Source organism: Schistocerca americana, chromosome 5, assembly GCF_021461395.2.
Source record: "Schistocerca americana isolate TAMUIC-IGC-003095 chromosome 5, iqSchAmer2.1, whole genome shotgun sequence".
NCBI lineage: Eukaryota > Metazoa > Arthropoda > Insecta > Orthoptera > Acrididae > Schistocerca > Schistocerca americana.
Genome location: NC_060123.1, coordinates 235691441 through 236844873, shown reverse-complemented (window position 1 = coordinate 236844873; position 1153433 = coordinate 235691441). Strand labels below are relative to the sequence as shown.

General features: G+C 42.1%; 1 protein-coding gene, 2 non-coding genes and 1 pseudogene across 3 annotated transcripts; 2 read left to right on the top strand and 2 right to left on the bottom strand.

The window, feature by feature from the left end:
- Positions 1 to 102167: 102167 nt before the first annotated feature.
- On the top strand, positions 102168 to 102285 carry LOC124617447 (annotated as a pseudogene).
- Positions 102286 to 305444: 203159 nt separating this feature from the next.
- Positions 305445 to 305518, bottom strand: Trnat-ugu. Its single transcript has one exon. It is a non-coding gene; the product is annotated as a tRNA-Thr (tRNA).
- Positions 305519 to 392642: 87124 nt separating this feature from the next.
- On the bottom strand, positions 392643 to 392717 carry Trnas-uga. Its single transcript has one exon. It is a non-coding gene; the product is annotated as a tRNA-Ser (tRNA).
- A 138929-nt stretch (positions 392718 to 531646) lies between these two features.
- Positions 531647 to 1007854, top strand: LOC124616287 (neural-cadherin-like). The gene is made up of 29 exons (XM_047144590.1): positions 531647 to 531683; positions 531899 to 532042; positions 632327 to 632442; positions 726206 to 726370; positions 735392 to 735529; positions 749347 to 749533; positions 749614 to 749847; positions 755443 to 755615; positions 755712 to 755861; positions 757069 to 757374; positions 757976 to 758249; positions 775437 to 775645; positions 807273 to 807436; positions 807617 to 807785; positions 807870 to 808076; positions 808171 to 808442; positions 816206 to 816411; positions 816491 to 816633; positions 816820 to 817080; positions 818058 to 818408; positions 821916 to 822029; positions 836161 to 836347; positions 840895 to 841084; positions 919671 to 919912; positions 933649 to 933849; positions 956350 to 956508; positions 957676 to 957790; positions 978807 to 978954; positions 1001953 to 1007854. Exons 1-28 carry the CDS (start codon positions 531647 to 531649, stop codon positions 978862 to 978864), a joined length of 5172 nt encoding a protein of 1723 aa, XP_047000546.1. The 3' UTR covers positions 978865 to 978954; positions 1001953 to 1007854.
- Positions 1007855 to 1153433: the final 145579 nt, after the last annotated feature.

Sequence of the window (1153433 nt, the reverse complement as noted above, 5' to 3'; positions counted from 1 at the left end):
TCCCTTTTTACTGACTCGACAACTTCGTCAATTGGATTTCTCAGCTGTCGAAGAGTAGCTGCCATAAGTGATCCAAAGACTATGTTTTATGTAACACAGAAAAAAAAATCGCAAGGGCTGATACTGCTGACCTGGGGGACCAATAGCAATGATCAGTATCTTGTTGTCCACCTCTTGAAATCCAACGTTGCGGCGTGGCGGTTTTAAGATAACACCGTACCTCAAAGCGAAAGTGAAGCGGATCCGTCATGCATAAAAATTAAATAATTGGAATCTTCGTCTTTGATGTTGAGGAAACAACCACTTTTTAGCATGCCGAGGTATGACATTGCTATCACAGTTTCCTCTGCAAAATTGAAAGGTCCATAAACTTTGTGAACAGAAACGGCACAAAACACGTTCAGTTTCGGTAAGTCGATGACGCCAGGATTTTCAGAAACCCAAATTCTCACATACTGGTGGTTTACTTTACCTTATGGATGAAACGTCGATCGTCCGAAAAGATGAGTCGTTCGGAAAAAGCATCTGCTAACATATACTAGAAAATTGAAATGCAAAATTCGTACCTTTCATTATATTCACCAGGGTAGGCTTCATATGCAGGCATCGTATCAGAAAACGCCACACCGTTGTTTGAGAAAGGTGACGTTCGTGGTCTGCCTCTCTTGTGGACTTCAGAGCTTTCTGTATGAACGCATCTCGGACACGCTGGACATTTTCATTTCATCAGAGGTACGTAGCCTATCATTCTCTTCCCTTTGCATATGCAACCCATTTCAAATAACTTATTATGCCAGTCATAAATTTGCTTGTGCTGAGGCGGATTCTTGCTGAATCGACGGCGGAGTGCACGTTGCACGTCAACAGTGCACTGACTTCGCGCTAATTCCGACAAAATAGTTTTCCTTCTGGTGTAGTCACTATATTATTACAAACAAACAACAGTGCGGCTGTGTCAAAGCTTTGATCCCTGCTGCGTCCCGTGACACGAGCAGTGTTTTTCTATATTTTGTAGTTGGTGTGTAATCAACATCTGAAATCTCTTCCTTGCTTATGAACCACCAATAGTTACATATTTGTGTGCTATGAGGTAGAACAGAGGAAACGGACCAGTTTTCACGTAAAAGGGCGTGTGACACTGCTACAAAATCGCAACCATGCTAACCTGTTTACTGGACATTCGGTTGGTCATTTAACGTAACTCGAGTCCCTGTAACGCAGAGTAGCCCTCTCCGAATATCTAGTGGCGTTATGTACTCGCAATGACTTTATGACTGTTACGAATGTCTACGGTCGTATTTCATATCCTGCCACCTTCTTGAGTTCATTGTGTGGCTATATGTACAAACTACACATTTACCTTACAGGTTGAGATTTCAAAATTTGCTGAAAATCACCAAAAAAGTGTGAGCTACCATCGATACCAAATTTTTTTACCCATTTATCCGTCAGAACAAGAGGTACGACAAGGAAGAGGGACAATGTGGCCGGCCGCTGTGGCCGAGTGGTTCTAGGCGCTTCCGTCCCGAACCGCGCTACTGCTACGGTCGCAGGTTCGAATCCTGCCTCTGTCATGGATGTGTGTGATGTCCTTAGGTTAGTTAGGTTTAAGCAGTTTTAAGTCTAGGGGACTGATGACCTCAGATGTTAAGTCCCATAGTACTTACCGCCATTTTAACCATTTTACGGACAATATGATTCTTAAGCGTCTACCTTTCTGCTGTTCCGGCTGACTGTGCTGCTAGATATTTAGATATTGAGACTGGAAGTGGTGAGTTGATGGTAGTCAAGAATGCCTTTCAGGCAACAAGGACGCCATTATCAACACCTCACTGAGTTTGAACAAGGTAGTGTAACAGGGCTACGAGAAACTAGATGCTCCTTTTGCGATACTGCAGAATTACTTGACAGGAATGTAATCACTGTACATGACTGCTGTCAGCGATGGTGACGAGAATATACAGTCGCAAGACGACGGGACCCGAACGGCCACATGACAGTACCGAGAGGGAAGACAATCCTGTCTTCTCTGGCTCATCACACTGAACCTCCAGCAGCAATATGAGCAGCAGTTGCACCACAGCGGCACAAAAGACGGTTAGAAATCGGTTACTTCATAGACAGCCCCGAGCCAGGAGGCCTGTAGTGCGCATTCCACTGACTCCAAACCACTGCCATTTGTGACTTCAAGCGAGATCTCATTTCGGGGCAGGGTGAGCGTCTGTTGTTTTTTCTGGTGAAAGCTGATTCTGTCTCGGTATCAGGGATGGGCGTCTTTCTTACAAGAAAGACAGCGAGGGCCTGCAACTAACCTGTCTGCTTGCTAGACACACTAGACCTACACCTCAAGTTATTTCTCGCTTGCAATTTCATATGACAGCAGGAGCTCTCTCGTGGTTACCCTGCGTATCCTGACTGCAAATTTGTACCTAAATCTGGTGATTAGACTTGTTGTGATGTCATTCATGAACAGAATACCAGAGGCCATTTTCCAGCAAGATAACACTCACTGACATATCGCCGTTGTAACCAGACATGCTATACAGAGTGCCGGCATGTTGCCTTGGCCTGCTCCATCACCAGATCTGTCTCCAATCCAGCAAATATGGGACATCATTGGACGAAACTCCAGTGTCATCCACAAACAACATTAATCGTCCCTGTATTGACTGACCAAGTGCAGCAGTCACGGAAGTTCGTTTCAAAAACTGACATCCGTCACCTGTACAAATCAATGCATGCAGGTTTCCATGCTTACTTTGAACATACTAGCGGCTTCACTTGTTATTAATGTACCAGTACTTCACATTTGCAGTGAATAATCTCGCACTTCCACACATCAAAAAAAGTTTTGCATCAGTTCTGTTCCGAGAGTTCCGGAACCTATACATAAAATTGGAATAGAGTTCAACATAAACATCATTTCATCCCTTTTTATTGCTCGTGAAAACCACACATTGCATGTTGTACCACGATACAGCGAGACCTTCATAGGTGGTGGTCGAGATTGCTGTACACACTGGTACCTCTAATACCAAGTATCATGTCCTCTTGCGTTGATGCATGCCTGTATTGGTCGTAGCATACTATCCACAAGTTCATCTAGGCACTATTGGTCCAGTGTCCAGTGTCCCACTCCTCAACGGCGATGCGGCGTAGATCCCTCAGAGTGGTTGACAGGTCACGTCGTCCATAAACAGCCCTTTTCAATCTATCCCAGGCATGTTCCATAGGGTTCATGACTGGGGTACATGCTGGTCACTCTAGTCGAGCGATGTCGTTATCCTGATGGAATTCATTCACAAAATGTGCACGATGGGGGCGCGAATTGTCATCCATGAACATGAATGCCTCGTCATTATGCTGCCGATATGGTTGTACTATCGGTCAGAGGATGGCATTCACGTATCGTTCAGCCGTTACGGCGCCTTCCATTACCTCGAGCGGCGTACATCGGCCCCACATAATGCCAACCCAAAACAGCAGGGAGCCTCCACCTTACTGCACTCGCTGGACAGTGTGCCTAAGATGTTCAGCCTGACCGGGTTGCCTCCAAACACGCCTTCGACGATTGTCTGGTTGAAGGCATACGCGACACTGATCGGCGAAGAAAACGTGATGCCTATCCTGAGCGGTTTATTCGGCATGATGCTGGGCCCATCTGTCACGCGCTGCATGGTGTCGTGGTTGCAAAGATGGACCTAGCCATGTACGTCGGGAGTGAAGTTGCGCATTCCAGCCTATTGCGGACAGTTTGAGTCGTAACACGACGTCCTGTGGCTGCACGAAAAGCATTATTCATTATGGTGGCATTGGTGTCAGGGTTCCCCCCGAAACATAATCCGTAGGTAGCGGTCATCCATTGCAGTAGTAGCCCTTGGGCGGCCTGAGCGGGGCATACCATAGATAGTTTTTGTCTCTGTGTATCTCCTCCATGTCCAAACAACATCCCTTTGGTTCCCTCCGCGATGCCTGGACAATTCCAAATGGTTCAAATGGCTCTAAGCACTATGGGACTTAATTGAGGTCATCAGTCCCCTAGAACTACATAAACCTAACTAACCTAAGGACAGCACACACATCCATGCCCGAGGCAGGATTCGAACCTGCGACCGTAGCAGCCGCATGGTTCTGGACTGAAGCGCCTAGAAGCGCTCGGCCGCCGCTGCCGGCGCCTGGAAATTTCCTTCCTGTCACAAAGTAACAGTGCAGACGCAACAGCGGCATTGACCGTCTAGGCATGGTTGAACTACATTATCCTAGACACACCTTGAAAGTGAGAGAAATAACTGTACAGAGCTTACCCAAGTCTTCATATCACTGCGTGCACGATAGTGATGAAGTACACTGTGTTGTGATTTCTACCTACATTTTAAGATACTCTTACATGCTACATGTTTTACAAAGGCAAAATCTTTATGAACGATGTGTGAACATGACTGCTAAGGAGTATCGACAGGCATACATAGAATTATTAGCGGGTATGCTACTATGTAATAACATTCGACGACGTGTAAATCTTACTGGTGAAAACATATTTTAATGTCATTTTGCTATGAGTTATAGTAGAGGGCATAAACTGCAGAGAAAATCAGAGACTAGAATACATTAATACATCCATGTGATAATTGAGGATGTAGATTGCGAGTGCTAGTCTGAGATGAAGAGGTTGGCAAAGGAGAATAATTAGTGGTTCGCCGCATCAGACATGTCTGAAGATTGATAACTGAAAAAAAAAAGAACAAATTTTGAAATATTATGAGTTTCATGGAAACAGGAAATTTAGAAGAGAGACATCCGAAGAGAAATATGTCGCCTATTTATATTTGTGCTACGCTCATTGCGGTCCGAAGAAGTGACTACAGAAATTAGAGGAAATATAATTAGTAATAATATTCCAAGAAGGATGAGCGATGCTTAGCAACAAGGTATACATATTCAAATCCTCATAGGTTCTACCACAAGTTGATGACTCCTTGACCATTTTATAACTAACAAAAGAAAAAAGGTTATGCTCGAGACAGGATTCTAAAATCAGTTTCAGGGATCAAGCCTTCTGAAACTGACCTTCGGATCAAACAGTTAGCATGCACTTTCAGGAGCTGAACAGCGGGAAACACACAGGCAGCTGTTAATGCAAACAGTTCACGAACTGCACGGAATCTGGAGTTGGAATGCCGCCAGTTTGTACTCCGGCACGAATCGACTGTAAAATAGGCCAGAGCTTCTCGCGGCTACTGCACCAGTACTTTATTGAAATGCGTAAGGGGCGCCGGTTTATGCAATAGAACAAGGGCTCATTAGAATAATCAGGACACCAAATGGTAGTTCTCAGTAGTCGTGCCATGTGTTAAATAATGTATGTGAAACCCACTGGGGATAACTTACTTGCAAAATACAATTCATTCAAGACTCAGCGTAAATTACCATTTACTTGGGTAATTGGTGTGTGTGTGTGTGTGTGTGTGTGTGTGTGTGTGTGTGTGCGCGCGCGCGCTGAGTGGGGCTGGGGACCCTTTATCTGAGTTTTAACAGCAAAGCTTTCCGTGGTGCAAAATTCAGTTCCTCTTTTAACGACAAAAATATTTACGTATTGGCTGAACACATATTCGACGAAATCTTTCTCTTTGTTAATATATGAAATCATTTCGATGCAGGTTCACTAAATATCTGAATATGTTTGAATTAGGCGCGTCTTGCCAGCGTCCGCACTGTGTTACGATGTTAATGAGGAGACTGCTATAAAGAAACAGATGGGCCGCGATTTTTCTACTAGCTCTTCAACTATAGTTAATCGACATGTAGTACACAGGAGGAAAACAAAATTATGGATACACCCGAAACACAACCCGTGACCAAGCCTAATAAGGTGTAGCTGAGTGGTCAGCGCGACAGAATGTCAATTTTAAGGGCCCAGGTTCGATTCCTGGCTGAGTCAGAGACTTTCTCCGCTCAGGGACTGGGTGTTGTGTTGTCTTGATCATTATCATCTCATCACAGACGCTGTTTAGAAAGGATAGATTGCATGCAACCGGTGGTGGCGTGTTTGTCGCTGTTAGTAGTAGTTTATCCTGTAGTGAAGTAGAAGTGGATAGTTTCTGTGAATTATTATGGGTGGAGGTTACACTCTACAACCGAGCTAGGTTAACAATTGGCTCCTTTTACCGACCTCTCGACTCAGCAGCATTAGTGGCAGAACAACTGAGAGAAAATTTGGAATACATTTCACATAAATTTTCTCAGCATGTTATAGTTTTAGGTGGAGATTTCAATTTACCAGATATAGACTGGGACACTCAGATGTTTAGGACGGGTGGAAGGGACAGAGCATCGAGTGACATTATACTGAGTGCACTATCCGAAAAATTACCTCGAGCAATTAAACAGAGAACCGACTCGTGGAGGTAACATCTTGGACCTACCGATAACAAACAGACCCGAACTTTTCGACTCTGTAAGTGCAGAACAGGGAATCAGTGATCATAAGGCCGTTGCAGCATCCCTGAATATGGAAGTTAATAGGAACATAAAAAAGGGGAAGGAAGGTTTACCTGTTTCGCAAGAGTAATAGAAGGCAGATTACAGACTACCTAACAGATCAAAACGAAAATTTCTGTTCCGACACTGACAATCTTGAGTGTTTATGGAAAAAGTTCAAGGCAATCCTAAAATGCGTTTTAGACAGGTAAGTGCCGAGTAAAACTGTGAGGGACGGGAGAAACCCACCGTGGTTCAACAACAAAGTTAGGAAACTACTGCGAAAGCAAAGAGAGCTTCACTCTAAGTTTAAACGCAGCCAAAACCTCTCAGACAAACAGAAGCTAAGCGATGTCAAAGTTAGCGTAAGGAGGGCTATGCGTGAAGCGTTCAGTGAATTCGAAAGTAAAATTCTATGTACCGACTTGACAGAAAATCCTAGGAAGTTCTGGTCTTACGTTAAATCAGTAAGTGGCTCGAAACAGCATATCCAGACACTCCGGGATGATGATGGCATTGAAACAGAGGATGACACGCGTAAAGCTGAAATACTAAACACCTTTTTCCAAAGCTGTTTCACAGAGGAAGACCGCACTGCAGTTCCTTCTCTAAATCCTCGCACAAACGAAAAAATGGCTGACATCGAAATAAGTGTCCAAGGAATAGAAAAGCAACTGGAATCACTCAACAGAGGAAAGTCCACTGGACCTTACGGGATACCAATTCGACTCTACACAGAGTAAGCGAAAGAACTTGCCCCCCTTCTAACAGCCGTGTACCGCAAGTCTCTAGAGGAACGGAAGGTTCCAAATGATTGGAGAAGAGCACAGGTAGTCCCAGTCCTCAAGAAGGGTCGTCGAGCAGATGCGCAAAACTATAGACCTATATCTCTGACGTCGATCTGTTGTAGAATTTTAGAACATGTTTTGCGCTCGCGTATCATGTCGTTTCTGGAAACCCAGAATCTACTCTGTAGGAATCAACATGGATTCCGGAAACAGCGAACGTGTGAGACCCAACTCGCTTTATTTGTTCATGAAACCCAGAAAATATTAGATACAGGCTCCCAGGTAGATGCTATTTTCCTTGACTTCCGGAAGGCGTTCGATACAGTTCCGCACTGTCGCCTGATAAACAAAGTAAGAGCCTACGGAATATCAGACCAGCTGTGTGGCTGGATTGAAGAGTTTTTAGCAAACAGAACACAGCATGTTGTTATCAATGGAGAGACGTCTACAGACGTTAAAGTAACCTCTGGCGTGCCACAGGGGACTGTTATGGGACCATTGCTTTTCACAATATATATGAATGACCTACTAGATAGTGTCGGAAGTTCCATGCGGCTTTTCGCGGATGATGCTGTAGTATACAGAGAAGTTGCAGCTTTAGAAAATTGTGGCGAAATGCAGGAAGATCTGCAGCGGATAGGCTCTTGGTGCAGGGAGTGGCAACTGACCCTTAACATAGACAAATGTAATGTATTGCGAATACATAGAAAGAAGGATCCTTTATTGTATGATTATATGATAGCGGAACAAGCACTGGTAGCAGTTACTTCTGTAAAATATCTGGGAGTATGCGTGCGGAACGATTTGAAGTGGAATGATCATATAAAATTGTTGGTAAGGCGGGTACCAAGTTGAGATTCATTGGGAGAGTCCTTAGAAAATGTAGTCCATCAACAAAGGAGGTGGCTTACAAAACACTCGTTCGACCTATGCTTGAGTATTGCTCATCAGTGTGGGATCCGTACCAGATCGGGTTGACGGAGGAGATAGAGAAGATCCAAAGAAGAGCGGCGCGTTTCGTCACAGGGTTATTTGGTAACCGTGATAGCGTTACGGAGATGTTTAGCAAACTCAAGTGGCAGACTCTGCAAGAGAGGCGCTCTGCATCGCGGTGTAGCTTGCTGTCCAGGTTTCGAGAGGGTGCGTTTCTGGATGAGGTATCGAATATATTGCTTCCCCCTACTTATACCTCCCGAGGAGATCACGAATGTAAAATTAGAGAGATTCGAGCGCGCACGGAGGCTTTCAGACAGTCGTTCTTCCCGCGAACCATACGCGACTGGAACAGGAAAGGGAGCTAATGACAGTGGCACGTAAAGTGCCCTGCGCCACGCACCGTTGGGTGGCTTGCGGAGTGTAAATGTAGATGTAGATGTAGATCACAATCGACGCGCAAGTCGCCGAAGTGGCGTCAAATCGAAAGACTTGCACCCGGCGAACGGACTACCCGACGGGAGGCCCTAGTCACGCGACATCGGATCGGATACGGTGCAGGAAACCCGTTGACATTCTTACATCACAATTCCTGCAAGATAATGCCAATGTCAAATAATGGTGGCGGAGGTGGGTGGGGATCAAATGGCTCTGAGCACTATGGCACTTAACGTCTGAGGTCATCAGTCCCCTAGAACTTAGAACTAACCTAAGGACATCACACACATCCATGCCCGAGGCAGGATTCGAACCTGCGACCGTAGCGGTCGCGCGGTTCCAGACTGAAGCGCCTAGAACCGCTCGGCCACCCGGCCTTGGCAGTAATGCAGAGTAACTATGAGGCACGTGTAATATCACGACATGGCTGTCCAAATCGTCACCGAACCTCCACCAAGTTTTACTCATTGGACGTAATTCGACCAGAATTTGGAAACAGTGTGAAGGAATGACCAAATGGGTTTCTTGCATTGCTCCACAATCCAGCTTTTATGGCTTTGACGCTCCTTTCTTCTGTTAGGGGCACTTATATCTTTTCGTGTTGCTTTGGTGCTCACAGAGTTCACGAGTGCGACGTTTAGATCTGTGATAACATTTTCAGCTGCCGTTCTCTTATTCTTCGTCACAGTTCTCTTCAATGACCGTCTGTGAATGTCACTCACAACACACTTTCGTCCGCGTTGTGAACAAAGCGGATGGTGTTTTTCCGCTTGCCCTGTATGCGGTATAAATCTTTAACCGGCGCCTCAAGAAACACCAAGGACCTCTTATTACAAAAGCATTCATCGGATGAACACCAACAATTTTCCCACAGCCGAATTCCTTTAGCCCTGATATAATAAACACACAACTAATAGCGCAGCTTGCTGGCTTGACTGGCATTTCCGTTTAAGAACAAAGAAAGGCGCCGCACCCTCCATACTCACGCCCAACCATTGCACACTATTACGCAACCACCGGTAAAAATCAGCCCGATCACAAGTGGTAGCTGGTGTTGGACATTCTCTGCAAACTGGACGATTATCACAGAAATGTCCGCTTGTAGTATTCCTCAGCTCTGCTTCCTACTTAGTTATGTAAACAATTTACGAGTTATGGGGCGCGTGTGTTCCAAGATTTATTCTAATTTCTTAAGTAAAATTGTATCGTAAATAACATGAGCGGAGGCAATATTTGCAAAAAAGACTAAATCGGGCTGCGGCAAAGCTTTTCTCATAGTGTTACTTTCCGCAGCATTAACTGACAACATATAAACCTGACCATATCTTTCTTTTAGGCGAACTGCACAGCTAAAAAGAGGAACGATAAAGCTTTGTCACAAGCGTCGGTTTAGTCATCAATACCCTCCTAGTGATTTGTAACACATCGTACTCTCCAAGAGAACAATAGTCGTCTCCAAAAAAAAAAAAATTAAAAAACTGCTCGTTAAAGACTTAACAATACCTCAAAAAGAGGGGGTAAAACATAAAACGTTACTAGTAATGAATTTTTCAAGTTGAATTTGTACTCCTGAGAAGTAGGTTACTTTAAAGCATACCATCCACCGGAGTTACCAGCCGGAAATCCTGGTAAAAAACAGAGCCTGCGTTCAGAACTAGAATGAAAAATCTCTTCGGGACGTCGCATAACATTGCTCTTGCAACAGATTGGCTGCGACTTCACAGTCGTGTAGACGGAAAGTGTTGGAAAGTATAACTATTGTCAAAGCGCGATTTCACTTCCGCTGTCATATAAACAATAACATGATCATTTCTGCAATAAGCCGGCAGCAGTGGCCGAGCGGTTCTAGGCGCTTCAGTCTGGAACCGCGCAACCGCTACGGTCGCAGGTTCGAATCCTGCCTCGGGCATGGATGTGTGTGTCGTCCTTAGGTTACTTAGGTTTAAGTAGTTCTAAGTTCTAGGGGACAGATGACCTCAGATGTTAAGTCCCATAGTGCTCAGAGCCATTTGAACCATTTTTGATTTCTGCAATAACTTCATGTATAATTAATAACAAATGGTATGTTACTATTTCGCAAGAACCCGTAAATTCAGAAAAAAGGTGATTGCTTCAATATACAGTAGAAAGCAAAACTTAATATTTTATTCGTAGCTGTAATTTTCTCAGCAACTGAATTATGTATTTCAGAATAAAATTGAGTAGTCAGTCACACAGATGTTCTTATTTCGCTTTACCGATTTCAACAGACTACTCTATCGTCTTCGGAAGCCTACAAAATTAGGGATGTTGTAAATCATTAGACCTTGGCCAAACATTTATGGAACGTATAAGAAGTGTATTACAAAAACTTACTTAGTATTCGTTTAGCATTAGTTTCTTCACAGAAGCTTAATGCCATGACATGTCCAATAGTTTACATGCTGTATGTGACTATCGTAAATACAGACTGACATTGATGATATACGGTAAATGTATCACATTTATTTACATACTCTATTTGTTGTGCTGGCAGGAAGGAAGACATATAAACGCATATAAGAAGTATAACTGAGGTATATAAACAAGTTACATATAATACGGGTATATTTGAAAAGCAAGGCGCATAGTTCTAATATTTAAAAGGAACGGGTTAATTTTCTCAACTTAGAAGAGATACTATAAAATCAAAATAGTATCTATTTTTCAACTCAAGATGATCGTTCGAAAACTCTTTTGAATTTAGGTAGGAATTTTTACATGTTTCTAACTCTTCTAACAGGTTCGTTGTGTAGTCCCTGTGAACTATATGCAAAATTTCCATGTTAAGCAAGGAAAGAGGATGAAGAGTGTCTTTCTGCTAAACCAGTACTAAGCAAGTTTTGTAAAACACTTCCTATACTTTACACAAATACACTCCTGGAAATGGAAAAAAGAACACATTGACACCGGTGTGTCAGACCCACCATACTTGCTCCGGACACTGCGAGAGGGCTGAACAAGCAATGATCACACGCACGGCACAGCGGACACACCAGGAACCGCGGTGTTGGCCGTCGAATGGCGCTAGCTGCGCAGCATTTGTGCACCGCCGCCGTCAGTGTCAGCCAGTTTGCCGTGGCATACGGAGCTCCATCGCAGTCTTTAACACTGGTAGCATGCCGCGACAGCGTGGACGTGAACCGTATGTGCAGTTGACGGACTTTGAGCGAGGGCGTATAGTGGGCATGCGGGAGGCCGGGTGGACGTACCGCCGAATTGCTCAACACGTGGGGCGTGAGGTCTCCACAGTACATCGATGTTGTCGCCAGTGGTCGGCGGAAGGTGCACGTGCCCGTCGACCTGGGACCGGACCGCAGCGACGCACGGATGCACGCCAAGACCGTAGGATCCTACGCAGTGCCGTAGGGGACCGCACCGCCACTTCCCAGCAAATTAGGGACACTGTTGCTCCTGGGGTATCGGCGAGGACCATTCGCAACCGTCTCCATGAAGCTGGGCTACGGTCCCGCACACCGTTAGGCCGTCTTCCGCTCACGCCCCAACATCGTGCAGCCCGCCTCCAGTGGTGTCGCGACAGGCGTGAATGGAGGGACGAATGGAGACGTGTCGTCTTCAGCGATGAGAGTCGCTTCTGCCTTGGTGCCAATGATGGTCGTATGCGTGTTTGGCGCCGTGCAGGTGAGCGCCACAATCAGGACTCCATACGACCGAGGCACACAGGGCCAACACTCGGCATCATGGTGTGGGGAGCGATCTCCTACACTGGCCGTACACCACTAGTGATCGTCGAGGGGACACTGAATAGTGCACGGTACATCCAAACCGTCATCGAACCCATCGTTCTACCATTCCTAGACCGGCAAGGGAACTTGCTGTTCCAACAGGACAATGCACGTCCGCATGTATCCCGTGCCACCCAACGTGCTCTAGAAGGTGTAAGTCAACTACCCTGGCCAGCAAGATCTCCGGATCTGTCCCCCATTGAGCATGTTTGGGACTGGATGAAGCGTCGTCTCACGCGGTCTGCACGTCCAGCACGAACGCTGGTCCAACTGAGGCGCCAGGTGGAAATGGCATGGCAAGCCGTTCCACAGGACTACATCCAGCATCTCTACGATCGTCTCCATGGGAGAATAGCAGCCTGCATTGCTGCGAAAGGTGGATATACACTGTACTACTGCCGACATTGTGCACGCTCTGTTGCCTGTGTCTATGTGCCTGTGGTTCTGTCAGTGTGATCATGTGATGTATCTGACCCCAGGAATGTGTCAATAAAGTTTCCCCTTCCTGGGACAATGAATTCACGGTGTTCTTATTTCAATTTCCAGGAGTGTATATGGCCAAGGTTTAGTGATTTATAATATCCCTAATTTTATAGGCTTGTAAAGATGAAATAATCAGTTGAAACTGACAAAGCGAAATAAGAATATTTGTGCAATTGTCGACTGAATTTTTTTTTGAAAGGAAGAAAAATATCTCACACTAAATCTAAAGCAAGATATTCGCCACTAAGTGTACAGTAAATTGACAATGATCTTGTTTCGATATATAGCACCGACAGTAAAGGTTCACAAATGTCTCCTCTTCTTATTCACTCAAGCTGTACGCCTTGTGGTCCATTGGAGCTACTCGTCTGCATTAGCTGGAGGAACTTTGGCAACATTTTTCCTTCCGCTCGTCTGAAAAAGACATGTCCTTTTGTGTTATGTAAATTGAAGGTGCAGGTAGGGGGGGGGGGGGGGGGGAGAGAGAGAGAGAGAGAGAGAGAGAAAGGAAACGAAAGGAATTCATGGTGTCACCTGCATAGGAACTTGGGACTTTCCGCGGAATCAGTGGCGACGAGTGAAAATTTTTGTTGGACCAGGATTCGAACCTGTGATCTTCTGCTTACAGGCCAGTTGCTTTAACCACTGCACCACCAGAACACAGTGTTCATCCTAACTACGCGGACTACCTCGGTTTGCCTCTCGACCGACTCACATTCTCACCTAGTGCCACCTACCTACAGCCCCTGTCCACGTCCACCTTACTTCGAGATTCCCGCAGGAGGTCGGACGTGACTGTGCATTTACACATGTCCATATGCATGTCCGAAAGAACAGACACCATGCATTCATATAATCGTTTTGTATATTTTATATTTTACACTATGTGGTTCGACCAGTAGTATCTGTAACCTATAACCATATCTTCTAACCTTTAGACTTACAGCTGCTAGCTTACGTCTGCATTTCCAATTATATCCTTGTTATGCCGAAGCTGTGCTTTACAACGATGAACACTTCTCTTCTTGCCTTTAATACCAACTGACCACTATCGTATAGGCATATTGCTACAGCTACCGTTCTGTAGAGTTTCTTTGCGTTATGTTCCCTACTTCTTTTGCGAAATGTACTGATGTTGTGTTGCTCCACACTTTTTTTTAGGACCTGGACTGATGCGTCTGCGCGAACTGTACACGTGAAAGCGCTGTCGTCTGTAGGAGTCGTTATCAGATAAGAGACCAGGCTCGTAACGTCAGCTTTCGTACCGATGAACTGACACCTCATGTTCGCGTTTGTACTTCGCTTTACCGGTTTTAACAGATTATTCTGTCCTTTTCAGAAGCCTGCAAAATTAGGCATATTATAGGTTTCAAGATACTTTGTAATTTTTGGAAGCCAACAGACTAGGCGTAGTCCGCAGCTCGTGGTCGGGCGGTAGCGTTCTCGCTTCCCACGCCCGGGTTCCCGAGTTCGATTCCCGGCGGGGTCAGGGATTTTCTCTGCCTCGTGATGACTGGGTGTTGTGTGACGTCCTTAGGTTAGTTAGGTTTAAGTAGTTCTAAGTTCTAGGGGACTGATGACCGTAGATGTTAAGTCCCATAGTGCTCAGAGCCATTTGAACCATTTTTAGACTAGGCGTATTAGGAATCATTAGAGCTTGGTCACTCATTTATGTGAAGTATAAGAAGTGTTTTTCAAGACATTACTTACGAGGAGAACATGCAATTGGCATCATCTGATTTCCCAAGAACTTCGCTCCGTGGAAGGGGACTCAAAATAATCGAACCCATGTCTCGGCTTATTCGTTGATACTGGACCGTTTCTGAAAAAACGACGGTCAAAATTTTCGATGATTTTGGAGGTCTTTTATTTGCTCGTTACCGCACGATATCGCTAGACGGATTGGTGGCTTGGAGGTTATAGTCGCGCCTTCTTAATTTTGCGTATCGTGTTCTAAACTCAGTTATTCTCTTTGGCTCAAATGGCTCTGAGCACTATGGGACTCAACTGCTGTGGTCATCAGTCCCCTAGAACTTAGAACTAATTAAACCTAACTAACCTAAGGACATCACACACATCCATGCCCGAGGCAGGACTCGAACCTGCGACCGTAGCAGCAGCGCGGCTCCGGACTGGAGCGCCCAGAACCGCACGACCACCGCGGCCGGCACTTATTCTCTTCATCTATTTTTTTCCATGTTTTCATTTAACCATCCATGCCAGTAGAATGTTACTGCACGAACGCTACTTATCGAATTAGGAAATACAAGGGTATTATACTATGTTAATTGTAAAATTACAACTGGATTTCACAATAAGTGTCATACTCCTGTCATATGTATTTATTATATAATACATGTGTGTATGGTATGTTGAGGGGTTACAATCTTCAGTTCTCATATTCCGATATTTCATTCTTATATCACATGTTGTATTCATATGTTTGTCCTTTAGGAAGATTTGATGCATTCCCGTGAAACACTAGAAACACAGATATTTCAAACAACAGGAGCTCAGTGCAAAGGCAGGTTTGCCACAGTGACATTTCTTAGTATGAATCTCACTGGGGAAAGAAACGTCGTAAACATAGCTGAGAGCTACAGTCTGGAACCGCGCGACCGTTACGGTCCCAGGTTCGAATCCTGCCTCGGGCATGGATGTGTGTGTCCTTAGGTTAGTTAGGTTTAAGTACAGTAGAGCGTCGATTATACGAAGTAATTGGGGGACATGGGTGTTCGGAAAACTGGTTTGTTCGGGTAATCGAACTGTACATATTTATTTGCCAAAAAGAAGTACTGTACAGTAAATTTATTCATAAAAACAGGCATCTCTTTTAGTATTACAAAGTAATATACAAAGGCAACTGCAGTAGGAATATATAGTAATAATCTCGTACTTGTCCCTCATAGAAAGGACAACACGTTTACGTTTAAGCATTTTGTATCGTCAAGTTCACTTCTTCACGCAGCAGCACAGGAGTGGTCGCAACACAGAACAGAAGGTGACTGCACCGTGAGAAGCTCTTCTTGTGGGCGCGCAATCCTTCAAACTGCGTGGAGCGGCACGCCTCAACTCTAAGCTGGCGCAGCTGTTGCTGTGAACAGCTTTAATACTGCCGTTACTTCTACTGCCAGTGCCGAGCCGACAGAAGTGTGCTGATTATTGAAACACAGCGGCTGGCGGCTTGGCCGGTCAGCAGCGCCCTGTGAAGGCCCCATTAGAAGCAATATTCCGCCAGCGGTGGCCCAGTGCTGCGACTAGTGTGGGAAACTTGGTTTGGGAGTGAAGGGGTGGGAGAGTAACAGGTGCGAGCGAGTACACAGTTCGGTTAAGCGGTCGTTCGGTTGACCGACGTTCGGATAATCGACGCTCTACTGTAGTTCTAAGTTCTAGGGGACTGATGACCTTAGACGTTAAGTCCCATAGTGCTCAGAGCCATTTGAACATAGCTGAAGATTTCGCACATTGGCAATAATTTCGCGGCGATCCGTGCATAAGGGTTCACTTTTCGGCTAACTGACGCCTTGCAATTGATTATGCTTCAAAATACATTACAGGAATTCCAGCGAAAACAATTTAAAATAATTTTCTCATTCTTTCCTTTTTAAATTCATTCATCTGACGTACAATTAGTAAGTAAATAAGGAGAATGTTATATAAGTATTCGTATATAATCTTCTGCACGTATGGGTATACAGGATGTGTCAAAAAGGACTGTAAGTTATCTCAATAAATTTCTATATAACTCCAAAGTTGTGCAGTCAGTTTTAGCCCATCCTGTATAAATGAAAAAAATGAGACAAAAGTAATAATCGGGATCGAATATGAGCCGAAAAATTAAGAAGCCGTGACGCTAATCGCCGTGCCACCATTCCGTCTGAAGATTTGCTTTGTTAAAAAGCGCATAAAGAATCTTAAAAATGGTCGAGTATCTACAGATAAGCCGAGACAAGTGTTCGCTTTTTTTTTACCCGCTTTCCACAGAGGGAAGTTCCTGGCAACTCGGATTATGGCACTTGTTGTGTTCTTCTCGTTAGTACTGGCTTAGCAGAAACAAACTCTTCCTCCTCCTTCCTTGTTTAGCAAAGAACTTTTCTATATAGTTGTTTGTGGAGCCCTAGTGGTAAAGTATTAGACGTGCGAAAGTGCAACAGATCTTGATTTTTACTGCAGATAGGTCGAACAAGCAACTAGGCCCGCACGACGTGCCCGTCTGTAGTGTGCGAATCTCTCTCGGATGGTGCGGTGCCGCAGCGGAGGGTCCGCTTGCAGGCGGTCAGAGGGTAAGCCGGCCCTTGTCGGCGGGGCTTAGTGGCTAACTGCGCGCCCTCTGCGGGCCGGCAATTCAGTTAGCAGTGCTGGCTGGGGCGCCGCCCCTGGGCTCGCGGCATTACGGCAAAGCGCTGACGGCCGGGCACGCCAGCCACTCACCGGCGCATCTAGCTCCCTCCCTCCCTCCCTCCCACCCTCCTCCAACACCTGCCCGCAATTAACCACTCCCCGCTTATCTCACAACGCCCCAAAGAGCTGCCTGCGTTGTTAGGCACCGCTCGGCGTGGCTGTTGCATCGGAAGCCCAAGTCTCTCAGCTGTCGTCTTCTACCACAGCTGCAAAACTGTCTACCTTTGGTATCCATAAAGTTTTACTCATCACCTCGAAAACAATAAAGCTACGCAATTAATTTTTTGTTTGTTCGTAGGTGAATGTCATTAGTCCTCGAAAAGACTGAAATCCGCGCGAGACAGTACCGTAGCAGGGCGCTAGAGAAGCCAAAACAAAATGGCGGAGTCCACTCATGACGTGGAATATATACACCTGCATCTATGAGGAACGTTCAATAAGGAATGCAACACTTTTTTTTCGATCAATTTCGGTAGAGAAAACGCGGAATTTGTTGTGTGAGATCGTGGAATATTGAGCCCCTAAGGTTTCAAGAAGGTCCAGTAGATGGCGACACAGTCGTAGCCTTCAAAAAGGCTTCTGAAACGGTGCGTTCCAAGGAGAGAGCTCAGTCATCGAGTATCTCTTGGGGGAAAACCAGAGCACCATAGATATTAACAGTCGTTGGTAGAATGTCTGTGGAGACCTGGCAGTGAACAAAAGCACGGTGAGCCGTTCGGCGAGGCGTCTGTCATCATCGCAACAAGGTCGCGCAAACTTGTCTGTTCTCCCGCGTGCCGGCCGGCTAAAAATGGCTCTGAGCACTATGGGACTTTACTTCTGTGGTCATCAGTCCCCTAGAACTTAGAACTACTTAAACCTAACTAACCTAAGGACATCACACACATCCATGCCCGAGGCAGGATTCGAACCTGCGACCGTAGCGGTCTTGCGGTTCCAGACTGAAGCGCCTAGAATCGCTCGGTCACAACGGCTGGCGTGCCGGCCGGCCGCACACAGCTGTGAAGTTGAAGAAACGCCTTTAGCGTGTTGGTCGCCAAAAAAAATGCAAACTAGCTTCTACTACTTCATGATAGTACATGGTCTCATACAAGTCTAGGCAGCCGAGTAGAGCACACAAAACATCATCGAACTGTTCATCATCCACCTCACAACCCGGATGGCGCACCTTCCGATTTCCATCTGTTTGGCCCAAGGAAACATGCACCGCGCGGGAAGCAGTACGTGAATGACAACCAGGTGTTAATGCAGCAAGAAGTTGGCTCCAACATCGATCAGTAGAGTGGTACCATGCGGGCATACATATCTTCCTGAAAAGGTGGCGTAAGGCCGTCGCACTGAACTGAGATTATGTTGAAGAATTGGGGTTTCTAGCCGAAAGAGTTGCGAATTATACGGTGTATTGGAATCCTGAATAAAACCAACTTGCTTTCATAAAAAATGTGTTGCATTACTTACTTAACATCCCTCCCACATCTGTACCTTGCGAACCCATGTGAAGTGCATGGCAGAGGGTACGCCTTACTATGCCAGTTATTAGAGCTTTTTCCTGTTCAATTCACGTATGGAGCGTTGGGAAAATGATAGTTTAAATGTCTCTGTGCGTGCTGTAATTAATCCAATCTTATTCTCAGATCGCTGTGGAAGCGATATGTAGTGTGTTGTTGTATATTCTCAGAGGCATCGTTTAAAGCCGGTTCTTGAAACTTTGTCAGTAGACTTTTTCTGGGTAGTTTCCGTCTATCTTCAAGAGTCTGCCAGTTCACTTCTCAAAGTCTCAGTGAGGGGCTCCCGTGGGTCAAACAAACCTGTGACAATTTGTGCTACCCTTCTTTGTATTCTTTCAACATCAGCGGCTAGTCCTGTACGGCACGGGTTCTGCACACTTGAGCACTGTTCTAGGATGGGCCACACGAGTGATTTGTAACAATCTCATTTGTAGACTCATTGCATTTCCCTAGTATTCTGACAGAAAACAGAAATCGTCTACCTGCTCTGCCCACGACTGAGCCTATGTGATCATTCCACTTAATGGTCCTATTGAGTGTTACACCCAAGTATTTGTATGACTTTACAGATTTCATCTGCGACTCACTAATATTATATTCATAGCATACTAAAATTTTTTCATTTTGTGAAGCGCACAACTTTAACGCAAGCTGTCAATCATTACATCATTTTGAAATCTTATCAAGGTCTGACTGAATATTTACACAGCTTCGTTCAGACTGTACTTCATTGTAGATAAAGGCATCATTTGCGAAAAGCCTTAGGTTACTATTAATATTGTCCGCAAGATCGTTAATGTACAACATGAACAGCAAGAGTCCCAAAACACTTCCCTGGGGCACAACTGAAGTTACTTCTTCATTTGCCGATAACTCTCCTTCCACGATATCATGCTGCGTCGTCCTTTCCAAGAACTCCTCAATCCAGTCGCGTATTTCGTCTGATGCCATATATGATAGTACTTTTGATAATAAGCGCAGGCGTGGTAGTGAGTCAAATGATTTTCCGAAGACAAGAAATACGGCATGTAGCTGACTGTCTTCATACATAACTTTCAACATCTCATGTAAGAAAGTGCGAGTTGATTTTCACAAGATCTATGTTTCTGAAATCCATTCTGGTTGACGCGGAGGTGGTCTTCTGTTCGACATAACTCATTATCTTGAGCTCAGAATATCTTCTAAGATTCCACAACAAATCGATGACAAGGATATCGCACGGCAGTGTTGTGTATCACACCATTGTTGTAGACAGGTGTGATTTGTGCTTTTTTCCAACAACTGGACGCAGTTTTTTGTTCTAGCGATCTACGACAGATTGTTCCTGGCAGAACGGTTAATTCAGCCGCGAACTCGGTATAGAAACTTATAGGGATTTCATCTGACTCTGGGGCTTTGTTCAGGTTTAACAATTTCAGTTGTTTCTCAACGTCTCTGACGCTCGTATTTTCAGGGGTACGAGAATTGAGTTGGAGCAATACTCCTGGGTTTTCCTTTGCAAAGAAACATTTGAAGAGAGAATTAAACATTACTGCATTTGCTTTGCTACCTTCAATTTCGGTTCCATGAGAGACTGGACACTAAGTTAGGAGCCACTGCTAGCCTTCACATACGACCAGAATTTCTCTGCGTTTTGTGAAAGATCATTTGACATTGTTCTGCTACAGTAGTCATTGAAAGCATCGCGCATTGCTCTCCTGACTGTCAAACGCGCTTCGTTCAGCATATCTCCCTATCCTGAGTCCTCTGCTTTGTTCTACACCTATTGTGCAGTAGTCTCTGTTCCTTTATAATTTTCTTTACAGTGCCATGAAAAAAGTATTTCTCGGACTGCAGGTGTGCTCAGTTGTTGTCAAGTCTTCTAAGTAAATATTCCAGAAACGAATTCACGAAAGTCAGATATTGATGATAACTCCAGCTATACGGTATCGATACATATGATTGTCCATACGTGGAGTGCATAGGGGCTGACGATGGCATTAATGACATGCCGAAACTGGTCGTCTAAATAAAAGACCTTCTGAAAACATACAGCTTTTTGCCTATATTTCATTCGTAAATATTTGACCGGCAGCTGTCCCGTATCCACGATGGATCAGTAGAGACAGAAAATGAAGAAAGTCGTATTTTACGAAAACAGTTATATTCCTCTCCTGTAATTTCTTTCCGGAAAATCGGCTATTGTAGGGTATAACATAGCAGAGGCTGAAAATTAGTTTTTGTTATTCTGTTCCAGATTCAAAAAAACTTGTTTCACGTGTCTATTTTCACATTTTAAAAGGTTCAGTTATTTGATACCAGTTAATGGAGTAGGCCTACAAAGAATTTAACAGTCCGTTCGGGAGTGCCAAATATTGGATATATGTTTGCAAAAGATGGGGGATCAACTAAAACATTCAGTCAGAGGTAAAAAATAAATTATTTCATCCGCTTCAGGAGTAGCTTAAGTGGAAGCAGTACTTATTTCTATAGAGCTACATGAACCGAAGCCCCCAAGGACTGTCAGAGGTATACTTTGTGCGAAATATATTATTTATTCAATTTTTATTAACATTTTCTTTTATTTAAAATATGTGGCACAGAGGTGTAAAAAAGGAAAGAAGAACTTCAAATGGTTCTTCTGAACATTAACTATTCTTTCGGGATTCTATGCTTAAATCTTATTTGCTATCTTCGAAAAACATTACCACTACTTTCTACAAAAAGAAAGTCTCACATTCTCACACATACTAGAAAAGAATATAAATTCACTTTAGCTCAGGAAACAACGTCAGACATAATTCTCTTAATTCCGGGAACTCCATTTAGTGATCATCGCAGTCTAATGATCTTAGAAACATGCACACTTTCATTGACAAAGGTTCATCATCAATCATTCTAATATTTTTCTCTACAAGTTCATATTATCTTCTAACAACATGTAAGGGATCCACGATCCTTTACTCAGCATTGTCGATTGTGGTTTTGGTACGGGTCACGAATGCACATAAATATCAATTATCTAGATCGAAGCGCCGAGAGTGCCGTGTCAGTGAAGCCGTTTGTAGGAGTCGTGGAGTAAAAGTTAGTGGTTGCTGTCGAAGCAGCGTTTGGGCGTGTTGCCCTTGTCACAGGTAGACACTCAGAAAATACCCATTATTGCAACAATTGGTGTGAAATTGTATTTTATATTAAGAGTGAATATAAAAGAGAGCTCTGTAAAAACTATACCAGATGATTCAGCTACCCCTTCCCATGTGTTTTTTACAACCCGCAACGCTTTCAGAAACCACGCGCGAGATTTTCATATACCTTCTCTCGTTACACACGAGGCATTAGTCCTGCAGAAGAAAATGAGCAGGACTCTCGTGTAGAAAATTTAATGTAGTTAAATTTTGTACTGAGATACGTCTTTACTAGAGGTCGTAGTTTTGGAATAATTAAAAAAGGAAATAACGTACAAAAGTGACCGTCAACGCGTTTTTCTTTAATATCTCGAAACTGTAACCTCCAACGAAAACGTATCCCAACATATAATTTAACTACGTTGAATTTCCTATAAAAATTCCTGTTAATTTTTTCTGTGGGACTGAAAGTGTGCACTTAGTGGGCACTTTAGTGAGCATGAAAGTCTTGCACTTGGTATTTGAAGGCAGTGTGGGTCGCACAAAACCGATAGGTAGGCTTAGCTGAAAAATGCTGTATAAACGAAAATTTCGCCAGTGTTCTCGTCTACCATGCCGATCATTATTGGTTTACAGTATTGGCTAGATTGCAGTGTTGGATATGCACGCATCATCAGAATGGCAGGTGATGATTGATATTTAAATTTTTGCTTCCGTCGAGATTTACTGTTGTTACTGTGTAAGTCGAAAGGTTGATTGTTTCATGTTTTCTATTTAAAACGTATTCATTTGTCTGCAGTGTAAGTTCGACAATGATTTTAACCACAATAAAGCCTAAAATTTAATTCACTTCCAGTATGCAGATAAAATTTCGTTGTAAGATTTCCCTTTTCAAGTCGTGTCCTTAGGCATTATCCACGGTCACGAACTTGATAGCCCAACAATAGAAGTGAAGCACCCAGAAGTGGAGGAGGAAAGGGAATGAAACTTCACGGGTGCAGAAGGTATGTGATGTTACTGCAGTGATGGCAAAAACGAGTCAGATTAACAAGAATTTGACATTATAAGCTCACTTATCAGTACGATGTTGCACACCGTCTGGTCACGATGCATGCACTGATTCGGTGGGGAATGGTGTCATAAAGCCCTTGAATCCGCTCGTGAGGGGAGCTGGCCCACAACTGTTGTAACTGATCTTTGATGACCTGGACACAGACACTGGACAGAGTTGAGTTCGGAGCTTGGAGTTGACGTCCGAGGTGGTGCCACACATGTTTTGGCTGGACAGAAGTGAGGATCTTACTGGCAACGTAAGTACCTCAACATAAAGTACAGTTCGTAGAGGCACGTGCCTGCTGAGGACTGGCACCAAGATACTATCGCATGAGAGATAACACACGAGGAAGCAGGGTGCCCTTGACGTAGCGTTGTGCTGTCAGAATACTTTAATCGCTGCAAGCCATGACCTGACGTCATTTCCAGTGATACATAGTGAGAGGTCTGCAACTCCCAAGTACCACAAATGTGGCCTGTATAAAATTTATTGCAGTGTATTTCCGATTATTTATATTTGACTGACAGAGAGGACAGCCAACTCTCGGTTTCGTGAGCACTTTCTCAACAAAGACGGTGAAAATTCATATGTCAACTATCGCAGAGTATCTCAAAACTGAAAAATACACTCTTCTCACGTCGACTTTACTTAATATGCAAGTTCTGCATATAGTTTACAAGGACTTCTAAATCAGGCTTAATTCTAAGGACTTGCTGAAAGATCAACTCGTACTATAGCATAGACGGTTTTCTGATTGTGTAGAATCTATTTTAAATGATATCGAAATTATGTTGTCATAGCACTGGCACGTGCACTTATTTTAAATAACTCTTTTTGGTCATTTTCATTGCTGTAGTTCAATGTGTACTAGTGCCTTTTATTGTATCTTAGATGTGTCAGTTCATAGCCTCTTTTGCAACGTAGTGAAGTGTTTGTTACACGCTAACCTGCTAAAATACCTACATTAAATGGATGTGTGTGATGTCCTTAGGTTAGTCAGCTTTAAGTAGTTCTATGTTCTAGGGGACTGATGACCACAGATGTTAAGTCCCATAGTGCTCAGAGCCATTTGAACCCATTTGAACCTACATTAAACGAACCTTGCCACGCTTATTAGTTTTCAAGTGTTTGTATGCTAGAATTAAATCAGCCTTTTTTATGAGACACAAGCACGTGTTGTGCGTAAGATTCGAACTCGTAAACATGCAATGGGACACATCTCAAGCTTCTGGGTCAACGGTCTACACTCCCTGGTATCACAATCAGAGCGCAACCCACTTACCTTGCGTTTCAGCAAACTCTCGCCCTGCTGCGAACCTCGTCTCAGCATACTGAAAAGTTAAAGGATCTTCCTCTACTCTATCGGCCCATGGAGCCATCAGGAGCTTTTAACAAACAATAATTCTGTAGCTGCCATTTACTAGCCACTGCTCCACCTCCTGTACACGTAATTTTATTTCCATACTAGAATGGACGTTCAGGATCTGATCCAAAGTATAATTTTCTTTTTATATAATTAAGTTAATCACTTTGTATGGTTTTGTAAAGTTTTATGTATGCTAGCGTTCCTACTTTGTTCACTGTGTAGCCGTGATCAATTCACTTCAAATTATCAGTGTATTAGTTGCTGTGCGTCGCATATATTATGTACTTTTTGCGGTGTAACACTATTCAATCTTCCTTAACGATGGCATGTGGTTTCATTCGCTTTTAGCAAACCTTTTATACTTTTATGATGCTCAAGTACTGTACATTTACATCTAACAAACTTTTTATATTTTTTACTTATTTTTTGTAGGACGTCTTTATCGTCCGATCCGTATTTGACGTCGGCTTACGTGTTATTTAATCGCGTATAAACTTCTGAAGATGACAGATTAATCTGTAGAAACCGATAAAGTGATTTTTTTTTAGCTAACGACTGATTTTTGGTGAAAATGACCCACACTGCAGTTGCTATACTCAGCTGTGAACAAAATCAGCAGTCCTGCCTTGCTATATTTCTAATAGTACTTAGTTACTGACCAAAGATAAAACGAGGTCCGCATGGTTCCTCAGTGTTCAGTTGATTTATAACAAAATAAATCCTAGCCACATCTGGTATCACGCTCGGGATCCCTCAATAGCAGTCATGCGCTTCACGCTGTAGCTTTCCGTGTTCTCATCGTTGATTAATTTGCCATATGTATATATAATCTAATTGTATTCTGGCCAGCATCAGTAAAGAGAGTGCCTCTAATGCATGTGTTTCTTGCAGCTTTAGAATCTTCCTTCTCGTTCTACACACGTGACTACCAATTCGCCGAGAGTTATCGTGCTATAGCAGTAACTCACTTCTTGCTTTTGGCTGCACAGTACGATCAGAGGATAGAGCAGTTCTCCGAGATGTGATAAATCGTAGTAACAAGTCTTGGACGTTTCTACAAGGGAAAAAAGAGCAGTGTCTTTTGTACCGCAGCAGAACCCCCAACATCTATCATTTTCCATACCGCTGGGTGTATCGAATGTACATCATAAACTTGCCGATCCCTCAGGTCCCTGGGCTGTGTCCTTAGCAGTCGCGTCTAAAGTCGAAAAATCAGCATTTTAGACGATGGAGAATGCTGAGCACGACATCATTTTTAATCACAATGATGGAACAATTTGAAAAAAAAGGTAATTTCGGAAGGTCTATTCAGCCCAGCTTTTCCCATTCTTCGTGTATGAAAACGAAGACCACCCAATTTATGGAAAAATATTCGCACATCGTATTACCAATTAAAAATATATTTGAGTCAGTTAATTAGGCAGTAGGTGGATAGATACTTCAAATGTTTTGTGTTAACGTTAGAAATAGTGACCTCCATGATTATAAAGAAGACAGTGATAGGAATAACCTTTTTCATTCTTAAGTCTACAGCCACAATGAATTTTAAAGAAATAATTTTCCTTCCTAAAATTGATTTCTATTTAAAATAAAAACTTTACTTCATTTGCGTTAACTGATGTGGCCCCACAGCCTGTTGCGTTATCCAGTGACATGCACACAGGAGTGTGGATGACGACATGCTATAAGCTCAGTAATGCTTGTGTGACTTGGATTGATAATACCCAAGGGGGCGAAATTTGCTAGCCGCTACTGATACTACACAAAGTGTGTTCTCCAGAAACAAAACTGTTTCACTGGTACTATAAAAAAGAAGCTGACCTTAGCGCCTCGGAAAACCTGCTCGCGATAAGACATCGCAGCTTGCTAGTGCAAGGTGTACCAACGTCGGTTAACATTTCAAAACTCAACACTTCACGGAATAATGTAGGTAGATAGGTAAACAATTGACACAAGTGCTTGGAATGCCATTGGATTTTATTGAAGCAAGGAAGAGCACAAAATGGGCAACAGGTGATGCCTCATATGATAGAAAATCAATAATCAGCATAACAATTGATTTTTAGCAAAGACGATGTTCTTTATGACAAATGCTCTGTAGACCATCATTCATCAATAGGAACAATACCGTCAACAGCGCTTTAACTGTATTTCGCATTTTTTTGGTATTACCTGTAATAGTCATTTCGTACATAAAATAACATTCTTTATGGTGTAATTGATAATATTTTAGGTCTTTAACTTTATTTGAAAGTTGTTATAGTTTTTAAAACAAAAAACAAAATAATAAGTTATCCGAAGGTAAGATGCAACCTGGATTTCCTTGGTGGGAAGCGAGTCCGCTACAGGCGCAGCTGTTTCCCTGTGCTGCCGTAGTGTATAAATTGACCAGTATATGAGCCGCGTGTACATCTTCAGGGCCCATTTCCTCAGAATCTTCTGGCTAGTGCGCTTTACAACTTTTATTGGCGGACACCCTTGAGATATCCTACTAACCTGAGAGGTCTCATTCCGAACCGAATTTCCGAGACCGCAAGGTCCCCTTCTAAATATTCATGACATTCTTGTTGCCAATATGCTCTCACCCGTTCTTTGCTGTAACGTCCTCATCGGCTACTTCACCGCTGCTATAAATACACGACTGAAGACTCAGAAGTGGTACGTAATCACATATGTTACGGATGGCACAGCCTTCCGCCCATATTTTAGGTAACGATTTTCTGCTTCTGTTTCAATTCTGATGACAGGCAGAGAATTTTTGCTTTTCTTATGCCGTTACCAGGTGTGTGCGCTTCAAATGCCGTGACTCCGTAAGTCATTAGTACAGCTTACGAGTTAACGTGTAACGAGTAACGTGTTATCTGGTGACCCCAAAAAGGCTCGACGGCGTAGGTACAGTCGTGAGATGTATGAGGCTTTCGATGTTGGAAGAACAATGTGAGAATATTTTCATATTTAGTTCTGTTCAATGAATATGATGTCAATCTCCACTTTAGAAACAATATAATCAAGCTGCAGTCATTAGTACGTAATCAGTTCTCTTCGCCAAGGCTTACCAGTGTACTGAAATATGCCTGATATAAATCAGGATATTTAGGAGGACCACCCGCGACAATTTATATCTTACTGAATTTTGTTTTATATCATTTTCTTCATCGTGTATATTTATGTGAACAAATTTCGTTCATTTTATATGAGTAGTGTAAGAAAACGTTATTTTTTAAAGCGTTTACTTACAGATTATAATTATTGTAATGATTTTGTATCAGAATGATGACTTACTTAATGTTTTCAGTTAAACAAATACACATATGTGAAACGGCAAACTAATAAAACAAGACAAAAATAAAAGAAAATGAATCTAAAATAACAATTTAAAACATAAAACAAATATCAGTAAAATAAATAACTAGAAAAATGATCAATGTTTACATATTTTTAATTAGGTATTTTGAAAATATTCTAGCACCACATTGTGTACAACTTATTTTCCGAAAATAATATTTTAGAAGCCAACTTCATAATACGTGCATGTATGGAGTTTGTTGTAACAAAAGTTTTCATTTATTAAAATGAAGTAAGGGTGGTGGGGTATTTTGCAGAATTTCAGATTATTACAAAATTTGACTATATATAGTTTTCAAGGCCATTCATTACCTATCAACTTTCATACGAGAAACATTTTTTTTATACCTTCGTTTCAAAGATATCCTCTCCAAACCTAATACGCCAAATTATCTTTCGGTGTGTGTTTTACCCCTTAAAAGTGAAAAGGGACACAAAGAAAACAATATGTTTGGCACTATTTTTCTAATGTAAGTAGAGGATACATGAGACTCCAGACTTTCAGTGATCTGGATTAAAGCCTTCATGGCACAGATTCTTTCACTAAAATTTCACTGGAGCCACATTACATCATATGCATAAATATAAGTAATCCGTTACGTCAATATAAATTTAATATCTAATGCTTAATAGTGCAAAAACAGAAAAATTGATAAACATATTTCATTCCAATACAATGAAATGATTCTCGAAAGTGATCCTGTGTTTCCTTGCCATACAACGTCTACAGTTTCAGACTTTATTTTACTCCAAGATTCCCACCGACTGTCTCCAGATCGACCGCCGCCACATTATAGTGACCTATACTGTAGACATTAGTGACAGCTGGCACAGTCAGCATGCAACATGACCATGGTACTGTCTATATTGTCATGACACAATCATCATTTGTCATACGAGGAATTTAACTCACATCGCATCGAAGCCTTTCCAGACTTCTCTACGTACTGCAATTGTCAGTTCAAGACCGAACTGTCTGTTTCCTAATGTAAGCTCATCTTCTATTATGTAATGGTCTAGCTCGTCGCTAGATGAATCATCGTTCAGTTAATTGTCTTCCACCATCTTCTGTCGCTTAATGCACAAATAGTCGCTTTTCATTCAGATTTCAATTTCATTCACTGCGATATTTTCAGTTATTTTTACGCAGTTAACGGTGTTCCTAGCCCACGCTCCTTTTATTCACCCGTTGGATAATTCTCACTTTTTGGGTAGCTGACAGTCTCACGTACTAGAGGTCTTCATCTCATTGTCGGGGTTAGACTCCTGGTACACACTGTATACAGACTTGTCGATTAAGAAATATTAGAGATATAGTTCTGCGTTTGGAATTCCATTTCGGAAATGCTTTTCTATAACAACTCGAATTTATCAGATAGTTCAGTAACGTCATTGGTAATTTCCTTCGCCGGCCGGGGTGGCCGAGTGGTTCCAGGCGCTACAGTCTGGAACCGCGCGACCGCTACGGTCGGAGGTTCGAATCCTGCCTCGGGCATGGATGTGTGTGTTGTCCTTACGTTAGTTAGGTTTAAGTAGTTCTACGTTCTAGGGGACTGATGACCTCAGAAGGTTAGTCCCATAGTGCTCAGAGCCATTTGAACCATTTAATTTCCATCTTCTTTTAGACACATGGATTACACGTAATTTGTTTTTCTCAATGCTGTTCTGATACGGGATTTTGCCCTTTACATTTTCGTGTAAGTTCTTCTACAACTGAAGTGAGCAAAAGAACACGAGTTACAAGGCCATTATGATTCAGATGAGATATGTTGATCCATGTTGCCAATTTGGTAATATATATCACAAATTTATATCATTACAGGTATCGACGGAAAATACAAAATTGTAAACTTTGACAACCGATGGATGACTGTGTGACGTTGCAGCAGAGTTTCACCGTGCAAATGGTTCAAATGTCTCTAAGCACTATGGGACTTAACATCTGAGGTCATCAGTCCCCTTGAGCTACTTAAACCTAACTAACCTAAAGACAACACACACATTCATGCTCGAGGCAGGATTCAAACTTGTGACCGTAGCAGCAGCGCGGTTCCGGACTGAAGCACCTAGAACTGCTCGGCCACAGCGGCCGGCTTCACCGTGCAGCTGACAAGGATAGTAAATAGGAGACTTGTCGATACCAGGGCATAAAGTTTCTGCGAAATTCCATGTACTCACTTGGACAATAAATATGCCTCGCCGACAGGCGAATGAACAATACCCGCAGATGTCAGCATTTGGGAGAGGAGGCATCGTTAGGCTCAAAGAAGCCGTTTGGCGTAATCGGCGAATCGCTCGACATTTAAGTAAGAGTGATGCCACTGTTCGACGATGTTGGTAGGAATGAATGAACTATGACTGGACACAGCATCAGGAAGGAAGCGGTCGACCTAGAGACACGACATAACGAGAGGACCGAGCAATCGTCAGAGAGGCTCTCAGAGCCCCAGATTCATCATTTCATCAATCCGATGTGCAACTGGCTCTTCAGTGATCACCAAGACCATGAATAGACGGCTCACACAAAGGGAGGCAGAGCTCACGGCACCCTCTGCGCCGCCTACCATTTGGCCCCTGTACCAACAAGGTTGGTAGTGCAATAGGGCAAATTCGGCCTGGAATCTCATAGAACTGTCTTCAGTGATGAATTCCGTTTCGAACTGAGCCTCGATGACCAGCGAAGACGTGTCTGGAGACCACCTGGTTAGCGGTGGGGTACAAACCTGACTGTCACCCCCCCCCCCCCCCCCCCATACGGCCCGATAACCTGGAGTGATGTTGTGGGGTACCATTTCCTCTCATATCAGGACCCCTTCGGTTATCATTCCTTGGCACCCCTACAGCACAGCGGCTCGTCGACGTTACTGTACGCCACATTTTGTTGCCCTTCAAGGAAATCCATCCGCTGCGCGGAGTGGCCGCGCGGTTAGAGGCGCCATGTCCTGAATTGCGCAACCTCTCCTGCCGGAGGTTCGAGTCCTCCCTCGGGTATGGGTATGTGTGTTGTCCTTAGAGTAAGTTAGTTTAAGTAAGTTTAAGTCTAGTGGCCGATGACCTCAGCAGTTTGGTTCAAAAATGTTCAAACGTGTGTGAAATCTTATGGGAGTTAACTGCTAAGGTCGTCAGTCCCTAAGCTTACACACTACTACCTAAATTATTCTAAGGACAAACACACACAACCATGCCCGAGGGAGGATTCCAACCTCCGCCGGGGTCAGTCGCACAGTCCATGACTACAGCGCCTTAGACGGCTCGGCTAATCCCACGCGGCAGCAGTTTGGTCCCTTAGGAATTCACACACATTTGAACATTTTTTTGAAAGCCATCCTTGCTTACATTTCAGTAAGATAATGCCCACCAACACACATTGAGAGTTTTTTTGCTGCTTCTCTTCGTGCTTGCCAAAACGTACCTTGCCCAGCAAGGACTGCGGATCTCTCCCCAATTGAGAACATTTGGAGCATTATGGGCAGGGCTCTCCGACCATCTCGGGACTTTGACGATCTAACGCACCTATTGGACAGAACTGACATGAGATCCCTCAGGAAGACAGCCGACAACTTTGTCAGTCGTCGCCAAGCCGAATAACTGCTTGCGTAAGGGCTAGAGGTGGACCAACTCGTTATTGTCTTGCTCAATTTGTGAAGTTCTTTCTCTTCAATAAATCATGCGATTTTTCTGAAACTGTAATGATTGGTTTATCTGTATGTTACATCAAATATACAGATTTTCGTCCCACTCGGTTAATGTTGCATTTTGTTATTTTTTTCGTAGAGTGAAAATTTTGGAATGTTGCAGAAACTGTTCTGGGTGAAACAGAGTAATATGATGCGAAATTTAAATATTCCATGTTTGTTGTTGTTGTGGTGGTCTTCAGTCCTGAGACTGGTTTGATGCAGCTCTCCATGTTACTCTATCCTGTGCAAGTTACTTCATCTCCCAGTACTTACTGCAGTCTACATCCTTCTGAATCTGCTTAGTGTATTCATCTCTTGGTCTCCCTCTACGATTTTTACTCTCCACGCTGCCCTCCAATGCTAAATTTGTGATCCCTTGATGCCTCAGAACATGTCCTACCAACCGGTCCCTTCTTCTTGTCAAGTTGTGCCACAAACTCCTCCCCAATTCTATTCAATACCTCTTCATTAGTTATGTGATCTACCCATCTAATCTTCAGCATTCTTCTGTAGCACCACATTTCGAAAGCTTGTATTCTCTTCTTGTCCAAACTATTTATCGTCCATATTTCACTTCCATACATGGCTACACTCCATACAAATACTTTCAGAAACGACTTCCTGACATTTAAATCTATACTCGATGTTAACAAATTTCTCTTCTTGAGAAACGCTTTCCTTGCCACTGCCAGTCTACATTTTATATCCTCTCTACTTCGACCATCATCAGTTATTTTGCTCCCCAAGTAGCAAAAGTCCTTTACTACTTTAAGTGTCTCATTTCCTAATCTAATTCTCTCAGCATCACCCGACTTAATTCGACTAATTTCCGTTATCCTCGTTTTGCTTTTGTTGATGTTCATCTTATATCCTCCTATATGCTCCTTTCAAGACACAGGCGAATTAAATTTTGGAAGAGATTTCAGGATTGTAGCCGACGTGAGCCATCGACGTTCAAAATGGCTCTGAGCACTATGGGACTTAACATCTGAGGTCATCAGTCCTCTATACTTGAAGTACTTGAACCTAACTAACCTAAGGACATCACACACATTCATGCCCGCGGCAGTATTGGAACCTGCGACCGTAGCAGCAGCGCGGTTCCGCAAGGAAGCTCCTAGAACCGCTCGGCCACAGCGGCCGGCGCCAGAGAATTCTTCGATAGCTCACCTGAAGATGAATGGCAGGTTTCAAGTTGAAATATCGTGGAGTCAAGTTTACGATGACCGGGTGCAATCCCGAAATCTCTTCGAACAGAACAATTTGCATAAAAGTTTTGTTCAGTTTTGCAGTTTCACTCTCTTAATACAGTCTAAATTAAACAGTACTTCATTATAGATGTTATCTAACTGGTTAATATGATACATTACCTTGTAGGAAAGCTGTCAAAAGATTTTCTTTCGTAGATAGCTCTAGTTCTTGGTTCCTGGTACAGGCGGTACAGCTGCTTGTACATGTAAAATGCTGAGAGAAGAAGCGCAGCGGTAGCGTAAACGGACTATGACTTGCAAATTACTCTATCCCCGGGCCATTCTAGAATTTTGTAGGCTGTGCAGTAATTTCGCTGCAGTAGAGGAACGTTCACGGGCACCCTGCATTTTATGATCAGGGCCACCAGTGGAATTTCCGCAATGAAACGCGGGTGCATATCTTCACGGAGCGGCGAGGCAGTGGCGTCAGAAGGACGCATAACGCGCTCCTGGCGCGCCCTTAACGCATTTAATCAAGTTACTCGAGCCGTAAACAAAGCAGCCGAGATTCGTTGTCGCGCCGCGGGGAGCCACCCCGAGCGCCGAAGCAGCGCAGGGGCCGGCTCGGCGCCCTGCCACCTGCGTCTCCTCGCATCCGTGGCGGGCTCAGCTAGCGCCCGAGTCCTCACTCTGCTGTTCTCAGTTTCCACGCCATTACACTGATTGCTACCGCATCTCGGCCTCCTGCCCTTCTGCTCGGCTGCAGATATTTTTCTTTTCCTCGTTTCTGCACCCGCGGCAAGAATCGTTCGTCACCGGCCGTCTTCCATTGTTTCGCCTTTTCTTTCTTTGAGGCGCCACCGGAGCGATATCCAGGTTTCGAAGAGGGCTTAAACTTTACCCAGAAAGTTACTCCTGTAAATGTATCCCTTGCTTCACCGCTCCCTCGAATTAAAACACAACAACAACATCGTTGGCCTCGCTGCGTTTCCTCGATGGCCGGTACCAGAGAATAATCGCTTGTCCGTAGAGTCGATAATTTCTTGGGTACACTACTAACCGTAAATAGAAAAAAAACAGATTTTATCTTAAATTTTTCAGACAGAAATAAACGGTTGCACGATGGATGCATTAACACTGCGACAGAAGTGGAAGTATCGGACGCATCATGGCTGGAAATTCGGCTGTTGTATAAGTACTATTGCAGAAGTGGCGTCGTTTCTTAACGCAGCGCCAGTAGATCGAATTACAGTTAAAAACAAATATACAGGTTGAATATTTATTTGCCGGCCGGAGTGTCCGAGCGGTTCTAGGCGCTTCAGTCTGCAACCGGGCGACTGCTACGGTCGCAGGTTCGAATCCTGCCTCGGGAATGGATGTGTATGATGTCCTTAGGTTAGTTAGGTTTAGATAGTTCTAAGTTCTAGAGGACTGATGACCTCAGATGTTAAGTCCCATAGTGCTCAGAGCCATTTGAACCATTTTTGAATATTTGGTTCAAATGGCTCTGAGCACTATGGGACTCAACTGCTGTGGTCATAAGTCCCCTAGAACTTAGAACTACTTAAACCTAACTAACCTAAGGACAGCACACAACACCCAGCCATCACGAGGCAGAGAAAATCCCTGACCCCGCCGGGAATCGAACCCGGGAACCCGGGCGTGGGAAGCGAGAACGCTACCGCACGACCACGAGATGCGGGCTTTTGAATATTTATTTATTTATTTATTAACTCGTCAAGTTCCGTAGGACCAAATTGAGGAACAAATCTCCAAGGTCATGGAGCGTGTCAGTACATGAAATTACAACATAAACGTAATAATAGATAAAAATAAATGTTCAGAAACCTTAGAAAAGTCAGTCCATAAGTTTGAGTAAACGCTATCAGCAATACAATAAAAACCAGCTTAATTTTTCAAGGAACTCCTCGACAGAATAGGACTGACCCATGAGGAAGCTCTTCAGTTTCGATTCGAAAGCGCGTGGATTACTGTTAAGATTTTTTAATTTGAGTGGCAGTTTATTGAAAAGGGATGCAGCAGTGTACTGCACGCCTTTTTGTACAAGAGTTAAGATTCAAATGGCTCTGAGCTCTATGGCACTTAACTTCTAAGGTCTTCAGTCCCCTAGAACTTAGAACTACTTAAACCTAACTAACCTAAGGACATAACACACATCCACGCCCGAGGCAGGATTCGAACCTGCGACTGCAGCGGTCACGCGACTCCAGACTTTAGCGCCTAGAACCGCTCGGCCACCCCGGCCGGCTCAAGAGTTAAGAAAGTCCGATCCAAATCCAGGTTTGATTTCTGCCGATTATTAACCGAGTGAAAGCTGCTTATTCTTGGGAATAAACTAATATTGGTAACAAGAAACGACAGTAAGGAATATACGTATTGAGAGGCCATTGTCAAAATACCCAGGCTCGTGAACAGAGGTAGACAAAAGGTTCGTGAACACTCACACCTCTTATTACCCGAACCTCCCGTTTCTGAGCCAAAAATAAATAAAACCGACAAACTATAGTGATGGTTTCATGACTGGAAATGCAGAAAAAAATTTCCCATGAACGTGTGTCTGGAAATGCATCGTTGTCACATAGATGGCGATGACGAATGACAGTTCCTCTGACCACGTGTCGTGTGTTCCTTGCGTGTTTCCGGATGTCTGATAGACGCAGTGTAGTGTAAGCACCAGCATGGTCCAGTATTCATGTCGGGAAGAAGCCGAGATTGTGTTTCGGTACGGCCAAGCAGATGACAGGCGAGAGGCAGCACGACTATACCAAAACAAGTACACTCACAGACACCAACGGCATCACATAACATTTCAAATCATTTTTTGGGTGTTTGTGTTATCATGGGTCCTTTCAGACAGACGAACGTGCAGGGAGACGGCGGACTGTGCGTAAACTAGGTGTGGAGGACCGGGTTCTACAGGATATTGAGACAAAGCTTAGTACAAGCTCCAAGCAAGTGGCCCGCCAACATGGGATAAGCCAAAGTACGATTATGTGTATCATACATGACAACCGCTATTATCCCTATCACCTGCAACACATAGGGAACGCACGGCACATGGTCAGAGGAACTGTCATTCGTCATCGCCAACTACCATGGCAACGATGCACTTCCGGACACATGTTTTTCTTCCATTTCCCATCAGGAATCCGTCTCTGCAGTCTGTCGGTTTTATTAATGTTCACCCTGTGTTTGTCCTTTCGGACATTCCCGGGAAAGCAGACTTCTCCAATAATCACTTCTGTCCAGACGCATACATACGCTCGAACTTATACGGGAATTAGCGAATGTTGTGAGTATAGAAGCTTAATGGGCGGGTACACTACGCTAGCAGTGTCAAGAAAGGATGATAATTTTCATCGGCCTGAGACCTGGTCTAATGACCGAAGCGACTGTGGCAGCCGATCATGTGAAGAGTTAAATCAGGATTCGAGTCATAATCCGGCACAAATTTTCAACTTTCCCCACTGATTTTTTTCAGTGACCGCTAGCGGTTGCTGTTGATGTTTCCTTCCACAGATCTCTGTTTCTGAATATCGAAACAGCTGAGGGGTTGGGTTGGGTTGTTTGGAGGAAGAGACGAAACAGCGAGGTCTTCGGTCTCATCGGATTAGGGAAGGACGGGGAAGGAAGTCGGCCGTGCCCTTTCAAAGGAACGATCCCGGCATTTGCCTGGAGCGATTTAGGGAAATCACGGAAAACCTAAATCAGGATGGCCGGAGACGGGTTTGAACCGTTGTCCTCCCGAATGCGAGTCCAGTGTGCTAACCACTGCGCCACCTCGCTCGGTGAAACAGGTGAGGTTTCAGACGAGTATACATTTCTAAATTGTCAACTTTTAGCAAGTGGACGGTGGAATGTTTCAAACACTGCTTAGTAGACCTCAAAATAGACGCACGCAAACAAACACACACACACACACACACACACACACACACACACACACACACACACACACACACAAGAGACACAGAGAGAGAGATGGGGCTGGCATAAATCTCTACTGGGAATGGCACGCAGTAAACTTCCACTGATCCGTACCACGATTTGTGAGATGATGTATGCTATGCATGAAACCCTACTTAGAAGGAACAGGTCAGTACTGTGAGATCACAGTACAGAGCTAATTAATTATTAATTATTCGGTTAGAAACTGGCAGAGGCTAACTCTAACTGGAGTTGGCGACCAAGTGCGGGAAAGTGAGGTCGCTACAGACAAACCGAACAGCATAGCCTCGGCAGCTTCTTTTGAGGTGTTCTGGAAGATAGAAGGCATGGCGCTGAAATGAGGGATACGTTTATACTCGGATTCCTACTGGAACATGCGGTAAGCCAGTCACAAATACTCATGTTGTCAGTGCAAGATACAGTAAATGGAACAAATGTCTGAACAGGTAAAATTACAATATTTAAAGCTGGTTATTAATAATTTCGGATGAAGGAAAGATTAGTAAACAATTTGGAAGCAACGAAAGATGGAAGACTGATAAAATAAGTTGTGGCATTTAATGTTCGACTGTGACATAGTTTTATGTTTCTGAACATACGGGGGGAGGATCGCATGTGGTACCAGAGTAATTAACATATTAATTCTCAAAGAGAAGCAATTGTCATTCTGTATCACGCATTCACCTGAGCCGGCCGGTGTGGCCGTGCGGTTCTAGGCGCGACAGTCTGGAACCGCGTGACAGCTACGGTTGCAGGTTCGAATCCTGCCTCGGGCGTGGATGTGTGTGATGTCCTTAGGTTAGTTATGTTTAAGTAGTTCTCAGTTCTAGGGGATTGATGGCCACAGATGTTGAGTCCCATAGTGCTCAGAGCCATTTGAACCATTCACCTAATGCACAAATCATACAGTTAGTAATTCTGTGTCTTTATTTCATGTTTGCGTACTGACTGATGAAATGACCTCGTTCACTGTGATATTTATTCTGCTTCCCAGACGAAGTCCAATTAGGTAAATTCCTTCCATACCCATACTCGAGTACGTGAGTGAAAAGCTATGCAGATCGAAGTTACTTTGCATGCGAACTGTGCCGAAGGTAAAAAAACACGTTAGAGAAACAAATCTGTTTATTTTCGACGTATTCCATGGGGAGAGCAATGTTCGCACGATGGAAAATTACTAATATCCGTACGGACGGCTCCACTGGGACATGCACTTTCACTCGCAAAGGCGGAACTGCCCAGTGCCAATTGCAGATTCTCTTAGGTGAAGCAGAACATAGAAAAAAAAAAATCCCCTTCGAAGACTGCAATAGCTAACAGCGAGTGGATGTGGTGATATATCGAGCGACCGGATGGGCGATGACATCCAAATTCATAGATTCTGTGAAGTTTTTAATTCACCACGCGCCGCACTTTATTTCTATGCATACCTGGCAGTGTTTGGCATCGCGGCAGGCAGAAACTCGCGCAGAGCGATGAATAATGTAAAGCCGACGTTTCCTCGGGCGACCGCTTCTTTGTCGGCCGTCGTCGGCGCCGTATACTATTTGATAAGAAGCGCCTCGCGGGCTGTGACATTCACGTTAACATTCGCAAGCTCTGTCGCTTAATAGCCGGAATAAATCACGCGTTTTCAGCAGCAGTGTGTTTGTACGACGTAATCAATAATGCGTTTCCGATGAAGAAAAGATCGCTCTACACTTGGCGTACTGTATTGAGTGCTGGGTCATTGTAAGGTAATTGTGATGTGATTTTAACTGTCACCTTTCTTGAGCCCCACGTATGCAATATGGTGATAATTTCGTTAAGGAGATACTGTTTTCTTGTTAAAAGAAAAAAGAAACTATTGTTTCTCGGAAGCGGGGACAATTCATAAATGACAAAACGGCTAATGTTCCGAATGTAAAATGAGCAGCAAATAGCCCAGGAATTGTGATGATACAGATGTTATTGCGGAATCTAGGCGACACCATATGACGTAGCACTGAAAACAGATGACTAAATACTGTTCGCGAAAAACTTTTACATGGAAATCCAGCACTAATAAGCACCAAAAGCCCGCTAGGTACGTAATGTACAACAGTTTCACAACGGATTTCCTTGATAAAGGAAGAAAGCAATATTAGGGTTTAATTTCCCGTTGAGAGCGAGGGCATCAGGGACGAGATATCTTTGTACATTTATATCGGCTTCAAGAGTGACACTGGGGCCAGTATCTCAAAAAGCGTACATACCAGTGTGGAGTCACTATCAGAAAAGTAATGCCGCGGAAATTGTAATTTCGATATTATAATAAGTTGATTTTCCTGAAACGCCATAAGTCCTCAAAACTATATCCGTTGGACCTCACTAAAAGTCCATTCGAAACCATGAATATGATAATATAAAGCACTTTTTCTTGAACTAGAATATTTTATGACTGTCACTTCTCAGACTTACCTACGATTGACGTCGGATTACTAATATCAAGCATTATTCCATATTTATGATAACATTAATGATTTTTCCAAACGAATCTCGTCCATTAATAGCCCTGATATTTCCACTGTTTTCATCGGCGTTCTCACTGTAGAATCCACATCTGTTACTATACGCAATGCGCAATATATTTCTCTGATAACCTTCGTGGATAAACATCGAGTAAGTCTCTTGTTTAACACATGTAATGGTTGTTGTTGTCGTCGTCGTCGTCGTCAGTCCGAAGACTGGTTTGATGCAGTTCTCCGCACTAGTCTATCCTGTTTGAGGCTCTTATTCTCCGAGTAATTACTGCAACCCAAATCCGCCTGTACCTGCTTACTGTACTCTCGTCTTATCTTCCTCCACACTTTCCTCCGATAGTAAATTGACGAGTCCTTGATGTCTCAGAATGTGTCCTATCAACCGATCCCTCCCTTTAGTCAAGTTACTCCGCAGACTTATTTTCTACACAATTCTATTCACTGCCTCCTCATTAATCACGCGATCTACCTATCTAATCTTCAGCATTCTTCTGTGGCACCACATTTCGAAAGCTTCAATTCTCTTCTTGTCTGAAGTCTTTTCTTCCACGTTTCACCCTCCGTACCAGCCTACAATCCAGATAAATGCCTTCAGAAAACACTTCCTAACGCTTAAATTTATATTCGATTTTAACAAATTTCTCTTCTTCAGAAACACGCCTTGTCGTGGCCACTCTGCATTTTATATCTTCTCTACTTCGGTCATCGTAAGTTAAGTTTACTATCCAGATAGCAAAAGTCATCTATTAATTTAAGTACCTCATTTCCTACTCTAATTCCTTCGGGGTCGCCAGATTTATTTCGAGTACATTCCATTTCCCTTGTTTTGCTTTTGTTGACGTTCATCTTACATCTTCCTTTCAAGACACTGTCCATTCCATTCAGTTGCACACACAAGTACTTTGTTGTTTCTGGCAGAATTAGAACGCCATCGGTAAACCGCAAAGTTTTTATCTCCTCTTCCTGATCTTTAATTACCTATCCAGATTTCTTCTTGGTTTACTTTACTGCTTGCTCAGTGTACAGAATAAATGATATCGGGGATAGGCTACAACCCAGTCTCACTGCTTCCACAACCACTGTTTCCTTTTCAAGCCCCTCGACATTTATTGCTGCCGTTGGTTTACGTACCACTTTGTAAATAACCATCAGCTCCCTGTACTTCACCCTTGCTACATTCACAAATTTATAGTGTGTTCCAGTGAACCATTGTCAAAAGCTATCAACAAATTTACAAAATCTATAAAAGTAGGTTTTCCATTCCTTAACCTATCTACTAAACTAAGTCGTAGGGTCAGAATCGCCTCACGTGTTCCAGCATTTCTCCGGAACCCAAACTTCTCCTCCCGGAGCTCGGCTTCTATCAGTTTTTCCACTCTTCTGTAAATAGTCGCTGTTAGTGTTTTGCAACCATGATTTATTACACTGATAATTTGGCAATATCCATACCTATCATCACCATCTTTCTTTGGAACTGAAATTATTACATTCTTCTTGAAGTTTTTGGGTATTTCCCCTGACCCATAAACCTTGCACATCAGGTGGAATACTGTAGTTAAGGCTGGATCTCCCAAGGGTATAAGTTCTGAGAGAATGTCGTCTCCTCTCGGGGCTAGTTTTGGCTTAGGTAGGTCAGTGTCCTGCTAAATTAATCTCGCAGACTCATATCTCTCGTCTCCTCTTCATATACCTCAGCTTCCCTTTCTATAATCTTGCTTTCGAGTTCATTTCCCTTTTATAACCCTTGTACTGCTCAGCTTTCCATTATTTGCTTAGTACTGGCTTTCCATCTGAGCTCTTGATATTTACACAGCTTGCATCTCTTTCCTCCAAAGGCCTCTCGAATTTCCCCGTGGACGGTATCCATCTTTCCCCTCGTTATACATGCTTCTATGTATTTAGATTTTTCCTCCAGCCACTCCTGCTTATCCATTTTGCGCTCAGTATAGTTCTTTAGAATTTTATAGTCCCTTTCCCCCACTTCATTTGTTCCATTTTTATATTTTCTCCTTTTTATCAATCAAGTTCAATATATCCATGATATACAAGGCCTTGTCGTTTTACGTGTTTGGTCCGCCGTTCGTCTTCTACCGTATTTCTTTCCCCTGTTTCAGCCAGTCATTGCCTAATACTCCCTCTGAAACTCTCAACATCCTCTGGTTCTTTCAACTTGTCCAGGCACCATCTCCGTAATTTCCTATCTTTTTCCAAGTTCCTCAATGATATTCTGCAGTTCATAATCAATAGAGTACGACCGGAGTCCACATCAACCCCAGGGAATGCCTTACGCTTTAAAATTTGGTTCCGAAATTCAGCCTTACCGTTATGTAATCAGTCTGAAATCTTCCAGTGTGCCCAAGTCTCTTTCACATATACAGATGCAATTACAACTGTTAAAAGTACCTTGTCTGCTGAAATTATCTATTAGTCTTTTACCAGAAATCTACGTACTGTATTCAGTAGAAACGCAACTACCATTTCTACAGAGATAGCCAGTTGTCGTGTCATCTGTTGAGACAGGTTAGTTACAGTAAGATAGAGTGATGCAGATGAAGCATCATCTCTCTCTGTAGATATTTTTATTGCGTTTTATAATGAAGAACACAGAAGAGAATCGAAGCATTTGAGATGTGGTGCTACAGACGAATGTTGAAAATTAGGTGGACTGATAAGGTAAGGAATGAGGAGGGTCTACGCAGAATCGGAGGGGAAAGAAATATGTTGAAAACACTGGTAAGGAGAAGGGACAGGATGATAGGACATCTGCTAAGACACGAGGGAATGACTTCCATGGTACTAGAGGGAGCTGTAGAGGGCAAAAACTGTAGAGGAAGACAGAGATTGGAATCGTCAAGCAAATAATTGAGGACGTAGGTTGCAAGTGCTACTCTGAGATGAAGAGGTTAGCACAGGAAAGGAATTCATGGCGGGCCGCATCAAACCAGTCAGTAGACTGATGACAAAAAAAATGAAGAACAACAGAGTATATAGCGCACCTTGGGCAGCGATTGTATCCTTTACAAGTGTTCATGACCCGTCAGGAATGCGAACTGTACCGCCTAAATAATTGCCACCAGAATCTTGACACACAAAAATCATTTCTAGAATATTGTTACTGTGTTAGAATCTCTTATGGGCCAAAAGTCTCTTAATTTCTTCTTAGGCTATTTCTGTTTGTGTGACCATGTAGTATCTTTAAGGGGTAACGTACTTGCGCCGATTAATTGCAAAAATGCTGATATCTTATGGGACGAATGAACGACATTAATTGGATGAAAATTTCAAACAAAGAATAGTTCCAATTTTGTTACGACTTACACTATGTGATCAAAAGTATCCGGATGCTAGGCTGAAAATGACTTACAAGGTCATTGCGCCCTCCATCGGTAATGCTGGAATTCAGTATGGTGTTGGTCCACTCTTAGCCTTGCTGACAGCTTCCACTCTCGCAAGCATACGTTCAATCAGGTGCTGGAAGGTTTCTTGGGGAATGGCACCCCATTCTTCGCGGAGGGCTGCACTGAGGAGAGGTATCGATGTCGGCTGGTGAGGCCAGGCACGAAGTCGGCGATCCAAGACATCCCAAAAGTATTCTATAGGATTCAGGTCAGGTCTCTGTGCAGGTCAGTCCATTACAGGGATGTTCTTGTCGTGTAAGCACTCTGCCACAGGCCGTGCAATATGAACAGGTGCTCTATTGTGTTGAAAGATGCAATCGCCATCCCCGAATTGCTCTTCATTAGTGGGAAGCAAGAAGGTGCTTCAAACATCAATGTAGGCCTGTGCTGCTATAGTGCCACGCAAAACAACAGCGGGTGCAAGCTCCCTCCATGAAAAACATGACACCATAACACCACCGCCTCCGAATTTTTCTGTTGGCACTACACATTCTAGCATACCCACACCCTGCCATCGGATCTCCACATTGTGTACCGTGATTTGTCACTCCACACAACGTTTTTCCACTGTCCAATCGTCCAATGTTTACGCTCCTTACACCAAGCGAGGCGTCATTTGGCGTTTACCAGCGTGATGATTGGCTTATGAGCAGCCACTCGACAATGAAATCCAAGTTTTCTCACCTCCCGCCTTTATGTCATAGTACTTTCAGTGGATCCTGATGCAATTTGGAATTCCTGTGTGATGGTCTGGATATATGTCTGCCAATTACACATTACGACCCTCTCCAACTGTCGGCGGTGTCTGTCAGTCAACAGACGAGGTCGGCCTGTACACTTTTGTGCTGTACGTGTCCCTTCACGTTTCCACTTTACTATCACATCGGAAACAATTGAACTAGGGATGTCTAGAAGTGTCGAAATCGCGTGTACAGACGTATGACACAAGTGATACCCAATCACCTGAACACGTTCGAAAACCGTGAGTTCCGCGGAGCGCCCCTTTCTGCTCTCTCACGATGTCTATTGACTATTGAGGTCGCTAATATGGGGTACGTAGCAGTAGTTAGCAGCACAATGCACCTAATATGAAAAATGAATGTTTTTGGAGGTGCCCGGATACTTTTGATCACATACTGAGACAGATATTAAATTTAAATATTTGAATACAGCTAAAAGGACCTAAATTTTCCGTTATTCAGAATATCCGTATAAGAATATCCGTATAAGGGTTTCCATTGGTAATATATATACATGTATATTTTGATAGGGTAGTTAAGCGCTATACATATGTCCTTTAAGGTCTTTAATGTAGTTTGATCACAATTTAAAAAAAAATTTAAATCCTACTGCTGTGAGTTTGATGAAACAACATACTCCTGCCTTATTACAAAAGCACTATTTGTTTAGCGCATCACAGAACAAATGGTATCCCTACTTAACAAGAAATGTAGAGCTGATTAGAGGGTAGCGTATATATTCTGAATATTTATAACTTTTAGTCGATATTATGTATAACAGAATGTGTAAACTGCGGCAGCGTTTCCGCACTGCATACTGATATCGTCATGTTGGCACTGAATGAAATTACTCTGTACTGCTGCCTAATTAATTCGCGTTTTGAACAGTATTCGTTGCAACGTCGAAATTCAGTGCGTGAAAAACGCATAAGACTGGTCCAGTGATAAAGGCGCGCCATTTCAATAAAAAATACAATTACGCTGTACATGTTCCCCGGGAGAGCGATATGCGTCTGTTATTCGTGTAGACTTTTTATTTCTGTTTCTCCGCTACAGAGGACAGTAAAAACACACCGTATGTACCGTTCATTACTCTTTATTGGAACTGTGTGTGCTGTTTCATTAACTGACAAGGAGAAATAAAATAAGTGTATGATAATGATCGCCCACAATGTTTTACAGGAATACCTACGTTCAAATTAATTTTCAGTAAAGGACCGTGTCTCTTACAAAAGTGTGAAAATTAAGCAGTGAGTTCTACGAGTACTTCCAAAGAAAATGCTTTTCATCTGTTGTGACCATAAAACCGTGTTTAACATTTTGGGTCTCGAATTTTGTATCGAATTCTGTTTAAAAGACTTAAAATCTGTAGGAAGCAGGAAGGATTAGCATTTATCGTCGGGTAGACGACGAGGTAATTTGGGATGAAGTACAAGCCCCATTTATGGCAGGATGGGTACGGAAATCGGGTGAATCCTTTTCTCAAAGTAATCATCTCGGAATTTAGGAATACCACAGGTTTTGAACCACCGTCCTCCTGAATACGATTCCAGTATCTTACTAATCAGGTACCTCGCTGAGTTCTTAAAAATCTGGACCTAGCCCGCGCTGGGATATACAGTAATCAGAGGAGAAACGGGTTAGTTTTGCGATTCCTTCTATTATGCAAGAATACGTATAGTAAAAAAAAAGTGTGTTAAAGGAATACGATAAGCCTTTCGCACTGTATCAAGCAGCGAACTTGTTCTCATTATTCTTCAATAAGACAAATCGATTTTTGGGAAGCGTTCTGTACATTATTGTGTTGGCCATTAATGAATAAAATACGTGCGTCCAAAAGTGAACTGTGTTTTTGAGTTGAGATTATCTTAATCAGTTGAATTAAGTGTCACGTAGACGAGGAGAGGTGACAGGAAACCATATAACGCCGCAGCAGTAGTGTATTGAACTATCGAGGGATCGATGTTATCCATGTAAATGTAAATGTCGTATGACTAGGGCCTCCCGTCGGGTAGACTGTTCGCCGGGTGCAATTCTTTCGATTTGACGCCACTTCGGTGACTTGCGTGTCGATGGGGATGAAATGATGATGATTGGGACAACACAATACCCAGTCCCTGAGCGGAGAAAATCTCCGACCCAACCGGTAATCGAACCCGGCCGCTTAGGGTTGTGATTCTGTCGCGCTGACCACTCAGCTACAGGGGGCGGGCGATGTTATCCATACTTAATATAAATAACTTGTTAGTCGACAGCAGTAGCAATGTAATCTCCACTGCTGTCCACAGACCAGCGCCGATTCGACAACATTTTTCTGCTCAGACAACAAATCATTTTACGTCTCCTCTTCTTTTCCATTTTTACACCAAAGCACTGCAACGTTCGCTCCACTCTCCCCCTCCCTTTTCCCTCCCTCCCTCCCTCCCTACCTTATACATTAATTGGCGTTCCTTGACCTCTTGGTAAGACCTTTAAAAATCTAAATCTGGTGAAGGTGGAAATAGATTGCTTTCGCTACTGATTATGCTACACGTTGTGTATAATGTTTTGCCTCTCGGTTTGACGCCCCAAGCTGTATCGCTTGGGCCATGACCCGGCCCTGCTCTAGACGGTTCTGTTGATAATTGATGGGTACACACTGCAAAGACAAAGAACCAGCGGTAGTTCAGAACAGTAGGTAGGAATTGATGTTTGTTGTAGCTAAGTGTAAGTAACGTTTGAGATGATTTCTCGAGGAGAACAGCGCTCTGCCTTAAATACTTTAAAAATGGAGTAAAGACAGTGTTCACCGCAATAAAATATTTATATGTAATGGTTACCGGTTTCAGTCAGAATGTGAGCATCATCAGACCATTTATTCCATGATGGTAGGCGGTGGTGGTGAACGGAGCAGGTGCTGTTCTCCACGAACGTGAACTTTAACATTCAGTCGTATATGTCACTGCTGTTTGCAAAATCTGAGGTCATCAGTCCCCTAGAACTTAGAACTACTTAAACCTAACTAACCTAAGGACAGCACACACATCCACGCCGGAGGCAGGATTCGAACCTGCGACCGTAGCTGTCGCGCGGTTCCAGACTGAAGCACCTAGAACCGCACGGCCTCCATGGCCGGCTAAGTTATACGGGACTGATGACCTGAGATGTTAAGTCCCATAGTGCTCAGAGCCATTTGAACCATTTAAATCACAAGAATAACGATGATTGTTTATTTTAGCTATTTCAGTTGTAAATTCTGTCATATCTGCTGTTCTACCCATAGTCTTAATACTTTTATTTTACCTGAAGTATTATGCTGACGTATGCTGAAAACTGTTTGTGTGAACCCTTCAGCCCAAATCCAACTGTTCGTAATCCACACCCATTCGCATAAAACCGAGAGGGGTCGGCTAAGGCAGCGAATAAAATGTATGACTCGCGCTCGGGAGGAGTGGGGTTCTGATCCCCGTCCGGCCCGCGATAATTTGGTTTTCTGTGGTTTGTCGAAACCACTTACGGCGAAAGTTGGAATTTTACCTTTGAAAGGGTCCCTGTGTTTTTCCTGTTCCATTCTTGTGATTCGTCTAATTTCTTATTACAGTTACGACGGATTCAAAACATCCTCATCATCACCATCATCTTCAATTCTGAGTGTAGCCTTAATTCTTCTGTTCCGTTCGCAAACGTCTCTCCTGCCTATCAAACGTTTGAGGAAGCGCATGCCTGTTGCTTCTGTCCTATATATTGCACCTTTGCGAGTCTGCTCACAAACGACACCTTTGTACAGGAGGAGATCACATGATTACGAAATTATTGCGGAATCCAGCAAAACTTTAAAATCGTATCTTCTTAAAATCTAGATCCTCGGGTTCTAAGATATATCAAGGAACTTGTTACTTTGTTCTACATTAATCCTGCGTAATAACGATAATAGTAAAAATGAGAAAAAAGAGCCGGCCGCGGTGGTCTAGCTGTTCTAGGCGCTCAGTCCGGAACCGCGGGACTGCTACGGTCGCAGGTTCGAATCCTTCCTCGGGCATGGATGTGTGTGATGTCCTTAGGTTCGTTAGGTTTAAGTAGTTCTAAGTTCTAGGGGACTGATGACCTCAGATGTTAAGTCCCATAGTGCTCAGAGCCATTTGAACCATTTTGAGAAAAAAGAAATCAGGCTTATATGTAAGCGCACTGACAGTGACTTACTTCGCACGCCATCTTTATTCCGTTATCTCTTTGCCTGTACGGCAACATCGATAGCTTTTCCAAGGAACGTTTCCTGTATTTGGTTCGCCTCTGAAAAGTCCAGTAGTTTTTGCAGTGTTCTGCGTCACTTTGTTTGCTTCCTCCGTTCAGCCATCGTCCACAGACACATTCACAGCGGCGGAGAACGCGGCAGGTTATAAATCGCACGCTTCTCGCGTGATGGCACAATAGTGAGGACTCGACCGCCCTTCTTTTGTTTCTGCGAGGAAATTTATTCGCAGGGATCGCAGCAGCGGTTGATTGCCCTGAGGCAGGGTGTTCTGTTCGCTTCCAAGATAGCACGCAACGCGAGACGACGGAGGAGAGCAGCTGCAGTCCAGGTCATCCGATGCCGGCGACCGCCTGATAAGGAGGCGTTACGTTTCAGCATGGCGGCGACTTAAGGGTGCAATTTTTAGAGCACTACAAAGTGAACAGGGGGATTGTTGGAGCAATTACTTTCCCACTATCGTTGGTGTATCCCGCAATTTTAACTTTGCTCATTGTATCCTTAATTTATTCTTTTCTACACTTGTTACGTCTGGTTGTTTTTTCGTTATTAAAGTGCTTATTACTCTCCTACTACCGTTCCCACATCTCGTATTTTTAACTTCGCTTATGATGTCCTTAATTTATTCTTTTCTACCGTTGTTATTTCAGATTGTTTCTTACGTTATTTATGTACTTATTGTCTCCACTTGGACAGTCGCTCATCATCTAGCCTAATTTCAGGATAGAGAGGTGGACTGGATCAGTGCACCATATGAACAACTGTTGGCCTGGTTCACAGGCTAGCCTGATTGTTGTTTTTAGGTCGTGTTGTCTAGACAACTGTCGTGTTGGCTGACCGTCGCTACTTCAGAAACACAACACACAAAAAGTTAAATTATTTAGTCACAAAATAACGTTTATATGTTCCATTAGCAAATAACAGGAAAGACATTGAATCAGCTGACAACCATGACAAAAAAAGGGTATCTGGCCATAGAATTAAAGAAAAAACCGCCAACTTATTGACACATAATTACTGTATCTTGCCACAGCCGGCACAAACTACCAAGCAAATGAGATAGTGATCGAATAACACTCTTGTCGCGCCGAGACACTTTAATGTTTATGTGATTGTGGGATGTCTGTTCACAAAGCTTATAAATTTGGTTCTGCACAGTTTTCGTAATACACTGGCTTTCTCTGCTAAGTTAAAAAAGTGGCTCTGAGCACTGTGGGACTTAACAGCGGAGGTCATCAGTCCCCTAGACTTTGAACTACTTAAACCTAACTAACCTAAGGACATCACACACATGCATGCCCGAGGTAGGATTCGAACCTGCAACCGTAGCAGTATCCCGGTTCTGGAGTGAAGCGCCTAGAACCGCTCGGCTACCACGGCCGGCTCTTTGCTAAGTCGTCAGGAGCATTTTCTCTGACGTTTCAGCGGATATTTCCAATTTCGATTTTGGATTACGCAGCTGGAGTCAGCACAAACCAACCCAGCTCATCACGTCTTTAATGCACGCCCAGTGCCGACGGAAGACGTCGGTTTTTTTCCAGTTACAAACAAAATGGTTTTTAAAGCGGAAATTTACGCGCCCATTCGATAGAGCGGTCCAAGATTGGTTTAGTGCGGTACTCGTTTTATCAATACGTATTAATAGGGACAGAAAAACTGAAAGCATAGCCAGTACATCCTACTCCAACAGCGACAGCGCTCCCCAGGGCCGTTTTGACTGCTGCCGCCAAGCATGCTTCGCTGCAATGTCGCTGCTGGGCTATTGTTTATTCTTCTATTTCACTGTCCTCGTTAATGCATCACGAAAAGAAAATCGTCCTACACTGATCAGCCAGAATATTATGACCACCTAACTTACTGCCGGTATGTCCACCTTTTGCACCGATTACAGCGGGGACGCGTCGCGTCATGGAAGCAGTGAGTCCTTGGTAGGTCGCTGGAGGGGGTTGACACCACATCTGCACACACAAGTCACGTAATTCCCGTAAATTCCAGGGAGGAGGGCGACGAGTTCTGACACCCGTTCAGTCACATCCCAGATGTCTTCGATCGGGTTGAGAACTGGCTAGTTGGGGGACGACCACGTCAATTGGAACTCGCCACACTCGATGCACTCCTTCACGCTTCTGAGCTTGTGACATGGCGCATTATCTTGCTGAAAAATGACACTGCCGTCGGGAAACATGATCGTCATGTAAGAGTGTACGTGATATGCAATGAGTGTAAGGTACTCCATGGCGTCACGGTGCCTTACAGGAGTTCCATTGGACCTACGGATGTCCACCTGAATGTTCTCCAGAGCGTAATGGAGCCGCCGCCAGCTTATCTCCGTCCCGCAGTACACGTGCCAAGAAGCTGTTCCCCTGGAAGACGACGGATTCGCTCCCTCTTATCGGCAGGGTGAAGAAGGAATAAGGATTCATCAGACCGTGAAACGCTCTACCACTGCACCGACGTCCAGTGCCCATGGACACGTGCCGATTTCAGTCGTAGTTGCTGATGTCATGGTGTTAGTATTGGTACATGCATGAGTCGTCGGCTGCGTAGGCCCATCGTTAGGAGTATTCGGTGCACTGTGTGTTCAGACACAATTGTACTCTGCCCAGCTTTTCCGCCACAGTTCGCCGCCTGTCCTGTTTTATCAGTCTGTCCAGCCTATGACGTCCGACATCTGTAATGAGGTGTGGCCGTCCAATCCTACGACATCTGGACGTGGTTTCACCTTGGTTTCGTCACGTGTTGAAGACGCGCGTTGAAGACGAACACCTGACAACTAGTGCAGTTTCCGAAATGTCCGTGCCGAGCCTCCGGGCCATCACAATCTGCCTCGGCCAAACTCAAATAGACTGCACGCCTTCCCCACTCTACATATGGACAGCGTGCTGACTGATACTACATGCACCTTGAGTCTGTCTGACTAGCAGTCACTCCTCGCCAGGTGCCTCGACGGGTTTATATCGACAGTAGGTCGGTGGTCATAACGTTCTGGCTGATCGGTGTACACTAATGTGGGGCCTCTTTGCCGAACGGGCACGTCAAATACCGATGTAAACTTAATTTGGTCTGTTATGGGAAACAGACCAACGCTTTCTGTTAATAGTGGGCGCCCCATGGAAGATTGACGAGCAGAAATTGTTTGGGCTGACTCTAGCCACACAATGCAAATACGAAATTGCAGATATCTGGGAAAACTCCAGATAAAATGCGCCTGACGATCTATAGTATAGAGTGAGGCATCTAAAACAGGCCACCACAAACATATATAAATGAACAAATATGCTGAGGCACAGTTTTCACCAAGTTATAGGGGACAATATGACGCCTTTCCTGACGATCATAAGTAGTTTTATCGCTAATAATCGCCTAATTAAGACGCCGACTTTGTTTTAGTTTATAGAACTATTTACTTTTTTCTGTGGCATTTAAAAGAAGCTGCTGGTAAAACTCTTCGTTTCTTGGAGCACGACCTCATATCCCGAAAGGTTTACCACCAGCTTTATCATCCGGTTGTGAAAGCCTTCATTCTATGATTTAAAAGAAGCTTCTAAAACAACTCAAGGACATAACACGTTTGGTACTTGAACAAATGGTATAAAGATAACCGCGCCGCAAGCCACTGTCTCGCCGTCAGGAGAAGAGGTTCCACAAAAGTCTGCCCTGTAATATCAAATGTAAGCAAGCACGTAACTCAAATACCGTTCGTGCGTTTATTATTACGGCTGTCATACCAAGTGTTCAAGTTGTTGACCTTGATCATTGCTACAAGCTTTAAAATGGTTCTGGAGAAACAATACTGCACGTTGAATTGCGTCTTGAGTTAATGGCAGCATAGGCCCGTGTTGTAAGGCATTTCATGCCTTCGGGAGTCGTCACTGTTTCCTAATAAATCTCTTGTTTTAATTTTCGCCACAGAGAAAACTATACAAGTGTTAAGTATGTTGAGTGTGGAGACCATTTTGCTTTTCCAGAATGACCGGTCCTAGAGTCTCCAAATGTTGTCTTAGGAGGATCTGTCATCACATGTGCGGAATGGAACGCCCGTCATGTCGGTACCGCAGTGATTGGCTTATGCCCAGTGAGACGTCCTGCAGTAACTGCGGCAGCGGCGGATCTTAAGAACTCGATATTCCTTACTGTATTTAGTTTCCCTTCAATAAACCAGGGACCAGTGATGCCATGAAATTGCAGATGCACCGAAATGTGAAGAGGATGAAATGCGATGGAATGTACTGTTCGCAAAACACTCCTTTGGGCGACACTTCTCGTACTTCCTAGGTGCCTCTTAGTGCCATTCGCGTTGTGTGTTACTGCTGCCAAAACTTTAGTTTCGTTTCTTTCATCAGGTGCTCTTCTTTTTCCTTGGCGTGTTTTATTCCACACACTTCCAGTTTCTAGAATTTGTTTATAATGTTTGCAAAAGCATATCGTGAATGCTTGCCACAGAAACATGTATATATTTCCATTAGGGAAGCAAACGGTGTCGTAATTCAGTGACTATAAATGATAGAAATTACTTGCGAAAGTCAGGAAATTACTTTGGTCCACTTTAACTTGATGAAAATCGTACCTCGATATATTTATTCATTATGAGTGGCCTGTCTTTATATATACAAGTCGGCTTGGCTTTATTTATCTGCGGGTGAACTAGGTCCTACGTATGAGTCTTCCAACATGGACTGTGATCGTTAAAGCAGATGAAAGTGTATCATTTAACATGAAGTAATTTCATGATGATTACTGTACACTGTGAAAAGGGAATCCACTTGAATCCACCAATACCGTTAGTGAAATTTCCTGGGCCGGCCAAAGTGGCCGTGCGGTTAAAGGCGCTGCAGTCTGGAACCGCAAGACCGCTACGGTCGCAGGTTCGAATCCTGCCTCGGGCATGGATGTTTGTGATGTCCTTAGGTTAGTTAGGTTTAACTAGTTCTAAGTTCTAGGGGACTAATGACCTCAGCAGTTGAGTCCCATAGTGCTCAGAGCCATTTGAACCACCATTTTTTTGAAATTTCCTGTAGAATTGAAAAACAAACTTAAACATGTTCTTTGATTACTTATCTTTATGGAACGTCTGCCCGCAAGATAGCATTCTCTTTAGCATTCTAAAATCCGTTGCGTACCTACCGCCTGGAAAACAGTGATTACTGACTGCTTAGAATACTTAAATAAAAAACATATAACTCTAACTAAATCTCGATGTAGTAGAAATAGCAAAAATCTATTTTCGCCGCTAAAGTTAGAGTTTAACTGTGTGCTGATGAAAATAACAAGTAGGTATATTAAAGTATAAAACTAATTAACTTTCTTTAGACGATAGAATATATCTCGTCATCATTGTACTCACTTTGTAGCACTGTGTTACTGGTTTATAAAGCACCAATTCGTGCACGTTTTCCAGAAAACCTCCGTAAAGCATGCAGAAACTTCTGTCCAAATGCAGTTTAATTATCTTCTCCCCTTCACGAAAAGTAATTATTCGTAGAAGGCGAAATCCTTAAGACACTATCTTCGTGGACTTAAACTGCAAATATAGCTTTTGTTATTAAAGCAGCAAAGACCGTCTTAATTCTAAGGAAAGACATTACCACCTTAAAGGGATCTTCAGCGTGGTAACAATAAACGTGAGAGGGAAATTTTATTTATCTCTTAATTTTAATGTCGGTCAAAAAGGACTCGAGCCACTCTCGCCACCGATATTTTGCCACAGAAATATAAAGCTTACTTCTCAGCAGTCTGGTGTATTTCAGGGAATTGTTGCCACGAGCATTGGAGTTTAGGGTACTCATTTCTGTTATATAAAGAGTAGCCACAAACAGTCTGGAAAGCTCGTAAGTGTGTTGCAGGGGAGGTTGCTCTGAGAAATAATTGTTAAGAAAAAATGCGATGGGTTGCGCTGTTTCAGAGTTATTTAGTACTGACGATAGCCAATCAGGTCGTCGCGAGCGCAAATTCAGGCAACCTGCCAGAGACGGTGTTCTTCGTTTTGTTTCCTCAAACCGAACAAACGCAGCTTTTGGTCATCTAGCTTAAATTTATCACTTCCGAAAAAAGCATTTGAACGAGTGGTAACTTTACGGATCCACAGATGCCTGTGTATTATAGCATTTAGCGCGTTCAGGTACTTGAACTTGCGCGTGCGACTCCCTGATTGGTCAACTTCAGTGCTAAATAACTCGGAAATGGCGCAGTTTACCGAATTTTTTTCTTAACAATTATTTTGCAGTACGGCGTCCCCTGCAACACCCTTACAAGCTTTCGTACTGTTTCTAACCATCTTGTGTGTATTACAGTGACTGTGCCAAAAAATGGAACCCATTGGTTTACTTTTGTCACAGACAGTAGAACCTACATTTCATACTCATCATGGGCAAATGGAAAGTCCTCGCGATTCTTAAATGCAGTCCGATCTCTTTGTGCAACCGCACATCGAACCTCTTCGTCTTGTTGTTGCTCTGCGTAACAGTTATTTGCCGTGACCTAAATTTATTCTGACTGACTCTCTGAGCAAAATAATCTTCATTTATACCTATTTATCATCTCAGTGGATATTTCGCAAATGCTGTCTCCATGTACAGAAAGGATCCAAAATGAGAGACGTGCAACCTAGCAGCAGCTCAGGTAACACGTTTATAAATTTAGATTTGTGTCTTTAGTGACCTCAGTTCTCAGATCTCTGTCGTTTGTTTGCCACGCCCGTTCATTTCTTCCTCATTCCTCTCGCTGTCTCTTCTTCTCGCTTCTCTTCGCCCTCTCGATTCATTGTTTGAATCTCTCTGCCCTCTAATCTACACCGCTGCACTTGACATTACACGACCAGTTGAACTTCATCTATGCACGAAAAATGCAAAAGGTACTCAGAAATGACTTTGATGAGCTTTTCGGTTTTGTGCATTCGCGAACATGTTTTTTGTCATTGCCAGAACAGTTTAGTCTTCCCGGGATTTGTGGATAATCCAGATTTCACGTCCTGGTGGTAATATTATTGGAATAAAAGCTGTTTTCGTTGAGTACACTTTGTTGGCGGCCCTTTTCATTTATTTTTCACGAGAGCGGCGTTTCTACCCCTGCTGGTAACTCTCACAAAGGTTTTAGAGAGTGTCAGAACATGTTCGAAATACATTTTTTTCCCATTAGGAATCAGTATATTTATTACTATTTAATTTATTCTGTCACTCCTGAAGTACACTGAAAACTGGGGCTGTGGATATGGCCTTTAATTTTCATTAAGTGAAAAACGTTAATGTCTGTATAAATGCATAGAAAACTCCTCACACAAGTTTCAACTCCGTAAAATAAAATCATGAAATAGTTTACAGTCCCAGGAGACTACCTGTGTTTACAAATCCTTTTTGTAGCACAGTGTTTCAACGTCTGAGCTATGAGTGAGTGGCTCAGGTTTCTTCGTTAAAACCGTAAGTTTCCGTTTCTGACAAAGGCCGTTAAATCAGTCTTTGAAATGTTCTACACAAACATGGACTCCACAAGCGGCTGAGCAGCGTAAAGTATAAGTTATCGATCCCAGCACGACGGTGCACGGTAGCAGTATGTTCCAAAAAGCCGCTCGTGAAAATGAGATTTTTCTGCATATCTATTGATCACAGAGATAAGGTGTCAAGTGTCTGGGGATTTTAACTGCTACATTTACCAGTCAGCTGTACACATCAAAAATAGCATTGGTAATTACTGCACAAAAAGCTCTGACCATGACCATGCAACAAGAGATAGACTCAACTTAAATTTACCAAGAAAAAATACACATAAAACTCAAAACAGCATTTTCTACCAAGGAATAAAACTGTACAATAAATTACCAAAAGAAATTAAAGAAACTGAAAACATACACTTCTTTAAAAAGGCAGCTAAAAAGCACCTGTTATGCAATAAATTTTATGCATTGAAGGATTACTTAGCTAAATCAGAGTGGGGGTTTGATAAAAAATGTTATACAAATAAATAATAATAGTAATAATAATGATTATAAAATATCCAACATTCCACATAACACCTTCTCTTTATGTTTTTTTCCTTCTTTTTTTCCTTTCTAGAAATACATAGCCCCAAGCTATGCATGGCACAATACTAACACCTCTTCCTCTTTCTGAGCTCAACATCTCACTCATTATGGAGGGATGCTGACTCAGTATTTCAGGATAGCAAATGGAAAGGTGCGGTACAGAAAATGGCCCAGAGATCACCAGTGTGTGTGTGTGTGTGTGTGTGTGTGTGTGTGTGTGTGTGTATAGTAAGTGAAGAGTAAGTGAAGTGTTATGAAACAATGTGTGTATAGTGTTTGCAGTGACTGATAGTGAGATATGACTGAACAATGTGGCATTACATTATGTAATAAGTTATTTGTAAAAAAATGTATTGTATACCAGGAGTAAATCTAATGATTGCCTCTAACTAGAAGTCTGTAAATATAAGTGTATACGAATTAACTTATTTTAAATTGACCTAAATTTGTAAATAGTTCGACATGTCCTATATCCATGTAAAAAGAGATCTAAGCATGAATAAAGCTACTACTACTACTACCGGTACACCCCTTGGCCTAGCGACCATTTTTGACCCTATCGGAAGAACGGGCATTTTGCAAGCTACCCTACACTGCAGGGTCAAAATTTAAACATTACGCACTTCCTCCATTCCAGGAAAATTGAGCAAATCGGTTGGTCCTTTAGCATTAGGTGTAGTCTAGGGTAGGCCTTAGACTGTTTATAAAAGCATCATTTGTTTATGGGCTGTAACTGAGAAAACCACGAAAAACCATGAGTTTTAGTACTAAGAGTACTAGTCGTGTTGATAAAGTTACTGTACTTATCCATATAAAATATGCACGTAATATCCGACCTGAGGAGTAAATGTAGTTCTAACTGGCGTGGTGAACACATGACAAGGGTTTTTAGATCACAGCAAGGGTTCTGAGATGATGAATTTGTCTTTTAGTTGCCATTTTTGACCAATAAAACATTATGACATACTGTCTATGCATAATGGGCACTTAACTCCTATGCAGGCCGTCTTGACCTGCAAATTATTTAACGGTGCGCATGACAAAAAATTATTGTGTCCCACGGAATTCTTTGTACTTGCAAATGAAACACCGCGTTGTTTGGCGTACTGTAGTTGCAGCCTAAATACGTTGTGTATTTTTATGTAAAATAGTGCAAACTGAACTTGCAGTGGATGGGAGACGACCTTTAGTTAACCTTATACATTACGCCTCCCTTTCTAGAAACAGCACAACTGTCTCCCATTGTGAGGAGTAAGATTCAAATTTGACTCAAAGATGCCAACAACCTTCCTCTGTGTTGGTGCAGTAGCATGGCGCTCTGCGACGTCGCCCTCGAGGTCGGCTGCGCTTCAAGCGGCGGGGTGTCGACACATGTGAAAAGAAGGGTACAGCTCAGAAGTTCAAGTGAGGTGTACTGTGGGTTAATGACGTTACATTGCACATAATTTTACCACAATTCCACCCAACGCCACTGTAGTCCTGTCACACGATGGGAAGCTCGCTGCGGCCTCCAGGACGCTTCAGCCCTTCCGCAAAAACATCGTGGGCCAGTAACGGCACTGAATCTGATCATACACCTTTCAAGCGCAGTGCGGCCGCAATTTTTTGCTGTGGTGTACAGGGTCGAACCGCTAGAGACCTTTCAAAACCATTCGACCAGATCTAAAAGTGAACGAAGCTGCAAATATTGCTTATGCTTTTCCTTTCTGTTCCGCGCCCTCCTGTGGCGCCCAACTTCGTTGAGTTTTACGTGTGCAGACAGAACCCCTAACGAGAGTCCTACGCAGGATACGCTACTGCCCTTGCTGCTAGCAGGCCCTCCAAAATCGGAGGTATGTCGAAGGGGTTTCCTATCTAAATGAGCCTAAGACTTCGTCACAGTTTTCCTGTGTTAGGTACATTTTTAATTTTCACAACAGAGGCCGGTGAGTGGCACCGGGGGCGTTGCCGTACTGGGGTTGGAGGGGTAGGTCTTAGAAGAACCCTTCGCCCCTTAACTTCCGTTTGTTTCACTGTCACACCCCTCTGTGGTCACGCCAAAGGAAGGCGTGAAACAGGAGGGCTGAAAAACCATAATCACTTTTTAATGCTTCGGATCGCGTTCAAATTATGTCGAATGGTTTTGAATGCTCCCTAGTGGTTTCTAAATGTATACCGGAGCAAATACTGCGGTCGCACTGCATTCCAGATAAATGTTATCATGTTCAATGGGGTTGCTGCCCCACAATGTCCTCAGAGAAGGTTGAAGCGTCCAGGAGATGTCAGCAGTATCAAGATCATTTTTCTGCTGTGCATCACACTGCGAACTGTTGTTTTCGACCGCGAAATGCGTGGTTATCAAGGTCCCATAAACGCACTTTAGGCTTGTCTGACATGTTTTCCTCCACCACCCATATTGTCAGCGTGATTTCAACGATAGGCATCGCGGTTCTGACCTGTATCGCAGAGGCGTCATAATAAGAGGTGAAACTTAGGTAAGAGAGGCCGTAAGTACCTTCCCATTGTCTGACACGTCCACGATGGCGTTGGACAGAATTATGGTAAAATTTGGTTCCAATGTGACAACACTAACCACCTTACACCTCACTGGAACTTCTGAGCTGTGGTCTTTATTTCGCATGTGACTACAACTTGCTGTTCGAAGCGTTGTCGAGCCCAAGTGTGAGGTCGTTTAGCATCGTTACAGAGGAATGTTGTAGGCATCTTTGAGGCAGACTCCAAACTTACGCATCACAATGAGAGACCATCATAGCGATTCCAAACAATTACGCAATGTAGTATCCATACTTAAAGTATGTAAATGTGTCGAAGTACACAAATAAACGCCCGCCCGGTTGGCCGTGCGGTCTGCCGCACGGCTTTCCGGGCGGGAAAGAGCGCCTGGTCCCCGGCACGAATCCGCCCGGCTGATTTGTGTCGAGGTCCGGTGAGCCGGTCAGCCTGTGGATGGTTTTTAGGCGGTTTTCCATCTGCCTCGGCAAATGCGGGCTGGTTCCCCTTATTCCGCCTCAGCTACACTATGTCGGCGATTGCTGCGCAAACAAGTTTTCCACGTACGAGTACACCACGATTGCTCTACCACGCAAACGTAGGGCTTACACTCGTCTAGTGTGAGAAGTTCCCTGGGGGGGGGGGGGGGGGTCCAGCGGGGGCCGAACCGCACAATAACCCCGGGTTTGGTGTGGGGCGGCGGAGGGGTGAAGTGGACTGCGGTAGTCGTCGTGGGGTTGCGGACCACTGCGGCTGCGGCGGGGGCGGAGCCTCTCCGTCGTTTCTAGGTCCCCGGTTATTATAACATAACATAACATATAAATAAACTGTCAAAGCTTTGCTGACCTACGGAATTCGTTTTATACAAGCAGCACGCGCTGCTTTAGCAGGGAAAAGAGGGAAACTGGCTGAAAAATGTTCCCGCCCGAGCTCGAAAAATGCGAATATATTGCTCTTTAAAATACTCTGACGTAGCCACTGTACATGATTGCTGACAGCGATGGTCATGGGAACGTACGGTCTCAAAGAAATCGGGCTCCGGACGGCTCTCTGGCGCTACCGACAGGGAAGGCCATCGTACTGCATATGTAGCAGCAATATGAGCAGCGGTTGGCACCTCAGTGATACAACGAACTATTACAGATCACCGAGCGAGGTGGCGCAGTGGTTAGCACACCATCCTGATTTAGGTTTTCCGTGATTTTCCTAAATCGATCCAAGCAAATGCTGGGATGGTACCTTTGAAAGGGCACGGCCGACTTCCTTCCCCATCCTTCCCTCATCCGATGAGACCGATGACCTCGCTGTTTGGTCTCTTCCCTCCAAACAAACAACAACAACATATTACAGGTCAGTTACTTCAAGAACAACTACGAGCCACACGCCCTGTAGCTTGCATTCCATTGACCCCAAACCACTGCCATTTGCGACTTCAGTTTTCCCAAGCGAGAGCTTATTGGTGGTCTGTTGTGTTCTGGTGAAAGCTGGTTCTGTCTCGTGCAAGTGATAGCCGTGTGTTAGGTAGGAGGAGGCCAGTTGAGGTCTGCAACCAACCAGTCTGCGTGCTGGACACGCTGGACCTACATCTGGAGCTACGGTCTGGAGTGCGATTTGATATGGATGTATGTGGATGTATGGAGAGGGTTGTACGGGCGCACGACGGCAAGGTCTTCAGCGCCCGCTCATTAACAAGTTGAGACGGGTGTCAAGAAAATACTCAGAACAGTAAGGTAAAACAGAACGTAAAACACGGGTAACAAGGTAGGAAAAATATGTGCCTACCCACACCGAAGCGTGAGACGAAGCATGCCGTCAGCAGTAAAACATGGACAACACGGGAAGAAAATGGTACAGGGAGCTAAAACAAGTGGCTGGCTGACCGCAAGGAAAAAAGGGAGGAGCCAGCCACTCTGCAATACACTAAAACCTCCAGCCTAAAAGTTTAGGCCACCAGTCCAGACACATCACAAAACTTTAAAACCCTAGACACACACGTCTCATCATTAGCTAAAACACAGGGCAGATCCCCATCAACTTGTGCTTCCGCCCTTGCATCACGGTATAAAATGCAGTCTGTTAAAATGTGGCGGACAGAGATGTGCACACCACAATCATCACAAAATGGGGGATCCTCTCGCCGTAATAGAAAGCTATGTGTGAGAGGACAGTGCCCAATCCGAAGACGCGTGAGGGTCACTTCTTCCCGCCTGAGCAACTGGCAGGAGGAACGACACGGCCGAGTTGTTGACTTCACCAACCGCAGTTTATTGGCCGTACCGCCAGCCATTCTTCCTCCCACAACTCCATGCACTTCTTGTGGAGTGCAGAAATGACAGACTGCAAGGGAATAGGACACTGGACTACATCCTGCTCTCTGCAGGCCTCCTTGGCAGCCCGATCGGACTGTTCATTGCCCCATATTCCTACATGACCAGGCACCCAGCAGAAGGACACCTCCTTACCCCGCCGTTGGAGCAGGTACAGTTGGTCATATATCAGCTGGACCCTCTCCTCAGTTGGGTACAGATTCTGAAATGACTGTAAGGCACTAAGAGAATCGGAGCAGAGGGGAAATCGATTGCCCCGAACACGATTCATCTGCTCCATTGCCTTCAGGGTCGCGTGGAGCTCCGCTGCGAAAACGGTATATTCATCAGGAATGGCGGCTGGAGCACTCTCGTAGCTATCCTACACACCCTGACAGCACATTTGGCCGTCAGTCAGGTGATTCGACCTGTTGTGCTCCCATTCATAAACAGTATTCCAGGGAGTGTTTTCCAACAAGTTTAACCCTAGCCCACACACCGCAGTTACAACCCAAAATGTTCTGCAGAGTGTCCGTATGTTGCCTTGGTTGCTCGATCACCAGATCTGTCACCAATCGAGCAGATACGAGACATCATCAGACACAACTCCAGATCATTCACAAACAGCATAAATTGTCAATGAATTGGCAGACCAATTGGTACAGACATGGAACTCCATCCCACAAACTGACAACTGGCACCTGTACAAAAAAATTCACACCGGTTGTTAATGTGCCAGAATTTCACATTTGCAATGGCTTGGTAGCGCTCACACTGACCTGTGATCTTGCAATGTTAATCAATTAAATATGTTACCTAGACAAATGTATTCCTGATATTTCGTTACTGTACATTAATAAGTTTTTGCTGTTACGATTTTTTCCACCTGTGTATATATGGACTGTTTACTGGTCTCGAAAGCTAGAACTGATCCTCCCTCCCAAATATAGAATTTGTTTGATGTACCATTACTTTGTTTGCATGTTGCTCGTAGGTTCATACCTATAACATTTTATCTCGCTTACACTAATAATTACTATAATCCAAGAATGGCGTAAGGAATTAAAACTGCAGTACATGTTTAAACCTTTAAGGATTAGGACTAAGAATAATGGTGTGGATATAGACCGTTTAGGCTCTGCAGTTGTTATAGCCACAGGAACAGAAGTTTTTAAAACAGCAGTAGAACAATTATTGGTCTAAAAGAAGTAGTAAAACACATAAGCTTACAAATATTTTTTAAGAAAACCTAAGGAATCTCATCTACCAAGGACAATACAACCTAGGCAAACACCAGATGCGTAACGATAAAACGCTTGTTTTACTTAAAATATTTGGGTGTGTAGATTACAGTCGACGGGATGGATAAAGAAGTCTTGAAAGCAAGAGCCAGAAAAAGTAAAATAGGTTTCCGAATCTCAAAAAAAATTTACAACAGAAAACATATATCCACAAATACCAACATCCATCATTACATCTCTGTCATAAAACCAGTATATCAATATGCATCCGAACTGTCTTAGCCTCTGTGAGAGATGTTTACTAGCGAAATTAGAAAGAAGAGAGAGAAATATTGCGCAGTGTGCTGGTTCCAATATATAAAGACCGTATCTAAACGAAAAGACCGAAACAGGAAATATATTCTAAAATAGAAAAGTTACGACACAAAGTGCAAATGGTGAGCTGGGTATTTACGGTCACGAAAGAAGTATGAGTCATCCATAATGGACTATACCAATCTTCAGTATCTGTGAATAAATATCGGACAAAATAGTGCAGTTGTACGTGAACGCCAAAAAAGTCTATAAAAACGGTGTATATAACAGGAAGAGAGACAAAACCGAGATATCATCAAAACAGCTGTAGTGACGTTTGAAACTTGCGAAGATAAGAAAAGAACAATTGATGCCAAATGGGCAGATGGATGCCTTTCTAGACACAATAAATTGAAGAACAACATCGAGCTTCAAGAAAAAAAAATGTTATAATGGCTGTAAGATTTTCATGGTTCCTATACGGTTGATTAACGATATAAATAAATAAATAATAATAATAGCAACAATATAGTTGTGGCGTAAACCTATTATACAGTCTCAAAGTACCCCCGCAGTTAGGGACGAAAGTTCCCCTGTGTAGGGGGAAAAAGGAAATAGAATTCTCATATAATGCAGTGGGTGACACACTACGTCTTATGAATGGATAGGGTTTCTACGCTTTTCCTAGATCATTTTAGGCAGTGCTTAGGTGGGTCAATGAACAATGCGACGCACAGTTTCGTTACTCTTGCCTATCTAATGTAAGCTAGTACTCTGTTTATAACGACCTAGGCGTCGACACCAGCTTTCCTTCCTTTTCTGTTTGTTAATACTTGCAAGTGATCGTCGGCTACCCGCTGAAAACTGAGTGTTGATTGCGCTGAATAGGAGAACACGGAAAGTGCCATAACACTATTTCTCAGAAACTTCGCTCACTGGCAGAGGAGCCAAAGTAAGAGAACAAGCATCTCGACGTATCGGTAGGTACTCGACCATTTCTGAGGAAACGATTGTTAAAATTTTGGACATAGTTTAAATGTCTTTTAGTGGGTGATTAGCTCAGCCTCATTGGTGGCGCAGTGGTGGCATCGCGACCTCTAACTTTGGTGTTTCATGTTCGAAACCCGATTATTGCTTTTATCTAGCCATGCCCGAAGCTTACTACACAAATGCTTCTTATGAAGTTAGGGGATACAAAGTACTATCACCATAAAATTACAGCTGGGTTTCACAATAAGTGTCATACATTTATTGCATAATATACGTGTGTATTGTATTATCAGGGGTTACACTCTTTTTAAATTCTCATATTCGTATATTTCATTCTTATATCAATTCCTAATCCTGGTAGTTTATTCTTTTGTTTGATCTTCTGAAAATTTGCGGCATTCTCTTGGATGATACCGATCGTAGAATCATTCTAAACATAGAAATTCCGAACACCATGAGCATCGCGTGAAGCCAGATTTGCCACAGCAACATTTCTTCGTATGAATCCCACTCGGGAAAGAAATATCGTTGACATTGATGAAGATTTAACGCTTTGGCAATAATTTCGCGGGAAACCACGCACAATGGATTAGTTTTCCGAAAACTGCCATTTACAGTTGATTATTAACCAAGGTACACTACACAAAATTCACCGAAAACAATTTCAAATAATTTTTACATTCATTTATTGTTCTTTATTTTTATTTTATTGAGTTTTTTAATTAGTTGACAAATAAGAACAACTATATTTCAATATGCATTAGAAAACATCCATCTATAGACATTGGCAGATAAATGAAAAACAACAAGAAAAATAATAATGCGGTTTCAACCACGAGACGCTAAAATGTGTTACCGTTACACTAGCCACTATGACCGTCGTTTTCTCAAAAAGGATGGAATATCTACATGTTCGCTTATTTTGACTGCTCTTCCACTGAGTGAAGGTTTTGGGAAATCGGGCTATGCACTTGCCGTCTTCTCCTCCCCGTGCTGTGCTGCCCTGGGCGGTGACACATTTTTCGCAGACGGACACAGGGGGAAACAAAATCCCCAAGCGGAAGGGAAACATCACGTATGGATACCGATAAATTGTTCTCTGCAACAAATGTAATCAGTTATTTGTCTCCGAGTATGAATTATTCTCTACTAATGAGTAGAATAAAGAAAGGGACCTAAGGAATGTTGTATGCTGAATTTTTTCCGGGGACCGTGTTCACAGAAACGTGGCTGTCATTGTAAAAACGATTGCTGGAGGTGACGAAGAGATATCGTGCCCGGCTGACTTGTCCCTAACCATTATTACCATCACAGAATTGCACGAGGTAAGTGCTTTGTTCCAGACGGCGGTTAACAGGGTCAGATAGCGGCGCGCGAATTTCGGCGCGCGATCGTTGATATTAAATATTCCGGCGCGGGCCTGTAAATTCATAAAATTCCAGTAGAGGGCATGGCGGGCGCGCCGCCCGCGGCGCCGATATTCGCCTTCTGAGCCCTTGCCGCCCTACTCTGCCCTACTCTTTCCAGTCGTGGCGCTCAGACCACGAAGCGCAGTGGACGAGGCAGCGGATGAGATCGAGCATACAACTGGCGGTCACGCGCTTTATGATAAAATTGACGATAGCCTAATCTGCAAGCAAGACACTAGTCCGAAAACAAAAGCTTTCCTCAAACACAAATGTGTAGAAAGTAACAACAAACTAAACCTACCCACACTTTTATTTCATTTAATTTCGTATCATGTTTGGAGACCGAATAACAGCCCTTTAGGAGCCAATATTTAATCCCAATCATCTATCGTGCAGCTTCCGTTATCTAGCAAGTGGACAGACCAAAGAGGTGGGAGTTCCAAGGAGCAGGGCAGAAGTCAATACACACGGTCCAATCGATGTCGTGACAGTGAATTGCACTCTTGTTTTACGTCTCACGGAAAGGTTTAAGCGTTGCTTGATGGTGGTTCGATGAACCCTCAGCCAGGCACTTAATTGTGAATTGCACAGCAAACATGTAGATGTAGATGGATCTAGGTTAGTACGCTCTGAAACTAATTGGTCACGGTTGTGGTTATAATTTTTGTAAATTCAGTGAGCTACTGTAACACCGTATGTTGTTAACCTAGAAGTCATAATCAACTTTAGAACGTAGACATTATACCAACACGAAAGAACTGAAGGTTAGTAAACCAATTGCATGCTTATTAGCGAGCAAAGTGTACGCCTGGACTTAAGACGTCGTGGTATTCACAACAAAGAAAACAGAAATAACGAATTATTGCTTATTGTACGTGTATAGTACATCTACTTTTACATCTACATTTATATTCCGCAAGCCATCCAACGGTGTGTGGCGGAGGGCACTTTACGTGCCACTATCATCACCTCCCTTTCCTGATCCAGTCGCTTATGGTTCGCGGGAAGAACGACTGCCGGAAAGCCTCCGTGCGCGCTCGAATCTCTCTAATTTTACATTCGTGATCTCCTCGGGAGGTATAAGTAGGGGGAAGCAATATATTCGATACCTCATCCAGAAACGCACCCTCTCGAAACCTGCACAGCAAGCTACACCGCGATGCAGAGCGCCTCTCTTGCGAAGTCTGCCACTCGAGTTTGCTAAACATCTCCGTAACGCTATCACGTTTACTAAATAACCCTGTGACGAAACGCGCCGCTCATCTTTGGATCTTCTCTATCTCCTCCGTCAACCCGACCTGGTACGGATCCCACACTGATGAGCAATACTCAAGCATAGGTCGAACGAGTATTTTGTAAGCCACCTCCTTTGTTGATGGACTATATTTTCTAAGGACTCTCCCAATGAATCTCAACCTGGCACCCGCCTTACCAACAATTAACTTTATATGACAATTCCACTTGAAATCGTTCCGTACGCATACTCCCAGATATTTTACAGAAGTAATTCCTACCAGTGTTTGTTCCGCTATGATGTAATCGTACAATAAAGAATCCATCTTTCTATGTATTCGCAGTATATTACATTTGTCTTTGTTAAGGGTCAGGTGCCACTCCCTGCATCAAGTGCCTATCCGCTGCAGATCTTCCTGCATTTCGCTGCAATTTTCTAATGCTGCAACTTCTCTGTATACTACAGCATCATCCGTGAAAAGCCGCATGGAACTTCCGACACTATCTAGTAGGTCATTTATATACATTGTGAAAAGCAATGGACCCATAACACATAGTCTAGTGGTAAGTATACAGCACTAAATTTGTAGGTGATCATGGGGTATACAAGTACGTTATAACTAACTAGTAATTCGATAATTGTGTACTGAGAGATGGGGGTTCAAGTACGAGGGGCGTTCAGTAAGTAATGCAAGAAATTTTCTTCCTCGGTCAGTTTCGGCTGAAAAAATGCGGAATTTTCTGTGGGACATTGTGTTATATTCCCACTTCAACTCCTTCAGTTTCATGAAGATCTGACTGTGACCGCGCTATACATAGCCTTCAAAATGGGGTCTGTAACGGAGACGCGTTTCCAAGCTGAGAGCTGTCACTGACTTTCTTTGGCAGAAAACCAGAGCATTACAGATATTCATAGGCGTTTGCACAATGTCTACGAAGACCTCACAGTACAAAAAGCATGGTAAGTCGTTGGGCGAGGCGTCTTCCATCATCACAATGAGGTCTCGCAAACCTGTCATGTTTCCCGCTTCCCTACCTGTCGCACACAGCTGTAACTCTTGCAATGTTGGAACGTGCGGACACTCTTATTCGAGGTGATCGGCGGATTACAAACAAACACCTAGCTGCGTAACTGGACCGTACTGTTGGTAGTGATGACACACTCATCCACCAATTGGGATAGTTCCTCGCCTTCAGATTTCCATTTGTTTGGCTCAATGAAGGATGCACTCCGCGGGAAGCAGTACGTGGATGCTGGGTAGGTTATTGGCGCAGCAAGACTTTCGCTCGGACGTAGACTAGGAGAGTGGTACCATGCGGGTATACAAGACCTCCCAGTCAGGTGGCGTAAGGCCGTCACATTGAACGGTTATTATGATGAAAAATATGGTTCTGTGGCCAGAAGAGAGGAAAATAATATGGTGAATTTGAATCTTGAATGAAACGAAACTGATTGCAGGAAAAAATGTGTTCCATTACTTATTGATCACCCTTCGTATAACGTACTCGTTGTTACTTAATGCGTTTTCTGTGACGAGTATAACAAGACCCGTCGTTATATAACTGTTGAATCTAGACTACCTAAGTACAATGCGCATATGGTTTTCTTTCTTACATTCTTTCACTTTAAACCAAATATACACGGTGAACATAAATAAAACCGATTAACTGTAGGAGCGGATCCCTGGCTGGAAATGGAGGAAAAAAGGTCCAAAAACTATGTATCTGAAAATGCATCGTTGCCACGGTAGATGGCGCTGACGAATGACATTTCATGACCACGTGCCGTGTGTTCCTTGTGTGGTACAGGCTGTGTGACTGACGCAGCGTACTGTAAGCAGCAGAATCGTCCAGTATTCATGTCGGGAACAAGCTGAGATGGTGTTTGTTTACGGCCAAGCAGATGGAAACGTCGAGAGGCAGCATGGATATACCAAACCAAGTACCCTCACAGACACTTAAAAGCATCACACGACATTTCAAGACCATTTTAGGCGTTTGTGTTACCATGGGTCCTTTCAGACAGACGAACGTGCAGGGAGGTGGCGGACTGTGCGCACGCAAGGCTAGGAGGACCGTCTTCTGCAGGATATTGAGAAGAAGCCTAGTACAAGCCCCAGACAAGCGGCCCGCCAACATAGCGCAAGCCGGCCGCTGTGGCCGAGTGGTTCTAGGCGCTTCAGTCCGGAACCGCGCTGCTGCTACGGTCGCAGGTTGCTGCCTCGGGCATGGATGTGTTTGATGTCGTTGGGTTTAAGTAGTTCTAAGTCTAGGGGACTGAGGACCTCAGGTGTTAAGTCTCATAGTGCTTAGAGCCATTTGAACCATTTTTTGAACATAGCGCAAGCCGAAGTACGATTATGCGTATCCTACATGTCAGCTGCTACTATTCCTATCACCTGTAATATCATGATCACCACTATGAACACCTGCTGTGACGTGGATGCGATGCATCTCTTTACTGTGTTCCGGGACGATTTGTTGTCTTTGAACGCACACCGTCCATTTACGGACACATGTTCATAGGACGTGTTTTCCTCCATGTTCAGCCAGGAATCCGTCCCTGCAGTTTCTCGGTTTTATTAATGTTCACTTTGTATAATACGCTTATGGTCCCTAAACAAAAGGTTCTCGGTTTATTTGGCGTGTCAAATTTGTATAAAATAGGAAGCTTTTGATGCTTGCCTTGATCATTGTCGGCAGGAGATAAGACCGACTGCTATGACCTGGTGAGACTCCCACCTTCATACCCACAGGACGGCATCAGACTGGTTCGACCACTTTGTGATGACCGCATGGAAGTGGCGCGCACTGAGGTCTGTTGATTTTATTTGTACTCTCTGTCCAGCTTTGCTTGCAGCGCCATTCCTCGTATCAGGTGGAAAGCTGCGAGAAGTCTTCCTCTGTGCCCTTTCCTTATCAAGTACACGCTTACATGCGTTGCTAGGTGCAAAGCCAGTTTCTCTGTTTATGTTGTTTTCACATAGTCTAATTGCAACTGCTTCCCTGGTCGCAGACGCCCACTGCATAGGTCGATTTATGAGCAACTATTCTCGTTTGTTCAAACAAAATCTTGTGCTTATACGGCAGAATGTGTCCTGCTCACTGATCCTGGTTCTCTGCCGCGTCTCTAGCACCACATTCCTTCAACGCTACACTTCCATACCCTCTGCTTCCTCTCCCAACGAAATTTTAATCGTCTTCCCATACACGATTATGAAATCCGCCTGATATACGTGTATATCCTTCCTACCAGATTTAGGAGATGCCTACTACCCACCCCTTGTCAGGGCTCCTCTCCCCTCCTGTCCTCTCCACCCACATCCTAAATCTTGATTCGGAACTGCATCCCTTTCCACTCTTTCCCCATCCCTCCTCGAAACATCCGCCCACAAAAAAACCCCTCCTGCGCACTACTTTTAAATGCTACGTTCTCGTGATATCCTCTTCCCTGGCAGTCTACATCCACTCGTCTTCAGTTACCTTTGTATCTCTTTTAATCAGTCTCACATCAGCATTTCCGTTTTATTCTATACAACTGTCTACAGCCGCGCGGGATTAGACGACCGGTCTATGACGCTGCAGTCATGAACTGTGCGGTTGATCCCGGCGGAGGTTCGAGTCCTCCCTCGGCCATGGGTGTGTGTGTTTGTCCTTACGATAATTTAGGTTAAATAGTGTGTAAGCGTAGGGACTGATGATCTTAGCAGTTAAGTCCCATAAGATTTCACATACATTTGAACGTTTTTGAACCGTATACATATTTTTATATCTTCGTGTGCGATAATTATTTTCCATTCATCTGTGTCTATATTTTAATTAATAACCCACTCAACCTTTCATATTTTAAATTATGCAACTGAAGATCTATCATTTTATAGTACAAAACGTCTCTTTTTGTCAACCGCCATTTCTAACATGTACATTTTTGTCCTCTCATGTGGCTGAAGAGCGGCAAACTGCATCCGCTGACAGCCCACCCTCTACGCACACGGACTGGAGGGAGGGGGGATGAAATAACAATAAACAAAAAAGAAGCCACCTCTGCTTTATCCAAATCCCTGTACAGTAGAACCCCTCTAATCTGTCACCTTTGGGACCGGGACCATGGTTGGAACTAAAAAAATGTCGGATTATCCGAAAAATCTAATATTTATTGCAAAAAATAGACATTTAGTAGAAAAAATTAAACGATTGAAGAAATAAAAGACGTCTACAGTAATATAAAAGTGTTAGACAATATATTAACTAAAAAACGTCTACACACACTATAATATGTATTGGTTTTAAAAGGAAAAACGACAAACAGATTACTGTACTGTATTTAATAACGTATGAACGACATATACTGTAAACTAAGAAATGTTTATAGCACTGTGTATAAAAAAGAAATTTTTCACAAAGAAATTAACTACTGTATATATAAACTAAGAAATGATTATACTGTATGCATTTTTTACAGTAAAAACGAAAACAAATTACTTGGGAAAAAAGTCAGTGATACATTTTTGTTTATCAGATGTTATTCTAGATTTAGCTGCAGTGTCCCTCCATTTTTTCATCCACAAAACGTCCATTGGAGTTGAAGTTGGATTCTGCTCGATGTACTAAAGGGCGATGTCAAAAGCGTTTTTTGCATCGTTGTGTGAAATCCGGGTGGGGGTTCGTCTACGCCGTTCGAGTCCTCCTTGACAGTTTCCTGGCTAACAGCGGCAACAGTCTGGTCGTCATTGAGCTCTTCAAAAGTGTCACATTCTTCGTCACATTCGTTGATCCATTCTTCAACTTCATTGGCAGGGACGTTCGGCCCCAGAGTTGGTAGATCCTTAACGATTTCCAGTGTGTCGTTGTTTTGCTCATCTTCGGTATGCTCATTTTGAGTCATAACTTGTGGCCAAGCTTACGCCACGATTTCCGCAGTGTGTCAGGTTTCAGTTCATCCCATGCTGCAGCGATTGTGTAGATAGCATCCTTGATGTTCACGGATTTCATTGCCTCAAATAAGTTGTGACCTTCACATTTTTCCAAGATTGAGCTGATATACTTTCTGCGATATCGCCTTTTTAACCATTCGATAACGCCCTGATCCATTGGTTGGATGAGTGAGATCACATTAGGGGACAGAAAGAGAGCTTTTATGTCCCCTTTCACCAAATCTTCCTCCGATGGATGTGATGATCCGTTATCGAACAGCAGTAGAGCACGAACAGGCAGATTTTTTTTTGCTGCAAGTCTTTTCCTACCGATGGCATAAACTCGTCGAAAAACCAGGATTTAAAAAGGTTGCAGTCTATCCAAGCAGATTTTTGATTGCGGTAATAAACCAGCAAGAAAGATAAGTTTATAGTTTTGAATGCCCTTGGCTTCTTGAATTTGCCAATGGCGAACAAGGGGAGCTTTTGGGTACCATTGCGTTGCTACAAGGAATGATTGATTCTATCTTATATAAGATTCGTTGCTACCACCGATTCATTTGAAGCTGTGAGCGTTTTTATTGGCAACATTTTAAAGTTCAGCCCTGTCTCGTCGATATTATACACTTGGCAGGGTAACAGTTCATTTTCTTCTACAGTTTCTTGAAACTTAACAGAAAACTCCTTAGCAGCTGCGGCATCGGCAGATAGTTTTTCATCGGAAATAGAAACAAATCGGAAACCATGACGAGTTTTCCAACGATCAATCCAGACTTCACTGGCAGCAAATTTACTTTCGGCTTCCAGTTTTTCTGCAAAACTATCGATTTTTCTTTATAATTGGCCCAGATATTGGAATTCCTTTCCTTCTTTCTTGACAAAACCACACCCACAATGCGTTATCAAGCAGTTCAAGTTTAGGCTTTTTTAATGTTTTGAGATTCTTCAGAGTGTTTTCACCATCAATCGTAACTGTATAGGATTCAATGTCTTTCCGATTCTTCCTCCAGTCCTTAATTGTCGTAACGCCTACATTCAGTTCCTTTGCAGTTTTTTTGGAGCGATTCCCCTTCGTCCAGTGTTTGTAGCACTGCTAATTTTTCATTTAGTGAAAGAGTTACGTGTTTACGTTTGAATCCAGACATGTTGAAAAACAGACAACTGTACACACAATGAATCTACAGTAATAAGTACTGTAGAGAACAAACAACGCCGTTTTTTTAATCGCAACAAAGGATAAAACTGCACAGTAACGTACAGTATAACAGTATACGCGGCGATACACACCGCAACAATGGCCCGACAGGCGTCCAGTCAGTGACAAGTCGGCACAAGTTCACTACCCTGAGCATGGTCGGACTAACCGGAGTGACGTACCATCCAGGGTCGGATTAGAGGGGTTCTGCTGTATTTAAGGTGACACTGATACTCAGTCCTTCATGGCAAGCCATCCTGGGCTTACGTTTTCACAAGGTAATACCCGCCCGCACACGGCGAGAATTTCTACCGCTGGTCTTCTCGCTTGCAAAACCCTCCTGGGCAGCCAAAATTGAAATCGTTTGGAGCATTATGGGCAGGGCCTTCAAACCAGGTCACAATTTCGACATCTAACGCACCAGTTGCACAGAATTTGGCATGATATCCCTCAGGGAAGACATCCAACGACTTTATCAAGCATTGGCAAGCTGGGTAACTGCTTACCTAAGAGCCAGATGTGGAACAACCCGTTATTGATTTGTTAGATTTATCTAGCTCCTCCTCTTGAAGAAATCATCCAGTTTTTCTGAACTCGTGAATCAGTCCGTCGGTTAGTGAAAAATGGATCAAAAGCCCTTCAGTAGTTGCTGGGATTATCCTTCACGTACAGACAGGAAAACGCAGCGGGGGAATAATAATGTGTATAGAGACGTGGTAGTTACCGTCGGTAAATTTGTAGGAATTTTCACGGACTGTGCGGTTGTATATGAACAATCCCATTATTAGGGAATTGTTGCCAACTGCAGAATCACCTGCAAAAAATAGGCTTGACGAGTAGGCTGATAGCTGATCTTCATCTTAAACCAATGTATGTAAATATCTAAAAAATATTCAAACTTCCTTGATATTGGGGTGGCCGAGAGGTTTTAGGCGCTTCAGTCTCGAACCGCGCGACCGCTACGGTCGCAGGTTCGAATCGTGCCTCGGGCATCGATGTGTGTGATGTCCTAAGGTTAGTTAGGTTTAAGTAGTTCTGAGTTGTAGGGGACTGATGACCTCAGATGCTAAGTCCCATAGTGCTCAGAGCCATTTGATCCATTTGAACCTTGATATAGTTCGATTAAATCATTTCCAATCAATCACTGGACTCTGCCAAAATCCTAAATTATTGTAGGGCAACGATTATAACCATAGGTATGGGAGTGAGCAGATGGTGTACTGAGATTCACTGAAAGAATGTCAACTTCGCCCATGAAGAAAATCAGTTACAAGTTTTTCGTTTCTTCTTCTCTGTATAGGACTCTTACCAAGTTGAATGAACAGGGGACAGAGAGAATATCCAAGGAAGAGTTATTCGACTCGTCATAAGTTTTTTTAATCACCGCAAAAGTTTCCAACGAACGAAATCAGAGAGAAAAATTAACACTAACTATGTTCCAGTCCATTTATAGACGGGTATTATAATACGTGGTGCTGATAATATGCCTTTAGCGTGCAATGCCTATTTGTTTATCATCAGTCCGTCGTCTACTCGGAAATTGGGGTAATTACACACTTTCTACATGCGGTTCGCGGCATTACTACAGAGAGATGTAATGGTTTGTGTGATTTATCACAACAGGATATTATTTGCTTAAATGAATGTAAATTACAGAAAAACCGTGAGTTCTCGCTTCTCGACAGTAACAGCACCACGGACCGGTCCAAGAAACAAACACGGCTAACACAACAATGGAACCTATTACGAGTAGATCAATCAGCGTTCCTGACAGCAAAACATACGAAAAAATATAGAATATCGAATAATCGGATTGTGTATGTAAGAATGCATACGACGAACTTTCCATGATTATTGCTACAATCTTCTGTTTATTTCGAATGCTACGGTGAGAAAATTTGATGAAGTATTGAATACGCAGAAAATTTTCTTGCACATCATGAGACATCGGAACGTAGCGTTGAGAGACTTCTCAAGTTATTTCGCATGGGCGGTATAACTTTTTTTTGCTTTTAACTCATCTGGGATCGTTGCGTTCAAACTTACGCCTCCCTTAAAAGCATTTTCTAATACCTGTTATAAGAGCTTTTCACTGTGTTACGTTGATTCCATCGCTCCACTGTCTTTGGTTCGTTTAGACGTCCTTGTGGTCTCTTCAGCTCACAAAAAGTTATCTCTTTTTTTTCTGTCAAATATCAAATATTCTCATGGGCGTGACTCCATCTGTGATTTTTGTTGCAACGTGACTATTGTTTCGAAGAGCAGGCAAAACACCAGCTTGGATACTAAACCGCTGTAGTAATCAGACATTCTGAAACATGTACTTACATAGCTAGGCTCATCAGCAAGCATTACAAAGCCATTTAATACGTTAAGGCTATTTAAGCTCTTTTCACCGCTGAAAACAGCGAGGACAAAAATAATGATACAGGGCATTTGTGCCTCGTAAGTCATGAAACGCCTAAGAACCGATCGTAGAAAAATGGGCACTGTTATTTGGTTAGAAGTCCAATTCCGTTACATACTTATTGAAGTATACATATTTTAAAGAAATATGCTGTTTAGTTTTATCGTAGAAGACTCGTAAATTCACTACCCTCCACAGCTGCATCGCGAAACATTCAGCTGACCTCGTAAAACTATCATGTGGATAAGAGAGGCGCTTCAGTCTTTCAAAAACAACCTAGTCACCAGTGCCATCGTGCTCTCGTGTTTCACAGATCGTGTAAAATTTCCATGGACACTGAACGCACGCTTTCAGACAAAATGAATGCCCCTCTACATTGGTTTTTTATGGACTGCACATTTCCGGGAGCTCTAACAGGGACAAATTATGTCTAATTTTCTGACAGTGCGTCTTCCCATTGACACTCAATGTTATTATACGTTTATACGCCCTGAATTTTGTAAATTTTTATTACGGGTTCCAGAACCTGTTTTGGTTTTACTGATTTTCAGTGTACTCTTCTTTACGTGCAATGTGTACCTGCACGCAAAGAAAGCAACGCTGATAAACGAAAGTAGCTCAATGTCAGGTGCACATAAATATAATTCTCTATCATTGTATATACTTTATTCTCTTATACCGGGACTTTATTGTAGATTCCTTCCCATGGTTCTTCACGAGTCTCGTTCATGATGAACGACTCGTTGTCTCATAACAACAGAATATTACAGGATTTTTCCATTATTTGCGTTTGCTTGATCTTGTTGCAGCTGAGAGGACAGGTCTGCTTTCCCCATAGTCGTGTTACTTTTATACATAACTTTTTCTGAGCGGTAATTAAGTTCTAGTGAAGTGAAACAGGAGAATCATCACTACCTTAACGAGGAACCAAATCCTCACATTTATCTTGTTATCGTTGACGTCGTATGTTAGTTGTTCTATCTGAGCAGGACTATAGATTTAACATTAATTATTGGTTTCACTGATATAAACTCTACGCATCTAAAAGACATGTAGTCAGACTTCTTCGTTCTTATTCTTGACTCTGCAAAGCAATGTAACAGTCGAATAAAGTATGAGAAGCGAGCATATCAAAGAGTCGATGATATGCCAGTGAGAAAGCGTCAATTTTTGAAGATGTCGAAATCGCAACGATTCGTTCTCCTAGAGTTCTACGTACGAGCCTTGCTAATGACGCCAGAAAGCGGGGAGTGATTTTGTCCCTCTGTGCAACAGCGGGAACGCTTTCAGCTGCGTCACAGGCTATCAATTACATCGTAATTGAACCCTCAGAGACTAAGCGAAAATGGGCAAGTCGCAGTACAGACGACTTTCGTTCGGGTGACAATCTTGCAACCGCTGTAAGTGTTTTCTGCTGGCAAAATGTGACCCGAGGGAGAGGGACTTTGACGAAGCCATCAGTAGATTTTGCGTTCGTACGCTGACGAGCGAAACTGTCGCACTATATGACTTTCGCTGAAGTGTTTTTCTAGCAAACGAAGAGGAAATAAATTGTAAATTTGTGGTAAAATCTTATGGGACCAAACTGATTAGGTCTTCGGTACCTAAGCGTACACACTACTTAATCTAATTTAAACTAACTCAAGCTGTAGACAACACACACACTCATGCTCGAAGGAAGACTCGAACCTCCGACAGGGGGAGCCGCGCGGACCGTGACAAGACGCCCAGACCGCGCGGCTACCTCCCGCGGCACGAATAGGACTTTTCCTCTCTTTGTTGTTACAAAATTTTCTACTCCTCATCTTCTTCTTCTTGGTCTTACCCTGTACCTTCACGGGGGTCAGCATGTTAATTAGTATTTGACCATGTTAGTGATACTGGGTGGTAAGATGCTCTTCTTGTAGTCACTCCTTTTCCCTCCGGGACGGAATTTGTGTAGCCCATCTGTCTGCGTCTAGTGGTATTCACATGAAAGTGTGATAACATTTTGGAAATATTTGAGAGTCGTGTAACAGAGACGAGACTGGGTTACCAAACCGGTATTCACCTACTCACATGTGGGAAACCGCCTAAAAACCCCATCCAGGCTGGTCGGGACAGCTCTCATCATTCATTCTGCAGTCGGATACGAAGCGGCATGCTAACGCGCACGGCTACCCGCGCAGGTTAAATGTTGTTACTCCTTGATGTATATACACTGGTGTCCGAAATTAAAGCGAAAAACCGAAATTGTGCATTTTTGCGACTATTTTGTCACAGAACAGTACAATCAGGTGATAGAAAGTAGAAACAATATAAAGAATACAAAAGATAAACAACTGCAACATCCAGAACGGTAGACAAAAATATTTTTCGTTTTTCCAACTTACCGGATTTACACACACATTCCGACAACTGGTTAATGCGCATAGTATGGGACGTGACCACCTCTGGCAGCAATACAGGCCTGAAAAACGAAGGTGCATGCTGTGAGTGAGGCCATCAATCTCAGCTTGAGGCAGTGACCCCCATTTCTCCTGCAGCGCCGCTCGCAAGTCCTTCAGAATGGTTGGTGGATGCTGACGTGAAACAACCCTTGTTCCTAGTGCATCCCAGGCGTGCTCTATGGGATTCAAATCGAGAGAGCGAGCAGGCCACGCCATGCGTGCAATATCTTCCTTTTCCAGGAAAACATCAACCACCCGTGCACTATGAAGTCGAGCCTCGCGGGATTAGCCGAGCGGTCAACGGCGCTGCAGTCATGGACTGTGGGGCTTATCCTGGCGGAGGTTCGAGTACTCCCTCGGGCATGGGTGTGTGTGTGTTTGTCCTTAGGATAATTTAGGTTAACTAGTATGTAAGCTTAGGGACTGATGACCTTAGCAGTTAAGTCTTGTAAGATTTCGCACACATTTGAACACTATGAAGTCAATCATTATCGTCCAACAATACGTCTGAGCCCACAGAACCTCGCAACAACCGCACACAAGGTCCAAAAATCTCGTCACCATACCTGACAGCAGTTAAACCTTGCCAATTTAACTGTACAGTATCATGAAGAGGTTTTCGAGTGGTCAACATAGTCCCTGCCCACACCATTAAGGATCATCCTCAATATCAGTCTCTTTCCACAATGGCTGGGTCCCGAAATCGAGTTCCATGTCTCTCCAGATGCGAATCCGTTGAGAATCACTATCCAGTCCAAAACGGGACTCACCTGTGAAAGAAAATTGGCCAACAGATCGACCGTCCAGGTGCCATGTTGACGGCTCCATTCTAGACGTTCTCATCTGTGAAGACACGTCAGAGGTATACATACAGCATGTCTCCGACAATAAAGGCCACTCTGTCGGAGCCTTCTGTCCACCGTTTGCCTCGATACCACACGACAGATGCCAGGTGCCGTGCAGTGCTAAGGCGGTACCGTCGTGCCCTTGCAGCCAAATAACGTTTCTCTGTTCCTGATGTTACACGTGGTCGGCTCCGACCTCGTCTTCGGGACAGTTTCGATCTCTATGAACTGTCGCCACATCCGAAAAAGAGCAGAACTACTCACATTAAGCCATCGGGCCATGTCAGTTTCGGCTGTCCTGCTTCCATTTCACCCATGACCCTCCACTGCAGAGAGGGCGTCTTCTCTGTGCCACACTGCATCGTCTGTGACTGTGTACACAGCGATTGCGGATGTGTGACTAACCAGCAAACACTATTCCGTCAGATAGCTGCCCCGAATCATTGTCGGCATGGTTGTCCGTTGACCACAATGCCATCTTCCATGCAGGAGAGGATCGTACGGGCATTTGTTGACAGTCTGTATGATATATCGTGAACTAGACACAGGACGGAGAAAAAGTGGTTTGTGGCTTTAATTTTGGACTCCTGTGTATTGGACCTCAAGTGTTGTGAACAAAATTAATAGTTCAGAAATGGTTAGGGACTGTTAAATCAGATTTCGACAGTAAACGACGGGAGTAATTTTATATACCGAAAATATTGGAAACTAAGATATTTACAAGGATATTGAAGCAGTTATGGTTTTAATCAAGTAAACGTCAATGTTTCAGCTACGTTCGACGGTTCTTGAAAAGTCGCGAGCAAAAATATTTCACTCCTTAGTTTTCGCAGTGAAACTGTTTCCAAACTCAAAAGTGATCATTTTCCACATTGTTGCTAAGGCATCATCGCGAGACATCGTTTTACATTATATCTCAGCGGCACCGATGAAAGCGCCTTCTGTCGCATTCCTCGATTGTTAAAGTCAATTCGTTTCTCAGCTGTTTCTGCGAAAAATTAACAAGTGTTGTATCATCGAAACTGTGTTTTCCATAGCTCACGAATACATTTAAAAGAATAATTAAAAAGAATTACAAAGTGACTTCATAGTCTTGGTACATAAAAGTTAGAAATATAAACCAAAATACTCTGAAAATTGGTGAATAATTAACAATTAATTGCCTGTGCATTTCGTGCGTTAGTGAAGTGTTGGTGGTACAATTTGTACAAAGCTCTGTCTGTCTGGTCTCAACATTATCCTTTACTGAATATGCTGAACTATTAAATCTAGACATACTATGTAGTAGTGTCGCGTGACACATATTAATCCGGATTTCAATCTGAGTATTTATATGAAGAAACTTTTCCTTCCTACACTGACATAAATGGCCTTTTATAGTTTTGATTTTTTTTGTTAGCAGTTCTTGGCAGTTGGCCTACGACTCTTTTTAACTGCTTAGGACTTGTGGAGGACCACCTTCACAAAATAACACAAATAGGACAGAGACAATTGTCACTTGCTGTTCCATCGAATACTAAGAACGCCTGCTGCCGATAGCTGAGAACAAAAGACAGACATCACGGCTCATCGAAGATCAGATCGATCCAACGAAGAATGAGCAATGAACTGTATCCATACGTCTCACTGCACATCAAACAGAACACATCGTCGGAAAACTGGCAGAACGAAAACGCTACGCATCATCACGTTACGCTGCTGCTAAGCCAATATTGTACATAACGTCATTGCTAAACCAGTTAATCTCAGTATAGAGTAGAATTACCAAAACAAATTGATATATGACTTTCAAGTTGTCGTGGGGGGATATTTTTTATATCGCTAGAATTTACTGGCTCGCTTTTCATCTAGTGTTTTAGTAAGTGACAGAATATACGACCTCAATGTTTGATGAATAAAATCTCGGATTATAACCAAATATTCCATTTTTTTAAATCAATACATTCTAAAAAATGGTTCAAGTGGCTCTGAGCACTATGGGACTCAACTGCTGTGGTCATAAGTCCCCTAGAACTTAGAACTACTTAAACCTAACTAACCTAAGGACATCACACACATCCATGACCGAGGCAGGATTCGAACCTGCGACCGTAGCGGTCGTGCGGTGCCAGACTGTAGCGCCTTTAACCGCTCGGCCACACCGGCCGGCTTACATTCTAAATACTACATGATTCCGCAAACAGAATTTTCGCGTCTTCTCTTGCGATCACATTGGTGGTGAGAACGTAACGTCATAATAAATGTTGCCCAACGGAAACTGATTTCTGATTCCGTGCATATTTTGCCACTAAACAGTAGTAAGAACATGCAGAAGCGTAAAATAAAATTTACTCGATTTCTGTAACATAAGATTAGTATAAGGAGATGGAATCATAACGAAGTTATGAGAACTTACAGTAGTCATGTATGAAATTGAGCTGAAAGATGACATCAGCAAAAGGTAGCAGCTAATAAATGGCCCCAGATGCTTCCGTAATTACAAACGGTCAGTAATGATAAAAGTGTTACTGTTAATCAGGCCATTAACTTTCGTCTCTTTATTCGCGTTATGACCTTAAAGTCTCTCAACGTAGCTCTATTAGTTGGAAAATGCACATTTCAGAGTTTGTTGTACCGCTTACGTCGCTCACTGTGACATATTTTCCTTTTGTATGAGTGTAAGACTGACACACCTCACTGTATTAACCTCCAATAAATTTCTCTCATCCAGCAAGGAACGTAGGCGTCATGGTGGATGATCATTCAACCTGAGCTAAACACACAGCTGCAGTTTTCCTGAAGGCTATACCTTATTTCAACGAAGTATACCAATATTTCTCGTAGAGTTCAAAAACAAACTCGTACATTCACTAGCTCTCCAGATTCACGCTTCCAGTGAGTCTATTCTAGTAGGACTACAGTAACAGAGCCCACTTCCTCAGAGCTGTAAGACTTTCAAATTGGACGTCTTTTCGATCATGTCTGACCTTTCTACGTACAATTTATGCTTCATGCGGAAAGAGTATGAACTACTGTTACGCTGGAGCCAAGATAGCCCCTGAGGGCCAGTAACCCGTATTACACCATAGTGGACGAGGTTGTCTATATCCAAGGCGTACTAAAAGCACCATTGTAAACACCGGCTATTTACATACGACATAATGGAAACAGACAGTCCAAACACTACTTCCTGCAGGGGGAGCTCGAGCCACGGCCTGCAGGAAGTCTCACTGCGCCAAAACTTGATTGGCTGGAGACAGCTTTTTTGGGGGCTAGAACCAGATAGTTCGTGGCCTGTTATATTTCAAGGCGCGACGTAATACTTGTAACTGACTACATTAACGTAGAAAAACTGTAACAGAAGTAATCTAGCTCATCAGCTTACCTACAGTATAAAAAGACTAACAAATATGGTTATCAGAGCAGTTATGCGAGTGATGTATCGACATGCGAGAAGTGAATTGTCTCGTGCAATAAATTGTCTACGGGACCCTCTGCCCACGGACGTTGGGTAAGAGGACACATTACGAGGACATCCATGAGAGGCGTCGTCGAGGGGTCAAGTACTTCCAACACCAGCCTTTCATATCTTCTTTTCTTTTCTCTTCTCTTCTTAAAAATTAATTTTATATAATGTTCCATTAGAATTTCAAGAAGTAATCACAGTGAGGACAAAAGATCTCTACACAACCCCAGCTCCACGTGGTGCTGCATGGGCAACGGTGCCCGCGGCCTCAGCTGCGTAATCAAATTTCCTTGCGTGGTGGGGCCGTGAGAACCGTCTAAGTGGACCGCGTGGAACATTAAGGCCAGCACAAAATTTATCAGATGGCGGGATCTAGTTGTCTAAATGCAGCTACAAAAAGAAATTGCAGCCTTGTTCATAATTAAATTTTCATTATAATCATTTTTTAAATTATTTTATCCATGATGGTTGGAGAACACAGATGCCATTTATGGAAATATCAATGAAGAAAAAAAAGCTATAACCGGGCACACTTTTTTAACGAATGATTTATTTCACCGTAACTGTTTTTCGGCCTAGACCCACCGTCATATTGCAACGAGAACTGCTTGGACAGATTTCGCATTTTTGTCCTATACTAAGACAGAATATGTTGTAAACCACAAAAACAACAATATTACTTTATACAGGGCGTACATAAAGTCCGGGAACACCTTCAAGTATTTATTGCACAAGAACCAAACATTGTACAGATATCATACATATGTCATTTTGAAGAGAAGCCCTGAAACTTTTTTTTTTTCATGTACACCGCCACAGTGTAGTTTGGTAATTTACCAATAGTGAGCACTAGTCGCAAACACGGCGAGTTCAGGTGTGGAGCAAAAAATGGTGCAAATGGCTCTAAGCTCTATGGGACTTAACATCTGAGGTCATCAGTCCCCTAGACTTAGAACTACGTAGACCCAACTAACCTAAGGATAGCACACACATCCATGCCCGAGGCAGGATTCGAACCTGCGACCGTAGCAGCCGCGCGGTTCCGGATTGAAGCGCCTAGAACCGCTCAGCCACAACGGCCGGCAGGTGCGAAGCGAGCTGTTTCATGAAATTGCCTCCCCAATCACCAGATCTTACTCCGTTTGACTTTTTTCTGTGGGGACGCTTTAAAGATCTGGCTGGTGTACGCACCGCCTCTATCACGTGATGTGGCAGAGCTCCGGGAGAGAATACGGGAAGCGACTGCCACGATGCCATGCTGGGACGGGTATGCCAAGAATTCGATTACCGTATTGACGTCTGCCGGGTCACTCATGGTTCGTATATCGAATGTTTGTAAAAGAAACCTTCACAGTTTCTCTTCAAAATGCAATACGTATGATATCTGTACAATGTTTAGTTCTTGTGTAATAAATAATTGAAAGTGTTCCCGGACTTATGTACACCCTGCAGTATAGGAGACAAAATGTGAAATTTGTAGGAAAAATCCTTGCTTTTTTCATTCAAAAAGTGTTGCTGTTTGCAATTTGTTCTTCAGTTTTTCTTTAATTTCTACAAATTAGATGAAGTCAAGAGGGTTAGTAGAAACTGAGATAGAAAAGATTACATGAAGATTCTAATCTGGACAGGATAAGTAAATTACTTAGTAAATAAAATTTTTGGTAGGACAATAGCTGCCACATTACTGAGAAGTTTAATTTCACTTGGAATATTACCTATCCTATAACACAAATATTTCGGTATTTTCTAGACTAAATGGATAGCAACAAATCCTTTAGATAATGGGAAAAGCAGACACAAGAGTCAAATTCATCGGAAGAATCTTAAGGAAGTGTAACTCATCCGCGAAAGATGAGGCTTATAAGGAGATTGCTCGTCCGATTCTTGGGTATTGTTCATCTACTTGGATGCCTATCAGGTAGGACTGATGGAGGAGATAGAGAAGACCCAACAAAGAGCGGCGCGTTTCGTCACACGATCGTTTAGCTGGCGAGAGAGCGCTGCGGAAATGTTAAATAAACTCCACTGGCAGACGTTACAAGAGAGGAGTTGTGCATCGCAGAGAGATTTATTATTAAAATTTCAGGACGGCTCATTTCAGGAGGAGTCGGAGTACATAATACCTCCCCCCCCTACCCCCTCCCCCTCCACATACATCGTCCGTATTGACCACGAGGAGAAAATTTGAGAAATTAGAACCAATACAGAGGCTAGCCGACAATCATTCTTCCCACGCACTATTCGCGAGTGGAACGGGGTTGAAGGGATCAGATAGCGGTACCGAAAGAACCCTCCGCAACACACCATTAGGTGGCTTGCAGAGTATGATGTAGATGTAGATGCTTTTCTCACTAAGAAATTTAGCAAATATCGAAGTTTGGACTAGTGATTAAAATGAACACTGTGGCTAGAAATAATAAAAGAATAGGAAGTCAGTCACAAGGAAATACACCGATAGTTTAAATCATGGTGTGCGTCAAAGGAATAGTGCAATAAAATCGTACGTAATTAAAGCTGACACATTTACAGTAAAATCTGAGACTTACTGGCAGAATATACTGTTCGCGGGAAACAAAGTTTGGCAGTGTCACAAAAGGTAGGAACTTGAAAATTGTGACATCAACTCCGGAGCAGCAGGGGAAGAGAGTTTTAATTCTCTTTCGCGAGACGCATTTTCACTCAGCCGCCATTAGAGTGGTCGTATTGGGAAAGTTACACGAGCTGCCGATATTTTGTGTCGTGACAAATGCGGCGGACAGACCACTCCATCCGCGAGCCTGCCACATATTGCCGGTCGCTATTAAAGCAGAAGCGAGTGCCCCATCCCCCGCCCTCCACCCCCGCGCTGTGAGGTGCTGGCGGTGGTTGCGGGAGCCGGCCACTGGCTCGCGAGGGTAATATTCGAGGCGACGCCGCTCCATTTGTCTTCCCTGAAGTACCAATTATATACACATCCCGCTGAAAGCGGTCGCCGCCACCACTTCCGCGCTGTCCTTTTCCGCATCGCAATATTCCGACGAATTTTAATAAGACTCCGCGCACTTTAAATTATCCTCGTGTATTAATTGCTTTTTCGTGTGCTTTATCATAGCACTTAACTTCACCCCTCGTTTCTATATTTTCGGCAACTATATTCTAAAATCACTGTGAAATATACGTAAGAGAACTGAAGACTGGAATTGTAAAACGCTCAAAATGCGAAAATCGTATGTCTTCGAACTTTTTTATTTATTTTTTTATTTTTTCCCCACCTGTAAACCTCAGAATATGTACGGCCAATAACTTGAGACAGGCTGAAAATACCAGAGATGGCTGCTTGTACTTCAAATACCTCCACTGGATTTAGCAATCTGTACGTCCCTTTGTTTGTGAAATGAGAAAGCTGAATTTGCCGAGCGTGTTTGACCGCGGTAGTAAACATCTTGTAACCTCAAGAACAAAGGAATTAAAGTTGTTAGCTGCCAGTGAGCATTGATTTATATCAATTGGGCAAGTTGAAAATCTGTGCCTGACCGGAATTTGAAGCCGGGTCTCGTGCCTACTAGGCAGGTGGTCTGACAACTGCACCGTGTGTTTAACGTCCCGTCCACAACGACGTCATTAGAGACGGAGCACTAGCTTGGATTTTGGAAGGATGGAGAACGAAAGTGGTCGTGCCTTTTCAAAGGAACCATTCTAGCATTTACCTGAAGCGATAAAGAGAAATGACAGAAAACCTAAATCAGGGTGGCAGGACGCGGGGGTTGAAACGTCGTCCTCCCGAGAGCGAGTCCAGTGTGCTAACCACTCACTACGCCATCCAGACACAGTACTCACCACAATCGCACGGACCACCCTAGCACTCCTTTCAGACTCAAATTCTCAATCTACATCACACGTCACTGATGTAGCATCCGTGCTCATCTGTCGATTCATAGTCACTGCAGGATCAGATTCTTATCTATTCTTTCAGACAGGTCCAAAAAACACACCACATGCACAGGGTGCATCAAAAAGAATCATCCAATATTTAAAAAATCATAACTATTACGTCATTTGAGATATGTGCGTGAACAACGTACTGTTGTAAAGAGCAAATTCTCGAGCCTTACATGGTTCCCACTAGGTTCTCCAAAATTTAATGTGCTTTGCGCAGTTTCACGGGGGAAGGTGATGGTCCATTTTTCTTTGCCGAGAACCCTGTTACAGGAAACGCGTATCCCGATATGCTTGAGAACTTACTTGTCCCACAGTTGGAGACTGATTCGAACGACTTCGTTTACCAAGAGGATGGGGCACCGCCACACTGGCATCTGGAAGTGCGGGAATCTTTAAAGCAAAGCATTACTGAGCGATGGATCGGTCGCACTGGACCAAATGATTCAATCTTACATTACAGACCTGACTATGTGATCATTTCTTGTGGGGGTTTATAAAACATACTGCTTATGTGCCTCCGTTACCAACAACAATGAATGAACTGAGACATCGCATAACAGCAGCTGTGGAAGCTGTAACTCAAGACATGCTCGCTGGAGTGTGGGAACAATACGAATACCGCATTGACCTAGGCCTTGCACCTCAAGGGGAGCATATCGAACACCTATTAAAAGGTATGCAAAAAAACTTTTTGAGTTTCCCGTTCATCGAAAAACAAAATTCATTGTATATGTTTATTAGTTTCAGCCAGTGACCCCCTCGGTGCAGTTGCACACCGATCTCGAACACTTGTGGGATGCCGCGATTAATGAGACTAACCAGCAGAGGCGCTACATCAGTAGCGTGTGGTGTGAGTTGACGGTTTGGGTCCGACAGAAGGCGCGTAGGGTAGTTCGTGCGGTTGTGGTGACCACTGTGTTCGGATGGCGTAGTGACCAGCGTACCTGCCTAGTAAGAACGAGACAAGAGTTCAAGTTTAAACTTGCCACGTTGATGTAAATCAATGCCTATTCCTTTGCGTCTTGATTCATAGCGACGGCAGGATCAAAATGGTGCCTATTGTAGCCTGTTTCTTGCTCACTATCCTTTAAGCAACAAGCAATGGTACATATTACTCCATTTAAGATATTTTTGACGTCAGTCATTCGTGTCAGGTGCTTTATGATGGGAAGGAAAGCCAAGATTAGAAATGTAAAGAAGAATACTGAGCTGAGAATTCAGGGGAAGCCGTATGTACAAAAAAAAAAAAAAAAAAAAAAAAAAAAAAAAAAAAAAAAAAACCACGGCTGTTTCCCAGAAAGATAGTTATATTTTATCCTTGATAAGGTTTATCTCTGTTATCACGTGTAATCCAGACCACGTCCACTTTCCACGATATTTAGGCCGTTCTTCGACGTCCGACTCGTCAGTCGCCAAGACTCAGCACAACCAGGGGCACCTCCGAAGACGTCCAACGTAGCTTTGGACGAAACGTCAGGGATAGAAGAATTCCATGGACCACGGCCATACAACCCGGAAGAATTCTCGGCAGCTGAAACATTCGGTCGTGAAAGCCTTCATTGTATGATCAGGAAGAACCACCACAACGTGATGTACACTGGTGCGCTAAATTTAAGGACGAAAGTAACTTTCGCAGCCACCAAAACGATCACGTTTGACAAAGCTGCAAGTACCCTCATATGGAGAGAAGTTATTATCGAACATGATTGTTTTGGTGCTCCATGCGTTACGATGTGGCAAGGCATTATGTCGCCTGGCCGTACTGACTTCCAAATTTTTGGACATTGTACACTCACCGGTCAACGCTATCGTGGCAGTGTACCCTTCCCCATGAGCATCTTCTCAAGGGTGCACTCGGCCTTGACTACGAACAGCACAGGTGGACGAGCTCTGGGAACGAGAGGCTATTCGACGAATGGACTGGCCAGTGCGAGCTAACATCCCAAAGGTGTTCGGGCTTACATGCGGTTCCTCTTCGTCGAAATGTTCAAAAAAATGGTTCAAATGGCTCTGAGCAGTATGGGACTTAACTGCTGTGGTCATCAGTCCCCTAGAACTCAGAGCTACGTAAACCTAACTAACCTAAGGACATCACACACATCCATGCCCGAGGCAGGATTCGAACCTGCGACCGCAGCGGTCGCGCGGTTCCAGACTGTAGCGCCTAGAACCGCTCGGCCACTCCGGCCGGCACGTCGAAATGTCTTGGCTCAAACTCGTCTAGCGGTCGAACCGCACGTGTCGCATTAAACGCCCTAAATTAGACACTTGTGACCCTTTGGTTAAATTGTCTGTTGACGGCAAGTTTGCCAGATTGTATGAACCATACAGTGTTAATATAACATATAAAACAGTAATAATAATATCGGGAGCTAAATCAACGACCCATAAATGATGTAGGCCACACAGTTGCGAATTGGTTACAATAATGTTTATTAAGAAAGCAAACTAATAGCGAAATTGGTCGTATTTAGAATTACCATTACACTCGAGCGCCTATCCATTTGACACAGTTCGATCATTTACAATCGCATCGCGAATTACAAGTTCGATATTCTACCTCTTTAACTACGCGAAAAGTGAAGAGTTCACACCAGGCGCGCGGTTGCTCACCGCTCAGAGGCTAAGTCCCGCGATACCACACAACGCGAAATTTTCTAAGTCGTTTCACTTCCTAGCTGCCTAAAGACCGACTGTCCGCTTTCGCGTCTCAATCCGAACTGTCCCTTTGGTGTCTCCAGCCGAACTTTACTCGTTGGTGTGTAGACCGGAACTGTCGTCTTCCACGTCTGCACTAGCACTGTCCTGCCCGTGACGGGCGCATTTCCCGCACGCCGGATATCCTTGCTCTACTGAAATGTTCAAATGTGTGTGAAATCTTGTGGGACCTAAGTGCTAAGGTTATCAGTCCCTAAGCTTACACACTACTTAACCTAAATTATCCTAAGGACAAACACACACACACACATGCCCGAGGGAGGATTCGAACCTCCGCCGGGATTAGCCGCACAGTGCTCAACTGGCTACAGCAGTTCCCTTTCCTGAAGTCGTCCATCTGATTGGCTACAGCGTATTGTACAATATTTTACTTTTTACATATATAAATACGGTAATCAAATCTTGACCAGTTTCACGTTCTGAATAAAGTAACAATAATATCCCTTGTTAAATTCTTCTGCATAAAACCAATACAATTTCCTTCTTAACTTTGAATGTCACGACCAGTAGCCTTGCACCAATGTCCTTTCTGATAAATAAATAAAGAACAAAAGTAGCTATTATGCACTAAACTTTATAACAAATATTCTATTACCTAATGATTCAATAAGGTGTCATGCTGTCATCGTTCAATGTGTTTTGTATAGAGGAAATTATGATCTGATGCATAACTGAAAATAATGATAATTTAAATTTACTGTATCTTTTAAACAAATGAAGTCACAGAGTTGATGTTTGCAACGTTTGTTATTTCAATTATGCTCTTGTATATGAAATATCGATCGTTAAGATCGACCAAAGCGTTCGGACTTTAGCACTCAGGTCTTTATTATAAAACTTGTTAATTTCACTTTAACAGTAAATCTTAAAGTATTATAGATATGATCAATATTCAAGTTTTATTGGGATCACCATGAAAATTTATGGAGGATTGCAGATTAAAATTACTGTGGCTTCATTACCTGCATTACTACGGAATTAAACAGTTTCCATAAATGTTTCACTTTATAGCCGATCTTAGGTCCGCCATATTTAACACTGCTACGTCTCCTCGGCCACAAAAACCTACTACTGCGTCTCCCTATGACGTAGGTTCTCGTCTGTCTCACTCGCACACTACAGCGCTAAGGCCTCAATAGGCAATAGACGTCTGTGAGTTTCCCCATCTCGTGGTGAATCTCCGCCCTTTGTGACATCCGCTCCTGGACGACGGGGTTTGTTTCACTATTCCTGAAGGCTGAATCTTTCGGCCACATACTTAAATGAGAGCGAAATGTTCGTTAACTCACTCCTGCCCGTTCTCCCGACCTAAATATCGAGCATGTGTGGGATTCATCGGGGAGAGCTATTAACAGCACTTTCATATGCACCAGAGACTATTCAGCAGTTGTCAGCCGCGCTGGTGGAGAAACGGAACGGCCTACCACAAAAAGCTCTTACCAGCCTTTCGGCCAGCATGGGAGCACGTTGTTGAGCATGCAGGGCCGTCCCTGGTGACCACACGCCTTGAGAACCACGACCCGCCTTTCGTTATGTCCAGGGAACATTCGTCAAACGCTGTGATTCAGTGTAATTATTTTCATTGAATAAAAGTGTCATTTCTGTTCGTCTTACTGTGTTTTCCATTCAATTATCTTCTGTACCACATTGTAGCAATTCATTCTATGTATGGTCCAAGTTTCATGGACCTACCTTACTTGGCAGTGACACATCATTCTGAAATTATACTTTCGTCCTCAAGTTTTGCACAGCAATGTACACTGAAATAATTATAATTCAATTGCGTGTTCTGTGGCATAATGAAATAAAACAAAATAGTTTGTAAATTTGGGGCGCAAACTGCATGTTCTTTCACTACTAGAAAATATTCCTTTCTTTCCATAGACAACAAATGTAAGTGCTGAAGAAAGAAGAAACTACTACCCATGGTCGACTATACTTTTTTGAAATTTCTCATAATGAGAGATAAGAAAGACTTATCCGTAATTCTTTGGAGAAAAATTAATAGCCAACATATTCCTGATTACCGATTTCAACACTTAAGACTGCCACCTTCTGATCTTTATAAAAATCTTGTTGATATACGTCCTGTTCCATCATGATTTCATCACAGGTACCATGATCACAGCCGCGGTGCATTAGCCGAGCGGTCTAAGGCACTGCAGTCATGGACTGTGCGGCTGGTCCCGGCGGAGGTTCGAGTACTCCCTCGGGCATGGGTGTGTGTGTTTGTCCTTAGGATAATTTAGGTTAAGTAGTGTGTAAGCTTAGGGACTGATGACCTTAGCAGTTACGTCCCATAAGATTTCACACACATTTGAACATTTTTTGAACCATGATCACATTCTATTGGATGTTATGTAGCACAAACCTGCGTGGAATGTGCTACATAATATCCACAAGAATGTCAATATGGTACGTGTGATACAATTGTAATGTAATGGGACGTATAACAACAGGCTTAACAGTTGAAACCGGTAATCAGGAATAAATAGTACTTAATGCAGTCTGGGCTATTAAATTTTCTCCAATGTCAGTACTATATTTTTTGTTACGCCTCAAAATAAATGAGGAGGTGATGCTGAGCACATTCAAGAATTCATCCACATCTGCATCTACATATATACTTCGCAAGGTACTATACGGTGCGTGGTGGAGGACACCCTGCACGACTACTGGTCGCTCCCTTTCCTGTTCCACTCGCAGCAGAAGTTAGTGTTATAACTGTCGTCTTTAAATCGTTGATAAAACTGCGCTCCCACTGACAACCTTTACTTCGGAATGAAGCTGAATGCAGAGCACTCGCATAAAATTCACCTGCATTCGCAGCATTGAAAAATGCGAAATTTACGTAAGGGGTTACAGTTTCTGTTGGTAAAATTGTAAAGCTACACATCATTAATGAGTTTATTGCTGGTTACTAAAGAAAATATCTTTAATGAACTTCACCTAAGATTATGATGCTCCTTCAGTTGGACTGTTATCTTTCAATCATACACACTTCATACCGATCAAGTATGCAGTCCGCAACAAATGTTCGTGAAATTGTGACTGCGAGAATGCCTCTAGATATGTAGCTTGTTTAGTCAGTTAAATGAAAGAAGGAAGTCTTTAAACCGCGTGTTAGTTCAGGTTCAAAATGCTAATGCTTGCTACGTTCTGAATGTGCAAGTGACTCAATTTATTTTTGTTCCCTTCTCCTGTCCGTTTTTTTCGGCAACAAGGAAACTGCGCATGCTTGATGTATGTAAATGTCGCGTGCTGCTGCCATCTCTAGTACTGCGATCTCTGTTGTTTCCAATATGACATCTCCTCACCAAAATAAATATTATTGATTCCTGACAAATGAGTAATTAATCGCTGTAATTAACCGCTTTATGAAAATCGCATATATGTAATGCAGTTAATGGCACGATGTTCAGTAGAGCTGGATATTAAATTCACAGACACCGGTTTCATTAGTACAGGGCGCACATTCAGTATTTATTGGAATAGAATAGCTGATCGTTTATCTTTTATTATGAATCACACTGAATGCAACATACTATTCCGTCTCAGTTTAATCCCTTGCACATGTTCTTCTTCCCACAACACTGTTTGTATAAATGACATTTCAAATAAAGTTATTTCTTTTTTAAGAGTAGCACAGCTGATGCTTTCCGTTAACTGTTCCTTCTAAACGGTACCCTTGCATCTCCCTCTGTTCACTTTCAACCAGCTTACGAACATACTATCAACTTTTTGTTATCTTTTGCAACTCACTACATTTCTTGCACAATAGTAACTAACCTGTCTCCGAAAATGCCATTAGTTTCTTTCGACTTCAGTCCACTACACCTGTCCTTCAACTGTCTACACTGATATTTCATCACATTCGACAGCGAGAATAAGTTATTCATGTCCTTTATTGTAACTCTTTATGCCTCTTACGCATCATGCCACCATCAACACAACAGACGCCATTATTCGTCCCTGCTCTTCATTGTCGTTCAACTGTTTCCATCTCTCTGTTCATCTTATTTTACGTTAATATTAATTTATCTGGGCATAGAACTGAAATTAGAAAACTTATATACATGTGCAACATTTTCATGCATATGTGAAGTGTACATATTTCAAATAATAAAAATAACATTAATTAAAATACATCAAAAATAAATACGCAAAGAAAAATATCATATCAGTGTGTGAATTAGTAAGAATATCCAAGACTGTATTCATAACTTCTAGACTGCGATGACGAAGTTCAAACACTTTGACTTGGGCAATATCTACGAAATGGAACTACAGTTCATGGACGCAGTTCTCAATCGATCAGTGATATGACATAGAGAACAGATGTTCGAAAAAAATATTGTATGTAGATTTAGAAATTTCATTTCGAATAGGTTTTCTATTAATAGAGAGCAATTAAATCGTCAAATTTACTAGAAAAACGATGGGATTCACGTGAAGGTGGAGCATGTGCAGAAATATGTCTCCTCGTTTCAGGAATGGACATGGAACTCTGAACCATGTGTGCGGTCGAGATCCCTTAACATGAAATTTTACGTGATTTCCTGAGAATCAATGGGTCTTGCAATCTGATTTTCGTGTGTACTGTCTAATGACATTCCGTAACTTCGAGACTAAGTGAAAACGCCCGCTTCAGATCTATAAATTACAGCAGAACATTTTCAGTGCCAGCCAAACTGCTTTCAGGATTTGCAAAGCGAGACCATTGCAGCCATGAGAAGCAGTGAGGCAATTCTGGTCGAGCGACAATAGTTGTATGCTTTTGTACATGACTATGCGCATTGTTGATTTGGTTGGGAAATTACCTGGAAAATTAGTCTTGTCTTGCGAGAAGATGACGGCTCTATACCATACAAATGTACTTCATGTAAGGAACAGTTCCGTAGCTGAATTACAAAGCTGTAGCATCTTGTGCTTACTCTGTTTCCGATTGCGAGAGCATACAACATGCGGTTCTTCTGACTTCTGGTATGCACTTACAAACCATTATTGCATTCGCTCACAGCACCCATCCTGTTAAATGCCTGACTCTTGAATTCACCCTTCCAGGTACAACTGACAACATCCAGCAACTTCCTTTTGTGACTATAATGCCTAACGTTTACGCCTACGTCAATACCCCGCAATCCACCTGACGGTGTGTGGCGGGGGAGGGGGGGGGGTGTACTTCTGGTAACACTAACTGATCCCGCCCTTCTCTTTTCCATTCCCGAATGGCACGTGGGAACAATGATTGTCGGTAAGCTTCTGTATTAGCTCTAATTTGTTGAATTTTCTCGTCATCGTGATATCGCAAGATGTGTATGGGAGAAAGTAATATGTTGTCTGACTCTTCCAGGAAAGTATTCCTCGAAATTTCAATAGTGAATATCTCCGTGATGCGCAATGCTTCTCTTGCAGCATCTGCCACTGGTTTACGTTGAACACATCTACAACTCTCTCGCGCTGGCGAAACGATCCGGTGACTTCTGCCAGTCCAACCCAGTAAGGGTCCCTTAAAGGAGAACCGTACTCAAGAATCAGTCGAACTTGCTCTCTCTGTCATGTCTTTCGTGGATGTGTTACATTTCCTTAAGATTCTCCCCACGACTCTCAGACTGGCCTCTGTTTATCCTACTATTTGTTTTATGTGGTCATTCCACTTAAGGACGCGCAACGCACCTTCTTTGCTTTTCTTGAATCGAAGGATTAGACACAACGATGGAGAATTTATAAGAGTACCTCTATCCTGTGACTAAGCCATTTTTTCCGTGAGATCTATCAGAAGGGCTGGTCAACCAGCGTATAAAGGGAAGGAAAGAAAATGATTCGGACCAGTTGTTAGTGGTTTCCCCGTCTCACGCAAGCAGAGATTTTAAAATTATTAGGGGTTTTAAGTCCTGACTACGAGGAGGTTGCTGGGGAGCAACGGATGGAGTCTGAAAAGAGCTGGGCAGAATTATTTGCCGATTATAGCTTGAATTCGCTGTGAGATATATTTGAACGGCTCTGTTGATATGGGCGTTGCCTGCACAGTTATAACCTCGGGTTTTTTGTACCACTTCGACACAAATTTAATTCGTCACCAAGTTTCAGTCAGATTATTTGTGAGAAATAATCAAATGGAAACAAGTCACTTTAAAGTACGAGGGCTATTCGGAAAGTAAGGAACGATCGGTCGGGAAATGCAAAATACAGTGAAAAATCAAAACTGTTTTATTTCCATCAGATAGCTACACCTACCAGCTACTTCTCTACAAAGGCGCCGCTCCGACTTGGACTTCTGTCGTAGCGTTGTACCAATTTCCCAATACCCTCGTCATTACGACAATTTTCTACGCTGGACTGCAGCTCCTTGTCCGTGCCAAAATGTTGTCTTCATAGCCAGCGGTTGATTCGAGCCGAGCTGGAAGTCAGAGGGAGCGAAGTCCGGGCTGTATGGTGGGTGATCAAACACTTCTCGCAGGAGCTTTCTCATTGCCCAAGCAGTGTGCGTCGGAGAACTGTCCTGTAGAATAAACTGCATAACAGTCACGTTACGCGAGATTGCATGAAATCAGGAGAGACCCCTCGGTCGGCACTCATACTTGGCGGGTGATACCACAGTTATAGACGTCTTTACGCTTTCTCTGTGCGCTCAGAACTGAGAAGAGGGACGTGACTGTATCTACGGGCATAGACACTGCCGAACGCATATGTTTAAAGCTGTATCGGACTTTCACTGTGATTTCCATTTAGCGACCGATCATTCCTTACTTTACGAATAGCCCTCTTCTATGTGGTAGCTAAGTTAAATCGTCAGCAGCGAAAGGTCAATTACTGAAAATTGTTTAAACGAAAGTAATCTCGAGTTATTCAGCCAGGAGCCAAAATCCTCCGTCCCAATCAAACAGATGCTTTTATGAAGTCAAACCCACTGTAATTTTCATTAACTTCTTTCAAATATCTTTTGAAACGTTTCCTAAAAGCTTTGTAAAGTGATCAAAAATATGTTTTGTGTATCCTGTTTTAACTCATTTCAGTATTCATTTTTACGGGTGTTCTGTGATTTCGTACCATAACGTTTAAATGCTCTGATTCCATGTAGCATTTGAGAGCTCTTCGTCGTACTTAATTCTCAAAAGTCAAAGATCATACACATGACCGTAAACCTAATATGTTTCAGTGCATAACCTGTAGTATCAATTTCTTTCAGTCACATTTGCTGTTTTTAGTGTTGCGGCCTTCCCAAACGCTATCGTAGTGTTTCAATGGAACAAATTGCTTAACGGTTACGGAGCTTAATTATGAGGTAATGAATTTTCTGTAACAATTTGCTTACCATGTGTGGTTTCGTTTCATTGCCCTTAATGAATTACTTAAACCTGATTGCTCATGTTTTCGACATACCTTGCGTTCCCAATTCTTATTTCACTTATTGGAAGTAAACCATATTTAGCAACTACTAACCACGATGTTTTGACGCAAAGAAAAAAGGTTACCTTTGACGCTGAGTTCCTTTCAGCTTTACTGTCTTCATTGTCTAAGTGTACTTAGCGTACGTCACGGTACACATCAAATACTAAAGGCATGCTTTTTATTTTACACATATTGTTATGGAAAGTTTGCCGAGTTGTTTTCATGATATCTTTAATCATGAATTTACTTTCAGCGTCCACCCTTTGACACTTAAGCCCAACAGAAACACAAAGAGGTTCGTATGGGTATCCTTTCTGCAGTGTAGAACTCGTAGAACGTTACAGAATAATTACCTGTTATCCGCTTACAATCTAAATTTTGCTTAGGCACGTATCGATGAAACGCAGTAGGTATCTACAAAATATTCCAATAAGTAAATACACCGCAGTGTAACAGAGCTGCAGTCCACACAGTACTATAGTATTTCACTCATATATATTTAGCCTGAATACCAGATAAATACAACTCGGTCCAAAAAGCTGAAATATGATAGGTCGGCAAAGCTTTTTAAGAGATGATATCCTATATTCTGAATGTATTTTAAAAAGATTCCAAACCACTGAACAACGCCATTCTAAAGTGTACTAAAAAGCCACAGAGATAGAAAGTGAAAACACGTATTGAAGTTTGAATGATGAAAAAACGCCAAAAAACACACTTGAATCTTGCTTTGGAAACACGATCCCCTTTGTAAGAGACACAAACAGTGTACGACGAGAGATTTAAAAGAGCGGACTGCGTTTGCTTTACATCTCTTCATGAGAACGTAACAGAACTGTACCGTCCCATTGATGCCAGATGTACTTTTATTTCCCCACTATTGCCGTCCGACACTACTGCACGATATAGGCGTACAGGTAAACAGTGCCCATGGGGAGACGGAAGTCTCAAAACACAGCAAAGGGAAATAGATTTGGATAACTATAGCCGAAAATTCCTTCGAATCGAGGTCTAAATCAGTTAAAGCGACTAAAAAAAATTATAACTGCCTTACCCCATATGGATTTCAACATACATAAATTGTCAGCCAGCTTCCGTGAACGTGTCGGAGTAAAATTAGCGATATAAATGTCATTTTCTTAGCATTCAAGTTATTTGCAAACCAAAACACGCGTTGAAACTTCCTGGCAGATTAAAACTGTGTGCCCGACCGAGACTCGAACTCGGGACCTTTGCCTTTCGCGAGCAAGTGCTCTACCATCTGAGGTACCGAAGCACGACTCACGCCCGGTACTCACAGCTTTACTTCTGCCAGTATCTCGTCTCCTACCTTCCAAACTTTACAGAAGCTCTCCTGCGAACCTTGCAGAACTAGCACTCCTGAATGAAAGGATATAGCGGAGACATGGCTTAGCCACAGCCTGGGGGATGTTTCCAGAATGAGATTTTCACTCTGCAGCGGAGTGTGCGCTGATATTAAACTTCTTGGCAGATTAAAACTGTGTGCCCGACCGAGACTCGAACTCGGGAGAGCTTCTGTAAAGTTTGGAATGTAGGAGACGAGATACTCGCAGAAGTAAAGCTGTGAGTACCGGGCGTGAGTCGTGCTTCGGTAGCTCAGATGTAGAGCACTTGCCCGCGAAAGGCAAAGGTCCCGAGTTCGAGTCTTGGTCGAGGACAGCTGCCAACATGAGTAACATAGAAGTAAATATCCTCGGAGTAGTGAAGCAGCTTAAATCACTCAATAAAAGCAAGTCTTCTGTTCCAGACTGTATACCAATTAGGTTTCTTTCGGAGTATGCTGATGCATTAGCTCCATACTTAACAATCATATACAACCGTTCGCTCGACGAAAGATCTGTACCCAAAGACTGAAAAGTTTCACAGGTCACACCAATATTCAAGAAAGGTAGTAGGAGTAATCCACTAAATTACAGGCCCACATCGTTAAAGTCGATATGCAGCAGGATTGTGGAATATATATCGTGTTCGAACATTATGAATTACCTCGAAGAAAACGGTCTATTCACACACAGTCAACATGGGTTTAAAAAACATCGTTCCTGTGAAACATTACTAGCTCTTTATTCACATGAAGTGTTGAGTGCTATTGACAATGAATTTCAGATCTATTCCATATTTCTGGATTTCCGGAAGTCTTTTCACACTGTACTGCACAAGCTGCTCGCAAAGAAATTGCGTGCTTATGAAATATCGTCTAAGTTATATGACTGGATTTGTAATTTCCTGTCAGAGAGGTCACAGTTCGTAGTAACTGACGGAAAGTCATCGAGAAAAACGGAAGCGATTTCTGGCGTTCCCCAAGGTAGTGTTATGGGCCCTTTGCTGTTCCTTATCTATATGAACGATTTGGGAGACAATCTGAGCAGCCATCGTCGGTTGTTTGCAGATGAATCTGTCGTTTATCTACTAATAAAGTCATCAGAAGCTCAAAACAAACTGCAAAACGATTTAGAAAAGATATCTGAATGGTCCGAAAAGTGGCAGTTGGCACTAAATAACGAAAAGTGTGAGGTCATCTACACGAGTGCTAAAATGAATTCGATAAATTTCGATCACACGATAAATCAGACTAATCTAAAGGCCGTAAATTCAACTAAATACCTAGGTATTACAATTAAGAAAAACTTAAATTGGAAGGAACACATAAAAATGTTGCGGGGAAGGCTAACCAAAGACTGCATTTTATTGGTAAGACGTTTAAGAATTGTAACAGACCTACTAAAGAGACTGCCTTCATTACGCTTGTCCGTCCTCTTTTAGAATACTGCTGCGCGGTGTGCGATCCTTACCAATAGGACTGACGGAGTACATCGAAAAAGTTCAAAGAAAGGCAGCATGTTTTGTATTATCGCGAAGTATGGGAGAGAGTGTCACAGAAATGATACAGGATTAGGGCTGGAAATCATTAAAAGGAAGGCGTTTTTCGTTGCGACGTAATCTTCTCACTAAATTCTAATGACCAACTTTCTCCTCCGAATGCGAATATAATATGTTGACACTGACCTACTTAGGTAGGAACGATCACCACGATAAAATAAGGAAAATCAGAGCTCGTACGGAAAGATATAGGTATGCATTCTTTCCTCGCGCTATACGACACTGGAATAATAGAGAATTGTGAAGGTGGTTCGATTAAACCTCTGTCAGGCACTTAAATGTGTTTTTCAGAGTATCCCTGTAGACGTAGATGTAGATGTAGATGAGGTTATCAACAATTTTCTATTTATTAATCAATTCTCCTTCATCAAAGTGGTTTATTAATTTTAGAAATAATAATGAATTTTTTGAATATGCAGTCTGTAAAATGCAATTTCTTAAATCACTGAGAGATGGCTGCATGTCGTGTAAGCCAAAATTCAATAAAATTAAATAAGAATAAGAGATAAATATCTGCGGAAATATCGAGCCCCGGCAAGAAAACACACACAAGAAAAAAAAAACGACAGTTTTTAGTTTTTGTCAATGAAAAACGCATGTGAAGTGCCCCAATGTGTATGAAAACGTCACATCTCTATCTAGCAATAGCTCCTTTTCAGAACAGTTATGTCAGTTTCATTGTACTCTACTTGCCCAGGTAAGAACACTTTCACTTCAACGTTGCCATTGGCAGGTGTGCACGGGTCATTCAAGAAGTGCGGCAAATTCTGAGTTGTGAAACTTTTCACGTATAAGGTAAAGTGAACGTAATTTATATTAACATTGATTATTACAATGTCTGTATTTCTACAGTATGTGTGTATTACGTTACAACGTCCTTCATACAGGCATGCATTTCTGACGCAACAAGAACTCTTTTGACGATTACAGCGGTTGTAAATATTAGGAAATTTCGTGCGTTGCAGTATACAACAAAAAAATCGAAATTTCTGCTGTAATGGAAGTTCAAATTGAATCCCTTTTCTCGGTAAAAAGTATTCCTACACTGTATAAGCCAATTTATGGTACAAATGGTTCAAATGGCTCTGAGCACTATGGGACTTAACTTCTGAGGTCATCAGTCCCCTAAAACTTGGAGCTACTTAAACCTAACTAACCTAAGCGGTCGCGAGGTTCCAGAGTGTAGCACCTAGAACCGCCCGGCCACGCCGGCCGGCGCCAATTTATGATTTTACGTTTTCGTAAATTGTGTTCCTTAAAGTGTACCTAATTGATGTTCCTTATTATACTGTAATAAACTTCATAAATTTCAATGTTGCAGTTTGTATTATTCTGATTCAACAATTTCAAGTTATTTTCCTTTTTTTTAAAATTTTAACTTAATTACCAGTTTTATCTGATGGGTCGAATATCGTATTAAATTACAGAAAGTAAGAAAGAAAATACACTGACGGAAAAAATCGTAACACCGAGAAGAAGTTGTACGACATAAACGTATTTCTACATCTGAGAGATGATGTCTGTTCAAATTTCGCGCAAATCACGTAACAATGGTGCTAGTGGTGCAGCTATGAGGATGCAAATCAGGTTTGCTTTAAATACACACTGTAGCAGACGTGAGAATTAATTGCCTATGAGACTGAACGTGGTAAATTATGTTGGTCAAGCATGCCTTTAAGACAACAAAGACGCCATTATCAACAACTCATTGAATTTGAACGAGGTCGTGTAACATGGATGTGAATTGCTGGATGTTCCTTCTACGATACTGGAGAAAAACTTGGGAAGAATGTAGCCATTGTACATGATTCCCTGCAACGGTGGGCACGAGAATGTACGTTAGCAAGAAGATCGGGCTCTGGACGGCCACGTGGCACAACCGAGAGGGAAGACCGTCGTGTTGGATTTATGGCTCTCGCACGTCGTACTGCATCTGCAGCAGCAATTTGATCAGCAGTTGGCACCACAATGACATAATGAACTGTTACAAATTGAATACTTCAAGGACAGCTCCCACCCTGACGACCTGTACTGTACGTTCTGTTGACCCTATTTCAGACTTCAGTGGTGTCAAGCGAGAACTCATCGGCGGGTTGGGTGGAAGTCTGTTGTGTTTTCTGATGAATGATGATTGTGACTCGGTTCCTGTGATGCCTGTGTGTTGGATAGAAAGGGACCAGTTGAAGGCCTGCAGACAACCTGTAAGGTGCTAGCCGCTCTGGACTTACACCTCGAGCTATGGCCTGGGGTGCGATTTCGTATGACAGCAAAAGCACCCCCTGATTATCCCACGCTACCTGACTGAAAATGTGTTCGTCAGTCTGCTGATTCGATCTGCTGAGACTTACATGTTCGCGACAGACCCTTCAGTTTACGCGAACTTGCTGACTATAGTTCTCATGCACTGTTTGAGAATGGTTGTTCAAACTTTCGCAAATAGTGTCTTGAATCATCTTTCCATCACCCAAGGCGAGGCCACGTTATGCATTTTGCGTGGATATTAAGTTGTTAATTATTATTCCGTGATCAAGGCGTCGCTACGTCGCGTATTCAGCTGCACGACGTAACTCCAGAGATAAAATACCCTTGACCAATGTTCAGAATGCGTCGTAATTTTGGTGTAAATTTATTGCTGTTCACATTTAAAATCACTAATTCACTTGCCACTTTTATGTTATCAGAATGATCAGTTAATTTTACGAAGACGCTTTAAATGTCTATGAAATGATGTAGGCTACACGGAGAATTAAAGCTGACTTAAAGTTTATTGTTCCTCGTGATTATTGTGTGTCCCTACGCTGAGCACACACACCGATATGTCATTTAGGGAATTATGTCCGTTAACACCAGTAATCCGGACTTTGACGATAACTTCTGATAATACGGCGGAATTGTAATCTCTTCGTGATTGCGTTCAGTTGTGGCCTACTCAAGTCCAATATTCGACATCTTCAACTTTTTTAGTCCTGTCTTCCTCAGTTGCGTGTAATATTACGGTATATTGATAATTTTTACTTATGGACCGTCTGACAGCAACTGAATAAAACACAATTTTAGTGCCATACGCGTTTCGCCTTTATTTTCGGCAAGGCATCATCAGTGGCCTGGAATATGTACATATGTTAGCTATTTAATTTACATTTTTGTCACTGTGTCTATAGGTTATAAACAGTTCTGGTGGTTGGTATTTCCTATTAAGTAGTAATGTTTCGAACTGTACTTACAGGTTGCGTGGACAATTTCTTACATGTTACGCTCCTGTTGCATTTTTGGTATTGTTCTTCTTCTTATGAATGCCAATTTGCGGTTTTTCCCCACATTCCACAGCACTGTGAACTGAACGCTTATTTCAATCCAATGTTTTGGTTTCTGTTGCCGACTGTCAGATGTTTTTGCCAAAGATCGAATGTTATTGCCAAATTTTCGAGTGTAATTATTGAAGTATCTGTGATCTGTTCGTGTGTACATTTGTGTGTGTGTGTGTGTGTGTGTGTGTGTGTGTGTGTGTGTGTGTGTATGTATGTGTGTGTGTGTGTGTGTGTGTGTGTGTGTGTGCGTCCAGACGGTGTGGGGAAGAGTTTTTTAGTTTTGTGTTATCATTTCCTTTATTACATGTAGTAGGGAGCCTGTGCTGATGTGTGTGTGTTCATTTATCACATGTTTGTTTTCTGCTATGGCTTTCTGGATGTGGAAGTTTTCTTGTGATTGTATAAGATGTTTGTCACGGTTGCTTATTTTCATTATTTTCATTTCTTGTTTCATGTTTGTAGGATGATGGGTATGGTGTTTTATATGCTCTGCAAATGTGGAATGGTTTGTTTCATACTTCTAACATCTGATATGTTCTTTGTATCTTGTTTCAAAATTCCTGCATGTCCTGCCTATGTATACTACAAATAAAGGCGAAACGCGTATAGCACTAAAATTGTGTTTTATTCAGTTGCTGTCAGACGGTCCATAAGTAAAAATTATCAATATACTCTAATACTCGAGTTTATGTCGGCGATCAGTCTCTTTCTGTGTCCTTTGATGTTCGTGACTATTAAGTATCACGAAGGCTAAGTCCCATCACAAATCAGTAATTACGCGATTTACTTTTCTGTCACATACATGATTCATGAACAGCATTCCAGGGTTTTTTTCCAACAGAATAACGCTCTCCCACATACCACTCTTGTAACCCAACATGCGGTACAGTGTGTCGACATGTTGCCTTGACCTGCTCGATCATCAGATCTGTGTCCAATGGAGAACATATGGGACAGCAGTGAACGATAATTACAGCGTCATAGACAAACAGCATTAACCGTTGCTGTATTGACCGCCCAAGTCCAGCAGGCATGGAACTCCATTCCAAAAACTGACACCCGGCACTGGTAAAACACAATGCATGCACGTTTGCATTTGCAATGGCTTAGCTCGCGCTTACATTAACCTATGATCTTGCAATGATAACAACGTAAACACGCTGCCTAGACAAATGTATTCCCGTAACTTCATTACTCTACATTAACTCGTTGATGCGATGTTTTTGCGTCAGTGTATTATATATGGTGTGAAATAATGACAAAAGAAAGCGATAAGAAAAAGAAATTTTTTTTAGAAAATCAAGAAAGGTTACAAAACTCAAACAAATAATTAATAATTACCTGATAATACCTCAGGCAACGGCCTTGCCCCAGTGGATACACCGGTTCCCGTGAGATGACCGAAGTTAAACGCTGTCGGGCGTGGTCGGCACTTGGATGGGTGACCATCCAGGCCACCATGCGCTGTTGCCATTTTTCGGGGTGCACTCAGCCTCGTGATGCCAATTGAGGAGCTACTCGACCGGATAGTAGCGGCTTCGGTCAAGAATACCATCATTACGACCGGGAGAGCGGTGTGCTGACCCCACGCCCCTCCTATCCTCATCCTCCTCTGAGGATGACCCGGCGGTCGGATGGTACCGGTAGGCCACTCGTGGTCTGCAGACGGAGTGCTAAGTAAATAAATAAATAAGTGATAATACCTCATGTTCGACGAGTGCAGATCTATATGTCCATATTGTTGTTGTATAGGCTGTAACTTCTGCTTAAATTACGTACTTTAAATTTAAAGGGTGTTTATACTATTTCAATACAAGTTTTATGTAATTCTTTAAGTTGATTTTTATCAAATACTGTATTTTTGAGAGGTGTCACTGTTCTTGCGGGGATACGATATGATGTTAACTGCGTAGTATATTACTGCGTGGTTCGGTCCTCTTTATTGTTCTAGCCGATGTACCTGCGTGCCCTGTTCGGCTAGTGCAGCCCAGGTCGTTTCTGAAACATGTGTCGATGTACGTGCAGATCGGCGGCAGGCGTGTTCGCGGCCGCCCCAGAAAGACTCCGGCGCGTAGCCGTAGCGCGCCGACACACGGTGCGACGGAACAGATGATGCACTGCGCTCGATATTGTCTTTGCCCTAGTTGAGCGGAAAATTTAAAGGGAGCGCCCATTAGCATAGAAACGACTCGATCGCGTGGCTTCCGTAATGCATCGTCAGTCTTGTTCTTACGCGCGAGTAGCGCCCCCTGCGTCGGAGTCTGATTTAAGCTGGCCACGCGGCCGGCGCAGCCTAACGGCCTCCCCGAAAGCTTTCCAGCTACCCGGGGGAGAACCCTCATCATTACGAGCTTTCTGTATTCATTAGCTCCCGTTCACGACCGTCACTGAAGTGAAATTTTGCGTTTCTCTGTGGCACGGTCTACAGACACTTCTTAAGTGAAGACTAGCCATTGACATATCGTTTGAACCACGCAGAGTCAATGATAAAACAAGAAGATGGCCCAACTAACTTGTTCAGATTTTTCAATATTTTCGCGAACCACTGCGTCAGTGTAAACCCTAGTGGGTTTAAGGGGGGTAGGACGTCAAACGGGCCGACTTGGAGCAGGAGAGACACCACAGGTCATTTTAATTTCCACTGTCTATACTTTTACAAATAAATTCATAAAACTTTGTCAGCATGAACAGGGAGGACTCAGAATTCACACTCATAGCAGTGGAAGTTCGAAAACATAAGGAAGTAATTTTTTTTACATGTGAAATTTTATCATTTTTTTCGCTTACTAATGGCAGCATTTGTTGCTATAGGTACACTTTTCTTCATACGTAAGAGAGATGGTTCGATGAATTTTGCACAGCATACAAACCACACTTAAAGGTGTATGACACTCTAGAATTTTCCATATCTGTTAAAAACTGTGGTAAAAATTGAGGTAATTAACTACAAACTTTGTGTTTTTTCTAAACATGATGTTTAAAATACAACACATCATTCGTTTTTCAGAAATTAAATAAATTCTAGAGTTTCATACACCTGTAAGTATGGTATGTATGCTATGCAAAATTCAACGAAGAATCTCTCTAACTTACGAAGAAAAGTGTACCTATAGCAACAAATGCAAAAAATGATGAAATTTCACACGTAAAAAAAATTATTTTGTCAGGTTTTCGAACTTCCACTGCAATGAGTGTGAATCCTGAATCCTTCCTGGTGATGCTGACAAAGTTTGATGAATTTATTTGTAAAAGTATAGACAGTGGAAATTAAAATGTCCTGTGGTGTCTCTCGTGCTCCAAGTCGGCCCGTTTGACGTCCTACCCCCCTTAAACTGCGTAGCCCGTGATCTTGTTTTGGACAAAGTTTCTGTCCTGATAACAAGAAAAGAAACTGAAAAAACTAACATCCTATGTGTCATACTGGTGAAGATGAAGGAGTAACCGATTTTCCATTCTTTTCACGGCAAATAGCTCTGTAACAAAGGAGTTGTACTTCCAACCGACCGTAGCGCCCAAAGCCGTCTATATCGCGTATTTAAGTTAACTGACTAGAATTATCCAGGTATTGACACGCTAACTAGTCTCAAGAAGTAATTTTTCATCGGTTTTACTCTTATAAAGTACGATAATTTTATTCACGAACCACGTCACTAATAACCAATTCATAAACGGACCTAAGAACTTACGTGTATGGTAAATAATGTTAAACTAAGTAAAGTTATGTGCAGTTTTCTCAGACTATCTTACACCTCTATGTGAATGTAGCTCTAGTGTTTTGATTTCATATTTCAGAATCAGTTACCGAAGTTCCCCATTTTTTTCCAATCCATATGACTATACTGTGTGAATATATATATATATATATATATATATATATATATATATATATATATATATATATATAATGTGTGTGTGTGTGTGTGTGTGTGTGTGTGTGTGTGTGTTGTTTGACGGAGAGGGGCAAGGTGGGGGGGGGTGGGGGAGAGGGGCAGGCAGAGAGCAAGAGAGTAGCGTATTTTGTCTGTCCAAGCTGTATGGTTACAGTCCTATATTACACTTCAATGGCTGCCACACGTCATGTGTTCACGCTAAAAGATGCACTATGTTGGGGTCCTGCTCCCATGATCATGGAAGTTACAGATCGCCTCACTGCCCAATCGGGTTCTTATCTCGTAGTTCTGGAGCATCCGACGAATGTTCTAGTCATCACTTGTCACTACCGTGGAGCAGCCAGTCATCGGGCAATTCCGGGGCTATTAAACATCGTTATGACTGCATTGCACGTCCGATTCGAGTACCTGTATGGTAGGTTTACAATCAGGTGTCAAAAAGTCATGGGATAGCGATATGAACATGCACAGATGGCGATAATATCGCGTACACAGGGAATAAAATGGCAGAGTATTGGCGGAGCTGTCCTTTGTTCGTAGCTGATTCGTGTGAAAAGGTTTCCGACGTGATTATGGCCGCACGACGGGAATTAATAGACTTTGAACGCGGGATCGTAGTTGGAGCTGGATGTATGGGACATTTTATTTCGGAAATCGTTAGGGAATTCAGTATTCCGAGATCCGCAGTGTTAAGAGTGTGCCCAAAATATCAAATTTCAGGCATCACCTCTCACTACGGACAACGCCATGGTCGACGACCTTAACTTAACGACCTAGAGCAGCGGCGTTTACGTAGAGTTGTCAATGATAACAGACAAGCAACACTCCATGAAAAAGCCGCAGAAATCAATGTGGGACATACCAGGAATGCATCTGTGAGGAGAGTGCGGCGATATTTAGCGTCAATGGCCTACGTCAGCAGACGATCGACGTGAGTGCATTTGCTAACAGCACGACATAGCCTGCAGCGTCTCTCCTGCGCTCGTGACAATATCGGTTGGACCACACACAATTGGGAAACCGTTGCCTGGTCGCATGTGTACCGATTTCAGTTGGTAAGAGCCGACAGCAGGATTCGAATGTGGCGCAGACCCCACGAAGCCGTGTACCCGAATTGTCAACAATGCACCGGGCGAGCGGGTGGTGGCTCCATCATGGTGTGGGCTGTGTTTACATGGAATGCACTGAGTCCTCTGGTCCAGCTGAACTTATCATTGACAGGAAATGGTAATGTTCGATTACTTGGAGACCATTTGCAGCCATTCATGGACTTCATGTTCCCCAACAACGATGGAATTTTTATGGATGACTATGAGCCATGTCACCGGGCCACAACTGTTCACGATTGGTTTAACGAATATTTTGGATAATTCGAGCGAATGATTTGACCACTAAGATCTGCCGACATGAATCCCGTGGAACTTTTATGGGGCGTAATCGAGAGGTCAATTTGTACACAAAATCCTACACCTTCAAAGCTTTCTCTACTATGGACGGCTATAGAGGCAGCATGGCCCAGTATTTCTGCAGCATCTTCCAGCGGCTTGCTGGGTCCATGCTGCGTCGAGTTGTTGCACCACACCAGGCCAGAGGATGGTTCAAATGGCTCTGAGTACTATGCGACATAACTTCTGAGGTCATCAGTCGCCTAGAACTTAGAACTAAGTAAACCTAACTAACCTAAGGACACCACACACATCCATGCCCGAGGCAGGATCCGAACCTGCGACCGTAGCGGTCGCTCGGTTCCAGACTGTAGCGCCCAGAACCGCACGGCCACTCCGGCCGGCAGGCCAGAGGAGGTCCAACATGATATTAGGAGATATCCCTTGACTTTTGTCACTCCAGTGTAATGCAGCAATATTAAATTATTGCGTAAATGAACAGACTAAGTGCTTAGTTCTTGTAATACTGTCTACCGTGTTCCTTTTAATATTAACTCTATTAGTACAACTACAACATAGTTTTTAGTGAATGATGGAAAAAGAACATAAGTGTGTCTCTACATTCCTTCGTTCATGACTGGATTAAAGAGTCAGTAGTGTCTCTCACTCCGCATGCCTATTCTGTTACTTTTATCGCATCCAGATGCCACGAGTACTGTGCCCGATAGAGGTGGAGTACCACTGTTCACGCATTTCTCCATGTACGAATCGCAGTGGCTATTCAGTACTTCGGCAGCAGAGACAGCTAGTGGCCCACAGCTCTCGATCACTGAAATCTACAATAACGTCGTGGGATAAATTACGACCATGTGTCCTAGAGAGAGTCAATTCCACCCTGTGGGCGGTTCGTCTGTCAGATAGGGACGTAGCCACGAACTGGCCTCGGTATTCTGCACAGTTATACGCAGTTAAGTAGTAACACGAACACTTCGCGGAGAAAGGATGTATTGCCCGTGTTTGAAGAAATTTTTTTGAGGGGTGGTTGAGCAGTCCCTCAGAGACTCCCATGCAGTACTACCAAACGTTTCTTGCCTTGAAAAGGACGAAATAACGAATTCCAATTTCAGTGCACCTTATCTTCGTGTGCGAAGTGACAACGCGTCAGGCAGTCAGTTAAAGAATGTGTTCCTTAACTCGAAGGTCAACTTGTTCCCTAACCTACTGCCTCCTTTTGGTCAATTCATTTTGTCCGGCTCTCTTTTCTGTGGGTAAGTTCTAGCCTCGAAGTTCGAGTATGGAAGCTGCACAAAATATCCATCTGAACCGATTTAATGTTCCTAGCAATCCTTCAGTTTTCTCGTGAACAAAACACATTTCTGGGTGGGTGCAGTATACAGCAAAAAGATTATTATATTTTTGCCATCCAGAGATTTCCTCAACCTATTTTTTTTATATTTTTGGTCCGATATACTTGTGTTCTAATAGATAATCAGTGATTTAACCTTTCTAACGTATCAGTAAGATTACTTCCTTTTTGGAGCAGAAAACACTGCTGGTGACCTTTACAGTACATGTAATCAACTTAGATTTTTGATGGAAGTTATCTGAGTTGTACACACTGTGTTGCCTGCTTTCGTTTATGATGTACAATGACTAACCGACGAGTCATTTACTGGGGACAACTGTTTCTATGGGACTCAACTGCTGAGGTCATTAGTCCCCTAGAACTTAGAAATAGTTAAACCAAACTAATCTAAGGACGTCACAAACATCCATGCCCGAGGCAGGATTCGAACCTGCGACCGTAGTGGTCTTGCGGTTCCAGACTGCAGCGCCTTTAACCGCACGGCCACTTCGGCCGGCGGTTCAAATGGCTCTGAGCACTATGGGACTTAACACCTGAGGTCATCAGTCCCCTAGAACTTAGAACTACTTAAACTTAACTAACCTAAGGACATCACACACATCCATGCCCGAGGCAGGATTCGAACCTGCGACCGTAGCGGTCGCGCGGTTCCAGACTGAAGCTCCTAGAACCGCTCGGCCACAAAACCCGAAACATATGTTCCATCGGTAATCTCCCAATATCACGTTGCACGTTTTCGACATTTTTATCAAATGGCTCTGAGCACTGTGGGAGGTCATCAGTCCCCTAGAACTTAGAACTACTTAAACCGAACTAACCTAAGGACATCACACACATCCATGCCCCAGGCAGGATTCGAACCTGCGACCGTAGCGGTCACGGGGTTCCAGACTGAAGCGCCTAGAACCGCACGGCCACACGGGCCGGCGATATTTTTATCAGTAGGCGCAGTTTTTTGAAATCCTTCATATAGAGCGGTTTGAAGAAAAATAATAGGTGATTAGGGCTGTTGATAAGGAAGAACAGTCTCTTGATGAACCATCGCTATCTTCAGATATATCTTTCGATATTATATAGGATACAGCTGGGCTATTCCACTGATTTCAACTATAAGCCCAACATAATATGTCGTGAAACCTTTTAAAAATCCTGTCAATGTGATACAATTATGGTATTTTCGTTGTGAATATATTCCAGCATATAAAAGGTCGACACTTCTTTACACGAACGAAGTGTTAAAGAAACATCTGAAGTAGGCAGAGATCACGTCATATAAAAATGGTGGGGCTCTTCCACCCAGTGAAGAGGCCGTTCAGCCGAGCGTATTCCAGTATCAAAATCTCAAGCGTTTGTCACAAGTAAACATTTTTCGTCCTGTTGCACCCACACAAACTTCGTGAAATAATGTAGCACTATCCAGTGGAGCTGCTTACAACACTTATTACTGCTTATTTGATATCTCCCTCGGACCGTGAAGTACTTGGCTTTCTCCCTTTGAACGTATGGGCCATCTGGAAGGAATCCAAGAAAACGTGTTCTCTGTAACTTTTGTAGTCCTGTCTTCCTCAGTTGCGTGTGATATTACGGTATATTGATAATTTTTGCTTTATGGACCGTCTGACAGCAAGACGCCTTGCCGAAAATAAAAGCGAAACGCGTATGGCACTAAAATTGTGTTTCATTCAGTTGGTGTCAGATGGTCCATAAAGTAAAAACTATCAATATACCGTAGTGTTCTCTATAATTTCACAGTAAAACATCAATCAAACTAGTAATCTGACTGGGTGGAAATAGTGCCACGTGTAAGAGCGAAATAGGCCCATGTGCAGACATTTACAAAGACGTGACAAATCAGACCTTTTAGGAAGAAGCCAGCAATATTTGCTGATACACACGCTACATAACCTGTGTTCTTATACAGGTAACAATAAAAGTTAAACAATTCACGTTATTGGGCATGGTACACATTGTTAGGTTGTGTATCTTATCTGTGACAATAATCAATCGGAATTCGTTTACCTCTAGAATTTGCGCTTCGTCCTGTCAGTAATGTAAGAGAAAACATCCCTACTACAACGACATGCAGTGACACAGAGATACTGGCACAAGCTTAAGACAAAACGACCTTGACTCTGTGAGGAACTAGCACACTATTGAAAAATTCTAATTTCAGGCGGGTTAACAGCTTGGGCGGAGCAGCCCCACTGTGCCTTACCGACCGAAACAATAAGTTCTGTGAGTGCAAACTACTTGAACGCCAACAGCTTTGCCGCAGTAGTAACACCGGTTCTCGTCAGATCACCGAAGTTAAGTGCTGTCGGGCTGGGTTAGCACTCGGATGGGTGACCATGCGGTCTGCCAAGGATTCACTCAGCCCTTGTGAGGCAAACTGAGGAGCTACTTGACTGAGAAGTAACGGCTACGGTCTCGTAAACTGACATACGGCCGCGAGAGAGGTGTGCTGACCACATGCCCCTCCATATCCGCATCCAGTGACGCCTGTGGGCTGTAGATTGCACGGCGACCGATCGGTACCGTTGTGTCTTCGTGGCCTGTACGGGCGGAGTTTAGTTTAATTTTAGACCACTTGAATGATAAGCGGACAACGCAACTATAAGGGACAGTCAAATGAAAATGAGACAGATGGGAAAAACGGTAAACTGTTTGTTATTCCAAATGTAATCGCCTTATCTGTTAATAAATTTATCCCACTGTGTCGCAAGATGGTCAGTGCCTTCATGGAAGAATGTTTGCGGCTGCCTATGCAACGATGGTTGTACGCAGGCGTCCACGTCTTAGTCCGAAGCAAATCGACGGACGCGGATGTCTTTCTTCAGGGCTTGTAAAACATGGCACTTGCAAGGTGCGAGACCGGAAGCGTACCGGAGGATGTGTAATGGCTTTCCAGCGAAACTTCTGCAGCATAGTCTAAATAACTTTGGCAACACGTGGTCGCGAATTTTGTTGGAAGATTGTTTCGATTACACTGCAGAGGCTTCGCTGGGAAACTTTTATACACCCTCCACGGAGTTCCGATCTCTCCCCATAAGACTTCCACATTTTTGGAGCCCTGAAGAGAGATATTCGCGGCTGTCAATTTGCTTGAGACGAAAAGGTAAGTAGGTGCACGCGTGCGTGCAATCATCGTTCCGTAGTCAGCCGCAAACATTTTTCCAAGGAGGCATTGATCGTCTTGTCTCACAGTGGGACGAATGTATTAGCAGTTATGGAGATTACTTTTGTAATGATGAAGAGTTTGCTTACTTTTTTCTATATGTCTAGTTTTCATTTGACTGCTCCTTATACACTATTGGCCATTAAAATTGCTACACAAAGAAGAAATGCAGATGATAAACGGGTATTCATTGGACAAATGTATTATACTAGAACTGACATCTGATAACAGTTTCATGCAATTTGGGCGCATAGATCCTGAGAAATCAGTACTCAACGACCTGGTACGCCTGGGCATTGAGTCAAACAGTGCTTGGATGGCGTGTACAGGTGCAGCTGCCCATGCAGCTTCAACACGATACCACAGTTCATCAAGAGTAGTGACTGGCGTATTGTGACGAGCCAGTTGCTCAGCCACCATTGACCAGACGTTTCTAATTGGTGAGAGATCTGGAGAATGTGCTGGCCAGGGCAGCAGTCGAACATTTTCTGTATCGAGAAAGGCTCGTAGAGGGCCTGCAACATATGGTCGTGCATTATTCTGCTGAAATGTAGGTTTTCGCAGGGATCGAATGAACGGTAGAGCCACGGGTCGTAACACATCTGAAATGTAACGTCCATTGTTCAAAATGGCGTCAATGCGAACAAGAGGTGACCGAGACGTGTAACCAATGGCACCCCATACCACACGCCAGGCGATACGCCAGTATGGCGCTGACGAATACACGCTTCCAACGTGCGGTCACCGCGATGTCGCCAAACACGGATGTGACCATCATGATGCTGTAAACAGGACCTGGATTCATCCGAAAAAATAACGTTTCGCCATTCGTGCACCCAGGTTCGTCGTTGAGTACACCATCGCAAGCGCTCCTGTCTGTGATGCAGCGTCAAGGATAACCGCAGCCATGGTCTCCGAGCTGATAGTCCATGCTGCTACAAACGTCGTCGAACTATTCGTGCAGATGGTTCTTGTCTTGCAAACGTCCCCATCTCACTCAGGGATCGAGACGTAGCTGCACGATCCGTTACAGCCATGCGGATAAGATGCCTGTCATCTCGACTGCTAATGATACGAGGCCGATGGGAACCAGCACAGAGTTCCGTATTACCCTCCTGAACCCACCGATTCTATATCCTGCTAACAGTCATTGGATCTCGACCAACGCGAGCAGCAATGTCGCGATACGATAAACCGCAATCGCGATAGGCTACAATCCGCCCTTTATCAAAGTCGGAAACGCGATGGTACGCATTTCTCCTCCTTACACGAGGCATCACGACAACGTTTCACCAGGCAACGCCGGTCAACTGCTGTTTGTGTATGAGAAATCGATTGGAAACTTTCCTCATGTTAGCACGTTGTAGGTCTCTCCACGGGCGCCAATCTTGTTTGAATGCTCTGAAAAGCTAATCATTTGCATATCACAGCATCTTCTGCCTGTCGGTTAAATTTCGCGTCTGTAGTCTGTAGCACGTCATCTTCGTGGTGTAGCAATTTTAATGGCCAGTAGTGTACTTTAAAGAGCCGTATAAGCACATTCGTTTCTAGTATGGAGAAGCTGTTTTTCATAGGTACACTATAACGCAAAATGTATCGGTATAATGAAGACCGTTAAGTCGGTAAATTGTTCTGTGTGCGGTGACTGGAGTGGTGGACGCAGGACAGCGGCTTGAGCGGGGCGATGGCAAGTAGCCAGGATGCAGCGGCTGTTGGGTGTCATCGACGTAACGGAGGGCCGTGTTCATTAGCAGCCGTGCACGCGCCATGTAGCCGGCGCCGCACTGTCTTTCGGTACACGGGCCAGAGTCGCCCTAGTTCCGTCGGAGCGGCCATCAAATCCGCCTGGCCGACCACGGCCCCGCGCCTGCGCACAGCAGCCTCCATCACGTCCATCTGCGCGTCCGTTCGTCATCGGCTGCAGCAGCGGTGGTGGTGGGGCTATTGAAACGGCCGCTCTGGGATGCCTGCCAAGCAGCCGGCTGGCTAGCTCCAGGAGTGACTGACAATTGCTTGCCCTCCCCGCCGCAGCCTGCGCTCCCCAAGACTCCCAAGTACAGCCGTCTCGGACCGCCGAACAGTCTGGATAAGTTTCCCTCCCCTCGGCAGACCACTGTTTGCTCTAGACATTAGCGCTGCAACCCCTGCCAACTCTCCCGACTCAGGCGGGAGACTCCCGATTTTCCACTTTTTCTCCCACCTCCTGATTATCCCATCATTTCTCCCGAATTTTAGCTAATTATCGGCAAACCTAGGATATTTGGTTTGAAAACATGCGATATCAGCTTTTTGGCCAATGGTAGGACGTTCTTCACTCATTAGTCGTTTCTTTTCGATATACGTATCGAAATTTATGAAACCTTCCACGTTAGCCGAGAGCGCTAATGCTCTGCTTCCTGGACTCGGGTAGGCGCGCCGGCCCCGTATAGAATCCGCCTGGCGGCTTAACGACGGAGGCCGGTGTGCCGGCCAGCCTGGATGTGGTTTTTATGCGGTTTTCCACATCCCACTAAGTGAATACCGGGTTGGTCCCCACGTCCCGCCTCAGTTACACGGCTCGCAGACATCTACACCGGTTGCAGGTTCGAATCTTGCCTCGAGCATTGATGTTTGTGATGTCCTTAGGTTAGTTAGGTTTAAGTAGTTCTAAGTTCTATAGGACTGATGACCTCAGAAGTTAAGTACCATAGTCCTCAGAGCCATTTGAACCATTTGAACATCTGCACACATTTGCACTATTCCATGGATTACACTAGACACAGACAGTTGGGGTACACTAATTCTGTCCCAGGGAGTATTGGGTGGCGGCAGGAAGGACATCCGGCTACCCCTTAAATTAGCCTTGCCAAATCCAATTAACCATGCCCACCCTGCGTCATTGCGGGAAAAAGGCACAAACAAAAGAAAGAAAGAACTCATCGAAATTTATAAAAATCAGGAAGTCGTGCGCGACCTCTATATTGACTGTTGTTTTTCCTCTTACAGGCGCATTTTGCAGAAGTATACTCGTATATCTCAGTGTTATGCTCTGTTTGGATCTGTGTTCGTGTGTTGTCATTGTGCTTAAGCTAAGTCGCTTATTGTTCATTGTTCTTATTATCGGTACAAATCTTTAAGAGTGGACGGTTATTAGTGTTATTTTGTTACTTGAATTCCTGAATGGCTTTATTTTTGTGTAAGAGTTTATTTCACTTGTATCTTATTTGTCTTATTCGTAATATTTCCATTCGGTGTCTTAGTTTTCGTTGTGGCAAAAAAATACGTGAAACTGTTTTCTTAAAGCAATACTGCGAACAGTTTCCGTGCGTTATGGAGTGTAGAAAATGTCTGTTTGTTTGCATATTGTACTCTTTGCCGTTGTGGCATTTGTATATAACGTGCTAGAAAAAGCGATGTCTAACAACACTTAGAAACGAAAACGCACTGAGAAGATGTTAAGAATGGCAATAAAAACCAAAAAACCGGAATTCGATGTTAAAAGTGAAAATCATGGGGTACTAAATGCTGTTTTACAACAATCATACTTTTTTACTTAAAATCAGAAATCATCTCAACCTAGTACCGATTACCTGGCCTACGTTGCAAGTAATAGGTATGGAACCAACGTTTTCGGTCATTCATTTATGTTTTTATGGTCATTATATAACTTTTGTGATGTCATAGTGAAAGATTCACATCAGTTGTCTCTGAATTATATTGAAAATAAGTCGTGGTATTTGGTCATTCGTTCCTCCAGATTTTGAAAATCGAATCTCCCGATATTTTGTTTTTCAAGGTTGCCACATATGACACTGTGACACAGACAAGTACGACAGAACGATTGAATCCTCAAAAACTTCTAAATGGGAAAAGTTTATCTCACAGAAATCTAACGTATTTTTCAATCAGTCCGTTTTAGGTCAGTGCCGATACCTATGTATTAACAGTTTAACGCTTATAAAAAAATTTACTACTTATTTCGGTGATTTTATTCAACATGAATTACCACCAAGGAACTACTGTCTGCGAAGCGGAAGTGATAAAAAAGACGCGAAATCTGAAGAATAATGTTTTAAGATATCTCTTCGTTGCAGTATTTGAAAATTTTGTCAACAGTAACTGCTGGAGCGGAACCGCTTGAAAAGCAATACGTTGTATATACTCTACAGTATTATTTATTTTGTTCAAAAATATTCAATTGTATGTGAATTCTTAGGGACCAAATTGCTGAGGTCATCAGTCCCTAGACTCACACACTACTTAAACTAATGTATGCTAAGAACGACATATAGACACACACCTATGCCCGAGGGGGGGGACTCGAACCTCCAGCGGGAGTGGCCGCGCAATCCGTGACATTGCGCCTCTAACCGCGCGGCCACTCCGCGCGGCTTTTGTTTTGTTAAGCCGTTTTCGGCTTATAAGGCCATCATCTGTTCTTTCATTTTTTATTAACTCTTTGTCAAATTCATCTAATAAAGGAGACTAATATGAACATGTGAATGATTTTCCGTTTATTGGTGGTTCATTAATACGCACCATAATTGTTACTTTACAAGTAAGTCAATGCTCCGCTTCCTTCTTCATCCTTGCCCATCTGAGCTAAGGCCCATCTGTACCGACCTTGATGTCGACGGGAAGTAAATCTTTAACTTTGCTTTCTTTTCTTGTAATTCTCTTATCAAGCGATGACTGAAAATGAAACCTCACACTACTGTTAAAATGTACATTACTACTTCAATAATAATAATAATAATAATAATAATAATAATAATACAGAATTGACAGCAAGAAACAAGACAAAAGCTATAAATACTTACGCTATACCAATATTGACCTACTCATTTGGAGTAGTGAAATGGAGTAACACAGACCTAGAAGCACTCAATACACTTACAGGATCACAATGCCACAAATATAGAATACATCACATACATTCAGCAACTGAAAGATTCACATTAAGCAGAAAGAAAGGAGGAAGGGGATTTATCGACATAAAAAACCTACATTCTGGACAGGTAGACAATTTAAGAAAATTCTTTATAGAACGAGCAGAAACTAGCAAAATACACAAAGCAATCACTCATATAAATACATCGGCTACACCACTGCAATTTCATAACCACTTCTACAACCCTTTAGATCACATAACATCAACAGATACGAAGAAAGTAAATTGGAACACTACATGGCAAGCACCAGTATCATCTAACACAGCCACACATCGATCAAGACGCATCCAACACATGGCTAAGAAAAGGCAATATATACAGTGAGACGGAAGGATTCATGATTGCAATACAGGATCAAACAATAAACACCAGATATTACAGCAAGCATATTATTAAAGATCCCAATACCACAACAGATAAATGCAGACTTTGCAAACAACAAATAGAAACAGTAGATCACATCACAAGCGGATGTACAATACTAGCAAATACAGAATACCCCAGAAGACATGACAATGTAGCAAAAATAATACATCAACAGCTTGCCTTACAACATAAACTTATAAAACAACATGTTCCCACATACAAGTATGCACCACAAAATGTACTGGAGAACGATGAATACAAATTATACTGTAACAGAACCATTATAACAGATAAAACAACACCACATAACAAACCTGACATCTTACTCACCAATAAAAAGAAGAAATTAACACAACTAATCGAAATATCCATACCCAATACGACAAATATACAAAAGAAAACAGGAGAAAAAATTGAAAAATACATCCAACTGGCTGAGGAAGTCAAGGACATGTGGCATCAGGATAAAGCTGACATCATACCAATTATACTATCAACTACAAGAGTCATACCACACGATATCCACCAGTACATCAATACAATACAGCTACATCCAAACTTATATATACAACTACAGAAATCTGTAATTATTGACACTTGTTCAATTACCCGAAAGTTCCTAAATGCAATGTAACATATACCGTACAGTTAAAAGGAAGTCACGCTTGATCAAGGTCCGCGTCACCTTCCATTTTTAACCAGACATAACGTCTGAGACAAGAAAGAAATAATAATAATAACAATAACACTGTGTTAGAGGATTATAAACCACCTTGAAGCAAACTATCTGCTGAGAATCAGTCAGCAGGCATTCAGAATATATCGTCCTTGTGCAACACGACTACCTCTTTATTCTCACGAAGTAATGAGTGCTATCAACAGGAGGCCACAAATTGATTCCATATTTCTAGATATCCAGAAGGCTTTCGATTTCGTTCCTCACAAGCAGCTTCTAAACAAATTGCGTACGTATGGAAGATTTCCTGTCAGAGGGGTGACGATTCGTAGTAACTGACGGAAAGTCATCACGTAAAGCGGAAGTCATATGTGCCATTACTCAAGGATGTGTTACAGACCCTTTGCTGTTTCTAATCGCCACAAACGATTTATGGGAGAATCTGAGCATCCATCTTAGAGCGTTTGTAGATAATGTAGTCATTTACTGTAGATTTATCAGAAGATCAAAACCAGCTGCAAAATTATTTGGAGAAAAAATAGGTATGGTGCGAAAAGTGGATATTGATCCAAAATAATGTAACTAGTGAGGCCATCCACGTAAATACTGAAAAGAATCCATTTAATTTCGATGAAACAATAAACCACGTTAATCTAAAGGCTGTCAATTCATCTAAATACCTAGGGATAAAAATTACGAATAACTTAAATTGGGAGGATCACATAGATGATCTTGTTTGGAAGGCGAACCGAAGACTGCGTCTTTTGGCAGAACACTGTGAAGGTGCAACAAATCCACTAAAGAGGCTGCTAGGGTATTGCTGTGTGGTATGGGATCCTTACCAGCTGAGATTGACGGAGGACATCAAAAAGGTCCAAAGAAAAGTTTGCTCGTTTTGAATTATCGCGAAATGGGAGAAGGAGTGTCAGGCATATGATAGGCGAGTTGCGATGACAGTAACTAAAATAAAGGTGTTTTTCGTTGCAGTGACAACTCTTCACGAAATTTCGATCACCAACACTCTCCTCATAATTGAAAATCCGTTTTGACGCCCACCACCATTGAAAGATATGATCATCGTAATAAAATACGAGAAGTCAGAGCTGGGACGGAAAGATTTGTGTGTTCATTTTTCCCGTGCGCTGTTGGAGAGTGGAACGGTAGAGAAATAATGTGAGAATTTTTTGACCAACCCTCTGTCAGGCGCTTAACTGAGAACTGCGTAGTAGTTACGTATATATAGATGTAGATAGTAATAATGTCAGTAGTATTCCCGGAAATTCGAACTGAAGACATGCCATGGTGGCAGCATCGTCTTGTTTACACACGATAAATAGGTAGGAGCGGCAGTGACAGACATAAAGTTACTGAAGGTAACTAGACCGCTCACGGGGCTATAGTTGCGTTCCCATCTTGAAGCCGCCATTTGCATCGCTTTGTTTGCAAGTCAATGACGTCAAATATCTTATAAACTTTGCATACACAGTGACTTAACATATGCAAATAAAGTTCAGTAAGGACTCTGTACCCCCGTCAGAAACAGGTGTGAAAATGAAATGGCTAGTTCAAGTTACATTGGAGATTACAGTTACTCAAGTATAAGCTAGTTTAAGGAAAAATACGGTGAAATTGTGGAGAGGAAGGTAGATAAAATTGTGCAAAACAAAAATAAATGAAAGAGAAATACGAGCCAAAGACAGACGCAGAGGATGGGGCAGGAAATATTAAACTAGAACCGAATGTGAAAAATGAAGTGAATGATAAAACAGTCTCATTATCTGCTACTTCTTAAGTTTCATGTAACTATCTTGATCGATAACGCGCCGCAGTTTCGCTCCTGCATGTAAGAAACGAACCGTAAAGTTCTTGAATAGGTATCTTTTGATATAGACCTAATACAGAAAACTACATTCATTTAAGACAGACTTGAGTACTGAGTGGAAATTGGGAAGTAAACATCCTTTTTATTGTTCATATGTTTCCTTTCCTTGTCCCTCACACCGTTCAAATCACTAGACAGGTATTAATATTCGTCCCTGTGAATGGTGGCTTCACTTCGGAAACATTTGCTTCACTTCCACGCTGGCAGAGTGTTAGTCACAGCATACACTCCAGAGTCGTTGTAAGTGGAACGGTGTTACTTGCTGATAACCCCCCCCCCCCCCCCCACGCACAAACACAGCACAACAATTATACATTGATCGATACTTTTAACAATACTCCTGACACAAAAAATTTTGGCAGACGACTGTCAACTTCATAGATATAGGCCTACTTGGAGAAATGCGTAATACACACTGGTGTGTCTTACAATATATTTATTCACAACCGGTTTCGATCATGGTCCATCTTCACAGCGATATCGCAAAAATGGAAACGAAGTGAAAACTGCGAATATCAAGGCAAATTATATATCCATGAGAATTATTAGTCGGAAAAATTAGGTGTACATGACTATTTATATTTCCTTTTGTGGTGATTTTCACCAAATGATTGGTTTGTTTTTATCGTGTGACACTGTGTTATGTAACATTATAAAAGTATAATGTGACTGTTCTATTACGTAATATTGTGTTAAAACAAAGTTAAAAAATGGGCAAAAATAAATATATAAAATTAAAAAGAAATAAAAATGAAAAAATGAGGAAGGAGAAAATCAAAAGAGTACTTAGAGGAATAATATTTTTATATATTTTATCTGCTTCTATTGTATTTCTTTTATTGTAATTTGAGTGAATGCGTATCCGTCTGTGACTGTACTTTAGTGTACACATATTTTGGAACTTGTTCTTTGACTGTGCCTTGTAGCTTCTTTGATCAACACTTGTGTGTTCGCTACGGTCGCAGGTTCGAATCCTGCATCGGGCATGGATGTGTGTGATGTCCTTAGGTTAGTTTGGTTTAAGTAGTTGTAAGTTCTAGGGAACTGATGACCTCAGATGCTAAGTCCCATAGTGATCAGAGCCATTTTTTTGAACTTGTGTGTTAAACTGCTGTGTGTTGTTGTGCCTGAGCACTGGTGTTGTGCACTTACTGCTGTTACATGTTTTCATGTTTTCAATGTTTTCTGCTTGCTTAAGCAGATATGGCGTTAAGCGTAATTTTATGACGTTTTCAACTCAGCAATGGCGTATACAAGTAGCATTTATGACGTGTTAAGTTGTCATAATACATATTTTTCGTAAGTACACTTATTTTTTCCGACTAATAACTGTTAAGAAAATGTAATTTGCTTCGATATTCACAGATTGTAATTTGCTTCGATATTCACAGATTTTTGTGCTGGCACTGTGAAAAAGCTCCATGATCGAAACCGATTGCGAATAAATATATTGTAAGACAGCATACTGTGTATCATGCATTTCTCCAAGTACTCCTAATATACTTTGAAAAAAATTTTCACATTGTGACGTGTATCAATCTGCGTTTTTTCTAAATAAATCACTGGTCGCTACAATTCAGGTGCTTTATGCTCTCCTACAAATTTAGTGTAGTGTGCTATTTTCTGAAATTACCTCGTTTCCTTCACACACATGACGACTCGTTTACTATGGCACCTTTGAAACAAAAATCCAGTAGACAAAACAATTTTCCTTGGCGTTTCCTTGCTAATCTGCCTCCAGTAGAATGACTGTTTGTGACATTATGTGAGTGAGGTTTTCGCAAAATTTTCTGGTATACCTCTTGCAGCCCTTTTCATCAATGCAGGAAATGACCAAGTTTTGTCATCTACGTTATATCACATTATGTATGTACATCACTTCCCACCTTATACGGTGAATCTGTATTACATTCCGGTATACGGCACAAAACTTAACTTGTCAGTCTAGAACGCATCACTATGCCACGAAGGGATGAACAACCCTGTTGGTACGTACTCTACTTCGCAGCGTTTCATGCATTATGCTGATAGATATGCGGGCAGGAAACATCTTGAGAGTGATATACACTACCCTTTTCATGCAACTTTATTAAAATCAGGAGTACATAAGGTTGCCAGCCTAACAACGCGTCATGTATCAAATTAATTACTGTTACATGCCAACGTGACATCAGAAGAGGTAAATGATGACCAGAAGAAAAGGTAGCGGCCAACATATGACAATGGATATACACACATGGAACAGAAGTAGAAGCCACAACTGTTGACCTTTTCCTGTCTCCCATGAAACGAAATGAAATTTACTTCTCTCTTATGTAACAGTATTATTTTATTAGGCTTTGCTTCTTCCCTCGAACAAAAAATCCTAGCCAACCTCCTTTTTTACTTCACAAAACAATTTAGCTACGAAAGTAGAAAAGGAAAATTAAGATTCTACAAACTATCTTAGGTATACCTCTGTCAGAATTGTTTTCGAGGTATTATTCTACAATGATTCTTGAGATTTTTGGGCGTTTGTAGGATAATTTTGCGTAAGCATCAGGGCTGTACAAGCAGCTGATGCTTGGTCAAATTTCGATTACGCGTGGTTGTGGAAGCGTTCAAGCATCTGTGTGCTTGAGCGTGTGTACGAAGTATAAGGAGGCTTGCTTTAGCATTTGTCAGTGATTTGATTTAATTTTTGTTTGATCCTGCTAAATTACTTTATGTGCAAAGGCTGTACTGTAATGTAGGGCAAGCCAAAGAGTACAGTATTATATGGAGAAAGATAGAAGAAAACTACAGTACTATGAGACAGTTTCCATACAGTGTCTACCGCGAATATTTACTATGGGAATAATATTTTCGTTTATTTAACCGCTATTTACTCCATACATCACGTTTTCTCTTTTGGTTTTTTCTTAACGCAAGCCAAAAGGTTGCCAAAGCCAGCGCATCATCGTCTGAGCTCGACATTTTCTGGTAAACAAACTGATGCTTGTGCAGGCGTACTTGAACCGTGTGGAGATGCGAGGATTTTGTGCACGCTTGCTCAGGCACGTTTGCGTAAGCGTGTTTATGAAGCACACAGTTACGTGTATGGTCGCCTTCAGCGAGCCTACATACAGAGAGAGACTGGGCAAACCTCGTTAGACCATAGATAATATCCACAGGCGGCTGCCATTTTCTTGCTAGAATTGCGCGGGAACTACTGTCGCCTACTGATTACCACAGTCAGATTGTAACAGAAAGACTAGCTTGGTATTCAGCATATGAGCAATATACATTTAATATGATGTAAACTAAATACTGTTGCATGTTAACATGCAACGTCAGTAATGAACAGGAGGAAAGGTAGCGGTCTACACATGACAACGGCTGTAAACACACGTAACAGAAGTATAAGCCACACCAGCAGGCCTTCTCCTGTCTTCCATGAAACGAAATGAAATTTGCTTCTCTCTTATGTAACTGCGTTATTTTATTGGGCTTTGCTTCTTACCTCGAACAAAACTACCCCGGCCAACCTCCATTTTTACTTCACAAAACAATTTAGCCACGTAAGTAGGTAAGGAAAATTAAGATACTACAAGCTCTCTTAGATATACTCAGTATAGGTATTTTTTCGAGAATGATTCTTGAAATTTTTGAACGTTTGTAGCATAATTTTGCGCAAGCATCAGTACTATACAAGCAGCTTGATGCTTGGTCGAATTTCGATTACGCATGGTTGTGCAAGCGTTCAAGCACATGTATGCTTGAGCGTGTGTACCAAGAACAGGGAGGCTTGTTTTATCGTTGTCACTGATTTGATTTAATTTTTATTTCATCCTACTAAAATACGTTATGTACAGTGCAGTGTATTAGCCATCACTTACAGCGTTCCAGAGAAATGGTAATTGACTAGGGAAAAATAATTCATTTGTATTATTTGAGACGCTGTCAACCGATTCCAGAGTTTCCTTCTTGGATATTCATTGTTGAAGTTAGTAGCCTCTGAGCTTTACATAGTTTTTGCCCTTGCCAGCAAATACATTTTAGATGAGATCATTGTGGCTCTAGAATGTATGTCTTATACCAGAGGAATCTAGAAGACATCTTGTGTTGTCATGTTTATAAACGCTAAAGCGTGAAAGCATGGTAAAACAATTTCATAGTAACTGTTTTACGAAAACGAAGTTGCTGTTGTTACGGATACTCCCATTTTCATTCGATTAGCAACTGAACATAAAAGGATTATGATCCAAGATTCCTTAATTGCCATTTAAAATCAGAAAATGTAATTAAAATAATGGTAAAAAAATAATTTGGTGACAGCGAACTGACAGCTGGAGGTTTATAATCTTCAGTGCTATTCATCTAGCGACACGCGACAACATGTCAGATACGTGAAATGTTTTGTAGACAATAGTACCCAGAAATTTTCGAAGTCGTATTATTTTCTTCCCAATATAAGAAATCTATAGACATGGTATGTTTTGCAAAAGTCTTCAAACAATAATCAAGCTCCAGAAAACACTGCGAACATACGAATCCAAAGAGATAAGTGATAGAAAAATAAAAAAAAAAAGAAAACAATTTAAAAAATTTCGTCGCAGCTGATCAGCCAATCACTTGCGATTTCACCACTGACTACTCTCTTTCCGCATAAAGGCTCTCTATTCTGTCTAAGATAAATGATGTATGCGACTACAGGCATCCGGCCGCAAAGTATAATAAAAATAAATTTACCGTAACATGAGTACAGCAGAGCCCGTACAAGACGGGGTGAACGCAAAGGAAAGGAATAATCAAATATTACGAGCAGCGTCGGGCGAATTATTGTTTTAGTGTATTAACATACAGCAACTCCATATTCAGGTCTCTACGTATATCACGACAAATGAGGTTTAACACTGCCATGACAAATGGTCCTCGTTGAATTGCAGTCTGGTTCATTTATAGGTCATTGACGGCTGTAATCCTCGAAACTGATGTAACTGCGAGTCTCTCTTGACTATACGGCCGACGAGACGGTAAAGCTTGAGTAATATTACTCAGAGACACTGATGTAGGAACCCGTTCAGAGAAAATGTGTCAATTTACATGATCAAAAGTTTCCTCTTTTGGGTAGTAGGACGCGAAAATTATTAAAGTTATCAACAGGTATCAGTTGAACTCCGTGCACAAATAGGTACTCATCTACAGCTGAACACAGGATTTTCATTGTTTTCTCGAACGTACGTACAACTAGTGGTATGAAGCGTACACCTTTCCTCGCCACTTCGCGGATCGTCTTAGGTATTCTGAGCGTAAATACGACGCCTATCTTCAGAGCTATCCCTTCTGTTTACACAAAAGTAGTCAGCAGAAAACTTTCCTAGTTAGAAGGCGGGCAAAGTTTTATTAGGCTCACCGAGTAGGAAGCAATTAGTCTTAAAGTTTAGCCCGGGAAATCTCCTCACCGTCAGGTCTGAAGTTGGAGAATTCTTGCTTGCTATCGCGTCTTGCGTGGCTGCCGATCCATTTCTGTTCCATATTGTATGAGGCTCCTTTGTTTTGCTTCACATTAAAGTGTATGGGGCAACTTGGGAAGACCGCGTTTACCCACAAGAAGTGATTCTGATACCGAATCCATATAGATGTCAGCACTGAGGTACAGATTTTTTCTGGACGTGAAAGGATGTTCTGCTTATTTCTGTTCTGTCATAAGCCTTCATCCATTTATTCTTATTTAGTTTTCATTCGAGCTATTTGTATCGCATTATGCTTGTAATTCAACTTTAATCTGAGATGACAGATGATGCCGACAGGTTCCTTCGATTAGGTTTAGCATTTCTAATGCTCCACTGTTGGACTGATAAACGGTTTTAATCAATAGCATCTATATTTCTTAGTTTTTCCCTTAATGCTATTGAAATAAATGAATATTCTCATCTTGACACGTGGGCCTTTTACTTATTTTAAATGAGTTGTAGTAACAAAAGTTTCGGAAATCGAACGTGTTACACCATTAGTAAAACTTAGACTGCTGCGTGGTGATGTGTTCAGTTCTTTTATCTTATATACATCTTTCCTGCAGTTTATATCCTTCTTCGTAATTAAAATACCGACATACGGTTAACTGATATTGCACTGCAAAAGATGATAGTGGCTCTGTTTTTTCGCTGCAGTATTGTTCACTAGTACGGCCGGGAGAGTGGTGTGCTGACCACATGCCCCTCCATATCCGCATCCAGTGACGTCTGTGGGCTGAGGATGACACGGCGGCCGGTCGGTACCGTTGGGACTTCCAACCCTGTTCGGACGGAGTTTAGTTTCGTTTAGTTATTCACTAGTGCTATATCCTCTTTGATTGCGATAGTAACTTGTAGCCTGACGGCCTTATTAGGCGAACACCAGTTAACTAAGTAAATTAATACTGCATAACAACAACAATTTTTTGCTCTTCGTTTGTAAATACATATCATATATCAAGGAAGAATTACTAGCGCTAAATAAAGTCGAGCAAAGTAATCGGCCATGAACGCTCTAAAGGAACAATACCAGCCTTTGCTTGAACCCATTCAAGGAACAACACTTTATATGTGGGCAACCACAGCTGTAAGACTGCAGGTTATCTTCCGCCAATCTTATTTTCAGTATGGATTCCTATTTCACTACAGTTTATACGATTGCAATCATTTTTATAGTATTGTCCATTTCATGGCCCTGCACTATAATTGCGGTAATTTTCCTCTGGGTGAGTATGTTATCTGCTCTTTAGTGGGGTTGATATAGTTTCATTGTATAATTCCCTGTTTTTTTATTTTTATTTTATAGAAATGAGCCGTTGGCCATGGTCATCTATTTCATTCCGCCACTTATTTTTACTACCGTTTCTCTTAAGGACATCTTAACAGAATTTGACAAATTGAAGGGGACGTCCGGTAGCTGCTACGTTTCGCTATAAATGATTTGAATATGAGTATTCTGTTCACTGAGTACCCGATCGCCTTAAGGTTTATTGTCTATTTCTTCTATTTAGCGTCAAAACATCATTCAGTTTACATACTGATTTTACTGGACTGCGTATCAAAAAGTTTTTAAATTTTAATCCAATTTCTCTCTGTTTTTTTTTTCATTTATTTGTTTTATTCACATGTACTTGATGATGCAAGTTTGGTTTCGAAACGGATTGTGCTAGTAAAAGTTATTCAACAGCTGCTGCGGTTTAGTTTAACGAGAATGATTAAGGGAAACTACATAAAAACTACACCTGGTTAGTAGAACAGTGATATCAATCCTGTCCTCCCAAAATATGACGTCGGTGTATTAACAACTGCGACGCTCCCCTCAGTTTGTTCCGCAGCGGTCTGAGATTGCGAGAACATTTCCAGTTATAGTAGTCGCTCTGCGCAGCACAATCTCGGTTTTATCTCTTTCTTTCTATCTCTAGAGAAATGTCGACAGTAAACGAGTCTCTTACTCTCTCGTGTGTTTTGAATTTTCAGTGTCTGGCCGCAGGAGGTCTGGGTTATAACGTTTCTTCGGGCCTCGCGTTTTCTCGCCGGTGAGAGTTTCTCATCTGGCATGTCGTGTTTTGTAGCTTCTACTTTACGAATTCCTCTGGTAGAACCGACAGAAATTTCCGTTAAGACAGTTACCTGGACTTCGCGAAGTTCAACAGACTGCCTTGCGTTTCGCACTTCATGCGGAAGCTTTTTGCTTGAAATGACGTCTAACGACGAACTTAGTTTTGATGTCAAGCTACTCGCCTGAAGATCGGAAAACACAGTAAGAAGCTTTTGCCAAGAGCGCTGTTCTAATTACCGTTATTCCATCGAAGGATAGGCATTTCGTGGTGTCCCTAGATTACGTAAGACCGGAATGGCTGCTTTCAGAAGAACACGTCTGATTTCGTTCCACACCCGAAATTGTGATCCGTCTCGAGGGACCACAAACACTTCTTTCTTCGCGCTTTCCTTAAAATACTGTACTATTTACTTTTCAGCCGTCTCCTTAGTTATGATGTCATAAGGTAATAAACAGATGACCACTGCTTCCATGATGCAAGTTTATACTTATTTCTTTGTTTCAAGAGACAAAGGAATTAACGACAACAACTGCCAGCGGGCATTGAGTTATATCAATGGAGCAAGTTGAAAATTTTTGGCATTCCAGGATTCGAACCCAGGTCTCGTGCTAGCTACGCAGACGCGCTGGCCATTACGCCATCCAGTCATACTGGTCACCACAACCGCATGGACTACCCTAGCACGTCTCCCATTAGACCCAAATTCTCAACTTATACCACACACTACTGATGTAAATCAATGCCCTCTGGCAGCTAATGTATTTTGTTCTCTTCTGTCTTGATTCATAGTGACTGCTGGATCAAAATGGTGTATGTTCTTTCGGAAAGAACAGACACAGCACATATAATTTATTTATTTATTTGGCTTCCGACATTTAGCTTCTTAGAAAGCACTTGCATTGGCATTATATCTTTTTATGAGGCACAGGAACTGACGAACATAATATGAAATTAGTAGCAGCAGTTTTTCGAAGGGCTTTTTGACCATTTAAAAGTACATGTGTTGATCGAAAAGACATGGAAACAGTAATTATATGATAAGTGCAGTATGGAAGTGCAGATTTATTGAAACAGTTATTTGACTTAATAATAAAAGAAAGCTGAAGAGCCAACTCTACATCATTAATAAGTAGTAATCATGGAATTGCTTCATACTATGATTAACAGAGTTTACAATAAGATTGGATGAAGTATTGCAATAACTTCTAATATAATTCTACATGTTACTACTACTCTATCTTGGAAGACCGTAAAAATTTAAGAAAAAGGTAGTTAATATCGAGGTTGCTAAAAGAGAGCAATTTCTACTTTCAGTCAGTACAACTGTTGCAGAAACGGTCGTCTATTTCTTCCTATTTCACGATGCAAGTTTCGCGTTGAGGAAAACACTAAAACTTCCTCAATGTGGTTATGATGTAGGCCTACTGGTCTTTCTGCTTTGGCCGTTTTACTATTTATTAAACTGTAGAATAACAGAGCTTCTATTTCAGAAGTGATTGGAAGTCACTACAGCGAGTGCACAGGAGATCCACAGAATAGGATTTCGAAGATAATCCTTATATTCTGACCACTTTTCCGTATTCTGCAGTGGCTGCTGTAGCGGCGCAAAGACATTTCATAGAACAGCTACATGTTTTACGTCATTCACACTTCCCAGTCATGGCAAAAAAGTCTCTCGATTTGTAGTGTTTGTAAATTAATTTATTACTTACTACCTGTTGTCGGCAGCTCGTGGTCTTGCGGTAGCGTTCTCGCTTCCTGCGCACTGGGTCCCGGGTTCGATTCCCAGCGGCGTCAGGGATTTTCCCTGCCTCGAGATGACTGGGTGTTGTTGTGTTGTCTTCACCATCATCATTCACCTCCATTATGGTCCGAGGAAGGCAATGGAAAACCACCTCCGCTACGACCTTGCCTAGTCAGAGCGGTGCGGGTCTCCCGCATCGTTCCCTACGCTCCTTGGAGTGTGGGACATCATCATCATCATCATCACTACCACCTTTTACCTGCAGTTACCCTTGCATATCAGTAGTTTTGCTATGATGAGTGATGTTGAGTAAGTAAGCTGCTGTGCGTGCAATAACATCAACTGCCCTCACATGTCTGCCTGTTTAGATTGCATAGGTGGTAATATGCGCCCCGCTGTCCCCATCCCAAGCTGCCCCAACGCAAGACGCGTCGGCACGCACAGCGTCACTGCCCAGTAGTGCGTGCAGAGGGTCATGGGCAGGAGCACGCGTCTACTCATCATGCTTTGGAAGTAGTCTTGCATTGTACAACATGTACATAGTACAACAAATAGTGCATAAATATGAATTAAACACACTGAAGAGTGTATATGCATTGTTTATTGTTTTCATTATTTCGAATTGTATCATATAGCACATATCAACCAAAAGAATCATTTTCAATAATATGATAAAAATCAAAAGTCAGAGAGTAAATAGCTTTTTCAAAGGGCAAATATTTTCCTATAAACCCCATAATATTCTTCAAATCAATAAATATCTTGTACTACACATTTTCGAAAGTATCCTATGTTCTTATGTTCTTCCTTAGGGTTCAAGCTATCTCCATACCAAATTTCGTCTAAATAGAGTCAGCAGTATGGTCGTGAAAACTTAACAGACAGAGTAACTTTCGCAGTCATAATATTAATATGGATAAAACTTTCAATTGCTATGTCTTTTCACCGTGATCTGATTTTGATGAACTAAATCCTGTACGGTGCCCAACGTTATGCTCAAGGTACCTACAAAAACACCGTTCATCTAGTAGTTTTGGAGAAGTATGTTCAGATAGGTACACATGACAGTTTGATAGTTTATTATTAGTCCAGACAAGAAGAAACTGAAAACTTCATAAGACTGTTTTACAAATGGTTCAAATGGCTCTGAGCACTATGGGACTTAACATCTTAGGTCATCAGTCCCCTAGAACTTAGAACTACTTAAACCTAACTAACCTAAGGACATCACACACATCCATGCCCGAGGCAGGATTCGAACCTGCGACCGCAGCAGTCCCGCGGTTCCGCACTGCAGCGCCTAGAACCGCAAGACCACCGCGGCCGGCGACTGTTTTACATTGTTTTTATTTACTATGTACATGCCGCTATGTCCTGCATTGCCGAAGGAAACGGATGAAGCTACTTTTGTGCTCAGTAGAAATAATAAAAATTGAATACTGAACATAAACGTCTACCGTTTATAATATTCTTATCAACAACGAAACAGCTATACCTGCATCAGAGAATACCGATAAACTATATGTAACATCCTATAAATTTCTACGAAATTTTGTATTTTTATTAAAATACTATTTGTGTTAGATTTTCAAGTGATCCTAGCAAGTCAACTTCCCATTCTAGTTGTTTTTCTTTTCCCCAGGAGTTGCTGCGACAAGCCGTAGACACGTCTCTCAGCGTCAATACTCCAAAGCCAAATAATTAATAATTTGCTTTTGACCTTATTTTATAACTCTGTTTCCTTCATTTTCTAGCCAGCGGGGGCGCGTAAAAGTAATCAAATAGAAGAATTTTTAACATCGTGCAACCCCGTCAGCAACTGATAATTAAACACATAACATAACGTTTCTGAAAGTATTTGTATGGATTTTAGCCATGTATGGAAGTGAAACATGGACGATAAATAGTTTGGACGGGAAGAGAATAGAAGCTTTCGAAATGTGGTGCTACAGAAGAATGCTGAAGATTAGATGGGTAGATTGAATAGAATTGGGGAGAAGAGGAGTTTGTGGCACAACTTGACGAGAAGAAGGGACCGCTTGGTAGGACATGTTCTGAGGCATCAAGGGATCACAAATTTAGCATTGGAGGGTAGCGTGGAGGGCAAAAGTTGTAGAGGGAGACCAAGAGATGAATACACTAAGCAGATTCAGAAGGATATAGGTTGCACTAGGTACTCGGAGATGAAGAAACTTGCACAGGATAGGGTAGCATGGAGAGCTGCATCAAACCAGTCTCAGGACTGAAGACCACAACAACAACAACAACAACAACAACACGTCAGCGTCAAAAATGGTTCAAATGGCTCTGAGCACTATGGGACTTAACATCTGAGGTCATTAGTCCCCTAGAACTTAGAACTACTTAAACCTAACTAACCTAAGGACATCACACACATCCATGCCCGAGGCAGGATTCGAACCTGCGACCGTAGCGGTCGCGCGGTTCCATACTGAAGTGCCTAGAACCGCTCGGCCACACTGGCCGGCGACGTCAGCGTCAGTTGCGAATAGAAACCAATCTTTACCTGGGTTTCAGCCAAAATAATTTGGCCTCCTTCAGAAGCTATTTACACTAAATTATTGCATGCCAAAGTTTGGCCATGTCAAGTATAAAACTATAGCACCGTAGTATCCTTCTGAAGAAGGCCAAATTATTTTGGCTGAAACCTAGGTAAAGATCGGTTTCTATTTGCAACTGAGGCTGACTATTTGTTTAATCCAATAAAACTTTTGTTTGATAATACAATTTCATCAAATATTCCAAACGGTAATATACTTAGAAGGTACCGAGTAAGTGAAAGCTCGGGAATTGTTTTTGTAACTTACATCATCATGTACGAGCGTCCGCATTGGTCTCTGTAATAAATCGCGATGTCACTTTCCGACAGATATTCCATCCGTCGGATTTGTTGTAAAACTCAAATAGGAATGTGCGACCGATGAAGGATTACAGAATGTCTCGGAACCCGAATTGGTCTCTTCCTTCAGTTGCTTAGTTGTTCCTTTAGCACTGAAGGCCCAACCGCCTGCAGGTGAGAGATTTCCTTTCCTTTGCGGCAGCCCCACAGAGAACGAACGGTACAACACGTTACCTTTGATGCCAGACGCCGGTTTTGGGACACAAAGAAACGACACGGCGTTATTCTACCTTCCGGCAGGCTCAAATCGTTTCTCGGACTCTTAACAGCAGCAATTACTCGCAACATTGCCTCTTATCCAACTTTTAATTTCATTTATCAAAACTGTTCAGAGCTTATTGCGGGCTAAATGAAGCTATTTTAGATTGCTGTTTGAGATAAATGGAAAAGTTAATCGTTTTCGAAAGTCCATTCCGAGAAATGCCTGTTAGTCCATGAGAACGAGTTGCGAAAGTCATTTTTAATATCAGCAATGATGTTACGAGAGAAATTAGTGAAGAGAGTGACATTTGTTATTGAAGAGGTTCGTACAGATAAAAAATAAACAATTAATAAGCTTTCATAATTCCTCGTTCAACTGGCAGCAGAAGATCACGAAGTTTGTACATATGGGATAACATCTGAGTGTCGAACAATCTGTGATAAGGTGTTCGCGCATCCAGAAACCCAGCCAAGCGTGAATATGCGCTTCGGTATCTACTGTTAGTATTTAAGGAAGAAATCTGTAATGAGTTTGTTAAAATGAACGGCGCAAAAGTGAATTTGGTTTACAACAATCGATGAGTACTTGAAAGATGTGAATGCTGAGTAAAATTGTAGCCAACAGAGTAAGTCACTTATTCTAAATATTTGAATGTCATGTACTTGCCGCGTCGAATCCTGTATCATCCCGTTAAGTTTCCCACCGTATTCACGCACACTGAAAACCTTCCTGCGTTCTACTCGTCTCTTCAACCTGCTACCACAAACCACTTCGTGTCTGTTATCTTCCATAACCCAGGTCTGGAGTAGTAGATACGTGAACTCCGCCCCTCTTTGCCCACCGCTACCTTAATCGTCACGCAACGCAAATATAACCTGTCCCTATTCCCAGACCACGATACCTGTTGTGACATCTATCCTTGTTCTAATCTAAGATACACTTATCTCCATCCTTCTCTTACTTTGATTTTCCTAGGCTGTTTCGAATCACTGTCCGGCCTTCGTCGAGTTTCACTTACTCTATTTCATTCTAATCAGCTACGTTTCAAGCTATCATGTCCCATCCTCCTCTCTCACCACCCCAGCTCTATCCTACGTGATCCACTCTGGAACACACGACAAGTTATCACATCTATTCCTGTTAACGTGATCAATAGTTACTACCTCACGTTGTTATTTATCCGGCTTCCCTAAATCGATAGGGAAAAATAGAGTTCGAATCTATCGGAGACACTTTGCAGTGTATTGCAGAAACCTTCCTCTCGTAGTTAAATGTAATTCCCAGTCACACTGCCCCTGAGTGCAACGGCGTTGTAAAAGAATTACAGCCACACTACTCCATGTATAAGGAAAACAGCTATGTACTATTTCAGTACAGAGTATGACCTGAGAAACTCTAGAGACTACCTTCAAACCTCACCAATTCATCCATCCGCAACAAGATCATTCTGCTCGTGACATGCTGGTTGTACCATCTTCACAGTTCCATGACAATTGAAAAAATGTAAACAGTAGCATCATACAGCTTTAATGCCGTCAATATTACTTTAATACTTTTAGTATTTTCTGATGTAAGTTCAATCTATTTCTGAAATATATCAGGCTGATAAGCGATTATTAATAGAACCGAGTAGCGATGGAATGAAGCAATAAAAAACGGTAAAAAGATTTCAGCGACTGACTATGGTAGTGGCATTTAATAAACGATATTGCTCATGAAATGGTCGTATCAATAGGTACGGTGCGCCAGTGGCAACAAGTGTAAGTGCTTTAACTCTTTCCACACTCCTCCCAAGTGTTTCAAGGAATGGCATACAACGAAAGTAGCGTAGCTACCATTTACCATCTATATGAATCCCACCGATCGAGGTTGTGCATGGGTAAATCAGTGGACTCTTGATGGGAGGATGAACATTCAAATCCCCGTCCACTCATCCAGATGTAGGTTTTCCTTGATTTTCCTGAGTCGCTTAAGTTAAATGCCGATATGGTTCCTCTGAATAAACACGCCCAGTTTTCCCCATCCTTCCCTATTCCTAGTTTGTGCACTGCCTCTAACGACTTCGTCGTCGACGCGACATCAAACTAATCTTCCAAATATGAATCCATCTTATCGAGGAATGAGGCCATTTTACTTAGCAAAGACGTCGACCGAGTATATTATGCATTTGCACTGTTTCGTCCATTCTGTGGTCCCTTATAATACTAGTACGTCTGGAAATGTCTGCAGTTTGTCTTATCCACATGGGGAAAAAACTACAACTCTTTAAAAGCTCATAGTTTGCAGAATATTAATTATATCTGATGGGTCGCACAAGCGAATCAACATAAGCCCGCACTCTAATTAATTAAATATTATCCTGCTACGTTTACGTCTCGCATCTCCGTAGCAGACAGATGAGATGAGAATTATGTAGCAGTCAGATGTGCAGCGAAGCGTTACGAACTGCAGGGGAGGTGGTGCGCCACCCTGGGCATCAGAGGGCGGAGGGAGGGCTTTCGGCCGCATTGTGTCAGCCAGGGTTTGTCCCGCCGTCCACACACAGGACTAACCGCAGCGTGAAAGCAAAGCTGCGCCCGCCTCCTGCGAGTTTGGCTGCCTGCGAATGTAGGCGTGGCCACGGCCAAAAACCGATGCATTATTCACTGATGGCTGCAGTAACTGTCGGTGATATCGTATCGACACGAAGCGGTTTCAGGCGAAATACATCGAGGTGACAAAAGTCATGGGGTACCTCCAAATATCATGTCGGACCTCCTTTTGCCCGGCTTAGTCAAGCAACTCGGCGTGGCATAGACTCAACAGATCGTTGGAAATCGTCTACAGAAATATTGAGCCATGCTGCCTTTATATCCGTCCATAATTACAAAAGTGTTCCCGGTGCAATATTTTGTGCACCAACTGACCTCTCCACTGCGTCCCATAAATTTTTGGTGGGAATGATGTTGGCCGATCTAGGCGGCCAAATCATTAGCTCAAATTGTCCAGAATGTTCTTCAAACTAGTCGTGAACAATTGTGGCCGGTGACATTGCGCATTGTTATCCATTAAAATTTAATCTTTGTTTGGGAACATGAAATCCTTGAATGACCGTAGACGGTCTGCAAGTAGGCGTAAATAACTATTTTCAGTCAATGACCGGTTCAGCTGGACCAGAGGGCCCAATCTATTCCATATAAACACAGCCTGCACCAGTATGGAGCCACCACCAGCTTGCACAGTGCCGTGTTGACAACTTGTATCCATGGCTTCGTGGGGTTTTCGCCACACTCGGACACTACCATCAGCTCTTACCAAATGAAATAGGGACTCATTTTACCATATTGCGGTTTTCCAGTAGTGTGGGGTGCTACCGTTATTGGCACGAGTTCAGGAGATGCGATGCAGGCTACGTCGTGCTGTTAAGACACTCGCGTCTGTCTTCTGTTTCCATAGCCCATTAATATTAAATTTCGCCACACCGTGCTAACGGATACGTTCGTCATACGTCCCACGTTGATTTCCACGGTTATGTCTCACAGTGTTGACTATCTGTTAGCATTGACAACTCTACGCAAACGCCACAGCTTTCGGTCCTTCAGTAAATGCCGCCGGCCACCACGTTGTCCGTGGTGAAAGGTAATGCCTGGTATTTGATATTTTCAGCATGTCCTTGACACTGCGGATCTCGACATATTGAATTCCCTAACGATTTCCGAAATGGAATGTCCCATGCTTCCATCCCCAACTAAAATTCCCTGTTCAAAGTCTGATGGTCCCTCTCATGCTGCCGTAATCACGTCAGAAACCGTTACATATACCCGAAAATCACCTGAGTACAAATGACGCCTCCGCCAATACTCCGCCCTTTTATAACTTGCATGTTCTGTCAACTCTGTGTACTCCGACATACATTCATATTCTCTTTAGATATCTGATACCTTCATAACAAATCGAATTTCCTCGAAAATGTGAAAATATTCGCCCTCTCATTGGTATCAGTCTCATCCCGCACGCTCGGGCACGATTGGCTGTACCAGAGGAGTGAAACGACAGTGGAGTTTCATATTTAAAACAGTATTTATGTAGTGCCATCAAGACAAAGCTAGCGGCCATCTTCAGGCTGTATGTGAAGTTCAGGCATACAAACCGGTCAATACTTTCGTTACGTATCAGATCCGAAGGCACCTCTGTGAAAGTTTATACTCATACGACGAACGTCGCGTTCACAAACATAAATTTTTCAATGTACGAGGCATGTTCAGAAACTATGTGCAGTGAGCCCATAACTAAACTGACGTCGTAGTGTCCTTTTACGTGAAAGATGTTGCTAAGAAATATCACTAGTGCGAGTCACGTGCTGTTATCCGCTTCCTAATAGCCTAACGAATAACATCTACTGAAATTTTTTCGCGAATCAAAACGGTTTACAGAGAAGGTTTTGTGAACAGAACGAATATGTTTAAGCGGTGCAGTGTGTTTAGTGGAAGCAGAACAAATGTTCATGACGAACAGAGGAGGGGAAGACCTTCCATTTTGACTGATGGGTTGGTGCAAAATAATCGAGAGTGACAGTAGATGAAATTTTTGTGAGTTTTCCACCACTCTCCAGGACTCTCCGAGACATTCATAGAAACGCTGGGACTCCAGAAATTGTTTGCAAGATGTGTCCCAAAACAGATGACAGAGAAGCACAAGAAAAATCGGGTCAGTAGCGCTCGCAAGTTACTTGAGTGACTTGAACTAGAAGGTAAGGATTTTCTGAGCACTATTGTGAGTGAGGATGAAGCGTTGGTGCCTCATTACATGCCCGAGACAAAAACACAGTGGTGTCACACCAACTCCCCATCTGCCAAGAATTTCAAAACCACAATTTCGGGCAAAAAAGTATTCCGCAACGAACATAGGAACCGCGTAGTTCAACCCTATAGTTTTTCAAGCGAACTAAGATGATTCAGAACAGATCATAAGCAATTGATGATTATCTGAACGTTATCCACATCACGATTCGACATCGCAGGATTCTACGAACTTCCTCCGTAAGTATAAATTATAAATCTAAGACTCATGCGAATGTGAAAAACCCACAACTGTTCCTAGTGTACACAATTGCCATAAACTGATAAGTCAAAGCATTTTGACCATTGCACATCGCTATTTTGGTTGCCGCCTGGTGCCGTTGCAGGCACGTGACGCAGTATCAGAAGTATGTAAGCGGAGCAGACATGGACAGGGGATCACCCTACTGAAGATATGGGCTGCTAATGGGGAAATCAATTGAGAGAAGTGACTTTGATAAAGGGCAAATTATTATTACGCAGAACCAATGAGCGAGTATCTCGAAAACGGTAAAGCTGGTGGAGTGTTCACGTGCTACTGTCATGAGCATCTACGGAATCTGGTAGGACAGTGAAACTACCACCAAAAGCTAAAGGTTAGACGTCCATGACTCTTCACAGAACATGGGGTTTGGAGGATTGTCTGCCCTGTAAAGTAGGGTAAATGGTGATCTGTGACACCTCTGCCGAAAGAGCACATTGCAGGTGCACGCACAAGTGCTTCGGGGCACATCGTTCATCGTACGTTTTTGAACATTGTTCTCTGCAGCAGACCTACCCACCTACTCACATGTTGACCCAACGATATCGTCAATTACGATTGCAGTGGGCACTGGACCATCGGTATTCGACCCTCGATCAACGGATACGTATCGGTTCTCAGGGCGAATCACATTTCTTTCTACATTAGGTCGATGCCGCACTGGTAACACCGGTTCCCGTCTGATCACCGAAGAGCTGTCGGGCTGAGCTATTACTTGGATGGGTAACCATCCGTTCTGCCAAGCGCTGCTGGCAAGCGGGGTGCACTCAGCCCTTGTAAAGCAAACTGAGGAGCTGCTTGATTGAGAAGTAGCGGCTCCGGTCTCGTAAACTGACACACGACTGGGAGAGCGGTGTGCTGACCACGTGCCCCTCCATATCCGCATCCAGTGACGCCTGTGGGCTAAGGATGACGCGGCGGCCGGTCGGTACCGTTGGGTCTTCCAAGGTCTGTTCGGACGGAGTTTGGTTTTTATGTCGATGGTCGTCACCACAGACTCCGTCATTGAGGTGAACGCCGGTTCGAAAAGTTCTGCGCACCACGGACGCAGGCTGGCTGGAGCAGTATTATGCTATGGGACACATTCTCCTGCGCTCGCACGGGACCTGTGGTTGTAACCTAAGACATGCCGGCAGCTGCAGTCCACCTGCATCGCTTAGTGCTTGATGTCTTCCTCGACGGCGATGTCATCTTTCAGCAGTATAATTGTCCATGTCTTGGAGATAGAACCGTGCTGCCGTGGCTCGAGGAGCATTATAGTGAACTCACCTTGATGTCTCTCCAACCATACACGCCTGATGTAAATCCTATGTATCCCATATGGGTCGCTATCGGGCGCCATCACCGCGTACGCAAATGAGCGGTCTGTTATAGACATCTAATGCCACATACCTGGACAAAGCTACCAACAAATTGTCGGATTCTTGATACATAGAATCGTTCCAAAGGCGGACAAACAAGCTATCAAGTAGATGGTCTTAATGTTTTGGCTGATGGGTGTATATTTGCAGTACACAATTTCTTCTGCTGTGTCAGCTTCAACAAATAATCTAATAACCTGTTTCCACGAAGTGAGTAGGAGGCATATGATACCCTGAACTTCGAAGAAGCAGTTATTAACTGGTGTAGTACAAGGAGCGTCTGAAAAATTCAGCCGGCCGAGCGGCTCTAGACGCTTCAGTCTGGAACCGCGCGACCGCTACGGTCGCAGGTCCGAATCCTGCCTCGGGCATGGATGTGCGTGATGTCCTTAGGTTAGTTAGGTTTATGTAGTTCTAAGTTCTAGGGCACTGATGACCTCAGATGTGCTCAGAGCCATTTGAACCATTTTTTTAAAAAATTCAGTGAGTGATCTCAGACAGTAAATGAAACACGAGTTACAAACAAAATACCTTTACTGGCCTTCATAGTGATTACCAATAGCTACAACATACTTCAATCATCAGCTGTAAGACTGTTGGAAACTGTTAGCAAAAGCTTCTTCTGCAAACTCTCGAAGCACCGTGGTCACGCGTTCTTGGATATCCCTAAGCTTACAGCACTTGACACCTGGTACTACCAGTACGATCCGAAGACCAAGCTACAGTCATAGGCATTGTTTTCATCATTTTCCCCACCTCCCTCTGGCACAAATTCATGATGGATCAAGTGCTTGATGTCGAAAAAGGCCATCGACATTGTCTTGACCTTGAATTTCCCCCGCCGACCACTAATACGATATTCCAACATTACAGGATTGTTTTTCGTGCTTATCTGCATTAATTCACATGTTTATACATTTAGAGCAAGCTGATATTCATCGTAACAGACAGAAATTCTGTCTCAGTCATCCTGTATCCTTCTACAGTCACTCAACAACAATTCCTTTCCGTAGTGGTTTCAGTCTGCAACGCACCGCTGCTCCCTGTGGGTCAATTTTGGACAAAGTCGAGGGATCCTTCGCGAAGCCCCACTGCGACTAGCGGTAGCACGGGAAGCAGAAGGATAGAGACGACAGGAGGCAACCAGTATACACCAGCGAAACGCGACCCACCCAGCAGCTGAAATAAGATTAGGGCGTGTGGGAACTGGAAGCGACAGGGCAGGCGGACTCGCGGATGGCTCTTGAGAAGCATCCGGAGCGTCGGTGGCCCACTGTAATGGAGCAATATCCGAGGACCACGCGCCGTAACGGCCCCTCGATGCGTTCGCATATGCAGCCCACGAAACGCGCGTCAATCGCCGGCTGCGCGCAGCTGCGATTCCTCGCGGCGCAATCGACTCTCACGATCGCCACAGTAGCGTACTTCCTTTGCCTGTACTCACTGCTCAGTGATGCACCCGAAATGGAGGGCGTAGCATCTCGGACAGGAACGTGCCTGACCCTCGCTGCCGCGCCAGTTACAACGTGACCTCATGTCCATTGAATGCCAGATCCTTCAAAATGACCGCTCATAACGATTATCACAGCAGCAACTGCGTCTGGAAAAGTCACAGATTACCAGCAATATAGTTTACATATACTTACAACAAGTAACATCCCAAAAGTGCAGCTATCGTCCGCATGTTCCAAAAGTTCGCTCATCAATTGTCATGACCTTGCGTTGTCTATGTAATTTCTGGAAACTTTAAATAGATTTCAGCAGTTACAGACAGAGTGGGCCAAAATACTCAAAGGAGTTATAACAGTGAATAATGTTTTTATTTATTCTTTTCTCCTTTCGTTTTGTTTCAGATTCTGACATAGGAAGGACGAGACTTGGTCTTTAAGTCTGTGAAATATCGATGGAAACTAAAGATAAATAAAAAATCTTTTCACGTTTATAATCACTTCGTGGCTTTTAGACCCCCCCCCCCCCCCCCGTGTAATACGGCTTTTGTTGTGCCTATGAACATATCTAAAATATAGCCTGCAACTATTGTGCTGTCAGCATATATGGCGTCCAAGCGAATGTCCGAGTGTTACTCTAACGTTGTTATTGTCTCGAACTCCTTGAGTGCTCATGCGTTTCTGTTTGATATTCATTTTGCAATGATGATTCTATTCAGTTTGTTTAACTTGCGTCCTAAATGATCGCATCCTTATCACTGGATTAGGACTTGTAGTTAAATGAATTTTATTAACACGTTACATCCGTGGACCATCATAAGAATATCAGAGACAAACTTGAAACAGGGTACCGTGTCAAGTGCTGTCTGTCGTAACATTCAGTCGAGCGTTAATGTTACGATACATACCACTTGAGACGGTGCTCTCATATTCTGATGATGCGCCAAGCCCGTAGTGCTTTAACAAAGAAGTTTTAACAAGTGTACTCTTCCTATTATCAGCCTAACTAGTGCATGCACTTGTGTTGTTCTTTAGTGTGTGCTACATCAGGTATTTTGCACGAGCCGGTGTGGAAACTCTTCAAAATACGATATCTCGTAAACGACTCGCACTAGAATCCCTACTTTACCCTACTTTTCAATTTGTTGATGTCAACAGGCATTGTTTCATTTATAAAAGTGTGTGTTTTCACATAAAAATATACTTCCTAAGTATTATTACAATCTGTTGATTGGCTAACAGTGAGAGCCCCTGAGTGACAATTCATTTTCTGGAAACCCCACATCAATAGCAATTCCCATTTCCGCAATATCTTCGGTGTAACCTTTAGATAATTCACCCTGCATATTGCTTCATCGTATGTCGCGAAAAGATCTTAAATATAAAATTCTGATTCGAACTCACACTGAGGCTTACAAGTGAAACGTGGGAAGTGACAGTTGTTAATCGGAGTACCCTCCGCCACACATCTTAAGGTGGCCGGTGGAGCTAGATTTGAATGTAAATAAATATACACTACTGGCCATTAAATTGCTACACCACGAAGATGACGTGCTAGAGACCCGGAACCGAGCGAGGTGGCGCAGTGGTTAGCACACTGGACTCGCATTCGGGAGGACGACGGTTCAATCCCGTCTCCGGCCATCCTGATTTAGGTTTTCCGTGATTTCCCTAAATCGTTTCAGGTGAATGCCGAAATGGTTCCTTTGAAAGGACACGGCCGATTTCCTTCCCAATCCTTCCCTAACCCGAGCTTCCGCTCCGTCTCTAATGACCTCGTTGTCGACGGGACGTTAAACTTTAACCACCACCACCACCAGACGCGAAATTTAGCCGACAGGAAGAAGATGCTGTGATATGCAAATGATTAGCTTTTCAGAGCATTCACACAAGGTTGGCGCCGGTGGCGACACCTACAACGTGCTGACATGAGGAAAGTTTCCAACCGATTTCTCATACACAAACAGCATTATACCGGCGTTGCCTGGTGAAACGTTGTTGTGATGCCTCGAGTAAGGAGGAGGAACGCGCACCATCACGTTTCCGACTTTGATAAAGGTCGGATTGTAGCCTATCGCGATTGTGGTTTATCGTATCGCGACATTGCTGCTCGCGTTGGTCGAGATTCAATGACTGTTAGCAGAATATGGAATCGGTGGGTTCAGGAGGGTAATACGGAACTCCGTGCTGGATGCCAACGGCCTTGTATCACTAGCAGTCGAGACAACAGGCATCTTATCCGCATGACTGTAACGGGATCGTGCAGCCACGTCTCGATCGCTGAGTCAACAAATGGGGACGTTTCCAAGACAACAACCTTCTGCACGAACAGTTCGACGACGTTTACAGCAGCATGGACTATCAGCTCGGAGACCGTGGCTGCGGTTACCCTTGACGCTGCATCACAGAAGCGCCTGCGATGATGTACTCAACGACGAACCTGGGTGCACAAATGGCAAAACATTATTTTTTCGTATGAATCCAGGTTCTGTTTACAGCATCATGATGGTCGCATCCGTGTTTGGTGACATCGAGGTGAACGCACATTGGAAGCGTGTATTCGTCATCGCCATACTGGCTTATCACCCGGCGTGATGGTATGGGGTGCCATTGGTTACACGTCTCGGTCACCTCTTGTTCGCATTGACGGCACTTTGAACAGTGGGCGTTACATTTCAGATGTGTTACGACCCGTGGCTCTACCCTTCATTCGATACCTGCGAAACCCTACATGTCAGCAGGATAATGCACGACCGCATGTTGCAGGTCCTGTAAGTGACTTTCTGGATACAGAAAATGTTCGACTGCTGCCCTGGCCATCACATTCTCCAGATCTCTCACCAATTGAAAACATCTGGTCAATGGTGGCTGAGCAACTGTCTCGTCACAATACGCCAGTCACTACTCTTGATGAACTGTGGTATCGCGGTGAAGCTGCATGGGCAGCTGTACCTGTACCCGCCATCGAAGCTCTGTTTGACTCAATGCCCAGGCGTATCAAGGCCGTTATTACGGCCAGAGGTGGTTGTTCTGGGTAGTGATTTCTATGCACCCAAATTGCGTGAAAATGTAATCACATGTCAGTTCTAGACCTGCACATTTTCTGTATCCAGAAAGTCCCTTACAGGACCTGCAACATGCGGTCGTGCATTATCCTGCTGACATGTAGGGTTTCGCAGGTATCGAATGAAGGATAGAGCCACGGGTCGTAACACATCTTAAATGTAACGTCCACTGTTCAAAGTGCCGTCAATGCGAACAAGAGGTGACCGAGACGTGTAACCAATGGCACCCCATACCATCACGCCGGGTAATAAGCCAGTATGGCGATGACGAATACACGCTTCCAATGTGCGTTCACCGCGATGTCACCAAACACGGATGCGACCATCATGATGCTGTAAACAGAACCTGGATTCATACGAAAAAATAATGTTTTGCCATTTGTGCACCCAGGTTCGTCGTTGAGTACATCATCGCAGGCGCTTCTGTCTGTGATGCAGCGTCAAGGGTAACCGCAGCCACGGTCTCCGAGCTGATAGTCCATGCTGCTGTAAACGTCGTCGAACTGTTCGTGCAGATGGTTGTTGTCTTGGAAACGTCCCCATTTGTTGACTCAGCGATCGTACATTTGTCCAATGAATACCAGTTTATCATCTGCATTTCTTCTTGGTGTAGCAATTTTAATGGCCAGTAGTGTAGAATATGTCTGTAACTGATTCACTGTTAGCAACTGAAGAAGTGAACTGGTTTTCTAAGGAACGGGATACCAGTTCTCGCCGAGCCGCCCAGATTTGACTCTTCCGTAATTTTCCTGAACTGCCTCGTGTGACTGACGGGACAGTTGTTTCGGAAAGCCTGACCCGTACTCGTCCAATCACAATTTGTGCTCCGACGCTAGTCATTTCGTCGTCGACAGGTCCTGCAGGTCTCCCACAGAGAACATCATTCACAGCAGCTCTCCCCTCTCCGTGTCCCCGTAAGTGGGCCGGTGTCGTCCATCTCCACGCGCTAATGGGAAGAGTTGCTGCTTTGCTGGAAACTGGTCAGCGCCGCATGAATTATGCAGCGGGCGGAATATTTCAGCCATTAAAACGGGACCCCGGCCGTGGCGGGAGTCTATCCTCGCGAGGGCCCAACTTGGGCCCGTGGCCGGGTGCCGGGAGCCGACAGCTCCTCGGGCCAGTAATTACTGATCTGTCGGCGAGGAGCGGCGCGCGACGAGGCCGGCTGGCTGGCTGAATATTCATGCGTGCCGCGGCCGGTGTCAGCGGAAAGAAAACCACGCCGTGCACGCAGCAGTCGCGTTGTTTGTAGGAAAACACGCACACTGTGACCATATCTTCACCGTAATGATCAATCGCCAAAAGAACAGGGAAAAAGACAGTTTTTACCCTACCACAGAAATATTTGTATTCGACTTGGTATCTAAAAGTTCCCGAATTTGAATTTTGTGTTAAAATAGTTAGGGTACTGAAGTACTGCTACGTTTCTCCATACACATCTCTCTTGAATCGTTGTGGCAAGTGGTTCGATTGACATGAGTGCTGCGGTTAATTGTCGGTCACAATTTCTCCATTTCTTGTTTCCATGAGTTTGAGATTTTGGACTGACTGCCATTAAACTACAGCGTGTCTGTATAAAGTTTTGTTTTAAGGGGGTAGGACGTCAAACGGGCCGTCTTGGAGCAGGAGAGACATCACAGGACATTTTAATTTCCACTGTCTATAGTTTTACGAATAAATTGATAAAACTTTGTAACCATGACCAGGAAGGATTCAGGATTCACAATCATAGCAGTGGAAGGTCAAAAAAATAACAAAATAATTTGTTATTTTTACATGTGAAAGGTCATCATTTTTTCACTTCTGTTGGGTGCGTTTGTTGCTATAGGTACACGTTTCTTCATAAATAAGAGAGATTCTTCGATGAATTTTGCACAGCATACAAACCATACTTACAGGTGTACGAAACTCTATAAATTATTTAATTTATGAAAAAATGAATTTGCTGTTACATTTTAAACTTCGTGTGTACAAAAAACTCAGATTTATAGTTCTCAATTTTTACCACAGTTTTTAATAGAGTTGGAAAATTCTAGACTTTCATACACCTGTAAGTATGGTTTGTATGCTGTGCAAAATTCATCGAAGAATCTCCCTTACTTACGAAGAAAAGTGTACCTATAGCAACAAATGCAGCCAATGGTAAGTGGAAAAAAAGGTGAAATACAAATGTAAAAAAATAATTTTCTTATATTTTTGAACTTCCACCACTATAAGTGTAAATCCTGAATCCCTTCTGGTCATTCTGACAAAGTTTTATAAATTTATTTTTAAATGTATAGACTGTGGAAATTAAAAATTCCTGTGGTGTCTCTCCTGCTCCAAGTCGTCCCGTTTGACGTCCTACCCCCCATAAACCTTAGAAAACCGCTGTAGGAACGAACGACATGTTGAAGCAGGCTCTTGGAAACAAACCTACGATGGTATAAGCGTGTTAAAAATGAACGAATATCGAGTGATGGTGACGGCCGTCTCGACCGCCGTCAACTTGAATCATAACAGAAAATATTCAGAAGCCTGGAGATTTGATTCTCAACACTGTAGATTGACGTTCATACACATCTGCAACTCTCAAAGAATAAGTTATGACATACACTGTGATGACAAATGTCATGAGATGCTTCCTAATATCTTGTCGGACCTCCTTTAGCCCGGCATAGCGCAGAAGCTAGACGTGGCATAGACTCAATAAGTCGTTGGAGGTCTCCTGCGGAAATATTGAGCCATGCTGCCTCCATGGCCGTCAATAATTGCGAAAATATTTCCGCTGCAGTATTTTGTGCACTAACTGATCTTTAGATTATATGACATAAATGTTCTACGTGATTCATGTTGGTCGAGTTGTCCAGAATGGTCTTCAAAACAATCACGAACAATTGTAACCCAGTGACATGGCGTATTGTTATCCATAAGAATTCCATCGTTGTTTGGGACTATGAAGACGATGAATGGCTGCAAATGGTCACCAAGTAGCAGAACATAACCATTTACAGTCAATGATCGGTTCATTTGGACCAGAAGACACAGACCATTACATGTAAACACAGCCACAGCATTATGGAGCCACCACCAGCTTCCTCAGTACGTTGTTCACAATTTGGGTCAATGGCGTTGTGGAGTCTGCGCCACACTCGAGCCCTAACATCAGCTGAAACTGGGACCTGTCTGACCGGGCCACATTTTCCAGTCATCTGGGGTCCAATCGAAATGGTCACCCTTGCAGGAGATTCAGGAGATGTCATGCTGTTAGCAAAGTCACTCGTGTCGGCCGTCTGCTACCATAGCCCGTTAACGCCAAATTGCGCCACTCTGTCCTAACAGATACGTTTCACGTACGGTTATTTCCGCAGGGTTGCTTGTCTGTAAGCACTAACAACTCTCTGCAAACGCCGTTGCTCTCGGTCCTTAAGTGAAGGCTGTTGACCACTGTGTTGTCCGTGGTGCGAGAAGATGCCTGAAATTTGGTATTCTCGCCACATTCTTGACAATGTTGATCTCGTAATACCGAATTCCCTAACGATTTCCGAGGTGCAATGTCCCTTGCGTCTCGCTCCAACTACCATTCCGCTTTCAAAGAGTATCATTTCCCTTCGTGCGGCCATAATCAACTCGGAAGACTTTTCACACGAGTCACCTGTGCGCGAATCACAGCTCCGACAATGCTCTACCCTTTTATACCTTGCGTAGGCAATGCTGTCTCCATCTGTATTGAAGCATATCGCTATCCCATGACTTCTGTCACCTCACTTTATATGAACGTATTTTGTAACGTGAATTGTGCCACGACTGCTTTAAGACGATGATAAGTAATACCGCATGCAAGTCTGCGGGGAACTTAAAGAAGTGCTTGAAGACGATGAGCCAAACTTCTTTTCGTAGGGTGTTACTGGTAACGAAATTTAGGCATATACAACCGTGAATCCAAGCAGCAATTCTCTCATTGGATAATTCCTTCTCCATCTAATTCCTTCTCCATCTTTATTTGCAAATAAAGAGATTATTGATATACGAGTATTAGTTGACGGTATTGTTCATAAAGAGTTCGTCTCCCCTGTTGTAATATTCCGAGAAATTTGAGGGATGACGTTACGAAAAAACGTCCAGAGTACCGTTCGAAAGACTGCGTACTCTGCCTTGACAAAGAATAACCACATGCGGCCTACATTATTAAGGAATTCTTAACTAAAAGCAAATTGACAATCGTTCCGCACCTGCGGTGTGACTTCTTCTTCCCCAAGATGACAATCAAGTTAAATGGGTGAAGGTTTCAAGCAGTGGAGAAATCAAACGGAATCACAAAGGGTTCGAAACACGTTAACGAAGAAAGATTTGTGGGATGCATTTCAAAAGTGACAGAAACGTTTGTATTAGTATCTTCGCTACCGAGGGGACCAATCTGAAGATGATGGCGGAGAATAACATCTAGGTAAGATGGAAAAATTCTCAATAATATGCTTCTGGAACTTGTTCAGGGTGAAAGTAAGTCCAGTTAAATGAAATGATCGTATGGCGTTGTTGCCCGGTATGTCCCAGTCGGGTTCGGCCGCTAAGTGCAAGTCTTATTTCAGCCGGCGCACCATTGGGCGACTTGCGGCCTGTGATGAGGATGAAACGATGGTGTGGAGAACACAATACCCATCTCCGAGCGAAGAAAATCTCCAACTCGGCAGGTAATCGAACCAGGGTGCAGAACATGGAAGGCAAGCACGTTACCGCCCGGCTAAGCAGGCGGACAGTATCTCCAGTTATGGTCTGCGATACATTCTGTTCGAAAATTTCCTTGACGAAGAACTTTACATATTTATTTCTGCCGTATGTATGACGGATCGAGGCTTTACGAAAGGTAAAACGTGGCTCTGAGCACGATGGGACTCAACTGCTGAGGTCATTAGTCTCCTAGAACTTAGAACTAGTTAAACCTAACCAACCTAAGGACATCACACACATCCATGGCCGAGGCAGGATTCGAACCTGCGACCGTAGCGGTCTCGCCGTTCCAGACTGCAGCGCCAGATCCGCGCGGCCACTTCGGCCGGCTTTACGAAAGGTAAAGGAAACTGAAAGGCAATTCTGGCTTTGCACTTGATATTGGAAGCAAGACTGAAGACAAATCAAGATATGCTCACAGTATTTTGCGATATAAATAGAGCTTTCCACAATGTGAAATGGTCCAAGATGTTCGAAATTCTGAGAAAAACACGTGTAAACTACACTGAAAGACGGGTGATATACAGTACGTGCAAGAACCAAAAGGAAACAATAGAAGTTCAGAAATAAAATGGTTCAAGAGTGGGTTTAAAATTCAGGGTGAAGGGACATCAATGATAACATTCGCTCATGACGTTGCTGACCTTAGTGAGGATGGAGAGTTACAGAATCTATTGAATGCAATGAACAGTCCAGATAGTACAGATTATGCATTGAGAGTAAGCTGGAAAAAGACAGAAGTAATGAGAAGTAGCTGAGATGAGAATAGAGAGAAACATCATAATTTGTGACGACGATGTAGACGAAGTTAAGGAATTCTGCTACTTCGAAAGCAAAGTAACCCACGACGGACGAAGCAAAGAGCACATAAAAAGCAGGTAACGCAGCAAAGTGGGCATTCGTGTGCCAAGAGAAGTCTACTGGTGTCAAACATAGGCCTGAATTAGAGGAGGAAATTTGTGAGAACGTGCATTTGGAGCAGAGCATTTTATGGTTGTGAAACATGGACGGTGGGAAAAGCAGGACGAAAGAGAGTGGAAGCGTTTAAGATGTGGTACTACGCAAGAATTTTGAAAGTCACGTCCACTGATAAGGTAAGTAATGAGTAGGCTCTCCACAGAATCGGGGAAGAAAGTATCATACGGAAAACACTGACAAGAAGAAGGGACTGGATGATACGTCTAAGTGTTAAGACATCAGAGATTAACCTCCATGTTAGAGGGAACTGTAGAGGCTAAAAACTATTGGGGAAGATAGAGACTGAAATACAGCCAACAAATAATTGAGGGCGTAAGGTGAAATGCTAGTGTTAAATGAAGAGGTTGGGACAAGAGAGGAATATGTGGCGGCCCGCATCAAATGAGTCAGAAGCATGATGACTCAAATACGACTGATTATAGCGTAGCAGGCAAGCTCTCCCGCAGCCGGTTCTTATGCTAATCTAAGCCCTGTCATTCGAGTTGGCAGATCGACTCGTGTTTCAACCATTAGGACCTGAAGGAATCGGGAGCAACAGCTGCAGTTGAACGTATAATATTGAGCGCAATCATTATGGATAAATGTTAAGGTTCTTCATTAAAAGCGTACGTTCCATTAACATATACAGTGTGTTTCAGGAGGAATAATAAACAATAAGGAGTTGGTACAGTAATTCGATTAAACATTCCGTACAACTTATGTCTAACTTTTATTGATCGCGGAGTTATAAATGTTAGAATGTAACCCAAACGTATACTCATAGGAGGTTTTAAGGCAGACATTATGTACACACTTGATGTTCATAAATTCCAGCTCAGACTTCAATAGACTTTCGAAGAACTGGAAGAACATAGCCCTTTTCCTAGTCAAATGAACCTCTTCCAACATTGTTGGAAGCTCGTTTTCAAGGAGCCTAGAAAACGGGGCACTAAGGCGATGTGGTAACTCAACAAGCCAAATCAATTGACTGCCTGTCATACCACACGACACATTTACTTGGAACTGTTCTCGAAAATGTGTCCCCAGAAAGTCATGTGGGTTTTCGTTGGACTACCGATACGAGTTACGGGTGTTACCGATGTTGCCAAGAGTTAAACTGACTTCATAAATAAATAGCATTAATGGGATTACAAGGCTATTTCAGTCGGCTTCTTCCATTTCCGTCTCGAAGGTGTTAAATCCGTAAGAATAGTGACCGTGCTTATCTAATGTCCAACCATATTCTTGTATATAGAATATCTTACATATAGAAATTATGCGTGTGCTGGTTGAAGGACCACGTTCTACCAGCTGAACAATGTCTTGTCCTTCACCTACACTCTGTTCATTTACCCGTTCAGACGAAATATGGCTGCTAATCACTGTACCGGTCTTAGCAGTTTAGTCTAAACACGACTAAATATTCTTGATTCAAGGAAAAGACGACGTACCGTTTTCGGACACGATGACTGACGTATTATAAGGTATTTCTTTTTATTTTTGACCCAGTCATTTTTTATAATACAGTCATAACCGGTTTCGGCCTCCAAACGCCATCTACAAATGCTTTGGCGGCCTTTGCTGAACAAGTGTTCACGCGTTGTCAGCTCTTCGGTCTTGTACTCCGCGGTTAGGAAATCGTCTACTGTGTTCAGTATAAGCACCAGCAGCGCTTCCATTACAAAATGCGTATAAAAATACCAAATTGCTATACTCAGTTTTTGTAAATACGTGCGGCACGCTTGAACGATGCAGCAGAACTGATCATAAATCACAACCACAATACAAAAATTTAAATTATGTAATCTCAAGCGCAGCTTAAAACATGAACTTTAAAACAAATGTGACTGTGGATAATCAGACTCATAACAACTGGGGTGTGAAATATTACTTTATGTTAAGGTCTTATTTTTCTTGTAATTTTCGGTAAGAAAATCTCACGCGTATGTGTGCTTCATTTTCTTTGAAGACGTAAAAGTTTTTCGTAAATCTCCGTAACTCAAGAATCGTGTAATGTAAAAGCAATCCCAAAGAAAATTAGCGATGTAAAATCTGCCTGTAGATGAAACAAGATATATTCAAAATTGTCTTTTGTTTGTCTCTTCGTATGAGCAGAGCTCTGCAGGTTCTTCTCATCTCTTTTCTCTCTCATCCTGACTTAGCGAGCAGACGCATATTGTAAGTCCATTCGATGTTTGGTGCTGTTATTCCAAGGATTAAATATGAATCAGATGTAAAATTCTTTTGTTATTATTATTATCATCATCATCGTCGTAAGTTGACCCAGTGTGGATATTTACGTGTTTTTGTAGAACTTAACCATGTTTCAGATCGTTTTTGGCTGAAATAGCGAAGTCGGCAGAGGACTGGAAGGGACGTAATAGCGGAACGTGCATTGCGTTCAGACATTAATTTGTACTGGTTTTAGGAAATCGCGGTCCGTACAAGAAATTATTGTGAATGCTTCGGTCATTCGTTTTTGATCAATGATTCTGGCGGTCTTCGATCCCGTCAGATATCGCCCCTTCTAAACAATGTTGATAGATGGTTTTTGACAGAAATTAGTTCACGTATTTGTTAGTACCGTATGTACAACCTTTACCGAACTCAATTCGAGGTCGTACCACGCGCAGTAGCGGTGCGTTAATAAGACCACACTCCCACCATCTAAATTATGTGTAGCTCTCCCTCCTTCTGGGAATAGATGCGTTATTGTTGAAAAATGTAATTTGTGTCCGTTACTATTCAGTCAAACTGATCGCCACACTTACGAACTTTATTTTCAATCTAAGGCAAAACTAATTACTGTTGAGAGAAACGCAATTCTAACACAAGAAACGAAAACTCATCTTTGAAACAGCTATTCTCTCTAACCAAAATTGTAGTAATTGGACGCATGTTATATGGAACGGTTTATGCCATTTAATCTACACTACCATCTCCTAAAATATTTTCTACTCCTCCTTAAACACCCTTTTTGCAGTAGAATTATAAAAAATAAGTGATTGTCGCCATAAAGAATTTTAATTTGTGCTTCCATGCTAGATGATATATCAGTTAGTAATAGCCGTTCGAATATTAGTTGTTTCGTGTATCTTTTCCACTCGGATATTGATTCATGGAAAAGAATGACTGTCTGTGTGCCTCTTTACGCTCCTTAATCTTCCGTATACTGTACTCATAATGACTGCGCGACCTGTACGATGATTGTCGAACTGTCGTCATCGAATGCCAGTTCTCTAAATTTATCCAACACGGGTCTGCGAGAACAACGACACCTTTCATCAAAAGATTCACATTTAGGTTCTCTGAGCATCTCCGTTACATTTTCGCATGTTTCCTTTGCGGATGTACTGTGCTTTCGCAGAAACCTCCCACTTAATTTACATCTTCCATCCGGCTTCCCTACTACTGAATTTCGTAGCGCTTCTTAATATTTCCAGTAAATACTTATGCACACTGATGCTCCCCGAAAGTCCATTTCTGAACTTTGAAAATTTAAAGCTGGATGTTCATAAAAAATTCTGAACAGGTCTTGCTCCGAAATGTACTCCAAAACTGTTCATCATGATCCCCTGGAAACTTAATTTGACTGAAATACTGATACTGAGGATGTAGTGATGATTCCGAATGATTTATGTTTGAACACAAGCTACAAACACTGCTTAACAAGCTGTCGTCGTGTATTAAGCTGCGACATACAGGTCTAATTTGAGCAGGGCAAAGGTGCTTGCCATTTGTAACATACAGTGCATGGACAATCAGATAATCTATGACCTGATGTGGTGGAGAGGCTGAATTCCAGTGACGCTGCTTCAGCAACGTAGATCACCTCGGAGAACGGCATCTCGTAGCCCTACCTGTAAGAATGACAGCAGCAAAAGTGCTGCGGAGCTAAGTACTGTTGCCTATGAAAGAAACACAGTGTAGGTAAATAAAGTCATTTCTATGAACTCTGATATATATATATATATGATCAGGTGAGGGACACGTGGTCGGAAGTCTAGTGAATGGGAAGTATGTAAAGTAACGAATTCTCCAACACCAAAAGCGCTGAATAAGCATTACAGTTATCCAAATGCAGAATGAGTCACTCCTACTGGGCAAATACAGGGTTATTACAAATGATTGAAGTGATTTCACAGCTCTACAATAACTTTATTATTTGAGATATTTTCACAATGCTTTCCACACACATACAAAAACTCAAAAAGTTTTTTAGGCATTCACAAATGTTCGATATGTGCCCCTTTAGTGATTCGGCAGACATCAAGCCGAAAATCGAGTTCCTCCCACGCTCGGCGCAGCATGTCCCCATCAATGAGTTCAAAAGCATCGTTGATGCGAGCTCGCAGTTCTGGCACGTTTCTTGGTAGAGGAGGTTTAAACACTGAATCTTTCACATAACCCCACAGAAAGAAATCGCATGGGGTTAAGTCGGGAGAGCGTGAAGGCCATGACATGAATTGCTGATCATGATCTTCACCACGACCGATCCATCGGTTTTCCAATCTCCTGTTTAAGAAATGCCGAACATCATGATGGTAGTGCGGTGGAGCACCATCCTGTTGAAAGATGAAGTCGGCGCTGTCGGTCTCCAGTTGTGGCATGAGCCAATTTTCCAGCATGTCCGGATACACGTGTCCTCTAACGTTTTTTTCGCAGAAGAAAAAGGGGCCGTAAACTTTAAACCGTGAGATTGCACAAAACACGTTAACTTTTGGTGAACTGCGAATTTGCTGCACAAATGCGTGAGGATTCTCTACCGCCCAGATTCGCACATTGTGTCTGTTCACTTCACCATTAAGAAAAAATGTTGCTTCATCACTGAAAACAAGTTTCGCACTGAACGCATCCTCTTCTATGAGCTGTTGCAACCGCGCCGAAAATTCAAACCGTTTGACTTTGTCATCGAGTGTCAGGGCTTGTAGCAATTGTAAACGGTAAGGCTTCTGCTTTAGCCTTTTCCGTAAGATTTTCCAAACCGTCGGCTGTGGTACGTTTAGCTCCCTGCTTGCTTTATTCGTCGACTTCCGCGGGCTACGCGTGAAACTTGCCCGCACGCGTTCAACCGTTTCTTCGCTCACTGAAGTCGACCCGTTGATTTCCCCTTACAGAGGCGTCCAGAAGCTTTAAACTGCGCATACCATCGCCGAATGGAGTTAACAGTTGGTGGATCTTTGTTGAACTTCGTCCTGAAGTGTCGTTGCACTGTTATGACTGACTGATGTGAGTGCATTTCAAGCACGACATACGCTTTCTCGGCTCCTGTCGCCATTTTGTCTCACTGCGCTCTCGAGCGCTCTGGCGCCAGAAACCTGAAGTGCGGCTTCAGCCGAACAAAACTTTATGAGTTTTTCTACGTATCTGTAGTGTGTCGTGACCATATGTCAATGAATGGAGCTACAGTGAATTTATGAAATCAGACTCACAATGTTCAATATCGCAAATTTATATCGTCACACAACAGATCTTCAGTATTACAGAGCTGTTTACCGTGATTTTACGAGAGAAAGAGATATAATAAGGCACTTGTATTCAAGGATGGATGAATAAAAACCGGATACTGGTTTCCACGTGCTGGGCTAAAACTGAGTAGAGCACAAAAAATACTAAGTTCCTATATCAAAGCGAATGAAAAACGCAGTGTGGGACATTAGCTCAGTTTAACATAGTCTGTACCATATGTAAAATTCTAGAGAGGTAATTAAACGTGAATGTAGGTATCAAGCTGCTATCTCACCAAATCCTTTGAAACAGTGTGCTGAATGCGCCCATCTCAGGAAACACAAGACAAGGGTTTACTTTAAACCTATTCGACAATGTACTAGCATCCAGCGTCCGGACAAGATGTTGAGGAAAGCAAGATATATATATATATATATAAGATCCTCAAGCGACGAAGAGTGCCGTGCTGTTACCTCGCTGACAGAGAATTCGCCAGCGACTTTGGTTCTCCGAGGAAACAAGTGAATCGCGTTTGACGCGCAGATGCGCGTAGTATGAAACAAGGCAGCGTAGAAGGCAGTTTCAACTTGTAACTGGATACTACCGGTGTCTTTTTCTTTGTTGTCGCCATTGTCTTGCATTTATCCACATCTATTACACGAAACGGAAATTGTGCTGATCATCAAACAGCTGTAATTTACTGCATTTAGAGAACACTGCCTGCGCTCTATCCATTCTCCATGCGTTGACGGATGTCGGGGATTGAAAATATGGTTAGGCATCCAAAGATAGCCACTTGGAATACCTCAACCACACAGAAATGATGGCCTCTCAGTCTCCATGGAAGTCTCACGGATCATACCCAAGTTCTCTGTGAAAGACTCAGTATGATTCGCCCGTCGTCTCTGCGAATGGAAAATCAAGGCTGTCATCTACTAGTAACAGAGACCACACTTTATTGCTTTCTCGCGCCCACGCAATTGCCTTTCACGCATTAGTTTTTGCCGAACATAAAAATTCCTTTGTGTCAGTCGACGAACTGAAAAGTGTACCAGGACTATTGCTTCGTGACCTAAATGCCAGGTAAAATATTTTATTATGTTAGTTACTGTAACGGCTACGTTCTGTCAAGTGCTACATTAAGTAATGAAACATTTTCATTGAACCATTTCCTTTTGTTCATTATGACAGCACCTAGCAGGGGTACTTAGCGTCATCCCACATGCATCAAGATCACGAGAACGGTCTGAAAGATTCAAGCATCAGGAGCATTATAATAGAGGTAAAATAAGTGTTCGAATTTTAGATAGCCATCCAAATCTAATGAACAATAGGACAAAGTATCAGTAAGCCGACGCATCAGCCTCTTTGTATGGCCTTTCATGATATACGCTTGTGGCTACCAGTGCCTGAGATTCTGTGTTCTCCTGACTGCAAAGCATTTTCCACAACAGTTAATCTGTCTATTTCTCCTCTTCTACAGTTTCGTTGTGTTCTTCTAGTCATTTTTCGAACGTTCCTTCTGTAGAACCAACAGATACGTCTCGTCAACTGCACGTAATCATATAAATTCCTGTTTTTCTTCTAGTGGTTTTCGAGCATCTTCGGTCGAGTTTAGGTGTTCCTGTATCTTCTGGTGGGTTTGTAGATTACAGTGATTTTCTGATTCGTCAAGACCTTTCCTATGTGATCTTTAATGAAAGGCAGGAAAACCTTGGGTTTCAATAAGAAATTTGTGCGGCCACGGCATAATCACCCGGAATATTTTAATAATAAGAGTCAAGATTGTGCTTCATATACCTCAGAGGAAAAAAATAGAATTATATCAGCAGTGTGTGGAGAACAAGTTGTCGGGTGGAAACGACCAACCAATACTCAAGAAACAAATGATAGGCACAGAAGCAGAGCACTGTCACTACGAAAAATAATATACTGATGACACTAAACAAACAGCAACACTTTGTTAATTATTTCATGTCTTCATTACATGATAAAAATTCGACCGCAAAATAGTAAAGAAGGAAGGAAAATTAGAGTTTAACGTCCTGTCGACATCAAGCTCAAGCTCGGATTAAGTAAAGATGGGGATAGTAATCGGCCTTCTTTTTTCAAAGGAACGATCCCAGCATTTGCCTTCAGCGATTTAGGGAAATCACAGAAAACGTAAATTTGGCTGGCCGGACGGGGATCTGAACCGTCGTCCTCCCGAATGCGAGTCCAGAGTGCTAACCACCACGCCAAAAATGAGAGCGATGTGTGTTTCATCATTTGGCAAAAATATTTCAACAAGTTTCATTCTGTATACGAAAAAAAATCAGTGACGTACACCATATTTTCGAATCTGTAATTCACGTGAGGCTCTGATTTCTATTTCACAGCTGCCAACATTTCAGCCGAAGTAAGAATATCATTGTTTGTAATACAGCAATAATTCATCATGTATTTTTAAACCTGTTGTACCATTCCTTGATGTTCTTGGTATTCAAATGTACTTTCTCCGTACGTTATTTGGAATTACTTTTGAAATATTCTGATGACAGAATATACAATAGTTCGTCTGTTTACTGGTTTATGGTACAACCGCTGTCGTGGAAAATGTAATAGGACAAAGAGCAAATGTGGTGTCAGTTCCACCTCTCTGTTCTAAGCTTTTGACATGCTCCATAACTGCGAAGTAAGAGGATTCTCTGCTTGCTACCTGGTGTTATCTACGATAAATATAACCCGTACTTGCAGGTGTCCTATTTAGCTGGTTGTACCATTGTTTAATTCTCCTCACGTCCGCATGCAAATCTCAGCACGATTCCTGAATTTCTCCCTCGCTGTTATTGGTAAGCAGGAGTTCTTATACCTAAGAAATCAATAAGCTTCTTTGTGTACTTCTGTGCATTAGAGTCACTATCAAAACCTGCAAAAATAAAAGATGTGAATTTCGTATCAGTCTCAAATCTCTGTTTTTAAATTTTGAACTCGCTGTATACTAACAAAAGGAACATCTGTGCTTGCTACATGTTAATATCTGCGCTACAAGAAGCCCGTCTTTTGTAGTTCTCTCCCTGGTCTACTCTTTAAAAGAGTTGTGTTCCAGAACGAGCTGATGTTTGACGGGGGGCAAAGAGTACTGTTGTACGCCTGGTAACTTTTATAACTTAATGTAATCACTGATGATATGCGAACTAGAACAAGTTTACTTTGAAAGCGAAATTTTTAGTTTAGTTCTGACCTTTAAATATACATACATCTGGAATGGCGCAGTATTTATATTGCTATGTACCAATATAATGCAAGAAGCCACTTAACTGTAAATTTTTGGTTACGCTCATTGAATAAATAAATTTCGTTTTCGAAATTTTCTCTCAGATACTGCCAAAAGTCACCCATAAAAATTGTACTACAAAAGAGAAACATGTATGTTATGTTAATTTTCAATGAAGCTACATGACGATATATCAGTAATTCTACCAATGCGGAACAGACGTTTTCCTTGTTATAGCGTGGTACTCTAGTACGCGTAGGTGACAAAAGTCATGGGATACCTTCTTATGTCGTGCCGGACCCCTTTTGCATGGCGTAGTGCAGCATCTGGACGTGACATGGACTGAACAAGTCATTGGAAGTCACCTACAAAAATACTGAGCAATGCTGCCTCCATAGCCGTCCACATTTGCGAAAGTGTTGCCGGTGCAGGATTTTTTGCACGAATTGAGCTCTTCATTATGCACAATAAATGTTCAATGAGATTCATGTAGGGTGCGAAACGTCCCCTTTGAACAATTACACGAGACTGTGCTTAAACTGACACACAATATTTTTAGCGCAACGCAATCTGACTTTCAAAAATCCCTACAAAAAAATGGCCCTTACTAACATTAACCTATACCTTTCACAAATCACTTACCTCACAAAAATCTTGGTTATTCGAACTACTGCAATACAGCGAGCGCCATTACTGCCAGCTAAATAAAAGATTCAAACTACGGAAAGCACTAACTACTGATAGGGATAGTTAGCAAATGAAAGATTTTAATAGAGAACAAACAATGTATTTACCTTAATATCATCAAAAGTCATAATATATATAGCAGTTCATGACATCCAGTCTTACAAATTTCAAAACTCCGCCATTTCTTTCCCCACATCCACCACTGCTGGCGGCTCACCTCCAACTGCCCAACGCTACGCGCTGTTCACATCCAGCTGCCCAACGCTACAATGGCGAGTATTACAACAATGCAAAGCAGCCACAGACTGCACACAGCACAGCCAGTGATTTTCATACAGAGCGCTACGTGGCGTTACCAATAAGAAAACCTAAACAGCCTACTTACATAGCCCCCATGCTCCCCACAAAAAAATTTACAAATTGTTTTGGGCAGTGGCCAATAATGATTTGAAAAAAATTTTTCATAATTACAATAACAAAGAAACCAAATGCACACACTTATTGATACTATGTTGGTCAAAGTCCATAAGGACAGTCCTGATCGTTCATCATAGTAAAATTGCAGTGTTTTTCTCAAAGTCTCAGCAGTAAAAGAAAATGCACATGGAAGTAGTGGATTTCCATGCAGTCTTGAAGAGGTAGTGGTGTCCTTCCAACGGAAAGATAGTGCTGACTCTCGACATGCAAACAGGTAATGGGCCACAACAGAGCAAACCCACAGCAGAGTCATTCGAAGTTTTGAATAATACTGGTAGGTAGGTCATCACATAGCAGACCCACTGTAGTCCAGGTAGAGATAATGGTATTGGTGGGCCATCAGAGGTGCAGTACTTGTAGAAATAATGGTGTTGGTAAGTCATCAAAGGTGTAGACCCACTGCAGTCCTTGTAGAAATAATGGTATTGGTGGCTCATCAAAGATGCAGACCCACTGTAGTCCTTGTAGAGATGGCCAGCAGCCATCTGCTGCGACTGTGCAGGTGTGCAATCACCATTGAAGAGTCTTGCGGACAATATAGCAAGTCCATAATAAACCACCACTTGTGCACTCACAAAGTTTTTGGAATTGTCCTTAGAACCAGCAATGCTGTTATCCAGTCCCTTGCTGAATTATTAACACACGTGCAAACACTAACAGTCCCTACTTCTCACATATTGTCCATATACTATGACCAACAGAAACGTGTGCAGTGAAATGGAACTTACAAGTTAATAATATGATGAACTGGTTTCAATTACAATTTTATTACATAAGAATACAATTACGAAGGTACAAAATACATCATTAAAGAACATAATAGTACAGATAACGTTTGTAGTAAAACAGGCTTTACAAAAGAATAGAAATAAACATATACATCAGTGTTACAGGAATTATGACATAAGTAAATACATAAAAGATCAGAATAATTATTGAAACATCAACTTCACACATGAGCATTAAAACAGAACAGAATTAATAATGTCTAACATCTTTACAAAGTAAATAACATATTATTAATGCAAATTATATTTGAGGATAACAGTATTCCTCATCATAGTTCATGTAGCTGAGTATTAGAAAAATTCTACAACATAAGTCTTATCAGATAAACATATAAAGACAGGAAGAACATAAATACACAAGGGTACACAAACACATAGCATAATAATACAAAAGGAAAGGACTGGATTTGTTTTACTGCAGTATTTTGTAAACAAAACTTTCTTTACTTCTTGGAGATCTCCCTTCATTCATCATTATTCCCAAAAAGTCCTATCTATACCTGCTTTCTGTATTCTATTCATATTTCTTTCAAAATAATTATTTCTCAGTGCACAATACTCATTTTTGCCAAATCTGTTTCATATAACTTCTCAATGCATTCTTTCCCTATTCTTCATAGTTAGTTTCTTATATAGTATCCCCCTCTTAAGCTAACTTAAATCTACTGAGCTCAGATGCTAAACTAAGGGATGAGGCAATGCAGCAGCATAAAACAATTAATACAAACAGCAATGAAAAAAATGGAAATTTTCAAAGCAAGCTACAGTAAATCTAAATTACCAAGCAATGCAACATTACAACCAATATGAGCCAATGTGCAGCAACAAGAAAAATAAATCAGTAGTAAAACTAGCTTAACAGAGTAATACAAAGTGAAATTTAGTACCACTATGCCTGGCAAACAGCAGCAAATGCAATAACTTATATCTAAACATGACATAGCTCAAGCAGAAAAAATATTACACTAAAGATAACAATGCAGATAAGGGAAATGTATAATCACATCTTAATGTCTATGTAATTAAAGTGGTGCACCACAACTATTTCTACAAAAGAAATTACCAAGTGCTTGAAAAGGAAATTATATATGCAGTTACTGTTACTAGTCCCTTCTTATTGTTCTTTCCATTCCAAGAGCTCCTTTTTCGAAGAATAGGGATCATAAAATAATTATTTAATAGATCTGTTGACAGAAAGTGTTCACATTAGCAAATGCATTTGATTTTATTTTATAAAACCAATGCTTCAACACAGCTGGAAACCAGATATCAAATGAAATAAGCAATTACGCAAACCAAAGCATAAAAATATCATTCAATAGTCATGTGACATTTCATAAGTTAGTAGAAATTCTCTCAACTCTCGTAGAAAGATGTTTGTCATAATCAGGTGTGCAGATGTAAGTATCTTTCCAAGTAATGAGCATGTCGTATTTGCGATGCTTTCTACAAAGGAATGTCAATAGTGAGGATAACGGCCTTTTCTTTCTCTCCACCTAATGGCTTTCTTTTGTCAGATGACTACCTCTCAGCTGGGCGCCCAAAACGCATTACATCAAGGTCACTTACCTTTCTTACTGAAATATTTACGACAGCAGTTTCCGCTACAGTGGCAGTCTCATATAAAAAATTTCACAGGTCAAGAATTTGCTTTACAAATCTGTAGAAACAAAATCCTATTGATATAACAGCGTCCAAAAAATTTTCATCGGCATTGTAATACATTCACGCATTGACATACATTTCATAACTCGTAAAGTACGATTCTTGGTTTCCAACAACCTTTTTCACAAACCAGAGTCCCTAACCACTACTCATTATTCCTTACCTTATTACACATATACATATTCGTCTACACTTCTTCAATATTTCATCATAACAAACACGTAGCATAATCAAATTCCTCATATAGCATCAGGTTATTGATCATAAACATACCGCAACAGCATAATACACATAGTCATCGTAATAATAACATCATAACACCTCAGTCAACTCTCAAAATCGCCGTAGCTTCCTCCAATAATTTCAAAACCTAAAAAAAATTCTCTGCTCATGTCAAAAGTGTCATCTGCCTCAAACGTACTTTCAAAATCTTGATCCCATACCAAATCTATCATTCAAAGCTCTCATAATATCACAATGGGTCCGAAAAAATATGAAGAGTTCACAAAGTACATACAAAATACAGTTTCATAAGTGTGAAGTTATCCAACTGCGTAATTGCGTAAACATCTGTCACTGACGTAGTAAAAAAAATTTTTGTTTCTCTGTTAAATAATCAGGTAGCTGTGTAATTCAGTGTTGGAGAAATATGGTACCGATGTGTAAAGTTATATAAGCAAATACCATATTAGCTAGGGCTCCTTGTGCTTGCCACACACATGGTACACAAAGTAAGCGTGTACCCCCCTGAGGATTAATGTAAGTATGCCCTCAGGTGTTACAGACTACAGCAATGGAATGAAATGTATCACGGAAAACCTTTGTATCATTGTACTTCAAATATCTTTAAAAATAAATGATTTAAGTGCAAAATTAATTACTCAAATACGTGTCCTGTAGCGCTAAATGTGCGTCTTGTTGTAAGATAATCTCTGTGGAAGTGTCGTAGTTATTGTCCTCCGAAAGCTAAGTTCTGCAGAAGCCAATGTACTTACCTCATGATAAACAAAAGTGAAATGCTTTGCGTATAGATATCTTAGTTATTACGCTTATTGCCGTGATGAAGAAACTACTGTGCTCTAACGTATTGTTGTGCTACAGAATAGGCAGTCTCACTGTAGCTATACCACAAAAGGTACTACTAAAACATGTTTTACTTTCCAGAAGAATTCAGAAAAACTGTGCAGATATAAAACAGATACAACGCAAAAGCAACATTGTAAATTGTCACTCATTAGTAGTGTCGTGATAAAATCGTGTAGCTGCCACATAAACTAACCACTGTGCCATCTGGTATCTCACAGAAAGTACTTTAAATCCCGAATGTATCTTCAAGTAAACCAAAATGTTGCATTAAAATCTCATTAGCAGTACCAGTATATGTCCTAAGTATGTAAGCCTGATAGTCGTTACGTAATCGTGCAACTAACAAGCAAGAATGTACAAATAACAACACTGTGTCGTCTGCTCAATATAACAATGCATATGTAATTTCTGTTTAAATAATTTCTCTTGGTTCTTGGCTGGATATTTAACCTCAAACATTGTTGCATGTTAACAGATTCTAAGTCGGACAAAGCATACTAGTAATGTAAAGTGAAACGTTTTATGGCAAAGACAAAGTTGAAAAGCAGATTATCTTTCAATAAACGGTTTTACATGTGAAATGTGGTGCAAGCCTTTACTCTTCCTACTATGCAAAGCTCGAGCTTCAACGGAATTATCATGTCGTATACGTCGGTAAAGAATACTGAAATTTTTCTCAAGGTTAGCGTCTATGTTATTTTTCCCTGAGCCAGCGGGCGCACGTGGCTGCCTGCGGTGGGAGTCATTGTCTGTTTCTTTGTTGGCGCGCGTCGTTATTGGAATTTGGAGACCTATCTTCAACAAATTCACCTTGTCGAGAGGGCCCTACTCTGTTTGAATCGCGCTAGTTCTGATGCAATTCAGGTCTGTCGTTATGATCATATCGACTGTCGTCATGTGGGTAGATTCCATAGTTTCTTTCTTGTCGGTCACGTGGTGGAGAATTTCTCCCTGACTCGTAACTGCGCACTGGACCGTTGCATCTAAAGTTATTCTGTCTCCCCTGATAATATTTATTCTGGTTCCCATATTGTCTGTTCCTCTGATTGTCTATGTGATAGTCATTACTGCGGAGAGGTGATCTTTCCCTGTAATTATTACTACTCTGCCAACTGTTGTCATACAGGTGGTGTCTGTTTTGGTCACGATTCGTGTTGTGAGAATAGCCTTGTCGTGTCTAGTTATTATTTCTTTCATCGCGGAATTGCGACGGATGTGACCTGTAATTGTTGTGTTCCTGTTTTCACGTTCTGCGATTCTCAGTGTCAATTTCTAATTCTTGTAAGAGTCCCTGAAAAGCTTCAATGTCGTCTTTGCAACGTCCTGCCAAAATAATATTTCTTAAATGTTCAGGCAATTTCATTAAGCAAATGCGGATGAGTTCTGAAGGGCTGTATGGGTTTGAAAGATATTGATTCTTATGCATCATGTCTTCAAAATATTTGACAAGACTGGAAAATTCAGATTGTTCAAAGTGTTTTATCATCATTATGATGCCATGTTTTACTCGGTCTTGTGTGGCTTGAGACCAATATGCTGAGAGGAAGGCATGGTGAAATTCTCCTTCACAGTGGCAATCATGAATGACCGATCGCATTCTTACAGCTGGTTCATTCTCTAAGTAGCCACACATAAATTCTAATCTGTGTTCTAATGACCAGTTGGGTGGAAAACAATGAGAGAATTGATGAAGCCACGCTTGTGGATGAATGTCGTTGCCAGAATTCTTAAATGTTTTAAATTTACGTGTAGTAATGAACAGCTTATAGTCAAAATCATGTCGGCGAGTCGCATGTCGGTCATTGTTACGTCGTTTCGGCGGTTCCATCTCAAAATTCGGTGTACCTTGCCAATTTCTTTCATAATTTCCGAAGTGCCCTGTGTTATTATTTTGTGGCTGTTCCATATTTCTATGTCCCTCTTCCCGTATTGGAGCGCGAGTGTCCTCTGAAATACGTAATTCTTGTATTACCTGTGTCAGCTGATCTTGTACTTCCCGGATTTCTCTTTGGTGTTGCGCATTAATTTGATTCAAATTTTATTTGAATTTCCTAATTTGTTCGCACTCTTCTGTGTCATTAAAGACTACCGGTTTTGTGTCATTCAGATTATCATCTACCTTTGTAGATAAATTATTTAGCTGATCCGAAAGTTCAACTACTTTATCTGATAATGAACTAATTTCCTCCCTGTGTCTTTCTACTGTGTCCTTTAAGTTTTCCTGAGTTTTTGCAAGTTGCATAACCGAATCGGTAGATGCAACTGAGTCAATTTTAGCTTGCAAGGTCTCATGATTTTGATGAACAATAGTTTGCAGTTCTTTTATGGCTGCTTCGTGATTCTGTAATGCATTTTCATGCCGCAAAAAAATAGGTTGAAAATGCTCATAAATCTGTGTTTTTACGTCATTACAGACTTTTTGACATTTCGATTCAATGTTATGTAACTCAGTAGTTAAATCTTCACGTGTTTGTTCAAGTGTGGTGTCTAACTTTTGAAGCTTTTGCTGTGTTTGTCTCTGATTTTGTTCCATTGTGTCTAACTTTTGGAGATTTTGTTCCATTGTGTCTAACTTTTGAAGCTTTTGCTGTGTTTGTCTCTGATTTTGTTCCATTGTGTCTAACTTTTGAAGATTTTTTTCCATTATGTCCAACTTTTGAAGCTTTTGTCCCATTTGTTGCATTAATTGTAATAACAATGCTCTGGTGTCTGAAACACGTTCCTCAGTGCTATTCGGCAATGCATTTGAACAGGCAATATTCGCAGTTAGAAAAGCAGAAAATGTGTCTTGACTTATTTGAGAAAACGGTGAGGATGCAAAACCTGAATCTACAGTATTTACAAGATTGTGTCTTGTCATTTCGGATTCCTGAGGCAAGCTGTTGCCGACCCATCGATCGATAATACTTCCCTGTTCACTAATTGTTTCACTGTCTACACCATTGTTTGCAGCCCGCTCCATTTCCCTATGTACAATTACCAAATTACTACTTTGAATATTAGTTAATTCAATACTCGGTGGCGCTAACACACTGCTTTCGTCTTCACTGTCATTTCTCAGTTTACTTTGAAGACTAGTATTACGTTTTTCACACGCAATTATTGTCACAATATTTCACACGACAACACAGAAAAGCACAATTTGAAGAGCAAAAATAAGAGAACACATTAACGTAGCACTGAAAATAATATCTCGTTAATTGCAAGCGCAGCTGCGAAATACTTGCTGCAAATCTACATGCATGCCACAACTGTTTTACTGTACAACAATGAAAAACTACAACTACAAAGCAAATTATCTCTATAATTACGCGCTAGCAATAAACAAAAGCTACACTAATTACACAAACTACAAGAAAAAAAAAATCAGATGATTCCAGTGAGGTATCCTCGGCTAAGGGTCGACATATGAAACGTCCCCTTAGAACAATTATACAAGACTGTGCTTAAACTGACACACAATATTTTTAGCGCAACGCAATCTGACTTTCAAAAATCCCTACAAAAAAATGGCCCTGACTAATATTAACCTATACCTTTCACAAATCACTTACCTCACAAAAATCTTGGTTACTCGAACTACTGCAATACAGCGAGCGCCATTACTGCCAGCTAAATAAAAGATTCAAACTACGGAAAGCACTAACTACTGATAGGGATAGTTAGCAAATGAAAGATTTTAATAGAGAACAAACAATGTATTTACCTTAATATCATCAAAAGTCATAATATATATAGCAGTTCATGACATCCAGTCTTACAAATTTCAAAACTCCGCCATTTCTTTCCCCACATCCACCACTGCTGGCGGCTCACCTCCAACTGCCCAACGCTATGCGCTGTTCACATCCAGCTGCCCAACGCTACAATGGCGAGTATTGCAACAATGCAAAGCAGCCACAGACTGCACACAGCACAGCCAGTGATTTTCATACAGAGCGCTACGTGGCGTTACCAATAAGAAAACCTAAACAGCCTACTTACAGGTGATCTGAGTGACCATATCATTTGCTCCAATTGTCCAGAACGTTCTTCAAACCAATCACGAACAACTGTGGTCCGGTGAGATGTTTGGGAACACGTAGTCCACGAATGGCTGCAAACAGAAACATAACCATTTCCAGTCAATGATCGGTTCAGTTGCCCCAGATGACCCAGCCCGTTCCATGTAAATGCAGCCCACACCATTATGAAGCCAACACCATCTCGCACAAAGCCTTGTTGCCATCTTGGGTCCATACCTTCGTGAGAGCTGCAGTCCTCTCGAATCCTATCATCAGCTCTTACCAACAGAAACTCGGACTCATCTGACCCGGTCACGGTTTTCCTGTCGTATATGGCCCAACCGATATGTTCACGAGCGCAGGAGAGGCGCCGCAGGTGATGTCGTGCTGTTAGCAAAGGCACTCGCGTCGGTCGTCTGCTGCCATAGTCCATTAACTCCAGATTTCGTCGCACGTCCCACATTGATTTCTGTGGTTATTTCACGCTGTGTTGCTTGTCTGTTAGCACTGATAACTATTCGCAGATGTCGCTGATCTCGGTCGTTGAATGACAGCTGTCGACCACTGAGTTGTCCGTGATGAGAGGTAGCGTCTAAAATCTGGTATTCTCAGGCGGCCGTAATTATGTTGAAAACTTCTGCACATGACTTATCTGAGTAGAAATGATAACTCCACCAATGCACTACCCTTTTATACCTTGTGTATGCGACAATACCGACATCTGTTCTTTCTTTCCTGTAGGCCTTAACCACGCAGGAACGCAGGGTCTGCTTTGTTATGACGGATTTGGCAGTGTTAGTGGCAGAGGGTGGCCGGATGCCCTTCCTGCCGCCATCCCGAACCCCCCAGGATGGAATAAGTGTACCCCAACTGTCTGTGTCTAGTGTAAGTCATGAAATAGTGCGAACGTTTTCAAATGTCTGTGAGTTGTGTAAATGAGGCGGAACGTGGGGGGACCAGCCCGGTATTCACCTAGCGGCATGTGGAAAACCGCCTAAAAATCACATCCAGGCTGGCCGGCATACCGGCCCTCGTCGTTAATCCGCCGGGGGGTTTCGATCCGGAGCCGGCGCTCCTACCCGAGTCTAGGAAGCAGCGCATTAGCGCTCTCGGCTACCCTGGCGGGTCAAAATACCGCCATCTGTATGTGTGCGTATTTCTATCCCATGACATGTCACCTCAGTGTGTGTTACTTTCACTGTAATTGAGTCATTAGTAACCAAGTTTTCGTCTTTAACATTGGGCTCTCTAACGAAGAAACTTCAATGCGTTTACACGAAACATTGAAATTTTCACGTTCGTTACTCTCTGACATCACCAACAGAAGTTGCGTATTGGTGAAGACAATGGGGCTGACTTGAGTTTCAAATGTCCATCCGTTCGTCCAGATGCAGAGTTTTCTTCGATTTCCTGAAGTTAACGCAGCTAATTTCGCGATGAACCGTTACAATAAGTTATGCCGCACTTTCTTTCCCGGTTCTTGATCCTCGTTATTAATTTCTACGACGTCGACTCAGCCTTAAATTCATGATTTTCTTTCATTGCCTGATACTGTCGATCTTGTCGGGAATTTAAACTCTCTCCTCTCACTGGCAGTAATGAGGGCATCGATTCGTTCGACATGCGAGGAAGAGCAGCGGGGCAGAAGATGAGCATCTGCCTCTTGCCTAAAACCGCAGAGCAACAGTTTGCACAGTTACATCAGATGCAATAAGCTCGCTTCGTGCTGCGGTAACGGAAACTATCTACGCTCTAATAACTAATTAATGCCATGTTCCTGAGCGACGCAACTCCCACGGCGCCCTTATTAACACTCGGAGCCGTTACGGAATTTCGTTTACATTAGCTTGTCGTAATGTATGACTGACTACTTCGTAAGTGTTGGCAAGATAAGAAAACACCAGTTAGAGACAGGTTATTTTCACTGTTTGTGGAATGCGCTAGCCCAAGAAAACTTACGGGGTATTTTGAAAATTTTGTCTGTACCATTTGTCACATATCGCTTAAATTATGGCAGGTTTACAGTTTCTGTTTTGTACTTAGTAGATGAAGCTGCTTTTCCGACGTAACTTGCTGAACAATCGAAAACCGACTACCGGTAAATGGAATAAGTTTTCTTTTGAAAGGTGAAGGAACAGGAGTTTCTTAATTCAGTACGGCAATAGACGACCTCAAAAAATATTGTCTCCCTTTTATTATGGAATCTTATTCGGGAGAGGCCTAAGTGGCTATTCACATTTTCTCCATTAAACACTTCGGGAAATCATAGGGTGCTTTTTAGTAATAAGACCACAGTCTTTTTCCTCTCTCCGCGTTTCTCTGTGTCATTCACGGCGTTGGGAAATTCACTAAATCTCTACATGACATTTAATTTGTCTTTATTGTTAATTGCTACAAAAACAGAAAATAACTAATTTGCAGCAGTGTTAGAACAAACACATTCATCGTCTTAATAAATCGAGGTGGTTTACTTAGAACTAGAGAACTGGAGACTTTACTGATGCTATGTTATCTGATGTAATATTTTGCATGGGGCTGCACTACATCATAAATCAAAATAGTTCAATTGTTGCAGACAATTATTCAGTATAATAAAGTCTGTTCTAGAGATTTGTCTATTAGCCTTGTACAGCTTCTTTCATTAAAGATTATTTGCTCATTAAATCAATTCGCATAACGTAAAGAGCCATCTTTCCATGTGCAAATGAGCTATAATTTGTGAATCAGGCACCCAGGAACACGATACTTGCGCTCTCATGCTAGGAAATCTGTACCAAGATTTCTCTACGTAACAGTAAAACGCAAAGACATTGTTTCTTGTTGGCTACGTGTCCTGGAAGGGCAGTTCCTGCCAGTTACATGTAAAAGTTTTCCTTGTGTCTAAGCACTGGATGAGTTTTCTTTATGAAATTTGGATGTTATCCTTCTGAAAGAGTACTGTTTAAAGTAAGAACTGGGATGAGTGCTTGTAGAGTTTTTGTTGTTAGTAACTATGAGAAAAAGAGAAAAGGTGCTAGCGGGTGCCGGCCCATAGCCTTCCCCTCTCAAATAACACCCTAGCGAACCGCCGCGCCTACCTTAATCCTCGCCATACCAAAATACTATAATCTAATCAGTTACTTTATTTTTCAATATTTTGAAAAAGTATTTATCGTTTTTAATGAATTCTTCCATCACATTCCACAAACGTTATATTTTTTTCAGTTAAACCTAAGCTAAAAATTTAAGCCTTAGTAATAGATGTTGCTTCTTCCCAGTGAACATCCTACTCAGCATTTTCGGTTTCGGGACCTTACACGTCAGTATACCCTTAAAAAGGATACCGTGAGTAAAAGTCAACAACAACTAACGAAATTTGCATTTTATAAATAATTTTTAGTGTGGGAATAAAGTAACCGCTCCACCATCCCCACCCCCCGTTTGTAGTACACCTTACTGGAAGCTTGTTTATATTGCTAAGTGAGTGATAAAAGATATTTTTTAGGTTCTAAACGCTACTTACACATCAGTTTCTCTTCAAAAAGCGTGTTGTTAATATAAGTCAACAAAAATTAACGAATTCTGTTTTTTTTTATTTTTTCAGGAGGGCATAAAATACACACCCTCCCCCCTTCGTAATGCGTGCCAAAGAAAATGTGTTTGTATTGCCAGCGTTAACGCTGACGCCCGTGGACTTAATCGACATTAATGGCGTCACAGGCACGATCCCCAGCCTAATACCGAAAAAATTTTCTTCTTACCAAGCTAGCTACCTCGATTCGCGTGGCAGAGAGTGCTTTAGCCACCTCTGCTACTGTGGCAGCAGTTAGTGTAGCAGAGAAACTATTTTCAGTTCTGTGCAGCCAATGCTTTAGGGTCAAAATTATGGCAGAGGATCCTAAGGTGAGAACTTTGAAATTTAGAAACTAAAAATTAGATACAAACATTTAGTGTTTCACTGAAACAAGCAACTTACATCATTATAACAACAACTCGAGCTCATGACAGTAATTCAGACTGACGACAGTGAGTCTCAGTGCTTAGAATGCAAGGACGGATAAAATTTTGCGATGTATGAAGTATCGCTGTTGTAAAATGAGATAAACATCGAGGACCCTGGCAGTGAGTCCCTCTTCAGTATCTGTCTGTGATTTGATACACCGACTACTTCGTGTGACCCATTAGAAAAAAATTCACCGTTGACATATCACAGACATTTCTGTAGTGTTCGTCACGGTAGTGTTGTAGGCAGTAGACCAAGGCTTACCTCACAGTTATTGCTTGTTCAGGACCTGGTACCGCTTGAAATATTCACTTCCAATCATTTTTTTCTTCCTCTACCTTACGATAATTTGTGTGTGATAGGTTTGCTACAGAGTAGTATACAAGGTTTGTTATACGGACAGCAAAACAACGGAGGCCAGAAGTGGACACAAAACGCAGACTGCGAACAAGAGGATCGTTTCTGGAAAAAAGATATATTTTAATATACGTTGTTCAGTCACAATAAGGTGACCATCTGTCTAAATAAGATAATTCACTCCGTTTCCATTGTACGGCAACGACTGCACTGTCCTCCCCGACCCCCGCCGCACTTTACATTTCCTCCACTGCTAGTGCTGCCACCTGCTGTTTGTGGTTATTGCGCGCTGACCCCGAACATTTATGTGAATAGACCGCACTGGGTGACTGACGAAGGAAGAAGAGGCTTCAGCTGTTCACTACGGACAAGCTATAAAAGCCTGAACAAGGACGTTTTGCCGCGCGCATCTGCTGGACGAGAGAGTCGGTGAAGTTGTTATAGATGGCGACAGGAGTGTGGGGCCATGCCTACTCCACTACCGTGGCCACCTATTCTAGGTTTCACGATTGAGGATCCATCGCGCCGACAGCCAGAACGAGACGGCCTCATAGATTCTGGACTGGGTTTTAAATCCGGGGGTTTGGTGCCCAAACTCATCGGGGTTTTCTTCGAACCACACACATAGACTGTGAGCTGCACCTGCATTGCCTTGCTGGCAGAGGCAGTAGTGCCTAGGAAAATCAAACTACAGGGAGGGGTGGACATGATCCGTAAGGAGAGATGCATACTTGTGTTGACCCAGTGTGCCTTCCAAAATGAGATCACCCAGGGAACGACACGAAAAGATTCCCCGTACCATAACGCTCCCTCCTCCGGCCTGGACATTTCAAGTCGTAAACGCCAACGGTCATCTGGCAGATGGAGCATAAAACGTGAGTCATCTGAAAAGGCCACCTGTAGCAACTCAGTGGACGTCCAGTTGCGGTACGGAGGTGCAAATTTCGTCCTTTGTCACTGACGAACAGCGCTCAGCATGGGTGTATGGACCAGGCGCCTGCTGGGGAGGCGCATACATAGCAACTTGCTATGAAGTGACGCAGAGGAGGCACCGTGTCTGTACCCTTGGTTCATCTGCACGACCAGTTGCTCAACAGTCTCTTCGCTCGTACACATCTGCACAGCCCTCGTTCACAATTGTCATCTATGGTTCGTGGTGCCAGCCGGAGTGGCCGTGCAGTTCTAGGCGCTACAGTCTGGAGCCGAGCAACCGCTCCGGTCGCAGGTTCGAATCCTGCCTCGGGCATGGATGCGTGTGATGTCCTTAGGTTAGTTAGGTTTAAGTAGTTCTAAGTTCTAGGCGACTGATGACCTCAGAAGTTAAGTCGCTTAGTGCTCAGAGCCATATGGTTCGTGGTGCACCATAGATGCCTCGGATCAGGTTTTCGGTAGCGCCATTTTGCCAAGTTTGGTATACTTTAACGACGGCGGCACTCGAACGGTTTTACAAATTTAGCTGTTTCGGAAATGCTTGCACCGTTGGCCCGACAGCCAATAATCATGCCCTCTTAGACGTCAGATAAATCGCTCCCTTTACACTATACGACAACGACTGCACTGTCTTCCACGACCCCCGGCGCACTTAACATACCCTCCACTGCTAGTGCTGCCACATGCTGTCTGTTAGTGGTTATTGCACGCTGATCTCGAGCATTAATGTGACTGGACCGCACCGGGTGACTGACGAATAAAAAACAGAGTCCAGTTGTTTACTAAGGCCGGCCGCTGTGGCCGAGCGGTTCTAGGCGCTTCAGTCCGGAACCGCGCTTCTGCTACGGTCGCAGGTTCGAATCCTGCCTTGAGCATGGTTGTGTGTGATGTCCTTAGGGTAGTTAGGTTTAAGTAGTTCTAGGTCTAGGGGACTGGTGACCTCAGATGTTAGCCGGCCGCGGTGGTCTTGCGGTTCTAGGCGCTGCAGTCCGGAACCGCGGGACTGCTACGGTCGCAGATTCGAATCCTGCCTCGGGCATGGATGTGTGTGATGTCCTTATGTTAGTTAGGTTTAATTAGTTCTAAGTTCTAGGCGAATGATGACCTCAGAAGTTAAGTCGCATAGTGCTCAGAGCCATTTGAACCATTTGAACCTCAGATGTTAAGTCCTATAGTGCTTAGAGGCATTTGAACCATTTTGTTTACGAAGGACAAGCTACAAAAGATACAAATATATTGCGTCAGTCGCTGGAATGATGAAAGTTCAAAGTTTTGACACAGTTGCGCCGTTATTTGTTTGTAACAACATGGTGACTAGATGACAAGATAAATCATTTTTTGCGTTGGAATTTGTGCGAAATCAATCCATTCTACAAGGTTAACTTCAACCGGAAGTCGCCAGTGCAGAAGGATACTGGCATACAAAATTCTTGGAAACTGGTTGCATATGGAAAGGAAAGACGCCCGATAAAAACTTAGAGCCTATCAGAGATGCGTTCACACGGAGGCGTCGAAGTCCTCAAGACGGGCAGGCCACAAAGTTAAACTTCCTCAAACAACGGTGTGGCGTATTCTGGAACGACGCCTACATATGAAGCCGTAAAAATTGCAGTTACTGCAACAGTTGCCTCCCGGCGGTCATAACTGAAGGTACAAATTTCGCATTTAAGTTCTCCAGGATATGGCAGAGCACACTTAATCCGAACGACTCCTCTTTTCGGACGAATCGACTTTTCATCTATAGGGTAAAGTAAACCGCCAGAATGTAATAATTTGGCGCTCAAAAATACTCGCGTCGTCGAACATGAAAGAGGCTCACTGAAAGTGAATGAGTTTTGTTCCGTATGCGTTTCAAAGTTGATGGGCCTTTCACCAAACTTCACAACTTGCTGTTTTCTTCTGTTGTGTACATAAAAGGCAGTTCAAAAATGGCTCTGAGCACTATGGGACTTAACTTCTGCGGTCACCTGTCCCAAAGAACTTAGAACTACTTAAACCTAACCAACCTAAGGACATCACACACATCCATACCCGAGGCAGGATTCGAACTTGCTACCGCAGCGGTCGCGCGGTTCCAGACTGTAGCGCCTAGAACCGCTCGGCCACTCCGGCCGGATAAAAGGCAGTCTTTGTCCCGCCTATGGCAGTTACTCTTCAAGAGTTGAGAAGTAGAATTGCTGAAGCTGTCGATTCAGTAAACAAGAAGCTGCTGATTCGGGTGTGGAATCATATGGACTACCGTTTAGATGGTTCAAATGGCTCTGAGCACCATGGGACTTAACTTCTGAGGTCATCAGTCCCCAAGAACTTAGAACTACTTAAACCTAACTAACCTAAGGACATCACACACATCCATACCCGAGGCAGGATTCGAACTTGCTACCGCAGCGGTCGCGCGGTTCCAGACTGAGGCGCCTAGAACCGCTCGGCCACTCCGGCCGGCTACCGTTTAGATATTTCTCGAACAACGCATGATGCTCACGGTAAATGTATGGTATAGTCTGTGCGAATATAAAACTTTGAAGCTTTCCCTATCCAGTGACGTGCGCCTTGTGTTTCTGTCTTTCGTAATTTGTAATAAACAACTGTTCCTTCTTTTTGAAATATGCGGCATATTATGTCACCCACTGCGTTATACTCTGGATCGTTGTAGCATCTCATAGATAACTATTATCAGACACTGAATTTATCTGTGATGACTTCATTTTAACATCAGTGTTACCTTCAAACCAGCGTGCATGTGTCGACAATGACGAACTTGTCTGCGTTCCCTCGTACGCAACCGCAAAAGTAACACATAGGCTACTCTGTCGCGGTAGTGAGTTTTCCTTTCGGGGAGTTGGCACGCTGGGATGCCGCTCCTGCCGCAGCTAGGACGGCAGCGCCTGGTAGCAACCTCACGGCAGGGCGCCGCGGTGTGACGCGGGTTGCCGCCGCAGCCTGCGAGCTGTTCGCAACTCGCCCAGAGCGCCGCGCTGCGCCGCCGAGTTGTGCCAACTTGCAGCTCCTAATTACGGACGTGTCGCCGGAACAAACCCTCTCCTCGCGCTCCTGCCCTGTCGGAGGACTTAATAAGCGCTTCTTACACGCCTCCAGGGCTGCGCGCCCCTAAGGGGCGCAACCGGTGGGTTCGAATAGGTTCCACCTGTACCATTCGTGTACCAGGGGTAGTCAGTGTATTAATTTTCACGTCGAAGAAAATCAAGCTGCGACCATTAAGTGTAGTGTCAGTCGTTCTCTACATACTCAGCCATCAATGAAAGACATTTTATACGATGATGGATGACTTGACGGAGACCTCAGTTGTAGAAGTTTGCGTTTTAGTTGTTCAGAAAACTAGCTTTCCACCTACATCTACATCTATAGTTATACTCCGCAAGTCACCCAGTGGTGTGTGACGAAGGGCGCTTTACGTGCCACTGTCATTACCTCCATTTCCTGTTCCAGTCGCGTATGGTTCGCGGGAAGAACGACTGTCTGAAAGCCTGCGTGCGCGATCGAATCTCTCTAATTTTACATTCGCGATCTCCTCGGGAGGTATAAGTAGGGGGAAGCAATATATTCGATACCTCAACCAAAAACGCGCCCTCTCGAAACCTGGACAGCAAGCTACACCGCGATGCAGAGCGCCTCTCTTGCAGAGTCTGCCACTTGAGTTTGCTAAACATCTCCGTAACGCTATCACGCCTGTCAAATAACCCTGTGACGAAACGCGCTGCTCTTCTTTGGATCTTCTCTATCACCTCCTGGTACGGATCCCACACTGATGATCAATACTTAAGTATAGGTCGAACGAGTGTTTTGTAAGCCACCTCCTTTGTTGATGGACTACATTTTCTAAGGACTCTCCCAATGAATCTCAACCTGGCACCCGCCTTACCAACAATTAAATTTAAATATGATCATTCCACTTCAAATTGTTCCGTACGCATACTCCCAGATATTTTACAGAAGTAACTGCTACCAGTGTAGATCATATCATCGTCATCCTAGAAAAGCATATCACGCAACGGTTAAACAAGTCATCTGATCTGAGTCTCTGTGTGCCTATATTTGTGCAAGATATCTGAGCGACACGAATTACTCAGCAGAAAATGTAGATTTAAAAACACCTTCAGCCGTCTATATCTTGAATGAAATTTATTTACGCTACCAGTTGCGGCGTTTCATTACTTCACCTTCAGGTCGCTGTGTAAAGACAACATCAATAATGACAGGGCGAACTACATTAACAAATGGGTGTTGTAAAATTCAAGAAATCAGTTATATACAGTGTTAATATAATGTAAACATTTAACAAAAACCAAACTCTACAAGGTGTGACATCACAGTCAATGATAACTAATAAATAAACAAGAGAACAATTGCACACTGTATGGATATAAACTCTGGAACAATATACAGGGTGGTCCATTGATCGTGACCCTGCCAAATATCTCACGAAATAAGCGTGAAACGAAAAAACTAAAAAGAACGAAACTTGTCTAGCTTGAAGGGGGAAACCAGATGGCGCTATCGTTGGCCCGCTAGATGGCGCTGCCATAGGTCAAACTCGTATCAACTGCGTTTTTTAAAAATATGAACCCCCATTTTTATTACATATTCATGTAGTAAGTAAATAAATATGAATATTTTAGTTGGAACACTTTTTTCGCTTTGTGCTAGATGGCGCTGTAATAGTCACAAACGTATGGCTCACAATTTTAGGCGAACAGTTGGTAACAGGTTAGTTTTTTAAATTAAAATATAGAACGTACGTACGTTTGAATCTTTTATTTCGGTTGTTCCAATGTGATACATGTACCTTTGTGAACTTATCGTTTCTGAGAACGCATGCTGTTACAGCGTGATTACTTGTAAATATCACATTAATGCAATAAATGATCAAAATGATGTCCGTCAACCTCAATGCATTTGGCAATTTGTGTAACGACATTCCTCTCAACAGCGAGTTGTTCGCCTTCCGTAATGTTCGCACATGCATTGACAATGCGCTGACGCACGTTGTCAGGCGTTGTCGGTGGATCACGATAGCAAATATCCATCAGCTTTCCCACAGAAAGAAATCCGGGGACGTCAAATCCGGTGAACGTGCGGACCATGGTATAGTGCTTCGACGACCAATCCACCTGCCATGAATTATGCTATTCAATACCGCTTCAATCGCACTCGAGCTATGTGCCGGACAAATGTTCAAATGTGTGTGAAAATCTTATGGGACTGAACTACTAAGGTCATCAGTCCCTAAGCTTACACACTACTTAACCTAAATTATCCTAAGGACACGCCGGCCGAAGTGGCCGTGCGGTTAAAGGCGCTGCAGCCTGGAACCGCAAGACCGCTACTGTCGCAGGTTCGAATCCTGCCTCGGGCAAGGATGTTTGTGATGTCCTTAGGTTAGTTAGGTTTAACTAGTTCTAAGTTCTAGGAGACTAATGACCTCAGCAGTTGAGTCCCATCGTGCTCAGAGCCATTTGAACCATTTATCCTAAGGACAAACACGCTCACCCATGCCCGAGGGCGGACTCAAACCTCCGCCGGGACCAGCCGCACAGTCCATGACTGCAACGCCTCAGACCGCTCGGCTGTGCCGGACATCCATCATGTTGGAAGTACATCGCCATTCTGTCATGCTGTGAAACATCTTGTAGTAACATCGGTAGAACATTACGTAGGAAATAAGCATACATTGCACCATTTAGATTGCCATCGATAAAATGGGGGCCAATTATCCTTCCTCCCATAATGCCGCACCATACATTTACCTGCCAAGGTTGCTGATGTTCAACTTGTCGCAGCCATCGTGAATTTTGCATTGCCCAATGTGCATATTATCCCGGTTTACGTTACCGCTGTTGGTGAATGACGCTTCGTCGCTAAATAGAACGCATGCAAAAAATCTGTCATCGTCCCGTAATTTCTCTTCTGCCCAGTGGCAGAACTGTACACGACGTTCAAAGTCGTCGCCATGTAATTCCTGGTGCATAGATATATGGTACGTGTCCAATCGATGTTGATGTAGCATTCTCAACACCGATGTTTTTGAGATTCCCGATTCTCGCGCAATTTGTCTGCTACTGATGTGCGGATTAGCCGCGTCAGCGCTAAATCACCTACATGGGGATCATCATTTGTTGCAGTTCGTGGTTGACGTTTCACATGTATCTGAACACTTCCTGTTTCCTTAAATAACGTAACTATCCGGCGAACGGTCCGGACACTTGGATGATGTCGTCCAGGATACCGAGCCGCATACACAGCACACGCCCATTGGGCATTTTGATCACAACATCCATACATCAACACGATATAGACCTTTGGTAAACGGTCCATTTTAACACGGGTAATGTATCACGAAGAAAATATCGTCCGCACTGGCGAAATTTTGCGTGACACCACGTACTTACACGTTTATGGCTATTACAGCGCCATCTATCACAAAGCGAAAAAAGAGGTCCCACTAAAAAATTCATTTTTCTCTACGTACTACACGAGTATGTAATAAAAAATGGGGGTTCCTATTTTAAAAAAAAAACGCAGTTGATATCTGTTTGAGCTACGGCAGCGCCATCTAGCCGGCCATCCATAGCGCCATCTGGTTTCCCCCTTCAAGCTAGACGAGTTTCGTTCTTAGTAGTTGTTTCGTTTGGTGTTTATTTCGTGAGATATTTGGCCCAGTCACTATCAATGGACCACCCTGTACACATATGTTGTATAACAGTAAAGTGCACCTACTAATCGGAGGTCAAAATTACATGTCATTCTTAGATATTCTTGTAGAGATAATTAACAGCCAGTCAGTTACAAAATGGAAGGTTTATTAAAATTTCTATACCAAGGTTTCAATATTTACGAAAACGCCGTTTTCAGAAGGAAATATTGAAAACGTAAACAACTTAACAGTGAAAACTTAGGTACAATCATATCTTGTTACTAATACAAAACTTACTCAGACTTACTGGATTGCATGTGGTGGCAGATGTATGTTAAAATATACCCAAAAGGCTTCAGTCAAATAAAATTTCATCTCGATTATGGATTAAAACACGTACAAACTGTTCATTGTCATTTGCTAATTCGTCACCAATGTACACTGTGCTAGCGTCACGTACGGAACGATTGGGCTAAGAAAAGAGCTTCAGGCAAGGGTGGGCGCTGGTAGTATGCGCATAAAGGGTGTCCAATAATGAATAAAATTTTTATGACGCTAAACTTGCTTAGTACGTTAAAGTTATTACAACAAAACCAGGTCATATTTAGCTGTATTCATACTTAAAATTAATAAAGTGGCAACGAATAATAAGTTACCATCTAAAAAATGTCATTTTGCAACGTATTGGCTATTTACTATTACTACAACAATATTTCATCCTACAGTTGCTGCTCTAACCATGTACAAAATTTTATCATTTTAAGATAACTACGGTGTCACATACGTTTGACGTACATACAAGGGTTGGAACTTTAATAGCGGCAACTATTTATTTACAGCTCGTGGGAAATAGATACTTGTTTCAAAGTTTTACTGACCTTGAAAGTAGTCACCAGCATTGTGTATAACCCGTTGTCAGCGATGTGGAAGTCGTGGGATACCCTTAGCGGTGCCAGTTGTGTTGGCAGTTCGAGCAGCGCGGTCTGTTGCCAGACGAATTTGTAGCAGTTCTGAAGCGAATGCCGTGAAGTGTTTGCTTCAGTTTAGAAATCGACATAAACTCACGAGGGCTTAAGTCAGGGGAGTGCAGTAGGTGGTATCGAACTTAGCAGCCCCATCAGTGAAACAAATCAGTAACAGCTTGCACTGAAAGTGCTTGAGCATTGTCCTGCAAAATGACGGTCAGGTCCTGCAGAAAGTGCCGTCACTTCTACCTCTCTGCCAAACTCACGAATCACACCCAACGGGAAACTACTATTACTACTGTTACTACACGTCCATAACAGGAATTATTCCAGTTGTATCATAATGGCCATAATGTGAGTCCTGCGAGGGTAGTAGTAATAGATTTTTCGTCTCGTCTTGGAATGCCCGCTCTTCGTTTTCTGTGGAGCTTCTTAGCTATTTTTGTCGCGGTCTTACGCTGTCTCAGGAAACTTGTTACGAACTGCGCAGTTCTTGTTCGAATATCGAATACTATCTGCGTGTTTGCTGAATTCAGCTTAGTGAAGTTCACAAAATGCTTCGGTAGAGTTCTCAGTATTTTTACAATGAATCTCTATCTGGGAACTGCCTTACTTGAAAATAGATTTATAAAGTCGTTCCACCTTAATAATGGCCTCACGTCTATTTGGAGATTATCATTGATAGGAGATGGTACAACAAAATAAAATCGCATCTTTTAGATTTTGTAGAAGATCAGCTGGCAGTCTTCCCAGCAGTCCGCACTATCTCCAGGTATTCTCGCTTTTCGCAACATTTTTCCACTAATATGACCTCCGTGCGTTTCGTATTATAAGCTCGAGGTTTATTACGTTCCTGGAGAACAAGCAACATCTCTCGGTGAACCAGCACAACTCTAGACAACGTCATTCACGGGACACATACACACAACTTTTTTCACATGCGTCTCACCAAAGTAGATGCATGTGCCTACTGCCAACGAAGGCCCGAGAGTAAGGAGTTTTTGCTCATATATGCAAATGATTCTTTTTTACCGACAGAACCAACTAATTTATTCTGAACCACAAATGTTCAACAAAACGAAAATAGTGACAGGTCTGCGCTAGTGAAGCATAATAGAACAGCTAATATACTCGGTGTTAATGATTAACCAACTGTGGCCAGCAGCTCAGGAAATTATCATCGCTGGATGACTGAAAGGAAAGGTAGAACGACTTAGAAAGTATTTCTGTTTGACAGGCTAAATGGCATGTCTCATTAATGTGAATAATGCAAGCTATTTCCGATAAGAAAGAGAGATAATTTAGTTGTATATGATTACAAAAGCAGTTTCAAGCTTCTGGACCCTATCATATCGTTTACATGTCTCCGTGTACAACTACGGGAAATATAAAATGAGACTAATACTTAATATTAGGAGTAAGGAACGAAGTCATGACATTTTTGGTGGCGTAGTGCACCTATTAAGGAAATAACGTACATGACGCAAATGCGACACATTCTAGAGTTCTGACTCAGCAATTGAAGTCTAAGAAACAGACCTGACAGAAGAAATCGAAAAATTCAGAGACGATTTAATGACATCGTACCAGGTCAGTATAATCCATACGATAGTATAATGATGATACAAAGGAAAGTTAAGCGGGCATTATTGGAAGAAAAGCTGCATTGTTCTTGAGGCCTACGTTGCATTTTCCGTAGGCACCAGAAAAACAAGACCAGAAATATTAAGGCACGTACGGAGCCGTGTAGACATTAACTTTCGCACCCCCTACACGAATGGAATTGAAAAGTGTTTAGCTAATAACTGTGCGAAGTAAACGCCGCGATGCAGTTAACAGTGCCTCGCAAAACTATACAATACTTAGATGTGGATCTATACATGTGCGTCCTTTGAGAAACGCCTAGATTACTTACCAGTTCATTGACATACATCTTGAATAGCACCGTTCATGTCAGACTTCTTTAAGATACACTTCACACTACTTTCTGCGAAAACAACCGCAATCGTAGAGACAATTGACATAAAATGAATGCCTGTACAATGGAGGCCATTTCCGATACTCGAGTGGACACTGTTGCAAGTAATAGCGGCAGTGGAAGTATCTGAAACGATAAAAGATGTACAAGTTGCGTAGCGCTCGGCGGGAAGGCAAAGAACTGCCGACATCTCGGCTGTGCGGATTCTTTTATAGGCCACAAGCAGTCTCCAGTTGCAGAGAGCTACTTGGTGCACGTCGAGCATAAAAGGCGGCCCGCAGCGGGTCCCTGGCGGCGCCGAGCTGCAGGCAGAAGCAGCCGCTGCCTAAATTGCAGGAGAGCCCTGCTGTGTGCCGGCTCCCGGCTCCTGGCCGTGCGCGATGCGCTCTGCCTCTGCCCTGTCTCTGCCTCGCTCGGCCTCCTCTGTCTTCTGCAAGATTACCCACAGGACGGGCCCCAAGTTGGCCGTCCCCGGGGCCGCGCAATTACTCCCGCTGAAATGATCGTAATGGCCGCGTTTTGTTCCCAGCCGCAACTAAATGCAACCAGCCTAGCCTGCGGTTCTCCCTGACGAGACACTACGCGGCTCTACAATTTGCCACCCGACTCCTTCGAGCCCCTCATTCCAAGGACGTAAGGGCGAGCGGAAAATTCCTTGGCCCGCTGCAGGTATGGCCGTCCATTTGGTATCAATGATATACTGTTCTTGCTGCGTTATCACGCCACACGTCCCAACATGAGTTATTCATGAACTTGATACTACAGAATAATTTTAATTTTATACACTACTGGCCATTAGAATCGCTACACCACTAAGATGACATGCTACAGATGCGAAATTTAACCGACAGGAAGAAGATGCTGTGATATGCAAATGATTAGATTTTCAGAGCATTCACACAAGGTTGGTGCCGGTGGCGACACCTACAAAGTGCTAATATGAGGAAAGTTTCCAACCGATTTCTCATGCACAAACAGCAGCTGACCGGCATTGCCTGGTGAAACGTTGTTGTGATGCCTCGTGTGAGGAGGAGAAATGCGTAACATCACGTTTCCGACCTTGATAAAGGTCGGATTGTAGCCTATCGCGACTGCGGTTTATCGTATCGCGACACTGCTGCTCGTATTGGTCGAGATCCAATGACTGTTAGCAGAATATGGAATCGGTGGGTTCAGGAAGGTAATACGGAATGCCGAGCTGGATCCCATCGGCCTCGTATCACTAGCAGTCGAGATGATAGGCATCTTATCCGCATGGCTGTAACGGATCGTGCAGCCACGGCTCGATCCCTGAGTCAAGAGTTGGGGACGTTTGAAAGACAACAACAATCTGCACGAATAATTCGATGACGTTTCCAGCAGCATGGACTATCATCTCGGAGACCGTGGCTGCGGTTACCCTTGACGCTGCATCACAGACAGGAACGCCTGCGATGGTGTACTCAACGACGAACCTGGGTACACGAATGGCAAAACGTAATTTTTTCGGATGAATCCAGCATCATGATGGTCGCATCCGTGTTTGGCGACATCGCGGCGAACGCACATTGGAAGCGTGAATTCGTCAGCGCCATACTGGCGTATCACCCGGCGTGATGGTATGGGGTGCCATTGGTTACACGTCTCTGTGCCCTCTTCGCATTGACGGCACTTTGAACAGTGGACGTTACTTTTCAGATGTGTTACGACCCCCCATGAACCATGGACCTTGCCGTTGGTGGGGAGGCTTGCGAGCCTCAGCGATACAGATAGCCGTACCGTAGGTGCAACCACAACGGAGGGGTATCTGTTGAGAGGCCAGACAAACGTGTGGTTCCTGAAGAGGGGCAGCAGCCTTTTCAGTAGTTGCAAGGGCAACAGTCTGGATGATTGACTGATCTGGCCTTGTAACAATAACCAAAACGGCATTGCCGTGCCGGTACTGCGAACGGCTGAAAGCAAGGGGAAACTACAGCCGTAATTTTTCCCGAGGGCATGCAGCTTTACTGTATGATTACATGATGATGGCGTCCTCTTGGGTAAAATATTCCGGAGGTAAAATAGTCCCCCATTCGGATCTCCGGGCGGGGACTACTCAAGAGGATGTCGTTATCAGGAGAAAGAAAACTGGCGTTCTACGGATCGGAGCGTGGAATGTCAGATCCCTTAATCGGGCAGGTAGGTTAGAAAATTTAAAAAGGGAAATGGATAGGTTGAAGTTAGATATTGTGGGAATTAGTGAAGTTCGGTGGCAGGAGGAACAAGACTTTTGGTCAGGTGACTACAGGGTTATAAACACAAAATCAAATAGGGGTAATGCAGGAGTAGGTTTAATAATGAATAGGAAAATAGGAATGCGGGTAAGCTACTACAAACAGCATAGTGAACGCATTATTGTGGCCAAGATAGATACGAAGCCCACACCTACTACAGTAGTACAAGTTTATATGCCAACTAGCTCTGCAGATGACGAAGAAATTGAAGAAATGTATGATGAAATAAAAGAAATTATTCAGATTGTGAAGGGAGACGAAAATTTAATAGTCTTGGGTGACTGGAATTCGAGTGTAGGAAAAGGGAGAGAAGGAAACATAGTAGGTGAATATGGATTGGGGGACAGAAATGAAAGAGGAAGCCGCCTGGTAGAATTTTGCACAGAGCACAACATAATCATAACTAACACTTGGTTTAAGAATCATGAAAGAAGGTTGTATACATGGAAGAACCCTGGAGATACTAAAAGGTATCAGATAGATTATATAATGGTAAGACAGAGATTTAGGAACCAGGTTTTAAATTGTAAGACATTTCCAGGGGCAGATGTGGACTCTGACCACAATCTATTGGTTATGACCTGTAGATTAAAACTGAAGAAACTGCAAAAAGGTGGGAATTTAAGGAGATGGGACCTGGATAAACTAAAAGAACCAGAGGTTGTACAGAGATTCAGGGAGAGCATAAGGGAGCATTTGACAGGAATGGGGGAAATAAATACAGTAGAAGAAGAATGGGTAGCTTTGAGGGATGAAGTAGTGAAGGCAGCAGAGGATCAAGTAGGTAAAAAGACGAGGGTAACAGAAGAAATATTGAATTTAATTGATGAAAGGAGAAAATATAAAAATGCAGTAAGTGAAACAGGCAAAAAGGAATACAAACGTCTCAAAAATGAGATTGACAGGAAGTGCAAAATGGCTAAGCAGGGATGGCTAGAGGACAAATGTAAGGATGTAGAGGCCTATCTCACTAAGGGTAAGATAGATACCACCTACAGGAAAATTAATGAGACCTTTGGAGATAAGAGAACGACTTGTATGAATATCAAGAGCTCAGATGGAAACCCAGTTCTAAGCAAAGAAGGGAAAGCAGAAAGGTGGAAGGAGTATATAGAGGGTCTATACAAGGGCGATGTACTTGAGGACAATATTATGGAAATGGAAGAGGATGTAGATGAAGATGAAATGGGAGATATGATACTGCGTGAAGAGTTTGACAGAGCACTGAAAGACCTGAGTCGAAACAAAGCCCCCGGAGTAGACAATATTCCATTGGAACTACTGACGGCCGTGGGAGAGCCAGTCCTGACAAAACTCTACCATCTGGTGAGGATGATGTATGAGACAGGCGAAATACCCTCAGACTTCAAGAAGAATATAATAATTCCAATCCCAAAGAAAACAGGTGTTGACAGATGTGAAAATTACCGAACTATCAGCTTAATAAGTCACAGCTGCAAAATACTAACACGAATTCTTTACAGACGAATGGAAAAACTAGTAGAAGCCAACCTCGGGGAAGATCAGTTTGGATTCCGTAGAAACACTGGAACACGTGAGGCAGTGCTGACCTTACGACTTATCTTAGAAGAAAGATTAAGGAAAGGCAAACCTACGTTTCTGGCATTTGTGGACTGGGAGAAGGCTTTTGACAATGTTGACTGGAATACTCTCTTTCAAATTCTAAAGGTGGCAGGGGTAAAATACAGGGAGCGAAAGGCTATTTAGAATTTGTACAGAAACCAGATGGCAGTTATAAGAGTTGAGGGACATGAAAGGGAAGCAGTGGTTGGGAAGGGAGTAAGACAGGGTTGTAGCCTCTCCCCGATGTTGTTCAATCTGTATATTGAGCAAGCAGTAAAGGAAACAAAAGAAAAATTCGGAGTAGGTATTAAAATCCAGGGAGAAGAAATAAAAAGTTTGAGGTTCGCCGATGACATTGTAATTCTGTCAGAGAGAGCAAAGGACTTGGAAGAGCAGTTGAATGGAATGGACAGTGTCTTGAAAGGAGGATATAAGATGAACATCAACAAAAGCAAAACAAGGATAATGGAATGTAGTCTAATTAAGTCGGGTGATGCTGAGGGAATTAGATTAGGAAATGAGGCACTTAAAGTGGTAAAGGAGTTTTGCTATTTGGGGAGCAAAATAACTGATGATGGTCGAAGTAGAGAGGATATAAAATGTAGGCTGGCAATGGCAAGGAAAGCGTTTCTGAAGAAGAGAAATTTGTTAACATCCAGTATTGATTTAAGTGTCAGGAAGTCATTTCTGAAAGTATTCGTATGGAGTGTAGCCATGTATGGAAGTGAAACATGGACGATAAATAGTTTGGACAAGAAGAGAATAGAAGCTTTCGAAATGTGGTGCTACAGAAGAATGCTGAAGATTAGATGGGTAGATCACATAACTAATGAGGAAGTATTGAATAGGATTGGGGAGAAGAGAAGTTTGTGGCACAACTTGACCAGAAGAAGGGATCGGTTGGTAAGACATGTTCTGAGACATCAAGGGATCACCAATTTAGTATTGGAGGGCAGCGTGGAGGGTAAAAATCGTAGAGGGAGACCAAGAGATGAATACACTAAGCAGATTCAGAAGGATGTAGGTTGCAGTAGGCACTGGTGCGGACGAAAAAATTCTGAATCTGACGAATATTTTCGTCCGTCACCCTGTCATTCATAAGTAACTAAAATCCGATGGCGTGTTATGTGAATCGTGATCGCGAACTGAACATTCGTAGTAGTCAGTTTGTGTAATATTTTAGTCAGCATACTGCCATAGATAATCCGCTTTATACTCTGCTTTGGTAACAGACTCCGTTAAATACGATAAGCTGGATATTACGAGTGACTGTGTGCGTGCGTGCGTGCGTGTGTGTGTGTGTGTGTGTGTGTGTGTGTATCGAAACTGTAACCTGAAATTAGCACGGTTTGGCGGCGTTTTATATTGATGTCTTCACTCACAAACTATCTATCATTTAAAAGCTCAGTTAATCTAACATGCAAAAACATATGATGGCATCTGTAGAGGCTTGTAATGCGGCTAGTTTCCGCTACAGCCTTCTATAGCCGAAGAACACTGCGCGTTTTCTAACAGGTCAGGCGTGTGGACCGGACTGCTGAAGAAGAAATCTAAGCAAGGTGAATGCACTGTTTTCTGTAGGATGAACATTTAAAACCGTGCTGTTGCAAGACGTGTGCCCTCATTCAAAGTCGGTCGTCAATTTCTTAACTGTTAAAAATAAGGAACCGACCTTCACAAAGCTTCAATAAAATTGGATGATGTATACAAGCAGACTGCAGTGGCGAATGCAAATCCGTACAAAGGTCGGGATACGAACCCAGGTCTCCTGCTCACTAGGCAGATGCGCTAATCAATACGCCACCCTGTCACAGTGACTTTGCAAAACTGTACAGACTATACTAACATACCTCCCTCCTCAATTCAAATTCCCATTGAGGCTTCAGCATACTTGCAATAGCACCTCATATCGAACGAAACATGGGTCCTGCCTTAAACCCAGACGTAAGTGCTTAAATCAAGTGAAACCACACTGAAGCGGCAAAGATCTGCTATAGGCATTCGTATTCAAATACGAATATCAAAATAACTCCTTCTTTAAATAACAGAATTGTCGTAAAATGGTTCTTGTTTCCCCAGTCCCATAAACTGGCTAGCTGCACTTTACAAATTTCACCTGATAGTATGATTCACTCTCCGTACTGACATAGTTTCCGCACTAACGTATACCCGGTTAATGCATGTAACGATATTCGTTTATTACATTACTTTCTATTCACATCACCATTCATATTAATAATTAAACTTATACAACAACAATAATTAATAAGAGACGTAACATTCAAGGAGGACACAGTTTTGTTTCCAAAATATACCGTCTGAACTACTTATTTAAGTCCGTAAGATGCTGAACCCTTTCGGGCACAGCTATAAAGACTTGCAGCTACTGCTGTATTTGACCGCACGTCTGTCATGCTACAACTGAGACTCAATGGCAGTATCTATACGCTCGCTACCGTCCGCCTTACATGGGCGCGGTACAAGTTGCAACACCTCCGTCTCTAATAGGTGAGCCTAATGAAGGACATACTCAAACTGCATCTACAGAACGCAAACTATGCATGAAAGGTATATGAAATAACTGCCGCGCTCACATCTTAGAAGAAAGTGTACGGTGAGATTTACATTCCTATCCACTACAATTTCAACATCAGAAGTTTTACTTATTGTGCTTATACAGCCTAGTAGGAAGAATACATCTCTGCCATCTCCAGCAAATGCAATGGCTGTAACCTGGATTAGTCCCTTACTTAACTGTGCTTCAATGCCAGGGAGTTCCGCCGGGTTTTCAGACTCAATGTGACTGTTCTAAATCACACTTCACAAACTGTTGAAAACTAACCCTCCGGAAATTCCAGTATCAGGTATTTTTGAATGAGCAGCACCTAATAAATTTAAACAAACTATTTTTTGTTAGGATCTTTTTTACTCTAATTAATTGATACAATATAAGCCACAGTCCTCAGTGTTTATTAATGTCTTCAAATCTTTGCGTAATCTCTAATTCTTACTCATTTCCACGAACCGTGCATCATTTGATGAAAATGTTCGTCTCAGAGTGAAGGTTCGGTTTTTTTTCGCTTTTTTTTATGGCCAAGCATAACAGCATTGTTTAATTTCTACTGCATCGTGGTGCTGCGCAGCTAAGTTTTTAATCTTCCAAGGGCGGAGAAAGACCGTTCTCCTGTACATGTAGAAACCGGAATAATTAAAGCGAGCTTTATCAATTTAATCACCTCTGGAATCAATACTCCGAGTGCATGTCTGAGAAAAAGAAGCGCAGTAAGTCTTCCGTGCTTCCAAAGAAATAATTTTTTTTACGTTTACATACATGCAACATCATATTTTTGGGCAGAGTTAATCTTTCTGCATCAAAGTTAGCCTCATTAAACTCTGTAACATAACTGCAATCTTTAGTTTTAGAAGGAAGAAATGTTTCTATTTCTTTGAAGTGAGTCGTAGCAGCTTTAGAAAATCGATCCTCGAAACACTGAACCACAGTATCAAACACCTCGAAATAAATTGTCCGGTAGTAACCAAAAATGGTTCAAATGGCTCTGAGCACTATGGGACTTACATCTACGTCTACATGATTACTCTGCAATTCACATTTAAGTGCTTCGCAGAGGGTTCATCGAACCACAATCATACGATCTCCCTACCATTCCACTCCCGAACAGCGCGCGGGAAAAACGAACACCTAAACCTTTCTGTTCGAGCTCTGATTTCTCTTATTTTATTTTGATGATCATTCCTACCTATGTAGGTTGGGCTCAACAAAATATTTTCGCATTCGGAAGAGAAAGTTAGTGACTGAAATTTGGTAAATAGATCTCGCCGCGACGAAAAACGTCTTTGCTTTAATGACTTCCATCCCAACTCTCGTATCATATCTGTCACACTCTCTCCCCTATAACGTGATAATACAAAACGAGCTGCCCTTTTTTGCACCCTTTCGATGTCCTCCGTCAATCCCACCTGGTAAGGATCCACACCATGCAGCAATATTCTAACACAGGACGAACGAGTGTAGTGTAAGCTGTCTCTTTAGTGGACTTGTTGCATCTTCTAAGTGTCCTGCCAATGAAACGCAACCTTTGGCTCGCATTCCCCACAATATTATCTATCTGGTCTTTCCAACTGCAGTTGTTCGTAATTTTTATACCCAGGTACTTAGTTGAATTGACAGCCTTGAGAATTGTACTATTTATCGAGTAATCGAATTCCAACGGATTTCTTTTGGAAATCATGTGGATCACCTCACACTTTTCGTTACTTAGCGTCAACTGCTACATGCCACACCATACAGCAATCTTTTCTAAATCGCTTTGCAACTGATACTGGTCTTCGGATGACCTTACTAGACGGTAAATTACAGCATCATCTGCGAACAACCTAAGAGAACTGCTCAGATTGTCACCCAGGTCATTTATATAGATCAGGAACAGTAGAGGTCCCAGGACGCTTTCCTGGGGAACACCTGATATCACTTCAGTTTTACACGATGATTTGCCGTCTATTACTACGAACTGCGACCTTCCTGACAGGAAATCACAAATCCAGTCGCACAACTGAGACGATACCCCATAGGCCCGCAGCTTGTTTAGAAGTCGCTTGTGAGGAACGGTGACAAAAGCTTTCCGGAAATCTAGAAATACGGAATCAACTTGAGATCCCCTCACTTAACATGTGAGGTCATCAGTCCCATAGAACTTAGAACTACTTAAACCCAACTAACCTAAAGACATCACACACATCCATGCCCGAGGCAGGATTCGAGCCTGCGACCGTAGCGGTCGCACGGTTTCAGACTGAAGCGTCTAGAACCGCTCGGCCACTCCGGCCGGCCCGGTGGTAATCACAGGGGCTGCCAAAAGCATAGGGTAGAGCACCAAGCTATCGAGAAATCTTTCGGCTTTTGGAATTTTCGTACCTTCACCGTAAAATTTTTTTGCTCATTTCCAAGCGAGAGCCCCATACTTCATCGAAACTTTCAATGGTTCAAAATAACATCATTACATCTCAGACACTAGTAATATTGTCAATGGCTTTTTGGAACTGTCGGGAGGAACTTTGCAGAAAAACATTCACAATTTCAACTGGCTCTAAGTTTTAATAATTAGTCTAGTGACAAAGTTAAATACAAAAGAACACAGAAAATTTAAGAATCTGTGAGCATTATCACCGGCTTCGGATTTTTCGAGCTTGAGTTCCTCGAAGAACAAAATTACCTCCTTGTAATTCTGAAAAATAGCTTTCTACGAATATATTCTACAATACCACTGAAAAGAGAAACAAGCCCGAAGATCAACAGGATGACTACAGCTTGCACCTTTGGCAGCTTGCAGAGGCTTAAATTTTGCTGGTCGCTAGGAAGACCCACATGCAAAATCAGTTGTTTCTTTACATTTGAAATATAGTCTCTCACTACGGTCTCATTTTGCATTACCTCTCCGATCAAAAGGTTCAAAAATGGGTCAAACAGTGAACATGCAGAACTCGCAGCTCAGTTACCAACACATTATTTTAGCCCTTTCAGATCCGCTAGCTAAGATTGTGTACATTAATTTTTAGAACGTATTAGCTGCAACAGAAGCATTTTTCGTCAATAGAAACACCATATACACATCTATGAATGGCCAATCTTTTCATCATGCACAACTCCCACCTGTACGTTATTACTGTTATTTGCGTGGTAATTATTGAATTACCAGTGTATTTAATACAAAAGTGGATATTTCGAAATTAATTATTAGTCCAAAAGAGAAGCAAAGTGTGAAAAGTATGTATCGAAGACGGGAACATATATTTGTATAAATCTTTCATCCGAAATCATTAAAAAGTTACCAAAGAGCATTAGAGCATAAAGAACAATTTTCCTTCTTCCAGAAAATATTCGGGTGTGAAAGGATTAATCTTCTAAGGCGTGGGGGGAGAGGGGGAGGAAGATTGTCTTGAGGTTTGTTCTAAATTTCCTCGGCATGGCAACCCTACAGTAGCTTTACATACGATGTGGGATTTCTCCTCACACAGGAACGACGCGCCCTCAGATTTGGCGCAGAACAGCCGCAAAAGGAAGACGAGACGTGAGGAAGCAGTGACATTATTTGCCTGCGTGGCGCAGTTTGCTCGCACGCGGCCGTTAATTATGAGCTAGAGGCCCCCGTGACGCGGCGAACTTTTCTGGCGGCGCGTGTGTCGTGTTGGCCGGGGTATTTGATTACGTGCTGCGTTCAGCCTGCCGGGCTCAGACAGGCTTAGACAGGCGCGGTTCGTCGACGTACCGCAGACGCTTTTCGCTACAGTGGCTGCACGATACAAAGGATCGTGCCTCCTACTCACAGAAATTACAGCTACCGGTCCAGCGTGAACTTCTGCCGACTGATATCTACAGGAAGCAAAATGAGCATGTACAAATATGAATTTAGTATTGTGTTGCGCAAACTCTGGTCGATGGTGGCGCTAAATACGCAAAAAGCATCATTCCATGAAACAAAACAAGAGGATCCATCCGTCCACTGAATTCAGTGAGAGCGAAACGTTAAGCCGTTCTCAAGCAGGACGTGAAAACGTACGTGGGCCTGAACTGGACGGGTTTTGTGATGTCACAACGTGGAATTTCACGTGAAGTGGAATTCCGAAGCACGAAAGGCAGAATAAGACGCGCCAGATTTTAATTCCGTGGAGAGCCATAGCTAGTCAGAGGCAGAATATTATGAGGCGGCATATTGGATAACGTCGTCTGTAGTTCCAGTTCGTATTTCGTGGTTTAGTATTATCAAAAAAATGGCTCTGAGCACTATGGGACTTAACATCTGTGGTCATCAGTCCCCTAGAACTTAGAACTACTTAAACCTAACTAACCAAGGACATCACACACATCCATGCCCGAGGCAGGATTCGAACCTGCGACCGTAGCGGTCACGCGGTTCCAGACTGGAGCGCCTAGAACCGCACGGCCACACCGGCCGGCTTAGTATTATCACTTACATTCAGTGAATAAATGGCTTTTTAAAGCAGTGACGGGTAACGATATCTTGAAAAAGCGTCGATTTTTGTACTGTTTGATATAATACAATATCAGGTAATGACAACATTGTAGTTAAACCCTTTAGAACCTACTGTTAATAACGTAAAAGACATAGCTTTCACTATCGTGTCAGTTGTGATGCTGTAGATAAAGACGCAGTCTCTGAACTTAAATATTTTTCATTCATCTTCGCTTTTTATTAAGGTTCTGGGGCTTTAGTTTAGCAGACCTATGTTCTGCAGTGTTCGATGTTACGTACGCACAAGGAGGTACTCCATTGAGGAGTGATTTGTTCGATTTGGTGGTGTAACGTTCTCTGGCAGCACGCATCCAAATTGGAAGTTAAAAGAACATTTCGATGTATAATGCTCACTGTAACAAATAATTTATATGTATTTCTGTTAATTGAATTTCAAACGACACTTAATTTTGTGAGGAAAAAGATAATTATGAATCTTGCTATTATAAATGATTATTCAAAGAGTGTGAAATACTATCTGTGGCGGAGGATGTGAAAACCGCCACAGAAGAAACGATATGTAATTAAAAATGACAAAGACTGTACAAGAATTAGTTAAGATATAAATAGGCAATATATTGCACTGACTGAATGGGAGAGGAACCCGTGACGTTGCATTAGGCTCTTAGGTAGTCTTCATTTGTCATAAGTCGATGATCGACACTATTTGTAGCTGGGATTGTAAAAGATGTGTAAAGATTTTAATTGTTTCTGTTAAAATATATTTATCTAGTAAAATCTGTTTATCACAATTACTGAAAAGTTCGCACCGGACATTACCCACTTTATTTAAGAAATTTGAGCATTTTATTGGATATCGCTGGCGGTGCGGAGCTGCGCCGCGAGCGAGCAGTATGCAGCAGCTGCAGATTTAAATACACGATCGCAATAACGACCACATCCTAAAAATGGTACAGGTAGAGGTGAAGGAAAATAATAAAGTGTTTCTTTTCACAGCATTCCAGACGCGGAATAAAAAGAGATAGTAGATTTTATCTTGTTCATTCACAGGTGGATACAAGCTGCAGCTTTTATAAATTTTCATTCAAAAAAATGATAAATTCTGAACATATCGTAAAGTGTATTTAAAAGTGGATAATTTTCAGGAGAGCTTAGCAATATTAAAAAAGAAAACATTTTCATATAGTAAATATAGTCTTATGCTTCAAAGCTAGTCGGGGTAAATCCAGTTAAACAAAAATCCACTGCAACGTGAAAATATTTACTAAGTTCGATGGACAATAATATTTTCATTCTTGCACAAACAGCTCTAGTACTTGAATAAAAGTTAAACTTGAATCATTATTCTGGAATATTCAAAGTAATTCATTTTTATTAATCTGCAACAGAATACTTCATACGTAAAGTAATAATCACAGATGAAAAATTTATTGCAACCTTTCATTTCTCATGTCCATCCATGTATATGTTAAGTCTCAACGGTTTCCCAATCAAATTAAACGCAAAAATCAAAAAAGTTTAAAACCAAACGGTAAACTCCCGAATAATTAAAACAGACAGAGTCGCATTTAAGTGGCCGCACCAGGAAGAACAGACCCTGGATTGTAACATTCCTGTCCACGACTCTGGGTGAGTCCCTCACAATTCAGTACAGTGTAGAGGGTAGGTCTGGGTAAAAGTACGTATGGGGCAGGAATACGCATCAAGCTTTCAGGTCCGCCAGACAGCACATACGTCATCTCCTCAGTTCTATTCTCGAACCTCATTGCAGTCGGACACTTAGGGCTGGAGAAATGTCATTAAGTCACTTTTCTACGTTTGTACCTAAAATTTGTCTATGTTTGACTGAGTGTTAGGTGACAATAATCTATTCAAATATTGGATAAACTTGGTAGCGGAACTGGCGGCTACAAGCTTCCAATATGCTCCTTGATCTCCATGACCTTAGTTCTGTGTGCTGCCTGTAGGTTGCCGAAATGTGGAAACATTACGCAGGTCAAATAGGGTAGAAGCTCGTAGTGGCTACCTTCATCATCTCATAATGTAGTCCGTGAAGTGGAATTCTCGGAAAAAAGACGTTAGGTGAGAAGAAAAAGAAATCATTTGCTAGGTGTAGTAAAAAGAAGTTGTAATTTTCTACTGTAAAAGAAGAAAAAAAATCTTCAAAGGAATCATCTCTTTCGTCGTCTTCTCGGAATCGCATACAAAGCTCTTTTGCATAACAGCAGCTCTGACCTGCAAACGAATTTCTCACAGAGGACGGAACTGAAACAGAATACAGTTCTGCTATAAGGACAGGAGAATTCGCAGTTGTAAAAGTCCACGGGAAAACCAAACCTTCGTTTCGCCTCTGCGTCTTCAAAGTGATTCATTTTTCAGTTACGGAGGAATTTTTTACAAGCATCTCCAGGTAACATCGAGATTTCAGGAGACAAACGAGGAATGTTACATCGAATAAAAGACATTCGTCAAAAAAATGGCTCTAAGCACTATGGGACTTAACATCTGAGGACATCAGTCCTCTAGACTTAGAACTACTTAAACCTAACTAACCTAAGACAATCACACACACCCATGCTCGAGGCAGGATTCGAACCTGCGACCGTAGCAGCAGCGCGGTTCCGAACTGAAGCGCCTAGACATTTGTCAAAAACTAACAAAACCAATTAATAATTGCTCTTTAAAATTTATCAGTAAAGTTTTCATAAAATCTCTGGCTTCCCATTCTACTAGAAGTATCCTTAAAATGTAAGTTTGGATATATTTAAATGTGTTAAAGTTCCTTAATTTCAAAATGGGTTTCACTGTCCGTAGTAGTTACATCAGTTTCCAAACTTAGAACCTGTAGCTCTTGCTAGTTATCTAATTTCAGTTTGTAAGACTGCGGTGCAAAAAACGCTGTTACTTATTATAATGTATTTATGTTCATGTGATGTTTTTAAAAATTATTTGCTGTTAATTCGTTTTTCCATGTATTTATTTGTAATCTTTTTTTTTTATTTTTTTCATTTTGGGTTAAAAGAAAATACTGCCTGCCTGCCTGCCTAATGTTACCCAACAGCATGGGATAAGATTATGCAAAATTATTTTTAGGAGATTTTTTTATTATCTCTCATTATTCCTTATTATGTGATCATTGGATGGCAATGAAACTTTTACACGTTTTTTCCAAAATGTCAAAATAGGTGTCGCATTTGTGATAGATAAAAATTTTTATGAAACAGTATGTACTGCAACAGTCACTTGTTTCTAATATACAGGGTGATTCAAAAAGAATATCACAACTTTAAAAATGTGTATTTAATGAAAGAAACATAATATAACCTTCTGTTATACATCATTACAAAGAGTATTTAAAAAGGTTTTTTTTCACTCAAAAACAAGTTCAGAGATGTTCAATATGGCCCCCTCCAGACACTCGAGCAATATCAACCCAATACTCCAACTCGTTCCACACTCTCTGTAGCATATCAGGCGTAACACTTTGGATAGCTGCTGTTATTTCTCGTTTCAAATCATCAATGGTGGCTGGGAGAGGTGGCCGAAACACCATATCCTTAACATACCCCCATAAGAAAAAATTGCAGGGGGTAAGATCAGGGCTTCTTGGAGGCCAGTGATGAAGTGCTCTGTCACGGGCTGCCTGGCGGCCGATCCATCGCCTCGGGATAAGGTTTCATAACTAACCTTTTTCGTAGGACTCTCCATACAGTTGATTGTGGAATTTGCAGCTCTCTGCTAGCTCTGCGAGTCGATTTTCCTGGGATGCGAACAAATGCTTGCTGGATGCGTGCTACATTTTCATCACTCGTTCTCGGCCGTCCAGAACTTTTCCCTTTGCACAAACACCCATTCTCTGTAAACTGTTTATACCAACGTTTAATACACCACCTATCAGGAGGTTTAACACCATACTTCGTTCGAAATGCACGCTGAACAACTGTCGTCAATTCACTTCTGCCGTACTCAATAACACAAAAAGCTTTCTGTTGAGCGGTCGCCATCTTAGCATCAACTGACGCTGACGCCTAGTCAACAGCGCCTCAAGCGAACAAATGTACAACTAAATGAAACTTTATAGCTCCCTTAATTCGCTGACAGATAGTGCTTAGCTCTGCCTTTTGTCGTTGCAGAGTTTTAAATTCCTAAAGTTGTGGTATTCTTTTTGAATCACCCTGTATTATTAAGACGACACATTTCGGCAGCATGGTGAATTTACAGTTACTTTGCTATTGTAATTAATACGTAAAAATGTAAAAGTAACTCTAAATGTACCCGATTACAGCAGCATGTTGCCGGATGGCGTGTTACCGAAAATATTAGTGACAAGCGACTGTTACAGTATATATATTTCTTAAACATCTTGCACTACAGTCGTAGCCTTCAAATAAGCCGGCCGCGGTGGTCTATCGGTTCTAGGCGCTCAGTCCGGAACCGCGCGACTGCTACGGTCGCAGGTTCGAATCCTGCCTCGGGCATGGATGTGTGTGATGTCCTTAGGTTAGTTAGGTTTAAGTAGTTCTAAGTTCTAGGGGACTGATGACCACAGATGTTAAGTCCCATAGTGCTCAGAGCCATTTGAACCATTTGAACCTTCAAATAACAACATAATAACATGGATAATTTTAAGTGATATAATATTGCTGCAAGTTTTTAGGAACTATTTAGTAGAACCAGAAACGCCTACATTAGCCCCATCTAACGTACTACAGACCGAAAAACCTGGCTAGCATATTGACAAGAAAGCAAACGTTCGTTTAAATATATACACATAAATGAAAGTTTTGCATCACCCCAGTTCCTAGAACTCCTGAAGATAGGCCGGCCGGGGTGGCCGATCGGTTCTCGGCGCAACAGTCTGGAACCGCGCTACCGCTACGGTCGCAGGTTCGAATCCTGCCTCGGGCATGGACGTGTGTGATATCCTTAGGTTAGTTAGGTTTAAGTAGTTCTAAGTCTAGTGGACTGATGACCTCGGAAGTTAAGTCCCATAGTGCTCAGAGCCATTTGAACCATCTGAACCTGAAGATAGACGTTGACTGTGGATATTGAATCGCAGACACAGTCCCTTTGACTGTTTAGGTGTCACTAAACTCGCCCAAAGATGTAAACAACCATGCATGAGCAGCGCCTATTAGACGGATGGGGTCCGACTGCCGATCAGTTCTAGTCATTCCACCGGGAAGGAGGTAAACGGCTCTTGTCTGTAGTTCAACGATGCCTTAGACGGTAAATACAGCGGTTCGATCACGTCCGCATTGTTACTTTGTGCCAGAGAGGGCTCTCAACAAGGGAAGTGTCCAAGCGTCTCGCAGTGAATCAAAGCGATGTTGTTCGGACATAGAGGAGATACAGAGATACAGGAACTGTCGATGACTTGCCTCGCTTAGGGCCCCAAAGGATACTACTGCAGTGGATAACCGCTACTACGGTTTATGGCTCTGAGGAACCCCGACAGCAACGCCACCATGTTGAATAATGCTTTTCGTGCAGTCACAGACGTCGTGTTACGACTCAAACTGTGCGCAGTAGGCTGCATGATGCGCAACTTCAACCCCGGCATCCATGGCGAGGTCTCTATTTGCAACCACGACACCATACAGCGCGTTACAGTTGGGCCCAACAACATGTCCAATGGACCGCTCAGGACTGTCATCACGTTCTCTTCACCAATGACTGTGACATAAGGAGCAACCAGGTCAGACTGAACGCCTTAGACACGCTGTCCAGCGAGTGCAGCAAGGTGGAGGTTCCCTGCTGTTTTGGGATGGCATTGTGTGCCGCCGATGTACGCTGCTGGTGGTCATGGAAGGCGCCGTAACGGCTGTACGATACGTGAATGCCATCTTCCGACCGATAGTGCAACCATAGCGGCGGCATACTGGCGACGCACTCGTCTTCATGGACGACAATTCGCGCCCCCATCTCGCAAATCTTTTAAATGACTTCCTTCAAGATAACGAGATCGCTCAGCTAGAGTGGCCAGCATGTTCTCCAGACATGAATCCTATCCAACATGCCTGGGATAGATTGAGTGCTATTTATAGACGACGTGTTCCAAAAACCACTCTGAGGGATCTACGCCGAATCGCCGTTGAGGAGTGGGACAACCTGGACCAACAGTGCCTTGATGAACTTGTGGATAGTCTGCCACGACGAATGCAAGAGGACGTGCTAGTGGGTAATTGAGGTACCGGTGTGTACAGCAATCTGGACCATCACCTCTGAAGGTCTCGCTGTGTGGTGGTACAACATGCAATGTGTGTTTTTCATTATCAATCAAAAGGGCGGAAATGATGTTTATGTTGATCTCTATTCCAATTTTCTCTACAGTTTCCAGAACTCTCGGAACCGAGGTGATGCAAAACTTTTTTTGATGTGTGTATTAATTGTAAGAGCTGCTGTGTTTGTAATATGTTACAAATAAAAGATGTATCGTCCCTCTACCAGCACTTGTCAAGTCCATCGACGTGTCCACAACCTTCCTTACCAATTCAGTGCTAACGTGGCTATAATTTGTATAGCAGGTATACAGTATACCAACAGCTGTTGCTGGACAGCGCTGCGATTGCTAATGAGTTAAGGAGGACCTTCTGTATGATGGACCAGCTCCTTACTCTGGCTATCGCCCTCTCTCTCTCTCTCTCTCTCTGTCATATATATATAAGACCAGCAGTTCATCAGCTATGTTCTGTGACTCACAGGGGGAAAATTTCAGACATGAGGTAACTTTTCAGCTCATGTTTGTCAGATCGCTTGTGTATAATCCGTTTTCGATAAAACTATCCCTAAAATTATGACTCTCAATCGTCTCAGAATCGACGGGATCGATATCTAATTGAAAGTAAACATTTTTCATCGTCATATATGGGGGAATACAGAAATACAAGTCGCTGGGGAATGAAATAAATAGGAAGTGCAGGGAAGCTAAGACGAAATGGTTGCATGAAAAATGTGAAGAATTGGAAAAAGAAATGATTGCTGGAAGGGCTGACTCAGCATATAGGAAAGTCAAAACATTAAAATACATTAAAAGCAAGGGTGGTAATATTAAGAGTGAAACGGGAATTCCACTGTTAAATGCAGGGGAGAAAGCGGAAAGGTGGGAAAAGTACATTGAAGGCCTCTATGAGGAGAAAGATATGTGTGATGTGATAGAAGAAGAAACGGAAGTCGATTTAGAAGAGAAGGGGAATCCAGTATTAGAATCAAAATTTAAAAGAGCTTTGGAGGACTTAAGATTAAATAAGGCAGAAGGGCTAGATAACATTCCATCATAATTTCTAAAATCATTGGGGAAAGTGGCAACAAAACCACTATTCATGTTCATGTGTAGAATGTATCAGTTTGGCGACATATCATCTGACTTTCGGAGTAATATAATCCACACATTTCTGAAGACGACGAAAATTGACAAGTGTAATAATTGTCGCACAGTCAGCTTAACAGCTCATGCATCCAAGTTGCTGACAGGAGCAATATACAGAAGAATGGAAAAGAAAATTTAGGATGTGTTAGAAGACTATCAGTTTGGCTTTAGGAAAGGTAAAGGCACCAGAGAGGCAATTCTGACGTTGCACTTGATAATGGAAGCAACACTAAAAAAAATCAAGACACGTTCATATGACATGTCGACCTGAAAAAGTAAAATGGTGCAAGATGTTCGAAAGTCTGAGAAAAATAGGGGTAAACTATAGGGAGAGACGGCTAATATATAATATTCGCTCTAGAACCGCGCGACCGCTACGGTCGCAGGTTCGAATCCTGCCTCGGGCATGGATGTGTGTGATATCCTTAGGTTAGTTATGTTTAAGTAGTTCTAAGTTCTAGGGGACTGATGAACACAGCAGTTAAGTCCCATAGTGCTCAGAGCCATTTGAACCATTTTTGAAGAGTGGACGCCAAGAACGAAGTGCTCGTATTAAAAAAGGTGTAAGGCAAGGCTGTAGCCTTTCGCCCCTACTGTTCAATCTGTGCATCTAGGAAGTAGTGATGGAAATAAAAGAAAATTTCAGGAGTTGAATTAAAATTCACGGTGAAAGGATATCAATGATACGATTCGTTGATGACATTGTTATCCTGAGTGAAAGTGAAGAAGAATTAAATGTTCTGCTGCATGGAATAACCAATCTAATGGGTATAGAATATGGACTGAGAATAAATCGAAGAAAAACGAAAGTAATGAGAAGCAGCAGAAATGAAAACAGCGAGATATTTGACATCAGGATTGATGGTCACGAAGTAGATGAAGTTAAGAAATTCTGCTACCTAGGCATCAAAATAACCAATGACGGACGGAGCAAGGAGGTTATCAAAAGCAGACTAGCAATGGCGAAAAGGGCATTCCTGGCCAAAAGGAGTCTACCTCAATTTGAGGAAGAAATTTCTGAGAATGTACGTTTGGAGCACAGCATTGTATGGTAGTGAAACATGGACTGTTAGAAAATCAGAACAGAAGACAATCGAAGCATTTGAGATGAGGGGCTAAAGACGAATGTTGAAAATTAGGTGGACTGGTAAGGTAAGGAATGAGGAGGTTCTACGCAGAATCGGACAGGAAAAGAATATGTGGTAAGCACTGACAAGGAGAAGGGACATAATGATGGGACATCTCTTAAGACATCAGGGAATGACTCCCATAGTACTAGTAGGACCTGTAGGGGCAAAAACTGCAGAGGAAGGCAGAAATTGGAATACATACAGCAAATAATTGAGAACGTAGGTGGAAAGTGCACTCTGGGTTGAAGAGGTTGGCACAGGAGAGGAATTCGTGGCGGGCCACATCAAACGAGTCAGAAGACTGATGACTCATAAAAATATGGGGCCGCAAAACGCTTAAAATCAGAGAATCGAGAGAAACGCTTTTACGACTGCCGCATTTGTATCCATAAAGTTAACGCCATGCGTCGAATGTGGCGCTGGCCAAGCGGCCAAGGGGCTAGGCTGCGAAGCCGAGCACCTGTGTTCGAATCCTAAGTGCGTTATTTAGAATTTTTTGCATGTGCTTTTTTCTCTGTATCGGAGATGGTGAGAAAGGGCGGTTTATAAGGTAAATTAATCAATAAATTCACGAAAAGGTAGGTAAATAAGCTTCTCAAACAACTTATTTCGTGAAGAACTAAAAGTTTAATCCTGGTTACTTACACTGTTACATATCATCACATTACTTCGAACAACTGGATGTGCCGTACTTATGGTGCAAACATTCAAAGGAAATAGATTCGCGGCACCAAGAACGTCTATTGAATGCACTCCTATTTATTTTTTGGAAATGAGCTCTGTTGCGTACCTCGCACACGATTACATTGCTTGGAAACTCGGAGATGAAAGTTAGTCATGAATATGGATCGTTATTGCGTCCGCGTGTTTGTGCAGTTTCCACTACCTTTCCAGAAGCCAATTTCAATTATTAAGCTTTTAAATAAAGTTTGGCGTTAAAAATAAATACCACACGGCTGCAGTTTTGCGTTGTTTACCGAGCAAGTCAGTTGATCCTCGTCGTCTGTAAAGATTTTATCATGACAGTGTTAGTTTGTGACCTCAGGAATCCAGTACGAGAGAAAACATGTTATCAGCAGTACACAGTTCTAAAATGTTCTCAAGAGGGTTTTTGTAAGTTTAATGTCAATTTCGCGGTTTTGGAGCATGTGAGGTAAGCGTATTTAACGAATCAGATAAACGACTGAGCTCTTACAAGAAAAAAACTGCAGAAAGACTGTAGGGATCGGACACAAGTCCTCCATTCCCTAACCAGGTGACTAGACAACTAGGACAGCGCCGCATTTGGTTAAACGTGCAGACTTTGATACCGTGTATTTATAGATTCCATACTTGATGATGAGAAGCGTTCAGTTCTTAATATTCTATCGACTATCTACCCCCGCGGCTTGACCTTAAATGGATTATTTTCTTAAAAATAGCGGGTGGAGGGGGGGGGGGGGGGAGATATTTTCAGTGGTCCACATGCGATCTGCCTAGCATGATAAGCCGAATCAGTTGGCTACATGTGAGGCCTTCTCCTCGACGGTAGTATAGTGTAAAGTTCTGGTGTTCGATCCCCAGTAAGTCCTAGGATTTATATCTGGCAGAGTTTAGTTCTATCTCCTCTGGAAAAGGAGAAAAATGTCGACTTGCGCCGTGGTTTGGAGAGCGCATAACGTTTAGATTTGCCCATAATTCGATGGAAAACCTCCCCTACGGCACACAAACGCCAAAAACATGTTCCCTCGCTCTCTACAACCAAACAATTACTCTTGTAGAAAAAAATGAACAGAGTCTTTCTGTAGCAAATTACTGTTATTTAATTTTGTAGCGGCATACGTTTACGTTGGAGGCCACGGGTTTGGAGTTATTCAAGAAAAACTCCTTTGAAGGTCATTTTTATACGTTTTTTTTAACAATTCGAAAACTACGGCCTCTAGGGAAAATGTTTCCCAGGTAAAAAATTTAACTACATTGAATTTCGTACGAAAAGATGCCCTTCATTTCTTCTGTAGGACTAATAATTGTGTGTAGCCAGCTAGAGAATATCAAAATATTGCATATGGTATTTGAAGGCGTTGCGGGTTGCATAAAACGCAGCGACAGCGTTCAGCTGAACTACCCTTTATAGTGCTTATATACAAAAAGTAAGGTTAACAGATTACTTGGTCTCGATATTTGAGTCTTTTACTTAGGTTACGTGACGGAACTTTAAAGGGAAACTTAGATAGTTTAGTTTGAGACCTTATTTTGCCTGCTGTCCTCTACAGGGTGTTACAAAAAGGTACGGCTAAACTTTCAGGAAACATTCCTCACACACAAATAAAGAAAAGATGTTATGTGGACATGTGGACATGTGTCCGGAAACGCTTAATTTCCATGTTATAAAAAATGGTTCAAATGGCTCTGAGCACTATGGGACTTAACTTCTGAGGTCATCAGTCCCCTAGAATTTAGAACTACTTAAACCTAACTAACCTAAGGACATTACACACATCCATGCCAGAGGCAGGATTCGAACCTGCGACCGTAGCGGTCGCGCGGTTCCGGACTGTAGCGCCTACAACCGCTCGGCCACTCCGGCCGGCCCATGTTAGAACTCATTTTAGTTTCGTCAGTATGTACTGTACTTCTTCGATTCACCGCCAGTCGGTCCAACTGAAGGAAAGTAATGTTGACTTCGGTGGTTGTGCTGACATGCGACTCATTGCTCTACAGTACTAGCATCAAGCACATCAGTACGTAGCATCAACAGGTTAGTGTTCATCACGAACGTGGTTTTGTAGTCAGTGCAATGTTTACAAATGCGGAGTTGGCAGATGCCCATTTGATGTATGGATTAGCACGGGGCAATAGCCGTGGCGCGGTACGTTTGTATCGAGACAGATTTCCAGAACGAAGGTGTCCCGACAGGAAGACGTTCGAAGCAATTGATCGGCGTCTTAGGGAGCACGGAACATTGCAGCCTATGACTCGCGACTGGGGAAGACCTAGAACGACGAGGACACCTGCAACGGACGAGGCAATTCTTCGTGCAGTTGACGATAACCCTAATGTCAGCGTCAGAGAAGTTGCTGCTGTACAAGCTAACGTTGACCACGTCACTGTATGGAGAGTGCTACGGGAGAACCAGTTGTTTCCGTACCATGTACAGCGTGTGCAGGCACTATCAGCAGCTGATTGGCCTCCACGGGTACACTTCTGCGAATGGTTCATCCAACAATGTGTCAATCCTCATTTCAGTGCAAAAGTTCTCTTTACGGAAGAGGCTTCATTCCAACGTGATCAAATTGTAAATTTTCACAATCAACATGTGTGGGCTGACGAGAATCCGCACGCAATTGTGCAATCACATCATCAACACAGATTTTCTGTGAACGTTTGGGCAGGCATTGTTGGTGATGTCTTGATTGGGCCCCATGTTCTTCCACCTACGCCCAATGGAGCACGTTGTCATGATTTCATACGGGATACTCTACCTGTGCTGCTAGAACATGTGTCTTTACAAGTACGACACAACATGTGGTTCATGAACGATGGAGCTCCTGCACAATTCAGTCGAAGTGTTCGTACGCTTCTCAACAACAGATTCGGTGACCGATGGATTGGTAGAGGCGGACCAATTCCATGGCCTCCACGCTCTCCTGATCTCAACCCTCTTGACTTTCATTTGTGGGGGCATTTGAAAGCTCTTGTCTACGCAACCCCAGTACCAAATGTAGAGACTCTTCGCGCTCGTATTGGGGACGGCTGTGATACAAGACGGCATTCTCCAGGGCTGCATCAGCGCATCAGGGATTCCATGCGACGGATGGTGGATGCATGTATCCTCGCTAGCGGAGGACATTTTGAACATTTCCTGTAACAAAGTGTTTGAAGTCACGCTGGTACGTTCTGTTGCTGTGTGTTTCCATTCCATGATTAATGTGATTTGAAGAGAAGTAATAAAATGAGCTCTAACATGGAAAGTAAGCGTTTCCGGACACATGTCCACATAACATATTTTCTTTCTATGTGTGTGAGGAATGTTTCCTGAAAGTTTGGCCGTATCTTCTTGTAACACCCTGTATATTCAGTGCACGTTGGTATTAATTTGGATTAACTTCTTCATTATAATTACTGCACACGAAATAATCCAAAAATGTAACTTCCTTGAAACTGATCGTTTAACATCCGTGTTATAACCCTGTTCAGATTATGGAACTCTCCTGTCATTTATTCATCTGGAGTTCGTGACACTACGCCGTCCTCGGCATGTTTGGGCTTTATGCAAGTGTAAAATCTTAATTTAATGTGCGAGATGTGGCTCATTGTCAGTTCTTGTAATCCTGTTGTTGTTTGCCCTCTTGTCGGATTCGTGTAGCCATATCAGAGTCTCATTCCATAGAATCTTATTTTATTATACATTCATTTTATCGTCTACACTTAACTAAAGCACCCGCATGTCCTTATAAATCAACGTGGTAAAAGTGATCACAAACATTAAGTTGCACAATATATATAGTTTCTGTAACATACATTGCGGATGAAACTTCACACAAGCTACCTTAAATTAAAATGATAGCCAAGTAATGTACTACCACTGTTCGGTAGCCAGTTTTTCTGACCGCGATGGGTAGCTCCAAAGTGTGCAAAGTTTATAAAAGGAAAGTAACGTTGGATATGTTTGCCTTTTTCTGGAGAGCAAAGCTGGTTTATTTAGGTTTTCTATCCCTAGGAAACTGGTTTATTTAGGTTTTCTAGAGACAGGAATCCATTTATTCCTGAATGTTTATTTAGGTTTCCGACACAGGAATTCCTTTATATCTGAATGTAGGTTATCACAAAACAGCCATTTATCGAGCATTAGTCTGCTTATGGTTTCCCAGGCGACGGAAACGGATGGAAGCCACTTATGTCAGCAATTACCCTTAGGGCTTACTAGCATTTGGTGATAGCAGAACTTGGGACGTGAACTGTCACTGCAGCACCCCGCTACGTGGTATACATGGTGACTGGAACCAGACACGACACTCCGCAATTACGGAGGAAAATACTGCTCCCCTCACTTGTTCAGTGCATCGCCATTTGTCTTCATTCAGACTGATTGTTGGTCTGTAACTGCTCGGCGCTGGCGAGGCCATGGCAGGGTGCTGCGCGCCGAGTTCCCGCGTTCTCCGTCGCGCCAGCGGGGCGCTGGTGTTCCCGCGGCCGACGAAGCGGCGCGGTGGTGGCGAGAGCGCGAACTGCTACCCGCTCCGATGAATTTTTAAGGAAATCGCGTTTTTATGATTATTTCACTTCGGACTGTTATCTGCGAGGCGCGACCCATTCGTTTCCATTAGCGATTCCTTTTGGAAGCATAATTCTATTTGCTTTCCTACTTCGCTTCATTAACTTGTGCTGGAAGTTCAGATTATTTCCTTTTTCAGTAATAATGAAGAATGCGGGCCGTAATGGAATGAAATTTCTTTTATTGGTGATGAGAATATTTCTAAAAAAAGTTATTTATATCTTGCCGCTGTATTAATGCCCAATTTTGGTAGGTATTCATTTTCCTGGCCCTGGTCCTTTCACTTCGTAATTATTCGAGGAAATTTGTGTTTTATCGTGTCATAGTAAAATGTAAACAGCATGTACTTAAATGGCTCAAATGGCTCTGAGCACTATGGAACATAACTGCTGTGGTCATCAGTCCCCTAGAACTTAGAACTACTGAAACCTAACTAACCTAAGGACATCACACACATCCATGCCCGAGGCAGGATTCGAACCTGCGACCGTTGCGGTCACGCGGCGCCTAGAACCGCACGGCCACTTCGGCCGGCCATGTACTTTAAGGTTAGCTACGTTTATAATTATCTTCTGTTACTTATAGGATATCTCTGTCAGTTGTGTCAAGTACAATATGCATTCTGTTATCATCGCGTCAATATCTCCAGCTCTCTTCGACATTACAGGTAAATCGTTCTAGGTGCACGTGCAGCAGCAATGCGTCGCTTGTGTTTCCACATGGCTTTAGTCAGTGTTATTTCTGCAATCTCACATTCCACTCAAAGATAGGGAAAAATTACACTTATCTGTTCTCGTTGGCACCTTCATGTCTGTTCTATACCATCTGAACTCGAAGACTGAATAAGAAAAAAGGACCTATTACAGGTGCATCCTGAGAACCAAATGACCGGATAAGATCACAAATAATAAAGCCTGTAAACGAAGGTGGTGACGAGAGAATTTCTGGAACTCTACTGTAGAAAGCAGAGTGTAAATTATTGGACGTGTATAAAGAAGAGTTCAACAATATAGGTGTGGCAATGAAATAAGAACTAGAGGAGGACCACTACAGATGTTATGAGTGCAGTTCATGAAGCAGTAGATAGAAAGACATGAGGAATAGAGATGTGCTGCTACTAAACTGCTGTCAAGCAATCTTTTGATTAGACACTACAGCATTCGTCTCTCAGATTGTGCTGAGTACCACAGTGGTCAGAATACTGTCAATACTGGACGTAATAAGAAAGGAAACTGGTTTTGTCGTGTCACGTGCAGTCATACGTAAACAAAAATAAAAAAGATAAACACATTTTCATTTGATAAACACAAACGGAAAAAATAAATAAAAAACCTTACAGAAGAGTCCCGTGAAAGCACTATAGTTTGTTTTCACTGTCATCTTACATAAGACATTGTTTGTGAACCAGTAGGCCCTCCTCGTAATTGGAAACACCCTTTGGAATTCGGGTTGCTATACTCTTTACCAAACTGTCCAAATAAACCTGTGGGATATTGTCCCACTCCTCCAGAGCGGCATCTGTTCCGCTGTCTAAGGTTTCTGATGGTACAGGACGATTGCAAACCGCTCGTTTTAGTGTGGGCCATGCTTACTCAATGCAACTGAGACCTGGAGGATATGGAGGCTATTCCATCCGACAGATTCTATGCTCCACTATGAAGATGTTCACAAAACTGTGACGATGGGAGCATGCACTGTCGTCCATTAGTGTGAACCCCGCTCTAATATGCTCACCAAATGGAGCCAAAATGCGTTCAAGAATGTCGTTCCGATACATCACACCAGCCATCCTCCCATGTACTGGTACAAGGGGTATCTTGCGGCCAAACGTGATTGTACACCAAAATGTGACAGAAGCATTTGTGATAAGGGCGGCGGTCTGTGGTATAGCTAGGGTGTAAACGTTCTCTTCGTTGCCTCTACACACAAATATCTGTACTGTCCGGCTGAAGACTGATATGAATTTCATCACCAAAGACCGTTGTATCCCACTGCTGCCTAGTCCACAATGAGTGGTTTCTTGCCCATGTGACACGACTCCCTCTCCTAAACCAGTTTAGAGCAGGAGCCTGGAGGCTGCGTATGACGCAGGAGCCTACTACGAATAGTTCGTGTTGACTCCTGTGTTCCTGTAGCTGTTTGTAACTGTCGCATAGACGTGTAGAATTGCATTCAGGGTTATATGCAGACATCAGTCCTGCACACCTGTTGTTTTTCTTCCGCGGCCACTTATGTGTCCGTAGTCAGCGGACACTGTCTCTAGGAACTTGTTCCAGATTCTAGGGAAATCACTTTCTCTCACAGCGACATTCGCTGCGACGTCCACCTGTCTCATTCTGTGCCCCATAGGAGTGACTATACGGACCCTCTGACCGTACGCTGTTGGTGTCTGGAACACTCTGAAGTAACACAGCTCTCGGAATGACACACGGCCCAACTGCTGCAATGTTTACAGGTGACACGGTAGCCACAGACGGCACACACTACCCCTCACGTTAGAAACATGAACAGTTTCCGCTGGAATTACATTATAAACAAACGAGTGTACTGATATGATAACGTATTTCTGGGTCACAATTTTAGGTATTAAAGCTTCGACAATACATAACATTTACTTCGACCTTTGTATTTAGCGAACAGCTTCAACTCTTGTATACAAGGTGGACCCAAACTCCACCCACGCAATTTCAGCGATTGTTCGAGGATAATTTGTGAGTATTTTGATGTAAGGTCGTGGTCTCCGGTGGCTCGTCACGTAGTAATTGCTCATCTTTCCCCTTCTCACCGCCATCTATCTTTCTATCTGCATTGCGCTGAAAGTACGTATCTACAACGCAGCGAAAATGTCGGCAGTGTGCGGTGTGTGTCTTATCTGAAAACCTATTTTTTTTTTCCTTTTCACCCCCAATCTTTTGTTCAGTATTGCACGGCTCTCTCTCGAGTTCGTGTTTCCGGCAGTGTTAACTGTACGTTGATAGAGATTCACTGCCGTGTTGGTGGGATTACTGCTGGAGAATTCTCCAAAATTCATCTCTTGTATGGTTTCAATCAATGCAAGGGAAGAGTGGTACAACGCCGCTACGCAGAAGTGTTCACGCAACGACGGCAACCAAATTACGGAACTTTTGCTTCTTTACGTAGGCGCCTACGAGAGATCGGATCATTTTGTGTTTTGTGCTGTACGCTTGGGTGTTTTGCATATTACGGGATTTATCACTTTTGCGAAGGTACACTCCTCGAAATTGAAATAAGAACACCGTGAATTCATTGTCCCAGGAAGGGGAAACTTTATTGACACATTCCTGGGGTCAGATACATCACATGATCACACTGACAGAACCACAGGCACATAGACACAGGCAACAGAGCATGCACAATGTCGGCACTAGTACAGTGTATATCCACCTTTCGCAGCAATGCAGGCTGCTATTCTCCCATGGAGACGATCGTAGAGATGCTGGATGTAGTCCTGTGGAACGGCTTGCCATGCCATTTCCACCTGGCGCCTCAGTTGGACCAGCGTTCGTGCTGGACGTGCAGACCGCGTGAGACGACGCTTCATCCAGTCCCAAACATGCTCAATGGGGGACAGATCCGGAGATCTTGCTGGCCAGGGTAGTTGACTTACACCTTCTAGAGCACGTTGGGTGGCGCGGGATACATGCGGACGTGCATTGTCCTGTTGGAACAGCAAGTTCCCTTGCCGGTCTAGGAATGGTAGAATGATGGGTTCGATGACGGTTTGGATGTACCGTGCACTATTCAGTGTCCCCTCGACGATCACCAGTGGTGTACAGCCAGTGTAGGAGATCGCTCCCCACACGATGATGCCAGGTGTTGGCCCTGTGTGCCTCGGTCGTATGCAGTCCTGATTGTGGCGCTCACCTGCACGGCGCCAAACACGCATACGACCATCATTGGCACCAAGGCAGAAGCGACTCTCATCGCTGAAGACGACACGTCTCCATTCGTCCCTCCATTCACGCCTGTCGCGACACCACTGGAGGCGGGCTGCACGATGTTGGGGCGTGAGCGGAAGACGGCCTAACGGTGTGCGGGACCGTAGCCCAGCTTCATGGAGACGGTTGCGAATGGTCCTCGCCGATACCCCAGGAGCAACAGTGTCCCTAATTTGCTGGGAAGTGGCGGTGCGGTCCCCTACGGCACTGCGTAGGATCCTACGGTCTTGGCGTGCATCCGTGCGTCGCTGCGGTCCGGTCCCAGGTCGACGGGCACGTGCACCTTCCGCCGACCACTGGCGACAACATCGATGTACTGTGGAGACCTCACGCCCCACGTGTTGAGCAATTCGGCGGTACGTCCACCCGGCCTCCCGCATGCCCACTATACGCCCTCGCTCAAAGTCCGTCAACTGCACATACGGTTCACGTCCACGCTGTCGCGGCATGCTACCAGTGTTAAAGACTGCGATGGAGCTCCGTATGCCACGGCAAACTGGCTGACACTGACGGCGGCGGTGCACAAATGCTGCGCAGCTAGCGCCATTCGACGGCCAACACCGCGGTTCCTGGTGTGTCCGCTGTGCCGTGCGTGTGATCATTGCTTGTACAGCCCTCTCGCAGTGTCCGGAGCAAGTATGGTGGGTCTGACACACCGGTGTCAATGTGTTCTTTTTTCCATTTCCAGGAGTGTAGTTTTTTACTCTAACGAGCCACGGGAGACCAGGGCCCCTCATCCCGATATGTTCAGTAAATATCGGTGAATAAGTTCCCAATTTTTGTCTCTGGAGTTCGGGTTCCTCCTGTATTTATTTACAACTAAATCTCTACGCTACGTCATTCCTCAGCAGCTAAAAACAATTCTCCACACACTAAAATATCTGTCAACTTAACGGGTGTCGGCAGAGTACAGGGTGTTTAGAAATTAGTTATACAAAAGTAACCTTTAATTCTGAAACATGATTGCGGGGAGGTGCAAACTTACTGATTTTAAGGATGCGGAATGGCGTTGTGAGATGTAATGGCAACGAATTTAGCAATAATTAACATTTATTTCCCCATTAAAAGTAACACACACACACACACACACACACACACACACACACACGCAGAAGTTCAGGTAAAACACTGTTATTTAGGATGCTGGCGCGTGAATCTCGACACCTGGTACGTTATACAACGCAACAACTGAACCGACACGTATGGGGGCAAGTCAGCTACATTACTGGTTACAATTTGTCAAGCTCACACAAGTCACGTTCAGACTGATCACTCACGCAACAAAAAAAATAGAATTTAGAAGTAAATTTCCCTGCTGCAGATGAAGCTCACTGGGTCAGAGCGCTACTGCCTTTAACGGTAAGTTTCAGATAACAAAGCCCACTTCCGAAATTCCGTACAACTCAGTAATTTTGTAAATAAATTTACCAAACGTGAGCACATCTAATCCGCGATGAAACTGAGATTTCAGTTCGACAACGAGAACTGTCTACGGTGAATTGTAGCCTCATGATTTGCAAAGAAACGCACGTAATGCAGCAGAGTACGGGCTACTAAATCCTTGGGAATTGAAAACAAACTGGACGGCAAATTAAATAAAATTTAGTACAAGCATTCTTCAAAGCACACGACACGTTCATATGTGATTCACTAAACTAACTAAAACTGTACACCCCTTGGCGGCAGCGCTCGTGCACGCCAAGTTGAAGTTGCACAAAAGATCTCATCGAATAAACTGAATACTAATTAAATTAACACCGTTCCCTGACTGAATTGGTTGGTACGGCGTGATTATCAATGCCACACACCAGACTCGCTACCGAAAACTCAAACAAAGCTACTTCTTACGCATTTCAACTTAGTAACTAGAGGAACTACTCAGAGCATCCTGTCACCGGCATCCTAGGGAAGAGTAAAACTAGGCTGCTCCGTCGCCGGGGTCTTCACAGCAACTCGGAAGGGCTCAAAGAGCGTAAGCGGTTTCTGCCTGTACCAGCCTCACATACGATGCTGACCAGTGGTCACTAACGCCTCTCTGACCCAACGTAGCCGTATTCAAAGCTGTACACAAAGTTTGGCTAAACTGCCCTTAACATTCAAGGAAACCTCCTGGCAATTAAGAAACCCCGAAGTGCCAGCAGCAGACAAACCACACATTCATACTAGCAGGCGACGGTGGGGACTGGAAAGATATGACAAGAATGCAAGATTATGGGTTACAAACATACATACAGAACATAATCATCTTGGGGTTGAAGCTCTTTTCTTCCGTGTTTGCTTTAACAATATGTATGTTTTTGGATAGGGTCCGCCTTTAGCAAAACACATTTTTTGTTTTCTAACCCAAACATGTTTCGCTGCAGTTGCAGTATCTTCAGTGGGCTTTCATTTTTCATGTGTTAAAGATAAAGAGTGTTTTTTGCTGTTTGTATGCATGTAGCTATTAGTTTTTAAATCGTAATTACAAATATTTGAAAAAACACATAAATTACGAAGTCATACCTCTTTACCACATGGTGTGATTTTTCTGAAGTGTTGTGTTTCTACAGTGACCGTTTTTTTGCGCAGTTTGTCATCTCCAACCACTTATACCTTAAAACAGACAAATTGTTTAGGCCAAACTTACGATTTGAAAACTTGTTATTTCTATGTCTGAAATTATTTAATACTAAATGTGTGTCTATTTACATAATGTTTCACTTACGTTTTTCTTTTAATCATCTTCATCACTGTCGAACACTACATATTGAGTTATCACTGTCACTGTAACTGTTTCACTGCTTTATCAGCTGTAAAAACAAACATGGCTGCAGTGGAACAGTTGAAGATGTAAAATCAAGATGGCTGACAGTGGAACAATTGAAGGTGTTCCTGGCGGTTGTTCTGAATCTTTCAGAGGTGTTAGTGGTTCTTTCTTCTTTGTGTGTGTGTGTGTGTGTGTGTGTGTGTGTGTGTGTGTGTGTGAAAAGGGAGAGGGGGAGGGAGAGAGAGAGAGAGAGATAGAGAGAGAGAGAGAGAGAGAGAGGGGGGGGGGCAGTGGCATTAGGTTTAGGGATTTGTTTTTGTGTGAGTGTGTGGGGGGGGGGGGTTGGGTGGGTGAGAGCTCTGTTGGTTGGTCTTGTCTAATAATTCCTTGAGGGCAGAGAACAGAGTGCCATTGCAGAGAACTGTGCATTCATTTATCGCTTGTTTGCTTTCTACTATGGCTTTTTGTATCTGATAATTTTCCTCAATTGTTAGTTTTCCTGGGGGGCTGTTGCTGCATTTGAGAATTTTCAAATCCGTACTGATGTTTGTTGGGTTATGTTTCATGTCCATGAGGTGTTCAGCAAATGTGGAATGACAGCTGTTAATTTTTAATGCTCTTTAACAGATGGAAAATAAGAGCCCACTGAAGATGCTGCAACTGCAATGAAACATGTGTGGGTTAAAAAACAAAAAATGTGTTTTGCTAAAGGTGGACCCTATCCAAAAACATACATGCAGAACATAGTTATGAATTTGAAATTTGAGAAAGACATTCTCTTTTGGCGTTAAAATGCCACTGAGAAATTCCGCTGTAATATCACGCTTTCGCTTGTCCACCTTTCTTGCCAAATATAGTCGTACCGAACATTTGCGTCGTTAAGAATTGTACCGAAACCGAGGGCTGCTTTCGAAGATCAATGGAATGGCTCACATGGAGATGTCTCAAGCGGACGCGTACCATTAGGTATCGCCAGATCCTGCGCGACCGCTGTCAGCGTCAGATGGAAACTTACCACTTCGTTACCAAACTTGTCATTCCGCAATCAAATATGATACGTCGTGGGGTGGTGTCGATGCGTAATACCACAATTTTCAACAAAACCCAGATCGTGTTTGCTTTGTCACTTTCTTCTAACGCTTGCAACAGTCGCAATTTCCAGGGATTGAACGATCGACGTTTCCATAATACCTTCCACACTGCAATATTGGAAGTACTCAATTCTAAGCTAGAATATCCCACTGATTTACTTGGTCTACGAATATGGTGAACGTGTTCAGCTGCCATGTCAGACAATGCTGGCCAACCCTGATCAGGCGTCCTATGATAAACTGCTAGTTTCGGGGAAACGATTGAACCAACTAATAACACAATGAGATTTTCACTCTGCAGCGGAGTGTGCGTTGATAAGTAACTTCCTGGAAGATTAAAACTGTGTGCCGGACCGAGACTCGGTTCAAATGGCTCTGAGCACTATGGGACTTAACATCTATGGTCATCAGTCCCCTAGAACTTAGAACTACTTAAACCTAACTAACCTAAGGACATCACACAACACCCAGCTATCACGAGGCAGAGAAAATCCCTGACCCCGCCGGGAATCGAACCCGGGAACCCAGGCGTGGGAAGCGAGAACGCTACCGCACGACCACGAGCTGCGGGCCCGAGACTCGGACTCGAGCACTTGCCCGCAAAAGGCAAAGGTCCCGAGCTCGAGTTTCGGTCGGGCACACAGTTTTAATCTGCCAGATTCAACTAATAACAGTTTGTCTTTGAGATGGTGGCTTGCGATATTTAGTTCTGTAGTAGCAGATTTGGATTCATGAAAACATAAACAATGCTGCACACGGTCTGCACCGTTATACACTGAGGTGCCAAAGCTGACGGGATTGCGATATGCACGTATACAGGTGACTATAGTATCACGTACACAACGTATAAAGGACAGTGCATTGGCGCAGCTGTCATTTCTACTTGAGTGATTCCTGTGGAAAGGTTTCCAACGTGATTATGGACGCACGACCGGAATTACCAGACTTTGAACGCAGGATGGTAGTTGGAGCTAGATGCATGCGACATTCCATTTCGTAAATCGTTAGAGAATTCAATATTCCTAGATCCATAGTGCCAAAAGTGCGCCATGAATACCAAATTTCACGTATTACCTCTCATCACAGACAACACAGTGGACGATGGCTTTCATTTAACGAGCGAGAGCAGCGGCGTTTGCGTAGAGTTTTCAGTGCCAAAAGACAGCCAACACTGCGAGAAATAACAGCAGAAATCAACGTGGGACGTACAACGAACATATCCTTTAGGACAGTGCTGCGAAATTTGGCGTTAATGGGCTATGGTAGCAGACGACCAACGCAAGTGCCTTTGCTAACAGCGCGACATCGATTGCAGCACCTCTCCTGGGCTTGTGACCACAGCGATTGGATCCTACTCACTGGCCTGATCAGATAAGTCCCGGTTTCAGTTGATACGAGCTGATGGTAGGGCCCGGCAGATCCCAAGAAGCCATGGATCCAAGTTGCCAATATGACACTGTGCAAGCTGGTGGTGGCTACATAATGATATGGGTCGTTTTTACATGCCATGGACGGGGGTCCTCTGGCCCCACTGAACCGATAATTGACTGGAAATGGTTATGTTCGGTTACCTGGAGACCATTTGCAGCCATTCACGGAATTCATGTTCCCAAACAATGCTCCCATTGCAATGCTCCATGGTACCGGGCCACAGTTATTCACGACTGGTTTGAAGCACATTCTGGACAGTTCGAGCGGATGATTTAGCGACTCAGATCGCCAGTCATGAACCCCATCGAAAATTTATGGGAAATAATCGAGAGGTCAGTTCGTGTACAAAATTCTGCACTGGCAAAATTTTTGCAGTTATGGACGGCTATAGAGGCAGCATGGCTCAATATTTTTTACAGGGGACTTCCAACGACTTGTTGAGTCCATTTCACATCAAACTGCTGCACTACATCGGGCAAAAGGAGGTCCGACACTATATTACAAAGTATGCAGTAACTTTTGTCATCTCAGTGTATGGCTGCTTGATAACCGTTGGAATTCACCCATGCCACCTAGTGGGAATGTCGGGAACTAACCGTATTCGGCGGGAACAAAACCTGAAAACGTACTGCGTTCAGTGCTGTATCAAACATTTCTGTAAGTTATTTACCCTTCTCACAATTAAAGGTAAGTATTGTTCACTAATTTATACCACCCTGTATCACGAACAGATTTATACGTCTGGCTGGTATTCCCTCACAGTACATCAACGCAGGAACAACGCCAAGCGCCGGCGATCTACGCACGTCATCGTCGGCAGATGTTGCGAGCGCGTAATCCGCGCGCCGCGCTTCCCGTTTGAAAGCTGACAGCGGTTCGTTTTACACTAATGAGTTGCAGCTCTATGCAAATAGCACGACTTTGCGAAACCACACCGCGCTGACATAGACCCATCGCATGTACGGACCATTGATTGTTATTGAACGGCGTGTCAAGCGCGAACGCGCGACTGTTTTTAGTTTGCCCACCAACTGGTCTGCAGCCGCCGAAAACGAGCCTGTTAAGTTAAATGGCCAATTCAGACAGGAAGGATCCGCTTGAAATTCCGTTCGGACGGTCGTGATTGTTGACACAATTCCCGAAATTGATAACTGCCTGCGTGCACCTCATGGTTACCACACGTGTATTGGACATTAGTCCGTTCGGATGTCCTTTTCTGTGCTCTTCTGCTGATGTAAATTCTGATTTTTGTTATTCACATTTTTTTATTGTGTAATTGTGAACTGCGCATGTAGTTAATGGAGATATGTTTCTTCAGTTATTGTGTGTCTGTTAACGGTATCCGATCCACATTGAGGACGAAAAATAAACACCAATACAATGGCCCATAAAAATAATTTCGGTTCGAATTTTTTTCCTCAATCAGAGTTCCTTGCGTGGCCGATCATCTATAAGACGTCTAACAGCAATGTTGTCTCATTACTTTACAAGTAATCTAAGGCTGGGTGTGTTGTACTGTTTTATTATTGGTTTTTTATGTTCTGAAGAATGCTTAAATTTTAGCAAGTTCTGATGTTCAGTCTGTTGCTTCGGAATATTTTAGTTTGGAATTAAAAATCATGTATCCATATGGTTACTATTGGTTGCGGAGTAACACATAGTCACACTGCGCCACTATTTCTTATGTATGCTAGATAATCTTTTCAATATGAACGATTCTGGTGGTATTCAGCAAATAATGCAATTGTTATGGACAATACGTATATCATTATAGTGTTTTGTAGTGCAACCATCCGTAAATAGTCGACGAAAACATAGCAATTTACATTTATTATAATGCCCTTCACGTTTTATTACAGGGGTATAGCAGATATCTGACTTCATCTTACAACAAGAACGTAACGAACTCTTTATCTTATTGTGTTGTACAGTAACTGAGAAAATGATTATCTGAGGTAAGTAGTATCTACGAATATAGCACTGAATTCTTTTTAATATGTAATTTGATTTAATTTCTTTTTTCTTAAATAGACTGATTTTATGCTCAAGCCGAAGTTACTGATTAGCTTCAGTTTGTGTGGTTGCGTTTGAAATAACCAAGTACTGAAAATTAGTCTAGACCACGTGACATAATAAAATCACCGAACTTCAAAGTAAGAAAATTATGTGCAAGTTCTGATAAATGGCAGTACAAGAAATTTCTAGTAAAAATTAAAATAAGTTAACTGCATTGCTCAAATACACGCTAGTTTCCACAACAACAGTCACAGTGGGCACATTTAAATTTAATTCTTAAATATAATAAAAAGGTGGAAAATTACGTAAAGAAAATTAAATAATTATTTTCAATTATTATTATTCCAATTACAAGAAGAAACTTACATTCACGTGTACCAAAGATGCAATCTCATTCATAGCAAAGACAATTACGAATGAATCATTGTAGTACATGGAAAGAACATGAAAACTAAAACAAACCAGGTGTGCTGCCTCCTTACTTTGTTGTTAGTCTTAGGCAAACATGTAACTGTTGTCAGACACATTTATTTTCATTATATACGCGTAAAATTACTTTAAAAAATGGAAACGCTTTCTTAAAATACTAAGTGGTTCATAACTGGAGGGGACTGTTTCGTTTATGACGTTTTATTATTTAATTTCTTGGAATCCAATTTTTATGCGATGTTTTGTTCCTTACATAGCGCCTCTTTAAGAAAACACTCTGTACATATGAAGTATTTTTGTCAATACAGATGAAGTTTACATCTATTCAGTGCATAGCACTGATCTTCATTTACTAGTATAATCACACACGTAATGTTTTAACGAGTTTGCCGACAGGGCGCAAGGGGTAAGGGGCTGCCTTTAGTTCAGAGCTGTGTTTTGCACCATACCTTAGCTACCAAACAGAAAAAGTCTTCATAAATGTTTTCTAACAGTATTTTAATTGTGTACTGTGACGTTCTTGATCGCCTATAACAGTACCTGTTAAAGAAACCGATAGCCATTTGACAAAATAACAGTGACTATAGTTTAAAGAACATTTTCTTTTCTTGGTCCTGTTCCAACCGATAAAGTGAGAAATATGTAACAGTTACTGTCTTTGAAAAGTCTCCTGTGCGTGATGATGAATTGTGACAGTCGAAACAGATGGCAACAGTAAAGCTTTTTTTCATAGTAGCTGGCAGTTGATAGCGGTACAATATGATCTTCTGTCTAGCTGTATGTGTATAAAGAAGATAGCCCGTATTTTTTGTTCGCTTACAATTCATACAGATGTACATTTTTATTCCAGTCTTGCCTTCAAGGCAAGAGGAAGATCACTGTCTACATAAGATTTCGTGATGTGACTTGAAACATACATTTATCTAATATACAAAGGGAAAAGGTTGTTATAAAAAAAACTGAACAAGTTCTCGACCGATTTTCTTCAGATTTCTACGCGATACCCTATCATTAAGATGGACTAAGGAGAAACGTTGTCACCAAATATCTGCAAAAGAAGTTGCCCGATTTACTTCAAAATTCTTGGCCGGCTTACTTCAAATTTCTACATTCAGGTGAAACAGTGGGGAGAATTAGAGAAAAGTCAAATGCCTGAGACACAAAATATGTTGTGATAAACTGACTGTAATTTTTTATCGCAAGAATAAATTAGAGCGGCAATACCCGTCTTGGAGATAGAGCTATACCACGTCACTTGACCGTGGGACGAGTGGAAGCTCGAGAATTTGACATGAACATGTCCGCAAACTCTTATTTATTGATTACTTGCCGCTGTTACGTATAACATATATCCTAGAAGATATTTTAGTGTGTTTTTCAAAGTTATTTTTATTGTTAAAATGCACAGTGTCATACAAGAGCTATGACAGGTCGTGAATATAGTACCGACAAAAGTCACGAGATCGCGGGACAATCAAAAGATTGTATACAACATGATACTTCTCGAACCGTGACGTAAAATATCCAATAGTTCGAGTCACGCTCTACTTGAAACAGTCAAAACTGAGCTAAAACAATAGAAGACGAGTTCTCCGAAAACATAATGAGCTACTTATCGCAAAGTGTAAAATGGATGTCACTACTTATCACCTTTTCATACAGAGAAAAAATGAAGTTTGCGAGAATATACTCGAAGAAATGAATTAAAAATGCTAATAGGCACAGGGCCATTTACTTTAGGTGACAGATATTAAATATCCCGGGAAATACCGGACACTGTAGCTACTTTACTATAAGTATCTACGAGCTGTATGGAGCTACCTACAGAAACTATTACATATATATGTTACGTCTGCTCTTTCAGACAAGTCTGAAACAACAAGCACCATTTTCATCTTGCAGCCACTATAAATCAAGATACAAAGAAATTAAAGACTTTAGCTGCCAGTGGGCATTGATTTATATCAAAGGGGCAACGTCGAAAATTTGTGTCAGACCGGGATTTGAACCTATGTCTCCTGCTTATCAGGCAGACGCGCAGGCCATTACGCCATCCGGACACAGTGGTCACCACAACCATATGGACTATCCTAGCACGACTCCTGCCAGACCCTAATTCTCAACTTATACCACACACTACTGATGTAGTGCCACTTCTCATTAGCATCATTACTCGCCCCGTCTTGCTGATTAACGTAAGAGTTTGAGTTTGGTGTGCATCAGCACTTAACGGATCACTGGCCGTCATCACCTGAATTACATACATGCAGTGTCTGTTATTTCAAACATGTTGTTGACTCATCATTCTGGACACATGTAACGTAGGGAAGCATGACCACAATTCATAATTGTCGAATAATTGCCTTACGTGATACACTGATTGTACAGTACTTCGGTAGGTGAAAATGTAAAGACTGCAGGCTAGAAATTTCACTGGAAATGGGAATCTCCTACAGGTACCTCAGAACTCGAAGCCTGCAGAAAAATCACGTGTAGAGGACTATGAAAGTAACGTGTCTGCAAAACTGTAGTTGTTTCCATCAGTATGTTTACAAAACGAGAGTAATTATTTAAATTTAAATATAATCTAGTGAAGTGCATTTTCATTTGCTTGTCGATCTCAACATAAGGAACAAGAGTTGCAATAACGTTTTAATCTAGGACCGATAGCTTATTTAATAATTACGTAATTTATTTCTCACTGCGGTATTTCACCGGCGTTAATACCGGGAAGCCAACGCAGTAGCTATACGGCGAAGTGGCAACAAAGGCGAAGTGGAAACAAAGGCTCGAGACTTTCACCACTTTTAAATTTAAACAATTAAATGTATTTTTTAAACAAACCGCTGCTGACAAATATCTAAAATTTTTCAGACACTCTCTGTTCACCTACTTTTCTTTTCCTCTGGGAAAGCAGATGTCCCAGTCGGAGATGAAAACTGGCAACGACCAACTGATAGACTGCGCTGAGGAAAGGAATGGCCGACAGTGGAAGTTGGTGTTATGATCAAAATTCGATGTTCTGAAAGACATGAAGGCATCATTATCATTACCATCGCCTATTTCGATCAAAGCAGTCTGTCCCTTCTTTCTCCCTCTGTTTCAGTGCCCATGTCTAGCTTAGATGCACAAAGTTCGTCAGTTGTATAATCTAAATAATGAAAACAGTATTCTTGGGCAAGGAAGACATCAAGAACCATTTCTGACCTCACTAAAAATTTCCCTTCACTCGCAATAAAGAGCCCAGTTGTATGTGGTGCATTCGATAAAGAACTAGACTATAAATTTGAGAGGAGCGATGCACAGTTCTCATCCCGAATGCAGATTTAGTTATTCCTTGGTTTACTTATACTGAACAACATCGAGGTGGCGCCGTCATAACCTAGGCCGAGTTCCTTCCCATCATTACCCGATAAGAGCTCATGATCCTTATCTAATGTTCTCGTTGTCAGTGCAACATTAAAACGTAATTTCACGTGTGACGTGGACCTAGGACAAAGCCAAAAGGTGGGAGGGGGTGGGGGGGGGGGGGGGGAGGAGGATATGGTGGATATCCCACCGCTTCTTCCTATCACGTAAATGAAATTACACACGACCTAGTCGTCGTGTGGTGAAATTGAAAGATACTTGGATTTTGTATCTTACGAAGAAAAGGGGATACGCACTATCGATAGTGAAAAAGGCCAACGACAGATTTAGACAGTGTATACCCACAGCACTATCGGCTATCGCCCCTCCATGTTTTAGCCAAGCCCAACTGCTGTATGCTGATTCGTCCGCTAGCGTTATGATAAATTAAAAACATGTGCACACCAGTATAATAACGCAATAACCTGTCTGTGGCAGTTTAACGTTAGGACTAGAGGTACCATTTAGAAACTGGTAGAACTTGGGAGTTGCAATATGTCAGTAGTTCACAAGGCAACGTAGCGGTAAATACGAGGGCAGTTCAATACGGCCAATTTTGGTTGAAAAAACCGGAAATTTCTTGTGGAATATTTTCAAACATTCCCGCTTCGTCTCGTATAGTTTCATTGACTTCCGGCAGGTGGCAGCGCTGTACGGAGCTATTAAAATGGCGTCTGTAACGGATGTGCGTTGCAAACAACGGGCAGTGATCGAGTTTCTTTTGGCGGAAAACAAGGGCATCTCAAATATTCATAGGCGCTTGCAGAATGTCTACGGTGATCTGGCAGTGGACAAAAGCACGGTGAGTCGTTGGGCAAAGCGTGTGTCATCATCGCCGCAAGGTCAAGCAAGACTGTCTGATCTCCCGCGTGCGGGCCGGCCGTGCACAGCTGTGACTCCTGCAATGGCGGAGCGTGCGAACACACTCGTTCGAGATGATCGACGGATCACCATCAAACAACTCAGTGCTCAACTTGACATCTCTGTTGGTAGTGCTGTCACAATTGTTCACCAGTTGGGATATTCAAAGGTTTGTTCCCGCTGGGTCCCTCGTTGTCTAACCGAACACCATAAAGAGCAAAGGAGAACCATCTGTGCGGAATTGCTTGCTCGTCATGTGGCTCAGGGTGACAATTTCTTGTCAAAGATTGTTACAGGCGATGAAACATGGGTTCATCACTTCGAACCTGAAACAAAACGGCAATCAATGGAGTGGCGCCACACCCACTCCCCTACCAAGAAAAAGTTTAAAGCCATACCCTCAACCGGTAAAGTCATGGTTACAGTCTTCTGGGACGCTGAAGGGGTTATTCTGTTCGATGTCCATCCCCATGGTCAAACGATCAACTCTGAAGTGTATTGTGCTACTCTTCAGAAATTGAAGAAACGACTTCAGCGTGTTCGTAGGCACAAAAATCTGAACGAACTTCTCCTTCTTCATGACAACGCAAGACCTCACACAAGTCTTCGCACCCGAGACTTCAGTGGACTGTTCTTCCTCATGCACCCTACAGCCCCGATCTCGCACCATCGGATTTCCATATGTTTGGCCCAATGAAGGACGCAATCCGTGGGAGGCACTACGCGGATGATAAAGAAGTTATTGATGCAGAACGACGTTGGCTTCGACATCGACCAGTGGAATGGTACCGTGCAGGCATACAGGCCCTCATTTCAAGGTGGCGTAAGGCCGTAGCATTGAATGGAGATTATGTTGAAAAATAGTGTTGTGTAGCTAAAAGATTGGGGAATAACCTGGTGTATTTCAATGATGAATAAAACAACCCCTGTTTCAGAAAAAAATGTGTTGCATTACTTATTGAACTGCCCTCGTACCATTACAAATAACGTTAAATTAAAATAAGTCCATAAAAATACACCTTGATTTGTCTGTGTCATCCTGAAATCGCGTTTATCAACAACACTATCGCTCAAACTCGAATGGTTGCATTTCTTTAAAAAATTTGCTCCATCTTCTATCATTAGCAGCCCACATGACAAAATATCACCAATATGGCCATCCAGACGGCATACGGTTAGTTCCGTCGGAAGGAATATTTGACGACAGAAGATCTTTTCAGCACACTGTATGAATTCATCCCAGCCGACTGTTCCCTGCTTCCCCAACTTCCCTTCCCCCCCCCCCCCCCCTCCCCCCCACTTTTCCGTCCAAAATCTATTTACGCTTTTGTCATACTATAACAACTAAAGCCAGCAATTCTATGCACAATTAATCTTAAAATATGCGTGCATTCATACACTATAAAATGGCCAAACATGCACAATTAGAGGAAAAAACATGCACTGTCATAATTTGGTCTTCTGTTTTGATGTATTTTGTTTTATTTTAAAACAATGTACAACAACCAATTCTTCCAGATTTTTACCGACAGGGGTAGCTTTGCACGTTGAGGCACAGAGGTAATAATGCTTGGGGTTGGGAGACGAAGTGGTTTGAATCCATTCGCCACCAACCTTGATGATGGGTTTCTTTGATTTCCCATTTTCAATTTAGACAAACGCCGGGTGTGATCCATTACTGTAGGCCACGGCCAGTACTTTCCGAATTCCTTTCTTTCCTGACTGATTCCAGTTCCCTTAAAGACGCAACCTCTCTGCTTAAATGAAAAGAACTACAGCGGAGGAAAGCCGAACATCTCTTTGGAGACTCCCGGCAGTAAAGCCCACAAGATAAATGAATTACAATCGAAGTTCTTCTCATTTAGGCTCATGTATTTGTCTGCCTGGACTTTATTTAATGCAGAAAATGATCATTCTACATTGCAAGAAGTGATAGAAGCATACTTAAATGAGAAAACTGGGGAAAGTGTGAGGTTGAATAATTCCAGATACTTTGCACTTTCTACACCAAAAACTGTTCTAGGTTCTCTATCGACCAGAGATCTCTTTGTTCCAAAAGCCCTGCAGGTAATAATCACGGTGTCCCGAAAAACTCGCACTCGTCCATTCCTAATCACTTCCGCAGCTCATACCCAGAGTGAAAGAAGAATAAAAGGATCTTGGAGGTTGGAGGGAGGTTGGAGCATGAGTACTTCATAGCGGTTTGCCAAACTACAGCACTCCAAAGTAACGGGTTTATATGTAGTGGTTCAAATGGCTTTGAGCACTATGCGACTTAACTTCTGAGGTCATCAGTCGCCTAGAACTTAGAACTACTTAAACCTAACTAACCTAAGGACATCACACACATCCATGCCCGAGGCAGGATTCGAACCTGCGACCGTAGCTGTCGCTCGGTTCCAGACTGTAGCGCCTAGAACCGCCCGGCCAACCCGGCCGGCACTGGCTTATAAAGACTCGCCCCAGGATATTTCTGAACTTCCTTAATTTCTAATAGTTTATAAATTCTATAGGTAAGAATGTTTGACATTCACTGGTTGACAAGATTATTTCTCATTAGCAGCATATAAAAACATACAGTACTAATTTATGCTTACGCAGTTGAGAATCCCGGGTATATGACCACAGTATCCATCTTATACGTTAAAATTTAGTTATTTAGAAGTAAGTAACTTCTAATTAGGGGTTCTTTCTCATCAACATGAGTGTCACTAGGTTCAGAAAATATCAGGCGATAGAAAGTCTATCAACAGATCTCGGAAATTTACAGTAGTTTAGCTGTAATTGGCTCTAAAGTTTGGACCAGGTGAAATCTTTAATTAACACCATCATTTAAACTAATTAAGTTTGGGTTATTGCAAATCCTTAACAAAAATAGGAAACACAGATCTTTAATTTGGAATTGATCTTTTCTTCCGAATTGACCTGATAGCTAGACATATAAAATTTTAAAACAGTAATAACTTTTGATTGCCATCATTTCTGACGAAACTAATTATCTCATTGCAACCAGTACAAGAAACTGAATGATCTGAATAATAAAATTTTGTAGGGGGAATTTGTTTCCACCATTTTGATAATACGCATACTATGTACTTAATATAGGAATTTAAACGTCGGAATTTTGAAAAGAAAGTTTGCGAAAGTTGTATAGACCATACATACGGAACAGCTTGGTGCTTTGTTACAACATCCGTATCTGGTGGTACTGATGTAGGTTTCTGCAGTCTCCCTAAATCACTTCAAGAGAATACTCGGACAATTCTCACAGTAGGCCACGGCGGATTCCCTTTCCTTTGTGAAACTGAACTGTAACGACCTCGATGTCGGCGAGACGTTGCACTGTTACCTTCCTATCTCCCTTACATCTTTGCTTCCTACGGATGGTTCCTTGCAGATAAGTCAAATAGATGTACAACTTGCACCGGAAGAACAGGTATATAGAAACAGTTAATACTGACGTGTGGACACAAAGACAGCTAAAATATGACGTAAAACAAATAGATCAAAACTTAAGCAGTGTCTGAGAAGAACAGAAATTTAATTTCCCTGCTTTGATAATACGAAACCATGTGAAAAACCCTCTTGCTTCACGCTCAGTGAGCTGCAAGATTCCGTCTGATAAGTACAATTCATGCTTTGATAAGCATTCGGTAAAAACTAAAAACATCCCATTTCTGAACGCACTTTCGCGCTGTGACAAGCGCCGTGTGAAACAGCTTTTGCGGGTACACGTCGGCGATTTTCAACATTCAGCTGCACATTAAAACCGCTAATGTGCTGGAAACCGAATTCCAATCGGATTTGTAGCTTTAATGAGAAGCGGTAAGCTATGAAAGCGTTGAATGGAATGACTGAATTCATTCCACATTCTCTTTATGTACATTTTGTATGTTTATTTTTTACAAATACAACATGTGTTGGTCATAGTGAACCAAAATATTGCCCCGAAGTGAGACTCCTCGCTGTGGACTATGTTTTTCGTATGGTCTTAGTAACTGCTCAACATAAATACGTAAATAAGTTTCTTATCTCGAGGTGTTAGATTGTGGTAACTTATTTTGATACGTCTTGCAAATCAGTTTACCCTACAGTATAAACATGAATAAACATACGGAAAATTTTATCTGCTTCCTTTTTCGTAACCCATATTAAATCTTATTTTAAGTTATTGTGCTTCCTCTTATTACAATAAAACACTGGTATTTCACAGCACTATGTACTATCGCCAGCTCCCGCAACGTATTATCCATTCTCTAACACTTTTCCTTTCATCAACTCTTGACACATGGTTCGGTAAAAGAGTTCGTAGATGCATTTTTTGTCTAATTAGATGTCGTTTAAAAGGTTTCGCTGCACATTTAAAGGAGCTGTCTCCAGAAAGTTGCAATTAACTGATTTGAAAAGTATGTTGTATACATGCGGATCCATTTTCATGTGGCAGGTTGGCTTTCATGAGAATAATATATTCGTGTAGGAACTGAGGCAGTTCATTGTAACTTAAAAATTTCATAGTTTGGATTGTGTTTCCGTTACGGAACTAAAATTTCAATTTGCTGCCAATGGTGCTGCCAGTACATCCGTGGATTATTTTTTCAAGAATATTGCCCTTTTCTTGGGGTCTAGCCTTTGGAAAAACATATCTGGACGAGAACTTCTTTTTCCAGTTTAATGATTTATCTACTTGTCTCTCTCTTATGCATGCCAGGAGTTTACCGATCACTTTCCACATTACTCTACATGCACGAAAATTACCACACAATACGTTAGATCATACTTTCACTACCAAAGTGTTGTATGTGCTTTTTCTGTTCTTTTCAGTCTTACATTAATTACTGTCTCTCACAAGCTATTCCGCCATTTGCTGTTTTACAACTTTGTAAGTGACAATAAATTATCATTTGACCGAGAATAACTTTTATTTATGAATATAATGTTAGCCTGAATGAAATGCTAAATCGTTTTAAAGCTATGCGTCATACCCAGAAACGAAGCTGTAACACTGCACCAGTAGACTGTCCAAGCATACCCGCTACAGAAATGCATCTTTTCGTTGTTCTCCTTTTCGTAGTCTATCGGAAGGTCCTTAGCTTTACGTTCTGAATTATATGAACTGCTCGACAAGGTGTCACGGCAATTATTCTTGAACACAAGGTTACTTTTATAGATAACTGATTTCCAACGTATACAGGGTGGTTCATTGATAGTGACCGGGCCAAATATCTCTGTAATAGTCACAAATTTATAAGTACGTGGTATCACGTAACATTCCTCCGGTGCGGACGGTATTTGCTTCGTGATACATTACCCGTTTTAAAATGGACCGTTTACCAATTCCGGAAAAGGTCGATATCGTGTTGATGTATGGCTATTGTGATTAATATGCCCAACGGGCGTGTGCTATGTATGCTGTTCGGTATCCTGGACGACATCATCCAAATGTCCGGACCGTTCGCCGGATAGTTACGTTATTTAATGAAACAGGAAGTGTTCAGCCACATGAGAAACGTCAACCACGATCTGCAACAAATGATGATGCCCAAGAGTGTGTTTTAGCTGCTGTCGCAGCTAATCCGCACTTCAGTAGCAGGCAAATTGAGCGAGAATCGGGAATCACAAAAACGTCGGTGTTGAGAATGGTGCATCAACATCGATTGCACCCGTACCATATTTCTGTGCACCAGGAATTGCATGGCGACGACTTTGAACGTCGTGTACAGTTCAGCCACTGGGCACAAGAGAATATCGTTACACGTATTGCCAAGTGCATTGAAGTTGACGGACATCATTTTGATCATTTATTGCATTAATGTGCTATTTACAGGTAATCACGCTGTAACAGCATACGTTATCAGAAATGATAAGTTCACAAAGGTACGTGTATCACATTGGAACAACCGAAATAAAATGTTCAAACGTACCTACGTTCTGTATTTTAATTTAAAAAACCTACCTGTTACCAACTGTTCGTCTAAAATTGTGAGCCATATGTTTGTGACTATTACAACGCCATCTATCACAAAGCGAAAAAAGTGGTCCAACAAAAACATTCATTTTTATTTACGTACTACACGAATATATAATAAAAAATGGGGGTTCCTATTTAAAAAAAAAAGGCTGTTGATATCAGTTTGACCTATGGCAGCGCCATCTAGCGGGCCAACCATAGCGCCATCTGGTTTCCCCCTTCAAGCCAGACAAGTTTCGTTCTTTGTAGTTTTTTGGTTTGACGCTTATTGCGTGAGATATTTGGCCCGGTCACGATCAATGGAGCACCCTGTATACATTGTTAATGTGCACCACAGACAGGTTACTGTTGTATATTATGCACTGCAGGGCAAAAAAACCCGCGTTTCTATAGCCGAGAGCGACAGCGACGCAGTGGTAAACAGCTCTAATCCTAGTCGAGAAAGCAGTTTTCATCTACAGCGTCTTCCCGGGTAGGGGAGCAACGGTAGTGGCGTAAAGTCGTTCATCACCAGATAACGCGCCAGAATTCTAGATAATAACATCGATCTCGTGCATTCTCTTGGACTGAGGTCATATGGTTCTCTTGGTAAACCGTTTCCAGGGGTCGGAAGGGAGGGGGACTGTAAAATAGGCTACTTGAAATTAGGAGACTATGTGTCGCCACTCATCACCATCATAAATAACATAAAACATATCATTATTTTCCATACAAACACTTCACAGCCATGTATGCGAAGAAAATAGACTTAAAACACTAGTAAACGCCGCTGAAATCACGTCAGCTAGTAAGACTTGTACCGGGTTGACACTCAAATGAGTAGTTGAATAGATACCTGCAACCAACCAGCCAGTCACATTTCAAACTGAATAAGAATGTAACTTTTAGTAAGTAAATATGAGGACGCTGCAGTTCCGACCGTGTCAAATTCAAGCGTCGTATCAGCTGTACTGGGGCTTTTCAACGTTTGAACAATGTTTTGACTCGACAGAACTGAGAAATGTTAGGGTGAGCTCCACTCACGATCTGAGTATCGTCTACCCCACGCAGCTGTGTGGGTGTCGGGAAAGATACCGTATATCGTCGTTAGTGCCAACAGGTATTGGAAGAGTAACAAAGTACAGAGCAGAAGATGGAAGTCAGAAATGTAGGATTTCCGACGAAATGCTTACGAGGAATGATGAGGAAGAACCTACCACCATATAACTGAAGCGGTTCTAGGCGCTTCAGACTGGAACCGCGCGACCCCTATGGTCGCAGGTTCGAATCATGCCTCGGGCATGGATGTGTGTGATCTCCTTAGGTTAGTTAGGTTTAAGTAGTTCTAAGTTCTAGGGGACTGATGACCTCAGAAGTTAAGTGCCATAGTGCTCAGAGCCATTTGAACCAATATAACTGAAAATTCATTCAAGGAGAACGTCGGCTTCCATACTCCTAATGCGAATGCGAAAGTGAAATTGATCTGTCGTTCTTAACCGACGCCTAGGTAGGAATCATTATGGGTGTGTCCACAGAAATGAAATTTTCCAACTCTCATCCACGTGCAGATTTCTCACAATTTCAATAAATCACTTGTTGTGAATGCAGTCGAAGATTCCTTCGAAAGGACAATAGAACCCGATCTTCTGCTTCGCCTTTGATGAAGTAGTCACCGTGGTACGTAAAAGTATTCACATTAAAAGCAGTATTCATCCAATTCAGACAAAAATAAAGGTCAGACAAAAATAAAGAAACCGCCAATGCAATTCTGTCGGTGTTTCCACACAGAACCTGTAACAACAACATTCACTAACAATACTAGCCTTTGCATCGAATGTTGGTTAGTTTTTAGGCAACTAATGAAGAAATAACATCAATTAGCAAATAAAGTTACGTATCATTAGATGAATTACAAACAAAGGGACACTATACACACACACGCATTTAAATGAGTGCGAAAGAGATCGTGAAACGTAGTTTATCCACGGTATTTCGATTCACAAGATGCTAATTACCAGGACAGACACTGATCGCTGGAAATAAATTAAAGTTCAAGCATGTCCCGGAAATTTATGCCTCAGATGAACGAGAAAGGTAAACAGTACAGCTCCTGGCTCGATTCTCCGCTGTGTGTCATTAGTACGGGTAAATCTCGTTATATGCGATAGTTACGTTCCGCGAAATCGTCGCGCATACCTGATTCGTGTAAATCGAGAGACATTTTGTATCTAAAAATATGGGATTAGGTTCTCATTTACTCACATAATTAGTTTAAAAGAGAGTTTCTTAGTATTTTTACCAGAAATAACTGTTACCACCTATATGAAACTCATTTTGTTGCAAAATTTACGCGCTTAAAAATGTAACACGGAAACACACGACAAAACGCTAAAACCAGTCTACAAGTATGCTTCTTTTTTCACAACCTTTTACTGCTGTAGGATTTTTTTTTTTTTTTTTTTTTTTTTTTTTAGAATGGCTCTGAGCACTATGGGACTTAACATCTGTGGTCATCAGTCCCATAGAAGTTAAAACTAGTTAAACCTAACTAACCTAAGGACATCACACACATCCATGCTCGAGGAAGGATTCGAACCTGCGACCGTAGCGGTCACGCGGTTCCAGACTGAAGCGCCTAGAATCGCACGGCCACACCGGCCGGCGCTGTAGGAGTTGGAGAGACTGGCAAGTCAGAAGGGATTTTAATTTGCAGTTCCCTGCAGCATTCCCACCGAAAGGAAAGGTGCATCAGGTCTTGGAAGCCTTAAATCCAGGTGCTACTAGACTTTCGTTTCCAAAATAAGCCCGTTTCACAGAGGTTGAAAACCTGCTCTGCAGTACAGCCTTTTTCTGTGACTATTCTTTAAAGTCTTTTTTAAATTGTCGCCTCCATCATCGTCTTCTGCAGCTACCTCTCCCGTCATTTTAATGTTATGAAAGCTAAAATGATGCTTGAAGCTTTCAAACCATCCTGAGGTGACCGATAAAGGTGTTGGATCGACATCTTCTCTCGATAAATTTGCATTAAGTTCATAACATTGTCTTGAATAGCAGCTCCAGGTAGAGGCATGTGCTGTTGGTGCGGTGCTCAATATCATACCTTAGCATTTTTCGCATTCTTTCCATCGCCTCCGAGCGAGATTTGCTCACTGTACTCATACTTAAGTTAGTTGAACAGTGAGCAGTTTTCGAATTGATTCCGCATTGTCACGAAGAGTTCTCACAGTGGATTTACCAGTCCCAAAGCACAGTAATGTCAACTATACGGTCTCATTTCCCTTGGCGATTCAAAACTTTCCTCTTTGTTTCTAATGTATATGACCTTCGTAGACAGGTCTTTCACTCGACAGACATGCTTTCTTTCCTTTTAACCGAAAGTTTAAATACAACACCTGTCAAACCCAACTTCACTGCTCTACTGACATGAACTCAAGATTCATGTCCCGACAAACATGGCAGAAGATGAGCATTGAGATACACTAACGCATTACTACTTCCGTGTACCGCTAACAGATGGCATCACTGGATTTACAACTAAAATCGAGTGCATGCGAAAACTCGGATAACAAATCCACGCATGCCTGTAACTGACCCAGAGGCAATTCACGATGACGATGCCGACTCCGTAGACCAGTAGCGTATGTCGCATCTGTCTTCCAGCATCGTGTCAGTTGTTCTGTTGATCACATAACTTAGTTCGATGAGTGGCAAAAAGCGTTATTAGACTCATCACCAGAGAAACAATATCTCTGTGAGTATGACATCGGCCGCACGGAGTGGCCGTACGGTTTGCGGCGCCATGTCACGGATTGCGCGTCGTGGTCTTACGATGATCAGCGGTTGGTCGAAACGGGTTATACGTATTGATTGCATTCTAAGGAAATAAAACCAGAATGAATCTTTCACGCTCCCAAGTTGTTTTGCAACTTCCTGGCAGATACAAACTCTATGCGGGACCGGAACTCGAATTCGGAACCTTGCCCTTCACGAGCAGTGCTCTTACCCTTTATACTACGATTCACGACCCGCCCTCAGCTTCACTTCTGCCAGTCTCTCTCTCTCACGTATTCCGTACTTCCCAAAACTCCTACAGTCCTTGTCGGACCAGCGCACCTGAATCAAGAGATACTGAGGAGATAATTTAACCACGGGACAGAGCCTATTTCCAAAATGAGTTATTCACTTTTGTCCCGGAGTATGCACTATTTTGAAACTTCCCAATAGGTTATCACTGTTCCCGGTACCGGAGATCGAAGCCGGAAGTTTGCCCAGGGCAGAGTAGCGGGACTTAACACGAACTTGCTTTGCTTGATTTTTCACTTTCATTATTTATAGCTATCGCTGCTCGCGGCCTCTTTATATTAATAACAGCATTTTTTGCTTGACGTCTTACTCTCTCAAATATCGACGTCGTACACACTTTGCAAAATCGAAAACGATAGTTTCGAAGTTTCCGATAGTAAGTCAAAAGTTACGAGAAGTCAGCTTTCTTCATCTGACGTCGATATCACTGTTAAATAGCTCCTGATGATATAACACTTGTACATGTAAATGTCTATACGGAGGGAGATAAAATTTGTCCCCATCTGTGCAGTGGACATTGTTGTGTACTAATTTTGGACGTCATATCTCATTAGTGTCTTCCACTTATTCGAACACCAGAGTAATTTCTGAAACAAGCCATGGCTGCTTCATTCAGCCATACATGGCTAACTGAAATAATCCCTCCTCTTCTAATGACAACGCCTTTCATCGTCTCTGTGCTTAAAATGGTCTAAAATGTAGTAAGCAGATTCAGATAGATGTAGACTGCAATAGCTATTCAGTGCTGAAGAGACCTGCACAGGATAGACTTGCGTAGAGAGATGCATCAAACCAGGCTTCAGACTCTATATAGGCTAGTAAAAGAGTAGTTCCTGGTGACCCAATGCTGAGAACATGCAACATCTTCTTGTATATTTTTAGTGTTTCTTTTGATCTAGCTAGATCTTTAAGGGGAGTTGGAACGCCCTAATTCGACAATGTTACAATGTTAAATTTAGTGACTTGGCTTCCCTGTATTTCAGGAACCACTTTAGCCATTGACGTGAGCGTTTACAGGATATTAAAGTTTATGTTCTGAGTCTATTGAACTACAATAATTGCATTTCAGCCACTGCTTTCGGAAATACAATTTTTTAATTACATGTTAAAATTTTGTGTACTTTTTTGTACGTTATCCTAAATAATTTTAATTATTCATGACGTCATGTTCTTCTTTTAGTTCAGCATACTCAGGATATGTATGTTATTACTACCTGAAAATTTGAATACTCTACACGAAGTGGTTTCTGAGAGATAGGGGAAAATGCAACAGGAAATGTAAATTTTCAGGAATGGCTTCTAAAGTTTCAAAAGACTGTAACTCAATATATGCTTCATTTTTTATTTTTGATCACTCGGAAGCACCCTGCACCATACTGTATATCATCCTCTTTATCTTTTTCCAAGTTCTTTTCTTCTTTTCTTATTTCTGGACTCCTTAGTGGCCAACTATGCTGCATAATCTGCTTCATCAATGCGAACCTTGTCCATCTGTTCAAGTTGTCTGATCTAGTTTGCCCCAGGATTAATTCCCATATGCTGCAGCATTTTCATCCTACCAATGTTGCCATCATTAAAAGCAATAACAGCATCAGTGACCCCCAACATTAAGTGTCTCCACTCCACCAAAAAGAGTTTTTTGTATGCGAGTCCATATAAGATTATTGAACGACTGACTCATTGGCATCTTGACTATGACCATGGAGACACTTCTTTAGTAATTCACGATTTTCCAGGTCTCTGTAAATAGGTTTTGTGATATCCATGACTGTTGCTGGGACGGAATGTTTATGGCTGTATCAACTGTTTGAGTACTGGGCATTGCGGTAATTGCACTATAAATCAGGTTCAGGAGGGCAAAGATGGTGTTCTGGTTTTTCATCAGTTGACAGTCTGTGAAAGAAGGTAGCCCATACTGCGTGCTTCATTGTCAACACGAATCCTCAGTGTTATTTCTAATGGCCATCCCATAATACCGCTGTAGTTCATCAGTCATTTTGTCTGTCAGCCTGCCTCTTATGGTTTTACCATCAGAAAGTTTCTTGTCTCTCAGACTTTCTTTCTACTATCTCAACCTGGTGCCCATCCTCTTCTGGACATGACAAACACATTCCAGTTTTGTGACAATCTTCTAACCATAAGGCTGAGCGGCTACTACTCTGTTATATGCTTTTGAGTCTCCATCACCTAAGAACTTAGCGTAACACAATCCCCTATCGTTCACAGATCGACTAAAAATTTCAATAGCTGCAGAGGCTTCCATACCGCCACTTGTTCCTTCATAATTTCTGTTACAGATACGCCCTTCTTCATTTCCTGATTTACACTTATTACAATGTTTGGTTAAAATCTGGAAATCTTTTACCTTTCCAGTATCTACACTGGTTATTGTAGCAACAAAATTCTTAGGACTGTAGTCGCATTCCTGCCAAGTGCCATCAAAAGCTACTGGTGTGCCAGACGTACCATTATTTATTTCAACAGGTTTGATTTGCAGCCCCCTTCATTGACTCACATGCAGGAGATTTCACAGCAGCCAATAGCTCTCAATCCATAAAACCATCTAACATTTACATCAATATAATTATCTTTACACTTATCAGAATTCCAAAATAAAGGAGTATATTTACAACTGGCACAATTAATGATAAGTTTCCTGGTTAGTCCATTTAATACTTCCCTGTCTTCATGTAAACTAACTGGCCCTCCACAGATTTTACAACACACACATTCACCTATCACCCATGTTTAATATGTGTAGATCTACCAGAATATAACTTAACCTACCATTTACAACACTTTCGTTTTGAAAAAACTGTGTATCACAACGTTGTATTTTAATCTTCGAAGCACTAATGGGTGTTTCTCTAGATACTGAGGAGTTTGCCTGCATGTCATTGTCTGAAACTTCACATGCCACATGTTGAACGCAATGTTTCCCTTTATTCGAAAATGTTTTACCACGAAACCTACGTTTCTTAAAAACACTTCGTTTTGGTGTCATACTTTACTTTTTGAGAGATTTACCAACCTATTTGTCACTTTTCCTCGGAAAAACGCCAGCACTGCGACATGCAACGCGTGTTTATACTACGAAACGATACGACACTGTTTTTGACAGTGCTACCAATACAAACACGTGATTTAACCTTTATATACACAGCAATCCACAGCCCTCTGTATAAAAAATTACCGATTTTATTAGATTTTGAAGTAATGCACATAAAAATTTTAATGTTTTCAACAGGTGTAGATTATATTTAAAAAAATAAAATACTTTCCACGTGAGTATATATATATATATATATATATATATATATAATCATTTCATTCGGAAAATTGCAGATTTTATAATGAGATAAAAATCCGAAAACGTGAAAAAAAATTTCTTTTCTAACTCCTCTTAAACACTTCTTCCTATCTACGAACAACAAAGTTACGAATGTAAATTTCATTCTCAGTAATGGTCGATTTTCGTGTTTTCAGAACTGTTAAACGACATAAAATGAATATTATTTGCTTAGCTTGCTGTTTCTTACATAGAAGGGATGCTATCGGTCGTGCACGACGGTAGCGAACCCCAGCGCCGCTCGACGGCACGTGAGCGCAGCCGGAACTGGCGAGTTCGGCCGTGCGCCGCTAGATGGTAGTCGCCGTCGCCGTGTTATGTATAATTACTCATTCGGTGTGCCATGCCGGCCTGGTATACATTGCATATCTCTTAGAAATTCTTTGGAACAACTAACCTACAGCTGCTGACAGTTTTCCAATATGTGAGAGTGCGCCAGATGAACTGAATATAAAGAACCCTTCGCTGCACGGTACGCTCTGTTGCCTTTGCACTCTTGTACGTACGGCCTTTATAAGAGCAACACCAAGTCGTAGAATTTTGGGAATGATGAAAGATACGAGTATTAGTTTGAAAAGGAAAAGGGTGGGCGTAGTAGCGTAACGTAAACAAAGAACATGCCTTCTATACAACTGCTGCATATGTAAATCGGTACCCAGTGCTGTAGCTTTCCAAGCTGAAGAACGTCACTCCGTATTAAGGGAATTCGGAGTAACAGTATAAAATGCTGCAGTTCATTACACCCTGTGGCTATAGATTCCTGTTGACTAGAAGCGTCAGTCAACGAGTAAGTCACAGAATCTTAGCTGAAGCAAGCACCAAAGACATGGGCGTACGTACCCCCCCCCCTCCCCCACCCCTAGAAGATATTCGCAGTTTTTCTCTAGTTTACTGTTTTATTTAATAAGAAATGCCGCATGTTTTCTCGAATTGTACAAGTGCATTCTTGTATTTAAAACGTTTATTAAAAGCAGTTTTTCACAGGTTTACTGTTTTATTTAATAAGAAGTGCTGTATGTTGTCTCGAGTCCTTGTTTTCTGAGACGTATGACCTGCCCCCCCCCCCCCCCCCCCCAGTTCAGATCCTGGGTACGCCCTTGACCAAAGAGATCATACGATTTTGAAGGAAATTTGACATCCTCTGATGCAAGAAATTTTACAAATGATGAAAACTATTTAGTGAATGCGAACATTTCATTAGTCTGACACTCATAAAATGTTTCTACTTTTAGTTAAGTCCTTATGTAAACTGTGCATTATGTATAATCTTTCGATATGCCTAAGACATCAGATATTTCAGACACCTTAAATCACCGATCATCCAATGTCATTTTGTGCACCATCGCGATATTTTCATCTGTGGTTGCATTTTCTGAACGTCGTTCAACTCAATAATCTTGACGAGATTCGGCTGCCTAATATTACAAGGGAAAAAATAAAATAACAGATTCTTTATAAACCCTTACCAGCATTAAAACGCCATCTCTTTGTCAGAACCATTAATTTTTTCACTGTGTTTATAAGTCTCTCTAATCGTTCCTCGCTTTAGCAGTTAATATGGCTGAGTTTAATAACATCAGTATCAGCAACATTTTTTAAGTTATCCCATTGGCGGTACAGCCAGCCTTAATGCTTTGTTTCGTAATGTGAAGCCGCTAGAGCTCTGAAAGTGCACATATGTTTCGTCGATACATGCAGCTAGAAACTCAGTCTCTAATCTTCTTCTTCTTTTGCTTTTATCAAGTAGCTACACGGGTCTGCATAGTTATCATGGAAGTTGTCATTATTAATGCTAGACGGCGGTCTGATGCCCCTCCTACCGCCACCCTTTAACACTCTCCCCCACCCCCGAGAGGAATTTGTGAATCGCAACTGTCTTTGCGTGTAGTATTGTCACCGTTACCAGGATTGTGAGTCGTTGCCAGGAAGAAAGAAAATAACATATTTAGCGAGATGCCAAATACATATTTCAAACTTACTCGGGCACGTCACTATTTCTTACGTAAACACGATTATGTTCCAGTCGTGTGCTGAGGTGTGGTGATAATCGCACATCACACGTAAATGCCGCCAGTTGCTTTTACCATTCCCGCGTAGCATCTTTCACCTCTATAAGAGTTGATAAATGTTCGCGCCTATGATTCCTCCGAAAAGAATGAGACCACTTGCTGGCTCTTTCACAGTGTGGTCAGAATACAGCAACGAAAACTAGTGTAGAAGCTCTCGACGGTTTTGCGAGCTGTGTCCGGCTGAGCACCCTCATTCGATTACTGCCTCCCGTTTTGTTTCGAACGGAACGTCGATGCCTCTTGAAAGGTCTCGTCGTATCCGCCAATATTTATGTTTCATCTGGAATCAAAAAGCCAATCTGCAGAATCTGTTGTTAATCCCAAAATAAGGTCGCCATGGTGATATATTTCACACACTGTTCCGTATTATGTGACCCATCTCCTCCTCCCGATGGAGCACAAGTGTGCCGTCACTGCATCGATTGTCACTGCGTTTCCGGTATGTAATGCGTCACGCACGTTTTACATCCCGTTTCAATAATGTGGAGTAATGCGAAACCTTACCACTTATAACGGAGGCAAAGTCCTGAACCCGCTGAACCCCTTTTGTGCTCTTTTCACAGGTGAAAATTTTTTCAAAAGGTCATCAAAATATGTAAAATAACTAGACTGACACATCTCTCCTTCAGGAAGACGGGATAGTTCACAGTTTTCAATTCGGAGATCCGTTTACGCAGTTAACGTCGGGCACTAAAGAGATGCAAAACTGATACCAAAGCACTGTATCAGACGACATTCTCTAACATTGATACATTGATCAAACATAATGAGGTATCTCGAAGAGAATTCCGAAAACATCCATGATGTGAAACCCAAGTCAGACTTACCTCGCATGACGTACTGATAGCTTCGGAACAAGGCAGTCTGGTAGGTGCAATATTTCTTGATTTCCGAAAAGTATCCGACGCTGTACCCCAACTACGCTTATTGTCAAAAGTACGACCATCTGGTGCATCAAGTGAAATTTGTGACTGCATTGAGGGCTTTTTGGGAGGGAGGATGCAGCATGTTACCTTGGATGGAGAGTCATCGTCATATGGAGAAGTAACGTCGAGTGTGTCCCAGGGCAGTGATTCGGGACCCTTGCTGTTAATGATGTGTATTAATCACCTTGCGGACAATATTAATTGTAACCTCAGACTTCTACATCTACATCTACATTGATACTCCGCAAGCCACCCAACGGTGTGTGGCGGAGGGCACTTTACGTGCCACTGTCATTACCTCCCTTTCCTGTTCCAGTCGCGTATGGTTCGCGGGAAGAACGACTGTCTGAAAGCCTCCGTGCGCGCTCTAATCTCTCTAATTTTACATTCGTGATCTCCTCGGGAGGTATAAGTAGGGGGAAGCAATATATGCGATACCTCATCCAGAAACGCACCCTCTCGAAACCTGGCGAGCAAGCTACACCGCGATGCAGAGCGCCTCTCTTGCAGAGTCTGCCACTTGAGTTTATTAAACATCTCCGTAACGCTATCACGGTTACCAAATAACCCTGTGACGAAACGCGCCGCTCTTCTTTGGATCTTCTCCATCTCCTCCGTCAGACCGATCTGGTACGGATCCCACACTGATGAGCAATACTCAAGTATAGGTCGAACGAGTGTTTTGTAAGCCACCTCCTTTGTTGATGGACTACATTTTCTAAGCACTCTCCCTATGAATCTCAACCTGGTACCCGCCTTACCAACAATTAATTTTATATGATCATTCCACTTCAAATCGTTCCGCACGCATACTCCCAGATATTTTACAGAAGTAACTGCTACCAGTGTTTGTTCCGCTATCATATAATCATACAATAAAGGATCCTTCTTTTTTATGTATTCGCAAGACATTACATTTGTCTATGTTAAGGGTCAGTTGCCACTCCCTGCACCAAGTGCCTATCCGCTGCAGATCTTCCTGCATTTCGCTACAATTTTCTAATGCTGCAACTTCTCTGTATACTACAGCATCATCCGCGAAAAGCCGCATGGAACTTCCGACACTATCTACTAAGTCATTTATATATATTGTGAAAAGCAATGGTCCCATAACACTCCCCTGTGGCACGCCAGAGGTTACTTTAACGTCTGTAGACGTCTCTCCATTGATGACAACATGCTGTGTTCTGTTTCCTAAAAACTCTTCAATCCAGCCACACAGCTGGTCTGATATTCCGTAGGCTCTTACTTTGTTTATCAGGCGACAGTGCGGAACTGTATCGAACGCCTTCCGGAAGTCAAGAAAAATAGCATCTACCTGGGAGCCTGTATCTAATATTTTCTGGGTCTCATGAACAAATAAAGCGAGTTGGGTCTCACACGATCGCTGTTTCCGGAATCCATGTTGATTCCTACATAGTAGATTCTGGGTTTCCAGAAATGACATGATACGCGAGCAAAAAACATGTTCTAAAATTCTACAAGAGATCGACGTAAGAGATATAGGTCTATAGTTTTGCGCATCTGCTCGACGACCCTTCTTGAAAACTGGGACTATCTGTGCTCTTTTCCAATCATTTGGAACCCTCCGTTCCTCTAGGGACTTGCGGTACACTTTTTGCAGATGACGCAATTATCTATAATGAAGTACCGTCTGACAGAAGCTGCGTAAATATTCAGCCATATCTTGATAAAATTTCATAGTGCTGCAGAGGCTGGAAAGATTGTTTGAATATTCAGAAATGTAAAACTGTGCACTTCACAAAACGAAAAAATGTAGTATACTGTGAAAGTGACATCAGTGAGTCACAGTTAGAATCGGCAAAGTGATACAAATACTTGAGTGTACACATCGTAGGGATACGAAGCGAAATGATGGTACACGGTCGGTCATGGTTGAAGCAGGTGGTAGACTTTGGTTTCCTGGTAGAAGTGCAATCAGTCTGCACAGGAGATTGCTTACAAATCACTCGTGAGACCCGTACGAGAATATTGCTCAAGTATATGGGTTCTTAAATAAGTAGGAGTAACAGGGGACATTGAACGTGTATGGAGTAGGGGAGCACGAATGTTAGAGGTTTATCTACGATAATGATGGAAGGTGAAGAAATGAATGAAAATTTGTGCCTCAGTTAGGGTTTCAGCCAGGTTCTCCTTGCTTAATACACAGGAATGCTAATCATTACACCACCACAGCACTACTGCTAACACTGCCGATGGACTATCGAAGTCCAGAGCCGGCCAGTGTGGCGGAGCGGTTCTACGTGCTGGAGTCTGGAACCGCGCTGCTGCTACGGTCGCAGGTTCGAATCCTGTCTCGGGCATGGATGTGTGTGATGTCCTTCGGTTAGTTAGGTTTGAGTAGTTCTAAGTTCTAGGGGACTGATGACCTCAGATGTAAAGTCCTATAGTGCTCAGAGCCATTTGAACCATTTTTTGAACCAAGTCCAGAGCCTTCACCAACACAAACTTTAATTCACGTCTTCTGCTATTTTCCCTTTCGTAGATCGTCTCTGTTGCTGTGTGAGGAGGGGATTGGGCTTGATTAGTCCGTGCCGCCATGGTACCCATAGTGATGTGGTGGTGTAATCATTAGCATTCCTGCCTAATAAGCATGCAGGCACGGTAGCTCAGCGTGTTCGGTTAGAGGGCTAGCTTCCCTCTGTAATAAAAAGAACTGAGTTAATGGATCAACAACGAACTGAAACGGGTGTCTTTCGACGTCCGCCCAGAGCAGATACAACGAACGAAAACGAACAAAATGAGATTTAAAAAAAATAATAATAATAACCAAGGAAACTCTGGTTAAAGCCCAGGCCATAGCGCAAATTTTAATTCATTTCTTCAACTTCCATTATTATCGTAGATAAAGACGAGACTCAAATGTCTCGAGCAAAAATTTAATTATGTCAGAGGTTTTTTTGATCCGTGGTAGAGTGTCAAAGAGATGTTGAAGACACCGATCTGGCCGCCTCTTGAAGGTAGATATAAACTACAAAAATGGTTCAAATGTCTCTGAGCACTATGGGACTGAACATCTTAGGTCATCAGTCGCCTAGAACTTAGAACTACTTAAACCTAACTAGCCTAAGGACATCACACACATCCATGTCCGAGGCAGGATTCGAACCTGCGACCGTAGCAGTCCCGCGGTTCCGGACTGTAGCGCCTAGAACCGCACGGCCACCGCGGCCGTCTATAAACTACACCGAGGAAGACTGATAACACAGTTCCAAGAACCATCTTTAAATGATTACTCTGGGAATATAGTACAGCTCCCTACGTATCACTCACATAAGGACAAGATGAGAATAATCACAGCACGCACAGAGGCATTCAGTCATTCTTCCCGCGCCCCATACGCGACTGGAGCGGGAAGAAAGCATAATAATCCTCTGCGATGCACTTCACTGTGTTTTGCAGAGTGTAGATGTAGATATAGATGATCTTACTGACAAAAGAAACCATGACAAGTTACGTTGGGGCTGGTGGGAATAGAGAAGTTCGTAATGGGGTCGGGGGAGAGAGAGAGAGAGAGAGAGAGAGAGAGAGAGAGAGAGAGAGAGAGAGAGACAGAGATGTAGAGAGAGAGGGAGGGAGAGAGCTTCCGCCACGAGAGCAGGCCGTCAGACTACCGGCCAGTGTAATTATTGATGAACATTAGCGAGATTGGCGTCCTCTCGCTGATGCGACGGCCGCTGCTGTCACGGCTGTCCTAACAGCCGATTACTCGGGCTGCCGTGTCGTCTGAGGTTCCGCGTGTCGGGAGGGGGCTTAGCGCTCTCGCACCTTTCATCTCGCGCTCTTTCACAGCTGCTGCGTCTGTCCCTGACGGGGCAATAACCACCGGCTCATTCTGTCGTTGCCTCATAAGCAAGCTTAGAAAGACGTTTTAACGCTGTTACCGCGCACGCACAGCACCAGCCGAGGCCGCTAACGCAGGATAATGATCTGCCACCCGGCCTGAGGGCAACCAGTTCGAATTACTCGTAAATTACGCTCTAGCAAAACCGTCAGACGCGTGTCGCTCGTGACACTAAATTCACTTTCATCGTGTACCACTCTACCTGCGCCATCCTCTTCCTGCATCTTTCACGAATGATCTGTGGGAGTATTTTTGGCTTCACCGTTATGGTCATTTCTTTAGATTTACCTGTTGTTTCGTTCAGATTGGAAAAGGAACTACAGAACTACAAATGAATTTAAAATGACGCCAGAATGAAATTTTCACTCTGCAGCGGAGAGTGCGCTGATATGAAACTTCCTGGCAGATTAAAGCGGTATGCCAGACCGAGACTCGAACTCGGGACCTTTGCCTTTCGCAGGCAAGTGCTTACCATCTTTTTTTCTTTATTAAACAATCATATAGGAACATAAGCCCAAAAACAAAATAATGAAGTACTGGAGCTGTTTCAACACGAATTGTATCTTACAATAGACCGAAGAACGCATGTCAATGTACTTAGTGCCATTTTTAAGCTTACAAAACACAGCAAAAATGTTAAACTGACAATAGCATCTTCAGTCCAGACAGAGACATAGAACCAAAAGCCGGCCGTGGTGGCCAAGCGGTTAAAGGCGCTACAGTCTGGAACCGCGCGACCGCTACGGTCGCAGGTTCGAATCCTGCCTCGGGCATGGATGTGTGTGATGTCCTTCGGTTAGTTAGGTTTAATTAGTTCTAAGTTCTAGGGGACTGATGACCTTAGCAGTTAAGTCCCATAGTGCTCAGAGCCATTTGAACCATAGAACCAAAACGCAAAAATATTAAAGAGAATTACAATAAATATATGACTGTCTTAACGAGTTGCAGTTCTGTCAATTGATTGACAACCGTCCAAACTCTTCACAGGAAGTCATTTGGAGCATACAAACGAATGACAAGATATACACAGGCAACATAAATTAAGGAAAACGTCAACTGAAGTTAATAACACCGTTGAGAAGTCGGGAGTAGTCCTGGGAACAGCAGTAACCCTTTATTCGTTGTGTATTTTGTCCGCTACATCGTCGTGCATGTGATTTGTGTCGTTACCGGCGTCGAGAATTACCCTACGCTTTGTTTATCAAAAATTATGTCTATTATGTTACCAAACATCCTGAAATTTGGGTAACGTTTCATCTTCCAACGTGGCACGTTCTCATATAAGCCTCGAAACTGATGAGATTATCTTCACTATTATGGATGATGGTATATGTCACGCACTGCCCCAGCAGTCACATCATGGTGTTGTTCTTGGTAGCGGGAAAATGTTTCGTGTCCGGTCAGAGCAGGATGTCGGTGCAGTACCATCTGAGCTACCCAAGCACGACTCACGACCCGTCCTCACAGCTTGGAAGGTAGGAGACGAGGTACTACTGGAATTAAAGCTGTGAGGGCGGGTCGTGAGTCGTGCTTGGGTAGATCAGATAGTAGAGCACTTGCCCGCGAAAGCCAAAGGTCCCGAGTTCGACTCCCGGTCCGGCACACCGTTTTAATCTACCAGGACGTTTCAATTTAAAATTGAGTCGCATTTAACAAAAATCGGAGCACTCTTGCCTCCGACCATTTCTTAAAGGTTTTGGATTTCTGTCTTGGAGAATAGTATTTTTCTAGTCTTTTAGTTTGGAGGCTTGAATGGTGACAATACACTCGTACGTGAAAATGAAATCGTGTTACTCTTGACGAAAAATACAGGGTATTTCAAAAATGACTTTACAACTTTGAAAATTCATGTAAATTAATTCATAGTACCTACAAAGGTGACTGTAGTGTCAATTTGTCTCGCATAGTTCGCTAGTGCCGAATCGGCCCGTAAGGAGCGCTAGCGGCAGTTGAGTTAAAGATGGCTGCCTTCACTGGACCTAAGTGTGCTTGCTGTGTTTTTTGTTTTGAACATCCGAAGTCGGCGATAACAGTTCAGCGTAATTTACGTACCAAGTACACTGAAGGTCCTCCTAGTAGGCCTACAATTTATGAGTGACGTAAATGTTTTGCAGAAACAGAGTGTTCGGTAAGACATGGGAAATCACCCGATAGTCCAAGCACATCTGACGACGTCGTTGAGCGAATTTCGTCAACAGCCCTACGAAATCGACCCGCTGTGCATCGCGCGAACTTCAAATCCAACATACGATTGTTTGGCATGTGTTAAGAAACCACTTGCCTTTGAAACCGTACAGATTGACTATCATATAAGCAATAAAAGACTCTGATGAAATCGCTCGCAAGAACTTCTGTGCGGGTATGTGAAATCGATTACATGAGGATGAACATTTCTTGGAGAAAATCATCTTTCCTGACGAGCCGACTTTTCACCAAAGTGACAAGATTAACACACATAACTGTAAGATTTGGGGCAGGGAAAGTCTACATAAAACATTGCAACACGTTCGTGATAGCCCTAAACTGAACGTTTTTTGTGCACTGAGCAAGAATAGAGTGTACGGTCCTTTTTTTCCATGAGAGAACCATCAGTGGGATAGTGTACCTGGATATGTTACAACAACTTTTGATACCACAGATCGATGAGGATGGTCAAGAACGACATGTGTACTTCATGCAAGATGGTGCACCACTCCACTGCTTGGCTGACGTCCTGGATTTTCTCAGTGACCACTTTCCAGGTCAATGGACTGGCCGAGATGCGCTTTCTGCAAGGCCCTCACGTTCCACAGACCTGTTACCACATTTTTTTTTACCGGCGTTCATCAAGGATATCGTGTTTGTACCTCCTGTGCCTGCTTCTCTACCTGAACTTTGAGCAATAATTTACGCCACCACTGAGCAAGTTACATTTGAAATGCTACAGCGAGTTTGGGAAGAAACTGACTTCCGACGCGATGCGTGCAGGTTAACCAACGGAAGCCACATACAACATCGTAAGTTCAAAAATGTGTGTGAATTCCTAAGGGACCAAACTGCTGCGGTCTTCGGTCCCTAGACTTACACACTACTTAAACTAACTTATGCTAAGAACAACACACACACCCATGCCCGAGGGAGGACTCGAACCTCTGGCGGGAGGGGTCGCGCAATCCATGACATGGTGCCTCCAACCGCGCGGCCACTCCGCGCGGCACATCTTTAGTTAAAGGTAAAAAAGTACTTGATGTGTTTCCCTACAAAATAACACTAAACCCAGCTCTATATCTTCTTTCAATAAATTTATATGAATTTTTGAAGTTGTCAAGTCCTTTTTGAAACACGCTGTCTTTAATAATTTCTAATAAGTTGGAAGTTTGTGCTGTAATTGGCGTCTTAAACGGGATGTCTTTTGGCGTCGGCTAATACTTTAAATAATGGTGAGTGAAATCATTAGATCTTACAGATAATTTTGAAACTATGGCAGCCCAAGCTAAAGCAATTATACGTAATTGATTAACCGATTCATAGAGTGCAATAGGTGTTAACATACAGCTGTTAAATTGTTAAAATATAAAACTGAATGAAAAGTCCCACAGTCCGCAGTAACTGTATTTATTTAAGTCGATTCGAGACTCACACAATCGGTTTCGCAAATTTTAAGTTGCATCTTATGGTGTATTTCTGTACAGAAAAGTTTTTAGCGGTAATACTTTGATAGTGGGGAAATGAAGCTATCTCATATATCTTAAAGAACTGTTAAAAAGGAAGAATATATATTCATCTAATTAGGAAACTAGGAGTGGATCATATACGCCCTACAAAGAACGGTCTCTATGTATGTATAAATAAGCTTTGTAATTTCATACCAAAAGGTGGTTACCTACAGTGCTTTCCTATATGGTAGTAAAGTAATACAGAATGCCACAGAGTAGCAGTTGGCGTGGCTAGGCAAAGTTCTCAGCATTTTTCAGTTGATAAAAACCATCATCAATGATGAAGGTCCAGTCTTTAAAAGTTAAGGAATGGAATTAGGAATCACAAACCGATCCTTGACTAAAAACAGTGAGCCAGTAACTAAAATGAAGAAGAGATGGGGACAGTGCCCATGTAAAGTGGAACAACTGCAAAAAACTTGACTGACCTTTGTTAAAATCACGAACTGTTACCACTTTACTAATTAAAAGCCGATACTACTACTAAATAAATACTAAATAAATGGGCCGATGTAAAGCTATGGAAGATGCCCCTCGTAAGTTTTACTAGGAAAATATTGGGTTCTCGAGTGATTGAAGAATAAAAATAAAGTTAGTAATGAAAACTAATAAAATTAATGTATTGAAATAGACTGAAAAATTATAAAACGTGTCTTAGGGGCCACAAATGATCGAAAGGAATAAGATTATACTGAAGTTTGAGAGGCTTCTTCCGTCGCTTGACATAGGCCCAAAGGAACATATTTTAATCGGTAAAGTGATGACAGTTCGTAATTTCAACATAGGACAGTCCCGTTTTGGCAGTTGTCCCACGTAACATGGGCACTGTTCCCATCTCTTTTTCATTTTAGTTACTGCCTCACTGTTTTTCAGCCAAGGATCAGTTTCAGGTTCCTTATTCCAATCCTTCGCTTTTATAGACTGGATATTCATCACTGATGACGATTTTAACCGATTGAAGCAGGCTGAGAACTTTGCCTAGCCACGCCAACTGTTCCTCTGTGGTATTATGTAATAGCTACCCATACCATACGGAACAGCACTGTAGGTAACTATCTTTTGGTATGGAATTACAAATTTAATTTATTAAATACATATTGGTTCGTTCTTTGTGGGGCGTAGGTGATCCGCATCTAGTCTGATAACTAGGTGAATATATTTTCTTCCTTGTTAACAATACTTTAAGATCTCTCATAACTTCTTTTCCATTTACCGAAATTTTAATTTATAAAAATTTTCTGTGCAGATATACACCACATGATGCAACGTAAAAACCTGGAAACCGATTATGTGAGTCTCTGATCGACTTAAATATACACAACAACGGCGGACTATTAGACCTTTCATTCAGTTTTACATTTTAATAATTTTAACACCTGTACGCCTGTTGTACTATATGACTTGGTCAATTACATATATTAGACCTTAATCCTATCGCGAACAGGTATTACTTTGGTAGAACCAACAATGACCGTAGCCACCTCATTTCACCTGTCTACAACTGTACGAGTCTTGGATGCATTATTTGGTCTCAAGTGATCGCCGTCCGAGGATATCTGAACTGTCCTCTTAACTTGCAATAACAAAACTAGTTGGTCTGGCAGGCTTACGTAGTGGCAGGCCTTTAAAGCTATTCACTCTGTGGTGAGCGACGAACTCAATTAGACATATCGAGAGAACGCCGTGGAATTGGTTTCCTCCTTTTCTTTCGCGCACCTTCTCCCACTTCCTCCCGCGGAGAACGTTAAAGGTTTTCTCTCGGAGAAACCTCCCGCTAAGATCCCACAAACGAGATTACCGGTAACGAAATTCGGCGGCCGAAGTTGTTGCCGGAGCGTCGGTAGACGGGCGTGACTCGAAGGCGCGATTGGTTTGCGCCCCTCGCCACACTAATTACCGACCGACTGATGTCCTCGCTCCTGCGTCGCCTCCTTGGCGATGGGCGAATCGCACCCGGTGGGCGGGGTAAAGGGTTGTGAATATACTTTGCGTAGCCGTCTCACATCTCTTACTTCTACAGGGTGTTTCAAAAATGACCGGTACATTTGAAACGGCAATAAAAACTAAACGAGCAGCGATAGAAATACACCGTTTGTTGCAATACGCTTGGGACAACAGTACATTTTCAGGCAGACAAACTTTCGAAATTACAGTAGTTACAATTTTCAACAACAGATGGCGCTGCGGTCTGGGAAACTCTATAGTACGATATTTTCCACATATCCACCATGCGTAGCAATAATATGGCGTAGTCTCTGAATGAAATTACCCGAAATCTTTGACAACGTGTCTGGCGGAATGGCTTCACATGCAGATGAGATGTACTGCCTCAGCTGTTCAATTGTTTCTGGATTCTGGCGGTACACCTGGTCTTTCAAGTGTCCCCACAGAAAGAAGTCACAGGGGTTCATGTCTGGCGAATAGGGAGGCCAATCCACGCCGCCTCCTGTATGTTTCGGATAGCCCAAAGCAATCACACGATCATCGAAATATTCATTCAGGAAATTAAAGACGTCGGCCGTGCGATGTGGCCGGGCACCATCTTGCATAAGCCACGAGGTGTTCGCAGTGTCGTCTAAGGCAGTTTGTACCGCCACAAATTCACGAAGAATGTCCAGATAGCGTGATGCAGTAATCGTTTCGGATCTGAAAAATGGGCCAATGATTCCTTTGGAAGAAATGGCGGGCCAGACCAGTACTTTTTGAGCATGCAGGGACGATGGGACTGCAACATGGGGCTTTTCGGTTCCCCATATGCGCCAGTTCTGTTTATTGACGAAGCCGTCCAGGTAAATATAAGCTTCGTCAGTAAACCAAATGCTGCCCACATGCATATCGCCGTCATCAATCCTGTGCACTATATCGTTAGCGAATGTCTCTCGTGCAGCAATGGTAGCGGCGCTGAGGGGTTGCCGCGTTTGAATTTTGTATGGATAGAGGTGTAAACTCTGGCGCATGAGACGATACGTGGACGTTGGCGTCATTTGGACCCCGGCTGCAACACGGCGAACGGAAACCCGAGGCCGCTGTTGGATCACCTGCTGCACTAGCTGCGCGTTGCCCTCTGTGGTTGCCGTACGCGGTCGCCCTACCTTTCCAGCACGTTCATCCGTCACGTTCCCAGTCCGTTGAAATTTTTCAAACAGATCCTTTATTGTATCGCTTCTCGGTCCTTTGGTTACATTAAACCTCTGTTGAAAACTTCGTCTTGTTGCAACAACACTGTGTTCTAGGCGGTGGAATTCCAACACCAGAAAAATCCTCTGTTCTAAGGAATAAACCATGTTGTCCACAGCACACTTGCACGTTGTGAACAGCATACGTTTACAGCAGAAAGACGACGTACAGAATGGCGCACCCACAGACTGCGTTGTCTTCTATATCTTTCACATCACTTGCAGCGCCATCTGTTGTTGAAAATTGTAACTACTGTAATTTCGAAAGTTTGTCTGCCTGAAAATGTACTGTTGTCCCAAGCATATTGCAACAAACGGTGTATTTCTATCGCTGCTCGTTTAGTTTTTATTGCCGTTTCAAATATACCGGTCATTTTTGAAACACCCTGTATGTTCCTCTAAAATTTTTAGCTACACTCGCGTCCAAACGGTTGATAAAGTTAAGTTCATTAGCTAGCTACTTACTTAGTTATTTAGCTAGTTAGTTACATGTTTCATGGATCAATATAGATCGTAATGATGTGAGAGAATCATTTTAGATTCACATTGCAAAATAATTTCTATATACGGTTACATTCTGAACATTTCCAAGTCCCCTTTTTAAAAAAGAAAAAACAACATATACAGATGTCAGTAATTCCTACCCACCACCTTTTACATACGAGGGTAATCTCAAAAGTAAGGTCTCCTATTTTTTGTAAGTACATAGACCTGTTTATTTCTACAGTGGTTTACATCAGTTTACAACTGCAACATTTAGCTATTTTTTGGCATAATCACCATTTCTGTCGATGCATTTTTCTAGACGCTGTGGCAGTTTTTGTATGCCCATGTCATACCAACTCGCCGCCTCGCTGTTCAGAAAGTTATGAACCTCTTCTTTCAGCTCGTCGTCGGAGCTGAATCGCTTTCCGGCCATACGTTCTTTTAACTTAAGGAACAGGTGATAGTCACTGGGCGCCAAGTCAGGACTATAGGGTGGGTAGGTGATTATGTTCCACTGAAACTGTTGCAGGAGAGCAACGGTTTGCCGAGCGATGTGTCGGCGAGCGTCGTCATGGAGAATGTGTACGCCCTTGCTCAACATTCCTCTTCTCCGGTTCTGAATTGCCCGTTTGAGTTGTTTCAGAATCTCACAGTACCTAGCAGCGTTAATTGTGGTCCCAATGGGCATAAAGTCGACCAACAATACCCCTTTCTCTTCCCAAAAAACGGTTGTCGTGACTTTACCGGCAGACTGTGTTTGAATTTCCGCAGCTTTGGCAAAGAAACAAGCCGCCACTGGCGTGATTGTTGCTTGGTCTCAGGTGTAAAGTGGTATGCCCAAGTTTCGTCACCCGTTACAGTCGAGTCCAGAACGTTGTCCTCTTCGGCTGCAAGGTGGCGAAGAAATGCGCGGGAAGCGTCAACTCGTTGCAGTATGTGGTCCGCAATCAGCATGCTTTGCTCAACCTTCAACACTGTCTCCTCAGAAATTTCCGGTCTCCCGCTCCTTTGTTCGTCGTGAATTTCGGTCTGACCAGGTGCAAACTATCTACACCACTTACGAACATTTTTGACATCCATGCACGACTCACCATACACTTCCGTCAGTTGGCGATGGATTTCAATCGGCGCAGTGCCCTTTGCGTTCAAAAACCGAATAACTGAGCGCAATTCGCACTTGGCAGTAACGTCCAACGGAAGCTCCAATCTCAACGGCTGCTAAGCTAAGACTGAGCGCCTCAGCGCGGCGTGCGGATGTTTACACACAGCGCGTGAAGCACTCTTCATAACAGTGTGACCAACTGGCACACAAACAAAGTTCTGTACTTATAAATAAACAGGAAACCTTACTTTTGCGATGGCCCTCCTATTATAGTAACAGAAATTCTTCTACGGAATAGAAGGAGGACGACAAGGAGAAACTTTCTCAGTTTGTTTTCAAATTTTGCTATGCTGTCTGTCAGACATTTCATATCACTGGGCAAGAGATTAAAACTTTTCGTTGCAGCGTTGTGCAACCCTTTTTGTGCTAAAGACAACATTAATGTATAGTACTTCATGTCAGTTTTCTTACTGCTTCTGTAATTATGTGCATCATTGCTCCTTTTGAACTGTAGTGCATTATATACAATAAAGTTCGTGAAGGAATAAATATGCTGTGTACCAGTAGTCGGAAAGCCCAACTCCTTAAACAGATGTCTACAAGATGATCGTGGCTGAGCCGGCCGGGGTGGCCGAGCGGTTCTAGCCGCTACAGTCTGGTACCGCGCTAGCGCTACGGTCGCAGGTTTGAATACTGCCTCGGGCATGGATGTGTGTGATGTCCTTAGGTTAGTTAGGTTTAAGTAGTTCTAAGTTCTAGGGGATTGATGGCCTTAGAAGTTAAGTCCCATAGTGCTCAGAGCCATTTGAACCATTTTGATCGTGGCTGAGCACCACAAATTACTCTTACAGCATGTTTTTGCGCAATGAAGACTTTCTTTCTTAAAGATGAGTTATACCAGAACATTGTTCCACGTGACAATCCTTGTGAATATATGTCAACTTACTGATTTTTCTCTCCCCAGGATTTGCTGTGCTTCTAAGCGCAAAAGTGCCGACCTAAGTTGTTTTAGGCGTTCCAAAATGTGTTTTTTCCAATTTCAATTCTCATCATCATGGACCTGTAAGAATTTTGAAGTTTCCACCCTATTTAGTATTTCTCGCCATGTTTTACACTTATTATTGGTGAAGTACTCCTGGATGTGCAGAACTGAATACGTTTTGTCTTTTTAAAACTGAGGATGAGACCATTCGTAGAAGAACAGTCAATGACACTTTTAAGAATATTGTTTACCATTTCTTCTGTTTCTCTACTTACGCTTGGATTTATTAGATTACGAATGTCATCTGCAAAAGAACAAATTCTACTTGATTGGATCTTGGGGAACTGCATACCTGATTTGTCCCCAGTTAGAATCATTTCTCTGGAATATATTACTAAGTACAACTTTCTGCATTCTTTTGTTTAGATATAACATTATCCATTGATTTTCTATACCATCAATCTTACAAAACGTCAATTTATGTAGGAGAACACTGTGAGTCACGCAGTCAGACGCCTTAGAGAGGGTTTAGTCCCTTTAAACAACAGACCAACCAACCTTAGAGAGGTCGCAGAAAATACCAGCGGGCATTATTTTATTGTTTAACGCTAGTAAAATCTGGAAGAGTGAACATATAAATGGCATTCGCAATAGGGCAACCGATCTGAAACCCAAACTGTGATTTACTAAGAATAATCTTGCTGATAAGGTGAGATGCTATTGTAGACTTCTTGAAAATTCTCAAAATGATGTCAGCAGGGAACCAGGTCGGTAGTTATTGATATCTCTCGTATCACCTTTCTTAAAGAGAGTTTTAATAACGGCATATTTCAGTCTCAGTGAAGAAATGCCTTTAGTTAGTGATGCATTACATATTTCTGATGAGACTAGGTTTATTACACGGGAGCAAATCTTTTAGTACTCCATTGGAAAACCAGATGAGATGAGTGTCTAATAATTGCGTCTCGACGCTGCCCAAAATACTTCCAGCCCTTATGGAGAGGTAAAACTCATGTATGTGGTACTCAGGAGTCACAAGCACGCATACGAAATAGAAAATTACGCTTGCTGTTAATTCGGGTAGGCACTTTCCACCCATGGATTTGTAAACAAATAAAGGGTGTTTCTAAAAATCAAGAGCTGATGTCACGTTATTACTGCAAAAAGCCTTACTTTGTAGAAACGCGCCGGATACGTCATTAAATTCCGGACATTTCAAAGATTTGTTGCACTTTTTTGGAGTTCAAAAACACTTCGCGATGTGGCACTGTTTTTGTTTAAATTAATTACGTTCTTACCTCTTGATAGTGACGCCAGAGGAGAAATTGTTTTTATGATAAAGTTCCCAGGAAATGACTACAGTGTTCAACTGGAACTTACAAACCCCGACTCATGTGAGAGAAAAAAATATTGTCAGTGGTAAAGTCACACAAATTTAGGCTGAAGGGGGTGTCATTTAAAAGGCCATGAGCGTTAACCGCTCGTCGATTTCAGGTGAAACGTGAAACGAACGCGAGAATCTATCCCTGGAATAAACTTGGGACTGTGGCGACGTGTTGCAAATGCGACATTTCTACAGCTATTTCTTCCGGAGATGATAAGAAACGGTGTAGTGTTTTATTACAATTCTGTCATATATGGAACATATGAGTTTCCATGTTCCATGGCAACTGAAAAAATATTAAGGAGTCTTTCATCTATAAAGAAGGCTTTTGGGAATTGTTTCTTATTGATATGCAATGCAAGAGCTTGACGAAACATTTTTTTTTCCTTAGGCGCTAGCAAAGTTCGTTGAACTTTCATTTTTGTGTGGCTATAACTGACATCTTTTATAATTCTGTGGTTCCAAGCTGGTTATTTCTTTAAATTCACCAAAGTCGAAACAATCTTATTATCACTCATGACGATTCTATCTCACATTTATATCCAGAAGCCCGTCCCTCTATTAATTCCTTGGCGTACTTTCGTGAATATAACTCATGATAACAATTTTGGACCAAACATGAATATCTCGAGTCAGGCGCGAGGAAACATATATGGGCCAAGTGAAAACATTATGAGTGACGCTCGTGGAAACGAATGGAGGGCCAAACCTAAACATCACCAGTCTAACCCTTCAAACAAACACTTGTCAGTTACAATCATGGTTTAGTTCTCAGTATTACGCCACGAGAAGTGGTCGCAGTTCGTAAAATCTACGTTACAGAGCAAAAGTGTTAGTAGTTTTGTACCTCCGTTTTTTAATAAAAATGAAACAGACCCTTATATCACGTCCCTCAGTTTGGTTCAAATGGTTCAAATGGCTCTGAGCACTATGGGACTTAACATCTGAGGTCATCAGTCCCCTAGAACTTAGAACTACTTAAACCTAACCAACCTAAGGACATCACACACATTCATGCCCGAGGCAGGATTCGAACCTGCGACCGTAACAGTCGCGCGGTTCCAGATTGTAGCGCCTAGAACCGCTCGGCCACACCGGCCGGCCTTGGTGTCATTAATATTTTTATATCGCAAAGCTCGTTCACATTTAATTTTAAAATCTGTTCTTATCTATGTGGGGCAGTATTGCTTTATACGAGTGTATAGATAAGTCAAAATATAATGACCATTGCCCTGCTGAGACGGAATGCCAGGTGGTGGGGTTACTGGCATTTGACGCGGTAAGGAAAGTGAATATATGGTGCAGAGAAGATGGGGAATCATTTTAGCGAAGATACGCGCCGCAGATGGAGAAATCCAGACATAGGCTACTTTTATAAAGGACAGATTGTTATGGCTCGGCACCCTGGAGCGAGCATCTCGGATAGGTGGTCGGCTGTTGGCGTGCTACTGTCGTGAGCATCTACGGGAAGTACTGAGGATGGTGAGACCACGAGTAGGCGACAGGGTGGTGTTCTGAAAGCTGCAGTCTGTGGCAGATCTGACGACAGAGTCCAGTGCTGGTGCAGGCAGCAGTGTTGCAGAAAACCCCATTCAGCGTATATTGTTGAACACACGACTCTGCAATAGACGAACTCCATCTTTCCACATGCTGAGCTAAGAAAGTCGTCAGTTGCAATTGCAGTGACCAAGGACCCTAGACTGATCAATGGAAACGTGTTGCCTAGTCGGTTGAATCACACTTCTTATTACACGAGTTCAGTGATCATTTGTAGATTCGCAGTCATTTGGGTGAATGGGTGCTCGTACTATGCACGGGGCTACAGATACAGGCCGACGTGTCCAGTTTTGTGCTATGGGGTCTTTCAACATGGCTTCCAAAGGACCTGAGGTAGTAATCGAAGGCATCCTGACAGCTGTGGACTGTATGCACATTGCTGCGATCCACCTGCATCCTTTCTTGCTTGATGTCTTCCCTGACATCGATGGCATATTCCAGCAGGATTACTGTCCATGTCACAAGGTCCGAATCGTTCTGCAGTATGCATCTTCAGGTTTTCATTCTGCAGTGTTTTGAGAAGTCACACTGATGCACTGGCCACCAAATTAGTCTAATTTTACCCGATGGAACACATGTGTGCCGACAAACCACTGGCCTGTAATTTATGGCAATTACGTGACCTCAGCGTAGACATCTGATGCCACATACGTCTGGCAACGTACCAAGGACTGTCGAATCCATGCCACGTAGAATAGTAGTTGTGCTGCGTTGTGGGGATGGACCACTGCGCTATTAAACAGGGGCCACAATGTTTTGGCTCATCAGCGTATATATATATATATATATATATATATATATATATATATATATATATATATATATATATATAATGCGTTTATGTAATGTAGTAGGAATGTTACCTCCGCCTCGCCTATAAGAGGAGAGTCAAGGCCCAACAATTTATATGAATAATACCTTCTTAGGTGACTAGCCATACAACCATCATCCAGAGCCTTTAGTTCTTGTGTTTTTACTGTTACATATCATTAACAAAAATAAGTACCTATAATTTTCTATAGCTTTTTCGATGCCTCCTCCTTTTAACAACAGGTAATATTGCAAATTGACTCATACAGACAAATATCGTGAACTACAAAAATTGTAGTTCACTGAAAAAATCACAGGCTTTATCGATCGTAATCAACATGATGCGTGTCCTCCCCTGGTAGCTGAATGAATGGTCAGCGTGACGGAATGTTATACCTCACGGCCCGGGTTCGATTCCCGGATGGTCGGAGATTTCCCCCTCTCAGGGACTGGGTGTTGTGTCGTCCTTATCATCATTATTTCATCCCCATCGACACGCAAGTCACCGAAGTGGCGTCAACTCAGAAGACTTGCACCAGGCGAACTGTCAACCCGACGGGACGCTCTAGCCTCACCGCACGGCAACATGATGCGTGGAAATTCCATGAAATATATACAAGAACAACTTCACAGCCATCACTTTGTTATAAATAATCTCGTGGTTGTATGATATTATGGAGTGAAAATAAATGGTTTCATGGTATTATTTCGTTGTAATTTTAATCATTCCATTTGACGACATTGATTTCAGTAACGCAATAATTCTTGTCACATCCTTTTTATAAAAAAAAAACCTCACTACATTTTCTAGCGTGCCTGTTATCCCATCTGATTGTAGTTGGACGTATTTTTTTTTATAATATACTGTAGCACACAACAGTTTTCTGCTTAATAATATCTTTCATTTCATTTTCTTGCAGGTAAGTCGACATACAGTGATTGACGCGTTCTCCATGCTGCTACGGGGTGACGAGTTTCATAGTAAGGTAAACATTCATTAAATTAAATTCAGTTTATTCCACTGAGCTTTTTAGCCCTGTAGTGACGTTTCTCCTGAAATTAGGAATAATCCCGTTGGCACTGATGTCCGCAGCTCGTGGTCTAGTGGCTAGCGTTGCTGCCTCTGGATCACGGGGTCCCGGGTTCGGTTCCCGGCCGGGTTGGGATTTTTCTCTGCCCGGGGACTGGGTGTTTGTGTTGTCCTCATCATTTCATCATCATCATAATCATCATTCTCGTAGTTGTGTGGTGACAAGAAGGGCACCCGGCCGCCCTTTAAATTAACCTTACCAAATCCGACCGTAACCACGCCGACCCTGTGATACTGTTGGACAAAGGCACGAGGAAAACAAAAAGGGAATCCCTTTAGCACTGAAAAGTAAACAACAAAATAAGATAGACAACTTTCACCTGATCGCCCGAAGACTGTTACGATAACATATTGCGGCTTTTTGTGATGGACTGTTAAAATAAGTTCTAAATGAATTTGCAAATCAGTATTTTAATGCAATGAACGACAGTTACCCGAAACTGTTCCTTATTTGTAATAAATATTGTGGCAAGACTTTTTCAATACTGAATTCAGAACTGTTCTAAATAACAAGCAAGCATTTGTATTTTCGAGAATAAAATTCAGTCGTCAGTGACACAGATATTTTTATTTCTCTTCACTGATTTCTGTGATAGTTTTATTTCGTTTTACCGGTTTGTATTTTTTTATTTTCTGATATTCAGTACTGCACAGGAATAACACATTACAGTTTCTTCTTCAGAAAACTAAAATAACTGACAGACACGAAACAGCTGTAGTTCAGGCACCACAAATACAGCTCGTCTGTCAAGTATTTACTGCTAAGCCGTGGGCACGCTAGTGTTTGTCGACACTGGAGGGATGCGAGCGTGGAGGAACTGCAAACTACAGCTGCAGCCCGTTTCAAAACATCGTAGATATCGTTTGCTTGTGAGTCTGTAACAGCAGTGTATTAGTTGCCTCTATGCTTTCCAACCGAACATTGTAAACATTGTGAATTTTGGCTTTGTGCAGGAACTCTGTAGCAAATATTAATCAATAAAAAAATGGTTCAAATGGCTCTGAGCACTATGGGACTTAACATCTGTGGTCATCAGTCCCCTAGAACTAAGAACTACTTAAACCTAACTAACTTAAGGACATCACACACATGCATGCCCGAGGCAGGATTCGAACCTGCGACCGTAGCGGTCACGCGGTTCCAGACTGAAGCGCCTAGAACCGCACGGCCACACCGGCCGGCTAGCAAATATTAATCGACGCGTGCAATACCGAATGCTACAGTACACGGGAACTTTACCTACAGCTCTCGGCACGTGACTGCTAACCTCTCTAGCCCCCAGAGCATATGTCGCTTCGCTACCATCGGCAAAGGTACATCAGATACATTAGCTAACTTTTGTAAATATTGACAGCACAGTCACAAGCTTCTCACAAGTTTCTGCAGAAATTTGCGAGGAATAATCTCTCTACACTTACCTTATTTGTAATACGAAAAACAAACAATGCGCTTCCAACTGTTTGTTTGCCCAGCAGTGTACTGACAGCGTCACGCAGTTATTCTGAAGGAATACAGACTTGAAAAGGAGTATGAATTATTGATTCTAAATACATATTTCAAGTGTGCAATCTACACTACAGAAGTTTGGTCTCGATTTCATTGCATCCGTACCCGTCTTATTAGAAATTTAATTGTTTTTGTTTTATTCTGGCCAGTTTTACACGGGTTTTCAGAAGCTGTGAATGGTACAGTTGAGAGGCAGTGTGATTTCTTTCTAGTTTTTTTTCCATATCGCTTGCAGCGAGCTCAGCGCTAGCGCTACACGCTGAAAAACTGTTTCCAGAACGTGTGTATCCTGATATATATAGCATATTCATCTGAATTGTGCGCCACTCAATAAACGTGAGTAAACATAGCTGTCGTAAAGAGTGTGGTAATTTTCAGACCAATATCTTATCAGAAACAAATTATATTTACGTATATTTTCATGTCTTTCATAATTGTAAACCAAAATACGTATAAAATATTCACAAGTTTACATTCTTTAACATAATTTCATTTTGGTTCTGCGGGATCAGCTTCAGCACTTAACCTTTTTCGATGTACTTTACTAACTTTCCTTCCATAATGTCTTACGGTATAATTTTTTGGATTAGCTCATCAGTTCAAGACCCCATTTTCAAACATTTTGTTATACAAATTATTTGTTGTTGAAATTGGAGAACGTCCTGTGGTAATCTGTACAAAAAAACCATGTGCACTTTGTATTGCTCCTCATTATATTTATTCTTTCAGGGAATGTGTTGTAAATGATATTTCCGTCTTCCAAATGAACATCGCAGTTCACGAAAAATAATGTACGTAAAGGATTATTACAATTTATTTTGATCCAGAAATGTGTCCATTCTTTAAAAACATATTCGATAACTTTCATCAACCGTCGGATGTTTATCTACTAATACATTACCAATTAAGATGAAGTTAAAGTATTTATCAGTAGCGATCTTTTTCTGCATGACTGACGAATATCTTAGCAGAACCACCTAATTTGTATATTGTTAACATTATCTCATAACGCAAGTTCTATGTATGTAATATCTAGCTCCCACTCTTCCTCGTCTAAGTAATGCGAGCTGAGTAAGCAACCATTCTAAATTGTCTTCTATTGCCGCTGCTAAGCCACAATAACTTATAGATTCTCGTATCCACTTTCACCTTAATACCCGTATGTTAACAAGTTTTCCATAAGTTGTGCGTTAATTTAAGCTAGGAATAAAACGTTATAAATTATATTGACTCGGAAAATATGTAATAGTTGAAAATAAAATATGTAATCAGATTAAATCGATATAATTGTTCAAATGACTCTATGCACTATGGGACTTAACATCTGAGGTCATCAGTCCCCGATATAAATGTTCCTAATTCGTGAAAACATTTTCTTTGGATCCACCTTTCAATTTATGAATTTAGAATCTGTCGTTTCATGAAGAAAATTTTGACGTTAACATGGTGTAGGTATCTGGAAAAGAAATGACTGCAGAAAAGATGCAAAAATTGCTTAGAACTGCAGTAAATGGTAACTTGATAATGTCCTTTACCAAAATGCTGCCTATTACAGGAAGAAGGCGGTAAGTTATATGAACAAGGTCAATGTAAAATATTGATTTATATATGCATCCAATTTTCAGTGAAACAACAGTCAGGATTCTGAGTGTTAACCACAAACAGAATTGCACAACAATAACCAAGTGTGTAAAGGTTACATAGTGACCCATTACTTAATCCAGAAATATATTTGCCTTCACAACAGTACGTGTAGGTCCTCTAAGAAAGTTTTCGTGTAGTTTTACGATGGTAGCAATGATCACAACACGAGCAGTTATTTGTTCTTGTGTTTACCGTGTTTTACGTAGTGGGATGTCAATGCAAGTAAGTGGTGGAAATATTAGATTTACACCACATGCTACTAGATGGGTAGGACGTGTAGTGTGTTTTCACATTTTTAAAGGGAGATGCCAAGTCCTGTGGCCTAAAGAATTTTTTTCCGGTAACTCTGTCAGCTCATGTTGCCGGATGTCCCCTATTCTGACAATGACATCTGTAAAACACTTCATTTAACAGAGCAAATTGACTGATTGGCGGCCAGCCGGAGTGGCCGAGTGGTTCTAGACGCTACAGTCTGGATCCGCGCCACCGCTACGGGCGCAGGTTCGAATCCTGCCTCGGGCATGGATGTGTGTGATGTCCTTAGGTTAGTTAGGTTTAAGTAGTTCTACGTTCTAGGGGACTGATGACCTCAGAAGTTAAGTCCCATAGTGCTCAGAGCCATTTGAACCATTTTTTTGATTGATTGGCGATCACTTCGCCCCACAGGTTTACAGAGAATGTATTAAAATTTCTGCTGCGGTCTCTGAACTGACTACAACCTTCAGTGTTATTTGATTCACGATATTCGTTCTGTTCACTACTCGATGTTTAAAAGTAATTTTTTCAGTCAACAGTGAGAACGGAACTACATTAGGCATCGCCTAACACTACTTCCCGTCATTGTCTTCCGTCCTGCCACTGCCCCTGATCCGTGTTATTGGCAGCCCGAGAAATATTTTCTTGCTTCATTGTTTTCCGCTAACGGTTTCAGAATTTCTTTCATTTTTTTTTATTCATAACTCCATTGCTAATGTCAAAACTTCTAGTGAAATCTGAATGCAGACATCACATCTACATGGAAAACAAGAAACATGTATGAAATTCCTACCACTGGCGATGTTTTAACGGATTAAAATGGAACATATATCGTAATGAAACCAACACATTCTCGTAGATCATTTACGCAGCTCAGACCTCTTCAAGTCAGTCACATTACAATTTTGACGTCGTTGCACTCATGAAAATGTTTTTTGAACGGCGTGCAATGTCCTGTTCAGACCACGTCACACACAGCGACATTGCAGCCGCTCATATACACTCCTGGAAATGGAAAAAAGAACACATTGACACCGGTGTGTCAGACCCACCATACTTGCTCCGGACACTGCGAGAGGGCTGTACAAGCAATGATCACACGCACGGCACAGCGGACACACCAGGAACCGCGGTGTTGGCCGTCGAATGGCGCTAGCTGCGCAGCATTTGTGCACCGCCGCCGTCAGTGTCAGCCAGTTTGCCGTGGCATACGGAGCTCCATCGCAGTCTTTAACACTGGTAGCATGCCGCGACAGCGTGGACGTGAACCGTATGTGCAGTTGACGGACTTTGAGCGAGGGCGTATAGTGGGCATGCGGGAGGCCGGGTGGACGTACCGCCGAATTGCTCAACACGTGGGGCGTGATGTCTCCACAGTACATCGATGTTGTCGCCAGTGGTCGGCGGAAGGTGCACGTGCCCGTCGACCTGGGACCGGACTGCAGCGACGCACGGATGCACGCCAAGACCGTAGGATCCTACGCAGTGCCGTAGGGGACCGCACCGCCACTTCCCAGCAAATTAGGGACACTGTTGCTCCTGGGGTATCGGCGAGGACCATTCGCAACCGTCTCCATGAAGCTGGGCTACGGTCCCGCACACCGTTAGGCCGTCTTCCGCTCACGCCCCAACATCGTGCAGCCCGCCTCCAGTGGTGTCGCGACAGGCGTGAATGGAGGGACGAATGGAGACGTGTCGTCTTCAGCGATGAGAGTCGCTTCTGCCTTGGTGCCAATGATGGTCGTATGCGTGTTTGGCGCCGTGCAGGTGAGCGCCACAATCAGGACTGCATACGACCGAGGCACACAGGGCCAACACCCGGCATCATGGTGTGGGGAGCGATCTCCTACACTGGCCGTACACCACTGGTGATCGTCGAGGGGACACTGAATAGTGCACGGTACATCCAAACCGTCATCGAACCCATCGTTCTACCATTCCTAGACCGGCAAGGGAACTTGCTGTTCCAACAGGACAATGCACGTCCGCATGTATCCCGTGCCACCCAACGTGCTCTAGAAGGTGTAAGTCAACTACCCTGGCCAGCAAGATCTCCGGATCTGTCCCCCATTGAGCATGTTTGGGACTGGATGAAGCGTCGTCTCACGCGGTCTGCACGTCCAGCACGAACGCTGGTCCAACTGAGGCGCCAGGTGGAAATGGCATGGCAAGCCGTTCCACAGGACTACATCCAGCATCTCTACGATCGTCTCCATGGGAGAATAGCAGCCTGCATTGCTGCGAAAGGTGGATATACATTGTACTAGTGCCGACATTGTGCATGCTCTGTTGCCTGTGTCTATGTGCCTGTGGTTCTGTCAGTGTGATCATGTGATGTATCTGACCCCAGGAATGTGTCAATAAAGTTTCCCCTTCCTGGGACAATGAATTCATGGTGTTCTTATTTCAATTTCCAGGAGTGTATTTCACAGCCGCTGACGGTAGTAGAGGCTTAGCAACTGCCGACCATCTACCTTGATGTCATGCATGATCGTTTTTAATCAGGTAGCTATTCACGTAGTCATGAAATTCGTCATAGCTTTTTATGTTTACAATGATACGTTTTGAACTTACTCGTGCACTGGAGGAACGGTCTTACAACATCAGTTCAAAAATGGTTCAAATGGCTCTGAGCACTATGGGACTTAACATCTGTGGTCATCAGTCCCCTAGAAGTTAGAGCTACTTAAACCTAACTAACCTAAGGACATCACACACATCCTTGCCCGAGGCAGGATTCGAACCTGCGACCGTAGCAGTCGCGCGGTTCCGGACTGAGCGCCTAGAACCGCTAGACCACCGCGGCCGGCCACAACATCAGTATTTCGCGGCAATTGTACATGTCTCATTGACTTTTTGAAACACTCTCACATTCAAATTCGAGAATGTTGTCAATAAACTACATGAGACTATAGTTAAGAAAGGTTCAACTGTTTTCTTGTGAACCAGGAAGAACTTTCCATTAAAAAATCCATAAAGATAGTGTAAGGTGTCAGGCAAATCCAACACCTTCCATGAAAACCCTGACATGATAAGCAAATCCAGTAGTATGTCACATAGCTCCGAATAAATCGTGACATTAAATTAACCAAAGTAATACGAGTAACGAGTGAGCAAATGGAATACCACTGACTAACACAAGAATGCCTAAATGCATGTCATACCTTCCCACCGTGAGACAGACGCAGTTCCGAGGGGAGAAACGAGAACAGAAGCCGAGAGCAGAACCGTGTTAAGCTAGAAGACCCTACGATAAGGGACGGACACCCACGTATCCAGCTAACCACCAGGACCACCCCCAGCCCATGTTAAAAGATAGAGCCCTCCAGAAGAACAGTATAGATCTTACGATAACACTAAAAGGGCCACACCAGCTGCGAGTTTTAGCGTGAGACTTTTTGCGTCTCTGTTACGTTGCAGACTTTAAAAACATTGCCCACACCAAGAAAATTATAACGTTTCTCATTGGATAGACAGAATTTTTGCAGGCAGAGCTTAAGGTTAATATTGAGACCCTGACTGGTCAGATGAAAACACAGCCAGATAGTTTTTTTTAAACCAACTTCGGTAAATTGTAGTAAGGAGAAGTTAGGAGAGAGTTGCTTCCGAGACGGCGAGGTGAGCGGAGTTGCGCCAGCCGCTGCCCCCTGACGAACACCGACAAGGTAATGAATGCACACGATGCCGCATAACAGCGCATAAAGCTTCGCTCAGAACTGCAGAAGTCTCATCTGTCACACCCCCTTTTTGCGTAATACTAGTGTCGATCGTCAATTAAAGCTCATGGTATTCACATTTGCTACGTAAGTTAAGATCTGAAACGCGATGATTTTTCTGTTATATAATTATTGAGAAGCCACATCAGCCACTGTAATTTACGGCAAGTTAGATAAGTAATTAAAGATAATTGAGGGTCACTGTAGACCATTTTGATAGTTTTCTCTTTTGTGAAACTTAACTTAAACCTAGATTATAGATGTGATATGGCATAGGTCATCCTTCGATCCAATGTAGAACTTGGAAACCCACTCAGGGAATATTCGTTCACATTTTTGTTGAACGCAGTTGGTTTTTATCATCCTGTATTAAAATATTTCCTTTTATCAATAGTGCCATTTATATACAATGTCTTGTGAGTAGAATAAAATTTCCAATGGTAAACTTAGCTGCTTTTTCGATGTTATTTTACCAGCTAACTAAAAATAGGAAAGCCTTGAACCCCTTCCACTAAATTTAGTTAGTATTAAGATTCTTTTACAGGGAGTGCAGTGGAGCTGACGCCGAAATCATTAAGTATTTGGTTATATCATCGTTAGTCTCACTGAACTCTTCTGAACTCTACATGTCATGTGTGGTCTGGCGTCTCCTTACCAGCAACAGGTCCCAGGTTCAAACTAGTCAATGCCCTAAAAAACACGCTCAGAGCGTCGTTGCGTGAAAGTGGTAGGGAGACACGACTTAGAACAGACAGACACCACGCAGAATGTTAGAACAGATAATCTAAATTTGTTAAGATGTGTGACATACTTTAAAATCTTGTTACCACAACCAGTCACCTTTAACTTGTAGTCTGGTTTGACTCAGACATCATAAGATGGAAGACTACGATTTTGTTTCCGGTCACATACGGATTCATTAGAGTTGGTGCACAAGTTCGCATTGGGATGGATTGGTTATAAAACATGCAGCGTCAATTTCAAAGAACTGACGTTGGTATTTGTCACACACAATTTAGAAAACCAGGTACAATATAAATCTGGTTGGTTGGACTGACATTTGAACTAAGGTTCTTCCTCCCTCGAGTCCACTGCTTTAATTACGGCATCAACTCTCTACCTACGACAGAGAGGCGCGAATAGAGACGCGAATGCTAGCTGTTGGTTTCATCGAGATTTATGCATACGTATCACAATGCTATGTTTCAACTTTTATCTTTATACACTCTGAAAAACTTATTTAGTTTTCGACTAAAACACGTTTCTGTTTCACAATAGATTACGATTTGACAAAAATCTTAACAGACTCCTGAAAGCAGACCTTCAACTATTGAGGTAGGACATTTCCGTTGATTATTTACTTATTTTTCATTGTATGTTGCCATACATTTTTGACCTGACACCTAGACTGTAGAAAAGGTCGTACATTTTGCGAATCCCACGTTGCAAAGTACATCTCGATTCAGTTAATTTTACAGTTATGATATCAATTTTATTTGTAGCTTTTTATGAAAACTTTAAAACATTTTATAAATGAGAAGTAGGAAAGATTCTAATTAACTATGTTGATTGATTTTAAGAAGAGAAAATGAAGAAGACGGGGAAGATAGAAGTTGCAGAGTGCGCTGCAACCTATGCACTCCAGATACAGAGAGAGGCCCTGGAAAAACATCGAGTCATTTGCCCCTTGACAGCATATTTTTCCTACGGGTTAGGCTGTTATAACACTTCGTGGTACGGTTCAGAGTCTTCCAAACACTGGACTCTGTCCCACACAGCTAAGGCCTGCTTCTAAGTTATACACCTTTTATGTGTCCTTTGCTGGTAGGGTATCTGGGCACGACCTTATTTCTAATTTTATTATGTACATACTCTGATGTGTAGCTTTCTGTCTCTTTCCATTCGTTGTCAGTCTCAGAATATACCTCTGTATTCAGCTGCACCTACTACAGGGATTATGCAACCTGCAACACCTTCAAAGAACACTCCCAAAATTTTCTACATCTACATCGATACTCTGCAAATCACATTTAAATGCCTGGCAGAGGGTTCATCGAACCACCTTCAGAATTCTCTATTATTCCAACCTCGTATCGAGCGCGGAAAGAATGAACACCTATATCTTTCCGTACGAGCTCTGATTTCCCTTATTTTATCGTGGTGATCGTTCCGCCCTATGTAGGTCGGTGTCAACAAGATATTTTCGCATTCGGAGGAGAAAGTTGGTGATTGGAATTTCGTGAGAAGATTCCGTTGCAACGAAAAATGCCTTTCTTTTAATGATTTCCAGCCCAAATCCTGTATCATTTCTGTGACACTCTCTCCCATATTTCGCGATAATACAAAACGTGCTGCCTTTCTTTGAACTTTTTCGATGTACTCCGTCAGTCCTACCTGGTAAGGATCCCACACCGCGCCGCAATATTCTAAAAGAGGACGGATAAGCGTAGTGTAGGCGGTCTCCTTAGTAGATCTGTTACATTTTCTAAGTGTCCTGCCAATAAAACGCAGCCTGTGCTTGGCCTTCCCCACAACATTTGCTATGTGTTCTTTCCAATTTAAGTTATTCGTTATTGTAATACCTAGGTATTTAGTTGAATTTACAGCTTTTAGATTAGACTGATTTATCGTGTAACCGAAGTTTAACGAGTTCCTTTTAGTACTTATGCGGATGACTCACACTTTTCGTTATTTAGGGTCAACTGCCACTATTCGCACCATTCAAATATTTTTTTCTAAGTCGTTTTGCAGTTTGTTTTGATCTTCTGATGATTTTATTAGTCGATTAACGACAGCGTCGTCTGCAACCAACCGAAGACGGCTGCTCAGATTATTTCCCAAATCGTTTGTATAGATAAGGAACAGCAAAGGGCCTATAACACTACCTTGGTGAACGCATGAAATCACTTCTGTTTTATTCGATGACTTTCCGTCAATTACTACGAACTGTGACCGCTGTGACAGGAAATCACAAATCCAGTCACATAACTGAGACGCTATTCCATAAGCAAGCAATTTTACTACGAGCCGCTTGTGTGGTACAGTGTCAAAAACCTTCCGGAAATCCAGGAATACGGAATCTATCTGAAATCCCTTGTCAATAGCACTCAGCACTTCATGTGAATAAAGAGCTAGTTGTGTTTCACAGAAACGATGTTTTCTTCGAGCGAACAGTTGTATATGATCGTTAAGTATGGAGCTAATACATCAGCATACCCCGAAATACTAACGCGTATTCTCTACAGACGATTGGAAAAACTGGTAGAAGCTGACCTCGGGGAAGATCAGTTTGGATTCCATAAAAATGTTGGAACACGTGAGGCAATACTGACCCTACGACTTATCTTAGAAGCTACGTTTTTAGCATTTGTAGACTTAGAGAAAGCTTTTGACAATGTTGACTAGAATACTCTCTTTCAAATTCTGAAGGTGGCAGGGGTAAAATACAGGGAGCGAAAGGCTATTTACAATTTGTACAGAAACCAGATGGCAGTTATAAGAGTCGAGGGGCACGAAAGGGAAGCAGTGGTTGGGAAGGGAGTGAGACAGGGTTGTAGCCTCTCCCCGATGTTATTCAATCTGTATATTGAGCAAGCAGTGAAGGAAACAAAAGAAAAATTTGGAGTAGGTATTAAAATCCATGGAGAAGAAATAAAAACTTTGAGGTTCGCTGATGACATCGTAATTCTGTCAGAGACAGCAAAGGACTTGGAAGAGCAGTTGAACGGAATGGACAGTGTCATGAAAGGAGGGTATAAGATGAACATCAACAAAAGCAAAACGAGGGTAATGAAATGTAGTCGAATTAAGTCGGGTGATGCTGAGGGAATTAGATTAGGAAATGAGACACTTAAAGTAGTAAAGGAGTTTTGCTATTTGGGGAGCAAAATAACTGATAATGGTCGAAGTAGAGAGGATATAAAACGTAGACTGGCAATGGTAAGGAAAGCGTTTCTGAAGAAGAGAAATTTGTTAACATCGAGGATTGATTTAAGTGTCAGGAAGTCGTTTCTGCAAGTATTTGTATGGAGCGTAGCCATGTATGGAAGTGAAACATGGACGATAACTAGCTTGGACAAGAAGAGAATAGAAGCTTTCGAAATGTGGTGCTACAGAAGAATGCTGCAGATTAGATGGGTAGATCATATAACTAATGAGGTATTGAATAGGATTGGGGAGAAGAGAAGTTTGTGGCACAACTAGACTAGAAGAAGGGATCGGTTGGTAGGACATGTTCTGAGGCATCAAGGGATCACCAATTTAGTATTGGAGGGCAGCGTGGAGGGTAAAAATCGTAGAGGGAGACCAAGCGATGAATACACTAAACAGATTCAGAAGGATGTAGGTTGTAGTAGGTACTGCGAGATGGAGAAGCTTGCACAGGATAGAGTAGCATGGAGAGCTGCATCAAATCAGTCTCAGGACTGAAGACCACAACAACAACGACGAAAGGCGCAAACTGTTAGCCCTACGGAAAAATATGAACATTGCCTTTTGTAGTAAATTTAATGTAGTTAAATTTTGTACTGGGATTGTCGCTAGAGGTCAAAGTTTTCGAATTATTCAAGAAAAACGTAAAAGTGATCTTAAGATGATTTTTTTTAATAGTGGCGTTCAGTGAAAACTTATCCCAGTGCAGAATTTAACTACATTAAATTTTCTACAAAAATGTCCTGTTCACTTTTTCTTTACGACTAATACAGTTTGCGTGTAGTGAGTGAGAGAATAGGAAAATCTTGCGAGTGGTATTTGAAGACATTGCGACCTCCATAAAACCCAGGGGTAGGGGCAGCTCAACCACCCCGTACGGCGCAAAACAATCCTGCGTATGGAGACAGGAAACCCTTCAGACGTAATTCTCCAGCTAGTGCATCAGATACTATGTAGCTTACGTAGGACAGGCGTAAAGGATCTTGGAGGGCATCGTCGGACAGTTGCGAATAGTGATACTAATTTGCCCTAGTGAGCTGCTTTGTCATTGTGTGTTCCGCGGAGCATCAGAAGCTCCACAAGTCGGCAAGTTAAGTACCGAGCTGACACCCGCTCTCCGCACTGGCAGTTAATCTCGGCCGTAAGCGGATGACCGCGGCGGCGGCAGCTGCGTGTCGCTCGGTCGTGCCTCCCGTAGTTTCCCCGGCGCTGACAAAGGCTGCAGGCTGTGCATTATACAGCGGCGCAGCGGCGCGCCGCCGTCCTCCGGGGAATTGCAGGTTGGCGCTGCTTGGCAGATTGCTCCCGCGGACGACATTGTCCCGTCCATCGCGGCCTCTGGGGCGAGGCCGCGTCACGCGCTCTCGCCGCGCCCGCACGTCTCTCCGACACCGCGGAGACCCGCATTCCTGTTTTTCACCACAAGCGCCTCGCATTTGCATTCTTTTTTGCGAGTGCTTTCTGTTATTTTTGCAGTGCGGTACACGGTACGTCGTCTCGCGGACGAAAGCACGCCACCGAGACGTAATCCCCTGTTGTTTACGAGGGACACGCTCCGAAACACATTGTACATGCTGCATAGACTAACAGAGTCGCAGCAGACTGCAGACAGAATTTAATTTTCTTCTATGGAAAGACGTCGCAGCTAGTTCCGTACTCTGACTACACTTGAAACTTTGCTGCTCATACGCCATCCTCATCTTTTCAGTCTGAAATAAAGGTGCTCCGTTATGGCATGCTTGAAGTGTCCGTGCAGTTTGTTAAACCTACACAATATGTAGCATACATACTCTCTATTGTTGTTGTGATCTTCAGTCCAGAGAGTGGTTTGATGCAGCTCTCCATGCTACTCTATCCTGTGCAAGCTGCTTCATCTCCCAGTACCTACTGCAACCTTCATACTTCTGAATCTACTTAGTGTATTCATCTCTTGGTCTCCCTCTACGATTTTTACCCTCCACGCTGCCCTCCAATACTAAATTGGTGATCCCTTTGTACCTCAGAATATGTCCTACCAAGCGATCCCTTCTTCTAGTCAAGTTGTGCCACAAACTTCTCTTCTCCCCAATTCTATTCAATACCTCCTCATTAGTTATGTGATCTACCCATCTAATCTTCAGCATTATTCTGTAGCACCACATTTCGAAAGCTTATATTCTCTTTTTGTCTAAACTATTTATCGTCCACGTTTCACTTCCATACATGGCTACGCTCCATACAAATACTTTCAGAAACGACTTCCTGACACTTAAATCTATACTTGATGTTAACAAATTTCTCTTCTTCAGAAATGCTTTCCTTGCCATTAGCAGTCTACATTTTATATCCTCTCTACTTCGACCATCATCAGTTAATTAGCTCCCCACATAGCAAAACTCATTTACTATTTTAAGGGTGTCATTCCCTAATCTAATTCCCTCAATATCACCCAATTTAATTCGACTACATTCCATTATCCTCGTCTTACTTTTGTTGATGTTCATCTTATATCCACCTTTCAAGACAGTGTCCATTCCGTTCAGCTGTTCTTCCAGGTCCTTTGTTGTTGTCTCTGACAGAATTACAATGTCATTGACGAACCTCCAAGTTTTTATTTCTTCTCCATGGATTTTAATACCTACTCCAAATTTTTCTTTTGTTTCCTTTACTGCTTGATCAGTATACAGATTGAATAACATCGGGGAGAGGCTACAACCCTGTCTCACTCCCTTCCCAACCACTGCTTCCCTTTCATGCCCCTCGACTCATAACTGCCATCTGATTTCTGTAAAAATTGTAAATAGCCTTTCGCTCCCTGTATTTTACCGCTGCAACCTTCAGAATTTGAAAGAGAGTATTCCAGCAAACAGTGTCAAAACTTTTCTCTGAGTCTAAAAGTGCTAGAAACGTAGGTTTGCCTTTCCTTAATATATTTTCTAAGATAAGTCGTAGGGTCAGTACTGCCTCACGTGTTCCAACATTTCTATGGAATCCAAACTGATCTTCCCCGAGGTCGGCTTCTACTAGTTTTTCCATTCGTCTGTAAAGAATTCGTGTTAGTATTTTGCAGCCGTGGCTTATTAAACTAATAGTTCGGTAATTTTCACATCTGTCAACACCAGCTTTCTTTGGGATTGGAATTATTATATTCTTCTTGAACTCTGAGGGTATTTCGCCTGTCTCATACATCTTGCTCACCAGATGGTAGAGTTTTGTCAGGGCTGGCTCTCCCAAGGCTATCAGTAGTTCTAATGGAATGTTGTCTACTCCCGGGGCCTTGTTTCGATTTAGGTCTTTCAGTGCTCTGTCAAACTCTTGACTGTAAGAAAAACAAGAACGACGCTCCATGGCGGAATTATCCAAGTGGGACGCAAATCGTTAGATGTGTGTACGTGTACAGACGGACAAATGATTACAATTTTCGAAAAATTGCATGATTTACTAAAGAGAAGGAGCTCCACGAATGGAGCAAGTCAATAACGTTTTGGTCCACTTCTGGCCCTTATGCAAACAGTTACTTGGCATAGACTTGATTTACAGAGTTTTTAGCTGTCCTCCTGAGGGATATCGAGCCAAATTCTGTCCAACTGGCGCGTTAGGTCGTCAATATCCCGAGCTTGTGGGAGGGTCCTGCTGATAATGCTCCACACATTCTTTACGGGGGAGAGATCCGGCAACCTCGTTGGTCAAAAAATGGTTCAAATGGCTCTGAACACTATGGGACTTAACATCTGAGGTCATCAGTCCTCTAGAACTTAGAACACAATTGTTTGCAGATGATGCTGTCATTTACCGTCTTGTGAAGTCATCAGATGATCAAAACGACTTGCAAAATGATTTAGATAAGATATCTGCATGGTGCGAAAAGTGGCAGTTGACGCTGAATAAGGAAAAGTGTGAAGTTATGCACATGGGTACTAAAAGAAATCAACTAAATTCCGATTGCGCCGTAAGTCACGCAAATCTGAAGGCTGTAAATTCAACTAAATACTTAGGAATTACAATTACAAATAACCTAAATTAGAACGATCACATAGATAATATTGTGGGTAGAGCAAACCAAAGACTGCGATTCATTGGCAGAACGCTTAGAAGGTGCACACATCTAGAGTTTCTACTGCCTGTCTTCTTCAATGCCAAACCTTACCTCGGCCAGCAAGACCGCCGGGTCTCTCCACAATCAGGACGTTTGGAGCATTATGGTCAGGGAACTCAAAGCAGCTCGAGATTTTGACGATCTGACGCACCAATTGGACAGAATTTGGAACAATATCTCGCAGAAAGACATACAACAACTCACTCAATCAATGCCAAGCCGGGGTGGCCATATAAAGAATGTATTAAGTGCGGCCGATGAGCGACTGTTCCATCGACGTGGCAGTTTTATTTACATATAACTAGAGGGATATTAGTAAAGAGATCCTGTCTTCCTGAGAAATAAGCGTTTCATTCTGCAAGAAAACAAACCTCCTTTCTCCGTTGTTAGTCTAGTATATCGAGGTATAGTGACGTGTGATAGTTCTTTCGAATTGCAAAGAATACATTTACTGCTACGCAGTTACGCTCAAACTCAGTGACAACGTGGGATTTTCGTTAGATAATGTATGCAGTCATATGCCAGCTTAGAAGCGTCAAATGAATGTTGTTTGTGGCAGTGGTTCCGTGTTAAATTAATTGTAGTGTAGGCGTATGAAATAATCTAAAATTTTCATTACACTGTTCTTCCTCTTCTTTCTTAATGCTATTATTCTCATATTTATAAACTGCAGCTTCCTTTTCATTTCTGTAAATCAGCTTTCCGTTCATTTATACATGATTCATCAGGTTTATTTACTTTTTGCAGGTTGTTGTTAAAGCATGTGACAAACATATTTAAAGAGGGATGGGTATAAAGTTCTCGGCCTGGCCTAAGGATGGCAAGATGTCACTGAATTTTTTTTTATGGTTAGCACACGTCACACAATAATGCTGATCAAGCATCAACCTGGTCTGTGAGACACTTCTTTGTAGAGCGACTTTTTAAAATAGTTGTGTTGTGCGCGAACTAGAAAACCGCGCGCTCATTTAATTCTTTATGCAGAACAGAAATTTGTCTAAAGCTGAAACCAAATCTAACTTCGTTTCTCTTCAATGAGCTGCAGTTTTTTCCGTAAAAAAAGGCCTGCATGAGTGAAAGGTCAGTGTGTGTGAATGACAGCGGGGAGACACAGGTTCTACTGCCGGTATTGTCAGGGAAGTTACCTTCGTTAGGCGGAAGCAAGTGGTTGCACTGAACAACAGATAGACAGTTTAGGTGCACTGTGAGCAAAAGTGGCTGCAACTTTTGGAAGGGTGTGCTGATAGCATTCTTGCCTCTCCAAACTGCATTCAAAGTCGTTGTTGGCATAGGATGATATGATGGCAAGTCGCCATCGCGTGATCTTCAGGGGGCGTTTTTCTTCTATTGTTACCTCATCCGTCCCAGCCCATACAAACGGGGGAAGTATGTCAACGGTACACATCCACTGTAGATTCACAGATATTTAAACATATATAAAAATGATTTTCAGATAGTAAAAGCTATTGAAGTGTGTAAGATTTTAAATTAAATGTCTCATAAAATATAATTGCTGGTACTTTTGTAATTTCAAAACATAAAACTGATGGCTTCTACTAATATTTGGCATTGCTTTCTACTTTTGAGGAAGAAGTAATCAGTGGATGATGACGATTTTTATGTCAGGAACAATGACAGATGGAAACGCTGAGTATGTGGACTTCTAACAAAATTGTTGGCAAGGGAGGCAGAAGAATGAGGAGAAAAAAAAGGGAAGTCTCTTCAGTCTGGAAGCAATGTCCGGGTGGATTTAGTGGTCAGGTAGGGAGAAATGGCTGAAGTTCCGCTGGAATAGGATGCGGAGGAGTGTGCAAAAGTGTAAAGTTGGGTGGCTGTGTCGGTGTGAGCGAGGGATAGAGAAAGGATTGGCAATCATAGATGATACGATTGGGTGTTGTGTCAATTTTGCATGAAATGTAGTAAATTCTAATGTCTTGAGCGCTGGGCTGAAGAGAGGGGGAATTAATAAGGCGATATAACAGTGGAGGGGATCATAGACGGATGACAGCAGTAATAGTCACTGAGAAAACAAGAGAACTCCTTGCCAAGAAAGCAAATAAAACTGTCAGGGAAGTTTATGATTGGTCAATAAGTAATAAAGTGACATTGAACATAAAGAAAACTAATGTCATGAATTTCAGTTTGAAGAGGAAAAATGACAATGTTAAATTAGATGTAGATGGCACTTCTATAGACTGTGTAACAAATGCAAAAGTTCTAGGAATGAATATTGATTCTCAGTTGAAGTGGTGTGAACATACAAAGGTAGTTGCAAACAGAATGTCATCAGCATGTTATGCCCTTAGAATCCTATCATCAGTGTGTAACATGCACTGTCTTTTAATTACATATTATTCATGTGTACACTCAATTCTTTGCTATGGAATTCTTTTTGGGGAACAAATGCGCAAAATATGAACACAATTTTCAAACTCCAGAAAATAGCCATAAGAATAGTAACCAAAAACACTAGTCGAGCTCATTGTAAAGATCTGCTCAGAACATTGTGGATTTTAACTGCTCCATGTGAACACATTTACAAGTCAGTTGTACACATCAAAAGTAACATTGGTAATTACTGCACAAAGAGCTCTGTCCATGACCATGCGACAAGAGACAGACTCCACTTACATTCACCAAGAAAAAATAAACATAAAACTCAAAACAGCATTTTCTACCAAGAAATAAAACTGTACAATAAATTACCAAAAGAGATTAAAGGAATTGCCAAAATACACTTATTTAAAAAGACAGCTAAAAAGTACCTGTTATGCAATACATTTTATACATTGAAGGATTACTTAGCTAAAATAGATTAGGAGTTTGATAAAAATAAATAATAATAATAATAATAATGATTATAAAATTTCCAACATTCCACATAACACCTTCTAATCAAGCTGCGGGCCTATGGGGTGTCGTCTCAGTTGTGCGACTGGATTCGTGATTTCCTGTCAGGAAGGTCGCAGTTCGTAGTAATAGACAGCAAATCATCGTGTAAAACTGAAGTGATATCAGGTGTTCCCCAGGGAAGCGTCCTGGGACCTCTACTGTTCCTAATCTATATAAATGACGTGGGTGACAATCTGAGCAATTCTCTTAGGTTGTTCGCAGATGATGCTGTAATTTACCGTCTAGTAAGGTCATCCGAAGACCAGTATCAGTTGCAAAGCGATTTAGAAAAGATTGCTGTATGGTGTGGCAGGTAGCAGTTGACGCTAAGTAACGAAAAGTGTGAGGTGATCCACATGATTTCCGAAAGAAATCCGTTGGAATTCGATTACTCGATAAGTAGTACAATTCTCAAGGCTGTCAATTCAACTAAGTACCTGGGTATAAAAATTACGAACAACTGCAGTTGGAAAGACCACATAGATAATACTGTGGGGAAGGCGAGCCAAAGGTTGCGTTTCATTGGCAGGACACTTAGAAGATGCAACAAGTCCACTAAAGAGACAGCTTACACTACACTCGTTCGTCCTGTGTTAGAATATTGCTGCATGGTGTGGGATCCTTACGAGGTGGGATTGACGGAGGACATCGAAAGGGTGCAAAAAAGGGCAGCTCGTTTTGTATTATCCCGTAATAGGGAAGAGAGTGTGGCAGATATGATACGCGAATTGGGATGGAAGTCATTAAAGCAAAGGCGTTTTTCGTCGCGGCGAGATCTATTTACGAAATTTCAGTCACCAACTTTCTCTTCCGAATGCGAAAATATTTTGTTGAGCCCAACGTACATAGGTAGGAATTATCATCAAAATAAAATAAGAGAAATCAGAGCTCGAACAGAAAGGTTTAGGTGTTCGTTTTCCCCGCGCGCTGTTCGGGAGTGGAATGGTAGAGAGATAGTATGATTGTGGTTCGATGACCCCTCTGTCATGCACTTAAATGTGAATTGCAGAGTAGTCATGTAGATGTAATTAGCTGATTTTAAATTGATCTAAATTTGTAAGTACTTTGACACGTCCCATATCCTTGTAAAAAGAGAATTGCGGATGAATAAAGCTACTACTGCTATTACAATTACTACTACATATGTAGGCGAGGCGGAGTGTATAGTGTTCAAGAATTTGGAGGAAGTGAGTCATAGTTGCAAAGTCAGTTCCCCCCCCCCCCCCCCCCTTTTTTTCCGTGCATCGTCAATCCAAGAACTTTCCACGTTGCCTTCTGACGCTGGCCTGCCTTCGTTGTGTTTCGTGAACGCAGTTTCCAGCGACATTGACCGTTAACGACCTCGCCACGGGAAGTACTTTGTATAGCTGTGTTTAGGAGAAAGTGTCGTTTACCCGGTCGCAGCCGACAGCCTTCCACCGTGCAGTGCTCGTAATAGGATCCTCGCGGGGAGCCGGCTGCTTTGTGCGGCGGCTTCTCTGTCAGCAGAAATACCCCCCCCCACCCCCCCCCCGCCCCCCACTACCCACCAGCCCCAGCCCCAGCCCCAGCCCTTCGCGCCACAGGCGGCGGCCCGCGCCGTTCTTCGGTAGTCGCGCTGTGTAACGCGGTACGGTATAACTGGCAGGGGTGAGGCGCGCTCCATCGCCATCGCATTTCGGGCGTCAGGAGTGCACTGGTTTGCTGGATCGGACCTGCCTCAGAAGTGAGTTTACGCTGTGTACTAACATTAATTCAGTGCTGATCACTGTATGATTCAATGAATCAGCGCTTCTTTTTGCTTCTTCTGTGAGAAAATCAGTCGAACAGATCGCAACCGTTTCTCACTCCGTCAGATAACCTGCTCCGGACGCTCCATAAATGCGTACACAGTCAGGCCCCCAGATTGTGACGAGAGAAGACTGTGAACCAGCTGGTTCTTTTGAAAAGTTCTCGACCACGGAAAATGGTTACGTTTGTCTTGCTGTATTTAGTTTTTTGTTATGTTGGCGCTTCTGCACCTGAACTCCAAACGAACACATCTTTCAGAAGGAGAGTGAACGAAGGTGTTTGGTCAACAGAGAAATTGTAGGATGTAAAGTACAAATCGTTGCATGACCTACTCACACGAAGGGCGTTCCACCACAAAGTTAAAGCCAACATGTAGAAATGAATGTGTGTTTGATTGTCTTTATTGCGTTCGTATACCATTCATCCCATTACAATGAAACTTTGTAAACTGAAGAGGGCTGAGGAGAAAGGAAAGGAAAGGAAAGGGTAGGAATGGACAGGAAAGGAAAGGAAAGGAAAGGAAAGGAAAGGAAGGGGGAAGGGGGAAGAGGGAAGGGGGACTATTGATGTCAGCTGCATCGGGACTTTATGCGGAATTAGCGGCAACGAGTGAAAATGCTTGCCGGACCGGGATTCCAGCCCAGGAACTCCTGCATACATGGCAGTTGTGTTAACCATTGTACCACCCGGACACAGCGTTTATAGCAATTGCACGGACCATCTAAGCACGTCTCTCGGTCGATCCACATTCCCAACCAGCGCCACCTGTTCGTAGTTGCCGTCCATGTCCTCCCTGCTCACTACTCTGAGATTCCTACTGAAGGTTGAACATAACTATACATCCGAACTGAAAGGTGGTGAATTTATTGCACATCGATATGAACAAATTATGTGAATGAGTGGTGTCTGTTCTTTCGGATTGAAGTTATCCATTTTCAGGCAGTTCGATATATCAGCAGCAATGAGGCTGTGTGCCATATTTCAAGTTTCACGGAAGTACCACACAGTGCAACATCGAAAAAAATGGTTCAAATGCCTCGAAGCACTATGGGACTTAACATCTGAGGTCATTAGTCCCCTAGACAGAGAACTACTTAAACCCAACTAACCTAAGGACATCTCATACATCCATCCCCGAGGCAGGATTCGAGCCTACGACCGTAGCAGCAGCGCGGTGCCGGACGGAAGCGCCTACAACCGCTCGACCACAGCGGTCTGCCAACATTGAAAAAAATCCAACAACATAAAAAACACGCAAGCTGAAGACTATCAAAATCTGCATTCGTCTGACGTATTGCGCTATATTTACATTATATATGCCAATTATGCCGAATGCTATTGTTTGAGAATGCTGTCACTTAGTGTCAAAGGTCCAATGATCGATGGCTTTGAATTCCAGACATACAGAGAAGCTTGCCAGATACTTTTCCTCGAAAATGACCAACATTTAGAAATTTTAATGAAGGACACCTCCGTCAGCAGTCATCCGCGATAGATAAGACAATATTTGCCATCATTTTGATCACGTGTTCCCATTCAATCCTAGTGATCTCTGGGAAAAATTCAGAGAGGGCTCGACCGAAGACAAATTGGACCGTATTCGTACCGGTAGCAACGACAATTCAATTCCATTTTCGACAACATTTTCAGTGAACCTATGACAGATATCGAAGACGTATGCTTAATCAACAACGACAGAACACTCATTCAGCCTGGCATGGTTGCACCCCAACGTTCTTCGTATGACTTTTATGATCAAGATTGATCGAGAGACCAATAATTCAATACTGAAGACTTGCGTACATTTGTCGAAGTAAATAAATGATTCTTAGATGCAGCTCAAAAATTGGCCTACAACATAGTTAAAAAATCCGTGCCTAATGGTATACGCGGCCTCGTTTTCTTTGATCACCGGCGAAGGAGAAACGTATCTCCTTAGCTTACTATTGGTTCAAATTCGCTCTGAAAATAAAACTCCTTTAGACCTTCGTCGTTATGTATTGCGGCTACATTATTGGATGGTAGATGCCGTCCCTAATGATATAGGTGGCCTCGTTTACCTTGATTACCGGCAATGGAGAGACGTTACTCCTTAGTTTTTTATTAACTCAAATTCACCCTCAAAGTAGAACAGCTGGGGCGCTTTCGTCTTAGGTATCGGGCTTCCTATTGGATGGTGGATGAACAGCGTATGCTGCAATCAAATTTCCAATGAATACACAATTTACCGAAGCTCAGATATGTAATATTTTGACAATTTCTGGCTTGACGAAAGTGCTGCAATTGCACCATGACACGTAAAAAATCGTTCGGAGCGCTTGATCGACGTCTTCAAGATTTACGAGCAAATGCAAATCCGATCGATGGAGCTCTTACTTTATTAGCAGGTGACTTGTGACAGATTGCAGCAATCATACCAAAATTAACGCCAGCTGATGAACTCAACGTTTGTCTGAAAACATCGCATCTTTCGAGGCATGTGTAGAAACACTACAAGACCAATATGCGCGTATATCTGCTGCACAGTGCATCATCCGTATTTTCTGAAAAGCTGAAGTACCAGCTGATGCCGAAGCAAAATATATTTCACTTGTTTTGAACTTTTGTATCATTCTTCCACAGATCTAACAATTAATTCAGAACCTTTTTGACGAATTAAGACAAAGGCCTTGCCGCAGTGGATACACCGGTTCCCGTCAGATCACCGATGTTAAGCGCTGTCGGGCGTGGCCAGCACTTGGATGGGTGACCGTACAGTCGCCATGCGCTGTTGCCATTTTTCGGGGTGCACTCAGCCTCGTGATACCATTGAGAAGCTACTTGACCGAATAGCAGCGGCTCCGGTCAAAGAAACCCATCATAGCGACCGGGAGAGCGGTGTGCTGACCACACGTCCCTCCTATCCGCTTCTTCAATGAGGATGACACGGCGGTCGGATGGTGCCGATGGGCCACTTGTGGCCTGATGACGGAGTGCTTTTTTTCCAACGTATTGTCACCAACTGAAACATTCATTTTTGTACTCCAAAATCTTAAGTTCTCAGGAATGAAGGAACACATTCTGCGGGTGAGTGTATGGAATGTAACGGGATGGGCTTACAACAGAATGAAATGGATTTTTTTCCATTACAGCAGTTGCTAAGTATTGCAAACTCTTTTAAAAATAAGCCCATAAGCCCACCTCTTCTGGAGGAAGTAATTCGTACGCATTGTCAAGATACGTTTTAGTACATCTACATCTACATCTACATCTACATTGATACTCCGCAAGCCACCCAACGGTGTGTGGCGGAGGGCACTTTACGTGCCACTGTCATTACCTCCCTTTCCTGTTCCAGTCGCGTATGGTTCGCGGGAAGAACGACTGTCTGAAAGCCTCCGTGCGCGCTCTAATCTCACTAATTTTACATTCGTGATCTCCTCGGGAGGTATAAGTAGGGGGAAGCAATATATTCGATACCTCATCCAGAAACGCACCCTCTCGAAACCTGGCGAGCAAGCTACACCGCGATGCAGAGCGCCTCTCTTGCAGAGTCTGCCACTTGAGTTTATTAAACATCTCCGTAACGCTATCACGGTTACCAAATAACCCGGTGACAAAACGCGCCGCTCTTCTTTGGATCTTCTCTATCTCCTCCGTCAACCCGACCTGGTACGGATCCCACACTGATGAGCAATACTCAAGTATAGGTCGAACGAGTGTTTTGTAAGCCACCTCCTTTGTTGATGGACTACATTTTCTAAGCACTCTCCCAATGAATCTCAACCTGGTACCCGCCTTACCAACAATTAATTTTATATGATCATTCCACTTCAAATCGTTCCGTACGCACACTCCCAGATATTTTACAGAAGTAACTGCTACCAGTGTTTGTCCCGCTATCATATAATCATACAATAAAGGATCCTTCTTTCTATGTATTCGCAATACATTACATTTGTCTATGTTAAGGGTCAGTTGCCACTCCCTGCACCAAGTGCCTATCCGCTGCAGATCTTCCTGTATTTCGCTACAATTTTCTAATGCAGCAACTTCTCTGTATACTACAGCATCATCCGCGAAAAGCCGCATGGAACTTCCGACACTATCTACTAGGTCATTTATATATATTGTGAAAAGCAATGGTCCCATAACACTCCCCTGTGGCACGCCAGAGGTTACTTTAACGTCTGTAGACGTCTCTCCATTGATAACAACATGCTGTGTTCTGTTTGCTAAAAACTCTTCAATCCAGCCACACAGCTGGTCTGATATTCCGTAGGCTCTTACTTTGTTTATCAGGCGACAGTGCGGAACTGTATCGAACGCCTTCCGGAAGTCAAGAAAAATAGCATCTACCTGGGAGCCTGTATCTAATATTTTCTGGGTCTGGGTAGTGGTTGAAGTACTTTTTTCCTCATACATTTTCACAGTATTTTGAACTTTAATCAAAGTACACTAATGTTCAGAAAAAAAGAATATCTTGAACGACTAGAGATAGGACGTTTATATTCACAGGTCATTAACATTAGTATGTTTTGCAGAAATGATTAGCATTTGACCCGTGTCGGCCAACGGGTTCAGGTTCAATACTGACACCACTACGCAGCACCACCTACTGGTAAAATGTGCTTACGGCTCTTGTTGCCGCTATAAAACGGAAGGTAACTGATCGATGTGACTTGATAAAACTTTCAGGATGCCTCGCAGACGTATGCGGAAACCATACCGGCAAATCAGTGAGTTAGAAAGAGGGCACGTTACTGGAATGAAAGAATGTGATGCATCCATCAGTACAGCGAGGTACTGGTGGAATTAAAGCTGTGAGGACGGGGCGTGAGTCGTGCTTGGGTAGGTCAGTTGGTAGAGCACTTGCCCGCCAAAGGCAAAGGTCCCGAGTTCGAGTCTCGGTCCGGCACACAGTTTTAGTATGCCAGGAAGTTTCACCACAGGTGATCTTTGCAACTATATGAATGCAGTATGGGTGGTCGTGCCACACGATGCCGTTTTCGCCTTACACGCACCGATGTCATCACACATGGAAGAAGTTATCAGGGCTCTCGGTTAACCCTGTTCCTACTAGGCTACAGGACACATGCTGAACCGAGGTGACTGAAATGCTAATCATATCTGCAGAACATACTAATGTAAGTGTCCTGTGAATACGAATGTCTAATCATTCAAGGTGTTGTGTTTTCTTCTGCACGTGAGTGTTCATACTAAATCGTTTAATTGATCATCAGCAACAACTGCAGCACTGTCACGTACAGGCTGTTTCATCAAACCATCATAGGAATTTAATTAAGTAAACGTTGGATGATTTGAATTTTGTTTCCCCCAAGCTGAGCCTTTCCACAAAGATAAAAGATCGAAGTGCTGTGTATTCAGAGTTACCAGCACCTTTCTGTAACTTACTGTGTTCAAAATGCATACAAGAACATGGTTGAAACCTGACTTTCTGACTTTTTAGAACATGCCTACTTTATGATTCATTCGACTACTCGCTTTGCTGCGGTATTTTGCCCACCACTTGGAGAATTTGTAGATATCTTTCATTGCTATTGGCTTTAAGGTGAAGTTACGTTTTTGGAAGTCATTTAAGACTATTCTGTCACCGTATGTAAGACAGAATACGTGGAAGAAATGTCTTCGTCACATGTGGAATGGGAATAATCGAAGAAAATTACAGATAAAAAAAGACACAAAGAACGTAAGGTAAGGTAAGTTATTGTCTTCATAAAAAAGAAGGTACTAGTTCTCCCTGTAGTTACACTCTGTACTTAGCAGCTCTCTTAAAGACACGGTGGCTACAATCTGAAAAAAATAAAAATAGATAAACGTTAACTCCACTCAAAGATTAACCCTGTTCTGACCGGCCAAGTGCTGCCTGCAAGGCAGTACGAGGAGCGACCTATGATATATGATCGTGAGATATGTGATCAGCGTGTGGCCAGTTCCTCCAGCCGTTACTGCCAGTAGGTCTACCGTGATGATGCCGCTGCTTCTTGCTTCATGCAGCTCCTATTTGGTGTCACGAGGGTCAGTGGACTCCATTGCAGACCTCCCTATCACAGAAAGAAATCTGAGGTTGTAACAGGAATCGAAAGCCGGCCCTGCCACACCAAAGACAGTAACCGTACAGCTACGGAGGCGATCGTGCAATAAAACTAGATTCAGACGTAATTTTAGATTTCTGTGCATTTCCAAAGAACAGCCCATACAGTGACGGCAAAAGGGCAACATCAAGAAGGAGTTGTGCGACATCAACGAGAGTTGGTAGGCGTGTTGCTACATCTGAAAGACGATGTGTGATCAAATTCGCTCCAGTTGCATAAGAGTGAAGCTATTAGCGTCACTACGAGAATGTAGATCAGGTTTGCTTTACATACACGCTATAGCGATCGTGAGCGTTACTTACCTTTGAGACTGGACGTGGCGAGTTGACGTTAGTCAAGAATGCATTTAAGGCGACGAAAATGCCATTATCAACAGTTCACTGAGTCTGAACGATGTCGTGTAATAGGGCTATGAGAAGTTCGGTGTTCCTTCTGCGATACTGGAGAAAAACGTAGCAGGAATGTAGCCATCGTACATCATTGCCTGCAGCGATGGTCGCGACAACGTACGGTTGCAAAAAGACCGGACTCTGGACAGCCCGGGAGGACGACGGTTCAATCACGCGTCCGGCCATCCTGATTTAGGTTTTCCGTGCTTTCCCTAAATCGCTCCAGGCAAATACCGGGATGGTTACTTTGAAAGGGCACGGCCGACATCCTTCCCCATCCTTCCCTAATCCGATGAGACCGATGACCTCGCTGTCTGGTCTCCTCCCCAAAACAACCCCACCCCATACTCTGGACGGCCACCTGGTACTGCCGAGGGGGAAGACGTCGTGTTCGGCATATGGCTCTGGCGTATCATACTGCATCTGCAGAAAGAGTTTCAGCAGGAGAGCACTATAATGACGCAATGAACTGGTACAAGTCGGTTACTTCAACGACACCTCCGAGTCAGAAGAGTTGTAGCGTACATTCCACTAACCGTAAACCATCGCCATTTGCGATTTCAGTGTTGTCAAGACAGAGCTTAGAGGGTCTACGAGTTACGTGTCTGCATGCTAGACACACTTGACCTACACCTCGAGTTATGGTGTGGGGTGCGATTTCGTATGACAGCAGGAGCACTCTCTTGGTTAACCCACGCACCCCGACTGTACGTCAATCTGGTCTCCACCTGTTGTGCTGCCATTAACCAACAGCATTTTAGGGGGTGTTTTCCACCAGGATAACACTAGAATCATACCGCTGTAGTAAACCAACATGCTGTACATTATGTCGATATGTTGCCTTGTCCACTATATCACAAGATCTGTCTCCAGTCGAGCACATATGGGGCATCATCGGACTACGACTCCAGCTTCATCCAGAAACAGCATTAACCGTCCCTATATTGACTGACCAAGTGCAACAGGAATTGAATTCCATCCTACAAACTGGCATTCGGCAGTTGTGCAACACAATGTGCGTGCTTGAATTCCACGTTCTGGGAGCTACACCAGTTATTATCGTACCTGCATTTAAAATTTTTAATAATTTATCTCGTGCATACATTAACTTGTAGTCCTGCAATGTTAATCACTTACATACACCACTGGCCATTAAAATTGCTACACCACGAAGATGACGTGTTACAGACGCGAAATTTAACCAACAAGAAGAAGATGCTGTGATATGCAAATGATTAGCTTTTCAGAGCATTCACACAACGTTGTCGCCGGTGGCGACATCTACAACGTGCTGAAATGAGGAAAGTTTCCAACCGATTTCTCATACAAAAAAAGCAGTTGACAGGCGTTGCCTGGTGAAACGTTGTTGTGATGCCTCGTGTAAGGAGGTGAAATGCGTACCACCACGTTTCCGGCTTTGATAAAGGTCAGATTGTAGCCTATCGCGATTGCGGTTTATCGTATCGCGACATTGCTGCTCGCGTTCGTCGAGTTCCAATGACTGTTAGCAGAATATGGAATCGGTGGGTTCAGAACGGTAATACGGAACGCCATGCTGGATCCCAACGGCCTCGTATCACTAGCAGTCGCGATGACAGGCATCTCATCCGCATGGCTGTAAAGGATCGTGCAGGCACGTCTCGATCCCTGAGTCAACAGATGGGGACGTTTGCAAGACAATAAACATCTGCACGAACAGTTAGACGACGTTTGCAGCAGCATGGACTATCAGCTCAGAGACCATGGCTGGAGTTACCCTTGACGCTGCATCACAGACAGGAGCGCCTGCGATGGTGTACTCAACGACGAATCTGGGTGCACGAATTGCAAAACGTAATTTTTTCGGATGAATCCAGGTTCTGTTTACAGCATCATGATGGTCCCATCCGCGTTTGGTGACATCGCGGTGAACGCACATTGGAAGCGTGTATTCGTTATCGCCATACTGGCGTATCACCTGGCATGATGGTACCGGGTGCCATTGGTTAAACGTCTGGGTCACCTCTTGTTCTCATTGACGGAACTTTGAACGGTGGACGTTACACTTCAGATGTGTTACGACCAGTGGCTCTATCCTTCATTCGATCCCTGCGAAACCCTGCATCTCAGCAGGATAATGCACGACCGCATGTTGCAGGTCCTGTACGGGCCTTTCTGGATACAGAAAATGTTCGACTGCTGCCCTGGCGAGCACATTCTCGAGATCTCTCACCAACTGAAAACGTCTGGTCAATGGTGGCCGAGCAACTGGCTCGTCACAATACGCCAGTCACTACTCTTGATGAACTGTGGTATTGTGTTGAAGCTGTATGGGCAGCTGGACCTGTACACGCCATCCAAGCTCTGTTTGACTCAATGCCCAGGCGTATCAAGGCCGTTATTACGGCCAGAGGTGGTTGTTCTGGGTACTGATTTCTCAGGATCTATGCACCCAAACTGCATAAAAATGTAATCACACGTCAGTTGTAGTGCAATATATTTGTCCAATGAATACCCGTTTATCATCTGCATTTCTTCTTGGTGTAGCAATTTTAATGGTCAGTAATGTATGTTTCCTAGACAAATGTCGTTACTCTGCATTAATTATTTTTTGTGTTGCGATTTTTTTTGCCGTCAATGTATTACACTTCAGCCCACGTGCTAGTTATGAGTGATTGTGGGTTGGTTTGCTTTTTTTTCGCCTCATGAGATCATCGACATAACAGAATTACTCACGCGCGTTGCCCATTCTCCTCTCGCGCATGTTATTTTTTGCCCGTAATCACATAGCTGCCTACTGTATTTTGCGTCGCGCTAGCTGGTGATTGATTGTTCGGTGGGACGGTCTGCAGGCCGTACCGCCTGATGGAAGCGCAATTTAAAGTATGTCGCCTGGCTGCCAGGGCCGAAAGAGTGAGTGACAGCACTGTGACACGGAAACCAGTGGTGAGCACACAGGCTCCACCGCGACGTCTCATCAAAAAGAACCAGTCGTTCAGTACAGAAGTGCCGTGCCTGTCCGGTAACGAGTTTCAAATACAGACCATGACAGTCCGTGTAATATGATGTGTAATTACTGAAAAAGAATGACCTTTTGTTTATCTGCTGCAGCAAGTGTAAAAACAAAACAAAAAATAAAAGACCCTTTCGTCGTTAGTTCATTTCAGTGTGTGCAGATCTTGTGACAAGACAAACATTAAATCTGTATTCTACATTTGTCTGAATGCGGTGCACTTTGCCTTTCTCAGTGTTGTGTTGACAGAAGAGCCAACACCGTGTTACGAGAGGAGGCCGAAATACACGCGTTTTAGCTCACGCTGGCTGGCGTGAGGAGGGAAGGTCTATACTGACGCGACCAGGAATTAGAATTCAGAAAGCAGACGTAATTACTTTAATCCATTAATGATGAATGTCGCTCATGATGGTACATGAGCCACAATGTTATCTGTTCACATAGTACTTATAGTAACTAAATATGGCGCCTTGCTAGGTCGTAGCAAATGACGTAGCTGAAGGCTATGCTAAACGGTCGTCTCGACAAATGAGAGCGTATGTAGCCAGTGAACCATCGCTAGCAAAGTCGGCTGTACAACTGGGGCGAGTGCTAGGGAGTCTCTCTAGACTACACCTGCCGTGTGGCGGCGCTCGGTCAGCAATCACTGATAGTGGTGACACGCGGGTCCGACGTATACTAACGGAACCCGGCAGATTTAAAGGCTACCACCTAGCAAGTGTGGTGTCTGGCGGTGACACGACACTCAGTACAAATAATTACACTACTGAGTTTAACTTTGAGAACATTGATATCTTCAGCGTGATCTGATGAACACTGAGCATAAAGCAACAGACAAAAAGTGCTAAAATCAAAGGGTCAGAGCTAGGGAATTGTGGTAGCTCTACCAATACGTAGTCTAGTAAATAAATTGCCCAGTAACATGTCTAACTTGAAGGTTTCAATGATGTGGAACATCATTTAGCTAAAAAAAGAGAGCGTTGGTTCATGTTCAGATAATTAACGTATTATATACAGCTCCATCGTGTCGCCATAATTTCTGTCATTCTGGGCTCTAAATGCGGAGATTAACCACGTTTTATGCCTGATACATTTAAGAAAGTATCACTTGCCTTAGGATATGTTCGGTATCCTTCAAGCGCTTAAGTAGCTCTTCAGGAAATTGAATGCGTAAAGGTCAGTTAAATGGTTGAATCGGCACGGAACGCTACGGATAAGGGTGGAGATATATAACCTGTGTACTGTCCTCCTAAGGATTACCGATTTCTGGAGACTTTGCGAACAGATTTCTATTGTGAACGTTGCAAAGCCATCAGCTCTCGTTCGATTTCTCATCACTTGTTCCACGACGATCTTACCTCTTTCGTCCTCCATACTCAAATTAAAGCCTACATGTCTCCAAAATTCAAAACTGATTTCAGTCGTGTCTTCGCAACCAATCAAGCTCAAGGCAAAGAATGAAGCGGCAGTCAGTCCACAAGCCGATTTCCTGCAGAAAAAATCCCGTCACTAAATTAAATTCAAGATTTCCTACGTACCGACACCGCCAAAAATCAGAATGCGCGGAGCAGGGAAGTCTGTCGAGGTTTCATTCCAGTTCCACTCCGATTTTATTGGATATGAACAACTGAAATTTGGTTTTGGAAATATCAAATCACCTTACCGACAATCAGACATATATGAGTCAAATTTCATAAACCTGAGACATCATTAAAAAAAAACCAGCGAAATCTCTTCTAAGATCGGCTATAAACTAGGTAACATATGTAGCGAAATACATTAATACAACGGTTGGAAGTTGTAGCTAGTCAGTAAGTATGTTCGTTACTTTCCAGTGCATAAAACTAATACAGTAAATTGTTGGCTCTCTAATATGTCACCTACATCAAATCTCAACCTAACTGCATATCTGTGTGTACTGTATTAAGCTTTATTTTCGACGGAATTTGCATCCATATCCATTCCCTCCAGGAAAAACTGAAGTGGCATACACGCCACGAACATCTACTTTTTCGCAAACTGCAACAGAGCTATACATTTTATACAGCCTCTCCGAAAAAGCAAGGCTATAGCAAATTCAGCCATACGACAAATACGAATAATCTTATAAACGAATTTAGAGTAGGACTTTCCTGTGCGTCATGAAATGGTCAGTTTTACTTCGGGAAATCCCAGTATGTCTTTGATCGTACGTCTTTAGCCAGAGGTCGGTCAGTACGGCGCACGTAAAACATTCTGTTTCATTAGGACTATTGGATTTCAAATGAGACTGAATGAAAAGGAAGAAACCTTCTGGTTGTTTAGTGTTTATGGATCTTAGCGCTCAGTCGTATAAGTAATAAATCTACTTGTTACAGACCTATACGTACAAGAGTGTAACGGGCAACATGCTCAGAGAGCTATGACACACATACGACGGCGCAACCAAAAAATGCAGAACTTGTTTTTTATCTTGTTTATTGAACTTTTTAACAAACAGCCTTCAATTCCCTTCACTGTACTCTCCACTAGCTCTAATACGTTGTCTCGTCATTTATTCCATTCTTCGGAACACTTTTTAAATTCTTTTTCTGTGAAGCTTGACAGGGCCTTTGTGGTTTTTTTCTCTCGCCTCAGCAACGTCGGCAAAATATATGCCTTTCAGATCTCTTTTCATTCGGGGAAGTAAGAGAAAGTCACAACGGGCGGGATCAGATTGGTAGGGAGGATGCAGCATAGGAATCATGCCATTTTTGAACAAACACTAGCGCACAGACAGAGCTGAGTGACACGGGGCATTATCGATGTGGAAAATCCAGTCGGCCAGCACTCACAATGTGAGCTTCTGCTGCCGCAAATTGTTTCGCAGTCTTTCCAAAGCACACAGGGTTAGATGTCTACCCTATGGAACAAAGTGTTTTTGCGTTTAGCTTCACTTGACGGGCTTTTTGGGACGAAACGAACTTGACTTAATTGTTGCTTCGACTTAGGGTCGTAACCGGTGCACAATGATTTGTCACCTGTAATGACTCTGGAAAAAAGTTTGGATCGTTTCGGAGCGGATGTTCAAAGCCCAGCAAGCTTCCACGTGGTGTCGTTTTTGTTCAGCAGTCAGCCGTCGTGACATGAATTTGCCAGCCATCCTTTTCATCCCACAACTTCTTCAGTGGTTCGTCGTCGATTTTCCTGGATGAGTTCGCAGATTTTTTCAACATTTTCATCCCCTAGGGCCGTGGAAGGGTGATCTGGTGAGGTCTGTTATGAAGTGACATTTCACCTTCTTTGAAAGCACTCACACACTTTAGTTTTCCCTATTGCATCGTTCTTGAAGGCCGTTTTTAACACCTCAAGCACACTGCCGTCTTTTACGAACAAGAAGCAATATATTATAGCCGCTCGCTGTTCAGAAGAATCAGCCATAACAAAAACAGCAAGCACACAAAATGAGTCACTTAAAATGCGCGCAAACCGAACGGAACCTTTTTCAGTGACAATGCTTGACTTACTGACTCGCGAATGGTAGCTCTATACGCTTCTGGAGGCAGAATACGGTAGTACAAAATCTCCTCCCACCAGAACATCATTTCTGTTCCTTTCGTGTGCTCCCCGTATGGTTGTTAATGGCCAGAAGTTTTCACAGTCGCAGATCCATTTCTTATATCTTTCTAAATATTTGTACGCAGCATGCGTATAATAAAAGAACAACGGCATTTAGGTTACAGACTCAGACACTTTGATCAAGACTGTCTGATCAGTAGCCGAAAAGTGGGCTAAAATTTTATTGTACCCCCTGAACGTGGGCATAGACATAGAAAAATTTTATTGAACGTGCGGTACTAAGTTTGAGGAAGTTGAGGGCTGAACTCATTTTTCAATTGACTGTGCCATATAGAACGTGTACATCGATGAAAGAATGCTTGTATAGATTGTTCACATATCACCACCTCAGTCCACAGTTCTGAGGTTCTCTTTCCCATATCTGTTCAAATGTCTCTGAGCACTATGGGACTTAACTTCTAAGGTCATCAGTCCCCTAGAACTTAGAACTACTTAAACCTAACTAACGTAAGGACATCACACACACCCATGCCCGAGTCAGGATTCGAACCTTCGACCGTAGCGGTCGCGCGGTACCAGACTATAGCGCCGAGAACCGCTCGGCCACCCCGGCCGGCCCCCTTATCTGTAGCACACTTTTCTGTACCGCATTTCACATCAATAACTCATAATTATATTCTGTGACAACGCTATTGTTCCCTCTTCACATGTCGTTCACGAAAATTTTACGAGAGAAGTCGACTGCATAGTCGCTTATTTATGTATCTGAGTTTACTTAATGTTGCCACTATCACTCTAATTTTAAAAACGACACTTCGTCTTTTGAACGATTCTTTTTTGTAGGGTATAGTGTATCCAGCCCCCTACTTTCCGCAACCTACAGGACCACTTATCCAAGAAATATCTTTTTTTCTAATAGTGGCAAGGTCTTTCATCATGCTCCCTTGATGAATATGTGGTAATAATCAATTATGGTCAGCTATAGCGTATCATGAGCTACATGGTGTTCCTGCTCTCTCAGCGAGAGAGATGACATGTAGATAAACACACGAAACTCGTTTTCCGAAGGAATACACTTCAGTTCTGTGTCTGGCCACAAATAATTTGGTTTTACGTTTTTCCCTTCATCATGATGGTGAATACCGGGAAGGTTCGTTAAAAAGACCACAACGGATTTTCTGACCCGACTTGTGAGTAGTCCATAAAAACGCAAGCCTTTTCTCCTATCTTCTAATGATATTAATGTCTGTGGTATGTTAAACTCTAACCCACCCACTTTCTGTTTCATTGTGACGAAGCCACATCTCCTCAATATCCTCTCACTGACTCACAACCTGGTGTTTGGTTCTACATTTGAGAACAGGTGTGACTGTTTCTTCACTAATAGTTACTTAAGGCATCGTCAGGGCGTCTGACCGATATCACTAACTGGAATATTTTTTGGCTAATACTGCCCTCAATCACTGTAAAAGCCGTTCGTCTAGTAACGCACATGACATTAAATTGGTTTGGTTTTTTGATGAGCTGTTGATGCTACATCAGGAATTACTAGGTTTCAGATCTTCATCTCTCCATACAAATGCACTAAGATCATTCTTAATCTTAGCAAGTGTTTGATACACTCTCTCGCACTTTCAGTTCACGATGACTGTCGAGTATCTGATGGAACAAACATCGCCCATCCTTCTCGATTTAAAAGTTTCCGAGATAAGCTCATGGAACTCTGTGCGACTCTTTCCACCCACCGTGATCGTGGCTGACTTTCCTCTGTTCTTTTATTATCATAATGTTCCCTGGAGAATCCCTTGCCAGGACATGTCATATGTAAAAAGTTTTTGACGAGAAATACGTCGGGATGACAAGTCGTGGGATACCTTCTAATATCGTGTCGGACCTACTTTTTCCCGGCGTAGTGCTACAGCTCGATGTGTTACTAACCCAACAAGTCGTTTGAAGTTCCCTGCAGAAATATTAAGCCATGTTGCCTCTATAGCCGCCCACTGCATTGTTGCCAGTGCAGGATTTTGTGCACGACCTGATTTTGCCCATAAATGTGCGATTGGATTCATGTCGGGCGGTCATTCGCTCGAAGTTTCCAGAATGTTCTTGAAACCAATCGCGAACACTTGTGGCCCGGTGATAATTCCATCGTTGTTTGGAACATGAAGTCCATGAATATCTGTAAATGGTCTCCAAGTAGCCGTACATAACCATTTCCAGTCAATTACAGATTTTGTTGGATCAGAGGACCCAGTTCATTCCATATAAACACAGCCCATTTCATTATGGAGCCGCCAATTCCGTGCATAGGCCTTGTTGACAACTTGGCTCTACGGCTTCGTGGCGGCTGCGCAGCACTCTAACACTGTCATCAGCTCTTACCAACTGAAATCAGGACTTATGTGATCAGGCCACCGTTATCCTGTCACCTAGGATAGAACCGATATGGTCACGAGCCCAGGCGAGGCGCTGCAGGCGATGTCGTGCTGTTAGCAGAGAAGCTAGTATCGCTCGTCTGCTGCCGTAGCCCATTAACACCAGATCTCACCGCTCTGTCCTAACGGACACGTTCATCGTGCGTCCCACATTGATGTGTGCGGTAATTTCACGCAGGGTTGCTTGTCTGTTAGCACTGACAACTCTACGAAAACGGAGCTGCTCTCGGTCGTTACGTGAAGGCCGTCGGCTACTGCGTTGTCTGTGGTGAGAAGTGATGCGTGAAATGTGGTATTCTCAGCACACTCTTGACGCTGTTGTTCTCGGAATATTGAATTCCCCAACGATTTCAAAAATGGTTCAAATGGCTCTGAGCACTATGGGACTCAACTGCTGTGGTCATAAGTCCCCTAGAACTTAGAACTACTTAAACCTAACTAACCTAAGGACAGCACACAACACCCAGCCATCACGAGGCAGAGAAAATCCCTGACCCCGCCGGGAATCGAACCCGGGAACCCGGGCGTGGGAAGCGAGAACGCTACCGCACGACCACGAGATGCGGGCAACGATTTCCGAAATGGAATATCCAATGCGTCCAGCTCAATCCACCAACCCGTGTTCAGAGTCTTAGTTCGCGTCGTGCACCCATAATTACATCGAAAAGCTTTTCACGTGAATCACCTGAGTAACAATGACAGCTCCGCCAATGCACTGCCATTTCATGCCTTGTGTACCCGACACTACATCCATCTCCATGTGTGCGTAAGTAATTATCGCTATCCCACCTCAGTGTATGCTTCAAGCAATGCGGTATCTGACGCACACATTTATAAAATTCCGTGATCAGCACCTACGCCATCTTCGTTATTAGCGATTCTACGGCCGCCACGCAGCAACCCCTTTGTAGGATCCAGACTGCGCCGTCACGCAGCTTGTATTAACAGCCACTACTCGCCGCAAGCACCAGGATCTCGGCGTGCGGGCTTGTAAATGGAAATGAGGCAACTAACTGCGCGCGACACATGTCATAACGCACTTGGCCTGCAGCCGCCGCCACATCAGAGACAGAATTCGAAATCCTGAGCCAGACCTGCTCAAACGGCAGGCAACGTCTCATTAATTACCTCCAGCTTCAAGACCTAGGTCAAAAAGACATCATCAGGTATAGACGTCAAAACCACCCAATATACCAATTCTATCGTTGTACTCTTCACTACCAATCTTTCTGTAATAACGAAGTACAAGTACTGCCGAAGCACCGCAACAAGGGACTGATTTTTAGGAACTTTTCTATTCATTTCATATCTCACTTATCAATGCCCGTGTCTAAATAATGTGAGTTTGGCTTCATCATGTTGAATCACCACAGGTTAAGTAACGTGTAGACATACAGCACTAAACTGCAACCAACTTCAACAAGATACACTACTGGCCATTAAAATTGCTACATCACGAAGATGACGTGCTACAGACGCGAAATTTAACCGACAGGAAGAAGGTGCTGTGATATGCAAATGATTAGCTTTTCAGTTGACCGGCGTTGCCTGGTGAAACGTTGTTGTGATGCCTCGTGTAAGGAGGAGAAATGTGTACCATCACGTTTTCGACTTTGGTAAAGGGCGGATTGTAGCCTATCGCGATTTCAGTTTATCGTATCGCGACATTGCTGCTCGTGTTGGTCGAGATCCAATGACTGTTAGCAGAATATGGAATCGGTGGGTTCAGGAGGGTAATACGGAACGCCGTGCTTTATCCCAACGGCCTCGCATCACTAGCAGTCGAGATGACAGGCATCTTATCCGCATGGCTGTAACGGATCGTGCAGCCACGTCTCGATCCCTGAGTCAACAGAAGGGGACGTTTGCGAGACAACAACCATCTGCACGAACAGTTCTACGACGTTTGCAGCAGCATGGACTATCAGCTCGAGACCATTGCTGCGATTACCCTTGACGCTGCATCACAGACAGTAGCGCCTGCGATGGTGTACTCAACGACGAACCTGGGTGCATGAATGGCAAAGCGTCATTTTTTCTGATGAATCCAGGTTCTGTTTACAACATCATGATGGTCGCATCCGTGTTTGGCGACATAGCGTCGAACGCACACTTGAAGCGTGTATTCGTCATCGCCATACTGGAGTATCACCCGGCGTGATGGTATGGGGTGCGATTGGTTACACGTCTCGGTTACCTCTTGTTCGCATTGACGGCACTTTGAACAGTGGACGTTACACTTCAGATGTGTTACGACCCGTGGCTCTCCTTGCGAAACCCTACATTTCAGCAGGATAATGCACGAAAGCATGTTGCAGCTCCTGTACGGGCCTTCCTGGATGCAGAAAATGTTCGACTGCTGGCCTGGCCAGCACATTCTCCAGATCTCTCACCAATTGAAAACGTCTGGTCAATGGTGGCCGAGCAACTGGCTCGTCACAATACGCCAGTCACTACTCTTGATGAACTGTGGTATCGTGCTGAAGCTGCATGGGCAGCTGTACCTGTACACGCCATCCAAGCTCTGTTTGACTCATTGCCCAGGCGTATCAAGGCCGTTATTACGGCCAGAGGTGGTTGTTCTGGGTACAGATTTCTCAGGATCTAAGCACCCAAATTGCGTGAAAATGTAATCACATGTCTGTTCTAGTATAATGTATTTGTCCAATGAGTACCCGTTTATTATCTGCATTCCTTCTTGATGTAGCAATTTTAATGACCAGTAGTGTATAATGCATAAATTTGATTTTTCCTGTGTGAAGGAACAATGACTGAAATGCAATGTTCAAAAAACTGTATAATAGTGTTAAATAATACGTGTCGGTCTTCAGTAGCTCACTGTATGTGTTATTATTCGGCTGAGTTTTGATACCACAAACATATTTTATCTAGACCTCTAGAATGGTCATGGTGCTATATTAGTTACGCCAGTAATCAAATTTACCTGAAAATGCAAAAAAACAGATATAAATAACTTGTTAAAAAAACCTATTCTTGTACTACGAACCATTTTATGTTGCGAGGAAGAGAAGAAAGGCAGTGTTGTATTGTACTAGAGTGCGTGAAATTGCAACTTCAATAACAGTAGAGTTGGCGGGGTATTTTAAAGTGCAGGTCACTAATACAGGATTAGTGACAGTCGAATAACCGTTCGGCTTTCCAAATTTAAATTCTTCAGTCCTTCTTCCTTTTTACAGTATTTGTAGATGCTGAGAAGACTAATAATTAAACGTTATGCATAACAGTGTATGTATCGTGCAACAAATATTAAAGTCTAATTGTGTTCTTCAGAGCCATAATCATTTGTCACACCATAGTGGCCGTATCAGACCACGCATAATTTATTAGGCAGCGGGACGTGGTCAGGGGTGTGGAGGGATGTAGCAATCTCTGTCATACAATATTTGCTGCTAATGGAAACTTAAAGGTACAGACAAACCAAGGGAAGACGTCAGGAGAGGAGTTGCCGTGTGCTACCTGAGCTGAAACTAATCGAACTGAGATATACATGGTGAAAAGTATTTAAACCGACAAACTCTGGCAGGTTGTAGGGGACATCAAAACAAATAGTTTTCCCTAATATCATTTTTTCCTATGAGGATTATTTAAACCGGTGGAGGCCGTATTACGCTCTTCAGTTTTTAGTGGCCGTATTACCATCTTCAGTTGTTAGAGGGCGTATTATGCTCTTCAGTTGTAGGCAACTGCCGTACACCAGTGTAGTAGCGCATTGTTTCTGTTTACTAATGGAGCGATACACCTGGAGTGAGTACACAGATATGGTTGGTGCGTACTACGTAGCGCACCACAATGGACAAGTTGCATAGCGGGTTTATCAACAACAATATCCTAATCGCCGTATCCCGCATCATACGACTTTTGCTGCTGCGTACCAACGTCTGCCTCAGACCGGGTCATTTAGCGGATTACCTGGATAGGGACGCCGTCGCACGATAAGAACGCTGCAATTTTGAGGAAGCTGTCTTGCAGCATGTGGCTTCAATCAGCACTCGTACAATTGCACGTAACATGGAGACGAATAAGATGAATGTAAGAACAGTCCTTCGAGAGCATTTGTTACGTCCATTTCACTTACAGCGTGTCCACAACCTGGAACCAGCTGATTATCCACCCAGAGCACAGTTTTCGCAGTGGTACCTGGAACACTGTGAAATGCATGCTATATTTCCAATCTCTGTGTTGTTTACCGATGAAACAACATTCGAGCGTGACGGAGTCTTCAACATGCACAATTCGCATGTTTGGAGTGAGTATAACCCACATGCCACAGTTACTGGCGCTCATCAAGTGCGGTTCGTCGTTAATGTGTCGGTCAGTGTTGTTGGGGACTGTTTAATTGGGCCGCATCTGCTACCTAGTCCAGTAAATGGCAGGCACTATTATAATTTTCTCGCCAGAGCATTGCCAGAATTGCTGGAAGACGTCCCGCTCCCTACAACACAGCCGGCCTAAGTGGCCGAGCGGTTCTAGGCGCTACAGTCTGGAACCGCGCGACCGCTACGGTCGCAGGTTAGAATCCTGCCTCTGGCATGGATGTGTGATGTCCTTAGGTTAGTTAGGTTGAAGTAGTTATAAGTTCTAGGGGACTGATGACCTAAGAAGTTAAGTCACATAGTGCTCAGAGTCATTTGAACCCTACAAGACAATGCATGTGGTTCCAACATGATGGGGCGCCGGCACATTTCAGTCGTCGTGTGCGTCGATTCCTGGACCGACGGTTCCCAGAAACGTCGATTGGCAGAGGTAGTCATGTACCATGGCCTGCTCGATCCCCAGATATGTCCCCTCTGGATTTTTTTTGTGAGGGGAGAGATGCACAACCTTGATTACGCAACTCCTGTTGCATCAGAAGAGGATCTGGTCGCCCGGATAGTAGCAGCAGCAGGAACAATTCAGGATACTCCTGGAGTTTTTGCCCGTGTCAAATAGAACATGATCCGACGGTATAATCTTTGTTTACGTGTCAATGGAGGCATTTTTGAAAATTGAAATTGGGTTGTGTTAATGTGTTGTCTCTTGGTCATCAAAGAATGGAAAAATGTTTGTTGGTTCAATTAATTTGCCGCCACAGAAATCTTCCTGTACCGGTTTAAATACTCCTCATAGGAAAAAATGACACTAGGGAAAAATATTTGTTTTGATGTCCCCTACAACCTCTTAGAGTTTGTCGGTTTAAATGCTTTTCACCCTGTACATGACTTTCATAACTAGAACTAAAAGAAAAATGAAAATTAGGTAGTATGATAGTACACACAAAAGAGTATTATACTACACTCAAAATTTCTTTACAGAATTAAATCAGCACTGTTTTACTTTTTGCCATTTACGATCCTAGACACTATTACTTCATATTCATCACTTGCGTATCTCTAGGATCTATTGCGGAATTTCAAATTTAGTTGCGCTACTACTCTTTGTGTATCGGGGAAACTAAACTGAAACATACGTTTCACATTCAGATGGACTACTAAACACTTCTGGAATCTAAAAAATACAACTAATTGACTCACAACCCGCAAATTGCAAACGTGACTTCGTTATTGGCTGCCTTTATTGCCGCTTCTATGAAACTACACCGCTGCATCCAGATCCAGTAATAAAGTAAATCTTTGCAACGCACTGCAACATTCACGTCATGTAAATCGCTATTCCTCTGCATCTGAGCTGCAAATGGCATTACTTGCCAAATACCACACACAGCATTTCCAATTGGCTGTAGCAACAGAGGTTTCGCTGTTTGGCATGTGAACCCAATTAATTTTAATCGCTGTTCTGTAGAGATAATGCGTTTGATTTGAGGCTCAGCTTCGTTAATTGCGTCAGGTACACTTTCCGCTGTTATGAGTAATAGATTTTACGCGGGGTCATATCGGCTTCCGCATTTCATTGGAATAAAGGACTCTTCACAAAAGCTGTCGCTTGATAGAGAGACTGGAGTAGAAATTAGCGTGCACCAGTGAGCACACTGCCTTCTTTGAATATAGTCGTTTATTTATTATTGCTCGAACTAAGTTCAGCCTCTTGTGCACTTCACTTTATGAATAACTCACGAGACCAATGGACCTTTTACTCCTCTTTTGTAGCATTTTTTTGTGCATTTTAAATCTGACAGTATCCATTTGAATCGGGAATTAGGTTTATCTGTTGCTCAAGTATCAAATGTTAATTGGTTCGCAGCGCTCCATCATTCAGCTTAGGTTGTAATTCACGTATATCTGAAACATCCGACAGATAAATTATATACAGTATGTTGAACTGAGTTTAGAAGGGAAGTTCGTAATATTTTCAGGTGTTTCTTTGACCTATGTTTCAGCCTTTAAGTATCGATTGCTAATTTTCATTATCAATTAATTGTATGCTTACAGAAGATTAAAATTGTAATGTTAAAATTACGAGCTGAATCAAGATATTAGTTTTTGGCAACCCGCGCTGTTCTAACACACTTCAGTCTGCGATGAAAAAATATTTTACTTACAGCGAATGTTTCGTGAGTTCTTAATTATCGTACGTCAATTTAGAATTCGTTAAATTCGGAGAGACAGTACGTTACTAGAAGAACAGACATCAGAGAATTTTGCGTATTGCAAATGATGAAGAACACTAAGCTATATCCGTCATAGCTGTTTTATATGAGTGGATGCAGAATGGCCTAGCAATGTTATGTGAACAATGAATCCTTTTCTACGTATAGGTATGCTAGATCTCTTACGATATCTCTGCAACATGGCATAAATTTGCTTTGGCGGCGTCGTAGGATTCTGAGGCTTATTTCCTCATAACCTTTCAGTGACTAAACATCACTACATGACTGCCTTTTACCAGCGTAAATAAGGATAACCATGCCTTAGCCAATTACTTGCGTTCAGTGAATATTATTTTTGACGTTTCGTGCCTGAGATTGTCATTCATACAGGCAGAAGTGATAATAATTACAACATAGTTGGCATCTTTATTCTTGTGCATTACTAAGAATTCATGGACGGTGTGGTTGTATCATGGTATGATAGGAAAGCAGGAATGATAACTGAAGAAACCTTCTCGAGCAATATCGCTAATAAAGCAGTTCATTGCATTTTTTAGCGCCCTTGGCTTGTGCAATTTTCTTCAGTTATCACATATTGCAGATCGTCCCCAGACTAACAATATCAGGTATACATAAAAGTAAGAATGGCTAGAGGACAAATGAATGCTGTACAAGCAGCTACGATAGGCGGGAAAGGTAGATGCCACATTAGGAAAATTAAAGAAACATTTCGTAGGACGGTGCACTCTTCAGATGGAAACAGATGGAATATGTTGTGTCTAGACAAGACAGCCTAGACACAATGAGAGGAAGCCGAAAGGCACGCCTACGCTCACGCAGATGGGCGTGAGGTCTGAAACAGGATACGTAATGAATGCTGTAAAGAAAAGTACGTAGCTTCTGGAATACTTAACTTTAATCCATCCTTTTGGTACATCTGGAGATTGTGGCGATACAGGTGAGACTCTTTAGATACATGCAATGTTACTAATGGCGCCTTGCTAGGTCGTAGCCATTGACTTAGCTGAAGGCTATTCTAACTATCTGCTCTACAAATGAGCGAGGCTTCATCAGTATGGTCGCTAGCTACGTCGTCCGTACAACTGGGGCGAGTGCTAGTCCGTATCTCGAGACCTGCCTTGTGGTGGCGCTCGGTCTGCGATCACACAGTGGCGACACGCGGATCCGACATGTACTAATGGACCGCGGGCGATTTAAAGCTACCACCTAGCAAGTGTGGTGTCTGGCGGTGACACCACATTCCTCCCCCGCAAATCTGCAAACGGTCGTGTTATAAGGCTTCCGCCCGCCGTGGGGAGGACCCCGTGTTGACGTATGCGATGAGGTGGGGAGCCTAAAAACAGGCGAGGCTGTGCCACCCGCACCCGGCCATTCGGTCCGAGGGGATCTAGGAAACGCCTGAAAACCTAGTCCAGGGTGCACGTCAACATGCGGTGTATGTGCCCGTAAAGAGACAGGAGGGGCCAAAGGGTCGACCTCCATTGCGTCGGGGTACCCGACGCGCGAAGACGCCATGTGGTCCGGAGCGGGCAAGAGTTCCATGGCGGAGGACGGCTGGTCACGGGAAGCGATCGGCGGCGCGTGACCCAGGGAGGCGCTTGGCGGCTGCAGCGAAGCGTCCAATACGGGCGGCGCCGGCTGGAGGACAGGCGGCGGCGGCGGAGGCGGCGGCGGCGCGTCGCCATGGGACAAAATGGAAGGCATCGTCGGTAACACCTGGGGATGAGGCGAGCCAGTAGGTGGGTCCCCAGGGCGCTGACCGGACGGCACCGTCGCTGAAAGCAGACGGGGAGCGGCAGAACCCGTGCGACGACAGAGGCGCAGCTGATTGAGATGCCGACGCACCTCACCAGAGGCCCCCAAAACCAAATACATCGCGCGGCCGAGGCAGCGAAGAATGCGCCCTGCGAGCCAACGCCGTGAACCTCGATAGTTGCAATAGAATACAACGTCGCATGGAGCAAAAGCAGAAGTCGGCCGCTGCACAGGAACCTGATGCGGCGGGTGCAGCAAAGACATCAAGGTTCGATGAGGACGACCGTGGAGCAACTCAGCCGGCGAGCGACCATCTCGGGGCTGAGAGCGATACGAAGACAAAAAGAGCAACAACGCGTCCTCCCGAGAATGCGACTCTTTCAACTTCAACATCTGTGACTTGAAAGTCCGGACCAATCGTTCAGCGGCACCGTTTGACTGAGGCGAAAATGGCGCGGATGTCAGATGTTGAATACCATAGGCCTTGCAGAAAGACTGAAATTCTGCAGACATGAATTGTGGGCCATTGTCGGAAACAATAGTCTGCGGAAGACCTTCAATGCAAAAGATAGCAGACAACGCTTGGATGGTGGCAGATGACGTCGTGGAAGACATCCGGACAACAAAAGGAAAATTACTGAAGGCATCTACCACAACCAACCATCTAGCATTCCAGAATGGACCAGCAAAATCGATGTGCAAGCGTTGCCAGGAGAAGTGGCTTTTGGCCATGCAAAGACTTTCCACGGCGGTGCGGATTGTTGTTCGGCACACGCCATGCAAGAAGAACACATATTCGTAATCGCAGCATCGATTCCGAACCAAGTACAGTGCTGACGAGCAAGTTGTTTCGTTCGCACTATACCCCAATGTCCTTGGTGAAGAAGCCGTAAGACAGAGGACTGTAACGAACGTGGGACCACGACTCTGGACTGATCATTATCAGAACGCAACAACAAAACACCATGTCGTACAAAAAGTCTCTCCTTAAGAGCAAAAAATCTGCGAACCAGCGGATCCTCGATCCGCGACTTTGACAAGGGCCATTGAGTAGCAACAAAACGCAAAACGGTAGCAAGGACAGGGTCAGCAGCTGTGGCTGTAGCTACACGACGAAAATCAATCGGAAACGATTCGACCACTTCATCGGTTTCCGAGTCAATGAACATGCAAGCAAGTTCGGAAGAATCGAATGCTCTATCCCCAGCAACAGGCAAACGGGACAACGCATCGGCGTTTCCGTGCTTAGCAGTGGACCGATACAAGATATCGTAGCGGTACTGCGAGAGGAAAATAGACCAGCGAATGAATTTCTGCGCTGTACGTGGAGGTACAGGCTTGTTCGGATGAAAAAGCGATGTCAAAGGTTTGTGGTCTGTGATGATGGTAAAGTGACGACCATACAAGAAATCATAGAACTTAGTAACACCAAAGACGAGAGCCAAAGCTTCTTTCTCTATCTGCGAGTAATTTCTTTGCGCAGATGAGAGCAATTTGGACGCAAAGGCAATAGGGCGATTATGCGAGCCATCTTTGTGCGCAAGCACAGCACCGATCCTGAAATCCGATGCATCTACCATCAACAAAAGGGGTTTCTGGGGATCGAATGGCGTAAGGCAAGTATTAGAAAGCAACGCCGATTTCAACTGGCGAAAGGCGCGTTCGCATTCCGTCGTCCAGACGAACGGAACACCCTTACGGCGTAAGCTATGAAGCGGAGCTGAAATGAAAGAGGCATTGCGCAGAAAGCGATGATAATAGTTAATTTTACCCAACACACTCTGTAGCTGCTTCAAATTCTGTGGCGAAGGCAAGTCTTGTATGGCACGGAGGTGCTCTGGACTCGGATGTATGCCTTGGGCATTGATTACATGTCCCAGGTATGGTAAGTCACGAGCAAAAAACACACATTTGTCCTTCCGCAAGCGAAGACCATTTTGTCGCAATACCTGAAATAATGTTCGTAGGTGTGCTAAATGCTCGTCTGCTGTCTTTCCGGAGATCACAATATCGTCCAGATAGTTCGCAGCAGTAGGGACCGACGCACAAACAGTTTGTAAATATTGCTGAAACAATGCAGGGGCGGATGCACACCCGAATGGCAGTCTTTTGAATCGGTACAAACCAAGATGCGTGTTAACCACCAAGACGCGCTGGGATTCGGCGTCCACTGGGATTTGCAAGTACGCATCTGCTAGGTCCAACTTCGAAAAGTATTTACCCGGGCACAGTTTATCAAAAAGATCTTCCGGGCGGGGTAAGGGAAAAGTTGCTATCACGAGTTGTGGATTCACTGTTGCCTTGAAGTCCACACAAAGTCTCAGTTTTCCGGAAGGTTTTGGCAAAATTACTAAGGGTGAGGCCCAGAGAGAAGCTTGCACACGTTCAATTACACCTTGTGATTCTAAATCGTTTAATGTTCTTGCGACCTCATCACGCAATGCGTGAGGAACATTGCGCGCTCTGAAAAATTTCGGTTGCGCATTGACTTTCAGTTCCAAATGTGCTTCATAGGTTTTAGCGCAACCTAAGCCCGGTGCAAAAATGTCTGCAAATTCTTCACATAGACGAGAAACACTGTCTGAAGGTACAGTCTGATTCACTGATAGGACCTGATTTACTATAGACATGTTAAACAATTGAAATAAATCTAAACCAAACAAGTTCACTGCAGTAGAAGAACGAAGAACGTAAAATGACACAAGTTTTGTTTGTCCCTTGTATGTTGCAAGAAGAGTGCACTGTCCTAACACAGGGATATGCTGTCCGGAATAACTAGTGAGCTGAACATTTGTGGCACGCAACGGAGGTTTGCCCAGTTGTTTGTACGTGTCGTGATTGAGCAATGAAACTGCAGCTCCAGTATCGAGCTGGAATGGGATCACTTTGCCAGCAAAGTCCAAGTCTACAAAAAGTTTATTGTCCTTCTGACGACAAGAACGACTGTCTCGTGCAATTTGAACTGATACAGGTACAGCATCACTTGCTAATTGACGTGATTTCAGGCGACGTCGACGCACACTTGTTGTGGGACGAATACAGTCACTGTTAGAGAAAGTGGCACTGGACGGAGTGGAATTAACTACATGAATGTCCATGGGCGAAGGTTCACGAGCCTGAGTATTCTTGGTTCGATTCCAGCGCGAAGCAAAGGGCCTGGAATGATTAAGAGTGTCTGATCTGAGCTTTTTCTCGCAAACACTTTGAACATGTCCTTTCTTATTACAGAAAAAGCAAATAGCTTGGCGTGACGGGCAATTTTCACGCGAATGTCTAGTAGCACACCGCGGGCATGATTTCACTGCTTTTGTATGCTGGCGCGGCACACCTGGTTTAGAGCATGGTGGCATCTGCGCGGACGTGTGCGAGGGCAGTTTACTGGTCCGTGCAGCGCGCCCGGCGGGCCGGTTAATGTTACACACGGCTGGCGAAGTTGCAAATGATTCCTGAGCAAAGTCAAGCGTGTCTTGTCTATCCAATATGTCTATCACTTGTTGAAGGGAGGGATTGACGAATTTCAAAATCTGTTCCCGTATGCGAACATCAGAAACGTTCTGTGCTATTGCATCACGTACCATTGTATCTGAATAAGGGAGTCCACATTCACACTCAAAAGTACAATCCCTTGTAAGGCCTTGCAATGTTGCAACCCACTCCCTATTAGTTTGACCGGCCGTACGTTTTGTACGAAAGAACGCATACCTTTTTGCAACGACATTGACTGTTTCTTTGAAATAGGCGTCCAATGCCAACAAAATTTCTTCGTAGGACAGAGTTGCTACGTCACGTAGGGGAAATAATTTCACTATCACACGGTACGTTTGCACCCCTACACACGACAATAAATGAGGCTGCCGCTCGTTACCTTGAATTCTGTAGGCGGCGAGATGAAATCCAAACTGGCGTGACCACTCCGTCCATGTTTCCATGTCTGCGTGAAAATTACGGAATGGAGGTGCAACTGCATGTTGTGGCTGCGGTAGCGGTGAAGCGGCGGCTGCCGCATCGTTTTGCAGTGCACGTTGACCCTGGACGAGCTGTCCAAGGGCATCCAATAACGCCTGCGTCTGCTGATTCTGCGAGCGATAAAATTCGGACAGTACATCTGGCGAAGCCATGACACAAGTAAATGTAAGCAATTAGAAAGAACAAGACCCTTTCCGTTGACTCGTCGCCAAAAAATGTTGTGTCTAGACAAGACAGCCTAGACACAATGAGAGGAAGCCGAAAGGCACGCGCTACGCTCACGCAGATGGGCGTGAGGTCTGAAACAGGATACGTAATGAATGCTATGAAGAAAAGTACGTAGCTTCTCGAATACTTAACTTTAATCCATCCTTTTGGTACATCTGGAGATTGTGGCGATACAGGTGAGACTCTTTAGATACATGCAATGTTACTAATGGCGCCTTGCTAGGTCGTAGCCATTGACTTAGCTGAAGGCTATTCTAACTATCTGCTCTGCAAATGAGCGAGGCTTCGTCAGTATGGTCGCTAGCTACGTCGTCCGTACAACTGGGGCGAGTGCTAGTCCGTATCTCGAGACCTGCCTTGTGGTGGCGCTCGGTCTGCGATCACACAGTGGCGACACGCGAGTCCGACATGTTCTAATGGACCGCGGCCGATTTAGAGCTACCACCTAGCAAGTGTGGTGTCTGGCGGTGACACCACAGAATATTGTTAAGTGTGATGGCCGACGAATTACGCAGAAGCACATATTTTATCATCATTTGGCATAAGGGCATGTAGGTTTGAAGAAGAGAGTTTTAAAGCTGCGGAAGGGTGCGTGTCTACTGCGGATGACTAGATAAGTGCGTTTTAGGATTGTCGCGAAAAGTCTCAAGGTGATGAAAAAGATCCTAGGGGATTTATTATATACCGTGATGTTTCCTACATTCAAAACGTTATGTAGTCCAAGATGCAGCAACACGGCGAAGTTATGAAGGCTGATGGTAATGTTACGCATCACTTTGGCGAAGTGTGGTAATTTGTGCACACTGAGTTGTTTGACACCAACTTCAGCAGATTTTTTAAGTTATTCTGACGATGTCTGTAATTGACTTTGTCCGTCATAGAATAAGAAACGTTATCAACACCATGATTTGTGTGGTATCGTGAGGTTATAATTTGAAGTACAGGTAGCCCCAAAGTTCCAGTGTGGGATGTAATTATCGTGTGGCAGCGGATCTTGGTAGATATTCTAATGCGTTAATGGGAAACACATTTACGCTGGAAAAAAATAATTCCAGTTTTGGCCCCCTGGTGCAAATCTGACACTGTGTGCAAGAAAGACGTATAGAAATGGTTTCTCGTGTAATGGATGACAAAGGCATAATGTTGATTTTATTACTAACCACTGCTTCTACAATTTTTTCAGTATGAGCACCAGAGACGAGGTGCTGTACAGCGCCAAATTAGCTCCTTGTGGCCAAAATTGAAACCAATTTTCTTTCCAGCGTAAATCGGTTCCGGATTAATTTAGCTGCATATCTACCACGTTTAGTTGTCATAAGATAATTCCAGTCCCCACAGGGCGCCAGTGAGCAGTTGCACTTTAATTATATCCATCCGGTACAAGAAGCCACACAGCACGTCAGAGTAGTGAGAGAGACTCGCACTTGCGCTGGCGGTGTCCTCTACACCGTCAGAGGAGGTGTTTAACGCGGTACTTACCTCCCGAGAGCTTGATTAGGTGGCTGCGGCGTAAACCCCGCACGTCTCGTATTAACTGCCGGAAGCGGCGGCTGTCCCGACTCCTCCACTCCTCACATCTGAGACAGAGGTGTCTGGCGCACAGCCAGGCACCCGGCCGGGCCTGGCCGTCTTTATGAGGGGGCGGCGGCTCTGCGTCTCACCGCCGCAGTCTCGCCCCGCTCTGTCCACTCTGCTCCACAGAGTCTCGTGGGTTGCTAGAGTCTGCGATCGGAATGATTTACAATGAATTTTTCACTCTGTAGCGCCAGTGCGCGCCATAATTAAAATTTACTGGGACGTTTATTCAGGAAGACTAACAACCCTACCTTAACAAAGGTCAAAAATTAAGTATGATTGTAGTGTTGCTTTCGCTGCTAAATATTGCATTTTAGGGCAACAACAAAGTTATATTATGTGGCAGGTATCAGTAGAGCACAGTTAATAAAGTCATTTCTTGAAATAATGGATAAACTAGGCACTCATCTTTTCGTCTTTCCCACGCTGGTCTCGTTGTGAACTCATGGCTCAATCGTCGGAAATCTAGGTAGTGATGATTCCAAGCTCGGGTGCAAAGAGGCCTAGATGTCTTTCTGCGATATTCAAAAGTTTTATAGATGTGTTTCATAAACCATTCTTTAAGATTAAACTTTTGCAAGTTAGGACAATCGTGACGTAAAAAAAGTAATCAGCACTCCGAATTTACGTTACACTTCTTTTTTATTACTTTTGTTGCAATTTCACGTAACTCGTTCCGAAACATCACTTCACAATATAAAACATACTTGAAAATATCTTTTTCACTGTTAAAGTTCACATTTCATAAACTGACTACAGTTTGCGTCTTTTTAACATGACGACCAAAGCTTGACTCTTTAATAATCCCTTACGCGCCCAAAAATCAGAGTTACAAGTACGTCAATGATCATAGTGACAAAAGAAAGAATACGCATAAGAATAATATCATTGCAATATATACATATCGATGTATCGAAGTACCTCTACGTTAATGAAATCAAATCTGAATGTTATCACAGAAATGTGTAAACTATTTTACAGAAACACAGTAGAATATTGCTGGTATCGAGAGGTTGAGGTGAGGTGCCGTAATGGTTACGTAACTCATGTACCATTACAACTGGTACCACACTTGAGGCACCGCGATTTGAGAAAATGAAGCCCAAAGTGTGATACGGTTTCCATTTTATATATATGCTCTAAGATAAAAAGAAAAAAGACGCACCAAGAAGGAATTATCCGAATGGAATGAAAATCGATAGATTTGACCAATTACAACGACATGAATACCACTGGCTGCAAAAGGCGTTGATACAAGTCAACGGGGGCAGTTGAAAATGTGTGCCCCGACCGGGACTCGAACCCGGGATCTCCTGCTTACATGGCAGACGCTCTATCCATCTGAGCCACCGAGGACATAGAGGGTAGTGCGACTGCAGTGACGTGTCTCTGGCACGCCTCCCGTGAAACCCATATTCGCAACTTATTGTCCCGCACTATATATTCAAAGTGTCCCTGCCCATTATACTCATAACTCGCGGCTTTACTGCCGATTCCCGTACGAGTTCGGGCACTGTTTGTGCATCCGCACAGAAGAAGATGGTCAAATAGCCGGTGAGCCTTAACTGTATATATATGAAGATGGTATCTGTTCTTTCAGACATGTCCGAAAGAGCAGATACCATCGGTGACCATGCAGCTTGCTAGAATGAAACTACATGAAATGAATACCCCTGGCCGCATACAGGCGTTGATATAAGTCAACGGGGACGGTTGAAAATGTGTGCCCCGACCGGGACTCGAACCCGGGATCTCCTGCTTACATGGCAGACGCTCTATCACTCTGAGCCACAGAGGAGACAGAGGGTAGTTCGACTGCAGTGACGTATCTCTGGCACGCCTCCCGTGAGACCCAAGTTCGCAATTTATTGTCCCGCACTGTATATTCAAAGTGTCCCTGCCAATTATACTCATTACTCGCGGCTTTACTGCCGATTCCCGTAAGAGTACGGGCACTGTTTGTGCATCCGCACGGAAGAAGATGGTCAAATGGCCAGTGAGCCTTATGGTATCTGTTCTTTCGGATATGTCTGACAGAACAGATACCATCTTCATACATACATAGATTTGACCAATATGTACAGAAAAAGAAATGATTAAAATTTCAGAAAAACTCGATTTATTCAAGATAAAGAGGTTCACAAATTGAGCGAGTTAATAATGTGTTTGACTACCTGTAGCCCTTATGCAAACAGTTGCTCGGCTTGGCATTGGTTGGTAGAGCTGTTGGGTGTCCTCTTGAGGAATATTGTGCCAAATTGCATCGAACTGGCGCATTAAATCCTCAAATTCCCTAGCTGACTGGGTGGCCCTGACCATAATTCTCCACACGTTTTCAACGGTAGAGAGATCCGGCGACCTGGCGACCTTGGTGGCGAAGGTGGGATTTGGCAAGCACGAAGAGAAGCAGTAGAAACTCTACATCTACATACATACTCCGCAATCCACCATACGGTGCGTGGCGGAGGGTACCTCGTACCACAACTAGCATCTTCTCTCCCTGTTCCACACCCAAACAGAACGAGGGAAAAATGACTGCCTATATGCCTCTGTACTATCCCTAATCTCTCTGTCTTTGTGGTCTTTCCGCGAATTGTAAGTTGGCGGCAGTAAAATTGTACTGCTGTCAGCCTCAAATGCTGGTTCTCTAAATTTTCTCAGTGGCGATTCACGAAAAGAACGCCTCCTATCCTCCAGAGAGTCCCGCCCGAGTTCCTGAAGCATTTCCGCAACACTCGCGTGATGATCAAACCTACCAGTAACAAATCTAGTAGCCCGCCTCTGAATTGCTTCTATGTCCTCCCTCAATCCGACCTGATAGGAATCCCAAACGCTCGAGCAGTACTCATGAATAGGTCATATTAGTGTTTGATAAGCGGTTTCCTTTACAGATGAACCACATCTTCCCAAAATTCTACCAATGAACCGAAGACGACTATCCGCCTTCCCCACAACTGCCATTACATGCTTGTCCCACTTCATATCGCTCTGCAATGTTACGCCCAAATATTTAATCGACGTGACTGTGCCAAGCGCTACACAACTAATGGAGTATTCAAACATTACGGGATTCTTTTTCCTATTCATCTGCATTAATTTACATTTATCTATATTTAGAGTTAGCTGTCATTCTTTACACCAGTCACAAATCCTGTCCAAATCATCTTGTATCCTCCTACAGTCACTCAACGACGACACCTTCCCGTACACCACAGCATCATCAGCAAACAGGCGCACATTGCTATCCACCCTATCCAAAAGATCATTTATGTAGATAATTGGGCGAGCACTATCTTGCTGAAATGTAAGCGCAGGACGTCTTTCCATGAGGGGCAACAAAACTGATCATGGAATATCGTCGACGTGCTGCTGTATTCCAAGGGTGCCGCGGATGACAACCAAGAGGTCCAGCTATGAAAAGGAATAGCACCCAAGACCATCATCACTCCTGGTTCTCAGGCCATATGGCGGGCAACACTCGGCTTGGTATACCACACCGTCCGGGACATCTCCAGAAACGTCTTCGGCCTGGTGTCTCATTGACTTCAATAGAATTGTCTTCAGCGATGAACATCGCTTCGAATTGAACACCTTGGAGCAGCGAAGGCATGTCGGAGACCCCCCAGACAGCAGTGGGACACCAAACTGACTGTTGCCCGCCACACGTCCCGACACCCAGGAGCTATGGTCTGGGGTGCCATGTCATTTCATAGCAGGACCCCTTTGGTTACGATACGCAGCATCCTTACAGCACAGCGGTGCGTCGACGATATCCTATGGCGTGTTTTGTTGCCCTTCAATGCAAGCCATCCTTGGCTTACATTTCAGCATGATAATGCCCCCCCCCCCCCCCCCTTCCGCGCGGGATGACAGCTTCTACTGCTTGTCTTCGCGCATACCAAACAGTACGTTGGCCAGCAAGGTCGTCGGATCTCTCCGCAGTTGAGAAAATTTTGAGCATTATGAGGAGGACCCGATAACCAACTCAGAATTTCGTCGATCTAAAGCGCTAATTGGACAGAATTTCGCACGATATCCCTGACAAGGATATACAACAACTGCATCAATCAATGCCAAGACGAATAGCTGCTTGCGTAAGGCATTATCGGCGCGGCAGTCATGGACTGTGCGGCTGGTCCCGGCCGAGGTTAGAGTCCTCCCTCGGGCATGGGTGTGTGTGTGTGTGTGTTTGTCCTTAGAATAATTTAGGTTAAGTAGTGTCTATGCTTAGCGACTGATGACCTTAGCAGTTAAGTCCCATAAGATTTCACACACATGACACATTATCGGCTTACTCAATTTGTGATGCCCTTTCTCTTGAATAAATCATGCAATTTTTGTGACATCATTTGTTTATCTGTACATGTACATCACATTCGGATAATTCCTTTTGGTGGCGTGTCGTTTCTTTCTTTTTTTCTTCTTAGAGTGTTCATTAATTATTTGCTTTTGTATATCAATGGCTGACTTCCACTGGACGTGCAGAGCTCGAATGAAACAAACAATACGTAATACAGACGTCAATGAGCGAGATTGACAGTAAGTGGCAAACGGCAAAGCAGGAAAGGTTTGAGTATGAATACCAATCCTGTAGAAGCGTGCATGATTACGGAAAATTAGTGAGATATTGTAGGAAAGAAAACAAACAGTATGAATCATCAATCAAAACTGCGCTGATATCTGGTAAAACTTGGTTTTAATTGACCGCAACACTGGTTTCACGGCTTAGAGCCGCATCTCCAGGTGCAACTTACTTATTTAAGAACTTAAATATAATTATAAACCGGACTGCAAATTTGTGAAATTATATAAAGATTATTTGAAGACTCACACTCACAAAAATTATCACATTAATATATTACAAATGGCTCTGAGCACTATGGGACTCAACTGCTGTGGTCATAAGTCCCCTAGAACTTAGAACTACTTAAACCTAACTAACCTAAGGACATCACACACATCCATGCCCGAGGCAGGATTCGAACCGGCGACCGTAGCGGTCGTGCGGTTCCAGACTGTAGCGCCTTTAACCACTCGGCCACTTCGGCCGGCTAATATATTACAGATGAACACAATGTTCTCAGTTAAGTTACTGCCATTCTGAAAATATAGCCAATATATAAAACAATTGGAAGAACGAAGAAGAATTGAGAAGATGGTCCGTCTAATATCCTCAAATAATTTTGCCTGGTAGATCGATCAGTTTTTCGGACCATTCATTGTATATGCAAGTATGTGTTAGAAAAGAAATAGTGCTGAATGCAAATCAGATTTCGAAGATGTGACTGACAACGTTGTTTTGGTGACGCCTTTTTCGTACCTATCTCGCGGCCGCGTATCTACCTCAAACCAGACACAGAAGGTGCAGCTTGCGAAAATAGTGCCTGCTTTACCAGCCGCAAAGAAAACACTGACTGCCCACGTAAATAACAAGTATCATGTGAACGTTATGTCGCGATACAGACGTGACTAAGAGCGCTGTGTCACAACCTGGCAGTATTCGAACCATACAAGCAATCAAAGTTTGTCAAAATATCATGATGTTTTGAGTCCAACTAACTACTGAACGTGTTTTTTACACTGTCTTTTTTTGCATCTAAAAACTTCCGCTTCATCCAATAGATTCAAAATCTGACATTTTTCTTTTCTATTGAGGATTACAAGATTTTCAGTGAGACTTGTGGTACTATGTCCATCTTTCCGTACGTGCGAAGTTAATGCAGATTTGAATTTTTTTTTAATTAATACGTTCCTGGAGCATTTTACTGAAGGACCTACCATTTCGCCCTATGTACTTTTTGTAGAGGAGTGGGAGGAGGCGATCATTGCATTTAATACAGTTTGTCAACAGAATGAATCTTGCACTGTTCCGCACTTTCATCAACAAAATAAAACATGTAAATGTGACACTTCCTTGAGACTCTACTGCTTATATATTAATTTAAGATTAAATTTCAAACAAATTAAATACATTCCAGTCATGCAAAAAAAAAGAGAAAGAACAATATTTCGTTCAAACTCGGCAGTGCATAGGAACGTTATACAGAGGCTACATTTTTAAACAGACAACATTTTATTACAATCTCTTACATCAAAAAAATAGACGTATCCAAAAACACCGCTAAATACGAAGACTGTTAGAAACATGCAGGCCTCTCATTGTGCCAACAGCGGCCGCCTGCTGTATCATCTACACTCTGCTCACAGGTTGGCTCAGGAAACTTATAAAACAAGAAACAAGCTTACATGTAACAACAAACATAATGATATCACAAGCCCACAACTCGCCCAGATCTTGGGACTGTGCAACACAATGGCAGTAACTATAATTAATAAAATATTTTCATAAAGAAGAAAACCTTGAAACCCAACTTCAAGTAAAATATACGTGACGTGAGCTACTGGCGCTGGTAAATTACCGAGCAGTTACTTCAATTGAAAAAGGCTACACACTCGAGCAATAGCTGACCAAAAACAAACAGTTAGTGAACGGCTGCTGTGATAAGCTAATGGGCCAATGACTGCAAATTTAAACTTGCTAAAGGAGAGTGTGTTTCGATGAATTAGGCCCATTTAACATAACTCAGTAAAATGGAAACCACACAAAAGCTTTAAAAGGAACTTTGACAGACATGTGAAAATTGAACACATGTTTTTGAAAACCAACCAGAGTATTGGCATACCATATTCACATATGCACATAAAGTTCACTACTATTAGGAACAGAGCAAAATACATTAAACACTTAAGGCATGCGCAATGCACAAAGTGTTACATATTTGCAGATGCTCACCCATATCATGCCGATCCAAAGTTCAGTTCTGTTCAGCCGCATAGAACAACTTTCACATCAGCGCACAACGCCTTCCCGGTGTGACAGCAACTGAAGGCGCTTAGCATGGATCATATCCCACTTTAGCGAGCCACAAAACTGTCGCCGCCCAGTGCGGTTACAACGCCCACCTCGACCCGCTGCAACGAGGAACTTCGTTCACGACGAGCGCTGTCACCGTGTAAGCCCGTACACGACGGCTTAATAACGCGACACAACACAGCTCGCCTTCCACTGCTGCCTACTACAAGTTTTATACTTCAGTACCGCACCACCGCCTGGCTGTCCTAAACTCAGCTTCGACGAAGCACTGCAACCTGCTCGGTGGTAATCACCAGCTTCACTTGACGTTCACCACTGTGTCCATCGATCCGCATTTTCCTCCTTCAAGCTTTGGCGCTGCATGCTCGCCACCTCGCGGCAAGCGGTACGTCGTGCGCCGATAGCAAGACCCTATAAAGTTGACTACGAACCACCTCAATATTAAGAAGTCAGATGGCAAGCCATCACTAAAGAAAGGAGGATGAAAAGGGGAAGCAATATATACACTGAAGCTGCAAGGAAACTGGTATAGGCATGCGTATTCAAATACAGAGTAATGTAAACAGGCAGGATTAAAAAGTGGTTCAAATGGCTCTGAGCACTATGGGACTCAACTTCTGAGGTCATCAGTCCCCTAGAACTTAGAACTACGTAAACCCAACTAACCTAAGGACATCACATACATCCATGCCCGAGGCAGGGTTCGAACCTGCGACTGTAGCGGTCGCTCGGTTCCAGACTGTAGCGCCTAGAACCGCTCGGCCACTCCGGCCGGCCAGGCAGGATAAGGCGGTGCGGTCGGCAGCGCCTATATAAGACAACAAAGGTCTGGCGAAGTTGTTAGAACGATTACTTTTGTTACAATGGCAGGTTATCAAGATTTAAGTGAGTCTGAATGTGGTGTTATAATCGGCGCACGAGTGATGGGACACAGCATCTCCGAGGTAGCGATGAAGTGGGGATTTTCCCGTACCACCATTCCACGAGCGTACCGTGAATATCAGGAACCCGAAAAAACATAAAATCTCCGACATCGCTGCGTTCGCAAAAAAAAAAAAAAAAACAAAAAAAAAACAAAAAAAAACTGCAAGAATGGGACCAACGACGACGGAAGAGAATCGTTCAACGTGACAGAAGTGCAACCCTTCCGAAAATTGCTGTAAATTTCAATACTGGACCACCAACAAGTGTCAGCGTGCGGACCATTCAATGAAACACCATCGATATGGGCTTTCGGAGCCGAAGGCTCACTCGTGTATCCCTGATGACTGCACGACACAAAGCTTTACGCCTCGCCTGCGCCCGCTTAATACCGACATTTGACTGTTGATGACTGGGAACATGTTGCCTGGTCGAACGAGTATCGTTGCGAACTGTATCGAGCGGATGGACGTGTACCGGTATGGAGAGAACCTCATGAATCCATGGGCCCTTCATGTGAGCAGGGGACTGTTCAAGCTGGTGGAGGCTCTGTAATGGTGTGGAGCGTGTACATTTGGAGTGCGCGTCTGGTACGTCTGGATACGACTCTGACATGTGACAGGTACGTAAGCATCCTATCTGATCGCCTTCATCCATTCAGTCCCATTGTGCACTCCGAAGGATTTGGGCAATTCCACCAGAACAATGTGACACGCCAAACGTCCAGAATTGCTATAGAGTCGCTCTAGGAACACTCTTCTGTGTATAAACACTTCCGCTGGCCACCAAACTCCCCAGATATGAACATTGTTGAGCACATCTGGGATGGCTTGCAACGTGCTGTTTAGAAGAGATCTCATCCCAGTCGTATTCTTACGGATTTATGGACAGCCCTGCAGCATTCGTGGTGTCATTTCCCTCCAGCACTACTTCAGACATTAGTCGAGTCCATGCCACGTCGTGTTACGGCACTTCTGCGTGTTCACGGGGGCTCTACACGATATTAGGCAGGTGTACCAGTTTCTTTGACTCTTCAGTGTCGAAGGGCTATACAGGAGAAATGTAGTTAAAGGCAGTATTGGAAAGGAAGAGCAAGTAAATTAAAATGATATGGGTCGTGTGATGCTGCGAGAAGAATTTGACAGACTGCTGAAAGACCTAAGGCGAAACAAGGCACCTGGAGCAGACAACATTCCCTCAGAATCGTTGAGATCCTTGCAGGCATCAACCGTGACGAAACTATTGCACCTGGTGTACAACATATATCAGACAGGCAAAATACTCTCAGATGTCGAGTAGAATATAGAGGAAAATACCCAAAAACAGCCACCAACGTTGTTTTTTATTTTTTTAAATAGTAAATAGTAAGAAATTGCGCAATAGAATAATGTAATATTTACCTTGTAATGTTATGCACCAAGTAAATTATACTTTTAATAAATATAAGTGATAGTTATTATAAAAATACACACATCCGACCACTTGTAAAAATAATCAAAACAACAAAAAATGGCTCTGAGCACTATGGGACTTAACATCTCAGGTCATCAATCCCCTAGAACTTAGAACTGCTTAAACCTACCTAACCTAAGGACATCACACACACATCCATGTCCGAGGCAGAATTCAAACCTGCGACCGTAGCGGCCGCCGGTTCCAGACTGAAGCGCCTAGAAGCAATCAAAACAACACGAAACATGATTAGGAAAAGATATTACATCAGATAATACGTAGTATAGTTTCAAAGAATAATTATAATGTAGGAGTTACACGTTTTGGTTTAAAAAAATATGCAGAATGTATTTAAAAAATACACAGAATGTGTATCAGCATTGAATTGTTTAGTGGCAGATGTGTACGTCCTTTTCAGCCCGGGAGAATACACATGGGCCCACAGCGAGGACATGAGGCACATTAACCGGCCTCGGTGGCCGTGCGGTTCTAGGCGCTTCAGTCCGGAACCGCGGGACTGCTACGGTCGCAGGTTCGAATCCTGCCTCGGGTATGGATGTGTGTGATGTCTTAGGTTAGTTAGGTTTAAGTAATTCTAAGTTCTAGGGGACTGATGAGCTAAGATGGTAAGTCCCATAGTGCTCAGAGCCATTTGAACCATTTTGATGAGGTACATTACACAAAGTTCCGGTTTGGACAGCTCCGAAAAAACCTGACACAAAACATACATGAGGCATCGTCGTCTTCGGATAAGAGAACTCCCGAGCGAAGCACCAACTCAGATGTTCCGGAGGATACCCTGGTTCTACCTTCACTGAGGGCTTCTTTGACATTTTTCTCAAAACAGTCACTGCGTGGTTCTTTGAAATTTTTCTCAAAATGTTTACTCTTTTTCATGAGCACTTTCCCTTTGATTGGAGGCACTGGTGTTGATCCACCTTGCCGACCACTGTTACTCTTCCGTACTGTTGTGTTCAGCTTCCTTGGCTTATTTATCTTCTACAATTCGTCTTTATAAATCGCAGATGTGATTGTAGATCTGAAGGCCTTTTGCCCCTGTTTACCTCTTTTTCATATGTGGAATAGTAGTGATGTCAAATGAACTACTCTTAGAAGATGTGGAAGTTTGATCCTCGCCGGCCGCGGTGGTCTAGTGGTTCTAGGCGCGCAGTCCGGAACCGCGGGACTGCTAGGGTCGCAGGTTCGAATCCTGCAACGGGAATGCATGTGTGTGATGTCCTTAGGTTGGTTAGATTTAAGTAGTTCTAAGTGCTAGGGGACTGATGACCACAGATGTTAAGTCCCGTAGTGCTCAGAGACATTTGAACCATTTTTTTGTTTGATCCTCAACTGCAGCAGATGTCAGAGAAGCACCCAGACAAGCCGAAGATGTTGACTTATTTCGATCGAAATCAGCGATAACTTGTGCTTAGTCCACATCCAAATATTTTTCTTTAACACAGCTTCATAGAAATTGAATATTCCCTGTATTCTGCGTCTGAGACGAGCTTCTTGTTCAAGGGGTATATGCCTTTTACTTTAAATACATTCACTGCTATTGGAGCTGTTTGCTATCTAATAAAGGCTTTGCTCGAAAGAGATCCGTTTCATCGAATGCCCTGACAGCATTATCAACGTCCTTTAACGTCTGTCTGATTTCATGGCTGTAGTAAACTTTGAGAGAACCCATGAAAGTTTTATCCAAATATTTTAGTTTTGTGAGGAGTGAGTAGCAGCGACACAATGGTAACGTGATTTGTTTTTGTCAGCTCGATCGGATCAATATTCGGCATGTAGCTGAAGTCACCATCCAAGAGTGACATCACAGATTTTTCCTTTGTTGGGATGGCAGACTCGGTGAAATGTGAAGAAGTTGATTTCACCCTAAAGCGTGAGCTGCAATGGTTGTTCCTGCTGGAGCCCCTTTTTCAACTGTGGACTCCTGTTTTTCGCCAGAAAAATTACTGAAGGGGACATGAATGAGCCACTAGCATTCACACGACCAACAATCCTTGTAAGAGCCCCACGTTGTCCTCATATTAAGGCGGCTATCTGTTCTTTACCCTTAACGTCAATGATTTTTATTAATTCAGTTGTACCACAGTAATGCAACTCTCATCTGTGCGTCATCCGCAGAACAAGGTCTCATGCAAAAGTTAGTACTCTACGGTGGCACTACAAGTAGAGGCAGTCGCTGCCAGACGCGTCAACGAGGTGGAGACGTCGGCGTAGACACGCGCTCCCACGTGTTTCCTTATGCCGCCGTAGCCGGAACGTTATTTATGTCTGAGCAGTGCCGCTCAGCCCAGTCTCTATGTAATCAGCGACCACTTGTAATCATCGCCTATGACGACGTTGTATTCTTAACACAAATCCGGATGCGTGCTAAACGAATAGTTTTTCAGAACTTTATGTCAAGCTGTAGACAATTGAACTCCGATGTGAAACTATCACTCTGGAGTGAACGTATGCTAAATGTTACAAGTGTCATCGACAGTATGAAATACATGTCATCTGTGAAGACAATAATTATTACCAAAGATAAGTAACTGCCATTCTCAAATAAATTATTAATAATCTGCTCGGCCTCCTTCTGAAGTAATTCAGACTTTCTACAATGCACCACATCAACATTGTAAATTCTGTTAGCAGTGAATTTGCCTTTCTCATAAACATCTTCCAGAAGATTATGAAAGCCCTCTGTGTTTTCGTTGATGAACCCAAGACGCACGCTGTAGAATATTCGTGTAGGCTTTCTTTCTGACAGTTTAATTCTGTGACGTTTAAGAAAATCTTCTAAAGGGTGCTCAGTGTAATTTCTCTCTGCCAATTGTATAGTCATTCTTCGGAAGAAGTTACGAGTATGCCCAAAAAAAGAAGCTTTAATAGCAAGATAGTACTAAACCAGCTCTCGTTGAAGATCTTTACATGAAGTTGTAGGCCAGCCGCATCTTGTTTTTGCTACTCTCTCAGCTACATCGTACTTTGTCCTCATTAACGCCGTTTTCGGAAGATTGAAGTGGCCACCTTCCAGTCCATCTTCTTTTCAAAACTGCATCAACTGCTTCAGTCATTTTAGACGGGCTCGTCTTTCTGTGATCAATCTTTACCATAACCGGTATCTGCAAAACGATTCCAAGAGAATAAGAGTGTGTACTAAACAGACAGACTTTAAAAATGGAACAATAAGCAAATGGAGTGGGTGCAGTTTACGCAACTATACCTTAAGTTTTGTTAACCCAATAAAATTTTTAATCAAGACATATAGATGAAACAGTTTGATCAAGTTATTAATCCTGCGCGGCGGGTCTCTCCTCGACTGAGAACCTTTGGTGCATTATGAGCAGGGCACTCCAACCAGATCGGAATTTTGGCGATGTAACGCGCCAGTTGGACAAAATTTAGCACCATATCCCTCAGCAGGTCATCCAGCAACTATGTCAGTTAATGCCAAGATGAATAACTGCTTGTATAAGGACGAGATCTTGAACAAGTCATCCATTCTTTCGAATTTCTAATCATTTGTTTCTACATATATATCACACCTAACGATTTCCGCCCCATTCGGATAATTCCTTTGTGGTGCATCGCTTGCTTTTTTTTTGTGTATGTTGGTGTCACTGTGAACATATCGTCAGCTTATTCGGAATCGCGCAAGATACTAGAGAACCTTGGTAGTTGCTACAGAAGCTACTAATTTTTTCCTGAACTCTCTCGACGACGACAATCTCTTTTTTAGTACAATAGCCACCGCCACTTGTACGTTTAACTTTCGTACAGACACATCACATTTATATGGCAGCTATTCCATGTGAAAATCGTAATCTGACCTTCTTAAAACAATACCCGACAGCTAGTAATTGATACAGTAAACATTTGCATATTAGCGATAATGCAGCGCAACAGACTCCCTGAATTGTTGCGCCCGGTAACGCAGCTGCAGAGCCCGTGCGCCTACATTACACAGATTTGTTAAATCCCAAAAATAATAGCTCTAATGCCGCATACGTGGTAACAAAACACACCTCCCACACGTTGTGTAACTGAGGCATTATCCGCCTGTGCGGCGGCTTTCATGTTATTAATTTAATCGAAGCAACTCGTAAATTCAGGGCAGGTGTCCTCTGACATGCTGTGCTACGACTCGATGGTATTTTACAGTAGCTTTACTCCGTAATTGATGCAGTTTTGAACAACCATATGAGCAGTCTCCTACATTCTGTAATTCTTAGCTGCTGACTTCGTCACAATCGAATGGCATGCTATCGTAACCCCTGTGAACGGTAAAACATTACAAGAATGGCAAACCTTCGAGGAAAGGAAAGCGTAAAGCAATTGACACGAAAGCAGAGAAAATTTTGCCACGATAATGCTGCACAGACTACCGTAACGGAATGGACGACAATGCAGACCCTTTCTGTTATTTGGAGGTAGTAGGCAGCGACGTAGTATGCCCTCCGTGTATTTCATAAAGCGAATGCAGGGACGGTTCCTTTGCGAAACAAGCGGCACATTTCATTCTCTATCCTTGTTTATATCTACATACATATTCTGAAAAACACTGTGAATCGCATGTCAATTTTAATGGTGCTTGTTCCCAACTCACTTGTTTATGGAGGCAGGAAGAATAAATGGTTGGACATCTGCGAGGGTCATTTCAAAAGTTCTGCACACTGTAAGATAAGATAGAAGAAAATAATTTATTTTACAAAATGCCGTTACAGTACTTCAGTATAATCTCCATTCTTGCTTCTGGCAGCTTTCCAAAATTTTGGCAACTTCTATATTAGGGATAGATCACCTTCATTCTTGCACTGCCTGGTTATTCTGGTAGCCTCACTGGAAGCTCCGTGAATTGTATCTAAACGTTTTCCACTAAGGAGTTACTACGATTTGGGAAAGAAATCATAGAGTGGTGGGCTTTTTATCAGAATTGTATGGTTGGCAGGGAAGTATTTTCCATCGATATTGTCGAACGTTTCCCCAACTGGTAGGAAAATATGCCTTCTTCTAGTATCGTGCAAAATGAGAATACCAGCTGCAAGCATGTCAGGCCTTCTTAGGCGAAATGTCGGGCGCAAAACATTTTGCAGAAACAACTTGTAGTACGCGTCTGTTACAGACGTCCCCTGCGGGGATCTTATTTGTGGCTGTGACATCATTCATGTCATGCGGGAATATCGTCATCAGTTTCACCTCTGATTGTTGGCGGCTGAATTTTTTCGGACTTGTACAGTCAGAACTTTTCGATTGTGATGACCGAGATTTGAGTTCCAGCTCAAAATCTCATATTCAGGTTTCATCAAGTGCAACAGTCCAGAAACTATTCTCCTTCTGTTCGATAACGTTGAAGCAATTCTTCTGCGATCCTTTTGCGACTTGCTTTCTGCTCTTCATTCAGATCATGCGGAACCTATCTGACAGCAATTTTTCTCCTATTTAACTTTTCAGTTAGTGTTCAGTAAACTAAAGTGACAGGCATTTTGACGTCATATGCAGTATCCTCACATGTTTTCCGTCGATCTTCTCTCAAGATGACATTAACAATAACCTGAACGGTGTAATCTGTTGCAGTTACTGGCATTCCACTTGTTGGGACCTTGACGGGAACGATCAGACCACCGTGATACGGTGCTACGATCCTCTACACCATTCCCACACAGCCTTCTCAAAGCATTGTAAATTTCCGTTGGTTTCAGTCCACGTAGGGATTCGATTTTGACGTAGGAACGCTGGTCACTACATTCAGTCCTATCTGACTCGGTTTCAGCTTCCGTTTTAAAACTGAATTACTCACGACTCAGCTATGCGATCCAGCGAACTCATGTACGACCGTCACGCCTAAAGTCTCGCTCACAACTGACGTGAATTTCAGCTTCATCACGCCACCGTAACGGTCGCATATGCGCAGAGTATAGAACTTTCGAAGTGGTTCTCGTATGAACACGCTGTAATTAGTTTAATCTTGTCTTCGCGATCGCCGGCCGGAGTGGCCGAGCGGTTCTAGGCGCTTCAGTCTGGAACCGCGCGACCGCTGCGGTCGCAGGTTCGAATCCTGCCTCGGGCATGGATGTGTGTGTTGTCCTTAGGTTAGTTAGATTTAAGTAGTTCTAAGTTCTAGGGGACTGATGACCTCAGATGTTAAGTCCCATAGTGTTCAGAGCCAACCTTCGCGATCTCTACGGCAGGTATATATAGAGGGCACAGACAATTACTACATTCCTCGTTTAAAGCTGGCTCTTGAAACTCAGGCGCCCCCCAATTCAGTATTTATTAGCAGTTCCGTGACGCTCTCCCATGGATCAAACAAACGTGCTTCTCTTCTTTGCACACGTTCAATACACACAGTTAGTCCTATTTCATATGGGTCCAAAATGCTTCAATGTTTTAGGATGGGTTGCACGAGTGTTTTGTAAGCAATCTCCCCTGTCGACTGACTGCAATTCCTTAGTATCTGAGAAATGAACCCGCTTTACTTATAAGTGAGCTTATGTAATCATTCCATTTCATATCCCCACAAACTGTCGCACTCAGGTATTTGCATCAGTTGACTGATTCCAATTGTGGCTCACTTATATTGTAGTCTTAGGGTCCTCCGGTTTTTCATTTTGAGAAGTGCACCATTTTACACGTTTGTACAGTCAAAGGAAGTTTCCAGTCTCTGCACGACTTTAAAATCTTATCGAGATCTGACTGAATATTTGTACGGAATATTACAGGCAATACATCTTTAGATACAACTTAATCATCTGCAAAAAGTCTGAAACTGTTATTAACCTTGTCTACCATGTCACTGATATACACTGATCAGCCAGAACATAATGACCAACGACCTGTTATCAATATAAAATCGTCCCGGTGGTAGCAGCCCAACCTGAGACGAGGAATGACTTCTAGTTCGGAGTAGGTATTAAAATTCATGGAGAAGAAATAAAAACTTTGAGGTTCGCCGATGACATTGTAATTCTGTCAGAGACAGCAAAGGACTTGGAAGAGCAGTTGAATGGAATGGACAGTGTCTTGAAAGGAGGATATAAGATGAACATCAACAAAAGCAAAACAAGGATAATGGAATGTAGTCTAATTAAGTCGGGTGATGCTGAGGGAATTAGATTAGGAAATGAGGCACTTAAAGTAGTAAAGGAGTTTTGCTATTTGGGGAGCAAAATAACTGATGATGGTCGAAGTAGAGAGGATATAAAATGTAGGCTGGCAATGGCAAGGAAAGCGTTTCTGAAGAAGAGAAATTTGTTAACATCCAGTATTGATTTAAGTGTCAGGAAGTCATTTCTGAAAGTATTTGTATGGAGTGTAGCCATGTATGGAAGTGAAACATGGACGATAAATAGTTTGGACAAGAAGAGAATAGAAGCTTTCGAAACGTGGTGCTACATAAGAATGCTGAAGATTAGATGGGTAGATCACATAACTAATGAGGAAGTATTGAATAGGATTGGGGAGAAGTTTGTGGCGCAACTTGACCAGAAGAAGGGATCGGTTGGTAGGACATGTTCTGAGGCATCAAGGGATCACCAATTTAGTATTGGAGGGCAGCGTGGAGGGTAAAAATCGTAGAGGGAGACCAACAGATGAATACACTAAGCAGATTCAGAAGGATGTAGGTTGCAGTAGGTACTGGGAGATGAAAAAGCTTGCACAGGATAGTGTAGCATGGAGAGCTGCATCAAACCAGTCTCAGGACTGAAGACCACAACAACAACATATTCCTGTCAATTGTTCCCTTATGCTCTCCCTGAAACTCTGTACAACCTCTGGTTCTTTCAGTTTATCCAAGTCCCATCTCCTTAAATTCCCGCCTTTTTGCGGTTTCTTCAGTTTCAATCTGCAGTTCATAACCAATAAATAGATTGTGGTCAGAATCCACATCTGCCCCTGGAAATGTCTTACAATTTAAAACCTGGTTCCTAAATCTCTGTCTTACCATTATGTAATCTGTCTGATACCTATTAGTATCTCCAGGATTCTTCCAGGTATACAACCTTCTTTCATGATTCTTGAACCAAGTGTTAGCTATGATTAAGTTATGCTCTGTTCAAAATTCTACAAGGCGGCTTCCTCTTTCATTTCTTCCCCCCAATCCATATTCACCTACTATGTTTCCTTCTCTCCCTTTTCCTACTGACGAATTCCAGTCACCCATGACTATTAAATTTTCGTCTCCCTTCACTATCGAAGATAATTGTAATAAATTCAAAACCTAGCTGGTTAATTTTAAGGTGCAATTTTTCGAATGCACCACGTAAAATATGTTTCTATATCGTCATTCCCTGGAAGTTTCCCGCTCTTGCAAGACTGTGTGAAATGCACTACCGCAACGTACCGTCAGGCTTTTCCTTCTATAAATTCTTTGTGAATAGCAAAATATTACAAAAATCTAGCCATTTAGGAATCGCAGACCTATTCGTCTTCTGCCGCGGCTTTTATGAATATTGAAGAAGCTATTACAGGGTTTCCTCCTCCATGTTTCACGAAGTCGGTTTACGGGCGTAGAGCGCCTGCAGCAGGGTTCACCTAGTCGTTCGTCGTAGATTATAACTTCTAGTTACCTAAGTAGGATGTAAATTTTTTAATCTCTCTATTACCTGTATGAATAATGGCGAGGCGCAGTTCTGTACCTTGCAACAAATTATAGAACGTTATTCTGCGTAACTGCCACTTCTCGTAGTAGTAAATGTGCCCTCAACCTGGTCTGATTTTAATATTATCTTACTATTACATGTTAGCAGACTACTCACTTCCTTTGGTGCTGTATAAATACATTTTTCTTAAAAATATCCTAAATTCTCCTCATATCTATACTAAGTTAGTACTCCTTGTGTAATAATCCGGCTCCTCCCGGCGGAGGTTCGAGTACTCCCTCTTGCATGAGTGTGTGTGTTTGTTCTTAAGATAATTTAGGTTACGTAGTGTGTAAGCTTAGGGACTGATGACCTTAGCAGTTAAGTCCCATTAGATTTCACACACATATGAACTTCTTTTTTGTAATAATCACAGTATCGACAGGATGTTAACATCTGCTTTCGTTTTCCCGGATATGTAGAATGATGGGAAAATCTACGTAAGGCATTGAAGACAGCATTAAGATAATGACAGCCAAAGTAATTTACTCATATTTTAAGCTGAATAGACGTGAAAAACGTTCTCAACTGAGAAAACTGTCCAATTCCAATGTAAAATGATTAGTCTGCACTATACCAACTTGAAGTGAGTGAACCTCACTTACCCAGAGGCGGAACGCAAACACTGTACAAGTCAGTCAAGCTTATCAAATGTTCGACTGTTGAAAACGATTTATGCCCGTTACAAATATTATCTACAATGTGTGTTTCGCATCTATAAAGAAATAATTGTTCTTAATGTTTGTACTTTCAACATTGCAGCCCACTCAGCAATGGTAATAATCCAATATATAAGAAACTATCAGCCTCGATTGCGGTAATGAAACCAACCTTTACCTAGGTTTCAGCCGAAATAATTGAGCCTTCTTCAGAAGATATACCTGAATCTATAATTTGTCTAAGAGGGCATCGCCTAGAAATAAAACTAAAACAGCCTGAATAGGCGTAGTCACATTTTAAAAATGCGATACTTAAGTACTAAGTCAACACCAAGACTTGACTTAACTTCTGGCGTGCGACTCGTCTCCATGGACGCCGTGAAGTGGGCCTCGGAAGCTTACGTGAGAATTAGTTTCACGTGAGTTCCCGAGGCCCTCCGTCTGCCACGATTCGCTCAACAAACACTTTCGTCCGCATTCTGATGTGACTTAGCGGATGATGATTTTTCGGTTTCCCTTACGGGATATAAAATTTCGATACGGTGCCTCTTGAAAAACCAAACACTTCAGCTACCATAGTTAAGGAAACACCCACTATACGAGAACCTACAATTTTTCCATGTTCCAATTCACTTGACTCCGACGTAACGGATTCACAATTACACCGAACACTGTTCTGCACAAGACTGACACCTGCGACGTAGTGAGGACAATGCACTAGTGCCTTTCATGGTCAGATACTACACCACGAACTGCAGGTTCGGCTGGCATCCGCGTTTATGCTCAAACACGCATTTTTCACGGTGTTTCCATATTTTTGTCCAACCGTTGCAAGTAGTAAGGAGAGTAAGAAACTTGAATCACGCACCTTAACATTGTTTATTGGAGAGATACTGTTAAGCCATGAAACTAAATTCTAAAACCGATTACTCAGTTTTCCTTATTTCATTGTCCGAAATGATACTCTTTTATTGCATTTCTCTCTTTGCTTTTTGGGCTTTGTTTCAAACTGTATGAATTTACGCACTTCTCACACAAAAATTTTAAAAAAAACGTACATTTACAGTTATCCCTCCATAACTTAATATTTTACAATAATAATGATCTACAAACAACGAGAAATGCTATTTTAAAATCTGGATACAGGTTATCCCGCTTTCATGCAAAGCGTATTATTTTCCCATGTCTGCTTCGGCGTGGTTTTGTACCATCACCTGTTTCTTTCGTGGGCTGTAAAAAGAGATGTGAATTGTCTACTTAGATTCTTTTCTATAGAGTTTTTTCTCTGCACACAACGTATTACCTGAATCCTTATAAAAGTTATTAGACAGCGAACCGACAGACATACTCACACCATAGTAGTTTATACTAACGAGAATGATATGAAATTTAGCGGCAGTGTCATAGTCCTTGAGTCTATTATTTACGTCATTTTATGAAGGTATCCTTAGCATCAGATAAACGCTTACGTTTGAATCCCACTGTGTCAAACTTAAGAGATACACCGCTGTTCCATTAGCTGCAAGCAGACGCTACTAATAGAAGTGGTGATCTTGGCATTATTGACCCATTGGTGAGGGGCGGAGGAGGGTGTTAAATCGAGAGGGGAGGGGGAAGGGGGGAGAGACACAGGAGCAAACGGCAACAGTATTGGATTACACCGGTTCCCTGCGCGTTGTCATATCGGTATCAAACCCTGTTAATCAATCAGTGAAGGAGATTACGGGTCCTTGTGCTAAATCCGTTGCGTGGCACAAAGGCGGCTTCTGGTAGGTGGAGCACCAGCTGCTGCTTCGTGTTAGCCGGCAGCCATTGTGCGTCTATTGCATATTAAAGGGAACTCTGCTCCAGTGCTTCCACAGCACTTTTATTTCATACTCGTAGAGCCATCATCTGACCCTGCTGTCACAAGCGCAGCATGTGTAGTACGTACATTTCATTATCATCACCATCAGATGAGGTTCTTTCTGTACCCAGTGGCTGGACGCGGTGGTATTCAGAAGCGGCAAGAATAGCTATTTGGCTTCAGTCCTTTGACAAAATCGTGTAGATAACTTTCGGAAAATGTTAAATGTTTGTATGCTACCATCTTTGTCGCATAGTAGTGCTCGAGCAGTTTTTAGTATAGTGCACGCACTTTTTCTTGACCCATTGAAGAACTTGTAGGGATCCGAAAGCTTCTCCGAAAGTGAAAGTGATGTACAAAAGGAAAGAAGGTGTGATTATTTCAATTAATCGAAAATGAACTCGTCCCCTGCATATTCCTGTTCAGTGTTCGTACATATTCCTCCAAGACGGCTACTGGGTGCAGTGCACTACAACATTGGTTGATAGCAAATGTTGATAGTGACTGCAAAAAAATACTATCGGTCCGAGGGTTACCGACTTCTGCCATTGGTGAGTACGAGGTCCTCGTCCGCTTATTGTGCATGAGTTTGGGGGGGGGGGGGGGAGGGAGGATGTGGTGGGAGAGCTGCACAGTGGCCAGAAACCAGGCACTCACTTGTCGGAATAGATAATTTGGTACTGGCACAGACTCGCAGTGGGGTGACAAACATCATGGAACAGCGGTATGCACTTATACAGATGGCGGTAATATCGTGTACACAAGGTATAAAAGGCCAGTGCATTGGTCGAGCTGTCATTTGAAGTCAGCTGATTCATGTGAAAAGGCTTACGACTTCGTTAAGGCCGCCCAGCGAGAATTAACAGACTTTGGACGCGGAATGGTAGTTGGAACTAGACGCATGGGATGTTTCATTTCGGAAATCGTTAGGCAATTCAATATTCCGAGATACACAGTGTCAAGACTGTACCGAGAACACCAAATTTCAGGCATTAACTCTCGCCATGGACAACGCAGTGGCCGGTGGCTTTCACTTAACAACCTAGAGCGGTGGCGTTCGCGTAGAGTTGTCAGTGCTAACATGCAAGCAACACTGCATCAAGTAATCGTGGAAATCAGTTGGGGACGTACGACGAACTTATCCATTAGGAGAGTGCGGCGAAATTTGGCGTTGATGGTACATGGCAACAGACGACCGAGGCGATTGCCTTTGTTAACAGCACGACATCACCTGCAGCGCCTTTCTCTGGTTCGTGACCATATTGGTTGAACATTAGACTACTGGAGCACCGTCGCTTGGTCGGACGAGTCCCGATTTCAGTTGGTAAGAACTGATGATAGGACTCGAGTGTGGTGCAGACCCCACAAAGCCATGGAAAAAATGTTCAAAATGTGTGTGAAATCTTATGGGACTAAACTGCTAAGGTCATCAGTCCCTAAGCTTACACACTACTTAACCTAAATTATCCGAAGGGCAAACACACACATCCATGCCCGAGGGAGGACTCGAACCTCCGCCGGGACCAGCCGCACAGTCCATGACTGCAACACCTGAGACCGCTCGGATAATCCCGCTCGGCGCCATGGACCCAACTTATCATCGAGGCACTGTCCAAGCTGATGGTGGCACGGTAATGGTATGGGCTGTGTTTACATGGAATGAGCCTCTGGATTTTCGGCTACTTGGAGACCATTTGCAGCTATTCATGGACGTCATGTTCCCAAAGAACGATAGAATTTTTTTGGATACCAATGCACCATATCATCAGGCCACAGTTTTTCATAATTGGTTCGAATAACATTCTAGACTATTCGAGAGAATGGTTTGGGTACCCAGATCCCTCGACATGAATCCCATCAAACAGTTATGGGCCATGATCGAGAGGTCAGTTCGTGCACAAAATCCTGCACCGGCAACACTTATGCAGTTATGGACGGCTATATCTATCTACATCTACATCTACATTTATACTCCGTGAGCTACCCAACGGTGTGTGGCGGAGGGCACTTTACGTGCTACTGTCATTACCTCCCTCTCCTGTTCCAGTCGCGTATGGTTCGCGGGAAGAACGACTGCCGGAAAGCCTCCGTGCGCGCTCGAATCTCTCTAATTTTACATTCGTGATCTCCTCGGGAGGTATAAGTATGAGGAAGCAATATGCTTGATACCTCATCCAGAAACGCACCCTCTCGAAACCTGGACAGCAAGCTACACCGCGATGCAGAGCGACTCTCTTGCGAAGTCTGCCACTTGAGTTTGCTAAATATCTCCGTAGCGCTATCACGCTTACCAAATAACCCTATGACGAAACGCGCCGCTCTTCTTTGGATCTTCTCTATCTCCTCTGCCAACCCGACCTGGTACGGATGCCACACTGATGAGCAATACTCAAGTACAGTTCGAATGAGTGTTTTGTAAGCCACCACACCCGCCTTACCAACAGTTAATTTTATATGATCATTCCACTTCATATCGTTCCGCACGCATACTCCCAGATATTTTACAGAAGTAACTGCTACCAGTGTTTGTTCCACTATCATATAATCACACAATAAAGGATCCTTCTTTCTATGTATTCGCAATACATTACATTTGTCTGTGTTAAGGGTCAGTTGCCACTCCCTGCACCAAGTGCCCATCCGCTGCAGATCTTCCTGCATTTCGCTGCAATTTTCTAATGCTGCAACTTCTTTGTATACTACAGCATCATCCGCGAAAAGCCGCATAGGTGCAGCATGACTCAATACTCCTGCAGGGGACGTCCAACGGCGTATTGAGTCCATGCCACGTCAGACTGCTGCACTACGCCTGGCAGTATGTGGTCCGACACGATATTAGGAGGTGTCCTACGACTTTTGTCACCTCGGTGTAGATTTTCATACAACCACATTAACATAAATTACTAGCTGTAGAACACTCATACATTAACACAAGACATACCACTCAAGTGTCAGCTGAATTTTCACGATGCGTGTACGAGATCTTACAATTTTCAGTGTGGTAATGATTGTAGACGACCAGGAACAATAACAACACAGACGAATCAACAACTTTGTCTGCAAATATATAAGTAAACTAAACAAATATAATGTCAGAATATACCCGATATTTTACTATGAAATAGACATATTCATAGACTGAAAGATTAGAGACATTATTCGTCTGATTGGCTCATACTGACTTAATCTTCATGGATGAAACGCATGTGGAAAATTAAAAACTACTTTTATTTACAAATTAATACAGTATTCGATATAAGTGCGTAGGTGCTCACGAGCTATGTCAATTTGAATACAATCGATACATAATGTGTGTGTTAACTGTGCTCCTGATGGAATGCTCTTTGATCAGAGCTGTATTGAAATTTTTAACCCCTATAATCCCAAAAGAGCGTTAAACTTAAGCAGAACAGTTTCGTGTATAATGACTGCAATAGAAACAGTTGATACATAATTTAAATAATCGGCTATCGTTTACTGAAGCATAGTCGATAAAACATCTTTATTACACACAACTCAATACTGCTCATTGCTTGCTGATTCCGTGTATATTATACAATCCTTCTGAAATTGTATTAACATATTCCTGTAAGAAATCTATATTTCAGATCTTGAAACCATATAAATTCAGTACCCAGTGCTTCATGGGGAAACCTACTCGTTCGGCTAATTACAATATTGTACCATGTATTGAAAAGGAACATTTTACACAATAACAAAATTCAGTTAAAAGATGTTTCAGAACTGAAGTTCATACACTAATGTTAGAGGACAAAAGATAATATTTTAAACATTTAGTTGGATCTCAAGTGAATTAATATTAATGAAATATCAATCCCAATATCAAAATCTCTGTGAATTTGGAAATATGGATGTCTCACAAAATTGAAGATCAGTTTTGGAATTAACACAGCAACTGCTTTAAGGTAAGACATTTACTCATCTTTTCACAGCCATTCGAAAGTTAGTTAAAATAACATATATTTCATTTTGCTAAAATGGTAGATCGAGTAGTGGAAGGAATAACTGACTCAAATATTGTTCCCACCACATTTGTTTACATTCCAGCTAACTTAATATACAAATTACTATCTCTTTTATGTTGAAAGTATTATAAATTAAAATAGTGCTTGCCACAAGGCAACTTAATTACCATGCGAAGTACATATTTGTATTCAGTTTTGTAATCTCAAATCCCTTAATGTCCTGGGAAGATGCAAGTCTGTATATCTACTTCTAAGTGACGCCACAGGCCGTTTTAACTGGGTTGACTGACTGAGCATTTGATTGTTTATAGACTTAAAAGTATCAGATAACGCCCCACAACCCCTCCCGGTCTCTGATTGATATGATACAAAACAGTACTTACAATTTTGCTGGAGATTTATAATTATATTAACATCTCTATTTCTAGAAAAGTACCAGATTTTGTAATATTATCTCTAAGATATTGAATCGTAAAAAACCGATTGAAATAATATTCTTCTAAGTGCATACTTAAGTGAGTTGTCGCACATACTATAACTACAATTCAGTCTTACTGTCATTTTGAATATTTTAAACCACCATTTTTAAGTATACATATCGTCCTGTTTTGAGTGAAATATAGCCGTGAATACAATCACACATTAAGGTCACAATGAAACAACTGAGAATTCCTAATTATTTCATTAATCTAATATGTATGAAAAATTGTAATTGGTTATTTTACTGTGGTTTTATTTTGTCTATTTTGAGTTATAAATAGTACAGCTAATTAGTACCCTACTTTTCTTGTGCAGTTTGGCATCATCATTCATATTTATGATTTTCAAATTATATTATTATAAATTAATTTCTCACGATTTTGACATCAGGATCTACTAATCATTATTCTACAAACGACGTGATTTTCAAATGTGTATAGCGAGCAAAAATGCCCCAGAGGTTTACAGCATATTATAATATTACTTAAAATCTTAAGAAATATATATTTAAAAATAGATGTAATAGTAAGGCACTCTGCGGTCTAGCATAGGCCAGTTTATAAAAGGACTGCGTTGAGACTGCATTGGAGCAGACATGTTGTTTAAAGAATGTGAAAACATGTGTGCCACCATCGAGCGCCATTTCAAGTAGGTAACGCAGAAACGTAGTTCATACCCCAATCACGTGTTTATGTTTTGATCTCTTGGCAGTCGTCTGCGTTTAAAATGTTCTATGATTATGTATTTCACTAAACATAAAATTTAATTGACTATAAAGCCAAATAAGCTAGATACAATATTCTTTACTTCGTTCACTCAACAGGATAAGTGCTGGCGCACATTCCAAGTTAAGTAATTACGCAAAATTGCAAAACTTTGTGACAGAGTGCTGTATAATTTGCTGACAAATGTTTACGGATGTGCTCAGAAAATTAAAGGTTCATATTTAAGATTTTTTCTCCGTCTTTTGTTCGCTGAATGGATGACGCTGATAATTATAAACTAATTCGTGTTATCAACCAAGAACTTCATAAGGCAATTGATGTGCCTCTGTAAGAATGTACAGCTTGTAGAATACATGTAACCCAGTCCTTGTAGATGAACGTCTTGTATGGTCTGGATGATTCACTTTTGTGATTAAAAATATATATATTGTTTCTACTTAAAATCGGTGACCGCAAAAAGAAACCGTTCAGCGACAAGGAATGAAAGTTTGCTAATGAAACAAATTTCACTGATTCACTGGTGCTGACGCTGAACAGTATTCTACTTGTAAAGGTTCCTTCAGTTAGCTTCTGTTTGAGGTCGCGAATATGCACTGTGCACGAGACCATGTCATCTGCCCTAACAGCCTGAAATCTGATATCTTCCGATCCCGGTGCATAATAAGAGAGCTAGACAGAAAGAATGGACTTCACAATCGCGTCACTAGCAAGGTCATTAGAGACGATGTTAGAGAGCCTAATGCCAGCACAGGAGTAATTTTAAGACATGGTAGGTATTACATATGAACAGCGGAAAAATGTTCCTGTCGGAGCGCATAAATGTGAATATGTTCCTGTTTATTTAAAAGACTCCGACCGAAAAGTGAGGTATCGTTGGCTTTCACCCTCCTCCACATTCCCCTTCTCTTTATTCGTCTCCCACTGGCACCGTCTCCTTCGCTCTTTTCCTAGCACTGTCTGTCACTATCAACTATATTCCACTGCCACTGTGTCCCTGTCTCTCTCACACTACCATTCTCTCTTTCGCTGTTTCTAAAACATAACCACTATCTACTATGGCCCATTATTTATTACTTTTCAGTCTCTTCGCCACTGCCACTGTCTCTCACATAAAAAAGCGAGAATATGCTGGCATGCCAAAATTTTTGGGAAAATTTTTAAAGGTGCTGAGGAAGGTAGAATGAGGCAGCTGATACCCCACTTTCCAGTCAGAGTATTTTAAATAAACAGGAACACATTCACGTTTTTTGTGCTCCAACAGGAATACTTTCCACTGGTTCTCTTCTGTGCCCTGCTGCAGCAGGGCATGTAACTCATATGAATAGAAATGTATTGACCAGTGAAATTTAGATAGCTTACTTCTGTGAAACTGAAATATCGCAAAACTAATTTTACACCTCAAACCCGATTTTACATGCAAAAAAATTTTACATGTGCTTCAATATTACAACGTGGGGTCCCCAGACGATAACGGAGACACTTTTCAGCCTATTTCTCAGTGCTACGTCATTTTATTAACGACATTTTCGCCTCTCATCGGATTTTAAGTGCGTGCTTTAGGTGAATGTGTGGGTTAACTTCGAACTTCTGTATCTCGGAAACAGATAATGATATGACGAACATTTTTAAGGTTGATAGAGATCGGGATCTTAGGAATACATCGTAAAAACTACAGCCATTTGCTGTGTATAGCAGTCTCGGAATCTGCGGTTTTATTTTGGTACCCAAAAAAAAGTTTTTGGTGCGTTTCTAGATAACAGCTGAATATTTTTAAAAACAGGTAAGATGGTTTTTGCAGATAAATGCCTGGAGAAGCTAAATTTTGAGTGATTTTCTGCGTTTATTAATTAATTAGATTTCGCCTGATACCGGATTTTACATGCAGAAGTAGGGTATCTTGGAAACGGATAAAGATATCAAGAAAATATTCAAAGTTTTTCGAGATCAGGATCTTTAGAATGTTTCGTAAAAATTTCAGCTATTTGGTGACCCTATCCGTCTTGGAATCCTCGGCTGGATTTTGACACGCTGGTGACGGCGAAAATAAAGTAAAAAAATCCTTTTGTGGGACTCTGCGAGGAGCAGCCATGAACTAATGGTGCTTCGATAAATCCCATCAGGCCTAAAGCCCATCGTAGATCACACACAAAAAAAAAAAAAAAAAACAAAAAAAAAACGATTGAGTCCATTTGCTTAAACAGGAGGAAGTGTGTAATATTAATACTTGGGCTCTGTACTGTACGATAGTGACACTAAGACGACCCTTCTTTTTGATACACAAATTGTCCCTAGCGAAAGGGATATCCAAAACACTTGACCCTACCTTTCTATTACCGATAAAACCCGAGGTATGAGCACCGGAAAATCCCGTTTTTATGCGCAGCGCTTTGGAACATATTAGGTACGCATATAAATAGCAATTAAATATCTGCCTATTGGCAATGAACCAAGAGTTTATTCTCTAGAGCATTTTTGTCTAAACCATGACCTGAATTACCGTCCAAGGGCTTCCTACCCCGCGGCTGTGCACGATCTCACATCTCCATTAACGGATACCACTATTCACAAAGCGCAATCAAGGGACCGAGGGTTGCCCTCCCTACCGTACGGAGCGCTTGCACGGCTGCGTCATACGGTTAGGACTAGCCGGTAGTGAATCCACGCCCTCGGTTACTCTCCCCTAATCGGGCAGCCTGTCGAGTACCGGCGCGGAACTACGCCCTCCCACTCGCCTGCGGCATCCGATATCTGTGGCGCGCGGCCGTTCGTTCGTGTTACACGGGCTTAATAAGTGTCCAGATAGGTCGCGCCCAACTCGGGCCAAGTTGCGCTCGACCCGGCGTGCTCAGGTATCAGAGCGCGCACGCCCGGCTGCTAGCTGGCTGCTGCTGCCGCCCTGGGGCGAGAATTCCGGTCGCCTAATCGGCGCATCGTCAGACACGTGGCCAGGCCGGTGCACGCGCAGCGGCCACCGTACATAAATACCGCCCCTAATTGCACACTTAAGTGCGAACTGGGTCGCGCACTGTAATCTAACTCAACGCGGTATCCGCTACACCGTTTCCTTTTGCCGTATTCGCCACTTACCTGCGATTTACTTCGTTTGCTTTGTTCATAAAGAAGTCCACTGGAAATGCTCCGAATTCTTCTTGCATTAGGTTGGTGCTTAAGTTCGTAGGGTTTTTCTTTTGCATCTCGGTATTCCGGTAACTACGGATTGTCTATCGACTGTTATTTTTCATTTGTAGTTCACGGTTGCTATTTGAGTTTACATATTGACATTTTGTCATTTGGAGGTAGTGAGTGGAGCTGTGCACGCTAGAAAACGGAATGCCAAGTGGAGAAACCGGATCATTTACGACGTGTTCTTCTGTTTGAGTTCAGTTGAGGGGTGACGGCAGCGGAGGTAGCCAGGAACATCTGTGCCGTGTATGGGACTAACGGCATTGGACGAAGCACAGCAACCATTACAACTTAAAGTCGCGGTTTCATTGTGAACAATTATTTTGTGTAGTTTTATCAGAGATTCGTGGCAGTCGGTGTCTTGCCTAGGACTAAAATTACATAGAAAAACTAATTCGTAAAACGAAAAACAAGAAATGCAGTAGGTATCGAGGCAGTGTTTGTATCGCATGACCAAACCGAAAAATAAATAAATAAACCAACAGTTCGCGCGTGGCGGAAGATAAAGACAGTGAGTGACAGAAGGCGTTTTGGCCTAACTTTCAGAACGAGAATTGGTTTCGGCACTGTCGACGTGCCTGAAGACGGCGACTGGGAGAGGGCATAGTGTGTCTGTCTGTAGCTGCCTTTTATATCCCCGCAGATAATAAAAAAATTAAAGGACCCCTATGTGTACTTGAGTACTGTCACCTCCAACAACATTTTTTCGATATCTTTAACCGACAACAGAATAATGGGTATGGCCATGTTACGTATGACGTGCAATGTATTTTGATTGGCCACTGACAGTGAAGAAATTGTCTTCCAAACGGTTTTTCTTTTCTTTTGTTTTTCTTTCTCTCACGTGATTATGACTCGTATAGCTCATAATCCATCATCACAAATGTAATGTTTAACGCATCATCATAAACATAAAAATACGGTAAAATATCTTGAAGATAACCTCCTCTTCCAGTGAAATGGTATATAAAAGACGATTTATTCTCAAGTCTTTCAAGCAGAAGAGTACGGTGAATGTCAGTAAACAGCTGCCGATGGTGACCAGACGTTGCACGAGATGGATTGTGTCGTTTTATCTGTTCGTGCAGTGGAAGAAGATGTGACTGCCATCCTGTTCTTCACCACATTCGCACAATAGGGATGCGACCAGACCAGTACCATGAGTGTTACACGCCTTATAATGTTCATGAACCGTCAGTTTTTCGTCACTTTTTCGTTTTCCGTTGTTTCTTAGTTGACTTAATTTTCATGGAGGTATGTTCCGTCTGTGCAACTAAATGAAATGCAGTTGCCAAATCGTTTCACTTCTTTTAGTTATGAAGTATCTTCATACATACGATAAATATATTATGTAGCAGTTACAATACGTTACTATGTTAAATTTTGTCATGTTTTTCTCTCGTTTTTCAGATTACAAACAACTTCTATAGCATAAATTTCGTGGTGTTAAATTACCGTTTGGAGTTACTTACGATATCCAGTGTTGTTAGACCGTATGTGTGGTCCTTTAGATGTGTTAATCCTCTCGTCATGCTCCAGCTGGCCGATTCCCGGCGTTTTTTTACCACAACTTATTATAACACATCACTACATATACCGGAGTATCGATTTTTCTCGTCCCAGAAGCTAGGAACCAGCACTGGGTTCACTTGGCAGAATCTTTGCCTTTGTATTTGGAACTCTCATGCCTTTCTGTGTTCCACTTCTCTCTGATGGTTGATTTAATAATGTGTACGAGAGCTGTAGCTGATAATTACGTGCGTTCCGTCGCTCCGTCGTAGACAGCTGCTTCGGCTAGCTTTTTTTGCTGTTACATTCACAAAGTTCTGATGCATTTAATGAACGTAATCGAGAAAACCCTCAAATACTGCTACTATTTTTATAAATCAACATCATAGCTGACAAATTTCACTTAGCAGTATGTACCAAAGAAAAAGCGTTTATTAGGAGAATAACGTTCAAGAAGTTGCGTTCCTACGCTCTGATGTAATTAATGAATGAAATTTAGAAAACTACCAACTTTGGCTACTATCTTTGTGAATCGCCCTTCACCTAACTGATAAATTTAAAATACAACATGTACGAATATTAAAAAAAGGTTTTGAACTCATGATGGCCTCCATACAATAGAATAATGGTCACAGCATACTCGATGAAACACAGAGAGCCTAAATTTGAGTTCATGTAGACTGTGCCTTGAGAATAGTAACGATCGGCTGTTTATATTGGACGCACCGTATCTGACAATGCTTTCTAGTGTAAACCGTTAACTGTTGTATCCTCGTCCTGGTACCCTGGTCCTGATGTTGCCTGGTTCCGTGAGTCACATTAGGCGAATCGCTTTTAAGGCAGTTTTGAAAATAGAATTATGAATATTGGTATTTGTTTTCTCGGTCAGAAATAAAAAATACTTGCTTCAGCATTTTTCGAAATTCAATCCCTAAGAGGATGAAATAGAGCATGTAATATTTTATGAAAATATTTCAGTATGAAAGTGTTTGTAAAGCTAAATCTACGAAAATTAGAATTCTGCGTCTCAATTAGAAGTAAAAAATTACGTGTTTCAGTGTGTTTGGAAGTTCAGCTTCTGAGGGGTTGACTCATCATTGCCCACCCCAAACCGCTAAGGATAGAAACTTGAAATTTGGAGAGGGCGTTGTTCTGTAGGCGTCGTTTAGTAAGTGGCTGTTCGAAATTCCATCCTCAAGGGGTTGAAGTAGGGTATGGAAGTTTCTCGAAAATATGACGCTATTAAGATAATTTTGAAGCTAGAACTACGAAAATTGGTATTTGACTTCTCAGTCAGAAGTAAAAAAATTTTACTTCACCATTTTTGGAAATTCAACCACTAAGGGAGTGAAACAGTGGGTGAAAGTTTATTTTGAAAATAATTCATTATTAAAGTACTACTAAAACATTTTTAAAACTACGTCTATTAGAACTGGTATTTGACTTCTCCGTTGGAAATTTAAAAAAATGTACATATCTCAGCGTTTTTGGAAATTCAGCCCTTAGGGGAGTAAGATATGCTACGAAATTTTTTAAAAAAGTATTTCGCTATAATAAAACATAATTACAGCTAAAACTATGTAAATTGATATTTGACTTCTGCAGAAATATCTGTTAGAGGTTAAAGGTGTTATGGAAGGCTCATCATAAGAACTGAAAAAGCAGGATTAACAAAGAATTCTGACTCCAGCTACCAGAATAGCTTTTTGGCCAGTCGTGCATTCGGGAAAGACAGTACTTTTATGGCCTTAATTAGCGTGAAAGTTTAGAAGATGCTATTTGTGAGCAACGTAAAAATTCGATTAAAGAAAACAGAATTAAAATCTGGGTACGCCTTATAGTCTACGCGATCGAAGCAGCGAACACTAATGGGTCTAAGTCGAAGGTTCTAGCCAAACTGGCACGTGGACTGAGTAAAGCTTTTTTCATGTTAACTTCACCTGTGAAGTATTTGTTGTTGCAACTAATACACAACATGTTACGAGTATATTCTCCTTTTATAGGTGAATATCAATATTTGCTCGGGTTTACACGTAATTGTCATCCATGCTGTATTTTTGTATCTTCTTCATGGCAGCTGATACTTTAGAGGTATTCCTAAAAATAGCACCAAAACAAATTCTGTGGGACGCAATTTTATCATGGAGAAGATAGTGCATACACTTACTGTCCATTAAGTATCACAAAGTGTTTACAAAAGTGGTGTAACGGTTTATGGTTGGCTTGACGACTCTCGGAGAAATCCATCGTAGAAATAACTTGTACCATCATCTGTACGCCCGACTAGCATCGAATGAGCAAGAATTGAGTGGAAACGAATTACAGCATTACAAACATAATGCAATTTCACTTACAGTAATTTTAATTTGTTACCTCTTTGTTGCTGCTTCTCCGTCCGCGGCGTTACATCCAGAATCCGACGATTCTGTTTCTATGTCAGTACCCAGTACCCACAGAGACAAGCGTGTGAAGTCGTGGGAATTGTATGAGTGGTTAAACTGCAGATGTTATGCATTTATAACCCGTAGAAAACGCTGTCGTTAATTTATGCGGTAGTTGGCACCATATTCAGAGCCGTAATTTGGGTGTTACCTCTGCGGCGCGATTTGTTAAAACGCACTTAACTGCGACGTCGACAAATGATTATGTGCGTGACGACAGCGGCGTTTGAGTTTAATCGCTCGCATGTATTTGTCAGAATTAGAGCTGTTTGCGTATGACGCGAGCACTGGCCCACATCAAACAGACCCTTTATTTTCGGGCACTGTAATTCGCGAATAGCCTAGTTTACAGCTGCCGACGAGTGACCAGCCGTTTTAAGCAGTCGCGGGGCGCTTCAACCAGAGTGCCGTGTACTTCTTTGTGTTTTATTCTTACGCCGTGATGCAGATCAATACTGAGGTAGCCACTATCTTACGTATTTCTTTTCAGAATATTATAGGTACATTTTCTCATGCGATTGTTCCGATATACACTGAAATAACAAAAGTCACAGCAAAGCGACATGCACATATACAGATGGAGCACCGCATATACAGAGCCGGCCGTGGTGGTCGCGCGGTTCTAGGCGCCTCAGCCTGGAACCGCGCGACCGCTACGGTCGCAGGTTCGAATCCTCCCTAGGGCATGGATGTGTGTGATGTCCTTAGGTTAGTTAGGTTTAAGTAGTTCTAAGTTCTAGGGGACTGATGACCTCAGATATTAAGTTCCATAGTGCTCAGAGCCATTTGAACCATTTTTGAACCATATACTGTGTATAAAAGGGAAGTGCATTGACGGAGTTGTCATTTGCACTTAGGTGATTAATGTGAAACGGTTTCCGACATTATTGTGACCGCAATCGTTAGGGAATTCAATATTCCCCTAACCGAAGTGTCGAGAGTATTCCGAATATGCCAGATTTCAGGCGTTACCTCTCACCACGGACAACGCAGTGGCCGACGGCCTTCACGTAACGACCGAGAGCAGCTGCGTTTGCATTGAGCTTTTAGTGGTGACAGACAAGCAACACTGCGTGAAATAGTCGCAGAAATTAATGAGGGACGTAGGATGGACGTATCTGTTAGGACAGTGCGACGAAATTTGACGTTAATGGGCTGTGGAAGCAGACGAACGAAGCGAGTGCCTTTGCTAATAGCACGACATCGCCTGCAGCGGCTTTACTGGATTCGTGACCATGTAGGTTGGATCCCAGACGACTGGAGAAACATGATCTGGTCAGATGAGTCCTGATTTCAGTTGGTAAAAGCTTATGGTAGGGTCCGAGTGTGCTACAGATCACACGAAACCATGGACTCAAGTTACCAATAAGGCACTGTGTAGGCTAGTGGTGGTTATGTAATGGTGTAGGTTGTGTCTACATGATATGGACTGGGTCCTCTGGTCCAGCTGAACCTGACATTGACTCTAATAGTTATGTTCGGCTCTTTGGAGACCATTTGCAGCTAATCATTTAGTTCAAGTTTCCCAAACACTACTGGCCATTAAAAATGCTACACCACGAGGATGACGTGCTACAGATGTGAAATTTAGCCGACAGGGAGAAGATGCTGTGATATGCAAATGATTAGCTTTTCAGAGCATTCACACAAGGTTGGCGCCGGTGGCGACACCTACAACGTGCTGACATGAGGAAAGTTTCCAACCGATTTCTCATATATAAATAGCAGTTGACCGGCGTTGCCTGGTGAAATGTTGTTGTAATGCCTCGTGTAAGGAGGAGAAATGCGAACCATCACGTTTCCGACTTTGATAAAGGTCGGATTGTAGCCTATCGCGAATGCGGTTTATCGTATCGCGACATTGCTGCTCGCGTTGGTCGAGATCCAATGACTCTTAGGAGAATATGGAATCGGTGGGCTAAGAGGGTAATACGGAACGCCGTGCTGGATCCCAACGGCCTCGTATCACTATCAGATGAGATGACAGGCATCTTATCCGCATAGCTGTAACGGATCGTGCAGCCACATCTTGATCCCTGAGTCAACAGATGGGAACGTTTCGAAGACAACAACCATCGGCACGAACAGTTCGACGACGTTTGCAGCAGCAGGGACTATCAGCTCGGAGACTATGGCAGTGGTTACCCTTGACGCTGCATCACAGACAGGAGCGCCTGCGATGGTGTGATCAACGACGAACCTGGGTCCACGAATGGCAAAATGTCAATCGTGGGGTGCCATTGGTTACACATCTCGGTCACCTCTTGTTCGCATTGACGCCACTTTGAACAGTGGACGTTACATTTCAGATGTGTTACGAGCCGTGGCTCTATCCTTCATTCGATCCCTGCGAAACCCTACATTTCAGCACGATAATGCAAGACCGCATGTTGCAGGTCCTGTACGGGCCTCTCTGGATACAGAAAATGTTCGACTGCTGCCTCGACCAGCACATTCTCCAGATCTATCACCAATTGAAAACGTCTAGGCAATGGGGGCCGAGCAACTGGCTCGTCACAATACGCTAGTCACTACTCTTGATGAACTGTGGTATCGTGTTGAAGCTGCATGGGCAGCTGTACCTGTACACACCATCCAAGCTCTGTTTGACTCAATGCCCAGGCGTATCAAGGCCGTTATTACAACCAGAGGTAGTTGTTCTGGGTACTGATTTCTCAGGATCTATGCACCCAAATTGCGTGAAAATGTAATCATATGTCAGTTCTAGTATAATATATTTGTCCAATGAATACCCGTTTATCATCTGCATTTCTTCTTGGTGTAGCAATTTTAATGGGCAGTAGTGTTTACTGACATTTCGAGCGAATATGGTCAGCCTTATCGCCCGACATGAATCCCTTCGAACATATATGGGACATAATCGAGAAGTCAGTTCGCGCACAAAATTCTTCACCAGCAATAATTTCGCATTATGGACGGCTATTGAGGCAGCATGGCTCAATGTTTCTGCAGGGGACTTCCAACTACTCGTTGCGTCCATGCCATGTCAAGTTGCTGCCCTACGCTTGGGAAAAGGTGTTCCGACACGATATTAGAAGTTATCCCATGACTTTCGTCACCTCAATGAAAAGGTACCGTTATTTTGGTGATTTCAGGTGAATTTTGTTCTGGAAGTAAGTATCAGTTACTACGTGTTCTCGTGGCATACTTTGAGGAAGACGGCATGTTTAGTTGAAACAGCATACGAGTCTACAGCTCTTGCCTCTGCACACTTTAGCTTGGTGCTTCCATCTGGCCGCGTATTGCCAATCTGAAGGATAGAAATAATAATTTAGACAGTGAAGATCGGTAATATATTTTAAAGGACAATCTGGAATTAATTGCGTGACAGAATATTCAATAATCATTCATATATCTCCGAGAACCAAATTTTGGGTACTCGCAAACTTTTATTCTAATGTTCCTAAGTATTCAGCAGCTGAAGTACCTCTACTCGAGTTCTGTTACAGTGAGAGTCTGTAAAATGGTCCACGAGGAAAATCACTTCGTTGTTGTTGTTATCGGTGATATGCAATAAATAACCGCTACGCCCACGAGTGCAAGTTCTAGAAAGAGGATAGACCGTACTAAACGTCGTTTTCTAACCGAGTAGTAATAATCCAACTGCTCCTAATTCAATAATATGTTTTTATTTCTTTCTGGAAGCATACTCAGGAACATTTGCGTGGTAATGAGATTTCGATCGTTACACATTATCTAGAACTCTTGAACAAATGAGTCAGCAGCGACATTCTGTTATTACTATTTCAGGATTATAAATCTCTGTCATTCGCCTGCTGCTACGTCCTGCACAGGAAGGCGGACAATAGAAAGTTTGCTTTGTTAATTTGATTTAGGACTTTCCCGTAGATCGCCCACTGGCACCTACCACTCAAAGGAGGTGTGTAGGCAAACTTTCTTAGTGACATGGAAAACCCCGTCAAAAATCGTTACCTCCAGCCACTGAAAATGACTATGACCATTCAACTTGCTTTGCTGAGCGCATTAACTCTACATGCAACTATTCTGAATACGAAAATTAAGAGGTGCTGACTACCGCAGACGAATTAGTGTTAGTCTCCAGATAATCTAAGCTATATTCTGATATCTAAAACCAAGTTTCACGATTGAACCTTAACAGTACATAAATTTTACTTATAAGTGTTTTTCTACAACTGTTCTCAGATCCGTTGTAAATTTTGGGTTCATCGTCATAATCAGCAGCAACAGCATTATTATCAACCAGTTATCACTCACTGCTGTGTAAAGGTTTCTTTCATGCCTTTCCAGTCATTAAGACCTTCAGGCTTTCGCGTCCGAGTACATCCTGCTTGTTCCTTAATATTGTCAGTCCGTCTTTCATTAGATCTTTCTCTCGGTCTTCTTCATCACTGAATCTCCTTATGCCATCTCCCATCATTTTGATTCGCCATATGCCCAATGCGTCTTCATTTCACATTGAGGTTTAAAATATTCTTCGGATCGATGGCAGCTTTAATTTTAACAGTCACTAACACATCCTCAACTCCTGTCTTTCCTCTTATCTATTGTTTGCATTCCTGTTCCTTCTCGTTGTACCGAACATCTGTATTTCCATAGCTTCGGCACTTGGTTTCAACGATATCTTGAAATTTTTAAATATCATTACAATCAGCTAACAGCTAGCTTAATTTGAGAAGAGGCTCTCACTAGCAGCGAATCTGACCACTGGTTTTTGAAAGTATTCTTTGCAGTATTTTAACAGAATTAGGTGTGTTATCTTATTTGTTAGTTATTTTTCACTGCAACTATTTTATTTTCCTATCATTCTAAATCTCAACGACAATTTGAGTGTTTCCTCAAATCGCCTATGCGCTGTTGTTCCTGATATTCCCGTTATTATTAGTACTAGTTGTAGTAGTAGTAGTAGCAGTAGTATTGCTGCTTTGTTAACGTCAGTCATAGTATCAGTCACAAGCTCATGAAAGTACAATTTTTAAGTGCGTAAAAGATGTCGTCCTGGTTCTGGCCTCACTATGTAAGAGTAATACAAAAATTAATAACACTGTCGGAGCTCGCGGAAAGCATCTGTGCTGTGAATTGTTCACCGTAGATAACAGAAAATACCGATTTCAATAAACATCGCTCACACTTGGTATCACGTGCATGTTTTAACAACAAAAATGTGTTCTGTCCAAACGTGTTTTTTTTTATTCAAATCTTCACTTCCACAAAAAATTTGTTGTCTATTTAGATCGAAATTTAACAATTCTTCATAGGGGGACCTTGGCGGTCAGTATCTGTATCACGTTGTGTACATACGTAATTCGTCAGTTTGGATATTAATTGTACTGTAACATATTTCGTCAACTGTGAGTGTGCGCTTTCTTCCTAATTACATGGTTTACCTCTGTTGATTGGACGCCATTTGGGCCGTTTACGTGTACCACAATTTAGAGGACTGTTGTGTAGCGTCCATATTTCTTTTTCCTGTGTGTGTTGATGATCCTGCAGATTTTATGAGTCACCATCAAAGAGTTTCATACCCACTTCAAGCATCTCCAGTACCAGAATATCCGAAGCTTTTAGAACAACGTCCACAGAGGCACTGTGTGTGGTCATTGGTGTGTGCCCCTCTGATATCACTATTCGTCCCCGAGCAGCGACGTACTGGTTAAAGAAAGATAGGGCAGACAAAATACAAGACGTAACTGGACACAACATAATAGACCGAAGACAGCTTAACATATGGCGGAATGAGACACGGCAGGAGGAATGGGACGAGGACTAAAATACATCGACCCCACAAGAGGAATTACCCATTTCCTGATGGGACATGGCCCGTGAGCTGCCCATCTCCATCATGTAGGTCTAAAAGAAACTGACACTTGTGAATGTGGTGAACATGGCATGGCCGAACATGTAGTTCTCCACTGCAACACATCAACGCACCTAAGACCGAATGTACAATTACAAGACCTAGGAAACACAATAAGAGATCAGAACAACTGGCACACACTGAACAGACTAGTAGATGACGTATCTCAAACCTTTCACGAAACTCACACACAAAATAGACCATATTTAAGAACATTACAAGACGCAACACAAGTACGACAACAAAACACGTAGCACAAAACAGACACAGAGACTGACACTGATCGGATGAGACAACAGATACAGAAAGTGAACGTGACATTCAAATATTAGTGTAATCATTGATACAAGGTCAAAAGACCAATGTGATATAACAGAACCTAACAATAAGACAAATAAAATAGTATAAAAACTGTGTAGTTAACATTAGATTAGGATTAACTCACAAGGCAATTAATGAAGCAAAACTATCATGTAAAACAAAGGATATCAGTTGTAAAACTATATACTTGTAAAGCTGTTTCAGTGACGATAGGCTCGAAGTTTTCCCGAACTCTCGTCACTGAAACAGCTACAATTTCGGGGCCAAGTTTCTCTTTCACTAACTTCCCTCACACCTTTTCATACTATTTGTATTCTCTTTAATCATCATTTATTTATGTTTTCCACTCTTTATTTTATTTTGTAACCTGTATTTATATTAACAAAGAACTAAAAAGAAATTCTAATTGTTAATACACTGTGACAGTAGTAATTGTATTAGGAATAATAATACTGCCCACAAACTGCTATATAGACAGTGTGCTAATTATAGCAAATAAATAAATTAAAAAATGGTTCAAACGGCTCTGAGCACTATGGGACTTAACTTCTGAGGTCATCAGTCCCTTAGAACTTAGAACTACTTAAACCTAACTAACCTAAAGACATCACACACATCCATGCCCATGGCAGGATTCGAACCTGCGGCCGGCCGGGTGGCCGTGCGGTTCTAGGCGCTACAGTCTGGGACCACGTGACCGCTACGGTGGCAGGTTCGAATCCTGCCTCGGCCATGGATGTGTGTGATGTCCTTAGGTTAGTTAGGTTTAAGTAGTGCTAAGTTCTAGGGGACTGATGACCTTAGAAGTTAAGTCCCATAGTGCTCAGAACCATTTGAACCATTTCGAACCTGCGACCGAAGCAGTCGGACGGTTCCAGACTGTAGCGCCTAGAACCGCTCGGCCACTCCGGCCGACAATAAATAAAATGAAATAAAGCTCCAGCATATAAGGTTTGGAGACAATCTTGTTTTTGTATAGGCCGTATTGGACGTACTGAGATGTTGAATTTGTTTATATGATTGGGATGTCACTTGTAGATGTGGACTGGGCGCGTGAATGTGACATTAATTAGTGGAAACCCAGATGTACGATCGGCGATAAGGTTGAGAAGAGTCCATGACGACGATTGTGGCACTGTCCCGTATTGTGGTGAAACTAGTGGGGTCCGTGTTGCGCGGGGCTGTGAGAAATTAACGGCAGCAGCTTGCTCTGCGGTGCTTGTGCGCCGCTCTCTCGGGAACCGCGGTCGGCCAACAGCTGCGGGGCAATTAAGATAGACTCTGTTCAGCTATTGTTACAACACCCGGGGGGTATTGGGAAGTTGCGCCATACAAGCCGCCAAATGGCACAGTGTGGACAGATGTTGGCGACAAGTCACTGCAGTCAAGGTGATCGGAATCAATCATCGATAACAGTGGGTGGTGAGTTATACCAGTTGTTTCACAGTTAGCGCTACACGCTTCGATAGGTTGTTAGAGGAGACTTCGTAGATCAAGTTTCGATATGGATCTCATGTCCACAATATACCCTTTGGATATAAAATAAGTTTGGAGATCGAATAATTTTCAAATCTTCTGCTTCACGGCACGGTTGGTAATGGTAACGATGCACAACGCATTTATCAAGAACTTTTCCGGATCACCTCAGACCAACACATACGACTTTCGTCCGACTCGAAACTAGATGCGAGAAACTAGGAGGGTTGGCTGTGGTGGTTTAGGGACGCACGCTAGGCTTTATCAGCAGTATGTATGAATGCGTGCATCGTAGATGCACCTCGTACAATAAACAGCAGAGTCGCCACGTGGGGCAGTTCCTGCAGAGCACACAGGTGAGAGCTCATTGTCTCCACCGTGTGCGTACCGGCTGTAATAGGGATTCTGGAACGCTCTTACGTAAAGTAATTTAACAAAATGGGGACAAGCTGCAGGGAACGATTCAAAAATGGTTCAAATGGCTCTGAGCACTATGGGACTTAACAGCTATGGTCATCAGTCCCCTAGAACTTAGAACTACTTAAACCTAACTAACCTAAGGATATCACACAACACCAGTCATCACGAGACAGAAGGGAACGATTCCTGTGGGGATAAGAAGCTAAAAGGGTTAAATGGACTTATGACCGGAAATGTGTTCCAACTTGAAGGTGGAGATTAGTGGCGATGAAGTTTTCTCGTGTTATCAGCCGATTCAAGACGTCGTTCTGCGACAATGTTTTGACAAGTTTCCTACTCATCAACTTCCCCCCCCCCCCCCCGTCGGAGATTCGCGTCCTCCCTTGGTCATGGGTGTGTGTGTTGTCCTTAGCGTAAGTTAGTTTAACTTAGTGAGACGCCCTGCTAAACCCGCAGGACAGGACACGTAGTTTAAATTGTGGGAAGGGGCGAAAATAACCGGCTGTCAGTTACACTCGAGCATACAACTTTATTTATTTGACCAAACATTACAAGAGCCAAGAAAATTAAAAAAAAACACAGCATTAATTTTTGGAACTTAATAACCGGCTGAATACGCCCTACAATCTCATGCCTTAAGGGCAAGACCACTTTAAATAAAAATTGGCTGAAAGCCAATAACTTAAAACTCGAACCAAAATCAGAAATTTAAAAGCCAGGAGCCCTTATCTTAAATCAGTTCTTTAATTAGGCTGAAGGCCCAAACAATCTGACACCTTAAGAGCAAAACAAATTTAATCCTAAATCGACCGAAGGCCCATCACTTAAGACTTAACAAATTAAATTTTTAAAAAGGCCAAAGGCCTTACTTAAAACTGTTCTTTAAATTAGGGTGAAGGCCCAAACAATCTTACGCCATCAGGACAAAGCAACCTTTATTTAAAAATCGGCTAAAAGCCATACAAATACAAACAACAAGAACAAATAAGAAAAGGCAGTACACGCAACGGCGCTCAGAAGTTTCCGAGGGTCGGCCTGGAATTCAAACACTAACGCTCGCTTAGGTGAGACAGGCAGTCGGCCCAACCATTCTCGATCCGACTACAATCCAACCAACAGATAGTCAACGGACCCACCGACAATATAACTTCCACTCCACAGGACCAGCACACAACGGAGAATTCAATGAAACAACGTAGAAAGTATTGGCGCCCAGAACCAATGATACGTTGAGCTGTCAAACTACACACCAGGTGCTGGACAGCAACAACACGGTGGCTACATACACTGTCAGGGCAGGTAACCGGAACGTTTGATGCCACTTAGCAGAAGATTTCGCTGCTGCACTTCAATCCAAAATTACCAAGTACAGTTAAACTCCACCGGAGGGTGGCTAAAATTTGGCAACTTGAAAACACACGTTGTTGCTCGCGGGAATGTCCCAGCAGCTGACAATGAATCTGAACGACATAATGCGAACAGTCGTGACTTGCTGGTACATTAAGTCAAAACTGAACTTTCGTGTCGAGGATCGGTGAGCCACGGACCTCGTAGCAATGGGAACAGCAGAACACACTCCAACCACGCGTGAACGCCGCCAGCGGGCTCGGCCAAACTACGCGCCGCGGAGATTTCCGCGCTACTCCACGCCAACCGTCCAACTGCCCGCACGCAGCACAGCCGGAAGCTATAAGCGCTAGGCCAAAGATAGTACAAGGTGCGAATATCGATACACACCGCTGCTGCCATCGCGGAGAGAGAGGATAACAGCATAATTGAGATAACTGCGGGAGACTATACACAGAATAGCAACCAAGGCTTAATCCAATGCATAACATGAGCCAGCCACGGCTCACTTAGATTAAGTAGTGTGAAAGCCTAGGGACTGATGACCTCAGCAGTTGGGTCCCATAGGAACTTACCACCAATGAAAGAAAGAAATATTCATCATCTTTAGGCGAAGTGTCGGGCCCACTTCGTGTATTTATAGCCGCTGGACCACAGGCTCCTCTGCCTCATCTGCAACGGCTGTGCCAACCGCTCGCCTCCGGATGGGATGATGGTTGGGAGAGCCGTGGATGGTGGTGGGGGAAACTCTCGGCGCGCTTGAGCGTCCAGGCGTCCCATCCTGGCGCTGCCTGTCTGTTTCATCTGCTCCCTATGCGGAGCTCAACTAGAAACCGCTATCACGGTTGACAAGATTGTCATGGACGCCCATCTTCACAGCCTCCTTGATGATCGAGTCCCAGAACCAGTTCGCCATGCAAAGCACCTTGGTCTGTTCAAAGTTGAACATATGACTTTCGTTGAGTCACATGCTCTGTTCCGAATTGTGTTTAATAAACTATGTATGTTAAGAAGAATACAATCTCGGGAAAAATTTAATTCGCTTACGTTCCTTGAAGTCTTGAAATTGACTCGTAATTATACCCTGCGTCAATGCCAGCAGGAAGAAAAGTACCATTTTCTTTATTTCACTTATACGGAATACATTTCCACCATCTGTTTAAGCAAGGTAACAGAACAAAGGTCATACGAGGGGCGTTTGAAAAGCCCGTATAAAAATAAAAACTACTTACGTGTTTGGGGTAAACCTTTTTTATTTTTCGACATAATCTTCTTTTAGATTTATACATTTCGTCCCTTCCAAATAATAGGAATTGTTCAAGTCTGCAGATTAGCTATTAGTTGCTGCAATCACCTCCTCGTTTGAATAAAATCTTTGTCCTGCCCACCATTTCTTCAAATTGGGGAACAAATAGTAGTTCGAGGGAGCCAAGTCTGGAGAACAGGTGGGATGTGAAATGAGTTGGAATCCTATTTCCATTCATTTTCCGACCACAACTGGTGAGGTGTGTGCTGGTGCATTGTCGTGATGGAAAAGGACTTTTTTAGGGTCCAATCGCCGGCGTTTTTCTTGCTTCCAGATAGTCGATGAGGATTATCCCTTGCGAATGGCAAAAGACAGTCGCCATAACCTTTCCAGCCGAAGGAATGGTCTTCGCCTTTTTTGGTGCAGGTTCTCACTTGGTAATAACCCATTGTTTAGATTGTTGTTTGGTCTCAGGAGTATGGTAATGTATCCATGTTTCATCCACATTGACGAAACGACCCTTAAATTACTGCAGATTCTTCCTGATCAGGTGCAAACCATCCTTGCAGCACTTCACACGATTCCGTTTTTGGTCAAGAGTGAGCAATCGCGGAACCCATCTTGAGGATAGCTTTCTCATGTCCAAATGTTTATGCACAATATTATGTACCCATTCATTCGAGATGCCCACAGCACTAGCAATCTCACGCACCTTTACTCTTATGTCATCCATCACCAAATCATGGATTTTATCAATGATTTCTGAAGTCGTAACCTCCACAGGGCATCCAGAACGTTCAGCACCACTTGTGCCCAAATGGCCACTCCGAAAATTTTGAAACCACTTATAAATTGTTATAATCGAAGGTGTAGAGTCACCGTAATGCTTATCAAGCTTCTCTTTAGCCTCCTGAGGCGTTTTGCCTTTCATAAAGGAATGTTTAATCACCACACGATATTCTTTTTCGTCCGTTTTTTGACAATCACTCGACTTCATTGATTCACACGAATGCCAAACACAAAGAAATAGACTAATATGGCTGAAACTTGGTAGGCGTTATTTCCAAAGATGCTACTAGCTAAACATGACCTCGATACGTGCCGATCGTGCCATCTCTCGTACTTTGCACGAACTTTTCAAACTCCCCTCGTATATTCGACTTTGAACAGACCAGGGTGCTGTGCTAGGCAAACGATTTCTGGGACTCGATCATCAAAGAGGCAGTGCAAATACGGGTTACGGTGGTCTTGTCAACCGAGATATCTGTTCCTAGCTGAGGTCTGCATGGGATGTGGTGGTTGCAAGAATACGCCAAGAGCGCTGCGTCTGGTCGATGCACTGTTTTCCACATTCGTAACTCCATGTGTTCCATCTGCTGCATTTGTCGCCTTCACATCAAGTCGTGGTATTATGAAAGATTTAGGAATGAAAAACGTGGCAGATGATGATTGTTATTTTTCTCCAAAATAGTGACATTCTTGGCCGTGAGTGGTCCAGCATACGGAAGGACCGCTAGGAGTTTTGTGTCCTCTTCCGGATCGTCGTCTTTCTTCTTCTTGTTCGGCTGGAGAGCTCGTCTTATCTATGTCTCCGAGTAGTTATTCCTGCGAAAGGTTTCCCGAGGATGCTGCAACTCGGTGGATAGACTCTCCCCGTCGCATTGTCTCACGCTCTGCGCACTAAAATGGTGAGCACGAATTTCCGTTCGGCAGGATGGTGGCTGCTTCTGGCGTTTAAGTACAGGTGCGTGTGGTTTTTTTTCTGTAGACAGAATGTCCTAGCGTGCCATCAGTTTTCTTCTTTATCATGATGAACCCGACACTTCGCCTGAAGATGATGCGTAGGAAACTTTTCGAAACGTTGCCGCAGAACGACGCCTTGACTCTGCTGATAAACCGAGAAAACTTTGCCGAGAAAGTATGCGTTCCCAGAGATCAGTGATGTTTGACAATGGTGCCGGTATCAACACCAAGCAGATGACTTGCCAGCTTGGTGTGGAGTCATCGACTATTCCTAAAAGTAACTTCACGTATAGATCCCTCAGAATATGACGATCAGAGAATGCTGTGAATTTATACGAAGTTGATATGTATGATACGCAATTCTGCTTGATAGGAAGTCAGTCAGAGTTAAAGTACAGAGTATTAGGATTCATTTACTTCAGTTGGAATTCCAATTAATAGCCTGTGAATTCATTTCGGAAACAGCAACATGTCCGGGCCATAGCAGCGCCTTCGCACGCAAAGCGCGCCCGGAAAGATTAGTGGAACCACTCTGGTCCGCACTAAAGCTCGCTTCCCCAATTTACCGCAACGAAATGCCCAAACCGGGAGGCTGTCAGACGTACACACCTGGCGTCTCTTGAGAGAGCAGGTTTTCTCCAAACTACAGTATTTTCATACTTTTAGACAGGTGAAAAGGAAACCAGTATCCGGGGTTTTCTGGCCACTAAAGTCCACCCCAACTCACTTGAAAGGCCGCTCTCCCCCATAAACCGAACTGTAAAGGTAAATCTCATAATTTCGTAATGGACTCTCTCGTTGCTGCAGCCGAGTAATACTGTTGTTGGGCTCGAGCGAGAAGCGCCACTCGGCGCCACCTGCGTTATCTCCCTACCGCTGTGATCCAGAGAAGCCCTCGCGAGATTATAAGTTCACGCCACGCTTCTTAATACTTAACTTGCAGCCACATCGTGCTCCCGTGTCTCAACAGATAACGTGAGACCGAAGCAGCACCAGTTACGACGTAGGGAATTTTTCTGGATGAGCAATGCTCTCAATAAGCTTCTCTTATTCCGGGTTCAGGTTTGCCTTTGTTAATCACTTGATTTTAACTACAATTTCTCGAACGCGTTTTCTTCTCTGAGTTGCGCTTCAATTAGTTGCTTCCCATTGTTTCCCATTTAACTTAACAGCGTTTTTAAGTGATTGAGCCGGCCGAAGTGGCCGTGCGGTTAAAGGCGTTGCAGTCTGGAACCGCAAGACCGCTACGGTCGCAGGTTCGAATCCTGCCTCGGGCATGGATGTTTGTGATGTCCTTAGGTTGGTTAGGTTTAACTAGTTCTAAGTTCTAGGGGACTAATGACCTCAGCAGTTGAGTCCCATAGTGCTCAGAGCCATTTGAACCATTTTTTAAGTGATTGATTTACTTTTAAGTCAGAGTGGACTTTGAGAATCTTTAACCTTTTAATGTTAGATTGTATATAAGAGACCATTAACTCTAATTTAAGGTCAGATTGCGTTCTAGGTTCCCCGATCATTATTCCAAGTCCATTTGAATACTTTGACAATAAGGTTTTATGCACTTATGTTCGTGAATGCAGTTATTCAATAAATTAAATTATATACCAATTTAAGATTGTTCTCCTCCTTCATTTCTCTTAAAAAAAAAAAACTCCAATGGGATGACCTAGATGATCATTTGAAACATTCCCCCCGACAACTATCACCATCAGCATCATATACAACGCGTGCATATCTTATTACACACAGAGTTACCTCCACGGGGACGGTTTCGTCGCTGGTTCGTCGCACAAGCCATCATGGTGCTGGGTTTTTTACTATAATCCATCCTATTCACAGATGAGGCTACCTTTTCAAGGGGCGGTATCGTCGATCTGCACAGCACCCACCTTTTACGGAGAGCTGCTATGGCGTGGTGACAGCAAACAATCAGCACCGGTTCATGCTCAATGTGTGGGCAGTGGGGTCAGATGGTTCAAATGGCTCTGAGCACTATAGGACTTAACATCTGTGGTCATCAGTCCCCTAGAACTTAGAACTAATTAAACCTAACTAACCTAAGGACATCACACACATCCATGCCCGAGGCAGCATTCGAACCTGCGACCGTAGCGGTCACGCGGTTCCAGACTGAAGCGCCTAGAACCGCACGGCCACACCGGCCGACAGTGGGGCCAGTCATCGTTCCAGAACGCCTCACATCCGACGCATATCTGCACTTTCTGAGCTCCTGTAGGTGATGTTGCGTCCTCTGCTGGAAGAATGCCGTTGATGGTACGAAGGGTAATGAGATTACTACATGAAGCCAGGTCTCCTGGTCACCAGGCAGATGGGATAACCACTACACCAACCTGGGACGGTGGTTTTGCACAGTTACACGGACTAATTCCCATTCACACCTTAGCCCACTTGGTATTTCCCCTAAACTGAAACAGCATTCGCTTCAGTCTGAATACACTACTGGCCATTAAAATTGCTACACCAAGAAGAAATGCACATGTTAAACGGGTATTCATTGGACAAATATATTATACTAGAACTGACATGTGATTACATTTTCACGCAATTTGGGTGCATAGATCCTGAGAAATCAGTACCCAGAACAACCACCTCTGGCCGTAATAACGGCCTTGATACGCCCGGGCATTGAGTCAAACACAGCTTGGATGGCGTGTACAGGTACAGCTGCCCATGCAGCTTCAACACGATACCACAGTTCGTCAAGAGTAGTGACTGGCGTATTGTGACGAGCCAGTTGCTCGGCCACCATTGACCAGACGTTTTCAATTGGTGAGAGGTCTGGAGAATGTACTGACCAGGGCAGCAGTTGAACATTTTCTGTATCCAGAAAGGCCCCTACAGGACCTGCAACATGCGGTCGTGTATTATCCTGCTGAAATGTAGGGTTTCGCAGGGATCGAATGAAGGGTAGAGCCGCGGGTCGTAACACATCTGAAATGTAACGTCCACTGAACAGTGCCGTCAGTGCGAACAAGAGGTGACCGAGACGTGTAACCATGGGCACCCTATACCATCACGCCGGGTGATACGCCAGTATGGCGATGACGAATACACGCTTCCAATGTGCGTTCACAGCGATATCGGCAAACACGGATGCGACCATCATGATGCTGTAAACAGAACCTGGATTCATCCGAAAAAATGACGTTTAGCTATTCGTGCACTCAGGTTCGTCGTTGAATAAACCATCGCAGGCGCTCGTGTTTGTGATGCAGCGTCAAGGGTAACCGAAGCCATGGTCTCCGAGCTGATAATCCATGCTGCTCCAAACGTCGTCAAACTGTTCGTGCAGATGGTTGTTGTCTTGCAAACGTCCCCATCCGTTGACTCAGGGATCGAGACGTGGCTGCACGATTCGTTTCAGCCATGCGGATAAGTTGTCTGTCATCTCGACTGCTAGTGATTCGAGGCCATTGGGATCCAGCACGGCGTTCCGTATTATCCTCCTGAACCCACCGATTCCATATTCTGCCGACAGTCATTGGATCTCGACCAACGCGAGCAGCAATGTCGCGATACGATAAACCGCAATCGCGATAGGCTACAATCCGACCTTTATCAAAGTCGGAAACGTGATGGTACGCATTTCTCCTCCTTACACGAGGCATCACAACAACGTTTCACCAGGCAACGCCGGTCAACTGCTGTTTGTGTATGAGAAATCGGTTGGAAAGTTTCCTCATGTCAGCGCGTTATAGGTGTCGCCACCGGCGCGAACCTTGTGTGAATGCTCTGAAAAGCTAATCATTTGCTTATCACAGCATCTTCTTCCTGTCGGTTAAATTTCGCGTCTGTAGCACGTCATATTCGTGGTGTAGCAATTTTAATGGTCAGTAGTGTATATACATCACAAAATTTTGGGACTTGAAAAGATCTCTGGAACTTCGTAGTTTCATTAGATTAAAGCACCTATCCGTGCGTTTTAGGCAGGATGTCCCGTTTCTGTCGATGCTGAGGTGCTATTCCAAACAGTTGGAAAGGGTTGCAGTGCTGTGTGAGATTAGGGGGCACACCAAATAGGCTGAGGTGTGAATGGGAATTTTAATTGAGGAGGGAGACGTGTTAGGCAAATCCGTGCAGTTTTGCAAAGCCACTCTGTCAGGGTGCTGTAGTGTTTGGTGCATCTGCCTAGTGAGCAGGAGAGCGGGATCGAATCCCAGTCTTGGTATAAATATTCATTGGTCGTTTCAGTCTGCATACATACATCACAGATATTTGGAACTTGAAAAGATCTATGAAACAACATAGTTTCATTTGAACTAGAATTTTTTGTACAAGAATGTCGTTTAGAGAAACTAGATTATCGTAAATAGGTCCACACAATACATTCTATGTCAGACAGTCTTATCGTGGTTACTGGAAAGCAGATCTGTTTGATTCCATTGCCGCGTGCATAATATTGTAATTTATTTGTCAGCACAGGATTCCTGCTAATGAGACTGCGAAAAGCTCAGATATGTGCTCTTTAGTGTATATGAATGTCTAAATGTGCTACTCTAGTGTCGAACTGTTTGACCGAACCTAGAAACTGGAAACAAAAATTAAGAGCAATGGGAGTAAATTGCTGTCAAAGATACCACATCAGACTGTAATTGTACTTTATGGGTACTGAAACTTCTTTGTATATGTTTACTTACACTGAAATAACTGGGAAGATGAAACTTCTTAATTTAATTCTGAAACTTCTTACTGAAACTGAACGTACTGAACCTACTTTCTCTTTACTTATTTTTGTCATCTCAAAACTGACCCACAATATCTTGGCGCAACGCAATCTGACTGCTCAAAAATGATAACCTGACTTGAAATAATTAATACAAAAGAATGGCCTTGAAGTAGAAGAAATCCTAACAATAACCCATACATTTCATAAGTCACTTTCCTCACAGAAAATCTTTATTACATGAACTACAGAAATGCCACAAGCACTAGTACTGCCAACTAAATGAAAGATTATAACTACTGAAAGCTCTGACTACTAATAGGCATGTGGTTAACAAAGAAAAAAGTTTGTTTGAGGGCAAACAATGTATTTACCAGATTTTACCATAATTATGTGACAATCAGTTCAAAAAAATTATATAATCATCAGTAAAAAATCTCCATGACGTAAACACATTCAAGCCGTCCGCTCGCGCTAATACTGCAAACCTCCAACACTGCTAATTATTAACTTCTAACCTCCATCACTGCTGACTACTCCCTCCCAACTTCCATCACTGCTGCCTGTTCACCTCCAAGTGCTAGTCCGACCAGCCACAGAGTCTCTTACAGAGTGAGCACAGCACTGTCAGAGTTACTAATGCAGAGCGGTACATAGCGCTGCCAACATACGAACACATAAACAGCCTAATTACAGTACAAATAGGCACTCTCCTCAAAGGTAACGAAAAACATTGCATTAAAACCATAATGTCCTGATATGGTTCCACTTCGTTGGTACCAGACTGTATCTCGGAGAAATTTATGATGGAACGCTACGAAGACGTCATCGGAAAATGTACATTGTACCATACTCCAACACCTTGAAGGCTGCAGTCTCAGCTTTCTTGCGTACCACAAAGTGTCGTTTTCAAGCTGTTTCCGATGGCCTGAGACACAGGAACAGTTAGTTGCAGGGCAGAAGTAGTCATCGCACAGAAGGATCAAGAGCGTGCCTTAATTACACGACGGTGGCTGCAAGAAAGTTGTGTACAGACTTAACAGTTGCCTCAGGAAATTTAACATCTCGCCAAACTTTGTATCGAAGATTTAAAATAGACTGTTTACTGGACAGCCGGCAGTTCTTGTACCGTTCATGGCATTGTGGAATCAGTGACATCGAGCTTGGAGGGTGAATGGAGAAAATGCACCCATTGATGAGTCCAGGTTCGTTGTGCTGAGTGATTCTCGTCGCAGATTCTTCTGCAGGGGAAGTGATGGCGGACACAAGAACAGGAATATCATGGGAAGAGACCAATCTGGTGCTGGTGTTACAAGGTGTGGCGTTATCAGTCGGTGTTTGGAGCTTCACAACCTTGTGGACGATGGGGTACTGTTGACGCCCAAGATACAGAGATTTAGTGCAAGGGTGGAATTTTGCTTTTCATGGACAATAATGCCCGTCTGCCCCGAAGTGTTGTGGTGTACAAATTCTTATCTGGCGCATGGACTGACGAACGATGTCTCCGGAAATGAATCTGTTAGAGGATGTCTGATATGCAAGCAGAAGACAAACTGTCATCTGTCAGCCGCAAAAAAGGGTCGGTTTCATATATCTGCACAGTTCTTTCTTACAAATGTGATCGCCTGAAAACAGAGCTCCTGGACCACTTCATAAAGAGATGCCCATGTCGTTGCCAAACATGTCTGACAGGTAGTGACAACGATGGTCTTTACTAACTGCGTCTTTATTTCAGAAGTGATTATCGAGTTATGATACTTTTAGAAAATATGTATCTTTGTTTTCACAACTTTTTGTAATTGCATATTTTCGGCTCTATTGTAAAGCACTCCGTCTTCAGGCCACAAGTGGCCCATCGGTACCATCCGACCGCCGTGTCATCCTCACTAAGGATGCAGATTGGAGGGGCGTGTGGTCGCTCTATTGTAAAACAAAACAAAAAAAAGACGACGCACCACGAGGGAATATCCGTATGGGCAGATGTGATGTAAATGTACAGACAAAAAAGATCACAATTCAAGAAAAAATGGGTCATTTTTTTCATAAATTAGGCAATTTATTATTAACACCTTGGTCCAAATCTGACCATTATGAAAGTAGTTATTCGACCTGGAACTGATTGACAGAGTTGTTGGATGTCCTTCTAAGGGATATAGTGCCAGATTCCATACAAATGATGCTTTGGATCGTCAAAATCCCGAAGCGATGTTAGGGCCCTGCTCGCAATGCTCCAGACGTTCTCAGTTGGGGAGAGATACAGCTACCTTGCTGGCAGGAGTAGAGTTTGATAAGCACGGAGACAAGCAGAAGCAGTTCTCGCCGTGGGCAGGCTGTAATTATTTTGCTGAAATGTAAGCCCAGGATTGCTTGCCTCGAAGGGCAACAAAACGGGACTTACAGTATCGTCAACGCACCCTACGCTATCTAAAGGAGTCCTGCTATGAAATGAAATAGCACCCCAGACCGTCACTTCTTGGTGTTGGGCTGTGTGGCAGCCGACAATCAGGTTGATATTCCATTACTCGCCGGGGCATCTCTGGAAACACCTTCGCTGGTCATCGCCGCAGGACTCGTCATTGAAGACAACTCTACTCCAGTCAATGAGATTCCAGGCCGAAGACTTGTCTGGAGACTGGTGGCGCCCATGCACTGATATTTCCGCCGGTAGGAGCAAATGCATCTCTGTACAGGGCATTTAAACAATTTGAGAGGCGCAATCTTGGAACCCCATACAGTCTGCTTGTAAGTTTGGAAGCTCTTCCGGAATGCGCGTGAATTTTTAAAAATTTAACACTATATGCAATTATATACGTCAAAATGAGGAGATACATAGCGTAGTATTTGTAAATGATCCTGTCCAAAACGCTTCACACGAACTCACGGGACAAAGTATAAAATGCTCAACAAAGAAAGCAAAAACTTTCTGCCACTTCATATGCACTCCTCGGCTTTTTTCAAACGGTGCGGCGCTGATAAGATCTATCTTGAGAGATACATCATATGATCAAAGGTATCCAGACACCTGGCTGAAAATGACTTACAAGTTCGTGGCACCCTCCATCGGTAATGCTGGATTTAATATGGTGTTGGCCCAACCTTAGCCTTGATGACAGCTTCCACTCTCGCAGGCATACGTTCAATCAGGTGCTGGAAGGTTTCTTGGGGAATGGCAGCCCATTCTTCACGCAATGCTGCACTGGGGAGGGGTATCAATGCGGTCGGTGAGGCCTGGCACCAAGTCGGCGTTTCAAAACATCCCAAAGGTGTTTTATAGTTCCATAGGATTCAGGTCAGGACTCTGTGCAAGTGCTTCTTTTTAAGTTTAGGGTAAAAGTGGCGGTGGCTTTTTTGCTGGATTAGGTATATTCATAAATGCAAAAAAAGTTAGCAGGATACCCCCGGTTCGAATCCCGGTCCGGTACACATTTTCATTCATCGCTGCTAACTCCGCATAAACTCCCGAAGCAGTTGACATCAAAAGTTGCTTCTCTTTCCTTTCTTTTCTCCCCTCTCCTTCTGCTGTTTAAATAATAGATAATTTCTGTTTTGAAAAATATATCTATGAGAAAGAATACAATATGTGATCAAAAGTATCCGGTACCTGGCTGAAAATGACTTACAAGTTCATGGCACCCTCCATCGGTAATGCTGGAATTCAATATGGTGTTGGCCCACCCTTAGCCTTAAAGACAGCTTCTACCCTCGCAGGCATAAGTTCAATCAATAGCAGCCAATTCTTCACGGATTGCTGCACTGAGGAGAGGTATCGATGTCGGTTGGTGAGGCTTGGCAGAAAGTCGGCGTTCCAAAACATACCAAAGGTGTTCTACAGGATTCTACAGGACTCTGTGAAGGCCAGTCCATTACAGGGATATTACTGTCGTGTAACCACTCCGCCACAGGCCGTGCATTATGAACAGGTGCTCGATCGTGTTGAAATCCCCCGAATTGTTCGTCAACAATGAGAAGCAAGAAGGTGCTCAAAACATAAATATAGGCCTGTGCTGTGATAGCGCCACGCAAAACAGCAAGGGGTGCAAGCCCCCTCCATGAAAAACATGACCACACCATAACACCAGCGCCTTCAAATTTTACTGTTGGCACTACACATACTGGGAGATGAGGTTCACCGGGCATTCGCCATACCCACACCCTGCCATCGGATCGCCACATTGTGTACCGTGATTCGTCACTCCACAAAACGTTGTTCCACTGTTCAATCGTCCAATGTTTTCGCTCCTTACACCAAGCGAGGCGTCGTTTGGCATTTACCGGCGTGATGTATGTCTTATGAGCACCGACTTGTTCATGAAATCCGAGTTTTCTCACCTCCCGCCTAACTGTCATAGTACTTTCAGTGGCTCCTGATGCAGTTTGGAATTCCTGTGTCATGATCTGGATAGATGTCTGCATGTTACACATTACGACTCTCTTCAATTGTCGGCGGTCTCTGTAAGTCAACAGACGAGGTCGACCTGTACGCTTTTGTGCCGTACGTGTCCCTTCACGCTTACACTTCACTGTCACATCGGAAACAGTGGACGGAGGGGTGTTTAGGAGTGTGGAAATCTCGCGTACAGACATATGACGCAAGTGACACCCAGTCACCTGACCACGTTTGAAGTCCGTGAGTTCCGCGGAACGCCCCTTTCTGCTCTCTCACGATGTCTGATGACTCCTGAGGTCGCTGATATGGAGTACCTGGCAGTAGGTGGCAGGACAATGCACCTAATATGAAAAATGTATGTTTTTGGGGGTGTTCAAATGAAATGGCTCTGGCACTATGGGACTTAACATCTGTGCTCATCAGTCCACTAGAACTTAAACCTAGCTAACCTAAGGACATCACACACATCCATGCCCGAGGCAGGATTCGAACCTACGACCCTAGCGGTCGCGCGGTTCCAGACTGAAGCGCCTAGAACCGCTCGGCCACTCCGGCCGGCTTTTGGGGGGTCCGAATACTTTTGATCAGATAGTGTACTTGTACTATATTTGAATACGTGTCGATGGTTAGAAAGTCAATGGTGTTCGTGTCCTCTATAGTAACTGAACTAGTAAAATATCTTGAAATATGAGCCAAGATTCTTATCTATCAAAAACTGTTTTGTCTCATTTATTCCAACTATCTTTTCCACGATCGTATCGTTCACATAGGTTTGCTTTTACGTAGCGATTTTAGTAATCATCGGTCGTACATTGTACGCAAAGTTGACCCGAAGTCGTCGTAATGGAGCTGCATTGTGCAAGATCCTGCTAAGTTTGAATTACTTCGTTATTATTTTAAAAGAAATCAGGGGCACCTAGTGAGTGCGACTTGACGCCGGACATTGAAAAATGAGCGAGAGAAAGGAACGGGCCGGACAGGTCGCTATGACTAATGACAGCGCTGGCTCCACTGCTACAAGTCAACTCGCCCTCTTGGGTCATTTCTTCACGTTGCGCGTGTCTAATTTCGGCCCACCTGTGAAAAGTTCTACACTCGGACACTAAAAAGAGTATACTCCTACAATTATGGCGGTACCATCAACTACCGACAGCTCGAACGTATCTCCGTCTCTATAGATCTTGTTGCCGACGGGACGTTAATACACGAATCTCCCCCTCCTCGAATGTATCATTTTGGAAACTGAGAAAATTATTTCCGCAGATTTCGCAACAGAAGTCTGATTCTTCACTCGCAGTTGTTCTAGTCTAGACTAACCATCTACAGAACATTACGCAGGTACTCAAATTATACCGCTCTCTCGCCCCACCTTTTTTTTCTTTTTTTATTGGGTACCCACTGTTAACTTACATCTCGAAGACATAAGTTCAAATCTTTACTCGTAACCACGGTAGACCATTCACGCTGTTTTCGTTGCTTCTCTTCTAAAGTCACTTTGTAAGTAATTAAATACCTTATATTACAAAGTGGAAGTGAAACCGTGTGCCGATGAACTACTGTCCTACAATTGATCTTTGCTGTCTTCTTCACAGAAAGAAAGCGGAAATGTGGTTTAGCATATCTGACTATTAACATTGTATACATATTAACGTATTTAATGATCTACTATATAAAACAGTATTTCATCAGCGGAAATTCTGTGTGTATGTTTTTGTCTTTTGTTTACATAACAGCCGGCCGAGGTGGCCAAGCGGTTCTAGGCACTTCAGTCCGGAGCCGCGCGACTGCTACGGTCGCAGGTTCGAATCCTGACTCGGGCATGGATGTGTGTGTTGTCCTTAGGTTAGTTAGGTTTAAATACTTCTAAGTTCTAGGGGACTGATGACCTCAAATGTTAAGTCCTATAGTGCTCAGAGCCATTTGAACATTTGTTTACATAACACTCCAGAAAGAACTATTGTGAACGTATATGGTAGAGTGTTTTATTGTATATAGATCTGAAATTCAAACTGCGCCTATCGTCTAAGCGTTTAGATAAAGTGGTCTATCCGGATGTGCTCAACAAATAATACGTATGAGCGTAACTATACTTCCTGATTAACTAACGACAGAGCCTCTCTAAGCGAGCGCTTTGGTATTTCTTAGGTGAACATTTAATAAGCATTTCAAGTAAGATAATTAAGCATACTTTCGCAGGAAAGTAATTAATCTTCTTTCAAAAATATAAAAACAATAATTAATCTTTGCTTGACGTTAATATCCTCCCCCTTTCTGTCTCCAGTTTTAGACTAACCAGCTACAGAACATTACGCACGTACTCAAATTATACCGCTCTCTCGGTCCGCCCTTCTTTTTCTTTGTTTATTGGGTGCCCACTATTAACTTACTTCTCGAACTATCGGTTATCTTAGCAACCAAAGTTTCAAAGTCAGAAATACATCAGTATTGGCAAACTATATTTTAAAAAATTAATGCTTTTTAGATATCGGCAGAAACAAACTAAATTCATTACTACAATCAAAAATAAGTAAACAATTTGGACAAATATTTTAGTCCCATTCAAAAAGTTGCAAAGTTCAAGCTCGTATATAAAAAAAGCCAGATTTGATCTATAAAGTCCAAGAGCATAAAAGTTAACTAAAACAGTTTATAACTGAAAGCAAATCGCTAAATGCGCTAAAAAATTTACAGTATCCTAGTGTATACTGCTAGCCAACGGTTCTGTTCTGAATTATGTGTAACAAACTATGTATTTTAAGAAAAACAACCTTGAGAAAAAATTAATTCACTTACTTTCCTTGAAGGCTTAAAATTAACTCGTTATTATAGTATGTGTCAACCCCTGCAGGAAAGAAAGTACCTACTAATTTTTTCCATGTATACGGAACACATTCCCGCCATCTGTTTAAGTAAGGTAACAACAACATCAAGTCGTGATGTTATGAAAGATTTAAGAATAAAAAAAGTGGAATATGATGAAGGACAATAGAAAGACGGAAATGGAAAATTTTCAAGGCTGAGGGTATCAGACACTTACTGCATAGATGCATGAAGCTAGAAATAAAGAAAGAAAGGCTGAAGAAGTTAGGAAAGATTTACGAATAAAAAACGTGGAATATGATGAAGGACAACAGGAAGACGAAATAAATACTGTAAATTTTCAAGACTGAGGTTAAAAATGGCTCTGAGCACTATGGGACTTAACATCTGAGGTTATCAGTCCCCTAGAACTTAGAACTACTTAAACCTAAGTAACCTAAGGACATCACACACACGTGGCGGTCGCACGGTTACAAACTGAAGCGCCTAGAACCGCTCGGCCACACCGGCCGGCTCAAGACTGAGGGTATGAGACACTAGCTGTATAGAGGTATGAAGTTAGAAATAAAGAAAGAAAGGCTGAAGAGGCATGCTGAGAAGGTAATTGTAAATTGGCGGAAAGCAGGCAAAGAAGGGGGAAAAGCGAGATAAGAGAGTGAAGTTCTGTGGACGTCTAGGTGACTACTGACAGCGCTCTATCTCACAATGGGAAACCACGACTTTCGGACGACGGGTTTACTTCAGATTTCGTAAACTTTTAGTAGTCGGTTAGGATAACATACTGCGAAAGTAGTAAGACGTAATAGTTAGGCGATTTCGAGAAAATCACAAGAGAAGTTTTATGCGTCCATGATGTACCGGTGCGTTGCGAAACTGAGCACCAGCTGGCGGCGGTTATGTGGGGAACGTTCAAGATTCGTAATCGGTGGATCACTCTATCTAGTACTGCCCATTATTTTTAATTTATATTTTTTCAACACTTGTCATATCATTTCGTACATTTTACATTTTAAAGATAATATGATGAAAAGACACGTGTATTTCCATGAGCTTTTATTGAATTTCCTGTTCTATTTGGCTGTTTACTAATTTTCGTTATTACAGTAAATATTATGTGACTTATTTCTATAGGCAAGTCAAAAACTTTATCAAGCACCTTCAAGCTTGTTCATATTTGATTGACAACGAACGAAAAAATGTTTCTCGTGAAGATGCTATTCAAATATGTTCAATCATACATCGCCAATTCTCGGCACCAAAAAAAAAAAATGGCTCTGAGCACTATTGGACTTAACTTCTGAGGTCATCAGTCCCCTAGAACTTGGAACTGCTTAAACCTAACTAACCTAATGACACCACACACAACCATGTCCGAGGCAGGATTCGAACCTGCGACAGTAGCGATAGCGCTGCTCCAGACTGTAGCGCCTAGAACCGCTCGGTCACTCCGGCCGGGGCCGGCACCAAAATTTTCGAAAGTGTTGCTTTATGTTGTCAACAAGCTTCGTTTTTCCTTAGAAACTCTGAAGATTCCTTGAACATGCGGAAAAATTTCTTTCATTCGATGTAGTAGATGTCGCTTTAATTTATGTTTTCTATGTCTATATGAAAAATATCATCCTGTAGCTTGTAATGTCGAAAGCACATTGTAGCATTGAACAAAGTTGTTTACTCCTTTATTTATCAATGTTTGACTTGGATTTTCCAAGCCCGTCAAGCCTGTCTCTTGTCCTTGACCCCCGTGTCAACAGGTCGAAGAGTCGAGGTGAAAACTAGTTCTCGGTACCTCACGCCGAGCGAGGTGGCGCAGTGGTTAGCAGACTGGACTCGCATTCGGAAGGACGTAGGTTCAATCCCACGTCCGGCCATCCTCATTTAGGTTTTCCGTGATTTCCCTATATCACTTCAGGCAAATGCCGGGATGGTTCCTTTGAAAGGGCACGGCCGATTTCCTTCCCCATCCTTCCCTAACCCGAGCTTGTGCTCCGTCTCTAATGACCTCGTTGTCGATGGGACGTTAAACACTAATCTCCTCCCCCCCCTCGGTACCTCACCCGACTGCATGTATAAGGGATTTCGGAAATCACGATAAGCATACATTTTCATGAATACTTGATACGTTTGGCCGTTTACTTTTAGATGCTTATAAATATAATATTTGTTGCGCTTGTTAAAATTAGCAAATAACATTGGAAATTGAATAAAAATTAATGTAAACACACGTCTTTCCATCATATTAGCTTTGAAATGTAATATGTACACCTGATCTAGTCTATTTCATCTAGCGCTGTGAATGCTGACATCAAGTGCGCTCCCGGTATTGATTTAAACAGAACCCTTCGAAACTAAAGGTACTTGTCTCAATTTGGAGAACAGGTTAGCGTAATGACCAAAAGGAAATGAAAAACAACAAGACATATGGAAAATCTAAACAGTATTCACTCATCCAGCAAGGTGTGCTGTAGAACTTCGGTGAAGCTTGTAAAGTAGGAGACAGTAACAAAGTTGAGAGAGGGTCGCGAGTCGTTGCCGGATAACTCAGTGGTAAGTGGACTGTCCGCGAAAGGCGAGATACCGGTTTTCAGGCTCGGTCGGCACATAGTTTTAATTTACCAAGAAGTTTAATAACAGCCCACAGTCCTCTATAGGGTAAAAGATTCGATACAGTAATGTGCTACTTTCAAATTCATGAGGGAATTTGAAAATGATGCTCGTCGTGGACGTAACAGAAGATGAGATGGTTCCCTCAACTAACGGGTGTATAGGAAATCGACAGACGCCAAACTTATGTTCCACCTATTTTTATTTTAACGATTCATCACTGTATTTCTCAGCGCTTTTACAAATACACTAAAATCCATTAAAATTGCAATTTGGGTGCATAGATCCTGAGAAACCAGTACCCAGAACAACTATCTCTGGCCGTAATAACGGCCTTGATATGCCTGGACACTGAGTCAAACAGAGCCTGGATGGCGTGTACAGGCACAGCTGCCCATGCAGCTTCAACACAATACCACAGTTCATCAAGAGTAGTGACTGGCTTATTGTGATGAGCCAGTTCTCAGTTGGTGAGAGATCTGGAGAATGTGCTGGCCAGGGCACCAGTCGAACATTTTCTGTATCCAGAAAGGCCCCTACAGGACCTGCAACATACGGTCGTGCATTATCTTGCTGAAATGTAGGGTTTCGAATGAAGGGTAGAGCCGCGGGTCGTAACACATCTGAAATGTAACGTCCACCGTTCAAATTGCCGTCAATGCGAAAAAGAGGTGACCGAGACGTGTAACCAATGGCATCCCATACCGTCCCTCCGGATGATACGCCAGTATGGCGATGACGAATACACGCTTCCAATGTGAGTTCACCGCGATGTCATCAAACACGGATGCGACCATCATGATGCTGTAAACAGAACCTGGATTCATCCGAAAAAATGACGTTTTGCCATTCGTACACCCAGGTTCGTCGTTGAGTACACCATTGCAGGCGCTCCTGTTTGTGATGCAGCGTCAATGGTTACCGCAGCCATGGTTTCCGAGCTGATAATCCATGCTGCTGCAAACGTCGTCAAACTGTTCGTGCAGATGGTTGTTGTCTTGCAAACGTCCACATCTGTTGACTCAAGGATCGAGACGTGGCTGCACGATCCGTTACAGCCATGCGGATAAGATGCCTGTCATCTCGACTGCTAGTGATACGAGGCCGTTGGGATCCAGCTCGGCGTTCCGTATTACCCTCCTGAACCCACCGATTCCATATTCTGCTAACAGTCATTGGATCTCGACCAACGCGAGCAGCAATGTCGCGATACGATAAACCGCAATCGCCATAGGCTACAATCCGACCTTTATCAAAGTGGGAAACGTGATGGTACGCATTTCTCCTCCTTAGACGAGGCATCACAACAACGATTCACCAGGCAACGCCGGTCAAATGCTGTTTGTGTATGAGAAATCGGTTGGAAACTTTCCTCATATCAGGACGTTGTAGGTGTCGCTAAAGGCGCCAACCTTGTGTGAATTGTCTGAAAAGCTAATAATTAGCATATCACAGCATCTTCTTTCTGTCGGTTAAATTTCGCGTCTGTAGCACGTCAAGCCTAACTGATCTTGATTTAACAGATCCTCAATTTTCTTTTGCATCTTCTGTCTATTATCTAGTCAGGAACTTGGTTTCATGAGTTGTTAAGATTACTGTGCGATAATTCTCTCATTTGTCGGCCCTTGCAACCTTCGGAATAGTGTGGGATAATCTATAATTATGGTTCGTCCTGTGTATTTCGGTATGTCATTGACACAAAGGAAATGAATTTTCCGTGTTAATCTCAGATGATAACAGCGAAGAGGGAGCAAATTTTGCAACATTTGGAGCGTTGTATTCACCCCTGAATGAAGAAAAACTGCCCGTTTAGTGCGCGGCTGTATTTATTGTACTCGGTGGTGTAGTCGTTTTTCTTGCAGTAATAATTGTTGGCAGAGTAAGACGGCGACTGGGGACGGAGAACAGCTGTCACACGCACGCGGCGCGGCTGCTCGGTATTCGGCCCGGCTCTGCCGGGCTTCTCCGCCCCCGCCGCCACGGCTGCTCCGCCCCCACCGCCCCCGCTGCTCTTGAATTCCGCCTGCGCTCATTATCCATTCCCCTTGATCGCCGCCGCGTGACGGCCACCCGCTCCATCACCGGCACCGGCGACGTTCGGTCCGCCCACCTCCGCCGCCCTGTGCCGATAGCATAGGCCGATACCCCGGCCTGGTCGATGCTCGCGCCGCTGCCGCCCCCGACTCATATATCGCGTGTCGGGCCTTCGCCAGGGATACATAAAAGTTCGTTGCCATCTGGGGCTCCGGCCACTGAAAAACCTCCACGTCGCTTTAGCGCGCAATACGCTTCACAGTAACTGGTGAAGGGAAGCGACAGTATTTTACACATCGATTCTCGCTTGTACCAAAAACAACTTACCTCCATTATCAACTTACGCGATGTTCTCGATTAGTATCGACAGGCTGTGGCCCTGTGTTGTGTACATAGTTCCGCGTAGTCTGCGCGTATACAACTTTCCCACTAGAGCGCGCCCCGCTAAGCACAACAGCGCAGGCGCAGCGCTCGTCCGTCTCCGCACTACGAGATGGCGCTGTCATAGAGACGGACCAAATTCTGCTTCCGCCGATCCGCGTATTAATATGGAACGCAGCCGTGAGGTTGCTGCTAACGTAGAACCTTTTCTCCTCCAGGATCACACTCGCGCAGTGATACCTGAACGCTCGAGGTATTATAACGAGTGTACAGACCTCCGATCAGTCAGTCTCCACCAGTCTGTACCAGTCTACATTAGGCTGTACCAGTCTGTAGTCAAGTTTCAGTCTGCGCCTAATAAGATTATCACATTCCTGTACATAGCCATGAAGAGAAATGTATAGACACTTTGTCAAGTATCAGAGATATGTGAGAATAAGAGTAACGTACCAATACCAAAGGAACTTGAACTTCAGATTGTCGATTTTAAATAGCATCCAGAACCAAGTTCAGTTATTTTTATGCTTGTTATTATTTTAATAAATGTGTTTGAAAATTAATCAAGTTCTGTTTAAAGTTGGTCACCGTCAATCTGCTACTCTAAGCGTGCAAGTGGTATTTATGTCGTCTGACCTAACGGCAGAAGATAAACACGCCACGATAAGACCACGAGACGTATTGCTGACACTCGCCTACTTCGTTAGAGCGACAAGTCAAATAATATGACGGTGTGCGTACCGAAGGTCTTACAGTACGCACACCACACTTGTCACTCGAATTTCATTGTTAATCGCTTTGTTTATCATCGCCGTGAAATAAAACGAATACGCGATAGTTACCTTCCAATTTAACATCGAAATTTAAATGTATAAATGGATAAATTCGAAAACAATGACCACCAGAAAAAATGTATCTCGATACAAAATTTAACTACATTAAATTTCTTACAAAAGGGTCCAGTTCATTTTTTCTATAGGATTAATAGTTTGCACATAGCGACCGAGAGAATATTAAAATCTCACACATGGTTTTTGAAGGCGTTTCGGGTAGCGCAAGACCCATAGGTGGGACAGCTGAATCACCCTATTTAACGGGAGAAAGACCGAGTCACAGCCGGCTGATTGGACCATTTACTCGTAATATTGTAGATACAATACAATGATACATTCCCTGGAGGACCAAGTGCTTACAAGACCCCTAAATCGAACGTGATGCTGAGCGCATAGAGAAGACTTAGTAAAATCGTTTTTAAAGGGGTTCAGACGCATTCAAGTGGCTCGCAAGCACTTCAGACGAAAACGTAGTCACCACCAGTTGACAGCTAATACCATGTGACTTCGAATCTAGCCCTGCTAATGGCTGAAATTGGACGAGGAAGAGTCCGCAAGTTTCTTCGTGTATGCCATATCCAGACGTACATCTACATCTGCATCTACATATATTCTCCGCAAGCCGGTGCGTGACGGAGGCTACCCTTTACCGCTACTTGCCGTTTCCTTTTCTGTTCTTCTTGCAAAGAGAACGAGGGGAAAAAGACTGTCTGTATGGCTCCATATAAGCCTTAACTTCCCGTATCTTATCTTCGTGGTAGTTAAGCGAAATGTACGTTGGTGGCAGTATAATCGTTCTGCAGTCAGCTCCAGTTGCCGATTCTCTAAATTTTCTCAATATTTTTTGTCGAAAAGAACGTCGCCTTACCTCCAGGGATTCCCATTTGAGTTCCCGAAGCATCTCCGTAACACTTGCGTGTTGTTCGAACCTACCGGTAACAAATCTAGCAGCCCGTCCCTAAATTGCTTCGATGTCTTCCATTGACCCGACCTGGTGCAGATCCCAAACGCTCGAGCAGTACTAAAGAACAGGTCGCAATACCATCCTAATTGCCGTCTCCTTTACAGATGAACCACACTTTTCCAAAACTCTGCCGGCCGCGGTAGCCGAGCGGTTCTAGGCACGTCAGTCCGGAACCACGTGGCTGCTACGGTCGCAGGTTCGAATCCTGCCTCGGGTATGGATGTGTGTGATGTCCTTAGGTTAGTTAGGTTTCGGGGACTGATGACCTCAGCTGTTAATATATTTGTCCAGTGAATACCCGTTTATCATCTGCATTTCTTCTTAGTGTAGCAATTTTAATGGCCAGTAGTGTACATACTTGATACGTCATATGTACGTTATCACGAGTATATTGTAATCAAGTTGAACGATGCAGTCTACAACGCATTTCACATCATTTATGTGTAAATACAGCTGCATGCGACTACTTTTAGTCTCGTAAATACAATAGTAATAAATATTTAATACACTTTTTATAAACAAAAAGCCTCCCTTAGAATAAGAGAAAACTTTAACAGCTTTATTATAAATTTATCTTTACTACATGTCAGTCATTGTATTTAATTATCTGAATACTAAGCTATTTTTCTGGGAAAAATACCCAACTTTTAATGAGGTAAATACAAAATTTTAATAACGAGTAACAGTCAGTTTTTTTTAATATTGTAATTTCGGACCTCGTTACTCATTTTGGACTGTAATGGATTATTCAGTACAGAAAGAAAATTTGTAATGAATAATCCATCTCAGATTTTCTTTCTAAAGAAATGAGTTAACTCAGAAAATGAATCAACATAAAAATATTGAATGAAAACCAAGCAAAATATATTCATTTTTTGATTTGTTTCTTTCGAGATTTGCAATGGCTCAACGTGCAGAAGTGAATGAATTAAGATATTCAAGAAGCACCATAATGTGTTTTTTCTGGGTAAAGTGTCATCAAAATATACATCCAAAGCTTTTCAACACGCCGCTCTCGTTATTTACTCTTATCCGTGTACTAAATTTACCATTAGTCTAGAAGCCTTTGATGAGCAGAACTGATTATCCGGTATTCATCTTTTTTAAAAGATAGACCATTTACAAAAGTCAATAAACGAAAGTTTTAAGTTTTATATGCGTATTGAGAGTGATTTAAAGACCCATATCGTAATTAGCAACAAGAGATTAATATATTCGTTGTGAATGAAATCGAAGGATATTTACATATTTGAGAAACAATAGTACCTATCAGATCGAATGTTGCAGAACTTCATTACGATTTCTCGCAAGAAAAAGAAATCATATCTTTGTATATTTGTCGAATTATCAACTACATATTCTTTTCCTTCGTTTAGCAGAACGTGAGCCATTTATCATGTATACAGTTAATTCTATATTATCTCCGTTTCGGTAACTCGTTGTAGCACAGAAATGAAAACTGTCTAACTGTCTCAAGTTTACCTTCCGGTACTAATACAGCTGTGATATTAAGTCAAATTTTTGTCATTGCATCTGTATTTCGATCTGAGTGAACAAACAAATTATTCAGTATCTCAGCTTATGATAAATGTAATCAAATTGTAGACAGACGACTTAATCTTTCATCATCATTAGCGCAAAATCTGTATGTTGCTGTGTGAGACGTGAAGTGTAACACGTTGTTATGTAATTATTGACTAAGCGGGCACGCGCAGCAAGCGCGTCATTCCTAACATACAGTATTCCTTGATCTGGTTTATTTCGGATTTCAAGGGCCTTCAAGGACAAATTATTGGGTATTGACTTAAGGGCAGTAAAATGTAACACATTTAAGGTGGTGAAAGCAGGCTTTGCCCCTTTAGGAGGTTAACAAGGCTATTTCTACGCATAGAAAAGTTTGGAATCTGCGGATTTCCTGCGTTATTTCTCACACTATCTTAAAAAAAAAAAAACTCGCGTTTTGTCAGATGTAACTGAGTGATAAAAGGTCGCCCATATTAACGTGACCAAGACTTATTTCAACATTTGATAAATGTATTAATAAGGAACTAATAATCATGACAGAGATGTATTTCGTTAAAACTTCACGGACTATAAGTACCGAGTATATTTCCTTTCTGTAGCTACCTGCTTAATTTGAAGTAGTGCAAACATCTGAATCAGACGAAAAGTGGTAAATCGGAGACAAACTAAATGAAGTGAAATGTTGGTGCGTACCTTAAAAGGAATATAAAGACCCCCAATCGCTGTGATAGTGATCACTGGCCCTAGTCATATTACAAATGGCTTAACATATCGATTCGGGACCACATTTCACTCCAGAATAAGTCAGTAGGAAGACTATCGTCATTATGTACGGACAACGATAAAACTATACCTTCCACTGTTAATCGAAAACTATTCGAAGGACTATGAACACATTTATTTCTCTTTTGGAAAGTTCAGGGGGAATTTAAATAAATAAGCTGAATTATGAAGATGAAGTACCTGGAAAGCGTAACGTTTAGTCTCAGACGGAAATTTAACCTCGTTACAACTGATGGATAGCATAGCTAAGTGCTAAAAAAACGTATCTCCGACCAAAGTATTTAACGCCACGTGTAAAGAATGTTGGTGGTTCAGTACTTCTCACGTTTTCTGAATGCATCTGCAGCTGGATGTCTGCTTTCAGTGGATGAGTGTGCTGCAGTCATCACATACAGGAAACAGAAGACAGCTGTCCGATGTATCAAGATTTTAAAAAATAATTGTTTTTCTCAGTAGCGCAATGACATGAAGCACAAAGTTCTGAAACTAACAAGATGTTGTTTGTTGTTGTGGTCTTCAGCCCTGAGACTGGTTTGATGCAGCTCTCCATGCTACTCTATCCTGTGCGAGCTCCTTCATCTCCCAGTACCTCCTGCAGCCTACATCCTTCTGAGTCTGCTTAGTGTATCCATCTCTTGGTCTCCCTCTACGATTTTTACCCTCCACGCTGCCCTCCAATACTAAATTGGTGATCCCTTGATGCCTCAGAACGTGTCCTACCAACCGATCCCTTCTTCTAGTCAAGTTGTGCCACAAACTTCTCTTCTCCCCAATCCTATTCAATACCTCCTCATTAGTTACGTGATCTACCCACCTAATCTTCAGCATTCTTCTGTAGCACAACATTTCGAAAGCTTCTATTCTCTTCTTGTACAAACTATTTATCGTCCATGTTTCACTTCCATACATGGCTACACTCCATACAAATACTTTCAGAATCGACTTCCTGACACTTAAATCTATATTCGATGTTAACAAATTTCTCTTTTTCAGAAACGCTTTCCTTGCCATTGCCAGTCTACATTTTATATCCTCTCTACTTCGACCATCATCAGTTATTTTGCTCCCCAAATAGGAAAACTCCTTTACTATTTTAAGTGTGTCATTTCCTAATCTAATTCCCTCAGCATCACCCGACTTAATTCGACTACATTCCATTATCCTCGTTTTGCTTTTGTTGATGTTCATCTTATATCCTCCTTTCAAGACACTGTCCATTCCGTTCAACTGCTCTTCCAAGTGCTTTGCCGTCTCTGATAGAATTACAATGTCATCGGCGAACCTCAAAGTTTTTATTTCTTCTCCCTGGATTTTAATACCTACTCCAAATTTTTCTTTTGTTTCCTTTACTGCTTGCTCAATATACAGATTGAATAACATCGGGGAGAGGCTACAACCCTGTCTCACTCCCTTCCCAACCACTGCTTCCCTTTCATGTACCTCGACTCTTATACCTGCCAGCTGGTTTCTGTACAAATTGTAAATAGCCTTTCGCTCCCTGTATTTTACCCCTGCCACCTTTAGAATTTGAAAGAGAGTATTCCAGTCAACATTGTCAAAAGCTTTCTCTAAGTCCACAAATACTACAAACGTAGGTTTGCCTTTCCTTAATCTTTCTTCTAAGATAAGTCGCAGGGTCAGTATTGCCTCACGTGTTCCAACATCTCTACGGAATCCAAACTGATCTTCCCCGAGGTCGGCTTCTACAAGTTTTTTCATTTGTCTGTAAAGAATTCGCGTTAGTATTTTGCAGCTGTGACTTATTAAACTGATAGTTCGGTAATTTTCACATCTGTCAACACCTGCTTTCTTTGGGATTGGAATTATTATTTTCTTCTTGAAGTCTGAGGGTATTTTGCGTGTGTCATACATCTTGCTCACCAGATGGTAGAGTTTTGTCAGGGCTGGCTCTCCCAAGGCCGTCAATAGTTCTAATGGAATGTTGTCTACTCCCAGGGCCTTGTTTCGACTCAGGTCTTTCAGTGCTCTGTCAAACTCTTCACGCAGTATCGTATCTCCCATTTCATCTTCATCTACATCCTCTTCCATTTCCATAATATTGTCCTCAAGTGCATCGCCCTTGTATAGACCCTCTATATACTCCTTCCACCTTTCTGCTTTCCCTTCTTTGCTTAGAACTGGGTTTCCATCTGAGCTCTTGATATTCATACAAGTGGTTCTCTTTTCTCCAAAGGTCTCTTTAATTTTCCTGTAGGCAGTATCTGTTTTACCCCCAGTGAGATAAAACTCTACATCCTTACATTTGTCCTCTAGCCATGCCTGCTTAGCCATTTTGCACTTCCTGTCGATCTCATTTTTGAGACTTTTGTGTTCCTTTTTGCCTCCTTCATTTACTGCATTTTTATAATTTCTCGTTTCATCAATTAAATTCAATATTTCTTCTGTTACCCAAGGATTTCTACTAGCCCACGTCTTTTTACCTGCGTGTTCCTCTGCTGCCTTCACTACTTCATCTCTCACAGCTACCCATTCTTCTTCTACTGTATTTATTTGCCCCATTCCTGTCAATTGTTCCCTTATGCTCTCCCTGAAACTCTGTACAACCTCTGGTTTAGTCAATTTATCCAGGTCCCATCTCCTTAAATTCCCACCTTTTTTCAGTTTCTTCAGTTTTAATCTACAGTTCACAACCAATAGATTGTGGTCAGAGTCCACATCTGCCCCTGGAAATGTCCTACAATTAAAAACCTGGTTCCTAAATCTTTGTCTTACCATTATATAATCTGATACATTTTAGTATCTCTAGGATTCTTCCATGTATACAACCTTCTTTTATGATTCTTGAACCAAGTGTTAGCTATGATTAAGTTATGCTCAGTGCAAAATTCTACCAGACGGCTTCCTCTCTCATTTCTTACCACCAATCCATATTCACCTACTACGTTTCCTTCTCTCCCTTTTCCTACTGACGAATTCCAGTCACCCATGACTATTAAATTTTCGTCTCCCTTCACTACCTGAATAATTTCTTTTATCTCATCATACATTTCTTCAATTTCTTCGTCATCTGCAGAGCTAGTTGGCATATAAACTTGTACTACTGTAGTAGGCATGGGCTTCGTGTCTATCTTGGCCACAATAATACGTTCACTATGCTGTTTGTAGTAGCTTACCCGCACTCCTAATTTTTTTATTCGTTATTAAACTTACTCCTGCATTATTCCTATTTGATTTTGTATGTATAACCCTGTATTCACCTGACCAGAAGTCTTGTTCCTCCTGCCACCGAACTTCACTAATTCCCACTATATCTAACTTCAACCTATCCATTTCCCTTTTTAAATTTTCTAACCTACCTGCCCGGTTAAGGGATCTAACATTCCACGCTCCGATCCTCAGAACGCCAGTTTCCTTTCTCCTAATAACGACGTCCTCTTGAGTAGTCCCCGCCCGGAGATCCGAGTGGGGGACTATTTTACCTCCGGAATATTTTACCCAAGAGGACGCCATCATCATTTAACCATACAGTAAAGCTGCATGCCCTCAGGAAAAATTACTGCTGTAGTTTCCCCTTCCTTTCAGCCGTTCGCAGTACCAGCACAGCAAGGCCATTTTGGTTAGTGTCACAAGGCCAGATCAGTCAATCATCCAGACTGTTGCCCCTGCAACTACTGAAAAGGCTGCTGCCCCTCTTCAGGAACCATACGTGTGTCTGGCCTCTCAACAGATACCCCTCCGTTGTGGTTGCACCTACGGTACGGCTATCTGTATCGTTTAGGCACGCAAGCCTCCCCACCAACGGCAAGGTCCATGGTTCATGGGGGGGGACTAACTTGATACTGCTACGCAAATCTTCAAGACAGCTTTAGACACATAACTACTGATTTAGCTACACTTCAGAATTTAGAAAGTATTACACGAGGTAATATTTCACTTCTGTACGACGTCAAGAGGGATAGAGTAAGCGCATATTGAAGGGACTTCCTGATTGTTAATAAACAGTACTTATTTTTAACAAGTTTTACACAAAGCTAATATACATCAAATGGTCTTGGAATCACAAGCTTTAGAACACTGCTTCCGTAATAATTACAATAATAATAATAATGAAAGTAGTTATACCACTCATACATGTCAGTGATAATTACTGGGGAATCTATAATGTTGAGGCTTTTCCATAAATATTTGCATTGAAAAATACTTCACTTAAATTAAAATATCGATGAAAAAATGCTATTGTAGTGAATGAGCTTTACATAGCATCCTACTCGTAGTGGCAAAGGCACAAATGGAGCACCGTGCAAAATAACTGTTGCATTTCAGGTTCATTGTCATTATTTTGCCACGGACAGTTTCTGTGTAGAGCTTTGTCGAGAATCCCGTAGTGTGACAAATTCACTTGGGCAGATATGCTATCTGGACATGTCGCAATCTGTGAATCTTAACAGACTGGTTTATTTTTTACTGAAACCACACTCTCTGAATATCTGCAGCATTTCGGGGATTATTGGTGGTCAGCTGGGAACGTCAATTTATGTGACTTCCACATTTCCCGGCGCATCGCTGCAGTCGTTTTTATATTTAGGTGGTAATCTGTGCAGCAAGTTGGAATCAACTGGGCTTTATTTTCGTATTTCTCTCTTGTTTCTGTATTGGCTCCCTAACTACGAGAATGAAAGTGTCATATTTTTTCTGTAGCTTGTGTATGTGTGTGTGTGTGTGTGTGTGTGTGTGTGTGTGTGTGGAAACTGAGCTGCAAGTGCTATTTTGAATCACCTGTCATAGAATACCTACACTGACGGAAAGAAGTCGAAACACCAAGAAGTAGTTGTGTGACATAAACGAAAGGAGGCAGGTGTTTTTCTACGTCTGAAAGATGATGTCAATTTATATTTCGCGCCAATCGCATAACCGTGGCGCTAGTAGCGTAACTATGACAATACAAATCAGGTTTGCTTTAAATCCACATTTTAACGGTCTGGAGCCGTACTTACACTACTGGTCATTAAAATTGCTACACCACGAAGATGACGTGCTACAGACGCGAAATTTAACCGACACGAAGAAGATGCTGTGATATGCAAATGATTAGCTTTTCAGAGCATTCACACAAGGCTGGCGCCGGTGGCGACACCTACAACGTGCTGACATGAGGAAAGTTTCCAACCGATTTCTCTTAAACAAACAGCAGTTGACCGGCGTTGCCTGGTGAAACGTTGTTGTGATGCCTCGTCTAAGGAGGAGAAATGCGTACCATCACGTTTCCGACTTTGATAAAGGTCGGATTGTAGACTACCGCGATTGCAGTTTATCGTATCGCGACATTGCTGCTCGCGTTGGTCGAGATCCAATGACTGTTAGCAGAATATAGAATCGTTGGGTTCAGGAGGGTAATACGGAACGCCGTGCTGGATCCCAACGACCTCGTATCCCTAGCAGTCGAGATGACAGGCATCTTATCCGCATGGCTGTAACGGATCGTGCAGGCACGTCTCGATCCTTGAGTCAACAGATGGGGACGTTTGCAAGACAACAACCATCTGCACGAACAGTTTGACGACGTTTGCAGCAGCATGGATTATTAGCTCGGAAACGATGGCTGCGGTTACCATTGACGCTGCATCACAGACAGGAGCGCCTGCAATGGTGTACTCAACGACGAACCTGGGTGCACGAATGGCAAAACGTCATTTTTTCGGATGAATCCAGGTTCTGTTTACAGCATCATGATGGTCGCATCCGTGTTTGATGACATCGCGGTGAACGCACATTGGAAGCGTGTATTCGTCATCGCCATACTGGCGTATCATCGGGAGGGACGGTATGGGATGCCATTGGTTACACGTCTCGGTCACCTCTTTTTCGCATTGACGGCAATTTGAACAGTGGACGTTACATTTCAGATGTGTTACGACCCGTGGCTGTACCCTTCATTCGAAACCCTACATTTCAGCAAGATATTGCACGACCGTATGTTGCAGGTCCTGCACAGGCCTTTCTGGATACAGAAAATGTTCGACTGCTACCCTGGCCAACACATTCTCCAGATCTCTCACCAAATGAAAACGTCTGGTCAATGGTGGCCGAGCAACTGGCTCGTCACAATACGACAGTCACTACTCTTGATGAACTGTGGTATCGTGTTGAAGCTGCATGGGCAGCTGTACCTGTCACGCCATCCAAGCTCTGTTTGACTCAATGCCCAGGCGTATCAAGGCCGTTATTACGGCCAGAGCTGGTTGTTTTGGGTACTCATTTCTCAGGATCTATGCTCCCAAATTGCGTTAAAATGTAATCACATGTCAGTTCTAGTATAATATATTTGTCCAATGAATAGCCGTTTATCTGCTACATTTCTTCTTGGTGTAACAATTTTAATGGTCAGTAGTGTACCTTTGAGATTGGATGTGGTTATTTGATGTTGCTCTATAATGCCTTTATGGCGACAAAATAAATAAAACTCCTCCCGAACAGGCCATGAAGATCCAACGGTACCTATCGGGCGCCGTGTCATTCTCTGCCCAACAGGGCTAAGAGAAGCTGTTCCTTCTGCGATACTAAGATGGCGGTCACGAGAATGTACGATCGCGATAAGACCACGATCGAGAGGGCCACGTAGCACTACCGAGAGGGAAGACTATCGTGTTCGGCGTGTGGCTGTGGCGCATCGTAATGCATCTGCAGCTGCAATTTGAGCAGCAGTTAGCACCACAGAACTAACTGTTACAAATAGGTTACTTCAAGGACAGCCCCGAGCCAGGTGCCCCGTATCGTGCATTCCACTGACACCAACCAACTGCAGACCACAGCCACTTGCGACTCCCATGGTGTATAGTGAGAGCTCGTTGGAGGGCACGATGGAGGTCTGTTGTGTTTTCTGATGAAAGATGGCTCAGCCTCAGTGCCAGTGATGCCTGTGTGTTGGTTAGGAGGAGGCCAGTTGATCGCCTGCGACCGAACCTTCTGCGTTGTAAACATCCTGGACCTACGCTTTGAGTTATTATCTGGTGTGCAATTTCGAATCACAGCAAGAATACTCTCGTGGTTATTTGCCGCACCCTGCCTGCAAATTTGTACGTCAATTCTACCTTTTGTCCTACTGTCATCAACAGCTTTCAAATGGCTCTGAGCACTATGGGACTCAACTGCTGTGGTCATAAGTCCCCTAGAACTTAGAACTACTTAAACCTAACTAACCTAAGGACAGCACACAACACCCAGCCATCACGAGGCAGAGAAAATCCCTGACCCCGCCGGGAATCGAACCCGGGAACCCGGGCGTGGGAAGCGAGAACGCTACCGCACGACCACGAGATGCGGGCCATCAACAGCTTTCCACGGGTTGTTTTGAAATGGTTCAAATGGCTCTAAGCACTATGGGACTTTACATCTGAGGTCATCAGTTCCCTAGACTTAAAACTACTTAAACCTAACTAACCTAAGGACGTCACACACATCCAAACCCGAGGTAGGATTCGAACCTGCGACCGTAGCAGTAGCGCGGTTCCGGACTGAAGCGTCTAGAACCGCTCGGCCACAGCAGCTGGGAGGGGGTGTTTTCCAACAGGATACCACTCGCTTACATACCGCTGTTGTAACCCAACTTGCTCTACAGGGTGTCGACATGTTGCCTTGGCCTGCTCGATCACCAGATTTGTTTTCAATCGAGCACATACGGGACATCATCGGACGGCACCTCCAGTGTCTTCCGCAACTTATGCAACAGTCGTGGAACTCCATCCCACAAACTGACATCCGGCACCTGTACAACAGAATGCATACACGTTTTCATGCTTGCATTCAACACTCTGGCGGTTACGCATTAACGTACCAGCATTTCACATTTTCAATGGATTATCTCGCACGTATTTTAACCTGTGATCTTGCAATGTTAATAACTTAAATATGTTACCTAACGAACCTCTGCATTAATTATTTTTTGGTGTTGTGATTTTTTCCCGTCAGTGTAATTTGTCTGGTTTTACACCATCTTCAAAACGTAGCACCTCCTCAACCAGAGTAACACAGTATTTAGAATAATAACCTTCTGAAATACGTTATGGTCTGAATGTACTTGTCGGAACAAAATAAATTCGGTGTTCTGCTCACGTTGTCATTTAGGTGCTTGTCTTAACGACTCAGTAGCCTATACTTCTGGCCAATTGAACTACCATTAGTTCTGCAACGACGGTGGCATTTACTCCACTTTCTATATCTGTACATGTATTCCACTATCCGTCTTACGGTGTCTGACTGAGGGTACTTTCCGTACCGCTATCAGCTCCAACCTTTCCTTTTGCAGTCACGAATGGTTCGCGGGAAGAACGATTGCTGGTAAGCCTTCAAGTGAGCTTGAACCTATCTAATTTTACCTTCATGGCCTTTCGCAAGGTACACGTTGGAGGAAGTAACATATTGATTGAATCTTCTATGAATACACACTGAGGAGCTTTAACACTAAACCACACCGCGTTGCAAAAAAATGGCTCTGAGCACTATGGGACTTAACATCTGAGGTCATCAGTCCCCTAGACTTAAAACCACTTAAACCTAACCTAAGCCGGCCATTGTGGCCGAGCGGGTCTAGGCACTACAGTCTGGAACCGCGCGACCACTACAGTCACAGGTTCGAATCCTGACTCGGGCATGGATGTGTGTGATCTCCTTAGGTTTCTTAGGTTTAAGTAGTTCTAAGTTCTAGGGGACTGATGACCTCAGAAGTTAAGTCCCATAGTGCTCAGAGCCATTTGAACAATTTTTTTACCAACCTAAGGACATCACACACATCCATGCCCGAGGCAGGATTCGAACCTGCGACCGTAGCAGCAGCGCGGTTCCAGACTGAAGCACCTAGAACCGCTCGGCCACAGCGGCCGGCACCGCGTTGCAGAATACTTCTCTTACAACGTCTGCTACTGTAGTCAGCAGAGCATCTCCGTGATGATTTCGCGCTTGCTACTGAACCTGTAACGAAACGAGCTGCTCTTCTTTCGATCTTCTCCATTTCCTCTATGAATCCTATCTCGTACGGATCCCAGACTAACGAGAAATATTCAAGTATAGATCGAACATGTGTCTTGTAACCTTCCTCCTTCCTCGGTGGACTACACTTCCCGAGGATTCTCACAGTGACTTTCAGTCTGGCATCTGCCATGCATGCTGGTCGCTCCACTTTAAATCATTCCGTACGCATACTCCTTGATATTTTGTGGATGTGTCTGATTCCACTGATGGTTCTTCAACAGTGTAATCATACAACAAGGTGTCTTTCTGTCTATTTATGCGCTTTCCTTTACATTTGTTTATGTTGTGGGTCAGCCGCCACTGTCAGCACCAAGCGTCCATCCACTGCAGGTCTTCCTGCATTTCGCTTCAGTTTTCTAGCGTTGCGACTTCTCTGTGTACAACAGCATCATCCACGAAAAATCTCATGATATTTCTGACTTCATCTGCTAGATCATTTACATATATTGTGAAAATGATCTTCGTGGTGTGTCTAAAACTTTCGGTGAATGGTGTCATATCTGAACGGCAACTTGGCGCATGTGTGCGTACATGCGCTTGGGTCTTCAGAGACTGGAGGAGAATCGATACACGACATACACTGCATGTGACTGGTCGTATAAACAGACTGGGACCAGTTGAACGTAGTCAGTGTGAGGGGAAGTGCCACAGCGCAATGGAGCAACATGTAAACATCAAGTTCTGCTACAAATTGGGGAAGACTGCAAAGGAGACACGTGGCATGTTGGTGCAGGTGTACGGGAGGGAATCCGTGAGCAGAAAATCTGTTTCCGAATGGTTTAAACGCTTCCGTAAAGGGAAGGAAAGAGCTGAGGATGAGTCAGTTCAGGTCGGCCATCGACAAGCAGAACCCCAGAAAAAATCGATAAAGTGCAAGAAATGCTGGCACAAGATTGTCAGCGGTGTCTTAGATTGATTGCGGAGGAATTGGGAATTAGTAAGGACACGATGCACACCATCGTCCCCGATGATTTGAGTAAGCGGAAGATCTGCTCCTGATTTGTGCCGCACAAGATCACAGACGAGCAGAAAGCAAAACGGATGGAAACTTCTGATGATTTCATTCCCATGTGTGACCAGGGTCCATTACTTCTCAACACCGTCGTCACGGGAGATGAGACCTGGTGCTACCCGTTCGATCTTGGATCAGAACAGCAATCGATGTCATGGTGTTCACCGTCCTCCCTGCGACCAAACAAAAAGCCATCTGCAAAAATCCAAGGTGAAAACGCTGTTGATCGCCTTCTTGACAGCAACGTCATCATCTACAAGGTATTTGATCCTGCAGGTCAAACCATTAATGGTGCATTTTACCAGTCCGTTTTGAACCGATTGCTACAGTTTATCCGGGGGGTTCGGCCAGAGTTACACAGGACAGGAAAATGGATGCTGCTCCATGACAACGAAAACTGCGCGATCCGTGTGCTCCAATCCCCGTCGCAGAAGATGGTGACTGTTCTTGAACACCTTCCGTACTCTCCTGATCTGGCTCCTACGGACTTTTCCTGTTTCCCCTCTTCAACGCGGCCATGAAGGGTGAACGCTGCGTGGACGTGAACGCCATCAAAGATCGTGTGACAGCCGTTCTGCGATCGATTCCACAGAAGGCCTTTGCTGACAGTTTCCAGAAGCTGTACGAACGTTGTCAAAAATGTGTTGTAGCGGGTGGCGACTGTTTTGAGGGGCAATAAAGAAAATTTGTTTGTATCTTTTATGTTGTTTGTTGTCTGAAAGCATTCACCGAACATTTTAGACACACCACGTATATATGCAGACTGAAGCCACGAATGAAAATTTGTACCAAGGCCGGGATTTGAACCCGGGATTCGAGTCCCAGCGTTGGTAAAAATTTTCATTCATCGCTTCAGTCTCTATATATGCATCATAGGTGTTTGAGACTTGGAAATGTCTCTGGGACGATAGAGTTTCATTTGATCTGTGGCAAGGAATCGTCCTATAACACTCCCTTGGGGTACACGCGAAGCTAATTTTGTGTCTGAAGATTTCTCTCCGTTGAGAATGGCAGGCTGTGTTCTGTTTACGAGAAGCTCTTCAGTCCAGTCTGTACGCTCATATTTTATTTATTAGGGGCCAGTGCGGAACTGTATCGAACGCATACTACAAGTCAGGGAACACAGCAGGAACTTGGGCGTCCGGCCTACTGCTTTCTGCGTTTAGTGGACGTACAGTGCGAGCTAGGTTTTACACGATGAGTCATACAGAAGAGATCTTCGATCTCCATAAATGTCATAACTCGCAAACATAAAACATATCCCAGAATTCTACAGCAGACCGACGTCAGAGATATAGGCCTGTAGTTTTGTGCGTAAGTACGATGACCCTTCTTGAAAAGGGAACTACCGATGCTTTCTCCTGATCACTACGAACGCTTCGCTACTCTACCGAGCCACTGTACACTGCTCCTAGACGAGGAGCAAGCTCTTTCACTTGCTCTTATGTAGAATCGAACTGGAATCCCGTTAGTTCCAGTGACATTTCCTCTGATGAACGATTTTAGATCCTTTTCTATCTCGCCGTCATTTATTTCGATGTCTGTCATTTTGACGTTCGTGAAATGACTTAAAGAAGGAACCACAATACGATCTTCCTCAGTGAAACTACTCTGAAAAAAGAAGTTTACTATTTCGCCCTTCTATCTGTGATCCTCCGTTTTGATACCATTTTTCTTACGGAGTCTCTGTGCAGATGGCTTCGAACCGTTTACTGATTAAACACAGAACAAAACACCTTAGGGTTTTCTGTCAAGTCGGTGAATATAATTTTACTTTTGAATTCGTTGAACGCCTCAACGTATGGCAATCCTCATGCTAATTGTGGCTTCGTTCAGTTTTTGTTTGTATCTAAGGCTTTGTTTACGTTTAAATTTACAGTGAAGCACTCTTTGCTTTCGTAGCAGCTGTTCAACACCGCTGTCGATCCATGGCCGTTCTTCCCTATCCTCACAGGTTTATTCGACACATACCTGTCTAATGCCTACTGTACAACACTCCTGAACTACACCCACTGATGCTAAATATTTTCGGCAGTGGAGACGAATGTTTCATATTGACCGCTCAGGTAATTTGATATCTGTTTCTTGTCGCTCTTTATAAGCAGAAATATCTTCCCATTTCTCTTTATATTCCTGTTTACATCAGTAGAAGGTGATGCTCTAACAGCCTTACGATGGCTTATTTGCTGATCTGCCCTAACTGAGTCGAAAATTTCGGGGTTGTTGGTGACCATGAGATCTAATATCATATTTTCACGAGTTGGTTCTCTGGGCTCAAGCAATTTTCGGATAGGACATCCAGAACAATTTCACATGATTTCCTGTTTCTGCTTATGCGCCTTAATCACTTGGCTCTCACAGTCTATAGTGGTGAGTTGAAATCTCCACTTACAGGATGACAATTATTGAACTATATGAAAAAAAACGTAAATTGATTACAAACTGCGGCTTGCACATTTAAACGTCACTACAGATATTTCGATTCGGGTTATGACATGTTCGATATGCCTGCCATCATTCGCGATGATGTGGCGCAAATAGCGAAATTCTGCATGACCCGCTGACGTGTCGGAACATCGATGCCGTCGATGACCTACTCACTCGCTGCTTTAAGCTAAGAAATGGTTTTGGAGCTATTGCTGTACACCTTGTCTTTAATATAGCATGTGTTCAGATCCGGAGAACATGGCGTCCAATCGAAGCCCATGCCAGTGGCCTCTGGGTACCCCAGAGCCAGAACGCGGTAGCCAAATTCCTCCTCCACAGGACATCAAACACTCTTCTGCTTCGATAGGGTCGCGCTCCGTCTTGCATGAACCCCATCTTGTCGACACCAGCGTCACTTTGGATAATAGCGATGAAATCATCTTCCAAAACTGTTCGGTAGTCACCGTGCCATCAAGTAAAATCGCACCGATTATTCCGTGACTGGACATTGCACATCTCACACTCACCCATTGAGCGTGAACAGACTTCTTGATCGTGAAGCGCGGATTCTCAGTCCCTCAAATGAACCAGTTTTGCTTATTGACGAACCTATCCAAATGAAAGTCGGCTCCGTCGCTAAACCAAGCCATGCGCATGCGCATACTGATTCCCATCATGCCCCACGGCCAACCGTTCCGTTAGTTCAACAATTGTCGTCCTGTATAACTGCAGCATGGCCATGAAACTTACGAAAACTATTCTTCAAGTATCCCCTCAAACGTTGCCTCTCGGCTGCTCCTGAGGAAGGGTGTCTGCAAAAACGTCCGATAACCATGTTTGATTCAACTTTAACACTTACCGCCACCCACATTGTTTCGCATTCACAATCAGTACTAACCGCAACAGATATTATATTTCACTGCTAAAGTCACGCCACTATTGGCATCCAGCCTGTCTTTCCGATTTACATTTCAGTCATAATTTCGTATTTCTTTCTTGTTAACGTCTGGTGTCAGCAAGTTTTCTCTCTCTAGTACTATGGGCATTGTTACCGTTTATAAGCGAGACGAGTAATAGAGCATTTCCACACGCGCCCCTGCAGTAAACAAATACTACATTATCATTTTCTTTCTCCGATCTGCCGTGGCGAGTGCTACTCTTTAGTTAACGGGGATAGTATTCTTTCCTACCTGAAATCAAAACCGTTTTTTTTTTCAGGCCTAAGGAAGGACCTCCTTGTCCTAGAAGCCCGCATGTGGAAGCTACACATATTTCGCTAACCTAGGAGTTGTCTCCTGAGTATAGTGCATGCCTAAACTTTTAAGGGTTGTCCTACAATCCTCAAACCGATAACGGATAAACACTCAATTAACTTAATAAATTAATTCCAAGAAACCTCCACGAATCTCGTAGGTTATTTTCAGATAACTTTGTTCCGTGGTTAGTACACCGAATTCAAGATGGTACGTCCCATTGAACCAGTTACTGGCACTCTTTCCCGTCATTCGTGTTCGATACGCTAATGGAACGAGAGAAAGCCCTAATAACTGGCACAATGTTACGTGCGCTCTCCATGCACTGAAGAGTGGTACGCAGAGAATAGCTGTAGATGAAGGTGTAGCTACTTATTTGTGAAGATAATGAAATAAAATGTAGTATAAGTAGTGTCTTTCCAAACATAGTTAGTCGGTAGCAATATCAACTGATTCATAAGTCAAGTTAAAAACCAATAATTCAGCAAATATTCTCAGTTGCGCGGAGCGAGTTACGTACAATATATGTGGCATTTTTTAACAGGAAAATTTTTCCCTGTATTGTTAATTTTTCACCAGAATTTGGCGTTTCCATTGAATAAGCAGTTCCATAATGTTTTGCAGCTCACATCACAAGAGCGAATACAGGCTCGTTTCGCTCGTAGCAAAGTCTGGTTGATCGATGTTCATTCACGTACTCTATGAAGAGCGACAGCGAGCAATTCTCTTTAATAGCGGCGAGTGGCAGCTACAGAGTCACACGTCGCTGAGCAGTGCATCCACACTGGCAATAAATCTTTTCGTTATTAAATGAAACCCCATGTCTTTCTGGACATTGCTATGAAATGTGCGTCGCGCTACCCTTAATAATCTGAAAATGGTTGTGTTTCTTTTGGTTCACTAGCTGCATGGAAAATTCATGGCTACACATCTTCGCTCAAAATCAGATGTGACTAATTATGTGCATTGTGACCATTAAACGGGAACATAGACGTGAGGGAAAATTTTCATCTCTATTGTTAAGCACACAGAAATGCAAACAGATCATTGGAAAGAAACTCGTTATCGTAAATAAAATATAAACGCAATGGAAATAACACTGTAAAGCAACACTGTACTTTCTTTTCTTTTGAGCTGAAGGCTATATAGCCGTCTCTCAGAGTTTTCTAGTTTTTACAGGGTTAGGCTTCATGTGTGAAAAATTTAATAATTAGTTTTAAAGTTAACATATTATATTGATGAAGGAGAGCTGGTATATTAGTTGGCAATGGTTAGGGAGATTTGATTAGCTGTTGTACGAAATCAGTTTGCTGGTTTACATGCGAAAAAAATGTAATTGGTATCTGCTGTTATTACTCTATCGCATTCACAGTAAGGATTATCCAAAACGTGTACGTGATGAAGTTGGCTGACAACGCTCTCTACCGCTGGATTTCTCAGAGTTTGACATGTACAGTAGCACTCTTCTCAATGGATTGGAAAATGGAAATGAAGTCCCATGCTTCTTCACAGAGCGTAGGCGAACGATGCGGGAGACCCGCACCGCCTTACTAGGCAAGGTCCTAATGGAGGTGGTTTGCCGTTGCCTTCCTCCGACCGTAATGGGGATGAATGATGATGATGAAGACGACACAACAACACCCAGTCATCTTGAGGCAGGAAAAATCCCTGACCCCGCCGGGAATCGAACCCGGGACCCCGTGCTCGGGAGGATTACCGTGTTTCTAATGACTGGAGGATTTCAAGGCAAGTGAAGCGCTTAAAAACAGACCAACAGACAGAAAATCCATCAGAATGAGAGTTAAAATTAGTCGCTGTTAACAACATATTACGCACTTTTCTGTTACCATTTGTATTGAAACATTCATCCGTTAATTCTTTAATAGTGCGAAAATTACAAAAACAGACGTGACTCCCTCTTGTGTAGTAAGTAACACTACGAAGTATATAAATTGTATATATACTTGCAGGGCAAATGCAATAAATTTCTGCTGGCATTATTTTCATTTTTTTGGTACTGTCTGAAAAGCACTTAATAAACAAACAGTTTGGGTAACAAACGACATGGAAATATCATATAGAAGTAATCCGAAAATGAATCAGTTATGAAAGTCAGTCAGTCAGTGCAGTTAGGGAATTTTACTACAGAAAATACTCTGAAATGCTGAAGGATATCATCAAATAGGCTAAAACAACGGCTTACACCAAGAGAATAGCAACGTCTTAGAATAAAATTAAAACTATTGGGACAGTTGTAAATGAAAGATCACCGCAGAAATGGGAACGCAACATGCTACACCTCTTGTCTCAGAGAATGAAATGGTTAGTGATCCTCTAGATGTGTGTAAAATATTTAATAATACTTCCAGTCAACATTTCAAAGTGAAAATAAAGTTTAATTCGTACAGGCGAGTACGCAGAACTTTTAAAAGCTGGTGTTTCCGGATCAGTTATATCACATGAAAAAGGCGAGAAGAAAACTGATCATTTAGTAAACCAGTGAACCGTAAAATCTCAATGAATATTATGAAATATCAAACTGTCAAACAAACATGGGTTCTAAAACGCATATCTTAAGAGCTATGAACATTTGTTCAGTAAAAGACATGTGTTTCACAGTAGCAAAGAGGACTTATGGTCTGCGCTTTAGATCTCATGTTTACTTAACTTATTTTCTTGTTTTGGTCCATACTACCTCCTTCCAGGATATGGAAAGCAAATAACTTGCTGTAGAAGAGATCCACCGTCAGAGGTATCACAACGATCTCACCTCGTAACTTGCGACTCGGCGTTTTCAGACAAGGGTCCCTTACCTAAACTTGATACATTGACCCTGCCCCATTATTCCTGAAAGTTTGTGAAACCATCACCGGATCATCCTGTGTAAGTGGAACACCGTGTCAGCCACTGATGTCGATGGTGGAGACTACTGTCCAAAGCTCGAATATTTTATTCGAAGTGACGCGGCTTGCAAACTGAGACTTTATTGAAGCATGCCACTGGGAAAATCTCAGACGACGCATTTGATGTTACGTCGTCGTTGCCTCGTAAAATAATTTAATTTATTTGGTACATTGTGACATCTTTATGTACAGTATTTAGAAGTAGCACCTAATTTGTTTGGTAGTTGCAGATTCTTTGTCTCGTAATACACCGGAAGTCAGGAATAACATCTTCAAAAGACGGGAAAATTGCCTGGGAACAGGAAGCCTAGATTGTGTGCAATTAAACGTTATGAAACGTAGGAAGTTTGTGATTTCTTGCGTAACAATTCGAATGTTTTACCAAGAGCCTACCATCGTCATTTAAAATTAGTATTTTCCATTGGCTCGCTCATTTAACATTTTACTAATAACAATAATGATTTCAAAAACGAGTCATTTATAAGTTATAAATGTTCTCCGATAACCTAGTTTAATATTCTGCAGATGTGTAGTACAACTACGTTCTGCAGTTGCCAACAGTCAAAGGAAACAGCTTTAAATCCTGCAGTTCACTTAGGGATAACGCGGTACCCGATTTTACCAAAGTGACTATACTTCATATGCCAGATTCCGTATTTAGCCTCCTACTCACTGCAGTGCTTTGCAGATTAAGGATGCTAGTACAAGGATGTCGGTGAGGTAGCTTGAGTGGCTCAGCTGTATTGATCATTGTTATGTCAGATCGACTGTACCGAAATGTTATTTCAGTTTTCCTACAGTTCCAGTAAATTTTGAATTTTTCATTTTCTACCTCAGTGAGAGGATGATGTATGTAGAATAAAGCCTTTCATTGTTTGATACTGCTGTCCCTACTTTATACAGATCATTTTAGCGGTCACATAATGTCTTTTCAAATATTCTATGGGTGTCATAGCTTTACATCTAGATATAATGTATATAATGGTTTGCTTTTGAACTTCACACTTCCTGCAGGTATCATCCACTCCTTGCACTTACAGGACATACTTTCAGGATGTCCTCCTCGAAAGACATGATCTTGTAACGCTCACACAAACTGATCTGCTGTTGTGAATCTATTGCTTCATATTTCAAAGTTGTTTTGCTCTCAATTTCTGTTATCCCCTGTCCCAACAAGTTTTAATTTCATAAGGTGGCTACACGTCCACCATGTTTGAAGTAAACTGAACTCCTGTGCGCCTTATTTTTCTGTAGTCAGTGGCGTCTTCTGCTCTCTATCCCCCTTGAAATCGTCATTAAAGAACATCAAATAGTTCGTACAGTATTTTTCCCAAAATACTGTGTACAGCGGCGATTTTTGTCTGTATTTCAAGCATACAGTCAGAGTCTCGAAAGCCAGTCTGGACGAGAATATCTTTTAAGAATCATGCTTTACAGGTTATTGTCACAAGTAATTCAATAATAGTATTGAGAATGACTTACAAGACAGTAAAATATTTTTTTTACAGTTCATTTTTACAATATTTCATTGACGTTTCATTTTTGCAGTTTTTTCTCTGACATTTAAACTAAATAAGCTTGCTACATGTATGTCTTGGAACTGTACTTCTCTGCTCAAAAGATTTAGATTTACATAAATGATTTATTGTGCAGATAAAATAATGTTTGAGGAGCAGGTTTATAATCTCCACAAATTTAGTTACTACAAAAAGATCGTCACTATTTTTTAAATAAGGAACTTCTCAGTAATTGCATTGAAGTGTTCTTGGGTGAAATAATTTCAGGAACTTTCAGAAGCTACTACATGCCTTACCAGAGGCAAAAACATGGGATCAGAGCAAATTTCCTTATGTCCTTGAGAATACTATGATGCTTTACCAATGGCTCCAAAAGCTCCTCCGACAGGACCGTTACGTTTTCACTATTTAATATATGAGAAACTTCGGATCAGCAGCTGAAGTTTCTAACTGCACTTTTCATCTTTTGTGTGCCACACTAAGTTGCTTTACATGCTTCTTCATAAAAACATTCTCCACGTGTACTCCGTCATATTGTGTTTCCAGATATTGTGAACTTGCAACACAGTAATTGTGGTCATCACGAGGAGGTATACTAGGTACTAAAAGAATGAAATTCCACCAAAAGATTACAATAACTTTACTGCGTAAAAAATAGAAATTATCGGGATCCGAAGTGTCTCTAGACTTAACTAAATCGAGAATCGAGGAGTCTGGTTGTGTATTTCCTCAGAATACGGTAGTGAAGTCTCTCGAAACTGTCTGTATCACACTTACAGTTTGAAGTATTGCACTTTGTAGAGAATGGCAAAAACAACGAAAATGCAGTTCCAGATAATGTATGTTATGTGTTCATTATAATAGAATTCCATGGTCAAAACATGCTAACAAACTGTTAAAAGGGAAAGCAGTTGTTTTGTCGAACAATCATAATCATGGAATTGCATCTACTATTAATGTGCAACCTTCTGTAACAGGAACTGCTGTAATAAATCCCTGTACACCTTTATCTGGTATATTTTAAAGAAATACAGTCAACACACTAGTTAACTTGCTGTTAGAGGATTTGGTTGTGAAGTATGATGGGTAAAATTATGTGCACAAAGACAAAACGTGCAGCTCTATACTGGAACTAAAAAGTTGCCTTGGACAGTGGACATGAAAGGAAGTGTTTGTACTAACATTCCACTCAGAAATAACTTATCGTTGTGGACATGCCTAAACAATGATATAATTATTGCAAAGTGAAGGAATTCCAGTATTACATAAACGTGAAAAAACGTAAAAATTCTGGCTGTTAACCATACTGGACATGTATTCCACACTTTGCATGGATTACACTTCTTTTTACGTCTACTGTCAAAGGTAATTTTTTTTTCCAGTATAGCGCTACAAGTTTCGTCTTTCTCATCAGCATTAGTGATCAACAATTGTCAAGAAAGAAGCGAAAATATTTTTATCGCTGTCACACATGCACACACATACACACACACACACACACACACACACACACACACACACACACACACACACACTATGAAAGAAAGAGTACCACGAGATAGTTGCAGGCTTGGTCATCTGAGGCATTTCTCACTTGGCAGCCAAGAGTCTCCAGTCAGGAATTTTGTGTGTTAAGCCAGAGAGACAGGTTAAGGTCAAACAGCAAGGCAGTACATGCGGCGTTCTTGCATTTTTTAATGTCAGTTACAAATAAACTTACATAAATGCAATGTTGGTTGAAAGACTTAAGTTGTAATGTTTTGCAAGTAAATATACACTAGCTAACTTAACAGAGAACTAGAACAATCTTTACCTTATGAATATAAATTAGACAAGTTACAGCAGAATAAAACTGAAAGAGTAATGGTGTGTCCATCTTCATCAAAAAACTGTGAATTCAGGGATGTCAGTTACTTAAGTGCAGAAACATTTCTTGTGGTTGAAGCGATATTGCAGCCCACTCGAGAATTAATAGTGGTTCTCCTTCTAGTGCTGGGGGAAGCAAATGCTCCAGCCTATCTGTAACTAGACTACAGCTCGCCAAGGGCTGAACAGAACAGCCCTTATGTTACCTGTCAGAGTATCAACCCATTAGTCATAACAAAGAATTATGTTGAAAGTCTTGAAACATTGATAATAATGCTCCTAAAGCATAAATATTTTAGATTTATGATATGTGGTAACATTACCATGAACATGAAGTAAGGACTAAAACTGTGAATTACATAACAGACACACTAAGGTCATTTAACTTCTACTGTTCAAGTGATGAAACCAGGAGGCTTAAAGTGTCGGTGGATAATATAATTTAGAGCTGTCAGTTAAATGAAACTGAATCTGGTTGTGTACAACTTGGAATTTCAGAATATATAGGCACCCTCTAAGCTAAAAAACATGAACTGGAAGGATAATCAGACTGTTGAAAAACTGTATCAATTAAAAACCAATTTAAACCTCAAGCTGTGACGAAATACTCTCTTATGCCATGTAACCTATTGAGTCAGCCAAGAAACTTTGCTCTTGCCCTACAGAAAAGTAGCGCTCTATATTCTCTTGAGTAACTAATATATTGCACAAACTGAGAAATAGTGTAAGTAAAACACTAGTAGACACTGAATTTTGATTTGGCTACTTAAACTTTACTTACAGAATTTTTGTGGGTCAATCCTCCTGATTTAAAAAATGCTATCAAATGGCAATAGCGTCGTTAGAGGTATAAGAACACTTACTTCAATAATGTGATGTAAAGAGCATTTTAATCACCTTAACATTTTGACACTCTTTAGCCTGCATATGCAGCTGCATCCGAAATATTAAAGACACTATCAATAATTTTGTCTGAAGAATGTCTACATTTGATCATAACACAATTGGGCAGTCAACTGAATTGTTCTGCAGTAGACTAGCTAAGCTTCAAAACAACCACAAATCACCTGTTAGACTTTTTAAAGGTTCCTAAACGCATTGCATTGTGTATTTTAGAGTAGATTTAAAATTGTCTTCGCTGCGAGATTCAAATAAACAGCGCGCCATACAATAAAAGAGTATGAGAAATAAGATTTCAGTGATATGAATTTATTATTATTACTACCACACTCTAAGCTGTAATACTATAGTTATTAAATGGCAACAGTGGAAATACAATTCGTTTCTTTCGCTGTATATCAGAAATACTTACAGTAATTGCATGTATAATGTTTGAAAGTGAATAAAAAAACTAACTTGAAAACAACTCGCATAAGTGGTGGTTGAAAATAAATAATATAGCAACTTAATAGTAATAAAATAGTAAGTCTTTAGCGTTTCCTTTTTACACCTTTTTATTGTCCTTGAAACACAGTGGATGAATAATGCGAAATGCAGTGTTTGCGTAAGACAGATTTCCAAAAGAACCCAAATTGTAGATCGCAAATACGGATAAACGTCAAGAGAAGCTTCAGACCTGAGTAAGATGACAATGAACTTGGTATGCGATTGTCTTATGAATGTCTCTCTCCCCTTGAAAGATTCTGATCAGCACAGATGGTTTATTCTACAGATAAGGTATCGCTTAAGGAGAAGTTTCACAAATTTAACGAAATGGTTTTCTTCCCTAAACTCTGTTGCCGTAAACAGATAGAGGCAGTTTACAAAAAAGGAACCCATTAACAATTATAACATTTGTGTTTGATATCTTAACAAAATATTCCTCTCCTATATTATTGAATTCTTATTACTCTTAAAAACCTCAGCAATTTGAAGAACTTTAATAATATCTGTAGTAGGATATATTAAGCTGCTTTTTACATCCTTCAGTATGATCGAACCAGTTTAGTTGACATCACTTTAAAGAAAAAGTCAGCTAAACTATCAGTAGAGTGAATTTTTTTGTTTCTTACCAAACCATGCGTCCAATTATTCAGTTATATATTCCGAGCACATACTAAGGAAAGAATAATCTGATACGTAACAATGGTTTACAGCTATTGAGCTCACGTTATTAAAAAGAGGATGTCGTGGCAGAGTGACAGGAGGCAGCATATCTAAATTGAATTCTAGAAAATTTACGTGTTGAGAACGATCTACTTGAGGAATTACGCATTGCCTGTATCCTGACCTAAACTGAACAGCATTTGGGTTATTCCTGCTTCCACCTCCTGTACTTGAGCTGAAGAAAAAAAGCTCTAAGTAGTCCTGGCTTGGCAGAATGAGATTTTCACTCTGCAGCGGAGTGTGCGCTGATATGAAACTTCCTGGCAGATTAAAACTGTGTGCCCGACCGAGACTCGAACTCGGGACCTTTGCCTTTCACGGGCAAGTGCTCTACCAACTGAGCTACCGAAGCACGACTCACGGCCCCTCCTCACAGCTGTACTTCTGCCAGTACCTCGTCTCCTACCTTCCAAACTTTACAGAAGCTCTCCTGCGAACCTAGCAGAACTAGCACTCCTGAAAGAAAGGAGTTCTTCAGGATAAAACATAGTTTATTTCTGCATTATCCTGCCGCATATATTGTTCAGAAAATTTTTATGTTCATTAAATTTAGAATTTATCCACGCAGAGTCATTTTTATTTTGGCACAATAACAGGATTTGCATCAGAGAGCCTTATAGATTTGAAATAATTAATGCAGTTATCAATTCTTTCACAAATTGTGACCCTATGCCCTTTGTAAATCAGTGTCATAATGCCTTTCCCTGGGGGACTACAAGAATAAACCAAGCCAGATACATTACTAACACTTTTATGTGTTTTATTGTTACCTCACACCCACAAAATTCCTTAAAACCTAATTTTATTTTCATTTTCTGAAATGATATCATCCAATAAAGTATAATTATTCTGCAAGCACACTGCGTGATAGTCTGAGTAAGTGAGCTGTGTCAGACATACAAAACACCTTTCCTCATTATTCGAAGAATCTAAAAACCAACATTGTGCTACACGTTCATTACACTTTATACCTAATTTTGCTATTAAAGCCTATTTGCAGCAGTACCAGCACAAACTACATTTACTACAGTTACATCAGTTTCTTCCAATTTTTTCAGGTATTTTTGTGACAGATGTAGTTTTACGTTGACAGATAGTGAATTAACTAAACAATAACCTACACGAATATTCTGTTTAATGCTGTAACCATAAACACGAGAGCCTCTTTTGTTACCTCAGTATCATCACTTCTTATTCCACTCCCTCCTAAAGTTACATAATCTGTTATCTTTTTTTTTTCACTGCAAACACATTAATGTTGCAAAGATTTGATTTCTACTAGCCTTGGCTTCAGTGGTAATTTTTGCAAAACTTCTCTCTGCGAAACCTGGGTAGTCAAGCACAGTCATACTCCACTAGCGAAGTGTTCTTGGGCGAGGCAATTTCACGAACTTTCTCAAACATCTGTATGCCTGAGCAGAAAAAAATGTAGCGTCATACCTAATGTCCTTATTGGTTGAGAACATTGTGATACGTTACCAATGGCTTGAAGTTCTAAAAGCCCTTCAATGGATCTATAAAATTTTCATTGTTTAGCATAGTATCAGGAACTGAATCACATAGTGTTTTTCTCAAATCACTCGATAAAGTACATAATTGCACTATTTTTCTCTTGTGTCACGTTTCATTCGCTTCGTCTCCGTCTTCATAGAACATCCTCAGCTAGAATTATATCATATTTTGCTTTCAGCTTTTTTGGACTCGGAAGGCTGTAGTTATGATCACCATTAACAGAGTAATTAGAGACTGAAACAAAGAATAATCACCATAAGACTACAATAATTTTACAGCATAAAACTAACGTTGAGAAGTATTCCTAGATTATAAGTTCTAAAATGTTTGGCTAACATGTGATCAGCTTTGGAATTTTTCACTATAACATTAACAGTTAAACTACTGATATTATATAATATTAAAAGATATAATAATATATAAAACAGTATAATTATAAACTTAAATTTCAGGCTTGCTATCTGCTCCCGGTGACGCATTAAGAGTATTATCTTCCAGATTGCTTAAAGTTCGCTTTCTAGGCGCTGGTCGTAAGATTTTATCCTTTTTTTCGTAAATGTTATGAAAAATTAGGTACAGTTGCGATTGCCATTGACAAAAGACACATCTGATCATTTGTGTTCTAATGGTACATATATTTATCTTCAAAGTGAGTTGAGCAGGCATAGTTGGTTGTACAATTAGAAACCATTTTCCTGCTTCATGTTTGCTGCCCATCTCTTTGTTATCTCCTTATCTTTCCAAGGAAGCCCATAGTTGTTGTTAAGTTAATTACGTTTCGGCACTTATTTGAAGAATAATTAATATTCCAAGGCAGGGCTACTAAAAGTCTTCGTCACATCTTAGTTAAACTATAATGTTTACTAAATAACTGTTGTTCTGTCACTTCGATTTGTGCAACTGGAAGCTCAACACACTCAGGCACTTTTAATTAATATTTCGCTAAACAAACTACAAAGAAAAATTGAACAATTCATCAAATAAAGCAGTTCACTTTCCACACAGACAAACCATAGGCTGGTTCCACTCAGTGTTTTGACCACCACGAAAGTGGCGGCCCAGTTAACGTTGGTTTCCACAAGGAGCACTGTATTTGTGTGTTAGCCACTCTGTCAAACTTGAACTCGTATCCCAGTTTCCTTTCTGACGTGAGATAGGCAGACAGTCTCCAGTTGGTTTTGGTTGGCAGATGACATGCTCCGTAAAATACCTCGTTTTTTCATCTGGATTCTTCCAAATTTGTTTTTGGGCTGCTAATGAGACAAGTCAGCACTGAAACTGCGTTTGTGATGTGTTTTACTTTACCGATTAGTATAGGTTCCAAAATAAAGTAATTATTCTTATATACGCTGAAGAGCCAAAGACACTGGTACCTGCCTAGCATCGTGTAGGACCCCCGCGAGCACGTAGAAGTGTCACAACACGACGTGGCTTGGACAGAACTAATGTCTGAATTAGTGCTGGAGGGCGTTGACACCATGAATCCTGCAGGACTGTCCATAAATCCGTAAGAGTACGAGGCGGGTCTGGGGAGTTTGGGGGCCAGCGGAAGTGTTTCAACTCATAAGAGTTCCTGGAGCCACTCTTTAGCAATTCCGGGCATGTGGGATGTTGCATTGTCATGCTGGAATCGCCCAAGTTCGTCGGAATGCACAATGGACATGAATGGATGCAGATGATCAGACTGGGTGCTTACGTACGTGTCACCTGTTTGAGTCGTATCTAGACGTATCAGGGGTCCCGTATCACTCCAACTGCATACGTCCACACCATTTTAGAGCCTCCGCCAGCTTGAACAGTCCCTTGATGACATGCAGCGTCCATAGCTTCACGAGGTTGTCTCCACACCCGTACACGTTGAACGATTCTCTTCAGTCGTCGTTGGTCCCGTTCTTGCAGGAACTTTTTCCGGCCGCAGCGACGTCGGAGATTTGTTGTTTTGCCGGATTCCTGATAGTCACGGTACACACGTGAAATGGTCGTACGGGAAAATCCCCACATTATCGCTGCCGCAGAGATGCTGTGTTCTATCGCTCGTGCGTCGACTATAACACCACGTTCAAACTCACTTAAATCTTGATAACCTGCCATTGTAAAAGCAGTAACCGATATAATAACTGCGCCAGACACTGGAGCAGGGCAAAACAATCTGGATGACCCGTCAGGAACTTGGAACGTTATCCTCTCGAATGCGAGCCCAGTGGCTTCTCGACTGGAACATGTCTCTCGGTAGACCGGCTGTTAACAACTTGTTCAGTCACTTCCTTTGAAGATATGCTTGATAGCGCTTCATGTCCTTCTTCTTAGTAGTAAATTTTTATTTCATTGATTCAGTAGACTATCTGATCAAAAGTATCTGAAATCACGTATGTAATGCGGGATTGACCACGAGATGTCACGAGAGTCAGATCCCCCAGTATAAAAGGAGGCGAGGAGCGTTGTACTGTCAGCAGAGAAGAAGCAACAGCAGAACTTTTCGCCGGCCGAAGTGGCCGTGCGGTTAAAGGCGCTGCAGTCTGGAACCGCAAGACCTCTACGGTCGCAGGTTCGAATCCTAGCTCGGGCATGGATGTTTGTGATGTCCTTAGGTTAGTTAGGTTTAACTAGTTCTAAGTTCTAGGGGACTAATGACCTCAGCAGTTGAGTCCCATAGTGCTCAGAGCCATTTTTTTGAACCAGAACTGTTCCTTCGAGCGAGCACAGTGAAGGAACGTGGCCTGGTCTTTGGATGCCACCTGACTAACAAACCCATAAGGAACACTTCAGTCCTTCTAAAGCTGCCCAACTCGACTGTTGATGTTGTGACCTGAAGTTGAAACATGAAGGAACAGCCAGAGCTAAGCCAAGACCACGCAGACCTTACGTACTGACGGACAGGAACCGTCGAGCAATGCGGAGGATGGTTGTAAAAAGTCGCATGAAATCAGCCGAAGAAATCACTCGTGAATTTCAGAATCTACTAGCAGTCTAGCTAACACAATGCCCATGCACAGGGAGCTACAAAGAATGGAATAGTATGGTAGAGCACCTCCTCATAAGCCACACATTTCTGCCGTCAGTGCTAAGCAACGCGATGAGCTACATTGCTGGACGGCTGGAGAGGAATGATTTGGAGTAATGAATCACTTTATACCCCGTGAAAATCGGAGAGAAGGATTTGTTTAGGTTCGGCAAATGCCTGGAGAAAGTCACCTGTTATCACGTGTATTGCTGACAGTGAAGTGCAGGAGTAAGGGAATATTTTTCGTAGTTAGGGAGTGATCAATGACGTAGCTAAGTACACTACTGGCCACTAAAATTGTTACACCAAGAAGAAATGCAGATGATAAACGGGTATTCATTGGACAAATATATTATACTAGAACTGACATGTGATTACATTTTCACGCAATTTGGGTGTATAGATCCTGAGAAATCAGTACCCAGAACAACCACCTCTGGCCGTAATAACGGCCTTGATACGCCTGGGCATTGAGTCAAACAGAGCTTGGATGGCGTGTACAGGTACAGCTGCTCTTGCAGCTTCAACACGATTCCACAGTTCATCAAGAGTAGAGACTAGCGTATTGTGACGAGCCAGTTGCTCGGCCACAATTGACCAGACGTTTTCAGCTGGTGAGAGACCTGGAGGACGTACTGGCCAGGGCAGCAGTCGAACATTTTCTGTATCCAGAATGGCCTGTACAGGGCCTGCAACATGCGGTCGTGCATTATCCTGCTGAAATGTACGGTTTCGCAGGGATCGAATAAAGGGTAGAGCCACGGGTCGTAACACATCTGAAATGTAACGTCCACTGTTCAAAGTGCCGTCAATGTAAACAAGAGGTGACCAAGACGTGTAACCATGGGCACCCCATACCATCACTCCGGGTGATACGCCAGCATGGTGACGACGAATACACGCTCCCAATGCGCGTTCACTGCGACGTCGCCAAACACGGATGCAACCAACATGATGCTGTAAACAGAACCTGGATTCATCCGAAAAAATGACGTTTTTCCATTCGTGCACCCAGGATCGTCTTGAGTACACCATAGCAGGCACTCCTGTCTGTGATGCAGCGTCAAGGGTAACCGCAGCCATGGTCTCCGAGCTGATAGTCCATGCTGCAGATAGTTGTTGTCTTGCAAACGTCCACATCTGTTGACTCAGGGATCGAGACGTGGCTGCACGATCCATTACAGCCATGCGAATAAGATGCCTGTCATCTCGACTGCTAGTGATACGAGGCCGTTGGGATCCAGCGCGGCGTCCCGTATTACCCTCCTGAACTCACCGATTCCATATTCTGCTAACAGTCATTGGATCTCGACCAACGCGAGCAGCAATGTCGCGATACGATAAACCACAATCGCGATAGGCTACAATCCGACCTTTATTAAAGTCGGAAACGTGATGGTAAGCATTTCTCCTCCTTACACGAGGCATCACAACAACGTTTCACCAGGCAACGGTGGTCAACTGCTGTTTGTGTGTGAGAAATCGGTTGGTAACTTTCCTCATGTCAGCACGTTGCAGGTGTCGCCACCGGCGCCAATCTTGTGTGAATGCTCTGAAAAGCTAATCATTTGCATATCACAGCATCTTCTTCCTGTCGGTTAAATTTCGCGTCTGTAGCACGTCATTTTCGTGGTGTGGCATTTTTAATGGCCAGTAGTGTACTTTGGCAGCTGGTGCGGAGTTATAACGTGGTACACCCCCCTCCCCCCCCCAATCCCTCCACACACACAATCAATACAAATTGTTTTGGGGCAAGCAGTTTTCTCACGGAATTAGTTAAGTAAACAAAGTATAATATGACTATTTTGTAAAAAGTTTTTATGAACGGAAACAAGTAAGCAAAACGCATTTTTTAAATAACACATTTTAATTGATTATTAATGAGACAGCACAAACATCCAAAGATCTTCTCAGTAGTAGGTGCCTTTAAAAAGTAACTTAGAGTCTATTCGAACTTCTCCTGCTGCAAATTTTGAAATTGCTTCATCAACGTCAATACCTTCAGCTACCCTATTTCCGACTGACATAATTGCCAAACTAGAGAATCGTGCTTTACTCATAGTCCTGACATGGGCTGTATTTTAGATCGATGTGTGGCCGCAATAGTGTTGCTCGTAACACTGCTGCAATGTGACTGCAATAAATGGTGATATTGCTGTGTGGTGGGGGAATATCTGTCTATGTCTTTTTAATGTTTCCCTCTCACTCTCAGCCTTGCTCCCTCTTTCTCACCCCGACGGCGCTGCAGAGCCAAGTCGCGCGAAACGATTTTGTTTCGCTTCACTTTGTAAGTTAGCGCGCATACGTCGAGGCACTCGATGTGTTTGTCGTCTACAGGAATGTATAAGTGGGCAAGCGAGACAACCGTGTGTGTGATGTGCACATCTACGGTCAGAGCTGTAGAACACATCTCGTTGCTACCGTCGTAGTATATCTGAGTATTGAACTACAATAATTTTATTCTCTAAAGCTTTTTAAGGCGTATGAGCATTTTCGAAGCTTCATCACTTGTGAAAATTTCTGCATGACCACCTTCCGCAGCAGCTGTTATAATCAATTATTATTGCTTTTTACATATTAAGCTAACTGTAGTTAAAGACATGAATCAGCAGTTTCAGGTAATTAATAGTGAATAAAATGTTCTGATCGTATTTATTTACTGTTACTCTTGAAAAAAGTACACGTTTCTACCTATGTTGAGAATTTTCATATTCTCACCATTGACAACAAAGAGTTGGCCCAATAAAAAAAATCTGCCGAATTTTGTCTCTTTGAGATCATGGCTGAAGCAATTAAAAGTGAGAAGTGTGTGCCAGCCCCACCATTGACAAGGTTGGTCGGAGTTCTTTCTGACAGAGCGAAGAGTCGACTCCTTGAATGTTTTGACGATGAGTTTAGCAGGCAAGAAATGAAATTTGACGAAATGACTTAGAGAAAAATGACTGTTGCTATGCCATTCCAAACAAACTTTAGTTTTTATCCAATTTTTAGCAAAAAATTGGCCTTTTCTAAATTTTATAAACTCAAGCAAATATGTTGTTTAAATTTCCGTTTCCCAGCTGTCCATTCAGTGGTGTTTGCAATCTTCATCAAAATGTCAAATTTGATGCTTATTAATATCATCTCCCGTCGGAGATTCCAGTCCTCCTTCGGGCCTGGGTGTGTGTGTTGTCCTTCGTGTAAGTTAGTTTAAGCTAGATTAAGTAGTGCGTAAGCGTAGGTACCGATGACCTCTGCAGTTTGGTCCCATAAGACCTTAAGACAAATTTCCAAAATTATTAATAGCATCACTGGTAACAACTACATATTTCTAATGCCTTTGGCGGTGTGCAGTACTGAAAGAAAATCTTATATGCCATACGTGAGAGGTACTCTGGAGGAAGTGCACTTGAATTGCACCTTACTGATCGAAGCATGTTGATCCTGAAGAAAATAGAGAACAGACATTGGATCCAAACAGATGGTGCCTCAGTTGAAACTAAGTAACTTCCAGCAGATAATTTTGTCACTGAGATGGCAAAAAAACTCTCTGACCTGAAACATCAAAGTATGTTACAACTGCGAAACAAAACTTTGATTGCAGTATATATATTTTGCAGAACATTACTTTCTTGCTGTCCAGGATGGTTTTCATAGTTTTCATCAGGAAAACAATGAAGCTACCGTTCATACAATTCTTTATTTTGCCGAAAATAATAAATACATTGCAGAGGTTTTGCTTAATTACTGACAATCAAGGACCTGTCACAATTGCAGTCCATGGTTTTTTCACAAAACTTAGGGATTTGCTGGAACCTGAAATGTAAAATCTCCAAAAAGTTGTATACTTTAGCGAAGAGACTGCAGTCCAATACAAAATGTTCAAGTATTCCTTAATCTGTATCTTTGGGGTAAATACCGCATGCTAGACTATCAGATACGGAATCACCCCTTTTACCCTGTTGCTGCTTCCAGTAACTCAGTTATAGTGGAAATCAATGCATAAGCATCGATATGATAGTATGCGCCGTTTTGTTGTTCATTGTCGTTCAGACGCCGCCTACAGTCAAATGTGAGTGGTGGAAGCAGAATTAAAGGCACGCGCTTCCTCGACGACAACATTCCAGATATACATGGTAGGACCGACACCAGTCGAGTTCATGGCGCAGGTAAAAACCTTGATGATAAGTGAAGGAAACTTCGTAATCCAAGATCGCTGAGAAAAAGCATTTTATTGGATGATCGGTTTCGACAGAGCTCTGCTGCCATCTGATCTTATCCTTTTGAATTATCACAACATATTACCCAGATGCTAACTAGTAGTGAATATGACCACTTGCAGTCGGTGCAGTATAGTTTATTTATGTCCGTACATGTTACTTTGACTTGAACGTATGTGGTGATCTTCATGGTAGTGGGGTGTACATATACAGTGTGAAGCGACTTGCAACCCTAATGGATAATGTGCTGTAAAAATTCAAAAGCATAAGATGCGATGATGACAGCATAGCTCTGTCGAAACCGGTCACCCAATAAAATGATTTTTTAGAGATTATGGCGTGTGAAGTTTTCTTCAGTTCCGCAGATCGCCCCCAAACTGACCATAAAAACATATTATCTGTCAACGAATTGCTGTAGTCTTCCCCTGTGAAATACGACAGCAGAAATACCAAGAGTGTATTTTCACTCCACGTAAGTATTCCCCATACGAAGACAGAGCCAACGATGATGACGATGATGATGATGATTGGTTTGTGGGGTGCTCAACTGCACGGTCATCAGCGCCCGTAAAAAGTCCCAATTTTTTTCACAGTCCATTCCAGCCACTGTCACGAATGTTGATGATCATCATCATGATTATGATGAAATGATGAGGACAGCACAGACACCCAGTTCTCGGGGAGAGAAAAATTCCCAACCCTGCCGGGAATCGAACCTGGTACCCCGTGATCCAGAGGCAGCAAAGACACTACACCATTAGCTGTGGACTCAGCCAACGCCTCAGCGTTTCCCTGACAGCAAGGGTGGCCCATCATCTCACAGGTTTTACACAGTTCCCGAAATGTCGCGAGATATCAACGCTACAACCCAGCTGGGGACCCGAGAAACCTTCATCGCTACTTACAGTTATAATCTAGAATTTTTTCATCTCTACAGATCATTTTACTCATAAAGGTGACCTGAGCTGTTATTACGCCAGAAAGTCGTTGCACTAGTCTGGACGTCAGGCGGTGATTCCACGAACTTTTCAAACTGACCTCGTGAACTGGTACATGCCGACGGAGAATACGAGAGCGTATTCTGCGTCGGCATGTACCAGTTCACGAGGTCAGTTTGAAAAGTTCGTGGAATCACCGCCTGACGTCCAGACTAGTGCAACGACTTTCTGGCGTAATAACAGCTCAGGTCACCTTTATGAGTAAAATGATCTGTAGAGATGAAAAAATTCTAGATTATAACTGTAAGTAGCGATGAAGGTTTCTCGGGTCCCCAGCTGGGTTGTAGCGTTGATATCTCGCGACATTTCGGGAACTGTCATACTACAGATCTTCTGGGGAAGATGGGTAGTGTGACACTTCCCGAAACGTCGTGAGATATCAACGCTACCACCCGGCTGGAGACCCGAGAAATCTTCATCAATAGTTTACGCCGGGAAAGCCTACAGTCACATATATGTGATTAAGTACTTCGTAAAGAAAAATATGAAAACAAAGGAAATCCATGCCGATTTTCAGAACACACTGTGGGACTTCATATTCAACTGTTACCGAGTGGACAAAAGAGTTTAAATTTGGCCGGGACAGCTTAGATGATGATCCACATAATGGTCGGCGAAGATGTGCCATGCCCCAGAAAGTAGGGCAAAAGCACATAAAATGGTCATATAGGACCACCGACTGAAAATGCCAGCAATTTCTGAAGCTGTAGGGCTGTCATTTGAACGGCCATATCACATTTTTTACAGTGGAATCAGACATCAGAAAATTTTCTTCTAGACGAGTGCTGCGACACCGAACGCAAGATAAAAAACATACCGAAATGAAATGTCCGATCAATGTGTGACCCGTTTTCAGAGTCACCAATAAAACTTTTTACGCCGGTTTCTAACAACAGATGAAACTTGGGTCCACTGCTGTACCTCAGAGACAACACAACAGGCAAAGCAGTGGAAACATGTTAATTCACCACCACCAGACAAACCGAAGGCAACACGGTGGGCCGGAAAGGCCATGGCATCAGCTTTCTGGGATGCGAAAAGAATTCTGCTGATAGATGATCTTCCCGTTTATTAAATAATTACGCTGTTGCACTACGCAGCTTCCTGGATCAATTACAGCAAAAGATACGCGAAAAAGGCCAGTTTTTGCAAGGAAGGAAGTCATCTGTCATCAAGACAATGAGCACCCACACAAATGTCGTTGCCGTGGAAAAAAATACATGAAGTAAGATACGAATTGTTGCCACGCCCGCCTTATTCGCCTGATTTGACTCCATGAGACTGCTATCTCTTCTCTAAGCTCAAATTTTTCCTAGGTGGACGGAGATTCTCTTCAAACGAAGAACTGACAGCCGAAGTTAACGGATATTTTGCAGGCTTGGAGGAATTTCATATTCGACATGGGATCAATACATTGGAACATCGCTGTACCAAGTTCATTAGTGTACAGGAAGATGACAGTGAAAAGTGAAAAAGTTTCAGTGCGGAAAGCCACTTCTTTCTCTTCCACTCCAAGAACTTTTTAAACTATCTTCGTATATGCCGTTTCATCTGTCAAGGTGATTTCCTTCCACGCTGTGATCGTCCATTTGCAGAATTGTTGCCACTCTGTGAGGTGCGTTTAGAAGGCATATTAGTGTGTGTGATGGCATCTGTCCCGCATTACGAGGAGATGAGTGTGCCTGGTATCACGGCCTACATGTGGTTGTTCTCCGACACTGAATTGACCTCTGCTGTGGCCCTTTTTATTAGTTTTACATGCTGAATCACCCGGAGGGCATACCGTCGTCTTTATGCAAATGGAGACTGTCGAGTCCGTTGGCATCAAGGCAATCAATATGCAGACCTCTCCCGAGCGGCTAAATGTCCAGCTGTCTTTCCATCGTAACAGATGATTTAGTTGTTCATCATTGTAGGTCGCTGTTTTAGAACTTGGCAGAACACCTTTGACTGACTGAGAAACGAACACAGTCAATTTTTTCTTAAGTGAAAGTCACCAAAAGTAGTCTATTTACATGGTCGTATAACCGTTGCAGGGATGACAAAAGAACCTTAAATACATGTTTTGTACTTATTAGGTCTTGCTTGGTCGATCTCATTACATTATATGCAGGACTCCGTATGTTACTCTTAATTAACAACACTTATTAAATTCACACTCCATGTGATAATGACAATCCGTTGACAGACTCCATTTGAAAATTTTTTTGCAGTTGTTCTGGCCTCTCTTGTAGTTGAGCCATTTGCGGATAACCTACTACTAATATAACTTCGAAGTGCTTCGTTACCACTATCATTTTATGTACGTGAGTATCATCAGCATTACTACTGTTTCCACCAGTCGTTTCAGTCAGCCAATAAGCTTCTTGAAGTCACACGCTGAAATAGAGTTTAAGAACACTCTCCAGTTTGGTGGGTACTGTGCTCTTCTTATGCCAGGTAACTCTAGCGATTATCCGAAAGGTCTTGTCTTGACGATCATGCTTTTGCTTTGGATCTTTGTTTATTCCTTGGTCACCACCGCGGTCCCAGTTTCCATTGGTTCTCATCTTGCTTTTAGCAACATTAGCTGCTCATTGCCCTCTCAATGCAACTGTATTTTCCCGGTCGCTATATTTTCCAGACTGCCACTGGCCTTCGCAGCACATTGTAGGGGTATGTCAGTTGCTGTCTTTTTGTCTGCTCACTTAAAAACTCACCACTGACTTCCAATAACCTTTTGGACTGTGCCAGGCTTCTCTTTAATGAATTCAACAAATGTCCGCTTAATCACTGATAGATCGCTCTTGACATAGGAGAACTGGATAATAAATAAATAAAATTTGGTCAGGTGTGAGTAGGACTCGCGTACTGAAGGTTGTGCAAAAATTTATTACGTATATAGACAGTTCATCTATTCCGGGAATCGAAAATCTCGAGCATATTTGCCTTTTATTGACACTGATACTGTCTAAATATCGGTCTCAGTGATCCCAAGACATTCGAGAATGTTTTAGTTCCAATTTTAAAGTCGGATAACAAAAGAAAGGTTTTTTGTGTGATATAATTATAAACTACGTTTTCTCATTATTGTCCTTTACTAGTACTGTGAAACGCTTCTTCTTGCCAAATTTCATGATCCTACGTCAAGGAGATGTACCCTGTAGGTTTTAATTAGCGAGTGTGCGAGTATCAGAATATGTGACATAATTGGCCGAATTTGTGATTGCATTGGTTAAGTAGATTAACATCTTCACATCACCAAAGGACTACACACCTCGGCACGTGACGTAAATAAGATTTTGAACAATCGGGCAGACAGACAGGAGGACAACACACTGGTCCTATAACGGTTCCATTTTTACCGACTGACGTACGGGATCCTAAAAATAGTTAAGTCAGCAGTTATAAGACATTAAACCAGTTGTTTCATGTTCTTTACAAGCCGAGCTTGACGCAACGTAAGGCTTCCTGTCTTATATCATCCTTTACGCTTTCGAGCTGACCAAGACAGGTTTACTCACCGGTAAGGTCACCGGACAAGATATGAGTCCCCCCCCCCCCCCCCCCATAGACGACCACACAGGTCGCTGTGGAGGACTGTAGATGGTGGCCGCGGGAAGGGGGGAGGGAGGGGGACTGGTACAAAACGGGTATATAACCCACCGTCGCTGACGTAATACGCGACAGCGAAGTGGTATTTATGTGCCTCTCTGTTATGTGGAATCAGCGCAGTAAGATGTGGAGATGTGGCAGAATGGCAGAAAGGAGCTATTGTGTTCGCACGTGGCACGACCACACGGTGACTAAAGTTTTTGCTTCAGTGCGGACTGTCCAACAAGTCTACAGGGAACGCTGTATAACCCAAGGCCAAGTGACAAGGCTGAAGGATCGTCCGTGTTAAATCATTCTAACCAACAAGGACTGGAGACGAATGTCACGCCTAGTCAGCGACAGTCGGTTTCAAAAACGATAGAACTGCTGTTGTCAGTGAACGCAGGTCCTTCACAACCAGTTTCCGAGCGAAGGGCACTGCATCGGATGGACATTCGAAGCTGGGTACCTCGCAAAAGGCCGTGGCTCGCCACAGAACTTAACGCTGGAGGTCTTCAGCAGGACAGTAAACACAGAACTGGACTATAGCCACCTGGAGGCGTATAGCGTGGCCTGTTTAGTTGCGATTTCGCTACTTTTCAATTTAATCAAACCGTCGAGTGCACGAACGTCCAAATACGGCGTTTAATCCGCAGCATGGGGAGGCTGTAGTTCAGACCGCCGTAGGTGTTACCTTTTTTTTTTTTTTTTTTTACCGAGACTTCGGTCCAGTCATTCGTGTTCCCGTGAACAGACAGAAGCCGTGACGGCGTCCTAGGTGCTCGCAGACTGGCAACCCCATCCACAGTCTTCGACTCTGGATGGCCTACTTTCAGGCGCAAGAGCAGCAGTGTAGCCTACCCGCAGGCGCCTCGTAATCTCTACACTGGTTCTGTTAATTGTACAGGCACATTTTCAAAATTCTCAATAAAGGTCGACGGAGGGCACAGAGGAACGGAGGCAAATGAGCAGTTTTAGAGGGACCATTTGCCGTTTTATTGACGCATGTATTAGTGTCGCATCCCACCGACTCCACATGATCATGTCATAGGAACGCACAAAATGAGAATGCTGAAAAGCATATGCACTCTTGTATGTATGTATGTATGTATGTATGTATCTATTAAAACTGGGACCTAGAAACGACGAAGAGGTTGGGTCCCTCAGTGGCCCACAAACCCACAACAGGCCACAGCAGTCCCACCGAGGCCCCACTCTGAACCCAGGGTTAGCGTGCGGTTCAGCCCCCAGTGGACCCCCTGGGAACATCTCATACCAGACGAGTGTAGCCCCAAATGTTTGCGTGATAGAATAATGATGGTGTGCGCCTACTTTCAGGGGCAAGAGCAGCAGTGTAGCCTACCTGCAGGCGCCTGGTAAACTCTACACTGGTTCTGTTAATTGTGCAGGTACATTTTCAAAATTCTCAATAAAGGTCGACGGAGGCACAGAGGCACAGAGGCACGGAGGCAAATGAGCAGTTTTAGAGGGACCATTTGCCGTTTTATTCACGCATGTATTAGTGTTGCATCCCACCGACTCCGCATGATCATGTCATAGGAACGCACAAAATGAGAATGCTGAAAAGCATATGCACTCTTGTATGTATGTATGTATGTATGTATCTATTAAAACTGGCACATAGAAACGACGAGGGGGTGGGTCCCTCAGTGGCCCACAAACCCACAACATGCCATAGCAGTCCACCCACCCCACTGCGGCCCCACTCTGAACCCTGGGTTAGCGTGCGGTTCAGCCCCCAGTGGACCCCCTGGGAACATCTCATACCAGACGAGTGTAGCCCCAAATGTTTGCGTGATAGAATAATGATGGTGTGCGCCTACTTTCAGGGGCAAGAGCAGCAGTGTAGCCTACCTGCAGGCGTCTGGTAATCTCTACACTGGTTCTGTTAATTGTGCAGGTACATTTTCAAAATTCTCAATAAAGGTCGACGGAGGCACAGAGGCACGGAGGCAAATGAGCAGTGTTAGAGGGACCATTTGCCGTTTTATTCACGCATGTATTAGTGTCGCATCCCACCGACTCCGCATGATCATGTCATAGGAATGCACAAAATGAGAATGCTGAAAAGCATATGCACTCTTGTATGTATGTATATATGTATGTATCTATTAAAAGTGGGACCTAGAAACGACGAAGAGGTTGGGTCCCTCAGTGGCCCACAAACCCACAACAGGCCACAGCAGTCCACCCACCCCACCGCGGCCCCACTCTGAACCCTGGGTTAGCGTGCGGTTCAGCCCCCAGTGAACCCCCTGGGAACATCTCATACCAGACGAGTCTAGCCCCAAATGTTTGCGTGATAGAATAATGATGGTGTGCGCCTACTTTTAGGCGCAAGAGCAGCAGTGTAGCCTACCCGCAGGCGCCTCGTAATCTCTACACTGGTTCTGTTAATTGTACAGGCACATTTTCAAAATTCTCAATAAAGGTCGACGGAGGCACAGAGGAACGGAGGCAAATGAGCAGTTTTAGAGGGACCATTTGCCGTTTTATTGACGCATGTATTAGTGTCGCATCCCACCGACTCCACATGATCATGTCATAGGAACGCACAAAATGAGAATGCTGAAAAGCATATGCACTCTTGTATGTATGTATGTATGTATGTATGTATCTATTAAAACTGGGACCTAGAAACGACGAAGAGGTTGGGTCCCTCAGTGGCCCACAAACCCACAACAGGCCACAGCAGTCCCACCGCGGCCCCACTCTGAACCCAGGGTTAGCGTGCGGTTCAGCCCCCAGTGGACCCCCTGGGAACATCTCATACCAGACGAGTGTAGCCCCAAATGTTTGCGTGATAGAATAATGATGGTGTGCGCCTACTTTCAGGGGCAAGAGCAGCAGTGTAGCCTACCTGCAGGCGCCTGGTAAACTCTACACTGGTTCTGTTAATTGTGCAGGTACATTTTCAAAATTCTCAATAAAGGTCGACGGAGGCACAGAGGCACAGAGGCACGGAGGCAAATGAGCAGTTTTAGAGGGACCATTTGCCGTTTTATTCACGCATGTATTAGTGTCGCATCCCACCGACTCCGCATGATCATGTCATAGGAACGCACAAAATGAGAATGCTGAAAAGCATATGAACTCTTGTATGTATATATGTATGTATGTATCTATTAAAAGTGGGACCTAGAAACGACGAAGAGGTTGGGTCCCTCAGTGGCCCACAAACCCACAACAGGCCACAGCAGTCCCACCGCGGCCCCACTCTGAACCCAGGGTTAGCGTGCGGTTCAGCCCCCAGTGGACCCGCTGGGAACGTCTCATACCAGACGAGTGTAGCCCCAAATGTTTGCGTGATAGAATAATGATGGTGTGCGCCTACTTTCAGGCGCAAGAGCAGCAGTGTAGCCTACCTGCAGGATCCTGGTAATCTCTACACTGGTTCTGTTAATTGTACAGGTACATTTTCAAAATTCTCAATAAAGGTTGACGGAGGCACAGAGGCACGTTCCCGCCCGGGAAGCAGCGCGCTAGACCGCGCGGCTAACCGGGCTGGCATATGCACCCTTAGTTGCTTCGGACCACGTTCAGATTTCGTAGAATGATTGTGAAATGTGTCTAGTGGTTCCAATCTATACACGAGAGCAAAAGCTGCCATCGCGCAACGCTCCAAACCGGTGCGACGGCGCTGGATGGGGATACAACCCCAGAATGTCCTCAGAGAAGCGTTGAAACGCCCGAAGGTATCAGCAATGTCAAATGTTGTGAAGAACGTCTTCCTCTTGCTCACTACACTGCGTACTGTAGTTTTCGAGCGTGAAATCTGTGGAAACCAACGCCCCAAGGAAAAGGTTGGTTTCATTGCTGTCCTTTATGCCACGCCCTACGGCATTTTCGTTCCGATTCTGAACGGCAGTGAGTCTGGAATGATTTCCTGGGCCACTCGTGAGAAAACAGTGTGAGGCCAACGCTGGGCGTAACGGTTCTGAAGTCGAGGCGCCAAAAGAAGGGGTGAAATATGGGTATGAGGGGGTGTGACGACCATTGCGATCGTGAGACATTTCCACGGTGGCACTGGGCTGAATAGTGGTGAAATTTGGTCCCAATATAACATAATTAATCCACTTTACACGTGGCATGAACTTCTGAGCTGTGGTCTTTCTGTCGGGTGTGTCGACACCTTGCTGTTCGAAGCATCGTCGATCCCGCGGATGACGTTGCAGGGTGTCATGCTTTTGTGCCATTACAGAGGAAGTGTGTAGGCATATTTGAGTCAAATTTCAAACTTAAGCGTTGCGTTGGGTGGGAATTATGTGGTTTCGAAATAGTGATCCTTCAATTCTGTCGTCCAGTGTGTTTGGAACAGCGGCTCAGACGCAACATCCCTAAGTGTACGGGATCTAATCATCGATTGATACCTTCAGCTACAATCCGTTCATCATGAGAATAAACCTGATGTAAACATCGCACTATGTATTCTTCCGCGTGTGCTGAAATCTTATTGGATTTCCGTGTCACGTGGGACCGCATCCAAGCTGTCCCGAGTACTGTCAAGTACGATAATAAGGGCACGTATCGTACTGTGCGTTAAGTGCACATCGACTCGCAGTACTGGACAACAGCTTTACCGGCGCATTTAACTCGGACAGCACTGGCCCGTCAGCTGGTGCAGCTAGCCTGCAGTGACGTGGCCTGCTGCATTTCACACGTAAAAAAGAGACGGGCAGAGGAGCAATGCCGCTACGAATGTCATTTAATTTTTAAGCAGAATGAAATAATTCACTGCAAATCTCCCACAATACGCTCCTAAGACGACTAGACGAAAACCGCAACACGTTATCGTTTTTAGCTAACGTACTATTGTAATTAAAAACAAGAACGATGAAAATTCCCGACTTAACCATAGGGTAATTTTTCCGCTTAAGCTGTGTGTAAGGTAAGAGAGTATTGAAGGATATCACTGTACAGTTAAATATTGAAGCCACTGAAGGTATTACTTACAGTCAGTCGTCTGGTAATCTCATAGCTCCTTTCTTATCCGAATCCGAGAAATACATTTCAGTTCTGGAAGTGTCAACTGCTACGTTGATGACGAGGTTATCAACGACAGAATGCACGAAGCCAACCAGGCGCAGCATTTTCTCTTCTTCTTTAATGACGAGCCGTTCTATATCCCGCCAGTGTTGGCACTGACGTGTGAAAAAGCTGCGTGTGTTAGTTCCAGTGCGTCTGACAGCTTAACAGTCTGGTTACTTCTCGGGCCAAATCCCGCAACTTGGTTCCAGGTCAGTTCTGTTGGGTTCATACTGTGATGGTACAGTTGCAGACGTAAAAATGCAGCATTATTTGTATGATGTGTTCGATGCTGTGAAAATGATTGTTTTACATGTTTTTACGATACTTATTTACCTCCAGTCCAGATAAAGAGGATTTTGTTTTTCATTTATGCCTTAAAAATTAAATTGTTATCTTTTTTTAATTTAAACAACTTTTGGTAATCGATAATCAAGAATTTCTATTTGTAATGCAAACAGGAATTTCGCTTCTTAGAATCAAGAAGACTTGCATTATTCATAAAAAATGATGATGAGTTTTATGATTACGAGATGTAGGTATTTCAAAAAGAACGAGAAAAAAAATTATATTGGGGAGATCTGAAGCAGCACGAATACCCGCTTGTTGCTCCTTGTCCACTACGCTACCAAGTGCGCTACACAGTCAATGCTGATTTCGTTATCCATCGCAGTATATACACCACCGGCATAACATCAAAGCCGATTATCTCCGTAAATTTGTGAAAAACGTTAAGAACAGCCTGTTTCTCGGCACTTTTTAACTGTGTTATACGCGCGTGTTTCATTACGAAACAGAAAGCAGCTTCAGCCATTTTCATATTGCGCATTAACAGCGCAACAAATAATGGTTCTGAGCACTATGGGACTTATCATCTGAGGTCATCAGTCCCCTAGAACTTAGAATTACTTAAACCTAACTAACCCAAGAACATCACACACATCCATGCCCGAGGCAGGATTCGAACCTGCGACCGTAGCGATCGTGCGGTTCCAGACTGAAGCGCCTAGAACCGCTCGGCCACCAACGGCCGGCGAAACAGCGCAGCAATCAGACTACAACGCTGCAGAAGCTGTGGCTGAAATAAAAACTACATAGCTAAAGAGTGATTAAGAAAAAACGTTGATGACTATCAATGCCTTTGAATATCTTAAAATTTCATTTAACGTAACTTAGTAATGAGATATCTAATACATATGTAGGACCTACTTCCAAGAGCGTAACAACACCGAAATCACCGCACTTTGTTCTGCACTGCCAGACCAGAAACTGTTCTTAAGCGACCCTATACAGCAATTGCAACGTTCTTCAGAGAAAGACCACTTCCCCCACCACAAACGCTACTCCCGTTTCAGTTTACAGACAGACATTAGGTGTGGTGTTACATGATGTTAGCATAGTGTCTCCTCGGAGTTAACAAATATATTTCCCCAGTTTATTTTGTAGTGGCATGCTGACAATGTGAAAATTTCCTGACGTAATTAATTTTAGAAAGACTTGGGCTATGACCAGCTCACCGACATTTACACAGGCAGTACTAGTAGACAAAGACTGTATTTAGACTATATTGTCGGCAAATCTTAAGCACCAGGCTTTGAAATTAGGGCAGCCAAGGATTGGATGTACCATTTTGGAAAGATAAGATCGCTTAAGCTGTAAGACCTTTGTTTACACGCACGACCGGCTTCGCAGCATTTTAGGTGCATCTTCAGGTTCAACCTGTACAGTTTGGTAGACAAAGATTCATGTAAAGTAGCAAGAAAACAAAACTGAAATGAAAAACGTGTATACCGGATGTACATGCAATTCAAATCATGTTCAGATCGAAAACAAGAGAGTGACGTCAAGCAATGTTCATAATCAGCAAATTTTTGCTGAGTAGCGGACATCAGAATTAAAACGTATAGAACCCTCCCGTGATACCTGTAAAGGAGGAAACTAACAAGACGAAATTCCTAATAAGGGACCACCAGGTAGGTAAAATAATAATCATTTCCACTCAACATCAGTAACAGTGTCTACTGAGTCAGTCGAGCCCCCATACGCAGAAATGATCAAAGCATAGACAGCATATGATCATCTACGGAGCAATGTAAAAATTGAGCAGCTAACGGTCACCCTTTTGCCTAAAAGAGATTAAAAATCTCATTGGTCAGGACCTGGTTATTCAATCACAATTTGTAGTTAATCTCTCCAAAAATATCCAGCATAAAACTATTTTAAGACCTAGCACGCAGCTGACATGAAGTAAATAACGGGACTGGATATCGTCTCGTACGTAAACTTCTCAATCGGCAGTAAGCAAAGCATTGCGAGGCTAGACGACTGGAGGCTGAACTTACTAACAGCAAGCGCGCGCCCTGTATTGTGTACCAAACAGGAGCGACTGCTGAAGCGCCAGGTGGCGACATGGAGAGAGCGGCGTCATGTGCAGTGCGCATGCGCATACACGAATAACTAGACAAGTGGAATGATAGCTCAGCTGAATGGAACGCTGGGTAATCTCTTATAATATGTGTAAAAAACGAAATTTCGTAAAAAAAACTATTATTAGTGACAATTTTATAAAAGGTGGAACATGAAAAAATAGTGCGTTAATGGTCGCAACTTTTAAATACCGGGTGGTTGTAATTAAACTTTCCCTATTTTACACGTTATAACACGGAAACTAATTACCGTACGAGGACCAAACTTGGTTCCATTAATATCAAAGGCATGGAGAAAAGAAATAATGCAGAATCGATTCACTTGAAACAATTTTAATGTGCTGCTACGGTACATCATTACATGCTGGTACCATTAACGCTACAAAAGGGGCTCAATATGGCGCCCATCAGTGTCCAGAAGAGTCTGAAAGCGCAGGATTGCATTCTGCATAGCAGAACGAAGCATGTACCTAGGTATACTGGTTACTTCTCTTGACATGCTGCGCTTCAGATAAGCACACGTGTGGATGTTCCCCTGGTAACCCCACAACCAGAAATCACAGGGAGTGAGATCAGATGATCGTGCTGGTCAAGCATTTGGAAACGATCGGCTGATAGTTCGATAGTTTCCAACCGTGTTTCGGAGAAGAAGGTGAACTTCACGAGCGTTGTGCGATGGGGCCCCATCTTGTATGAAAACTATTGAGCTCAATGCGTCTCTCTCCTGTAGAGTGGGTATGGTATGTTGGCGAAGCATATCGCAGCAACGCTGGCACGTCTTTGGTCCTTGAGCACCAGACTGTTAAAAAAAGAAAGGGCCAATGATGAACGTAGCCGTGAAGTCACACCATACGGTGATAAATGCACTGTGACTGGAGGTGGAGATCCCCACAGTCGGTAATTCTCTGTGTTCACCTCTGCGGTCAGAGAAAAATGAGCTTCGTCTGTCCTTTGGATGGTCCAGGGTCAGCCCACGTCAACTTCAATCCTTGCTAGAAAGTGGACAGCGAAGCCAACACGTCGTTGTGCGTCCAGTGGTGCAAGCTGCTGTACGACATTGATCTTGTACGGATATCGTTTGACAATGGTTCCAAGCACCTTCCGTACAGTGGACGACGGGATGTTCAACTGTCGTGACACAGCTCGCGCGCTGTCTGACGGTCGGGAATTGCGCGCAGCGTTGTCTGCCGTAGCAACAGCGATTTCATCAACCACCTGTGGTGCAACCGGCCTCTCCCTGGAGCGACGGCCACTTCTCCACTTGATTCGAACTTCTTTATCATGCTTTGCACAGCAGTTGGAGAAAGAGGACTCCCCCACCCCTCTTATAATCCGTTCAGCCGGCGTTATTACCGAAGTGCAGGTGCAGCATTACCGTTGTTTTGACACTAGAGCTCCACTAATAATGCCCTGCTCCTTTTGTCCTAGCTCATTTTGACACGTCAACGAGTACATTGCGACTGGTGAAGAGTATGAGACTAAGAATCGCGATGACTGACCGCGGCACCTGGTGGCCATAGTTGGAACTGGACGGTGGCGCTATGACGCCTGGAAATCATGCACCCCGTACTCTGGACATTAATGCTACCAAGTCTGGTACTCGTACTGTGATTATTTTCCGTGTTATAATGTGTTAAACAGGAAAAGTTTAATATGGCCACCCGGCTGTTGCTATCTAGAATTCATTTTGCAACCACTAACGCGTTGTTTTTTCATCGTCTACCTTTTACAACACAGGCATTTAGCAATGGCTTTTTACGAAATTGCGTTTTTACACATAAGAGGTTACCCAGCTTTCTATTTAGCTGAGCTGTCATTCCACATTGTGCGCATTTCATATGACCCTGCTCTCTCCATGTCGCCATCTGGCGCTTCCCGCAGTTGCGTCCTGACGCGGTATCTCTTTAGTGCACCATCCCGTGCACGCGCTTGCTCTTGGTAAATGGCTCTGAGCACTATGGGACTCAACTGCTGTGGTTATAAGTCCACTAGAACTTAGAACTACTTAAACCTAACTAACCTAAGGACATCACACACAACCATGCCCGAGGCAGGATTCGAACCTGCGACCGTAGCGGTCGTGCGGTTCCAGACTGTAGCGCCTGTAACCGCTCGGCCACTCCGGCCGGCTGCTGTTGGTAACTTCAGCCCCCTACTATCTGGCATCACAAGTTTTCTGCCGAATGAGCTGTTTAGGTATGAGATGATATTCGGTCCAGTTGCTTACTTCATGCCAGTTGCGTGCTATCTCTTAATAGTTTTATGCTGGATATTTTTGGGATAATTAACTATAAATTCTGGCTGAATAACTGATTCCTTACCAATATGTTTTTCAATCCCTTTTAGGGAAATGGGTGACCGTTAGCTATTAAATTTTTTCATTAGTCCGCAGATGATCATATGCGGTCTGTGCTTTGATCACCATTTCGACATACCGGGTGATCAAAAAGTCAGTATAAATTTGGAAACTGAATAAATCACAGAATAATGTAGATAGAGAGGTACAAATTGAAACACATGCTTGGAATGACATGGGGTTTTATTAGAACCAAAAACATACAAACGTTCAAGAAATGCTCGACAGATGGCGCTTCGTCTGATCAGAATAGCAATAATTAGCATAACAAAGTAAGACAAAGCAAAGATGATGTTTTTTACAGGAAATGCTCAATAAGTCCACCATCATTCCTCAACAATAGCTGTAGTCGACGAATATTGTTGTGAACAGCACTGTAACGCATGTCCGGAGTTATGGTGAGGCATTGGCGTCAGATGTTGTCTTTCAGCATCCCTAGAGATGTCGGTGGATCACGATACACTTGCGACTTCAGGTAACCCCAAAGCCAATAATCGCACGGACTGAGGTGTGTGGACCTGGGAGGCCAAGCATGACGAAAGTGGCGGCTGAGCACACGGTCATCACCAAACGACGCGCGCAAGAGATCTTTCACGCGCCTAGCAATATGGGGTTTTTTTTGGTTCTAATAAAACCCCATGCCATTCCAAGCGTGTGTGTCAATTTTTACCTCTCTATTTACATTATTCCGTGGTTTATTAAGTTTTCAAATTTATACTGACTTTTTGATCACCTGGTATGTGGACGTCGCTAGCTCTGGAAATACTGTTACTCATGGTGAGTGGAATTTATTAGGAATTTCTTCTTATTACTTTCCTCCTTTGTAGGTGTCATGAGAGCGTTGTATGCAACTTTATTTTGACATCCGCTACTCAGCAAAAATTTGCTGATTATGAACTCTGAGTCATCTCAGTCTCTTTTTTCGATCTGAACGTGACTTGACTTTGGAGAATGCTTATCCCTTATATACTTTTTCATTTTAGTTGTGTTTTCTTGCTTCCTTGCGTGAGTCTTTGTACCAGTTTGTACAGACTTCACTTGATGACGCCGCTAAAATGCTACTAAACCGGTCGCGTCTGTAAACAAAGGACTTGCATCTAAAGTGGCCTTATCTTTTCGGAATCTTAAGCAGCTGAGTCATCTTTCATTATTTCTTATTCTACTATTTCCGCAGTAAATTTCAGAAATTCCTCTTCCACATGTAAACACCTAATTTCCTGTTCGAACTCTACGAGGCCTAACAGTGATGGATGGATTTTAATTGCTTTCGCTCCGCGAGCGCATCAGCGGTCACCTTTTCCTTAGATTGCCTAATGCTGCAGTGCCATTTAGGCGATTGCGTTGATGGCCGCGTGAAACGTCACACGCTGACAATTAAGACCGTGGCCGGGTAAGCTGCGGCACGCAGACATCGGGGACGGGAGCAGGTGTCTCGTTGCTCTCTCTGTCCCATCCATCAACTGGCGTCACGCGCTTCCGGGCAGCGGTTGGCGTGCGCTGCTTGCGTCCCTGCAGCTGCGGCGCTCTCTGCTTTCGCGAAACATCCCTAAAGCCGTCGGTACACGTACCGTGAATCCGAACGTTGAGCGTTGAGGGTGCCGAGTTTGTGACGTCACAGCATGGAATAGCTCGCTCGGAAGTCTTTCCGAACGTGCAGAGGAATATCTGGCATGTCAGATATTCTGAGCGTGCGTCTGAGCGTTGACCAATGAGATGGCACAACGCCACCTACGTCACAAGCACGCCGTCTCCCTTCAGTACAGAGTTGTGAGGCGCCATAATGGCATTCATTTCAAGCCTATATGTATATATGCCGTTCCGAGCACCAGCAAATTGAGAATCTCTGCAAAACCCGTTGTTAACTGTTAACAGTGTGATTCGTTCCAATAAAATAATGAGAAACATCACATTCGTGGCAAAAGAATTATTGTAACTTGCGTATAATGAGAGTAGGCAATTTGAAGGCTGCGACACACTGAAGATTCACCCAAAACGCATTGTTCTTGGTACAAATTAAATTTCAGTTAGTAACATATCTACGATTAATGTTTTTAGCAAGCGCTAACATACTATGATTAGAGGCAAAAGGTGAGATGTTGGTTTAGCGTGATGAATAGCCTCAGTGTCCACTTAAGAGGTCATTTTGTTGGGGCGGTGGTTCGTGTCTTGACACAACCAATTTTTTTTCCTAATATTCGCGTTTTTATTAGGTGCCGATACTTTATTATTAGTTTAATACAACTGTAGACTATAATATTTGATGTTATGTAAATACTAGTTCACCTTTTTTTTGGGGGGGGGGGGGGGGGGGGAGGGGTGACTTTGTTCGATTGGCTTAATCTAAAGGACAGCTTGCGCTACTTGCTTAAAGATATTTTACTCCTTCTTCTTTTACGCTTCGTAATTCACATGTTGCAAAGATTCTGCTACTGGATAGGAAAAGTGATCAAGTAAGACTGACCTTGAGGTTTTACTAAAATGTGGAAATCATGAAATAATGTTTATCTTATGCGGAGAAGTATTCTAAATTTGTAAGGCACTGTTAGTAACGGAACTTTTATAAGCCTGTGTCCTTATTGATTGGACATGGTACTTTCCTTTTCGTGGACGATGGAAGAAATGTGCGTTTTAATAGAGCTAACGTGGGAATTTTACGCGCGCCCGTTGAGTAAACAGTGTGATTTACGAACTAGAAACATCCCTCAACTGTCGCTGGAGTGCGTTGCGATCGCGTTTACCACGTTGGGGCCCACGTACCGTATGCACAAGTCGCATCGTTCCTGAGCGTTCAGCAGCACGTTGAACTTGGCACGCTCAACGTTAACGTTCGGCAGCACGGTCCGTGTGACGACGGCTTAAGCGTGGACCAACGTGACGAAGGTGGACCACCGGTCGGATAGCTGCTGCGCAAAACGCCACGCCCTAACAATGAACTCTGCGGTGCAAAAATCGCACTTCTATTCCCTGGAACAAGAAGCAAGAGGGAATTCAGAGGCGGGCTGCTAGATTTGTTACTGGTAGGTTTGATCATCACGCGAGTTTTACGGAAATGCTTCAGGAACTCGGGTGGGAGTCTCTGGAGGAAAGGAGGCGTTCTTTTCGTGAATCGCTACTGAGGAAATTTAGAGAACTAGCATTTGAGGCTGACTGCAGTACAATTTTACTGCCGTCAACTTACATTTCACGAAAAGACCACAAAGATAAGATAAGAGAGATTAGGGCTCGTACAGAGGCATATAAGCAGTCATTTTTCCCTCGTTCTGTTTGGGAGTGAAACAGGGAGAGAAGATGCTAGTTGTGGTACGGGGTACCCTCCGTCACACACCGTATGGTGGATTGCGGAGTATTTACGTGGATGTAGATGTAGATGAACAATAAAAATGGAAGATCAAGAGAGAAGTGGTCGGATTAAAAAGGACGTAACGCGAAGGTTCAATCTTGCGCCTCCACTATTCAATCGGTAGGGTACAACAGGGATACATGGCCTCGATTTTTGCAAATCCCCATATCAAACACTAATACACAGAAACCACTGGGAAATTTACATGCAGTGAGTCCAAAAAGTATTCGCCTAGCTGCATATCTTTTAGTAAACCAAGTCTGTGTAACATGAAAAGAAATGTACACAAAATCTGAAGAGCCAATCATGTAAGAAGTACCTCGGTGAGTCGTTTTTGTTGAAAAGGAAGGAAAGAAATACATCCAAATCGACGGCAAGGTTAACAAAATAGAAAATGCAATACAAGAGCTAGTTCATAAAGTTTAGTTTTTTTAAAAAAAAATCTTTGTTTGATACAGCTCAAGATAATTATACAAATGCAAACAAAGATAATGATACAGCCCCACGCCATCAGGGAGCCACCGTTGTGTTTAACCGTTGACACAAGATTGGGTGGCAACATCTCCGCATTCTTCTTACGCCACACCATTCACCTACCATCCGACCCGAATACGCTATATTTACTCTCATCGGAAAATATTACTCAACTCCATAAATCTTCCTTTTTGAGTCTATGTTCCATCGCAAAATGAAGACGTTCCTTTCGATTCTGTTCACTGACCCAAAATTTCTTGCGCGCTACCCGGCCGTGATACCCATACGTTATGAAGGTATTGGAAAATTACATTTCATAGAAGGTACAATGGATCACCATACGTATATCAACATTTTAAAGGGCAATCTGAATCCTAGCCCGAAAAATTAGGTCTGGAAGTAAATTACATTTTTCAACAAGAACACGACCCAAAGCATACGGCTCTAAACACAAGGCTGTGGGTCCTGTACAATTCCCTAAAACAACTTAACACCCCTCCTCAGAGCCCAGATATTAATCCTATTCAACACCTTTGGAAAGTACTGGAAGATAGCATCAGGTGAAGGCCTAAAAGAGGCACTTCCAGGCGAATGGGACAAAATTCCATCCTCTCTGACGGCAAACTTGGTCAAGTCGATGCCCAGACGACTACAAGCAGTAATACCTGCAAAGGGAAACCCCACTACCTATTAATTTTTGTAAATGAAATCGTATTTTCAGATTGTAAATTAAAAAAAAAATGAGTGGACGAATACTTTTTGAAATAGCCCATGAATAAATTCTCCTATTTGTCAAATTTGTTATCGCTATGGATGTATTTATTTCCTTGTCCATCAATAAAAATGACTTACCAAGGTTCATTACAAATGACTGGATGTTCACGTTTTATATTCCCTTCCTTTCACGTCACATACTTAGTTTTTAAAAAAAATTACAAGTAGACGAATACTTTTTGGACTCACTATATATTTCTTTATATATTCGCAAAAAACAAAACAAGCCTTCCTATAAGACGTTAGACCAAATTTCAAACAAACTGCGAATTATGTGACACTTGCCCATCTCTCCCGTTACGGCCAGACACACAATAGATAAATGGCCTGTTAGCAAAACACTTTAAAAACAAAGACGAAATCGTATTAAGACACTATCTAATAATCTTAACATGTTTTTGTTGAACTGCTTGTCACAGATAAATATTGTAGAGCAAATTATAGGAAACCATACAAGTCGTTTTTCGTTGACTAAACCCAGGCAGGAACATTGACCCATTGCACCTTTTCTTTAATCACAACCGGTTTTTATATTTCGCTCTAGGGTTTTCTTCGGAATATTAAACTCTATGGTACCTTTTATGCTTTAATAACTATCATTTCCTACTGTATTAAAGCAATATGAAGTCTCCTCTGCATCTACCTGTAGTAGACCCAATCTTCGTAACATACTTAGTTATCACGTGTAAAACAAGTGAATTCCCCTGAAAACTAAAATATAAATAAAGTTTTAAGGTGCGGGTAACTACACCAAAGATGGTATGGTCATCTCTCCAAATAGGCAGAGTAGTTGGAGAATCACAGGCGTTGGGCATCTCCACTGCATGGCAATCTGTCCTTGGTTTATCCTACATCAAAGAATCAGTATCGGAATTTAAGGAAACATCGTTCAGGATGCGATTACAATTCAGGGGAAATGCTTCAAACGTTCTCAGTTGGAGAGAGATCTGGCAACCTCGTTGGCCAAGATAGCATCTGGGAAGCACGAAAAGCACGAGAAAATCTCGCGCGGGCCTTATCTTGCTGAAATGGAAGCCCAAGATAGCTTGCTATGAAGGGCAACAAAACGAGGCGTAGGATATTGTCGACGTGCCACTGTGTTGTAAAGTTGCTGCGAATGACAACCAAATGGGTCCACCTATCAAAAGAATTGGGACCCGGATCAACAGACCTGTTTGTCGGGCCGCATGGTGAGAGACAGTCCCGCTGGCATTCAACCACTGTCCGGGCGTCTCTAGACACGTCTTCGGCCTTGAATATCGTTGACTGGAGTAAAATTGTCCTTAGTGATGAACCCTGTTTCGAACTGAGCTCCTATGATCAGCAAAGCAGTTACTACTGCATGTCTTCGTGCTTGCCGAAGCCTACCAGTGCCAGAAAGGTCGCTAGATCTCTCCCCAGTTGAGAGCGTTTGGAGCAGTATGGGCAGGGCCCTCCAACCAGCTCGGGATTTGGACTATCTAAAGCACCATTGCACAGAATTGGCAACGATATCCCTCAGGAGGGCATCCAACAACTCTGTCAATCAATGACAAGCCGAATAAGTACTTGCATAAGGACCAAAGGTGGATCAACATCGTATTGACTTGCTCAGTTTGGAAGTTCTTTCTCGTGAATAAATCCTCCAATATTTTCTGAATGTGTAATTATTTGTTTGTCTGTACATCACATCTACCTATTTCCGTCCCATTCTGATAATTCCCAAGTGATTCTTCTTTATGAGTGTGTGTGTGTGTGTGTGTGTGTGTGTGTGTGTGTGTGTGTGTGTGTGTGTGTGTCCTAGAGTGTATTTGGTAAATGACAAGAAGAAGGAACAGGATCGTCAGTGAATAACTTCCATGGCTCGAGACGGATCCCTAGGGGGTGAAAACTGTTGGGAAGTACAGACGTTGGAATATATCCAACAAATAGTCGAGGACGTCGTGGGTAAATGGCTCTCTCAAATAAATAGGTTGGCACAGGAGAGAAAATCGTGGCGGGTGGCGTTAGATCAGTCAGGAGACAGACGACCAGAAGGAAAACACCAACGAGTGGTCTCGGAATCCTATTTTCAGCCAGTGTTGGGCAGGCTTGCGTGCCTCAGCGGTACAGCCACAAGGGAGGGGTATCTGTTGAGAGGCTAGACAAACGTGTGGTTCCTGAAGAGAGGCAGCAGCCTTTTCAGTAGTTACAGGGGCAACTGTCTGGATGATTGACTGATCTGGCCTTGTAACATTAACCGAAACGGCCTTGCTGTACTGGTACTGCAAACGGCTGAAATCAAGGGTAAACTACAGCCGTGATTCTTCCCGAGGGCATGCAGCTCTACTGTATGGTTAAATGATGATGGCATCCTCTTGGGTAAAATATTCCGGAGGCAAAAGTCCCCCATTCGGATCTCTGGGTAGGGACTACTCAGGAGGACGTCGTTATCAAGTGAAACAGGTCTGGCGTTCTACGGTTCAGACCATGGAATATCAGATACCTTAACCTGGCAGGTAGGTTGGAAAATTTAAAAAGGGAAATGGGTAGGTTAAAGTTATAGTGTGAATTAATGAAGTTCGGTGGCAGGAGGAGGAAGACTTTTAGTCAGGTGACTACAGTGTTTTAAATACAAAATCAGATAGGTGTAATGTAGGAGTAGGTTTAATAATGAGTAAAAAAATAGCAACGCAGATAAGTTACTATGAACTGCATAGTGATCTCATTATTGTAGCAAAGATTGACGAAGCCCACGCCCTCCACACTAGTACATGTTTACTTGCCAACTAGCTCCGCAGATGAGGAGGAGATCCAGGAAATGTATGATGAGATTAAAGAAATTATTCAGATAGTTAAGGGAACTGAAAATTTGGTAGTCATGGGGGACTGGAATTCGACAGTAGGAAAAGGAAGGGAAGGAAAAGTAGTATCTGAATATGGCCTGGGGGAAAAGAACGAATGAGGAAGCCACCTGGTAGAATTTTGCACAGCGCATAATTTAATCACAGCTAGCGCTTGGTTTAAGAATAATGAGAAAAGGTTGTAAACGTGGAAGAGACCTGGAGACACCGGAAGGATTCACATTGATATATAGTGGTTAGACAGAGATTTAGGAAACAGATTTTAAATTGTAAGACATTTCCAGGGGCAGTTGTGGACTCTGACCACAATTTATTGATTATGAGCCGTAGATTGAAACTGGAAAAACTGCAAAAAGGCAGTAATTGAAGAAGATGGGGTCTGGATCGACTGAAAGAACCGGAGGTTTTAGAGGGTTTCAGAAGGAACATAAGGGAACGATTGACATAAACAGGGGAAAGAAATGTAGAAGAAGAATGGGTAGGTTTGAGAGATGAAATAGTGAAAGCAGCAGAGGATCAAGTAGATAAAAAGACAAGGGCTAGTAGAAATCCTAGGGTAACACAAGAGTCATTGAATTTAGTCGATGAAAGGAGAAAATATAAATATGCAATAAATGAAACAGGCGAAAGACAATACAAACGTCTAAAAAATGAGGTTGACAGGAAGTGCAAAATGATTAAGCAGGGATGAGTAGAGGACAAATGTAAGGATGTAGAGGCCTATATCACACGGGATTTTCATCATTATTTCTCCCAGGGTAAAGCTCAAATCCATGAGACTATTAGCTACATTTACTGATAGAAAAACGCATATCCTAATATTAAAAAAGAAGTAAGAACAATAATAATGAACGACAGAGGAAGGGGTAAAAAAGATAATAGAATAAAAACAGAATTGCCCCTCATATCAAAATGTATGACTGCTTGCGTTCGCAACCATGTCACTTATCAACTAAGACGATACTACCTTACAGCTTTGGGACTCTACGTAAAACCTCTTTTTGCACTGGCCTCAGGTACCAAATGGGTCTTCGGTTTACTCGAGCTATTTCCCAACAGTAATTTGGTTTCGTATCCTGTTCTAAAGTCAACAGATTTCAGACATTCCTTTCCTGCATGGCGCATAACATTCTGCCCTCGGTACCCTGTAACTGGTCAACCATACCTCTTTTGACTGTTTTTGAAGTATTTGACACATTGTATTCAGGAAGCTAAATATCGCCTCGTGACACGATGCCTCGCAGACATGATTCCCTGAGCTGCTGTCTCCATTCTACCATCAGCGTTCCATACAATGGACGGACGAGTAGGAAAGACTCTAAGACAAAAAAAAAAAGGCGCACCACGAAGGAATTATCCGAATGGGACGGAAATCAGTAGGCATGATCTACATGTACAGAAAAACAAACAGTTACAGCCTCAGAAAAATTGGATGATTTATTCAAGAGAAAGAGCTTCACAAATTGAGCACGTCAATCACGCGTTGGTCCACCTCTGGCCCTTATGCAAGCTGTTAATCGGCTTGGAATTGACTGACAGAGTCATTGGACGTCCAGCTGAGGGATACCGTGCCAAACTGCTTCAAACTTTCTCAGTTGGGGAGAGATACGGCGACCTTGCTGACAGACGGAGGGTTTGGCAAACACGAGGACAAGCATTAGAAACTCTCCCAGTGTGCGGCTGGGCATTATGTTGCTAAAATGTAAGCCCAGGATTGCTTATCCTGAAGGACAACAAAACGGGGCTTAGAATATCGAATATGCGAATCGCGGTACTTTTTTTTTTAGGATGTCTATTGAACCATACTTGCTTTCGTTCTGCTGTCACGTCTGTAAGTTGCTCTCTTCTTTTAATCCCACATAAGTATTGCGGGAAGAAGTCATAAACCTGTTTTAGAGGCCTTTTTCAAGAGTCTGAGACTCCAGGTTCAACCTTGTGGAACATTTCGTGACTGTGGGAAATTCAAAGAATATATTACTCTCTGAAACACTGAGACACCACAAGTGGCAAATTACCAGTACCTATGTACATGTCTACTTCCTTACTGACGATAAACACTACGAACAATAGTTACACCTGATTAGGAAAAGCCGTAGATGAGTTACGAGTGTGGTGTTCTCAGCGAACGCCTTATACATGCCCATGTGGCTTCTGTGAAGATCTATGTACTGAACCGTATAAAACGTGCGAAATAGTAATAGGAAAAGATAAATGAATAGTGTTTCGAAGCATAGCAGTATTAGCACTAGTTATAGCTAGAGGAAGCTGTATGGTACCTACATGTGACCCACTGAATGTTCAGCATTAGTCACAGGAGGAACACGAATTCGGTATGGTCTGGCACCAAGCGTGTCAGTTTCACCGAACTTGCAGATGGTAAGAGCAATAAATGATCGTATAAACCTAATGGTTACACGGGATAATTTTTTAAGAATATAGATAAACTGCGGGTGAGATTTGCTGTCAGGACAAGGAAATAATAAGACCTAATGAGCATATGTCTGGAAGTACACTGGCGTGCAAAACGTAAAGTACGAAAGTAACTTTCGCATGATTTGCCACTGCAGTGCATGTTTGGTAACGTTCCTGTGGTGGGGCATTTCATTCCTCCAGCGCTGTTGCAAGTTGTGGATGGTCGTTGGTGAATGTGGACTCGCTGCAAGACGTCTTCCCAACACACCCCATACGGGCTTGAAGGTCTTTAAGGCGGGGAAACGGGCAGGCTAGTCCATTCGCCGAATATTCTTTTGTTTCAAGAGCTGCTCCACCGACAATGTTCGACGCGGTCGCGCTTTGTCAGGGCCATATGCATCCCTGAAAAGACGCACATGAGCAAGGGGTTCAGCGTCACAACAACGTTGGCTTGTGGGTGTATCGTGTTCAGAGATGTGGAGGTCAGATCGTCGATGCAACATTAAGCTTCAAACACCATAACACTTGGACCACCAAAACGAACATTTTCGATAATGTTCTTGAGTGCCTACCCTCAGCTCTCGCCATATGAGGGTACGTTCGGAATCACTACCCAAACTGAAGCCATTGGTAGTCCCCCTAAACTCGAACAGCATTGCGGAGGCTCTCCAACTGTATTGCAACGGCACCTCAGTATATATACACATCATAGATGTTTCAGACTTGAAGAGATCTCTGGATTAAAGCACCTATGCTTGCGTTTCAGGCAGAATCTCCTGCTTCGTTCGATGCTGAGGTACTGTTCCAGTGCAGTTGGAGAGCCTCTGCAGTGTTGTTCGAGTTTAGGGAGAATGCCAGGTGGCCAGAGGCGTGAATGGGAATTTGGATAGAGGAGGGAGGCACATTAGGGTAGTCCTTGCAGTTGTTCAAAGCCATTCTACCAAGGACATGTCGTGGCTAGCGCATCTTCCAGCTGAGGAGATCTGGATTCGAATCCCGGCCTTGGTACAAATTCTCATTTGATGCTTCAGTCTGCATGTACAGGGTGTTCGGAAATACCCGTTACAAACTTCTAGGGCTTGTAGAGGGGAGTGAGTACATGATATCTGGGATTGGAACTCATGTCTGGGGGCGTGTCGTTTCCGTATTACAGCCGTTTTAAATATGTTTGCTATATAGGTGTCCAGCAGGGTAGTCACGGTGAGGGGTGTAACGTTGTATCAGCTGATGTCACCTGACGCCTACCCTACCCTTCTGACCTGGTTAAAGCCACATTCACATGTCTGTGATTGTTAGAGCAACATGGCTGAGTTCACGTTTGCACAATACACCGGCATGATCCTTCTCGATGGCGAAGCTCACGGTAATGGGAGAGCTGCTCGTCGCCCGTATCAGGATCGCTGGTTGGTTGGTTGTTTGGTTGATTCGGGGGAGAGGACCAAAGGGTGAGGTCATCGGTCCAATCGGATTGGGGAAGGAAGTGGGCCGTGCCCTTTCAAAGGAACCATCTCGGCATTTGCCATATCAAGATCGATCTCCACAACGTTCGACTCCATTGCATATCCTTTTCGCCACAATTACGCAACGGGTTCGAGAAAGAGTACCTTCACCGTGCTTGTGGGACTTCTCACGCACGAGTTGGAGGTGGCTGTGCTGCTTCACGTCAAAGAGAACCTGTCAACTACACTACTGGCCATCAAAATTGCTACACCACGAAGATGACGTGCTACAGACGCGAAATTTAACCGACAGGAAGAAGATGCTGTGATATGCAAATGATTAGCTTTTCAGCAGCCCGGTATTAGCCGAGCGGTCTAAGGCGCTGCAGTCATGGATTGTGCGGAGGTTCGAGTCCTCCCTCGGACATGGATGTGTGTGTTTGTGCTTAGGATAATTTAGGTTAAGTAGTGTGTACGCTTAGGAACTGATGACCTTAGAAGTTAAGTCCCATAAGATTTCACACACATTTAAAAATTAGCTTTTCAGAGCATTCACACAAGGTTGGCGCCGGTGGCAACACCTACAACGTGCTGACATGAGGAAAGTTTCCAACCGATTTCTCATACACAAACAGCAGTTGACCGGCGTTGCCTCGCGTAACGAGGAGAAATGCGTACCATCACGTTTCCGACTTTAATAAAGGTCGGATTGTAGCCTATCGCGATTTCAGTTTATCGTATCGCGACACTGCTGCTCGAATTGCGGAACGCCGTACTGGATCCCAACGGCCTCGTATCACTAGCAGTCGAGATGACAGGCATCTTATCCGTACGGCTGTAACCGATCGTGGAACCACGTCTCGATCCCTCAGTCAACAGATGGGGACGTTTGCAAGACAACAACCATCTGCACGAACAGTTTGACGACGTTTGCAGCAACAGGGACTATCAGCTCGGAGACCATGGCTGTGGTTACCCTTGACGCTGCATCACAGACAGGAGCGCCTGCGATGGTATACTCAACGACCAACCTGGGTGCACGAATGTCAAAACGTCATTTTTTCGGATGAATCCAGGTTATGTTTGCAGCATCATGATGGTCACATCCGTGTTTGGCGACATCGTGGTGGACGCAAATTGGAAGCGTGTATTCGTCATCGCCGTACTGGTGAATCACCCGGAGTGACGGTATGGGGTCCCATTTGTTACACGTCTCGGTCACCTCTTGTTCGCATTGACGGCACTTTGGACAGTGGACGTTACATTTCAGATGTGTTACGACCCATGCCTCTACCCTTGATTGGATCCCTGCGAAACCCTACATTTCAGCAGGATAATGCACGACCGCATGTTGCAGGTCCTGTACGGGCCTTTCTGGATACAGAAAATGTTCGACTGCTACCCTGGCCAGCACATTCTCCAGATCTCTCACCAATTGAAAACGTCTGGTCAATGGGGGCCGAACAACTGGCTCGTCACAATACACCAGTCACTACTCTTGAGGAACTGTGGTATTGTGTTGGAGCTGCATGGGCAGCTGTACCTGTACACGCCATCCAAGCTCTGTTTGACTCAATGCCGAGGCGTATCAAGGTCTTTATTACGGCCAGAGGTGGTTGTTCTGGGTACTGATTTCTCGGGATCTATGCACTCATATTGCGTGGAAATGTAATCACATGTCAGTTCTAGTATAATATATTTGTCGAATGAATACTCGTTTATCATCTGCATTTCTTCTTGGTGTAGCAGTTTTAATGGCCAGTAGCGTGCCGGCCGGTGTGGCCGTGCGGTTAAAGGCGCTTCAGTCTGGAACCGCGTGACCGCTACGGTCGCAGGTTCGAATCCTGCCTCGGGCATGGATGTGTGTGATGTCCGTAGGTTAGTTAGGTTTAATTAGTTCTAAGTTCTAGGCGACTGATGACCTCAGAAGTTAAGTCGCATAGTGCTCAGAGTCATTTGAACCATTTTTTTGAGCCAGTAGTGTATTATCTACTCACTCCCATATACAAATCGTGGAAGTTTGTAATGGGAATTTCCGAGCACTCTATATTTGTAACAATGGTACTGTTGATTTGTGAACATCGTGTGAAGAGAATGCCGTCTGGGGGTGTACAGCTCGAATGTGGTGTACAGAATGCTGAAAGGTACCAATAAAGTTGCCTTTAGGATAGAAAGCATGCATGTCTAGACTTACAGATCTTGTATCGTTTTGTTTTGTCCTATCGTGGGAAACTAAACGCAATGGTTCGGATGAGCATTTTTTTAGTATAGTGAGGTGGAATTTCTCGTGAACTGAGCCGTGCGGCAACACAGTACTCCGTTTCAGAGTACGCGTTGGGGACAGGGTCAACCCGGCAAGTGGTAGGCGAGGTGTGAAGTGAGGGATTAGCCGCTCGGAGGCGTCGCTGGGAAGCCAGTGGTCCGGAGGGCGTGCGTGCGTGGTGCGTGTGGCCGGCGGCTGGCGGACACCGGGCTGGCCGGCCGCGCATGAGCGGCGGCGGCAGTGGTGGTGGCAGCGGTGGCGGAGGCGGAGGCGGAGGCGCCAGTGCTGGTCGGGCGGCGGAGCGCGCGCCGCCCCACGTGGTGTGCTGTGCCGCTGCCGCCGACGCCGACGCCGACGCGCAAGCCGCTCGCCGCAGCGGACGCCGTCGCGACGCCAGCCTGCCGGCCGCCGGCACCATGCGCCCACAGTGATGGTCGACCCGCTCAAGGTCTTCTGGGTGTTGACCAACAGCACCTACCTGGGTACGGCGCTATAATCCTAGCGTGTGTCTGCATGCGAGCACTACGCCAATCAATTTTTACAAGCACGGAATAAATAGTGTGAAGCCTTCTCACCTCAGGTGTATATTGACCCGCAAAAGTTACTAGTAATCTGACTACTTCAAGAATAGTCACAAGACAGACTGCTTTCATCATCATACCACAGGCCAAAGAAATTAAGACATCACCTCTAATTTTTAGCGTTTGTTATTTCTTCAGAACAGCACCCGTAAGTTCATGAAATTTGTTGGTATAACATATTCGTAGATCGTACATGATATTATGGAGTAAAGGTGCGTGTAAAATTGGGACGCTTTTTCTTTTACTTTTTGGGCAGGTAGAGTGGAGTAGCTCTACAAAAATAATGCTACTCTCGCCAGAAATGTGTGTCGCGTCGAAAATAGTCTTGATCAACGAAGTATTTCCACGCAGGCAGTTCCAATGAAACGCATTGAAACTGCTATCCAAGTTGATGAAGTTTTTTTCTTATTTAGGGCCCTCAGCATAATACATGTCAGATACTGACATGATTGTTAGGCAAATTCACCAGAACAGCTGCTTATAATAATTCATATTTATTAACGACAGACTGTTTCGGCATTTATCGCCATTGTCAAGTATCTGCGAATACAATTTTTGTGAGACCGTGTATAAATGTGACTGTGACTGTATTGTACTCATGTCTATAATGATGTAACTTCCATATTACGTCGTTAGTGAAATGTCTCATAACTGTCAGTGTTTTGATTAGTCGGTAAATGAAAATGTACTAAAGATGTTAGGATTGTTATGGTTTGACAGTAGTTTGAATTTCCGATTTAGACTTTTTCGCGTCGAAAAAGTTCCATAAAGTATTTGAGTTAGTACTTGTGTCTAAATTCTGTAGGCTCTTTTAGTATTTCTTGAGAATATTTTCTCGTGTATATATAGATTTCCAATTCTTCAAGAATGAGTATTTGTGTTTGAATTCTGTATGCTCATTTAATAATTGTTGTGTGTATTTTCTCGAGTGTGTATAAATTTCCAGTTCTTCAAGATTGAAAATTCTTGAAGAATTGGACACGTCTGTCTTTAATTAAGATTAGTTATTATAAGCAGCTGTTCTGGTGCATCTACCTAATAATATGATGAACTTCGCTTTGCTGAATATGCAAGCCATTTACAATACTTCCTTCGTGCAACATTTGCATTGCGCTATTGTTACTAATTAATTTCTAGGTGTACAGCGATTTTGACTAATTTGTTGTTCTGATTGACTCTGTATTAATTTGAAGTCCTGTATAGAGAGCCGTTTTGGAACAGATACTATCCATTTCGTTCCCCTATCATCTGTAATGTCAAGTTTCAGTGGACTGTACGTTTCCCACTGTAAAAACGCATTTGAAGTAAGAATGTTTCCCACATAGTACCAAAAACGTCAGATCTTGCAGCTAATACAGAAACTCACAGAGGTACCAAGGTACCAGTCGAAAAACTTATCTGCACATTTTTCATGAACGTATAATATCACTTTTTCAATATCTAATTACATCGAAATTTAAGTGATAGTGATTTTTAATATTGTTATGAGTTATATTAATAAGAAAAAAAATAACACTGAAAAATTCGTACGTTAGTATTTATGAGTCCTTGTGATTATTTGTCTCGATTATTAATATCTTTGACCTGTGAAAGGCCTTTCCGGTAAAAAACCGAGTCCTTCGTTCTGTATAATTTCTATTGTTTGATATCATTCTATTGTAAAGCCTTTGGAGACAAAATAATAACTCATTTGCTCGCGAGTGTCGCGGGGATTGTATCCACCTAAAGTGGTGATTTGTCGCTATATACCTTTTTTAAATTTTGTGGTCGTTGCGGGATACTAACTCAAAAACTTCCTTAATTTGACTTCTGTGTTTCATTGTTACGCTGTCTCGCTAGCTTTCCATGAATTCCTGTATGGATGTCGCTAATTAACTAATAAAGCAATTGTTGGCTGTGTCACTTCAGTCAATTTTTTTTACCAAATGCTTTTCATTTATAGGATCAGTACTTTTCTAATTACTGTGAGAAAGATACGTACACTAGATATTGAAGACTTACTTCTCTGATAACATGACAATAACATAAACGGAATTTATTTGCTTCTTTGTTTTTGCAAAGAACGTAGTGCTGAAATTTCTATTCCGCTAACTGGAAAACTGTTTATTTAACACAAAGAAAGAGATTTTGTGCAGATTTCAATTCACCCAACGTTTCAAGAGGAAGCTCTACTGAAAATAAGGCCGATGCTAAAATTTACTGTAGCTTCCTCAGAGCAGGCCTACTCAACGAACGAAGCCTAACAGAAATGAGAATCCATTATTACGAACATCTCGAAATACTTTTATGACAATATGCAGTTTTTAGTTATTTTCTCCTAGCGATAGTAAAAGGCTTTCCAAAAACGAAATTCTTTATCAGGAAACAGCGGAAGAGCTGGAATCCCTTTTCAGATTCATAGAGAGAGGTGAGAAATTCGGCTTCATGTAAATATTCTAACGTTTGTTGACATTAGCATGACTAGCGTGTGTGCCCTCCCTCGCATCCACTCCCCCCCACCCCTTTCCGAATATCTGGCACTTCTAACTCCAACCATCAGTGCTCCTCAACTCGTCGCCAATACTTGAGACTGGTCTCTCTTGATATATAATCTGAGTAACAACCAGGGGGCTGATTAACTGTACCCAAGGACTTGTTTTCCGCATTTTTCCAGGTATGCTTATTAGTTGTTCTCAGGTAACTACTAAAATTGAAGATTCCATTTTCGTGCTCATAAGAATGTAATCGTTAGTATTATTACACACCGGACAACATACTTTATGCCAGAGACGCGCCGAAACATGATTTCATTTATCTTGGCGTAAGTGCCGCTAAGCAAATTGGATCTGTAGGGCAAACGCACTTATGGTGGAAAAATCTGGGTATGATTTTTTATGTCTGATGATAGTGTTTATTTTAATACGAGTGTGCTTGTTTACTTATTCACTTAATCCAGTACTCACCTACTTCACGTTGTTGAGGATTCGAGGGATTTCCGTCAGCTTCCTTTTGTGGCCACGGTTACCGTCGCTTCCAGTGACTTTCTTCTGTCCTAAGTGGTTCATCCCTTCCGTTCTCCACGTTCTCTGTTGCCATCTACATTTACCTCCTTCATTAACATAGGCAAGCGAAATTCAACATTCGGTGGACATATCCAAACCACATCACTGTGATAGTCTTTTATACAGGCTTTGTATTTTAATGTATCTCATAGGTTCTGGAGATTGTTCCAAAGACAACCAATCAAAAGAACAAGTACTACTTTTCTCGACAAGACAATTCGACATTCCATATGTTCCGCTATACATTAGTTCGAGTTTGAGGTTACTTGGAGAATGAAGTTACAAACAGAAATCAGCACAAGTTGATTAAAGAAATTGAAGGTGGTTATTTAGCGCGAGGTTCCGACAAATGACATCGTTGTCCGGTTGCTTCGACGTGATTACAGTAGTAGAGAAGGAGAAGTTCCTGAATTTCAACGTCTTCTACCGGAGAAATATTAAGTTATCATTGATTCATATTATTATCACATATAGGAATTATTTTCTAGTTTTTATATCGAGGGCATTCTTATAGCGATTTTGAAGCACCTGTCTAGGAAACTGTTTACATCACATGTAAAAAGTTGATTAAACTTCAGGAGGAGGGAAATACTGAAGATACTTGAGGAGATATGCGAATAGTATTAAAAAATAACGAGAGTTTATATTTTTCATTTATTTATTGTTTAAATAAATTTATGAAGTCCTCTAGGCCGCTGTTATCTCTTTCAAAACATTGCTCATTATGTATTATACAGTTATGCCAGGGATTTTTTTAACTCCCCGAATCACTTCCGGAATTTTTGGGATATCTTTCAGCTCTCTCAGCGACGTGTTTTTAACCTCACATACGACTCTCGTTTAAGATTTCATTTGATTTTAGAAACAAAAACAGTAACATTGGACTATAAGTGGCGAATATAGAGGATGCAGCATCGTTTGAGCATTGTTTTTGTCTAACACTCACGAGCAAGCGACGAAATGGAAACAGATCCATTATAGTAATGTAAAATACGTGAACTGTTTCACCACAAATCAGGCGGTTTTTCGGATTGCTTAACATAAACGGCGCTGAACTTGAAAGTTGCATTGTTCATTGATTGTTCGACCATCTGGCAACAACTAAAGGTTCACTATGCAGTTAAAATCGAACAATACAGTCAGCATAACATTCACACATGCCGCAGTTGTCTAGTAGTTTTTGGTCTTGCCGTTCTACTTTGCTCTCATTAGGATACGAGCCTTAGTTTCAACGTCATATCTGTAAATCCGCGTTTCGACACCCGTTGTGACACTTTTCAGAAGTTCTGCGTCGTTGTTTGACTTCATTTGGAGGCTCCTCAGTAACTTCCATTGGCTGCTGTTTTTATTCGGAATTCAATAATATTAAAATAAATTTTGCTGTCACTCAGTTCACACCCAAAAAATAAAAAAAAAGTTTCTTGATATGAGTCAGTTGATATGCGAAGATTATCAGCGAATTCCCTGATTCTAATTCAACATTCGTTCTTTATCATTTATTTCACTTCTACCACGAGTTCACGGTTGATAATATTCTGTGACGTTCAAGACATTCGTCATCTACAACGTCTTCAATGCCTTCTTCGAAAAACTTATACCACTCGTAAACCTTATTTTCCTTCATAGTAGGCTCACCGAAAGCAATATTTAATAGAAAAACTTTACTGGACTTCTTTCCGTGGCTATAGCAAAATTTAATACAAATTGTCTGATCCATTTTTACACAAAATGAATAATCATCAACACTGTCAAGAATCACGTAATAATTTTGGCAGGTGACAACAGACTAAATATCTGATTTGGCTAACAATTTGCAGCTACTTTTCAGACGTCTACCAACACCGTAAAGAAAAAAATCCCAAAAATCAGACTGAAACAATACGCGGAATTGCAAATTTCTCGTTACTTCCTGAATGCACCTCACAATAGTAAAATTGGAGGCTAGTGCTTCGAAGATCAATATTCCGATTGTTGTACATGGTTCTTTATACAACTTGAGGCACGAATGAAATGCTTTCTTTCTTAAAATATTTCTGTTCTAGTGCGCCCCTAATCGGATTTTTGTAATTCAGTTTTGAAGTAAACCTCTTTCGACAAAACCGTAGATGTTAAATTACAGTTGGTTTCTTCAAGAAAGAGCACGATGCGTTAGCTACGTTCGTTTTCGTATTCATTTTGTAGTGAGTTCTGCGTAGGATTGCATGTTGAAAAACAGACATTTCGTTTGTTTCCTTTTTCGCAGTTTTCGATATTGTTGTTCAGTCTTCCTTTGTTTTACAAAATCTGAATTGTGCGAAATACTTCACGTATGAATAGTACTATATCTGCGATATTCCTTTGTTATCTCTTCCTTATCTCCCAACACTTCACACACACCCCTCCACCCCCCCATCACCCCCCCACCCCCTCCACCCCTCACCCATCGCTTCGTTACACCAGTCTTCACAGTACAACCCACGACTTGTGTTTCTTTACTGCTGGCACTAACCATTCAAAATACTGTTCTGAAAACTATTTTCTAACTACTTAGTTACGCGTGTGGATATCATTTGTTACTAACCAATCCTAATACTGTTCTGAAAACCATTTTTAACAAGTTTTTTCAACAATTTTGAACTGAAATTGTAAGGTCTGCTTTAGTTTGAAGAAACTGAACTACAATAAATAGCACTGTTTGTACTATTTTAGCGCTACCCACTAAACCCATCCATTCTTTAAAGAATCGAAATCGAACCTACATTTATAAAACAGCTTGACCCGTCTGATTACTTTGCAAATGAGTTATTTTGTTAAATATTTCACCTTAACCGCTTAATCGATAAAAGTTTAGAAGAGGTTTCAGATTATTCGTTGTCTGTTAAAAGTCGGTAAACGCTCTCATTTTCAAATACTGGAAAATAATATGTGGGAATGCGCGTCCTGGTCTACGCTGCCTCAATTTTGAACTGCAGTACCTTTAACCTCTTAATGAGTGGATTATGACAGCAATTTAAATTTTTAAATTCGGTCAATAATAGTATGAACTGTTGAAAATTAAATTTTGGTTCCCCGGAAAGCCTTAAGATAGACTACCTGCAACTGTTATGGAGTCCCAGGTTAGACTTTTACATAGTGCATCAATTGATATTCGCCAGCACTACTTGGCTAGTACCGTAAAAAAATTATAAAAATCGCAGACCGACTTGCCTCTCAAAAGATACACCTGTAAAAAGAATAATTATCACTTACTTAAGAACATTTCTTTTCTGTTATGATTTCTTAGAACAATGTTTTTCATCTGTTATCATCTGCATGTCTAAGTCAAAGAGGAAGTGAGTGAAACTGGATCATTAATAAATAGATCAGAAAGCAAATAATTAAACCTGAGATGTTTTCTTCCATTATGGAAGTGGAATATTGTAGACTTATTGGCCTCGAAGATCGAGCTTTCACCAACAAATTTCGATGTTTAGCTTCAATTAAAGTCGTGCTTTTTTCTACACGCTGCATTAAAATATGACAGACGCGTCTACAGATGTTTCAACACACAAATCTAATTAATTTCGGTGATGCTTAGCAGCAAGATAGGTAGATTATGCTAACAGAAACCACAGGGAAAAATTGTAATACCTGTATGTCATCTGACAATATAGCCTGCTACCAAACGCGTTGCTTTTCATTAATAAACTGTTACTAATTAATTATAGATCGCTTATTTATCTGGCATGTATCGTAATTAGCAAATATAATCAACAATAATAAGTGTTAGGCTTCAAAAAGTATTTGCTACAGCATTAAGTAATTATCATCAGAGTCGTTCAGATAAAGGGAAATTGAATCTCATAGATGCCTTTGAACTCTCTACTTAAACTAACCGTGTACAACAGAGGTATTAGCTCTGGTACACACACATAAATATATGTCTCTCTCTAAACCGCACTCCACAAGAGACGTAAGATCATAGCGCAGCTCATTGCCGGCTCAGTGCCACCTGTGTTGTTGACCTGGCTTGTTCTGGTCATCTGCCGTGATTGTTTTTGCTAGCGTTGTTTTGTCCTCGTTTCGTTTTTTATGATGGCAAGTTTAAGCGAACAACGTGCAGGTGCGAAATTTTGTTTTCTACTCGGTAAAATGCTGCTGAAATTGTTTTAATATTGAAAGCAGCTTATCAAGATGACGCTATGGGAAAAGGCCAAGTGTAGTCGATTTAAAAATGGTGACATGTCGATTGATGACAAACATCGTTCTGGACGTGCATCAACTGCTCGAATCGACGAAACCATTGAAAAAATTCGAGAGCTTGTGTTCAGCGACCGTCGATAGACAAGTGGTTAACTGTCAGAGATTAGTGGGTTATTTAGGAGCTCGATTCAGTGAATTCTGACGGAATATTTGGCAATGAAGAGGGTTGATGCCAAATTTGTTCCTTGGGTTCTGACTGACAATCAAAAGGAACATCGAGTTGAAACATATGCTTTGAAGTAACAGAGCTTGAAAGTGATCCAGATTTTCTGTCAAAGGTCATTAGTGGTGATAAGTCACGGTGCTATGGTTCCGACTCAGGAGCAAAGAAGCAGTCAAGCCATTGGAAGACGTCATCGCCACTCCATCCAAAAAAAGGTCGTCAAGTCAAATCAAACATCAAAACAATGTTGATTTGCCTTTTTGATGCCAAGGGCGTAGTGCATGCAGAGTTCGTTCCCTCAGATCAGACTTCAATCAAACCCTTTATTTGGAAGTTTTAAGACGATTTCGTAACAGTGGTCGTCAAAAAAGACCTGATTTGTGGCCGACAGGAGACTGTTTCTTCCACCATGACAACGCACCTGCACACACAGCCATTTCTTATACGCAGTTTTCGCTAAAACTAGCGTGGTTCCCCTGCCCCATGTGCACCTTACTTTCCTGACCAGGGTCCGTACAAATTTTTCTTATTTCCATGCATAAAAAGGGGCATGAAAGAACATTGATTTGACGACATTGAAAAAGACAAGATGACTACAAAAACGTTTTGAACAGTGGAAGCATCAGTGGAACAAATATTTTGGTTGTAAAGGAGAGTATTTTGAAGGGGATGAGGTTATTTCGTAAACAATTTGAAAATACACTCCTGGAAATTGAAATAAGAACACCGTGAATTCATTGTCCCAGGAAGGGGAAACTTTATTGACAAATTCCTGGGGTCAGATACATCACATGATCACACTGACAGAACCACAGGCACATAGACACAGGCAACAGAGCATGCACAATGTCGGCACTAGTACAGTGTATATCCAACTTTCGCAGCAATGCAGGCTGCTATTCTCCCATGGAGACGATCGTAGAGATGCTGGATGTAGTCCTGTGGAACGGCTTGCAATGCCATTTCCACCTGGCGCCTCAGTTGGACCAGCGTTCGTGCTGGACGTGCAGACCCCGTGAGACGACGCTTCATCCAGTCCCAAACATGCTCAATGGGGGACAGATCCGGAGATCTTGCTGGCCAGGGTAGTTGACTTACACCTTCTAGAGCACGTTGGGTGGCACGGACATGCGGACGTGCATTGTCCTGTTGGAACAGCAAGTTCCCTTGCCGGTCTAGGAATGGTAGAACGATGGGTTCGATGACGGTTTGGATGTACCGTGCACTATTCAGTGTCCCCTCGACGATCACCAGTGGTTTACGGCCAGTGTAGGAGATCGCTCCCCACACCATGATGCCGGGTGTTGGACCTGTGTGCCTCGGTCGTATGCAGTCCTGATTGTGGTGCTCACCTGCACGGCGCCAAACACGCATACGACCATCATTGGCACCAAGGCAGAAGCGACTCTCATCGCTGAAGACGACACGTCTCCATTCGTCCCTCCATTCACGCCTGTCGCGACACCACTGGAGACGGGCTGCACGATGTTGGGGCGTGAGCGGAAGACGGCCTAACGATGTGCGGGACCGTAGCCCAGCTTCATGGAGACGGTTGCGAATGGTCCTCGCCGATACCCCAGAAGCAACAGTGTCCCTAATTTGCCGGGAAGTGGCGGTGCGGTCCCCTACGGCACTGCGTAGGATCCTACGGTCTTGGCGTGCATCCGTACGTCGCTGCGGTCCGGTCCCAGGTCGACGGGCACGTGCACCTTCCGCCGACCACTGGCGACAACATCGATGTACTGTGGAGACCTCAAGCCCCACGTGTAGAGCAATTCGGCGGTACGTCCACCCGGCCTCCCGCATGCCCACTATACGCCCTCGCTCAAAGTCCGTCAACTGCACATACGGTTCACGTCCACGCTGTCGCGGCATGCTACCAGTGTTAAAGACTGCGATGGAGCTCCGTATGCCACGGCAAACTGGCTGACACTGACGGCGGCGGTGCACAAATGCTGCGCAGCTAGCGCCATTCGACGGCCAACACCGCGGTTCCTGGTGTGTCCGCTGTGCCGTGCGTGTGATCATTGCTTGTACAGCCCTCTCGCAGTGTCCGGAGCAAGTATGGTGGGTCTGACACACCGGTGTCATTGTGTTCTTTTTTCCATTTCCAGGAGTGTATATAGGTCTTAAAGAATAATTCCGGTGTTTTTGGGTACCCTCTCGTATTGCTTGCTTCAAGGTAAAGTCCAAGAAGCACTGAGGCTTTTGTCCCCAATGCTACAATAGCCTGTCTTTTCACTCTGCTAGAGTAGACAGTTCAGAGTAAATAGGTGACTTTAATGGCGAAGATTATATTGTATTATTCGTGCTATATCCAAGTGGATCGGCACAGCACATTTGCAAAGCGGAGGAGGTTAATGAGAGGAGATTAGTGTTGAACGTCCCGTCGACATCGAGGTCATTGGGGATTTTTGAAGCCCTATTAAGAATAATCATTACTTATAGTTAAATGGATTTCACTTAGTGCATGTATTATTCGTAAACATAATAACTAAGAAGTAATGTAACTTATTGTTTCCGTTAGCGCATAGACGTAAGCGTCAGTTTAATTTGTTAAATGAACATGTTGTTTTGGGGCAGAGCATTAGCTCTTTCTATAAGTTTCGGAAGTGATGAGTAACAACCAAACTGTATTTGATCTGCAGCAATTATCTCCCTCAAGTCCATGTCTTAGGCAAGTGTAGCGAAAGAATAATTTTTTAACGATGAGAACTTATATGGACAAGCAGTTTCCGGATGTAGATATTACTTTTAAATAACAACTTTTCAAATTCCGGGAATGCTTTTGCGAAAAGGTTGGAAATTAATTATAATGATTCTTTAGCTCAAATTGTAGTTCCATTGACGCTGAACTGAACCAAGAGTTTTGTTAAGACACTCGCGTCATCGGGTGCCCTAAGTGAAGGAAGAAATGAGTGAAGAGAGGTTAGAGTTGGTCACATTTTCGCATATATGTGACGTTGGTCGACAGGCTCACCTGCGTAAGGATGGGGAAGAAAGTCAGCCGTGGGCTTGTTGAAGGATGCAGAGGAGCGTTTGTTTGAAACTGTTAAGAAAGTTATGGAAAACTTATGTAATAGGACCTCCTCCCCATCCAACCATGACGGTCTCTGCAGTTCAGGTGCCTACGCACATTGACATCGGTGTGGGATGGAGCACCGTTGTTTCCAAAGCACATATTTTCACGGACAGGAGGTGCAATCTCCAGCACCTGTGACAACATGCCTCCAATGAACATCACCCTACGGCACCACATCGACGGATTGGCAACTAATAGCGCTCTTTTTATTTGATTTATACGGTCAACATGCTTGATCATCTTCGCTAGTGATGTGGGACGAGTGGAGCTTATGAATTTTCAGCACTCCATACATGAGCTCAGTAAGAATCATTTGATACCATTGTTAGCACGCATCGTTTATTATATGAGTTATGATTATGGCTTCAGGAGCATTCTCCACATTCTAATATTTGTTAAGTGAGCGTCACGGGCAAATTGATAGGTGCTTATTGGCCAATCTTCTCCCACGCGATTCATAACCATTTCCTCAAATTCTAATGTGAGAATATCTTAGCTAGCCCTCTATGACGAGTATGACACAATTTCTCGTAATGTTCTATTCATGACCGTCGATTGCCCCCCATTAGGATGGCACACGTTGCAAAACTTTGCTCTGTACAGTCGTTCGGCATTCCAGGCACTACTACTTGCTGCACCATAAATTAAATGCAAACTCCTGCAACGAATAATGTTCCATATTTGACAACAGGTCATGAATCGAAAACAGTTTACAAACGCGTGGCTCACAAACACTTCTCATTCAGAACCAGGTACCACGAGAAATATTCATCCCCTTGGTTCCGTATTGGCTGCATACTTACCAGTCATATACAACCACACACTCGTCCAAAGATCCGTACCTAAAGACTCGAAAGTTACACAACTCACATCAGCACCCAAAAAAGGAAACAGGAGTGATCTCCAGAATTATAGATAGATATCACTACCGTGGATTTGCAGTAGAAATTTGGAACATATACTGTGTTCGGACATTATGATTTATCTTGAAGAAAATCATTTATTGACAAACAGTCAACACGTAATCACAAAATATCGTTCTTATGAAACACAACTATCTCTTTATTCTCACCAAATAATGAGTGCTATCGACAGGGGGTGTCAAATTGATGCCATATTTTTAGATTTCCAGAAAACCTTTGACATCGTTCCTCACAAGCGGCTTGTAATCAAATTGCGTGTCAATGGAGTATCGTCTCAGTTGTGCGACTGGGTTTGTGATTTCCTGACAGAGAGGTCACAGTTCGTAGTATTTGACAGAAAGTTTTCAAGTAAAACAGAAATAATATTTGGTGTTGCCCAAGGAAATGTTATAGGCCCTCTGCTATTCCTGATACACGTAAACGATTTAGGTGGCAATCTGAGCAGCCCTCTTTCATTGTTTGTAGATAATACCGTCATTTACCGTCTTCTAAAGTCAACATATGACCAAAATTAATTGCTAAATGATTTACACAAGATATCTGTATTGCGCGAAAAAAGGCAATTGACTCCAATATAATGAAAAATGTGAAGTCATCCACACGACTGCGGAAAGAAATGCACTAAATTTCGGTTATACGAGAAAACACATCAAGCTACACTCTGTAAATTCAAGTAAATACTCAGAGATTATAATTACGAATAACTTAAATTGGAACGATCACATAGATAATGTTGTGGGGAAAGCAAACCAAAGACTGCGATTTACTGGCAGGACACTTAGAAAATGCAGCAGGTCTACTAAAAAGTCTGCTTAAAACACTACGTTTGCTCGCCCTCTTACAGGGTGTTGCTGTACGGTGTGGGATCCTCATCAGATACGACTGACGGAGGATATCGACAATGTTCAGAGAAGGGCAGCTCGTTTTGAATTATCGCGAAAGTTTATTGCGGGGAATACGTGCTACGGACATGATACGCAAATGGTGCTTCCAGTCGTTAAGAAATGCGTTTTTCGTTGCGGCAGGCTCTTTTCATGGTGTTTCATCTACGAAGACAGAAACGGCCATCATAATAAAATAAGAGAAATCAGATGTCTCATGGAAAGTTACAAGTGTTCGTTTGTCCCGCACGCTTTACGAGAGTGGAACGACTAAGAAATAGTGTGAAATGGTTCGATGAACTCTGTGTCAGGCACTTAATTGTGAACTGCAGATTCAGATGTAGATGCAGATGTATCTCAGAAGTGTGGAACCGTCTAACGTATTTATAATTTAGACCCTGAAGAGTTAGGGACAACGCGTATTTGCTGTTTTCGTCTAATACTTCGCATAATAACCACACATAAAAAATGTCGAATCAAAACACCTCCAGCCATTTCTAGTTGTTACTTTATTTGAGCAACCAGTTTCAGCGATATATTGCGGCATCTTGGGGCCCCCTGACCGACGTCTAGGAAGAATCCCACTTCTGGTCCAGTGAAAATAGGGACCAGCATTCAATGACTGATACCCGCAAATTTCTTCTTAATACTTTGATCATCACTGGCCGAGTTGGCATGTGATGATCGAAGGGATACCTGGGTTAAGAAGAAATCTGCGGCCGCCAGTCACTGATTGCTGGTCCTTATTTTGACTGGACCAGAGGTGGTATTCTTCCTACACGTCTGTCAGGGGGCCTGAGGAAGGCGTAATGTAGCGCAGAAACTGGTTGCTCAAACAAAATAACAGCCGAGATCCCGCAACAGTCTGTATGAAGACGGACTTATAGAGGCCTAATAACCGCTACGTTACTATAAGAAGCATTAGCCTTCGGTCAGATGTATACAGACAGCTTGTTTTGTAGTGGTTTCAACTTTGAATGACACTGGAAGAGAAAGGGGTAACGATGTGGGATTATCTACGCACTATGGATGCGCTAGTAGTGTCTTATTCGTGGATGTACAGCAGAAGAAAAAATTATTTAATGTTAACGTGCCATCGACGTCAAGGAACCCCAGCTCACAAGAACGAGCATGGGCAGAGGAGTGCGGTATTGATTTCACTGAAGAAACTGTTCGTACATTGGTCTGTAATTACGTAGGGAAAATCTTCATGTCAGTGGCTAGCCGATGTTTCCAACCGTGCTTTTCCTGAATGTAAGACATTTATTCTTAGTAATTCCACCACCAAGGGCGATGAGACGAATGAAGGTTCGAAGCACTATCAAACCTCTGGCTCAGCTCTTGACGACTGATTAAGAAAGTATAAGTTCGTCCTTTTGTAGAGTATTCCGCAGGTGGCGGACATTCTTTTATGATTTCTTCGAGTGCGAAAAATGAGTAAAGTGGAAGAAAATTCACTGAGAAATTAGAAAACTTGGCAGCCATCGTGACAACTCGGTGAATAGCGCAAAAGGCGCCTGACTTACTAATGAGAAGACGGATGGAACGAAGTTATGTGCCGGAGGACACGGCCCCGGAAAGGAAGCAAGTTCCGGCCGAGGTGAGGCCCCCTCTGACACGGACAGCGTTTCTGGACTTGCCACTGGCAGGCGCGCAACTTGGCGATGAGTTTCGCCATAAATAGCGAAAGAAAAACAACGAGGTGGCAGAAATGCAGGCACACCTTCTTTTGGCTCCCGCTTTCAGGGCACAGAACGACCTCTCCTCTTCTGCAGAAAGAACACGTGATATTCGCTCTCCACGGACGGTGAAATGTTTTTGTTATCACTCTCTCTCTCTCTCTCTCTCTCTTTTGATTAGCCATGCCTGAAATAAAGTGTTCCGGAACGAGTTCTGAAATTAACTTCAAATTCGCTCTGGGTATACAGTTCCCACAAAGGCGGATATTACGGCCGGTTTCTTGCTCGTACAGCAGTAACACGGTTAGCCTTATCCCTTCCGAAGCTGCTGCGAAGGCAAGAGCGGAATTAAATACCGACATTCGCGCCATAAAAATAGTTTATGCGTTTTTCTGCTAAGCTGCGAAATCAGTTGTGAGTTTGGCGAGCGCTGTTTGCAGACCAGAATGTTTAGGCCCGAGGAGGGACGGCGAATGGTAATTCAGCACAAAAACAAAAACTGCATGCCCGAAATTCAATGGACTAGACAAATATACATTTTCCGCGATGTGTTCTAAAATCTTGTTGGCGTCATCTGTGGTAATCCATCAAGAACAGTAGGACAATACTTGAATAAGGATAATTAAAATCAACAACTTTATTGCAATCCAACGTTGTTTTTTCGAAACAGTCTACCAGCTTCGATGCCAAAAAGCGCCTTCTTCAGGCCGTAAGCTTAATCTGCCATCAACAGACAAACAATACTAACAAAGACCAGTGGAGTCTTCAAGTGGAAACGTACAATTTATTAAGTATGTTACGCTATCATGTGCAGTCGAGTGCCGAAAGGCCAAAATCATACGGATTCCACACCTTCGTAGCATTAACAAGTCCACCAAAGGTCTTGTTAATGCTACAATGATGCAGGATCCAGCTGAATTTGGACCTGCTACACTCGACTGCACGTGCTGGCGTAAGTTGTACTGTTTCCATTTGCAGACTCCGTTGGTCTTCGTCACTGTCGTTCGTACGTTGATGGCAGATTACGCTTGGGACCAGAAGATGGCGCTTTTTGGCATCGAAACTGGTAGAATGTTTTGAATAAACGATGTTGGATTACAATACAGCTGTTTGTTTCAGTTAATATTATTCAAGCGTAGGAATCATCGTCGTAACCATAGAGATGTTGTCTCCACTGTTCGGCAGAAATTTTATGTATCCTTCGGTATCCTGTAAACATTATTGCATCTTCTATGGTAGTTATTTGCAATACTAATTGTTATTTGTTCATAAGCCTAACTTTTGCAACTTTTGTTTGCATTAAAGTTTCCTTGCTTTTATGTAAAGTCAGCTGTACTTTTCGTTTAGTGTTCTAAAGGTAATTTTAAGATCAAATAACTCAGTAGAAACTTTGTTTCCATTGTCCGTAGTATAAGAGTCAAAAAACACAAATTTCCCCATTCCCCTCTTGGCTTTTCATCACTATTATATAGTTATCTGACTTTAAGATACGTAAATTACATAACAATACTGACAACAACATTTTTGTTTTGCTCTAATTATGTCCCTTAGTGTCATTTCACTATTGGTAAAGTTTCTCATATTTATCTGCTTCGAATATAAACTGTGGAGATTGCAACGTGCATTTTGGTTGTTTTCTCCTGTCGTTTTGATCACTATTATATAGTTAACTGACTTTAAGATATGTAAATTAAATAACAATACTGACAATAATATTTTTGTTTTGTTCTAATTATGTCTTTTATTGTCATTTTAGTATTAGCAATGCTTCTCATATTCATCTGCTTCATACATAAACTGTACAGACTGCAACGTATATTTTGGTTATTTTCCCTGTCGGAGGTATCTTTCTTTTTGAAACCAGAGTTTCTCCCGGCGCATATAGTGTTCACACAAGTGACGGAAAAGCAGCCGGGTCACATCTTCGACAACCGCCAGCCGACTGTCGAAGACTTCAGCCGGCTATATTCAAAGTTGTTTGAGCATCTTTCTTTGTTGGACGATTTATCTATGTGAAAATTGGGGTTTCCGATAGGAGGAAATATTTCACTATGAACGCATGGGTGTGTCTAGATGCAAAGTTGGCGTTCGTGATTGATTCCAATACTGTTAATGTTTCTCTACCTTCTTGTGACCGATGTATGTGTCGTTAGACAAGATAAGTGAAAGCACAGCAAAAACAAACAATTTTGTGGTTAATCGAGTTCTGCAGTGTAAATGAATGCAGAACTCGGACTGTTGCGTTATACCGACAAGAAAACTGAATGCTAAAAATGGCGCCTACGTCACTTGTTTACGAGGTACAATATGTTAATTTGGATGATATCGGAGATGTTTATGCGATATTGATTTAAACGAAAATGTAGTAAGGTCTGCTGTGTTGTAAAGTTAATTTTGTATAGCAAACCAACGCTGATAGATGTTAAACAAAAGTAAACATTTCAAAATGCAATTTTCATCCCTTGTTTGTGACTTGACAACTAAATGGCCGATTCGTGGATCAGTTATGCAGCGTCACCTAAAGAACATATTACTTCATTTATAACTTAGCAGCTTATTTATATTTAAAATAGAATTCGACATGAAAATTTCATAAAAATCAGTGGCTGTATTGTAACTGCTGAACCGTAAACGACAAATATTTGTTTTACACTAAACTGCATCATTTAAACTTTGATCAGTATGGAGCATGCTAAGATATCTTTTCATGATATCTAATTTCTTCGATATTGTTTGTTATTAAACTGAATAAAATATTTTCACACGTGTTCTAATTTAAGTAATTTATTTTAATTTAAAGGAATGTTCCAATAGTTGGTACAGGACTGCAAAAATCTTTTCGAATGACGTTACTCGTTCTTGCGAAAAGTTGTCCTACTCCACCACTTCTATTTCGTGCACATATATTGTGCTTCGGTCTCACTCGGTGTTAATCTAGACATTTTACCAAGGTATTATGTTGGTCTGTATTCAGAACGATGGACCCTGGGCTATTGGGCACAGGGCCTGACGCCAAAATATTTACTGCCGGCTGCGGACTTAATGCAGTAGCGTGGCAACTGAAATATTGCTTGACAGCTTCGAAGTGTGTGTCACACACGTTTTCCAGTTGTGGCTCTAAGTTGTTAGACCAATATTCTGTTACTGCGCTCCATCTCAGTCAGCACCAGCTAGTAATCTTTCACGAAACATTCATGTCAACGGACACTTTTTGCGTAACGGAAAGTTCGTTTAGAAGTGGCACGTTCCCGTAAAAGATTTTAAAAGCCTGAATTGCCTTACAGTGGCAACACTGTGAATCGCTAAGGAACTCGTAGCTGTTTATGCAGAATCAACGAAGACGCAGAACAAAAGCTAAGTTGAATGTGATCGCTTGAACAAAAAAAACCTCTTGAAGCCGCGGCGAGATGTATGTAATGTACTACAAACGAAAAAACACGACTACAATGTTCCTTGAAAATGTGACGTAATTCAGATACGAAAATGGAATTACAATAAAAATGTTTGACAATTTACGTTAGAATAAAGTGCTTAACAAATATGTGTATTCTGCATATAAACAGACGTATCAAATCCGATTTATGTCTTGTAGTAAATGTCATGTTTTATGGCCATTCGTTCGTCCAAACGTACGTCCTGAGCTCTAAAAAACGATTTTAACCTAGAATCCGCTGTACATCAAATGTCAGAAAACACCATAAATAATTCACAGGTAGTCAGAAAAGCGATGTCCTCGACCGACACCCTACTGTTTGTCAATGAACTTACACACTCCCTTTCGTACTCTCAGTAAAAGACTTATAATCAATGCCCATATCTTCCAGGTATTGACTGCTAATTCTGCTCCCAAGTTACTGAGCATCGACTGTTTCCATCTGTCTATTCTGCGCTAAAATGCAATTTTAGGAAAATGTGGGCTGTTTAGGTGCTTTTGCTCGACACATGTTTGTTCATTAGTCGCAAGCGATAACTGTTCTGCTTGCGGCAACCACGACGCGTAGAAAGAAAGAAAAGTGACATATTCATTCCTCCAGACAGGACAGAGAAGAGTCTTTGCTGCTTTCAGCTAACATAGATCGGTGTGACTGAGATGGCCGCTTGGTGTTCTCTCTGTGTCGGCCAGGGACTGACAGCCTACAAATTCTTCGTCGGCACGCATTGCACTTTTATGATTTATTTCGAATATGAAATATACTTCTGAGATTGTATAGAAGGTCCGACACTAATCGAAATGACACTGCCCACAGAACTACGGACCTCCTTATCGAGGTGTATTAGAATGCGACTGTTTCACGATTTCGATCTTTATCCTTAGGCTGTGACAACGTTTTTTCGAAATCTGGAAACTCGTCGGCTATGAACGGGCAGTTTTCTACAGGCGTATCCACACGCTCCGCCAGAACGAGGTGTAACATGCTGCAAGCATATTGTCTGTGAGGCTGCATACGAACTCCGCCGTTGACCGCCTTCTGGCAAGACGAAATAATTCCTTGTCGAGTTATTCAAATGGGAGCCCGATGTTTCTTAGTGTCTAAATCTTCATCTACACCATTACTCTGCAGTTCACAATTAAGGGCCTGGCAGAGTGTTCATCCAATCACTTCAAGATATTTTTCTACCGTTCTACTCTAGAACAGCGCGCGGAATAGACGAACACTTAAATCTTTCCATGCGAGCTCTGATTTCTGTTATTTTATTATGATTCCTTCCTATACAGTTAGGCGCCAACAAAATATTTTCACACTCTGAGGACAAAGTTGGTGCTTGAAATTTCATAAGAAGGTCCTGTCGCAACGAAAATCGCCTTTGCGTTAATGATTTTCGCGTAATATCCATTGCATTCTCCCCCTACCCTGTTTCGCGATAATGATAATACAAAACGAGCTGCCCATTTTTGAACTTTTTTGAAGTCCTCCGTCAAACCTATCTGAAGCGAGTCCCACAATACTGCAAACGAGTGCAAATCTCAGTCTTTGGTTTGTTTTCCCCGCAACACAGTCTATGTGGTCATTCGAATTTAAGTTATTCGTAATTCTCATCTCTAAGTATTTAGTTGAATTTACAGTCTTTATATTTGTGTGTTGATGCCGCCTCTCTCCGCCATCCGTCAATTTTCGTAGGAATTGTCTGCTCAGTTGCAGAACGTACAACAAAAGGCTCTCATAGTTACATAGCAACCCTATTACAGTCGGCTTCGTCTTTCGGAATACACGATGGACGGACGATTACTCAGTTGGTGAGCTGGCGAAATACTCCGAACTTCGATGTTTTTGCCGCAAACCTTTACTTTCGTTCGCAACCTACTTAATTCGTACCATTATCTCAATTACTATATATCTGACTGATATAGGTTATCATTATTTACCTAATGTGTATTCAGTAAGGTCAGAAATAAGCTCAGTTTGATCGAATATAAATCGGTGGCAACGTGATAAATCGTAAAGCCAGTTTTATAGGAAGTGAAATAAGCGTCGTTAGAGAACTAGCGATCAAGTTTTATCGACATTAGGTGCTATGCTCGGTACTTATTTAGTTCCTTACAACTCGTGCATTAGTTGTCCACTGGCTGAAAAATGCTGCAGTGTTGTACAGAAATGATTGCCTGCCACGCTCTCATTAAAATACGTCAGTGGATATCTGGTAGTCCAGTGCAGACACAGGTTGGTCGCCCTGCTTGTGACAAACCACCAACGGAGTTTGGCTTGCGTATTCAGTAAAGCCACAAATGTAGCTGCTAACTGTGTTGTTATCCACTCTATACTCTCCAGAAATGCTCTTTAGCCTTTATAAATTAAGTTTCTTATCCATAATTCTGGAATTCTATCAGCACAACTCGTTACATAACTCGCACGCCAATGCTGGACGTAGTGTCAAACTATAGAGTACTGACATTTGTTGACGAGACAGGCTGAGTCTAAGACGTGTAAAAGGTAAAAAAAAATCAGTGCACAGTCCCAAATTGTTATCTTGTTACAATATTTCAAGAGACTGAAACAGGAGACATTTCTTTCTGACTGCATAGTATATTTTGAATCTTATGAATTTTCTCAGTCCCCATGATACCATCTAAGATGACTAATCTGTCTTTGAATTAGTCCCCACCTACATACTTCACAGCAGGCAGCTTGAAAGAACAAACCATGAAAATATTTGCATGTATATACAGAAGTAATAAGTACAGTTACATACTGTAAAATACTCCGAGGAACTCTTGTACAAAATGAAAGGAGTGGCAAATTTAAGCATTTTAACTTGAAAATGCATATCTATGATATACCACTCATATGACCTTTTTTTCGTTATTTCGTTGTAAGCCTTTAGAAAATTTAACATTCGTAATAGCAAGTACACTTTTGGACAATGATTAAATGATTTTTGTTCAAGTTTAAATTATTTTTATGCCTTGTGAGTACTGAACTAACTATAGAATTCCTTTTTAATGCATCAATACTATGAGGAATGCATTAGGTACAGGGATGTTAGAGTAACAGGGGGTGCTTAGGTTACGGACAGATACTGTATGATGACTCTTCCTGGTATAAGACTATTCTTTATTGATGTAAATAGGTATCAATGAACATGCAAAAGAGCGAAGAGGAAAGAAAAATTCGTGTGCAGTGTTTTTTTTTTTTTTTGGGGGGGGGGGTGTTAGGGGGAGGGGGCAGGAGGAATCGTTGATCTTCTGACTAGCTTGATGCAGCGCGCTGAGACTTCCTCTTCTGTGCCAACTTCTTCATTTCAGACTACCACTTCCATCCAAAGTTCTCATTTATTTGTTGGATGTGTTCCAATCTCAGTCATCCCCAGCAATTTTTGCCGTCCATGGGTGCCTGTAGTACCATGGAAGCTAATCCCTGGTATCTTCACACGTGTGCTATCATTGTTGTTAATAATGTCACGTTGTTACTAATGTCATGCAAGGGCCGTGTAGTCAGCTGAAGTACACCCATGGTTTTTATAATGTCATACAATAGCCATATAGTCAGCAGAAATGCCCTGTATCTTCGCTAGTTGCTAAAGAGTTTCAAATGTTTGCTATTTAATTCAAGACAGTGACGCCCAACATATTGTTAAAGAGTAATATACTCTGAAAAGGAAACGACTGATTTGCATTCCTCCTCTACCCCAGCGCCGGCCGGAGTGGCTATAGTCTGGATCCGCGCGACCGCTCTGGGCGCAGGTTCGAATCCTGCCTCGGGCATGGATGTGTGTGATGTCCTTAGGTTAGTTAGGTTTAAGTAGTTCTAAGTTCTAGGGACTGATGACCCAAGAAGTTAAGTGCCATAGTGCTTAGAGCCATTGAACCATTTTCTCTACCCCAGCAACTGATCCGTCTCTAATGTTCTTGCTGTCGAAGAGACGTAAATCGTCAATCATTCTTCCTTATTCTTACGAACTCTACGGTAAAATAATGTTTCCCAGCAATGCTGTCAACATCGTTGAGATTTTTTGTCAACGATTTCCATACCCGATGCTCAAATACTGACCGGGACTTCTGTCTACAATCTTCAGCGATAAAAATGTTTGATTCACCGATCGTGAAAGAGCTTTAGCTCAGATTGAAAGGCATGGAGAGAAATAAATAACAAGATTAACTTTTCCTCGATATGGTGCGGCTGGCTGGTTCAGTGGAAAGAACACTGGCAGCTAAAGGCTGGTATCCGACTTCCTTTCTAACTTATCACAAGTTATTAGTAAAGAGTACTTACACTGGACCCCTGATGGTCATTCCGTACCAAATTAGACAAGGTCACGCCCCGCAGTTCCCCTTCTCTCCCTCAAATGGTTCAAATGGCTCTGAGCACTATGGGACTCAACATCTGAGGTCATCAGTCTCCTAGACTTAGAACTACTTAAACCTAACTAACCTAAGGACATCACACACATCCATGCCCGAGGCAGGATCCGAACCTGCGACCGTAGCAGCAGCGCGGTTCCGGACTGAAGAGCCTAGAACCGCTCGGCCACAGCGGCCGGCGCTCCTCTCCCTCATCCCTTATTTAACACTATTGCTGTCTGTATGTGAGTGTGACATAAATAAGTCATGAGCAGGAAAGAAGAAGCGATTTTTCCTCTGTAGACATCACACTTTTTTATACCTCTCCAGTACTGGTCTTTAACGACCGGAAGTAACACATAAAAATTTTTGTAGGTCAGTCAAAATATATTTTCCTTCCTGTTGATAATCAGGGACCTTTTTTCCTGAAAACTAGAGGTCCTCATTGCTGCAGTTGCATTTCCGCTACTATCACTGAGGAGATTTTTTGTTTCATTTGGTGCATTTAGTAAATAAGTGGCGCATTACTAATAAAACAGAGGACATGATAACTGATAACAGATCATAATAACCCATCATGGCCGCCGGAAATAAAACACAACACATTCAGGTTACTGAGGAAAACAGGTAAAGTACAGTACAAATACACTAATTGAATGTACCGATATCGCGACGTGAATCTTATGGTTATGCAACGGCTTCCATAAGTTAATTGTTGCACAGAAAGTAGATATGATACTACCGCTTGACAGATGGCTCACAGTACGCTACACAAATTCTCCGTGGGATACAGACGTTCAGTTACATGTGCCGGTTACAGTTTCTTAAAAAGTTCGCGAAGATTCTGAACGTTTTTGCTTTTTATGATAAGCATGTCAATGATATTAGAGGGTAATTGGTTTTTCAGTTTTCTCTGTCTGTTTCACAAATGAATTGAACCCTTCTGCAGCAAGAAAATGATGGAAGTGCCTCGCGGAGCGGCCGCGCGGTTAGAGAGGCCATGTCACGGATTGCGCGGCGCCTCGCGCCGGAGGTTCGAGTCCTCCCACGGGCGTAGCTGTGTGTGCTGTTCTTAGCATAAATTAGTTTAAGTAGTGTGTAAGTCTTGGGGCCGATGACCTCAGCAGTTTGGGCCGTTAGGAATTGACACACACACACACACACACACACACACACACACACACACACACACACACACACGGAAATAATGATTCAGTGTTTGTCGTATGGTAATATCATTGTGTCAACAACAAGAGGGCAGAAAGGTTAACTTCTCATGGTTAGAATTCAGTCATATAAAATTTCTTAAAAGACATCATAGTCGCCGTTGACTGTATAAAATATTTATTGTTACTGTTGCAATTTCGGCCTTATGGCCATTTTCAAGTAACACTGCAAAATTTACATTCTGTCAGAATGTAAAACTATCTGACATGAGTACAGGTGCACCTGAACTTGTATGTGTGATAGATTATTAGAAGGACGGTAACATCGACAGTTCAGTATATATTTAACAACATATTATGATGTAATAAGTGTCGTACTCATCATTATCTTCAAATGAAATTGACGTTCCTGTTCGTCTCATTGCGTAGTTCTTTCAGTTACCTTCTTTATGTACTGTAGCAGTTATGCCTACGTGTGGTCCAAGTTTCATTGAGCTATGTTACTTGGCAATGTCATATCATGTGAAACTTACTATCGTCCTTACGTTTTGTACACCAGTGTATAACATCCCAATACTGTAGTAACTTATTCATACACGTCCTATCAATGCGTACAGATGTGTGATCCTTTTTACTAGAGACTATAGAAATACTAGAATCGTAATTAAATAATTGGTTGTAACCAAAATTATTTATACGAAATGGGTAATAAAGGAACCGCGCCTATAAATTCGATATAGAAAGTTCTCTGACTGGTGAAATTAAGTTCAAAAATGGTTCAAATGGCTCGGAGCACTATGGGACTTAACATCTATGGTCATCAGTCCCCTAGAACTTAGAACTACTTAAACCTAACTAACCTAAGGACATTACACAACACCCAGTCATCACGAGGCAGAGAAAATCCCTGACCCCGCCGGGAATCGAACCCGGGAACCAGGGCGCGGGAAGCGAGAACGCTACCGCACGACCACGAGCTGCGGACGAAATTAAGTATATCTTAGTTTGTTAAACGGGGGGTCTCGTTTCTCCTTTATTTTCGCATTCAGTGCAGAGTAGGAAGAAAACTGTAAAATTCACCCAAACATTTTCAGCGAACATTGAAATGTTAAAATTAAAGGAACGTAATTGAAATGCGAGTGGAGAAACTGATGAGTGAGTTTTAAAGCTTGTGTAATTATTTTAAAAACGGATCCCGTAAATTATCTTACAGGAAGGGTAGCAGTGTGGGTTTCTTTGCAAGATTCAACAAAGTTTCTTCGCGTGGCAAGGTGAAGCTGTTCGGTAGAAATTTACAATTCTGTGTAACGAAAGCAAGCTAAGCAGGTATACATTTAAGTGGAAGTAAGTTCAACGTTCCGATTTGAACAGGGATTTGGGGGGGGGGGCAGAGGGGGAAGGTGGATGTTGAAGTGGTGTGGCCTTCAAGGAGTTATCCTGCCACTCAAGTTAAATGATAAGTAAATCGAACAACAGTTTCTGAAACACTGTGCCACCTGGCTCGGTAATGGTAAGACGGGAACGAGTACTCACTCAGTTATACAAATATACGAAATGGAATCGGCTTGGGCCTCGTTCAAAGAACACACTGTGTAACGCTATACATTGGTAATCGAATAGGTGGACTACAGCGCATACTGTACACTACCGTCTGTACTTCCTGACTGAGAGGCTGACGCGAGTCCATCACGTCCAGACTAATTTGCCAACACCACAGTTTCTCAGCAATAGGTCGTCACTATGCCCTCCCAGAGTAAGTGTGACAGAAGTGCTGGGACCTGGTTTGTGTACAGCATTTCTGACGTAATTATCGCCAGCGTCACGGTGATGGTGTTTAACTCAACCTCCGCCGCCCCTATCCCCTCCTTTTCCTCCAGCCAGTTGCCTGTATCTCTGCGAAATGTCTTTACTGTATCGTATTTGCTGTCTTTACTGCCCTGCGCCACAACATATTACATCAAGCGAAACCAGACTTTATTTATGACCTTCCTTGTCCTCGCTGTATCACTCCAGTTGTTTATCAATAGATTAGTTATCTTGAGTTAAAGTCAGTTGAACAATGTATTGTTCCCCATTCCGAAGCCTGTTACTTTAGCGAAGTTACACTATTGACCATCTCTGCATTCGTCTCAAGTGGTTACGGAAACCACAAGTCTCATGCACAGAAAGAAATCTGAACTTTTTCGTTGCAAATATTAGCCCAGTGTCTTCGCCATTGCGCCAACATGACCGGTCCAACAGTGTGAAGCAACTAATGAAGTTGCAATTTCTCAGGATGAACTCCTGAAAATTGTAAAACTGAAAGGACTTCGAATGAAATTCACTGTAGAAAAAGTGAAAAAAACTGAAGTCAGTCCACTTAGCCAACACCTATCATAAGTTCCAACCACATTCCTAAGATTTTGGTATGTTTTGATGACTGGCATCCAGTACACCACAATGTATATCTTCACATAGGATAGACAGAGGAAGTTGTACTAAAAGGTGAAATAATGATGACGTTAGTAGAAAGTGCTCAGTCGTGTCAGGTGTATAGTCAACCTCTGTTTGAATCACACCTTTTGCATAATGTTCACTTTTAGTTGCACGAGATAGAAAGAAGGGGCCTTCAGCTCAATGTTATGCAGGAGTCAGAGCTAGGAGGACATTAAATTACGTTTCAGAGATAAGCCTCCAGTTCCACGAAGGCCGTATCGCTGGCTAGCGGCGATAGAAAAATAATTGCACAGCTCGTGTATCTTTGCTGGCAGCTCGGCCGTAGGAGCTCAGCGAGCTGGGTGTTAGCGGAGCTCCGGAAGCTGTAGGCAACTGCACAGTCCCCCCACCCCCACCCCCACCCCCTAATCTGGGGCACAGCACCCTCGAGTCGCATCCATTATTTAATCCAGCGGCCGGCGGCGGCTCCCACCTCCCTCCAGAATTGTGGCTTTGCTGGCCGCGCGAAGAAGAAGTGCTCGTCGCCAGACCCCAGCGTCTAATGGCACTTTCGACGGTCTCAACCTTTGACGTACTCAAGTCTTCAAAGAGACCCGTGACACACAGACACACATACACAGTCACAGTCAAACGCATGCATACATATTCGAAGGAATACTGCATCGTACTTCTGAACAACACAGGCACTGCAATATCGAATGTATTGTGTTTTATGTGATTATTGGGGCCGTGCTATAGTTATGCAAAGTAGGAGCGCTCCCGTCGCAAACTGTGCGGGATAAACTTTAAGTGACACGTAGCTGAATACATCTATCTGGAACTTCCTACAGTACCTGCTATCTTGTGCTACTTCATCACCATCATGTGTAGTGATGTGTGCAGGAAGAGGATATTAGAAAGGGTTACGACACTTACAGACAACGGCCTTGCCGCAGTGAATACACCGGTTCCCGTGAGATCACCGAAGTTAAGCGCTGTCGGGCGTGGTCGGCACTTGGATGGATGGCCATCCAGGCCGCCATGCGCGGTTGCCATTTTTCAGGGTGCACTCAGCCTCGTGATGCCAATTGAGGAGCTACTCGACCGAATAGTAGCGGCTTCGGTCAAGAATACCATCATAACGACCGGGAGAGCGATGTGATGACTCCACGCCCCTCCTATCCGCATCCTCCTCTGAGGGTGACACGGCGGTCGGATGGTCCCGGTAAGCCACTAGTGGCCTGAAGAGGGAGTGCTCTATGACTCTTACAGGCCATCCGTCTCCCATTCCCTCGCTCTGCGAGTTCTAGAGTTAAAAGTGGGATGTGGGGAAAATTAGGACTTATATGCTGTCAAGAACATCTCCCCCCCCCCCCCCCTTTCCCCGTTACTGATTCCTTGGCGTGGCTCCGCAACTAAGTCCTGAGCTGCGTCGTAGAAAATGCATTATTTACAGCAAGAATCGTTGACAATTACGCTGTAGTCTACTCGAGGTATATTGTTATCTCTCGGCACGTGGACCAAAGCGTAAGCTTGCATGTGCCTTCCTGAGAGCGGGACGTAGTTCTTTGTAACCACCGATAACACAGCTGCGTCCAGCCACACGATCACGATACAATTTTAAAAAAAGCCAACCACAGTACAGTTCGCTCTCGTTGGTCTTATTTGGTGTTCAAATGATTCTTTCATTTACTTTACAGGCGGCTTTCGATATGGCAGGTACAGTGTCATCATATGAGCTCGCATTTGACAACGCTTCATTAACCTCTGACAACGTCCACCAAAGCCGTGACTGGAAGCGATGTGGAGAAGCATATGTTCACCACACCTCTCTCACAGATACTGTTAGTTTTCCGATCCTTGCTGCTACTTGCCCTTCAAGTACTTCCTCTATTGGTCTCACAACGCTGGGCGCACCCGCTTCAAAAATGGTTCAAATGGCTCTGAACACTAAGGGACTTAACATCTGAGGTCATCAGTCCCCTAGAACTTAGAGCTACTTAAATATAACTAACCTAAGGACATCACACACATACATGCCCGAGGCAGGATTTGAACCTGTGACGGTAGCGGTCGAGCGGTTCCAGATTGTAGCGCCTAGAACCGCTCCACGACGGCCGGCGCACCCGCTTCACTCTTCCCACTAAAGAAATATCCCTTACAGCGATCAAGCCAGGTCCTACTCATAACAGTTGAGACACATTGACCCCCTCCCTCCGTTGCGGAAGTCATCTCCATAAAGCTGTTTGTGGCTGTGCGAATGTTACTCTACAAAATCAAAGCATCGACTTTCGATCCCCAGTGTCATTCCTTTTTTGCAATTAACGTGACTTTAACCTCTGGGAAAACTTAGTGATTATAGAGGAAACATACTGCACAACACGTAACCCTGTAGCTGTCACAGTAAGCCAGTGATCTGATGGGACAGAGGCAAGGGCAAACCCCACACAGTACTGTGCTGTTTAAACCTAGCTTTATGTTGACTAGCACATTACATAATTAGGCAGAAATGTTTTTTCACCTCTAAAATTTAGTTCATTAGCTGAAGTGATGGTGAAGAACCATACTTCACTGCGTGAAGCCGTTTTTATACACATATCCAATGATGTACATCTTTAATAATTTATCTTGCTCCTGTTACTGTAAAAGCGTTTTCAATTTAGGTCCAAGGGATCATACACATGCACAGAGAAAAAATTGTACACCATTTTAGAGGCTTCCAGTTCACTAAGGCTTTGTCGTTGCAGCAGTTCCTATGGAGTAAACGAAATGATTACATTTACAGATCAAGAACACAAGCGGTTCTGAGGTACCAGATATCGATCCATGCTGAAACATCCATATTAATACGTGGTGGTGTAGCCTACACAGGCAGCAATGCATGCTGGTACCCAGTAGATCGTACAGATGGTGAATACTGTCCTATGATATGTAATACTCCACGCCTGCTCGACCTGTTCAGGTAGTTCTGTAAGAGTTCTTAGTTGACGAGTCGCACAGTCTCTTCTCGTCCCATCATATCCCACTCTTGCTCGGCTGAAGAAAATTCCGGTGATCGTGCTGGCCACGGAAGTTGCTGGACGTCTTGCAGAACCCGTTGACTTTCACAGAAAGTGTTATTCCGGTTCGAATAACACATCACCTTCCTGTTGCAAGAACGGCAGGAGAACGGCCCTAACAACATTCTGCACATACCGAGCGTTGGTTTGCGTCCCTTCCAGGTACATCAAAGGTGAACCAGAGTCGTAGTTTATCGCAGACCGACCATACGGCAGTGGCTCCAATGTGCCTCTGCGGCACAGTGGCACCGGTCCAGCCCAGCACATCGATGCTGTGGCGATAGTGGAAGACGAGCTAGAGGTGTGCACGCCCGTAGTCCCAATGCTAATAATCGATTTTCAGCAGCTTGTCTTGACACTTCTGGGTTCACAAGCCCTCTTATCTTCCCTGTGGTAGCTGTACGGCCTGCCACTGCTGTCCTTCAACACGACGATCCTGGCGGGCATATGTGCTGCGTGGACGTCCGGAACCACATCTACGGGTCTGAGATGTTCACGCGACCACTCATACCAGCATCTTTCCATAACTGACACAGCACATCCAATTTGTGTGGCAATTCTCCGAAGGACGCCACTCGGAAGGCCACAAGCTGACCTCTTTCGAACTCGCTCAGTTGGCTGTAGGAAGCACGAGTGCGCCTGCGTGGCATGGTTTCCGCTTGCTTCACACGTTTGCATCACACTGAGCCTTCTGGCTGTGAGAATTTCCTATTAAAGGGTAAACACAGAAGACACTCTGGTAGCTACTCCACTACGCTATCTGTCGCCGAACGACGCTGAACCATTATCAGTACATCTACTATCTCCCAGGTGGCATACGCCGTCGTCGAATCAAAATCGACGTCTTCTTTCCAGGTGTACTAACTTTTTTTCCAGTAATGTAGCTCTCTGTGGTACCTATAGGATTACAAATACAGTGTTTTTTGACAGGCATTAAGTTTACACTTACAGTTTTAGTAATTACAATGTTATGTAGATTAAAATGAATCATCTTAAACTGGTTCAAATGGCTCTGAACACTCTGGGACTTAGCTTCTGAGGTCATCAGTCTCCTAGAACTTAGAACTACTTAAACCTAACTAACCTAAGGACATCACACACATCCATGTCCGAGGCAGGATTCGAACCTGCGACCGTAGCGGTCGCGCGGTTCCAGACTGAAGCGCCTAGAACCGCTCGATCACTCCGGCCGGCTCTTAAACTGGTAATAGAGACCTACAAAATACCCTCAGTTCAACGATATGTTATTTGTCCTATCATTTTCTACAAGATTCCTCTCAGTATTTTACAATATGTAGCTGTATTGCATTACTCCTATTATAACATGCAATTCACCCCCGGTAACTGAGTGGTCCGCGTGACAGAATGTCACTCCTAAGTACCCGGGTTCGATTCCCGGCTACGTCGGAGATTATTCTTTGCTCAGGGACTGGGTGTTGTGTTGTCCTAATCATCATTATTTCATCCCCATCGACGCGCAAGTCGCCGACGTGGCCCTAGTGACACGACATTTACATTTTTATTTATTATAACGTGCAAATACTTTCATGGTTTGTTCCTTCGAGTTGCAATCGGTGAACTATGTAGGTAGGGACTCGTCCCACGACAGATCAATCGTCTTAGGTGGTGTCACGGAACCTAAGAAAATTCATAAAGTACAGAATACTTTATGCCGCCATAAAAAATGTTCAAAAAGGGATGTCTCTTCTTTCACTCTCTTGAAATATTTTAAGAACGTGACAAATTTGGGCTGCGCACTGATTGCCTTTTGCACGATTTAGAAATTAAGCCTGTCTTGTCAACAAATGGCAGCACTCTGTGTTTCAACACTATGGTCAGCATCGACGTGCGGATTAGACAGCGAATCGTGGTAATAAAATTTCTGAAATACGTATGGGAAACCCCGATTCGGAAGGCTAAAGAACATTTCGGGAGACTGTAGAGTGGATATGGAAACAGTTAGGTGCTGTGTCTGTACGGAATATGCAAGGCGAATTCCGCTGGCTTATCAACAGCAGGGCAACAGACCTGCGTCTGCAGTGCAGCACCAGATATCAAGATGTGTATTTTCGTGAGACGGGGCAAGCAATCATTTGTCTACAGTACTTCAGCACTTGAAAGAAACTTTTAGAACTCTTCGCACAGTGCACCCCCTCTAGAAACTTAGTTGCTTCTGAATGAAATTGCAGGATCACAAATGTGAGCACAAACCGCGGCTGGGATTGAGCTAAATTCGCCCCACACGCGATACGGCCCGGACCTAACCCAATCATATCATTCTCTATTGGAACCAACAAAGAAAGCTCAATGTGGTCGTTGCTCTGGCAGTGCCGAGACTAAAATACTTTCGCCAACGTCTGAAAACCAAAAACAGTAATTGTTACCTTACATAATTGCGTATCCTTGCACACCTTCATAAGATGGAAGATTAAAGGGAAAAATTAAAAGTGATGATGGGAACATAGGTTTTATGTGGCGCCGCAACTTTTGGAGTGACTGTCATTCTTAGCTTCCATCTTGAAAACCGCCATTTTGGATTCAAGTCAATTTTTTTTAATGGGAAGGGGGTTGTATGACACATCAAATAACACTCGCTTGAGCTCCAGAATTTAGTGGTGTAATTTGTTTTTGTCTATCAAGTTCAGTTTAGAGGTTATTAATGTTCAAAGTTGGGAAATTACCTACATACCGGCTGCTACAACACATCTTCTACGTGTTGTCCATCCCATGCAATGCACAACTGTAGTTGCCTGCAGTTTGGTCACAGGCGTGTTGTATACGTTCCTCCAGGTGTCTCAAATCACGGATGCTCTCAGCATACAATATCTGCTTAAGATGTCCCCGTAGATAAAAATCAAGGGGCGTTAAGTCAGGGGATCTGGGCGGCCACTTCACGGGACCACGGCGACCAATCCACTTCCCTGGCAGTTGTTCGTCCAACCATTCACGGACACCAATGCCATAGTGTGGAGTGGCCCCATCTTGCTGAAAATAAGATGGGAAATGCCGTCAGCGTTCAGTGTGGAGGGGAACACAAGGTCCTGCAGCAGCATCAGATACTGTGGTGCAGTTAAGGTGCTATAGATGAAAAATGGCCCAATGATGCGGGTGTCCCATATGCCACACCACACCATCACCTTCGCTGGACTATGTTCTCGAATTGGGGCAACCCAGTTCGGATTTGCGTCAATCCAGTATCGACAATTATGTCGATTAACCTCCCCATTCAAAATGAAATACGCCCCGACACTGAACTGTATGCCCTTGGCAAATGAAGGATCCTGGCTTATTCCACATGCTAGGGCCACACGATGGGTTCTTCGTTTAGGACTTTTCACTAACGACGCAACAACCGAAATTGCAGTTTCCTCATTGGTGGCAGTCCTTGGTCGCCCACTACGTGCCCTATGGTGAACAGAGCCCGTCTCCCGGAATTTTGTGATCACGTGAGCCACCGTGCTGTGCGATACCGGTTCTCAGTCTGGGTGCCGCCTGTTGTAGTCTGCTGCTATGGTTCGGTAACTGCGTTCCCCTGATATAAGGATGATTTAGATCTTCTGTTCACGTGTCAGACCCATTTTAGATCACCTGGAACAAAGAGAGACATGGGTCTTTATCAAGGTAACTTTGAACATTAATAATTTCTAAATTGTACAAGATAGACAAAAACAAATTACACCACTCAGTTCCAGAGCACAAGCGAGTATTATTTGATGTGTCATACATCCCTCTTTCCATTTAAAAAAGTGACTTGAATCCAAAATGGAGGATTTCAAGATGGCGGCCATGAATGGCATTCACTCCAAAAGTTGCGGCCCCACGTCAAACCTATGTTCCCATCATCACATTTCAATTTTGCCTTTAATCTTCCAACTTACGAAGGTGTCGAAGGACTTTTGACTCGCCCTGTAGGCGAAATAAACTATAACGCATGAAGGTTTTGACTACATATTGCGTTCTTTTTAAGTTGAATAGTTATTAATTAGAAGAGAACTAAATCTGAAAGCACTATTTCCGCTCAACCCCAACAGATAAATACACAGACAAATAAAAAATTCATGATGACAATTCATAAATACCTCTTACAGTCATTGACTTGTTAAATCCCGTGCATCCTGCATCGCACGAGGGAAAGTTGATTGGTTGGGTTGCGTTGATTTTGGGAAGAAACCAAACGGCGATGTCACCGGTCTCATCGGATTAGAGAAGGATGGGAAAGGAAGTCGGCCGTGACCTGTCAAAGAACCATCCCGGCATTTGCCTGAGGAGATTTAGGGAAATCATGGAAAACCTAAATCAGGATGGCGGGACGCGGGGCTGAACCGTCGTCTTCTCGAGTGCGAGAGTCCAGTGTGCTAACCACTGCGCCACGTCCCGTGGTGGGGGAAAGTTGAGAATTTCTCCGTTTGGCAGCTAAGAATGCTAGTATTTTTGTTTTCTGACCATGAGATTTATTCCTGAAGAGCGATTCTTAGCAGCAAACGAAATACGTGTATACAACTGACTGAATTTCTTCTTTGCGCTCAAAACCGTTATGCGGCCACAAATTTCACTGGAAACTGAAGGAAATCCGACCTTCACGATTAAAGACGACTTCAGCTACCTTACAAATTTTCTTTTGCTTCAATGTGCGTTAGCCGCGCTGAGTGTCCGCGTGGTTTGAGGCGTAATGTCACGGACTGCGCGGCCCCTCCCTTCGATGGTTCGAGTCCTCCGTCGGGTATGGGTGTGTGTGTTGTTCTTAGCATGAGTTAGTTTAAGTAGTGTGAAAGTCTAGGGACTGATGACCAAAGCAGTATGGTCTCTTAGGAATTCACACACATTTGAACATTTTTGAGCAATGCGCCTTCAGTTTCAAATGACTGGAACATACAGCAATGCGCTTTTGCAAAGAAGCATATTCTTCCTGTCTTGGAAATAAAAACTGATCATGCCTTCCACTGATGAGCCAAAACATTAAAACTACCTGCTTAACAGTGTGTTAGTCCTTAGTTTCCAACGCAATGCAGCAGCACTTCAATGTGGCATTGATTGCACAAGCACTTGGTTGTGTCCGGAGGTATGCTGTACCAGACACCTACGCACAGGTCACGTGAATCCAGTAAATTACGTGCTGCTGGCTTGTGGACGCAAAGCTGACTTTGCGATAGCCTACAAGATGTGTCCCACCAGGTCCACATCAGGCCAGGTTGGTGGCCAAGACTTGAACATGGTATCACTCTCATGCTTCTCAAAGTACTAATCCCAATTCTGGTCTTCTGACACCGACAGTTATGCTGAAGGAAGATTATGTCACGGTCCAAGCAGACATCAACGGTGAAGGGATGCGTGCAGTTCGCAATAATGTTCACCTAGTTCACAGATGTTGTGGTGTCTTCGATTCCTGTCACAGGTCCCATGGACACCCCGTGCATAGTATAATACTGGACCCACTAGTGTGACGGTAATTACGCAACATTGGGAACCCCTCAGCTGAAAAGTGCAGTTCGGGCTTGCACCGAGGCATCTCTTTAGTTCATCGGCTGATCGTGAACTCCTGACTTACCTTGTTCTATCATTATCGATTACCACCGTCGACGCATTGAGAAACTCATGTCGGAACTATCAAGTACATTTTAGAACTGAATACGCATTTTATTTCGAATTGTCAGCGGTATGGTGAAGTCGGAGCATTTGGCTTCGCGCTTAAGCCTTACGACAGACAGTTAAAAACACCCCTAAAGACTGGGACGTCTCCCAACACTACTAGTAAGCCAAAAGAATAAAAGAAACACTTCTATCTATATGGCAATGACACACTGAGAACATCTTAGATCAAAACTAACAGCGAGATATGTGTGGCAACGCTACAGTCCCCTGTAGGCATCCGTAAATAGTGAAATGGCAGACATTGTAACTTTCCAGTTTTGCAGATGACGACTCTGCAATCAAAACTGGAGATTTACGGAAAACTATAAAATATTTGTAGCATGAAAATAAGAAAAATACAGTTAATGACTGAGTGATAGTTGAGAGAGGACAAGTTACTCTCTCACCTATTTTTCGTATATGGAAAATTAAAGATTTTGTTAAGTTACTCTCTCATCTATTTTTCATATACAGAAAATTATTAAAAATTCTGTTACAACCTGAGGCACCTTGAGTGAGACTCTAGAAAGTTAAGAGCCTGAGCAGACATCGATGGAGTCTGGTAGGGCACAAAAGCATGAGGTATTTTTATGCTTCTTAACTCTTAGAAAAAGAATTTTTGGAGTTGAAAGCAATTAGCGGCGAACTCATCCCTCAGTAAATCTTGCCGGATGAGTCCACAACCATACAGGGCAGACAGGGCAGCCCCTCCTCGAGACAGGTCTCCAGCAGAACAATGCCGAGCTACCTGCAGCAGCACCTGCGGAAGGCTGGGCTGGGGGCGATGGACTGAAGGAACGCACCCACACAGTGGAGTTGTAAAACGGACATTGTGTGCAGAGCCATGCGTAGTAAAAATTCGCAAGTTTTTATGTTCGACAATACTGCAAATAGGCCCGTGAATCACTTCCATCAGCCACCTCAATTGTATAAGAAACTCCAGCATCAGAGAAACATTTGGAGAATCTTCATTACACCTCATAGCTAGGACTAACAAGCTCCAAGGCACAGATGATTTAGATAAAGATCTTTAACATTGTACCATTTCGCTTGTTGGCATGGGAAGTGACACGACTTCAGAGAAAATCATCTTCCTACTCTAAAAAAAGTCAGTAGTTGGGGTTTTTTTTTCAGAAATTCATCTTTCTTAACTCTTGTCCTGGTTCGACATGAGTTTGTACTGTCATGTGGGAGGGGAAATTTAGCGCCTCTAGAGTCGTGTGATTGGCTCAAGACAGGGTGAAGGCGGTGACGTTCGTGCAATCTGCGGGAAAACGATTTTTTTTTGGGGAGGAGGGGAGGTGTGAGGCACTCTGGTGCTGGACTTTGGTCTGGTAAGTGGACTTCTGGTCGATGCTCTGGCATGTGTGGTTGGTGCTTGGTACCTGTTCTAAGACTGACTTCACTTGCGTGTAATTTAGACTGCGGAGCCCGTGGTGAAGTTCATACTGTATCGACGGTGTGACTTCAAACGTCTCAGACTACTCGTTTGCCGAGGGCACACTTATTCGTTTTTGACGTTTGGTATCCTTCTGCGCTCTGTTGTATAAGTGAGCCAAACTGGTCCTTGGTACGACCAGCGAACGAGTGTGTCACACACGGAAATCTACTGTGATTTCAGGGCTCTGGTAGAGAGTAAATTGCGTCCGTCTGCCTGCTCGCTAGACCGTGATATTTTTGCATTTCTTTCGTGGCCGCGATCGATTCGCAGGTGCTGCCTCACGTCTCGCCTCCGCCGCACTCATCTCGCCAGTTGCAAGTTACATCGCCGCTCGAAGCAAATAGGGTAACATACTGCCGCGCTGGTATTGTCAGGGCGTACAGATCTCAATCGCCACTTGCTCTCAGCTGCACCTATGTAAAGAAACTTCTGTAGATTTGATCACTCAGAGTCTGCTCAGCGTCAGATCAATTCAGATTGCGTTATCCACATTTTTAGGACCAGAGTACTTGACTCACTTCTGCAAACCAGGATCCTTGTCATTACACTCTTACACCAATTGTTTGCAGTTTACGGTACTCAGCCAATAACTTGTTTAACATAATTTGTCTGTTTTTCTGTTAAAAAAAATAAATGTTGTTAGAACTTAAGAACTTCTGCCCTTATAACAGCCCCACAGGGTAACCTTTCATAGTACAGTTACTTAACTTTTGTAGTCACTCAGAACGATCTTCATTGTCTAAGTTCTGTTATAATTATTATTCAGTATTACGTATGATCCACTGATTGTAGGTATTTCAAAAAATAGCATTCTTCAATCACGTTTTCCATAATAAATTCCATTTTATTTACCCAAGTTAAAGATAATATGCACGCTACAGTGACCATTCTGCAGATTATAATCGCTCTCCGCGATCTCTTACTACAACTTCCTCTGGACTTGTGTTCTAGCACTCTGCAACTGCTTTGCAAACCATGCGTCTAACAAATATAATGCAAAGACAAAGATAATAGTTGTATCTAAATGATTAACAACAAAATTAATCTGCAAAACACAATGACTTTCATTACACTTCAGTTATAGTTTTTGTCAGAGCAGTTTTCAATCAATTACTGTCGGTTGTTTTACATGGATGTTTTCAGATCTTTATTTTATCACCACTTTTTGGTTGAATTTATTGGTTGTAAATATATCTCGAACTTCAGGGTAATAATTTCAAACTTGAATAACTGACGTCATAAAACAGATTAGCTAATTCATTTATTAATTTTTAAGTAGAATTACAGAAAGAATTTAATTTTAGAGTTACTAATCAGAGCGGTACCAAGTACGCACAAGACCCAATATCTATTATTTGAATACGTATAATTTCGTAACTGGATTAGGCTGACAGAAACACTATCATACATTAAAAAGTGATATCATTCCACCGAAATGCAGAAGAGGAAAGGTATCCCGCGTTTCGAAAATTAATACTTAACTGTCCGACGGACGCCATCAACGCAACACGAACGACACGCTATAACATTGGTTACGTGAAAAGATAACTGAAAACGTATGTACTGAACTCTATCTACTGGTAAGCGCTTGTCGTCAGCTGTTTCATTCAGCTTTAATCACCGATCGTTACTATCACTGTAAGCTTTCTATGCGCTTTTTCTATATATGAAATACTGGATATTCTTTTTCAAAAACTTTCTCCTCTCGTAACGTGTCCTTAAGATATCGTATTCAACTGCCGATCAACACTGACTGTTAGTTGGCCCTGTATTACGCTTGTGAACAGAGTCGTGAAGCAAAATTTTAATCTTAGTGAACAAGTTTTCATGTCCGTAATAAAATATTCCAGATTGTTCCTCCCAGATTCACCAATATCGGAATTCCTTATCTAAAGCTCCTATGCCTCTAATAAGAATGCGCTAGCGCTGCACAACTGACTGGCGACCAAGTGCACCACAAGTTGTGTTAAACACAAAGTCAAGAATCTCATTCACTACGCGTGCAGCGCGCTCATGCATCTTTGCCCCAATACAGTAAAGGTTACATGTCTCCACTTCAGAAGACATATGAAAACCTTACAACATACTGTGCAGTTTGCCAGCGGTTTCATCTGTGGTCACTCTCTGCACATGGGCGATACTTAAGAGAAGTGATGCCGCATTTAATTCAGGTGGCCTTATCTTAACTCTTAAAAATGAGGGTGCAGAATCCTTATAAACGTTCACAAACCTTTGTTTAATTACCTTTGGTGACAAACGGCGCAAAACAAGGAATTCTACAACAACACATTATTCTAGTTTACCTATTTGAACGAAACCCACGCGACACGATTTCTTTAAAGAATCCTATAAACCAAACTATTCCACAGATGAAATCAACACTAACCTTACATTACTGCGCAAAATGCCCCGAAGCCGAAGTTAGGAAGACATAAATCCGTTGGTGACCGAGCGTGGAGACACAACGGTCGATTTCATTCGCCATCCTTCCTTGTCATCGACGGGGCGTAAAACGCCGACTCAGGTCTTCTATCTTTCCTTAGATGGTGAAACCTTCCCGTCTCCTCTATATCTTTTTTGTCACCCAACCTTCCCTTTTACAATAACCTATGAAACCTTCCCTTGGGATTCTATCTCTTGCTTAATAATAACAAATGAAATCTTCCCTTTGAAATTAATTCTCTTGTTCAATCTTCGGATACAAATTTAAGTGCTGCTTATTAAAAGTAATTTTCTGATTATTTCGACGAAACATAGAATGTGTCGTCGTCTTGGCCCTCGGTCGTTACCTGTAATAACCCAAAACTGTCCTTACCTTTTTTTTACTGTTACTGGATCGCCATCTGACTGCTACATCGAACTGCGACTTGAATATACTTACTCTGTTTTACTATATTCTATTAGCTGCTGGTGGGCTGTCATAATAAGTGGCTGTATTTATTACCAAAGCTGACATTATTCTTTAATAGCAAAGCTGACGTTATTCTTTAATTAATTTGACTGAAGTTACGTAATTCATAGTTGAACTTTTTCTTGACAACAATAAAATTTTGCAAAGTTTTACGTTGATGGTTTTTGGGATGGATTATAATCAGTAATGCAATAATGCTGTGGCAAAAATTAATTATATTCTGAATGAAATGATTTTACAAACGTTCAAATGGGACTTACTATTTACAATAATCTTACAACTAGCATTGCGCAAACATACTTTCAGTAGTCTTGAGTTTCTCAAAAAAATAATTCAATAATATTAGTTCCTCTTATAATAATAGTTAGCTGATGTCTCTGTACATCCATTTATAATCTCTTGTAAATCATAGCTGGTGGCTGGCAGGCACACCGCTCCTCTCAACCTCTCGCTTCAGACCTGCTACCGACTCGCTTCACTTCTCGCTTACTACTGACTTCCTACGAACGCTAAAGTGCGGTCTCTCCCGCCAACAATGCTTTCTGGTGCAGACAATCCCAGCTACCATTACAAAATGTATCAATGCGCGGTCTTTCCCGCTCTTTTCTTGAAATGTATCCATACGCTGTCTCTCCCACCCTTTTTAAAATTATATCAATGTGCGATCTCTCCTGCCAACAATACTTTGGTGCAGACATTCCCTGCTACCACAATTATTTCCAACATGACATATATTAATTATTTCTACTTAATACTATTAATAAAATATAAACATCTTTCATAAATTGTGGTTTGACAATAGATAATAGAAATATACACGTCTTACAATGGTTATGCTTCCACTTTAATTTTGCTGTTATTACGTTGTGCACATTTAAGCTGTGTCGTGACGCTCAAGCATTGAACAAATGGACTTACAGAATACTGGTGCTCAAGCAGCAGACGCAATAGATGCCGTTCGTAGGACCTCTGCCACCGATCACTTCGAACAAGTTTCTCTGCACGGAAGAGAAGACGTGGAGCGACGGACGTGTTCTCTGCCGTTCACCGCAGCGCACGCCGTAGAACAGTGTTTGTATGTGTAAAAGGGGTGGGGGCGCGAGGACGGGAACCCGCAGGCTAACTTCACGGGCGTGGCGTCTCGCTTTTGAAATGTGACCACCAGCAGCGCCGGAATAATTTTCACTACTTTAGGATTTCCGTGAGAGTCCACCGTTAATTATACCTGGGTGACTCGGCGCATTAGGAAGCTCGGTCGGCCTAAACTCTCGCCGACCACTCCATAGAGCTGTCGCGCCCTCCGAAGGGGTAGGGGGAGATTATCTGCAGCCAGCTACTAGACTCGTCCTCCAGGTTACCTGGGTCCACCTCAGCTTCGGGGCGGCGGTGATCATCTCCACCCTCGCCCAACCATTTCGCGGTTTGGTGCAGCTTCATCCTCGCGTGCAACTCCAGGGCCATAATTAGTAGGAGGTTTATCAGTGCAGTCGTTTTGCCTGACCTCTTTTTCTTCCCCACTCCCTCCATATCTCTTATTGCCACTCATTCTTATTTCCTTAGTTCTTCTTTTGCCGTTTGTCGCGAGGCTTCTTTTTGCATTACAGTAGCGGAGCGTAGTGGCTCAGCAGAACTCCTTCGCTGCTGCAGACGTGCTCTCTCCATTCCGTTCTCAGGGTTGCTTTGTTGTGGGTGCATTGTTCACCAAATGCTGGCGACCGTGCAAAGTCGCGGCGTTCCCGCCGATATGAAATACTAATCATCCCATTTTAAGAAACCTTCCCCCTGAAAAAAAATTGATTTTTGCACTTCTTACAGTCTGATAGCTTCGCTCGGTTCAAATGGCTCTGAGCACTATGGGACTTAACTTCTGAGGTCATCAGTCCCCTAGAACTTAGAACTAGACCACGGATTTTTAGGTCGTAAAAAAGTGTGTTTTAGGCACCTAAAATAGGCTCCTTCAGTAGTTCATTTAGGCTATATAAAACCTAAAATAGGCTCTAATGAAAATGATGCAGAGAAAATAAAAATAAAATAAAATACACAGTGTTGACAGTATGAACATCTTATAAGTCATTAAAATAAGGAGAATGAATATTTACACATTTACAGAGCACAGCAATCTACAACATTAATGTTGAACATATCTCCAAATATTTTTGAGTTTCTGCAAGATAAAGATCGTAAAAAAGATGTGGCAACGGCTTAATTAATACATTCGTAGTTTCACATATTCTGACCATAGTTGGCTTCAAAATAAATAACGAAAATCTTTTCTAGGTTTTCTAGTGAAAAACTGTGGCGCTTGTCAGTCAGAATCAATTTATACGCTGAAAAAGAACGTTCTACATCAACAGATGTGATAGGGGCGTACTTCATTTTCGGCACATGTTGGACTGGAATGCTGCAGTCAGGAGTGCTGGATTTTCCACTAAGTATGTCGGCAGCTGCACACAACTCCTTCAGGCCAGTGTTCTTCTGAAAAACCGTTTGCATTTTTGCCCGTACTTTTTCCCCTACTTCACCTGGCGCTTCATTAATTTTCATTTTGACTTCTGCAAGCAAAGAAATATTGTCTCCCTGAACCTTCTAATTGTGAAATTATTCTTGCCATAAATGTGTAGTGGGCCCTAATGTAAGATAAGTCCCATTTTAAAGAAGAATCTTTAGTAACTCCACTGCTGCAGTTACGGATGCAGCATCCTCCGGTATATTTTCAACCACCTTCTGGACAGCTGAGAGATGCGTACTATATTATTCTGCTGCTATCAGCCACGTGCCCCAGCGGGTGACAACAGGCTCTGGTGGCAATGGGACATCTGGAAGCAGTATCCCTGTATTCTTGATGGTGCCTTAACAAAAATTTTCTTCACCATAGATATTACTTTATTTACTGTAGGAAATTGTAGCCTTACTTGCTCTGCTATGTGGTTGATCCCTTGCACTACACAAGTTACGTGCACCATCAATGGATAGAATACTTTTAATAGTTGAAACGCTGCTATCATATATGCAGCAGCATCAGTGACGGCCAGAAGCACCTTATTCTCATCCACTCCGTTTGGGTATAGCACCTTAAGCCCATTGTTCACAAACTGTGATTTTGTTTGTTAATTAGTTTTTGCAAGCTGTTTTGAATCAATCAAATGAGGCCTGGATGGAGCATCTGGATCTAGCTTGCCAATAATCAGGTTTGTAATGTAACGGCCAAGACTGTCAGTAGTTTCATCTACAGAAATCCATTTACAAGATTCTCCAACATCTTCTTGGATTCTGTGCAATGCAGCATTGTAAGCTGAATCCACATAATTCTTACGTAAAGTTGACTCTGCAGGAATAGACTGATGGCAGTACATCTCAAGAAAACCTTGAAAATAGAGTTTTCTCGTTTCCGAAAGGGGATGTGCATGACACAAATCACTGCAGAACTTGTTTTTTTTCGGAGGATTCACCATATTTATTGGTTAAAAGAGTTTGCTTCAATTTTGACTTTCATTCAACATTAGCTTTATGTATGATTCCATCTGCATGATGAGTTAAGTGAGATTTCTTAACACTCGAAACCTAATACGAGAGAAAAGGGAAATGCAATTTAGAATCGCACATAAATAGTATTTTGTATTACTAAAGGATAGCGATAAAAAGGAATCCTAGTGACAGGAAAATAAGAAGCCTAAGAAAAACATCAAATAACCTCCTTGCTGCATGCTTGGCAGAAAATAATTTTCCCATCTGTTGTATAATGCGGAAAATCTTGCAGCCACTGCCTTATATGAGTAGACTTTGAACGAGCTGTTTTCGGCATGGCGTAGTATTCTCACACAGAAACTAAGATTTATTTTGCACTTAGAAGAACATCAGTAACACTTAACACGTTGGTCGCAACACAATGTACTGGTTTCTGATTTGTTTTCGCTGGGAAAATGTGAACGATTACCGTTTTTTGCTTGGGAGCGGTAGGGGAAGTATCATACTCGTTGCTGGACATATGGCAATTGACATATGGCCGCCCCTTCTGAACAAGCGAATGGAATCTACCGGTGCTTCAGATGAAAACATCTCAATACTGGCAAATTATTTTTCGAATTGGAAAATTCACGTATAATACCTTTCACGAAACAGAGTAGTTTGATAGGACTGCCTGTAGACAGCAGCGAGAAAATGCGCGAAGGGCAGTAATTTAGCTATAGAGGGCGTCTACGATTAACATTGTGATTTTTTAATCCGTGCTCAGCTTAAGGCTAATGAAACCGTTTCTTTGCGAAAATACACAGCTGGCCAGAATCCTACGAACGAAATATTTTCAAATATAACATTTAGTACTCCCACGTTCGATTCTAATGTGTAACTCAAATCTTCGATCGCTTATCATTCGCTCACCGAAGTTAAGCACTGTCGCGCTCGGCGCGTACTTGGGTGGATGACCATTCAAGCGTGCCGAGTGCTGTTGGTAGTAAAACAAGCAAAGGAATTGTAAACAGTATCTAACGACCTTCGCCTTCGACGAGACGTAAAGCCTTAAGTTTACTTTCTTTTTCTAATCTTTGAAAACACAAGAACTCTATGTCAGATTAACGAAATACACTCCTGGAAATGGAAAAAAGAACACATTGACACCGGTGTGTCAGACCCACCATACTTGCTCCGGACACTGCGAGAGGGCTGTACAAGCAATGATCACAAGCACGGCACAGCGGACACACCAGGAACCGCGGTATTGGCTGTCGAATGGCGCTAGCTGCCCAGCATTTGTGCACCGCCGCCGTCAGTGTCAGCCAGTTTGCCGTGGCATACGGAGCTCCATCGCAGTCTTTAACACTGGTAGCATGCCGCGACAGCGTGGACGTGAACCGTATGTGCAGTCGACGGACTTTGAGCGAGGGCGTATAATGGGCATGCGGGAGGCCGGGTGGACGCACCGCCGAATTGCTCAACACGTGGGGCGTGAGGTCTCCACAGTACATCGATGTTGTCGCCAGTGGTCGGCGGAAGGTGCACGTGCCCGTCGACCTGGGACCGGACCGCAGCGACGCACGGATGCACGCCAAGACCGTAGGATCCTACGCAGTGCCGTAGGGGACCGCACCGCCACTTCCCAGCAAATTAGGGACACTGTTGCTCCTGGGGTATCGGCGAGGACCATTCCCAACCGTCTCCATGAAGCTGGGCTACGGTCCCGCACACCGTTAGGCCGTCTTCCGCTCACGCCCCAACATCGTGCAGCCCGCCTCCAGTGGTGTCGCGACAGGCGTGAATGGAGGGACGAATGGAGACGTGTCGTCTTCAGCGATGAGAGTCGCTTCTGCCTTGGTGCCAATGATGGTCGTATGCGTGTTTGGCGCCGTGCAGGTGAGCGCCACAATCAGGACTGCATACGACCGAGGCACACAGGGCCAACACCCGGCATCATGGTGTGGGGAGCGATCTCCTACACTGGCCGTACACCACTGGTGATCGTCGAGGGGACACTGAATAGTGCACGGTACATCCAAACCGTCATCGAACCCATCGTTCTACCATTCCTAGACCAGCATGGGAACTTGCTGTTACAACAGGACAATGCACGTCCGCATGTATCCCGCGCCACCCAACGTGCTCTAGAAGGTGTAAGTCAACTACCCTGGCCAGCAAGATCTCCGGATCTGTCCCCCATTGAGCATGTTTGGGACTGGATGAAGCGTCGTCTCACGCGGTCTGCACGTCCAGCACGAACGCTGGTCCAACTGAGGCGCCAGGTGGAAATGGCATGGCAAGCCGTTCCACAGGACTACATCCAGCATCTCTACGATCGTCTCCATGGGAGAATAGCAGCCTGCATTGCTGCGAAAGATGGATATACACTGTACTAGTGCCGACATTGTGCATGCTCTGTTGCCTGTGTCTATGTGCCTGTGGTTCTGTCAGTGTGATCATGTGATGTATCTGACCCCAGGAATGTGTCAATAAAGTTTCCCCTTCCTGGGACAATGAATTCACGGTGTTCTTATTTCAATTTCCAGGAGTGTAGGTACTATTTAGGATTTTGATGCCGAAATGGGCAAAATTAGGCGTCAACGTCGAAATACGCAATTTTAGGTCCTATAGAACTAACGGTATTCAGTTCAGTTAGTCATGAAACGGGTAAGTACCAACTTACATGCAAATTGGATCTTAGGAAAAAAAATAGGTTTCAACCTAAAGATCCGTGATCTATTTTTTACATATGAATAATAAAACACCTATAAAGAGAATTGGGATTAACAGGGATAGCAATATATAAAAATAAAAAAAAGACCGAAGTGTTAGGCAAATACGAAGCATGAGCGCATATCATCTAGCCACCTTGCTGCACACTGGGCAGAAAATATTTTTTTCCATCTGTCGCAAGTGTGGAAAAACTTGGAGCCACTGTCTTATATGATGAAGTAGGCACTTTTTAGGATATTAAAGCCGAAATGGGCAAAAATAGGCACTAACGACAAAATAGGCTTTTTTAGGTCCTATAGAATTAACGCTATTAAGTGTAAATAGTCATGAAACGCGTAAGTACAAATTTTTATGCAAATAGTAACTCAGGAACAAAATAGGTTTTTACCTAAAATCCGCGGTCTACTTACAAGGGAACCTCCCCACCGCACCCCCCTCAGATTTAGTTATAAGTTGGCACAGTGGATAGGCCTTGAAAAACTGAACACAGATCAATCGAGAAAACAGGAAGAAGTTGCATGGAACTACGAAAAAAATAAGCAAAATATACAAACTGAGTAGTGCATGAGCAAGATATGCAACATCAAGGACAATACAAACCCGGGAGCGTCGTGGTCCCGTGGTTAGCGTCATGAGCTGCAGAACGAGAGGTCCTTGGTTCAAGTCTCCCCTCGAATTAAAAGTTTAATTTTTTATTTTCAGACAATTATTATCTGTCCGTCCGATGCGAGGTAACTGCGCCGTAGTATGGGGACGTTGTATGAAAAACATATTTTGACACAGCACAGGGAAAACTGTGCGACTGTGAAACTGTTGCATTCCTTTCTTGCAGTTTATGTGACAAACTCTTATGTTTTCATCACATTTTTGGAAGTGATTATCACATCCACAAAAAAACCTAAATCGGGCAAGGTAGAAGAATTGTTTTACCCATTCGCCAAGTGTACAAGTTAAGTGGTCGACAACATATTCCTGTCATGTGACGCACATGCCGTCACCAGTGTCGTATAGAAAATATCAGACGTGTTTTCCTGTGGAGGAATCGGTTGCGATCACATGTTTTCGGTTCCCATTGGAGAGGCACGTCCTTTCTTCTACTAATCGCACGGTTTTGCGGTGCGGTCGCAAAACACAGACACTAAACTTATTACAGTGAACAGAGACGTCAATGAACGAACGGACAGATCATAACTTTGCGAAAATAAAAAAAGAAAATTTCTCACTCGAGGGAAGACTTGAACCAAGGACTTCTCGTTCCGCAGCTCCTCACGCTTACCACGGGACCACGGCGCTTCTGAGGTCAGATTAACGTTGATGTTGCATATCTTGCGCATGGACTACTCAGTTTGTATATTTTGCTTATTTTTTTATAATTCCACACAGCTTCTTCCTGTTTTCTCGATTGATCTGTGTTCAGTTTTTCAAGGCCTATCCATTGGGTCAACTTATAACTAAATCTGAGGGGGGTGCGATGGGGAGGTTCCCTTGTTGGAACTATTCAAAACTAACTAACCTAAGGACATCACACACATCCATGCCCGAGGCAGGATTCGAACCTGTGACCGTAGCGGTCGCGCGGTTCCAGACTGTAGCGCCTCGAACCACTCGGTCACTCCGGCCGGCGCTTCGCTCGATAAGGGACTTAATTTTTTTTTCTTTATTCGTCAATAGTTACTGCGCTGCATCGAATTAAGTAAAACTTTGCACGCTATTTTAAAGAATATGAAGAGATAAAAACGCATTGTGTAAACTTTGCGTGTGGTTGATTTTAGCTCATACACTGAATATACACTGAAGAGCCAAAGAAACTAGATACACCTGCCTAATATCGTGTAGGGCCCCGGGATGGGCACGCAGAAGTGCCGCAAAGCGATGTGGCATGGACTCGACTAATGTCTGAAGTAGTGCTGGAGGGAACAAACACCATGACTCCTGCAGGGCTGTCCATAAATCCGTAAGAGTACGAGGATGTGGAGATCTCTTCTGAACAGCACGTGTCAAGGCATGCCAGATATGCTCAATAATGTTCATGTCTGGAGAGTTTGGTGGCCAGTGGAAGTGTTTAAACTCAGAAGAGTGTTCCTGGAGCCACTCTGTATCAATTCTGGACGTGCGGGGTGTCGCATTGTCCTGCTGGAATTGCTCAAGACCGTCGGAATGCACAATGGACATGTATGGATGCAGGTGATCAGACAGGATGCTTACATACGTTTCATCTGTCAGAGTCGAATCTAGACGTATCAGGGGCCCCATATCACTCCAGCTGCACACGTCCCATGCAGTTACAGAGCCTCCACCAGTTTGAACAGTCCCCTGATGACATGCAGGGTCCATGGATTCATGAGGTTGTCTCCATACCCTTGGACGTCAATCCACTCGATACAATTTCTAACGAGACTCATCCGATCAGGCAACATGTTTCCAATCATCAACAGTCCAATGTTGGTGTTGAGGGGCTTAGGCGAGGCGTAAAGCTTTCAAAAAAAAGGTTCAAATGTGTGTGAAATCTTATGGGACTTAACTGCTAAGGTCATCAGTCCCTAAGCTTACACACTATTTAACCAAAATTATCCTAAGGACAAACACACACACCCATGCCCGAGGGAGGACTCGAACCTCCGCCGGGACCAGCCGCACAGTCCATGACTGCAGCGCCCTAGACCGCTCAGATAATCCCGCGCGGCCGTAAAGCTTGGCGTCGTGCAGTTATCAAGGGTACACGAGTGGGTCTTCGGCTCCGAGAACTCATATCGACAATGCTTCGTTGAACGGTTCGCACGCTGACACTTGTTGATGACCCAGCACTGAAGCATTGACATCCGCAGCAATTTGCGGATCGAATCAAGGGTTTTTGCAAATGATAGCACGCAAATAAGCACATATTTTGAATTATACAAACTCGAAACTCTTTTATTCACTGAGATATGGAAGTAACATGTCCGCAGTACAAAGAGGTTGGCGGCTCAGGATGCTTACACACGTCCATAGCACCGTAGGAAAACTCAAGCTGCCCATGTATACGCGTCCACAGCAGAAAAATAGTTAAGGTTCACTTTCGGGAGATGCGAGCGGCAAAACTCCTTTCAGCCAACAGATTTTTAATTTCCATAGGTATCATATCCAAATTAAGGCGAATATATTTGGATAGGCTTTGGCTGATTTCCTTCTCCATCCTTATTCTATCCTATTTGATACTCTTTACTCCAAAGATCCTATCGTCGACGAGACATTAAACTCTATAAATCATCCATTCTGCCTTTTTTCATTTTAATTATTAGAATGCAAGCGATACAACATTTCATCCGTTGTCTTTTCTTGCGTGTGTAAAGATGCATACGAAGGATGTTCGAAATATTCTGTGTCTTATAAAGAAAACTCAAGAGGTTATGTAAATCAGTACAGTCCAGTAACTTACAAGTACTGTTAACAGGCCTACACACAACAAAGCATGATTTTCAGTCTTAGTGATTTGTATTATATGGGAACTAGGCCGTAGTCTAAGGCATATTTCTGTGCACAACGTTTCGTCTCCTACTGCTGGATACATCAGCAGAAACCTTAGAGATGCAGAAGGCCGAGCTATTTGAACATACCCGCGCAACAGTCAGGTCGCGACATTATCACGCCGACTTCTTTTCTTTCATTTAACACTTACCTAATGTCTGTCTATCTTTCCTGCTAAAGTTGATTTTGTGCCTCTGATTTTCTATAGCCTCTCTATACATCCAGCCATCGAATGATTAGAAGTAGATAAAATTGTAATATAGAGATACGTACTAACAGCTCGGAAACGTAGTGCTTAGAAATAAACCTTAGACAATGGCCTAATTCCCGTATAATAAAACAGAAAAGATGAGAGACTAAAATTAGACGAGTACTAAATGAAGGCAAGGACATCAGTCTCATAACGTCACGACCCGACTGTTACGCATTTCTCTACATATACGAGTTCGGTGTTCGAAGCTGGTTTTAAGTTTGAAAATAGTAACTGCGTTTTTATAGCCTCTGATGATGGCTTCACATTATGGAATCAAACCGCTAGACACAGAAACATTGTTCGCAATAGATTAACACCCTTATACCAAAAGTAACCTTGGATATAAATATCGACTGTGAAAGACTGCACTGTAAAATTAGATTTCTTAGACTGCACAAAATAACACCTGCCTTTCCTACAATGTCGACATTATAAAAATTAAGAACGTTAAAGGCGTCTGGAAGTAACTGGCTCGAGGAACCATATCGAGTCTTCAAACCCCGGACGCCGTAGGTGGTGGAACATACCGGTCCTCCCTACTCTATCCTGTCATCTTTTAATTTTCCTCTTAAAAGTCAAATATTATAATTTCCTCTTTCACGTTTATGTATATTGTACGTCTAATAAGTATAAGTAAAAGCTGCACTACATAAACAATAATAAGAAAAAAAGAGAAAATGAAAAGAATTGGCCCCCACGTTGTATGGACGGTCAACGTTGTATGTGTTTGTACTGGGATGGCCTTTAGCTAACCCCTATGTACACTACCAGACGCAGCATCTAAGAGACCTCAACGGCCGCCGTAAAAAAATTAGGCAGCCGGCCACAAAAAATGCAGCAAAAAAAACCATCAAGACATTTCTTAAATTATTGTCTCGTGAATTTTTACTGAGCATTCTTTAAACAAACTCATCAGACGTTGTTGTTACATTTTCTCACGTACATGTGAAATAATTTTTACTGTTTGCTGTAGAGAACACGCACAGTAAGTACACATCGAAAACTCACATCTGTAGAGGAAGCGAGATGCAAACCGACAACCTCTGCATCAATGAGGCAGTTAATTTGTTTCAAGACATGATTTCTTCTTCATAATTCCGGAACATTCGGGAGGACGACGGTTCAATCCCGCGTCCGGCCATCCTGATTTAGGTTTTCCGTGATTTCCCTAAATCGCTCCAGGCAAATGCTGGGATGGTTCCTTTCAAAGGGCACGGCCGACCTCCTTCCCCGTCCTTCCCTAATCCGATGCGACCGATGACCTCGCTGTCTGGTCTCCTTCCCTAAACAACCCAACCCATAATTCCGAAAGGATGAGTTTTCTTCGTACAGTTTGCGAGATTATTAAATAATACCTTTCACATAGTGTAACTGTATGTTAAACTTAGGGGAAGGGCTGAAAAGCGTTATGAGTAATGACGCACACACACACACACTCACTCACTGTCACACACACACACACACACACACACACACACACACACACACACACACACACTCTCTCTCTCTCTCTCTCTCTCTCTCTGTGTGTGTGTGTGTGTGTGTGTGTGTGTGTGTGTGTGTGTGTGTGTGTGTGTGGGAGAGAGAGAGAGAGAGAGAGATAGAGAGAGAGAGAGAGACAGTGAGTTCTGTTTACAATATTGCTTGAAGACTGTGCGTAACGTCATATGTTATCGGCCGATCACGCATTCGCTCGTGTTCTGTTTGTTTGTGCTAGTGTGTACTGGAGGCGCAGAGAAGAACCAGAAGCGCTCCGTACTCGTGCGCACCCTTGATTTATGCGTGTATGTGAAATTCGAGGGCACGACTGTTGTGTACGTTACCGCCGCCGCCACAAATGGGAAATTTCAGCGGCCGGTGCGCGTGTTTGGAGATTCATGCGGGCCACTGCTGGCTGCCGATACGTGCGCTTCGCCGTGTCGATGGCGCGCCAGATGGGTTGCAGAAGGACAAATCAGAAGAGGCGCCGATTCATCCTCGCCGAAGCGCCTCTGTGTAATGCCAATCTCGACCTTTCACTGTCGCCCCGTTTGCTCCCGCCATCGCGCGAAATCTTTGACTTCGGGCCGGCCTTTATTGAATTATTTGTTCCTTTCTGAAGCGTCGGTAAGAGCCCTGTGCAACAGGCCGCAGTCTTTTCAGTCCTGAAGGCTTTCTGATCCGAGCGTCACAAGACGACTGTGCGGAATTCTTCATTGCTTTCAGAGCCGTGTGATAAGAAGGTCTGTGAGATCGTCTGTGTGTGTGTGTGTGTTTGTGTTTGTGTTTGTGTTCTCGAGCTCTTCGGCGCTTTCAGCTTGCAGAGACTGCAGGCTTTCAAGGCGATGTGAATAATGCCCCTAGTACGTTCCCTAGAAACAAGTACACGCCATTCGGTTTTATATGGATTAGTGAAAAACTTCAGCAAACTGAAAGTGATTCATTAGGTTAAAAAAAAAAAAAACCACTCCGTCTTCAGGCCACGAGTCGCCTACCGGGACCATCTGACCGCCGTGTCATCCTAAGTGGAGGATGCGGTTAATGAGGGGCGTGGGGTCAGCACACCGCTCTCCCGGTCGTAAGATGGTATTCTTGACCGAAGCCGCTACTATTCGGTCGAGTAGCTCCTCAATTGGCATCACGAGGCTGAGTGCACCCCGAAAAATGGCAACGGCGCACGGCGGCCTGGATGGTCACCCATCCAAGTGCCGACCACGCCCGACAGCTCTTAACTTCAGTGATCTTACAGGAACCGGTGTACCCACTGCGGCAAGGCTGTTGCCGATTCAGTAGGTTGTAAATTAATTTTTGTTCACAACTGGCGGTGTTGGTTTCAGGTACTTAGAGGCAACTTGAGGACGACAAAGGTAGCGATAAGAACCTTAAGACCAATTTTGAAATGTATAATCTGATCCAAAACGATTCTTCGACTCTGCGGCGGTGTGTGTCGTGTTTTGAAATTTTCTGGCGGATTAAAACCTTATGCCGGACTGGCACGAGTAACCTTTCATGGGAAATGTTCTCACCGAGTGAGCTAGCCTGGAGCGACTCACAACCAGCTCTCACAGCTTCATTTCTGCCAATACCTCTCTCGTAATTTGCTAACTTCACAGGATAACTGGTCCAGCGCGGTAGGCACATAATACTTCCTTTTTTGTCCCTTTTTTAAGGTTTTTGTATCTAAATCGGAACACTTACAGGATCACATTGTCGTCCATCTATCCGTCTGTCTATACAACTGTTAAAAACGGTTTTTCTCAGGCACGGGTAGACGTATCAAGCTGAAATTTATGTCATATGGTTCCTTGGCGGTGTAAAGTATTGAAGCTTCTAAGTCAATGCAGTCACATCTTTCGATACTCGGAAACTCACTCACTACAGACTATTACGTACTTCTCGTTGGTCTAGAATGATGAAATTTTGCAAGAAGCAAGGTTTTTCAGTACAACCAAAGGAAAAATCAGAGATCTGTAAATTTGTAATTATATGATGCGGTTTTTTTTTCATTTGATTTCTGTTGGTCTGTCCATCCATTTGTTAAGAGCCGTTTGTCTTGGGACTGGGCAGACGTCTCAAATTGAAATTTATGTCACATACTAAGATCAATAGTCCGTTAGCGGTATAATACACTTTAACTTCTAAGATTATGCTTTTTCAGCGTTCCTCTATCTGTCTGTGGCATGATCATGGGGGTGGGGTAGGGATGCGACATTGAAATATGCGTGAATAAAACGGCAAATGATCCCTCTAAAACTCCTCAGCTGGGGGAAAGCCTCCGTAGCACCTTTTATTGAGAATTTTAAAAATGTATCTGTATAGACACAACCCATGAAAAAGAGTATCAGGCTCCTACAGGCAGGCTACACTGCTGCTCTTGCGCCTGAGAGTAAGCCATCCAGAATTGCAGAGTCTGGAGGGGTTGCTGGTCTGCGAGCGCCTACGACGTCGTCACTGCTTCTGTCTGTTAACGGCAACATGAATGAATGGACCGAAGTTCTGGTACGAAATACAAAAAAAAAAGCCAAAAACATCACAGAACCACCTACGCTCTGAACTACAGCCTCCACACACTGTGCCGGCCGCAGTGTCCGAGCGGTTGTGGGCCCTTCAATCCGGAACCGCGAGACCGCTACCGTCACAGGTTCGAATCCTGCCTCGGGCATGGATGTGTGTGATGTCCTTAGGTTAGTTAGGTTTAAGTAGTTCTAAGTTCAGATGTTAAGTACCATAGTGCTCAGAGCCATTTGAACCAATTTTTTCCACACACTGCTGGCTAAACGCCGCATTTGGCTGCCAGTGCACTCGACGCTTTCATTCACTTGAAAAGTAGCAAAGTCGCGAGTAATCGGACCATGCTACACGCCTCCAGACAGTTATTGTGCAGATCTGTGTTTATTGGTCCAATGTTCTGCGGCGATCCACGGCCTTTTACGAGGTACCTAACTTCAGATGTCCATTTGATGCAGTGCCCTTCGCTCGGAAACTGGTTGACACGGATCTGCATTCACTGACAATAGTTCTGTCGGATTTGATACTGACTGTCATTGACAAGGCGTGACATTCGTCTCCAGTCCATGTCGATTAGAATGATGTACCGCTGATGCTCCAGCCTTGTCACATGCCCTCGAGTTGTATAGCGTTCTTTGTACACTTGTTGGACAGACCACGTCCTACCAACAAATTGGCAACTTCAGTCATCGTGTGATCGTGGCACGTACGAACATGGTAGTTCCTTTCTGCCATTCTGCCACGTCTTACTGCTCTGATTCCGCATAACTGACAGGCACATACATACTACTTCACTGTCGTGATTTACGTTAGGCGCGATGCGTTACATGACAGTTTTGTACCAGTTCGCCGCCATCTACAGTCCTCCAAAGCGACCTGTGTGGTCGTCTAGGGTGGGGACTCATATCTTGTCCGGTGAGCTGACCGGCGAGTAAACCTGTTTTGGTCAGCTCGCAAATGTAAAGGATGATATAAGACAAGAAGCCTTACGTTGCGTCAAACTCTGCTGGTAAAGAACGTGAAAATACTGGTTTAATGTCTTATAACAGCTTACTTAGCCATTTTTAGAGTTCTGTAGCTTAGATGGGAAAAACGGAATCTTTATAGTACCAGTCTGTTGCCTGTCTGTCTGTCCGACTGTTCAAAAACCATATTTCTCAGGAACGGGTGACGTATCAAGTTGAAATTTACGTCGCATATTGAAGCGTATAGTCCTTTGGTGGTGTAAAGATGTTAATCTTCTAAACCAATACAGTCAAAAGATGGGCATTTATGTCACATATTTTGATACTCGCAAATTCACTCATTCGGATCCTGTATGGTACCTCCCATTGCTATAAAATTCGGCAAGAAGGTCTCACAGTACAAGTAACCGAAAATTGTTCATTCTGAATTACATCACACGAAAAAATATTTGTTTTGATGTTTATTATCGGACGCCAAACTTGAAATTAAAACATCAAAGTTTTGGAATCCCTGCGCTAGGTACCTTGCCAGTATCAATGTGATAACAGACAAACATAGTCGAGATTCTCAATTCCGGAATGGATGAATTGCGAAATGTTAGTGTTGTATCTTACGTGTAACTATTTCGTTAGGGTTATTGTGATAAGAGCGTATAGGGGAGGCATAGACGTCAACATCCTGCTGACAACGAAACCTTACGTGGCTGTCACATTTTATTAACTAAAAAATTTTAAATTATCTTCATTTCGAATTTCCGGCTTACAAATGACACAGTAACCTAGTCCCTTTAACGCTTATCGTAGTGGCACTCATGAATTGCCATCTAAATGTCGGGGTTCATGGAGTCTACTTCATTGTCTTGATACATAACTTTCGGAATATCGAAAGTAAAAAGTCCTATTACTTATTCCACTATTCTCTTCCTAGTGACATTTAAATGTGCGGCATCTGACTATTTGTTACAAATTTTTGGCTGGTAGAGCAACAGGTCTATTATCTATAACGCTTTACCGAAAAATACACAAATAAATGGCAGTGCCTCGGAAATAATTCATATTTAATAATGCATCTTATCCAAATAAAAATCTATACGCAAATCAACCAACGGCAGGTATCCATCGTTCAGTACCCTCCAATTTTATTATCTGCGTAGAGCAAAGTTATTCTTTAACGAAAGAGTGATTTTTCGAATGTATAAACACCTTGAACATTATGTGGAGAAAGTGCACCGGCCTAGGACCGCCTGTTAACTCACGCCAATTAGTCTTTATAAAGTAACTACACAGCCATTTGTCTGCCGCTCCGACGTTCTGACATTCTGAAAATTGTTTCCAGCTCTTTGCATAACAGCGAGAAATCAGTGTTCACGGTATTTAGCAAAGTGGTGACAGCTCTGTTCTCGTTGGCGTATTTAATCCAGGTTCGCCTCTGCAAGAGTACGCTTGACGTGAGCAAATGTGGGTAGGTTGTTAAGAGGGGATTTGCACAATTACCTTCGCGGCTCTCGGAAGAAATACCGTTCTGGCAACTCTGCATTATTCCGCCCTTTCTTGTTCTCAGGTTTGAAGTTAACAGTAGCTCTTAGAGTAATTCTTCCGTCCGCTATGAGAAGCTTTTCAGAGCATTAGTGCCGTGAATTGTATCGCAGATAGCTTTACGTGATTCTGAGAGAAGGAATTTAATGCGAAAGTGAAGTATCTAGCGTCATTATCTTGCAAACGTTTTGATGTAGAAATCCGCCGTACTGACTAAACCGTTTCAGATCTCTGCCGCTAAGCATAAAAATATTCGAGAGAAGAGAGCAACAAGCAGCAAGTTCCGTCTATAATGTCGTCAAATACAGACTGGTATACAAAGAGATACGATAGGATCTCTCACTGCACTACCACTAGAAGGCAAAACCAACACGCTGTATTTCAGTTTGTAGCCATACCTAAAAATTACGTAGAATTCTGCGTAATAGAGGAAGCACAGTAATTTATAACCTAAAAAAAAAGACAGTGAAAGAGGAGGAAAAAACACACATAAAACATCGGACCAAGTACACATGTATACAAAAACACTTGACAGAAAGAATAATTTCTCGAAACGCATCGTACTAAGTACGTGAATGAGAAAATACGTAACTGGTGCACTGTTCCATTTTTTAAATCATGAATATTTCTGTTATCACATACAGTTCAAGTATTTATCTGCTTCGCTACAAATAATTTTGTATTTCATCTGTCTATTCATATTCTTTCACACTGGAAGAATTACCGGTAGCTACAAGCGATGTCTTTTAAATAAAATCAGATTTCGTATGATTGAAAACAATTTTTGCAAGCTGTTCAGACATTTAGCACCAGCATGAAACGTACGTTTTCATCATGACGCCAGCATAGTCGCCTTTGTTGGCAAAAAAATGGTTCAAATGGCTCTGAGCAATATGCGACTTAACTTCTGAGGTCATCAGTCCCTTGTACTTAGAACTAATTAAACCGAACTAACCTAAGGACATCACACACAGCCATGCCCGAGGCAGGATTCGAACTTGCGACCGTAGCGGTCGCTCGGTTCCAGACTGTAGCGCCTAGAACCGCACGGCCACTCCGGCCGGCTTGTTATCGCACAGTTAGGCTAATAGGACAATGTTACGGTTCAAATGGTTCAAATGGCTCTGAGCACTGTGGGACTTAACATCTAAGGTCATCAGTCTCCTAGACTTAGAACTACGCAAAAGTAACTAACCGAAGGACATCACACACATCCATGCCCGAGGCAGGATACGAACGTGCGACCGTAGCAGCAGCGCGCCTCCGGACTGAAGCGCCTAGAACCGCTCGTCCACAGCGGCCGGCCAATGTTACGGATTTATACTTATTATTACGGACTGATAAGGCATAGAATGGGGAGATTCTCCACAGAATCGGCGAGGAAAGGAATATATGGAAAACAGCGACAAGAAGAAGGGACAGGATAATAGGACATTTGTTAACACATCATGGATTAGCTTCAGTGATACTAGAGGGAGCTGTAGAGCGTGAAAAGTGTAGAAGACGACAGAGTTTAGAATGCATCGAGCAGATAATTGAGGACGTAGATTGCAAGTGTTAGTAAAAAAATGTTCAAATGTGTGTAAAACCTTATGGGACTTAACTGCTAAGGTCATCAGTCCCTAAGCTTTCACACCACTTAACCTAAATTATCCCAAGGACAAACCCAAGCCCGAGGGAGGACTCGAACCTCCGCTGAAGTGTTAGTCCAAGATCAAAAGGTAGGCACAGGACAGCAATACGTGGCAGGGAGCATAAAATCAGTCAGGACGGATACAGATTATTCAAAAAATGGAAAAACAGAAAACTATTACACGTATACTTGTAAAACATTGAGCGAGAGAGATAGCAGTGGGACAACATGATGCGCACTGGGTGACACAAGAGGCCTGTTTACGTGCCAGGACAATTTTGTGCAATGGCTACCTTTTGGAACAGTAAGTGAGAAAGAGCAAGGTCATTAAGTTCAATAAGGCGCTGCAGTCATGGACTGTGCGGCTGATCCCGTCGGAGGTTCGAGTCCTCCCTCGGGCATGGGTGTGTGTGTTTGTTCTTAGGATAATTTAGGTTAAGTAGTGTGTAAGCCTAGGGACTAATGATCTTAGCAATTAAGTCCCATAAGATTTCACACACATTTGAACATTTGTACATTAAGTTAAAACTCAGCCAACAACACAGCTACGAAGTCAGTCACAGGTCTCGAGCAGAGACCAACTGGGTAGGTACGAGGGCCACTCCAAAAGAAATCCACACTATTTTTGTAAAAATACAGTTTTCATTCTGCATGTGTGAAAGTTTTAGAGTGTGTAGATACATCCTTCCCGCTTGTTTTCAAACTTAGTTCAACCTGTTCCCGTAAGTGGCGCCGTTACAGCATGTCTTCAAAATGGCTGCTACACTTGACGTTCGTCAGAAGCAACGTATCGTCATAGAATTCCTGTGCTGTGAAAACGAGACAGTGGGAAACATCCAGAAGAGGTTGAAAAAAGTGTATGGAGATGCTGCTGTTGATCGCAGTAAAGTTAGTCGGTGGACAAGCAGGTTACGTGATGAAAGCGGTCACGGCAATATTGAAGATTGTCCTCTCAGCGGCAGGCCTCGTACTGCACACACTCCTGACAGTGTGCAGAAACGAATTGGTGACTGCTGACAGACGCATCACAGTGAACGAATTGTCACACTACGTGGGGATAGGGGAAGGAAGTGTTTGGAGAATACTGAAAGCGTTGGCGTTAAAAAAGGTTTGTGCCAGGTGGGTTTCCAGGATGTTGACAGTGGCTCACAAAGAAACAAGAAAAACGGTATGCAGCAAACTTTTGGAACAGTACTAGAATAATGGAGACGAATTTCTTGGAAGAATTGTGACAGGTGATGAAACAAGGCTCCATCATTTTTCACCAGTGACGAAGAGGCAATCAATGGAGTGACATGATGCAAATTCACCCAAGAAAAAAAAATTCGAAACAACACCTACTGCTGGCAAAGTTATGGCTACGGTGTTTTTAGATTCCGAAGGACTCGTGCTTGTGGACATCATGCCAAGTGGAACCACCATAAATTCTGATGCATATGTGACGACACTGAAGAAACTTCAAGCTCGACTGAGTCGTGTTCGACCACATCGGCAAAAGCAGGATGTTTTGCTGTTGCACGACAGTGCACGGTCACATGTCAGTCAAAAAACCATGGAAGCGATCACAAAACTCGAATGGAAAACACGGAAACACCCGCCTTACAGTCCTGACCTGGCTCCATGTGACTATCATCTGTTTGGGAAACTAAAAGACTCTCTTCGTGGAACAAGGTTTGAAGATGATGACTCCCTTGTGCACGCTGCCAAACAGTGGCTCCAACAGGTTGGTCCAGAATTTTACCGTGCGGGTATACAGGCGCTGGTTCCAAGATGGCGTAAGGCAGTTGAGAGGGGTGGAAATTATGTGGAGAAATGAAAATATTGTTCCTATAGGATGTATCTACACACTGTAAAACTTTCAAACATGTTGAATAAAAGATGGATTAAAAAAATATATAGTGTGCATTTCTTTTGGAGTGACCCTCGTACAGCCGGCCGGGGTGGCCGAGCGATTCTAGGCGCTACAGCCCGGAACCGCGCGACCGCTACGGTCGCAGGTTCGAATCCTCCCCCGGGCATGGATGTGTGTGATGTCCTTAGGTTAGTTAGGTTTAAGTAGTTCTAAGTTCTAGGGGACTGATGACCTCAGCAGTTAAGTCCCATAGTGCTCAGAGCCATTTGAACCATTTTTGACCCTCGTACATATGGTTATCAGCCGAGTGCCAGAGACTCTCAGAAACCAACCATCGCAAAAAAGTCCAACCAAACAGGATAGTAAGTTTAAGACTACGCTTGATTTCTGCTATTTCCACATTTCTTCGTGGCACTTTCGAGCAATGGACGAAAATAATCGAAAGGCGTGAGGCTGCCGTCATACAAGGACCCGCAACGTAAGTCACCACTTCCGTTTGAAATTGGCAGTGTAGGGCACAGAGACTGTACGAAAACGTGGCTGCGCCCCTAGCAAGCCTTGGGCTTTCGCCTGCGGTCGTTTCTGGGTCGCCCGGCGAGCAGGACCCTGCGGAGGTCGGCGTCGCGCGTGTCCTATCTTGGGGAGATTAGTTTGCGCCTCCCTCGCCGCAGTTCATCACCTAAAAGCTGTAAAATATTTCGCAGCACGCAGCGCAGCAAGTAGGGCGCGATGGGCTCTCTCCGCCCCTAGTAGGCAGGCCTGGAGCAATAATTTCTTCACGCAGCGGTGCGTGGGTGCACCTCGCTCGCATTGTCTCGCCGCGCTGACCCTCCCTTGTGCGTGCCCTGTCGCGCTGCAGCTCTTGTGTAGCGAATGCAACGCTCCGTATTCTCGGCCATTGTGCAGCTTCCGGCTGGGTGCCTTCTGTTCGGTGACCGACTAAACCTATCAGCCCTCGGCATGGCGTTTCCAGAAATTAATCCCACACATATAGTTGTTATTTATGTTTCCGGTTCCGGATAAATCCAGTTAACTTGTAATTTTATTGTGGTAACATGCTACAGCTATATTTTCGTATTCGTAATACTGAACCAAAGGTAAATACTCCACAAACAAATTACTTTCCAGACTTACACAACGAGGGGCGCTCAACAAGTAAGACAGCACATTTTTTTTTCTCGGCCAATTTCAGTTGAAATATTGTGAAATTTGTTGTGAGTTATCGTCAGATACTTCCACTTCAGCCACTGTAGTTTCCTGAACTTCCAATACGTGGCGCCACTTTACAAAATATATTAAAAAGAATCATCCAATTTGGCACGTCTATATTTCTGAAACTAATAAACATATACAATGACTTTTGGTTTTTGATAAACGGGAAACAAAAAAAAAATTCATAACTTTTCATAGATGTTCAATATGTCCCCCTTGAAATGCACAGCATATATCAATGTGGTATTGAGAGTGTTCCCAAACTGCAGCGAGCATGTCTTGAGTTACATCTTCCGCATCTGCTGTTAAGCGATGTCTCTATTCATTTATTGTTGTTGGTAACGGAGGCACATAAACAGAGTCTTTTATAAATCCTCACAAGAAATAATCACGCACGGTCAGGTCCTGTGACCTTGGAGGCCAGTAATGCCAGGCTGATTCATTTGGTCCAGTGCGAACGATCAAACGTTCAGTAATCCTTTGATTGCAGATGCCAGTGTGGCGGTACCCCATTCTCTTGGTAAATGAAGTCGTTCGAATCAGTCTCCAACTGTGGGAAAAGAAAGTTCTCAAGCATATCGAGATATGTGGTTCCTGTATCAGTGTTCTAGGCAAAGGAAAATGGACCATACATCTTTTCCTGGGAAGCTGCACAAAACACCTTCGGTTTTGGAGAGTCTCTCTCACGTTGTACGACTTCATGTGGTTGTTCCGTACTCCGTATTCTTACATTGTCGGTTCACCTATCGATTTAAATGGAATGTTGCCTCGTCACTAAACACTAAGCGTGGCAGAAAACTGTCATCCTCCATCTTGCAAAGAACGAAATTACAGAACTCCACACGTTGTTGTATGTCGCCTTCACGAAGAGCTTGCAGTAGTTGAATTTTGTATGGTTTCATGAGTAAACGCCGACGCAACACGCGCCAGACGGACATCGGGGATATGCTGAGCTGTCAAGCTGCACAGCGAACGGATTTCTGCGGACTCCTTGTGAAACTATGGCGGATGCGTTCGACGTCTGCGTCAGACACTCGGGGACGGCCCGACGATTTGCCTTTACACAAACAACCTATTTCTCGGAATTGTTCATGCCATCGCCTAGTGTTCTGTGCGGTAGGAGGATCCACACCATACCTAGTATGAAAGTCGCGATGAACAGTTATTACTGACCTGCATGGCGCAAAACGTAGAACACACAACGCTTTCTGTTGTCTCGACATCATTTTTACTAGAACGGAAGTGGGCGCACACTGCTTCTACCTAACGGGAACCTTGTAGACCTCGAGAGTTTGCTCTTTCCAACAGTACGATTTTCACTCACATATCTAAAATAACATAATAGTAATGAGTTTTTTTTAAATCGGATGATTCGTTTTGATACACCTTGCATATAGCCTTCAAAATGGCGTCTGTAACGGAGGTGCGTTTCAAGCAGATAGCTGTCATTGAGTTTCTTTCGGTGGCGAACCAGAGCATCGCCGATATTTATAGGTGACTGCAGATTCTCTACGGAGGCCTGGCAGCGCACAAAAGCACGGTGAGTCGTTGTGCGAGTCGACTGTCACCGTGGAAACAAGATCGCGCGCCGGCCGGCCACACACAGCTGTGACTCCTGCAATGTTGGAACGTGCGGAAACACCCATTCTAGGTGATCGACGACGGATCAGTCACACACCTAGCTGCTCAACTGGACGTCTGTGTTGGTGGTGCTGACACATTCGTTCACCAGTTTGTGTACTTAAAGGAGTGTTGCCTCCTAACTTCTCCCGAACAACGTTACCGACCGGCCGCCGTGTCATCCTCACCCTATAGGCGTCACTGAATGCGGATATGGAGGGGCATGTGATCACCACACCGCTCTCCTGGCCGTATGTCAGTTTCCGAAACCGGACCCGCCACTTCTCAATCAAGCAGCTCCTCAGTTTGTCTCACAAGGGCTGAGTGCACCCCGCTTGCCTACAGCGCTTAGCAGACCGGATGGTCACCCATCCAAGTGCTAGCCCAGCCCGACAGCGCTTAATTTCGGTGATCTGACGGGAACCGATGTTACCAGTGAAACTCAAAAACTGGCTTGAGCGTGTTCGTCACCAAAAAAATGCGAACGAATTTCTCCATGACAACGCGAGGTCTCACTCATGTCTGCGAACTAGAGAGAAGCTGACAAAACTTCATTAGTCTGTTCTTCCTCATCCACCCTACAACCCAGATCTCTCTCTTTCCGTCTCCGATTTGTTTGGCCCAATGAAGGATGCACTTCTGGCCGGGTTCATAGTTCAGGAGTGGAATAAGGCGGTGCTTCGGTGAGGTTTTGGTCAGCCATATCATGGTACTCCATCGGCGTTCTTCAAGGTAGCACTGCCAAGGATTACATGACCATTTAGACTAATCAGGTCCATCTCATGGTACAACGTTTGTTGTTTTATGGTGAAGTTGTATTCCAAGACTACAAGGCACCTTTTCACGCAACTCACAGCAAGACTAGTTTTGTGAGCACGAGGATGAATTCTTACGTCTCCCCTGACCACCACACTTACAAGATTTTAATATTATTGAACCGATGCGATCTACTCTGCAGAGAAGAGTTTTTTTATTTTTTTTGATCATCAGTCTACTGACTGGTTGGATGCGGCTCGCCACGAATTCCTTTCCTGTGCTAACCTCTTCATCTCAGAGTAGCACTTGCAACGTGCGTCCTCAATTATTTGCTTGACGTATTCCAATCTCTGCCTTCCTCTACAGTTTTTGCCCTCTACAGCTCCCTCTAGTACCATGGAAGTCATTCCCTCATGTCTTAGCAGATGTCCTATCATCCTGTCCCTTCTCCTTAGCAGTGTTTTCCACATATTCCTTTCCTCTCCGATTCTGCATAGAACCTCCTCATTCCTTACCTTATTAGTCCACCTAATTTTCAACATTCGTCTATAGCACCACATCTCAGATGCTTCGATTCTCTTCTGTTCCGCTTTTCCCACAGTCCATGTTTCACTACCATACAATGCTGTACTCCAGACGTACATCCTCAGAAATTTCTTCCTCAAATTAAGGCCGGTATTTGATATTAGTAGACTTCTCTTGGCCAGAAATGCCTTTTTTGCCATAACGAGTCTGCTTTTGACGTCCTCCTTGCTCCGTCCGTCATTGGTTATTTTACTGCCTAGGTAGCAGAATTCCTTAACTTCAATGACTTCGTGACCATCAATCCTGATGTTAAGTTTCTCGCTGTTCTCGTTTCTACTACTTCTCATTACCTTCGTCTTTCTCCGATTTACTCTCAAACCATACTGTGTACTCATTAGACTGTTCATTCCGTTCAGCAGGATAGCAATGTCATCAGCGAATCGTATCCACTCCTGAACCTTTCTTTTATTTCCATCATTGCTTCCTCGATGTACAGATTGAAGAGTAGGGGCGAAAGGCTACAGCCTTGTCTTATACCCTTCTTAATACGAGCACTTCGTTCTTGATCGTCCACTCTTATTATTCCCTCTTGGTTGTTGTACATATTGTATATGACCCGTCTCTCCCTATAGCTTACCCCTACTTTTTTCAGAATCTCGAACAGCTTGCACCATTTTATATTGTCGAACGCTTTTTCCAGGTCGACAATTCCTTGCTTCCATTATTAGCCGTAACTTCAGAATTGCCTCTCTCGTCCCTTTACTTTTCCTAAAGCCAAACTGATCGTCACCTAGTGCATTCTCAATTTTCTTTTCCATTCTTCTGTCTATTATTCTTGTAAGCAGCTTCGATGCATGAGCTGTTAAGCTGATTGTGCGATAATTCTCGCACGTGTCAGCTCTTCCCGTCTTCGGAATTGTGTGGATGATGCTTTTCCGAAATTCAGATGGTATATCGCCAGACTCATATATTCTACACACCAACGTGAATAGTCGTTTTGTTGCCACTTCCCCCAATGATTTTAGAAATTCTGATGGAATGTTATCCATCCCTTCTGCCTTATTTGACCGTAAGTCCTCCAAAGCTCTTTCAAATTCCGATTCTAATACTGGATCCCCTATCTCTTATAAATCGACTCCTGTTTCTTCTTCTATCACATCAGACAAATCTTCACCCTCATAGAGGCTCTCAATGTATTCTTTCCACCTATCTGCTCTCTCCTCTGCATTTAACAGTGGAATTCCCGTTGCACTCTTAATGTTACCACCGTTGCTTTTAATGTCACCAAAGGTTGTTTTGACTTTCCTGTATGCTGAGTCTGTCCTTCCGACAATCATATCTTTTTCGATGTCTTCACATTTTTCCTGCAGCCATTTCGTCTTAGCATCCCTGCACTTCCTACTTATTTCATTCCTCAGCGACTTGTATTTCTGTATTCCTGATTTTTCCGGAACATGTTTGTACTTCCTCCTTTCATCAATCAACCGAAGTATTTCTTCTGTTACCCATGGTTTCTTCGCAGCTATCTTCTTTGTACCTATGTTTCCCTTCCCAACTTCTGTGAAGGCCCTTTTTAGAGATGTCCATTCCTCTTCAACTGCATTGCCTACTGCGATATTCCTTATTGCTGTATCTATAGCGTAAGAGAACTTCAAACGTATCTCGTCATTCCTTAGTATTTCCGTATCCCACTTATTTGCGTATTGATTCTTCCTGACTAATGTCTTGAACTTCAGCCTACTCTTCATCACTACTATATTGTGATCTGAGTCTATATCTGCTCCTGGGTACGCCTTACAGTCCAGTATCTGATTTTGGAATCTCTGTCTGACCATGATGTAATCTAATTGAAATCTTCCCCTATCTCCCGGCCTCTTCCAAGTATACCTCCTCCTCTTGTGATTCTTGAACAGGGTATTCGCTATTACCAGCTGAAACTTGTTACAGAACTCAATTAGTCTTTCTCCTCTTTCATTCCTTGTCCCAAGCCCATATTCTCCTGTAACCTTTTCTTCTACTCCTTCCCCTACAACTGCATTCCAGTCGCCCATGACTATTAGATTTTCGTCCCCCTTTACATACTGCATTACCATTTCAATATCCTCATACACTTTCTCTATCTGTTCATCATCAGCTTGCGACGTCGGCATGTATACCTGAACTATCGTTGTCGATGTTGGTCTGCTGTCGATTCTGATTAGAACAACCTGGTCACTGAACTGTTCACAGTAACACACCCTCTGCCCTACCTTCCTATTCATAACGAATCCTACACCTGTTATACCATTTTCTGCTGCTGTTGATATTACCCGATACTCATCTGACCAGAAATCCTTGTCTTCCTTCCACTTCACTTCACTGACCCCTACTATATCTAGATTGAGCCTTTGCATTTCCCTATTCAGATTTTCTAGTTTCCCTACCACGTTCAAGCTTCTGACATTCCACGCCCCGACTCGTAGAACGTTATCCTTTCGTTGATTATTCAATCTTTTTCTCATGGTAACCTCCCACTTGGCAGTCCCCTCCCGGAGATCCGAATGGGGGACTATTCCGGAATCTTTTGCCAATGGAGAGATCATCATGACACATCTTCAATTACAGGCCACATGTCCTGTGGATACACGTTACGTGTCTTTAATGCAGTGGTTTCCATTGCCTTCTGCATCGTCATGTCGTTGATCATTGCTGATTCTTCCGCCTTTAGGGGCAATTTCCCACCCCTAGGACAAGAGAGTGCCCTGAACCTCTTTTTTTTTTTTTTTTTTTTTTTTTTTTTTTTTTTTTTTTTTTTTTTTTTTTTAAATCTGATCGGAGCGGATGTCCTAAGACACCCTTTTAAGTTCGTTGTTGATCTATTAACTCAGTTTTTTTATTACAGAGGGCAGCTAACCCTCTGGCCGAACACGCTGAGCTACCGTGCCGGCACCCCTAGACCACAGGTACATTCAGAGAAGAGTACGTGATCGCAATATACCTCCATCATCGTTACCTGAAGTGGCCACTATTTCTCAAGAAAAATTGTACAAGAATCCCTTGAATACCATACAGGACCGGTATTTATTTATTCATTCTGAGACGACTGAAAGCTGTTTTGAAAGCCAACGGGTTTTCTACATCGTATTAGGCATATGACGTGTTGAGTTTTTGGTAGGTCCATATTTTTGTTCACTCCCGTGTATCTCTTCCTCTCTCACGAGTAGCAACAGAAAGTATTTCTCTCCAAGTCGTAATGAGGGACGCGGTCTTAATTTCGTAGTCTGATTCTGTCATCTTTTCAGTAAAGAGTTACAGGTGTACAGATTTACGAATACGACTGAGCTCACGTCAGGACAGATAAAGAAGTTCAGGTGTCAAGTCCTCTAATCATATAAACGTTTCAACAGCTTTGTGGATTACTTTTGAAATAATAAATCACATCTGGCACCTTTTGCTGGCTGAATAGTTTCGTTTGACTGCTTTAAGAGATTAGGTCGCAGCAGCAAACTATTAAATTTATAACGCCTTTTACTTATATAACTGTTTATTTTGATCTTGACGTTCAGTAATAGGCTGAAATTACGATCATTCTGGTCACATCCGGAAGCGATTACCAATTGCGATTCCCAGTAACCGATACCGCTATCGCACGCTAGTCCTCTAGCACTCAATCCAAAGGTAGCCAATAAGGAAGGGAATGATAGCTGGAGACGTGAGAGTCTGAACATCAAGCCTTGTCGTCTTCGAAAACTTTTTACATTTACAATTGATGGCGATCAGTCCGTCAGACGGGGTTGCTGAGCTCTATTCCGTAGGAGCAGGCCACATTCGGATTCCGGGTAAAACCGCCCGCCCCCTTGCCCCCTTCTCTATTTACTTCAGACTCATCCATAACAATACAGGTACGGTTAACGCCGTCTGTTATTGACGCTGCAGTTGACGTCCGACGATATCCCATATGTGCTCGATTGGAGACAGATCAGGTGATCGAGCAGACCAAAGCAACATGTCGACACTCTGTAGAGCATATTGGGCTACAACAGCGGTATGTGGGCGATAATTATCCTGTTGGAAGACACACCCTGGAATGCTGTTCATGACTGGCAGCACAACAGCTCGAATTACCAGACTGACGTACAGATTTACAGTCAGGGTGCGTGAGCTAACCACGAGGGTGCTCCTGCTGTCATACGAAATCACATCCCACACCATAACTCCAGGTTTAGGTCCAGTGCGTCTAGCAAGCAAACAGGTTGGTTGTAGACCCTCAACTGCCTTCATTCTAGCCGCGCGGGAGTAGCCGTGCGGTCTTAGGCACTACAGTCATGGACTGTGCCGCTGATCGCGAAGGAGGTTCGAGTCCTCCCTCGGGCATGGGTGTGTGTGTTTGTCCTTAGGATAATTTAGGTTAACTAGTGTGTAAGCTTAGGGACTGATGACCTTATCAGTTAAGTCCCATAAGATTTCACACACATCTGAACATCATCTGCCCTCATTCTAACAAATACATGACCATCACAGGCACCGAGGTGGATCCAGACACAACAGACCTCCACCTTGCTCTCCAATGAGCTCTCGCTTGACACTGTTGAAGTCACAAAGGGCGGTGATTTGGGGTCAATGGAATACACGCTACAGGGCGCCTGGCTCGGAGCTTTCCTTGAATTAATTCATTGGTAACAGCTCGTTCTGCCACTGTGGTGCCAACTGCTACTCACATTGCTGCTGCAGATGCAGTACGATGCTCCACAGTCATACACCGTACACGATGGTATTGCCCTTCGGTGGTCCCATGACCACCGCCACCAGCAATCATATACAGTGACTGCAATCCTGCCTAGTCATTCTGTAAAATCGGAGATTGATCATCCAGCTTCTCGTAGCCCTATTACACGACCTCGTTCAAATTCAGTGAGGTGTTGATGATGGCGTCTTTGTCCCCTTAAAGGCATTCCTGACTAACATCAACTCATCACGTCCAATCTCAAAGATAACGCTCATAACCGTTACAGCGCCTATTTAATGCAAACGTGGCGCCATTCTTATGTGCCTGGCGCCAAAATTGAACACCACCTGTCAGATGTAGAAACAAGCCTACCAACTTTTGTTTACGTCGCACAACTCCTCCTTGGTACTGCAATTTTTTTCGTCAGTATATATTCTATTTCGACGTGTAGCTTACGTTAGCAGTTTTCATTACGTCACGGGTTAAAGCAGTCGGGCGGTATCGGCAGTTTCAGTCTTTCCCCTTTCACTGCCTGGCATAGAACTTTCCAGCTGCAGCACTGGAGGTCGATGTGACTACACGCGGACTCACAGCCCAGAGTCGGTAAACACTCGCTATTCCCGTGGGAGGCGTTGTGACTGGGAGCTGCTGTAGAGCACAGGGGCTGGACGTGAGTGTAGAATTACGCCGCGCGGCGCCAGGGCAGCGTGCACATGTCAGGGGCGACAGACCCGCGGGGCAGCCCAGTCAAAACGCCGATTGGCGGTTGCGCTTCAAGTGTATAATACAATAAATGTTTGTGTCATACAGGTGTTTCGATAGCCCAGGAAACGCGACAAAAACGAACCTCTAAATTTTGATGTAATGCACGCTGAATGGCCTGGATAAGGCTTCTCGCTATAAAGAGTTTGGGAGAGTCAGCTTACAAGTCGTCAGAAACAAAAATTGGCCGGCCGCGGTGGTCTCGCGGTTAAGGCGCTCAGTCCGGAACCGCGCGGCTGCTACGGTCGCAGGTTCGAATCCTGCCTCGGGCATGGATGTGTGTGATGTCCTTAGGTTAGTTTGGTTTAAGTAGTTCTAAGTTCTAGGGGACTGATGACCACAGATGTTAAGTCCCATAGTGCTCAGAGCCATTTTGAAACAAAAATTAGTGACCTATGTAAAGTAGGAAACTGTCGTATTTAACAACTCTGAATTTTTTTCTACCGTCCTGCGATAGCTGCACCAGCTATTTACAGCCCGCAACATGATGCTAAAACTTAATATCCTACGCTACTACGCTTCGATTCATAAAGGAAAGAGAGGAAGATTGAAAGAAAGAATGAAAGAAAGAATTGAGAGTTGTCTGAATGCGAATATTTGGCGTAAGCTGATTAATGTTTCCCCGAATACGAAAATAGTGGATAGGACGATCTGTGAATATCTAGGGATGAGGATATTGTGTATCACCCAGAAATAGTTTCCATTTCATACTTTGAAATTAATTTAAATGATTTTGTAGATTACAAACACTTACTACAGGCTGTACTCGGAAGTGTAAGAAGAGTGAAGAGTGGATCGTATTGGTATGTTCGTGTAAAAAGAGAATTTATTGAACATTATATGTATGGCTGTATTTTTAACATTAGCACATGCAGATCGAATTCCGATCGATGGGCGGAGTAACCCTTTAGTTTTTAATGTTATTTACAGGTTTACTATTGATTCTTGATCATCATTCCTAGGTCTTGGTTGTCCGACGAGCACGCGCTTGTTCTAAACCACTTACATGTTTGTCTTCGCTGCTTCGTAATCGGTTCATGTTTTCCACATGTCATTTCAAATAAATATCCAATGAAACTGTTTCAAAAAGGTTACGGTCGGTTTTCTTTTATACCCTTCTCCACTCGAACAGCCGTCAGTCTCTAATCAGTTCGCTGTCGGCGATGTGTTGAGCACACCCTTCGTGGGCTGACTTTGCCATTTTTATCGTAGATGATGCTTTTAGAAGGAAACATGTACATAGTCTTGACTTAGCTCCCTATTCCTAGAAGGCCATATTTCGGCTATACGACAACTCAGTAAAATCTGATATTCCCATATTTTGGGTATTTTCATTCAATAATTTCATACAGAATAATGTTCTGGGTAACTCATATTTAAGAAAGTAAGTCTTCCTCGCTTAAAAACGTCCAGTAAGAGTAATATATGGTGCACATTCACGATAATCTTGTAGATATTGTTTAAAACGTTGGGTATTCTGACTACTGCTTCACAGTGCATTTATTCCCTCATTAAGTTTATTGTAAATGGAACATGATGTACATAATAACAATACCAGAGATTCATTACTCCACTTTAGCGTTGTCTTTAGCACAAAAAGAAGTGAACAAAGATGCAACAAAAATTTTTGATAACTTGCCCAGGGATATAAATGTTTCACACATAACAAAGTAAAATTAAAACAAAAACCTAACAAGTTTCTCCTTTACAACTCGTTCTATGCTATAGAAGAATGTATATTACTGTAATGTTTACAAGGTTGTGGATAGGAATTGCTAACTCACATTTGTAAATATTAAAAAAAACTTCTTCATAAACGTTCAGCATATACCCATAGGTAAAAATTAAGTTGTGATATATACGTAAAATGACTCGTTCTACATAATTATGATTTACTGTGAAAATGACGCACAGAACATGAAACCAACTAGCTAACCAATAATGACAAATGTGACACGGTATTAACGTTCGTTGGCAACAATTTCGATGAATCTTATTCTAGTCTGTTTTTTTTTTGGGGGGGGGGGGGGGGGGGGGGTTAGGATGTATGAGTACAAAGTCTACTGCGCAAATGTGAGTATAGAAGCCGAAATGGATTCACCACTGTCGTCATGATTTCTCTCCCAACTACTTCAACACTATTCGAAAAGAGCAGAAAACTTCATTGACATTCTGTGGAGTGCATAGCTTGAAAGTTTAATTTAAGATATGTTTATTAGGCGAAGCAGTAGCAGAAAGATATATCTCCAGATGGGAAACTGCTATGTTCACACAGCTAGAAGTTAGGTACCATTGGACAATGGGATTGTGTACCTTTCTATTGAGTCATATTTTAAATGTAATTCTGTACTCGTAGTTCATTAACACGCTTGTTTGCCCGTATCGAATTGTTACTCAACGTTTCGAGATGCTATCAAACACAAGTCCATGACAAAGTAAATTTCTTCTGTCCTCGTAAAAAGAAGCCACCTTAAGCTCCACAGAAATTAATCTATTCTTACATGTGAGCGTGAAGTGGCGTATCCATTTGGAAGGCGCGAGGCTTAAACGCCCATCTTGACATACAAAATCAGGTTTTCCGTACCCAACGCTTAAGGCACTGCTGAGATGAGACGTCCACAAAGTCATGCAAGTCCAATATCAATTTGTAATCCTACAGCTGCGCGGCGCATTCGTCTACGCTACGAGACAACTCCAAAACGTAAGTTACACATTATTATGGTAGACCAAGTAACTTTTATTGAATGCCATACAACACCTCGAAGTGACACAGACACATGACATTCTTCTTCAGCATATTCACCAAGTCTCTGTGAACGACGGCCGGAACATTGTAAGTAAGGCATCACTATCACGGCTTAAAAATTTATTGATTATTATGACAGCTATTTCGGATGATTTTCATCTTCAAATACGTCTACGTTGTCCTGACGTACACTATGTGATCAAAAGTATCCGGACACCTCCAAAAACTACGCGTTAAACTGCCACCTTCTGCTAGGTACTTGATATATGCGATCTCAGTAGTCATTAGACAAGATGAGAGAGCAGAGTGGGGCGATCTGCGCAACTGACGGACCTCGAACGTGGTCAGGTGATTAGGTGTCATTGTGTAATACGTCTGTACGTGAGATTTCCACACCCCTAAACATACCTAGGTCCAGTTTTTCCGGTGTGATAGTGAAATGGAAACTTGAAAGGACACGTACAGCACAAAAGCGTACAGTCTGACCTCGTCTGTTGACTGACAGAGACCACCGACAGTTGAAGAGGGTCGTAATATGTAATAGGCAGACATATATCCAGACCATCACACAGGAATTCCAAACTGCATCAGGATCCACTGCAAGTACTATGACAGTGATGTGAAAAAACTTGGATTTTTTGGTAGAGCTGCTGCTCATAAGCTACACATCACGCCAGTAAATGCCAAACGACACATCGCTTAGTGTAAAGAGCGTAAACATTGGACGATTGAACAGTGCAAAAACGTTGCGTAGAGTGGCGAATCGCGGTACACAACGTGGCGATCTGATGGCAGGGTGTTGGTATGGCGAATGCCCGATGAACGTCATCTGCCAGCGTGTGTAGTGTCAACAGTAAAATTCTGAGGCGGTGGTGTTGTGGTGTGGTCGTGTTTTTCATGTAGGAGGCTTGCACCCATTGTTGTTTTGCGTGGCACTATCACAGCACAGTCCTACATTGATGTTTTAAGCACCTTCTTGCTTCCCACTGTTGAAAAGCAATTCGGGGATGGCGATTGCATCTTTCAACACGATCGAGCACCTGTTCATAATGCACGGCCTGTGGCGGAGTGGTTACTCGACAGTAATATCCTTCTAATGGACTGGCCTGCACAGTGTCCTGACCTGAATCCTACAGAAAACCTTTGGGATGTTTTGGAGCTCCGACTTCGTGCCAGGCCTCACCGATCGACATCGATACCTCAGAGCAACACTCCGTGAAGAATGGGCTGCCATTCCCCAAGAAACTTTCCAGCACCTGGTTGAACGTATGCCTGCGAGAGTGGAAGCTGTCATCAAGGGCCGCCGAAGTGGCCGTGCGGTTAAAGGCGCTGCAGTCTGGAACCGCAAGACCGCTACGGTCGCAGTTTCGAATCCTGCCTCGGGCATGGATGTTTGTGATGTCCTTAGATTAGTTAGGTTTAACTAGTTCTAAGTTCTAGGGGACTAATGACCTCAGCAGTTGAGTCCCATAGTGCTCAGAGCCATTTTTTTTGTCATCAAGGCTAATGGTGGCCAACACCATACTGAATTCCAGCTTACCGATAGAGGGCGCCATGAACTTGTAAGTAATTGTCAGAATACGTTTGATCACATAGTCTGTATACAGGGTGTTTCAAAAATGACCGGTATATTTGAAACGGCAATAAAAACTAAACGAGCAGCGATAGAAATACACCGTTTCTTGCAATATGCTTGGGACAACAGTACATTTTCAGGCAGACAAACTTTCGAAATTACAGTAGTTACAATTTTCAACAACAGATGGCGCTGCGGTCTGGGAAACTCTATAGTACGATATTTTCCACGTATCCACCATGCGTAGCAATAATATGGCGTAGTCTCTGAATGAAATTACCCGAAACCTTTGACAACGTGTCTGGCGGAATGGCTTCACATGCAGATGAGATGTACTGCTTCAGCTGTTCAATTGTTTCTGGATTCTGGCGGTACACCTGGTCTTTCAAGTGTCCCCACAGAAATAAGTCACAGGGGTTCATGTCTGGCGAATAGGGAGGCCAATCCACGCCGCCCCCTGTATGTTTCGGATAGCCCAAAGCAATCACACGATCATCGAAATATTCATTCAGGAAATTAAAGACGTCGGCCGTGCGATGTGGCCGGGCACCATCTTGCATAAACCACGAGGTGTTCGCAGTGTCGTCTAAGGCAGTTTGCACCGCCACAAATGCACGAAGAATGTCCAGATAGCGTGATGCAGTAATCGTTTCGGATCTGAAAAATGGGCCAATGATTCCTTTGGAAGAAATGGCGGCCCAGACCAGTACTTTTTGAGGATGCAGGGACGATGGGACTGCAACATGGGGCTTTTCGGTTCCCCATATGCGCCAGTTCTGTTTATTGACGAAGCCGTCCAGGTAAAAATAAGCTTCGTCAGTAAACCAAATGCTGCCCACATGCATATCGCCGTCATCAATCCTGTGCACTATATCGTTAGCGAATGTCTCTCGTGCAGCAACGGTAGCGGCACTGAGGGGTTGCCGCGTTTGAATTTTGTATGGATAGAGGTGTAAACTCTGGCGCATGAGACGATACGTGGACGTTGGCGTCATTTGGACCGCAGCTGCAACACGGCGAACGGAAACCCGAGGCCGCTGTTGGATCACCTGCTGCACTAGCTGCACGTTGCCCTCTGTGGTTGCCGTACGCGGTCGCCCTACCTTTCCAGCCCGTTCATCCGTCACATTCCCAGTCCGTTGAAATTTTTCAAACAGATCCTTTATTGTATCGCTTTTCGGTCCTTTGGTTACATTAAACCTCCGTTGAAAACTTCGTCTTGTTACAACAACACTGTGTTCTAGGCGGTGGAATTCCAACACCAGAAAAATCCTCTGTTCTAAGGAATAAACCATGTTGTCTACAGCACACTTGCACGTTGTAAACAGCACACGCTTACAGCAGAAAGACGACGTACAGAATGGCGCACCCACAGACTGCGATGTCTTCTATATCTTTCACATCACTTGCAGCGCCATCTGTTGTTGAAAATTGTAACTACTGTAATTTCGAAAGTTTGTCCGCCTGAAAATGTACTGTTGTCCCAAGCATATTGCAACAAACGGTGTATTTCTATCGCTGCTCGTTTAGTTTTTATTGCCGTTTCAAATATACCGGTCATTTTTGAAACACCCTGTATAACATCTGGTGTGACTGTATCTAGTGACGGTTCTCGTTAGATTTCACGTGAAATTCTAAAATATCGATTTCACGTGGAATTTAACGAGAACAGTCGTCAGATACAGTCACACCAGATGTTATATATACGTCGGACAACATAGACGTACTTGAAAATGAAAATGCTCCGAAACAGCTGCCGTAATAATCAATAGATGTTTTAAGCAGTGATACTGGATCCTTGCTTACAGTGTTGTTTTGAGACATATATTTCACTGCAGACCTAATCATCAAGAAACGGTCGGAACATTCTACTAATCGTTCAGTTGCCCGACTGTAGATATCTGCTCCAGATCTACCCCTTGGACCCAGAGCCATCCCATAACTGTTGCTGTGCGAACGTCCTCCTCGTCGGAAAATCTCTTCCTCGCTCCCCGCCCCCCTCTCCAATATTTTTTCAGTCTGTCTAAAAGACGGAATCCGCATGGTGCAAGGTCTAGACTTCCTGGTCAATATGATCCACATCTGTGTGGCCTTGATCAAATTGTTCACTACGGATGAACACAAGACTGCATTTGGTGCATATGCTGCCAATTCGCGGCGAATCTGTGTGAAGTCTAGACGTTTTGCCCTCAAGAATCGTACTGCGCTGTGCACTTCAACTTTAGAGCATCTTTCCAGCTGCCGTCAACTTTAGAGCATCTTTCCAGCTGCCGCAACATTCCAGTCGCACACTGTGATGCACCTGGTATCCGTACCGCAACAGATCTGTGTGTGCAGGACAATCGTAACATGTACCCTTTTCTGACAATGCGCCTCTCTTCTTGCGCAACAGTCTTAGGGTTGGACGACATATGTAACATACTCTCTCACTTCACTGTTCGTAGAGACTTCTGCGCAGGCGTATTTTAGACCGTCACTAAAGTACACCTCGCTCCCGTGAGCACGGCAGGGCAAACATCAGTAGCAAGCATTTGGTACACAGGCTTCACTCCGACGCTACTCTCTCACTTCACTGTTCGTAGAGACTTCTGCGCAGGCGTATTTTAGACCTTCACTAAAGTACACCTCGCTCCCGTGAGCACGGCAGGGCAAACATCAGTAGCAAGCATTTGGTACGCATGCTTCACTCCGACGCTACTCTCTCACTTCACTGTTCGTAGAGACTTCTGCGCTGGCGTATTTTAGACCTTTACTAAAGCACACCTCGCTCCCGTGAGCACGGCAAGGCAAACATCAGTAGCAAGCATTTGGTACGCATGCTTCACTCCGACGCTACTCTCTCACTTCACTGTTCGTAGAGACTTCTGCGCAGGCGTATTTTAGACCTTCACTAAAGTACACCTCGCTCCCGTGAGCACGGCAGGGCAAACATCAGTAGCAAGCATTTGGTACACAGGCTTCACTCCGACGCTACTCTCTCACTTCACTGTTCGTAGAGACTACTGCGCAGGTGTATTTTAGACCTTCACTAAAGTACACCTCGCTCCCGTGAGCACGGCAGGGCAAACATCAGTAGCAAGCATTTGTTACACAGGCTTCACTCCGACGCTACTCTCTCACTTCACTGTTCGTAGAGACTTCTGCGCAGGCGTATTTTAGACCTTCACTAAAGTACACCTCGCTCCCGTGAGCACGGCAGGGCAAACATCAGTAGCAAGCATTTGGTACGCATGCTTCACTCCGACGCTACTCTCTCACTTCACTGTTCGTAGAGACTTCTGCGCAGGCATATTTTAGACCTTCACTAAAGTACACCTCGCTCCCGTGTGCACGGCAGGGCAAACATCAGTAGCAAGCATTTGGTACGCATACTTCACTCCGACGCTACTCTCTCACTTCACTGTTCGTAGAGACTTCTGCGCTGGCGTATTTTAGACCTTCACTAAAGTACACCTCGCTCCCGTGAGCACGGCAGGGCAAACATCAGTAGCAAGCATTTGGTACGCATGCTTCACTCCGACGCTACTCTCTCACTTCACTGTTCGTAGAGACTTCTGCGCAGGCGTATTTTAGACCTTCACTAAAGTACACCTTGCTCCCGTGAGCACGGCAGGGCAAACATCAGTAGCAAGCATTTGGTACACAGGCTTCACTCCGACGCTACTCTCTCACTTCACTGTTCGTAGAGACTTCTGCGCAGGCGTATTTTAGACCTTCACTAAAGTACACCTCACTCCCGTGAGCACGGCAGGGCAAACATCAGTAGCAAGCATTTGGTACACATGCTTCACTCCGACGCTACTCTCTCACTTCACTGTTCGTAGAGACTTCTGCGCTGGCGTATTTTAGACCTTCACTAAAGTACACCTCGCTCCCGTGAGCACGGCAGGGCAAACATCAGTAGCAAGCATTTGGTACGCATGCTTCACTCCAACGCTACTCTCTCACTTCACTGTTCGTAGAGACTTCTGCGCAGGCGTATTTTAGACCTTCACTAAAGTACACCTCGCTCCCGTGAGCACGGCAGGGCAAACATCAGTAGCAAGCATTTGGTACGCATGCTTCACTCCGACGCTACTCTCTCACTTCACTGTTCGTAGAGACTTCTGCGCAGGCGTATTTTAGACATTCACTAAAGTACACCTCGCTCCCGTGAGCACGGCAGGGCAAACATCAGTAGCAAGCATTTGGTACGCATGCTTCACTCCGATGCTACTCTCTCACTTCACTGTTCGTAGAGACTTCTGCGCAGGCGTATTTTAGACCTTCACTAAAGTACACCTCGCTCCCGTGAGCACGGCAGGGCAAACATCAGTAGCAAGCATTTGGTACGCATGCTTCACTCCGACGCTACTCTCTCACTTCACTGTTCGTAGAGACTTCTGCGCAGGCGTATTTTAGACCTTCACTAAAGTACACCTCGCTCCCGTGAGCACGGCGGGGCTAACATCAGTAGGAAGCATTTGGTACGCATGCTTCACTCCGACGCTACTCTCTCACTTCACTGTTCGTAGAGACTTCTGCGCAGGCGTATTTTAGACCTTCACTAAAGTACACCTCGCTCCCGTGAGCACGGCAGGGCAAACATCTGTAGCAAGCATTTGGTACGCAGGCTTCACTCCGACCGATTGTGTGTGTATTGTGTATTGAACCGGGGACCTAGAAACGACGGAGGGGCTTCGTGCCCTCCGCAGCCCTCTGTGGTTCACAACACCACAACAGGTTACAGCAGTCCACTTACCTCACCGCCGCCCCACACCGAACCCAGGACTATTGCGTTATTGTGCGGTTCGGCGCACGGCCCCCAGTGGACGCCCCTCTCCCCGGGAGCGTGTCATACCAGACGAGTGTAACCCCAAATGTTTGCATGGTAGAGTAATTATGGTTTGCGCGTACGTGGAGACAGTGTTTGCGCAGCAATCGCCAACACAGTTTAACTAGGCGGCGTAAGGGGTACCAGCCCGCATTCGCTGAGGCAAATGGAAAACCGCCTTAGAAACCATCCACAGGCTGGCCAGCAAACCGGACCTCGACACTAATCCGCCGCGCGGGATTAGCTGAGCGGTCTGAGACGCTGCAGTCATGGACTGTGCGGCTGGTCCCGGCGGAGGTTCGAGTCCTCCCTTGGGCATGGGTGTGTGTGTTTGTCCTTAGGATAATTTAGGTTAAGTAGCGTGTAAGCTTAGGGACTGATGACCTTAGCAGTTAAGTCCCATAAGATTTCAGACACACTTGAACATTTGACGCTAATCCACCGGGTGTCTCCAATGACTGCTCTCGAAACCAATGTAGCGTCCTTAGAATTACCTGCCACCTATATGGTCTTCTGGCAACGGCCTTGTCACAGTGGATACACCGGTTCCCGTGAAATCACCGAAGTTAAGCGCTGTTGGGCGTAGCCGGCACTTGGATGAGTGACCATTCAGCCGCCATGCACTGTTGCCATTTTTCGGGATGCACTCAGCCTCATGATGCCAATTGAGGAGCTACTCGACCGAATAGCAGCGGCTCCGGTCCCATAAAACCATCATAACGACTGGGAGAGCGGTGTGATGACCACACGCCCTTCCTATCCGCATCCTCAACTGAGGATGACACGGCGAACGGATGGTCCGGATGGGCCACTTGTGGCCTGAAGACGGAGTGCTTTTTTATATGGTCTCATCCCCCCATGAGTCTTCTGACTTGCCGGCCGCGGTGGCCGAGCGGTTCTCGGTGCTTCAGTCTGGAACCGCGCGACTGCTACGGTCGCAGGTTCGAATCCTGCTTCGGGCATTGATGTGTGTGATGTCCTTAGGTTAGTTAGGTTTAAGTAGTTCTAAGTTCTAGGCTACTGATGAGCTCAGATATTAAGTCCCATAGTGCTCAGAGCCATTTCTTCTGACTCGTTTGATTCAATTCGCCATACTTCCTCTCATAGGCCAATCTGTTCAGAGTAGCATTTACACACAAAGACCTCGATGGTTTGCTTTGTGTTCGCCTACAGTTTTTGTCCTCTACAATCCCTCTAGTACCATGACAGTATTTCTTGATATCTCAACATTTGTCCAGTCATCCTTTTTCTTCTTCTAGTCACTGTTTCCCAGAGATTCCGGTTAAATTACTGGTTGATTGAAACTTCAGAAATTGATATGTAGCCGGCCGGAGTGGCCGTGCGGTTCTGGGCGCTACAGTCTGGAGCCGCGTGACCGCTACGGTCGCAGGTTCGAATCCTGCCTCGGGCATGGATGTGTGTGATGTCCTTAGGTTAGTTAGGTTTAAGTAGTTCTAAGTTCTAGGGGACTGATGACCACAGCAGTTAAGTCCCATAGTGCTCAGAGCCATTTGACGAATTGATATGTAATTTCATTCACGTCAGTAGGAAAATGGACCCAACATCGTCGTATTACACCCTCATTGACCTGCCCCTGGAGCCTTACGGACAAGTCAAGTGTCTACGAAAATCCAATCGGTGCGATTTAAGGTCGGACAACCAAATAAGTTTCCAGGTGATGAAGGCAGATCGCCTTACTGAGATGTACCGAAAAAACCTGAAGAAAATATAAAGAGATCGTTTGCAAAAGTTTTAGTTCACCAGATCTTGAGTACTGTTCGTCGGTTTGGGTTTGAAAAGAATGAGTGGAGAATACGAAAGACCCGCACAATTCGCCACACGGTTTTTTAGTCTCCACGAGAGGGTCACTGAAACACCTAATAATGTCACTGGGGAGCACTGCAAAAAATTTTGTGCGTAATGATAGTCTATTGAAATTTCTGGAACGTACTTTGAAAGACCAGTCAAGAAACATATTATATGAAACTTTGTGGCCGATTAAAAATGTGTGACGAACCGGGAGGTGATCCCGGGACCTCACCTTTACGTGAGCAACGCTCTTACATAGTGAGCTGTCCAGGAGAGACGGTAAGAGCATTTCTCGCGAAAGCCAACGTTCTGTGTTGGAGTAGCGATTCAGCACGCGGTTTTAATCTGCCAGAAAGTTGCGTAAGAGGCCACACTCCGCTGCAGAGTGAGAATTTTTTTCTGGGAAAGTGTTATTTGCTTCCACATGTATCTCGCGTAATAATTCAAACGATGAAATTTGACATCCTGCGAGATCACACACAATCCGCGAAAGCAATACGAAGGGGAAAAAATGTTACTGTCATATTACGTATACTCAGCCGCATTATGTACCTACATTAGCCTTCTCGAGTTGCAGTGATACTATGGGGGAGGGGGGGGGGGGGGGGAGGGAATACCAGCCAATCTCGATCTTGGACCGCATGTGGACGTTCTTTTACACCTTCTAAGAGGTATTCTGTGAAAAGCATAAAAATATCAGCTTTGCGATTTCGCAACACCGTTTGCCTCCACTTTCGGCTGTCAATGACAGTTCTTTTTTCCCTCTGCAAGCAGTGAATCATTTACCGGAGGCCCTTCCACTTTGTCAAAGAACCTGTCACTAAACATTCACAGTATTGTTAACGTTGATCCTTGAAATTTTGGCCTGGTAGTCGAGAGGTGTGGGTTTGTACAAACTGACAAAACTGTAAGGGCACCAATGATTACATTACTATTTGGCTTCAGTAGCTTGCAGCATTTGGTCTGCACACAGGAGGAGTTCGGAACACAAGTAGACTCGCCGACGTGCATAAGCAACGAGCTGGCGAACAGAGGCTCAGTGAGCTCGCAACGCCGGCCCCTAAACGCGGTCTCATTACACCACAAGCGACCCCTGTACGACTGCAGCGCTTCCCTTTGTCCCAGGTTTTGTGGTGTAGTCATTATCGAAAGTTCTCCATGTACCTAGCACAAAGCGTCCACTGCTTTCGCTGAAATAGTATGTGCATCAACAGTGGGATTTTTAGCAGTTTTGCAAGCAATAACTAATTTCCAAAGCTGTTAAGGATCTTGTAAATTATGAAGTTTATCACAATGTGAGTGGATCGCTAGTACATGAATACGTTTTCGGCAGGAGTTATTTTCCCAAAAATATTGGGAAATGTACTGAATATGGAACACAAAGCCCGCGGCACAGCACGCATTTATTCTTTGTTATGTAACCAGTACATAACTCTTTGGGAGCTGTAGAATGCCATAAAAATAGCCATATTGCATTAAAAAAATTGGCCAAGTGCTAGTGCGACGTCCGCAGCTCGTGGTCGTGCGGTAGCGTCCTCGCTTCCCACGCCCGGGTTCCCGGGTTCGATTCCCGGCGGCGTCAGGGATTTTCTCTGCCTCGTGATGACTGGGTGTTGTGTGCTGTCCTTAGGTTAGTTAGGTTTAAGTAGTTCTACGTTCTAGGGGACTGATGACCATAGATGTTGAGTCCCATAGCGCTGAGAGCCATTTGAACCATTTTTTGCTAGTGCGACACGCGCACTGAGAAATTACGTACAAACTTAATTCCCTGGAAACCGAGAATCTCTACGATATTTGTCTGTTATCGATATCGATACTGGCAAGATATTGGTCCTGGGAATTCATAGGCCGTATGAAAATCTCTACAGTAGTTCCTCCTCCTTGCACGGACATACGAAAAGAAGCGAGATGGGATTTGAGTTTATATATGTAGAGAGAGAAGCTTTAATAAAACGTTTTTTATTTACTTACTTAAGCTTGACTACAACTTACATTTTATGTTTGCGTGCAGTACTGTTCGTCGCTTGTGCTTTTGAGTGATGGTGAATGCAATGTACGTTCAAATAGCAAAAGATATTTTTATGTGATGTAATCACAATTTAATAAGTTTTACATTTTTATACTTGTGTTGTGAAACCTTCCTTTTTGCTGAATGTCACGATTCTACGTCAACGGGAAGTACCTTTCAGATTTTGATGAGTGAGTTTTTAAGTATCAAAACGTTCGACGTAACTGATCGAATCTTTTGGATGCATTGACTCAGAAGCTTAAATTTTTTACACCGCGAAGGGACCATAGACTTTAGTATGTGCTACAAATTTGAACTTGATACGCCAATCTGTTCCAGAGAAAGGCGGGTTTTAAAAGATGGAGGGACAGTCAGACGAATAAAAAATTACAAAAAAATATTTTTCGTGTGATATAATCACAAATTAACAATTTTAGGATTTTTCTCCTTGGTTCTAGTGACAAAGTTTGTTTCTTGCCGAATTTCAAAATTCTAAATAAAAGGGAAGCACCCTATAGGTTTTCATGGCCGAGTTCTGGAGTATCTAAACATGTGACGTAAATGACCGTATCTTTTGAATGTAGTGACAGAAGCTTAAAATTTTTACACATCCAAGAAAAGATAGACCTTAATATGTGACGTAAATTTTAACTTGGTACGTTTACCCATTCTTGAGGAAAACGTTTCTTAACAGTCGGATAGACAGTCAAACAGACAGACGGGCAATAAAATAACCCTTAAGGGTTTCGTTTTTCCAGATTGATGTACTGAACCCTAAAAACAGTTGTGTACGTAATAAAGTTGGAGCAAAATACCCCTTAGCATCCTAACACTTGTCGAAATTCGTTCATGAAACATAGTGGTATCTATGTTATGTGGCACACGATGTACTCGCATATGTGTCCTGAAATTGTTCTCTCCTGTATGCACCCCGCTTAAATCGTCCGAAGCCTTTTCTGATTTATCGTGACGCTTTCTGACTCTGCTCGTCCTTAGGTTCTGAGATCAACGTCCTTGTCGAATAAGAGCCAGAGATTAGTCAAAACCTTCGTATCCTTAGAGAGAACTCAACGTAACGAAAACGTTTCTTACTCAAGTGTACACAAATTATCGGTGTAATCCAAACAGTGTATACCGACACGCTGCGTACTTTAAGCGTCAGGAATGGTACCAGTTTTTTTTTTTTTTCTTATCGTTGTGTTTGGTTGTTGCGGACGTCACATGATATCCGGTCAAGTTCGATGTTGATCCTTTCACTCAGTTTCTTTTATTACAGAGGCCAACCAGCGCTCTGACCGAACACGCTGAGCTACCGTGCCGGCTGTATATCTTTTTTTTTCTTCGAGAATATAACAGTTTTATTTAAATTCGTGTGACAGTTGGGTTGTGAACGGAGCGACGTCGAGAACGTAAATTCTTGGAAGCTATCAGTTTTATTATATTAACGCCTTAGAGAATTTTATATGTAACGCTAGAGAAGTTAATATCCTTGGTCTCAAGGAGTATGTCACAATGAAATTATTTTCTCCTATTTTGTATGTATAGCTACTCGACCGCAAATAAAACGCAATGATTTAGAATACAAAGAATCAGATGAATTATGTTGAGCAGTTCTTGAAACAAATGAGCAGTGTATTCGGATTCTTATGATTATATGACTACGGACGCAGATGTATTACAGTACGTGAATGAGACAGTGCTACAAGGCTAAGTCAGTGTTGGCTACACTAAACTATTAGCAAGTAGCGCGTATTTATTTGACCGTTCACTGGAAATTTATCGCCATAAAAGTTTCCTAGTTGCGTAACACAAAATTTACGCCGAGTGGAAAAGAACTGTTGCAGTTATTTTGTAGGAAAGCAACTGGGATTAGTGAATCATTTTTAACCCAAAAATTTAAGTCTCAGTTGTAGACGTCACTTGCTCCAGTGAACGTCATATTCAATTTGTTCAGGTTCAGGACCTTACTTAAACATCAATGTCTCTTTAAAAACTATGTTCTGAGTAAAAGTCAACAACAGTTAACAAAATCTGCAGTTTTTTAAATTTTTAGGGTGGGCAGAAAGTATCCACGTTTCTTTCTACACGTTACTGAAAACGTACTGATGTTGGTAAGAAGGCTAAAAGATACTTTCATTTGCTTGCCCCTTCCCAACACATCAACACGTCTTTGTAAAGTATGTTGCTAATATATGTCAACAACAATAAACGAATTTATAATTCTTAAGTTGTCGTTGTTTGGGCATAAGGTACACCGCTCCCTCCGTTGGTAAAGCGCGTTATAAATAATGTGTTGGTATTGCTAGCTTTAAAACGTACGCCCGTAACCCAATCGGTGCAGTTAACAGAGCGCCGGCCGGAGTGGCCGAGCGGTTGTAGGCGCTTCAGTCTGTAACCGCGCGACCGCTATGGTCGCAGGTTCGAATCCTGCCTCGGGAATGGATGTGTGTGTCGTCCTTAGGATAGTTAGGTTTAAGTAGTTCTAAGTTCTAGGGGAGTGATGACCTCAGAAGTTAAGTCCCATAGTGCTCAGAGCCATTATCAGAGCGCCGATCCGAAAGCGCCATACGTTAACAAAAAAATATGTTGATGATGTTTCTCCATGATGTATGCACTGTATGTTTGTCGCACAGGTGTTTTTAATGCCATTCGGTGTGGAGATAACTTCGTCAATGAATAATTCGAATGAAATTGCGGCCTAGCTTCATAGCCTAGCGGCTTCGCAGATCCAGTTAGGTGAATACCAGGATGGTAGTAATGCTCAATCTCAGTTACACGATTCACAACAGGTGTGACGTTGTACGCGGGCAGGTCAACCTGTGGTCTTTGATATCCTGTTCTGATGGCGATCGATTGCCACGATCGCCAGTGCAGCAGATGGAGCTAGTTGCTGCATGGACAGGCCTTGAATACGACGATCTGTTGGCATTGTGGTCGACCGTGCCGGACACGAGCTTCTAATCGCAGTGTATTGTCTCTAGGAAACCTCTATACAATCTACGATGTTTTGTGGTATAGTATATAGGATGTAAGAAACAGAGAAGGACAGCGTTGAAATTACGGGGACGAACGTCAGCTTACGCGGCGGCCATCGACGTCTACTCCGCTGGAGTGTGCGGCAATCGGCCGCATCACGTGACGAACGACAGCCATTCCGGTACTTCGGCGCCTTTATTGAATTTAAAGGACAGGAATCATGAATGCGAGGAAACGGTCACCAACCATACGTGTAGACACTGTGACGGGCATCAGACAATAGTATCCAAGGAATACACATTACCATTTAATCCGTTGGTGCAGGAAATTAATTACGTTGTACGAAGTAAACAACAGACGATACAAACATTAAAAACTAAAAGTTCCAGTCCGATTGAGACTGTTTCTGCATTTGTTTAAATTACTTTATCGGATCGCTGGTACACACCGCAACAATGCTTTCGCCGGGGTTTCATGCACCACATGCTTGAGATGGCTCCACGGGAAGAAGCCAAAAAAGAATGGCTCTGAGCACTATGGGACTTAACATCTGAGGTCATCAGTCCCCTAGAACTTAGAACTACTTAAACCTAACTAACCTAAGGACATCACACACATCCATGCCCGAGGCAGGATTGGAACCTGCGACCGTAGCGGTCGCGCGGTTTCAGACTGAAGCACCTAGAACCGCTCGGCCCCCTCGGCCGGCCGGAAGAAGTCTAGCTGGTTGAGGTCACGTGACGGAGGCGGCCACTTTACGGAACGTCCTCGACCGATCTAACACTGCAGGAACCACTGCCCGAGCCCCACACGATGAGAAACTCGAGGGCCAGCAGCGCCACAGTTATAATAGGGGCTCAGGACGCCTGTATCCAACGTCGCAGCACGCGGACATCTGCGTATCATCGGCTGCCGCACTCGCTCAAAGATACCGAACATGGTGTGAACAACAACACATGCTGTATGTAACCTCGTCACAAGATCTCCTGCTGGCTCCACCGGGGTTTCATGAACCACATGCTTCAGATGGCTCCACGGGAAGAAGTCGAGCGGGTTGACGTCAGGCGACGGAGGCGGCCACTTTACGGAACGACCTCGACCAATCCATCTATCCCCCAACATCCGTCCGATATAGGTTCTGGCAGCTCGACTGAAATGTCTAGGCGTCCCATAGTGCTAGAACTACATACACCTTCTCCAGTAATATCGGCAGCATTTCCCAGATGATCGTTTTGCAGCTGTCACCTGTTAGTCGTGGAGGAAGGATGTACAGACCAGTCACCGTGCCAGCCCATACATTAATGGTGAACTTTCCCTGATGACGTCGTTCTTGGGTGGCATGGTGGTTCACCTCCACCCACACATTGGTGAACAACACAGGGGTATATAGCATAACGCTGCGGGAGCAATTGTCCGAGCCCCACACGATGAGAAACTCGCGGGCCAACAGCGCCTGTGTCTTCTGAAGATGGAATGGAAGCCTTCCCTCCTCATGCAGCGCCCGCAAAACCGCTGAGTGGGCGCTTTGCATTGCGGATGCTGCAACGCGTGTGCTTGAGGATGTGTCTCCACCCAGCTTCTCCTGCAAGTCGTGGCATGCGTACGCTTCGCGTGCGATCTCTGTCGTGTCGACGCCCTGTGAAACCATCTGTTTCAAACACCCAGACGCCGATGGATGGCTGCAAGCGTGGTGTGGAGCGGCTGATGACAATTGGATCAAATGGTACAAATGGCTCTGAGCGCTATGGGACTTAACATCTGAGGTCATCAGTCCCCTAGGTCTTAGAACTACTTAAACCTAACTAACCTAAGGACATCACACACATCCATGACCGAGGCAGGATTCGAACCTTCGGCCGTAACAGTCCCACGGTTCCAGACTGAAGCGCCTAGAACCGCTCGGCCACGGCGGCCGGCGACAATTGGGATGTTGTTGTCCATAGATGCGTGATGCTGCGTGTCCTTTGCCTCTGTCCTCACCATAAGCGAAATGCATGTCGCGCTGATCGGGCCGGGTGAACGCCTCGAAGGTGCAGCTCACCAGCACGCAACAAACTACGACTTTGTGCTGTGTTTCTACGGCAAATGTTCGTCGTTCCCTCCGCCGCTGTCGCTGCTAGCGTCCTATACAGTGTTGGCGTCGTAGGTGCGGCGGCGTTCAGCGTCGTGTAACGTCCGGACAGGTGTCAGGTACACTGCGAGGCGTTCTGCCTGCGGTCTGTTCGCCTACAGTCATGCCTACTACCGTATGGTAGGCCTAGCAGCGGACGCCAGCGACTATAACGTCCACGCACTGTAGGGTCCTTGGATGACGTTTCCGGAAAAAGGGTTCCTCCTATCCCCATTTCGTCCCTCAACACATCTTCTACATCCCTCCAAAGTTTGTCGGTGTAATTTTGAAATATCCTGCATTTTGCGTCTATTTGTTATGAATTTGGACGTTGCAATGACTATGTGGTCACTGATTTCTGTATCCGCCATGATGCTTCGTATTTGTTCAAGATTATTTGTTGTTAAGAGGTCAAATATGTTTTCCCAACCATTTACATTGCCAGTACCCTCCTAAACTAATTTATCAAAATAATTTTCGGAGACAGCATTTACTACACTTTCTGACGATGTTTTATACCTACCACCAGTTTTGAACATTTATTTTTCGCCAATATATCAAGACTGAAGCGAAGAATGAAAATTTGTACGAAGGCCGGGATTCAAAGCTGGGTCCCCTGCTCAGTAGGCAGACGCGCTAACCAATACGCCACCCTGGCACAGTAGCTTTGCATGGCACAGTGGCTTTGCAAAGGGGGGGGGGGGAGGGGGGGGGCGGAAGCTGCTAACTGCCACACAACGTATCATTATAAGTCTCATTGGTTCAGCATGAATTGTTTGTAAAACCAACTTACACAGCCTATACCTCAACCACCACTGCACTAATAACTTCTGATCTGAAGCTTAAAAGTAGGCACCTCTTCAAGGGACCTACGCCTCCTGGTAAGAGGCGGCGCACGGCCTGGATGGAAGGATCTTAATTGTGGTTCCTCTCTTTTGAGCCCAACCCGACGGATACCTATGGTAGATCGGGGAAAACCACCGTTCAGGTCGTGTTGTCGGCTGGGCCGGGAGGTGCTTGCACCTGATGTACTCTACTAGGAGCCTTGTAGGCTCAACACAAACCGTTAGCGTCATTATATTTATTACTTTTACCACAAGAACCCTTTCATTAGCAACTTTGAGCCAAGCACAAAATCATCTACCTCTCTATTGTATATCGTAAAAAGTTTAGCAGGCTCGACATGCAGGTCTTAGTCTTAGTTTCTAGCTTTAACGTACCCTAATCCCTTCTAGTTGAGTTAATTTTTAGGATAGTAGATGTTAAAGGCATGGTGAGCGATGGCCAGCGTCTTGAGCGTCATTCCAAGACCCGGGCCGCCGCCCACAACCAGGTGACGGGCAATATTATACCTATCTCTTCTCTATTCAATTCTCTTACTTCCTTCTTTCTAAATATTTAATTTAGTTTTGTTTATTGATATCTCACTTGATTTTGTATTAGTTATAAGTTTTTCTAATGCTGCACAAAAAAGATATCAAATGGATGTAAACAAATAGAGCCCGCCTCCACGTGGCGGGACACGGGCAACGGTGTGAGTGGGGACGGGAGCCGGTGTAGTGTTACTTTCAGTCACTCCGGACCCCAGACCCAGTCACAGCGGCTAAGTGGCAACATACGACCCACCATAAGAAATTAGACGGTGGGTCATAAAAAAAAAGCAGCTAGTGAAAAAAAAGTTCTCAGAGCCATTTGAACCAAGTTCAAACCCAGTCGTTGGTACAAATTTTCATTCCTCACTTCAGTCTGCTTATACAGGTTGGTCCATTGATAGTGACCGGGCCAAATATCTCACAAAATAAGCACCAAACGAAAAAATTACAAAGAACGAAATTCGTCTAGCTTGAAGGGGGAAACCAGATGGTGCTATGGTTGGCCCGCTAGATGGCGCTGCCATAAGTCAAACGGATATCAACTGCGCTTTTTTAAATAGGAACCCCCATTGTTATTACATATACGTGTAGTACGTAAAGAAATATGAATGTTTTAGTTGGACCACTTTTTTCCCTTTGTGATAGTGTAATAGTCACAAACATATGGCTCACAATTTTAGACGAACAGTTGGTAACAGGTAGGTTTTCTAAATTAAAACACAGAACGTAGGTCTGTTTGAAGTTTTATTTCGGTTGTTCCAATGTGATACATGTACCTTTGTGAACTGATCATTTCTGAGAACGCATGCTGTTACAGCCTGATTACCTGTAAATATCACATTAATGCAATAAATGCTCAAAATGATGTATGTCAACCTCAATGCATTTGGCAAGGTCCTGTTTATGGGTGGGAATGAGTGAGAGGCGTGTCCAAAGGACTGCACCATAACGAAAAAACGCCAGGAGGAAACAGGATTGGATATCACTGCTGATACTTGACACATCCGTCGATATAGATACTCCTGAACGTTCACATACAAATGCGTTCAGATCGTGTCTTGGAAAAAGATCCCCTGGTCCTCGTTCCCCACTTAGAGTTGCAGCATTAACCAGTGTTCTAACATGTCTAGATACACATTTCCACTAAAAGCTCTCTCAGCCAAGAAAATGGATCTAGGGTACGATATGGATCTAGGGTCCGTATATCGTTTATGACCAACACAACACATTTATTTTATGGGTTTCACATCTGATCTCGTAGAGTCGCGTTCTTGGATCCCCATATCAGAATGTTTCTCCTGTTGATTTTCCAAGGTAAATGCAGCATCTCTCTATAACTCTTTACCATTAGTCCCCCCACACCATCCTCCTCTATGCATTCACTGTCGTTCGCACAACCTTTCAGACTGACATCGAAGGAGGAGAAAGGCTGTCGAATTCAGTCCAAATGTCCTTATACACACAACAATACTCTCTCTAAGAAGATGCGCAACACTTCGTTCTCCAACAAAAACGTCGGCTCTTCAACCTCGTTAAATTTCCTCTGTGAGATGGTAATAAGATCGTCTAATTATGTTCAGCTGTGGTGAGAATACAGCATCTTAACATATTTCGATCCTTCGTAACTACTGTCCCTCTACAGAATTTACTTCAGTGTGCATCCATTCATGCATGTAGCACAAAACAACTGAAGTCTCTACACGTACATCGAGGTTTGAGTAAGCAGTTTATGAAAGCGAGGTATAAAATACTCAAATATTTTCCTCTAATACCTCTGCTGCTAATGAATGATGCGGAAAATCACGGGGCACGGTCGTCCTTAGTTCAAAATATACTGCATTCGTCACCCAAATGAAACGATATTTTTTTTAAAAAATCCATACGGACGATTGTTTTCCAACGTTTAAGCGAGACTATGGAGATTAAAGCTTCCCATTACACGGAGCGGTAGCTCGACATCATGCTTGCTCTCGTGATCCTGGTTTGGAGTGCATCGACTTATGCCTCGATGTATTGTCTCTCTGCAGCTGCCACGGAAGAATTTAATTAAACAATTTTTGCCTGCGAGTAATCCACGTTTTATCAAAACGCGGAGATACTTAACTGTCATTTTAATAGCCCCTTCCCTGTGAGGTTTTCGCTGTTATTAAACTACGCGCGTCGGCTGAAAGCCACTATGAAGGGAGTACTACCACGTTTCAGCCAATTTCATTAATCAGCCTCTTAATGTTAGCTCCTACTGTTTGGTTATTCGTACCAGCTATACAACGCAGTCTCGTTCGTTAGCGTGGAGCAAAGACTGAGAGTATAACCTCCAGTACAAATCACAGCCATTGTGAAAACTTCAAAACTCAAATGAAATTTTCTTATTTTTTTAGACTATTCTCTACTAAATAGTATATACACAAATTCCGCCAGGGACAAGAGAATTTCTATATTAATTATTATTTACGGCATACATACGTATTAATTTGGCCTAAAAGTACAGCTCCTCTCTTGCCTGGGTCTCTGACTCTAATGGCTAATGGCTCTAATCCTTTGACGCATGGCATGTTCATAAAGCTGAACGTTACTCCGTAGGGCACATTTCTAGTAGTTTTCTACTGGAAATGGCGGCCACTGACAAACCGAAAATTTTGATGATCAACTTTTCTAATAGTTTTCTGCAGGAAATGGCGGTTACTGACAAAACGAACATTTGGTGACCAGCTTGAAGGCTTTGCTGCTTCTGTTCCGTACACGAATACTTAAGGTCAATTTAACTGTGATTACTGTTCGTGAAGTAGGTTAAAATGAACTTAATTAACAAAATGTTTATCTTCTAATAATGACTTTCATTTGTTGTCTAATCACGCCATTCCAGTTTGGGTTTTCACAGATTGCTCTGATTAAATGTTAGGGTGATTCTCAGCTATAAGTTACAACCGGTACCTTCACTACTATCTGCGTCTTACACGATAGTATTATCGTGTCAAGCTAAATAACTGTGTGCATATGGGCGAGAAGTGGACCAACGTGTTTAACTGTTATTTATTTTTCGTAGTAGCATGTTCCACGTTAAGGTCGGAATGTTGCCATGGTGCTGAAGAATAAATACTTCGTTACATGCTGAAATAACCTAAAACATATTTTTGACTATATCTGGATCTCGCCGCCAGTAACGAATGCAGAAAGATTGTCAACTGGGCTTTCAGAATCCTACTGGAAACCAATTACGCTGCGTAGCCGGCCGTTGTGGCCGTGTGGTTCTAGGCGCTTCAGTCAGGAACCGCGTGACCGCTACGGTCGCAGGTTCGAATCCTGCCTCGAGCATGGATGTGTGTGATGTCCTTAGGTTAGTTAAGTTTAATTAGTTCTAAGTTCTAGGGGACTGATGACCACCGATGTTAAGTCCCATAGTGCTCAGAGCCATTTACGCTGCGTATGACCATAACTGATGCCGTTGCGAGCTGCTCTAAATGGTTCAAATGGCTCTGACCACTATGGGACTTAACTTCTCAGGTCATCAGTCCCCTATAACTTAGAACAACTTAAACCTAACTAACCTAAGGACATCACACACATCCATGCTCGAGGTAGGATTCGAACCTGCGACCGTAGCAATCGCGCGGTTCCGGACTGAAGCGCCTAGAACCGCTCGGCCACACCGGCCGGCCACGAGCTGCTCTCTTCTTTTTTTCAGTTACAAATCTCAACCATCGAATTTAGGACAGATACTGATGCAGGCATTGAAATACACTCCTGGAAATTGAAATAAGAACACCGTGAATTCATTGTCCCAGGAAGGGGAAACTTTATTGACACATTCCTGGGGTCAGATACATCACATGATCACACTGACAGAACCACAGGCACATAGGCACAGGCAACAGAGCATGCACAATGTCGGCACTAGTACAGTGTGTATCCACCTTTCGCAGCAATGCAGGCTGCTATTCTCCCATGGAGACGATCGTAGAGATGCTGGATGTAGTCCTGTGGAACGGCTTGCCATGCCATTTCCACCTGGCGCCTCAGTTTTACCACCGTTCGTGCTGGACGTGCAGAACGCGTGAGACGACGCTTCATCCAGTCCCAAACATGCTCAATGGGGGACAGATCCGGAGACCTTGCTGGCCAGGGTAGTTGACTTACACCTTCTAGAGCACGTTGGGTGGCACGGGATACATGCGGACGTGCATTGTCCTGTTGGAACAGCAAGTTCCCTTGCCGGTCTAGGAATGGTAGAACGATGGGTTCGATGACGGTTTGGATGTACCGTGCACTATTCAGTGTCCCCTCGACGATCACCAGTGGTGTACGGCCAGTGTAGGAGATCGCTCCCCACACCATGATGCCGGGTGTTGGCCCTGTGTGCCTCGGTCGTATGCAGTCCTGATTGTGGCGCTCACCTGCACGGCGCCAAACACGCATACGACCATCATTGGCACCAAGGCAGAAGCGACTCTCATCGCTGAAGACGACACGTCTCCATTCGTCCCTCCATTCACGCCTGTCGCGACACCACTGGAGGCGGGCTGCACGATGTTGGGGCGTGAGCGGAAGACGGCCTAACGGTGTGCGGGACCGTAGCCCAGCTTCATGGAGACGGTTGCGAATGGTCCTCGCCGATACCCCAGGAGCAACAGTGTCCCTAATTTGCTGGGAAGTGGCGGTGCGGTCCCCTACGGCACTGCGTAGGATCCTACGGTCTTGGCGTGCATCCGTGCGTCGCTGCGGTCCGGTCCCAGGTCGACGGGCACGTGCACCTTCCGCCGACCACTGGCGACAACATCGATGTACTGTGGAGACCTCGCGCCCCACGTGTTGAGCAATTCGGCGGTACGTCCACCCGGCCTCCCGCATGCCCACTATACGCCCTCGCTCAAAGTCCGTCAACTGCACATACGGTTCACGTCCACGCTGTCGCGGCATGCTACCAGTGTTAAAGACTGCGATGGAGCTCCGTATGCCACGGCAAACTGGCTGACACTGACGGCGGCGGTGCACAAATGCTGCGCAGCTAGCGCCATTCGACGGCCAACACCGCGGTTCCTGGTGTGTCCGCTGTGCCGTGCGTGTGATCATTGCTTGTACAGCCCTCTCGCAGTGTCCGGAGCAAGTATGGTGGGTCTGACACACCGGTGTCAATGTGTTCTTTTTTCCATTTCGAGGAGTGTATCACTAGATAACTATGCAGAAGATATCGAGGTGAGTCATTTCTAACTATTTCTGAAGATATACGATTTTTTGTAATTTATTTAAGAAGGAAATTAGATTAGGAAGTGAGATATTAAATGTAGTAGATGAGTTTCGCTAACTGGGAAGCAAAATAAGCGACGATGATCGAATTAGCAAGTATGACACGGACTTGCTATAGCACGAAAAGTGTTCCTGAAAAAGATAAATTCATTGACATGGAATGTAACATTAAATGTTACAAAGTCGTTTTTGAAAATTCTTTTATATGTTGTGCTACTGGAGAACGCTGAAAACTGGATGGGATGGATCGCATTGCCAATGAGGAGGTAAGGAGGTACTGAATAGAACTGGCAAAATAGAATTCACGACACACCGTGAGACGTCAAAGACTCGCCCGTTTGGTACTGGAGGGAAGTGTTGGGGAGGGGTGGAGAAGGAGGGGAGGTAAGAATTGTAAAAGAGGACTTTCTCCCGAAGTATTAGTTGATCGAACAATCTACGCGTGTACTGCCGGTCCATGGTGTCGAACGGGCACAATATCCCGGAGATTAGGCATATCGCCATGGTCAGGTGGCTCCTGAGGGCGCGCGGCTGACTTATATCAAAAAATGGTTCAAATGGCTCTGAGCACTATGGGACTTAACATCTATGGTCATCAGTCCCCTAGAATTTAGAACTACTTAAACCTAACTAACCTAAGGACATCACACAACACCCAGTCATCACGAGGCAGAGAAAATCCCTGACCGCGCCAGGAATCGAACCCGGGAACCCGGGCGCGGGAAGCGAGAACGCTACCGCACGACCACGAGCTGCGGACTGACTTATATCCCTGCGGAGGGAACTGCTTGCGGTGGAAGGGGATAAAGTTTGCCGCGCGCCCTCAGAAGCTCAATTCGTCACTGTACCTGATGATGGCTACACGTTTGATCGCCGAAATATTGTGCCCATTGGACACTATGGACCGGCAGCAAATGCGTGGACTACTCGATCGACAATAACAAAAAGAACACAAACATACTTTTTACAGTACCATATTACACTAGTATAACAGGGCATAAATACGAAATAAAGAAATGGGCCTAAAGGAGAAAAAGAAACTTTTCTCATCATTGCTGTGGTATCTCCAAACTTAGCATAGTTCTGCAGACGGCAGCGTCACAACGAACAATGAAGTTATTATAGGGAAGTTACATATTCTTCATCAAGAATCAGTCCATTCGTTTCCACATTTCGTTAGTACAGCGATGTCCAGCGTTGTGAAATACGCCAGTAGCACCAATACGCCAATAACACCAACTCTCAAAAAATGTCTTGCAAACGGCGTCCTATTCGAAATGCGATTATGATCTCTATTGTTACCATTCTTACACTGTTGACACGTTATACATTGCAGAGTAACTGGTTGCTGATACATACAGGGACTACTGACACTACTCTACTGCCGTCAAGAGAATGTCATGAACAGACGCACATTTCAGCAGCAAGGGAGACAAAATTGTTGATATTTTGGCTAAAAAGGCCACCGAGGATAAATAGACTAATCACTGTGGAATCTCAGCTACCAATTTCCTACGAGAAGTTACACCCTCAGTCAGAGAAATGTGGAACAACGCATGCCAGCAGAAGTCTTCCTGGTCTAGGGGACGTCCTAACTCACAAATTTGCTCTTCGCTACCAGTGCGTCGCTTATATGACGACGATCGATATTCATTGTAGGCCTGTCTGTCCACTACTGTCAAACATAATAATAGCACAATCACAAAGAATAATAATAGCAAAACCACAAAGAATGTGTGTACAACTTCCCCATACCGTTAGATTTTTATTGCTAATACATGAGAAAGGAAATTGCTCCATGTCGTAGGGAAGGCCTGTAGTTAGCAAACAGGTGAGTCTCATGCGCGGCAGCTGATCTGCTATCACGAGGCAACACTGTTCGGCATAATTTTGAGGTACAGCCGAATCGTTTGGTGGTTTCAATCGCTGTTCGACTGCGTTATTGCATCACTGAAAACGTATCATTTAATTGGGACGCTTCGCTGCTTACGTTTCGATGAGTTTGAACAATATCGGTTTCGAATGCGCTCCCAATTGGCGGAAACGCAGCGTGCGATAACTGCATTTTTTTTTGCCCTCTTCTCTGACGAACCCATTGTCGATAATGGCCGGTGTTGCCGTGTGCATGAAGCTGCAAAATTTATTGTCCTTTATTAGGGAAGGAAAGTACTTACCTGTTTAACTGCGATGTTGGCAACATTCGTTCGGTTATTATTTTGGGTAGCTGCTGGCTGTAACTCAGGCAATATTAAGTTTTTTGCTCATGAACATACTTGACCTGTATACGCTTCGGTAACTTTATTTTTTGTCTGCTGGTTTTCGCTGTTTTATTGCACACAAACGTAAATGTTACATGTTTTGGCTCGCTGTTAATCTGAAAAAAATGCCGAATATATTTGCCGACATATTTTGAAAACATGGGATTAAAAATTACATTCCCAGTAAGCAACAGCGAAGAATACCTATACATCTCTGTGTGTTGGCAAGGCCACTGCATCCTGAGCAGCAATAAAAACAGGACAAGTGCTAGAAACGATTTGTTCTCTGAACTAATTTTCACCTATCAGCAGTAATCGGAATGTGGCCGTACCACATAAATCACCGGGACTTCCAGCAGATGAAATAAGATGAAGAGAATGGCGCGAGAAAGTGCTAACAGGACACAAACTAACGCTAATCCCTAAGGCCAAAACACGATAAAGAATCGTTGAAAACTTCAGCAGGCATCAGCCTATAGTTACCAAATGCTAGAATAAGCTGGATTCATCGTGGCAAATCTGTATTGTGTGACAGTGGTAACGAGAAGTCCTCTTACATTTAACGGAAAATAGTGGCGCAGTTGTTAAGACACTAAGCTAAATCTGGAACAAAGGAACTCAAATCGCCTTCTGGCCTTTCTAGATTTAGTTTTGCCTGAGTCGCTTAAAGCAAATTCCTGAGAAAAAATGGGAAAATCAGATGCCAGGCTTATTTTTAGTAGAACACTCTTACGAAATGTAATTCATCCACGAAAGAAGTGGCTTACAAAACATATATTCGACAGTTTTTTGAGTACCGTTCATGAGTCTGGGATGCTTACCAAGTAGGATTAACAGAAGAGATAGAGAAGATTCAACGTAGAGCAGCACGTACAATCTCCACTGGCAATCGTAACAAGAGAGACGTTTTGTATCAAGGAGAATATTACTGTTGAAATTCCGAGTAAGCGCACATTCGAAGAATTACTTGGGAACTTACTTCCTCCCGCTTGTGTCTCGCGACATGAACGCAACGAGAATATCCAAAAAATTAGAGCTAAACAGAAGTTTACCTTCCACACGCCATTCGCGTATGGAACAAGGACAGGGGTTAATTTATAGATCCAGTTGTAGTTGCGTCTTCTCAAACGGACATGAACAATTTCCTATCCCAACCTTGTCCTGCCTGAAACTGTGCACCAAGTCTTCATTGTCGACGGAACGTTAAACCCTAACGTATTTCTTCTGTCATGAATAGTCTCTAAGACAAAAAACGACGCACCAACAAATGATTACAGTTTCAGAAAAATTGGATGATTTATTTAAGAGAAAGAGCTTCACAACCTGAACAAGTCAATAACGCGCTGGTCCACTTCTGGCCCTTATGCAAACACTTATTCGCTTTGACATTGATTAATAGAGTTGTTGGATGCCCTCCTGAGGGATATCACGCCAAATTCTGTCCAATTGGCGCGTTAGATCGTCAAAATCCCGAGATAGTTGGAGGGCCTTGCTCATAATGTTATAAACGTTCTGCACTGTATAGAGATCCGGCGACCTTGCTGGCCTTGATATGGTTTAAAAAGCACGAAGACAACTAGTAGAAACTCTCAACGGGTGCTCACGGACATTACCTTGCTGAAATGTAAGCCCCGGATGGCTTGCTACGAAGAGCAAACCTTCGGCCTTGAATCTCACTGACTGATGTAGAACTGTCTGTTGTGATGAGTCACGTTTCGAAGTGAGTCCCGATGACCACCGAAGACGTGTCTGGAGACGGCCTGGGCATCCGTGGGCTACCAACCTGGCTGTCGCCCGGCAACCAGGGCTGATGGTCTGGGGCGCCATTTTCGTAGAAGGACCCCTTTGGTTGTCATCCGCGGTACCCTTGAAGCACAGCGTTACGTCGACGATATACTGCACACCGATTTTTTGCCCTTCATGGCAAGCCATCCTTCAACTTACATTTCAGCAAGATAATGCCTCTCCTCGCCCCCCACCCCACCTCCTTCCATTCGCGAACCCCTCCAGCATAAGGCGACAGATGGTACTACTTGTCTTCATGCTCGCGAAACCCAACCTTTGCCAGCAAGGTCGCTGGATCCCTCCCCGGAACCGCGAGACTGCTACAGCAGCAGGTTCGTATCCTGCCTCGGGCATAGATGTATGTGATGTCCTTAGGTTAGTTAGGTTTAAGTAGTTCTAAGTTCTAGGGGACTGATGACCACAGCAGTTAAGTCCCATAGTGCTCAGAGCCATTTGAACCATTTGATCCCTCCCCAACTGAAGACCTTTGGAGCATTACGGGCCGGGCCTTCCAGCCAGTGCTGGATTTTGGTGATATAATGGGCCAGTCGGAGAGAATTTGTCACGATATCCCTCAGAATGACATCTAACAACTCTACAAATGTATGTCAAGCCAAATAATTGTGTGCATGTGGACGAGAGGTGGACCAACGTGTTATTGATTTGCTTAGTTTATGAAACTGGTTGTCTTGAATAAATCATTCAATTTTTCTTAAACTGTAATCATTTGTTTGTCTCTACAATTACATCACATTTAACGATTTCCTTCCCAGTCGGGTAATTCCTTCGTGGAGCATCGTTTCAATTTTTTTTAGAGTTTTTTTAGTTTAGTGGATGAACTCTGCAAAGGTATTATCAAATCAACCGTAGTAGTTTTGGTAGGCGCCACATACGATCACAAACAAAGTAAATTAAAATAGTTGGTAGTTGTATAGGTAGCAGTCTTACAACATAGATATCAAAGATATTTTCTCGTAATTTTTATATTGCTTAGAAATAATAACTGCAGATAATTCTCCATGTAGCTTTCCCATTAAGACAAGTGGAAACCTTTGTTATGTTAGTACGCAGTAGTTACTGTAATAATTGTCACACGATATAAATAACATTTGACTTCATCCTGTATGACTGCAGTTATAGTCTACGTTCAACCAACTGTGATTAAGTTTTCAGCTACATGCACCACGAATCATTGTAAGTCAGTATTGGAGTGGTAAATAGTGTCATTTTCTTTGCATTTTGTATTTTCGAATTTGAGTTTGTGCCTTCGTATCATTGTCTCTGCATTGACAGTGCTTTAAGTGTTACTGTTTATGCGTTCTGCACGGCCAATGATTTCTTGTAAATACGAATCGCTCGGTTACGAACTGCCTGAGACTTGGAGTAAGAATCTATAGACGATGAACAGGGCTGAAGAGGATATTAAACAGTAGGAGCATTACGCGTACTTAGAACATTTGTACGGGTTGAACAGATAACTCATTTATCCGTTTTCCGCTTGATGAAATTTCGTCTCGTGATTCGATTCTTGGTCAGCTTTATTTTAGTGCACTCATCTTATCTTTCTCATAGGTAAGGAACATTTGTTTTAATACCTAAGCTGTCAAAATAACGTGAAGTCGAATGCCTATCGCAAAGTTGTCAACAAATTATGATATTATTATTATTATTATTGTTATTATTATTATTATTACACTACTGGCCATTAAAATTGCTACACAGATGCGAAATTTAACCGACAGGAAGAAGATGCTGTGATATGCAAATGATTAGCTTTTCAGAGCAATCACACAAGGTTGGCGCCGGTGGCCTCACCTACAACGTGCTGACACGAGGAAAGTTTCCAACCGATTTCTCAAACACAAACAGCAGTTGACCGGCGTTGCCTGGTGAAACTTCGTTGTGATGGTTCGTGTAATGAGGAGAAATGCGTACCATCACGTTTCCGACTTTGATAAAGATCGGATTGTAGCCTATCGCGATTGCGGTTTATCGTATCGCGACATTGCTGCTCGCGTTGGTCGAGATCCAATGACTATTAGCAGAATATGGAATCTGTGGGTTCAGGGGGGTAATACGCAACGCCGTGCTGAATCCCAACGGCCTCGTATCACTAGCAGGCGAGATGACAGGCATCTTATCCGCATGGCTATAACGGATCGTGCAGCCACGTCTCGATCCCTGAGTCAACAGATGGGGACGTTTGCAAGACAACAACCATCTGCACGAACAGTTCGACGACGTTTGCAGCAGCATGGACTATCAGCTCGGAGACCATCGCTGCGGTTACCCTTGACGCTGAATCACAGGCAGGAGCGCCTGCGATGGTGTACTCAACTGCGAACCTGCGTGCACGAATGGCAAAACGTCATTTTTTCGGATGAATCCAGGTTCTGTTTACAGCATCATGATGGTCGCATCCGTGTTTGGCGACATCGCGGTGAACGCACATTGGAAGCGTGTATTCGTCATCGCCATACTGGCGTATCACCCGGCGTGATGGTATGACGGGGTGCCATTGATTACACGTCTCGGTCACCTCTTGTTCGAATTGACGGCACGTTACATTTCGGATGTGTTACTACCCGTGGCTCTAACCTTCATTCGATTCCTGCGAAACCCTACATTTCAGTTGGATAATGTACGACCGCATGCTGCAGGTCCTGTACGGGCCTTTCTGGATACAGAAAATGTTCGACTGCTGCCCTGGCCAGCACATTCTCCAGATCTCTCACCAAATGAAAACGTCTGGTCAACGGTGGTCGAGCAACTGGCTCGTCACAATACGCCAGTCACTACTCTTGATGAACTGTGGTATCGTTTTGAAGCTACATGGGCAGGTGTACCTGTACACGCCATCCACGCTCTGTTTGACTCAATGCCCAGGCGTATCAAGGCCGTTATTACGGCCAGAGGTGGTTGTTCTGGGTACTGATTTCTCGGGATGTATGCACCCAAATTGCGTGAAAATGTAATCACATGTCAGTTATAGTATAATATATTTGTCCAATGAATACCCGTTTATCACGTGCATTTCTTCTTGGTGCAGCAATTTTAATGGCCAGTAGTGTATTATTATTATTATTATTATTTTTATATTATTATTATACTGATGTCCAAAATCAAAGCAACAACCGCCATTTCCCTGTCCTGCGCCTAATTCACGATATAATCATACCAGTTTTCAATCAGATGTGTGTACAGTCGTGTTCTGCGCTGAAGATGGCATCCCGGTCAAGTGTCCATGCCAACGATGACGTCTGGCCACCTAGTGTTTGCCGGATAGCCGCACATCTACAGTCGCTGTGTACACAGTACTCAAAAATGGCTCTGAGCACTATGGGACTTAACATCTATGGTCATCAGTCCCCTAGAACTTAGAACTACTTAAACCTAACTAACCTAAGGACAACACCCAACACCCAGTCATCACGAGGCAGAGAAAATCCCCTGACCCCGCCGGGAATCGAACCCGGGAACCCGGGCGCGGGAAGCGAGAACGCTACCGCACGACCTGTACACAGTACTGACGGTGCATTATGGCACAGAGAATATGCCTACCAGACTCTCTGCGGTTGAGGACCATAGAAAGAAAGGAAGCAGGACAGTCGCAAACTGATTTGGCCGGACGGCTTAATGTGAATCGTTCTGTTGTTCCTTGGATATGGTGACAGTTTATAGTAACCAAAACTGTATCCCGAAGACCAGGACAGAGCCGACCAGGTGGGATTGGCGGAGGACATCGAAAGGGTGCAAAAAAGGGCAGCTCGTTTCGTATTATCACGTAATAGGGGAGAGAGTGTGGCAGATATGGTACGCGAGTTGGGATGGAAGTAATTAAAACAAAGACGTTTTTCGTCGCGGCGAGATCTATTTACGAAATTTCAGTCGCCAACTTTCTCTTCCGAATGCGAAAATATTTTGTTGAGCCCAACCAACATAGGTAGGAATGATCATCAAAATAAAATAAGAGAAATCAGAGCTCGAACAGAAAGGTTTAGGTGTTCGTTTTTCCCGCGCGCTGTTCGGGAGTGGAAAGGTAGAGAGATAGTATGATTGTGGTTCGATGAACCCTCTGCCGAGCACTTAGATGTGAATTGCAGAGTAATCATGTAGATGTAGATGTAGATCAGAAACAAGGGGACCGCTTTTGACTGTAAGGGCACGACGGTACCGCCTTAGCAACTAGCATCCACTGGACGTATTGTAGTGACGTAAACAGTGTGCAGAAAGCTTCAGCAGAATGGTCTTTATTGTGGAAGACCTGGTGTGTGTCTACCTCTGACGCGTCTTCACAGAACTGAACATCTAGAGTGGAACAATCAACATGCCACCTGGATGGTCGAAGAGTGGGCCAATGTTGTTTTCACATATGAGTCCCGATTTGGTCTGGAGAGTGATTCTCTATGGATCCGCACCTGGAGAGAACGTGGAACACGATTTCGGGACCCAAGCATTGTGAAAAGAGACCGATATCGCGGAGGATCCCTGATGGTGTGGGCAGGGATTACGTTTACCACTCGAACCTCTCTTCATGAAATTCTACGGTTGAATGGTCAAGGTTTAAGTGCTGTCAGGTATCGTGACAAGATCTTGGGACCTCATATGCGGTTATTGCAAGATGCTGTGGGCCCAGACTTCATATTGATGGACGATAATGCAAGACCTCATAGAGCACGGGTGGATTACGTTTTCTTGGGAACGGAAGATATTGCACGCATGACGTGATCTGCTCGCTCGCACTATTTGAAACCCATAGAGCGTGTCTGGGATGCACTAAGGAGATGGCTTCCGTCATATCAGCATCCACTGACCACTCTCCAAGACTGCGACCAGTTCTGCACGAATAATGGGCGTTATTGCCTCTACATGAGACTGATGACGTCATTCACAGTATGCCCCGTCGTTGTCAGGCCTGTATAGCTGTCAGAGGTGATGACACCCCATACTGAGCAGTTGTCGGAATGTGTGCAAATCCGTTAAGTTGAAAAAAAACTAAGAACATATTTGTCTACCGTTATGCCTGTTGCAGTTCTTTACGTTCTGTATTATTTACATTGTTTCTACTTTACTATCACGTGTTTATACTGTTTTGTGGCAAAATAAAAGCAACCTTGCCAAATTTCGGTTTGTTGCTTTAATTTTTGACACCAGTATATTACGTATATATGTATATATTACGAAGGAGAAGATTAGTACGCAAGCAACATGCAGATTTGTTAACGGTGGATAGATTACGAAAAGAGATAGTTCCCTAGGTGCTCATAATTTAAATAAAGAAGTCCATCGTTGATGGACTTCTTGCGTCGTGTGTATCGAGGGAGGTGCCTTCTAAATGAAGAAAGGAAGGACGGCGCTTAACCTCTCGTCGACGATAAGAACAAGATCTAGTCCGACAAGGATGGGGAAAGAAATCAGACTTGTCCTTTTAAAAGAAAACAAGCCAGCACTCACCTTTATGCGTAGTGAGAAATGACAGAGCCTAATCTCGATGGCCCCACAGGAATTTGAACACCTGTGCATAACCAGTACATTAACCTTTTTACCAACTCCTCAGTTCCTGTAGGCAACTTGTTTTCAGGAAGTTGGAGCAACAAAAGCTAGATACCATGACCAGCTGAAAATATCAGTGCCACTTACAACCACAACTGCGGCCTCCATTAACACCTCTGATAAGATGCGGATGAACTACTACACGGCTGTTGTTCGGCGCTTGACGCGTGTGTTTCTCCTTGTGTTCCAGTGACGAAGTTCATCCGCATCGGCATCGCGGATAAGAATGACAACCCGCCGTACTTCGACAAGGCGCTGTACGAGGCGGAGGTGGACGAGAATGAGGACATCCAGCACACGGTGCTCACCGTCACCGCCAAGGACCACGACGAGTGTGAGTAGCGCGCCAGCCGTGCTGCCGGGCTGCTCTCCTCCTCCCTTCTTCCTGCAGCGTGCTGGTGTCCTCCTGAAGCACGACGTCGTAGTTGCGTCCTTCACGTTGTGGTGCACTTCGCACTATGCCACATCTCTGAACATTTTGTCACAGGCGGGCACTCATAATCCTCCTCGTGCCAAAGAATAACTTACACAGCGCAGATCCGATGCATCAGGCTCACATAGATGGTACTCAATTGACTTGTCTCTTGTCCTTTTTTTACGTTAGTCCCCTGGTGACATAGGTGGGACTGGTTTTCAGTAAGTGCTTCATTCTCTTTCCTGTTTAGCCCATCAAAGAGTCACTTGGTTTCCTTTTCTAGAAGTAGCTCACTGACACGTTCAGAATTCGTACTAGTGGCAAAATAGATTTCAATAACATAAAAAAAATGTGTGTGAAATCTTATGGGACTTAACTGCTTAGGTCATCAGTCCCTAAGCTTACACACTACTTAACCTAAATTATCCTAAGGACAAACACACACACTCCCATGCCCGAGGGAGGACTCGAACGTCCGCCGGGATCAGCCGCACAGTCCATGACTGCAGCGCCTTAGGCCGCTCGTCTAATCCCGCGCGGCTCAATAGCATATGTCAAAGATATGTCACTTAGGTTGATCAGACTAAGAGCAGCCGACCAGTTGCAAAGGATAAAGTAATCTTTACCTAGGTTTCAATAGATATAAATCTATCTTCTTCAGAAGACGGCAGTATTATAACAACATGAAGTGATATGTCCTTATCGTTTAGGCAAACATCTGCATAGTTACATTAATCATATAAAATATAGCCCTGAAAACAGGGTTTGTCATATAAAATATAGCACTTAGGTTGCTTACTGTTTCTCAGACAGACAGTAGAAAACGGCTTATGGTTCAAGTAGCAGGGCGGAAAGAAAACGGAGGTACTGACGCTCTAAGAGAATGGAGTGAAATAACAGTTATCAGATACCTAGATCATTCTGCTTGAAATTCTTCACTTGTATTTATCTTTGCCGTAAATCCTTATAAATTTACAGCAGACAGTTCCGTGTCGCAGTATCGTGTGTAATCCATTATAAATATGTTTACAACTACTGGAAACCATCACCAGTTTATCTATCTTTTTTATAGTAGAAATTGAAGCAGTTGTTCATTTTTCTGGTCCATGTTAATCTCTCTACCTACCTGCCATTCTCTACGATCTCAGTATTCTATGGTACATGATCTGCTATTTACTCTTAAACTGCTTTCTCCACTACCACATTAATTTGCTTTTAATACCTTAGCAGGTATCTCTGCAACCTCGTCCTTCTTCTACGTTCCTGTTGACATCTAATGCCATCTACCACTACTTTTTTCGTACGTTTCTCCGCGTTCTGCTTCACTGCTATTTTGTACAACAGGCGCATAGTTTCAAAACCTTTTCCCACTTGAGGACTGATATCTGTCTTCAGCACATTTCACTCATTGAAAAAAAAATAACAGTCGCCTTCTGTATTGGTCTCCTACCTATATCTTTCTTGAAATACCTGTTTTTCATGTCCGCACGTCTTAGATAGAATAACTGATCTAGTCTTCTTCTTCTTCTCCTCTTTCTCTACGGGCACGACGTTGTTGTACATCTGTTTTGGCGATTTCAGTGGCATTTGGTGACCGGATGCCCTTCCTGACGCCACCACTTGTCCCTGAGGTGGACTCTGTGTTCCCCATCTGTCTGCGTCTAGTGTAGATACATTGTCAAGTGCAATACCGTTTCCTAAGAATTTCCTTAATATGTATTAGAGGCGCAACATGGCTACCTAGTTGGATGTGGGAGACCACAAAAAAACCACATCCAGGTTGGCCGCCACCCCAGTCCTCGTTGTTAAACTACGAAACGGATTGGATCAGCGGCTGTCTCGCAGGCAGAATGAAAAAAAGGAACCCGGCCAGGATTCGAACCTACAACCTTCAGTGTTAACAAAAAAAAAAGTTCGTGATTCAACTTCTGTCAGCAATAATGCAGCTGCGACGTGAGTTACGGACGCGCTCCAGGGAAAATTTGAAAAGTATTTCTCGTACTTTGGGTTCCGCAGGATTGTACAGTTCCGTTCGTTTCAGAATTCCTAAAATCGAGGACTGTCTTCTCACCGTCACCAAGCAAGTACTGGACGGCGTAGGCGCTTATCCATGTCACAAATTCGTTTTTGCTCTCGGAAAATACACATCATCCGGGAAGAGAAGCGATTGTGCAGTTATTCGGTCGGGAGTCACGTGTGTGAGGAAAGCCAGCATCTGACATATCAAATCCAAACATCCTTCTGTGATCCGCGCCGCGCGGGGTAGCCCCACGGTCTTGGGCGTCTTGTCACGGTTCGCGCGACTCCCCCGCCGGAGGTTCGAGTCGTCCCTCGGGTATGGGTGTGTGTGTTGTCTTTAGCGTAAGTTAGTTTAAGTTAGATTAAGTAGCATTACATTACATTACATTTATCGTTTTCCATGGATCCCTTGGAGAGGAGTCTCTGGGATATGGAAAGAGTGTGTAAGCTTACGGACCGATGACCTCAGTAGTCTGGTCCCATAAGACCTTTACCGCAAATTACCAAAATTTCTGTGATCCGCAGACAACTCAAGTGACACACAGTGGAGAGTCCGCGAGGTAAATTTGAAGTCGACGAGATGACGCACCTGCTTCTAGGACTGTTGATATTTTTAAAATTGATGTGAATGTGATATATCGATATTCTAAATGTGTCATCACTGTTTATCGATGTATCGGAAGGAAATATGGATATATCGATATATCGAGGGAAAAAGTATTGATGTGCCGATCTATAAAAATACCGTATTGTAAATGTACTGCCGATTTTAGAGCTTTAGAGCTGTATTGATTTATTATTAGATTTTCTGTACATTAACAAGCTGGCAGCCTGCCTATCCCCCTTAGAGCAATAATTTAAAAGAAAACAATGCCCGTTCACGGTTGGCGATAGCCACGCTAACAATGGTAACCACATGTAAGTGGCAGAATAAAAGGTTCCGACGAGTATCGGTAATCATGATATTCCATTCACACCGCCACTCCTCAGTGCAATCGGACTATTTCTTTTGTGCCACATATGTTTGCTTCACACAATCAAAGAGAAGGACTGGACGTGATGAAAGCTCGACTCCTCCACACCAGGAAAGTAAAAATAAGTTCTACTACCGCCTCAAAAGAACAACTTCAAATATTTACCGAAAAAACACTGAAAAAAATATAATATAAAAGAAAAATATCGGCGCTAGATACTGCCATTTTTATATCGATATATCGAGGGCAAATATGACGCCAACATATATCGATAATTATCTACAACCCTACCTGCTTCTTGTCAACAGTTAAGTACCAAACGGATTGACTGTCTATATAAAGAGCAGCGGCGCTCACCGCCTGCCACACAACACGCCATTCTACACACATCCAAAAAAGTTTTGCATCACCCCGGTTCCCGGAACTCCTGAAGATACACGTTGACTGTGGGTATTGTGTCACAGACACAGTCGCTTCGACTGTTCAGAGATGTCACTAAACCTGCCCAAAGATGTAAACATCCATGCATGAGCGGCGCCTATTAGACGGAGGGGGTCCGACAGCCGATCAGTTCCAGTCATTCCACCAGGAAGGAGGTACACGGATCGTGTTTTCTGCAGTTCCATCAAGCCTACAAGGTCAATACGGCGTCCGAATTGTTACTTTGTGCCAGGAAGGTCTCTCAACACGCGAAGTATAAAGGCGTCTCGGAGTGAACCAAAGCGATGTTGTTCGGACATGGAGGAGATACAGAGACAGGAACTGTCGATGACGTGCCTCGCTCAGGCCTCCCAAGGGCTACTACTGCAGTGGATGATCGCCACCTGCGGATTATGGCTCGGAGGAACCCTGACAGCAACGCCACCATGTTGCATAATGCTTTTCGTGCAGCCACATGACGTCTTATTACGACTCAAACTGTATTCAGTAGGCTGCATGGTGCGCAACTTTACTCCAGACACCAATGGCGAGGTCCATCTTTGCAAACACGACACCATGCATTGCGGTACGGTTGGGCCCAACAACATGCCGAATGGACCGCTCAGGATTGACGTCACGTTTCCATCACCGATGAGTGTCGCATATGCCCTCAACCAGGCAATCGTCGGAGACGGGTTTAGAGGCAACCCAGTCAGGCTGAACGCCTTAGACACAACGTCCAGCGAGTGCAGCAAGGTGGAGGTTCCCTGCTGTTTTGTGGTGGCATTATGCGGGGCCGACGTACTCCGCTGGTGGTCATGGAAGGCGCCGTAACGGCTCTACGATACGTGAATGACACCCTCCGACCGATAGTGCGACCATATCTGCAGCATATTGGCGAGGCATTCGTCTTCATGGACAACAATGCGCCACCATTGGTCACATCCTGTGAATGGCTTCCTTCAGGATAACGACATCGCACGACTAGAGTGGCCAACGTGTTCTCCAGACGTGAACCCTATCGAACATGCCTGGGATAGATTGAAAAGGGCTGTTTATGGACGATGTGATTCACCAACCACTCTGAAGGATCTACGCCGAATGGCCGTTGAGGTGTGGGACAATCTGGACCAACAGTGCCTTGATGAACTTGTGGATAGTATACCACGACGAATACAGGCATGCATCAGTGCAAGAGGACGTGCTACTGGGTATTAGAGGTACCGGTGTGTACAGCAATCTGGACCACCACCTCTATTGGTCTCACTGTATGGTGGTACAACGTGCAATGCGTGGTTTTCATGAGCGATAAAATGGGCGAAATTGATGTTTATGTTGATCTCCATTCCAATTTTCTGTACAGGTTCCGGAACTCTCGGAACCGAGGTGACGCAAAACTTTTTTTGATGTGTGTGTATGGGGTATTGCCTTCGGTCACGTTCTGCGCTCTACTCCGTTGCAGGTTGTATACATAGCCCCCGCCGATGTCAAGCGTGTGGGCAATAGCGCAGTGCGGATGTAACTTACAAGAACCCTTGAGTGCGAAGTCGCAAAAGGGCAATGATGTTTACGGCATTCGATGCCCTACAGTATCTGCTGCTAATGGCTATAGGAGGTGCGAATGGAGATATCCATTGGTGATCACAGCATGAGGCTACGGAGCGTGTTTGAGCTGCCTGGTCGACGAGTAACTGACAACAGTCCTACAGTGCTAGTGGTGTTGATACAAATCAGACCAATGGCAACAATAAACAGAGCAAACCTTGTATTATATCTGCAACAACAGTTGCCGAAGTTGACATGTCGTCGGAAAGGAAACCAAGGAATTTCACAGAGTGGCAGATTTAGTTTTTGCATGATGAGCCCGCGAGGTGTCTGTCTTCATCGCAGAAATGTCCCGCAAACCTGTCCGATCCCTTGCGTGCCAGCCTGCCGCACACAGTTTTGATTCCTGCAGTGTCAGAATGTCGGATACTCTCATTTGAGGTGATCAACAGATCGGAACCAACATATTGCTACTCCACTGGATGTCTCTGTTGGCAGTGCTAACACACTTGTCCAGCAGTTGGGGTACTCAAAGGTTTGTGGCCTCTGGGTTTGTCGTCTCCTAAAGGAAGACGATAAAGAGCAACGAAGTACCATCTGTGCTGAACTTCCCGCGCGAAACGGAGGTGAACGGCCGGCCGGAGTGACCGAGCGGTTCTTGGCGCTGCAGTCTGTAACCGCGCGACTGCTACGGTCGCAGGTTCGAATCCTGCCTCGGGCGCGGATGTGTGTGATGTCCTTAGGTTAGTTAGGTTTAAGTAGTTCTAGGTTCTAGGGGACTGATGACCTCAGAAGTTAAGACCCATAGTGCTCAAGGCCATTTGAACTATTTTTCGAAGACCGATGACCTCGCTGTTTGGTCTCTTCCCCCCAAAAACCAACCAACCAACCAACCAACCTAACTAACCTAAAGACATCACACACATCCATGCTCGAGGCAGGATTCGAACCTGCGACCGTAGCGGTCGCGCGGTTCCAGACTGTAGCGCCTAGAACCGCTGGGCCACCCTGGCCGGCTAGGTTAATCACTTACAACAGGAAACAAAGCGGCAATCTTTGTAGTGCCCCCAAACTAACTCTCCTCTGAAGAAAATTTCAGTACCGCACGACTCAGCCAATAAAGTCATGATGAAAAATAGGCTTTTGTAGCGTCGGAAATAAAGTGCTATAGTTAAATCCTGATTAAAAATAACCTGCTTTGAAAAAAGAAAAAGAAAGAAAATGTGTTGCACTGCTTACTAAACGCTGCTCGTAGAATGGCGCCAATTATCCGCCCATTCTTCCTCGGCTAATTTCAGTATCCAAATCTTGAAATCGCAGGGCGGTAGGCTGGGGTTCATTACAGGGCCAGAAACACTGGCCACCTTCGTCAGCTGACCGACCTTTTCACTAGTAGAGTAGCCGGCCGTGGTGGCCGAGCGGTTCTAGGTGCTTCAGTCTGGAACCGCGCGACCGCTACGGTCGCAGGTTCGAATCCTGCCTCGGGCATGGATGTGTGTGATGTCCTTAGGTTAGTTAGGTTTAAGCAGTTCTAAGTTCTAGGGGACTTATGACCTCAGCAGTTAAGTCCCATAGTGCTCAGAGCCATTTGAACCACTAGTAGAGTATTTCGACATGAGCCGGGGCTGTAGCCGTAAAATCTGCTGGGGTTTAGGAAGGAGCAACCCTGGGTGATGGCCTGTGCTTCGCAAGACAGCCGGCCTTTTGTGCCGGCTCCCCCAGCAGCTTCCTTTCTTTCCATTCGCCTTTGACTGCCGCCGCCATTCGCGCCCCCCACTTCACCTGCCACCTTCCGGCGACTCCTTTAAACGGCATATCGTAAAACGCTGCATTAAGCCGTCTGGGAGAATGCTTTTAAGGAGTTTATGGCGCCTCGATAATAGATTTCGGTTTCCGATGACTAAAATAATATATTGGGCGCGAGCTGCCGGCGGCGAAATGGGCTTCGATTTTTGCCGCTCGCCTCTGTTGTGCGCCGCACTCCTGTCTCTCATTACGACCGCGAAGTGCGCTGCAGTCGCTGCTGCCGCGCCCGATAAGGCACCGCTGCCGTTTACGACGCTATACAGAGAAGCGGCGGGAAAATAGAAAGTACATTTTTTATTATGCATGATCTCTTAATCAGATACATTTATAGCTGAAACATTTTAACTTGGACTCCGCTGTTCCATTACGCTCCTGATTGGTTCTCCTTTTCTACATTGAGGTGCCGATTATCATATCTGATCACTGTTGTCTGAGAACTTTGTTTGGGAGTCTAAAATGAAAGGGAACACATTAACTAAACTATGACCTTTTTTTTCAAAACATTTTCTCCCTTTTAACCTTGGCAAATGTAGTGAAAAAATGACCGTCCTGTGGCACTATTGGGCTGGAGCCCCCTCTGGGGTTGTTCGGTCGTTCAGTGCAAGTCTTTTTTATTTGTCGCCACTTATTGCGTTGTGGCCACCCCTGCTCAATAGCATTCTGACCCTGTCAATGACATGTTTATGCACATTGTTTTCAAGCAGAAAGTACCAAGCTAATTGTCGTGGGAAATGTCCAAGTTTTTAAAAACTGCGTTCAGAATGACCATTGAATGACTTTTTCTTTTTCTTTTTTTAAACTTGGGCATTATCCACAGAAGTTAATCTTTACTCTCTGCTGGAAAAGCAGTGGTGGCCACAACACTGCCCCTGCGGCAAGATAACGTCTTGTCGCGTTGACACCGTGTAACTCAGTATTTATATTTCCAGCACCTACAGGTTGAGCGGGTAGTTTTAAACAGTTCCAGCGGCACCCGCTAAAGCGGCAGATCACACCATTAAACAAATCCTTCATGAACAATGACGAGTCTCATGATGCATCTTTGTATTGCTTGCCGGCCGAAGTGGCCGTGCGGGTCTAGGCGCTGCAGTCTGGAATCGCGAGACCGCTACGGTCGCAGGTTCGAATCCTGCCTCGGGCATGGATGTGTGTGTTGTCCTTAGGTTAGTTAGGTTTAACTAGTACTAAGTTCCAGGGGACTACTGACCTCAGAAGTTGAGTTCCATAGTGCTCAGAGCCTTTTTTTTGTGTGTGTGTGTGTGTGTGTGTGTGTGTGTGTGTGTGTGTGTGTGTGTGTGTGTGTATTGCTTACTTGTTAGTGAGATACCTTGGTAGGCACTTCTCTAGGCGAATTTTTGCAATTACCGGATACAGTCAAGAAAAAGGAATATATTTCACTCAGTTTGATGACCTACAGTGACAGGATTTATTGCAGCTGTTCTTTTGCATTTACAAACGCTAAACGTACTGGCTGTTAGAGGTATAAGAGTAGGTACTGTGAATCATTGGCACCTCAGTGTGTACTCAGTCCACTGTGTTGAGTGTTTTTTTTTTTTCTCTCTGTCTCTAAGAATCTTCCCCTCAAACACGTCACAAACTTAACGACCTGATGTTTTCTGCATCGTCGTAGCTGCATCACAAACTGCGAGAGGACTACGCCTATCAGTATAGACTAACCGTTTTGCGTCCGACGTTCACAGGTCAACACCTCACCTGCTGCCCAAGGGAAAATAAGCATTAGTTCAAAAATCAAATGGCTCTGAGCACGGTGGGACTTAACATCTGTGGTCATCAGTCCCCTAGAACTTAGAACTAATTAAACCTATCTAACCTAAGGACATCACACACATCCATGCCCGAGGCAGGATTCGAACCTGCGACCGTAGCGGTCACGCGGTTCCAGACTGAAGCGCTTAGAACCGTACGGCCACACCGGCCGGCTAAGCATTAGTAGCTTGCCTTTTTGTAACATGTACCTGAAGGTACTAGCCAACCTAAAAACATGCTACTCCTAATTGCTGTACTTATTAGCCTGCATATGAAGTAAATACTGATGTAATGTTGTTCGGTACACTGTCCTCAGTCACCACTAAAAATCTGCACTTGCGCCACACCCTGTACATTCACAAGGTAGTAAAAAAACTCATTTCTGATTTAGTGTAGTGTGTTTTAAGCTTCAATAACATTCCCTCTTTTTAAATGTCTGAAGAAAATTACTGCAGCTCTTCCTCAAGTTAAAGTGGCAATCGGGAGATAGCTTTCCCGTTTCACAACAGTTACAAAGGATTCAGCAATTCTGCACTTGGAGCTGCTGGAAGTGCAGGAAGACGAAGAACTGAAGTGAAATGCTTGTTCACCTATTCAGTAATGGAAGAACGTTCCAGAAAAATAGTAACTCACCATAGCAGAGTATGCCAAGGGTCTGACCTCAGTTTCCGAGACGACTTGTGTACGTGTGGATCACTGTACTGAACGCTCAGTATCTTTAAATCTAAATATCAATCTGAACTAAATAATCAACTTGTAAGGAAGCAGACCTAGGTGACGTTCGATTTTTGAAAAATAACAAACAAATTACAAAACTGGCCTTTATTGTACATCCTTAAGAGTAAGTATGTATTTTTTTAAGTAAAAGCCTTGTGGACGCTGCACGACATCGACGAAAGACCTTCGCGAAGCGCGAAAGCGGTTGGTGGGAGCCCTAAACTCCACAACTTTCAACGTAGAACAAAATTACCAAAACTGTTTTGAAACTGATGATACTGTCTAACGTACAACGTAGGAATATTAAAAAAAATGATTTTTAACTAAACGGCAGCACTCAGAAATAAAAGTCAGTTTTTTCCAGAAAAAGTCGTTATAAGAACTAGCCCCAAAATTCAAATATATCGCAAAAATCGTAGGTACTGAAGTAGAAGAAACGGGAAAGCACAAGATACGAACAGGTATAATGTAATTGCATGTATGTTTAATGAGTTATAACTCCAGCCAACATGAAAAATGTCTGGAACCGCGCGACCGCTACGGTCGCAGGTTCGAATCCTGCTTCGGGCATGGATGTGTATGATGTCCTTAGGTTAGTTGGGTTTAAGTAGTTCTAAGTTCTAGGGGACTGATGACCTCAGATGTTAAGTCCCATAGTGCTCGGAGCCATTTGAACCACTTGAAAAACATTGTTTTTAAAAAAACAAGCTTTTAAAGTTTCAACTTATGTTTTTTTTAAATATTGAAACTGAACAAGCGTTGAATCGGCAGTGCCAGCACCGTACAGTTGTCCATTTTTTCGCCGATATCGAAACATTCTCATTGTGATGAAATTATATCAATTAACTGGCTTCCGCTTATCAATAGGAGCCTTTTTTGCATGATTGGGATTACTTTTCGAACCATTTCTATCCGTACAAATACGTCTGTTTGCCATTTTGAAACACTCGCGTTTTACTTTGTCTGAAAAGCAAGCGAAATGAAAAGTTAAGCAGACGCGGCACTAGCACGTGTTTTCAAGCTGCTTACCATAAACAAGTAATATATATATATATATATATATATATATATATATATATATATATATTTGTGTGTGTGTGTGTGTGTATTCCTTGACTCTTGTGCAGAAAGGAGTGCACTATTCTGCTGCATCCATTTTCAATAAGCTACCACAAGAACTCAAAAATCTTAGCTGTAGCCCAAACGCTTTTAAGTCTAAACTGAAGAGTTTCCTCATGGCTCACTCCTTCTATTCTGTCGAGGAGCTCCTGGAAGAGCTGAAAATTTAAGCAAGTTCCAGTGTTACATTGTTGATTTCCTTTATTTAAACTTACAAATTGTCGCCTGAATACGCTTCTTGTATTTTACTTTATCTGTTTCTACTATCGTGTTACATGACTCGTTCCATGACCGTGGAGACTTCTCCTTAATTTGGTCCCACGGAACAAATAAATGGTTCAAATGGCTCTGAGCACTATGGGACTTAACATCTTAGGTCATCAGTCCCCTAGAACTTAGAACTACTTAAACCTAACCAACCCAAGGAGGCAGGGCTCGAACCTGCGACCGTAGCAGCCCCGCGGCTCCGGACTGCAGGGCCTAGAACCGCACGGCCACCGCGGCCGGCCCCACGAAACAACATATATGTATATATATATATATATATCGTACTTGTCCGAAATGACACTGTGTCCGAATGGCCCACTGGTCAGCGCATCTGCAGGAGACCCGCGTTCGGATCCTGGTCCGACAAAAATTTTCAACTTTGCCCATTGAGTTAAATCAATGTCCACTCGTAGTCAATGTCGGTAATTCCTTTGTGTATTACTAAACAAATCACACAGCAAAGAGAAATCTTGTTGAGAATAGTATTTAGTTGATGCTTTTGCCCTCCGTGATGCTATCCGAAACTAATAGAACCCCTCTTCCGTCGGTAGCTATTGTACCATTACATCAGTTGCTTTCGAGCGCTCGGATCCACCAGACCCTCACGCAGTAATAAACGGTTTTAACGTATTTCGACATTCACGGCGCAGTTTATACGAATGAATCTTAAAAACAAATCCTCTAAGTAAAAATTCAAACCAATAAAAAGTTAGGCTAAAGAAGAAAATTTTCTACCCTCGTCTACCCTTTAAGTGAACTTGTGCAAACTGCACTTTCAACTAGGTTTCAAACAGCTCACAACGAAAATCAGCACACGAACAAGCAAATGCGAAGAGTAACTTCTTATTTCTTGTTGTGCAATACAATTAAAAAACAAATCTATCTTCATTAATGGTGACTACTAGTCTCTTCGTATGAGTCCATAAGTTTGCGGTTTACATTGCTAAGGTTAGTGGTCAACCGAGCTATAGAGCAACACGCAAACGGCTGTATGTTTTGTTCAGCCGTTTTTTGTTAGTGAATATATTTCTTGCGTTTAAAAAGCCAACGCAGCTGTTTCTTCCTACAATTCCCTCCCAATGAACGGTCGCGGCAGCCTAAAAGCTGTATTAATTACTTTTTCAGTTCTTAGAAAATTAAATGTATGCGCAGCCTGATGTGTACACACATGTCGAAATGTGTTTCTCATAACAGCCATTGTGACTGGTAGCAGATACACGAAGCGGCAAAGTAGTTAATTACATTACACGTTGCAATAGGCAAATATACTACTGGCCATTAAAATTGCTACACCAAGAAGATGACGAGCTACAGACGCGAAATTTAATCGACAGGAGGAAGATGCTGTGATATGCAAATGATTAGCTTTTCAGAGCATTCATACAAGGTTGGCGGCGGTGGTGACACCTACAACGTGCTGACATGAGGAAAGTTTCCAACCGATTTCTCATACACAAACAGCAGTTGACCGGCGTTGCCTGGTGAAACGTTCTTGTGATGGCCCGTGTAAGGAGGAGAAATGCGTAACATCACGCTTCCGACTTTGATAAAGGTCGGATTGCAGCCTATCGCGATTGCGGTTTATTGTATTGCGACACTGCTGCTCGCGTTGGTCGGGATCCAATGACTGTTAGCACAATATGGAATCGGTGGGTTCAGGAGTGTAATACGGAACGCCGTGCTGGATCCCAACGGCCTTATATCACTAGCAGTCGAGATGACGGGCATCTTATCCCCATGGCTGTAACGGATCGAGCAGCCACGTCTCGATCCCTGAGTCAGCAGATGGGGACATTTGCAAGACAACAACCATCTGCACGAACAGTTCGACGACGTTTCCAGCAGCATGGACTATCAGCTCGGAGACCATGGCTGCAGTTACCCTTGACGCTGCATCACAGACAGGAGCGCCTGCGATGCTGTACTCAACGACGAACCCGGGTGCACGAATCGTAAAACGTCATTTTCTCGGTTGAATCCAGGTTCTGTTTACAGCATCATGATGGTCGCATCCGTGTTTGGCGACATCGCAGTGAACGCACATTGGAAGGGTGTATTCGTCATCGCCATACTGGCGTATCACCCGGCGTGATGGTATGGGGTGCCATTGGTTACACGTCTCGGTCACCTCTTGTTCGCATTGAAGGCACTTTGAACAGTGGACGTTACATTTCAGATGTGTTACGACCCCTCGCTCTACCCTTCATTCGATCCCTGCAAAATCCTACATTTCAGCAGGATAATACACTGCACGACCGCATGTTACAGGTCCTGTACGGGCCTTTCTTGATATAGAAAATGTTTGACTGCTGCCCTGGCCAGCACATTCTCCAGATCTCTCACCAATTGAAAACGTCTGGTCAATGGTGGCCGAGCAACTGGCTCGTCACAATCCGCCAGTCACTACTCTTGATGAACTGTGGTATCGTGTTGAAGCTGCATGGGCAGCTGTACCTGCACACGCCATCCAAGCTCTGTTTGACTCAATGCCCAGGCGTATGAAGGCCGTTATTACGGCCAGAGGTGGTTGTTCTGGGTACTGATTTGTCATGATCTATGCACTCAAACTGCTTGAAAATGTAATCACTTGTCAGTTCTAGTATAATATATTTGTCCAATGAATGCCCGTTTATCATGTGCATTTCTTCTTGGTGTAGCAGTTTTAATGGCCAGTAGTGTAGAACCAGAATGGAATTCGTCACAGTATCAACAGTAAAATGAACGCAAAAAACGGAAGTATTGCCGCTGTAAGCTAGAATGACGCGATCGTATTCGCGTTTAGGATACTGCACTGTCACAGAAAAGGACGGAGGTAAAATGTGTAGTGCCTTGGAGGGAGAGTAGCAGTATACTTACTTTCCCGGAACGTGTTCCTACGAGGCAGCTCTGCACGAGAATCTAAATACCGCCGAATTGGGCTGGCAGCGTATTTGCGCGAATCTCGGCTAGGCGGGCGCCGGCTGGATTGAGCGCGCCAGCTCCGCCTCCGCCCCCCGCCCCCACCTCCGGCTCCACGGGGAGTCAGATTACGCCGCCCGCTCCCGGCGCGTCGCCAATCTGCCGCTAGGCGCCCGACCTGCCGGCCTACAGCAGACGCAGACGCAGCCCGCTCGGCTCCAGAGCGCGCGCCGCTGCGGGCGACAGTTTATCTGCTAGTCTGCCAGGGACCGCCCGCAGATGGCGCGCGACGCGGCTGGACAGGCCTCACTGACATCAAGGGCGCCGCCGCCGCGTGCCGGACACTCCAGCTAATAATATTACGCCACACGGCCATTGCCCGTGGCGGTTTACGACGGCCACTCATAAGGTATAGGTCAGGCTGCGATTTTCTCGACGCGAGAGCCATCTATCACTCGGAAACTGGACGAGAACAATGTACTGTCTCGTTACCTAGCCCTGTCTGGTGCTGCCATCTGTTGTCAGTTTATAGAATTATTTCGAAAGTCGCATTAGCGAACCTAAGAGCTGCTGCCGTGAATGGCTGACAAGAGGACCTTGTTGTTGTTGTTATTGTGGTCTTCAGTCCAGAGACTGGTTTGATCTCTTGGTCTCCCTCTACGATTTTTACCCTCCACGCTAGAGATGGGCAGACTCGTTCATCCTTGGGAACTAGTTCACTGCTAATCGTTCTTTTTTGGGAACCGTTCATTTTTACTCGTTCACCGTTCATTTGTGCTTCGTATATGGTTCTTATGAAAAACTGAAAACTAGTAGTGTAGGTGACTGAAGGATGGAGGGCGCCAAGAGGGGGCACTTGCCTCCCCCTGGAGTAGAGAGTTTTTATTCATTACAGAATTCTTACACACTTTTAGAAGTCATTTCTGTAATTCTGCAGAACCTCTCGTTTAGCCAACTCTGGCGTTGTGTGGCTGATCGCAGGAAAATGATATAGGATGGCACACGGAAAACCGGCCCCGAGTAAAGATTGCTCGCCAATTACGGACGATGTGTTGCCCGTTACGAGCAGATACAACAAACAGACAAACATGTAATAATTAGGCAGTGAAGAAATAACAAGCTAATGCAAGCAACAATTGCGAAACAATCGATGACGATGTGTAGAGAGCTGGAGAAGAGAACATGAAAATCTCACGCGACGCGCATGGGCTATAGCACATGTAGTCTTGTAAACCTTTTAGTGACTGTTTCCCAACTTAATAGACCACAAGTGTCTTGTATAAGATTCTTCGTTTCGACTTCATAGCTATGCTACGTTGTAAACAATAATCGTTTACACGCTATATATACTTCACGTTGTCTCTGAGTTCGTAGGCGAAGTAGACTTTATGGAAGCATAAAATAAAATGTGGTTTTGTCATCATACTTGCGTCACACACTTAGTAAAAATTAGGTTTTTATGTTGCATTATTAAAGTTAATGCAACAATAATAATAATAATAATAATAATTGAGTTCGCAGTAATAAAGCTTTTGGTTTGAACGCTCCTTCTGAACAAATGTTTTTGAGATAATAAGTAAATACGATTTTATGGCAATCTATGTCTTTTCAAATGGAGAGGCACCGTTTTTCCTACTGAGCCAAAATGACCCACAACCCACTTTTTTTTTTCAAAGAAACCAAACTAGCAGGTAATGCAAATTGGAAACAACCAAACTTAAAAATAATTAGAGCCTTCCTAAATGTAATATTTTGTATATGAAAGATACACGAAAATCGTTTCATATGAATTTTCTTACACTAAAAATTAAGCAAATTATTGAAACTTAGTTGCAAAATCAAGTCGATGAAACCAAAAAATATATGAATAACAAAAAAAAACTTGCCTTGTTATAAGTATGTCTTCTGCTGTTCATCGATATAATGAGGTGAGCTGATATGCCCTTTTGTTACCTGAAAAGACGCACCTATTACATACAACGTAATTTGTATGTAATTTACGTAAGTATAAAATACTTTTTGATTACCGGTCGTGGACGCTCAATAACCCAAGTGCAAGAACAGTTTGGAACACATGTAAAATGGGCGAGCACAGTGAACGAAACGAACAACTGGATACTTAACTAACTAGAAGTTGTCGGCAGTGGAACTGAGACAGGTGGTCATGCGATTTCTGCGGAATCCAAACTGATCTTCCCCGAGATCAGCTTCTACCAGTTTTTCCTTTCGTCTGTAAACAATTCGCGTTAGTATTTTGCAGCCGTTACTTATTAAACTGATAGTTCGGTAATTTTCACATCTGTCAACACCTGCTTTCTTTGGGATTGGAATTATTATATTCTTCTTTAAGTCTAAGGGTATTTCGCACGGTCTCGGAGATTCGCTTGGGGATAAGTCTTCGCAGGTTGGTAATATACCTCAAGGGTGTCCACCATAAAGATTGTAAAGTGGGCCAGCCGGAAGATTCCAAGAAAAAGGGTTCTGAAATTTTACGCGCAGGTCATGTACCCGTCAATTTATACGCCCTGGGAACACAGCAAAATGGCTGCAGTTTAAGCAGTCTCGATTGCCACGCGGGCGAGCCATGTTCAGTTGCACCTTCAGTAAACTTTTAACTTTGTCTTTTTAACTGTGTTAAAAATTATAACAACTTTTAAATTAAGTTAATGACCTAAAATAATATCTTCTAAATATGGGAAGCCAATGACAGGACTCTATACTGACAATCTCAACGATTATTTGAAGTACTATGTGGGAAGAGAACTGTTTTATTAATTATTGACTCTAGGGGAGGACAAGCAAAGCCTCAGTTATACGACGAAATCTTTCTGGATGATGAGAATTCACCGTCATGTACGATTAATGTGATTCCTATGAAATGGACCCCTCTTGTTCAACCTTACATCATATCTCTTTATAGACAGGTAAAAAATCTAATAAAGCGTAGACACAATTGCGCTTACCTGATTGACAATAATAAATAAATTCCCATAAAGACTATAAAAAGACAATCAGTAGTGCACAATCAATTCTCATCACTAATTTTTAATTAAATGATCCGTTGTGCCTGGTACTCTCCCAGACTTTCTGATCAAAGAGAAGCTTCCATGAATGTTAACGGAGTATGTTTTCCTACAGAGCTTTAAAAATAGATTGTTCGTGTAAACAATCGCCCTTCATAAACTGAGCAAGAAGTCAAAATATTTTTTTTCTATCGTTTTATCATAATTATCATTCTGAGGCTTGGACGTAAAATACAAAATTGACAAATAAAGACGATATTGTAAAAAAATTTATATATAAATAAAACCTACCCAAAATTTTGTTTAGTGGTAATTAAAGCTTCATTTTACCTCTATTAAAAACACTTTTCAAATTATTCAACTTTTTAAAAATAAAATATTAATTTTTATTCACATTTTTTGTTAATTAGCTGTAACAGTCTTGTTATAAATGGAAATTCTTTATGATTACAGTGGTGTTACTTTAGATCATTAACTTTATTTAGAAGTTGTTATAATTTTTAAAACAATGAAAAAATAAAAGTTACACAAAGGGAAGATCGAACCTGGATCACCAATGGCGCAATCGAGGCTGCTGCACGTGCAGCCATTTTGCTGTGCTGCCATAGCGTATAAATTCACATGTATACGAGCTGCTTGTAAAACTGTAGAGTCCTTTTCCTCTGAATCTTTTGGCTAGTGACCTTTACAACTTTTATTGATGGATGTGGAAGGACATATTTGAGGTATACTACTAACGTGCGAAGTCTCGTCCCGAAATGAATTTCCGAGACTATAAGGTCCCCCTGTGAGCCATTGTGAACGCACTGGCATAATTTCGTGCGTGTACTTGTAAGTTTTCGCAGTTGCAGTAATTTCGCAACAAATACGTCATGTTTGTTTAGTGAGCAGGAAATTGTGGAAGCTCAAGAGGAACAAATTGCTCTATAACTCACCTCACTCTTTTCTTTTTTGGAAGGATAATTACAGTTTCTGTCATCATTATTTTAAAATTTTTAGTCCATCAAAGATGCATGGTTAATATGAAAATAAATCTTAAGGCTTGCCCTTTTTTTAGTATGTGCAACCCCTGAAGATCCATCAATTACATACATGCCAGTAACGGTTTAAATAACAGTATAAGCGACCGCTTTTCTAGACTCGATATTCTTCTTAGTGGCCTGTCTCCAAAGTGGTAAATATCATCTCGAAAAACTCTAGCGGCGACTGGGAAACTTGGTAATTGTGTCAGTCCTCTACATATTCACCCTAAAACGGTGACACATTTGTGTCAGCGATGGTCGACTGGGCGAAGATCTTGGCGGCAGAAGCCTGCATTTTGGATGTTCAGGAAACGTTCCACCCAGAAAATCACATCTTCATGAAGATACTTGCCACGCAACGGTTTATTTAACCGAAGAAAGAGGATGCAGTCAGTAGATACGCGGATGAGCCAAAACTTGACGGCCCAACGAACCAGTATGTGTCTTGTGTGGAATGAGCTGAGGTGTTGTCAGGGAGCAAAAACATCCTCTTAGTCAGATTCCCGCGGCGCTTCGTCTTGACAGATTCCCGTAAATTCGTCTGGAGATTTCTGTAGTATGCTCCTCAGATCGTTTGCCCCTTACAAACATAATCTGTTAACACCACACAGTGGCAGGCCCTAAAATCCCTCAGAATAACATTGCCCTATGATGGATGACTTTTCGCCTTCTTCGGTGGTAGGAAATCCACATACACTGATGATCCAAAACATTATGACTGCTACCCACCGCGCCGGCCGGAGTGGCCGAGCAGTTCTAGGCGCTACAGTCTGGAACCGAGCGACCGCTACGGTCGCAGGTTCGAATCCTGCCTCGGGCATGGATGTGTGTGATGTCCTTAAGTTAGTTAGGTTTAAGTAGTTCTAGGTTCTAGGGGACTGATGACCTCAGATGTTAAGTCCTCTAGTGCTCAGAGCCATTTGAACCATTTGCTACCCACCGCAATGGTGGATGCCATCTAGTGGCGTTGCGGGCACGTGACGAGGTAACAGAAGTGTGTAAGAGGAACAGACAAGGGACGGGGGATCGCCGTAGTGAAGATATGGGCTGCAAATGGGGAAATCTATTCAGATATGTGACTTTGACAAAGAGCAGATTATTATTCCGCGGAACCAGTGAACGAGTATCTCGAAATCGGCTAACCTGGTCGAATGTTCACATGCTACTGTTGTGAGCATCTGTGGAAAGAGGCAGGACAGTGAAACTACCACTAGGCCCTAAATGGTTGGACGTCCACGACTTTTCACACAGGCCTGTCGGCTCTGTACAATAGGACAGATCTGTGGCATCTCTGCCGAAAGAGCACAGTGCTGGTTGGAGCACATCGTTCATCGTACATTGTTGAACATGGAGCTCTGCAGCACACTATCCCTATGTGTTGACATGTCGACCCAACGACATCGTCAGTACAATTTCTGTGGACATGGGACCGTCGGGATCGGACCGTCCCTCAATGAAAACGTGTCGGCTCTTCGGGTGAATCACATTTTTGCTGCATTAGGTCGATAGTCGTCTCCACAAACGCTGTCATTGAGGTGAAAGGAGCGGTCTAAGGCGCTGCAGTCATGGACTGTGCGGCTGGTCCCGGCGGAGGCTCGAGTCCTCCTTCGGGCATATGTGTGTGTGTTTGTCCTTAGGATACTTTAGGTGAAGTAATGTGTAAGCTTAAGGACTGATGACCTTAGCAGTTAAATGGTTCAAATGGCTCTGAGCACTATGGGACTTAACATCTATGGTCATCAGTCCCCTAGAACTTAGAACTACTTAAACCTAACTAACCTAAGGACAGCACACAACACCCAGTCATCACGAGGCAGAGAAAATCCCTGACCCCGCCGGGAATCCTTAGCAGTTAAGTCCCATAAGATTTCACACACATTTGAACATTTTTTTGAGGTGAACGGCGGCTGGAAAAGTGCAGCGCGCCACGCACACGGGGTGGTGGGAGCAGTATTACGCTATGGGACACATTCTCCTGTGCTTACATCAGACCTGTGGCAGTAATCGAAGAGACACTGACAGCTGCGAACCACCTGCATCGTTTCATGCTTGATATCTTGCCCGACGGCGATGTCACCTTTCAGCAGTATAATTGTCCGTGTCTCGGAGCCAGAACCGTGCTACAACGGTCTGAGGAGTATTAAAGGGAAGTCTCGGCGACCAAAGTCTCCTGATATAAAACCTGTGGAGCCCATCTGGGTCGCTATCAGGTGCCATCACTGCGTACGCAAATCAGCGGCCTGTTATTTACGCGAATCACATGAACTGTGCGTAGATATCTAACGCCACATACCTCCACGAATTCCTGATACGCAGAATAAGTGATGTACTTCGTTCCAAAGACGAACAAACGAGCTATTAGACAGGTGGTCATAATGTTTTGGCTCATCAGTATACACTCTGAGGCAAAATAATGACGCACCAGAAAGAATTTATCCCAATGGGACGTAAACGGTACACGTGATGTACATGCACAGACAAACAAACAATTACAATTTCAATAAAGAGAAAGAGTTTCAGAAAGTGATGCAAGTAAGAAACGTGTTGATCCACCTCTGGACCACTTGCAAGCAGTTATTCGGCTTGGCGTCGATTGAAAGAGTTGTTGGATATCTTCCTGAGGGAAATCGTTCCAAATTCTATAAAACTGGCGCATTGGATAGTCAACGTCCCGAGCTGATTGGAGGACCCTGCCCGATACTGTTCCAAATGTTCTGAATCAGGGAGAGGTCGGGCGACCTTGCTGTCCAAGGTAGGGTTTGGCAAGCACGAAGACAAGCCGTAGAAACGCTCGCCGTATGCGAGCAGGCATTATCTTGCTGAAATGTAAGCCCAGGATGGCAACAAAACGGGGCATAGAATATCCTCGACGTACCGCTGTGCTGTAAGGGTGCCGCGAGTAACAACCAAAGGGATCCTGCTGTGAATAGAAATGGCACCCCAGACCATCACTCCTGGCTGTCAGTCCGTATAGAGGGCAACAGGTAGTTGGGTTCCCACCACTGTCTGGGACATCTCCAGACATATCGATATTCAGTTCGAAATGGGACTCATCATTGAAGACGATTCTACTCCATTCAATGATATTCCAAGCCCAAGCTGCCTCTGGAGACACCCTGCACAGCGGTGGGACATCAATCTGACTGTCTGGAGTGCCATTTCTTTTCATAGCAGAACCCCTTTGGTTTTCACCTAGGGCACCCTTACAACACAGCAGCATTCGTCGATGCTACTCTACGCTCCGTTTGGTTGACCTTCATGGTAAGCGATCTCGGTCTGACATTTCATCAAAACAATGCCCGCCAGCACACGGCGAACGTTTCTACCGCTTGTCTTCGAGCTTGCCAAACCCTACTTTGCCCAGCAAGGTCGCCGCATCTCTCCGCACTTGACAACGTTTGGAGCGTTATGGGCAGAGCGCTCCAACCATCTCGGGACTTTGACGATGTAAGATGGCGAACGATTAAAACATGGCAGAGAGAGTGGGATTCATCTGATAAGGGACGCCGAGTACACTCTTTCTTTCCTGATGTACACGAAAGACTACAACTGAAACATGTCGACACAAGCCGGGGGATGGTCCATTTCCTGACAAGCCACGGGCCGTATCCGGTACATTTTAACCGTGTGGGACTAACTAAGGTTGAATTATGCGTCTGCAGAGACACTGGGACACCAGAACATGCCACACTGCTGTGCAACACGCTAGCAGTAGCGAGACCTATACGGAATGACAATGACATCGCCGCAATAATACGTAATCCCGATGACTGGAACACAATAAATAGCGTAGCCGATATTGTATCGAACACTCTGCACGAAGAATACAAGCGCCAAAACCCATATGGAAGGAGGCGTAGACAATCACAAACAACACAACAAACCACATGGGAGGACACAAACACGACCACAGATTCCGAAACCGAGGGAGAAACACTAAGTGAACATGAGTCAGAAGGGATCAACATGTAAAGGACCAAAACCAACAATGTATGACACTGCGTGCCACAACCCAGTCACAAACAACACAACAATCACAAAACAAATAAACACCGGCACCACATACTAAGACTGTAGTAATAAGGTAATGTCGCTTGGGAGGAGAAAGCTCGAAGAACTTTTATTCTGAGGCTCCTCCTCCCCAGTGACATCCTGTATAGTGTTTTAAGTATACTGCACACAAGCAGTCATGTATTTCTCGTCTTATTGTGTGCAGACAGAAGTATATTCTCTTATCTATTCAAAGCTATTATGATCAATGAATTTCATATATCAGAAATGTATTAAGTTATTTAAGGAATAATGCATTCAAGTAGCAATGAAGTATATTCTATTTCAATTAACAAGTCACAATCATAAGTATATTTCTCATGTGAAGCTAAAATTCTTGTATTCCATGTATGAAGTGCTCAAACAGCATTTAATCTGTATAATCTGTGTAAACATACACAGCGCCAACCATTTCAGATGAGAATAGCTCGAGGTTGTACCGAGACTTCATCTGAAATAGAAATAGGCCATTACTAACCAACATGCTCACTCTATATTACAAATCATTCTTAACCACGTTCATTGTGTTACATTTTCTTTCTTTTATTTTCCTTTGACATTTGCATTGTGTAATTTATATTCTCATCAACTAGGTAGTAACAAATTACATGGAACCATTTTAACAATTGTTAAGCATTCAATTCGCTGTAACCTCAGAGAAATCTTTATATATTATGTTCTTCATATTATTTTTAAAAAAAGCATTAACAACTGTATACCAATAAGACTGTATCAATGAGAAGTCTTTGCTATTATAGATTTAGAAGGATCCGACCCACCTTTCATTTCAATGCAGTGGGTTACTCTGTACTATTAATGAAATGAAATAAATAAATGACCTAATACGCCAATTGGACAGGATTTGGCACGATATACCTCAGGAGGATATCCAAACACTCCTTCAGTCAATGCCAAGAGGAATAACTGCTTGCATAAGGGCAGCGGTGGACCAGCGCATTATTGACTTGTTCAGTTTGTGAAGCTTTATCTCTTCAACAGATCATCAAATTTGTTTGATACTATCATCATTTGTTTTTACCTGTTCATGACACCTACCGATTTCCGTCGCATTCGGTTAATTCCTTCGTGGTGTGTCGTTCTCGTTTTCTTTCCTCTACTTGGAACAGCGAGTGAAATGTAGCAATCAAAATGCCCATATTCTGTTAATGCTACAGGATCTAATCATGAATGTGTGGTTCAAGATGCATACCTGAGAAACTTGTGGAATCTCTTACTCATAGAACTGAGATGGTTATCAAGGTGTTACACGGTATTAGCGTGATTTCTCCAGGGGGTTACTATCATTTTGTCCATTGAGCTTACTCCACTAAGTGATGCACATTGCCTCGACAGCAAGCAGGATGCATCGCCCTGTATGGTTTCGATGTCTTCATACTCTTCCATCCGGGTATTCTGCCGCACCTCGTGAAGTCCATACGTCCTTTCTTCATGCTTCAAGCGTCCATTGGCCGTGTTCCTTGGCCCATGTTAATCTCTGAGCCCCATAACATGCGGTGTATTCCATAGTGAAGAGGACGTCTTGAGTGATATGACTGCTCACTGGTTGTTGTCGTCCAGCATGCTACAGGTGACAGATTTACTGATTTACTGCGGAGCTGTCCGTATGTCCGCTGTTACAGTCCGTGACAATCAGCGGCGGCTCCTGTCAATAACACGTTTCCGCGTATGCAGCTATCTCTGCCGGCAGCAGTTTCCCCAATGCGTGAGATTCGCGGTACACCAGGTCGACACGTTGGTACTAGAAACGCCAATGCCGGGTCGGGTCGACCTCGGAGATGGAGTATCCTGTAAACACATACGACCAGTACAACAAGGTCTGACTACAGCCCAGTCGCGCGTCACGTCAAATTATTCCATTTTCTGCACCCAAAGGAGCGCTCACTGTTTCCATCATGGCAGTTGTCTTTTACTGGCTCTGAGCACTATGGGACTTAACATCTGAGGTCATCAGTCGCCTAGAACTTAGAACTACTTAAACCTAACTAACCTAAGGACATCACACACATCCATGTCCGAGGCAGGATTCGAACCTGCGACCGTAGCTGTCGCGCGGTTCCAGACTGAAGCGCCTAGAACCGCTCAGCCAGACCGGCCGGCTAAGAATGACAAACAACGTGTTCCCGAATACGGCAAATACACTGACTGGAAAAAAATCGGAACACCAAGCGTTTATGCGACGTAAACGAAAGGCGTTTCTACATCTCAGAGATGATGTCCATTTAAATGTCACCCCAACCGCGTAAGAAAGCGCAATTAGCGCCACTTGGAGGATGCAAATCAGGTCTACCTTAAATACACACCGTCAAGGTTGTGAGCGTTAGTTACCTTTGAGATTGGACGTGGTTAGTTGGTGTTACTCAAGAATGCCTTCAAAGCGTCGAAGACGGCATTATCAACCTCTCACTGAGAATGAACAAGGTCGTTTAATAAGGCTACGAGAAGCTGGATGTTCCTTCTACGACACTGCGGAAAGACTTGGCAGAAATGTAACCACTGTACGTGATTGCTGGCAAAGGTGGTCAAGAAGACCAGGCTCCACTCGGCCACGTGACATTACAGAGAGGGAAGGCCACCATGTTCGGCGTATGGCTCTGGCGCATCGAACTGCGTCTGCAGCAGCAGTCTGAGCAGCAGTTGGCACCACAGTGACACAGGGAACAAAGTGGTTACTACGAGGACAGCTCCGAGCCAGACGCTCTGTAGTGTACGTTCCACTGACCCCAAACCAGTGTCATTTTCGACTTCAGTGGTATCCAGCGAGAGCTTATTGGAGGTCTGTTGTGTTTTGCGATGAAAGCTGGTTCTGCCTCGGTCCAGTGATGGTCATGTGAGATTTAGGAGGAGGCTAATTGAGGGCCTGCAACCAGTCTGTTTGCGTGCTAGACACACTGGACCTACATCTGGAGTTATGCTCTGGGTTGCAATTTCGTATGACAGCAGGAGCACTCTACTGTTTATCCCACGCGCTCTGAGTGCAAATCTGTACGTCAGTCTGGTGATTCGACCTGTCGTGCTGTCAGTCATGAACACCATTATATAGGGTGTTTTCCAACAGGATAACGCTCAGAATGAGATTTTCACTCTGCAGCGGAGTGTGCGCTGATATGAAACTTCCTGGCAGATTAAAACTGTGTGCCGGACTGAGACTCGAACTCGGGACCTTTCCCTTTCGCTGGCAAGTGCTCTACCAACTGAGCTACCCAAGCACGACTCACGCCCCGTCCTCACAGCTTTACTTCCGCCAGTACCTCGTCTCCTACCTTCCAAACTTTACAGAAGCTCTCCTGCGAACCATGCAGGACTAGCACTCCTGAAAGAATGGATACTGCGGAGACATGGCTTAGCCACAGCCTAGGGGATGTTTCCAGGATGAGATTTTCACTCTGCAGCGAAGTGTGCGCTGATATGAAACTTCCTGGTAGGTTAAAACTGTGTGCCGGACCGAGAGTTTGGAAGGTAGGAGACGAGATACTGGCGGAAGTAAAGCTGTGATTACGGGGCGTGAGTCGTGCTTGGGTAGGTCAGTTGGTAGAGTGCTTGCCCGCGAAAGGCAGAGGTCCCGAGTTCGAGTCTCGCTCCGAACACAGTTTTAATCTGCCAGGAAGTTTCAGGATAACGCTCGCCCATATACCATTGTTGTAACCCAACATGCTCTACAGGCTGTCGTCATGCTGCCTTGGCATGCTCGAACACCGGATCTGCCTCCAATCGAGCACATATGGGACATCATCGGACGACGCCTCCAGTGTCACCCACAAACAGCACTAACAGTCCCTGTATTGACCGACCTGGTGCAACAGGCATGGAACTCCATTGCGCAAAGTGATATCCGCCACCTGCACAACACAATACATACACGTTTGCATGCTTGCATGCAACGTTCCGGCGGACATACCGGTTATTAATGAACCAGCATTTCACATTTACAGTGGCTTTACTCTCGGTTACATTAACCCGTGATCTTAAAATGTTAATCACTTACATATGTTAACTACACATATGTTTTCACGGAATTTTGTTGCTCTAAATTAATTATCTTTTGCTTTCCGTCAGTGTAGATGCCACATGATCTCAATCTCGGCAGAACAAATGATTTGGCGACAGTGTGTCGCCTCTGTCTTGACATCGGCTCCTCGTTTCCTCCTCCACCAAAGTGTATCTGCGTTTGTCGATATACACCGGTGATGGTCTAAATGTATAAGGATGTAACCAAATACTCGGTCATTCACCGACGTTTTTCATATGTTTTGAGATTCACCAAAAAAAGTCTGCATTCCCATCTTCGGTCTATCGCGGTATAATTTACATTCTTCACGTCACAACTTAGCTATGGGGGCACACAGTAAGACATTGGATTCGTTTTGGAATAGAGGGGACCTAAATTTTCCTCCAAACGATACGGTAAACGATGGACTTTTATTTTGCCATGGCTTCGTATCATCATCACAATAAACCAAAGGCTATGCCTTGTCGATTTAGCCACATCCCTCTCTCCATTGTCATCCTCTTCAATTCTTCATACGATTATATCCCCATATCTTCTTTGATGCCGGCCGGAGTGGCCGTGCGGTTCTAGGCGCTCCAGTCTGGAACCGAGCGACCGCTACGGTCGCAGGTTCGAATCCTGCCTCGGGCATAGATGTGTGTGATGTCCTTAGGTTAGTTAGGTTTAAGTAGTTCTAAGTTCTAGGCGACTGATGACCTCAGAAGTTAAGTCGCATAGTGCTCAGAGCCATTTTCTTGTTTGATGTTATTAAAATACGTTGCTCTTGGCCTGCCTCTTGGTTTTTTTCCATAAAACTTTTCCTTCAAATACATTCTTTAGGAACTGGTTGTGTCTCATTATGTGCCCTATCATTTTTGATTTTCTTCTTCCTATATAATTTAGCAGCGTTCTTTTCTCATTCACTTCTCTTAAGACCTTTTCATTACTTTTTCTATCTACCCTGCTTGTTTTCATCATTCTTCTCCATATCCACATTTCCATTGCTTCCAGTCTCTTTTTCTCTGTCTTTCCCAGAGTCCACACTTCACATCCTTATGGTAAGACACTGCAGACAAAATTTTTGGCAAACTTTTTCCTGCTTTCTAGGCTTATATAATTGTCTGTTAGTAAATTCCTTTTATTTTGGAAAGCTTGCTTTGCGAAGGCTATTCTTCTTTTTATATCTGTGATACATTTATTGTCGTCAGTGATTGTGCTCCTCAAATAACTGAAGTTCTCAACCTGCTCTAGAACATCATCTTCTAGTTTAATATTATCTTTATCATGGCTTCGTATACGACCACAAAAAATGCGTTAACATCTCTCATCAGTATGAGGAAGCTTATGCAAAGGTTGCGAGGCACAGGAATGCAAATGTTATAGGTGAATATACTGTTAATTAACTCGCTTTTTAGAGTTTGGACTCGTAACACAAGGGATTGTGCCAACGGGATCCTAGCTGTATCTCAGCTGTGTGCACCTGTACGCAATTAGAGACATTACCTGGAAAACTGTTTGCTTAATAGAACACGCGATCCTCACATCTGACTTCCACTCGAAATTAAACTGCTGCAAAACTGCGGAGGAAGCCTCCGTCGCTGGACTCAGCAGATGGAGCGAGGTTTTCATGCCGCGCGCATTCTGCTTTTTTAAGCAGACTGTTCCATCCAGTGCCGCAGCTGCTCTCACCATCTAGTCTCTCTCAGCCGCATTCCGGCTCGTCATGCGTACGCCGAGCTGACTTTATCTAGGATTTTGCGGTCGGTAGAAGCATTACTAAAACAAGCGACAGTATTCGATGGCACATCTGTGCATAGCGGACGTTATTACGACACAAATTGTGAGCAGGGAACGACAGCCGTATGTAGTTTTTCTGTAACTATCAAAATAAGAGTTGGATTGTAGCTTATTCAGTTGCAAAAGAGTTGGAGTTGGTGCAAATCATTACTGTGGAAAGGATACCGCAATACACTACTGGCCATGAAAATTGCTATACCACGAAGATGACGTGATACAGACGCGAAATTTAACCGGCAGGAAGAAGATGCTGTGATATGCAAATGATTAGCTTTTCAGAGCATTCACACAAGGCTGGCGCCGGTCGCGACACCTACAACGTGCTGACATCAGGAAAGTTTCCAACCGATTTTCCATACACAAACAGCAGTTGACCGGCGTTGCCTGGTGAAACGTTCTTGTGATGCCTCGTGTAAGGAGGAGAAATGCGTACCATCACGTTTCCGACTTTGATAAAGGTCGGATTGTAGCCTATCGCGATTGCGGTTTATCGTATCGCGACATTGCTGCTCGCGTTTGTCGAGATCCAATGACTGTGAGCGGAATATAAAAACGGTGGATTCAGGAGGGTAATACGGAACGCCATGCTGGATCCCAACGGCCTCGCATCACTAGCAGTCGAGATGACAGGCATCTTATCCGCATGGCTGAAACGGATCGATCCCTGAGTCAACAGATGGTGACGTTTGCAAGACAACAACTATCTGCTCGAACAGTTCTACGACGTTTGCAGCAGCATGGACTATCAGCTCGGAGACCATCGCTGTGGTTACCCTTGACGCTGCATCACAGACAGGAGCGCCTGCGATGGTGTATTCAACGACGAACCTGGGTGCACGAATGGCAAAGCGTCATTTTCTCGGATGAATCCAGCTTCTGTCTACAGCTTCATGATGGTCGTATCCGTGTTTGGCGACATCGCGGTGAACGCACGCTGGAAGCGTGTATTCGTTATCGCCGTACTGGGGTATGACGTGGTGTGATGGTATAGGGTGCCATTGGTTACACGTCTCGGTCACCTCTTGTTCGCATTTACGGCACTTTGAACAGTGAACGTCACATTTCAGATGTGTTACAACCCCTGGCTCTACCCTTCATTCGATCCCTGCAAAATCCTACATTTCAGCAGGATAATGCACTGCACGACCGCATTTTACAGGTCCTGTACGGGCCTTTCTTGATATAGAAAATGTTTGACTGCTGCCCTGGCCAGCACATTTTCCAGATCTCTCACCAATCAAAAACGACTGGTCAATGGTGACCGAGCAACTGGCTCGTCACAATACGCCAGTCACTACTCTTGATGAACTGTGGTATCGTGTTGAAGCTGCATGGGCAGCTGTACCTGTACACGCCATCCAAGCTCTGATTGACTCAATGCCCAGGCGTATGAAGGCCAGAGGTGGTTGTTCTGGGTACTGATTTCTCAGGATCTATGCACCCAAATTGCGTGAAAATGTAATCACATGTCAGTTCTAGTATAATATATTTGTCCATTGAATACCCGTTTATCATCTGCATTTCTTCTTGGTGTAGCAATTTTAATGGGCAGTAGTGTTGCTCCAAGTATAACATGCAGAAAATGTTTTCTGAGGTGAGCCGATAAGCGAACAAGTATTCTCGTACATCACCCTACACATGCAATGTGCACACCGCACTGCTTTATTGCACGTGGTTGGACCGAGCGAGGTGGCGCATTGCATTCGGGAGGTGACGGCTCAAACGCGCGTCCGGCCACCCATATATACGTTTTCCGTGATTTCCCTAAATCGCTCCTGGCAAATGCTGGTATGGTTCCTTTGAAAGGGCACGGCAGATTTCCTTCCCCATCCTTGACACAATCCGAGCTTGTGCTCCGTCTTTAATGACCTCGATGTCGACGGAACGGTAAACCTAATCTTCTTCCCTTCTTCCTTCGTACATGGTTGACTGCAGTTTCCAGGATCGTAGTATGTATAGGGCACAGCTACTTTGTTCTGTAACCGTAAAGCGACAGTTAGTTGTCCGTAATGGACTAACACAAGAACTCCACTCGATGTCCAGGGTGTTTCAGATACGAGCTAAGCGCTGTCTCCGGCGTTATGCGGAAACCAATACCCTCGTAAGCAGGACTCGTGGCTCGGACAGAGTGAAATGGCATGTCGGTATACTGTGTGTGAGTGTGTGTGTGTGTGTGTGTGTGTGTGTGTGTGTGTGTGTGTGTGTGTGTGTGTGTGTTTGTTTGCTTGTTTGTGTGTTCGTGTGTGGTTTCCATTCACTACGGTATACATGAAGAATCAACGACAGTTTCTTGTATTGAACTATATATGAAAATGGTCAACAACTAACGAAAAAACCTATGGTTGTTTCACGCAGCCCAGTGCAAGAGCATACGCTGCCAATGTGTCTTTGACAGTATTTCAAGCTGCTTTGAAGGGATAGTAATTGGCCTCCTTAGAGGACTTAAAACACAAGATTTACTCAAACACTTCCCAATTCCTAGAAGAGTTATAATACGATATTTCAAAAATTTCGGTTACCGAGATTTGACGGTGTGTTCAAAAGGTGTCGGGTTGCCCTTGCGGAGAGGGACTGTAAACAAAAACAAGCTTAATTCAATCATATTGCGTCTCAATGTGTGCTCATCTCAGGGGAGGCGCTCCGGGCCGCCACGCATCAACTGCCGAGGGAACTACACGGTCCAGTCACATTAGTATCATCCACAAAATCCTTTCTACGGCTATAACAAGAGGGAATAAGCAGAAGAGCATTAAAGATTCCAGGCGAGTACCAAGCAGGTTTTAGAGCTTGGAGGTCTACAGCTGGCCATGTCTTTACAGTACGTATGATGCTGGAGAAGACTTACGAATATAGTGTAAGTTTAGAAAATCTCTTTATAGACTTTAAACAGGCCTATGACAGAGTTAAAAGATCAGCACTGTGGGAAACAATGCAGACATTCAAATTTCCTACGACGCTAATAAAATTAAATAAGATGACCCTGGAAAACAGCAAAAGCCAGGTTAAAGTTCAGGGATGTCTGTCGAGATGGTTCGCAACGGAAGAAGGACTAAGACAGTGAGACCCACTATCCCCAGTACTATTCAACCTGGTATTTGAGAATGCTGTAAGATCAATAAAGACAAACCCAGTGAGACCCACTATCCCCAGTACTATTCAACCTGGTATTGGAGAATGCTGTAAGATCAATAAAGACAAACCCAGGAGACAATATTTACATAAGACTTCTGCAAATTTTAGCCTATGCAGATGATGTAGTAATAAGTTCCAAGAAGTACGGAGGCGCTCACATCGGCTTTTAAAGAGTTTCAAGCCGCTGCCAGGAACCTTGGTTTAGAAATTAGCGAGACAAAATCTAAGTGTATGGTAACAGAGAGGTAGAAGAAACACAGATGATCTACAGTTAGAAGGGTATAACTTTCAAAGAGTAGATAGCTTTATTTGGCTCAGTAATAACATCAGAAAACAAAGTGGAGGCAGATATAACAAATCGAATTAAGGCTGCCGACAGATAATATGGAGCACCATATATCATGCTCAAAAGTAAGAACCTAGTCCGCCACCGGTAACTGAGTGGTCAACACGACAGACTGTCAGTCCTAAGGGCCCGGGTTCGACTCCCGGCTGGGTCGGAGATTTTCTCCACTCAGGGAGTGGGTGTTGTATTGTCCTAATCATCATCATTTCATCCCCATCAACACGCAAGTCGCCGAAATGGCGTTAAATCGAAAGAGTTGCACCTGGCGAACGATCTACCCGACGGCGGACCCTAGTCACACGACATTTTAGTAGGAAACTAAAGCTGACACTGTACAAAACAGTGATCACACCAGTTCTTATGTACGGCAGCGAAGTATGGGTACTGACCGAGGTTTTGGAGAAGAAACTAAATATATAGGAAAGGAAAGTGCTGAGAAATATTTTTCGACCTGTAAAAGAAGGTGAGATAAGGAGAATTAGGACTAATGAAGAAATAAGGGCGCTGAACAAAGAACCTGATTTGGTAACCTCTGTTACGACTTCTGTGCCACTTGTTAGCAGCAGACACAGTGGCTGCGCAAAAGACAGAGATGGCGGAGTTTTACAATAATTTATTGAACTTTCTTTACAACTTCTCCCTCGTCGTCACTGCCCAGCCCTGAGGATCCCTCCACTTGGCTGCTGCTGTGTAGATTCTCTGACAATGCGCGCAACGCGAACCGCTGATCGCACTCGGGAGCCTCAGGCCAGCAGTGCTCCGCTGAAGCCAGGATGCCCTGTGGTTGAGATGAACTCGTCGCCGCCTGGCGCCCCAGTACGGGCACGCCCACGGAGCCGCATCGCCGTGAGGTCAGCTGGCGACGCCTGCTGCACCGGCGGCTGGGAAGCCGTCAGTCGCGATGTCCGCGAGGTCCCGTCGTGGACGGACCACGCGCCGTGAGGCCGGGTTGCTGTGAGGTGCGGGCGTCAGTCCCCGGCGGCGCCTGTGACCAAGACCGCACTGCAGACGGTCCTGCTGGAAGTTCTCGCTGTAGTTAGTCAGCCATTGTGCCGACCGAACTCGGGCCGACCTCCAGAGCTGAAGTTGACATCTGGCGGCGAACGGATGACTCCTGCGAGCTGGAACAGACTTCCATAATCGTCACCTACGAAGACCGAACATTCTGACATGGACCACGTCCGTCCTCAGATCCAAACTGCTTCCTAATGGCTTCTGTCTGTTGCTGCCTGCGCTCCACTATTTATATCCGGCAGGAGGACGTTTTTTACCCTCGGTGGCAGCCTTTTGTTATTAGTCCTGCAGTATATTGCAGCGGAATTTAGCGTGCTGGCCTCACTTCTCCTTAGTCAGCACTCTCCAGGCTTCGCTCGGCGCTCGGTCTGTGTGCGTCGTTGCGTCAGTCTGTTGGTAGCCTGCTGCTGTCAGCAAGGCTATCTGTGCCTCCCTACTTTGCAACGCCTCGGTCGCTGGCGTGTCTCTGTTTTGTCATTCTCTACTGCATGAAGCAACGCTTACTACATGTGGCCACAACATCTCAGTCAAAATTGGAAGGCTAAGATCTACATCTACATCTACATCTACATCCATACTCCGCAAGCCACGTGACGGTGTGTGGCGGAGGGCACCTTGAGTACCTCTATCGGTTCTCCCTTCTATTCCAGTCTCGTATTGTTCGTGGAAAGAAGGATTGTCGGTATGCCTCTGTGTGGGCTCTAATCTCTCTGATTTTATCCTCATGGTCTCTTCGCGAGATATACGTAGGAGGGAGCAATATACTGCTTGACTCTTCGGTGAAGATATGTTCCCAAAACTTTGACAAAAGCCCGTACCGAGCTACTGAGCGTCTCTCCTGCTGAGTCTTCCACTGGAGTTTATCTATCATCCCCGTAACGCTTTCGCGATTACTAAATGATCCTGTAACGAAGCGCGCTGCTCTCCGTTGGATCTTCTCTATATCTTCTATCAAGCCTATCTGGTACGGATCCCACACTGCTGAGCAGTATTCAAGCAGTGGGCGAACAAGCGTACTGTAACCTACTTCCTTTGTTTTCGGATTGCATTTCCTTAGGAGTCTTCCAATGAATCTCAGTCTGGCATCTGCTTTACCGACGATCAACATTATATGATCATTCCATTTTAAATCACTCCTAATGCGTACTCCCAGATAATTTATGGTATTAACTGCTTCCAGTTGCTGACCTGCTATTTTGTAGCTAAATGATAAAGGATCTATCTTTCTGTGTATTCGCAGCACATTACACTTGTCTACATTGAGATTCAATTGCCATTCCCTGCACCATGCGTCAATTCGCTGCAGATCCTCCTGCATTTCAGTACAATTTTCCATTGTTACAACCTCTCGATACACCACAGCATCATCTGCAAAAAGCCTCAGTGAACTTCCGATGTCATCCACAAGGTCATTTATGTATATTGTGAATAGCAACGGTCCTATGACACTCCCCTGCGGCACACCTGAAATCACTCTTACTTCGGAAGACTTCTCTCCATTGAGAATGACATGCTGCGTCCTGTTATCTAGGAACTCCTCAATCCAATCACACAATTGGTCTGTTAGTCCATATGCTCTTACTTTGTTCATTAAACGACTGTGGGGAACTGTATCGAACGCCTTGCGGAAGTCAAGAAACACGGCATCTACCTGTGAACCCGTGTCTATGGCCCTCTGAGTCTCGTGGACGAATAGCGCGAGCTGGGTTTCACATGACCGTCTTTTTCGAAACCCATGCTGATTCCTACAGAGTAGATTTCTAGTCTCCAGAAAAGTCATTATACTCGAACACAATACGTGTTCCAAAATTCTACAACTGATCGACGTTAGAGATATAGGTCTATAGTTCTGCACATCTGCTCGACGTCCCTTCTTGAAAACGGGGATGACTTGTGCCCTTTTCCACTCCTTTGGAACGCTACGCTCTTCTAGAGACCTACGGTACACCGCTGCAAGAAGGGGGGCAAGTTCCTTCGCGTACTCTGTGTAAAATTGAACTGGTATCCCATCAGATCCAGAGGCCTTTCCTCTTTCGAGCGATTTTAATTGTTTCTCTATCCCTCTGTCGTCTATTTCGATATCTACCATTTTGTCATCTGTGCGACAATCTAGAGAAGGAACTACAGCGCAATCTTCCTCTGTGAAACAACTTTGGAAAAAGATATTTAGTATTTCGGCCTTTAGTCTGTCATCCTCTGTTTCAGTACCATTTTGGTCACAGAGTGTCTGGACATTTTGTTTTGATCCACCTACCGCTTTGACATAAGACCAAAATTTCTTAGGATTTTCTGCCAAGTCAGTACATAGAACTTTACTTTCGAATTCATTGAACGCCTCTCGCATAGCCCTCCTCACACTACATTTCGCTTCGCGTAATTTTTGTTTGTCTGCAAGGCTTTGGCTATGTTTATGTTTGCTGTGAAGTTCCCTTTGCTTCCGCAGCAGTTTTCTAACTCGGTTGTTGTACCACGGTGGCTCTTTTCCATCTCTTACGATCTTGCTTGGCACATACTCATCTAACGCATTATGTACGACGGTTTTGAACTTTGTCCACTGATCCTCAACACTATCTGTACTTGACACAAAACTTTTGTGTTGAGCCAACAGGTACTCTGAAATCTGCTTTTAGTCACTTTTTCTAAACAGAAAAATCTTCCTATCCTTTTTAATATTCCTATTTACGACTGAAATCATCGATGCCGTAACCGCTTTATGATCGCTGATTCCCTGTTATGCGTTAACTTTTTCAAATAGTTCGGGTCTGTTTGTCACCAGAAGGTCTAATATGTTATCGCCACGAGTCGGTTCTCTGTTTAACTGCTCGAGGTAGTTTTCAGATAAAGCACTTAAAAAAATTTCACTGGATTCTTTGTCCCTGCCACTCGTTATGAACGTCTGAGTCTCCCAATCTATATCCGGCAAATTAAAATCTCCACCCAGAACTATAACATGGTGGGGAAATCTACTCGAAATATTTTCCAAATTATCCTTCAGGTGCTCAGCCACAACAGCTGCTGAGCCAGGGGGCCTATAGAGACATCCAGTTACCATGTCTGAGCCTGCTTTAACCGTGACCTTCACCCAAATCATTTCACATTTCGGATCTCCGTCAATTTCCTTCGATACTATTGCACTTCTTATCGCTATAAACACGCCTCCCCCTTCACTGTCCAGCCTGTCTCTGCGGTATACATTCCAATCTGAGTTTAGGATTTCATTACTATTTACGTCTGGTTTCAGCCAACTTTCTGTCCCTAGTACTATATGAGCGTTGTGACCGTTTATTAATGAGAGCAGTTCTGGGACCTTTCTGTAGACGCTCCTGCAGTTTACTATTAGCACATTAATATTGTTATTCCCTGTTGCATTTTGCCTACTCCTACCTTGCTGCGTCTCAGGAGGCGTCTTGTCGGGCCTAGGGAGGGGATTCTCTAACCTAAAAAACCCCCATGTGCACTCCACACGTACTCCGCTTCCGGCGTGTAGTGCACGCCTGACCTATTCAGGGGGACCCTACATTTCTCCACCCGATAGCGGAGGTCGAGAAATTTGCACCCCAGATCTCCGCAGAATCGTCTGAGCCTCTGGTTTAAGCCTTCCACTCGGCTCCAAACCAGAGGACCGCGATCGGTTCTGGGAACGATACTACAAATAGTTAGCTCTGATTTCACCCCGCGAGCGAGGCTTTCCGCCTTCACCAATTCCGCCAACCGCCTGTACGATGGTTAGGACATGTCCAGCGTATGACAGAAGAAAGGCTCCCGAAGAAGATGATGATGGATGGGACGTCCTGATGGTAGAAGAAGGAGAGGACGACCGTATGTGAGATGGCCGGAAGATATGGAAGCCGACCTGAGAGCAGTTGGAGTGAGGAGGTGGCGCAGGCGTGCTGAAGACCGAGACGATTGGAAATCTGTGATTGAGGAGGACCGTAGTGTCATGTAGTCAGTCAGTCAGTCACATTAATATGACTACCGCCTACGTACGACGTCAACGTGCAATAACCACTGACAGGTGGCAGGTGGCAGCACTAGAAGTAGAGTGTATATTAAGGGTGTTGGGGGACGCCGAAAACAGTGCAGTCGTTGTCATAATGCGGAAACGGAGCGATTTATATGACGGCCGAAAGGGCGTGATCATTAGCTTTCGGGCCAAGGGTGAAAGGGTTTCCGAAACGGCCAAGGTTGTAAATCGATCGCTTGCCGCTGTGGTTCAAGTATACTCTGCATGGCAAAATGGCGCTTTACAAAACCAGCGCCGAGGCAACTGTGGTGCATCTTCGGCCATGGATGGTAGAGGTGAAAACGGCTGAGGAGGTGTGCACGTGCGAATACAAGTACAAATGTTAAGCAGTGGGCCACCTACATTAACCAAGAGAGTACCAACAGTGTCTCATCAACGACCATTCAGCGAACGTTGCTGCGCATTGACCTCCACAGCATCCATTCTGGCTGCTGTTTATCAGGGACGAAGGCTGGAATTTGCACTGGACGTCCACTGAGTGGTGACATGTGGCCTTTTCAGATGACAGGCGGCCGTTGGCGTGTACAGCGTGAAACGTTTGTAAACAAACACCCTGCAACAGTTGTCGGGAGGGTCCAGACAGGGGGAGGGAGCGTTATGATCTAAGTAATGTTTTGTTGGCATTCCCTGAGTGATCTCGTCATTCAGGAAGGCACAATGGATCAACAGAAGTATGCATCTATCCTTGGGGACCACGTCCACCCCTACATGCAGTTTGTTTTCCTCTGCACGGTGGCATCTACCAGCAGGACAATGCAACGGTCACAAAGCTCGCAGTGTACGTCCGTGGTTCGAAGAGCACCAGGATGAGAGTCCCGTACTCCTTGGACACGAAACTCCCCGGATTTACACATATTGTTGTCCTCATGGAGTACTACGAGTGTACGAAGTTTGAAGTAAATCCGCGTTCCAAACGTCGTGACCTCCCCTTGTAAATGCAAAGGCATACCCTTTCTATGACGGAAAGCCTGTGCGATCTTTATTAGAGCGCTGGTGGCTGCAGATTCGGCCTTCCGAATCTAAATGGAATATTTTGCCTGCAAGGGTATTGCGGGTTGCAATACCTCCAGTGTCTGCTAGACGACAAGAGCGGTACTCGTATTTAGACAGCGCCTTTGCCGATACGAGAATTTTTAACTGCTACAGCTGCGGCCGGCATGCCACAGATGCAACGAACGCCCCGTAAAGTGCGTTCGGCGGCTAAGCTGGCGATAACGAGGCGTCGTTCAGCCTCACCGAGTACGGTGTACCCCACCCCATCGCGCATCGCAGCCTCTACCGGCTGTTAATGGTCCCCGCGTGGCAGCTTGACTGCCACTGTGTCATCGTTTGGCAATGCGACCCACGCTGCTGCAATTTGGCTCCGTCAGCAATGCTCGTTCACCGCTATCACGGGAACACGACCCGCTCCAGCCTTGCGCGGTCCAGCACGAAGGGTGCTCGGCCGGTGTTTCATGAAGCCACGCAGGCGGGACAAAATGAGGCTACCGACTTGTAACAGGGAACAGCAGTCGCTTATTTATCGTACTGCCGCATAATGCTCATGGTGGCGCTAATTAAAATTTGACTTCTTCGTTTTCGTACAGTACTCAAAGAATCCATGCACTAAAACTAACGTTGATGTATATCCAGCATTTGCATTAATTTAATAAAAAAAATATTGCAAAACTTTTGAAAATAAGCATATTCTCATCGCTTATGCTCTTACTCACATTTTTTCCTTACAGTCTTAACAAACGCTTACCTCTTCCTTGTACCAAGAAGGCTGCACAGAGCTGCATCCAGTCCCGAAGCTATTGTTATACGCCATGTACAGCCGCCATAACGCAGCAAAGTGGATTCGTGTAGATTTGCAGTTGCTAGTATACTTCTACGATTTGCAGATGCTAGTAACTTCTACATGCGTAACACGTAACACAAGGAAACCGAAAAGCATGTAATGATTACAAATGACAATAACTATTTAATGTACAGGGTGATTCAAAAAGAATACCACAACTTTAGGAATTTAAAACTCTGCAACGACAAAAGGCAGAGCTAAGCACTATCTGTCGGCGAATTAAGGGAACTATAAAGTTTCATTTAGTTGTACATTTGTTCGCTTGAGGCGCTGTTGACTAGGCGTCAGCGTCAGTTGATGCTAACAAGGGAACCTCCCCATCACACCCCCTCAGATTTAGTTATAAGTTGGCACAGTGGATAGGCCTTGAAAAACTGAACACAGATCAATTGAGAAAACAGGAAGAAGTTGTGTGGAACTGTGAAAAAATAAGCAAAATATACAAACTGAGTAGTTCAAGGGAAGATATGCAACATTAAGGACAGTAAGGAGGCAGGAGCGCCGTGGTCTCGTGGTAACGTGAGCAGCTGCGGAACGAAAGGTCCTAGGTTCAAATCTTCCATTGAGTGAAAAAGTTTAGTTTTTTTTTCAGTTTATGTGACAAACTCTTATGTTTTCATCACTTTTTTGGGAGTGATTATCACATCCACAAGAAAACCTAAATCGGGCAAGGTAGAAAAATCTTTTTACCCATTCGCCAAGTGTACAAGTTAGGTGGGTCGACAACATATTCCTGTCATGTGACGCACATGCCGTCACCAGTGTCGTATAGAATATATCAGATGTGTTTTCCTGTGGAGGAATCGGTTGACCTATGACCTTGCGACAAATGTTTTCTGTTCCCATTGGAGAGGCACGTCCTTTCGTCTACTAATAGCACGGTTTTGCGATGCGGTCGCAAAACACAGACACTAAACTTATTACAGTGAACAGAAATGTCAATGAACGAACGGACAGATAATAACTATGCAAAAATAAAGAAAGTAAAATTTTCAGTCAAGGAAAGACTTGAACCAAGGACCTCTCGTTCTGCAGCTGCGCACGCTATCACGGGACCACAGCGCTCCTAATCTCACATAGTCCATTATGTTGCTTATTTCGCCCATTGACTACTCAGTTTGTATATTTTGCTTATTTTTTCACAGTTCCACACAATTTCTTCCTGTTTTCTCAATTGATCTGTTTTCAGTTTATCAAGGCCTATCCACTGTGCCAACTTATAACTAAATCTGAGGGGGGTGCGATGGGGAGGTTCCCTTGTAAGATGGCTGTAACTGGACTACAGTATCTGGAGATGTTAGAGAATTGGCTGTTCCCTCAGCTCGAACAAGAAGCACAACAATTCATATTTCAGCAGGTTGGAGCGCCACCACATTGGCACTTATCTGTCCGTAACTACCTGAACGTCAACTACCCGAGGCGATGGATCGGCCGCCAGGCAGCCCGTGACAGAGCACTTCATCACTGGCCTCCAAGGAGCCCTGATCTTACCCCCTGCGATTTTTTCTTATGGGGGTATGTTAAGGATATGGTGTTTCGGCCACCTCTCCCAGCCACCATTGATGATTTGAAACGAGAAATAACAGCAGCTATCCAAACTGTTACGCCTGATATGCTACAGAGAGTGTGGAACGAGTTGGAGTATCGGGTTGATATTGCTCGTGTGTCTGGAGGGGGCCATATTGAACATCTCTGAACTTGTTTTTGAGTGAAAAAAAACCTTTTTAAATACTCTTTGTAATGATGTACAACAGAAGGTTATATTATGTTTCTTTCATTAAATACACATTTTTAAAGTTGTGGTATTCTTTTTGAATCACCCTGTATAATTACACATCAATAGCAGTTATCGAGAACGTAAAAGGAAATTCGAAATTTCGATTCTTGCGCGGTGATGCGTACGCGAAAAGTTTCGTGTCACATGTGAAAACGACGGATCTCGCAGAGAACGCTTTCTGCTTGTTATAATTTTATAATAATTGTCGTTTTATTATCAGTGCAGAGAAGCTTTCGTCAACGATACAGTCAAGCATCTCCAAATGAAGGCGTCATTCATACATGAAATCGGCAGTCTGAAGAAACTCGATGTTTGTGTAAAGATGAAAAATACCAACAAGCCACGCGTATCAGCACAAAACTTTTGAAAGAATTCGTCTTTGTTTGAATGTAATCCATGGAAATCGACGTACGAAGGCCATAGGGAGGTAGCTATAAACTCTGCGAACAACGATTTGGTGTGCTCTGAAAAAGAAGCTTCAAATGAAACCCTACGTAATTCAAATTTTACAAGAACTGAAACAGGAACATGAACGTACTAATTATATTACAGCACTTCTGGAAGCCGAGGTGGAAGTAACGTCTGCTGCATGTCTCATTTTTAGCGATACAGCAACATGTTAACCGCCACAATATGCTAGTGTGCGATACAGAAAAGCCTTCCTGCCTAAATGAACATTAGTGTCACTCACCGAAGGTTAGTGTGCCTGTGCGATGCCAGTACAAAACACTGTGCGGTCAACTTTTCTTCATTGGGCTAAATGTTTCAACAAACTTTTAATCGGACATGCTTGAGCTGTTCTTGATGCCACAGCTTCATAAGGATTCCACGGATTACACATTTCAATAAGACGGAGAGTCCCCTAACTGGCTTATGGAGGTTCGCATATACACACACCAAAACAAGTTTTGCATTACCTCGGTTCCTAGAGTTCCGGAACCTGTACAGAAAACTGGAATACAGATCAGCATAAACATCATTTCCGCCCTTTTTATTGCTATTGACAACCACACAGTCTATGTTGTACCACCATACAGCGAGACCTTCATAGGTGGTGGTCCAGATTTCTGTACACATCAGTACCTCTAATAACCAGTATTCGTCGCGGCATACTATCCTCAAGTTCATCAAGGCACTGTTGGTCCAGATTGTCCCACTCCTCAAAGGCGATTCTACGTAGGTTCCTCAGAGTGGTTGGTGAGTCACGTCGTCCATGAACAGCCCTTTTCAACCTATCCCAGGCATGTTCGATAGGGTTCATGTCTGGAGAACACGCTGGCCACTCTAGTCGAGCGATGTCGATATCCTGAAGGAATAAATGTACAAGATGTGCACGTTGGGGACGCGAATTGTCATCCATGAAGACGAATGACTCGCCAACATCTGCCTATATGGTTGCACTATCGGTCGGAGGATGGCATTCACGTATCGTACAGCCGATACGGCACCTTCCATGACCATCAGCGGCGTACGTCGCGGCCCCATATAATGCCACCCCAAAACAGCAGGGAACCTCCACCTTGCTGCACTCGCTGGAAAGTGTGTCCAATGCGTTCAGCCTGCGTTCAGCATTCCGACGATTGTCTGGTTGAAGGCATATGCAACACTCATCAGTGAAGAGAACGTGATGCCAATCATGAGCGGTCCATTCGGCATGTTGTTGGGCCCATCTGTACCGCGCTGCATGGTGTCGTGGTTGCAAAGATGGACCTCGCCATGGACGTCGGGAGTGATGTTGCGCATCATGCAACCTATTGCACACAGTTTAAGTCGTAACACGACGTCCTGTGGCTGCACGAAAAGCATTATTCAACATGGTGCGGTTGCTCTCAGGTTTCCTCCGAGCTATAATCCGCTGGTAGCGGTCATCGACTGCAGTATTAGCCCTTGAGCGGGCTGAGCGAGACATGTCATCGACAGTTCCTGTCTCTATGTATCTCCCGCATGTCCGAACAACATCGCTTTGGTTCACTCCGATACTCCTGGACACTTCCTTTGTTGAGAGCCCTTGCACAAAGTAAGAAAGCGGATGCGATCGAACCGCAATGTTGACCGTCTAGGCATGGTTGAACTACAGACAACACATACCTCCTTCCTCGTGGAATGACTGGAACTGATCGGCGCTGCTCATGCATGGTTGTTTACATCTTTGGGCGGGTTTAGTGGCATGTCTGAACAGTCAAAGGGATACAATATCCACAGTCAATGTCTGTCTTCAGGAATTCTGGGAACCGGGGGGATGCAAAACATTTTTGAAGTGTGTATTTAGAGGAACGTGTTCGAAACCGTTGAATCTGTCACACTGGACATGGCAACAGTTATACTGAATTTTACTAACACCTGATCTAATCCAATTAAATGTTGATACAGCAACTGGCTACCACTAGTAAAATTTGGCAATTTGTAAAATTCATGTCGGCTAATGAATGCAAGCAGGTCAGTACAAATTAGTAAATGTCTTGTGTATATTGATCACCCACTTCTGAAAAAATTTTCGATCGTAATCGTAACCCTGATAGTTTAAAGCCACATCGACTCCGAAGCTTTACCAGTCCTATTGTTGGCCATGACATCCCAAAACGCACTGAGGGAAGATTGATTTTCAAATACGAGGGACGAGAGTGCAGCATACGGTTTAATAAAAGGGAAATGTGTAATGCTTTTGCTACAGACGAGAACAGTTTCCACACAAGCCAGTTTCGCTCGGTATGTTTGACTTTCACCGAGTAGCCGGAATACTGTTCATCGTTGAGTGACTACGGTCCCTGCATGATGAAAGCAGGCGAAAGCTCTCTGAGCAACAAAGGGTTAATCGGCTTGCCTGTGCGGAGGAGAGCAAAGTCCTTGATTGAACACGTCTCATCTCGCACGACTAGTACGCACGACGCTGGGCAAACGATGGACTGGTAACGCTCCTTCGTATCTCACGCCAGCAGTTACTATTCTGAATACTTGGTCGAAAATTGTTCTCCAGCCACATAGAAAAATATCGAAAACCAGATCTACGCAGGTAAACCTCAGATTATTTGTTTCTTTGGAATTACGTAGTTGGCTCATAATGTCCGTAAACATTCCATAGGCGCTATGAGCATAGCGTAAACCTATGAAGAATCATACGAAACTTGAGAGCAGCTACAAAGACCCAAATTATCGAGGTACTCCTATTGTCTTACTCAGTGTTACGACCTATGCGTCAAATTAAAATTGAGTGCCAGACCGTAACTCGAACACTAGACGAGATTTGGGATAGCCAAAAGCTACATAGGAAGGATAAGAAATAGAAAATACCGTACTCAAGTAATTTAACATCAAAGCCAAGAATGTCGGCAATTATTGCAATTAATAAATTTCCACTACTACTGTAAAATCAACGTTCGTTTAAGGCCTGTATCAATATAAACAAAACTTTAAATGTCAGCTTGTTAAAATCTTAAATCTCCGAAAGTTCTTCAGCGATTGCTTTGTAATTTTGTCATAACGTTGCATTATCATGTAAGCGTGCTTTTATATACTACTGCAGTGCCATCTTATCTTCTATAAACATACATTTAATATAGAAAGTGGAAACGTTGTTACCAAAAATCTCGCAAAATTCTTGATCAAGTTACTTAACATCTTTAGATGATACTCTAATGAACATTTAGATGGATACAGGCTATATATGAACGGAAACGTTATCACCAAAAATATGGGAAACTTCTCGACCAATTTATTTCAGATTTTTACACGTTACACTAATAAACGTTAGGATCGACGTAGACTACATATTTTAATGTGTATAACATATTAATACATATCTTAGAGCCGCACGGAATTAGCCGAGCGGTCTAGGGCGCTGCAGTCATGAACTGTGCGGCTGGTCCCGGCAGACGTTCGAGTCCTCCCTCGGGCGTGGGTGTGTGTGTTTGTCCTTAGGATAATTTAGGTTAAGTAGTGTGTAAGCTTAGGGACTGATGAACTTAGCAGTTAAGTCCCATAATGTTTCACACACATTTGAACATTTTTGAATATATCTTAGGTAGGTGCATACGTTTGTAGCGTTTTTCCATAAGATTAATAAACACAGCAGATACACATGTTGCCGGCCGTTGTGGCCGAGCGGTCCTAGGCGCTTCAGTCTGGAACTGCGCTGCTGCTCCGGTCGCAGGTTCGAATCCTGCCTCGGGCGTGGATGTGTGTGATGTCCTTAGGTTAGTTAGGTTTAAGTAGTTCTAAGTCTAGGGGACTGATGACATTCGATGTTAAGTCCCATAGTGCTCAGAGTCATTTGAACCATTTTGAAGATACACATATCAGAGACTTTATTCATCAATAATATACATTCACCTTCACTATTTACACTATTGGCCATTAAAACTGCTACACCAAAAAGAAATGCAGATGATAAATTTGTATTCATTGGACAAATATATTGTATTAAAACTGACACGTGATTACATTTTCACGCAGTTTAGGTGCATGGATCCTGAGAAATCAGTACCCAGAACAATCACCTCTGGTCGTAATAGCGGCCTTGATACGAGTGGGCATTGAGTCAAACAGAGCTTGGATGGCGTGTACAGGTACAGCTGCCCGTGCAGATTCAACACGATTCATTGGACAAATATATTGTATTAAAACTGACACGTGATTACATTTTCACGCAGTTTAGGTGCATGGATCCTGAGAAATCAGTACCCAGAACAATCACCTCTGGTCGTAATAACGGCCTTGATACGAGTGGGCATTGAGTCAAACAGAGCTTGGATGGCGTGTACAGGTACAGCTGCCCGTGCAGATTCAACACGATACCAGAGTTCATCAAGAGTAGTCACTGGCATATTGCGACGAGCCAGTTGCTCGGCCACCCTTGACCAGACGTTTTCAATTGGTGAGAGATCTGGAGAATGTGCTGGCCAGGGCAGCAGTCCAACATTTCCTGTATCCAGAAAGGCCCGTGCAGGATCTGCAACATGCGATCGTGCATTATGCTGCTGAAATGTAGGGTTTCGCAGGGATCGAATGAAGGGTACAGCCACGGGTCGTAACACATCTGAAATGTAACCTCCACTGTTCAAAGTGCCGTCAATGTAAACAAGAGGTGACTAAGACGTGTAACCAGTGGCACCCCATACCATCATTCCAGTATGGCGAAAACGAATACACGCTTCCAATGTGCGTTCACCGCGATGTACTGCGACCATCATGATGCTGTAGACAGAACCTGGATTCATCCGAAAAAATGACGTTTTGCCATTCGTGCACCCAGGTTCGTCGTTGAGTACACCATCGCAGGCGCTCCTGTCTGTGATGCAACGTCAAGCGTAACCGCAGCCATGGTCTCCGACCTTATAGCCCATTCTGCTGAAAACGTCGTGGAACTTTTCGTGCAGATGGTTGTTGTCTTGCAAACGTCCCCATCTGTTGACTCAGGGATCGAGACGTGGCTGCACGATCCGTTTCAGCCATGCGGATAAGATGCCTGTCATCTCGACTGCTAGTGATACGAGGCCGTTGGGTTCCAGCACGGCGTTCCGTATTACCCTTCTGAACCCACCGATTCCATATTCTGCTTACAGTCATTGGATAACTACCAACGCGAGCAGCAATGTCGCGATATGATAAACCGCAATCGCGATAGGCTACAATCCGACCTTTATCAATGTCCTCCTTACACGAGGCATCACAATAACGTTTCACCAGGCAACGCCCGTCAACTGCTGTTTGTGTATGAGAAATAGGTTGGAAAGTTTCCTCATATCTGCTCGTTGTAGGTGTCGCCACCGGCGTCAACCTTGTGTGAATGCTGTGAAAAGCTAATCATTTGCATATCACAGCATCTTCTTCCTGTCGGTTAAGTTTCGCGTCTGTAGCACGTCATCTTCGTGGTTTAGCAATTTTAATGGCCCGTAGTGTACAACAGTCTGCCAACACGGGGTGAGTTTTCGATTCCATGACTGTAGAGATCACGTAGTTCCGAGGCGAAGAACTCGTTGAGCCATGTTCTGAGCGTGTTTTCATCCGGAAAGGAAGTTCCTTCAAGGCTATTGGATATAGAACAGCGTAGGTGAAAATCTAAGGGCGAAAATTCAGATGAATAAGATAAGTGTGGAATGAGTTCCCAAACCTACCTCCCGTGTAGTGTTTCTTGTCAGTCTAACAGAACGCGGGCGCCAGTTATCGTGGGGTAGCATCACTTCACTCTGTCTTGTTCTCGTATTGCGCCTCCAAGAAGTCTCAGTTGTTGACAGTAAATGTCAGCAGTGATGCTTCCAGCTCCGGGAAGCAATTCACAGTATACCACACCAGATTCGCATCATTGTCTTCTGCTGATGTGCGCATGCCTTTGCACTGGGAGTTGCTGCTTTGTTTGGACTCAGTCATTCCTTCCTTTTCCTTATGTTAGTACAAAGACACCATTACTCGTCACCAGTTAAGATACAGGATAGGAATGGTGTTGTTCACGAGCCAATTAATGTCGAGCAACCAGAGATGCACGCACTTATGACCATCCGCCGATATTTGTGATTTTATCTTAGACCACGTGGCACCCATAGCCTGGTTTTTTTAACCTTCCCCATAGCGAGCAAATGCAGCAAGATAGTGGGTTGACCACAATTCATCACATTTTCCATTTCTCGAGAACACTAACGTGGATCATTGTGGATTGATGCTTTCAAACCATCTTCATCGGAGTCGAACGCGGAGAGGTAATAATGTGAAAACGATCCTCCTTAAACCGAGAAAGTCATTTTCTTGCCGTGCTCTGTCCAACGGCACTATCCTCATTCACGGCGCAAATGTTTCTGGCGGCCTCTGCTGCTGCCACGTGTCTACTGAACGCAAGCAGAAGAATATGTGGGAAACGTTCCGATTTCTTCGTTTGGCAGCCCATTTTTCTAGCATCCACAGCTCTGCTCACTATCTCCATATGACAAAAGGTAAACTCAAATAGCAACAGCGAACTACGAATAAAAACGGACAATCAGTAAATAAACCGAAAGCAACCGGAATACTAACTTGCAAAACAAAAACCGCACGGACTTATGCACCGACCTGATACACGAAATGTACAATAGGGAAACGCTGTTAGCAAAAATCTCTAAAACTTCCTGACCAATTTATTTCAAAATTTTACCTGACACAAAATAAAAACCGCACGGACCTATACACTAACCTGATACACGTAATGTACAATACGAAAACATTGTTATCAAAAATCTCGAAAACTTCTTCTTCAACAGTTTACTTCAAAATTTTACCTGACACACTAATTAACGTTCATATGGACACAGGCTATGTACTTATTTAAAGAAAAATGTACGTGTTTTCCGTTCAAACCGAGGGCGAGAAAAGAAATGCTTTGTTTTGCTATGCTGTGACTATGTGTGGTTTTGTTTTCTTTCTCCTATCAGTTTCAACTATGATAGTAGGGCATTTCAACAATAAGAAAAATTGTTTCTCCCATACATGCACTATGTGATCAAAAGTATCCGGACACCCCCAAACTGGCGGAGGTTCGTTTCTTCCCTCCGGCATGGTTGTGTGTGTTCGTCCTTAGGATAATTTAAGTTAAGTAGTGTGTAACCTTAGGGACTGATGACCTTAGCAGTTAAGTCCCATAAGATTTCACACACATTTGAACAACACCCCAAAAAAAAACGTTTTTCATATTAGGTGCATTGTGCTGCCACTTACTGCCAGATACTCCACATCAGCGACTTCAGTAGTCATTAGACACCGTGAGAGGGCAGAATGGGGCGCTCCGCCGAACTCACCGACTTCGAACTTGGTCGGGTGATTGGGCGTCACTTATGTCATGCGTCTGAATGCGAAATTTCTACATTCCTAAACATCCTTAGGCCCACTGTTTCCGATGTGATAGTAAGTGGAAACGTGAAGGGACACTTACAGCACAAAAGCGTACAGGCCGACCTCGTTTGTTGACTGACAGAGACCGCCGACAGCTGAAGAGGGTCGTAATGTGTAATAGGAAGACATCTATCCAGACCATTACACAGGAATTCCAAACTGCATCAGGATCCGCTGCAAGTACTATGACATTTAGGCGGGAGGTGAGAAAACTTGGATTTCATGGTCGAGCGGCTGCTCATAAGCCACACATCACGCCGGTTAATGCCAAACGACGCCTCGCTTGGTATAAGGAGCGTAAACATTGGACGATTGAACAGTGGAAAAACGTTGTGTGGTGTGACGAATCACGGTACACAACGTGGCGATCCGATGGCAGGGTGTGGGTATGGCGAATGCCCGGTGAACGTCATCTGCCAGCGTGTGTAGTGCCAACAGTAAACTTCGGAGGCGATGGTGTTATGGTGTGGTAGTGTTTTTCATGGAGGGGGAAAGCTCCGCTTGTTGTTTTGCGTGGCACTATCACAGCACAGCCCTACATTGATGTTTTAAGTACCTTCTTGCTTCCAACTGTTGAAGAGCAATTCGGGGACGGCGATTGCATCTTTCAACACGATCGAGCACCTGTTCATAATGCACGGCCTGTAGCGGAGTGGTTACAAGGCAAGATGCCCCTCCACATCCAAATCCAGTGACTCCTACCGGATAAGGAGAACACGGCGGTCGGTCGGTACCGTTGTGGCATGTTCTTTGCCAGTCCTTGTGCTTCCTCCGGATGAGCTGTCCGCCACGCTGGCGTGCATGGGGACTGCGCTACCCGTCACCGCCTCACGGCTGACTTGCTTGGTGTGTCGTCACGGTGGGGCGCACGCTGAACGACAGCGTTGCTTGCGAGGCGAGCGCAATGGCCCTCGTTTGATCGTCGCGCGTAATCTCTCGGCCGACGGCTTGGTGCTCCACCACAGCGACAGCTCGCGCCCCCGCGCTTACGGCGCCGCGGTTTCCGCGCAATTAATCCCGCTTCAGCACTTGCCGGCTGAGCTCGCCCGCTCTGATCCCCGGCCCTGCGACTGCAGCCACACGTGTGCCCTTCGGAATGTTCATTAACTAAATTTTCTGCCGCGAAATAGCCTCGACTGTTCCCTGCGTTACGTGGGCTCACGGCTTCGATGCTGGCATTGTGCGCAGGATTAGAGGTTTCCGGTGGCAGGAACCAAAATTCATTCAACCTGCTTGTTAGTATTCAGCTTCCCACAGGACTATCTCCTCTCTGCATTGATCTCGTCCTTTACTGCATGCATACACCATAAATCCTTCAGACTTGAAAAGGTCTTTGGAATCATACAGTTTCATTTGATTAAAATACCTGTGCCTGGGGTACAGACAAAATCCCCGTTTCGTTCGATGCTGATGTGCTATTCCAGTACTGTTGAATAGCCTCTGCAGTGCTGTGCAAGGAGGAATACCAAGGCGTCTGAGGCGTGGACAGGAATTGGGACTGAGGAGGAAAGCTTGCTAAGGCAGGCGGTGCCACTGTGACAGCGTGGCGCTGTGGTTAGCGCAACTGCCAAGAGAGCAGGAAGCCCAGGTTCGATTTCCGGCCTTGGTACAAAATTTCATTCTTCGCTTCAATCTGCATATATACATCATAGATGTTTGAGGCTTGATAAGGTCTATGGAACCACATGGTTTTATGTGATTCAGGTACTGCCTACGTAAAATTTAAAACGTTTGCTATTCACCATACACTATCCTTTTTTCTCACTACAAATATTAGTGCTTGAGTTATGAAAAACTCACTCAAGTAAAATTCTGCACCGGGAGGCACTCAGGCGAATGACTTGACTAAGGGTTCAGCACACCCTACACCCGAACAATCTCCACATTTCCTTTGCTTCTAAAATTACCCTATCCAGATAGCTCATTTCCGGCGCTCATTTCCATCAGAATGTTTGATAAGCAACTTTTTTTTTACACATATTGCACTCGAATAAATTTGTGACACTACTTTTTAATTTATTTTTCCAAATACTAGCAAATATCCTACTTGATCCGTTCACTGAAAGCGTCCAAAAAATATACGCTACTGGCCATCAAAATTGCTACACCACGAAGATGACGTGCTACAGACACGAAATTTAACCGATAGGAAGAAGATGCTGTGATCTGCAAATGATTAGCTTTTCAGAGCATTCACATAGGGTTGGCGCCGGTCGCGACACCTACAACGAGCTGACATGAGGAAAGTCTCCAACCGATTTCTTATACATAAACAGCAGTTGAACGGCGTTGCCTGGTGAAACGTTGTTGTGATGCCTCGTATAAGGAGGAGAAATGCGTAACATCACGTTTCCGACTTTGATAATGGTCGGATTGTAGCCTCTCGCGATTGCGGTTTACCTCATCGCGACATTGTTGCTCGCGTTGGCCGAGATCCAATGACTGTTAGCAGAATATGGAATCGGTGAGTTCAGGAGGATAATACGGAACGCCGTGCTGGATCCCAACGGTCTCGTATCAATAGCAGTCGAGATGACAGGCATCTTATCCGCATGGCTGTAACGGATCGTGCAGCCATGACTCGATCCCTGAGTCAGCAGGTGGGGACGTATGCAAGACAACAACCATCTGCACGAACAGTTCGACGACGTTTGCAGCAGCATGGACTGTCAGCTCGGAGACCATGGCTGCAGTTACCCTTGACGCTGCATCACAGTCAGGAGCGCCTGTGATGATGTATTCAGCGACGAACCTGGGTGCACGAATGGCAAAACGTCATTTTTTCGGATGAATCCAGGTTCTGTTTACAGCATCATGATGGTCACATCCGTGTTTGGCGACATCGTGATGAACGCACATTGGAAGCGTGTATTCGTCATCGCCATACTGGCGTATCACCTGGCGTGATGGTATGGGGTGCCATTGGTTACACGTCTCGGTCACCTCTTGTTCGCATTGACGGCACTTTGAACAGTGGACGTTACATTTCGGATGTGTTACGACCCGTGGCTCTACGCTTCATTCGATCCCTGTGAAACCCGACATTTCAGAAAGATAATGCACGACCGCATGTTGCAGGTCCTGTACGGACCTTTCTGGATACAGAAAATGTTCGACTGCTGCCCTGGCCAGCACATTATCCAGATCTGTCACCAATTGAAAACGTTTGGTGAACGGTGTCTGAGCAACTGGCTCGTCACAGTACGCCAGTCACCACTCTTGATGAACTGTGGTATCGTGTTGAAGCTGCATGAGCAGCTGCACCTGTACACGCCATCCAAGCTCTGTTTGACTCAATGCCCAGGCGTATCAAGACTGTTATTACGGCCGGAGGTGGTTGTTCTGGGATTTGATTTCTCAGGATTTATGCACCCAAATTGCCTGAAAATGTAAATACATGTCAGTTCTAGTATAATATATTTGTCCAATGAATACCCGTTTATCATCTGCATTTCTTCTTGGTGTAGCAATTTTAATGGCCATTAGTGTAATAGTTTGTTTCTTAACTGAAACGAAGGATAGCAAATTCCAAAAGAAAAGAAGAATTTTACACTTTGGCTTCCTTCGACCTCAGCGTCATTATAGACGTAGTAATAGGGAGGTTTAGACAAAGATAGGGAACGAACTCGGCTCTGGCCGGTTTAAAGGAATCATAGCTGCTATGCACTTCACAGTAGTTTGCAGAGTACATTTATAGAAGTATTCGTTTGAAGTAGAGTAATGAAACGTCTGAACAGAGGAACCTGGATGGCCTAAGGGGGAAATAAACTCCGCTCCTCCTTAATGGGAGCCTGAAGTCTTCACCCGTCGCGCGTTTCCAGTCCCAAGTAAAACCAAGATATCTTGCACAGAAAAAGGTATCGAAATGAGGAAAAACACGAAAATCTCAATACCGCCGAAACGAAAAATGTACACCTCTGAACGGGGGACCGTTCTCCTGCGTCAGTGCACAACACCACAAGGATGTATGTCTCCTCTGTGGATGCTGCCATGGGAGGACTCAGGTAGGCGCAGACATTCCTTATTCTACTGGTAGATGGTTGTGGTATTCGCATTTATACTCCGGAACCGCAGCGCCACAAAACTAACAGTCGCTGGAACACAAACTAATTTTGCAGGCAAGATGTCAGCTAGAGCCGTCAGCAACCGTTCCTTGGAAGCTACGTTTTCTCTCACACCTCATCACTGCTCAGTCTGTTTTCAATGAAACGGATGACACAACTGGGAGGAAGAATATCTGAAAGTCGTATTTGTTGATGAGACATTCTGTTTTCTTATTGGCAGTCAACTGCGAACGCGGCGTCGATCAAGAGAGACGTATCTAAAGGCATATATGAGGCAGCTATACAGCGAACCAACTCCGAGAATCATGAAGTGGGAACTGAACCTCTGGTATGAAATGAGACACCAGTGCAAAATGTGTAACTTCCAGAATACCACCCAGCTCATTCTGCTGGTCCTAGATTATCCAGGGGGTGTGTTCTTCCCGTATGTCTGCACCTGAACACACAGATTTCAGTTTAGCTAATGGGTTTCAAAATTCTCAACTGCCCTGGCCGCCACTATCATCATATTCGCCCTCTATTGGACATTGTGAGACATTAACAGAATTCTGGTCTAGCTTGCATTATCGGTTAACACCCAATGACGAGTTGAAACAGGACCTGGAAGTTGCATTGAATACTCTTTCTCCAACATGACGCTATACCTATACAGTAATATATGCATAGGATTGCAGTGCATCCTGAAAAGACAAAATCTGAGATTCAGATTCTTTTTTTTTTTTTTTTTTTTGTCTACACGAGTTGTCCACATATGTGTAGTCTTTGTAATTATGGTCGTATATAGCGTACAACCTACATGAAATATTAAAACGCTTCTTTCAGCAGGGAAGGCTGCTTCAAGACGTTCATTCAGCGTTCCCATTGAAACATTCCCTTAGAATAATTTTATAAATGACAGTACTGAAAAAACCTCTGCGTTATTTGATTTTCAAACAGCTGAGCAAAACTGAACGTACTCAGACATTCACTAAACTGACACACAATATTTTTAGCGCAACGCAATCTGACTTTCAATAATCCCTACAAAAGAATGGCCCTGACTAACAATAACTTATACATTTCATGAATCACTTACCTCACAAAAGTCTTCGTTACTCTACCTACTGCAATACAGCGAGCGCCAATAGTGCCAGCTAAATAAAAAATTCTAATTACTGAAGGCAGTAACTACTGATAGGCATACTTAGCAAATGAAAGATTTTGATAGAGAACAGACAATGTATTTACGTTAATAATGTTCAAAAGTCATGAAATATATATCAGTTCATGACATCCAATCTTACAAATTTACTGTCTCTGATGGACACACGTCCAGATCATCCGCTCTCAAAACTCCGCCATCTCTCTCCCCACATCCACCACTGCTGGCGCCTCACCTCCAACTGCGCAACGCTACGTGCTGTTAACAGCCAACTGCCCAACACTACAATAGCGAATATTCCAACAATGCCAACCAGCCACAGACTGCACATAGCACTGCCGGGGATTTTCATACAGAGCGCTACGTGGCGTTACCAACATAAAAACCTAAACAGCCTAGTTACACCATTGCTACATTATCAGTTTTGTGCAGACTTCCACGACGTGCACCACAAATCGTTCATTATGTTCCGTTATGGCCTAAACACAGGAGGAAGTTGAGCGTCAGAAACAGGTGGTAGAGTGGACAGTTCAAGAATGACTCATAGAATTCAACTTTTTGAGTGATCACAGTCTGAATATCAAAAATAGCTTCGAATGTAAATATTTTATGTAAGGTAGTCTTTAACATCGTGCATGAAAATTTTAAAGACAGAAATTTGTCGGCGAAATCAATGTTCCGATATGACCGTTCACCAAAATCGAAATCATGTAAACATACCCAAATGAATTTAAACATTTTCCACTGCAACATTAACGGGCTTTTGTGCCATTATGCCTTGTTTAACGAAGCGCAGCTACATTTCTTTTACCCTGAGACTGTTTGGCATCATGTTCCAATAAAAGGAACTCCTTTCATCTAAAATAAATGTGTCGTTAGCATCCTGTGTTCTTATGGCATAATATTTATTGATTTCATTGAAAAGCTAAGATTCATGTATTCTTATCGCACAAATATCATCAGGAAATTCTGAAAAATTGAGTACGTTTGCAGCAGAGCAGGCTTCCTTTCGCTGGAGCACTGCTCCCGTTCAGAAAGCTGCAGGTACAATTTCTGTGGCAGAAATATTTTGCAAAATGACAAGACCACTTCCGTATTTTTCACATACGGTGCAATGTCTTTCCAATCTCAAAGAAAGATCAGTGGATGGATATTCGTATCGAATGAAAAGATCATGGCCAAAAAAAAGTATTTTTCTGAGGAATACGTGTTTTTCGAAAGCTAAAATGTAATGTATTAGAAAAATTACACAGATTGTACGTACATAAAATTAAAAAAAAAGTATTCACATTGGCTTAAGGAAGTAAATAATCGTGTGAAATTGAAAAGCTTCAAAACGCCCATCATCCAACTCTTTATAATGTGTAAAAGTTTTATGTGGTAAAATACCATTAGAAGTCGACAGTGTTTCCCAAGTCTTGTTCGTGATGTACCCGTAAAGTTTCCTCCGTAATGGAAAACTGATGAATGGCGAATATGTATACGACTGCAAAAACGATACATCTTTCTAAAATCAGCCTATTAAGCTCTGCAGTCCTAAGGGAATAGAATTTACTTATGCTCAGCTTCATCTAGTTCGATGCACAAATCTCATAAGTATTTGAATCCGTGATTTAACTTTCGTACTACTTTACAAGAGACTCAGAGAAGCTTTCTTTGTGATACAATCGTTGACTGTACCATTCATTACACTGCTCAGGAAACTTTGAGCGTCTAATTTGCAATGATAAATCCACGTCATAATATTCCAGGCATCACTAATTACGACACTTCTAAGGAGAAAGAGGTGTTGAATTTGCATCTGAGGGCAAAAAGCAGAGCAGAGCTGTCCGAATACGTTTGCCAGTTGTGCGCTCTATGCGCAGCACAGCCAGCTACCGGAGTTGCACAGCCATGCATAACGCATTTTCCTGAGCTGCTAAAGCAAGAAATTTGTGTCCTCGTCGCTGCAAGTCGCCTCGTTATTATTCATACGGTTGCTAGCGGTCCGTTGGCAGCCGGCGCATCTATAAGTCTACTGTCGCAATGCACTTGAAATTATAGCTTGTATATGCAAGACCCACTCTGGTTTTAAGGGCTGTTTGCGTCTTCTCATTTTCTAGTGGTGTCAAGAAGGACTAGATTTGTGGCTCCATTAGAATGTGATTTAATTCGCACCATTATTTACACACTCTGGTGTATTATACCACCAACCTTAATTTGTGGAAATCTCATTATGTTTAGGATTCAGTCTACGTTTAATTAAACTTCAGACGTTAATTGCTGTTTAAAATAGGAACAGTGGTACGAAAGAGCACGATGAACAAAATTCCATTAATATTTGCTCATATGAAGACCTCAGCGTGTAACGTTTTCATTACGTGGGAGACGCTGAACATTTTGTTTAAATCCTTCTGCTTGTAACTTAAACTGTTCGTATTGTACAGTGGCAGTCAACGTCCTCCCCACTGCCCACTAGTGGCCGTTGCAGCTTTCACGGTGGGCTATAGGCGTTAAGGGTTTTTGAAACATTTTCATTAGGTTTTCATAAAATTTTGACATGAGATATTTGGTAAGCAATTACTAGGTCGATGAGTAAGTTCGAGGCGTTTCTGTTTTGAATGTTGGTTTCCAGTTGCAATTGGTTTATTTATCGATTGTCATTGTTTTATTTGTGGTTCGCTGTTGCTATTTGAGTTTACATATCGTTAATCTGTCATTTGGAGATAGTGAGTGGAGCTGTGGACGCCAGAAAATGGAGTGTCAGATGGACAACTCGGCACATTCCCCACATATTCTACTGTTTGATTTCAATATGGAGTGGCAGCGGCGGAGGTAGCCAGAAACTTTTCCGCTGTGTATGGGAATAATGCCATTGAACAGAGCACGATAAGAAAATGGTTTTCTCGTTTTAAGCGATATCGGTTTGGCATTAGTGACTCCCCAGCATTCAGGAAGACCTTCGGGTTTGATGAAGATCGTTTAAACGCATTAATCCACAATAGTCCACGTCAGTATACTCGAGAACTAGCAGATGTGATGAACGGTGACCACTCCACCATCGTGCGACATTTGCATGCAATAAACTAAACTAAATTAAACTCGTCCCGAACAGACCATTAAGGTCCAGCGGTATCGACCGACCGCCGTGTCATCCTCAACCCATAGGCGTCACTGGATGCGGATATGGAGGGGTATGTGGTCAGCACACCGCCCTCGCGGCTGTATGTCAGTTTTCGAGACCGGAGCCGCTACTTCTCAATCAAGTAGCTCCTCAGTTTGCCTCACAAGGGCTGATTGCACCCCGCTTACCGACATCGCTCGGCAGACCGGATGGTCACCCATCCAAGTGCTAGCCGAGCCCGACAGCGCTTAACTTCAGTGATCTGACGGGAACCGGTGTTACCATTGCGGGAAGGCCGGAAGGCCGTATTTGCATGCAATGGAGAAGTTAAAATCGGGTATACGAGTACCGTATGCTCTAAGCAAAAATCACAAAAAACTGTGAGTGGGAAAATGTGCATCTGTGCTGCCTCGTCATCAATTGGCTCGTGAACAACACCGACCATTCCTATCTTATATCGAGAAACGGGTTCTTTGTGCTTTCATAAAGAAAAGAAAGGAATAGCTGAGCTCGAACAAAGCAGCAATACAAAGAAGCACGCATCCACAAAAGCTAGCGTTATCCATCTGGTGGAACAGCGACGATGTGGGGTACTACGAATTGCTTCCACGAGGTGTAACCATCACTGTTGACATTTACTGTCGACAACGGAGACGCCTTGCAGTCGCCATCCAAGAGGAACGATCAGGAAAACTGCGTGAAGTGATATTGCTCCACGAGACACAAAAAACACTATACAGGAGTTGTGTCGGGAAGTCATTCCGCACCCACCTTATTCACCCGATCTTGCACCCTCAGATTTTCGTCTTTTCCGATCTCTCTCGAAACTTCCTTTCCGGATGAAGATGCGTTCCCAACATGGCTCGACGATATCTTCGCCTCAAAACCACGAGATTTCTCCAGCCGCGGAATCGAAAAGTTGTTCCAGCGTTGGCAGACTGTTGTAAATAGTGAAACAGGATATATTACTGATGACCGAAGTCTCTGTTATGTGTATCTGTTGTGTTCTTTAAACTTACGGAAAAACGCTACCAACTTACGCATCAACGCATTATAAATATATACTTTAACTCGTTGTAACCCTGGTTTATGAATTTTATAAACGTAGAAAATTTTTTCGCTAACAGAACACAAAAATGAGGGTTAGGTAAAAATGGTTGACTACCCCTGGTCTAGAGGAATCTTCTTGTCTATAAAGCCGTGATGAAAAATGGATGGTTTCAGCAAATCACAGGACCAGTTGCTCATTTGGTTCGTGGCTGGAGAGGAAGGAAAAGTTTACCAGTGTTGGGGAGGGCACCGACGGGGTGTCGGGGCACAAGTGCCGACAGCAAAAGACTGGGGAGAGAGAGGAAGTCATACTCTATAGGCAGCTAAGGCACCCCTTAAGTATCTCCGTTGGCTGTGATAACCGATGCGTTACCAAGTGTAAAAAGGAAATCACCCTCCAGTTAGGAACTTGTGATACAGGTCTCGCCGCAGGATGAAGGCGCTCTTGGATTCTCTGCGGTCCCGAGTGTCGCATTCGGAGAAGCAAACTGTGATTATTGGAGCACACTTTAGCTTTGGAACCGATAAGTGCTTTGCAGTGCCTGTCACGCTTCCGATTTTGAGATTTATCTGAGACATTCGCAACGTATAAAAAATAAAGTTAATAATTTCTGTTTTTTCATTCGCTTCAGTATTCCAGCAGCTGGATTTACGAAGGAGTTAGGAACTCTACATTTTTCATCCCCCACAAAAGGCACTAAAAATGCCCTGTTTAATCATATTTCTATAAAATATTCTTCAGACTGTAACAAAGGTAAGATATCTATTCCGTTTTTAGTTCTTTTTCCAGTTCAGACTTCTTCGGATGCAATGGCGAACGGCTCTACGGTAGCAGCCACTTTCTGTGCCTAAAAGCCCAGCTGCCTTGACTGTAGCGGGCTAGCTGCATTTATGTTTCTCCTGGGCCACAATAAAAGAGTGCACAAGTGTAGTCTGGTGCTCGTTAGAACAGTAGTGTGGCAGCACGGCCACTTGAAGTATGGATCGGACGCGTATCAGTGCTGTTCCTGCGCCAATTCGGTTCCGGACACGGACGTTCTGCTCTGTGGATTTAGCTGCACGCGACAGGTCATCAGTCGCACGCGTGCCAGGAATTGATGCTGACCAGTTGTTAACGCCACATTACGGTACAGTACTGAATTGTGGTTTCGTCGATTAAAATAATTGTATTTGTGCTAAATGCGAATTCGCGGTTAGTCGTGCCGTAACTAGCCAAACCTCTGCCCGTGTTCCTGCTGTTGCTTAATTATGCACGGCACGCCGGCCGTCTCCTCGTTCTGTACGTTGACTGCAGAATATCACTGTAAACGTACTCCGCGTTTCGAATAAGGTTACATCAAAGCTGTATATATACACTACTGGCCATTAAAATTTCTACACCACGAAGATGACGTGCTACAGACGCGAAATTTAACCGACAGGAAGAAGATACCTACAACGTGCTGACATGAGAAAAGTTTCCAACCGATTTCTCATACACAAACAGCAGTTGACCGGCGTTGCCTGGTGAAACGTTCTTGTGATGCCTCGTGTAAGGAGGAGAAATGCGTACCATCATGTTTCCAACTTTGATAAAGATCGGATTGTAGCCTATCGCGATTGCGGTTTATCGTATCGCGACATTGATGCTCGCGTTGGTCGATATCCAATGACTGTTAGCAGAATATGGAATCGGTGAGTTCAGAAGGGTAATACGGAACGCCGTGCTGGATCCCAACGGCCTCGTATCACTAGCAGTCGAGATGATAGGCATCTTATCCGCATGGCTGTAACGGATCGTGCGTCCACGTCTCGATCCCTAAGGCAACAGATGGAGACGTTTGCTAGACAACAACCATCTGCACGAACATTTCGACGACGTTTGCAGCAGCATGGACTGTCAACTCGGAGACCATGGCTGCGGTTACCCTTGACGCTGCATCACAGACAGGAGCGCCTGCGATGGTCTACGCAACGACGAACCTGTGTGCACGAATAGCAAAACGTCATTTTTTCGGATGAATCCAGGTTCTGTTTACAACATCATGATGGTCGCATCCGTGTTTGGCGACATCGCGGTGAACGCACATTGGAAGCGTGTATTCGTCATCGCCATACTGGCGTATCATCCGGCGTGATGGTATGGGGTGCCATTGGTTACACGTCTCGGTCACCTCTCGTTCGCATTTACGGCAGTTTGAACAGTGAACGTCACATTTCAGATGTGTTACAACCCCTGGCTCTATCCTTCATTCGATCCCTGCAAAATCCTACATTTCAACAGGATAATGCACTGCACGACCGCATGTTACAGGTCCTGTACGGGCCTTTCTTGATATAGAAAATGTTTGACTGCTGCCCTGGCCAGCACATTCTCCAGATCACTCACCAACTGAAAACGTCTGGTCAATGATGGCAGAGCAACTGGCTCGTCACAATACGCCAGTCACTACTCTTGATGAACTGTGGTATCGTGTTGAAGCTGCTTGGGCACCTGTACCTGTACACGCCATCCAAGCTCTGTTTGACTCAATGCCCAGGCGTATGAAGGCCGTTACTGCGGCCAGAGGTGGTTGTTCTGGGTACTGATTTCTCAGGATCTATGCGCCCAAATTGCGTGAAAATGTAATCACATGTCAGTTCTAGTATAATATATTTGTGCAATGAATACCCGTTTATCATTTGCATTTCTTCTTGGTGTAGCAATTTTATTGGCCAGTAGTGTATATTATAATTGAGAGTAAGCGTACTGCTTTCATACACTTCGGAAGTTTCAGATAAGGTGGCGAAGAACCCGTTTACTACCAATTCTGCCAACAGATATGCCAGTACGACGATTTGAAAAGAAACTTATTTTCGCTTTCGATCATTCGCTACTACCATTAAATCAAACATTTAGACCATGAACAAGTAAAAATTTATAGCAATGAAGTAGTTTCTCCATGACAGAGAGGGGGCAACGTTCGTGCAGATGTTCAGGTAGTCAGCTCGCAGAAACTTGTTATCTCTTAGGAAGAGGAGAGCACTTCCGTTCACGTGTTAGCACCTCTTCGGAGGATAGGAGATGAGCTGGAGGAAGATGGGACATTCACGTGCCGAAAAGCGAATGAAAGTACTACGGTCAGTCCTGTAGTGTGCTGAGAGTAAAGGGAAACCACCACATTAAAGACCCTAACGCTATCTCTGGTCCCAGCAGACGAATTATAAAAGAATGGCATGTCCTGAGAAGTAGAGTTTCTTAGTAATATATGCACACTCGGATCTCAAGGTAGACACTTTCTCAGGAGTGCAATGCTACATGCTAAACAATAGTAAGGAAAAAAGGAAAAGAAAGATATCTGGTTTAAGAACTGTAAACTAGAATGTGAGAACAGTGATTAGAGGGGATAAAGCAGAAAAATTTATTACAGAAATGCAGAAGAACAACGTTAATGTTTCATGACCAATTGTACTGATGTGGGTATAAGGAGGAGGATCTGAATGTGCACAACAAAATAGTATTTAAAGAGGTAAAAAGAAAAGAAAATTGTGTAGGATTAACATACAAAAATGTTGATAAAACATGAAGGAAGTGTGCTACTGACTGAAAGAGTGCTAGCAATAAAAGTGTCAAGCACTGCTCTGGATATTTTGATTATTCAAGTTCCAACGAAAAAATTACAGAAATCTCCGGAGAAAATAAAAAGGAATAAGCAACAACTATGATGGAGATCAATACAGCATATTTGGGAAAAGTTAATAGAAGAATATAGCTTGATAGTATGTAACTGGGAACAGAAACGAATCGAGTAAAAAAAGTAGTGTCTTTCTCTGAACTCTTTGATCTATGAGTTGTTCACATGTGGTTTGAGAATCACCATCGAAGACTATATACTCGGAAATCTCCTGTCGGTTGTACTAGATATCAGGTAGAATTAGGGTAGTTGTAAAGATTCCAAAACTGTAACCAAAAGACAACGACATAGCCTGATGAGGATACTGATAAAGTCTTAATTTGCTGATAAAAACTTGCGAACAACACTGAAGCATATTAAAAGAAGATAATATGCAGGGAAAAGGAAAATTGTTAATTCTGCTCAAACTGTGATGTAATGCCAACTAACACTGAAGGAAATCTGAAAATGTCAGCAGAGAATACCAATGTGTCAGATGAATACAACAACGTCCACAGCGTAATTTTGAGAAGACTGGGAGAAAAGGCTGGAGAAATACAGAAGGAAAAGAATAGCAAATAATGCATTACATCAGGTCTGTTAGGTAAAAATGGATGAACTTTGGAAGCTGAAGAATGCCTGATCCTTAGAAGGAAAAAGATGCATATAAAGATGAATGAATCATTCTGAGGAGACTGAAGAACTAGTAAAATAAAGTAAGGTAGAATACGAGTATAAAATAAGCAAGCACATAGCAAATTCACATCCAAGAAAACTTAAAAAGGCTTGCTAAACAGAAATGGAACAAAAAGGTATGGAAGTATTTGTCCAGAAATTCTTTGAAGCGCAATAAGATCACACGAGACTAAGAGGAAGAACCAGTGTGGTGTGACGAGATGGATTGTGGACCAAATATTTTGAGATGAGGAGTGTAGAAGGCTATACAGGATGTCAGGAAGAGTAAAACATTGACTTGTGGTAAGATGCGGGTTGAAGCACTAAATGCAAACTGAATCAGTTGCTATATTGACAGATCTAATCAGTAAGATAAATTATGGGAGTATTAAGCCTGAAGATTTAATTAAAATATTCTAGCCTCCTTACTAAAGAAATCGATTTAAAGATTATAGGAGAATTAGTTTTATCTGTACAACTATCTTACGATACACCGTGGGATGACAGTTGTTACTGTATCTTTATGCAACATACTGTGAATTCTGGAGTTTGTAATGAATTACCAAAATCGATTGTAAATAAAAGAAGACCTGTAAATACAGCTGCAGGTGTCATGGCTACTACACAAAGAATTACTTTCATATTCAGTATAAGAGAGACTGTATGTAGGCTTGTTCTCAGAAAATTTGAAAGCAAATTTGAGGCAAACATCTAGGAGGACCAATTTTTATTTAGAAAAGGTAAAGGAACACGAGATGAATAAGTATTATAGGTCAAAGGTTGCTAGAAGTCTACGGTGGTATGGACATCTGAGTTGTGTACTGAGAAAAGGTATCTGACGACGTTTTCTGTAGTATCCTTTCGAATATCTTGAAAGAGCGTAGTGTAAGCTGAAGGGGCGCAAGACTGATAAAGGAACTGTACTCAAGACAAAAAGTAGTATAAAGACAGCGAGAAGGAAACAGATGAGACAAATACTGGAAGACGAGTCAGATGAGGGGTAGTTTGTAAACAAGGTTTTTCAATATTTATGGTCAGAAATTAACGGGAAAAGCGTAAAAAAAGCAAGCGGTATGACAGTAAGAAGAGAAAGAATAAAGACGATTAAGTATGCAGATGGTCAAACATTGATGTCAGAATTAGAGCAACAACTGAAGCTTGTGACGGGGATCTATGTGAAAATGATCAGAAATACAGAATGAAGGGAAGTGTAAAGAAAACTAAAGAGAAGAGAATCAGCAGATGTGAAGTTTCCATCAAAGTATCATTGGAAGGAAGTCTTTCGGGACAAGTAAAAATTTTTAAGTACGTATAAAATATGTGTAAGAAACAAAATTATAAATTCCCTATTAATAACGTATTTTGGAAAGTGTGAGGTGTGTGGACAAAAACAAAATTAATTCCAATACAACTAAGAAAGTGACTCGTAAAGCGTTTTATCCGAAGTGTAATATTGTCTGGCACTGAATCGTAGACAATCAAAAAGAAAGAAGCAAAATTATTTTGTATTTATAGTAGAAAATTAAACTTAAAGTGAAGTAGAGTAAAAGTAAAGAATACAAGATAAAAATAATGGTGTTCGCGGATGACTTGGTAATTTGGGGTAACAGGAAGGAGGAGGAGATTCAGAAACAGCTAGATGCTTGGGAAGAAACTGAGAGACAGTATGGAAAGAAATTTAATGTAAACAAATGTGATGTACTGGTTCCAACTAGAAAAAAAGGTAGAACAACTAGCGGAATAAGAATTGGAGGTGAATAGTTGAAGAAGGTGGAAAGTGTCAAGTATCTGGGAAGTGTGACAGAGGTAAATAGAAGAAATGAGAAAGAGATCAGTGAGAGTGTCAGACAGGCAGGAGCAGTCCTGCGAAGTGTTGGGAGCCTGATTTGGAACAAAGACGTCCCACAAAAAAGCAAAGAAGTAATATACGGAAGTTCCTACACCCCAGTACTGACCGATGCATCTGAAACGTGGGTAATGAAGAAAAGGGATATAAGCACATTGCAGGCATGTGAAATGAAGTTCCTCAGAAATAGTATAGGAGTAACAAGGAGAGATAGGATGAGGAACGAAAGGGTAAAGAAAATAGTATAAGAAGAGCCCCTTCAGAGCGGGACAGAAACATCAAGGCTAAGATGATATGGGCACTTATAAAGAGAATGGAAAACAATAGGTTTCCCAAGAAGATACGTGAAATGGAGATGAGAAGGGAACGACTAGACGAAGACCAAGGGAGAGATGGCTGAAAGATGTGGAGGAGTATGTTGAACAAAGAAGCGAAGAAATTGAACACAGAAAAATAGTGGGAAAACGGGAGTAGATGGAGAGGCTTTACGTTCCAAGCAGACCCATCCTGGGACTGGAAACGGCTCAAGATGATGGTGATACTATGACTTCATATGGAACTTAACTCATTTGATGAGCCAAATCTCACTTCGTTGTTTCTGCGCGTTTTGGTTTCTGAGCTCTTCTCTTCTCAGGAGCACGAGTAGAGCACTCGTGTCTGCATTGCACTCCTAGTTCCTGCTCCCTGCCTCTGTTCTCATGCATATATTCCGTTTGGTGTCTGCTCGCCTCCGCTTTTTAATCGTGCGACACATGCGAGGTGACATTTACACGCCTCGCTCGCTCACATCTCGCTGTTATTTCTGCCAAGCACCTGTGTTAATTTTCTCTTTCCTTTCTCCGCATGGAAAACAATATTCACATGTGAGTTTCCTCAAAATATTCTACGCACTGTGTATGTCTTTCTGTCCGAAGTATCATGAACTGAATACGGATATGTAAACTGTTTCTTACATTGCCCAGCAAGTGCTGGCGCAGGAACGTAAAATCCATCTGGCAACTGTGATAATTCAAATTAGGAATTCCGATTCAGTAAACAATTTGCACCTGTTTTTAGTAAATGATCTACGGATAACTTTGATGCTGATTTTCGTTTAATGATCCTGAAAGAAAAAAGAAGTGCAAGATCAATTTTCCTTTTACATTTCGTATAGATAAGTACCAATATTCACACCTAATTATGACTCCTTAGTGATATCGTTTATCTCGATGACGAAAAGACATAACGGGAATGGCTCCCGACGTGTACAGGGCTTTACATTAAATCATTATCTTTCTCTTTGGCGACATTACACGTAAACAACCATAGGTATATACCGTTATTTGTCTTAGTATTTTTCGGACTCTTTAAAAGATAAAGTATTGTCCCGAACAATATTTCATCTGCTGTAAAGACATTATTGTAATTCAGGAAAACAATATACGTAATCTCAAACAATTAGGAACGCCTAGTGGATCAGAAACTTCATGAAAGTCATAAGAAAGTAGTCTTCGGGCTGCAGTCACCGCCAACACTATTATCACTACTTGCACACCTAGGTTTCCCTGGCCAATGACTGCGTAACTGTCATATTGAGTGCTGTTACAGCAGCTTCTGTATCCATTCTTATCTCCATGTGGCTTTCATCCACTTTAGACAATTCTCATCAACGTTAATTCGTTGCAGTAATATTTTTAGCATTACGGTTTCGCTACACATGCCTCACTATGGAACAAGAAACGTGCAGTACTCGAATCGTATGGGAAATGGAATGCCCAGTTCGTCTACATTATGGTTATTTCAAATTCGATAAACTGATTCCATCTCTTCTAAAGTAACATTGTGTGTTTTCATACATGTGTATCAATAATAGGGAAAAGTATGCTGTGGGTTAGGCCAGGTAGAGAATGGTGTATAAAAAGGGTGGTAAAAGTTTCCCCACGATCATTCCAGGATACTTGCCCAGAAAGTGCATAACTTGGCCGAAATTTCATCTGAATTACCATGATTACGATGAAAAGCGCCATATGGCATAGCGAGTGTTAATTTCCTTGCCATTGAAGTGAACTAAACGCCTATCAAATGCGAGTAGCTAGGGAACGGCCATTGCTTGCGGAAGCCTGCTATACGGGGTGTTCTGTTACAAGGTTACCGACGCCGCTTTGAGGGAAGTCCAATTCAGTTACATGTCTGCGCCTAAGACACTAATCCTATGAAACAGCTGACGTGTACAGCTGCCACATAGCATATGACGCTTTGCGCTGCTGTATACGTTAGCGAAACAGTTACATAGTTGGAACTGCCATTTGAGATGGTAACCTCCAGGTGTAAGCGCTCTCCCCCAATCTCTCCAATATCGGCACATAGGCAGTCGTAGGGGAGATGTCGGTTTTGTCGCTGTGCTTTCTTATAACAATTTCTAGAGCAGAACTGTTATTTACGATTGTGGATGTCGAGCAACTAGCGGAATCAATAGCGAAATTTTCTAATACTTACTTACAACCACCGTATATGGTGAACCTGGATCACGAAGTCCATGCACCTCTTATGACGTATTTCTCAATGAGTCGCTAAATTCTAACCTGACCTCCAAGATGTCAAGGATCTGATGTAAAGGACAGTGCTTAATCATGAAAACTCTTAGAATCTCTCTTATCAGCTTTGTAAGCCCGCATTTCTCAAACTTTGTGCTAATATACAGTATGTTAGGGGTATAGGTACAGATATTGTGATCATTGGTACACTAGTATGCACCAACTTCAGTGTGTAAGTTGTTTATTCTCTGCGTCTAACAGTCTTCCCACAAATACATCACTTAATTTTCTTCCTGATGTTTTCTGAACTGTCGTAACTGCACCGCGACGTGGACTACGCCTGTCAGTATAGACTGCCCTCTTGCCTCCACGCATTCACACTTTACTTCAATACCTAACCTGCTTCCCAGCGAAAACAAACTTCAATGGCTTATTTGTGCCTTGCATACTTGGAGGTACTAACCATCCTAAAAACATACTACTCTTAAGAGCTGTAATTATTAGTCTGCATATGAAGTAAATGCTGATGTAATATTTTTCAATAGACTATCCACAGTCATCAGCATTTGTGCATATAATTGTTGAAATAGTTTCTTTTTATTTTCCATCTTCTTGCAGCTATAAAGCAATCAATAAACTGCAGTTACTGTGGTATGAAGTCCGTCCATCCACTACCAAGGATTACACCCAGCGACGTGTGCCAGTGTTTGGGATATTGGAACTGTTTGCTCAGGAACCAGTGTATAAATCACCATAAGGCAGTTCTGAACTAGGTTTTTTGTAGTTGCCTTACATCATTTAAGGATATTCCTGGAACGGGCCTTCAAGCACACCACAGCTTGGAAGAAAACAAGATTTCTTGTTTTTCTCTATTCAACCAAACGTTTCAGTGATTTTGCAACATGAGCATTCATTAGTGTGCTGTTAGTGGATAATTCATTCAGCTTTGTTATTGGCGTATGATCGATTCCAAAATTATAAAACAAATGCAGTGCTGCTGTAAGTACAAAAGATTCCAGTTCCCGTGTGTACCCAGTACGAAGGGCGAACATACAGCAGCTGACGTTTCATGATTATCCAATGAAAGCAAAAAAAAATGAAATATTTTATGCTTACAGGAACGCTACTGATTTTCGATGTGATTGTGTGTTGTATCACTTCATGTAATTCAATGTTTCTGTAGAGATGGATTGCCACAACCACTTCTAAAGATGAAATTGTGTAATTTCGAACTTGATCACGTGAATTAAATACAGAGAATAAATCATCTGAATGGATTATCCAATAGCGGTACATTAACATTAAAAATATTTGATTCAAAATAAATACAATTTTGTATTATCGTTGTCAAATTCACGAAACATATTTGAACAGTAACATATGCCATAATAGCAAATCTGTTAGGTCATGTTACTGTCTGTCTTATACAATTCTGCTTTTAACATTACCGATATTTTTGCTGCCTCGTATATTGCATTAAACTAACGTCTAGTAAGCGACTGCTTGTTGCTTTAAACAATTTTCAAATAATTCAAGAAACAACATAAAGTTAATTATCAGTTATTGCATATTTATTGCTACTAGTTACATTGATGATCAGTTTGCAGGTATGATCCTTAACTGTCACAGAGTCAGTATGTAACTCTCAAGGATGTCGACGACTCTGACTTAAAATAAATAAGCGGCCATTCATAATAATACACATGACTGATTACACGGAGCTTTTCTGTCGCACACTGACTGTATGACCGTCACTTATTGGAAGCTTAACCATGCCTGATTTTGGCATTGTCCGCATAATCTACTCGAGGTTTGTGGAGAGAAGTTTTTCACAAAACGTTGAGTTACAGGAATAATAAACAGACAATACATATACACTTCTCGTAATTAAAGTATTTTGCTTAACTCTTCTCCATAGATCCATAAAATGACGTTAATAACTGGTTCTATTCCCTGGAGCGTTTTCGATATGCAAATTTACTCGTATATTTTTGCAATGCCCCCGCCCCCCTCATGAAATTTCTAGGAATGCATATTTTACATATTTCACTAAATAATCTGAAGTTACAGCAAAAGTATATTTACAGCACAATAACACTGGATTTTCCGGAGATATAGAGCATTTAAGTATTCGAACGCCCTGGAATTCTTACAACAAAAATGATTCTGAATAAAGATATTTCTTGAAATACATTAATCCCAAAGAAGACAAATGATGCTTACACAGAAGGAAATGAAGGCTTTTGAACAAAGTATGTTAATCTTAAAGCAACCATTTATTATTGGTGTCTGATTTTTAAGTGCACATAGTTTTTCTGAATCTTAAATTACGATACGAATTCTTCAATAAAGAAAATGTTTCTATGAGAAATACAGTTATCAGCCACACATATCAATAAAACTTATAAAATTATAGCTTGTAAATGAATTTAAATATTTCATGTATGTATGGCATATATACCAAGTATGTACGAGGCAGAAGCAAAGAAAAGAACAAAATAGTATTTACATTAAGTTTGCTATTACAGCAAGTGGAGCTGTTCCGCCGTGCTTTGTTACAAGCTTTTACTAGTAGACAGTTGAATGGCTATTAATAAATAGAGAAAAACAAGAATTTGTGTTTTGCTCAAGATGGAATTCTCAAATTCATGCACAAAATGACGAGTATAGAGTGAGCTCCATGATGTGAACAAACCACGGCCGCTTACTTTCCTCAAACCTTCTCCAGCTAAGCTGCCGCTCCGTCGCTAGTGATTTCGATGGCAACGAAGCATTGCAGCATTTCTCACTGTAGTTCCAAACGACCGACGTTACTCATATTTATGCAACCACTTCAAAGGAAATGTTTTTATATGCGTCAGCTGCGCACGTCAATTTGTGGAAGCAGGTGCGTGCGTCAGTAGCTTTGAGCGAACGGCGCTCGTTTAATGTATCTCAGAGAGACAGGCAAAATATCGGAACTCAGTGGGTTCTAGAGACAGGTACCCTGAAAGAAATATTTGTACAGTACTTCCTCCGTGCCAGAATACACGTCGTTTGTATATTAGTTGTACAAAAGGAAGCTTTAATTGTGAAAAGAGTAAGAAACTTACAGAATTGTTTAATATAACGCTGAATACAGTATATGTTCAACTTTTATTCCCTGCTGTCGCTGTTAGTACCCGATGATCCCACTAGATGCCATGCGGGGATGAGTTATTCCAACAGACGTCAATGAGTCGTACACTGAAGAGCCAAAGAAACTGGTACACCTACCTAATATCGTGTAGGGCACCTGCGAGCACGTAGAAGTGCCGCAACACGACGTGGCATGGACTCGAGTAATGTCTGAAGTAGTGCTGCAGGGCACTGACACCATGAATCCTGCAGGGCTCTCCATAAATCCGTAATAGTACGAGAGGGTGGAGATCTCTTCTGAACAGCACGTTGCAAGGTATCCCAGATATGCTCAATAATATTCACGCCTTGGGAGTTTGGTGACCAGCGGAAGTGTTTAAACTGAGAAGAGTGTTCCTGGAGTCATTCTGCAGCAGTTCTGGATGTGTGGCGTGTCGCATTGTTCTGCTGGAATTTCTCAGGTTCGTCGGAATGCACAGTGGACATGAATGGATGCAGGTGATCAGACAGGATACTTACGTACGTGTCACCTGCCAGAGTCGTGTCTAGTACCAGCAGAAGTGTTTAAACTGAGAAGAGTGTTCCTGGAGCCATTCTGCAGCAGTTCTGGATGTGTGGCGTGTCGCATTGTTCTGCTGGAATTTCTCAGGTTCGTCGGAATGCACAGTGGACATGAATGGATGCAGGTGATCAGACAGGATACTTACGTACGTGTCACCTGCCAGAGTCGTGTCTAGTACCAGCGGAAGTGTTTAAACTGAGAAGAGTGTTCCTGGAGCCATTCTGCAGCAGTTCTGGATGTGTGGCGTGTCGCATTGTTCTGCTGGAATTTCTCAGGTTCGTCGGAATGCACAGTGGGCATGAATGGATGCAGGTGATCAGACAGGATACTTACGTACGTGTCACCTGCCAGAGTCGTGTCTAGTACCAGCGGAAGTGTTTAAACTGAGAAGAGTGTTCCTGGAGCCATTCTGCAGCAGTTCTGGATGTGTGGCGTGTCGCATTGTTCTGCTGGAATTTCTCAGGTTCGTCGGAATGCACAGTGGACATGAATGGATGCAGGTGATCAGACAGGATACTTACGTACGTGTCACCTGTCAGAGTCGTGTCTAGTACCAGCGGAAGTGTTTAAACTGAGAAGAGTGTTCCTGGAGCCATTCTGCAGCAGTTCTGGATGTGTGGCGTGTCGCATTGTTCTGCTGGAATTTCTCAGGTTCGTCGGAATGCACAGTGGACATGAATGGATGCAGGTGATCAGACCGGATACTTACGTACGTGTCACCTGTCAGAGTCGTGTCTAGTACCAGCGGAAGTGTTTAAACTGAGAAGAGTGTTCCTGGAGCCATTCTGCAGCAGTTCTGGATGTGTGGCGTGTCGCATTGTTCTGCTGGAATTTCTCAGGTTCGTCGGAATGCACAGTGGACATGAATGGATGCAGGTGATCAGACAGGATACTTACATACGTGTCACCTGCCAGAGTCGTGTCTAGTACCAGCGGAAGTGTTTAAACTGAGAAGAGTGTTCCTGGAGCCATTCTGCAGCAGTTCTGGATGTGTGGCGTGTCGCATTGTTCTGCTGGAATTTCTCAGGTTCGTCGGAATGCACAGTGGACATGAATGGATGCAGGTGATCAGACAGGATACTTACGTGTGTGTCACCTGCCAGAGTCGTGTCTAGTACCAGCGGAAGTGTTTAAACTGAGAAGAGTGTTCCTGGAGCCATTCTGCAGCAGTTCTGGATGTGTGGCGTGTCGCATTGTTCTGCTGGAATTTCTCAGGTTCGTCGGAATGCACAGTGGACATGAATGGATGCAGGTGAACAGACAGGATACTTACGTACGTGTCACCTGCCAGAGTCGTGTCTAGTACCAGCGGAAGTGTTTAAACTGAGAAGAGTGTTCCTGAGCCATTCTGCAGCAGTTCTGGGTGTAGCGTGTCGCATTGTTCTGCTGGAATTTCTCAGGTTCGTCGGAATGCACAGTGGACATAAATGGATAGAGGTGATCAGACAGGATACTTACGTACGTGTGACCTGCCAGAGTCGTGTCTAGTACCAGCGGAAGTGTTTAAACTGAGAAGAGTGTTCCTGGAGCCATTCTGCAGCAGTTCTGGATGTGTGGCGTGTCGCATTGTTCTGCTGGAATTTCTCAGGTTCGTCGGAATGCACAGTGGACATGAATGGATGCAGGTGATCAGACAGGATACTTACGTGTGTGTCACCTGCCAGAGTCGTGTCTAGTACCAGCGGAAGTGTTTAAACTGAGAAGAGTGTTCCTGGAGCCATTCTGCAGCAGTTCTGGATGTGTGGCGTGTCGCATTGTTCTGCTGGAATTTCTCAGGTTCGTCGGAATGCACAGTGGACATGAATGGATGCAGGTGAACAGACAGGATACTTACGTACGTGTCACCTGCCAGAGTCGTGTCTAGTACCAGCGGAAGTGTTTAAACTGAGAAGAGTGTTCCTGAGCCATTCTGCAGCAGTTCTGGGTGTGGCGTGTCGCATTGTTCTGCTGGAATTTCTCAGGTTCGTCGGAATGCACAGTGGACATAAATGGATGCAGGTGATCAGACAGGATACTTACGTACGTGTCACCTGCCAGAGTCGTGTCTAGTACCAGCGGAAGTGTTTAAACTGAGAAGAGTGTTCCTGGAGCCATTCTGCAGCAGTTCTGGATGTGTGGCGTGTCGCATTGTTCTGCTGGAATTTCTCAGGTTCGTCGGAATGCACAGTGGACATGAATGGATGCAGGTGATCAGACAGGATACTTACGTACGTGTCACCTACCAGAGTCGTGTCTAGTACCAGCGGAAGTGTTTAAACTGAGAAGAGTGTTCCTGGAGCCATTCTGCAGCAGTTCTGGATGTGTGGCGTGTCGCATTGTTCTGCTGGAATTTCTCAGGTTCGTCGGAATGCACAGTGGACATGAATGGATGCAGGTGATCAGACAGGATACTTACGTACGTGTCACCTGTCAGAGTCGTGTCTAGTACCAGCGGAAGTGTTTAAACTGAGAAGAGTGTTCCTGTAGCCATTCTGCAGCAGTTCTGGATGTGTGGCGTGTCGCATTGTTCTGCTGGAATTTCTCAGGGTCGTCGGAATGCACAGTGGACATGAATGGATGCAGGTGATCAGACAGGATACTTACGTACGTGTCACCTGTCAGAGTCGTGTCTAGTACCAGTGGAAGTGTTTAAACTGAGAAGAGTGTTCCTGGAGCCATTCTGCAGCAGTTCTGGATGTGTGGCGTGTCGCATTGTTCTGCTGGAATTTCTCAGGTTCGTTGGAATGCACAGTGGACATGAATGGATGCAGGTGATCAGACAGGATACTTACATACGTGTCACCTGCCAGAGTCGTGTCTAGTACCAGCGGAAGTGTTTAAACTGAGAAGAGTGTTCCTGGAGCCATTCTGCAGCAGTTCTGGATGTGTGGCGTGTCGCATTGTTCTGCTGGAATTTCTCAGGTTCGTCGGAATGCACAGTGGACATGAATGGATTCAGGTGATCAGACAGGATACTTACGTACATGTCACCTGTCAGAGTCGTGTCTAGTACCAGCGGAAGTGTTTAGACTGAGAAGAGTGTTCCTGGAGCCATTCTGCAGCAGTTCTGGATGTGTGGCGTGTCGCATTGTTCTGCTGGAATTTCTCAGGTTCGTCGGAATGCACAGTGGACATGAATGGATGCAGGTGATCAGACAGGATACTTACGTACGTGTCACCTGCCAGAGTCGTGTCTAGTACCAGCGGAAGTGTTTAAACTGAGAAGAGTGTTCCTGGAGCCATTCTGCAGCAGTTCTGGATGTGTGGCGTGTCGCATTGTTCTGCTGGAATTTCTCAGGTTCGTCGGAATGCACAGTGGACATGAATGGATGCAGGTGATCAGACAGGATACTTACGTACGTGTCACCTGCCAGAGTCGTGTCTAGTACCAGCGGAAGTGTTTAAACTGAGAAGAGTGTTCCTGGAGCCATTCTGCAGCAGTTCTGGATGTGTGGCGTGTCGCATTGTTCTGCTGGAATTTCTCAGGTTCGTCGGAGTGCACAGTGGACGTGAATGGATGCAGGTGATCAGACAGGATACTTACGTACGTGTCACCTGCCAGAGTCGTGTCTAGTACCAGCGGAAGTGTTTAAACTGAGAAGAGTGTTCCTGGAGCCATTCTGCAGCAGTTCTGGATGTGTGGCGTGTCGCATTGTTCTGCTGGAATTTCTCAGGTTCGTCGGAATGCACAGTGGACATGAATGGATGCAGGTGATCAGACAGGATACTTACGTACGTGTCACCTGCCAGAGTCGTGTCTAGTACCAGCGGAAGTGTTTAAACTGAGAAGAGTGTTCCTGGAGCCATTCTGCAGCAGTTCTGGATGTGTGGCGTGTCGCATTGTTCTGCTGGAATTTCTCAGGTTCGTCGGAATGCACAGTGGACATGAATGGATGCAGGTGATCAGACAGGATACTTACGTACGTGTCACCTGTCAGAGTCGTGTCTAGTACCAGCGGAAGTGTTTAAACTGAGAAGAGTGTTCCTGGAGCCATTCTGCAGCAGTTCTGGATGTGTGGCGTGTCGCATTGTTCTGCTGGAATTTCTCAGGTTCGTCGGAATGCACAGTGGACATGAATGGATGCAGGTGATCAGACAGGATACTTACGTACGTTTCACCTACCAGAGTCGTGTCTAGTACCAGCGGAAGTGTTTAAACTGAGAAGAGTGTTCCTGGAGCCATTCTGCAGCAGTTCTGGATGTGTGGCGTGTCGCATTGTTCTGCTGGAATTTCTCAGGTTCGTCGGAATGCACAGTGGACATGAATGGATGCAGGTGATCAGACAGGATACTTACGTACGTGTCACCTGCCAGAGTCGTGTCTAGTACCAGCGGAAGTGTTTAAACTGAGAAGAGTGTTCCTGGAGCCATTCTGCAGCAGTTCTGGATGTGTGGCGTGTCGCATTGTCCAGCTGGAATTTCTCAGGTTCGTCGGAATGCACAGTGGACATGAATGGATGCAGGTGATCAGACAGGATACTTACGTACGTGTCACCTGCCAGAGTCGTGTCTAGTACCAGCGGAAGTGTTTAAACTGAGAAGAGTGTTCCTGGAGCCATGCTGCAGCAGTTCTGGATGTGTGGCGTGTCGCATTGTTCTGCTGGAATTTCTCAGGGTCGTCGGAATGCACAGTGGACATGAATGGATGCAGGTGATCAGACAGGATACTTACGTATGTGTCACCTGTCAGAGTCGTGTCTAGTACCAGCGGAAGTGTTTAAACTGAGAAGAGTGTTCCTGTAGCCATTCTGCAGCAGTTCTGGATGTGTGGCGTGTCGCATTGTTCTGCTGGAATTTCTCAGGGTCGTCGGAATGCACAGTGGACATGAATGGATGCAGGTGATCAGACAGGATACGTACGTACGTGTCACCTGTCAGAGTCGTGTCTAGTACCAGTGGAAGTGTTTAAACTGAGAAGAGTGTTCCTGGAGCCATTCTGCAGCAGTTCTGGATGTGTGGCGTGTCGCATTGTTCTGCTGGAATTTCTCAGGTTCGTTGGAATGCACAGTGGACATGAATGGATGCAGGTGATCAGACAGGATACTTACGTACGTGTCACCTGCCAGAGTCGTGTCTAGTACCAGCGGAAGTGTTTAAACTGAGAAGAGTGTTCCTGGAGCCATTCTGCAGCAGTTCTGGATGTGTGGCGTGTCCCATTGTTCTGCTGGAATTTCTCAGGTTCGTCGGAATGCACAGTGGACATGAATGGATGCAGGTGATCAGACAGGATACTTACGTACGTGTCACCTGTCAGAGTCGTGTCTAGTACCAGCGGAAGTGTTTAAACTGAGAAGAGTGTTCCTGGAGCCATTCTGCAGCAGTTCTGGATGTGTGGCGTGTCGCATTGTTCTGCTGGAATTTCTCAGGTTCGTCGGAATGCACAGTGGACATGAATGGATGCAGGTGATCAGACAGGATACTTACGTATGTGTCACCTGCCAGAGTCGTGTCTAGTACCAGCGGAAGTGTTTAAACTGAGAAGAGTGTTCCTGGAGCCATTCTGCAGCAGTTCTGGATGTGTGGCGTGTCGCATTGTTCTGCTGGAATTTCTCAGGTTCGTCGGAATGCACAGTGGACATGAATGGATGCAGGTGAACAGACAGGATACTTACGTACGTGTCACCTGCCAGAGTCGTGTCTAGTACCAGCGGAAGTGTTTAAACTGAGAAGAGTGTTCCTGAGCCATTCTGCAGCAGTTCTGGGTGTGGCGTGTCGCATTGTTCTGCTGGAATTTCTCAGGTTCGTCGGAATGCACAGTGGACATAAATGGATGCAGGTGATCAGACAGGATACTTACGTACGTGTCACCTGCCAGAGTCGTGTCTAGTACCAGCGGAAGTGTTTAAACTGAGAAGAGTGTTCCTGGAGCCATTCTGCAGCAGTTCTGGATGTGTGGCGTGTCGCATTGTTCTGCTGGAATTTCTCAGGTTCGTCGGAATGCACAGTGGACATGAATGGATGCAGGTGATCAGACAGGATACTTACGTACGTGTCACCTACCAGAGTCGTGTCTAGTACCAGCGGAAGTGTTTAAACTGAGAAGAGTGTTCCTGGAGCCATTCTGCAGCAGTTCTGGATGTGTGGCGTGTCGCATTGTTCTGCTGGAATTTCTCAGGTTCGTCGGAATGCACAGTGGACATGAATGGATGCAGGTGATCAGACAGGATACTTACGTACGTGTCACCTGCCAGAGTCGTGTCTAGTACCAGCGGAAGTGTTTAAACTGAGAAGAGTGTTCCTGTAGCCATTCTGCAGCAGTTCTGGATGTGTGGCGTGTCGCATTGTTCTGCTGGAATTTCTCAGGGTCGTCGGAATGCACAGTGGACATGAATGGATGCAGGTGATCAGACAGGATACTTACGTACGTGTCACCTGTCAGAGTCGTGTCTAGTACCAGTGGAAGTGTTTAAACTGAGAAGAGTGTTCCTGGAGCCATTCTGCAGCAGTTCTGGATGTGTGGCGTGTCGCATTGTTCTGCTGGAATTTCTCAGGTTCGTCGGAATGCACAGTGGACATGAATGGATGCAGGTGATCAGACAGGATACTTACGTACGTGTCACCTGCCAGAGTCGTGTCTAGTACCAGCGGAAGTGTTTAAACTGAGAAGAGTGTTCCTGGAGCCATTCTGCAGCAGTTCTGGATGTGTGGCGTGTCGCATTGTTCTGCTGGAATTTCTCAGGTTCGTTGGAATGCACAGTGGACATGAATGGATGCAGGTGATCAGACAGGATACTTACGTACGTGTCACCTGCCAGAGTCGTGTCTAGTACCAGCGGAAGTGTTTAAACTGAGAAGAGTGTTCCTGGAGCCATTCTGCAGCAGTTCTGGATGTGTGGCGTGTCCCATTGTTCTGCTGGAATTTCTCAGGTTCGTCGGAATGCACAGTGGACATGAATGGATGCAGGTGATCAGACAGGATACTTACGTATGTGTCACCTGTCAGAGTCGTGTCTAGTACCAGCGGAAGTGTTTAAACTGAGAAGAGTGTTCCTGGAGCCATTCTGCAGCAGTTCTGGATGTGTGGCGTGTCGCATTGTTCTGCTGGAATTTCTCAGGTTCGTCGGAATGCACAGTGGACATGAATGGATGCAGGTGATCAGACAGGATACTTACGTACGTGTCACCTGTCAGAGTCGTGTCTAGTACCAGCGGAAGTGTTTAAACTGAGAAGAGTGTTCCTGGAGCCATTCTGCAGCAGTTCTGGATGTGTGGCGTGTCGCATTGTTCTGCTGGAATTTCTCAGGTTCGTCGGAATGCACAGTGGACATGAATGGATTCAGGTGATCAGACAGGATACTTACGTACATGTCACCTGTCAGAGTCGTGTCTAGTACCAGCGGAAGTGTTTAAACTGAGAAGAGTGTTCCTGGAGCCATTCTGCAGCAGTTCTGGATGTGTGGCGTGTCGCATTGTTCTGCTGGAATTTCTCAGGTTCGTCGGAATGCACAGTGGACATGAATGGATGCAGGTGATCAGACAGGATACTTACGTACGTGTCACCTGCCAGAGTCGTGTCTAGTACCAGCGGAAGTGTTTAAACTGAGAAGAGTGTTCCTGGAGCCATTCTGCAGCAGTTCTGGATGTGTGGCGTGTCGCATTGTTCTGCTGGAATTTCTCAGGTTCGTCGGAATGCACAGTGGACATGAATGGATGCAGGTGATCAGACAGGATACTTACGTACGTGTCACCTGCCAGAGTCGTGTCTAGTACCAGCGGAAGTGTTTAAACTGAGAAGAGTGTTCCTGGAGCCATTCTGCAGCAGTTCTGGATGTGTGGCGTGTCGCATTGTTCTGCTGGAATTTCTCAGGTTCGTCGGAGTGCACAGTGGACGTGAATGGATGCAGGTGATCAGACAGGATACTTACGTACGTGTCACCTGTCAGAGTCGTGTCTAGTACCAGCGGAAGTGTTTAAACTGAGAAGAGTGTTCCTGGAGCCATTCTGCAGCAGTTCTGGATGTGTGGCGTGTCGCATTGTTCTGCTGGAATTTCTCAGGTTCGTCGGAATGCACAGTGGACGTGAATGGATGCAGGTGATCAGACAGGATACTTACGGACGTGTCACCTGTCAGAGTCGTGTCTAGTACCAGCGGAAGTGTTTAAACTGAGAAGAGTGTTCCTGGAGCCATTCTGCAGCAGTTCTGGATGTGTGGCGTGTCGCATTGTTCTGCTGGAATTTCTCAGGTTCGTCGGAATGCACAGTGGACATGAATGGATGCAGGTGATCAGACAGGATACTTACGTACGTGTCACCTGCCAGAGTCGTGTCTAGTACCAGCGGAAGTGTTTAAACTGAGAAGAGTGTTCCTGGAGCCATTCTGCAGCAGTTCTGGATGTGTGGCGTGTCGCATTGTTCTGCTGGAATTTCTCAGGTTCGTCGGAATGCACAGTGGACATGAATGGATGCAGGTGATCAGACAGGATACTTACGTACGTGTCACCTGCCAGAGTCGTGTCTAGTACCAGCGGAAGTGTTTAAACTGAGAAGAGTGTTCCTGGAGCCATTCTGCAGCAGTTCTGGATGTGTGTCGTGTCGCATTGTTCTGCTGGAATTTCTCAGGTTCGTCGGAATGCACAGTGGACATGAATGGATGCAGGTGATCAGACAGGATACTTACGTACGTGTCACCTGTCAGAGTCGTGTCTAGTACCAGCGGAAATGTTTAAACTGAGAAGAGTGTTCCTGGAGCCATTCTGCAGCAGTTCTGGATGTGTGGCGTGTCGCATTGTTCTGCTGGAATTTCTCAGGTTCGTCGGAATGCACAGTGGACATGAATGGATGCAGGTGATCAGACAGGATACTTACGTACGTGTCACCTGCCAGAGACGTGTCTAGTACCAGCGGAAGTGTTTAAACTGAGAAGAGTGTTCCTGGAGCCATTCTGCAGCAGTTCTGGATGTGTGGCGTGTCGCATTGTTCTGCTGGAATTTCTCAGCTTCGTCGGAATGCACAGTGGACATGAATGGATGCAGGTGATCAGACAGGATACTTACGTACGTGTCACCTGCCAGAGTCGTGTCTAGTACCAGCGGAAGTGTTTAAACTGAGAAGAGTGTTCCTGGAGCCATTCTGCAGCAGTTCTGGATGTGTGGCGTGTCGCATTGTTCTGCTGGAATTTCTCAGGTTCGTCGGAATGCACAGTGGACATGAATGGATGCAGGTGATCAGACAGGATACTTACGTACGGGTCACCTGTCAGAGTCGTGTCTAGTACCAGCGGAAGTGTTTAAACTGAGAAGAGTGTTCCTGGAGCCATTCTGCAGCAGTTCTGGATGTGTGGCGTGTCGCATTGTTCTGCTGGAATTTCTCAGGTTCGTCGGAATGCACAGTGGACATGAATGGATGCAGGTGATCAGACAGGATACTTACGTACGTGTCACCTGCCAGAGTCGTGTCTAGTACCAGCGGAAGTGTTTAAACTGAGAAGAGTGTTCCTGGAGCCATTCTGCAGCAGTTCTGGATGTGTGGCGTGTCGCATTGTTCAGCTGGAATTTCTCAGGTTCGTCGGAATGCACAGTGGACATGAATGGATGCAGGTGATCAGACAGGATACTTACGTACGTGTCACCTGCCAGAGTCGTGTCTAGTACCAGCGGAAGTGTTTAAACTGAGAAGAGTGTTCCTGGAGCCATTCTGCAGCAGTTCTGGATGTGTGGCGTGTCGCATTGTCCTGCTGGAATTTCTCAGGTTCGTCGGAATGCACAGTGGACATGAATGGATGCAGGTGATCAGACAGGATACTTACGTACGTGTCACCTGCCAGAGTCGTGTCTAGTACCAGCGGAAGTGTTTAAACTGAGAAGAGTGTTCCTGGAGCCATTCTGCAGCAGTTCTGGATGTGTGGCGTGTCGCATTGTCCTGCTGGAATTTCTCAGGTTCGTCGGAATGCACAGTGGAAATGAATGGATGCAGGTGATCAGACAGGATACTTACGTACGTGTCACCTGCCAGAGTCGTGTCTAGTAGTATCAGGAGTCCCATATCAGTCCAACTGCACACGCCCCACACCATTGCAGAGCCTCCTCCAACTTGAACTGTCCCCTGCTGACAATGCAGGGTCCATGGATTCATGAGTTTGTCTCCATACCTGTACACCTCCATCCGCTCGATACAATTTGAAAACGAGACTCGTCCGACCAGACAACATGTTTCCAGTCCAATGTCGTTTTTGACGGCCCCAGGCGAGGTGTAAAGTTTTGTGTCGTGCAGTCATTAGGGGCACACGAGTGGACCTCGATTCCGCAGGCCCATACCTTCTCTGGCTCTGAGCACTATGGGACTTAACATCTGAGGTCATCAGTCCCCTAGAACTTAGCACTACTTAAACCTAACTAACCTAAGGACATCACACACATCCATGCCCAAGGCAGGTTTCGAACCTGCGACCGTAGTGGTCGCGCGGCTCCAGACTGAAGCGCCTAGAACCCGCTCGGCCACACCGGCCGGCATGCCCGTACCGATTATATTTCGTTGAATGGCTCGCACGCTAACACTTGTTGATGACCCAGCATTGAATTCTGCAGCAATTTGCGGAAGGGTTGCACTTCTGTCACGCTGAACGATGCTCTTCAGTCGTCGTTGGGCCGGTTCTAGCAAGATCTTTGCCGGTCGCATCGATGTCGAAGATTTGATGTTTTAATGGATTCTTGATATTCACGGTACGCTCGTGAAATGATCGTACGAGAAAATCCCCACTTCACCGTTACCTCAGAGATGCTGTGACCCATCGCTCGTACACCGACTGTAACACGACACTCAAACTCACTTAAATCTTGATAACCTTCCAATGCAACAGCAGGAAACGATCTAACAACTGCGCCAGACACTTGTTGTCTTATACAGAAGTTGCCAACCGCAGCGCCGCATTCTGCCTGTTTACATATAACTGTATTTGAATACGCATGCCTACACCAGTTCCTTTGGCGGTTCAGTGTATAACGTTGCAGAGCATGCCCAGTGTTGTTTATGGTTTCATGGCTCTAAATCCGCTACTATAGTTCAGACATATTCAGAACTAAATATCGCAAGCCACCACCTCAAAGGCAAACTGTTATTAATTGGTACAATCATTTCACCGAAAGTGGTTGTATATAACATAGGACGCCGGGTCATGGTCGGCCAACAGTCTCTGACACAGCAGTTGAACGAGTTCGTCTGTCTAACATTCCTAGTTAAGGTAAATCATCGAGATGTGGCAGCTCAGAATTGAATATGCGTAGTGTTACAGTGTGGAAGGGCTTACGGAAACAACTGTCATTCAAACTCTACAAACTCGAACTGTTGCAAGCTTTAAGAGAAAGTGACAAAGACAAACGAGCTCAGTTTTGTGTAGAAATGTTTACCAAAATAGAGACTGAAGACGATTTTCTTAGTAAAATTGTGTTCAGTGACGAAGCCACCTGCTGTACCTGCGGTAAAGTGAATGGCAATGGGGTGAGCAGAAACCACGTCAAGTAATCGAACATGTAAGGGACTCATCTAAGGTAAATGTTTTCTGTACCTTTATCTGTAACAAGATTTACGGTTCTTTCCTTTCTTCCGAGTCAACTGTAATTGGCATATCGTCCTGGACATGCTTGAACATCATCTGATGCTTCAGTTACAGCAGGATATGGGAAAAGAATATATTTTTCAGCAAGATGGCGTGCCACCACATTATCATAGCGAACTTGTCGTGTATATCCGTAGGAATGTGCCGACTTGGATTGGACGTGGTGGAACAGTATGCTGGCCAACCCGATCACCTGGCTTAACCCCACTGGACTTCTGTGTATGGGGTTACATTAAAGACAGAATATTCCCCCGCTTACGGGGAGCGTCGACAACGGATAACAAAGGCAGTTATCAACATACGTCAAGACATGTTTCATAGGTTTTTGTAGGAAATTGATTACAGATGGGGCATTTGTCGTGTTGTAAACGGAAGTAGCCATATTGAAAATTTATTAATAAAATTTGGAAGTATACTTAATAAAATGTTCCGGGCTATTACGCAATGGTCGAATGGATTTCACCTTAAAATCCGACGTTTCGTCCCCATCTGTGGAGGTGATTTTCAAGGGGGATCGTAGCTTTTTGTGTGACCGATTCACACCCTGGCTAAATAACAGTCGGTATCTTTTGTATAACTAATTTACAAACAACCCGTAGTTTATTATATCAAAATACAGATCAAACGAAATCACCCGTTGTTAAGCAAAAAACAAACTGAAAATGCAACTTGGAAGTTATCAACAATCACGTACACAGTATTAGTGGCATCTAGAAAGAAAAAAATAATATTTTGTGTGGAAACTTATCAGTCGCTTTAGGATTGCCACGCAGCTATTTAGCAAATATTTTGTTCAGTATTCTCAGTGCAGTTGTACCTAAATATGTAGATGCGTTCAGCGATTCCCTCACGTTATAAGTATCTCATTTATCTCATTCCTTTTTGATCACTATTGCTTGGCTCGGGTCATTATGTTGTGAAGTATAAACTACCTTGCCCCCCCCCCCCCCCCCCCCACCCTCAACGGTTACAGTTTGGTATCATTGAACTTTCGAATAGCTAATGTGTAAATAAAAAAGGAGCTCTGTTTATTTCCGTTTGTAATCTGTTGCTTATGCACGCCTTATCACAAACAAAATTTGTGAATGTTTTGAGGACTTGGGATTGAGGGTGTAGAATATTGTCTTGGATGGAGAATCATCGACAGAAATAGAAGCAACTTCAGTCATGCATCAGGGAAACGTTTTGGGGCACTTGTCGTTCATTTTGTGTATTAATGATCAATCTGACACGCGTCAAACTTTTTGCAGGTATCTGTGGTAAAGCACTATCTGAAAAAAACTGTAAAACACAAAGGCAGTTATTGATAAAATTGCAATGTGCTCCCAAGATTGGCTACTTACTATAAACGTACAGAAAAGTAAGACTTTTCACTTCATATAATGCAGATAAACGTAGTATACGATGACCGCAATAACACTTAGTCGTAATTGGAATCAGTCAATTCATATAAATATCCTGATGTAACAATTTGTATGAATATGACTTGATAAGACATGGAATGATCGCATTGACTCAGCCGTAGTTAAAGCTGGCAGCAGACTTCGTTCATTGGCAGGATAGTGTCAAAATTTAGTCTATCTACAAAGGACACTGCTTACATCTCAATTGTGTGCGCCGCCTCACAAAATTGTACAAGCGTGTAGGATGCATACCAGATACGACTAACAGGAGATATTGAACATATACGAAGAAGGGCAGTATAAAGAACCAAAGGTTTGTTTGACTCAAGGGAGACAATTCTTCGAAACGCGAACTGGCGGACGCCTGATGCTAAACGCCAATTATCCGGCGAAAGCCTACTCACAAAGTTTAAAGAACCAGCTTTGAATGACGTATCTGGAGATTTACTTCAGAGATCTCTGCATATCGTTCCGGTAGCGATCGCAAAGACAAAATTAGACTGACTGCAGCGCGTAAAGAAGCGTTTAAAGATTCTTCCAGCGCCTCATACGTGATGGGAACTGGAAGATGCCGTAACATTTGATACGTGCCAAGTACCCTCTTTAAAGTGAACAGTGGCAGTAGCACGGCCGGATATTTGCATTTCTGGTAGCAGATCAAGCCACATGGCGCCATTAAGTCGGTATTGTTCGCGATTTTGATGGTGAAGAAGAGTTCAAATAGTCATTGAAGTAAGCAGTCTCTAATAAGTACAAGACTTTCATTGGAGAGATCTATAAGCGCGAGTTTCGTGTCTGTGATGAAATGCTAAGAGTGACATGCTCGTCGCCTAAACCTGACTACGTCAGATTGGGTGGTTAGTGTTAGCTTTAAAAATTGAGAGTCCCGTCTCGCCCATATTCTGCATATTGTGCTAGCTTGCTCGTCTTGTTGTGAAAGACTTTGTAGCCAGTTTCTACACCCCGAAGCTATGTCCCAAGAGTGTGACGCGTGGAACGTAACGAACTATTTACACAAGCCACGTATAAACTGCCTTCAACCAAGCTATAAACTCATCAATGTTTGTATTTCATGTTTTTTTTCCACTAGACGTTTACTGAGTTAACAGTTATCTACAATTTTATTTCTTCAGCAGTCAGTTGGCGTCATTTAAGATTTGGTCGTAACGACGGGGTTCCTGTCGTAGCAGCCACCTGAACTGCACAGGCTGCAGCGGCCGTTAAAAGGACTCGTGCTCGCGCCGTCAGAGGTACTTGCAAAGACTCTAACGCCAGTGGCGACTCTCATAAGGCCACTGCAAGTACGACCCGGAACACCATGGTAGGCCATAAAGCTTCAAATTATAGTGGTGCCACCTCCGTATTCGATACTAAGGGTGACCCTAGTCGCTTTTCGCCTTTCTCTGATCGAGAACTGCTAGATGGACTCTACCAGTAAATAAAACAGTTCATTCTCATCAATGAACATAACACTTTTAAAGAGTTGTCTATACCTATTCTGGCGTGATTAAAACTGAGAAAATGCTTTTTCTTTTCTTACCTCTCATTGGTGTCTGATAGTTTCCTCAGAGTATATAAATTTAATCACTGTGCGGACACTCTTTGTACCATTTCATGTACAGACATGTTCTTCTTCTTGTCTTATACCGTCATCGTCAGTGACTTGAACGGTAATTTTAGAACTTTCACCAGCTTTGTATGGATATGTATTTTATACCAACACAGAAAGTTTTGCTCATCCCGATTAATATTATTTTTTTCTATTTTCTATATTTTCGTCATCTTCTGGAAATAGGGCAGTGATACACCGATCATAGTTTCAGTATTTTGACAGTGTTTTTCTTCTTCAATGGAGGGAAAGACCAAGACTTTGCCGCGCGGGATTAGCCGAGCGGTCTAAGGTGCTGCAGTCATGGACTGTGCGGCTGATACCGGCGGAGGTTCGAGTCCTCCCTCGGGCATGGGTGTGTGTGTTTGTCCTTAGGTTAATTTAGGTTAAGTAGTGTGTAAGCTTAGGGACTGATGACCTTAGCAGTTAAGTCCCATAAGATTTCACACACATTTGAACATTTTGACCAAGCCTTTGACAGATGCATATAATTAACTTCTGTGACGAGTCAATACGACTGAAACTGTACCAGTACAACACGGTGCAGCACATTGTATTCCCCGTAACACAGTTTAATGCTTTTAGATCCAATTCGTTTACTCTGAGGGGACAGAAGTCATAGCATACCTCCTAATATCGTGTCGAATTCCTATTGCCGGGCGTAGTGCAGCAGCCCGACGTAGCAGGGACTCAACAAGTAGGCCGCGCGCAGTGGCCGCGTGGTTTGAGGCGTCATGTCACGGACTGCGCGGCCTCTCCCGCCGGAGGTTCGAGTCCTCCCTCGGGCATAGGTGTGTATATGTTGTTCTTAGCATAAGTTAGTTTAAGTAGTGTGTAAGTCTAGGGATCGATGACCTAAGGAGTTTGGTCCCTTAGGAATTCACACACATTTGAACACATCAACAAGTCGATGGAAGTCCCCTGCACAAATAAGAGATATGCTGCCTCTGTAGCCGTCCATAATTACGAAAGTGTTGCCGTTGGAGGATTTTGTGCACCAACTGACCTCTCGATTATGTCCCATAAATGTTCGATGGGATTCATGTCGGACGATCTGGGTGACAAAATCATTCGCTTGAATTGCCCACAATGTTCCTCAAACAAACTGCGAACAATTGTAATGAGATGGCATGGTGCAATGTCATTCATAAAAATTCTATCGATGTTTGGCAACATGGAGTCGACAAATGGCTGCAAATGGTCTCCAACTAGCCGAACACAACCATTTCCAGACGATGATATGTTCAGTTGGACCACAGGACCCGATCTGTTCCATGTAAACGTAAATCACCAGCTTCCACAGTGCCTTGTTAATAACTTGGATCCATGGCTTCGTGGGATCTGGCCACTCTCCAACCCTACCATCAGCTCTTATTAACTGAAATCGGCACTCATCTGACGTGACCACTGTTTTCCATCGTCTGCGGTCCAACCGATACGGTCACGAGCCCATGAGAGGTGCTCCAGGCAATGTGCAGTTAGCAAACGGACTCCCGTCGCTCATCTGCTGTCATAGCCCGTTAAAGCCAAATTGCGCCGCAATGCCTTGGGGATACGTTCGTCCTACTTCCAACATTGATTTCTGCGGTTATTTCACGCAATGTTGCTTGTCTGTCAGCACTGACAACTCTACTCAAACGCTGTTCTCTCGGTTGTTTGAGTGAAGGCCGTCTGCCACCGCGTTGTCCACGGTGAGAATTAATGCCTTAATTGTATCATTCCCGGCACATTCTTGACACTGTCTCGTAATACTGAACCCCTGGACGATTTCCGAAATGGAATATCCCATGCGTCTAGCATTAATTACCATCCCACGTTCAAAGTCTATTAATTTACAACGGCCGGCCGTTATGGCCGAACGGTTCAAGGCGCTTCAGTCTGGAACCGCGCTGCTGCTACGGTCACAGATTCGAATCCTGCCTCAGGCATGGATGTGTGTGATGTCCTTAGGTTAGTTACAATGAAGTAGTTCTAAGTCTAGGGGCCTGATGACCTCAGATGTTAAGTTCCATAATGCTCATAGCCATTTGAACCATTTGAACCAATTTCCAACGTGCGGCCATAATCGCGTCGGATACCTTTTAACATGAATCACCTGAGTACAAATGACAGCTCCGCCAATGTATTGCCTGTTGATCTTAGACCATAGATACTAGTAGACTGGCCTTGCTCTGCAGAAGCTATAGGGCTGCTGTGGCTCCAACATAAACCACGTGACTGTTGGCGGGATTTCAAAACAGCGATCTGCCATCCTATGTTTGTATCGTATTTTACCCACATTTCTCAATTGACTGCCAAACGCTTCCAACAAAAATTACTTTTTTATTTGCGAAAAATTGTGTCAGAACTACATTTGACCTGGGTTTGTTCACAGTTCCATTTATAAAATCTAACAAATACACTCCTGGAAATTGAAATAAGAACACCGTGAATTCATTGTCCCAGGAAGGGGAAACTTTATTGGCACATTCCTGGGGTCAGATACATCACATGATCACACTGACAGAACCACAGGCACATAGACACAGGCAACAGAGCATGCACAATGTCGGCACTAGTACAGTGTATATCCACCTTTCGCAGCAATGCAGGCTGCTATTTTCCCATGGAGACGATCGTAGAGATGCTGGATGTAGTCCTGTGGAACGGCTCGCCATGCCATTTCCACCTGGCGCCTCAGTTGGACCAGCGTTCGTGCTGGACGTGCAGACCGCGTGAGACGACGCTTCATCCAGTCCCAAACATGCTCAATGGGGGACAGATCCGGAGATCTTGCTGGCCAGGGTAGTTGACTTACACCTTCTAGAGCACGTTGGGTGGCACGGGATACATGCGGACGTGCATTGTCTGTTGGAACATAAAGTTCCCTTGCCGGTCTAGGAATGGTAGAACGATGGGTTCGATGACGGTTTGGATGTACCGTGCACTATTCAGTGTCCCCTCGACGATCACCAGTGGTGTACGGCCAGTGTAGGAGATCGCTCCTCACACCATGATGCCGGGTGTTGGCCCTGTGTGCCTCAGTCGTATGCAGTCCTGATTGTGGCGCTCACCTGCACGGCGCCAAACACGCATACGACCATCATTGGCACCAAGGCAGAAGCGACTCTCATCGCTGAAGACGACACGTCTCCATTCGTCCCTCCATTCATGCCTGTCGCGACACCACTGGAGGCGGGCTGCACGATGTTGGGGCGTGAGCGGAAGACGGCCTAACGGTGTGCGGGACCGTAGCCCAGCTTCATGGAGACGGTTGCGAATGGTCCTCGCCGATACCCCAGGAGCAACAGTGTCCCTAATTTGCTGGGAAGTGGCGGTGCGGTCCCCTACGGCACTGCGTAGGATCCTACGGTCTTGGCGTGCATCCGTGCGTCGCTGCGGTCCGGTCCCAGGTCGACGGGCATTTGCACCTTCCGCCGACCACTGGCGACAACATCGATGTACTGTGGAGACCTCACGCCCCACGTGTTGAGCAATTCGGCGGTACGTCCACCCGGCCTCCCGCATGCCCACTATACGCCCTCGCTCAAAGTCCGTCAACTGCACATACGGTTCACGTCCACGCTGTCGCGGCATGCTACCAGTGTTAAAGACTGCGATGGAGCTCCGTATGCCACGGCAAACTGGCGAACACTGACGGCGGCGGTGCACAAATGCTGCGCAGCTAGCGCCATTCGACGGCCAACACCGCGGTTCCTGGTGTGTCCGCTGTGCCGTGCGTGTGATCATTGCTTGTACAGCCCTCTCGCAGTGTCCGGAGCAAGTATGGTGGGTCTGACACACCGGTGTCAATGTGTTCTTTTTTCCATTTCCAGGAGTGTACATCGAACGCCCCTCTGGTTGCCAGCGGGATGAAGTTACTGTAACATACAAATTAAAGTAAAATGTCGTTAAAATTCTTTTAAACAGTAAGAGTGAGCTAGTGTCAAAACTTTAAATATTGGATTCGCCGCGTTTTGAGCTCTAGTCACTTACAAAAGAAAATGGGATATGGGAATTATGTCAACTATAGGTGCCAAAATTGTCGACTTTAGGAGCAGGTCCATATTAGAGTATCAATTTTAGGTGCACTTCAAAGGCTCAGTTCCTACTATTTTTACAAAAGTTTAAACTATCAGTTTAAAAAAATGATATTTCAGTTGAAAGATGAGACTCTGAAGTTTCATAAAATAATTTTGGAGCCTACATTTATTTAATAGTATTAGAAGGTAGAAAAAAATTCTCTTCATGTGTCGACTATAGGTGCTCTTACCTTATTATAATCTCACTTGTATATACAAAAAGGCGCGTATGTGCAGATGGCTTAAAGTTTTTCCGTTTCAGGGCCTGTATCCAAAGCTGCCTTCGGTTTTCATCCTTAGTGAACCTATGAGTGGGGACGAGTAACAGTTATACTTACTTCTGTAACCGAATTATCACAGATACTTTCCAAAACGTAATATGAGTCTGACTTTACAGGCATCACTTTCAACACTTTAATTTACGTGATACTCTATTTCAAGTGTAAAAAACATATAAAAGTAACTTCAGCAGATTTCAATAAACGCATCTGCACTATCATAGAACACACGTGAACTGTAATGCCATTTCCCCCGACAAAACGCTGAGTACAGCCATAAGAGCAACACGAAACAACCATGTTTTGCCAACATTCACGTGACTTTAGCCCAGATATGTTGGAGTCACGAAAATGACGTCAGGGCCAGTCTGTTATATTTATGGTCGAAGCTATTGATACCTTCTGTAAGCGATACTGCCGCCATCTGTATGCGTACATATCGCTATCCCTTGACTGTTGTCTCCTCAGTGTAATCTGCACCAATTCTGCTTCGGTCGTTTTAGTTTCGTTGCTTCCAGATTTCAGAGATTTTTGACACATTCACTTATTGTCACTCAGGTGTGAGGTGCATCTTCAAGTAATCTTGTCGCCACGTAACTTGCAGCTAGCTTGCTGGCTGAGCAAACACCTTTTCAGACCGAAAGCTGAAACTTTGGGCCAGTATTCACGAATTTTTGGCAGTTTCTGATAAAGTGTAGTTATAACAGGTTAGAAAATTGCATGCTACAAACATAAATATAGATATCACAGTGATCGAACTGTCGATTCGTACATATTTCTGCCACCATACTTAGCACATGCAGAGGCAGGAGAAACACACACACACACACACACACACACACAGAGAGAGAGAGAGAGAGAGAGAGAGAGAGAGAAGGAGAGAGAGAGAGTATAATAATAATTAATATACAGAGCACCCTTAGTAAACTGTATGTATTCCTCAGTTTTTGGACTGCAAATGCAGGACTGGTATAAATGATCTTTTTTTTTTTTTAATTCTGTTGCGAGCGCAAAATGCAGAACAGCAGTAGCTTTACGAGCAGAATACCTTTCCCCGCGTATACCCTCTTTCCCTGCTTTTATTTTTATTCGTGTGCTGCCCGTGTTGGCCGTGTTTCTACCCGGCAGGTAGCTGCCAGGGCTGATAAACGCCTGCCCCCGCAACGTAATCCCTCGCGCGCGCATGCGCGTTTGTGCGCCCCTTGTTTGTTGTTTATCGCGGTTTCGCCGGCAGCCACTGCGTGCCTGCGACGCTGTTAGAAGCGATGGCCGAGTTTCGCCCGTCACGTACACGGAATGGGCGGGAGGGAAGCAGAGGTGTAGTTAGGAGCAATGCGAGGATCAGTTTCCGAAAGCATGATTAAACCCCAACTGATATAAAGTTTATTCAACTTCTTGTTATGCGGTAATGCGTCACGCCACGATTCTCATTTATGGAAGAATGAAAATGCGTAAAATAAAAGAAACTGTTCATCTTGCTGACCGTTTGTGGTATCGAAGGACCGTAGATGTTCCATGTCTTTAATAATGTTCAAAAGGAATCCATATTTCGTACGGCATTCCTTGTTCATCCATACAAATCTGCCAAATTTGATTTGAGCTTTCCATGCCTGTCCCTCGTCCTTGAAAATTTAATGAAAAATAGTAAAATGTCAAATAATATATGAAATTCACTACAACTTAATGAAAATGTACGTGGTTTTTTTTCCTTCTATTAACTCTCAGATGTCATATAAATTAAATGATGTAACCCGTGATCAAGAAATATAGATTAAAAATAAGTGTTGGTGGTTTCGAACCGTCGCCTTGTCCACGAGCCTCTTGCTAAACATGAAAGCTAAGTGACCACGCTGACTTCCTACAGAGGGCTCCTTCGCACAGATACAGTAGACGCGTAAAACTTCTCTTTCGATTTTCTTGGAATTGCCAGAATAGTGCATCTTACTACCTGCATGTTATCTACATCTACATGGTTAGTCTGCAATTCACACTTAAGTGCCTAGCAGAGGGTTCATCGAACCTTTTTTATACTATTTCTCTACCATTCCACTCTCGAATGGCGCATGGGAAAAAGGAACACCTAAATCTTTCCGTTCGTGCTCTGATTTCTCTTATTTTATTGTGATGATCATTTCTCCCTACGTAGGTGGATGCCAACGAAATATTTTCGCATTCGGAAGAGAAAGATGATGATTGAAATTTCGTAAATAGATCTCGCCGCAAAGAAAACCGCCTTTGTTTCAGTGACTGCCACCCCAACTCGCGTATCTATCAGTGACACTCTCACCCCTACTGCGCGATACCACGAAACGAGCTGCCCCGCTTTGCACTTTTTCGATGTCTCGGTCAATCCTACCTGGTAAGGATCCCATTCCGCGCAGCAATATTCCAGCAGAGGACGGACAAGTGTAATGTAGGCTGTCTCTCTAGTGGGTTTGTCGCATCTTCTAAGCGTTCTGCCAACAAAGTGCCGCCTTTGTTTCGCCTTCCCCGCAATATTATCTATGTTGTATTTCCAATTTAAGTTGCTCGTAACTGTAATTCCTAGGTATTTAGTCGAATTGACAGCCCTTACATTTGTGCGATTTATCGTATACGTAAAATTTATCGGGTTTCTTTTAGTATCCATGTGGATGACCTCACAATTTTCTTTGTCTAGTGCCAATTGCCACTTCTCGCACCGTACAGAAATTCTCTCTAGATCATTTTGTAATTGGAATTGATCGTCTGATGATTTTACTAGACGGTAAATTACAGCGCCATCTGCAAACAATCTAAGGGGACTACTCAGATTATCACCTAGATCATTTATGTAAATCAGGAACAGCAGAGGGCCTATGACACTACCTTGCGGAACGCCAGATATCACTTCTGTTCTTCTCGATCATTTACCGTCTATCAGTACGAACTGTGATACTGTGTTAATGGGCTGTTGAGGGTGTACAACGTTTGAAGTAAATTCGTAATCCCAAGGTCGTGGCCTCCCCTTGCATCATCGTGTACGTGTGAGACATGATTAACATATTTGTTCGTAATTGCCCTGTTGCACCGTAGACTCACCAGACTCTAGCACATGCTCTCATGGAAGAGCAGAAATGGACACTGAAGACTAACCTCCACAGGCTTTATAGTGATAGCAGCTCTGTAGATGCCTTACTGCGGCGAACGCTCACGAGAGCGTACGCTACATTTTAGCTCCAGTACTATGATCCATCAGATTACTGACAAATGTAATTCTAGACGATAACACGTGGGTAGCAGTGTCATCCAGGAACACCAATGAGGGGTCACAAAAATCATCGATCCATCCGAGTGCCTCCCATAACCTCACAGTACAGATCACTAACTGTGTTACGGGCCGGCACTACTGCCGCTATACTCCGTACAGCGAGAGAAGAGCTCTGACAGCTGGCAGCACGGTTGACGTTTATCGACACGGAGATGCAGTGGACGATTGACAGACGGTGTGGGAAACGCGCTGACAGACCTACCCCTCTCACCCACCGGCCCCACGGCAGCCAAGTCTACAGATGCACTAGCAGTGTTTACCTCCTTATACAAACCAACACAAACACATTTTTGACATTATCAAGGTACAGCAAAATGCACAGATGTTACATGTAAATTTTCGAATGAAGACATCATCTTTATTTTTCGTACGGGAGAACGGAAACCCCAAGATTGTCTTCGTCTGACTGCTTATCTCTCCTCACAGTCACACACGTTTCGATACCTCCACTGCTGCGGTCCTCATCGCCTCATAAAGAAATAACAATATTTTCTTTGGCTACTTCTTTACGCCTTCTTTTACACTGAAGGGTCAAAGAAACTGGTATACCTGCCTAATATCGTGTAGGGCCCCGGCGACCGAGCAGAAGTGCCGAAACACGACGTGGCATGGCCTCGACTAAAGTTTTTAGTAGTGTTGGAGGTAACCGTTGCAAGGCATCCCAGAAATGCTCAATAATTTTCATGTCTGGTGGCTAGGGGAAGCCTTTAAACTCAGAAGAGTGTTCCTGGAGCCACTCTGTATCAATTCTGGACGTGTGGGATTTAACATTGTCCTGCTGGAATTGCCCAAGTCCGTGGGAATGCACAATGGACATGAATGCATACAGGCGATCAGACAGGACGCTTACGTATGTTTCACATGTCAGAGTCGTATCTATAAGTAGCAGGGGTCCCATATCACTCAACCGTGCACGCTGCACACCATTACAGAGCTCCACCAGCTTGAACAATCCCCTGCTGACATGCAGGTTCCATGGATTCGTGAGGTTGTCTCCATACCCGTACACGCCCATCCGCTCGATACAATTTGAAACGAGTCTCGTTCGACCAGGCAACATGTTTCCAGTCATCAACAGTCTAATGTCGGTGTCGATGGGCTCAGGTGAGACGTAAAGCTTTGTGTCGTGCAGTCATCAAGGGTACACGAGTATGCCTTCGGCTCCGAAAGCCCATATCGATGATCTTTCGTTGAATGGCCTGCACGCTGACACTCGTTGATGGCCCAGTATTGAAATATGCAGCAATTTGTGGAAATGTTGCACTTCTGTCACGTTGAACGATTCGCTTCAGTCGTCGTTGGTCCCTTTCTTGCAGGATATTTTTCCGCCCGCAAAGAAGTCGGAGATTTGATGTTTTATCGGATTCCTAATGTTCACGGTACATTCGTGAAATGAGCGTACGGGAAAATCCCCAATTCGTTGCTACCTCGAAGATGCTGTGTCCCATCGCTCGTGCGCCATCAAAACGTTCAAACCCACTTAAATCTTGATAACCTTCCATTGTACCGCCAGTGACCGATCTAACAACTGCGCCAGACACTTGTTGTCTTACATAGGCGTTGGCGACTGCAGCGCCGTGTTCTGCCTGTTTACATATCTCTGTATTTGAATAAGCATGCATGTACCAGTTTCTTTGGCGCTTCAGTGTATCTTCGACCTTGTAATCTATTTTCACACGTAGCACACGACGTTCTTCCAATTTTCTGGCGTTCGTCGTGTGACAGCCTCATTTACCAGCATCTCTGCGTCTCGCAACGTAGAGGTTTCATTTGGCTCCGCAACATCTGCTTTTATTTGAGCCCAGACAAGTTTGATGGCGTTGAAATGGCAATGGTACGGTGTAACACGCGTAACTTTGTGGCCATGGCTCTCTGCTAACGTATCAGTTACATATTGCGTCCTCTGTGGCTGGTATCTTTTCATTAATTATAGCAGTTCCTAGTGCATTTCGTCTGTCCACATGACGGATTGTGTATGACGCACGTGACTCATCTTGTTTTACGCTCTGCGGTTTCACTGTAAGCAACTCACGCAGGAAGCAAGATCCCCATGGCACAGTGTCTCTGCGTTGCGTTAGTACCTTTCTTCCAAACTTTCTCCAGAAACCAGTTCTTTTCTATTTTTTTAAACAATGGAGTGACATGTAGTACTACCAGTGAAGAAATGGTTGTCCGACAGTAACGCCATCTACTTTTTAAGTGTCTGGTACTCGTTCCAGTAATTTCCAAGAATTATTGCCTATCGAACGCGTGGGCTCCTAACGATATTTATCGAACGTGCGACTCGATGTCGACCATACAACTCTGGTGGCGCGAGTTATGGATATTGACTAGAGCAACGACGAAAGACAAAAGTTTATTAAGTTATACTTAATACCAAATGAAAGTACGAGTAGTAACTTCACTTACTTTACTCGTCAGCCACGTCTTATTCGTGCACTATTGCTCGTGTTGTGTAAGCTGCCAGCAGCAATTCTTTTTCCCATAACCTAGGTACATTCTTGCTATGTCACTCAGAGATAGCAGGAGAGTATCAGTAGGGTCAATTTTTCCAGCCAACCTCAAGTTGTAGAAATATAGATTTCAGAAGAAATATAACTTTCCACGCTATATAAACGAGGAATTAGATTACGTCATGTGAAGCTCTCGGCACTCGAAACTGCAACGCTTTCGCTTATTGCTATTCACACCGGAAACGATAAAATATGTCCCACTGGCAACGCACTACACGTTTACCATAATTCGCACCACCACAATCGTATGGTTGACATGGAGTCACAAGTTCGATGTACATCGTTAGGAGCCCACGAGTTCGATAGGCAATCATTGTTGGAAATTGCCCTCGTTCCTTCTGTAGTACGTGCGTATATGCACTGATAGCGCTTTCGTAATTGCCATCTTAGCCGCCCGATACGATCTCTTCCTTGAGCCAGCATACCTTCTCTCCAGAAGTCCTCTTCTCTGCACTACAGGAAGCCATTTTTCATACACATATCAAGAAACTCAGAGAATTAGTGGAATGCGCAAGTACCCACACGAACCTGAACTACTGACTGAAAGCAGGGGTCGCCTAAAACTACGGCAACACTGAGGCGTTACCACAGCAACGTAAACAAAATCTCATGATCTGATTGGCCGTCGTGGACGCGTGAAGCATGTGCTCCAATATCACTTCCGCTGTCACATCACAGCCGTACGAAGTACAGACATTAGAAACATGGAAGAAAAAGAAGTCGTGCATTCTGGTTAACATCTGGTACATGTTAGCAGACGCCAAGGGCAGAGTATACTTGAAAAAAAAAAAAGCAGAGGAGGCCATAGATCCCTTATAAGAGTATTCACACCAGCGTTGCCGCTGGTATCACTGTACGGGGAATGTTGATGTGGAATCGTACACCTAACAAAGCCAGCCAAGAGCGAATAATCGTAGCACCAGCATCCACGACATGTACATCTTCTTCAGCACCTACAGAACCTCACTGGAGTCTTACATTCAGCAAGATAATGCAAAACACTGTGCACCATACTGTGTCGGAGCAGGCTGATCAACGTTCCTCTGACATGAGGTACTTATTAGGCTTCCCGATATCACGTAACTTACGTCCTGCAGGGAATATCTAAAATGCTCTAGAGAACGATATGCGAGCCTTAGACCTCGCTACGAACAATGTTAATAAGTTGTGAGCGGATGTTGAGTCAACGTGGATCAGAGTGGCTCACCAAAGCCTCCATATGTTTTGCGAAGTCAATGCCATAACGAGTAGTCGCATTCATCAACCGCTTCACGCTATTAGACGGTAATTGAAGTTCAGTTACCCATCATTCTAGATAAAGTTGTAGGCCTTGACTTGCAGTTAGAAAATTCAGAATCTGACAGCGGAACGAGAGTCACCAGCATGGAGAACAAAGGCGGCATCGTATGGTCGCCGATCAGCAAAATGAACGCTTTTCACAGGTGTGATCTGCAGTGTCTTGTTAAATGCTGGAATAGGCCACAACTGATCTAGCCATCAAATGGACACTTTTAATCTTGCAGTCCTTTTGTGATTAACCAAGTTATTTAGGTTTCCATCTCCAGCTTTCTTTTGGAGGGATGGGGGTATGCAGTGTCATCCACCTCTTCATCACAGAGTAGCGTCTGTACGCAACATCCTCACTTATTTGTTGTACATATTGTAATCTCTGTCTTCTCGTGCAATTGCTGCCCTCTACAGCTCCGTGTAGCTACACGAACTTCTTCTACGAGGTCTTAAGTCGTATGCTATCATCTTCTTTGGTCTTCTAGCCATTGCTCTCCCTCATATTCCTTTCCTCGCCAATTCTTCGCAAACCTTTTCATTTCTTATGTTAACTGTACTCGTCTTTCTGTAAAGCCACGTATTGAATACTTAGGGTTTCTACTTTTCCCGTTTTCCCACAGTCCATGATTCGCTCTCATGCAGTGCTGTGCTCCGGAAACATGTTCTGCGAAATTTCTATCTCAAATTACGATCTGTGTTTCATGCTAATAGACTTTAATGTGGAATGCTGTCTTTACCTGCGCTAGTCCTTTTTGCCCCCCTTGCTTCTTCCAACACAGCATAATTCCTTCACTTCGCCTATTACGTGGTTCTCTCTATTTTTATGTTAAGCTAGCCGCTTATCTCATTTCTGTCGCTCCTCAGTACGCTCGTCTTCGTTTGTTACATTGTTACTCCATATTGCGTACTCACGAGGAGAACACAGCAGGTGCCATAACACGATTTCCCAGAAACTTATTTCAGTGGAAGAGGGATCATCATAAGCGACGTGTTTCGGCTTATCCGCAGATATTCGACCGTTAGTAAGATAACGACGGTTTTTGAGGTACTTTATGTCAACGGACGCTGTGGCACAGTTGCTAACGTCGTGGCTTCACACTTACGCACCCCGTGTTCGAAATCCAATTATTATTTTTATTTTCATTTATTTACCCATGTTCTCAGAAGATTACTACACGAATGTTTTCACTCTATATTTAAATATTTGCTAATTATATGTCTGGTGAATTAATTAAAATACTATAAATAAGTAGAAAAATTATTTGAAATTGATTTCGGGCCGGCCGATGTGGCCGTGCGGTTCTAGTCGCTACAGTCTTTAACCGCGTGACCGCTACGGTCGCAGGTTCGAATCCTGCCTCGGGCATGGATGTGTGTGATGTCCTTAGGTTAGTTAGGTTTAAGTAGTTCTAAGTTCTAGGGGACTGATGACCACAGATGTTAAGCCCCATAGTGCTCAGAGCCATTTGAACCATTTGAACCATTGATTTCGGTGAAATTCCTGTAGTGTACCTTGATTCATAATCAGCTGCAAGCGCCAGTTTTCGGAAAAGTGATCCGTTATGCATAGTTTGCCACAAAATTATTGCAAACGCTAAAAATCTTCATTAATGTCAACAAAGTTTTTTCCCGAGGCAGATTCACACGAAGGAATATCGTTGTGGTTAACTTCCCTCCGCGCGAAGGTCGTGGTGTTTGGAATTTCTATGTTTAAAATGTTTCTACGATCGGTACCATCCAAGGGAATGCATCAAATCTTCACAAACATAACAATAAAATATAAGAATTAAGAATTGATATGAGAATGAACTAGAAGAATATGGAAATTTAAAAAATTGTAACTCCGGTAAACACCATACACACACATATTTTTCTTTCTTTCTTGAGGCCTTTGTCCCGCTGCACGCGGGGTCGGCCGTGTTACCATCGATTTGGCAGTGTTAGTTGCAGAGGGTGGCTGCATGGCCGTCCTGCTGCCACCTCGAACCCCCCCCCCCCCCCCCCCGAACGGAATTAGTATACCCCAGCTGTTTGTGTCGAGTGTGAACTATGGAATGGTGCGAACGGTTTCAAACATCTGCGAGTCGTGTACCTAAGGTGGAACGTAGGGATCAGCCCAGTATTCACCTAGTGGGATGTGGAAAACCGCCAAAAAACCACATCCAGGCTGGCCGGCATAGTGGTCCTCATCGTTAATCTGCCAGGCGGATTCGATCAGGGGCCGAGCCCAGGAAGCAGCGCATTAGCGCTCTCGGCTAACTTGGCGTGTACCATACACATTTATATGATAAATGTACGACATTTATTGTGAAACCTAGCTGTAATTGCACATTTCATATAAAGCCCTCGCATCCACTAACTTAACAAGAAACATTCGTGTAGTAACCTTCTACGCTCATGGGTAGATAAATTAAAATAAAATAAAATAAAATAAATGAAAACAGTAATCGTGTTTCAGACACGGGACACAGGGGTGAAAACTGCGACGCTAGCCACAGTGCGTCCATTTGGGCTGCGCTTAGCGTGCGCTAAGAGGCATCTAAGGAACGTCGAAAACTTTAACGGTCGTTTTCTCAGGAACGGACGAGTATCTAAGGATAAGCCAAGATACGAGTCCGCTTTTTTTTAGCTCCTCTTTCGCTGAGCGAGGTTTCTGAAAAATCGGAATATGGTCACAAAGGATAGCAATGTCATCATTGAACCTTATGATTGCTATCCTCTCACTGAATTTAATCCCAGTTCTGCAACTATTTTATTTCCTTCGTTGCTTCGACATACTGAAGCGATAGACTGCAACTCTCCATTACGTCCTTTCGAATCAGAGCACTTTGTCTCATTACTCCAGTCTCGTTGTTTTGTGGAGGGTTGTGTATACTACACGTCTTTCTCTATAGCGTGTACCTTTCACATTCAACCATTAAAACTATCGGCACTCAAGATATTCGGCATCATAGTCAACCACATCCACCGTCTCCAACGAAAAATTCGTTGAAGGTAAGGACAAGCCAGGCCCCTTTAACCTTGCCTGGAGGGCTTTGCGAGATTTCCACACTGCGCCACTTAGTCTAATGAGCTTCCATTTTACGTATTTCGAGCCTGAAACATCGGTCGAAGAAGAGTATGCAGCCTATTAGAAGATCAGGCCATTTCATACAAGATAGTCTTTCCTAAACACACGAAAAATGCTGAGACGCCCTTTAATGGTCAAGTCCTCCAGTAGAACTGGAACCCCAAAAATTTACCAGTAATATCAGAACATGATGTTACAGCAACCCTTAAAAGCACGGCAGTCTAGAAAAAAACACTTCAGAACAAGAGTTTGAAATGACAAAGTGACCTGTCAGTAGCAACAGATTTTCTGCACTATCTCTTTTTTGCTTTCGTGAAAGAGCTGTTCACCTCAGTCTTAAATCTTCCCTAGAACAACTTGGAGAGTACTGAAAGGGCTGTGATACAGTTAAAAAATTGACCTAGTTTGTTATCCACAGAGAAATTGAATCCCCACAATGTGAACATTGTGCTCCCAGGTTAATTGTTCTTCATGTTCTAAGTTAAAGTCAGTCTCGCAGTGAGCCGAACGGTTGCGTAAGAACGCCAAATGCTGCCAACTGATCGTTAATCTTAAAGCTGAGGTTGTGAACATTTCCTTACCAATCACATATACATATTTTGGGTGCCCCAGGAATGCTTCAACAAACTTCGACAAACTTCGAAGGGTTGTAGATGGTGTCTTGAGCAACAATTCAAGGATAGGAACCCGCATCTGGAAACGTCATCTAACGTCCCTACAGACCATCGAATTTATAGGCACCGGCGCCTGCTGCTAGGCCACCCCTTTGGCAGTAAACGTTAATTTGTACGCTGACGGACCGTAGATGAATCGTCTCGCAAAGTTGTTTATTATTCAGTGATCTCGACTGATTGTCGTAAGCGTCAGTGTGGAGAAGATAGAGCTAGCTGTTGTGCAGACAGGCCTTGTCTCCTATGAATGCGACGCTCTGTTGCCTTGGTGGATGACAGTTTCGGACTCTAGTTTACATCTGCAGTTGATTTTTCTCCTGAATACTCAAAAACAGTGGAGATTTTAAAGGGTTCCAGGAGAAAAATAAAAACTGCAGAATGAAAACCCTTGTTTGAAACCATTATCCACCGAGGCAACAGATTCTCCAATGGCGATCGTTGCAGTCACTTACGATCACTGAATAACAAACATTATTGCCTACGGTCAGTCAGCGTACATCATCACCCGCCAGGTTAGCCGAGAGCGCTATTGCGCAGCTTCCTGGACTCGGGTAGGTGCGCCGGCCCCGGATCGAAACCGCCCGGCGGCTTAACGACGGAAGCCGGTGTGCCGGCCAGCCTGGATGTGGTTTTTAGGCGGTTTTCCACATCCCACTTGGTGAATATCGGGCTGGTCCCCACGTTCCGCCTGAGTTACACGGCTCGCAGACATTTGCACACATTCGCACTTTTCCATGGATTACACTTGACACAGACAATTGGGGTACACTAATTCCGTCCAGGGGGGTACAGGCAGGCCACCCCTTAAATTAACCTTGCCAATTTCGATTAAACATGTCGACCCTGCGTCATTGTGGCAACAAGGCACAAGCAAAAGAAAGAAAGAAAGAAAGTCAGCGTACATCATCATGTTTGCTGCCGAAGGAATGGCGTAGTGGTAGCCCCCTGTAACTTCTATGCTCTGTAGCGTCGTTGGATCATGTTTTGGACATGGATTCCTCTCCTCGATTTGTTTCTCATGTCGCACAGCTCCCCCCGTCGGAGGTTCGATTCCTCCCTCGGATATGGGTGTATATGTTGTCCTTAGCGTAAGTTATTTTACGTTATATTAAGTAGTACGTAAGCTTAGGGACCGATAACCTCAGCAGTTTGGACCCATTGTCCTTAATACAAATTTCCAATTTTTGTTACTCATGACACCCTCTAAGACCCGTCGAAATTCGTCACAACATTTCTGGAATTCCCTGTATGATTAGAGTGGCAATGTGTCCCAGCAACCGACAAACAAATAAACATTTTCTGTTAGTACTTTTTGTACGCTTGTATTAGACGTGCCTTACATATGATTGTAACACGTGTGTTCCCTGTGTTGCAGCGTCCCGTATTCGATATGAGATCACGAGCGGGAACATAGGTGGATCCTTCGCCGTGAAGAACATGACGGGCGCCATCTACGTGGCTGGCCCGCTGGACTACGAGACGAGGAAGAGGGTGAGTAGTCTGAATTTTGGAAGCCAAGTCGCGCCGCAGTCGTCAAGCGTGCCCGGGCGAACGCCTGCCCGTGCGAAGCGAAGACACTATGGATATACAGGGTGTTTCACTAAATGTGTTTGCCTCTGTAAGCTACGAAGTAATAGGCGACAGAAATATTTGTTGCAGTGGGTCACCATAAGAAACGTTACACTGTCCGTGGAACTATGACCATAGTTTATTGTGTTATTATCCACAGAGTTACAGCAAAAAGATACAGTTTTTTTAAATAGAACAATAGTTGTTTCTATCATGCACTGGAATGAGTAACACCAGCTGTGTATGCCTCAATTTCAATTACATTCCTATCAGTTTTAGTTTGGTAGCTATAACGCTTCAAAGTTTCAGGGGCAGATACCACATGCTGTACATAATACATGGCTTTGTGGTGGGTGATGGATGTTCTGGCGGTGGGAAGTTGATCTAAATGAGATGTTCAAATGTGTGTCCATGTTCCTGAATGCACAATGCAATGCACCTTCTAAATGATCTGCGGACGAGATGTAACATCGCCGGTATCACGGAGCAACATGCGCCCTCGATGTGCCGTTGTAGATCATCTGGGGATGTGGACTCAGTGACATAAACACGATCCTTTAGATATCCCCACAAAAAGAAATCTAATGGTGTTAAATCGGGCGACCTTGTGGGCCATTAATGAGGACTATGGCGCCCCAACCACATTCCTGCAGACCTGTTGTTTAGTTCTTCCACAACAGCACGCGCAGAATGGGCTGAGTGACCATCGTGCTGCATCCACATATGGACTCTCGTGTGTAGACATAGATGTTCAAGGAGACCACCCAAACTGTCGACTATGAACGCGCTATATAACTCACCTGCCAGTGAACCTGGGAAGTAGTGTGGACCAATGATTTCGTCCCCAAGGATTCCACACCACACATTAATAGACCAGCTACATTGACGGTCGACAGGTCGTTCTCACCGAGGATTGTCTCCGGCCCAGTTGTTCACGTTATGGCGATTCACTGCATCATAATTTGTGAACGTGGACTCATCAGAGAACATAACACCTTCTAAAGACTACAGCGTGAAATTACGCATGGCCCATTCACAGAATGTAACTCTCGCACGGAAATCGTTCTCATGCAGCTCTTAGGTCAGTGACAGGCGGTACGGGTGAAACCTGTGGCCGTGTGCTATACGCCACACAGATGTGAGCCTGACACCAGCGACTGCAGCAACGGCTCGTAAGCTGACATCGGGATCGTGGTGTACTGCAGCTAAAACAAACACCTCGGTCTACTCACTTCTTGCAGTTCTTCGTCTGTTCCTGTGGTGCATTACCAAGCTGCCTGGTTCCTGAAGTCGTTGTTCGGCACGTAAGAACGTAATTGCTGCCGGAGCTCTTCGTCTAGAATAACTCACGGAGTACGCCATAGCTGCTTCAGTGGCATCGTGTCGGCACTCGCCGAGCATCAGCAACATCTCAACGTACTCGGTGTTCGTGTATGGCATCTTCATCCGATGTCAGTAACTGTGGTGTATTGAGCCCCGTTTGTTTGTGTGGCTCGAACTGTCGGGTATACGGCCGTGTGCGGCGACAGTCGGTAGCCTAACAGCGCATCGAGGAAGCTTCTCGCTCCGTGAAATCGGTGACATTACAACTCGGCCGCACCACACTTAGAAGGGGCATTGCTTTATGCGCAGCGTGTATGGTATCTGTCCCTGAAACTTTGAAGGGTTGAAGCGCCGAAAGTAAAAGTGATAGAAATGTAATTTAAATTGATGTATACACAGCTGATGTTACTGATTTCAGTGCATGATAGAAACAACTATTGTATCATTAAAAAATTGTATCTTTTTGCTGTAAGTCTTTGGATAATAACACAATAAACTATGTTCATAGGTCCGCAGACAGTGTAACGTTTCGTATGGTGACCTACCGCAATAAATATTTCCGTTGCCTATTACTTCGTAACTTGCAGAGGCAAACACATTTAGTGAAACACACTGTATGTATGTGTAAGTCAGCACAGCGTACTAAGCTCTGATGGCTATCCTGAAAGCTCTCTATTGCTGTGCTATCGTTCTCGGCCATGTGCCGTCACATAGCGGGAAAAGGGGAGAAGACTAAAGCGAATTTGGTGGCAGCAGTCTTGTTTGAGCGTGGGCAACAGGATCGCTCCTATTGGCATGTCTTGAATAACATAATATTTTTGTTTGCTGGACTTTTTAAAGTGTTGCTTCCTATTGGTTTAATTAAATTAGACCGGCTAAAACCTATTCCTTCAGAGTAGCCACTATCGGTTATTTTCTTCATCCTTCTTCGGCAGCTGTGATGCCGAAAGATGCTAATTCCGCGTCAGTAGCCACTGCGTAACTAGAGGTCCATCAGTTGTACAGGATGACTCTGAACTCTACCAATAGATAATCGGATGTTCTACCGTATCGTAGACCCTTAAAACGTACCGAACTAAAATTAACGCCGGCCGGAGTGGCTGAGCGGGTCTAGGCGCTACAGTCTGGAACCGCGCGACTGCTACGGTCGCAGGTTCCAATCCTGCCTCGGGCATGGATGTGTGTGATGTCCTTAGGTTAGTTAGGTTTAAGTAGTTCCAAGTTCTAGGGGACTGATGACCTCAGAAGTTAAGTACCATAGTGCTCAGAGCCATTTGAACCATTCTGAACTAAAATTAACTCTGCCATCATGTCCAATAGAAAGAAACCGGCCGGTCGCTGCTTCGTCCTATGCCCAAAATGCCATCCAACGTTAACAGCCTATGAGATTACCGCACATTCCTACATTACAGTCGCCCCGACTGTACTGCAGGAATGCTTGGAAATCTTGCCGGCTGTTAACGATGGAGTTCCAGCTGGAGCCGATGTTGCTTCTTTTATTAGGTCCTCGGATATCCTCACCATGCCGAGTGGAGCCAGTTGCCCAGAACACAAACCAAAGAGCTGTGAAAAATAGCAAGGACGGAAATAACGGGAATGGACTCGAGTTGAGTAAGTGCGTCAAAGGTAAGACAGGAATTGAGAACGTTATGACAACATATTAAACTGAAAAGGAAACAAGTGGGTCATCTAGCGAAAGAAACTGAGGAGGAACGATCCAACGAAACTATCAGCTCATTTCAGATTGGTAAGATAAGGGTAATAATTGGCAACCAATGCTGAACAATCGCAATAAAGTCGTGAGATGTTCAATTGACTCTTTTATTAGAACATGTTACGCGTTTCTGGATTACACCCATCTTCAGGCATCACGAACTTCAACTCCTTCCTAACCAACCAGGCGTAGAGCCTTGACAATTCAAAGAAAGTGTCCAATAACTTTGTTTGAGTTGTCAAGGCTGTACGCCTGGTTAGTTAGGAAGGAGTTGAAGTTTGTGATGTCTGAAGATGGGTGCAATCTAGAAATGAGTAACATGTTCTAATAAAAGAGTCAATTGAACATCTCATGACTTTATTGCGATTGTACAGCAATGTTTGCCAATTATTAACACAAAAATAATCGCTGGCCTTAGACGGGATTTTATGTCCTGTATGTCATCGGTAAGAAAAGAGTTAAAGGATGATTTAATAGAAGATGTATCGCCGAGAAAATGATTTCCCATTCGCCTCTGCTCCGTTCACAAACTTCTACTGCCACCTCACGTGCCCTCAGCGCCATCAGGCAGCATACAACCTCGTGGTGGGCAGTGGTCGTTATGCTTCGGCTCATCAGTGTATATGTTATACTGTAGGATGTAGCTTTCTGAATCATGAATCTATGTGGATAGAAATAAGAAAGTATTTTACTGTTCAGTCCGTATGCACAGATCTGACACCATTGTGTTACAGGACCGGTGCTAAGACAAGACGTGCTCGGCTACTGTATTTGTGTATTATTCTTAAGACGGTTTTCTGCAGTTTGAAAACTGTGTCCATATTTCGTGCATTCTTTCCCCAGGAAAGAATGTCATAGATAATAAATGAGTGTACAATGAAAGGGCATAAACATGCTAATACCATTCCATTTCCAAGCATCTTTGTGTGTTCACATCACTTCAGCTGAGAATCAATATTGATTCCTAGAAATTTTGTGTCTGTTGCACGGTTTATAGAGATGCCATCTACATGTAATTTAACAATGTCACTTTCCCTCTTCAAACCGAAATTCATGGGATTACTTTTCTTTGCGTTTATTGTCAGTTTATTGCTTATTGCCCAATTGTAATCTACTCTGAGGGTTTCATTTGCTTTCTCTGCAAGTAGTTCTCTTATTATCTCTGTGACTACTACATTGCTGTCATTAGCTAAGATAATTTTTTCCCTGTGACTAACACTATGAGAAAGTCATTGATGTGTGTCAGGAACTGTGTTGGTCCTAATATGGTACCCTGAGAAAATCCTGTTTAACTGTGTATTGGCTCAGATTAGTATTTTACTGAAAGTTTAGACTTATTTGAGATATGTGTTATCTCTACTGTGGTAGACAGGATCGGAACCGCTCATAAGATACTCGTCTTACTCCTAATGCTCCTGGCTTATTTACTTGAATCATATGTTAACAGTACCAAAAGCCTTACAATGATCTAGAAATATGCCCGTGACTCACTCACCTTTGTCAAGAGTGCAAAACACCACTTTTGTGTATTCTACTGTGGCTGATTACGAACTTCTACCACTTCGGAAATCAGACTGTGATTCACTTAGAAGGTTGTATTTATTCTAGTGATCAATTAATCTGTCTTTCATACTTCATTCTATTATGGACCGATAATTTTATTTATCTTCTGCATTACCTTTCTTTCGTAGAGGCTCGTCTCTTGCCTGTTTTAAATACTGTGGAAATTTCCCTGATGCGAAGGATTCGTTTATTATGTTTATTAAAGGGTACAGTTTTACTGACTTTATGATTGCGGTTGATATTAACATCATTGTACTTAGTGAATAATTATTTACAGGTTGTAAACTGCATGTCGTATATTTTTTCAAAGTTTAATGGCAAAAAACCGGCTTGCACCCATCCATGAAAATTTCATTAGTCATCTTTCTAAGAGTATACTTGTATTGCTATTTATTGCAATGTATCTGTCACCGGCGTACAGAACAAACTTGACATCTGGTAATGTCACAGATGAAAGGCCATTTATGTACACATGAAAAAAGTGAGGATCCTGAGTTTCAGCCTTTTGGGAATCCACATGTAATTATTTTCTAGCTGGATGATGCTTCATGGATACATGCCTCTTTTCAAATTATACCCTTTGCATTCTGTCAGACATATAGGATTTGAACATTTCGCGGAAGATTCGGATAGACTGCAATATTGTAATTTACTTAAAGGGATATTGTGATTTACATTGTAAAATGCCTTTGACAGGTCGCAGAATATACCAGTATCCTGTAATTTATTTCTGTTGAATTAAGTGCATTCTCACTGTAGATGTAGACGGCCCTCTGAATATTAGAGTTCGTAGCGTTGTTTCGTAGTTCAGTAAAAACAACAGATACACATAACAGAGACTTCAGTCATCAGTAACATATTCTCCCTCACTATTTACAACAGTCCGCCAACGTTGGTGTATCTCTTCGATTCCGCGGCTGCCGAAATAACGTTGTTTTGAGGGGAAGACTCGTCGAGCCATGTTTAAAGCGCATTTTCAAACGAAAACGAAGTTCCTTGAACGTTGTTCGACAGAGAGATGGGAATCTGAGGGCGCAAAATCAGGTGAATAACGTGGGTGCGGAATGACTCCTGTATAGTGTTAGCGTGTAGTACAGTCACTTAACGCAATCTTGCTGGTCGTTGTTCTTGGATTGTGTCTGCAAAACGTCTCAGATGTTGACAATAAATGTCAGCAGTGATGGATACACCTCGTAGAAGCAATTCGTAGCACACCACAGCCCCGCTGTTCCAGATGCATAACATAATCTTTTGTCGATCTCCGCAGGTTCTTTGTACGGCGAATTGCTGCTTTGTTTGGGCTCAACTATTCCTTCCTTTTCCTTATGTTAGCATAAAAACACCATTTCTCCTCACCAGTGACGATCCAGAATAGGGTCGGTGTTATTCACGAGCCAAGTGATAGAAGCAAGCAGTGAGATGCGCGTATGCCCACCCGCTGATTTTTGTGATTTTGGCTTAGATCATGCAGTACCGAACACCCGATTTTTCAACCTTCCCCACTGCATGCAAATGTTGCACTATGAAGGAATGATCACATTTTATCACTTTTGCTAGTTCTCGAGTATACTGACGTACACTAAACGATCTTGATCAAATCCCAAAAGTCTTCCTGAACATGGAGAGTCACTAACGTTAAAACGATGCTCCTTAAAACGATAAAACCATTTTCTTACCGTGCTCTTCCAATGGCTTTATCTCCATATAGGGTGGAAATGTTTCTCGCTGCCTCTGCTGCTGTCACCCTCTACTGAACTCAAACAGAAGAATATGCCGGAAATGTTCCGGTTTCTCCACTTGGCACACCACACCATTTTCTAGCGTACACAGTCCATTTACTATCTCCAAATAATTAAACGACAATATGTGAACTCAATAACAATAAGACTTCAGAATCCATAAATAAAACCATATCGATCGGAATAACAAGATAAAAAAAAAGCTCTACGAACTTACACACCGACCTAATATTTACAATGACTGATTTGAGATACTGCATAACAGCATTACTCAGCGTGAAACTCCATCTTTACAGTAACAGTTGTAAAATGTTTGTTAAGAAGTTTTGTAACACCGCAATGTAGAAGATGACGACCCGATAGTGCAAACGTAATTTCCGGCTTAGCCTGTCTAGCAATGTTCAGAAACAGAATCTCGTATCTACTGGAGTGCACAAGAAGAATCACCATCGTAGAGCGTGGCGAAATATTTGATGATACACTACTGGCCATTAAAACTGTTACACGACGAACATGACGTGCTACAGACAGGAAGAAGATGCCGTGATCTGCAAATGATTAGCTTTTCAGAGCATTCACACAAGGTTGGCGCCGGTGGCGACACCTACAACGTGCTGACATAAGGAAAGTTTCCAATCGATTTTTCATGCACAAACAGCAATTGACCGGCGTTGCCTGGTGAAACATTGTTGTGATGCCTCGTGTAAGGAGGAGAAATGCGTACCATCACGTTTCCGGCTTTAATAAAGGTCGGATTTTAGCCTATCGCGATTGCGGTTTATCGTATCGCGACATTGCTGCTCGCGTTGGTCGAGATCCAATGACTGTTAGCAGAATATGGAATCGGTGGGTTCAGGAACGTAATGCGGACCGCCCTGCTGGATCCCAACGGCTTCGTATCACTAGCAGTCGAGATGACAGGCATCTTATCCGCTTGGCTGTAATGGATCGTGCAGCCACGTCTCGATCCCTGAGTCAACACATGGGGACGTTTGCAAGACAACAACCATGTGCACGAACAGTTCGGCGACGTTTGCAGCAGCATGGACTATCAGATCGCACACCATGGCGGCGGTTACCTTGACGCTGCATCACAGACAGGAGTGCCTGCGATGGTGTACTCAACGACGAACCTGGGTGCACGAATGGAAAGACGTTTTTTGTTCGGATGAATCCAGGTTCTGTTTACAGCATCAGGATGGTCACATCCGTTTTTGGCGACATCGCGATGAGCGCACATTGGAACCGTGTATTCGTCATCGCCATACCGGCGTATCACCGGGCGTGATGGTATGGGGTGCCATTGGTTACACGTCTCGTGAACCTCTTGTTCGCATTGACGGTACTTTGAACAGTGCTCGTTACATTTCAGATGTGTTACGACCCGTGTCTCTACCCTTTATTCGATCCCTGCGAGACCCTACATTTCAGCAGGACAATGCACGACCGCATGTTGCAGGTCCTGTACGGGCCTTTCTGGATACAGAAAATGTTCGACTGCTGCCCTGGCCAGCACATTCTCCAGATCTCTCACCAATTGAAAACGTCTGGTCAATGGTGGCCGAGCAACTGGCTCGTCACAATACGCCAGTCACTACTCTTGATGAACTGTGGTATCGTGTTGAAGCTGCATGGGTAGCTGTACCTGTACACACCATCCAACCTCTTTTCGACTCAATGCCCAGGCGTATCAAGGCCGTTATTACGGGCAGAGGTAGTTGTTCTGGGTACTGATTTCTCAGTATCCATGTACACAAATTGCGTGAAAATGTAATCACATGTCAGTTCTAGTATTTTTGTCCGATGAATACCCGTTCATCATCTGCATTTCTTCTTGGTGTAGCAATTTTAATGGCCAGTTGTGTAGAAGAAAGGCACCACTCGTGCGGTAGGCCAGCCAGCAGCCGCCCCTGTTGTTTCCGACGCGCCCTCCCTCCGCCACGTAAGCCAGTTCTAGCAGCCTAGCCCTCCCAGCAGCGACGACTTGCCGCGGTCGACGCTTGCTTCCCGCTATCTGTGCCGCCGAGGCGCCAGCGCCCTTAACAGGTCTCGGCGGGCTATCAGCACGCACCGCCACACACCTCGCAGGGGACCGCTTGCCGCCGTAATGCTCCGACAGCGACGTCGTAACGGAGAGCCACCCGCGGTCCATCTGACACGGACTTGTATTTTCGCATTTTGTGCGCTGAGCTGCTTGTGCCTGTAAATTCAGAATTTAAATGCAGATCTGTTAGTTGACGATGTACCGTGAGGCGCGCTCTTGGGGACTCGCTGTGGAGGTCTTCCAAGGCATCACTGCTTTATCGATGAAACGACGCAGGCTCTAAAATACTGAAACACCTACTCCTGATATTTATAGCTCACTATCTCAAAGCAAGAAACACTCTAGGTAATAGTGAAGTTACTATAGGTTTTTATCACATTATGCAGCTGAATTCGCCTCCTTTACGTTGAGGCAACAAACGTCATGTGATACCATTATGCAAATATTCAGATGGCGGTAGTATCGGGTACGCAAGGTATACAGGGTGGTCCATAGATCGTGACCGGGCCAAATATCTCACGAAATAACGATCAAACGAAAAAACTACAAAGAACGAAACTTGTCTAGCTTGAAGGGGGAAACCAGATGGCGCTATGGTTGGGCCGCTAGATGGCGCTGTCATAGGTCAAACGGATATCAACTGCGTTTTCTTAAATAAGAACCCCCATTTTTTATTACTTATTCGTGTTATACGTAAGGAAAAATGAATGTCTTAGTTGGACCACTTTTTTCGCTTTGTGATACATGACGCTGTATTAGTCATAAACATATGGCTCACAATTTTAGACGAACAGTTGGTAACAGGTAGGTTTTTTAAATTAAAATACAGAACATTTTATTTCGGTTGTTACAATGTGATACATGTACCTTTGAGAACGTAACATTTCTGAGAACGCATGCTGTTACAGCGTGATTACCTGTAAATGCCACATTAATGCAATAAATGCTCAAAATGATGTCCGTCAACTTCACTGCATTTGGCAATACGTGTAACGACATTCCTCTCAACAGCCTTCCGTAATGTTAGCGCATGCACTGACAATGCGCTGACGCATGTTGTCAGGCGTTGTCGGTGGATCACGAGAGCAAATATCCTTCATCTTTCGCCACAGAAAGAAATTCGGGGACGTCAGATCCGGTGAATGTGCGGGACATAGCATGGTGCTTCGACGACCAATCCACCTGTCATGAAACATGCTATTCGATACCGCTTCAACCGCACGAGAGCTATGTGCCGGACACCCATCATGATGGAAGTTCATCGCCATTCTGTCATGCAGTAAGACATCTCGTAGCAACATCGCTACAACATTACGTAGGAAACCAGCATACATTGTACCATTTAGATTGCTATCGATAATATGAGGGCCAATTATCCTTCCTCCCCTAATGCCGAACCATACATTAACCTGCCAAGGTCGCTGATGTTCCACTTGTCGCAGCCATCGTGGATTTTCCGTTGCCCAACAGTGCATATTATGCCGGTTTACGTTACCGCTGTTGGTGAATGACGCTTCGTCACTAAATAGAACGCGTGCAAAAAATCTGTCATCGTCCCATAATTTCTCTTGTGCCCAGTGGTAGAGCTGTACACGACGTTCAAACTCGTAGCCATGCAATTGCTGGTGCATAGAAATCTGGTACGGGTGCAATCGACGTTGATATAGCATTCTCATCACCGACGTTTTTGAGATTCCCGATTCTCGCGCAATTTGTCTGCTACTGATATGCGGATTAGCCGCGACAGCAGCTACAATACCTACTTGGGCATCATCATTTGTTGCAGGTTGTGGTTGACATTTCACATGTGGCTGAACACTTCCTGTTTCCTTAAATAACGTAACTATCCGGCGAACGGTCCGGACACTTGGATGATGTCGTCCAATATACCGAGCAGCATACATAGCTCACTCCCGTTGCGCATTTTGAGCGCAATAGCCATACATCAACACGATATCGACCTTTTCCGCAATTCGTAAACGGTCCATTTTAAGACGGGTAATGTATCATGACGCAAACACCGTCCGCACTGGCGGAATGTTACGTGATACCACGTTTGTGACTATTACAGCGCCATCTATCACAAAGCGAAAAAAGTGGTCCAACTAAAACATTCATATTTCTTTACGTACTACACGAATATATAGTAAACAATGGGGGTTCCTATTTAAGAAACCGCTGTTGATATCTGTTTGAGCTACGGCAGCGCCTCTAGCTGCCCAGCCATAGCGCCATCATGTTTCCCCCTTCAAGCTAGACGAGTTTCGTTCCTTGTAGTTTTTTCGTTTGATGCTTATTTCGTGAGATATTTGGCCCGGTCACTGTCGATGGACCACCCTGTAGAACTGCAGGCCATTGGCGGAGCTATCATTAGTACTCAGGTGACTCATGTGAAAAGGTTTCCGATATGATATGGCCGCATGACGGATATTAACAGACTCTGAACGCCGGGTGGTTGTTAAAGCTGGACGCTTGGGACATTCCATTTCGGAAATTGTTAGGGAATTCAATATTCCGCGATCCAAAGTTCTAAGAGTGTGCCGAAGAACACCACATTCAGGCATTACCTCTCACCAAGGACAACGCAGAGGCCGATAACCTTCTCTTAACGACCGAGAGCAGCGGCGTTTGCATCGATCTATCACTGCTAACAGACAAAGAACACTGCGTGAAGTAACTGCAGAAATCAATGTGGGACGTACGACGAAGGTATCCGTTACGACAGTGCGAAGAAATTTGGCGATAATGGGTGATGGCAGCAGACGACCGCCGCGAGTGCCTTCACTAACACCACGACATCGTCTGCAGCGCCTCCCCTGGGCTCATGACCCTATCGGCTGGATCCTAGACGACTGGAAAACCGTGGCCTGGTCAAGTGAGTCCCGATTTCAGTTGTTAAGAGCTGATGGTAAGGTTGAGTGTGGCGCAGACTCTACAAAGCTATGGACCCAAGTTGCCAACAAGGCACTGTCTAAGCTGATGGTGGCTCCATAGTGGTGTGGGCTGTATTTCCATGAAATAGACTGGTCCGTCTGATCCAAATGAACCGATAATTGACTGGAAATGGCTACGTTCGTGTCCTTGGAGACCGTTTCCAGCCATTCAAGGACTTCATGTTTCCAAACAACCATGAAACTTTTTATAGATGACAATGCGCTATGTCACTGGACCACAGTTGTTCGCGATTGGTCGGAAGACCGTTCTGGACAGTTCTGGCGAATAATTTGGCCATCCGCATCGCTCGACATGAATCCCATCGGACATTTTTGGGACATAATCGAGACATCAGTTCGTGCAAAAAATCCTGCAATGGCTACATTTTCCCAATAATGTACGGATATTGAGGCAGCATAGCTCAATTTTTCTGCAGAGGACTTCCAACGCCGTGTCCATCCCAAGTGTAACTGCTGCACTAAGACGGGAAAAAGGATATTAGAAGGTGTCCTATGACTTTGTCATCTCAGTGTGTATAGTATCTTCATCAAGACAACAAAGAAGCCGAGGTGGGTTAAGAAACACATCTCACTCCCATGAAATAAAACTCAATAAGGTGCACAAAACTGTACATATGTGTGCATCAGTGCTTATACACGACATATTCACGATGATAATGTGGTAACACGCCATTTTGCCGGAAAAAATTCTGTCCCCGTATCATGTTGTGATTGAGGCATTACATAACGTTCAAGCATTTTCGAGTACTATATGCCAATTTCAGTTGACTCGGAAAAAAAGAAAAGATCGTAAATCTTATTTCTGTTTACAGCACAAAAAACATTTACCTTAGGCGAGTCCTGCATATGCTCGATTACATGACGTGGTTTCTGCTCACCCCATATCCGAACATTATGGCGATTCACTTTACCGCAGATATGGAAGGAGACTTTGTCACTGAGCACAGCTTTTTTTTTAAGAAAATCATCTTCAGCCTGCATTTTACTAAACATTTCAACACAAGACTTAGCTCGCTTTTCTTTGTCACTGCCTCTTAAGGCTTGCAATAATTCCAGTTTGTAGAAAGACAGGCGTTTCCGCAAACCCTTCCGTAATGTAACACTGTGCATATTCAATTCTAAGCTGCCGCATCTCGTTGATTCACCCTAACTACGAATGTAAAATTGCCGAACTTGTTCATTGCCGTGTCGGAGACTACTGGCCGACCTCGACCTGGCATCCTACGTGATATACAACCATTTTCGGTGAATTAATTGTACCAATTAATAACAGTTTGTCTTTGAGGTGGTGGCTTGAGATATTTAGTCCTGAACTGTGTCTTAACCGTAGTACCGGATTTAGATTCATGAAACCATAAACAACACTGTGCTTGCTGTGCACTGTTCTACGACTGCATGATGTCTGTTGGAATAGCTCATTCGCATATGCGATCTAGCGGGAGCATCGAGAAGTAACAGTGTCAGCAGGGAATAAAACTTGAAGATCTACTGTATTGAGTCCTACGTTAAACATTTCTGGGACTCATTTACCCTTTTTGCAATTAAAGGTTACTTTTGTATAACTAATTTATAAAAACCCTGTACATTGGTGACCAACTGTACTAGGCACACCCATCTAGTAGCGTGTAGCATCCCTTGTGGTCTTAAAAAAGGGGGCGACGCGTTGTGGCATGCACTGCACGAGACACTGATAACGATGGGGAGCTCTGCTGATATGAGGCTGTTCAACTCCGCATATGGATCGGTTGGAGTTGGGTCTAAGTCACACACATGTTGCTCGATGTCATGCCAAATTTTCTCAATACTGCGGCCATGAGCCCTCGTGTGGAGCGTTCCTGAAACCATTCTGCACCAATTTCGGAACCTGAGGGACTGCATTGACTTGGACCCGCCAGGGTAGCCGAGAGCGCTAACGCGCTGCTTCCTGGACTCGGGTAGGCGCGCTGGCCCCGCATCGAATCCGCCCGGCGGATTAACGACGAGAGCCCGCGTGCCAGCCAGCCTGGATGTGATTTTTAGGTGGTTTTCCACATACCGCTAGGTGAATACCGGGCTGGTCCCCACGTTCCACCTCAGTTACACGACTCGCAGACATCTGAACACGCTCGCACTATTCCATTAATTACACTCGACGCAGACAGTAGGGGTACACTAATTCTGTCCCAGGGGGTACGGGGTGGTGGCAGGAAGGGCATCCGGCCACCCCTTTCCACTAACCTTGCCAAATCCGTTCCTAACAATGCCGACCCTGCGTCAGCGCGGGACATGGCACCAGTGACTTGCTGAAGTTCCAAGTTGCCTGTGGATATTGCTAAGCATATAAACTAATATACAGGCAATATGTTCCTGTATTGTTCGCTGTTGAGGTCGATGACAGAGGTATCAGGAGTTGCTTTCCATTCCTTGTGAACAACCTGCACACGAGAATACCAGCACATAGTGCCTGAACACAGGCCTGTCGTCAGCGGCATATAACGTCCCGTTCGATTTTCTGCGTACTTGAACTCTGACACCTGTGTGTGTACCAAAATGTGGCGCGATACGCCAGTTCAGGTGGCCTCCTTTCATGCTTCGAGCATTCACTGCTGGTGTGCCTGCACCCTTGTGCCTTTGTTCCCTTTGACGTGTAGTGAACAGAGGTACGAGTACGGTCAGAGGCCTATGTACCGCATAGTGATGCAACCTTTCGAAATAGTATGACTGCTCGCCTGCTGTTTTGAACGACCAACATTGAACTGGCAAGTGATTTTCTGAACTGTGGCCCGTCTATCCGTATTTATAATCGGCACCAATCGTTGGCGACCACTCTCGTCGACAAGTTGTTGTTCACGGCAATTGGCTCCGCCAACAGTGATTTTGCCAGAAGTGAGCACTATACAGGGTGTTCGAAAAAGAACTCCCTAGTTTTAAGTAGAAATTTAAGGAGAAATTGAGGAAAAATTACACCGATGAGTACGTATCATGAAAGAAAATTCCTTCAAGTTTTGTTTAATGTTAGTAAACTTCAACGTGCGATCCATTTGTTGCCCTGCACACCTCGAGACGATATTCCATTTCCCGCCATGTATTCACCAACAATTCAGGTGTAACTGTCCCAACCGCCACGACAATTCTTTCAAGTACATTATTGATACCTCTGACCTTATCACTGTACACAACATTTTTTATGTGGCCCCAAAAGGAAAAGTCCAATGGGATTAAGTCTGGGCTTCACGGTTGCCAAGGTATTGGGCCAGCCCTGCCTATCCACCTTCCGGGAAAGCGAGTATCAAGTGCCAAAAGCACATGGTTACTGTAATGAGGTGGCGTGCCATCTTGTTAGAAAAACACAAGTCCCTTTTCCGCTTCAGTATCGTCCATTTGGGGAAAGACGTACGCTGTCAACATGTCACAGTAAACGTTCCTGTTTATCGTTTTTTCTACAAAAATGAAAGGACCAGTCACACGACCTTCCATCAAACCCACAGACATTAACTTTACGAGAGTCACGTTGATGCTGAATAACCTCATGTGGCTGCTCTGCCCTCCAAATTCTGCAGTTATGACGAATAACACACTGCACTTTCTGTTGCGGAGTACACATTGTTGCTGAGTTGCTCTGCACTGCGCTGCATGCACACCTGGACTGAACTGAGGGAACAGAAGAAAAATAAAGCACTGGTGCCGTCTCAAGGTCAAGCAGACCTGCCAACTGCAGGGGAGCCAAACTGGTAGAGTAGATGGATCAAACACCACAAACCAGAATAGTGTGTGTCACTTTGTACAGATTCTTGGACACATTAAAACTAGGGAGTTCTATGTCAAACACACTGTACAGGGTGAGCATTAATAAGGTCAGTAAACCACAGGGACGATTTCCTGAATGGAAATGAAGGAAAGATGGTTCAGTGAACATGTGTTCGGGAATGGATGGTCTGAGTGCAACGGCAACAGATCGTTCCGGAACGCAGTACAGAGCTGCATCGCATCCACATCACAGCAAATACTCAAAGAGGTCTCCATGGGACGCAATGCACGCGTTCACACGTCACAAAATGGAGTGCAGCGCTCTTTCAAACTTTCTGGCCTCTCTCCAAATAGAGTCACAGGCGTCGTGAAGACGCTGTTGAAGGGTCTGTTCTTCAGGAACAGGTTTAGCATTCACAACGCTTTTCATATGCTCCGAGAGGTAAACATCCAGGGGGTTTAAGTCCGGAGATTAGCAGATCATGCTACAGGCCCTCCCCGTCCTATTCAACGTCTGGAGAAGATGCTTTGGATGTGTCGGCGAACTGTAATGCGGAAGTGGGGTAGTGCTCTGTGATGCAGAAACCTCATAACCTATCTTCTTGCCAAAGGCACATTCTCAAGTAGCCCAGGCAGAGTATTCCGCAGGAAAACCAGGTACGTTCCTCTGTCGAGGCGTTGTTGAATAATAACCAGTCCAAGTATGTGGTCGCCGAGAATCCTTGAGCACACATTGATGATGAACTGATGCTGACGAGACGTCTCAACCATTCCCCTAAGGAATGTCTGTAGCGCACAGATGGCGATAAAGCAGATTGAAGATGCGAGTTCTGGTAAACGCTGCTTTGTTGGTAAAGACGATCGACGCCAGAAATTCAATAGTTGTGGTGGTCTGGTGCAAACACCATCGACAAAATCTTTCCCGTAGAGAGAAATCCGCTGCTGATAATCCTTGCACTCGTTGCAGGTGATAGGGATAGTAGCGGTTATCACCAAGGATACACGTAATCGCTCTTTGGCTTACACCATGTTGGCGGGCCACTTGCCTGAAGCTTGTACTAGAGGTCGTCCCAGTACCTTGTAGAAAACGGTCCACCACATCTGGCGTACGCATAGTCCGCAGCCTTCCTGCACGTTCGTCTGTACGAAAGGACCCATGATCAAATGGTTCAAATGGCTCTGAGCACTATGGGACTTAACATCTGAGGTCATCAGTCCCCTAGACTCAGAACTACTTAAACCTAACTAACCTAAGGGCATCACACACATCTATGCCCGAGGCAAGATTCGAACCTGCGACCGTAGCAGCATCGCGGTTCCGCACTGAAGTGCCTAGAACCGCTCGGCCACAACGGCCGGCAACCCATGATCACACAAAAGTCCAAAATAGGGTTAAAATGCTGTGTGATGTGGTTGGTGTCTGTGAGGGGACTTCCTTTGGTAAAGCTATGCCGACTCTCGACCGTTTCTATTTGCTTGGCCGTACACAAACACCATTTCGGCATGTTCCTGACATGACTACCGGATATTTCTGCTGCCTAATATACGCTGCGTCAACCACACCGCCTGCTACAAACAAGCAAGACACGGCAATTCTTCAAAGGATCTTTCATTCATAAGCGCCATCTACCGTGGCAACGATTCATTGTCGGACATTTCATATAACCTTTTTTCCTTCATTTCCTGCCGAAAATCCGTTCCTGCAGTTTGTCGATTTTATTAGTGTACACCCCATAAATTAGTGCATTCCTCATGGAAATGGAGTGTTCCATGTGTCGGGTACTGAGGATCTCGTCGGGATCAGATGCGCTGACATCGCGCGTCTTGCCCTTCCTGCACTCGATCTCAAGATCGAAGTCTAGTGCTAATTCCGAGGCAAGTGACAGGCTGAATTGTTTCATTCTGTGATGACAGGATGTCACTCCCTCCAGCATTGCAGCTTTCTCTGATTTAATGACCAAGAGAGATGGCGCAGTGGTGGTTTCCGCACTGAACTCGCATTCGGGAGGACGAGGGTTCAAATCCGCGACTGAGTATCCAGATTTAGATTTTCCAAGATATTGCTAATTCGGTGAAGGAAAATACCAGGATAGTTCCATCGAAAGTGCACGGTCGATTTCCTTCCCCGTCCTTAACCAATACGAACTTTTGCTCCTTCTCTGATGAGCCCATTGTCGTTGGAACGTCAAACCCTAATCCTCCCTTTTTTATAGTGTAGTTATTCGTGAATATACGAGGTTCACTCCAAAAGAAATGTACACTATTTTTTTAAAATCATCTTTTATTCTACATGTTTGAAAGTTTTACAGTGTGTAGATACATCCTTTAGGAACAATATTTTCATTTCTCCACACAATTTCCATACCTCTCAACTGCCTTACGCCATCTTGGAACCAGCGCCTGTATACCCGCACGGTAAAATTCTGGGCCAACCTGTTGGAGCCACTGTTTGGCAGCGTGCACAAGGGAGTCATCATCTTCAAACCTTGTTTCACGAAGAAAGTCTTTCAACTTCCCAAAGAGATGATCGTCACATGGAGCCAGGTCAGGACTGTAAGGCGGGTATTTCAGTGTTGTTCATCCGAGTTTTGTGATCGCTTCCATGGTTTCTTGACTGACGCGTGGCTGTGCATTTTCGTGCAACAGCAAAACATCCTGCTTTTGCCGATGTGGTCGAACACGTCTCAGTCGAGCTTGAAGTTTCTTCAGTGTCGTCATATATGCATCAGAATTTATGGTGGTTCCGCTTGGCGTAATGTCCACAAGCAAGAGTCCTTCGGAATGGATAAACACCGTAGCCATAACTTTTCCAGCAGAAGGTGTTGTTTCGAATTTTTTTTTCTTGGGTGAATTTGCATGATGCCACTCCATTGATTGCCTCTTTGTCTCTGGTGAAAAATGATGGAGCCATGTTTCATCACCTGTCACAGTTCTTCCAAGAAATTCATCTCCACCATGCTCGTACTGTTCCAAAAGTTCAGTGCATACCGTTTCTCTTGTTTCTTTGTGAGCCACTGTCAACATCCTGGGAACTCACCTGGCACAAACCTTTTTTAACGCCAACACTTTCAGTGTTCTGCAAACACTCCCTACCCCTATCCCAGCGTAGCGTGACAAATCATTCACTGTGATGCTTCTGTCAACAGTCACCAATTCGTTAACTCTCTGCACATTGTCTGGAGTGTGTGCAGTACGAGGCCTGCCGCTGTGAGGACAATCCTCAATATTGCCGTGCCCGCTTTCATCACGTAACCTGCTTGCCCACCGACTAACTGTGCTGCGATCGTCAGCAGCATCTCCATACACCTTTTTCAACCTCTTGTGGATGTGTCCCACTGTCTCGTTTTCACAGCACAGGAATTCTATGACAGCACATTGCTTCTGACGAACGTCAAGTGTAGCAGCCCTCTTGAAGTCATACTGTGACGGCGCCACTCACGGGAACAGGTTGAACTAAGTTTGAAAACAAGCAGAAAGGATATATCTACACACTGTAAAACTTTTACACATGCAGAATGAAAATTGTATTTATACAAAAATAGTGTGCATTTCTTTTGGAGTGATCCTCATAGATTATGGAATCATCTTTACTTGTTACCAAGGTCTTCCGCCCATTTAGTGCTTTACCTGCTGGTAAATAACCCACATTGGCGTCAGTGCACTGTAAGTGTATGGTATGGTACAGTGAGCGATCATCTATGAGTACCATATGTTATAGACGAATCACTGAATGCCAACATATATCTATATTTCCTAACACGGGGTGTTCGACCAAAGTTCGATAACATTCCATTACAAGCAAAGAGGAGCATGTGGCATCGGCAGGCCTATATTGCTGCAAGCGGCCATCATTTTAAATATATATAGGAAAGAATCACTTACAGTTGCGGTTGATACAGATACCGTGCTGGCGATGAATCCGGTGGGTCGGGCAGTGCTCCAGTAGTAAAATAGTGATATCTCATTGCGCTTTATCCTTTCAACAGACACCACTCATACCAATCGTCTCAACTTTCCGTTTCATAAAAAATGGCATTATTTTATTTTAGACAAGTGCACGCGCTGCTGTGAGACATATTTTCCTTCATTGATGGAATTTCGTTGTAGGGTATCTTTTTGAATCGTTGCGTGTAGTTAAATCTGTGAGAACAGCAAATCAACTAGACCCTCACTTCTGAGTAAAAGAACACCAGAGGTTGTAATCGGGCGACTGAACATATGCGGAAGAATGACGGAGGTAGCCCATCAACTTAGAGGAATCATCGAAGGAAACGTGATGTCCTAATGAAAAACTGTAGTGTTAATACAGATATCACAGTTTCCTGCGAGTGACTTATTTATTATACCACCACGCGTTTGTGGTTCACACCAACATCTTTCAGGTGGGAAATCACTAATACTAGGAATTTAACTGCGTAACTCTCCACCTGAAAATGATGATGTGAACCGTCGAAACGCGTTGTGGTATAATAAATGGCTTGCAGAAACTTTATTTGTCTTTAATTATCAGTCGCAGTTCTTAAGGTGCCGGCTTTTATGGACGAAATAATTAACTGTACCGTAAGTACCTAAGAACATCTCTGGCGCCATTCATAGCATATTTCGCTTTAGGCTTGTAAGGGAAAGTCAAGAAACATTAGTGTGCGGACGGATGCATTTAGACAGATGTCCAAACCAAGTTCTTTGAAACCGGCATACTAATCGCAGAAGCTTATGCTTGGCAGCGCTGTTACGTTACTAACTATTATCACGTGGTATTAGAACAAAATATCAAAACAATCCAAATGAGCTTGACCTTTTATCGGATCATTATACTGCCGTGGCAGCCCAGTTAACCATTTGGCCTTTTTAATTTACGTTTTACACAAATTTTCACTTATATTTAGCGTGATACTGTAACTCATCATACAATTTTATCTTTTTCCACATACAACTTCTCTTTCAAGAAGCCTGTTTGTACTTCAGAGATAACGCGAGAGTAATAGGGAACAGTACTCACAGTGAGATATTGTGCGAGATGGAAACCTGCACATTCCCTGCCACGTGAGAAGAAAGGAAGACGAATGGTTGAGGTGCTTGTGTGACTACCTCACCCAAGAGCAGAAGTCGACTTAAGACGCAGACGCCTTCTCGCACTGGAGGATGCTGGCTGCCGCTACTCTGCGCAGGAAGAGGAACTTTATGTGACGTGACCGAGAAGTGCACTGGCATCTGACATCCCAAGGAGCTGACAGCCAAAGCAACTTTTCCATTTCAATTCTCCTAACTTCGCCGCGCTATTTCCTTTGTGGTCTCTCCTTCCGTGAGTTTCGGAACGGAGCATCGAATCGCTAGTGCTGGCTCTACTCTTTATGTACACGTACACAGCGTGCGATCGTCACAAACGATTTTAATACACTACTGGCCATTAAAATTGCTACACCAGGAAGAAATGCTCATGATAAACGGGTATTCATTGGACAGATATATTATACTACAACTGACATGTGATTACATTTTCACGCAATTTGGGTGCATAGATCCTGAGAAATCAGCACCCAGAACAACCACCTCTGGCCGTAATAATGGCCTTGATACGCCTGGGCATTGAGTCAATCAGAGCTTGGATGGCGTGTACAGCTACAGCTGCACATGCAGCTTCAACACGATACCACAGTTCATCAAGAGTAGTCACTGGTGTATTGTGACGAGCCAGTTGCTCGGCCGCCATTGACCAGACGTTTTCAGTTGGTGAGAGATGAGGAGAATGTGCTGGCCAGGGCAGCAGTCGAACATTATCTGTATCCAGAAAGGCCCGTACAGGACCTGCAACGTGCGGTCGTGCATTATCCTGCTGAAATGTAGGGTTTCCCAGGGATCGAATGAAGGGTACATCCACGGGCCGTAACACATCTGAAATGTAACGTCCAATGTTCAAAGTGTCGTCAATGCGAACAACAGGTGACCGAGACGTGTAACCAATGGCACCCCATATCATCAAGCCTGGTGACACGCCAGTATGGCGATGACGAATACACGCTTCAAATGTGCGTTCACCGCAATGCCGCCAAACACAGATGCGACCATCATGATGATGTAAACAGAACCTGGATTCATCCGAGAAAATAACGTTTTGCCATTCGTGCACCCAGGTTCGTCGTTGAGTACACCATCGCAGGCGCTCCTGTCTGTGATGCAGCGTCAAGGGCAACCGCAGCCACGGTCTCCGAGCTGATAGTCGATGCTGATGCAAATGTCGTCGAACTGTTCGTGCAAATGGTTGTTGTCTCGCGAACGTCCCCATCTGTTGAATCAGGGATCGAGACGTGGCTGCTCGATCCATTAGAGCCATGCGGATAAGATGACTGTCATCTTGACTGCTAGTGATACGAGGCCGTTGGGATCCAACACGGCGTTCCGTATTACCCTCCTGAACCCATCGATTCCATATTCTGCTAACAATCATTGGATCTCGCAGCAGCAATGTCGCGATACGATAAACCGCAATCGCGATAGGCTACAATCCGATGGAAACGTGATGATAGGCATTTCTCCTCCTTACACGAGGCATCACAACACATGGTAGGCATTTCTCCTCCTTACACGAGGCATCACAACAACGTTTCACCAGGTAACGCCGGTCAACTGCTGTTTGTGTATGAGAAATCGGCTGGAAACTTTCCTCATGTCAGCACGTTGTAGGTGTCACCACCGGCGCCAACATTGTGCGAATGCTCTGAAAAGCTAATCATTTGCATTTGATAGCATCTTCTTCCTGTCGGTTAAATTTCGCGTCTATAGCATGTCATCTTCGTGGTGTAGCAATTTTAATGGTCAGTAGTGTATATGTGTGGCTACCCTGACAACCTTCCATCGATTGCTCAATTCCTTCACTTGTGTGAAATTCTTAACACAACTCACACTTTGCCGTCTTCATTGGACTAACACAATACCTCTGTGGTCTGTAATCTCATTGTAATCGTTTGGCAATGAAATACGGAAAACAGCTCTTAAAATACTCCTTGCTTCTGGACCTACCTGCTTTCTAATCCAGTCAGTCAGTTGCTTCCACAACTGCAATTTCATCTTTGTACACAAACACATTTTATCGGCACACCGATTAAGACTTTGGACTCGCTTCCGGATGGAGCAGAGTTGAGAGGCATGTTGAGACCATACTATTTGAATCACTTGGGGTGAATCTCAGGAGATTCATTAAACAGGGCTATCGTCCATTACTTTTCCCACCTGTCTCTAATGGTGCTAATACTTAGACTCTGATAACCTTAACTTCGAAGAAACAATCTCTAACCTTTATCCTCATTTTACGCTGAGTGCTGCTGCTGTATCACGCTGTGTTTATATTGTCATGACTATGGAAAGGAGACACCACTCGTACGAGCTTATTCTTCGCAAGCAGGACATCATACACTGAGGTGAGAGGATACCTCCCAATACCGTGTCGGGCCGCCTTCAGCGCAGGGTAGACCAGCAGCTCGACGTGGCACGGACTCAACAAGGCGTTGGAAGTCCTGTGCAGAACTATTGCTATGTTGCCTCTATAGTCGTCCATAATTGCTAAAGTATTGCCGGTGCACGATTTTGTGCGCAGACTGACGTCTCGGTTATTTCCCACGAATGTTCGATGGGATTTATGTCGGGCAATCTAGGTGGCCAAATCATTCACTCGAACTGTCTAGATGTTCCTCAAATCATTTGCGCACAACTGTGACCCGGAACATGGAGCATTGTCAGCCATAAAAGCTCCTGCGTTGTTTGGGACCATGAAATCCATGAATGGCTGCAAATGTTCTACTCCAGTCAATGATCGTTTCAGTTGGACCAGAGGACCCCGTTCATTCCATGTAAACACAGCCCTTACCATTTTTAGCCACCACCAGCTTTCAGCCAGCTTCAATAAGAAGTCTCCACTTATCAGGAGCATATTCTATTTTGAAGCCGGCCGGAGTCGCCGACCGCTTCTAGGCGCTACAGTCTGGAACCGCGCGACCGCTACAGTCGCAGGTTCGAATCCTGCCTCGGGCGTGGATGTGTGTGATGTCCTTAGGTTAGTTAGGTTTAAGTAGTTCTAAGTTCTAGGGGGACTGATGATGTCAGAGGTTAAGTCCCATAGTGCTCAGAGCCATTTGAACCATTTTGAACCAGCTTTCACAGTGCCTTGTTGAGAACATAGATCCATGGTTTCATAGGGTTTGCGCCACACTCGTATCCTCTCATTAGGTCTTACCAAATGAAACCGGAACTCACCTGACCATACCACAGTTCTTCAGTCGTGCAGGTTCCAACCGTTTGGTCTCGACCCTAGAAAGGGCGCTGCAAGCGATGTCGTGCCATTAACAAAGGCACTCGCATAGGTCCTCTACTGCCGTAGCCCATTAACGTCAAATTTCGCCGCATTGTCCTAACGGATACGTTCGTCGTACATCCAACATTGATTTCTGCAGTTATTTAAAGCAATGTTGCTTGTCTGTCAGCACTGACAACTTTACGCAAATGCCGCTGCTCTCGATCTTAGAGTGATGGCTATCGGCCACTGCGTTGTCCGTGGTGAAAGGTAATGCCTGAAATTTGGAATTCTCGGCACACTCTTGACTTACGGATCTCAGAATATTGCACTCCCTTAACGATTTCCGAAATGCAATGTCCCATGCTTCTAGCTCCAACTACCATTCTGCGTTCAGAGTCTGTTAATTCCCGTCGTGCGGCCATAAGCACGTCGGAAACTTTTTCACATGAATCGCCTGAGTACAACTGGCAGCTCCGCTTATGCACTGCCTTTTTATACCTTGATATTACCGCCAGCCGTATATGTGCATATCGCCATCCCATGCCTTTTTGTCTCCTAATTGTAGATTAGAGCTGGGCAATCCGAGAACTGAGAACTGACAATTTCTCGATTCCATAGTGGTCTGTGGGTACTTGTAAAATGACTTCCAATATTCGAATATAGCATCTGATTATAATATAAGACCTCCCATTGCACGTTTGCTGATTGGCTATTGTCGGCACCGCTAGAGACCAGGAACAGAACAGTCAGGTGTTTCCTGTTCGCGTAACAGCTCATTGACGTGTTTCCAGCTCCCTCTTACGATGAAAATTTGGTCAAAGCTTTTCACTTGTTATACAAATATGAATATTACACTGAAAGATGTAACTGAAAAAAAGATATTGGAATTTCCTTACAGAACCAGGAGAATAAATTTGTAGATTTGAAATTAATAATAAATTTAAATGAATATTGTCTGTAATAAGACCGTCCAAAAATTACGCTACAAAGACTGCATAGCAAAGAAAATATTCTGAGCCTAAAACAAGGTTTTTATGTTTTTCTGCAAAAAGTAAAATGCTACCCGAAAAGCAAACCTCAGGAACGGAAATACCTTTGATTCATTTTCATCAATCTAGATACAGCAAATGACATAAAATCCAACATTACGGATGCAGGCACATTGGTTAAAAATACTGGAACTGATAACGTAACGAGCACAGCGAGTTACGTGGCTGAAGCATCAGTTGCCTCTGGCAGGTAGGCTAGGCTCGTAACAAGATAGGGACGGTCCTCTACTAAAGAGAGCTCGAGTTTGCCCATCAATATCATTGATGAAGCCGAGCTTATTGTCTCCACCGGACTGACAGATCGCTATCAGTACCGTCATGTGCCCTGCGGGGAAGGGTCGATGTGCAGTCTTGTGTAAAGGGACAAATATTGACGGGGATGAGGAGTTGACAACGAGGATTCTAAGATGAGCACTGGATCCAGTACCACACAACTGATATTTGTTAGAAACCTCTACAATGGAGACATGTACAAACAAACCACCTACTCACTTCATGGCCATAACTAACAAGGGAATGGTCCAGTCCGACCTGTCCAAACCTGCCCTGAAATTTTTTATCGCAGGCGCAACATGGCAGGTTCATAACCTTGGCTGATGGCAAATCAGTAAACGGATAACACAGAACAACGCGATCGTAATTTGTAAAGCGAATTTCAGTATCCGTTGACAGTTTCTCTGACGCGGCTGTTCACAGTGACTATTCACTATAATTTGCAAGTCATTTAATATTCATAACAATTAAAATCTGCCTTTGTGATATCACTATGTTTTGGTAACAATGGAGATAAAACTGAATTAATTTTCTTTGTGTTTACTTTGTCTATGCTTGCTAACAACTTCTGACTTTATACAGGATCCAGACTTTCACAGTAACGTAGAATTAGATTAATGTTTTCAACCTTGCAAACATGAAATGTGAAGAATGTGGTATGCAGTCGAAATAACCTAATTGTACTGAAGACCTGCGTATGTGTTACGTAGCAGTTAATTTCTTCGACATTCATTCAAATTATTCGCGACGTTTCGTTAGAAATTTTGGAAACATTAGAAGAAACAGTCACGATTCCATGAATTGTCGTTACAGTGATTATTGTTATAACATTACAGTAACGTAACAGCTCTCAGTGACAAAAAAAGGCTGTACATTTTTTGGTTAAAAAAAGAAGGAAGAAAAAGTTCACAGATAAGCAGTGTACAACGCCTGTTTCATTTCTTAAAATCTGAACATGAATTGTATAAAGGGAAGAATGACTTTGCACGAACTACGAAATGAGTGTCGAAATGAAACCCACGAAACTGTGAAAGAAAAATTATTCGAAACATTTAGAACTGCTCGTGAGAGTCGATGCAATATTACCAAATGACGTAGGGATATCTAGAGTCTGAGTCTACTGAATTTTGACAGGAACGTTACTTATTTCCAGGCTTCTTCTACCTAATTAAACAGATTCAGGAAATTATACGGAAAAGGGAGTCGCAAAATTGCGAAGTTTACTTCAAGTAAACGTGTAAAGGAGATGTCATTAATAGTAATACTTACTGCTACGACATAAGGTGAAGCTTCTTGTTATCTCCAAATGCTCTGTAAGAATCCAGTCAGTTAGGTATTATGCAAGAGCTGCTTGCAAACCGCACTTTACCATTTCGAGCGAAAAAAGACAGAGTCGCTTTGTTGTTGATGAATACTTGGACACATGCATATGCAACAATGCCAGTGATAAGTATCAATTGATTACTGTTTCCACAGCTTTATATCTTTCTTCTAGAACGTCAAGGAAAATTGGACGGAAAATTAAAAGAAAAAGAAAAGAATTGCTGTTTAGTTTGTATAGTTGCAACAATCTTGTACTCGATGTAGCAAAATCTGAAAAAAATGGAAGAAAATAAGTTTCAATATAACATCCGAAACGTCTTTTTACCAGTTCTCGAAAACAATTCATTATTTTTGTTGGAGTCTTTGCCTGGATATCTGTCTGTCTTGAGGAGGAGGATGAAAAGACTGTTTGTATAATTCGGAATCCAATCAGAATTAATAGTGCGATTCCGCCTCTCGATAAAGAATTTTTTCTATAGTGTGAAGTATTTCTCAGAAAACTGTTGGACAGTATGATTTTAGATAGCTCTATGTTCGGGTCTCACAGCGTAACAGTATTGTTAAACTTTGCATTTTTGCAATGTCGTTTTGCATTACCGCGTTTTACGAATTTGATTAAGTAGGCCTGATACGCAGGATAATATGCAGAATAACGGCCACTACCATTTCTTCCTGCATACCAGTTTTGTCTAAATGAAAGTAGTCGTTACGCCCGAATGCATTAATTTTTCTTTTATCAGGTGTGTACCTGGTGTAAGGAAAATGTTTGTTTTCGTCATTCTGTATACACTTTGCATTTTTTGTGACGACTACAGGCAATAAACAAGGAACTGTTTTATTGTTAGTAAAATACAAATTATTCAAAAATTATCTTAGATACTGTGCTACAGGAATTCTTATAAAATATTTCATGTCAATAGATCGAAGTCCCAAATGATGGGAGTGGTCTGTAATGTAACATCATACAATGTCTTGATTTTCTTTCCTCTTCTAGCCAGTTGTGTAACAATTACATCTGCAACAGTTTAGCTGTCGACATGAAATGAAAGTTATTCAAAAAAATCAATGATTTCAGCTGCTTTTGATATGGTTTAAGTGTTTGAAATTCCCATATGTGTTACTCATATGTGGCGCTGCATTCTCTGGTCACGGCTACGTCTGCTTATTGAGGCAGGATGGACTGTATAAACCGCTCTTACAAACGGTTAGGTTTCCGTACACCTCAGTCAGTAAAAACTGAACCCTTAAGGATCGTTTGCTGTCCGTCTGTCTATCTGCCTGCCTGGCTGTTAAGAATTCTTTTTCTCAGGAATAGGTAGACGTATCAAGCGCAAATTTATATCACTTATTAAGGCCTGTGGTCGCTTTGGTCCCTTGGCAGTGTTAAAGTAATAAGCTTTTATGTCAATGTCAATCCAATCAAACGATACGACCCTTATGTCACATATTTTGATAATCGACAATTCACTCACTCACCAAAACCCATACGGTACGCTTCGTTGACCTAGAATCGTGAAATTTGGCAAGAAGAAAAGTTTTAGAGTAGAAGTGAAGGAAACTGTTAATTTGTAATTATATCATACGAATAAATATTTTTGTCATTTTTAATGTTCGGTTGCGCCGGTGGGCTGATCGAACTAATAGGATCGATTATACAGACCCGGTTTTAGTGAACAATTGGTCACGCATTCGTTTTATTGAGAAGTATTTCGATTCTTTTCAGGCAAATCGGTTGGTCGTCAAGTCGTTGACTGAGTGTCATCTAAATTATAATGGCTGGGCGGGCCGCGTTGTACGCTGGTATAACCAGGCCTTTCGGTCCACGGAGGTGCGTAAGAAACAGTTGTACCTTTATGGCGATACAAATATTGGCAAGTCAACTTTAATTGAAAAGATTATTTCTCGAAAGCAACATGTGTATCTACCGTTTTGTTCTGAATTCGGATTTGGCGGATATGATGCACGTGTCCATAATGTAATTGTTTTCGAAGAATTTGAATGGTCTAGGTGGAGGCAGTATGCGTCTACTTTAAAGCGTATTGTTGAAGGCCGTCCTGTTACTGTCGATGTAAAAAATAAACCTGGAATGGTAATTAAACATCGTGGCCTGGTCTGTTAAGATCCTTTTTTCTCTGAAACCCGTTGCCGAATCAAATTCAAATTTATTTCACATATTAAGGTCTGTGGCCCTTGGCGGTGTAAAAAATTTAAGCTTCTAAGTCAATGCGGCGAAAAGATTGGGCTATTTATGTCACATGTTTTGAAACTCGCAACCACACTCATCGAAACCTATAGGGTCCTTCCGCGCGACCGCCACGGTCGCAGGCTCTAATCCTGCCTCGGGCATGGATGTGTGTGATGTCCTTAGGTTAGATAGGTTTAAGTATTTCTAAGTTCTAGGGGACTGATGACCTCAGATGTTAAGTTCCCAAATGCTCAGAGCCATTTGAACCATTTGAAAGGTCCTTCCTGTTGACCTAGAATCATGAAATTCGGCAAGAAAGAAACAAGGTTTTTCAGTACAAGTAAAATAAAAATCTGAAGCTTGTTAAACTGTAATTGTGTCATATAAAAATATCTTTTTGCCATTTGAACATACATTGCATTCATCAACTGTCAGAAGCATAATAGATTAACATTACTGCATACAAAATTAAATGTAACTTACACTCATGTTTCAGCAAGTAAGTAAAAATGTTTCATTAAATCTTCTGTACCTCCTTATACGAGGTGTGACTGAAAAGTTTTAAGAATGGGTCCGCTACTGCTTACTGGTTTGGAGGGCAGGTACACGGAGGGTGGGGAGTGAGTCATTGCCCTGTCCTTGAACGCCCTCTGACAGGAAATTGCGTTTCCTTTATTCTGTTCGTTATGGCAGCTGGTTGAGTGTGGGTCTGTTAGGGCTTGTTGTCGGATTCTGTCTGCGTGAAAATGGACGTAAGAACGGGGTAACAAGTTTGGGAGAAATTTTGTTTTAAAACCGGGAAATCAACTTCCGAGACTTACGAACTATTAAAAACAGCTTTTGGAGATAACTGTATGAGCCAGTCAAATGTTTTTGCTGGTTCAACAGATTTAAAAATGGCTGCAACTCACTTGAAGATTAACGACAGTCTGGCCGTCCTTCTACCTTAGAAACGAATGAAAATGTTGTGAAAGTTCGCAACTTAATGAGCTTTTATCGTAGACTTACAATTAGAGAGATGATTGATGAACTTAATTTAAGTTTCTATGCAGTTCTGTCAGTTTTAACTGAAGATCTGAACATGCGTCGAGTGTCCGCAAAATTCATTCCAAATGTGTTGTCAAGTGACCAGAGACAATACCGACTTGAAGTGTGCGAAGAACTGATTAGTCGGACTAAAAATGACACAGATTTGTTAAACAGGGTAATTACAGGTGACAAAACATGGGTATATGGATAGGATCCTGAAACCAAAGTGCAGTCTTCACAGTGGAAGACTCCAGGTTCACCAAGACTGAAAGAAGCACGGCAAAGTCGGACGAAAGTGAAAACAATGATGGTATTTTTTTTCGATTCTACCGGTATTGTGCATCATGAATTTACCCCTCGAGGACAGAAAATTAACCAGAAATACTATAAATGTGTCCTTGAGCGTTTGCGCGAAAAAGTGCTAAAGAAAAGGCCTGCATTGTGGGTGCTACACCATGACAATGCTCCAGCTCATTGTGCCTTCTCCAGCGTTGAATTTTTGACCAAGTTCAAAATTCCTGTGCTTCCACTACCGCCATATTCCCCTGATTTGGCCCCTGCGGACTTCTACCAGTTTCCTAAACTGAAATTTTCACTAAAATTTTTGACTCGATTCAAGACATCCAGGCAAATACGGAGAGCGTCCTTAACACACTTCAGAAAAAAAATTCCAGGAATGTTTGGAAAAGTGGAAACACCGTTGGAGTCGATGTGTTCAGTCAGAAGGGTACTATTTTGAAGGAGATGCATCACAGTAGCATGTGAGTACCATCATTTTACAATTACAAGCCCATTCTTAAAACTTTCCAGTCACACCACATATAAACTGAAGTCCCCTGCTCACTTCTTTTTTTATGTCCAGGCTAGTGTGAGAAACTACTGTAGAGATTTCGATACGGTCTTAGAATTCCCAGGACCAGTATCTTACATATTTTAAGCTTGTACTGAACCCTCAGTGAGCGAGTCCTACTCACACTTGACAAATATTTTAAAAATACCTTAAGTGTGCCTCAGCGGCCAAAATTTTGACAGTGAGTTTATTTCGGTGTATCCTTCCTGTGTGAAAAATTTCAGGGCAGGTTTCGACTTATCGGACTGGACCATTCCACTGTAAGAAAGCATCCCAGTGGCCTACTTGTTGTACCGTATGTGGTTAGAATCGGTACATCAGCACAACAAATGAGGGCTTAATCAATATAAAAGCTCATCATTTCTAGCCAGAGGTGTACCACTCTGGCAGCACCATCCCCGAGGAGAGGGCTACACCAAATGACTTGGTGCTATAGTTCTGCAAGCAGCCATCACGAGTTAATATTAAATGTAAATGAATATTGAAACTTCCTGACATTAAAACAATGTGCCAAACCGACACTGGAACTTGGGACCTGCGCCTTTCGCTCAGGCAAGTGCTCTGCCGACTGAACTAGCCAAGCACGACTCACCGACTCGTCCCCACTGCTGTGGCCCTCCACTTCAGACATCGCGGCGCCTACTGCATTGGCATCCCACTTCATGTCCAACCAACAGGAGATGCCTGCATCACAAGGCATATATTCACCAGAAAAACCTACGTCGTCTGTGTTGTCAACACAAATACCAGTGTTATCCGGAAAGTAAGGAACGATCGATCGCGAAATTGAAACGACAGTGAAAATCCGATGAAGTTTTGCACATGTGTGTTGGGCAGTGTCTCTAGTATGCCCGTTGATACCGTTATGTCGTTCTTTTTAGTTATGAGCACACAGGGAGCACATAAAGACACCTAGAACAATAGTGTCTCCCGCCAAGTACGAGGGCCTGGTGAGAAATTTCGAATGAAGCTATGTAGCCAACATTACATAACTGTCGTGCGTTTTCTTCTTCAAGACAATTCTCAGCCACATTCTGCAGGGGCAATGAAGATGCTCCTGCATCGTTTTCAATTGGAAATGTTTGATTACCCACACTACAGCCCGTAATTGTCTCCCTCTGAGTTTCATCTCTGCTCACATAAACCGCTGGGTAAGCAGACAACATTTTGGCACAGACAATGAGCTGTAGACCAATGTAGAGAAATGGCGGAAAACAATGACGGCTGCCTTCTATAACGAGGGTATTGGAAAGTTGGTACAATGCTACGACAAACGTCTAAGTCAGATCGGCGACTGTGGAGATAAGTAGCTGGAAGTTGTAGCTAACTGTTGCAAATAAAACAGTTTTGCTTTTCACTGTGGTTTCCATTTCGCGACATATCGTTCCTTACCTTCCGAATAGCGCTCGTATTTACCGGCGGCCACAACACAACACCAGGTCTCCACCAACGGCCACCAGGGACCGCTACCCGCTCGCGGAGCCTGCAGAACAGCTTCACTAGAAGTCGCAGCTAGCCCAGGAACTACTTTGACAGGCCAGGCACGTGATCGCAAATAGTTCCGGTAGATACATCCGCCAAACAGGCTTTATAAGGCGGCGCACTGCAGGCAAAGGGCAGTTCGAGGCACTGCTGTGAAGTATACCGAGCTGCCACCCCGGCAGCCACGGCCAGACGCCTCTTCTAGCTGGCCGATCTCTTACAGATGGACTTGGTATAGTCGAAGAACACCTTGACATTTTAGAATTGTTTGCTTGTGATCTCTCCCCGTGAAGAGTCGGGTCTTTTCTGTTATTATTTGCCGGCCGGTGTGGCCGAGCGGTTCTAGGAGCTTCAGTCGGGAACCGCGCGATCGCTACGGTCGCAGGTTCGAATCCTGCCTCGGGCATGTATGTATGTGATGTCCTTAGGCTAGTTGGGCTTAACTAGTTCTAAGTTCTAGGGGACTGATGACCTCAGATGTTAAGTCCCATAGTGCTCAGAGCCATATGAACCATTTTTTGTTATTATTTGTTATTGTATATTTGTGACGATCCGCAGTTGGGATCGAGTCCGTAGTTCTTTTGGGATATTGTATTATTGTTTCGTTTTGGTGAGTCCAATAAATTGTTTTCTGACTTGTGTTTTCCAGCATTCCTATTCTGCTAGCGCAGATACTTCACTGACAGCATTACTTCTGCCAGTACCTCATCTGCTACGTTGCAAACTTCACAGAACCTCTCCCGTGAATTTTAATCTGCCAGGAAGTTTCGTATCAGCGCACACTCAGCTGCAGAGTGGAAATTTCATTCTGTAAATGAACATTGGCTGTAACGGTGCCTTCACCACCATCAGTCGGACTGCAGGCTCGGGGACCTCCTCTTTGGACTTGGCGCTTCCCCACTGGCGAGCCGCTTTCTGTCTCACTCCAGCCACAGCAGACTTCTGCCTTGGAGGTCAGCCACTCAAAACCAGGGTGATGCAGCCCGCTCTGCTATGCTAATGCTGGTGTCCCGGTGCCACATGCCTTTGACAATAAGGACGAGTTCCACTTCTGAGAACTGGAGTTCCCTGCAAGCATTACAGCGTGCTCCCGCGCCTCTGGCACGCCCTGCCGCAAGCAGCCGCGCCGCGCATAGCAGGTACACGTGCTGCTGCGCGGACTCCGGGCTTGAGCATTCCTCCGGTCGCTTAGGCCACAGCTGGCTTCCGGCCGCAACCGTCCTCCGCATGTGTCCTCACCACGCTCCAAAGGGGTGCGTGGTCACCGCGAAGCAGCGCTACGAGTGTTGCAACTTGAGTCGGAATGAAATGTTTGACTATTGATGCTGTTTTCATGTTATGCCACAGTAGAGACCATCCACTCCGAACGTACAGCAAATGAGCACCTAAACAGCCCTCCAGAGCAGAAGTCTACTGTGGCCAGAGCGAACTAGAAGGCGGTTCGCCAATGGCGAGGTGCCAAGTCCACCGACGCGGATTCAGGGCCTGCAGTCAGACCGATGGTGGTTAAGGCCCAAATGGAGTTGGTTACTTGCAGAACAATATTGTTCGGTAGCCGGGCATAGCCATCCTCTCGTGGTTGGTGCTGCCAGAGTGGAAGATCTTTATGAAGATGGCATCTGTTCTTTGTAATTTTATGGAAGATCTTTGGCTCTACATAATGCGTATTTATTCTGATTACGTGCTCATGTGTTTTGCCCATGTACGGCTGTAGTGGCATTGGATGGATGGCCTCTATCGTGGCAGAGTTGGGTAGCGGCTGAGGGTCGTCGGTAACAAATTAAAACTGCATCAATAGTAAAACATTTTATTCAGATTCAAGCGAACGCCTCTTTGGCGCGTGGTGAAGACACCTATGTGGAGGACTGCTTGGACCAGCAGGTGGACCAAGGGCAGCTGTGATTTGAGCGACTGGAGGAATTGTACAGGGGGGCGTGGGTTGGTCTTAGACGTATCCACAAGTTCCAACCAGTTTCTGTTTGACGTCCGCTAATATCGTCATTACTAAAGATTAAAGATTGTGTAATTTTTACAGTTTTGAGGTGTTTGAAGTAAACATTCCAGCAATTATATCGAATGAGATGAGAGAAACCAGAAAAAAGGAAAAGCAGAATCTGACCACTGTTTTCTGAGTCTTAATCCAGAAAGATACCAAAGGAAGTTTAGTAGACCCGGTTATCAAATTATATTAACTCTATGAAAAATAATAAAGTCGTCTATGATAGAATAATGTGATTTTAAAAGCATTAGGAAGGAGAATACACTTTTCTGAATGTGCCGCATACCAATCTAAGTCAGAACACTCACATCGGGCAAAATCATAAGCGCCATTTCTGCAGGCGATTTCCTGAAGTACATTTTCTGCGCAGTTAGACTGAGTACTTTACTCAAGTTCATAGCACTCTCGAATTCTTTCGGCCGTGGCGCTCCGATCGAAGCACTTGCTGGAGTGCTTCACTTATCTGCTCAGATAGCGACGCTCAGCTGAGTTTTCTATCGAATTCTGTCTCTATTCGCCTTGGATCTTCTCATTCTCGAAAGACTAGTCATTAGTATGCCACTAGAAGATGTCTTGTCTTGACAATAATTCAGCAGGAAGGAGTCCGTTACCGTAGACGTGTTGTGAGAGATGAGTCTACATCTTGAAACGCACAATCCGATCGTGTAAGTTTGTTGGTTTACACACGATGGCATTAGAGGAAATGAGTTAGACGAAACAGCCAAGGAGGCAACCAACTGTATAAGCTACCAGCGTGAGATCTCGTAACAAAATTCAAATGGAACCTCGTACGCGGTTGGAAGAATAATGGGTCGCAACGCCACAAAATAAGAGGCGGACGAGCGTTATGGATAGATGTATCCAAGTACGAGGTGTGTGAGAAAAGTAACCAGACAGATTTTTTATCTACCAAAGTTTTTATTTTTTTTAAACAATAATATTGGCCTCTTCAAAGTAGTTCCCTTCAGCAGCTATACACCAGCGCAGCCGTCGTTCACAGTTTTCGTAGCAGAGCTGAAAAGCTTCAACTGGTCGGGTCTTTAACATGTGGGTCACGTTCTTTTAACTGTTCTACAGAATCTCAAAATGACGTCCTTTTAAGAATTTTTCAATTTCGGGAAAAGAAAAAAGTCATAAGGACTCCGATCAGGCGAATACAGGGGGGAGGGGGAGGGGTGGAGCAACAGAGATGTCTTCTAAGGTCAAAAATTCCGTAATGAAAGTAGCCGTGTTACATGGGGCGTTGTCTGCAATGTCCGGCCCTACACGATTCGCTAGTTTCCAGTGCCTTTCAAAAACATTGGTTGACATTTTGTCCTGGAGGAACAAATAATTTTTGCACGATGCCCCTACTGTCAAAAAAGCAAATCAGCGTGGTGCTGATCTTTGATTTGCTTATTCGAGATTTTTCGTTCGACGTAATGTCTCTGTGTGCTCCTCACTTTGCCGCTTTGTCTTAGAATCGTACTCAAAAATCCAAGATTCACCACCTATGACGCACGACTGATTCATTCATGGTCATTGATAATCCTCTCAAGAGGATAAACACACACGTTTCTTCGAGTAGCGTCTTTCTGCTCAGTTGTCAGGTTTTTCAGCACCATTTTGGTACGAACCTTTCACGTGTCCTGTACTTCGGCCAAAAATTTGATGTACGGTGAAAGCGTTTCAGTTCAGCAGGGCATCCATCATCCTTATTGTTAAACGTCAGTCTGATCTCACAAGAGCACGCAGACGTTCGACTTTTTCGACGGTTTTTTATGTTGAACGTCTCCTTGAGCCAGGTTCATCTTCAGCGTGTTCTCGGCCTGCCAAAAATGAGTTGCTCCGGCGAAAAACGTGTCTTCTTGATGAAGAATGTTCCCCATAGGCCTGTTTCAGCTTTTCAAAGATCCCACTCACGGATTCCCTAAGTTTAACAGTAACTTTAAGGGCATAACGTTGCTCTAAATTCCGCTATTCCATTTCTGTAACACTCAACAAGAGCACAACTTCACTGACGGCGTTCTCAAAAATCATGTGATGGCTGTAGGAGCTGAAACTCGGACTCAGCACCTGGAGGGGATGAACACACCGGTCTACACAAGCAGAACAACACAGCGTTGCCAGATCGTTCGCACTGTTGTCAGTGTCATTACTTTTCTCACACACCTCGTATAGCTATAAAGCTTTTGAAGGCAAAATGCGCTCCAAAAAGTTCCCTAGCTCAATAGCAAGGCTGAGGTTTAACCACAGAAGTTTAAATAAACACCTTCAGTTAATTACCATGGACAGCACTGCGCGAATGCTGCAATGGCACAGAATCGAACCACCTATTCTTCCAGTGTAACACCAAGTGGAATGAAAAGACTGAGCTGCTCAAAGACATGTTGAACAGTGGACAAAAACTCCCTATAAGAGTTAAAGAGCCCCTTACAACGATTGACTATAAAATTTATAAACTATTATATAAGTGCATTACCGTTACACAAGTGCCTCTGTAATGTCCTGAACTACATTGTCTCCTGTAAGAGTTGAAAATTTTTCACGATTGCCTAAAGGATAATAAGCAGCAGTAATTATTATGTCGGAGGTTTCGTGATGATACTGAGACTAATCTCTTTGTAACGTTTTCATAAAATACTTTCATTCCTCCATCATCGGAGGTGAGGGTATCATCTGGTGTGCCCCAGGGAAGCGTGGTGGGTCCGCTGTTATTTTCTATCTACATAAATGATCTTTTGGATAGGGTGGATAGCATAGTGCGGCTGTTTGCTGATGATGCTGTGGTGTACGGGAAGGTGTCGTTGTTGAGTGACTGTAGGAGGATACAAGATGACTTGGACAGGATTTATGATTGGTGTAAAGAATGGTAGCTAACTCTAAATACAGATAAATATAAATTAATGCAGATGAATAGGAAAAAGAATCCCGTAATGTTTGAATATTCCATTAGTAGTGTAGCGCTTGACACAGTCACGTCGATTAAATATTTGGGGGTAACATTGCAGAGCGATATGAGGCGGGAAAAGCATGTAATGGCAGTTGTGGGGAAGGCGGACAGTCGTCTTCGGTTCATTTGTAGAATTTTGGAAAGATGTGGTTCATTTGTAAAGGAGACCGCTTATGAAACACTAATACGACCTATTCTTGAGTACTACTCGAGCGTTTGGGATCCCTATCAGGTCGGATTGAGGGAGGACATAGAAGCAATTCAGAGGCGGGCTGCTAGATTTGTTACTGGTAGGTTTGATCATCACGCGAGTGTTACAGAAATGCTTCAGGAACTCGGGTGGGAGTCTCTGGATGAAAAGAGGCGTTCTTTTCGTGAATCGCTACTGAGGAAATTTAGAGAACCAGCATTTGAGGCTGACTGCAGTTCAATTTTACTGCCGCCAACTTATATTTCGCGGAAAGACCACAAAGATAAGATAAGACAGATTAGGGCTCGTACAGAGGCATATAGGCAGTCATTTTTCCCTCGTTCTGTTTGGGAGTGGAACAGGGAGAGAAGATGCTAGTTGTGGTACGAGGTACCCTCCGCCACGCACCGTATGGTGGATTGCGGAGTATGTATGTAGATGTAGATCAGTCAGCTTTCGATCCACAGCAGACAAACCCTCAGAGATTGGATATTGGGTTGGTGCATACGTTCGTGGCGTCTTTCTATAAGTTTAATAAACAAAACACAACAGATACACGTAATAGAGGCTTTAGTTATATATATTCTCCTTCACCATTTACAACAGTGTACCAGCGCTGGGTAACTTACCGATTCCGCGACTGTAGAAGTCACGTAGTTTTGAGGCGAAGAAAATCGTCGAGCCTTATTCGGAGCGCATTTTCAACCGAAAAGGCAGCTCCTTGAAAGTTATTTGATGGAGATATAAAAATCCGAGGGCGCAAGATCAGGTGAATAAGGTGGGTGCGGACCGACTTCCCAACCCAGCTCATGTATAATGTTTGTTGTCAGTCTAGTACAGCAGTTCCCAACCTGGGGATAATAAATGAAATTTTTGGAAAGGTAAAAGCAAAAGGGTCATGAGATTTATTGAATCATTACTATTACCACTACTTCAAAAGACTGTAATACTGACTAGATAAGTTACCAAAACTACAATTTTTTTCCAAATGCTAGCATTAAGACATGCCATCGTGTGCTGCAGGTTACACCTTGTCAAACGAATGTATGAATGACACCCTCCTCACGTAATCAAATCCTTACACAACTACTTTGTATACAATTATTATTAGTTGCTGTGGTCAGACACAAGTCTTGCACTTCCTGTCGGTTGGAAAGTAACGAGTCCATCAATTAAGTCATTTACCAAATAAGTATAAAATGACAGGTGGCTAACCATTCCGGCTAATCACATCTCATCCGTGTAAGAAGTCAGGGGACAAATTAGCATGTTCATAGCAATTAAACTCGACAACTGCACTTGCAACTTAAATGAGGGATATAGCAGTGATTGCAATGGCAATACTAGCTCTCTGTGTTTTGATACTGAGGTGACAACGTCATGGGATAGCAATAAGCACATACAAAGACGCGGTAGTGTCGCTTACGCGAGATAAGAAAGGGCAGTGCGTTGGCGGAGCAGTCATTTGTATTCAGGTAATTCATGTGAAGAGGTTTCCGACGTGATTATGGCCACAAGAAGGGAATTAACGCACTTTGAACGCACAATGGTAGTTGGAGCTAGACGCATGGGACATTCCATTTCACAAATCGTCAGATAATTCAATATTCCGAGAGCCTCTCACCATGAACAAAGCAGTGGCCGAAGGCGTTCACTTAACGACCGACAGAAGCGGCGTTTGTTTACGTAGGTAAGCAATATTGGGTAAAATAATCGCAGAAATCAGTGTGTGATGTACGATAAACGTATCCGTTAGGACAATGCGGCGAAATGTGGTGTTAATGGGCTATGGCAGCAGATGATCAGTTGGGCCTGGACGACTAGAACACCGTGGTCTGATCAGATGAGTTCCAATTGTAGTCAGTAAGAACTGATACTGCGTTCGGATGTCGCGCAGACCTCTTGAAGCCATGGGTCCATTTTGTCAACAAGGTATTGTGCAATTTGGTGGTGGTTCCATAATGGTATCGGCTGTGTGTACGTGGAATGGACTGGGTCCTCTGGCCTAGCTGAACAGAGCATTGGTTGGAAATGGTTATGGCCGGCTACCTGGAGACCATTTGCAGCCATTCATGGACGTCATGTTCCCAAACAACGATGGATTTTTTATGGATGACAATGCGCTATGTTATTGGCCCACACTTGTTCGCGACTGGTTTGTAGAACATTCTGTACAATTCGAGCGAATGATTTTTTCCATCCAGATGGCCCGAGAAGAATCCCATCGAGCATTTATGGGACAAAATCGAGAGGTCAGTTCGTGCACAAAATCCTGCACCGGCAACACTTTCGCAGGTAAGGACGACTATAGAGCCAGCATTTCTGCAGGGGACTTCCAACGACTTATTGAGTCCATGCGACGCCGAGTTGCTGCATTACGCCGGTCAAAAGGAGATCGACGCGATATTAGGAATATCCCATGACTTTTCTGACTGGATATCCTGCTTGCTGTATCAGTGATGTGTTAAGGCGATCAAGATGCCGTCAGGGGAGACCGAGTGCTGAGGAGACACCAAGGTTGCAATGAGGGTTGTCCCTTGGGACAGTGAACTCTCGGGCAGAGGAGCGCGGTGGAACTGTGTTTTGTGTCAACGGCTGGGCACCCACGAACAGGTGCTGCGCCACGGACCACTAGTGCCGGTGGACAATACACAGAGATGCAGCTGCCAACTGTTCTTGCAGGCTGTACCATGCGCCGACAGGTTAATGAGAAAACTTGTCCAGCGTTGTGAGGGATTTCAGAGAGGTGCTGTCGGCATCTCTGGGTTTGCAAAAGCATAAGGTACAACGGTAAATAATATCTTTAGAAAACGTAGCCAGAACACTACCGTGTTTGACATTATTGCATGGCTAGTGGCCCACTAAGCGTACGCCACGAGAAACGGACAAATGCTGATGAGCCAAACAGACTGGGACGCCTGCCTAATATCGTGTAGGGCCCCCGCGAGCAGGCAGGAGTGCACCAACACGACGTGGCATGGACTCGACTAATGTCTGCAATAGTGCTGAAGGAAACAGACACAATGAATCCTCCAGGGCTGTCCATAAATCCGTAAGAGTACGGTGGAGTGGAGATCTCTTCTGAACAGCACGTTGCAAGGCATCCCAGATATGCTCAATAATGTTCATGTCTGGGGAGTCTGGTGGCCAGCGGAAGTGTTTAAACTCAGTGGAGTGTTTCCAGAGCCACTGTGTAGCAATTCTGGATGTGTAAGGTGTCGCACTGTCCTGCTGGAATTCCACAAGTACGTCGGAATGTACAATGGACATGAATGGCTGCAGGCGAGCAGACAGGATTCTTACGTACATGTCACCTGTTAGAGTCGTATCTAGACGTATCAGGGGTCCAATATCATTCCACACGCACACGCCCCACACCAATATAGAGCCTCCACCAGCCTGAACAATCCCCTGCTCACTTGCAGCGTCCATGGATTCAGGAGGCTATCTCCATACGTCCATCTGCTCGATACAATTTGAAATGAGACTCGTCCGACCAGGCAACATGTTTCCAGTAATCAACAGTCCAATGTCGGTGATGACGGGCCCAGACGAGGCGTAAAGCTTTGTGTCGTGCAGTCGTCAAGGATACACGAGTGGGACTTCGGCTCCGAAAGCCCCTATCGATGATGTTTCGTCGAAGGGCTCGATCGCTGTCACTTGTTGATGCCGCAGCATTGGAATCTGCAGCAATTTGGGGAAAAGTTGCAGTTCTGTCACGTTGAACGATTCTCTTCAGTCGTCGTTGGTCCCGTTCTTGCAGGATCCATCGCTACCTCGGAGGTGCTGCATCCCATTTCTCGTGCGCCGACTATAACACCATGTTCAGATTCACTTAAATCTTGGTAAACTGCCATTGTATCAGCAGTAACCGATCGAACAAATGCGCCAGACACTTGTTGCCTTATATAGGCATTTCCGACCGCAGCGCCGTATTCTGCCTGTTTACATATCTCTGTATTTGAATACGCATGCCTATACCAGTTTCTTTGGCGCTTCAGCGTATTTTTCCTTTTTCTTTTCTCACTGTGGGGAAACGCGCCAGCGGGAAAAGCACGATGTTACATTGGTAGATGGTCTGTGGCGTAGGTACTGAGTCCCATTTTTTAAGATTGAGATGGGTGCTAATGCAGTTGATTGGGACAACAGTTGTATGTAGGTGCTGTAAGGAGGATGAAAAACTTACAAACAATGTACTGTTGGCCAGTGTTGGGGGTAAATCTGGTGATTCGTCAGAAAATTTTAGGTGCGCGAAAAAGGAGTTGCGTTTTTAGACGTTCAGAAGTGAGGACGCTACTGGCGGAGACGGGAGAAAACAGGCTTACGGCGCGTTTACACCTGTACGCCTTGCGGCTAGTCCCTGTGCGGCTGTGCTTGCCCCCACACACAAGGAGGGGCACACGTGTACGTTGCAGGTCTTCTCCACAACGAGTGCGCACGAGTGATTCCATTCGCACCTGTGTTCACACTGGACGCCTCTATATCCGTGTAGGGAAAGCGTAGTCGCGCGCCGGCTTCGGTGACCGAGCGGTTCTAGGCGCTTCAGTCCGGAACCGCGCGACTGCTACGATCGCAGGTTCGAATCCTGCCTCGGGCATGGATGTGTGTCATGTCCTTCGGTTACTTAGGTTCAAGTAGTTCATAGTTCTAGGGGACTGATACCCGCCAGGTTCGCCGAGAGCGCAAATGCGCTGCTTCCTGGACTCGGGTAGGCGCGCCGGCCCCAGATCGAATCCGCCCGGCGGATACCGTCGTCGGTCGGTGTCCCGGCCAGCCTGGATGTGGTTTTTAGGCGGTTTTCCACATCCCGATAGGTGAATACCGGGCTGGTCCCCACGTTCCACCTCAGTTACATGACTCGCAGACATCTGAACACGCTCGCAGTATTCCATTAATTACACTCGACGCAGACAACAGGGCTACACCAATTCCGTCCTGGGGGGTACGGGGTGGCGGCAAGAAGGGCATCCGGCCACCCCTTTCCACTAACCTTGCCAAATCCGTTCCTAACAATGCCGACCCTGCGTCAGCACCGAACATGGCACCAATGAAAGAAAGAAAGTTCTAGGGGACTGATGACCTCAGATTTTAAGTCCCATAGTGCTCAGAGCCATTTAAACCATCTTTTCGTAGTCGCACGGCGACTAGTCGCAAGGTCCACGGGTGAAACGCGCCTTTAGGCTACGGAAATGATAGAGAACACTTCGACTCCGTAGACGGCGAGACAGAAAACTTGAAATCCAGGCTCTGGGTAGAGACAGAGCGCCCCCCCCCCCCCCCTTGAGCTGATGGTATCACAACTCGATCCCAGCCACCTCTGATTCCGGTAAAAACACACTGCAGCAAGATGGGAATGGATAGGCATGTTACCTGGTTAACTTTATCGAAATATCGAACTCTCTATCCAGATAATGTGCTTACCTTTATCCCATCGCCTTGCAGTCACTATATAGTTATTGTTAACTTTGCAATAGGATAACGAAGATAGGAAATCTGCGTAATCAAATTATTGCACCCATCAACTTCAGAATATTGACAACAATTAGATATAGTCATTAATTTGATCGCCTATGTACTACTTGATACAGATCTGTTTATAATGAATGTTTAATTCCTTCAATATTTAACATGCCAGTTACAGAAAAAGTTACTAATATATTTTACTCTTTGATTTTCCTTTCGTATTTAATGAAACCTACGTCTGTAGATAGAATTAATAGAAAGTTGAGACACACTCCAGATGAGTGCTCAAGTCCCCATAACTTATTGCGTTCCTTAAATTCCATTGCGCAACGTAACTAATGAGCACTGGCTCCTGAGGAGCGACCTGTTACGTTATCAATGAAATTTGACACGCCCGAGGATTCCCTCAAGTGCAAATTTTTTAACTTGACTGCTTTTAAATGGGGTGCAGGGTATAGGTGAAGCAAGTGCCGATACGGAGAAGAGTGGTGCATAGAAAGCATGTGTTGTAACAGGTGTATAGCCCGCCAATGTAGATAGTTAGCTTCCTTTTCTGAGAAGTTACAGGTTGTGAGCGTGGGGTTGTTATTCTGTTATTCTGAGCAACGGATGAATCTGAGGTGTACCCTTTACCCTGTGGCTCCTGCAAGATACAATTTCCACCCACACACTACTACAAAAGTCAGACAGATGCTCCTAACGTTCTAAAGAGAAATGCCTGAAAAACTTTCAGCAATAAATATCTTCTGGAGTCGTCACAAAATTTCTTAAATAACTAGTGGGATACTTGGGTACTGGAATAATGCTAGTTAGTGTTAGAAAAACATGAAACTAACGACAATTATTATTCATTTTGCAAAAATTCTGAGAAATCACAATGGCACTTTTAGTTATGAACTGAACACGTTATTTCATGGTTCTTTTCGGAATGTGAAGTTACCTCTCAAGGATAGGATTCGCTAATGAAATTTCTATACAAAGTTTAAGATTGTTATTGACTTGGCAGAATGGCTGAGAGCCGCGCCTGCTCAACTTGAATAATTATCCATTAGAATGTTGCTAGGTACGGTCGAGGCTGTTGCGTGTGAAATGCAGTTAATTGTACTGTTGTGGAGGAAATATTGGAATCGCAAGAGCTGTAGCGCACAATACCGTAAGCTGCGATGACTGCTGTCTGCGCCGCTCGCTGCTGACAAATAAGATAACTCTCGTTCTATCTGGATTGACCTTCGCCAATCAAACTCTCCCTACGCCTTGATGAAGTCACAGATTCCTATTCGCCCCTAATCTAACTATTGGCGTGGTACACCAGTCAGATAACCAGTCCACCGCGATGCCACTCAAAAATTCGCTCGCAGGCGTTTAACTATAACTCTGTCCGTTCACACCGCACAATAAGTGTGGCGGCCAACACAGTGAACAACGCTTAATCGCAAGGACTCAATATAGAGTCGCCCTTCGATTCGCTCTCGACAGAGGTGCTCTCCCAGTGAAGTACTCTTTGAGTACACGTACGAGCGCGCACGCTCTCGTTACGTGTTCTCGCTCCAAGAGCGACAACGGGACGGCCCCTCTCCACGCCAGACGTGAAGGGGTATATCTTTCGGTCTCTTCCATTACTCCTTCAGCTCCAGGCGTCAGAAATATCGTCTGCCAATCAGCATTGCTCTTCTAAAACGGAAGAATGACGTTTCGTTTAAGGCGATCAATCCTGAAATCTGTAGTATCGGCGTTTGGCGTTTGCTGTCTCCCTGTGAAAATCTCTTAAACTGCGTGCTATGTGTAAAGAATGCGTAGGCTGGCCGCTCCCACACAATGTAGCGGAATTTGCTTTTGAGCCGAACACGGGGTCGTCCTTTCACTCGGGCAAACGCTGTCTGCTCTACAGACGATCACCGGCCGACGTAGATGGGTTGAGACCGGCCTCTTGGCGTGTGGTTGCCTCTCTCGAACTAAAACCTCCTGTGACCATCGTGTCTGGAATGTATGTGTGTACGCCAGCCTCGAGTATTTCAATCACGGTGCGCACTTGCGATTTATTAGTAATTTGCATATCGTTTACATGTCATACGACATTGACTTTATCTTATCGAGTTTGGGTTCGAATGAAGCGTCTTGATGTGCGGAATATGATTGTGAGGGCGGAACATGTAAGCAATGAAGGTCAGGAGGCCACAACGTCTTACAAGGTATCACTCTCGATGCACTGAGAATTGATTGGCCATTCCATACAAAAGATTGTTAGAAATAAGCAGTGCCAACAGTCTCATTGACTCATTGGCTCGTGGTTTAATAAAAAAAGTACAAAAAGTGATATAATTTATCTTTAGACATTTTAAAAATAAAAGTGTTCAAAGCAAATTCTTTTTCATTCTCAAGTTCAGTTATGCGCTGATGTCGATGGTGATGGGTGAGAGAGAGGCGAGGAGGGAGGGGGGGGGGGGGGGGGGCGTACTAGCTAATATGTGATTAAACCAAGTGGTAATAGTGTCAGAGAAGTTGGGAACCACTCTCTGGCAGAATGCGGGCGGACGTTAGCATCGAGTAGCATTACTTCATCCAGTCTTCCTGGTCGTTGTTCTTGGTTTCTGTCTGCAACACCTCTCATTTGTTGACAATGAATGTTAGCAGTGATGGTAACACCTCGAACAACCAAAAAAAATGGTTCAAATGGCTATGAGCACTATGGCACTTAACATCTGGGGTTATCAGTCCCCTAGAACTTAGAACCACTTAAACCTAATTAGCCTAAGGACGTCACACACATCCATGCCCGAGGCAGGATTCGAACCTGCGACCGTAGCGGTCGCGCGGTTCCAGAAGGGCCTAGAACCGCTCAGCCACCCCGGCCGGCTCGAACAACCAATTCACAATAAACCACACCGACGCTGTTCCCCCAGACGTATAACATTGACTTTTGTGGATGCGCGCAAGTCTTTGCAAGGGGAGTTACTGTTTTTTTTTGGGCTCAAATGTACCTTTATTTTCCTTATACTGGCAGAAAGACACCATATCTCGTCACCAGTAACGATACAAAATAGGGTCGTTATTATTCACGAGCCAAATGATAAGGAGCAAGCAGAGATGAACATGTGGCCACCCACTGATTTTTGTGATTTTGCCTTAGAACATGTATACTCCCAGTTTTTGAACTTTCCTCATGGCACACAAATATCACACGATGATGTAATGATCACAGTTCCTCACATTTGCCAGTTTTGAGTACACTGACGTACACTAAACGATCTCCATCAAAACCCGAAAGTCTTCCTGAACACAGAAGTCACTATCGTCGAAACGATCCTCTTTAAATTGAGAAAACCATTTCCTTGCTGTGCTCCGCCCGACGGCATTATCCCCATACAGAGCACTAATGTTTCTGACTGCCTCCGCTGTTGTGACTCCTCTACTGAACTCAAACATGAGAATATGACGAAAATGTTCCGATTTCTCCACGAGGCACTAGTTTTCTACCGTCCACAGCTCCACTCACTGCCTCCAAATACCAAAATGACAATGTGTAGATTCATACAGCTGGAGTAAACTACAAATGAAAAATGACATTCGATAAATAAACCCATAACAACCGAAATACCAACACAAACCCTACGAACTTATGCACCAACTTAATATTTGCAGGCACATCAATTTTATACCAGATGCAGCTAATCACTGGGGCCGTGGCGCACGAGAACGTCTCTTGATAATATACAATTGTACCCCGTTCCATATCTTGCAAACATTTCAAAATTTTATTTTTGTAGTGGTCGGCAGCCTCAACGTGTTCCGAGAATAAAAAAAAAAAACATGGTCCAAGTGTAAGTAAAACTGTATACTATCAACGGACGTTCACAAAAATAGTAATGTTGGACGAATGTACCCGATTCAGCAAGAAATGTCTACAAGCTGTAGTCATCCCAATGTACCAGAAAATGACCAACAATTGATACTGGCAAATTGCACGGATAATAAAAAGAATACAGCCTTCTTGGATCATGTTTTCATTGTCAAAACACGTTGAGGCTGTGGACGCCCACAAAAATAAAATTTAAAAGTATTACTGATGACTTCAACGTATAGTGAACGAAAACTAACTAATCAGCAGTCGTCACAGATTTTTGACTGTCATATAAATTATACAACATTTGTTTAAATAAAGGAGACACCCTTGCAGTTGGATTTCATAAACAATCTGCAGCACATTTTATTTATCCTCACAATAGTCCAGTCATTTAACAATGTTTCATTTCAGTTCTGGAACCGCATGCCTTTCGCGGCGCTGCGGTCATCTGTTACCCTACAATGAGGGTCATCAGCTTGTGACCCCGGTATAATTGGTTATGTGCTGTATGTATTCGTATTTCAACTCTTTATAGGTTGTATTTCTGTGGCGAATGTGCGAAGGAGCCCAGCATTTGCATGGACCAGGGGTTCTAAAACTTTTCCGCTAATGCCACACTTTAGAATCATGGTACTTTGATGGAATTGTTTGTTCTGAAGGTTAATAAATTTTTGAAACATGAGAAAAATGTGTTTTATTTAGTGATTACTTCAATTTTAATTCAAAACTAGAAACTTTGAAATCATAAGACTTTTAAAAAAAATCAGTGACGTCAAATTGTTGAAAAAGACGCCATGGTTTTAATAGTTCTTCACGGAGCACTTATTCATTTCCTATGGAACACCAGTGTTCTGCCGAACACAGTTTGGGGAACCATAGCGTCCACGACTATCGAAAGACTAAATGAGTGGGGAAAACTGTCCAAAATCCACATTATACTGGATGGCGTACCAGACAAACGGTCCTTAACCCAGACTCTCCGCCATGTTTCGCATCACGCTAAATGAGCAGTAACATAAATGAACCCTCTCTGCCAACTACAGTGATACATTTCCCTAGTGGACTCACTATCAACGAAAAAGCATCCAGTAAGTTGACGCACTCCCTAGTACGCAGCAGACCATACAGGATGGATATTTCTGTTGAAGCTAGACGACTAATACATGAATATCTGCATATTATTATCCATCACTAAAAGGCACCGAACACGTAGAGTTGCTGATAATATACGAAAGTAAAACATGTTACCTAATTTCAATAATCTGTCCCACTGGCTGTAGGGCCGGCTGGTGTGGCCGTGCGGTTCTAGGCGCTTCAGTTTGGAACCGCGTGACCGCTACGTTCGCAGATTCGAATCCTGCCTCGGGCATGGATGTGTGTGATGTCCTTAGGTTAGTTAGGTTTAAGTAGTTCTAAGTTCTAGGGGACTGATGACCACTGATGTTAAGTCCCATAGTGCTCAGAGCCATTTGAACCATTTTTTGAACTGGCTGTAGTTGTTGTATTAATACATAATTTTATATTGTGTCCTTCGCTACAGACTGCTGTAAATAATTTTGTGTGCGTTGCATTATGCTATGGCAGTTTTCATAAGCATCTTCGTATCAATACTTACATGGTAAACACATCTCATGTATTCTTTCCGTTGCTATACAGGATACCTGAGGATGATTGGATGATCGAAACTGGTACTTAACAAAGGTTTACTTCATGAGTAGCTCTGAAATGTTACTGGAAAGTAATGAAAAATACAAAATAAAGGGATTGAAACGTCCCCTTTGAACAATTATACATGACTGTGCTTAAACTGACACACAATATTTTTAGCGCAACGCAATCTGACTTTCAAAAATCCCTACAAAAGAATGGCCCTGACTAACATTAACCTATACCTTTCACAAATCACTTACCTCACCAAAAATCTTCGTTACTCAAGCTACAGCAATACAGCGAGCGCCACTACTGCCAGCTAAATAAAAGATTCAAACTACGGAAGGCACTAACTACTGATAGGCATAGTTAGCAAATGAAAGATTTTAATAGAGAACAAACAATGTATTTACCTTAATAGTCATCAAAAGTCATAATATATATAGCAGTTCATGACATCCAGTCTTACAAATTTTAAAACTACGCCATTTCTCTCCCCACGTCCACCACTGCTGGTGGCTCACCTCCAACTGCACAACGCTACGCGCTGTTAACATCCAGCTGCCCAACACTACAATGGCAGACAACAATGCAAACTAGCCACAGACTGCACACAGCACAGCCAGTGATTTTCATACAGAGCGCTACGTGGCGTTACCAATAAGAAAACTTAAACAGCCTACTTACATAGCCCCCATGCTCACCACAAAAAATTTTACTAATTGTTTTGGGCACTGGCCAATACATATTTGTTAAAAATTTTTCACAATTGCAATAACAAAGAAATCAAATGCACACACCTATTGATACAATGTTGGTCAAAAGCTAAAATTTCCTCACAGTCCATAAAGACAGTCCTGATCGTTCATCATAGTAAAATAGCAGTGTTTTTTTTTTTTTTTTTTTTTTTTCAAAGTCTGAGCAGTAAAAGACAATGCACATGGAAGTAGTGGATTTCAATGCAGTCTTGAAGAAGTAGTGTTGTGCTTCCAACAGAAAGACAGTGCTGACTTTTGACATGCAGACAGGTAATGGTCCACAACCGAGCAAACCCACACCAGAGTCAGTCGAAGTTTTGAAGAGTATTGGTAAGTAGGTCATCACAGAGCAGACCCACTGTAGTCCTGGTAGAAATAATGGTACTGGTGAGTCATCAAAGGTGCAGACCCACTGCAGTCCTTGTAGAAATTGGTGGGCCATCAAAGATGCAGACCCACTATAGTCCTTGTAGAGACGGCCAGCAGCCATCTGTTGCGACTGTGAAGGTGCACAATCACCATCGAAGAGTCTTGCGGAGAATGTAGCAAGTCCATAAACCACCACTTGTGCACTCACAAAGTTTTTGGAATTGTCATTAGAACCAGCAATGCTGTTAACCAGTCCCTTGCTGAATTATCAACACACATGCAAACACTAACAGTCCCTACTTCTCACATATTGTCCATATATGATGACCAACAGAAACGTGGGCAGTGAAATGTAACTTACAAGTTACTTAATTTGATGAACTGGTGTCAATTACAATTTTATAACATAAGAATTCAATAACAAAGGTACAGAAAACATCATTAAAAACATAATAATACAGATAACATTTGTAGTAATACAGGTTTTACAAAAGACTAGAAATAAACATATACATCAGTGTTACAGGAATTATGACATCAGTAAATATATAAAATAATGAGAATAGTTTTTACAACATTAATTTCACATACGAGCATTGAAACAGAACAGAATTAATAATGTATAAACATCTTTACAAAGTAAATAACATATTATTAATGCAAATTATATTTGAGGATATCAGTATTCCTCATCATAGTGGATGTAGCTTAGTACTAGAAAAATTCTACAACATAAATCGTATTAGCTAAACACTTAAAGACAGGAAAAACACAAATACACAAGAGTACACAAACACTTAGCAGACTGATACAAAAGGACGGGACAGGGTTTGTTTTACTGCAGTATTTTGCAAACAAAACTTTCTTTACTTCTTGGAGATCTTCTTCATTCATCATTATTCCCAAAAAGTCCTATCTGTAATTGCTTTCTGTATTCTATTCATATTTCTTTCAAAATAATTATTTCTCAGTGTACAATACTCATTTTGGCCCAATGCATTGTATTCCACATGAGTTGGAGTGGGTATTGGTTGTAATAAGTTGGCTTAAATTGAAACAGCTTTGGAACTAATGCATTATTCCATACTGCTACACCTTTCGTCAGTAATTTTACTTGTTTTAATTTGTGAGTTGTAGCAGTAACTTTGAAAGTATGGCTGTCTATATTCATAGGCCTTGTCTGGCGTCGGAGTAGCTCAGTCGCTTTACTCATGATACTTGAATAAATCTGCATTGAGAGTTTCATGGCGGTTTACCCAGAAAACTTTGCGTTGAATCATTAAAGGTTGTGATTAAGGTGTACGTAGGTACAGGAAAGAACTCCAGAAAGAAGGCGAATGGTACATTCGTGAGCGCTTCATTAAAAGTTGCTCGCTTCTTCTGTCCACCACCAATATTCCGTCGCTCTCGTGGCACAAAAAACTTCTGCAAGCTAGAGTATCGCAATAGAGCGGAATAGTCGGCCGGACGAGGAAACGGACGACAGTTTCACGGGTAGCCAATCGTGCGTTGGTTGAGGACTTTGGTTACAGAGCTGTACAAAGTAGTCAGAAACAGTTTGAAAAGCTTCTAAGGGTTTTGAAGTGGAGATTGTGCTGAAAAGTAATTGCTAAGAAAAAAGTTAGATACATTGCGTCGTTCCCGAGTTACTTAGCATTGAAGTTAGCCAATTGCTCGCGCAAATTCAAGCTCTTGCCCGCGCTAAAATGCGGTAATGCACAGACATCTGTGGATCCGTGAGTTAGTACTTGTTGAAATGCTGATTATCAGTTAAAATGTGCCTTTTTTGAGAGAGATAAACTTAAAGGGGCTAGGATGTCAAACGGGCCGACTTGGAGCAGGAGAGTCGCCACAGGACATTTTAATTTGCACTGTCTATACTTTCACAAATAAATTCACAAAATGTTGTCAGCATGACCAGGAAGAATTCAGGATTCACACTCATAGCAGTGGAAGTTCAAAAACACGAAAAAATAATATTTTTTAAATGTGAAATTTCATGATTTTTTCACTTACTGTTGGCTGCATTTGTTGCTATAGGTACACTTTTCTTCATAAGTAAGAGAGGTTCTTCGATGAATTTTGCACAGCTTACAAACCATACTTACAGGTGTATAAAACTCTAGAATTTATTTAATCTACGGAAAAATGAATGGGCAGTTACGTTTTAAACTTCGTGTTTAGAGAAAACTCGAATTTTATAGTTAATTATCTTAATTTTTTCCGCAGTTTTCAACAGATTTGGGAAATTCTAGAGTTTCATACACCTGTAAGTACGGTTTGTATGCTGTGGAAAATTCATCGAAGAATCTCTCTTACTTATGAAGAAAAGTGTACCTACAGCAACAAATGCAGCCAATGCCAAGTGAAAAAATGATGAAATTTCACATGTAAAAGAAATTTGTTTTGTTATGTTTTTGAACTTCCTCTGCTATGAGTACGAATCCTGAATCCTTCCTGGTCATGCTAACAAAGTTTTACGAATTATTTGTAAAAGTATAGACATTGTAAATTAAAATGTCCTGTGGTGCCTCTCCTGCTCCAAGTCGGCCCGTTTCACGTCCTACCGCCCTTAAGCTTGGTGAGCAAAAGCTATGTTTATACGTTTTGAGGAAACCAAACGAAGAACACGTTTGGTGACGCTGTCTCTGTCAACCTGCTTGATTTTACGCGCACGGCGACCTCATATCAACATCATAATGCACTCTGTCGTATGGTAGCATCTGTGAAACAATGGTTTGCGGACAGTAATATTCGTAAAATGGACTGCTCTGCCTCGAGTGCCGACTTGACCTCAGTAAACACTTCTGAGCTGCGTTAGAACGCCGAATTTGCTCCAGACCTGAACACCCAACGTCACTGGTTTCAGCTATTGCGGAAGGCTGGACTGCCATTTCCCCACATACATTGACATGTATCACTGAAAGTCTGCACAACGGAATTCAAGCCATCATAAAGGCAAATGGTGTGCATATCTCGCATTAAATTTTTTTATAGTGTTCTGTTTTCTATAAGGACAATTTACTGTAACATGAACCAAGCGCAAGCGATAGACAATAATATCTGCTGAATAGTGGAACTTCGATTATTGCCTTAAAGTTTACGATGTCTCACGGAGATACAAGAGTGACAGTCTGGGATGTTGTGTGCTTGTGATAGGAGAGACAGTGATGAGATCCCTCTCAGCACTCCTTGTTGGTTTGTGAGATAACTTGCGATGTTATCGACAGGACTTGCAAAAGCAGAAAAAATACAAAGTGTGTGTGTGTATGCCAAGAGAAGAAAGCTACATTGCTCTTAATTTTGTGTTCGAGAACAGGAAGGAAATTGAGCTTTTAGAGTCGGAGGCTGAGCGAGCAGGAGCTCAGTGCATTTGCGAACTATCGTTTCACGACAGGCTGCTTAAAGAATTAGAATGTTAGCTAGTAGGAAGAGTAAAACCAGAGTCTCCCCTAGTTAGCCCAGGTTTTGATGGGGGGAGGGGGGGGGGGGAAATTAACTGCCGTTTCGCGTGCTCTCTTCTTTTGTTTCATGGCAGCAGAATCCAAGGCTAACTCACCCCACTTCTTTTCAAAGTCATTCGAACATCCTGCTAACTGCGCTGACATGCTGGCTGCAGTTACTGTTCCCCCCCCCCCCCCCCCCCCACCAGCAGCTTGTAATCTCCCAACAGTTAAAAATATTTGTAACATTCACATTCAGTGTAACCTCCCAACAGTTTAAATATTCCGTAACCTTGCAATAATAACGTGACTAACCTCCCAATAAAAAATGTGACTCATATATAACGTTTCAATAATTAACTGACTGTGAATCTAGACTGGTAAATTTGGACGTCAGCAATGCACCGTCATGGCCCTGAAAAATCATTCTGAATAAATTGAAAATTCTTACCTCAATGAAGTCGCCGGATAACGCGTATATATCTGCTTCTATAAGAAATTTCTTTGGCACAGCCCAGTGCAATGCTGGCCGATAGATTTGTCATGTATAAAAAGAAACAGCTGATTTTTCTTTGCGTTAATCGGGATGACAATGGATTGCAGAAATTAGTGAATTCTTTAAATTCAGATGAATGATTGTCAAAGAATTAATTTTATAAAAAGGATTATTATAAAAAGATTTTTTTTGAAACATTTTCGTGGGACTTGATATAACAATAGTACAAATTTTGTTGTAACTACATAGGCGCACATCTACTTTTACCTTATATTACGAGGGGCGTTCAGAAAGTAAGCTCCGATCGGTCGCGAAATGGAAACGACTATGAAAATCCGATAAAGCTTTGCACAGATGTGTTGGGTAGTGTCTCTAGTATAACCCCAGTTAGCATCACATCGCTCTTCTCATTTCTGAGCTCGCAGTGAGTGCGTAAAGATGTCTAGAAAATAGTGTCTGCCGCCAAGTACGAGGGCCTGGTGAGAAATTTCGCCTGAAGCTATGCAGCTAACATTACATAACTGTCGTGCTGTTTCTTCTTCAAGACAATTCTCAGCCGCATTCTGCAGGGGCAATGAAGATGCTCCTGCATCGTTTTCAAATGGAAATGTGAGATTACCCACAATACAGTCCGCAATTGTCTCCCCCTGAGTTTCATCTCTGGTCACATGAACCGCTGTCTTTGAAGACAACATTTTGACACAGACAACGAGGTGTAGGCCAGCATGGAGAATTGGCGGAAAGCACTGGCGGCTGCCTTCTATGATGAGGCTATTGAAAAGTTGGTACAACGCTATGACAAAAGTCTAAGTCAGAACGGCGACTACGTAGAGAAGTAGCTGAAAGGTGTAGCTAATTGTTACAAGTAAAACATTTCTGATGTTCACTGTGGTTTCAATTTGGCAATCAATCGGAGCTTACTTTCTGAACAGGCCTCGTACATCGCTCAGGCACCGCTATCGCTTCCCACGACCGGTCCCGCCAACTCCATGCACCAGACTACTAGCTACTACTACTGCTACTCCTGACACTGCTCTTACTGCAGTCAACACTCCTCTCTGGTCTGAGATTCTCTTATAGCTAACATATCGCAGGCAGCGCGCTCTATGGTAATTTCGATGGATTGCTTCGCACTGCCATACACCAAATGTCTCTGGAGTGAGCATTGCGTTCTGCGCATGTTGTCAACATTAAACCAGGATTGTCACGTGTTTTCGGGACTTCGCTGTGCGTGTCTGCTTTCTACAGCGTTTGAAGTTCAGACACAACTTGACTAGAAGAAGGGATCGGTTGGTAGGGCATATTCTGAGGCATCAAGGGATTACCAGTTTAGTATTGGAGGGCAGCGTGGAGGGTAAAAATCGTAGAGGCAGACCAAGAGATGAATACATTAAACAGATTCAGAAGGATGTAGGTTGCAGTAAGTACTGGGAGATGAAGAAGCTTGCACAGGATAGAGTAGCATGAAGAGCTGCATCAAACCAGTCTCAGGACTGAAGACCACAACAACAACATCTGCCAGTAGCGTCTGTAATTCACAATCGAGTACCGACCAGAACTGTTAATCGCTTTGTAACGCAGTCGTTCGTGTAGCCAGTGTGAGGATTAATCCAGGCAACCAATGAACGATAGCGAGAAATTGGTTTCTTTTTTAAATCCTGAAACTGAAATTGCTGTGTTGGGTTGGCTCGTAAAGGTTACATTTAATCGCCGTGAATGAACTGGTTGTAGTTTTAGTTCTGCCGCTGATTGCTGACCGCCGTTTTCTCGGATACGCTGCACATCACGAAGCTGTCGTTAGGTTAGGGCACGAGTTTGAATTCAGGACTACAAAACGCATCGTCTGCGGTAGTTCTTCATTGCTCACTTAAAAATCAGCTGTCGAAAGAGCATCTCGCACTTCCATCACATCTCACGGCGGTCGCTTCCCGCATTGCTCCGCGTTAGGCATAAACAGCATTCCCAAAGTGACCCGCCGTGTTCGTGCATCTACAACCGTACTATACTTGGTAGTTGATGACTGTCACTTGCCGCTGAAGTGATACCACATTGGCTGCCAATATGGCGACACTGTAACAGCAGGTGACAGACGTCAACTAACAGCAGGTGACAGACGTCAACTAACAAGTAATTTTAATCGGATTATAGTACACGCAGGCCCTTATTTAGCTACGGGGAATAAGTAGCGGGGTCTAGCCAATGGCGATAAATCCTTAGGGGCGGACAGTTTTGAGAATGAAAAACATTTAGGTAACTGGCGTTTCAAAAGAAACAAGTTAAAAAAAGTTGGCCACGTGCAAGCACTCGTACACTAAGAGTTGCGTACAAATTTAATTATTTATATGAATAGTTTACCCATAACGGAAATCGAGAATCTCGAATATTTTTGCCTATTATCGACATTGATACCGGCAAGATAGTCCCCGGGATTCCAAGATTTTCGACAATGTTTTAAGGGGAGTACGTACACCCTATAACTGCAGCATTAAATTTGCAATATTGATGACCCATTATCTCAGAACCTTTGACAGATAGAGATCTGAAATTTTTGGGAAGTATAGCTTCACTCCTTTTCTCATTACTGACGCAGAATCATAATATATAGACAAATAATTAGTTAGTTAAGATTTAAATAATGTATGTTCAATTTTTTAAAACCCATTTTCGCTTCTGTAAGTAGAAAACTACTAAAGGAAGAAATGTTTTGGTGGTTCAGCAGCAGCAGTATACTAAGAGGTAACATAGTGTAAAATTAGATATGCTTACCTGTAATAGTTCCTGAAAATATTAAAAAAAGTCATTTTCAGGAAATCAAGTTTACACGTTTCATTTGATATTAACTCACATATCGAGGAATGCCAGCTCCTAGAATCAGCGAGGCCCATGATCAGCATTATCTCCATTCAGTTTCTGATCATCCTGCAAACCTAAAAGCTTCTTTCTTTTCCTGCCTCTTGCTTGTTTAGTCATTTCCTTTGCTGCACGCTGGACTTCCACGATCCTAAGTCGATCCATTCACTGGAAGGCTTGCAGTGTGTAGGCTCCTCGAGTGATACCAAGATACTCTGGTACCCTAATTCTTCCCTTATAGCCATCATTAAACGTTATCGCAGCGTCACAAACACCAAAGCATAGAGTTTTCAATCCTACAAAGACAGTTATTGGTATATGGGTCAAAATAACACTGTTGAAAGACTCATTTGGCTTTTCGCGTTCGTGCATGGAGACATCTGGAAAGAAGGTCAGGATGAGCTAACTTTCTATATATTGGTTTAATATCTTCCATCACTGCAAATGATATGTTCTTTTTGTGCCTAAATTGTTCCTCTGTAGCCACTACCTGAGCTTTGCGGTAATTGCATCATGAATCATCACCAGGTGGCAAAGAACAGGTATAGGTGTGTCATAAGTGGACAATTTGTGGAAGAATGTAGCCCACTCTGCTCTTTTCATTTGTAGGTGATGTGTATTGTTTCTTGTTGCCATTCCATAATATCGCTGGGGTTCATCAATGTTTTTTGTCTGTAAGTCTTCCTTTAACATTTAGAGTCTCCACACAAAATGCATGTGCAGTACCGCCATTTCTGTTTCACACTGCATCCAATCTCTTAAAACAAACATTAACATGCATTCAAGGAATAAGTAGCTGAAAACCACAGCCTTCTAGATTGAACAGTTCCGGATATAGAGATACTTGAGTCACTGAAAGAAGTCAGTGCAGAATGACTGGATTTTTTACACTTGCACAATTAACTTTCAAATAAGAAAAACTGCACTACCAATTGGAATTAATCGACAAATGAAGCATCAAATTATTCAGGAGAGATCAAATATTATAAAGAGAAAATAATCGGCAAATGTCGCTTTTTGACCAATTTGACCATACCTACTCCCCCTACCTACATAACATAAAGTCATGAATGAGGCAGACAACCATTATTACTCAGTAATAACCATCAGATCTCCATTCAGGCTGACTGGGTCGCAATAATGAAAGTCAATCATCAGGCAAGGAAGACTAGCTTGCGAAAGTTTGTTTCATGTACAACTTGAAACGCCATATTTACGTGCAGTAACTGCTCCTGGATATGATGAATAAATTCCGAAACGGGTCATATGAGCAATATTGTCACTTCTTGCCTGATGCTTGACTTTTACCATTGCCACCCAATCAGCCTGAATCGAGAACTACTGATGGTTTTAAATTCAAGTTTGACATCGAATAACGAATGATAAAAGACATATTTTATCGTGTGATACAATTACTATTTAACAACTTTTGTATTTTTTCCCTTCAGTTGTACCGTGGAACTTCGCTTCTTGCTTAATTTCATGATTTCCCCCCACCCCAGTGATCCATGGACCTTGCCGTTGGTGGGGAGGCTTGATGCCTCAGCGATACAGATAGCCCGTACCGTAGGTGCAACCACAACGGAGGGTTATCTGTTGTGAGGCCAGACAAACGTGTGGTTTCTGAAGAGGGGCAGCAGCCTTTTCAGTAGTTGATGGGCAAACAGTCTGGATGATTCACTGATCTGGCCTTGTAACACTAACCAAAACAGCCTTGCTGTGCTGGTACTGCGAACGGCTGAAAGCAAGGGGAAACTACGGCCGTAATTTTTCCCGAGGGCATGCAGCTTTACTGTATGATTAAATGATGATGGCGTCCTCTTGGGTAAAATATTCCGGAGATAAAATAGTCCCCCATTCGGATCTCCGGGCGGGGACTACTCAAGAGGACGTCGTTATCAGGAGAAATAAAACTGGCGTTCTACGGATCGGAGCGTGGAATGTCAGATCCCTTAATCGGGCAGGCAGGTTAGAAAATTTAAAAATGGAAGTGGATAGGTTAAAGTTAGATATAGTGGGAATTAGTGAAGTTCGGTGGCAGGAGGAACAAGACTTCTGATCAGGTGAATACAGGGTTATAAATACTAAATCAAATAGGGGTAATGCAGGAGTCGGTTTTTTAATGAATAAAAAAAATAGGAGTGCGGGTAAGCTACTACAAACAGCATAATGAACGCATTATTGTGGCCAAGATAGACACGAAGCCCACGCCTGCTACAGTAGTATAAGTTTATATGGCAACTAGCTCTGCAGATGACGAAGAAATTGATGAAATGTATGATGAAATAAAAGAAATTATTCAGATAGTGAAGGGAGACGAAAATTTAATAGTCATGGGTGACTGGAATTCGGTAGTAGGAAAAGGGAGAGAATAAACGTAGTAGGTGAATATGGATTGGGGCTAAGAAATGAAAGAGGAAGCCGCCTGGTAGAATTTTGCACAGAGCATACCTTAATCATAGCTAACATTTGGTTCAAGAATCATGAAAGAAGGTTGTATAGATGGAAGAACCCTGGAGATGCTAGAAGGTTTCAGATAGATTATATAATGGTAAGACAGAGATTTAGGAATCAGGTTTTAAATTGTAAGACATTTTCAGGGGAAGATGTGGACTCTGACCACAATCTATTGGTTGTGATCTGTAGATTAAAACTGAATAAACTGCAAAAATGTGGGAATTTAAAGAGATGGGACCTGGATAAACCGAAGGAACCAGAGGTTGTACAGAGTTTCAGGGAGAACATAAGGGAACAATTGACAGGAATGGGGGAAAGAAACACAGTAGAAAAAGAATGGGTAGCTTTGAGGGATGAAATAGTGAAGGCAGCAGAGGATCAAGCAGGTAAAAAGGCGAGGGCTAGTAGAAATCCATGGGTAACAGAAGAGGTACTGAATTTAACTGATGAAAGGAGGAAACACTCCATACAAATACTTTCAGAAACCACTTCCTGACATTTAAATCTATCCTCGATGTTAACAAATTTCTCTTCATCAGAAACGCTTCCCTTGCCATTGCCAGTCTATATTTTATATCCTCTCTACTTCGGCCATCATCAGTTATTTTGCTCCCCAAATAGCAAAACTCCTTTACTACTTTAAGTGTCTCATTTCATAATCTAACTCCCTCAGCATCACCCGACTTAATTCGACTACATTCCATTAACCTCATTTTGTTTTTGTTGATGTTCATCTTATATCCTCCTTTCAAGAGACTGTCCATTCTGTTCAACTGCTCTTCCAAGTCCTTTGCTGTCTCTGACAGAATTACAATGTCATCGGCAAACCTCAAAGTTTTTATTTCTTCTCCATGGATTTTAATACCTACTCCAAATTTTTCTTTCGTTTCCTTTACTGCTTGCTCAATATACAGATTGAATAACATCGGGGAGATGCTACAACCCTGTCTCACTCCCTTCCCAACCATTGCTTCCCTTTCATGCCCCTCGACTCTTATAACTGCCATCTGGTTTCTGTACAAATTGTAAATAGCCTTTCGCTCCCTGTATTTTACCCCTGCCACCTGGCAGATACAAAATCAAAAAGAATGATAGGACGAAAAATTCGGACGAATAAAAAGATCAACATGCCAATGAAAATGACGCAGCAAATTATTAGAACTAAAGTCTGCCCCCGGTAGCTGAGTGGTTAGCGCGACAGAATGTCAATCCTAAGGGCTCGGGTTCGATTCCCTGCTGGGTCGGAGGTTTTTTCCTCTCAGGGACTAGGTGTTGTGTTGTCCTAATCATCATCATTTCATCCCCATCGACGCGCAAGTCGGCGAAGTCGCGTCAAATCGAAAGACTTGCATCCAGAGAACGGTCTACCCGACGGGAGGCCCTAATCACATGACATTTACATTTCATTAGAATTAAAAGAAGAAACAACTCGCAGTGTTGCGCTTGTTTTGAACCTACGGCCGCTTTCAGGTCAGGTCATAGCACTAACCACTGCGCTACATTTAAATTTGTTGCATTTATGAATCTGATGTTCCAGTAGCAACTATGAATTGCAGGCTCCAGAAATTTGGCTTCATGCAATGTCGTGCGATTTTTTTTTTTTTAATGTAAGTCGTTCTCTGTGATTATAATAACTGTACATGTGGCGCTGAATCACGTCTAGCGGAAGTCTCCAGAAGTGATTGGTTATTGTTGTGTACGAAACGCGTGTATATCGTTAGCATGGTTGTGTGTGTGTGTGTGTGTGTGTGTGTGTGTGTGTGTGTGTGTGTTGTTATGTGTGACGAAATACGACATTAAAAGACCAGATCCAGGATTCCTGATCCAAACACAAGATAGAAAGCCGGGCAAGGTTAACTGACCAATTGTTGCGGCAGTTTGGCAAAGGCGAACAGTTCGTGCGTGACGTTGAACACTCTGATTAGAGGAAATCAGCTACAGCCCGTGAAGTGTCAACTATCGAGTAATTTTAATCGGACTGTAGTAGAACGCACGATGGTCGTATTCTACGCCAAAATGAGAAAAATTAGGATAATTTCAGGCTATAGAACGAAAATGCACACAAACTGCACAGTTACGGCGTGCTTACGTTCCAGCCCGCCGCTTACGAGTCAATTTACGTAAGAAGCGGTCCTCGCGGTCACAAACCGGGCAGTGAAGTGAATAGCAGGCGCGTACAGCGGGAGCGCTGGCTGCGTCGCTAACAGGCGAGACGTTAATTTCTTCCGGCCGCGGACAGAGGAGAGAGTGAACGGTGTGGCGGTGGCGTTGGCAGCAGCGCCGGCTCCAAAATGCAAAGCAAGCCGCCCACAATGGCGGCGACGGCGGACCGAGCTTTGTAGACGCGCGCCTGCCTGCCGACGGACCGGGGACACCCATTATGCTGCGCGCGCCAGGGATATCATCAATATCCTTCAGCCGGGCCGTCGCCTATTGTGCGTGCGCCGCCGTGCCGTGGCTACGGCTTGTCTCAGCTGCAACCTGCCAAAAGATCATACCCGACCACCGAAGCGAGCTGCTCCAGTGAACTTGCCTCCGAGGCCTTCATTCCTCTTCAGCCGGTAAGATCCCGCTAACCACCCGCGTGCTCTCACAGCAGTATGTTGAAAACCCAACTCTTACAGAATTCAGTCAAATGAATTCATCGCCAACTTCTCTGTTTTGAAAGAAGTGAAAATAACGGAAGACCCCCACAAAATGCTTAAGAATGCACAGAAAAGTTAAGTTAGCTTATGTCATCAAAATATTAGAGCAGGGCCGGCCACGACGTGCCGTACTTCACACGTGCCAGTTGCGGGCCAAGGCCCGGCCTGTCATTCGGCTTTACTCGGTCCTTCTCGGAAGTACTCGGTACAGCGCGCCATCAGTGCTGTTTGCCCTTGGCTATTTGTTTGTGGTATGAAGGCCGTTCATAGCTCGAGTGACGTGAGAGTCAATCACAATCCCATAAAATGAATGGGGCTAACGGAAGAAAGGCATGAGAATTCTTAGTTTGCGTAAGCGACAGGTACTGCTTATTCACCATGAAACGACATTACAATACCATGCAGAGAGAATTTAAACAATAAAATGACAATGAGAACAAAAAATTACAACGATCGACAGACGGAATTCATTGTTCTGTACATCAAGAAGCGTGTTGTGCCAAATTTGCAGGCATGGAACACTTGAAGAAATTGGTGGTACAACTAGTAAAATTCCAAAAAAAAAAAAATGGTTCAAATGGCTCTGAGCACTATGGGATTTAACATCTGTGGTCATCAGTTCCCTAGAACCTAGAACTACCTAAACCTAACTAACCTAAGGACATCACACACATCCATGCCCGAGGCAGGATTCGAACCTGCGACCGTACCAGTCGCGCGGTTCCAGATTGAAGCACCTAGAACCGTTCGGCCACTCCGGCCGGCATAATTCCTAAAGTCGCACGCTTTTATACATTGTCAGCTGCAGAGTGTGTAGACTTCATTCCTTACTGCAAAGAATGACGGTGAAGTCTAGAGGCATGCTTGGAACCATTTTTCGATTTAATATTCGCTATTGTTAAATTTATGAAGGAAAAACGAGTGCAAGAACGAAAATTAGAACATCCGGAATAGATTGCAGACTTCGCTTTGATTGCACACTGCCCACAGTAAACATTGTCAGGTAACTTCTTTCTAATTTGATGGGGATGCATTTTAAAAAAATCGCGTTGTAGAAAAGACACATTCTGACAAAGACAATCCAGTTCTCTAAACTCACTAGCGTTAAAGAAAACGAGAGTTTTGAAGAATTGATCGGGGCTTTGCGAAAATTAAGAGGGCAGTTTTATAAAGATTTTGAGGACACTGCCAATCTTACATCTCTTTTCGAGCTGTTTTGAAACCGTTTTCCGTTTCAATTGAAAGCGCGCGTTTGAATGTCCAGACGTGACTGATTGACCAGCAAGGTGAATCCAGTTTCAGTGACAAATATGTTTACGTTAAAACTGTCCAGGACGACTACATTGCTTTCTTCAGATAGGTTTTTCAAGTCTCGATAATGAGGTTGTAAAAATGCTACAATATTTTAATCGACATATTTGTGTGAAAGACCTTTTTTTATTATTATGAAACTAAATAAGTCAAGTTTAGGTGGCGACTTGAGCGCGAAACTGTGAAATTGTGTGCTTCTGTCCATATACCGACTGTCTGTACCAGATAAAATTATGTCTTCGGCGCGCCAAACATAATTGATTAATACAGAAAACTTGTTTTGTTTGTGACCTATGTTGTTGAGAAACGTGAAAAATAAAACGAAGTCGCATGCAGTACTGCTGCACTGCCATTTAAATGTTGCATGTTCGCTGTTTCCCCTCTTCGCCCTAAACGTCCACAGACAGAGTGGCATTGCGGTGGGGGAAATGTGAAGCAAGGCTGAGCATTTGGGCACTCAGGACCGGGAAGGTCCAAAAGCCAAAATCATCGCCACCCCTGAATTACAGTATTGAGTAATAAGGCTGTGTGGAAAATTTAGAAAGCTCTGAAAAGATATACCTGTGGCTGTCTGAGCACCACATAACCACAGGGTTGGATATGTTACATATAAAAGATTACACAACAGAAGCATACTCGTGCAGAACTAATATGGGAAAAGAAGGAGGTGTTGATATATATCAAAACAGAACACAGCTTCAAAAACATTGAGACAAGTACATTTTGCAGTGATCAGCACATAGAAGTGTGTGCTTGTGAATCAATACTGAAAAGTAGTTCACATTTAATTGTAACCTTTTATAGATCCCGCTGGAAAATTTTGAATCTGGATTCCTTACTGTGCTATCTGTCAGACAGCAACAAGCAGTTAATAGTCTGTGGAACTCTGATGTAGATTTTCTAAAGGATTCATATCTGGAAAGCTCATTTGGATCCTTCAATTTGTTCTCAGTAATTAACTTTCCAACACGAGTGGATAATGGCAGTAGAACCCTGATTGACAATGTTATCTTTGGTGAAGCTCAGAGCAAGAAAATAACTGTTTACCCAATGACAATTACTCTGTTTGAAATACAGTTAGTTGGGATAGATAACGTAGTGTGTTACTATACGGATCTCCTCAGTGGAAATCAATTACATTCATTAATGGAGCCAGGACAAATGTTTTTAGGAATAGCGATATTGCATTTATTTTATTATGAACTTAAGTTACAAATAAAAACAAAAATAAACGCTGCAGCTCGATTTTCGAGACGACAGAGGGAAGGAAATTACTTAACATGATTCCCTCTGCACAGGAGTGATTTTGGGCCAGATTAATTTTATGCAGCATCTTTCAAACTACAGGGTGATTAAAAAAGGAAAAAACAGATTTCAGTTGTTTATTATAGGAAAACTATGGAACATAGAGACACATTGCGCATGTCACTGGATAGAGGGATGTTCAGAGTTTTCTGTTCGTATAGACACTATACCATACACTCAATATGAGCACCATGCGTTGCTTTAGAAACAGTAGTCCATTTTATTCCACACACGAATCAGCAGGTCGCAGTTTATTGAATAGGAAGCTTCAACAATTCGATTTCTGTTCTTTAAGAATGGCTGCTGTAGGTGGGACAAAGACTTTCTTTTACTGAAGAAAAAAGCCCTCGTTTCACAAAGTACCTAGCATCCAGCACACGTTGGTCTATCGATTGTTCATATGATTTTGAAACGCACCCCTGTTGTATATAACTAAGTGTTTCCCTGAGACATTTAAGTCTCTTCATTATCTACGATAATGATCGAAGCAGAAGTAATGAATTAAAATTTGTGCTGCGGCCGGGACTCGAACACGGGTCTTCTTGCTTGCTAGGCAAAAATTCCTGTTGGTTTTTCAACATTTTTAACACATTCTAAGTTGATATCTGAACGGATCGTAAGTTGATTTTTGAATGCGTGCATAGTGTACGCGATGTCTCTGCCACGGGAATCCCCGTCGCATTAGAACTAAAAACTTTCGCACAAACAAAAGGGAAAGGGACCATACGAACTGAGTCGAATAAATCCGAACGGCGAATGATAAGCGTTATTATAATCACTTGCGAAATTCATAGATCCAGACTACCAGAGAGGAAGTAAACGGCTAACAGGAATAACACGTAAGGAAGATTACATATTATCTTCCCGGTCTATCCAGGAAAATGAAATTTTTACAGAATTTTTTTTCCAGATCGCTGCACTACTAAGGGCCTGTTATACAGCTCCCTGTTAGCAGCCGCTAATGTTCTGTTCTCGGAGTAGCGCGGAAAACACGTTGCACGAACACGTAATTACGCCTAACTGGAGAATAAATGCGGGGTAACTAAGATGGTGATTCTGGCAGGGTTACCGAAGTTAACCGGAGAGTAATTTTTGACCATGGCAGAAATAGTTACAGAATTCGTGATGACAAGATTATTTGTTATAACGAGGAAGGAGAAGAAACGGGGACATCACACAAATTATATGGAAGAATGTGACGATTTCAAATTTATATGAACATTTCGTACTAATGCTACTTTCCGATTTCACGCTTGAGAAACTAGAGCATATGAATGAAATGTGAAACTAATTCCAAACATAAAACTTTTTGCTTGTAGTAGGCCTAATAGGCATTTGATATTGGTACTTCGTTAATTATATTCTGTCGTGTTATTTCTGTAAATGAGGTACATCAAAATGACGATTTGTGCCAAAACAGTCTCGTTGTTTGGCGTGTATTACAATTGCTGCAATATTAGAAAGGCCTATTTCGTTTTATCTAGCAGCCAGTGACAAAATAGACGTAATCAAATCGAGAAACCACACCAGTCCTGGACACTATTCGTATTAACAGGTTTTTTCAGTTTTATACAACGACATTTTGATTTTTCTTGTAGCGAAACGTTTGATGAACTTTAATGAAGTGATAGATTCCTTCGCAGAAAGGAAAGCGTGACATTTAAAGCTGTAGCAAGATTAGAGAAAAAAAAATGTTGGGACCTAAGAACCGAAGAAATGTGTACTGTCTTGCTTGTCTCTTTACTGGTTTTATGTTTCCTACATTTAATTTTATGTCACAGAAAACAAAGTTATTATCTAATAGGTAATAGAGTGCAAATTTTCTGAAGCGTTCTTACTCTCCCGGTCACAAATAATTCCACCTAGTATTAATTGTGAGGTTTTTTTGTGGGGGTAGGATGTCAAACCGGCCGACTGGGAGCAGGAGAGTCACCACAGGACATATTAATTTCCGCTGTCCTGAATGAAGGCTTGATGGCTTCCATTACAAAATATACGCGTTTGAGTTCAACAGAGCGAACTACAGTGACGTGCTGTAGAAGAATGCTGCGTGAAGAAGAGTCACTCTGCACTTTGGCACTAAGACCAAATAACATGTTTTGCATTTCCTCGAACATATATGCTTCATGTATCAAACTTTTCAGAGAGATGTGCGCTGAAAAATTAACATATTTTTGAAAAATCGATCTTTTAAAAAAATTTTACGTCCTTTCTCAAACGCTCGAGCGAGAGGGGGGGGGGGGGGGGGGGGGAGCCTCCAGTATCAAGTTTTTGTCCCGGTTTGGAAATGTCGTAGATTCGGGGCTGCCGTTTATGTACCCCCACAGCAAAAAATCGTAATGAGTGAGGTCTGGTAACCTGGGATGCCAAAAGCAGTGAACAAGATCTTGTTGTTCACCTCTTGCAATCCACCGTTGTGGTATGGTGGTGTGTGAGGACGACCAGTGCTCTTCCCTTTGCATATATGCAACAAACTTCCAAGAATTTTGTATGCCAATCATAAATCTGCTTGTGCAGAGGCGGGTTCTTGCTCAGTCAACGGCGGACTGCACGTTGCATTTGGACACTGAATTGACTTCGGGCAAATTCCAACACAAGAAAAGGAAACTTCCTGGCAGACCGAGACTCGAACTCGGGACCTTTGCCTTTCGCGGGCAAGTGCTCTACCATCTGAGCTACCGAAGCACGACTCACGCCCGGTACTCACAGCTTTACTTCTGCCAGTACCTCGTCTCCTACCTTCCAAACTTTACAGAAGCTCTCCTGCGAACCTTGCAGAACTATCACTCCTGAAAGAAAGGATAATGCGGAGACATGGCTTAGCCACAGCCTGGGGGATGTTTCTCATTCTGGGAACAAAAAAAGGATTTCTCTTGTCGTGTGATCGCCATATTGCTACAAACAAACAAGAGCGCAGTTGTGACAAAGCTTTGAACCTTCCTCTATCCAGTGACATGCGCAATGTCGTTCTATATTTTATAGTTTGTCTGAAATAAACAACTGAAATCTGTTCTTTCTTTTTGAATCACCCGGTATAATTACTGGCGGTCACCAAGATGGCGGAGATCATTAGAGAAGCTCCTTGGTTTGAAGAACGACGTCAGGACCACAGTTATACATTCTTGGGAGATAATTGGCGATTATTTCCAGTGTTGAGGCTGGTTTCAAGCGGAGATCGTACCTTCGTAGGGGGCAAAATAAAAAAAAAATTTTTTGCTCATAAACATTCCTTGGAGTGTATTTTACTAGATAAATATGTTTCCTAATGGCTTTTTAGCCATTATTCATTTAATTTAAGGGCAGCACATGTTGCCAAGGCCCCCTTTTGCCTTCTGTCAACTTCTTGATCTTCAGAAACATAATTTGCTGACTTGTGAAAATATTTAGTGCTCACAGTTGGCTGCCCTGTTTGAGCACTACATCCACTTGTTCCTAGTCCTTCCAGAGCCCAAATGAATCATTTAACAGTGTCATATGGTCTAGAATTCCTAAAACAGTTTATGTAGGTAAAGATACGTTGAATTTGAGTGTATATGATGCAGTTCTTTCATTTAATAATGGTAATGTGGGGAGAGTTAGGTTGCTTCAAAAGTTAGGCATACAACCTGGGGAAAATATGGTGATGGCATGTTCCGAATTGGATGCTGTCCTTGTGAAGAAAGCAGATTATGAAATGACTATGATAGGCAGGAAGACAAGAATGCACTTAAGGAATGCTAAGAGAGCCAGGAAGAATGAAGAAAATGCAGATGACTCAGGATATGGTGCAGGGATGTTCTAAGGTCAGTAACAAACTATGTTCATCTTTAAAGCCGGATTCCATTTTTTTCAGGAACTTACCATTATAGCACAGTGGAACTTACAAAGCTTACAGAAACTACTTACAGTTAAATATTGTAGAAATCATGAATTAAAAAGGTTATATGGGGAAAAAATTTTACGAATCCCAAAAAATTCTCTAAAAAATAAATTAGGCAAGCGATTTATCTACAAAAATAAGTCAATGGAGAGAGACTTCCTCCACCAGCCATTAAAATTTTATATCATTAGCATGAACCGTTCACGAGATAAATGTCCCTAAAATTGATAAATTTAACACTGTAAGTATGTAAGATACAATCTCCCCTTAACAACAGGCCAGTCGATGATTCTCTTTCAAACAGTTACCTCAGTCGAATGAAACAAACGAGTGAAACTAGTCTCTGCAGCCACGTCAAGTATAGGAATGGTTTTCATGGTCCTTAAATGGTTCAAATGGCTCTGAGGACTGTGGGACTTAACATCTGAGGTCATCAGTACACTAGAACTTAGAAATACTTAAACCTAATTAACCTAAGGACATCACACACATCCATGCCCGAGATATGATTCGAACCTGCGACCGTAGCCGTCGCACGGTTCCAGACTGAAGCGCCTAGAACCGCTCGGCTACAACGGCCGGCTTTCATGGTCTTCACTCGATGCATGCAGTTTAGAACTTGTAAGAGGATTCCCGCCACTATATGTGTAAAATGTGACGACAAAAAATAGAAGAAGTTGACAGGGATGAATTATAGGGATTATAGCTTGATAATAATTCAAATGGGAAAATCATACCACAAAACTGCTGAAACGCCTAAATAAATCTCTGTTTGCAATTCGAATATTGTCAGACTTAGGTGATAAAAAAAAACTAGCGTACTGTGCTTACTACCCGTCTATTTTTGAGATTCATGTCGGGATTACTTTTTGGGATAAATTCATCAAGCAAAGCTAATGAAAACACTACAGACCGGTTTCATTTAGAAGAATGAATGGATAGCTTATTCAAATTTAATACTTAAGACTAGTTTCAGCTGAAAGAACATGTACTGGTAATAAGAAGTATTTGTGTTGTGAACTGAAGAAAATCCTGCAGAGTCCTGTTTCGGGAAATAGGGATACTATCTACTGCTTCCGCATACAGGGTGAGGCAAAAAAAATGTTAACATTAAATGGCTGTTTAATCACGTGAAATTACAAGGTAGGGATTTGGTTACAGGGTTTCAATTTGGCACCCATACCGATCAATGCATTAACAGAGTCTGTCCGTTGTTGACTGTGAAGCCCACTGGGCAATTTGGACAGCGACGGAAGCTATGACCTCAGTGATCCGGTGCTACAGGTCGCCCAAGTTGCTAGGCTGACCATTCCCCACAGCCAAAAATCACAAGACGTCAGATTGGGCGAACCTGCTGGTACTGGAGGAGGACCACCTCTAACAATCCAACGTTTACCGGACGTGTCGTACAGGTAATCCCGAACCATCTGACTGCAATGGTCAGGGGCGCCGTCTTGCTAAAAATACCCTCGCTGAAGAATAGCAAGTGGTACGGTCTCCTCCATGAACGTGCTGAACATGGCAACAAGTCTCTCCCTTGAAGATATGTTATACAGAAAAAAAGGGTCGAATCACTTCAAATTTAATCACTGCATACCAGACGTCCACCTTGGGGGAATCCCGCATTTGCTCTCGAACTTCCATGGGGTGCTCGGTTGCCCAAATGATACAAATGTGCTTCTTTACACGATTGATGTTGTGGATTGTTGCTTCGTCAGAAAACATCAACACGGTGTCAAACTCCATGTGCACCATTTCCAAGATGATTTGTGCACCACTGACTTGTGCTTGCTTGTCCGTGTTTGTGAGCTGCTGCACAATCTGCAAGTGGTATGACTTCGTTCCTAAATCATGCTGCAAAATTCTAACTACTGACCTTTGGTAAACGGTAGTCTCTAGAGAAAGTCTACGCGATGACATGGTTGGGCTGGCTATCATCGCTCCCTGGACGAGAACGATATTATCTTCAGTTCTGACAGATCTCCTTCTGCCGCTGGGGACTCAAAGACCTCCATCCCGGCAACTATCTTCCTTCGTTCCTCAATGGAATATCGGGACGCCATAGTTAAATCTGCAAAACAAAAACAAAAAAGAGAACGCCCATGTAATGGCAACATCTTTTTGCCTCACCCTGTATATTTATTCCTTAATAAAATAAGTCATTAAAATATAGCTCTTTTTCAAAACAACAACTCAACCCATGGAATCAGTCGTAGGAATAACAATAATCTCCACAGAGAGTAAAAGTTATTTACCTTGATCCACAAAGGCATCCATTATCCAGAAACACACATTTTCAATATCTTGCCAGCAGTTGTAAAAAGTTTAACTGCTAATAAAGTTCAATTTAACAGGAACCCAAAGGCGGCCAACTCCTACTCCATTGATGAAATGCTGTCTAGAACCAACTGATGAGTGTATGCTAGTAATAATATCAGATAATGCAAGTATTAGTACAATCTGACTTGTATAAAAATTCAGTACAATAATGCGACCATTGTAAATAACTGTTGTAAAACGATTTTTCTATTTGACGATGCATGGCTACTATAGCGTAAGAATTATGCGCTTCAGTCTATTGAACTTTCACATGTTTTGTGACAAGTTATTATCTTTTAAATGAAGATATATTTCATCTTTTTTTTCTTATTCTACAACCTTGGGGACCATTTCACTTGGGATCTGTGGAAGGTACATTGGGCATATTTCGTTTTTCTTTGTAAATATTTATTCCGTATTCTTGTTTTTAGGACATCTTCTGCTCAGCATAAAGCTATTTGAACGAGAAGTGCATCTAATCTACATCTACGTGATTACTCTGCTATTCACAATAAAGTGCTTGGCAGAGGGTTCAATGAATCACCTTCATGCTGTCTCTCTACCGTCCCACTCTCGAATGGTACGCGGGAAAAACGAGAACTTAAATTTTTCTGTGCGAGCCCTGATTTCTCTTATTTTATCGTGATGATCATTTCTCCCTATGTAGGTGGGTGCCGACAGAATGTTTTCGCAATCGGAGGAGAAAACTGGTGATTGAAATTTCATGAGAAGGTCCCGTCGCAAAGAAAATCGCCTTTGTTTTAATGATTGCCGCTCCAATTCACGTATCCTGTCTGTGGCACTATCTCCCCTATTTCACGATAATACAAAACGAGCTGCCCTTCTTTGTACTTTTTCGATGTCATCCGTCAGTCCCACCTGATGCGGATCCCACACAGCACAGCAATACTCCAGAATAGGGCGGACAAGCGTGGTGTAAGCAGTCTCTTTGGTACACCTGTTGCACCTTCTCAGTGTTCTACCAATGAATCGCAGTCTTTGGTTTGCTCTACCCACAATATTATCTATTTATTTATTTATTTAATCGTGTCTGAGCTACATCTGTAATTGATTAATACGCTATATATACTAGATTACAAATACAAGTAAATGATAGTTATTCATTCATATATACATTCATGATCTTCACATATTGTAAGTCGTCATTATTGTCTAGAGCAAGGCTCATATCTCTCTCCAGTGTTCGGCACACTTCACTGCAGCGTCGTTGGCCAACCACAGGTCTTGGAAAGTGCATGGGGCCAGCAAAGATGGACAGGTCAGCAGGTGTGTCATGGTTTGTTTTCCTCCACATTGGCAGGGCTCTTCTTCGGCGTATCCCCACTTCATCAGGTTATCCTGTGATCTTCCCATTTGACATCTAAGTCTATTTATGCTCTTCCAGACTCTCCATTCCAATTGTGATCCAGCAGGAAGTTTTTCTTTAATGTTCCAACTTTTCAGACTGCCTTTATCCAATTTCTGTTTCCACATTGATTCTCTAGTTGTAGACTGACTTTCGGGTAGTGGACGTTCAACTTTTATGAAGTCTTTCCTAGATTTAAGTCTTGCCTCCGCTGGCTGATGTGCGTACAGGGGATGTCTTCTATCTCCGCACTGCCTGCTTCGTTCGGCGTCGCCAACGTTTGCCGTCTGATCTGTGGGGGGGGGGGGGCTATACCAGAACACATATAAAGGAGATCACGGTTTGTAGGCTTCAGGCATCCCGTGATTAATCGACATGAGGCATTCAGTGCTGCGTCTAGCTTCAGAGCATGTGTCGATCTTCTCCATACGGGGCATGCATATTCAGCTGGAGCAAAGCACAATGCCAGGGATGATGCACGTAGAATTTCAGGGTTTGCTCCCCAGTGTGAGTTGGTAAGTTTACGGATTATGCCGTTCCGTGTGTTGACTTTCGCTCTAGTTCTTTCTACGTGTTTCTTGTAAGACAATGTTCGATCTAACGTGACTCCAAGATAAACTGGATTTGGGCAGTGTTGAAGTTTAACTGAGTTCCATTCCAATTGTAATTCCCTGTTTGCTTCCTTGTTGTTTAGATGAAATAAACAAGTCTGCGTCTTTGCTGGATTAGGTCGAAGCTGGTTCCCGTTGTAATATTCAGTTAGTACTTCTAAGGCATCTGTTAGGTTTCTCTCAATCTGTTTGATTAATCTAGATTGGCATGCAATGGCTACATCGTCAGCATAGATAAAGCTTCTTGTCGTCGGTCCAACTGGTTGGTCATTTGTATACAGATTAAAAAGTAGAGGGACAAAACACTACCTTGTGGGAGCCCGTTCTTCTGGTTCCTCCAGGAACTTCTTTGTTCTTGAAATTCCACATAGTATCTTCTGTTGGAGATCAGTGACCTCACAACTTCAGTAAGGTGGTAGTTTCCTGTCATTTTGAAAATTTTTCCCAGGAGAATTTTGTGGTTTATCGTGTCGTAAGCTGCTGATAAGTCGACAAACACCACGCCAGTTTTTTCTCCCTTCTCAAAACCGTCCTCTGTGTATTGTGTTAGGCAGAGGACCTGGCCAGTGCAAGATTTACCTGGTCTGAATCCTGCTTGTTGTGGAATAATTTGCCTTTCAAAAGTTGTGGTGCTATTTTATTCAAGATAAGACGTTCATATAGCTTGAAAGGGCAGCACAGCAGCGATATTGGACGATAGTTCTTAGCATCATCTCTTGGTTTACCTGGCTTTGGGATAGCTACTACCTTTACTACCTTGGCCTTCAACCATAGCTTACGTATCGTCTTATTTGACCAGCAGAGATTATAGAGTTCTAAAAGCCATTCCTTAGCTATGGGCCCTAGGTTCTGTATAAATTCATTAATGACGTCATCGGGACCCGCGGCCTTCCTGGGTTTCAAGGAACTGATAGCAGCTTCCAGTTCTGTTGAAGTGAAGTATGGCTCAGGTGGTATTTCAGTCACTTGTGGCCTCTTATATGAGGCGGCAGTCTTGCTGTTCCTGGTTGGTTTACCATTCAAAAGGAGCTGATGTGCGATTTGGTTAGCTGTTACGGAAACCTGATCCTTGCGGGCTGCTGGGTCGCTGGACAATCGCTTTATGAGGTTCCAAGCTCTTCTGCTACTGTGCTTCATGTCAAGACTCTCCAACGTATGTTTCCAGGACTCTTGTCTGTCTTTGCTTATAGTTTCAATTAGCTGATCCCCAAGTTTTATGGTTTCTTCACTGAAAGGGTCCATGCTGTACTGCTCCAGGTATTCGTTATATATTTGTTTCATGTCGTTGGAAACTCCAGGAATGTAGAGTGTTCTGCAGCCTCTAGGTATGCTGAGTCTTGCTGATCTTTTAACAGCTTGGACGAACTTTCCGTAGTTTTCAGTGTTTGATGGTAAATTTACGATTTCCATGTCTAAGATGTCCGCAAATTTTTTCCAGTTGGCCCTTTTGAGGTTAAAACGTCTTTTAAAGGGTACTTTTTGTGGCAGTATTACTGATCTAAACTGTAGCATGGTTGGTCTGTGTTGGGTCTTTGGGATGGGGTTGAGAACGAATTTGTTGCATGACCCGGACAAGGTTTTGGAAACAAATATGAGGACTGGGTTATACCTTCTCTTCCATCTTGCACTGTTGGATGACGCAGGCTGTTTCTGATCATGGATGAGATTCAGCTCGTGTTCTTCTGCCCAGCTTTCCAGTAGTTCTCCATCCTCATTTGTGTCTTGATAGCCCCACACTCTATTGTGACAAAGTCTCCCATTATTAGCTGTGGGTGGCAGACATGTTGGCTGAAAGCAAACCTTTCCCCTGGTGGTTTATATATTGATGACACCGTAATGCTTCCGATAGTAACAGAAATGATTTCCGTGTTGTTAACGGTGAAAACTTGAATGTTGGATACTTTGATTCCAGGCCGAATAAACAGAGCACTTCCATATTGGTCGTGAGGGCACTCCTTCATCAAGGTCATCCCAGGAATATTTGGACGGCGTTGTGATGGCCCTCCATGTGTCTCCTGGAGGCACAGGACGTCGCAGGAATGAAGTTTACATGTGTTGGATATAAGTTCTTCTTTTTCAGATGATATGCCATCGATGTTGAGAGATATGACTGTCAAACATGGCTCTGAAAAGGGCCTTTTCTTCGTTTTAGATTCTGAATACATGTCGTTTTAGACGTAGCTCAGTGTGTGGAAGGATCTGCCGGTATTTACCGTTGCCCAGGGGACGCCCGACTGTACTTGTACAATCTTCTGGGAGGCTCCTTCCTTGTCCCCCAATATTATCTATGTGATCGTTCTAATTTAGATTATTTGTAATTGTAATCCCTAGGTATTTAGTTGAATTTACAGCCCACAGATTTGTGTGACTTACCGCGTAATCAAAATTTAGCTGATTTCTTTTAGTACTCATGTGAATAACTCCACACTTTTCTTTATTCAGGGTCAATTGCCACTTTTCGCACCATGCAGATATCTTATCTAAATCATTTTGCAAGTCGTTTTGCCGGCCGTCGTGGTCGAGCGGTTCTAGGCGCTTCAGTCTGGAACCACGCGACCGGTACGGTTGCAGGTTCGAATCCTGCCTCGGGCATGGATGTGTGTGCTGTCCTTAGGTTAGTTAGGTTTAAGTAGTTCTAAGTTCTAGGGTACTGATGACCTCAGATGTTTAGTCCAATAGTGCTTAGAGCCATTTGAACCATTTAAAAAAAAGTCGTTTTGATCATCTAATGACTTTACAAGACGGTAAATGACAGCATCATCTTGCAAACGATCTCAGACAGCTACTCAGATTGTCTCCTATGTCATTAATATAGATCAGGAACAATAGAGGGCCTATAACACTTCCTTGGGGAACGCCGGATATTACTTCTGTTTTATTCGATGACTTTCCGTCTATTACTACGAACTGTGACCTTTCTGACAGGAAATCACGAATCGATCTAAAATAAAAACGGGCTGAATCGTTTCTTGTTTTTTCATTCAGTTACTCCACAGAGTGGTTTCACTCAAAAGAATAAATGTATAGTTCAACCAACAAGAAAAACTACAACCGAGTAATATCATGAATATTACAATGTTAACTAAGAATTGCTGGTCAGATGGAAAATGCCCGAATCTTGCAATATAAATACATAAATAAATAAGCATGTTTTCTATGAGCATCAATAATCCCACAGAATATCAAGAGAAGGACACATGCCCGCAGAAGCTAAACTGACAGCGCTCGTTCCACTGTAATCGACAGTAAATTAACACAGTTATGACGTCCAAATGACACACGGGATAACCGACTTGCGGGATATGTGCATTGACTGAACAAGCAGGGACAACTTTCCAGAGAAAAAAGAAGAATAGGATTAAATATACCGTTGAAGAAGAGTCATCAGAAACAGAACACAAGCTCTGATTGGGAAGGGAAGTCGGCAGAGTCTTCTACAAACAAATTATACGACCATTTTCCTTTAAGCGACCAAGAAAAATCTAAATCGAGAAGTTCGGAAGGAGATTTGAACCACTTTCCTCTGGAACGTGGCACAGTGTCTTAACCACTGCACTCCCTCGATCGGTCGCTCTCAGTATTTGACGAGTCTTCAGTTTCCACACACTGCTAAGCAGATGTTCTCTTCTCACATCATTTTACGCGTCGAGAATTTCACGGCGGTTATTTTTAAAAACGCCATTTGTTAACTTGTGGATAGGTTCACCAGGCCACTCCAGGAGAAGAGAGATTTTAAACCAAACTGCCACGAAAGCCGTGATTCATTGCCTTCTACAGTGCGGAAAAATCGTTGCTCATTTGCAAGACAACAAAATGTGATATATGTGCAGAAAAGCAATAGTGTACGTTATGTAATGAGGAAGCGAGCATACGAAACGCACTACTGATGAAAATTGTGGATGCTGGTCAAAATAATATACCAGAACAATGTAGCAATTGGTGAGTTATTCTGAATCATTTTCAGTTGGCTATCAGCTTTCGGCTTTTTCAAATTATAACTCCTTCATCAGGGCCAACATGTCGATTTAAACCGTGTTCTCACGTACGTTTCTCACCTAGCAGATAGCAATAAGACTGTCATTTTACAAGTATATTTCGTGCAAGAAGTAGTCTAAGTTTCAATCACGTGAGAAGTATCTCTGTCATCCATAGTACTTTCATTATTTATGCGCACCATTGAAATACGAGTATAAATGCACTTTTGATTTACATAGAGTAGCACTGTGCGCAGTGAAACTGCTCTATTGGGCTTGGCAACCAAATATTTTTTGTATATGTACGTTCTCTCTGTTAGGCGTGATAACAAAAAATGTTTCTTAGAGTTTAACACAGGGTCCGACGGGGAGGTGTTAACGTTTTACAGTCCGCCATAACTCAAGTGATGGGGCAACTAGCGCATGTGCAATGTTCGATATACACTGAAGCGCCAAATAAATTGGTAAAGGCATACGTATTCAAATACAGAGATATATAAATAGGCAGGAATCCGGTAAAACATCAGATCTCCGAGATCGCTGCGGCCGGAAAAAGATCCTGTAACAAAGGGACCAACGACGACTGAAGAGAATCGTTCAAAGTGATAGAAGTCCAACCCCTCCGCAAATTGCTACAGTTTCAATACTGGACCATCAACAAGTGTCAACGTCCTAACCATTCAACTTAACATAATCGAAATGGGCTTTCGGAACCGAAGACCCACTCGTGCACCCTTGATGACTGCACAACACAAAGGCTTACGCCTCGCCTGGGCCCGTCAATGCCGACACTGGACTGTTGATGAATGAAAACATATTGCCTGGTCGGACGAGTCGCATTTCAAATTGTATCGAGCGGATGGACGTATACGGGTTTGGTGACAACCTCATGAATCCATGGACCTTGCATGTCAGCAGGGGACTGTTCAAGCTGGTGGAGGCTCTGTGATGGTGTGGGGCATTTGCAGTTCGAATAACAAAGGACCCATGATACGACTAGATACGACTCTGACAGGGGAAACGTACGTAAGCATCCTGTCTGATCACCTGTGTCCATTCATGTCCATTGTCCATTCCGTGATACTCCAAACGTCCAGAATTGCACAGAGTGGCTCCAGGAACACTCTTCAGAGTTTAAAAACTTCCGCTGGCCACCAAACTCCCCAGACATGACATTATTAAGCACATTTGGAATGCCATGCAACGTGCTACTCAGAAGAGATCTCTACCCCCTCGTACTCTTACGGATTTATGAACAGCCTTGCAAGATTCATGGCGACAATTCCCTCCAGACATTAGTCGAGTTCAGGCCATGTCGTGTCGCTTCACTTCTGCGCGCTAGTGGGGGTCCTACACGATATTAGGCAGGTGTTCCAGTTTCTTTGGCTCTTCAGTGTACATTCTTAGTTGCCATTTCAGTAGCTATCGAGCGCTGGTCAACTGAAAAACGCATCTTTGTTTACGACACTTTGTAACCGGTCATTCGGTAGTGTAAACGCAACGAAGATTTCGCAGGCAGTTCAGTGTTGCTCGACGCGGTGCTGCCCTGTCCCCCCAGCGGTTTAACAACTCCATAACGAGAGGAACGGTGAGCGCTGGAACAGCTCGGGGAGGTGTTCAGACAGCTAGAACAGCAGAAATGTCGAGAGAGTTCGACAAACTGTGGAGGCCGCCCTCGGCGTTCAGCGGTACGACACGCTCGCTCTTTGCGTATTTCAGACAGGCCAGTTCGCTACATTTTGCTCCTTGACGGCCACTTTCATTCGTTTAATATCATGGTGGTTCAACAACTGAAGCAACATGACTACGTACAGTGGCAGATGTATGCAGAAAGGATGCTCGAAACATTGGAAAATGACAGTACTCTGATAATGAGTGATGACGCTCGTTTTCACTTATCGGGTACTGTGAACAAACAAAATCGCCAGTACTGGTCGGAAAATAATAGACGGGAACTCCACGAGAGCCCCTAAATAGTGAGAAAGTAGCTCTGTGGTACGGAACAGACCGATTTCGCATCATTGGACCCTACTTTTTCCGAAAAGGTGGACGCACTGCGACTGTGTTTTGTCTCACGATGTTGAGAGAACTTCTTATGCCAGAAGTGAAAAATATCAAAGTGTCCTCGATAATGTTTGGTTTCAATAGGATGAAGCTCATCCCCGTACCTCATGACCACCCATGGCTTTTCTAAAGGAACATTTTCCAGGTCGTCTCGTTTCTTTGCTTGACGACGTGGAATGGCCTCCTCGATCTCCAGATCTTTCTCCGTTCGATTATTTCAATGGGGCTACTTGAAATCTCCCCTTGTTAGGCTTGAAAGGAGTGCGAACGATTTTTCCTCTCGCCTCGAACAATACTTCGAGAAGAATAGCCGCTACTTGGATGATGTGATTTTACGCACCTGAATTGCAATGCATTCTTGCATGAGCTTTATGTTTATTAAATGGTAATGTATTTGTAATCTTTGAGAAACATCAAAATTGAAATTTATTAAAAAATAAATTATTAGACTGTTTTGAAACGTGTAACACCTCCCTTCCGGATCTTGTACAAGGCAGATAGAAGCGTTACAGTCTCTGTACTTCCATCTTTTCAGAGATGGTTGCGGGACTCGGCTGTTCTATACAGGATGTCAAATGAATAACCTTTCAGACGTATAGTTTCCAAACTTAATTCATTTGGCTACTAGTTTCGGCAGATGATGGTTGAAGTGATCGCTATAACAAGCAGAAATCTGCTAATACCAGCATTTCTGGCCCCTGTTTCGACCAGAACCGAGGTAGAATCTTTCTGCGCGTCGGTCAGGGGCCTGAAGATAGCGTAGTAAATCGCCGAAACTGATATCCAAATAAAATTAGTTTGAAAACTAGACGTCTGAAAGCTGTTTCATTTATATCCAGAAGCGTTACCGTCCTCTTGCTTATACAGGGTGGTCCATTGACAGTGACCGGGCCAAATATCTCACGAAATAAGCGTCAAACGAAAAAACTACTAAGTATGAAACTCGTCTAGCTTGAAGGGGGAAACCAGATGGTGCTATGATTGGCCCGCTAGATGGCGCTGCCATAGGTCAAACGGGTATCAACTGCTTTTTCTCAAAATAGGAACCCCCATTTTTGTTACATATTCGTGAAGTACGTAAAGAAATATGAATGTTTTGGTTGAACCACTGTTTTCGCTTTGCGACAGATGGCACTGTAATAGTCACAAACATATGGCTCACAATTTTAGACGAACAGTTTGTAACAGGTGGGTTTTTTAAATTAAAATACAGAACGTAGCTACGTTTGAACATTTTATTTCGGTTGTTCCAATGTGCTACATGTACCTTTGTGAACTTATCATTTCTGAAAACGCATGCTGTTACAGCGTGATTACCTGTAATCACCACATCAATGCAATAAATGCTCAAAATGAGGTCCGTCAACCTCAATGCATTTGGCAATACGTGTAACGACATTCCTCTCAACAGCGAGTAGTTCGCCTTCCGTAATGTTCGCACGTGCATTGACAGTGCGCTGACGCCAGGGGATCACGATAGCAATTATTCTTCAACTTTCCCCACAGAAAGAAATCCGGGGACGTCAGATCCGGTGAACGTGCTTCGACGACCAATCCACCTGTCATGAAATATGCTATTCAATACCGCTTCAACCGCAGGCGTGCTATGTGCCGGTTATCCATCATGTTGGACGTACATCGCCATTCCGTCATGTAGTGAAACATAGTAACATCGGTAGAACATTACGTAGGAAATCAGCATACCTTGCACTGTTTACATTGCCATCGATAAAATGGGGGCCAATTATCCTTCTTCCCATAACGCCGCGCCATACATTAACCCGCCAAGGTCGCTGATGTTCCACTTGTCGCATCCATCGTGGATTTTCCGTTGTCCAATAGTGCATATAATGCCGGTTTACGTTACAGCTGTTGCTGAATGACGCTTCGTCGCTAAGTAGAACGCGTGCAAAAAATCTGTCATCGTCCCGTAATTTCTCTTGTGTCCAATGGCAGAACTGTACACGACGTTTCAAGTCGTCACCATGCAATTTCTGGTGCATAGAAATATGGTACGGGTGCAATCGATGTTGATGTAGGATCCTCAACACCGACGTTTTCGAGATTCCCGATTCTCGCGCAATTTGTCTGTTACTGATTTGCGTATTAGCCGCGAATGCAGCTAAAACACCTACTTGGGCATCATCATTTGTTGCAGGTCGTGGTTGACGTTTCACATGTGGCTGAAGACATCCTGTTTCCTTAAATAACGTAACTTTCCGGCGAACGGTCCGGACAGTTCGATGATGTCGTGCAGGATACACAGCAGCACACGCCCATTGGGCATTTTGATCACAATAGCCATACATAAAACGATATCGACCTTTTCCGCAATTGGTAAACGGTCCATTTTAACACGGGTAATGTATCACGAAGCAAATACCGTCCGCACTGGCGGAATGTTACGTGATACAACGTACTTATACGTTTGTGACTATTACAGCGCCATCTATCACAAAACGAAAAAAGTGGTCCAACTAAAACATTCATATTTCTTTACGTACTACACGAATATGTAATAAAAAATGGGGGTTCCTATTTTAAAAAAACGCAGTTGATTTCCGTTTGATCTATGGCAGCGTCATTTAGCGGGCCAACCATAGCGCCATCAGGTAAGCTAGACGAATTTCGTTCTATGTAGTTTTTTCGTTTGATGCTTATTTCGTGAGATATTTGGCCCGGTCACTATCAATGGAACACCCTGTATACACGCGCTTAAATAGAACACAAGTTTTCCAGTATATTTCCAGGTTTCTAGCCGAGTTGACGATGCTCAATAGCCGGCCACTGCTGGCCGAGCGGTTCTAGGCGCTTCGGTTTGGAACCGCGCGACCGCTACGGTCGCAGGTTCGAATCCTGCCTCGGGCATGGATGTGTGTGATGTCGTTAGGTTAGTTAGGTTTAAGTAGTTCTAAGTTCTAGGGGACTGATGACCTGAGATGTTAAGTCCCATAGTGCTCAGAGCCATGTAATGCTGAATAATGTGTCCAAAATGCACCTTCAACTGAGGTAAAAACCCAGAATCTCCATTAATCATACCGAGAAATAACCTGAGGTGACAAAAGTCGTAGGATACCGATACGCACATGTACAGATGACGGTAGTATCGCGTATACATGATTTAAAGGGGCAGTACTTTGGTGGAGCTGTGCTCAGTTGATTCTTGTGAAGAGGTTTCCTACGTGATTATGACCGCACGACGAGAATTAACAGACTCTGAACGCGAAATGCTAGTTGAAGTAAACGCATAGGACATTCCATTTCATAAATCGTTGGAGAATTCAGTATTCCTAGATGCACAGTGTCAAGAGTGTGCCAAGAATACTCAATTTGAAACATTACCTCTCACCATGGACAATGCAATAGCCGACGGCTTTCACTGAAGGACCGAGAGCATCGGCGTTTGCGTAGAGTTATCAGTGCTAACAGACAAGCAACACTGCGTGAAATAACCGTAAAAGCCAATGTGGGGGGCCGCACGATGAACTTATCCTTTAGGACAGTGCGGTGAAATGTGGCGTTAATGGGCTATGGCAGCAGACGACCGACGCGAGTGTCTTTGTTAACAGCACGACATCACCTGCAGCAAATCTCCTGGGCTCGTGACCATATCGGTTGGATTCGAGGCGACTGGAAAACCGTGCCTGGTCAGATGAGTCCCGATTTCAGTTGGTAAGAGATGATGGTAGGGTTCGAGTGTGGTGCAGACCCCACGAAGACATGGAGCCAGGTAGTCAACAAGGCACTTTGCAAGCTGGTGGCTTTATAATGATGTGGGCTTTTATGCATTGAATGGACTGGGTCAACTGAACGGATTATTGACTGGAAATGGCTATGTTCGGCTACTTGGAGGCCATTTGCAGCCGTTCATTAATAGTATTTTTATGGATGACAATGCACCATGTCACTGGACCAAAGCTCTAGTTCAAATGGTCAAATGGCTCTGAGCACTATGCGACTTAATTCTGAGGTCATCAGTCGCCTAGAACTTAAAACTAATCAAACCTAACTAACCTAAGGACATCACACACATCCATGCCCGAGGCAGGATTCCAACCTGCGACCGTAGCGGTCGCTCGGTTCCAGAATGTAGCGCCTAGAACCGCACGGCCACTCCGGCCGGCGGACCAAAGCTGTTCGCGATTGGTTTGAACAACATTCTGAACATTTCGAGCGAATGATTTGGACACACAGATCGCGCGATATATGAATCCTATGAAACATCTATGGGATATAGTAGATAAGTCAGTTCGTGCACAAAATCCTGGATCGGCAACACTTTCGCAAGTATGGACGGCGGGCTGCATGGCTAAGTATTTTTGCAGCTGACTTCCAGTGACTAGTTGAGTCCATGTCACGTCGAGATGTTGCACTTGGCCTGGCAGGAGGAGGTCCGACTCGATATTAGGAGGTATCCTTAAATTTTGTCGCCTCAGTTTATTGGTCCCTTAACCTCCTCTACGTTACCACAGATGATTTGTTAAAGACCCCATTCGTTCTGTGAATGCGTTACACGCGAGGTGCCTAGTTGCTTTCGACGCGCTGGGTGAAAATCGTACATTCTAATGATTTGAGAAACCTGCAATTTGCTTAAGATGCCCTCTGTGCAGACAGCAGCACGCTGGTCTAGATCCGTTGCCTCGAGGCTGTATTAAATCATTAATGAGGAACTGATGTAATGTAATGAAGTAGTTCGTTCACTTCTTTTTCAGGAATGCCACTCGTATTTATTTTAGCAAAACATGAGAACTACAAGTTACAAAAAATTTTGACTGCCCTTAATAGGTCAAACGTCATGAACGTATTAAAATATAAATTTTACAAACTTTGCCTTGCGACACCAATACTTGATTACTTGTTAAGGATTCTTAACTGTTCTATACTCATTATTCTTGCGCAAAATTAAGATCTGACCGACAGCATCAGACACACGTCTGTACCACATGACTGCCTTTCCGATGTCATAGGTAGAACCGCTACTTCGCTTGGGAGCCCAGTCTTGGCGCAGCTCCGAATACACCCGAAGAGCTTCGTTTGCCTTTTCTTTTAGCTTTTGTTTTTAGTTATGAATATAGTTCTGACCTTCGAAACAAGTAGGCGATAGCTTACTGTTTAGACGTACTTATTCCAGAAAGTTAAGTAACTTAAACGTACCGTTATTAAAATATTAATGAAATAAAATTACCATTTCGGCGTGCAGCCTCCGAACGTATCAGCCACTCACATTGATAGACTACAATTCTGGCGCCTTTTCCCACGAGAAAGGCTCCATCCGCTACTGGACCTCACACTACTGATTGTGTCGTATACATAATGCTCCAACCTCTACTAATCTGAAGAAATACTCTAGTAACTAGATATGATGGTTACTAAGGACAGAAATATCAAAATGTGTGTGTGGTGTGTGTGTGTGTGTGTGAGAGAGGGGGGGGGGGGGGGGGGGGGGGGGAGAGAGAGAGAGAGAGAGAGAGAGAGAGAGAGCGTAAAATAGCAGTTTTCTTGAATGGGTAACTATCACATGTAAATTATAGACATAGGATGAAAAGCAACGTGCAGTTCTTGATATTGAAGTTACGTCTTTGAAATTTGTCACAAATCGGAACAAAAATAAGTTGTAATAACTGAAGACGGGGTGTTATTATTAAGCTGCTGTAACGTAAAAGCAGCAGTCACGCTGTGTCCACAAAGACTAAAATTTCTGATAGGACTGTTGAAATACGGTGTCACTTTTCCCCGCCAGCGAGGCGATTCTGCATTTGTTTTTTCAGTCGCATAACCAGCGCAGTTTTTTGTTGGCTAAACTCGAATTAATTGCATTTCCGCTGCTCCGAAACAAAAGTCACCGCTCCTGCCACTTTTTATTGACAGCTCCATAATGAAATAATACTTTGCTCCCGACGGGGCACTGGAGTTACGAAGGCAGCGTTAAAACTGTTTATCGTGGCGTTGCCTAAACAATGAAGGGTAGACAGAGCAGGAAAAGGACTGGTCGATCTCGTCACGCCGTGGTGAGGCTGTTGAATCGTATTTTCGAGTACCGCCATAGAAGACTGAGAGAGTGGGAATGATTTTAGAGCAAGAACATTGCGAGCAGTGTTCTGAAGATAACTGCATTAGCAGTTTCCCTTTGTAGTATCATGCTATCCTCAAAGGAACGACAATATTTCTTCCTCCAGTTACTATATTTGTAACCACTGTATTGCTTTATCTGTCTTTGTAAACAAGTCGTCCTCTAGGTCAGCGACACTCACTCAGAAGTTAAGACTATTCAAATCTTGGTGGTTAAGGAAATTTTCGTCTACTTGATGAGGAGAACTAGCGGTGTACACCAGACTTTTCACGAGCTCCCTGGGTCAAACCGTCTTCAGTCCGGTGTGTGTGTGTGTGTGTGTGTGTGTGTGTGTGTGTGTGTGTGTGTTTTATCAATTGAGCGAATTGACATTGTTGATAGAGATTCATCTGTCAGATGATGACAATAAGACGATTGGATATTGGTCAGCACTGACGATCTGTGTCTCCCTTTGGTCCTTTCATTCAAGATTTACAATGACACTACACACAGCGCGCAAAATCAATCAACAGACACCAACATGGTGCATACACAGTGGATATTTCGTAATGAATCGGAGGAAGACAAAGACAGACCACCTCTGCTTGGATCTGACCCAGGAGAGCAATGTGGATTAGTTGTACTAGGCCTATTTATTGTACTATAAAAAATATTTTTCTTTTAAAACTAGCATTGGTTGTTAGACATGAATTTATGAAAAGAAACTTGTGCTGTTGAGATGTTATTGATTATGCAGCTACTAAAAATATTTGCCAGAGATTATAGAAAACGTTAATCACTGTTGATATACTGTTTAGTGCAGTACTGGATGATCAACGATGAACATTTAGCTATTTAGGCTTAAATGAATGGAAATAAAGAACACATACCGATCTGATTAGTTTTTATCCGGAATATGCATTGCATATCATAATACCCATTATACGTACATATGAAGATATGTACGGAAGATTAAGGGTAGGATCTGTCTTCTCTAAATCGCTTAAAACACGTAATCGATTGGAACAAGGCTGTTTTTCTACCTCCAGCTTTTCTAAAAATCACCTTACAGACTTGCAAAAATAAAGGCAGTAAAATGGGACTTCAGTTAGAAGACCACTGTGTGTACAAGCTTTCATTCGCAGATGACCAGCTGGTGGCTGGGACCGATGAAGATATCTCCTTTATAGTTCTGAAATTAACGGAATACAGCTAATGAGGACTGAAGTTGAACATGAAAAAGAGAGAATACTTAACTACGGGAACACAATCAGTAGACTTGATATATAACGAGTAGTATGTCTAGCAGCATCAACAAAAGCAAAACGAGGATAATGGAATGTAGTCGAATTAAGTCGGGTGATGCTGAAGGAATTAGATTAGGAAATGAGACACTTAAAGTAGTAAAGGAGTTTTGCTATTTGGGGAGCAAAATAACTGATGATGGTCGAAGTAGAGAGGATATAAAATGTAGACTGGCAATGGCAAGGAGGGCGTTTCTGAAGAAGAGAAATTTGTTAACATCGAGTATAGATTTCAGTGTCAGGAAGTCGTTTCTGAAAGTATTTGTTTGGAGTGTAGCCATGTATGGAAGTGAAACAAGGACAATAAATAGTTTGGACAAGAAGAGAATAGAAGCTTTTGAAATGTGGTGCTACAGAAGAATGTTGAAGATTAGGTGGGTAGATCACGTAACTAATGAGGAGGTATTGAATAGGATTGGGGAGAAGAGAAGTTTGTGGTACAACTTGACTAGAAGAAGGGATCGGTTGGTAGGACATGTCCTGAGGCATCAAGGGATCACAAATTTAGCATTGGAGAGCAGTGTGGAGGGTAAAAATCGTAGAGGGAGACCAAGAGATGAATACATTAAGCAGATTCAGAAGGATGTAGGTTACAGTAGGTACTGGGAGATGAAGGATCTTGCACAGGATAGATTAGCATGGAGAGCTGCATCAAACCAGTCTCAGGACTGAAGACCACAACAACATGTCTAGCAGCTAAAACGACGATCTTACTCAGTGTGGGACTGCAAAAGTGCGAGAAAATAATTTGTTTCAGATATATTAAGTCCCTTTAGTATTTCCATTCATGTTCAATGACATGATAATGAACGTTTGTCCTTTGATATGACAGGCGATTAAACCATGCTGCCCCACAGCCAACACAAATCAAACATTCCGATGGGAATTTTTTCATCATACATTTTTTTGTCCTGACTATTCCATCATCATCTCTTCCTGTAGGGCAACAGTAAGATCGGAACCGGTTTATGGGCAAATGAGGAATTAACCATTTCAGTTTAATGTTGAAGGGACAATGTGTAGAATTTTCTTCCGAATCACTAAAAACGCTTAGAACAAAATAATGACAAAGCGAAGAAACATGTATTACTCTCGAGGAATCTGCTTTCGCTGCAATCAACGATTCCATTTACAAATATTATGGATTTTATTCTACGAATAAAGTCGCAATTAAATAATACAATACCTATGGTTTTACAAATGAGGTTCCGAAGAAGAGAAGCTGCAAAGAAAAAGACACTACTTCTCTGCATTTAACGGAAATCCTGAAATCTGGTTAATTCCACATTCATTTGCTAGCGGTAGCCTGTAATTTCGGGCTAGTATTAATGTTCATACAGCTTACTTATATGAAACAAGATATTCACGGGAATGGATGAGTGAACCAAACTGACGGCTACATTGACGCTTTCGCACAAAATTACCTGCTAGCTTACAAGCGTTGTTGACATACCTGTTTGCTGTTGTTGGACAAACCATACATACACACACACACACACACACACACACACAGACACACACACACACACACACCTCTGGTATTGTGCTGCCCGCGGCTGTTTCTAAACGAGGCTCCAATTCAGTTCGATGGTGAGCTCGTATAACTCTGCGAAACTTCCACAACGTTTCGGCAGCTTTACCGCCCGCGCTAAAACACCTTTATACTCAGAAGCTCATAAATTCTAAGGCTATGATGTCTTTCATTAGTGAAGAGGAAAAAACCTGCTGGACATCAGCGCTGGTCTTGTTGAGGTGTCATAAAAATAACTGCAGTGGCGAGACTTTTATAGCGTTTGAAAAACTGCGTTCTCGAATTGGATGCCACATTATACCTTTATTAACACACGCTTCCATCCGCTTTCTCCATGGTCATAACAGGTAAAGAAACACGAGAGCAAAACCTACTGGTTTAAGTCTATACACTACGCGTTTTTTTTTTGTCACATCCAGTCTATAGTTCTAAGCTGACTGCCATGCTCAGACCATCTCTGCTGACGTATCATGTTACAGTGATGTTTCTACTTAATCGCTTTGCTAGACAGCCAAAAACTTGGTATTTGTTAACGAATCGAAGAATCGAAAAAATATTTTTGAACGTCCATGAACTACAAGGCCTTTTTGTTTCACAGTTTCTGTCAAATATGAGTCGCTGTTACATTTTGTATGCACTGCGGGGGAGGGGGGGGGGCATGTTGGGAGGCAGGTATAATACAGCTATAGAACACAGTTACCTTATCACATCCCGGCGAAGGCATTTTAGATTGGAGACCCGATTAACCGGACCAAATGTTGCCATAAGTCATTGGGATAATCGAAGATCTGGTTAACTAAATGTTTGAAACAAAAACGATTTTTGAACAGTTGACTCTACAAGGATAACCGACGTCGCCCACGTATGATTGTCATGTAGGTGCGTCATCATTTGGTTGTCTTTCTAGGGGTCATTTAATAGTTAAAGTAAGGCGTTTATTCAAAACAACAAAAACTAATTAGCGTTTGCACAAACTAAAGTTGTTACTCGCTCTTTACCAGTTTTATATCATGGAGCTAAACACTCTCGCCGTAAAGTTAAAGATTTTGACGATAATGATATCCATTTAACCTGGTTTCATCAGCGTTTTAGACAACGTCCAAGTCATCGTCATTTTCGCCCAGTTCTTTTTTAATAGCATCTTTAAAAGAATTCGCTCCATCTACATCAGCCGACATTTTTTCACCTTGTATTTCCAATTCACGAATTACATGACTAGATTTAAATCTCTATAATCATCCGTTACATGCCACGGACGTTTCATCGCTACCTTTTTTTTTTTTAACTTCATTGCCTTTTCACAGAGCAAAGGACCAGATATCGGTTGTCAGTTGATAGTTTTTCTAAAATCCAACAATACAAAGCTTCATCCAAAAGTTCTTTTTTCAGTTTCTCCATCACTTTTCGATGTCTACTCCCGTCTTCATTATCAAGTTGGTACGTGTACTTCACAACTGAATCGGTGTTCCTCTTAATATCGCTTATTATAGAAGTAGCCACACTAAACTTATTGGTTAGCTTACGTCCAGTTTCTCCTTTTTTTAATGAATCAGTAACGTTTATTTTTCTGAACGCAATAACGTCACTCTCCTGCGCTTTGACATTTTTAGCATACACACAACACGGCGCAGTGGCACATCATTTGGCAGCTGTCTAACCCAAACGCTAACGAAATGCGCGGAGCAGAAATGGCACTAAGCGCAGGCGGGTAGAAGTATCGTGCACCCGTGGAATAGGTAACAAAAATATTTACTCGCGGTTGACGGTCGGGCTAATCGCGGATCCTTATAGCTGAGGCCCGGATAATCGAGCCTCCATTGTACCTATATTATGCGAGAGGCTTCCTTATGGAAGTTAGTTGGCATTCATCGTCACGTCGACGACGGGCTGATAAGAGATGGACTAATAGCTTGAAATGGACAAAAGTGGGGACAAAGTGAGCCATGCACTTTTCAAGGGCACTGTCGGTACATTCGACAGATACAATAAAGAGAAGCCAAGGGTAACGTGGATCAGGACGGTCACACAACGATTTCAATCTGCGCCCCGCTCCCGAGTACGTCCAACGTTTTAACCACTAAGATACTGCCACTACAGTATCTGTTTATTATTATTATTATTATTATTATTATTATTATTTCACTACTGTCGGCCGGTGTGGCCGAGCGGTTCTAGGCTCTTCAGTCTGGAACCGCGCGGCCGCTACGGTCGCAGTTTCGAATCCTGCCTCGGGCATGGATGTGTGTGTTGTCCTTAGGTTAGTTAACTTTAAGTAGTTCTGAGTTCTAGGGGACTGATGACCTCAGGTGTCAAGTCCCATAGATCTCAGAGCCATTTCACTACTACTTGGATTGGGAGCCATACTACGTTACACATTTGCATTTATGCCTGTTGTAGATTTACTGGGTGCTTAGAATTAATACGGAATTAATACGGAAACGAATTACAGTGCGAGTGCCAAACTTGGCAGCATTAATGGTCAAGAGTATGAGGTGCATGATTTTCATGCGTCGTAGCGTCACCGTCCAGTTCCAACTTTGGCCACCAGGTGCCATTACCAGTCATCGTGATTTCTAGTCTCACATACCTGACCAGTCGCAGTGCATTTGTTGACGTCTCAGCATGAGCTTGGACAAAAGGATCAGGACATTATTGGTGAAGCTCTATTATTAAAACAACAGTAATGCTGCAGCTGCACTTGGAGAACATCGTTGGCTGAAAGGATAACAGAAGGGTCCCCTTTCTCCATCTGCTGTGCGGAGCATGATGAAGATGTTTGAATCAACGATAGAACTGGGCGTCACTCCGGGACAAGGCTGACTACCGGTTGCACGGCAGGCGGTTGATGAAATCGCTGTTGTTAAGATAGACAGCGCTGCACGCAATTTCCGACCGTCAGGCAGTGCGTGTGCTGTGTCAGGACAGTTGAACATCCAGTGGTCCACTTTACTGAAGATTCTTCGGACCGTTCTAAGATGATATCCGTATGAGATACAAATCGTACAGTAGCTTGCATCACAGGACGCACAGCGACGTGCTGACTTCGCTCTACACTTTCTCGCAAAGACTGAAGTTGACGACGGCTGGCCTTTGACCATCCTATGGGGGAGCTCATTTTTCTCTGACGGATGAGGTGAACACATAGAATCGTCGAGTGTGGGGATCTTCATCTCCAGTCACTGTACATGAAGTTCCTCCGTATGGTGTGGCCTCACGGCTACGTTCATCATTGGCCCATTCTTTTTTGAACAGGTGGGCGCTCAAGGACCAAAGACGTGCAGTATGACTCGCCAGCGTTACTGCGATATGCTTCGCCAGCATGTCATATGCGCTCTACAGGAGGGAGACGCATTGAACTCAACAGTTTTCACGCAAGATGGGGTCCACCGCACATCGCTCTTGAAGTCCACCTGCTTCTCCGAAACACATTTGGAAACGATCCAATTATGAGTCGATCGGTTCCAAAAGCTTGGCCGTCACGATTCCCTGATCTCACCCCCTGTGATTTCTGTTTGTTGAGCTACCTGAAGGACGGGGTTTACCAGGGGAACATTCACACTTGTGCATCTGAAGCGTAGCCAGCATGCCTATGGACATGCTTCGTTCTGCTGTGCAGAATGCAATCCTGCGCTTTCAGACTCTAGTTGATACTGATGGGCGCCATATTGAGTCCCTTTTGTAGCAGTAATAGTACCGTTATGGACTGCTATGATGTATCGTAGCAGCTCGTTAAAAATGACTCAATTGAACTGATTCTGCATTATTTCTCTTCCCCATGTCCTTGCCATTGGTGCTACCAAGTTTGGTATTCGTACGGTAGTTAGTTTTCATGTTATAACGTGTTAAATAAGGGAAGTTTAATTATAACCACCTGTTATTTATCGTACAGACTGGCTATTACTTATGGGATACACAGTTTCCATTTCCTGGGTGAAGTACCACTATGAAGTATTGCTCAATTAACTTATGAAATTTGAACTTTAGAAAATTTTGCTTCAGGGAAGACAACACGCTGATAAGTGCCATAAAAATATACCATATATCTCATTCTATAAGTTTTTAAATTTGCCACGATTCGAGGTGGTGTGGCTTGTAAGCTGTGGGTTATCGAAAAGCCCAGCAGCTACGGAATGGAATTTGTGGATTATTGCACGTGCCTGACGCATTATTCTCCTAACATGCTGTGAGTCCGCTACACCGTGCCACTAGAGGCGGTACCGTAGGGCGATTGGACACGGGTGTCGTTTTTCACTCGTGTATTAAGTTTCCATGCGCCGAGAACAGCACAGAAATAATAATAACTCAAAAAATTACGCTCAACACGAAGGAACTTAGTGTATAACAAACGAAACTACATAAAAAACACAAAATATAGTTCCTAAAAAAGAATAATATTACATTTTAATGGATTTTTGAAGCACGCGAAGTATATATGTCAGTTCCATATAAAACAAATAACGTCTATTCAAAGTAGGAATACACCAAGCAGCAATACAGCGATCTGTGACGCTGATAGGTACAGCGTCTCTCATCTCCATTGAAAACAGATGCCACTGTTCTTGCAAAGCCGTATCCATTGTAAACATAGGGGAGCACGGTTGCAAACGGGAATATGCCTTCCGACAGCAAGCTAAACGTGCTCTATGGAGTTCCATCCGGAAATCAATCTGACCCTTCCCAATTCGTTGTACTGCTGTGTGTTCAAGATATTCATCCACGAGACAAACCCTGTGCGTTCGTTCATCATCTTACAGAGTGGAAACCACACAATTTCCACTGACACCTGGGCATACATAAGAATCAAAGATAACACCTCCATAGAGTGGCACAGCCTCCGTTTCACCTAGAACGACACGAAGCTCTGTGCGTCTACCTAAATTTATACCTCTCTTCCAATGGGAACTGAATCGTCCAGAGATAGCCTTTTCAAGAATATTATTTTATTGGTGATAGTGGGTTTTACCTTTTCGCCAAACCGGATCACTTCTGCTGTCACTTTGCCAGCTACAACGAGACTTACACGTGGGGAGAACGGTTCTTCGTTGATAGGCAGCCCTCATACCATTTGGGTTGCTTACTGCAAACGATCAAGTGAAGTGGTGTTCTGGTTAAGGCACTTGAGTCGCATTCAGAAGAGTTCGCGTTCAGATCCCTGTACGACCATGGAAATTTATGTTTCCTGTGGTTTTCTTAAATCGCTTAAGATGGACGCTGGCTTGATTTGTTCGGAAAAGCCACAACTGACTTCCTGTCCCCTTTTTGTCCAGTCCGAACTCGCACCCCCCCCCCCCCCCCTCTCTCTCTCTCTCTCTGCTGAAATCGTTGATTGCAACAGAACGTTAATATGTATTCCTCTCGTTGCTAAACTTCTGGGACGAGAGGTGAACGGTATGTACGTACGTGGCTTGTCGCCCTGTGCACTTACAACTTTCGTGAACCCTTCTGGTTAAAGTACTCGCTATTCTCACACGTCAGATTCCTCCAGAAAAAGCCGGCCGCGGTGGTCTAGCGGTTCTAGGCGCTCAGTCCGGAACAGCGCGACTGCTACGGTCGCAGGTTCGAATCCTGCCTCGGGCATGGATGTGTGTGATGTCCTTAGGTTAGTTAGGTTTAAGTAGTTCTCAGTTCTAGGGGACTGATGACCACAGATGTTAAGTCCCATAGTGCTCAAAGCCATTTGAACCTCCAGAAAAAGTCCATTGTAGTTCGGAATAGGTGACGGCTCTGTTCCTTTTAACGTATAGTAGCAAATTTCAGTCATCTTTGGTCAGTACATCTCTCATTTGAACTTTTTGACTGAGGAAACTGTGCTAACAAATTGTTACTAAATTACACATCCCAAGACAAAAAAATGACGCACGCCGAAGGAATTATCCGAGAAAGAGATTATTGTTCAACGTCCCATTGACATCAAGGTCATTAGAGACAGAGAACAAGCTATGATTAGGGAAGGATGGAGGGAGGAAATGGCCGTGCCATTTCGAAGGTACCATCCAGCCATTTGACTTGATCGATTTAGGGAAATTATGGAAATGGCTGGACGCGTGTTTGAACCGTCGTCCTCCCGAATACGAGTCCAATGTGCTAATCACTGCGATACCCCTCTCGGTGAATTATGCGAATGGAATGGAAATCGATAAATGTGATCTACATGCACAGACAACAAACGATTACAGTTTCGGATATATTGGATGACTTATTCACAGAAATAGATTCACAATTTGAGAAAGTCAGTAACGCCTGTTCCACCTCTGGCTTTGATTGACAGAATTGCTGGACGTTCGCCTCTCCTGAGTGATATCGTGCCAAATTCTGTCCAATTGACGCGTTAGATCGTCAAGATCCAGAGCTGGTTCGAGGGCTCTGCCCATAATGCTCCAAATGTTCTCAATTGAGGAGAGATCCGGCGGCCTTGCCGGCCAAGATAGGATTTGGCAAACACAAAGGCAAGCTGTAGAAACTCTCGCTGTGCGCGGGCGAGCGTTATCTTGATGAAATGTTAGCCTAAGATGGCTTGCCTTGAAGGGCAACAAAACGGGTCGTAGAATTGAGAACGATTGGAGCGTTATGGCAGGGCCCTCCAGACAGCTCGGGATTTTGACGATCTAAAGTGCCATTCAGATAGAATTTGGCTCAGGAGGACAGACAACGACTCTGTCAATCAATGCCAAGCCGAATAACAGGTTACATAAGAGTCAGAGGTAGACCGACGTATTATTGACCTGCTCAATTTGTGAAGCACTTTCTCTTGAATAAATAATTCAGTTTTTCTTTAATTGTACATTTGCATCACATCTACCGATTTCTCTCCCATTAGGATTATTCCTTCATGGTACGTCACTTCTTTGCCTTAGAGTCTATAAATAAGGACAAACACTTGTTTTGACCTGCCTTCATAGATGACTTCATCGCAATTGGTCTGGTAAGTGACACAGCTATACACCTCAACTAAATTGGTTTTCCCAGCTGCCTCGTCTGGTTCACTCTGCAATGCCACTAGTTGCCACTCTGCTCTCAAATTTCAATTGTATGTTAAGTATCGATGACAAGAGCCAATTGCAGCGAACCTAGTTTTACAAGCGGTAGCTTTTTACAGCTTTGCAGTGCTGACAATATGCTCATTCTTGTGGCACTTCCCTTTTGTTTCCAGGAGTTGCTGTTTTCTGTGTGCTTTGCATAATTTGTGAATATATACATATCGAGACAGGGAATTATCTTGCTGAGAAACTAGCTCGGCTTCAGACTTTGCTGGTAAGGTCAGCAACTGTGTGCAGCACCTGCTGAAGCCCTGTGATCCATTTGTCAGTGACAGTTGTGTGTGCTTCAGCGCTGTACTATGCCCTGCCCTCTGATAACAGTACGAGCTGCGGCTGGCGGCGTCGGACAACCTGAAGGAGAACTACACGACGGTGGTGATCCACGTGAAGGACGTGAACGACAACCCGCCAGCGTTCGAGCGGCCGACCTACCGCACGCAGATCACTGAGGAGGATGACCGCAACCTGCCCAAGCGCGTCCTCCAGGTCCAACACTCGGCGCTCTCGCTTCTCTTGCCTTGCCTCGTCTCTTCTCGTTTATTCCTGCATACCGCACGTGGACTTCGCATCCCGCATGTCACAGCAGCGGCACAATAAAAATTCTATTTTACAGCTGTCTCACTACAGTCGGAATGTGCAGCGCTCAAATAAGCTCCTATAGATTACTATCGTGGAAAGTTATAGGCTGAATAAATCCATATATATTCAGGCAGTCACACAATGAGAGACAACTCGCAACAAGCCTATAAAGCGACTCAAGTTCACTAAACTGTCAACACACTTCACTACTGACACAAGTATTTCGTCATGATCCTCGCAACAGATGTTTGCGTTGATAAATTTTTGTGACAGGTTGAAGGAACACAGTTGCACTACTTTCATTTGGGTGGACCTCACAACACACGATGTTCTTCGACTTTTCCAACATACTGTAATCACATGTGATAAATTTGCTACAGAAAACCAGACAGAATTCGTGGAAAGGACCTGTTATACCAGTACATAAAACGTATTTGCAGTTGTGAACCTGGATTAACCACTAGTCGTATAATGGAAAGACGACAATGAAAATTTGAGCTGGACAGAACTCACAGCGATTTCTTGCTTATTGTGAGCGATCGACTTACCATTAGGCTATCTCAGCAAGACTCACGGCCAGATCCAAACCTCTGTCATCAACCATGTGTCTACAACCTGTACTCGTACATCCATTATTTAAGTTTGACGACATATGGAAGTTTGTATCTGGCCGTGACTCCTGCTCAGATGCCTAATAGTAAGTTGACCGCTCACGATAAGTGGGAAATACTGCTTCGAGTCCTGGTCCAGCACAAATTTTCACTCTCATCATTCCATTATACAGCTGATGGGTCTCCATATTCGCAATTGCAAATACGTTTCATGTATTTGATAACGACTGTAGTCGCCTCGGTGCCTGATCTTTGAGGAACATTGCATCGCAGTTTGACATAACACAGGCACTGCAATACTGGATTTATTCACCGACGCCAGGCAAGGGACTTTCACGTAAAATGTCTCGCCTGTACGAGAATATACATAATGGATACACAAGTACAGACTGTAGACAGATGGTTGACGAAATATGGAAGTTTGGATCTGGCCTTGAGTCGTGTTCGGATAGCCTAAGAGTAAGGTGACCACTCGCGATAAGCAAGAAATCTAGGTTAGAGTCCCGGTCCGGCACAAATTTTTATTGTCGCCGTTCCATCATACAGCTGATTCGTTTCCAAAGAAACATTGCATCGTAATTTGGAATAAGGGAGGCACTGCAATATCGTATCGATAGTGCTACGCCAGTGGCTGTCAAACTCCGCCAGGCGGGCCCCAAGCACCCCGAATCAAGCGTTCTTGCGGCCCGCCGTTCTCGGCCGTATTTGCATCTAGCAACCAGCAACCGAAATCAAAAACGTAAATTAAACTTTAGAGCTTCTTAAGACTGTAGTTTTCACGCTCAGTAACAAGCTAAGTAAAGTTGGCCGCTTGCCTCTGGAACTGAGGGGTAAGTAGTACAACCACTGCGGGATTACTGGACGTGAGAGGGGCAATGATTCATTGCTTGTCTTTCAGTATTGCCAACTCAAGGGCGTGCAATGACAGTCTCGCAAACTTCTTGGTCTCTGAGGGTGGCAGCTATGTGAAATAGGGAACAGTCGACACGGAGTGTTCCAAATGGTGTCGGCTATTAGCGATCAGTAGTTTGGAGCCGGCGGCCAATTTAGCACTTCCTTGCTACAGCTAGTCTGTTGAGGGCTCATAACAAAATTAATTTATGTAGTTTAGCAGTAAATAATAAACACGGTACATAGGTGATGCGAGGTGTCCCACAGTGTCGGGATTGGCTCTTAAGCATGAAAGTTTGACGAGCATGTGCACTGTTGAGTCTCAAAGCGCAAGATTTATAAAAGACGATAATGATTCTTTAGCACAGTTCTCGCTCATAATCGCTGCAATAAGGACGCAACGAAGTTGATGTCATATGGCAACAACTGCCGTAAGCAAGCTCTTTTTTATTTTTTTTATACTACCAACCACTCATTCTTCTTAAAGAAATCTTCTTCCTGTTCCATTGTTCAACAGTCAGGAAGATCACAACTGACACTTATCGTTTCATTTCGAAACTCTAATAAAATTCCACACTTCGGCTTAACTTCCGTAACACGGAATACGCAAGTGAACAAACGAAATTATCACGTCACTGCGTAACAATGAAAGCAATACCTACGCGAAATGTATTTTAATATCTGACCAAGTAAGACTGTTAGTTGTTTAAATGGCTCTTAACATACACATATGGAACGATGTCAATAATTTTGTACAGGTCTTTATTCTTGTCACGTTCCCGAAAAACTTTGAGGCTGGCTGCCATGACACCTGAAAGGGATGCCAAAATAACAAATGCTCTAGATATAGACGAAATCGAAAGTCATCACCTGCTTTTGCTGGTGATTTTTATGCGTTTTAACACACATAAAATGCAGCCTTTTTATACTTCTGAGGATACAAAAAGTTTAAGGGAGAGGATACCCGAACGTACCTCAGCAAACACAGCACTGGATATACGGAAAACAGAAAATTTTCATCAAAATCGTCTGTGTTATAACATCGTTATGGAAAGCATGTTTCCTACGGCGAACAGTACCGACGAAAGGAACAGTTTCAGTTCAAGCTGTTTGCCCTCAAAACAATCCGTTGTTTTGCACGCTGAACGCTAAATTAAAATCAACTTCAGGAACAAAAATATACTCTGAAAGTTTATTCTACGGAGGCTCATCACAATGGTACATTTGCACTTAACAAAGCTCGGAATGTTTGCTACTCTTATTTGTTTAGTGGTTCCATTTGTACTACGTAAATTCATTTTCCTTGCAGGACCAAACTTGGTCTTTCGTATGATATGCTTCTACGGCTGAGGAAACAGTGAATTCGGTGAGCAATGTTAATATAAAACGGAAACTTTTCATCGTTGTGAAGTGGTGACACTGTTTACTGTGTTGCTGTTATTTGAAATTCCAACCCAAACCACACCATGATCTGTATTGCTGCACAGTTTTGCGCTTATATTGCAACAAAATAAACGACTGGTTAAATGTGAACGTTTTCTTTTAACCTAGTATGGGTATAAACATTTTGTAATTCATAGCGACGTTGATACATTTAAGGAAAGGTGTTATGAACGCAGTTATGTCGCTTTTCAAATCAGTAAACTACATGTATTTTTACATGGCCCTTAACTTGAAACTATCACCACTCAGATATTGTTATAAAATGAACCCACACAGATTTAATGGGTATTGCGCTCTATGTTACTACCTGCCACCTTATAGCAGAATCATTCCTTGAAATAAGTGTGATCATGATAAAGGAGTGGCGTATGGTCTTATACAACTTACGGAAAAAGTGACAACTATTGCGTTTAATTCTCGGCAAGATACCGCAAATCTTACAAGTATTTGTATTACTGTAGAAGTTCCTGCTGTGACAGTGCGCATCGCTATGTCCACATTCTTGCATTGTGTCGTTGCCCCCATCCCTGCTGTTTTGAAGTTTTCTTTCAATGAATTCATTTCTTTATTTATTTTTTAGCCACATATGTAAGCGTTCTGGGTTGCTGTTGGAACCCTTCCGTTTGGACCTGCATGTCCAGAAGAGTAATATCGTGCTGCATGCATGCCATGATGCACTACATTAAATAGCACTATTTTGTTTGTTTTGTTTTATTTGTTTTCCGTTTGCATGTGTTGGCTAACGTTTCCCGTAGTATGACTTGACGCTGGTGGCATCGGACAGCCTGAACGAGCAGTCGACGAGGGTGGTGATCCACGTGAATGATGTGAATGACCTGCCGCCTGTGTTCAACACCACCCAGTACTCGGCCGTCATGCAAGAGGAGTTCCCCGGCCCGCACCCGTACCGGCTACTGCAGGTCAGCAGCGGGGTCCCCCCTGTGTCTCCATCTCTACAGCCCTGTTCACTATACTTACAGCCCAGCACTGCTACTAGGCAGTTAGTTATAGAGATGAAGGCCTAACAGACAAAACAACGAATACTGTAGTCCACAAATGTCATGATGAAGTAGCAAACTGTGGATTGCATAAGTGGATGTCCCCAAATACCAAATATTTTTATGCTCCGTTAGGCCACTAAAATGAGAAATTTAATGCAGACCAACACAACACAAATGGATGTCTGATGTAGTTGCATGTCTGCTTATTTCAGTGCAGAGACTGATCGACCAGTTGCCTCATGACTAGCTAGTCTCTTGCTTTGAATATGGGGAGACCAGGGACGAAGTGTTTCCTGCTGATCTCTTTATAAGGAATCCTGAAGCCAACAGAAAAGAAAAAGTGTAAACACCAGATTTTCAATGGCAAAAAGAACATTAGTGAAATCAATGCATTGTGGCCGTTTAACAATGAATTGTCAATTATGAACAAGTTTAGAAATGTTTAATATAATGTTATATGTAGTACATTTGAGACAAGTATCAAACTAATTATAATACATAAACCATTATCATTATAGAATACAAACTAAGTATGTTAAGTAACTGAAACAGGATTAAAAATGGACCCATGCGCTGGGGACATCTGCAATGGTAGGCACCAAACGACAATCACAAAAATCTGCTTCGCAGTTCTCAATTTTAAAAGGCATTTGAAGGCAATTTCATTTGATATGTCATATTTCAGCCCTGTATAAAGATATCAAATACTTAATTTACTAGCAAATAAAATTTAATAAAAATCAAGTGTATAGCAATATGCAAAAATAGAGAAAAGACTTATAGGCGACACTTTAATATTTTATATGAATGCTGATGGTTCCATACAATGATGAAAGATGTTAGGCAATAAAAGAGGTAGGTGAAAATCAGCAGTTCAGAAGCAAATTTTTCTGCCAATGATTTTTGGGTGAAAAAACTGAAGCTGCATTTCATTGTTGGTAGACAAGCATAAAAGTAATAAGATCATATTTTAATTATTCATCTTCATAAATTCTGTCCTAGGAGCAGATTCTTCGCTGCAAGCTCAACATTCACCTTCTTTCCTCTTTTCTGACAACTCTTACAATATTTGTAGTACAAGGAATTTATCTTAATGTAATGTATTAGCTATTATCTTCTTCACCTATTATACTTTCATTTATTCATTCCGCCTTCTGAAGCACTCTCTATTATTCAAACTGTTCTGATTGAATATCACAAGCATTTGATACTTCATGATCCTTCACAGAATGTAGCTGCATGAGATATCAGACATATAATTGTGTATTTGCAATATTTTTTTAGTTTTGGTACCTTCTCCATTTATTCACTCCTTCTTCCTTTATCTAGTCCTTTCACTTGTTCTAGAGATTTTCCCTCTCTTCCTGCATCTTTTCTATTTTTCATTTGTTTAATAGCTGTCTCTGTTTCTTTTATCAAGATTGACAACCTTGTTAAGTGTTGCTGGTATTCATTGCTTGAAGGTGATTCTTTGTTTCATTCAGTTTTTCTATTTAGTTCTTCCACATAATGATTATTATATGAATATCTTTAATTTTTATATGTAATTTCTCCTTCCACCATGCTCCTCACTTCAGCAGTAAAATTAACAATGACAATGCAGCAGATAGATGCAAAAAATACATAAGTTGTCCTCAGGGAAGAAATAAGAGAAAAAAATCTGAGGTTTTGAAAGAATTTGGTTATGCCAGAACTCTCACAAAAAACCATATGTTTGCATAGAATAAAAAGTAATAACAGCCTGCAGAAATGAAATTTTTGAGGTCAGTTAAGTAGTATAGTTCATAAGTACTTAAGATATGAAAAAATTATACCTGTCGATATTAATAAAGAATAAAATAAAATTAATATATCTTTAGAATGGTAAGCAACTGCCATCTAAACATCATGCTTTGTGAAACAACTGGCCTCAGGAGATCAGTGCCAAAGTAAATGATTTGATGGCAGGCATCTAGCTCTGGACAGTTTGATATATGAAGTAAAGGGGTGTAGTAGTTCAGTGATGGAGGAGGAGGAGGAGGAGGAGGAGGAGGAGGAGGAGGAGGAGGAGGAGGAGGTGTCATCATGAAGGATGGTCCTGTTGTTTCATGACACCTTACTGTATAAGTAGGAATTTAGGTGGCAGAAGGAAGACCAGAACTGCTTTGGTGGTGGACTCATTATTGAAACTTCCCTAAGTTGGAAAGAATGACAAAAGTCAAACAATGAATAACCATTTGGATAGAACATATTTGCTACATGTATACATTTTCGATAAAATGTACCAAAGGCCACATCGAGCTACATGTTCGTGCAAAAATGATAAATATCTCACAAAATTTACTTAAAGGAAAATCTCTAAACTATTTCAGTAAGGATAACTTACAAAGCAAAATGTATTTATAATTTCCATGTCTTGTTTTAATCTGTATCAACTCTTTTCGTAAAATTCTCATTCTTCTTTGCGTACTTTGAAACATTATACTGTCAGCTACTAACACTGTATTCCGTCTTTTAAAATATTTCTATGTTTACAACAAAAGTCTGCATTGTGCATGTAAATGTGAATTTATGTACCAGTAAAGCAGATACTTTATCTTCATACAGGTGTGGGAGCTCAAGTATTTCTTTAATGTATAAAAATGCATCTCCAAAATAAATTGCCAACAGTCATTTGGAAAAGTATAATTGTTAAACTTCTTGTAGTAATTAAAATTATATAATGTGAAAGAAGCATTACAGTTTTTCATTGCTTGGTAATAAGAGGATCGTGTCCAAACTACCTGAAATGAACCACGTAACATTTCTAGTTAACAGAGACGTTACATGACACATATATAATGACTAAATATAAATAGTAATAATCACTAATGAATAAACATGTTCACCAAACAGCAGAAGCATTGCATCATTGACAGGCACACACAAAAGAGAGAGAAAACATTTGCTGTTTGGTGACTGGTCTTCTTTACTTGTAAATTATTTACTTTCTAACAGAACTTTCTTACTAAATTCATTGTAATAATGATGCTTTTCCAAATCAATACCCTTCTTACTTTGAACTCAGTAGACCAAGGATTTCATTGTGTCTACAATATGATAACTTCTGTTGACACACACAGTCCGTGATCGCACATATGACACCAGTTCCCTGAGGAATTACTTCTGTGGCATGTCAAAGGTAACATCAGATTCAGATAGCATGAATAGATTCCTGAAAATTTTAGAAGTATTATGAGGTTCACATTTTTTTACATGCACTTATAGATAAATGTATTTTATTTTTCTTTCTTAAGCATTGTGCATGAAATGTAGCAGCTTTGGTTCACATTTACACAAAGCATGACAAAGTTAAACATTTATTAAGTCAAACTCATTTTCCACTATTTCTATACATTAGTTTTGACAGCCATCTGACAACAAAGAGCATTTTTGATTTTTCACAGCAATTACAAAAATTCTTAATCACATACACTACATGATCAAAAGTATCCGGACACCCAGCTGAAAATGACTTACAGGTTCGTGGCACCCTCCATCAGTAATGCTGGAATTCATATGGTGTTGGCCCACCCTTAGCCTTGATGACAGCTTCCACTCTCTCAGGCACACGTTCAATCACATGCTGGAAAGTTTCTTGGGGAATGGCAGCCCATTCTTCACAGAGTGGTGCAGTGAGGAGAGGTAGTGATGTCAATGGTGAGGCCTGGCACAAAGTCGGCATTCCAAAATATCCCAAAGGTGTTTTATAGGATTCAGTTCAGGACTTTGTGCAGGCCAGTCCATTACAGGGATGTTATTTTCATGTAACCACTCTGCCACAGGCCGTGCATAATGAACAGGTGCTCAATCATGTTTAAAGATGCAGTCATCATCCCCAAATTGCTCTTCAACAGTGGGAAGCAAGAAGGTGCTTAAAACATCAATGTAGGCCTGTGCTGCGATAGTGCCATGCAAAACAATAAGGTGTGCAAGCCCCCTCCGTGAGAAATGACCACACCATAACACCACTACCTCCTAATTTTACTTTTTCACTACACATGCTGACAGATGACGTTCACTGGGCATTCGCCATACCCACACCCTGCCATCGGATTGCCACATTGTGTACTGTGATTTGTCACTCCACAAAACGTGTTCCCATTGTTCAATCATCCAATGTTTACACTCCTTACACCAAGCAAGGTGTCATTTGGCATTTACCGGTGTGATGTGTGGCTTATGAGCAGCCGCTTGACCATGAAATCCAAGTTTTCTCACCTCCCATCTAGCTGTCATAATACTTGCAGTGGATCCTGATGCAGTTTGGAACTCCTGTGTGATGTTATTTATAGATGTCTGCCTATTACACATTATGACCCTCTTCAACTGTGGGAGGTCTGTGTCAGTCAACATACAAGGTCGGCCTGTACTCTTTTGTGCTGTACGTATCCCTTCGCATTTCCACTTCACTATCACATCAGAAACAGTGGACCTTGGCATGTTTAGGAGTGTGGAAATCTCACGTACAGATGTATTACACAAGTGTCACCCAATCACCTGACGACGTTCGTAGTCTATGAGTTCTGCGGAGTGCCCCATTCTGCTCTCATGATGTCTAATGATTACTGAGGTCGGTGATATGTAGTACCTGGCAGTAGGTGGCAGCACAATGCACCTAATATGAAAAAATGTATGTTTTTGGGAGTGTCCAGATACTTTTGATCACATAGTGTATTTAAAAATATTCTGTCATTATAACGAACATAAAATATGTTTGATCATATCTGAAGTAAAGTACAAAAAAATCCAATTTATGATAGGCACAGAGTTTCTTTAAATCACTTGCTGCTGCACATGGTTTGAATCTTACAGCTTTTTGTTATTCTGAAAGTCATTTATCAAAATGGATAAAAGATGATTAATAACAAATACTGATTTACAAAACAGAAAGAGTTGCATTATGTCTTTGCATTACTGTTTTCACTCTTCGTTACTCTAAATGTTTTGTTATTTGTCTCCAGGTGACAGCCACTGATGGGGACAGGGATCGACCACAAAATATTGTGTACTTTTTGACGGGTCAAGGTATTGACCCTGATAATCCAGCCAACAGCAAATTTGACATAAACAGGACAACTGGGGAAATATTTGTTCTCAAGGTAAAATATATCCCTAAAAAAATTACATACGATATTATCATTCACTTAACTTCACAAATACTTGCTATTTACAGTGAATTCAGTGTTCAGCGCTACATTTTTAAGGTATATTAAAAGTATACAGTGCTATTTTTTCTCAAAAGAAATGAAAATAAAAAATTTTGGCTTTACTCTCAAACTAGATGTAATGCAACGACAATTACTGAAGTTTTGAGTACAACTGATTATTTGACTAGAAAACTACATTGTGACTAACATTATAACAGATTACAAACTGGCATCAATTCATGGCTTCTGTAATGTTCACACCTTCTTATTTTAATCTTTGTATCTGCTATTGTAACATCTGTTTTTCTTACCATCATCACTGCTGCTCAATCTGTTCCAATTGAAATAAAATTTTCTTCCAGGAACTAATTAGAAAATCCCATGGATTCCAAGCAATTTAACAATGTGTTTCAAATGCTTTTAGCAGTAATATTATTTAGCTCGACTATATACATGAAAATGTTTGCGAGCTGTCTCATGTCAGGAATTTTGTTTGTAAATAACTATTGAAGTATGGAAAAGTGTCATTTTCCTCTGGAGGAACTAGATTACTGGGGGCATTGGCTTTGCAAAGATGGAGTAAGAATGGTTCCAAGACTAGTATGAGTTGAACAAAATTTTCTAGATCTGAAGTCAAGTAAAGAGCTACAATCATTTCTGGGACTCTTGTACTATTATAGGAAATTCATGAATGGAATCATTGATATAGCATGCCTGCTCATGCAACTATTCAAGAAAAATGCTAAATTCATGTGGTCAGAGAAATGTCAACATGCTTTCGAAGAGCTAAAAAAAGTTTTAACATCAAGTCCAATTCTAGTGTTTTTGGATTTTTAGAAGGAGCTTGCACTATTTTTAATCCATTTATTAGTATTAAGAAATATTGTTCAGCAGACTAACAATATGGGCGTTAAGGTCACAGTTCATAGTAATATACAGAAAGTCGGCAAGTAGAACAGAAGTAATATCCGGTGTTCCCCAAAGAAGTGCTCTAGGCCCTCTATTGTTCCTGATCTATATTAACGACTTAGAAGATAATCTGAGTAGCCCTATTAGATTGTTTGCATGTGATTCTGTCATTTGCCATCTTGTAAAGTCATCAAATGACCAATATGCATTGCAAAATGATTTACATAAGATATATGTATGGTGTGAAAAGTGGCAATTGATCCTGAATAAAGAAAAGTGTGAAGTTATTCACATGATTTCTAAAAGAAATTCGCTACATTTCAATTATGCGTTAAGTCACACAAATCTAAAGGCTGTAAATTCAACTAAATACTTAGGGACTACAATTACAAATAACCTAAATTGGAATGATCACATAGATAATGTTGTGGGTAGAGCAAACCAAAGACTGCAATTCATTGGCAGAGCACTTAGAAGGTGCAACAGGTCTACTAAAGAGGCTGCTTACTCCCCACTTGTCCGCCCTTTTCTGGAGTATTGCTGTACAATGTGGGATCCACATGAGGTGGGGCTGACGGATGACATTGAAAAAGTTCAAAGAAGGGCAGTTCGTTTTGTATTATTGTGAAATAGGGAGTTAGTGCCACTGCCCACGCGCGGCTACCACCTAGAGTTCATTCACTATCTCCTCCCCATCTTCCTAATTCCATATACTGTCCACATTAAACAATGTCCAGTCAGAGTAATTAATAACCAGAGTCTTTTACGAGGATCTGAGAGGAGCAAAGATTACAATAAACTTTCTAGTTTTCTCAGCTTGTCATGTTGGGATGGCTCCAGTTCTTCTTGTCTGGGGGGTCTGATTCTTGAAGCTGAAAATCTCACATCAGGTCCTCATGGTTGGTTTCAACTAAGTAAATTTGAAGATTCTTGTTGCAGCATATATATTTTTTCTCACATTTTAGTATATCATACAGTATTAGTATTAGTAAGTGAAACCTACTGCGTATAACAAGGCGAAAATCCCCATTAATGCATGAGTACAAAATAAATTCCCAGTCTTTGGAAGCGGTAACATCCATCAAGTATCTGGGTGTATGATAAGTAAATTGGAGTGACAATCATTGATTGTGAAAACATTCTTTTGGTACCCAGCTACATAGGGGAAGATGATCATAATGATAAAATAAGAGTAATCAGGGCTCGCACAGAAAAATTTAAGTGCTTGTTTTTTTCCATGCACTGTTTGAGAGTGGAACGGTAGAGAGTCAGCTTGAAGATGGTTCATTGAACCCTCTGCCCATCACTTTATTGTGAATAGCAGGGTAATCACATAGATGTAGATGAGGAATTGGTGAATTCAACAGTAAAGTGATGCATAAGCCAGGGAACAAACACAGAAATGCAGATGCTTTGAGCAGAAAGACATCAATAGTACAGGTACTGCATCACGGGCTTGCTGAATTGCAAGCAGCGTAGAATGCTCACAGCGACTACAAGTGATACAAAATGCAACTGCAGTCCAGCATGTGTGACTATCCATTGTTTAAGGTGACAAGTTTAGGGCCACAAGTAGTGATGTCAGCTAAGTTGAAGGAGAAAGCCCGGAGGGAGGCACTTGATCTTGTTATCTGGTTATGGAGGGTGCAGAGCAACAAACTGAGTTGTGACTAACAGATATTGGTGAAAGGAAGATGTGGATCAGTAAGTGAGAAATTGTGTGCAGTGTGCACAACATGCAGACTTGAGCCATAAACAAATAACTTTGTAGAGGCTCCCAGAAGTGTCAAAACCATCTGAAATGATTTTAATGGATGTGTTAGGACCATTTAACTGGACAACAGCAAGGAACTGTATTGTGTTGACAATAATAGATCAGTTTTCGCAGTATGAGGAGATATCTGCTACGCCAAAACAACAAGCAGTTACAGTTGCTCAAGCAATTGTCAACAATTGAATTTTTAAATTTGGGGTACTGGAGATGATGATTACAGACCAAGGACAAATTTTATGTTGGACTTGATAAATGAATTATGTTGTGTGTTATGTGTAAGAAACTGAGAACTAGTCCACTCCACTCACAATCAAATGGTGCAATGGATCAGGTGCAGCGTATTTGCAGAAGCATGTTAAGCTACTATTTGAACTCACACCACAGTGACTGGGACACTTATATCCCTCATTTGTCAAGTTGTCGTACAATTCAAAGTTCTGCACTAGTATGGGATTATCTTCATACAAGGCAGTATATGGCAGGAAAATACCGTCACCATTTGCAATTATTAAGGCAATAAGGGGCAAGTATGGAGAGTCGGTCCATGATTTCATGAGAACAGTGACAGAAATATGGAAGCAGGTGCAGAAGGCAAACACAAAGGTACTGGAGAGACAAAAGGAAGCTGCGAAACACATCATGGGTAGCATACCACATTACAGAATAGGGCATTGGATAACATTATCCAGCCCCAGCACACTGAAGGGTAAGATTAAGAAATTTGTCATGAGATATACGGACCTTACCAAATGGTTGAGTATGTCACCACTCAATGGTTGGCTACTGTTGCCAACAAGGTTGACGGAAGTGCATGGTGGATGATTCCGAGGTGTTCTGGACTCAGTCCCAGGAGTGTTAAGAGCGGAGACTGAGAAAGACACAAAGAAGAAAAAAAAAAGGAGTGGATGTGAGAATATGGCTGAACTGTTTGGAAAGAGATATTTTGTTGTGTTTATGTTTCAGGTGGTAGCATGTAACATATTAAGGATCAAGGAATAAGTTTTTGTGTTAGAGCAAGGATCATTTGAATTTACTTTGTATGAGAGTGCTGACTGATGCCAGCAGCATTCTGACAGGAAAGGAGGGGGGGGGGGGGGGGGGGGGAGATGATAATCCCTGTCCTCAGGTTGCTGTACATTGAGGTCGAGGGTTGAAGGAATGCTAGTTGTTGCAGTGCTGCACCTATGTCTGGAATGGAATGGGGTGCTGCAGAATTGGCACATGGTGAGAGGAGTTCATTTTGGCAAATAAGAGGATGCTGGTTACCAACCATTAATGGATGCTGAGTTTTGTATTTAATGAATGAGAATCCCAGAATGAAGTGAAGAAGCTAGAGGAGGTATTTCCTGGGCTTTAGTGGGGAGCCAAGAGCAGGGGTATTCTCAGGGAAGTTTCTTGGGTGTGTGAGAAGTTGCATAAATCTTATGAACAATCATGGGAACAGATGCAGCAAGCAATGGACGTGGTGCTGCAATCGCTGTTTTCATGGAAGAGGCATTGGATAGGTGCTGGGCAGAGAATTTTGAAGACAATGTTTGGAACAGCAGAGGCCAGTCACCCATTGCGATGACTGCATCTTCATTTCAGCACCATGACTGTACACCCATGTCTCATCACCTATTATGATGTTCTTAAGAAAGTTTTCATTGCCATTAACAGTGGCAAGCAGTTCCTCACACATTTCAACACGGGTATGTTTCTGACCTTCAGTCAATAAAAGTGGTACAAATTTTGTACTGACACGTTGCATCTCAAGTTTTTCACTCAAAATTTGATGGCATGATCCTACACTGACGCTCATCTCCTCAGCAACTTCCTGAGCAGTTAAACAATGATTTATGTGAATCATAGCACAAATGCTATCCACATATCCATCATGTGTTGATGTGGAAGGATGTTCAGACTTTGAATCGTCACAGACCGACATTCTGTCCTGTTGAATACATTTAAACCACTCATAGCACTGCACACGACTCATACAGTCCTCCACGTAGGCATTGGTGTTTGAAATGTCTCTGTGAAAGTTTTGCCAAGTTTGTAGCAGAATTTCACAGACACACACATTGTTCTTCAAGCTCCTTTATTGCACTAATCTGACAAGCAGGCTGTATACTTTCTCACTCAGTGGCTGTGGTTCACTTGCTGATTGTCCAAGCGAAATGAAGCAAATGGTTGTTGTCTAAACCTGCTGCAAGGTGCATTCAGGAGCCGCTGCATGCACTCTCTGTTGGTTGGTGAACTATTTCAAAAGTTCGGTTTCTTTTTGAACACACCTCGTTTGTGGTGGAGTATTACACAGCTGGCAAAAGCACGGTGTTGTTTCATTTATAGGAATGGAGCCATTGAATTACAGTGAAAATGGTCAGGCTTGCTCAGGAAACCTACCAGTGCAGAGATAATGTCCAGTAAAGGCTAGAGCATTTCTCTTCCAGCAGATGCCAGTGTTGTTGTTGAGAACATGAGTAGAATCAATACATTGGCATAACAGGTGCACTGCTACCTTGTATAAATAGCTGTCATTTCAGTAGCACTTTCATTCAGAGCCTAACAGTTGTACCAACCTACAAAAAGTCTGCCTTCTGGACTTAGTGCCATGGCACAGCATGCCATCTCAGGCGTCATCAGCAACCCAAGCTCCTGCCCAAGTGGCATCAGGTCGTATTCTGTGCACAGCAGGCATCTTCCACCATTGTGGTGTGTGTGCCACCGCACTGCTTGTGTGTACCACACTGCATATCAACGGATGCTGGGACATAGCCATTCATCATGGAGTTGGCTACCACAAAAAGATTCCTGACCGTCTTTATGTGCCACTGATACAACTTGTTTGTGATGTGACTCACACACTGGAGTCATGTGCCACACATTGAGCACATACATCAGCAAAGCTGGACATCTGTGCTGCAGCTGGCTGGACACTGGTTGTCATCTCTCTGATCGCCTGGCTCTTCCCACAAGAAATGGGGGAGTAGTCACTGCACCACATCAATCTAGTGCAAATGTGCGATAAGGTGAAGTGTTAATTTCAACAGCTGAGTCTCTCTGAACTTTCACTGGCCTCCAATCCTGTCTTAACCCTCCACCACCTGCCACCTTGCATTGTAGCCACCCCTCCACTCCCAGGTTTGGCTAGAGAAGCGATACCTGGCATTCCCCAAGGAAGTATTATAGACCATCTGCTTTTTTGTAATCTATATAAATGATCTAGGAGACAATCTGAGCAGACCTCTTAGATTGTTTGCAGATGATTCTGTCATTTACTATCTAATAAAGTCATCACAAGATCAAAACAAATTGCAAAATGACATAGACAAGATATCTGTATGGTGCAAAAAGTTCACAATTAATTCTAAATAACGAAAAGTGAAGGTCATCCACTTGAGTGTTAAAATAAATCCACTAAATTTCAGTAACATGATAAATCACACAAATCTAACAGTGAAGAGGTTGAAAAATCAGCCAACCAGTTGCAAACAAAGGTTTTTTTAGCCCTTGACCTAGGTTTCAATGTTTGTAAAAATATCTTCTTCAAAAAAAGTGGGCCTTGTTACATCACGTGATGGTATATCAGATTAGATGTACCATCATGTGATGTAACAAGGCCCACTCTTTCTGAAGAAGATACTTTTTTCAGATATTGAAACCTAGGTCAAGGGCTAATAAACCTTTGTTTACAACTGATTGGCTGCTTTTTCAACCCCTTTGGATTTACGCAGTAGCTGTTTTGCAGCCATGTTTAAGATTTTGAAATCTAAAAGCTGTCATCTCAACTAAATACCTAAGGTTTACAACTAAAAACAACTTAACTTGGAAAAGTCTAATAGATAATGTTGTGTGAAAGGTGAACCAAAGACTGTGTTTTATTGGCAGAACACTTAGAAGATGCAACAGACCTACTAAACAGACTGCCCACACTATGCTTGCCTGTCCCCTTCTGGAGTCAGAGATCTGGTGCCAGATAGGGTTGATGGAGAACTTCAAAAATATTCAAAGAAGGCAGCTCATTTAGTATTATCGGAAAAGAGGGGAGAGAGAACCATGGATATGATACTTGAGTTCAGATGGCAAATATTAGAACAAAGGCATTTTTCATTCTGGCATGATCTCTTCATGAAATTTCAATCACTAACTTTCTCCTTTGAATGTGAAAATATTTTGTTGACACCAACCTACAATGGGAGAAATGATCATCATAATAAAATAAGAGAAATCAAAGCTCACATTTAAGTATTTGTTTTTCCCATGCATTGTTTGAGAGTGGAATGGTAGAGAAATAGTCTAAGGCAGTTCAATAGACCCTCTGCTAGGTACTTATGTGTGAACGGCAGAATAATTATGTAGAAATAGGTATCTCCCATCTCATCTTTGTTTACTTTCTCTTGCCCTTCCACAATATTCTTTTCAAGTTCATTTCCCTTGTATATATTACTTCCACTTTTCAGCTTTCCCTTCTTTGCTTAATATTGGCTTGTCAACAGAGCTCTTGGTGTTCATAGAGCTGCTTCCTTTTTTGTTAATTTTGCTATAAGCTGCATCTTTCTTAGCCATAGCTGTACATGCTTCTATACCCTAGCATTTGTTCTTTAGCCATTCCTGCTTAGGCATTTTACCCTTTCTGACAGTCTTATTTTCAGATGCCTGTATTCCATTTTACCTGCTCTTCTCTTTTTATCAGTGAAGTTCAATATCTCTCATGGTATCCAAGAATTTCTCCTGGTCCTTGTCTATTTGCTTATTTGAACCTCTGCTACCTTCACTACTTCATCTCTCTAAGCTACCCATTGATCTACATGGTGACAATTATTGAACTATGTATAAAAAATGTAAATTAGTTAAAAACTACAGCATGCATATACTTTATTCAACATGTAGACATCACTACAGATATTCAATTTAGGTTATGACATTTGACATTCCTGCCACCTTCGGCTATGATATGGCACAGATGAATAGCAAAATTCTGCATGACCTGCAGAAACATCAGAAAATCAAAGCTGTCAATGAACCCTGAATAGCTGTTTTCAGCTCAGCGATGGTTTTGGGATCATTGTCCCACAAAAAGGAGTTGTGTGTGTTCAGATCTGGAGAATATGGTGGCCAATCGAGGCCCATGCCAGTGGCCTCTGGGTGCTCCAGAGTCAGAAAGTGGTCCCCAGAGTGTCCCTTTAGGACATCAAAGACTCTCCTGCTTTGATGGGGTCAAGCTCCATCGACTTCTTGATTGCAAAATGCTGATTCTCAGTCCCCCAAATGTGCCAATTTTGCTTATTGACGAACCCATCCAAATGAAAGTGGGCTTTGTCACTAAACCAAACAATATTCACATCAAAGTCCTGTTCATCAATTCTGTGGACAATAGTGTTGGTGAAAAACAACTGTTGTACCATGGCCATGGGGCTTAATGGCTGATGGGTTTGAATTTTGTATGAGAAGAGACACAAGTCTTCAACAGTTATTTGTCGCAGTGTCTCCCTGTTGATTCCCACCAGTTGTGCAGCTCATCTGATCAATTTCCTGGGGCTGGTCTGAAACACAGTGTGTGTCTTCTCGGTGTTTTCAGGCATTTTCACTCTTTATAGATGACTGACATTACCGGGGCTGTCATCATGAACGGTACTCATTCTCTCAAACTTGTGAATAAAATTCTTGATTGTTAGCACACTTGGACTGGTTGTCTTCAGCTTGAACTTGGTTGCAAACTCTCTTTGAGCCACAATTGAGCTGTTATTGCTGGCATAGTAGGCCTTCACAAGAGCTATATGCTCAGGCATGTTGTACTGTGACATTTTCATGTGCAAAAGGCCGACAACAGCAAGGCATGTGCACATGCATATACCAATTCCCATCATGCCCCACCACCAACAATGCAGCTTGAATGTCCTAACACAAACCACTCAGAATTTATGACAATTTTATTTCATATAGTTCAATAATTGTCAGCCTGTACTTTTGTATTCTTTCCCATGTTTCAGTTAATTGTTGCCCAAAGCTCCCTTTGAAACTCTGAACAATCTCTGGGTCTTTCAATTTATCCAGATTCCATCTTCTTAATTTCCTATCTTTCAGCAAATTCTTCAGTTTTAACCTGTAGTTCATAATCATTAAAATATGATCAGAGTCTGTATCTGCCACTGGAACTGTTTTGTAGTTTAAAACCTGATTTCAAAATCTCTGTCTTACTGTTATATAACCAGTCTGAAACTTTGCAGTGTCTCCAGATCTCTTCCACTTAAACAACCTCAGTTATGCCCACCACAGAATTCTACCAGGTGGGTTTCCTCATCGTTCCTTTTCCCCCCAGTCCATGTTCTGCTATACTTCCTTCTCCTCCTTTTGCTACAACAGATTTCTCCCATCACCATTAAATTTGCATCTATCTTAACTACTTGAATAATTTATACCTCATCATACATTCTTTCAGTCTCTTTATTATCTGTGGAGCTGTAGGCAGATAAACTTGTACTACTGTGGTGAGTGTTATCTTTATGTCTATCATGGCTGCAATGACATTGTGCTGTATCTCCTTATTTCATCCATGTGTTGTTCTTTACCACCATTGTGACATCTTTTCTCCTCTGTAAAGTGGTTCTGCCCAACAAACAATAAAGGAGAAAGAGACAAAAAAATGCATGTCCAACTGTAATTAATTAGTCATCCAAGCAACTGTCATATTCAATAAAAATACAACATACAAAGTACCTACACTAAAAAGTTTTTAATTTGCCAATATAACATAGAATTTAGCTTAGGTATTATGAGAATTCCTCTTGGCTTTTATGAACTGACCCAGCCTATTATTATTCAGACCATGTACAACTCGATTTTTTGTGAATACTGAGATGCTTCTAGCATTGTTCACCAACTATAATGCCAAAGCGTGTTTTAGAACACAAGTGTAAATGGCACAATAAAAAATGTGTCACAGAGCGTTGACACAGATCATCTTCTCAGATAAAGCCTCGCCTATTTTTGGTTGAAATGATGGCATCACCAACTTTGCCTATCTGTGCACTTCTCTGTGTTGTTGTTGAAGTATTAGCATGCTAAAGCAGCAAATGCTGGATTACCCATTTCCAAAGGTAATTTTTGTTAGATGTAATAGTGAGATGCTATTTTGATATTACCACTAACCTCTGCTGTAACATGTTACAGGTACTTCTGACATCAATTATGAATTGTAAAGAATGTGTACAAATATGTTCCCTTCATTACATTACTTTGATTGCATTATGTTGCAACATGCAAAAGTGTTGACATTTCCTGCAGCATTCATTAGATATCGGTTTTGACTTGTCCTATATCATCATGTGCTTCTCTGCACACAATTTATGATCTACAGGATAAATAAAATTACAATTACAATTACATTTCTTCTCCGATTTAGCTCTTGAGCTCTTACACTATTTAGCAGTAAAATGTGGGCTGGATTGCTTGATACTCCACTTGTAAGTGTCTTATGGAAAGTATCAGTGAACTATGGATTCAGATGGAAAGCAAATGGCAGGTAAATTATACTTGCTTCCTGATGATCCATTTACCGGTACTGTGTCAGAAGTTACTGTCCAGTAACATATTTGTATCCACACAGGATTCTCTTAATATTGCAGCTCCTGTTTGTCATTTACGCCTGATAAACTTGCAGAGTAGGATGTCAGATACTAGCAGGTATATAGATTTATTTATTTATTATTATTTTTAGGTTAGTTACACAAATATCTTTACTTTAATTTTCTTCTGAACTGGTAACTTTGAAAGTAAAATGTCATCTGAGCATTATTTTCCCTTTTGAAGCATGATCTCTGCACTTTTTAGCAGCAACATTTTACTATATATTTTCAGTGTGTTGGTATATATTTATCTGTATCTGATCTCTAAGTCTTGGAAAAAGACAGAAGCATTAGAGAGAAAAATTGATAAAATGAAATGGTTGTGAAGATTCACTGGAAACTTCAGCACAAGTTGTGATTAACAGGAAAATGTATCTGTCTACATTGACTATTTCATGATTTCACAATGTTTTCTCCTTTATGGACATCCTGGCAACACAAAGCTTAAGGATAATGTTTCTCCATTGTTAATCTTGGTTCCATTTTATTGATAAAAAGAAAGTTAATGCAGATAAGCAACACTTAAAGAAAAATCCAGAGGTTATCCTGTGTGTCTCATAGTTTTTGATGTCAATTTGCTTCACATCAATTGGTCCACCAAAAAAAATACTGTACCAGTTCCAAAAAGAATATAGCTGTTTGTTGGTGTTGTATGTCATATGTACTATGTCTCCCTGTGATGTATATGACACTAGGCAGTACATTTGCATGGAAACTACCATTTTGCTCTCCTGAACTCCCTTCTCAGAATAATTTGATTATTTAATTCAACACACTTTGATATCTGGGAGTTTATCTAAAAATTAACGAAGCACAAGTAATGATTTAACAAGATAACAGTAAAGTCACTAATTGTAAGATAATAATTCAAAGTATCTTGCTTCCAAAATTTAGTGCAACAAGTTGGTCATCCTATTCTTTGCAGTCCTTTCCTGTCGTCATAAAGCTATAGCTAATTTTGTTATTTTATTTAATTAGTCAGTCTTTCTGATAACCAGCCCTTGCTTATATGCGCGCACTCTACCTCCAGCTTCCCATTACGTGTCTGATGTGTCTGACGTCTCTGGAAAAACATTTTTGTTTGTGATGACATATTATATTAATGATTGAGTTCCTAGAGTTTGATAACCCTTCTTCCTACATTTCAGACTTATTTTTCATGTTTGAAAAATTCTACAAAGCCCAGTCCAAAACTACTTTCTTCTGTTATTATCATTAAGGCAAGGATTTTCAGTGCATTGAGATCTGCCTTTGTCATCTCATACAAAAAATTCTGAAATAATGTGACTATTATTATACAAATATCCTCTCAAAGAAGATTGAAATTCTTGTAAATCTGAGTTTTCAAGGTAAAGTCATTTATATTCACACTATTGAGCAAAAAATGCAACATTTTGGAGGGATGAATGGAATGGCATGAATTTGCTGCCGCATTTACTAAAAGTGAGACTAATACAACTACATGACCAGTTACATCATTATTTTGTAATGCTACTATGAGATAAAACATGACATTGTGTTAGTAAATCAAATCAAGACTGTTTGTGATTGTGTTTTAGTTATTACTCCAAATGTATTTCTCAAATTACAAAATCACCATTGTACCATTTGGCTACACACTTGACAACTATGTGTCTTTCAGTAGTGCAGTAAAGGAAGAAGTGAATATAAAAAAAACAATGTGTTTGAATATTGTCTTATCAGAACATGTTTCTTGTAAGTGTGTCAAAGGAACATATGACTTCGATATAGGCAACTTCCATATGTTAATGTTTACTGCAGGGGACTTCAAATTTGAAGCAGTCACAGCTGTAAATCATGATTCTTGGCTATTATACCAATATTCTGGTTATCAGTCCAGTACAACATCTGAAAACATGGTGAAAATAACTGAATTATAAATGCAGAAGATTAATGGAAATTCCTGGGTGGGCCAGTATGTAAGATAAGAGAAAGGCAACCACTCACCTATAGCAGATCAATGCACCATTCACACTAGCTTCTTTTATTAAGTGTTGTGCAGGTTGATAAGAAGTCACACTGTCGGACTACCATCACACATCATATTGTTACAACAAAGGGAAGGTGCATGTTGGTGATTTGTTTATATATATAGTATGTTGCTAATAAAAAGAAATGGGTAGTTTAATTCAGCAATAGATTATCAGTACCTAGTGACAGATTGTCTTCTTTTTTTTGTGCCTCTGCATCAGCACATGCACGGCATTGTTATTAACAGGTTTGGTATGGTTAATTTAAGGAGTGGCCAGATGCCCTTCCTGTCACCACTCCATTACCCTGATGGGTGGAATATTTGTAGCCCAAAAGCCTGAATGTAGTGTTATTCATGTGAAAGTGTGCAAAAATTTTCTAAATGTTTGCAAATCATGTAATTGAGGTGACTGGGTCTGCAGCCTAGTATTCACCCAGTGGGATGTGGAAAACTGCCTGAAATCACATCCAGGCTGGCCAGTAAACCATTCTGTTTATGACAAGTCCTATATCGTTTGTACGATGGAATGGATGATAAATAAATAAGAACTTGTTAGCCCACTCAGCAGATTTGATCTGGGACCAGCACACCTCCCTAGTGCAGAAGCTGGTCTTTAACACGTACAGCTGCATGTACTGTATGGGTTCAACACCCAGTGATAAATAACATCGATTAAAAAACTTTAAGAGATAATATCTTAAAAATCGTCAAATATGTCTTTGATTTTATTTAGAGTAGTTTTTACTACTGTTTGGGGTATGACGAGAAACAGCAGTGATGTTGTTATATTAATTTGAGACTTCAATTGTTTATTTATTTTGACATGAGTCATGGGTAGCACAAATTCTCTACTTTTATAATTATGTTGCACTTCGTGCCCAGTGCTGAGTAATCAATCAGATGTGGGAGTGAATGCAGGTGGTGTATTTGAAAGTGCAGGCAGAAATAAACTGTATTTTTTAAAACCTGTTTTCAGGTGTAGAGAGTAGGAATAAATATACATGTGTTACTTATTTTAAAGATCAATGATCCATTGTGCACAGTTCTTTGTTTCCCACCTGATTGCTCTCAGCCTTCACGCATTATGACAGCTCTGCCATCTTTCTATCAGTGTCTCGGGGGCAAAGGATCTGTGACACAACAGAACAAATTCATGTTAATTTCTGGGAATATCTCTGGACTGCATTATTTCTGATACCAGGTGAATAAATCATTGGTAAATAATAATAAGAAATTCTCTATAGGGTTCAACCATCAGTTACCCATTTTCCCAGCACTTCACAAAGCCTTCCTCTTCCTCCCCCTCCTCCCACCCCAAATCCACATGTGTGTGTGAGCATGCACACGCACATACATGTGTGTCTGTGTGTGTGTGTGTGTGTGAGAGAGAGAGAGAGAGAGAGAGAGAGAGAGAGATGAGCAATAATGAATTTAGTAAACTATATGTAGTACATAAAGACTCATTACATATTGCTCTATTTCTTAGCCCCTGGACAGAGACCAGCCAAATGGACGCCCTCAATGGAGGTTTACAGTATTTGCTCAAGATGAGGGTGGTGAAGGTCTTGTTGGATATGCTGATGTACAAGTCAACTTGAAAGACATTAATGACAATGCACCAGTGTTCCCTCAGGGAATTTATTTCGGAAATGTAACAGAAAATGGAACTGCAGGTAAGTCACCCAAGGGTATGTATGTTGAAAATAAAAAAAAAATACGTGTTTTCAGTGTATTACATATTACTCATTTTCAGGAATGGTTGTCATGACAATGACTGCAGTGGATTATGACGACCCAAATGAAGGATCTAATGCCAGGCTTATATACTCCATTGAGAAGAATGTTATAGAAGAGGAAACTGGTTCTCCAATATTTGAAATAGAATCAGAGACTGGTGTAATCAAGACAGCTGTATGTTGCCTTGATCGTGAACGAACTCCAGATTATTCCATCCAGGTGGTGGCCATGGATGGAGGAGGGTTAAAAGGTATTTAATTATGTTATTTATCCAAGGGTTTTGTGATCTTGAATGGTTGTGGAATGTAAATGATGCGCAAATCAGTAAAACCACTAGAATGGAAAAAGAAATATTTGAAACAAATATACAGTAATGTAGGCAATTAATTACTGTAGCTCATAATATGTTAATGTTGTTTGACGCAGTAGAGAGCATCCACTTACCAGCTTGAAAATTCTGAATGGGATTCACAAACAATAAGGAAAATGTTGAATATTTACTTTTCTGAACTTTCTAAGTAGTTTCTTTGGTAGGAGATAGAGATGTGGTGAAGGTTTAGAATGTGCTTAAAATATTTGACACAATCTTTCTCCTATTATGTCAACTGAAATTAAAGAACTCTTAAGATATTGGTCTGACTCTCTGATCCAGCTTCCAAATCTATTAGACATGCCATCCACTAAAACACCATACACTCAAAGTCAGTCCTCTTCCCAAGATATATAAGCTGTATCATCTTGTCAGCAACCAATAATGACTTCTGTTTCCCTAGTCAGCATATTTCTCTTGCAGTTTATCAGTTTCTACACCTTACTGTCCGCAGGCTCATGTCCTTTATCATTCCCATGAGTGAGCATCTGACATACCCAACCACACATCCTTACACCAACATTCTTAGTCACAAGAGAAGCACTGTAGGAAAAGTTCTCATACACTCCACACAAGCACCACACATTTCAGCCCCTAACTGGACATAAGTACATACATATATACACACTTTGCTGGCCATTATAGATGCAACACTAGGAAGAGACCATGAGGATAAAATCAGAGAGATTAGAGCCCACACAGAAGCATACAGATAATCCTTCTTTCCACGAACAATACGAGACTGGAATAGAAGGGAGAACTGATAGAGGTACTCAGGGTACCCTCTGCCACACACCGTCAGGTGGCTTGCGGAGTATGGATGTAGATGTAGATGTAGATGTAGAAGAATAGCAAAGAATGAAATATTATTTATGGTGTGTATATAGTATAGTAAGAAGATTATGCACTGAGGTGACAAAAGTAATGTGATAGCAGAAACAGATGACTTAGTATCATTACACAAGGTATAAAAGGCACATTGCATTGGTAGAGCTGTCGTCTGTTCTTGGATGATGTAAGTTAAAAGGTTCCCAATGTGATTATGGCTGTGACAGACTAAACATGGAATGGTAGTTGGAGCTAGATGCATAGAACATCACATTTCTGATTTTGTTAGAGATTTCAATGTTCTGAGAGCCACCGTGTCAAGAGTGTGCTGAGAATACCAGATTTTAGACATTACCTCTCACCATGGAAAATGCAGTGGTCAACATCCATCACTTAATGACTGAGAACAGTGGCATTTGTGTAGTGTTGTTAGTGCTAACAGACCAGCACTGCATGAAATAACTGCAGAAACCAATCTTGAATGTATTACAAACATATCAATTTACACAGTGTGCAAAATTTGGTGTTAATGGACTATGGCAGCAGACAACCAATGGAAATGCTTTTGCTAAAAGCACAACATCACCTGCAGCATCTCTCCTGGGCTTATGACCATATCAGTTGGACCTAGATGACTGGAAAACCATGGCCTGGTCATATGAGTCCTAATTTCAGTTGGTAAGAGCTAATGGTAGGGGGGGCACAAACCCCATGAAGCTGTGGACCCAAGTTATCAACAAGATACTGTGTAAGCTGGTAGTGGCTCCATTATGGTGTGGGCTTTGTTTACACAGAATGGGCTGGGTCCTCTAGTCCAGCTGATGTGATCATTGACTGAAAATGGTTATGTTGGGCTACTAAGAAACCATTTGCAGCAAACAACAATGGAATTTTTATGGTGGCTGTGCCCCATGTCACAAGGCCACAGTTGTTCACTGCTAGTTTGAAGAACATGTTGAACAATTTGAATGCATGATTTGGCCATCGAGATCACCTAACAAGAATCTCATCAGACATTTATGGTATGTAATGAAGAGGTCAGTTCATGCACAAAATCCTGCTCCGGCAGCACTTCTGCAGTTATGGATGGCTATAGAGGCAGCATGCCTCAGTATTTCTAAAGAGAATTTCCAGTGACTTGTTGAGTCCATGCCACATCAAACCGCTGCACTACACAAGGCAGAAAGAGGTCCCACACAATATTAGGAGGTATCCCAGGAGTTTTGTCACCTCATTGTATATGATTAAATTTATAGCTGATTTGGGGATATACAGAGAGCAAGATTTAGTATACAGAGCTGCCACCTGTGGCAGCAAAAACAGCTCTAGCCTGGATGGGCATAATATGAAACCATGCTTAGGTGACAGATATGGGTACATCATTCTATACCGTGTCATCTCTGTGCCAGAGTTCTTCAATCAAAGTGGAGGTGAGTGATGGCATCTCAGTCTCTCACCAACCCATGATCACATGTTTTCAATGGTTGAGAGATCTGGAGAATGTGCTGGCCTCTGCAACTGTCGAACACCCTCTCTATTTAGGCAGGTGAAGACAACAAGGTAAACATGTGGCCTTGCATTATCTTTTTAAAAGCTAAAATTATTGAGACCTCAAAGACAAGGCACAGCCATCAGCCTTAACACAGCAAAAACATGAAATTACTGACTATGTGGTGTGGAGGTGCCCGTATTGTGCACCTTTGTCACCCCATACCATGATGCCAGATACTGGACCCATATGACAATAGCAAATGCAATCTGGCAGGTTTCATTCTCCATGATGAGTCCACATACCTACATCTACATGGATTTGTCCATTGTGCTGCAGTATGCAGAATCAGGACTTGTTTAGAAAGACAGTGTGGGTCCACTCTGGTGTTTTTGTTTGGGACACCATTGTCAGTGCACAACCCTCTGCTTCCATATCAAGGGAAGCCACATTCTGACAGTCTGTGAAGCTCTTGTCATCATCACACTGTCTGTGTGGGTACCTGCCATGCTATTAACAAACCCATTTTTAGACTCAAGGTAAGTGATATGGCTGTACAATCATGCACAGCTGAGTGAACAATATGTTTCTTTTCTACCTCAAGTAGGTCATTTAGATGTTGAATATGGTGTTCCAGAGCCCACTGATTTCATATTTTGCATGACAGTCTGTGGATCCTTGATCAACACAAGCAGTGATATTGCAGAATGATAAACTGCAGGTCATTATTTCACCACTGTTGAATTTCAACACATGCTGGCAGTTGAATCTCATTCTTACACAGAGCAGAGAGTTTCATCAAACAAGTCTTCAGACTGAAGGCACCAACAACAACATGATCTTTTCACAAATGAACAATATTCAAATGCAATTTCTGAGTGAGAAACTCACTGTGTAATCTTTCCTTTTATACAGAATGTATGTGGCATTACTCATACCTAGTTTGTGTAGCTGTGCCGAAATGCTAATCATTTGCATATTCAAGCAAGCAGTGCACTTCATGCCAATTTGGTATTTGTTGCACATCACCTTCATGATTTGATGATGGCCAGCAATGTATTACAGTGGAAGCATGATAGCCATCAAGCTCATTCTCAAGACAGTATAGCTCCAGGTACCTTTATAAGGAAACTTCAAACTTTGTGATTGTGAATATATTTGGAACAAAATACCAGAAACAAGGCTACTTGTTCCCTTACTCATATCATTTAGACTCTCTTTTCAATTTTAGTTATTCTAAACAACAAACAGGCAATCCATCACCATGCTCTTGCTGTGCATCTAATCTTAACTTACGCTAATCTCTTTTTCCTTTCTAGTAATCTATTCTCTTCCAGAATTGTCTTTGCTTTCCATTTTCTATTTGAAGTCCACATTTTTTCTTTATATTTTGCTCATTACCTGCCTCCCTTTTTGTTAGTGTCTTCCATTTTTATTCATATGTTCATCTTTAGTTTTATATTTCCCATTTTTCCCCTTTTTCTCTCCTAGTCTCCATATATTTCTTTCTTTTTTTGCCTTCACTGTTCTCTGCAATTCTTTATCAAGTGTCTCCATCCAAATACTTTAATTATGTTACAAATTTAAACTTTGGCACATCATTAATAGTTAGCCAACTGTTTCTCAACCCCTTACTGTGTTGGAAAGTTGTAACTGAATGTTACCATTAATTCAGCCCAAACATCCACAGAAGCAGAAAACTCACGTACCACTATAATTCACTCAAATGAGTGGCAGTTTGCACATTCATACTATCAAATTATACTCTTGCGTGACAAGGCAGCACTAGAACAGATATGTGGCAACACAATAAGAAATAGTCAATAACATTCATTACTGTTGGTCTGTCCCTAATAAAATGAAATTTAAATAACCTAGCTGTCTCTTGGCGGTCTCTGATATTACCGCTGTGACTGAAAGTATTTAAGCAGACACTTGTTTGACTGTCTTATTCCTCTGTAAATAGCAACTGCTAAGTTGGCAAGTAGTCTTCTGAGAAAAACTTGGGGTACTGTGCTCCCTAGCATTATTGCAAGAACTGTATTGAGCTGACTGGAGGCACTAAACTAAACTGGCTGCAGGCACTGAACTGTAATGAGTGAGTGTCCATAGTGCATCATCTTTTCTGTCTGATGGCTGAAGTATCTCCATCTCCACTAGGACTTGACAGAAAAGTAGTCAGCATCTCGCAGTGCTCTCTTTGGCAGTTGACAATACTATTTGTGATCAAACACACTACACTGCACTGATAGACATTGCAGAAGCAGAAAGTGGGCCCAAATAGTGGAGAAAGCTGCTCAGAACTGAGAAGTGCTGCGCAAGTGGTTGTACCTGTGTGGTGGTGGCCTGTCATAGTACTGTTGTGTACCCCTTGAGCCATTTACACAACATGCTCTCTGAACCTTTTGTCTCTCTTGATCTGAGATTCAGAGTGACTTATACTTGTTTTCTCTCACTTGTGTAAAGAAATTTCTTTTAGTTGTTAGAATTTCTTCTTTGTTTCTTCATTTTATGTGTTTCATTCAGTCATGAATTACTGTGAGCTATTTTCCACATGTACCAGTTTATTAAATTGGCAAATACATGCACTGTCTGTTACAATGTTAAACATTCTCTTTCTTTTTCCTTTCATATTGCAGTTTTGAGAGGAAAAATAAAATGATTATTAATTAATCAGGCAGATGGCACACCATATTAACTTATTCATGAACTAAGAATAGTTAAGTCACTCAGTGGTCTTCTCTACCTAAAGAACGATACAAAATGTAAACTTCACTGGCAGTCTTTAATATTTTCATTTGACAAATTAATTTTATTCATACACTGCAATGACCATTTTTTACTTTAAAAAAATCTTTTGATTTTGGATTAAGAGTGACTTTTCTTTCCTATGTAAACTTGTAAGTTTTTGTGTAAATCTCAACGTTTTCCTAAACTTGTAAATTTATATCGCAAAAGTGGCGTTTTAATAAACACTTGTTTCCTGGTGATTCAAAACTAGTTGTGATAAACATGAAATGCAAGACATTGCATGTTCTGACAGTGTTTGGGGAAAATACAATTTCAGGTTTGTGACTGGAATATTTTAACTAATATTTATCTAAAGTAAGCTGATCCTGTTGGTTGTCAACATTTATCAGAAAGCTTTTCCTTTTCAGGGACTGGAACAGCGTCCATAAGAGTTAAAGATATAAATGACATGCCTCCACAATTCACAAAAGATGAATGGTTCACTGAAGTAGACGAGACTGATGAGACAAACCTTCCTGAGACTCCTATTCTTACTGTGACTGTGCATGATGAAGATGAAACAAATAAATTCCAGTATAAGGTAAGTATGGAACACAATCATGTATGGTACTCATATTTGTTAAAATTCGCTTTCCTGCAAACATTTCTAAACAGCATTAAACTTACTCTTTTGCAGGTTCTTGAAAATAGTGGCTATGGTGCTGACAAATTTACAATGGTGAGGAATAATGATGGAACAGGTTCACTGAAAATTGTTCAACCACTTGATTATGAGGATCAGATGCAGAGCAATGGTTTTAGGTTTAGAATACAAGTCAATGATAAGGTTAGTATTTAATGCTGCTAATCACACATCTGATAAAGTATAGTAGTAGTGGTAGTAGTAGTAGTAGTAGTAGTAGCAGCTTTATTCATCCGTAGTTCTCTTTTTATAAGGATATAGGACATGTCAAAGTATTTACAAGTTTAGACCAATTTAAAATAAGCTAATTCATATACACATACATGTACGGATTTCTAGTTAGAGACAATCATTACATTTACTCCTGGTATGTAATACTTTTTTTACAATTAACTTACTAAATGATGTAATGCCACACTGTCCACTCATATCTCACTATCAGTCACTGCACACACTAAACACACATTGTTTCATAACACTTCATTCACTACACACACACACACACACACACACACACACACACACACACACACTGGTGATCTCTGGGCAATTTTCTGTACCACAACTTCCCATTTGCTATCCTGAAAAACTGCATCAGCATCCCTCTATAATGAGTGAGATGTTGAGCTCAGAAAGAGGAAGAGGTGTTAGTATTGTGCAATGCATAGCTTGGGATAAGTTTTTCTAGAAAAGGAAAAAAGAAGGAAAAAACATAGTGTGAAGGTATTATGTGGAATGTTGGATGTTTTCTAATCATTATTATTATTTATGTGTATAACTTTTTTCGCCAGACCTGTACTCTGTTTTATCTAAGTAATCCTTCAACGTATAAAATGTATTGCACAACAGGTACTTTTTAGCTGCCTTTTTAAATAAGTGTATTTCTGCAATTTCTTTTATCTCTTTTGGCAATTTATTGTACAGTTTTATACCTTGGTAGAAAATGCTGTTTTGAGTTTTATGTTTATTTTTTCTTGGCAAACGTAAGTTGAGTCTAGCTCTCGTTCCATGGTCATGGACAGAACTGTTTGTGCAGTAATTACCAATGTTATTTTTGATGTGTACAACTGACTGGTAAATTTATTCACATGGTGCAGTTAAAATCCCCAGTGTTTTGAACAGATCTTTACAATGACCTCGACTACCATTTTTGGTTATGATTCTTATGGCTCTTTTCTGGAGTTTGAAAATTGTGTTCATATTTTGTGCATTTGTTCCCCAAAAAAAGTATGCCATAGCTAAGAATTGAGTGTACAAATGAATAGTATGTAACTAAAAGTTTCTTAGTGTAGAGATTATGAAATTTGAGACTTTACTGGTATCAGAAAATGTTTCCCATTATGATTTTCAGGGTGAAGATAATGACAATGATAAATACCATGTGGCCTACTCATGGGTTGTTGTCAGGTTAAGAGATATTAATGACAATAAACCTCAATTTGAACGTCCCAATATTGAAGTTTCAGTGTATGAAAATGCTGAACTGGGAAAAAGCTTAGAAACCTTCAAGGCAACAGACCCTGACCAAGGAGGAAAGAGCAAAGTGAAATACGCAATAGACCGCACTTCAGATCGTAAACGACAGTTTGCCATCAGTCAAGATGGTATTGTGTCAATTCAGAGGAATCTTGACAGAGAAGAAACACCACGACATCAAGTAAGTCTCTGATGCTGTTTTTTCTGTTGTTGTTCAGTTAAGACTTACAACTGTACAGTTGTTATTGATGAGCTTCTACTGACATTGAAAAAAATTTCAGAAATAGATTTGTACATAAACAAAAAGCAACTTCATCAATGATTGGATTTGTTTTAGACCAAAATAGCATTCATATAACACTGAAATTACAGCATTTCTATGCAATACATCAGTATTTTGAAATCTATAACAATGTAGCAAATCTGTTATAAGCAAAGAACTTATTATACTCTTGAAAATAAAAGTATCAGCAAAAGATGCATTTATGAAACTGTGACTGTAACCTACTCTTGGTTACTTTTCCTGTTCCAAAATCCTACTAAATAAAAAAAACAGACTCAGAAGAAACAAAACTAGTAATTTTTTGACTTATATTAGTTTGTCACTATCACCATATTGGAATCAGCCAGCCATTTACTTTTTATTATGTGTGTCAGAAAAGAAGTGAGTCACATTGCATCTCATCGTGTGTCTGATTTTCATATTTTGTATTTACATGGTTGTCATGAGAGCACTCCAGCTTTCATTCTCATTATCATTTAAATCCTTTTTCTCCTCACAGGTTAAAGTTCTCGCAATTGATGATGGCGTTCCCCCAAAGACAGCAACAGCTACATTAACTGTAATTGTTCAGGACATAAATGATAATGCCCCTACATTTCTGAGAGATTATAGACCTGTACTTCCTGAACATGTTCCTCCCCGAAAAGTTGTAGAAATACTGGCAACTGATGATGATGACAGGTCAAAGAGTAATGGGCCTCCTTTTACATTCCGGATGGACCCCAATGCAGATGATGTTATACGAGCATCCTTCAAAGTCGAACATGATCAGAGTAAGTTGTACAGCACTTTGCACCTCAGATAATAATAATTATTCTTAATATCAATAGCCTACTGAAAAACATTTGCTGTCACATTTTGATATTTCTGTTTTGTTACAATAAGGGTGATAAAGGCTGAGTACTCAACTCTGCTCTGTGAAGATTAGAAAGAATAAGAAGTGCCAGGGTGATGTTGAAGCTTCCGTTCAGCCTGAGAGAGTACTTGAACTGATCAATTGAAAAGCCAAAGCTAGCATTTTTTTATCTACTGGGAGATATCTACATCTGTACTCTGTAAGCCACTTTATTGTGTGGGGTGGAAGGTACTTTTGTTACAGCTTTCTTTTTCTTCTTCCCTCTTCAATTAATAAATGGTGCAGGGAAGAACAACTGTTGCTATACTTTCATATGATCTGTAATTTATCTGATTTTCACATCATGACCATTTTGCGAGACATGTGGGAGAGAGTAATATGTTGCTTGACTCTTCTCAGTGTGTACTCTCTCAGTATTTTAACAGTAAACCTCCCCACAATTTGCAAAGCCTCTCCTGTAAAGTCTGCCACTGGAGTTTGCTGAGTATCACTGAAATGCATGTGCCAATACTAAATAATCCCTTCATGAAATGTGCCACTCTTGGTTGGATTTCTCCATCTCTTGAATGACCCAAGATTGGGTAGTACATTTCTCTCACTATAACCAGTTTTATTGCAATAGCCCCCAAAAAACTGTGAAAGCATGAAATGTGAGAAAAATTTTTGTACAAAATAATAAAACTGGTTATCCCAACAAGTTTTGGAATGTAACAGATTAATATTCAACAGTTGTTCATTACATGATATACTTCATTTTGACTCCATTGGCACCACCACTTCATTCAAATGAAGTCAAGAACAAATTTTGTTTTACGGAGTTCTTTTATCAAAGATTTTGAAAAACCATTTCAAAGTCTAATCTTTTACCTGTTCTGTCAGTCTCAAATTATTACCAAATATCATATAACATATAAGGGATAAGTACAGATTACAGTGATTTTATCATATTAGCATTACAGTGGAACTTGTATTTCATTAGAATGTCTGTTTACCAATATTTATAAATCTGTCTTTAAAAGGTGAATTATCATTGATTGGTAATGCCCTATGATTGAAAGAAAACATCTCAGTCAATATAGAGTTATTTGAAGCACTTGGGAACAAAATATAGCAAAATACTTCAGATCACAGGACAGAATTAATGGACTTAGTTAGGGACTTATCCTTTTTCTCACATCACCAATGAAATGTCTTTGTAACATCATTTTATAATGTCTTACTTCTTAATTTATCATCTGTACAGAAAATTGCACCCATAGGATAGACCCGAGACAGACAAGAATAAAAAAATAAATTGAAGAGCACAATGGGGACATAACCTGGATAGGAAAGAGAATAGAGTTCACCAGAAATTAAGAATGGATACACGCCATTAGGGAAGGCACCACTTGCCATGTGGTGTGTCTACCGAAGTCAGCAGACCCTCTATATAGTCCATATGCAAAATTATTGATTTTATCACTCATTCAGTCCTTTAGTCTCTGACTGTTACAAACATTAACGCATTCATTAATTTTCATGTCGTGTAACAGATTATACAATAACATATGAAAAATTACTTTCCAAGTCTTTCAAATTATGACACTGGACAACTAGCTTATTCTACATGTTTTCTTGAAAACTGAGTTATTTTGTTTCTTATGTAAAATATATTGGCCATAAATTATGCCGAAAATGTCAACAATACTGAAATCTGCTTTAAAGTTCTGTTCATTAACTATTTGTCACTGTTGTATTTAAAATTCTTCTTTCACATCTAGATAAAGTACACTGATTCAGTGGGACAATATGAAATGTCAGCATTTCATTGGATGACAAATTCTAGACAGCAAAAGAGAATGGTCATTTTTCAGCTTTCAGTCTTTTTTTTCCACATAAATATCATGATCAAAATTAATAGTGAGCAGCAAAATATGTAATATACACTCCTGGAAATTGAAATAAGAACACCGTGAATTCATTGTCCCAGGAAGGGGAAACTTTATTGACACATTCCTGGGGTCAGATACATCACACTGACAGAACCACAGGCACATAGACACAGGCAACAGAGCATGCACAATGTCGGCACTAGTACAGTGTATATCCACCTTTCGCAGCAATGCAGGCTGCTATTTTCCCATGGAGACGATCGTAGAGATGCTGGATGTAGTCCTGTGGAACGGCTTGCCATGCCATTTCCACCTGGCGCCTCAGTTGGACCAGCGTTCGTGCTGGACGTGCAGACCGCGTGAGACGACGCTTCATCCAGTCCCAAACATGCTCAATGGGGGACAGATCCGGAGATCTTGCTGGCCAGGGTAGTTGACTTACACCTTCTAGAGCACGTTGGGTGGCACGGGATACATGCGGACGTGCATTGTCCTGTTGGAACAGCAAATTCCCTTGCCGGTCTAGGAATGGTAGAACGATGGGTTCGATGACGGTTTGGATGTACCGTGCACTATTCAGTGTCCCCTCGATGATCACCAGTGGTGTACGGCCAGTGTAGGAGATCGCTCCCCACACCATGATGCCGGGTGTTGGCCCTGTGTGCCTCGGTCGTATGCAGTCCTGATTGTGGTGCTCACCTGCACGGCGCCAAACACGCATACGACCATCATTGGCACCAAGGCAGAAGCGACTCTCATCGCTGAAGACGACACGTCTCCATTCGTCCCTCCATTCACGCCTGTCGCGACACCACTGGACACGGGCTGCACGATGTTGGGGCATGAGTGGAAGACGGCCTAATGGTGTGCGGGACCGTAGCCCAGCTTCATGGAGACGGTTGCGAATGGTCCTCGCCGATACCCCAGGAGCAACAGTGTCCCTAATTTGCTGGGAAGTGGCGGTGCGGTCCCCTACGGCACTGCGTAGGATCCTACGGTCTTGGCGTGCATCCGTGCGTCGCTGCGGTCCGGTCCCAGGTCAACGGGCATGTGCACCTTCCGCCGACCACTGGCGACAACATCGATGTACTGTGGAGACCTCACGCCCCACGTGTTGAGCAATTCGGCGGTACGTCCACCCGGCCTCCCGCATGCCCACTATACGCCCTCGCTCGAAGTCCGTCAACTGCACATACGGTTCACGTCCACGCTGTCGTGGCATGCTACCAGTGTTAAAGACTGCGATGGAGCTCCGTATGCCACGGCAAACTGGCTGACACTGACGGCGGCGGTGCACAAATGCTGCGGAGCTAGCGCCATTCGACGGCCAACACCGCGGTTCCTGGTGTGTCCGCTGTGCCATGCGTGTGATCATTGCTTGTACAGCCCTCTCGCAGTGCCCGGAGCAAGTATGGTGGGTCTGACACACCGGTGTCAATGTGTTCTTTTTTCCATTTTCAGGAGTGTATGTAAGTTATTTCCTACCAATACTAACTTTTTCTCATGTCAATGCTATGGAATCATACAGTTCTTAAATAAAATTCAGACATTTTAAACAAATCAAACCCCTGGTGAAACTTTCATAAACATCAGGCATATGATCAAAGGCTAATGACTCAACGTAATTTTTGTAACTTCCTTATAGCCATTTCTCAGAATTTTCTACAGCATACCATCATAAACAAAAGTCCAATGCATTACAAAATAGAGCACTAATAAGTCCCTAATATTTTATTTCACAATACAATAAACCTTCATCTCTGCCAGCACTTTGTCTCCATGTAAACCTCAGCAACATGCAAAATATGTCACAAAATCTCATAATACCATCGATATGCCTCAAAGAGAAAAATTGCTCTGCATTGTAATTCTAATCATTAACTACATATAGGTCTGAAAAACAACATTCTCCATTATGCCTTGCACTCACAAAGACACCACAATAATAAGTGAACTGACATAGCTTATAAACTTCTTATTTTTCATTTTCCATGAACATTTTTTTTTCCCCCCCACTAAAGCACCAGATGTTTTGGTATTGCTAAGACTGGCTGACTATAATAATATTTTCTCAGTCTGACTCATTTATGAAAACAATTTAAATTTCTTTCTTTTAAATGCAAATAAACACATTTGAAATTACTGTCATGTTGGGGAATTTATGTTCAGTTAATTCCATTGTACTGAGACAGTAGAAGGCAAATACATAGTATAATGTAATTATAAAAAGATGAATAGGTAAGTAAAAAACAAATTTTGCAGCATGGAAATTCATATTGATGAAGCAATCTTCACATGCGAAAACAACCAGACACATAGTCAATTTTGACAAAGTAGGCAATTTTCCACATCTCAGGTAGATTAGATTAGATTTACTTTCATTCAAACAAATTTTTATTTATTTATAAGGTAATAAACTAACATTAGAACTACTACTATACTTATTTATAATGAACACATTACTGCACTGAAATGGTGCAGAAGTTAGATCGTACTTTATGTATATAATTCTTTTCTTAACATAGTTGGTAATTACTTTTTCATTTTATTTAATAGCTCAATTGCCCAATTACATTATTATTCTATATAGTTCTGTACTTTCATATTTGTAAAGCTCAGCTAAAATTTTACTTTCTCTCTTGTCTTAGATTCCTCCATTATCTACTTTCTCCATCTACAGATACTTAGCAATAATATTTTATTTGATTTCCTGAATGTAAATTACTAGTAAACATAATACAAAGTCTCTAGTCCATTGCTTCCTCAACATAGTTCTCCACAGTACATCAACATAGTCGTCATTATTATAATTATCCTCATCATAAAACCATAAGACATTTCCATTGATGTGGCCGAGCAGTTCTACATCTACATGACTACTCTGCAATTCACATTTAAATGCTTGGCAGAGGGTTCATCGAACCACAATCATACTATCTCTCTACCATTCCACTCCCGAACAGCGCGCGGGAAAAACAAACACCTAAACCTTTCTGTTCGAGCTCTGATTTCTCTTATTTTATTTTGATGATCATTCCTACCTATGTAGGTTGGGCTCAACAAAATATTTTCGCATTCGGAAGAGAAAGTTGGTGACTGAAATTTTGTAAACAGATCTCGCCGTGACGAGAAACATCTTTGCTTTAATGACATCCATCCCAATTCGCGTATCATATCTGCCACACTCTCTCCCGTATTACGTGATAATACAAAACGAGCTGCCCTTTTTTGCACCCTTTCGATGTCCTCCGTCAATCCCACCTGGTAAGGATCCCACACCGCACAGCAATATTCTAACAGAGGACGAACGAGTGTAGTGTAAGCTGTCTCTTTAGTGGACTTGTTGCATCTTCTAAGTGTCCTGACAATGAAACGCAACCTTTAGTTCGCCTTCCCCACAATATTATCTATGTGGTTTTTCCAACTGAAGTTGTTCGTAATTTTAACACCCAGGTACTTAGTTGAATTGACAGCCTTGAGAATTGTACTATTTATTGAGTAATCGAATTCCAACGGACTTCTTTTGGAACTCATGTGGATCACCTCACACTTTTCGTTATTTAGCGTCAACTGCCACCTGACACACCATACAGCAATCTTTTCTAAATCGCTTTGCAACTGATACTGGTCTTCGGATGACCTTACTAGACGGTAAATTACAGCATCATCTGTGAACAACCTAAGAGAACTGCTCAGATTGTCACCCAGGTCATTTATATAGATCGGGAACAGCAGAGGTCCCAGGACGCTTCCCTGGGGAACACCTGATATCACTTCATTTTTACTCGATGATTTGCTGTCTATTACTACGAACTGCGACCTTCCTGACAGGAAATCACGAATCCAGTCGCACAACTGAGACGATACCCCATAGGCCCGCAGCTTGATTAGAAGTCACTTGTGAAGAACAGTGTCAAAAGCTTTCCGGAAATCGAGAAATACGGAATCAACTTCAGATCCCCTGTCAATAGCGGCCATTACTTCATGCGAATAAAGAGCTAGGTGCTAGGCACTTCAGTATGGAACCGCGCGACCGCTAAGGCCGCAGGTTCGAATCCTGCCTCAGGCATGGATGTGTGTGATGTCCTTAGATTAGTTATGTTTAAGTAGTTCTAAGTTCTATGGGACTGATGACCTCAGATGTTAAGTCCCATAGTGCTCAGAGCCATTTGAACCATCTGAACATTTTCATTAATTTTCACTTCTCACAAGATATTCTCATCTTACAATTCACCACCAAACATCATCAGTAACCAAAATATCCACAGGTGTGCTGCCGGTCTATAGTGTCCAACGGGCACAATATTTCGGTGATCATACATGTCACCATCATCAGGTGAACTGACGGACTGAGCTCCTGTGAACGTGCCGGCACGGAGATCCGTACACTATGATGCTCAGAGGGAACTGGGTTCGGTCGCGGCGGCGGCCAATTTAAATACCCTCCACCCGCGGCGCGCTCCCTCCACCGTCTGCGCCCCGTGCCACGGTCGCGCGGTGGAACAGATTGCAACGGCGTCTGAGATGACGTCGGTGTGATGGCTCTGTCCACCGTGGTCGTCACAACTAGACGTTTGCTCGATTTACTCTTGATTAACCCAATCGCTGGTTCCCAAGCCTTGCTAAGATTATAGCCACAGTCACGGTTTATGAGGTCGTCATTGGTGCGAATTTCGATGGCCTCTCTAACAATGCTGTCCCAGTATCTCGACGTCGGTACCAGAATCCTCGTGTTGTCATACTCCATAGCGTGATTTTCCGACAAACAATGTTCAGCGACCACCGACTTGCTCGGATACATCAGTCGAGTGTGCCTCTGGTGTTCACGGCATCGATCCTCGACGGTATGCATCGTCTGACCAATATACGACTTGCCACATTGACACGGAATCTGGTACACGCCGGCCTTCCTCAAACCGAGGTCATCTTTGGCGCTCCCCACCAGTGCACGAGTTTTATTCGGAGGACAAAACACAGTTCCGACCCAGTGTTTCTTCAGAATGCGGGCGATTTTCCCCAAGAGTGCGCCTGTGTATGGAATAAATTCAGTGCCTACCTCCTCCCTCGTGACTTCATCCATCTCAACAGGTTGTGCTGCAGTAGTTGGGCGGAGAGCATGTTGAATCTGTCACTCTGAGTACCCATTTTTTCGAAATACAGTTCTCAGATGTTCCAATTCCTGGGGTAGACTCTCTGCATCAGAGATAGTACGCGTCCTATGTACTAGAGTTTTAAGTACACCATTCCTCTGTGAAGGGTGGTGGCAGCTGTCTGCGTGCAAATACAGATCAGTGTGCGTTGTCTTCCGATACACCCCATGACCTAGGGTGCCGTCAGCCCTTCTCTTGACCAAGACATCAAGGAAAGGTAATTTATCCTCCGTTTCACTATGGAGACTGAAACTCAGAGTGGCAGATTCAACGTGCTCTCCGCCCAACCACTGCAGCACAACCTGTTGAGATGGATGAAGTCACGAGGGAGGAGGTAGGCACTGAATTTATTCCATACACAGGCGCACTCTCGGGGAAAATCGCCCACATTCTGAAAAAACACCAGGTCGGAACTGTGTTTTGTCCTCCGAATAAAACTCGTGCACTGGTGGGGAGCGCCAAAGATGACCTCGGTTTGAGGAAGGCTGGTGTGTACCAGATTCTGTGTCAATGTGGCAAGTCGTATATTGGTCAGACGATGCGTACCGTCAAGGATCGATGCCGTGAACACCAGAGGCACACTCGACTGATGTATCCAAGCAAGTCGGCGGTCGCTGAACATAGTTTGTCGGAAAATCACGCTATGGAGTATGAACGCACGAGGATTCTGGTACAGGCGTCGAGATACTGGGACAGCGTTGTTAGAGAGACCATCGAAATTCGCACCGATGACGACCTCATAAACCGTGACTGTGGCTATAATCTTAGCAAGACTTGGGAACCAGCGATTGGGTTAATCAAGAGTAAATCGAGCAAACGTATAGTTGTGACGACCACGGCGGACAGAGCCATCACTCCGACGTCATCTGAGACGCCGTCGCAATCTGTTCCACCGCGCGACCGTGGTGCAGGGCGCGCACGGCGGAGGGAGCGCACCACGGGCGGAGGGTATTTAAATCAGCCGCCGCCGCGACCGAACCCAGTTCCCTCTGAGCAGCCATAGCGTACGGATCTCCGTGCCAGCACGTTCACAGGAGCTCAGTCCGTCAGTTCACCTGATGATGGCGACATGTATGATCGCCAAAATATTGTGCCCGTTGGACACTATAGACTGGCAGCACACCCGTGGATATTTTGATTATCAAATACGCCGGGAGAAACTCAAGAATCACATCATCAGTAACAATAAACTCACTATGCAGAAACATCATGACTGTAGTATAGCACTCATTTCCTCATTAACATGTTACAGATTCCAAATCTGTCATTATGACGTTCAATGTATTGTATACCACAAAGAAAATTATACTGAAATGAATAAATGCTCAGGAATTGATTGAGACTTGCACTTTGTGTAGAACATAATAAAATACAAACCATCATTTATTTACAACCAGTAGAAAAGTAACACAGCACAAGCAAAAGTAATAACTTACCACATCTAAGTGGTTTGCACAAAAATGTATGAAAAAGTATAACTGAATCGTTATTTAAAATCATTTTGTTTTTACAACATTCATTTTTTTGCATTGTGGAACTTCTTTCTTTTCTTTCTCTCTTTGCTGCACCTATGTTGCTTCCTACACTGAAATTTTTTCCACTTACTCTGTTATGTTCCTTCCAATGATAATTTTTATGGTTGTGATTACTATGTTCCTTTCTGTTGTGATTCTTATTGTTCCAGTTATGATTACCAAATCTTTCAAAATATGTGTGTGTGTTGTAGCTGTATTTCTCTGTTTTTTCCAACCTTGACCAAAATCGACCTAAAAATCCTTTCTCAAATTCTGCGTAGGTTATGTTGTCATTAGTAGCCCAGCTTAATGCTGACCTTCTTGAAACTTCTTGACAAACTTGATTTTCTTAGTATCAGTCATATTAGACACAAAACTGTCTCTGCAATACTGCAGAAAATCTACAGGATGTAAACTACTTTCGCCTGAAAGGTTTTTCACTGGAGTGTTGCAAATCATGGTGCCAACATTGGTATTAATATTTTGATTATCATCATCATTAGACAATTCTTCAACTTTTTTACACAAAACAGGAACACTACTTTCTAGGTTGCTAGTTTTGTTGCTACTTAATTTTACATTTTCTGTGAATTTGCTGTTACTGTTTTCACCCGTCAACAAAACTGCTTTCAACAAGTGCCAGTTTGGTATCAACATTAGTTTCCAAAGTCAAAATTTGACTACATTTTTGTCCACAATACGTATTCCCTGATGCTCATTTTTGAAAGCAATTTTGTTTTTCTCCCTCTCTTCAGTGATCTCATCTTTGACATTTTTAACTTCATTATTTAATTTGAGTTCAATTACTTTGATTTTGGACTCCACAGATTCTACTCAAACATGTAATCTATCAATTTTTTTGATTAATATCATTTATTTGAGTTTTAGTTTTACTGACACAATCAATGGTCCTCAATAATAACCAATTTCTGTGAACTGGTTGTTATTATCATTTAATTGAGCTGTATTTTTCTGACACAATCAAATAATGTTCCTGTTGACTGACTGAGTTTTATGAACGGGTCATTTGTTATTATCATTTAATTGAGCTGTATTTTTCTGACACAATCAAATAATGTTCCTGTTGACTGACTGAGTTTTATGAACTGGTCATTACTCATTTTTATTAACTGATCCTTATTGTCATTGCTCATTTTTATTAACTGATCTTTATCATCATTGCTCATCTCCCTTAACAATGACAGCTTGTCATTATCATCATCTTGTTGTAATTCATTCATTAGTTTTTCCTGTTTTACAAGTTCATCACTAACGTTTTCCTGTGCTTGTTTCACTATGCTAAATAAGTCTCCCATGTCTATATTATTTCCTATTGATCCAAATTATTCAGTGACTGTTCATGTGAATACTTATACAATGAAACTCATCACCAAAAAAGAAAAAAAAAATAAAGAAAATATTTCCAGTACTTTGCTGTTGGTTGTCGACATTCTTCATTGTTAAATTAAAAAGAAGGTCAGCATTGGCCATAATATTGATAGCAAACTCGATTTTCAATCACATAGTGATCATCTTCAGTGCTGTGGTGTACAAATTAAACTCATAGGCACTGGTATCAAGTTATCAGCAACCAAAACTGAGAAATGATCACAATAACTGAAACAGTTCCCCCAATGGCCTAACCATAAAAATTCCTGTTGTGGACTGGCAAGACAGCCAATCCACTATGACGGGTAGCCGAAAGGCATGCGTTTAAGCTCATGCAGGCTGGCGTGAGGTCTGGAACAGGACACGGAAATGAGACTAGTAAAAGAGGTACGTAGCTTCTGGAATACTTAACTTTAATCCATAATTGGTGAACATTGGTCTGACGGTACATGCATCACAAATGATAATGGCGCCTTGCTAGGTCGTAGCAAATGATGTAGCTGAAGGCTATGCTAACTATCGTCTCGGCTAATGAGAGCGTAATTTGTCAGTGAACCATCGCTAGCAAAGTCGGCTGTACAACTGGGGCGAGTGCTAGGAAGTATCTCTAGACCTGCTGTGTGGCGGCACTCGGTCTGCAATCACTGACAGTGGCGACACGTGGGTCCGACGTATACTACCTGACCGCGGCCGATTTAAAGGCTACCACCTAGCAAGTGTGGTGTCTGGCGGTGACACCACAATTCCGTTCTCTGGATCCTGCGCCTCCTTTCACAATAACCTTCACCTTTTCATATTCTGCTAATCCCTGTCCCTTATAAAACTGTTACTGCAAAAACAAACAAGTTTCAGTCCTTCCCAAAAGCTTCACCTTTAGCACTACACCCAAATTTAACTGTATTGGACTTGTCAAAAGCCTACTCTTGTTCTCCTGGTTGCTGCAATGGAAACGCATCTTCACCAGCAATCCCTCCAAACAAAGACAACCTAATTCCTACACTGAAGCTTGCCTCTCCCACTTCATAACACCACCCAACCATGAACCCCCCCCCCCCTTCTAAACACCCCCTGATCACCTTCCAGGGATCCCTTACCTCCAACTTTACCTCACCATCCTTTTGCAGGTCCTTTCCTTAGAACACTCATCTTTCAGCAGAGGAAAGAGCAGTCATACACAGTCTCAAAACAGGTTCTGTCATAATCATCCTCCTTGCTGACAAAGGCTCCACCACTATCGTGATAAGTTGGAGTGACTAATTGGCGAAAGACCTTTGTCAGTTGTCTGAATTATCCACCTATAAACTCTTCCAGAGTGATCCCATCCCAGAAGTCCAACATAATCTCAAATCCCTGCTTAAAGCCTTAGACCCTTCCCAGAACCTTTCCCCTGAATCCATTTCCCTCCTCACCCCAATGACACCCCCTCTTTTACGTGCTCCCCAAAATTCAGAAACCGCACAGTCCTGGGTGCCTCATTGTAGATGGTTATTGTTCCCCGAGAGAAAGGACTTCAGCTGTCATTGACCAATGTTTCCAACCAGTTGTCCATAATCTAGCCTCCCTCGTCAAATATACCAACCATTTCCTTCATTGACTCCCACCATCCCCAATCCTTTACCCCCTGGTTCCCTACTGGCCACTGCTGGCGCCATTTCTGTACATACCAATGTCCCTCATACGATTGATCTTGCTGCAATTGACCACTGTTCTTTGGACTCCAGACCCACTACCTCATTCCTCGTATATATAACTGTATCATAACACATAACTACTTCTTCTCTGAAGGGAATGTGTACAAATAAAGCTGCAGCACAGCCATGGGCACCCAGATGACACCGCCGTATGCCTACCTGTTTGTGGGCCATCTTGAGGAAACCTTCCTAGCCTTCCAGTACCCCAAGCCCCTGGTCTTGTTTAGGCTCATTGATGATATCTTCGTGATCTGGACTCAGGGCTTAGATACCCAATCTTCATTCCTTCACAACCTTAAACCCTTCTCTCCCATCCACTTCACCTTGTTCTCCTCAACCCAGTGTGCCACCTTCCTGGACTTGAACTCCACTTCTCTGTTGGTTCCAGCCCCACCTCTGTCCACATTAAACCCATCAACCATGAACAGTACCTGCATTTTGACAGCTGCCATCCCTTCCACATCAAAAAATCCCTCCCATGGACTGGTGTATCTGCAATGACAAGAACTCCCTTTCCCAGGAAGCTGAAAGTCACCAAGGCCTTCACAGACAGACCGCTATCCCCTGGACCTAGTCCACAAACAGGTTTCCTGTGTCATTTCCCCACACACCCCCAATCCTCCCACCAGCTCCAAGAGCCAGCTGCGAAAGAGTGCCCCCCCATCATCACTCAGCACCACCCCATACTGGAACAACTGAACCACATCCTTCATCAGGGGTTGGATTATGTATCATCATGCCCTGGAATGATGGATATCCTACCCAACATCCTTCCCACCCCTCCTAAAGTGGTGTTCTGCCACCCACTCAACCTCCACGACATTATAGTCCATCCTTATGCCACTCCTAATCCCAATCTCTTGCCACAGGATCATATCCCTGGGGAAGACCCAGGTGCAAGACTTGCCCAGTCCACTCACCCAGCACTTCCTATTCCAGTCCTGTGAAAGGTTTATCTTATCCTAGCAGCCGTTTTGTATACCAGCGCTGTTGCAACCATTGCACAGCTTTCTATATTGTTATGACTACTAACCAGGATGAACAGCCACTGCCAGTCTGGGGCCAACAGCAAAGTAGACCACCCCGTGCCACAATATGGAGCAGAAAATAACATGACTGATTTCAATGGCTGCTTCACAACCTAGCCATGTGGTTCCTCCACTCCACCACCAACTTTTGTTAACTGTGAAGATGGAAGTTATCCTTACAACACATTCTCCAGTGTGAAAATTACCCTGGCTCCAATCTACAGTAAACTACTGTCCCCACATCCTCCACACAACTGTTTCCACCCCCTCTGTCCTATCACCTTCTCCCTTTTGGTGTACCCCACACTGATTTCTTCCCTCTGCCAATGCACAGACCTGATCTCCCCCGCCCCCTCCCTCCCTCCCCCTGTACCTCTCATTTTCTGCTCCCCAGTCTTTCCCCCTACACCCCAACTCCTGACACTGTGCTTTCTAATCTCACCAGGTTGTGATCTAGTCCCTGCACTCCCTGCCAGACAGCACTCTTCTTTCCTCCCCCACCCATAACCTGCTATCCCTCCCCAGTCCTCATTCTGCTCCAGGTTGCTATTCACCTAACAGTCACTTCCTGGTCAGAGCTGACAGTGGTAGCAGTCATGTGAGGATGAGGTGTGCTTGCTTGTGGGAATTTGTGTGTGTTTTCTTTGCTGAAGAATGTTTAATGTGTAACAGTCTTTTTATTGTGCCTGTCTGTAACTCAATGGGTCATCTTTACAGTGAGTAGCTGTCTATACTTTTCCTAATACTGTTGAGTGTAACAATTTGTAGGGATAAGAAAGGGAACAATCACACAGGCTCAGTTGTAGGTAAAGTACAGTTCATTATTAGGGAACTGGAATCAGTCTACAAAGGAGAAAGTATCCAAAACATACATGTGCAAACCGTCCTAGAACATTGCTCAATTGTGTGGGACCTGTACCAAGTAGGACTAATGGGGGATATTGAACATTTAAAAAGAATGGCAGCACAAATGATCATAGGTTTGTTTGATGTATGGGAGAATGTAAAAGAAATGCTGAAAGACAGACTGGCAGACACTTGAAAGCAAACAGAAACTATCTCTTGAAAGTTTCTGGAACCAACGTTAATTAACCCCTTCCTTGCAGCACCTGTAGTCATTAACACTATAACAGCCTTATGATCACTGATATTTCCCTCTGTGTTAACAAACTCTTAAAATTTATGTCTGTTAATTACTAGGAGGTCAAAGTCATTGCCTTAATGAGTCAGTTTGCCATCTGCTTGAAATAATTTTCAGAAAAGACATTGAGAACAATCTCACTTGAATCCCTGCTTCTGGCATGAGTCAGAGAGATTCAGTATAAAGTCCATTGTACTTTCGGTAACAAGCAAGATTATTGAACTTATACAAATTTTGTGCCAATAAAAAATTCTATTCAGCTTTCTCATGGTACTCTCTTTAGTGTTCCATTTTACTTGGTCACTACTAGTGAAGAGGTGCTCATATCAGATCTTGAATGAAATGTAACACCAGCTTTATGAATAGTGCAATAAAACTGCCAACACAAAATTATAATTGAATACTATGATTCCTGATTAGTAACGTACCTTACACTGAGATTATTTTTTTCATGCTTACATCATTTTACTCACGAAAGATGTCTCGTTCAGTTTGCTGAATTGTATTTAAATGTATTTTGTATGTTTCATAATTATTTTGTGTTAATGTATGTTTTCATTAGATGTTACTTTTCATTACTAGTTTTTCATAAACCAAAGATACTCATTGTTTCAGTACCTTTTCATTAAACATTTAGGAACACTGAAAAACATATTGGAGAAATCATATATGCAGAAATGTAAAGACTTACTTATAATCTTTGTGAAGATGTCAGTACAAATTTTGGAATGGGTATATGTAAATTATCAATATGAAAACTACAGTTGCACTCAAGCAGTGGAGGCACATACATCACTGGTGAAGCACGCTACCTGTGCTTGGCCTGAAGAAGAGTTGTGAGGCTTTGCTTGGACTGTGCTGTGACACTAAACAAATTGTTGTGCGTCATTATTACAACACTGCAAAATTGTCGTGTCCTCACATCACAGAATGGGCAGAAGAAGAAGGCAGACACAGAGAAGAAGCCTTCGACACTGCAACCCACTATGAATGTGGAACGGAAGCACGATGAACATTGTACACCTGTCCCCCCTCTGTACATTCTGTGCAGTAGAGGGTCATGGGCAGAGATGTATGATATCATAGCCAACTGCTGCAAGGAAGAAGTAAGCGTAGAGTTTCTGGACTCAGACGCCATTGTCCGGCTGCAGGCAGCCAGCATGGTAGACCACCATGCACTGAAGGACGCTGTGGCTGCATTGTTGATCCACCTACTGTGGAGAAGACGACTGCACTGAAACAGCACGAGAAGCACTCCAAGGCCCTGATCAGGGGGCTGCCTTGGATCTTTGATGAGAAGATGGTCCAAGAGGGGCTGTCACATGCTGTATTCCAGGATGCAACTACTAAGCTGCACAACTGGACAAAAAAGAAGAGACCACCGCTGTACATCGTCATAGTGGAAATGGGAACGGATGGCATCAACATCTTTGGGATGGGGAAGCTCTTAGGCTCTCCTGTGACCATCGAAGCTCTCTCCCCCTAGGCATGGACCCTAAGCCACAGTGCTTCAGATGCCAAGCTGAAGGGCATGTGGCTAAATACTGCCGTAACTTGATGTGGTGCGTAAAGTTCACTGGTGCGCACGACACCCTGCCTGTGACAGATGAAGATAACAGGTGCCAACTTGTGCTCAGTGCGGTGGGCCACATGTTGCAAACTGATGTGGCTGCCTGGCTTTCACCAGCAATGGCTGCACTGGCGACAAGGTGCAAACCAAGAAGACGTGATAACGGTGCCGCAAGTGCCACCAAATGAAGACACAACCGAAACGTGAGAAGAAAACTCCCACTACCATCATGCAGCCACAATACTTTGCCAGTGAGAGTGGCGTGGGGGACCTGCTGCCAGCAGTTACACGGCAGGTGCCGCAAGTGAAAGAGATGTGCACCATGCTGGCGGCCGCGCCGGAGTCGCCACTGATGCAGTGCGGCAGGGGGCTCTCCCAGCCTAAACCGCAGCACATCGTGCCGCAGCACATCATGCCACAGCACCGTCACGGACTGATCTCTTATGATGAACATATGGCTTGACATGGTATCTGCTTGTATGATACTCGCTTCTAACTTAATCCATCCTTGCATGACCTATCACAGGCAGCAAGACATCTGCTACTGCTCTTACTACTTGACCTAACTATAACAGTGGTTTTTTCTCCTTTGGCGCTTGCCTTGGCACTTTTTCCCTCTGCCCTTCCAACCACTACCCTTTGTTTGACTTTCAACCCAATCTATCTCCAGATGAGCCCATATAAATGGTTAACCTTAACCAGATGTGCGCAAACATTGCAGTACCCACAGCCTGCAACACCTCACTTTAGTGAAACTAAACCTTATGCAGAGATGGCAGCAGACTTTTGAGTTGGCCATCATGCCGGTGTGGGTGTGGACGGGCTCCACCTCTAGCTATCTCAGTTGTAAATTATGTAATTTATTAATTATTTATGGATATTTGCGAACAGTAATATCCTCTAACATTAAGACTGAAATTTCAGACTACAAAAAGTATGTAACACTTCACAAATTAATAGTTTTCATTAAAACTTGAAGTGTTGACAATAATATATGCTTCTATAATATTAAAAATTTTATAAACAGCTCATGCATATGTAACTGGTGGCTGAATTATTGATTTGATTTTGTTTTGGAGTCAGTGTTATGATGGGCTAATGTGAGTTATGTGAGAAGAATAATACAATTTTGAAGAGATCTCAGAGTAGTGTTTTGCATCTTTAGTTACGCCCAGCTCACATGACCCAGATCATCACGTGACTGAGCTAAGTAAACTACACAGGGTTTGTTGTTCATAAATGCACCACTCTACAAGTAAATTAAGCAGTTACATTAAATATGGTGTTTTGGATACAAGCTTAAAAACTTCTCAGCTCATAAATCAATATTCTGAAAATGTGTTTAGGGCAGTAGTGGGGACATTTTAATAGTGATGAAGATTAATGATCAAGTGATAGAAATGTTTCCGTGTCCTAGAAACGGTACGGCCCAAAAATGATTTGTAATGAGAGAAACATAGAAATTTTAGCCCATTTGCTGCAAATATCTTTCATCCTAAATGCAGCTCTCAAAAAAAGAAAAAATTTCATTTAAAGATTAATCAATGTAAAAATAAAATAAAATGTTTTAACTTTTGGGAGATCCTAAATTTGTAATATCAATTATGAATTTACTTTACTGGTGCATCACTAATTATAAGACTGCTGTTGATCTATGATAATAATAGTCATGGTGTTCAACAACTTCAGAAGTAATTTTGAACTATGTAACTGGTAATGAATCTTAATGTCATATATATTTTCTCAACAGAGGGTGCTAATGGTGATGGCATGGCAGTTGTCTCATCCCTTCGATCATTTGACCGAGAGCAGCAGAAAGAATATTTGATTCCAATTGTAATAAAGGATTCTGGAAATCCTGCCATGTCAGGGACCAGCACACTAACTGTTGTCATTGGAGATGTTAATGATAACAAAATGCAGCCAGGCTCCAAAGATATATTTGTATATAATTATATGGTAAGACATTCTTGTTCGAATTTAGTAGTTAGCTAATCCTCTGTAGAATAGACAATTGGCACGATTTCTGTAAAAATGGTGTACAGTGGTTCAGTTTACAGATTATTAAATACCAAAGCTGCTTACATTTTATAAATAGAAACATAGTAATCTTTGATAATGCTCATCTTTCTAGTGAAACACAAAGCAGGGTGGTGCAGTGGTTAGCACACTGGACTCGCATTCAGGTGGATGACAGTTCAAACCCAGCTCCGGCCATCCTGATTTAGGCTTTCCGTGATTTCCCTAAATCGTTTCAGTCAAATGCCAGGATGGTTCCTTTGAAAGGGCATGGCCGATTTCCTGAAAGAATTTTAAATTGTAGAATTTTATCCATGCTAGGCATAGAATATGATAATTTTAAAAACTTGTGGGGCATGACTCAGACTGAAAATCAAAGTGTCAACCTTTTGATTGAAAAATTATGCACAGTTGAACTGCATGACCAAAGTACAGGTGAATCAGCTGCATTTGTTGGACACAGTGGACCTGAGAAGAAAATTCAGCGAAATAAAAATGACGATAGAGAAAAATTGAAAAATAATATGGAATATTCAAAACAAAAATTCCCTCATAAATATGGGCAGGTAGACCACTGTGCAGCAGAATGTCCAATAAAAAAGACAGACAGTAGCATTTGCATCAATCAGCCTGAGAAGAACGTTGCATTTTAGCACATGCTTTCGGTGCCTCAGTCAATAACTGTATTGCAGTTGACAGTTGGTACTGCTACAGTGGCAGCAGAAATCACGTCACTGCAAATAAACAATATTTTGTGTCTTATAGTAAATTCACTGTTGCTCAAAAAATGTCAATTGGAAAAATAGGTGTAAGCATGTTGGCTCATGGACAGGAAACTGTGAAAGGTCCAAATGCAGTTGAATAACGCCAGAAAAAAATGCTGAACTGAAAGATGCGCTTTATGTTCCTGAAGAAAATGCTCACTTGATCTCTGTAAAAGCAGCAGTATGAAAAGGATTTGAAGACAAAGTGACTGGAAAAATGATGATGGCTGATCACATCAACCATGGTCTCTTTGTTCTTGACATGTGTTGCTACTCCAGCATAACCAGTTCAAATGAATTTGGTGTTGTCACTGAAAATGATGTAAGTTTGTCATGAGACATTCAGCCATTAACACAAAAGGAAAAAGCATGAAAAATATCTTGAAGCAGATGAACATTAATGCAGAAGGGTGCAAAGAGGAATTATGCGATGGATGTGCACTGGGAAAAATGCATCAACTGTCATTCAGAAACTGAATGAATTGAATATTGGTTACTGGTGAAGAAATCCATGCTAGTGTAAATGGATCTACATAGAGACTCTCAGAAAAGGTCACTGCTGCGTATGTTTTAAAGATGATTTTACCAAATTTCATGAAATTCTCTTCCTGAAGCAAAAGAGTGAAGTCAGCACAATTCTGGAACAGGTCTTGAATGAAGCTAAGACAAACAGTCACATTATCAAATGTCCAGTTGTTGCAGAAAGACAAAAGCAATCCACTGTGGTGTGTGTTCGTTCTATGTTGAGCCCTAGTAAACTGCCAACTGTGGAAGGGAGAAACTTGCAATACAGCTAAATACTTTTTCAAAAACACTGCGAAGACATCTATTGAAAACAAACCTCCTTGTGAACCCTGGTATGGATGACCAGTAGGCAATCTGAATAATCTGAGAATCCTTAGAACAGAGTGTTATGAGCAGGTAAACAAGAATGTTCATTCAAAGTTTGATGACAATGCTGTGCATGGACATTATGTTTGGAATTTGAATGACAGAGATGACTTTAGGCTCTGGATTCCATCTTGGAGGAAGGTTGTGGTAAGTCACTATGTAAACCTCAAGACTGAAGTTGTATGCAATCTGCACACCAGTATCACTGAATTTGAAGTTGCTGATAATGAAACCATTTGACAGAGCCAACCTATTCAGATTTGTGATGAGGAAAAGGGGTCAGAAAAAGTCAGCCATGACAAGAGGATGCAGGTTTAAGTGAAGAGGAAATAGATTTGGATACGACATCAAGTTCCAGAGGAAGTCAGGTATTAAGTGAAAAACATTTAATCTGGCAATATGGCCGCGAGTGTAGAAGTGTATAACCCTAAGACGAGAAAAAGTTACAGTTATGTACTAAAAAAGGGAGTGTGCGAGAATTGTAACGTCGAAATAACAAATTTAAGAGAACGAGTTTCAGGTCTACAATTCTTAATCAACACTTTAAGAAGCGAAATCACCACACTCAAGAATGAAAATCGGGAACTACGGTCGAAGAACAAATCATCCGAAGTGGCACCTGACGAAAGGCACAAATCGTCCGAGTGGACAGAAGTGAGACACAAAGGTAGGACTTTAGCTGGAAAAATGAAAACGAACTTTGCAACAGCAGTTACATTTACGGATAAAAACAAATATGGTGTTCTGCAGTCCAGTGATGGAGTTAAAGACAGTGTAAATTATCCAGACCATTCAAAAGACAATGCGTTGAAAACGAATGGTCACTCTGGGAAAAATGTTGATAAACGGGAAACAACAGGTAAAAAGAACAGTGTGCTTTTTCTAACAGATAGCCATGGCAGGAATTTATCAAATATGTTTCCAGAAATAAATCGAGACTTAGCAGTGACCAGTGTTGTTAAACCTGGAGCGGGAACTAAACACGTTTTAGACGCTTGCATTCAAACAAAATCCACGCAAGAAAATGACTTTGTCGTTTGCATAACGGGATCAAATGATGTTGCGAAAAATGAAGCAGATGTCTGCGTAAAAGTGCTTCAGAACTTTCTAGAAAAAAATAAATCAAGGAATACAGTTGTTGCTACAGTGCCTCATAGGCACGATCTAATCTATAGTTCGTGCGTTAATAAAGAAATTCGAAGAACGAATATTAAAATAAAGAAACTGTGCTCTGAATACGCAAATTGTGCTGTGGTCGATATAAGTAAACTTAAGCGTAACCTTCACACCAGACACGGGCGCCACCTAAACTATGAAGGGAGAAAGTTTGTTTGCGTTCGTGTCAATGAAATAATTAAAGAAAGACTCACACGGAATAAAACGATCTACGAAAGTAGCGGTTTGAGTAATACCTGGAATGTACGTCATTTTTTAGTATAAAAGTCTGTGAATCGGCGGGTAATAAACCTCCTGTACTTGAACTAGCTGCTAAAAGCGACATTCGAATGAGAGAGTGTTCTCAGACAATAAACAATAAAGATAAATCTGTTACTGTGATGCAAACGAACATTCGCTGCATTAGGAACAAAGTATTACAATTAGAACATTTGTGCAGTATTGAAAACATTGATGTTGTTTGTATCTCAGAACATTGGCTGACAGACGATCAAGTACAATATTTTGTTCCTCAGGGGTATGCTGTTGGAGACATTATCTACATCTACATTGATACTCCGCAAGCCACCCAACGGTGTGTGGCGGAGGGCACCTTACGTGCCACTGTCATTACCTCCCTTTCCTGTTCCAGTCGCGTATGGTTCGCGGGAAGAACGACTGTCTGAAAGCCTCCGTGCGCGCTCTAATCTCTCTAATTTTACATTCGTGATCTCCTCGGGAAGTATAAGTAGGGGGAAGCAATATATTCGATACCTCATCCAGAAACGCATCCTCTCGAAACCTGGCGAGCAAGCTACACCGCGAAGTGTAGAAGTGAAAGAAAGAATGGAGGTGCCCTAATATTTGTTAAAGATAGTATAATGTTTACTAAAATAGATGTTAGCTCTTACTGTGCAGAACTAGATGGAGAATTTAGCTGTATAAGACTAAACGTAGAGAATACCATAATTGTTAGCTTATATAGATCACCAGGAGGAAATGTAAATACATTTTTCGAAAGATTTGAGCTGCTTATGAGGAAAATACTAAAATCTAACATAAAACTAATTATCTGTGGCGATTTCAACATTGAAATGGCCAACAGTGATGAACATGTCACTAGAACGTTTTTTAATATCTTAAGATCACTAAATTTACAATGTACAAATTACACACCAACACGGGATAAGGCGTGCTTAGATAATATTATAGTAAATTTTTCTAGAGATATGTACGACGTCAGACTTGCCAGTGGAGCCCTAGCTGATCATGAACCATTGATTTTAACATTCTCCTGTGATCAGTTGCCTGAATCAGACAAATCAGTCGGAATCAAGTCTAATGCCACATGGGTAAGAGGGCAGAAAGATGAATATATTAATTTATTTATTGACAGAATATCTTATGTTAACTGGGACTTTGTATACAACACACAACCTGGAAAGGGTGCTGGTGAAATGGTGTTTAACAAATTCCTGGAAATACTCATAGAGTTATGGTACTCCTGCTCACCATTAATCAAAAGTAGCCCTAAACATAAACAGAAAAACAAACAGCTAAAATGGTATACAGATGAGCTAGCTCTCACTAGGGAGGAGATGCTCAGACTGTACAGAATATATAAAAATTCTTGTAAAGAAGGACCTGAGCTAGATAATACTTCTTATAGAGCTTATCTAAAATGTAAAAAAATCTACAAAGACAAACTGTCCTTGGCCAAAAAACAAGCATGTGAACATTACATTGAAAGTGCTCCCAACAAATGTAAAGCAGCATGGGATATCATCAACCAATATAATTCACAAACCCATACACAAGATGCAATGCTGGTCCCAGAAGAAGTAAATAATTATTTCCTAACCTCAGTGAGTGAGCTGAAAAACAAAATCAAGCAAAATGGCACTTGTGCACTAGATCATCTTTGTGCTGTGCCCCATAGTATGTATACTTTCCACTGGAATGTTGTCATCCCAGAGGATATTGTAAAAGCTGTGGCAAGGTTCACCAACTCCAAAAGCATGGACTGTTATTGGTTTTCTAATTATCTAATGAAAAAAATAATACACCTTATCTGTCAACCTCTTTCTTTTATTTTTAATATTTGTTTAGAATCTGGAGTTTTCCCAGATGCACTCAAAACTGCTAAAGTAATACCGGTCTTTAAAAAGGGAGATAAGCATCTGCCCCAAAACTATCGACCAGTTTCTATTGTCCCAATTTTTTCTAAAGTTTTTGAATATGTAATGTACAGTCAACTAAATAACTATTTTGATAAGCATGATCTCCTCTCCAACAGACAATTTGCATATCAGCATGGTAAAAACACCACTACTGCTGTCACTGAAGTTGTTAACCAGGTGTTAACTGCATTCGAAAATAAGGATCTAGAGTCAGTCGTACTGTGCGATCTTAGCAAAGCCTTCGACTGCATACCATCTAACACCCTACTTGCAAAACTGGATTTTTATGGCATACACAAACCATCCTTGGATGTAATCGAATCATACTTAAGTAACAGGAGACAGTATGTATCAATTAAAAATAGATGCTCCTCACTGAAGGAAGTTCGGACTGGAGTGCCTCAGGGCTCGGTCCTAGGTCCTTTTCTGTTTATCATTGCAATTAATGACTTACCTTACCATGTAGGAGCAAATTCAGTTGTGTGTTATGCAGATGATACAACGTTGCTCAATACACACCATGACACAACAGAACTGCATCAGGCAACACAGGAAAAACTAGAACTAGTAATGGATTGGTTTTCTTCTAATGAACTCCTGTGTAATCCTGATAAAACACAAGAGCTAATTCTGGGTTTAACTACGGCTGTTGAAAGCAAATCAATAAAATTATTAGGATTCCACATTGACTCAAAATTAAACTGGGAGGAACACATTAGCCATATCTGCAAGAGAATAGCAAGAGTGTGTTATCTCATCTGGAGACTGACAGATATAGTCACTGATGAGTATCTAAAGGTGGTATATTTTGGCCTCTTTCAGTCACACATTTCCTACGGCATATTGTTATGGGGACATTCTTGCTTTGTCAGTGAAATTCTGAAAATTCAAAAAAAAGTAATTAGAATAATAAGCAAAGCTAAGCCCAAGGAACACTGCCATCCCCTCTTTATCAAGCACATGATATTAACTGTGGTGAATCTATACAACTACACAGCCCTGCTTTATGTCAAAAGCAACTTAAATGAGTTTGAAACCAGAGAGAACATACATCCCCACAACACCAGAGGCAAACTGGACTTTGACATACCAAGACACAGACTCACAAAGACTGCAAACTCACACAAAATAATGAGTTTAAAACTCTTCAATAAACTTCCAGCATCTGCTCGGTCACTGACCAATAATATTTTCAAACGTAAGGTTTATGACTGGCTTCTCAAACACCCATTTTATAAGATAACAGAATATTTTGAAATAAGCATTGACATTAGTATATAAGAATATTCCTAAAAGAAAAGGAATTAAATTGTAAAAACTTTACTGTAAAGTTGTTGTTAATTGTATATTTAATGTTCAGACCTATTCCGCTGTAAGTGGTCAATGGTGAATAAACTGAATACTGAATACTGAATACTAAGAAGCACATGTGAAAAGAGGAAGCCAGAATGGATGACTGGTGGAGATTATGTGTATTTGGCTGAAAATCCTGTCATCAGGGACAAGGATCCAAGCTGAAGATTTGCAGTCTAGTTGTAAAATGCAGTGGCTAGAGGTCATTCATGAAGAACTGAAGTCCCTGAAAGAGAATAATATTTGGGTAGTAGTTGAGTGTTCAAGTGGTGCACAGACTTCATAGAACTGATAAGTCTTACACAAGAAAACTACAGAAAATGGGAATGTTTGCTTTAAGGGCCGACTTGTGGCAAAGGGACAGGAAATTTACTATAAAGAAACATTTGGCTCTGTTGCATGTTATGATGTTATTTGAATCCTGTTGGCAGTAGCTGTTCCAGAGAAAATACATTTAGACCAGTTTGACATCAAAACAGGTTTTCTCAATGGTTTACTCAAAGATGAACAACATGAAAGTTTTGAAGATGATGCTGAATGTGTATGTTTACTGAAGCAAAGTCTGTATAGTCTTGAATGGGCACTGCACTATTGAAGCAAATGTTTCATAGACTTCATGCTGAAAGCTGGATTTAAAAACAGTGGAGCTGATCCATATCTCTTCCACTGTCAGAGCAACAAGAACTGTTTATATATTGCAATCTATGTTGATGATGGTTTAGTTGTCAGTAGCAACAGAGAAGATACTGAAGGGTTCATGAAATGTTGAAGTCGGAATTTCACATAACAAAGGGTCTTTCAATAACTTTTTGGGTATGAAGATAATAGCAAAATGAAGATGGATTGATAGCAATTAACCAAGAGGACTATACTAAGAAAATTCTGGAAAGATTTGGAATGGCTGAGTCTAATGGAGTTTCTACTTCAGTTTGGTGCAAAGAAGATAATGTTAAAGAAAAGATCACAACCAAAGTTCCTCATTGCGAAGCTCGAAGCTGTACGGTGTCTTATGTATTTGACTATGGTCTTACATCCAGACAATGCTTTCCCAGTGAACAAATCACCTACAGCCATGGAAGATCCTATGGTTTAAGACTGGAATCAAGTGAAATGAATTTTTGGATAACTGAAGAATACAGTGGATCAAACTATTATCTACAAGAACAAAGAAGGTCTAAAGGTCTACACAGATGCTAATTACGATGGTGACAAAAACATGAGACATTCAATGACAAGTGTTGTCGCAACTCTGAGACATAGGACAGTATCATGGACTAGTCAGTTACAGAAGGCAGTAGCAACAACCAGTATGGAAGCAGAAATAATAACAGCAAGTGAAGGAGCAAAGATTGCTGTATGAACTGACTGGAAGCGACACCTCCTGTACTTTGCATTGACAGTGAAAGTACAGCAAAATTGTTTAAAAATCCAATGTATCGAAAATCAAAGCCCATGGATGTCCATCACTTCTATGTCAGGGAAAGATTCTTGAATGGGGACCTTTGATTAGAACACATTGACAGAACTAACCATTTAGCTGATGCATAATCCACAAATTCAACTGCACTTGCTTTACAAAGCTATAAAACGTCACATTACACAGATATATGAAAATAAACTTCATATTTTTATCTTCAATGTTAACACTTCCTTTGAAGAAAAACTCCAATTCTTTCAGACAGTATCTCTAGTTGGGCCCTTTCCAATGGCTTGGTTGGTCATTGGAAAGGCTCCAACTTGAGATGCTGTTCGAAAGAATCGGAGTGCAGAAAATTAAAACCATGTGAAATTTAATACTCATTTTCACATCTCTTTGAAGGAAGCATTAACATTGAAAATAAAAGTACAGAGTGCATTGTCATGTACCTATGTAGGTGACTTTTTATATCTTTATTAAGTAAGTATAGCATTCTAACTACACCTTAACAATATTTACATTCACTACTTAAATTCGAGATAAATAGTCCACCACAATTTGAAAAAAATAGTAATATCCACAGCTACAATAGTATAAGAAGTCCTTCATTATTTATCACTGAAGCTAACAATGGCTTAAAAGGTGTCCAATATTACACTCAAAAGTCTCTGAACATTTGCCTAATAATACAAAATGTCTGACAAATAGCAAAGCAAAGTTTAAACCTAAATCAAAATTCTTTCTATTTTGTAGAGGACATTTTTGTTAAAATCAAGTAGCATATATAATGTGGAAGATAAAGATATTTACTTTTTTGTTAAATTTAAGTGCTCTTATTATCAATTAAATTAGACATACCTACCTAATCCATTGTAACACTCACTTTACCCTTATGGCAATGGAAAACTATCATGACAGTACTGAGGAAGCTATTCTGATTCACGATCTATTAATTACTGCCCAAAAATCAGAGCTCAAAAGAGATCATGACACCCAACTGTATTCTGTGTGACTCTGATAATGTGAAATGATGGGAAAAGGAATTTTTGGGGGAACCAAACACCTCAATATGCATACAGTGTACATGGAGTGTTGGAGTGTTCTCTAATCATTTTTGGACTATTAAGAAGGAGTGAATTGTTTTGTTGAAGGACCTTTGTGTGGTGTTGTAAGTGATCAAATATATGCACATATGTCCCTTCTGTACCAAAATAGTAAGGAGGTGTTTCTGAATGATATGGATGCTCATGAACAGTTGTTGTTTGGCATTGAAATGACAAGTGGATTGCCTCAGTGTGGCTCACTACACACTATTAAAAGTTTGAAAACGCAATACTGAAATGCCTCATGTGTCAACTGCCCCCAGTCTGGTCCAATTCAAATACAGTTTTACATGTCTTGTTCATCCAGCACTTGACTATCACCCTGATGACTCATGTGAGCTCTGATGGCACTCCGATAATGTGAAATGCCAAACTGTTCCATTTGCTGTGGTGACAGATGCACTTTACCTCCAGTCAGCAGCTATCTCTAATCCCGTTAGTTATTAGTATGTGTTTCACTAGGAGGAGGAGGAGGAGGAGAAGGAGGAGATTAGTGTTTAATGTCCCGTTGACAATGAGGTCATTAGAGACAGAACACAAGCCTTCTGCAATTCAGTGTCCAAATCCACAAGAAGCTTCTGCAACCTCGTGACATGAGTGCTAATGTCCTCTTTGTTGTCACGTTGAACATGAAAAGATGCTTTGATCAATGTGTTCGATCATTGTGTACTGCTATGTTTGAATCACTCTCATAACTTGTTCCAAATTTTACCTGTGTGCGTGCATGTCAACAGAAGCTTTGTTACAGATTTTACTATACTCTGTATGGTGAGAGAAGAGTTCTGACAATTGATGTGACTTTGTTTCACATGTTAGTGTGTCCATGACAGCGATTCAGATCATAAGTTTTTGTTCACATTACGTTTGGAAAAGGAGCTACACTGAAATCTCAAGCATATGAATTTATGTCCAGATTGCATATTTACTTTGAAAGGGAAAGGGACAATGGTGGGCCTTTGATACCAGTGGGTAAAGTGATTGACTGCATGACAGAAGCACTGAATATTTCTACAAAGACAGTGAAAAGAGTCACTATTTACAAAGAGACTGCAAATTCAGGTGGGAGCCCCATTATTTTGACACCTGGGAAGTCAAGGAAGAGATCATGTTGTGTGACTGAAACAGACAACTTTGACAAAAGTACTATCAGGCATAACATATATGCGTGCTACAGCAGGAATAAGCACCTGACATTAAAAAAAGTTGGTGGCATCACTGTCAGACAGTGGTTTGTTCACAGGCAGAAAGACAAGTTTCTCCACTGTGTTTTTTTTTTAAATGGCTTCCAGTGGAAAAGGTTCTCAGGAAGAAGAAAGGTACCAATGGAATGTTGAGACATTGTGACATGCAGACTATGTCATTTCCTGCTTGAGGTGCTAGCAGTGAATCCAGAGAATGTAACATGGATTGACAAAACATCGATCAGTGTGTATCATGCACAGTCCATCGTATGGACAGACAACATGTGCCCTGAACTGTGAATGTGCCAATTGGTAAGAGAGATTGACTAATTATTGTTCATGCTGGCTCTATGGATGGTCAATTAACACAAGGAAATGAACACAAATTCATTTACAAACTGATTTGTTACTTGTTTGCCACCAAATGTCAGCTCTGATAGTGTTTCTGTAATGGACAAAGTGCCATAACATTTCGTACAATTAAATAAAACACCAACAACTGCTGCAGGGAGAGATGAAATAGTCAGCTGATTGAAAGACAATAAAATGGATTATCCACAGAATATGTGAAATGTGGAATTTCTGGGGTGAGTGAAATGATACAGGCCGCTGTACCACTGTCATTACAACACCATCAAACTAGTTTGAGCTCAAATAAAAGCAGATATCATGGAGCAAAATAAAACTCCAGAAAATTGTAAGAACATCATGAAACATGTGTGGAAACTAATCAAAAGGATTGCTGATTCCCTTTCATATTTGTCATTCTACACCGTCCAGTCACCTATCAAAAGCCTGAATAACCACTTTCGAACTACAGACCACTAGGAAATGTGCAGGAAGAGAGTCAGTGAGGTTCTGGAAGGTCCAACAGGTCTGTGGAGCCATGCCAATGCCAGTTCCGTGGCCAGCTGTGCACGGCATACTTTAATCACAGCAGCAGCAAATGTACTCAGTCAGGGGTCCATAGAGTGAACAGCCTGATCGAGATGGTCCCACAGAGTGTCAACTGGGTTTTAATGTTTAGAGTTGGGTGGCCAGAAGAGTATGGTTAACTCATCCTGGTGCTCTTTGACCCATACACCTACAATGAAGGCTGTGTGACATGTTGCATTATCCTGCTGGTAGATGCCATTGTGCTAGGGATAGATGCATGCCCTAAGGATAGATGTATACTTATGTTGATCCATTGTACCTTCCAGAATGATGAGATCACCTAGGGAATGCCCCAAAAACATTCCCTAGGCCACAAACTCCCTCCTATGGCCTGGACCCTTCCAATGATTGTTGCAGAGTGTTCGTTTTCAGATATTTCGGAGCATAAAACGTGATTCATTTGAAAAGGCCATCTGTCTCCACTCTGTGTACTTCCAGTTCCAGTACTAGGAATCAAATTCCAGCCTTCATCATCAGTGAACAACAGTCAGCATGAATGCATGAACCAGGTGCCTTCTGCAAGGGTCTGAGCACTCAGTTGATCAATGTTTGTACGTCTGTTGCCCATACACATCTCTGTGGCTGTCATTCACCTGTCTTCTATGGCCCATGGTGCACCACAGATGCCTTGGTGCGAGTTGTTAATAGTGTCATTTTGCCATGCACGGCATACTTTTAACCATAGCAGCAGCCAATGTTTTAGAAAGTAACAATCATGCCCGTTTTGATGTCAAATAAATCACTCCATTTCCACATTATGGCAATGACTGTGCTGTTTTCCGCATCCCCAGATACACTTTATATATCCTCCATTGCTAGTGCTTCTACCTGCCGTCTTTGTGTGGTTATTGCACATTGATTTTGAACGTAGGTGGTGGTCTCATTAATGTGACTGGAGCTTGTATATAAGTGACACAAAACTGAATATGCTGGGTTTTTTTCTCCTCAGAAACGGAGGAGGATATGTAAACTGTTTTTGTGTTGCTGTTTTTATTTAAATTTTGTAGGCTGTTGTTTTGTGGTTAAAATTTTTGATCAGTTTTCTATGAATACGGTGGTGACTTGTTCGGCAAGCAAGTAGCTTTGGCTGACATTTGGCCTAGGAACCTGTTGTGCAATTAAATAAAAAAGTTTTAAACTGAGGGGCAATGGTGTAGAAAATGACATGAGAAGAAAGACTAGGGTAAGGGTAAGGAAGTGGGGAGGAGGTCACTAGAGATGTAGAAAAGGGCAATAGCATGGAGGATTTACTGAAGGAACAGCTGCCACCTACGTAGTTCAAGGGAGATGATATGAGAGAAGAATCCATAAGGCACAGGTAACGTGCAATATCTAAATGTTTGGGTTTGTAGTTGGCTACAATCTTTCAGTGATCTTTCATGTGTTTGACAGTGGTTTAGTTGCATATTTCCCTTCTGTATCCAGTGCACTCACTTCTACTTTGTGAGGATTGTTCCAAAAGTATGCGCAGCTGTTGACTGCTGTCATTAATAAGAATGTTGTCAATTTCCATAGCTCTTTATAACACTGTTACAGAAGCTGTTTGTTACTTTCTGTGCAAAAGTTTTATCTTCCATAATTTGATATTAATTTCTACAGTATATTCTATTATCGCTTATTTTCCAGGATAGTGTAGTCAGAATTAGCTCTTCTAATCATGTTTTTTTTCTGTATAGTTGTACAGTATGCCAGATGTAATAATGTGTGTGTTTGCCAGATGTTCTGAATCTTGCAGCATATTCAATATAAATTGTCAAATTCCTCAGTAAGTGCCTGAATACTGATTAACTCTATATTCCTTTATTAATCAGATTCTCTTACATGCCAATAGTCCACACACAGCACAAATGTGATCTTTCTGGGTTTTCCCTGGCTGTGCTCTTACAGTGTGTTATTTCTGCTTTCACTTGGAAATGTGCTGTTGGTTTTAGTGATTTATTCTGAACCCTTTTAAGTGGTGGCACAGATTTGACTGGCAATTTTCAGTGTCAGACAGGCTTTTATCCAGATTATTTAGTCAAGTCAACAGCACATATTTGTACCAGGTGGTGGTGAAGATCCATGAAAGACAAATGTTAAGATGATTTTCCGTGTATGCTGAAAAGGTGGCAGTTTGCTGTCTTCCTCTATGCTCACAGTAAATTTGATGCAGTTAGGTGTATTGTTTAGGTGTTCCAAGCTTTCTCCCAGTTTTTGGAACCTATGAAGCGAGATCACAGATGTATCATCTCAACAACACTCAAAACCCTGCGACTTACATAAAACCGTACCTACTTTGCCGCATATTATTTTATGACAAAGCAAAACAGTTTATCATAAAACTGCATTGATCTTGTTATAATACTGATCATTATATTAAAAATATTGACATCAAAGTACAGCTTTGATGACCCTCCCTGCTATCAGTGCAAAAAACTGTTATAATGTTTGACATTGAAAAATGTGAAATTAAGTGCACTGTTCGAGCTGTGGCAACACTAGTATCATGCATCTACTAAAAGTCTGCGAAGGAACATTGTGCAATAATAAGTTATATTACTCAACTGTTTCTTCTGGCTATGTGACAAAAATGCAGCTCACTGAAAAACATGGCTCAGTGTAAGAATTATATGCATCCAGGAAGTACGATACAGGTTTTCATCTTTCAGATAAGAACACTACCCGTTTAAATTATATCCATCCTTTTTTTTTACTTCCTTCGCTTCATATACAATATTTTTATGTTTCCACAATGATGAAATTACAACTAATCAACATGGCTATATGCGCCAATAACAACCCCATCACTGTCTCACCAAGTACATAATCCAATTTCAATTTACAACAGAGCAGAACAGATTCAAGACTACCATTGACATGTGCAAAAGCATATTACATAAAGAAAATCAGACATTCAGAACCTTGCAGCACAGTGATCTGACAGAGGATTGATTTTTTACATCCAGAGAAATTTATATATGATGAAATATTTCTTTTACAAATGTTTTCAAATTATCACCCAGAATAAATTATAGAAACAACAATAATGATATTAATCAAAAGTTAAAAATTTATGTGATTTCAGAAAAATGTGTGTTGTGTCATCTGGTTGCCTTAGTATATTGTGTGCTCCACGTATTTACACTCCTGGAAATGGAAAAAAGAACACATTGACACCGGTGTGTCAGACTCACCATACTTGCTCTGGACACTGCGAGAGGGCTGTACAAGCAATGATCACACGCACGGCACAGCGGACACACCAGGAACCGCGGTGTTGGCCGTCGAATGGCGCTAGCTGCGCAGCATTTGTGCACCGCCGCCGTCAGTGTCAGCCAGTTTGCCATGGCATACGGAGCTCCATCGCAGTCTTTAACACTGGTAGCATGCCGCGACAGCGTGGACGTGAACCGTATGTGCAGTTGACGGACTTTGAGCGAGGGCGTATAGTGGGCATGCGGGAGGCCAGGTGGACGTACCGCCGAATTGCTCAACACGTGGGGCGTGAGGTCTCCATAGTACATCGATGTTGTCGCCAGTGGTCGGCGGAAGGTGCACGTGCCCGTCGACCTGGGACCGGACCGCAGCGACGCACGGATGCACGCCAAGACCGTAGGATCCTACGCAGTGCCGTAGGGGACCGCACCGCCACTTCCCAGCAAATTAGGGACACTGTTGCTCCTGGGGTATCGGCGAGGACCATTCGCAACCGTCTCCATGAAGCTGGGCTACGGTCCCGCACACCGTTAGGCCGTCTTCCGCTCACGCCCCAACATCGTGCAGCCCACCTCCAGTGGTGTCGCGACAGGCGTGAATGGAGGGACGAATGGAGACGTGTCGTCTTCAGCGATGAGAGTCGCTTCTGCCTTGGTGCCAATGATGGTCGTATGCGTGTTTGGCGCCGTGCAGGTGAGCGCCACAATCAGGACTGCATACGACCGAGGCACACAGGGCCAACACCCGGCATCATGGTGTGGGGAGCGATCTCCTACACTGGCCGTACACCACCAGTGATCGTCGAGGGGACACTGAATAGTGCACGGTACATCCAAACCGTCATCGAACCCATCGTTCTACCATTCCTAGACCGGCAAGGGAAGTTGCTGTTCCAACAGGACAATGCACGTCCGCATGTATCCCGTGCCACCCAACGTGCTCTAGAAGGTGTAAGTCAACTACCCTGGCCAGCAAGATCTCCGGATCTGTCCCCCATTGAGCATGTTTGGGACTGGATTAAGCGTCATCTCACGCGGTCTGCACGTCCAGCACGAACGCTGGTCCAACTGAGGCGCCAGGTAGAAATGGAATGGCAAGCCATTCCACAGGACTACATCCAGCATCTCTACGATCGTCTCCATGGGAGAATAGCAGCCTGCATTGCTGCGAAAGGTGGATATACACTGTACTAGTGCCGACATTGTGCATGCTCTGTTGCCTGTGTCTATGTGCCTGTGGTTCTGTCAGTGTGATCATGTGATGTATCTGACCCCAGGAATGTGTCAATAAAGTTTCCCCTTCCTGGGACAATGAATTCACGGTGTTCTTATTTCAATTTCCAGGAGTGTATATGTATTGAGAACACCAATTGTTTGAGGGTATTGCATATTTCAGTTAGTGGTGAAAATAGGCCCATTGACTAGTTCCACTACAATAGCCCACCACAAATATTGCAAGCATGAAAATGAGAACAAAAGGCTGACACCAAAAATAATGCAAGTGTTCAGCTTTGACTAGTATAAAAATAATTGATTCTCTGAAAACTATTTTCTGAAAGTAAAGCATATATAGTGATTGTAGGGGTTGTCACCACAATTATATTTAGATAATAAAAATTACATAAATGAACTGAAACACTGAAATGTTACCCCTGCCCCCTCACTTTTTTTCCCAAAGGAAACCTGAGTTATATGTTTTTATAAGACATAAGTAAACAAGTAATAAAATTAACAATTTTTCTACAAAATACATAAAACATTTATATTTTGTATTGTACAGTTATTGGTCTAAATCATGTAAGTATTTATTTTGCAGACAGTGAAAATTTGAAAAACATTAAACAAACTTATATTACTCGTAATACAATACTTATTACTCATATTATTGTAATATATGTGCAAGAAGATAGTAAAATTGACAAATTTTTCTACAAAATCTTTACACTGCTAGGAAAACAAAGTAAAAATGAAAATAATTTAAAAACTTAGTTATGTATTTACTACATCTGATAAATGCATAAAAATTAATTCACTCTAACTAATAAACAGCATTTCACAGTAGCATAATGCAAAACTGGGAAAATTGGTTAATTAATCAGACACAAATGCAATATTTAAATACCAATATAATAGTCATATTTTTGTTAATAATAGGTAGAGTTTTAATCATAGTCTCAAAGCATAAAAAGTGTTCGTAAGAGTAAAATTGTTTCTTAGAATTTTTGATCTTTTTGTAAAATTTAGAAAACACCCTGAAGTTGTAACATTCTCCTTCAAAAACAGTTTCTGATACCTTTCTTAAGTTTTTAAATAGTCTTGTTCAACATTCTGGTAATATAAATTGTTAGTCAGCAACATCATAACAGTACAAATATTGTCATAGCTAACTTTTCTACTATTTTCATTACTTCTCTTGTCTCAAGACTTGCTTTATCACAAAAATCATTGCGTTTCCTCAATATACTTTTCTCCTAGCCATCAACACCACAGTAATCATATAATGTACTCTCGACATATTTCCTAGTGCAAACATATACTCTTTCACATAAATAAAAATTGCACACTATAATTCAGAATATATTTCCCTAATCTTAACTATCTTCATCTACTACATCACCATTGACATCACCAGCATCATCACAACATAGTTCTCACACTAACAGCTTCATATTGTAAAAATATTCTCACCATAGAGTATCGACATATAATCCATAACCACCTAGTATATATACATCATTTAACTTCTTTGCCAAAATACTATTACCATCATCAGTCAACCTTCCTTTGAAAATTGCTCTTCACTCTCATTTATAATACTTTTCAAAACTTACCATATGTATGTGGTCTGAAAAATAGTTTCCTTTCTCAAATAAGATGCAATGTATAATGTGGTTTCTTTTTTTCAAAATGACATAACTGTTTCCAAAAATAGGCAAAAGTTCATGTACATTAATTTCTTTTAACCAACCAGAACAAAATGTAAAGCATACTCAATATTCCCTGCAAAAATATATCCTTTTTTCCAGTGATGAACCTTTTTCCTAGTAAAAGCTGTATTTTATTTTTTAGCAATATTTGCCAGATGTCAAGTAACAGTGACCTCTCACTTCTAATATTATCTTACTGTACATTATAATTTGCCTACCAAAGTTGATTTCTGCTTTGTTTTGATGGCATTTTCTACTTAGCACTGATGGTAACTGTAACATTTCCTTTTTATTTCATAGTTTGATTAAATAATTATTGTTATTGATTCAACATATTTCTGTACTATGATATCTGCAAAATCAGCTAAACTCAAAATTTACTTTACCTCCTGTCTCAGATTTTCATTAACCATATTCTTCAGTTATTGCAAATACTTCACTATTATTTCATACAATACGATTTCATGAACATAATTTAGTTCTGTATGTGACATTGAGTCATTAATCAGTGCTTCTCCAATATACATTGAGGTGACAAAAGTCATGTGATAGTAATATGCACATATACAGATGGCGATAGTATCATGTACACAATGTATAAAAGGGCAGTACAGTGACGGAAGCTGTCATTTGTACTCAGGTGATTCATGTGAAAAGGTTCCCAACATGATTACAGTGGGATGATGGGAATTAACATACTTTTAACACAGAATGGTAGTTGGAGGTAGAAGCGCGGGTTATTCCATTTTGGAAATTGTTAGACAGTGCCAAAAATACCAAGTTAGGCATTACCTCTCCCCACAGACAACACAGTGGCCAACAGCCTTCATTTAATGAGTGAGCAGTAGTGTTTGCTGAGAGTTGCAGTGCTAACAGACAGCCAACACTGCTTGAAATAATCACAGAAATTAATTGGGGCATATGACAAATGTACCTCTAAGGGCAGTGCTGTGAAATTTGGTGTTAATGGGCTGTGGTAGCAGATGACCAACATGATTGCCTTTGTTAACAATATCACATTGCCTGCTGCACTTCCTCTAGGCTCATGACCATATCAATTCGACACTAGATGACTGGAAAGCCATGGCCTGGTCAGATGAGTCATAATTTCAATTGGTATGAACTGATGGTAGGTTTCGAATGTGATGCAAACCCCACAAAGCCATGGGCCCAAGTTGTCAACAACTTAGATTGGTAGTGGCTCTGTAATGGTGTAGGCTGTGTTTACATGGAATGGACTAGGTCCTCTGGCCCAGCTGAAACGAACATTGATTGGAAATGTTTATGTTCGGTTACCTGGACATCATTTGTAGCCATTCATGGAGTTCATGTTTGCAAACAACAATAGAATTTTAATGGATGACAATGCAGCATGTCACCAGGCCACAGTTATTTGTGATTGGTTTGAAAAACATTCTGCACAATTCAAGAAAATGATTTGGCCATCAAGATCACCCAACATGAATCCTATCAAACATTTGTGGGACATAATTGAGGGGTCAGTTCACACACAGAATCCTGCACCAGCAACACTTTCACAATTGTGGATGTCTATAGAGGCAGCATGGCTGAATATTTCTGCAGGCGACCTGCAGCAATTTGTTGAGTCCCTGCCACATCGAGTTGCTGCACTAGACCAGGCAAAAGGAGGTCCAACACGATATTGGGAGGTATCCCACGGCTTTTGTCACCTCAGTGTACATCATATTTGTCCCTAATACATTACCATTAATCTCATCCCCTCACAATATATTCTCAGTAGATTAAAAACCATTTTAGATCCCCAAAAACAGCAGTAAGCTCTCACCTTACAGAAACACCATGGCAGTATCTTAATAACATTCACTTCCAGTTACATTACTACAGAAACCATTCTGAACAACAGCACCATTATATGGCTACGAAGTCTTTCATGACGTATTTCTCGAATAAAAATCTCTCGGTGTACATGCCGCATCAATTCAGGATAAAACTCCAAGCTTTCGACCACTACCTCCATGGTCATCGTCAGGGCTAAAAACTGACTATCATGAACTAGCGAGGTTCCCACTTTTATATGCAAAGGACGGCTTCTGATTGGCTGGAATACGTCATAGCAACAGCGATATGGCGCGTAGTGAAGTGGTGCCCTCTACTTCCATAGATGTAGTTTTTATCCCGCATTGCTTGCAGCGCCATCTCTTGAATCAGGAGGTAAAGTGCGGGAAGTATTTTTCTCTGTAATTTTTCTTTATCCAGTGCACTCTTCCAAGTGGTTGGAGTTTTATCCTGAATAGACGCGGCATGTACACCGAGAGATTTTTATTCAAGAAATACGTCGCGAAAGACTTCGTAGCCATATTAGTTTCCTCTACGGGGAGGATATAGCGTGCAGCGTTCGTTACCTGGAGAAACTGCGCCTGAAACAGTCTCAGTTGCTAAGCAACCTGGCTTTTTTACAACGCTGTCGTGACAAGGAGGTAGTACCGAAGTTTGCAGTCATCAAACACATCAGAACGAAAGACCAGCCATGCTATTGTGAAAGAGAAGATACGTCATACCAGATATGCACTAGACATGAACGCTCGCCTGTTATTTAGTTGCCATTTGTTTCTGGCCCGAGTCCTCTCACCATTGGACTGGGAATGGTGGATATGACTTTGGCGGCACACCAACAAGCCAATTTAAGCAAGACTACGGCGAAACAGGCCGATAAATTTGAGCGGCTTAACCATGATCAAGGAACTACTGGGTCCAACGGCATTCACTGCACTGTTATCAACTTCTCTGACAAGGAACTTGATGAAGCTACCGTCTCGGCTCTGAGTAAAGGATTGAACTTTGCCCCAGCTCCATGTAAGTTACCGGTGGTAGAGATTATTAGTGGTGTGGAACAAGCAGTTCGTCATCTCCCTCAAGAAGCAGCGGATGATGTAAGGCTTGCTACTAGCCGTATTTTAGTGACATCCAAGCCGCCTAAGTCAAACATCAGCAGAGAGGAGAGACAAGGACTGAAATTGTTGCAGAAGGATGAAGATCTAGTTGTTTTACCTGCTGACAAGGGGAGCACCACGGTAATCCTCAATGCTACAGATTACCACAATAAAGTTGGATTGTTACTGGAGGACAGCACATACCGGATTCTCAGACGGGATCCCACATCGGCACTCAGCAGGAAGACAAGGGAGCTACTAAAAAACTCCGGCCTCTCCGATGAACTGGTGAAGAACTTACGGCCGAGAGCACCTAGGCCACCAAGACTGTATGGTTTGCCAAAGGTTCATAAAGAGAACGTCCCGTTGAGACCAATTGTTAGCGCTATTGGCTCTCGTACGTACAGGCTTGCAAAACAGTTAACTAAATTGTTGGCGCCTATAGTTGGTCACTGCCCACATCATATTAAGAATTCAAAAATGTTTGTTGATATCATAAAACAGATGAAGTTAGGCCCAAGTGATATCATGGTCAGCCTCGACATGGTTTCTCTGTTCACCAAAGTACCTGTGGATGACACATTACAACTGTTGGCTGCTCATTTTTCCTCAGAAATTTTGAAGTTGTTCCGGCATACCTTGACGACCACTTACTTTTTATACAGTGGAAATTATTATGAAATGACGGATGGAACAGCCATGGGTTCGCCACTGTCATCAGCAATAGCGAATTTTTTCATGGAGGACTTTGAAGAACAAGCATTGAGCAGTGCTCACCTCCGCCCATCATGCTTCTACAGATACGTCGACGATACCTTTTTAATCTCGCCACACGGCAGCGACACGCTGCAGCAGTTCGTCGAACATTTAAATGGTGTACATCCAAACATAAAATTTACATTGGAGGTAGAGAAGGAAGGGAAGTTACCTTTTTTAGATGTGTTGGTGGAGCGAAAGCCGGATGGACGACTGGGCCATTCTGTGTACAGGAAGCCAACCCATACAGACTTATATCTGCATAACCATAGCTTCTATCATCCGTCTCAGAAGAGAGCTATGTTGAATACTTTAGTACACAGAGCCAGAACTATTTCCGACAAGGGCCACCTCAGTCCCGAGATTAACCATTTGACGACTGTTTTCAAGAGGAATGGTTATTCTGCCGGTGAAATTAAATCAGTATTGTCCAAGAAAGTAAGACACGATGCCGGCCATATACAAGAAGAGGACCAACACATAGTGTGGCTTCCTTTTTGCGGTGCTACAACGAGCAAGATAGCCAGGCAAGGAATAAAACCAGTTTTCCGACACCTAAGAAAATTAAGGAAATGTTGAGATCAGTCAAAGATAGTCTCGGCTTAAGAGTGCCGGGAATTTATACTATTCCTTGCAAATGCGGCCAGAATTACGTGGGCCAGTCTGTAAGAACCGTTGCCACCCGCTGCATCGAGCACCAGCGCCACCTGAAATACAGGTATTTGGAAAAATCAGCGGTGGCTGAGCATGGCCTGCTTAACAAGCATAAGATTTTATTTGAAGAAACCAGAGTAATAGCCCACGCATCAAATTACTGCGACTCTGTGATCCGAGAAGCAGTTGAAATTAGACTTAGCGATAATAACTTTAACAGAGACTATGCACTTAGCAACATTTGGAAGAGTGCACTGGATAAAGAAAAATCGCAGAGAAAAACTTCCCGCACTTTACCTCCAGATTCAAGGGATGGCGCTGCAAACAACGTGGGATAGAAACTACATCTATGGAAGTAGAGAGCACCACTTCACTACACGTCATATCGCTGTTGCTATGATGTATTCCAGCCAATCAGAAGCCAACCTTTGCATATAAAAGTGAGAACCTCGCTAGTTCACGACAGTCAGTTTTTAGCCCTGACGACAACCATGGAGGTAGTGGTCGAAAGCTTGGAGTTTTATCCTGAATTGACGCGGTGTGTACACCGAGAGATTTTTATTCAGCACCATTATAATTTTAACATCATCTACTTCATACAGATCAGAGCAAGAGCATGAAACACTAATTTTTCAAACAATGGAAAATCCAGGATGGCATGTGGCTCCAGCTGCCAGAGACTGTGGTCATGTGTGTGTGAGTTGCATTTTCTGTGTGTGTGTGTGTGTGTGTGTGTGTGTGTGTGTGTGTGTGTGTGTGTGTTTTTGACTTCAAAGCCCTAGCTAGTCGAAGCCTAACATTCCGACAGACTTTTTGTTGTGCTTTTCTGCAATTCCGCATCTCCACTATATTGTAACACCAATTTTTATCACATTAAGTTCATATAAATTCAGTTTATCTGATTTTTCATAAAGCTATTCTTCTACAATATTCAACAAACATTTCACATGTGGAATGATAGAAAATAGCTGTTGCACTTTAATTCAGATTTCTGCCTCCAATAGCATCTTTAGCATGAGGTTGAGCTGGAGAATAATACTTCCAAATTATTATTATTATTTTTTTTTTTTTGTGAAAGCTCTTAAAGCTTTTTAAATAAAACAAATGTTTTTAACATTCTACATCCTTATTCTTCATGTCTACATATTTGTAGTTCCCTGCCACTAGAATACACCGAACTTGTTCATATAACAAGGCAGTGTGTAACGTAACTGTTTCAGGGTATGAGAAATCCAACATGACAATGTCAGACCACACACAAGCACTGCAACATCTGCAACAACATGACATCTTGGTTTCACTGTCGTTGTGTCGTTGATCACCCCCCCCCCCCCCCCCCCCCCTCTTTCTCCCTTCCCTCAGCCCCCAACCCATACAGTCCCAACTTGGCCCCATCCGATTATCAGTTGTTTCCAAAACCTAAATAACACCTTTGAGGACTTCAGTTTAATAGTGATGAAGTGGTGCAAGCAAGATGTGCCTCCAACATCAAATTCAAACATTCTACAATGATGGTATGAACAAACTGGTGACTTGTTGATAGAAATGTGTTTGTCACCAGGGTGACTATGTTGAGAAATAAATATGTAGCCATTAAGAAGAAAGATGTAGAATGTTAATAACAACTGTTTTATTTGAAAGTCCATAAGAGTTATCACATAAAAAAGATCACAGGCTTTACTTTTTAGCATGCCCTCATAACGTCTGTATTCTTCCATTTATCATGAGCTGTATTACTACAGCATGGTGGTAAAAACCAAACTAATTCCCTGTGTAACCATAATCCTTCCAATAATGAAAATAGTTTTAAAAATTACCTCAAGGCGCCATACCTTTGGTATACAGCTTTCATATACAGGCCTTTACATAAATTAATCCAACAATCACACAGTACACCATGTATTTAGCCAAATATAAGATAAGGTTTTTTCCCAAATTCACGTGTAGATTTATTTTGGAGAATTTGGAAGGCCAGGGATGGGCACACAGTACTTCTGTTTGTACAGGATTGTGATTTCCTGATACACTGAAGTGCTTGGAACATTGTTGACTTTGCTAAAGCAGTCATCTGACATTTGACTTGTGTGATGCTTGTGGAAGGGATATGCAAGAAACTCTGAACTAGCCATTACAACAGTCTATTGCTATGCTTAAAATTTGAAGATTTTGTGAAACGCAGGAGGAAATAACATTAAGTTTTATCATCTTGCAGACTCATTGTATTTGAACAGGTTTGCGATAAAAGTTCTCGTACATGTACAGATACAGTGTACAAACATTTATTCTCATTTTTAAGCAGAGGTAACATTCAGAGATGAAAATGTTATTCTTCACAATATATTACTTCAATTTGGAACCAAATCAATATTTTATTTGTTTAGTGGAGACTGTAATGTTTTAACAAGTGGGTTGCAAATGAGAAATTCAGTCATTGTTCTCACTCTAGAATAAGAGGTAAAAATGTTAACTGTTATTCTAAAGTGACAACAGTGGCTGAATCAGCTTTAGAACAAGATGGTGACTTTCAGATGAAATAAGAAAGAAAATTAATGTAGAATTAAATGTCTAACGAATGATATTAATCCTATTAAACTGACTGTAATTGTTATCATGAGAATAAATTGCAGTGGCAAAACCTTTCATTAATATAGTTCCAACAGAGATCTCTTGATCATGGGAAGAGTGAAAATTCGTGTATTGTACTAAGTCATGATTGTAATCATTTATATACATATTAGTTGCTGTTGCTACATATGACCTGCACCCTAGAAAATACTGAAGTCCTTGTTTCACCATTGCTCAAGCACAGCACTACAGAAAGGTCAGAAGGGGAACACTGACATCAGCTTGGCTGAAATCTAGGCTGAGTGCAGAGCAGGCAGTGGGGAGCAGGTACCAAATTTTGTCTGTATTGCACACTTCGACTTTTCGTGAATGTCGACCATGTTTGGACTGTGGTTTTGGGTCCATTTGTAGTCAGAACTGAATTGACTTTAAAACTGGACAACTACTCAACAATAGTATATATTTCTGTAGGAGACGGTAGAAGCCTAGATACAGGTCAGTGGCATACTTATGTTTTCTGTGCAGAAATGTTGTTGCCACTCACAGTGAGGTATGATGGGAATGAAAGGGTGCATGTCAGCTGCTGGTTGTACACAGAAAGTTAGAGAGCAGCATGAAGACGATAAGTTAGGAGGCAAGAGACGTTATAACATTTTCACGTCAGTATAGAAAAAAAAAAACATCTGATATGTATCCAGAATGAACGGCTGTTCTCAGGGTCCCACCATAACCACCACATTAGAAACTGCAACATTTTTGAAAAAAAAAAAAAAAACAGCCAAATATTTGTGTCACAGGAGATATAAAATGTGAAACTGTGCTGCTAGGATGATGATGATGGTTAATGCTAGGATGATGATGATGATGATGATGATGATTAAAAATAGTGACACTAATTATGACAGGCTTTATAAACAAAAAGGATAGTGTAGATAAAAATTAATGTAAACCATTTCATTTTTAATCTTTTATTTCTCCTTGTATTACCAAAAAGTAGACAATCAATAAATAGTTTAAGTTTAAAATTGATAGAATGTTAACTTTTTAGGCAGATACTTTATATCAATAAAACAATGAAAGCTAGAAAATCATTGATCAATTCAAGCAGAAAATGGTAATAAATAATTTAGATAGTACTTTCCAAACTCATTAAATGCAGGAGAACAGTGTCCCTACACAAGATCGTTTAATGTATTTGCAAAATCCTCATACAAATTGTCACTTTCACTCTTATTAACTGTCTCTACATTGTTACCAAGTTATTTATGTGTTTCTCTTTGCTAGCATTTCAGACACCTCTCAGTTTTCAACACTGACTACAGGGTTAGGTTCAGCTACTAAAAAAAGGTTCCAATTCAGTCACATTTTTGTCTACATTTCTGACTTTTTTTAATCATTTCCAACATGAACTTTTACTTTATTATTGTCTACTATTAATGTCTCTATTCCAAAATCTCCATTTTTGTTCTTCCCTTCACCAAACTCTCCTAGGTCTCATTTACTGACAATCCAAATACATTTTCACTCTCCACCAAAACTAAGTTATGTTTCAAAGCAATATCCTCTATTTTTTGCCAAAGGTTTGAAATTACTGATAGTTCCACATGCTGAAATGGCATCTATTCTTCATTAACTAATGGCAAACTGTAAAATATTGTGGTTTATATGCTTGAAGAGCATTATTTTGTATAACTTACACTTTTAGATAACAACATTTGAACAGCGCTCGCATTCCCATCATCATTCCTGCAGCTAGGACACCATGTGCAAGGTATGTTCAAAAAATTCTGTAACATTCATCATTTCGTGCCAATGGTGTATCAGAGCGAAATGCGGTTCACATACCTGCACATGTCTGTGTTTAATGTGTAACCGCCAGAAGTTTCATTGTTGTATGCCTGTTATTAAGCAATGCTGTATTGAGTATGGCATTTTGTCACACGTTTTGTGAATTTCAAGATGCCAGAGTTAGGGGAGCAACACATCTGCATTACATTTTGCATGAAAATCAAGAAAACCTTTACAGAGCCACACCAAATGATGGAGGAAACCTATGATAATGAGTGCTTAAACCATACTTGGTGTTATGAATGGTTCACATGATTTAAAAATGGCCGGACATAAGTTATAGATGACCCTCGTTCAATGTCCTTTGGCGTTTACATCTGATGCTCATGTCAGGTATGTCAACAAAATTGTTTTCAAATGAAGACTGACCATCAAGAGAGTGCAGAAGACTGGAGCTGGCTGTTGGCAAGAGATCTGCTAGGAGAAGAAGATTTTCAGATAGTTTTACTATTGGTGTTTACAATAGATATGACCAACTGTCAGAGTCTAGTGGAGAGGAATCTCTAGTAGCTGTAGATGTAGGAAGTATGCAGCAGACCTCAGTAGTTACCATGGCTAGAACAGTTGCCAAGTCGAAGAGGAAGAAGAAGGTTATGCTGTTAGATAGTTCTCATGGCAGAGGTGAAGGCCAGCAGTTGCAGCAAGTACTGGCGAGTGAGTACCAGGTCACCAGCATTCTGAAGCCTAATGCAGGATTGGCTCAGGTGACTGTTAACATAGGGGGGTTATGTAGGGATTTTACTAAAGAGGATCAGGTAGTGATTGTGGGTGGGGCTGGTAATAGTATTGATAGGGATGGGGAGTATGACATAGATGGTGACCTGGAAAAGATAGCCACTCAGGCAACACGAATGTGCATTTCGTGGAACTGTTTCAGTGTCACGATCGGCCTCATCTTAATACAACCGTCAGGCGTAATAACATGAGACTTGGGGGTGCCCTGAAGACAGAAAGCATGGGTCACATTTGAGTGGTGTCGGTGGAGTCTATCAGCAGGACGGGTTTCACTAGACGTGGCCTGCACCTCAACAGGTATGGGAAGGGGAGGTTGGCAAAGCTTATAGGTGACAGCATAGGTGGGGTTGGTGGGATCACACATGGGAAAATTCCTGCAGTAGTGGGTGTGAGAGCCACACCTTTTTTAGATTGAAGTCAGCTGATAGGTATTCCTGCTTAAGGGAAGTCTCTCTAACAAAGGAACCACATTTGACAAATCTTAGGTATCCGAATAATGAGGGAATTAGTGTATTTCATCAAAATATACAAGGTATTAGAGATAAAGTTAGTGAACTGCTTATAGATGTTGACTCTGAAATTATTGGTATATCTGAACGCTTCTTAAATAAGGAGATAATTCAGAGGCTTCCTTTACCAGGATACAGGTTGGCTGGCAGCTTTTCGAGGAGCTCTTTGCGGTGTGGGGTGTAGCCATATATGTGAAAAGTGGCATCCCATTTGAGTCAATTGATGTTTCAAAGTACTGCACTGAAAAGGTGTGGTTAAATTTAACGGAGCTAAACTTCTAACTGTTGTTATTTATAGATCACCAGACTCCGATTTCACAACATTTTTGCTAAAGCAAGAGAAGGTTCTTGGTTCACTTTATAGGAAATACAAAAAGTTAGTTATATGTAGTGACTTCAATATTAATTGTATAAGTAATTGTGCAAGGAAGAGGATACTGGTAGACCTCCTTAATTCATATAATCTTATGCAAACCGTATTCTTTCCAACGAGAGTGCAAGGGAACAGTAGAACAACCATAGACAAGATTTTTGTTCATTCCTCATTACTAGAAGGGCATTCTGTTAGCAAAAAGGTGAATGGCCTTTCAGATCATGATGCACAAATTTTAACTCTAAAAGATTTTTGTGCTGCAACACATGTTAAATATAGTCCTCAGCTGTTTAGGAAAGCTGATCCAGTTGCTGTAGAGACCTTTGTAAACCTTATCAAGGAACAAGAGTGGCAAGATGTTTATAGCGCTGATACAGTAGACGATAAATATAATGCTTTTCTCAAGACTTTTCTCATGCTCTTTGAAAGTTGCTTTCCGTTAGAACATTCAAAACAGGGTACTAGCACAAACAGGCAGCCTGGGTGGCTGACTAGAGTGATAAGAATATCTTGTAGAACAAAGTGGCAATTATATCAAAACGTTAGACACAGTCAAAATCTAAATGCAGCAGCCCATTACAAACAGTATTGTAAGGTGCTTAAAAATGTTATTAGGAAGGCAAAAAGTATGTGGTATGCAGATAGAATAGCTAAGTCTTGGGATAAAATTAAAACTATATGGTCAGTCGTAAAGGAAGTGGCTGGTCTGCAGAGACAGGTCGAGGATATAGAATCAGTGCGTAGTGGGAATGTCCGTGTTACTGATAAGTTGCATATATGTACAGTATTTAATAATCACTTTCTGAATATAGCAGGTGAACTAAATAGAACTTAGTCCCAACAGGGAATCATATAGCGCACTTAGAAAAAAGTGTTCCGAGACTGTTACCTGAAATGCTCCTCCATGATGCTGACAAGAGGGAGATTGAGTTGATAATTAAATCACTAAAGACCAAGAACTCTCATGGATATGATGGGGTATCTAGCAGAATACTGAAGTATTGTTCTATGTATGTTAGCCCAGTACTTAGCCATATCTGTAACTTTTCCTTTAGGAGTGGTCGGTTTCCTGAGCGATTAAAGTACTCGGTAGTGAAGCCACTTTATAAAAAGGGAGACAGGGATAATGTTGACAATTATAGACCTATTTCTATGCCATCGGTGTTTGCTAAAGTTATCGAGAAGGTTGTATATACAAGGTTACTGGAGCATTTAAATTCACATAATTTGCTGTCAAACGTTCAGTTTGGTTTTAGAAATGGTTTAACAACTGAAAATGCTATATTCTCTTTTCTCTGTGAGGTTTTGGACGGATTAAATAAAAGGCTGCGAATGCTAGGTGTTTTCTTTGATTTAACGAAGGCTTTTGACTGTGTAGACCACAAAATATTACTGCAGAAGTTGGACCATTATGGAGTAAGGGGAGTAGCTTACAATTGGTTCGCCTCTTACTTTAAGAACAGAAAGCAGAAGGTAATTCTCCACAGTATTGAGAGTGGTAGTGATCTTCAGTACCAACGGGGCACTGTTAAGTGGGGCATTCCCAAAGGGTCGGTGCTGGGGCCACTGCTGTTTCTTATTTATATAAATGATATGCCTTCTAGTATTACAGGTGATTCAAAAATATTTCTGTTTGCTGATGACACAAGCTTGATAGTGAAGGATCTTGTGTGTAATATGGAAACAGTATCAAATAACGTAGTTCATGAAATAAGTTCGTGACTTGTGGGAAATAATTTGATGCTAAATCACAGTACGACTCAGTTTTTACAGTTTCTAACTCACAATTCAACAAGAACCGATATTTTGATCAGACAGAATGGGCATATTATAAGTGAGACGGAACAGTTTACGTTCCTAGGCGTTCGGATGGATAGTAAGCTGTTGTGGAAAGCCCATGTTCAGGATCTTGTTCAGAAACTAAATGCAGCTTTATTTACCATTAGAACAATATCTGAAATAAGTGACACTTCAACATGAAAAGTAGTCTACTTCGCATATTTTCATACGCTTATGTCATATAGTATTATTTTTTGGAGTAATTCTTCTGATTCAAAAAGGGTATTTTTGGCTCAAAAACGGGCTGTTCGAGCTATATGTGGTTTAAGTTCGAGAACCTCTTGTCGACCCCTATTCAATAGTCTGGGAATTCAGACATTGCCCTCACAGTATATATTTTCTTTAATGTCATTTGTTGTTAGCAATATTAGCCTATTCCCAAGAGTTAGCAGCTTTCACTCAGTTAATACTAGGCAGAAATCCAATCTGCATGTGGAATGCACTTCCTTGACTCTTGTGCAGAAAGGAGTGCAGTATTCTGCTGCATCCATTTTCAATAAGCTACCACAAGAACTCAAAAATCTTAGCAGTAGCCAAAACTCTTTTAAGTCCAAACTGAAGAGTTTCCTCATGGCTCACTCCTTCTATTCTGTCGAGGAGCTCCTGGAAGAGCTAAAAGATTAAGCAAATTCCAGTGTTACATTGTTGATTTTCTTTATTTAAATTTATGACTTGTTTTTTTTAATATTTCATTTTATCTGTTTCTAATATCGTGTTATAATTTCATGTATTGACTCGTTCCATGACCATGGAGACTTCTCCTTAATTTGGTCCCACGGAACAATAAATAAATAAATAAATAAAATAAACATTTCAGTTGGGTCATGTCATGAAATACTGACACAGCATCTTGGAATGCATTGTGTTGCCACCAAGTTTGTCCCACAGAACATGTGTCAAGACCAGGAAGACATTCATCTCGCAATCTATGAAGAGCTTTTGGATCGCGCAAATGAGAATGAGATGTTCCTTAAGAGAATCATAACTGATGATGAGGTGTGGGTCTTGGCTATGTTGTCAAGAACAAGGTTCAATCTTCAAGTGTGTCAGAAAAGGTTCTCCAAGACCAAAAAAACCTCATCAAGTCATGTTTTCTTTACTTTGAAGGAGTAGTTCATCATGAATTCATGCCATATGGACAAACTGTTAATGGCACTATTAGGATGTGCTGCGATGGTGCTGTGAGAAAGTGTGAGAAGGAAATGGCCTGGAATGTGACGAGACAATTGGTGGCTCTTCCATCATGATAACGCACCTGCACATTCATCCCTGTTGGTGCATGATTGTTGCACAAAAAACAAAATCACTATGCTGCTTCATCCTCCATACTCACCAGACCTGACTCCTGTGGACTTTTTTTATTTCAAAAGTTGAGAACACTGTTGAAAGGACAAAGATTTGCAATCATAGATGAGATAAAGGAAAATTCGCAGTCGACACTTTGTGCAGTCCAGCAAGAGGCATACCAATTCATATGGTATTACATAATTAATAATATGAATGAATTGAAAACATTCAGTGAAAAACTTAAGAAGCATTTTCCCAATTTCATAATTTAGCTAAAATGTTTGTTCCCACAGCCCATGCATACTGATCTGCATTTTTCAACAGTTTTCCTTAATAATAATAGTAACAGACTCAGACACTGGATTCTTATGAATATTCCATTAGTAATTACACAGATAAAATAATTCAGCTATGACAAATTTTAAAAAATTTCTTGTCCACAAATCGGCATCGGGCTGACTAAGTAACCATATTAGTTTTAGACTGTTGCTGTTTGCATTTAACATGAACAAAACTTCATACCAACTTAAAATAAATTCACAAATAATTAAATCAATGAGCTGTAACTTTGTTCTTTTGTGACGGCTCTTAGGTAGTTAACATTTGTATAAAATATCAGGATGGACTGAAAATTAGGAAGTAGTCAATGCACAATATTGGAAAAATGAAGATCAGTTCTATTTCCAATAATAAAAAAATACTTCTCTGTTGATTATTGTTATACAGCAAAGTGAGAGTTTCTTAGAATTATTTCATCTCAGTAATTCAGATAAGTTTTGAAATTATGCATAATTCATTCAGTATTCTGGCTATCTACTACATATTGAAATAGAAACTATAAGCTTAAACTACAATTTAATAAATTTAGCAGTAGCAATAGCAGCAGCAGCAGCAGTAGTAGTAGTAGTAGTAGTAGTAGTAGTAGTGATTAGAACCTATAAAATGTTGGGTGTTCATTTCTTTCCTCTAACATAATTGTCTTTAACAGGGTCAAGCGCCAGATACAGAAATTGGAAGGGTTTATGTGTATGATCTGGATGACTGGGATTTACCAGACAAAAAGTTTTACTGGGAAGGTGCTGAACATCCAAGATTTAAACTTAATGGAGATACCGGAATGATAACAATGCGTCATGGAACACAAGATGGGAGGTTAGTTAACACTAAAACTTTATGTCATCATCTGATATTATTAAAAACTACAGGACAGAGTGTAGCCATATAAAACTGTTCATTAGCTAATTTTTAACCTGTCTCCATGATTTACTAATATTGTGAGAATGCATGAGGATTTTATTCAAGAGAAAAATTATAACTTAAATATGTTTTTAGGTATAACTTGCGATTCAAAGTATATGACAGAAAACACACTCAAACAGATGTGCAGGCAAATGTGACTGTGACTGTACGAGAAATACCTCACGAAGCTGTTATAAATTCAGGGTCAGTTCGAATTGCAGGATTATCAGATGAAGATTTTGTAAGAGTTTGGGATTACAGAGTAAGTTATGTGCAAATACTATTCATGGTGTGATTATATTTCAGTGAGAAAGTACATGTTAAAACTTTTTAAAATTAATTTTAGACACAGAGTCTTCAACGTAGCAAAGCTGATCGTTTCCGCGATAAACTTGCTGAACTTCTGGAAACAGAAAGAGAAAATGTAGATGTTTTCAGTGTTCAGCTCCGTAAAAAGCATCCACCAATTACAGACATCAGATTTTCTGCTCATGGATCACCTTATTACAAGCCTGTGAGACTGAATGGCCTAGTTCTAATGCACAGAGAAGAGGTATGTATGATCACCTTCCTTTCCTTTTTTCTTATTCTTAATAATTAGTTTTTGAAAATAGATCAATCATTTTCTTTTGTGCTTTCTGTTGTAGATTGAGAAGGATGTTGGAATCAATATAACTATGGTTGGTATAGACGAGTGCCTTTATGAAAATGTTATGTGTGAAGGGAGTTGTACAAATGTGTTGGATATTAGTAACCTTCCTTACATGGTTAATGCTAATAAAACATCACTAGTTGGTGTTCGAGTAGATGTTATAGCTGAATGCACATGTGGTGCCCGAAATTTTACCAAAGGAGAAAATTGCCGGACAAGCCCTTGCTACAATGGTGGTCGTTGCATGGAGCGTAAATATGGACTGAGGTTTGTATTAACAATTTATTTTCCATGTTTACACATAGATTTTAAATACCATTAACTTCTACAACAATATTTTGTGGTTGGTTAGAGAAGTCAGAATAAATTCAGAAATTGTACCTCAAGTCTAGTTAGGTTGATAAAGGGCTGAATTAGTATCTATAGACCCCTAGGCTGGTTCAGGCCCTATCACCTCTTCCCAATACATATACCCTCATCCCCATTGTGTTCTGCTGCTCTCTGCCAAAGCACCCACCGATCTTTCCTCTATCTCTTCTCCAATTTTTTTCCGCTACTCATTTCCCTTCCTACCTTATCCGATGGAGCCAACTCGACTTTTTTTTCTGGTGTTTTGAAATAGTTGACAGGTGATAAAAGTGCATTTATTTTGCAGTTGCACTGTATTTCTCCTTTGTTCTCAGAGCAATCAACTAACTCAACACCTTTCATCTCACATTCCTTAAAGGTATACTGATACCCTTTCCTTTCTATAAAGTTTGTTAGGGATCAGTATTGATGCAGCTATGTTCATATCCAATATAGGAGTCTGTAGAATTTCACTAGTTTTGTATACATGTCCTAAGATATCTATCCAAAATATTGTGTAGAGCCCCATTTCAGCCTTTGACATGTTGTTATACAAACTTAGAGCAATGAAATATTGTGGGACTTGCACGATGTTATTTGGTGACAAAACTGAAAAGCGTATTTGCAACTGGCCTGCCAGGAAAACCTGAAAAGTTTTATTTTCATTCTGTATAGCTACATAGGATGGTCTTTGTAGAATCAGATTAGTATGACTAATGTGTTGTTGTTATTGTTTTGACTCAAAAATGGGTTAGTCACTCAGTGAAAAAAGATGAGTTTGTGAGTGGCGTACTTTAGCTGCTGTCTGCATTTAGTACATTTTCACCATTTCAGATTTCTCAGTTACCTGTTATAAATCTTGCTGATAACAGGTTGCCTTTAGAAATTGTTCTGCTGGTCCAGTTACTCTGTCCCACCTCTGTATATTAACTTCTTTTTCTTCTGGAGTCTGATCAGTACTTGCTGATGCTGAAATTTTAGATCACGATGACTACTTCAAGCTATTAAATAAACTCGGAACTCTCATCTGTGCTTCTATGTATTTAAAGTCTTCAAGTCTCACAATGACTGATCCCAATGATTGTAAATCACAATAGTTTAATCAAACATTAACACATTCTGATATGTACTGTCTCATCCTTATGCCATGTAATGTCTCACCCTTGTGCCATATGTCAAAGTTCTTTTTAACATAAAAGTGGTTCATTTGTTTTGAGTCTCCATTGACACTGTTGGTGGCCATCTTACTATAAGCCAGCCAGTGCATTGCCAACTTGGAGTGCCAAAGCATACAGGTAACTTTGTACAGCAGGTAAATGCCACACAGCACCAAATGCACACTGCTGCCATTGTTGTTGCAGTGCATGTACCCTCTGTACAAACATAGACAAGGGCACACAATATCTGCACCTTTTTTATACGTTGTTTATCTGCTGTCACAATCATCTGTAGCTGGTACAGAAACCAATAGTGGACCTTGATATTTGATAAAATGCCCTATTACACTACATATCCCTGCTCTCAAGCTAGAGGTGTCATGCATAATTGCTTATTCATATGTACCAGTATTTTCATTTCCTCAACAGGTACATCATTTATACATATCATTAGTGACTGTTACACCAGTTCATATTTAACAATATTTGATAAAACATATTTCATTTGTTATAAGTGTTAGGTGTCATGGTTCCTTTTAGAATGAGTATGCATTCGTCTCTCTTAAAATGCTTAAGATTTCGCTCTGTATTTGGGTATCGTTTGTTTCCTTAGTCTCTTATCTCAATAAAGAGACTGATTTGCTTTAACTTATTCAACTCATTTACATGTCAATTCTCTTATACCTATTTTTATTATGTTTACCTTTTTCAGAGGAGTCATATGTTGTCTGTATATCCTTTCTTATAAGTGCACATCAAAATTTCAAATATTCCAATGTTCATATAAATGGAAGTATAAAAGATCCTCACACACTATAATTAGGAAAAACCTCTATCTTAATAAGTTTTAATAAAAAGAACTGCTCATCCACTTATTTGGGTAGATTCCGTACAACCTTATTTTAATCATGTGGAAGTCCCCCATATAAAATCCCTTCAGATATGTGGTACAGGCCAGGCCATTCCTTTCATAAATGTACCTGACCCACAGTTTCTCTCATGTGTCTCTCTATCCATCTTACATTTCTACCTTCTCCTAATGTGAGTACACTTCACCTTATACTATAAACCAGTCACACAGCATCCACCAGCATATTTCCCACTTCTCTCCTTACAGTGGTTCAAAGAGGTTACTTCATTTAATACTTGACTGTACACGCGGATGACAACCTGTGTTAGGTACTCCTCATCTTACATCTCACAATTCTTTGTACTTTAATTGCTTCCATTTATTAAAGCAAATCCATATACTTATAATATTTTATACAGTAATTCCTATGCCTAATGATTTACTTAAAGCTTAGTATTTGCTTCTGCATTACCTAACGTGGCTCATACACTTAAGCCTCACTTTTGTTTCTTATTCTTATACTCAGAGCAGTCACATTTAGCTCCCTTAATTTTTTAAAAAAAGTACCCTTAATTTAAAAAAAAGGAAAAGCATATCTACTGGAAGCTACGAAGGACGAAATTTCATTTTCCTCACTTTTCATATTTTCATACATTTAATTCTTTACTAAAGACATTAGTCTTTAGTATCTATGAGATAATATTATCTTGTGCTCTTAATTAATCTATATTCTTGGAAAAAATTGTTCAAACAAATGATGTTTCATTTGTCCTTCACCTGTATTTAGTGTGTCACCTTTCATGCAACTATTTTTTCACGCATGGCTATCTCCCCTGAGAATTTTTGACGTGACTAAACATTGTGCCAATGATATTATGCAGTAAACTCATTTAACAGTTGCTCGATAACAGTTGATAGTGGTTTATGGTTTGTTTATTATATTCCATAACAAAAATAACCTTTTATTATGTTCTTGATATTTCTCTTACTTCTAACAAGGTACAAGGTAGTGACCATATCACACACACACACACACACACACACACACACACAGATTCTAACAAAGTGAGCATGCAAGGAAAAAAATTTGAGTACTTCTTTCTTCACCAACACTAAGTCATCTATATTAAATGACAGTGTCATTGCATTTTCATTATATTACAGATTTATCTACAGGTCAAGTAAACATCCATGCAGAATACAGATAGCTTATTATTGTCTCAGTTATTCAGGCTTTTTCTTTTTCTACCATAAATGAACAATGGTATACATGTAAGTAAATAATTTCATAAGAAACCTCAATTAACTGAATAACATAAATAAAAGTTTTTATTCTAGTCTCATAACTGGTAGTACAGGTAAGACCACATCTGTAATGATTAATGATGTTCCCTTGTAAAATAACCAAACCACCAAATCGATTAGAAGAATTCTTTTTACCCATTCACTAATCAGTACACCTCTTTTTAATAAATAAGTTGCCTCTAATAATCGTAATATGCATGATATTATACTGTACACTCTAGCACCATACTTCACACTTCCAACAGACACTAATTCACATAATTAATTAATTAATTTTTTTTGTCTATCCATTTACATTATATATCTAAATAATGTGACTTACCATATGAAAGCACTGGCAGGTCGATAGATACACAAACAAACACATACATACACAAAAAATTCAAGCTTTCGCAACCACTGGTTGCTTCATCAGGACAGAGGGAAGGAGAGGGAAAGATGAAAGGATGTGGGTTTTAAGGGAGAGGGTAAGGAGTCATTCCAATCCCAGGAGCGAAAAGAGTTACCTTAGGGGAAAAAAAGGACAGGTATACACTCGCACACACACACATATCCATCCGCACATACACAGACACAAGCAGACATTTGTAAAGGCAAAGAGATATATTTTTCCCGCGTGGAATGTTTCCCTCTATTATATTCATATCATTTACATTATATTGTCAATAATTGATTGCTTTCATTGTAATGTGATATATTAAGTCATTGTTGTTGTTGTTGTGGTCTTCAGTCCAGAGTCTGGTTTGATGCAGCTCTCCGTGCTACTCTATCCTCTTCATCTCCCAGTACCTACTGCAGCCTACATCCTTCTGAATCTGTGTAGTGTATTCATCTCTTGGTCTCCCTCTACGATTTTTACCCTCCACGCTGCCCTCGAATACTAAATTGGTGATCCCTTGATGCCTCAGAATATGCCCTACCAACTGATCCCTGCTTCTAGTCAAGTTGTGCCAGAAATTTCTCTTCTCTCCAGCTCGTCACAGGGTTATTTGGTAACAGTGATAGCGTTACGGAGATGTTTAATAAACTCAAGTGGCAGACTCTGCAAGAGAGGCGCTCTGCATCGCGGTGTAGATTGCTCGCCAGGTTTCGAGAGGGTGCGTTTCTGGATGAGGTATCAAATATATTGCTTCCCCCTACTTATACCTCCCGAGGAGATCACGAATGTAAAATTAGAGAGATTAGAGTGCGCACAGAGGCTTTCAGACAGTCGTTCTTCCCGCGAACCATACGCAACTGGAACAGGAAAGGGAGGTAATGACAGTGGCACGTAAAATGCCCTCCGCCACACACCTTTGGGTGGCTTGCGGAGTATAAATGTAGATGTAGATGTAGATTCTATTCAATACCTCCTCATTAGTTATGTGATCTACCCATCTAATCTTCAGCATTCTTCTGTAGCACCACATTTCGAAAGCTTCTACTCTCTCCTTTCTAGACTATTTATCGTCCACGTTTCACTTCCATACATGGCTACACTCCATACACACTCCATACAAATCATTTCAGAAATGACTTCCTGACAGTTAAATCTATACTCAATGTTAACAAATTTCTCTTCTTCAGAAACGCTTTCCTTGCCATTGCCAGTCTTCGTTTTATATCCTCTCTACTTTGACCATCATCAGTTATTTTGCTCCCCAAATAGCAAAACTCATTTATTACTTTAAGCGTCTCATTTCCTAATCTAATTCCCACGGCATCACCCAATTTAATTTGACTACATTCCATTATCCTCATTTTTCTTTTGTTGATGTTCTTCTTATATCCTCCTTTCAAGACACTGTCTATTCCGTTCAGCTGCTCTTCCAGGTCCTTTCCTGTCTCTGACAGAATTACAAAGCCATTGGCGAACCTCAAAGTTTTTATTTCTTCTCCATGGATTTTAATTCCTACTCCAAATTTTTCTTTTGTTTCCTTTACTGCTTGCTCAGTATACAGATAGAATAACATCAGGGATGGGCTACAACCCTGTCTCACTCCCTTAAGTCATATATGTCCATAATGTATAGCTCCTTTTTCGTATTCATTAGCATACACATGATAATTACCATAAGGCTTAAACCCAATACATGTTACTTTCTCCACTCATAAGCCTACTTTCTTGAGATTTGGTGTAGACAAAATCCAGTTCCTGATAAAATTCTTCAGAAACTCGAATATTAGCACTAGTTTGTCTACTCTCTAGAGCATTTTTAGTTTCTTCCAACACAACCTGTATCTTTCAAAATTCCTGTTGAAGGTTTAGGGTAATATCCAGAGAAGAAGTCTTACTACTGGTTGATCCAACTGTGTCTTGTAGTTTCTGTTCAACAAATGTTTTAAATCTGTCTTTCATACTAGTGAAGGCAGATTCCAGGCTTAAAACCCTTTCTAGCTCTAACGATTCTACTCTCTCATTTGCATTTGAAATTTTGGTGTGTACTGATTTAAAATTTTGATTCACATCTCTGAAATCCTTAAACTCATGACAAACTACTGTATGTTCCTTTGATGGTAGATTTTCCATTAATACGTTAACTTAATTCTGTTATTCTATTGTCCTTTTATGTGAAACTTGACATACATTTGGTTGTAATATTCTCTTCTATTTTCTTAGTAATAATGTCCTCCAATGTTCACTTATTTTGGTCTAGCTTACTGCCAGTGGTATCCTCAACCTCATTATTTATATGTTCCAGTTTGTTATTAATGGTTTCCTCAATCTTATTACTAATATTCTCAACCTTGTCCATTCATTTTTTATTTTCATCCATTCATTTCACAAATAATGTTTTTACATCAACTTTCTCTGCCTCAGCAATCATCTTGCATGTTAATTCCAGCATAAACTTACCCTTTGATATAATAGCTAACCACTTGGTAGTTAACAATAAAATCAAGCCTCAATATATTACCACTATGTACAGTAATTTACATGCAACAATTAAGATTTGAAGTAAAAAAAATTTATACTGCTCAGTGGTTATTTTTACAAAGTTAGGTATGGGTCAGCTGCAAACTGCCATTGAATTGCCATCATGATGTCAATATCTTCTTAGCTGTAGGTGACTGCTGATGCAAATGCCACTAAATTGGGAATGATGCTGCGCCTGTAGTCTCGGAGTCGATGGCTGTGTGACAAGCAACAATGTGTTGTCTGCTGGCAGTGATCATATCAGTTATCTTCCTTGCCAACCACACAGTAATTTTTTATGTGCCACAAACTATGCTGAACTTGCTTTCTAATTTCAATGCAAGCACATCAGCATTTGCTGGGTGTTTGATATTCCAGCAATAACTTATACCTTCTGGATGAAAATTGTTTATTCGCAAGCTTAAAATATTTTTTTCAACTCACTTGTGACAATATTTTCATCAAAAATTTGAAGCAGACTTATGCATTGAACTCTTTTGCCGATTATTAGCTGCCAATGGCAACAAATTAATGCTTCTTAATATCTTGTTGAAATTATTGAAATTTTTATTGTATTTTATTCAGTAAATGGTGATCTTCTCAACATTACTCCTTCATTTCACTTGTCGGTCACAGTCACTTAGAACTGTTAGTTGAGACTGTAAAAAATACGTGAAGTTCTTACAAAAAGTAAAAAAATCTTACACATTCAGACGGCAATCGGGTGCGGCTTGTGCTGAAGCCTTAAATTATATCTTATGCTTTGTTGCTCTAGTTAGGGATGAATTTACAAACCTTTCAATAGGTATGTGTTCCTCTAAACACCTCAATCTGAGTACACTCCAGGTAGGGTGTTGCCTTTCCCTTATTTTATGTGTTTTATATGTAGCATATACTCACCAAAATGGAAAATCCAGGACTGAATGTAACAATATTATGGAAAGGGAAGTTGCCACTCACCATATAGTGGAGATGCAGAGTTGCCGATAGGCACAACAAAAAGACTGTCAGAAATCAAGCTTTTACCAGTAAGGCCCTCATCAAAAATAGACGGCATTCTCTCTCTCTCCCCCCCCCCCCCCCCCCCTCCCGCCACCCGCCCTCCCTCTCTTCCTTCCTTATAGGGACAACATGTTATATGAATGTTGAACCAATGGCATTACTGCAATGAATGGGATTCAGCACCAATGGCCAATAACTTTCTGTAGTTGAATAGATTTTTTTGCTACAAATAACTTTGTTTATCTTGCTGCCCCTCCACCTTCATCATCAACATTCTGTACATTTGCAATAACTAATCTTTAACCTCCAATGGTGTGGTAAGAAATTTGCATTAATGCCTTAGTCTTTACACATATTTCATAGAAAACAATCAGACATTTCAGCCAAGGAGAAGGTTGAACAGCACATACATACAAGAAAAACTTTTTTCAAATGCGTAGAAAAGAACCTGTATTTGCTTTTTTGTCCACAGTTGCTCTTGTCCCAGTGGTTACAATGGACCAAGATGTCAGCAGACTTCACGTAGTTTCAGGGGGAATGGTTGGGCATGGTATCCTCCACTTGAAATGTGTGACAATTCCCATCTGAGTCTTGAATTTATTACTAAGAAAAAAGATGGGATGCTGTTGTATAACGGACCAATAGTGCCTCCTGAGACTAATGAAGTTTTAGTGTCAGGTAAATTCTAATAAGAGAAATGTCGCAAATTTCTTGTGAATTTTTTTGGTCTGTAATGCTGCAACTCAAATTATTTCAGATTTTATTTCACTGGAGCTTGAAGGTGGAATGCCAAAGCTGTTCATTAATTTTGGTTCAGGAACATTGGAGTTGAGAGTTAAAACAAAAAAGACATTAGATGATGGAGAATGGCATAATATTGATATTTTCTGGGATACAGAGGTATGACCTTCCACTTTGTGTGCTTTTGTATGTATTTCTGAGTAGTACCAGTAGTATTGAAGAGTTATGTTGAACTTAATAAAATTTTCTGCTATGAAATCACACTATGTCTCTGTATAACAACTACACTTCACAGCTGGAATAATTACATGTAGTTTTTAAAATTTAAAACTGTTACTATTGCAGACTGTACGTTTGGTGGTGGATTACTGCAAATCAGCTGATGTAGTAGAGCTGGAGGATGGGACACCACCAGAATTTGATGATTCTAGCTGCCAAGCACATGGAACAGTGCCACAATTCAATGAGTACCTAAATGTCAACGCTCCTTTACAGATTGGTGGTTGGTATGTGCAAAATTTTGAAGCAGAACTATATGAATGGACAACATTACCATCAGGCAAGGGTTTCGATGGATGTATCAAAAATGTGTTTCACAACAGTAAGGTAAAATCTTCTTTTATCAGTAATACTTCCACTTTACAGTTAACCATTAATTCTGTTAATTTCAGTTTAAGTGCTAAGATAAGTTTCATCCTTCTTGTGATATATATTATTTCCAACTGATTTTTAAACTACCTTTTTTTGTATGGCCTTTATTGCTATCAGCATTTCTTCTTTATGTATATTTTCACATAAAGAAATTGAAACATAGTTTCTGCATTTGTTATACTACCCAAGTAATAAGTACCTCATTGTTAAAACAGTTTCAGTCTGATAAATGTCCTTCAAAAACTCTAAATATGAAGCACAGCAATTTTCTCCCTTGAAATATATACCAATCAGTATGGAATTCAGATCATAAAGTATAAAGTTTTGGGCTCCATTTTTTACTGTTTTTGTATAAGTTTCCATTGTTTTGCAGTAATGTGCCAAATCATGTTTATACCATTCTTGTCAAAACTGGTCATGAAATGTATGCAGTTGTCAGGAAATCAACATTAATCAAAAACAGCATATAGCAAAAATATTTTGTTTTAAAATTGATTTTTAAGCTACAAGATAGCAGAGGTGATTGAAGTCAATTATTATAGTTATATATAATTAAAATATCAGTTTTTGAGTGAGACTGATGTTTCCGTCAGAGTAAGGATTCATACCTCAGTGACAAATATCATGACCTGTTTGTAACGCATATCATATCACAAAGCTGATGCTGCCAGAAACAATGATCACAGAAGATCATAATGTGTCTCAGTTGATAGCAGATAGGAAAAAGATTGTGTAAGTTGAAGGACAATTGATACTTTCCAGGTTTCCAAATTGAGAATACTTTAATCATTAATTAGTATTTGTTACTGTTATCTTTCTCTAATCCTTTAAAACTAGCACTATATTTCTATGCATACTTTTAGTGGCATGTTATCATTAAAACTAATAAGCCTTTGGCTTGACTGCTTTTTGAAGTAAGATGTGTGTTTCAGCTGTATGATCTAGCACACCCAGGACTCTTTCGGAACAGTGTCGCAGGCTGTCCTCAAACAGAAGCGCTATGTGAAGCACAAGATGCAACTACTCGTTGCTGGGAACATGGTTCTTGTGTGGGTAGCTTTTCACAAGCCCGCTGCAAATGTGAACCAGGATGGACAGGACCTAGTTGTACTGTTCCAACTATACCTGCAACTTTCAGAACTCAGAGTTATGTGAAATATGCTCTCTCTTTTGAGCCTGACCGTTTCACCACACAGGTGCAGTTACGGTTTCGCACTAGAGAGGAACGTGGTGAACTATTCAGAGTTAGTGATCAGCACAATCGGGAGTATGGTATCCTTGAGGTTTGTGTTATTGCTTATCAACATTTTAACATAGTTTACCCGCCTTTTTCGGTTGCATTAAACAGTTATCAGTTTTCCAAGGTGATACAGTCCATAAGAGCAAATATAATATTGTGTATGACAGGAGCAAGTCAGAAATGAAGACTATGAGGTTTTACCTTGGAAAGCATATTACATTAAACACAACAACAGATTCAGTATCTTAGAAAATGTAGGTTATACAGACATAGAGGGAAAAGGACAGTGAAAACACTGAAAAGAGAGAGACAGCATTTGATAAAAACAGAGCAAAATTATTCCATCTGTTTCCCATTTTTCTTTGTATATCTCTGGTTTCTGTTCCTTTCCACAGCATTGGTATAACTTGCCAACTTCTGACTCTCATATATTGTAGCCCATTTCTGATACTGAGTCATGTTGTCATGTTGCAACTTTTTGGGACCATAGTTCTCAATGTTTTATTGGCGGCAGGAAGGGCATCTAACACTGCCAAATCTGTAATAACATGACTGACCATGGGTGGTTGCAGGACAAGGCCCAAAAAAAGAAAAAGTTCTTGATGTTTTATGAATATAGTTCTGTTCAATTTTCAAGTTTTCAAATAGTTTCCTTCCACATTTATTAAATATTCTAGACTATTATAGTTGGATTAATTTCTTGTTGAAACCCAACATGTTTTATCCCTGTCTGCAGAGGACACCTTCAAGGAGACTAACTTTTTTGAAGATCCGATGGACACCTAGTCTCACTATAACTTGAGCATAATTAGCTGCTGTCAGTGGCTATTGTCTGCTATCGCTATCACTCCATCATGGAAGAATGGCACACTACTTCTTCTGAATCGAAACTGTGGTGATCCACTACAGTGTGTGTGTGTCCCATCATCCACCTGCTTCAACAGATGTCAACAGCACATGACACATTGCACAGTGCCTGATAGGACAGTGAGCAAAAGCAGACCAAGAGTTGGAGTCAGTCAGTCTCTCTCTCTCTCTCTCTCTCTCTCTCTCTCTCGCACACATCCTTGCTGCAGCTTGAGGTTTTCCCCAGAAAGAGAAACAACAGAAAAGTACTTCCTGACAGGAATTCCCCTCATGGACACTGAGCAACTTGCGCCTCTGTTTAAATGAGATAACATTTGATGGAGTGCTGTAACAGTGCTCCAGAGAGATATGAGTGAAGTGAAGACAACACCAAAGAATTAGTACTGCACATTCTGGTTGAGCTGTAATAGCTGGCACCTGCAAGCCTCATCGAGAGCTAATGACAAAGTGTGCCATTTGCTCTTTATACTCATCACATTTTGCAACTGTCAAACAGCTTCATTTTCACAGCTTAATGCTTTTGCATAATGGAATCCCTTGTTTTAATGTCTACAGCCTTGTGATGTACATTACAGTGTTACCTGCACCTCGTGGGTAGCACACCATTTTCCTCACCTCTGTAGCGTGGGTATTTAATTGTATTATTTGTGTAGCATGTGATTATGCTTAGAGAAAATTCATCTGGGGTCACTTTGTCCACCTCCTTTCATATTACAAGTGCATAATAGTGTTTTGTTGTCACAATAACATTTCATGTGTCCATTCTGCTCATAACTGTGATCTGACATATTAGTCTAAATTACGTAGAACACCACAAGCGTGTTCGCAAGTTATAGAGTGCTTAGTACCTTGCTGATACGGTCATGTGTGATAAACGGTGTCCAAACCTCAAACTGCAAGCACCCACTGCGTGTCACCCACTGTAAACTGTTCACAGTTTGGCATCTGTCCTCTCTAAGCCAAGTACAGACAGCCCTTTGTAATCCTGTTGCATGCTGTATGTTATATGTAGATGTGTCCTGTTCCGATAAAGGAACTGTGAGAACATTTGCGTGTCCATTATTTCACCCTGCAGATCTAGTCCCATCTCTGCCAGAGTACAGTGCAAGCTGAGCTCACAAGTAACAAAATAGTGTGGAACATATCTCCCACAATACACACCATTTAATTTCACAACCTCCTACTTTCAATATAATTATTGGGGTGTATAATTATTTCCATTGCATCTCTGTATAGCCTCTCATAGTATCCACTTGTGGCTGCCAGTACCTGAGTCTTATCAAATGGAATCCAGTGGTGATATGGCTGCAAAGCATGTTCCACAACTGATCTGTGTGTTTCTACCCTTCTGCCGTTTCTGTAGTGTTGATCTGGTCATTTTTTGACCCTACATTTAGTAGTACCAACTTGGATACCTCCAAAACTACACAGTATCCTGTAAACTCCTGCTTTTTTTTAGTGATTTGCAGGGATCCTTGATCGACTTAAGGTGTTTTTATATCTTCCAGGTAGGTTTGTAGATTACAGCAATATTCCATTTCATCAACATCTTTCCTATTAGGTCAGTAATGTCTTTAATGAATGGTAGGAAAACTTTGGATTTTTGCAGACACCTATACATTACTGTAGTAGTGTGGAATATTATAGTAATTGTGAAAGGAAACTACGTGTGATAACTTAAAAATAGTGCAGAACTATATTGGTAAAACATTGAGAACTCATCCTAAAAAGTTGCACCATGAGATTAAGAACTTGGAAAGTTATACCAGTGCTATGGAAAGGAATAGGAACCAAATAAAAATGGAAAAAAGAAAAAATAGGAAACAAAAGGCATAGTTTCTCTGTTTTATGAGATGATGTCTTTCTCAAAGCAATTTTTCAACTTCCTAAAATTCTGAATCACATCTAATGCAGGACATTGTAATTTATAGTCTATACTTTTGCTCTGAGCACTATGGGACTCAACTTCTCAGGTCATTAGTCAGTCTATACTTTATTGTTATATGAACATTAAAGGGTTTGTTTACACCTGAGTTTCTACTTTACTTGCAATATTCTGTTTATTGCAACAAGATGGGTGGTCAGTTTAAGCAATAAAGGTTGTCCCTATCTAGCAGCAGAAATTTGAATTGGAAGCACTATATGGGAGCAACAGGACAGAAGCAGATTTAGTTTATAGGGACAAATTTCTCAGAAAATAATAGGAAACATATTGTATAGATGTGCAAGTAGTCCAAGGAGAAAAATTAAAAGTTTCGTAAATTATAGTACATCATCATTGGATTTCACGATTTACGGTGTGTGTTCATTTTTATGAAATTGAACATTTGAAGCATTTTAAGATATCTCCCAGCAAATAACTGTACTGCGGCTCAAAAAATAAATAAATTAAATTAAAAAGAAGACATGGGATCAAAGATGTAAATAATTCAAATATAGCCTAAAGAATTTATGAATTTGATTGAAAGAAGCAATAACTAAGGGACTGTATCACCTTCACTGATATACTGCAACATTTTAATAAATAAATTGCACCTAAAATGATAGGTGTCAGAGGAATAGTTGTAGCCACAAAACCGAATCTAATCAGAGACATAAAAAAAGAGTCTTGATATTATTTACCTTATTTAAATTTATTTTTTGCAAAATCATAATATTTAATTAAATGTTATTACCTTTATAGATAAAAGACAGTCGACTTCACTTCCGATATAACCTTAATAGTCTGCGGACAGAAGAAAGGGATATCTGGCTAAGTGCAGTCACTGTGGATGATGGGCAATGGCACACAGCGAAGGTAACTCCACAATAAATTTCTGTATATGATCATAGAACCTATTCATTTATTATGTATTTGTGCATTTGTCAAATGAAAGCCTATGTAGTATATGGTAACAATGATGTCAAGAAAATGTAATGAAACTGTTAGTAGTTTTCAGGTGGCTGGTGAGTACTTTCCATGTCTCAGCTACTATTAATGTTTATTGCCTTGGTGTCTTATAGTCTACAGAGGTACCTCAGAGAAAGTTCAAGGTAATTTGCAGAAGTCGATCAACCTTGGCTACTTACTACTACTCTATGCTTTTGTTTTGAATTAAGTCATTATTAAGTTTAAGATATGGAGAATTAAAGTCAAATTTCATATAAACTATTCGTTATTGTGCCATATCAAATACAAACTTGAAGGGCAATATTGTTGTACCTAGTTATTAATTGTCAATAAGCTAACCTAAAAGTATTTAATACAAATGTTCTCGGAGCCAATCTGCAACTAACTCATAGTTACTATAGGGGAATACAAACTTTGCATTTGTTCCTCTAAAGATGAAAACTTTGAAGATAATTATCACCTAATGTTTATTAATTCAGTCAGAAAATTATTTCACTTGTCAAAAGTAAAAGCCATACAATAACAGGAAAAATGTTAAATATCGTAAGAGAGAACATTAAACTCATAAATTGTTTTACATTCTCAGTGTCATATCAGTACACAAAATAAGGGAAAGACAACCACTCACCTACAGAAGACTGATGTGTGGAGCACAAAAACACACAACAACAACCAGTGTTCGCATTAGCTTTTGAGCCCTTGCTTTTTTTCCTAGTGAAAGTACACACAGCACAGTCCTGTGGCTACAGTGAAACTGATTATTGACAATTACTTACTGAAAGGGGTTGATAGAGATGGGGAGAGTTAGGGAAGGACACAAGGAGATGTTAGTGAGAAAGAGGCAAGTATTTTGCCATATCACTCGGCTGCTGCACAACACAACAAAAGGAGTATAGAGGGTAGAGGATAGAACAGATATAAGAAGAGGGAGAGGAGGGAGTGGGATGAAGGGGGGAAGGAGGTAGACACTTGTGGGAGAAGACAGTACCATATCTGCATGAGGAAAGAGTAGTACCACCTTCCCACCTCTGTCAACCAAGGGGACTGCTTTCAATAAGTGATAATCAATAATCAGTCTTTCTGTGGGCAAAAAGACTGTTTTTGTAGTTGTATGTATGAAAGTGTGTTAATGTGTGTACTTTTACTAGGAAAAGAGCAAGAACTCCAAAGCTACTGTGAATGCTGTTTTCTATTACGTATTCATATGCTCCACACATCAGTCCACAATAGGTGAGTGGTTCCCTTTCCTATATTTTACACACTGTTCCATCCACAAATCTCCATTATTTTTTGGCTAGCAGAGGCAAAGAAACTTCTCCCAAGAACAGATTATATATATATATATATATATATATATATATAATCTAAAAACAAAGATGATGTGACTTACCAAATGAAAGTGCTGGCAGGTCGACAGACACACAAACAAACACAAACATACACACAAAATTCAAGCTTTCGCAACAAACTGTTGCCTCATCAGGAAAGAAGGAAGGAGAGGGGAAGACGAAAGGAAGTGGGTTTTAAGGGAGAGGGTAAGGAGTCATTCCAATCCCAGGAGCGGAAAGACTTACCTTAGGGGGAAAAAAGGACAGGTATACACTCGTACACACGCACATATCCATCAACACATACAGACACAAGCAGACATATTTAAAGACAAAGAGTTTGGGCAGAGATGTCAGTCGAGGCAGAAGTGTAGAGGCAAAGAAGTTGTTGAACGACAGGTGAGGTATGAGTGGCGGCAACTTGAAATTAGCGGAGATTGAGGCCTGGCGGATGACGAGAAGAGAGGATATACTGAAGGGCAAGTTCCCATCTCCGGAGTTCGGATAGGTTGGTGTTGGTGGGAAGTATCCAGATAATCCGGACGGTGTAACACTGTGCCAAGATGTGCTGGCTGTGCACCAAGGCATGTTTAGCCACAGGGTGATCCTCATTACCAACAAACACTGTCTGCCTGTGTCCATTCATGCGAATGGACAGTTTGTTGCTGGTCATTCCCACATAGAATGCATCACAGTGTAGGCAGGTCAGTTGGTAAATCACGTGGGTGCTTTCACACGTGGCTCTGCCTCTGATCGTGTACACCTTCCGGGTTACAGGACTGGAGTAGGTGGTGGTGGGAGGGTGCATGGGACAGGTTTTGCATCGGGGGCGGTTACAAGGATAGGAGCCAGAGGGTAGGGAAGGTGGTTTGGGGATTTCATAGGGATGAACTAACAGGTTACGAGGGTTAGGTGGACGGCGGAAAGACACTCTTGGCGGAGTGGGGAGGATTTCATGAAGGATGGATCTCATTTCAGGGCAGGATTTGAGGAAGTCGTATCCCTGCTGGAGAGCCACATTCAGAGTCTGGTCCAGTCCCGGAAAGTATCCTGTCACAAGTGGGGCACTTTTGTGGTTCTTCTGTGGGGGATTCTGGGTATGAGGGGACGAGGAAGTGGCTCTGGTTATTTGCTTCTGTACCAGGTCGGGAGGGTAGTTGCGGGATGCGAAAGCTGTTTTCAGGTTGTTGGTGTAATGATTCAGGGATTCCGGACTGGAGCAGATTCGTTTGCCACGAAGACCTAGGCTGTAGGGAAGGGACCGTTTGATGTGGAATGGGTGGCAGCTGTCATAATGGAGGTACTGTTGCTTGTTGGTGGGTTTGATGTGGACGGACGTGTGTAGTTGGCCATTGGACAGGTGGAGGTCAACGTCAAGGAAAGTGGCATGGGATTTGGAGTAGGACCAGGTGAAACTGATGGAACCAAAGGAGTTGAGGTTGGAGAGGAAATTCAAGAGTTCTTCTTCACTGTGAGTCCAGATCATGAAGATGTCATCAATAAATCTGTACCAAACTTTGGGTTGGCAGACTTGGGTAACCAAGAAGGCTTCCTCTAAGCGACCCATGAATAGGTTGGCGTACGAGGGGGCCATCCTGGTGCCCATGGCTGTTCCCTTTAATTGTTGGTATGTCTGGCCCTCAAAAGTGAAGAAGTTGTGGGTCACGATGAAGCTGGCTAAGGTGATGAGGAAAGAGGTTTTAGGTAGGGTGGCAGGTGATCGGTGTGAAAGGAAATGCTCCATCGCAGCGAGGCCCTGGACGTGCGGGATATTTGTGTATAAGGACGTGGCATCAATGGTTACAAGGATGGTTTCCGGGGGTAACAGATTGGGCAAGGATTCCAGGCGTTCAAGGAAGTGGTTGGTGTCCTTGATGAAGGATGGGAGACTGCATGTAATGGGTTGAAGGTGTTGATCTACGTAGGCAGAGATACGTTCTGTGGGGGCTTGGTAACCAGCTACAATGGGGCGGCCGGGATGATTGGGTTTGTGGATTTTAGGAAGAAGGTAGAAGGTAGGGGTGCGGGGTGTCGGTGGGGTCAGGAGGTTGATGGAGTCAGGTGAAAGGTTTTGCAGGGGGCCTAAGGTTCTGAGGATTCCTTGAAGCTCCGCCTGGACATCGGGAATGGGGTTACCTTGGCAAACTTTGTATGTGGTGTTGTCTGAAAGCTGACGCAGTCCCTCAGCCACATACTCCCGACGATCAAGTACCACGGTCGTGGAACCCTTGTCCGCCGGAAGAATGACGATGGATCGGTCAGCCTTCAGATCACGGATAGCCTGGGCTTCAGCAGTGGTGATGTTGGGTGTAGGATTAAGGTTTTTTAAGAAGGATTGAGATGCAAGGCTGGAAGTCAGAAATTCCTGGAAGGTTTGGAGAGGGTGATTTTGAGGAAGAGGAGGTGGGTCCCGCTGTGACGGAGGTCGGAACTGTTCCAGGCAGGGTTCAATTTGGATGGTGTCTTGAGGAGTCGGATCATTAGGAGTAGGATTAGGATCATTTTTCTTCGTGACAAAGTGATACTTCCAACAGAGAGTACGAGTGTAGGACAGTAAATCTTTGACGAGGGCTGTTTGGTTGAATCTGGGAGTGGGGCTGAAGGTGAGGCCTTTGGATAGGACAGAGGTTTCGGATTGGGAGAGAGGTTTGGAGGAAAGGTTAACTACTGAATTAGGGTGTTGTGGTTCCAGATTGTGTTGATCGGAATTTTGAGGTTTTGGAGGGAGTGGAGCTGGAAGTGGGAGATTGAGTAGATTGGGAGAGACTGGGTTTGTGTGCAATGAGAGGAGGTTGAGGTTTGCTGGAAAGGTTGTGAAGGGTGAGTGAGTTGCCTTTCCGGAGGTGGGAAACCAGGAGATTGGATAGTTTTTTGAGGTGGAGGGTGGCATGCTGTTCTAATTTACGGTTGGCCTGTAGGAGGATGCTCTGAACAGCCGGTGTGGATGTGGGAGAGGAAAGATTAAGGACTTTTATTAAGGATAGGAGTTGACGGGTGTGTTCATTGGCTGAGTTGATGTGTAGGTGAAGGATTAGGTGGGTGAGGGCAATGGATTGTTCAGTTTGGAACTGGTATAGGGACTGATGGAAGGGAGGGTTGCAGCCAGAGATGGGAACTTTGAGTGTGAGGCCTTTGGGGGTAATGCCAAATGTCAGACAAGCCTGAGAAAATAAAATATGCGAGCGTAATCTGGCTAGGGCGAAGGCATGTTTGCGGATGGAATGTAAATAAAACTTAATGGGGTCATTGTGGGGGTGTTGTGAGGGTGACATGGTATTAGAAGGTGGAAAGTAACATGAGGTGAGGTGAAATGAAAATGAAAATAAAAATATATGGGGAGAGATAAAGGTGAACCGGAAAGAAACTGGAGATCTGGAATGAAAAAAGGCGAAAAGGTGTTGGTTACAGCTGGGCTATGTTGGACTTGGGTTGGTAGACAACGATGTGCATAAAGGTTAGGTGGTTGTGTTGCCGCCAAAACACGTTAAAGGACGGAGAAATTCGGGAAAATTTCGAAAAAACTGCGTGTAGTATATTAAAAGGAGTGGTATTGTGGTGGCAGATTATGAAAATGAGGCTAACAATTGTCTGACGAAGAAATAATGGCGTTAAAACCTGTGGGAAGCGGCTAAAAATGAACAGTGATGTGGGAAAAACGGAAATGGAAATAAAGCGAAAGTTATTAGAACTGGCCGAAATGGTTGTTTAAAAGGTGAAAGGAGCTGTTTGTGAACTAGAAACGGTGGATATAATAGCGGCGGTAGTGCTGAAAGTGGCAAAAAAAATATTTTTTTTTTGGTTATGGTTTGGAAGTGGGTTACGTGTATATATATATATATATATATGGAAGGAAACATTCCACGTGGGAAAAATTTATATATATAAAAAATATATAAAATATATATAAAGGTATATATATATATATATATATATATATATATATATATATATATATATATATATATATATATATATATATATAATACGTAACCCACTTCCAAACCATAACCAAAAAAAATATTTTTTTGCCGCTTTCAGCACTACCGCCGCTATTATATCCACCGTTTCTAGTTCACAAACAGCTCCTTTCACCTTTTAAACAACCATTTCGGCCAGTTCTAATAACTTTCGCTTTATTTCCATTTCCGTTTTTCCCACATCACTGATCATTTTTAGCCGCTTCCCACAGGTTTTAACGCCATTATTTCTTCGTCAGACAATTGTTAGCCTCATTTTCATAATCTGCCACCACAATACCACTCCTTTTAATATACTACACGCAGTTTTTTCGAAATTTTCCCGAATTTCTCCGTCCTTTAACGTGTTTTGGCGGCAACACAACCACCTAACCTTTATGCACATCGTTGTCTACCAACCCAAGTCCAACATAGCCCAGCTGTAACCAACACCTTTTCGCCTTTTTTCATTCCAGATCTCCAGTTTCTTTCCGGTTCACCTTTATCTCTCCCCATATATTTTTATTTTCATTTTCATTTCACCTCACCTCATGTTACTTTCCACCTTCTAATACCATGTCACCCTCACAACACCCCCACAATGACCCCATTAAGTTTTATTTACATTCCATCCGCAAACATGCCTTCGCCCTAGCCAGATTACGCTCGCATATTTTATTTTCTCAGGCTTGTCTGACATTTGGCATTACCCCCAAAGGCCTCACACTCAAAGTTCCCATCTCTGGCTGCAACCCTTCCTTCCATCAGTCCCTATACCAGTTCCAAACTGAACAATCCATTGCCCTCACCCACCTAATCCTTCACCTACACATCAACTCAGCCAATGAACACACCCGTCAACTCCTATCCTTAATAAAAGTCCTTAATCTTTCCTCTCCCACATCCACACCGGCTGTTCAGAGCATCCTCCTACAGGCCAACCGTAAATTAGAACAGCATGCCACCCTCCACCTCAAAAAACTATCCAATCTCCTGGTTTCCCACCTCCGGAAAGGCAACTCACTCACCCTTCACAACCTTTCCAGCAAACCTCAACCTCCTCTCATTGCACACAAACCCAGTCTCTCCCATCTACTCAATCTCCCACTTCCAGCTCCACTCCCTCCAAAACCTCAAAATTCCGATCAACACAATCTGGAACCACAACACCCTAATTCAGTAGTTAACCTTTCCTCCAAACCTCTCTCCCAATCCGAAACCTCTGTCCTATCCAAAGGCCTCACCTTCAGCCCCACTCCCAGATTCAACCAAACAGCCCTCGTCAAAGATTTACTGTCCTACACTCGTACTCTCTGTTGGAAGTATCACTTTGTCACGAAGAAAAATGATCCTAATCCTACTCCTAATGATCCGACTCCTCAAGACACCATCCAAATTGAACCCTGCCTGGAACAGTTCCGACCTCCGTCACAGCGGGACCCACCTCCTCTTCCTCAAAATCACCCTCTCCAAACCTTCCAGGAATTTCTGACTTCCAGCCTTGCATCTCAATCCTTCTTAAAAAACCTTAATCCTACACCCAACATCACCACTGCTGAAGCCCAGGCTATCCGTGATCTGAAGGCTGACCGATCCATCGTCATTCTTCCGGCGGACAAGGGTTCCACGACCGTGGTACTTGATCGTCGGGAGTATGTGGCTGAGGGACTGCGTCAGCTTTCAGACAACACCACATACAAAGTTTGCCAAGGTAACCCCATTCCCGATGTCCAGGCGGAGCTTCAAGGAATCCTCAGAACCTTAGGCCCCCTGCAAAACCTTTCACCTGACTCCATCAACCTCCTGACCCCACCGACACCCCGCACCCCTACCTTCTACCTTCTTCCTAAAATCCACAAACCCAATCATCCCGGCCGCCCCATTGTAGCTGGTTACCAAGCCCCCACAGAACGTATCTCTGCCTACATAGATCAACACCTTCAACCCATTACATGCAGTCTCCCATCCTTCATCAAGGACACCAACCACTTCCTTGAACGCCTGGAATCCTTGCCCAATCTGTTACCCCCGGAAACCATCCTTGTAACCATTGATGCCACGTCCTTATACACAAATATCCCGCACGTCCAGGGCCTCGCTGCGATGGAGCATTTCCTTTCACACCGATCACCTGCCACCCTACCTAAAACCTCTTTCCTCATCACCTTAGCCAGCTTCATCGTGACCCACAACTTCTTCACTTTTGAGGGCCAGACATACCAACAATTAAAGGGAACAGCCATGGGCACCAGGATGGCCCCCTCGTACGCCAACCTATTCATGGGTCGCTTAGAGGAAGCCTTCTTGGTTACCCAAGTCTGCCAACCCAAAGTTTGGTACAGATTTATTGATGACATCTTCATGATCTGGACTCACAGTGAAGAAGAACTCTTGAATTTCCTCTCCAACCTCAACTCCTTTGGTTCCATCAGTTTCACCTGGTCCTACTCCAAATCCCATGCCACTTTCCTTGACGTTGACCTCCACCTGTCCAATGGCCAACTACACACGTCCGTCCACATCAAACCCACCAACAAGCAACAGTACCTCCATTATGACAGCTGCCACCCATTCCACATCAAACGGTCCCTTCCCTACAGCCTAGGTCTTCGTGGCAAACGAATGTGCTCCAGTCCGGAATCCCTGAATCATTACACCAACAACCTGAAAACAGCTTTCGCATCCCGCAACTACCCTCCCGACCTGGTACAGAAGCAAATAACCAGAGCCACTTCCTCGTCCCCTCATACCCAGAATCCCCCACAGAAGAACCACAAAAGTGCCCCACTTGTGACAGGATACTTTCCGGGACTGGACCAGACTCTGAATGTGGCTCTCCAGCAGGGATACGACTTCCTCAAATCCTGCCCTGAAATGAGATCCATCCTTCATGAAATCCTCCCCACTCCGCCAAGAGTGTCTTTCCGCTGTCCACCTAACCTTCGTGACCTGTTAGTTCATCCCTATGAAATCCCCAAACCACCTTCCCTACCCTCTGGCTCCTATCCTTGTAACCGCCCCCGATGCAAAACCTGTCCCATGCACCCTCCCACCACCACCTACTCCAGTCCTGTAACCCGGAAGGTGTACATGATCAGAGGCAGAGCCACGTGTGAAAGCACCCACGTGATTTACCAACTGACCTGCCTACACTGTGATGCATTCTATGTGGGAATGACCAGCAACAAACTGTCCATTCGCATGAATGGACACAGGCAGACAGTGTTTGTTGGTAATGAGGATCACCCTGTGGCTAAACATGCCTTGGTGCACAGCCAGCACATCTTGGCACAGTGTTACACCGTCCGGGTTATCTGGATACTTCCCACCAACACCAACCTATCCGAACTCCGGAGATGGGAACTTGCCCTTCAGTATATCCTCTCTTCTCGTCATCCGCCAGGCCTCAATCTCCGCTAATTTCAAGTTGCCGCCACTCATACCTCACCTGTCGTTCAACAACTTCTTTGCCTCTACACTTCTGCCTCGACTGACATCTCTGCCCAAACTCTTTGTCTTTAAATATGTCTGCTTGTGTCTGTATGTGTTGATGGATATGTGCGTGTGTACGAGTGTATACCTGTCCTTTTTTCCCCCTAAGGTAAGTCTTTCCGCTCCCGGGATTGGAATGACTCCTTACCCTCTCCCTTAAAACCCACTTCCTTTCGTCTTCCCCTCTCCTTCCCTCTTTCCTGATGAGGCAACAGTTTGTTGCGAAAGCTTGAATTTTGTGAGTATGTTTGTTTGTGTTTGTTTGTGTGTCTATCGACCTGCCAGCACTTTCGTTCGGTAAGTCACCTCATCTTTGTTTTTATATATAATTTTTCCCACGTGGAATGTTTCCTTCTATATATATACACTGAGGAGCCTGCTCTTCAGAGTGCAAACTGCAACCATGTACCATCTCTACTTTATACTTTTATTGTCATCTATTTTCAGCGTGTATTGGTCCTTTTATATGCTGTTGTCTTTTTCCATAGCCTACAGGTTTCATTTCAGTTTCATACGATATTATTTTTCTGTTTATATGTGTCAAGTTGTTGGCAGAGAGTGTCGTAAGCTTAATTAAGTATGACTGTGAGGTTTATATCAGTCAGTGTTCACACTGTTGTTATATATTGCCTACAGTAGTTTCAACCTTTTGATCATTATCAGTAGTCCATAATGTGTCTTGTCCAAAAGCTACATCAGAGGCTGTGAGGAGTGAACATATTTTCAGTGACAGTCTGCTGTTTGGGTCCTTGAAGATGTGTTTCCTCCTACCATCTTCTAACACAGCAATTGGCCAAGAAACGTTATGGGTTATTGATAATGCTGATCTTGACAGAAAATTTGAAACCAATTTTTTCAGAAATAAAAATTGAGAGAGCAATGACTGATATAAACTTTACAGTTAAAATTAATTTTCTCTTCATTGCAGATCACTCAGTCTGTGGAAAATTCCATTTTTCACTTTCCAGAAAGTCTTCTGTAATATATACCACGAGTCCTTTCTCATATACCAAGTGAAGTGACATAGTGGTAAGACAGTGGACAATGCGTACTCTGCGTGTGTGCATGTGGAAGGGGGGGAAGGGGGCACACACATTCGCATGTGCATTTGCGTGCGAGCGCGATATATATTATACATACATATATATGCATCAAGGGATGGTTGAGGTGGCACAAATAAAAGAAAAATAAGGAGAAACAAGACTGATGTATGTGTTTAGCTGGTGTTGCAGTACTCCTCTTGTGAGGCTTAGTAAGCACTGTGACACATTGTTGAGACTCAGTGCCACAGTTCTTTATCTTGGACTCTTCATTAAGACTTCTTCTGTGGGCCATTCAAAGAATCATGTCCACATTTAGGTTTGATTCAAGGAAGGCAAAAAGTTTAAAGATAAGTCAGCTACTGCACTACTGAAAGAACATACTGAATGTAAAGTTCTGAAGCAGTTTTTTGGAAACAGAAATAAAACCTAACATATTTGGGATTTGCTTGTCTTTTTGCTATGCAATTGTTCTCAAACAATGCAGGGAAACCATTTGTTAGAAATATTTCATTGTTTCAAATTGTAAATTTCACATCACATCTTGAAGATGCAGTGGTTGTCTTTTCATTATTGGTCAAATTTATTATGATATTTCAGTCTTGAGTAACTCACAGTAATTTACAGTGAATTAAGAGTGTGAATTGCGTTTGCTAATCTGAGGGAAGTGGAACTTGGCAGTCTGAAATTGGCATCATATTACATAATGTCTACCTCCGCTCCATTGAGAGGTGAATACTAGGTTCGAAGACACAGTGAAAAACGATCGACCCAGCTCAGATTTAAACCCACAACCTTAGGTTTTCAACAACCCTAGATGTGAATCTGGTCCCACTTGCTGCATTCTAGAGGCACTTTTGAATTATGGCAGCTGTTCACTAGGTGATAATGGCACCATTTTCACAACTCAAATTTAACTCATCATAATTCAGACAATTTGTACCAAATATTTATAAATTATATATATAGAAAGCTTCCTCATGAATCAGTGTATCTATTTGTCAAAATCAAATCAAAATACCTACAGCAGCTCCTGAGATTAACCTTTGTATGCAGGCAGACATGAGCAAATGACTTCAGTTTATATATGTCTACAGAAGAAATTATGAGCACGCGCTGTAAAGTAATGCCTCTGAATTTTTTTATGTGAAAATTGTTAATGCTTTCTAAATAAAACAAATGTCATTAACATTTTTACATCTTTATTCTTCATGTCTGCATGTGTGTTTCTGAACACAGTCACCATGATGATGATTACATTTCCCCCAATGAGAGACCAGTTTGTTGATACCATCACTCTAGAATGGTTGTTATTGTTGACAGAGCCATAACCTCAACTCCGCTTGCACCGCTTCATCGCCATAAAAGTGAAGTCCTCAGAGGTGTTTTTGAAGTTCTGGAAATGGATGAAAATCAGATGCAGCCAGGTCAGGACTATTGGAGGGTGATCAAGGACAGCGAACCCAAGATGTTGATTGTTCCAGACATCACAGTGCTCATGTGTAGTATGACATTGTCATGCTGAAAGAGAGGTTGCTCCATCTGTGGATGAACTCTTTGAATTTGAATGAAATTCTATCACAGTGCACTGTAATTATGTTACACAGTCATGTTACACAGTGCAATTCAAAGCTGTCTAGTGACAGAGGGCTGCAAATATACAGACACGAATAATGAAGATGTAGAATGTTATTATTATTTGCTTTATCTTAGGAGTTTTCCCATCAAAAATTTGGAGGCATTACTCCCTCTCCCTCGCCCCTGCTCCCGCCCCCCTCCCTCTTCCCCCCCTACCCACTGTTTCTGTTCAGAGATATCGAGTAGCTGGTTGAGTCATAGTTTTTGCAGAGTGTACAGTGGAGTAACACAATGGAAGAGGCAGTGAGAGCAGGGAGAGATGGGACTGGGGGAGAGAGAGAGAGAGAGGGGGGGGGGGGGAGGGGGAGGAGGGGCACAAACATGATGAGCAATGTCAGTGGATTTAATCGCAGCTAGATTGTGGGTGCCTAATGCAGAGGACATACCCTTTCCAACATTTGGTATGCAGTAGGCTTCTCTTGTGAGACTGTATCCCTGGGGGTGCCTGAGTGTCAACAAAGAGCGCTAACGACCTTTGGCTATAATGTGTTGTCAAGGACCACTGTTTACTATTACAGATTGAAACTCTGCATAGATGGATCACACTGTTGCAAATTCTCATCGGCTCAATGCTAATGAGCAGCTGTGTTATTCAGAACCCCCTCTTCTGTGTGGGGTGCACAGAATCCAGTGCACCACACATGTGTCTGCTCACTGAATTTTAGAGGATACAAAGATTAGCATAGGCACAGTATTACCACCACTATACACTCTGAGCACTAAATAAAGTTAGCTGAACTGAAGGTATAAGAAAGCAGAAAAACAAGAGGTGATGCATTCCACTTGTTAAAAGGTCACCATTCACGTGGGAGATAGAGATGTTCTTGTGTGTAAGATAATACACGTGTATAGTTTGACAGTACTGAAAAATCCAAGGTCATTCTTTTCCAGCACTGGGATTCACCTGTTTGTCTGCAGCACCCTGCACAGAATCTACACCTTCAGCAAGAGATGAATTACCACATTGTGTCTGAATTGTGGAAGAATGAATGAACACTTCAAGAACAAAGAGGCGCTTAAGAAACCCCTCTCGCCACCCCTACACCCTCCCTCTGTGTCATCTGATCCTGACCTCACTTATGTTGCATACATCTAGTAGATTATTGAGCATGACATGCAAATCTTGGACTTAGCTCTGACCATCCTCTGAGCATTGTGGGTAGCAGTTGAGAGTCATGAATATGGATGGGTTCCCAATGTTTTTGAAGTCTCGTGTAGTCCTCCTCATAATATTTCAACACTGCGAAGGATGGCGCCATGTGTGAAGTGATATCCCTAACTCAGTTGCTCATGAGCAGATATTGTTATGACTGCATATTATCGGTGGTAACTGTAGTTGTACAGGCTTTGAGTGAAGATTGATTCAATAAGTGTTTATATCTATGAAATTTTATATTGCACCAGTTTTATCATCATACTAATCTAATCATTGAGGTATGGCCATCTAACAATAGCCCATTAAGTTCCAACCCCCACAAAGTACTCTGTGAATCATAATCCATTAACACTGTCTATAAGATGACTATAATTAATGTTGAGAGTCAGTAGCTCTAATTGATTCTAAGGCCTATGACATTTTGGTGGAACATAAAGAGTTTTTCAATTCTAGTGGTTGTTATGTTGCTGTTAGTAAATGAACTTGTATCAGTAATTGTAAATGAAGTGTTTCTGGTTCAGTTTTGTTGTTGCAGAAGAGTGATGAATCCTAAGCTTTCGGAGCAAATATTAATTTAACAAAGCAAGAAATTGTAGGCCAGAAAAGTAGTCATTTGTTTATTTATATCAGGAGGATGTAATAGATAATAGTGTGCCAAATGTGTTCAACTCAATTATTAATAATTTGCAACTAATTCTTAGAAAAGCCTAATCCACTCAAAATTTCTGTAGTTGTATGACATCACCTCAACACATAATTATTCACTGAGTCTTTTCCTTGTGTGTATCTCCACTGAAACTTAAAAAATGTCATTTCCCAACATAATTAACCTTCTTACCAGTATTGTCGAACATTGTTGCAGTGATATTTTTCCAAGAGAAAAAACTATTTTAGGTTGTTTCTTCTACCAAGGATTCCTTACTGTTTTGATGTTGTCATCAGTTGTGTACTGTCATGACCTCAAAGAGCTTTCCAGAAGTCCGGACACATAATCTGAAGGAATAACATTCGGCCTGTATAGAGGATGTGGCAAAATATGAACTTTCAGTACCTGCATTTTTTTCAATAGTTTCTGGGATATGGAGGGGGGGGGGGGGGGGGGGAAGCCTTATTGTGAAGGAAAAAATACCTTTGCACTAAAGTCCCCTAGGAAAATCAACTCTATCTCCAGTATAGACTGTAACAGGCACTATTCACTATTGTTTGGGAAGAGAGGACATATGTCACCATTTTGAAAACTCAATTTTGCTTCTGCTTCATTATCAAGCACTCACACTTCGTTCTCTCTCTCTCTCTCTCTCTCTCTCTCTCTCTCTCTATATATATATATATATATATATATATATATATATATATATATATATATATATATATATATTCCTTATTGCTGTTATGCTATTGCTACATTTTTTTTTCCCCCCACAACAGGTCTCCCGGTATGGTTCAGCAGCTACACTTGAGCTTGATGGTGGAGAAGGGCGAAGATACAATGAAACATTTATATTTGAAGGGCATCAGTTACTTCTGGTGGACAAGCAAGAAGGTGTCTATGCTGGTGGAAAAGCTGAATACACAGGTGTACGAACATTTGAGGTTTATGATGATTATCAGAAAGGTTGGTAATAATGTCAGTAGTACTAATTTTTGTAAAAATTATATAAATACGCCACATACCTGCCCTTAAAGTAAAATGAAGTAAGAAAAGATGGAGATTGCTTTTACCATCACTAGAAGGCATTCATCCACAAAGTCGTTACATGAAATTATCCATCATAGACGCAACTGGGTAGAATTGTCTTTATCTTCTGTCTGTTAGAATTCTTGTCTTTAGTGTTGTTATGTTGCTGACAAAGGAGATGATGAAATAGTTAAGTCATTGATGTGTTATTTGGGAGGCGTAGGGTTCCAAACCCTGTCTGACCATATTAATTTGGGTTTTCGATTGTCCCCATTTCTTACAAATAAGGAACTGGACCTTTCATTAAGGCTACAATCAATTCTTACCTCATATCCTTTTCCAACTAGTGCCGCATTTCTATTGACAGTGAAGTTATTAGACGAGAGTCATAATATTTTTCAAACAGGAAAATAAAAAATACAACTATTATTTTTCTCTTGATTCAGATTCTCTTTGCTAGATGCAAGATCCATGTGTGTTCACCAGGGGAAGGGGAGTGGGAAGATTAAATATCCATTTTTTTATATAAATGAGGTGGTCAGTTTTGACACATGTCATGCCACAACTACTACAGTCTTATAGGTAACACAAGAAACATATCTCAAAGAATTGATTGTTATCCACAGTGTATGAGGGTTCTGTAATGAATAAATATTCTGTATTGTACTCCTCCACATTCTGAGGGAGACGGTCCTCCCTTTGCAGATGATAGTGTATCAGTTTCATTAAAATTGAACTTATAATTATTACTATTATTGTTGTGTTGTGTATTTTTAGATAATTATCTGCCTCTTTATTTTTGTTTGAATTTATGGTGAGACATCATTTAGCCTGTTATGATTTCTGTTTTAAAACAGCTGAACCCCAACAAAACATTCAGTATGCAATACAAGTTGCTATGGTGTGGTTTCTTTTGATCATGCTATAGAAAACTGTACATTCACTTTCTAACCTGACCGGTTAGAAAATGCGTACTGTTTGTTGGCTAGAGAAAGTTGTTGTGAAAACAAGCCGCATTACATGCCTCTACCAAATGTTTTCCATTATCAGGTTTTCTAGTGTGTTCCTCTTTCTCACTCGTACCTGTTCACTTTGGTACACTCCATGCTCAATTTTAATTCACAATTCCATAAAATTATCGCATCTATTCAGAACTCCTTATGTACATGTCGAAATGTAATGAAATCTGAGCTCCAAACTTCCCTTAGACTTCACAAAGCAGTTATTTAGCTCATGAAATGTGTGTGAATGTACTGTCCTATGATTAGCTGAGGACTATCAAAGCTGATCCTGTGTCTTTTATATTGGACCCATCACACCTTGAATAGCTTTTATGAGCAATTTATTAAATGGGGGGAATTAAAAAAAAACACAAACAACAAAATAATCCCCCCTTTAAATAACTGAATTATCATAAAATGTTATTTTCCCAGTATTGTAAACCGGCTAGTTGCACTGTACAGATTTCCCATACTAAGTATGATTCACTCTCTTTGTGCTGATACAATTCCCACACTACCATTTACTCAGTTAACAGACATAATAATATTTGTTTATTATATTACTTTGCACTCACACCATCATTCACACTAATAATTAAACACTCAATCAACAGTAATTAATAGGACATAATTTTCACAGAAGATATGTTTTTTCCAAAATGTACTGACTGTATCATTTAAGTCTGTAAGACACTAACATCTTTTGGCCACAGCTGTAACTGTTAGGAAATGCTGCACTGTAACAGTACACCTGTCGCACCAGAACCATGACTCATGTATGAAGCTTATCTGGTCACCGCTGTTCAACTTACATAGGTACTATGCTACAAAGTTATCACTGAGGTGTTCTCAGTGTGCACCCATGACAGCTTTAGCAGCCAATGTAGTCACATTTCATAATACTACTCTAAATACAGTTAAATCCATAATTACTATCAATTGATATTCACCATTTTCCATGTTGCATGTTGACAAGTGATGCATTTATCTTTCTCCCATTACCATAGTACCAATCATGTTAGGCAGATCTCAGTAACTGCATGTACTTCAATATTAGTCAAAAGTTATCCTTAAGTTCCATTTAACATACAACCTAGAACATGGCTCACAAAAAGACTTTTAAAACACAATTTCTGTGACTGCAGTCAGAGGGGTGCTGGGGACAACATCATTAGTAACTGAACCCTTGGTGCAAACACCAGTTATCTCATAGTTATTGTGGTAAGTGGGCCAGTGGTGGTACTTGGCTGCAGCAATGACACCAGCGGACATGTCTACAAGCTGCTGCACCTTCTCCTGGTGTAGTTGTAGTAAGTGTCACCATTTTTATTTGTGAGCCAGTGTCCATGTCTAAACTCACGCCTGCCCAGCTGAGCACTGAGTCAAGCGATAAATACGAACCCACTTCATGCCACTCAGTAATTTTCCCCAATTTTAATGATACTAATAATTTATATTCTCAGCTGCAAGGTTTATTTGAAATAATAATGTTATAGAAATAATAATGTTGTATCTGTCTGAAGTCTGATATGATTATAACATTTCCCCTTGTTTTGAATTTTTTACCAGTATTACAGTAACAATGTTACTTTCACTTATGGTGTGTTAATGAAACAACCACATCTGCATTGACTCAAGGACACTACAGTTAACAATTGGAATGGAAAACTACACAAATGGAATACAGGTGTCACCTGGTTTATAACATGATATCCTTGCACAACAATAACAATAAATGCTAACTGTAAAATTTAGCCATACAAATTCAGTGGATCAATCTTGTGTCCATTAGTGCGCTTTCTATTCATATCAAGGAATAATATTTGTCTCTCCTGTATTTTGTCTTCATGTTTCATTGACATTTGAATGTTATGCCTACAGCAGATTTTATGTTTCAAAGACAAGAAAGAATAGGTGTCGATAACTCATGAACAAGAACATGGCAGTCGAAACTGTGTCACTAAACGGAAATATTTAAGTTGCCAGAGTGGGACACTGTTACATGCCAATTCATTCTGGTTGATATAAGCTGCCTGTTTGTAGTTGTTAATAAGTTACCACTGTATTACAGTATAATAAGTGAAATCAACTAGTCTTGAAGGATTTGTTGACATGATATTTCTCTGCAGGCCAAATAACAAGATAGTTTTCAACAAAACATGTATCTGTGTTGGAAGCATAAAAATAAAGCCATTTTTCCTAAGACTTTTCCAAGTTTATAGAAAAATTAGCAGTCTCAGTCACACTCATGAAGAATTCAGTGGCTGTAAAAGTAAGTGTTGCCTGAAAATGGCTCACACCTGCCATGAAGCATCTACGGACCAAAATTCTTATTTTTACTCCATCTTTGTCTCTAGAATTCTGTTCAGTTGTTTTCAAATGCACTGAGTGTCAAGGTGAAATTACTTAATAATTATGTAATATATCTAAAAACAAAGATGATGTGACTTACCGAACGAAAGTGCTGGCAGGTCGATAGACACACAAACAAACGTAAACATACACATGAAATTCAAGCTTTCGCAACAAACTGTTGCTTCATCAGGAAAGAGGGAAGGAGAGGGAAAGATGAAAGGATGTGGGTTTTAAGGGAGAGGGTAAGGAGTCATTCCAATCCTGGGAGTGGAAAGACTTACCTTGGGGGAAAAAAGGATAGGTATATACTCGCACACACACACATATCCATCCGCACATACACAGATGTGTGTGTGTGTATGTGCGGATAGATGTGTGTGTGTGTGTGTGTGTGTGTGTGTGTGTGTGTGTGTGTGTGGGTGTGTGTGGGTGTGTGTGTGTGGGTGTGTGTGGGTGTGTGTGGGTGTGTGTGGGTGTGGGTGTGTGTGGGTGTGTGTGGGTGTGGGTGTGGGTGTGTGGGCGCGCGTGCGAGCGCGAGCGAGTGTATACCTGTCCTTTTTTCCCCCAAGGTAAGTATTTCCGCTCCCGGGATTGGAATGACTCCTTACCCTCTCCCTTAAAACCCACATCCTTTCGTCTTTCCCTCTCCTTCCCTATTTCCTGATGAAGCAACAGTTTGTTGCGAAAGCTTGAATTTCGTGTGTATGTTTGCGTTTGTTTGTGTGTATCGACCTGCCAGCACTTTCGTTCGGTAAGTCACATCATCTTTGTTTTTAGATATATTTTTTCCACGTGGAATGTTTCCCTCTATTATATTCGTACTAATAATTATGTAATATTTTCCAATTCTGGTACATGATAAACAAAGAATTATAGAGGAAGTGAAAACTGCTACACACTTTTCTCTTTTTTTCTGGCGTTCCTGGTTTACCCAGATTTGTTCTTTGAATCTTACAATTTGTGTAAATCATTTTGATAGTAACGATGAATGCCCACAGATTTTACAATACAGTTATGATTGAACAACTAGGCCATTGGTGCATTTAAACAGAGCAATCTAATGTTGCTAAAATAGCAAATTTATTCTTTCATATGAGAATGCAGAAAAATGTCTTCTAAAATTGACAGGTTGTTTGGATGACATTCGACTAGAAGGCAAGCACCTTCCTCTTCCTCCAGCAATGAACGGAACACAGTGGGGACAAGCAACAATGGCACGGAATCTGGAACGTAATTGTCCATCAAATAATCCCTGTGCAAATGTTTTGTGCCCAGATCCATTTGAATGTGTTGACTTGTGGAATGATTATGAATGCACGTAAGTATATTAATATATTTTTCAATTCAGGCCTTCATCATCTAATGAAAGTCTACCCTGATATCCACTTAAGATAATAAATATGAAGTTTTTAATTTTGTGCAATACTGTACATTTTTATTTCATGATCTTGGAATTATATTTCCATGTAGTTGTGACAATGATTACATTAAAAGTGCAATATCCTATACCTTGAGCTAAATTCTCAGATGCATATTAATAATATTTTTATTCTAACATTGCTTTTACAAATCAGCATTAATGCATCTTCATAACATAGTGATCATATTAATATTTCAAATGTTGTTAATAATGCCATCAGAAAAGCCCAGACATGACAGCTGCTGAGTTTTAGGTGCTTCATTATTTTGGTTTTGCCCACAACTTTTATATTCATTTGCTATCTAGTCTTATAATGTTTAGCATTAAATTAGTTGTATGAAATTCACAAGATTTAACCCATGTGTTATTTGTAGTATCACCTTGATTCACTGTAGCTGACAGGAAGATTTTTTAAAGGAGATCTCAGGCTGTACTTTGTAGTTACAGTTCTCCTTGCTCTCATTGATATAGCTTTCATATACCAAATTACAGCCAGCTGCTGTGAAAAATAGTGAAACTGATTTATAGTTTATGAACTGTAGGAAATAAAACTAAAGTTCTTCTAATAATTTCAGAAGTCACATCAAAACTAAAGTTATTACAAGATTAGATGACGAGGAACAAAGACTGAACTGCTGCTCTGTTAGTTTATTAGATGCAAGTTCCTATAAGCACACACAATAGTTTATTATGGCAGGCAACATGCAGAACTATAAGGAAGATACTACAGATGCCACAACAATTAAATCTTGCTATTTTCATAGTACTTGTTCAAAGCCAAGCTTCATGTATGTACGTACGTATGTATGTCTCCATCACACACACACACACACACACACACACACACACACACACACACAAACTGTATGTCACTGTATAGTATTTATGAATCAACCTTGCCAGTGCAGGAAAACTTTTCTGGTATTACTGTTACTCAAACCAGATCATACATAGGACAAGAAATTTACTGAACAGGACACACTGAACTTAGTGGCAGCTGTTGCTACGGAGTTTGTGTATCTGCAGGGATACTAAATAATATTTACTTCAAGTTCAATCACATTCTGACTTTATGAAACTTATTTTGGTAGCTTTTGTGTGACTAATATCAAACCTGCTTTTAGTATGTCTCTAGTGGAGCGCATATAATGAGATCCAACAGGATAGCATTCAGTCTCTGGGAATACAAGACTTCACTCTAAATGGTTCACTTAGTCCAGCTATTTTTAGTATGGATTTTGGTGACGCACTACTGTGCATTCGTGCCTGTCACACATCTGCTCTAGCAGATGATGTGTCACCCAACAAAAATCCACATCATGAACTGTATGTGTCCAGGGGCAAGAGTCTTCTCTGTCGTGCACTTCTTTTTCTTTAAAGCATGCTACAGGAATTGTCCAAGTTCTGGCACTTCCTGTGCTGACACCGAGCTGTCCACACAATGAACGCACAGATTTACAGGTCTTTTGGCATTAAGTTCGTGTTCAAGTTATTTATTAGGACTAAATAGCTTGTGATAATGCTACAAGGTAGGTGAACAACCCTTTAAGATGCCAATGGTGAGTCGGTTTCTTGTGTTTATAAAGCAAATGGCATTGCAGACCCCCACAACACCTATGGAGAACTGGTAGGCAACATTGATTCATGGCAACATTATTCAGCACCCACCTCATGGTCTCATATCCTGAGTGAGGATTATCAACTTCACAGAGCTCTTTAAATTATAATGAGTGCAGCATGATTGGACCTCTTTTCTGCAAACTACATGCAAACCAATGTGGCACCATGCCTGCAGCCATTAGAGACTGAAATCCCCAACTGTGTTAAATTAGCGTCACATATGGTACCTCAAGTTCTTTTATTTGTATTTTGCTTTGATCACTGTGTTACATTAGCTTTGTTTACTATACCTCAAGATCATTAACAATGTTTCTCATGTTGTCTTAAAAATTAACTGTTAAACTGACTTCATCACACACAGGTGGTGGGCACCCCTCAAATGTACTCAAAGCCTTCATATGAGGGGTTGGGTGGGGATTTACAGACCAACTCAGTTGAGAGTTTTTATTCATAGACATTTTTGTGGTGACTTACCTTTGTAATTTGCAATTAATTGTGCCTGTTAACATTCCAATAAAGGAATTGTTTTGTATTTGAATTTCCTTTGGTTACAATGTTCCCATAATTTAACCACCGATTTTACCCTGTACATCTAGCAAATGCTCAGTGTCCGCCTGTTGTGTTCACAGTACGATTATGGTTGCAAGTGTTTCAGAAATGAAGAATCTAGTTTAGAATAAATATTTCCATTTGCTACTAAGGTAGAGTATCACTTTTGAGGAAACTTAACTGAAAGAAATAACATTTTGAGACTACAGAAACATATTAGCATAACTTACATAATTCACATTAGTGACAGTATATTTGGCAGAGATTTCAAACAATTTAGTAGTTTAACAACACTTTCACATTACATATACCATTGTTGTTCTTTGACATTATCATATATGTCAATCTCCTCAAAATTAAATAAATAAAGCATTATACTAGGACTGCAAACATCCTCTTAAGACCATGAGGGTTCAACAGTTGACCATAAACTAGGCATATATTGGAATGTTATTGCTGGTATTCATTGCTGGAGAGTATTCAACAAGGGTACATTTGTGTGAATGCGATCTGTCAGTTGTTTGATCACAATTATCTTTACCTTTAAATCTTTTCTTTCTGCACTCACTCATGTCACTCCTTGAAGTTGCAGTCCTGCCATGCAGTGCCAGCTGTAGCTATATCAAAATTCTTCACTGTCTGCATGAAAGTGCTGTTACAATGGAAGATCATGTTTGCTGCCCACCAGCCAAGTAATTACAGGACCACTTCTCTTCAAAAACCTTCTGTATTTAACGGTCCCCATATCACCTTCAACATATCAATTAAACATTCACATTTAAGCTCTTATTAACCAAACTCATTGCCAGATGGATCATTAGCATCCCAAATTCAGGAATTAATTAATTCCATATGATCCTTTGTTTCCTCCTTCAGAACAGTAGCCACAGTTGTCGTAACCTACTCCTCTTTGGTGTCCATGGCACCCCCAAGTCTCAAAGTCAAAGTGTAAATGACTCACTCCCTCCCTCCCTCCCCACCCTCCCACCCCAGTAAAACACACACCCTCCATCATGCCTTATGGCTGTATTCATATTTGCATTTTGTATCTCCACATAAATAAAAAATGTGTGCACGGTATATAGTCTTTCCTCTACCACTACCATCATAATTTAAAGTTTCTACACAACCCCCTTTTATTGGCTCAGTAAAAAGGAAATGGGACATGTTGCTACCTTAAATAGCAGCATGAACCACCATGAAAATATATATACCCATGTACTGTCATAGTACCACCATAATACATGGGTATACATATTTTCAACAGCTTCTCACAGTATGCTTAATACTTTGGAGGAAAGTATAGTTGTATTTATGAGTGAAATAAAATGCTTTCTGTTGTCCAACTCCTCCTGTCCCATGGAGAGGTATCCTCAGAAGGATTCTTATTACTATTGTAAAAGAATTAAGCTTTTGTTATGTTTTTGCTTCTAAAATGTGTCAGATTGTTCTGAGTGCCTTGCATGGAAATTACTTTGAGCAAATAACTATACCACCATCACTAAGGAGTAACTAAAAAATCCAAACTTTTTGACTCAATTAACAACAATGAGGGAATCAGTGATCATAAGGCTGCATTAGCATCGATGACTGAGTATTACAAGGAATGTTAAAGATGGGCAAATATTTTTTGTTAGCAAGAGTGATGTGACAAAAACTGCGTAGTGTCTAAGTAGACAACATCAAATATACAGTTCTGAGGACACTGATATGGAACACAAATGGATGAAACTCAAAGCCATTGTACAGTTTGCCTCAGATAAGTATGTGCTGAGGAATGTTGTGAGAGTTTGAAAAGAATCAGTGTGTTTCTGTAGCTGTGTTACAAAGGTACAAATGCAAAGAGAGCTTCATCTCCAATTTAAACACAGTAAAAGCCTAGTAGATGTACAACAACTGAATAAAGGCACAAGGAGGTTCATGAGAAAGGAAATTGACAAAGTCCTAATCAGTGTTTGGTTTTTAAGTCAATAAGCAGATGGGAATCATCTGTTCAGTTGCTCAGTGACCATACTGGCACTGAAAACAGATGGTGACGGAGAGAAGGCCATAATAATGAATTCGGTCTTCTGAAACTGTTAAAAGTGCAGATCATCATAATAAATTCCTACCTTATATCAAAACATGAATGCCAAAATGGTAGATATCTGTTAAAGAGTGGAGAGGCATCTGAATTGCGTAAGATATCAAGATTCTACAGAGTTTATGCAAAAGAACTTTCTCCTCTCCTAGCTGTAATTTATCATAGGTTGCAGGAGCGAAGGAAAGGTACCTAGTAATTGGAAAAAGCACAAGGTATTCCGATTTTCAAGAAATGGTCATAAAACATATATTTCTAGATATGTATTGCCAATGTCAATCTGTTGTACTATTATGGAACATGTTTTATGCTCTCACACATCATGACTTTTTGGGGTAAGAAACTCTCCTCTATAAAAACATGGATTCTGTGAACAGAGATCTTTTGAAACTCTGCTCACTCTGTTTGTCCATTAGATCTGGAGTTCCATAGATGAAGGTGCTCAGGTTAACGTCGGGTACCTAGAGCTCTCGAAGACATTCAGTACCACCATACACTGTTTAATGAACAAAATATGAGCTTACTGAGTATTGGACCAGATTTGTCTTTGAATTTTACTATAGGGTTGTTATTGTTCATAATTTATATTAATGATCTGGAGACTAATATTTGAGACACTGTGAAGATGTTCTCAGACAATGTTGTTTATAAGAAGGTTGCAACAACAGAACACTATGCAAAAATGCTGGAAGGCATGGAGAGGATTGACAATTCCAGGGCATTTATCCTAATCATAAATGAATGTAACGTATTGTGCATAAACAGACAAAGAGAGAAACTACGTTCAATCACACTTCTGGTGACAAATCACTGGAAAAAATTGACTGCCTATGTGCTTGACTGACCTTTCACAGTCAGTGCTCTTGCTGAGTGAGTTATTCAGGCATGACTAGTGGATTCACCTTCACAGCTTCAAATCTTTCAATACCTCTCTTCTGCTTTCTAAACTCATAGAAGCTTGCCTCCATATGCTGCTGGATTAGCACTTCTTGCAGAAAGAATTGCAGATCTATACATTTCTTGCTTAAATTCATATCTATTTAAACTGGCAAATAAAGTTCAAGAAGTTATGTCTCCAGAGCATCAGGAAGAACTATTGTAAGCAGAAAGACTAAAAACCATTTGCAATTATCAGTTTATGAACCTAATTTTGAAGAAAAATTTGAGAGAATTAACGAACAAACAAGAATATGGTCTACATAAGTGAAATGTTTTCCTTAGCCAAGTGTCCAACATGACAGATGATATAATTATTACTGCTCACTTGTCACTTTTTCAGACATCTGCTTGTTAGCAACTAGCATTCAGATAGCAGTGATATGTCAAAGTATCATCAGATTATGTTCCACCTGTAATGGTTTCTCATATTTATTAACATTATTACCCTCTAATACATGTTTATGGGTATTAGATTATGATAATGTTAATAAATACTCTTTGAAATTCTGAAGGTATCATGGGTAAAATACAGGCAGCAAAAAACTATTTACAACTTGTACAGAAACAACATGGTTGTAGTAAGAGTCAAAGGGCATGAAAGGAAGCAGTGGTTGAGAAGGGAGTGAGATGGGGTGGTAGCCTGTCTCTGCTGTTATTCAATCTGTACATTGAAAAAGCAGTAAAGGAAACCAAAGAAACGTTTGGAGTAGGAATTAAGGTTCATGGAGAAGAAATAAAAACTTTGAGGTTTGGCGATGAGATTGTAATTCTGTCAGAGATGGCAAAGAAGTTGGAAGAGCAGTTGAATGGAACTGACAGTGTCTTGAAAGGAGGATGTAAGATGAACCTCAACAAAAGTAAAACAAGGATAATGCAAGGTAGTCAAATTAAATCAGGTGATGCTAAGGGAGTCAGGTTAGAAAATGAGATACTTGAAGTAGTAGATGAGTTTTACTATTTTGGCACTAAAATAACTGACAATGGCAGAAGTAGAGAGGATAGAAAATTAAGACTTGCAATGGAAAGAAAACCATTTCTGGATGAAGAGGAATCTGTTAACATCAAATATAGATTTGAGTGTTTGGAAGTCTTTTTGGAAGTTATTTGTCAGGAATGTAGCCATATGTGCAAGTGAAACATGAACAATACACAGTTTAGATAAAAAGAGTAGATACTTTTGAAATGTGGTGCTACAGATGATGCTGATGATTAGATAGGGTGATCACGTAACTAATGAGAAAGTACTGAATAGAATGGGGGAGACACAAATTTGTGGCAAAACTTGACCAAAATAAGTGATCAGTTGATAGTGCACATTCTAAGACATTGAGTGATCACCAATTCAGTATTTGACGGAAAGGGGGGGGGGGGGGGGGAGATAAAAATAATAGAGGGAGACCAAAGATGCAGTAAGCAGACTCAGAAAGATGTAGGTTGCAGCAGTTATTCAGAAAGGAAAAGGCTCACACAGGATAGTGTAGCATGGAGAACTGCATCAAACCAGTATTTGGACTGAAGACCACCACCACCACCACCACCACCACCACAAACAACAAACAACAACAACAACAACAACCACCTATTTATCAACTGACCCACCTTCAGGGTTGAGGTTCCATGACAGGAATAAGTTAACCGCAAGTGAACATAGTTCCTACACTGTCGACAAATGAGTTGAGAGGATCTCCTTTTTACTTTTTACAAACCTACTTTTGGCCAAGAGCAGAAAAATTGCTGCCCAAGTAACAGCTGCAGATTCATAATTACTATTTCAAGGATATAGATTTATTTTGTGAATCCTTTTAATATTTTGTTTCTAACCATTACAGCATGTTACCCTAATTTTCTGCCTCAAAACATTTTTTTATGGACATAAATGAAAGTCAGTACAATGAATTAAGAAGGAAAAAATGTATTTTGCTTAGCTCCATAAAAACTAAATTTATTTCAAAGTACCCTTATATTACATTGACTAACATTTGACAATTTTTTATTGTTCAGAACTCTCCTGCAATTGGAACGTCTTATTTTCCATAAATACTTCAGCATCTGTGGAACATTGTTCATACCATTTCATTTCATCTTGGAGAACAGGTGGAAGTTTACAGGTTTGAACGATTATGGTGGATGGTCAAGTAAAGTAATATTATTCTTTGCAATGTAATTTTGAGGCAGAAATGCCTGGTATTCAAGGTTGTCTTCCTACAGCAAACCGTTACTTGTTCCTGTCTAGTTTTGTATTTCTGTCTGAATGACTCATGAGGAAAGCATTGAACTTTATCTACCAGGCTCTTACCCTGTGGGATGAATTTTGCAGGTAATGGCACAGAAAAAGCAATTCCTAACAACATGTTCCCCTCACTTTCGTCCCTGCAGAATTTTTGCTTCCTTAGATACATTCTTGATTTCCAATCACCAGGCTGCAAAACAATATCCCATGATCATCATTTGTTGTTTGCCTGCCAGCATGATTCATAAATGCCCTCCATTTTGTTGCATGTCATGTATGATGCAAGCAGATGGATGGCTGCACCAGGAGTTCACATCAATATTTGGAAGAGCTTTTCCAAACTACAGTTGCCACAACAGTACTTGTGATTTAGCTGTCTTAATCTTGCTGAGTACAGTCAAACTTCTGTAGTGTAAGGATATGCACTCTAATAGAAGAGGCAAATGCAACATTCCTTTGCAGTTGGTCTGAACTGAACTTCATGGAAGAGTTTCAGAATACAAGGCTGTGGTAGTGGCTATCCTGTGATCCACAGATTCAACCAAAAAAGCTCTCTTCTGTCCCACAACCAAGCAGCTATCCACTTTGTCACACAATATTCATTTTACTCTGGTTTTGGGGTGAGAAAACATCTATTCTTTTTGCTTCTCATTGTCAAAAACATCCATTCTCAATTCCCATCACATTTTTATTAATGGATGTGTCTGCTGTGTGGTGGTGATGATGAAATGTTATTTTTGTGACAATTTACAGTGACTTTTGATTATCAGATATATTGGTTGTGACCTTTTCTCCAATAAAACCGAATAATGGCATGATTTTCATAGTCAGTGGAAGACTTTACTGTGTTATGCATGTTTACTTGACACCAGAAACACTGAACCACCAAAAGCTGTCACGCACCCATAGCATCTACTGAGATATATGTATAAATCGGCTACATAAAATCTTGTTTCAGAATTGTCTGTTTCCCATTGTACACGCTGTCAAACTTTGAAGAAAAAGGAACAGAGTACAATGTTCACACTTTGAGTGTTTATCACAAAGGAACTAGATTTGGCAATATTTATAATAAGTGTAATTACTGGTTTTTAAAATTAATTTAAAAACTGAGCATATTATGCTGCAGAATGAAAGATTAATTCTGGAAATGACACTTGGGCTGTTGCTAAGCCATTTCTCTGCAGTCTTCTTTCTTCTATGAGTGCTAATCCAGCAATGTATAGAGGCAAGCTTCTGTGAAGTTGAAAGTGTAGAAGAGAGGTAATGGCAGATTTGGAACTGTTAAAGAGGATTCATGAGTCATGGCTGGATAGTTTATTCAGGACAAGCATTGACTATGAAAGGAAATATCTCACACACAGTTTTAATCTTTCATTAAGTTTCAATACAAGTTGTTCGAAACTTTTCAAATCCTGTACACACCATAGCAAGGTACTTAAGGCACATCCTCCATCTGTGTATTAGGCAGTTCCATCACTCTGTTCCAGAGACAGTCACCTAAGGCTTTTGTTGACTACTATACAGTACACATGGGTACATAATCGTTGCTGACTGGTTTTAGGCCGCAAAACTGCTGTGGTCATAAGCACCCGTTCTGTGGCTTAGGGATGGGTACGAAATCAGCAGCAATTGGAGCTAAACTCAAAAATGTGGGAAACTAAAAACAGGGTGAAAGCTTAGAAAACCACTACAGAAAGGGGAGGGGGGTTGTTTTCCCCAAAAAAGAGCTTCAAATGATCGATGTCATCTCACTGACACTGATAAACCCAAGGATGTGATCAGTGAGCGCGTGTCATCTGCTAAAATGGAAGATATATCAGGCGACAGCTGTAAACGGGCCCATAGCAGAGTAAAATAGGGACACTGAAGTAAAAGGTCTCACACTGTTCATGGTTGAGAGCAGTGGGGACAAAGCAAGGAAGGATCACCACTTAAAAGATGTCTGTGGCTAAAAAGACAGTGCCCTAGCCTGAGTTTACCGTATTTACTCGAATCTAAGCCACACTCGAATCTAAGCCGCACCTGAAAAATGAGACTCGTAATCAAAGAAAAAAAAATTTCCCGAATCTAAGCCGCACCTGAAATTTGAGACTCAAAATTCAAGGGGAGAGAAATGTTTTAGACTGCACCTCCAAACCGAAACAAAGTTGGTCCATTGTAATATGAGACACAATTTAGGTCGAATGAATGACGATACAGCTACAGTAGTTTGGTTTGTGTGGTAAGCTTAGCACTTAGCAGTAAAGCTTTACCAGGTAGTCATTGCTATGCGTCAGGCGCTCCATCCATATTTATACGGGTATGCTTCGTCTGGTTTGAATTGACTGCTTATTTTTCTTTGATCTGATAAGTGCCGTTCTTTTTGTTATAGGTGTTTCCGTCACTCTAAGCTCAAAATGCATTATTGTACTGTGTCGTGCATTGTTTGTCACTTTCTGATAATGAGTGTTTACGACCTGTCGCCGTTTGCAGCATGGCTTGCTTTAAAAAAAAAAAAAAAAAAAAAAAAGAGGGAGAGGAATCGTCTCATTAGCGAAAAAATGGCAAGAGACTGCTATTTGTTGTTACTTACACTGCTGCTTTCTCTGATAATGATCAACAAGAACCAAATAATAGACTGCATATGATAGAAGTTCTGAACAAAAGTTTAGCGAAAATTTTTCTCTGTTTGAAAATATTTGCAGACGCCTCTTTCGTACATTACATTCTGCACAGAAATTAGAGTCATCTTAGATTTAAAAATCTAGTCAGTTACCGTGCTTCATTTCTGACTGTATCACTATTCAGCATAAGAATAATACAAATATAAACATGACATGACATGACATGACATGACATATTCTTCCGCGTTTGATGTTTTCTCACTCTAGTTTCGTAGTTTATTAGGCAGACAGGATTTAAATGAGATAGCATGAAACATGAAGGAATACATGGAAAAATGTTTACATTCGTATTATTCTTATGGTGAGAGAATACTGCATGTGATTCACAATTCATGAAAGTTCCTATCAGCAACCATCTCTTGTCACAGGTAGGAAAAAATTCAGAGCGTAGAGTTGGCCATATTAATAACCATCCCAAAGCCTTGCCAGTCGGATTTTCATAGTACATTGAAAGGCTGCTACATTCGAAGATGAACAATACGGAATTTGTATTTACTTCATTGCGTAATGTATGAAAATGTCGTGGTCGAAACTCAGGGCGGAGAAAAAAAGCTCTTTTTCCACCTTTTTTTAAAAAAAAATTATTTACTGATGCAGAGGTTTTGGAGCCAGTATTTATCTTTGTGCCTGCAAAGTATGCCTGTATAGCGCTACATACACTCCTGGAAATTGAAATAAGAACACCGTGAATTCATTGTCCCAGGAAGGGGAAACTTTATTGACACATTCCTGGGATCAGATACATCACATGATCACACTGACAGAACCACAGGCACATAGACACAGGCAACAGAGCATGCACAATGTCGGCACTAGTACAGTGTATATCCACCTTTCGCAGCAATGCAGGCTGCTATTCTCCCATGGAGACAATCGTAGAGATGCTGGATGTAGTCCTGTGGAATGGCTTGCCATGCCATTTCCACCTGGCACCTCAGTTGGACCAGCGTTCGTGCTGGACGTGCAGACCGCGTGAGATGACGCTTCATCCAGTCCCAAACATGCTCAATGGGGGACAGATCCGGAGATCTTGCTGGCCAGGGTAGTTGACTTACACCTTCTAGAGCACGTTGGGTGGCACGGGATACATGTGGACATGCATTGTCCTGTTGGAACAGCAAGTTCCCTTGCTGGTCTAGGAATAGTAGAACGATGGGTTCGATGACGGTTTGGATGTACCGTGCACTATTCAGTGTCCCCTCGACGATCACCAGTGGTGTACGGCCAGTGTAGGAGATCGCTCCCCACCCCATGATGCCGGGTGTTGGCCCTATGTGCCTCGGTCGTATGCAGTCCTGATTGTGGCGCTCACCTGCACGGCGCCAAACACGCATACGACCATCATTGGCACCAAGGCAGAAGCGACTCTCATCGCTGAAGACGACACGTCTCCATTCGTCCCTCCATTCACACCTGTCGCGACACCACTGGAGGCGGGCTGCACGATGTTGGGGCATGAGCGGAAGACGGCCTAACGGTGTGCGGGACCGTAGCCCAGCTTCATGGAGACGGTTGCGAATGGTCCTCGCCGATACCCCAGGAGCAACAGTGTCCCTAATTTGCTGGGAAGTGGCGGTGCGGGCCCCTACGGCACTGCGTAGGATCCTACGGTCTTGGCGTGCATCCGTGCGTCGCTGCGGTCCGGTCCCAGGTCGACGGGCACGTGCACCTTCCACCGACCACTGGCGACAACATCAATGTACTGTGGAGACCTCACGCCCCACGTGTTGAGCAATTCAGCGGTACGTCCACCCGGCCTCCCGCATGCCCACTATACGCCCTCGCTCAAAGTCCGTCAACTGCACATACGGTTCACGTCCACGCTGTCGCGGCATGCTACCAGTGTTAAAGACTGCGATGGAGCTCCGTATGCCACAGCAAACTGGCTGACACTGACGGCGGCGGTGCACAAATGCTGCGCAGCTAGCGCCATTCGACGGCCAACACCGCGGTTCCTGGTGTGTCCGCTGTGCCGTGCGTGTGATCATTGCTTGTACAGCCCTCTCGCAGTGTCCGGAGCAAGTATGGTGGGTCTGACACACCGGTGTCAATGTGTTCTTTTTTCCATTTCCAGGAGTGTATATTCGACATGAGAAGTTAGTTGTGGTGGCACCTACCAACATTTTTCAGATCTTCCGCTTACTTTGCACTCAATTCTAAGCCGCAGGCGGGTTTTTGGATTACAAAAACTGGAAAAAAAGTGCAGCTTAGATTCGAGTAAATACGGTAGTTAAAATTACCTACTCCCGACAAAGAGGTCGGGAGGAAGAGGTCCAAGCACAGGGAAGAGGTTTCACGTTCCGCAATTTATTATCGGCAAGTGTGCGTGCCATAAAAGAGCAACATGATGACATAAAACACTCTGTAGATTGGCAAAGGGAACTGTGCGAACAGCGGGCCGAGGAAGAGAGACTGCAGCCTTCGCTGCTATATCAGCTGCCTCATTTCCACAGATACCAATGTGCCCTGGGATCCAGAAGAATGCTACAGACACACACCCCTCCCTCCCCCCCCCCCCCCCCCCCCCCAAGTGGGTGGACCAGAGGGTGGAAAGGATAAAGAGCTTGGAGGCTGAGGAGAGAGCTGAGCACATAATATACTGTATCCACTTTTGGCGACGGATGTATTGGACAACCTGGAGAACAGCGTAAAGCTCTGAGTAAAAACCGAACACTTGTTGGGAAGCCAAAATCTACTAGGGGTGTCTCCAACAATGTAGGCACTCCAAACACCAAATGATGTTTTTGAGCAGTCAGTGTAAATAAATGTGGCAACCTCAATTTGTGCACATTGAGCAGCAAGTGCCTGACAATAAACAAGAGGTGGGGTACCATCCTTGGGAAGCTGACATAGGTCACAGAGCAGGCAGTTCTAGGGGCAAAGCCAAGGTGGGGGCGTACCCCCAGACGTCAAGAAAATTTTAGGAAAGTGGAAGGAAAGAGAATGTGGCTGTTGATGAAAGTGGACTCCCAGTGGTAGTAGAGAGGAAGGGCGGCTTGCATACCCTAAATCTAAGGACGCGTCAAAAAAAGGACATTGGCCAGATGAGCAGGCATGGAAGACAGATGACTAGCATAATGACTCAGAAGGACAGCTTGCCGATTGAACAGCTAGGTTCAGCAGTCTCAGCATAAAGGCTTTCCACGAGCTGCTGTAAAAACCTCCAGATGCTGAACACAATCCACACTATATACTTATATGGATATGGTGTCAGTTCTTTCAGACATATCCAAAAAAACAGACACCATTGATGACCTGCAGCCACCTACAATGAAATTAGAATTATATGTCAATACCTTCAGCTGCTGACAGATGTTGTTATATATCAATGGGGACAGGTGAAAATGTGTGCCCCGACACATCCGAAAGAATAGACACCATATCCATATAAGTATATAGTTCTGGCAATACCGGCCAGCCATGACCTCCTGCTTCCATGTAGATGCACACATATTACGTGAATCTTACAGGACTTGGTAAGAACGTCTTCCATGAGTAGGGCCCGGATTTTAATTACCTAAAAAACAGTGAAATATGCAAGCATTTATGACCTAAAACTTACATAAATATGACCTTAAAAAAAAAAAATATGACTTAATAGAAGTTTATTTAAAGCATTCCTGTTTGTTTATTTAATTTTTTATTCACCATAAAGTAATACAAAATTCACTTCTCAACATATTGTAAGTATAGTTCTTTCTTACTGTAGGGTTTGTGGCTAATTTGCACCTATTTTTTGAATGTCTGAATGTTTTATTTTCTAAACACAAAGTAGAGTGAAAAAAATCTTCTATCGAAACAGTAAAACAATGTTTTTATTTCTACATAGTATTTAATGCATTTCACATCATTTAATACCGAATGTCAATCTTCAGTAGCTGCAAAGTTGCACTGGATCACAAGGTGCGTTTCAGGTTTTCCATTGCCAAAGATCTACGGTTGTCGCTGGGGATAGTTTTGCACCTGGAAAAGCTCCTCTCCACTTCACAAGACGTCACTGGAGTGTATGTGAAGGCAGCCAGGTCACTGGAGTTCAGCTTTGTTTCAGTTTTTTCAAATGTTGCAGCATTCCCTGAAAGACTTTCACTAATTTTGCACAGTGTAGAATATCCAGGATTCCATTGGAGGACACTTAGCAATTTGGTTTTCACTTTGTCAGCCACATGACCACGAGCTCGACCCAACTCACTCTGCACATGTTGCACAATACTCAGGGTCTCATAGCTGAATGCCACAGCTTCCAGTCATTTGATGGCTTTTGATATCACTGAAAAATTGGCGTTTATATATGCCAAGTTTCGAGACAATGTATCTGTAAAAACTTCTTTCACAATTTTGATAGCACTTGATTCATTGCTATCAAGCTCACAGAAAATTGTCTTTATTTGGGTGTAGTTGGTGCAGTAATACTCAGCAGCATTAAGCCAAGAAGCTCATCGTGTAAGAACAGGTTTAGGTTGGAGGGGCGTTGAAGATGCTTGTTCCTTGAATTTCTGCACCCATAGCGGAGCCTTCACATAGTTTTTCTAGCCACAGGAAATTAATTTGTCCACGTCAGGGTAATTTGATCGCACCTCTTTGGCAACTTTGTGCAATGCATGTGCAAGGCAAGTGGCATACACCATACGGGGGTAGAGAATCTGAAGCCCTTTGGCTGCTTTAGCCATATATGAAGCACCATCTGTTACAAGCAGCAAAACGTTGTCTCTTTTCACACCATCCGGCCACAGTAGCTTCAGAGAGTTGTCAAACAAAATAGCAATTGTTGAATTGTTTACTCTATTGAGAGCTTCACACGTTAGTAGGAACACATCTCCTGGGCCATCAACTTTTAGAACACCAACAACAACATAATTTGTAATATATCGCCCACTAATATCCGTAGTTTTCATCTATCGACAGCCAGATCTTTTGCTCAGCAATAGTAATTGTATTTTGTTGAGCACATCATTGTAGCATACGGATAAATAGTTCTTTCTCGGTGTAGATTCATCTGGAACTGGATGCGTTGTGTACTTCTCCAAGAACCGTCGAAGCGTGGATTCTTCAGCTTTTCCAATGGGATGTTGCAGGACACCACCATCTCACACAAATCCTTGCAGAATGAATGCACAGTTGACAATTTACCTGTCTGTTCAAATAACAGCGTTTGCCTGCTGTTATTTTCAGCAATTCATTTCACACAGCTGCTGTGTTTAGCAGTATTACAGTTTTGTTGCACATTAAAGCACTTTTCTGCACTAACTTTAACTTCACACAGTTTACAAAATAATAGTTTCCCATCATCAGTACTAAAGAACTTCTCTCCAAATTCTCGAACATATCCTCACAACTTCACGCTGTCTGAGCACTTTGCTTTAGGCATGTTGAAAAAGGCAAAGGCTGTGTTCAAACTAGTTACTGGGAACACCTGTGTGACTGCAATGATTATGTTGGCTCTAAGAGTGTATTGTCAACTCTGCGCAACAATGTATTATATTCGCAAAACAACTGTTGTGGTACACCGATTTTCTTCTACAGTCCTGAGAAATAAAGCTGTGTACTAATTTATCTGTCTATCTTTCATAATAGCACGTTAAATATTGTCTCGTGAGCAACATATTCATTTTCTTATTCGTGTGTCCCGTAAGATATGAGAAAAACGGTATATGCATTTTTGGCAAAAGCTGATGGAAATATGACTTATTATATTAGAAGTTAGCCGCAATATGACCTATTACTAAAATTTGTTGAAATATGACTTTATATGCACAATTAAAATACATTTTTCGACACTAAAATGCCTGGATTTGTGTAAAAATTGTTCTAAAAGTCACCGTATAGTTCAGAAGAAAAAAAAAAAAAAAAAAAAAAAAGACTTGTCATTAAAATCCAGGCCCTAGTAATGAGTGTGTTGGGTAGGACACTACGAATGTAGTGTGTGGACATATAAGGTGAGAATGTGGGTTTCGCAGCAGGCATGTGCGAGATAGTCCCTACAGTCGCATTATCCACTGTGCCCTCGGTGGCTCAAATGGATAGAGCATCTGCCATGTAAGCAGGAGATCCCCGGTTCAAGTCCCAGTCAGGGCACACACTTTCATCTGTCCTCATTTATATATATCAATGCCCGTCAGCAGCTGAAGGTATTAATATATAATTGCAACCCACAGTGGTGGACAGAGTTGAGAAGCTGAAGAATAGACGGCAAACAGATGAGTAAACTATGCTTCCACAGTTCAATTTCGAGCGCACTAAGGCACAATATAGGCGGAGAAGGACCACTTGGTCTGCTTCCCAGGAGGTACCATTCAGAACACTGAGGGTGTCGACGAATCACAGACAGCAAGCTGAAAGATGTGAAACATGGGAGGACTAGCACAGTTTTCAATCAAACATTAAGTTCCAAGAATTTAGCAACGTCTGTGAATGGAAGCTCGACAGGGCCTAGATGTAGGGAAGGCTGAGGAAACACTGTATGATGCAAAAAATTTAGCGGAAGCCGGTTTCGATGCTCCACGAGTGGAGGTGATCAAGACAACCTTGAAGACATCGTTCAGGAAGGTTGGTCCGTTGAGAGCTGTAGTAAATGACAAAATCATCGACAAAGAGGGTGCCCGAGACATCGGGAAAGAGACAATCCATAATTGGATTTATGCTGATGGCCAACAGTACAACACTTAGCACGGAGCCCTGGGGCAGCCCATTTCCTAGGGAGAAAGTACGGGAGAGAGTAGTGTTCACCTGCACTTTAGATGTGGGCTCTGTCATAAATTCTCAAATAAAAAGGGGAAGCCGACCTCGAAAGCCCCAAGAGTACAGTGTGCGGAGAATGCCGGTCCTCCAACAGATATCTTATCTCTCCAGATCAAAAAATATTGCTACCGTTTGGCATTTCCTGAGAAAATTGTTCATGATAGAAGTGGAAAGAGCAAGAAGATGGTCAACTTGGGTAGGTGTTAAAAGGTTTCTAGTCTTCAGCCACCAGGCTAAACGGCAATTCACCATAGGCTCCAAAACCTTACATACACTACTCGTGAGAGTTATGGGACAATAGCTAGAGATGTTTGTTCTTTCCAGGTTTCTGAACAGGAACGACAATAGCTTCCCGCCATCTTCTGGGAAAGATACTGTCGGTCCAGATTCGATTATAAAGGCAAAGGAGGTAACACAGACTATGGTATCATAAATGCAGCAACATTTTGACGTGGACGCCATCCAGTCCTGGGATGGAAGAGCGAGAAGAAGAGAGTGTGTGTTGGAGTTCCCACATAGAGAAAACAGTATTATAGCTTCGCTATTTTGAGAGGTGAAAGCAAGAGGTCGCAGTTCCGCTGCACGTTTCTTCTGTAGAAACGCTGGTAGCTAATTTGAAGAGCTCGAAATCTCAGCAAAGTGTTGACCCAATGAATTAGAAATTCCGACTGGGTCCACTAAGGTATCATGCGCGACAGTGAGCCCAGAGATCGGGGAGAAACTAGACATACCAGATAATCATTGAATTCGACTCCAAACTACTGAGGGAGGGAGTGAAGGTGTTAAAGCAGCTAGTAAAGAAGTCCCAGCTTGCCTTTTTGCTATCGCGGATGATGCAATGGCATCACGTACGTAACTGCTTATAGAAGGTGCAGTTGGCCAAAGTAGGATGGTGGCGGAAAACGCGAAGAGCACTTCACCGTTCGCGTATTGCATCACGGCATGCCTCGTTCCCCCAACGAAATGGGGGACACCAGGGCAAATCAGAGGTGTGAGGTACATAATGTTCTGCGGCTGTAAAACTTTTGTAGCATGAGTGACCTGATCGTCGATGCTAGGAAAGTGACTATCATCAAATGTAGCTAGAGAACAGAAAAGTGTCCAAACGGCTTGGGAAACTACCAGCGTCTCAGGCACATAGATGGCAGTTGTGGCAGTAATCGAAGGACGCATGGAAAATGGTCACTCGAGTGTGTATCAGCAAGAGCGAACCATTCGAGCTAGCTGAACTGTACCAACCAAAAGGTCCACATGAGAGAAATCTGTCATGGAGGCAGACAAAATGTAGGTTCCCCAGTACTGAGGCAAACAAGATCCGCTTGGTGGAAGAGGTCAATCAATAGAGAGCCTCACAGACAAGGATACAGAGATCCCCAAAGCAGATGGTGGGCACTGAAGTCCCCAACCAACAAATATGGGGGAGGGAGCTGACCAAGGAGATGAAAGAGATCAGCTCGTCATCGGTGTGGACGATGGAATGTATACAGTTCAAAGAGAGAAGGTGTATCCAGAAAGGGAAAGACGGACAGTAACAGCTTGGAAGGAAATGTTTAAGGGGATTGGGTGATAATGGATAGTATCATGGAGAAGAATCGTAAGTCCTCCATGTGCTGGAGTGCCATCAACAAGGGGAGATCAAACCAGACTGACTGGAAATGAGGGAAAACAAAGCTATTGCGGGGACGCAGCTTTGTTTCCTGAAGACAGACGACGACGGGGGAGTAGGATCGTAAGAGGATCAACAATTCATCCCGACTGGCTCAAATGCCGTGGATATTCCAATGGATAATTAACATAGGATGGACAGAAAAGGGAAGAATATTATCACGGTTGCTGTCAACTCATCAACCACTGAGAGCCAGCAGCCGACAATGTGGAACAGCATTCAACCAAAGGCAGGAGATCCTGATTCATAGGTAGCTCCTGCCACCAGCGATGCTCCTCAGCAACACAGAAGACGGCCAATGGCGGTTACCACCATGTGGCACTGTATATGAGACATGCCGTGGTGGAGAAGATAAGGAACTTTGTTTCTTATAAGCCTTTTTGGAAACAGGATGTTGAGATGAGGGAGGAATCTATGGTTGTGAAGTCGGGGTACGTAAAATATCTTCCTGAGTAGGCTCTTTTTTGGAAGTATGGGCGTCCGATTTTGGGGCTCATGATTTAGCAGGAGCCAAGGGTGAGCCATAAAGTGAGCAGGTGATAGTGGGGAGGTTGAACGGGTGATCTTTGTGCTGGTTGATCTAACGACCGTGGCACTAAAGGTAAGATTGCAAGTCTGTGTGGCTGCCTCCTTAGTAGGCCAGGGAGATCCGAGGACAGTGCTATATTTACCTGCTGGGGGCACAGTGGGCTTTCAACTGGCAAATAACTTATGAGCAGCAAATATAGACACCTTTTCCTTCACTCTGATTTCCTGAATAATTCATTCATCTTTGAAAATGGGGCAATCTCTAGAGGAAGCAGCATGGTCACCCATACAGTTGATGCAATGAGGGGGATGGAGGTGGACAATCACACTCATGGGCATCCCTGCCACATGTAATGCATTTGGCCAGATTGGATCACAACTGGCTGGTATAATTAAACCATTGACACTGATAGCAGTCCATAGGATTGGGGATGTAAGGGTGAACTGAAATTATCTCATATCCCGCTTTAATGTTCAATGGAAGTTTAACTCTGTCAAATGTCAAGAAAAGAGTACGGGTTGGTACCAAGTCCTTGTCAACCTTCTTCATGACTATGTACAGCCGTTACACTCTGGTCAGACAGGTAGTTTTGAATTTCCTCGTTGGACAATCCATCGAGTGATGAACTTTAAGTGTGGTGCACTTCCACCTGGGCAGGGAAGGTGTGTAGCAGTGGAGTTCGCGGCAATTTTTGTTCCTGGAGGGCACTGACTGTTTCTAACCACAAGGTGCCATTTCGTAATCTGGAACAACATTTTACAGGACCTGCAGTTGCATTGACACCTTTCTGAATAATGGAAGGGTTAACTGTGGATGGAAAGTCTTGACCTTCATCAGATCAAGAAACAACAAAGAACTGTGGCACTGATGGAAGAATTGTCTGTGGCTGAGACTCATCTAACTTTCGCTTGTGAGCAGAAGTTGTAGACGTAGAGGAAACCATTGCGAAAGTACCTCCATGATTACCAGCGTCTCCGATGGCATGTTCCTTCCTCGTGGGGACCCTCTCTGAGGGCACTCCCACCTTAGATGATTGTTCACACCTCCTGAGAAATGGACGGAGGGATGAATCAGCATGTTCGGAAAGTGCCAGCTTGGGTAATCACCCCTCCCTGTGCCTGGCCTTTACGAGGGTGTACGTACATGTCTACCGGGGTGGGGAATTACGCGCTACCCTGTCACCGGCTATGCGTGAGAATGCATGGGTCAGCCTTCAGACACACACAGGGAGAAAAGAAACAGGAAAGGAGGAACAAAGAAAAAAAAAGAGAGGTCTCAAATGCCACAGCGGAGAAGAAGGTAAAGAGAAGAGGCAAGGAAAAGAGAAGGACAAAGGGAGGACAGAGACTTTCCAACACAGAGAGCAAAGAAGAGACACTATGTCTTACAGTTACAAGCATCCAACTCCAGACGTAGGCACAAAACATACTCCCACAGAAGGAGAAGGGGAAGGGAAGAGGTGGCGGAGGGTGGTGAGTGAGGAAGGATGTGGAAAAGGCAGGTATGCAGCCCAGAAAGGAGAGAGAGCCACACTAGCTCGGGGTCCTGTGCTCGTCACGCATGTATCCACAAAAAGAGTTGTGGACCCCCTCGGGGGTTGGGGGGGGGGGGGGGAGTACTGTCTTTGAAATTCTGAAGGTAGCAGGCATAAAATAGAGGGAGAAAGGCTATTTACAACTTGGACAGAAATTAGATGGCAGTTATAAGAGTGTATGGGCATAAAAGTGTAGCAGTGGTTGAGAAGGGAATGAGACAGGGCTATAGCCTATCCCCAGTGTTATTCAATCTGTACGCTGAGAAAGCAGTAAATGAAACCAGAGAAAAATTTGAAGTAGGAATAAAGTACATGAAGAAGAAATAGGAACTTTGCCAGAGAGAGCAAAGGACTTTGAAGAGCAGCTAAATGGAATGGACAGCATCTTGAAAGTAGGATATAAGATGAACACCAACAAAAGCATATACGATGAACACCAACAAAAGCACATGAAGGACAATGGAACGCAGTGTAATTAAATCTGGTCATACTGAGGAAATTTGATTAGGAAATCAGACACTTAAAGTAGTAGATGAGTTTTGCTATTTGGACAGCAAAATAACTGATGGTGGCCAAAGTAAAGAGGATATAAAGTGCAGACTCTAGGAAAGAGTTTCTGAAGAACAGAAATTTGTTAACATCTAATATAGATTTAAGTGTTATTAAGTCTTTTCTGAAGGTATTTGTCTTGAGTTTAGTCATGTGTAGAAGTGAAACATGGACAATAAATAATTTAGATAACAAGACAATAGAAGTTTCAAACTATGGTGCTACGGAAGATGCTGAAGATTAGAAGTACTGAATAGAACTGGGGAGAAGAGAAATTTGTGGGACTACCTGACTACAAGAAGGAATCAGTTGGTAGGACACATTCTGAGACATCAAGGGATTACCAGTTTAGTACTGGGGGTAATCATAGAGGGACACTAAGAGATGAATACAGTAAGCAGATTCAAGAGGGATGTAGGTTGCTGCCGTAGTTACTCAAGAGATGAAGAGGCTTGCACAGGATATAGTAGAATGGAGAGCTTCATCAAACCACTCATGGACAAAAGTTTCAATGGTTGGCAGGTTACAAAGCCACTGTTATGCAGCACTGCGAAAGGATATATATGCCTTGTCTGCTTAGGTAGAGCTATCATTGATGCAATAGTTGGTAGATCACCACAGCAATTTACTAGGTAAGGACTTTTTGGACTGAGAATTCTGAGGCCTCTCTCAGACTTTTGAACAGACTTACCTATCCAGGTACATGGAGACCTACAGTTTAACATGGAAACCTCACCATGGTACAATTCTGCATTTTGCACATTCACAAACAATGTCAGAGGAGAAAGTAGTGAGTGAAAAACATGGACTGACATGGTTCAAACCCAGCACTTAACAACTAAGCCACTGACAGACAACTTTGAATTGTACTTGGACAATTAACAGTGCAGTCGACCTAAATGTTCTTATTGTCTCTGTTCATCAATGCATGTGCAGCTGTCATAGAATTTTAAGAACTGACTTTTCTGGAGTGTAAGATGGATTGTGTGGTTGCTAATCACGAATGGACAGAGTGATCTGAGATCTCTTGTCAGCAGAAGCTGTGTTGATTTTTCTTGGAGATTTTTGTTCACCAAAAGCTTTATAATGTGTTAGCACAAGATAAATTCCAGTTCCATAATTCTACAACAGATTGATGTCAGCAATGCAGGCTTATGTTCAGTCATTATATGCTACTGTGTAACTCCGCACACCACAAATATTTTGAACCTTTCTTGCTCTGCCACCAATTCTAAGGAAATCCATTTAAATCTTTCCAGTTTAATTATCTGCAGTCTCCTGTAATTTTTATGGGTGCAGTTATTACCTACATTCATTATTTACATCACCAATATTATCCTTATTTTGAACTTCAGCTGTGTGGGAATGTTAACAAGCTTTGCATTATTGTTTACTTCTTTTTATGTTTTATTTGTTCAAGTATTTCTTTTTTATTGTGAGATGAAGACTGCAACTGAATATGAGTTGATCCATGAAATTTTGGTAGTTAAAACTGATACTAGTTCATGGTGAAACAATCAGATTAATGTTTGTGCAACACAGAGTTCCAAGTTCAACGGAGTTCATTTTTTTCGGTAGATCTAAGATCAACTGTGTGATACAATTGGCCCTGGGTGTTCTTATTCCTACATAGAATGTGCAAAGATAACCATGCTCATGAAGTAGTGGGCAATTTATGTACATCATTCTATTGCATAGTGGCAACTCCTACACCATTATCATTGTCCCCTCACCTGTGCATCTATGGGCCAAATAATATTGCCTGCAGTTTACTCTGGTCCTTAAAATATTGTTTGTGAAAGAAAACAGCAGGTTATGTGCATTCACAGCTTTATCATTTTTTTCTAGATATGCTGCAGTTTTCTTCTTTTTGGCTGAAAATAATCTTAAGTACTGTTATGATACATACACAGCGAACAAACATTTTCATTTTCAATGTGGCATATTGCAATGTTAACCAACTGTCCCACTAGAGTAAAGTAGATACCAAAACGTTATGAATAATTGTTTAATCAAATTCCAAACAGTGCATAAGTTGTAAATTTAATCATGACAGACCAAAAGACAATTTCTCTATAGAGCACAAACAATCGAAAAGTCGCTGCTTCTCGAAGTTTCTCAGTAAAATGTACTCATTTTCAAACTGCGTGGTCTAACAATCTCCTTGTTTTCAAGGTATGCATAAATTACAACTAAGTCACAGGTATTAAAATTCTTGAAGCACAGATATTTACATTAGGCTTATGTGCTAACATTTAAACAAAACAGTTGTCCCTGCCAAAAGAAACCATTTTCATGCTCTTTTAGGTGCATTTCTTAAACAATATACCATATAAAAACAGCTAACTAAAAGTAAGAGGTAGAGGTTAACTTATGAAAAAAATTACATTTCCCTCACAATAGCACTCAGCAGCTCCCTGATATTTCCATCACAACAACTTGAAATGTGCTGCTGATTATTAATTAAGTACTCTGCTTTGTTCAATGACACTTCCAGAGAGATGTGAACTAGGTATTTTTACTTTTTTTTATGGACAAGTGTCAGTCCCATAATGCACATTAGACTCAGAGTACACAGTTTTAAATTTCTCATTACATCTGCAGATGAACTTCATTCATAATTTTGTTCTTTGAGATACTAATCGATCTTATTCTTTTCCATTTTACAGACAAAATACGAGATCTGTTATAGCTTAATAAGTGTTAACACTGTTCACAATGAACCTGGAAAAATGCTAACATTTTCAAGATGGAGCTGTAATCTCATTTTGTTACTGCCTGCAGCCAGTGCCTGAGAGTAGTGCTATCTCTAAAACTTGACTAACTGCTTAATGAACTCTATGTGGTACATAAAAATGGTAACTGATCTCATTACAGATAGGAAATTCTTACTTAATTGGAATACTTTCTTATCTGTAGATGCTGCGTTTCTGGTGAGAAATGGAATTAAGTCCATCATTTACTAATAAAATTAATTTAATTGGAGATTCTATCTTCTGCTTTCATATCACCGTCTCTCAAACTGTCAAGTGTTTCCTGGAAATGTAATAAATACGTCACAGAATCTTCAGTAGTATCACGAATCTTCAGTATTTCTTCCTCGGCTTTACTCAGCTGTGTTGCCATCTGGTATAGTATGTCCAAAAAACTGAGGTCCTTTTGTGGCATGTTATACACAATGTGGTACATTTGGGTTACAGCTGTCGTCATCCCTTTTATCTGATTTTTCAGACTTTCAGATGCAGTCAATGCAAAGGAATTATCATTGTCGAATGGCAAAATATTTAATGCTTCCTTTAATTTCTCCAGCTGTAATAACACGCGTTCAACTCCAGACTTCAACTGTTTCCTCACTCGACCAGCATCAACTAATCTGTCTGGGGTCATAGATGACTTGTCAAGTTTCCTAGCTTTAGTATTACTTGAGAGAGTTACAGTGGATGGAACAGTCCGTGATTTCACATTGGTTGTGACAGCTCCAGCAGCTGGCATTTTGTTTTCTAATTGGTTCTGGTTCCTGCTCAAAATGTTCATTAGGGCCTCAATAATAGCACTCCTCTTGTAAACATGGTTCTCATTATTTTTCCGAGTAACACTGTGAGAGCAGTCTACTCTCTCATCAGTTATCATGGCATTAGGATTTAGTTCTGACTGTTCTTTTAAAACATCTGGCTTGATATGAGACACTTTCTCACCTGAGGCCTTATGAGGATACTTACAGTTTCCCTCTTTCATTTGACATTTTTTATCTGTATTATCAAATCCACTTTCAGGAAGGTTATCTTGTTTGTTTGAAAAAGATTTTCCATGTTTATCATTAATTTGACCAACCATATTTTTGTTATTAATATCTTTGTCTACTAGGTTCGCTGCAGCTGGCACACACTCAGTTGAAACATCACTCACATGATCTGCGCTTTGTTGACCTTGCAGTGCCGTAACACAGTCTGATAAACTTTTCTCTTTTATATCTATTACTTCCTTGTTCATAATGAAACTATTATCCCCATTAACAGAACGATCACACACTTTATCCAAAATACTTAATGTGTCTATGTTGAATCTCTTTTCTGACAGAATGCAGTCATCATCAGGTATATCATCTTCAACACCTTTGGTTACCCCCTCTGTGCTAAAATCTTGGTTTTCGTCAGTTTTTGTCAATGAGATTATGCTGCCCATATCTTTTTGATCACCTGCAAAGAAAGATTAGTAAAAGCACTCATCCCATCATAAATTTACCTTTTCAAAATGAAAAATGCACTAAGAGAATAAGACTACTAAAAAGCATTTTACGTATGACAGAAATGAATAAAACACACATTAAATAGCATTTACTAATGGAGAACACAGTTTTATGGTATGATAGATATATCTTTTAAACGAATAATGACAATGGTGAATCTACGCAGGAAGCAATGTATCACAAAGTGAACCATTTGTTGGAATGTAGAGGCACACAAAAAATTAAAAAGGTTGTTGGAACAAAGTTACAAAAACCAAAAGAGTGATCTCAAGCATACGCTAAGTTTCTTCCATAAATATGGACAACGGAGAAAAGGTTTGCAGGCAGGACACATGGAAACAAACTGCACCCTCAAAATACCTGCAGTAATGCTATGGTAATTGGAAAGGAACAAAACATCAGCTTCAAAATCAAAATTTGTTGCTTACAGCATGTAAGATAGTTCTGGTGATGATGATGATGTGAAAGAACTACTGTGTACAAAGAATCTACAGTAGAAAAAGTTCCAAAAGTTTAGAGATAAGATGTTTAGCAAAATGTTTGAGAGGAGTTTCAGCATGTAATTGTGCTATATTGCTGCAGTTAATGTCAAAGACAGTAGATTTATTATCAATAAATAACTTTCAATGGTAAATTTTGAAATCTGTTTGCACAGAAAAATCTGAAAGAGGGAATGAGAATGAGTAACTGAACAGATATAAAAGAAGCAAGATTGTGGGAACCAGCAGCACTGCTATTGTCAACATTTTTATACCAGTAAACACATTGAGATTGCGATGCCGTGGCACAAGTGCCCATACAGTTGCTAAAACAACATTTAAAAATGGAAAGAGGAATTGAAACAAACTATAGCAAATTTGGGAGGCTGAAATCATCAAGCCGACTACAAAGTTTAAACATGCATCTTAAGTCGCCAACATGAAGAAAAAAAAAAGGACTGGACTTAACATATATTTGGGAAATACAAACTGGGAAGAAGTACACAACATACTTGTCTTTAATGAAAAATCTAATTTTTTCTGTGTCATCACCACAAAAAGACTTCAAAATCAAATCTAATACATTCAAACTCTCCTTTTTTTCTTTTTAACTGCTGCCACCCACTACTGTTAAAGACAAGCTCTTAGGTGCACTTGCGACTGGTTTCAGACGATACCGATGCAGAGATTGCCAGCGATTTGTCGCTCGTATGCTGCATTTCCTGCATTGCAGGAAATTGCCACGCCATCTCCTTCATTGGTGTGATATTCCACTGCACTAGAATTTTGTTATAAGTTAACTTCTTAACATAAAACCCAGAATTATCTTTTTATCAGCATTATTTTGACAGAAATTTGAAATCCCGAGTATACTCAGGCAACTTAAGAAGAGACCTTCGAAAAAATAAAACCTCACTTACAACAACTGTTTCAGTACTGACATTTGTATGTTTGGCCACTAGAGAATATCTGGTACTACATTTGTAGCCTAGCTTTCATGTTTTGATCGAGATGTATGCCACAGCCATATTTGTTCTGCAATCAATGTAAATTACATTCTGTATTATATTTCTATCCACAGGCTGCTTCTCTGTTGGTCTGACTACTTGATTTTTATTGTTTGGCCACTTACTATTTCAAGTCTCGAGATGCTTACAATACAGATATCCACATTTATGACCCTCTCTCCATCAATGATCTCCAATGTTCTGTATATTTCTGAGCTCTTATAAATTTATAAACCACAGAATGTGCATCACTAAGTAGACAGATCCTCATCATCCACATTTAGTATATATATTGTTCAGTCCTTGTACATGTTTGAAGTTTCTGTACTAATGTTCACATCCCAGTACTACATCTAATGTCTTTTGTATCAAAATAATAGTATCTCCTTCTGTAAAAACAAATTGATTATCTGTTCAAAGTAATATTGTAAGTGGCTTAATAGTCAAGTTGCTGTAAGCCAAAATTAATAAATAAAACTTCTCAGCTCTAATACATGAGAACTAGCATGGTATATATTCACTGGACATGTTGTTGTTGTTGTTGTTGTTGTTGTTGTTATTGTGCGTGTCAGTACGTTTATCAGTGCTTCTACGAATTTTGAAGGAGCAACGTATTTGCATCAAATTCTTTCTAGTTGAAGGAACCTGAAGCTAAAACTCATTGCATACTGACAGAGGCATTTGGTGAGAGTACACTGAGCCCAGCAAGAATACTTGACTGGTACAAGCACTTCAAGGAAGTCTGAGAATCTGTAGAAGATAGACATTCTGGTCAACCGTTAACATGCACAACACTGAAAATGATCACGAAAGAGAGTGACACGGCTCATTAAGACTGAATGCAGGCAATTCAGGTTGCTCATACAGGGTGTATATGCAGACAAGGAAAAAAAAATTCCTGAATTTCCTGGATAAAAATAACCTCTCTCCCGGGTGAAAATATATACTTTTTTCCATATATATACTTTCCATATACTTTCCATATATATACTTTTTTTTGTATTAAGTGTCAGTATACTTTTGCTCGAAACTGTAAAACTTATCAACCATTGAATCGTTGCGCTTTTATACATCAGTGTAGAATTTCCCGGCACCTTACAAAATGACACAAAGATCTGTGATGTGCAGCAACATGTAGACTGCATATTTTCGTATGACGAAAGTATAAATTCGAATTCCACGAAACACTGCATGTGACTTTCTGAAGCATTGAAATTGAGATTATGATGTGCAGCCAGTCATAGCTCACGTCACGTGATCTTGCCAGCCAATTATGGTGGATATTCAGAGCATAGGACACATTATGTAGTCAGCCAATAGCAACATCTTTGTTCAGTGGCGTGACCACACAAATAGGAAAAGTTAACAGTTTAACTTAATATACATGGTGTTACAAGAAAAGTAAAGCTTTCACCTATAATGTTGGTCTCTAAGATTAATAAGCTGCAAGAGAATCTATGCTTTCACAAATAATGTTGATCTTTTTTCGTGTGTTACACTTTAAGACATATCACACACATGTGCCAGTAACATTTTTAATAATGACATAAATGTCTGATCATCTGGGCTCAAAATTCTTCAAAAAGAGTTGATTTCTAAATGAGAGTCAAATGTTCTGTGATTTAAGAAATTCATCGTACATTCTCGCGCACAGTTCATCTTGCGTAAAAGGAAATTTACTTCAACAGTAACGCTTTTCAAACCATCATTTGCAATATTTTCCCACAACTGTTAGAAATACGTTCATTTTTGCAGTTGCCAGAGTGCCAGATAACAGGCGCCACCGCGCTTGTGCAGCAACGACGACACGGGAAGCCCGTATGTTCATACATGTAAAACATTAAATATGTTATATCATAAAAGAAACAAGACATCAGAGAATACTCCAAGGGCATCGGAATTCCATGAAACATACTACAATGCATAATTCTGACATTCTTATGTCCAGATTCATATGTAAATTTTCTTGGAGTACCAGTACTGTATTATCACATGTTTGGTTCTTTATTATGGCATAGTGCACTTGAAATGCTGCAAACAGTTGAAACTAGCCAATAGTGTGGAATTAAACACTTCGTTTCAAATAAATGGACTGCCTCAGCAGGAAAGATAAATAAAAGCCAATTTCTTTTAGCAAACTGACAAAAATAACGTCATTGCTCTGCAAGGCAATTAAAGCTTGCCTGTGAGGAAGGGGGGAAATAAAATAAAAACTGAAACTAATAACCTATTTTACCACTCTGTAATTATGTGAATGTATTTTAATTCACTTGATAGCTCCCGGCCACAGAAATCTGTTTTGTTTTCGCTTGACGTGAGAGCAATAAACAAAGAGGAAACAGCAAAATCGCTAAACGTAAATACGGGGCGTGTGGAGACTACCCACCTCCCCAGTACAACGCAAACTGTTCTGCTTATCAGTCCTGCTTCTACAATATTTCTGCCCCTCCCACCAGCATTTGAAGTACGACGCCAAAAATTAAATCTACTTTTCAAAAAAATGTTCATTTTGTAGTGCATAACTTTCTGAAGAGTCTGATACATAAAACATATGTCTTCGAGGAAATGTAAGACATTATTTGCCAAAGTGCAGCACCACGCATCTTCACACACCATTCTTCTACTGCACATCACTGTATTTCGCTCTGTTGAATTCAAATGTGTATATTTTGTAATGGATGCCATCAAACTACACTCACGGAAATGGAAAAAAGAACACATTGACACCGGTGTGTCAGAACCACCATACTTGCTCCGGACACTGCGAGAGGGCTGTACAAGCAATGATCACACGCACGGCACAGCGGACACACCAGGAACCGCGGTGTTCGCCGTCGAATGGCGCTAGCTGCGCAGCGTTTGTGCACCGCCGCCGGCAGTGTCAGCCAGTTTGCCGTGGCATACGGAGCTCCATCGCAGTCTTTAACACTGGTAGCATGCCGCGACAGCGTGGACGTGAACCGTATGTGCAGTTGACGGACTTTGAGCGAGGGCGTATAGTGGGCATGCGAGAGGCCGGGTGGACGTACCGCCGAATTGCTCAACACGTGGGGCGTGAGGTCTCCACAGTACATCGATGTTGTCGCCAGTGGTCGGCGGAAGGTGCACGTGCGCGTCGACCTGGGACCGGACCGCAGCGACGCACGGATGCACGCCAAGACCGTAGGATCCTACGCAGTGCCGTAGGGGACCGCACCGCCACTTCCCAGCAAATTAGGGACACTGTTGCTCCCGGGGTATCGGCGAGGACCATTCGCAACCGTCTCCATGAAGCTGGGCTACGGTCCCGCACACCGTTAGGCCGTCTTCCGCTCACGCCCCAACATCGTGCAGCCCTCCTCCAGTGGTGTCGCGACAGGCGTGAATGGAGGGAGGAATGGAGACGTGTCGTCTTCAGCGATGAGAGTCCCTTCTGCCTTCGTGCCAATGATGGTCGTATGCGTGTTTGGCGCCGTGCAGGTGAGCGCCACAATCAGGACTGCATACGACCGAGGCACACAGGGCCAACACCCGGCATCATGGTGTGGGGAGCGATCTCCTACACTGGCCGTACACCACTGGTGATCGTCGAGGGGACACTGAATAGTGCACAGTACATCCAAACCGTCATCAAACCCATCGTTCTACCATTCCTAGACCGGCAAGGGAACTTGCTGTTCCAACAGGACAATGCACGTCCGCATGTATCCCGTGCCACCCAACATGCTCTAGAAGGTGTAAGTCAACTACCCTGGCCAGCAAGATCTCCGGATCTGTCCCCCATTGAGCATGTTTGGGACTGGATGAAGAGTCGTCTCACGCGGTCTGCACATCCAGCACGAACGCTGGTCCAACTGAGGCACCAGGTGGAAATGGCATGGCAAGCCGTTCCACAGGACTACATCCAGCATCTCTACGATCGTCTCCATGGGAGAATAGCAGCCTGCATTGCTGCGAAAGGTGGATATACACTGTACTAGTGCCGACATTGTGCATGCTCTGTTGCCTGTGTCTATATGCCTGTGGTTCTGTCAGTGTGATCATGTGATGTATCTGACCCCAGGAATGTGTCAATAAAGTTTCCCCTTCCTGGGACAATGAATTCACGGTGTTCTTATTTCAATTTCCAGGAGTGTATATTCAGGAGAGTAGAAATTGAAATGGCTTGTGGTGCATCTCCTGCACCCAGTCAGCCGTTTTAACATCTTGTAAAAAAAAAAAAAAAAGCAACAACCTAAACTCGCAATTAATACTGGATGGGTTTACTTGTATCCAGGAGAACAAGAACTCTTCAGAAAATCTGCACTCTTTATTGCCCATTAGATAATAACTTGCTGTTTTGGGTGACATAAAATAGGATACATAAAACCAGTAATACAAGAGACAAGCATCAAAGTACACATTTCTTCAATCCATAAGTTCTAGCAAATTTTTCTCCCTAAACATGCTATGGCTTTCTGAGGTGTGCTTTTTCTTACTGCGAAAGGATCTATTACCTCATCAAAGTTCGTCAAATGTTTTGCTACACAAAAAACGAAATGTTGTCTACTACTGAAAAAAAGCTGTTAATACAAAGATTACCCAAGACTGGTGTGGTTTCTCAATCTGATTACGTCTATTTTGTCACTGTCTGCTAGATAAAACAAAGTAGGTCTTTCTAATATTGCAGAAGTAATACACACCAAATAAACGAGACTGTTTTGGAACAAATGGTCATTTTTATGACACGACAGAGTACAATTCACGAAATACGAATATCAAATGCCTATTAGGCCTACAACAAGCAAAAATCTTTATGTTAGGAAAGTTTCACATTTCATTCATACGCTCCGGCTTTTCAAGCACAAGATCTAAAAGTAGTAATACGAAATTTTTATATAAATTTGGAATTGTCACATTCTTCTACAATGTGTGTGATATTCCCGTTTCTTCTCCTTCCTCGTTCTAACAAACAATATTGTTATCAGTAATTCTGTAACTAATCCTGCCAGTGTCAAAACTTATTCTCCAATTAACTTCACTAACCCTGCCACAATCACCGGTTGAGTTAGCCAGTGTTTATTCTCTGGTTAGGCGTTATTACGTGTTCTTACAACGCATTTTCCATGCTATTCCCAGAATAGAACTTAACGCCTGCTAGTTGGGGACTGTACAACTGGCCCTTACTAGTGTAGCAGTCTGGCTAAAAACTTTCAGTCAAAATTTCATTTTCTTGGATACAAAGAGAAGACAACATGTAATCTTTCTTACCTGTTAGTCATTTATTTCCAATCTGGTAGTTTGAATCCATGACTTTCGCTAGTATTTATAACAACGCTGATCATTTGCAGACCCAGTCAACCACATAAACAGTGATTGGCATTCACCCGTTAGGCTTTATTTCTCTCAGCTCGTATTGCCTCTTGCCTTTTGTCTGCAGGAAAGTTTATTTCTAGATGTGACAGGGATTCCCCTGGCAAAGACTTCACATCACATACACTGTGCACGCATTCAAAAATCAACTTAGAATGTGTTAAAAAATGTTGAAAAACTAACAGGGATGCGTTTCAAAATCATATGAATAAGCAATAGACCAATGTGTGCGGGATGCTAGGTGCTTTGTGAAACAAGGTTTTTTTCCTCAAAAATATGAATTTGTTGGGGACTGACTAGAACAAATTCATTTACCAACAAGATGGGGCATCACCACATTGTCACTTGGAAGTGTGGGAATTTTTAAATCAAAGTATTACTGAACAATGGATTGGTCTCACTGGACCAAATGATTCAGCCCTACATGGCCTCCAAGGTCACTGGACCTGACTGTATATGATTGTTTCTTATCTTTATGTGCCTCCGTTACCAATAATTAATTAACTGAGACATCGCATAACAGCAGCTGCGGAAGTTTTAACTCAAGACATGCTCACTGCAAAACTGAATACTGCATTGACATATGTCATACATCTCAAGGGGGGTGTACTGAACACCTATGAAAAGATATGGAAAAAAAACTTTTTGAGTTTCCCGTTCATCAAAGAACAAAGTTCGCTACATATATTTATCAGTTTCAGAAACATAGGCATGCCAAATTTGGTAGATTCTTTTTGATACACCCTGTATGTTGCATGAATAAGAGAGCAAAAGAAAATTTCTCACACACTCATTAGTCCTGCCTGGATTAATTCACTATGTGATACCCACCTAGTTACTCTTTATGGAAAACTGTACAACTTTGTGGCCAAGAACCACAGACAATCCAACTGCTTCTTGTTTGTCACTGATCACATCCCCATTCCCCAGGTCTAAGTTTTCTCTGCGTATTCCTCTCACATGGGACTTGACAGAAACATGAAGGATGACTTCTAAGATGACCTTCAGATGGAAATGTTTACCAATCGCAAGAAGAACTTGACGACCATGAAGGCCCACATGATTATCATAGCCATTTAAACTGTATTAAAAACATAGTGATGAGGGGGAAAAAAACCTAGATTTTGATGCAATGTAGTTGTCAGAATTTCTCCTGTCATCTACTCTACAGAGTAATTTTCTTTGTCCTAAAAATAATTAACTGCTTGTAATTAATATCAAAGTTATTCCATCAAACAGCCTTAACCCACAACACAAGGTGACAGTCCTCAGACTAAAAAGAGGTAAACATCCAGAGATCAAATGGTGGAAACCAACAGCCCACGAAACAGCTGTGTAGTAAAACTGCATTTCTACCTATCAGCATAACCTCAAGCTTGGGTAATTACCTGGGTGGTATTTATGAGATAGTTGTAAAACTACAGCCACACAAACTCTTGGCATCACGAAATTAGGGTGCCCACTTACTGAAAAGCAAATTTTATCATGGGGAAAACACCTGCAGAAGAAAGTACAAGGCAAGAAGACAGTCTTTAATAAATGGACAGTCAATACGGCAGAAAAAATATAAGGACTATGATGTTATCAAAAGATAAGCAAAGGAGCTGTGATGGAAGCAAAGAGAAGACACTATTGGTTACAATGTGTTCATTTAGAAGTACCAAGTAGAGCATTAAGCAGAGTATGCCAACTAGCCAAGATTCTCCTTTTTGGAAAAGGAGTGACCAAGACAATGAACAATACATATGCTTTAAGGGCAAGGCTGGCAACTGACCCCAGTACAAACAAAATATACTGCAAATATCAAAAGCTTATTTTAGTGAGCTTTTCAGTATTTAATTTCTTCACTTGACCCCCACAGATTTATGGACTGGAAACATTCAGATGGTCATGAAATCTGTCACGAAATCTCCTGAGTGTTACCAGGGAAACAGGCCACTGCAGTGGTGACATCCAATTGAAGTCCAATATGATCTTGAGTTGTTTTATTGCCTAGTGACAAGATTAAGAGTTTTCTATGCAAACAAGCAAAGCTTCTAATAATGGACAAAACGGTAACTATTTGCTCAAATGTCAATCGCACAGCTACAAATTTCATTTGCTGTAGCCAGATCTCATATTTGCGCTCTATACTCAAAATGTACAGTAACTTTGACCTCTGATGAATTGGTGATGCCAAACTTAATATCCTGCAATCAAAGCTAGATAAACTTTAAGAGGACTTGCGGTTTCAGTATGCCATGATCATATCTCTTATTACTCGTCGTTCACTTTTGACCAACAGAAATGTTTCCAGGTCAGATGCATTCTTTACCTTTAAAGTAATTTCAACAAAAAATAGAACTTTTATACAAAGGCACCTGAACAACTTGTCCTTAATTATGTGTGTTACTTTCTTCAGTTGTTGCCTTAGTCTTGTTAACTATGTCCTCCTTGGTCTTGTTAACTATGTGCTTCATATTCTTTGTCAGTGGGTGCCACTATCCCACTTTTTTCATCAGTCCAGTATCTTCACTAACTTTACAATGATAAGAGTTTCTTCTTATTCGGGCATTCCTTGTTCACGTTATCAGCACTGAGTGTCTAAATACCTCTAGTGGCATTCTGTCTTTAGCGTTATCATTACATGTCATGGTAAACTGATTTTACTCTGTTTCATTTTAGTCACACTTTATGTTACGACAACCAAACATATCCCCCACCCCCACCCCTCCCAATACCCCATTTAAAGACTCACATCTTGTGTTTCAAAGTCTGTTACATGGTCAAAGATCAGTTTTTCTTTCAAATGCTTCCCTTTTTTGTTTATTTGTCTTTAGGTGATGGCATAAAGGATTATTGATTGTATGTAAGAGTTGACCAAATAATCTATTTCTTGAGACTTCTGCAAGATTGTAATGCTCTATCAGCTGCTGCCTCTGCTAGTTGCTAACAATATTGAGTTCATGGCTATCATAATTGTGATCTCCCAAATCATATACATCAGCCATGTCCTGAGATGTTTGTCTATTTTTCACTTCTTAGGGTAACACATAGGCAAGGAGGTATAGTATCAAGTACCCTTCTTTTTGGTGGGGTTTAAGGGCGCTCAACTACTGAGGTCATTAGCGCCCAGTCACTGTTGTTAGAGCACATGGAATCTAGTAAAACTCAAGGGGATGGGGGGGACACCAGAAGGACCTGACAAAGATGCAGATAAAATAAGTAAAAAGGTTAGATGTCTTTGGACAAGCCAGTCAAAGTTATAAAACGCAGAATATGAGCAGCTGCTCGAGCGTCATCAGCTAAAACATCTGGTAAAGTAGATGGCAGGGACAGGACAACACGAAATTGACTAAAACGGGGACACGACAATAAAACATGGCGCACTGTTAATGCCCGACCACAAGGGCACTGCGGGGCTGGGTCACCGGAGAGCAGGTAGCAGTGGCTAAACCGGCAATGCCCAATCCGCAACCCGGTCAGAAGGACCTCCTCTCGCCGAGATGGTCGGGAGGAGGTTGTCCAAGCAGTTGGGAGTGGTTTTACTGCCCGGAGCTTGTTTCCTTGGACGGATGACCAAGCATCCCACCACCACGACACAAGCCTCTTACATACATCCCGACGAACGTCAGATGACGGGACACAATGGGAGGCTGGCCGAGGCAGGAGGACTGCAGCCTTGGCTGCAGCATCCGCAGCCTCATTCCCAGGCACTCCTACATGTCCGGGAACCCACACGAAGCTGACAGGAGAACCATTATCAGCGAAAGAATGGAGGGACTGCTGTATCCGTTGAATCAAGGGATGGACCGGATAGGGAGCTCCAAGGCTCTGAAGAGCACTGAGTGAATCAGAGCAGAGTACATACGATGAATGGCGGTGGCGGCGGGCATACTGAACGGCCTGATGGAGAGCAAAAAGCTCGGCCGTAAAGCTCGAACATTGGTCAAGGAGCCGGTATTTAAAGGTGGCGGCCCCGACGACAAAGGCACAGCCGACACTATCGTCAGTTTTGGAGCCATCGATGTAAATAAAGGTGTGACCGGCAAGTCGAGCACGAAGTTCGACAAACCATGAGCAATACACTGCAGCCGGAGTACCCTCCTTCGGGAGTGAGCTGAGGTCGAGATAAATATGAACCGGAGCCTGGAGCCAAGGTGGCGTCGGGCTCTCACCCTCTCTGAAGGTGGTAGGGAGGGCAAAATCCAATTGTCGAAGCAGGCGACGGAAGCGGACTCCAGGGGGCAGCAGGGCAGACACATACAACCCGTACTGACGGTCGAGAGAATCGGCAAAGAAGGTTTGGTAAGAGGGGTGGTCGGGCATAGACAACAGCCGGCAGGCATACCGACACAGCAGTACGTCGCGCCGGTAGGTCAATGGTAATTCGGCAGCTTAAGACTCTCGACGGGACTAGTGTAGAAGGCTCCGGTCGCAAGACGTATCCCCCGATGGTGAATGGAGTTGAGCCGGCGTAAGAGGGATGGCCGAGCGGACGAGTAGACGAAGCTCCCATAATCCAGCTTCGATCAGACTATGGACCGATACAAGCAAAGCAGGACAGTGCGATCCGCTCCCCAAGATGAACCGCTAAAAACTCTGAGGACAGTAAGGGAACGTGTACAACGGGCCACCAAATAAGAGACATGTGGAGACCAACACAGTTTCCTGTCCAACGTGAGCCCTAGAAACTTAGTTGTTTCCACGAATGGGAGAACAACGGGACCGAGATGTAAGGATGGCGGAAGGAACGCTTTATATCGCCAAAAGTTCATACAAACCGTCTTCTCTTCAGAGAACCGGAAGCCATTTGCCACGCTCCATGAGTAGAGAGGCTGTCTAGACAATGCTGAAGGCAGCGCTCCAGGAGGCATGTTCTCTGGGCACTGCAGTAGATCGCGAAGTCATCGACAAAGAGAGAGCCTGAGACATTAGGTGGAATACAATCCATAATTGGATTGATCGCGATGGCAAAAAGGGCTACGCTCAAGACGGAGCCCTGAGGCACTCCGTTCTCCTGGAGGAAGACGTCGGACAATACGGAACCCACACGTACCCTAAACTTTCGATCCGTTAAAAAGAAATCAGTAAAAAGGGGCAGGCGACCGCGTAGGCCCCACCTGTGCATAGTGCGGAGGGTATCATAAGCCTTCTCCAAGTCGAAGAACACTGCTACCGTTTGGCGCCTTCGCAAAAAGTTGTTCATGATGAATGTCGACAAGGTCACAAGGTGGTCAACAGCGGAGCGGCGGCGACGAAAGCCGCATTGGACATTAGTAAGTAGCCATCGAGATTCAAGAATCCAGACTAACTGAGCATTAACCATGCGCTCCATCACCTTACAGACACAGCTTGTAAGAGAAATGGGGTGGTAACAAGAAGGAAGGTGTCTATCCTTCCCGGGTTTGGGTATAGGAACAACAGCGGCGTCACACCAACGCATGGGGACCTGACCTTCGGTCCAGACGCGATTGTAGGTACGAAGAAGGAAGCTTTTGCCCGCCGGAGAAAGGTGTGCCAGCATCTGAACGTGAATGGCATCCGGCCCCGGAGCAGAGGACCGGGACAGTGCAAGCGCACGTTCGAGTTCCCGCATAGTAAAGGGGGCATTATAAGTTTCCAGATTCAGCAAGTGGAAGGAAGGTCGCCGAGCCTCTTCTGCCTCTTTCCTGGGAAGGAAGGCAGGGTGGTAATGGGTGGAGCTTGAAACCTCCGCGAAAAATCGGCCAAAGGCGTTGGAGACAGCCACAGGATCAACAAGGACCTCATTACCTTAGGTCAGGCCAGGTACCGAGGAGTGGGCCTTAATGCCTGACAGCCAGCGCAGGCCACCCCAAACGACGGAAGAGGGAGTTAAACTGTTAAAGGAGCTGGTGAAAGAGGCCCAACAAGATTTTTTGCTGTCTTTGATGACTCTATGGCATTGCGCTCCGAGTCGTTTGTATTCAATACAATTCGCCAACGTAGGATGGCGGCGAAAGGTGCGTAAAGCACATCATCGAGCACGGATAGCGTCCCTACAAGCCTCGTTCCACCAGGGGACAGAAACACGACGTGAACAAGAGGTAGTACGAGGAATGGAGCATTTGGCAGCATTGATGATAACAGCCGTGAGGTATTCGACCTGACTGTCACAACTGAGAAAATCGTGGTCCGGGAAGGTCGCCAGGGAGGAGTAAAGTCCCCAGTCAGCTTTCGGTATGTTCCAGCGTGAAGGACGTGGGGATGGGGTGTTGTGCAGGAGACGAACAACACAGGGGAAGTGGTCGCTCGAATAGGTGTCAGAAAGGACATACCACTCGAACCGACGGGCAAGAGTGGTAGAACAGATCGAGAGGTCCAAGTGGGAGTAGGTATGAGTAGAGTCCGAGAGGAAAGTCGGGGCGCCGGTATTGAGGCAGACAAGATTGAGATGATTGAAGACATCTGCCAAGAGTGAGCCTCTTTGACAGGATGCAGGAGAGCCCCAAAGGGGATGATGGGCATTGAAGTCGCCAAACAATAAAAACGGCGGGGGAAGCTGAACGATCAGGTGCATCATGTCAGCCCGACTAACAGCAGATGACGGTGGAGTGTAGATGGTACAAACTGAAAAAGTAAAAGCAGAAAGAGTAATACGGACAGCTATTGCTTGGAGTGGGGTGGTCAATGGGATGGGATGGTAATAGACATCGTCCCGAATGAGCAAAATGACCCCGCCATGAGCTGGGATACCGTCCACAGGGATGAGGTCATACCGCTCCGAGGTATAGTGGGTAAAGGCAATACAGTCAGTCGGGCGCAACTTGGTTTCCTGGAGACCAAGGACGAGCAGACAGTGCAGGCGGAGGAGCAGTTGTAATTCCTCACGATTAGATTGAATACCTCTTATGTTCCAATGTAACAAGGCCATCGCTAGTCAAAAAGTTGGGGGAACGAGACGGGGGAAGAGCTGGTCACCTCGACGGCCGCGGAGGGCCAGGTTGCGAGGGAACAACGCTACAACCGGCGGGTGGCGGATCCGGTTCCATCAAGTCGTCGCCAGCTGCGGCCGCTGTCCCTGGTTGTGTAGGAGGGACAGCATCATTTGCCGACGAGAGGCCAGCTGAGCGCCTGGCAGCAGAGCGTCCCAGCGAAACTGAGGACGGGCGGGAGCAGCGACTCACGGATGGAGCGTCAGACGAAACGCACCGGGGTGGAGAGGGGGATAGAGACTTCTTCTTGGAGGCCTTCTTGGAATGCCGAGGAGGCACAGTGATGGTGGGCTGGACCCGAAGAAGGTCCTCACGCGCGGGGGCCGTTTTGGAACGCCGGACCTCTGAAGCTGGACGCCTGAGAAGAGGATCGCTTCTCAGGTTGCGGGGGAAGAGGAGGAGGAGGAAGGGTGGCCCTTGGGGCAGAGGGGGCAGGGGCCACGGGGGAGGAGGATTTGGAAGGGAGGGATTTGGGAGGCAGAGGCAGAGCCCCCTGATGGGCGGAGGAGGTGGAGGGGGGACAGGATAGGGGTGAGGATACCGCGGAAGGAGTGGACACAACTGAGGCAAACGAAGTGGTCAACGGCACGGGATGGAGGCGGTCATACTTCTTCCTGGCCTCAGAATAAGAGAGCTGATCCAAAGTTTTGAGTTCTTGTATCTTCTTCTCCTTCTGATATGCGGGGCAGTCTGAGGATCTAGGCGAGTGGATGCCAGGACAATTAATGCACCGAGGTGGTGGGGTGCATGTATGTTCCTCACGAAGAGGACGTCCACAATCGCCACAAAGGAGCTCAGCCTCACACCGTGAAGACATGTGCCCAAAGCGCAAACACCGAAAACAGCGCATAGGAGGCAGGACGTAAGGTCGCACGTCGCACCGGTAGCACATCACCTTTACCTTCTCCGGGAGAACGTCCCCCTCGAAGGCGAGGATAAAGGCCCCGGTTTCGATGCGACAGTCTTTGGGGCCGCGCTGGACTCGCCGGACGAAATGCACGCCTCGGCGCTCCAGGTTGGCCCTGAGCTCCTCATCAGATTGTAGCAGGAGGTCACGATGAAAAATAACCCCCTGCGTCCTATTTAGTGCCAGATGCAGGACAATGGACACTGGGATGTCCCCTAGGTGGTCGCACACCTGGAGCGCCGCCGACTGTGTGGCGGAGGTGGTCTTGATAAGAACGGACCCTGAACGCATCTTGCTGAGAGCCTCGATTTCTCCGAAGATGTCCTCAATGTGCTGAACAAAGAACATGGGCTTGGACGTGGCGAACGTCCCCCCATCGGTTCGAGAACAGATCAAATAGCGGGGGAAGTACTTCGCCCCAAGCCGGCGGGCCTGTCCCTCCTCCCAGGGAGTGGCCAAGGGGGAAAGGGTAGGAGAACTAGAACTAGAAACGGTACCTTTTCTTTTGAAAGACTCGGCCGCAGAGCAACCTGATACGTGTTGATGTTTCATCTGCGAAACGTCCGCCCCGATACCACCCACTCCGACCAGGGGCTCTCCCCATGGGCGCCACCCAGCCTCAGCAAGGGCCACCTGGCAGGATGACCGTTGCCGGGAGTCCTGATGCCCCAAGGAGACTGGCATCTACTCCTTGGCCGACGTGGGGAGGGTGCAGCTCAGGTATCGGCAGTACGATCCCTATGTTGTCAGGGGGCTACAACCTAGAGGGTACATGACGACCCCACCACAACGGGCTGGCTACCGTGCTGGATTTCTGGTGCCATGGAAAGTCCATCATGATCGCTGGTGCAGATGGGGACGCACTATGGGCGTAACTTGTACAACCCATCAGGCATTTAGGCCCAAGTTGAGGAATAGTGGGTATGGTTACAACGCCAGTACAATGCTGAGTGCCAAGGTCTTAGTGCACTTAGGACCAGTGGTACACCACGTAAGGTGTCCTTCCCCAAAAGGCTCGTACTTCTGTAGAATTTTGAAAAATGGAGGTCAAACCCCAAGGGGGACTATCACATGGAAGGCCGAAACGGTTGAAACTCCTTTTAGCCACCTCTTACGACAGGCAGGAATACCTCGGGCCTATTCTTACCCCGGACCCGCAGGGGGTTATCAAGGAGCAGGTCCTTTCAAAAGGAGCAGGTGCACCTCTTGCCTTCCAGAAAAGGAAATTATAGTTTAAAAGCCAACTTGCATCCTGTCTTGCAACACTCACATAAATATCAATTCAAGTCAGTTAAAAGAAAGCCAGAACATGTAATGGCTACTAGAAAATGTGCCAAGAGTCATTTGTCATGAAATCTCAAGCTGACCCTCTCCTTGGAACTAAAAATACCTCATGTTTCTGCAATCTAAAAGCTTCCAGTAGAATTTTACCTTTAATTGACTGATTTCCCCCCCCCCCCCCCCCCCCCCTTACTTCAGCCAATGTTAGAAACTACTAAAACTGAATAAATAAAGAACTTGCATGTAGATAAACATGTTCTGCCTAACAGCTAACTACTGTGTATAAATGTCAACCAAACTACACTGTCACAGTACACTGTAGGTAATAAGTACTGTTATTAAGTGGTAGCATAAGCAAGGGTAGTGATTTTAATAAACATAGTTTCTCAATAGTTTTAGGTATTATTTTGTACAACTACGTTTTCTCCACTCTTATCCCACACCCCTCCCACCCAGTTCATATTCTTTATTCACTCTCATTTTTTGGTCTGCTTGTTAAGAAGATCTGTCAATATTTTCTATTAAAAAAAAATATATATAGTACTGGTTTGAAGAGTACGGTGTTCGAGATTAGGGGGTCAGCTGCTACATAAGATTTTTCCTTATGTATTATAAAGAGAGATCTAAACTGCACGAGGATAAAATGACAAGGCACAATTTTATACTCGCGTAACATTGAATTTATTTATTTATTTTGATCCAACATCAACTGATTACAAAAACAAGGTTTTTTTGTTCCAGTCTTCTGGATAAGTCAGAGCCTTACTTACTAGGGTTACATGTTATTGGCTGGCACTTTTATCTACACAACTTTTTCTAAATTTAGTTGAGAGAACAGAGTTACATACATGGACTATACATAAAAAAATTTGTTATTGCCATACTTAGATTATGGAATCTACAGTTTGTAACAGTATTCATTTCTGACATTCAAATATATACAGTTTGTGACACAGTCTAAGATCTGAGATTACATATATCTTTAGATAGATGGTCTTCCATCATACAAGTGTACTAAATCTAGAAACTCATCTATTGAATATACAGGATTGTTTAGGAGCCATAATTTTAATTTCATATTTAGTTTTGTAATGGGCAATTTGGAGATATTAGGATGGAAGCAATTCAGTAGTTTTATGCCTGCATAGTGAGGGCTTTTCTCATAAAGTGTTGTTCTATGAGAGATGATGTGGGGTCTCTCTCTACCTCTAGTGTTGTAATCATGTATTTCTTTATTAAGTGTTTTGTTACTGTTTACTGCCATAATGATTATCTTCAGTATTAGTATTTTAAATTCTTTAAATAAATTTCTGCAGGACTCCCTGGCACATTTCTTTCCCATAATTCTAAGTGCCTTCTTTTGTAAGATAAGTAAACTTTTCATATTACCTTTACTGCTGGATCCCCATACCTCTATCCCATAACTTAGATGGGATTCAAATAGTGCAAAATATATTTGCCTCAGCGTGGTGATGTTACAAAAAGGTGTCAGTTTTCTTAGGACATATATGGTAGTACATAGCTTTTTGCAAATATCATTCACATGATCAGACCAGTTTAACTCTGTATCAAGTGTCAGACCAAGAAATTTGGACGAGTATTGCTTTTTAACGTATTCGTCGCCCATTAAGATTTGGTTTTCATGAGTTTTTTGCCTCCCAAGATCAAATTCAATGTAGACAAATTTATTTGTGTTTAATTTTAGTTTGTTTTCATTAAAATACTGCAGAATTAAGCCTGCTGCAGTATTGGATTCCACTTCGAGCTGTGAATAGCTTGGATTGCAGCATATCAACGTGGTATCATCTGCATATAAGACAGCTGTTGCATGGTTTGTTATGAACTGATTATCATTTACATAAGTAATAAAAAGAAGTGGTCCTAATATAGATCCTGTGGAATACCAAAATTTATGTCAGTTGTGTTTGATTTGTATGCTCCCTCTGTAGTGCTAATAGCTCCCTCTGTAGTGCTAAATAGACACAAACTGCTTCCTGTTTGTTAAGTAGGACCTCATCAGATTATGGGCTGTGCCTCGAATGCCATAGTTCCACAATTTGTCCAGCAATATGGTCATATCAACACAGCCAAACGCTTTTTGTAAGTCCAGAAAGATGCCACATACATGTTCTTTATTATCTATTGCTTGAGTGACACCTTCGACTAAGTTGGATGCTACTGTAATGGTGGACAACCCCTTGACAAACCCATACTGCCCCTTAGAAATCACTTTTTTGCTTACCAGGGAGTTCCATGGTTCGATCTGATTAGTCCTGCTGTAGCAACCACTTCATTGACGCCAAAATTTTATCATACGATAATTGCTGCTGTTAATTGGCTGCTTAAGTACAGCAGTGCTTTTCTGACATGTAAAATATCTCATTCATCGGCATCTTATTCCAATATACTCGGAGCTGTTGTTCCAAAACTTCCCCTAGTTCACCCGGTAGGTGAATATTCGAAGGAGTTCACTATTGCCCTACTAATGCTTAACTTCGTTCCAAACAATAATTGGCTAGATAACACACACGCAAATGGAATACCCGTGCTTGAAAAATGTGAATGATCCCACTTAAAGAGTTGATGTGCCATATTCATTGTGTATTGCTGTGAGCATAGCGGGTTATTTAAATTGTATTTAAGCACCGTATTTGGAACTATATGTTGCGCGCAAATGTCAGTCAAAATGACAACGCCACACAATACCTTTGCTGGTATGGACAAACACGCATATTAATCACTGTAGGGGGCAAAATTTGAGGCTTAATTTTTATTGCTATTAAAGCCTTAACTTTCCGTAAGTATTTTTTTTCCAAATTATGTTCGAAAAGATAATGTTTTTTTATTAATGAAAAACATCCCGTAATGAAAGACATTACATACAAAGATGACTTTTAAAGCTAAAAACAATCAGCTGCAAAATCCTGAGCACACTCGCACTCTTGTACTTTTACGAAAATATCCTGAAACTTCATATTTTTAATTTCTGTATAGCTGGAACATGTGAGGCAATACTAACCTTACGACTTATCTTAGAAGAAAGATTAAGAAAAGGCAAACCTACATTACTAGCATTTGTAGACTTAGAGAAAGCTTTTGACAACGTTAACTGGAATACTCTCTTTCAAATTCTGAAGGTGGCAGGGGTAAAATACAGGGAGCGGAAGGCTATTTACAATTTGTACAGAAACCAGATGGCAGTTATAAGAGTTGAGGGGCATGAAAGGGAAGCAGTGGTTGGGAAAGGAGTGAGACACGGTTGTAACCTCTCCCCGATGTTATTCAATCTGTATATTGAGCAAGCAGTAAAGGAAACAAAAGAAAAGTTCGGAGTAGGTATTAAAATTCATGGAGAAGAAGTAAAAACTTTGAGGTTCGCCGATGACATTGTAATTCTGTCAGAGACAGCAAAGGACTTGGAAGAGCAATTGAACGGAATGGACAGTGTCTTGAAAGGAGGATACAAGATGAACATCAACAAAAGCAAAACGAAGATAATGGAATGTAGTCAAATTAAATCGGGTGATGCTGAGGGGATTAGATTAGGAAATGAGACACTTAAAGTAGTAAAAGAGTTTTGCTATTTAGGGAGTAAAATAACTGATGATGGTCGAAGTAGAGAGGATATAAAATGTAGACTGGCAATGGCAAGAAAATCGTTTCTGAAGAAGAGAAATTTGTTAACATCGAGTATAGATTTAAGTGTCAGGAAGTCGTTTCTGAAAGTATTTGTATGGAGTGTAGCCACGTATGGAAGTGAAACATGGACGATAACCTGTTTGGACAAGAAGAGAATAGAAGCTTTCGAAATGTGGTGCTACAGAAGAATGCTGAAGATAAGGTGGGTAGATCACGTAACTAATGAGAAGGTATTGAATAGGATTGGGGAGAAGAGAAGTTTGTGGCACAACTTGACTAGAAGAAGGGATCGGTTGGTAGGACATGTTTTGAGGCATCAAGGGATCACAAATTTAGCATTGGAGGGCAGTGTGGAGGGTAAAAATCGTAGAGGAAGACCAAGAGATCAATACACTAAGCAGATTCAGAAGGATGTAGGTTGCAGTAGGTACTGGGAGATGAAGAAGCTTGCACAGGATAGAGTAGCATGGAGAGCTGCATCAAACCAGTCTCAGGACTGAAGACCACACAACAACAACATAGCTATGAAGTCTAACCATGTATTTCACAAGGTTTCCTATGAACATATATCTTTGAGGAGCTGACTGGAATCAGCGCCTTATACCTCCATGGGAATCAGTGGGTGTTTTTATCCTCATACCACTGAACTCAGGATCACTATAGTATTATTTTATTTAAGCATTGCGCTCGGGATTTCAAGTTTCTGTCAAAATAATAATAAAAAGATAACTCTGGGTTTTATGTTATTCTTAGTGCAGTGGAATAAAACACCAATAAAGTTGTGACGGGCGTGGCAATTCCTGCAATGCAGGAGACGCAGCATACGAGCGACATATCGCTGGCAATCTCAGTATCAATGTCACCTGAAATCCGTCGCAAGTGCAGCTAAGAACTTGTATGTAGCAGTTGTGGGTGGCGCAAATGTAAAAAAAAAAAAACTGAGTTTGAATTTATTAAATTTGGTTTTTAACCGTTTTCGTGGGAGTGACACAGAAAAAATTACATTTTTCATTAAAGACAAGTATTTTGTGTACTACTTCCCATTTTAAATTATATATATGTTAAGTAAATTCTTTTTCTTTTTTTTAATATTGGCTACTTAAGATGCATGTTTAAACTTTGTAGTCGGCTTAATGATTTCTGCCTCCCGAATTCACTACAGTTTGTTTCAATTCTTCTTTTCACTTTTAAATGTTGTTTTAAAAACCGTATGAGCAGCATTGCAATCACAATATGTTTACTGGTATAAAAATTTTGACAACAGTTGCACGTCTCCACTTCACTTCATAGGCTCGCCAGACAACTGGTAACAAGGAATTTACGGGACTACCTCATTCTGGTTAGGCATTAGGAAGTTTTACTTAGGGTCACGTTGTTTCTTGAATACCTCAAAGATCACCAACTGGACTCCTGTACATTGTGATTATTATTATTATTATTAACTTTTGCTTGTCTTTGTATGCCTTCTTACTGTTAACAACTCCAGCTTTGAACTCGCTTTTCGGAATGTTGCATGTCCCTGAATAATGTTAAACAAGTTGTTTATTCCGACGTTCCATACAAGGGTAGTTAAATAACACCAGTGGTGTACTTAACCTCATGCTACAAGGCGGAATATCAGGATGCAAGTCACAAGCGCGTGTCATAGAGACAACACTTTGCTTCTTATGAATGTGCAAACGAAAACAAACATCGATTGTAGGCAATGAAAACCTTATAACTTCGTCTGCCTGAAAACTCAAGTTCAGTAACCAGTAGGTCCATAATGTGATATTTGAAAGGGCAGGATTTCTCTAATCTTTCAGTAACTGGGTTTCTACTACACAGTTACACTTGTAGCAACTTTATGTATCACTTTATATTATTTTTTAAGAAATATTTTCTTCACCTACAAAATTAAAAAAAGATCTGAGTTGCAATGTGTCCATTGCCTACTATTTACATGGCGTGTTGGATGCGTCGCCACCTTGTCGAAGTGTAATAGACAATCGGGCCGAAGCCAGCCATATTGGCACATTTGGGCATTTTTGAATATTTTGATTCCTTATGGAAGTTGGACTGTATTTTGGAATTTATAGTTATTCAAGCAGTACTTCCCAATCAGATAACAGAAGTGGAATAGAAACAGTCACGATACACTCGGTTGGTGACTGAGATGTTGCACCAGTACTCAAATCAACTTGACACATGACTGAACTTTTTTAAAATTCAAAATCAGTTAATATTTAGAGGAGGTTTATTCATTTTAGGCAGTTTTTCTAGAGCTATGCTCAGTCCACCTATGTCATGTAATTATCTCTCATGAATTTTACAAAGAGAGATGTGCAAACCAGCAGCAATGCTATTACTAACAATTTTATACCAAGCACATAGGTAAGTTAAACTAAAATACTAATCAATGAAAAAGGGTGAATTTTCAAGACTTTTCATACCCCCCCCCCCCCCCCCCCCCACCAAACAAAAAAAATTTTTCGTTGAGACGAAATCTATACACACACCTTAGAAAGTTTAAATCTATAACTGTTACAACACGATGATTATGAGTAAATAAAATGAATTCAGGTGGGATCCTCTATTCCAGAAAAATCATTAATAAGCTCTCAATCCAAACAAACTGAGAACTCACATAAATAAAAATAATTAAAATGATCCTACACACGCATCGATTTATCGGCCGACCGATCAACTTCATGACAGGCTTCACAAACTCAACAAATGGGACTCTGCTATCATGGCGTCGCCCTGTAGCTACCACTGGGTGCTGCTTGTTTGTTACATTCGTTGAGACTGTGTTAGTCGACATGCTGCTTCGTGTATCAAAGACCCAAAACTGTTATGTCCCATGATAATTTAGAACTGCCAGAGCCGAAAAAATTATGAGAGAAAGTTGATGGCAGAGAAATGGCTTCATCAGACGAAGAAATTCACTCACACCGCTTGATCGCCTCAGTTACTACGTAAAATAATTCTTAAAACCAACAACGTAATTTATGAATTCCCGAGGAATGCGTCATGGTAAAACCAAACAAAACAAATAACGTTCATGTTAACTTTATGCACGGACATTTTACGTGACATTTGGTTTTTTTCCCTAAAGTACGGTTGCGTAAAACGCCGCCCCCCAAGCTACTTTTCAGAGGGGCTATTTACTGTATTAGGTTCTCTAATTTTATTTATGATACTACCACTGTCAGCAAGCAATTTGAGGCAGCCTTACCAAATGCTTTGTGTACTCCGCTTTGCTCTGTATCTCAGGAGACCATAAGGAATCAGCGTTCCCTAACACCAACAGACCATTCTGTCGCAGAAGCAAAAATCACGTGAGTACACAACCAACGGCCAGAGTAGGGTGAGGCGTCGCTTGAAGAAGATCATACACAGGCGAGCGATGCGCGCAGAAGAGACTACAGTTCAGCCAGCGCATGCGCACTAAGTCAATACCGCGCTCATGCGCAGAAAGAGATACTACGAACGTGCTACAAGCTTTTCATCATTTAAATTTACGTGTGTGACTTTCGATTTGTATACTGAGGAAAGTTGACGTTTGATTTCACTACATCTTTTGCTTTATTTCAGCATGCCGCAAAGAAGAAACAGGCAATAATCGGTGAGAATGTATGATCATAAGAATTAAGCCATTATTTCCGGCTAGGAGAAACGGACTCCTACATTAGTGTTTCACTTCAGCGGAATCCCTTCTGTGTCATCGACATCAGCTTGTCAAAACAAGCCACATCCTTTCTCACGAAGTTCTGAAGTTCCTGACGATCTTCGGGTGTCAGCTCATCCATTTATTGGGGCTATATGCCCCTGCTGCCTTCTTCCCAACTGGGGTCGAGCCCAACTACGTCTGGCTTTTCGTCGTCGTCATGCCCCTCTGTTAATGGTCACGACTACTATCAATGCAATACCTGCAAAAAATGACTGCGTCCTCTATGTGCAAAAACAAAATGCAGTATAAACATAAATCTGGATATAAGTATCCTTGGGCAAGCAAGTGTCATGATGTAAACCGATAAAGTCACAATGGTTAGCACATTGGACTCACATTCAGGAGGACGGTTCAAACACGCGTCCGGCCATCCCGGTTTTGGTTTTCCGTGATTTCCTTAAATCGCTTCAGGCAAATGCGTTTCTTTTGAAAAGGGCACGGCCGATTTCCTTCCCCATCCTTCCCTGATTCAATGGGACCGATGACCTCGCTGTTTGGTCCCCTCCCCCACCGATCGAAAAAGTCACATTTACACCGGAGAGAATACAAGCGAACGTGTAACAGTGAACAGTAATTCTTTCCGGTTTAAACACTGTAGTTGAATCTGAATTAGTTGATCCCTGACAGTTGCAGTGGGCTGGCGAGGAAGCTTCGCGGGCCTACTGAGGTAGGCCAATAACGCAGTGAATTTTGTAAAGTCTCTAAGGCAACGCCACAGTGTTGTCGCAGCCTTGACGGCTCCTATTGTAAGCCTGTAGCCGTTGGCGCTTCGCAGTTCAAAGCTCGCAACAGCGCTGCGAGCTGTCGGGGATTCTAAAGCAATCCGCTGTCCTATTCGGGCCGGATGATGCTGTGCGAAACGTTTTCCTAGGCGAGGAACGTTCGCGTCAGAACTTAAAAAACGAAAGTGGTGTTTTTCGTAATTTGGCAGCTGTGTATGATAAAGTGATGCGAGAACTACCTTCTGAAACCGTTTTTTTTCTTAATTAAATGAAAACTGTGCGCTATTGAAAAAGAGAAATATTTTGACTTTTAAGAAAAGTTGATTTTTCACACTACTCAATATTTATCATTCCATATCATTCCAGTAGAGGGAGACCAAGAGATGAATACACTAAGCAGATTCAGAAGGATGTAGGTTGCGGTAGGTACCGGGAGATGAAGAAGCTTCCACAGGATAGAGTAGCATGGAGAGCTGCATCAAACCAGTCTCAGGATGAAGACCACAACAACAACATCTCATTAACCATTATTCGAACAACAACATAATTTTACAACTGCCTTCAGTAGTATACGTCACTAATGTCTGCAAACTTTCTGGCCAATTGAGTGAGTAATATAGAAGTAACAGATCAAAGTTTTCTGTTTGACGCACGGAGCTTTTACGAAAGTAACGTCCGAAATTTAGTAAGCGACAAACTTTTACGTTTTTCGTGGGGGGGTGAAAGCGAGAAAAAGTTTCGGAAACTTTTGAATTTATTTTTACAGTTTGTTTGAAGTTGGTGGATGCTACAATTTCTCCTCGATGATAACAGTATTACGTGGTTCATTACCGCGGTGTGAGCTGCTGCGCTCTGCATGAACATTTTGCTAGGCACGGGTCAGCACGGGAAGACAGCAGTGAGGCAACCAAAGCCTCAGATGCCAAGTGATCATGTAAAGAGCTGTTAATTTTGGAAGTTAGGGAAGAGGAGGATGGCTGTACATTATTGAGAAAAGTAATGAAAAAGGGCAATGCAGTCAGACAAATGCTCTATCATAATGAAGATGGAGCATATAACATTTTAGTAACTAGACATTTGCTCGACGACGCGGATAAGCGTAAGACATTTCTTTCTGGCCCATGTCCAACCCGTTTCATTATATTCTTTTGGTAACTGAAGACAAACTGAAAAGCAATCACTGAACCGAGTGGCGAAACCAATTACACCAGCAGAATTACTCGCAGTTACGGGTAAATTTCTCATTGACAAGTAATGTTATTGTAAATTGTCAGACGACGTGACGAATTGTCGATTGTTCTATGTACTGTTGGCCATTTTTCCCATAGAATTAATGCTGATTTGCCGAACTTCTGCTACGTGCAACACAAGTGTTGACGTTATTGGATCATATTGGATTACTTTCTTTTCAGACTAATTAAAATGTATATATGTGTAGTTTTTACTATTTCCCAAGGCATGGAATGGGGCTGAGAATGGGACAAAAATATTGATTCTGTAGAGTAAATGGAATATATTGCGGCAGGAAGAAAGAAATTAAACTATGTGACGTAAAACGGGAAGCATTTTTCACTTATTGTAGGTTTCGAAGTCTGCAGTAGCGACATTATTGTAGTAGTACAGCAAGATGACCATTTGCTGCTGCAGTTTTCGTACCGAAATACGAGTTGTTGACATATCCTTGATCTCTTCGATTTATGGATTCCAAGCCCAAACAATGCTGCAAATTTGTTTTTAGGCTTCGCAAATAAGGTCGGCTTTAAATTTTATGCCTGTTGCTGCCATGGATTTGAAGAAAAAAATCATTTCGTCCTCAATTTCAGGATCCACTAGCTTGTCGATAAATTTCGATCAAGTCTGTCAGTCCTCCCGCCTTTCTTTAACGAGTTCCTGTTGTTTTTTCTGCAGGTCCATGGAAGATCGTTAGAAGATTGTCAGGTTCTCCTCCAAACAAGAAAACTTCGACAAAAGACTCCACCTGGAGAACGCAAGCGTTTCCTGCAGGTAGAGCCCGCAGTGTCACTGAGTTGTCCGCACTCTGGGAAAACGGCCTGCATTGTGCGAGTGGGGAGCCCATTTTACGCAGCGCGTTGTGGGAAATTCCCGCAGCTAGGAAAACGCAGCGTTATACAGTCTCGACTAACAGGCCCGCAACCGCAAACAACACTCCGTCTTGCGCGTTTCTGCTGGTTGTCGGTTCTGTTCCACTGGTTGTTGGTTTTTTGCAAACTATCAAAGGACATTCAGGTCTTTCCGCTACGGCGCTAGAAGCACACAAGGGTGTCGCGTACTATCTTTTCTACTTTTATTGTTGTTGTTGACATGAGTTGTGTGAGTGATGGTAGGGTCAAAAGAGATTATAAGTTGTTGATAGAAGAATATAGATTATCACACATGCTTGTATCCAACCGTTCCACAGCACAAATGCCGAAGAAAAAAAAAACCTGTAATCGGTGGAAAATTGCCAGTGCACTCAAAGGACGTGAGAAAGATGATTAATTCATAACAGGCTTGCATCAGGCGGAAATGGAGTAAATAAGCGCAAATTTCGTAATTCTTTCTATTAAAAAAAAGTAAACAAGTGCGAATATGCATCTAATATGCTGATGAAAATTAAAAATATACGAAAGATATTATCATTCCCATTGCTTATGTTCGATGTATCTGTAATTATAGGGAGTGGTAAAAATATTGAAATACCAATAACACAACATATTACCATGCCCAACACGGTATAGGAAGACTGTTAGCATTCAAAACAGCTTTCAGTTATCTTGGAATGGATAAGTACAGGTCCTGTATGATTTTGAAGGAATTCGTATACCATTCTTCTTGCAAAACAATTTCAAGTTCAGGTAAGGATGATAGAGGGGAATAGGGATCACGCATTCTTCTCTCCAAAACAGACCACAAAAGCTCAATAAAACGGCCGAGAGAGGTGGTGCAGTGGTTAACACACTGGACTCGTATTCGGGAGGACGACGGTTCAAACTCGCGTCCGGCCATCCAAATTTAGGTTCCCCGTGATTTCCCTAAATCGCTCCAGGCAAATGCTGGGATGGTTTCCGTGAAAGGGCATGGCCGATTTCCTTCCTCATCCTTGACATCAGCTTCTTCTGTGTCTCTCATGACTTCGATGTGGACGGGACGTTAAACCCAGTCTTCCTTCCTTCCTCAATAAAACTGAGATGGGGTGACTGACTGGTGGCTAGGGGAGTTGCAACAGTTGCCCTTTGTGCTCGCAGATCTAGTCCTGGGCGATGTTAGCTGTGTGAACGTAGCCCTGTCACCTTGGAAAACAGCAAACGGAGCTGACTAAGGCAGCTGGTGAGCGCATATCACACTGAGCGCTCGTCCCTAGTGCTGATGACGCTCTCTCTCTCTCATGACGTCGGAAGCTTCGTCCACGTTCACATCGACGTTACCTGCATCGTGCAGTGTGAGGACGGCTTTAGCGATTTCCAACAAACTTGACATACTTGCAAACTTTTACGAAACTTTCTCTCGTTGACACCCCTCATGTTGTTGTTGTTGTGGTCTTCAGTCCTGAGACTGGTTTGATGCAGCTCTTCATGTTACTCTATCCTGTGCAAGTTTCTTCATCTCCCAGAAGCTACTGCAACCTACATCCTTCTGAATTTGCTTAGTATATTCATCTCTTGGTCTCCTTCTACGATTTTTACCCTCCATGCTGCCCTCCAATGCTAAATTTGTGATTCCTTGATGCCTCAGAACATGTCCTACCAACCGGTCCCTTCTTCTTGTCAAGTTGTGCCACAAACTCCTCTTCTCCCCAATTCTATTCAATACCTCCTCATTATTAATGTGATCTACCCATCTAATCTTCAGCATTCGTCTGTAGCACCACATTTCGAAAGATTCTATTCTCCTCTTGTCCACTTAAATCTATACTCGATGTTAACAAATTTCTCTTCTTCAGAAACGCTTTCCTTGCCATTGCCAGTCTACGTTTTATATCCTCTCTGCTTCGACCATCATCAGTTATTTTGCTCCCCAAATAGCAAAACTCCTTTACTACTTTAAGTGTCTCATTTCCTAATCTAATTCCCTCAGCATCACCCGACTTAATTCGACTACATTCCATTATCCTCGATTTGCTTTTGTTGATGTTCATCTTATATCCTCCTTTCGAGACACTGTCCATTCCGTTCAACTGCTCTTCCAAGTCCTTTGCTGTCTCTGACAGAATTAGAATGTCATCGGCGAACCTCAAAGTTTTTATTTCTTCTCCATGGATTTTAATACCTATTCCGAATTTTTCTTTTGTTTCCTTTGCTGCTTGTTCAACATACCGATTGAATAACATCGGAGAGAGGCTACAACCCTGTCTCACTCCCTTCCCAACCACTGCATCTCTTTCATGCCACTCGACTCTTATAACTGCCATCTGGTTTCTGTACAAATTGTAAATAGCCTTTCGCTCCCTGTATTTTACCCCTGCCACCTTTAGAATTTGAAAAAGAGTATTCCAGTCAACATTGTCAAATGCTTTCTCCAAGTCTACAAATGCTAGAAATGTAGGTTTGCCTTTCCTTAATCTTTCTTCTAAGATAAGTCGTAAGGTCAGTATTGACTCATGATGAAAGGAGATAAGGTTGTCGCTTACTAGATTTTCGCTGTTGATGCAGTAAAACGCCTCATCAAGCATGACGTTTCAATGTATTACATTTTTAGTACCAACTCTTTTCCCAAAACAGTTCGGAGACAATATCCACATATACCACTGAATGTAGCTGCAAAATGATATTATTGTACGAAACATATTTCAGGAGATATGACGTCATAAACATTTAGCTGCGTGAAAAAATATCTCTTGCTTAAAACGACGCACAGATTACCAGACTATATTCATACAGTGTTTGATAATAATGGCACTATGTGGCTTTCAACAAACTTCAAGCATAATTTCACACCTTTACTAAACTTTTCTCTCCTACATGCTTAAATTCAAGTATTTAACACATTAACTCATTTGTAATGTAATCAGACGTTTGAATCTGTTTCATACATGGGAGTTCGATTCATGAGTCGGGTGTTTACTGGTTGCTCGTGAATGGGCATTCGCTTGCTCGTTCTGTTTAAGGGTCTTTGTAGGTGCGTTGTGTAATACGCACAATACGTTCGCGGTCGACTGCCGCAGTTAGCATCCCCATAATACTTATTTATGTATGTACTGGTGACATAAAGATTGTCTGATATAAGCTTAAGAAACTCAAATTAGAAGCGAAACGCCGCAAATGATTGTGGCACACGTCACATAATAATTAAGCAACAAATACATAAGAATTGAAGTATTCAGCAACTGTTGTAAAAAAAAAAAAATTGTCCTTCACTTTGCTGGTCATAGTATTACACCTCGTTCTGCTGTATTTTTTAACGCTTTCATCAAAGAAGTTTTAATTTCAGCCTCTGGTCGCAGAAGCAGTAGTGGTTTAGATTTATAAACAAAGTTGTCATAAGATGATCAGAATACCATTACATTGCACAGTAACTCGTTTGATAAGTTACTACGTAAAGTATTCAAATCATCTGATGATGACTTGATAATAAGTTGAAATTGTTAAAGTTACGACTTGTGTGACCTGAGGCTGAAATTTATATAAAAAAAAGATTTCAATAGGGTCACTGCGTTTCCCTGTGGCAGTACGCTTAGTGTGCATAAAGAAGCAAGTGCTCCATTCCTTGCAGTGGCCACTGCTGTACTATTCACATGACGTGTCCCACAAACATCTGCAGTCATTAAACTTCTTCAGGCATCTTGGCATCAACACGTCATCAGACTCACACTGTAATGTTAACCACATTTGAACAAGTTTTCTTCTGCAAGGTATCACCCCATTTACATGGGGCTCCCAAAACCAGATTTCGTAGACCAAGTTCTCAATATTTCTTCTTGGTGGTCATGTAAACACTTCAAAATCGATCCTGAAAACCCACTTCTAGTTGCCAGTTTTCCAATTCCGCAATCAATATTCGCTCCCATGTAAGCACATCCAGCTTTTGAAACATGCTAGTGTTGTCAGGTTTTGTCTTGTTTTTAAAAATTTTCTGTTAGTATGGAGAGAGTGACTTTTGTACAGTGAAGGATAAGTAGAAATATTAAACTAACACTGTTTACATCTCATCTAATTGAAGAGAAATAGTGACTGTGCTGACTAAATCAGAAACTGTAACAGCTGTTTTCCAGGGGCCATACTTAACTCTGCTACCAAATCCACTTCAGACCTTAACATGTAAACAGGACACCGAAAAATAGTTTTCGAAATTTGGTTTTTATCTTTCAGAAGATGTCGAATGTAAACGTAGCAAATGATGGCAGACAGAACTTTGTCGAGCAGATGGCACACTAGCGCTATAGTGCGGGCAAAATACTATGGCTGCTAGATGCGCCATCTCCTGGGGAAGTGTTGGTGGGGGGAGGGGGGGGGGTCGCTCGGTATGCTGTAGGGGAAATACCAAGCGCTGGAGGGGAAGTGCTGTTCTAAACAGAAGCGTAGGAAATATTAACCGGGGGCCCTCCACACCCACACTTGCATGGTGACCATTCAGAAAGGTCTGTCACTTCTTCTTTGGTTAGTATCTAAAAAGAATTCCCCTGAAAATGCAGTGATTTACTTTCAACTGGTTTGTTAACCATTTATAACTTTCAGAGAAGAGTTGCGAGTGCAGAATTTTGAGTAAAACCTACACATTTCTCTGTTTGCCTTTTTAACATTTACCTCATTTGCCAAAACTCAGCTGAGTTTACACAGTCTTACCTCTCTAACATGTTACACAGATGGAATTGATAGAGAATTCTGAAACAGTTGTTTATTAAATGAGGAATTAAGTTAAAATGGCTCTGAGCACTTAACTACTCAGGTCATCAGTCCCCTAGAACTTAGAATCAACATCTTATGAAAAAGCACCCCCCCCCCCCCCCCCCCCCCCCATGAACCATGGACCTTGCCGTTGGTGGGGAGGCTTGCGTGCCTCAGCGATACAGATAGCCGTACCGTAGGTGCAACCACAACGGAGGGGTATCTGTTGAGAGGCCAGACAAACGTGTGGTTCCTGAAGAGGGGCAGCAGCCTTTTCAGTAGTTGCAAGGGCAACAGTCTGGATGATTGACTGATCTGGCCTTGTAACAATAACCAAAACGGCCTTGCTGTGCTGGTACTGTGAACGGCTGAAAGCAAGGGGAAACTACAGCCGTAATTTTTCCCGAGGGCATGCAGCTTTACTGTATGATTACATGATGATGGCGTCCTCTTGGGTAAAATATTCCGGAGGTAAAATAGTCCCCCATTCGGATCTCCGGGCGGGGACTACTCAAGAGGATGTCGTTATCAGGAAAAAGAAAACTGGCGTTCTACGGATCGGAGCGTGGAATGTCAGATCCCTTAATCGGGCAGGTAGGTTAGAAAATTTAAAAAGGGAAATGGATAGGTTGAAGTTAGATATAGTGGGAATTAGTGAAGTTCGGTGGCAGGAGGAACAAGACTTCTGGTCAGGTGACTACAGGATTATAAACACAAAATCAAATAGGGGTAATGCAGGAGTAGGTTTAATAATGAATAGGAAAATAGGCATGCGGGTAAGCTACTACAAACAGCATAGTGAACGCATTATTGTGGCCAAGATAGATACGAAGCCCACGCCTACTACAGTAGTACAAGTTTATATGCCAACTAGCTCTGCAGATAACGAAGAAATTGAAGAAATGTATGATGAAATAAAAGAAATTATTCAGATTGTGAAGGGAGACGAAAATTTAATAGTCATGGGTGACTGGAATTCGAGTGTAGGAAATGGGAGAGAAGGAAACATAGTAGGTGAATATGGATTGGGGGACAGAAATGAAAGAGGAAGCCGCCTGGTCGAATTTTGCACAGAGCACAACATAATCATAACTAACACTTGGTTTGAGAATCATGAAAGAAGGTTGTATACATGGAAGAACCCTGGAGATACTAAAAGGTATCAGATAGATTATATAATGGTAAGACAGAGATTTAGGAACCAGGTTTTAAATTGTAAGACATTTCCAGGGGCAGATGTGGACTCTGACCACAATCTATTGGTTATGACCTGTAGATTAAAACTGAAGAAACTGCAAAAAGGTGGGAATTTAAGGAGATGGGACCTGGATAAACTAAAAGAACCAGAGGTTGTACAGAGATTCAGGGAGAGCATAAGGGAGCAATTGACAGGGATGGGGGAAATAAATATAGTAGAAGAAGAATGGGTAGCTTTGAGGGATGAAGTAGTGAAGGCAGCAGAGGATCAAGTAGGTAAAAAGACGAGGGCTAGTAGAAATCCTTGGGTAACAGAAGAAATATTGAATTTACTTGATGAAAGGAGAAAATATAAAAATGCAGTAAGTGAAACAGGTAAATAGGAATACAAACGTCTCAAAAATGAGATCGACAGGAAGTGCAAAATGGCTAAGCAGGGATGGCTAGAAGACAAATGTAAGGATGTAGAGGCCTATCTCACTAGGGGTAAGATAGATACCGCCTATAGGAAAATTAAAGAGACCTTTGGAGATAAGAGAACGACTTGTATGAATATCAAGAGCTCAGATGGCAACCCAGTTCTAAGCAAAGAAGGGAAAGCAGAAAGGTGGAAGGAGTATATAGAGGGTTTATACAAGGGCGATGTACTTGAGGACAATATTATGGAAATGGAAGAGGATGTAGATGAAGATGAAATGGGAGATATGATACTGCGTGAAGAGTTTGACAGAGCACTGAAAGACGTGAGTCGAAACAAGGCCCCCGGAGTAGACAATATTCCATTGGAACTACTGACGGCCGTGGGAGAGCCAGTCCTGACAAAACTCTACCATCTGGTGAGCAAGATGTATGAGACAGGCAAAATACCCACAGACTTCAAGAAGAATATAATAATTCCAATCCCAAAGAAAGCAGGTGTTGACAGATGTGAAAATTACCGAACTATCAGCTTAATAAGTCACAGCTGCAAAATACTAACACGAATTCTTTACAGACGAATGGAAAAACTAGTAGAAGCCAACCTCGGGGAAGATCAGTTTGGATTCCGTAGAAACACTGGAACACGTGAGGCAATACTGACCTTACGACTTATCTTAGAAGAAAGATTAAGGAAAGGCAAACCTACGTTTCTAGCATTTGTAGACTTAGAGAAAGCTTTTGACAATGTTGACTGGAATACTCTCTTTAAAATTCTAAAGGTGGCAGGGGTAAAATACAGGGAGCGAAAGGCTATTTACAATTTGTACAGAAACCAGATGGCAGTTATAAGAGTCGAGGGACATGAAAGGGAAGCAGTGGTTGGGAAGGGAGTAAGACAGGGTTGTAGCCTCTCCCCGATGTTGTTCAATCTGTATATTGAGCAAGCAGTAAAGGAAACAAAAGAAAAATTCGGAGTAGGTATTAAAATTCATGGAGAAGAAATAAAAACTTTGAGGTTCGCCGATGACATTGTAATTCTGTCAGAGACAGCAAAGGACTTGGAAGAGCAGTTGAATGGAATGGACAGTGTCTTGAAAGGAGGATATAAGATGAACATCAACAAAAGCAAAACAAGGATAATGGAATGTAGTCTAATTAAGTCGGGTGATGCTGAGGGAATTAGATTAGGAAAGGAGGCACTTAAAGTAGTAAAGGAGTTTTGCTATTTGGGGAGCAAAATAACTGATGATGGTCGAAGTAGAGAGGATATAAAATGTAGGCTGGCAATGGCAAGGAAAGCGTTTCTGAAGAAGAGAAATTTGTTAACATCCAGTATTGATTTAAGTGTCAGGAAGTCATTTCTGAAAGTATTCGTATGGAGTGTAGCCATGTATGGAAGTGAAACATGGACGATAAATAGTTTGGACAAGAAGAGAATAGATGCTTTCGAAATGTGGTGCTACAGAAGAATGCTGAAGATTAGATGGGTAGATCACATAACTAATGAGGAAGTATTGAATAGGATTGGGGAGAAGAGAAGTTTGTGGCACAACTTGACCAGAAGAAGGGATCGGTTGGTAGGACATGTTCTGAGGCATCAAGGGATCACCAATTTAGTATTGGAGGGCAGCGTGGAGGGTAAAAATCGTAGAGGGAGACCAAGAGATGAATACACTAAGCAGATTCAGAAGGATGTAGGTTGCAGTAGGTACTGGGAGATGAAAAAGCTTGCACAGGATAGAGTAGCATGGAGAGCTGCATCAAACCAGTCTCAGGACTGAAGACCACAACAACAACAACATGAAAAAGCACTTCCTTGGTACAAAATAAAGATGTAATGACTTCACTTGTATTGTTCCAAAACCCACAGTATTTCTCGTTTCACCAGCTATCAAAGGCCATTAAAAATTATATTCTTTCATCGTCAAAGTCTATAGTTAGTTGAATAACGTGGTAGATACTGAAGTTTTGCATAATAACCATGTGCCAGGATACTCTCCTCTTTGTGTGCTATCATTTTCCAATATCTCATTTCAATTTCCCAAACCGCTTATGAAATGTGAGAAATGTTGTGGATATTTCATTCTGGCCTAATCACTGGCGTGTTTCGATCTCAGATGAGTGCGCTACAGCAGATCGATTTTCTCGAGATTGCTGACAATACGTTAGCTAAATCTTACATGCAACAATGTATTATGCAATATGCATAGCGATCCTATTTTTCATTGCAAACTTTTTAGAATTTCGTGCACTGTCTTATTTGCGCGTAAATATCAAATAACTACGACCGTTAACGAAATGATAGGCGCATCATAATGAACCTGACATATAAAACTACAAATAAAGCAAAAATTAATTTTTTTTTACCGAATAGTTTCTGTAAAATCTTTTGAGGAAGATTGTAGGGCGTATTGTGCCTATATTCTGTCATCGCCGATTGGCTCAAAAGGTGGCAATCGCTTGCCGGCCTCCCCTTCTGAACAAATGAATGAAAGCGCTCAACTCTTTGGACGAATACTAGTCACTGCGCGTCGGCCACCGTATCCAGTGCGACCTATAGATGAAGCTCTATTTGTTTGGTGATCTTGTGAGGGTATCGACTCTCGAGTGTTGAGAGCCAGTTGACAGCACAAGCCCTACTAGCAGTATCGATGTGTCGGTTGTACACCGAATTTCAGAAACAATTTTTTGCTGTCATGTTTACACATTTATGTCTTAAGTGGATTTGCTAGCCCACTTAAATATAGTGCTTTATAAACAGCTCTTACAGTTTCTGATTTAGTCAGCACAATCACTGTTTCCCTTCAATTTGACAAAGCATAAAACAGCTTCAGTCTAATATTTCAACTTATGCTTCACTGTACAAGAAGCCACTCTGTCCAAATTAGCCAAAAATTTTTAAGAACAAGACAAAACATGACAACCCAAGTGTGTTTCAAAACTTGTTGCGTTTACATGGGTGTGAAAACCAACTGCATAATTAGAAAACCGGCAACTACAAGCGGATTTCCATAATCGATTTGGAAGTGTTTACGTGACCACCCAGAAGTGGTATTGGAAATTCGGTGTACGAAATCCGGTCTTGGGAACTTATGGAGACGGGGTGAGGTTGTTGGGTAGGCCGATAAATCGGAGCATGTATACTGTACTTTAAACAATAAATTTTATATATCTTGACGTTCTTCTTCTTTACAACTGTGAAATAAATCTATGGCTGGCTGGCTATCAGTTTATCTGTGCGGATATAACAACTTGGAGAAATGGAATTAGAACCTTGACATATTCACACTTCTGTGTTATTTCAATAGAAATACAAATTATTCGTAAGCTGGGTGATTTAGTACTTTCGTCGGCCGAGTTGGTGGCCACTTACATATAAATCATAGAGCCACGTTCTACCTCTGTGCCAACAATCCTTATTTCCACAGATGCAAGAACACTGGCGTCCAGAACTTTTAAACGTATGAAAGTAATTATTTATTCTTTTGGTAATGCCAATACCGCATGATCATTCTGTTCATACACTACAGGCAAAATGCAGCTTCGCACTTTTTGTGTGGCATGTTGGGAGTGTACGCCTATCATATGAACAGTGTCGTGTCTGGGAAATTCGACTAATTGGAAATAAATAGGTTTTAATAAATCTCGATTAAAATTCACTAAATGACGACGTGTGTAGGTAGATCCATTTGTATTATTTAAAAAAAAAAACCGTTGCAAGCACGCTTAGACACTCTCCTGTACACATATTTTGCAGCTTTTTTACTGATAAGAAAGAAGATTCACCATGCCGCCATCCCATCCGTCACACAGTTGTGGCACAGGCAAGCATATTTCGATAATGCAGAATACTGACCTCCGTATGTTTGCACCTTTATTGCACTTTTATTGCATTTCAAAAACGCTTGTGTGTTTATAAGGAAACAAAAATCGATTGTTGAAGTGGAAAACCGGGAGTTCCAGAATCGATTTTGGAGTGTTTACATGACCAACCACAAACTGTATAGAGCGCGAAAAGTGCCGTGGCCACTAGATGCGCAGTCGGCTGGAGAAGTCTGAGGAGAGCGGAAGTGGGGGAGGGTGTCAAATGGTTCAAATGGCTCCGAGCACTATGGGACTTAACTTCTGAGGTCATCAGTCCCCTAGAATTTAGAACTACTTGAACATAACTAACCTAAGGACATCACACACATCCATGCCGACAGGATTCGAACCTGCGACCGTAGCGGTCGCGCGGTTCCAGACTGTGGCGCCCAGAACCGCTCGGCTTCCAGGCCGGCGGGGGAGGGTGTCGCTCAGAGCGCTGCAGGGGAAATGCCGTCATAAACTTAAGCATACACTCACACTTTTTGTAAATATCAAGTGGGGTCCTCCACGCCCTCGCTTGCATGGGACCATTTAAAAAAATCTACTGTCACCCCAGGTCCGGTTAGTACCCAGAAAGAATTCCGACGAAAATGTAACGATTTATTTTCGCCTGGCTTGTTAACCATTTGTAACTTTCAGAGAAGCGTCATGAGTGGCGAATTTTGAGTAAAAGCTACACATTTCTCTAGCTACCATGTCAAAATTTGCTTCTTTTGCCGATACACACCTCACTAACATGTGCATACAAAACTGTGTGAGAAATCTGAACCAGTGGTTTATTATGTTTATTAAGTGAGGAACCGAGGAAAAGTAAAGTCAGTAGCTTATGAGGAAGCACATCCTCTTCACACATGTTGTTCCAAAACCCATAGCATTCCTTGTTTCATCACCCATCAATGGCACTTAAAAAATTACATTCTATCACCGAAAAAGTCTGTACTTATTGGGATAACACGGTAGATAATGAAGTTTTACGTAATAACCATATGGTAAAATGCTCTCCTCTTTGTGTGCTATCATTTGTCAAAATCTCATTTCGATACCTGAAACTGTTTATGAAACACGAGGAATGTTGTGGATATTTCGCTCTGGCTTTATCGCTGGTGTGGCACGCTCGCAAATGTGTGTGCTACATCGGATCACCCCCCCATGAACCATGGACCTTGCCGTTGGTGGGGAGGCTTGCGTGCCTCAGCGATACAGATGGCCGTACCGTAGGTTCAACCACAACGGAGGGGTATCTGTTGAGAGGCCAGACAAACATGTGGTTCCTGAAGAGGGGCAGCAGCCTTTTCAGTAGTTTCAGGGGCAACAGTCTGGATGATTGACTGATCTGGCCTTGTAACATTAACCAAAACGGCCTTGCTGTGCTGGTACTGTGAACGGCTGAAAGCAAGGGGAAACTACGGCCATAATTTTTCCCGAGGACATGCAGCTTTACTGTATGATTAAATGATGATGGCGTCCTCTTGGGTAAAATATTCCGGAGGTAAAATAGTCCCCCATTCGGATCTCCGGGCGGGGACTACTCAAGAGGACGTCGTTATCAGGAGAAAGAAAACTGGCGTTCTACGGATCGGAGCGTGGAATGTCAGATCCCTTAATCGGGCAGGTAGGTTAGAAAATTTAAAAAGGGAAATGGATAGGTTAAAGTTAGATATAGTGGGAATTAGTGAAGTTCGGTGGCAGGAGGAACAAGACTTTTGGTCAGGTGATTACAGGGTTACAAATACAAAATCAAATAGGGGTAATGCAGGAGTAGGTTTAATAATGAATAAAAAAATAGGAGTGCGGGTTAGCTACTACAAACAGCATAGTGAACGCATTATTGTGGCCAAGATAGACACAAAGCCCATGCCTACTACAGTAGTACAAGTTTATATGCCAACTAGCTCTGCAGATGATGAAGAAATTAATGAAATGTATCACGAGATAAAAGAAATTATTCAGGCAGTGAAGGGAGACGAAAATTTAATAGTCATGGGTGACTGGAATTCGTCAGTTGGAAAAGGGAGAGAAGGAAACATAGTAGGTGAATATGGATTGGGGGACAGAAATGAAAGAGGAAGCCGCCTTGTAGAATTTTGCACAGAGCATAACTTAATCATAGCTAACACTTGGTTCAAGAATCATAAAAGAAGGTTGTATACCTGGAAGAATCCTGGAGATACTAAAAGGTATCAGATAGATTATACAATGGTGAGACAGAGATTTAGGAACCAGGTTTTAAATTGTAAGACATTTCCAGGGGCAGATGTGGATTCTGACCACAATCTATTGGTTATGAGCTGTAGATTAAAACTGAAGAAACTGGAAAAAGGTGGGAATTTAAGGAGATGGGACCTGGATAAACTGGAAGAACCAGAGGTTGTAGAAAGTTTCAGGGAGAGCATAAGGGAACAATTGACAGGAATGGGGGAAAGAAATACAGTAGAAGAAGAATGGGTAGCTCTGAGGGATGAAGTAGTGAAGGCAGCAGAGGATCAAGTAGGTAAAAAGACGAGGACTAATAGAAATCCTTGGGTAACAGAAGATATATTGAATTTAATTGATGAAAGGAGAAAATATAAAAATGCAGTAAATGAAGCAGGCAAAAAGGAATACAAACGTCTCAAAAATGAGATCGACAGGAAGTGCAAAATGGCTAAGCAGGGATGGCTAGAGGACAAATGTAAGGATGTCGAGGCTTGTCTCACTAGGGGTAAGATAGATACTGCCTACAGGAAAATTAGAGGGACCTTTGGAGAGAAGAGAACCACTTGTATGAATATCAAGAGCTCAGATGGCAACCCAGTTCTAAGCAAAGAAGGGAAGGCAGAAAGGTGGAAGGAGTATATAGAGGGTTTATACAAGGGCGATGTACTTGAGGACAATATTATGGAAATGGAAGAGGATGTAGATGAAGATGAAATGGGAGATAAGATACTGCGTGAAGAGTTTGACAGAGCACTGAAAGACCTGAGGCGAAACAAGGCCCCGGGAGTAGACAACATTCCATTAGAAATACTGATGGCCTTGGGAGAGCCAGTCATGACAAAACTCTACCATCTGGTGAGCAAGATGTATGAGACAGGCGAAATACCCACAGACTTCAAGAAGAATATAATAATTCCAATCCCAAAGAAAGCCAGTGTTGACAGATGTGAAAATTACCGAACTATCTGTTTAATAAGTCACAGCTGCAAAATACTAACGCGAATTCTTTACAGACGAATGGAAAAACTGGAAGAAGCGGACCTCGGGGAAGATCAGTTTGGATTCCGTAGAAATGTTGGAACACGTGAGGCAATACTAACCTTACGACTTATCTTAGAAGAAAGATTAAGAAAAGGCAAACCTACGTTTCTAGCATTTGTAGACTTAGAGAAAGCTTTTGACAACGTTAACTGGAATACTCTCTTTCAAATTCTGAAGGTGGCAGGGGTAAAATACAGGGAGCGAAGGGCTATTTACAATTTGTACAGAAACCAGACGGCAGTTATAAGAGTCGAGGGGCATGAAAGGGAGGCAGTGGTTGGGAAAGGAGTGAGACAGGGTTGTAGCCTATCCCCGATGTTATTCAATCTGTATATAGAGCAAGCAGTAAAGGAAACAAAAGAAAAATTCGGAGTAGGTATTAAAATTCATGGAGAAGAAGTAAAAACTTTGAGGTTCGCCGATGACATTGTAATTCTGTCAGAGACAGCAAAGGACTTGGAAGAGCAGTTGAACGGAATGGACAGTGTCTTGAAAGGAGGATATAAGACGAACATCAACAAAAGCAAAACGAGGATAATGGAATGTAGTCAAATTAAATCGGGTGATGCTGAGGGGATTAGATTAGGAAATGAGACACTTAAAGTAGTAAAAGAGTTTTGCTATTTAGGGAGTAAAATAACTGATGATGGTCGAAGTAGAGAGGATATAAAATGTAGACTGGCAATGGCAAGGAAATCGTTTCTGAAGAAGAGAAATTTGTTAACATCGAGTATAGATTTAAGTGTCAGGAAGTCGTTTCTGAAACTATTTGTATGGAGTGTAGCCATGTATGGAAGTGAAACATGGACGATAACCAGTTTGGACAAGAAGAGAATAGAAGCTTTCGAAATGTGGTGCTACAGAAGAATGCTGAAGATAAGGTGGGTAGATCACGTAACTAATGAGGAGGTATTGAATAGGATTGGGGAGAAGAGAAGTTTGTGGCACAACTTGACTAGAAGAAGGGATCGGTTGGTAGGACATGTTTTGAGGCATCAAGGGATCACAAATTTAGCATTGGAGGGCAGCGTGGAGGGTAAAAATCGTAGAGGGAGACCAAGAGATGAATACACTAAACAGATTCAGAAGGATGTAGGTTGCAGTAGGTACTGGGAGATGAAGAAGCTTGCACAGGATAGAGTAGCATGGAGAGCTGCATCAAACCAGTCTCAGGACTGAAGACCACAACAACAACAACATCGGATCAATTTTTTTGAGATTGGTGACGGATGGAAACCTCTACCCAAGTGAAAAGAAAAAAAATCAATATGTTAGCTAAATTTCATACGCAGTAATATGTTATGTAATATGCACCAAACACAAAATCATAGCGGCCTCTATTTTTCATTGCACACTTTTCCGAATTTTGTGCAGTGGCTTACTTTCAGATAAACATCACAATAACTAAGACCATTAACGAAATGAGGGGCACATTATTATGAACTTGAAATATAAAGCTGTAAGTAAGGCAAAAAATTAATTTTTTTTGTCGAATAGTTTCTGTAACATCGTCTGAGAAAGATTGCAGTGTGCGCGCCTCGATTCTGCCATCGCTGACTCCGAAAGGTGAAAAAAACATACAGGCCTCCCCTTGAGAATAAACGAATGAACTCGCCCAAGCGCTTTGGATGAAAACTGGCCAGTGCGCATCGCTCACCGTATGCTGCGCGAGCTTTGTCGTGAAATCTGTTTATGGCCACCATGTAAACGTAGTGACTTTATTCTGAGAGAGACATACTCATTTTGCAAATGGTAAACCAAACGTTACGTGAGTTTCCAGGTAACATTGTTGGCAAACGCTATGACGTTGACAATTGTTAAAAAAAGTTGACTGCCCGATGCAGGTAAGTGCTTGTTACGAAAGTCATGGATTTCCAGCAACCGTCAATGTACTCTAGTTCTATACTGAAGTAGGTAGTATTTGGGCAGTGTTGCGATGTTGAAATAAGTGATGAATTAATTTCAACATTGCAGCAAACCTAAAACTCTTGAGTCTGGAATTCATTTAAGCGTCGCAACACTAAACAAATAATGTATTTATAACAGTGCATACTAATAATATTTTACAGAATAAGACAAAGACGAAAATTTTACACAGTATTGTCGCTCAGAATTTTGTTTCTTAAGCACGAAACCTCGCAATCAAATGCAAAGATTCTTTTACTGTATCACGGATCCCAAAAATTTTATTCTCAATGTTTGAGAATAATTGTTGATTTCTTTTATGACCAGACAAGAACGCTAAAATACCTATTGATTTTACCCACTCTGAATTCAGGCGCAGTGGATCTGTTCAGAAAGGGATTAGTAGCGTGATATTGCCCAGCCCCCGTAATGGGCAAGTCTCCGATTACTTTGATGTATATTATGTAAATATTTGCGCATATAGTACGAATAATGTAAGGGAATCCATTACCATAAAGGATTCAATTGACGTTGAAAATGACTAAAGTATACGTTGTTGTAACGCTTACCATATGGGAAATGGAAAGTTATAAACCAGCGAAAATGAATTTAACTGCCATGTTTCGAAAAATGAGAACGTGCCTACGTAGGCATAAAATTATCTGATGATTACCTTAAGTCAATAAGTGTTTTGCGTAAATCGAAGAACATTATATCTTTAAACGAGATCATACTTTAGGCCTATCCTCAAAACGATGACGCACGTTTAAGCACTGATTTCCACCATCCACTGAGTCACGTAGAGGCAGCCGTCATGACAATTATCAAAACTAAATCGTACAGAGTTTCAACGAAACTGACGTAGTATTGCACATTTTTAATTTGAATATAAAGTTCCCCTTACCTACGAAGCAGAATGATGGGTCATCTGACGCAGAATCATTCATTTAGAATATGGTGCCAAATGAGGCATTTTGTTTCCAGCACCGAAAATATCGCGGGCAAATTAAACAATAGTCGATTAATCACGCCGACTCAGATTGATTTCAATTATTGGCTTCTTGAGCAGAGATACTTTATGTCTCAGAAGTACTATTCATGAAATTAGTTTCAAAACTTGTGGAATTTACAGGAAACGTTTACAAATCAGAGAAGGGTATAGAATACCTTATCTTAAACACGAGCTTTTATCTAACACACCTGAAATTTAGATCGTGAGCTACTTTTGTAGAAGTGTGATACCGTACTGTGGAATACGTATAATGCGACTTCCATGAAAATTTATTGGCTGTGCGGTAGTGGCTGACTTAATTTGCAAGTAGCCTACACTCGCAAGGTCAAAGGCATCGCATGTTGTTTCATTTAAGTAACAGGCATAGTAGGCTTGCTTGTTAAATTAATTCACATTCAGAAATGAAGCACAGTGATACGAAAGAAACATTCGTACACCCATGTTTTATCTACTTAGACCAGTTTTTATTTGTTTTTCCACTTTACTCAAATCTCTTATTATTTATTTAAAAGTGCATAAAATTGTATTCTGAAATAGAAGAAAGAAAGAAAAATTGGCGAGTCTAAATATTATAATGAAGAAGAAACAAAAATAAATTGGCTCCAGTATGGCTACATTAAAGGGCTTCTTTAGCCCCTAATATTTCATGAAAGGCCCATTTGCTTCCGTTATGATCATTCTGGTGCGACCAATAGCTCTTCATGACTAACCTCTCCAAATCCCAGATAATAATTATGTAATGAACTACACATGGTGCCCTCCTCCACAACTTTACTCACGATTTATGATCGTTGTACCAAATTAACTGTCTAAAATATCTAGGATTAAGCCTTGACTGTGAAATAAGATGGAAACACTACCTATTAACCATCCGACAGATAGCACACAACAGACTAACATCAGTGAAACATAGGGACTACATCCTTCCAACACTGCTAAGGTCTTGATCTGACCAATCCTCTGCTATGAACATGTCACCTGGAGCTCTGTCCCACCAACAGTCTATTAATCTTTCCAAATCATCGAAAAGCATGCACTTCGCCTCTGAGTTGTTTACCATAACGAACGAGAATTCTTTAGCAGCTTATCACATTTCTCCACCTCCTTACCCTATTGAAAACCACTCTGTATCCTATACTTCCTGCAAACTCAATCCCTCCTTAATTTACCAGTCCTTGTGTGGTGCTGTACCTCTATGAACACTTACCACCCACTCTATGCTTACTCTCTATATCCTCATATACTGCGGATTTGACAGACTCCCACATTCTGATTACAAAATCTACCCTTACATCCACATCTATGAACATATGTACATACTGTGCAAGCCACCACCATATGGTACATAATAAAGAATACCATGTACCACTATTAGTCAGTTCCTTTCTTGTTCCACTCACTAATAGAGCAAGGGAAAAAGCCTCTGTACAAACCTTAAATTCTCTCATCTTGTCTTTACATCCTTATACGAAATGTATGTTGGCAGCAGTAGAATTGTTCTGCAGTCAGCCTGAAATGTTGGTTCTCTAAATTTCCTCAGTAGTGCATCACGTGAAAAAGAATGTCATCTTCCCTCCAGGGACTCCCATTTGAGTTCACAGAGCATCTCCATAATGCTTGCATGCTGATCAAACTACCGTAACAAATCTAGCTGCATGCCTCTGAGCTCCTTCGCTGTCTTCCACTAAGCTAGCTGAGTGGGGATCCAAAACACCCAAGCAGTCTCAAGAATGAGTTTGCAGTAGTGATCTGTGTGCTGCCTCCATTTATATATAAGTACATTTTCCCAAAATTCTCCCAATAAAACAAAGTATGACCATTTGCCTTCCCTATTACAAACCTGACATGCCCATTCCATTGCATATCACTTTGCAATGTTGTGTATAGATATTTAGTCAGTCTGATTGTGTTAGGCAGCACACCGCTGATGCTGTATTCAAAAGTTATGGGACTGTTTTTCGTACTCAACAGCATTAACTTACATCTTTGTATATTTAGAGCAAGCTGCCATTCATCACAGTAACTTGAAATTCTAAGTCATTGTGTATCCTCCTACAGTCAATCAGCAACAATACCTTTGAAGTTCAAAGGTAAGAGCACATTCTCCTTTAACCCCCCTAATAACACTGTGATAAATTGATTCAGTCGTATCCAGTGATGATTCATTCATTTTTAAATTTGCAACACATTACAATTCATTCATTGTCTTTGCACTGGCGTCAATATTACCCCAACTTAACTTGCTTGTGTATCAATTGAATATAATGTTTATCAAAATAGAATGCTGAATGTTACATTGAACATCTGGTATACAAAACACCTTCAACAATGAAAATATTTCCCACTTATTTTTTCACCCGTAGTTAGGGTTTCCTGCATTTTTTTTCCAATATATGTTTCTCTCTCCGAGTCAGTTGTATCCAAAGACATTTTGTTCAGTTTTATGGCATGGTCCTTGCACTGAGCACAACTGGGATCAATATGATCCCAATCTATATTTCTTTTTTTCTTGAATGTGATATTTATGAAAACAAAATCATTACTGTTACATGGAACAACTATAATGTATGTTTCATATCAGTTCATTAAAGTACTGCCAAAGTATCCTGCATAAATTACTTGGAGTTTATATGATCCCAGTGGTGCTCAGCGAGATTAAATAATTCTCATAGTAGGAAGGTTAATTACATTACTGAAGTATATGCATGGTATAATTCCCAGAACTTATATTTGGTACAACAAGAGACATTGCGTAAGTTGCATACTAAAATATGCAAATAAATAGCAGAAAATTTCACTCAGGTGTCAATATAAACATTTCTCTTCAGCACATATACCCCTGCCAGCCAGATTTAATGTGCCCCTCTCTGTCCTTTTTCTATTTCAGGGCTCCCTTCCATTCTGTTCTCTTCTTGACTATGGCCTGGCCCCTAACCTAGCTATCTGTACCCTGAATCTCACTTTCCCACCAACAATCTTCTCACATTATACATATCCCCACAACCTCACCTACCCAAACCACAGATTTCCATAAAAATGTCATTATTCCTAATGCAGGTCTCTCCTATCAAGTGGTAGTGAAATGAAATGTAATGCAGTGCAGCATGCTTATTGTAACTTTCTCGAAACTCATTATTGCTGTTTTTAAAAGTCAGAAAATGGTTTTCTTTGTATTTTTTAGATGTCAGCAACATAAAGTGCCTTTTAATATATTTCAAAAACCTTTGTGTATAGTTCAGAAAAATAAAAGAGTACAATCTTTGTATCATGTAAACTCTTCTGGCTTAAAGGTGGAGTATCCATTGTCACCCCTCTTTGTGAGGGAATGGAAAAAATCTGTTACAATCTGTAGTCTCCTAGTCATAGAAGTCACAGTATTAATAGTGATTTCAGGACCTATTTCTTCCCAAGCTGTTTCAGGTTTGTGATTAACTGAATCAACAATGAGTACTTCCTTGTATTACAAAAATTCAAAGAAAAGATCGCAGTACACTTTAATTAAATTAATAAAGCACATGCTTGACTTAATCCTTAGGACTCATATCTGGGACAACAAAAGACCTTATATAAATTGTGTGCCGAGATTTACAAATACATAGCAGAAAAGTTTCATCATATTGTCAGTACGAACATTTCACTTTAACGCTACCCCTAAGTATTTATATTGCTAAATACAGTAATTAAAGCATTCCAACTAACAGTTTTAAACATTCAGATGGAACATGGGGTACTTGCTGGGTGGAATATCTACAGATAGCTCATCGTCCGGTACATGCTCGATGGCTGACTGGCCTTCTTGAATTTTCACATGGGCATAGTGGCACAGGAACATCAGTCTGCTGTGACCCCTTGTGAAATTCTGGAATTTTGGCTAGTTTAATGGCACTTCGGTTGTCAACAAGAAGAACAGAAACACTTTCCAGTGGTGAAATATCTTCAGTGTGTTTCAATAGCCATATTGCTTCTCTTGCCTCCTCACCGAGGGGTGTATATTCTGATGCGGTTGTTGACAGTGATATGCGTTGTTGCAGCTACTTGCCCAGGTAATTGCCTCTCCATAAAATCTTGCAGCTACTCTGCTAACCAAATGCTGAATTGTTATATCACTGGAATTATCAATATCAGTATATCTCTCAAGTTTTCCATTTGCAAGGCTAGCGGGATACTTTATACCTGTCACAGTGAACCTTTGATATACTTTAGAATCGTTTTTACCAAAGACTAGTGATTTTCTTAAGGATATCTAAAAGTTTCGACTGTGAATGCTATATCAAGCCTTGTACCAACGGCTTAATATGTAAGAAAGTCAATTGATTGTTGGTATGGAGTATTCATTGGTTTGTCATTGGTCATTTCATCTGGTTGTAGATATTGCTTGATTGGAGTTGATATAGGATTTGCCTCTGTCTTCCTTGATTAATCTCTGTTGATCCAGTCTGTGACATACAGTATTAATGTTTAAAAAATATCCTATTTGCCCAATAACAATATTAAACTCATCTTGAATTTCATTCAGGATAACCTCAGTGTCATTCTTCTTATTTGCAGATATCAGTCCATCATCAAGTGCAGCACGTTAGTGATTGCTTTAGTCAACAAAAACTTTTAAGAAGCCTGCACACATGATCATTCTCATCAGCAAATCCCTCAGGCGGCTGCAAAGAAGAGGAGTCCATTCAAACAAGCAGATTTTACATCCAATTGCACCAAATGAAGTTTGTTTGCTAGCAGCAACACTCAGGAGTTGCTCAAATTGTATTGTGTACAGCAACAGGGCTAAAAATTTTGTTGTAGTCAATACCTTCTTGTTGATTAAATCCATGAACAATTAGTCTTCTTCTCAGTGGTCAATTTTATCATTAGCTTTCCCTTTAATTATAGAAACCCACCAGTTTGTAATGGGCTGATGATGTGATGGCAGAGGTTTCAAAGTCCATGCAGCATTTCCTCCTCTGAAGCCATTTCTTCCTTCATTATTCTTCTCTGATGTTCATGGTAGCCTCTGTATTGTTGGGTTCATTTATTTCACCAGCATTAGTTTGATACACTGATCTGGTTTCTTCAAAAGTTGTCCATTTCTCAATTCTCTCTTGCTTGAACCTGTTCCTGCAGGTTCTTTACACACACTTGAGTCACCTTTATGCTGACTCTTCACTGTTCCATTGGTCATTTCAGTTAGGAATCCTTCTAGTTCCCTTGGCCTCAGAGACTGTATTCTTGCTGCAAATAATCCGTTTTTCTTTTTATTAAAACCACGCTCAAACGCCATCAGTGCCATCAGAATAACAACAAAGGTTCCTGGTTTTCTTTTTGGATCACTTTTTTTTCATCTTTCCTTCAGAATATCAACAAACCACATTGTCCCAAAAACGTGAATTCTTTTTAGCTGTTTAGTATTACCAGTGAATACCTTGTAGGATGTTCTGCCATTCACATGTCTTGAACCAGTTCTGTTTCGCACATAAACAGTGGTGTTTACTGCTTCTACCCCCAAAAGCAGAGGCAAACTTGAGCTGGCAACATGCTTTGAGCAAGTTTCACAACACTTCTGTTGTTATGTTCAGCACATCTGTTCTACTCTGTAGTGTAAGGATTTGTTGTGATGAACTGCATAGCATTTAATTTCATCAAATCTTTAACTTCTATATTATCAAATTATAGACCGCCATCACATTGAAATGCTTTTGGTATGTGACCACAAAAATTCTTCACAATGCTCACCATTTCTGGGATATTCTCTGCAGTCTCAGACTGCTGCTTGACAAAATATACCATGCATAATGTAGAAAAATCACAAGTGAAGCGTAGAACATATTCAGCTTCTCCCAGCGATTGGCACTCCATAAGTCCATACAGCTCAGCACAAATAACTTCTCCTTGTTGTGTACCACACTACAGCCATCATGCCTGAAAACTGCTGCAATACTACTTACCTTAACATGGGCCTCACAAAATTCGTCACTGAAGTCTTCAACTTCAAGACCGTGTTACGTCAAGAATTGTTGGACAATATGTTTGTTCTGATGACCCAAACATTCATGCTAAATTTGCAGAAATTTCTTTGATGTAAGATTTATCTCATAACTATTAAGATGATTTGGTTTTGTCACTTGAATCAACATACTCAATAAATTTCCACTGCTTTTGTCACACAGTTTTACAACGCCTTTGTTTCGGAACTCCCATTTGTCTTTTGATGAACGGAAGTCTAATTCCCTGTCCATAGCAGATGAGAGAGAAAAGAGATTTCTTTGCTATTCTAGAGCATACAAAACAATGTCCATATGGCATAACCTCCACTCCCCAGCAACAAAAACTTCAAAATACATAGTGTCTTTTCCTAGAGTGTTTGTAGTCTAATCATTGCCCATAAATATCTGCCGTGATTTTACAAACTTAATATACAGTGTGTGCCACACAATTTTCTTAGCTGTGTGATTTGTTATTCTACAATTAGTGATACACAAGTCCTTGTCCATTTCTTCATTCATTACTTCACCAATGAGAGGTTGATCAAGCAATTCACTTTTATTTTGCTTATGGACACTTTTTTGCTTTTGTGTAACAGTTGGACATGACCAAACTCACTACAACTGAAACATTTAATCTTCTTTTCTTTGTTGACTTTCCATATTTATTTGATGAAGGAACATTCATACCAATGGCACCATTTGCATTTCTCCTTACTTCAACACTTTCTTTGGTAGCCAACAGTGCACCTAATGTGTCTTGTTTCTCCCTCTGATAAACACAGTGTCTTTCATAAGATATTAACACATACATTAAATTTGTCTGTTGATCTTCGGATCTTGCCCACCATGACTGTCATAGGCTTTCATAACTGTCAGGCAGTGTGTCAATTAGTCACGTCATCAATGATGATTATCAGGATTCATGTTGAATGCTGCATGTGAAGAACCAAGTTTTCAAAACGCATGATATGTGTCACCATGCCTTCATCTGAAATCATATGAAAATCGAAAAATTGTGACTGGACAGAATGTGGGGCTTCCTTTATTTTTTATTCAAACATTTACGTAGCTTGTTGCACATATCTAGCGTGCTCTCACAATGCAGCCAATGTCATGACATTTTCTTCAGTATTTCTAATGATCTCCTGCTTCACCACATAATCAGCATTGTCCCATGTTTTTTGTTAAACACATCTATTTGTGCTGACAAAGTTGCCGGTTTATGTATGTCACCTACACACACATTGTATGTACCTTGTACATGCCCATAACAAATCTCTTACTGCAGACTTCCATATGGTCCAATTTTCAGCCCCACACAGTTATTTTCCCAATACCATGTAAATCCCCTGTGTCTCTGTAAAACAATTTAGAGTTACAGCTGCAAAAAATCTGTACTAGAATGTGCTGGGCTATTGTTCATATGCAGTATGAACATCGCAAATCAGACAAAGCACACAGATATATTTCTGGTGTCACGAGATGTAAAATTACAGTACGCAATTTCTTTCATTGAAAGAACCATGGCTGGGCCCAAAACCTACTGTAAAAATTCAAAGAAAAGGGCAAAATATGTTTTAATTAAATTGATAAAGCACATGTGTGATGTAATATGTAATATACACTAAGAAGAAAAAAAGACCACAACACATCATGAAGGATTTGTGCAATGGGGAAAGAATTCACTAGATGTGATGTACATGCACCGAAAAACAAACAATTTCAATTTCAGAAAAATTGGATGATTTGTTCAATAGAAAGAGCTTCACAAATTGAGCGAGTTAGTAACATGTTGGTTCACCTTTGGCCCCTATGCAAGCAGTTGTTCAGCTTGACATTAATTGATGGAGTTTTCATATGTCCTCTTGAGGAATATCTTGACAGATTCTGTCCAGTTGGTGCATTAGATTGTCAAAATCCTGAGCTGATTGGAGGGTCCTGCCCATAACTCTCCCAACATTCGCAGTTGAAGAAAGATCCAGCAATCTTGTTGGTCAGTGTGCTGTAAGGGTGGTGCAAATGGCAATCAAAGGTGTCCTGCTATGAAAAGAAATGGCACCTCGACAAGCACTCTGATTGTTGGGCTGTATAGCATGCCACAGTCGGGTTGGTATCCCACCACTGTCAAGGGCATCACCAGCCATCTCTTCGCTGGTCACCAGAGCTCAGTTCGAAGTGGGTCTGATCACTGAAGACAATTCTACTCCACCAATAACAGTCCAACCCGAAGATGTGTCTGGAGATGCCCTGGACAGTGGTGGAATACCAGTTTGTCTTTCACTCATCATAGAGCCCAGCAGCCAGGAGTGATTGTCTGGGGTGCCATTTCCTTTCCTGGTTGTCATTCTTGGCACTCTTTTAGCACAGCAACGTGTCGAGGATGTTCTGTGCCTCATTTTTGGTGAATGAATGAATAAATGAATGTTCTTAAAGATCTGTGGTGTCACACAGGTCACAGGAACTGAAGCAAGCTTTTTTTTATATCACATGAGCACTCCTCTGGGTCCTCTCACTGAGTCCCCAGTGTGAGGAAGATAATGTTTCAGAGCTTTATATCTTTGTCATTTTTTGCATTACATGTGACCAATATGACTTGTATTATTTGTTTCTGCAAGTCATTAAGACATGTCGTCCATTGTTTAACACACTGGACTTGGGTTCAGGAGGATTGGGGGCCAGATCCTGGGTTGGCAATTGAGAATCGGTTTCTTTCATACTTTATTCTGCATCCTTTAAGCATTAACAGTTTATTTTCCACATCTGAACAATTCCGTTGTTGGGTGTGTGTTAGCAGTACAACACTCATCATTTATGAAAACCCACTCTTGTTCAGATTTTGAACTTTAGCTTTAGTGTGCTGGAAAAAAAAAAATTCAGTACATCTGGAAAGACGATGTCAATTTTAGTCTGATGAGGTGTACCATTTAATAGGGAATGGTCACACCCAGTAGGCTTAGTATGGTGTAAATGTATGAAGCAAGAAGGTAACCATGCCGTGGAGATGCACTCTTACTTCCTACAGCCAACTGAGCAAGTTTGGAAGGGGTCAAATCGTGGCCTTCCGAGTTGCGGGAGGGTCCTTTTGGAGAGTTGGACATGCTGCGTCAGCTGTGCAGTGATGAAGGCATCAGTGGTTACATGAATCTTCTCACACACGTAGACGAGTTTCTGGACATCCACACAGCTCAGATTCCCACCAGGATCATCATATTGTAAGGTCAGCAGTGACAGATCATACAGCTATCACAGCACTGGTAAGAGGGTTTGTGAGTCTGGATATGTCAACACGAATAGTTGTGAACCAGTTATTAGCAGTGGGACTACGCACATGCACACCTCTAGCCCATCTTCCTTTCACACTATAGCATTGATGTGCACGGTTCAAATGGTCTCATCAGAGGATCACTTGGAAGATACAGTGGCATGCCGTGCTCTTGAGCAATGAAAGCAGATTCTGCCTGCACATAAGTGATGGTCATTTGCCCTTATAACTTATACCTTACGAGCATTGTCTTATAAAGTACATTTGTTTGAGACACACTGACCTCACCCCGGACCCTATGGTCTGTGGTGTGAAAACTACAACTTTCATTCACCTGCAGAATTTTTGAAGGGGATGCTAACCAGCACTCACAACATGCAGAATGTCGTTAGTGCCTTCTTTTGCCTTTCTTGCAATAGGAAGGTGACATGTTGTTCCAACAGGATAAAGCTCTCTCACAAACTGCTCATGAAACTCAGCTTGCTCTGTGAGGCATGCAGCAACTTCCCTAGCTAGCACGATCTCCAGGCTTGTCTCCAGTTGAGCACATGTTTGACATGATGGGATGAGAAGTGACACACGTGACTCGTGAGCCGACAACTCTTACAGAACTAAGTGAACAGGTCAAGCAGGTGTAGCATAACATATCCCAAGACAGTACTTGCCATATGTATGATAAACTGGGCGCCAGAGTCACAACGTTCATTGCTGCCAATGGAGGCTACATGACTTACTAATATGGGTGTTTCAGCATGGTTAGATACCTGGTACCTTAGAACTGCCTGTGCAGTTGGTCTGTAAGCAATAAATATTGATTGAATTGGAAACATCCAAAAGGTTGTACTGACTTTTTTTTCCTGGCAGTGTAAAATAAAGTAAAACTTGAGTGTTGCCATATTATTTCATTTTAGTATGCATTACTGTCATTCACAGTAGTAGTCATACTTATAATTACAGTAGAACACAATTACACATCTACAGGCACCTAAACATAAAAAATATTAATTCACATGTATGTTTTATGGGTGTATATGTTTTTGATACTCCTATATACTGCAGTAATAAAGCACCCTGATTTTCTCGACACTGTTGGTGATATACTTGCCCCATTCAGTCATTGTGTTTTCTGACTAAGTGTTACTTAAAAAAAGATTGATTTAGTATTATGTTCTAACATTTACTGAAATTAATGTAAATATTTAATCATCAATGTATGAAGACATATTACTTTTAGTACCGAATTCATCTTTTGAGCACGTTGTTCCTCATCACTACAGTACTTACATCCTGAATTACAACACAAACATGTATAACACAGAGCATTTTCACAGTACTTAAGTAAATTGATTGGTCAATGTATTTGTTTTTCCGAACTCTCGGACTTCTCAGAATTAAGTGCAGTGAATTTAGCATTAACATGTTATTAATTCCTCAGCTGTGGAGAAGGGAAGATTGTGGCCCCTGACCAGAAAGGTTGTGCTGATAAGAATGAGTGCTTGGATATGCCTTGTCAGAATGGTGGCTCATGCATCAATGAAGAGCCTAAACTTCGTTACCGTTGCTCGTGTCCCGAGGGCTTCTGGGGGGAAAACTGCGAGTTGGTGCAGGAAGGGAGGACGCTCAAGATTAGCATGGGGGCACTTGCAGCCTTCTTAGTCTGTCTTCTCATCATCCTTAGTAAGTTACTGAGGCTGTTCTCAGTGGGATGCATAGGAAGTTGTCATTTTATGGCTCATGTGCATGAGATGTATATGTTGATGCAAGATGCTTATAATATCCAACATGCTGAGGATACAAGGAGTATGGGGTATACATTCAGTGGCAATTCTTATGCAACGTAATTTTACACTTTGAAGTGCTGTTTCATGCCTTTATTCACGTTTGTGAAATCTCTGAATGATTTCTTACTTTTCAAATCTTATTGTTGCTTCTTATGTTTGTTTTGCCTTTTTTATGCGAATGCTTCCAGTATTCAGGCCTGTATTTAATAGATCCACAACCCCGTAATTACTTAGCTTGTTGCATGTGTTCAGTGTTGTTGATGTGTATATGTGGTCATTAGATGTCCTACTGGATTCCGAATACAAGGCAGAGAGTGTGTGAACATAAACGAATGTGAATTGCGTCCATGCCTCAATGGAGGTCGTTGTGTTGACTTTTCTGATGAACGTCGCTATGCCTGCCTTTGTCCACCTGGTTTTAAAGGCATCCACTGTGAACTGGAACAACTTGAGTCTGGAATCATCAAACCTTCAACAGGTTTCATCACAGCCATCATAATTTGTCTCATTCTATTACTAAGTAAGTTCCTTTGGCTTATGTTACTTCATTAACATTTTGCACTATATTTTGTAACAACATGCATGTTAATTTCTCTAGTTAACCAACAATTTCTGAAGTAGATTTCCTCGAGTGGTTTAATACATTATAATATTAAACTTTTAAACCTTTAGGTACACATAATTTGTTGTTGTGTACTGGAAGCATCTTTGTGCTCTATATTCAACTGTATTTTGAATGAGATTTGTGTATTCTTCTTATATTATGTCCTTGGAGTAGAATTAATTGATGTTATTTAAATCCAAAGCTGTGTATGAGGTACTAATATCTGAGCTTATGATGGTAACTGTTGCGTAATTTGCCTGTTCAGTGGAATGTTAATGTTTGTGATTCATATTTCATTATTTTTGCACCATCAGCACTAGCACTTCATGATCACTTTTTTTCCCCAAAAATGGTGAGGCAATGAAGATAAATGGACATTGATAAAAGAATTTTATTGAAGGAAATTAAGATCAATGTTCAGGTCGTGGAGGAGGTTGTTAGAGATGGTGCAGAAGCTCAAACAGGACAAGAATGGGGAAAAGTGTCAATTGCACCATTTTCAAAGAAACCATTGCACCATCCACCATTATTAATTGAGGATAAACCTAAAACTGAATAATTGTGACTTTAAAAATGAGAGAGTGTGGACTGTTTAGAATATCTCTGTTATTATGAAATTGTGTCATTCAGAATCCAAAGTGTTACTCTTTGTCCTAGTGGATTATCAGAAGTACAACAAATGTTTTAACAGTATTGTAACATGAAGCCATGTAGCACTGCAGGTATGGAATATAAAATGGAAATAATGAATCCTTGTAATGCACTCACATTATTTTGGATATTCAGTATTATGAGAAGGAAAATTGCTACTTACCATATAGCCAAGATGCTGAGTCACAGATAGGCGCGACGAAAAGGCTTTCACAATTAAAGCTTTCAGCCGTTGGTCTTCATCTTTTGGCTATTCTCCAGACATTAGTGAGGAAAGTGAAAAACTATCAGTTACAAACAAGCTATATTCAAAGAAAGCCCTCTTTCTGAATGATTTTTGTGCCAAGGCCTTATATAATCATAAAAATATGTTAAAGTAAATATATTCCATTGTTCTTGATATGTGCATCTAGAAAGTCAGATGTTTCTGTGAGTTTAGAAGAGAAAGACCATTTTACAAAGATGAATTCTAAATCTCCTGCTACAGAAAAACATTTATAGTGTGAAACAGGTTATTGCAAATGAACATATAATATTTGTAAAAGACTGGGAGTGGATTATCACCATCGTGCATGAACACTGAATTTCACTACAAAGTATGCCAGTTTATTGCTACTTTCACTCACAGAGCAGTAATCATCATTTTCTTAATTTATTTGTCCTTTCTGGTTCATTACAACATTAAATAGTGTACTAGATATAGGATAAGTCAAATTTAAGAAAGAGAGAGAGACAGAGCAAAAACAAATTTTAGTTAACAAATTACAATTGTTAATTATAAATAGCAAACAAAAGAATGTAAATGGAAGATATTATCCAATGTTATAAATTTATTGTATCCTGGCCTGGTGTGTTGGAAAGCTTGCTGGAAGGCATGGATCACAGTGTCAGCTGCTAAACAACACCTAGTGTATGTAAGTCTGCAGTAGTGGACACCGGAACATCCTGAAGAAGATCCCAGCAGAGGGGTGGAAACGTCGATTATTTTAGAAGGAAATATTATGCGGCCTAACAACCCAGAAGATTTTAACATTGTTAACACTGATGTAACTTATGAGTGCTATGCTGTCAGTGCAGCATTACTGGCTACAAAGACACACACACGCACACGCACACACAACTGACCTATCAGCACCTTTAGCTCTCCTTTAAAGCCAGCAGTGCAACTACTCAATCAGTCAGTCATGATTTCATTGCACTATTGTATTGATCTTGTTACACATTGTTGCGTTCTTAAGTTGTTTTTGTTCTTGTTAGATTCTGGTCTCTATAATTAGTGATTAAGTAAAATGTTAGCAGCATTTCATGGATGAAAAGCTCCTCAGCTTGTGCAACAGCAATAGCAGCTGCTGCTGCTTCAGCAGCAATATCAACAGCAGTTTCAACAATAACAACAACAGCAAACAAATTTGCTCCAGCAGGAAATTCAGCTTTTGTCAGATTGCCTTCAGGGTCAGAGTTCCCAAGCCATCCCGGCTGTGATCACTTTACAGGTGGAGAGCCACCCACCTGCGTTTCTCCCATTTAATCACACCAAAGAGGATTGGGACACACACTTGCTATGGCTGAAACAGCACACTGCCACTTTTTGGGTTTTGAATGAAACTTTCCAACAGTCACTCTTTGTTTCTTAGGCTTTCCTGGAGATGTTTAACTTAGTAAAGAAGTTGGCTCCACTTCCAAAACTCACATTGCTGTTAAATTATTATTATGATTCCATCTCATCGCATCATGCCTTAATTCCATCAATACAACAAGCAGCCTGGTCCGTCCGACTGCTCACGGGTGACAGATTTGCAAGGACTGAGTAAATGTTGTGGTTTCACTTGTAAGACCCGGCTTGCAAAACTTCATAAGCAGATTCTTTGATGCAAGACGTAAGTGGCTCCAGATTCAGAAGTACGCACTGCAGCCCTCAAACTAGCCAACTGTTTCTTGAACAATATTTAGAAAAAATTGGGCTGTTTTGAGGTCACACAGGCAGTGAATAATAAATGCCTCATTCTTGTAAGTCTTTTTCCTGATGGTGGCTTTGTGATTAGTTGATTTTGGATGTGTCACCGGCCTATGAACAGCTTGTCCTGCCTATTGGCATAAGCAGTGAGGTCTCCTGTCATGTCCTGACAGTTTCACGGCACACCCATTTATGGATTGTTGGGTGCACTGTACCACTGTACCCATTGTGGGAAAAATGGGCATCTCCAAACTGTCTGTCATCAGCCATTGGGGAAGTTGGATACCACTCCCCACATGCATCAAGGGACAGTGCATGAACTTGAGGCACTTGTTTCTCAAAGCCACTTAGTTATTTATCAATATCCCAGTTGCAAATAAGGATGTTGATGTCCAGGTGGACATAGGAACTATGTTTTCTTTGACTAATCTCCAAACATATGCTCTTCTTGGTTCCCCTGATATAGCCCCTCCTTCCAGTACATTAGTTACATATGATGAGAGTTTGATCTTCCTACGGGATAAATTCACAATCAGCATTGTGTACAAAAAGTTGTATGACTGACAACGCAGTTTGTTGTTGATAGTCACTCAGCTGGCAGTCTGGATGCCTTCTTGCTGCTTGGATTCTCCATCACTGATGAGTTTCAGGCCATCTCAGATACAGGAGCTTAACGACTTCTGTACCACACTCACAGCTGTATTTAAACCTGGCCTGGGGTGTGCAACAAATGTCCAGGCTTATATCTGCTTACATTCAGATGGAGTACCCCTTTTCTGCCAGATGCACCCTATTTTTGTCTCTTTACAGATGGCCATTAAGCAAGAACTCAGTCACCTCTATGAAGCTGGGGCACTCAAACCTGTTAAAACCAGTACTTGGGCCATACCCGTCGTGGTGGTTAAGAAATCCAATGACTCCCTGTGGGTATGTGGAGATTTTGAATTGAAAGTTAATACCCAAGCACAAGTAGAAACCTACTCTGTAGTAAATACAAAGGACCTTCTCATGAAGTTTGTAGGAGGTTAACATTTTTCTTCCAAGATAGACCTTGGCAATGTATATTTGCAGATCCCACTGGATGAGGAATCACAATGCATTATGGTCATCAAACTCCCTTTGGTGTATACAGATGCAAGCAGTTGCCCTTTGGGGTTGCTCCAGTAGTCTTCCAGAGGCACCTAGAACTGTTCATATCCATCTCTGTTCTTACTAACTATCTCAACGACTTAATTGTCATGGGAACTACATGTCAGGACAACCTGTGCAATCTATATGTTCCCTCTTTACTATATTGCGTGATGCAGGGCTCAAGTGATACACAAATGCCAGCTTTTTCCTGGAGCAAGTGGAATGCCTTGGTCACTTATTCAACAAAGAAGGGATTCGTCCTGCTGACTGCAATGTTTTTGCTGTTGAATCTCCATCCTGCCCTCAAAACATACAGAAGTTGCAGGTTTTTTATTTTATTTTATTATTTTTTTAATTTTTTTAAAGTGAATTATTATTCTAAGTTATTTCCACAAGCAGCCCACATTAAGCATCCTCTCAACTGGTTATGAAAGAAGGGCATTCACTTCAAATGGGTGGCTGACCGTGAACACGCTTTCGCACCGCTGAAGCATCTGCTGCTCTTAGTGCCCTGCCTTATGCCCTTTTCTCCATCATTTCCACTGATTTTTGCTACTGATGGTTCTCCCAATGTCATGGGTGCAATGCTGGTGGATAAGAATGATGATGGTACTGAGCAACCTATTGCCTGTGCATCAGAGATGCTGACACCTGCTCAAAAGAACTAATTGCAAATCGAAAACAAAAGCTTTAGTGAATATTCTTGCCATTAAGAAATTCCATATTTACCTATTCAGTACCAACTTTACCCTTATTACAGACTACAAACAACAAGTAGTAATCTTTGGTCCAGCTCTCGGCTTCTGAAGCAGATGGCACAATGGCTCCAATGCTGGGTGCTATTTCTCAACTCCTGCAATTATACTGTTACATAAAAGCCCACAGTACAACTTCCAAATGCTGATACTTTCTCTCACTTGCCCTTTTTTTTTGTTCAAATGTTTGTGAAATCTTATCGGACTTAACTGCTAAGGTCATCAGTCCCTAAGCTTACACACTACTTAACCTAAATTATCCTAAGGACAAACACACACACCCTTGCCCGAGGGAGGACTCTAACCTCCTCCAGGACCAGCTGCACAGTCCATGACTGCAGTACTTTAGACCACTCGGCTAATCCCGTGCGGCACTTGCCCTTTTGGCTTGCAGCCTGACCCGGCATTTGACCAACAGGAAATCTCCTGTTTCCACATTGACATGGAGGAAGAGCACTCCTTGGGTGGGTTTCCCATAATAGCTTCTCATATAGCTGCAGGCACACATCATGATCCTGCCTTAAGTGCACCATGCACTGAAAAACCATGGGCGGTCCACTTATTTTTCAAAGTTTGGTAATCGAGAACTCTGCGCCTGGAGTTGCCTCTCCCATTGTTTGGCAGTTGTCTCCAATGTTCTGCTTGACACAGAGGCAGATACTCTCCATGTTGTTATCCTGTCTACACAGCGCCCTCAGGTTTGGTGCCTCCTCCATCATGGGTATGTTGTGGACAAAAGTCCTTGCAAGGTGACATGCCTACTGAATGGGGCTGAACAAAGAGGTGGAGGCCATGGTACATGGTGCACAGCTATTCCACTTGTGGCTGGAACCAGGCTGCTCCTCTCCAGTCTTTCACCCACTGGGCCACACCCCATCACCCCTGGGACTTCGCTGGCTCCTTTCTGGGCTCTATGTGGCTCACAATAGTGGACGCATACCCTAACTACCCATAGACCATCAACATAGCGACCACCACCACTGACGCTACCCTCAGTGCTGTCATACATATTCTAGCCATTGAAAGGCTTCTTTGTACAGTTGCGTCAGACAGTGGGCCTCAATTCACAGTGACAGCTTTCTAACAGTTTTGCACGGCATCAAGCACCTGTTTGAACTACCATTTCACTGTTTCTCCAATAGCAAATTGGAATGTATGTGCGAATGTTTAATCAACAAATGTTAAAGGCAGTTGGCACTTCCACCACCACTGATGTGCGCTCAGTGTTTCAGTGCACCTACAGGACCACCTGTGTCCACAACCGTTGAAGAGCAGACCTCTTCTGTGGGTGGTAGCTGCATACTCTCCTCCATATCCTGGCCCCACAGGCCAAGGAGGTCTAGACGCAGCATGCCGGGTGTGGCCTTCCAGATTCTGCTGTATGGGCCTGCTCATATGGAGTGAAACCCTCATGGGTGCTGGCTACAGTGGTTGCCACCAAAGGGTGACATACTATGATGGTTGACACTCTGAGGGGCTTGAAGTGCCATCATAGCAATCAACTCTATTCATGATTGCTCCACTTTCAGTGGCTGTGTTGGACTTGGAACACCCACTGATGCCAATCCCCCATCCACATGAGTACAACTTGTGCTCCAGGGCACCAGCGGCAGTTCCCATGTGCACTGGCATGGAGGGGGAGTCCACCAACCCATGCCAATCCCCCATCCACATGAGTACAACTTGTGCTCCAGGACACCAGCGGCAGCTCCCAAGTGTACTGGCATGGAGATGAAGTCCTCACTGCAACCTCCACCTCCGCAGCAATCATTGCTCCTGCCTTCATGCCCCTCCATGTTGCCAGAGGTCCCCAGTCAGTGACCTTCAGTGCCAGGAGGCACCAGTTCACCTTCCCAAGCATCATCCTTGGCACTTCTGGCCCTAAGCACTTGTTGCAGGGAGGAGGGATCTGATCCTGACCCAGTGAGTCTCAAAGCGTGCCAGAATGCATGGACCTAAGTGACAGCCACTAGATGACAATGCTGTAATCTACGAGTGCTGCTGACGCCACTGCATTGATGGCTATGGAGAGAAGCCCATCCTGCCAGCCTAAAAGTGCCTGCAGCTCTCCTTTAAAACCAGCAGCACAGCTGCTCAATCAGACAGTCATGATTTCACTGTGCTATTGTATTGATCTTGCAACAAGTCATGGTTTTGGTTCTGGATTTACTCGTTAGACTTGTTATTCCACCATGCCATCTCCATTGTCTGTCTTTCTCTTGCTGTTGTCCAGTTGTTTACTCTCTGTGGCTTGCTGTTGACGCTCCCAAGTGGATATTAAAGCTGTTTCTTGTGTTGTGGCTATGGGCATGTTTACTTTGTTGTAGTTCCCTAGTTCTGTTTAAAATGTACTTATCTGCATTCAGAATAGTTTCTTAAATGTTTACAATATTATGAAAAGGATAGTTGCTGCTCACTGTATAGCAGAAATGTGGAGTCGCAGATAGGCACAACAAAAAGGCTGTCACGAAATGAGCTTTCGGACAACAAGGCCTATGTCAAAAATAGACAAGAGCTACACACACACACACACGTGCACACAAACACAACTCACACACACATGACCATAGTCTCTGGCAGCCAAAGCCAGACTACAAGCAGCAGAGCGTGATGGAAGAGGCAGGCAGGTGGGAGTAAGGAGGAGGGTTCATCAGGGAGGGGAGGGACAGCAGGGTAGGGGTGGAAGACAGTAAAGTGCTGCTAGTGGGAGCTTGCTGGGATGAGGTGGAGAGAGGTTAGGACAGCTAAATGCAGTCGGGAGGCTAGACAGAGGGCGAGGGAGAGATTGCTGGAAAAGGAGAGAAGTAAACAGACTGGGTGCATTGATGGAATAGTGGTCTGTGTAGTACTGGAATAGGTGGTGGTAGGAGGATGTATGGGACAGATCTTGCTTCTAGGTCTATTACAGGTATATGAGCCATGAGGCAATGAATTGGAAGCAGGGGTTGTGTAGGGAAGGACAGGTGGAATACCACTGTGAGAAGGGTAGGAAGGATAGTGAGTAGAACAGTTCTCATTTCAGGGCACTATGAGAGATAATCAAAACCCTGGCAGAGAATGTAATTCAGTTGCTCCAGTCCTGAGTGATACTGAGTCGTGAGGGGAATGCTCCTCTGAGGCCGGATGGTCGGACTTTGGATGTAAGGTTAGTTTGCTTGTTTAGGGATTTGGGAAATAATGGTAAGGCAAAATTCGAAGTTAAGAAATTCTGTAATTTGGGGGTGGTGGAGGTGGCTCCAGTTGGATGTAGGAGTGAACTGACTCAGACAGAAAGAACTGCAATCCACCACCTAAAAACTGATCCTTACCTTATAATGGTACCTGCTGACAAAGGCTCCACCAGTGTTGTTTTGAACCGCAAGGATTACCTGGCAGAAGGACTCCACTAGATGTCAGATTCATCCACCTACAAATCCTGCCAAAGTGACCCTGTTCCAGAAATCCAGCAGGATCTCCAGTCTCTCCTCACCTTCTTAGGCCCATCCCACACCAGCTCTCTGGAGTACATTTCTCTCCTCACCCCTCCTATTCCCTGCGCTCCTACCTTCTACATGCTTCCTAAAGTCCATAAACCCATCACACAGGATACCCCATTGTGGCCGGTTACAGTGCCTCTACTGACAGAATCTCTGCTCTCATAGACCATCACCATCGGCCTATTACCTGCAACCTACCCAAGTATATAAAAGAAACTAACCACTTCCCCCACCGACTATATACAGTTTCTGTTTGTTTATCACTTGGTGCCCTGCTTGGCACTGTTGATGCCACCTCTCTTTACACTAACATCCCTAATGCCCATGGCCTTACCACTATTGAACACTACCTTTCTCAATGCCCAACAGATTCCAAATCAACAATCTCCTTCCTAGTTGCCATGACCAACTATATCTTCACTCACAATTACTTCTCCTCTGTAGGCATTACCTACAAACAAATCCAGGGTATGGCTATGGCCACCCACATGACACCATCCTATACTAACCTATTCATGGACCATTTAGAGAAATCCTTCCTAAACACCCAGAATCCCAAACCCCTCAGCTAGTTCAGATTCACTGCTGACATCTTCATGATCCGGATCAAGGGTGAGACCACCCTATCCTCTTTCCTCCAGAACCTAAACACCTGCTCCCTCATTCGCTACACCTGGTCCTACTGAACCCAACAAGCCATCTTCCTTGATGTTGACCTCCACCTCAGAGACGGCTACAGCAGTACCTCTGTCCATATCAAACCTACCAACCACCAGCAAGACCTCCTCTTCAACAGCTGCCACTCATTCTGTACCAAGAATTCCTTTCCATACAGCTTTGCCACACACGGCTGTCGCATCTTTGGTAATGAGTGGTCCCTCTCAAAATATACTGAGGGTCTCACTGAAACCTTTACAGATCATAATTACCCTCCCAACGTTGTACAAAAACAGATCTGCTGTGTCTTATCTTTCCAGTCACCCACCACCTCCTAAAGCCCCTCCATCTGGCTACAGAGGAGCGTTCCCAATATTACCCATAACTGGAGCAACTGAATTACATTCTCCACCAAGGTTTTGACTGTCACTCATTGTGCTGTGAAATGAGAAATGTTCTACCCACTATCCTTCCCACCCACTGAACCTACACAATATCCTTATCCATCCCTACACAACTCCTACTCTCAACCCCTTACCTCTTGGCTCATGTCCCTGTAATAGACCTAGATGCAAGAATTGTCCCACACATCCTCCCACTACCATGTACTCCAGTCCTACAAGTATCACATATCCCATCAAGGGAACCACTCATGTTATCTACAAGCTAAGCTGCAACCACTGTTCTGCATTCTACGTGGGCATGTCAACCAACAAGCTGTCGTCTGCATGAATGGCCACTGACAAACTGTGGCCAAGAAACATCTGGACCACCTTGTTGCTGAGTATGCCACTCAGCACGACATTCTTCATTTCAATGACTGCTTCATAGCATGTGCCATCTGGATCCTTCCCACCAACACTATCATTTCTGAATTGCCCAGGAAGGAACTCTACCTGCAGTATATCCTATGTTTCTGTAGCCCTTCTGATCTCAACCTTTGTTAGTCATTGTTGTTACCCATCTAGCCCATTCCGTGTTCCCATTTCAGCACTATGCAGCCCTCTATTCCAGCAACACACCCCACCTAGCTGCCTTACCCTCTCTTTACCTTGTTGCAGCAAGCTCCCACTAGCAGCACTTTATAATCCCCCACCCCTACCCTGCTATCCTGCACCAGTCTCGGTTCAGCTGCCACAGACTCTGGTCATGTGTGTGTGAGTTGCATTTGCGTGTGTGTGTGTGTGTGTGTGTGTGTGTGTGTGTGTGTGTGTGTGTGTGTGGTGGGGGGCTGTTGTTCATTTTTGACAGTGACCTTGTTGGCTGAAAGCTTATTTTGTGACACCCTTTTTGTTGTGCCTCTCTGCAACTCAGGCAACTCAGCATCTCTGCTATATGGTGAGTAGCAACTATCCTTTTCATAACATTGTCACAATTCATCCTGGATTTTCCATTCTTAAATGTTTATTTTCATCTGAGTGAAGTGCGGTCTCCATGTTTCAAGTTTCTTTAAGTTGTGGGTAGTCTTGACAGTGTTTTTATACCCTAAAGATCTTTTTGCTGAGGGCTGAGTTTCCCCAGAATATTAGCCCATAGCGAAGTAATGAATGGAAGTAGGCTAATACATCAGAATTACTGTTGATCTGTTTGCACTATTGCTTAGCACACAAGGACCATAACAAGCTTCTGAAATCTGTGTTTGAAGAGCTTCCATATTAGACCTATTTTAAATTGTTTTGAAGCCAAAATTTTAAAACTTAGTTTTGGTAACTGATTTCAGTAACATGTTGTCAATGCTTGGAATGCTTGTAGAAGGTGGGAGGAGAGAAAACTCATAATTTTGTTTCTTTGTTTATTGTTAACTTACTGCTAATAATCGAAAACATTGAAGTATCTACTGCTGATACAGTTTATCTACAACTGTAACTAAAATGCTGCTGTCATCTGCAAATATTTTTTTGACTTTTTTTGTTTTATTAAAGGCATTTATATCATTAGTGTAAAGAAGAAACAGTAGAGGCCCTAAGACAGAGTGTACTCCATACTTAATTGATGATTTATTGACTAGATGAGCTGTTGTTGTAATGGCATATTCGTTGCTTTTATCCTGCCTTAGTATCATCATTTGCTGCCTATATTCTAGGTAAGGCCTTATCCACTTATTTCGGAGGCCTCTTACAACTTTGTGGCTAATTTGTAGATACTATGGCCAGTCACGTCAAATGTTTTTGGCAGATGTAGAAAAATACCAGTAGCGTATTCTCTGTCATCCAGTGCTTTAGAAAGAGTTTCCAAATAATCATGCAGGGCACTGGATGTAGTCTTGGATTTACTAAATCAACGCTGATGCTAATGACATTTCATGATGTAGCTTTGAAGCCTACTACAGAAAATTCTTTCAATTATTTTTGAGAAAACTCTGATTTAGGATACTGGTTGATAGTTGGCTGCATTATCAGTGACCCGACCCCATTTGAATGGAGGAGGTACTTAGCTGTTTTTAAGCAACTAGAGAAAGTTCCAGTTGAGAAGGGTGTGTTTACTACTGTACATCAGGACATCCTTATCCTCAGTAATGGCAACACTGCTGGGTGCAAGAAGTATCATTATCATCACTGTGTAATTATTTATCTGCAGTAACTCCTACAGAATTGTATTGCTTATTTGGTTTTAACTTTTTATGTATTTCTTGAATTTTTTTAATGTCTACTGAGATGCCACTTATGGTCCATTCTCTTATGTCCACTCTACAGGTAATATGAATATAACTATGTCTCTCTTTGTGTACATTTGGCCTTTTTTACTGTCTTGGTCAGCCCTTGTTTCCATGTTGAACTTTATGTCTGAGAAGACTATTTTTTTAGCTTTTTCCTGAAAGTTCCTTGTTATTATTAGCTGAGTCCTTTCTCACAGTGTAGTTCATTTTCCATGTATCCTTCATGATCCACTTGGTTGAAAATTGTTGCAAGTGAATGAGAGTTAATAAATATCTTAGTATGAGTAAGTTGAAGCCGTAGTTGAAAGGTAATACTTTTCATTGTTAGAAGGATCCAGACACACATTAACTTCACTTCAGACTTCGATTTATTTTACTGTTAATGTATAGTTAAAGAAGAGGTGACCTTCAAAACACACTGTGATATATTCAAGAAAAGTAATATAAAAATGTGAGATGCAAAGTTATAGTAACAGAACAACTAACCAAATTTTATGCTAAAACTGCAGTCAGTTAGCATCTTAATATGGCAAAATACTGACAGCAAGGTTCCACACTCATTCAAGGCTGCAAAGTGATTACTTTTAATCAGTACTGATGGTGCAAAAATGCCAAGAGACCTTTTACTTTTAAGAAATTGGAATAACAAGAGTATTTTAGGTGGCTGCCAATAAAATAATATTTCTGTAGTTCTTCAGTTCCTTGTGTTTCTACTAATATCATTGACGTTTGCATGGCCATCTTATAATAACAAAAGCTTATGTTAACTTGGTTAGTTAATATGTAGTAAGTCATATTTGAATATTTAATATTTGTTTTGAATGTTTTAAGAGAAAAAAATATTTATTAGAAGTTATAGCACTTCAAAACAAGTTGAAATAAGTATTTAATATTCTTGGGGTACAATTTATATTGTTTTACTAATGCATGAATGGTGTTTATAACTGTTTGGTGGAATGTGTGACATGTTTCTGCTTGTTATTTAAGAAACAGAACTGTGTATTTTATATACGGTAAAATTCAATTACCAAGAAGTTTTTCGTTTCTGGCTGATCAACTGATTGTCCATAACAATCACAAATTAAAGCGCCATGTTGACAAATATTTCTGATTTTAATATCCAGAGTTTTCTATTGCGTTTGATGCTTTAGTGGCATTGTGTGATTAATTCAAGAATTATTCAAGTAAATTCTAATTTATTTTGCCAGCTGGAAGGTCTGAGCAATGAATAAATGAATAACAGACCATGACTCCCATCTTACTTGAATTGCTAAATGAAGGTCATATAGAAAACTGAGATATGACCACTAGCTAAGGTGTCAGATTTCAGAACTAAAAGAGAACTGCATCATGATTTTTACTTGAGGCCAGCTGAAATGGCCGTTCCATTTTAGCTCTCATTATTATTCAGATAGTATGAAGAGCTTAGTGCAGAACTGGTGAAGAAAATTAAGGTATCTTTTACTCATTTAATTTTTTTTCAGGTAACATACTTTTTCACTTATAGATGATGTGTGCATTGCAAAATGCTTAAGATGGGCTTCATACATTTATGCAGATATTGGAAATATACACTGTTTCATATGATTTGTTTGCCTGAAACTTGTTGAATATCATAATTGTGATATTGGCTTATGTTTTATTGGAATCACATTGCTCTATATGCACTCAAAATTATAATTTTATTATTTGTAGCTCAGTAAGAAAGTAAAGTTTTTCAATAAATAATATGACCAATTTATTTTTAGTACTGGTACTTGTGTTTGTCGTATACAATCGCCGACGTGAAGCTCGTATCAAGTATCCTGAACCAGACGATGATGTGAGAGAAAATATTATTAATTATGATGATGAAGGTGGTGGTGAAGATGATATGACAGCATTTGATATTACACCTCTTCAAATACCAATTGGTGGACCCATTCCAGAGATGCAACCAAAACTTACATGTAAGTCAACTCAATTTTATTTAATTCATTTTAATTTTATAAATGCAAAAGTGTGTTTGTCCATTACCTTTTCATGACTAAACTGCTGAAACAATTTTGATGAAATGTGGTATGGAGATAGCTTGAATCTCAAGAGAGAATATTAGCTACTTTAGAAATTGTGTAGTAGTTGATATATATTAATCTGAAGAATATTACATGATTTATGGAAAATATTTACTGTTTGGCTTCTGAGCTTTGTCACATTTCTGAAAATGCTTTTATTTGTTGATTTGTTTTATGTAAAATGATTCAACCTGCTGAATACAATGCTTGTACAATCCTCAAAATGTTGAATCCCTACTTCCATTCTAATATTATTAAATGAGAAACCAACTCTATCTGCTACATTTTTGTGACTAAACTACTGAATCAGTTTTGATGAAATTTGGTACAGAGACAGCTTGTACCCCAAGAAAGAACATAGGCTGCCTTAGGGGAAAAAATCCGCCTATAAAAGGGGGAAGTAGGGAATGGAACTTTTTTTTTTTTTTACATCAGTGAATGTAAACCATGTTAAAAATTATTAAATTTGTAGGATAATATACACATTGTGTAATGCATAGCTATTTCAGTAGCACAACACATGGATGCATGCTCCTGTGCATGCAGTGCTGTTTATTGTTAGATTTATAAATATCATAGTTCCAATAGAATCCAATGATAAACACAAATATGTGAACTTAAAGTATAGAGCTGACTTTTCTGACTCTGACTGAGAGTCAACAAAATAATTTCATGACTCTCATTCACTGAAACTAATGTGCTGGCTGATGCTACTTCTGTCTATAGGCTAATATGCAATGTGTCACTGACCTGTTTATGTGCTCCTTTATAATAGTTAACAAATAGTTACATTTACAATTTTCTAATTGCATGTGTCTGGGCTCATAACCTCTTCATAAATATTTCTCTCCATCACAGTGAACTTACAAATATTGTTTAGAGTTAATTATTTTTTCTATGTCTAGTTGTTATTTGTTGTACAAGGGGCTTTTATATAAGTTCAATATATTTATTTATTTTTTAATAATGCCATACATAGTTATTACACTTTGTGCAGTCAGTTGTCTGTTGTTCCTTGTTCAAGCATATCGAAGGTGAATAAGTTAGAAATATAAAAAATATAACAAAATACGAGGGCGGTTCAGAAAGTAACCTCCGATTGGTCACAGTGCGGGTTGTGGGGGGAGTAGCTACGCCATCTGTGCATTCACGCACTCAACAGGTCAGTCAGCATCAAGCCGTGGTCGAGTGAACGTCGTACCTGTGCTAGTTTAGTTTTTGTGGCAGTTTGAAATGTGTGACGTTATCAACCATCCACCCCTTCATGTAAAAACAAAATAAACACTTTGTCAAAGCATGCCAGCAGGAAAAATGTACAGTTCAATGTTTTAAATGCAGCAGAAAAGGGCATGTAAAGAAACATTGTAGAAATAAACCATGTGCCAAATATTTAGCATATTGTAGAGACAATTATTCATGTAGTAACTGCAAACAAAGGGGTCATTCTGCCAAGGAATGTCCAAATGTAACATTAGATAGAAATGAGACAAGTGGAAGATCTGACAACAAAGGATCAAAAGGTTTCAAATTAAAAGTAGGAGTCACTGCAGTAAATTTGCAGTGTGATTGCAAAAACTCTTGCTACCAAGACTGTGGCACCATACAACATATGACTTTTAGAAAGGATTGGTTAATAAATTATGTAAAATTAGATCAGTGTACGAAAATGTTGGTTGGTGATTCTACTGAATTAGAAGTAACTGGAGTGGGAGACATTGCATTAGAGGCTTTTGATGGAGTACAGTGGTATGACATAGTTCTGGCGAATGTTTTCTATGTAGCAAATATAAACTTTAACAATATTATGAGAAGGAAAGTTGCTACTCACTATATAGTGGAGATACTGAGTCACAGATAAGCACAACGAAAAGACTCTCACAGTTAAAGCTTTTGGCTATTGGTCTTTATCATCAATAGACACACATATGCACACACAAACACACATGCAAACACAACTCACACACATGACTGCAGTCTCAGGCATCTGAAATCACGGTTGCCTGAGACTGTTGTCTTATATGTGAGTTGCGTTTGCATGTGTGTTTGTGTGTGCATATGTGTGTCTGTTGTTGACGAAGGTGAATGGCCAGAAGCTTTAATTGTGAGTCTTTTTGTTGTGCCTATCTGCGACTCAGCACCTCCGCTATATGGTGAGTAGCAACTTTCCTTCTTATAATATTGTTACATTCCATCCTGGATTCTCCATTGTTTGAAATATAAATATTTATTTTCTGTTGCTCAAGTAATAGGAAAGGGTTATAGACTGCAAGTGCTGTGTTGGGGCTTCTTCTGTTCTTTAATTATGTAAATGGTATGCCCTCTAGTATTTCAGGTAATTCTAAAATATTTCTGTTTCCTGATGACACTAGCTTGGTAGTAAAGGATGTTGTGTGCAACATTGGCTGGGTTTCAAATAGTGCAGTTCATGACATAAGGTCGTGGCTTGTAGGAAATAAACTAATGCTAAACCACAGTAAGACTCAGTTTTTACAGTTTGTAATACACAATTCAACAAAACCTGACATTTTGATTTCACAGAATGGGCATATGATTATTGAAACTGAAAAGTTCAAATTTCTAGGTGTTCAGATAGATAGTGAAGTGTCGTGGAAAGCCCACATTCAGGATCTTGTTCAGAGACATAATGCTGCCATTTTTACTATACAAATGGTATGTGAAGTAAGTGATGGTTTAACACAAAAATTAGTCTGCTTTGCTTATTTTCATTTGCTTATGTTGTAAGGTATTATATTTTGGGTTAATTCTTCCTATTCTAAAAGGATATTTTAGGCTCAGAAAAGGGTGGTTTGGGCAATAAGTGTTGTTAGTTCGCAAACCTCTTGTTGATCCCTGTTCGCTAGTCTGGGTATTTTGACATTGACCCTCAATATATACACTCTTTACTGTCATTTCTTATTAACAATATCAGCTTTTACCCAAGAATAAGCAGCTTTCACTCAGTTAGTACGTGGCAGAAATCCAACCTGCATTTTGATTATACTTCTTTAACTCTTGTGCAGAAATGTGTGCAATATACTGCTGCATCAATTTTCAAAAAGCTATTACAAGAATTCAAAAATCTTAGCAGTAATCCACGCGCTATCAAATCAAAACTGAAGAGTTTCCTCATGGGTCACTTCTTTTAGGCTCAGAAAAAGGTGGTTTGGGCAATAAGTGTTGTTAGTTCGCAAACCTCTTGTTGATCCCTGTTCGCTAGTCTGAGTATTTTGACATTGACCCTCAATATATACACTCTTTACTGTCATTTCTTATTAACAATATCAGCTTTTACCCAAGAATAAGCAGCTTTCACTCAGTTAGTACTTGGCAGAAATCCAGCCTGCATTTTGATTATACTTCTTTAACTCTTGTGCAGAAAAGTGTGCAATATACTGCTGCATCAATTTTCAAAAAGCTATTACAAGAATTCAAAAATCTTAGCAGTAATCCACGCGCTATCAAATCAAAACTGAAGAGTTTCCTCATGGGTCACTTCTTCTATTCTGTTGAGGGATTCCTTCAAAAATTAAGCTGATACTTATGTTATATTGCTGATTGCATTTACTTAAACTTATGGCTTGACTTTTTTTGGATTCATAAACATTTTATTTTTTCTGTTATTGCTTTTATGTTGTAATTTCACATACTGACACGTTCAATGACATTGGAAATTTGCTCCTCAATTTGGTCCTACAGAACTTGTTGTGTAAATAAATAAATAAAATAAATTAAATAACAACTCAGTTTTCAAAACCACTGACAATCTGGAAACTGTGGCAATAGGCTGCTGCAAGTGACAGCTGGAGAAAATGTTGTTTCGTATAAAAGAGTTCAACAAATGTATGACAACAACTTCAATTAAAATGTGACATGAAAAGTTAGCACGTCAGAAAGTCACTTATCAAACATTGGAAACTCCAGGTAGGAATATCAACAGGCAATGTTTGTCTCTCTGTCTCTCTCTCTCTCTCTCTCTCTCTCCACCCATACACACAATCCCTCCCCTTATATGCCCCTTCCAGATTGCCACTTGCATCCCATGTGATAGTTACATTCTGGCCCGAAATGCTGGAGTTGCCAGTTGTGTATGCATGAGGTGTGCTTGCTTGAGTGTGTGAATGGTGTGTGTCTGTCTTTTACTGATGAAGGCTGTGACCAAAAGTTTCATGTAAGTGTCTTTTAATTGTGCCTTTCTGCAACTTGACATGTACTCTTCACCATGTCACATATTTGAGAAGTCTATTAAAAAGAAATGGCATTGATTATATTGAAGACTGGAATGAATATGTATGTATTGGTTGTATCTGCAGCAAACAAGTAACAACTCTCATCTGACAAACACAAAGATTGCTGCAAATACCATGTACTGAATCTCAGGTCGTTAACAGGAGCAAGGTATTTTCTGTTGTTTAGAGATGATTTTTCCCATTTTTGAACTATTTATTTTCTGAAGGCAACAGAAACCAGAAACATCCATTAAAATGGTAGAAAATCAGTTAGGGAAGAAAGTTAAATGTTTGAAGTCTGGCAACAAGGCCAGAATCAAGAATGCTCTCACTAAAAAGCTTCTAGAAGAACTTGCAGTTTTTCACATCAGGACCAATACGTACATATCTCAGCAGAGCAGAATAATTGAAACAGAAATGTGCACAGCTGTCAAGTCTCCTTGAACATCAGTACAACATGCCTGAAAACTGAATGAGATTCTCTGGGCCAAAGCAATAAATTATGCAAACTGGAAGAAGTTCAATAGAAGGAAGAAGACCTGCTGAATTGTCGTTTGGACAAAAAAAGAGATCTTACTAAGCTGAGAAGTTTTGAGGGCGATTGCTATGTTATGATTGAGGATCACAAATGTAGAAAGACAAAAGAAATCAAAGAAAGGAACCTTCGTTGGATATGATTTGGGCTTACCTTCCTACAGAACCTGCCTGCCTGATAAAAAGGACATTGTTCACTCTGATAATGTCATATTTGAAAAAAAAAAAATAGAAAATAAAGAGGAAGTTACTGTAGAAAAGACTTTCACAAGAGAAAATAAGAATGAAATCAAATTCTGGCATCCAGCAGAAAACCAGATATCTGATGATTCACTGTGTGATGTCTCCAAAGTGCAGTGTGTCATCCAATTACATAACTTTGAATAGAGTCTTGCCCCCAAAACTATGTGACTGACAAAACCTTAAACAGCCTATCAGACTTACAGGTTATGAAATGGCTGTGCAGTGCAGTAATAATGCAAGTTTTGGCATGATAGGTGAAGTCGAAAACAATTCTATTTCAAATGCTTTGAAAGACAAAAATTTATTCAAAGCAATATCTGATGAATAAAAATCCCTAATAAAACTGAAAACTTGGAGTCTTGTATAACTTCCAAAAAACGCAAACAAAACCTTTATCCAGTTACTGGGTACTGTGCATTTGACAGAATATTTCAAAGCGAAATGTCATATCTTGGAATGGAAATTAAAATAAGTTCACAGGGAATTTTTGTAAAGCAGTCTATGTATACAGAGAAACTCTTGATGACAAGAATCCAGTAGTTACACATATGGAGCGTTACAGTGACAGGTGAAGAAAATTTTGTCAAGGAAAGGACTGAAGCCTATGAAGAAACTATTGGGAGTCTGCTGTACCTAGCAACAGTATCTTGTCAAGATATCAGTTTTGCTGTTAATTACTTAAGCATGTTTAGTAACAAATGAGTGGTTGGTCACTGGAAAATGGTGAAATGCATTTTTCAGTACCCATAAGGAACTATGAAAGTTTGTATATTGTTTGATGGAGGCTCAACACTGCTTGCTTTTGCTGATTGTGATTGTGGAGGTGATATCTCAGCTAGAGAGTTCTGATCGTGCAAGGAGGACCTGGTATGCTTGAAAGAAACATCTTGTGATAGTTTCTGTAGTGACTTGGCAAGACAGCCAAGCCACTTGGAGGTAGCCGAAAGGAACGCGTTTAAGCTCACGCAGACTGGCGTGAGGTCTGGAACATGACAATGTCTTGAGAATTGCAAATAAAGTACGAAGATCTTGGAATACTTAACTTTAATCCATAATTGGTGTACATCGCTCTTGATGATACATAAAACAATATCAATATAAACTGGTAATGGCACCTTGCTAGGTCTTAGCCAATGACGTAGCTGAAGGCTATGCTAACTATCGTCTCGGCAAATGAGAGCGTATGGGTCAGTGTAGCATCGCTAGCAAAGTCGGCTGTACAACTGGGGCGAGTGCTAGGACGTCTCTCTAGACCTGCCGTGTGGTGGCGCTCGGTCTGCAATCACTGACAGTGGCGACACGCGGGTCCGACGTATACTAATGGACCGCGGCCGATTTAAAGGCTACCACCTAGCAAGTGTGGTGTCTGGCGGTGACACCACATTCCTCCCCCGCAAATCGGCATACGGTTGTGTTATAAGGCTTCCACCCGCCGTGGGGAGGACCCCATGTTGACGTATGCGACGAGGTGGTGAGCCTAACAACAGGTGAGGCTGTGCCATCCGCACCCGGCCAATCGGTCCGAGGGGAGCTAGGAAACGCCTGAAAACCTAGTCCAGGGTGCACGCCAACATGCGGTGTATGCACCCTTAGAGAGGCAGGAGGGGCCGAAGGGTCTACCTCCATCGCGTCGGGGTACCCGACGGGCGAAGACGCCATCTGGTCCGGAGCAGGCAAGAGTTCCATGTCGGAGGACAGCTGGTCATGGGAAGCGATCAGCGGCGCGTGACCCAGGGAGGCGCTGGGCGGCTGCAGCGAAGCGTCCACTGCGGGTGTCGCCGGTGGGAGAACAGGCGGCGGCGGCGGCGTGTCGCCATGGGACAAAATGGAAGGCAGCGTTGGTAATACCTGGGGATGAGGCGAGCCAGTAGATGGGTCCCCAGGGCGCTGACCGGCCGGCACCGTCGCTGAAAGCAGACGGGGAGCGGCAGAACCCTGGCGACGACAGAGGCACAGCTGATTGAGATGCCGACGCAACTCACCAGAGGCCCCCAAAACCAGATACATAGCGCGGCCGAGGCAGCAAAGAATGCGCCCTGCGAGCCACGCCGTGAACCTTGATAGTTGCGATAGTATATAACGTCGCCTGGAGCAAAAGCAGGCGTCTGCCGCTGCACAGGAACCTGATGCAGCGGATGTAGCAAAGACATCAAGGTTCGATGAGGACGACCGTGGAGCAACTCAGCCGGCGAGCGACCATCTCGTGGCTGAGAGCGATACGAGGACAAAAAGAGCAATAACACGTCCTCCCGAGAATGCGACTCTTTCAACTTCAACATCTGTGACTTGAAAGTCCGGACCAAATGTTCAGCGGCACCATTTGACTGCGGCGAAAACGGCGCGGAGTCAGATGTTGAATACCATTGGCCTTGCAGAATGACTGAAATTCTGCATACATGAATTGTGGGCCATTGTCGGAAACAATAGTCTGTGGAAGACCTTCAATACAAAAGATAGCAGATAACGCTTGGATGGCGGCAGATGACGTCGTGGAAGACATCCAGACAACAAAAGGAAAATTATTGAATGAATCTACCAGAACCAACCATCGAGCATTCCAGAATGAACCAGCAAAATCTATGTGCAAGCGTTGCCAAGGGGAAGTGGCTTTTGGCTATGCAAAGAATTGCCGCGGTGGTGCGGATTGTTGCTCGGCACACGCCATGCAAGAAGAGCACATATTCGTAATCGCAGCATCGATTCCGAACCAAGTACAGTGCTGATGAGCATGTTGTTTCGTTCTCACTATACCCCAATGTCCTTGGTGGAGAAGCCATAAGACAGAGGACTGTAACGAACATGGGACCACAACCCTGGACTGATCATTATCAGAACGCAACAGCAAAACACCACGTCGTACAAAAAGTCTCTCCTTGTGAGGAAAAAATCAGCGAACCAACGGATCCTCGATCCGCGACTTTGACAAGGGCCATTGAGTAGCAACGAAACGCAGAACGATAGCAAGGACAGGGTCAGCAGCTGTGGCTGTAGCTACACGACGAAAATCAATCGGAAACGATTCGACCACATCATCGGTTTCCGCATCAATGAACATGCAAGCAAGTTTGGAAGAATCTAATGCTCTAGCCTCAGCAACAGGCAAATGGGACAACGCATCAGCGTTTCCGTGCTTAGCAGTGGACCGATACAAGATATCGTAGCGGTACTGCGAGAGGAAAATAGACCAGCGAATGAATTTCTGCACTGTACGTGGAGGTAGAGGCTTGTTCGGATGAAAAAGCGACGTCAAAGGTTTGTGGTCTGTGACGATGGTAAAGTGAGGACCATACAAGAAATCATGAAACTTTGTAACACCAAATACGAGAGCCAAAACTCCTTTCTCGATCTGTGAATAATTTCTTTGCACAGACGAGAGCAATTTGGACGCAAAGGCAATAGGGCGGTCATGCGATCCATCTTTGTGCGCAAGCACAGCACCGATCCCAAAATCCGATGCATCTACCATCAACAAAAGGGGTTTCTGGGGATCGAATGGCGTAAGGCAAGTATTTGAAAGCAACGCTGATTTCAACTGGCGAAAGGCGCGTTCGCATTCCGTCGTCCAGACGAACGGAACACCTTTACGGCGTAAGCGATGAAGCGGAGCTGAAATGGAAGAGGCGTGGTGCACATATCTGTTATAGTAATTTATTTTTCCCAGCACACTCTGTAGCTGCTTCAAATTCTGTGGCGAAGGCAAGTCCTGTATGGCACGGAGGGTGCTCTGGACTGGGATGTATGCCTTGGGCATTGAGTACATGGCCCAGATATGGTAAGTCCCAAGCAAAAAACACACATTTGTCCTTCCGCAAGCAAAGACCATTTTGACGCAAGACCTGAAATAACGTCCTGAGATTGGCTAAAGGTTCTTCTTCTGTCTTTCCGGAGATCACAATATCGTCCAGATAGTTTGTTGCAGTAGGGACCGACGCACAAACAGTTTGCAGATATTGTTGAAACAATGCAGGGCCGGATGCACACCCGAGTGGTAGTCGTTTCAATCGATACAAACCAAGATGCGTGTTAACCACCAAAACAAGCTGGGATTCTTCGTCCACCGGTATTTGCAAGTACGCATCTGCTAGGTCCAACTTCGAAAAATATTGACCCGGGCACAGTTTGTCAAAAAGATCTTCCGGGCGGGGTAAAGGAAAAGTTGCAATCACTAGTTGTGGATTCACTGTTGCCTTGAAGTCCACAAGAAGTCTCAATTTTCCGGAAGGTTTTGGCAAAATTACTAAGGGTGAGGCCCAGAGAGAAGCCTGCACACGTTCAAGCACACCTTGTGATTCCAAATCGTGTAAGGTTCTTGCGATCTCATCATGCATTGCGTGTGGAACATTGCGCGTTCGGAAAAATTTCGGTTGCGCGTGTACTTTCAGTTCCAAATGGGCTTCATAGTTCTTAGCGCAACCAAGGCCCGGTGCAAAAATGTCTGCAAATTCTTCACATAGACGAGAAACACTGGCTGAAGACACAGTCTGGTTCACTGATAGGACCTGATTGACTATAGACAAGTTAAACAACTGAAATAAATCTAAACCAAACAAGTTCACCGCAGAAGAAGAACGAAGAACGTAAAATGACACAAGTTTTGTTTGTCCCTTGTATGTTGCAAGAAGGCTGCACTGTCCTAACACAGGGATAGCTTGTCCTGAATAACTATTTAACTTAACATTTGCGGCACGCAACGGAGGTTTGCCCAGCTGTTTGTACGTGTCATGATTGATCAATGAAACTGCAGCTCCGGTATCGAGCTGGAATGGTAGCACTTTGCCATGAATGTCCAAGTCCACATAAAGTTTATTGTTCTGTTGACGACAAGAGCGACTGTCTCGTGCAACGTGAACTGACACTGGTACAGAAGCACTTGTGACATGACGGGATTTCCGTCAATGTTGTCGCACACTATTTGTGGGACGAACACTGTCACTGTTAGAGAGAGTGGCACTGGGCGGAGTGGAATGAACTACATGAATGTCCATGGGTGAAGGTTCACGAACCTGAGTATTCTTGGTTCGATTCCGATTCCGGCGCGAAGCAAAGGGCCTGGAATGGTTGTGAGTGTCCGATCTGAGCTTTTTCTGGCAAACACTTTGAACATGGCCTTTTTTATTACAGAAAAAGCAAATAGCTTGGCGTGACGGGCAATTCTCACGCGAATGTCTAGTAGCACACCGCGGGCATGATTTTAGCACTGCATTTGCTTGCTTGCGTGGCAGCTGCGCGGACGGGCGCGAGGGCTGTTTACTGTTCCATGCAGCGCGTCCGGCGGGCCGGTTAATGTGACACACGGCTGGCGAAGTTTCAAATGATTACTGAGCAAGGTCAAGTGTGTCCTGTCGATCCAATATGTCCATCACTTGTTGAAGGGAGGGATTGACTAGTTTCAAAATCTGTTCCCTTATACGAACATCAGAAACGTTCTGTGCTATTGCATCACGTACCATAGTATCTGAATAAGGGAGGCCACATTCACACTCAAAAGCACAATCCCTAGTAAGGCCCTGCAAAGTTGCAACCCACTCCTGATTAGTTTGACCGGCCATACGTTTTGTACGAAAGAAGGTATACCTTTTTGCAACTACATTGACCGATTCTTTGAAATATGCATCCGATGCAGACAAAATTTCGTCGTAGGACAGAGTTGCTACGTCGCATCGGGGAAATAATTTCACTATCACACGGTACGTCTGGACGCCTACACACGAAAGCAAAAAAGGCTGCCGCTCAATACCTTGAATTCTGTAGGCGGCGAGATGGAATCCAAGTTGGCGTGACCACTCCGTCCAGCTTTCCAGTGCCGCATCAAAAGGACGAAAAGGTGGTGCAACTGCGTGTTGTGGCTGCGAGAGCGGTGGAGCGGCAGCGGCCGCATTGTTTTGCATTGTACGTTGACCCTGGACAAGCTGTCCAAGGGCATCAAATAACACCTGCGTCTGCTGATTCTGCAAGCCATAAAATTCGGACAGTACATCTGGAGATTGTGGCGAAGCCATGCCACAAGTAAATTAAGCAAGTATAAAGAAGAAGACCGGTTTTACTCTCATCGCCAAACTGTAGTGACTTGGAAAGACAGCCAAGCCACTCGGAGGTAGCCGAAAGGCACGCGTTTAAGCTCACGCAGACTGGCGTGAGGTCTGGAACATGACAATGTCTTGAGAATTGCAAATAAAGTACGAAGAGCTTGGAATACTTAACTTTAATCCATAATTGGTGTACATCACTCTTGATGATACATAAAACAATCTCAATATAAACTGGTAATGGCGCCTTGCTAGGTCGTAGCCAATGACGTAGCTGAAGGCTATGCTAACTATCGTCTCGGCAAATGAGAGTGTATGGGTCAGTGTAGCATCGCTAGCAAAGTCGGCTGTACAACCGGGGCGAGTGCTAGGACGTCTCTCTAGACCTGCCGTGTGGTGGCGCTCGGTCTGCAATCACTGACAGTGGCGACACGCGGGTCCGACGTATACTAATGGACCGCGGCCGATTTAAAGGCTACCACCTAGCAAGTGTGGTGTCTGACGGTGACACCACAGTTTCAACCACTGAAACAGAATACCAAGCTGCTGCCTCTTGGATCAGTGATATATGTTGGGTGCAATGCCTTGGACAAGAACTTGGAATTTCATATTTGAATGAACTGACAGAGCTGTGTATTGACAGTCTAGCTTCCGTATATATGTTTAGGAATGCCTACAAAGGAAAAATAACAAGAGGTGAGAAACATTTTGACCTTCCACGAAAGCTCATTCAACAACATATTGAAATGACTTTAAAAATGAAATGTGAAAAATTCAAATCAACTTGCTAACATAATGACAAAACGACATACTTGTACCACTTATCTTGTTTTGGGTGCCTAAGGAATACTGCATTCTCAAAATGCTATATATCAATTCAAGCAAATGACATTAGTGGTTTTATTTCTATAAAGCAGATTGACAATGCTTAACTTTATTGTATAAAGGTGTCACAAGCAATGGGCGACATGCAACAAATGAGGTATGTCCACAAAGTAAGTTCCATTTGGTTATATAAAACAAACTTACACAGATACAGAAAAAGTATTTATTGTACAAAAATCTAAGGCTGTTAAACAAATTTTCTACATAGCTTCTGAAATTTTGTAGGCACTTGTCGTAGCATGGCACAGGTTTTTGTATGCCTTCTTCATAGAAGGTTGCCACCTGTGTATTCAACCATATGGTAACATGTTCTTTCAGCTCATCATCATCGTTGAACTGTTGACCACCAAGGACAGATTTTAAGTGTAAGAAGAGATGAAAGTCGCTAGGAGCAAGGTACGGGCTGTACGGCGGATGATTAAACGCGTCCTGGTGAAATTCCTCTAAGAGTTGCTTTGTCACATTCACCGTGTGAGGACGGGCATTATCGGAGGGGGGGGGGGGGGGGGGGGGGGGAAACGACACCTTTTGACAGTAATCTTCAGCACTTGTTCTGTATTGCAAGGTGCAATTTCTTAATGGTCTCACAGTAACCATGTGCACTGATTGTTTGGCCTTGTGGTAAGAAATCAATCAGCAAAATGCCTTTACTGTTCCAAAAAACAGTGCACATGACTTTTTGAGGTGTCAAGATTTGCTTAGGCTTAACCTTCATTGGGGATGAAGCGTGCCTCTATTCCACTGATTGCCGTTTTGTTTCAGGGGCGATGTATGATACCCAAGTTTCATCCCCCGTGACTATCCAAGAAAGAAAACCACTGCCTTCTTCATTGTAGCATGCCAAAAACTGAAGTTGTTTTTTGTGTTGTTCAGTATGAATTTCGGGTACCCAATGTGAGCAAAGTTTTCAAAATTTCAGTTTTTCAGTAACAATTTCATGAATTAGTGATCGTGAGATTTGTGGAACTTCCATAGCAAGGGCACTAAGTGTAAAGTTATGGTTGTGCTTAATCTTCTCTTCAGTTGAGTGAACCAGTTCATCAGTAACCACAGACGGGCGTCCACTTCATTCTTCATCATGCACTTGATCGTGTCCTTCATTGAACAGTCTGCCCCATCTTCTAACCATTGAATCACTCATAGAATTTTGTCCATAAACCTCGCAGAGTTGTTGATGAATTTCCTTAACTTTCTTTGCATTTAAAAAACAAATCGCAGATCTGATTTCACACGTGACGGAATTTTCAATTACGGCTGACATTATAAAGAAGCACTACAAAGCACACATCGGCAGCAGCAATATGAAAATGGCGTACATGTCTTCTCCTTGAATCAGAACAACTGCTGCGCATGCTCGGAACTGCGATCGTAGCACTGCTGTGGATAGAAATAGAAATGGAACTTACTTTGTGGACAACAGTCGTAAATCCGAGTCCTGGCTATACACAATGTTCAAACAAGCAATGGATATATATCTCACTATAATCTAACATCGTAACTGTCTCTGCTAGGCATTGCTAATACTCTGCAAATCCTGTCTACTAATTTCCAGCCTAGGCTGGCAGGAGTGGCGCTTATATTCACTTCTTGCAGGTGTCGCTCCTCTTGTGGCATGGTCCTAATCAGCGCACCATTGGCCAACGTCGTTTCACTGCCTTCTCTAATCTTGCTTTCTTCTTCTTTGTTCCGGTGCTTGTGGTTACGCCAGAACATTCATCTCCCAGAAAACAACGGACCATCATTGTGTAGTGAGTGTGACCATGGCAGGGGATGCAGGAGTGTGGGTGCAATGTCGGGTCGGAAGCTGTGGATGCAGGGGACTTCAAGCTTCTGGTTGTACCCCGCCATCTGGCCTGCGCTCCGGCAGAAACATCCCCCAGAAAATGACCAGAAGAGTATGCATCCACTTCCTGCTGCCATGAACCAGACGAAGAAGATGGCGGCTGTTGCAGTGAGGGCAGGTCCAGCTCCATCAATAGGACAAGAGGAGGCGGAGGAGGCACAGGCTCCGTCTCCATAGGGTCATCCCACAGTATCACAATGACACCCTCTGGTGGCTGCTGTGGACTCACTGTCCTCTGGGCCCGTGAATCTGGGGAAAGAGAGACTGAAAGATCATCATGTACATGACAGATTCGAAGTTGATTTTGATGGCAGCACTGCAAGCCATCGAGACCTGAAAGAAAATACATGCTACCGCCTAGTCAACAGACGATCTCATGTCACTTCCACCATCTGCTGCCGCTAAAAACTGTGTAAAAGACAGTGTCATGTGGTGTGAAGTGATACTTGTGGCCTTCCATTGGCACGGATGCTGAGGAAGGTGGAGCAGTGCCCGATGGCAGCAGCCATGAAGTAATTCCACCAGTGATGGTCCATCTCTTGTGTGGGAATGATATGAGGCAAGAAGCAGTTGCAATGCTTGATCTCTGGCATGTGCAGAGAGAAGTTTCGCCATTTGCTGCTTGAATTTTCTGACAAAACGTTCCACTTCACCATTTGGCTGTGGATGGAACGGTGCACTAATTAGATGCTGTATGCCATAGCGTTCACATAATGTTTCAAATTCATTTGACATGAACTGAGGTCTGTTGTATGACACTCTTACTTCAGGAAGCCTTCTAGGCAACAAATCTATGACAACACCTGAATTGTGATATGTGACATTGACGAGTTCATCAGCACAGCGAAAGGAAACTTGCTATATGAGTCAACCACAATCAACCAGCGAGTGTTCCAAAAGATCCCGCAACGTGTGTGTGCACACATTGCCATGGCAATTGTGACTTAGGCCAAGCAGAGAATTTTTTTGGTGCAGCAGACTGATTTTCCATATCTGCGTCACACTCTGGCGTCATCTGTTCCATTTTAGGTGTCCATACCCTCCCAAGTAAAGTGTCAACTTGCTAACTGTTTCGTACGCAAAATCCCCCAGTGTCCTTGGTGAAGTAACCACAACAATTTGTTTTGCAAAATGTTAGGGATCAACACACGTGACTGGCCACTGTCACTCTGAATAAGAATCACACCTTTCTGTATAGGGAGGCTATGCCGATGTACAAAGTATCGGTGCACTACAGAGTTCTTTATGCAATGCAAGGAACAAGGCCAAGATGTGCGAATGTATTTGAGTAAAATGTTCAAATCTTGAGCAGCTTCTGTGGCCTATGCAATTTTCTTATACTTAAGTGGAAAAGACTGAAGCAATTCAGAGTCCTGAGCATCGATGTGACAACAAGATGCAGCAGAAGCATCAAAGTCTTAATCAGGGCCAATCAGAAGATGTGAAAGTGCGTCCGCATTATGATGTTGAGCTGTTGGATAATACACAATCTTGTATTGGTATTGAGACAACAACAAAGCCCATCTTTGCAATTTTTGGGCAGTTTGTACAGGTTTTGTCAGATGAAACAAGGACTGCAAAGGCTTGTGCACTGAACGTTTGTTTTTATGCATAGTGCTGTGAAATGTGGAAAAACAGCAAATTGGCGCTCATAGGAAGAAGAACAACACCAAAAATGCAACAGGAGCGTAATATGTAAGAAACTCTCTACGCAACCTGCCACTGATGATGCCTTGCAGAAAATAAAGGCGAAACGCGTATGGCACTAAAATTGTGTTTTATTCAGTTGCTGTCAGACGGTCCATAAGTGAAATTTATCAATATACCATAGTATTACGCGCAACTGAGGAGGACAGGACCACAAAAGTTGAAGATGTCAATACACAGTTATATGGCCAGTGCACTATTGTTTAACTTTTGATATGTCTCATTAATAGGTTGCAAGCAAACATCAACATACTGCTACAGTAGTTTACTGTTGAATATCTATTAGCAGTAAAACCCTAACCACACAGTTCACAGCCTTTCAAATAAATTGAACAGACACTGTCATTGTTTTAACACACGGCCTGTTGGTGTAACACTTATTTCACGGTTAAGTCGATGCATTGTTGTTGTTCTAACCAACACACGTTTCTTGTCTGAAACTTGGCTGTGGACTGACTGTCTCAGGATCAAAACTCAGGCCCTTATATATCATCACAATAACAGGCACTGAAACTACGCATTGTTTGATGTTTAATTTACAGAAATTACAATTAAAACTTAACTCATTAAATTAACTGAATACGTCATCTTCTACTACTCGAGTTAGGCTGAATTATTTGTTTAAATGATGAAATTAGCAGATATAGTTATGCAAGCAATGCTTTTGACAAAACTGGTTATTACTTTGCAATTAATTAAGGGCAAGCTATGCTAACATGTTTTCGAATAGAGCCAAATAGATACTTTAAAATTACTATTAGTTGTTCTTCCAAATGTTTAAAATTAGTACAGAATTTATATTTGTTTATAAGTCAACAATAGAATTAAAGTTACGAAACAATTACTGATTTCACCCCATAACGAAAGTAACTAACTAGGAATAGTCAAAATAAATTAGAAAATCAATTAATACATAAAACTAAGCACAATTAATCTGGTGTTATATTCTTTAAAACTGAGTACCACTGGCCGCGGTGGTCTCGCGGTTCTAGGCGCGCAGTCCGGAACCGTGCGACTGCTACGGTCGCAGGTTCGAATCCTGCCTCGGGCATGGATGTGTGTGATGTCCTTAGGTTAATTAGGTTTAAGTAGTTCTAAGTTCTAGGGGACTGATGACCACAGCAGTTGAGTCCCATACTGCTCAGAGCCATTTGAACCATTTGAACCATTTGAACCAAACTGAGTACCAACTTTTCTCTTTTATGAAAATGCAGATTATACTCATGTATGTTAATGGTCATTAATCAGACATGAAAAAATAAATTTTAAGGAGGCCAATGGCAAAACAAGATGGGAAGTAAAAATATCCCAGCTTGCTTTGTCACAATAGGTCTGTCTTTATCACCATTTCTGATTCTGTAAGAGGAAGCATCAACTTGCAATGCAACTGGTTTGTCAAGATCAAAGTGAACTAAGCATCAATCACTGAGCAATGCACCTTTAAGTTTTTGAAAAGCTTTTTGGCACTCTTCTGTCTAAACAAAGGGGACATTCTTGCGACATGAGTGATGCAATGGAGCTGCAATTTGTGCAGAATTCAGTATAAACCGAATATAATAGTTCTTTTTACATAAATTGACTGCAATTCTGTGATATTGCGAGGAACTGGAAAATTGTGTATGGCTAACAAATGTGACTGAAAAGGATCTACACTTTGACTGTTTATGACATGGCATGACCAAGATACTGCAGCTTGGGTTTAAAAAAATCACACTTGTCCAGTATACATTTTAGTCCTGCAGCAGATAACACATGAAACAATCCGTGTAAATTTGCAATATGTTCCTCAGATGTACGACCTGCTACTACAATCTCATCCAAATAGTTTGCCAGTTTGGTACTTGTGCAGTTAGTTGTTCCAGATACCATTGAAAAATGGCAGGTGCAGAAGCACTGCCAAAAGGCAAACACAAATATTTAAACAAGCCCAAATGAGTACTTAGTACACACACTTTTTGAGATATTTTAAGATATACGTCGCACAAATAAATTTTTTGAAAAGTAATGTCCAGTGCCTAAATTGTCCATAAGATCCTCTTGGTGTGGAAATGGATAAGTATCAGTTACAGTTTGTGGGTTGACTGTAGACTTAAAGTCAACACAGAGGCGAATGCAACCTGAAGGTGTGGGGAGCAAAACCAGTGGACTTGCCCATTGACTAGCTGATATGTGCGCAATAACTCCACTATCTTGCAAATCTTTAAGTTCAGCAGCAACTTTGTCCCTTAATGCAACGGAAACAGTTCTGGGCCAGCAAAATTTCGGCTGAGCATTGTCTTTCAGAGTACTATGTGTAACAAAATTGTTAGCTTTGCCTAAACCTTTAGAAAAGAGTTCCGGGACTTCTTTTAGCAAGCTAACAACACTGTATTTTGCATTGAATGCAGACACGGACAACACATTGTCCTGAATGTTAAAGCCAAACAAATCAAATGAATCAAGGCCAAATATGTTCTCACAATCACATGATTGTAGCATTGTAAAAGTCACTGTTCGCATGTGCGAGTGATTTATGACAGGCAAAGTACATTTCCAAGAACGGGAATGTTTTGTCCATTATAAGCTGTCAGTTTTGTGCTAGTTTCAGATGGGTGTGGGGAGCCTAACAGTCCATATGTGTGATGATTGAGCAATGTGACAGAGACACCCATGTCCAACTGAAATTTGACACGGTTCCCACAAATAAGCAAATGAACAAAAAGTTTATTTGGCTGATGTATCACTGAAGAAACTGCACACTTGCTAGTTTTGCTAATGCCTGTTGCAGACTTTGAATATACTGCATTAATGACATGGGTCTTGCGACTAGATTTTTGTGAGTGGGCCATATTCTTATGTTCGTTCAGCTGCCAACATATGGATTGCACAGGTCCTTTCCTACCTCAAGCGTAACACCGAGCTCATCAGGAGGGGCAGTCTCGGTGTTTATGCCATGAATAACACCTAGGGCAAGACTTAATTCTGCTCACCTGAGTAGCAGCCATGTTTAGCGAACTGCTAACATGGCGTGAACCGTTGTTTACTTGGCTTGGTTAGCGCAAGCTGCCGGTGCAGAATGGGGTGATCGCAAGCAAGGAACTCAACCCGACAAATAGCTGGCTGCTCAAATGTATGAGCCGACAAGGCACCGTAATCTTACTGATCTAGTATTTACACTACCTGCTGAAATGATGGATCAGACTGTTTCAGAAGCTGTTCTCTGAGTTTGACATCAGGCAAATTGTACACAATTGCATCACGCAACTTAACCACAAGCACATTTAAATTTGCATTTCCTTGTCACTCCTTGCAAATCTATTACCCACTCGCAATAAGTTTGTTCTGAGCATTTTTTGCAATTGAAGAATTGGTACCTAGCTGCTACCACATTCACTTGTTGTTCATAATAGTTTGTTAGGGCCTGTACCACTTGTTCATAACTTAGTTCACTCAGAGTGGTGTTAGGAAAGAGTTTTTTAATTAATCTGAAAACTGCACTTCCTACCATGGATAATAGATATGGAAGTTTCACAGTTCCTGGGATGTTGTGAGCTAGCTTATAAGGAGTGAACTGGTGCCACCACTCGAACCAGTCCTTGTCTTGTTCACTAAACTGTTGAAAAGATGGTATAGCAGCTAGTAGACAGTGCTTGTTGTGTCAGGCGCACGGTGTAGGCCAGTAGCTGCTGCACTGTGTTGAGCAGTGTAGATATTTGCTGCATCTGAAACTGAAACATCTACATTAACTGTGTGACATGTAACACTTGCGGCTGCGAAGCCTGAGCAGGGGGTGGGACAGGTGAGGTGGGCATGTTGGAAGACACAAATGCAACAAATAGAGTAGGTACGCAAGTAAAATTAGGACACAAGCAAAGAAAATTTTTGCAATGCCCACCTGAAAACACTGATAACAAAAACAACAAGAAACTGTTAAAGCAATAAATGCCCCTGCAAAATACAGACAAGAGAGAATTAAGGTGCCAGCACAATATACATGAAATGCCATGGCCATCAGGCATAGAGTTTGGAGGATACTCGTCGCCAGGTTGGGTTTTGCCCACTCATCTCGTATAGGGTGCCTAGGGGATGCTGCATTCTCGAAATGCTACGCAACAATTCAAGTAAATAACATTAATAGTTTTATTTCTATAAAGCTAATTGACAATACTTAACTTTATTGTACAAAGGTGTCACAAGCAATGGGGCGACATGCAACATAAATCCGAGTCCTGGCTGTATACAATGCTAAAACGAGCAATGGATATGGATCACTATAATCTGATATTGTAGCACTCTCTGATAGGCCATGCTAATGCTCTGCAAATCCTGTCCACTAATGTCCGGCATAGACTGGCAGGAGTGGTGTTTATATTCACTTTGTGCAGGTGTCCCCCCTGTTGTGGCGTGGTCCTAATCAGTGCACCATTGGCCGACGTCATTTCACCACTTTCTCTGGTCTTATGTTCTTCTTCTTCATCCCAGCACTTGTGGTTACGCTAGAACATATATATCACTTATTCCTTGTAATTTTTTTTAGTAATGCAGTACATAGTAGTTACTCTTTGCACAGTCAATTGTCTGTTGTTTCTTTCTCAGGCATATTGCATATGAGTAAGTTACACATAAGTTAAACATAATAATATAGCTACTCATATTTAAAACAGAAATTTATCAAAAAATATGTATTCTTTGTATTATGTTTGGTGCTTTATCAAATATTTGTGTTCTTTTCTTGTATGTGAACATACACGATCAGTGTACTATTTTCTCATGGATAGAAAAAGTGTATTTCTGAGTAGGTGAAACTGGAACCACATTTGAACTTTCATTATACAAGGAATGTGACTTGTTACCTTAGATAGGAGTATGAGAAACTTATCTAGGAGTAAGAGTGAGAAGGCAAGCTGTTTGTAATGAATTTAAGACTTAAATCGGAAAGGAAAGTAACAGGGAAGAAAAGTTTCTGACTGACAGGTAGTAATTATAAGAGCTGTTTAGGCTGAATGTTACAGGACAGATTGAGAACATGTTACTGGATAACAAGACTGTGAAGCCAAGTGCCAGCCCTGGTTAGAGAACAGAGGGCCACATTGTAATAATTCTGGCGAAGAGGACCAGATATTGAATGGAGAAAGTAACATCCTAACTAAAGATAGGAAATACAGCATTAAAGATGACATAAATGGAATAGGAGCAGCAACTGCTCCTGTAACAGTGGTTTTCACCACAGTCAGCTGCGCCCTGACAGAATCTGTGTAAAACCTGCTGTAGATCATATAAACAAATAGTTGAAATGGTCTGCTGCTGCCCCAACCAGAACCTCATATAAGTTTTGTTCCTATTACCACAGTGGTAGCTAAGGGTACATTAGATATATCCTACAACTGCATAAGCTTAGGAAGGATATGTACATCATTATTTTTATCGTTTTTATGGTGTATGAAATGCCCATTGAAACTAAACTCACCTAGTGTGTGTGTGTGTTTGGTCATGTGGTAATATGTTGGTAAAGAGCTGTGGAAAATTTCTTGTTGCTTGCTCTTGAGTGTGTTGAAAAGTTGCTGTGTTTATTTGCAGGTTCATTTGCCAATCTCCCAAGCATCTCTCCAACTCTACATTGACATAACATTGCTGAAACTTTCTATAGTAATTATAATGACTAGAAAGAGTAGTATTTACATTCGAGTTTCACCTTGTTATTTGTCAGAGAAGAGCTCTCTTTTCCATGAAAACAAATTTTACTTGTACTATAGATTTGTAATATGTAATATTCAGAATTGTAAATTCCCTTCATCTTTATCAGAGCAAGAATGAAATTGGAGTTGTTTCTTATGCAAGGAGTAATGTCTTTGGCTCCTACGCACAGTACAGTATCTGACACAGTTATATCCATAATAAAATATGATATTACATGTGTTAACCAAGTTCTTCAGAAGAAATTTTTAAGGAGAGAGGGACACCATCACACAAGCCAAGGTCCTTATGATTAATTAGATAACCACCTTTTTTTTTAAGTTAGCAACAAAACTAATTTTATATAGCAGGAGAAAAACACATACAATGGTACTGAAATTTGCAAGCTTTCAGAGCCAGTGCTGTTCCTTCTGGCAGAAGGGTTAAAGAGGAAGGAGGAGAGGTGAAGGAAAATTATTGGTGAGGTTTGGGAAATAGGGAGCGAGTTCAGAAAAATTCACCCAGAATCCCAGGTCAGACTTTCCTTCTCATCCCGTCCAGTAAGTCTCTCCTGACCCAGGGTTCTGGGCAACTTTTCAAATGTGTCTTCCCATTTCCTAAACTTCACCAGACCTTTCCCGTCATCCTCTCTTCCATCCCCTTCAACCCTTCTACCAGAAGAAGGAGGTACTGGCCCTAAAAACTTCTAATGTCAGTACCTTTATATGTGTTTTCTCCTACTTCTCCTATGTGAGTTGGTTTTTTATCCGTCCAATTGCATTACATTCTTTTAAAAAATTAGTCAGAAATCTGGCAGGCAATGTTAGGAGAAACTGTTGTGACAGAACATTCCCACAAAATGTGTAAGAATTCACTGAAAAGTAAGTATATCATTAGAATACTGGGGACTTGAAAAACAGGGTAGATGTGTTGCTTACCTTTTTTGTGAACTACAGAGTTGTGAATAAATGATGTTCTGTGCCTGTCCAACTCCATGTAAGATGTTAAGTTTAAGTCATTTGGAAATATAAAATGTTAAATTCTAAGACAGTAATTAACTATTGATTCTTTTTTGGCATGCATTGTAGAATTAAAGAATATAATAAAGGATGAAGTGATATATCATAGTTAACAAGCACCTATTCATTCCCCTCTCTATTATACTGGCCATGGTATAATAGCCCAGAATATTTTAATAAGTGTGACATTTCTGGCTGTGAAAATTTACATTTTACAATGTTCATCACAGTGAGTACATCTGAGTACTTTTTATTTTCAGTTCCTCCACTGGGCCCAGAGCCAAACATAGGAGTGTTTATAGAAGAACATAAGAAGAGAGCTGATGCTGACCCAAATGCTCCACCATTTGATGATCTAAGAAATTATGCATATGAGGGTGGTGGAAGTACTGCAGGGTCATTGTCTTCTTTAGCTTCTGGCAAGTATAGGATCCATGGATGTTAGTACATGTAAGAGATTAATTTATATGTAATGGTATGGAAAACAACATCTATTTGTCTATGGTAAGACAGAGATGAAACATATTGATCACAAAAAATTAGAGTAGACCAATACCCAACTTTCACCAATTTTAAGTTTCAACATTTTAATTCTGTCTTAACATATTTAAATAAGTATCATCAATGTATATTTCTTTATTTTTCTTAATTATGATGATGGTGCAACAATTTAAAAATTGCACTACTTTTATTTTCACACCAGATGTGGAGTTTATCACCGGCTTCTTCTTCTTCTTCTTCTTCTTCTTCTTCTTCTTCTTCTTCTCCTCCTCCTTCTCCTTCTCTTTCTTCAGTGGTTTCCAGCCTGTGGCTAGGTGTGTTTAGAACTTAGTCTCTCCATCTTTCCCTGTCTTTCTATCATGTTCCTCCCTGTGCTCTGTCCCAATCTTCTCCTATCTTCACCACTCCTTCCTTCATTACAATGATCCATATATGTCTATCTCTTCCTCTTTGCCTCTTGTCTCTTATTCTCATTTTGTGAGCCTGTCTCAGTACCCTGCCAACTGCCATTCTTTTAACGTACCGATACTGTCTTAATCTCATCTTTTCTATGGTGTCTTGCATGAGCTTCTCTTTTCACTATTTCACTTTCCATCTCATTTCTTACTCTACCCATTTCATATTCTACATCTTTAAAATTTTGTCACAAACCTTTATCCTGGTCACCTGCCTTTTCTTCATTACCCACATTTCTTACACATTTGCAAGTACTACATCATAATACACTTGATGTAACATTTGCTTACTTTTGATGGCACATTGTTGCTCCAGACCAGTCTTCTTACACTCTGCAGGAAACCATGAGCTTGCCATCGCCTTTCACTTATCTTCTTATCATTCCTCCTGCTGTTTTCCATTACGCTCCTTAGGTACCAGAAATTTTGCAAAGATAGAAAATTGTCAAGCCTTTTCTGCCTCAACACATTGTTTATCTGACTTTTCATTTCTCCTAACTATTTGCAGACTTTATAGTAGTTATGGAGGATAAGGCAACTTGTAAATATTCTGAAACCTAATTGCAGAATTGCTTTATGTGTTTAGAAAACAAAGATTTAACAAGCTAAGCAGTTTTCCTCAATTTATAGGTACAGATGATAATGAACAAGATTTTGACTACCTCGGAACCTGGGGTCCACGATTTGACAAACTAGCAGACATGTATGGTCAGGAAGGGGAAGAAAGTGAGGAGGATGAAGAACAGTAAGTAAGCAATACCTTTCAAAGTACAAAGTACAAAGTACATGTCATTATGTACTCTTGTACCAAACAGTTAGGGACACAATTGTAATATTCACCTTCTCTGACAAACAACTCTGACAAAAATGCCATTGTCAACACTATCTTATATTCTTATTCTTATAATAAGTTCTCATTTGCCTTAAACATCTGAACAATATTTAAGAATAAAAACAAAATTCGAAAAAAAGGTCCATTGCAGAACCCACTAAAGTTAAGAACCAACTTCTGCTGATGACAACCTTTGTTGTTGAAGATACTCACAGGCTAACAAGCACAAAGCCAGGCTATAAAATCTGGTTATTTATTTTTTGGCAGTGGACTTCAGATGATAATCAGCTGAAAGTAGCCTGCTTGGTGCATCATACAAATTTATAAGTAAATTGACCAACCTAGCTTAAAATCTTTGTTCTAACTGCATTTACTATTTTGTATTACATCAATATTTCATTACAATGAGTACAGAATATATTTACAATAGAAACAGCATTACATTCTGAAGTCTCATGAAAGCTGTTAACATAATGCATTGTTATACAGATTGAGGCAGCTTAGTTAGACCACACCAATTGTATGCAGAATGAATAAATACAGTTGATTTTTTTTTTTTTTACCTGGAGCACCTAAATATCTCAAAAACAATGCATCATATGAAAAAATACGATAAAAACAAGAACTCTACCTAGTTTACATTTGGTACAATAGGGCAAAAGTTTACGGAACCATTTATCCTGAAAGTGGGACAGAGGTTTGTTGCACTGTTACCTTGATACTACTTGATCAAGTACTATACACTTCACGTTGCTGAAATTGTCTTAGAAGCTTCTTTAAAATGTCACAGAAAAAAGTATATAGTTTCATAACAGAAAAATAAGTTGGTGTTATTCAATGACTATAAACGATAAAAATTACTTGCAAACATCAGGAAATAAAAAATAAAAGATTTAATATAAAACACATAATATAAAAATAAAAGATTCTAAGTGAGAAGTCTGTGCTACAACTGGCCACCTCCTAACCACCCCTTTTCAAATAGGAACCCTCCATTTTTATTGCACATTCATGATCTTCACCAAAAAATAAATATGTATGGTTTACTCAAACCATTGGATTCCTTACATTGCAGATGATGCTGTATTCAACAAATATCAAGTATGCCTATTTTTGCTATTAAGAAGTGACACAGTTGATTCCATGTTTCATTTATGATGAAAATGTAAACCTTTGTGTTTTAATGAATTATATTTATATTCAAACTGTACTGTAGTGTTACAAATTTGACTCTGCAGTACACTAAGGTTAGTAGTTTCAATGTCTGGCTTGAAAATATGTTTAGCATGACCAGGAACGATGACATGGAAGTAATAGTTTTCTGTTCCTATCGGGTTGCTTGAGTTCAGTAAATCTCCTTGCCTTTCATCGTAGTTGTAATTGACAGCGCGTCCCATGCATGAATTGTAAATGTATCAAAATGGAAGTTTGTCAATTTGAGCATTTACTGTGAATTACAATTATGGTGAAAGACAAGGGGACTCACCGAAGTCAAGCACCCCAATAGTGAGAGTCAAGGGGCTCACCAAAACTGAGCACGCCAATGGTGAGAGGCAAGGGGACTCCCTAAAATCAAGCACTCCAGTGGTGAGAGGCAAGAGGACACAAAGTAATCAAACATCCCAATGGTGAGAGACTAGGGAACTCACTGAAATCAAGCACATAAGTGGTGAGAGGCAAGGGGACTTACTGATATCAAGCATGCAGATAGGAACAGAAATTACATCGGCATCATTGTTTCTGCATCATGCTAAACATAGTTTCTGACTAGACATTGAAATGGCTAACCATATCATAATGTACAATCAAATTTGCAACACTTAGGTACTTTTCAAACATAAATATCAGTTGTTAGAGCACAAAGGTTTACACTTACATGTTAAATGAAATGTAGAGTCAGATCCCTCTGTTCTTAACTGCAAAAACAGTTAACTTGATATTTATTGATTACAGTGCCACCTACCACTAATGGGAAACAATGGTTTGAGTAAATCGCATGTGTTTTTTGGTTCAGAATCTGAATATGTACTAAAAATGGGGGAGGGATCTCCAGTTGAAAATACAGACTCAACCATTCCCACACAGAGGGGTGGTTAGGAGATGACCCGTTGAAGCACAGACAGAAGTCCCCTTTACTAATATTAACTATTCAACTAGAACCTTTTATTCATATGAAGTGTTGTTTTTGAGGTATTTAGTTGTCTCAAAATTAAACAAGCACCATGTATATCAAGGTTAGGTTTTTACCAAGTTATAGCAGACAATACGGTGCATTTCCTGATGTTTGCAAGTAATTTTTATCGTTTATAGTCACTGAATAACACCAACTTATTTTTCTGTTATGGAACTATATACTTTTTTCTGTGACATTTTAAAGAAGCTTCTAAGACAATTTCAGCAACGTGAAGTGTATAGTACTTGATCAAGTAGTATCAAGGTAACAGTGCAACAAACCTCTGTCCCACTTTCAGGATAAATGTTTCCGTAAACTTTTGCCCTATTGTACCAAATGTAAACTAGGTAGAGTTCTTGTTTTTATCGTCACTGTCATACCGAGTGCTCAAAATGCCGACCTTTAGCACTGCTAAATGCTACATGCTATAAAGTAATTGTGGAGCAACAAAACGTCATGTTGAATTTTAACAGGAGTCAACTGCAACAAATAAGTCATTTCATGCATTCAGGAGTCCTTGGTGTTTCATAGTACACCTCTTGTTATAATTTTTTGCCACTGCCAAAAGTACAAAAGTGTTAAGTTTGTTGAGTGTGCAGGCCACTTTGCTTGTCCTGAATGAAATTCCAGTGCTCTCCCAGTGTTCTCTTAAGAGGCTCTGTCATCATGTGGAATACAAGTGACATCCGTGTACCATACTGATAACCTTATACCCAGTGGGATGTCTTCCAATAACTGCAGCAGCAGATCTTAAGAACTCTAGATTTTGAGAGTATTAAGACTCCTGTCCGTAAAATTGGGACCAGTGATGCGGGTCTTGAAAACATGCACCAAACATTGATAGACCAGGAGCATTGGTCATATCCACTTCTTTGACTCAATGTGGATTTCCAACTGATGATTAGTGCATGTTGCGAAGAGTGACATGCCCATAGTTTGTAAATGATGCTTACTCCTTAAGCAAAGTTTTGCATTGATACACCACATCACTTTGCACTTTTCATAGGTGACATATAGAGAACAGAAACCAATTTTGGGAGTCATTGCCATGAAGCTTCAGATGCAGTGAAATGTGAAGGGATGAAATGCAGTGGAGTTTTGTGTTTACAGAATATTCATTTGATTGATGCCTCTTTCTGAAATGCCTCTCTGTGACATTTGCATTTTGTGTTACTGCTGCTGAAATGTTAGTTTCATTTCTTTCATCAGGTGCTCTTCTTTTTCCTTGACACAGCCTCCCTGTGACATTTGGATTGTGTGTTACTGCTGCTGAAATGTTAGTTTCATTTCTTTCATCAGGTGCTCTTCTTTTTCCTTGACATATTTTATTCTCTACATTTCCAGCTTCTAGATCTATTTTTATAGTGCCATCAAAGGAAGATCATGAGTGCTTGGCATTATCTGAATATCTTCAGCATACGACAACACCATTGCTCTAATAGTTTGGTGACATTCGCCATAAACAGTATTCACTTTTTTGACTGTCGTACACATTGTAAATGTCTTAATAGCTTTACAAGAAATTTATCTGATTGCTACAACAGCAGAACAGTGTGATGGGCTTCAAGCATGCAGGTAAACACAAGAATAATATCTGAGTTACTTATTTGCATACGTTTGATATTATCATGTGGAAGAAGGAGTAATTAGATGAATGAAGAGCACTAACTTCACTTAACGAAGGTTTATTCAGCACTTGCACATACAAGAGCATGGAGTGAACTGCCTGCTGCCTTAAAAAAAAATAATAATAATAAAAAAATTTGAGCCCCTCCACGCCCACACTGGCATGATGGCCAACTCAATAGGTCTACTGCCATCTCTGCATAAGGGTTAGTATTCACTAAAGTGAGGTGACACAGGATGTGGGTACTGCGATGTTTGCGTACATCTGGTTAAAGTTAACCATTAATACGCGCTCATCTGGAGATAGATTGGGTCGAAGTTGAACGAAGTGTAGCGGTTTGAAGGGCAGAGGAAAAAAAGTGCCAAGGCAAGAGCCAAGGGAAAAACTCCTCCGCGATAGTTAGATTGGGTGGTAAGAGCAGTAGCGGATGTCTTTCTGCCTGCGATAGGTCGTGCAAGGGTAGGCTTTGTTAGTAGTGGGTATCATGCATGCTGATACCTTTAACATTGTGCTGTTGTGTTGCTCGGAGGCTGGCGCTGGGTGCTGGTGTAGAGCTCTCGTTCAGCGTCAGCAACCTGCAACAGTTAGGTTTATTATCATTTTTGTGTCCGATAGGTCATATATCGGATGCACAGTGTAAGGTAATATTGGCGGATTGTTTGTGCGTCACTGGGTGAGCTCATCGATGTCCCTGCTGTGGCCTGTTGGTCGGCTCTAGTAGCAGCTGGTAATTACCAATCAGTGTTCCTGATATGCAGGGGCTTGCCGACGTTTGTCGCTTGTTTGTGTATGTTAGTTTACCATAGGTGGCTATGTCCTAGCTAGTAGTGTCTTTGGCCCCTTGTGCTTCCACCTATGGTTGTGATCGTAGTTTCCCAGAGTGAGGATGAAAGGATTGTTCGAGTGTCTCAAGTTCCTGTATAGTCATGTGGCATGTTTTTTGAATACTTCCTTGAGGGTATCAAGGCAGTATTCATGGTGAAGATCCATGGTGCATGTGTAGCATGGAGCGTTGCCAATGATTCGTAGCACTTTGTTCTGTATGATCTGCAGGCAGCGCAGTCGTGTAGGAGCTGCATATCCCCAGACGGGACTGCGTACGTCATCAGAGGCCTAATCAGTGTCATGTATATGGACCTCGACACCCTCCTATTCAGTGTGCTTTCCCTGTTGAGCATTGGGTAGAGCTGTTTGAGCCTCACGTGCGCTCGGTTGGCAACGCACTCGATGTTGTCCCTCCATGTAAGTTTCCGGTCCAGCCAGACACCTAGGTATCTGACTTTCTCTTGGAAACGTTTTGGGCGTGTATGCAGTGTTATTGGTCTACAGTGTTGATGTTTGCGCAGTAGTTTCGGTCTACGTGTGAACAGAACTGCTTCGCACTTGTCGACGTCTACTTTAATACGCCATTGCTCCAACCAAGGCTCGGCTGTTCTGAGTGCTGTCTGTATTCGTGAATTGATGTTCAACAGTTTCCAATCTTGTGCAAGGATGGCGGTGTCATCCGCGTAGATGGCTAATGTTGTGTTTGGTATTGCTGGGAAGTCGTTAATGTACAGGTTAAACAAGATGGGCCCTAGTATGCTTCCTTGGGGTACTCCAGCTTGGATACCATGTTGTGTTGATTGTTTATCCTGCATGTTAGTGTTGAAAACTGTTCGTGAGGTATGAGAGTATGAGACGTACGAGTCCGTCCGGGAAACCAGCTTCGCTTAGTTTGTGTATGAGTCCGTTGTGCCAGAGACAGTCGAAAACTTTTCCGATGTCCAGGAACATGGCCCCTGTGGCTTTGTTCATGTTGTAGCCATGTGTTATATGTTCGACTACACGCAGGAGTTGTGTTATCGAGTGGTGATTCCTAAAGCCCAATTGCTCCGGTCTCAGGGTGTCATTGGCAATGCAATGCCTAGTGATATATTTAGAAAACATACAGTATATATACAGCTACAAAACATTCCAGTACAATGATTCTTGACATTTGTGGATACTTCTAGAATGTACTCGAACCAAATATAGAAATTAAAACTGTACAGCCTAGGGGAATTTTGAACTCACGACTTCATGCAGCAGTTTAGTATCATGACCACTACACCACGGAGCTACTCGGCTTCTTCTGTGACATTGCTCCCTCCTTAAGAGAACATCGTCTTGGTGTTATGTCATCCTAGCCCGGGAACAAGTCATCGGTCCTGCATACTCTGACTCCCGATGACTGATTATCACCCTGGTGGTGATCTTCTTAGAACTTCTTTTGCTGCTATGCTCTTCGTCACCTTCTGCTTGTTGCCTGTCACTATAGTTTCAATTTTGCCCTGGGGTGCAGGATCCTTATAGAGCTTCATTCGAAGGATGTGGACTCTATATCTCTGATCTTTTGTTGTCTTGTGTCGGGGTCGAAATCTTCAACTTCATAAGTAACATCAGACACTGTCTTACAACCTTATAAGGTCCAAAGTAGCGCCTGAGGAGCTTCTCAGAGAGACCACCCTTCTGAATAGGAGTCACCAGGTTGGTAGACAACAGGGCGGTGGCTCGCGTCATACTTTCAGTGATCGTTTTCTTGAGCCTGCAGTGTGCGGAGTCAAGCTAACTGCCGAGCTTCCTCAGCTCTTGGTTAACACCTGGCCAATGTAGTCGTCATCCATATCATCAGGATGTAATGGAAAAACAGTGTCCATCATCGTACTCGCCTCACGCTCATGCACCAGGAAAAATGGCGTAAATCCTGTGGTGTCTTGTTTGGCATTGTTGTAGGCAAACATCAAAAAAGGTAGCACCTCATCCCAGTTGTTCTGCTCAACATTGCCGAACATTGATAGCATGTCGGCCAAGGTCTTATTAAGGTGTTCAGTAAGCCTGTTAGTTTGCGGATGGTAGGCAGTTGTCATATGATGAGTATCGTTGCACTGACAATTTATCCCTGTCACAAGATGTGATTGTAAAACTTCCTCTTGCTCCGTAATTAACAACCTTGGGGCACCGTGTTTTAATACAATGTCTTCTATGATGAATTTGGTTACCTTGGATGCTTTGGCTGTTTTCATGGCTTTTGTAATGGCATAGCGTGTCAGATAATCAGTGCAAAAGGTAATCCAGCTATTGCCACTAGCAGATGTTGGAAATTGTCCAAGAAGGTCAATCCCAATATGTTGGAAAGGTGTTTCAGCTGGTGGAATTGGTATGAGTTGGCCAGGTGGTTTCTGAGGAACTGCCTTTCTCCTCTGGCACTCTTGACAGTGTGACACATAGTGACGGACACTCCTAAGTAAACCTGGTCAGAAAAATCTCTTGCGGATTCTATCATATCTCTTAATAAATCCTAAATGTCCGGCCTCAGGTGTGTCATGGAATTTCTGTAGAACATCTAAGCGCATGTGTTTAGGAATCACTGATAGCCACCTCTTTCCAAATTTTCTTGCAAAGTAATCCATTAACTACCTTAAACTGTCCTTTCACATCCTCTGACCAATTTAAGGCAAGCATAATTTGAGACATCTTGGTGTCCTTCTTCTGCTCAGCAGGGAGATCCTGGAGTGCAGCGAGACACCATCTTCATCAAAGTCTTGATGGTCTTGCACAGGTTTTCTTTAGAGACAGTTGGCAACTTGGTGTTTTCTTCCACGTTTGTACACTATAGTAATGTCATACTCTTGAAGACATAGTGCCCACTTGGTGAGTTGTCCTGTTGGATCCTTAACCAACAAAGTGAATGATGGTGTGTAACAACTGTGATGGCCTTCCATAGAGATACTGTCGAAATTTTCACATGGCCCAGATCACAGCAAGACATTCTCTTTCTGTAGTTGAGTAGTTTCTCTCGGGTTTTGTATGTGTCCTAGATGCGTAGGCTATAACCTTCTCTTTTCCATTCGAAATTTGCACCAGAACAGCACCGATCCCATACCCGGTGGCATCTGTGTGTAGTTCTGTAGGTGCTCTATCATCGTACAGACCAAGTACAGGGTCAGTCGTCAGAGCCTTCTGCAGCACATTGAAAGAATCTTGTTGAGCACCACTCCAGATAGATTTAGCATGAGCTTGTAACGAATCTTGGAGTGGCCTCGCTTTGATACAGAAGTCTTTGATAAAATGATGGTAATAAGAACATAATCTGAGGAAGCTCCTAAGGAATAGGAAATTCTGTTATAGATCTCACCTCTGCTGGGTCTGGCTAAACACCTTCGTTTGACAAAAGGTGTCAAAGTATTTTGACTTCTTTGGCTCCAAAGAGACACTTTCTTGGATTAAGTTTCAGTCTGCCTTGTTGGAGACACTTAAGAACGGCCCTCAGTCTTTTTATATTTTCGTCAAATGTCTCTGAGAACACTATAATGTCATCTAAATAACAAAGACACATCATCCACTTCAGGTGCCTTAGAAGGTTGTCCATCATTCGTTCAAAAGTTGCTGGAGCATTACACAAACCAAACAGCATTACCTTAAACTCATACAGGCCCTCAGGGGTGATGAGTGCAGTTTTCTCACGATCAGCCTCATCTACTTGGATTTGCCAGTATCCCGAGTACATGCCCATGGTTGAGAAAAACTTAGCCCCCTTCAGACAATCTAGTGCATCATCAGTTTGTGGAAGGGGGTAAACAACCTTTTCAGATAACTTATTAAGTTTCCTGTAATCAACACAAAAGCGGTAAATGCCATGGGCTCTGCGAAGGCTGAATGATATCATTCTTCATCATTTTCTCCATGTCATTGCGAATTATTCAGCATTCTGTTGCTGACACACAGAATATTCTCTGGTTTATTGGTTGATGGTATCCAGTGCTAATCCGGTGCTTCTATGTCGATTTGTTTAATTTGCTCTTCACCTGTGGATTGAAGCATTCAGAGAACTCTTGAAGAATGGCAAGTAGCTTCGTCTGTTGTTGCTTAGTGAGATCTGGTGATAGTCAAGCTAAAAGATCTTGTCTCGTAGTGGTAGTGCTAGTTTTGCCCACAGACTCGGCATGGGAAGTTTCTATTATGCTCAGCTGTTCTTCAATTAATGGCTCAGCATTTGCTACACACATGCGTCTTGGAAGGATCTGCAGTTCTCGGCAACAGTTAACTATCTACAATTCACCAAATCCATTCTTAAATGAGACGACAGAGGCTGGGATGACCAAGTTATTCTTCAGTGGTATGCTTCTCTTCCATTCCACTATAAGATCGATGGGTTGATGCATGGCATGACATGTGACAGTTACCATTCTAGCACTGACTGCAGGAATGATGTCTTCATCCAGCACACATAGTCTCCACACATTCGGATGAGCATCTTCCTGTCCACAGTATCTCATCTCATCTAGCATAATCTTTGAGTGACCACAATCTATAATTGCCTGAGAAGCTTTCAAAAAGTCCCATCTGAGAATGACGTCATGATTACACTCTTGTAAGACGATGAATTCTAAGGGCTGTGTATGGCTACTTATACTCACACAAATGGTACATATTCCTGTAAGTTTTACATATTTCCCTTTAGTCACTTTCAGCAGAGATGTTTTACTGTCAACGAATAAGGTTTTCTGCAACTGGTGACCCTACTTCTCTGAAATGACTGAGCATGATGCTCCAGTGTCCACAAGAGCTTTGACTGGTCGGCCATCCATGAGGATATCGACTTAGTTGCCTATCATTTTTGTAGTGATCAACAGTGGAGGATTTTTCTCTTCAGCGGCCTCACCTCCAAGGAAGGTCTTACCCTTTAGTTTTCCAGATTGCAGTGGTTAGGTGATCAACTGGAGCTTCTAAAGATCTTGATCGGTGTATTGGGGAGCGTCCTCTCCAACTGCTACCTTGTGGCCACGGTGACCTACGTCGTCCTGCACCCACACCTTCTTGTTCATCTTCGTCGTTCCGGAGTGTCAGCCAGTATCAGTCTGCTGTCTTCTGGTGTGGCTGTCATCAAATATCCGCCATCTTTCTCAACTATATTGCACCACATGTCCCGGTCGTCCACAGTGGAAACATACTGGTTGGTTATCCTGGGTCCTCCAGATGTCAGTCTTCCTTGGTGCACAAACAGGTTCCTCATGCGGCATTGTAGGAACATAAATCCACCTGGGTTTCGACTTTTTTACCATTTTAAAGGGAAATGAAGACCGAGAGATTGGGTTCAATGTCTGTTCCACTTCCTCCCTTATGACTTCTTGAGCGTCTAGGTTTTTTGCTCGCCGTACAATCCAAGTGCCTTCTGAACTTCCTCTCTCACTATCTGACGAAGAACATTTGTGAAATCAGTTGCTTTCTCCATCACAGACATCGTATGACGTTTGGAAGCCATTCAAACTTCTTGCATGTAATTCTTTTTTGATGCATTGTCTTGATATACTGGCACCATTTTATGAAGTTGTCTGCTATCGCATCCTCCTTCAGGAGTAGGGCTTGATACACGTCCTCAGAAACACCCTTCATGAGATGTGCAACCTTCTCTTCCTCCTTCATCCAAGTATCCACTATTTTACAAAGCTCCAAGACATCTTGAATGTAGGATGCTTTAGTTTCTCCTGGATGCTGTGCCTGGCACTTTAATTTATCTTCAGCCTTGCACTTCTGTTGTTGCGTGTTGCCGAAATAATTGTACAGTTCTGCCTGGAATACTTCCCAGCTTGTGAACTTCTCCTTGTTGTTCTCATACCATTGCTTGGCAGTGCCCTCCAAGTAAAAAAATATGTTAGCCAAACACACGGTGTCATCCCATTGGTTAAATTCGGCTATATGCTCGTATACCTTCAGCCACTTGTTTGGATCTTGGAAATCATCACCAGAGAACCCGGAAGGATGTCTCATGTGGTGGCACACTGTTGCTGTCGTCGTAACATCCTCTTCTTCTTTTGTCTCCAGTAGATTGCAATCTGTTGACTATGGCTCGAACTCAGGTTTCTCGCCATGTAAACGGCAGCTCTGTTACGGCCTGATGGGAGCGACTGTGTCATCGATAATGTGCGCTATCACAAGTTCCAATACCCGTTGCCTCCACCAGAATAATGTCACGTAGAAGAAGGTATAATTAGATGAATGAAGAACACTAACTTCACTTAACGAAGGTTTATTCAGCACTTGCACATACAAGAGCGTGGAGCGAACTGCCTCTGGTCAGAACACACACAGTATATCTACAGCCAGAACATTCCAGTACAATGATTCTTGACATTTTTGGATACTTACAGAATGTACTCGAACGCAATATAGAAATTAAAATTGTACAGTCCAGGGGAGGTTTGAACTCATGACCCTTCATGCAACAGTTTAGTATCATGACCACTACACCACAGTGCTACTCGGTTTCTTCTGTGACAATATAATAGGACAGACACTACGGGACCTCTTCTCCTGATGGTGGGACATTGGTTTGCAGTGCTGTTATCTTGATACAATTTGAACAAGCCCCATACATGTTATGTCGTTGAAGTTCTCTTAGAAAATTCTTTAAAATGCCACAGAAAAAATTATACAATTCCATTAAAACAAAAACAAAGTTAGTGTTATAATTTGGTGGTTATAAATGAAAAAAATTATTTGCGAATATCAGGAAATTCATCATATTGTCTGCTATAGCTCGGTGAAACATGCACTCAACATATTTATTCATTTTGGGTATATTTGGGGTTGCCTTTCTTAGCTACCTCAACCTGTATATTTTCTGTAAAGTGCACTTTAACACTTTTTAAAGAACTCAGTTCCTTATATTTACTTTGTTCTTGCAAGTGGTTCATTTAAACGCCTTTTGTTGTTTCACATGGTGTGTGCGTTGCTAGTCTGAGAGTCTGCTGCCTTTTATAATGCTTTCCCTTTGCTAAATAATAATAATAATTAGTTATAACGATACTCTGTTTTTGTCCATAATGACTTACACTGTTGGGAATCACCATTTTTTATACATTTGCAATAATTATATTGTTCTGTAGGAACTGTAATCAAGTTCAGATCTGGAGGCAGGGTTGTCAGTTAAATACAATACTTAGCCTGAAAGCATGTTTATTACTGATACCAACGTACAGCCAGAAAAGAACTTACCTCTTGGATAGAGAGCACAGTTATTATATAAACATTGAATATTCCAAAATGGTGGTACTTATACAAACAAAAAATATTCCAGTATATACAATCATTACAGACACGAGACATTAAAAAAACATTCCTGAAATGATAATACCAAATAACAAATAATTACTGCTGGTTGGGTTTGAACTGGTGACCTAAAGCCTGCCAGCCAGCAGTGCTAATCACTATACCCCACTGCATGCAGCTCAGCTTACAACTTTGCTCCATCTCCTGGAAAACACAATCCGCTGTATCAGAAGGTCTCATCCAAACCAACTACAGCACCTTGGACCTAAATTTTGTCATTGGAGTTCTGTGTGGCAGCACTGGCAATTCCTCATGTTGTAGTCATACTGTTGCATCTTCTTCACTATGATGAGCATCAAATATAGCCACTCTCGCAAAAGCAGTTTCCTTGAACTTCCCATCATCGATATGTACCTCTGGACTGTAGTAGGGCTTCTCACAAAGCACATGGATTGTTGCCTTCTAGATGAAGCCCATAATCCTCGACTTCCTGTATGAAATCTAACAAGCAACAAAGAGTATGATATGGCCTAAAGTAGCACTTTATTAACTATTCTGATAGTGCCACTTTCCATGCAGGCATGAAAATCCATATTAATTCTCCTGAGCTGTATCTCACTGGTTGGTGCTTGGCATTATATGAGTGTGGTTTGAAAAGTTCTCGGAACGGAGTAGAAAAAAGTACTTACATCACTGAAACTTTTTTTATTTTTCAATGTAGTCTCTTTGTAGATTAATGCACTCGGTCCAACAATGTACCAGTGTCTTGATCCCATCTCGAAAATGAGTTTCCTCCAGGCCTGCAAAATAGTTGCCAAGTCCGGCTATCAGTTCTTCGTTTGAAGTGAATCTCCATCCACCAAGAAAAATTTTCAGTTTTGGGAAGAGATGGAAGTCTGACAGAGCCATATCAAGTGAATAAGGCAGGTGTGGCTACAATTTGTACCTTAGTACGTGTAATTTTTTTTTTTTGCAATTTGTCAAGGAGATTAGCATCTGCTTGCAGAACAATGAAGTTATTTTTGTCGGTTTGCTAAAGAAATTTGGCTTTTATTGATATTTTCTGCTAAGGTAGTCAATTTGTTTGAAACGAAGTGTTCAATTCCACACTATTCACTAGTTTCAACTCTTCGCTGCATTTCAAGTGCACGCTGTCATCTCCTAGCACATATGGCATTATCCCATAATAAAGAACCAAACATGAGATAATACAGTACTGATATTCGAAGAAAATTTACGTCCCGAAAAACCACACTGAAAAGCTTAATATCAGATCGAGGTCTACTTCATCGGGAACCTGAGCATGCAAATGTGCACTTTAAGCCAAATTATGCATTTGAGTGTGGTTCACGAAATTCCGATGCTCTTGGAGTATCCTCTGATATGTTGCTTCTTTTATGACATTATGTAAGATTTTTTAATGTTTCACAAGTGTCATCATACGGGCTTCCTAGTTATCATAGCTGTGCAAGCGTGGTGACACCTATTATCTGGCGCTCTCTGGCAACTGCTGAAACAAACGTATTTCTAACAGGTCACAGGAAAATATTGCGAATGGTGGTTTGAAAAGCATTACTTTCAAAGTAAATTTCCTTTTTTGTAAGATGAACTATGTGCGAGAATGTACGATGAATTTCTTAAATCACAGAGCGTTTGGCTCTCATTTAAAAATCAGCTCTTTGAGGACGAACCATTTAGAAGAATTTATAGCCCAGAAGATCAGACATTTATGTCATTATTAAAAAAATTACTGGCACATTTGTGTGGTGTATCTTAAAGTGCAACATGCGCAAAAATGATCAACATTGTATGTGAAAGCTTAGCTTCTCTTGCAGCTTATTGATGTACAGATAGTGGAGAGTGGGCATGATAAACAATCACTCCCACTCCTGTCACTTACTATGAATATTTCTAATCTCGCAACATATACACAATGTGTGTGGCACAGAGAGCGTACTAAAGAGAACTGATCTTGCTGCAGTGGGGCAGAGATATTTGTGGGAGGAAGAGATAGCGGTTCTACGTGCCCACAAATCTTTGAGACCAATATAATATATGAAAGCTTTGCTTTCCTTGTAGCAACACTATGTATATTAATTTAAACCATTAACTTTTCCTATTTGTGTGTTTGCGCTACTTAACAGTGATGTTGCTATTGACTGACTACATCACGTGTCCTATACTCTGAATATCCACTGTCATCAGCTGGAGAGATCACGTGACATGAGATATGATTGGCTTACAAAAGCACATCGCAATCTTGATTTGAATGCTTCAGAAAGTAACAGGCAGTGTGTGGTGAAATTCGCATTTATACTTTTGTAATACAAAAATATGCAGCATACTTGTTGCTGCACATCAAAGATCTACCTGAAACTTCCTTTTTTCCCCCAAATTTCGTTTTCTAAAGTGCCGGAAAATTCTACATCAGTCTATAAAACCACAGCCATTCAAAGGATTTAAAGTTCTGAGGGAAAGTATTCTGTCACTTAACATGGGAAAAGTGTAGTTTCACCTGGCAAAAAGTGTATTTTTAACCTGGAATCTAGGAAAAATCCAGGAATTTTTTACTTTGTCCACTTATACACCCAGATTCTGGAAATCAGCATGAATATTCTTTGCTTTCATACCTTTCTTTATGAAGTACTTAATTGCTGGTCAAATCTCAATTTTTTTCCATCTTCGTAAATCACTACGCTGGAACAACAACAGAGCCACGTCACCACCACAGCTTTCTTCCAAGAGCACTAACATGCCACGTGTTTACAGGCAACAGTCCAATAAATATTACGTGAACAACTCGTTGTGCTAGTGCTCACCTCTTGTGGTGATTCCGAGAACTTTTCAAATCGTCCTCATACTATTATCAGTCTTTCTCCTGGGCATCCAGGGTCTTTATGTGACCTAGCTGCCTTGTTTCTTGGATACTGGTGATGAGATGTGATACTCTGAGTGTCATCCAGTTGAAATGAGAAAGTGAATCCATTTTTGTTTTGGCCTGGTGATTGGGAGCAAAAAGAATGGTATGAAATCTGTAGTGTTATGCTTTGCTGTGTTTCATGCAAATGTCGTGAGAAGTAGTATTGTATCCCAATCTCTCTGTTCGACAATGTGTGTATCTGCCAATGTCTTATTAAAGTGTTCTGTGAGGCCATTCATCATGTGACATATTAGGCAGTTGCCATCCTGTTGGTGATGTTGCAATGTGAAACTATTTATGATACTAGTCTAGACTGGAAAACTTTTCCACAATCAGGGATCACCACACAGGGTGCTTCATACTTCAGCATGACGTCTCCTACAAGAAACTTGGCAATATCTGAAACTTTGGCAGTTGACACAGCTTTGGTTACAGCACAGCATATGAGATAATCATTGCAGACTATTGTCAGTTGTCCCTGTCTCTTGACTTTTGGAACCTCCCTAAGAGGTCGATTCCAATTTGATGGAACGGCACTGTTGCAGGTGGGATTGGTACCAGAGGTAATTGCAGCACATGCTTCCTATGTCAGCATTCCTTCAGTGGCTCACATAGTGTCTAACAGGTTGGTGGAAACCTGGCCAGTGACACCTGCATGTGATTCAATCTAGAGTTTTCACAAAGTAGGGATGTTGAGCAACCATTTCCACCTCATTGGATCATAGTTTATCTCATTCAGTGCTCTGTTTATTAATTGGAATCCTGCTTTGGTTGTTGCCTCTTTCTTCATGGCTTGCATCAATATCAGCAGCATGGAACTTCCCTCTGTTCAGAAGCAATGCCCTTTAATGTATTGATGACAGAGATTTCATCCACATTGCTATGTTACATCAAAAGGTTCCTTAAAAAGCAGTTGCCATCCTTGTGTTTGTATCCACTTTTATATACCACTGTGATGTCATGCTCCTGAAGCCTCTGTGCCCTTCTTACTAGTTGATCTGACAGATACTTCAAGGTAATTAGCAAGCAGAAGGAATGGTGGTCTATCGCATCAGTGAGTGGTTTTCCAAATAAATGTGGCCAGAACTTGTTGATGGCCCAAACAACTGCAATGCATATTTTCTCGGTTGTAAAGTAAAAAATTTCAGAATTGGAGAGTACTCTGAAAGCATAAGCTATCACTTTCTCAGCGTCTTCCTCAGTTTGCGCTTGAACTGCTTCTACCCCAAAACTACTAGAATGGTTCTTCAAATGTGTTCAAAAAAATGAAAGTGTCATGCAAATAGCAAAGACACTTCTTCCATTTAAGGTTTAGAAGCATACATATATTATTTAAACTCATTGAGACCATCAGGAGTTATGAAGGCAGTTTTTTCCTAGTCAGTCTCAATTTTCCAGTAACCTGTCTGCATATTTTGCTTCTTTCAAATAGTCTGGAGTGTCATCAATGTGCAGCAATAAATAGATATTTTCCTTTGTGATTTTGTTCAGTCACTGGTCATCAATGCTGAAATGCTATAAGCCATCCTTTTTCTTCACAAGGACCAATGGAGAGGGTCAAGGACTCTCCTAAGGACCAACTGTCTCATAATGTAGCATCTTCTCCACTTCCGCTCTGATTACCTGTCGTTCAGTCAGCAACAGTCTGTATGATTGCTGGCTGATTTGGTAGATGACCACCACTGCTGACATGGTGTTTCACTATAGGCTGCTTGGTCTGTCTTCTTCACTCCAGATTTGAGAGCATCCAAAAATTGAGAGCAGAATGTCTATCACTTGCCTATGTTCTTTGATCAGGCCAGCCTGTTGACAGTTCGACTGCAGCTTCCTCCCCTGCAGTGTCTACCATTGCAGTGGAATACGATTGTTCAATTATGACACTAAGTTGCACTTTCTGGACTGGTTTGGCTGTCCCTGCTCATGTACATTTAGGGATGAGTTGTAGCTGCCCAATACAGTTAGTGATTCAAAGTTCTTGACTGACCTACAATGCTTGTGATCATCACCGGCATGTAGAATGATTTTGTAAGCCTGAGTAACTTACTGTAGTTGACAAAAGGTCAGAGTTTAACTGAGAATTTTGATTGATACCTGGAAATCGTCTTGTTGATGATGGTGGGATAACAATGTCTTCAGCAGCAAACAGCTTCTCAGAGTACCATTTGTTATTTGTGCTTATTGGAATAGCTTTGTCAATCTGGAGCTCTGATATTTCAGAACATATGACTGCTTGTGATCCCTGCAAAACGTCCCATCAGAAAATAACTTTAGTACTAAATTCTGTTTAAACAACAAATTTGAAGGGTTGTGTTGTCATTCATAGTTATTCTTGTTATGCATGTTCCCGTCGGCTGTGAAATATTCTTGTTATGCATGTTCCTGTTGGCTGTACGTATTTCACATTTGCAACCTTCAGCACAGTCTCTTTCATATCGTGAAACATAGTCTTCTATAGCTGATGACAATAAGCATCCAACATTATGTAAAAGAAGCCCCTGAATTGACTAGTGCCCAGAAATGTTGGCTGTCAGTGATGACACCAATGAGATTTCCTGACATCTTGGTGAATGTTGTCCTTGGAGGAGTTGCATTTTGTGGCAGCTTCACATCCATAGTTTGTTGGCTCATTTAGTTTTCCTGAAGTTGGCAGCTAGACGAGCAGTTGGCAACTCTGTAATCTGCAGTTGCCTGGCATGAATAGAACTGTTGTGATCATTGATGTTTGGTGATGAAGTAGTTGTCAAAACTTTTCCTTCTTACTTTGCAGTAGCATACATGTCCAGAGCATCCAAAGTGGGAACAAAACTGGTTTGATGTCCTCTGTCCTCCAAGTACGTGTTCTTCTACGGGGCATTGTACTTGGTGTAGGAGTTGATTGTACCTGAATTTGGTGGGAGCTGAGTTGCGGCATAAGTCAGAGTTGTGTGAGTCAGTTCTTCCTGACACCCTTGCTGGTGGTCACGGTTTGGTGTTGCAGATAGATACACCTCCTCTTCAACATTCTCTATTACCTCCTGATGTCAGGGGCTGAGTTCATGGCTGCTATTTCTTGTGTACTCAGTCTGACATTTGTAGCTGTCATACACTGCTGTATCTCTTCTCTTACTATCTGATACATGAGAGAACCAAGCTCATGTTGGTCTTCTACAACTGTCATAGGGACCACATTTGGCAGTCTGTCATTCTTCTTTTGTCTTGACTCTTTTTGTGTTGCATTTCCTCGATATGCTGGCATCACTTGATGAATTATGCTGTTTTTGTGGCAACCTTTACCAGAAGAGCTTGGTACGTATACATGGACCAACACTGTACACTGTTCAACAACACATACAGACACTAACAATGTATGTATACTTTACACCTACACGAAATCTGGACCAACTTGGTACATATTCTCTGTGACTCCATTCATAAATTTAAGATTTTGTCAGCTTCTGTAATACTCATGTTCACGATTTCGCCTAGAGCCAAAATGTTATGTATGTATGACTGTCATCTGTCCATGATGTTAATCTCTGTTCTTCAATTGTTTCTGTGCTAAGCACGCTTGCTGCTGATAGTTGCCAAACATTTTCTTCATTTTTGCCTGGAATTTGTCCCAGCTGTTGAGCTTTTCTTTGTTATTCTCAAACTATTTCAGGGCTATGCTGCCCATGTAAAAGTACACATTCATCAAACACACTGTGTCATCCCGCATGTTATATTTTGTGACTCAGTCAAATTTTTTGGGCCATGTCATCTGGTCCTAACCAGCATTTCCAGAGAACACTGAGAGTGTGATGTGCAGCTGACTTACTGCTGTTGTGGAATCCACCTGTGTCCTGAATATATGGATCTTAAGAACAACGTGTTGCTTGTATTCCAGTTTGTGTCCAAGTACACTATGCAGCAGTTGTAGATCACAAATTTTATAATTTCTAATTCCTAACTACACTACTATGCAACACTACTCAACAGCACTACACAAGACCACACTATGCTACTGCACATGGTATCAGAATCAAACTGGATTTCTCTTTTGTCTCGATAGTTAGCCCTCGTTGCACTGAGGGGGAGCTCAGGATTCACAGGAGCTGCGCTGCTGTGCCTCTCAAGGTGTAGTAGATCTCCCACTTGCTGGGCGGTCACAAACATCTGTGTCTCCTGCTGTGTTGGAACACTCTGATTTGAGCTGATCGACCTATCACAATCAAACACATCCCTGCTCAACTGGACATCTCTGTTGGTAGTGCTGACACACTCATCCACCACTTTGGGTACAACACACTGGATTCCTGACCACCTATTGAAGATCATACAGGACAGTGAAGGGTCATCTGTGTGGAACTGCTTATGCATTACAAGGCTCATTATTACAATTTTTTGTCGAACTTCATCACATGCAGTGAAACATGGGTTCATCATTTTGAACCAGAAACAAATGACAATCCATGGACTGGCGCCACACCACCACTCCTCTGAAGAAAAAGTTCAGAGCACACCCTCAGCCAGTAAAGTGATGGTGATAGTCTTCTGGGGCTCTGAAGAGGTTATTCTGTTTGATGTCCTCCTGTATGTATGTATTTTAATCTGAATTCTTAAATTTCTTGTATATTTGTGTACCCAGTGGCCATAGTTCCAGGGTTTTATAACTTTGTAGGGTGTATTTCCGCCATTGTTAGTATGGATAGGGACTCTGATTGCTGCATTCAGATGCAAGCTGAGTTGATGACCTGCCACTCACAGCTCCAGGTGGTGCTGGTTTCAGTCACTCAGCTTGAGGGTGTAGCCAATGAGCATCGCAGTGGGGGGCCTGATATGGGGATGCGAGGTTCGTCCAGCACATCCTTTGTGTCCCCGATTGGTCCACTTCTGTAACTGCCCTGATTACTGCCCTCGACTGTGGTAGAATCGGAGGTTGTTTCGAGGCGTGACAGGCAGGGAGCTGATTGAAGAGCCTCCCCGGTCCATTTGATAAACAGGTTTCAGTCCTTATCTGTGGCTGACAAAGATCCTGAGCCAGATGCTGTCACTCATCCTATTCCAGAGGAAGCCTCTCGGCCCTCAAGATCTGAGCAATCACAAATGGTGGGATTACTGGTAGTTGGGAGCTCCAGTGTAAGATGTGTATGGAACTGCTTAGGAATATATCTGGCAAGGGGGTGAAGAAATCCAATGTGTGCTTTGTGTGCATTGGGAAGAGTCATTACAGACTTGAAATGAGTGCTTCTGGATGCCACAGGGTGCAGCCAACTGCAGGTGGAGACTCATGTCAATACTAGTGATGTGTGTCACTATCAGTTTGGACAGATGAAAGGTTCATGCCAAAAGACTGGAAAGTTGCACAGGTCACACCAGTACTCAGGAAAGTAAGTAGACGTAATCTAATGAATTACAGACCCAAATAACTGGCGTTGATTTGCAATACGATTATGAAACATGCACTGTATTTGAACATTATGAATTACCTAGAAGCAATGGCCTATTAAGACAATAGTGAGCACGGATTTCTTCTGAAACACAACAAGCTCTTTATTGACACAAAGTAATGAGTGCTGTCGGCATGGATCTCAAACTGATTCCATATTTCTTGGTTTCCAGAAGGTGTCTGACACCATTTCTCACAAGTGACTCCTAATCAGATTGTGTACTTACAAACTACTGCTTCAGTTGTGCAACTGAATTAATAATTTTCCGCCATAAAGGTCACAGTATATAGTAATTGATGGAAAATCATTGAGTAAAACATAAGTGATATCCAGTGTTCCCCAAAGAAGTGTTATAAGACGTCTTCTATTCCTAATCTGACAATCTTAGCAGCCCACTTTGTTTGTTATGTCATTTACCATATATTAAAGCCATCAGAAGCTCAAAAACAAGTGCATATTGATTTAGACAAGACATCTGTATGGTGAGAAAAGTGCCAATTGTCTCTGAATAATGAAAAGTGTTAGGTCATCCACATGAGTAGAAAAAGAAATACACTAAATTTTGCATACATTATAAATCACACAAATTTAAAGGCTGTCATTTCAACTAAATAACTAGGAATTACAATTATGAACAAATTAATTTGAAATGTTTTGTATCTCTTCATGTGATAATGTATTAATAAGACCTATTGACATATTAACCATCTATTTTTCTGTATTTCCTACAGATTTGCAGCCCATCAGCATCAGCACAGCTCATCACATATTGTACCACCATATTCTTGATCAGCTGCCAAAATGTCTCATAGTTCTGGGAGTTAGCTATCTTTAACAAGTCTGCCTTCCAGAGTCTCGGCAGAAAAGAAGGCTGTAGTTGTAAGTATATACTTCTGAAATATGTCTGAGTGAGCAGAATGGGTTCACAATGTCTCTGTCTCTGTCTGTCTCTCTCTCTCTCTCTCTCCCTCTCCTTCCCATCCTCCCTCCCTCCCTCCCTCCCCCTCCCTCCCTCTCCCCCCCCCCCCTCACACACAAACACACACACACACACACACACACACACACACACACACACACACTCCTCTCAGTTGGAAGGAGGCATGAGACTCATAGTGGGAAGGTGTATTTAGGCATTTGACTTGGTGGGAATTATGCAAGAACATGAGATACACTTTACTCCAGTGCTTCCAGGAGTCTCCTGTTTTTTGACAGAACCTGAATTCTCTCTTTAAATGTGTTATTATTGGTGGCTTAGGTCCTGTTGGCAGTGTTGTGAGTCTCTCTTCTCCAAGGAAATGTACTGGGGAGAGTACTCACAATCAGTCTTCATTTTTGACAATTAACCTCAAGTTGAAGGTGATTTCGGTATTCTTGAGCACAGACTGAGCCCTTCCTCATCCATGCTGGAGTGTCTCAGTACTTTTAAGAACCATCTTTGGTTGAAGACCACTCTCTCCCACCGTCCTCCCCATGAAGCATCTGGAGCTATAAACTTCCATTGTATGCCTTACTGTGAGTGATATTGGGTGTTATCAGCAAAAATGGCCATCCACAGTTCTGTTACCTTTTCATTGGCTACATGGAATATTTGCACTGTGTCACTGTAGGTGGTGTGTGGAACATCTCATCTGCCAATAAGTCTTTGGAGTGCCAACAAAAATGGGATTGTGAACTATTTCTAGGTGAATGGCTCTAGTCACAGTACAGGTATACAGAATGATATAGCATTTATTGTGTTACTTACAACTTTGGCCTATAACGACCTTCGATAATTAAAGCCAGTGACTTGCAATGGTCTTTGTGGCTTTACCCGGCCAGCAGGCAATGAAGCCTCAATGCCACAATGGATGCATAGTATCCAGGAGGAGAAATGAAACTCTGAAGGCAGAATTCTAATCCCAAGATGGTGTAAATGGGCGTGAGTGTATAGAATTAAAAGCTTAATGAAGTGATGACTTCCATCCGGAATAAGTGGATTTCATTTTTCAGTGGTTTATTTGGCATAATGCAGATGACCACCTAAATGCGACATGTCCTCAGCCAAAAAAGGATTGAAAATCTTTATCTTGGACCCATTAGGTAGTTTACCTTCAAAGCCTTGATTTCATAAAAAACACTATCTTTGTTCAGCCTTGATCCAGTAACGTCAAGCAGTTGCCATTTCTCCACTGCAATTTCACCATGGAAATTAACCTTGTCAGTGAGATCCCTTTGCAACCAACATGGCAATGAGTCCCAACAGTTTCCAGTAGGCCCTAAATCTTTCTGTAGCTATCGTTGGCTGGGGTGTATCCATAAGGATGACTTGTGGATACAGGTTTTGGTTTTTAATTTCTGGTAACGAAACAGGTGTGATGTGCTAGTGATACTCATTTGGCCAGTGACAGAGCTGTTGTGAAAGCCAAGGTGGCCCATACCCCATATATTGATTGTATGTAAGGCTTGAGATATTTTTTGTATTGACAAATCAGCCACAGGATTCTCCCTACCTGTACAGCGTCTCCACTCTGATAGTAAGGTCTGCTTATGAATTTCTGTGGCCCTGTTTCACACGAATTAACCTGGCAAGCATCACCCAGTCTGTCCAGAGAGTTGCTTCACTTATGTCTGTTTTGGTTGCCTTACTCATTTTGTCCCTCAGAATAACTTTCCATAAACAAATAAAACAATAATCCCACACAATATTTGTTCTTTTACCCATGATGCATTATTTTATAGTTTTCACTCATGAGTATCATTTATCGGTAAGAAAATATAGTGATGCATAGCACTCCTCTGGAGAGGTATGTATCACCACAGAGACTTTAATCATCCAACAAGCAACTGGGAAAATTGCAGTTTTGTAAGTGGTGGCCCTGAAAAGACGTCTTGTAAAAATTACTAATTGCATTTTCTGGGAACTACCAGAACATATTGTTTGGATGCCCACTCATGAAGAGGGGTTTATATGTCCAGCAAACTAGATAAAGAGGCACCAGTGTCATATCTCAATAAGTAACTCATAACATTTAGCTCTGGAGAAGAGCATGTAAAATAACAGTGGCTTAGGTGTAGAAGAGTAATTGTCCATGCAAATGACAGATATGTACTTAGTACAACAATTCATGATGGAAGGGACCCTCCATGGTGTACAGTCACTGTACAGAAACTTATAAAGAAATATAAATTACTGCATAATAGGTGTAAAACAAAGCATTGCGCTAAAAATAGGGAGAGGCTGAATGAAAGCAATGTATGAAGCCTTCAACAGCTGCCATAGCAGAATATAATCAAAGGTCTCTCACAAACACCAAAGAAATTCTGCTCATATGCAAAGGCTTTTAGTGATACCAATATTAGAGTCAGGACACTCATGGTCAAAACAGGAAATGAAATCAAGTGTAGCAAAGCAAAATCAGAAATGATGAACTCCATTTTCAAATGTTCATTTACAAATAAAAATCCCACGCCATTGCTTCAATTTAATTCTTGCACACCTGCAAAGATGGGCGAAGTAGATATTAGTGCAATGGTGTCAAGAATTAGCCAAAGTTGCTAAAACTGACAAAATTTCTCGGACCCGATGGAATCCCTGTAAGATTCTATACTGAATTTGTGGCTGAGTTATGCCTCTTAACCATAATTTAAAGTAGATCCCTTGAACAAAGAAATATGTCAAATAGTTGGAAGAAAGCACAAGTCACACCAGTCCAAAAGAAGGATAGCAGAAGTGATCCACAAAACTACCATCCAGTATACTTGACAGCCATTTGTTGTAGAATCTTAGAACATATTCTAACCTCAAATATAATGAGGTATTTCATCCTCAATGCCAACCAGCATGGATCCTGAACACATTGATCATGTGAAACCCAGCTCATACTTTTCTCACATGACATCTTGTAAGCCATGGTCAAGGCTCAATTTTCGACAAGCATTTGACCTGGTATCATACCTATGCTTAACATCGAAAGTACCATCATATAGGATATCAAGTGAATTTTTTGGCTGGATTGAGGATTTCTTGGTAGGAAGGACACAGTATGTTATTTCGAACAGGGAGTCATCAACAGATGTAGAAGTAATCAGGTGTGCCCCTTCATGTTGTATATTAATGACCTTGCGCAATAGTAATTGCAACAACAGACTTTTCAAAGATTATGCGGTTATCTAAAATGAAGTCCATTTGAAAAAAGCTGCACTAACATTCAGTCAGTCTTGATAAGACTTCAAGGTGGTGAAAAGATTGAAATGAAAAATGTAATAGCCTATGTTTACAGTATCAACTTATCATAAATGGAATTGGTCAACTTGTACAAATACCTGGTTGTAAAACTTGGTAGGGATATGAAATGGAATGATCACATGGGCTCAGTGATATGTAAAGCAGATGGCAGACTTCTGTCATTAGTAGAATAGTTGGGAAATGCAATCAGTGTACAAGGGAGCTGGCTTACAAATCACTCATGCAACCCACCCTAGAACATTGCTCAAGGGTGTGGGACCAATACCAAATAGGACTAACAGGAAATATTGGACATATACTATGGAGAAGGGCAGCACAAATGATCACAAGTTTGATAGACCCATAAGAAAGTGTCACAGAGGTCCTGAAGAAACTAAATTGCAAACTGTCGTGAGAAAGTCTGATTATAAAGTTTCAAGACCCAGCTTTAAATGCTGAATCTAGGACTATACAACTCCCAATGTATCAGTCCCCAAGTGATACCATGGACAAGATTAGATTAAATACACTGCACACAGAGGCATTCAAACAATTATTTTTCCCACACTCTATACTTTAATGAAACGAGAAGAAGCTATAATAACTGGTGCAATGGGAAGTACCCTCTGTCATGGTCTTCAGAGTGGTTTGCAGAGTTTGGATGTAGTTGTAGGCTTGGAAGGGCTGATATATCCAAATGCACCATCAGATGGCAAGATGCTAAGACAGAAGTCGACCCCATCCTAGTCCAAATAATCGAGTATCATGTACAAAATTGTCCCTATTATGGATACACAGGTTACTTAGGCCAGAGGGTCATAAAAACTAATGGGTTTCTAATATTTTGTTGATGATTTCATGGTATGCCAGACAAATGTATCATCTACTATATTCTACTTAACTCCCAATATCCCAATATATACTTGGTTCTTGTGATGTCTTATCCTTTTGAATTACATTTTCCAACCAGTTGCCCAGGATTCATCAGCCATTTTGACACAGGCATCTGAACTTGGAGTTATCACTCTATTTTCATGTACAATGTCTACTTCAGAGTCATTCATGTAAGTGTTACGATCTAGTAAGACAGTTGTGGTAGAAAACTGTGAGTGATACTTGACTGCCAATTCCCTGAGTGCAGCTGATAGTAGAAATAAACTGATTTTGAGCCTAAAGGAAAGTAGTTTTTCTTCACATCTCGATTGCTTCATTTGCTCTATTCATTTGCTCTATGATGATGGGTTCCTTACCTGTTGTCTAGATGGAGAACTAACTGCCAAAAGGCCTAGGCAATATGACAAGTTGTTATACTAAAAAATGCATGAGTTCTGCAGTTAACTTTGTGGGAAGATGCATCAAATATGAGTGGTCACTTGGTGCTTCCCTCTCTCATTCTTAACACTATTTGATGAGACAAATAAAAGATGTCAGCTGTAATTTGTGGGAGGAGCCAGTTTAGTGTGTCCATTTTGGATGTAATTGGACATTTGTCTCTCATAGGTGCCACTGAGGATGTCATTCTTCTCCAGATGCATCTGAAAGTGAAGAACCATTTTTAAGCATTACAGATATGTTATTTGGAAGAACAGCTGCTCATTTTTGTGGGAGAAGGGCTAATTTCTGCTGATCTTCAATAGATTAGGAGGTGCAAAGTTCCTCAGGAAATACTGAATCCTTTGCACTCATTGACCAGTCCTGATTGTTGCATATTCCTGCTGTCTCTCACTCCCAGAAGATTCAGACTGTGTGTTTCAAATGATTGATTGAATAAGTTTTCAAAAACAGCCACAAGTCACACTTTGTATTTTTTATTATGACCAATTTTCCTCTTCAAATGAACAAGAGCGCTATCAGAATATACAGTTTAAAGTTGACTGAGAGCAGTAAAAATTGCCTTTACAATTAGCTGACAGCTCTAAAGATTAATTTGACTGTACTATAGTACTTAAAGTTATGTTTAAAGTGCAGTAGTAAATGATGGCATCATTTACTACTGTACTTTAAACGTAAGTATAAATACTATATTGCAGCCAAATTTATCTTTAGAGCTGTCAGCCAACTGTAAATGCAATCTTTAATGCTGTCAGCCAACTTTAAACTGTGTATTCTGATTATACTCTTGTTCATTTGAAGAGTGAAACCGGTTGTAATAAAAAATACAAAGTGCGACTTGTGGCAGTTTTCGAAAACTTAGTTTTAACAGTTGCTCCCCTGCAGACAATGCCTGATCTTGGTAGATTGATTGAATGTCAGACTGATGAGATTAAAAATGGTGTGATTTATAGAAACTCTTGGGTGGCCTCTAATAAGGATAAAGTGAAGTTTCGAAGCCAGTGATGGAGAGACGCATATTGGCATAGTGCATTTAGCAATTTTCTAGTAGTGATCTACTCCAGTTAGCAGCTCCATGGGGAGATTGTTATATCCTTCCACAGGATTGGCCTACAGTAAATTACTAATGTACCAGGGGATCTGACAGTGGAAACTCCAGGTACGAATATCAACAACCCAGGAAAAGATAGATTGCTACTTTCTGTAAAGAAGACACATCAAGTTTCAGACAGGCACAATTAAAAGGCACTCACATGTATGTAGCTCTTGGCCACAGTCTTCATCAGTAAAGAGAGATCCCCCCCCCACACACACACACACGCCTGAGCAAGCATACCTCACGACACGCAAGTGCCAACTCCAGCATCTCGGGCTGAGATGCTGAAGTTGGTGGTTGTGTGTGCATGAGGTACGCTTGCTTGTGTGAGTGCCTTTTAGTCATGCCTGTCTGCAATGTGTGTCTTCTTTATGGTAAGTAGCAATCTATCTTTCCCTACATTGTTAACGTACCAGGGGACTCATTCAAAAATTTCACACTTTCATAGTTTTAAATAACAACAATTTTTGGAATTTCAGAAAGTATGTTCATTTAGAAAAGTCAACTTCTATGACCGGCAGAGATAATGGACTACCACAGTGGTCACAGTTATTATCCATGACAGTGCAGTATATGAATCACCCAGTTAGTAAATAATTTAAAACAAATAAAATGGTATTTGTAATGAGTTGTTGTGAAAAGAGAATTTCTTTTTCATGATTAATAAAGTTAGCTTTGTAAAATACAGGTATGAAGCTGGGCATCCATGATGCCCTTAAGCTGGGCATCTGTGGTGCCCTTTTGTCGGTGATAGTTAAAAGTGTGTTTTATGTTAAAAGATTTTCCACAAAAAGTAAGTATTAATGGAAAATTGGTATGCAGTGTCAGAAGCTGGTTAAAAAACCTTTCTAACGGTACCTCATTCATCCCTGTATGATTAGTATCTGTTGATAAAAAGGGATGTAGATGTCTCAAAAACAAATAAAAACTCTCAAATGCAGTAACTCTAACATGAGCACTGTTCCCTCTGCTTCTGAATGTCTGGCTGACCAGCCTAAATGAATGTGATTTAGTCAAATGAGTGTGATTTAGTCAACAAAGACTGATTGACACTGACTGCCAGTTAGTGAAACACAGCGACTTTCAATTTTAAATTGTCAGTTAATGATCTACTGGTTAAACTTGACTGGCTGCCACCAAATAAAATGCCGCCTGTAAGTTTGCTTATTCCTGTTGGCCCCATTATGTACAAAAGGGGCCATCAGGAAGGGAACTGAATACTAAACATCCAGTATTCACATTGCTGACTGAACTTTCTTTTATAGGAGTAGCCGATGAAGTAGAATATTCAGAATTTCTGCAGACTGTCTTGTGATAGCTAATCTTGCAAAAAGAGAGGAAACACTCTTCTTTTCTTTCTACAATATTTTACTGTATGACCCAGGATGAGGCAAAGGGAGAATCTATTACTGGATCACAGAGTCTTGAGATGGTCATGAAGATCTTTCACATTTTTGAAATCCAGTGCCCAGTGATCATGCTGTGGCAAAACATTCAGTTATGTTTCTACTCTCCATACGGGCATGCATGTTATATATGTTCTGACTTAGTTGGAACACTGAGGACTGCTCTATATGGTACAATGTTAGTTTATCTGAAAGCCTCCTCATGAATCTTCAGTGCTCTCAGGGCCTTATCTCCCTCTTCTAACAAGAATTCAATCAGTTTCAGCATATTTCCTTCTGATAATTATTGTTCGCTCTTCATATGAATTATCTTGTGTTGACATACCTCTTCGGAAAAGTGCCAGGTATCTTTGGAGTGGAAACTCAATCAAAAACATCTGTATCCTCCACTAGCACCTGCAGGACTTGACTGCACTTATTGCATTCAGTAAGTGCTAAGTTAAGAGATCTGAGGAATCAGATGTTATATGCATGACATCTTTCAGATATATCTAAAAACAAAGATGATGTGACTTACCGAACGAAAGTGCTGGCAGGTCGATAGACACACAAACAAACACAAACATACACACGAAATTCAAGCTTTCACAACAAACTGTTGCTTCATCAGGAAAGAGGGAAGGAGAGGGAAAGACGAAAGGATGTGGGTTTTAAGGGAGAGGGTAAGGAGTCATTCCAATCCCGGGAGTGGAAAGACTTACCTTGGGGGGAAAAAGGACAGGTATACACTCGCGCGCACACACACACACACACACACACACACACACACACATATCCATCCGCACATTCACAGACACAAGCAGACATTTTGGCCTTTACAAATGTCTGCTTGTGTCTGTGTATGTGCGGATGGATATGTGTGTGTATGCGAGTGTATACCTGTCCTTTTTTCCCCCAAGGTAAGTCTTTCCGCTCCCGGGATTGGAATGACTCCTTACCCTCTCCCTTAAAACCCACATCCTTTCGTCTTTCCCTCTCTTTCCCTCTTTCCTGATGAAGCAACAGTTTGTTGCGAAAGCTTGAATTTCGTGTTTATGTTTGTGTTTGTTTGTGTGTCTATCGACCTGCCAGCACTTTCGTTCGGTAAGTCACATCATCTTTGTTTTTAGATATATTTTTCCCACGTGGAATGTTTCCCTCTATTATATTCACATCTTTCAGATAGTTAGATGTTGCTGCATAATTCTATTTCTATCGCCATAATGTGCACATAAAATTTCCTTGGTTTGTTCATAAGGATAGTGACTAGTAAACGTTTAAGCTAGGGGAACAGTGGAACCAAAGGATATGCTAGGGGGATAGTTCCCATCATTGTAGCCCAGAGCAGCTAGTACTGGGTGGAGGGGGAAGAGTAGAGTATAAGTATCATGGATATTCAAATAACAGTTGAAGTAATTGATGTTGGGAGCAATATGCTCAGCAGATGTGTAGTTGATTTTACAGTTAGCTAGAGTTTGGGGTTGGTCATTTTGGATAGGTAGTAGTTTAGTTGTCATAGCCACATATGAAAGCACTGTAGTTGCAGCACAGCTAGTGGATGACAAGGCAGTTTACATACATACGCCTGCCTTAGATCTAGCTCCACTGCAATAAGAGGTGATAGTTGTCTGCGGGAAATCTTCCATTTGTGTAATCAACGGGATAATGATACATTATGTGGGTTAAGTGTGTCATAAGGATGGAATAGGATTACATATAGGTTGGTTGAGGTAGAGGAGGGGCAACAGGTAAGATATGGCAGTTATGAAAGATAGTCAATGCTTTGAAAAAGGATATGGTCAAATTTGCTCTGGATGGAAAGGGAAGTACTGATTACGAGTTGTTTTGAGTAGGGATGAGTTTGTTGATACTGCATGAAGAACTGCTACAAGAAATGCATTTTACATTTGTTGGACAAGTGTATATCTGCCAAGACTGTGGCAAGGTCATTGTCGCGGTATCATAACTCCCAACATGGAAGAACTGTTGGTGGTTAGTGACCCTGATATGTGTAGAGATTTTATGGAGCCATCAGAGAGATGGAGATTCCAGAGAACAGCACATGAGTCTGAGAAAGACCAAGTGAAATGAATGTAAAAAAGATGTTGGAATTCTGGAAGAAAGAGTAAGAGTATCATATCCACAAGTGCAGATTATGAAAATGTCATGAGTGAATCTCACCCACACAAGACAATCAAGGTGTTGAACAAATGGGCCATAAACTGGTTGACATATGGAGCTACCATTCATATGGCCATGGCAGTTCTGTTAATTTGGCCAATAAAGGTGGTGGTGGTGGGGGGGGGGGGGGGGCGGGGGTAAGGGGGAAAGAAGTGGTTAATGAAGAAGACTAGGAAGGAGCTGGTGGAACGATATCAGAACAATGCCGAGAGTAGTGTCATGGGCAAGAGGGGTGCTTGTATGTGTGAGTGAGAGAGAATTCGCACAGATAAAAAAGGAGGAGGAGCAGAAATGTTTAAGATGTGTAGTGATGAAGGAACAACTCTGAGTGATGGAAGCAGAACAGAAATCAGAACATAGCATCATAGGTGTAACAAAACAGCACTACGGCATTGTCTCAATATTGTTGTTGTTGTGGTCTTCAGTACTGAGACTGGTTTGATGCAGCTTTCCATGCTACTCTATCCTGTGCAAGCTTTTTCATCTCCCAGTACCTACTGCAACCTACATCCTTCTGAATCTGCTTAGTGTATTCATCTCTTGGTCTCCCTCTACGATTTTTACCCTCCACGCTGTCCTCCAATACTAAATTGGTGATCCCTTGATGCCTCAGAACATGTCCTACCAACCGATCCCTTCTTCTGGTCAAGTTGTGCCACAAACTTCTCTTCTCCCCAATCCTATTCAATACTTCCTCATTAGTTATGTGATCTACCCATCTAATCTTCAGCATTATTCTGTAGCACCACATTTCTCTTCTCTTCTCAATATAGTAGTAATGAAATGAGAGCATTGTGGTAGAAATTTGCTTCGAGCAGTGCTGAAGGGATGAAAATTGCTTATTCCCATAGTGGTGACCAGATTGTTCAGGCAACTTTAACAGCGTTCACTTATTGTTGAGTTGCTCACAGCAGTCTCAAAAACATCTTTTCATACTCAAAGTGTCTGCTCACATTGGCTTCAACTGCTCATCGGGCAATTTCAGTGATATGCATGTATGTGTGCCATGTAATGCTATGGTGCTCCCTTGCTCCACATTGACCTAACTATACTTGTGTGTAAAACACCTATACACTTTTTGCGCAGCTATCATTTTCTTCCACTCTGAACATTGCTCTAATATAATCTACAGCTTTAAATGTGCTGAATAGTTTGATTTAGTAATGTCTTGCATGTCTTAGGAATTTCTAAAACTGTTGGGGGAATAGCAACCAAACAGTTATTCAAGTTAATTCTATGAGACTGAGACATACCTTCAAGTTTTCAGAAAAATATCATCCAAACAGTTACAAAGATTCAAAAGTAGATAAATGTGCAAACTGCTGTATGTTGTTGTTGTTGTGGTCTTCAGTCCAGAGACTGGTTTGATGAGCTCTCCATGCTACCCTATCCTGTGCAAGCTTCTTCATCTCCCAGTACTTACTAACCTACATCCTTCTGAATCTGCTTAGTGTGTTCATCTCTTGGTCTCCCTCTACAATTTCTACCCTCCACACTGCCCTCCAATGCTAAATTTGTGTTTCCTTGATGCCTCAGAACATGTCCTACTAACCGGTCCCTTCTTTTTGACAAGTTGTGCCACAAACTCCTCTTCTCCCCAATTCTATTCAATACTTCATCATTAGTTATGTGATATACCCATCTAATCTTCAGCATTCTTCTGTAGCACCACATTTTGAAAGCTTCTATTCTGTTCTTGACCAAACTATTTATCATCCATGTTTCACTTCCATACATGGCTACACGCCAACAAATACTTTCAGAAACGACTTCCTGACACTTAAATCTATACTCGATGTTAACAAATTTCTCTTCTTCAGAAACGCTTTCCTTGCCATTGCCAGTCTACATTTCATATCTTCTCCACTTCGACCATCATCAGTTATTTTGCTCCCCAAATAGCAAAACTCCTTTACTACTTTTACGTGTCTGATTTCCTAATCGAATTCCCTCAGCATCACCAGACTTAATTCGACTACATTCCATTACCCTTGTTTTGCTTTTGTTGATGTTCATCTTATATCCTCCTTTCAAGACACTGTCCATTTCGTTCAACTGCTCTTGCAAGTCCTTTGCCTTCTCTGATAGAATTACAATGTCATCGGTGAACCTCAAAAGTTTTTATTTCTTCTCCATGGATTTTAATACATACCCTGAACTTTTCTTTTGTTTCCTTTACTGCTTGCTCAATATACAGATTGAATAACATCGGGGAGAGGCTACAACCCTGTCTCACTCCCTTCCCAACCACTGCTTCCCTTTCATGCCCCTCGACTCTTATAACTGCCATCTGGTTTCTGTACAAATTGTAAATAGCCTTTCGCTCCCTGTATTTTACCCCTGCCACCTTCAGAATTTGAAAGAGAGTATTTCAGTCAACATTGTCAAAAGCTTTCTCTAAGTCTACAGATGCTAGAAATGTAGGTTTGCCTTTCCTTAATCTTTCTTCTAAGATAAGTCGTAAGGTCAGTATTGCCTCACGTATTCCAACATTTCTACGGAATCCAAACTGATCTTCCCCGAGGTCGGCTTCTAACAGTTTTTCCATTCGTCTGTAAAGAATTCGTGTTAGTATTTTGCAGCTGTGACTTATTAAACTGATAGTTTGGTAATTTTCACATCTGTCAACACCTGCTTTCTTTGGGATTGGAATTATTGTATTCTTCTTGAAGTCTGAGGGTATTTTGCCTGTCTCATACATCTTGCTCACCACATGGTAGAGTTTTGTCAGGACTGGGTCTCCCAAGGCTGTCAGTAGTTCTAATGGAATGTTGTCTACTCCCAGGGCCTTGTTTTGACTCAGGTATTTCAGTGCTCTGTCAAACTCTTCATGCAGTATCATATCTCCCATTTCATCTTCATCTACATCATCTTCCATTTCCATAATATTGTCCTCAAGTACATCGCCCTTGTATAGACCTTCTATCTACTCCTTCCACCTTTCGGCTTTCCCTTCTTTGCTTAGAACTGGGTTTCCATCTGAGCTCTTGATATTCATACAAGCGGTTCTCTTTTCTCCAAAGGTATCTTTAATTTTCCTGTAGGCAGTATCTATTTTACCCCTAGTGAGATAAGCATCTACATCCTTACATTTTTCCTCTAACCATCCCTGCTTAGCCATTTTGCACTTCCTGTCGATCTCATTTTTGTAACGTTTGTATTCCTTTTTGCCTGCTTCATTTACTGCATTTTTATATTTTCTCCTTTCATCAATTACATTCAATATTTCTTCTGTTACCCAAGGATTTCTACTAACCCTCGTCTTTTTACCTACTTGATCCTCTGCTGCCTTCATTACTTCATCCCTCAGAGCTACCCATTCTTCTTCTACTGTACTTCTTTCCCCCTTTCCTGTCAATTGTTCCCTTATGCTGTCCCTGAAACTCTGTACAACCTCTGGTTCAGTCAGTTTATCCAGGTCCCATCTCCTTAAATTCCCACCTTTTTGCAGTTTCTTCAGTTTTAACCTACAGTTCATAACCAATAGATTGTGGTCAGAGTCCACATCTGCCCCTGGAAGTGTCTCACAATTTAAAACCTGGTTCCTAAATCTCTGTCGTACTATTATATAATCTATCTGATACCTTTTAGTATCTCCAGGGTTCTTCCATGTATACAACGTTCTTTCATGATTCTTGAACCAAGTGTTAGCTATGATTAAGTTATGCTCTGCGCAAAATTCTACCAGGCGGCTTCCTCTTTCATTTCCTAGCCCCAATCCATATTCACCTACTATGTTTCCTTCTCTCCCTTTTCCTACTCTCGAATTCCAGTCACCCATGACTATAAAATTTTCATCTCCTTTCACTACCTGAATAATTTCTTTTGTAACTGCTGTATAACCAGCTTAAAAACTCATACATCAAAGTAACTGGCAAGAGTAGCACACAGAAGAATGGAAAAGAAAATTTAAAATTTGTTAGATAATAATCATATGTGGTTCATGGTGTGGGTTCCTGTAGTCATGTCCTAGTTCATGAACCACGGGCAACGTATGAGTGGCCAAGTAAGTGGTCCCGACAGTCGGGATACCAGTTACTTTGGAATAAGGCTGGGCATCTCGGACATATTCTGAGTCGTGGTCACCTTTGTGCTCATACGGCAAAGACTACCAAATCCACCGGTTAGTCCCTCAGCCGTTAGGGGTAAAACCCAATGGGACTCGGGGCAAGTAAGGCTAGCAACCTGCTTCCCTTGGTACTTTAAATATGATGCTGGCAACAATCAGAGCAAAATGCCTCGGACCTTTGGAGGTGACGGAGTCCCACCTCTAACTGACAAACCAGGGACTCCAAAGATACGACTTGGCAAACAAATGGTAATGAGATGGGGAGCTATTAATATCAATGGGGGCTACTCTGGGAGGAAGGTAGAGCTGGCAGAGGCTGCAAGTAAGATGGGGCTGGACGTTTTAGCTGTTAGTGACATTCGGATAAGGGGCGAGAAAGAAGAGGAAGTGGGAGAATACAAGGTCTACCTGTCAGGAGTCAAAGCAGAAATAGCACAATGGGGTGTAGGGCTTTACATCAGGAAAGAAATGGAACCCAGCGTAGTTGCAATAAGGTATGTAAACGAACGACTGATGTGGATAGATTTGACAGTGTCTAGCAAGAAAATTAGGATTGTGTCAGTATATTCGCATTGTGAAGGGACAGATCAAGATAATATGGATAGTTTTTATGAGGCACTCAGTGATGTAGTTGTTAGAGTAAAGGACAAGGACAGTGTTCTGCTCATGGGTGATTTTAACGCCAGGATTGGAAATCGAACAGAAGGGTATGAAAAGGTTATGGGTAAATTTGGAGAGGATATGGAGGCCAACAGGAACGGAAAACAACTCTTGGATTTCTGTGCCAGTATGGGCTTAGTAATCACAAACTCCTTTTTTAAACATAAGAACATTCACCGGTATACTTGGGAAGGCAGGGGAACCAGATCTGTCATTGACTATATAATAACAGATCAGGAATTCAGGAAGGCTGTGAGGGACACACGTGTATTCAGGGGATTCTTTGATGACACTGATCATTATTTAATCTGCAGTGAAATTGGGATTGTGAGGCTGAAAGTGCAGGAGGTCAGGTCCATTTGTAGGAGGATAAGAGTGGAGAAACTTCAGGATAAGGAAATCAGGCACAAGTACATAACAGCGATCTCAGAAAGGTACCAGTTAGTTGAATGTAGTCAATTACAGTCATTGGAAAAGGAATGGACAAGGTACAGGGACACAGTACTAGAAGTGGCTAAAGAATGTCTTGGAACAGTAGTGTGTAAAAGTAGGATGAAGCAAACAGCTTGGTGGAATGATACAGTCAAGGCAGACTGTAAAAGGAAAAAGAAGGCGTATCAAAAATGGCTACAAACCAGAACCCAGGTAGACAGAGAAAGTTATGTTGGAGAAAGAAACAAAGCCAAACAGATAATTGCAGCATCCAAGAAGAAATCGTGGGAAGACTTTGGAAACAGGTTGGAGACTATGGGTCAAGCTGCTGGAAAACCATTCTGGAGTGTAATTAGCAGTCTTCGAAATGGAGGTAAGAAGGAAATGACAAGTATTTTGGACAGGTCAGGAAAACTGCTGGTGAATCCTGTGGATGCCTTGGGCAGATGGAGGGAATATTTTGAAGAGTTGCTCAATGTAGGTGAAAATGCGATCAGTAATGTTTCAGATTTCGAGGTAGAATGGGATAGGAATGATGATGGAAATAGGATCACATTTGAGGAAGTGGAAAAAATGGTCAATAGATTGCAGTGCAATAAAGCGGCTGGGGTGGATGAAATTAAGTCGGAACTCATCAAATACAGTGGAATGTCAGGTCTTAAATGGCTACACAGGATAATTGAAATGGCCTGGGAGTCGGGACAGGTTCCATCAGACTGGACAAAAGCAGTAATCACACCAATCTTTAAACATGGAAACAGAAAAGATTGTAACAACTATAGAGGTATCTCTTTAATCAGCGTTGTGGGTAAAATCTTCTCAGGTATTGTTGAAAGGAAAGTGCGAGTATTAGTTGAGGACCAATTGGATGAAAATCAGTGTGGGTTTAGGCCTCTTAGAGGTTGTCAGGACCAGATCTTTAGCTTACGGCAAATAATGGAGAAGTGTTATGAGTGGAACAGGGAATTGTATCTATGCTTTATAGATCTAGAAAAGGCATATGACTGGGTTCCTAGGAGGAAGTTATTGTCTGTTCTACAAGATTATGGAATAGGAGGCAAACTTTTGCAAGCAATTAAAGGTCTTTACATGGATAGTCAGGCAGCAGTTAGAGTTGACGGTAAATTGAGTTCATGGTTCAGAGTAGTTTCAGGGGTAAGACAAGGCTGCAACCTGTCTCCACTGTTGTTCATATTATTTATGGATCATATGTTGAAAACAATAGACTGGCTGGGTGAGATTAAGATATGTGAACACAAAATAAGCAGTCTTGCATATGCGGATGACTTAGTTGTGATGGCAGATTCGATTGAAAGTTTGCAAAGTAATATTTCAGAGCTAGATCAGAAATGTAAGGACTATGGTATGAAGATTAGCATCTCCAAAACGAAAGTAATGTCAGTGGGAAAGAAATATAAACGGATTGAGTGCCAAATAGGAGGAACAAAGTTAGAACAGGTGGACAGTTTCAAGAACTTAGGATGCATATTCTCACAGGATGGCAACATAGTGAAAGAACTGGAAGCGAGGTGTAGCAAAGCTAATGCAGTGAGTGCTCAGCTACGATCTACTCTCTTCTGCAAGAAGGAAGTCAGTACCAAGACTAAGTTATCTGTGCACCGTTCAATCTTTCGACCAACTTTGTTGTATGGGAGCGAAAGCTGGGTGGATTCAGGTTACCTTATCAACAAGGTTGAGGTTACGGATATGAAAGTAGCTAGGATGATTGCAGGTACTAGTAGATGGGAACAATGGCAGGAGGGTGTCCACAATGAGGAAATCAAAGAAAAACTGGGAATTAACTGTATAGATGTAGCAGTCAGGGCGAACAGGCTTAGATGGTGGGGTCATGTTACACGCATGGGAGAAGCAAGGTTACCCAAGAGACTCATGGATTCAGCAGTAGAGGGTAGGAGGAGTCGGGGCAGACTGAGGAGAAGGTACCTGGATTCGGTTAAGAATGATTTTGAAGTAATAGGTTTAACATCAGAAGAGGCACCAATGTTAGCACTGAATAGGGGATCATGGAGGAACTGTATAATGGGGGCTATGCTCCAGACTGAACGCTGAAAGGCATAATCAGTCTTAAATGATGATGATGATGAATAATCATATGTTTGAATGGAATAATGGAGCTGACCCACACAGATATGAAACTTAGATTCTGAGTTCTGCATGTGTATCCATTGTTTGAAATTCAGCACATTAACAGTCACCTCATTTGGTTCATAAACAATAGGAACCATCTTCTGATCCATTATTTATTTGAAAATCCACAAATCTGAAAACTGGGTTACTTTCACTAGAGTCCAGTTTTCATCCAATTTCTTGTTTTAAAATGGAGTTGGGTTCAGATTTGCTTCAACATGTATTTCTTGTTACATTTGTGGATTACTAATAGTATCTGGGATTCAGGTCACACTAACTGTGAGCTGCCTTATGTATTGAAACCCATACTTATTTTCTGCCATCTGGATCCTCCTCCTCCTTGCTGCTGAAGTGCACAGTACATGTCATGATGGTTTTCAGTGAGCAGGAACATCAAGTCCTTGTGTTTCACATGAGCAGTCTTTTTGCCACCTGGATATGAGCAGTCCACATTCTGTAAGCATGAGTATGCTGTGACAGGGTTGAAATCTGTGGGATGTTCTTTGTTTATGAGGCCATCCAGTACTTTTGTTCAAAGCCTTAACACAGCCAATGGAGAGAATTTTTTTGAATGTTTTATTTTATTTTATTTTTTTAATTGCATAATGCGTGGCCTGCCGGCTTCAATTTTTGTGACACAAATTGTACAAAATTTCATGTTCTGCCCACATGTGCACATCTGTTTCTTAGGTAGAATTGAAGTTGCTGCTTGCAAATCTCGAAAATCTTTGCTCATCATCTGTCAGTCGTGTGGAATAATAATAGTTCATTTTTCTACTATCTTCCTCAATAATGCCAAAGTCACTGTCAGAAGGAAAAAGGTATGTACAGGAATCAAGTAATAATGTTCTGTGGTAGCAAAAACTCCAACCATTACAAGGGCATCATGTAGAGTCCATGCAGGATATGGTGGCTGATGTGCAGTGACCAATTTTCATCCAAAGCACGGGGTGAGTTTGTTCATTTGTTCTGAAAAGGAGGCCAACAAATGTTAGCCTTCTTTTGGTGTATGATGTGCAATCTTTCTCAAATGATTTTATGGAAAACATGAGGTTAAAAAAATTGTTTTTCCTTTACTTACAGCTTTATATGTCAGGTTTATGATGATGTGCCCATCATTTTGTTAATGGTCATAGTTATTATTTTATTTACATGGAAGTAAGACAGTGTGAAAAATTTGGAAAGTTAGCATTGAAAAATAGGTCACTTGATTTTGTATTTGGTGCATATTACATAATATATTGGTGCATATGAAATTTAGATAACATGTTGAATTTTTCTTCAGACTTGGATTGAGGTGTCTCTCTGTCACCAATCTCATTTGCAATTGCGCTGCACCAGCAATAAAGTCGGAGTAAAATATCCACAATCTTCTCATATTTTGTAAATAGTTTCAGATATCGGAATGAGATTTTGGCAAATGAGAGCATGCAAAGAGGAGAATATTTTGCTGTATTGTTATTGTGCAAGAGTTCATTATCTACCATGTTATTCCATTAACTACAGACTTTGACAATGAAAGAACGTAATTCTTAAGGGTCATCGATAGATGGTGAAATGAGAAGTGCTACGGGTTTTGGAATTCCATGTTTTTTGCATTTATTTATTTCAGTGTGTGTGTGTGTGTGTGTGTGTGTGTGTGTGTGTGTGTGTGTGTGTGTGTGTGTGTGCTTGCGTGCGTGCGTGCACGCGCAACATGTTAGTGAAGTGAGACTGTGTAAACTCTGCTAGGTTTTGGCAAAAGAAACAAGTTTTAACATGGCAACCAGAGAAATGTGTAGGTTTTACTCAAAATTCACCCGATATTCTGAAAGTCAAAAATGATTAACAAGCCAGGCAAAAATAAATTGATGCATTTTCAGTGGAATTCTTTTGATGTACTAACCAAAGCAGAGGTGACAGATCTTTTTGAACAGTTACGATGCAAGTATGAGCGGCTCCACTTAATATATACAAGAAAATGTGAGCATAGGCTTCAGTTTTGGTTGTCACTTCCCCTCCAGCACTCAGCATTTCCCCTGCAGTGTCTGTCCACAACCCCCACCACTACTGCTCTCCTCACACGTGCCCCACTATCTGCCACACGTGCCCCACTGTCTGCGCATCTACCATCCATGGTATCCTGTGTGGACTGTAAAATGTGTTATTCTTGCTTTGTGCAGAGCAGGAATTGGGAAAAAATGCAAATTTCTCATTTTCAGTGTGTTTTCTGACACACTTCGAAATTTAAACAAACAAAACATGATTTTGAAGCACCTCTTGAAATCATGTTTTCAGTCCACATACATATAACACCAGAAGAGAAATTTGTTAACATTGAGTATAGATTTAAGTGTCAGGAAGTCGTTTCTGAAAGTATTTGTATGGAGTGTAGCCATCTATGGAAGTGAAACATGGATGATAAATAGTTTGGACAAGAAGAGAATAGAAGCTTTCGAAATGTGGTGCTACAGAAGAGTGCTGAAGATTAGATGGGTAGATCACATAACTAATAGGAGGTATTGAATAGAATTGTGGAGAAGTGGAGTTTGTGGCATAACTTGACTATAAGAAGGGATCAGTTGGTAGGACCAGTTCTGAAGCTTCAAGGGGTCACCAATTTAGTATTGGAGGGCAGTGTGGAGGATAAAAATCATAGAGGGAGACCCAGAGATGAATACACTAAATAGATTCAGAAGGATGTAGGTTGCAGTAGGTACTGGGAGATGAAGAAGCTTGCACAGAATAGAGTTGCATGGAGAGCTGCATCAAACCAGTCTCAGGACTGAAGACCACAACAACAGCAATGCATAACACCACTATTACGATGTAAAATCCAGGATGGACTGTAACAATATTATGAAAAGGAAAGTCACTACTCACCATTGAAGATGCTGAGTCGCATATAGTTATTTGCGCTGTCAAAATCTGCACCATTTATATACACACGGTTTTGTGCTTCACAGTGCACAGGACCACACAAAAAGGATTTAGCAGATCATAATTCCCTAATGTTTAAAATTTGATGAAGAGAGCGTGTGTATTGTTGACAAATGCCATTGGCCGAAAGCTTTAAGTGTGAAAATCTTTTTGTTGTGCCTATCTGCTATTCAGCGTCTTCGCTGTACGGTGAGTAGCAACTTTCTTTCTCATAATATTGTTACACCACTATTACAGTTACATATGTGGATACTGAAGTCATACACCCAAAGTTGCCTCAAGTAGAACACAACTTCAGTAGGTGTCTTGGGTGTTGGAAGAGCTTTCTGCAAATCACTGGTTATTAAACAAAAGTCTGATTCTTCTTTGCACCATTTAGCTTGACACTGGCTCAGAAAATCAAAAGCAGCTGTGACACAGATTTAATGTAGGCGAACATACAGATGGTTTATATCCTGTTGTTGCAGTATCCGTGCATCACACACATTTCATGTATCAGTATGGGGCATCTTCAATTCTGTATTAACTTCTCTTGTGAATAATTATGTTTGTGTTACAGTTGACATTCTGGAAACCATATGTTCCATTTTCATTTTTGTAAGGTCAATGCATTTCAGCTACAGATTTAGCTGATCATTATACATCTGCTTATCGATCACTCCCTACTGTAATGACTCTTGTACAAATGAAATCATTTTATACGATCAGTCAGTCAATTTTAAAAATCGATAAACTTTTATCATTGCTTGCCATGGTCAACATAAGAAGTAGATTTACAGGCTTCATTTTGTAACATTTCTGCATCGTGAGTCTTCTCAGCAGAATAATCAACCTCATTAAGTGTTTCACAGTGAATGCCCAATGTCCGTGTACGTCTGTCTCCTCTAGTCAAAGATAAATGCTTCCTGGCTATCCTAAATATATCACAAAATGCTGTAGTTGTGATTAAAATTCTTCTGGGTATTATGCCACGTCATTGCTAAAGAATTTTAATCACTATGACACCGGCTGCAGAAGCCTACGTTCTTATATCAATGCTGTAGTTAATTGCGCTGTCAAAATCTGCACCATTTATATACACACTGTTTCGTGCTTCAAGTGCACAGGACCACAAAAAAAGGATTTAGCAGATCATAATTCCTTAATGTTTAAAATTTGATGAAGAGAGTGTCCTTACCATTGATAAAAGTGTGTGATATTCACACCAACTGAGGTTAGCTTTCATACACTTCATGGCACAATTGCAATCATTGCTTGGTCTATTCACTGGAAGAGCTTGGTTAGTTTTTTTTTTAGTCACATAGTCTAATCCCTAGTTTCTTCATACTTTTGCCATTCTTTTCTTTTAGCTGTCATCATTTCTTGCAAATTTTTTGTAGATTTCTCACAACTGCTAGGCACAAGGTAATCTTCACAGTCAGTCATGGTGTCAACACTATAAATGTGACTGCCAGCACATGTGTTATTGGCTAATACTATCTGATGTAATGTTACCACTTTACTTAGCTCCCTTTCACACTGCAAGATTGTGCTTTCACACTGCGAGATTGTGCTTCACTCACTTGGTAAAAAATTGTGGGTTAGCTCCCTCTCACATTCTAGCCCATTCTAATTACCAGTTGTGATGTTGCACGTGGTGCCGGAAGCAAGACTAAAGAAACCAGGACATGTTCATAGGATTTGTTGACCTAGAACAAGCATTTGACAATGCAGAATGGTATAAAATATTTGAAATTATCAGAAAAATAATAATACGCTACAAAAAAAGACAGGTAATACATAATATGTACAAAAACCAAAAGGGAAAATTAAGAATGGAAGACCAAGGGAACAGTGCTTAAATTAAAAAAAGGAGCAGGGCAAGAATATAGTCTTTCTCCCCTGCTGTTAAACTGTACATCAAAGAAACCATAGCAGAAATAAAATAAAGATTCATGAGTGGAATTAAAACTCAGGATGAAAGGATATCACTGATATGATTCCCGATGACTTCAGGACCTGTTGAATAAATGTGCAGTCCAACAAGCACATAACATGGGTCTGAGAGTAAAACAAAGAGAGATGAAAGTAATGAGGAGTAATAGAATGAGATTAGTGACAAACTTAACATCATAATTGGGGACCATGCAGTAGATGAAATGAAGGAAGTCTGCCACCTTGGAAGCAACATAACTCCTGACACACAAAGCAAGCAAGATATAAAAAGTAGACTACCACAGGCAAAAAGGAATTCATTCCTAAATATAAGTCTACTGGTATCAAATACTGGCCTCAATTTGAGAAGGCATTTCAAACAATGTACTCCTTGATCACAGCATTATGTGGAAGAGAAACATGGATTGTGTAAAAATTTGGCAAATAGGTACTCAGAACATTTGAGATTAGCAGTGGGCTACATCAAACAAGTAAGAAGACAATGACTTACATCAATACATTTTAAGGAAACATAGGCAAAAAGTACTCCTTTCACCAGTGAGAAGGGGGGGAATAGGAGTGCTGTCTGTCAGAGTTTACACGGACTAGACTGCCAACAAGCGCAGTGTCGGGAGGCTGTGGGGCAGGGAGATTGGGGAAACAAACCTCCTGTTGGCAGTCTGATCCATGCACACTCTGCCAGACAGCACTCCTCTCTCCCTCCAACCATGTGCTGCTGTCGTTTCCCCTTTCCCACCACCTCCAGATTGCTGCTTCCATTTGATGTCCCAGTTGCATACTGGTCTGAGCTTCTGGAATTTGCAGTCATGTGTGTGTGAAGTGTGCTTGCTTGTGTGAATGATTGGTGTGTGTTTATCTTTCATTTTCTGATGAAGGCTGTGGCCAAAAGCTAATGTGTAAGTGTCTTTTAATTGGGCCTGTCTGCAGCCTAAAATCTCATCTTTACAGAAAGTAGCAATCTGTCTTTTTCTTGCATTGAAAATAACAGTTTGTATTATTGAAAATTATTGTTTATTTTTTTCTCTATCCATAAATGTTAAGTATACAGTTGTTTAGAAACAGAATCTAACTAGTATAACTTAAATGCAGTTTTTATTGTAATGAGTGAATTGATCATTTTTAGAAATTAAGCATCGTTAAAATATGTTAATCTCCTTCATCATTGCTGACAGTGGTTACTGCAACATACTGAATTAGCTTTTACTAACTATACTTTTTAGCTCACATCTTCCATGAGTACTTTCATATTCTTCTTCTGTTTCATTTTAAGATTTATGGAAAGTGGTGTATGAAAACATTAAACAGAATTAAACGCAAATACAAAGTAAAGGAAAGTGAGATTTTAGCCAGTGGATGAAGAATTTCACTGGTATTATTGATTTTAAAATTTATTCACTAGCTGGAAACAGCTTACTGCCTTACCTGAATTATAAGTGGAAATTTTAGTCTAAGAAATTCAGACCTAGCTCTTCCTGGGTGAAAATGTAGAAACTAATTGTAAATATTTTTTCAGGTTTGGACACCTTCACTGGCACAAGACTAATCTTATAGAAGTCCCCTTTCCTGAGTATCAAGCACATAAAGTAAGATGTGGCTAGGTATGCCACAGTTAGTTGCCCTCTATGTCAGTTACTTGCTGTTAACTCCAAGTGTTCTTGAGATTGCTGAATGTTGTGTGTGTGCTGGAACTCCATCACAATATTTCGGTATTATGAGTAGGACTGCAAAAGACATCTGCTCCCAGGATGTTTCCAAGACTGTTACATTTGTGTTAAGTCAGTGCAATATAGTTTGTAGATGTTATACATGACTTTTAACTTCATGTTTTTAAGGCACATTCGTAACATGCAATGAAGTCTCAGATTGTTTTGCATGTTCCTAGGATAGCATTCTGCTCGCTATGCAGATTTAAAAAGGAGAACTGATGTGGTATGTGAGCAAAATCAGTGACTTGAATGTGGTGGATTACTGCTAAAAACATGTAAGAGCTACAGAATGCTGCAACTTTCAATACAATACAGTACAGGTCATCTGCTTTCTAAAAACTGCTGCTTTTGAAATATGTGGAGATTGCTGACAGGACTTTCTGTACGCACCTTCACAACAAGGCAGTGACCCACCACTACCTTTATAGTAAACCTTGTCTAAACCAAGGAAATTAGAATAGTGTGAGCCATTAGGCTCTCTCACAGTATTCAGCGAGGCATTTTGTAATACGGCCTACAGGTTACAATTTTTAAAAAAAATTCATACTGTTTTGCCACAGGATCAAATAATGCATTTAAAATTTAAGACTCAGGTGAAGCTTAATGCAGGTGTCTCATTAATTCTGGTAATACAAAATTTTCTGTTGCTCTACACACAATGGATGTAATGGAAAATGATACCTTGATAGTACAATATTATAGTTTGATTTTTTCTTTCTGTAAAGTCTTCGAATGGCAATGTGTGAGTTCGTGGAAGAAGTTACCACTAAAATGAAAATATTCATTTTAAAAATTAATTTTATTGCTAAAAAGTGTGTGGATTATGTGACAAAGTGCTTATTTTATCTGATCTGATCAGCATGAGTGGTTCATTACATAAAAGAGACAATTACATCTCATGGACTCATTTAAACAAGAAATGACTGCAGAGACAAAGACCCAAAGAAATCAATAATGTAATTTGCTGCCACTTTTCAGTGAGTGGGAAAATGATTAAGGTACTATAAATTCTAGTCACTTTACTTGAGAATTTGAACTGCGATCATGGGCACAGAACTTACTCGTAATTTTATACTGATCCAGTACTCTAAACATAATCTTTGTGCACAGTTCATTTCATGCCAGTGCAACAGTTCTGTGACTATTCAGATCAACTACTCCTGACTGTATGAGTATCAACTTTGTGCAAAGTGTTTATATACTGACAGTTTTAGTGTTTTATCTGAGGTACACTCTGAACAAGAAAGCAGTAAGAAGAAATCCTGTGCCTCTACAGTGCAAGAAATTTTTCTGAACACAACTGTCATCTTTCAAAACAGTAATATTTGTGAACTTATTTGATTGTACCTTCTAGCAAATGAGTTCTAGGACTGACAATCATGTACGTGCTATTTAATACATTTTGTTTTGTGCTGTGAAACCAGATTCTTTTCTGTAGTAGTGTCATTTTTCATATTTTGCTTGAATCTATCCAAGTGTTACATACAAGTGTTTCAGTTTTGTTTTGTACTAACTAATAAATATTTTTGTGAGGTTTGGATAATGTTACTCCACATTTGCAGTTAACATTACAGCAGAACTGTGATAACAGGATGAAACTAACAACACTTTAGTGTGGAATTTTGCATTATAGGTAACCTCTAAACCAACTAATTTTTATAACATTTTTCTTGTTGCTGCATTAATAGAATGAGTGCATCCCTGGAAAGATTATTACTACTCAGTGTGTTACTGGTATTAGTTATCTGTGTTAGTCTCAAGAAGTTTCACGCATTTATCTTTTGTTTGACAATTCATTTTACTATTGTAGATTTCTGAGCTGAAGTAAAAAGTATTTTTCAAAATGTGTCATTTAGTCTCTCATTACAGGGAAAATAACTCAAGGACCACAAAGTTTGTTATAAAAATGGTTTATACCTATTACAAAAACTAACTCTGCACCCGGGCCCTGAAGATCAAGTACACCTCATAAAAAGAAGGATATTTATGTTTCAGGAACATGAAAACATAAGTAGCAGCAACTTATTTTTTGAAAGGTTATTACCTTCATGATATCTGCTCAAAAAGTGTGCAACCTACGGCAGTGTGATTAATTAATGTATGACAGATCTACTAAAAAAAAGGCATGGTACTTAAAATGATAGCAATAAAAATAATCAAAGAATGATCTTTTGATGCACCTTCAACAGAGATAAATAGCAGCATGCTCATCAAACTATTATGATAACATAGAAAAGTTAGGTTTCAAGGCAAAAAATATGGAAGTTTTGTAACAATTGATGGCTGACACTGACTCAGTTCATTTTTAAATACCCAAAATGGAAAAAAAAATGATTGAAGAAAGTAGGGGTATTAATGTTTTGGAAATGCTTACAGTACTTATAAAAATGTTTTTGAGAATTTGTATAAATTGATTTTCAACAGTTATTAAGATTATCATTTAGCTATGTAGAAAATGGTTTCACTGCACATCAACTTAATAAAATGAGATTCAATATGTGTTTGATTCAACCCTCTTTGAATACAGCATACTGAAGTACCTGTATAAAGTACGTAATGGAATTACCAAAAAATGTATGTAGCTGATTTATGGTGATGAAGATTCGTTTCCTTATGATGAATCAGAAGCTCTGAATGTTTAAGATAATACATCAGCCCTGCAGCTGTAAACAGAGCTTTGGGGAATAGTGAAACATTTGTTTTATATATATGTATTTCTCAGCTTTGTGGAAGTCATGACAAAATCTTCAAAGGTTGACTATAGACAAAATAAACCCCAAAAATGTTTTCAACACAGTTTTGAAAAGTCGTGAAAAATCATGATTGTTCATCTTGTCTCTTCAAATGAATTTATATATGCAGAACATAATCATGCCTTATATGGCAGTTTCTAAATTTGAAATAACCAACATCAGAAATAAAGCTTGGCAATATCTGAGACAGGAAAGATGTATGTACCCATCCAACAGTGAACAATAACGTTCAGAGCAGTGTTGACAAGAGACAGAAATTAATAATCAGTAAAAGGATCTCAAGGTCCAGAATTTCAGTAGTAATTCTTTTGTCTGGAAGGAAAGCTGTGCAAGAAATGCTGAATGAAAACATGCAAGAATCTGACCCAAGGTCATTTTATTTCATTTCCTCTTCAACCCCCTTCCCTCACACTCAGCCCTGCAAGTGACGTGCAGTGGTAAGATATTGGACATATCCAGGAGGATGGCAGCTCAATGTCTGGCCATTTACATTTAGGCTTTCCATGCTTTCTCTAGATCTTTTACGGCAGATGCCAGGACAGTTCCTTTACAAAGAATGCAACCGATATCCTTCCCTATATTTCCCCAACGTGTTCTTATACCCTTATTTTTAATGTCTCATCATCAATGAAATATTAAACACTAACCTCCCTTCTTTGGTTTTTCATTATCATTTACAACTTGTACTTTCTTTACAGTTTTTAGCTATTATCTTTGGATTCTCTTTTAGCCACATCTTATTTATTAATATTTTGGGAAGTTACTCCATCACATTATTACTTCTGATAATATGCACATTGATTCTCACTATTAATTTACAGTAACTTCTCCAGGCATCACTCACATATACACATCTAATTTACCATTTACGTATTCATCATTCACATTTTCTTGCCAGGAAGGATAATATTCATAGTGTTTTAAAAGTGTGGAAGCAGTATCTGTTTTCTCCTCTGGTATGATTTTGTGGTTGTCATTTCAGCTTAGAATGTTCCTTTTTCGGTGCTGAGTAAGTAAGGACTGAGCTTTTACCTCATAGTTGTATGCCAGTGTTTATTTACTCTCCTTCCACCTTATTGCTGTGAGACACTCCTTCTCCAAAAAACTGAGTGAATTTGCATTTGATCAGTGATTGTCTCTCTCTCATAACATTCACAGTGCGAGAGGCATTTATAAGCTCTCACTGATTCAAACTGTGATGGTTGTGTGTCTTATTTTGTTGAATCCCAAATTCTTATCTTGATTCATCAGCTTAAATGTTGTTTTGTTTTGCATTCCTTAAATCATTGTAAAAGTTGCTACATCACAGAGGCCACTTCCAGATGTTTTTTCTGAGCTTTTGAGAGTATAATGAAAGTATTTCATTCATTTCTATCTCAGAACATGAGATCACAATGTAAATTATGCCTCTCAGGAACTATATAACATTTGTTAAAGAAATTTTTGTGGTAATGTGCATACTTTTCTTAGCATGAATTTGCATGTTATGTCTGTGTGACACGTGTAGTGTCAGAAAGCCTATTCAATAATTTAAACATTTATTTCTCTTCTGTAAATGTATAATCAACTTACATTCCAAAGCCATTCATGGTGTACCGTGGCAATATGTGAAGGGCACGTTTTTCTCATGGTATGATCCTGCTGGTGGATGTGGTTGGATTTTGACTTCTAGTCATTCAGACTCGAATGCTCCATCATGAACTGACCATAAAACTGCTACACAAAGAATGAAAATTTTCTCATAATTGTAGTGTAACAGGCACATTTTGGTTCATGTATCTAACAGTGGTTGGTTTTATAAGTTTTAGTCAGAATAAAACTGTACAATTCATGGAGTTTTGGATGCCTTAAAGTAAAACTATATTTGGAAACAAAAGTTTCAAAATTGTATGATACTGATTTTCAGAAAGAGTGGAATATTTAACAAAAAGACCATACACCTGTTGATGATGTTGAATCTAAATTAAATTCAGCATTGGTAAATTATCTATATCACTGTTTTATTTTTATTTCAACAGTTAAGCAAAAACTGTAAAGAGCTGAAAATATTGGATTTACCGTGATCTTTTGATACTTTCTGTACTCTGTTTTGCTATCTAAATAAATAGTGGTGATGATACGTCCAAATTTATGTTGTAATTCCTTGAATGTGTTCTCATATTTTTTTCATGCAACAAACAACGTATTTGTTGGTACATTTTATTACTATTCTCAGAAATTTGGCTGACATTTGCATCTAAATTTTTTAATAACATATTTGTATGTGATATAAGAGAGACTATTTGCTTAACTACATCTGCAATATAAGAGGCTGATTGTTGTTTGATAACCATCTTGAGATAGAATGTTGAGCCTGCCCATGAAATTTCACCTTTGATCTCTTAGCTCTTCACATTTGTAAACTGTTCAGCGTACAATGAAAGTACTATCCTGGAACAAGGGAAATGATTGTTTTTACTAATATGGTATCACAAATAGTGTGACCAATCAAAGGAGAATGATGAAAACAAGTCTCAGTTTGATAAAAGTAGTGAATGACTAACCACTACATAACTATAATTCTTTGGGTACAGCTAAAAACTGCCAGAATGATCTTGCTGTTCATTTTTTTAAACCCACATATCTTTAACATTTTTCACTGCAGCTATTATTTTTATATTTCTTCCTCTGAAGATGAATGTCTTGTTTAATTTTGTTACTGTTAAGTTCCTAGTGAAACAAAAAGAAACTTTTTAGACAAATGATGTTTATTCAGCAGTGTTAATGTGAATTAAAAGAACCGCATAAACTGCTAAACTGTACATTATACAAAAAACTTTGGCTATGACATTAGTTCTGCCAAGAACTTAGCAAAGACTTGAGTTGTGATCTGAAACGATATTAACTTTGATGTGAAATATTGTAATCAAATTTTGAGAACTGTTTCAACGAAAAATATAAACTTTTATATACCATATCTAATTTTGTGTCCTTCTTTTGTATGAACTGTTCCTTTTTCCAGAAATTTATTCAACAGGGCAGGAGGAACCAGAAGTGAAGACAAAAGGGGAACCATAGGGCACATGTTTAGCTTTTAAGAAACGGGGTAATTGTAATGCTTTGCTTTCTACTCACCAAATGAACCTGTGACAAGACCATTCCAGTGAAAGAAAAGGTTTCGCCTTTATCACTAGCTTGTAAAATTGTGACTTTATTAACTAACATAGTGTACTCAATTGATGATTCTATTCCACCAAACAACCACACTGTTCTCTCTTTTCTGTAAAAGTCTGTTGCTATTTTTTTCTCACTAACTACGCACAACAAGCTGTCATTTTTATTATGAGCTACCAAGTATTCATGTTCCATCTGCATAATGCAGTATGAAATTCCTGTATTATTCATATAATAATCATATGGACAGGGAAATAAAAAAAGTCCTTTACAATGCTTGTTACACAAAAAATTACTGTTTTGCATTATACCATCTTTTATCTGCGATAGTATCACCCTCGGTTGTGAGGGTGTCATGTAATTGTGATTTGTAGCACTTCTCTTAGGTCCTAACACCTTTGTTTACTGTTAGCTAGGTGTTAATAGTAACAATAATAATAAATTTTTATATGATGCATGATGTCTGTGTCTTCAGACAAGGGAGGGGGGGAAAGGAGAGGGGAAGACTAATGAGATCAGCTGCATCAGGACTTTGTGCAGAATCAGAGACAATGAGTGAAAATGTGTGCCAGACCATGACTCATAACGCAGGATCTTCTGCTTACTAGGCTGTTGTGTTAACCACTGCACCACATGAACACAGTGTTTCTCACAAACTGGTGGACTGTCTTGGCACGCTCACACTCCCTGCCTGACTCACATTGCCACCTAGTACCATCTATCTGCAGTCTCCTTAAGTGTCCTTCGTGATCATTAATTTTAGATTCCAACTGGAGGTCGAACATAAATGTGCATCTGCACTGAAGGTTGTGGGTTCATTGCCCAAGGTGAATCAGTTATATGAATGCATGGTGTCTGTTCTTTTGGACATGTCTGAAAGAACAGACATAATGAGGTATCTGCAGCTGTGACATCATATTATGTAAATTGAAGGGAGAGGGGAGAAAGGAAAGCATAGGGAAAGAACTAATGATATCAGCTGTATCAGGACTTTGTGCTGAATCAGTGCGATGAGTGAAACTTTGTGCTGGACCAGGATTCAAACATGGGACTTCTGCTTACAAGGTAGTTGCATTGATCACTATGCCATCTGGACACAGTGTTTATTGCAAATGTGCAGGCTATATCTGCATGTTCTCTGGCCAATTGACATTCCCACCTAGTGTCATCTATCCACAGTCCCTGTCCATGTCCTCCATGCTTGATGATTTTAGATTCGCTCAGGAAGTCAAACTTAAATGTGCATCTGCACTGAAGGTTGTAATTCATTGCCCATCAAGGTTAATCAATGATAAGGATGTGTGGTGTCTATTCTTTCAAACATGTCTGAATGAACAAACACGACCATGATCCACAGCTATGATACATATTATTTATATTGAAGAGGGAGGGGGCAAAGGGGAGGAAATAATGGAATGAGCTGCAATTATTTATTAAAATTACGATTGATAAATTCCGATATATTGTGGAATGGGTTTTTTTGATTGCTTGTTGTGGCAAATCTTGTACAATTTGTGAAAACTTGTTAAACAATTTGTGCCCCATGGTATCATAGCTGTTAAGTGATTTTGTCAGTCTGTGGTATGAGGTAGAAATGAATCTATTGCTTCTTGTGTAGTAGCAATGTATATTTTATTGGCATTTTTCTTTTGGCAACTCCTTCTTTGTGTACATTAAAACAAAGTATATATGTAACTTTATTACAATCATAATTTTTTGTTCTTAAGACAAGGAGTTACAGTGTGCCTGATATGAAGAATCGGCAGTTACGCTGATAGCTTTCTTCTGCAATATTAAGATGTCATGCACACGACTAGAGTTTCCCCATAAAATGAGATCATATGATATTATGCTTCATAAAAATGAAAAATATGATATTCTAACATGTATTTCAGGTACACAATCCATAAGTCATCTTAACAAATAAATTACTCTTGATTACTTACTACTGATATATCATAAATTTTGGCCCCAAGGTAATTTATTATCTAAATACACCTCCAAAAACTTAACATAACTTGGATCATCTGATGGAGGCATGTTGTTTAGACTGTAAACCATCTCTCCTATATATTATGAATATAATAGAGGGAAACATTCTACGTTGGAAAAATATATCTAAAAACAAAGATGATATATAAAAACTAAGATGAGGTGACTTACCGAACGAAAGCGCTGGCAGGTCGATAGACACACAAACAAACACAAACATACACACAAAATTCAAGCTTTCGCAACAAACTGTTGCCTCATCAGGAAAGAGGGAAGGAGAGGGGAAGACGAAAGGAATTGGGTTTTAAGGGAGAGGGTAAGGAGTCATTCCAATCCCGGGAGCGGAAAGACTTACCTTAGGGGGAAAAAAGGACAGGTATACACTCGCACACACGCACATATCCATCCACACATACAGACACAAGCAGACATATTTAAATATGTAGATGGATATGTGCGTTTCCCTCTATTATATTAAAAACAAAGATGATGTAACTTACCAAACAAAAGTGTTGGTATGTTGATAGACACACTAACAAACACAAACACAAACACACACACAAAATTCAAGCTTTCGCAACCCACGGTTGCTTCATCAGGAAAGAGGGAAGGAGAGGGAAAGACGAAAGGATGTGGGTTTTAAGGGAGAGGGTAAGGAGACATTCCAATCCCGGGAGCGGAAAGACTTACCTTAGGGAGAAAAAGGGACAGGTATACACTCACACACACACACATATCCACCCGCACATATACAGACACAAGCAGACATATGTAAAGGCAAAGAGTTTGGGCAGAGATGTCAGTCGAGACAGAAGTACAGAAGCAAAGATGTTGTTGAATGACAGGTCAGGTATGAGCGGCGGCAACTTGAAATTAGCGGAGGTTGAGGCCTGGTGGGTAACGGGAAGAGAGGATATATTGAAGGGCAAGTTCCCCTCTCTGGAGTTCCAGATTGTAGCCTATCACGATTGCGGTTTATCATATCGCGACATTACTGCTTGCGGTGGTCGAGATCCAATGACTGTTAGCAGAATATGGAATCGGTGGGTTCAGGAGAATAATACGGAATGCCATACTGGATCCCAACGGCCTCATACCACTAGCAGTCGAGATGACTGGCATCTTATCTGCATGGCTGTAATGGAAGGTGCAGCCACGTCTCGATCCCTGAGTCAACAGATGGAGACGTTTGCAAGACAACAACCATCTGCATGAACAGTTTGATGACATTTGCAGCAGCATGGACTATCAGCTCGGAGACCATGGCTGTGGTTACCCTTGACGCTGCATCACAGACAGGAGCGCCTGCGATGGTGTACTCAATGACGAACCTGGGCGCACAAATGGCAAAACATCATTTTTTCGGATGAATCCAGGTTCTGTTTACAGCATCATGATGGTTGCATCCGTGTTTGGCAACATCACGGTGAATGCACATTCGGAAGTATGTATTCGTCATTGTCATCGCCATACTCGTGTGATAGTATGGGGTGCCATAGGTTACATGTCTCAGTCACCTCCTGTTCGCATTGACGGCACTTTGAACAGTGGATGTCACATTTCAGATGTGTTACGACCCGTGGCACTACCCGTCATTCGATCCCTGCGAAACCCTACATTTCAGCAGGATAATGCACGACCGCATGTTGCAGGTCTTGTACTGGCCTTTCTGGAAACAGAAAATGTTCGACTGCTGCCCTGGCCAGCACATTCCCCAGATCTCTCACGAACTGAAAACGTCTGGTCAATGGTGGCTGAGCAACTGGCTCATCACAATACGACAGTCACTACTCTTGATGAACTGTGGTATTGTGTTGAAGCAGCATGGGCAGCTGTACCTGTACACGCCATCCAAGCTCTGTTTGATTCAATGCCCAGGCATATCAAGGCCATTATTACGCCCAGAGGTGGTTGTTCTGGCTACTGATTTCTCAGGATCTATGCACCCAAATTGCGTGAAAATGTGATCACATGTCAGTTCTAGTATAATATAGTCATCCAATGAATACCCATGTATCATCTGCATTTCTTCTTGGTGTAGCAATTTTAATGGCCAGTAGTGAAGTTTAAGGCTGTTTTGTCTAATGTCATAGAAATCCATTTTTTCTAAAGTGATGTGTGCCCTACACAGTCAAAGGGTTTACTTGGATCACAAGTAACTTGAGTAAAGCCTTTATCCTGAAATGCTCAAAATAAGTATTTGACTACAAAGCTGATAGCACCAATAGTTAACAAATTTTTCCTAAAACCATATTTTCATCCACTAATTACTCATAGATTTTCAAAGAGTACAGATAACTGTCGGTAAATTGTATATTCCAATGCTTTAAAAAAGCCTGGACTATGGAAATTGCCTGTAACTCTAAGGTGAGTCTTTATCAACATTATTATATATTGGATCTATTACAGGCACTTTAAGCTCATCAGGAAAAAATCCATTGGATATACACTTGTTTTACCATATGCTAAAAGGTACACAATACAATACAATCTATTAATTTCTTCTGTAAGTTGCAAGATGTGTCCTATACACTATGTGATCAAAAGTATTCAGACGCCCGGCTGAAAATGACTGAAAGTTCATGGTGACCTCAATTAGTAAGGTCGGAACTCAATGTGGTGTTGGCCCACCCTTAGTATTGATGACAGCTTCCATTCTCACAGGCATACATTCAATCAGGCACTGGAAGGTTTCTCGGGGAATGGCAGCCCATTCTTCACGGAATGCTGCGCTGAGGAGAGGTATCGATGTTGGTTGGTGAGGCCTTGCATGAAGTCAGCATTCCAAAACATCCCAAAGGTGTTCTATAGGATTAAGGTCAGGACTCTGTGCAGGCCAGTCCATTACAGGGATGTTATTGTCATGTAACCTCTCCGCCACAGGCCGTGCATTATGAACAGGTGCTCGACTGTGTTGAGAGATGCAGTTGCCATCCCCAAATTGCTCTTCAACAGTGGGAAGCAAGAAGGTGCTTAAAACATCAATGTACTGTGATAGTGCCATGCAAAACAACAAGGAGTGCAAGCCCTCTCATGAAAAACACTACCACACCATAACACCACCACCTCTGAATTTTACTGTTGGCACTACACACACTGGCTGATGATGTTCACCGGGCATTCGCCATACCCACACCCTGTCATCAGATCGACACATTGTGTACCGTGATTAGTCACTCCACACAGTGTTTTTCCACTGTTCAGTCATCCAATGTTTACAGTCCTTACACCAAGCAAGGCATCGTTTGGCAGTTAGCAGCATAATGTGTGGCTTATGACCAGCCACTTGACCATGAAATCCAAGTTTTGTTACCTCCCGTGTAAGTGTCATAGTACTTGCAGTGGGTCCTGATGCAGTTTGGAATTCCTGTGTGATGGTCCGGATGGATGTGTGCCTATTACACATTACAACCCTCTTCAACTGTCAGCGGTCTCTGTCAGTCAACCGATGAGATTGGCCTGTACGCTTTTGTTCTGTATGTGTCCCTTCACAGTTCCACTTCACTATCACATCATAAACAGTGGACCTATGGATGTTTAGGAGTGTGGAAATCTCACCTACAGATGTATGACACCCAATCACCTTATCACATTCAAAGTCCATGAGTTCTGCAGAGTACCCCTTTCTGCTCTCTCACTATGTCTATGGCTACTGAGGTCACTGATATGGAGTATCTGGCAGTAGGTGGCAGCACAATGCACCTAATATGAAAACCTATGTTTTTGGGGGTGTCCAGATACTTTTGATCACATAGTGTATATCAGCACTGTCTGATGATTTCAGCTGCGTTACTAGTCAGGACAAAGGTAGACAAGACCTGAGGAAAGGTAAACATACTTGTATTTGTTGATGATTTACAAAATGTTTTTAAAGTAACTCTGGTAAACTGATGTTAGGTTTGATAATAGCATGTCTTACATCTTCAACTGATTTAATAAAAAGAATTATTGATTTTTTGGGGATCAATAATCTTTAGTTTCTTGCATCTTTAGCAACACTGCATATTAGTTTCCATACAGCTTTGTACTTATTGGTAGAATTCTCTATACTACTGAGATTGTTTTGCTTTTTTGGCTTCCATAGTAGTTTTTATACTCATTACTATATTTGACATAGGATAATCTGGCATGGTCAGATGTAAGTCTATTGTATACATTCTGCAACAATGTAACTTGGTTTTTCAAATTGGTCAGTCGAGAATACCATGGATTTTATCTGCTTGGAAACTTGGTTTTGAAGCCTTTGTCAATTACTTTGCATTTCCGTATGGGAATTTTGTCATTAAGTCTATCAAAAATGCTTTAAAAAGCACTTCAAAAATCATCTTTGGTTTACTTACAGTAAAATGTGTGTTGCCATAAGATTGGCCAAACAGTAGCAATGGTCAGCCAAGCTTGATCAACATCAACAGAGACATCAGTCAGTGCAAAGTCAACAGGTCCACCACGAAAAACTGATGCTCCATGTAGAATACCAATTATCTTGGCAGGATCAACTTTCATATTATAATCGGTCTCAATGTCTTCTACTGTAGATTTCAACAAGAGAATTACAAAACTTGACAATTTTATTGTCAGTGGCAACTATAGAGGTCACAAATTTTGTGACAAACCTAGTTATATTACTCTTATCAATAGGGAACCCACATGTGTAAGTTAAGGATACAAAATTATGGTCTGAGAATGGAAACACTGTAACATAATACATTTCTTCTGTAGTTTTAAAACTGACAAAAATATTGTCAAGATATGCTCAATCTCTTGTGGGTTTACTATTGATGAAGTGTAAATTGTAATGTCTTAGTAGATTTATCAATTCAGTGACATGAGATTTGTGTGTTGTTGTATCAGAATCTGCATTCACATCTTCACATATTACAATATCATAATGCATCCACTTAGTCTCTCTCAACACATCTAATAGCATGTCTAATATTTTTTTCTGAAAATACATTGATGAAACTCATAGATGATCTGTATAATTATATGACAGTGTTTCCCAGTTATGTTAGGAACGCTTGCGTGAAATTCCAAACTCCAATTCTATCTTGTTACAAGTTGCGGTGTTACAGTCCTTGTAGTTTCACCATTACAGCACAGTTACAGACATCCAAGAAAACTGTAGATATAATGGCATCCATCCATCCTGGAGGGATGGTGGTGTAACATGCTTGGCTGAAAAGTGGCTGAAAAGTCCCACTCGAGAGTGGCAGTCCCTACTGCAGTTTGGACATGTGAAATTTGAGGGACTTCGAACAGAAGCTGCTCTGTCTCTTCGCTTTGTCCTCTTCCTGATTTGTTCCTGTGTGCGTTCGTACTGAAGTGTCCTCTCCAGGATGCTACAAGCCTGAGTGATAAATATGAAGACACGTGAGTTGCCCAATCATCACGGTCTCCCTCTCGACCTAAATGATAATATCCAAAGGAAAGGCAAGCCAATATGTCTGGTATCACTTCGATTGCAGGAGCTGCTGGAAGGGGACATAGTACGCCTTCCAACCGCCTTTGGGGCCCCCCCCAGATTTTCTTTCAGGGTTTTCTCCCTTAGCCTTCATCCCTCCTGAGACCAACCACAAGGCAATGGTGTGTTAGGGTAATTAGAGAAAGAAAAGGAATTGTAACTGAGGAGAGGGTAGGGAATAGGATATAAGACGGGTCGTTGTGAGGCACACTTTGTCTGGCTCCTCTGCTGAGACCTGCCTGGCTAGGTTGGACCTGCCAGTAGCTACGCTATCGCCGATATAGCTCTCAGCTTCCTTTGAGCACACAAACTCTCCCGCCCACACAGACAGTGCTATGATAAGGTGGTGCCTCATGGGAGAGAAAACTGTACTGCAGTACTAAATGCAATTCCAAAAAAGGACTATAGTGACTATTTCAGAACACTTTTAAAATGATTTTAGCTGTGTATCAATTAAGTGAGAGACTATTTTGAATAAATATAATGATATTGTGAACATAATCAATGACTTTCATTTATCATAGCCACAGTCCTAATTGAACTGGGAAACACTGTGTATTACTTACTAACTTAAAATAGTCAATAACTGTACCAACAGCTTTGAAGTTCTGTTCTTCACCCAATAAAATCTAGATCCAATGTAATAACAGAGTGACTGAGTGACAGGTTAACATATAATGCCTCAATACCTCTTATGTGCAGTTTACTGTAGTAACTATTCACTATGCCATAGTTATCAATTTTAATAATTGTGAGTTCACTCTCGGCAGCCAAATGTACACTGAAACAAAAAATATCAAACCTGTTATCTAGTCATAGTTATTTACAATAAATTCTTTATCACTTACTCCTTGAATCTTCAGGCAGCAAATTTTAAGATCAAAACTGTCATTCTTTTTAGACTGGACATTTTGGCATGGAGCCAAAGAATCTTTTACACTACATATCGTATGGTCCTGTTCCTCTTGCTGCGTTTAACTAAAAATCATTTAGCCAGAGAGGATGTACTGTTTTTCACCTACCTACAAGACAACACTGGTTCTTCCACTGCAGCTCTCTTCCCTCCTTTTGATGGCGCTGTTACTGTTGTTAGTGAAACTTCTGCTACAGTTTGTGGTGTAATGCAACAGTTGCTGTTGTTGGTACCGATTCTGCTACTGTTGTTTATGCCAGAGATGTTTTTGCTGGAGCTGATGCTGCTAGTTTTGTTGGTGCTGCAATTGTTGTGGATACTGATAATGAGCAATGTCTCCTCAGTTGTTCCTCCATATGTCCATAATTTGGATGACAATGTATCAGTTGCAGGATTTTGAAGTTGATGATCCTGTTTTCTATCCAAAGTTGATTCTTTTGCTGCAGGTGCTTGTGATGTTGGTGATATTGTCGCTGCTTTTACTGTTGTTGTAACATTATTAACAGTTCATTTTGCTGTCAGTTGCTTACCCAATCTGTTAAGATGCAAGCCATGCACAGTATGGAACCTGCAACCAATGCAGTTGATGGCTATAATCTGGACATTTCTGAAATGACTGCAGATATCTAAGTAACATTCATTGGCCAAGCAGGACAGTTGCAGTAAGACATACCTGTGTGGTATGCTGCAGAGACCTTTTAGGTATTGTGTGACCATTTGCGGTTCATTTTTATATACATCATTTGACATCCCCCCCCCCCCCCAAAACAAAAAAATTATTTTGATTTAAGCTGTCACAGTCAGTAGATTTTACTAGCTTCCCCACTTCTGGCAATGGGAACTTGGTTTCAACACTGGTGGCTTTCAGCTATGTTGATAGATTAATAATTTTAACTACTCCATGCCAATGCCTGTCTGGTAACACATTTTACTTGCATTATTTGCAACTTCAGTCAAATTGTAACGCTGGAAATGCATATCCTCCTATTTCCATCTATTGTACTATAATTTTTTTCCTTGTTTTGTTACCTCAATATATGACATTTCTTTGTCTTTACATATTGTAATTGTTTTACTATTTGTATATATATATTTATGCATTTATGTCGATGTATAATTGGTTTGTTTCGTAAATATTATTTGTATTTTTACGCTGGGTCTTGCCTAGGGAAAACTGCTATCGAACGATTACATCGATAGGTCGTGTGAAGAATCAAAGTGTGTAGGATCTTTGGTAGTGTTAACTCGGCCGCGTGAAGCGCGGGCAGGGCAGAAGGAGTCTGGCTGGAGTAGCGGGTGGAGCAGGTGTGTTGTGTGTAGTTCCCGCGAGTTGCCGCACTTTCGGGGTTTGGCAGCATGTAATTGTGCTCGACTTGCGATAATAGTTTCTGACATGGTGTCGCGGACGGGAAGCATTAGCTGGCGCACATCAAGAGCCCGTTTCGTCTGGTGACCGTGTTGAGAAGAAGGCGCGCCAACATCCAGCTTCGGCAACAGAGACGGCCGACAATGAGTGACTGTTGCCACCTCCTCGATCGACGGCTTCAAACCTTCAATCAACCAACAAGGAAGACTGGAAACACGTAAAGTTTTAGAACTGTATGGCAGACCTCAGCTTTTCAAATTGTTCCATTTGCCTCGCAAAATTACAACAACTTAGCATGAACCTTTGTTGCTCATTGTCCCAATTGCATTACCAAGCAGGGTCCCTTCCTTTTCCGAAATCAACCCGAGTGTCGTTGAAATTCAAACGCCAGCATAATTCCATTTCACTGCTTTAATTTCAAAGTTCACTTTAAGTATTCATAGCTGGCTACAACATTTAGATTACGCAAGCACAAATTAAGAGTGCGAGTTTTGTTACCGTATTTTAGCTTACCTGTGACTGCAGCTCAGCTTGGTACGTACTAAATTTTACCATTGTTAATTGTTCAGAATCATTTAATTCAAGCTCAAAGTAAAATCTCTTATTTCTAAATTGCGTAGATTCAAGTTGCTTTTGAAATGATTGTTGAGGTAGTCCAAGACTAACCATATTTTACTGAATTTCGATGTGCTTCAGAAAGAAAGCTCACTATTAACTTCAGTCACTAAATTAACTTTCAGTTTTCCGGTTTTATTAATTCTTTTGCTAAATTAAGTCAGAGTGCAGCGAAAGTTATTACTTCTGACAAACTTTCAGTTTTCACACTACACGTGTCAACCTTCAGTTGCCACACTTCTAGTGCTAATTATATGTGTAATTACCTTTCTTTTTCAGTTACTATAGTAATTGTCCTTAGGACTGGCGACCGTAAATTCCCCCAAATCTCAAATATCTAATTACAGCTAGTTAATTGTTAACGTAACGGCCGCACATTTACTTTCTTCATTAACTTTACCCCTTTTCAAAATTAATTTCCACCAGTTTCATTTGCATTTTTCCTTTCATTTAGATGTAACCCTTTCCTCCCTCTTTACCGACAGATTAACTTCGGTGACGATTGCTTTTTCCCAAATTTCCATTAGGTACACGCGGTTTAATTTTTCACTGTCATTAAGGTCGATAAGTGAGGGGGAGGTTACACGTGGCGACCGTGACAGGACAATCTTCAGATTTGAGGTTGTTCTGGACACGAATTTTGTATGGTGCAAATCTCGTAACAAAGTATTGGTTGCGAACAGATAGTTACGTCAGCGAGATTAAGTAGTGGGAGGAATCCTAATTAGATTTGAGATTTGTTATTTATATTGAAAATTATTAAAATGAGTGAAGGCAACAATTACCAAAATTTGGTAGACTTGGATTCGGAACAATCGGTCAAACAGTGGGAAACGTGCACCGCGGTACCCATCGTTCAGGGGCAGGCGGCTATCGTGAAAGACGCGACCGCCGAAACGCAACAAAGAGCAGAAATGGAATTCCAAACTTTAGAAAATGTTTCGGAATCGGAAGTGAAAATCAAATCTGAACCCCTTGATGACGAATACGCGGGGACAATTAAAGAGGAAGCCGCTACAGAAGTAGAACCGGTAGTTTCCGGGAATTTAGCTGATTTATTGAATGTTTTGATTAATGAAATCAAGGCTCAGTCTAGCCAAATAGAAACTCAATCGGCAGAAATTAAAGCTCAGGCTGCCAAGCAAAAAGCTCAGTCTGAAAAAATTGACAGGAAGCTAGACAATCAGAACAAAGCTATTAATGTTGTTAACAACAATGTTGGAGTAGTTAACGCAAAAGTTGATAAAATCAAAGAAGATATTGTTGTGATTAATACCGAAATCGGTAATCTTAAACAGGAAATGATAGGCGTTCAGGCGGAAATTGCGAGCATAAATACGCGTTTTAATTCCGAAATTAGCAGAATCGAAAAAAGTGTAGGAGAAGCAGTTGCTCCGATCATCGAGAATAAGGTGACGGAACAAATTCAATTAGTGAAAAAAGAGGATCAAAAGAAGGTGGAAACTTTAAAGGCTTTAGTGTCCGAGGTTGATGCTAAAGTGACAAAGCAGGCTAATACCTGCGAAGAGGAAAAGAGGGAAGTGGAAATGCTTGCGGCAACCACTTGCCAAGTAATTACGAGAGTGTCGGAATTAGAAAAGAAACTTGACGAAAAACAGAGCTATGTGCCAATCTGTGCACACAGTTCGGAATTGTTGACGAAAGAGGATCGGTTCGACCCCTTGACAAAAGGCAGTATACATGCGACGGATTTCATTAAAAATTGTGAAAGAGTTTTACCCAGATCATGGACTAATGAGAGAAAAATTAATGCGGTTATTGATGTGTTGGCTGGTGATGCCAAGCGTTGGGGCTTAAACCTCAACATTATGAACATGACTTTTGACGAGTTTAAAAATTTGTTTCTGGCTGAATACTGGTCAGAGCAAGAACAGCAAAGTTTCTGGCGCGAATTTGTCGTATCGAGGCCTTTCGATGCGAATTCGCGCGGTTCGATGAAGGAGTTTTGTGAGGGCTGGATCCGCAAGTTGGAATACTTGCGTGATCGCCGCACGGAATCCGAAATAGTCTGGGAACTCTACATGAAGCTTCCAGATGATACAAAACGCTATGTAGGAAGCAATTACAGGACAATCAATGATTTCCTGGAAAGAGTTGAGGACGAAGACAATTGGCGCAATAATCGCGATACTGGTAGAGGCCGTGGTAACAACAACGGGTACCACAGCAACCACAACAATGATAACTATGGGAATAATGCATACCGCAATCTTGGCAGCAATAACAATAATGGTTCAGGCCATAATGACAATCGGTACAATGCGAATAATAACAGGAATGACGGAAACCAGTATCACACTAGCATGATACGGGTTTCACAGAATAGTAATAACGCCGGAGGGTGTGATCAGCCGCCTCAGCAGCATCCGGGGAGCGTATCTGCTGGGACGAGACAGGGAAACCATTAGCCGCGCCGGTGAGGGGCCGACCGAGCGTGGAGAAATTTTGGCGGCCCAATAACAGTAGAAAACCGAGGTGTCGTCGTTATGAAAATTCCGTATGGAATAATCAACGGCGGGAGAGTGTGCCAGTGTTAGGAGAAAGGAGTGCACCCACAAGTAGTAGATCAGCTGTATACACGGCAGTAGAAAATACATTCACTGTCAGTGAGAACAATTTAAGTAGTGTTCAGGAAATCGATTATAAAGTGGCAGCTGTAATACCCACAGCGGAACTGGAGATTGAGTTTAAGAATGATTCGCAAGTGTTGAGAGAAGATCAGATGTCGGATAACACGTCCGTCATCAAGCGAGGGGATGCAGAGAGGGATGAGGTCTGGTTAAGGGAGTTCGGTCGCTTATACGACGAACTAAGAGATTATAGGGGCCTGTATGGGAGAAGTGTTTATGGGGAGCGCGGGCAGGATTTGCCGCGTCTCGTCCCGCAGGAAGATAGTGCTTGTGAAATGATAGAAAGTTCTGGCCCTAACCGGCAGACTTTACCGGAAACAGTTGATGTTAATGGGGAGCACGAGCAAGATTCGTCGTGTTTCCTCCCGCAGGAGTTGGATGTTGAAGTAGTAACGGAAAGTTCTGGCCCTGACCGGCAGACTTTACCGAAAGTTATAGTGGTAGAAGTAGCCGACCCATCCGACGCAAAACTCCAGTTTAAGCATTGCGAAAGTATTGAGGAGAAAGATTACGAGAATTTTAGTGATAGCCGGACACGATTGGTAGAAAAGCACGTAGATTACAGCGTGTATGAGGTTAGAGCTGACATTATACGGTCAGACGGTAGCAGTGTGGGTTGCGCGGATCTAGAGGAAGTAATTGCAGATACTACTGGGCACATTCCTCCAGGTAGATTGGCAGATGAGATCAATCTGACCAAAGAGGAATCAATGAAGGTGACAATTAGTGAATTGATAGCAAAGCAACACTCACTAGTTGACGAGTTACAGGAAAAGGTTTCGGTATTGGAGGCAAAGCTACAGACTAAACCTCAGGACAAACGTGTTGAGATTAAAACTGTATGTGAACAGAGGCTGAAAAAGCCGCCAGATAAACCGGATTTAGGATCAAAGCCGGATGGTTTTTTCTGGAATGACCTGCATATAGACGAGGATTTACTGTGGGAAAATAAAGAAACAGTCGAGGACAAGTGTAGACAGATAGTAGTGTCTGTTAATATGCACGACCTACAACTAAACGTGTTGATAGACACTGGTGCAGAACTGAGTGCTGTATCTGGGAAAATATTTGAGTTACTGAAAGACAGACCCGGCATCGTAGTTATGCCAGTAATAGGAGTGAAAATTATCGGTGCTACTGGGAAGGCCAGTAAACCGGTCACAAAACAGATTTTTGTCAACTTCGAGATATGTGGGGCACGATACGAACAAGAGTTTGTCGTCGTGTCAGACTTAACTACGGAAGTAATTATCGGGTTAGATTGGCTATTAAAGTACCGTGCAGTGATTAATTGCGAAAGCAAAACTTTGACATGTACGTCACAAGATAAAACAATAGTAGTTAGTTTTGACGAGGTAGGAGACGGTGTGCATAGGCAATACCAGCCTATACACATTGTTAACTGGCCGGATGGTATTGATGTAGGTATGAATTTGAACTACTGTAATGTGAGGAATCTCGGCATTGACAATAATGTAGAAAGTGAATTGGAAAGTATTGTAGACGGTGTGTCAAACGTAACACACGAACAAAGACGAGGCCGACTTTCCCGTACCTATTGCCATCACAACCATAGGGCATGGGGCAAATATGAAGCAGAATTTAAGAGAATTATGAACACCTTGAGACAAATCGACGGGATTTTCTCCAGAGGAAATCCTGTTGGATGACAGAAGTAAAAGTTTAGTGGAAGAGATAATCAAATTCCCTCCACGGATTAACATTAGTATTGGTGTGAAAAAAGATCGTTTGCGAGAAGTAATGAAGCTAAAAGCCGATGCTCGCACACGTCGTCATGACGCTAAAGCGCGTTTTGCTAAGTTTGCAATCGGAGACTTAGTACTTGTAAAAGCTCATGAGAAATCGAGCGAGATAGACAATGAAATCTCTAAATTTAAGTTTGTTTATAATGGACCATATAAAGTCATTGGTATACCTCACACAAATGCTTATTGCTCAGAGTATCCAAGCTCTGGAAAACTATTAGGTATACAGAACATTGTAGACTTGAAATTGTACCGACCTAGGATCGATTAATACCACACAATGGATAATTTATACAGTATGTAAAATAGAGTGTAAGATTTAACGATTTGCTAGATTGCCATGCTTTTGACTGACCAAGGTCATTAAAGAAGTTGTAATTAATAAGTAATTAATTTTGATTAATCAATTTAATTTTAATCAATTTAATCATGATCTAATCAACTGAAAAAACCAAGCTGCTAGTTTAAGTTTTCAGCTGAGTCACTGTAGATTAAGGAATGTAAATATGATTTTGTAACTAGCTGTAAGATTTCATAAATATGTGATTTACTAGTCATTGCCGATGTACTTAGACGCTGTTTTAAGTTTCAGGCTAGTACATGCGTGTGATGATGGACAGTGTTGAGTTATCCACTGTGACAGTGTTTGTGGACTCCTTGAGATTACTTGGGAGTGAGTTTTTCCGAAAGAATTCAGTGAAACGGACGTTCTGGGAATGCCGTTACACAGGCGAGTGAGATCAAGCGTGCCGCACAGGCGGGCGCAACAATACTGGCGAGGCGGAGTCGCTGTCGGCTCTTGTGCCGCTGTCGGCTCTTGTGCCGCTCTCGGCATTCTTTGTACTTGCGAGTACGAAAGGCGGAATAGTTTTTCTTCGCGGACAGCTGATGGGAAAGAATTCTGCTCTCAATATTTATGTTTTTGTCGATCTGCTGAATATTATTTTCTTGTTTAGCATTAAGTGGACTCTCATGGCAAGAGTATTAATTATGAAAAGGTTATATAAAATGTGTATTCTATGTAATTAATAATTAATTTGCGTATTTTGATCTACCTGTTTTTATGACCATGTACTCTGATTAATTTTGTAAATAGTGTTCCATTTCTTGATAGTGTTATGTATTTTGATGATTTTGGAATAGCTAAACCATTTTCTATATTTTCTATGAATTTTAATATGTTGTCAACCTGTTTTATTTTGTGCAAGATGACAGAGTGGACTAAGATTAGGAGTGTCTCCACTCAATTATTATGGTCTAAAAATTGATTTATGGTTAATTAGACGAATGCTAAATTTTGTTGATGTTTTGAGCATATGCATTTCCGCTGTTTCTTTTTTGGGACATTTTCTGAGTCTGTTTACGTTACACGAACATCCTCAGACAATGTGGGGCACGTGTAATGCCGGAAATGCATATCCTCCTATTTCCATCTATTGTACTATAATTTTTTTCCTTGTTTTGTTACCTCAATATATGACATTTCTGTGTCTTTACATATTGTAATTGTTTTACTATTTGTATATATATATTTATGCATTTATGTCGATGTATAAATTGGTTTGTTTCGTAAATATTATTTGTATTTTTATGCTGGGTCTTGCCTAGGGAAAACTGCTATCGAACGATTACATCAGTAGGTCGTGTGAAGAATCAAAGTGTGTAGGATCTTTGGTAGTGTTAACTACAGGCGTCTAAAGCTAGCGAAATGAGGGATGCTCAACTATCGGACCTACCGATAGATGGCTCTAGCGCGTGCCAGCCAAAGATCATATCATTGAGTGTGGTCCGCCATATCTGAATTTGGCGAGAAACGAAGTGTCAAAACACGGATGAAAATGCTTTTCGTCCTGCGCCCTGATAAGTCTTTTTATATTGGATGTTCGAGATATCTACACATCAACATAATGAAGTGTTTCTAATCTAGCGAGAAAAAACAGTGACAGTTCTGCTATGAAATTCCTAAATTCGAGTGTGTTTTGGAAGTTTAACAAGCTGGCCTATAAATTGTTTACTGTTAATTTTATGAGCGCTTTACTTATTTGCCCATTTTAAGATACTATTTAAGATTCAATGGATCTCAACAAATTACCTTGGTTGCCAAAGCTTTTAACTGCAGGTATAATTTGGAAAATCAAGTGTGGAAAACACTGAAGACGTCTCTTGAAAAAAAGTTGACATCGTTTGCTTAGGGGGATCTTTACTGGCAACAGAAATTACAACTGAACTATTAAAGTATTACTTAGTTATAAACAGAAAAACTGTTATTTTTCTTTATCTGAAGTGATGCATTACCGATCTACATATATGCTGACACTGTAATTGCAACATGCACTTACGAATTTGGCTCTCTCTTTGATCAGAAATTTAAATGCCATTATTTTATTAACGCCTGTACATGACACGGTGTATTTTAACTGAGTGATAAGGTAGAAGCACCAGTTTTTGACAGGGCTTCAGTCTTTGATACGAGACAAGAAATACATTTAAATGAGACAAACACAAAGGCCAACTTTAAGGCTCCTCTTAAATGCATAACTGGTATCATTTGGAAGTTAAGTGTAGTAATAATATTACATTTGACTGATCCATGATGATGTAGGAAGTGAAGGAACTTGTTGAAAATAACATCAATCACAGCTGTTAATTTTAAGGTTGGGCTGTCTAAAAACTGTAATTTTCCAGTCAGCGGTTCTAGGCGCTCAGTCCGGAACCGCGCGACTGCTACGGTCGCAGTTTCGAATCCTGCCTCGGGCATGGATGTGTGTGATGTCCTTAGGTTAGTTAGGTTTAACTAGTTCTAAGTTCTAGGGGACAGATGGCCACAGATGCCCCATAGTGCTCAGAGCCATTTGAACCATTTTTTCCAGTCTGACACCCAAATAATGACTGGTACCATGGTTTTATTTTAAAATTGAATTCAAAACATGTCAGTGAGCAAAATTAATTACACTATGAATTACAACCATGGAATTTTATTTCTGTGAATCTTGGTTCCAGTCTTTGAGATGGTGTCAATCACTGGAATGACTGGTTGTCATGATACGGCCCAAGCAAAAAACAAACCTGAAAGCGAAAGCTGCAGAAGCTGGCCAGACAGGCACCCCAATGGCTGCTATAATCTGTGTGAGGCAAGGGTGACATTATATTGCAAATTTAGTGTAAAAAGTTCCATATTATCTGAATTTGTCCTATACTGACAGGACATTCTAGTCCAGTTGATTTTCTTATCTGAAAAAGTACACTAGCCAATACCAGTGGTACAAAGGTAGTGCCAAATTACAAACTATCCAGTAACAACAGAAGTATTGCTGGACAATGTACAGTAAATAATATGTAATAACCTGAGAAATTCAGAGTTGGTTTGAAGAAATAGAACAGCATTTGGAAAGAGAGTAACATTTTGAAAATAACAAATGACACAAGTAGGGTTTTCAGTTCTTATGAAACCTCACTTAATTTTCTCTCTCTCTCTCTCTCTCTCTTCTTCTTCTTCCTCTCTCTTCTCCATTCTCAAGGGAAAAAGTCGATAGACACACAAACACACACACAAAATTCAAGCTTTCACAACAAACTGTTGCCTCATCAGGAAAGAGGGGAAGGAGAGGGAAAGACAAAAGGATGTGGGTTTTAAGGGAGAGGATAAGGAGTCATTCCAATCCCGGGAGCGGAAAGACTTACCTTAGGGGGCAAAAAGGACAGGTATACACTCGCACACACATGTGTGTCTTTTTTTTTTTTGAAAGTATTCAAAAACCATTAGATCTTGAGAAACGTGTGCACGATGGGTAGATTATGGGCTCTCGGACTCTTTACGAATGAGGTAGTTTGAGCTTCAAAATTTCTGGCAAAAGTACAGGAAGCTATGTAGAGAAAAACTGAAGGTTATTTAAAGACCAATATGTCTGCTTGTGAGATGTCTGCTTGTGTCTGTATATGTGTGGATGGATATGTGTGTGTGTGTGCGAGTGTATACCTGTCCTTTTTCCCCCCCATATATATATATATATATATATATATATACCTCCTTCATGTGAAGAGTATTCCTGTAATAATAGCTAATAGAATACCAAGAACATGAGGGTGTCACAGTGGAGATTTGTTTTCTGGTACAGACGTCTGATACAACTATTCCACAGCAAGACTTACTTTCAATAGGTGTGGTAGCACTGAATTCCCATAGGATAACAGAATATTATGTCCTCCAGGAATCACATTGGGTACACCACTTACAGCATAAACTGTACAGCAACTAAAATGGTTTGTGAGCAAGTAATACCAGTCAGTATCTTTAATTTTAACATAAGTCTTGACACCCTTAATTACCTGCTTATACGTGTGCTTGTACTACAGGTTAATGGTAAAGCAAATACTTATTGAATAGGTCTTCACACTTTTAATACTTAGCAGAAATTCTGAAAAAAGTAAATTCTTTTATTACTGTTTCACCTCTATGGTGAATTAAGAGGTACTGACTGGTTTCGTTGAACATTTAATAGAAGCCTTCTTTTTACCTGCTACTGATAAAGAGCCATTCCAAGTTCTGTACATTACAATCTCTCGCATTTTTCATGAGGTTTGTTATTCTGTACACTAACATTTCTTCTTCTAAATGGTAAATATTGCATTCAGACATTGTTGGTATTAAAGGTAATTCATGAAATAAATTATATTTAAACCAGAAAATTATAGGTTCCACATGACACATGAAAAGTACCTTGTTACACACATGTATGTACCGATTCCAAAATGTCTGTGAATTTGAGTTACAAACTTTTTAAAATAGAAATATGAAGATCACAATACTTTGGGTCTGCAATAACTAAAACGTAAAATACCTTAGTTCCCTATGGGAAACTTTGTTCTTTACGTGACTCGAGCAACTGCTTTCACTCTTAATGGAAAACTAAATGGTTTATGTTAAAGTTAACTTGCAAAAAATGTAACCATTGTAACATAATTTCTGTGAAGTAAGATTCCTTAATGTTAATTTCTTCCTTTCTCATCGTAACTTGATAATTTCAGTTCCATATGGGACATATGACATAAAAAAAAGAAATGAAATGCTGTGATTACTATGACCAAACAAAATCTTTTTAACATGTAGTACACAGTTCAAATCAGCATCAAGTGTAACTGTATAATTAAGGTAAATGTTGATGAAAATTAGGCCTGTAACATGAATACTGAAATTTCCTAATCCGCAGTTTGTGGTCGTGTGGTAGCGTTCTCGCTTCCCGCGCCCTGGTTCGGTTCCCGGTGGGGTCAGGGATTTTCTCTGCCTCGTGATGACTGGGTGTTGTGTGATGTCCTTAGGTTAGTTAGGTTTAAGTAGTTCTAAGTTATAAGGGACTAATGACCACAGATGTTAAGTCCCATAGTGCTCAGAGCCATTTGAACCATTTTTTGAAATTTCCTAGATTTCCAAGTTAACTGTAATCACTGTATTCAGTACTTTGTAGTGCTAGAAAGATAATTCTATATGATTATTTGCATTCTCTTCCCCTCCCCCTCCCTCAACACAGGAAAATATAATAGAAAGACCTCCTAACAAAATAAAGACAAAATTCGGAAAATTAGGTTTTGCCTGAATCAGGCCCCCTTATTTTAGAATAGTTCTAAAGTAATAAGAATGCTTACGATCAATTGGAATATTGTGTTCATTCTAGGAAGTATTAAAACAAGAATTAAGAGAGTAACAATTTTATTGCTCTTATGTTGCAGAGTATCCACAAACATTACTGTTTGAAACATAGGGCCACTGCATACTCATTAGATCACACCCATTCTGTGATTAAACTGTTTTCTTAAAGTGAAAAATTCAAGTTAACATAGTTATTGAGGGAAATATTTTCTCACACTGAAAGCTATCTGTCAAATAAGTCTCAGAACTATTTTTTCATTAATTTCACACAAATCACCTGTTTTTAATGCAAGTGCATGTTTTGTAACACCAAACGTCTTAAAATAAGCTTATATAATAAACAATTATAATTTTGTTACAATATCTACACAGGATGTAAAGAGTTAATTTTACTTCAATGTGATTCATCCTTTGAAGTTCATCATTATACAAAAACAAATCTATGGACAAAATAGTTTTAAAAAATCTGTCAAAATGTCACACCCATCTGCATGAAATGTACCAATACATAATCTTTTCCAATTTGAGCACTATACATGATTAAACAATATGAGTTTATTTAACTTCTGCCTTATACTTGATTTGTTGTTTAAAATTTTCTCAGCAGGCATTTTTTCCATGTGTTTTTAAGTGTGTACAGGAGTACAGGGCAATCTTACAAACAAGTTGAGTCTGATGTAAGTCCTCAATCCCAATTTCATAATGGTAATCATGACCAAGAGCAGGAGCAGGAGATGGGTAATCTACAAATTTAATTTTAACACAATGCAAAATCTTGGCCTGTATATATTTCTGTCGCATATCCCCAGCAATCACAAACATCTGAAACAGTTTCTGAGTATTCTACAACAGAGTACACACAGTCACTTGTTTTAACCAGTTTTCCCCAGTTAACAAAATTTACAAATGCATTTTTATTGGCCATATTGGGAAAAGCATAGAGATAAATACATTCTAACGCAGATATAACTACTGATGGCTTCAGTATGTGAAGACAGTCTTTGCATGTGATCTGCCTTGAAAGGCGCAATGACACATACCCTGCAATATAATAGAGTATGTTTTGCTTGAAAAATGAGAACTTAATCTTATCATCAAGAATTGCACACCACTTCTCTACTTCATTTTCTGCAGCACTTTCACCACTTTCTACTACATGCTTTGTCCGCAGCTCGTGGTCGTGCAGTAGCGTTTGCGCTTCCCGCACCCAGGTTCCCGGGTTCGATTCCCGGCGGCGTCAGGGATTTTTTCTGCCTCGTGATGACTGGGTGTTGTGTGATGTCCTTAGGTTAGTTAGGTTTAAGTAGTTCTAAGTTCAGGAGACTGATGACCATAGATGTTAAGTCCCATAGTGCTCAGAGCCATTTGAACCATTTTGAACTACATGCTTTCTTGCATGAAAATCATAAACAGGTGGCAAACAACACACATTAAAATTTGAGCAATTCCCATTCATTGCAGTGACACTGTTACTCAAGAGCAACTTTCTCATGGCACATTTGAACTGGTATGCATTTGCAATGTTGTTCCAACCACCTCTGGACTGAATGCTGGAAAAAACAAGCTCTATGTGGTTTTAGGAGATTCAATACGAAGCATAATTGCCAGAGCTATGTGCCTGACTGATTGGATATTGAAAATTATCCCAAAAGCAAAAGTATTTCTTGCATGGAGCAGCAATGGAACACCAATGATTTTTAAGCTTTTGATATAATTTTCAGTGTCTCTGAAAATACCAAGCCAATAAGATTTGTTGTTAAGTCTCAGGGGGCTCTTATACCCTTTACTTAATGGATTTCTGGAGTTCAGAATATCAAAAATCCTATCAATATAATACAAAAATTCTACTGTTGCTTCACTTCCTTTAAAATTTGGATCACCAACCCTCCTCAAAAACTATATACTATCTGCCACGCTAGAACTCAAAAGTCTGTGCAGCTAATGAAACATTCATTTTTCTATTTACACTACTTATATGTTGTCCTGATAGTTTGTTGGCAAATGTCATGCCTTCTTCTTGTTGTACCTTGTTCAATTTCTCAATGAAATGCCATCTAATAATGCCAGTTGGAGACTCAATAGCAGATACTTCTGCTAGAGCATTTCTGGCAAACTTAATCATATGACACATGCCCAAGATACAATAAACATTGTATTTTTCCACAGGATGAGGAAAGTATCTTTTAAAATCACCCTTGGAAAAATTTAAAGTACAGCCAAGTGAATGTAAAGTGCTTATATTTACCTTACAGCCATCACATGTAACACACCAAACCCTAATGCCAGAATTATGCAGCCTCTCTAAAGCAGATTTTATCAGTGTGGCCTGATTATTTGCCTGTACACCGTTGATAAAGAAATATGCAATCGGGCATTTCAATTTGCCTTTAATAGAGACAAGCATGAAAACCAGAGCCTCTATTACTTCTTTTGACTGAGGCACTTCCCCACCAAAGTATAAAAAACCTGTGTACTGCTTACTTCCTTGGTCCCAAACTACTTGCTTCCTAATTCCCATACCGTCTACAATTAGACATGAATCGCTGAACTGGTCCCTTACAATTGGGTTCAAATCAATGTACTTGAAAACATCTTTTAAGAAGCCAGGTTCACAGTCTACACTTGCCACCCATTTGGAAATCAATGATGTATGGGGCAGAGGCATTAATTTTTGCAGGTATTTATATGCTGCTGGTGAATAAAAGTACACAGTCATAGCAAACATTTTCACATTTGTTGTGTATCTATTACGCTTTGACGAGAGAGAGGTGTTCACTAAATTGCACACTAATTCCACTTGTGTTCCTTTCTGATGATTGAGGAAGTTATGTAACTTCTCAGGAAGATGCCCCTTCTCCTTCAATGAACTTATGATGTCATCCATGGAAAACACTTTCTTCTTCGAAGTTTTTCACGGACACACTTCAGTTTACGTTTTAATTCGTGCACAATGTCTGAGGGGAAAAAAAAAAAAAATAATGCGAGTTTCGGTCGCCATGTCTTCCATTTCTACTTTCGACTGTGTACCACCATCAATTACTGAAGAACCAACTGCACTCTGAAATAAAGAAATAATTTTGTTATATTTGATTGAAATAACTCAAGGCTTGATGAAGAAATATTATAAGAAAATGATGGGGGTGTGAAAACATCCTTATACTAACGTTTACGACACAATTCGCAGCTTCTGCATTGGATAAGTGGGACATGCTTTCCACGGAAGAATTCTCATTGACAACATTCTCCACGCAATCAGTAGCGTCTGCAATGGGCAAATCGAACACGGATATCATGACAGAACGCTAAAAACAAAAATATGGACCTGTATTACAACATTGCTTAGACCTATGTAGGGTACGAAATAAATTCACAAAAGTAAAAAGCACACACATAGCAAGGAAATTAATTAGCTACCTCAAATGAAGAATCATTGTTGTCACTCAAAATCCTAACAAAATGTCGTCGTGGCTGTTTATTTGGTGGCATCAAATGTGTCAGAAAGTCACTGCTTCGGGTTTGAGACGTTTCTTCCACGTTCCAGGGGTCACTACGTAATCATCTTGTCGGAAATGGTTTCCACAAAGAAAACTGCAAGACGTAGGATTAAAATCTTTCCGCTTCATGGAAGTAATCCACGTCTTTAGTAGCTCTGGGTGCTTTAGAGGAAACCTGGTCAAAAACATCGAATTAGCAAACGCACTAAGTCTGTATTTTTATCGCATTGTATCGGTAGTCCTATTACCTGTAAAATGGTAAGTCACTCTACTTACTCCACCGCTTCGTACAATTGAAAGCGGAACAAGAAATCACCATTTCGATAATCCGTAATTCCTTATACACCGTACAGACCGACAGAAACTTCTTGCCAAATTCGAATATGGCGGGCAATACAGACGACAGTAATCAGCTGGTAGAGCCATCTATCGGTAGGTCCGGTAGTTGAGCATCCCTCATTTCGCTAGCTTTAGACGCCTGTGTGTTAACTCGGCCGCGTGGAGCGCGGCAGGGCAGAAGGAGTCTGGCTGGAGTAGCGGGTGGAGCAGGTGTGTTGTGTGTAGCTCCCGCGAGTTGCCGCGCTTTCGGGGTTTGGCAGTATGTAATTGCGCTCGACTTGCGATAATAGTTTCTGACATGGTGTCGCGGACGGGAAGCATTAGCTGGCGCACATCAAGAGCCCGTTTCGTCTGGTGACCGTGTTGAGAAGAAGGCGCGCCAACATCCAGCTTCGGCAACAGCGACGGCCGACAATGAGTGACTGTCGCCACCTCCTCGATCAACGGCTTCAAACCTTCAATCAACCAACAAGGAAGACTGGAAGCACGTAAAGTTTTAGAACTGTATGGCAGACCTCAGCTTTTCAAATTGTTCCATTTGCCTCGCAAAATTACAGCAACTTAGCATGAACCTTTGTTGCTCATTATCCCAATTGCATTACCAAGCAGGGTCCCTTCCTTTTCCGAAATCAACCTGAGTGTCGTTGAAATTCAAACGCCAGCATAATTCCATTTCACTGCTTTAATTTCAAAGTTCACTTTAAGTATTCATAGCTGGCTACAACATTTAGATTACGCAAGCACAAATTAAGAGTGCGAGTTTTGTTACTGTATTTTAGCTTACCTGTGACTGCAGCTCAGCTTGGTACGTACTAAATTTTACCATTGTTAATTGTTCAGAATCATTTAATTCAAGCTCAAAGTAAAATCTCTTATTTCTAAATTGCGTAGATTCAAGTTGCTTTTGAAATGATTGTTGAGGTAGTCCAAGACTAACCATATTTTACTGAATTTCGATGTGCTTCAGAAAGAAAGCTCACTATTAACTTCAGTCACTAAATTAACTTTCAGCTTTCCGGTTTTATTAATTCTTTTGCTAAATTAAGTCAGAGTGCAGCGAAAGTTATTACTTCTGACAAACTTTCAGTTTTCACACTACATGTGTCAACCTTCAGTTGCCACGCCTCTAGTGCTAATTAAATGTGTAATTACCTTTCTTTTTCAGTTACTATAGTAATTGTCCTTAGGACTGGCGACCGTAAATTCCCCCAAATCTCAAATATCTAATTACAGCTAGTTAATTGTTAACGTAACGACCGCACATTTACTTTCTTCATTAACTTTACCCCTTTTCAAAATTAATTTCCACCAGTTTCATTTGCATTTTTCCTTTCATTTAGATGTAACCCTTTCCTCCCTCTTTACCGACAGATTAACTTCGGTGACGATTGCTTTTCCCCAGATTTCCATTAGGTACACGCGGTTTAATTTTTCACTGTCATTAAGGTCGATAAGTGAGGGGGAGGTTACAAAATGCCTTTTTGAAGTTTTTTCAGATTGGTCAGCTGACACATTTTTATCAGTGTGCACTTCGATTCTGTTGAGATGTGGAACTGAAACACTTTCTACATTTTTTATCTTATCTCCATATGATTTGTTGTTGTAATTTCTGTTGCTGGTATTCACAATATTTATATTTTAAAGTATTATCCCATCTAAAAGCACTGTAATAATTATGTCTTTGTGGTTGTATTCCTTCAGTTTTTGTCTCTGCCGGTCACATTTCATGCAAAGCCACAGTTTTAATTCCAGATTTATGTTAACACAGTCAAAGTTATATTCTGTTTTAAGGTTTAAGTATATTATACTCTTGATAGCACATTTCTCGCAAAACCAGGTATCTGTGTTCAGAATTTTCTGTGCTTTGCTGTACAGTGATGTGCAATGTGTAGAAGTCTTGTATCACCTTTTCCATTTGGACTGCTGCTTCTGGCTGCTACAGCTATCTTATATGCAGATGATACCCCATTAATATGCCACAATCCAAGCTATTCAGAGCTCGAAGTGGAATCCAATACTGCAGCAGGCATAATTCTGCAGTATTTTAAGAAAACAGACTAAAATTAGATACATATATTGAATTTGATCTTGGGAAGCAAAAAACTCATGAAAACCAAATTTTAATGAGTGATGAATACATTAAAAAAGAATACCTGACCAAATTTCTTGGCCTGACACTTGTTGCGGTGTTAAACTTGTCTGATCATGTAAACGATATTTGCAAAAAGCTATCTATGCCTCAAGCCGTAAGAAAACTGACACATTTCTGTAAAATTACCACTCTGAGGCAGGTATGGGGATCCAGCAGTAACGGTAATATGAAAAATGTACTTATCCTACAAAAGAAGGCACTTATAATTATAGGAAAGAAATGTGCCAGGGAGACCTGCAGAAATTTGTTTAAAGAATTTAAAATACTAACTTTTCATAACCTGAATGTACCAAAAATAATCATTATGGCAGTAAACAGTAACAAAACACTTAATGAAGAAATACGCGATCACAACACTAGAGACAGAGAGAGACCCCATGACGCCTCTCATAGAACAATACTTCATGAGAAAAGCCCTCACTATGCAGCCATAAAACTACTGTATTGCTTCCATCCTATTACCTCCAAATTGCCCATTACAGAGCTAAAAAAGAAATTTAAATTATGGCTCCTAAACTGTCCCGTGTATTCAACAGATAAGTTTCTAGATTTAGTACACTCATATGATGGAAGACCATCTATCTAAAAACATATGAATCTTAGATCTTATACTGTGTCACAAACTGTAAATTCCTTAGTCTATGTATTGCAATAGCAAATTGTTTTTATACACAGTCCATATATGTAACATTGTTCTCTCAACTAAATTTAGAAAAAGTTGTGTAGATAATAATGCCAGGCAATAATATGTAACTCTAGTAAGCAAGGCTCTGACTTATCCAGGAGATTGGAACAAAAAAAATTTTATTGATGTTGGCTCAAAATAAATAAATAAATTTCTTGATAACATGTTGTTGTTGTTGTTGTGCTCTTCAGTATGAAGACTGGTTTGATGCAGCTCTCCATGCTACTCTGTCCTGTGTGTGTCTCATCATCTGCAGCCTACATCCTTCTCAGTCCGCTTACTGTATTCCGTAACAATAATATTGTTACATTCAATCCTGGATTTCCCATTGTTTAAAACATATTACAAATATTTTAATGAATAACACATTTCTGTTTTTTATTGCTCATTAAAATAATGCTCCCACTTACTGTTTATTTTATTTAGGTGCAGTTTTGCCCTAATACTTTTCTGCTCTGCTCTTAAATTTTCAATTTATTGATTCTTCTTCTCTCAAACTATGTAATAAAATTACATAAATTTTGATTTTTTATATGTCCTTTAAAAACCTCTGGAATTTACAAGTACAACTAGTGCTAAATGTAATGCCACATGAGATACTAATTAAATGTAAGTGGTAAGTTTTGAATTGATATTACAGCTTCTGTAGTTTCCTGTTCTATATGGCTTTGTAGCATTTCCTTGCAATATGAACACTAATTTTTCAATGATATATCCTTGGTTCACTTACAGTGTATCATTGTTTACTAATACGTAGCAACAGTATCTGATCTTTCTGTTAAAATTTGCTGTTCTATAATTTTTAAAAGAAACAAGAGATGTTTTGTCAATGAAGTTTTTTGTGATAGTAATTATGTTTAAAATCTTTATGTTTATTTAGAATTTTGTGTGGATATTTTCTTGTATGAATATATATTTCCATAGTATTTTGTGTAAACTTTCTAACGCAGTTTTAGTTTACTCAGCTTTTTGAACATTCTCAAAGAACTGGAAATGTAAACAGATTTTAAAGATAACAGTTATACCAAAAATTTTATTGGCATAATAATCTTTATTGACATAATAGAATATGAAAAGGGATAGTCATATGGAAAACAAAACCTACACATAACATAGGTAAAATTCAGAGGAAAATAAGAACAAGAGACCTTGTAATTCATGTACAAAGCTTACATCAGACTGATACTACAAAAAAGAAATTCCGCCGTCATCACCCCCTCCTGGCCGCCTGCCAAAGCTACTGCCCTTGTATGAGGACAACCCGGCATCGTGGTTTGCGCTCCTTGAGCATCTGTTCGAATTACATTGTGTCTGATGACAACTAAAAGTTTCTCTGCCTCGTCACACACCTCCACGACCACTCGGATTTGATTTATGACCTGCTCATTTTGCCACCACCTGCACCAAAATATGAGTTTGCAAAGAAGACTAGTATGGAACAACTTGCCTGTTTGCCACAAGAGTTAATAATCAAGATTCTCTACGAGGAGCACCTGGGGGAACGCACCCCCTCACAACTCTGGCGCCACCTTCGATTGCTCGTGAATGAGCATACCATGCCCAACGCCACACTATGGGCTGTGTGGTCTGCCAAACTACCTACCAATCTAAAGATCCATCTGTTACCACACTCGTTCGAGTCCATCAGCTCCGGCCTATGCATCACTGATCAGTTGTATTCGCTACTGCGGCAACATCAGCTCGTTCATTCCACACCGTTCATCAGCACAGCCACCCCCACATACTGACCTTCTGCCGGCAGAGGCAGGGCTTGCTCCACCATCACCTTGTCTGCTTCTCCTGGCAGCATCGGCTCACTCTCTTCGCTGTCCGAGCACTCCAGGATCGCCCAAGCACCTTACGTACCGATCTATTTACCGGAACAAATCAACGAGGACAAGCCGCCCCCCATTGTTGCAGTCTCCACCTCCTCCTCACCCTGCTCACCCTTTCTGCTGGTACAACAAAGTGTTCAGCGACAACGCCAAGAAGTGCAGGTTGCCATGCCAACACCCAAACGCTGACCACAGGAACTAAGAGATGCCGAGTCCTGCGGGGAACCTAACAGGCGTCCTCTTATATTAAACTCCATTCACTCATCCGCCTGGCCAAGTGGTCATCTCTATGTGACTGACATTGCATCAGGTCTAGCTTTTCTGGTCGACACCAGTGCTGAAGTATTGATCATACCTACTTCGATAGCTCCACCCGCTTCTTCACAGACGAAGTCACTTCTACGAGCTGTCAACACGACGACGTTACCTACTTCAGGCTCAGTAAAGGTTACGGCGACCCCATCTCCTTCTCTATGTCTTCCATGGATGTTCTACATTGCCGACATCGATGAACCAATCCTCGGTACGGATTTTTTGTCTCATTACGAACTATCTTCGAACATCGTACAGGGTTCAGTGCTCCACCATCCTAGGAATGCTCACATACAGTGCACCCACATCTATATCCAACGCTCTGTTTCCACTGCAACATACGATATCATACATGAATGCTCCGCCATCATGGGCAACATTGTGACCTGTGTTACCGATCTACTGTCAGAATACGATTCGGCAACACAACTCCGCCAAGACAACGAGAAGCATAAACAATACATCGCATCCACTTACAATGAGCTCGTCATGGCTCATACCTCGTTTCTGCAACTGCAGTCAGGGTGTATTCGAGGACAAGGAAAAAAAGTTCCCAGGTTTTTCCCGGTTAAAAATACACTTTCTTCTGGGTGAAAACACACTTTTTTTGTGTTAAGTCACAGTGTACTTTCCCTCGGAACTGCAACGCTTATCAATGCTTTGAATGGTTATAATTTTGTACACGGGTGCAGACTTTCCCGGCACTTTATAAAATGAAACTCAGGGAAAAAGAAACGTTTTGGAAATATCTTTGATGTGCAGCAACATGTACACTGCATATTTTCGTATTACAAAAGTATACATTGGAATTCCATCAAACGCTGCATGTTACTTTCTGAATCATTGAGATTGCGATGCGCTTTTGTAACCCAGTCATAGCTCATGTCACGTGATCTCGCCAGCCGATGACAGTGGATATTCAGAGCATAGGACACGGGATGTAGTCAGCCAACAGCAACATAACTTTTAAGTAGCACGAACAAACAAACAGGGAAAGTTAATAGTTTAAATTAATATACATAGTGTTGCTACAAGAGAAGCAAAGCTTTCACATATAATATTGGTGTCTCAGGTTAATAAGCTGCAAGAGAAGCTAAGCTTTTGCATATAATGTTGATCTTTTTTGCGTGTGTTACATTTTAAGATACATCACACAAATGCACCAGTAAAATTTTTAATAATGACATAAATGTCTGATCTTCAGGATTCAAAATTCTTCTAAATGGCTCGTCATCAAAGAGTTGATTTTTAAACGAGAGTCAAACGCTCTGTGATTTAAGAAATTCATGGTGTAGTCTCGCACATAGTTCAACTTACGAAAAAGGATATTTGCTTTGAAAGTAACACTTTTCAAACCACCATTCGCAATATTTTCTGGCGACCTGTTAGAAATAGGTTCGTTTCAGCAGTTGCCAGAGAGCGCAGATAACAGGCAACACGGCGCTTGCGCACCTACCATCTCTATACTGTAGAGGTTCCCTCCCATTATGAGCTGTTCTAATGGGTACTTGTCTATCCAGTTCATAGTCAACTATTCTTTTAAATTTGAGCCAGAGTTCCTCTACATGCTCTTGCCCTGTGCTGAAAGTTTCAGGTTCCTCATTTAGATGTGACACTACTGATTTATTATTTAGTTTACTGAACATATGTATTTTTCTACTTGTTTTAGTTGAACTTTGTGCTTTGGTAATCATTCTTGTCAGAATTGCATCATCGTCAATTATACCAGTTTTGATGTTGGCATCAAAACTGATCCAATATATTTCCATCAGGAATTACTGACTATCTGTTCTAGGTAGTTTTCAGAGAACACATTTAGTGAAGTTTCACAGGATGTCTTTTCACACCCACCACTAACAAAACTGTAATTTCCCCAATTTATTTTTGGATAATTTAAGTCTCCATCAATGATTGCAATATGACTGGGAACTTACGTACAAGTGGACTGAGGTTTTCTCTCAAGTTTTATGCCCAACCCTGACACTAAGTCTTGCCCAAACAATCTCATGAGCAGCTCCATTATCTACCTGGCTGTATCTGAGTTTCCTGTCTATTGTGACAAATACACCACCTCCATTTCCCGTTTGCCTATCCTTTCGACATACACCTAAATTTTCCCCAAAAATATCACTGCTATCAATTTCAGGTTTCAACCATCTCTCTGTACTTAGTATTATGTGAGCTTCAATTCTTTTCATGTATGCTTCAATCTCTGACACTTTCTTGTGAATCTGTCAGCAGTTTACTATTAGCTTTTTAATACTCTCACCTGTGGGAGGCATTCCTATCGATCTTACACTGATACTATAGTGTTTCATACAGCTATCTTTATCTGGATTAGATGGAGAGTTGCCTGATCTAAAAAAATCCCTGTGAGCACCTCACATCCAGTCAGATACCTGAGCAGCAGCCTCTGATGTGTAGTGCACACCTGACCTGCTCAGGTGAACACTACAGTTCTCAATCCTATGGCACAAGTCCAGGAAGTCACAGCCTAGCTTGTCACAGAACTTTTGATGTCCTTCCACTCATCTCAGAACCAAAGGGTCATGATCATCTCTGGGGTCAATGCTGCAAATTGTGAGCTTCATTGAAACTCTAAGTGCAAGGCTGGTCTTCTCTACCTTCTCTGCCAGTCGCTCGAATGAAGTATGATCTTGGAGCCCGGACAACAGGCATCATTTGTTCCAACATGCACCACAATCTGCAGTTGATTGCACCCTGCTCACTCAGTAGCTGCTGGAATAGCATCTTCAACATGTTGAATGAGGCCCCCAGGCATATACACTGAATGACCTGGTATCCTTTCCTGTCCCTTGCCGCCATTTCCCTAAGGGGTACCACCATTCGTCGTATGTTTGAACTACCGACGATTAATAGACCCCTATCCTTTTGATTTGCCTCTTCCTGACAGTGGATAATACAGATATCCCCAAAACAGGTTAAGTGAGTCCCAATGGCTTAGTTCCTGTGAAAGACAGCACCTCAAAGTTGTTGATTAGGGGGATTGATACAACACTCTGAGTCCTCCCTGGTCCCCATGCACCCTGTACGTGATGCCTAGATCTGCCATTGACTCGCAGTCAAGTGGACAAGTAATGACAGATCATGTACTTTCGGCAGAGGAGATAGGATCCATGGGAGAGAATAGTACCTGAGGTACCTCTGGTACAAGTATCACAGGTAGGCCTACACGACTCTCGGTAGCACTTCCAACACGCTGATTCATAACAGCTGCCAATCGTTTGACAGCAGTCAGGGTGATTTCCAGCTGCTTACAAACGTCAACCACTTCATCCCGTGTTCAAGAACAGCATTCACAGTGGGACTGCATTTTGACTGGTGCAATGTGTTACTAGGCAGCGAACAAATAAATTAAAATTAAGCTCACTGATTATCTTTTAGTCTGTTGAGCTAAAAAGTTGCTAATTGCCTATAGGAACTAAAGCAAATACACAAAACAAGATTTCTATTAAGGCAAAAAAGAAACCTGCAGTAAAAACTACTGGTTTCCTAAAAAATTTTGAGGTTAATTATAGTTGTTAGCAAACTCAAAAACAGAGCTACCTTACGATTAATGAAGATAATACATAGGACTACTCCTATTTAAGGGAAGACTAAATGTGCTGTAACACAATACGTTAGTAAGAAAATCTGCTACGGCAACAAAACCACAAATGCCGGCTTGCTACAAATTGCTCATACATTGTTGTTGTTGTTGTGGTCTTCAGTCCTGAGACTGGTTTGATGCAGCTCTCCATGCTACCCTATCCTGTGCAGCTTTCTTCATGTCCCAGTACCTACTGCAATCCACATCCTTCTGAATCTGCTTAGTGTATTCATCTCTTGGTCTCCCTCTACGATTTTTACCCTCCAAGCTGCCCTTCAGTACTAATTGGTGATCCCTTGATGCCTCAGAACATGTTCTACCAACCGACCCCTTCTTCTAGTCAAGTTGTGCCACAAACTCCTCTTCTCCCCAATTCTATTCAATACCTCCTCATTAGTTATGTGATCTACCCATCTAATCTTCAGCATTCTTCTGTAGCACCACATTTCGAAAGCTATTCTCTTCCTGTCCAAACTATTTATTGTCCATGTTTCACTTCCATACATGGCTACACTCCATACAAATATTTTCAGAAATGACTTCCTGACACTTAACTCTATACTCGATGTTAACAAATTTCTCTTCTTCAGAAACGCTTTCCTTGCCATTGCCAGTCTACATTCTATATCTTCTCTACTTCGACCATCATTAGTTATTTTGCTCCCCAAATAGCAAAACTCCTTTACTACTTTAAGTGTCTCATTTCCTAATCTAATTTCCTCAGCATCACCCGACTTAATTCGACTACATTCCATTATCCTCGTTTTGCTTTTGTTGATGTTCATCTTATATCCTCCTTTGAGGACACTGTCCATTCTGTTCAACTGCCCTTCCAAGTCCTTTGCTGTCTCTGACAGAACTACAATGTCATCGGCGAACTTCAAATTTTTTATTTCTTCTCCATGGATTTTAATACCTAGTCCGAATTTTTCTTTTGCTTCCTTTACTGCTTGCTCAATATACAGATTGAATAACATTGGGGAGAGGCTACAACCCTGTCTCACTCCCTTCCCAACTACTGCTTCCCTTTCATGCCCCTCAACTCTTATAACTGCCATCTGGTTTCTGTACAAATTCAAGTAGCCTTTCGCTCCCTGTATTTTACCCCTGCCACCTTTAGAATTTGAAAGAGAGTATTCCAGTCAACATTGTCAAAAGCTTTCTCTAAGTCTACGAATGCTAGAAATGTAGGTTTCCCTTTCCTTAATCTTTCTTCTAAGATAAGTCGTAAGGTCAGTATTGCCTCACGTGTTCCAATATTTCTATGGAATCCAAATTGATCTTCCCCAAGGTCGGCTTCTACCAGTTTTTCCATTTGTCTGTAAAGAATTCGCGTTAGTAATTTGCAGCTGTGACTTATTAAACTGATAGTTCGGTAATTTTCACATCTGTCAACACCTGCTTTCTTTGGGATTAGAATTATTATATTCTTCTTGAAATCTGAGGGTATTTCGCCTGTCTCACACATCTTGCTCACCATATTGTAGAGTTTTGTCAGGACTGGCTCTCCCAAGGCCGTCAGTAGTTCTAATGGAATGTTGTCTGCTCCCGGGGCCTTGTTTCGGCTCAGGTCTTTCAGTGCTCTGTCAAAGTCTTCACGCAGTATCGTATCTCCCATTTCATCTTCATCTACATTCTTTTCTATTTCTATAATATTGTCCTCAAGTACATCGCCCTTGTATAGACCCTTTATATGCTCCTTCCACCTTTCTGCTTTCCCTTCTTTGGTTAGGACTGGGTTTCCATCTGAGCTCTTGATATTCGTACAAGTGGTTCTCTTTTCTCCAAAGGTCTCTTTAATTTTCCTGTAGGCAGTATCTATCTTACCCCTAGTGAGATAAGCCTCTACATCCTTACATTTGTCCTCTAGCCATCCCTGCTTAGCCATTTGGCACTTCCTGTTGATCTCATTTTTGAGACGTTTGTATTCCTTTTTGCCTGCTTCATTTACTGCGTTTTTTTGTTTCCTCATTTCACCAATTAAATTCAATATTTCTTCTGCTACCCAAGGATTTCTACTATCCCTCGTCTTTTTATCTACTTGATCCTCTGCTGCCTTCACTACTTCATCCCTCAGAGCTACCCATTCTTCTTCTACTGTTCTTCTCTCCCCCACTGCTGTCAATTGTTCCCTTATGGTCCCCCTGAAACTCTGCACAACCTCTGGTTTAGTCAGTTTATCCAGGTCCCATCTCCATAAATCCCCACCTTTTTGCAGTTTCTTCAGTTTTAATCTGCAGTTGATAACCGATAGATTGTGGTCAGAGTCCACATCTGCCCCTGGAAATGTCTTACAATTTAAAACCTGGTTCCTAAATCTCTGTCTTACCATTATATAATCTATCTGATACTTTTTAGTATCTCCAGGATTCTTCCATGTATAAACCTTCTTTTATGAGTCTTGAACCAAGTATTAGCTATGATTAAGTTGTGCTCTGTGCAAAATTCTACCAGGCGGCTTCCTCTTTCATTTCTTACCCCCAATCCATATTCACCTACTACGTTTCCTTCTCTCCCTTTTCCTACTACCAAATTCCAGTCACCCATGACTATTAAATTTTCGTCTCCCTTCACTATCTGAACAATTTCTTTTATCTCATCATACATTTCATCAATTTCTTCATCATCTGTAGAGGTAGTTGGCATATAAACTTGTACTACTGTACAGATGTGGGCTTTGTTTCTATCTTGGCCACAATAATGCGTTCACTATGCTGTTTGTAGTAGCTTACCTGCACTCCTATTTTTTTATTAATTATTAAACATACTCCAGCATTACCCCTATTTGACTTTGTATTTATAACCCTGCATTCACCTGACCAAAAAGTCACTAATTCCCACTATATCAAACTTTAACGTATCCATTTCCCTTTTTAAATTTCCTAACCTACCTGCTCGATTAAGGGATCTGACATTCCACCCTCCGATCCGTAGAATGCCAGTTTTCTTTCTCCTGATAACAACGTCCTCTTGAGTAGTCCCCGCCCGGAGATCCGAATGGGGGACTATTTTACCTCCGGAATATTTTACCCAAGAGGACGCCATCATCATTTAACCATACAGTAAAGCTGCATGCCCTCGGGAAAAATTATGGCCGTAGTTTCCCCTTGCTTTCAGCCGTTCGCAGTACCAGCACAACAATTGTTACAAGGCCAGATCAGTCAATCATCCAGACTGTTGCCCCTGTAACTACTGAAAAGGATGCTGCCCCTCTTCAGGAACCACATGTTTGTCTGGCCTCTCAACAGATACCCCTCCGTTGTGGTTGCACCTACGGTACAGCCATCTGTATCGCGGAGGCACGCAAGCCTCCCCACCAGCGGCAAGGTCCATGGTTCATGCTTTTATGCTTCCAAAAATTCTCTAAAACGCATGTTTGTTTGCTTTGATACATAATGAAGTTCAGGGCTGACGTATTCTTTGGCACACTGTGAACCACAAACGCTGATTTGCTACGAAATATTTTACATGTCATAGTTTTGCAAGCGTCCGACAATTCGCAAAATAACCTTTGTCGCACGTAATTGTACAATGAAATTAGAGAACGATTGTTTTGAACGAGGCTAGGCGTACAGTTCTCACAAATGTTAAAGGGGCTCAATGGAGTCTAAGGCAACAATTAACGACAACAATATAAGTTTATGGCGGCACTCGCGAATGTTTGAAATTTCACAGTAAATCACAAAACAAACGGGTACTGATATAATCAATGAAAGTTTACTCTGTCAAGTTGTTCGCTTGTTTGACAGCATTCACATCATTATGAGATGTGATAAAACTTGTGTCATTAGCATACATCAAAGTTGGAAAGATCACTCACATTGGCAGGCCAGGATTTATGGGGGTGCAAACTGGCTCCGCAAGGAATTTTCAGGGGACACCAAACTCATACTCTTGAAGAAAAAAACCTTGTTTCATAAAGCGCCTAGCATTCATATGGTTTTGAAACGCATCCCTGTTGGTCTTTGAACATTTTTGAACACATTCTAAGTTGATTCCTGAAGGAATCATAAATTGATTTTTGGATGTGTGCATAGTGTACATGATGTCTCTGCCAGGGGAATCCCCATCGCACCAAGAAAGGAAACTTTCCCAGAGACAAAAGGGGACGGGCTGTACGAGCTGAACCTGATAAACCCGAATGGGTGCATAAGAATCACTGTTTGTTTATGTTGTTGATTGGGTGTGTGAATTGATGAGCGTTGTCAAAATTTTTAGCGAAATCCATAGATTCAGACTAGCAGAGTGAAAATAAATCAGTAACAGACAAGAAAGATGACATATTATATTCTCGGTGTACCTGTTACCGGCCATACCCGATTCTAGGATGAACTAGTTTCACCTAGGTCCATCTCGTTCATCGTGTTACCCATAGGATAAAGCAGTGTAGCCTAGGTCGAAGCGGTTTATCCTAGTTAGAATTTACATGCTGTAGAATAAATTGGCATGTCTTAGGCTGAACTATAGTTCAATTCTTCTATCTTGGCGGCTCGCGCATGCCCGTCCAGATGCGGGAGATTGCTGCGTTGCCAGCTGCACACGACGCACGCGCCAAGAGAAGCAGTGCCATAGTATAGCATAGTTCGCAAGCTTACGTTTAGGGGGGAGCGTGCAGTTCATGAAGTAAAGCGACCACGGCCGCATTAACCCTTTCGCTGCTACAGAGACGTGCTCCCCGCATTCCGCGCTGTGCGCGATTTTGTCACTGCACTGCTCGCCTGTGCTGACACATCGTGTTCCGACTGCTTTGACACACTTATCATTCGATTCCACAAAACTATTTTGATTGATTGAAGTGCTTTAGAATAAAGCCAAATGCGATCGGTGTAAATAAAACTTTTATTACAGTCACGAAAGACGGAATATTTCTCATTATTAGATACGACACCTATGTGGTACTTAAATTAAATGAGATTTTGTTATACAGTAAATTTTATATGAAATTTAGGTATCTTTGTCCACATTTCATTCTAACATTGTGGCAACTAAAATCGACCATACGGGAAGTATACTCTGTGGACTTTTACCTCTGCAAACTCTTCAAAATTTCATGCAATGGTTTACTATATTTAATGCTGCATAATAACTACGTTGAACATAGAAACAAAATTAAGTCATTTATGGTGGGAAGGTATCAGTCAAGAAGATGTGTAAAAATCTAATTTTTGGGCCAAATAGTTTTTGTGAAATCGAATGAAAAGTGCGTCAAAGCAGTGGGAACACCATGTGTCTGCACAGGCGAGCAGTGCAGTGATGACAAAATCGCGCACAGCGCGGGATGCGGGGAGCACGTGTCTGCAGCAGCAAAACGGTTAATGAAGAGACAAAGCACTAGAAATTTCAAAAATTTGCATTCAGACGAATAAAATTCGTGAACTAAGACACTTCGATATTGTTTTTAAATAAAGAAAATATTAAGCACCGCACAAGGTTTGAACTCTTTTCACCTTTCGCCTACTAACCCAATGCATTAACCGTTACGCTAATGCAGCTCGTACTACAATATAACTCAATGAGGACTTTAACAGGTCATACAAAATACTGACAAACACTGCTGGTATGACTATGAATTATTCACACTTCGTCGAAGTACAATAGGAAATAAACAATTACCGCTGTTCTTTATTGCGAAAAAGCGGTTCGTGAGATTGATACAAACACCTTTCCTTGCTATCGCCTCAATTAGGAGTCTTATTGCTTGTTTGGTTTAATTAATTAATAGAATATGGAGCAATTGGTATAAAGAATGCTTTTTCCAAACTTTCTATAAAAGAAAGTCTGCTATCAAGACATTGCTTTTGTTGTATTACTTTATTTATTACTGAACGTTTCTAAAACTGAAGACACTCGTCCATACTCTGCTCTGCAGTCGAGATCTGGCAACGTCGTTCTCTGTTCATTGGCTGACTGTGTTTTGTGACGTCAGATGCGCAGAACGAACCTAAACTCGGCCGCCAACATAAATGACGGGCACTTAAGTTATGCCTAGTCCGAATGCATGTCGCTGCCTGTACGAACAGGGAATCCCCAAATCATCTCTGGCTCGCCCCTCGTGCCTCCTAACCACTCCTCGCTCGCACTATTCTTTGTTCCGAATGCTATTTTGCATCGCTGAGTGCACGTGTTAAGTTGCTGGTTGCATTTAAAAGATTTTATTATAATCCTAGCATAATTATTGTGAGGCATTTCATCATGGATGAGCCTCCATGTAGTAGACAACCCAATCAAAAGCTGTGGAAATAAAATTTCCTGGAGGAAGTTTTGCAGAGTGAAAACAAAAAAAAATCTCATTATAATTTGTTATCAGTAGACGAATATGCAGATATGGTTAAACAAGTAGAAGATGCGGAAAAGTTGGAAAAAAGAACATCATTACCAAAAAGAAGACTGAAACGATTTGATGTTATGAAAATTGGTCTTTGATAAAACTCATTGCATGGTGTGAAAGGAATATAAAATACTTTGTTCCAGCTGATGAACTTCATGATGTGATTGACGCAACTCATATAGCTGTGGGTCATGATGGTCGCAGTAGGATGTCAGCCGAGACATCAAAAAAATGTGCCAATATCACAAAGGAAATGATATGCCTCTATTTATCAATGTGTGATGTTTGTCAACAAAAGAAAACAAAAAAGAAAAGAGGGCTAGTTTCAAAGCCAATTCTCCATTCAGAAACCAGTAGCAGAGCCACGTTTATTTGATTGATTTCCAAACACAACCAGACGGGAATTTAAAATTCATTCTAGTTCACCAAGACCATCTCACAATATTTGTTCTCTTTCGTGCGGTAACTTCAAAGGGGGATGAAGAAGTGGCTTTTCATTTGAATGACATATTCCTAATTGTAGGGGCGCCATGCATTCTTCAGTCTGACAGTGGCAGAGAATCTGTCAATAATGTTATAAGTGAACTCGCAAATATTTGCTTAGAACTGAAAATTGTATACGGAAAACCAAGACACAGTCAAAGTCAGGGTTCTGTTGAACGTTCCAACCAAGACGTTGAAAATATGATAATTTCTTGGTTAAAGGATAACAATTTGACGAAGTGGTCAGAAGGATTAAGGTATGTCCAATTCATGAAAAATCGAGCTTACCATAAAACAATCACCTTACAAAACATTATTCAGAATCGAACCTAGAGTAGGACTTTCCACTTCCTCGTTGCCTCAAGAAATCATAAATGATATTCAGGATGACCCCCCCCCCCCCTTGAACCATGGACCTTGCCATTGGTGCGGAGGCTTGCGTGCCTCAGCGATACAGATAGCCGTACCGTAGGTGCAACCACAACGGAGGGGTATCTGTTGAGAGGCCAGACAAACGTGTGGTTCCTGAAGAGGGGCAGCAGCCTTTTCAGTAGTTGCAGGGCAACAGCCTGGATGATTGACTGACCTGGCCTTGTAGCACTAACCAAAACGGCCTTGCTGTGCTGGTACTGCGAACGGTTGAAAGCAAGGGGAAACTACAGCCGTAATTTTTCCCGAGGGCATGCAGCTCTACTGTATGGTTAATGATGATGGCGTCCTCTTGGGTAAAATATTCCGGAGGTAAAATAGTCCCCCATTCGGATCTCCGGGCGGGGACTACTCAAGAGGACGTCGTTATCAGGAGAAAGAAAACTGCCATTCTACGGATCGGAGGGTGGAATGTCAGATCCCTTAATCGGGCAGGTAGGTTAGGAAATTTAAAAAGGGAAATGGATAGGTTAAAGTTTGATATAGCGGGAATTAGTGAAGTTTGGTGGCAGGAGGAACAAGACTTTTGGTCTGGCGAATCCAGGGTTATAAATACAAAGTCAAATAGGGGTATGCAGGAGTAGGTTTAATAATTAATAAAAAAATAGGAATGCGGGTAAGCTAATACAAATAGCATAGTGAATGCATTGTTGTGGCCAAGATAGACACGAAGACCACGCCTACTACAGTAGTACAAGTTTATATGCCAACTAGCTGTGCAGATGACGACGAAATTGAAGAAATGTATGATGAAATAAAAGAAATTGTTCAGATAGTGATGGGAGACGAAAATTTAATAGTCATGGGTGACTGGAATTCGGTAGTAGGAAAAGGGAGAGAAGGAAACATAGTAGGTGAATATGGATTGGGGGTAAGAAATGAAAGAGGAAGCTGCCTGGTAGAATTTTGCACAGAGCGTAACTTAATCATAGCTAACACTTGGTTCAAGAATCATAAAAGAAGGTTTATACATGGAAGAATCCTGGAGATACTAGAAGGTATCAGATAGATTATATAATGGTAAGACAGAGATTTAGGAACCAGATTTTAAATTGTAAGACATTTCCAGGGGCAGATGTGGACTCTGACCGCAATCTATTGGTTATGAACTGTAGATTAAAACTGAAGAAACTGCAAAAAGGGGGAATTTAAGGATATGGGACCTGGATAAACTGACTAAACCAGAGGTTGCACAGAGTTTCAGGGAGGGCATAAGGGAACAATTGACAGTAGTGGGGGAGAGAAGTACAGTAGAAGAAGAATGGGTAGCTCTGAGGGATGAAGTAGTGAAGGCAGCAGAGGATCAAGTAGGTAAAAAGACGAGGGCTAGTAGAAATCCTTGGGTAACAGAAGAAATATTGTATTTAATTGGTGAAAGGAGGAAACATAAAAACGCAGTAAATGGAGCAGGCAAAAAGGAATACAAACGTCTCAAAAATGAGATCGACAGGAAGTGCAAAATGGCTAAGCAGGGATGGCTAGAGGACAAATGTAAGGATGTAGAGGCTTATCTCACTAGGGGTAAGTAGATACTGCCTACAGGAAAATTAAAGAGACCTTTGGAGAAAAGAGAACCACTTGTATGAATATCAAGAGCTCAGATGGAAACCCAGTCCTAACCAAAGAGGGAAAGCAGAAAGGTGGAAGGAGTATATAGAGGGTTTATACAAGGGTGATGTATTTGAGGACAATATTATGGAAATGGAAGAGGATGTAGATGAAGATGAAATGGGAGATACGATACTGCGTGAAGACTTTGACAGAGCACTGAAAGACCTGAGCCGAAACAAGGCCCCGGGAGTAGATAACATTCCATTAGAACTACTGACAGCCTTGGGAGAGCCAGTCCTGACAAAACTCTACCATGTGGTGAGCAAGATGTATGAGACAGGTGATATACCCTCAGACTTCAAGAAGAATATAATAATTCCAATCCCAAAGAAAGCAGGTGTTGACAGATGTGAAAATTACCGAACTATCAGTTTAATTAGTCACGGCTGCAAAATACTAACACGAATTCTTTACAGACGAATGGAAAAACTGGTAGAAGCCGACCTTGGGGAAGATCAGCTTGGATTCCGTAGAAATATTGGAACACGTGAGGCAATACTGACCCTATAACTTATCTTGGAAGCTAGATTAAGGATAGGCAAACCTACGTTTCTAGAATTTGTAGACTTAGAGAAAGCTTTTGACAATGTTGACTGGAATACTCTCTTTCAGATTCTGAAGGTGGTAGGGGTAAAATACAGGGAACGAAAGGCTATTTACAATTTGTACAGAAACCAAATGGCAGTTAAAAGAGTTGAGGGGCATGAAAGGGAAGCAGTAGTTGGGAAGGGAGTGAGACAGGGTTGTAGCCTCTCCCCAATGTTATTCAATCTGTATATTGAGCAAGCAGTAAAGGAAACAAAAGAAAAATTCGGACTAGGTATTAAAATCCATGGAGAAGAAATAAAAAATTTGAAGTTCGCCGATGACATTGTAGTTCTGTCAGAGACAGCAAAGGACTTGGAAGGGCAGTTGAACAGAATGGACAGTGTCCTCAAAGGAGGATATAAGATGAACATCAACAAAAGCAAAACGAGGATAATGGAATGCAGTCGAATTAAGTCGGGTGATGCTGAGGAAATTGGATTAGGAAATGAGACACTTAAAGTAGTAAAGGAGTTTTGCTATTTGGGGAGCAAAACAACTGATGATGGTCGAAGTAGAGAGGATATAAAATGTAGACTGGCAATGGCAAGGAAAGCGTTTCTGAAGAAGAAAAATTTGTTAACATCGAGTATAGATTTAAGTGTCAGGAAGTCATTTCTGAAAGTATTTGTATGGAGTGTAGCCATGTATGGAAGTGAAACATGGACGATAAATAGTTCGGAAAGGAAGAGAATAGAAGCTTTCGAAATGTGGTGCTACAGAAGAATGCTAAAGATTAGATGGGTAGATCACGTAACTAATGAGGAGGTATTGAATAGAATTGGGGAGAAGAGGAGTTTGTGGCACAACTTGACTAGAAGAAGGGGTCGGTTGGTAGGACATGTTCTGAGGCATCAAGGGATCACCAATTAGTACTGAAGGGCAGCTTGGAGGGTAAAAATCGTAGAGGGAGACCAAGAGATGAATACACCAAGCTGATTCAGAAGGATGTAGGTTGCAGTAGGTACTGCACAAGATAGAGTAGCATGGAGAGCTGCATCAAACCAGTCTCAGGACTGAAGACCACAACAAAAACATTCAGGATGAAGATGACCTAAAGAATGCAATTGGAGATAACAGCAATAGTGAACAGTAAGAAGACAGTGATGATGATAACATTGTGAAAATTGACACAAACAACATTCAAAATGCTAGAAAAATTGCGGCAGAAAGTTAAAAAAAAAGCTAAAAGAATGAAATCCTCCTCTGACAAATCCTATCCACCTGTTGGCATTGGAGACAACGTAATCTTACCTATTCCAGACGTAGATAAAGACAGAGGTGACCTTCGAAACATAATGGGAGCAATATTTCAAAAGACTGGTGAGGGCATCTACAAAGTTGGCACCAAACATGGCGTACTTCAAAAACATTATTGCAAATATAATTTTATTAAAAGTTTCCATAATTTTCTGTAATAACATATTAAAAAATATTTGTTTTAACTTCGTTTTTATTTTTTTAGAACTGATTTCAACACCTGCATTCAGAAGTATTTAGATGTGGGAGATCTTAACGAGGATACTGAAATATGTTTAAGGACTGCAGCCACAGAACATTCTGTTGGATCAGGGCAAGGCTTCGTGAAATGCAGATGCATGAGAAACTGAACAACAAACAAATGCAACTGTAAGAAAAACAAAGTACTCTGCAATTATAAGTGCCAGCAAACTAAACCTTGCAAAAATAAGTAAATAAGCAAATTGCAAAAAAGGTTCAAATGGCTCTGAGCACTATGGGACTTAACATCTGTGGTCATCAGTCCCCTAGAACTTAGAACTACTAAACCTAACTAACCTAAGGACATCACACACATCCATGCCCGAGGCAGGATTCGAACCTGCGACCATAGCAGTCACGCGGTTCCGGACTGAGCGCCTTAACCGCGAGACCACCGCGGCCGACAGCAAATTGCAGATAAGGTAATTTCTGTGGTTGGATATATGTAAGTTGATCTAGTGACAGACGTTAAATTACTGATTAGTTAATGAACACCTTCAATGATTCATATTGACTATTTTATTTCTATTCCTTTATTCAGTTTACTTTGAAAATCTCATAGAAGATACAAACTAGCCAAAATTAGTTCAGACTAGGACGTACCAGTTTATCCTAAAGCATGTAAATGTAGGAAAAACCGATTCGACCTAGGCCAAACTTTTTTATCCTATCGGTAACAGGATGAACCAGTTTGACCTAGGCGAAACTAGTCCATACTAAAATCGGGTTTGGCTGGTAACATGTCCAAGAAAATGAAATTTTTCCACAGTTCCCAGTTAGCAGCCGCTGAAGTTCGATTCTCGGAATTGCGCTGAAAACGCGTGGTACGAACACGTAATAACGCCTAACCGGAGATTAAACGCGGAATAACTCAACCGATGATTCTGGCAGGGTTACTGAAGTTAAAAGGAGAATAAGTTTGGACAATAGCAAGAATAGTTACAGAATTAGTGATGACAGGATTGTTTGTTAGAGCGAGGAAGGAGAAGGAACAGGGACATCACACAAATTATGTGGAAGAATATGACAATTCCTAATTTATATAAAAAATTCGTACTAGTACTACTTTTCGATCTCATGCTTGAGAAACTGGGGGCTGTGAATGAAATGTGAAACTACTTCCTTACATAAAACTCTTTGCTTGTAATAGGCCTAACAGGCATTTGATATTGGTACTTCGTGAATTACATTCTGTCACGTTATTTATGTAATCGAGGTAGATAAAACCATCTGTTTGGCGTGTGTTACAATTGCTCCAATATTAGAAAGGCCTATTTCGTCTTATCTAGCAGACAATAACAAAATTGACGTAATCAGATCGAGCAACCACACCAGTCTTGGGCACTATTTGTATTAACAGCTTTTTCAGTATTAGACAACACTTCGATTTTTCATCTAGCAAAACGTTTCATGAACTTTGATGAGGTTATAGGTTCTTTCGCAGAAAGGAAATCACAAATCATGTTGTGTAGCTGTAGCAAGATTAGAGAGAAAAAAATGCTGGGGCCTAAGGACTGAAGAAATGTCTTGCTTGTCTCTTGTCTTTACTGTTTTCCTATATTTAATTTTATGTCATACGAAAGAGAAAGTTAATAGCTAATAGGCAATAAAGAGTGCCAGTTTTCTGGAGTTCTTATTCTCCCGGTCACTAATTCCGACCCCATATTAATTGAGAGTTTTTTTAAGGGGGGCAGGACGTCAAACTGGCCGACTGGAGGTAGGACAGGTTTCACTGGATGTTTTAAATGTGCACTACAAAATGAACACATTTTTGAAAAATCAATTTTTTTAAAATTTTTGATGTTCTATTTCAAACACTCGAGTGGGAGGGGGTGTACCACTATCAGGCTTTCACCCTGGTTCAACAATATGGTAGATATGGGGTTGCACATACACAATAAATAAGAAAGATCCTAGCACAGATCCTTGTGGGACTCCATTTTTTACTTTCAGGTCACATTTGATTATTTGAGTTTACACGTAGCTACTTTCGGTTTGCCAAATAAGCTAGTTCTGTTTTACTTTTTCCATATGTTCCGAGTTTCTTAATGATCTATACGAGATAGTGTCAAAAGATCTACTAGAGTGGCATAGATGTGTTGCCTATTTCCAAATCATGAAATGTGCAAATGCTAATAAATACTGAAACACGTTGCTCATCTGGTACAACAGACTACCACTGAGAATAAAAAGTATAGAGTGAATGACATTTATAAAGGATTCAAAAAGTACCGGAACCTAACTTAGCCTCGGCTATCAATAAAGTATAAAAGAAAATTTGCGAGCTACTTCTTTTAGAACAAGTCTTTGAAAAAACAAAAATTCCTTCCATTAAAGTACATCTTTAGCCACCATGACGTTTACGTAATTTTCTTACAACAAATTATACCAACACCAACGCGTCTTCGAGAGAGCTTCAATGTCTTTGCGTTTTGAAACAGCATTTATTCGTTGGATATAAATAAATAAGCTGCTGCTTCAGTTCGTCTCCCAGAATGATTGTCCATAATTTCTAATTACAAACCAACTCCTGAAACTTCGTTTCAGAATTTCTAAAAATTATCTTATTTTGTTGAGACACCGTAATAAACATCGGTGAATACCTAACTTTTGAATGCAAAGATAACTGGTTTCAGTTTTTTTTAGCTTGTAAATCAGCAAGATGTGTGGGGTTGATGAAGACATATTAGGAAAAATAGTACAAATTTTGCGATAAATTTCGGCATTAATTCTTGCCAACACTTTAATTTCTCCGTTATCCACAGGCCAGTGCACATGAATGCAGAACTTGACCTATTTATTAAGAACAGAATTCGAGGTTAGCGTATCCTGCAGTGATGATGAAACCTAACCTCCATTTGTTTCTTCTTGAGGTGATTGTTTTCGACATCGTGTTTGTTCGTATGTTGTGAACCTAACGATCACGAAAGTTGATAGTCAGATCTTTTTTCATCAGTATTGCGTGTGACGTAATTTTTCTCATAGAAAAAGCATTTCAGAACGATAAGGGAAAAAGCTTGGGAGCTCATATGCGTAATAATTTCTCTATTCGGTAGTTGAAGACTAGTTTTTTCTTTATAGTAAATTATTGCATCCCAGATAGACAACAAACTTTCACAAATACGATTTTTTCAGATATCTACGTTCATACCAATGAAATAAACTGTTCAGTTACTAATTATAAAATACTTTCACAAATACGATTTTTTCAGATATGTACGTTCATACCAGTGAAATAAACTGTTCAGTTACTAATTATAAAATACTTACGAATCATCTTATACACACTTCCTCTCAATATTAAACCACATTGAAATAATTATTAATAAGTAAATGTAATGCTGTTCAGTTACACGGTAGAAGCAACAAAAAATTATTAGAAACTACTCTACGATGAAGGGTGCTGAGAGCTAGATTTCCCCTCATGTATCTCTCACTATTGTGCAGCCCTCCTGTGATGGTGTAGTGAATGGTCCGCTGGACGGCTGAATGCCATTAAGATGTTTAGTTATGAAATTAGGTACCTTGAGCTGAAGAGTGGCAACGACAAGAATGTATCCAACGACGACGTACACAACTCTGGAGATGGTGTTGTGAGGACCCATAGCGTTGATGAGACAAGAAACACTGTCAAGTTTCGCTCAAAATTAGCCATACATCATTGAGTCTGTTCTGTTACTGTTTGTAATTTTTTTTCCTTCTTTTCTACGTAATTGCGTAGCTCTCAATTCGTTCGAGCAATCAATCATTCATGATAGGAAACACAGTCATAGCTGAGTCACTCAAAATGATTCTGAAATTTTACTTGTTAGAATGAAATCAGGCGATGATTCTTCTTCTCTGCAGGCTCGTGCTTTGCGGCAGTCTGCTAATCTGTACAAATAAAATGCCTCGTAATTTTGGGAGCGTTGTATAATCAGTCGGGAAACCTCATATCAAGCGGATATTTGGTTTTGATGAAGTTTAACCTTCCGAAGAAGTAATGGATCTCTTGGATTATTAAATGCAGGTTCGTATCCAGTCTTTCGGAAGTCCCTTCTGATTAACAACTATGCAATATATCAATAAATGTCATTAATTCTCAATTGTCAAATACACACCTTTGTATGAAGGAGCAATCTATATATATATTTCCTTTTTAATCGTACAGTTCGTAGCAGTTATCTTCTGTTATAAATCTCAATAATCAGATTACAGTTCTTCCAAACCAAGCTCAGGCTAATCGGCATGAAGACAATCTCGGAAGCTCCCTTTCTTTTTTTTTTCTAACAACCACCAGATAGAGTACTACAAAGAATACTTATGCGCTCATGGCATAGCTATTGTATGAACTACTTTTCGCATGGATTCTGCGAGTATGAAGATAGAAAATTAGTAAACGTCATTCAAGGGTAGAATTGTATCTGAATAATTCATCGAATATAAAGAGATATTACAATTGCCCCTCGCAGTGAGCAAAGTTAATGATAATACACTTTGCGAGCTAACAGAAAAAAATTGTTGGGTTGTTTATTCAAAAGAGGAATATTTTGAATTAGTAGAATTTTACTATAGAGAGTATGGGTAACATGTTAAGACAATAAGTTACGAGAATACCTAAGCTGTAGCTTTTACATGTACTGGTGTATACCCACATCCCAAGTACATAACCAGGGAAGATGTAGATTGGTGTAATTACGAAAAAGGTCTACCCATTTGGGAACTGGCCTTCACAGGGAAACCCTGGAAAACCCGGAAGAATAGACCCCAGCTCAGGTATTAAAGAAGATAGGAAAGCCTAAATCCAGTAATTTTGAAATATATAGAAGCTCCATAGATTAGATCGAAGGAAAAGTGCCTCATAGCCAAAAAAATTTTACAATATTGCTAAAAAAAAAATTTCAAAATTCTTCTTTCGACGATGTAGCCGGCGATCTCGTTGTGAAGTCGATGGAGCAGGAACACTGGATACGGACACTGGGTAGGCGACGTACAGTGTTTGGTGGAGGCGGCACGGAGGACAGGCGATGGCTTATGGTACAGGATAGAAGCTGGTAACGTGCCGTGGAAACAGGAAGATGATCTCAGGAGCAGATGGTCTGGGACGTGAACATGAAACAGGTTTAAAGTGGAATAAGAAAAGGTTCTGACTGAATAAATCCCTGGAAGAGAGTGGATTAAGGCAACGAAGTCCATATTTCATCGTTGAACTCAAAATCGGAGTGGATTCTTATATTCTTCCATCTCTACTAGACTGGAACATCCATCAGTCCTGACAATCGCGAATTTTTTTTGTAGTCCTCAATACCAAAGTTGTTTTGCATTACAACTGCTGATTGTCCAAAACATTGCCAAATAGACTGTGGGCATTTAAATTTTGTTGTAGCTCATATAGAATGTTTTCCTCTCAAAAAAAAATTTTAATCAAATCTTCGTTTTGTTATAGTGCAGGTGGAAGTAGAGCATTGAATCTGTCTGTGGTTTGCTTTCAATTACGAAATTATGGATAAAATTTAAGTTTACACCTGATGAAAAATTTTAAACATAGGCATATGACACTGGCTCCACAAAAGGAATAATTTGAAAAATTTTCATTCTTCTTATAATTACTTGATTTATAGATCCACTTGTAAATAAATATCATTAATGATGACATATGTTCATTTAACAAATCATCCAATCGCAGAATCTTCTTCATCCTCTCATGAACATTTATGGAAATATATTTCAACAATTATGTCCATAATATGAAACACACAAACTGGTATTCTTAAAAAGTTAATTAAAATTCTTAAATTAATTCTCCTGGTAAAGAAGGCATAATGAAAAATCTAAAAATTATAATAATTTTCTCTCGCACAACCAGAGAGTTTCTTCAATTGTTTGTAACATTGACATTATCGACTGTTGCTTCATTTCACAGTTCATTTGTTTTCTTGCACGAACAGCGCACATCATACTTACAGCGTATTTACCTACACATCCCACACTGTTCAAGTTTCACACGCAATTCTCACATAAGTGCCGTGTCTTGAGGAAATGTAGATGAACTTTCATTGTATATCACTGTGGCTTCTGCTCATAGTCCACACTTACAAACACTAGTAATTAACAAATTCTTCTACCTATCTTAAAATTTTTGTGCTAAACTATCACAGGAGTAATCTCACTCTCTCTTAACCTATCACAGGAGTAATCTCACTGTCTCTTAACCTATCACAGGAGTAATCTCACTGTCTCTTAACCTATCACAGGAGTAATCTCACTGTCTCTTAACCTTCCACAGGAGTAATCTCACTGTCTCTTAACCTCTAGACAATATAAACTTCTTGATATTTATATACACATTTGACTCATAGTCAAATTCCACTCTAAATTCTTCTCCATATTTGGTATCACAGATCTACGATCCTTCAAAAAATTTCTTAATATCATTATGCGATAATAATCCCTTTATTCTTTTCGATTCGGGATATGCCAACAGGTATGATCCAGGATTTGGTATATTTACAATAACATATGGTCCGGTATAAATAAGATTCCATTTCTTTATGCTCTTCATCAGTTTCGAGGAATGGATCTGTCGCCTCAATAAAACCTTTTCCCCAAGATGAAACGTCTGAATCCGGTGAATCCGTTTATCATATGTCAATTTCCGTTGTATTGCCTTTTTAGTTAAATTGACAAGTGCGAGTCGAATCTTTTCCTCCCATTTTAAATTCTGGTCTTCATACTTTGGCAGATGGTTTATCCAGAAGTTCTTTTCAATCTGACTAAACATAAGCTCTGTTGGAGTAAAGTTAGTTGAGGTATGTGTCAGATTATTAAATATTTGTTCAAATTCTGACAAATAATCAGCCCATGATGCTTGTTTACTGTGACAGTATGTACGCATAAATTGGTTTAATTCTCGGAAAACTCGTTCTATTGGACTACCTTGTGGATGGTAACATGATGTCAAAATTTGTCGAATACCAAGTTGTGTTAATGTTTGCTTCCATTTAAATCCAGTAAAAATTCTGGCATTATCTGTAATTATGGATTTCGGTAAACCTACATGCGGAAGATAGTCACGCACCAATCTCACTACAACAGCTCTGGCAGTAGCACACTTTAATGGATATAGTTTTACATATTTTGTAAACACATCAAAGAATCCAACAATGAATTTGACTCCTCCTCTTGATCGTGGGAGAGGGCCGCAGATATCACACGAAATTAACGCCCTTGGCTCTCGTGGAATAACTGAATGCAGAACATGCTTACTACCTCTATTATCCGGTTTTGCCTTTTGACAGAGTAAACAGTTTTGTATTGTTTGGTGCACTTTTCTCCGAATATTCGGAAAATAACAGTATGCTCCTATTTTATTGGCACATTTAATTACACCAAAATGTCCCCATGATAAGTGGGTAAACCAAATTAATTTTTCCTCATATTCCTTCGGGATACATACACACCACCGTGGATTGTTGTCCTTCCCACGTCTGAAGAATAATACTCCATTTACTAATTTATAATGATTAAACTAGCCCTTGAATTTTGTTGTTCCTTTAGCTGAATTATCTTCTTCCATCGAGGGTCTTTTCGTTGTAAATTTCCCATATCTCTACAAAGATGTACATAATAAGTCTTGTAGATATTGTCCTGCAACAGTAATACTGGAAAATCCGAAGTATTTACTGATTCTATTTCCGGCGTTAAACCTTCTGGGGATCTTGACAGCGCATCCGCAATAATATTTTCTTTGCCAGACACATGAATAATTTTAAATTGGTACTGTTGTAGTGTCATTGTCCAACGTGACAGTCTAGGATGTAATAATTTACATGTTTGCAAAAAGGTTAGTGATTGATGGTCACAATACACAATCGTTTTCGAACCATATAAATAATAGTTAAACTTCTTGAATGCCCAGCTAACCGCAAGTGCTTCAAGTTCTATGGTCGTATAGGCTCTTTCACAGGGCGATAACACTCGACTAGCAAATGCTATCGGACAGAATGTTGGTACCCCTTTTATTTTCCTTATTTGGAAGAGACAAGCACCTAATCCAACATCCGATGAATCCGTGGACAGACAGAACTCACAATTCATATCAGGGTGATATAATAAGGATGCGTTAACGAGTTGGTCTTTAATGTCTCGAAAAGCTAGTTCACATTCTTCAGTCCATTGCCATGGCACATCCTTCCGTAGAAGCCGATTTAATGCCTCAGAATTCATGGCTTGAGTCTTTATGAAACGACGGAAGAACGATGCCATACCTATAAATCCCTTCAGCTGTCTTTCATTCCGTGGTGATGGAAAATTTCGAATTGCACTTATCTTCTTCTCGGTAGGGAGGATACCTTTCGCATCTATCATATGTCCTAAGAACTTAATTTGTGGTAACACAAAATGAGACTTTTGTAAGTTTACTGTAATTCCGGTTTTCTTGAAAACAGCAAAAATCCTTTCCAAAATATGCAAATGCTCTTCCCATGTTTTCGTGGCTATTAATAAGTCGTCAACAAACACAGCTATACGACTACGCAATTCTGGTTCAAGAACATAATCCAACGCTGAAATAAATATTCCGGCACTAATATTAAGTCCGAATGGGACAACTCTAAATTGGTAACTCCTCCCAGCATAGATAAATGCGGTATATTTCCTAGATTCTTCATCCATTTGGACCTGCCAGTACGAACTTCTCAAATCAACACTAGTTAAGTACGAAACATCCTGGAAATTTTGAATTAATTCATCTATATTTTCCGGATGAGTTCTTACAGGTACTATTATTTTATTAATCTCTCTCGCATTCAGAACTAATCTAACGTTACCTCCAGGTTTTGGGACGACTAAGAGCGGAGAACAATATGGACTAGTTGATGGCTCAATCAAGTTCCATTCTAACATTCTATTTATCTCCCTTTGAACGGATTGTTTGAAACGCCAGGGGATCGGATAGTGCGTGTAACAGTAAGTCTGATGTGGCTTCACTTGTTGGTGACATATATACCCTTTAATAATTCCTGGTTTCTCATCAAAAATCTCTTCATATGCCCCTAACAAATAATGAAGCTGCTGCCTTTGTTCTCCGGTAAGCTGATTTGATTCACTAGCTTTTATCATTGTTGTTTGGTTAAAGTCCTCCTGTTGTATCAAATCCTTTGAAAGCTCCTTCCAACGACCGTTTGTAGTGTCAATTAATTGAATTATGGCACCGCGACAATATCTCTCATGCACTGTTTCCTTTCTATTTAAATCCAGTGCTATCTCTTCTCCATTTAATCTAAATTTAACTATTCCTTCCAAAAAATCAATCTGACAATCGTACTCCTGCATACTCCCAATACCAAGAATACAGTCCACTAATAACTTCTCCACTACAAGGAACGTGCATTTTATTGCTACATTTCCCATTTTCTTCTCTAATTGTGTTTGTATTTTGACATTGGGAGAGCGTGCTCCAACAGCTCCAATGATTTTGCGGCTCTGTACTGGCAAAATGGGTACCTTCTTCTTCCTAATAATTCTACGAAAAAGAGAGCCTGAGATGACATTGGCGGAAGCCGCGGTGTCTAATATTACATTCATTGGAACTTCCTCTATTTCAACAAATACTTCCGATACCGGAACACTCGATCTGTCATTATGACACGTTATTAAATCCTTTGTTAACTCTTCAGTAAACAGTTCACCATCATTATATCTTAACAATTGTAATTTTACTGTTTCGCCCCTAACAGATCCCCTGACCGCTCCTCCTGGGCACGATGCGGTCATGTTTAGTTTGACTGATTATTGGTCCAATTGGTATTTGTCTCTTCAGCTACTTCAGTGATTATCGGTTGTTGTGGTGAATTCTGTCTATGTTGTCTTGCTTGATTCGTGTAATTATTGTTGTTGTTCTGCTGGTGTTGGCAGAACTGTCCTGTGTTGCCATACATTGGATTATATCGATTAAAATTCCTACTGTTCCTAAAATAGCCCCTCGCTGCACCATTACTAAAGTTTCCATTATGGTAATAATTATTGTGTGCATTTTGTCCATTTCTAAGTCTCCTCGGAGAGTGTAGTTGGTTATGATTATTGTTACTGCTACCATTACTGCCATTCCCATTCGCGTTGCATCTCGCATTCGCTTCTATTACTCTTCTTTGATATGACATTTCTCTTGCCCTTTTATTGTCCTCTTCAATTATATCCATATGATCAAGCGTAGTCATAAATGAGTCTATATCCTTATCATTTATATATAACAGTTGATTTCTTATACTGGTGGGTAGTCTGGACTTGAGTATCCTAAGTATATCCGGCAAAGGAATCGGTACATCCCAATACAAAGATTTATTAATGTATTTCTCAAAATATCCCTTTAGAGATCCTCTAGAAAATGAGAAAGGCTCAGGATATAATACTTCCTGCCTAAGTCTTTCTTGTATTCCAGCAGACCAATATTTTGCTAGAAAATCCTCCGCAAATTCTTTGTAACATTTACAAGAAGATGTTTGTTCGGATGTCCACAGTGCTCCTGATCCTTGTATATATCCAGATACAAAACTAATCTTTTGCCATTCTGTCCAAGATCGTGGAAATAGACCTCTGAAACTTCGAATAAAGACTACAGGATGAACATTCTTTTTGTCAGGGTTAAAGATTTGAAATTGTCTCTGTTTAATCATCTTTTCCTCAACGGTACTACGGTTCCAAAAATCATCCTGTTCGTACTCTTCCCTGTGGCTATCCGTTATATCGAATCTAACTTGTGACGTTCCAGTTCTGTCTACATCGGATCTTGACGTGGACGGAATGTCACGCACAGATTGAGAGTTTTGTTTCCTACTTCTCGTTGTTTCTAAATCCTCCTGCGAGAGATTTAACGATCTTTCGATATTTTCTTTCCAACGCGAGAATTCTTCGCCAAGTTGTTCTCGAACTTCCTTTAACCCTTTGTTGAAAAAATTCTCCTCGGAACACTCTGAAATTGACTGTAAAGCTACTTTCACAGTTTCTTCTATGGTTTCCGAAGGAAAATTTTGCCGCTCTAATGTCATTTCTGAAAACTTTCCCGCAAGTACATTCATTCTATGTTCCACTGTCGTCTGTTTTTCCTTCACTTCGTCAAATTGCTTCTTTAGATTATCTTGGGATTCTGTAATTTCTGGTATCATAGCTACGGAACACTGTATGTCCTCTTGAGCTTGTATTACTTGAGGAAACAGTTCTACTTGTTTTTGTATCGTGTCAATTTTGACGGATACATATTCGGTTAGTTCCACTTTTAATTTATTATTGTTTTCTTGGCATTGTTGGCGGACCTGCTCAATTTGAGCAATAAGATTCTGTTCGGTCCTTTCTGCCTGTTCTTTTATTTCCTGTGTCTGGGTATTTAATCTCTGATCTAATTCGGTAAAGGTTGCTCTTATCTGATTTTGTAATTCTGTTTGATTTTCGGCTATTTGATTTTGGAGTTCATTTTGTATAACGGATAAGTCTCGTTTTACTGCCGCTTGGCCTTCGGCTAATAGAGACAACTGTTGCATAATAACAACTAATGTGTCAACAACAGTCTTATCAGCTGTTGTATGAATGTTTTCTGAACCAGCGGGATTATTTATATTGCTACCGCTAGCCACAACAGTCTCAGAATTGCTATCCCTGGCCTCTGCTCCTGCGCAAACAGCTGAAAGCTGTTGCACGTCTCGTTGCTGATTCAATGACATTTTAAATGCCGCTCTAGCCAATACCATTAAATAATCACTAAATACAGTTTCAAATTTACGGTCGTAGACACACTTAACTTTCAAATTACTTCACAGATGGTATAAAGTTCAATGTCCAGATACGAAAATCACACAATATACAGTTCTACAATCTAACTACTATCTGGAAAAAAATTCTTTCTAAATTGATTTCAAACTATTTTAACTACAGGATAAAAAATTAGATTTCTCCGGCCTTGTTCTGTAGTCTCGGTGTTGTCCAATAGTTGAAATCGTTTCTTGGTATCAGCAATCTTTTACTATGGGCACCGAATCTCTCTTCAGATTAGTTACCTCTCATTCTCGTTGGTTTTCATGAAACAAAAAATACATATATTATATAACAATCCAAAAGAGTCCTGTCACACTGGCGCCACTGTATTTTTTTCCCTTCTTTTCTACATAATTCCGTAGCTCTCAATTCGTTCGAGCAATCAATCATTCATGATAGGAAACACAGTCATAGCTCAGTCACTCAAAATGATTCTGAAATTTTACTTGTTAGAATGAAATCAGGCGATGATTCTTCTTCTCTGCAGGCTCGTGCTTTGCGGCAGTCTGCTAATCTGTCCAAATAAAATGCCTCGTAATTTTGGGAGCGTTGTGTAATCAGTCGGGAAACCTCATATCAAGTGGATATTTGGTTTTGATGAAGTTTAACCTTCCGAAGAAGTAATGGAGCTCTTGGATTATTAAATGCAGGTTCGTATCCAGTCTTTCGGAAGTCCCTTCTGATTAACAACTACGCAATATATCAATAAATATCATTAATTCTCAATTGTCAAATACACACCTTTGTATGAAGGAGCAATCTATATATATATTTCCTTTTTAATCATACAGTTCGTATCAGTTATCTTCTGTTATAAATCTCAATAATCAGATTACAGTTCTTCCAAACCAAGCTCAGGCTAATCGGCATGAAGACAATCTCGGAAGCTCCCTTTCTTTTTTTTTCTAACAACCACCAGATAGAGTACTACAAAGAATACTTATGCGCTCATGGCATAACTATTGTATGAACTACTTTTCGCATGGATTCTGCGAGTATGAAGATAGAAAATTAGTAAACGTCATTCAAGGGTAGAATTGTATCTGAATAATTCATCGAATATAAAGAGATATTATACGTTCCTACAACTAGCAATGGGAACAACCGAATTAAAACAAGCGATTCATTCGGTTGTAGTTTTACATATCGATAGAATAATTTATTCATTCATTTGCGTGAAAGCAGCCTGAGAGAGAAATTAAACGTAAAGAGTCTATTCAGTTGGTTACAGTTTTACATACGAGTTGGTTTACTGATAATTCATTTCTTTCGAGTGAAACTGTTGAACTGCCGCTTGGTTTGAAACACAGATGCTATGATTCCCTATGTGTTCAGTGAGCTGGTAGCAATCGTTATTTAGTAAAATTGCTGGCATTTGCCAATCGGTAACTTCTCCTATTTGCATGACTGGATTAATAACATAGTGGAAAATAAGACAGCATCAGGATAGTGGGTTCAATAAACATAGAAAGATGGATATGTCGAAATACAGCACAGTTGTACTGGTTAAAACCGATGAGAATTACATACTAAGTAGATCACTGACAAATTTTTAGCGCTGTCCACTGTACAGAACAGACATTGCCTCATACATGGGTGTCCACAGAAATTTTTCCAAGAGGGTACAAAATTCTGAAATTGCAATTTTTTATACAACTGATTCGGTGAGTTAGAAAATGTGTTGTGTCCAGGAACTATGACTGTTGTATCCAGGAAGTAAGACTGACTTGTATGAAGCAACCCATTAAGGACTTTGTTGTTACATCTAATTCTTTAGTCTCTTTTTACAATTTTAAGAACGTGAGAGTATTGGGGCAAGGGCACTTCTGAGCCACTCTGCATTGTTGCCAGATGTATCCAGGATGACAGCAATGATGTCATGGTGGGGTGTAGACTTGGCAACAGTGCATGACGTCATCCAAGATGGCGGATTTTGGCGGGAAGTTAGGTCAATTGGTCTACCTCCACTAACCTAACCCCCTCCCCTACCCTCCCCCAGAAAAATGGCGGGAAATTCAAATTCCAACAGGACAATGCATCACACCATGGTTACCCCTACTAACCTAAGAAAATGGCGGAAAAAAAGTTCAATTGGATGGAAGATAGGTGACTTGGGATATCTCTAATAACCCAAGAAAATGGCGGGAAAGAAAGGTCACCTCCACTAATCTATGTCACTCGACCACCACCTTCTCCTAAAGCCCTGGCAGGCATAGGACTCAACCTGTGTTGGACATGAGTCGTTATTATTTAACATAAACTATTGTATTTAAACAATTACAGACACTACCACCATACAGTGTGGTCGCCATGGGGTCCAGACTCCAACTGACCTAGTACACAGTACCACTGCCAGAGGGTGCTCTCATTCATGACATAATCCAAGACAGATGACATTACAAGAGTACCACTATCCAAGATGTCGGGAAACAGTGTGTGAGCCACGAGGTCTGGGCCAAGTACACAGTACCACCACCAGAGAGTGCTGTTGTCCATTCCATAACATAACCCAAGATGGTGGGGGGGAAATAGTGGGAAAAGAACTCTGCCTGTGGTGGACATGTCTTTATTTTGCAAGCAGCTTCTCCACCACAAGATCTAGAGTCCAACTGACCTAGTACACAGTACTGCCACCAGAGGGTGCTGTCATCCCTCCTGTGACGTAATCCAAGTTGGTGGTCTGGAGGGGGGAAATTGTGCGATAATGACTGAGCCTGCGCTGGGCTGCTGGAGAGAGTAAGAAAGGAGTGTACGTTATTTATTTTGGAACAATTTATTTAGGGATGGAGTATATTTATCACACTGATACAAAACACATGCTCTGACATGCTTGAGGTCATGCCACACAGCCCACAGATCTGTAAACTACTCCTAAATAATGCTCTGCAGACTCACAAACAACTCCTAACTTACCGAAATAATTTCAGTACAGACATGATAACTCCTCCTAAATGATGCAGTACACAGGTTTGTAGACACGAAATCAACTTGTAATCTGTCTAAATACGTAATGCATAGCATAGCCCACAGACATGCTCACAAAATAATGCAACAGACACACAAACAACATAATGTTCAAACGTACCTATGTTCTGTATTTTAATTTAAAAAGCCTACCTGTTACCAACTGTTCGTATAAAATTGTGAGCCATATGTTTGTGACTACTACAGCGCCATCTATCACAAAGCAAAAAAAGTGATCCAGCTAAAACATTCATATTTCTTTATGTACTACACGAATATGTAATAAAACATGGGGGTTCCTATTTAAAAAACCACAATTAATATCCGCTTGACCTATGGCAGCGCTATGTAGCAGGCCAACCATTGCGCCATCTGGTTTCCCTCTTCAAGCTAGACAAGTTTTGTCCTTTTTAGTTTTTTCGTTTGACGCTGATTTCGTGAGATATTTGGCGAGGTCTCGATCAATGGACCACCCTGTATATTCAGTGTCATGGTATTTGTCTAGAAAAACCACATCATTGGTAGCTAATGCCATACATGGATTTATAAAGCTGGTATAGCTTTAACATGGATACTTGTGTGCACCTGTAGAACCAGGATCGCTTGTGACAGTAACATACAGTAGTTGTTGCGATCGTTTTTTTTAACATATGAGACGATTACGGCTGTCTTTCCAAGACACAGTGGTATCACTCACAAGAAAAACTTATGAAGTTATGAAACATGTCCACCCATCGCTAATTTTTTATCAGTATTATTTTGTATTGTATTTGTATTGTAGGTAATCAGCTATTGACGAAGTATTATACTTAGTAGTAGGGGATGCATGATAGGTTCGCCTTGAGCAACAGGCTTATAAAGTATGTGTTTGTGTTCCGACATATGCAAAGGAAATGACTATATTCATTCATAAGGAAGATAAGGATTTGATGTCTAGTACTGTGATAGCAAAGGAGAGAGTATGTCAGATTATAAGAATGGTATTGATATTTCTATTTCCAGAGCCACATCCTTCAACAGGGTGTATTTCCGATACTTCACTCATTGTCAAATGTTGTTCAACTGAGACGGCAGTCGTAACATTTAGTGGTTAAGTACAGGGATACCATATATGTATGATCAATTTTAGGATCTTAGGATGACTGATTCTCTTTCTCTGCCTCGTGATGACTGGGCATTGTGTGATGTCCTTGGGTTAGTTAGGTTTAAGTAGTTCTAAGTTCTAGGGGACTGATGACCATAGATGTTAAGTCCCATATTGCTCAGAGCCGTTTGAACCATTTTGACTGATTCTACCTGTGCATGCTCGGTCTGCAGCGCCAGTGACCTTTGTGGGAATGATTCACGTTTCCTGTTAACGGTAGGAGCTGTCAGAATGGAGAGGCCTGTTGGAGTGTAGGAATGTAGATCGATTGTGGCACGTGCATCTAGCATGTGGAAGACACGTTTGCCGGTTCTCTAGACATGAGAAACACCTTAGTTGACCTAGTAAATTATAGGGATGCTTTGGAATCTGCTACATCACTGACATCGGTATTAATGAGTGGAAATGTCAGTTTTCTCCATTTTTTTCAATTTCCGAGTAAATGGCTTTGCAGACGTGATAGGTTTCTAGTTAGTCAGTGGTTTAGAGCATGCCGCACCTTTGAGTTTTTAGAGAAATAATTTCGTCTATATCTTCGGAATTATATCACATGAGCGGTACTGCTATGCAAGCGATTTTGATATGTGCCAGATATCGAGAATTACTGTGAAAATGTTATGATATTCTAGCATACCATGCGAAATTAGATATGTTCTTGTAATCCCAGAGTCTGGAGATGGGTGTAGAAAAGTGACCAAGCACACAAGTAGATGCAGACCAGAAACAGTAATGCGTTTGCGCCGAGGGGTAAATGAGGCCGAATTTGCAAAACAGTTCTGAGAGTGACTTTGATCCACTGAGGGCGCTCTGGTCATACGTTGGGGGTGGATGCCTGCCTGACCTCGTGGTAAATATCTACTGGTGCGAGTATATGTATGGTGCTATCTGTCTTCGTGGTATATATACAAATGATGTAAAAGAGCTGATTTTGTATGGCACAGGATACGAATTGTACATTTACTACATCGAGATGGTAGGCGGTGATATATTGCTGGGATGGAGTTGGGTTTCACGCTCTGATATTCAAGCTCCTGTCCTGAGTGGGAGACAGTGTAATTGTGTAGGTGTCTTTTCGTATCTGACGATATGTAGGGTATGCAGTGATATACTAACGGGTCACTGGTCAGTTTCACACTCTAATATTCAAGTTTCTGTCCCTGGTGGGAGAGCAGTGACATTGAGTAAGAGTCTTTCTGTATTTGACGATATGAAGGTGCACTTTGCTGGGTTTAATTTTCGGTGCAATATGGCGATCTGTGTAAAATAGTTGTTGCCTCTGAAAGTCTCATCTGCAGAAAGAAAGAAAAGGTGGCTGGTGCTTTGATACCGGTGGCATAAGTAATTCGATGGGTAAATTCGATAAGAGCCAATCATAATGCTCAATTCATTCACAAGACATCCTTTGTGCTGGGATGTAGGAGTCTGTACATAGCAGTGGGACCGTATGTGTTTGTTGAAAGCAGGAAGGGTAACATGTGATGGATGGGGTATCACGTTAGGACCGCTAAGAGGGATCCATTCGATGTTTTTCTGCGCTATTTTCGTAAACACGTTATGTTAGGGCAAGAATTTCCATGCATACAAGTTGAGATATCACGAAAACTCCTACAAAAGCGCATGTTAAGCATTTCTGGGACGCTATGCAATTTACTAGAGTTCAACTTGGATATTACACTACTGGCCATTAAAATTGCTACACCAAGAAGAAATGCAGATGATAAACGGGTATTTATCGGACAAATACATTATACTAGAACTGACATGTGATTACATTTTCACGCAATTTGGGTGCATAGGTCCTGAGAAATCAGTACCCAGAACAACCACCTCTGACCATAACAACAGCCTTGTTTCGCCTGGGCATTGAGTCAAACAGAGCTTAGATGGCGTGTACAGGTACAGCTGCCCATGCAACTTCAACATGATACCACAATTCAGCAAGAGTAGTGACTGGTGTATTGTGACGAGCCAGTTGCTCGGCCACCATTGACCAGACGTTTTCAATTGGTGAGAGATCTGGAGAATGTGCTGGCCAGGGCAGCAGTCGAACATTTTCTGTATCCAGAAAGGCCCATACAGGACCTGCAACATGCGTTCGTGCATTATCCTGCTGAAATGTAGGGTTTCGCGGGGATCAAATGAAGGGTAGAGCCACAGGTCATAACACATCTTAAATGTAACGTCCACTGTTCAAAGTGCCGTGAAAGCGAGCAAGAGGTAACTGAGACGTGTAACCAATGGCACCCCACACCATCAGTCCGGGTGTTACGCCAGCATCGCGATGACGAATACATGCTTCCAATGTGTATTCACCACGGTGTCGCCAAACGCCGATGCGACCATCATGATGATGTAAACAGAACCTGGATTCATCCGAAAAAATGACGTTTTGCCATTCGTGCACCCAGGTTCGTCGTTGACTACACCATCGCAGGCGCTCCTGTCTGTGATGCAGTGTCATGGGTAACCGCAGCCATGGTCTCCGAGCTGATATTCCATGCTGGTGCAAACGTCGTCGAACTGTTCGTGCAGATGGTTGTTGTCTTGCAAACGTCCCCATCTTTCGACTCAGGGATCGAGATGTGGCTGCACAATCCGTTACAGCCATGTGGATAAGATGCCTGTCATCTCGACTGCTAGTGATACGAGGCCATTGGGATCCAGCACGGCGTTCCCCTCCTGAACCCACTGATTTCATATTCTGCTAACAGTCATTGGATCTCGACGAATGCGGGCAGCAATGTCGCGATACGATAAACCGCAATCGCTATAGACTACAATCCGACCTTTATCATAGGTGGATACGTGATGCTACGCATTTCTCCTCCTTACATGAGGCATCACAACATTTCACCATGCAACGCCGGTCAACTGCTGTTTGTGTATGAGAAATCGGTTGGAAACTTTCCTCATGTCAGCACGTTGTAGGTGTCGCCACCATCGCCAAACTTGTGTGAATGATCTGAAAAGCTAATCATTTGCATATCACAGCATCTTCTTCCTGTCGGTTAAATTTCTCGTCTGTAGCACGTCATCTTCGTGATGTAGCAATTTTAATGTCCAGAAATGTATTTTAGATAGCCATGTAACTTCAGTATAACATTGAGAACATTGCTAAATGCGCTTATGATGGTATGTAGCTACGCACAGTGATGCATCAGCTACACGTCATGCATTGTCCATTAGAATTGCTAGGGAGAAAGCAGCTTGTGCTATTCTGGAACGGATTTCTGTAGGGTCGCTTGGCAATTAGCTCTTCGCCGGACCACAGGTCGAGGGAGGGTTCACACCAGCATCAGCGAACACATGTGCACGCGGCCCACCTTGGAGCGTCTGTCCCCTCTAAATAGGTATTCACGGCGCCTATGTGATCACATATTTCGAGAGAAATTTCTCAGGTACCAAGCAAGAAAGGAATGTCGCTGCCTCATGCATGTGGGACCCGAACAGGCGCCTGTGTCTGGTTTGACAGTTGATGGCCACATCACTTCGTGGGTCTGTCGGTAACCTCCTGTGCGATCTAGTGGGCAGGGGGCTGCGGGCTGTGCCTGCGTATGTTGTTTCGGTGTATGTTGTATTATTTTGCGAGCAGGCCTGTGGGCTGCACTATGGATTATTTGGACAGTTTACGATATGAGTTGATTCCGTGTCTACACATCTGTGTAGTGCATTATTTAGGGAGATTTTGCATGTCTGTACTGAAATTATTTTGGTAAGTTAGGAGTTGTTTGCGTGTCTGCACAGCATTATTTAGGACTAGTTTACAGATCTGTGGGCTGTGTGGCGTGACTCCAAGCATGTCAGAGCGTGTATAGTGGCGACGAGTATAGTGGAACGAGCCGACGACTATCATGGTTACGACAGCAGCACCTACGGAATGGCAACAATTCTTTTAAGGACTTCTGCACCAGTTTTTGAAAACTCAGACACCTCCCCGCGACACCACCGCCGTTCCAGGCATTCAACAATGAAGTTGAAGAATGGGAAACATATGAACGACGTCTCCGGCAACACTTTGCGATTCATCAAGTCACCCAAGAAGACAAGCAGCGCGCTTACTTCTTGTAATGGAACCAATCGAAGATGTATGTCCTGCTCACGAAACTACAGCCGCTGGTCCCCGACTCCCTCACCTTCACCGCCATCTGTTCGACGTTAAATGCCTACTATAAACGCCGATATCATGTCCTCGCAGCCCGTGTCAAGTTCTATCAATGCCAGAATAAACCCGAGCAGACCTATCGCCAGTGGGCCGCCGAGCTGCCAGGTCTCAGCAGGAAATGTAAGTTTCACACACCTTTCCAAGGTATCACTACGCTGATGACATGGTGCATGACCACATGATGCAGGCAGCGTCAGACGCCGCATTCCGCCACGACGCCCTCAAGTTAGAAGACCCGTCCATCGAGCAGGTCATAGAACTAGCCTATAAGTTCGAAATTTCTACAGGCGCCGATCGTCGTCCGGAATCCTGGGCAAATGTTGCAGCAATCCGTGACGACGCCACGACGGACGCCGAAGACGTCGCAACAATCCAGGGCTCCACGCCGCGCTCCGACCGCCGCCGCGGTGGGAGACTGCCTCCACAACGAGACGCCGAGTCGTACCATCCCGGCCGGAGCCAGAAGCCACTGCAGCAACAACACAACCAGCAATGTCGTCGTGGGGATTGTCTCCACCTGTACTCCTGCGCCACCTGCTATTCAACACATGATAGAGAAGATTGCCCAGACCGCGCAAAAACAACCACCTCCAGCAACCGCCATCCCAGACCATATCCAGACGGCTTGAACAACACCCCAATGGACGTCAACCAGGTGGACAACTCCTCGACATCAAAAATTTTTATAGACGTCATTATCAATGACAAGCCTCTGCGTCTGCAAGTGGACACCGGCGCAGCAGTATCCTTGATTAATTACACTTCATATGCCAACATTGGTTCACCACCCCTCTCTCCAGCCCCTAAGCGCCTACTGGCGTACAAAAAGCAAGAGATAGCTCTCCTAGGACAATTCACGGCTCAAGTCAAGTACAAATCGGTCCACCATCTAGTCACGTTTCTGGTTGTCAACAATTCCTCCACAGCAGACTTATTCAGACTGGACGCCTTCCGCTTATTTGGATTTTCCATTGTGGACGATGTTCACCTAGTGCCTCAGTACGTTCCTTTTCCTGAAGTTGATGCGCTCTGTAATGATTTCCAGGACCTGTTTTCACTGGACATAGGCTGCACCAAGGACTTTGAGGCCTCGCTCCAACTCTGTCCCATCACCCGGCCCCGCTACTTCTGGGCACGCCAGGTACCAGTGGCACTACAACAGCTGCTCAAAGAAGAACTCCAACATCTTCAAGATGAAGGGGTTCTCCAGCCCGTGCGGTTCAGCTTGTAATCATGCAGAAGCCAGGCCGCTGCCTTCGCCTCTGTGGTGACTTTAAGTCTACGGTCAAACCACAGCTTCTCGTTGACGACTATCCCCTTCCACGACCGGACGATCTTTTTTGAAATTTGGCAGGGGGCTCCTACTTTACCAAAATCGAGCTAGCAGAAGCATATCTCCAAATTCCTCTTGATCTTTCCTCCCGACAATATAGTGTTAGTTGGAAGAGGCCAAAAGGAGTATTTACTCCTTTTGGCCTCTTCCAACTAAACCGCCTCATGTTCGGTTTAGCCAGTGCTCCTGCAATCTTTCAAAGATACCTTGAACAACTTCTCCCTGATATTCCGGGCTGTATAAATTACTTAGATGACATAGTCGTCACGTGGTCCTCCTGCGAATAGCACATAGCCAACCTCCGCCTCCTCATCCTCCGCCTTCAAACTGCAGGTCTGAAATGTAACATTTCTAAATGTTCATTTTTCCAACCATCTATCTCCTACCTGGGTCACATCATTTCCCAGAAGGGCAATTCTCCATCTTTCTCTTATATCAATGCCATTAACAACCTGCTCCATCCCTGGCACCTTCATCAGTTGAAATCCTTCTTGGGCAAAATTTCGTATTACAGGAAATTCGTTCCTTCTGCAGCTCAAATGGCAGCACCCTTGTACCACCTCTACCCCAAAAATGTTCCATTCTGTTGGACTCCAGTCTGCAAGACCGCCTTTGATACCCTCAAACGCAGCTCCAATCCGCTGCATGTCTCATACTTTATGATCACAATCATCCTTTTATAATTGCTACGGACGCCTCTGAGTATGGTGTGGGCGCCGTCCTGTCGCACAAATTACTGGATGGCACAGAGCGCCCCATAGCATACACCTCAAAAGCTCTCTCCACAGCACAAATCAAACATTCCCAAGTCGAGAAAGAAGCACTTGCCATGGTTTTTGCCTGTTCCAAGTTCTATCCCTTTCTCTATGGCAAGTCCTTTCACATTATTACTGATCACAAACCGCTCCTCTCTTTATTTGCACCTTCCACGCGATTATGGACCAAAGCATCCCAACGTCTCCAGCATTGGGCGTTGTTCCTATCCCAATTTCGCTACACCTTGCATTTCCGTACCAACTCCCAGGATGCCAACGCGGATGCCTTATTGTGTCTACCATAAGGTCCGGACCCTGCTTTTGACCAGTTGGACCTCCTTGTTTTTCAGATTGATGATGACGTCCAAGAGGTCCTGAAGGCGTTTCCTGTTACAGCTGTCAAAGTACCTGCAGCCACCGTAGCAGATTCCCTCCTCTGAGTCGTCCGACACCGCGTTCTGCATGGTTGCCATCCTCGCCGCCTCCTCAGGATCAACGCCACCTCCGATTGTACTATTCCATCCAACACCAGCTTTCGACAGTGGATTGAGTCCTTCTTCACTTAGATTCAGCAGCACCAGGATCATCGTTCCGAGATCCCTGCAGTCGACGATCCTCCACATTCTACACCAAGGGCATTGGGGGATCGTTCACACCAAATCCCTCTCAAGAAGGCATGTTTTTTTGGATCGGCCTCACGTCTGACATCACAGAGATGGTGCGGCGCTGTACCGTCTGTACCCAACAATTGCCCCGTCCCCCCCAAAAATTCCTTCCCTGGCCTATGCCGAATGGTCCCTGGGAACACATTCACCTTGACTTTGCAGGACCATTTCTGGGCCACCAATGGCTTCTAGTCACGGATGCATTTTCTCATTTCCTGTACATCGTTCAGTGTTCAGCAATCGACACGAACATTACCTTATCAGCCCTCGCAATAATATTTTGCTTGGAAGGATTACCGAAAGCCATAGTCATGGACACTGGACCACAATTTTGGAGCCAGGAATTCCTCTCCTTTTGCACCGACAATGGCATCCAGCATCTTCTTACCCTGCCCTTCCATCCCCAATCCAATGGGGAAGTGGAACGCCTGGTCAGGACTTTCAAGACACAAATGCTCAAATTTACCAAGGACCACTCCCTTGAAGATGCTCTGACACTATTCCTCAGTTCCTATCGAGCCACTCCAATAGGGAACAAAAGCCCAGCGGAAGCACTCCATGGCTACCAACCCAGGACCCTCCTACATCTTCCCTTGCCCTCTCCGAGAATTCAGATTCCTCCTGGACAGTCCCGGTTCTTCGTTGGCTCCTTAGTCTGGACGCAAGGTTTTGGCACTAACACAGGTCGGCAGCCTGCCGTCATCCAGCGTTCCCGGGGACGCCAACTTTTTGATGTCATCTTGGATGGCCAAATAGTCTGCCGCCATCAAAATCAATTGCGTCCTCGCTACCCTGTGCCACCTGCACCGCACCCTACGACATGGACCTCCGCCACCACTACAACCCATTCTGGACCACCTACACAGACCCCTTCACTAATGTCTTCTCATCGTTGCGTGGGTGACGTTTCAGGGCATCAGTCGCCGCCACCAGCACCACCAACACAGCAGCCGCAGCCAACGGACCAGCTGCCTGGCCCCTCGTCGGCGCCTCCCCAACAGCCAATGGCCACCGATGAAGATGAACCGATGCCACTGGTCCCACCCATGCCGCCATCACAACCAGTATGCTGGTCAGCCCACTCCGCCGACAACACCATATTCTCCAAGAGGCAGCCTCCACAGCCTCCTCCAGGGAGCCGCAGCTGCAGATCTCCACGACGAAGCAACTCTCAATCTTTCACACGGCTGCCCCCCCCCCCCCAGAAGGGAGGTAAGTTACATCTGCCACAGATGGTCCCTGCCAGGCACACTACACTCAAGATACCCCTGTGTACCACATAACATACACCTTCACTTGCAGGCGCAACCAAGAGGAAAACAATTCTTCAAAATAAACAGAACTTGCTAGAGACTAATGGGAACCTTTTTCTGCAGAGGACGCCTCACAGACACAGAGAAAGTTGGAGTACTCCGCCGTCAACCGCCGGCTTTATGAGGCCAGTGCAGTACAGCCAGTTCCTCGCCGAGCTAGGACCAACTCCGACAGACCTCACCGACACTCTTGTGAATAGTCATCTACATGTTATTTGTTTTCTTTGTGTGTATATAGTGATTGTTCGAGAGGTGTAGTTCAGTTTCAATAAATGACACTATACTGAGTGTTCTACAATACTGTGTATTCTTCAGTTACATCACAGAATGGACAACAGCACTCTCTGGTGGTGATACTGTGTACTTGGCCCAGACCTCATGGCGAACACATTGTTTCCCGCCATCTTGGATATGGGTACTCGTGTAATGGCGGCCATCTTGGATTACATCACAGATGAGAGCGCCCTCTGGCGGTGGTACTGTGCAGCACGTCAGTTGGAGTCTAGACCCCATGGCGACCACACAGCTGACCCGCCATTTCCCCCCATCATCTTGGATTACATCACAGGAGAGATGAGAGTGCCCTCTGGCAGCGGTACTGTGTACTAGGTCAGTTGGAGTCCAGACCCTTGGCGACCACACTGGATGGTGGTAGTGTCTCTAATTGTTTAAATAAAATAATTCATGTTAAATAATAAACCCTTATGTCCAGCTCGGATCGAGTCCTATGCCCGCCAATCCATAGGAGAAGGTGGTGGTCGGGTGACTTAGGTTAGCGGAGGTGACCTTTTCTTTCCATCATTTTCTTAGGTTATTATAGATAGCCCAAGTGACCTATTTTCCATCCAAAATTCAAACTTGGCACCAGTTCCGAGAAAGAGATAGTGGTCGGATGACTTAGGTTAGTGGGGGTAGCCCAAGTTAACTATTTGCCCGCCATTTTCTTAGGTTAGTAGAGGTAACTGTGGTATGGTGCATTATCCTTTGCTGTCTCTGACAGAATTACAATTGGCGAACGTCAAAGTTTTTATTTCTTCTCCATGGATTTTAATACCTACTCCGAACTTTTCTTTTGTTTCCTTTACTGCTTGCTCAATATATAGATTGAATAGCATCGGGGAGAGGCTACAACCCTGTCTCACTCCCTTCCCAACGACTGCTTCCTTTTCATGTCCCTCGACTCTTATAACTGCCATCTGGTTTCTGTACAAGTTGTAAATAGCCTTTCGCTCCCTGTATTTTACCCCTGCCACCTTCAGAATTTGAAAGAGAGTATTCCAGTCAACATTGTTAAAAGCTTTCTCTAAAACGACAAATGCTAGAAATGTAGGTTTGCCTTTCCTTAATCTTTCTTCTAAGATAAGTGGTAGGGTCAGTATTGCCTCACGTGTTCCAACATTTCTACGGAATCCAAACTGGTCTTCCCTGAGGTCGGCTTCTACCAGTTTTTCCATTCGTCTGTAAAGAATTTGCGTTAGTATTTTGCAGCCGTGACTTATTAAACTGATAGTTCGGTAATTTTCACATCTGTCAACACATGCTTTCTTTGGGATTGGAATTATTATATTCTTCTTGAAGTCTGAGGGAATTTCGCCTGTCACATACAACTTGCTCACCAGATGGTAGAGTTTTGTCAGGACTGGGTCTCCCAAGGCTGTCAGTAGTTCTAATGGAATGTTGTCTACTCCCGGGCCTTGTTTCGACTTAGGTCTTTCAGTGCTCTGTCAAACTCTTCATGCAGTATCATATCTCCCATTTCATCTTCATCTACCTCCCCTTCCATTTCCATAATATTGTCCTCAAGAACATCGCCGCTGTATAGACCCTTTATATACTCTTTCCACCTTTCTGCTTTCCCTTCTTTACTTAGAACTGGGTTTCCATCTGAGCTCTTGATATTCATACAAGTGGTTCTCTTTTCTCCAAAGGTCTCTTTAATTTTCCTGTAGGCAGTATCTATCTTACCCCTCGTGAGATAAGCCTCTACATCCTTACATTTGCCCTCTAGCCATCCCTGCTTAGCCATTTAGCACTTCCTGTCGATCTCATTTTTTAGACGTTTGTATTCCTTTTTGCCTGCTTCACTTACTGCATTTTTATACTTTCTCCTTTCATCAATTAAATTCAATATCTCTTCCATTACCCAAGGATTTCTACTAGCCCTCGTCTTTTTACCTACTTGATCGTCTGCTGCCTTCACTACTTCATCCATCAGAGCTACCCATTCTTCTTCTACTGTATTTCTATCCCCCATTCCTGTCAATTGTTCCCTTATGCTCTCCCTGAAACTCTTTACAACCTCTGGTTTAGTCGGTTTATCCAGGTCCCATCTCCTTAATTCCCACTTTTTTGCCGTTTCTTCAGTTTTAATCTACAGTTCATAAGCAATAGATTGTGGTCAGAGTCCACATCTGCCCCTGGAAATGCCTTACAATTTAAAATCTGGTTCCTAAATCTCTGTCTTATCATTATATAATTTATCTGAAACCTTCTAGTACCTCCAGGGTTCTTCCATGTATACAACCTTCTTTATTGATTCTTGAACCAAGTGTTAGCTATGATTAAGTTATGCTCTGTGCAAAATTCTACCAGGCGGCTTCCTCTTGCATTTCTTAGCCCCACTCCATATTCACTTACTATGTTTCCTTCTCTTCCTTTTCCTACTGTCGAATTCCAGTCGCCCATGTCTATTAAATTTTCATCTCCCTTAACTACCTGAATAATTTCTTTTATCTTATCATACATTACTAAGTATAATCCGAACTGAGAAAATTGTTATTCCTGGTTATGACAATTAAACGTAAATTCGTACAAAGTGCACTGTCATCTGTGCAGTAAAGATTTCTCGTGCTCATGGAGACGTTGTTGATATAAAACAACATGCATCTACCATATCTCACATGATTGTTGTTAGCAACAGAGCATCACGTACCTCACCCAGATATTTCTCGAAGCCTGAATCATCTACCTCGGAGACGGAGTAGATTCCTGTTAGAGAACTCTCATCTATTTATCACACGAAGGTGAAACGCGTCTGGGAGAAATAAATTACAGTGCAGCAGGAAATGGCAGTTTTGTTTACAAAACAAATGTTTCTGTGCTTGCTGCGGAGGATGGCCGCGCAAACAAACTTGTATTTTAAAGGCCATTCTAGAAAAAAAAAATGTTTACTTTTCTATAGCGACAGGTAAAAGTAATAAAAAAATTCGAAAAATATTTCCTATTTGGTTACAATTCTTTGATTGTGATACTAGGTTTATAGCGTCTACTGGAATTTGTAGAATGTAACTATGAATGTTTATATCAAGTTTCGAAGTTATTAATAGACACGTTAGAAAAGAATGGACTGTGTGTAAATAAAGTTTCGGCATTCGGCGTTGACAACGCTAGAAAATGTAAACTTAGCCAGAAACCATTCCATTTCTAAGATTCTTCTAGCTGAAGATGATAAAACTGTCGTAGCTGGTTGCCCCATATTCTCCAGAATGCTGCAAAAAACAGTACTGATAAATAGAAATGGCTGTAGAGAGTTTGATACTGAAAATATGCAGTCCATTTAGTAGAACTGCGAAACAAAGAGCGGACTTGCAACTCCAATTAAAAGCAAGTGAGAAACAATGGGAAGAAATAACAAAACCTTTGCCACGAGATTCTTCTCTTGGTCCAGCTGTCGAAAGAGTATTACAACTATGGCCTGCACTAAAATCTCATTTTTTGGAATTCCGGAATGTGTCTCCTCGTCTATACGTCCTCGTCTACTAGAAAAGATAATCACATGTGAAGAAGAAGAGAAAAAAAAAACTGTGGCGTACTTGTCGTTCCTGCATAACGTAATGTTTTTGGTAGAAACAATAGTGAAGGAAGTAGAATCAGATTCTCTGACGGTTGTTGAGACGCATGCCGAATTGCACAGAATTTGCGAAAAGATTGACCAGAGAATAAAAGACAACTTCTTCGGAAGGAAGACAAGAGAAATAATGGGTGAATTAAGCACTAACGTAAAACAATCTATTCGGAACCAATGCCGTAGGACATATGATTTCTCAGAAAACAACATCCTTTCCAATATACTGTTTTTAAACTTAAAATCAACAATAAATTACGACGATTTTCAAAAATGTGCAGAAATTTTAAGGATCGATCAACTGGTAATGGTACAGTCTTTTGATGGCAAAAATAATGGTTGATTGGGAAATGGAAGAAAATCATGGAAGGTTTTTCCAAGAATGAAATCCCTACCATTTTTCACATCTTATCGTTCATCTTTAGTATCCATAGTTCCATCTGCTTCGCAAAAATATTTTTTTCGTCGATGACATCAAAAGGTGCCCCGAATTTGATAAAGAGTGAATTAATAACCACTTTTAACTATGATTATAACTGAATTGATTTTGTTAAATGTAAAATCAAACAGAAGCATGTTAAAAACTTACATATTCTTCATTAAAATATAATAAATACCAACAAATCACAAAAATAATTTTGTTTCCCATTTGTTCTGCGCAAGAAAATGAAATTCTGTATTTTTTTATAATTGAACATTTGTCCCTAACAGGATAAAAAAAATCTGGCAACACTATTCGGTATCTAACTTCGATCAGGAACTGAGTGTGTTACTAGAAAACTACGCCGTCACCTCTCCTCTCCTTGCTGCTGCCATATTATGTTGGATATTTCATGCACCACGAGGATTCGAAAGAAGTACCATCATGCCAAACGCCATTCCACTAATGGTGCATAAAGACTTTGGCTACAGAGGTAGGTTTACAGTTTTGTACTTACAGTGAATCTTTACGGCTGAATACTGACGAGATTACTTAAGGTTGCGTCACCTAGAAAAACAGACCAGAATCATCTAAATCACATAACGTGACTCTTCCCCAGCCAAATAATTTTAGACCTGCAGAAACTTAGGAACTAGATTTGCGACTGGAATCCTATGCAATTCAGCGACGAACGGCTAACTAGGAGGTCGACAATTAAATTTAGAAAAAGGTGAATGATCTTTTTCGAGCTAATATTAATCACTGAGACTATTTCATTACTCAGAGGTTCCGATAATGTTGCATAATAAGAAGCAGTCACTGTTTCACCGTTATCGAAATGGTCAACCTTTATGTGACTGTATAAATCCTGCTCTCCCCCGCCAAAAAAGGAAAGTCTGTACCGTGGCTTCTTCCATCCGACAAAGTTTTCATGTTTTTGCGTGCTGTTTTACATTCACTATCCCTTCATTTTTCTTGAGTGTGATCTACAATGAAGAACCAAAGAAAGTGGTACACCTCCCTAATATCGCATAGGGGCCCCGCGAGCACGCAGAAGTGCCGGGACGCGACGTGGCACTGACTCAGCTAATGTCTGAAGTAGTGCTGGAGGGAATTGACATCATGAATCCTGTAGGGCTGTCCATAAATCAGTAAGAGCACGAGGTGGAGATCTCTTCAGAACAGTACGTTGCAAGGCATTCCAGATATCCTCAATAATGTTCATGCCTGCGGAGTTCGGTAACCAGCGGAAGTGTTTAAGCTCAGAAGAGTGTTCCTGGAGCCACTCAGTAGCAATTCTGGACGTGTTGGAATTGCCAAAGTCCATGTGAATGCACAATGGACATGAATGGATGTAGGTCAGACTGGATACTAACGTACATCTCACCTGTCAGAGTTGTATCTAGACGTATCAGGGGTCTGAACAGTTCCCTGCTGACATGCAGGGTCCATGGAGGCATGAGGTTGTCTCCATACCCGTTCACATCCATCCGCTCGATACAATTTGAAACGACACTCGTCCGACCGGGCAACATGTTTCCAGTCATCAAAAGTTCAATGTCGGTGTTGGGCCTAGGCGAGATGTAAAGCTTTGTGTCGTGCAGTCATCAAGGGTACACGAATGGGCCTTCGGCTCCGAAAGCCCATATCGATGATGTTTCTTTGAATGGTTCGCACTCGGACACTTGTTGATGGCCCAGCATTTGAAATCTACAATTTGCGGAAGGGTTGCACTTCTGTCACGCTGAACGATTCTCTTCAGTCGTCGTTGGTCCCGTTCTTGTAGGATCTTTTTCCGGCCGCGGCGATGTCGGAGATTTGATGCCGTACACTCGTGAAATGGTCGTACGGGAAAACCCACATTTCATCGCTACCTCGGAGATGCTGTGTCCCATCGCTCGTGCGCCGACTATAAGACCACGTTCAAAATCACTTAAAACTTGATAACCATACATTGTAGCAGCAGTAACCGACCTAATTGCACCAGTCACTTGTAGTCGTATATAATCGTTGCCAACCGCAGCACCGTATTCTGCCTGTTTATATATCTCTGTATTTGAATATGCGTGCCTATACCATTTTATTTGGCGCTTCAGTGTATGTTTACCGTTGAATCCCAGATTCACCTACAGTCATCCAACACTTTAGCTTTTTCAAACAAGATTTTCAAATATGTCGCCTAGAGCGTTTTCGCTCTGTAGTCGGCAACCACCACACACAGTATTCAATGAGTTTCTTTACATGCGAAAACCGAGCGAGGTGGCGCAGTGGTTAGACACTGGACTCGCATTCGGGAGGACGACGGTTCAATCCCGCGTCCGGCCATCCTGATTTAGGTTCTCCGTGATTTCCCTAAAATCACTCCAGGCAAATGCCGGGATGGTTCCTCTGAAAAGGCACGGCCGACTTCCTTCCCCATCCTTCCCTAATCCGATGAGACCGATGACCTCGCTGTCTGGTCTCCTTCCCCAAACAACCCTACCCCCCCCCCCCCCCAAATATTAATGGAATTACATGCGAAACTTCATTCGGAACGCTATGCGAGCGATTCATATGTAACACCAGTTACCTTAACGGTTTGAAGGATCTTAGTGCTCTGCCCTTATAACGCGAAATCGTGAAATTTAATGGGCCATTTCTGTTGAGTACACTTGCCTTGTTGCATGCAATTTTCAATTTATTGATTTATTTATCCATCAATAAACCGTCTTGAATGCGGCTAAGAGACTTCACTCTACTCTTTTGTCAGTTTGTATCTAGTACCACAATCTACCTTTTGAAAATGAATTTGAATATTTAAAGAAAAGAACTGGAAGTATGTTGCCCTTTAGAAAAAAATAGCCGCCATTTCTCAGAACTCAATCAAACTTTTAAATCCACCCATGGACGCATCGCCTTACTATAAGGTCGCACAGCTCCCATCAGCTTGTGCCGTATAAAGTTATATTCTCTCCCACGTCCTTCACGAATTCAGACACGAGAAGCCATTGATGGCAGGGGAATAGAACAATGGAGCGAATCGCATAATGTGGCTTAGCAATTGTCCCACCCGCCGTTGACGCATTTCCTGTTTCGTTCACGCCACATTCCACGCTCACAGAGGCGTCCAACCAAACATTTTCAGTAGCACCGCTGCCAAATGTTCAGAAATTGCATACAAATTATTGCGATTTACCACATAGATCTTGCTATGTTCGCTGTACAGCTGAAAAGTTGTGTTAACAGAGCAATCTAACAGTTGGATATATGAATGAAACTGACATTCCAATACAGTATTATGGTCTTTTTCGTGTAAAACTGTTGTGATCTGAGGAAGAAGTAGAATGGTCATGTTCAAATAAACACATGCATTATTTTTTTTCAAGACGCACAAAGTTAACTACTGACCCAGAAGGGCACTAATAACTTTGAAATAATGGAATAATACACAAGAAATTACTCTTGACTTTAGTTTTGACTCTCATATTATAATACAGGCGTTCATAATAATGCAAAATTTAGCCCATTCGTTGCTGATGACCGTGTATGGGAGAAACAAGGAGATGGTTCAGTTAAGTTCCGTAAAAACATCTTCCTTGTTCGTTTTCCCAGTTCAAGAATCTACAAAATTTCTCCAGCTCACAGAAAATAATTTTGATGGTATGGACTCTCCTCGTCTGATAAATACTGAATTCCTTATTATCCTGTTGATATCTAAAGAACGTTATAGCATTAAGTACGTATTCCTCAGTTCAATTTTATACGCTGAATCTATGTCCGATTTCTCAACGGCCGTTAGTACATATTTCGTTGCAGCAGTCGAAACCTTTCTAAAATTGTGATTCCAGATGTAGTAGTATGGGGACCTAGGCAAGATGGTGGATAATAATAAATCGCGAGTGTTTTAGCACTTCAAATATAAAATAAAGTGTAAACAATTTGTGTAATAGACAGATGTCGCGGTTTTTACAGCGCTCCTAAGTGTATTGTGAGTCACATTATCACAAAAATAGACGAAAAGTGAAAGTAGAAACAGTTAAACATAGTGGACAGTTAAACACAGTGAAACGAACCAAGATAGCAAGTGCTTAGGAAATAATACTGTGAATATAGTCAAATTGGCGAAAATATACGAAAGAAGAATAAAGTCTACAGGTGTAATTTTTGCTGTTACGAGAGAGTTTGTTACGATATCAAGCTAGTGAAATTTGTATAAACTGTGGATACAGCGTAAATTAAAATCAGTGCATGTAATAATGAAAACCTTTCAAATAAGTGTGCAGTACAATTCAGAACTATACGTTAAAAGTGCACAAATGAAATACAAATGAAGACACAACAGTACCAGTATTCCAGGTATGCTTACTCTAATACATTTTTTGTTTTGTTTTGCGAAGCATGGGGCAGAAAAATAAACAACTATCGTGATGATGCACGGTATGTAAATTGGTCATCGCAAGGCACAGAACAAAATCAACGGCTCGATACTAAACAAATAAACAATAAAATGATACAAGGAAATATCCAGGACTAAATTTCCCGACAACGAACGAAAGACGAAATTTTGCGAATGGATGCTCTTATGGCACATCTTACTGATAGTTTGAAGGCTCTAAAAGAACAATTAAACTGTATGAGTGCACAAACAGTGCGTCGATTCGTTCAGATGACCGAAAATGTGGAACAAATTTACAAAAGGAAAAACAAAACAGCGACATTGCTGAACGTTCCGATAATTGTGTTACATCACACGTCCCAGTAAAAGTAGGCCTAAATAGTGCACAGATAGAAATGCAATTAACAGGGAAAGAGACCAGGAATCAATGTAATACAGCTATGCAAGAAACTAAAGTTCTTATGTTGACTGACGAAAACGGCAGTAACTGTGCAAGCCTGTTAAATGAATTATCATAAGAAATGCTCTCTGTAACGTCCTTTGTTAAACCAGGTGCGTTATTTAACGAAGTTACTAGAGACCTTCATAGCAGAATCAAACATCTAGGAAAAGTAGACACTTTAATAGTCTGTGCTGGATCAAATGACAGCAGAAACTGGAAGATTACCTGTAATTTCAGAAATAATGTAGACGAGTTATTCAGGAATACGTTACACACAAGGGTGATACTGTGTACAATTCCGTACCAGCAAGACAGGGTGCAGACAAATTATGTTATACATCAGCTGAACAAGTATGTTGTAAAAATCTGTGAACAATACAATCATGTCACAGTACTTGATGTAAACAGATTCCTATGAAGACAAGATTTCACATGGCAAGGATTGCACATAAACAAAAGAGGAAAAAAATAAACTATGCAGAGAATTAAAGTATGCAATTACAACCAAAAAGCAGATCATAGTCATCAGAAACAACATGCCAGAAGAAGAAAAATCTTCTATAGTTTCAAAAAACCATGAAGATGGAAAAACTGGACGATCACATTCCAACAATGAGATGATCACACTGAACCAAGAAAAATATGGGGTGTTCAAAAAGTCTCTCGGCAGTGCCGTATGATTGTTAACCGCGCGTGGCGTATACCGCAGTGCATATACCGAAATGAAACTCAGTGAAATACAAGTTATTAATTTATTGACTATTCATTTTTGGTTACAAATTTTCACGTTAAATGTTGGAGAGTGTCCCTCCTGTTGTTGAATACACAATTCAGTTCGTCTAATCATGTTTCCAAACACAAGCTGTAACATTTCTTCTGTAACAGAAACAGTGAAAGTGGATATTGCAGTTTTCAATTCATCGATGGATTTTGGACGGTTTTTATAGACAGTGGCTTCCGCTGCACCCCAGAAGAAAAAGTCAGTTGGTGTTAGGTCAGGCGATCGTGGAGGCAAAAGTCCCTGTGAAATTATGCGATCACCAAAAACATCAGCAAGCAGTGACACTGAAACGCGAACTGTATGTCTTGTTGAAAATAACCGTTCAGTATTTCACTTAACACAAGGTCTCCTATGAATGGGTACATAATATCACTGCAGTATCGTTATGCGTTTATTGTTTCGTTGAAAAATATGGGACCCACAATCCGACGTCTAGAATCTATTTTCACAATGAAATGGTTCGTAATGAAGACACAATGGATTTGCAGTACTCCACATACGAGAATTTTGCGAGTTCATGTACCCGGATAAATGAATCCAAGCCTCATCAGTGAAAAACGTTTCATTTAGAATATCCCTTCCATTTTGTTGAACGAAATTTTTGAACCATTAACAATAATGCAGTCTCTTGCCATGATCAGTATTTTTCAGTTCTTGCACGACTGTCGCTTTGTATGGGAAATTTTATAATTTTTTCCTTACAGCTGTGTGGGCCGTTCCGACACTAACATCGATTTCCTGGGCGAGTTTTCTTACTGACTTGTACTGACTCATGGACATTTTATCGGAAATATCGAGTAGTTTATCCTCAGACAAAACGCCCACTGCTCGGTGCATCTGTCACTGAACCTGTACTTTGAAATTTCTTAATTAAATCTCGCACAGTATCGGGATGTGGGAGTGTTGTCTCCGGGAAAACTAAATTAAGTGTTTGACGAACAGAAACTGTGTATTTAGCGCCAGCTTTGAACACTAGTTCGACTAAAAACACACGTTCTTCAATGGTTAGCATTTTAACAGTGACAAAAACGAAACAAACGAACAAAGGAACTAAACTTTAATGTTCACGTCAACACGTAACGACACACACCAACGATACTACTGACGCTGGCTGAGATTCACGAAATAGTGGAATGTTGGGAGAGTCCACTTGTAGGGAAGTAACCCAGGCAGGCGAACAATCATATAGCACGCGCGGCTAACAATAATACGGCACAGCAGAGAGACTTTTTGAACACCCTGTAGAAGCAGATACAGCATTAACAGCACTATTGGAACAAGGAACATCATCATCATCCCAGTCAACAGCAGAACCACAACCACCATTGGCAACAGCAGCAGAGCCACAGTAACCAGTGGCACCAGCATCCCCAGAATCGTTATCATGAGAAACACAGGCAACAAGATTTAAGTGGACTTAGCAATGAAGCAAAATTTGAAGCTGCAGCCATGATGTTGTCAAACCAGGAAATTATAATACTTCTGTATACTGCCCCCAAAACACAATGAAGACCTATTTGTGGAGCTTCTGGAGAAACTGACACTCTTGCTACTCAAATACAAAAATTACAGAATACTTATATTTGATGATATCAATATTGACATTCGGTTTAATAATAGAAAGGTTGATCACTTGCTAAATACATTAATATCCTTTAACTTCAGTTGCATAATTGACACACCCACGAGACAGGAAGCATGTATAGATTACATAATTCGTAATTTTCATCTAAACAGAACAGAATTCAACACAATCGAGCTAGGCATTTCAGATCATGATGGACTATGGCTTAGGCAAACTCGTAACAATAAAACAACTGAAACTTCCACAGACTGTAGAAAAATTATAAGACCAATTAACGAATCAAAGCTAAACAAGTTGATAAGTAAATTGAATTTAATAAAATGGGATAAAATAATAACCATTACAGGTGCAAACAAATCTACCAACAAAGCAGGTACACCACAGATGTAAGCAGAATAAGAGTCACAATGCTACTCTATCATGATAGGTCCAAGCACAGTAATGCTGAAAAGAAAATGCACATGAAAGTGAAAAAGATTTACAGGTCTGAAACCAAGGCAGCTAAATGCAAAGCAAATGTTATGTATGTACTGAACTCAGCAAACAAATGCAAAGTTGCAAGGGAAATTATTAAAACAGAAACTAACTGTGATGATAAACTATACCAGACATCAATTTCACCTGATATTCTGAATGCGCATTTTGTCAGTCCACAACCAGATAACAGCATAATGGAGAATGTGAGTAAGGCAGAGGCACTGCTGCCAGAAATTAACAGTAAGCAGACAGGCAGCTTTCACTGGACTTGTGTAACTGAGAAGATGGTCAATGAATCAGTAGCTAAGCTCAGTAATTCTATAGCAGAGGATTACTATGGTCTCTCAAATTATGTTATTAAATATACCAGAATTCAAATTGTAATGCCACTGACTAAAATAATCAACAAAATTTTGGTAATTATATCCAGAATGTTTAAAATTACTGTAGTTAAACCAGTAAATAAGAAAGGAGATATAGCATAACCAGAAAACTATCGACCAATATCACTTATATGCATAATATCAATAATAATTATAGAATACTGCATGCATAAACAGATTAGTCAATATCTTGAACATAATGATATACTCACCTCCTCACAGTGTGGTTCAGATCCAGCCTTTCTACAGTCAAAGGAGTTGAGAGTATGGTAGCAAAAATATACAATTGTTTTGAAAATAAAGATATTATCTGTGCAACACTGTTGGACCTCAGTAAAGCTTTTGATATGGTCTCCTACAATATTCTCATAAAGAAACTCTTCCACTACGGAGTGAGAGAGAATGCCCTGTGCCTTATGCAGTCATACTTGGACAATAGAAAACAGTTAGTTAAGGTAAATAATCAAATGTCAGAATGTCTCCCATTATTTATATAAATGATTTACCTGCAGTTGTATTATGTGATGCAGTGCTATTTGCTGATGACACAACACTCATCACATGTGATACCAATCTTGAAAATGTGCAACACAGCATGGCAGTGGCAATGGAGAGGTGCACTACTTGGTTTGAGGCAAATGTACTCCAGAAGAATGATAGTAAAACTGAGGCTATTGTATTCAATCAGAATGCATCCAGTCACGATAACAAAACAATAAAATTATTAGGATTTCATATAGATCAAAAGCTCAGCTGGGATACCCACATGGAGAAGATATGTGGCAAATTGACATGTGCCTTATATCTGCTGCACCCCAAAATTAGTGTTTAAATGGCAAAAGAAAATGATAAGCTGTATAGCAGAACTTAGCCCATATACGAGTCATGTCGAGATTATCTTAAGAAACTAAATGTAATCACAGTGCCTGGTCTGTATATTTACATCTGCTTTGTCTTTGTTGAAGAGAATCTGAGAAAATTTGACTTAAGGAGAACAGCTCGTGACCATAACATAAGAAGTGGACATGCGCTTAATATGCCGTATGCTAGGTGTGTAAAGAAACATAACAGCTACAAATATCATGGCCCTGTCTACTCCAGCAAATTACCTGCCAGTGAATAAACTTAAAACCAGTCTTCCGAGTTGGATCAAAAGTAAAGTAATTTCCTTTGCTCAAGAGTTCCATGATTACGTGACAAATTACCCATTTTCCTTATGAGAATGAACTATAAATTAATTGCAAACTATATGTATGCCACATTGTGCAATTATTTTATTACTCTTTCATGTACTTATTGTTAATTATTTGTTTGATTATTTATTTGTCATTCACTGAACTATGTAGTTCATTTTTCTTGTAATTTAACTATTAGGAAACTTGTTGTTGATAGCATTTGCACATATATGTATAGTATCCGTCTTGGATTATTATATTGTATCATCATCATCATGATCATCATCATTTAAGACTGATTATGCCTTTCAGCGTTCAGTCTGGAGCATAGCCCCCCTTATACAGTTCCTCCATGATCCCCTATTCAGTGCTAACATTGGTGCCTCTTCTGATCTTAAATCTATTACTTCAAAATCATTCTTAACCGAATCCAGGTACCTTCTCCTCGGTCTGCCCCGACTCCTCCTACCCTCTACTGCTGAATCCATGAGTCTCTTGGGTAACCTTGCTTCTCCCATGCGTGTAACATGACCCCACCATCTAAGCCTGTTTGCCCTGACTGCTACATCTATAGAGTTAATTCCCAGTTTTTCTTTGATTTCCTCATTGTGGACACCCTCCTGCCATTGTTCCCATCTACTAGTACCTGCAATCATCCTAGCTACTTTCATATCCGTAACCTCAACCTTGTTGATAAGATAACCTGAATCCACCCAGCTTTCGCTCCCATACAACAAAGTTGGTCGAAAGATTGAACGGTGCACAGATAACTAAGTCTTGGTACTGACTTCCTTCTTGCAGAAGAGAGTAGATCGTAGCTGAGTGCTCACTGCATTAGCTTTGCTACACCTTGCTTCCAGTTCTTTCACTATGTTGCCATCCTGTGAGATGGCAACTACAATATAACTACAATTATATTGTAGTTAATAACATTTGTCATGTGGATGTTTATATTATTATTATTATTGTTATTATTATTTTGTTAACACTGACGACACCAATTGCATTTAAATATGCTCAACGGTGGAGTAAAACATTTGTATTTGTATTTATTTGTATTAGGTCGGAGCGGAAGCTCATAGTGTTTTTCCATAAGTTCAATGAACACAACACATACACATGAAGAGACTTTAGTCGTTAGTAATATATTCTCCTTCATTATTTTTAACAGTCTGCCAACACTGGAGTAACTTTTCGATTCCGCGACTTTAGGAATGACGTGCTTTTGAGGAGAAGATCTCGTCGAATCATGTTTGGAGCGCATTTTCGTACGGAAAGGAAGTTCCCTGTAGGTTGTTCGCTAGAGAGCGGAAAAGGTGAAAATCTGAGGGCGCAAGCTGAAGTGAATAATATGGGTGTGGAATGATTTCGCAACTTCCTCAGCCCAGTATAAGAGTGCGGATCGGCGTTATCGTGGAGTAACGTCAATTCACGCAGTCCTCCTGCTCGTTGTTTCTGGATTGCGTCTGCAAGTCGTAGCTGTTGTTGACGATAAACGTCCGCAGTGATGGTTACTCCTAGGGGAAGTAATTCGTAGTGCACTAGATAATCGCTGTTCCACCAGACGCGAAACATTATCTTTTGATATTGCGTGCAGATCTTCGTAAGGGCAGATGCTGCTTTGTTTGGGATCGACCATTCCTGTCTTTTCCTTACGTTAGTACAAAGACAAATTTCTGGTCACTACTAACGATAAAGGGTAGGATTGGTCGGTGTTGTTCACGAGCCAATTGATGACGAGCAAGCAGAGATGCACTTATGGCCAGTCGCTGATTTGTGTGATTTTGGTTTCGAGCATGTGGTACGCATCACCCGATTCTTGACCCTTCCCCATTGCATCCAAATGTCACAGGATGGTGGAATGATCACAGTTTATCATATTTGCTAGTTCTTAAGTACACTGAAGTGGATCATTGTGGATTAATGTGTTTAAACTATCTCCATCAAACCCCGAAGGTTTTCCTGAACGTGGAAAGCCACTGGTGTTCAAAAAAATGGCTCTGAGCATTATGGGACTTAACATCTGAGGTCATCAGTCCCCTAGAACTTAAGAACTACTTAAACCTAACTAACCTAAGGACACCACACACACACTGTGCCCGAGGCAGGATTCGAACCTGCGACCGTAGCGGTCGCGCGGTTCCAGACTGAAGCGCCTAGAACCGCTCGGTCATATCTTCCGGCGCCACTGGTGTTAAAACGATCCTTCTTAAAACGAGAAAACGTGCTCTGCCCAGAGGCATTATCCCTATATAAGTCGGAATTGTTTCTGGCGGCGTCTGCTGCTCTCATCCTTCTGCTGAACTCAGAAGAATATTTCGGAAATGTCCCGATTTCTCCGCTTGGCTCTCCATTTTTTAGCGTCCACAGCTCCACTCACTGTCTCCAGATGTCAAAATGACAATACGTAAAGTCAAAGAGCAACAATGAACTATAAATAAAAAATGACAATTGATAAATAAACCCATAGCAACCGGAATACCAACATGAAAAACAAAAACGTTACGAACTTATAGAGCAACCCAATATTTCATACTCACTTAACCGTTTTCCAGTTACAAGTGATTCACCACGTTTCTAACACCAGTTTCTCCCTTTCCTTGATTAAATGGTTCAAATGGCTCTGAGCACTATGGGACTCAACTCCTGAGGTCATTAGTCCCCTAGAACTTAGAACTAGTTAAACCTAACTAACCGAAGAACATCACAAACATCCATGCCCGAGGCAGGATTCGAACCTGCGACCGTAGCGGTCTTGCGGTTCCAGACTGCAGCGCCTTTAACCGCACGGCCACTTCGGCCGGCTCCTTGATTAAAAGCGAATGCTTTTCTGAGCGGTTTACGACAACTTTAGTGAATATCTTATACGTAGCGGAGAGAAGACTGATAGATCCGCAGCTTTTTTATGCTTCGTCTCCTTTCATTTGAAGGAGAACAATTACAGCATTCTTACAGTATTTGTAAATTATCTTCCTCCAATGGAATAATGTAAATAAATTTGTAGAGCGTCACATTGGTTTTACTTTCTTCGTACGTTAAATGGCGCCGCGCGGTTGGAGGCGCCTCCCGCCGGATCTTCGAGTCCTCCCTATAAGGCCATTCGACGTGTGTGTGTGTGTGTGTGTGTGTGTGTGTGTGTTGTTCTTAGCATAAGTTATTTTAAGTAGTGTGTAAGTCTAGGGACAGGTGACCTCAGCAGTTTGGTCCCTTAGGAATTCACACACACACACACACACACACACACAAACACACACACACACACACACACGTCGAATGGCCTTATAGGCCTACACCTCATCTGGCATTACATTTGGATGTCATTTTCATTATTATGTGTGTTTCCGATTCTCCTCTTTAACCATAGAAGCATTTAAAGAATTATTCAAATGCTAGTGCAAATTTATACCTGTGCAGTTCGCTATCTTCAGTACTGAAATGTTCTGTCTACCCAGTTTTGTTTTGCCGTCTTCATATTCTTACTGTTTTGAATTGTTTCTCTGATAAAATTTTCATTGTGTCCTCTTGCATCGTCTCGAAAATGTGATGAATTCACTTTTTTAAAAATTCAGCATATTCTATTAACTTCATATTTTCGTTTATTGGAAACCGTTCCCTTTTCTTTAGTAGCTGCCTAGAGAAATTTGAATTTTTTTCGTTTTATTTCGTTCGTATGTGCAATACCTGCTGCTTCTTTGATACATTCCTCTGTTAAATAACTGCACTCCTCGTTTATGCCTGTATAATCTTCATATTCTAAGGCACCTCTTCTTAAATAATTTCTCGTAATCTACATTTCTGGCACCTTGCCTGATTATCCGTTTGTTTCTAGCATTTTATTTATTTTTGCTCTCCTTCTTAATAGTCTGCGATCACCTTAAATGCTGAATTGGGTTAGGACCGTTACAACCTGCACAATTTGTTTGTTGATGGAAAAAGAACTGCTGAATTTCCGACTTAGGGCCATTCGCTTCTTGTCGAATATATTTATCATTTTCTTGAGGAAAAATGTTTCAGGCATGAACCTGTTGTTCGTCTAGGCAATTCGAATGAGATATGACCGCTCTCATTCTGATATCACACCTGTAATTATAATATTCACGAAGAATTGGTCAAGAGACGTGAACGGCTCTAATCTCGGCACTGTCATGTCCACAGCTGTCTCATTGCAGGGCTGAGCTCTTCTTAGGTCGAAGATCTTCAGAAGAAGAAAGGAAGATTAGGGTTTAACGTCCCGTCGACATCAAAGGCATTAGAGACGAAGCACAAGCTCGGATTGTTTCAAGGATGGGAAAGGAAATCGGCTGTGCTCTTCCAAAGTAACCTTCCTGACATTTGCCTGGAGCGATTTAGAGAACTCACGGAAAACCCAAATCAGGATAGCTGGATACGGGTTTGACCCGTCGTCCTCTTGAATGCAAGTTCAGTTTGCTAACCACTGTGGCACCCCACCCGGTGCAGAAGATTCTCGGATGAACTGGACCAATTTAAGTGTTGATCAGGCGCCACAGAGCCCTGAAGTTTCAAGTTGAACTAGTCAGATAGCTATCACTCAGCATCCAAGTCAAGAGGTTTGCAGACATTTACTGACCACTCTGTCTCTGGTAAAGGTGAAAGCCCATACATATTTGTTGCTCACAATGGTATCCTTCAAAATGGTTTACCATCTGGGTACAGGTAATAAACAGAGTGAATATTCCTATGAACATAGGGATCTACCCTGGCTGGTTTAGGATTCGCCCTCCTGTTCTTAGTAGAAACATGTTTTGCAGCCTGTATGTGATTACACTACTAGTACTGATTCAAGTGCAGTGAGCTTGTTTACCACCAGAGAGATGGGCAGATCCAGATGGAACCCACACAGTGGAGTAATGGCCATTGACGTGATACACCGGTCAGTCTGGGTGTTGTTTCTAGGCAGTGTTCTACGATCGTTGAGGAGAATGTTGGGCTGCTCCCCAATCTCCACCTCAGTTTATACGATTCGCGGACAGATGGCACAGAGGACTACCCTCCCTAGACGGTGTAGTGACCAACACTCAGACGGCCGCCATGTCTTTTATAAACGGCGCGCCGGATGTACAACTAGGTAGAGCTGCAACATGAAATAAGTCGCCAGTCGAATAAAAAGAAATCGATGTGGCAAGTGATATCGAAGCAGCACTTCAGACTTTTTGCTTAGTACGTGGCTAGAGCAAAAGCAAATTTTACATGGCTATACAGGATGGTCCATTGATCGTGACCAGGCCAAATATCTCACGAAATAAGCGATACGTGTCAAACGAAAAAACTACAAAGAACGAAACTCGTCTAGCTTGAAGGGGGAAACCAGATGGCGCTATGGTTGGCCAGCTAGATGGCGCTGCCATAGGTCAAACGGATTTCAACTGCGTTTTTTAAAATAGGAACCCCCATATTTTATTACATTTTCGTGTAGTACGTAAATAAATATGAATGTTTTAGTTGGACTACTTTTATCGCTTTGTGATAGATGGCGCTGTAATAGTCACAAACATATGGCTCACAATTTTAGACGAACAGTTGGTAACAAGTAGGTTTTTTAAATTAAAATACAGAATGTAGGTACGTTTGAACATTTTATTTCGGTTGTTTCAATATGATATATGTACCTTTATGAACTTATCATTTCTGAGAACGTATGCTCTTACAGCGTGATTACCTGTAAATGCCACATTAATGCAATAAATGGTCAAAATGATGTCCGTCAACCTCAATGCATTTGGCAATACGTGTAACGACATCCCTCTCAACAGCGAGTAGTTCGCCTTCCAAATGTTCGCACATGCATTGACAATGCGCTGACGCATGTTGTCAGGCGTTGTCGGTGGATCACGATAGCAAATATCCTTCAACTTTCCCCACAGAAAGAAATCCGGGGACGTCATATCCGGTGAACGTGCGGACCATGGTACGGTGCTTCGACGACCAATACACCTGTCGTGAAATATGTTATTCAATACCGCTTCAACCGCACGCGAGCTATCTGCCGGACATCCATCATGTTGGAAGTACATCGCCATTCTGTCATGCAGTGAAACATCTTGTAGTAACATCGGTAGAACGTTACGTAGGAAATCAGCATACATTGCACCATTTAGATTGCCATCGATAAAATGAGGGCCCGCATCTCGTGGTCGTGCGGTAGCGTTCTCGCTTCCCACGCCCGGATTCCCGGGTTCGATTCCGGCGGGGTCAGGGATTTTCTCTGCCTCGTGATGGCTGGGTGTTGTGTGCTGTCCTTAGGTTAGTTAGGTTTAAGTAGTTCTAAGTTCTAGGGGACTGATGACCATAGATGTTAAGTCCCATAGTGCTCAGAGCCATTTGTACCATTTGATAAAATGAGGGCCAATTGTCCTTCCTCCCATAACGCCGCACCGTACATTAACTCGCCAAGGTCGCTGTTGTTCCACTTGTCCCAGCCATCGTGGATTTTCTGTTGCCCATTGGTGCATATTATGCTGGTTTACGTTACCGCTGTTGGTGAATGACGCTTCGTCGCTAAATAGAACGCGTGCAAAAAATCTGTCATCGTCCCGTAATTTCTCTTGTGCCCAGTGGCAGAACTGTACACGACGTTCAAAGTCGTCGCCATGCAATTCCTGGTGCGTAGAAATATGGTACGGGTGCAATCGATGTTGATGTAGCATTCTCAACACCGACGTTTTTGAGATTCCCAATTCTCGCGCAATTTGTCTGCTACTGATGTGCGGATTAGCCGCTTGGGCATCATCATTTGTTGCAGGTCGTGGTTGACGTTTCACATGTGGCTGAACACTTCCTGTTTCCTTAAATAACGTAACTATCCGGCGAACGGTCCGGACAGTTGGATGATGTCGTCCTGGATACCGAGCAGCATATATAACACACGCCCGTTGGCCATTTTGATCACAATAGCCATACATCAACACGATATCGACCTATTCCGCAATTGGTAAACGGTCCATTTTAACATGGGTAATGTATCACGAAGCAAATACCGTCCGCACTGGCGGAATGTTACGTGATACCACCTACTTATACGTTAGTGACTATTACAGCGCCATCTATCACAAAGCGAAAAAAAGTGGTCCAACTTAAACATTCATATTTCTTGACGTACTACACAAAAATGTAATTAAAAAAACGGGGATCCTATTTTAAAAAAACGCAGTTGATATCCGTTTGACCTAGGGCAGCGCCATCTAGCGGGTCAACCATAGCGCCATCTGGTTTCCCCCTTCAAGCTAGACGAGTTTCGTTCGTTGTAGTTTTTTCGTTTGATGCTTATTTCGTGAGATATTTGGCCCAGTCACTATCAATGGACCACCCTGTATATGTGGTTGGTACACACGTTCGTAGCGTTTTTTGGTTTGCATGTTGGTATTTCGATTTCTATCGCTTTATTTATCGACTGTCATTTTATATCTGTAGTTCACTGTTGCTGTTTGACTTTACATATTATCATTTTGTCATTTGAAGACAGTGAGGGGAGCTGTGGACGCTGAAACATGGAGTACCAAATGGAGAAATAGGGACATTAGCGACATATTCATCTGCGTTTAGCAGCAGAGTGACAGCAGCGGAAGCTGGCAGAAACATTTGCGCTTTGTATGGGAATAATGCCAGTGGACAGAGCACGGCAGGAAAATGGTCGTCTCATTTTAAGGAGGATATTTTTGTCACCAGTGGCTCTCCGCGTTCAGGAAAATCTTCGGGGTTTGATGAACTTCGTTTAAACACATTAATCCACACGATCCATTTCAGTGTACTTAAGAACTGGCAAATGTGATAAAATGTGATCATTCCACATCAACATTTGCATGCATTAGGGAAGCAACAGTTGCATGCATTAGGGAAGGGTAAACAATCGAGTGTATGGGTACCACATGCTCGAAGCCAAAATCTCAAAAATCAGTGGGTGGCCATTTGTGCATTTATGCTTGCTCGTCATCAATTGGCTCGTGAACAACACCGACCATTCCTACCCTGTATCGTTAGTAGTGACGAGAAATGGTGTCTTTATGCTAACATATGGAAAAGAAAGGAATGGCTGAGCCCAAACAGAGCAGCAACTCCCGATACAAAGACCTGTATGCATCGTCGAAAGAGAATGTTATGCATCAGGTGGAACAGCCATGATCTAGTGTACTACGAATTACTTCCGCGAGGTGTAACCATCACTGTTGACATTTATTGTCGGCAACTGAGGCGACTTGTAGAAACAGTCCAAAAACGACCGGGAAGACTGCGTGAAGTGGTGCTACTCTACGATATCGCCGACCCGCATTCTGCTAGACTGACAAAAAACACGATACAGTTGTTGTTTGGGAAGTCATTCCGCATCCACTTCATTCACTTCATCTTGCACCCTCAGAGTTACACCTTTTCTGCTCTCTATCGAACAACCTTCAAGAAACTTCCTGTCCGGATGGAAATGGGCTCCGAACATGATTCGATGAGATCTTCGCTTCAAAACGACATGATTCCTAACGGTGCGGAATCGAAAAGTTACCCCAGCGTTGGCGGACTGTTGTAAATTGTGAAGAAAAATATATTATTGATGACTAAAGTCTCTGTTACGTATATCTGTTGCGTTTATTAAAATTACGCAAAAACGCTATGGACTTATATACCGCTCTAATATTTAATGTGGAGTATTTTTCTTTTTATACGTCTCTTGGGTTCATATATTTTTTATGCTTACGCATACTGCTGTCTGATGTGAAGCAAAATGCACTTTGGACCAACGCCAAGAATTGCGAAATAATAACTGTTTACTAGTCTTAATGTTCTGAAAATTATGGGAATTGACTCACTAAAGTTTCATTGATTTTATTCCTTGTGTTCAGATATTCGCTTTTTCCTGCTGGAACAATTATCGTTGAAATTAACAGCATATAATTACTGAATACCTTTCCTCGTCCACACATAATATATTTTCAGTGAGTAACTGTGAACGTAACAACTTTCTCTTATACAGGGGAAATCCAGAAAACATATTTCTTCATTGACGTTTATAAAAGTTAAAACGAGGAATATTGGAAAAAACGATTTCACAATATTTTTTGAATGATATCTGCCATTTTCAAGTATTTTACGTAAGATTTTTTGGTAACAGATTATGTAAGTAGGCTGTTTAGGTTTTCATGTTGGTGACGCCATGTAGCGCTCTGTATTAAAATCGCTGACTGCACTGTGTGCAGTCTGTGGCTGGTTGGACTCCGTGTTGGATTATTCGCCAGTGTAGTGTTAGGCAGTTGGATGGGGACAGCGCGTAGCGTTGGGCAGTTGGAGATGAGTCGTCAGCAGGGGTGGATGTGGGGAGAGAGTTTTGAGATGTTAATATGAGCGGACGATCTGGACATATGTCCGTCAGAAAAAGGATATATATATATATATATATATATATATATATATATATATATATATAGGGGAAGGCGGGGCCCTTACAAAAGGGACAAAAATAAACAAATTCAAGTAGGTTTGATTATCATTTGTTTATTTAATCATTGAATTACAATAGCATGCAAAGAAACCTGCAAACTTGTTACATTTAGTTAGAAATATCTCGATTTGAAACATAAACTACCAATTCCCCGTCTTGCCCCACATGCGGGGTAAGATGGGGAACTAGCGTGAATTCATCTCTAAAGCTTAAATAAGGACTGGAATAACGAAATAATGTGACGATAAGGTTTCGAAACATGGTTCTGCGAATTGTAGAATCAGGTATATGTTTTATTTAGGCCTCTTACTTTCACATAGTACAACAGTGTGGACAGCCTCGTCATCATCACTTACTGTCCCTGCACAAGTGTCGTGGGCATCCCGACGCTGAAACACATATTTCTGTGGCACATTTAACTGTCGAGCAGCCCTGAAAGAACCCATATGTCCTTCCATAACAGCATTTACAGCGCCTTCCATTGACTCCAATGTCCGATTTGCCTAGACGTTGGTCGCCGATACTTACCAACCATCTGAAATAAAACACGTGGAACGTACTATTGAGTCAGATCATTCCTGGTAATCTATATTATACAGCAAATACCATATTTTCAATAGTCAGTCGTTAAAGCATAGCATGAATACTGACTTTGCACGTTTTGTGTATTTTTATTCATCATATATCCTAAGGCATACTTTGTAATTAATTAGGAAACGTTGGAATAACGAATACCATTCTATTTACAGTTGTATTCAACGTATAATGTACGTGTTCAAAACCTGCAGCGAGGTAAACACATGAGACGATAAGAACGTAATGGTTGGACAAATAGTATGGGCAAGACAGGGAAGCTCCTCATCTTGCCCCAACCCGTCTTGCCCCCTACCATTCTGTCAGGTTATATTACGCCCACATGAACACTATGTAGTGAACATTGACTACTGATACAGCAGTTTACTGTTAATAATACGTACTATTCAGTGCTATATATGCAGTCTGGACAAATGTTCACGAAACACATATTTTAGGACCTCGAAAGGTGTAAAACATTGCAAATCAGTATAACAATTGTACGTACCTTGCAAAGCTCACACAAACCGCCGCAAAACTAAAGTTCAGCAATGTCAACATACTGGGACCTATATATTGATGATGTTGACGTAGCTATCCACACACACACGCATATATATATATATATATATATATATATATATATATATATATATATATATATATAATGATTTTTGAACACTATTAAGGTAAATACATTGTTTGTTTTCTATTAAAATCTTTCATTTGCTAACTATATGCCTATCAGTAGTTAGCGCCTTTAGTAGTTAGAAGTCTTTTATTTAGCTGGCAGTATTGGCGCTCGCTGTAATACAGTAGTTCGAGTAACGAAGATTTTTGTGAGGTAAGTGATTCATGAAGGGTATAGGTTATTGTTAGTCAGAGCTATTCTTTTGTAGGGATTATTAAAAGTCAGATTGCGTTGCGCTAAAATATTGTGTGTCAGTTTAGAAATGGTCAGAATAAGTAAAGAGAAAACTGAGTACATTCAGTTTTACTTAGCTCTACCAAATAACGTGGAAGTTTACCAGGACAGTCATTCTTTACATACAAAGGGGAAGTTTCATATGTCGACCCATAGCCGAGGGTACCTCACTGGAATCTTCTGATTTTTTCTTGTAGTTTCAGTAATTAGTGTAGTTATTGTTTATTGCTAGTGTGTAATTGTAGAGAGAATCTCCTTTGTAGTTGTAGTTTTTCATTGTTGTACAGTAAAACAGTTGTGGCATGCATGTAGATTTGCACCAAATATTTCGCAGCCCCGCTTGCAATTAATTAGATATTACTTTCAGTGCTATTTTAATGTGTTTCCTTATTTTTCTCTTCAAATTGTGCTTTTCTGTGTTATCGTGTGAAATATTTTGACAATTATGGCGTGTTAAAAACGCAACACTAGGCTCCATAGTAAATTGAGAAATGACAGTGACGACGAGCGTAGCTTATCAGTACCACCGTGTAATGAATTAAAATATATTCAAAACTAGCTGACCCGGCGAACTCTGTTCCGCCTTAAAGCCAATAAATAATCAGATTTTGGATGTTAAGTTCAATTTTTTATTAGGACGAATAAAAATTAAGTATTTTAATGATTCTTTATGTTTTTTGGTGCATAGCTTCCACTCTTCAATTCAGTACCTTGTGATACACGACATTTTTTGTTTTATTATCAGTCACAAGAACAAACAACGCATACGGTCTTCCGACCCGTGAACATGCCACATATAATTGACCATTTGAAAAATATGGATATTCCAGATTTAAACCACAAACTTTCAAGGATTGGTCTTGTGATTTGTTAATGGTCATGGCGAATGCAAGACGGATCGGAAATTGAAGTCTTTTAAACTCAAACGGCACATCGGTTGGGACCATCAGGATCCTCTGAATGGGAACTTCCTCACCCTCGAATTTTCCTTTGAGTATCGTCGCGTAAATAACATTGGTCATCAATTTACTTACCTCAAAACGTTTACCGTTGCACAGTTTTGGTTGGTTTATGTTTCAAATCATGATTACTACGGAGCCAACTTTTAGGCGTAAATTGTGCGGTGGTATGTCAGGCACATCCTAAGAGTTTAAAAATTCAATTGGATAGTTGGTGGCTTCATCTTCATTTGTTACACAGTCAATAGATTTGAATGAATGCATTTTACCAATGATCTCATTCTGAATTATGTAGTTTAGGTCATCTACATCTTTATTCTTAGCCGCTAAAATTGCTCGCTCACTCAACCGTTCATTACTTTTGTAGTTAGTAATGATGTTTGGGAATACTTTGTTGATAAGTTCGTCTTTCGATGAGACAAAGTTACAGAAATTATGAGGACATGAAATCAATCCGCTCGATTCTTCGACAGTTACTCGACCATTACCGATAGTCAGCAATTGCTCAAAGAAATCTTCAGCAGATGTATAATTAAGCAATGCAACTCTCATGTTTGTTGTCAGTTAAAGTTTCTTCACAAAGCGCCATAGATTCGATGATTTGAGGCAAGCATTTATTTCATCTGCAGCCATTGATCTTGGAACTACTGGCAGTGTTTGGCGGAATTCGCCAGACAGTAAAATCATTGCTCCTCCAAAACATCTCGAGTCATTGCGTAGATCTTTCAATGTTCGGTTAAGTGCCTCTAATGCACGTTTATGAGCCGTTGTGCATTCGTCCAAGATTTTGGATGCTGATAAAAATTCGGCCACTGCTGAGTTTTTTGTAATATTACATGTTGGTTATTCAATAGCTTGAAGATTTAACGGTAATTTTAATGCTGACTGAGCCGTACGGCATCTTTCTAACAATGTGTCTGCTATTCCGGAAGAACCAACTGCAACCGCAATGTTGGATCTCGCACGAACAGTGGCTAAAACTACTGACATGAGGAATGTCTTGCCAGTTCCACCAGGGGCATCCAGGAAATATAAACCACTATTTCCATCATCAATTGCCTTCATTAATGTATCATAAACTTCCTTTTGTTGGGGGTTCAACAGGGGTACATTCGTTTGAACTACTAAATCTAATTAGCGTTTTGTTATTCCACGCCAGATGCGTTTCTGTTATACTACGTTTTATAGCGGTCGAACGGGATAAAAAGTATCCTATGCCCGTCTCCTGGTTCTAAGCTACCTCTCCACCAATTTTCAGCCAAATCGGTCCAGCCGTTCTTCAGTTATAAATAGTGTAACTAACACGACTTTCTTTTATATATATAGATTAAGTATTCATTACACATTTCTGAACGCACGCGTAATATTTTTCAATCTTTTTTTAAAAAAAATACAGATAATAGTTTATTCATCCATTTTAAATAGTTTATGAACGCATGCATAAATGTCAATCATTACTTACAGATTTTGACAAAAAAATTTGACAGCTCCGAAACTAAAGAACTTTTAGGGAAAATAACGCATTTTTCAAGTATTCGTCAATTTTTCATTATTTTTAAGATGTATTCTGCTATTCGGGGCGGAGACAAATCCAACAAATCAAAAACCATGAAAATTTTTATTCGTCAATTTTTCATTATTTTTAAGATGTATTCTGCTATTCGGGGCGGAGACAAATCCAACAAATCAAAAACCATGAAAATTGGTCCAGCAGATCTCGAGTTATAAGTGTTGTAACAAACCAGACTTTGTTTTATATATATAGATAGTAGTTTGGTAATTGTGCATAGGGAAATGGACCAGCAACAGCCGGCATGAGTGGTCGAGCGGTTCTAGGCGCTACAGTCTGGAACCGAGCGACGCTGCCGTCGGAGGTTCGAATCCTGCCTGGGGCATGGATGTGTGTGATGTCCTTAGGTTAGTTAGGTTTAAGTAGTTCTAAGTTTTAGGGGTCTGATGACCTCAGAAGTTAAGTCCCATAGTGCTCAGAGCCATTTGAACCATTTTGAACCAGCAATAAATAACGGTGTAGACAGTGAAACAGTATTGTCGATCGATCGGTCGGCAATAGCTCGCCTCAGGAGTCCGAAAGGACAGGACAAAATCTTGCAAATACTGTAGATTCAGGTTTTGCGTCATTACACTTGTCTCAATCAAGCCAAGACACATTTTCTGCTTTTCAAAATGCGAATGTTGTCGGTGAAACAGTATTGTCGATCGATCGGTCGGCAATAGCTCGCCTCAGGAGTCCGAAAGGACAGGACAAAATCTTGCAAATACTGTAGATTCAGGTTTTGCGTCATTACACTTGTCTCAATCAAGCCAAGACACATTTTCTGCTTTTCAAAATGCGAATGTTGTCGGTGCAAATGCACTGCTGATAAGCACAAAGGAACAAGGTCCAGACACTAATACATTGTTATTGCAAATAATGCACTAGCTTCAGAAGTTAGTCACAATGGAACAAAATCAGAGACAAACACAGCAAAAGCTTCAAAAGTTAAACTCAATGGAACAAACACTTGAACAAACACTTGAAGAGTTAACTACTGAGCTACATAACATCGAAGATAAATGTCAAAAAGTTTGTAAAGACGTAAAGTCACAAATTTGTGAGCATTTTCAACCTATTTTTTCGCGTCATTAAAATGCATTACAGACTCACGAAGCCGCCATAAAAGAACTGCAAAATGTTGTTCATGAAAATCACGACACGTTGCGCGCTAAAATTGACTTAGTTGCATCTACTGATTCGGTTTAGCAACTGGCAAAATCTCAGGAAATCTTAAAGGACATAGTAGAAACGCTTTCGACACAAATCGACACTCTGAAACTTAGTTGAGGAAAACACACGGATGAAATCAGTTCATTATCGGAGAAAGTAGCAGAGCTTTCGGACCAGTTCACTTACTTATATACAAAGGTAGATGATGATCCGAATGACACAAGACTGGTAGTCTTTACTGATACGGAAGAGTATGAACAAATTAAGAAATTTAAACAAAATCACCGCGCGGGATTAGCCGACCGGTCTCAAGGCGCTGTAGTCATGGACTGTGCGCCAGGTCCCGGCGGAGGTTCGAGTCCTCCCTCGGGCATGGGTGTGTGTGTTTGTCCTTAGTATAATTTAGGTTAATTAGTGTGTAAGCTTAGGGACTGATGACCTTAGCAGTTAAGTCCCATAAGATTTCACACACATTAACATTAACATTAAACAAAATCAGAATCGAATCAATACACGGTACAAAAGAGAAATGAGGGAAGATCAGTTGACACACGTAATGCAAGAATTATATATTTCAGAGGACACTAGCGTTCCGACACGGGAAGAAGGATTTAGAAATACGGAAAAGGCACAAAATAATAACACAGGGCATTTCGGAAATTTTGAAAGAAATTGGCAAGGTGCACCGAATTTTGAGATGGATCCGGCCGTCACGACGTAACAATGACCGATATGCAACTCGCCGTCATGATGACTTTGACTATAAGCTGTTCATTACTACACATAAATTCAAAACATTTAAGAAGTCTGGCAACAACATTCATCCACAAGCGTAGCTTCATCAATTCTCTCATTGTTTTCCTCCGAACTGGTCATTAGAGCACCGATTAGAATTTATGTGTGGCTACTTAGAGAATGAACCAGCTGTAAGAATGCGATCGGTCACTCGCGATTGTCACAGTGAAGGAGAATTTTATCAAGCCTTCCTCTCAACATACTGGTCTCAAGCTACTCAAGATCGAGCAAAACATAGCATCATAATGGTGAAGCATTTTGAACAGTCAGATTTCCAGTCCGGTAAAATATTTTGAAGACATGTTGCACAGAAGTCAGTATTTGACAAATCTGTACAACCCCTCAGAACTTATTCACATTTACTTAATTAAATTACCGGAACATATAAGACATATTATAGACACTGACAGTCGCGGAATGCGAAAACAGGGACACAACAATTACAGGCCATATTCGTCACAATTTCATGACGACAGAAATAATAAGTGGACATGACAAAAGTACTTTCATAACGTAAATCGTGGCCAAAACAGACCCCACCCGTATGATAATCATTGGCAGGATAATAACAATTACAGGGAAAGATCACCTCTCCGCGGTAATGACTATGGCGCAGACAATCATAGAAACAGACAATATGGGAACCAAAATAATTATTATCAAGGACGACAGAGTAACTTCAGACGCAATGGTCCACCGCGCAGTTGGGTTTATGGGAGAAATTCTCCACCACGTGACGTACAAGAAAGAAATTATGGAAACTAACGACAAGACGACAGACGATAAGTCGATATAACCTTAACAATAGTCAGAATTTAACCAAAATTGGGGTGATTCAAAACAGGGCAGGAGCCTCTCGACAAGGTGAATTCGTAGAAGTTAGATTTCCAAAACCCAGTAACGAGGTGCAACAACAAAGACGCAATAGACAATGACTTGCACTGTAGGCGGCCACGTGCGCTGGCTGGGCTTGAGAAAAATAACATAAGCTAACCTTGAGAAAAATTTCAGTATTCTTTAACGACGTACACTGCATGATAATTGCTTTGAGGCTGACACTCTACGTACTAGGAAAAGTAAGGGATTACACTACATTTCACATGTAAAACCGTTTATTGAGAGATAATATGCTTTTTAACTTAGTCTATTTTTCACTTCATGTTACTAGTTTGCTTTGTCACACTTAGAAACTGTTAACATGCAACAATGTTCTAAAGTTAACTATCCAGTCAAGAACCTAGGGAACTTATTTAGACAGTAATTTTGTGAGTGAATTTTTGTAGTGAACAGCTGATACAGTGTTATTGTGTGTCCATTCTTGCTTGTTTGTTGTACGATTACGTAACGACTATAAGCCTTACGTACTTAGAACATATACTGTTAATGAGATTTTAATGCAACATTTTGGTTTACGTGAAAAGACATTCTGGATTTAAAGTACTCTCTGAGAAATAACAGATGGCACAGTGGTTAGTTTATTTGACAGCTACACGATTATGTCATGTCAGTATTAATGAGTGACACAATTTACATTATTGCTTTGGCACTGTATGTCTTTTATATCTGCACAGTTTTTCTACATTTTTCTGGATAGTAAAACATGTTTTAGTAATAACCTTTGTGGCATAGCTACAATGAGACAGCCTTTTTTGCAACACAACACTATGTTACAGTACAGTACTTTCTTGGTCATGGTAATGTACGTAATAACTACGACATCTATATGCATGGCATTACACTTTTTTATGACAAGGTAAGTACATTGACTTCTGGAGAACTTTGTTCACGGATGACGATAACTACGACACTTGGCACATTTTTGCTGTTAAGTAAGGACAGAAATTATCTTACAGCAAGGCACACAGTTTAGCGCTACAGGACACGCATGAGTGATTAATTTTTGTACGTAAAACATTTTTTTTCTGAAAGAGTCTTAAATTACAAAGATGCAAAAATGGTTTTCAGTGATTTCATTCCATTGCTGTAATCTGTAACTCCTGAGGGTATAATTACATTAACCCTCGGGGGGGCGGGGGGGGGGGGGTACACGCTTCGGTGATACATTTCATTCCATTGCTGTAATCTGTAACACCTGAGGGTATAATTACATTAACCCTCGGGGGGGGGGGGGGGGGTATTACACGCTTCCTTTGTGTACTATGCATGTGGCAAGCGCAAGGAGCCCTAGCTAACATGGTATTTGCTTGTTGACTTTTACACATCAGTACCATATTTCTCTAACACAGAACTATACAGCTATCTGATTATTTAACAGAGAGACAAACATTTCTTTTGCTATGTCAGTGACATATGTTTACACAATTGGATAACTTCACACTTATGAAATTGTATTTTGTCTGTGCTTTGTGAATTGTTCATACCTTTTCGGATCCATTGTGATACTATGACAGCTTTAAATGATGTATTTTGTATGGGATCATGATCTTTGAAGTATGTTTGAGGTAGATGAACCTATTGAAAATTTTTTTTAGGTTTTGAAATTATTGGAAGAAGCTATGACGATTTTGAGGTGTGATTGATCTGTTATGATGATGTTATTGTGACGACAATGTGTATTATGCTGTTGAGGTATGTTTATGATCAATGAGAAGATGAGGAATTTGATTATGCTACAAATTTATTATGATGAAATATTGGAGAAATGTCAACGAATATGTATATGTGTAATAAGGTAAGGAATAATGAGTAGTGGTTAGGGACTCTGGTTTGTGAAAAGGACATTGGAAACCAAGAATCATACTTTAAGAGTTATGAAATGTGTGTACATGCGTGAATGTGAGTATCACAATGCCGACAGAAATTTTTAGACATTGCTATATATGAGATTTCGTTTCTACACATTTCTACTGTAATTTTTCGATTTCATTTGTACATATTTCTACTGTAATTTTTCGACCTATGAAATGTTATTGGTATCAAACTGTCACTGCAGCAGAAACTTCTGTCGTAAATATTTCGATAAAGATGGTAAGTGACCTTAACTTGGTGTACTGTGGGCACCCAGCTGCATGACAGTCGCCTTGGGAAATAACCATTAGTGTGTGCCTTTCAGAGGCACAGAGTTAGAAAAATAGGCCATTAACCTCGCTATTGACATTTCTTTGTAGAAAGAATCGCAAATACGACACGCTCATACTTGAGAACATATGATTACACTTTGGAGCTTGTACTTTATGATATTTACTGAAATGCCTATAAAACGATGAGAAATATTTTACATCTATACACCTGATTATGACTACTGTCTTTCTAGTTGAGAGATTTTTTTTACTGCCTTATGAAGTGTCATATGTCTAGTGACCGACATCTTTATGCTTTGCCTTGTATATATTTGCCTATTTTGTTTGCTATCTAGTTTCTAGCTGCCTGCAGCATTGGTTAAAATAAAATTTAATAGATGTACTAATGTAAATACTTTCTGTCTACAGATCCATTAAATAATAATTTTATGATCTACTTTCTTAAAAAAAAGGGAGCACTAGGAAACAAAAGAAGTACAGGAAGTAGAACTGATATAGACGTTAGGTATGTAAATAGATATTACCCATCACAGGAATCGCATACATAATTTTTTTCAACAATTTGGGAACTTGTTTGGTAGAGTAAGTTATTGTCATGCATCACCCTAGTGTTAAGATGTGACATAGGTATTAGATATTTCCTACCTTTACTTTAATATTTTTTCTGCTTGAGATTTTTCATGTTTAGGTATAGTTTACTGCTTTTGCTGCTGCTGTTTGTCAGGCATTGTCCTACTGAATTTCACTTTGTGTTACTCTGTTAAGCCAGTTTTACTACTGATTTATTTTTCTTGTTGCTGCACATTTGCTCATATTAGTTGTAATGTTGCATTTGCTTTGCTAATTTATATTTATTGCTGCTTGCTTTGCCACTTTGCATTTTTTCTCATTCTTGTTTGTGTTAATGTTCATGCTGCTGCATTGCCTCGTCCCTTGGTTTATGCATCTGAGCTCAGTAGATTTAAGTTAGCTTAAGAGGGTGGGGGGGGGGATACTGTATAAGAAACTAACTATGAAGAATAGGGAAAGAATGCATTGAGAAGTTATATGAAAAAGATTTTGTGCTACAATGAGTATTGTACAATGAGAAATAATTATTTTGAAAGTAGGGCTTAGGAAAAATAGGGTTAGGTAGGATTTTCTAGAAAACAAGTAAGGAAGTAATGAATATGTGAAAATACTAACACTAAACCATTGTAGAGAGTACTTTTTGGGAATAGTGATGAACTACGGGAGACTTCTGAGAAGTAAAGAAAGTTTTCTTTGCAAATGAAATACAATAAATATGACAGTACCAAATGTTATACAGAAAAAACCCTGTCCTTTCTTTTTGTGTTATTCCACTATGTGTTTATGTGTATACATGTGTGTCCATGTTCTTCCTGTCTATATGTGTTTATCTGATAAGAGTTATATTGTAGAATTTTTCTAATACTAAGCCGCATTTACTATGATGAGGAGTACTGTTATCCTCAAATACAGCCTGTTCTTTCGTTTGAAAAAAGTGTTTAGATATTGCTTATTCTATTAAGTTTTCCTTTTTATGCTCATGTATCAGTTTGATGTACTAATTAATATTCTCATTTTTCCATTTATTTACTTATGTCACAATTCCTATAATACTCATGTATATACTTATTTCTACTCTTTTGTAATGCCAGGATTACTGCTAATGTTATCATTATATTTTTTAACAATGTTTTTTGTACCTTTCTAATTGTATTCTCATGTCATAAAATTAGACACCAGTTCTTCAAATTAAGTATGTAGTAGGGTTTCATTTCACTGGACACATTTCTGTTTGATATAGTATATGCACAATATGTGTGAAGTTAAAAAAAATGACTGTTTTGCTCACATGTGTGTTGATATTTCACCAAGGGATTGGTTAACAGTATTGCTAGTTCTAAGAACATTTCAAAACATTTTTTGTGAGTGCAAAAGTGGTGGTTGATGGACTTGCTATATTAGCCGCAAGACACTTCAATGGTGATTGTGCACCCGCACAGTCGCAATGGATGGCTGTTAGCCATCTCTACAAGGACTCACCAACATCATTATCTCTACAAGGACTACTGACGACCTGCACCTGTGGTGGCCCACCAGTACCATAATCTCTACTAGGACTACAGTGGGTCTGCATCTGTGGTGGCCCACTAATACCATTATCTCTACAAGAAATACTGTCTGTCTGCTCTGTGATGACCTACCTACCAATATTCTTCAAAACTTTGACTGAAACTACTGTGGGTTAGCTCTGTTGTGTGTGCATCTCAAGAGTCAGCACTGTCTTTCCGTTGGATGGACAACACTACTTCTGCAAGATTGCATGGAAATCCAATGCTTCTGTGTGCATTTTTTTTTTACTGCTCAGACTTTGTGCATAAAACTGTAATTACTACTGTGATGGATGATCAGGACTATCTTAATGGACTGTGAGGATAATTTTTGCCTTTTGACCAACAGTGTATCAATAAGTTTGCGCATTTGATATATTTGCTATCGTTAATGTGAAAAATTTTAGCAAATCAGTATTGGCCACTGCCCAAAACAATTTGTAAATTTTTTTGTGGGGAGAATGGGGGCTATGTAAGTAGGCTGCTTAGGTTTTTATGTGTGACACCATGTAGCGCTCGGTCTTAAAATCGCTGACTGTGTTGTGTGCAGTCTGTGGCTGGTTCAACTAATTGTTGGATTATTCGCTAGTGTAGTGTTGGGCAGTTGGATGTGAACAGTGCGTAGCATTGGGCAGTTGAAGGAGAGTCGCCAGCAGTGGTGGATGTGGGGAGAGAGATGCCAGAGTTTTGAGATGTTAATATGAGCAGATGATCTGGACATGTGTCCGTCAGAAAAGGGAAATTTGTCAAAATAGAAGTCAAGAATTTATATATATATAATGACTTTTGAACACTATTAAGGTAAATACATTGTTTCATCTTCTGGTAAACCTTCTGGGATGTAAGGTCGTGGTCCATGAAACTCTTCAGCTCCTAACGTTTCGTCCAAAGCTGCGCTGGACATCTTCAGAGGGGGGTGTTTCTCCTCCGGTGAGTCTTGCCCCCCTCTGAAGATGTCCAGCGCAGCTCTGGACGAAACGTTAGGAGCTGAAGAGTTTCATGGACCACGACCTTACATCCCGGAAGGTTTACCAGAAGATGTGTCATCCGGTCGTGAAAGCCTTCATACTAAATACATTGTTTGTTCTCTACTAAAATCTTTCATTTGCTAACTATATGCCTATCAGTAGTTAGTTCCTTCAGTAGTTAGAATCTTTTATTTAGCTGGCAGTATTGGCTTTCGCTGTATTGCAGTAGTTCGAGTAACGAAGATTTTTGTGATGTAAGTGAGTCATGAACGTTGTAGGGTATTGTTAGTCAGGGCTATTCTTTTGCAGGGATTATTAAATGTCAGATTGCGTTGCACTAAAATATTGTGTGTCAGTTTAGAAATGATCAGAATAAGTAAAGAGAAAACTGTCTGAGTTCGTTCAATTTAACTCACAAGGGGAGGCCGCCAATTGTGAAATTCAGATTCGATTCACACTGCGCATAATAAAAGCTCATGGCCAGAGGTGTAATGTGGCAAAGCACCAAGATGCACTTCTCAGCCGTTGTCGAGAAAATCGACAGTTAAAAGAAACCGTTGTGGTGAAATACTCTCTACGATTAATAATTTTCTACAACGTCGTGGCGCAGCGGTAAGCGCTCGGGTTCATAATCCGAAGGTCGCCGGATCGAATCTCTCGCTATGCAACTTTTTTTTTAGTATTTGTTTTTTATAATTCAAATATATATATATATATATATATATATATATATATATTTCCCGGCAATCAGTTGCAACAATTATGCATATAATAAGTTGTTGAAAGTCGTTTGTCGTGGAAAAACTGGCGACATCATTATGTTTTCCGCAAACAAAGTTGTATTTCACAAATGTTATTAATTGTCTTCATAATGTTAACCCATATAGTTATATAGTTAACGGAAGACGTAGAAACGATATTCCGAAACGAATACGTATAGCGTAAGTCAAACGTTCGAATTAGAATAGAGACCCCACGAACACAAATTTGCTGTGGCAGGTATGAAATATAAACTTCGTTACTCGCTCGTTACACTTGAATGACAGATGTTGAATGGGCCGAAACGAGCCGCCGCATAACAGCGTAGTTGCCTGCTAACTTCGAAAGAAGGTAGATGCGGTCCCTAGCGCAACTTATAACATTGTCGAAAATCAGTGCGGACGGGGAGCTTTGGTACACCCTGTTAAAAAAAACGGAAAAATGGAGGCGGTACAATTGGAGGGCGACCCGCCTTCACCAAAATGCATAAGCAATTCATTAATACTTACATATATATATATATATATATATATATATATATATATATATATATATATATATATATATATTTGAATTACAAAAACTCATAATAAAAAAAATGCATGGCGCGAGATTCGATCCGGCGACCTTCGGATTACGAACCCGAGCGCTTACCGCTGCGCCACGACGCTGGAGAAAATTATTAATCGTAGAGAGTATTTCACCGCAACGGTTTCTTTTAACTGTCGATTTTCTAGACAACTGCTGAGAAGTGCATCTTGGTGCTTTGCCACATTACACCTCTGGCCATGAGCTTTTATTATGAATCGAATCTGAATTTCACTATTGGCGGCCTCCCCTTGTCAGCTGTTTCTGTATCAAATAATATAGAATTTTACTAGCACAGTCATTCATTCCGCTGAATTACAGGCCTATATCACTAACGTCGATTTGCAGTAGGGTTTTGGAACATATACTGTATTCGAACATTATGAAGTACCTCGACGAAAAGAATTTATTGACACATAGTCAGCACGGTTTCAGAAAATAAATTTCTTGTGACACACAACTAGCTCTTTATAATCATGAAGTAATAAGTGCTATCGACAGGGGATGTCAAATTGATTCCATATTGTTATATTTCCAGGCTTTCCACACCGTTCGTCACAAGCGACTTCTAATCAAACTGCGTGCCTACGGAGTATCGCCTCAGTTGTGTGACTGGATTTGTGATTTCCTGTCAGAAAGGTCACAGTTCGTAGTAATAGACACTAAGTCATCGAGTAAAACAGAAGTAATATCCGGTTCCCCAAGGAAGAGTTTTAAGTCTTCTATTGTTCCTGATCTATATTAACGCGACATAGGAGACAATCTGAGTAGCCGTCTTAGATTGTTTGCAGATGATGCTGCCATTTACCGTCTTGTAAAGTCATCAGATGATCAAAGTGACTTGCAAAATGATTTAGATAAGATATCTGTATGGTGCGACAAGTGGCAATTGACTCTGAATGACGAAAAGTGTGAAGTTATTCACATGAGTACTAAAAGAAATCAGCTAAATTTCGATTATGCGATAAGTCACACAAATCTGGAGGCTGTAAATTCAACTAAATACTTAGGGATTACAATTACAAATAACTTAAATTGGAACGATCACATAGATAATATTGCGGGTAAAGCAAACCAAAGACTGCGATTCATTGGCAGAACACTTAGAAGGTGCAACAGATCTACTTAAGAGACTGGTTACAACACCATTGTATGCCCTATTCTGGAGTATTGCTTTGCGGTGTGTTATCCGCATCAGGTGGGACTGACGGATGACATCGAAAAAGTACAAAGAAGGGCAGCTCGTTTTGTGTTATCGTGAAATAGGGGAGATCGTTTTTCTTGGCGACGGGATCTTCTCATGAAATTTCAATCACCAGTTTTCTCCTCCGATTGCGAAAACATTCTGTTGGCACCCACCTACCTAGGGAGAAATGATCATCACGATAAAATAAGAGAAATCAGGGCTTGCACAGAAAAATTTAAGTGCTCGTTTTTCCCGCGTGCCATTCGAGAGTAGAATGGTAGAGAGACAGCACTTTTGTGAATAGCAGAGTAATCACGTAGATGTAGATGAACATACAAAGGGGAAGTTTCACTTACGTCACATGCGTCGTTGCTCCTGTGACATCATGTCCCGCTCATAAATTAGTTCACGCTATTTTAGGAGCACGTTACTTTGGAGCAGTTGTTGGAAAGCTTTCAACAACTGCTCGAAAGTAACGCGCTCCTAAAATAGCGTGGACACCTCGAACTAATTTATGAGCGTGACATGATGTCATAGGAGCAACGACGCATATGACTTAATCTGTTACCAAAAAATCATCCGTAAAATATTTGAAACTGTCCTAAGGCCGAAATTGTACAATCGTACAGGAAATAAAGAAAATGGCAGCTGAGGGCTTCAAGAAATCATTCAAAAAAATTCATCGCAGCTGCAGACCCTATCGCACTGAAGATTTCACAATAGCTGATTTTAGAAAACGTAACATCGATACTTTACACATTGATACAGTAATTTTAGTGTACAACAAGTACTTGACTATTATGTTATATACCCCAGTAGTATATCCAGTGTCAGATTTATACTACTGGAGCATATAATATGCCCTTCGTTCCCCAGAAGCAATAATTTGCCCTGTGCATGTCCAAAAAAATCTGTGTGTAAATAAATAATCTGCATATGTGAATGTAGACTCATCTGACATATACTATTGTTTCAGATTTCCAGCCAGGTGGCAGTCTGCAAATCGGACGTGTTACTTCATTCATATCTCACAAGATGCAAATTAAATTTTTCACATTAACAAATCTATACCAGAGGTAAAGGAAATGGAACTGAAAAAAGTATGTGGGACTGAAGATTGAACACATGAGTGATACCCTGGCAGTACACCACATAGGTATACCAATACAAATACTACAATACTGCATTAAATACCTATGGCACACAAAGTATTATGCACTAATTGACTAGTTTTAATTTTATGACAGCTAATAACATCTTCGTATGGCAATAGTTTGGTGGTAAAAACGTGGCTTTTCTATTTGTTCTTGAGCTAGTTACATGCACATTATACACTGCAGCACTGAGCGGTGTTGGAACATCTACATCTGTACTTTGCAAACCACCGTGAAGTGCATGGCGGAGGGTAGGTCCCATTATTAGAGCTTCTTCTTGTTCCATTCACGTTTGGAGCGTGGGAAGAACGATTGTTTGAACGATTCTGTGAGTGCAGTAGTTATTCTAATCTTATCTTCACTATCCCCATGCGAGCGATACGTAGGGGGTTGCAGTATATACCTAGAGTCATTATTTAAACCTGGTTCTTGAAACTTTGTTAACAGATTTTCTCGGGATAGTTTACACCTGTCTTCAAGAGTCTTCCAGTTCAGTTCCTTCAGTATCTCTGTGACACTCTCCCATGTATCAAATCAAACCTGTGACCATTCGTCCTGTCCTTCTCTGTATACATTCAATATCCCCTGTAGTCCTATTTGAGTATGGGTCCCAGACACTTGAGCAATATTTTAGAACCGGTCACAAGAGTGATTTGTAAGCAATCTCCTTTGTGGACTGACTGTACTCCCCAGTGTTCTACCAATAAACCGAGGTCTACCACCTGCTTTACCCACGACTGAACTTATGTGGTCATTCCATTTCATATCCATACAAAGTGTTACACCTATGTATTTGCATGAGTAGGCCGATTCCAGCAGTGACTCACGGATGTTACAGACATAGGGTAATACGTTTTTTTCCCTTTTGTGAAGTGCACAACTTTTTATGTCTGAACATTTAAAGCAAGCTGCTGATCTTCACAGCCTTTAAAACCTCATCAAGCCGGACTGAATACTTATGCCGCTTGTTGCAGACAGTACTTCATTTTGATATATGCTTCATCTCCAAAAAGTCTGTGGTTACTATTAATATTGTCTGCTAGGTCATTAATGTACAACATGAATAGCAAGGGTCCCAATACACTTCCCTAGAGAACACCTGAAGTTACTTTTACATCTGGCAATGACGTTCCAGCCAACGTAATATGTTGCGTCCTCCCTATCAAAAAGCCGGCCGCGGTGGCCGAGCGGTTCTAGGCGCTTCTGACCGGAACTGCGCTGCTGCTACGGTCGCAGGTTCGAATCCTGCCTCGGGCATGGATGTGTGTGATGTCCTTAGGTTAGTTAGGTTTAAGTAGTTCTAAGTCTAGGGGACTGATGACCTCAGATGTTAAGTTCCATAGTGCTCAGAGCCATTTTTTTAACCCTATCAAAAAGTACTCAAACCAGTCAGAAATTTCACTTGATTCCCCATGTGACAATACTTTTGACAATAAGCGTAGGCGTGGTACCAAGTCAAATGCTTTTTGGAAATCAAGAAATACAGCATTATCTGACTGCCTTGATCCAAAGCTTTCAGTATGTCATGTGAGAAAAGTGAGAGTTGGGTTTCATATGATCGATGTTCCCGAAATTCATGCTGATTGGCACTGAGGAGGCTATTCTGTACAAGATACTACCTCATTATGTTTGAGCTCACAATATGTTGTAAGATTCTACAACAAATCGGCGTCAGTGATATTGGACGGTAGTTTTGTGGATTACTTTTACTACCCTTCTTGTAGACGGGTAAGACCTGTGGTTTTTTCCAAGAATTGGACACGGATTTTTGTTTGAGCGATCTATTAAAGGGCTAACTCAGCCGCAAAATTCAGCATGGAATCTGACAGGGATTCCACCGGGCTCTGTTGCTTTGTTCAATTTTAACGATTTCACTGTTTCTCAACGCCACTGATAGTAATACTTATTTCATTCATCTCTCGGTGGTACGAGTATTAAGTTAGGGCAGTTCTCCAGGGTTTTCTTTTGTAAAGGAACATTTGAGAACGGAGTTAAGCATTTCAGCTTTTGCTTTACTACGCAAACTTCAGTTTCTGCCTCATTCGCCAGGGACTGGACACTAACTTTGGTGCCACTAACAGCCTTTCATACGATCAGAATTTCTTTGGATTTTGTCAAACATCATTTGACAATATTCTGCTACGCTAGTCATTGAAGGCTTCACACATTGCTCTCTTGACAGCCAAACGCGCTTCATTCAGCATCTCTCTCTGTGTAGTCCTATGGTTTTCTTGACACATGTTACACAGTAATCTCTGTTTCTGTAGACATTCTTTTTAGTGACTGTGTACCATGCAGGTTCCCTCCCATTATGAACTGTTCTACTGCGTATATATCGGTCTTGTGCATGGTCAACTATTCTTTTAAACATGAGCCGCAGTTCATCTACATCCTCCTGCCCTGGACACAAAGTTTCAAGTTACTCATTGAGATATGACACTAGTATTTTTTATCTATTTTACTGAACATACATTTATCTCTGCTTGGTTTCTTTGTCCTTTTATTCTTTGGTAACCATTCATGCCACAACCATATTATGGCCACTGATACCAGTTTTGATATGGACATCCTCAAAGACGTCAGGACTATTTGTTGCCATTAGTTCCAACATATTTCCATCGTGGGTGGGGTTCCTAACTATCTGTTCTAGGTAGTTCTCAGAGAAGAGACTTAGTAATGTTTCACACAGTGGCGGATACATATGGCGGGTGCGTGGGGCACGCACCGCCTACCTACCCCTCTCCCCCCAAACCCCAACCGTTGCAGGGTCGCCCGCATTGCCACCCGCGCCGCCCGCGCCAGTCGGCCCGCACGCTATTCGTTCATTTTTTCGTCAGTCGACTCGACTGAATCGAGTTATCGAGTAGTTGTGGTTTCCTACATGGCACGCGCTCCCGCGTCATTGCATTTCATACGTTCCTGTCAGGCACACAGATAACTAATACATACCTATGAGAAAATTCGCGGCCATTCTAGTGATCTGGATACGTTATTCTGCCTGGCATTTGTTCTAAAAAGGTTGCGATCATTATACTCTTTTGTGATTAAAAAAAGACTGATGGGAGAGATTCTTCAATACAAGCAAAAGAGCATAAACGCCGTTACAATGCGTTGAAAATTAGTTGCGACGTTTGACGTTTGACACAGCGGCGGGGACGTGACGCCGTTGCCCAGGTAACACCAAATGCGAGCCGGCTTCCCTACCACACCGCCTGCAGTTCGGTTGGTAAAGCGCTGCAGTTGCCACGCCGTGGGTAAACAGTACGACGTGGTTTCGCGCATCAGAGGTACCAAAGTTCATTAGATCTTGTTGTAAAGTGATGTTTTCTGGCGTTGAAGTGTTCTACAGTCGTCAGGTACTGTGAACCAACAACAGTGCAGGACGTCCGAAAACATCAGATTCACGATAAAGTGAACGTTCAGGAACACATTCACTGGCTGTGATAATAAATGTTCTGCTGCAGACTATTTCTCCGAATTCGACAATAATAGTGGACACTGTGTCGTACTACGCTGCTGTGATGGATAAAGCTACGACAATGCGGTGGATGAAAGCTGATATTTGGTTCTGGGTACAAAGAAATGTTCCACTGGATAAAGTTGCATGTATAAGGCGAAGCTAATGGAACTTGAAGTGCTGTACAAGCCAAACACCCCACGGTACCAGGTCGACAACTGGCTGACGCTAAAGGATATAGTTCAATCACCCTTCGTCCGTATCAGGATAATTTAAACCCGACTGAGAATACGCTCAGTGAAGCTAAAATGCTGAAAGAAGAACCCATTGGAAATGTTACACCACAGAACAAGTCTTTAGTTGTCACCCATTAAGAAGGTGGTTGAGGAGAGATGGATTCACAAAGGACTATGACGAGTTTTGAGTAATGCTTAACTTCTCTTGTAGCCATGTTAAAATCTGCTTCTTTTGTCAAAACACAGCATACTTTACAAATAGTCATCTCACCAACATTCTAGTGCAGTTGTAATTGCGACAGAATCATGAAATAGTGTGTTATTAAACTAGTAATTGAGGGCAAGTGAGAACAACAGTTTATTAAACAGCCCATTCTCCGAATAAAATAAACGCGTAACTTCACTTAAGAAATGGCATGCAAGTTTTCAATTTAGTGGGGATATCTAGTTTTCAATTTAGTGGGGATATCTATGGCGACATGGAACAACGCGCCACAGTCATGAGTCAAAAAAATATACACATGTGCCACTCCTATTAGAAAGCATCTCGCTACCGCACAAAATTGAAGGTAGCAAAACCTAACAGTCCAAAGTATTAAAAACTACTATACCCACTACGGCTGCAGGTTCGAATCCTGCCTCGGGCATGGATGTTTGTGATGTCCTTAGGTTAGTTAGGTTTAAGTAGTTCGAAGTTCTATGGGACTGATGACCTCAGAAGTTAAGTCCCATAGTGCTCAGAGCCATTTGAACTACTATACCAATTAATATTTAGCAGGCAAAGTCACTAAAGGTACACTTTAAAAGTGGGATCAATTTAAAATCTGGTGACTAAAAGCCGAGGGCTAAACGAGACCTACATAAGACCTGACACAACTTTTTATAAGCAGATCGGGTGCATGGGTATTGCTAAAGAATATACTGCTAGTAACCAACCCACCCACCATCATCGCTTAGGATTTGACGAAGGTATCGTGGTATTCATCTCGCCAAGTTCCTCGATAGTGTAGTGTGATGGGGTATCTCCCACCATTCGATTTCTACAATCGTCCACGGTTCACTTACTTTTCTAGACCCTCATGGCAATGACCTCGAAACCTTCGCCCACATATTTTCTACTGGGTTGAGGGCCGGTGATCGTAGAACAAATTTCAATAGTTTTATTATGTCTTGACCCTGAAACCAATCCTGAACGTCTCCGCTCTGATGGATGGATTGTGATCCTGTAAATAAATGGTTAGCTAGTTATTTTGTCTATTTATATTTAAATAATCCTGAACGTTTCTGCTCTGATGGACGGGCTGTGATCCTGTAAATAAATGGTGAACTAGTTATTTTGTCTATTTATATTTAAATAACGTATTTGTAATTGGCTCACTGTATTAGAATTTGTGTAGCGTTTAAGAATTCATTTCCGGTCGTAGCTGAAAAGTCTAAACAGTACGGTTAGGAAGTGGTTTTCCAGTTCATCACTTTACGATAATCGTTGCCTGAAAACCACATTAAGACCGACTGGCTCAATCAGCCACAAACGATGTGGCATCGAAATGAGATACAGAAAACAGTGGTTAGTTTGGACTTCAGCGTTGCGAAAATGCTGAGCAAATGAATACCCTCGATCGAGTGAAAGGCACCAAATACACAAGAAAATTTAAAAAATATGTGTACTATCAGCAATGTAATGTTATCATAAACTATTTTTATGAGATGTCCGCCTCGATAGCTGAGTGGTGCCGGCACGGTAGCTCAGCGTGTTCGGTCAGAGGGCCGATTGTCCTCTGTAATAAAAAAAGCTGAGTAAAGCAATCAACGTCCAACTTGAATGGATGTCATGTGACGTCCACCCAGATCAACAAAAAAAAAAAAAAAAAAAAAAAAAAAGAAAAGTGGTCAGCGCGACGGAATGCCATGCAAATGCCGGGTGTGGTAACAATGAGGGTAACAAAGCAGTAATGGAGTAATTAAATGATGTTTTAGTTGTTGATGAATCTCCTGGGCTGTATGGCCATGGCCAAAGAAACTTTTCAGTTCCTCACCTTTTTTCCAGAGTTGTGCTGGACAGCTTCGAAGGTGCCCCTGTCAACGTTGAGTCTTGCTGTCTGTATAATGTTTCTCCAGAATCAGAATTTGCTGAGGAAGATGAGAGTGTTGGAAACACAGCAGGTGTGAAAGCTCAGGTGAGGCAGCTAATCACAATGGCTGTAGCAGTGTTAAGTCAAGGAAGGGAGCCTGACGGAATTAGGGAACTAATATTATCACTCATTAACCAAAAACTGTGAAAGGTATGAGAAAGATGATAAAAGGGAGAAGAGGCTATATGAAAAATTCGTGAAACAAACTAAGAAATTAGAGGAAAGGTACAAGAAATTTGAGAAAAAGGGTAACAGAGAACACTCATCAGTTTGAGCGAATTACGATTACGAAAAACAAAGCAAGAGAGAGAGAGAGAACAGCGTCAAGAGGAGCAGGATAAACAGGTAGATGCAGTAGTGAAAAGAATGGAAAATGTGAAAATGTGGAAAGCTGACTAGTGGAATTTACGGCATAATTCAGAACTGAGAAATGCAAGAAAAAACAACATTTGCAGTATCAGTGTCGGAAATGCCAGAAGTACAGGAACTGATACGATTTAAGGAGAATCAGGAACATGTCAATATGCAGTGAGAGCAAACAGAAGATGTAACTGATGTGGAACTGAGCTGCTTTAAAGTGAGAGTAGTGGGAACCTCAGGAGCTAAAAGTAGTGTTACAAATGTTGAATTGGGGTGCCATCAGAACTGGATGTCGGCATAGGATCGGGGCAGGCTCCTTCCGTGGGTAGTCCAGGAACACTTCAGTCCCAAAGACTGAGCAGATCTTGCGTCAATTTAGTAAATGAACCAGGCATCAGACGACTGAAACTTTGACTGTAAACTTTTTTTGCAAGTCTTTAAGTCCAAGCCTTTAAGGAATGTAACAGTCCTTTACTCCCCAAGCTTGGGTGGATTAGTCTAACTATTCATTACCTAAGTCAAAGCTGCACGTCAGCAAACTGACTACATTTGTAGTCGTCTTGATGGTGAAGCTGTGGTGCAAATGAAGACAGTAGCAATCGGTGCTGATCGTATAGGGAGTGTTGGACCACATTCCTCTCAATCTATTGATGAGCAGAGTCACAAGCATGCATAAAAGATGAGATTACCGTGTGTCGAACTGCATCAGTTCTGGGGCACACAGTCAGGTGAAATTCTTTGAGCGTATGTTTTTGAAAAATAGGTTCTTAAACGCACTGTTCAGCGCTGAAGATTTGATGAGATTCTGCTATATGAAGCTGCCTTCGAACTACCAACAACTGGTGTGGGCAACAGTTCTGATAGTGAATAAACTTTCAGATCCCTGCCACAAGGACTAGCGATGATAACGTAGGCTACTTGGGAAAGGAGAATGAACTAGTATGCACATCTCAGAGAATATATCAGGTGAGACGTAATGAGCGGTTCCATTCCGGTGGTTGGAATGATCATAATAACGATCAGTCAGGTAGAAGGAATAAGAGCAGAGGTAGAAGAAACGGCGAGGATGATGGCAACGGAAGAGAAACAAGAGAGAATGCACAAAATGAGCAGAGGCAAGGAGTTGAAATCATTAAGGTTAGGTCAGAACTCAGGAATCGTGCAGTCACAATTATGGGAGTGAATCACAGGGAACCAAGTGTTAGATGGACTCAGTGGTAATGATGACAGTACAACTGAGGAGCAAGACTTCAACTCAATAGGATGAGATAACATAGGGAATTATTTTTTAGAGGAGGAGGAAATTATAGAGGGACAAAACTCACGTGCTGCTATTATAATATCAGTAACAGGAATTAACCTAGATTCTATTTGCGACAGTGGTAGACAGGTGTTCGGAATATCTGATGATGCATTAGAGATGTGTCTAGAGAATCATGACTAGCCTGTTCTTAAACTACAAAAGACCAAGCTCAGGGGGGCTATTGCAGGAAAAAGCCATCAAGTTAGGCTAGAGTTTTAATGCCAGGAATACTACCTGAATTGGAATTTCCTAGTAATACCGAGATTATCAGTGGGAGTCACCATTAGATTGGACTTTATGTGGGACTTTGAAGACTTTGGAGCTCTGAGTAGGGGAGAAACAATCCTCAGAAAAAGAACGCCAGTCAGCATTCTCTTTGAAGAGAATGCCATAGGCGCCAAGATTCTGCTAAATTGTCTGCAGCTGTATCTAGAGACTGAGGAAGCCAGTGCTACAGAGGGAGGAATACTCAAAGTACAGCACAGGGAGAAGGAAAAGAGAGACTCGCTTGCTGAACTTCTCAGAAGTCGAGGAGAAGATGCGTGAGAAGGTACACGGGATTGTGAGAACTGACGAGAGAAACAGGGACGAGCTGAGAAAAATTTTGAGAGAGAAGTCTCTGGTCTTTCGTCTAGACTAGGCCCAATGAATTGATTTCAATACAAGTTTTTGCAAAAGTGCATATGAAGTTTTCCTACGAGACCGTATACAATATCGTTGGCATGTAAGCGAAGGGTTTTCAAGGAATTAAGAGGCATGCTAGATCAGGGTGTGACAGAACATATGGGATGCTCACATAATAGCACACTCCTGATTGTCCCGAAAAGTGATGGCTCTCTGAGATTTGTACATGTCTCACATCAGATAAATACCATTATCAAGTCCAAAACATACCAACCAGAGAGCTTTTAGGAACTTCTCCGGAAATTTCATGGGGCGCAAATGTTCACTTCAGTGCAGACAACCTTACAGATAGGGCAATCACAGCTATGAGTTGGCTATTAATAAACCTGTTCCGCTGTATTTAGTCATTCAGTTTTAGATCACTACCGGTTTCGTGGTACTAGAAGCCACATCTTCAGGTGAACATCTGTATAACAATAAAATCAGAAGGAATAACAAACCTGAGACATCTACAGAAATGATAACTTACTAAAATCGTTATAATGTTAAAAGTTTTACATAAGAAAATTAAAACATTTGTACCCACATAACTAAGACATTACAGCTAACAATCTTGAAACTCTGTACCCAACATTCGTTGTATGTCAGAACGAAACACCGTTAAAAGGTAGTATGTCATAGAATAAAAACAGTCGGATTCCAACCCACTGTGGGTGATGGGACCTAAACAGATTATACCATAGTGATTCATTGGTAAGGTGAATATACACTCCTGGAAATTGAAATAAGAACACCGTGAATTCATTGTCCCAGGAAGGGGAAACTTTATTGACACATTCCTGGGGTCAGATACATCACATGATCACACTGACAGAACCACAGGCACATAGACACAGGCAACAGAGCATGCACAATGTCGGCACTAGTACAGTGTATATCCACCTTTCGCAGCAATGCAGGCTGCTATTCTCCCATGGAGACGATCGTAGAGATGCTGGATGTAGTCCTGTGGAACGGCTTGCCATGCCATTTCCACCTGGCGCCTCAGTTGGACCAGCGTTCGTGCTGGACGTGCAGACCGCGTGAGACGACGCTTCATCCAGTCCCAAACATGCTCAATGGGAGACATATCCGGAGATCTTGCTGGCCAGGGTAGTTGACTTACACCTTCTAGAGCACGTTGGGTGGCACGGGATACATGTGGATGTCCATTGTCCTGTTGGAACAGCAAGTTCCCTTGCCGGTCTAGGAATGGTAGAACGATGGGTTCGATGACGGTTTGGATGTACCGTGCACTATTCAGTGTCCCCTCGACGATCACCAGTGGTGTACGGCCAGTGTAGGAGATCGCTCCCCACACCATGATGCCGGGTGTTGGCCCTGTGTGCCTCGGTCGTATGCAGTCCTGATTGTGGCGCTCACCTGCACGGCGCCAAACACGCATACGACCATCATTGGCACCAAGGCAGAAGCGACTCTCATCGCTGAAGACGACACGTCTCCATTCGTCCCTCCATTCACGCCTGTCGCGACACCACTGGAGGCGGGTTGCACGATGTTGGGGCGTGAGCGGAAGACGGCCTAACGGTGTGCGGGACCGTAGCCCAGCTTCATGGAGACGGTTGCGAATGGTCCTCGCCGATACCCCAGGAGCAACAGTGTCCCTAATTTGCTGGGAAGTGGCGGTGCGGTCCCCTACGGCACTGCGTAGGATCCTACGGTCTTGGCGTGCATCCGTGCGTCGCTGCGGTCCGGTCCCAGGTCGACGGGCACGTGCACCTTCCGCCGACCACTGGCGACAACATCGATGTACTGTGGAGACCTCACGCCCCACGTGTTGAGCAATTCGGCGGTACGTCCACCCGGCCTCCCGCATGCCCACTATACGCCCTCGCTCAAAGTCCGTCAACTGCACATACGGTTCACGTCCACGCTGTCGCGGCATGCTACCAGTGTTAAAGACTGCGATGGAGCTCCGTATGCCACGGCAAACTGGCTGACACTGACGGCGGCGGAGCACAAATGCTGCGCAGCTAGCGCCATTCGACGGCCAACACCTCGGTTCCTGGTGTGTCCGCTGTGCCGTGCGTGTGATCATTGCTTGTACAGCCCTCTCGCAGTGTGCGGAGCAAGTATGGTGGGTCTGACACACCGGTGTCAATGTGTTCTTTTTTCCATTTCCAGGAGTGTAAATGAAAAACTATTAAGACTTAATTTGCGGTTAACATGAAAAACCAAGAAGTGGTACCAACAAAGTGGAGGGACGTTGTACCTGGACCAAAGCCGTCAAGTAAATAGCTACTAACAGAAAAGCAGAACCTGAAAACCCCACTTACCACTTCTTCGGACTATACGCAATCGCGAAAAAAGGACGTGGCCGTGTGCTGTGTCTTACGGACGGCAAGAAAGTAAACAGTTTGCCTATAGATAGCTCGCGCATACGCTGATGATACGCGGGCTCAACAGAATGATCGGTGTTCTTTTGGGGGTCACACGAATGGTGAATGAGAACAGAAAATGTTGGGATAAAAAGTACGAAACCATTAAAAGAAAAACAAAACAAAATTGTTGGATAGGAATAATCCAGAGATTTGACAGTATTATTTTTATTATGTAAGTGGTATTCTTTAGGCGAAGAAACCTAGACAAGTCATAATGGCTAGTCTGCATTCTGATGAGTTAATAAACAAGCCAAAGTGGTGCATGCATCTAAGTTATGCACATTTTGGATCTAAAAAGGTATTCATGAAGCTATGGACGACGTGTCACTTTAACAATACGGAGCACCATGTATAGAAGGTCCTTTACGTGTGCAAGAATTGCCAGAAAGCAAAGCCTGCAACTACACCACACCAACCTCTCCTATTTATCATCGAACCATTAAAATTAAGAGGTGATGTCACAATAGACTTAGAAATAAAAACAGGAGTGCGACAGGGGGATGGGCTCTCACCGTTGCTGTTCAATTGTTCTCTTGAGAACGTAGTCAGAGAATGGAACACAAATATTAAGAGTGTTAACAATGGAAGAAGTACGGGAGCAAATCCTTGAACTAAAGAAGCAAGCAGCTAAAATAGGTCTTCACATCTCCTTTGAAAAAACCAAGATATTGACAAACATCAAGTACTCATGTAAATACCTCAAAGTTCAAGAACAAAAGATTGAAACAGTAAAAGAATTCAAATATGTCGGAGAAGGGATTAGTTGGAATTCTGGGGGAAGCAAAGCAATGGAATCAAAAAAAAAAACTTGAATTGGCCTTCCAACTAACAAAAAATACGTACAGCAAAAAATCACTTTCATGGGGGTCTAAAATTACACACTACAAGACAGTGATTAAACCAGAAACACAGTAAGCAGCAGAAACACTAAACGTGAATTTCAAAGGCCAAATGGAGATACTTGAGCTAAAGGAAACAAAAATTTGAAGAAAAGTCATAGGACCAAAATTTCAAGGCAATAAGATTATATACATTAAAAATGAAACTCTCTACAAGAAAATTGAAAGACTGTCAGATACTGTGCGAAAAAGGAGGATAAATTTTTATGGTGATCTTCTCAGAATTAATTCCAACAGATTAAATAAACAAATCTTTGACTTTTTCCGTAACCGCAAATCGAAACCCAACTGGTTTAAAAAAACTGAGAAAGACCTACCAGAATTAAAGATTTCAGAAAATTCACTTATCGATCGAACGGCTGGGTTAATTACTAAAGATGAAAACATAAGGTTCCAAGACAAATTTACACAAAAGTCCAAACCCTTCATCTCGGAAGAAGAGAGGAAGAGAAGATCAGACAGAATGAAGAAATACTGGGCCCTAAGAAAAGAACAACGCACAAAGAAATGATTGATCCAGCGTACCCCAAAGAGGCTGAAACGAAAGAAGAAGACTTACTAGTTCCATGGCTAAGAACAAGTAGGTTGTAATGTCACGTATTAGTAACAATGGAATTAATTTCCAAGTACATGGTGCTGAAACCACTAAAGAGAGCGATGGGGTGCGCTATGTCTCAAGCTTTTGAGAAGAGATTACTAAAGGAGATGGGGCTGATGTGGAGAGTTATCTCAGACAACTCTGATGTCATCCAAACAAATTGGTATTCTCATCGGCGTACCACACATCCTCCAGTCCCTTGGAGAGGGTGAACAGAGAATTAGGAGGTCTCTGCAGGCTGTACTGCTCTAACCAGTGTACGTTGTGGGATTTCTTCATGGAAGACTTTGAGAAAGTCGTGAAGGAGCTTCCTCAATGCATCATTTCACTGCCACCAGATATTGTACTGAGGAATTAACATCCTCCTGAGAGAATCCAAATAATAATTGAGTTTCTGCCCGCGAGGAAACTGCTCCACGAAGAGGTAGTGAAAATGACAATATTCAATATAAAGCAAGCAGCGTGAAAGCGCAGGGAAAAGGCTGAACAGCCATGACTTGAATTTGAATGTATTGTGGGGGGGGGGGGGGGGGGGGGGAAGCTCATCATCTGTCACAATTTTTTCTCATTATACGTCGGACAGTTGTGTATCAGGAAAATTGTGCACCTGAATGTGCTGGAATTAGAGTAAATAAAGACCAAGAAAACATTTTGTAGCCTACACATGGTAAACAACAAGCCCTATTTAGAGTAACAATATAGTCGATGTTCAGGATATTGCAGCAACAGATATGTTGACATTAGTACAGATTTTATTTTGCGTAACTCTTGGGTAAATTCGTTAAGGTTATTGTGTGGCAATTGTTATTTATTGGTGTATTAGAGATAAACTTTCATTTCGTATCGTAGAGCTGTTTTCCAAATAAGAAGAGAGATATGTAAGGTATTTTTATTCTCATATTGATTCGTGAGCTGCATCATTAATCTGTGCTTTACTGAGACAGGATATTTTATGGCATTAGAATAATTAAGTAGTTCTTTAAGCCTGTGGCTGAGCCGAAGTGCCAAGTCACACTGATTTAAATTGAAGTAAGATAAAAGCAACCAAATGATTAGGCCACGACACCAACATTAATGGAATGGAGTAGGTCGGGTATAAAACTTGAAACAAAAATAGGAGAAGGATACTGACAAATGGTTATAATAATTATGGAATCGTGGATAGAATATGTCCTTTGTCCTGGCGAAGAAATTTGGATGTGATGTTCAGAGTCAAACTCGATGCAATGTAGTGAGAAGGAGATTTTACAGGAAGTCTATGAGTCGTTATTTTGTTAGGAAATTTTGAATGTCATATCGACGAACTTATTGACCATATAGGAAATTTATTGTCCACATCAAGAGGATGGGTTGACCACTGCCCACGTCTAGTTACATGTTGATATTTATTTGTTTGCCTGTCCACACCGGCGAGTGGTGGGACAGGACAAACCCATTTCGAAGAAGCTTAGGAAACCATTTCGAGATACTATAAGTAATTCTCTGATTCTGCGCAGTAGACAGAAATGACGAGACTTCCGCCGATGGACATACTAGAATAAAAGCCAGTTCATAAAATGGTGCTTGTATACATTTCGAAACCATTGCCATAATTGTATTTTTGTGCTGAGCAAGTTATTAGTCTGTTGCAGGCACGCCATCAAAAGGTGAAAATAAAAAACAGAGAGCCTACAACAATACACCATGAGCGTAAAAGTTTATGAAACCAGTAAACCGAAAAAGAACAAAAAATTATAAAAGAGACTAATCGCATTTTTAAATAAGAAGGAGTAGAAAATCTCTGGCATTTTGGTACTCAGAAACACAGATAAGCAGGTAAAGTTCCAGTCATATGTAAACGAATTTTAGGCAGCACTAAACTCGACAGATTAATGTGAACCACGATTCTAACAGCAGAATGAATGGATTAATGAAAATGCACGGCATGCAAAACCTTGTTTTCTATATGTTACAGAAACATCGTAAAGTTAAGCAACTCTGTCGTAATATCAGTCATGATCCACAGCATTATAATTTTGGTATGAGAGCAGAAAAGACAAAAGGGACGATGCATAAATATGAGTTTACTGAGGCTAATGTCAGTTAAATGTGCGAGAGTAAAAGGTACGGAACGATAGATAACAGATAAGGGAGTACAACGTGTCAACACAGTGTACCTCTCAAGATAACAATGCAAGTGCGTAGACGTAAGTAGTGCATGTACGGTTTCATTTTTATTGTTTTAATTTAGAGTTAAAGTTGGATGTTGAGGAATTATAGTTTAACGAGTAGCTTGGCAAACTAACCACTAACACACTAACAGAATGTGAACGACCATGTACTTTCAGTTGATAGATTAACAGGATCGTGTTTAATTTTTTAGTGAGGTTTGATATCCATCAACTGTGAAAATCAGTTATTTCAAACGTACGTTAAATTCTTAAGAGCAATCCCTTTAATTAATTATTTTTTTCATTTGCAAGTGATGAACTGTTGCAAAATTTAGGGTTCACGTTTTTATCATACTTGTGTGTGACGATAGTTGTTGCAAGTGTACAGATAAGAGGCACAGACGGCCTTGCGAAAACAGTGAAACAACACGGCTCCAAGATGGTCGGATAGGTTATTTTGTTGCCGGCATGTCCGAGTTAACTGACCAACTCTCTGTGGGTTTAAGGCATGGAGCCTATCCCCACAGGTACAGGTGATAGGCAAAATAATGTGAACAGTGGTAGTAATGGAATGCCTGATGTCACGCTGGACTATGCCTGTTCAGTAAGGACTAGGCATTAGCGCTGGTTATTTACGAGTAGTGCACCCTTCGTATTTGCATTCAGAGGCTGAGGTCGACGTCCAATGAAAGACCTAACAGAGTTACAAAGAGGGCAGATTGATGGGGCCGATTAGCTGGAGCATCAGTAACCAACACAGCCAACTTATTGAATGTTTCAGCCTACACAAAACATTCAAAGACATCATCGCGTAAGCGTAATAGTGGGCGCAAATCAAAACTAAATGACAGAGATAGTCGTACGCTAACACAAATTGTGTCAAAACAACACAAAACAACGGCAGCTAAAGTGACTGCAGAGCTCAATAGCTATCTTCGAGACCCCGTATCTATGACACTGCCGAGAACACCGTAAAGCGAATATTCATCTTCGCGCGGCTATACCTAAACCATTAGTGACGACAACCAACACAAAGAATCGTAAAACGTGGTGTCAAGGAGCACAAACCCTGGACGGCTGACCAGTGGAAATACGTCATATGGTCCGACAAGTCAATGTTTTCGTTATTTCCAACATCGGACCAGGTTTACGTCTGGAGAATGCTATAAGAACCCTACGATCCTGATTGCTTGATTCCGACGGTTAAGCATGGAGGTGGAAGTGTGATGGTGTGGGCAGCCGTATTGTGGTATTCTGCTGGTCCCATCATTACTCTCAAAGGCCGTGTTCCAGCCAACAATTATGTGAACTTTTTAGTTAATCAGGTGCACCCCGTGATTCAAATGTTGTTCCCAAACAATGATTCCATACTTCAGGAGGATAATTCACACATTCACACAGCCAGGAATGTACAATCGTGGTACGAGGGGCATACAACTAAACTAACTGAACTGCAGCGTCTTTCCTAGCCAGCACGGTCCCCGGACTTGAAAATTATCGAACCCTTGTGGGCGGTATTGGAGCGCAGACGCCGGAGCAGATTTCCGTCTCACTCGTCACTACAGGAGTTAGAAGAGTTTCTGATCAAAGAGTGGCGTAACAATCCACTGGAAACTACGTAATCATTATATGCCAGTACTCCAAGGAGAATCGCACCTGTGTTACGGGCAAATGGGGATCCAACCGCTTATTAATAAACCACTCCTAAGTAAATACTAGTGTTCACATTATTTTGTCTATCCCCTGTAGCTGACAATAGAGACTTTTGCGGCGGCTACAACTCAAAGGAGATGACTCGACGTTGGAACCACACGCTATCGGCGCCAATCCGAAGGAGCAGAATGAATGAGGAAGTGGCAATGACACGCCGGGTGTAATTAGCATTCGCGCCAGCGGCGTTTTCAAGTGGCCGATACCACCATAGAAGCAACCGGACAACAAGGATGTCAGACATCTCTGTCATGCATGACTAGCATATACATCATTTTTTCTTCTTCCTGTGAGACAGAGACCAGTGTGCCACTGGTCATGCAGAACGACTATGCACTAGTTACAGAACCTCCTTCTCGTACGGGAGCTACCATTTTCCAGGTTGATACACTCACCCTCAGTGTCTTACCTCTGACGCCTCCTCGTGACATGAACCCAAACATAAGAAGTGATGTTGCCCGAGCACAGTCGTTGATGTATATCTTATGAAAATGTCATGTACAAAGACCGATTTTCTACGTACAACTGTCAATACTGACACTTGTAAACACCCACTACCTTGCCACAACAACATGTGACTGAGAAAGCAAACACAAACGTTGGAAATGACACCACCACCTACAACCACACCCATGAACAACACACGTTTCGATTACTCGTTCCCCTATCCCCCCTTTCCCTCATGAAAGAACGTTGTCATGACAACTATTGTGAGTTCATCGTAAAAAAGCACGTAACAAACACATGTGCCATTATGTACAAGATTTTGAGTAAGCAACAGCCAAATTATTGCAAGGACCTCACAGGGAGGCAATGTTATTTAATTAATTTCTCCTGTCAATTTCCAGCAGACTTTCAATCGTACTGACATAATGAAAAACTTCAAACACTTCATATAGGATCTGTAAAGTTTTCAGTAAGACCACACACAATAATCCTATCTGGAACCACGCGACCGCTACGGTCGCAGGTTCGAATCCTGCCTCGGGCATGGATGTTTGTGAAGTCCTTAGGTTAGTCAGGTTTAAGTAGTTCTAACTTCTAGGGGACTATTGACCTCAGAAGTTAAGTCCTATAGTGCTCAGAGCCATTTGAACCAAGAATCCAATGATTAAATTTTCTTCGCCCAATTTTCTATGATGTGTTTTGTATTTGCATATATTCTTTTTATGAGTTATGTAAGTAATTGTGCCATGTTCAGCACAGATATATTAATGCAATATGTTGAGCAGTCTTTACCTAAATTGCTTAATCATTTGATAATATGTTACTTCACACAGTACTGCTTCTAATACCCAAGTGTGATCATATGTGTTACTATGGGGAAATGCTTAAATTGTTACAGGGGAAGTTAAATATGTTGATCATGAACGTATGTGTCACTACCGTGACGGAACACTGATTTTACATAACTGAGTTTAAAAATAAATCATATCACATTAAGTATTCCGTGTACACTTAACCTTTACTACCATGAGTGAATTTTGTTCATTTCATGAAACCTTCAGTTTAGTGTGTGGAAACACTTTAATATTTGCATGTAATATTTTTAAGAGTTCACCTAAAAACCCAAATCATGTTACACTCGTTTTATGCCACGAACCATGAACGTATAAATTGTCATGTTGTAACTTTAATTATTTTCATTCGATTTTAAGTTTAATTTTTGCAAACATGTTTCAATTTTATTCAGCTTGTTTTCATTGTTTTCAAATCTATAGTATTGCTATTGACTATAGCAGAGACAGACAAATTGTTTCCTTCTTTCACTTGTTAGATTCTTTCCTTTTTTCTTTTTTTTAGTTTTTGGAAACTAAAAGGAAAAGGTCACAGTATGTTTATCAGCACAACCTCTGCTTTTGTTTTCGAGCAGGAGGTGATGAAAAGCGACAGTCCATTCTCGACAGCCCTCTCTAATTTTTATTTATTTCATGAGCTTGTCAGACAGGTTAATCTTCGTTTAATTTTCTATTTCGTTCAATACAACAACTTGAATGACCACAGGATGAAGGTAATGGGAAGTTGGATTAACGCCTTCTTATTTTTCCTTCTCCTTATACGATCAGACTTAATGCAGTCATTACCCTTACATTATTCACACCTTAACTCTGTCCTGTGGAAGCAAATATGAGACGGTATTCCTCAGGCAAGTTGGGAAGTCTTTAAGTGCTCACCGTTATGTTGAGGAGGGGAGATACTCTTTGAAGTGATCAACACTAAGCGTCTCACAATACTCTGTCGACTTGGAGATCACCAGAGTGCTGTTAACGACTGAGGGAAACACAGCTTGGCAGCTGGCTATTCTGTTAGCCATGAACTGTTTCTGTTGGGCTGAGAAGCAGGTTCATGGGAGATGCGATAACTTCTTTCAAAACATTTCTTGGGAACTACAGCCCAGATTTTCCGTTTGCTATTTGCTCATTTGTGTAGGTAGGCACCTTCGGGACGTTCCGTACCTCGTGAGAACAAAGTTTCAGGGCTCTTTCCCACTCACGCTAGTCTGGCGATTGGCTGTCTCAGTTTTTACAAACTTGGTGGGAGCAAAATTTTACTGTTACAGTTCTTTCATTGGAGGGATGTTCGTGCCATCCCCTACGATTGGCCAAGCAGCAGCAAGAGTGAACCTCCACAAAATTTAGGAAGGTTGTTAAGGACGATTCGGAAGTAGACTGTTGCTTCTGTCCTTGTTCTGGCGCCGTTGTGCACCTGCGCTGGGTTCAGAGTTCTGGGCCTTAGCCGCATTTGCTGATGCTGCACATCAGCCCTACTGCTACGAACATTACAGGAGTGTTTGGTAAGACTGTAGTGTAATGCTAGGATTACAGGGAACATTCTGATAGCTTGGTTTGATCAAATACGCAAACTTCGCATTCTGGACACAGTGAACAGGACATAGTCTATATACATTACCTGTATAAAGTTTAGATGTTATTCTGTAATTCATTACATTGTAAATCACTTGATTGTAACTTTGACACAGTATGTCCAGCCACGGCTGGTGAACGACTGTTGTAAGACCTGGTAATAAATGATATGGTTTTGGGCTTGTGCCCATCCACAGGTGGTTTAACATTCAATTTCATGTTTCAGTGCTGTGTTGGAGATCACTATTTAAATAAAAAGCAAATAATGTGATGGTGACTAAATAGATCCAATTAAAATATTTGAAAGTTTCTAAGCGATATGTGTTGTGAAGTATTATAGTACATACATACAGCTGGATATCCATATCATTCATTCATCACATTTCTTACAAAATTATCTCGAATTTTTACACAGTAACTGCAAGTTATATATATCATGGTAAATATTGGTACTTCCATCTTGCGTCTTTGATGCAGTAGATGTTAATAACTTCAGAAACACAGACACTCACAACCTATAGCGTCTTTACATGGGAAAGCGGAGGTTATGGTCAAAGCCTGTAGATCTAACAAGGGAACCTCCCCATCGCACGCCCCTCAGACTTAATTATAAGTTGGCCTTGAAAAACTGAACACAGATCAATCGAGAAACCGGGAAGAAGTTGTGTGGAACTATGAAAAAAATAAGCAAAATATACCAACTGAGTAGTCCATGCGCAAGATAGGCCACATCAAGGATAGTATGAGCTCAGTAGCGCCGTGGTCCCCCCTCGAGTCAAAAGTTTGCTTTCTTTATCTTCGCAAAGTTATGATCTGTCAGTTCGTTCATTGACGTCTCTGTTCACTGTAATAAGTTTAGTATCTGTGTTTTGCGACCGCACCACAAAACCGTGCGATTAGTAGACGAAAGGACGTGCCTCTCCAATGGGAACCGAAAACATTTGATCGCAAGGTCATAGGTCAACCGATTCCTCCACAGGAAAACACGTCTGATGTATTCTATTCGACACTGGTGACGGCATGTGCCTCACATGACAGGAATATGTTGTCGACCCACCTAACTTGTACAGTTGGCGAATGGGTAAAAAGATTATTCTACCTTGCCTGATTTAGGTTTTCTTGTGGATGTGATAATCACTCCCAAAAAAGTGATGAAAACATAAGTTTGTCACATAAACTGCAACAAATGAATGCAACAGTTTCACGGTCGCACAGTTTTCCTTGTGCTCTGTCAAAACATATGTTTTTAACGTTTTCAAATTTTTCCGTTTAGGTGTAGTGTCCCCATACTACGGCACAGTTACCTGGCATCGGACGGACAGATAATAATTGTCTCAAAATAAAAAATTGAACTTTACAGTCGAGGGAAGATTTGAACCAAGGACCTCTCGATCCTCTGCTGCTCACGCTAGCCACGGGACATGGCGCTACTGAGCTCATACTATCCTCGATGTTGCCTACGTTACCCATGGGCTTCTCAGTTTGTATATTTTGCTTATTTTTTTCATAATTCCACACAACTTCTTCCTGTTTTCTCGACTGTTCTGTGTTAAGTTTTTCAAGGCCTATCCACTGTACCAACTTATAACTAAATCTGAGTGGGGGGGGGGGGATGGGTGCGATGGGGAGGTTCCCTTGTAAGTAGTTCAAAGATGTTACACATACAAAACGTAATAGATATTACAGATCCTAAAAATGAAGTTGTTTCATGGCTAACCAACTCACCCCAATGCGGAATTGCAGCCTACGAGTGTCCACGTAATTAGCCCTATTAAAACGTTCAGGCACCACTCCGTCACAGTACACGGGAAAATCAAGAAACAATATAAATAAAATGAAATTGGTATTTACTCCTGGAGAGGGGCAATAGAATTATATCCAACCTCTCAGAAGAATACGGGTTCCTAGAAACACTATACGAACAATTATGTGACCAGTACGTAATCCTATGTTTGATCGAATCGGTAATTCTACCTCCCATCACTATAGCACACTTCTGATTTAATGGATCTTATTCAGCTCCAAAAAAGAAAAATCCACATATAACAGAGCGAATACACTAGCCACCTCACTCCTAAAGAAGCTTCTTTTTTTTTAGATTTTTTAACGATTCTCTCAATATATGTATTGCATGTATATGAAAGTTAGTACATAGCAATATTCCACTAAATATTACTAAAATATCTGTTCTCACATTACTATACGACCTTCACTATAATGACATTAAGACTGAAACATTTATGTACCATCAATTTGTGTGTTAACGAGCATTTCGCTCTCATTTAAGTATATGGCCGAGAGAGTCAGCCTTCAGGAATTGTGAAACGAACCTTGTCGTCCAGGACCGGACGCCACAAAGGGCTCACATTCACCACGAGATGGGGAAACTCACAGGCGTCTATTGTCTGTTGAGGCCTAAGCGCTGTAGTGTGCGAGTGAGACAGACGAGAACTTAAATGGTTCAAATGGCTCTGAGCACTACGGGGCTTAACTTCTGAGGTCATCAGTCCCCTAGACTTAGAAGTACTTAAATCTAACTAACCTAAGGACATCACACACATCCATGCCCGAGGCAGGATTTGAACCTGCGACCGTAGCCGTCGCGCGGTTCCAGACTGTAGCGCCTAGAACCGATCGGCCACCGAGCCTGGCAGACAAGGACTTACATCACAGGGAAACCCAGTAGAAGGCTTTGTGGCCAAGGAGACGTAGCAGTGTTAAATATGTCGGACCTAAGATCGGCCATAAAGGGAAACATTTATGAAAACTATTTAATTCTGTAGTAGTGTAACATTTGGTACTGCACTCAAACCCAAAACTTCATTCCATAGATCTTTCCTCTTATTTCAACATTTGCTCCTGCAAAAGTTAAAAAAAGTCCTATCTAACCCTGATAAATAAATATTTCTCATTGTACAATACTCATTTTTGCCCAAATCTTTTTCATATAACTTCGCAATGCATTTCTTCCCTATTCTTCATAGTTCGTTTCTTATATAGTCTACCCCCTCTTAAGCTAACTTAAATCTACTGAGCTCAGATATATATAGTAAGGGATGAGGCAATGCAGCAACACACAACAAATTAACACAAACAGGAATGACAAAACAAAAAATCCAAATTGGAAAAGCAAGCAGCAGTATATCTAAATTAGCAGAGCAAATGCAACATTATCACTAATATGAGCCAATGTGCAGCAAAAATAAAAATAAATCAGTAGTAAAATTGGCTTAATGGAGTAATACAATGTGAAATTTAATAGCATTATGCCTGGCAAGCAGCAGCAGCAAATGCAATAATTTATACCTAATCATGACAAAGCTCAAGCAGAAAAAATATCACAGTAAAAATGGCCATGCTTAATACCTATGTCACATCTTAACACTAGAGTGATGCATCACGAGAACTTACTCCAACAGACAAGTTACCAAATCGTAAAAACAATTATTTATGCAATTCCTGTGAAGGGAAATGTCTATTTATGTTCCATCGTTCTCTTGGAAGTAGATCATAAAATTATTATTTACTGGATCTGTAGGCATAAAATAATTATATTAGTACATCCATTAAATTTTATTTTAACCAATACTGCAGTGCAGCTAGAAACTAGATATTAAACTAAATGAGCAAATATATATATAAAGCAACATATGAAACGTCATTCACCAGGCAAATGGCGTCTCCAAAGTCAAAAAAATCTCTCAACTAGAAAGACAATAGATGTAAAATGTTTCTCATCATTTCATTAGGCATTTTAGTAAATATCATAAATTAAGAGTTCCACAGTGTAATAATATGTTTTCAAGTTTGAGCACGTCGTATTTGCGATGCTTTCTACAAAGGAATGTCAATAGCGAGGATAATGGCCTCCTTTTTTCTCCACCTAATGGCTTTTTCTCCAGGCAGCTGGCACAACTGGGCGTGCAGAACGCATTACGTCAAGGTCACTTAGCTTTCTTAACGAAATATTTACGGCAGCAGTTTCCGCTACAGTGACAGTCTCATATAAAATTTTCACAAGTCGAAAATTTGCGTTACAAATGTGTAGAAACAAAATCCTATAAATATAACAGTGTCCAATAATTTTCGCCGACATTGTTATACATTCACCCATTTACACACATTTCATAACTCTTAAAGTACGATTCTTGGTTTCCAACATCTTTTTTCACAAATCAGAGTCTCTAACCACTACTCATTATTCCTTACCTTATTACACATATACATATTCGTCGACACTTCAATATTTCATCATAATAAATACGTAGCATAATCAGATTCCTCATATAGCATCAGCTTATTGATCATAAACATACCTCAACAGCATAATACACATTGTCATCGTAATAATAACACCATAAAAACTCAGCCAAATATCAAACACGTCGAAGCTTTCTGCAATAATTTCAAAACCTAAAAAAAATTGTCTTTTTATTTCAGTAGTGTTATCTACCTCAAATGTACTTTAAAAATCATGATCTCACACCTAATACATCATTCAAGGCTCTCATAGTATCACAATGGTTCCAAAAAATATGAACAGTTCACAAGTATAGACAATATACAATTACATAAGTGTGAAATTATCCAACTGTGTAATTGCGTAAACATGTGTTACTCACATAGTAAAAAAAATGTTTGTTTCTCTGTTAAATAATCAGATAGCTGTGTAATTCTGTGTTAGAGAAATATGGTACCAATGCGTAAAGTTGTATAAGCAAATACCATATTAGCTAGGGCTCCTTGTGCTTGCCAAACACATGGTACACAAAGTAAGCGTGTACCCCCCTGAGGATTAATGTAATTATACCCTCAGGTGTTACAAATTACAGCAATGGAATGAAATGTATCACTGTAATTCAAAAATCTTTAAAAATAAATGTTTAAGTACAAAATTAATCACTCAAATGCCTGTACTGTAGCGCTAAATGTGCGTCTTGCTGTAAGATAATTCTGTGGAAGTGTCGTAGTTATCGTCCTGTGTAAGCTAAGTTCTGCTGAAGTCAATGTACTCACCTAATCATAAACAAAAATGAAATGCTTTGCGTATAGATATCGTAGTTATTACGGTTATTGCCATGATGAAGAAAGTGCTGTACTGTAACGTATTATTGTGCTATGGAAAAGACTGTCTCATTGTAGCTATACCACAAAAGTTACTACTAAAACATGTTGTATTTTCCAGAATAATACAGAAAAACTGTGCAGGTATAAAACAGATACACAGCAAAAGCAACAAAGTAAATTGTCACTCATTAGTAGCGTCGTGATACATCGTGTAGCTGTCACATAAACTAAGCACTGTGTCATCTGGTATCTCTCTGAAAAAGTACTTTAAATCCAGAGTGTATTTTCAAGTAAACCAAAATGTTGCATTAAAATCTCATTAGCAATACTGGTATATGTTCTAAGTATGTAAGCCTTATAGTCATTACGTAATCGTGCAACTAACAATCAAGAATGTACACACATAATAACACTGTGTCGTCTGTTCACTATAACAATGCATTCGGAATTACTGTCTAAATATGTTAACTAGGTTCTAGACTGGATAGTTTATTTTAAAACATAGTTGCATGTTAACAGTTTCTAAGTGTGACAAAGAATACTAGTAACGTGAAGTGAAAATGTTTATAGCAAAGACTAAGTTAAAAAACAGATTAACATTCAATAAACGGTTTTACATGTGAAATGTGGTGTAAACCTTTACTCTTCCTAGTACGCAGAGTTTCAACTTCAACGCAATTATCATGTGGTATACGTCGGATTCTGTAATGTCCATTGTAAACCAGAAAGAATTTGTGACTCAAGTGATTCTTCTTATGTGACAATGAATGAGCTTTAATGAGAACTTTCTGACCAATATATAGTTTCTTTGCATTTGCTTTACCGTGTAGTTTTCTCCTTTTGTCTGCAGCAGAATTTATATTTTTAATGGCCAAATCAGTTACGTCTTTGTGTCGAAGTTTATGGGTATTCGGAAAAGGTACAAGCTCTCTGATTCTGTTCAGTGGTTCTTCATTCTTCAGTACAAGAGTAGGTGGCAAAGCAGTGGAGTCATGAGGCATTTCATTCAGCGCATTTTGAAATAAGTGTAAATATCTGCCCCAATGCTGATGCTTTCTGTGACAATAAAGTCTGCAAAGCTTATTGATTTCTTTCATAATCCGTTCAGATGGGTTACAGTGTGGTGAGTACAATGAAATAAAAACAGGTTTGATTTTAAGATTCCGAAGTATGCGTGACCAAACAGCAGATCTGAATTGCGGTCTATTATCTGAAATGACTTTACTAATGTGTCCAACTTCACGTAAGAAATTTTTAACAAAGGCGGTGGATACAGACCATCCAGTGGCTTTACGTAACGGAGTGAAAGAAACAAATTTTGAAGTAAGTTCAACAGCGACTAGAACGTACGAAAATCCATTCGATGTTCTGACAAGGGGTCCCAAGAGATCAACAGCAGCAAATTCTTTTAATTTAGAAGGAATGATAGGAAACAACGGAGCACGATGTGAGATAGTAGGTGGTTTAGCCTTTTGACAAAGTTTACAAACAGACAAGACTCTTCGAATTCTCTTTTCCAAATTGTTAAAATAACAAGTCGTTCGAAGAATATGATAACATTTTCGTGGACCAAAATGTGCGTAGCTGAAATGAATGTACCAGATGAGCTTATTAATAAAATCGTCTGGAATGCAAAGTACCCATAGCTTGTCATCAACAATGCAGCGTTTGAAGAGTATGTTCTTTCTAACCAGATAATAATGCCGAATCTGAGTGTGTGTCTTTTCATGCCATTTACTTTTGATGTCTTTCCAAATCGGATCGTTATCTTGTTCATGAGCAATGTCCTTTAAAGATGTGGTGATGAAGTTTTCAAAGGCGACTTTCTGAATGTAAAGAATACTGAAATTTTTCTCGAGGTTGCCTTCTGTGTTACTTTTCTCAAGCCGAGCTGGTGCGCGTGACAGTGCGTCTGCAACAATGTTCTCCTTGCCAGGAATGTAGACTATTATGAAGTGTAATTCTTGCAGAAACAATGACCAACGTTTTAACCTGTCATGATTTAATTTTGAAGACATAAGAAATTGTAATGCATGATGATCACTGTATACTTTTACGTGCTTACCAGAAAGAAAGAAACGGAATTTGTAAATTGCGCAAACGATAGCTATAGCTTCTAATTCAGTAATGGAATAATTTTTTTTCAGATTTTGTTAGCACTCGGCTAGCAAAAGCAATGGTTTTCTGAATAGTAGTGTCATTTTCTGTGGCTTCTTGAAATAAATGGGCACCAAGACCGACTTTAGAAGAATCCGTGCTAAGGCACAAATCTTGTGACAGGTCTGAATGAGCTAGTATTGGCGCGTTAAGTAGCGATTCTTTCAAACAATTGAATTCCAACTGTGCTTGTTCGTCCCAGTTCCAAATAGTATTTTTTCCAGTGAGAGAACAAAGTTTTGGTGTAACTAGAATTTGCATATTCAGAAAACGACGGTAAAAATTTACGAGACCTAGAAAACTGCGGACTTGTTTTTTGTGGATGGACTTGGAATGGTTCTGATTGCTTCTAACTTTTCAGGATCCGGCTGAATGCCTTCAGAAGAAATAATATGTCCCAAAAACTTCACCTTTGTCCTACCGAATTCAGACTTTTACAAGTTAACTGTAATTCCAGATTCTGCAAAAATATGTAACACGCTGTTGAGGATGCGATTATGTTGTTCCCATGAGGCTTCTGCTATAAGAATATCGTCCACATATAAGGTGATGTGACGTTTTAAAAACTCAGGTAATATGGAATTTAGCCCGCGAATGAATGCTGCCGAAGAAATCTTCAAACCAAAAGGAAGTTTCCGAAACTGATAACAAACGCCGAAACAAAGGAAAGATGTGTATTTTCTACATTCTGGATGAAGTTCGATCTGATAAATGCTGGATCTGAGATCAATAGAAGACAACACTTTTACGCCATTAAAATTTTGAAGAAGTTCTTCCATCGTTTGCAGCCTGTCTGTTTCAGGAATAATGATAGTATTGATTTGTCTCGAATCTAAGACAAGCCTGATCGATCCATTTTTCTTCTCAGCAACATGTAATGGATTGTTGTATGAGCTTACTGCAGGCTCAATAATGCCCTCGTCAAGCATAGATTGTATTTCTGTTCTAACACGGTCCCTATAATGTGCTGGATTTACGTATGGACTAACACAAAATTTAATATGCTCACGAACAAGAAATGGGTATTGAAATCCCTTGATTGTTCCTGTTTTGTGTGTAAAAACTGTGGAATGTGCTTGTAAAATCTCAAAAAGGTCCTGCCTATCAGTGTCATTACAATTCTCAAGTGTTTAAATTTCATTCTGAATTATCTCATTAGTATCAAATACGCTGTCAGTAGTTGCAGAGTGATTGCTAGTGTCAAGTTCCGTCGAAAATTCCGACCTGTTGTCTAACAGGAGGTAAAGCCGATTAATTTCCTCTTCATGGTTTGAGAGCCAATCTTCTAATTTCAAAGCCATTGACTTACCCTCTTTCTCTAAACTTATTTCATCATCCTGAAATTTTAAGATTGCTTTGTATTCATTCAAAAAGTCTACTCGCAATATAATTTCCGTCGACAATAATGGAACAATAAGAAAGTTCATAGAGAAGCTGTGGCTTTGACAAAAGTATTCTAAGTTGGTTTGTTGGCGTACATCTACACTTTTTCCAACGATTGCACCTTGTAATTTAATCTTACGTAACGGAAGTGTGGGGCAATCGTTCGATTTGTTGCATTTGTTAAAGGCTGTTTCGCTAATTACTGAAATGGGACTGCCAGAGTCAAGTACTGCCGTAAACGTGAATCACAGGATATGTAATGTTGTTATGTTTTATGTCGTGTTCCTGGAGTAAGATGTCCCTAATGTCTTCCATTTTTATATAATTACTAGCCACTGCAGCTACGTCGTCAGCTTCGTAAGTACGTTTTGTGGCTGCCAGCAGTGTGAGTCATTGCCTACTGTCTCTTTATTGGCGACCGTCGTTATTGGGATTTGGAGCTCTAACTTCTACAAATTCACCTTGTCGAGAGGGTCCTGTCCTGTTTGAATCCCGCCAGTTCTGATGAAATTCAAGTTTGTTATTTTGTCGGTAGTTTACATAGTTCCTTCTTTGTCGGTCATGTCGTGGAGAATTTCTCCCGGAATCGTAACTGCGCGGTGGACCAATGCGTCTGACGTTATTCTGTCTCCCTTGATAATAATTATTTTGGTTTCCATATTGTCTATTTCTCTGATTGTCTCTGTGATATTTATTAACACGGAGAGGTGATCTTTCCCTGTAATTATTACTACTCTGCCAACGATTGTCATAAGGGTGGTGTCTGTTTTGGTCACGATTTATGTTGTAAGAATAGCCTTGTCGTGTCCAGTTATTATTTCTGTCATCGCGGAATTGTGACGGATGTGACCTATAATTGTTGTGCTCCTGTTTTCGCGTTCCGCGATTGTCAGTGTCAATTTCCAGTTCTTGTAACAGTCCCTAAGAAGCTTCAATGTCGTCTTTGCTACGTCCTGCTAAAATAATATGTCGTAAATGTTCAGGCAATTTGATTAAGCAAATGTGGATGAGTTCTGAGGGGCTGTATGGGTTTGACAGGTACTGATTCTTGTGCAACATGTCTTCAAAATATTTGACAAGACTGGAAAATTCAAATTGTTCGAAATGTTTCATCATTATGATGCTATGTTTTACTTGGTCTTGTGTTGCTTGAGACCAATATGCTGAGAGGAAGGCATGATAAAATTCTCCTTCACTGTGATAATCGTGAATGACCGATCGCATTCTTACAGCTGGTTCATTCTCTAAGTAGCCACACATAAATTCTAATCTGTGCTCTAGTGACCAGTTGGGAGGAAAACAATGAGCGAATTGATGAAGCCACGCTTGTGGATGAATGTCGTTGCCAGAATTCTTAAATGTTTAGAATATACGTGTAGTAATGAACAACTTATAGTCAAAATCATCGTGTCGGCGAGTCGCATATCGGTCATTGTTACGTCGTGTCGGCGGTTCCACCTCAAAACTTGGTGCACCTTGCCAATTTCTTGCATAATTTCCGAAATGCCCTGTGTTTTTATTTTGTGGCTTTTCCGTATTTATAAGTCTCTCTGCCCGTGTTGGAGCGCGAGTGTCCTCTGAAATATGTAATTCTTGTATTACTTGTACTTCGCGGATTTCTCTTTCGTGTTGCGTATTAATTTGATTCTGATTTTGTTTGAATTTCTTAATTTGTTCATACTCTTATGTGTTAGTGAAGGATACAGGTCTTGTGTCATTCAGATCATCATTCAGCTTTGTAGATAAGTTAGTGAACTGATCCGAAAGTTCGGCTACTTTCTTCGATAGTGAACTTATTTCCTCAGTGTGTTTTTCTGAACCAAGTTTCAGAGTGTCCATTTGTGTTGAAATCGTATCTACTGTGTCCTTTAAGTTTTCCTGAGTTTTTGCAAGTTGCGTAACCGAATCGGTAGATGCAACTGAGTCAATTTTAGCTTGCAACGTCTCATGATTTTCATGAACAATAGTTTGCAGTTCTTTTATGGCTGCTTCGTGATTCTTTAATGTATTTTCATGCCGCGAAAAAATAGGTTGGAAATGCTCACAAATTTGTGTTTTTACGTCATTACAGACTTTTTGACATTTCGATTCGATTTTATGTAACTCAGTAGTTAAATCTTCACGTGTTTGTTCAAGCATGGTGTCTAACTTTTGAAGATTTTGTTCCATTGTGTCTAACTTTTGAAGATTTTGTCCCATTTGTTTCTGACTTTGTTCAAGCGTTGTGTCTAACTTTTGTAGCCTTTGTCCCATTTGTTGCATTAACTGTAATAACAATGCACTGATGTTTGAAACATGTTCCTCAGTGCTATTCGGCAGTGCATTTGAACCGGCAATATTCGCATTTTGAAAAGCAGAAAATGTGTCTTGACTTATTTGAGAAAACGGCGAGGACGCAAAACCTGAATCTACAGTATTTGCAAGATTGTGTCCTGTCAATCCGGAATCCTGAGGCGAGCTGTTGCCGACCGATCGATCGATAATGCTTCCCTGTTCACTAATTGTTTTACTGTCTACACCATTATTTGCACCCCGCTCCATTTCCCTATGCACAATTACCAAATTACTTCTTTGAACATTAGTCAATTCATTACTCGGTGGCGCTAACACACTTCTTTCGTCTTCACTGTCATTTCTCAGTTTACTTTGGAGCCTAGTATTACGTTTTTCACACGCCATTATTGTCACAATATTTCACACGATAACACAGAAAAGCACAATTTGAAGAGCACAATAAGAAAACAAATTAACATAGCACTGAAAATAATATCTCGTTAACTGAAAGCGCAGCTCCGAAATACTTGGTGCAAATCTACATGCATGCCACAACTGTTTTACTGTACAACAATGAAAAATTACAACTACAAAGGAAATTCTCTCTATAATTACGAGCTAGCAATAATCAATAGCTACACTAATTACACAAACTACAAGAAAAAATCAGAAGATTCCAGTGAGGTATCCTCGGCTAAGGGTCGACATATGAAACGTCCCATTAGAAAAATTAATGAATTACTGTGCTGATAAACCTCTTACATTACTTGATTTTCAAACAGCTGAGCAGAACTGAACGTACTCAGACATTTCGCTCTTTACCTATTCTGATCAACACTAAACTGACACACAATATTTTTAGCGCAACGCAATCTGACTTTCAATAATCCCTACAAAATAATGGCCCTGACTAACATTAACCTATACCTTTCACAAATCACTTACCTCACAAAAATCTTCGTTACTCGAACTACTGCAATACAGCGAGCGCCACTATTGCCAGCTAAATAAAAGATTCAAACTACTGAAGGCACTAACTACTGATAGGCATAGTTAGCAAATGAAAGATTTTGATAGAGAACAAACAATGTACGAGGGCGGTTCAGAAAGTAACCTCCGACTGGTCACAGTGCGGGTTGTGGGGGGAGTAGCGACGCCATCTGTGCGTTCACGCACTCAACAGGTCAGTCGGCATCAAGCCGTGGTCGATTGAACGTCGTACCTGCGCTAGTTTAGTTTTTGTGGCAGTTTGAAATGTGTGCTGCAATAGAAAACCCCGCCAAATGTGAAGTGCGTGCTGTCATAAGGTTTTTTACAGCCAAAGGATATTCTGCAGCAGCTATTCATCGTGAGCTTTGTGCCGTGTACGGACCAAGAGTTATGAGTGAAGGAGTTGTCCGTGAATGGGTACGTTTATTTAAAAGTGGACGAGAAAACGTTCATGATGAAGAGAGGAGTGGTAGACCATCATTGGTGACTGATGAACTCGTTCAGACAGTTGATGCAAAAGTTCGTGAAAATCGACGTTTCTCAATGTCGGAGTTGTCTACTGGTTTTCCACAGATTTCTAAGACTCTCTTGTACGAGATAGTGACAGCAAGATTGGGTTACCGTAAGTTCTGTGCACGATGGGTGCCCAAAATTCTTACCGACCACCACAAAACTCAAAGAATGGCCTCTACATTAGACTTTCTGTCACGTTATGAGGACGAAGGAGGACCATTGTTAAACAGAATCGTGACCGGTGACGAAACCTGGATTAAGTACGTGAACCCTGAGACAAAAGAACAATCAAAGATGTGGGTACATTCAAATTCGCCTACCAAACCAAGAAAAGCCTCGCAACATTTTTCTGCCAGAAAACTGATGGCAACGGTGTTTTGGGATGCCAAAGGGGTGTTGTTGGTTGAATTCATGGAACGTGGTACGGCCATTAATTAGGACGTGTACTGTGAAACAATAAAAAAGTTACGACGGGCTATACAGAACAAACGCTGTGGTATGCTGACTTCCGGTATTGTTTTTTTGCACGATAACGCCCGTCCTCACTCTGCTCGCAGAACAACGGCCCTTCTTGAGTCCTTCAAGTGGGACGTTATCAACCATCCACCTTACAGCCCAGACCTGGCGCCAAGTGATTATCACCTCTTCATGCATTTGAAGAAATGGCTTGGGTCACAGCGGTTTGATGACGACGAAGAGCTCAAAGATGCGGTCACAGGCTGGCTCCAGGCACAAGTGGGTGATTTTTATGCAGAAGGAATTTCAAAGCTTGTGAAGAGATACGATAAGTGCCTCAATCGCTATGGAGACTATGTAGAAAAATAGTGCAAAGATGTAGTTGTAAGATGTATATATTAAAATATTTTTATTTAACTTGGTGTATTTTTTTAAATCAACCGGAGGTTACTTTCTGAACGGCCCTCGTATTTACCTTACTAGTGTTCAAAAGTCATAATATATATAGCAGTTTATGACATCCAGGCTTAAAAATGTACTGTCTCTGATGGACACACGTCCAGATCATCCGCTCTCAAAATTCCGCCATCTCTCTCCCCACATCCGCCACTGCTGGCGGCTCACCTCCAACTGCGCAACGCTACGCGCTGTTAACAGCCAACTGCCCAACGCTACAATGGCGAGTATTACAACAATGCCAACCAGGTACACACTGCACACAGCACAGGCAGTGATTTTCATACAGAGCGCTATGTGGCGTTACCAATATAAAAAACTAAACCGCCTACTTACAACTTCACCCACATTCGTCTCGCGAAATGACCGCAAAAAGAAGAAAAAAAGACATCAGAGCAAAAAGGAGGTTAACCAACAATCATTCTTCTCACATGCCTTTCTCGACTGCAACAGAGAGGGGAAACAGTGCTGCAAGAAGTACCCTACGCTACGCACCATAAGGTGGCTTGCGGAGTATAAGTATAGATGTCCCACTCAAAATTCACGAATTATTCATCTTCAGGTTTGTCAAGTGCGCCGAACGTGGAAAAATAATCTGGCCGATGTTACAAAATAATGGTATCTTTGCGTTAATGAACGAAGCTTTCTCATAACGTCTCGAGTATTGCGAAACGAAGTCTATTATCTGAATAACGCTAAAAGCTTTAGCCAACCATTGGTGTGCTGAGAGGCAAAATAGCTGTTTAAAATCGCAGACGGAGACTGGTCTCGAATCTTCCTCATATGTCGATGTATTGTTGTTTGGTGCTCTTCTACAACTCCTTCTGCACTGTACCGGTTTAGTATTCCCTTAATATGCTCTATGTATGCCCATAGTGATCTTGGTTTACATTTGTCTCCCACATCTGCAAATTAGATAATGAGGAACTCCAAGGCCAGCAGAATCCTGCACAACTACTGAACATATCGAGTTTGGTTATTTATAACGTTTCCAGCTTACCTTTACTATTCTTCCTTCTTTTTTTGTTCAATTTTAAATTTTATTTTGTGCTATTTGACTTTATCTGTATCTTTATGAATCTTCTGCGATTCCTCTTTCATTTAGAAAATCAATAAAGTGTTAGAATGTACGTTATCGTTCTTTCATTTTTACACCAGCCAAGTACCATCAGTGTCTCGTCAAGAATTTACTCCTGCTTTCAGATATTATACCTTCTTCTTTTATTCGCTTCACAACAAAAGTTAGACAGCAGCAGGAGGAAACACATTCTTTGAAATATCATCTTTTCTTGCTCGACAACCCATAGTCGTTACTGACACGTCAGCAACCATTGCAAATTGCTTATGCATCTGTACACTCAATCGCCATTATCGTCCAAACCTTCCTATAATACCAAACTTTGGTGGGGAGGCTTGTGTGCCTCAATGAGACAGATAGCCGTACCGTAGGTGCAACCACAACGGAGGGGTATCTGTTGAGAGGCCAGACAAACGTGTGGTTCCTGAAGAGGGGCAGCAGCCTTTTCAGTAGTTGCAGGGGCAACAGTCTGGATGATTGACTGATCTTTCCCTGTAACACTAACCAAAACGGCCTTGCTGTTTTGGTACTGCGAACGGCTGAAAGCAAGGGGAAACTACAATCGTAATTTTTCCCGAAGGCATGCAGCTTTACTGTATGATTAAATGATGATGGCCCCCTCTTGGGTAAAATATTCCGGAGGTAAAATAGTCCCCCATTCGGATCTCCAGGCAGGGACTACTCAAGAGGACATCGTTATCAGGAGAAAGAAAACTGGCGTTCTACGGATCGGAATGTGGAATGTCAGATCCCTTAATCAGGCAGGTAGGTTAGAAAATTTAAAAAGGGAAATGGATAGGTTAAAATTAGATACAGTGGGAATTAGTGAAGTTCGGTGGCAGGAGGAACAAGACTTTTGGTCAGGTGAATACAGGGTTATAAATACAAAATCAAATATGGGTAATGCAGGAGTAGGTTTAATAATAAATAAAAAAAAATAGGAGTGTGGGTAAGCTACTACAAACAGCATACTGAACGCATTATTCTGGCCAAGATAGACACGAAGCCCACGCCTACTACAGTAGTACAGGTTTATATGCTAACTAGCTCTGCAGATGAAATGTATGATGAGATAAAAGCAATTATTCAGGTAGTGAAGGGAGACGAAAATTTAATAGTCATGGGTGACTGGAATTCGACAGTAGGAAAAGGAAGAGAAGGAAACGTAGTAGGTGAATATGGATTGGGGCTAAGAAATGAAAGAGGAAGCCGTCTGGTAGAATTTTGCACAGAGCATAACTTAATCATAGCTAACACTTGGTTCAAGAATCATGAAGGAAGGTTGTATACATGGAAGAACCATGGAGATACTAGAAGGTTTCAGATAGATTATATAATGGTAAGACAGAGATTTAGGAACCAGATTTTAAATTTTAAGACATTCCCAGGGGCAGATGTAGACTCTGACCACAATCTATTGGTTATGAACTGTAGATTAAAGCTGAAGATACTGCAAAAAGGTGGGAATTTAAGGAGATGGGACCTGGATAAACTGAAAGAACCAGAGGTTGTACAGAGTTTCAGGGAGAGAATAAGGGAACAATTGACAGGAATTGGGGAAAGAAATACAGTAGAAGAAGAATGGGTAGCCTTGAGGAATGACAGAGTGATGACAGCAGAGGATCAACTAGGTAAAAAGAGGAGGGCCAAGTAGAAATCTTTGGGTAACAGAAGAGATACTGAATTTAATTGATGAAAGGAGAAAATACAAAAATTCAGGAAGTGAAGCAGGCAAAAAGGAATACAAAAATGAGATCGACAGAAAGTGCAAAATGTCTAAGCAGGGATGGCTAGAGGACAAATGCAAGTATGTAGGGGCTTATCTCATGAGGGGTAAGATAGATACTGCCTACAGGAAAATTAAAGAGACCTTTGGAGAAAAGAGAACCACTTTCATGAATATCAAGAGCTCAGACGGAAACCCAATTCTAAGCAAAGAAGGGAAAGCAGAAAGGTGGAAGGAGTATATAGAGGGTCTATACAAGGGCGATGTTCTTGATGACAATATTATGGAAATGGAAGAGGAGGTAGATGAAGATGAAATGGGAGATATGATACTATGTGAGGAGTTTGACAGAGCACTGAAAGACCTAAGTCGAAACAAGGCCCCGGGAGTAGACAACGTTCCATTAGAACTACTGACAGCCTTGGGAGAGCCAGTCCTGACAAAACTCTACCATCTGGTGAGCAAGTTGTATGAGACAGGCGAAATTCCCTCAGACTTCAAGAAGAATATTCCAATCCCAAACAAAACAGGTGTTGACAGATGTGAAAATTACCGAACTATCAGTTTAATAAGTCACAGCTGCAAACGACTAAAGCGAATTCTTTCCTGATGAATGGAAAAACTGGTAGAAGCCGACCTTGGGGAAGATCAGTTTGGATTCCGTAGAAATGTTGGAACACGTGAGGCAATGCTGACCCTACGACTTATCTTGTTGTTGATGTCTTCAGTCCTGAGACTGGTTTGATGCAGCTCTCCATGCTACTCTATCCTGTGCAAGCTTCTTCATCTCCCAGTACTTACTGCAACCTACATCCTTCTGAATCCGCTTAGTGTATTCATCTCCTGGTCTCCCTCTGCGATTTTTACCCTCCACACTGCCCTCCAGTACTAAATTGGTGATCCCTTGATGCCTCAGAACATGTCCCACCAACTGGTCCCTTCTTCTTGTCAAGTTGTGCCACAAACTCCTCTTCTCCCCAATTCTATTCAATACCTCCTCATTAGTTATGTGATCTACCCATCTAATCTTCAGCATTCATCTGTAGCAACACATTTCGAAAGCTTCTGTTCTCTTCTTGTCTAAAATATTTATCGTCCATGTTTCACTCCCATACAAATACTTTCAGAAACGACTTCCTGACACTTAAATCTATACTCGATGTTAACAAATTTCTCTTCATCAGAAACGCTTTCCTTGCCATTGCTAGTCTACATTTTATATCCTCTCTACTTCGACCATCATCACTTATTTTGCTCCCCAAATAGAAAAACTCCTTTACTACTTTAAGTCTCTCGTTTCCTAATCTAATTCTCTCAGCATAACCCGACTGTACAGGCAGGGATTTTCATACAGAGCGCTATGTGGCGTTACCAATATAAAAACCTAAACCGCCTACTTACATAGCCCCCATGCTCCTCACAAAAAATTTTACAAATTGTTTTGGGCAGTGGCCAATACAGGTTTGAAAAAAATTTTTTATAATTACAATAACAAAAAAATCAAATGCACACACTTATTCACCCAGTGTTGGTCAAAAGCTAAAAATTTATCACAGTCAATAAAGACAGTCCTGATCATTCATCACAGTAAAATTGCAGGGTTTTTTTTCTCAAAGTCTGAACAGTAAAAGAAAATGCACACGGAAGTAGTGGATTTCCATGCAGTCTTGAAGAAGTATTGTTGTTCTTCCAACGGAAAGACAGTGCTGACTCTTGACATGCAGACGTGTAATGGGCCACAACAGAACAAACCCACAGCAGAGTCAGTCGAAGTTTTGAAGAATATTGGTAGGTAGGTCATCACAGAGCAGACTCACTGTAGTCCCAGTAGAGATTATGGTATTGGTGGGCCACCAGAGGTGCAGACCCACTACAGTCCTTGTAGAGATAATGGTATTGGTGGGTCATCGAAGGTGCAGACCCACTGCAGTCCTTGTAGAGACGGCTTGCAGCCATCTGTTGCGACTGTGCAGGTGCACAATCACCATCAAAGAGTCTTGTGGAGACTATAGCAAGTCCGTGAACCACCACTTGTGCACTCAAAAAGTTTTTGCAATTATCCTTAGAACCAGCAATGCTGTTAACCAGTCCCTTGCTGAATTATTAACACACATGCAAACACTAACAGTCCCAATTTCTCACATAGTGTGCATATATTATGACCAACAGAAACGTATGCACTGAAATGAAACTTAATTTGTAGAACTGGTGTCTATAAATTATAAATTTACAACATAAGAATACAATTACAAAGGTACAAGGTACGTCATTAAAGAACATAACAATACAGATAACATTTGTCGTAGTACAAGCTTTACAAAAGAATAGAAATAAACAGATACATCAGTGTTACAGGAATTATGACATAAGTACATACATAAAAGATCAGAATAACTTTCGAAACATCAATTTCACATGTGAGCATTAAAACAAAACAGAATAAACTATGTTTAAACATCTTTACAGAGTAAATAACATAGTATTAGAAAAATTCTAGAATATAACACTCATCAGATAAACACATAAAGACAGGAAGAACACAAATACACAAGGGTACACAAACACAAAGCGGAATAGCATAAAAGGAAAGGACAGGGCTAGTTTTCAGTGTAACATTTGGTACTGCAGTCAAACCCAAAACTTCATTTAAAAAAATCCTATCTAAGCCTGTTAAATAAATATTTCTCATTGTACAATACTCATTTTTGCCCAAATCTTTTTCATATAACTTCGCAATGCATTTCTTCCCTATTCTTCATAGTTAGTTTCTTATATAGGCTACCCCCTCTTAAGCTAACTTAAATCTACTGAGCTCAGATATATATAGTAAGGGACAGGCAATGCAGCAACACACAACAAATTAACACAAACAGGAATGACAAAAAATGCAAATTGGCAAAGCAAGCAGCAGTATGTCTAAATTAGCAGAGCAAATGCAACATTATCACTAATATGAGCAAATGTGCAGCAAAAATAAAAATAAATCAGTAGTAAATCTGGCTTAACAGAGTAATACAATGTGAAATTTAATAGCATTATGCCTGGCAAGCAGCAGCAGCAAATGCAATAACTTATACCTAATCATGACAAAGCTCAAGCAGAAAAAATATCACAGTAAAAATGGCCATACTTAATACCTATGTCACATCTTAACACTGGAGTGATGCATCACGAGAACTTACTCCAGCAGACAAGTTACCAAATCGTAAAAACAATTATTTATGCAATTCCTGTGAAGGGAAATGTCTATTTATGTTCCATCGTTCTCTTGGAAGTAGATCATAAAATTATTATTTACTGGATCTGTAGGCATAAAATAATTATATTAGTACATCTATTAAATTTTATTTTAACCAATGCTGCAGTGCAGCTAGAAACTAGATATTAAACAAAATGAGCAAATATATATATATAAAGCAACATATGAAACATCATTCACCAGGCAAATGGCGTCTTCAAAGTCAAAAAAATCTCTCAACTAGAAAGACAATAGATGTAAAATGTTTCACATCATTTCATTAGGCATTTTAGTAAATATCATAAATTAAGAGTTCCACAGCGTAATAATATGTTTTCAAGTTTGAGCACGTCGTATTTGCGATGCTTTCTACAAAGGAATGTCAATAGCGAGGATAATGGCCTCTTTTTTTCTCCACCTAATGGCTTTTTCTCCAGGCAGCTGGCACAGCTGGGCATGCAGAATGCATTACGTCAAGGTCACTTAGCTTTCTTAACGAAATATTTACGACAGCAGTTTCCGCTACAGTGACAGTCTCATATAAAATTTTCACAAGTCGAAAATTTGCGTTACAAATGTGTAGAAACAGAATCCTATAAATATAACAGTGTCCAATAATTTTCACCGACATTGTTATACATTCACCCATTTATACACATTTCAC

Bases quoted from the DNA above. Each gene is read 5' to 3' on its own strand.
- LOC124616287 (XM_047144590.1), top strand. From the start codon at position 531,647: ATGGCCCCACAGGAATTTGAACACCTGTGCATAACCA. The intron at 775,646-807,272 runs GTAAGACATTCT...TGTCTTTAACAG, and splicing joins TATTTGTATATAATTATATG to GGTCAAGCGCCAGATACAGA. The intron at 808,077-808,170 runs GTATGTATGATC...TTTCTGTTGTAG, and splicing joins TTCTAATGCACAGAGAAGAG to ATTGAGAAGGATGTTGGAAT.